Source organism: Typopeltis vanoorti, chromosome 10 (assembly GCF_054136105.1).
Source record: "Typopeltis vanoorti isolate ZY-2024b chromosome 10, IOZ_Tvanoo_1.0, whole genome shotgun sequence".
NCBI lineage: Eukaryota > Metazoa > Arthropoda > Arachnida > Uropygi > Thelyphonidae > Typopeltis > Typopeltis vanoorti.
The window spans coordinates 4,464,882-5,618,314 of NC_143558.1; the positions used below are offsets into that span (position 1 = coordinate 4,464,882).

Below are 1,153,433 nucleotides of genomic sequence, written 5' to 3' on the forward strand. Positions count from 1 at the left end.
TCATAAGGCATAGGCCACTCACCATCTTGGTCATTTGCCTCTGAACACTGTCCACCGCTTTTACTTCCCCAAGAAATCCAGATAACAAGACTGAGCACAGTAATCTAGATGTAGGCGTATCAAGGCCTTATAAAGAGGACTTACAAATTCCTTATCTCTACTTGTTAATGTATTCTTCCCTAGCCGTTCATAGCATAAGGTAGCACATAAGTAACCTTATGTGCTACCTTAGCAATCTTAGAAATATATCCTCTAAACCAGCGGTCGCCAATCTTTTGGACCTCACAGACCACTAAACTCACACTTTTGAATCCTGCAGACCACTAACATGATTTTTTTTTAAAAAAAGGTACAAACACGTATAAAATAATTATAATAAAAGTTAATATGAAATGCACTTGTTTAATTATAACAAAATTATTAGTGTGATATACGTTGCTGCTGGTTTTAAATAAGTTTATGAATTCTTGGCTCCAATGATGTCACTGCAACACGAAGAGACGTTTTTATTTCAAGCCGACAGCGGCACTTGTTTTTAATTGTCGTAACATATGAGAATGTCTTTTCACACAAATAGGTTGTTGCAAATGGAATCAATATTTTGATGGCTTTTTCACTCCGCACTGGGTATTCACTTTTTACGGAGAGCCAAAAATGATGTTTTGATGAGGAAGAGTGGTATTCAGCTTTGAGATCGTCGTGGGATAACAGATCAATTAAGTTTTCTTTTTCTTTCATGCTCAAATTGCTATGTTCAATTTTCGCCGAAAACGTTAAATTTTCGCCGAATATTATCCACATATTGCCATGCCTGGAGTCCTCTTAAATTGGGTAATGATGGCCAAACGATTCTGTATGCGACCGTAAGTGCTGTCGAACAATAGTTATCACCTATTGGTTTAGATCATCTTCTTTCATATAGTCATCAAGATTCGGGAACATTTGCAGATCTTCTTCAGCCAACCGCGTTTGCAACAGCAATATTTTCTTTTAAAATGCATCCATTTTACCTCGCAGTGTGAACGCGTCCGTAAGCTGTCCTTGTAAGGACGTGTTTAGCTCGTTTAACAGTGAAAAAATATCTGCCAGTTATGCAAGCTTGGCTAGCGAATCATCGTCGGACAAGAGATCTACGAATTTCGATTTATTTTGTTGATGGAAAAATAACTTGACTTCTTGGCGCAAGTCAAACAATCGGGTTAGTATTTTGCCTCTCGACAGCCATCTAACCTCAGCGTGAAGAAGGAGATGAGTATACTGAGAGCCCATTTCTTCATAAATTGCCTCAAATATTCGAGAACTGAGCGCTTTGTACATAATTTCATTTACAATTTCAATTATATGAGAGAGTACTTCGTGCAGTTCTGGAGACATCCTTATCGCAGCAAGTTGCTAACGATGTAAAATTCAATGAGTAAACAAATGTCTGGATGTCTAACATCTTTCACTTTTGTAACAACTCCTGAAAGATGCCCAGTCATACTTGAGGCACCATCTGTGCATGTCCCAACGCATGTATTTTATTCAATACAGTGTCTCAGTAAATAACCATTAAGTGCATCGAAAATCTCAGAGCCTGTTGTTCTACCAGGCAAGTTGAGCGAGCCGAGGAGTTCTTTCTTTAGCTCTCCTTGACATTCAAACCTCAAAAAACAAACGAGAACTGCCTTTTTAGTTATGTCTATTGACACATCGAGTTCAATTGCATAAAACGTTGAATTTTTCACCATTTCTATCACTTGATTTTCAATATCTTGGACTATGTCTTCGATTCTGCGCTTAACAGTGTTAGGGGACAAAATTACTTTCAGTCTCTGGACAGCCTGATTCCACAAAACCTCCTCGCAGGCTTGTAACAAGCAAGGCTTAATTAATTCTTCTCCAATCGCATTAAGGCTTTTTACTTTTCGCGATTTGAAGTGCTCTCAAATAAGGAGCCTTTACTAGGGACTTATCTTCAAAAATCATATATGCTAATGAATTTATTTGCTTTTGCATATTTTCACGCATCCTTTGAAAATATTCAGCTGGATTCTTAGCTAAATCTAAGTGTTTTGACTGCAAGTGCCTGGTGAGTTTCGAAGGTTTCATAGCATCATTGCATAAACTCGCAGAACACACGACACAAAGAGGCCGTCGATCTAGCTCACTTCCAAAAAAAAAAAATCAGCTAACGCATTTTTATTCCCATATATAGGGAGTAGGCGAGTCTATTTTTAGCCCTATCTAACTTTTGGAGACTGAGTGAGCAGTTCAATCTCCACTGGCAGCCAATCAGAGATAGCTGGCCCAAGGCTATAGAGAGACGGCTCAACAAGTGCCGCCATCTCGTGGTCCCTAACCCTAACACTCGTATTTAATGTCTGAAATAATGTGGAATCTACTGTCGATTTTCTTTCTTGAGTTTCAAGAACGAAAAACCCGTTCGCCCGTGCCAGAGATCGACTAACTCGGGGACGGTCGAAAAAATGCTTAGAAAAATGTCCTCTCGTCGTCGACTAGACTCGAAATCAAGTCTTCCTTCGTGCGGCCAGGCGCCGTGGTATGCAAACGCCACATCCAATGAGCTAACCCCATCATATTTTTTTGCAATCTTGAACTTTTTCTTCTCTGCGCCTCCAATTGCAATGTACTTCCTGACGGTGCCTGGTGAGTGATGTGGAGGCTCTGATTCATTGATCAACTCACGAAGTATTACCAAAGAAATGCAAAATGCTTGGTTGCTTTTTCTCACTCATTGCGGGTTAATTTTATTCGAATCTTAAACCAAACAAGCAATGACATTTATCAAACTCAACCTCTTCGATGCCATTAAATATCACACTGTGCACAGTTAAAATGAAAACATCACTGGTCGCTTACCTAAGAAGAGTATCGTGAGCAATAAACACCAGTATAATATTGACAGATGACAATTCGCTTCAACAAAATAAAACAATCGGACGAGAATCGGTATTCACTGGGGGTTTGATTGTTGTGACGGTAGGCTGCGCCACTGAAGCCTGACGCATGCGTACTAGCGTTCGCAAGCTGCGCCGCCAGTGGGTCTACGGTGGCCCAACAACAAAATTGCCCCTAGAAGAAAATTGTCAGCAATCCCCTGTCGGTGTCCAAATTCCTCCACGGACCACCAAAATTTTCCCGCGGCCAACACATTGGCGACCTCTGCTCCAAACTTTACTTCTCTGTCTACCAAAACCTCTAAATCTCTAACTTCATTTATTTCCTGGGTACAGTGATATCGATGTCATAAACGGCTTGTAATCTATTTATCACAAAGTGCATAACTTTACATTTCTCGACATCAAACAGACACCCATCAACTTTTCCCCATACTGACAGCCTATTTAAACTATTCCTATAAACGCTGTATACATTGCCTTGATTAACAATTACTCTACCTAATTTCGCATCATCGTCAGCAAACAATTGAATATTTCCTTTCAGGTTATTTCCTATATCATTAATGTATAAATGAAACAGTAATGGTCCCTGCACTAAACCTCAGTCACCATTAGTCAACTTTTGACTCGATTCTGCTCCTCCATATAGATGGAAGAGCAGAATCGACTTTTTGATATCTGTCTAGCAGCCACCCTCTTATTCACTTAACCAGTGTCATATTCGTCCCCATTTGTTCTAATTTGCATAACAGAGTTCCATGAGGTATTTTGTCAAATGCTTTTGCAAAATCTAGAAAAATCATTGTGTAGCCATTTTTTATCCAACTCAGCTGTTACTCTATTATAAAAAGTTAGTAAATTACTAATGCATGACCGACCATTCACATAACCATATTGATCCTCATACAGTATCATACATTTATCTATCCATTCTTGAATTTTCTTTTTGACCAATTTTTCTAGTACTTTTACCACCATGCCTTGAGATACTGATTGGTCTATAATTTGCTACTGCAATCTAAGAACCTCCCTTATGCAAGGAAATTATTTTAGTCTCTTTCCAAACTCCCTTCGAACTCTACCAGAGCTGAGACTTAAAGAGCCTAATCAAAGGCATTGGCAATTCTCTTGCACATTCTCGCAAACCCTAGCTGATATCCCATGTAATCCCACAGCTGTATTTGTATTGAGATTCTGCAATACCTTAAGAACCTCCATTTATTCCACCTCTGTTCAACATTAATGTCTGTCACATAGATTAAAGTAGTAACCTGACTAGGATGATATACTCTTGCAAATTGGTCACTCAGTAACTCAACCACTTTATTTGCTTCTGTCTCATCATGACCATCACCAGTCATTCTTCCTCTTACTTGTCACATAACGAGAGACAACTTTGTGATTTTCTTTGGCGAGCTTGACTAGATTTTTCTCATAATCTGATTTTGCTTTCCTTGCCATGTAACTCAGTAGAAGTGGCCTTTGAACTCCACAGCGCTTGACACACGACGAAAGGCGTTCGAATCTAGTCCCCGACTAGAGGGCCTTTTTCTAAGCCTTTTCTCGACCGGTCCCGAGTTAGTCGATCTTTGGCACGGGCTAGCGGGTTTTTTCTCCCGGAAACTTGGATTTTTCATCCAGTAAACTAACACAAGAGAATTGGCCGTAGAACCCACATTATTTCAGACATTAAATACGAATGCTAGGGTTAGGTACCACGAGATGGCGGCACTTGCTAGCCTCCTTCTTCACTGAGTACCGATTAATTAGTGATAGCCTTGGGCCAGCTATCTCTGATTGGCTTCTAGTGGAGATTGAACTGCCCACTCAGTCTCCAAAAGTTAGATAGTGCTAAATATGGCCCCGCCTACTCCCTATATACGGAAACCAAAAGGCATTAGCTGATTTTATTATTATTATTATTTATTTATTATTTTTTTTTTGCCGCATTGCTCACCTATCTTTCCTGAGCCTTAAACTGTTCATAAGTATGCTGGGCAGCCTTCTCTGTATATAACTTCCACAGCATTTTCTTCTTCTGCAGCTCATGCTTAATTATATTACTCACCCATATTACTCCTATCCGATTAACCCTCCTTATCCGAGGCATACAATTTAATGCTGCTTCCTCTAGATCACTCTTAACTATATATCCCATGCACTAGTATCATTCTTACCCTACAGTGTTTTATGCCATGGTACAGATTAAAGCTTTTTTCTAAGCAAGTCATAATCATCTACCTTGTAGTTCCACAAATACCCCTTCTTGACAGAATATTCCTCATGTTTAACAATTTACCAAGTCAAAACCGCATGGTCACTAAGCATGAGAAACGTAGGGACTTGATTGGATTAGTCCCATAGCATGTGAAACGGAAGGGCTAGATGATGGTAGTATATGGGAAGTGGTAAAAGTGTTTGAGAGAAGTTATAGCAAATTACATACCTAGAGTCAGGAAAATAAATCAAGTGTAAATTAAATGAATAGTATCATTAAGCTGGATCGATTATGCCCACAGTTCATTGAACCGAGTCTGGCAGATGGCCAAGAGCAGTTCAATTCATGCTGAACGGTATAACGAAATAAAGGTTGTATGAATTGGTCACAACGCTTGTAATCACGTGCTTTACAAGTGAGTTTCCAACTATTATACAAGCAAAATAATTATCACTTATAAAACTACCATGATCATAAAAGAAAAGTTAATTTTCGACGTGTAATAACAAACAACTCATCCCAGAAAACGCATTGATTTCAATATTATCGGAATGGATTCTCCTTCTTCTGACATGTGAAGAAGTATCGAAAGGTCTCGCATCTTTGGGCGTGCAGTATAAAGAAAGAAAATTTGTGGAGGGAATTCAAGGGGAAAGGCAACCAGACGGCACATGAGCAGTACAAATCACAGGCCAGAAGGGTGGTAACAAGTGTGGTAAGAAATGCAAAAGCAGTATATGAAAGGAAATGAAATTAGCAATATAGGCCAAAGATAATCCCGAAGAGGGTATTTAGGTGGCAGCAGTCATTAAAGCCATTTTTAATGACAGCTGCTGATAGTAGAAAGGCAACTGAGTAAGCCCAAATAGTAGAACTATTTGGATGATATAATCACGTAATCACAAGAAAGATATTTATTTAACCAAATATTTCGGTCTGGAAATAGCAGACCATCGTCGGTGGTATTACAAGAACAGTTTAAAAAAATATACAAGCTAGAATACTAACAATAGATCGTTGAAATTAGAACATGCCGCGTGATGTTATATCACTAAGTATGAAACGAAATATTTTTCAGTCTTATGTCGCAAGTATCCTTAAAACAACAAGAACTATTTGGGCTTATTCAGGAACGATGGTAGTGTCAAAGGTCTCAGCCTAACAATGAAAAAATAATTTTCAAAATAATTATTAAACAAAATGCCTTTAGCATCCCAGAACACCGATCCCATGACCTTTCCTGCTGATGGAACCGACTTTGTCTTCTTTGGCGCTGAACAACTGGCTTCTGTCCACTGTTTTGATTACTGTTTGGATTCTGGTGTATAATGGTGAATCCAAGCCTCATCCGTAGTAATAAATCGACGCACGAAATTAGTTTTATTCTTGTTAAAACGCTCCAAGCACTGTTCAGAGATTTTCATGGGAGTGCGTTTTTGAACTGCTGTGAGCAAGGCAGCACCCATCTTGCAGAAAGCTTTTCATATGAAATTCTTCATGCAAAATATATCCTACACGTTCTTTTGAAATGCCTATAGTCTCAGCAATTTCACGCACTTTGACTCGCCGGTCATCCATGTAGTGCACTTGATCAATGATTTCTGGTGTTACACTTTTTGGACGTCCTTCACCTGGATCACCCTGAAGGCTGGTATGGCGATGTTTAAACATCGCAGTCCATTTCCTGATTCATTCGAAGTACATAAACTTTTATGAACTTCGAATGAATTTCTTTTGGCGTGAAATCTTCTTCTGCAAAGAATTTTAAAACCGCAAGATACTCAATTTTATCCATTTCGAGGGATACAGACAGCACGTTGGCTTCCGACAGCTGTATATAAAAAAAAAACTACTTGATAAATGACTTGCAATTTCACATGTATGCTTACGACAGATGTACAACTTAGAAAAAAAATTGTTGCCGATAGTGTTACCATCTATTGTCCCTCGTATGTTATCCAGGTGGAGATATTGTAAAGAATAACAAGATAGGCAAGCATTTATATGGAAACATATATAAATGAACTGGGGGTACAGCATATTACAGAACCTTGATGTGAATACAGCGTTGGGATTAGGTAGCAAGCGTGGGAATACGCGGTAATGTGCTATGGAATACCAATGCCTTTGAACACATTATTTAATTTTTCGTGGCTACAGATTAGTCCCAAATCGTGGAAAAAGTAGAAAATAGTTCCACTATATAATGGAGGCTCTAAGATGCAGGTTGCACATTACCGAGTGGAGGAGTTGGTCAAGAGCAAAATGAAGAAATGAATAGACAGAAATCGGATACTATATGGAGGACAACATAGTTTTGTGATGGGTAGGTCGCGGTTTAGTAACTAGCTCCCGTTTTTTTAATACAGTGACAGCTGAGTTGGATAAAATCATGGATTTACAGTGATACTGCAGGACTTTGCAAATGATTTTGAAGGGATACAGCATGGAATTCAAATTAATAAATTGCAGCACTTGGCGATGGATATAAAGTTAGTGAAATAGATAAGCTGCTGATGGCCAGATATCAGAGAGTAGTTGTCAACGAATAGAGTCCAGCAGAATACCTGGGACTAGCAGCGTGACGGGGCCGCTACTATTTAATTTGTACATTACCGATATAAAATAAAATCTGAGAGGAACTGTTATTATTATTATCATCATCATCATCATCATAACGCTAATTACCGGTATAGACCATATTGGTCTGTACTGGTCTCATTATCCATTCAATATCTTTTTTTTTTGAGGTCTACCCTGCTGTCTCTTTCCAATTGGCTTATATTTTAGTATTTGTTAGGATGTCGGGTGTTGGCCATTCGGTTTACATGTTCAATCCATTTTTGTTTATCGTTGTTTAGTTTTTCTTCTATTGATTTTGTTTTTAGTTCTTTAAAATGTCTTCATTCCTTTTTTGGTCTGAACTATTTTGCAGTCCTCATAAATCTCATTTCATTTGTTTTTATTCTTTGTTTATCTTGTTTGTTTATTGTCCAGATTTCACTGCCATATAATAATGTGGGCACTGCAAAAGTATTATATATTTTCAAGTGTGTTTCTTTTTGTACCATATTTGGATTGAGTGTTCTATTTATCTGGCCTATAATCTGTAAAAATTTTAAAGTTTTTATTGTTATTTCTAAATTGTCTTCCTTATCTGATATGATTACCTGATCATCTGCAATAACAGCGTATTTATTTTGTTATTCCGGGAAATTTCTATACCTGCTGGATTGTTTAAGGTGTTCCACTGTATTAATATTTCATTAATGTAAATATTGAAAGTGTTGGCGACAGAGGGTAGGTATCCCTGTCTTACTCCTTGGTTTATAGATTGTTTTTCAGACAAACGTTTAATTTATTTTTATTTTTATTTCATTATCTTTATATATGTAGTCAATATTGCATGTAGTAAAATATTAGGTATATTTATTCTTTGTAATATATCAAGCAATATATATCTGTTTACTTTGTCAAATGCGTTTTCGTAATCTATAAACAAAAGATGAATTTCTAAATTAAATTATCTTATTTTTTCTATAAGTAATTTTAAACAGAAAGCTGTATCCATTGTAGAGCGTCCTTTTCTAAATCCATTTTGACATTCTAATAATATTTTTTCACTGTATATTTTTAGTTTTTCATTAAATATTCTAATATATATTTTGTAGCATGCATTCAAAAATCTACTAGCAGGTTTTGTTTTATCCCCGTTTTTAAATATAGGTATTACTATACTTGTATCCCATTCTATTGGTATTTGTCCATTTGTATATATTTTATTTAAAAATTTTAATCTTTGATGAAATTTTTTTCCAGCGAATTCATACAGTTCGGAGTTTATCCCATCTTCTCCTGCTGATTTGCCATTGTTTTATTTTATTTCGGTTGTCCTTTAATTCTTTCATTGTTATCATATCATTTAAGGTATTTTGTAAGTTTCTGGTGGAATTATTTGTGATGCCAGTATTATCCGTCCAAAGATCTGTAAAGTAATCCAAGAATTCTTTTACACATATTTCACAATTTATATTTGCAGTGTTTTTTTATATCTGCATCCATGTATTTTAGTATTTGGTACGCATTGGGTCTTATTTTGTATATGTCATTTCCTAGATATGATACAAATTTTTCCCAGCTTTTTCTGTGTCTCTTTCTGGTTTATCTTTTGGCCATTGCTCGTCTTTTTTATATTCAATTTCATCTTCTTGTTTTTTGCTACTTAACCATCTTTTAAAAGCCAGCTTTTTATTTTCAATTATTGTTTTTATTTCATTGTCCCATATATGTAGTTTTTTATTTTTATGATATTTTTATGTGTTCCTAGACTTTCATATGCTGCTGATGCGATTTCTTTTATATTATCCATTCTTATCCACTCTCAATATCTTCATTTTCTTGTATTTTTTCTAAGTAGTTATTAATCCTCTGTTGGTATAAATTTCTTATACTTGAATCATTTAGTAGTCTTACTTTGTAATTAGATTTTGTTTCTCTAGTTTATTTATTTTTTTGTATTTTTTGTTTGGTGGAAACCTTAGTTTTGCCTGCACTAAATAGTGATCTGTGTCAATTTGTAGCCCCCACTTCTAACTTTAACGTCTAGGAAGAGGTTTGCTGCTTTTTCATTTACTATAAAGTAGTCTATTATTGATTTTTGACCTCTTGCACACCACGTATATTTATGTATATTTTTATGTCTGTAAAATGTATTCATTATTTTTGAATTATTATATATTGTATAATCAATGAGTCGCTTTCCATTTTTATTTACTGTTGGTTCTCCAAATTTTTGTATATTATTGTTAATTTTTTTCATTCCTATTCTGGCTTTAAGATTTCCGGCTATAATTACAGTATATGGTCTGTTTTATTTAATTTTTAATATATTCCTTGTAACTCTGTAAAAGTAATCATTTCTTCTTCTTTTCCTTCTTCAGGGGTATACGCTACAACAACTGTTAAATTTTCTTTATTTAATTTTAATCACACTTCTAATATTCTTTCATTCCAGTATGTATAATGAGTTATTTTTGCTTTAATTGATTTATTGATCCAAATCCATAAATTACACCAGCTTTTGCATGTATTTGTTTGTCCACTCCACTATATATGATATTGTAGTTAGCTGTTTCTTTTGTTCCTTTAAGTTTCTTTTTTTGTTTCTGTAAGAACTGAAATTTCTATATTTTCGTTATTTAAAATTTATTATTATTATTATTATTATTATTATTATTATTATTATTATTATTATTAATTATTATTATTATTATTAAACTCGCTATTCCCTTGACTAGGTATATGATTTTAGTCAGAACAGGGTAGATTCCGCAGAAACGGAAAGAATGTATGGTGAGTCCATTTCACAAGGGTGATGTAAAATCTGGTTTCTGGAACCAGCGAAGGAGATTGCATGCACCAGCTGTCATAAGTTTTCTTGAATTCGTTCACACTGCTTGCACACAACGTCCAATGGCAATCCGTTTCAATCACGCACCACCTACGAGAGAAAAATCTAGCCCTCAACCCTTTTTAGCAGCATTCATTCTCAGCTTCGAAGGATGTCCTCTTGTCCTTTTCCCGTAATCCATAAAATGGCAAATTCCATCAAGTGAAATCTCAATTGTATCACCCCTCTTTCTCTGTTTGCTAGTGGTTGCATTTCTACAAATTCTCAATCTGTCTTAATAATCAGTATCAACAATCCTGATATAATTTTAATACTTTAAATCACAATGGAAACCACGAGACTATATTTGTGCTCAATAGTCCAAATGAGGTCTTAAAAGTCATTGCAACGAAGCAAAATGACATCCTCATCTTTATATGTGACGGTCGGTTCAGCAATGCAATTATATTTTGTGTTGTATTTGCAATCTTTGCTACATGGTCCCAGAACTTGGGTTTCCCATCTACTAACATTCCAAAATTCCTAGTTTGATAAGTGTCTTCTAGCATTACCCCACTAACATGATGCGCTACTGGATATCTAATCACGCCAAAGGCATACCTTTACATTAACTGATATCCATTTTCACATGTCCTCAATTCCAGCCTATTCAAATCATTCTGAAATTACTGCACATCAGAGAATTCCTGATTACACTACCTATCGCATCATAAACTGTTCAATTTTTTGCCATTCATGCAAATTTAGATAGACCCATAGGTAATCAAGAATATGTTAAAAATTTCCAGGATGACTTGGATATAGTGGCAGTCTGGGTAAAGAAGGATGAATATCATTGTAATGCGGCAAAGTGAGTAATATTGTGCATTTTGGGGTGAAATTATTAACAGCTATATACCACTTTGATAGAATTGTACTCTAGAAAATAGATGATGAGAAGAATTTGGGGGTATTAGTGGATAGGACGACTTTAGAGAGCATATGGTATTTCAAGTGGTAGCGAATTCGAAGCTTTTGTGGTGTGAGATGGAATCTAACAAGACTAATTACATAGTGGAGTGTTGTTACAGACCTGATAGATCAGTTGCTAGTGATGAAGAAATGCTTCACCAAATTGAGACGATGGGAACGAAATGAGTAATCATAATGGGAGATACTAATTATCTAAATAATGATTGGATAGCAGTAAAATCTCATGAAAATAATGAAACAATTTATTGAGCTGTTGCGGACAACTTCTTCGAGCAGCATGTAACAGAATGAACTCGAGGTCAAAGAGTGTTAGATTTGATTATAGTGTCAGAGGGCGTTTCAGTTAAAGACCTAACTATTCTGTCTCTGGTAGGTGAAAGTGATCATGCGGTACTCACTTGGGAAGTGACTAAGTTTATGAATGTTCCATTCAGAAAAGGTTACATGCTGAACTACAAAGCAGGAAACTATGACCAACTAAGCAGTATCCTGAGTTCAGCGGAATAGAATCGGTTGCTGGATGGGAAGAATATCGACAATGAATGGGAAGCATTAAAAAAAAAAAGAATTAAATGATGCAATATCAGAGTGTCTCCCGAGAGTTCGAAGAATAAATAGGGTAGGAGTCAATTGGATTGTAATCTTATTAAGCAAGAGATTCGTAAGAAAAGAATGATGTGGAAGGAATACCGTGTGCATAAGGATGATGTCCGTTATGAAAATTATAAGCAGCAGGCCCAAAGGGTCACAACAGTTTGAGTATGAAAAGAAACTGACTCTGCAAGCTAAAGAGAACGGACAAGAATTCTCTCGATATGCTGCAAGTTAAAGAAAGAATGAATGAAAATGAAAAAATATCGCTGCTAAATGCAGATGGTGTGAGGGTGACAGATGCAGAGGAGGTTGTTCAGCTAATGAGTGCTCATTCCGCTAAAAGCTATCAACATGGTGTATGCAATATTGATTACACTGTTATCTCTTCACTGGATGAATAAACTTCAGTGTACTGTCCAACTAGAAATCTGAGACCTTAGTCTGGTAACTTGCCAAGAAAAGTCAATTCATGTTGAAGGGGGAAATGAAATAACATGATGTATGAATTGGTCACCAACACCCAAAATCACGTGCTTTATACGTACAATTTTCCAACTGTTATACAAGCAAAAGCGTTGCCACTTTAAAAACTACAATATTCATAAAAGAAAAGTTAATTTTCTGACGTGTAATAATAAACACCTCATCCCACGACGGTTTGATTATCCTATTATCGGAATGGATTCTCCTTCTTCTGACATGTGTCGAAGGGTCGTATCTGTGGGCGTACAGTATGAGGATGAGGTATCAAAGCTGTTGCACAAACTGAATAAGAATTCAGCAATAGGGATTGATGGGATATCAGTACCGGTGAAAAAAATATTCAGCTGAACTAGCTATTCCCTTGAGTAGGTATATGATTTGAGATAGAACAGGGCAGATTCCGCAAAAACGGAAAGAATGTATTGTAGTCCCATTGCACAAGGTGGTGCCAAGACCGATAAATCAAACTATCGACCAACTAGTATCTCAGGAGTGATGGCGAAGATTTACAAAAATTGATTAGGGCTCACATTGAGAAATGGGTTGACAGAGAATTGCTGTCATTTCAATGTTAATATATGTACGAGTATATAATAGAAATATAATAATATGTCTCGCACTTTGGAGTGATCAGATATCCAATGTCGTATTATATTGGTGGGATTATGATTGAAGAAACTGATGAGACTTGGGGTCTGCAATTTTAGTAGACTGGAAGTTGAAGTTCAAGGGTCATATAGCAAATTTGTGAATACAACTCAGAGAATAATGGCAATGCTGAAACCTTGACATACAAAGATAAGGAAGTCATTTTGCATCATTACAAATACTTCATAAGCTCTCACTTGGACTATTGTGTGCAGGTGGATCTCCTGGATTCCTTGTTAATTCTGATACAGGGGAGATAATGTCAAATGTGATATCAGGATTGTGGGAAACAGATTATGAAGAGAGAGACTGAGAATATGTAGGCTGCAGACACTAGCAAACAGGAGAAAGAGGGGTGATATGATTATGATTATTATTCCTGATACCTCCAAGGAGTCCGAAGACTCATCGCGGGAGGACATCTTCAACTATCTCTACACCTTGCCTCAACTACGAATCAACGCCATCTACCGCCCACCTCCAACACCACCACAACTAGTAATTTTTGTCTGTAAATTGCGTGTGTTCTGAAGGGCCGATTTGTATGTATGCGGGATGAAAAACCCGAGTTTCCGGGAGAAAAAACCCTGCTACCTCCGTATGAGATCGGCTAACTCACCATCGATTGAAATCGACCAGATAAAGATTCCTCCCGTCGAGACGAGAATCGAACTGAGGATATGATTGAGACTTACAAACTTCTGAAAGGGTCATACAGGATTTCAGTTCATGGAATTTTTCGTTTAACAGATGGTGGGGAAAGGATGCAATGGCATGCTTTGGAAGCTGAGAATGAATGCTGCTAAGGAGGGGGATAGGTCTAAATTTTTCTACCATAGGGTGGTATGCGATTGGAATGGATTTCCTTTGGATGTTTTGTGTGCAAGGAATGTGAATGAATGAATTCAAGAATAAGTATGATAACTTGTGCGTTTGGTGTATGGAGTTTCTCGATGAGCCGTTGCTTCCAAGGGATCTCCTTTAATAATAATAATAATATTTCAAAAGTGGAGGAATGGTGTGCAATTTATTTATGTATGGAGTGAATTTCATGGTCGAAAGGGTTCATGCCTGACCGACTACATTCAAATGTAGTCCGTCAGGCAAAATCAAATGGTTTTGGAGTTATGTTTGGAGAAAGTGTTGTTTAGTTATAGTGTGGTAGTGCAAAAGCAGAGAAACTAGGTAAGATGAAATCATGAGTCTTGCTACCCCTGCGACAAATGAGCATGTGGCAGTAATGACGACGCAATGTCACATAGGATTTCACAAGTCTCCAATTTAAATGAGTTGACAATGGCATTACACAAGGGTAAGTATGGATATAAAGGAATGTTTAAATGCATGTACACGAATGCAAACTAGGTAAGATGAAATGAGTCTTGCTACCCCTGCGACAAATGAGCATGTGGCAGTAATGACGACGCAATGTCATAGGATTTGACAAGTCTCCAATTTAAATGAGTTGACAATGGCATTACACAAGGGTAAGTATGGATATAAAGGAATGTTTAAATGCATGTACACGAATGCAAGAAGTACGAGGAATAATGGTGAGCAGTTTTTGGAATTGGCCAGCTCGGCTTGTGCAAAAATTATTGACATCAGTGAGTTCTGGTTAACTGAAAATGATATAGTAAGAGGGATAGAATATTAACGGTATTGTATTTTTTAGAGAAGATAGAAGGAACAGGGCAGATGGAGGAGTATTGCTGATGATAGCTAAAGAATTAAAACCAACAGAATTGGATTATAGGTGTGAGTGTGATGGTTCATTTGAAGCTCTCTGTGATAGAGGCAAATTGGACAAAATACGTTGCTAGGTGCTGCTATATACCAGGGGCCACAGGAAAAAGTAGATGCCATGAATTGGTAGATTAGCACAATGAATGTAGGCTGAACAATTATTATGCGAGACTTTAACTATGGGAACATCGATTGGAGGAAGGAAAGGGGACACAGCAAGATGGAAGTGGGATTTATACAGTTGCTAAGTGATACTTACGTGAATCATATTATAGAAGGAACAAGGTGTTTGAGGATTTTGGTTCTGGTAATAGCACAAGAAGATGTATCAGTAACCAAAGAAGACACTCTGCCTCCAATTGGGGTAAGTCACCATGCTGTCTTGTTCTAGGAATTTGCCGAACGTGGAGTTCTCTGTCAAGGAGTTCAACTATAAGGCTGGTGATTACAAGAGACTCAGGGTCATCTTAGTAGATGGTTTGAGAAGCTACAAGGAAAGAATATCAGTAGTGCATGGCAAGTGGTCAGAGATTGTTTGACAGTAGCTAACCAAGGTCAGGAGGATAAACAAGTGTGAATCACGTGGATGAATAGGAATAAAAAGCAAGAGCTGCAAAAAAAAAAACACATTGCAGAGGAAATATAAAGGAAAACATGATCAGCATACTCATGTGCAGTACAATGTACAAGAAAGAAGGGTGACTACTATGGTAAGGAAGGCCAAACAACTATAAGAGAGAATTAGCCAAACAGGCGAAAGTAGACACAAACGTTTTTTCATTATGTAGTAAGTAACAGGAAAATGGCTATGGTAGGATGACTTTAAAGAATGCTCCTGGTAGGAAGGTGACTGAACCAAAAGAAATAGTTGAGTTGCTGAGGAATCATCTTGCAAAAGTGTATCATCCAGGTGGTGATTTTACAGTTGCTGATGTTACAGAGATGCATATCATCATTGAGGTAGATGAACAGGTGGTGTCCAGCATATTAAGAAATATGAATGTGAACACAGTAGTGGCAATGGATTGCATGAATTGCAGGGTTACAAGGGAGGAGAGAGGGGGTAAGATAGTACCATTGTGTAAAGGTGGCTCCAAGACAGAGGAAGCACACTAGACACCAATTAATATATCGGGAGTGGTTGTTAAATTATTGGAAAAGTTGGTGAAAGGTAAAATACAGCAGTGGGTGGATAGGGATGGAATACACTATAGTTGACCGCATAGCTTTGTAAACAGTAGGTACTGTCTTAGTAACTTATTCACATTATATAATCAAGTGACAGCAGATCCTGATAAAATTAACGGCTACACCATCATTCTATCGACTTTGCTGAGGCATCTAACAGAATATCACATGGAAAACTATTACAAAAACTGGAAAGGATGGAAATCGATATGAGGCTAGTAGGATGGATAAGTAGGTGACTGACAGACAGACACCACGGAGTAGTATATGGGAGAGTGGAATCTAGGAGAATGATGGTGACCAGTGGAGTACTTCAGGGTTCATTACTAAGGCCACTGTTATTCTTAATTTGTAGATCAGTGACACAGGGAAAGATTTAAGAGGGGATATTCAGTTGTTTGCTGATGATGATGCAAAACTGGGGAGAGCAATAGTTGATAAAGGTGATGCAAGATTATTTAAATTAATTCGCATTCTTACCAAAGGATAATGATTACTCTTTCTTTTAAGGTTACACGGTGATCAGCATTCACATTTGTTAAATTAGGGAAACAAAACACAAGTGTTAAAAAGATTATTTTACTGATTAATAATAAAATAATAACTTTACGTTTCGACCCTGTATTGAGGTCATCTTCAGAAGGATACATTCAGAAGTATAAGAACAAGCTACATGCTGTTGCACTCTATACTAGTAAATTACATCTACGTTGTTAACTAATCTTTTTTCTTAGCCTGCCCTCTAGTGAAAAAAAATTAAATAAATAAAATAAAATAAAACTACAATAAACTCTGCTAAAGTCCTCATGTACAAGGATTCTTCTGGAATTTAGTTATACAGTTATATTACGATTATCTTCTGGATTTATACAGGTTGCTATTGAATGTTCAGGGAAAAAAAAACACTTCACTAGGTCTTGTATTGAGATTTTTTTCTTTGTGGTTGCTATGAAGGTTGTAGATGGGTCCTCCACATTCTTGGAATTGTTAGACCATCATTTTTATTCAGATTCGAATCATGTTTGAGCATTTCACATGCTTCATTAAATTTCCGCTCGAACCAGGTTTTGGTGCGGTGTAGGGACTTGGTATCTTTCCAGTCAATTCTGTGGTATGTTTGGAGTGCGTGGTCAGAAAGGCCGGTTTTTCCAAAATGGAGGTATTTTATGTGACGTTTGTGTTCATCCTTTCTGATTGGGATGGTTCGCCCTGTTTCCCCTATGTATGGTATGTTACATGTGCAATCTATTTTGTAAACCCCTGGGTGGGCTAAGTGTGGCAGGGGGTTCCTTGGAAGAATTGAGTAGGTGTCTTAATTTTGTCGGGGGTTTGAAGGTGGTTTCGATGTTGTATTTTTGTAGTGTTCTGTCTATTTTTTCGAAATGCCTCTAACATATGGTATAGCAATAGCATTCTTGAAATCTTTTTTGTTATTAGTGGTATCTTTGTGGAGGATCTTGTGAATGGTGAGTATACTGTATCCATTTTTTATAAAGGTATGTTTGATGGTCTCATATTCATGGTTAAGAGCTTGTTCAGTTGAACAAATGGTTTGAGCTCTGTGTTTAAGATGTTTATAATTAACCCCTAGTTTGTGGTACTTGGTAGGCCCTTAAGACCAACAACAACAACATACACAAATTGGTTTTTACACCAATTTTTGCGCCATTTTTTAGGTTGACTGTTAGTCTTATGCCTAAATATATATATTATGTGTAAATCGTGAGTTCAGGCAGTACAACTTTCTCATGGCCCTAAAACTCTAATAATCATATTATTGTCTGTAAATGTAAATTCTATACACGATTTAGTTTTTTTTTTTTTTTAAGTTGCAGCATATGGGTTTGGATAATCGTTTAGTGGAGTAGATGGGTAACTGGCTTTCTGATATCAGGGAATGGGAAGGTTGCAAGTGAATTTCCCAAAGGTTCATTTCTGGATTTGAATAAGCTGGAAATATGGACAAATGAATGAGGATCTCTGTCCAGTGCAACTAAATGTAAGGTTTGAAATTTGCGTTTCACACATGGGAAATTTTGTACTCACTTGAAGTTTTACTGGAAGAATTGGAGAAAACATCTTGGGATGATTGTAGATATAAATTTCAAGTTTTATTATTATTGTTGTTGTTGTGACACCTCCAAGGAGTTCAAAGACTCATTGAGGGAGAGTGTACCAACAGCATCAAACGATTGTGTCCCTTCCAACTACTAATCGTACCCAAACTTGCTTAACTTTTTGCGAGAGGCATTAGTAGCAGAGGCTCTATCAATCGACCAACCTTTGTAGGACATATTGCAAAGGTTGTGAAAATACTCAGAGAACTACTGCATTATTGAGAACATTGAGGAAAGCCAATATATATATATATATATATATACATACATCTGATGGGATAATAGATTAAGAAGAGCATGTGCTGTTGGGAGATTAAGGGATATTATTCAGTTTTCTGGCTAGATGTGTATTTGTTACACCATTATTATTAACAACCAAATACTTTGTCAAGTGTTGGAAGTTTTTCCACTTGGTTATACTATAAATTAAAGATGCTCAGAAATTAAATTCTTGGTTTAATCTTTTATCCAAGTGTAAGCAAACAAAATTTGTACCTGAAGTATTTTCAGGACAGGGAACTTTTATATAGAGGCTAATGACTTTCCATCATTTGCCTTAGTACCCCATAATGTGACACCTTTTGGCTACTCGTATATGGAAATATGACTTCTGCATTACTTCAGCATTGGTATCACCTCGGGGTCTAGCTCCCATTGATGAGACCTCAATAAAGGTCGAAATCACTCTGGGTAGTGACTCTCTCCATAATGCATAACATTATACGTGTCCGTAAGGTTATGTGCTTTGCATTATGGGATACTAAAGCAAGTGATGTGAAGTCATTAGCCTCTATATACGAGTTGCCCTCTAATGAAAATGGTGCAAACTTTGTTTGCTTATACTTGGATAAAGGATATAATAAAGGACCAAGAATATAATTTCTTGGAATCTTTAATTTATACTTTGTCAACTCTTCCAGCTCAATGAAAACCAATTAGAATAATGAACATTGAAATCTAAAAGGATGATTTCACTATTTGAGTAATCAGACTGTTGAAAACTAACCTTCAGAGTTAGGTAATCAAAGGTCAGAGTGGATATTGGAATTAGAAGATCAGTAAAGGTTGCAAAGGAAAGCAACATAGCAAGAAAAGTTTCAGTCAAAGCAGATCAGAAAAAAAATTATTCGAGGTTTAGCAATCTCTGACATGGAACGTCAGATGTGACTTTACTTGGACAGCCCTTCTCATGGAAAGAAGAATGCAGATTGTAGTTTGAATAGTTAATGCGGATTACTGTTAAGAATGCAGTTGAGCTACTGAGAAGTGATAGATCATGTTTTGATACATGTAAATCAATGGTCCTCAAACTTTTTCAGACTGTGGCACATTTGGCAACTGCAATTTCTTCTGCGGCACACCGGCTTCTTAATGCTGAACTCTCATGTAATTAACGGTAAATTTATATTTTACAGTTTACATTACATTAACTATATTCAAATTCTATCAGCTAAAAAAAAATCAAAAATCAGCTAACGCCTATTTGTTCCCGTGTAGGAAGTAGGCGTGGCCGTTTACCCTATTCTATTACAATATATATTTTGTGAAGTCCATTGTATAAAAAATTGAATGGCAAATTTAATAAAAACTCAAATCAAACTATTGATGTTGGAATAGCTAAACTTAACACTGCAGCTGAGCCCACTGTACTGATGTAATTATTGTCGTAATACTGACGGTCTATTGTTTGCTTTTGTTTGGCATTTGCAGCAAAATAAGCCAATGTTATAAATATTATAACATATTAGGCTGGCAAAAGTTTTTATACAAATAGGGAAAAGTGTGCTGTAGTTTTCACGAAAATATTTTTTGCTAACAAAATTTAACAACACACCTCTGGCCTCGTGCACACCATTTGAGAAACACTGAAATGTCGGTGTATTTATTATTATTTGACACCTCTGAGGGAGGGCACCTACTCTACAACTCTCTGTCTCCACCACTCAACTGCATCATCTACACCAGCACCATCTACTGTCTACCACCACTAGTACTTTCACAGACAATCACAAACATTCATGCCCATGGTGGGATTCGAACACACAGCCTTTTGGTTGGAGAGCAGATATGATAACCACTCGGCCAACCTAGCCGGTATGCCAGAGAAATACTTAGAATTGGATCAGTTGCCAAGGGTGCCAGATTCAGAAGGCAGCCAGTGGCAGTATAGTTTACAAATTGTTAAAACTGAAGAAACTCAGCTACAAAACTGCCAAGGGCCCTAAAAGTGTAGGTTGGTAAATGCTATAATGGAAGTGAGCAGTGGCGTGTTGGTAAATTTTTAACCGGCTCGCTTTATGCAGAATTTGATTCTTCACAAAGTTCTATTGCATCTTCAGATGTCTTTGTTTCTGCTTCTTCAAAATTTGTCCTTTTAATGCTTAAGGAGTTTCGTTCAATTTCATTTTTTCAACTAACGGCTATCCGCTTTTTCGACGGCAAAACTCTAACTCCGATTAAAATTATTTTAATTATAAACAAAAAAAAAAAACACGAAATAAAAACAAGGAAAATTTTCCTTTATTACCTACAACTTACCTATTATCAAATGAAATCCTGAACAAAATAAAAAATGTAACACTAATATTACCACTCGTTTATGACTTGCACAATTATGTACTGTTAAGTAGCCGATGAAATGACCAGAGACTGTAGCCGTTGCGACGAATTTTTATATTCATCAATAGTTCTTAAAAATTCGCCGAAATACAAGGCATTATTGTTTATTCAAATGCCCAGTACAGGAGTTGTTTACGTGTTTGTGTTTTAATGAATACAGATGTTTAGTAAATAAAATCATTACCAAATTCCCGTTCGTAAATTGAGTTAGTGTTTTGTGAATTCTCCTTTATGCATTTATTTTTGATGATAATAATAATAATAATATATGAAAGTGTTTATTATACAATTTCAAAATATTTACGAGAAAAAGTATATACTATCATTCATCATCTATCCTTTCATAAGGACCGGTCCCAACACACCAATGGATGCGAGGCCATTTTACCCAGCTACAACCTAAAGCCAATGTATTATTTTCAGTTACATTTTATGTTGTTAAAGATACCAAGCAATTTTATAAACTTGGTTTTAATCCATTTTCCCAAGTAAGCAAACAGACAGGTAAGTCGAGTTTGCACCTGAAGTATTTTCAGGTCTGAGGGAACTCGTGGTAAAGGTGGACTAAGCTTTGATCACTTTCCTTAGTATCTCCCCTAATACAAAGCACATCTTGTAGACATTTATGACGTTATGCTTAGGTGCAAACTTGACTTACCTGTCTGCTTACTTGGAAAAAGAATTAAAACCAAGTTTATAAAATTGCTTTGTATCTTTAACGTATAGTATACTAAAGATAAAAAACTTTTTACATCTTTCTCTCATCCTGAGATTTTTTAAGAAGGTCAAAGCACCTTGTATAGGTAAAATTTATAAGTTCTGCATTACTTCAACCTTGGCATCTCAGGTTCTGGCTCCCACTGACGAGACCTCAATAAAGGTCGAAACCGGTCTGGGTAGTGGCCCTTCTCTTAATGCATAGCATCATACATGTCCGCAAGGAGATGTGCTTTGCATTAGGGGAGATATTAAGGAGAGTGATTAGAGCTTACTCCACCTTCACCACGAGTTGCTTCAGACCTGAAAATACTTCAAGTGCAAACTTGACTTACCTGTCTGTTTGCTTACTTGGGAAAAAGGTTTAAAACTAAGTTTATAAAATTGCTTGGTATCTTTAACATATAAGTACACCCAATGTAATAAAAACATTCTACATACAGTAAAACCCCGTTTTTACGTTCTCCTGCCATTTATGCCATTTTCCGTTGGTCCCACCTTAAGGCATATTCTTACGATGTATTGTTTTCCCGCCATTAACAACTTGACGTGGACGTTATTTCGAATACTGATTTTCGAATCGATTGCTGCGGAAATCTGCGCATTTCTATTCCCAGATGGCGTTACTTACTTTCGGCTGTAGTTTCGTTTCTGCAATCACGGTGACCTGCACGCTTGCCGCAGTGATGAGAGATACCGTGATTTTTCAATCACAGTACGAATTGATATTGCAGAATTTCTGCAACGTAATTTGGCGTGTGAAAGTTGCTTTCAAGTTTCGGTGGTGGATTTTCCATGTGAGTAACATGGAGAAAAAAGACAGAAAATGTATTTTGGTAGAAGTAAAGATGGCAAATCTGCGACGTGTAGATTGGCATTCCGGAACACGTGTGCATTTAGCAAAAGATCTTGGACTCTCCGTGTCCACTTTGAACACGATAGTAAAAAAAAAAACAGGTCAAGCACCGAACTCAATGCAAAGCAATCTGGCGCGATGTCAAAAAAAAAAAAAAATAATAATAATAATCAACAAATAAAGATTATTTTAAATAGATAAATGTAAGTAATTGTAAATTCATTTATTTTCAGTTATTAAATTTTGTAATCTGGTATGTAGACTCACATACTAGCAGTAAGTCATCTTTTAGCCTTATTTGAACGTTTTTTTTTTACGTTTCCTGCTATTTACACTTTTTTTCCATCAGTCCCCTGAAAAGTGCAAAAAAGGGGTTTTACTGTATATACATTTTATGTTATTTATTATATTTGAATAATTTTGTAGCATCATGAAAATTAGGCACTCTATGCCAATTGTTATATACAAAATCTTATACGATAATTATCAAGTAAGCAGAATCCCCCCCCCCCCCCTCAAATATACAGTATATCACATGGAGTCAGAACTGTGTTTCTATCACTTGTTTTCACTATACTTCTCATAAAATGGGAGTTATGCACGTCTCTGTATAGAGAACTAATGTTGGTAATAAAATGAATTGGCAGCATGAGGGTTATCTTAGTTTAGTGCTGTGTTAATCACAAAATTTGGTTTCATCTATTGCAATGAACATGATTTTCATACATCCAGTTCATAAAATAGAAGTTCACTAATTTTAGTTTTCACATAATTGAAGTGAATTAAATTGAAATGAATTACTATTCATATCAAAACTTCAGACACATTCTGAATGATAGCATCTCAAAATCTAACTTACATAAATATTATTCTTGTTCATCACTTTTTGAATTACTTCACAAAACACAATTTTTAATGGCACTTGTGACATAATGATACAGAATATACATATAGAAATATAGTAATTTACTGTTTATCTGACCTTCAAAAAAACTATCCTTTAATGTCAAGTAACTTTTGTATGGAGCACCATGCAATAGTACTTCAATTATTTAACCCTTCAACTATTCCAAATGACTAGTTCAGATAGCTAAAGGGTCGAATAAACAGTAGATTACTGTATACCAAGAATGTCAAACTCAAAGGCTAACACGGGCTAAATAAACGAGGTTTAAGTTTATGTGGGCCGCAAAAATCAAAAACTTCAATTTTCATAAAAACGCAGGTTTATTTTGAAAAGTACAGTATAAAAAAAGAACAAGAACAACGATAAAATTAATGTTTCTCCCTGACACTTGGCATCTCTTCTCTGCTACTGTCTTTCCTACTTCGGGGGATATCTTGTTTGTAGTGATTACTTTCAAAATTGATCCAAGGTGAATGTCAGTAATTCTGGATCTGACAGGAGACTTATTTCCCTTCATAATTGTAAATAACTGATCACACCAATAAGTACTTTCAAACATGGATATAATTTCATATGCGAATTTTCGAGTATTTTTAAACCTGGCAGGTAAATATTTGTAAAATCCAGGCACGCCACCAACTTCACCGAATTTGGCCTTCAAATCTGAACCGCACTGGATCTCAATTACCTCCATTTGCATTTGATTAGGTACTGATTCAATATTTATTGAAAAAAATTGAAGAAAACAAAGAAAACTTGTCTTCCAAAAATTTAAAATCTGCAAACCTTGTTTCAAATTCAGTTCTAAGGCTTATAATTTTTTCTGTGTATTTTTGATACGATGCAGTTTCACTTAAACTTGATTGGCTCATGTTGCATGTCAGAAAGTGCGTTAAATTTTCAATTTTCAACTGCTTTTCCCAAAGAACTAGTTCACATTTGAATGCCTTAACTTGGTCACACATGTTCGCAACGATCTGTTCCTTTCCTCGCAGTTTTCAATTTAAATCATATAAGTGTTTTGTTATATCAACCATGAAGGATAAATCTTGCAACTGTCAAAAAACAGACTTGTGTCTTGAATTTTAGTTAATAAGAACTGACATATTTCTTCTTTCAAGTCCCAGAATTGTTTAAGAATCTTGGAGCAGGATAGTAGGACAAACCAGAATATTCGCTGTCTAATTCACTTAAGAAAGCAGAGAACTGTCGCTGATTTAAGCCTCGAGATTTTATGAAATTAATGATTTTTTTTTATAGATGTCAACACATTTTCCACGTTTATTACTTTCGCGCATAATACTTCTTGATGTATAATGCAATGTGATGAATCTTGGATCCATCATAAAATTCAATTTTTTTTTTTTTGCAGTAATGGCACGAAACCATTGTTTTTTTTCCGGTCATAGAAGGAGCTCCATCTGTAGCTACAGAAGCTAATTTTGACAGAGTTGGATTGTATTTTTGCAGAAGTTCAAAAACACAATTAAATATATCTTGTCCTGAACTAGTGTTATGCATTGGTACTATTTCCAATAATTCCTCAAAAATGTTGAAATCCATGTCGCAAGAACGAAGAAATACAGCTAATTGAACTACGTCCCAAATGTCCGTACTCTCGTCACAGGCAATGGAAAAAGCTACGAAACTAGATGATTTTGCTTTAATCTGAACACTTAAATTGATGGCCAAATCAGTACTTCTTTCCGCAACTGTATTTCGAGACAAAGAGATTGTTTGAAAAGCCTTCATATTTTCAGGAAAAATAATTTCTGCAGCTTAGACATTCTTTAATGAAATAACCTTCAGTAAAAGGTTTCCAGCGTTTAGCTATCAACTCCGACAAGACGTAGCTTGCATACATCGCCGCTTCACTTTCTGGTGATACTTTAGTAAACATGAACTGTTGTTTAAGTTAAGGGATATTACATCCCATATTGTTTCATAGCCGAATATGAAACTCAAAGAGTTTCATGCCGAATATAGTAAATATATAAAGTTCGGCGAGTCCAAGCGTAAGCAAATACCCGGATAGTGTTACAACTGACCCTTTAGGGAGTGCAACACTGAGGCAACTCATGGTAAGGGTGGGCCAAGCTCCGATCATTATTCTTGATATTTCCCCATAATTTGAAACCCAGCTCCTAGGAGTTGTATTACTGTTCTACATTATGAGTGAGAGAAGGTCACTACCCAGAACGGTTTCAACCTTTATTGAGGTCTCATCAGTGAGTAGGTAGACCAAGAAATACCAAGTTTGAAGCAAACAGAACTTACATATACCCTACTATGAGGATTGCCAAGGTGTCCTACTAAATTATTAATTATATGAAGAGCCAAAGGCTTCAATTCGGCGACATAAACTTATTTAAGTTAAGGGATATTACATCCCATATTGTTCCATAGCCGAATATAGAAACTATATAAAGTTTGGCGAGTCCAAGCGTAAGCAAATACCTGGATAGCGTTACAACTGGCCCTTTAGGGAGTGCAATATGTAAGTTCTGTTTGCTTCAAACTTAGTATTTCTAGGTCTACCTACTCACTGATGAGACCTCAATAAAGGTTGAAACCGGTCTGGGTAGTGACCTTCTCTCACTCATAATGTAGAACAGTAATACAGCTCCTAGGAGCTGGGTTTCACATGGGGAAATATCAAGAATAGTGATCGGAGTTTCTTATTCGGCTATGAAACAATATGGGATGTAATATCCCCTTAACTTAAATAAGTTTATGTCGCCGAATTGAAGCCTTTGACTCTTCATATAATTAATGAACTGTTGTTTTTTCAGCCTTGACCTGATCTCTTTCAACTTTTCTTGTCTCATTAATCCCTTGTAATTATTATATTTTGATTTATGTTGTTCATAGTGACGATTAATGTTGTATAACTTTGTTACACTGATAACATTATTACATATTAAGCAGATTATTTTATTTTTTACTTCACAGCAAAAATACTCCAATTCCCACTTTTCTTGGAAATTTCGATGTTCGTCAGCAATTTTTCGTTTATTACTATCACTTGGTTTCGATACAGACATGCTGAATATTTTAATAAAAAACTGATATTTTTTCTTGAGCATCAACTTACCAACACTAAATAACTGCACAAATTAATAAGCGTAACGTAAATAAACTTATTTTTCTTGTTCACCGTAAGCAAAATATCTCCTGTTACGCACACGAAACAAAACTGACGACGGGACTTGGCACTGGCACGTGATAGTAGGTATATAATCGGCTGGTAGAAATAGTGGGGGAAATGGTTCGCCTCCATGTAAAGGAAATGCATGCAACACGGCTATATGTGGTAATCACTTTCATTGGCAAACGTTTGGCTGGGCCACAAAAATATTCGTCGCGGGCCGCGGGTTTGACGCCTACGCTGGGCGTCAAACTCGCGTTAATCCCACTTCTGCGTATGGCATAAGAAGGCAAATCCATTCTAATAATAGGGTAATCAATGCATTTTGTGGGATGAGTGTTTATTATTATACGTTGGAAAATTAGCATTTTTCTTTTATGAAAATTCTAGTTCTTCAAGTGGTAACTATTTTGCTTGTATAACGGTTGAAAAACTTACGTATAAAGCACGCGATTTCGCATGTTGGTGACAAATTCCTACATTGCCTTATTCCTTTCTTCCCTTCAACATGAATCGACTCTTTCTGGCAATCTGCCAGCCAGGGATCTGGCATCTGTGGCCAGACAGTATATATTTATTTACAAGAATTGATTTTTTTTTTTTTTTTTTAGTGCAACATTTTGGCATAAAAGGCCATGATCAGTGCACAAGCACATTCAAAAGGTGGAGTAAGAACAATGGAATGTTATTTCTTTACAGATCTGAGCCATGTGTTATAGAGTGCCACCATACAATGGGTGGTTACAAAATAAAATTAAATTAAAATGGCATGAGAGAGCAAGACTGCCCTGAAACTTTGCTGTGGATAAAGTCATTCAGATTTAATTTTGAATGGCATGGAAGGGCTTCAGCATTCTCTTTAAAAAACTGCTCAAACTTGAACCAATGCTGATGCAATATGCATGTCTATAATAATAACAATCATAATGGATGTCATCAAATCCTTACTTAATAAAGCATATATATTATTTGCTCCAACAGCATTGTCAAGTTCTAATCAGGGATCCTGATTAGAACTTGACACCATTCAAAGAGTCATTCTATAGAATGGCTACACCTCAAATAAGATTAAAAGCATCTATGACTTACAAGCCATTTCCTAGGAACTGTGACTCATTATAGAGTTTTAATTCCATACCTCGTGGATATATCTGAAGAAATTTCCAAGATCCTTAAAATATACAAGTTTAGTCCCCATGTTCTTCTGTTAACAAATCTCCTTCTGGTTACCCTGCACAAAAAAAAAAAAAAGATAAACAGGCCCCTCTCTCCATTCCCAATTTTTACTAGATTCAATGTGATTGTCTTCACTTGTCCTTTAGACAAACAAGATCCTCAGTTGAAAAAAAGTAACACCAGTTTTACATTACTCACAATAAAACACTGAAAAAAATGTGGCTGGCACAGCATAGAGTAAACAGTGACCACAGTATCCTTCGGTCCATTACACACCTAATACATCGGAGTGGTTATTTAAAGAGAGTATGCGTGCTTTTACACTGCATAAACTTAATCGGAACGACTGTACAAGGTAGCCATAAACTCTGGAAATGGATATTATTTTTTTATTTTTTTACAGATGGAATATGTCCTTGACGAAAGACAAGTGAGGACTGGTCAATATCAATGAATAGCAGAGCACTAAATTAAGGATACAGGCAGTGTTTTAGACAAACTCCATTGTAGATGACCATCCATTTCCAATGAGGTAAAGCAAACAGTCATTACAAAAGTAATAGCCACACTAAAGGAGCCAACCTGCCGAACATCCCTGGAAGTAGGGTACATTGCAAGACTGCACAAAACATTATCAAGACATGCCCTTTCATCCATACAAGTCTTGTAAAGCTTATCCAAGGACAATCCTTGTCGTCATTTGGAAATGTGCATATAGTTCTTGGATCTCCTGGATAATAATGCCTGCTTTATCTACAAACTGTGTGCTGTCAGCAACGAAGCTACTTTTTATGTGAATGGGGAGGTAAAGAAACAGATCGCAGTAGCGGTGGCAAAACAATTTGCAGTGGATTTCCTCTAACTAACAACGAGAAGGGGTGCTTAAAGGTCAAAGCTGAATAACTGGTAGACTTCCGCATAGCCTTTTAAGGAATGTAGAGAACTAACAAGGGCTTCTGACTAAATGTCCATTCCTTGCCTTCTTGTGGCACACCCTGTTAAGTATTTACCTGGATACTAGACAAACAAGGATGGATTAGCAATTTGGGATTGAGTTGAACAAATTGTATTCCATTATGCAAAATGATGGTAAAAAATGACAGCCTGGTTAAACAAGGCTTCTGATTGTTTTCATTAGGGGAACCAGGGTGAACAACAGGTACAGATCTAAACCCAATATCAGCAGAGTTCAAGATTGGCAGCACCAACATAAGAAATGGAACTAGCAGAAGAATAGGATAAGTACCAGATCAACATAATAGACGTGACTGAAACAATGAAAAAAGAAAAAAAGTGAGATCATTCTAAGCAACAATTACAAAATGTTATATTCAGGCAATAGCAATCAGAGAAAGGGAGTAACTATAGTATTCAATACTAAATACAAGGAAAATTTTCTTGAATGGCAGGCAATATCAAGTGATGTGGGATAATATTAGAATGGGGAACTGGACGATGAAACTTATTTGTGCCTACTGTCTTTAAGGAGGAATTTTTCAAGCCATTAGAGGAAGCTGACACGAAAAAGAAAAGTTGGTACTTGTTGGAGATCTAAACAGGCGAGTAGGAAATTATTATAACATATATAGAAATGATATGGGAAAATTTAGAGAAGAGAACAAATCTAACAATAATATGAGTAACTGCCACATTTCTGTTCAAGACATGGACTAGTTATTACTAACATCATGTTCCAACCTAAAAATGTACACAAATTCACATGGAGAGAAGCAGTGAGGAATAAGAAAAGTCTTATTGAATATGTTATTGTCAAGTGTAATGTTTTCCCAATGGTTCAGGACACAAGAGTAAACAGAGGATTTGAAATAGGATGTCATCACCATTTAGTTTTGAGAAGGATAAAATTGATTAGTACTGAAAAGAAACGTGTTAGAAAGTTTTAAAAAGAACCAAAGTTGAGCAGCATTCAGAGGAACTGTAGACTTAATGACATGAACATTACTCGAGAAAAATGAAAGTTTGAAAACTTGGAGATACAGTGGCAAACCCTGAAGAAAACATTGATAGCTTCAGCCAGAGGCAGGTGGTGAAGTTTCCTGCAAAACAATGATAACAATAATGATGGTAACAGATGATAACAATGGCAGAATCCTATTAAAAATGTGGAAATAAGGAAAGAACAGGAAGCATTCAGGAATATGTTGGCAGAGCTAATCTCAGGTGGTAAGGCCACTTAAACAGAAAGAGAGAGGAAAGGTTGGTGAAAGAATTGTTCTTTGTCAGGATGGTAGGAAACATATCCAGAGGTAGACCAAAATATAGGTGGGATTGATACAGTAAAAAATGCATTAGAAGAGAGAAATATAAGCTCTAGTAATACTAGTAATTAAGTTACATCATTACTAACAGTAAGTTAGTAATGATGTAACTTTTTCATATAATAATATCATAATATCCTCGGAACCCCCCCCCACCTTAAAACTGCATTAGAAGAGAGAAATATAAGATCTAGTAATATTAGTAATTAAGTTACATTATTACTAACAGTAAGTTCGCGATGTAACTTTTTCATATAATACTATCATAATATCCTCGGATCTCCCCCCCCCCCCCCCCCACCTTAAGGATACATATCAGAAATTTGCTGATGATGAACAACAAGGAGTGGCAAAAGTGATAGTGTGATGCGGCCTGTGGAAAACACACCTTGGAACCATTTTTCTTTAAAGGTAACTTAATTGTCAAGACATATTTGACCAATTAATTCCTGCACTCAACAGGCAAGTAGAAGGTCATCCAAAGTGGTTCCAACTACATGGCCCACACCACATTATGTCAAATTGGTGAGGAACTGGTTAGATGATAATTTGCAAGACTGAATGTGTGCTCTGGCTGTGTGGACTGAGCTGCATGCTTGACAGATCTGCACCCCCTTTGATTACTTTTTCTGGAGAAGCTTCCAGAAAAACACACAATAGGACTATCCTGTGATGATTGGTGTGGCACATCACCAAGGCATGGAGTGACCATATGGCATATGGCAAAGGTACAATGTTATTCAGTAAAAATCAAACACACATCTGAGGCAATGCATCATAAAAATGCTGCAATAATGCACCACATTCGTTACAGTTTTGCACAGTGCACTGAACATATCATGTATTGTTAATGTAATAACAATAAATCATTTATTATGTACTTATGTTTTTAGACTTGATTAGCCACTCAGTATATCTATTGCAAGGATTTGGGAGTGTCTCATCCTAATAAATGGCAAGCAGTTACCCCCCCCCTCATTTTTTGCATGTTGTTTTAAGTTTTTTCATGTATTTTTTTAAAACTATTTTATTGTATTTTATTTTTAATTTCATTTTATTTTGTAACCATCCATTGTATGCTGTCATTGCTAGCATGGCTCAGATACTTAAAAAGAAATAAATACTGTGTCTTATGAGCATGCTTGTACATTGATGATGGCCTTTCTGTTTCAGGCCAAAACATCTGCAATAAGAAAATTATTAATTCTTAAGAATACACGTTTTTAATAACACAGGCCTGCAAAATTCGAGTCATGAAAAGTTGTCTGGAAACTGTTTCTGATTTATTTTTGACTGCTGATTTCAAATATATATGCTATTTTTCTCTATCACATAAGGATTTTTCACAAAATGGATCTCAATATTACAGTAAAATAGCATTAAAATGCATTATATTAAGTAAAATAACAGCATTCAAAATTTTCCGTAAACATTTTTGGAATGAAGGTATTGGAAAAAATTTTTTAAATTAAAGATTAATCTTTAGTACATACTTTATATTTCGTCGTGGTGTCTTTTTCTTTTTCCTTCAAAGCTTCTTTTTGAACTTTTTCTGTGAAATTATTTTCCCAGGTCGTCTCTGTGCAACATCCAGCAATAGTCCGCCTTCATGTTGACATTCCACCTGCCCTGATACCTTCTTTCCATCTCTTTGATGTCTTGGTGGAATCACTCTCCTAGCTCTTTGCTGACAGTTCTGAGATTCTCAGGAAAGTAGTCTAAATGAGAGTTGAGAAAGTGCACTTTTAAGCTCATGGAGCATCCCAAATTCTTGAATTTCTGTAGCATGTCTTCCACAATCATTTTATAGTTGGGGTCCTTGCGATTTCTTAAAAATTTGGTCACCACATCTTTCAAAGCTTTCCACGCTTCTTTTCAACAGTTGCCATTTTTGATTCAAACAGTTTTGCTTTCATATGTTTCCTGATGTCCGGACCGATAAAAATACCTTCTTTCAATTCTGCTGTAAATAATCCCAGAAATTTTGCACAGATGTATTTAAAACACTCTCCTTCTTTCAACAAAGCCTTGACAAATTGCTTCATCAAAATCCCAGCTTTATGTGAAGCAAGGGTAAAAGGATTTTTTCCTGAGCAATCAAAGTTTTGTATAACACATTTTTACTTCCAGGTTCTAATGTGACTCTTTCTCACCATTCTTTCTTGATCCAATGTTGCTCTCAATCTCGGCTGTCCCACTTGCACAAAAATCACAGGTATTTGATGTATCCTCTTTGTTGTCCCAAAATCATAGATATGACTTTAAGATCACCGCAAACTGTCCATCAATGATCATTGTACTTAAGTTTGCTGAGAATGAAGGCCAAATTTTTGTATTGTTCCTTCAAATGCATGGAATATGCTACTGGTACTGAAGCATACTTATTGTAATTATGGAGAAGCACAGCTTTGAGGCTCCTTTTTGAGGAATTGATAACTTCATATTTTACATTGAATTTGCTTATCAATCTGGAAATATTGCTACAGTACACTAAATCATCTTCCTCTGAAAAGTAAGGAAGAAAATCTCTTTCTCTATAACTGAACCATGAGAAAGAAGTGCCAGGAGCTAACAAATTCTTTTTGTTTAGTCTCGAGCCCAGCAGTTTTGCAGATTTCTTAGGAAGATCCAAATCTCTAACCAAGTCATTTAAATCGGTGAAAAAAGTTCAGGTGGGCCACTATCTTTGTATTCATCATCATTGAAATCTTCAACTTCTTCATTTGAATCACTGCCAAGCAGTTCTTCTAAAATTTGTGGAGGTGTTGGCAGAGGTATTTCAGGACCATGTTCCACTGGGTGTATTGCAGATGGTAAATTAGGGTAGGAAACGTCTTTTTTATTTTTCACATTAAAACCTCGAGCATTCAAAGAACAGAAGTAACAGTCATCGGTATGGTTGTGGGGTTCTTGCCATACCACAGGAATTCCAAAACAGAAAGATTTTTGTTTTCCCTTCGACCACCTTCTAAGTTCTTCTACACAAATGGAACATACTATATGCGGCACCAATGGCTTATCTAAGTCACCAAATTTCATCCCAAAATATGCATACTACACTTTTTTCATGAAATCTGTAATGTTTCTTCGTTGTTTTTTTACCACTAACTCCTCACATATGTAGCAGAAAATGTTAAGTGAATTTTTGCAAAATCACGAAGCCATTACAAACACCACTTAAAACACAGTTAAATGAATTTTAATGAATGACATCAACACTATTACACGACACTATGTAAAAACATTAAAAAAACCCCGCAAACACATTAAATTAAATCTTCTCACTAACTTTAGAAAATATGCCACTTTTCAGAAATATGATAACCTTAGTAGTCAATGACTAAAGTTCAACTAAAGAATCACACAAGATAATTTAAGTATCTGTAACAACAGGAAAGTCATCCGTTATCTCGGCGAATCAGATTCAAAGTAGCCACCTGCACTTTTATCTGCATTCCTACCTCCCTGTCCTATCTTAAGAATGAGCATTTTCTTTATTTACCATAAAAAGGCACTTCAAAAAAGCACTTGTACAACTAATTAGCTGTAAATAAAGGAGAATGAAAATAAATACCAATGCATTGAATTTAAATCCAAATATTACTATTAAAAACGATAAAATTAGAAATTGGGTAAAATTAATGGGTGATGGAGTTTTTTTACTATTTTTTCTGAACTCAGCACCTAAAAAGCTATAAAAATCAATTATTACTTCTCAGACAACTTTTCGATCACAGGCCTGTGTAATCGTTAAACACAGTTTCTGAGGATTGCTGACAGGAATAAATTAGTCTTTCATAATTATATTAGCTACCAAGAATATATACAATATCTTCATCACCATTTCTATGAAGCTTTCCTACAGTGTCATCATTACTGTTATATCTGTAAAAATGTATAAATGACTGTAGATATTTTTACTTGAAGGTTTTACTCCTTCAACTGTATTGTCATTGCTCACACTAAACTTGCAGCTGTTTAGTGTGAGCAATCAAAAACTGTAAAAAGCATAGGGTCATTGTTAAAGCTTATGCTTTAACAATGACCCTATGCTTTTTACAGTTTTTGACTAACTTCTATATAAAGCTACAATATATACGTAGGCTGTTCAATAAGTAATAAGACTATATTTATACAGAAAATAGATTACCTTTAATCGTTATCATTTACATGGTCTTTTTCGAAGTAACTACTGTGAGACGCAATGCATTTGTCCCAACGTTGCATCCACTTCTTAAACACATGTGAGAGTCCTTTTTTTGAGAGTTCTTTCAAAACCGCCTCCACAGCTTTTACACATGCTTTGTTGCTTTCGAAATGGCGGCCTCTTAGTGGTTTCTTGAGCTGAGGAAACAGCCAGAAATCACATGGTGCGAGATCAGGACTGTATGGAGGGTGTGGTAGGATATCTGTGTTCTTCTTCTGCAAAACGTCCACTACATAACCAGCCATATGTGGCCTTGCATTATCGTGGTGCAATAAGAAGCCATTCTTCAGCAATGGACGCTTCCTTTTGACGTGCTTGATCATAATAATCGCTTCTGTGTTGATCATTGTCTCTGTAATGGACGTTGGTCTTCCCTCACGTTCAAGATCTTCCACATTTTGCCTTCCTTCCTTAAGTTTTATGTCAGCGAAAAACACTTGCTCTCGACATTGCTTAATCGTGGAAAGCTCCACGTATTATGTTAAAAGTGTCCGATGCCGATTTTTGCAAATGCACAAAAAATTTAATTGCATAATGCTGTTCCAAGGACGCTTCCATTTTGAAGACTGGTTGCACCTCGTAGGTGCGTCGATGAGCACTTGCGTTTAGTCATGTGACACTCAGGCACATCAGCCCGTATACGCCATCTATCAACCTCTTTTATTAATACAGACGGCAACATTTCTTTATTCCACAGAAATTAATATTGTGATGAGTGGTTTCGCCACAGTAAAATTAGGCTTATTACTTATTGAACAGCCCATGTACTACTTAGTTTTTATTACTGATGTGTTATCATTTGGTGTCAGAGTTTTCAAATTAACTTAATGTTACTGATTTTAATGGTTCTTTTACTGAAGTTGATTAGAACAAAGAAGAATATGATATTGTTCAATACAGTAAAACCCCGAAGTTACGTGGTAGGTGGAACCAACAAAAAGCGCGTACATCGAATTTGCGTAGCTCCGGGTATAATTTTGCATGTAATTTATATATACAAACATACAATTGGGACCAAAGGTTTACAAAAAACACCTATATTTTTTAAGAAATATAATCATAATTGTAGTTTTTTGTACATAAAAAAAAAGAGTTATTTCGATGTCAATGGTTTCATAAAATCTAATAGATTCGTACGAGGGCATAATGTCTTTTTCTTGCCACGCAAAATTTCTTCATAGCAAGCTAATGATTTTTTTATTCCTTGCCTTGTGGCTACAATTCATTCCTTGTTAGAATCTATGTCCTCCAAAATCTGTAAACCTTTCTTCTATGATTGTTCTTAATGTGGATTCCTGTAAATCGAACTTCTTTGCTAGCTCACAAATTTTCATTCTGCCTTCAAAATCCTTAATAATGTTGAGTTTTGTTTCCAAAGTCAGTGTTTTTCTTTTCTTGCTAGCTGTAGAAGAATCGAACTTGCTTCTTTTGGATGACATTATTATTTTTTATGTGATAAAATTTTTATCAAGAACATAACATTAAACAATCGCAAAGTTTGTAGACTATAAAAATCGTGTATGAATGGAGACCGCGCGAAACACGTCAGTGCTTGTTCACAGCATGTGCAACACTGGCGAATGCGGCCAGCGCCTGAAAGATACAAGTAGTGGTGAGGCGTGAAGCGGGACAGGAATACGTACATATAAGAAATCGCGTAACTCCGGATTCACGTAAGTCGAGGTATGACTATTTAATTTCTTATGCTCCTTATAATTTTTATATGTTGTTTTTATTTTTAATACTAGAAGTATTTAAATATATTTAAGGATATTTTGTTTTCATCCTATCCCATCCCAACCCAAATGAAATCTTCAGTTGTTAGATGAAATATTATTATTATTCAGAAAGTTGAAAAAAATTAGAAAACCACCAGGAAACTGTAGTCTCCAGGTCCCAAGCATCCTGGATTTTAGATTTTGTACCATATCATTCAATTCTTGTATTATAAAATATTTGGCTTTTAAGAAATCCAAGTTTCTTTATAAATTTATACAATTAAGATTCTGCAAATATATATGTGGGAAAGGCTTTTATATTTTGCAGAGGTAGCAGATAATTTTATCATGTTCAAATACACAACTGAATGGATTCTTGAACTAACAAGGTAGTTTGAAAGATGAAATTATAATTTGTTGAATGCATGCACAACCACACAAATCACTTGTAGATATTTCATTAATCATGATTCAATTTTCATTTTACAAGTACAGCTGACTATTTCTATAGAAAACAAAAAAATTCAGGGACCAGAGGAATAGTTTGTTTTAGTGGATAGTTTTGCATAATTCTTTTAACACAGCACTGCACCTATAGTACTTGGGTTGGAATTTCAGTAGACTGTTATAGTGAGCAAGTTTATACACCAATTAATGTGAAATAAATGGCTAACCACGCAAAACAGCAACATTAGAAAGTCATAGATTTAAGATGAAGAGAATGTTTAGATATCAGAAAGCAAAGCTCTGATACTATCAATGACAAATTTAAAGGTTTTTATGGTTAAAGATATTGATGTTTTCTGGTGTTTTAATTCAAATGGATATTTTTAATTAGTAAATTATGAAAAAGTGAAACATTAAAAACTGAATAAAGGGGCAAGAAGAAAAATCTATTTGTTTTATTTTTCTTGTACGTTTTAATTTGAGTTTCGTAAAATAATATACATAACTGATGAAGATGATTTCATAATGATGAGATGAGATGATGATAATGGGATGTCAGATGATAGCATACTGTTCATATAACAGCTGCCTTACTTTGTAGTAATCTTCACTCACACAACCTTCCAGATGAATACGACCAGTTTCATTCTAAAAATAAAAAAAATAAAAAATAAAAAAATTAAAGCAATTCGTGCTCATATTTTAAATAAACATACACAACTGAAGATCGAAACTATATTTTATAATCTTTAATTCGGTATCTGATTTTCTGTAACTATAGATCGCATGCACGCACACACACAGAAAGAGAGAGAGAGAAGTGAGCATGAGCATGCCACTGGATATATATAAAACGCCCAATCAAGCTGGCTGATATCTTTAAGGCAGCTTGTTCCTCATCCAGTAAGCAATAACTTGGCATTATTACTTTACTAAAAAGCAGAGTAACACTTTACCTTCTCTATGATAATTCATTCTTAACAGTTGACCAAAATATCATTCAAAATTTTTGTCAGAAAAAACTTCCAAATGCCATCAGACATATAAGGACTTAATTTCTTTGCCATAATTCATGACTACACAATATATGGTTTCTATAAGATATAAACCTCCGAATCAAAAAATAAGAACAATCAAAGAAAATATGTTGAACGATTTGCAATTCTAATTTATTGGATAGAAAATAATTATACTGTTCATTCATTCCAAGAATGAACTTTGTTCAAGAGGCTGTTAAATTTATTGATTTGTGTTTGAGTTTGGTCTCTATCAATGCTTCTGTAAATAGAATGATCTTGAAGTAGAAGATTAAGATTTTTAATTTTTACAGATGTGCAAGTTTCTTGTTACAGTACTAACTAATCAGATCGGAGAAGTAACATTATCTTTTATCAATCACAATATTGATTCTATCATGACTGAATTATCTAATATATTATCTGTTGAAGAATTTGATACTGTTTACAAGATTTCTTCGGACTCAGCTAATAGTTTTTTTTGTCAGTTAATTTTTTGATTGACCAGTCTTGATTTAGTGGTGATAAAATGTTTCTGTCATTCCATATTTTCTGCAATGGCACCATTGCTGACTTCATTATGGTAACTCTTTATTTCTGGTTGACATCTACTCTTGCTACTTATTAGAGCGCAAAGCTAAATGAATTCATCCACCTTCTCAAAGTCAATGTTGTGGGCAAAGTCATCATTTTCATCTATGGCCATGTATTTCGTTTTATCACAATTAATTCTTAAACCATATTTCATGCTTTCCCATTCAACTCTTTTAATGAGAGTCTCAGTTTTCCTTTGTTGCTAGCAATAAGAACTATATTGTCAGCATACCCAAGATTATTTATCTTTTTGCCACCAATTGAGAAACCACTATCATATCCATTAAGTGCCTTTCTCATAATGATGATTGTATAGATCAGGGAAGGGGTGCTTAAGGATCAAAGCTATATAACTGAGAGGAGACTTCCACGTAGCCTTAAATAAACTTCTAAACTTTTAAAGGAATGTGGAAAACCGATCAGGGCGTCTGACATAATGCCCAATCCTCACCTTCTTGTGGTGCACTGTTAGGTATCTACCTGGATACTGAACAAACAAGGATGGGCTGGCAATTTGGGATTAAGCAGACTAAATTGTATTCTTATTGGCCTAAACCAAAATAAAAAATGATGGTACAACATGACAGAAGTTCATGCTGGCTGGAGTGTCACCTGGTTAAACAAGGCTCTAGTTGTTTTCACCAGGGAACACAGCGAAAAGTCAGCTACTGGAACAAATCCTAAAACCCACCCCAACTCAACATCATCAGAGTTTAAGATCGGTACTATCAACATAAGAAGCCTGAATGGCAAAGAAATGGAGCTGGCTGAGGAATTGGATAAGTACCAGATCGACATAACAGAGGTGACTGAAACAAAAAAGGCAAAAACTGGTGAAATATTTCTGAGCAATAAATACAAAATGTTATATTTAGGCAATGAAAATCAAGGAAAAGAAGGAGTAGCCATAGTATTCAACACTAAATATGAGACTAATCTTGAATGGCAGACAGCCTCAAGGAGAGTGATGTGGGCAAATATTAGAATGGGGAACAATGAGACTTATTTGTGCCAATGGTCCCACAGAAGGTTCTACTAAGGTAGAAGTGGAGGAAAATTTTGAGGCTTTAGAGAAAGAAACTGACACAATGAAAAAGGAAAAGTCGGTCCTTGTTGGGGATCTAAATAGCAGAGTAGGAAATGATTGTCAGACATACAAAATATATTGGGAAAATTTGGAGAAAAGAGCAAAGCTAATAATAATGGCAAATATCTGTTGGATTTCTGCTCAGGACATAGAATGGTTATTACTAACACAATGTTCCAACATAAAAATGTGCACAAATTCACATGGAGAGAAGAGGAATGAGAAAAGTCTCATTGACTATATTTTTGTTGATAGTGATGTTTTCTCCCTGCTGCAGGACACCAGAGTGCACAGAGGATTTAAAACTGGAAGTGATCACCATTTAGTCTTAAGCAGGATAAAATTGAGCAGCTCTCAGATGTGAACTGTAGACTAAAATACACAAACATGACTGAAGACAAAATGAAAGAATTTGAGAACAGCAACCTAGGAGATTCAGTGGCAAGCCCTGAAGAAAATGCAGATTGATTCAGCCAGAGAGGCATGCGGTGAGGTTGTAAGGATAAAAAAATCAGAACTGTGTGGTGGACACAGTACTGATTTTTGAGTGAAAGAAAAGAAGAAAGCATACCAAAAGTTCCTGGCAAATAAGTCAGCTTGCGCTCTTAGAGAATACAGAGACAAATATAAGAAAGCTAAACACTGTGTAAAATTAGCTAAACAAAAGTTATAGGAAGACTTTAGTAAGAACATAGAAAATAACTATCAAGAAGGTGGCAAGATATTCTGGAGGTTGTTGAAGAAGCTCAGAAATAGAGGATAGAGTGCTGTAAAAGGAATTAGAGATGATAAAAGTGACATGAAAACAGGAGAAAAATCCTTGAAGTACAGCAATCCCTAGATTAATGCTCCCCTGATTAGTGCGTAATTATTTTTCTATACCCAAATTCGATTAGTGCACCTATATACATCTTAAAAATAAATGTTACCAATTTTAAAAATTTTCTATTTATACATTTTTTTATGGCTAACTATTTTAAAAAATCACTCATTAGGATGAAATAATTTAGCTATGGATTTAAAACATTTTAAAAAGTTATTTTTTATGGCATACTACATTATTTCTATCTACACTATGTTCCAAATTTAACGCTTTAATTAATGTCGTCTGCTAATTACCATAGCATTTTGATGATCATATATCGTGCCTCCTTTGCAATTGCTTTCCTTACGTTTTTTTATTTTAAAGTATTTTCATAATTTTTCATCATGAGTAAAAGAATTAATGAGCAAAAATGTGGAAGTGTGAAAATGATTCAAAAAGTAATCTCATTGGAAGAAAAACTTGAAATAATAAAGAAAATGAACAAGGCGACTCCAGAGCAAAGATAGGGCAAGAACACAAAAATGGGTGAATTAACTATAAGAGCAATTTTAAGCAAAACTGCTGAATACATAGAGAAAGGTAAGGTTGCTTCAAGTTCATCACGCATGCACTCGAAATCAAAGTATTATAATCACTGAATTAGAGAGATGCCTTTCTACATGGATCGAAGATTGTAACTAAAAACGAATCCACTGACCTCATTAAATCAAAAGCATTAAGTCTCTTTGCATCCTTGAAAGAAGAGGCTATCAATGATGGAAAAGAAGAATTCAAAGCTAGTACTGGGTGGTTTGACTGTCTCATAAAGAGAAATAACCTACATAATGTTCTAATCACAGGCAAAGCTGCAATTGCAGATAAGGAAGTGACTGCAAATTATCCAGAGATTTTGAAGAAAATTGTTGATGAAGAGGGCTATTTTGACCATAAATATTCAATGTCGATGAAACCGGCCTTTTTGGAAGTGAACACCTTCCAAGACTTTTCTGGACAAATCAGAGAAATCTCAGCCTGGTTATAGAGTCGCAAAGTCGAATGAAATTACTGGGAGCAATATGCGAGCCGTTTGGATGCACATCCTTCTGTATTGTGCAAATGATTTTAAAGGCTTTTCAAATGAATGAATGTAAGTCAATTAAATCTCTTTCTGAGAAATTTAGTGATTCCAACCTGCTAAATTTAGATGCACAGCAGGAAGATCCCAAAGAATATGAAGAAAATTTAATCACTGACAAGCCGAAAGAGATTTCACAGAAACAAATTGAAATATTTTTCGTGCAACCAGAGTTCTTAAGAAGCAATGCTTAGAGGCTGACCTTGATAAAGAGTGAAGTAGTAAAATTTGCAGAAGGGACAATAGGACCATACCGTCAGTTGTAAGAAAAACAGAAACAGAATGCCAGCCAAACTACATTAGCCGAATTCCTTGTTAAAAAGCGGAATAATAAATTTATATTCTGTATATGGTTTATTGTCTATCAGCTTCATGGTTTTCCTTTAACTAGGCCCTGAGACATACCCTAATTCATTTATAAAAAAATTAAGGGTCAAAAGAGAATTCTGAGGAATGAATTATACTTTTCCCCATAGACTATTATATTCGATTAGTGTGTTTTCGATTAATGCGCCTGTTTTAAAGAACACATTAGGCGCATTAATCGAGGGATTGCTGTATGGGGTAATTACTTCGAAAAATTGCTGAATGAAACAAGCAGTGATGGCAGTGGTAAAAAACACTGACCAGGCATGCAGTCAGGAATACACATCCATACTTGAAGTAGAAAAAGCCATCAAAAGCCTGAAATATGGAAAGGCAGCAGGAATAGTGATATTCGACCAGAAATGCTCAAGTATGGAGGTATAAAAGTCTTACATGGCAGCACTGCATAGTTCAGAAGGCCTGGACAGAGGGATGAATTCCAGATGATTGGAGTACAGCTCTCATAGTACCCATATATAAAAAGGGAAATAAAACTGAATGTGATAATTACAGAGGTATTTCTCTACTGAGTGTTCCTAGTAAGATATTATTATTACCATAAGACCTCATGGAGTCAAAGATTCATCTGGGAGGTCCTTTTATCACATACACAGCTCATCATACCATGTCTTAAACACACTCAAACTCCTTGCAGCCACCACACTCTCAGGCAAGGCATTCCAATCAATGATTCACAACTCTGCACGAAAAAAAACCTGCTTCTCATTCCCCTACTCACACCCTTTTTATACAGTTTCCAGGGATGACCTCTGGTTCTCCCCCCGATCTCCCACTATTTTCTGCAGAACTTCTCCAGCATTGATCCTATAACAACCCCTTACTAACTTGTAGGTCTCTATCATATCTCCCCTCTTCCTCCTCTCCACCAGACTCTGCAAATTATATTTTCACAATCTTTCCTCATACTCGACATTCCAGAGGTTAGAAACTACCTTAGTCAATCGCTTTTGGACCCTTTCTAACATCTTTTCGTCCTTCTGAAAACCAGGTAACCAAATCTGGACGCAAGTCCGTGTAGCCTAATCAAAGCCTTATACAATGAAAAAAGAATCTTCCTACTTCTACAAGTCAGTGTCCTCCGTATCATTCCCAGAAGCCTTTGTGTTGTCTTCACAATTTTGGCTGTGTCCCCTAAATTTCAGATCCTTATCCACTATCACCCCCAGATCTCTTATTTCCTCCATCTCCAACAATATATCCTCACCAAGCATAAATTCCGCATCCCATCTTTGTTTTCCATTCAAAACCTTACATTTTGCAACATTGAACTCGCATCCCCATTCCCATTCACAATTTATTCAAGTCTTCTTGTAAGGTCACAACATCTTCTCTACTCTTCATGGTTCATCCCACCTTTGCATCATCCACAAACAACTGAATATCTCCATCCAAATCTTCACCAATATCATTAATATACAAGTTAAACAGTAACATCTCTAAAACAGACCCCATGAGGCACTCCACCAGTGACTTTCCTTTTCCTGGATATCACTCCCCCATACACAACTTGTTGATACCTATCAGATAGTCAGTCTCCAATCCAATGCACTAATCCCATATCCAACTCCATCTGCTCTAGTTTGACTATCAACTTATCATGAGGTAATCTATCAAAAGCTTTTGCAAAATCCAAGTATATTACTGTGTATCCTTCTCTTCTGTCCAAGGAAGTAGTCATATTATTGTAATAAGTAAGTAGATTACTAAAACATGACCTCCCTTTAGCAAATCCATGCTGTCCATCAAAGATTATACCATTGTTGTGAACACAATTCTGGATCCTAGTTCTCACAAGCTTCTCCAAAACTTAACCACAAAATCTGACACACAGTCACTGAGTGCAATCAACACTGAGTTGAACAATCTTTCGGCCACTCGTAGGGAGTGGTCCGGGAAATCGTTACAAGACTCGTATTAAAAAAAATATGTCAAGGCAGGTGTCAACTCCCTGGCACATTCCTTCAGAATACGTGGTGATATATTATCAAGTCCCACAGCCTTATTAACATCTAGATTGCTCAACTCCCCATACATTTCTTGCTCACTTATAGTCAGTCTCTCCTCCTCGTCATCATCTGCTCTCAATATCTCATTGAAGTCACATTCACAAGATTAAAAGACCTTTATGAACTGATCATTAAGTATCTCCACCACACATTCTGCAACAGCTGTCTTTATACCATTTCCTCCAATCAATGTCATCCTTCCATAATCATTCTTTCTTTTGCTGGCTACATATCGAAAGAACTCTTTAGGATTCTTTCTGGCTTCATGAGCTAACTGCTGTTCATACCTCACTTTAGCTACCCTCGACCAACCAAGTCACCCGCCTTGCCTGGTCTTTGTAAACCTCATGGAATTGGTCATTTCCACTTCTCTTATGCTGCCTCCATAATGCTCTTTTTCTATGTATCGCATGCTTAATTTCTTTATTCATCCATCTCACACCTACCTTATTTAACCTTCTCACCCTTGGAATACATTTAGACATTGCATCTACTAGATAGTTTTTGAAAATTCCCCAAGCTGCATTGATTTCTTTTCCAGCTAACTCCTCATTCCATGCTACACCTGTCTCCTAAGCTCTTCATAATCCCCCCCCCCCCCCCCCCGTAGTTCCACATATACCCTTTTCTAACAGAGGTTCTTACACTGCTGGCAACCACCCAGGTAATCACCTCATGGTCACTCTCATCAATTGGTGGATGATTTGACACCTCATTTATAATTACATCCTCTGATGAGATGACCAAATCCAAGACCCCAAATCCTTGTGTGCCCTCTGTTACATACTGTCTGAAGTAATTATCTCTCAAAAACTTAAGAAACTCATTTTCTTTACTTCCAGTTGTTATCTCATCATTCCAGTCTATACTGCCATAATTAAAATCACCCATAATGATCACCCTTTTCTTATTTGCTTGGCTAATTTGATCATACATTTCATTATCACCCAAATCCACATTACCTGGTCTATAACAACATCCAACCAAGTATTTCATTCCATTCACCTCTATCTCACACCATACTGCCTCAAAACCAGTGGCACTATTTCCCCTCTTGCATCTCTGCTTTGTATGGACGTAACTCTTTCTCTATCATCAATAGCACCCCCCCTCCCTTTTTACCCCTTCTATCCTCATTAAACACATCATACTCTTCCATCTCTATTCCTGTTAGGATGTTGTCCTCATCCAACCATGTCTCACTTATTACAACCATTTTTGGGTGAACAGACTCAATGAGTGTAACCATTTCATCTGCCTTGTTTCTTTTACTTCTAGCATTTGTACACAAACACAACAGCTCATTTCTGGATCTACATATAGTTCCACTGATACCACTCATTTGATGTGATCTCTCCATTCTCAACTGGGGCCATTTCCCTTTCTGCTTATTCATTTTAGAACCCTCTTCAATTCCAACTGTGTCCTCTTGATCTCAGGTCATATGCAAGTATACTTGAGAAGCAGTTGAGAAGAATTGTGGAAGAGAAGCTTGGTGAAGAACAAGCTGGATTCAGGCCAAATAGAGGCTGTCACGATCAGATCTTCACTTTACAACAGATAGTTGAGAAATCATCGGAACATAACAAAGATCTGTATTTAAGTTTTGAAGATCTGGAAAAGGCATATGACAAGGTGCCAAGAGAGAAGCTATTCAGAACGCTACAGTTATATTGAGTGAATGGGGAATTATATCAAGCAATACTTAGTCTTTATTTGAGTTGTAAGTCAGCAGTTATAATTGAAGGAAGTACAGGAAGGTGGTTTAATGTTAAATCTGGTGTCAGACAAGGATGTACATTATCTATATGGATCACATTATGAAGGAAAGTGGTATTAAACATGGTATCAAAATTAGGGATGTTAATCTCAACTCTTTGCTTAATGCAGATGATGTTATACTTCTAAATAAATCTGCTGCAAGTCTGCAAGATTCCCTGACTAAAGTGAATAACTGCTGTAATAGATATGGTATGAAGGTCAGTATCAAAAAGACAAAGACAATGAAAATAGACAGACATATTGAAAATATCAACTGTATTGTGAATGGAGAACCTATACAACAAGGAAAACATTTCGGCTACACAATTTTCAGTGATGATGGTAAATTAAATATGGAAATAGACAACAGAATCAACAAAGCTAAATCATATGGTATGGGGGAAGTCAACTGAATAAATTTATATGGAATAAGAGAGAAATTAGCTAAAACACTAAATTAGCTGCATACAAGACAGTATTCAAGCCGATTTTAACTTATAGATCTGAGAGCTGGGTCAGAAGTAAACACTTGACCAAAGACAAGAGACCGCAGATATAAGAGTCCTGAAAAAGATTAGAGACATAAAACAGACGGCATCAATGGTAATATCATATTAAAAACGAGGATATTAGGAAAGAACTTGACATTGTTAGCATCCAGGAATGAGTTAGCCAAGCTAATCTCAGGTGGTATGGTCACTTAAACAGAATGGGAAAGGAAAGATTACTAAAACAGGTGTTTTCTGCCAGGTTAGCAGGAAAAAGACACAGAGGAAGACCAAGATATAGGTGGATTGATACAGTAAAAAGTGCCTTAGAAGACAGAAATATAAGATCTGATAATGTTGGAGTCTTGACAGGTAACAGACTGATTTGGAGGAAAATTGAAGATAGGAAGTTAGTAATGATGTAATTTTTCATATAGTCCTATCATTTCCTGTACATCCCTTGAGGGTATATATCAGGAACTGATGATGATAGATCAGAGAAGACTATGCATCCTTGTCTTACATCTTTCTTGATATTGAACTACCGTGATGTTTTTTCATCCATCTACACTGCAGTCTAATTCCTCTGATAGAGTTGTTTTAAAAGGTGTGTGTGTCAAATGTTCTGGGATGCTCATTTACTTAGTATTTTCCACAGGTTCTCCCACCTGACACAGTCAAATGCTTTAGCGTAATCAATGAAGCAGATATACAAGGGAATATTAAATTCTTGAGCCTTTTCAACCAAATACCTTAAATTAGAAATTTCATCTCTGATTCCATGTCCTTTTCTAAAAACCTGCCTGTTCTGCAGGAAGTTGTTGCTTGACATATTGTTTAAGTTTTTTTTTTAATAATATAAAGAAGAATTTTGCTTGAATGTGAGATCAAGGCTATAGTTCTATAATTACTGTTGACATTTCCTTTTTGTATATTGGGATAAAAACAGATTTTCCTAACCATCAGGCCAATCTCCTGTCTCCCACATTTTATTACAAATTTTTGTGATGATTTTGATTTCTTTGAGTCCTAGATATGTGAGAAGTTCACTTAATATTTGATCGTGACCTGGGGGTTTCCCTTTTCTGAGTTTTTTTAGAGCTTCTTCAACCTCTTCTTTTAAAATACAAGGTTCCTTATGGAAGTCTTTGGTGTTTACTTTGTTGAATGAGAATGGATTTTTTTGTATAGATTTGAGCAATAGTCTTTCCATCTATTAAGGATATCTGTTGAATCAGTAAGCAGAAAGATATAAAATGCATCTCCCAAGATGTTATGTGGCCAGCGTGGGAGATTAGGCCACAACCTCTCCACTACAATGCCAAGAAGAAGAAGAAAAAAGAAAGGCTGTAAAGCCCATGGCCAGAATGGGCAAAAAATGGATGTGATTAAATTTCCCCAGCTATATGACTACTCTGATCGAAACCATTTACAGAGACCAGAGCATGACGCAGTGGGGAAGCTTTCTCAAATAATAAGCAATACTGGAATAGCCCAAAGAATTCATAAATATAACAATAATCGATACAATCCTCTTTTCTTCTATATAGGAATATTTAATTGTTGACCTCTTCTTTAAGTGTTCAACAATCTTACAGCAAGAACTAAAATATTAAATGGGACATCATAGGTTTAAGTGAAGTTCGCAGGCAGGATGAATATTTAATAAAACTAAAAAATGGAGACTACTTATACTAAAGGACAATATGAAGTTGGATTCCTAATTAAGAAAACAATTACACACCTTATAGAAGAATTTAATTATACAGATGAAAGAATAATAGAAATTACACTTAAAATAAACTCCAAACTTAAAATCAGGATCATCCAAATATATGCTCCCACCTTATCCCACACTGATGAAGAGATAGAAGCATTCTATGACTCACTGCAGCACACTCTAGACAAAAAAACTTTACTATAGTAATGGGTGATTTTAATGCCAAAATATGTCATCTCATTCACCAAATAGACACAATAGGACCATACATATATAGTACAAGCAGCAACTCAGGAATAGCTCTTACAGAATTCTCTATCACTAACAAGCTTTATATTATGAATACGTTTTGTAAGAAAGCCCTCAAAAGAAAATGAACATGGAGAAGTTCAAACGGAGAAATAAAAAATGAAATAGATTATATACCATGTAATAATAAAGAAATAGTTCAAGATACCTCAGTACTAAATCAAGTAAAAACAGGAAGTGACCACCGACTGGTGAGAGCCAAAATTAAAATAAACCCCAAATTAGAAAGAATAAAATGGCTAAACAACAAAAAATCAAGAAGTTTCGACTTAAAACCTATCGAAAACAAGAAGGATTACGAAGAAAAACTCAATCAAAAACTAGACTTAATATATTTGAAGAAGACATAAATAAAATAAGCAAAAACCTAATGGAAGTAATAATCTCAGCAGCCAATGAATTCAAAAGCAACAAACTACAAAAAGACTATAAACTTTCAGAGGAAATCTTACAACTACTAAAAAAGAGACAAAATATGAAACAAGACAGAAACTTAATTTCTAAAATAGAATATGCAAAACAATAAGGAAAAGATGAGAAATGAAATAAGATCTTATAACACTAAAAAAATAAAAATATGAAAATACTAAGAAAAGATTTATCAGTTGGCAAAAGTCAAATAACTGCAATAAAAGATAAGAATGGAACTACAATAAGGAACCAAGAACAAATTCTAAGCAGGCCAGAAGAATTTTATAAAGAACTCTATAGTGATCCTTCAATAGATAAATGAAATATAAATAACTCATCTCCATCGTATATAGAATTGATCACCCCCATTCACTTCACATGAAATAAAACAAGCATTAAAACAAATGAAAAATATCCTGGTGAAGACCTAATTCACAAAGAATTTAAATGGGAAGGAAACAATATAATTCACCATGTCAAACTTACGAAATCCTTGCCTAGAAGAGGGGAAGATACCAGAAAACTAGTATTCTAATCTGTACAAAATTCTCACAAAAGTAACAAAAATAGGCTACCCCCCCCCCTCGTAGACTCAAATCGACCAGTAGAACAAGCATGATCTTTAACACAATTGATCATAATCATGCAGTAAAACAAATAATCGAGAAAGCAGAAGAAAACCAACTGCCTCTCTGTTTAGACTTCATTGATTATGAAAAAAGCATTTAATTCCATCAAAACTAAAACAATAATCAAAGACACTCCAGAATCAGGGAGTTCCTGGAGAATATATGGACCTTCTCCAGGTAATATATCATACTGCACCAGCAACAATCCAACTTCACACGAGTAGCAATAAAATATAAATTGAAAAAGTTGTCCGACAAGAGACTATCACCCAAAATCTTTGCAGCAGTCCTTCAAGAAATATTTAATAATATAAACTGGACAAATCTTGGTATAAAAATTAATAACAGAAACATAACGCACCTAAGATATGCAGATGATATCATAATTTTTGCAAACACTCCAGAAGACCTATATCATGAAAGCAGAAAAGTTGGTCTAAAAATAAACAGAAAAAACTAAAATCATGTTTAATCATTTTGTAACACCAAAAAACATAATAATGGAAAACAATTTCTTGGAAAGAGTCTCTTCATATACATACTTAGGTCATCTCATTGATCTAAACTGACTCCAAAAGGAAATAAATAGGAGAGCTCAACTTGCCTGGAGTTCATTCAGAAAATTGAAAAGCATTTTTCGAAACAATGACGACCCACTCTGTTTAAAAAGGAAGACATTTAACCAGTGTATACTTCCAGTCATCTCATAAGGTTGTGAAACTTGGTCGCTAACAAAAGTACTGTCAAATAAAACAAGAACTCAATGAAAAATGGAGGGGTTGATGCTAGGCATCATATTAAAAGATAAGAAACGAAACACCCGGATAAGAAGCCAGACTCACATCACTGACATCATTCTTCACCATAAGCAACTAAAATGGAAATGGGCCAGACATCTATTCAGAAGAGAAGATGAGCGATGGACCACCATACTAACGAACTGGATTCTAAAAGAAGGAAACGAGGCTGAGGACTTCCTAAAAGAAGGTGGAGTGATGAATTGTCACATTCTGTTCAAATGCTACTGGAATTTTTCCAGTAACATTTAAATTGGTCAACCATTGGCGAGAATAGAGAAAGGTGGAAAGAACTGGAGGAGGCCTTCGTCCAGAAGTGGACAGAAAAGGGCTGAAAAGAAGAAGAGGAAGAAGCCTTTATTTTGCTAAATAGGTCTTTGCTTTGATTTCAATTTGAGTGATCTTCAATTTTTCTACAAATGTTGTTGATAAAGTCATTTTTATCTTTAATGCAAAGTTTTTGATGAGCTTGGATAATAGCTCTGCCTATCGTCTTCTGTTGAAAGTCCTTTTGACTCTATTTCTTGTCTTTTCTCGACTTGTTTCATTTGATATCCAGGGGTGTGTTGATTCTAAATTTTTTGATCAACATTCACTTTGCAGTTTCCAGTAATATTATTTTGGTTTTATTCCAAAAGTTCTTCTGGGGTTGTTTTATCAGTGTAATTCCCTAGTTCTAGATATTTAGTTTCCACTTTAATGCTGTATGCCTCAGTGATTCCTGTGAAGTCTAATCTGGGGATATGTTATGTTATTTGTTTTCAAACATGTATTCATATCAGCAATGAGATGTCAGTGATCAGAGCCAAAATCAGCTCTCGGAAATGCTTTAATGTTTTTCATCATAGCCCTTCATCTTTTGTTAATAAGGATGCAATCAATTTGGTTCCTTGTTCTGTCTCCAGGTGAGCCCTCAGGTGTATAATCTCCATTTGTGTTGCATAAAGAAGGTGTTAATTACAAAAGTTGATCAGTTCTTTCATCTCTTTCATTTTGGGTGCCCAGTCCATGAGTTTCCAGGACTGTTTTGTTGTAGTCTTCCATCCTTTTTCTAACTTTCGTATTGAAATCATTCTTAATCATCAAAATGTTTTTTTTTTGATATTGCATCTATATTTAAATTCAGATCCCTGTAGAAGGGGTCAATAGTCTCTTCGCCTGCATCACTTGTAAGGCCATAAATTTGTAAGAGTGTGATTGGTACTGGATTACGGTTAATCCTTAAGGAAGTAATCCTATCATTGATAGGGTTGTAGCTCAGCAATGATTTGCACAAACATTTTTTTGAAAATTACTGCTACTCCATTTCTACTTATAGCATCATGTCCAGGAAAATAAATGGTATTGCTTAGCTGAGATGTAAAGTGTTCCTTGTTTTTTTAATGTGCTTCTAGATTTCTTAGTATATCAATGTTTAGACATTGCATTTTGCACTATGTCCAGTTTCCCTGTATGTAGTAATGCTTGTACATTCCAAGTGCAAATTAATTTTCCTTAATTGGTGCTTTGTGGTCATAGTTGATTGTGGCTGAGAAAAGTATCAGTTTTTTGAACATCATAGGTTCTCACAGCAGGTGTCAAGATTAAGAGTGCATGTTTCTTTCCTATCTGTGCCTGGAGGTACTAAAATGAAGATAAAAGTGTGCATACTTTTATTATCATTCTTCATTGTGGCAATGGTTGTTATGGGAGGAGAGTAAAGTGGTTTTCCCCTTGCCTTCTCTACTATAGAGCTATTGCCAATAATACTCATTCAGCCATGCCAAATAGCTGTCTGGACACGAGCCCTTTGGTGATATTCCATATCTTCAGCCTCATGCCAGTACTGGAATGTGCTGTTGACCACTTCCAGGGTATCCTGCTCAGTTTGGCTCCTTACCAAATGAGACCTGACTGGCTTGGGTGTCCCTGCTGGTTGCTAAGCAACCAAGCCACCTCACGAAGTGAAGGTGGAGATACCTTTGAGGGACTTCATATATAATATAGATAAAGGCCTTCATAACTATTCATATAATTTAGCGAGTAAAATTAGAATTTAAGAGTGTATATTTTATTTAAATAAAAATTTCCTGAATATAGTCTATCTAAAAAAGAATTTCCAGCCTTATCTTCTCTAAAACACAATAAAAACAATTATTACTAAGGCCTAATTCAATTAACATGAAAAAACATAAGGGATAAGTAATACTATTTATTTAAGGCCATATATTTCAGCCTGAATATTACAGACCATCATCAGTTTTGATAGTTAATTACAAAATAGAATGTGAACAGTGTATGATTTAAAAAAGCAAGAGCTGCTTGATGTTATACATAAAACAATGCAATGGTATAACTAAGGAAATATTGTAATATTGATAATTCATTAGTTATAAAAATTACTGATGTGTAATTAACATAAGACTTTCCCATATCTTAGATAGAGAGAGGCAGTCATTCCAATTTAAGCTCGGATGGTGAAGTAAAGCCTCAGAGCTTTCTTTAAACAAACATTTAAATTTATACAGACACTGATGAAGAAAGTGTGTTTTAGACCATAGGATGTTGTGGTCGTCTGTAATCCATTCTGTGTGTTGCTAATATAATACTGGTGTTCTTGTATTCGCTTTTCCACAAAGCATCCAGTTTGTCCAAAGTAAGAACAAAGACAGACACCAGGGAGAGCTAGAGGAGACCATTTATCTTTGAAAGATGGAAAGCATACTGATAATTTGTTGATAGGAAGTAGCCACTAAATTGTATTTCTTAATAATTCTGGAAATGGATTCTTAGATGATAAATGTAATATATCATCTGAGAATCAAAATTCAAAATTCCACGTACAAATTTTGAGGGGAGGTAAAGAACATTAAAATCAACCATATTCACATAGGAAAGCATGACTGGAAACGGCACCAAAAGTGATAGGTGGCACTGTTTGCCAGCACTCCAGATGAGCAATTGGGGCTTCCTCATTCAAGCTTTCGACGTCATACGAAGAACGTGTCGTTTTACCAGATGTAATGTTTCTTTGTTATTTGAGATAGGATTATAGGAATTAAAAACTGTTGCATGATCCTTTCTGAGAAGACATTGAGTTTTATGTATTGTTTGATGTTTAAGAGTTCCTGCTGTAATAGATGAGGTGTTGAACAAACAGTACGAGCAAGTTGCAATATAGTTTTTATGATTCCAGTTTCCTGTGATGGATGGTGAGCTGACTGTTGTTGAATGTAGTGTCCAGTAAAAGTAGGAGTAGAATATCTAAAAAGGACAATTTATTTATTTATTTTTTTTTTTTGCCATTTCCATAGCAAATGTAATTCATGGATATAAGTTGCTTATATTAGATAAGAAAGTACACAATGTGTCTTCATTATTGTGCCAGATAGCAAGAATATTGTCTATATAATGAACCCAAAATGAAGGCTGACAGTGCATGGATGAGAAAAGGATGTCTTCTAAATCATCTAAATAAAAGTTAGCAAGTGTAGAGGAGAGTGGACTTTCCATTGCAGTTCCTTTCAATTTGACTTTATTAAATGTAAATTTTATTTTGACAAATAAAATATTCAGAATGCATAACAAAGTCGAATAGTTTCACCATATCCTGAGGAAATGCTTCTGAAAGTAGATGTAGTCAAGGTTGAGCAGTTGTTTTTATTGTTCTTATCATGTTCATGATAAGAACAATATTTTAGAAAACTTAATCTACTTCAAGATGTTTATATGTACAGAAGCAATGATTTATTTATTTATTTCGTATGGGGTTTCCCCCTATCCTCTCCCATCTCTTAGAATGGAAGAGGATAGGGGGAAATACATATTTAGGGATTAAGTATGTATTTTATGGCTGTAGATAAGTGTGTTCATGGGGCCGGTTTGCCTGTTCTGAGGGGAAAAACCCTCTACCTCCGTATGAGACCAGCTAATTCACCTTTAGTTGAAAGAGACCAGTAAAGGCCCTGCATATCATGGACGGGAGTCGAATCCAGATCTTTCCGACCAAAGAGCTTCATCGTACCAACTGAGCTATGGAGGCTCTAGAAGCAATGATAGAGACCCAACTCACTCGCAAATCAATAAACTTAAGGGCTTCTTGAATAAAATTCATTCTTTGGATGAAAGAACAGTAAAAAGGCTAAAAGTTTGAAGTATTCAAACAACAATATTCTTAAGATTTTAATGTTTTATAATCTATCCTCATAATTTCCTTCAAAATTATGAAAGTTTATCTGTATTACTACCCCTGAAGCACAAAAATACAGTTCTTGACACTCCCATTTTCAACTTTCCGTGAATTTATTTATTTATTTTTATATGTTAATCTTGCCCATGGAAAGATTACTGCCTGATTGGCTGAATGGATAGCATGTCAGCTTTAGAACAAGTTATGGGTTTGTATCCAACTGTTGGATGGATGTTAAAGAAAATCTTCAAGTATTTTTATTATTATTATTATTTTATTACATGGGTAGGTAGGGAAAGGATAAACTTGTTTACATTTGATTTAAAAGCCTGTATATTGTATTCCTTGGGAAACACATCAGGGGAAAGAATGTTCCACAATACAGCAACAGCAGAGATGAAGGAGGAGGAAAAGAAACTTGTTTTATAGGTTTCAAGGTGCACTGTGAAGGGATATGAGCAGCGGCTGCATGTGTTCCAATGGGCTTAGGACCAAGTGGGGTGAATTATTGATGCTATTACAGATGAACATTTGCCATAGAAATATTTATAGAATATACATATTGCAGAAACCAAACGTCTGTGTGAAAGTGGGAGGAGTGAGTTGGTAGATGGGTCTTTAATCAATCTAATTGCTCTCCTCTATATTGAGTGAAGCATTTTGAGGGAGCTCTTAGGTGCTACACTCCAAATATGAGAGCAGTATTCAATAACTGGGCAGATTTGCAATTTGTATAAGGTTAATAGCTGTTCAGAGATAAAGTAACGAAAGAGAAACCCTAGTTTTTTAGAAGCTGAGAACACAATGGTTGTGATGTGTTTATGCCAGGAGAGGCTTGATGTCAGGGTAATTCCAAGAAGAGAAATCTCATCTTGTCTGGAAATTTGAGTGTTATCAAAAATAATACTAGGGGAAAATGGTTCATTTTTGTGAGAAATAAGATAGAAATGGGTTTTACTAGTGTTGAAACTGATGAGGTTATCTGAACCCTATTGGAGGATGGCTCGGAGATCAGAATTGAGGGCAGTGGTGGTTGATGTTGTATAGGTTGAGGTGGGTTGTGCAGAGAGTAAGGTTTATCAAATGAAAGAGGGGAGTGCAATGGGCTGTCTTCTGCAAAACTGTGTATTGGGATGGAGATCAACTGAAGCAGATCATTGATATATATATATAGAAGGAAGAGGGTTGGTGGAACCCTACCATTAGTTGAATGGTAAGAGGATAAGGAATCATCCACCATCACACAGTGTGCGTATGGTAAGCACCAGGAATGGTTGGAAGACAATTACCATTGTCAGTTATGCATGCATTGGAAGCAGAGCGTGAAGCCAGGAGATTGGCTTTTTCTGTGGGTGATGATGCAATAGAGCTATCTGGGTATGATAGGAGTGGGAATAGTGTTGGGCAACAGTTACAACCAATTGCTTTGGCAAGAGACCAAAAAGGCTCTGTTTGGACAGGCTGCTAGTTTCCTGCTTTTTGTTCTTTCGAACTCTGTTTTGGAAGCATTGATTTTTTTTTTTTTTTTTTTGAATCTATTTCAGGCTTGAGTATAAGTAATAAAAGAGGATGGAGTTCTTGATGTGAGCCAATTATGGTATGCTTGATTTTTCATTTGTACAGCCTTGATACACATGTTTTGGAGAACCAGGGTATAGTTAGGGGACTGCAGTTCAAAGTAGTGTGGGAAATGTATATGTTTCCATGCCAGTGAGGATTACTTTGGTGATATGTTCGGGTCAGAAGGCCAGAAGCAATAGTCCAACTATAGGAATGAGGCATAGAATCATGGAGGCTGTCCTACTTGGCCCTGTTATAATGCCAAACTACTCTTGTATGGGAGTAGCTGTGTAAATGTCATTGCATGGGGGAGGTGAGGAGCAGTAGATTGTAGTTGGAATTACTTATGGTGTTTGGGGCGGTTCGGGTTATCTGGTTGGAATGTGAACCATTTGTGTAAGGTCGTTAGTGATGACAAATGTTTCAGCATCTCAGCCTGCAAGACCTGTACAACTGGAGGAGGAAAGCCAGTTGTTGTGGACATAAAAATCTCCTAGGAAGATGATTTTACTGTTGTCAAAGTGGGACTGGAGAAAATCAATTTTTAAGGAGAGCAAATTAAAGAGCTCAGAGTGGTTGGTTGCATTAGGGGAGCAAAAAGACAGCAAATGAATCTGACTGAGTGGGGAAGGGATATTTTCAACCAAAGGAGGTCAAAGTTGGGTGATTGGCAAGTTATGTCAGAGAGGATGTATGCACAAATGCCATCTTTGAGTCAAAAGGAGTTAAAGAGTGTGTAGTTTGTTGAGATGAATAGTACTGGGGTAGGTGAGATTTGAGTTTCTGCCAAAAAAAGTAGGTGGGGTTTGGTAGACTGAAGATGGTAGTGAACACTATTAAGGTTGGAGTTGAGGCCAGAGATGTTAGTAAAGTGGATATGCAAGGTTCTGTGGGGCATATATTTGACTGCAGTGGTCTTGCATATTTCCTATTCAGCGAATAAATACTGGTCTCCATGGTGGTGTCACTTGATTTTTGCACTAATTTAATTTGTTTGTACTCTAAGATCCAATTGTTTTCTCCATTTTGGCGTTTTTCTTTGAGTTGCTTTCAAAGATGACACCTTTGTTTTCTCTGGGCGAATATTAAGTCAGGTCACGCACATATGTGGTTCACATGTAATGGAATGCCATTTTTGCTATTGGCCATATCTGTGAAATCCATGATTATATGTTTAAAACCGGAGTGAGCAAAACAATTTGAATGGTTTTGTTACTTATTTCTTGTGAACCATTGGCCATAAACTGTATCAGCTGTAAAAGAATAACTTTTGCACTGACCTCTTCAGCAAAGTCAAGAACCAGTAAAATTTTTCTTGATTTCCATTGTAATTTCATGTCCCAACCTATAAGCCAATTCTTAAAAAAAATTCAGATATCATCTATGCATTTTTCTTCATATTTTTGTAAACGCTACTGAACTGGTCAAGTCTCCATTCTGATCCTTTTTGAATCTTATGTTGTGAAATCACCTTTATTTCACAACATAGTCTCAATCAAGGTTTACACATTTGATCCGCCGAGTTTCCAATTTTTTCATCCCATCTAAAAAGTAGGATTTGTCAAATTGTGTAAAGTAGTCATTGACAGCCTTGAAGACATCCTCATTCGAAGAAAATGTTTTCCCACCAAATTTTTAAGTTTGGGAACAAGAAGTCACACAGGGCCAAGTCCAGTGAATGTGGAACCAATTCGAATCTCAATTCATGCAATTTTGCCATTGTGACGGCTGATGTGTGGGATGGTGTTGTCTTGATGAAAGAGCACTTTTTTGTGTTCAAATCTTGGCGGTTTTTTTCTTCAGTTCTTCTTTTAAATGGCCTAACAATGATGTATAATAGACTCCTGTTATTGTCTTACCCTTTTCCAAATAGTTTATCATGCTAATTCCTTGGGAATCCCAAAAAACAGTGGCCATCACCTTTACGGCTAGCAAAATAGTCTTCACTTTTTTCGATACTCTTTCACCGGACATTGTCCACTGTTTTGACTGCTGCTTGGACTCAGGTGTGTAGTCATGGATCCAAGTTTCATATACAGTTAGGAATCGATGCAAAAAAATCCTGTGAATTACGATTAAACATCGGCAAACACTGCAATGAAATGTCTTTTCACGTGCATTTTTGATTGACAGTCAACAATCGCGCACAGCTTTTTCATGCATACGGATTTTGTCAATTTCCTTCACAGTGACCTCAGTCGGGTGTCTGGAGTGTGCTTCATCTTCGATGGACTTACGACCACGTTTAAACTCATTTATCCAAAAATAAATAATCTTTAATGCTGGTGCAGAATCCCCATGAACTGCATCTAACTCAACTTTGATCTGCATGGCCGTCCACTTCTTCAAATAAAAGTGTTTTATCACTGCACGAAACTCGCTTTCACCATTTTTATGAAAAATGCAAGCACAGTCATTTTAAATGTTTGCCAAACGAGAACTACATGTGCATGTGGCTAAAATTTTGCCAGGGGTCATGAAAAAGACAATTCGTTCATTCATACACCGGTATAAATGAATGAATTGTGGAGCCATCTAATGGACATTTACTAGACTTTTCAAACAACCCTCATAAATGAAGCCCTTTGGTTGGAAAAATGTGAGAAACCTTTGGTAGAAGGTTTCTCACGTGGAAACTCTGGTTTTTCATCTACAGTTATAAAATACTTAATCCCTCATTAGGAGGGCTCAACCAGTCCTAAGGGACAGTTGAGGAAGGGGGAGGAATCCCACACAAATAAATAAGTACATGATTTTCCTTTGGAATTCTTATTGTTAATCATTATAATTCAGTCTTGACTAATTCTTCTTTGATAATTCTTGTACATATTTTTAGAGTGGTGAGCTCAAACTTGAGCTCAGATGTGAACTATAGACTCAAATATACAAATATTATTCAAGAAAAAAAATGAAAGAGACTGACTACAAGAATCAAACCTTGGAGATTCAGTGAAGAAAACACTAATTCAGGTAGAGAAGGATGGGGTGAAGCTGTTTCCAAGGGTAGAAAAATCCAAACTAAATATTCAACTTAAAGAGGAGCTAAAGAGGCAATTATGGAAAAGAAGACATGATATCAAAAAATTCTGACAAGCATATCACCATGTGCTCAGAAATAATACAGAGAAAAATTTATGAAAGCAATGTGTATAAACAGCTGAACAAAAGTAATGGGACTTTGGTAAGAATACAGAAGATACAGTAAATATCAGGAATGTGATAAAATGCTCTGGAGGCAATTGAAAAAGCTTAGAAATGAAAGAGAGTACTGTATAAGGAATCAGAGATGATAAAGGTGATATGAAAACTGAAGATATTCTAGATGTCTAGACTTTGAGAGATTACTGAATGAAACAAGAAGTAACAAAAAAGAATAGAAAACAGTCAAGAGGAATACAATCAGGAGTGATTACCAAAACTTCAGGTAGAAACAGCCATCAAAAACCTAAAATGTAAAAAGGCAGCTGGAGAGTAGATATTTGATTTGAAATGCTCAAATATGGAGGTATAAAAGTTTTACAGTAGTTACACTGAATAATTCAGATGGCCTGAGCACAGAGTCAGAATCCATATGAATGGAGTCAAGTTCTCATAGTATTCATTCATAAAATGAGAAATAAAAATTTCTCATTTTATAAAAGTGAGAATTACAGAGGTACTTCTTTAATGAGTATTCCAAGTAAGATTTATACTGGCATTCTTGAGAAGAGGCTAAGGAAAACTTGAACAAGTTGGATTCAGGCCAAATAGAGGTTTGGCCTCTGTTTGTAGAATCTGCAGGCAAGTTATTTACAAAGATTTCAGACCACTTAAACTTTTAATGTTTTCTACCCATTTCCTTCTTGGTGATGTTTTTCCTTTTCTCTACTTTTCTGCTTAAGAAAATATCAGGAACTCTTTCCAGGGAATTCTTTATACATCACCATACTGCTGTAATTTTTTTTTTTTTTTTAAATATTCTGTCAGTGTTTTTTGTTCTGTTTGATAACCTATCTCTGCACCATAAAGAATACAAGAGTACCAATGGGCTACATACTTCGATTTTTGAAGTGGGAAAGATGTGTATTTTCCCATACATTTGTAAGTATGGAAAAATACACATTTAATCTGCTCCAGTTCCTTCCATTTCTACCTATTGGCATTGTTTAGGTTTTACTAAAATTTATCTGTATTGCATAGTCCTTCCTGTTTTTATGTAGGTTTTTTTTAACCATTTCTTAACCCAGATACTTGAAGTTTTTCTTATTATCTGAAATAATACTATATTATCTGCACATTTTATATGAATTTTGAGCGAATTTTGCCTATTCACATTATTTCTATATTTTCTGGGATAGGCTCTTTTATCAGTTGTTCCAAGCAATGGTTAAATAAATATGGTGAAAGGGGACATTCTTGCAAGGCACCTTTTCTCAACTGGTATTTCAGAAGTTCAAAACTGCTCAAATTTTATTGTTGCTGTAGTACTTTTATAGGGCTGGAAGATTTATCTTCTTTTATTTTATTTTAAAATTTCAAACAATTTATTTCTGTTGCTGAGTTGAATGCTTGCTGAAAGTCTATAAAGCTACAAAAAAAAAAAAAAAAAAAATCTTTATTTTTTCCCTACATGAATTTAAAAATTCAGATGATTGTAAAAGAGCACAAAATGCATCAGGTGTAGCTCTTCCTCTCCTGTTCTCCTAAGTGTTATTCATAAGCATTAATTCTGTTCTGTATAATTCTTATAATTTATATTTAAATTTCCCATATATATATACACACACGGTAGAATTTCTCTTAACCAGCAACAACAGGACTTCACTGATTCCGGATTTGAGATTTTGCCGGATAATTGAATATATATTTCGAGAACTTACCTGTCCTGTGATGCCATGTGTAGAAATCTCAGCATGCGAAGTTTGTTGGTCGTGATTTTCGACCTGCTGGTCATAATTAAGTAAATAACATCAAATATCGTGCAGATTTTTTAAAATTTAAAACACATACATAATTATATATTTCACAAAATTAAATTTAAAATCATTTAAAAATTACAGTATGTATTATTAAATGAAAGGTGAATTTTCTTAGTGCCTAGATGGCGAACCTATGGCATGTCAACGATACAGGTGATATCCTTTCATACGCTTATAAATTATTCAACTTTTTTTTTTTAATTGTTATAATACGTACAAGTTTAAATTTCATTTTACACGAGAGAGAGCAGCTACGAGGACGTGCATATGATTGGTGCAGTATTAACAAAAGATCGTACGACCCAAAGACAAAGGCAACTGACAATTGTTGAGTTGAAATGCTAATTCTCTTCAACCAAATTCCATAACATCTGAAACTGCCATAACAATATTCATTATATATTTCTTAGTTTTAATACCCGGGTAGGAGCTGACTACTACCAGGTGCGTCCCCAGGTGGCGGATCGGGGAACAGCCTTCAGATATGGAGGCTAGCTGTGATATAAGCAGAGCAATCTGGTGAATAAGCAGCCGTGGACCAACAGCGACTGAGCTATCAGGGCATGGGGGAGCAGAAGTGGCAACTCTGTTTCACTTAAAACCTCACAAAGCGCCCAATGACAACTCGGTGACATGGCAAGTAGTGCCGCCATTAAATAAGCACCTGCTGGGGTCACTGCCCCTGATATTGGGAAGCAGCATTGTCAGTACTGACACAAGGTTGAAGCCAAATGATGACGGAAAAGCTTGTGATCAGAGATTTGCAGATGGCAATATGATTATATTGTGTATAATACGTCTGTAATACTGCAGAGCAGAAAGCAAACGGAGAAACTACTGCTCTACCTCCAGAACAACCACCATGGCGAGCAAACCCTTACAATTGGCCCCAAGTTCCTGGCGTCCCTTAAATGGGACAGGGGTGCGAAGAATCTCCGGGTTCAAAATGGTGTCCACTTTTAAAATTGCAACTTGGAATGTCAGAACTCTGTATGAAGCTGGCAAATTAAGAAATGCCACAAGAGAAATGAAGAGGCTGGGCATCCGGATTTTGCAAGACAAAGATGGCCAGGATCTGGAAAGTGTCAACAAGATAATATGACATGTATTACTCTGGGAATGATGAGAACAAACATTGACATGGTGTAGCTGTAATAGTAGATGAAGAAATCAATAAATCAGTAATAAATTGGATTCCATTTTCTGAAAGGATAATGCTGTTACAACTTAAGGGAAACCCCGTTAACATAAATATCATCCAAGTTTATGCACCCACACCTGACAAAAGTGAAGATGATGTTGAAGAGTTTTATGAACACCTAAAAGAGATTAAAAACCTAACAAAGAAACATGATATGAACATAGTGATGGGTGACTTCAATGCAAAAGTGGGAAGAGGGGGGTGATGGAGAAATTGTTGGCGAACATTGCTTAGGCACCAGAAACGACAGAGGAGATCGCACTAGTCCAGTTCTGTCAGGAAGAAGATCTAACAATAGCAAATACCTGGTTTAAACTTCCACCCAGAAGACTGTACACTTGGAAATCGCCTCAAGATAACCAACATAACATTGTCAGAAATCAAATTGATTATATACTGATAAATAAAAGATTCCACAGTAGTATAAAGAGTGCAAAGACTTATCCTGGAGCAGATATCTCATCAGACCACAATCCCATAGTTGCAGAAGTATGTCTTAGATTAAAATCTGCTAAAAAATCACAAAAGAAGAAAAAGAAAATTGATGTAGAAAAACCCGAACATAAATAAAAGTGCCAAGACACAGCTTAACCTGCGATTACAACAGATTAACATAGAAGAAAATAAAAGTGTGGAATCTCTTTGGAATAGCTTAAAGAATGCCATCGTATAACAACAAGTATTGAAGAAGTAGGTTATGTGAATAATATAAAACAACAGGAATGGATGACAGATGAGATTCTTTCTCTTATTGATACAAGAAGAATGTACAAAAACAAAGACCTTGCCAGGTATACAGAAACACATAACATCATCAAGAAAAAAATAAAAGAAGCCAAGGAAAATTGGATGAAAAATTTATGTACTGAAATTGAACTGCTTCAGAAGAAACATGATAATTTCAATCTGTATAAGAAAATCAACGAAATTTCAGGAAAACTGAGGAAAAAGCAAATAGTGTCTCTAAGAGACGAAAATGGAAAAATAGCTCTAGAAGAAGAGAATAAAGCACAGATTTGGATAAAATATGTAACAGAACTTTTCAACGATACTAGACAGAAGCCTATAAATATAAAAGATAACATTCAAGGACCAGCAATCATGAAATGCGAAATAGAGAATGCTATACGAACAAGTAAAACAGGAAAAGCCAGTGGACCAGATGGTGTGCAAACAGAATTTTTAAAATTAATAGAACCAGATAACATCAAACTTCTTGAAAAACTATTTAATAAAATATATGAAAGTGATGAATTTCCATCAGATTGGCTCAAATCTACATTTATCACTGTCCCAAAGAAACCCAAAGCGAATTCCTGTGGTGACTTCCGACTTATTAGTCTAATGAGCCAAACATTAAAAATATTTTTGAAAGTAATTCAGAATCATATTTATAGAAAAAGTGAAGAAACTCTAAGTGACATACAATTCGGCTTTCGGAATGGTTTTTGTACTAGAGAGGCCCTTTTCTGTACCGAAATATTGATACAAAAATGCATAGAAAAACAGAAATCTGTCTTTATGTGTTTCATAGATTTTGAAAAAGCATTCGGCAGTCAGACACACTAACTTAATAGAAGTCCTTCAACAAATAAGGCTAGACGAACAAGACATAAGACTAATAACAAATCTATATTGGAATCAGTCAGCTACCGTTCAATTAGACAACATTACCACCAGTGATATTAACATCAAAAGAGGAGTGAGACAAGGATGTGTGCTCTCACCACTCCTGTTCAACATATATGCAGAGGTAATCTTTAAAAAAGCATTGGAAGAATGTTCAGAGGGAATCACAATAAATGGAAAGATTGTTAACAACCTTCGAAATGCAGATGACACCGTACTAATTGCAGATAATATTATGGATCTCCAAAAACTCATTGGCAGAGTATACATAGAAAGCCAAAGAATGGGAATAAATATAAACATCAACAAGACAAAATACATGATCATCAGCAAACATCCAGCCTCATCAATGAAACTAACACTCAATGGGAAAAGTATTGATCAGGTGTCAACATATAAATATCTTGGTTGCTGGCTTAATGAACAGTGGGATCCAGAAATAGGTATAAAGACAAGGATTGAAGTTGCACAGCAGTCCTTCATGAAAATGAGAACACTATTCTGCAATAAAGACCCAAACATGGAAGTCAGATGCCGAATGATGAAATGCTACGTGTGGTCTATTCTGCTCTATGGAGTTGAAACATGGACATTGAAGGCAACAACCATCAAGAAAATCGAAGCCTTTGAAATGTGGCTATACAGAAGAATGTTAAAGATATCATGGACAGAAAAAATTACCAATGAAGATGTCTTAAAATCCATTGGCAAAGCTAAACATCTTGTACAAATAATTAAGAAACGAAAAACATCATATCTTGGCCACATCATGAGAAACAGCAAATACCAACTTCTAGAAACTATTTTGATAGGAAGAATTGGTGGCAAAGGAACTAGAGGAAGAAAAAGAATAGAACAGGAAAGAGCAGTGCATAACTGCTCAGATTAGCACAAGAGCGCAGTTTGTTTGCCAAGATGGTAGCTGACCTTCGATAGAAGATAGCACAATAAGAAGAAGAAGTTTTAATACATTCATGAAGGCATGTCATTTATTGTTTCTGATGGAACTTCTCATTACTGGCGGACTCAACTCACACAAAGTTTCGACTCTTGGTAGAATTTTATTGCTGCTTGTTTGCATTTGAGCTGGCAGACGAACTCGCATGCATTATATGGCATGTTTCAATTCGTGGTAGAATCTTATTTTAAGTTAGCCTTTGTGATCTATCATAATGACATCGAGAATTTCAAATGCAATAAAATAAACAATTATTTCATGTAATTGAAAAATTGGACAATAGTTTAGAGTTAGATACTGTGTTTCCATTGCAACATATGGTTATGCTTGAGTCTATACAGCATAGTTTCTGTGAGAGGGAACATGTGATTCATTTGTTAGCTTCATTTTTATTCCAGCTGTCTGTAATTGCACTATTTGTTGAGAAATATATTACCCAGACTACAAAAGTAACTGAAAAGCAAAAAAAAACAAAAGTTATTCAGGGATACAATAAACTACTTGTTTTTCTCGCATCTGCAGTATAATGACTGTTGGGGAAGGTGTGTTAACTGTGGAGAGCAAGTTACTATCACCTCGATATGAACATGTTCAAACATTTTTCATGAGCAAGGTATATGCAAAACTTTTTAATGTCTTTTTTTCATAAAGTAAAATCAGGGGTGCAATTTATACGTGAGGGCAAGTTATATTTGAATAAATACAGTAAGCATTTCGCTGACAAGTTGACATTATTCTGCTGCTTCCCCTGCTCAGCTGATTTCTATGGTGAGTTACAATGCATAAATATTTTTCTCACTACCATTTTTTTTTTCAAACCAACATCATTAAAATCAATTTAATAATACAATAATCAATTTTACACTGAATATTATTATAAATTTATATATAATATTTTTTTTTATATCATAAATTAAGTAAGATTCATTTTTCCCCTAATAAAAACTGCCTGCCACATCAGCAACTCGATTTGTAAATATATATGTTTTTTTTTTTTTCTTCCAAATTTAGTCATCAGAAATTTCTCCAGAACATTGACTTAGCTGAATACCTGCACTAAATAATGCTTCATTGATACACTTCCTGAATTCTTTCAGTATTTCATCTCAACTTGAATAATAAATCACACGATAATTTATTATTCATTAAATTATTCATAATTTAATTAAATTTAATCAACCACAGTAATTAACTTTAATTAAATAAAGGTACAAATATTTTATACTGAAATTAATAGCACACAGTGTAGACAACAAGCAATTCAAAGGAATGGAATACAAAGTACATAACAGTCGGTGGGTTACCAATTAAAAACTGTTGCAATTTGCTAGAAATTATTATTAATAAAATATTATTAAATAATTTTTAAAAACTATTTCTTTAATCGTTACATAAGAAAAGAATCTCCAAAACTCAGGAAGAGAGAGACAATCATTTCGATTCAGATTTCATCATCACCACCAAATTCCTGCCATGTATCCTCAAAGGGTGTACAGGATATGATAGTACTACATGAAAAATTTATATCATTACTAACTTCCTATCTACAATTTTCCTCCAAATCAGTCTGTTACTTGTCAAGACTCCAACATTATCAGATCTTATATTTCTATCGTCTAAGGCACTTTGTACCGTATCGATCCACCTATATCTTGGTCTTCCTCTGGGTCGTTTTCATGCCAACCTGGCAGAGAACATTCGTTTTGCTAATCTTTCCTCGCCCATTCTGTTTAAGTGACCATACCACCTGAGGTTAGCTCTGCTAATGCATTCCTGGATGCCGACAATGCCAAGTTCTTTCCTGATATCCCCGTTTTTAATATGATATTGCCATTGATGCCATCTATTCACGTCTCTAATCTTTCTCAGGACTCTCATATCTGTGGTCTCTAGTCTTTGGTCAAGTGTTTTACTTCTGACCCAGCTCTCAGATCCATAAGTTAAAACTGGTTTGAACACTGTCTTGTATACATATAATTTAGTGTTCTGACTAATTTCTCTCTTATTCCATATGAATTTTAATCAACTGACTTCCTACCATACCAGTTTTGTTGATTCTGTTGTTTATTTCCATATTTAATTTACCATCTTCACTAAAAATCGTGCTTAAGTAGCTGAAATGTTTTATTTGTTCCACAGGTTCTCCATTCACAACGCAGTTGAAATTTTCAACGATTCTGTCTATTTTCATTGTCTTTGTCATTTTATTGCTGACTTTCATACCATATCTATTACAACAGTTATTCAATTTAGTCAGGGAATCTTGTAGACTTTGTAGCGGATTTATTTAGAAGTATAACATCGTCCGCATAAAGAAAAGAGCTGACATTAACATCTCCAATTTTGATATCATGTTTAATACCACTTTACTTCATAATGTGATCCATATAGATAATGAATTACAGAGGGGGTAATGTACATCCTTGTCTCAAACCAGATTTAACATGAAACCACCTTCCTGAACTTCCTTCAATTCTAACTGCTGACTTACAACTCAAATACAGGCTTGTTATGTTGATAGTACTGATCTTTAACTCTGGGGATGTTGAGTTTGAGTGTTTTCACATTTGTTCCAGTAGCTGAATTTTTGCTGGTTCCGTCAGTTAAACAAGCCTCCCCCCCCCGCATTGTTTTCGCCAGGGAACCAGGCGAAAATAATGGGGGGGGGGGCCTTGTTTAACCGGGCAACACCCTAACCTGCATGAAATTTTGTCATGTTGTACCATCATTTTGTATTTTGGTTTAAGCCAATAAGAATATAATTTGGTCTGCTAAATCCCAAATTGCCAGCCCATCCTTGTTCATTCAGTATCCAGGTAGATACCCAACAGGGTGCACCACGAGAAAGTGAGGATTGAACATTAGGTCAGAAGCCCTGGTCGGTTCTCCGCATTCCTTTAAAGGCTATGTGGAGTTCTCCTCTCAGTTATATAGCTTTGACCCTTAAGCATTTTTACAATATTGGGAGGGTAATCATCTCATAAGTAAATTAACAGTGCCAGATAATGGAATATTGGTGAAGAGGGAAACAATATCAAAACTGACTAAGAAGTCTGACTTTTGTATTTGAACATCCTTGATTTGTTCATGATTTGCCAGTTTAATTTATCATGTGGTTATCATATAATTTATTATTTATAGTTATGCCACAGGTACCTTTAAATATTAGATCTCAACCCGAAGCTTTATTCTTTATCTCCATTTTCATTTGTGTGATTGGAAAATCTAGTTCCATTAATATTTTTGGGTTACCACACTAACTTTCACATCACAAGATATTGTGTTATACATATTGTTGCTGTGTATGGATTGCTTCACAGAGGGAATTATTATAGAGCCTGTGAATGAAGCAAACAGTAGTAGTCCGCATTTATTGCCAGTTTAATTTAAAATTATTTACATACATCACAATACATATTTGTTCCCTCAAATGTCCAGAAAGAGGAAAAGTGAATTTGAGAATGGAAAATTCTTAGTGCAAAGCAATAACATTAAAAAAAAGAAACATGTAATTTTAAGGCTTCATGAATCTAGAATGCAAGTGATTGAACTTACATCCAAGTTTAAGTTATCTCATTCTAAAGTATGCAGTCTTAAAGAGTCAAGAATTGCATAAAAAGTAAACAAGAAACTTTACACAGTTCTTTCCTCTTTAAGATTGTGCTTCCCACAGAATGTTGTGTCATTATAAACTGTATTTGGAAAGTATCCACAATTAATAATATAAAACATATGGGAAATCAGAGTCTAGTTCACTTAATGATGGTTTACAGGAATCAATTAAGTTGTAAAAGCAGGAATATACTGAATACTGTTAAATTTAGAAATTTCATACAAGGAAAAATACCTACCCTTCTGACAGCTACCACATTGTTACAATATAGAACACCTCCCGAAAATTCTGCTTGAATATTATTTCTTATTAGTACCTGTTTGAAGTCTGATAATTTCAGTTCATTAATGAAGATTGTTGGGTGAGCAGAAACCTGAAATGAAGTGAAACAATAATTACCCAAATGCTTTTCCCACACATATAACAGCATATTGAACTCCTGGAAATCAAAATTATAAAAATAAAAGGATAAAGAAGAAAAAAAATCAGATATGGATTTGATGATGATGACCTCTTATGGCTTTTTTTTTTTTTTTTTTTTTTTTATATAAAGTAGCAAGTGGGAATTTGGACTTACACAGCAGATATAAACCACCATCCAGCATGAACTATTTCACTAGCCAAAGCGATTTTTGGATAGGAAGAGTGAAATTGATAATTTGACCTTGTCAACGAAGTGAAGAACTTAGTCATTGCATATGTAGACATTATATGAATACAGGGCAGACAGCGAGTGAGAAAAGTGTATTTGTCATGTGAGAGGAACAAAATTGTAGCTAATAGTAAGTGGTTAAGAAGAAAGCTAGTGGTGTGTTTTTGGAAGAGCTGGAAGTTGTAGACCTTGGAAAAACAGCATGTTTAAGTAACATGAGAAGAACAGAGGGAGATGGAATTAAAAAAGGAAGAAGATGAGTTGGTTTGCAAAGTCTAAAGTTGAATTCAATATGTAGATATTAGCTGGCATTTGCTTGTGTTCTTACAGCCTTAGAAGAAAAGAAGGAATGATGGTAAGTTCAGAGGAATAGTGTCCATGAAAATATCTCAAGAAGATGCATAAAGCAGAAGAAAGAAACATCAATGTGTGTGTGAGAGAGAGAGTTACTGGAGTGAACCTGTAAGCATAAGAATAATCAAATAACTGCACTCTTCTGGATAACATCAACCATTTTTAAGGGGTGCTTTATAATACCACCAAAAAATGTGAGAGCAGATGTACAGGTGAAAATTACTGTCTCGAATAAAAAATGAAACTAAGCTTTCTGAGAGCTGAAGAGGTCAGGAATGTGATGCAAGTCATCCCAAAAACAAGAAATCTGATCTGAGTATTATCAAAGATGTAAGAAAGTGATATAAGTTCTTTCTTATGAGAAATAAGAGGACTGTGTTTTGTTAGCAAATAGTAAGTGGTTAAGATTACTCTCACTCTACTAGAAAATTAAAAGGAGAACCAAATTTAGGACACCAATTATCGATAACCTTCGAGGATAGAATGTTGAGTATTATAAAATTTGTTAAATAAAGAGGAATGGAGATCAACAAAACTATGGTGTTTTATATTTAACCCAGCTCTCAGATCCATAAGCTAAAATTGGCTTCAACTGTCTTGGATACAGCCAATTTAGTGTTTTTAATAATTTCTTATTCGATATAAATTTATTCATTTGATTCTGTTGTCTATTTCCATATTTAATTTATCATCTTCACTAAAAATCGAGCTCAAGTAGCAATGTTTTACTTGTTCTATGGGTTCTTCATTGGCAATGCAGTTGATGTTTTCAATTCTTCTGCCTATTTTCATTGTCTGTCTTGTTATTGCTGAACTTCACACCATATCTATTACAACAGTTATTCAATTTAGTCAGGGAGTCTTGCTGACTTGTAACAGATTTATTTAGAAGTGTAATATCATCTGCATAAAGTAAAGAGCTGAGATTAACATCTCCAATTTTGATATGCTTTCTTCTTTTCCTTGACTGCCTCATTAACTTCCTGTGTCCACCATGGAGTTCTAATTTTTCTATCCTTGCAGACAACCTCACCAGATGCTTCTGGTTGAATTAATCAATGTTTTCTTCAGGGCTTGCCAGTAAATTTTCAGGTTTGGTTCCTGTTCTCAAACTCTTTCATTTTTTCTTGAATAATGTTTGTGTATTTTAGTCTACAGTCACATCTGAGAGCTGCTCAACTTTTATTCGCTTTAAAACTTTCTTACATGTTATTCTTTTCAATATGAAATTCAATTTTATCCTGCTCAAGACTAAATAGTGATCACTTCCAATTTCAAATCCTGTGTACACTCTGGTGTCCTGCACAAGGGAGAAAACATCACTATCAACAATAACATAATCAATGAGACTTTTCTTGTTCCTTGCCTCTTCTCTCCATGTGAATTTGTGCACAATTTTATGTTGGAACACGGTGTTAGTAATAACCAGTCCATGTCCTGAGCAGAAATCCAACAGGTATTTGCCATTATTATTAGCTTTGCATTTTTCTCCAAATTTTCCCAAAATATTTTTATATGTCTGACAATCATTTCATATTCTGCGATTTAGATCCCCAACAAGGACCAACTTTTCCTTTCTCTAAAGCCTCAAAAAATTCCTCCACTTCTACCCTATCTTTTATTGAGCAAATAAGGATAATTCATCATCATTATCAAATTCCTGATATACATCCTCAAGGGGTGTACAGGATATGATAGTACTACATGAAAAATTATATCATTACTAACTTCCTATCTACAATTTTCCTCCAAATCAGTCTGTACCTGTCAAGACTCTAACATTATCAGATTTTATATTTCTATCTTCTAAGGCACTTTTTTACTGTATCAATCCACCTATATCTTGGTCTTTTTCCTGCCCACCTGGCAGAGAACACTTGATTTACTAATCTTTCCCTTCCCATTCTGTTTAAGTGATCATACAACCTGAAATTAGCTCTACTAACGCGTCCTGGATGCTGACAATGTCATGTTCTTTACTAATATCCTCATTTTTTAATATGATATTGCCATTGATGCCATCTGTTCATGCCCCTAATCTTTCTCAGGACTCTCATATCCAGGGGCAAATTCTCCATGCTTGCTGCACAAGCTCATTAACTGAGAAAGAAGTAATATTTATTTCTTAATAAATGCATGCATTTATAAGCAATCCATGTAGTCTTTTATTTTTGTAGACAAAAGACGTCTTAAGCTTGCACGGCAATAATTGAGTTTTGCGTTGTGTATCGAAGGTCGATGTTTGCTTGTCTAGTGAAAGCTGCCTTAGTTTGTTCGGTTGTAGGAGCTTCCAGGTCCTAGCAGCATCATGATTTCATACGTGCGCATAGCCATTTCATGTCGTCTCACTCTGTTGCTTAAACACAGGCCATACGCAGTCACCGTAGCTCTAACCAGTAAGCTTCAGCCAGCCTTTACAAGTGTGCGTGTTGCTTGGGAAAATTAAGTTACAACCAACTTTTTATGACGATGTTATTGACCAGTTCATAAAGAAGAACTGTAGAGTAGAATTTGTATTCAAGTAGCTAAATTGAAAAAGATAGAATATCACTTCTAAAATAAATGTTGTATTTGTATGATTAAATGTACATAAATTTCTAAATATATAGTTTTAAATGGTCAGTAATTCATTATTCCGCTAATCAGACTTCAATCACACCTCTCACTCCCTGCATAACAAGAGCAAGCGTGAATTTCAAGACCTGCATTCGCCCCTGCTCATATCTGCAGTCTCTAGTCTGGTCAAGTGTTTCACTTCTGACCCAGTTCACAGATCCATAAGTTAAAACTGGTTTGAACACTGTCTTGTATACAGTTAATTTAGTGTTTTGGCTAATTTCTCTCTTATTCCATATAAATTTATTCAGTTGACTTCCTTCCTACCATACCAGGTTTGTTGAGTCTGTTGTCTATTTCCATATTTAATCGACCATTTTCACTAAAAATTGTGCCTAAGTAGCTGACATGTTTTACTTGTTGTATAGGCTTTCCATTCAACAATGCAGTTGATATTTTCAATGTTTCTTCTGCCTATTTTCATTGTCTTTTTAATGCTGACCTTCATATCATATCTATTACAACAGTTATTCACTTTAGTCGGGGAATCTTGCAGACTTGTAGCAGATTTATTTAGAAGTATAATATCATCCACATTAAGCAAAGAGCTGAGATTAACATCTCCAATTTTGATATCCAGTTTAATACCACTTTCCCTCATAATGTGATCCATATAGATAATGAATAACAGAGGTGATAATGTTCATCCTTGTCTGACACCAGATTTAATATTAAACCACCTTCCCATATTCCCTTCAATTCTAACTACTGATGCACAACTCAAATAAGGACTAAGTATTGCTTGATATAATATCCTATTGACACCATATAACTGTAGCTTTTCGAATAGCTTCTCTCTTGACACCATGTCATATGCCTTTTCCAGATCTACAAAACATAAGTACAGATTAAAAATGATCAAACTTTGTATTAACTAGGTCTACCTACTCACTGATGAGACCTCAAAAAAGGTTGAAACTAGTCTGGGTAGTGACCTTCTCTCATAATGTTGAACAATAATACAGCTCCTAGGAGTTAAGTTCACATTATGGGTAAATATCAAGAATAGTGATCGGAGCTTGCTTCACCCTTTCTATGAGTTGCCTCAGCTTGCACTACCTTCAAGGGTAAGGTGCTGCACTATCCAGGAATTTGCTTACGCTTGGAATCACCGAACTTAATATAGTTTCTATATTTGGCATGAAACTCAGAGTTTCTTATTCAGCTAAGAAACAATATGGGATATAATATCCCTTAACTTTAATAAGTTCATGTCGCCGAATTGAAGCCTTTGGCTCTTCATTATAATTAGCAATTTAACAGGACACCTCTTGGCAATTCTCATAGAAGGGATGCAAGTTCTGTTCGCTACAAACTTGGTATTAACCAGGTCTACCTACTCACTGATGAGACCTCAAAAAAGGTCGAAACTGGTCTGGGTAGTGACCTTCTCTCATAATGTTGAACAATAATACAGCTCCTAGGAGTTAAGTTCACATTATGGGTAAATATCAAGAATAGTGATCGGAGCTTGCTTCACCCTTTCTATGAGTTGCCTCACCTTGCACTACCTTCAAGGGTCAGGTGATGCACTATTCAGGTATTTGCTAACGCTTGGAATCGCCGAACTTTATATAGTTTCTATATTCGGCTAAGAAACAATATGGGATATAATATCCCTTAACTTAAATAATTACAGATCTTTGTTATATTCCTATGATTTCTCAACTATCTGTCGTAAATTGAAAATTTGATCCTGACAGCCTCTATTTGGTCTGAATCCAACTTGTTCTTCACCAAGCTTCTCTTCTACAATCCTTCTCAACCGTTTCTCAAGTATATTACCAGGAACACTCAGTAGAGAAATACCTCTGTAATTCTCACATTCAGTTTTATTTCCCTTTTTTATATAATAGTACTATGAGAGCTCTACTTCAATCATCCAGAATCCATCCCTCTGTCCAGGCCTTCTGAAATATGCAGTGCAGTCACTGTAAGACTTTTATACCTCCATACTTCAGCATATCTGGTCGAATATCATCTACTCCTGCTGCCTTTCCACATTTCAGACTTTTGATGGCTTTTTCTACTTTAAGTAAGGATATCTATTCCTGACTGCATGCCTGGTCAGTGTTTTTTAACACTGTGCTATCATCATTGCTTCTTTCATTTAACAATTTTTCGAAGTAATTACCCCATACTTCAAGGATATCTTTTTCTCCTATTTCCATGTCACTTTATCATTTCTAATTCCTTTTACAGCACTCTTTCCTTTCCTCCATTTCTTAGCTTCTTCAACAACCTTCAGAATATCTTGGCAAAGTCCTCCAAGACTTTTGTTTAACTAGTTTTACACACTGTTTAGCTTTCTTACATTTGCCTTTGTATTCTCTAAGAGCACAAGCTGACTTATTTGCTAGGAACTTTTGATATGCTTTCTTCTTTTCCTTCACTGCCTCTTTAACTTCCTGTGTCCACTATGGAGTTCTGATTTTTCTATCCTTGCAGACAACCACACCACATGCCTCTCTGGCTGAATCAATCAGTATTTTCTTCAGGGCTTGTCACTGAATCTCCAAGGTTTGGTTCCTGTTCTCAAACTCTTTGATTTTTTCTTTAATAATATTTGTATATTTTAGTCTACAGTTCACATCTGAGAGCTGCTCAACTTTTGGGAAATTTGGAGAAAAGAACAAAGCTAATAATAATAGCAAATACCTGTTGGATTTCTGCTCAGGACATGGATTAATTATTACTAACACCATGTTCCAACATAAAAATGTGCACAAATTCACATGGAGAGAAGCGGCAAGGAATAAGAAAAGTCTCATTGACTATGTGAAAAGAAGAACATGTAAGAATGTTTAAAACATTCTTACATGTTCTTCTTTTCAAAATGAAATTCAATTTTATCCTGCTCAAGACTAAATAATGATCACTTCCTATTTCATATCCTCTGTACACTCTGATGTCCTGCACCAGGGAGAAAACATCACTATCAACAATTAGCATAGTCAATGAGACTTTTCTTATTCCTTGCCTCTTCTCTCCATGTGAATTTGTGCACATTTTTATGTTGGAACATGGTGTTAGTAATAACCAATCTATGTCCTGAGCAGAAATCCAACAGGTATTTGCCATCATTATTAGGTTTGCTCTTTTCTTCAAATTTCCCAAAAACATACTTATATGTATGGAAATCATTTCATACTCTGCTGTTTAGATCTCTAACAAGTTCAAACTTTTCCTTTTGTCAGATGCCTTCTCTAATGCCCCCCAAAATTCCTCCACTTCTTTAGTAGAACCTTCTGTTGGACCACAAGTACAAATAAGTATCATTGTCCAGTTCCCCATTCTAATATTATCCCACATACTGTACTTGATATTGTCTGCCATTCAAGAAGATTATCCTTGCATTTAGTGTTTAATATTAAAGCTACTGCTTCTTTTCCCTTATTGTTATTTCCTGAATATAACATCTTGTATTTGTTGCTTAGAAAGATCTATTTTTTTTTTTTTTTTTTTTGTCTCCTTTGTTGGTAATGCCAATCTGGTATTTATCCAATTTTTCTGCTAGTTCCATTTCATTTCAATTGATCCTTCTTATGTTGATGGTGCCAAATGTGATCTCTGCTGCTGTTGAATTGGGTTTTTTTTACAGTAGCTGACTTTTTGCTATTCACCCTGATTCCCTGACAAAAACAATGGGGGGACCTTGTTTTACTGGGTAATGTAACAGCTGGCATGAAATTCTGTCATGTTGTGCCATCATTTTGAGTTATGGTTTAAGCAAATAAGAATACAATTTGGTTGGTTAAATCCCAAATTGTCAACCTATTTTTGTTCATGTACAGGTAGATACTCTAAACGGGTGCACTAGGAGAAGGTGAGGACTGGACATCAGGTCAGAAGTCTCGGTTGGTTCTCCACATTCCCCAAAAGGCCATGTGGAGGTCTCCTCCCAGTTACCCTTAAGCACCCCTGTAATAATAATGTTAATTCCAGGTGGCATCTTGGCTGCAAGTATATTGTTGCAATTTTCCTAATGCAAAAGACAAATTGCAATCTATTTAAATATTAATGCTTTCTAGGAACTATTGCTGATCAGGTGATATTGATGAAATAAAGTATTTAGATGCAAAGTACATGAGTCAACAACTGCAATAAATATTTAGTTTCAAAAAACCAATACTCTAAAACAAACTTTACCTGAAGAGGAGGCAAGGGCTGTAATATAGGTATTTGTTCTTGGTTTGAATCCGTTTCTGAAATGATTTTGACATCAGTTATTAACATGAAAAATAATCACATAATAAGTATATATGATCTAATTTTTAGATGCGACATTTGCCAAACTTTATACAATACACAGTCAGTCCCAGGATTCTGTAAACTATGACTTACATAAACTCAACCTCACGTAAGCTTTATTATTATCATTAAGAGAAACCTACAGGGAGTCAGAGACTCATCGAGGGAGGTCACATACTACACACACCAGCTATCATACTTAATTCTTTAATTCATTCACACTGCTTGCACACACAACATTCAATGGCAATCCATTCCAATCATGCACCACCCTATGAGAGAAAAATCTAGCCCTCATACCCTTCTTGGTGGCCTTCATTCTCCACTTCCAAGGATGTCCTCTCGTCCTTTCCCCACCCTCCATAAATTGAAAAATTCCATCAATTGAAATCCTGTATGAACCTTTCAGAAGTTTGTAAGTCTCAATCATATCTTCCTGTTTGCTAGTGTCTGCAGTCTACAAATTCATAATCAGTATTCCACAATCCTGATATAATTTGTAACACTCATTTGTACTCTCTCTCTCTCCAATGTATCAGAATCACAACGGAAACCAAGAGACCAGACCTGTGCACAATAGTCCAAGTGAGGTCTTATCAAGGCCTTGTAAACAGGAAAAATAACATCCTTATCTTTACATGCGAAAGTTTGTTTCAGCATTGCAATTATCTTTTGAGTTGTATTTGCAATCTTTGCCACATGACCACTGAACTTCAACTTCCTATCTATTAACACTCCAAGATTCCTAGCCTCATTAGTTTCTTCTAAGCTTAATCCTACCAATATAATACGACATCGGATATCTAATCACACCAAAGTGAATGACTTCATATATATTGACATTGAATGGACATCCATTTTCCCATGGCCACAATTCCAGCCTATTCAAATCATTCTGCAAGTACTGCATATCAGCATCATTCCTGATTACCCTACCTCTCTTTGCATCATCAGCAAATAGCTGTATGTCGCTTGTCAAATCCTTCCCAATATCATTAATGTACAGATTGAATAACAGTAGACCAAGCAATGATCCTTGTGGTACACCACTTGTTACCTTAAATTTTGCAGATTCACATCCCCTGCATACCACTTTTTGATATCTGACAGTTAGTCATCCTCTTATCCATGCTAATATTTTATAAACCAAACCCATTCTCTCCAATTTAGACAGCAGTCTGCCTTGCTGTATTCTGTCAAAAGCCTTAGCAAAATCCAAAAGTATCATGCTACATGGTACTGACATTGAATATAAATAGTTCAATGGTAACATTGTTATAGAATTAGAGCAAGTTGCTAAAACATGACCTTCCCTTAGCAAACCCATGTTGTTCATTGCAAAGTAGAGATCCACTGTCAACCCATTTCTGAATGTGAGTACTAACCAATTTTTCCAAAATCTTCACCACCACTCCTGAGATACTAATTGGTCAATAGTTGGATACATCGGTCTTTGCACCACCCTTGTGCGATGGAATTACCATACATTCCTTCCATCCTGCAGAATCCTAGCCTGGTCAAAGGAATGGCCAGTTCAGCTGAACACTCTTTTAGCACACGTGCTAATATCCCATCACTCCCTATTGCTAAATTCTTATTCAATTTGCGCAACAGCTTTAATACCTCGTCCTCATATACCTGTGTTTCTAGTGAAGCGGTAACAGTGAACTCAATGTTGCTTACACCAGGTTGATAGCTTTTAACAAAATGGGCACTCATTAACTGAACAGCCTCTTCTGCATCTGTAACCCTCACGCCATCAGAATTTATAAGAGTTATTCTTTCATATTCATTCTTTCTTTTACTTGCAGCATACCTTATGCACACAGTATTCCTTCCACATCGTCCTTTTCTACCGAATCTCTTGCTTCATAAGATTAAACATCCATTTGACTCCTACTCTGTTTATTCTTCGAACTCTTGAGATACATTCTGATATTGCATCATTCAAATGTTGTTTAAATGCTTCCCATGCACTGTCGATATTCTTTCCATCCAGCAACCGATCCCACTCCTCAGTTGGTCATAATTTCCAGCTCTGTAGTTCAGCACATAACCTTTTCAGAATGGAACATTCATAAACTTAGTCACTTCCCAAGTGATTATCGCATGATCACTGTCACCAACCAGAAGCAGAATAGTTATGTCTTTAACTGAAACGCCCTCTGACTGACATAATAATTAAATCTAACACTCTTTGCCCTCGAGTTTCTTCTGTCACATGCTGCTTGAGAAAGTTGTCCCGCAACAGCTCGATAAATGCGTTTTCATTTTTCTTGTGAGATTCTACTGCTACCCAATCAATCCCATTATGATTATTCTTTTTGCACTTATCTTTTCTATTTGGTGATGCATTTCTTCATCACTAGCAACCGATCCACCAGGTCTGTAACAACACCCCACTATGTAATTAGTCTTGTTAGATTCCACCTCACACCAGATGGCTTCAAATTCACTGCCACATGAAATATTGTTAGTAGTAGTACTACAATTATAGGCCTCAACTCTTACTGGATTCAAGTCATCCGATATCATTAGCAGCATGCCCCCCTCCTCTCCTATCCTTTCTATCCTTCCTAAAAATACTGTACCCTTGACACTCGATACCAGTTAGCAGGTCTGATTCTGATAGCCAGGTCTCATTAATACCTACAATCTGAGGTCGCAACATACTGACTAAGGCAACAAACTCTATCCCTTTGTTTCTGATACTCCTGCATTCATGTACAGACATAATAATCTACCTGTTTGTTCTTTTGTACTGTCTTGTCTGCAGTCTGCCTGACACAGTTGGACAACTTGCAGATATATTTATATTTATTGTTTCAAATGAATATAAATAAAAAAATAAATAAATATATATATATATATATCTATAATATAAATATCTAAATAAAAAAATTCAAAGTGCCTACATAATATGTTGCACTTGGAACATAAAAATCAGTGCAATGCATGCAAAGGATACTGCATATGGCAACCAGTTGCCATATTAAATGTAACAATGTATTATTATTAAGATTTATGGCAGAGATGCCACAAAGCAATTGCATTAAGCTCAGTCACCTGTTGGCACTGTTACTGTGCAGCAACACCTTGCAATTTTCAGTGTTATTTTCTCTAATTCAGTTATTTTCCTTACAATCATGCAAGCAACCAGGATATAATAAGGCCATCTAACAAGCATAAAAAACTAATTTAGAGAAGAAAATTAAGGATTATGAAGAAGGGAATATCATATCTTCCATAGACTTTGATATATGAGGGGAAGGGTCTGGAAAGTTTTGATAAACACCTAGAATAAAAATAATGAAATTGAAATAAAATAAAAATGATATTAAAGCAACTGATATAATCACAAGAAAGAACATACAAGGATATAAAAACATAAGTTACCTCCATGACTATGTAACTATTTTTTTTTCTTTCTTGTGGTTATATGAGTTGCTTTAATATCATTTTGTTCTAGGTGTTTATCAGAACTCCCCCTCCTAAGCCTTATTGCTTCAACAATGAATATGATTTTGAAGGAGTGTACATAAAATGCGAAAATTTAGCACCTTCAAATTCTGCAGTAATTATTATAGTGTTCTGGTGCTATCTATAAGATGGAGCGATTACTGGTAATATGTAAACTTCCCAGCTGATATGTAATGCTTGTCTCATCTCCTTCCTCAATTAGCAATCATTAAATACTTAGGTATCTACTGCAGAATGTTGTTTCTGCAGTGCTCTGTAGAATTGACTCCTTACAAAAGCTGAGGAGTGGTTGTACATGGAAATCTTCATTAATGAATTCCAAGGAATTCACCATGATTAAATAAACATATAGCTTAGCAACTGCTTGTCTATATATCATGTTTTTGTTGTGAGAAAATGGTAAAGTATTAAATAAGAGATCTAGTTGCAAATGGCTGAATGTTTTCCAAAACTTTAACTGCAGTTATTTAATAATTCACATTCAATTTTCTATTATAAGGACAACTATTGCAACAAAATCATTTACGACTATACTAATTACTGAAACTCCTTGTCAAAGCCACTGCTGTTCTAAAAGACATTCAGTATAGCAAACATTCCTCTTTCACAGAGTATTATTTTTGGTCTTAAAAATTCATTATAAGAGTATTTTTTTAATCAGATTAACTGATTAGCAAGTCAGCAAAAAACATATCTGAAAGAGCTGGCTGCATTTATGAAACATTCCTTTGCTATCCACTTCGTATGATTTTATATGAGTTTCATGAACAACAGTTCAGAAATTCTGAATTCATTAACATTTAAATTGTTAATTAGGAATATGCCACAACTAAGTATATTTTGTGGAGCAGCTTACTGATTGTGTTGGGATATGGCAAGCCAGAGTTTCTGCAGGGGAGGTGGGAATTGTTGTTGTTGTCGAGTCTGTTGAAGAGCTTCTAGATATGACTGTGGGCCTGTACAACTGCTTTGGCAATCTGTTGAACTTTGATGGAGTAGAGCTTTTCTATAGCGTTATTGTCAATTTTCTGTAGAGCAGCAGCAACTGATGAACAAGAATGGATATGGGCAGGTGTTAGTTCGACTCCTGGATAGTTCTTGCATATTTCATAGCTTCTAGTACTGTCCAGTTGAATTTTCATGCCTTTTAAAATGTTCCATCCTTAGTCTGGTGATGATTGCGGTTATTTCTCTGTTTTCATTAATTTTGCTGATTTCATGCTTCTCGATAATTTGTTTTAACAATCTTATTTTTATGACTGAATTTGCATCAGTTAGTGATAGTGGGTGTAATTTTTGAGGTGAGTACCTTGCTTCTTTGGATAGTCTGTATGCTCTCTCATTACCTTCAATATCTACATGGGCTGGTATCCATTGCAGCGTACAGTTCTTATTTTTCAAATTTAAAGTTATTAGATGTTCATGAATTTCCTGTGTGAGCTTTGTTTTTCCATTTTGCAATGCTTCAAGTGAGATTTTGAGTCACTGTAGATGGTTATTCCTTCTGTAATGTTTATTACTGGATAGCTGTTAATTCATAAGTGAAGTTTGAAGCTATTTTGCCAGCTGTGGATTTGATTTACATTTCCCTGCCTCCAGGTAGAGTTAATAAAACCCTTGCTCCTCCTTGGTTCAGTGCTTCATCAGTGTAGGTAATGATGTAGAGTGTAAATATTTAAGTGATGTATAATGTCAAGTCAATGTATAATGTCATGTACAATGTCAAGTAAGGGGTGCTTAAGGGTCAAAGCTGTATAACTGAGAGGAGACCTCCACATAGCCTTTAAAGGAATGCGGAGAACCGACCAGGGCTTCTGACCTAATGTCCAATCCTCACCTTCTCGTGGTGCACCCTGTTGGGTATCTACTTTGATACTGAACGAACGAGGATGGGCTGGCAATTTGGGATTTAGCCGACCAAATTGTATTCTTATTGGTTAAACCAAAATAAAAAATGATGGCACAACATGACAAAATTTCATGCCGGCTGGGGCGTCGCCCGGTTAAACAAGGCCCCCGTTGTTTTCGCCAGGGAACCAGGGCGAACAGCGAAAAGTCAGCTACTGGAACAAATCTGAAAACAAACCCCAACTCAACATCACCAGAGTTAAAGATCGGTACTATCAATGTAAGAAGCCTGAATGGCAAAGAAATGGAGCTAGCTGAGGAATTAGATAAGTACCAGATCGACATAATAGGGGTGACTGAAACAAAAAAGACCAAAACTGGTGAGATCTTTCTGAGCAATAAATACAAAATGTTATATTCAGGCAATGACAATCAAGGAAAAGAAGGAGTAGCCATAGTATTCAACACAAAATACGAGGCTAATCTTCTTGAATGGCAGTCAGTCTCAAGTAGAGTAATGTGGGCAAATATGAGAATGGGGAACTGGACAATGAGACTTATTTGTGCCTATGGTCCCACAGAAGGTTCTACTAAGGTAGAAGTGGAGGAATTTTTTGAGGCTTTAGAAAAAGCAACTGACACAATGAAAAAGGAAAAGTTGGTCCTTGTTGGGGATCTAAATAGTAGAGTAGGAAATGATTGTGAGACATACAAAAATATTTTGGGAAAATTTGGAGAAAAGAGCAAAGCTAATAATAATGGCAAATATCTGTTGGATTTCTGCTCAGGACATGGACTGGTTATTACTAACACCATGTTCCAACATAAAAATGTGCACAAATTCACATGGAGAGAAGAGGCTAGGAATAAGAAAAGTCTCATTGACTATGTTATTGTTGATAGTGATGTTTTCTCCCTGGTGCAGGACACCAGAGTGTACAGAGGATTTGAAATTGGAAGTGATCACTATTTAGTCTTGAGCAGGATAAAATTGAATTTCATATTGAAAAGAATAACATGTAAGAAAGTTTTAAAGCGAATAAAAGTTGAGCAGCTCTCAGATGTGAACTGTAGACTAAAATACAGAAATATTATTGAAAAGAAAATGAAAGAGTTTGAGAACAGGAATCAAACCTTGGAGATTCAGTGGCAAACTCTGAAGGAAACATTGATTGATTCTGCCAGAGAGGCATGTGGTGAGGTTGTGTGCAAGGATAAAAAAATCAGAACTCCCTGGTGGACACAGGAAGTTAAAGAGGCAGTGAAGGAAAAGAAGAAAGCATATCAAAAGTTCCTGGCAAATAAGGCAGCTGTTACTCTTACAGAATACAGAGACAAATGTAAGAAAGCTAAACAGTGTGTAAAACTAGCTACACAAAAGTCATGGGAGGACTTTGGCAAGAATATAGAAAATAAATATCAAGAAGGTGGCAAAATATTCTGGAGGTTGTTGAAGAAGCTTAGGAATGGAGGAAAGAGTGCTGTAAAAGGAATTAGAGATGATAAAGGTGAAATGAAAACAGGAGAAAAAGATATCCTTGAAGTATGGAGTAATTACTTTGAAAAACTGCTAAATGAAACAAGCAGTGATGACAGCACAGTGATAAAAAACACTGACCAGGCATGCAGTCAGGAATACATATCCATACTTGAAGTAGAAAAAGCCATCAAAGGCTTGAAATGTGGAAAGGCAGCAGGAGTAGATGATATTCGACCAGAAATGCTGAAGTATGGTGGTATAAGAGTCTTACAGTGGCTGCACTGCATAGTTCAGAAAGCCTGGACAGAGGGACGAATTCCCAATGATTGGAGTAGAGCTCTCATAGTACCCATATATAAAAAGGGAAATAAAACTGAATGTGAGAATTACAGAGGTATTTCCCTACTGAGTGTTCCTGGCAAGATCTATGCAAGTATACTTGAGAAACGGTTGAGAAGAATTGTGGAAGAAAAGCTTGGTGAAGAACAAGCTGGATTCAGGCCAAATAGAGGCTGTCAGGATCAGATCTTCACTTTACGACAAATAGTCGAGAAAGCATGGGAATATAACAAAGATCTGTATTTAAGTTTTGTCGATTTGGAAAAGGCATATGACAAGGTGCCAAGAGAGAAGCTATTCAATACGCTGCAGTTATATGGTGTCAATGGGGCATTATATCAAGCAATACTTAGTCTTTATTTGAGTTGTGAGTCAGCAGTTAGAATTGAAGGAAGTACAGGAAGATGGTTTAATGTTAAATCTGGTGTGAGACAAGGATGTACATTATCCCCCCTGTTATTCATTATCTATATGGATCACATTATGAAGGAATGTGGTATTAAACCTGACATCAAAATTGGAGATGTTAATGTCAGCTCTTTGCTTTATGCGGATGATGTTATACTTCTAAATAAATCCGCTACAAGTCTGCAAGATTCTCTGACTAAATTGAATAGCTGTTGTAATAGATATGGTATGAAGGTCAGCAATAAAAAGACAAAGACAATGAAAATAGGCAGAATCATTGAAAATGTCAACTGTGTTGTGAATGGAGAACCTGTGGAACAAGTAAAACATTTCAGCTACTTAGGCACAATTTTTACTGAAGATGGTAAACTAAATATAGAAATAGACAACAGAATCAGCAAAGCTGGTATCGTGGGAAGTCAATTGAATAAATTCATATGGAACAAGAAAGAAATTAGTCGGAACACTAAATTAGCTGTATACAAGACTGTGTTCAAACCAATTTTAACTTATGGATCTGAGAGCTGGGTCAGAAGTAAAACACTTGACCAAAGACTAGAGACCGCAGATATGAGAGTCCTGAGAAAGATTAGAGGCGTGAACAGATGGAATCAATGGCAATATCATATTAAAAATGAGGATATTAGGAAAGAACTTGACATTGTCAGCATCCAGGAATGCGTTAGCAGAGCTAATCTCAGATGGTATGGTCACTTAAATAGAATGGGAGAGGAAAGATTAGCAAAACAAGTGTTCTCTGCCAGGTTGGCAGGAAAACGACCCAGAGGAAGACCAAGATATAGGTGGATTGATACGGTACAAAGTGCCTTAGACGATAGAAATATAAGATCTGATAATGTTGGAGTCTTGACAAGTAACAGACTGATTTGGAGGAAAATTGTAGATAGGAAGTTAGTAATGATGTAATTTTTTCATGTAGTACTGTCATATCCTGTACACCCCTTGAGGGTACATGGCAGGAATTTGATGATGATGATGATGATGATAATGTCAAGTCCTTTTATTTTCATGCTGTGAATCCCTTTTTTGAACAAGGTTCTAGGAGATTTAAGTTAATCGTTGTGTTTTTTTGGTGGTATAGTGGAAAAGAATGGCTCTTTGCTTATTTCGATAGATAAATGCTCTAAGTCGACCTGTTTTCTAATTTCATGATCATATTGTAAGTAGATGATCTCTTTAATCTAGATTTTTGTGTCTAGGCATCAAAAGTACTGAGTAAGATGTGATCCTGATTCAGTTAGTGAATTTAACTGTGGAGAGTTTTCTTCTGTCTTCTAGTATGCGAAGTCCATACCCATATTGCCCTTTTAAATTATTTGTGAATGAGACTGCATCTATAATAATTTTTGCTGGTCTTGACTGTAGTCTATCAAGTTTTTCTTTTGAGCTAGTAGAAGCTGGAGCCCAGATAGATAAGGCATATTCCATAGTGGGTTATATGAGTGCTGTATATGTAGTTTTCAGTGTCTTCAGTTTTGCACCCCACTTTGTTCACAAAGCTTTTTGATGATATTAAGCTTTTTAAGAGATTTATTATATATTAGTAATATAAGTTGTAAATCTCAGTTCAGTATCTATAGTTATGCATAAGTATTTTGGAGACTGTTTTTCTTATTTTGGTATTTTAAATTTTGATTTGGGGGTTGTAATTATGTCTATTTTTTCTATCAGTGGAGAAGATACTCAGTTTTGTTTTTTCTGGGTTTAATTTAAGTTCCTTTACCCATCTTCCTAAGCCTGTGTTGATTTATTTAGAACTTTTTCAGATTATTGAGGATTACTGCTTGTGTGCCAGATTGCTATATCATCTGCATAGCATGCTATTTTTGCATCATTTATGATGTGAGGATGAATATTGTTCATATAGATGAGAAATAGGAGTGAGTTTAAAACAGAACCTTGTGGGACTCCAGCTGAAGTTTGATACATGTTGGAATAAATTCCACTGACTTTTATTTTTCTTCCTTTCATGAAGTCTGAAATCCAAATTAATGTAGAGGGAGCTTGTCACATTCGTATGAGACAAGGTAACTAACATTATAAATGTTATGTCCTAGATGGAATTTGGACTAAGGCTTTTGAACTCGAGCTTTATGGGGCAAAAATACATCTTCAGAAGTGCTATGTGCTCCAATTAATACACTTTCTCTTGATCGATGCTGTACTTGCTTTCTCTTTTGTAAAATGATGTGATATTCCACTCTGTAAAAAAAATCTAGGTCTGCATTTTTGTCATGATACAGTTCAAACACATCTGAGAATAAGTACAATCAAATCCAAGAGGTTAAAATGAAGTTACATACACAGGATTTCTACTGAAAATTATAATTATGAATAATCATAATTTTATAATTAAAAAATCATAAAATTTTAATATTAATTATAATTTTGAAATTCTTACCTGATGTTTCCTCTATTTCATCTACTTCCATAGCATTCTCTAGTTTTATATCCAACTCTGCAGGACTGATTTTCTCTTCTTGTTCTATCACAATTTCTCCATCAACCCATGCTAATTCTGCATCCTTAGCTCTGACAAAATTTAGAGAACTTACCAAAGAATCTTTTAACTTCACCTAATAAAAAAAAAAATAAATAAAAAATCCTTGGGTTATAACTTAAAATTACAGCAATATAATATGTGGTTTACTCTCTGAGTAAACCACATTTAATTTGCCTTTGGTTAATTTAATATTCCATGTAATCCAAATGTATTCCTATCTTTCTTTACAAAGTACTTTTGCAATATAAGCTTTTCTTTTCAGTCTATAAAAATTTAAAATACAATTAATTTTTAATGGGTCATGTAAGGGTCAAAGCCAGATAACTGGGAGGAGACCTCCACATTGACTTAAGGAATGCAGAAAACCAATTGGGACTTCTGGTCTAATGTCCAATCCTCATCCCATTAGTAAGTATCCACTGTTTCAAGTGGATACTTACTAATGGGATGATTAGTAAGTATCCATCGTTCATTTCCTGTAATGATTTTGTCAAAGAAATTTGTGTCTGCATCCACCATCACAATAATGTCCTGACAAGACGTGCACATAACTTTCTCATTCCCCAATCTTCACTCAGAATGCAAAGAATGAGGCGTTTAAAGATGTTTTAAACCTCTGCCATCATCTGTGATGTGATTCAACAATCACTTTTCACCAATTCAGCAACAGTAGCAATGTTTTCTTCAGTTCGAGTCGATATGAGACAGCCACTTATCACTTTGTTTTAATCCTTTCTGAGTGCTGTATACAATCCATTAAGCCTTCAACATGATACATTAAGTATGTCTTCTGGCTGGTTTGCCTGACAGCTCCATATGATACTGGCTAATTGACCTTTAAATGAAAAGCCCTTATTAACATGTTAGACAGGATACGAAGAATCTATTTCCACCCAAAGCAAAATTTGTTTTGCTGTTTGATTGAGCTACAGGGTGCTCTCTTATCTCTGCAGAACAAAAATTTAGCAACAACTGTAAAACAAAACTTGTTCAAAGTAACAAATGTAAAGAAAGAGTACAAATTCATTTTACACAAATTATGGACTCTACAACCATGCTATAAATAATTATTTTAATTTCTCGACATTTCGACCTTCATATTAAGGTCATCATCTGGAGTATACACACACACACACACACACACACACACACACACATATATATATATATATATACACAGAGACAAGCTAAATTACATTTCACATAGTATGCTGAAGAGACAATGATTTAATCAATGGTTATTCTACTGGCCTGACCTCTAGTGAAATTAAAATTAAATAAATTAACTACATCAAAGCTATAGTATTATTACAGTGAAAATGATGTCCTAATTTAACATGACGATTGTTATATTAAATTTAGGATCCTGTAAATAGAACCCTATTGCCTATGGTTCTATTTACAATTAACTCTTGGGGAGAAATGTTAAGTGGGTAGAATATGTGTCTTCCATATGTCTGGGATTTTTAGCCACCATTATTGTTAAGATTAGGGTGATTGATAAGAATCTCACAGGCCTCCTTAAATTTATGTTCATACCATGTTTTGGTATGAACATAAATTGACTGGAAAAGCACACCTGATGTAAACAACAGGTGCTTTTCCAGTCAATTCTATGTAAAGTGTTCAGGGCATGATCAGAGAGGCCAGCTTCACCATAGTTATTATATTTAATGTGATGTTTATGTTCTTTTTGCCTGATAGGAATTGTGCATCCTGATTCCCCTGTATAGGGTAGATTACAGGTGTAATAAATACAGTATACTCCAGGGTGGGCCAGCGGAGGGAGGGAGTGGGTCTTTAAATGAGTTGAGTAAGTTCTTTAATTTTGCAAGAAGTTTAGAGATGGCTTTAAGGTTGTATTTTTGTAGTATTCTGTTTATCTTGTCTGATATCCCTTTAATGTATGGAATGGTTACAGTTTTATTATAGTCTTGTTTATTTTTGTTTTTAAGTGAGGTCTTGTACAGAATTTTGTTCACAGTGTTTTGGCTGTAACCATTTCAAGATATTGCTGATAACTTTTAATTCATCTTTAAGTGCCTGTTCATTGGAGCAAATCTTCAAAGCGCTGTTTTTAAATGTATTAATGACCCCTAGTTTTTGTGTACAGTAAAAGCCCGAAAATTGGTAAATCCTAGCATTTACCATAGTGAGGTGGTAAAAGTCCGAAAAATGCTTGTAAATGCTTCCATTTTAGGCTTTTACCAAACCATTTCGGTAAATGCCAGCATTTACCAACACCAATTGGTAAAAGCCCGAGTACAGTGTGAGCATAGATGGCGTGAGTGGCTGTGATCTAGAATTTAGTTTAGGTTAGGTGCCAAAAACTTACTCTTGGACAAAATGTTAGAATAAAAATACCAGATATTGATAGAGCGAAGATGGATCCAAAATCAATAATAACCATTATCGCAGACATTAAAGGCGAAGAATTTTATGAACTTGGTACTAAGTTGGGTACCAAACCATTTCAGTAAATGGCAGCATTTACCAACACCAATTGGTAAAAGCCCGTTTTGTTTATATTATAATAATTTACCTTTGTCAATTTAAATTTCAAAACATAAAGAATAACATTAAACATAACTGTTTTATTATTTTACTACATTTAAGTATTATAAGAAAATGTTCATGAAATAAAGGTAACTTATTAATCACAATTTCTTTCAACATTATCAAATCATAATTAAACTTATTTGTTACAGCAAGGTTGAGTGTTGTGACATTTGGAGGTACAAAGTAATTTTTTATTGGGGGAGGGGGAGGCTGATACTGTGAGAGTACCCTGTACACCACATCATCATCATCATCATCAAATTCCTGCCATGTACCCTCAAGGGGTGTAAAGGATATGACAGTACTACATGAAAAAATTACATCATTACTAACTTCCTATCTACAATTTTCCTCCAAATCAGTCTGTTACTTGTCAAGACTCCAACATTATCAGATCTTATATTTCTATCATCTAAGGCACTTTGTACCGTATCAATCCACCTATATCTTGGTCTTCCTCTGGGTCGTTTTCCTGCCAACCTGGCAGAGAACACTTGTTTTGCTAATCTTTCCTCTCCCATTCTATTTAAGTGACCATACCATCTGAGATTAGCTCTGCTAACGCATTCCTGGATGCTGACAATGTCAAGTTCTTTCCTAATATCCTCATTTTTAATATGATATTGCCATTGATGCCATCTGTTCACGCCTCTAATCTTTCTCAGGACTCTCATATCTGCGGTCTCTAGTCTTTGGTCAAGTGTTTTACTTCTGACCCAGCTTTCAGATCCATAAGTTAAAATTGGTTTGAACACAGTCTTGTATACAGCTAATTTAGTGTTCCGACTAATTTCTTTCTTATTCCATATGAATTTATTCAATTGACTTCCCACGATACCAGCTTTGCTGATTCTGTTGTCTATTTCTATATTCAGTTTACGATCTTCAGTAAAAATTGTGCCTAAGTAGCTGAAATGTTTTACTTGTTCCACAGGTTCTCCATTCACAACACAGTTGACATTTTCAATGATTCTGCCTATTTTCATTGTCTTTGTCTTTTTATTGCTGACCTTCATACCATATCTATTACAACAGCTATTCAATTTAGTCAGAGAATCTTGCAGACTTGTAGCGGATTTATTTAGAAGTATAACATAATCCGCATAAAGCAAAGAGCTGACATTAACATCTCCAATTTTGATATCAGGTTTAATACCACATTCCTTCATAATGTGATCCATATAGATAATGAATAACAGAGGGGATAATGTACATCCTTGTCTCACACCAGATTTAACATTAAACCATCTTCCTGTACTTCCTTCAATTCTAACTGCTGACACACAACTCAAATAGAGACTAAGTATTGCTTGATATAATGCCCCATTGACACCATATAACTGCAGCGTACTGAATAGCTTCTCTCTTGGCACCTTGTCATATGCCTTTTCCAAATCGACAAAACTTAAATACAGATCTTTGTTATATTCCCATGCTTTCTCGACTATTTGTCGTAAAGTGAAGATCTGATCCTGACAGCCTCTATTTGGCCTGAATCCAGCTTGTTCTTCACCGAGTTTTTTCTTCCACAATTCTTCTCAACCGTTTCTCAAGTATACTTGCATAGATCTTGCCAGGAACACTCAGTAGGGAAATACCTCTGTAATTCTCACATTCAGTTTTATTTCCCTTTTTATATATGGGTACTATGAGAGCTCTACTCCAATCATCGGGAATTCGTCCCTCTGTCCAGGCTTTCTGAACTATGCAGTGCAGCCACTGTAAGACTCTTATACCACCATACGTCAGCATTTCTGGTCGAATATCATCTACTCCTGCTGCCTTTCCACATTTCAAGCCTTTGATGGCTTTTTCTACTTCAAGTATGGATATGTATTGCTGACTGCATGCCTGGTCAGTGTTTTTTAACACTGTGCTGTCATCACTGCTTGTTTCATTTAGCAGTTTTTCAAAGTAATTACTCCATACTTCAAGGATATCTTTTTCTCCTGTTTTCATTTCACCTTTATCATCTCTAATTCCTTTTACAGCACTCTTTCCTCCATTCCTAAGCTTCTTCAACAACCTCCAGAATATTTTGCCACCTTCTTGATATTTATTTTCTATATTCTTGCCAAAGTCCTCCCATGACTTTTGTTTAGCTAGTTTTACACACTGTTTAGCTTTCTTACATTTGTCTCTGTATTCCGTAAGAGTAAAAGCTGACTTATTTGCCAGGAACTTTTGATATGCTTTCTTCTTTTCCTTCACTGCCTCTTTAACTTCCTGTGTCCACCAGGGAGTTCTGATTTTTTTATCCTTGCACACAACCTCACCACATGCCTCTCTGGCAGAATCAATCAATGTTTCCTTCAGAGTTTGCCACTGAATCTCCAAGGTTTGATTCCTGTTCTCAAACTCTTTCATTTTCTTTTCAATAATATTTCTGTATTTTAGTCTACAGTTCACATCTGAGAGCTGCTCAACTTTTATTCGCTTAAAAACTTTCTTACATGTTATTCTTTTCAATATGAAATTCAATTTTATCCTGCTCAAGACTAAATAGTGATCACTTCCAATTTCAAATCCTCTGTACACTCTGGTGTCCTGCACCAGGGAGAAAACATCACTATCAACAATAACATAGTCAATGGGACTTTTCTTATTCCTAGCCTCTTCTCTCCATGTGAATTTGTGCACATTTTTATGTTGGAACATGGTGTTAGTAATAACCAGTCCATGTCCTGAGCAGAAATCCAACAGATATTTGCCATTATTATTAGCTTTGCTCTTTTCTCCAAATTTTCCCAAAATATTTTTGTATGTCTCACAATCATTTCCTACTCTGCTATTTAGATCCCCAACAAGGACCAACTTTTCCTTTTTCATTGTGTCAGTTGCTTTTTCTAAAGCCTCAAAAAATTCCTCCACTTCTACCTTAGTAGAACCTTCTGTGGGACCATAGGATCAAATAAGTGTCATTGTTCAGTTCCCCATTCTCATATTTGCCCACATTACTCTACTTGAGACTGACTGCCATTCAACAAGATTAGCCTCGTATTTTGTGTTGAATACTATGGGTACGCCTTCTTTTCCTTGATTGTCATTGCCTGAATATAACATTTTGTATTTATTGCTCAGAAAGATCTCACCAGTTTTGGTCTTTTTTGTTTCAGTCACCCCTATTATGTCGATCTGGTACTTATCTAATTCCTCAGCTAGCTCCATTTCTTTGCCATTCAAGCTTCTTACGTTGATAGTACCGATCTTTAACTCTGGTGATGTTGAGTTGGGGTTTGTTTTCAGATTTGTTCCAGTAGCTGACTTTTCGCTGTTCGCCCTGGTTCCCTGGCAAAAACAACGGGGGCCTTGTTTAACCGGGCGACGCCCCAGCCGGCATGAAATTTTGTCATGTTGTACCATCATTTTTTATTTTGGTTTAACCAATAAGAATACAATTTGGTCAGCTAAATCCCAAATTGCCAGCCCATCCTCGTTCGTTCAGTATCAAAGTAGATACCCAACAGGGTGCACCACGAGAAGGTGAGGATTGGACATTAGGTCAGAAGCCCTGGTCGGTTCTCCGCATTCCTTTAAAGGCTATGTGGAGGTCTCCTCTCAGTTATACAGCTTTGACCCTTAAGCACCCCTGCACACCACATGAATATACATATCCAGGAATCTGATGATGACTTATGTATGATGTTACTGAAAGAACAGTCTTAGATACAAAAATTAAAACTCATAAAATATTCATATATCCCAGATAGTAAAATGGAATCAAACTCTTCAAAACATATCAACATATGAATCCACCCCACACTACAAAGGCTTCAGATAAATATTAAATTATCATCATCATCATCATCATCATCAAATTCCTGCCATGTACCCTCAAGGGGTGTTCAGGATATGACAGTATTACATGAAAAAATTACATCATTACTAACTTCCTATCTACAATTTTCCTCCAAATCAGTCTGTTACTTGTCAAGACTCCAACATTATCAGATCTTATATTTCTATCGTCTAAGGCACTTTGTACCGTATCAATCCACCTATATCTTGGTCTTCCTCTGGGTCGTTTTCCTGCCAACCTGGCAGAGAACACTTGTTTTGCTAATCTTTCCTCACCCATTCTATTTAAGTGACCATACCATCTGAGATTAGCTTTGCTAATGCATTCCTGGAAGCTGACAATGTCAAGTTCTTTCCTAATATCCTCATTTTTAATATGATATTGCCATTGATGCCATCTGTTCGTGCCTCTAATCTTTCTCAGGACTCTCATATCTGCGGTCTCTAGTCTTTGGTCAAGTGTTTTACTTCTGACCCAGCTCTCAGATCCATAAGTTAAAATTGGTTTGAACACAGTCTTGTATACAGCTAATTTAGTGTTCCGACTAATTTCTTTCTTATTCCATATGAATTTATTCAATTGACTTCCCACGATACCAGCTTTGCTGATTCTGTTGTCTATTTCTATATTTAGTTTACCATCTTCAGTAAAAATTGTGCCTAAGTAGCTGAAATGTTTTACTTGTTCCACAGGTTCTCCATTCACAACACAGTTGACATTTTCAATGATTCTGCCTATTTTCATTGTCTTTGTCTTTTTATTGCTGACCTTCATACCATATCTATTACAACAGCTATTCAATTTAGTCAGAGAATCTTGCAGACATGTAGCGGATTTATTTAGAAGTATAACATAATCCGCATAAAGCAAAGAGCTGACATTAACATCTCCAATTTTGACATCAGGTTTAATACCACATTTCTTCATAATGTGATCCATATAGATAATGAATAACAGAGGGGATAATGTACATACTTGTCTCACACCAGATTTAACATTAAACCATCTTCCTGTACTTCCTTCATTTCTAACTGCTGACTCACAACTCAAATAAAGACTAAGTATTGCTTGATATAATGCCCCATTGACACCATATAACTGCAGCGTATTGAATAGCTTCTCTCTTGGCACCTTGTCATATGCCTTTTCCAAATCGACAAAACTTAAATACAGATCTTTGTTATATTCCCATGCTTTCTCGACTATTTGTTGTAAAGTGAAGATCTGATCCTGACAGCCTCTATTTGGCCTGAGTCCAGCTTGTTCTTCACCAAGCTTTTCTTCCACAATTCTTCTCAACCGTTTCTCAAGTATACTTGCATAGATCTTGCCAGGAACACTCAGTAGGGAAATACCTCTGTAATTCTCACATTCAGTTTTATTTCCCTTTTTATATATGGGTACTATGAGAGCTCTACTCCAATCATCGGTAATTCGTCCCTCTGTCCAGGCTTTCTGAACTATGCAGTGCAGCCACTGCAAGACTCTTATACCACCATACTTCAGCATTTCTGGTCGAATATCATCTACTCCTGCTGCCTTTCCACATTTCAAGCCTTTGATGGCTTTTTCTACTTCAAGTATGGATATGTATTCCTGACTGCACGCCTGGTCAGTGTTTTTTATCACTGTGCTGTCATCACTGCTTGTTTCATTTAGCAGTTTTTCAAAGTAATTACTCCATACTTCAAGGATATCTTTTTCTCCTGTTTTCATTTCACCTTTATCATCTCTAATTCCTTTTACAGCACTCTTTCCTCCATTCCTAAGCTTCTTCAACAACCTCCAGAATATTTTGCCACCTTCTTGATATTTATTTTCTATATTCTTGCCAAAGTCCTCCCATGACTTTTGTTTAGCTAGTTTTACACACTGTTTAGCTTTCTTACATTTGTCTCTGTATTCTGTAAGAGTAAAAGCTGACTTATTTGCCAGGAACTTTTGATATGCTTTCTTCTTTTCCTTCACTGCCTCTTTAACTTCCTGTGTCCACCAGGGAGTTCTGATTTTTTTATCCTTGCACACAACCTCACCACATGCCTCTCTGGCAGAATCAATCAATGTTTCCTTCAGAGTTTGCCATTGAATCTGCAAGGTTTGATTCCTGTTCTCAAACTCTTTCATTTTCTTTTCAATAATATTTCTGTATTTTAGTCTACAGTTCACATCTGAGAGCTGCTCAACTTTTATTCGCTTTAAAACTTTCTTACATGTTATTCTTTTCAATATGAAATTCAATTTTATCCTGCTCAAGACTAAATAGTGATCACTTCCAATTTCAAATCCTCTGTACACTCTGGTGTCCTGCACCAGGGAGAAAACATCACTATCAACAATAACATAGTGAATGAGACTTTTCTTATTCCTAGCCTCTTCTCTCCATGTGAATTTGTGCACATTTTTATGTTGGAACATGGTGTTAGTAATAACCAGTCCATGTCCTGAGCAGAAATCCAACAGATATTTGCCATTATTATTAGCTTTGCTCTTTTCTCCAAATTTTCCCAAAATATTTTTGTATGTCTCACAATCATTTCCTACTCTGCTATTTAGATCCCCAACAAGGACCAACTTTTCCTTTTTCATTGTGTCAGTTGCTTTTTCTAAAGCCTCAAAAAATTCCTCCACTTCTACCTTAGTAGAACCTTCTGTGGGACCATAGGCACAAATAAGTGTCATTGTCCAGTTCCCCATTCTCATATTTGCCCACATTACTCTACTTGAGACTGACTGCCATTCAAGAAGATTAGCCTCGCATTTTGTGTTGAATACTATGGGTACTCCTTCTTTTCCTTGATTGTCATTGCCTGAATATAACATTTTGTATTTATTGCTCTGAAAGATCTCACCAGTTTTGGTCTTTTTTGTTTCAGTCACCCCTATTATGTCGATCTGGTACTTATCTAATTCCTCAGCTAGCTCCATTTCTTTGCCATTCAGGCTTCTTACGTTGATAGTACCGATCTTTAACTCTGGTGATGTTGAGTTGGGGTTTGTTTTCAGATTTGTTCCAGTAGCTGACTTTTCGCTGTTCGCCCTGGTTCCCTGGCGAAAACAACGGGGGCCTTGGTTAACTGGGCGACGCCCCAGCCGGCATGAAATTTTGTCATGTTGTACCATCATTCTATATTTTGGTCTAACCAATAAGAATACAATTTGGTCGGCTAAATCCCAAATTGCCAGCCCATCCTCGTTCGTTCAGTATCAAAGTAGATACCCAACAGGGTGCACCACGAGAATATTAAATTATTTTTATTTTATTATTGTTGCTTTCTTATTGTATCTTTTTGTTTAATTTCTCAGATAAGTATAGCAATAGTGTGGGTTTGTTTACAAGTGTAGGTAATCATAAATGTAATTCCAATTCAGTCTACCATTTTTCTATGTCTACTGAATATTATTATAATGTCTGTGAAACAGTTTTGTATGACATTATTAATATATATACTGCTCAAAAATTAAGGGATATTTCAGTTTCTGTCAGATAATTATAACTATTTACATGAATAAATATTTCTTACTTTTGGATAGGGTGTAATTGATGAGATATTGTTTAAATAATCGATATTTATTACAAATTTAACAAATTATACATTTTAGTATGAAATAATATTAACAAGAATAACAACAAGAATAGCCAAAAACGCTTTTGTTAATTTTTAATAGGGCATATAGTCTCCATTAACAGCTGTACATCTTGATTGCATGGGCCGGATAAGATGATCAAACTTCTTGTGGGATATTTCTCCAATCTTCCATGAGAGCAATTTCGAGCTCTTGAAGCGATCGTGGTGGCACAAGCTGAGCAGAAACGTGCCTACCTAAAGCATCCCAGTATGTTCGATTGTGTTGTGTCTTGAATAAACTAAGAAATGTTTTAACGTAAAATATTCAGGTCACAACTTTAATTCAACTTAGGCAGAGAATGTGGAATGTTGGCAATAGAAAAAAGATAACTTTGTGAATGCAAATCAATTTAAGAACAAGGAGTTGTATAGAACTGTATAAAATGCTTGTAAAATATAATATGTAATACGTGTGGGCCAGATGTAGAAATCAATGTAAGCTGTTAAATCTACTTAAGAACCCCGTTTCTTGTATACTAAAGTAGCTAAGCCTGTGAGCCACAGTTCAAGGGTCACTTTTAACCGTCCTGTGTTATGCATGCAAAAGGAGGGAAGGAAGTTACTGGAAAGAGAAACTAAAGCGCTTTCCAGGAAGAGAAAAACAAGTGCACATGCGACAAAATAGAGGGAGCTGAATAGAATGACGTAAATACATGTGACCACGTTGGCGGGCATCGCGACGGCTGAGAAATAACGAGAGGAGAAAAGATAACAAAAGGCCATGCAAACCCCATTCAAGGCTTTTTTTATCCTGACCTCTCTCGGATATAGGTCGAGTTTGTCGTCAGAGAAGTCCCTGGCTGGCCGTGGAAGGCATTGGTTCATCTGTCGCAGCGTTTAGAATGGGCCAAGCTATATCCTTGGACTAGGATAGCTGTGTTTCGTTGTGCGATGGAGGAACCAAGCAGATGCCGTCCGTTTCAGGCAATGTTCCCATGCCACCTCCCATCTTTTCTGCTGAGATTCCATTCGTGTAGTCCGATCGAAGACAACCAAATAGGAAGCTAAGCTAGAAGGCCTTGATGACCAGACAAGGCAGGAAAAGAGATAAAGCATCAAATCAGAGATGGTAAGATAGACTTTTGTATTGTGATTTCCAGTGATAGAAGAGTGTGATCCCCTAAGAGAATATATAAGATGGACTAATTTTATGGAACTATAAGAATTGCCTATAACTTGGCTCAGGCCCATTTATTTAAGATTTGTTTGCCCTACAAGGCTGAGTGTATCTCTGTACGAGCTAATAGTAGTGTATAAAGTAAGTTAGCTAACGACCACATGTGTGAAGAAGGAATAACAAGTGCCTAAGAATTAATGTTGAAATGCTTATATTAGTGGTCTATGCAAGTTTGTTTGTGTGTTTAGTGTAATTAGTTTGAGCCTATGTCTTTATTTGGGAATACCTCTGATTATGTTTATATTGTATACTTGTATAAATCCTTCAGCTTATTAAATTATTTCTTTCAAGTACCTGCCTGACCTGTTTTGTCGTACGAATTCAAACAGCCACTCATAAAATAATAACGAACTTAGCGGGATAAACCCTAGTGTATAATGACTAAAGTGAGCCACGACTGTAAGAAAGTGATAAGCAAATGGAGGTATAAAGTTTATTTCAGTTTAATCATCATGTATCATTCTGAGAGAGCCATCCTGGGTAAGAGTCCCGTCTATCCTAGGTATTAGCTGGCGCAGTAAAAATATAAATTTTGTTAATGCTTATCGGGTGTACTCTATCAGAATGTTGTGTGATTAAACTGTAGGGAGGCCAATAAGACTGCTTAGAATAAAAGGGAAGAAAATTTGGTAAAGGATAAACGTTTATTTGTGTATATAAGAAAAATAAGATTACAGTATAAGGATAATATAAAGTACAACAAAGTGTAAGGATAAAGAAAAAGGTACATAACAATTGAATTACAACCTGGCGAACAGACAGGCCAGTCCATTCATTCAATACCTTCTTCCTCAAACCACTCTTGTACCAAATTTGCACAGTGTGGACGAGCATTGTCATCCATAAAACTGGATTCTTGGCCAATTGCAGCAGCATATTTCATCGCGATACCTTTTGGCTGTTAAGAAACCATTTCTGATAAAATGGAGATCAGTATGGCCACCTATACTTATTCCAGCCCATACCATCAAACTTCCACCTTGATGATGGGATCTTTCACGAACAAATTGTGGATTATTTCTTGTTCCACTTTCACGCAATATCAAGATACGCCGGTTATCTGGTTGCAGACTGAACCTGGACTCGTCACTAAAAAGTACACAAGCCCAATCCTCATTTGTTCAATTGCGGTGTTCCTGTGCTGAAATTCTCCAGGCTCTTTGGTGATTTGCAATAAGTGGAATGCAAACCAATGGTCTTCGAGCATATAAACCTATGACATGAAGACGATTTCAAATTGTCTGTGTCAATACCAGCCTCCTTGTTGCTGTGGCAAATTTGCTTCGAAGTTGTGTTGCGTTAAATGTTCGATTTCTTCTGGGAGGTAATGACAAATATTGATTGCCTGTTGGAGTTGTTGATGATGGGTGACTTTGACCTTGTCTTTGGCAAACATTTCCAGTCTCCAGAAAGAGATTCCAAAGTTGCGAAATTACCTTTGAAATACACGACATGTTTGAGCGACAACTTGCTGCATTTGTCTAGCTTCTAATCGACCAATGGCTCTTCAAGCCATGAATTCCGGAATATCATGTTGCTCTACCATTTTAAACAAAATAATGGGTGGTAGGTGACACGAGTTGACAAAGGAAGTGATAATTATGCACTATGGAAGTGGGCAAAACAAGCCATGCTTTTATACCCCCCCCCCCTTCATGCTAATACGGCTAAGGCACATTTTGACAAGTCTTAACATGATTTTGTATGCAGTTGCATGTTCTACACTGTTGTATATTAAGAATATTTTAAAATAAATGTGTTACATTTGTAAATTATTTGTATAATTTTATAATTTACAAGAAAACCAAAATATCCCCTAATTGTTTTGAGTAGTATACATTATGAACTAAGCCAAAGAGTATTATTTTCAATAAACTATATCAACTGTACTTGCTGCAAACAATGAAATGCTTCCCATCTATGTTTCTGAGAATTAACTTGAACTGCATCACCTACTAATTCTCTTTTACTTTCTTATAATTTTTTCTTTCCAAATATCTCCATTCAACATCCCTTAACTTATTCCCTCACATATGCATTAAGTGTAATTCATTCCAGGTTTCTCCACTACACACACACAGTTTATATTCATTGTTGAAATATACATTTATTAATAGTCTTGTTTTTTAGATTTATGGTCTTCACTCAATTCATTTAATGCCATGTGACAACAGACATTTCAATCAATCAAAAAAAGACAATAATCTATTAGGACAGCACACCACATCATATTTTATTTCTTACTTGGTATATATGGCTCTCTGTTGTGGCATCCACAATTTCAAACAATCGTGGACAGAAAACCTTTCCATTCACAGCAGTGGTTTGGTAGAATGTTTCTAACAGTTCAGTTGCTTCCTCAGAACCTCTAACTAGAATTAGCCTCCGTGGTTTGATGAGAGATATAATCTTTTTAATTGATTCACTATCTGATCTTCCTTCAAAATCAATAAACTGTACAGATGCATTAATATCAAGAGTCTGAGAAAAAGATATACATTTTGTGGGAACTTCCATGATATCTGTAAAAATAAAACTACTATTAATTAATTTACTTTTAAATTATGTATACTTATTAAAATTGTTTATATTTGAAAGTTTGTAAGTACTATGTACAGTATGGTGAAAAAAAACCGGTACTGAAGTTCAGTATCCCCCCCCCCCTTTTTTTTCTTGCCATACTGTATATTACTCTTCTACTGCAACGAAATCCAGTTTCACATTTTCAAAAAAATTCTTTATATTTTCTATATGCATTAGTTGTATAAATATCTATAATACATTTAATGAGAGATAACTGTGCATTATTCATTCTGTATAAGTTACATGCAGACACAGCAGAAAAAATAATCAAGATAGATTAACTACAGATATTTCTATTCATGTATTGTGGATCATTTTCAATGCAATATAGTTGAAAATCAAAAAATTAAACAACAGTGAATGATAAAAACTGACATGTTAGGATAAGCACTGATGTGTGCATGTGTTAAATGATTATAAAAAAATAAAAACAATAAAAAATTCAAAACATACATATACATGTAATAAAAACTTAGATAATTAAACAGTATATAGTTCTTAATAATAATTTTCCAGATTTTTGTCACGGAGAGTCCATCATTAAGGTTGCGATTCAGGTTATGTCAAAGTATTTTGGAACTTTCTTTAAAGAGATGCTCATATTTATGGGAACATCTACATGATAAATTAGCATCATTCCAAAAGGATCCAGTGGCTGGTATTAGTAATCATGTGCTCTGTTAAATCAAATCTGTTCCATTTCTTGGGAAATAGGATTGGTGTTCAGAAAGGTGTATAGAAACAGATTGGCCTGTTTATCTCAAGTAGCATAACTTGCAGATGCACAGGATTGAATAGACTCTGGTTAGCAGTAAAGATGGAAATTTATCTTTTGGAGATGGCATCAATGAGCTAACTGAATTTATAGGATTGAAAGTTGTGTAAACATTAAACCTTTTAAAGGCACGAGAAATGTGCTCTGAAATGCCTTAATGCATGGGATGGCAATTCTGGACAAGTCTTTTCTTTTAATAGAAGGTGGCAAAAATGGTTAATAATCTTCTTTGCTGTTTTGGGGTTGTAACTGTTGAGAATGGCAGTTTCTTTTAACTGTAGAAATTTCTTTTTGAAGTAGATCAGGAAATAATGAAAAAAAAAAAAAAAAAAAACAGAGGAAAAAGGCATTTAATAATGCCATATTTTTGTGAGGGATGGTGAGCTGGAGTCTGATGGATATATCAATCCAAAAATGAAGTTTTGCAAAAAACAGATGTTGATAAGGAACCACCCAATTCTCTTTTTTATAAGAGCATCAAGAAAAGATATAGTTCCATAGTAAAATAGATTCTGTGATGAAGGTAATTGTTTTTTTTTTGTAAGAAAATGGCTAGTTTTTCATGTGAATTATTCTAAATAGCAAAAATGTCATTAAAATTAATGAATGAACGAATCAAATTCATTCACTATATAATGAATGCATTATTCATTATAGTTTTGTAAGTAAAAGTGCTTTAAAACCAATTCTTTGGTGTAATTACAGTACAAAGTTACATTAATTAACAGAACATTTATTTAATCAATATCCTATAATAATTATAATAAAATTAGAAGCTTACAAAATCAAGTAAGTTATATGAGTGGTCTAAGGATTAGATAATCTGGAAACCTTACTCTAGAGAGACTAAACATGGAACATTTTTAAGCCAGTTTAGGCTTTCAGCAAACAGGGTTGTGGTCTGGCATTAATCAATAAAATTGATTTATCAACTAAAGATATTCACAAAGATCCATCAACAATTGCATCTGATCCCATAACTGATTCTTAGAAATCAGAAGTGCTAAACCTCTCAGCCAACCAGCCTGTCAAAGTTAATGTTATTCTATAATTAGCACTAACTTCTTAAAGAAAATTTTCAATTTTCATCACGAATATCTTGATACATACAAGACATTCAAAATAAAATTTCTATTATAATAAGAATTTTAATTTAATATAAATATAGTGCCTACTTATATATATAAATCTAGCATATATAAATCAAAACACATTAGTCAAGCCATTCATTATAACAGATAAAACAGCTAAAAAAAAGACAATGTTAAATGAAAACTACATCCAAACAGACAATAAATAAAACCAAATTATCTACAGTTACATACAATATACCAAAAAAGATCACAGGATCTTCACTGGAATCTAATTTGATTAAGGAAAATATCATTTGTGCAACCTACTTTCATAACAGTCAATCTGAAGTAAACATGTAACACAGAAAAACTGGACATAACTCCATTTCACAGATAAATAACCTTTGTTATTTGCTGAATCCTACTACCTTCTCATTTATATTTTAAATACAATAGATCTCCAAAAAACACTAACTGAATTTCTGATCCAGAATTCACTGAAGCACTGCTCAGAAGGAAAGTTGGTCATATAAAAGAGTTGTACTCCATTTGTTAAGAACAAGGCAAAGCAAGCATGGATGTATTCTGAATGTTTTTTAGGTGGTGGATGAATTCACCCTGCTTACTGAAGGCTTGAAAAAAGTTCCAGGTTATCTAATCCTAATCTCATCCATGGTTCTAATTTTACCATAAAACAAGTTTACAATATTTCATGAGTGGAATACACATTAAAATCTTTTGGGCTCCATGTGTGCTCATTTTATTTACACATCAGAGCTGCAAGAACATTGTTTCTAATGCAAGATAATTCTTTAAAATTTCTGAAAAATAACTAAATATAAAAACCAGTTCCGTGCTTGTATTGGCTACTTAAATACCTATTTTTTCATATGCACATGTGTTATTTCATTACTGGTATGTACACATGCATTGCATAAGTTTATATTAGCCATATTTACATACAATTTAATTTGTTTGTGTGTGTTTGCACCTGCAAGAAGAGGAAAGGGGAGGGAGGGAAGGAAGAAAGAAAGAGAGAACTTCTGTTTTATACATAACATATTGTATCCTATTTAAAATTGACATCTTAAAGAGGCCTGTTTTATACAATTTGTCTGGACTTCATGTTCTCTATTCAACTATGAAAATGATATTAAATATGAACCCTGACATCTTTGGTTCTAAATGCCAGGCTGGTTGAGTGAGTGGATAGCATATCAGCAATCGAACCAACAGCATGTGAGCTTGAATCACACTGTGGGTACATGTTTGTGAAAATGTCTTTAGATGACAGATAATTTCATTGATAGGTGTGAGAGCATATTTCTGCTTATTGGCATCCTGAAGTAATTTAAGCAAATTTCATGTTTGGTCTCTAGAGTAGGGTTTACAAATTATATAACTCATAGCATACCCACAACGCTAATATATTAGAGATTTATTATTAGATGACTTTCTAACAAATTAAAGATGGCAGAATAGAGTAATAGTTACAAGTAGTGTAGTGTGTATAAAAAACACCACAGTGTTTACAGTGAATTCAAGCAGAACATCTGATGGTAAAGAGATACACCTATACACCTGTTTCACTAGTAGCCCCTCCCCCCAGCATAAAAGTAATATGTAACATATAAGTCAAGTGGATATTAGATCCAGCATTATTTCAAAGCCAGATGTAGAAAATATGAAAGTTTTGTAAGGTAAGTTGACCAGAGAGCTTATGGGAATACACTCCTCGGCATTCACAAGTTGACTTAGCATTGCTTTAATATTTAATATTTAAGGCAACTCGTGAATGACAAGGAGTGTATTCCCATAAGCTGTCTGGTCAACTTACCTTATGAAACTTTCATAGGTTCTACATTTGGCTTTGAAATAATGCTGGATCTAACTGTTGAATCTTGAATGGAAAATTTTATTTTTAAATTTGGTTTATTCAGGATTCAACAAGAATTAGAAAACAATTAAGAGATACTTGAGCTTTAGGATAGAAACTGATTGTGAAAGGGGTATATAGAACGAATAATTTATATATATATAATGGTACAAAGCATGAATCAAAAATGGCAATTATTCTGTGTGAAGAATTATGTTTTAGTTAATTGTAACGGCCATAATATGTTCTATGCGAAACGTATGTAATCTAAAGTTCAAGGTGCTTGGGCGAGTGTTATGCTTGCGGCAGTGTAAATTATCAGAAAGTGGCTCACGGTCGAATTCGCAGAAGACGCTTACCCAGATGGACTAGCAGGAAAAGAAGATGAGTGTCGGGCGAAGATTCATAAGAAAAAAGAGGGCGCTAAAGGTGCGAAATAAAAAAAGTTAGTCCCATTGCAGAAGGCTTTTTGATTGTGGCACTTTCGCCCTTGCTCGAGTCATGACCATTTGGTTTTTGACTTGCTCTTCTCGGACAAGCGGCTCTATCTCACCTCGTGATGGATCCAGGATAGCCTGTATATATTGGCAGCCATAGTTCCCGTATTCGTGACAGCGATGTGGAATAGGATCACCGGAAACAGAACCAGACGAGACGTACACCATGACGTAACAATTCTCCCTCCTTTGTCAAAAATTCAGCACACCTAAAAAGCATCTTACAACACCTTACCCTAAAAAGCTCAGACTTAATAGTAAGCTTTGACATCACTTCACTATTCACAAATGTACGACTAATAGAAACCCTCAATCTACTGAAGACACACTTCCCCCCTGATATATTTGAACTATTCAAATTCACAATACATGCAGGATATTTCACGTGGAAAGGGAAAATATACAAACAAATTGATGGGACAGCCATGGGCTCCCCCCCCCTTTCCCCCCAGCCAACTTTTACATAGAACACCTGGAAAAACAAGCAATCAATACAGCCACTCTCAAACCAACACTTTGGCTACGCTATGTTGACGATGTGCTTGCTATTTGGCCACATGGCCCAGAGACATTGAAAACATTCTTAGCACATTTAAATAGCCAACATCCAAAAATTCACTTTACTATGGAACTGGAAGCCAACAACTGTCTGCCCTTCTCTTATCACACATCTTCCAGATGGTTCCTTATCATTTTCAGTTTTTAGAAAACCCACACATACAGTTAGATACTTACACAAACAATCACACCATCATCCTTCTCAACAATATGGCATATTAAAAACGCTAACCCATAGAGCGAGAGCAATCTGTTCCAATGACAAGGCTCTTACTGCTGAACTGACTCACTTACGTCACACACCTTCTTGACCAAAGGCTACAATCCACATAAAATAAACAAAATACTAAACACTCTTAAGAAACCCCTCCCACCATTCACCACAGAGAACTACAACAAAACAGTCACCATCCCTTACATTAAAGGCACATCCGAAAAGATCTCAAGAATTCTCAATAAACATAAACTATGCACTACATTCAGACCATGCAGCAAATTAGCTACCCTCATCCGCTCACCCAAGGACAGCATTCCTCCTTTATCACATCCAGGAGTCTACCAAGTACCCTGCTCATGTAATCAAGTCTACTACGGTCAAACAGGAAGAACTGTGAACATCCGCATCAGGGAACATAAAAGATACGTCCGGAATTATGATTATGGGAAGTCGGGCCTAGCAGACCATGCTCTGGATACCCCTGCACACAGGATCAACTGGAAAAACACAAAAGTACTACACAGAAACCCGTATAAATCAGAGAGACTGTTCTTACAGGCGAGAGAAGCCCTAAAACACACTCCAAATCTCAACAAATATGGCTGTATTAACTTGCCGAAGATCTGGGAGACAGTCATATTAAGAAAAAACTAGCACTTTTCTAGGACTCTAGTAATATATGATAGATCTTTTTTTTTTCAGATAGAGGGCGCCAAAATCGGGACTCTAGTCTTTGTGTTGCTGCTACAATTTTGTAGAAACCCCTCCCACCATTCACCACAGAGAACTACAACAAAACAGTCACCATCCCTTACATTAAAGGCACATCCGAAAAGATCTCAAGAATTCTCAATAAACATAAACTATGCACTACATTCAGACCATGCAGCAAATTAGCTACCCTCATCCGCTCACCCAAGGACAGCATTCCTCCTTTATCACATCCAGGAGTCTACCAAGTACCCTGCTCATGTAATCAAGTCTACTACGGTCAAACAGGAAGAACTGTGAACATCCGCATCAGGGAACATAAAAGATACGTCCGGAATTATGATTATGGGAAGTCGGGCCTAGCAGACCATGCTCTGGATACCCCTGCACACAGGATCAACTGGAAAAACACAAAAGTACTACACAGAAACCCGTATAAATCAGAGAGACTGTTCTTACAGGCGAGAGAAGCCCTAAAACACACTCCAAATCTCAACAAATATGGCTGTATTAACTTGCCGAAGATCTGGGAGACAGTCATATTAAGAAAAAACTAGCACTTTTCTAGGACTCTAGTAATATATGATAGATCTTTTTTTTTTTCAGATAGAGGGCGCCAAAATCGGGACTCTAGTCTTTGTGTTGCTGCTACAATTTTGTTTGAATACACCATGTTGTTATAGTCTCGCGTATTGTGACAAACAGTGTTTTTGTGCTCTGAAGATGCTGGTTATAACACCAGCGAAATATCAGCAATAAGTTAATAAATTAATTATTTACTTAGTTTCTGTGTTCTAATATACCGTTAAAATAATAAACATGTTCGACGAACACATAAGTCTGTCCACACGTTTATTGATTAATCACTTGCTTAAAGGGGGAAATAGTATCATTTCAATCATGCCGACTGATTATCGAACATATCAAATTCGCATGAAGCGAGGTTTTCCTGTATTCAGAAAATTTTAATTATATTACTATCATTTTCTGAGATCTCCAGGAGTCAAGGATGTTGTATAGATTCCCTTGATGACAAACAAAGTTTGTCATCAAGGGAAGCTATACAACACACACACTAGCTGCCATACCTTCTCTTAAACTCATTCACACTAGATGTACTCACCACTTCAACAAGCAAACTGATATCACTCACTGCTCTGTGAGAGAAAATTCCAGCTCATATCCTTTTCTTCACGGTGTATTCTTGATATTCTCTCCCCCACCTTCCAATATAACAAAAAATTTTATCAGATAATACCCTACACCTACTCAGAAGTTTATAGATCTCTATCATATCACTCCTGTTTTTCCTGTTTACCAGGATCTGCAATCTACATACTCTCAATCTGTCTTCATAATCCCAATTTAATCTTTGTAACTCTTCTTTACACCCTTTCCACAGCTTCTTTATCCCCTCCAAATTTAGGAGACCACATCTGTGCACAATAGCCATGTGTGGTCATATCAAGGCTTTGTAAAGAGACAAAATGATTTCCTTATCTGTCAATGTTTGTTTTAACATCACAATTATCCTCTGGGTGTATTTATTTGCACTTTCATATGCACTGTAACTCCAAGATTTCTAGCCTCATCAGTTTCTAGCATAACTCAAGCAATATAATATACTACTGGAAATCTCAACACACCAAAGTGCATAATTTATACTTACTAACAATGAACTGACAGCCATTATTATTTGCCAACATTTCCAGCCTATTCAAATTATTCTGCAAGTGCTGGATATCAATAGCATCCAGGATTGCCCTGCCTATCTTTGCATCATCAGGAAACAATCAAACATATATTGATTGGATTTTAACAGTATAGATGCAACACGGACTGATAAGAAAATAACTATTTATTAACTTAATTGCTAATATTTCGCTGGTATTAATTATATCCAGCATTTTCAGAGCACACAAACAAAGTTTGTTACAGACTAGTATCAGTAATCATAGCATGCAACACAAAGATAAAGTTCTAATTAGGCGCCATCTAAGTTTAAAAAAAAAAAAAAACACGAAAGAGAAAAAAACAGATATTAATTTGGTCTTAGGATGACTGTCTCCCAAATCTTTGGTAGATTTATACAGCCATATTTGTTGAGCTTTGGAGCATGTTTCAAGGCTTCTGTGCAGTACTTTTGTTTTTTTCCAATTGATCCTGTGTGCAGGGGTATCCAAAGCATGGTCTGCCAGACCCGACTCACCATAGCGAAAGTGCCGGATATATTTTTTGTGTTCAATGAGGTGGATGTCCACAGTAGGAAGAACTGTGGACATTCGCTTCAGTGAACACAAAAAATATAGATAGAAATACCTGTAAAAAAAGATATATATGGATAAACAAAAAGATGATAAGGATAATGCAGCTGTTATTGTGAATCAAGAGGAATACAACAACAACACAAAAAAACAGAAGCTTCTAAATGACCATTCTACTTACCAATTACAAATTATTGAAAAAAAAAAAAAAAAAATATATATATATATATATATATATATATATATATATATATATATATATATATATAATTTATTAGAGAAATGAAGAGAAAAATTCAGTAGAGAAATTGGAGCTATAAGACCAGACATGCCACTCCAAACTAAACTAATCTAGGTGGTACCACCTAGATAGGACTTGTTAGAGGTCCCACTTGACATCCTAGGTGGCCTAGGATGTAAAGTGGGACCTCTGACAATTGCTGTTTCCAAAATTTTGGGAAGTTTTGTGCATCCGTATTTATTTAAATTCGGTTGATTTCTGAGTTCCAGAAATCAACAGATAGACCATAGTCATGATTAAAATGTATGATTTGTGTTCTTCTAAACGGATGGTCACTGATCTACCTGTCTGTCAGAAGTAAGCCAGCTTGCAGGTACAGAGTACTTTATATACTCCAGACACTGAGAGAGGAGGGAGCTGATATTTGATAGAACGGATACGGGTAATAACAAGTTTCCAGTGGGACTTAAAAGCTGTGTAGAGGTTGTACTTTTTTAAAGCCCTGGCTAGTTTTTCTGATGTGCCACGGATGTAGGGAATAGCAATGCATTTCCGAAATCCTTCTGAAGAGATGGCTGAGGATTAAGGAAGGAACTGATTATTTTTTTTAATTCTGTAATCACTGTAGCCATTGGAAAGGAAGGATTTGTGTATGTGGTTGAGTTCGGTTGAAAGAGAGGTTCAACTGAAACAAAGATTATGGGTTCTATTGGTTAGAGTTTAAATAATGCTATATTGAGAGGAGTAGTGGTGGGAAAGTTTGTGAATGTATTTGCCTGTGTGAGTGAGTTTTCTATATACAGTGAAGAAAAGGTTACCATTAGGAAGGCATTTTACTAAGGTATCTAGGAAGGGTAAACTATTGTTATTTTCCTTTTCTATCGTAAACTGGATTCCTGGATGTATTTCTTTAGGATTTTTTGTTAATTTTTCAGATGCACCAAGGATATATGGAATGGTGATAGACCTTGAGTAATCTCTGCTCTGAAGAGAAGGAGAGAGAGGTTGCAGTTACAGGATTTTAATATTTTGTAGGAGCTGTAGCCACCAGCTAAGAAAGTATTGAGAATGTGGTCACGTTCAGTAGTTGGGGCATCTATCAGAACTGACTAATTTTGTCCTGTTATATAGGATTTTTATAATCCCATTTTGTTGGTTGAGGGAGTAGGTGGGATGACTGCTGATGTATGTATGTTTAGTTTCTCTGTAAATGGAGAATGCCAGCGATCCATCAGGCTGGCATGTAATCAGAGTGTCTAGGAATGGGAGACTGTTGTTGTTTTCCTTTTCTAAGCTAAACTGGATCCTGTGGTGTTGATTCTTTTTAGATGTGTTAAGAAAATGTTGAGTATCTAGGACATGGCCATGTGGGCAAATAGAGAACACATCATCTACACAAAATGCAAAACAGTGATTATGGGGGGGGGGGGGCAGAGTTTAAGGCTTTTTCTTCAAGGATCTCCATGAAGAAGTTAACCCTGTAGAATTTTCCTTGCAAAATGAAATAACCAGGGTTCACGGTGAACTGAAACAGGACTGACATATCGGAAGTAAATATAGCTTGCATAAGGTCTAAGTCTGAGTGGGAGATTAGCAAATAGAGAGGAGACATCAAATCTGACCATTATGTCAGTGTGTTGGAGTGCGAGGTTTTCTATACTGGTTTTAAAGTGGGTCGAATTTTTTTGTGTGTGTGAAGGATTGTTACTAATATATTGTGAGAGCACTTTGGCTAAATGTCTGGCTAATTTGTGTATATCCTACTATGGCCAAACAGGCAGGACAGCCAATATCAGAATTTTTAAATACATGGACTACATCTGGTTCTACCATTACAGTTATGCCACTTTGGTGTTGCTGACCACTTTGGACACCTACTACAGGATATGCTGGAAGAAGGCCACTCTATTGCATCACAGCAAATATAAATATGAGAAGCTATTCCTGGAATCTGCCTCAGCTCTGAGAAATGTTTCCAAACCTCCACAAATTCAGGTGCATGAAACTGCCCAAAATTTGGAAAGCACTCATCCTCAGATCTTCAGCCCAACAGCCAAGATCACTCAATTTCGCCCACTGGGGAGAGGAGCTATATAAGATTCTAGCCCCGACTTTGATTGTCTTTCTTCAGCCTCATTTACTTAGTGTTAGCACCTGCATGCACATATCATTGTTCTGTGATTTCTGATGATGGCAATGTAACATTGCCGAAATATTAAAGATTATAATTAATATTCACTATACATTGTAATTTCCTGAAAAACAATAGTTATAAATAGCCAACATATAAGCCTTTCCACTAGAATAGTACAGCTATTCTCAAACTTTTAATTGGGCTGCTATGTAGATAATATGTTCATCATTTGGTACCATGGGCAAGACTATTTAGATTACTTTGTAAATCAACCAAACACCCAACTCCTAAAATATACTTCACATTAGAAAAGAATCAAATAATGGGCTATCCTTTCTTGACACACTAGTCACTTGTCTTTTTAATATTTCACTAACTTCTGTTTATAGAGTGCCAACACACACACGCACAGCGGAAGATGCCTACTTGTAGTATACATCTTCCACTCATCTTCGAATAATCACATCATCGTACAGTCCAACAGCTCGAATCCTCACAATGCTAACTCATAGAGCAAGGGTCTAATTCTTTTAGTGATGCAGACACAAAATTCAGCCACCTTTACTACACTTTTTTTTTGATCATGCCCACATCTCTTATAAAGCGATTAAATACTACATGGGCTGCCTTCCCCATCCACAACAAATAAGAACAAAGCACCACTATTCCTACCTTTCACACTCAACAGACAAAACATTAGGAGTCATGGGGAGTTGACATTGGCATCCTCTGCACAGAGTGAAATGTAGCCAAACTGAACACAAACAGTAAATAGACAGACATCAGGGATTCCCAACAGCGTATTGTAATCGATGAACATAAGTAAATGTGATGATCTTAGCAACTTTTATCGTGGACATATTATCGGTATAAGACAGATGGTCATTCTATCACCCAAGCGATAAAACCTTAGGGTTCTCGAGGGCAACTCTATCAAGGGTCTGCCATGAGTATGTCATCAATGGATGTACCATCACCCAGCAAGCAAGCGGTGGCCAACCACATGCCACTGATGACTAGGGTCAACATAGACTGTTCAGGCTCATAAGACCAATCGCAGGGCACCAGTGACACAAACCACATCCAGTTTCAATGTCAGAGGTCCAAGCAGTAGCAGTGAGTGAACAGTATGGCATACCCTTCACAGCATGGGCTATGGGAAGGCATCAAATCAGGACCATCAAATCCAGGCCTCTGCAGAGTGGACCAGAGTCATGTGGCCTAATGAATTCCATTATCAGTTGTACCAAACTGATGAGAGGGTGCGGCATCAACAGCATGAAGTCATGGTTCCATCCTGCCAGGTCAGCACTGATGGTTTGAAGAGCCTTGTCATGTAGCAGGATGGAGCCATGGCTTCATGCTGTTGATGCCACACCCACACACAGCACATTCAGCAGCTGATGGTGTTTTGGCAGGACAATGCATCACCACACTGGGCCACAATCACTCAGGCATGTCTCGAGGAACACTCATCTAAGAACCCCCCCCCCCCCCCAAGGTCCATGGATTTAAATCTGATCGAATCTCTCTGGGATGACGTAGAGCGAGACATCAGATCCATGTCCAGAACTGATGTCTAATGAACAGTTGTGGACAATGCTGCAGATATGGCTGGAAATACCCACTTATAAAAGAATTATCCATTATTGATTGCATATGCATATTTCAGACAGTGTTACTATTTTCACATTCATGTGAAGATTCATGTAGCTATACTACCATTCACCAAACTGTTAGCAACCTGTCTGTACACTGTGAAAAACAGTGAAAAGTTCAGCACATGAAATAATCTCAAACTCAATGGAAAGCAGGCATCATTAACAAAAATCTCAACAGAAAACACAAGGTGCAGAAATGTTACAAAAATATATAATTACTATTATATAAGGTAAAAACTAAAAATAATTATGTTACAGATGAAATAGACAACGGTGAGGAGAGAAAGTAAGAAGTAGCTATAGTAGTTAACACTAAACATGAAAATAAACATCTTGAATGACCAACACTTTCAAGTAGAATGATGTGGATAAATTTCAAAATAGAAAATTTGGACAATGATACTTATTTATGCCAATGGTCCTGTAGAAGATTCTACTAAGATTTACAGATGGACTGCACTACTGATAAAGAAAAAGGAAAAGCTAGTTCTCATTCCAGATCTAAATAACAGAACAAGGAATTAATAATAGACATAGGAATGCTTAGGAAATTATTACAAAGTACCTGCTGGATTTCTCTTCAAGACATAGACTAGTCATTACTATTACATTTTTCATATGGAGAGAGCACATGAAAAATAATAAGTCTTACTTACAAGGTTATCTATACTTGGGTTAAGGATTAAACTAAATTTATTATCTTCATAGAAATAGTGATGAAGATATTGCATATATTCATAGTAGCTACTATAACTATGGAGGACTAATTTATTCCTATCAGTAATCTTCAAAAACTGTGTTAAACGATTATTAGAACCATATATTCTTAAGAATTAATAATTTTTTGTTCGAAATACTTTGGCTTGAAACAGAAAGGCCATCATCAGTGTACAAGCATGTTATTATTATTACGGGCGACTCCAGGGAGTCCTTAGACTCATCAAGGGAGGACCTAAACATCATGTCCACACAACTATATGACATTCTCACAGTATCTATCATACCTTGCCTTGAACTCACTCACCATCATAGCACCTACAACAGACTCTGGCAGCTTATTCCACTCATTTACCATTCTAAAAGTAAAGAACCCAGCTCTAACACCCCTGCTAACCACACTCTTGCCCAGCTTACACAGGTGTCCCCTAGTTCTCCCACCACCAATCCTGATCTCAAAAAATCCTCTGAATTAATCCTATAGTCCTAAATCCTAAACCCTTTAGCAATTTGAATGTCTCAATCATATCTCCACTCTTTCGCCTATCAACCAATTTCTGCAACCCCCACAAATCTTCAACCTATTCTCATATGGTTCATTCCATAGACCCACTATCATCTTAGTCACTCGCCTCTGGATCCTCTCCACCTCCTCCCCATCAAGAAGGAACCTAGGTGACCAAATCTGGGCACAGTAGTCGAGATGAGGTCTTATCAAGGCTCAGTACAGAGGTACAATAACTTGCTTGTCTCTGCTCGTCAGGGTATTTTTCAACAACCAAGTGAGTTGATCAGCTGATTTAGCTACTTTTGCAATGTGCCCCCTAAACTTCATCTCCCTATCCACCAACACTCCCAAGTCCTGGCCTCATCAATCTCCTGGAGTACAGTTCCACCAACATGGTATACTGCTGCTAATCTTTTCACCCCAAAATGCATAACCTTACATTTTGTCACATTAAATTGACATCCATTCTCCGTAGCCCAGAACTCCAATCTATCTAAGTCATCCTGCAAGATTTTGACTATTCACTATCGCCCTACCCAACTTTGCATCATCAGTGAACAAATGAACTGTTCCTCTTAGATCCTTCCCTATATCGTTAATGAACAGATTAAACAGCAGTGGTCCAAGAACAGAACTCTGCAGCACACCACTAGTCACAGGCTGTCTTCTGGACGGCTGTGACTAGTGATGTGCCGATATATATATATATATATATATATATATATAGACTACAGAAATAAAGACTATAACTTATGTTCATAAGTTATAGTCTTTATTTCTTTTTACATATTTGAGCCAAGTGCTAAAAATGACACCATACAATAATGATTACAAAATAAAATGAAATTAAAAATAAAATACAATAAAATAATTTTAAAAAATACATGAAAAAATTTAAAAAAACATGCAAAAATGAGAGAGAGGGGGTGCTTGCCATTTATTATGATGAGACACTCCCAAATCTTAGCAATAGATATACTGTGACTAATAAAGTCTAAAAACATAAGCAAATATACATAATAAATGATTTATTGATTTAACATTAATAATACATGATATGTTCTATGCATAGCCCCTCATTAGCAGTGCATAATTCAGTGCACTGTGCAAAACTGTAATGAATGTGGTACATTAATGTAGCATTTTTATGATGCATTGCCTCAGATGTATCTGTTTGAATTTTAATAAATAACACAGCACCTTTAGCATACACCCATTGATTCATTGGGCATCATCATATGCCAAAGATCACTCCATGCCTGGAGTACAGTTATATCCATGACTACCCTGTGGTAATTGATGTGCCACACCAATTACCACAGGGTAGTCCTACTGAATGATTTTCTGGAAGCTTCTCCAGAAAAAGTAATCAAAGGGGGTGCAGATCTGTCAAGTATGCAGCTCACTCCACACAGCCACAGCACACATCCGGTTTTGCAGATTATCATCTAACCAGTTCCTCGCCAATTTGACATAATGTGGTGGTGGGCCATGATATTAGAACATCTTTGGGTGACCTTACCCTTTGCCTGTCAAGTACAGGCATTAATTAGTCTCTCATCTTGGTCAAATACGAGGGTGGTCTGAAAAGTTCTTGGCCTAACAATGAAAATACGAATTTATAATTTCAAAATTATTTTTATTTTTCAACATAATCTCCCTTAAGATTAATACATTTATTTATTCCAACGATGCTTCAGCATCGTTATCCCATCCCTGTAGTGGTTCTCAGTAAGATCTGCAAAATACAAAAAAACACAGCCCAGCAAGGAAGAGATTTAGTTTTGGGAAGAGACAGAAGTCAGAGGGAGCCAAATCTGGGGAATAGGGAGAATGTTCCAACAATTCATAGTGCAGATCCCTTAATTTTCCCATTGCCAAAAACACCTTTGTGGACAAGTGCATTGTTCTGATGAAAGATGATTTTTTCTTCTGCAAACCGGGTCTTTTCTCAAGAATTTTTTCATCTAGTCTGGTTAAAAGATTGGAATAATATTCCCCAGTTATTGTTTTACCTTTATCAAAATAATTATTAAACAAAATGCCTTTAGCATCCCAGAACACCGATCTCATGACCTTTCCTGCTGATGGAACCGACTTTGTCTTCTTTGGCGCTGAACAACTGGCTTCTGTCCACTGTTTTGATTACTGTTTGGATTCTGGTGTATAATGGTGATTCCAAGTCTCATCCATAGTAATAAATCGATGCACAAATTCAGTTTTATTCTTGTTAAAATGCTCGAAGTACTGTTCAGAGATTGTCAGTGCATGTTTGATCTGCTGTGACCAAGCATGGCACCCATCTTGCGCAAAGCTTTTTCATTTGCAATTCTTCATGCAAAATACATCCTACACGTTCTTTTGAAATACCTATAGTCTCAGCAATTTCATGCACTTTGTCTTGCCAGTCATCCAATACCATATTGTGCACTTGATCAATGATTTCTGGTGCTGTTATACTTTTTGGATGTTCTTCACATGGCTCATCTTCAAGGCTGGTATGACAACATTTAAACTCGACAGCCCATTTCTTAATTGTCGAAAACGAAGAGGAATGCCCATAAACTTTTATGTACTTCGAATGAATTCCTTTTGGTGTTAAACCCTTCTTTTACAAAGAATTTTATAACCGCACAATACTCAATTTTATCCATTTCAAGTGATTCAGACAATTTTGCTTCAGACAGCTGTATACTTGATAGAATGACTTGCAATTTCACATAGATGCTTATGAGAGATGTACCAACTTAGAAAAAAAAAAAAAAAACGCTTGCTGATAGTGTTGCCATCTATGGTCAAGGCTGAGAACTTCAGACCACTCTTGTGTAGGTTCACCATTCAGGAGGTTTTCAACTTTTCTGCCTATTTTCATTGTTTTTGTCTTTTTATTGCTAATTTTCATATGAAATTAATTACAACAGTTATTCAATTCAGTCAGGAAATCTTGTAGACTTGTACTGGATTTATTCAGAAATATAACATCGTCTGCATTAAGTAAAGAGCTAAGATTAACCAATTTTCATATCAGATTTAATATCACTTTCCTTCATAATGTAATCCATATAGATAATGAATAGCAGTGGGGATGATATGTCCCCTTTCATGATTTTATCTCAACCCATCTTGTACATCATTCAATTCTGACTGATGACTTGAAACTTAAAAAGAGACCTTGTTATAATCTCCTGTTTACACCACATAACTGTAAAGTTTTGAAGAGTTTTCCTTTTTGCACATTGTCATATACCTTCTCTAGATCAATAAAACTTAAAACAATCCTTCTTATATTCCCGAGATTTCTCAGCTATTTGTATTAAAGTGAAAACATGATCCTGTTATTTAGCTTGAATCCAACTTGTTCTTCACCAAGCATCCTTTCCACAATTTTACTTAATTGTTTCTCAAGTATCCTTGCATAAATCTTACCAGGAACACTCAACAGAGAAATACCTCTGTAATGCTCTCAATGTTTTATTTCCCTTTTATACTAGAGTTGTTTGAAAAGGTAAAAAGATAAGTAGTTAAACATATTTTTTTTTTTTTTGGAAAAAATCACCTTTATTTCTCAACATAGTCTCTACATATTTGGTCCAGCAAGTTTCCAATTTTTTCATCCCATCTAAAAAGTAGGATTTTTCAAATTGTGCAAAATGGTCACTGACAGCCTTGATGACATCCTCGTTAGAAGAAAATTTTTTCCCACTGAGCCAAATTTTTAAGTTTGGGAACAAGAAGAAGTCACATGGGTCCATGTTCCATGAATATGGTGGATGTGGAACCAATCCAAACCTCAATTCGTGCAATTTTGCCATTGTGACAGAATGTGTGGAATGGTTAAATGTGTCTTGATGAAAGAGCACTTTTTTTGTGTGCTAATCTTGGCCATTTTTTCTTCAGTTCTTTTAAACAGTCCAACAATGATGCATAATAGACTCCTGTTATTGTCTTACCCTTTTCCAAATAGTCTATCATGATAATTCCTTAATACAAGTTATTCACATTTGATGTCCGTAGACGCCGTATGGTCACTGCTGTACCTCACATGGTTTTGGCAGTGATGTCTTCTGCTAGGATAAGTGGTAGGGTCACAGATTCCCTTTCCACACAAAGTTTGTAGGACAATCACAAACATCCATGGCCATGGCAGGATTCGAACCCACAGCCTCTTAGCTGGAGAGTGGATGCACTAACCACTCGGCCAACCAGACCAGCTGGGAATCTCAAAAAACAGTGGTCATCACCTTCCAAGCTGACAAAACGATCTTCACTTTTTTCGGTGCTCTTTCACCCGGGCATTGTCTACTGTTTTCACTGCTGCTTGGACTCTGGTGTGTAGTGGTGAATCGAAGTTTCGTCTACAATCATGAATCCACACAAAAAATCCTGTGAATTGAGATTAAACATCGCCAGTCAACAATCGCGGCACCAATCATGCACACAGCTTTTTCATGCAGGATATTATACACCTGTTCAGTTGAGATGCTTACAATCTCGGCAATCTCACGCACTTTCACTCAGCGGTTTTCCATAATGATACCATGGATTTTGTCAATCATTTCCATCGTATGACCTCAGTTGGGCGCCCGGAGTGCACTTCATCTTCGATGGACTTACGACCATGTTTAAACTCATTTATCCAAAAATAAATAGTCTTTAATGCTGGTGCAGAGTCCCCATGAACTGCATCTAACTCGGTTTTGATCTGTGCAGCCGCCCACTTCTTCAAATAAAAGTGTTTTATCACTGCACGAAATTTGTTTTCCTCCATTTTTAAGAAAAATGTGAACACAGTCATTTTAAATATTTTCCAAATGAGAACTACACGTCGCATGTGGCTAAAATTTTGCCAGGGATCATGAAAAAGATACGTGCCGATACTGGTATGAATGAATGAATTGTGTCGCCGTCTATTGGAAATTTACCAAACTTTTCAAACAACCCTTGTAGATGGGTACTATGAGAGCTCTGCTCCCATCTGGAATTAAACCCAAATGAAATATGCATGTAAACACAAGAAAGATATTTAATTAACCAAATTTTTTGTATCATTAAAACAGCAAATATGTAATTAAACCCTCTGACCATGCCTTTTGAATTATGCAATAAAGCCACTATAAAACTTTTATACCTGCATACTTTAACTTTTCTGGCTGAATTTTATCTACTTCAGCTGCCTTTCTACATTTCAGGTTTTTGATTATTTTTTCTATTTCAAGTATGGATATGTATTCCTGTTGGGAGTTTTGTACCATCATGCCGAGACTGCGTTTCATTTAGCAATCTTTCAAAGTAATTACTCCATGCTTCTAGAATACCTTTATATTCAGTTTTCATGTCACCTTTATCATCACAATTCATTTTACAGTACTTTTCCCTCCATTTCTAAGCTTTTTCAAATAACTTTCAGAATATTTTGCCACTTTCGTGATATTTATTTTCTCTGTTCTTCTTAAAATCTCCCCATGACTTTTGTTTAGCTATTTTTACACAGTGCTTCACTTCATTACATTTTTCTCTGCATTTTCTAAGAGAACAAGCTGACTTATTTGTCAGGAAATTTCAATATGCTTTCTTCTTTTCTTGATTTTTCTATCTTTGCCACTTCAGCATATATTTCTCTGGCTGAATTGATCATTGTTTTTTAGGGTTTGCAATTGAATCTCCAAGGTTTGGTTCTTATTTACAAATTCTTTCATTTTTTGATTCAATAATGTTGGTGTATTTCAGTCACCTCTGAAAAATGCAAAACCTAGGTTCATTTTAAAACTTTCTTACACACTCCTCTTTTCAATATGAAATTCAATTTTATTCTGCTCAAAACTAAATAGCGATCACTTCCTATTTCAAATCCTCTATATACTCTTGTGTCCTGAATCAGTGGGAAAACAGTGCTATCAACCATAACATAGTCAATGAGATTTTTCTTATTTCTTGCATCTTCTCTTCATGTGAATTTATACACATATTTATTTTGGAACATGGTGTTATTGATAACTAATCCATGTCCTGAACAGAAATCCAACAGGCATTTGCTAACGTTAAACTAACAACATACAAAATGGTCTACAAACTAATCACAGGCTAGAGACCAAATACAAAAAAGTATTTGTATAAGTACTGAGAATAAGTAGGGAAGTAATCAGTTAGAATCAATGGTGAAATAATGTTTAAAATGAAGATATCAGAAAGGAACTCATCAGTAGCATTCAAGAAAGTGTGAGCAGAGTTAATTCTAGTATAGTGACTTAAACAGAATGCCAGGCCAGAACAGTGTTGAGTGTCAGAATGGAAAGGAAAAGACCAAGACTAGGTAGTGTAGTGTAAGGTAGTAATGTGTTAGTAAAATGAGCATAACAACAAACAATTGAAGACATGACAAACAGATTAATTTGAAGAAAGGAGAAGTTAGTAATGGCATACTCGATCATGGTGTTTGGGAATAACAGCGACTATAAGAACACTGTATTCAGTCTACATGAATGTATTATTCTTCTCGCCAGATTTCCAGTTTTCTGGGTTGAAAACTTTTCAGTTTCTAGGTGGAAAAGCCAGCTTTGGAAAGGTGGTAATATTCAAATGTTACTTGAGTGAAGACTGTTATTTGATAGTGCAGTAATTTATTTATTTATTTATTCATTTTTTTATGTTGCTGCATCCATGTAAGGTTATTTGCAAACCTATAGTACATTTTGTATTGTGGGTGAGCTAAGGATTTTCTTTTTTTTTTTTTATCAATTTTATATATTTTTTATATTTTTACTTATTTTTTACATAGTCTGAAAATCCTGCTGTTGAAACCAAACATTGAACTTTTTCAAGCCACTTCAGGTCTCTAGTAAGCAGGGCAATGACATTCAGCTCACCCAAAGAATATCACAAAGATGCCCATGGCATCTTTGTGATATTCTTTGGGTGAGATGAATGTGGAATTGAACCCAAAGACTCTTGGTTGGAGAGTGGATATGCTAACCAATTACATGATGAACAGATTGTTTATCCATCAGTGGTACAGATTACATGTAGTGCCCAGTGAGAACAAAAATTTGTTTTTTGATAACTAAATTGTTAATATACAAACATTTCAGTCTAATGCAGCACGATCAATGCGTAAAAGAACACTGAGAACAACATGAAAACCATGGATATCACTAGACATTGACAAAAACTGAATAAAACAAATCAGGACACATAATGCAGTATAGAAGTACAATCACAACATACAATAAAAAAAGTATATTTGGAAATGTATATAATCAAAAGTTTCATATCACTTGCCTTCAATGTTACATGGTGATCAGCATTAATTTCAGTAAATTATGGAGGCTACAACCATGTTAGGAATAATTACTTGAATTTCCCAATGTTTTGACCTTTACTAAGGTCAAAACATTGAGAAATCATCTAAAGTGTACATTTTTACATTTGAAACATGCATGTCAAACTGACAATGATTTGATCAACTATTATTCTACTGGACTGACCTCAAGTGAAAAAAATTATACATCAAAGCTATATCCTATTTATAACATTGTCAGAGAACGAATTCATATTAATACTTTTATTAATTGGTAGTCTAATCAATAATTTAACAAGTGTTTTTGTTATATTAAGATTCTAGATTACTACAGTCCTAATTATAATTTATAAAGAACTCTTTATATAGAAACTAGAATAAAATGTTACATGGGTAGAATATGTGTCATCCATATTCTTGAAATTTTTAGACCACCATTATTGTTAAGATTAGGGTGGTGGATAAGAATTTCAAATGCCTCTTTAAATTTGCACTTATACCATGTTTTGGTGTGATGTAATGAACAGGTACCTTTCCAGTCAATTCTATGTAAGAGTATTCAGAAAACAGAAGAATTACTTAAATCAATCACATCCTGGTCTGCAGATATAGTTCAAACACTACTTTTGCAGTATGCTTGTTCCTCGAGAATATACTGCTTCGGCTGATAGGTGAATGTATCAACAGCCTCGGTTATCATCTACTCAAGAAACTAGCATCAACGTAACTGAAAACCAAAAGAGAAATGTAAAAGAAATGGTAGTGCTGGTAGATACTAATAATTTAAGTGGTGACAAACATAGTATGAGAGAAGATATGAAAGGTCTGTTGGAAGAAGGAGGAAAGAAAAGAAAAAGAGAGTAAAAATTGTAGGATTACTACCTAGATATGATAGTACTGAGTTCAGGAGGGTGATGATAGCAAATGATTTCATGCGCAGACTACGTAGAAGATATGGATGCGAGTTTTTAGATGTGTAGGGTGTGTTTGATGGCAGAAAAGATTTGTATAAGAATGATGGCCTGCACTTGAATTCATTTGGCATCAGAAACCTGGAGAAATTACTTCTTGGTATGAGACCCAATGCAGAGAGTCAGGGAAACTAGATCATCGGGAAAGGAATGGGAAAAATGCATGTGAAAATTCAGCTATGGTATACAAACGTGATAAAGATATGAATGCCTTTGAACATGGTTATGTATGTGGCGAAGGAGTTGAAAAATATGATTTGGGTTCGGACCTTTTAAGTATGACTGGGGAGAGAAAAGAGAAAATTCTAGAATAAGACCAAATACAATGCATATCTATTTATAAGAATAGGTTAGGTCGTAATTTATTATGTCTATACACAAATGCCAGGAACATTAGAAACAAAGGGTTTGAGTTTGTTGCTTTATTGAATATGATTTGACCTAAGATTGTTGTCATTAGTGAAACCTGGCTATCAGAATCAGACATAGTAAGTGGGATCGAGTGTAACGAATATACTATTTTTAGGAATGACAGAAGAGATAGGAGTGGAGGAGGAGTGTTACTAATGATATCAGATGATGTAAGTTCAGTTAGGGTAGAAATACAAGAAAACAATGATGGTAACAATGTCCCATGTAGCGATGAGTTTGAGTCTATCTGGTGTGATGTGGAGGTTAACAGAATGAAATATATGGTGGGGGCGTTGCTACAGACCTAGCAGCTCAGTTGTAGGGGATAAAGAAATACATCGCCAATTTGGCCTTATGGGTATCAAGCGAAAGATCATTATGGGTGACTTTAATTTTCCAAACATTTATTGGATAGTAGAAAAATCTCATGATAAGAAAGAGCAGGAATTTATTGAATTGTTGAGAGACAACTTTCTCAAGCATGTGAAAGAAGGAACTCGAGATCAAAGAGTGTTGGATTTGCTTATAGCGTCAGAAGGGATCTGTCAAGAATATGGCTATTTTATCACCAACTGGTGAGTGATCATGCTGTTCTTTCTTGGGAAGTATCTACTTGTATTGAAGCTCCGATTAAAACAGGCTACATGCTGAACTACAAAGCTGGATATTATGATCAACTTAAAAGAATACTATCTTTGGTCCCATGGTATCAGTTATTGAATGGCAAAAAATGTCAGCAATGCATGGGAATCTTTGAAAAAGTGCTTGAATGAGGCGGTATCTCAATGTATCCCTAGTGTTCGAAAAATAAATAGGTTGGGAGTGAAATGAATGTGCAGCCTTATTAAGCAAGGGATTTACGAGAAGATGATGTGGAAAGAATATCGTGAGAATAAGAATGAGAGGAGTTATGAAATATATAAAGCTCAGGCCAGAAAAGTAACGAGTATTGCGAGAAAAGCTAAAACGGAGTATGAAAAGAAATTGGCCATGTAAGCTAAAGGCAATCCAAAAGAATTTTATCGTTATGCCACAGGCAAAAGAAAGAATGAATATGGAAGAATAACTTTATTGAATGCAGATGGTACACGAGTGTCGGAAGCTAAGGAGATTGTTCAATTAATGAGTGCTCACTTTGCTAAGATATATATCAACCAGGTGTATGTAGCATGGTGCACAGTGCTACTGCTATGTTGGATGAAGAGTTAGAAGTTCATGAAAATGAGGTTGAAGAGCTCTATCATAACCTGGATAAAAATTTGTCAATAGGGGCAGCCCGTTTACTAAAGGGATGTTCAGCCGAATTGGCTAGGCCTTTCACACATTTGTATAACTCGAGTCTCAGCTCAGGAATGATACCAAAAGAATGGAAGGAATGTATGATAGTTCCATTGCACAAATGTGGTGCAAAAACTGACGTGTCTAACTACCAACCTATTAGTATCTCTGGTGTGGTAGTGAAGATTTTAGAGAAGTTGGTAAGAACTCGTATACAGAAATGGGTAGACAAGCATTCTATACTCTGCAGGAAACAAAATGGGTTTACTAAATTAAGGTCATGTTTTAGCAATTTGCTCATATTTTATAACAATGTTGTGGCCAAGTTGGATAAAGGGAATGGATACATTATGATGATGATGTTGGATTTTTCTAAGGCATTTGATAGGATACCACACAATAGGCTGTTGTGTAAGCTGGAGAATATGGGAATGGAATATAATCTATTGACTTGGATCAGGGGATGGTTGACAGACAGATATCAAAAAGTAGTATATACAGTGGGTGTGAATCTGCCAGATTTAAGATAACCAGTGGTGTACCTCAGGGTTCGGTCCTTGGGCCATTATTGTTCAATGTATACATTAATGACATCAACTAGGGCCTATCATCAGATTTGCAATTATTTGCTGATGATACGAAGACAGGTAGGGCAACCAGGGATGCTACTGATATTCAACAATTACAAAATGATTTGAACAGACTGGAAATCTAGGCAAATGAAAATGGCTGTCAGTTTAATGTTAGTAAGTGTAAAGTTATGCACTTTGGTGTGATTAGAGTTCCAGCGACATATTATATTAGTGGAGTTATGCTACAAGAAACTGAAGAGGCAAGAAATCTTGGTGTATTGGTGGATAAAAATTTAAAATTCAAAAGGTCACATAGCAAAAGTTGCAAATACAACTCAGAGGATAATTGCTATGTTGAAACAAACCTTGACATGTAAGGATAAGGAAGTAATTTTGCCTATTTATAAGGCTTTGATAAGACCACACCTGGATCACTGAGCACAAATTTGGTTTCCCGGATTCCAAGGGGATAGAAAGGGTGCAAAAAAGAGTTACAAAGATTATATCCAGATTATGGAATTTAGATTATGAGAACAGATTGCAAGTATGTGGATTACAGACGCTGGTTAACAGGAGAAAGAGGGGTGATATGATAGAGGTCTATAAACTCTTGAATGGGTGTTATAGCATTTCAAGAAATTTTTTGTTATATGGAAGGCGGGGAGAGAACATGGGGGCATCCATGAAAGCTAAGGTTGTTCTCACTCAAGAAAGGGATAAGAGCTAGGTTTTTCTCCCAGAGCAGTGAGTGAATGGAATAATTTGCCCTTAGGGGTAGTGAGTGCATCTAGTTAAATGAATTTAAAAGAAGTTTATTTAAAAGAAATTATGATAGTTGGGTTTGGTAATTTACAGCCTCCCTTGACTCCTTGGAGGTCTCAGATAATAATAATAGTAAATAAAATTGAGGATATCACACTTGATAAAAGTGATTTATTAGTCAGTTTTGATGTCTCTGCCCTTTTCATAAATATCCCAATCAATGATGCAATTCCTTCCATATCCCACCCAATATCAGGGCACTCTTTGCCCATGTACTACATTGTTTATTTTGTGTGGCAAAATAATTTTTTCCTGCAAAAAAGAAGGCACAGCAATTGGCTCGCTGTTATCACCCCCTCCAAAATTGCTAACTTTTATATGGAAGCTTTTGAGCAACATGCTCTAGATTCCTTTATACTGTTGTGTCCCCGTTTTCTCTTTGCACCAACATTTACATTTAGAACTCAGAAAATTGTCCAAAAGAGTCACGTGGTACCTCCAAGCATAAGGTGTTGTCCCTGGATAGAGGTAACTCTGCTTGAAAACTTCTGTGGAATTATATCTCCTGTAACTTTAGGAATATTTATTTTATACTGTGCCAAGGTAATTATATTAAGTTGGGAAGCCTTAATCAGGAGATGATTCCAGAGATCTACAATAATGAATCTATGAACTACAATCGTTGCCTAAAACCTCCTAACCCCTTTGTTTCCCACTTAGGTTCGTATGCTAATCTTTTTGCAGGCAGTACATCGGATTCTATCTGATGAAACACAGATATCTGAAAAATTTTCTATTTGAGAAAACACAAATTCTCAAAATTTAACATGGATTTAATTGAACACACAAATATAATTGACAACTCATATAAATTCATACTAAGCACTAATAATTTATCATACAAGAACATTATTAGTTAAAATTTAGCACATAGACCCACTCATGTGGCAAATTTCTACAGTCTGCACATAGACAAATACTCCTTCCTTGGGAAACAATTACTCCCCAAAATTCAATACTACATTTTCTTACATTATTTCAATGATATGCTCATTCATTCAAAGTTAATAACACATCATGATATATCAACTAATATGGCCTTAGCCAGTTCAATAATTCATTTACTAAGTTCTCTGTAGGATATACCAAGCATTCCTTTTCTTAGCGTGCTACTGTCCTAGCATGGAACTTTCCAGTTATCAGAAACACGTCCCCCAATGTCTCTGGACCCTTCCTATAATAAGTTTGAAACCCATACATATAAAAGGATAAAGAAATTGTAACAATACCATTCACCAAGGCTTTCACACAGTATGTTGTAGTTCCCTGATGACTTCCGGCTGAATCGAGTGTCCCACTGCTCAGCGCTCGTACTGGAAGTATTCTTTCGATCCACGCGAACTGCTTACACCACTCTGGAATGGCTAACACCTTTCTGCTGTATGCAGACCAGATGGGAGATTGACTCTTCCTTCATATAATCAGGAGAACGAATCTCTGTTTCAGCCTTTCATCCGACAATTTTCAACTTTCGTCTGCTGGATATAGGCATATGCTCATCTCCGATAATCCCTCTTAGGACTTTTGCCAGCTGAGGCTGCTTCTTCTGCCCGGTGAAGACGAGACCTCCTACCGCCGCTCCAGGAACTGCACGAACACCGATGAAAAAAATTCGAGAGTGAAAAGGGGATGGGGGTTGCTAACCTTTTTATATCCTTCTCCCAATCGGCAAATCACTGCTACCTCCACAACTCGTCCAACAAATTAGAGTACATCATTTACGTGGCCCTCGCTCAATAGCGTATGCTAAATTTTCTTCACTGTTACCCTACGTGGTCCATGCATGTGTCCGATTGGGGCTTTGATCCCTCCTTCATTTGGCGGTTACGTGACTTTCAACTCTTTGTTTGTGATGAAAAATGCAAGTTATGGTGCTAACATGTAAATTTCAATACTGATCAGGATAACACATTTTATAGTTTTTTTTTTTATTCTACCCTACTGGCTTTGCATAAGTTACTCTTTTATCAATTATACAGAAAGTTTTATTTTTTTTTATAAATAGACAAACTTTGAATTATTCCATATTGCTGACATTTGCATAAATAACCCCCTTTCCTTCCTTTATTTATAAAGTAGAAGTACACACTCAGAAGCAAGCACCTTGTTAAGAATTTCCTTTCCTCCCCCCCTTTTTTTCCTTTTTCTCCACCCCCCCCCTTTTATTTATTAAACTGTGATACATTCAGAATTTCTAGGAATTCTGTTTAATCCAAGTTTAACAATACATACATTTTACAACTGAAATTGAAACAAGGAACATGAAACAAGGCTTTGAATATTTGTTTCAGTGAATACGCACTTAAACATGAATTAAAAGTTATCAGTAATACCTTTCTGAAAGACGGTATTACTATAATACTGTCTTTCAGGACAACTCCACTTAAAAATAAAAATAAATTAGATTACAATAATACTGTACGATTCCATACATTAAAGGGATATCAGGCAAAATAAAGAGAATACCACAGAAATACAACCTTAATGCCACTTTTAAACCTGCAAAATTAAAGAATTTATTCAACTCATCCAACGATTCACTTCCTCCACTGGCCCACACTGGAATATACCGTATTCATTGCGCCTGTAATTTGCCCTATATAGATGAACCAGGACACAATTTCTATCCAAAAAAAGGAACATAAATGGCATATTAAATTTAACAAATATGGTAAATCTGGCATTTCTGATCATGCCCTGAATACTCTACACAGAATTGACTGGAAAAAGACCTGTTGTTTATATCACACCAAAACATGGTATGTGTAAATTTAAACCCTGTGAAATTCTTAACAACTACCCTAATCTTAACAATAATGGTGGTTTAAAAATCCCAAGAATATGGATGTCACATATTCTACTCCCCCATACCTTTTTGTTCTAAGAATTCATTATAAATTATAATTAGGAGTGTAGTAATTTAGGATCTTAGCCTTAATATAACAAAAACGCTTATGTTAAATTATTGATTAGGCTACTAATATTGTTGTATTAAAAGTAATGATGTCATAAATAGGATATACCTTTGATGTAGGCCCCCCCCCACTATAGGTCAAGCCAGTAGTAGAATAACAGTTGATGAAATCATTGTCATACTGTCTGAAATGTAATAAATGTAAATTTAGGATCTTAGCCTTAATATAACAAAAACGCTTATGTTAAATTATTGATTAGGCTACTAATATTGTTGTATTAAAAGTAATGATGTCACAAATAGAATATACCTTTGATGTAGGCCCCCCCCACTATAGGTCAAGCCAGTAGTACAATAACAGTTGATGAAATCATTGTCATACTGTCTGAAATTTAATATAGCTTGTCTTTGTGTGTGTGTATGTGTGTGTGTGTCTGTACTCCAGATGACGACCTTAATATGAAGGTCGAAACATCTAGAAATTAAAGTAATTATTCCTAACATGATTATAGTCCCCCATAATTTACTAAAATGAAAGTTGTATCAGTTATTTAGTTATTACAGGTTGTATCAATTATTTCAAGCCGTACATTAAAAATTCTTCAGATTTCATTTACAAAATCAAGAATCTAAATTAAGTTACTATGAAAATCTGTTCAGTTTCATCAAATCTCTTTTTGTAACGTGTGTCCCCCTTATAGATCTTTTGGAATTTTTATGTGAAGCTTTACCTATCTTCTTCCTTAGCTTGCTGAATCTCTAAAGTTCTTTGCTACATGTACTAACTTCTTCCAATTCCTTTGTTTTAAGCTCTTTCATTCCAGTTCTGGATTCCCATCTCAGCTGTCTTTTTGGATATTATCCATCCAGCATAGCCATGGTCTGTGTCTAGATCGATTTCCATGAGGCTTCATCTTGAATGCTTGTATAGCCATTCTCTCCCCATTCATTCTTTCCACATGCCCATGCTATCTCAAGCTGCAAGCTCTGTCATCAGCTAGAAGTAGGGACCTATAGATTAGTCCATATAATTCATGATTAAGTCTTCTTTTTCATTTACCTGTTGTGTTATCTCTTACAGGTCCATAGGCTTTTCTGAGGATTTTATTTTCAAAGGTTTGCAAAGCTTTTGCATCTTGGTCTGTTATGCTCAAGTTTATTCTCCATAGAAACAATAGGTTTAATGATTGTCTTGTATATTTCTGTTTTAACTCTGCTTGATAGAATTTTGAAAGATAAATAACATAGTAAATGATTAGATCTATTGGAGCTATAATTCTAGCTCTGCATTAGCTTTTATTTCTGTACTAATTTTATTATCTCGGGTAAGCAATGTTCCAAGATATTTGAATATTTTGGAACATTGATTACCATGATTATCATGGGTAAACTGGTCATTTTTCTCCTTGATTGTGATTTCTGCATGCTTTTAAATATTGTTTCATCATGGTTGATTTCTAACCCTAGTTTTACAGAAGTAGCAGTTTTCTAATATTATTCTAATGTCTTCAGCATTTTCTCCAATGAGGCATATCCTAATATTATTGTTCGGTTTGCGTTATCTTTTATGGTTTCTCGAATACATTTTTCTAATGCTAAATTAAAAGATAGGCAAAAGGCATCTCCTTGCTTCAATCTTGTCTTAATATCAAAAGGTTCAGATCTAATTCCATTAGCCAATACCATGATTTGGCTGTCAGTGGTGCAAATGTTGATTAAACATTATGTTATGAGGTATTCCTAGTTCATCTAATACTTCCCTAAGATGTTCTCTACGAATGCTATGATATGCTTTTCTAAAATCTATAAATAAAATATAGACCTGCAGAATATATTCCCTTTAAGTATCTGTAATAACTAATATTTAAGGAATTGACAGCGTATACTAGAAATATAAATTAAATAAACTTTAATATATACTTTCCGATATTTCGGCAAACGTCACATTGCAATCTTCTTGGGAACTTAATACAAAGACACGTGCACACAGGTACTAATAACAGTAAATGAGACTGAAGCTAGGAAGCTAACGTTTTCCTAAAGTCCTGATGGTGTCCCCCTGGCGGGCTATATTGGTAGTTCTTGGCCTTTGGGCTGAAGTTCTTCTGATAAAAGTTTCCCAAATTTGGGAAAAACATGCAAACATGCATCCAAATTTGTTGAGGTTTGGCATGTTCCTAAAGGCCAAGGCTGATTCCATGAATAGTCTTTCATACTTGAACTTGCTGCAATGTATTACTGTGGCTTTCTTCCATCTTATTCTGTGGCGAGTATCCAGAGCGTGGTCTGCAAGCCACTCTGGTGAAATCGGATGTAATCCTTGTGTTCTGAGATTCTGATATTTGCTGTCCTGCCTGTTTGGCCAAAGTAGGACAATTTACAGCTGCAAGGGACCTGGTATACACCAGGTAGGTCTAGGGGAAGTGGTTGGTCTTTAGTGGAGCGGATAAGGGATGCCAGTTTTCTATGTGGTCTGTAACAAGTGGTCAAGTCATGTTTTTTTAAGATTTTATTGATTTTTTCCAAGGTGCCTCAGATGTAGGGAATGGTGATGGATTTAGAGTAATTTTTTTTGTGAAGGGGAGGGAGTGGTGGGGTTGTGGATAACTGGGTTAAGTATTTTTTGGATTTTTTTGGGGGGGGGGGGGGGTAGCCATTGGCTGAGAAAGTGTCAGTGTCACGGATGTGATTTAGTTCAGTGGTTAGGGCTTGATCATTTGAACAGATTATTTTTGCCCTGTTGAATAATGTCTTAATAACTCCATATTGTTGTGAGGGGGGGGGGTGATGGGATTGTTGGTGAATGTATCTGCCTGTATGGGTGGGTTTTCTATAAACTGAGAAAACCAAGGTTCCATCAGGTTGGCGGATGACTAGTGTGTCTAGGAAGGGGAGGTTATTGTTTTCCTCTTTTTCCAGGGTGAACTTGATTCTAGGGTGTTGGTTGTTTAAGTGTGTTAGGAAGGAGAGGAGTGAATCCGGGCCATGTGGCCAAATAGCGAAAACATCATCAACGTAGCGAAGCCATATGGTAGGTTTTTGTGAGGCTGAGTTTAAGGCTTTCTCTTCAAACGTCTCCATGAAGAAGTTGGCCAAGGGTGGGGAAAGTGGTGAACCCATGGCTGTTCCCTCTATCTGTTTGTAGAATTTTTCCTGCCAAACGAAATAGCCTGAGTTCATTGTAAACTGAAATAGGGCTGAGATATCGGGAGGAAATTTAGCTTGGATTAGCTCTAAGGTTTCTTTGAGGGGGACATTCGGGAATAGGGAGGAGACATCAAAACTGACCATCATGTCATTATGTTGGAGTGCAAGATTTTCTATATTGGCTTTGAAGTGGGCTGTTTTTTATGTGTGATGGTGTGTTGCCAGTATAGTGTGAGAGCGCTTTGGCTAAATGCTTGGCTAGTTTGTAAGTGGGGGAATCAATGCCATCCACTATGGGACGTAATGGCACTTCTTTGTGTATTTTTGGGAGCCCATATATGCTGGGGGGGGGGGGTCTAGAGTTATAGGGTTTTAGTCTGTTGGTAATCTCCACAGGCCAAGAAGTGACCTTCTTAAGGAGTCTATGGAGTTTTCTAATTTGTGAGTTGGTGGGATTGTAATCAATGGGGAGGTAAGTGGAACGATCTAATAGTAAAGCCTTGAGCTTACCTGTGTAGTCTATAAGATTGAGTACCACAGTAGCGTTCCCCTTATCTGCTTTGGTGATCACTATTTCTTTGTTTCTCTTCAATTCTTGTAGTGACTTATATTCACTAATGGATATGTTGGATTTTGGAGGTTTTGCTTTATTGAGAACACAGGTTACATCCAATCTGATATCATTGGCGATGTGGTTTGGAAGTTGGCGAATCCCGCGTTCAATTTGGATCATTAATTCCTCGGCCAGTAATTTCTTAGGAGCAATGGCTTCCTAGCTTCAGTCTCATTTGCTGTTATTAGTACTTGTGTGCACGTGTCTTTGTATTAAGTTCCCAAGAAGATGGCAACGTGATGTTTGCCGAAATATCGGAAAGTATATATTAAAGTTTATTTAATTTATATTTCTAGTATTAACTGTCAATTCCATAATTTTAGTTATCATGTTTAACCAGCGTATAAGCTTCTCAACAAGAATAAGTATCTGTAAGTGTAAAAATTTGGTCAAGTGATGATCTATCTCTTCAGAATTCTGCTTGATAGTCACCCATATTTTCTTAGCATAAGGTAAGATTCTTTTTAATATAATATTAGATAAAATTTTGTAGCTTGCTGACAGTGGCAATATCTCCCTGAAATTTTCTCATTCATTTTTCTTTTTCCCTTTTTATATACTAGAATGATTAACAATTCTTTCCATTCTGCAGATATCTCTTCGTTTTCCCATATTAAATTTACTACCTTAAATATATATATATCATCATCATCAAATTCCTGCCATGTACCCTCAAGGGGTGTACAGGATATGACAGTACTACATGAAAAAATTACATCATTACTAACTTCCTATCTACAATTTTCCTCCAAATCAGTCTGTTACTTGTCAAGACCCCAACATTATCAGATCTTATATTTCTATCGTCTAAGGCACTTTGTACCGTATCAATCCACCTATATCTTGGTCTTCCTCTGGGTCGTTTTCCTGCCAACCTGGCAGAGAACACTTGTTTTGTTAATCTTTCCTCTCCCATTCTATTTAAGTGACCATACCACCTGAGATTAGCTCTGCTAACGCATTCCTGGATGCTGACAATGTCATGTTCTTTCCTAATATCATTTTTAATATGATATTGCCATTGATGCCATCTGTTCATGCCTCTAATCTTTCTCAGGACTCTCATATCTGAAGTCTCTAGTCTTTGGTCAAGTGCTTTACTTCTGATCCAGCTCTCAGATCCATAAGTTAAAACTGGTTTGAACACTGTCTTGTATACAGCTAATTTAGTGTTCCGACTAATTTCTCTCTTATTCCATATGAATTTATTCAATTGACTTCCCACGATACCAGCTTTGCTGATTCTGTTGTCTATTTCTATATTTAATTTACCAACTTCAGTAAAAATCTTGCCTAAGTAGCTGAAATGTTTTACTTGTTCGACAGGTTCCCCGTTCACAACACAGTTGACATTTTCAACAATTCTACCTATTTTCATTGTCTTTTTAATGCTGACCTTCATACAATATCTATTACAACAGCTATTCAATTTAGTCAGGAAATCTTGCAAACTTATTTATTTAAAATTTATTTATTAGCAGATTTATTTAAAAGTATAACATCATCTGCAGAAAGCAAATAGCTGACATTAACATCTCCAATTCTGATATCATGTTTAATACCACTTTCCTTCATAATGTGATCCATATAGATAATGAATAACAGAGGAGATAATGTACATCCTTATCTCACACCAGATTTAACATTAAACCATCTTCCTGTACTTTCTTCAATTCTAACTGCTGACTTACAACTCAAATAAAGACTAAGTATTGCTTGATATAATGCCCCATTGACACCATATAACTTTGGTATATTGAATAGCTTCTCTCTTGGCACCTTGTCATATGCCTTTTCCAAATCGACAAAACTTAAATACAGATCTTTGTTATATTCCCATGCTTTCTCGACTATTTGTCGTAAAGTGAAGATCTGATCCTGACAGCCTCTATTTGGCCTGAATCAAGCTTGTTCTTCACCAAGCTTTTCTTCCACAATTCTTCTCAACCGTTTCTCAAGTATACTTGCATAGATCTTGCCAGGAACACTCAGTAGGGAAATACCTCTGTAATTCTATAATTATATATTTTGTAATTCTATAATTATATATTCTATAATTATATATAAATATATATATATATGAGTGGTTAATTCACTTCCTACATATTTGATGAGTTTGGCTACTATTTTATCTACCTGATCTACCTGGAGTTGCTTTATACTTTCTTCTACTTCAGCTAATGAAGATTTAAATATTTCTGGGTGAAAAGTATGATAACATTCTGTTTAAAATATTCAGCAGGTTCATCATAATTTAGGAGTTTGTTAAATTACTGTTCGCTATCATTGTTGTCATTGTTATTATTGTTTTTATATGTAAACCTGTTTTTTTTATTTTAATTTCAAAAATTTTTCTAAGGTTATTCACTGTTCAATGAGCTTCTTTACCTATAAGCATATTAAATTTTTTCAAGTCTGTCAAACAGTCAGATTATTTTACAAGAAAAAATAAAATCTATAAACATTCTGAAGGAACTTTTAGTTCGTTCATCCTTAGTCTTCCATATGATTTCAACATATCAAGGACATTTTTACAATTTATAAAAACACTCAGCCAAGAAACTCAGTGTTTCAATATGTCGCTGTATTAAATCAACAAGCTTTACTGCAGAATCATGTTTATTTTGGAAAGGAAACCTAAGATATGGTATCCTTTCTTATGATGTTCAAATCTTACATAATGATTACATGCTTTCAACATCCACATGCTGAAAGACTATCTTCAGTGGTCATTATGTATATCATTCCTCTGAATATCATACATCTCAAAGGTTTGAATCTTTTGAATCTCAAAGGTTTGAAATCTTTGATCAGTTTAGGCATACTATTTTCTCTGATGTGCAGAGTTATAATTCTATACATTAAAGGTATTTCTGACATGTTGCTCATGTTATTAAAAACTTCAATTTAATGACTTAATGGTTAATGTTTATACCTATCAGTAACACCAGCCATCTATTATCTACCTCCAAAGGTAAATGAATTACTTCCTCTATCTGTAGCCTACTAATTTCCCTATTCATGCTAGGATTTGAACCAAAAAAACTGATGAAAAATGTATGGCAAGATAGCAACTCATTTTTCCATACTGTATACCATGGGTATACAGGTATGGAATAATATTTCTTAGCTTACCTTGCAAATTATCATCTGCTTCCCTCAGATTTTCCTTATTGTCTTCTTCAGTTGTATTAGGTTCTATAATCATATAATCTTCAGCCCTGAAACAAAGAAAAAAAAAATTACACACATTTGTTCTGTAATAATTTTTTCTCTCTTTCTTGACTGAACTAACATGTCATTTCAGAACGAACAATTCACTGATTACCCATTCTCTACTTCTATTTTTAGAAAATAGAAGTCTTATCTGTGCGGGTGTCATTTGTTCAAAAAGAACATCAACAGGTTTTCTTACTTTTTCTCTTCTCAATCCTTAACTCTACAGCATTTTGTGAGTAGAAATACATACACACAAATTTTAGTTAATACTATTAGAGTTATTTGCTAGATTCTGGTGACTGGCACCAGAGCAAAATATTGACTTTTCATCTTTGTGCAGACTAGAAAACCTTACTATTACTGTCACTAAGTAATAATAAGGTTTTCACATCTTAAGAGGATGTCATATACAGATCATAATGGCATAAGAGATAATTAACTGAAGTATCATGGGAGACTTCAACTATATGATATAGACTGGAAGGAGGAAAAGGCAGATAGAAAGATGGAAATGGAATGAATAGTTAGTAAGGAATAATTACCTGAAATATTGTATGCCCACAGATGCGAGACCCTTCCAAACTTGTGCGCATTCCAGAAGAAGGAGAATATCCATTCAGATAACAGGGTAATCAACCCATCTTGTGGGATGAGTTGTTTATTATTACACATCAGAAATTAACTTTTCTTTTATGAATATTGTAGTTTTTAAAGTGGTAACTATTTTGCTTGTATAACAGTTGGAAAATTTTAAGTATAAAGCACGGGATTTCGCATGTTAGTGACCAATTCATACATCATTTATTTCTTTCTCCCTTTCAGCATGAATTGACTATTCTTGGCAATCTGCCAAACCGGGTCTATGAATCGTGGGCGTACAGTATCATGTGTGGAAGAGAATTAGGGGTTTGGTGTTGGATCTGGTAATAGCATCATAAAGTCTACCCATAACTTCAATAGAAACTACCTCCAATTGAGAAAAGAGACCATTCATTCTTGTTTTTGGAGGTTGCTCAACATGCGGACTTCTCGGTCAAGAAAGGGTTTGTGTAAAAAAAAAAAAAAAAAAAAAAAAAACATGTAACGCTTGGAGTAGTACCATGTCATAAGAAGCTAAAAGGAAGGAATACGAGTAGTGCATGGGATATGGACAAGGATACAGTGAATATTGGAGAGCATATCTAGGGTTAGGAGGATAAACCGAGTAGGAGTTAAATGGATGAGTAGTGATATAAAGCATCAGCTGAAGAAAAAAAAAAAAAAAAATGAAGGGAATATAAACAAAACAGTGATCAGCATGTTCGTAAGCAATACAAAGTGCAGATAAGAAGGGCTACTATAATGATAAGGAATGATAAGATAGATTCTGAGAAAAATTTAGCAAAGGAAGTCAAAGTAAATAATAAAAAGAGGTATTTTAATATGTAACAAGTAAGAGAAAGAATGACAATGGAAGGATAACCTTACAGAGTGTCATGTTAGGAAAATGAAAGAAGCAGAAGAAATATCTGAATGAATGAAGTTTTCAAATAAAGATTGAGCATGAAATTACTTCATGCACAAACTTTGTTTACTTACACTTGGATAAAGGAAGAAACCAAGAACACAATTTTTCATTATCATCATCATCAAATTCCTGCCATGTACCCTCAAGGGGTGTACAGGATATGACAGTACTACATGAAAAAATTACATCATTACTAACTTCCTATCTACAATTTTCCTCCAAATCAGTCTGTTACTTGTCATGACTCCAACATTATCAGATCTTATATTTCTATCGTCTAAGGCACTTTGTACCGTATCAATCCACCTATATCTTGGTCTACCTCTGGGTCGTTTTCCTGCCAAACTGGCAGAGAACACTTGTTTTGCCAATCTTTCCTCTCCTATTCTATTTAAGTGACCATACCACTTGAGATTAGCTCTGCTAACGCATTCCTGGATGCTGACAATGTCAAGTTCTTTCCTAATATCCTCATTTTTAATATGATATTGCCATCTTTCTCAGGACTCTCATATCTGAAGTCTCTAGTCTTTGGTCAAGTGTTTTATTTCTGACCTAGCTCTCATATCCATAAGTTAAAACTGGTTTGAACACTATCTTGTATACAGCTAATTTAGTGTTCCGACTAATTTCTTTCTTATTCCATATGAATTTATTCAATTGACTTCCCACCATACCAGCTTTGCTGATTCTGTTGTCTATTTCTATATTTAATTTACCATCTTCAGTAAAAATCGTGCCTAAGTAGCTGAAATGTTTTACTTGTTCCACAGGTTCTCCATTCACAACACAGTTGACATTTTCAATGATTCTGCCTATTTTCATTGTCTTTGTCTTTTTATTGCTGACCTTCATACCATATCTATTACAACAGCTATTCAATTTAGTCAGAGAATCTTTCAGACTTGTAGTGGATTTATTTAGAAGTATAACATCTCCAATTTTGATATCAGGTTTAATACCACTTTCCTTCATAATGTGATCCATATAGATATTGAATAACAGAGGGGATAATGTACATCCTTGTCTCACACCAGATTTAACATTAAACCATCTTCCTGTACTTCCTTCAATTCTAACTGCTGACTTACAACTCAAATAAAGACTAAGTATTGCTTGATATAATGCCCCATTGACACCATACAACTGCAGCGTATTGAATAGCTTCTCTCTTGGCACCTTGTCATATGCCTTTTCTAAATCGACAAAACTTAAATACAGATCTCTGTTGTGTTCCCATGCTTTCTCGACTATTTGTCGTAAAGTGAAGATCTGATCCTGACAGCCTCTATTTGGCCTGAATCCAGCTTGTTCTTCACCAAGCTTTTCTTCCACAATTCTTCTCAACCGTTTCTCAAGTATACTTACATAGATCTTGCCAGGAACACTCAGTAGGGAAATACCTCTGTAATTCTCACATTCAGTTTTATTTCCCTTTTTATATATGGGTACCATGAGAGCTCTACTCCAATCATCGGGAATTCGTCCCTCTGTCCAGGCTTTCTGAACTATGCAGTGCAGCCACTGTAAGACTTTTATACCCCCATACTTCAGCATTTCTGGTCGAATATCATCTACTCCTGCTGCCTTTCCACATTTCAAGCCTTTGATGGCTTTTTCTACTTCAAGTATGGATATGTATTCCTGACTGCATGCCTGGTCAGTGTTTTTTATCACTGTGCTGTCATCACTGCTTGTTTTATTTAGCGGTCTTTCAAAGTAATTACTCCATACTTCAAGGATATCTTTTTCTCCTGTTTTCATGTCACCTTTATCATCTCTAACTCCTTTTACAGCACTCTTTCCTCCATTCCTAAGCTTCTTCAACAACCTCCAGAATATTATGCCACCTTCTTGATATTTATTTTGTATATTCTTGCCAAAGTCCTCCCATGACTTTTGTTTAGCTAGTTTTACACAGTGTTTAGCATTCTTGCATTTGTCTCTATATTCTCTAAGAGCACAAGCTGACTTATTTGACAGGAACATTTGATATGCTTTCTTCTTTTCCTTCACTGCCTCTTTAACTTCCTGTGTCCACCAGGGAGTTCTGATTTTTTTATCCTTGCACACAACCTCCCCACATGCCTCTCTGGCAGAATCAATCAATGTTTTCTTCAGAGTTTGCCACTGAATCTCCAAGGTTTGATTCCTGTTCTCAAACTCTTTCATTTTCTTTTCAATAATCTTTCTGTATTTTAGTCTACAGTTCACATCTGAGAGCTGCTCAACTTTTATTCGCTTTAGAACTTTCTTAGATGTTATTCTTTTCAATATGAAATTCAATTTTATCCTGCTCTAGACTAAATAGTGATCACTTCCAATTTCAAATCCTCTGTACACTCTGGTATCCTGCACCAGGGAGAAAACATCACTATCAACAATAACATAGTCAATGAGACTTTTCTTATTCCTAGCCTCTTCTCTCCATGTGAATTTGTGCACATTTTTATGTTGGAACATGGTGTTAGTAATAACCAGTCCATGTCCTGAGCAGAAATCCAACAGATATTTGCCATTATTATTAGCTTTGCTCTTTTCCCAAAATTTTCCCAAAATATTTTTGTATGTCTCACAATCATTTCCTACTCTGCTATTTAGATCCCCAACAAGGACCAACTTTTCCTTTTTCATTGTGTCAGTTGCTTTTTCTAAAGCCTCAAAAAATTCCTCCACTTCTAGCTTAGTAGAACCTTCTGTGGGACCATAGGCACAAATAAGTCTCATTGTCCAGTTCCCCATTCTCATATTTGTCCACATTACTCTACATGAGACTGACTGCCATTCAAGAAGATTAGCCTCGTATTTTGTGTTGAATACTATGGCTACTCCTTCTTTTCCTTGATTGTCATTGCCTGAATATAACATTTTGTATTTATTGCTCAGAAAGATCTCACCAGTTTTGGTCTTTTTTGTTTCAGTCACCCCTATTATGTCGATCTGGTACTTATCTAATTCCTCAGCTAGCTCCATTTCTTTGCCATTCAGGCTTCTTACTTAATAGTACCGATCTTTAACTCTGGTGATGTTGAGTTAGGGTTTGTTTTCAGATTTGTTCCATTAGCTGACTTTTCGCTGTTCGCCCTGGTTCCATGGCGAAAACAACGGGGGCCTTGTTTAACCGGGCGACGCCCCAGCAGGCATGAAATTTTGTCATGTTGTACCATCATTTTTTATTTTGGTTTAACCAATAAGAATACAATTTTGTCGGCTAAATCCCAAATTGCCAGCCCATCCTCGTTCGTTCATTATCCAGGTAGATACCCAACAGGGTGCACCACGAGAAGGTGACGATTGGACATTAGGTCAGAAGCCCTGGTCGGTTCTCTGCATTCCTTTAAAGGCTATGTGGAGGTCTCCTCTCAGTTATACAGCTTTGACCCTTAAGCACCCCACACAATTTTTTGGTATCTATAATTTATATCAGATCTTACATGGGTGGTCTGAAAAGTTCTCGGCTTTGACCATAAATGGCAACACTATCGATGAGATTTTTTTTCTAAGTTGATACTTCTGTCATAAGCATCCATGTGAAATTGCAAGTCATTCTATCAAGTAGTTTTTTTTTTATACAGCTGTCGGAAGCCACAGTGCTGTCTGTATTCCTTGAAATGGATAAAATTGAGTATTGTGAGATTATAAAATTCTTTGTGAAAGAAGGTTTAATGCCAAAAGAAATTTATTTGAGGTTCATGAAAGTTTATGGGCACTCTTCTCCATGGTTTTCGACAATTAAGAAATGGGCTGGCGAGTTTAAATGCAGCTGTATCAGCCTTGAAGATGATCCATATGAAGGACATCAAAAAAGTGTAACAACACCAGAAATCATTGATCAAGTGCATATGGTATTGGATGACTGGTGAGTCAAAGTGCATGAAATTGCTGAGATTATAGGCATTTCAAAAGAACATGTAGGATATATTTTGGATGAAGAATTGCAAATGAAAAAGCTTAGCACAAGATGAGTGCCGTGCTTGCTCACAGCAGATCAAATATGCACTCACATGACAATCTCTGAACAGTGCTTGGAGGGTTTTAACAAGAATAAAAGTGAGTTAAGGGGATAAAAAATTCCTCACTATTTTAAAGCTGGATAATAATGAGGGATTTTTTTAACCCATTAACTTAATTTATGTCGCCGAAAAAAAATAGCCTCTTGGCCCTTTATCGTAAGAATAAAAGTGATTTTGTGCATCCATTTTTTACTATGGATGAGACTTGGATTCACCATTACACACCAGAATCCAAACAGCAGTCAAAACAGTGGAAAGAAACTGGTTGTTCAGTGCCAAAGAAGACAAAGTCGGTTCCATCAGCAGGAAAGGTCATGGCATCGGTGTTTTGGGATGCTAAAGGCATTTTGTTTATTAAATATTTTGAAAAGGGTAAAACAATAACCGGGGAATATTATTCCGATCTTTTAACCAGACTAGATGAAAAAATAGGTGAGAAAAGACCCGGTTTGCAGAAGGAAAAAATCATCTTTCATCAGGACAATGCACCTGCCCACAAAGGTGTTTTGCCAATAGAAAAATTAAGCGATCTGCATTATGAATTGTTGGAACATCCACCCTATTTCCCAGGTTTAGCTCCCTCTGACTTCTATCTCTTCCCAAAACTAAAACTCTTACTCACTGGTCAGCATTTTTCTTCGAATCAGGAATTGATTACAGCTGTAGAGGGGTATTTTGCAGATCTTACTGAGAATCACTACAGGGATGGGATAATGGCGCTGGAGCATTGCTGGAATACATGTTGAAATATAATTTATAAATTATATTTCAACATTGAATTTATAATTTTGAATTATAAATTCTTAGTTTCATTGTTAGGCCAAGAACTTTTCAGACCACCCACATATATTTCTGTCTTTTCAGACAGCTTTTACTGGTGTCTTTTCAATCCACCTTTATCTTGGTCTTCCTCTGAGACTTTTTTCCTGCCAACCTGGCACAAAAATGTTTGCTTTGCTAATCTTTCCTCTCCCATTCTGTTTAAGTTACCACAACCTGAGATTAATTCTACTAACACATTCCTGAATGCTAACAATGGCAAGTTATTTCCTAATATCTGCATTTTTAATGTGATACATACTGCCATTGATGCTATCTGTTCACTCCACTAATCTTTCTCAGAACTCTCATACCAAGGGACTAAGTCTTTGATCAAGTGTTTTATTTATAACCCAGTTCTCAGATCCATAAGTTAAAATTGATTTGAACACCATCTTTTATACAGCTAATTTAGTGTTTTGACTAATTTCTTTCTTATTCCATATAAATTTATTCAGTTGACTGAATAAATGACTGACCATACCAACTTTACTAATTCTGTTGTCTATTTCCATATTTAATTTACCATCTATTCAGAAGTATAACATCTGCATAAAGTAAAGAGCTAAGATTAACATCAGCAATTTTGATATCAGATTTAATAACACTTTCTTTCATGTGATCCATATAAATAATGAATAGCAGTGGAGATAATGTGTCACCTTGTCACACACCTGATTTACCTCAAACCATCTTTCTGTACCTCCTTCAATTCTAGCTGCTGACTTACAACTTAAATAGAATCTATGTATTGCTTGATATAATGTCCCATTTACACCATATAACTGTAGAGTTCTGAAGAACTTTCCTCTTGATGCCTTGTCATATGCCTTCTCTAGATCAACAAAACTTAAAACAATCCTTCTTCTTATATTTCCAAGATTTCGCAACTATTTATATTAAATTTAGTTTAATCCTTTATCCAAGTGTAAGCAGACAAAGTTTGTGCCCTGAAAATATCTTCAGGACTGAGGTAAGGTGGTACAACACTAGGAAACTCACAGCAAAGGTGGACCAAGCTCTCATCACTCCTTGTCTCAGTATCTCAGTGTTGTACCACCTTACCTCAGTCCTGAAGATATTTTCAGGCACAAACTTTGTTTGCTTACGCTTGGATAAAGGATTAAAGTAAATTTATTATAGTCTAACCAAGTGCAAAATAAATTTCCAACATCTTTCTCTAAATCCAGAGTAATTCAATAATGTGGTACACCTGTTGGCAAATCCTATAGGTAAATATGACCTTTCCTATTGCTTCTGCCTTGATATCTCCACGTTGGGCCTGCCTTCCACTGATGAGACCTCAATAAAGGTCGAAATCGGTCTGGGTAGTGGTCCGTACCTTAATGCATAGCATTATACATCCGCAAGGAGATGTGCTTTGCATTATGGGAGATACTGAGACAAGGAGTGATGAGAGCTTGGTCCACCTTTGCTACGAGTTGTCAAGAGATATTACCACCTTACCTCAGTCCTGAAGATATTTTCAGGCACAAACTTTGTTTGCTTACACTTGGATAAAGGATTAAACTAAATTTATTACAGTCTAACAAAGTGCAAAATAAACTTGTAATATTTGTATTAAAGTGAAAATCTGATTCTGACAACTTTTATTTGGCCTGAATCCAGCTTGTTCTTCACCAAACTTCTCTTCCATAATTTTTCTTAACTGTTTCTCAAGTATCCTTGCATAAATCTTACCAGAGGACTCAACAGGGAAATACCTCTTTAATGCTCACATTGTTTTATTTCCCTTTTATAGATGGGTAATATGAGAGCTCTGCTCCCATCTGGAATTAAACCCTCTGACCAGGCCTTTTGGATTATGCAATAAAGCCACTATAAAATTTTTATAACTGCATATTTGAGCTTTTCTGGCTGAATTTCATATACACCAGTTTCCTTTCCACATTTCATGTTTTTGATGAATTTTTCTACTTGAAGTATAGATATGTATTCCTGACTGCATTCCTGTTGGGAGTTTTCTATCATCGTGCTGACACTACTTGTTTCATTTAGTAGTCTTTCAAAATAATTACTCCAGACATCTAGAATAAATTTATCTTCAAGTTTTCACATCATCTTTATAATCTCTGATTCCTTTTACAGTACTTTTTCCATCATTTCTGAACTTTTGCAATATCCTCCAGAATATTTTGCTACCTTCCTAATATTTATTTTCAATGTTCTTACCAAAGTCTTCCCATGAGTGTTGTTTAGCTAGTTTTTGCGCAATGTTTCACTTTCTTACATTTTTCTCTGTATTCTCTAAGAGCATAAGCTGATTTTCTTGCCAGGAACTCTCCATAGGCTTTCTTTTCCTTGACTGCCTCTTTAACCTCCCAAGTCCATGATTGTTATATTATCTTATGGATAATCTCACCAAATGGATCTCTGGCTGAATCAATCAATGTTTCCTTCATCATTTGCCACTGAATCTCCAAGGTTTGGTTCTTGTTTTCCAACTGACGTTTTTTCTTCAACAATGTTTGTGTATGCTGCTGTTCATTTTAAAACTTTCTTAGACACTCTTCTTTTCAATATGATGTTCAATTTTATCCTGCACAAAACTAAATAGTGATCACTTTCTATTTCAAATCCTCTCTTATATAGTGTTGTGTCCTGAATCAGTGGAAAAACATTGCTGTCAACTATAACATAGTTAATGGGACTTTTCTAAAATTTTTCTTTCTTGCATCTTTTCTCATGTGAATTAGTGCAAATTTTTCAGTTGGAACATGGTTCTAGTAATAACTGGTTAACATTCTGGACAGAAATCCAGCAGGCACTTATTATTATCATTAGTTTTGCTTTTTTCTCCAAATTTTCCCAAAATATTTTTGTATGGTCATGAGAGTTGGGTAATGACCGAAAAAATGCGGACACGAATCCAAGCAGCTGAAATGAGGTTCCTTCAAGGAGTTGCAGGGCTGGCAAGACCCGACAGAGTCAGAAGCTCTGCAAATTGGGAAACCCTCAATACTAAACTGCTGCTTCTCAGTGTTGAGAGATCACAGTTATGTTGTAGGGACACCTGGTCAGAATGCCACAAGAGAGGCTCCCCCAGCAGGCCCTCTTTGCCAAGCCAGAGGGTCTCACTGTGCAGTTCCGTTCTGATATTTGCTCACATCGCTCTACAGCATATTTCCTGAAATTCAAGACGATCATTCTCATATTTAGTGTTGAATATTGCTGTCAACTATAACATAGTTAATGGGACTTTTCTGAAATTTTTCTTTTCACAAATCTAGTTTCCCTGAGTCTCAGACTCAGGGAAACTAGATTTATTAAGGGGTGGGGGGAGTAGATATGCAGACTTTAGGGAGGCAGTTAAGTGTATGAATGAGTATATTATGCTCGAGCGAGTACGATGGACAACAAATCAGAATGGGATAGTTAGTATAAGGCATCAAAGTAGGGATGGGTCAAATGGGCTTCTGCGATTCATGCACACTAACGCCAGGAGTATTAGGAACAAGAAGGAAGAGTTTTTGGCCATGGTTGGCACTTCCAGGCCACAGGTTGTTGGTATTAGTGAAACATGGCTGACAGAAGATGATAAAGCTAGTGGGATTGAATGCGACGGGTATAGTGTGTTCAGGAGTGACAGGGTGAATAAAAAGGGGGGAGGAGTGTTATTGATGATAGCTGATGAGCTTCAGCCAAGGAGTATAGAAGCTGAACTGCAGGATGGGGAAAAAAGCACATTTGAGGCTGTTTGGTGTGAGATAGAATCTAGCAGAACAAAATATACAATTGAGTGCTGCTAGAGACCAGGTGATGGAATAGATGGTGGGGATAGTATGCATAAGCAAATAGAAGAAATGAACGGAAGCAGGGTAATTATTATGGGTGATTTCAATTATGGTAACATTGACTGGAAAGAGGAGAGGGCACATGGGAGGAAGGAATTGGATTTTATGCGGTTATTAAGGGACAACTATCTATGGCAACATGTAGTGGAAAATACCAGGGGGCAGAGAGTGCTGGACCTAGTAATTGCAACTGAGAATGTGGCTGTAACGAACATGACCATGTTGCCACCAATTGGTGAGAGTGACCATAAGGTCATGACTTGGGAGGTGGCTAAAGGAGTCGAATTTACAATTAAGACAGGGTACATGTGGAATTACTGGGTTGGTAAGTATGACAAGCTTAGGTGTGTGCTTAGCTCAATGCCATGGCATGTAAAACTGCAAGGGCTGGATGTTGATAGTGCATGGGAGGTGGTTAAGAACTGTTTGCAGGAGGCAATGGTTGACTGTATACCAAGAGTCCGAATAATAAATCAAGTAGGGGTTAAATGGACGAATAACACTATTAAGCTTGAGCTGCAAAAAAAAAAAAAAAAAAACAATTGTGGAAGGAATTTAAGGAGAAGGGTGACCATCAGGCGCAGGAACAGTATAAAGCTCAGGCCAGGATAGTAACAAGGGTGGTAAGAAAAGCAAAAGCAGATTACGAAAGGAAATTGGCCACGCAGGCTAAAGAGAATCCCAAACAGTTTTTTCAATATGTTGCAAGTAAAAGGAAAAATGCTCATGGTAGAATGATCTTAAAAAATGCTGAGGGTAGGGAGGTAACCGAATCAGTCGATATTGTGGAATTACTAAGCGAGCACTTTGCAAGAGTATATCATCCAGGTGGTGACTTTGCAGGAATGGAAGAACCAACAGCTTATACTGGAATTGTGATGAATGAAGTAGAGGTAACTAGTCTATTACAGAACCTCAATGTCAATACATCTGTGGGATTGGATGGTATACCAGCTTGTGTCGTACGTGAAGCGGCTAAAGAATTGTCAGTGCCCTTGACCATTTTGTTTAATTTGAGCCTCAGGACTGGGTCAGTCCCAAGGGGGTGGAAAGAGGGGAAAATAGTTCTGCTGCACAAAGGTGGTTCCAAGGCTGCTGTTGAAAATTACCGGCCAATCAGCATAACAGGAATCATTATCAAGGTATCCCATTTTCTTCTCATAGAAGAAAATGGGATACTGTATCGGGGACAGCATGGTTTTGTGAAGGGTAGGTCATGCCTCAGTAACTTGCTCACGTATTATAACACAGTGACGGCTGAACTGGATAAGGGTAATGGGTTTACAGTGATTCTACTGGACCTTGCTAAGGCCTTTGACAGGATACCACATGGAATTCTAATCAGTAAATTGCAGCATATGGGGATGGACATAGGGTTGGTGAAATGGATAGGAGGGTGGTTGACGGAGAGATATCAGAGAGTGGTTTACTCGGGAGTAGAGTCCACAAGGCGGCCTGCGACTAGTGGTGTGCCACAAGGGTCTGTTCTTGGACCACTGCTAAACAGCAGTGGTCCAAGAACAAATTAAACAGCAGTGGTTTAATTTGTTCATACATGATATAGGAAAGGATCTGAGAGGAACAGTTCATATGTTTGCAGATGATGCGAAGTTGGGTAGGGCAATAGTGAATGCAGATGACGTCAAAATTTTGCAGGATGATTTGGATAGATTGGAGGTCTGGGCTAAGGAGAATGGATGTCAATTTAATGTGGCAAAATGTAAGGTTATGCATTTTGGGGTGAAAAGATTGACGGCAGTTTACTGCATTGGTGGAACCGTGCTCCAGGAAATTGATGAGGCACGAGATTTAGGAGTGTTGGTGGATAAGGAATTGAAATTTAGGGGACACATTGCAAAAGTGGCCAAATCAGCTCATCAAATCACTTGGTTGCTGAAGAATACGTTGACAAGCAGAGACAAGCAGGTTATTGTTCCTCTGTATCGAGCCTTGATAAGACACCATCTCGACTACTGTGCTCAGATTTGGTCACCTAGGTTTCTTCTTGATGGGGAGGAGGTGGAGAGGATCCAGATGCAAGTGACCAAGATGATAGCAGGTCTGTGGAATGACCTTATGAGAACAGGTTGAGGATTTGTGGGTTGCAAAAATTGGTTGATAGGCAGAGGAGGAGGGGAGATATGATTGAGACATTCAAATTACTGAAGGGTTTCTATAAAATTAATTCAGAAGATATTTTTGAGAACAGGGCTGGTTGTGGAAGGACTAGGGGACATCCATGGAAACTGGGCAAAAGTGTGGTTAGTAAAGGTGTTAGAGCTGGGTTCTTTACTTTTAGAGTAGTGAATGAATGGAATGCGCTCCCTGAGTCTGTGGTGGATGCTGTGACAGGGAATGAGTTTAAGGCGAGGTATGATAGATATTGTATGAATGTCGAATAGTTGTGATGAATATGATTTGGGGCCTCCCTCAATGAGTCTAATGACTCCCTGGAGTTGCCCGTAATAATAGTAATAATACTATAGCTACCCCCCCCCCCCCCGAGTGTATTGCCTGAATTATAACATTTTGTATTTTTGCTTAGAAAGATCTCACCAGTTTTCATTGTTATGTCCCTATGCTCGTTGTTTATTTATTTAAATTTTATATACCTTTTTTCTTTTTTTATCTACGTCTAAGACCCTAACTTTAATATGAGCTTCGGTGCTAAATATAGAACTTATCTATACAATCTGGCCGATCCCTAGATTGATCACGTGCATATACTACTTAGACAAAGGGTTTACCTCAGACTGGAGACAAATCCTTGGTTCTTACTGTCTGGAGATATTTCCCGACTAGATACTGGCAAATTTATTTATTTTGCTGCGCCAGCCAGTATCATTAGGTTAGAAGGTTTCCTCAACCAAGGAAAATTCTCACATAAACATACAGTGATGATCAATCTACCATTAATACTTAGCACTTAATTATCTATATCACCTTTGTCAATTGTCATTTGCAGTCGTGGTTATTGACATACTATTCTATCCCGCTCTGGTTCTAGATTAAATGAGTGGTGCATTGAATTCAATTCTCAGGCCAAATTTCAGGTAAAATACAAAGCACATTTATTGAGATTATAAGATTACAAGTTCACATACATACACTCAACTAAATTAATATCATTCTAAGTTATAGAGCAATTTAGGACAACTAAATTTCAACTTGACTGGATTCTATCATGAGCTCTCTCTCTCTATGAGGTTAAACATTCCCTCTATACAATATACTGACAAAATTTTGCATCCATACAATTATTCTACTTAATTTCATTAATCACTTCACATAACATTATTGACACAATGCATCTATTTAACATTTCTAAAGAAACGTTCATTGGAGTTATGCAGTATCTATCTACAATAATCACTTAAGAGTTCTATACTAAATGTCCTTGCACACTATCTTACAACAATTCTTCTCTTCAAAAGGAAAAACTAAAGGCTGTACATTACCAATTTGTAGGATGTTCAACAGGTCCGTTACTTAGTTCTTAATTCAGCTTGCACTGATCAGTCCTTCTTCCTCTAATGACTAGAACGTCTCAGTCTGGCTTTGACCCACGTGGTCACTCATGGCGGTCCTTAGAAACTGGCTATCTCGAAAGGCTGTCATTGTGCCCGCTCTTGACTCGTTCCATTGCCATTTGTCATCATCCGCATTATCGATTCGACTGCCATACTCAGTTATTCCTTTCCGAAGACGTACCGAGCCAGGACTCTGGAATGACGGTTGTCGACATCAAACTACCAAAGGTGGTCCGGAATTCATGAAGAGGTGAGAGAAAGAGACCCGACATCCACAAAGAATGAAAAAAAATCCCTGTCAAATGGGAGCAGACTCCTTTTATGTTGCACTTTTGGAGCCCTCTTTACTGCTACATTTTTTCTTGCTCGGTACCGACCCTTTTCAAGCAGGATGGTCCCTTATAACATTCTCCTTGTGCACATGGGACGATCCTCTCCTCCGCGTCTTCCAAGAAATACGAGCGTGCTGCTCTCTCTCAAGTGCCACATGCCTTAGGCCAAATGTTCACCCGAAAGTTTCGCCGGCGGACTTTGAACTTTTGATTTTATCTCACAACAAATATTTCATATAGAATACCTCTTAAATTAAGGGGATAAATATCCCTTATTATTTTACAGCCAGTATGCGAAACTCTGAGATCAAAAACTATGATCTAAGAGTTTCATGCCGAAGAACTATCGGCGAATTCAATCGCTTGGATTCACCGATAGTTCTTCAGCACGAAACTCTTAGATCGTAGTTTTCGATCTCAGAGTTTCGCATACTGGCTGTAAAATAATAAGGGATTTTTATCTCCTTAATTTAATTAACTTCGCCAGAAAAAATAGTCGTTTGACTTTTTATCTTAGAATCCCTCTTAATTGTTACAGTTTACAAAACAGATGATATTACTTATATCAAATAATTCCATATTAGGTATCCAATTTATAGCACCTTTTACAGTCTGCTTCTTTACTTAAGCACAAGCATCTCTTTGTAGATTTATTATACTTGTTAAATCCTGAATGAAAACTCTTCATTTAAGATCCAGCATCGTCTTCTTTGTTTCAGTCACACCTATTATGTAGCTATGGTTCTTTTGCTAGTTCCATCTATCTTTTCCAATGATGCGTCTTACGTTGATAGTAGCAATCTTTAACTCTACTCTAATAAAAAATCTACCTCAATCTGAGCTCAGACTGTATGAATGAGAACAAGAACATGTGACATTGTCCAGTATTGTTCAACGTCAATAACGTTATATATCTGCATTCTGTTATTTGAGTTTTATGAATAGCCAGATGGTTATGATTTGTATTTATTAATTCTCTTGTTTAAACTTTAAGTTATACTATTTACCCCTGAAGATGTAAATCCTATGATTTACGAAACTTGTCGGGGAACTATTATTTCAGTGTTTTATATAACTGAATAATAAAAAATGTGGTGTAATCACCGAAATATGTCTTTTGAATCTTTAACTCTGCTGAGGTTGAGTTAGAATATGTTCTAACTCAACTGACTTAGTGCTATTCGTCCTGGTTCTCTGATGGAAACAACAGGGGTCCTTGTTTAATTGGTAGATTTGCAGCTGCTATGAAATTCTGTCACGTTGTACGATCATTTTACATTGTGGTTTAAGTCAATAAGAATACCAGTTGGTCTGCTAAATCCCAAATTGTCATCGCATCCTTGTTTTTTCAGTATCTGGATATATAACTAACAGAGTGCATCATGAGAGGGTAAGGATTGGATATCAGGTCAGAAGCCCCAGATGGTACTCTACATTCCTTAAAAGGTTATATGGAGGTTTCCTCCCAATTATACAGCTTTGACCCTTAAGCATTCCAATTGAAAAGTCATTAGTTTGAATTCTAGAGTGAGAATGGACAGCAATTCAGCCTGTGTGTGCTATGAGAATGTAAGAGATCTAGCAGCCTCTGATGAAGTTGTAATATAAGTCTGAGCTCTGGCAAAGTTCCAAGGGAGTGAGAAAAGATAAGATAGTTTCATTACATAAAGGTGGTTCGAAGACAGAAGTAACAAATTACAGACCAATTAGTATCTCAGGACTGATTGTTAAACTATTTGAAAAGTTGGATAAAAATAAAATTAAAGAATGAGTAGAAGAAATATGATATTCTACAATGGACAGCATGATTTTTTTTAAATAAAGGTAGACTCTGCCTTAACAATTTATTAAATGCGACAGCAAAACTGAATAAAGGCTATATGATGCTGCTGGAATTTGCAAAGACATTTGACAGAGAATGCATTACCACAGGGAAAACTATAACACAAGTTGGAAAAAATAAGAACAGCTATGAAGCTGGTGGGGGAGCTGACAGAGACATCAGAGAGTAGCATATGATGGAGTGGAATCAAGGTAAATTCCTGAGGATGCAAAACTGGAGAGGAAAAATAAATGTGATGTAGATATCCTGCACAGTGATTTAAATAAATTGGCAATGCAGGCAAATGCCAATGGTTGTCAACTTAAAGCTGCAAAATGTAAGGCCATTTTGTGATAAAAATATTATATACTTTGTACCACACTGATGGTACTGGATTTCAAGAAACTGACGAGGTTAGGGATCTAGGGAAGATGGTGTACAGAGATTTGAAGTTAAGAGGAGATATTGCAAAAGCTGAAAAAATAGCTCAAAGGATTACTTGAACGTTAAAGAACACACTGACAAATAAAGAGAGGAAGGTTATTATCTCTCTCTTTACAAGGCTATGATAGAGCCACATCTTGACTACTGTAGACAGATTTGGTCACCTGGATTTCTTGGGGATAAGGAGGTGGAAAGGATTCAAAGATGAGTGACCAAGCTGGTGACAGGTCTGCAGACTGTCCCTGTGAGGACAGACTGAAGATGTGGGCTGAAGTTTAACTGACAGGAAGAACACGAGAGAAACTTATAGGTTACAATGATTCTATAAGATTGACACAAAAGAAAATATTATTTTTCAATACATGATGAGTAGGGAGAGAACAAGTGGTCACCTCTGAAACTTGGGTTAGAGTGTGGTTAGTAAGGGTATGCAGACCAGATTTTTTTTTTTTTTGCTTGGAGAGTGGCGAATTAGTGGAATGCATTTCCAGAGGGAGTTGTGAGTGCCCTGATGATGAATGGGTTTAATGCATCATTTTAAGTGGAATATAAGAATTTAAACTTAAAAACATATCACGTAAGATAGTCATAAAACTCTTTGATCAGTGGTAAGTCGTCAACTGTTGATAAGGATGTATAGGTACATCTAGACAAACTATCGTGTGAATTTTTTTGCACATTAGCAATATATAATGAATGGCAGATTGAAACTAAGGGCTAGAAATATGGAAACTAACCAAGTAGCTAGTATATATATAGAAAACTATCATGTTAGAGTAACAACTTCAATTTAATATAAACCAAAATAATTATCAGACGTTTCAACCTTCATATCATGGTCATTATCTGGAGTTTACACACATATATATACAGGGTAGCGCATAATTAAAGAGGAGGTGTTCAGAGTCCTATAGGGAAAAATGTATTGGATGAAATTCAATCAAACTTGATGTGTAAGTACACTCTGGAATAACATGAGGTTTCTATTTGCAGAAGATAAAAAAATAGTACAAAATTCCACCACCAGGGGCATTTGGTGCTATAACCATGTGATTTGGGATTAATTAAATAGTAATGGCTAGTAGAGACACAAATCAATTTGTGTTCATATAACTTACAGATGTGGTTCAATACATCCTCCTTTCAGATGTTCCAAAAACTGCATTCTATGAATGACATTTTCTACAGAAGAACACAACAGATCTGCATTGATTTGCCACACATGCTATGTTATTCTGCCTTTCAAGGTTGCTAAATCAGGAACATGTCCTTCATATGCCACCCATTTCAGATGGCTCCACAACCAAACGTCACAGGGGGGGGGGGGGTTGAGATCAGGCAACCGAGGTGGCCATGCTGTGGGAAATGCATGACTGTTCACTTTGTATTCTGTGAAGTGTTTTCATAACATTCACTGTACTGGCAATCCAACGTGAGGTGGTGCTACATTCTGCATGAATATGGTAGAATCAAGGCATCTTCGCCTGCAGCTGTGGAACAACAAAGTCACGCATCATCTCTTGATACATAACAGCAAAGATGGTACAAATCATTGATCTTGTCACTGGACCAGCGATTTGTTCTTCGAAAAAGTACTGATCAATAATAAATGACATAGTGAAACTGTGACTTTTGGTGAGTGTAAAGGGATCTGATGGAACACATGATGGTTATTTGTAGGACAAATGTGGCAAATGTGTTAATACTACCATTCAGATAAAAATGTGTCCTGCAACTCAAGATCTTCCACAGCCATACATCACCCATCTCCATTCGAGCTAAGAACATCAGGGCAAACTGCAGTCAAGTTTCTGCATCACCAGAAAGCAAAGTTTGAGTATGGGAGATCTTGTATGAGAAAAACCTCAGAATTTGAGGATTTTCCAGCAGTGGCCGACCACTGCTGGACCCATGTGCATTATTCATTCTGCGTTCCAACTTCGTCAACTTGTTGAAGAATAATCCATTCGTGCCTTCATCCTGGCCTCACTGCTAAAGATCTGCTATTTTAAAATCTTAAAGTTTTTCTAAGATTTGTTATTAGGCCTTTTCTCCTATCCTTCAAATGCCAGAATTCTCAAAGAACTACATTAATGCTACTGTGATGATAGTAAAGCCTGACTAGCAATGCATATTCTGGTAAGGTGAGATCCATAGCTCTTCAATCAGAGTGATGCAAATCCATTTCGGTCTTCTTTATGGAAGACCGAAATGGATTAACTCCAACTTGTTAGTAGAAACAGTGAGATTATGTATGCAAATATCATGTGTAGCGCTAAATGTTCCCTGGTGACAGAATTTTGTACTATTTTTTATCTTCTGTAAATAAAAATCTCATGTTCTAATGTGTATTTACATCAAGTTTGGTCAAATTTTGTCCAGTACATATTTTACTACAGGACTCTGAACACCTCTTTAATTATGGCCACCCTGTATATATCTTTCCCACTGTGTGTGTGTGTGTACACAAAGAAACAAGCAAGCTACATTACAATACATATAATAAGCTGAAGTAAAACTAATTTGGCTAACTGTTATTATTATTATTATTGCATGACACCTCCAAGGAGTCCAAAGACTCGTCGAGGGAGGGAACCTACTCTACAGCTACAGCTCTCCGTTTCTACCTGAACTCAATCCACCAACTACAGCAAACCACATCATCTACAACAATGCCATCTACTGTCCCCCCCTCCACCAGCACTGGTATTTTCAAAGACAATCACAAACATCCATGGTAGGATTCGAACCCGCAGCCTTTTGGCTGGAGAGCAGATATGCTAACCACTCAGCAGATATCAGAACAGTAGTTAACACCAGTGTTCTGATGAAGGGAAAAAAAAAAAAAAAATTCCTGCCTTAATGTTAGAGTGCTGATATCTGTTTGGCTAGAGAGTAATACTGGTAACCAATATATGAAATAAAGATAAAAATTATTGCTTAGAGTCTTTTATGTGAGAAACAGAAGTTATATGGGCTGGATGTGTGCCATCCATACCATTGAAATTTTTAGGCCATTATTATTGTTTACATTAGGACTGTTAATTAAATTTGTGATCAGAGAGAGACCCATTCCATAACTTAAATTTAATGTGACTTTTTTTTTATTTTCCAATATATAGTAAGTTATAGGAGGACTGGATTCAGTATAGTATACCAAATCCAGTGGGGGGAGGGGAAAGAAGATCATTGAAGGTGTAATTATGTGACGTTCTATTTATTTTATCTAATATCTCTTTACACCAAACTGAATGAAAAGGAACTTGTTCCTTACATTGTAATAAATCTTGGTATGAAAATTCTAAGAATATACATGGCACACATTCAGCCACATATATCATCTGGAGAGCTTGAAAGTTCTCCAGTTAACCATCACTTCAAGATTCTGGGCAATAATATTAGTTCTTATTTCATATACTGGTCACCACCATTAAATGTTTTATCTGCTAGTAGTCATCAGAAAAACAGACAGGACTCTAGTAGTTATCCCCACCCCACTAGAGGTCAAGGCAGTAGCATTAATGATTAACCAAATTAGTGTTACTTTAGCTTACTATGTGTATTGTAACACAGCTTGTCTTTTTGTGTGTGTGTGTGTGTATTTATACTTCAGATGATCTTGATATAAAGGTTGAAATGTTGGGTAATTATTTTGGTTTATACTGAATTAAAGTTGTTACTCTAGCATGGTAGTTGTCTCCATAATTTTATTATAGTCAATGCTGATCATTGTGTAAATATGTAAATAAAAGAAAGTAGCAATAATATTAGTTCTTATTTCATATATTGGTCACCACCATTAAATGTTTTATCTGCTAGTAGTCATCAGAAAAACAGACAGGACTCTAGTAGTTATCCCCACCCCACTAGAGGTCAAGGCAATAGTATTAATGATTAACCAAATTAGTGTTACTTTAGCTTACTATGTGTATTGTAACACAGCTTGTCTTTTTGTGTGTGTGTGTGTGTGTGTGTGTGTGTGTGTGTGTGTGTGTGTGTGTGTGTTTATACTTCAGATGATCTTGATATAAAGGTTGAAATGTTGGGTAATTATTTTGGTTTATACTGAATTAAAGTTGTTACGCTAGCATGGTAGTTGTCTCCATAAGTTTATTATAGTCAATGCTGATCACTGTGTAAATATGTAAATAAAAGAAAGTAGCTAGTTAATTTTTTTTTTTTTTTTTTTTTTTGGAGGGGGGAAGATACTTTCAGAAACGCCCACAATGAACCTATAATTGGTTCATTGTGGACATTAACATTATTAAGTGATGGCACCAGATTTATTACATCCTGGTTCTCCAATGGTGGAAGACAAGTATCTCTGATGTGCATATCTGTCCTGGAGCAGACTGTGGTATAGGCCATCAGCTAGTAAAGCCAAAGTAAGACTAGGACTCAAAACCTTCTTAGTGGGTTGACAGAAGAAACATCAACTCAGTTGGATGATCTTTTGGAGACTAGTGAGAACTCACCTGAAGTGCTCTGGGAAGGAGTCTCAAGTTATAATACAAGAAGTATCTCGGCCCAATTAGAAGACCAAGAGACCCATCGATATTAGATTCAACATGGGATCTAATCGAAAGAAGGCAGTTGGCGAAACAGAGACTGAAGAATATAAGAGATTACACAGAGAAGTCAGAAGAGCCATCAGGCAGGACAAGGAAAATTTTTATATTAGTAAATGTGAAAAGATAGAGTTTTAGATGAAAAGGCCCAATTAAGTATGTTGTTTAGTTCATGACCTGAAGCCCAAATTGGGCCTTCAAAATTGCACCAAAAATATTTGATTTGAAATATTCTCCACATAGACATGAGGTTGAAAGAGAAGTTAAACAGCTTAACAGCAATAAGGCCAGTTGCGGATTGAATCCCAGCAGAGTTAAGGCCACAGGAGAAGGAGAGATATTTCATAGATTGGTTACAAGAAAAGAGGAAACAGGATTATGGACTAGAGACAAGAAGAAGTCAATTTTTAATACTACATAAGGGAGATATGAAGGACTGTAAGAACTATCAACATCACCTAATTCCTGACATGTACCATCAAGAGGGAATATGATAGTATACTATCATATTCCCTCTATGATAGTATACAGGATATGATAATATACTACATGAAAAATACATCAGTTATAGATAGGAATAACTTCCTATCTATAATTTTCCTCCAAATCAAGATTCCAACATTATATGATCTTATATTTCTGTCTTCTAAAGCACTTTTTACTGTATCAATCCACCTATATCTTGGTCTGTCTTAGACTGCCTGCCATTCAAGAAGATTAGCCTCATATATTTAGTGTTGAATACTATGGCTACTCCTTCTTTTCCTTGATTGTCACTGCCTGAATACAACATTTTGTATTTATTGCTCAGAAAGATCTCACCATGGTCTTTTTTGTTTCAGTCATCACCCCTATTATGTCGATCTGCTACTTATCTAATTCCACAGCTAGCTCCATTTCTTTGCCAGTCAGGCTTCTTATGTTGATAGTACCGATCTTTAATTCTGGTGATGTTGAGTTGGGGTGTTTTAGGATTTGTTCCAGTAGCTGACTTTTATCTGTTCACCCTGGTTCCTTGGTGAAAACAACGGGGGCCTTATTTAACCAGGCAACGCCCCAGCCAGCTTGAAATTCTGTCATGTTGTACCATCATTTTATATTGGTGTTTAAGCCAATAAGAATACAATTTGGTTGGCTATATCTCAAACTGCCAACCTATCCTCGTTCATTCAGTATCCAGGTAGATACCTAACAGGGTGCACCACGAGAAGACGGAGAGGACTGGACATTAGATCAGAAGTCCTGGTTAGTTCTCTGCATTCTTTTAAAGACTATGTGTAAGTTTCCTCTCAGTTATACAGCTTTAACCCCTTGCAAGAACTATTAGTTTTATCTCCTCATGCATATTAAAATCTTAATATGCATTTTACTACAAGGAACAAAGGAAGCAAGCAGGCAAGACATGGGACAAAATGATGGGTGATAGATGGCATTGATGGTAGTAGTGTCATAGTTGGAGAATTAAGTAGTAGTGGAGAGAATGAGATGTATTTAGTGAATTAGAGTAGTGTGCCCTCCCACGATGAGTCCTTGAACTCCCTGGAGGTGTCTCATAATAATAATAATAAAATTGGTATAAATCTGAAAATGATATCAGTGATTAACAGAAATGACATGACAGGGCAAAGAAGGCTGTCAACTTATCCAGCACATAATTTATATACTAACTTGATTATTTCTCCATATTCATCCCATTTTATCTTCTCCTCTCGTACAGGAAACATAGGATATGACTTTTTGGCTTGCTTGAAAAAACCACCTCCCCGAGGCTTACCCTAATAATAATAATAAAAAAGTAAATAATGGAAACTGGGGAAGGAAAAATGAATGGTGAAATAAAATATGACTTCATTTTATTCAAAACTGAACAAATGATTTGTTTAAATTATTTACAAATTGCACAAAAAAGTATAAGGTAATTCAATGATAAGCTTTCTGATAGTAATTTCAAAATATTTTATATATAGCAAGTGAGCCGTTAATCATTCACACCTTTTTCTTGCAAAAGGGGATCTGAGTTCACCTTCCCTTATCCTCAGCAATGAACACATCACCAGACAGGATCAGATCTCTTCCTTTCAACTGACACAAACACATCAACAGCTTCTAAACAACTAGGAATTCTTTTTGGCTCGAGAAGCTGTTTTGCACCCAACCTGTTACTTTTTCTTCTTCTTTAGTATCTTTCCATCCACTGCTGGATATAGGCCTCTCCCTTAACTTTTCAGTTCTGTCTGCCTTTAGCCAATGTCCACCATCTTGTTCTTTGATTACCTTTTTTTTCACTAGGTATTCACTCAGTGTGTAATTTTATTCACCTATTGCCTTTTAGGCTATTAATGGTCAGTCCATCTCCACTTACATGCTTTACAACACTTCACAATATTTTCTACTCCAGTCATCTAATTCTAGTCTTTTTTTATTTTATCCCATTTTGTTATGCAGAGCATTCTTCTCCAAGGACTACATGCAACCTGTCTTCCTGTTTTCTAGTTGTTACTCATGTCTCACTTCCATAAGTAAATACAACACTGAAATAACGTATATATATTAAAGAGCTTTCTTTTTAAGCTTATAGGTAAATCTCCTAACAAGTGATCTTTATACAACCAAAAAAATGCTTTGTTTCCTTGTGCTTCTCCTCTTCCTCATTTATTCCATCTACCTGTCCTCTGAAACAACCTTCCTTATGTGTTTCCCAACAATTTCAACCTCCAGCTTTTTAAGAAAAATGGCAACAGAATCAATAAAGAAGTGCATATCAGAGTCTGTAATACTCTGCACCTTGTCCTGGATGAGATTTTGCATCAGATAACCTTATCAAGCTCTCCAACAAAGCAGCTATTGGTATGGTGAGCGAAAACACCAAATCTGCAGATATAATCCTTTTCTTCATGCTAACACACTGATCAGAATATATCATGAAAATTATGGAAACTACCATCATATTAGAGTAAAACTTTAGTTTAATATAAAGCAAAATAAACACCTGACGTTTCAACCTTCACATGAAGGTCATCATCTGTAGTATACATATATATACAAAGAAACAAGGTGCACTACAATCTACATGGCATGCTAAAGTTACTGACCAACCATTACAACTATTGGTCTGACCTCTGGTGAAAAAAAAAAAAAAAAAACCTTACTACAAAGCTAGAGTCCTATTATTATTATTGTTTTCTATTAGGTTACAAAATTAAATTTAGCTGGAGAGCAACATGTTCATACAAAAAATTTACTTATATAAGCATACATATAAATTACAACAAACCAGCATGAAAAGTGGCGAATAAAAGGCTGAAAAATTGCTTTGAGTCCTAAAGTTAGGGTTTGCTGGAAAACTAAGTGGGCTGAATGTGTGCCATCCAAATTTTTGGGATTTTTATGCCACCATAATTGTTAAGATTAGGGTGGTTAATCAAAATTTCACAGGCTTCTTTAAATTTCCATTCATACCACGCTTTGCATGATGTAAAGGACAAGTACTTTTCATATCAATTTGGTGTAGGGTGTTAAGAGTGTGATCTGAGAGGCCTACTTCTCCAAAATTGTTAAATTTAATGTGTAGTTTTTTTTTTTTATTTTACAGATAGGGATTTTATATCTAGTTTCCTCAATATAAAGTATATTACAGGTACAATAGATGCAATAAACTCCAGGGTGTGCCAATGGGGGAGGGGAGGATCCTTAGAGGAGTTGAATATGTTTTTTAATTTTAAAGTGGTTTAAAAGTGGCATTAAGATTATAATGGTGTAGAATTCTATTAATTTTTTTTTTGATAACCCTTTAATGTATGGGATAGCTATGGTTTTACTGCAATCTATATTATTTTTTGATAAAATTTTTATGCAGAACTTTATTAATAATATTTTTGCTATTTAAGTTTTTGCAAAGGGTAGTGATATGAGTTAGCATGTATATATTGGCCAGTATGTGCAGGCTTGCAGTAAACAGTGAAGGTTAGACTGTCTGAGGAGGGAAGATGTGACCAGTGTATCCAGGAAGGAAGCGAGTTCTGATTTTCAATTTCACTAGTAAATTGTATGTGCTTATGTTGTTTATTCAGGTGGCCAGATAACAAAAACATCGTCAACATATCTAAGCCAAACCATAGGTTTTAAAGTAAAGGAAACTAGAGCTCGTTGCTCAACAGCTTCCATATAAAAGTTAGGAATCAGGGGAGAGATATAGTGAGCCCATGGCCATACCTTTCTTTTTATAGATAAAAATTTTGTCACACGAAGTAACTGGAACATGGTAAGTGGACAAAGAGAGCCATAATGTTGGGCAGAAATTGTTCTGTAGGAAAAAAATTATGTCACTGATTGGGACATTTGTGAAAAGGGCAGAAACATCAAACTGACTAATAAATCATCTTTGCTGAGTTTTATGTTTTTAATTTTGTTTAGAGGTTGTTTATGAGGTGTTGTGTGTTCTTTATATAGGAGAGGAAATGATCTACCAACTCCTTGAGTGTGATGTGACACTCATTTCTTGGCTAGGTGATAATTAAGGCTGCTTGTAATTTGCTTGCATAATATTACATATTATGCGAACAAATGACAGTCTGGAGAAGATGATGATGATGCTTGCTAAAGTTCATGGAAGCAGGAGAAGAGGAAGACCAAGAATTAGATGGGTGGATGGAGTTAAAGCAACTGGAGTGCGCTTGGAAATTCTGAAAGACGTGGTCAGGGACAGATCTGAATGGCGATGGTATGTTCGTATGATCACCAGGAGTTGAAAACGACTCGATGGAACATAAAAAAATTACTTCAATTATCGGCCGAAGCGAAACGTTATGTTTGTGTATGTTGGGAACACCATCTATTCTGGGAGAAAGGGATTAATGGGGTATTAGTTTTTTTAACAGTGTCCGATGGCAAAGAAGTGACAGACTTAAGTAATTTCACAGTTTTTTCTAGATACACTAATCGTCTTCCCTCAGGCAGTGTAACCTTCACTGTTTATAGCAAGCCTATACATGCTAGCTAATATCTACATACTAATTCATATCACCACCCTTTGCAATGGCTTTGTTATAGCCAAATAATGGCTATAACAAAAATACTATTAATAAAGTTCTTCATAAAACTTCATCAAAAAATAATATAGATTACAGTAAAACCATAGCTATCCCATACATTAAAGGGTTATCAGAAAAAATTAATAGAATTTTTCACCATTATAATCTTAATGCCACTTTTAAGAATCTCTAAGAATCCTCTCCCCCATTGGCACACCCTGGAGTTCATTGGATCTATTGTATCTGTAACTTACTTTATACTGGAGAAACTGGACGTACAATCCCTATTCATAAAAAAGAACACATACGACACACTAAATTTAACAATTTTGAAGAAGAAGGTCTCTCAGATCACACTCTTAACACTTACACCAAATTGATTGGAAAAGTATTTGTTCTTTACATCACACAAAAGCCTGGTATGAATGAAATTTAAAGAAGCCTGCAAAATTTTGATTAACCACCCTAATCTTAACAATAATGGTGGCATAAAATACCCTAAAAATTTGGATGGAACACATTCAACCCACTTAGTTTTCCAGCAAACCCTCACTTTAGGACTCTATGCAATTTTTCAGCTTTTATTGGCCACTATCGATACTGGTTTGTTGTAATTTATATGTATACTTATATAAGTAATTTTTTTGTGTGAACATGTTGCTCTCCAGCTAAATTTAATTTTGTAACCTAATAGATGATAATAATAATAACAGGACTAGCTTTGATGATCATTTTTTTTTTTTCCATCAGAGATCAGGCCAATAGTTTTAACAGATGATCAGTAACTTTAGCATACCATTTAGATTGTAGCGGAGGTTGTTTCTTTGTACATACATCTATACTTCAGATAATGACCTCGATGTGAAGGTTGAAACATTGAGTGTTTATTTTGGTTTATATTAAACTAAAGTTTTACTCTAACACAGTAGCTGTTTCCATTATTTTCATGATGTAGTCTGCAGACATAAGGAATGCAGAAAGATTGCTTGATCTGACAAAGTCTCAATTTTGGTTGGAAGTAAGAATTAATGACCATCATCTCAGACAATAACGGAGATAAATACTTGATGATTAATTGTGTTCAGAGATTGCGCTCGTTTAGGCTGGGTAAAATCAGAAGTTTAATCAGTAGTTTTATTTATATAATGTTGACTCTATATGTTTTATTCAAAAATGTTTGCAATTTAATTTACTTTAATGCCTTTTGAATCAAACTCCTGTAAAAGGTGTTTGATTCAGTAAAAGTGGGAAAAAAAAAGCTTTTTTTTTTTTTGTTAATTAAGAAATAAAAAATCCCTTTCTATTTTTACCTCACTTATCACACCTATTGTATATGTGTGGGTAATGTTTTTAATCCTAAAATTTACCCTAAAATTTGACAGATTTACAACCATTCATGGTTGACACCCCAAAAGAGGAAAGTTACTAGTGGTGTACCCAAGGGTCTGTTGCTGTTTAATTTGTGTGTATGAGGTTTGCTTGAAAAGTTTGGTTAAAAAATAAGTTAAACACATATTTTTGGAAAAAAATCACCTTTATTTCTCAACATAGTCTCTGTCGAGGTCTACACATTTGGTCCAGCAAGTTTCCAATTTTTTCATCCCATCTAAAAAGTAGGATTTGTCAAATTGTGCAAAAATAGTCATCGACAACCATGATGATATCCTCGTTCGAAGAAAAATTTTTAATTTTAGGAACAAGAAGAAGTCACATGGGGCCAAGTCTGGAGAATACGGTGAATGTGGAACCAATTCAAACCTCAATTCATGCAATTTTCCCACTGCGATGGCCGATGTGTGGGATGGTGCATTGTCTTGATGAAAGAGCACTTTTTTTGTGGGCCGTTTTTCTTCAGTTCTTCTTTTAAATGTTGTTATTGTCTTACCCTTTTCCAAATAGTCTATCATGATAATTCCTTAGGAATCCCAAGAAACAGTGGCCATCACCTTCCCAGCTGATAAAATGGTCTTTGTTTTTTTTAATGCTCTTTCACTGGGCACTGTGTGTAGTGGTGAATCGAAGTGACTTCAGTTGGGCGTCCAGAGCACACTTCATCTTCAATGGCAGACACAATTCGTTCATTCATACCAGTGTCAGCAAGTATCATCTTTTTCATGACCCCTGGCAAAATTTAAGCCAAGTGCGACGTGTAGTTACGACCACGTTTAAACTCATTTATCCAAAAATAGTCTTTAATGCTGGTGCAGAGTCTCCATGAACTGCATCTAACTCAGCTTTGATCTGCACAGCCATCCACTTCAAATAAAAGTGTTTTATCACGGCAAGAAACTCGTTTTCCTCCATTTTTATTAAAAATGTGAACACAGTCATTTTAAATGTTTACCAAACGAGAACCATATGTCGCATGTGGTGGCTAAAATTTTGCCAGGGGTCATGAAAAAAGATGATATGTGCCGACACTGGTATGAATGAACGAATAGTGTCGCCGTCTATTGGAAATTTATTTAATTTAATTTATTTATTGCAAACTTTCAAACAACCCTCATAAATGATATTTGGAGAAGTATGAATGGTGAATATGCAGTTGTTTGCAGATGATATAAAGTTGGGGAATGCTATCAGGAGTAGAGCGGATGCTGATGCTGTGGCTTTGCAAGAGGACTTGAATACACTGGCTGAATGGGTAAATGAGTGAGAATATCAATTCAATGTTGCAAAGTGTAAGGTTTTGAAATTTCTGAAGCAGAGATGGGATGTAGAGTACACAACTGGTGGAAATAACTTGGAAGAATTAGTAGAGATGAGAGATCTAGGAGTGATTGTAAACAAAGACCTAAAATTTTGGGGAGATGTTGCTAAAATTGTGAGTACAGCACAGCAGATAATGGAAATGATGGGGGGGGGGCACTGACTTGTAGATGTAAGGATGTATGATTCCTTTGTATAAGGCTTTGATCACATACATTGATCATATGGATTACTGTGCGCAAATTTGGTCACCTGGTTTTCAAAAAGATGAAGAAGTATTGTAAAAGGTTCAAAGACAATTGACTAAGGTGTTTTCTGGTCTCTGGAATGTTGAATATGAAGAGAGATTGGCAAAATGCAATTTGCAGAAATTGGTGGATAGGAGGAGGAGAGGGGATATGATTGGGACATATAAGCTGTTAAGAGGTTATTACCAGATTAATGATGGGGAGGTTTTGCACAGAATGGGTGAAGATAGGAAGAGAACAAGAGGTCATCCCTGCAAGCTGTATAAGGAGAGTGTAAGCAAGGGGTGGCGAGCAAGTGTTTTGCATGGAGAGTGGCGAGCGATTGGAATGCATTGCCCAAAAGTGTGGTGAGCATAGAGACAGTGAACATATTTAAGGCGCGGTATGATAAAATGTGCGTATAACACTGGACCTCCCACGATGAGTCTTCTACTCCATGGAGGTTTTTTATAATAATAATAATTCACATAAAAATATGACCATATAATGTAATACTAATATCCTATCAATAATTTTCTTCCAAATTAGTCTATTATCTGTCAGTATTCCAATAATGAAATCTTGCATTTCAGTTTTCTAAGGCACTTCTTATTGCATCAATCCACCATGACCCTGGTCTTTCTCTGGTTCTTTACCCTGCCATTCTGGCATCACACTTGTTTGCTAATTTTTCTAACTTTTCACTGGATTCCTAATCAGCATCCTCAGAGCACAAATGTGTAGACAAATAATACTTGGATTATTATACAAACAATTCAAAACTATAGTGGAAAAAGGAATAATGTCTTTTAAGTGCTATTGCTATCAGTAATAACAATTAATTATTTTCCTTTGATGTGCTTTCCTCTCTCATTCTGCAAGTGGCCACAGCATCTTAGATCTTAGATTAGCTTTGTTCAAACATTCCTGAATACTAACAATGTAATATTTCCATTTTTCATATGATTCTGCCATTCCTTCAATCTAATTTTGGCCAGTCTTTCTTTTATGGTTACATGGTGGTTAGCATTCATAGTGAAGAATTTACAAAGACAAAAACACGTGTTGGATTGATTACTTTAGTTAAAATAAAGAAAATAATACTCGACATTTCAAACTCTATATTGAAGTCATCATCAGGAAAACATACATATGTACAGGACACAAGCTACATAACACTACACAAAAGTAAGATAAGTCTGACCTCTGGTGAAAAAAAAAATAATAAATAAAATAAATTACTAAATAAAATATATACAAAATTAAAAATTAATTCACAAAATAAAATAAACTTTTTATACATATCGGTATAGTAATATATATATGATTTAAAAAAAAAAAAGATTTACATTAAACAATTCCTATAGTCTTCATATTAAGATTTTCTTCTGTTTGGGGTTGTTCTGGATTGAAGATGGGTCCTCGAGATTCTTGGAATTATTAGTCCATCATTCTTGTCTAGATTCGAATGATGTTTCATCATCTCACAGGCTTCTTTGAACTTTCTTTCAAACCATGTTTTGGTGCAGTAGGAACTTGGTGTCTTTCAAATTGATTGTGTGAAATGTTTGAAGTGCATGGTCTGACAAGCCTATTTTAACCATATTGAGGAATTTAATGTGGTGTTTATGTTCATCTTTTGCTCTTTTACTCTCATATCTCAGTCTAGTCTCACCTCATCTCTTTTCTTACACAGCTTTCATGACACTTGTATATACAGCTACTTTAAGGTTTTTATTAATTTCTTTTATCATCAATCTCCTGATATGTATCCCTAAGGATGTTCAGGTTACTATAACAGCACTAAATGATTAAGTTTACATTATTATAAATCTCCTATCTATCAACAATTTTACTCCAAGTCAGTCCATTATTTGTGAGAACTACAATATTGTCATATCTAACATTTTGTGCTTCTAAGGCACTTCTAACTAAATCAATATAATTAACCCTTGGTCTTCCTCTGGGTCTCTTTCCTTACCTGTTCTATTTAAGTAACGTTTTGCCATTGATGCTATTGGTTCACTCTTCTAATTCTTCTCAGAACCCCTAATATCTTAGTCTCTAGTCTTTGATCAAGTGCTTTATTTCTAACCCAACTCTCAGATCCATAATTTTAAACTGGTTTAAACACTGTCTTGTATCCTGCTAGTTTGGTGTTTTAGCTAATTTCTCTCTTATTCCATATAAATTTATTCAGCTGGCTACCCACAATAGCAGCTTTGCTTATTCTGTTGTCTATTTCCAGATTTAACCTGCTGTCTTCACTAAAAACTGTGCCTAAATAACTGAAATATTTTACTTGTTCTGTAGGATCTCCATTCAGAATGCAGCTGAAGTTTTCTATATTCTGTCTATTTTCATAGTTCTGGTCTTTTTGTTACTGATTTTCGTGCCACATTTGTTACAGCTGTGATTCAATTTAGTTAGAGAATCCTGGAGACTTGCACTAGATGTGTTTAAGAGTATCACAAAATCTGCAGAAAGCACAGAGCTAAGTTTGACATCTCCAATTTTTATATCAGGCCCAATGCCACTTTCTTTCATAATGTGATCCATCTAGATGATGAATAATTCACATTATCTCTGCTAAGAGTAGATATAATGTGAATCCTTGTCTTGCCCCTGATTTTACATCAAACCATCTTCCTATATTTCCTTCAATACTAACTGCTGACTGATAACTTAAATATAGACTATGCATCGCTCTGTATAATGTTCCATTCACTCCATATAATTGTAGTGTTTTTGAAAAGCTTTTCTTTGGACACCTTGTCATATGCCTTTTCCAGATCTACAAAACAAAAGTACAGATCCTTGTCATATTCCAATAATTTCTAAACTATGTCTTAAAGTGAAAATCTGATCTTGACAAATTATTTGGCCTGAACCCAGCTTTTTCTCAACCTCTTTTCAAGTATGCTTGCATAAATCTTACCTGGAACGCTTAGTAGAGAAATTCCTTTATAATTCTCACATTCAGTTTTATTCCCTTCTTTATAGATGGGTACGTTGAGAACTCTGCTTCAATCATTGGGAATTTGACCTTCTGACCAGGCCCTTTGAATTATGCAGTGCAGCCACTGCAAAATTTTATATACCTTCATACTTCATACCTGCAAGAGGATTTAAATAAGCTAGATAGATGGGCAAATGAATGAGGTGTCAGTTTAATGCAGCAAAATGTAAGGTCTTGAGGTTTGGGAAACATCGATGGGATGCTGCATACTCTATGGGAGGAGTTATACTGGAGGAAGTAGGGGAGACAAGAGATCTGGGGTTGATGACTGATAGAAACCTGAAGTTTAGGGGACATATTGCAAAGGTGGTGAAGGTAACACAGAGAATTGCTGCTATTATGAGAAGGACACTGACCTGCAGAGATAAGAGGGTTATCATTCCGTTGTATAAGTCTCTGATCAGACCACACTTGGACTATTGTTCTCAGATTTGGTCCCCAGGATTTGAAGGGGATAAATTAACTGTGGAAAGGATATAAAGACGGATGACAAAGATGGTTTCAAGACTGTACAAGGATAGTTATGAGGATTGGCTGAGAGAATGTGGACTGCAGAGTTTGGTAGATAGAAGAAGGAGAGGTGAGATGACAGAGACTTTCAAACTGTTGAGAGGTGGTTACAGGGTTGACACTGGGGAGTTCTTTCGCTTGGTTGAACAGCGGGAAGGAGTGATGACAAGAGGCCATCCCTGGAAGTTACGAAAGGAAACTGTGAGCAAGAGGTTAAGGAGTGGTGCCTTGGAATGCATTGCCTGATGGAGTGGTGGGAGCGAGAACGGTCAGTGAGTTTAAAGGGTGGTATGATAGACTTTGTGTTTCTCAGGGGGGGGGGACCTCCCCTCGATGAGTCTTGACAGACTTTATGTCTTAGGAAGGACCTCCCTCGATGAGCCTTTTGACTCCTTGGAGGCCTGAATAATAATAATAATAATACTTAAGCATTTCTGGTCTGATATCTACTCCAGTGCCTTTCCACATTTCATATTTTTGACAGCTTTTTCTACCTCAAGTATCGATATGTATTCCTCTTGAAAATTTTCTACTATGGTTCTGTCACTGCTTGGTTCATTTGAAAGTCTTTCAAATCCAACATCAAATCCAAATCCAACATCTAGGATATCCTTATCTTCAATTTTCATGTCACCTTTATCATCTTTGATTCCTTGTACAGAAACTCCTTCCTCCATTTCTAAGCTTTTTCAGTAGCCTCCAGAACATTTTGTCACCTTCCTGATATTTATTTTCCATATTCTTACCAAAGTCTTCCCATGACTTTTGTTTTGTTACTTTTACACATAGCTTAGCTCTCTTACATTTTCCTCTGTATTCTTTTAGGACGTCTACTGACTCATTCGCTAGAAATTTGGTATGCTTTCTTCTTTAACTGCTTGTGTCCACCAGTGTTCTTATTTTTTTTTTATTATCTTATTATCTTATTTCCTAATATTTATTTTCCATATTCTTACCAAAGTCTTTCCATGACTTTTGTTTTGTTACTTTTACACATAGCTTAGCTCTCTTACATTTTCCTCTGTATTCTTTTAGGACGTCTACTGACTCATTCGCTAGAAACTTTTGGTATGCTTTCTTCTTTAACTGCTTGTGTCCACCAGTGTTCTTATTTTTCTATCCTTGCAGACAACTTCACCACATACCTCCCTAGCTGAATCGATCAATATCTTCTTCCAAATTTGCCACAGAGACTCCAAGGTTTGGTTCTTGTTTTCAATTTGTTTCATTTTTTTTTTAATAATGGTTATATAGTTGAGTCTACAATTTACCTGTAAAAGCTACTCAACTTTATTTATTTTTAACACTTTCTTACATACTGTTCTTTTCAATGTGATATCCATTTTTTATCCTACTTATTACTAAGTAATTGTCAGTTCCAATTTCAAATCCTCTGTAAGGACACTCTTGTATCCTAAACCAAAATGTTGATATCACTATCAACAATGACATAGTCAATGAGTCTTGTTGTAGTCTTGTTTCTTTTCTCCATGTGAACTTGTACACATCTTTATGTTGAAACATGGTATTAGTAATGAACGGTCTGTGTCCTGAGTCCAGTAAATACTTCCATTATTAGTAGCTTTATCCTTTTCTCCAAATTTTCCCAAAATGTTCCTATAAGTCTGGTGAGATTCATTTCCTACTCTGCTGCTCAAATCCCCCACAAGGATCACCTTTTCCATTTTCTTCATGTCAGATACCTGTTCTAATGACTAAAAAAATTCCTCCACTTCTTCCTAAGAAGAACCTTCTGTGGGACCAAAGATGCAAATAAGTTTCATTGTCCATCTCTCCATTTTGAAATTTGCTCACATCACTCTATTAGAAACTGCCTTCCAATCAAGAAATTTAATCTTAATGTTTGGTATTGAATGCTATTGCTACTCCTTCCTTTCCTTGATCATTAGTGCCTGAAAATAACACTCTATACTTATTATTTAGTAAGATTCCCCCCCCCCCCCCATTTTTGTCTTCTTTGTCTCAGTAATGCCAATTTTATCCACATGGTACTTTCCCACTTGTTCTGCAAGTTCGATTTCCTTTCCATTAATACTCCTTATATTGATGGTTCCCATCCTCAGTTCTTCTGATATTGAGTTTATTCTGCTTTTAGATGTTGAGTTGGTGCTTGTTCCAGTAGGTGATTTTCATTGTTCATCCTAGTTCCCTGATGAAAACAGCAAGGAACCCTGTTTAACCAGGCAATGTCCCAGCCAGCACAAAATCTCATCATACTGTACCATCACATGTGTTTTTGGTTTAAACTAATAGAGAGTACAATTTGGTTGGCTAAGTCCCAAATTGCCAGCCCATCCTCTTTCATTCAGTACTCAGTAGATACCTACTAACAGGGCACACCGCATGAAGGTGGGAATTGGATATTACATCAGAAGCCCCAGTCAGTTCTCTGCATTTCTGAAAGGTAATGTGGAAGTCTCCTCCCAGTTATTTGACTTTGACCCATAAGTGTATAATTTCTTTAATTTAGAATAAATTTATTTATTGAACTCCTCACCATACTGGCTCTGCTTATTCTGTTGTCTATTTCCACATTTAATTTATCATCTTTGCTAAAAATTGTGCCTAAGTAGCTGAAATAATTTACTTGTTACATAGATTTTCCCATTCAGAATGAAGCTAATGTTTTCAATGTTTCTTCCTATTTTCAATCTGTTTTTTATTGCTGATTTTCATGTCAAATTTGTTACAACAGTTATTCAATTTAGTTAAGGAATCAGACATATAGTGGATTTAAGTTATACCGTCTGCAGAAAGTAAAGAGCTGAGATTATCCAGTTTCTTTCATGTAGATCGTCCACTCTTAGTCGTCATCTACATGATGACTAAGAGTGGAGATAGTATGCACTATCTTGGACCTGATTTTACATTAAATCACCTTTCTGTATACCGTCTTCAATTTAACTGTTGCCTTACAAATGAAATATAGGCTATATACTGCTTTATAAAACTAGTGTTTTGAATAACTTTTTTTTTTGGCAGCTTGTCATATTCCTTTTCAGATCTATAAAACTTCGAGATTCTTGTTATAACAGTATAGATCATCATCAAAAGCTTTCTTCAGTGCAATATTGGAATGAATGTCTCTCCATACTTCCTCCATTTTGGCCAATCTTGTGCAGCTCCACCATAAATGACTATAGCACCTTTTTATTTCATCAGCCCATCTTACCAATGGTCTACATGGTTTCCAATATATCCCCCCCCACCCCCGAGGGTATATGCCAGGAATCACATGATGAGTTCTTAGTGTCCACTCTAAACATATTATTGAATATAGTTGGGAGACTAATTTCAAATTTTTTTTGATAGTACAAGTACATTACTGATTTTCTGGTACCCTTGGTTCCAGAGCCTTGTCAGATTAGCTGCTTTGATGGAACAAAAGAGGTCACATAATATTAATTTGTCAATACCCCACCAACCCATTAATTATAACTGCTAGAAACTTAATATTATTGTAAATGAAATAATTAAATAGAATGCATTAGTATAAATGTTACGGTACAGATGGATATGCACTTGTGCTTCTGCTTAACACCATCAATATGAACTGGCACATGCTTAAGAACCCTAGGGTTCTTAAGCATGTGCCAGTTCTTAAGCAAAATAACAGAAATAGGGTTCTTAGCTTATTTTGCTAAGAATCCCTAAATATCAATAGATCACCATCTACAGCAGATGTAAATAATTAAATGAGAGCATGCACACATTGCTATGCCATCTTTAGTGACCCAGTGAATTATTTGGGTAGTCTCAAGAATTTCATGATTGAAATGCTTCTGTCCAGACACTAAAGGAAGTGCTAGACCATCTGTTGCCACAAAATTGGCAGTGTACCTGTATTTGTTTATAAAACAAGTTTTGTGTTTATGTCATGATTACACAGCATTAATTGTAAGTCAACCTACCTGGTGGCAAACATTATAATCCAACATGCTTGCTTACTTTTCCTGCAAGTTACAGTTTGTCTTAGTTATAATTATTATTACCGGTATCTCCATGGAGTCAGTAGACTCATTGCAGGTATCAGAGAACACTTGTTTAGCTAATGCATTCCTGGATGTTGACAATGTCAAGTTGTTTCCTAATATCCTCATTTTTAATATGATATTGCCATTGATGCATCTGTTCACACCCCTAATCTTTCTCTCATATCTGCAGTCTCTAGTCTCTGGTCAAGTGTTTTACTTCTGACCCAGCTCTCAGATCCATAAGTAAAAATTGGTTTGAACACTGTCTTGTATACAGCTAATTTAGTGTTTTCACTAATTTCTTTCTTATTTCATATAAATGTATTTAGTTGACTTCCTACCATACCAGCTTTGTTGATTCTATTGTCTATTTCCATATTTAATTTACCATCTTCAGTAAAAATTGTGCCTAAGTAGCTGAAATGTTTCACTTGTTCCACAGGTTCTCCATTCACAACACAGTTGACATTTTCAGTGAGTCTGCCTATTTTCATTGTCTTTGTCTTTTTATTGCTGACTTTCATACCATATCTATTAAAACAGCTATTCAATTTAGTCAGAGAATCTTGCAGACTTGTAGCGGATTTATTTAGAAGTATAACATCATCCGCATAAAGCAAAGAGCTGACATTAACATCTCCAATTTTGATATCAGGTTTAATACCACATTCCTTCATAATGTGATCCATATAGATAATGAATAACAGAGGGGATAATGTATATCCTTGTCTGACACCAGATTTAACATTAAACCATCTTCCTGTACTTCCTTCAATTCTAACTGCTGACTTACAACTCAAATACAGACTAAGTATTGCTTGATATAATGATCCACTGACACTATACAACTGTAGCATTTTGAATAGCTTCTCTCTTGGAACCTTGTCCAGATCAACAAAACTTAAATACAGATCTCTATTATATTCCCATGACTTTTCAACTATTTGTCGTAAAGTGAATATCTGATCCTGACAGCCTCTATTTGGCCTGAATCCGCTTGTTCTTCACCAAGCTTCTCTTCCATAATACTTCTCAACCGTTTCTCAAGTATGCTGGCAAAAATTTTACCAGGAACACTCATTAGAGAAAAATACCTCTGTGATTCTCACAATCAGTTTTATTCCCTATTTATATATATGGGTACTAAGAGAGCTCTACTCCAATCATCTGGAATTCGTCCTTCTGTCCAGGCCCTCTGAACTTTGCAATGTAGCCACTGTAAAACTTTTATACCTCCATACTTGAGCATTTCTAGTCTAATATCATCTACTCCAACTGCCTTTCCACATTTCAGACTTTTGATGGCTTTTTCTACTTAAAGCATGGATATGTATTCCTGATTGCATGCCTGGTCAGTATTTTTTATCACTGTGACATCACATTTCATTTAGCAATTTTTTGAAGTAATTAATATCATCATCATCATCAAATTCCTGCCATGTACCCTCAAGGGGTGTACAGGATATGACAGTACTACATGAAAAAATTACATCATTACTAACTTCCTATCTACAATTTTCCTCCAAATCAGTCTGTTACTTGTCAAGACTCCAACATTATCAGATCTTATATTTCTATCGTCTAAGGCACTTTGTACCGTATCCATCCACCTATATCTTGGTCTTCCTCTGGGTCGTTTTCCTGCCAACCTGGCAGAGAACACTTGTTTTGCTAATCTTTCCTCTCCCATTCTATTTAAGTGACCATACCATCTGAGATTAGCTCTGCTAACGCATTCCTGGATGCTGACAATGTCAAGTTCTTTCCTAATATCCTCATTTTTAATATGATACTGCCATTGATGCCATCTGTTCAATGCCTCTAATCTTTCTCAGGACTCTCATATCTGCGGTCTCTAGTCTTTGGTCAAGTGTTTTACTTCTGACCCAGCTCTCAGATCCATAAGTTAAAATTGGTTTGAACACAGTCTTGTATATAGCTAATTTAGTGTTCCGACTAATTTCTTTCTTATTCCATATGAATTTATTCAATTGACTTCCCACCATACCAGCTTTGCTGATTCTGTTGTCTATTTCTATATTTAGTTTACCATCTTCAGTAAAAATTGTGCCTAAGTAGCTGAAATGTTTTACTTGTTCCACAGGTTCTCCATTCACAAAACAGTTGACATTTTCAATGATTCTGCCTATTTTCATTGTCTTTGTCTTTTTATTGCTGACCTTCATACCATATCTATTACAACAGCTATTCAATTTAGTTAGAGAATCTTGCAGACTTGCAGCGGATTTATTTAGAAGTATAACATCATCCGCATAAAGCAAAGAGCTGACATTAACATCTCCAATTTTCATATCAGGTTTAATACCACATTCCTTCATAATGTGATCCATATAGATAATGAATAACAGAGGGGATAATGTACATCCTTGTCTCACACCAGATTTAACATTAAACCATCTTCCTGTACTTCCTTCAATTCTAACTGCTGACTCACAACTCAAATAAAGACTAAGTATTGCTTGATATAATGCCCCATTGACACCATATAACTGCAGCGTATTGAATAGCTTCTCTCTTGGCACCTTGTCATATGCCTTTTCCAAATCGACAAAACTTAAATACAGATCTTTGTTATATTCCCATGCTTTCTCGACTATTTGTCGTAAAGTGAAGATCTGATCCTGACAGCCTCTATTTGGCCTGAATCCAGCTTGTTCTTGACCAAGCTTTTCTTCCACAATTCTTCTCAACCGTTTCTCAAGTATACTTGCATAGATCTTGCCAGGAACACTCAGTAGGGAAATACCTCTGTAATTCTCACATTCAGTTTTATTTCCCTTTTTATATATGGGTACTATGAGAGCTCTACTCCAATCATCAGGAATTCGTCCCTCTGTCCAGGCTTTCTGAACAATGCAGTGCAGCCACTGTAAGACTCTTATACCACCATACTTCAGCATTTCTGGTCGAATATCATCTACTCCTGCTGCCTTTCCACATTTCAAGCCTTTGATGGCTTTTTCTACTTCAAGTATGGATATGTATTCCTGACTGCATGCCTGGTCAGTGTTTTTTATCAATGTGCTGTCATCACTGCTTGTTTCATTTAGCAGTTTTTCAAAGTAATTACTCCATACTTCAAGGATATCTTTTTCTCCTGTTTTCATTTCACCTTTATCATCTCTAATTCCTTTTACAGCACTCTTTCCTCCATTCCTAAGCTTCTTCAACAACCTCCAGAATATTTTGCCACCTTCTTGATATTTATTTTCTATATTCTTGCCAAAGTCCTCCCATGACTTTTGTTTAGCTAGTTTTACACACTGTTTAGCTTTCTTACATTTGTCTCTGTATTCTGTAAGAGTAAAAGCTGACTTATTTGCCAGGAACTTTTGATATGCTTTCTTCTTTTCCTTCACTGCCTCTTTACCTTCCTGTGTCCACCAGGGAGTTCTGATTTTTTTATCTTTGCACACAACCTCACCACATGCCTCTCTGGCAGAATCAATCAATGTTTCCTTCAGAGTTTGCCACTGAATCTCCAAGGTTTGATTCCTGTTCTCAAACTCTTTCATTTCCTTTTCAATAATATTTCTGTATTTTAGTCTACAGTTTACATCTGAGAGCTGCTCAACTTTTATTCGCTTTAAAACTTTCTTACATGTTATTCTTTTCAATATGAAATTCAATTTTATCCTGCTCAAGACTAAATAGTGATCACTTCCAATTTCAAATCCTCTGTACACTCTGGTGTCCTGCACCAGGGAGAAAACATCACTATCAACAATAACATAGTCAATGAGACTTTTCTTATTCCTAGCCTCTTCTCTCCATGTGAATTTGTGCACATTTTTATGTTGGAACATGGTGTTAGTAATAACCAGTCCATGTCCTGAGCAGAAATCCAACAGATATTTGCCATTATTATTAGCTTTGCTCTTTTCTCCAAATTTTCCCAAAATATTTTTGTATGTCTCACAATCATTTCCTACTCTACTATTTTGATCCCCAACAAGGACCAACTTTTCCTTTTTCATTGTGTCAGTTGCTTTTTCTAAAGCCTCAAAAAATTCCTCCACTTCTACCTTAGTAGAACCTTCTGTGGGACCATAGGCACAAATAAGTCTCATTGTCCAGTTCCCCATTCTCATATTTGCCCACATTACTCTACTTGAGACTGACTGCCATTCGAGAAGATTAGCCTCGTATTTTGTGTTGAATACTATGGCTACTCCTTCTTTTCCTTGATTGTTATTGCCTGAATATAACATTTTGTATTTATTGCTCAGAAAGATCTCACCAGTTTTGGTCTTTTTTGTTTCAGTCACCCCTATTATGTCGATCTGGTACTTATCTAATTCCTCAGCTAGCTCCATTTCTTTGCCATTCAGGCTTCTTACGTTGATAGTACCGATCTTTAACTCTGGTGATGTTGAGTTGGGGTTTGTTTTCAGATTTGTTCCAGTAGCTGACTTTTCGCTGTTCGCCCTGGTTCCCTGGCGAAAACAACGGGGGCCTTGTTTAACCGGGCGACGCCCCAGCCGGCATGAAATTTTGTCATGTTGTACCATCATTTTTTATTTTGGTTTAACCAATAAGAATACAATTTGGTCGGCTAAATCCCAAATTGCCAGCCCATCCTCGTTCGTTCAGTATCAAAGTAGATACCCAACAGGGTGCACCACGAGAAGGTGAGGATTGGACATTAGGTCAGAAGCCCTGGTTGGTTCTCCGCATTCCTTTAAAGGCTATGTGGAGGTCTCCTCTCAGTTATACAGCTTTGACCCTTATTACTTCAAAAAAAAAATTCAAGGATATCTTTTTTGGCAGTTTTCATATCACTCTTATCACTAATTCCTTTTACAGCACTCTTTCCTTCATTTCTGAGCTTTTTAACAGCCTCCAGAATATCTTGCCACCTTCTTGATATTTATTTTCTATGTTCTTACTAAAGTCTTCTCATGACTTTTGTTTAGCTAGTTTTATACAGTGTTTAGTTTTCTTACATTTGTCTCTGTATCCTCTAAGAGCACAAGCTGACTTATTTGCCAGGAACTTTTGATATGCTTTCTTCTTTTCCTTCACTGCCTCTTTAACTTCCTGTGTCCACCATGGAGTTTTGATTTTTCTATCCCTGCAAACAACCTCACCACATGCCTCTCTAGCTGAATCAATCAGTGTTTTTCTTCAGGGCTTGCCACTGAATCTCCAAGGTTTGATTCCTGTTCTGAAACTCTTTCATTTTTTCTTGAATTTTCTTCTTCTTCTTTCACTCTGCCTTATCCCATGTTAAACGGGGTCGTCGCATCTGAGAGCTGCTCAACTTTTATTTGTTTTGAAACTTTCTTACATGTTCTTTTCAATATGAAATTCAATTTTATCCTACTTAAGACTAAATGGTGATCACTTCCAATTTCAAATCCTCTGTAAACTCTAGTATCCTGCACTAGAGAGAAAACATCACTATCCATTTGTGCACATTTTTATGTTGGAACATGGTGTTAGTAATAACCAGTTCATGTCCTGAGCACAAATTCCCAACAAGTATTTGCCATTATTACTAGCATTGCTCTTTTCTCCAAATTTTTCCAAATTATTTTTGTATGTCTGCCAAATCATTTCCTACTCTCCTATTTAGATCCTCAACAAGGACCAACTTTTCATTTTTCATTGTGCCAGTTGCTTTTTCTAAAGCTTCAAAAATTTCCTCCACTTCTACCTTAGGAGAACCTTCTGTGGGATCATAGACACAAATAAATCTCACTGTCCAGTTTCCCATTCTGATATTTGCCCACATCACTCTACTTGAAATTGCCTGCAATTCAAGAAGATTAGCCTTGTATTTAGTGTTGAATACTATGGCTACCTCTTCTTTTCCTTGTTTGTCATTGCCTGAATATAACATTTTGTATTTATTGCTCAGAAAGATCTCACCAGTTTTTGTCTTTTTTGTTTCAGTCACTCCTATTATGTCGATCTGGTACTTATCCAATTCCTCAGCTAGCTCCATTTCTTTGCCATTCAGACTTCTTATGTTGATAGTACCAATCTTCAATTCTGGTGATATTGAGATTGGGTGTGTTTTAGGATTTGTTCGAGCAGCTGACTTTTAGCTGTTCGTCCTGGTTCCCTGGTGAAAACAATGGGGCCTTGTTTATCCGGGTGACGCCCAAGCTTGCATGAAATTCCATCATGTTGGACCATCATTTAATATTGTGGTTTAATCCAATAAGAATACAATTTGGTTCGCTAAATCCCAAATTGTCAGCCCATCCTCATTCATTCAGTATCCAGGTAGATACCTAACAGGGTGCACCACGAGAAGGGTGAGGACTGGACATTAGGTCAGAAGCCCTGGTCAGTTCTTTGCATTCCTTTAAAGGCTATGTGGAGGTCTCCTCTCAGTTATACAGCTTTGACCCTTAAGCACCCCTAAATAAATACATAGAATAGTAGAATAAAACTGTACAATAAGGGAAACAAAAAGCAATTAATTATTATTTTGGGGAAAAAAGTATCAAAATAGCCTGGTTGACCGAGTGGATAGCATATCCGCTCTCCAGACAAAAGGCTGTGGGTTCGAATCCAGGCGTGGGCATGGATGTTTGTGATTGTCTTTGGAAATACCAGTGGTGGTCAGTGGTAGATGGCATTGGTGTAGTTGTAGTCAGTTGGTGATTGAATGGTGGAGACAGAGTTGTAGAGCAGGTGCCCTCCCTTGATGAGTCCTTGAACTCCCTGGAAGTGTCAAATAATAATAAAAAAAAAATAATGACAGCTAAAAAATTATAGAAATATTTATATTTTTTTAATGTGAAGGTTCATGTTGCCTGCCATTGCTACTATTTATAGCGATTTCTGTATATTTATACATGCTTCACCACTTCTGTGTTCTATCATCTACCCTCTTTCTGATGTACATAAATCACCTATTCTTAATTACCACTAATCTTATCCAGAGCCTTGCTGATGATAGCACTCTTCATCCATCCTACTTGTTTGACAAGTCATACAGTGTGCAGATATTCCAAGAATGATTATCTACAACTAGTGCCTTAAATATTGATCTACTCACTATCCTTCAAGGGATGAGGACAATTTGGTCACATTCAATGCCACCAAAACACAATCTTGCCTCTTCTCTCATAAAAGAAAGCTCAGCTCACACTTACCCTCAGTAATACACACATCACCAGACAAGATAGATCTCTCTTCTTGGACTAACATTCACTTCCAGCTTCTTCTGGCACAAACACATCACAACAACAACAACAGCTTCCTCAGTATCTAAAGAAACTAGTCATTCTCTATTTTATGCCCAACTGACTCTTAACAACATACAAATCCCAAATTCGCCTATGATTACAATACCACTCACATGCTTGAGGTAAAGCAGCTAAACCTTCTCAAAAAAATTCTTGCTGTCTAGAGGAGAGCAATTCAGCTTATAGATAATCTCTCTCGTTCTCTCCCACAAATTCCATTCAACCTCTATCTTAGAACAGTGTTTCAGCTCTCTGTCTATTCTATAGGTACTCAATAGTCAGTGCTCCACTGCAATGCTAACTATCATTCCTGAACTTTGTTGCACCTGTTAATACAAGAACAGCAGCTGCCCAACTGTGCAACTGCAAACACACCGAACCTGCTTTTCTTCTTTCTCTTTTATTCCATCTACCGCCATCCTCTGGAACAACCTACTGCAAGTAATATTTCCGAATTACAACTATTAAAAAAAATAGCAATAAACTTCTGAGCCCTTGCCTACACCCTAGACATGGGACTGATGGTCATAGCTTATAGTCCTTTGACCTCTCGTGTATGGGATTCTTCTTCTTCCGCAGCTTATATCACTTAAGTAGGGTCACTGTTTTTAATAAGTCATCAGGTCCTCCCCCACCAGCTTCCTCCATCTCTTCTTTGGCTGCCCATGCTTCCTCCTTCCCTGCACACCCATCTGCATGACTTTTCTTCTCACACACTTGTCCTCCCTCCTCATCACATGACCAAACCATCTCAACCTTGCCTCATGTACCTTTCACCATTCCCCTAACATAGTCATTTCTCAGACGGACCTTTCTGGTCACACCACACATCCACCTAAGCATTCTCATCTCTGCCACCTCCATCCTGCTGATGTTATTTTTCCTCAAGGGCCACAGTTTCCATAGCATACGTCATAGCTGGTCTCACTACTGTCCTGTAGATTTTTCCCTTTATATTGACCACCACCCTCTTATCACATAGCACTCCAGCCATCTCTCACTAGTTCCTACATCCCACTTCCTTCTCAGCCTCTCCATCCTCTTTCACTGTTGAACCCAAGTATATAAAGTCAGTAACCTTTCTGATGACATTTCTTCCAGCTCCAGATCTGTCTCTTGGCTGTCATCCACTCTGCAACACATGTAATCTGTCTTACTTCTGATCGGCCTTATACTCTCTCTTCAAGCACATTCCGCCATCTTTCCAGTTTACCTGCCACTTCTCTAGATTCTGCACACAGCACAATGTCATCCACATAAAACATTGTTTAAGGCACTTCTTCTCTCACCACCTCCATCACAATATTAAACAGGAACGGACTTAATGCTGACCCCTGATGCAAACCAATTATCACTTGAAAACTTTGTCTCTCCCAGGCAGGTCCAAACTCTTGTCTTCACATTTCTGTACATCTCCTGCACCAACCTGACATATATATTCAGCCAAACTTTATTTGCACAAATGTTGATGAAGCACAGCAGCACTTCATCAACATTTGAAAACTTGCATTTTCTAATTTTATGTTGTTTTATAAGAAGCATACTATACCATACCATTTTGGTAACTATGCCAACATTCTTAATCGCTCAGGTAGTTCTTAGAATACTGAATTCTAAGAACAGACAAAAATGAAAGGAGCAACTTATCTTTTATGACACCTGCAAAGAATTATTGGCATATTTATAATCTAATCTTGTCCTTTGAAGACCATCCTCTCACTACTTCTTCGATGTCTAATCTCTAGCTCTACTCCTTCACTTTAGCCAAACACCGCCATGATTGTAAAATCAGTTTAAAATGAACTGGAAATGTCTACTAAAAAAATTCTCTTGATTCACAAAAAAGTCGAAATTATTCATGAGTTAGAATGTGGTGCAAAAAATGTTGATGTGTGTAGTTTTCTTTGTCCTCTTCAACAGTGCTGACATTGCGGAAGAATAAAGATGTTTACATATTGGAGTTATAAAACAACATACAATTAGAAAATGCAAGCTTTCAAATATTGATGAAGCACTGCTTCAATGGTTCACTACACGAAGTGCTGGATTCTCAACTGATGGTCTGATCTTGAAGGCTAAAATGGAAAAACTTGCTAAAGACGATTTTTGTATGCAACAATGGTTTGGCTGGATCAATTAAAAAGACAAACATAACAACGTTAAGTCAGTTTTTAAAAAGATAATTAAAATCCTGTTTATTATTAATTAGCATTGTTTTTAATTCATGGACAAATAAATAGTGTTTAATAATAAGTATTATAGTTTATACAGGCATATTTATACAAATGATATCTAGTTATAATTATATTATTATTTCGCTCTCTAATGCTTTTTTTTTTTTTTGGAAATTATTTTTTATTGAGATACTGAGAATTAAAAAAAAAAAAAAAAATAGGAGGATGATTTAACTCACCGATATAGTGAGTCTGTTGATCCCATCATAGGACCAACAGAATTCCTCATTAACCAAGTTCAACAGTGTGTGTGTGTGTGTGTGTGTGTGTGTGTGTGTGTGTGTGTGTGTGTAATGTGGCATGTAAGTAAATACCAAGGGGTCACAGTAGAATGATAACCATCATCATCAAATTCCTGATACATATTCCTGATATATAAGGGGTGTAGAGGATATGATAGTACTACATGAAAAACTTACATCATTACCAACTTCCTATCTACAATTTTCCTTCAAATCGATCTGCTACCTGTCAAGACTCAAATATTATTGGAACTTATATTTCTATCTTCTAAGGCACTTCGTACTGTATCAATCCACCTATATCTTGGTCTTCCTCTGGGTCTTTTTCCTGCCAACCCAGCAGAGAACAATTGTTTTGCTAATCTTTCCTCTCCCATTCTGTTTAAGTGACCATACCAAATGAAATTAGCTCTGCTAATGCATTCCTGGATGCTGACAATGTCAAGTTCTTTCCTAATATTCTCGTTTTTAATATGATATTGCCATTGATGCCATCTGTTCATGCCTCTAATCTTTCTCAAGACTCTCATATCTGCAGTCTCTAGTCTTTGGTCAAGTGTTTTGCTTCTGACCCAGCCTTCAGATCCATAAGTTAAAACTGGTTTGAACACTGTCTTGTATACAGCTAATTTAGTGTTTTGACTAATTTTTTTCTTATTCCATATAAATTTATTCAGTTGACTTCCTGCCATACCAGCTTTGTTGATTCTGTTGTCTATTTCAATATTTAATTTACCATCTTCACCAAAAATCTTGCCTAAGTAGCTGAAATGTTTCACTTGTTCTATAGGTTCTCCATTCACAATGCAGTTGATATTTTCAATGTTTCTGCCTATTTTCATTGTCTTTGTCTTGTTATTGCTGACCTTCATACCATACCTATTACAACAGTTATTCAATTTAGTCAAGGAACCTTGCAGACTTGTAGCAGATTTATTTAGAAGTATAACATCATTTGCAAAGTAAGGAGCTGACATTAACATCTCCAATTTTGATATCAGGTTTAATACCACTTTCCATCATAATGTGATCCATATAGATAATAAATAACAGTGGGGATAATGTACATCCTTGTCTGACACCATATTTAACATAAAACCATCTTCCTGTACTTTCTTCAGTTCTAACTGAACTCAAATAAAGACTAAGTATTACTTGATATAATGTTCCATTGATACCATACAACTGTAGCATTTTGAATAGCTTTTCTCTTGGCACCTTGTCATCTGCCTTTTCTAGATCTACAAAACTTAAATACAGATCTTTGTTATATTACCATGATTTCTCAAAATATAAAATGATGATACAACATTGAGAAATCCAGAATTAATAATAATATTAATTTTGGAAATGATTACAAAATATAATTATCAAGACAAGGATGAAAGAGGGTTTCAAAACAATTTATTAATATAGCAATGACAAATGTATATTGTTTAGAATGAGAATGGATGAAGTAATTTATAATGAAAGCAAAGACATTGATTATTAATATCCAAATAACACTAAGGCATGAATACTTGTCTTCAGAAGAAATGCTAATTATTAAAATTATAAAACTCAGAGTATCTCAAATAGTGCATGTTACATACACACTGTTATAGAAAATGTTTCAATCATTGTTATAGTATGCATTGAATTCATGGCTTGGTTTGAAGGCAGGGAGAGATGGACTTGAAAGAATCAAGTAATTATCTGGTGCATTGGTAATAAAATATTTCACTGTGAGAATAGTAAAGCTGCTCTGTTGCCATATACAGTTTTGTTCAGCTAATTTTGCAATGTTAATACAGGATAGCATATTCTACTGAGCTCAATGAGTTAAATGACACTAAATACACTTATGTATCTTCTGTGGTGTGTGGGGTGCGTGTCATAAATATGTAATTAATAGTGGTGTCCCTTTTCAGAAAATACTGTAGTTACATCATATAATACCAATTATTCACTTATTTTATATAAAAGCATAATAGAGAATTTAAAAAATAAAAACAGCTATATGCCTTAAACACTATTCTGAAAATTAGATGATTAAAGAAATACCTCTTTTTTCTTTGAAGAGCCATTTCATTTTGTCAGAATCGCTGTATAATATCCTGAAATTTTCAAAGGAGAATGAATATTAGACAAGATTCTGACAAAACGAAAAGATTCATAAAAAAAAAGCATTCAGTGAAAAATTAGGAAAAAACAGAAAAACTCACCCTTCATTACCCACAATTTTACTGTACTAAAAATGAACATTAAATATATTACCTACATGATGTGATTTAAAAACATACACAGAAATAATACATCAAATGACAGGAAGTTCCAATTCACAGACTATTTTCTACATCACTTTTAATTCAGTTATGTACTTTATCAATGCTATATGTATTGATTTCAAAAAGCATATCAAAGGAATATCCAAATACAAAAATTCCAGTTTTCAGACAAAATTAAAAAATGTTCAAGAAACACATTAATTCATTCTACTAAAACTTTTCTGATTAAACAGCAATTAAGGTTTTTACTGCTAATTACAACCTTTAATTTAGGAACAAGCCTAATAACCAACCTCAGTTTTCATCATTAGGTCATGCCTTGCTTTTCCACTCCTATCTACTTCAATTTCATCATCACTTTCTTCACTTGAATCAGATCCCTCTTCTCTAGAAAATGAACAAACAGAAATAAATATGCAAACAACAAATTCCAGTGATCACATCAGAGTATTACAAATCTGGAAAGATGTGTATTACTACCATTGCATATTACAGGGATAATACTTAATTTATGGGAGAGGAATGTTGAAGTAGGAAAAAAAGAAAATCTGTATCTGTAATACTATGGCTTTTAATCAACGTTCATTACTACCAAACCATTTCAAAGCTTCTTATATTATTTTAAAGCAATTTCACTTACTTTGAAAAAAAAAAAACAGAAGAAAAATCCTCTTTCGTGTTAACTTTCTTGTGAAAATTCAAGCAGATAATCACATGATGCTAATTATCGAACACAGATCCGACCTTAAACTGTCAGTATGATGGGTAAGAAATTAGTGCTTTATTTGCTATGTGTACGTAGATGCAGAGATGGAATATTAAACTTCCTTAGCAGTTACAGTGAGAGGTTGCATGATGGAGCGTCGTGGAAGAGTACTGCTATGTTCGGTGCAGATAATGTTCCAACATTCATACAAGTAGATTGCACAATCTCTTTCGCATACAATACCAAATGAGTGAACAGCAGAATGACGTGTAATATTAATACTGTGTGGCCTGACACAGAGGCCGCACAGTATCAATATTACAGTATTGAAACTGCTAGTCCTACTAAGGTGTTTTGGAAAAGACTATTTTTAGGATACAGTTAAGAGAAAATTGTTGGTTGGAGTGAAACAGCAGATTTTTTTGCTTTATTATGCAAAATGAACCAGTAGATATTTGTGTATCCTGAAGATGGATAGGATCCAACCATTAAATGATACTCTCAGAACAATAAATCTGGGATCCATAAACTTTGAACAAGTGTATGATAAAGACGATGCAAGGAAAATCAATCCACACCTACACTGTAGGGTATAAAGGACATTCAATACTCTTTTGTATATTTTTCTTAGTTGACAAATGGATGCCAGGGTGAGCTCTAAGAAATTATTTCTGTTGCTACTGGGATAATAGTTTGATTCATCCATTCCTTAACTCTAGGTCTGGGTGAAGAGTGCATTTTTGGCAGAAGTGCTCACACACTTGTTTTTTCTGAACACTTTGAACTCATCAGTAATAGCCCAAAGACAGATATAATCAATTACTTCTTGAGGTTGCCTTTCAATAACTCCCATTACAAGAATGACAATAAATAACGAAGTCACCAACAGAGAACACTATTCACTGTGGAAGTTTCTGTAGTTCAGTCATTATTGATGAGGCCTTTTGGTTAGAAAAACCGGATTTGAATTCCATCTACAATGCAAAGACTTTTCAATTGAAGGTGAGTAGCTAACTCTCTCTCTATTCTTAAAACCTAAATACAACTCAGTGCATCAACTAATCACTCTTATACATGCTGAGTGTAAAGCCCACCTTTAGTGAGCTTTATTCAACATTAATTTGCACTACTTCATACAGTACTCTTATAATGTTAACTTACCCAATCAAATTGTAATTATTTACATCATCATTCAGTTATTACGTCTAGGTACTTGCATTCTTTACAATACTCTCATTCAGCACAGTCCATTACATGAATCTTTCGTCCCCTTTTTTATGCTGACTCGCTTTTGATCTCCCACCAAAATTCTTTGTCTGAGTCATCAATAATTCTGCACCCTCTTGAACCCTTAATTCAGCAACATGGCAGCAATGACTGTATAACGAGTGGTTCCTATATCGCCAATCGACAGCAGACACCTCATGGTGGTGAACCCAGGGAATGAACTGAACTCGAAGAACCTCAGGACATAAGCCACTTCTCTTTCTATGACACAGTGCCCTCATGTGCTGCAGACCCAGCTAAGAAAAGGCTGAGAACCCTAAGACAAAATCGTTCCTGATGCTGGAGCTTTTAAAGGCCCAGACTTCGCCTGCATGCACCTCTCGAAACTTCCGTATAGGTCATATCAACATCTGGAAATGATGATGTCACACTTTGCGTGTCTTTCTAAATTGCCATATATGGATACTACATCAGTTCATAGTGATGTTATATTTCATTCGTCACAATAATTTAACAAAGTCTTGTGATTAAGTTATTATATACAAAAAGGATTTATTTTAAGAATACAAACAATGTCCTTTCTTCATGAGTAATTTAGAATAAAAAACTTGCAAAAACGAACATGATAAATTATTTTTCATGTGAGATGTAACATGCAGATCTGGTTTCTGAGGTGATACAGACACAGTGGAGATAGCACAAAGGAAAGTGTAAATGATGATATTGAAACTGTGTAATAATGTAGATTATAAGGACAAAATGAGAATTTGTGGACTGTAGATAATAGTAAACAGGAGAAAAAGAGATGACATGATAAACCTTCAAAATTCTGAAAGGATTAAAAATAAAATACAGAAGACTCACATTAAAAAAATTTGATTTTGAAATGGAATAATAGCATAATATACAAATAAGAAAAAGATTCTAAAAAATGCTAATGCAGCTACAATAATGTAACAGATAACAAATTCCTAATTACAGATATATAAATATAAAATACATAATTAAACAAATTAAGAAACTAGTAGATTGGGGAAAAAAAAGTATTATATCCTATGAAGGAGGTAAACATTGCCTGTGAGATCCAATTAAGTTTGGACGGAGTAATGTTTCATGAGTTCCTTATAAAGATGTTCCATAAGAAATCTATAATTCTCTTATGCTGTTATTTAGTCTTATTCTAGAGAACTCTGTGCTTAGCAGAAATGACATTCAGCAAGGCCAGATTGTTCAGAACATCTGATATGACTTATATTCTTCATGACAGACACAAGAGCAATGAATCTGGTAAACACCCAGAAGACTAAGTGGAAGAAGCTTTTGTTTTGGTGATGAAAGGTGGAAATTTTTCTGATAGCACAGACTGACCCTAAAATGTCGTGAGACTAAAAGTTTTATAATACATTATGATATTTCCTTCATATAAACCTGTAGAATACAAGTAATTTCTTCTTGAGCAGAAGAGGCAGGAATTCTATAGCTATTATCAATATATAATAGAGAACACTGACTCCATTAACAGCAGATGGGAATCTTGATATAAATGAAGTAGCTATTTTGATTCTTCTAAGTGGAAAGAGTAATAATGCAGTTTTAACTTCAAGGATGGCAAAACACATGAGAACTTTGAATAAAAAGGGATATGAAAACAATGGCAATATATATATAGCTTTGCATTGTAGAGGAATTAGCAACATGGGAAGTGGTCAGAGGATGTCTGAAGGAAGCTACAGTTAACAAGCATTCTTAGCCACAACTTTCCTATAACACTCAGTTGAGAAATCCCTCAGTAATTCTTATATTTATATTTATTTTTTTATGAACTGGTAGTAGAATGCATCCTCTACTCCAATGATATGGACCAACCTTTTGGCTAACTATTCTAAATTATGCAGTGTAGCCAGTGTAAAATATTTTTACCTCCATATAACTAAATTTCTCTTTGTTACTTTAATACTGAAATGTATGTTTTCACATATCTATACATATGTGAAACATACATACATTACATACAAACACAAGGATTCAAATTTATGGCAAATCAGTGTGCATATAAACAGGCTGTTAAAGAAAAAGAAGAAACCTATTAAATATTTTTCTGAGATCGTTTTCGAATGGCTTAAAGCTAGATAAAGAACAAATGTTGACCATTATTGGCTCATGTTTTTATATACTTAAAGGAAAGTAGAGGAATGATTGTGACCAGCTCATCAGAACAGCACCCATGAAAATATCTACAGAAAAGACTTCAGGCAGAACAGAATATTTGTAAGAAAAATTGTATTCCTTATATTTTGCATTACTGTACTATCATGAGTAACTTCAGTTTGCTGTTCTAGCCATCTAGAATATCTCCAATCTTTACTACAGATCATAAAGGAGATGTATTTTCCTTCTCTCTCCCTTCCATTTCTCAGTTTATTATTTGATTCGAAAACATCTTTCTTACAAGTTTCTTTCAAGGTACATTCCAGGCTATTCCCTAATCACTCTTTATATGATTTCTTATTTTCCTCAATTCTTTTTTTACTCTTTATTTCTTAAGTTCATAGTTTTTTGTTTTTTTTTCCCTGTATCTAATAATGCTTCCTTCATATTTTACCAATGGGTCTTTATCTTTCTCCTATAATGTTTGCATATTTCAGTCCACAGTTGCTATCTTGAACTTGTTTTCTGGAAATCTAGTCAAATTTTATATATATCAGTCTCACCCACAAGTCTCAAGAAGTATAACACAACAGTGCCATTTATGTGGGCACTGTTGCATTATAAGTTAGAGTGATCAGAGAGAAGAAAGGAAGCTGTTGATGGGTGTATACAAAGAAGCAAAAGGAAATGCAGTGGGTTTGCCTATCTCTCCCACCTTAGCCAACTATTATATAGAACATTCAGGAAGTTCATCCAAGGATTAAATTTATTCTTAAAATAGAAGATAAGTACCTTCCATTTCTCGATATTTTTATCCAAAACAACTTAATGATAGATTTCGGTTGTCAGGATGCAGAAAGAAAACAAATACAGGAAGGTACATTGATACTACTTATCATCAACATCCATTTCAGAAGTTGGATATTATCTTATCAAAATTTCAGTGCACCCACCACATGCATGCACACAACCTTATGTTCTATGGGCTCTTCTAACACAGAACTGTCTTTCATTAGAGCTACCATCATCTAAAAGGGTTACAATCCCAACATCAGCAAAGTAACTGATAATTCTGTCCCTCTTCAGAGGACATTCCTTATGTCCAAGGTGTGTATGAGAAAGTTACCAAATTAACTTTCAAGTCTCCTTCCATCTGGTTTGTGCACTAAATTCATCTTACAATTCTCCAAAGGAAAAACATCCTCTTCTTTCCTAACCAGGAGTATACAGAATTTCTTGCTCATACAGTATCTTTTATTATGGGCAGATACATCCAGTCCCATGATTTTATTAACTTGGATTCTTGCCAGTCATGCCATATCTACTAAACACAAGCTTCATTGGATTTAAGTTTTACACATAAGCCAATTTTTTATTAGAAAGGTTACAGAAAGAAAGATGTAAAGCACACATGTATCATCTGAACCTAAACAGAAATGATGGTTCAAAAACTTTCCCAATTTTGAGATGTTTTTCTATTCAATATTGCTATTGATTGTGTTAAATACAGGTATTCCTCGACTTATGACAGGGTTTGGTTCCAACGTCTCCATCGTAAGTCGAGGACTTTTTTAATTCTCGATTTGTTTGATTTCTATTATAATATTTTCGTAAATTAGGTTTCTCTTCTTCTTCTTCTGCAGCTTGTCCCACTTATGTGGGGGTCGTTGTTTGTAGTCAGTCTCTTCCACATCCTCCTGTCTAGGGATTTAACCACATCCAAGTTCTTCATCCTCAAGTCCTCCACCACCTCCCTCCATCTCGTCTTTGGCCGTCCGCACTTCCTCCTCCCCTGCACATCCATCTGCATGATCTTTCTTCCCACATACTCGTCCTCCCTCCTCATCACATGACCAGACCATCTCAACCTTGCCTCCTGTATCTCGTTTTGGAAAATCAAGTCTTGATCAGTCAGTTCACCTTCTTAGTGATCTGCTAATTCTTCATCGGTAATATTGATTTCTAGATCCAGTTTTTCTTGCAATTTCAATGATTTCTTCACCAATTTGTTCTAATATACTATGCTCATTGTACTCTTTGAGTGTCTCCTGCGGTAGTAACTTCTTCCAAATTCCTCGCATACAATTGTTCTTATACTTCCTTCCATGGAGTTCCAATGTTCTGGATACATTGGTTAATATCGTAATTTTTCCAAAAATCATCATCATCATCATCAAATTCCTGCCATGTACCCTCAAGGGGTGTACAGCATATGACAGTACTACATGAAAAAATTACATCATTATAAACTTCCTATCTACAATTTTCCTCCAAATCAGTCTGTTACTTGTCAAGACTCCAACATTATCAGATCTTATATTTCTATCGTCTAAGGCACTTTGTACCATATCAATCCACCTATATCTTGGTCTTCCTCTGGGCCGTTTTCCTGCCAACCTGGCAGAGAACACTTGTTTTGCTAATACCATCTGAGATTAGCTCTGCTAACGCATTCCTGGATGCTGACAATGTTAAGTTCTTTCCTAATATCCTCATTTTTAATATGATATTGCCATTGATGCCATCTGTTCACGCCTCTAATCTTTCTCAGGACTCTCATATCTGCGGTCTCTAGTCTTTGGTCAAGTGTTTTACTTCTGACCCAGCTCTCAGATCCATAAGTTAAAATTGGTTTGAACACAGTCGTGTATACAGCTAATTTAGTGTTCCGACTAATTTCTTTCTTATTCCATATGAATTTATTCAATTGACTTCCCACCATACCAGCTTTGCTGATTCTGTTGTCTATTTCTATATTTAGTTTACCATCTTCAGTAAAAATTGTGCCTAAGTAGCTGAAATGTTTTACTTGTTCCACAGGTTCTCCATTCACAACACAGTTGACATTTTCAATGATTCTGCCTATTTTCATTGTCTTTGTCTTTTTATTGCTGACCTTCATACCATATCTATTACAACAGCTATTCAATTTAGTCAGAGAATCTTGCAGACTTGTAGCGGATTTATTTAGAAGTATAACATCATCCGCATAAAGCAAAGAGCTGACATTAACATCTCCAATTTTGATATCAGGTTTAATACCACATTCCTTCATAATGTGATCCATATAGATAATGAATAACAGAGGGGATAATGTACATCCTTGTCTCACACCAGATTTAACATTAAACCATCTTCCTGTACTTCAATTCTAACTGCTGACTCACAACTGAAATAAAGACTAAGTATTGCTTGATATAATGCCCCATTGACACCATATAACTGCAGCGTACTGAATAGCTTCTCTCTTGGCACCTTGTCATATGCCTTTTCCAAATCGACAAAACTTAAATACAGATCTTTGTTATATTCCCATGCTTTCTCGACTATTTGTCGTAAAGTGAAGATCTGATCCTGACAGCCTCTATTTGGCCTGAATCCAGCTTGTTCTTCACCAAGCTTTTCTTCCACAATTCTTCTCAACCGTTTCTCAAGTATACTTGCATAGATCTTGCCAGGAACACTCAGTAGGGAAATACCTCTGTAATTCTCACATTCAGTTTTATTTCCCTTTTTATATATGGGTACTATCAGAGCTCTACTCCAATCATCGGGAATTCGTCCCTCTGTCCAGGCTTTCTGAACTATGCAGTGCAGCCACTGTAAGACTCTTATACCACCATACTTCAGCATTTCTGGTCGAATATCATCTACTCCTGCTGCCTTTCCACATTTCAAGCCTTTGATGGCTTTTTCTACTTCAAGTATGGATATGTATTCCTGACTGCATGCCTGGTCAGTGTTTTTTATCACTGTGCTGTCATCACTGTTTGTTTCATTTAGCAGTTTTTCAAAGTAATTACTCCATACTTCAAGGATATCTTTTTCTACTGTTTTCATTTCACCTTTATCATCTCTAATTCCTTTTACAGCACTCTTTCCTCCATTCCTAAGCTTCTTCAACAACCTCCAGAATATTTTGCCACCTTCTTGATATTTATTTTCTATATTCTTGCCAAAGTCCTCCCATGACTTTTGTTTAGCTAGTTTTACACACTGTTTAGCTTTCTTACATTTGTCTCTGTATTCTGTAAGAGTAAAAGCTGACTTATTTGCCAGGAACTTTTGATATGCTTTCTTCTTTTCCTTCACTGCCTCTTTAACTTCCTGTGTCCACCAGGGAGTTCTGATTTTTTTATCCTTGCACACAACCTCACCACATGCCTCTCTGGCAGAATCAATCAATGTTTCCTTCAGAGTTTGCCACTGAATCTCCAAGGTTTGATTCCTGTTCTCAAACTCTTTCATTTTCTTTTCAATAATATTTCTGTATTTTAGTCTACAGTTCACATCTGAGAGCTGCTCAACTTTTATTCGCTTTAAAACTTTCTTACATGTTATTCTTTTCAATATGAAATTCAATTTTATCCTGCTCAAGACTAAATAGTGATCACTTCCAATTTCAAATCCTCTGTACACTCTGGTGTCCTGCACCAGGGAGAAAACATCACTATCAGCAATAACATAGTCAATGAGACTTTTCTTAGTTTTCAAAAATCGCGTAATGTTATAGCATCATTGTCCATTGCTGTTATTGCTTGAGAAAATGTAGTTTTTACATAATATGTCTTGAATGTAGCAGTAGAACTGTGTTCCATAGGTTGAATCACAGCTGTTGTGTTGGAAGGTAGATACATTACATTTATATTTTCATTCAAATCGTATTGCTGCTTGACAGTGCCCTGGAGCACTGTCAAGCAGCAATACAATTTTAAAAGGAATGTTTTTTTCAAGACAGTAGGCACGTACTTCTAAATAAAACAATTGTCATCAAAGCCTTAGGATTACTCCTGTAGTAAACCAGCAACTTATTCTTGTCAATGTTTTTCAAAGCTCTGGGATTTTGTGAACAGTAAACAAGAAATGGTTTTAATTTAAAACCAGCAGCATTTCCTCCAAGAAGAAGCGTAATCCTATCTTTAAATGCCATAAAACCAGGCACCAATGTAGCTTTTCTGTGAATGCAAGTTTGTTCTGGCATTCTTTTCCAGAACAGTCTGGTTTCATCTACGTTAAAAATCTGCTCTAGCAAATAGCTTTCATCTTTTATCATCTCTTTCAGATTTTTCTTGAAAATTTTGGCAGTTTCAAAATCAGGACTAGCAGCTTCTCCCATTATTCGTATTTTATGTAAGTTAAATCGGCTTTTGAATTGATAAAACAACCTTGCTAGCGTTAAATGTATGCTCGCTGTATTTATCTTCTTGTTGTTTCCTTAAATTGTCAAATAGGCTGCGTGCTTTTGTTGAATCCTAAACAAACTGAGAGGAATATTATTGATGATTTGATCATCTATCCATATCATTAAAAGCTTCTCCATTTCATGAATTGGCCCTTCTCTTTTTTTTGTTAAAATTGTACATTTCATATTAACTGCTCCTTTAGCTGCCTCCATTATTTTTGATTTATCTTTTATAATTGTTGAACGCGTTAGTTTTTCTTCTCGTGCTATTTCACTGACTTTCTTTCCTTTGTTGTGTGCTTTAATGATCTTCATTTTAACATCTAAACTTAAAGCTTTCCTCGCCTCCTTTTTTATGTTGGAATTTTCATCCGTAGTATTACTTCTCTTACTGGACATGATAGGGTTACAATGAGATACAAAAATTGCAATGAGAGAAATGAACACTTCGACTTCTGATTAGCAACTAACATGCCAAAGGCTGTGATAAGTTGGAAGTGAGTGAATCATAGCAGTGGCTATTGCGTATTGGTGATAGGCTTTGCTTGTCGACTAATGGTGATGCTGCGATGCGTATACAAAAGCAATGTGATATACGTATGTATATGCTGGCGGCAAAGTTAAATTAGAGAATTTTTAATAATAACTTTTGTCCATCATAAGCCGAGGACTACCTGTAATTTATTATTTGATAATTTCACTTAAATAAGTTTCAACTGTTATTCTATTTTGTCTCTATGCACTCAAAATGACCTTCAAATGAGACTGAAAACTGTGATATTAAATAATTTATTTCCAATGCAGGTGAATTCTGTATATTAAATGCTTATAATTAACTTGTAATGAAATCAACTTTTCTCAATACAAAAATAATTTAACAAATAGTTTTCAATGTAAACTCATTTATATCAGATGAGATATAACATGAATATAATTTCTCTTATCATACTGAATAAAGTGAAGGACTGTTTTGCAACTGTATTTTGTATATAGAGAATAATTAAGGACTTACGCTTCTCTTTCAGCTTTTTGCTTTGCAGCTGCTTGCTCCTTTTCTTTTTCTTTCCTCATATATTCTTCGAGTTCTGTTCCTTCTAGACGTACTCTTCGATGAATCTTAAAATTTAAAGAAACAGGATAAAGCTTGGAAGAATGTTCTGTCCTCAATAAGTTTCCAAATTGTCAAGTGAAATTTGTGTGTTGTTTAGATTTTCAACCACCAGATAACAGTGAAAGAGAACATAAGATGTTAGTGCAAAAAATTTCAACGCTGGGAATTAGTGAGGCTTTATTATACTAACTTTCCTTGGTATGAAAATCATCATGTCTTTTTACTTGTTTTATACAAGTAAAAAGACAAAAATATGAAAACAGGCAAAGAAGTATAACATATGCATCGAAGAAAAGCTTACACATTTTGTTATTTAGGCAATTTCTTGGCAAACACATTTTTTCCAAATCAAATATGTAAATGTGCACGTTTGCATATGTGTATGTATAAAGAGTGGTCCATAAGTCATTAAGGGCTTGAATGTAAATCACTTTTCTGATTATTATTATTTTTTTTTCCAGATATTCTAAGGAATATTTGGGAAATTAATCATGAAAATGTTAACAACCCAACAATGAACCAAAATTTTATTTTGAAAATCAGCATTCAATTATTCTAATGAAAAGATCTGCAATTAATTGGCAATCACTGTCTCCAGATGTGATGGCTCCCAACTTCTTCTTCCTACAGGGATTATCTGAAGGAAAATGTGTATGTGAACAAAACAAAGACAATTCAACAGCTGAATGAGAACATTTATGCAGAAATTAGGGCTTTGCAGCTAGAAACATTAACAGCTATCAAGGAATATGTCACAGAAAGTGCCAGTATTTGTGAAGCTGAAAATGGAAGACAATTAAGCAATGTGGTTTTTTTTATCTACTCCATAATATAAAATGATAAGCTTTTTTATGGAACATTTTTGTGTCAAGTTATTTAAAATGTTTTGAAACTCAGGGGCTACCCTGAGTGTCGAGTCATCAGAATTCAAGGAGAACTGGCCTACCAGTCCGGAACTTGGAGGATGGGCGGTGTAGGCACCAGGGACAGAACCCCCTCTTTCGAGTTTTCAAAATTCGAGGAGAACCAGTCTACCAGTCAGGTACTCGGAGGGTTGGTGTCCCCCCTTTTTGAAGAATCGACACTCAGGGGCTACACTGAGTGTCGAGTCTTCAAAATTCGAGTCATCAGAATTCAAGGAGAATTGGGCCTACCAGTCAGATACTCTGGGGGTTGGGTGCTAAGGGGCAGAACCCCCCTTTTGAAGAATCGACACTCAGGGTAGCCCCTGAGTGTTGAGTGTTCAAAATTTAAGAACCGGTCTACCAGTCCAGAACTTGGGGGGTAACTAATAAAAAAAAACTTTGATTCTATATTTCAATATAAAAAAAAGAAAAATAATAAATAAAAAAGTAATTAAATGTTTAAGCCTTTAAAATGTTTAAGCCACTCTGTATATATTAAAAAAAATTAGAATCTACAATGGTGGAAGCCAGCTTAATCGGTTTATATGCTGGATAGTGGTTGGCATGAGATTTAGTGCCTCCCTCAATAAGTTGCCTAAATAATAATAATAAGAATATTGTTTTGCTGTGGTTAGAAAAGAGAAAAAGCCTTATAATATCAAGATAACAAACAGTATGCAAGACCTTGTTTACACCCATTTTGATATATGGATTAGGTTAGAAATGAAACAACTGATAAACTGGAGACCACAGATGAAGCATGGACAAATGACACCAGTGTTGAATGAAAGCTAAGCAAAACAAATTTTTTAAGCAAATGTGGCAGAAAAAAGACCTAGAGGATGCCTAAGATATAGGTATGCTGAGGATCAAATCAGTTATTTCCATTTAGTAGAAATAACACTATACCTATTTGAAAGGAAGCTGTTGTGTGACTATTGTAATGCCTAGCAAAGGATTTACAATATTATTACGAAAATCATATTAAATTCTGAAAGCTGCTCCTACCTCCCACACCTGCATTATTAAAATTCTTTGTGAACTCTGTTACAAAGTGTTTGCACATTTTTTTTACTTACATTCACAATAGAATGTAAGGAGTTCATTCTATTTTTTACATAAGCAAATTCAAGGTACTACTACTATTACAATATCAGTTTTAGTTTGAAAATAGGATAGTTTGGCATGTTAATGCAGTGTTTCTCAATGGAAACAATACCATCCCCAGGGGGATTTTTGAGGGAAGGGGCAATAATTAGTTTTTGGTGAAAAAAAATAAGAATCATGCCAACCAGCAATGTAATGCTGCTATATGAAACATAATGAATATACAGGGTGTCCCAAAATTCAAGCAAGATTTAAATTTAGCACCATTTGTGCGCCAAGTGTTGCCAACGAGAAAAAAAAGACAGCGTGACAGCTGACAGTTCAGGGTTATTAAATATGGAGCGCTACACGAAAGAACAACGCATTTTCATTGTTGAGCAATATTTTAAAAATAATGAAGGTTTGGCAGCTACAGTTCGCAATTTTCGTACAAAATATGGTAGGAATAGTGATTTAACTTCAACTGTGAAAAGATTAATTAAAAAATTCAAGGAAACTGGATCAATTAGTGATCTTATACACTCTGGCCGTCCTTCAACAAGTTGTTCAACAGAAAACATCGAAGCAGTTCGTGAGAGTGTTGCTGAGAGTCCAGGAACATCAATTCGGCACCGTGGTCTTCAATTGGACATTTCGAGAAGCTCTCTACAGCGTATTCTCACGAAAGATTTGCATCTTTATGCTTAAAAAGTTCAACTGACTCAAGAACTGAAGCCTACTGACCACACACAGTGAAGAGAGTTTGTTGAATGGATTATGGAACAACAACAAGTGGATACTTATTTTTCGAACAAATCATCTTCAGCAATGAGGCTCATTTTCATCTTGATGGCTTCGTTAATCGACAAAATTGTCACATTTGGGGTTCAGAAAATCCACGAGTGATTGTTGAGAAACAAATGCATCCACAACATGTCACTGTTTGGTACGGATTTTGGGCTGGAGGCATCATTGGTCCATTCTTCTTCGAAAATGCGGCTGGTAAAGCAATAACATTTAATAGTGCTCGCTATCATGACATGATAATCCAGTATTTTGTGCCTAAATTGCAAGCTATGGATGTGGAGATGACATGTAGTTTCAACAAGACGGTGCCACATGCCATACAGCCCGAGAAACAATTCAATTACTGCATGAGTCATTGGCCACCCAGATCATGTGATTTAACGCCGTTGGACTTTTTTCTTTGGGGTTTTTTGAAGTCTAAGGTTTATGCCAACAAGCCCACGACCACCCACGCCTTGAAGGAGGAAATCGAGCGCTGTATCAACGAAATTCAGCCACATTTATGCAAAACGGTCATGGAAAATTTCGACAAAAGAGTGCGTATGTGCCAGCAAAGTCGTGGAGGCCATTTACCTGATATGCTATTCCATGCATAACCCTATACTGTATACTTTATGAATCAATAAGAAATTACAATTTTTAATTAAAAACCTGTGTTTTCTATCAAAATTACTTCTTGCGTGAATTTTGGGACATCCTCTATGTATGTATATATATATATATATATATATATATATATATATATAATTACTTAGGAAAATGTTACTATTACTTAACAAACAGAAAACAACTTTTAAAACAGCTTTTTCATCAAATAAGCAGCACCGCTTCTTCTATATGATATCACTGATAAGAAATTTTCGTAATACGTAAATTTCATTGATCATTTTTGAATTCATAAACAGGATTAACCATTGAGTGTGCTATTTGTCATAAGACATTTTAATCTGGACAGCTAACATAACTCTGAATAATACCTACTTAAGAAATAGAGAATAGTATGCAGTAATGAGAATTCTGTCAAGAGGGCATCTGTAGAAAGAACAGTTTAATATCATGAAATACATTTTCGTCTTTACTACTAATGAAAGAAAATTTCTCATTTAGAAAGGTATCAAATGGATAAAAGAATTGACGCTAATGAATGCCACTTTATACGAACTATCGGCGACAATAAATTTTCAAAATCAGGAGAGATTAGAACACACTTAAGATGTCACACTAATGAAAAACCATTCGAGTGTAGTACCTGCAGTATGAAATTTAAGAGAGCATCACATCTTAAAATACACTTGAGAAATCATTCTAATGAAAAACCCCATGATTGTACAATCTGTCAAATGAAATTTCTGCACCTAGGAAATCTTAACACACATTTAAGAATTCACTCTAATGAGAAATCCTTCGTGTGTCCATTCTGTGAAAAGAAATTTCCTCAATCAGGAATTCTTAAAAGGCACATAAGAATTCACACTAATGAGAAACCATTCATGTGTGTTCAATCTGTGAAAAGAATTTTTCTCAATCAGGACATCTAAAATGTCACCTAAGATCTCATACTAATGAAAAACCATTCAAGTGTACAGTATGCAGTAAGAAATTTAAATGGGCATCAATTCTTAAGGAACACTTTAAAATTCATACTAATGAAAGACCATATAATTGTATCATCTGCAAAAAGAAATTTTCTCTCTCAGGAAGTCTTAAAAAACATATAAGAATTCATACTGACTAATGAAAAGCCTTTCGAATGTTCCATCTGTGAAAAGAAATTTTCTTGTTCATCAAATCTTAAAATTCACATAATTCACACAAATCCTCCAACTCAAATGTCAACCTCACCTTCCCATGGTCCATCCTGTTCTAAAAGTACAAATGAGGAACTGGCGACCGAGTATGGGCAGTATAACATTATTATCCTAACAGAGTAAACACTGTTAGATCTGCCTGTCCAGAGGCATTAGGTAGCAGCCCTACCACTGGACTTACCCAGCGACAGATTAGTAACCTGCCCTAGGGAAATTCAAAATACTTTCAAGTTTCATGCAAAGAAAAGCCGGACGGACTGTCAGGGAAAAGACCACAACCCAGGAAACGGTAAACGAAATTGGAAAAAGGAACACATAATGAAGATTGCGACATGGAACGTGAGAAGCATTGCACACAAAGAAGAAGAACTTGATAAACAACTAAACCAAGCTAACATTAAAGATATGTATAGTACCAGAAACAAAGAAAAAAACAAAAAGGTACAAAAGAAACAAATTATATACAAATCTACAGTGGGGTAAAAAAAGAAGAAAGAGCAAAAGCAGGTATAATGATTATGGTACATAAATCCCTAAAGAACAATATTGTATATTACAACTATTTGAATGAAAGACTAATAGAAATTAGACTCAAGACATTAAGAGGCCACATAACAATAATTGGTGCATATGCACCAGAAGAGGGAAAAGAAGAAAACAGTAATATATTTTATAAAGAATTACAGAATGACATAGATAAAACAAACAAAACTGACTATTTACTGCTAGCAGGAGATTTAAATTCCAGAATAGGAAACAAAAAATACAAAACAAGCATAGATAAATTTGGCGAAGATATATGTAATCAAAATGGTCACAGATTGTGCGATTTTGTCATTTATAATAATGAGAATAATGAATTCAATGTTTAAACACAAGGAAATACATAAATATACTTGGTCAGCCAGAGGATACAAATCAGTAATTGAGTATGTTATCACAAATTTTAAATTAGCGGAGTTGATTTTAGACGTAAGAGCATATCGAGGCTTTGAATTAAACTCTGATCATTATATGGTATCAGCAAAAATTCGTTTTAAACCAAAGTGGCTAAAAACACATAGAATTGAAAATTCTTACCAGCCAAGCTACAAAATTTCTTCATTACAGGATCATCATGTTAGACAACATCAAAAATGCACAAACTTAAAAACAGAAACCACACATGAATCAAGTGACATAGAAGATGAATGGGAAAATTTGAAGCAAATTCTCACAAAAGCAGCAACAGAAACCTTAGGAATAAAGCACAAATAGATTACAAAAAGAAGACTACGAGACTGGAACAAAGAAATAGAAAATATAAAAAAACCCAAAAAGGACAGTTACCAGAAATGGCTAAATTCCAAAACAATAGAAGCAGAAGCAGAGTATAAAAGAAATAGTGCAATTGCAAAACGAGAAGTAAGGAAAAAACATAGAGAAATATGGAACAATTTCGTAACAGAACTAGAAAAGGATTTATTTAAGCCACAACCCAAAACCTGTAAAGTAATAAAATACATGAATAAAGAAATAAAAGAAAAGATAAAAATACAAACAAAAGATTTAGAAAAATGGGTGACCTATTTCCAAAATCTCTGGGCAGATGAGAACAATGAAATAAAATTTTATAAAACAAAGAATGACCTAATAGAAAATATCACAATGTTAGAACTGAAAAATATAATAAAGAAGATGAAAAATAGGAAAACACCAGGAGAAGACAATATAAATATAGAACTATACAAAAATGCAGGTGAAAAATTTAATGAAAGACTTCTGAAATTTTTTAATATGGTTTGGATGTCTGGAAAAACCCCTAACTCTTGGAAAAAAGGCACTGGTTATCCCAATCTATAAAAAAGGAAATAAAGAAAATTGCAATAATTATAGGGGAATTAGCCTACTGAATACAGGATATAAAATATATGCAGGAATATTAAAAGAGAAACTATGCAGCATTGTAGAAGACAAATTACTAGAAGAACAAAATGGTTTCCGAACAGGCCGATCCTGCATAGATCCAATTTTTACTTTAAAATTATTAATAGAAAAGAGAAGAGAATTTCAAAAAGAAACAACACGTGGCCTTTATTGATTATGAAAAAGCCTTTGACAAAATTAGTAGACAAAAATTGTTTAAAATATTAAACGATTTAAACATACCAAACCAACTTTTACAATCTATTCAAGAAATATATACAGGAAATAAAATAGCAGTTAAATTAGAACACACCTCAGAATGGAAAGATATATCAAGAGGAGTACGACAAGGATGTACCCTCTCACCTCTGCTTTTCAATATATAAATGAAATATTAACAATCTGGAAACAGCATAACCCATTTGGTATACAAATGACCTCGCAAATGAAGACAGATACACTACTATTTGCAGATGATCAAATAGTATTAGCTACATCAGAAGATGATTTACAAAGATCATTAAAATCATTAAATGATATCTCAAAACAATATAATATGACAATATCTAAAGAAAAAACAAAAATAATGGCATTCAAAGGAGAAACCCCAATAAGAAGTAAAACAGTGATAGATAATAAAATACTAGAACAAGTAAACACTTTCAGATACTTGGGATGTGATCTATCATACAAAGAAGAAAAAGACAAACACACTAAAATATCAAACTTTGTCAAAGTAAATGGCATAATAAATAATATATTTAAGCCATCCCTAGTACAAAAACACACTAGAATCAGACTATATAATGTTTTGTCAAAACCAACTCTACTATTCGGAAGTGAAACATGGACCATGAAAAGGAAAGATGAAAAACGAATTCAAACAGCAGAAATGAAGTTCCTCAGAAAAACAGCTGGATATACCAAGTGGGATCACAAAACAAATGAAGAAATCTTACAATTCCTGAAAATAAAACCAATTAATTACTACATAAGACAGTATAAACAAAAATGGCTAGAACATTTAAATCGAATGGACAACAGCAGACTACCAAAAATATTATACAGATATAAAATAAGTGGAAAAAGAAGAATTCGAAGACCAAGAAAGAGATGGCATGAGACGGGAACAAGCCACTTGGCCTAAATTCCATGTTAGGAAGAAGAAGAAGTACTTAGGAAAATCCTTTGCCATTTAATTATACATTTAATTTTTAGAATACCAAATAAGTAATAGAACAACCCTTTGAGGCATACTATATAAGGCATGATTCATATGCAATATATTCACTGTTTAAATGTTGGTATAGGAAATCTGCTTCTTTATCATAATGTTTCTTATACGTCATCCCATGAGAAAATCATTTGCTTCGCACAGTTCGTCTTTAATACCATGATTTCCTTTCCTATTTGACTTTTTTTTTTTTTTTCATGTTTCAAAATTGGAGTTTGGTGGAAAAAGTGCAATAAATCCTTATGAAAATAATATATTGGTACAGGAAATTACAGGTGATTAGAACAGGTATGGGGAAAATTAGGAAACAACTGTTACTTGAAAACGAATTTTCAAGTGACAGTTGACTTGCATCAAGGGTCAGCATTAAGTCCATTCCTGTTTAATATTGTGCTGGAGGTGGTGACAGAAGACATCCCTTAGTTGTATGCAGATGACATTTTGCTGTGTGCAGATTCAAGAGAAGAAGTGACAGCTAAACTGGAAAGATGGAAGAAAGTACTGGAAGAGAGAGGTATGAGACTGAGCAGAAGACAGAGTATATGTGTTGAAAAGTGGATGGCAGCCAGGAGACAGATCTGGAGCTGGAAGGAAATGTCATCAGGAAGGTTAGGGACTTCAGATACTTAAGTTCAACAGTCGAAGAGAATGGAGAGACGGAGAAGGAAGTGGGAATGCAGGATACAAGCGGGATGGAGGAACTGCAGAGAGATGGCTCAAGTGCTATGCGATAACATGTATTAAAAAGACGGTGCTGATCAATCTGAAAGGCACAGTCTATAGGACAGTAGTGAGACCAGCTATGACGTATGCTATGGAAACTGTGGCCCTGAGGGAAAATGATATCAGCAGGATGGAGGGAGCAGAGATGAGAATGCTTAGGTGGATCTGTGGTGTGACCAGAAAGGATCATCTGAGAAATGACTATGTGAAGGAACGGTGAAGGTTATAAACTTAGGAGTGAAGATACAGGAGGCAAGGTTGAGATAGTTTGGTCATGTGATAATGAGGGAGGATGAATATGTAGGAAGAAAGGTCATGCAGATGGATGTGCAGGGGAGAAGGAAGTGCAGGTGGCCAAAGAAGAGATGGAGAGAGCTATAGAAGAGAACTTGAGGATGAAGAACTTGGATGTGGTTACAGCCCAAGACAGGAGGTGGAGGAGATTCACCAAAAACAGCTACCCCCACTTAAGTGGGACAAGCTGCAGAAGAATGCTAAAGAAAGGTTGAGAAATGCTAGCTTAATGAGGTTAAAAAAAAAAAAAAAAAAAAAAAAAAAAAAAACTGGTACATTAAATATACTGGTGTCCAAAAGCTGAGGAGAAACTACTTTTTAATGTCAGTGAAAAAAATTTCATGACTACAGCCAAATGTGAATATAAATTTATTGCAGCATATTAATAAATTATATTACACAAAAAAATCGGTACTATCAACATAAGAAGCCTGAACAGTAAAGAAATGGAGCTAGCGAAGGAATTAGATAAGTACCAGATCGACATAATAGGGGTGACTGAAACAAAAAAGACAAAAACTGGTGAGATCTTTCTGAGCAATAAATACAAAATGTTATATTCAGGCAATGACAATCAAGGAAAAGAAAGAGTAGCCATAGTATTCAACACAAAATATGAGGATCATCTTCCTGAATGGCAGGCAGTGTCAAGTAGAGTGAGTTGGGTAAATATCAGAATGGGGAACGGGACAATGAGACTTATTTGTGCCTATGGTCCCACAGAATGTTCTACTAAGGTAGAAGTGGAGGAATTTTTTGAGGCTCTAGAGAAAGCTACTGACACAATGAAAAAGTTAGTCCTTTTGAGGATCTAAATAGCAGAGTAGGAAATGATTGTTAGACATACAAAAATATTTTAGGAAAATATTTTTGTATGTCAAAATGATCTCCACTTTGGATGGCAAATACCTGTTGGATTTCTGCTCAGGACATGAACTAGCTATTACTAACACCATGTTCCAACATAAAAATGTGCACAAATTCACATGGAGAGAAGAGGCAAGGAATAAGAAAAGTCTCATTGACTATGTTATTGTTGATAGTGATGTTTTCTCCCTGGTGCAGGACACCAGAGTGTACAGAGGATTTGAAAGTGGAAGGGATCACTATTTAGTCTTGAGCAGGATAAAATTGAATTTAATATTGAAAAGAATAACATGTAAGAAAGTTTTAAAGTGAATAAAAGTTGAGTATCTCACAGATGTGAACTGTAGACTAAAATACACAAAGATTATTGAAGAAAAAATGAGAGTTTGAGAACAGGAACCAAACCTTGGTGATTCAGTGGCAAGCTTTGAAGAAAACCCTGATTGATTCAGCTAGAGAGGCATGTGGTGAAGTTGTCTACAAGGATAGAAAAATTAGAACTCCATGGTAGACACAGGAAGTTAACGAGGCAGTGAAGGAAAAGAAGAAAGCATATCAAAAGTTCCTAGCAAATAAGTCAGCTTGTGCTCATAGAGAATACAGAGACAAATGTAAGAAAGCTAAACACTATGTAAAACTAGCTAAACAAAAGTCACGGGAGGACTTTGGTAAGAACATAGAAAATAAATATCAAAAAGGTGGCAAAATATTCTGCAGGTTGTTGAAGAAGCTTAGGAATGGAGGAAAGAGTGCTGTAAAAGGAGTTAGAGATGATAAAAGTGAAATGAAAACGAGAGAAAAAGCTATCCTTGAAGTATGGAGTAATTACATTGAAAAACTGCTAAATGAAATAAGTAGTGATGACAGCACAGTGGTAAAAAATACTGACCAGGCATGCAGTCAGGAATACATATCCATACTTTAAGTAGAAAAAGCCATCAAAGGTTTGAAATGTGGAAAAGCAACAGAGTAGATGATATTCGACCAGAAATGCTGAAGTATGGTGGTATAAGAGTCTTACAGAGGCTGCACTGTATAGTTCAGAAAGCCTGAATTCCCAATGATTGGAGTAGAGCTCTCATAGTACCCATATATAAAAAGGGAAATAAAACTGAATGTGACAATTACAGAGCTATTTCCCTACTGAGTGTTCCTGGCAAGATCTATGCAAGTGTACTTGAGAAACGGTTGAGAAGAATTGTGAAAGAAAAGTTTGGTGAAGAACAAGCTGGATTCAGGTCAAATAGAGGCTGTCAGGATCAGATCTTCACTTTATGACAAATAGTCGAGAAAGCATGGGAATATAACAAAGATCTGTATAAGCTTTGTCGATTTGGAAAAGGCATATGACAAGGTACCAAGAGAGAAGCTATTCAATACACTACAGTTATATGGTGTCAATGGGGCATTATCAAGCAATACTTAGTCTTTTTTTGATTTGTAAGTCAGCAGTTACAATTGAAGGGAGTACAACAGGAAAATGGTTTAATGTTAAATCTGGTGTGAGACAAGGATGTACATTATCCCCTCTGTTATTCATTATCTATATGGATCACATTACGAAGGAAAGTGGTATTAAACATGATATCAAAATTGGAGATGTTAATGTCAGCTCCTTGCTTTATGCAGAAGATGTTATACTTCTAAATAAATCTGCTACAAGTCTGCAAGACTCCCTGACTAAATTGAATAACTGTTGTAATAGATATGGTATGAAGGTCAGCAATAAAAACACAACGAAAATAGTCAGAATCGTTGGAAATGTCAACTGCGTTGTGAATGGAGAACCTACGGAACAAGTAAAACATTTCAGCTACTTATGCACAATTTTTAGTGCAGATGGTAAATTAAATATGGAAAGAGACAACAGAATCAACAAAGCTGGTATGGTAGGAAGTCAACTGAATAGGAATATGGAATAACAGAGAAATTAGTCAGAACAAATTGAATAACTGTTGTAATAGATATGGTATGAAGGTCAGCAATAAAAACACAAAGAAAATAGGCAGAATCGTTGGAAATGTCAACTGCGTTGTGAACGGAGAACTTATGGAACAAGTAAAACATTTCAGCTACTTATGCACAATTTTTAGTGAAGATGGTAAATTAGCTGTATACAAGACAGTGTTCAAACCAGTTTTAACTTATGGATCTGAGAGCTGGATCAGAAGTAAAACACTTGACCAAAGACTAGAGACCGCAGATATGAGAGTCCTGAGAAAGATTAGAGGCGTGAACAGATGGCATCAATGGCAATATCATATTAAAAACGAGAATATTAGGAAAGAACTTGACATTGTCAGCATCCAGAAATGTGTTAGCGCTAATCTCAGGTGATATGGTCACTTAAACAGAATGGGTGAGGAAAGATTAGAAAAACAAGTGTTCTCTGCCAGGTTGGCAGGAAAACAACCCAGAGGAAGACCAAGATATAGGTGGATTGATACAGTAAAAAGTGCCTTAGACAATAGAAATATAAGATCTGGTAATGTTGGAGTCTTGACAAGTAACAGACTGATTTGGAGGAAAATTGTAGATAGGAAGTTAGTAATGATGTAAATTTTTCATGTAGTACTATCATATCCTGTTAGGATTTCCTTAAACCTCTGGTAATCCAAAGTTTCTTTTAGGATTGGTGAGGAGTAGAGGACAAGTTCTGCCCTTCCAACTAACTTACTGCGAAGCAGAATAAGCAGCTGGAAGTCACTCCATCGCCCAATCTTTCTAAGCTATTTTATATATTCTATATATTCAAAGAATGCATAACACCCCATGAGGGTATTATGCATTCAAAGGGTTTGTCTGAGTTTGTCTGAGTGTGAGACTGATTTTACCACTTGCAAAAGTTCAAACCTATGAATAAGGGGAAATTAAGGGAAGTTTAGAAAATTATGGCCATAACTGCATGTTGAAATTTCTATTGGCACTTAATACGTTAACAAGATTAGGTAATTACATGAACTCTGGGAAGGTTTATGAGCAAGAATTCCTCTGTTCTAGGACTGACTGGAGCAGCTAAATCATACAAATTTTGTCAGAGTTCCGAAAGGAGAAATGGCCCTAGAGAGATAGGTTGGAAATTTAAGCTTAGTAGGCACAAGAGGGATAGGGATAAAGAAATAATAGAAAAAGTAATGACGTAACAATGGCGCAGCTGACAGGATGTGTTTGTTCCATAAAATAAAGGAATTGGATCAACCACTGTGAGTTCGTCTCAGTCTCATGCACAGCAATCAGGAAATTTTAGAAAAAGGGCACTTTAAAAAAAAAAAAAAAGATCTTTGTATGATAGTGTAAACTAAAGGTATAAGTATGTCTCTTCCGTTGAGCTCTGTGTTAGTAATTTTTTAGAACTATAAACCCCGAACAGATTTTTCCTCAGTTCTCTGGAGACGACACAGATGATGTGAGATCATTCTTTGAATATATAGAAGAGCTCAGAAAGATTGGGCGATGGAGTGCCGTCCAGCTGCTTATTCTGCTTCGCAGTAAGTTAGTTGGAAGGGCAAAAGATTTCCTCTACTCGCCAATCCAAAAAGAAACTTTGGATTACCCGAGTTTTAAGGAAATCCTAATTTCCCAATTTTCTAGGGCGAAAAATGTAGGACCTAACCTCTGGAAGCTTCAAAAGATGATACAAAAGGAAAAGGAAAGCATCTCTGATTTTCATAGCAGGTTGCTTACTCTTGCTAGTTCGACGAGGAAAAACATCACTTTGATTGGGCTGTTTTTGAATCCTTCAGAATTGGCTTAAGGCAGGAACTGAGGGAAACAGCTTTTGGGAAATGGGTAAACTGTTTGAACAGCTGTTACGAAGCAGTAAAGGAAAGAGAACAGCTGCTTGGGGATATTTGTCCCACAGCTGCAGTAGATCCAGTTAATGTGATCAAAGAAAGTAGAGACACTGGTGGGGATCCCAATCCTGTAAGACAGGGATTAGAAAGGAAGGAAAAACAAAAGGTGCAGAGAGGAGCTGAAGGAAATAGGACTGAACCAGTATATAGTGTTGCTGTTGGTGCCAAGGTTTGTGATTTTGGTGAGGTTCGCACCTTAGTCAGGTAGGAGGAGGAGAAGCTGCGACAACTGGTTAATGAGTGTCTTGACTCGGTATCAGTCAATTGACGTTAGGGCCTCCCAAGGATCAGGAAACTCCTTCCTTTCAAGAAGATAAAGTAACAAAACTTATTCACAAAGAAGTTGAAAGAGTACAACAACCAATGTTAGAGAAAATGGATTCCCTGATGCAGAAGTTGAGAGAACTATATGCCAAGTGTGAAATGAACTCTCCTTTGTCCTCAGACTGAGAAGATAAAAGGGATTTTCGCCGTGAAATTCCTAGGTGCTACAATTTCAACAAATTGGGGCATCTTGCCCAAGACTGTTTTATTACACCAAGAAATTCGAGGGGAAAGTGTCAACCACAAACGTCACATGTGTACTAGGCAATTTGACAAAAAGAGGCAACAAGGCAAGGGACATATCCCTGGGATGGCAGTGAATGGAAGAATTTGTGGGAAGGATTTTAGGGCACTCAATGACACCAATTCCCAAGCTTCCATAATATCTGAGAGGTATCTCAAGGAACTGGAGCCCTATGTAAAGGGAAGAATAAAGCGGCTGAGAAAATCCATCAAACTTTAAGGGATATCCCTTTCCACAACTCGCGCCACTAAGTCAGTAAGACTAAGAATAGGAATGCCAGAATTTGGTTTATATATATGGCATAACTTCTTAGTCCTACCCGGAAACTCTCTCTCCCATCTAAGATTAATTCTAAGGGAGGATATTTTGAGGAAGTATGGCTTCTCATTCGACTATTCTAGAGAAGAAATTCGTTTCTATGGAAGAAGGAATCTCGCTGTGACAAATCAAAACTATCGAGACCAAGGAAAGAGAGATGCCCCTCTGAACAACAAGCATCGGTACATAAAGGATGCTGAGTTGAAAAGGAAAGAGGAGAAACATGAGGTTTTCTCTAAGCCAAGATCAAATGAGACTGTCCCACCAAAGGAGAAAGAGGATCCTGGTGCTAGAAGTAATGATAAAGTCAAGGTATCAGAAGATAACGAGATCACAAACAAGAGACAGAATGTCACAAAGGGACAGTAGAAGGTAACCACATCAAGGATGGTGATAAAGTTGAGAGACCTCACAGTAGGACAACAAGTGACACTTATCAATCTCTAGGAAAGCAGGACGAGCAGAGCAACGTGGTTTTGCATATGTCAAGTGATTTCTGAAAGCTCAGGGAATGCATCCTGGCCCAAGAGAAATTTGATTTTGAGACAGACAAAATGGAAGAGTCATCCGCAGAGAAATGAGGGAAAAGTAAGAAAAAATTTTCTAGGGAAGAATTTTTTTAGAAAAAGGAGGGGTCTTTGTTAGATCCTGAATGAGAACCTTTTTATTAAAAGGGTTATTCAGTCAGGATTTAACAAGAAACAAAATTCTGAGGTAGAAATACTTGTACTTTTAGTCAAGAAAGCAAAAAGAAAAGATGTTAGAATTACCCTAGAAAGAACTAAAATAGAAGTGAAATTTGTATGTCTAAGTAAATATGTATTGTTTAAGAAATTGTGGATATTTTAAAATGCTCTGTGTAAGAATGTATGTCTAAGTGCAAACAAAGGTTGCTAGCTAGCTGCCTATGATGACGTAACGCCCGAAGTGAAAGCATTCGTGGCAGGCGAGCTGAATTCACTTTCCGTGAAAAGAGCACTCTTCAAGGAGCAGAAGTGTGATGCAACCACATAAGGGCGAATAGGATAGTGAAATGATAGGTCCTCTGATACGAGAAGAGGACGCTACGAAGGGCAATAAAAGGGATTCCTCTCAGGTTTGAAAGCCCGTTTTTTCTGTTCCTGTTTCTCGTGTGGACCAGCAGTGCTGACGGATCGACGGCAATCTCCTTCCCGGTTGCTAGCTGAAGGAGTCAGGCATGCTATATGTAAGATGACAGGAGACATCAACTTGGGCCATTGGTAAGAGTTTACCAATGCAAGACAATGGAAAGTTCCTCCTGAAGGACAACAGCGATCCGGTAGACGAGCGTTGTCCGGCAAAGTGTAAGGAATGGCCATTTGTGTCGATCAGTGTAACCTCCATGTGGACACGACTCGATAAAGCAGAAAGACATCTGACTGCAAAGGACAGACAAAAGGAGCACGATGACCGCTCAAGAAAGTGGTAATGTACAGAAATTTTCTTATTCATGTAACAATTAGTATTGGAAAAAGGAGAGAAGAACAGATTTCCAATTGAAGGGAAAGAGAACTTTTAAGTGACTTTGTGCTCAGTAACTTGTTAACTATATTGGACTAGTAGTCTGAGAGTATGCAACACTCAGTAAAATGTGAATGGAATTTTGTTAACGAACTTTGCTTAGAATTTGAACTAGAGTTTCATGTCTGTGTGTATCTTTTAACTTAGAGATGTTAATAGTGTATGATGATTAGAATGTTCCTTTATTGCTTAGCTAGTGAATTATAATTTGATATGACATACCTTTGATATGTGGAAGTCTATTTGTATGCAATTTGATATTTAATAAACATGTTTTTTCTATGTAAGCCTGAATTTGTCTGAGCATGAGACTGATTTTACCACTTACAAAAGTTCGAACCTATGAATAAGGGGAAATTAAGGGAGGTTTAGAAAATTAAGGCCATGACTGCATGTTGAAATTTCTATAGGCAATTAATACCTTAACAAGATTAGGTAATTACATGAACTCTGGGAAGATTTCTTTTGAGCAAGAATTCCTCTGTTCTAGGACTCTGATTGGCGCAGTTAAATCAAATAAATTTTGTCAGAGTTCCGAAAGGAGAAACGGCCCCAGAGAGATAGGTTGGAAATTTATGCTTAGTAGGCACAAGAGGGATAAGGATAAAGAAATAATAGAAAAAGCAACGACATAACAGCATCCTTTCCACAGCTTCTTTATACTCTTGGAAACCGTGAGACCAAACCTGAGCACAGTAATCCAAGTGTGGGCTTATCAAAGCCTTATAAAGAGGCAAAATTACTTACTTATCCTTACATGTCAAGGTTCACTTCAACATAGCAATTATCCTCTGAGTTGTATTTGCAACTTTTGCTATATGATCTTTGCACTTTCAATTCTTATCCACCAATACACCAAGATCCCTTGCCTCTTCAGTTTCTTGTAGCATAACTCTGCTAATATAATATGCTGCTAGAACCCTAATCACGCAAAAGTGCATAACTTTACACTTACTAACATTAACCTGACAGCAATTTTCGTTTGCTGAGATTTCCAGTCTATTCAAATCATCTTGTAATAGCTGAATATCAGTAGCATCCCCGATTGCCCTGCCTATCTTCACATTATCAGCAAACAATTGCAAATCTGATGACAGACCATGCTCGATGTCATTAAAGTATAGATTGAACAATAATGGCCCAAGGACTGAACCCTGAGGTACACTGCTGGTTATTTTTTTTAATTTTAATTTTTTTTATTTTTTATTAATCTTTGTATTGGTTATGGGCAGTACTACCCTTACATCACGTCCAGATTCGATATAGGCCTAAACCTTTACAAGTGTTTTACCTTATGACTGTTCTAGTTATCATTGTAGTCATTCTCTGGTGGCAACGCCATGCCACCAGTGTGCCCTGTAGGACCTTCAAGGAAAGAACTTTTATATCCTTCTGCGTAAGCCCAAGCTGTTTTAAGTCTATAACTATCTACACTCCATACACCATGTAAAGTGATGGTGGTACTGGTAAACCTCGGAGTTGCTCCATACTCCTCCCGTATCTTACTAAACAGATCTTGGTTATTCTTGATCTGGCAGATTCACACCCACTGTATACCACTTTTTGATATCTGTCTGTCAACCATCCCCTGATCCAAGTCAATAGATTATATTCCAATCACATATTCTCTAGTTTACGCAACAGACTATTGTGTGGTATTCCTATCAAATGCCTTAGAAATATCCAACATTATCATAGCATATCCATTCCCTTTATCCAACTCAGCCGTAACATTGTTATAAAATATGAGCAAATTGCTAAAACATGAACCTCCTTTAGTAAACCCATGCTGTTTCCTGCACAGTATAGAATGCTTGTCTACCCGTTTCTGTATGCGAGTTCTTACCAACTTCTCTAAAATCTTCACTACCACACCAGAGATACAGTTTTTGCACCACCCTTGTGCAATGGAACTATCATACATTCCTTCCATTCTTGTGGTATCATTTCTGAGCTGAGACTCAAGTTATACAAATGTGTGAAAGGCCTAGCCAATTTGGCTGAACATTCCTTTAGCAAACGGGCTGATATTCCGTCTATCCCTACTGACAAATTCTTATCCAGGTTATGCAACAGCTCTTCAACCTCATTTTCATGAACCTGTAACTCTTCATCCAACATAGCAGTAGCACTGTGCACCATGCTACATAAACCTGGTTGATATATCTTAGCAGCAAAGTGAGCACTTGATAACTGAACAATCTGCTTAGCTTCCGACACTCGTGTACCATCTGCATTCAATAAAGTTATTCTTCCATATTCATTCTTTCTTTTGCTTGTGGCATAACAATAAAATTCTTTTTTATTGCCTTTAGCTTGCATGGCCAATTTCTTTTCATACTCCGTTTTAGCTTTTCTCACAATACTCGTTACTTTTCTGGCCTGAGCGTTATATATTTCATAAACTCCTCTCTCTTATTCTCACGATATTCTTTCCATATCATCATCTTCTTGTGGATCTCTTGCTTAATAAGGCTGCACATCCATTTCAGTCCTAACCTATTTATTCGTTGAACACTAGGGATACAGTGAGTTACTGCCTCATTCAAGCACTTTTTCAAAAATTCCCATGCATTGCTGACATTTTTTCCATCCAGTAACTGATACCATGGGACCAAAGATAGTATTCTTCTAAGTTGATCATAATTTCCAGCTTTGTAGTTCAACATGTAGCCTGTTTTAATCAGAGCTTCAATACAAGTAGATACTTCCCAAGAAAGAACAGCATGATCACTGTCACCAATTCATGGTAAAATAGCCATATTCTTAACAGATATCCCTTCTGACGCTATGAGTAAATCCAACACTCTTTGACCTCGAGTTCTTTCTTTATCCTTGGTCTTCAGAAGTATCTCCACTGTTTGTGTACGAAATGGTGTAGCATTGTCATCCATAAAAATGAATTCTTCACCTACATCGCCGAAGAACAAACATGAAGAACTTCGGTGCAATATTGTTCACTAGTTCCTTTTTCAGCACTTGTAACTCAGTCCATTAAGCATAATGCATGGCCACACCATGATATCAGCACTGCCATATCTATCCATCTCAAGACCATTTTCAGAACAACAATAAGCACTACCACTTTCATGCTAGGTCAAGCATCGTCTAGAATCAGAGAAAAGAGTAAAATGGCTTATCTAGAAAGAGTACATTAGCCCATTTGGTCTTGTCCAATTTTTATGAATACAACACTATTGAAAATGTGCTCTACAATGAGCTGTGGAGAAAGGGACAGACTACAGGCCTTCAGGCATATAGGCTTACTAGTCACAGTTATCTGTGTACCTATGCTTGAATGGAGCTGACTTGAAAGCTGACCTGCTGTGGTGCATCAATTATGTTTTACTGTTATAAATAAAAATCTGTGTTCATGCTCCATGGTAGAGCAAGGGCGCCCTCTTAGCAATCATCGGGAACCCATTCCATTAGTTTGAAACACTGCCAAGAGCCTGGATGCTATGTAAGATTCCAAACACTCATGGCAATATCAGTAATCTTGCAGGCTTCTTCAAGCTTTGCAACAATTCTTCCCTGCATGAAATCATCTACATGATGTCTTTGAGCATTACAAACATCCAAGTTTGCAACATTATTCCTTCACAAAAAGCTTCTTTCAAACACAATTTGCTTAGTGCAGCTTTTTGCCTTTTCGCCTGTTAAGTGCTACCAATGTGACCCCTTTGCTCACAATTAGAAAATTTGAATGTGAACCTACTTTCTACTCGAAATCGTCAGGTATTCAAATTGCCACAAGCTGATTCACCTGAATTTGCAGTTGTAATCTTTAGAAATAGTGCGTGTCCTTAGTTTTTGGACACCACTGTAGTAAAATAGATGGCCCACTGTTTTAAATAACAACCACTAACAAACTGATGATCTATTATTTCTTTTTTGTAATTTTTTTTATTATTTGATTTCTACAATGTCTAAATATTAATTTCCTAAATTCTTTCAAATAAAGAAAATAAGGAAATTTTTTCTATTGTGATAAAGAATAAGAACATAGAAAGCAGAAAAGAAAGCCCGGAAAATATAATAGAAAGGAGATTAAATACTACAATCAATTCCTTCCATTCTCTGATTATTATTGCCTGAATATGTATGGGGGAAGGAGCTGAAAATATCTGATAAACACCTAGAACAAAAATGATATTAAAGCGACTGATATAACCACAAGAAAGAACACACCTTGAAACCTCTTGATCCATCAAATTGTAATAATTTTTTTTTCTTTTAGGATATATAAGAAGACATGTCAGAGATTTTGAAGAAATTCGAAGAGAGAGATGAGGCTGTCATCAAGTTTTTCATGCTGCAAGAAGAGTCCGCAACTAAGATTCACCAAACTTTGTACAAGACTTTAGGGGGCCATGCACAGCATATCCAACAGTTGCCAGAATGGGTGGCCAAGTTTAATACTGGGCATCCTGAGACAACAGATGCTCCCAGGTTAGGAAGACCTTCCACAGCAAGAACATCTGAAAATAGTGCAGTGCATGCCATGATCCTTGATTATAGACAAATACCAGCCAAAAATATTGCAAAGATTCTGGGGATATCCAGGGAAGGAATTGGGATCATTATCAAGCAAAATCTGGACATGAAGAAGCTCTCAGTGAAGCGGGTCCAAAAAAATGTTTGAATGTTGACCAAAAGAGAGAGAATGTATGCTGTTATCTCAAGGGATTTGGGGTAATTTTGAGAAATCAGGTGCAAATTTTTTTGGCTCATATTGTAACTGTTGATGAAACATGGCTTCCGACCCAGAGACCAAACAACAGTCAACAGAGTTGAGACACAAAGGTTCTTCATGGCCAAAGAAGTTCCAAACCCAAAAGTCAGCAAGGAAGGCTTTTGCAGTTGTCTTTTGGGATATGGGTGCAATCCTTACCAAGTACCTCAAAAAAGGAGAAACTGTTACAGCAGTTTATTCAACAGTTCTGAAGGAAGTGAAGTAGGTAACGTCATGGGAAACTGAGCAGAGGCTTTTGCAGGACAATGCATCCGCTCACACTGCTCATGAAACCCAACGGACAACAGTACCTCAAAAAAGGAGAAACTGTTACAGCAGTTTATTCAACAGTTCTGAAGGAAGTGAAGTAGGTACTGAGGGAAAAACGTCATGGGAAACTGAGCAGAGGCTTTTGCAGGACAATGCATCCGCTCACACTGCTCATGAAACCCAACGGACAACATGCAACTTGGGCTTTAAATGTCTACCTCACCCACCCTATTCACCAGACCTGCGCTGACTATTTCCCATTCCCAAATTTAAAGAAACACTTGAAAGGAACGAAATTTACCACAGATGAAGTCATATCTGAAGCTGAGGACTGGTTTGTGCAACAAGAGAAAGACTTTTTTCTCAAAGGACTGCAAATGATGCAGCAGCATTATAAAAATCGTATAACACTTTGTAGGGAATATGTAGAATAATGTGTTATTTACATAGTTCTACTTCAATTCCTTCATGGTGATTCTCATAACTTTTCAGCATGCCCTCGTATCTATTTGTTATTTAGAGGAATCTCACTTGTTATTTTTTTTTGTCCTCTCTGTTTTGGTAACACTAAATCTTCTGCCAAGTTCCCATTTTAGGATAGTAAATGAGGTAGCAAAAGATCAATTACTAAGAAAGGGAAAAAAAGGACAAAGAATGAGAAATGAACTAGACCTAAAACCTCAGAGAGAAAAAAGGCATAACATGAAAATTCTCAAAGAACTAAAGAAATTATATACAGAAAGATAATTAAAAGAGAAAAAAAGAATTATGTGGACATATGACAGAAGTCTAAAAGATGAAGTGAAGAGAAAAATATGCTCTGAAAGTAAGAAGAAAGAAAATGCAATAAAGGGCAAAAATGATGCACTGCTGAATTTAGAGTATAAATTTTTTTAAATAAAATTATAGAGCATTTTGAGATTTAAAATTCAAAAACATTATAACTGACATAAGTACAATAATGGAGAAATCTCCTAAAAGTATGTATTTAAATATTGCACTAGAACTAATATTTAACAATGGCTTAATGAACATAACAGAGAAGCCCTTCCAAGGAGTCCAGAACTCATCAACAAAGGATCCATTTAGACAGCTGCACTTAAAATACCTTTCATTTCTCTCCTTGAATACAGTCAGCAGATGAACTTATAATATCTGACAGTAGCCCTATCTTTATTATTATAAAATTACGAGGGAGGGCGGCTTCCCTCGATGAGTCTTTGGACTCCCTGGAGGTGTCAAATAATAATAATAAAACAATATCTCCTCCACGTATGCACCACCATGAGAATTTGGACCTCACATGCTTACTATTCAACAAACTCCTAGCCACCTTCCAGCAATGACCCTGATTTTACCTCCACCATCCATACGCTGCAAAAAACTTGTAGGTTTTTATTATATCTCTTCTACTTATTTTTAAAACTTTATAGATCACATTTCCTCAATTTGTCCTCATATGCAGAATTCCATATGCCAGTCTGTTTACCTGCCATTGAATCTTTTCAACTCTGTTCATTTCTTTGGAAACCAGTTGACCATATCTACATTTGAATGTGGTCCAGAAGCATTGAAGATGATGACTATGTTGTTAATGTCCCCCCCACTGAAGAATGGCATGGAGCTCAGTGTTTAGGACTTATATTGTAGATGAAATTGAAGCTTCAGATATTTGATATCTGCAAGGTTTGTCACATTCAATAGAATGAGTAGAGAGTACTATCATCAACAAAACTGTGAATAGGGTTTGAGGCCATGAGAACAGTTGTTTATGTAAATGAGAAAGATGGTGGGTGAAATAAGGCCTTAAGGAACACCAGCATTAACAGAAAAATCTGAAGCATTCCAAACATTACAAATGGTGAATGATCTGAAAGAAAAGTGGCAATCCAATTACAAAGAGAGGAAAACAGAATATAAGTTAGCAATTTACTAAGAGAAGCTCTCAATGAAACTTGAACTGTTGCACATGATATTTCTAAATGCCCTGGAAATGTCACATGCATCAGCTCAAGTTTCTCCAAGCCTTTCCAATGCATGGAAAGGTGATGTTGGTGAGGAGATCTGTTGTGGATTGTGATTGGTGAAATCCATATTGGTTATCACTGATTAGTTGAGTTCTCCAGGTGTAAAAGTTGGCTGTTGATGACTATCTCGACTACCTCAGACACCACTAAGGTGAGAATAATAGTTTCATGGTAGAAACTTATTACCATATTTTTCGGTGTATAAGAGACATTTTTTTACCTTAAAAATTCATCTTAAAAATGGGGTGCGTCTTATATAATGAAAGTAAAGATTTTTTCCTCTTTTCAAAGTCATACGCACTCCCTTTTATGTTCTAAGATCTTTGTAGGTGGTTAACAGTGCCATCAAATTGATGTGTGACCTTCACGTGACTTCTAGCACGTCATTGGCTAAGAACGGGGAGTCCCTATTCAAGTTTCATAATATCTTATCCGAGTAATCAGCTACCGATTATCAGCATTGAGTTGACGTGTTGAGATATTTTGTGTTCAGTTTGATATTTCCCCATAGATTTTAGTGACGGAAAAAAACAGGCGACATTCATATTCTTCAAGTTACAAATTCCAAGAGTGCAATACTGAATTGGCTGTCATACCAAGAGGACTTACATCACAACTGCAGCCACTTTATGTATCTTTAAACAAACCCTTTAAAGTCTTTATGAGGGAAGAGTGGAACGAGTGGATGATGAATGCCAATGTACATCAGCTAACACCAAAGGGTGTTAGCTATTGTTTAGTAAAGCTAAAGTTAGTAATGGCCTGAAACAGCCATCAATCTCTCAGTGTGTGAGTGGGTTAAGACATCTTGGTCAAAAATGAATGAACAAACTATTGTTAAATCTTTCTTGAAATGTGGAATTAGCAACGCCCTTGATGGAAGTGAAGATCATTTCTTATATGAAGATGATGATGAAGAACAAGAGGAAGAAGAAAGAGAAGAAATTAATGATGATAGACAAGTGTCAGATGACAGTGACATGGGTTTTGCAGGTTTCTGAAAGGTCAGTGTATTAAAAATTACCTATTATTTTATTCATTTTTTTTTTTAAATTATACTTTAAAGTTTAGGTTTTTTCCAGAAAATTGTATTAAATTTCTTGGGTGCATCTTATACACCAGAAAATACGGTACTTTTTTTTGGTTCCATTGGCTGTATATAGGCTTGCATCCATACTGTAGAGCAGATGTGTTGAGTATAATAAAGTGTACAGATGATAAAGAAAATGCATTAGTTCAGGAACACATCTCTTCAGCGCAACTCATGGGATTCCATTGGGATTTTATCCAAGCTGTTCACAATTTTTCTATGCCTTTCTGTTGGAAGGCTACAAGAAGCATGCATTCAATGTTCCAGGTAAAGAAGAAGGTGAACTGCCTTAGGTATCTATACAAGAACTGAATGAGAAGGATGATGCCAGTAGGTTAGCTTAGTGAGAAAGAGATAGAAGAGCAAACTATAATGTGCATCACCATTTATATATTTCAAAATCTGGGCTGTTATTTCTCGTGGGACTTCAAAGTAGCAATCATAACTATTCACCCCAAATATTCAAGCTTCTGTACAGTTCTGAAAGAAGGGCACTACATGTGCACTTCTCAAATCTGAACATTCACTGCCAGAGTTCAGTGAACTTAAAATCTCATCTTTATGATTTACTATGATCCAAAATTTCCATGTTACACTTACACTTTGTTGCTTTCATTTGCATTTACCATTACTAACTTTGATAATTATTCAGGTCTATTTATTTATTCCTGAAGGATGATTTTTTAACAGTCTAATTATCCAAAGAGTGAAATCATCAAAATTAAAGTTAGCTTCTTACCCTTTCCAACTTCACAGACCATGGCAAAAGAGATGCAGATGCAGATGCATAGTATGTTAGTAAGAATAACATACAATGTCCATTTATCAACAGAATACTTGATAATCATCATCATTCTACCAGCACACTGGATCTTTTTTTTTCTTCTTAATCAATTCTCCTTCCACATACAGTGTAGATGTTAAGTCTTCTCTTGAATACTCTAACCTTATATTTTCTTTTCTATAGATCAATCTTCACCCAACCAATCTCAGTACAATGTTCTAATACTTCAACAGTATCAAACTGGATAATCTCTGATTTTTATGCCTCTTTTCCATAGCTTTATTACAGGTTTCACTCACTTAATCCAAATGACTTCTCCAACCAAACTAATTCTTAATGATATAATCACGTAATCACAAGAAAGATATTTATTTAACCAAATATTTCGGTCTGGAAATAGCAGACCATCGTCGGTGGTATTACAAGAACAGTTTAAAAAATATACAAGCTAGAATACTAACAATAGATCGTTGAAATTAGAACATGCCGCGTGATGTTATATCACTAAGTATGAAACGAAATATTTTGAAGTAGAAACATGATTGAATTTGCTATTAAAAAAAAAAAAAAAAAAAAAAAAAAAAAAAAAAAAAAAAAAAATTAATGGGTAATCTTGATTAGGCTTTCCCAGATTTTTGATATAGATATGCAGTCATTACGATTCAGGTTGGGATGATGGAGCAAGGCCTCCACGCTTTCCTTGAACAAACGTTCGAACCTATAACGGGATCTATGTAAGAGGCGCGTTTTGGACCAAAGGATGCTGTGGTCAGTTTCAATCCCGTGTTGAGCCAAACCAGACTTTTCAGGTTTATTGTGAAGAATGGATGATTGCAAGTATCCTTAAAACAACAAACTAATTCTTGACAAACAATTGTGAATTATTCATAACATATTTTAACAGTATTAACAACACCAAACAAACTATTTTATAAAAAAAAATGTTTGTTAACCAGGTTATATTTTGCTGGATTTCAAACCAGCATCTTCAGAGCACAAATCAGCATGTTATAGTTTACGTGACAATGAGTAAGTGAAACAATTCAAACTGTAACAGATAAAAGATCTAAAGTCCTAATTTAGTTCTCTCTAATGTAAAAAAAAAAGAAGTATTACAGCTGTGTAAGAGTTGATCTTAAGATAACAGTCTTCCAAATTTATGCAACCATACTTGTTCTGGTTAGAAAAATTCTTCATATCCATGGATGACTCTAAAAATAATCTTTCTGATCTGTAACGACTTCTAAATAGCACATTTTTCTTCCATCTTATCTTGTGTGAAGGAGTGTCCAAAGAGTGATCTGCCAGTCCTGACTTGTCACAATAATGATAGTAAATGTATTTTTTATGTTCACCAAGGCAGATCTTCCTGTCTGCCCATAGTAGGTCATGTCACAGTCACAAGGAACTTCATACAGGCAAACAGGAAGACATTATGTTAGGAAAGGGGGAATATATAAAAAAGAAAAAATAATAATACAGCTGGATGGATGCACAATATAAAAGAACTTGCCAATACAAAATTCAACTGTTGACAGATGAAGAGCCTATGTTCACGAGTTGATCAAAAATCGACAGTGACTAGAAGGCACATAACAATAAACTTCACATATATATAATTTTTTTGTCTAAATTTGTCATGAATGGTCAGGTCAAAATGAAATTTAATTGAAATGACAGATCTTAATGAAGAGATCTTAAATTTTGAGTGTTATATATTTTTATCACTTGGTGTGAAATAATCATTCTACTGAAAGGTAAAAGTGGCTCAAAAAGTACCATGTTTGGTTTCTAGAACTGAGGTCATGATCAACTAACCCTTAGTCTATCCATGCTACCGAAAAAGTGTGACAGGTTTGCAACCTTTTATGGGTGAGATTTAAACATTAAAAAAAAAAAAAAAAAAAAAAAAATCATTAAATCTACATAGTAGGTACAGAATTGTTTATGTGAGTTTGAAATGTTTGCCAAAAACTGGAAATAAAAATGTGACAAATGAAATTAAAATGATTGAACTACACAGACATCTTGTGCATATCCTAAATCCCAAATTTTATTAATCTGGGATTTAAGATTGGCTTGGTTGGGTTAGTTGAGAATAGTGTACTAAGTCTTTAATTAAAAAGCTATAGGTCTGAATCTTGCTGTGAGCATGGATGTGTGTGTGAAAGTCTTCAGATGGATAATGCAGCTTGAAAGAAACATGTTTAAAGCAGGACTTTTAACCTTTTTGCCCACTCACATACTAATGCACCACAGATGTACAATCTTTAGTGGATGGGATCCACAAACTTCCACCTGGCCAAAGGAGTTCCTGCAATGTATATAATTTTCACATTGACTTTTTGATTCCCTGGTCCAGTTGAAATAAAACTTGGAATGACATGAACAGATTTTTGAAAGAATTCCAAAAATAATAAACCCGAGTAAAATTCATCCAACCAGAGTAAAAAATCATAATAAAAAAGAAAGAGAGAGAAAACAACTGTTATAGGTGTTCACACATTTTTTCAAAGTGCACCTAAATATGAAGCGAACTTGACATTTTTAGCATATAAAATGTGTAAGAAAAACTAATCAGCAATATGATGGTACAGTCACACAAACAAAATGGAAGAAGAATTAGCAAAATATTTTTAAAAAGGTAAGAAAAAAGATGTAGAGAAAAATCAAGATCAACATGGACTAAACGAAGTTAAGAGTGGTTTAGAAGGCAGAAAAGTAAGAGATGAATAAATCAAACATCTGACAGGGGGAAAAATACTGATCTGGAATAAAATTATTTAAGAAATTAGTAATAATGAAAATTATGTTGGACTACTAGTATAGCATCATGTAACCCCCCCCACAAAGTACCTACCAGGAAGCAATAATGATAGTACTACAAATGCTTCACCATAAAGCTGTTAACAGAGTGGAGAGAGATATAGACATAATAATTTTAAATAGACTAAATAAACAGTAAATGATACGCACCACTCCTTAACAACCACTGAGGTATTATTGTCAACCATCGATGTATATATAAAGGGTGTCCCAAAATTCACGCAAGATTTAAATTTGGCGCCATTTATGCGGTAAAGTGTTGCCAACGAGAAAAAAAAGACAGCGTGACAGCTAACAGTTCAAGATTATTAAAAATGGAGCGCTACACGAAAGAACAACGTATTTTCATTGTTGAGCAATATTTTAAAAATAATGACGGTTTGGCAGCTACAGTTTGCAATTTTCATACAAAATATGGTCGGAATAGTGATTGAACTTCATCAACTGTGAAAAGATTAATTAAAAAATTCAAGGAGACTGGATTAATTAGTGATCTTATACACTCTGGCCGTCCTTCAACAAGTTGTTCAACAGAAAACATCGAAGCAGTTCGTGAGAGTGTTGCTGAGAGGCCAGGAACATAAATTCGGCACCGTGGTCTTGAATCAGGCATTTCGAGAAGCTCTCTACAGCGTATTCTGACGAAAGATTTACATCTTTATGCTTAAAAAGTTCAATTGACTCAAGAACTGAAGCCTACTGATCTCACACACAGCGAAGAGAGTTCGTTGAATGGATTATGGAACAACAACAAGTGGATGCTTATTTTTCGAACAAAATCATCTTCAGCAATGAGGCTCATTTTCATCTTGATGGCTTCATTAATCGACAAAATCGTCGCATTTGTGGTTTAGAAAATCCACGAGTGATTGCTGAGAAACAAATGCATCCACAACATGTCATTGTTTGGTGTGGATTTTGGGCTGGAGGAATCATCAGTCCATTCTTCTTCGAAAATGTGGCTGGTAAGGCAATAACAGTTAATGGTGCTCGCTATCGTGACATGATAATTCAGTATTTTGTGCCTAAATTGCAAGCTATGGATGTGGACGACATGTAGTTTCAACAAGACAGTGCCACATGCCATACAGCCCGAGAAACAATTCAATTACTGCATGAGTCATTTCCTGGTCGTGTAATTTCCCGTTTTGGTGATCAGAATTGGCCGCCCAGATCATGTGACTTAACGTTGTTGAACTTTTTTTCTTTGCGGTTTTTTGAAGTCTAAGGTTTATGCCAACAAGCCCACGACTACCCACGCCTTGAAGGAGGAAATTGAGTACTGCATCAATGAAATTCAGCCATATTTATGCAAAACAGTCATGGAAAATTTCGACAAAAGAGTGCGTATGTGCTAGCAAAGCCGTGGAGGCCATTTGCCCGACGTGCTATTCCATGCATGACCCTATACTGTATACTTTATGAATCGATAAGAAATTACAATTTTTAATTAAAAAAACCCGTGTTTTCTATCAAAATTACTTCTTGCATGAATTTTGGGACACCCTGTACATATATAAGCTTTCAAAAACTAGTCATTTGGTAACAGCTAGGAGAAGTATTAACAAAATTTTCAAAGCAATCCACATTGGAAAAAAAGTGTCCACAAGTCTGCCAAGCTAACAAGCAGACAGAAATAGAGGCTGGCCATTTCTCAACATCTACTGTTGGCAGAGCATATTTCAACTTCATTCTCCAATCAATAACAGTCATTTGGTATGAATCCTATTGTGGTATGGATGCTTGTGAATGTCTTTAGATAATAAATGAATTTCAAAGCTGATATACCATCACCACCTTGCTTGTTTATTGGAGATGTCCACATCCTTTTCCTTCCGTTTTCGGGGAAAGGGGAGGAGGAAAGTTCTATGTTTGGTCTCTAGAGCATGAATTATCTTCCACCTTTAGTCCATCCATGGTATTAATGTACAATAGGTTTACAAACTTTTGCAGGTGAAATATGCATAAAAAGTTATTTATTGTACATCCATGCAGCCTGCCAAAACATGTTTTCCAGTCTACATGAATTATGTGTTGATTAAATACACAGTTTATTACTTTATCATCATAGACATGCATGAAACAAAGTTTCTAATGAAGCATTTCAGAAGCTGGAATCAGGAAACTGAACTCATCACTAGCTGAATTATAATGAATTCCGACACAGTTCTAAGTAGCAATAAGAGAAAGAGAATGTAAAAAAGATTACACTACACACTTTCTTTTTACCTCTAAAGTTATTGTCCTGTGTTCTGTGTTTTCAACAAGCATTCTTGCTAAAGTACCAGGTGAACTCCTGCTGGTAAGAATGACACTATTTCGAGGATTACCACACCACTGGATGAACAAATCTCTTGAAAAACCACATTCCATATCAGGCATGCTGGCTAATACCACCTAAAAGTATAATTAAAATAACAAATTATAAACTGACAAGTGCACTACAAATGTTAACTGAGGTTTATTGAATTTAATAATAACATAAAAATAGCACATAACTTACTTTATTTCATGCAGTGGTTCAAATATTACAAATAGATAATACCAGAAAAATTTCAGTTTAACAGTGGGGGGGGGGAAAAAAAAATTACTAAGAAAATCATGCATGTCTCTAAATTTATTAATCACTTTCGAATTATACACTTTACACATTTCACTAATTAGTATTACAGCCTTCTTTAATCCCTTTCCATATGATGACTCCAGAGTTGGTATCATAAGGCTTTCTATGACTCCAACAATGGAGACACAGCATGAATAAAAGTTAAGATCAAAAATGAAATATCACAAGCTTCATAACATATTCATACAGGGAAGGGCTATGCCTTCCATGTGTTTCCTTTCTTTTAGGCTTGCACGGTGATCTGAATGCATTTTTGGAAATTATGGAGACAACTACCGTGTTTGAAAATTCAAACACGGTAGTTGTCTCCATCATTTCCAAAAATGCCTTCCATGTGTTGTTTCCAGCAGGAACTCTCTGATGGTACATTATATCCTTCAATGGGCGGGAACATTTTTGCAAAGTTTTCAAAACATTCGCAATGCTAGTTTGAAGTTTCAGTTATATGTTACTTGTAAAATAAGTATTAGTGAATTGTCTTAATGATATAGAAAATCTCAAATACAATTCTACTTTCAAGTTTTGTACATACATGTGTATCTTTATTTGCTTTTGAAAATTTGATTTCTATAAATCTGTTGATTTCTGCACCTGGTGACTGCATCATGAAGAGGTATAACCATATGTTTTCTATAAACGAAAAATTGAAATAGGTTGTATTTAGTTATATTGTTTGGTGCTATAATAAAATTGTTTTTCTTGCTTGTGTGCAGTGTAGTGTCTGTAAGAAGAAAGTTGTTTTTTTTTATCATGCAGGGTCATTTTTGTCTCTAATTATATAAATTATCACTAAGTATAGTATACAGATTAATGTAATGTATTTAGTGATACAATAAAGCTACTTGCTTCTCTTGCATCAACAATATGGTATCTGTTGGGAAGGAATGTTTTTTCACTATACAGAGATTTTTATTCCAGTTCTCTCTGTACCTTCCAAAAGGATACATGTAGAACAAAAATGAATCCAGGTTATATATATATATATAAAACTACATCTAATGATCTTCAACAAAACATTAGAAAAACATAACATCATTTACAGCTAGTATAAAGTATAATCAAGTTTTTAAAAGAAAATGTTTGCATAAAAATGGAATTATTTAAGTATATACTATGTAAAGAAAAGTGTACATGGATCATAGTAATCATTAACTGAGTAAAATAATTTTTTTTTATTCCATAATGAATGTTAAAAAAAATAAATAAAAACAGACAAATACACATAATAAGCACAACAATTTTCACATGATGACTGCTTGTTTAGCACTCCATATCACTTAGATAAGGTACATATTTGTACCATATCTTAGTGATCTGATTGACATTATTAGTTCAATGAATAAGTCCATGCCACTAAAATACCAATATATACAGGCACTGTTAATTAATGGTAAGTTATTTATATTTCAGAAACAAATCCTTTTTTTCAACTTCTCAAATTCTCCTCAATCCTTTTTTTTTTTTTTAATTATATCCATCATAAATGCAAACATGCATGTATAAAGATTATAGGATCATATTGCAATTCCCTTTACCTGAGTAACTTACTGGACATACACATGCATAATATCACAATTCTAAATTATTAGCAATTGATTTGCCTCTAATGAACATATTTCTACTCACACCTGTTCTTTCCTCCCTTAATATATATTGGTCATTCTCACATGGCTCATGTTTAATGCTGCCTCACATGCCTGCATCTTTTAGTAATTTAAATATACTACTATACACTGAAAACAAACACAATTCACCCCCACCATTTGTTTTGGTTTTGGTGAAGGTACCCTTCACAATTTGTGATAAATCTGCCAATATCCAAGCAGAAAGAATGAGAAACAAACATCATCATCAAATTCCTGACATGTACCCTCAAGGGGGTCTACAAGATATGATAGTACTACATGAAACGCTAACATCATTACTAACCTCCTATCTACAATTTTCCTCCAAATCAATCTGTTAACTGTCAAGACTCTAACATTATCAGATCTTATATTTCTATCTTCTAAGGCACTTTTTACTGTATCAGTTCAGTAATTTGCTAATCTCTCTTCTCCTATTCTGTTTCGGTGATCATATCGCCTGATTAGATCTACTAACACATTCCTGGATGTTAACAATGTCAAGTTCTTTCCTAATATCCTCATTTTTAATATGATATTGCCATTGATGCTATCTGTTCATGCCCCTAATCTCTCTCAGAACTCTCATATCTGTGGTCTCTAGTCTTTGGTCAAGTGTTTTATTTCTAACCCAGCTCTCAGAATCATAAGTTAAAATTGGTTTGAACACTGTCTTGTATACAACTAACTTAGTGTTTTCACTAGTTTCTCTCTTATTTCATATAAATGTATTCAGTTGACTTTCTACCATGCCAGCTTTATTAATTCTGTTGTCTATTTCCATATTTAATTTACCATCTCCACTAAAAATCGTACCTAAGAAGCTGAAATGTTTCATTTGATCTATAGGTTCTCCATTCACAGCTGATATTTTCAATGCTTCTGCCTATTTTCATCATCTTTGTCTTTTCACTAATTTCTCTCTTATTTCATATAAATGTATTCAATTGACTTCCTACCATACCAGCTTTGCTGATTCTGTTGTCTATTTCTATATTTAATTTACCATCTTCAGTAAAAATCGTGCCTAAGTAGCTGAAATGTTTTATTTGTTCCACAGGTTCTCCATTCACAACACAGTTGACATTTTCAATGATTCTGCCTATTTTCATTGTCTTTGTCTTTTTATTGCTGACCTTCATACCATATCTATTACAACAGCTATTCAATTTAGTCAGAGAATCTTGCAGACTTGTAGCAGATTTATTTAGAAGTATAACATCATCCGCATAAAGCAAAGAGCTGACATTAACATCTCCAATTTTCATATCATGTTTAATACCACTTTCCTTCATAATGTGATCCATATAGATAATGAATAGCAGTGGGGATAATGTATATCCTTGTCTCACACCAAATTTAACATTAAACCATCTTCCTCTACTTCCTTCAATTCTAACTGCCGACTTAGAACTCAAATAAAGACTAAGTATTGCTTGATATAATGCCCCAGTGACACCGTACAACTGTATTTTGAATAGCTTTTCTCTTGGCACCTTGTCATATGCCTTTTCTAAGTCTACAAAACTCAAATACAGATCTTTGTTATATTCCCATGATTTCTCAACTAATTGTCTGAAGAAAATCTGATCCTGAGAGCCTCTATTTGGCCTGAATCCAGCTTGTTCTCCACCAAGCTTCTCTTCCACAATCTTTCTCAATTGTTTCTCAAGTATACTTGAATAAATCTTACCAGAAACACTGAGTAGAGAAATAGCTCTGTAATTCTAACATTCAGTTTTATTTCCCTTTTTATATATGGGTACTATGAGAACTCTACTGCAATCATCTGGAATTTGTCCCTCTGTCCAGGCCTTGGGAACTATGCAGTGCAGCGACTGTAAGATTTTATATCTCCATACTTGAGCATTTCTGGTCAATGAAAAAACATCATGGTCTCAATGTAAGGTTAAGAACAGTCTGAGAAGTTTTGTTTCAACCAGATGTGAATGTGTTAAGATTATAATACTAAATTCTTTAAGTTTACTTCAGTTTTTAATATCATGATCTTCATGAAGCCAGTTTCAAATTTTATTTTTGACAGCATGCTTCATAATTTTGCACGTAAGGTTAAGTTAGTGACTGTATTTAATTGTGGCTGCTGTATCAGTTATAGTGCTACGACTAAGCATTTTTTGTGCCTGAGGAAAATGCTACCTAGACACTATTTCCAAATTTTTGTGACCTGGGAGAAATGCTAATTAGCATCACTTCCAACTAGGGAATTCAGCTAGTCCAATGCCTCTTCAGCCAAGAATGGAGAGGTGATACAGACTCTCATTGTCGAATGTGAATGCCATCTTCTAATGGTGTAACCTGTTTCTCAGAAGGGGAAAATTCAGCAAAGCACCCCTGCTGCATTAGGATAGGAAGGAAATGCCCAATGCCATATTTAGTTCTAGAGAAGAGATTCTAGTTCCTGCCCCCCTCCCATATTCAGACAATAATGATCTAAAAAAAAGGAGCAGCTATAGTATTCTACACTAACATGAGGGTAATCTCAAACAGCATGCAATATTAAGTACAGTGATTAGGACAAAATCAGAATGGGGAATTGGACAATGAGACTTATAAGTTTGGTGATCTAAACGACAGAATAAGAAATAAATATCGCACATAGAAATGCTTTGGAAATTCTGGAGAAAAGAGGAAAGCTAATGGCAAGTACTGTGGCTTTCTATTCAAAACATGAACTAGACATTACTAATACCAGTACAAGGTTTGAACATATTTTTTAGTTCACTGATAAGTGTTGGATTCTGATTATGTAAAGATTAGAGTAATTATTATTTGGTTCAGAATCCAACATGATCTTCTATCACAATGGCTACCTTTGTAAATATTATTTAATGTATATAACTTATTTTAAAATTTAATATTCATATAACTATCTTAAATTTGTCTAATATTTAATTATTTAATCAAAGATATATGTATTAATAATGAAAAGACTGTATGAAATATTAATAAGTTATTTTATTTATTATTATGTCAATATTATAGGAATTTGTATCTGATAAATTAACTGCGCATTAATTGAAATATAAATATTCTTTATTTATTCCTGTTTGTGAAAGTTTAACGTTATGCAATAGCTCAATTTTATTATATTTTGTTTTGTTGTCAAGGAGACGCATGTAAGTAAGCGAGCGCGAGAATTGGAACACAATGTGAGGAGAAGATTTATTGAAAAGAGTTTTAGAACACGAGAACAATTTAGGCAGGAAAAACAGATATATAAGCGACGAACACTGGAATTTTTAATTAATTAGGAGATTAGAGATTTATTAGAGAGAGAGTGGCATTAGGTTGGAATCGGAGCATTCGGGAATCACAGTGTGATAATAGCGAGTTGGCAAGTCACTCAAGCAGCTAAATAAAGTCTACTAGTCGAGAGGCGGTTAGCTAATAAGTTGTAGAAGAACAATTATAGCTACGGAAGACAGCTGAGTGACTACTAAATACACTAGCAATACTTGAATTGAGATTTAATTTCAGGGCCGACCTTTCAAGGACACACAGATCCTTGAAGCAAAGCACGAAGTTACTAAAGAATAGTAGAGCTGTAAAGTTGAAGTATACTGATAGCTGTGCTTAGAAATATATTGCCTAAAGAAATAAATGAATGCAGGAAGAATGAACAGCTGTGCATATAAAACCTCAAGTTAAGGAATTATTGTGTGTTGCCTTATTTCATGAGTGATCAGTAGTACTTCATGCAAGAACGTTTGTTTATGTGTATAGTGACCGTGAATTAATTCAGTTAATGCTTTGAAGATTTATTTTAATGAGTGCCGATTATTGTTAAAAGTGTTTACAGTTATAAAAAAATGTTTGTGTGTGTAAGTTCATGAAGAAAGAAGATTATCGGTAAGATTATTCCAACCATTAATATTCCTTTGCAGAGAAGTGTGTGAGTTTCATCCTAGAATTTCCTTATACTAACAGTAACTATTGAGGAAGTTAGCTAAAGTGTAAATTTAAAAGTGTTTGTTTGTGAAGAGGTATTATTGCAATTTTTGTTGTATTTGGAACTTAAGGAACTGTGAGAAGACTGTATTATAGAGATAACAGATTTACCATTGTATGAGTTGAATGATTGAATTTATCTGAGGAGTTAAAATGTTTGTGATATCTTAATTACTGATTTGAATTTAAGTGTAAAATTTGTGATTCTAAATTAAATGTTTGTTTTTGTTTATCTAAAGTTGTATTTTGCCTGAATTTCTTTTACTGCACCATTCATAAAATATTCGAACCAAAGCAGGTAAATTAAGTCAAATATACTCGGCCAGTATATAATTTTAAGGAGAGTTGAAGGTTGATTTTTCTTCAATTCTTGAACTAATTCAGATATAAAGTGGTGCAGTCTTTAAATATAAATTTTCTTCATATTTGAATTAGAAATCAACTTACAACTTATCAATTGTTTAAGAACATCATAGTGATCAACATGTTGGATCCAAGGTAAAGATTTAGAAGAAGTAGGATCCAACATAAGCATGTAAAAAGCATGCAGAGGAATTAAGATCAGACTCAATCACAAAACTGACACTAAACTTGAATCGATCAAAAGTTCAAGAACAATTTCTAAAAATGAATAAAATAAAGAAAAGTTTATCAAGTAATTCAAGAGAAAGGAGATATAAAAATTATACTTCTGATAATGCACAGAAAGCTGTTTTAAGCAAAGAAAATATTACATGCATAATGAATTAGGACATTTCAATGTGTGGTACTGCTCAGTACCACACATTGAAACATTAGGAAGACTTATCAGTTGATAAGTCTTCCTAATCATATAGATTTGTCCATTGATGTTTAACAAAAGGAGGGACAGTCAACTAAACAATATGAGGATCTCAATTTGAGAGATGAGACCCAGTCAATCCTGAAATTGAATATGTAACAACTCTGGTTTCCTTGGAAACAGAAGCATTAAATCTGATTAATGGTTATTTGCAGAGATACTGTGTAAAGCTCTTTTTTCAATAATAAACATGGGACCAGTTTCCCCATGTTTATTACTGAATGTTATCCTTCACAGGACAAAGAGCAAAATTGAAATATTGCAGAAGAGGCAAGACATTGGCAGGGCTGACAAGACAAGGAAGCATGTGGTCTGAAGTAATAATAAAGACCAAGCAAACAAACAAGAAAAACAAGTTAAGGAGAAAATTATATACAGTCTCAATGATCAAGGGAGTACTTAATGAAAGTACTCCCTAGAGCAAAAATTTGCAATATTAGTCATGTCATCTGAATGCAAAAAGGTAAATCGAAGGAAATGATAATCTTGGTTGATACAAATGATTTGAAAGGTAAGAAGTATTCTATGAGGGAGAATGTAAAGGAATTGTTAGAAGAGGCAAAACTGAACAGCAAGAAGGTGAAGATTGTAAGTCTCCTACCACAATACGATAAAGGAGGGCATGGTAGCCAATGAATCTATATGTACATTGTGCAGAAGGAATGATGTAGGATTTGATCTGTGGCCTGTTTGATTTGACAGAAAGAAGGATTAGTACAATGCTGATGGAGACTGCATCTAAATGGTTTTGGTGTTATGTCTGGAGAGACCTTTCTTCACCAAGCATGCTGAAGGGCAAATTCAGGAAAATTTAAGCAATTAGAATGGAAGCATGCGAGTTTGTGTGAAGATGACACCCATGAGACTAGTGAGTGTGAGAATGGCCAAGTGTGGAAGCTAGTCTTTCTCAAGCAAAAATATTGAATAGGGTATTCAATTCAGAAAGTAAAGGTGGGTGTGGGGGTAGAGGGATGCTGCAGTTTCTATACACTAATGACAGAAGTATCAGGAACAAGAGGGAGGAGTTTTTGGCATTGGTTAGTCGAATCTTGTCAAAAGTTATAAGGCATTAGTGAGACTTGGTTAACAGAGATTGAATGTGAAGGGTTTAATGCAAGGGTGGTCTGAAAAGTTCTCAGCTTCGACCATAGATGGCAATAATATCAGCAAGCTTTTTTTTTTTAAGTTGGTACATCTGTCATAAACATTCATATGAAATTGCAAGTCATTTATCAAGTAGTTTGCTTTATATAGCAGTCTGAAGCTAAAGTGTTGTCTGTATCCCTTGGAATGGATAAAACTGAGTATAAAATTCTTTGTAAAAGAAGGTTTAATGGCAAAAGTTCGTTTTCAACAAATAAGAAATGGGCTGCTGAGTTTAAATATGGCCGTACCAGCCTTGAAGATGATCCATGTGAAGGACGTTCGCAAAGTGTAACAACACCAGAAATCATTAATCAAGTGCACGATATAGTATTGGATGACAGGTGAGTCAAAGTGCATGAAATTGCTGAGACTACAGGTATTTCAAAAGAACATGTAAGATATATTTTGAATGAAGAATTGCATATGAAAAAGCTTTGCACAAGATTGGTGGTGTGCTTGCTCACAGAAGATCAAAAATGCACTCGCATGAAAATCTCTGAACAGTGCTTGGAACGTTTTAAAAATAATAAAACTGATTTTGTGTGTCGATTTATTACTATGGATGAGACTTGGATTCACCATTACACACCAGAATCCAAACAGCAGTGAAAACAGTGGACAGAAGCCGGTTTTTCAGTGCAGATTGAGGACAAAATCGGTACCATCAGCAGGAAAGGTCATGGCATCAGTGTTTTGGGATGCTAAAGGAATTTTGTTTATTTCAAAAGGATAAAACAATAACCAGGGAATATTATTCTGATCTTTTAACCAGATAAGATGAAAAAATCTTAGGCACAATTTTTACTGAAGATGGTAAACTAAATATAGAAATAGACAACAGAATCAGCAAAGCTGGTATCGTGGGAAGTCAATTGAATAAATTCATATGGAATAAGAAAGAAATTAGTCGGAACACTAAATTAGCTGTATACAAGACTGTGTTCAAACCAATTTTAACTTATGGATCTGAGAGCTGGGTCAGAAGTAAAAAACTTGACCAAAGACTAGAGACCGCAGATATGAGAGTCCTGAGAAAGATTAGAGGCGTGAACAGATGGCATCAATGGCAATATCATATTAAAAATGAGGATATTAGGAAAGAACTTGACATTGTCAGCATCCAGGAATGTGTTAGCAGAGCTAATCTCAGATGGTATGGTCACTTAAATAGAATGGGAGAGGAAAGATTAGCAAAACAAGTGTTCTCTGCCAGGTTGGCAGGAAAACGACCCAGAGGAAGACCAAGATATAGGTGGATTGATACGGTACAAAGTGCCTTAGAGGATAGAAATGTAAGATCTGATAATGTTGGAGTCTTGACAAGTAACAGACTGATTTGGAGGAAAATTGTAGATAGGAAGTTAGTGATGATGTAATTTTTCATGTAGTACTGTCATATCCTGTACACCCCTTGAGGGTACATGGCAGGAATTTGATGATGATGATGATGATGATGAAAAAATTTGTGAGAAAAGACCAGGTTTGCAGAAGAAAAAAAAATCATCTTTCATCAGGACAATACACCTGCCATGACCATCCCATGACAGGGATCCGCACTATGAATTGTTGGAACATCCACTCTATTCCCCAGATTTGGCTCCCTCTGACTTCTATCTCTTCCCAAAACTAAACCTCTTCCTCGCTGGTCAGCATTTTTCTTCAAATCAAGAGGTGATTGCAGCTGTAGAGGAGTATTTTGCAGATCTTACTGAGAACCACTACAGGGATGAGATAATGGCGCTGGAGCACCGCTGGAATAAATGTATTAGTCTTAAGGGAGATAATATTGAAAAATAAAAATAATTTTGAAATTATAAATTCGCTGTTTCATTGTTAGGCCAAGAACTTTTCAGACCACCCTCGTATTTTCATGGAAGATAGAGAAGATGGGATGGGGGGAGGAGTATACTCTCGATATCATAGCAGATGAATTATAGCCAAAAAGTATATGAGACAGAATGGGAGGGTATCTATTCGTTTGAAACAATCTAGTGTGAGATTAAGGCTAGTAAGAAAAAATATACAGTTGGTTGTTGCTATAGGCGGGACTTCCACAGATGACCTGGAAGACATGCATTGCCAAATTAGTGCAATGAGTACAGGTTGAGTGATTATGGAGGACTTCAACTATAGAGGCATAGACTGCAAGGAAGAAAGATCACATGGCAGGAAGGAAATAGAATTTATACACCTGGGAAGAGATCATTACTTAAGGCAGCATGTGATGGAGGAAACTAGGGTTGGGAGAGTATTGGATCTGGTCATAGGACCAATAATAAACATGAGGAATATTCTATCAAGGAGTATATGTGGAACTACAAGGCAGGTGATTATGACCAGTTTAAATCTGTAACATGGCATAAAACACTGCAGGGTAAGGTTAATAAGTGCATGGGATGTAGTTAAGGGTCATCTAGAGGAAGCAGTATTAAATTGTATAACTAGGGTAACAAGGGTTAATCAGCTAGGCATTAGATGAATGAGTAACATTATTAAAAAAATTAAAATGCTGTGGAGGGTATATTAGGGAGAATGGTGAGCAGCATGGAAAGGAAGGCAAAATCAGATTATGAGAAGAATCTAGTAAGCAGGCCAAAGGAAATCCCAGAGTTATTTTGTTATGTGGCAAGTAAGTGGATGAATGACTATGGAAGATTAACCTTAATGAGTGATGATGGTCATGATGAGAGAAAAGTGGATAAAATAGTTGAGTTACTGGGTGACCACTTTGCAAGGGTATGTCATCCTAGTGAGGTTACTGCTTTAATATATATCACAGGCACTAATGTGGGAAGAGAGGTGGATGAATTGGAGATTCTGAGGATATTGCAGAATCTCAAGGTAAATAAGCTATTGAGATTATATGGAATATCAACTATAGTTTTGGGAGTTGTGCAAGGGAACTGGCAATGCTTCTGAACTAAGCTTTTTAAGTCTCAGCTTTGGTAGAGTTCCGAGGGAGTTGAAAGAGGGCAAAATAATTCCCTTTGCAAAAGGGAAGTTCTAAGACCAGTAGCAAAATATAGACCAATCAGTAAAGTACTAGAAAAATTGGTAAAGAAGAGAATTCAAGAATGGGTAGATAAAAATATAATACTGTATGAGGGTCAACAAACATGACTTTGTGAAGGGTCGGTCATGCCTAAGTAATTTACTAACGTTTTATACTAGTGTAACAGCTGAGTTGGATAAAGGAAATGGTAAAGATGACAGCTGAGTTGGATAAAGGAAATGGTAAAGATGACCGCTGAGTTGGATAAAGGAAATGGTAAAGATGATTCTGCTGGATTTTGCGAAGGCATTTGACAGAATACCACATGGAAGTCTGTTACGCAAATTAGAACAAATGGGGATGAATATGACACTGGTTAAGTGGATAAGAGGGTGACTGCTGGACAGATATCAAAGTGGTATATGGAAGGATAGAATCGAGGCGAAAAACAGGCGACTAGTGGTGTGATGCAAGGTTCAGTGCTATAGGCTGTCAGATAATGGGTGCCAGTTTAATATTGAGAAATATAAAGTTATGCATTTTGTGATATATAGATTACAAGCCATGAATCATATTGATGGCACTATATTCCAGGAAATAGATGAAGCTAGAGATTTAGGGGTGGTGGTGGTAGGCAGAGAGTTAAAGTTTAGAGGACATATTGCTAACGTAAATCATAAGATTAATTGGCTATTGAAGAACACATTAAGTAGAGATAAGGAATTTGTTATTCCCCTTTATAAGGCCTTGATACATCCAAATCTGGATTACTGTGCTCAAGTCTGGTCTCTCCTGGGTTTCTTGGGGATGTGGAAGCGGTGGAGAAGATTCAGAGGTGAGTGACCAAAATGGTGAATGGTCTGTGGAATGTTTCCTATGAAGATAGGTTGAGGGTGTGTGAATTGCAGAAGTTGGTTGAAAGGAGAAAAAGAGAGGATATGATAGAAACATTAAAGTTGCTTAAAGGGTTTTATAGGATGAATGTAGGGGAAATGTTTCAGCACTTGGCTAGAAGGACCAGAACTAGGGGTCATCCCTGGAAGTTGAATAAATGTGTGTTAGTAGGGGTGTGAGGACTAGATCTTTTGCTTGGAGAGTTGTGAATGAGTGGAATGGGTTGCCAGAGTCAGTTGTGAGTGCTTTGTCTGTTAATGGGTTCAAGGAGAAGTACGATAGATTGGGTCTCAGGTGATACATCTTCGGACTCCATGGAGATGCCCATATTATAATAATAAAAGAATAATACACTCCAAGATATGTCAGGAGACAGAATTTATCCTTAGAGCAGATCAGAGTTGCTAATTTATCATATAGTTTTAATGTGGTGTGAATGTTAGATTTTATTAGTACTTTGGCTATCTTTTCAGATACCCAAGACACAGGGAATAGGAATAGTGGTGTTTTGTTTTTTACATGTTTGAGGAGGGGAAAGTAAGAAGGTCATGAAGTATTTTATCTATTTTGTAGAAGTTGTAGCCATTGTCCAGGAAAGTATGGCAAAGATATTTAAGTTTGGCATTAGTTCTAATGACGCACATCATTAGAACTAACAGCCCAGCTGTGTGTTTAAGGGCTTTCTATAAATGGAAAAACATAGTGAATCATCTGAAAGCCAGTTGACTTAATATGTCAAGAAATATAAGCCAGTTAATAAACATATTTTTCTTCTTGTATACATATATATATATATAAATATAAAATTTAGTTGGTTAGTTGCTGCAATACCAATAAAATAAGTTACGAATGACGTTCAACACCTAAGTTTGTCTATAAGACCTATGGGTTAATCCAATCTAAATTTCCTCCCAATATCTCAGCAGTGCTTTCAGCTCAAATAAGGGCTATTTCATTCGACATTGGCACCTGTATTGGAAACAAGTTATTTCAATACTGTTGTACATTCAGATGATGACTAAATTTTAAATTTAGGATCAGTTTGTAGTCATCATCATCAAATTCCTAAAATTTACACTCAAGGGGTGTACAGGATATGATAGTACTACATGAAAAATTTACATCATTTACTAACCTCCTACCTACAATTTTCTGCCAAATCAATCTGTTACCTGTCAAAGCTACAACATTGTCAGATCTTATATTTCTATCTTCTAAGGCACTTTTTACTGTATCAATCCACCTATATCTTGGTCTCCTCTGGGTTTTTTTTTCCTGCCAACCTGGCAGAGAACACCCATTCTGTTTAAGTGACCATACCACCTGAGATTAGCTCTGCTAATGCATTCCTGGATGCTGACAATGTCAAATTCTTTCCTAATATGTTTGTTTTTAATATGATATTGCCATTGATGCCATCTGTTCACATCCCTAATCTTTCTCAGGACTCTCATATCTGTGGTCTCTAGTCTTCGGTCAAGTGTTTTACTACTGACCCAGCTCTCAGATCTATAAGTTAAAATTGGTTTGAACACTGTCTTGTATACAGCTAATTTAGTGTTTTGACTAATTTTTTTCTTATTCCATATAAATTTATTCAGTTGACTTCCTGCCATACCAGCTTTGTTGATTCTGTTGTCTATTTCAATATTTAATTTACCATCTTCACTAAAAATCGTGCCTAAGTAGCTGAAATGTTTTACTTGTTCTATAGGTTCTCCATTCACAATACAGCTGATATTTTCAATGCTTCTGCCTATTTTCATCATCTTTGTCTTGTTATTGCTGACCTTCATACCACAACAGTTATTCAATTTAGTCAGGGAATCTTGCAGACTTGTAGCAGATTTATTTAGAAGTATAACATCATCCGCATAAAGCAAGGAGCTGACATTAACATCTCCAATTTTGATATCAGGTTTAATACCACTTTCCTTCATAATGTAATCCATATAGATAATGAACAACAGAAGTGATAATGTACATCCTTGTCTCACACCAGATTTAACATTAAACCGTCTTCCTGTACTTCCATGAATTCTAACTGCTGACTTACAACTCAAATAAAGACTAAGTATTGCTTGTATAATGATCCACTGACACCATACAACTGTAGCGTTTTGAATAGCTTGTCTCATGGCACCTTGTCATATGCTTTTTCTAGATCTACAAAACTTCAATACAGATCTTTGTTATATTCCCATGATTTCTCAACTAGTTGTCTGAAAGTGAAGATCTGATTCTGACAGCCTCTATTTGGCTTGAATCTAGCTTGTTTTTCACCAAGCTTCTCTTTCACAATCCTTCTCAACCGTTTCTCAAGTATACTGGCATAAATCTTACCAGGAACACTCAGTAGAGAAATACCTCTATAATTCTCACATTCAGTTTTATTTCCCTTTTTATATATGGGTACTATGAGAGCTCTACTCCAATCATCTGGAATTTCTTTTTGTCCAGGCCCTCTGAACTATGATGAAGAATATGATGCAGCTAAATACTAAAAGGAATTGGGAGAAGTAGTTTATTTTGCAAATAAAAAATTGAATTAAATATTTTTTAATTTTGCTGCTTTTTTTTTTTTTTTTTTGAGGTGAAAATTCAGAATTTTTATATTCTTACACATCATTTTGATGTAAGTTAATTTTCTTATTTTTCGTTATATGTAATTAATAATAAATATATTTAAAAAATAAGGTTCATGGGTGAAGTTGTATAGTCCAAGCACTCGAAGAGACTTGTGTCCTGATAACAGAAAAAAAGAAAAAGAGAAAGGGGTAAGAGAGTAATGCCAATAAAAGTGATCATATATTTTCATCTATAATAATATAGTTTTAGAGTGAGGTCAACAAAGAATTTTCTTTCTTTTATTGCTTTGCCTCAATCTGACAATGATGTTATACAGATGAGAAATTATCGTCAACTTTTATTTAAATATCTCAATTCCTCCTCCTCTCTTTCTTCCCTTAAACTTTATCTTCTTGCTTTCAAGTTTAAGCTTTTGACTTCCTGAATTGTGCACTAATAATCATCCCTACAACAAGATTATTTTTTTACATAGTCCAGAAATCCTGCTCTAGCGACCAAACATAGAATTTTTTCAAGCTGCTTTAAGTGACAAATAAGCAGTGTTCTCAACACCAGGTGATGAAATTCATCTCCCACCTGAGGATAATCACAAATGCCAGGCTGTGGGTTAAAATCCTGTAATAGGAATTCATGCCATTACAGGATTTGAACCCACAGCCTGTTTTCTGGAGAGCAGATAAGCGAATCACTCAGCCAACCAGGCCAGCAAACAACAAGTATTTCCTCCAATTTATTATCTTTCACACCAGAGGGGTATCATACTAGTATTTTATTGATACACAATACACATTCGTCAATTAGGTATTAATAAAGAGACTGTCATACCTTTGGTTCTTGAACTTTATTTAATTCTGCTATACTGTGGCATAATTGTAAATGCTTAAACTGGAAAGGGTTATTTCTTGCTCCTTCAAACGATCTCATTATTTTATCACTCATCCATTCAACCTATCAAAAGATACAGCTGGATATCATGATATTGGAAAATGACCATAGTAATATTATCCGAATAATGCAAGGAATGATTTTTTTAAATTGAACTCTGATCATATTAGTTGAAAACAGTATTAATACCTAATATTTATGTAATAATATTATACTGTCACCTCTTATAAAAAAAAAAACTGCATTCGTGTTGTGGTAATAAAGAGCATCTGAATTTGTTGCATGGTATTTGGATGAACTATAGACTCATTTAATTACTCGAAGAATTGTCTATTAAGGACCATAAAAACTAGAAATTTCTACCTATCACAAACATCCATGCAGGATTTGAACCTGCAGCCTATTGATTGGAGAGCGAATACTGAAACCACCTAGCCAACTAATGCTGGCATTACATTTTCCGATACTTAATTTTAGATTAAATGAATAACCAGATTATTTAAACAATACATAAAAGGGGTGTTCAAAAAAAGACCGAACTTTTTTAAATAGCATGCCAACCGGCACAAAGAGAGCGCACTGTGGCTACTGAGCACACCTATTGGCAGGTTTTGACAACAAATTACTATTTGCTCTGTTCTGCTATGAGCATTAGTCGTCGAGTTACATCCAATGAAGTGAGCATGAACAAGCTGTTCGTTGGATCAGTGACAAAGTGACAACGAAAGAGCTTGAAGAATAATGTGTTTGTGAAATTTTGCTGCAAATTTGGTAAAAATTTTACAGACATTTCAATTGCTTTACTAAGCATACAGGGAGAACTATATGAGCCAAACACAGTGCTAAGAATGGTTTAAGCAATGGATGAGTCGGTCAAAGATCAAGGTGATTAGTTAGGTTTTTTGATTGGAAAGGCATCTCTACTTATCACAAACATCCATGCAGGAGAGACATTTTCCAATCAAAAAAATGTTTTTTGATTGGAAAGGAAGTTTTAGTGAGTTTGAGGGATGCTATATGCAGAAAGAGACCTAAATTGTGGGAAAACCAGACTTGAATGTTGCACCACGACAATGTGCTGGCTCATGCATTGCTCCTCATCCACAGTTACATGGCAAAATATCAGACATCTGATGTGCTCCACCCACCCTATTCTTTGGAATTAGCTCCAGCAGACTTTTTCCTCTTTCCCAAACTTAAAACCACTTTGAAAGGACATCATTTCCCAACCATAGAGGAGATTCAGGAACATGCAATAAGAGAACTACATCGCATCAGAGAGAGCGCATTCCAACAATGGAAGAAACGTTGGGAACAGTGTATCGCCAGTAGAGGGGACTACTTTGAAGGGGGACGGTGCTTAAAATGTTGTAAAATGAGTAATAGTCTTTATAGCAAAAGTTCGGTCTTTTTTTGAACACTCCTTGTATTTAAATATTACAATACACATGCACACATATTCTTTTTTTTAAATTTAAAACTTCTTTTTTTAAAGGAAAATGACTGGCAATGGATAGATTAGTATCTAACAGAACAAAATCTAATCAGATACTATATCATTTTACCAACATTTAGAAATTAAACCTTACAAATTTTTCTCAAGACATGTAAAACTGTATATTACAATATTTTTAAATACTACAATTTTATCAAAATCTGTTCATTACATATAAAATTACATGCTATTATTCCTTTCGTTGATTACTTACTGCTTGGTGGCATGTATATGAAAGCAAGTACACTGAGCTCCATAATTTTTAATTATTTTTGTAACATCATCATCAAATTCCTGCTATGTACCCTCAAGGGTTGTATCACCTCAAGGGTTGTCGTATCACGGGATACGACAGTATTACATGAAAAAATTACATCATTACTAACTTCCTATCTACAATTTTCCTCCAAATTAGTCTGTTACTTGTCAAGACTCCAACATTATCAGTCTTATATTTCTATCGTCTAAGGCACTTTGTACTGTATCAATCCACCTATATCTTGGTCTTCCTCTGGGTCGTTTTCCTGCCAAACTGGCAGAGAACACTTGTTTTGCTAATCTTTCCACTCCCATTCTATTTAAGTGACCATACCACCTGAGATTAGCTCTGCTAATGCATTCCTGGATGCTGACAATGTCAAGTTCTTTCCTAATATCCTCATTTTTAATATGATATTGCCATTGATGCCATCTGTTCACGCCTCTAATCTTTCTCAGGACTCTCATATCAGCGGTCTCTAGTCTTTGGTCAAGTGTTTTACTACTGACCCAGCTCTCAGAACCATAAGTTAAAATTGGTTTGAACACTGTCTTGTATACAGCTAATTTAGTGTTCCGACTAATTTCTTTCTTATTCCATATGAATTTATTCAATTGATTTCCCACCATACCAGCTTTGCTGATTCTGTAGTCTATTTCTATATTTAATTTACCATCTTCAGTAAAAATCGTGCCTAAGTAGCTGAAATGTTTTACTTGTTCCACAGGTTTTCCATTCACAACACAGTTGACATTTTCAATGATTCTGATTATTTTCATTGTCTTTGTCTTTTTATTGCTGACCTTCATACCATATCTATTACAACAGTTATTCAATTTAGTCAGAGAATCTTGCAGCTTTGTAACGGATTTATTTAGAAGTATAACATCATCCACATAAACCAAAGAGCTGACATTAACATCTCCAATTTTGATATCAGGTTTAATACCACATTCCTTCATAATGTGATCCATATAGATAATGAATAACAGAGGGGATAATGTACATCCTTGTCTCACACCAGATTTAACATTAAACCATCTTCCTGTACTTCCTTCAATTCTAACTGCTGACTTACAACACAAATAAAGACTAAGTATTGCTTGATATAATGTCCCACTGACACCATATAACTGCAGCGTATTGAATAGCTTCTCTCTTGGCACATTGTCATATGCCTTTTCCAAATCGACAAAACTTAAATACAGATCTTTGTTATATTCCCATGCTTTCTCGACTATTTGTCGTAAAGTGAAGATCTGATCCTGACAGCCTCTATTTGGCCTGAATCCAGCTTGTTCTTCACCAAGCTTTTCTTCCACAATTCTTCTCAACCGTTTCTCAAGTATACTTGCATAGATCTTGCCAGGAACACTCAGTAGGGAAATACCTCTGTAATTCTCGCATTCAGTTTTATTTCCCTTTTTATATATGGGTACTATGAGAGCTCTACTCCAATCATCGGCAATTCAATTCGTCCCTCTGTCCAGGCTTTCTGAACTATGCAGTGCAGCCACTGCAAGACTCTTATACCACCATACTTCGGCATTTCTGGTCGAATATCATCTACTCCTGCTGCCTTTCCACATTTCAAGCCTTTAATGGCGTTTTCTACTTCAAGTATGGATATGTATTCCTGACTGCATGCCTGGTCAGTGTTTTTTTATCACTGTGCTATCATCACTGCTTGTTTCATTTAGCAGTTTTTCAAAGTAATTACTCCATACTTCAAGGATATCTTTTTCTCCTGTTTTCATGTCACCTTTATCATCTCTAATTCCTTTTACAGCACTCTTTCCTCCATTCCTAAGCTTCTTCAACAACCTCCAGAATATTTTGCCACCTTCTTGATATTTATTTTCTATATTCTTGCCAAAGTCCTCCCATGACTTTTGTTTAGCTAGTTTTACACACTGTTTAGCTTTCTTACATTTGTCTCTGTATTCTGTAAAAGTAAAAGCTGACTTATTTGCTAGGAACTTTTGATATGCTTTCTTCTTTTCCTTCACTGCCTCTTTAACTTCCTGTGTCCACCAGGGAGTTCTGATTTTTTTATTCTTGCACACAACCTCACCACATGCCTCTCTGGCAGAATCAATCAATGTTTCCTTCAGAGTTTGCCATTGAATCTGCAAGGTTTGATTCCTGTTCTCAAACTCTTTCATTTTCTTTTCAATAATATTTCTGTATTTTAGTCTACAGTTCACATCTGAGAGCTGCTCAACTTTTATTCGCTTTAAAACTTTCTTACATGTTATTCTTTTCAATATGAAATTCAATTTTATCCTGCTCAAGACTAAATAGTGATCACTTCCAATTTCAAATCCTCTGTACACTCTGGTGTCCTGCACCAGGGAGAAAACATCACTATCAACAATAACATAGTCAATGAGACTTTTCTTATTCCTAGCCTCTTCTCTCCATGTGAATTTGTGCACATTTTTATGTTCGAACATGGTGTTAGTAATAACCAGTCCATGTCCTGAGCAGAAATCCAACAGATATTTGCCATTATTATTAGCTTTGCTCTTTTCTCCAAATTTTCCCAAAATATTTTTGTATGTCTCACAATCATTTCCTACTCTGCTATTTAGAACCCCAACAAGGACCAACTTTTCCTTTTTCATTGTGTCAGTTGCTTTTTCTAAAGCCTCAAAAAATTCTTCCACTTCTACCTTAGTAGAACCTTCTGTGGGACCATAGGCACAAATAAGTCTCATTGTCCAGTTCCCCATTCTCATATTTGCCCACATTACTCTACTTGAGAATGACTGCCATTCAAGAAGATTAGCCTCGTATTTTGTGTTGAATACTATGGCTACTCCTTCTTTTCCTTGATTGTCATTGCTTGAATATAACATTTTGTATTTATTGCTCAGAAAGATCTCACCATGTTTGGTCTTTTTTTGTTTCAGTCAGCCTTATTATGTCGATCTGGTACTTATCTAATTCCTTAGCTAGCTCCATTTCTTTGCCATTCAGGCTTCTTATGTTGATAGTACCGATCTTTAACTCTGGTGATGTTGAGTTGGGGTTTGTTTTCAGATTTGTTCCAGTAGCTGACTTTTCGCTGTTCGCCCTGGTTTCCTGGCGAAAACAACGGGGGCCTTGTTTATCCGGGCGACGCCCCAGCAGGCATGAAATTTTGTCATGTTGTACCATCATTTTTTATTTTGGTTTAACCAATAAGAATACAATTTGGTCGGCTAAATCCCAAATTGCCAGCCCATCCTTGTTCGTTCAGTATCAAAGTAGATACCCAACAGGGTGCACCACGAGAAGGTGAGGATTGGACGTTAGGTCAGAAGCCCTGGTCGGTTCTCCGCATTCCTTTAAAGGCTATGTGGAGGTCTCCTCTCAGTTATACAGCTTTGACCCTTAAGCACCCCTATTTTGTAACATATTATTTTTGTAACATATTACGGAAATTGTTTAACATTATTAAGATTCAATCAGATTCAGTGAATAACAAGCATGAAAGGAAAAAGTCAAAGGTTTGATATTGCAGATTTATGAACTTTAGCAATGCAGAAGATAAAAGAACTAAGGAAGCAGAAACTAACAGAGCATCTCACAGAACCAAAATAAGAGTTTGAAGACAGAGGAGAGATTGGAAATGATATGTCCACACTACTATTTTTTCACTTATGAAACATCAAATAAACCCAAATAAATAGTGTCGTTGTGGTTAAAATAAAATATACCTCAAAATTGAAACTATGCCAAAAAACATGCACACTCATTTTACTGCCTTTCACATTCTAGATACACTTTATAAATGACATGCCCTTCTACTTATAAACATCCAGACCCAACCTTTTTTTGACTGACTCCCAAGTTGCAACTACAACAACCACTGTCCACCTTAACTACCCAAATTACACTTGGTACAACTCTACCAATATTACTCTAAAAGGGTAATATTCACTTTTGTGCAATCTGATATTACTTCCCAGAGGATAAAAAACCTTGGATTTCCTCTTTTTGATGTTCTCTTGCTTAAGGTTTCCTTGCACCATTATGTATCATTCATTAGTTGAATCTACCACTTCCACATTACTGAAAATCACCCTGACTTCTTATCCTTGAAGTTAACTACTTTCTGATCTCCTGATCCACATACTTACAATGATTACGTTACAAAATCATCCATGTTGGATTGAGGGTCTGCATTCTCCACTCCATTTGAAACTCCCAATATCTGTCCAAGTCATGTGTTTCCAAAACAAGTACCAAGGCAATAAAAAAAAAAAAAAAGTCTATTGCAAATGGTCCTTTGACATTGCAATATCAAAGGACCACAAGACATGACTACCATTTGTAAAAACCACTAAGTGCAATTTGTCATCTGTATTCCTAGTTCTCTCTAACTAAGATGGCACTATTGCAACTGTGTGTTATCCACATCTATTCAGATATATCAACAAATAATAATAAAAAAGTGAATTCAAAGGCATTTTGTGTGTGCCATGTTCATTCTTCTGTGGGCACAGTACTTTCATCTCTCAAAGGCACTTGCTGTGATTGTGATCATGTAGGAATAAGGAACTTCTCCAGTCACTATTTGAAACTCCTGTCTAATATCTATCCAAATAATGAGTACAAGTGGCTTGTAACAAATTCCAGTTTTATTTTTAGCCTATAATGAAGCCCATACAAAACTAATGGCAAACAAAGTCAGACTCGGAAAGAACAAAAACAAACTTACTTCTTCCACAAATAGCATTCGTGTTTTTCTGATCCATTGCAAAAGCTACAAAGTGCAATTTCTGTCCACCAATGTTCCTAGCTATCTCTAACCCAGATAGCAATATTACAACTGTACAATATCCACATATATACAGATATACTATAAATATAGGTATCCCTTGATTAACGTGATTAATTAATCCCTCAATATTACCACATATATCAAAATCATGTTAATCAAATATAATAATCAATGGTAAAAATAATTCATTCATAATTGATTACTGTATTAATAATTTGTTTTATATGGTACTCTTTTAGGAAAGATAACAAATGAATGCAAAGTAAATGTTTAATAAATGCTTCTATCTACATTAGTTACTGCAATTTTTTATCAAAAAAAAGTTTTTATCAAGAGTCATTTGAAGAGTTAATTTTTTCTCATTCAGCATAAACTCTATGATAACAAGCAAAATAACTCTCTAGATCAGGGTTTTTCAAACTGTGTTCCGCAGAAGGTGAATAGGTGTTCCGCGAGACGTTCTGGAATTTGTCATTTTAGTTTTCTAAGCATTTTTCATGAATAAATATTTTGTAGTGGAAATATTCTGAGGAGAATAATATTCGTGGATATGTCGAAAAGCTCAGACCCAGAATGCCTAATAACATCTGTGTATCGTTAATTTTCACACATCGAAACCTTTCGACATTTGGGAAAGGGAATATGGCTGTTTATGAGGGGTCATAAAAATTGCCTGCAAGCTGATTACAACAATGGGTGCTCAAAACTGAACGAAATAACATCTGTGTTGCAAATGTCAGTGACCAAGCGGCATATTTTTAAACATGGAAATATTCATGAATTATCGTTAATTTACACACATCGGAATCTTTCAACAATCGGGAAAGAGAATACCGCCGTTTATGACCGATCATAAAAATTGCCTGAAAGCTGATTACAACAATGGGTGCTCAAAACTGAACGAAATAACATCTGTGTTGCAAATGTCAGTGACCAAGCGGCATATTTTTAAACATGGAAATATTCATGAATTATCGTTAATTTACACACATCGGAATCTTTCAACAATCGGGAAAGAGAATACCGCTGTTTATGACCGATCATAAAAATTGCCTGAAAGCTGATTACAACAATGGGTGCTCAAAACTGAACGAAATAACATCTGTGTTGCAAATGTCAGTGACCAATCAGCAAGGAAGTGTAAAGAAAATTTTTCCACTGCAATTGAAGACACGGTAGTCTGTATCCGGTTCTCAATTATATTAATGCTGAATAATTTCTTCGCAAGTTCGTATTGAAGTGTGCAAGTGCTTGTTCTGAAACCGGAGTGCCGTGATTTTTTTAAAAGTAATAGGAATAGAGATGTAAAATCTAATATGAAGAAAAGACAAGACACTTTGTTTAATTTTGGTATTAAGAAGTCACTATCTGTTCCGTCACCAACACCTCCTATTGAAGGTGTTGGTGACGGAACAGATAGTGAGTCATCTACCTCAAGCCCAGAAAGTTCTACAGGATGTACAAAAGAAGGGGAAAACTACCAGCACACAGGAGAAAAAGTCTGCATGCACTCGTAAGTATTTATAATAATATAAATATATTTGGTGATCAGAATGGGATATGTCAATGAAAATAAGCACAAATTAATTTAACGATGTTTGTCTGATGAACTACAACATGCTACAAGATTTCATTAGTCCCAGTGATTGATAACTAATTTAAATGTAATTTTATATTTGTCAACATGCCACACTGTATGCATAGGTGTACTAATATTCTTTATGATTATGCCACAATTAATTATTATTAATTATGTTAATGTATGAACTTTAAAAATTTTTGGAAAGGTATTTACGAGTAAATTTGTTGGACCGGCCCTCGAAGAAAAAAAAAAAAAATCAGCTAACACCTTTTTATTCCCATATATAGAGAGTAGGCGTGGCGGCTTTTAAAAAAGAATTCTTAATCTTTTAACTAATTTTATAGTTAATATATCTGATTTATTTCGAACTGTTTAATTTTTGTTACTGAACATTTTATCAAATCATTCTTATTACAATTGCGTTTGCATTATTTGACAGGGTTTAGTACTTTTCTTACAAGTATTGTTACAATTCATATTTACTTTTGTGTGTTGCAGTCTTTTTTTACTATTTTGCATTATTCATTTACTTTTATATTATTCGACAAAATTTTTTTTATAATCTTACTGTTTTTCATACTAAAGTTACCTTTACAACACAATTCTATTTGTTTTTATTATAGTTCTGACAAATATCGGAATTTGAATATTATTCAAAAATTACCCATGGATTTCTTGTTTAAAGACAGGAACTTCAACACAACGAGGAGCAAGTACTTCTGCTGACACATCTACTCATATGATTGGAGAAGATATGGAATTACAAACTGTGGTTTTTTGAAAAGCTAATATTAAAGAACAATTGTCATCTAAGAACAGACCAAAATGGAAGTACATGAAAGTTATTTAAATTATGGATTTATGTGTATTGGCAATACATATGCTCCTGATGCCATGTGTGTTTTATGTAATAAAATACTAGTAAACAGCTCTTTGGCTCCAGCTAAACTTCGTAGGCACTTCGAAACGAAACACACTGATTACAAAGGAAAATATATAAATTTTGTTTAAGAGACGACGTGACTTGCTAGAAAAATCTAAACTTCAAATGGCTACAATTGTTACAACAGAAAATGCAAACAAGGCATATTTTCGCGTGAGTTACCGCATTGCACTTAATGGTTAAGCTCATACAATTGGTGAGACGCTCATTAAGCCTTGTGTGAAAGACACTGTATCATGCATGTTAAATGAGCAGGTTGCTAAAAAAAAATGGATGCAGCACAATTATCAAATGATACTGTTTCATGCCGCATCCAAGATCTTTCTTCTGACATAGAGAAAGCGCTAATTCATCGGCCTAGAATTTGCAGTGAATATTCAATGCAAATGGATGAATCTACAGATGTCGCAGGACTCGCTGTATTACTAGTGTTTGTTCGTTACATATTTGATAAAAGTATTGAAGAAAATTTACTCGTGCTAATATCTACAAGAAAAAACTACCGGAGAAGATATATTCAACTGTATTAATAATTATATTACAAAACAGGAAATCGGTGCATATTACCAACTATGAAATTCAGAGGTGGTGGTGGTGTGATCCTGTTTTTCCTACAGAACTGACCATTGTCTCTTTCAGCAAGACAATGCACCATGTCATAAGGCTGCTACTTAACTGTGTGGATTGTGGACATGAACATTATCACACTTAACTGGTCTCCACAGAGCACTGATCTTAACTCTATTGATTACCTGTGAGATGAACCAGAACATCAGGTCATGGGTGGGCAACCTTTTTAAGTGTACGTGCCGAAATCGCCAAATCTTTGATACAAAATTTTCACATGTGCCAACCAAAATTTTGGGGAACATATTATTATTTGGTATTTTTTAAATATTGGGAGAACCATTCAAATCATCAAATATCACACTAGAGTGGTAAAATCAAAGAATATTATACGAGTGATTATTGTAAGTCATCTAAGATTGAAGGAATGTAAAAATTACTGACGGAATTTTTACTTAATTCTGCCCTGTTGATAGAGTGGCTATTTTTTTATTTGCCTTTAAGTGTAATTCTAGCTGCTATATATAGCCACACAGTTAAAAGACGCAATTTTTAACATCAGCAAAAGAGTAAACAATAATTCTGAATTTTTTTTTTTTATAAAGATCAATCAGACATAAATTTTTTAAAGTTTTTCGAATATATTACAATGCACAATCTCATAATCATTTTACTTGACTAAAGCACAATAAAAGAAAATAAAATTAAAGATATTCTTTTATTAATTCTTAATCCATGACGTGTAATACATAAAAATTACAGATAAAATAAAATGTTATTTTAACTACACAATACATTAAACAGAAGTAAATCTTTACCATTTTTTAGCAGAAAACATCAAATCAAAACTAGAGAAAGAAAAATAGTGGACATTTTATTTATTTAGCATCAATGATACTTCTGCTACTGCATCACTGATGACAGATAATTTATAAATTATGTTTAAATTAATATAAATTATATTTTGTGACCTTTAGAGATATGCATGCACTAGTAGTTTCATCTGTAATGCTACTTATATTATTAGACTTAACAAACTTCATCGCTGAGAACAATGTTCACAAGAATATGTAGATTCAAAAATGGATAGTAATGTTGTTACAACAAGGGTTTTGAAACATACAAAAGTTTCTGGAATAGTATTCCAAGTCCTTGGTACCTCATTTTCTGTACTTCTCTCTGTTACTCCCGTCTCTAATCACTCCATTTCAATATTTTCCAAGTCCATTCTGAGGTCAACAAATTTCTGCTTCCAAATTGAACTACTTTGAAAATCAATCAACTGCATTTCAAAATCATCCATATTTATTAATGAAAACGGGCAACTTTAATTCATCCTGCAGACTCTTCTAATTCTCTATAATAAATTTAGTTTAATCCTTTATCCAAGTGTAAGCAAACAAAGTTTGTGCCTGAAAATATCTTCAGGACTGAGGTAAGGTGGTGTAACACCAGGTAACTTCAAACAAAGGTGGACCAAGTTCTCATCACTCCTTGTCTCAGTATTCCCATATTGCAATGCACATTTCCTTATGGACATGTATACTGCTATGCATTAAGGAAAGGACCACTACCCAGACCGGTTTTGATGTTTATTGAGGTCTCGTCAGTGGGAGGCAGACCCAAACATGGAGATACCCATGTTTGGGTCTGAACATCTCCTTGCAGACAGAAGCAATGCTTCATGTCTGCAAGGAGATGTGCTTTGCATTATGGGAGATATTGAAACAAGGAGTGATGAGAGCTTGGTCCACTTTTGCTCAGAGTTGCCTGGTCATCAGTCCTGAAGATATTTTCAGGAGCAAACTTTATTTGGTATCTCCACCCAAACGTGGAGATATAAGGCAGAAGCAATGCTTCATGTCTGCAAGGAGATGTGCTTTGCATTATGGGAGATAGTGAGGCAAGGAGTGATGAGAGCTTGGTCCACTTTTGCTCAGAGTTGCCTGGTCCTCAGTCCTGAAGATATTTTCAGGAGCAAACTTTATTTGCTTACACTTGGATAAAGGATTAAACTAAATTTATTATAGTCTAACCAAGTGCAAAATAAACTTCCAACATCTTCTAATTCTCTGAACTTAGCAAATCTTAGAGTGAACTGCTCAACAGTTGACAAAGTGATATTTAAAAATAGCTTTTGAAGATATTGGTTTGTTTTGTCATCCTTTTGGAGATCATTCATGTATTTCTTTAGGTTTGGAAAATATCTAAATCTCTCACTGTCTACATCCTTCTAAAAAACTTCTAGTATCATTTCAAATGCCTTTATGTCATCAAACATAACATCAAGAGTCTTATCAGAATCCTGTAGTTTAAGGTTCAAGTCATTTAAATGTTTGCAAAAATATGCAAAAAAAACAGTTTACAAATCCACACAATATCATATGGGGTGCTTAAGAGTCAAAGCTGTATAACTGAGAGGAGACTTCCACATAGCCATTAAAGGAATGCAGAGAACCGACCAGGGCTTCTGACCTAATGTCCAATCCTCACCTTCTCGTGGTGCACCCTGTTGGGTATCTACTTTGATACTGAATGAACGAGGATGGGCTGGCAATTTGGGATTTAGCCAACCAAATTGTATTCTTATTGGTTAGACCAAAATAAAAAATAATGGTACAACATTTCAAAATTTCATACCAGCTGGGGTGTCGCCCAGTTAAACAAGACCCCTGTTGATTTTGGCAGGGAACCAGGGTGAACAGCGAAAAGTCAGCTACTGGAACAAATCTGAAAACACACCCCAACTCAACATCACCAGAGTTAAAGATCGGTACTATCAACATAAGAAGCCTGACTAGCAAAGAAATGGAGCTAGCTGTGGAATTATATAAGTACCAGATCGACATAATAGGGGTGACTGAAACAAAAAAGACAAAAACTGCTGAGTAATATTGAATTTCATATTGAAAAGAATAACATGTAAGAAAGTTTTAAAGCGAATAAAAGTTGAGCAGCTCTCAGATGTGAACTGTAGACTAACATACACAAAGAAAATTGAAGAAAAAATTAAAGAGTTTGAGAACAGGAAACCAAACCTTGGAGTGACAAGCCTTGAAGAAAACCCTGATTGATTCAGCCAGAGAGACATGCGGTGAGGTTGTCTGCAGGGATAGAAAAATCAGAACTCCATGGTGGACACTGGAAGGTAAAGAAGAAAGCATATCAAAAGTACCTGGCAAATAAGTCAGCTTGTGCTCTTAGAGAATACAGAGACAAATGTAAGAAAGCTAAACACTGTGTAAAACTGGCTAAACAAAAGTCATGGGAGAACTTTGGTAAGAACATAAAAAATAAATATCAAGAAGTTGGCAAAATATTCTGGATTCTTGTAGATAAGCTTATATCTACAAGATGTTGATGATACATAACTGTTAATTTTAAGGAAAGAACAATGTATATTATTATATTAACTAAATAACTTTAATCAATACTTCCAATATTTCGGTAATGATACATTACCATCTTCAGGGAACAAAAATTAATGAAATGTGCATGCAGGCACTAACACTGAGCAAAAATTGCTAAAGAAGACAACTGAAGTGAGTCCTAAAGATGCCACCTAGTGGGCCAAATTGGGTATTAACCTTGGCTATTTGGGCTGGTGTTCTAAGAATGCAAGCCTCCCATATTTGGAGTAGTCTCATGCATCCAAATTTATTGAGGTTTGGGGAGTTTTTTAAGGCTGAGACTGATTCTAAGAATAATCTCTCATATTTAAACTTGCTGCGATTCTTCATTCTTCATTTAGGATCCTTTCTCATCACTCATGTAGCACACATTAATTCTTCCTAACTCAATTCTGTCTCTTTTCAGTAGAAATAATAGTTAGATCCGGCGTCCTTAAGATAAATGAAACTTCCTAATTAGAGTTTCCTCGAACATTCCTTTAGAACATAAATAGCAATTTCTTCTTTTATTTACTAATGCTTATTGACAGTCTTAACTCTTCCACTTTAAAAGAATTCTCAGTTATACGATTCACTTTTCAGAACCTACTGTAAATTTTCCAAATAGCGTTTCCTCCAATATTCCTTTTAAAACACCTATAGCAATATTTCCCTTTTATTTATCAATACTTATTCCACTTTAAAACTTCATAGTTCCACGATTCCTTTTTTAGAATATACTATTAATTTTCTTCCGACTGTCACAAAAAAAAACTCAAGTTCCTCTGAATGTAAATATTTGCTGGCTTGTGTTCTAAATTTCTTCTGAACGCTCTCTTGTTTTTCTATTCATTACTACGATACCGAACGCTTTCTGTCAGCTGTCAATCACACATCAAACTTCTCGGCGAGCATGCGCACTCCTTGAAAGTGGCAAGCGAGAAACTAAGTATAATGGCTGATGCGTTGTCACTGTTAGCGACAAGAGAATGTCTTCATAAAACACAACTTAATATTTTAAACTACAATAAAAATCCTTTTAAAGTAGTACAACTATTCAAATCTGGTAAGTAAATAAACTTTTTAACTGCTTTACATATTACTTTGAAAAAATAATTTCAATAACAGGCACATCGCAAGTGCCGACAATGCGTTATGAAACTAAAACTAATAAACATACTAACATAAACAATACGTAAAAATATTCAGAATTTTAAATTATGATTATTTTTACAGAAGCATGGAGTAATTACTTCAAAAAATTGCTAAATGAAACAAGCAGTGATACCACAGTGGTAAAAAACACTCAACAGGTATACAGTCAGGAATGTAGATTCATACTTGAAGTAGAAAACGCCATCAAAGAATTGAAATGTGGAAAGGCAGCAGGAGTAGATGATATCTGACCAGAAATTCTGAACTATGGTGGTATAAAAAAAGTCTTACAGCGGCTGCACTGCATAGTTCGGAGGGCCTGGACAGAGAAACAAATTCCCGATGATTGGAGTAGAGCTCTCATAGTACCCATATATAAAAAGGGAATTAAAACTGGATGTGAGAATTACAGAGGTATTTCCCTACTGAGTGTTCCTGGTAAGATCTATGCAAGTATACTTGAGAAACTGTTGAGAAAAATTAAAAAACAGCTTGGTGAAGAACAAGCTGCATTCAGGCCAAATAGAGGCTGTCAGAATCAGATCTTCACTTTACGACAATAGTTGAGAAGTCATGGGAATATAACAAAGATCTGTATTTAAGTTTTGTCAATCTGGAAAAAGCATATGACAAAGTGCCAAGAGAGAAGTTATTCAATACGCTGCAGTTGTATGGTGTCAATGGGGCATTATATCAAGCAATACTTAGTCTTTATTTGAGTTGTAAGTCAGCAGTTAGAATTGAAGGAAGTACAGGAAGATGGTTTAATGTTAAATCTCACGTGAGAAAAGGATGTACATTATCCCCTCTGTTATTCATTATCTATATGGATCACATTACGAAACAAAGTGGTAGTAAACATGATATCAAAATTGGAGATGTTAATGTCAGCTCCTTGCTTTATGCAGAAGATGTTATACTTCTAAATAAATCTGCTACAAGACTGCAAGACTCCCTGACTAAATTGAATAACTGTTGTAATAGATATGGTATGAAGGTCAGCAATAAAAACACAACGAAAATAGGCAGAATCGTTGGAAATGTCAACTGCGTTGTGAACGGAGAACCTATGGAACAAGTAAAACATTTCAGCTACTTATGCACAATTTTTAGTGAAGATGGTAAATTAAATATGGAAATAGACAACAGAATCAACAAAGCTGGTATGGTAGGAAGTCAATCGAATAGGAATATGGAATAACAGAGAAATTAGTCGGAACACTAAATTAGCTGTATACAAGACAGTGTTCAAACCAGTTTTAACTTATGGATCTGAGAGCCGGGTCAGAAGTAAAACATTTAAACAAAGACTAGAGACCACAGATATGAGAGTCCTGAGAAAGATTAGAGGCGTGAACAGATGGCATCAATGGCAATATCATATTAAAAACGAGGATATTAGGAAAGAACTTGACATTGTCAGCATCCAGGAATGTGTTAGCAGAGCTAATCTCAGGTGGTATGGTCACTTAAACAGAATGGGCAAGGAAAAATTAGCAAAACAAGTGTTCTCTGCCAGTTTGGCAGGTAAACGACCCAGAGGAAGACCAAGTTATAGGTGGATTGATACGGTACAATGTGCCTTAGATGATAGAAATATAGGATCTGATAATGTTGGAGTCTTGGCAAGTAACAGACTGATTTGGAGGAAAATTGTAGATAGGAAGTTAGTAATGATGTAAATTTTTCATGTAGTACTATCATATCCTGTACGGCAGGAATTTGATGATTAGTCAAAAAAGAGATCTATCTCATCCAAGTATTCAACAAATCATTTCAGAACGCCAACGAATATTGTTGTACGTTATTAGTCCTGTGTACACTGAATCCATCTCATTCAATCATCATCATCAAATTCCTGACATGTACCCTCAAGGGTCCATCTCATTCAATAGATTCTGAAATTGTCTTTTATGCAAAGTAGATGCAGAAATATATTTAACAACCTTAGTTACTGTTTACATCACTTCTTGAAGTTCCTTTAAGCCAGCTTTTGTACATAAAGTCTCCTGATGCATGATGCAATGAAAACCTATCAGTGGATGACCAACGTGTTTTGCAAACAGATTTACAAATCCTGCTTCCTTACCAATCATGCTGGGTGTACCATCTGTTGTGACGGATACCACTTTTGAAATATCAATTTGCCGAATAGATAACACATATTTCAACCCCAGCGGTATGATCAGGTAGTGTTACAAGGTTAATCAACACAAATATAAAAGAATTTACATGAAGCCAAATCTATTTTTAATTGTTCTGTTGTATTCCTTTCCAACTTAAGTATCCTATCCTGAACTTTTCTTTCTTTTATTGCATTTTTATTTGGTATCACTCTACTTAATAAAATTGTATTCCATTAAGTTAAACTACACAACTCAGCGAAGATGTTGCATATGTATTTATTTATTTAATTATTTTTTCAGGTGAGCCCTGGATTGAGTGCTGGAGAAAAGTCGTTTGGATGCCACATTTGGCACAAGTGCCAAGGGTTCCACACCCCTGCCATAGTGCATATCCACAACTATGAAATTCAGAGTTGGTGGTGTGATGGCATGGTTATGTTTTTCCTACACTGTCACTGTCTCTTTCAGCAAGACAATGCACAGTGTCACATGGCTGCTACTTAACTGTGTGGTTTGTGGACATGTACATTACCACACTTAACTGGCCTCCACAGAGCACTGTTCTTAACTCTACTGAATATCTGTGAGATGAAATGGAGCATTAGGTGAGGTCAAGGGATATCTTCCCCACAACAGTCCTTACAGGAAGATTGGTCCAAAATTCTCATTCATCGCTACTGTATGCTTGTGGAAAGCATGTTGTGTAGGATTGCTGCAGTCATTGCAGCAAAAGGAGATCCTACATCTTATTAAGGTGGGTGCCATGGCTGTTTGTTCCTCACACAATGTATCCGTTGACTTCTTTCAAAGCAGCGTATATAAATATATTTTATTTTATATGTGTTCATATATCTACACACACTTTATTAATAGCATGTATAACAAAAAAGAAAACCTAGTTTTCTTGTATGTAGCATAATGAAGTACCAAATATATAGGCCTGAGAACAGAACCTGTGAGGTTAAGAGGAAGCATATTTACATTATATAGTAGGATTAGTCAAGAAAAGTTTCTAACACAGTCATCAATAAAATATTCGCAGTATTCTGAACTTCTGCATTGCTAGAAGACAAAGAACTTTCTTTTATCTTTGGCTTTAGGTTCCCTTCACTTTCCAACAATTGCATAAGAATGACTACAGGTAATATTGTGGTACCATTTGTTAACATTCTTTTTTCGTATGTAGTAACAAATTTATCAAGGTGTCAGATGTCTAATAGTTCATAAGTCACAGGAGATAATCTCTCCACAACTCTATATGGTTCTGAGACTTTAGTGCCTAAGCTAACTTTTTTCCTGAAGTTAAGGGTATAATAAATCCCATATTATTTTACAACCGGGTACGAAACTTTATTTAAATAGCCTTTTGGCTCTTTATCGTACTAACTTTTTTCCTTTTATCCGAACAGTCTTATACTAAGACCAAACCACCAAGGTAGTAATAAAAGATATGAAGCTCCTTCTGAAAGGAACAGATTTACATCAGCAAGCTTCTTTCTCTTCAAAATTTGTTTAAAATGAACCTGTTCCTTTCAGATAAAGCTTCACTCGCTTCTTTTATTACTAGTCAGAAGACATTAAATTTTTGTATCATGTTCTCTAAAAATTCATCAGTCTTGATATCTCACATCAGCATTAAGAGAGATGACATCAGAAAGAAAAAGAGGATCAAACAGCACAAACAGGGTCTTTCCTCAAATACTACTGTGTGTACAGCAGATCTGAGAGAAAAGCAAGAAGATGCAAGTCCCAATCTTTTACCTTAAAGTCCAACAGTCATGAAAGAGTGTGAATTTCGACGATTTGTTTATTCTCTTAAAAGTCCACTGCATTGTGGTTGTATGGAGTTGTACCTTCTTGGTATTTAAAACTTTACAACCTTAAATGAAAGATACCAAGAAATTATATACTTGGTTTAATCCTTTATCCCAGTGTAAGCAAACAAAGTTTGTGCCTGAAGTATTTTTCAGGACTGGGGCAACTCGTAGTAAAGTGGTATGACTTCACATCACTTGCCTTAGTATCCCATAAGGCAAAGCACATCTCCTTCCACATGTATAATGCTATGCATTATGGGAAGGGTCACTACCAGACCGGTTTCAACCTTTATTGAGGTCTCTTCAGTGGGAGTCAGACCCAGAGGTAATACTAAGGTTGAAGTAATGCAGAAGTCATACTTTCATATATCAGTTGCCAAAAGGTATCACACCTTTTTATTAAATTACTCTGGATTAGAGAAAGGTTATTAGAAGATTTTTTTCACTTGATGAAAAAACTTCCAATAACTTGACAACCTCGTAAAAACAATTCTTCTGTGAAGTTTGGACCTCTGTCATTCAAGAATAACTCAGAACAACTATATCTATCAATAACATTATCAACAAAGGATCAAGCTAAGATTTCACCTTTGATCTGAAAGAGAAAATGCTTCCAAAAGTTAAAAAACAAAACAAAAAAACTACAACCCTGCATCATTTGTTTCTTCTTTTAGATCTAAATATCAATATGTAAGTGGTTGGCAGTGATAATATTATGATAGAGTAAAGAGAACATTCATTTAAATAAAAAAAAATATTAACCATTGAATTTTCAGATAGGTTTCCTAGACACGGCCTTGATCAGCAATGGCCAATTTAGGTTGCATGCATGCATGCACCAATTTTTTCATGTATGAGTTCAAATGCACCATATAACTCTTGTACTCTTAGCTGAATATTTCCCCCGCCAACCACACTCCATTCTGCTGAAACAGAGGCCAAATTTCTGAATGTCCAGTCCATTGGTCATACTGTGCAATAAAGATGGCAGCAGGGCACTGGTCATCAGAAGAATAGAAAAGTGAAAAAATAATAACAACAACAAATCACCATCATCAAATTCCTGATATATACCCTCAAGGGCTGTACAGGATATGATAGTACTACATGCAAAATTACATCATTATTAACTTCCTATCTACAATTTTTCTCCAAATCAGCTTGTTACCTGTCAAGACTCCAACATTATCAGATCTTATATTTCTATCTTCTAAGGCATTTTTTACTGCATCAATCCACCTATATCTTGGTCTTCCTCAAGTTCTTTTTCCTGCCAACCTGGCAGAGAACACTTGTTTTCCTAATCTTTCCTCTCCCATTCTGTTTAAGTGACCATACCACCTGAGATTAACTCTGCTAATGCATTCCTGGATGCTGACAATGTCAAGTTCTTTCCTAATATCCTCGTTAAGAGGAAGAAAAAAAGGAGACAGCAGCATCACTGAGAGAACTCCTTGACCAGGAATGGATGTCCACAGGGAAGGTACATAAGCAAGCATAGTTACATAAATATTAACCTGTATCTCCAAAATTGGCAAACCCAGTTCAGCTACTTCATATTTCTAAATAAACATCATGCAGTATAATCCGCTGCTATATTTTATTATAGAACTTCTGAATATATCAGTGGCGTGACATGCCCATTTCGTTGGGTGTGTTGTCATGATTTATGCAACCTGTGCTACAAAATTCACATCAGTTTGACTGTATGATTGCATTTTTATAGATATATGAAAGCTTTAAGAGTATATAACACATCAGTGCTCATCTTAATTGGTCTAATGCAATTAATTGTAGGATAACTTAGAATATTTTATCAATTCATTGTAACCAAATCTGCACAGAATGGAGAATAATGTGTTTGTTTTAAGATACATTATATTAGAAAACAATAATGTAGAAGAATTTAAATTACTCAAAGGTGTAAAATTTGGAAGGGGAGGATGAGGCTTACCTCCTCCTACTACAATACTGTTTCCCATTGTAAATATGGGCAAAAAAGTTATAAATTTATTGAAAATGATACATTAAAACCTTGTCTATATTATATATAAACACCTACCAGGTCAGTTCACACTTCACGCACACAAAACAGATGAAACTCTCAGGAAACAAAAACAGCAACTCATGACAAATGATAACGATCAATTGGATTGGCTGACACAATAACCAATCATAGCCTATACATGCTATTGTCTCAGAGATCACCCTGTCTCACCTTCTGAACAGTTTAAAACTACTAGAATGCTAAGAATTTGACCCACTCTGCCATCTGTACGTCTTTTCAAAGAGCTCAAAGGTGTATGTATTTTGAAAGAACATTCAGACTATTAACCCAAATGTGATGAAAAGTTACACATCAAAAAGTGTCCTCTTCATGAAGCATTGGTGTATTGTGTTTATGTTTAGGAATCATGCGAAGTCTAGAAACAATTAGGGGAATCTTTAATGGGAATAAATGCAAAAACATAATATCAGTGATATTTCTAACTGGTGGATGTGCACCATACACCTAGCACATCCTGAATATCTGCCCATCATAGATATATATATATATATATATAGATTCCATTTTGGGCTAACTTTCACATATTCATCTTCATCATATAATAAACACATTACATTAATAGCCTCATCAGCTTCTACAAACCTTGGTCTTCTTATAAATCTCAATAAATAAATCCACTAACACCTTTTATTCTCAGAGGGAGTAGATGAGGCCATTTAGCCTAACTAGCTTTTGAAGACTAGCGAGCCACTAATCTCTATCCTCAGGCAATCACAGAATAGCTGAACAAAGATTAACAGTCATTTTAATTAACATTTTGGGGGGGGGGGGGGGAGAATACAGCAAACAACTGAAGTCATCTAGTGGTCCTTAATGATAACATTATATATTATTGTCTAAAAAAGTATGAGTTCTACAGTCAATAGTCAATTTTTCTGAGTTTATGGGATGAAAAATCCAAGTTTACCGGATTTTTCTAACTTAGAAAAAGTTTGCTACTAGAATCAAACTTAGACTGGTCATTCTTCAGGAAATGGTGCTATGGATACAAATGCCATTTCCACAGGGCTGCACAAGCATCTTGGTATTCATTTTCATTCAAAAACTATTTTACTTTATAAATAGTCTTTATAAATAAATACTATTTCTTTATAAATCTTATACCAACCAACCTTCGAATATTTTCAACCTTCTCTTAAGAGACCACTTTCTATTAAGTACTCTGTTTTTGCATTAAGTTTTTCTATAGGTACTTTTATTAGCATAATCATGTAAGAACTAGAGCAAACACTCTGGTCAACTCAAAACATATCAAACCAATATATCATCTTCTTTCATTCCTATACCTCTGTTGTTTGAAAAAACATTCTTCGTACTGTTTTTTTCTAATGAGTACAACCCGCCAGCTTTTCAAGAAACATTATTAGTTTACTCTTCTCCACACATGACACCTGGGTGTTAAGTCTAGTGCTTCTCATGTATGAGATCAAGATAAAAAATGATATTACATAACCCTTATATTCTCATGCTGTTCTCATTAATTCAAACGTTAAATTTGTACTTTCTGAATTATAAATTATACCACTCTTAGTTTTTAGATAGCATGTTCTTAACAAAGAAGTATACAAGTAAATAATATTAATAATAAGAAATAAAAAATATACACAAATGAATGTATCAATAATAACAATTTTTTTTTTCTTGTGAAATAACTCAGATGATCTTATCTCACTAAGAATAATTTCTTCTCTCAAGTTTGAGGACATTTCCTAAAATTTGGTTTAATCCACAACTTCATTTTTATTATTTCCCCATCACAATGGGTGACAGAATATCATAATCTTGCACGAGTACTCTGTTGTAACAAAAAGGACATATTATGTGGTTAGTAATAGTTAACACATATATAGAATGTGAGGTCTCTTAAGTATCAAAGCCAAAGCACTGGGAGAATACCTCCACATCACCTTTAAGAAATGCAGAGATGATTAATATGATACTGGCATCAATGGCAGTATCATATTAAAAATGAAGACATTAAAAAAGTACTTGACATTGTTAGCATTCAGGAATGTGTTAGCAGAGCTAATCTCAGGTGGTATGGCCACTTAAACAGAATGGAAGAGGAAAGGTTAGCAGAATAAATGTTTTTTTGCCAGAATTACAGTAAAAAGGCCAAAGGAAGAGCAAGATTGAGGTGAACTGATATGGTTAAAAGTGCCTTAGAAGAGGGAAACATAAGATCTGATCATAATGTACTCTTGACAGATAACTAAATTTGGAGAAAACTTGTCAGTAGGACGTTATCAACAATAAAAGTTAATGGTGTAACTTTTTCATATAGTGCTATCATAATTATCCTGTACATCCCCTAAGGGTAGTAGTACATGACAGTAATTTGATTATGATGATGAGTCATGTATTAATGTGTCACAGATATAATGAATGACAATAATATGTGAAATGATACTATGCAATGTGATTATTCTTTATCTATCTTTATGTCTATTTATTTTTGGAAAACTTAAGTTTTTAATGGAAAGGAAAGAAATACATATTTGTATTTTATGAATGCTGTTAATGCTGGCAACCTGTGCATATAAATTTCAGAGAAGATTAAAAATGAACATGAATTAAGTCATTTTGAAGAAAGAAAGAACATTACAAACTCTTACCTGAGATTTGGCAAACTCAACAACATTATAACTAACATTATTTAAAAGTGCAAGTGAATAAGCCATTAAACCAGAGTCCTGATTCCTCCAAAGTTGATCCTAAACAAATATACAAGAAAATATAAAAAACGGCAATTTGGAAATATCAAACCTAATGTTGTAACCATATGAAATGACTTCAAATTTAATATTATAGTAATGATAAAATATTGCATATGAAGTTACAGCTAGTATTTTTAATTCTGAATGATTATTATTATTATTATAATTACAGCTATTTGCCTGCTTCAGTTATTATTATGTGGTTATTTATTTATTAATATATTTATTAATATATATGGTTATTATTATTAGAATTCCAGGGAGTCAGAGACTCATTGAAGGGGTTTCTGACTTATTATCATACTTTTTCTGGAATTCATTTATATAACTTGCACTCACCACCTCCACAGGTTCACCATTTCAACCACACATTGTTTATTATTTTAACGGTATAATAGAACACAGAAACTAAGTAAATAATTAATTTATTAACTTGATGCTGATATTTCGCTGGTATTATAACCAGCATCTTCAGAGCACAAAAACACTGTTTGTCACAATACGCGAGACTAAAACAACATGGTGTACTTAAACAAAATTGTAGCAGCAACACAAAGACTAAAGTCCTGATTTTGGCACCCTCTATCTGGAAAAAAAAAAAAACATCATATTACTAGAGTCCTAGAAAAGTGCTAGTTTTTTCTTAATATGACTGTCTCCCAGATCTTTGGCAAGTTAATACAGCCATATTTGTTGAGATTTGGAGTGTGTTTTAGGGCTTCTGTCGCCTCTAAGAACAATCTCTCTGATTTATACGGGTTTCTGTGTAGTACTTTTGTGTTTTTCCAGTTGATCCTGTGTGCAGGGGTATCCAGAGCATGGTCTGCTAGGCCCGACTTCCCATAATCATAATTCCGGACGTATCGTTTATGTTCGCTGATGCGGATATTCACAGTTCTTCCTGTTTGACCGTAGTAGGCTTGATTGCATGAGCAGGGTACTTGGTAGACTCCTGGATGTGATAAAGGAGGAATGCTGTCCTTGGGTGAGCGGATGAGGGTGGCTAATTTGCTACATGGTCTGAATGTAGTGCGTAGTTTCTGTTTATTGAGAATTCTTGAGATCTTTTCGGATGTGCCTTTAATGTAAGGGATGGTGACTGTTTTGTTGTAGTTCTCTGTGGTGGATGGTGGGAGGGGTTTCTTAGGAGTGTTTAGTATTTTGTTTATTTTATGTGGATTGTAGCCGTTGGCCAAGAAGGTGTGGCGTAAGTGAGTCAGTTCAGCAGTAAGAGCCTTGTCATTGGAACAGATTGCTCTCGCTCTATGGATTAGCGTTTTTAATATGCCATATGGTTGAGAAGGATGATGGTGTGATTGTTTGTGTAAGTATCTGCCTGTATGTGTGGGTTTTCTAAAAACTGAAAATGATAAGGAACCATCTGGGAGACGTGTGATGAGTGTATCCAGGAAGGGCAGACAGTTGTTGGCTTCCAGTTAGATAGTAAAGTGGATTTTTGGATGTTGGCTATTTAAATGTGCTAAGAATGTTTTCAATGTCTCAGGGCCATGTGGCCAAATAGCAAGCACATCATCAACATAGCGTAGCCAAAGTGTTGGTTTGAGAGTGGCTGTATTGATTGCTTGTTTTTCCAGGTGTTCTATGTAAAAGTTGGCTGGGGGGGGGGGGGGAGCCTATGGCTGTCCCATCAATTTGTTTGTATATTTTCCCTTTCCATGTGAAATATCCTGCATGTATTGTGAATTTGAATAGTTCAAATATATCAGGGGGGAAGTGTGACTTCAGTAGATTGAGGGTTTCTATTAGTGGTACATTTGTGAATAGTGAAGTGATGTCAAAGCTTACTATTAAATCTAAGCTTTTTAGGGTAAGGTGTTGTAAGATGCTTTTTAGGTGTGCTGAATTTTTGACAAAGGAGGGAGAATTGTTAGTGAGAGTGGCTAGTAGCTTCGCTAAATGTCTAGCCAGTTTGTATGTGGGACTATTTATACTGTCCACAATTGGGTGTAGGGGTGTGCCTGGTTTGTGAATTTTTGGTGATCCATAGATCCTCGGTGTTTTAACATGGAAGGGTTTGAGTTTGTTAACTGTGTCTTTGGGCCAGGAAGTGACTTTTTTTAATAATTTTCGTGCCTTATTCTTTTGTGTGTTGGTGGGATTGTGAGTCTGTCCACACATTTCAACCACACACCACCCTATGAGAGAAGAATATAGCTCTTATCCCTTTCTTGATTGCATTCATTTTGAAGATGTCCTTTCATCCCTCCTTGCCTTCTGTAAAATGAAAAATTCCACCTATCAGTATGCAATATGACTCTTTCAAAAAAGGTCATATAGTATACTGGTGGGTGCTGTGTAGATGCTGTAAATCAGCCATATCCCTAATTATGAAGCTTATCTTTGCATCAACAACAATTGCATGTCTCCTACCCAGTGAAGGTTATCACCTCATACTGCATTTGTAGTTTTCTACAATAAGCAGCAGGGCTGGCTTAACACGGTAAGCAGGCAATACATCGCATCGGGGGGCTGAAGTCAGAAGAAAATAAAATAAAAAGCATTTAAATATTAGCATTTATTAAATGTGGATATGCACTAAATATACTGCAATAAATACTGCTACTTTTAATAACATTTAGCAAAAACTGCAAGTTGTTTTTTTGCTATGTGTAGTATAGAGCTGGTGGAAGCACTGGACAAGGCAGGCGTTGCGTTACAGGGGATGCCTTTACACTACCAACTTTCTTTCTTTCTTTCATGCAGTGAGCATTCACCAGTTAAGACATGAGGCGTGCATGTGTACCCACCTTAAACTCTATGTTTGTAAATCATCAAATTGTTGATTGCTAAACACACACGGAATGTGTAGTTAATTCACACTGAGGTAAGTAGATTCAAAATTTAGCTCAAGGCTTTACAAATCTAAGAAAAATGTATGCATTTCTTTAAGTATTTATTTTTATTTACATTTATTTTTTATGCCTTACCAAATTTTTTGTTTAATAGATTTTTTTAATTTCAGAATGGAATTCCTGGAAATGAATTACCAATAACTACTCTATCTTTTCTACTGGTTTGAAAGTTTTCACAGTATTCAACATCTATTGCTTAATTTTACTGTTTGATAAAGAAGTAAGCCAATAATAGTAGTAGTGTATAATACATCAGCAATGTTATGTTTTCAATATCCTAAATAGAAATACAGAGATTTCTTTAACAATCTGATACAATATTTATGTCAAAATAATTTCTTAATTTAAAATAATCACAATTTCACTTTTATTATCAAAAACTTTTTTTTTTTTTTTTTTAATTATCCCATGGTATTATTACACCAGATCATAGAGGTTGTCGTGACGTTGTTCTCTTGATGTTTGAATCCGCCATCTTGTTAAAAGTCACTTTCATAAAATAGAGGAAAACTAATTGTAAATTGATCACTGATCTAAGGCTAGAGGAATTTCTATTATACTGCGCCACTCTATCCTTAGATAAGTCTATATGAAATAGTAGGATCAATTCAAAATTAGTTAGCAGTCTTTTCATTCATTCAGGCCGAAGTATTTATTTTCTCTCTTTGGGATTCCCGCTAGATTCGAATTTTTGTGAACGGTGCAGTAAAAAGAATTTCAGGCAAATACAACAGTTAGGTTAACAAATAAAGCATTTAATATAGGTCATATAACACTTACATAAATTTTACTTCTAATTTTAAACAATAGAAATAAGTCAAATATTAAGTCAAGTCAATTACATTAGCACAATCTTCCAAGTCTTCACATACACCTTCTTAGCTTCTCGGTTATAAAGTTTTTACACTTAAATGAATATAATAGAACATCCAATCTAATTAGTTTTCACACATTTTTCAGTCATGCTATAAGTTCAAAATATTACAGGATCTAATAGCTGAAAATATCTTTCAAACAATTCCTATCTCCAACTCTCAATCACGAAGGGTTTCCGCAGTTAAAGTTAATAATTCACTATGATAGACCTTACCAGAAATGGTTCCTAGAACATCTATTATGTTGTGAGCAAACTTCTGGAATTTACTTATCACACTTAAAGAATAAAAACACATCTACAAACTTATCCGCAGTTATACTTAAAGCACTATCAATTACGCTTCAGAATTCTTGACATCAATTAGGGCACTTCAACTATCCTTATTACCACTCATAAATTAATTAAAACATTGTGAGGTTCTCTTTAGCGCAAATCGGAAATAAGCTGCAATACTAGATCAGCTGGGTTTATTCAGAATTTTTCCTTGAATGTTCAGCTTTTTACTTTATCAGATTGTAGCTTTAATTTTCCTTATATTATTACTGCTGATTTCAATTTCAGCTAACTATAAAATTCGTTATGTTCTTGCTCACTTATAAAAATTATCCACTTAACTCCTACCCTTAAGAACCTTTTATTTACTTCTACTTCTTTAGTTTATCACCTTACTTCCTTTTACTTCCAAGTTTCCGTCCCAACTCTTACTTTTTATATATTTTTTTATTCTCTCTTCAGCCCACGCTCTGTTCCACTCGCGCTCGTTTATTTCACGTGTCTCCATGACAACAGACAAACAAACATTCTCGCCAATGTTAGACAAGGCTATACTACTACATTGAGTCGTTACATACGTTAAGCTTTATACACAAATAGGAATAATTAGAATATTTGCTTTTCAATAAATGCGTAGTTAATATTGCAAATATAAGTTTCTATAATATTGACATAACAATAAATAAAATAGCTTAATAATATTTAATACAGAATCTATTTACCATTAACACATTTCTTTAATTAAATAATTAAATATTTGATATAATTAAGATAGTTATATGATATCAAATTATAATTTACGTTATTTACATTAAATAATATTTACAAACGTAGCCCTTGTGATGGAAAATCATGTTGGATTCTGAATCAAATAACATTTATTCTATTTTCTACATAATTAGAATCCAACTTCACTTTTATTATCAAAAACTTTTTTTCTTTTTTTTTTTAATTATCCCATGGTATTATTACACCAGATCATAGAGGTCAAGTTCATGTATTTTATACAGCACCTTTTCTGGGTTGTTATAGAGTTCACATTTGGAAATATTCATACAGTTTAGCAAATGCATTGGTGATGCTTCCTCGATGTTACAGATTTTGTAGGTGGGGAAGACTTTTATGCCATTGCTAAACTTGATTGGTCTTGTGTGGCCGGTCTTGAGGCGAGAGATCATGGTAGTGGCACTGCGATTAAACTTGGAGTTGATGTTAGCTCCTGGATTTTTTGCTGAGTACCAGTGGTGAGTCCTGAAAAATTGTTCTTTTTATGTTTTCTTTTTGGGTGGTTTTAAAAAGATCGAAATCTATGGTATCACTTGATGTTGCGGCCATTTTTGCTACTTCATCTGCAGTTTCATTTCCCTTTAATCCCACATGGGATGGGATCCATTGGAAAATTATTTCGGAATCCTTGTGTAGTTTGTTTATGTTTTTTTACTATGCCTCTAAGTATTTCTTGATGGCTAATTGTAGCAGTTCTTAATAGCTTGAAGGGCTGCTAAGGAATATGTGAAAAATATAAACTCCCTCGGGTTTTGTTTGTCCAAATATTGCAGTGCTGTGTTAATGGCTATTAATTCTGCATGGTATGAGTTGCATCCAATACTGTTAGTTGTTTTTAGTTCTATCTTATGAGAGCCATAGATCAGTATGTCACTCCCAGAATTGTCATTTGGATTTCTGGAGCCATCGGTGTAGATCTTTATTGAGTCAGGTCCATATTTCATTATTTTTGAAAGGGCTAATGACCAGAAGATTTCAAAGTTTTCTAGGATTTTTTTCTCATGTTTCCCTATTTCAGAGTTGACAACTATATTTCTCCAGGAAATGCTGGGTAGTCAACTATTTTATTTGGACAATCCAAGGAAATTTTATTTTCTATGATTTCATGCAATGTTGATTTTTTTCTGTATTCTGTTTGTTGGTTTCCAGTTTTTAAAAAGTTCACTTGTTCTATAATATACAAGGTTGGCTCTTTTTTCTACAAAAAATTTTGTAAGATTTTCTTGCCACCTAATTTTTAAAGGAACAAGGTTGGATTCGAATTCTGCTATTTTTCCAGGAGTTGTATTCCTTAGTCCACATATGATTTTAGCTGCATTTGTCTGAATTTTTATAAACTTGTCTAAACTGGTTTGTGATGTTTGCATCCAGATTGGAGAAGCATATTCCATTATGGGATGGATAATAGAGGTATATATGACCTAAGGTTTTAGCACTGGCTCCCCACTCTTTACCTGAGATACTTTTCATGATATTTAGTCTTCTTTTTACTCTGACTGCAACATTGTTGATATGTTTACTGAAGCTTAGCGATGGATCCAGGATAACTCCAAGGTATTTGGAGTTTTCATTAAATGTAATTAGTTGACTGTTTAGTTTAATATGCGTGGATAGGCTTATGGTATCTTAAAAACACTAACCCATAGAGCTAGAGCAATCTGTTCCAATGACATTGCTTTCACTGCTGAACTTTCTCACCTACGTCAAACCTTCTTAAACAATGGTTATAATCCCCATAAAATATATACTAAATGCTACCCATAAATCCCATCCCCTCTATCTACCACAGAAGACTACAACAAAACCATCACCATCCCATACATTAAAGGCACATCTGAAAAGATATCTAGGGTGTTTAACAAACACCAATTACACCAGTATTTATACTTTATATAAAATTAGCAACTCTCATCCGTTCACCTAAGGACAAATGCACTCCTTTATCACATCCAGGTGTCTATCAAGTGCCCTGTTCATGCCATCAAGCCTACTATGGACAGACAGGAAGAAATGTGGACATCTGCCTCAGTGAACACAAAAAATATATCCGACACTTTCGCTATGGTAAGTCGGGTCTGGCAGACCATGCTTTGGATACCCCTGCACACAGGATCAATTGGAAAGAAACAAAAGTAATGCACAGAAGCTTCTACAAGTCAGAGAGGTTGTTCCTGGAATCAACAGAAGCCTTGAAACATACTCCAAACCTTAACAAGTATGGCTGTATAAATCTACCAAAGATTTGGGAGACAGTCATCCTAAGACCAAATTAATATTTATTACTTTTATTTTTTATCATTTGGACTACTATTTCAAAACTTTGAATTTTTTTTATTTTTTAACCTAGATGGCGCCATATTAGGACTTTAGTCTTGTGTTGCACGCTGCAATCACTTATACTGTCCCCACTGTTACACCAGATTGTGGTTGTCTTGCCTTTGTAACAAACTTTGTGTTGTGTGCTCTGAAGATGCTGGATATAATACCAGCGAAATATTAGCTTTTAAGTTAATAAATAGTTATTTTTTTTAACCATCTGTGTTCTTTTTATACTGCGAAACCTATTACAACATGTTTAGTTTAATCTTTGGTCTCCACTTTTTGAGGTGGTTATTAATAGTAAAAACACAGATTTCTGATTTACTAGGGTTAATTTTGATTTTTTGGTTTTCACAGTATGTAGCTAAACTTTCAATGGCTTTGTTTAAGTGACTTTCTGCTGTTTCTAGGTTGTTGTGAGCTGAGAATAGGACCACAGCATCAGCAAACATAGCTATCTTTGTTTCTTTATTTATATTTTTATCTGGAAAAAAGGAGTGGCTTCAAAATGCTACCTTGAGGGAGTCCCTGTCTTATTTTCACTTTCACTTATTATCAGAAACTTAATTTGATGCAGTTATTTAAGAAAGAAAGAAATATTTGAATTAAAAAAAAAAAATAGGTGCATGTGTTACATGAGCATTCATCTTTTTGTGCGGGGGGAAGAAGATCCATCTATTCATCCTGGTGATGTTTGAAATAATTTATTTTCAAACTATTCACAAGACAATTGAAAGTTTATTTTTCACTTGGTTAGACTATAATAAATTTAGTTTAATCCTTTATCCAAGTGTGAGCAAACAAAGTTTGCACCTGAAAGTATCTACAGGACTGGGGTAAGGTGGTACAACACCGTGCAACTCGTTGCAAAGGTGGAGCAAGCAAACATCACTAATATCTCAGTAACTCCCAGGTAGAGATGACCTTGCTAATGCTTCTGCCTGGTATCTCCACTTGAGCCGGGCTCCCACTGAAGAGACCTCAATAAAGGTCAAAACTAATCTGGGTAGTGGCCCTTCCCTTAATGCAGGGGTCACCAAACTTCTTTCACCGTCGACTCCTTAAAGAGTTTCTTGACTTTTTATCGACCCCCTCTATTTTACTATTACGTAATTATAATAGGACAAACAAAAAAGATGCTTATGTGAGTGTTTAAATTGTTTATGTTATAGTTACAGTGTTTCTTGTACGTATAATATAGTATATATTATTATATTGGCTTAACATCAAAGGGATACGTTTTTGTTTTTGACGTCCTTCTTAACATTGCATATTTGATAGGAGTGATAAATAATATATAAAATATAAAATTTAATTTAGATAACAATAATACAATCTTCCTATATATAGGAAGTATAAACTACCAGCCCTGCTCAACTCTTCAACATATTGAAGTTTAGTTCGTGAATGAATAACGATTGAATTATAATATGTATGTTGATGAATTTTAGAACATTAACGCTCACTTGTATGTCGATGCGCAAAAATGAGACTGGGATCAAATACGTATAAGTAAATAAGCAACGACGCACGTGTTGCAATCTTGCTTCCGTCGCGCCGCCAGGTGGGAACCCCCGACATCCGTTTATTGGTAAATACATCATTTTGGCCTACATGATTGGCCTCCGTTAATGACCTTGCTTCATCTTACAGGTCCTATTCATGTCACTGCTTCCACGATTCACTCTTAATTGCGTTGCCAATCAGAATGGAGGTAATCCAAGTTAACAGAATTAAATATTATCGACCCCTAACAATGTTATATCGATCACTTTGGTGACCACTGCCTTAATGCATAACATCAGACATATCCGCAAGGAGGTGTGTTTTGCATTATGGGATATATTGAGATAGGAGTGTTGTTAGCTTGCCCAACCTTTGCAACGAGTTGCCTGGTGTTGTACCACCTTACCCCAGTCCTGAAGATACTTTCAGGCGCAAACTTTGTTTGCTCACACTTGGATAAAGGATTAAACTAAATTTATCACAAGACAATTGTTACAAACGTAAATTGCTTGGGGAGCATACTCGTACATTTTAGTGTAAAATTGTAGTAAAAATATAGCCACTTTGCCATTTTAAAACTAAAATATCTTTCCAAGATATGCAGTAATTTCTTCTTTATACTAAAAGAAAATGCTAGATAATGATGATAAACATAATAATAATAAGAAAATACGTAGTATTTCCTTTTTCGTATATATACATAGTATTTATATATTCAGTGAAGATTTCAGAATGACGTGTGATTTATAATGTACTTTCTTTGTGTGTTTTTTTGAAAAGAAAGTGCACGTGATTATTTTCTTGCTATTTTTGTCAACTGAACATCGGAAATAATGAGAATGACTAACTGAAGCGGGTTCATAACGTTTATGGCCAATTGACGTAGAAGAGTTAACCTGTGTTACCTGGAGTTCCTTCCATTTGGAAATTCCAAGTGAACATTTCGGTTGTTTCTAAGCTATATATACGCGCGTGCGTGTGTGTGTCATTTTGGAAGATGTGTTACAGAAAATATTGCGGAAATTATTTTCATGCTAATTTCCATGCTTGTCTTAAACAATTGTTTTAAAATATTTTTAAAAAAATGCTATCAAGCAAACTTTATTGCAATAAATGCACTATTACAATGTATGGAAATATGCATGTCACATTGTTATGCTTACAGATTTAGATAGACTGCTAATGTTCAAGAACAACTCTTTCTGCTTTTTTGAATAAGGCAGGTTAAATTGCATTACATTCTTATTTGAAGGCTAATTTTAAAATATTACAAAATTACATTCAGTACTATTTCAAATGAACTCACAGTTGAAAAACGAAACAAACTGTTATTTGTAGAGTGCTCATTTCAATAATAATTACAGTTTCTTTACCGTTGTAAAATAACCCTTCATAGGTGGAAGCAACAGATATATATGTACACATGAAATTACCTCAGACACTACAGAATTGATTAAAAATTGTATGTTTGTTTTGAAGTATTCTATCCCCCCCCCACGCCCAATCTGCTGCCACAACCACTCATAGTAACCAAATCATAAATATCTAATTTATTTCATACTTTTCACAGTATGTACACTTCACATTTGATATGATTAAAGATTTTCATTTTCAGGAGTACATGATATTCGACCAGAAATGCTTAAGTATGGAGGTATCAAAGTCTTACAGTGGCTGCACTACATAGTTCAGAAGACCTGGACAGAGCGAATTCCAGATGATTGGAGCAGAGCTCTCATAGTACCCATATATAAAAAGGGAAATAAAACTGAATGTGAGAATTACAGAGGTATTTCATTACTGAGTGTAATGAAAAATGGCTGAGAAGGATTGTGGAAGAGAAACTTGGTGAAGAACAATCTGGATTCAGGCCAAATAGTGGTTGTCAGGATCAGATCTTCACTCTATGACAAATAGTCGAGAAGTCATGGGAATATAAAAAAGATCTGTATTTAAGTTTTGTCGATCTGGAAAAAGGATATGACAAGGTTCCAAGAGAGAAGCTATTCAATACGCTACAACTATATGGTGTCAATGGGACATTATATCAATTGAATTGAAGGAGGTATAGGAAGGTCGTTTAATGTTATATCTGTATCAGACAAGGATGTACATTATCTCCTCTATTATTCATTATCTATATGGATAACATTATGAAGGAAAGTGGTATTAAATCTGATATCAAAAGTGGAGATGTCTCAGTTCTTTGCTTTATGCAGATGATGTTATACTTCTAAATAAATCCACTATAAGTCTAGAAGATTCTTTGACTAAATTGAATAACTGTTGTCACAGATATGGTATGAAGGTCAGCATTAAAAAGACAAAGACAATGAAAATAGGCAGAAACATTGAAAATATCAACTGCATTGTGAATGAAGAACCTATAGAAAAAATTAAACATTTCAGCTACTTAGAGATGATTTTTAGTGAAGATGGTAAATTAAATATGGAAATAGACAACAGAATCAATAAAGCTGGTATTTATTCAGTAGGAAGTCAACTGAATAAATTTATATGGAATAAGAGAAAAATTAGTCAAAACACTAAATTAGCTATATAGAAGACTGTGTTCAAACAAATTTTAACTTATGGATCTGAGAGTTGGGTCAGAAGCAAAACATTTGACCAAAGACTAGAGACAGCAGATATGAGTCCTGAGAAAGATTAGAGGTGTGAACAGATGGCATTACTGGCAATGCCATCTGTTCAAGGAAACAAGGAAAGAACTTGACATTGTCAACATCCAGGAATGTGTTAGCAGAGCTAATCTCAGGTGGTATGGTCACTTACAGAATGCGCAAGGAAAGATTAGCGAAACAAGTGTTCTCTGCCAGGTTGGCAGGAAAAAGAACTTGAGGAAGACCAAGATATAGGTGGATTGATACAGCAAAAAGTGCCTTAGAAGACAGAAATATAAGATCTGATAATATTGGAGTATTGACAGGTAACAGACTGATTTGGAGGAAAAATGTAGATAGGAAGTTAGTAATGATGTAAATTTTTCATGTTGTACTATCATATCCTGTACACCCCTTGAGGGTATATACCAGGTATATATCCTGTACACCCCTTGAGGGTATATACTTGAGAAAATATACCAGGAATTTGATGATGATGAAAGATTTTCATATTATTATCTATAAAGCAAAATTGTGAAAGCGAGTCCTTCAGGGAATCTGTGAAGTATTCAATTAAATTTGATTTTGAAAAAAATTAAAATAACAATCTGGAACGTCGACAGTCCAATTTTTTTTAAGAATAGCTATTTTGAATAAAGTTCTTTGAGAACAAATAAAATGTATTGTCGCCTAAGTGATTAGACAAAATTAGCACAAAAAATGTATAAATGACATTGGTTTTCCAAGGTAATGTAATAATTAAGTGAAGAAAGTATGCAAGGATCTCTTATTTTGTCCTGGCACTAAGAATTGTAAAGTAAAAGGATAAAATAAAATAAAAAAAATTTTTATATTTGTAGTCTATCCAATTAAACTAAGTGTCCCGTGATGGCAATATCACACTTCTTATCTATGCTCTTTCATATGATTACAGATAGGAGAGTGATCTAAAATGTCATCGCCCTTGATCATAGATGGCAACACTATTGGCTAGATTTTTTCCAAGTTGGTACATCTGTCATAAGCATCCATGTGAAATCGCATGGTGTCATTCTATCAAGTAGTTTGTTTTATACAGCTGTCGGAAGCAAAGTGTTGTCTGTATCCCATGAAATGGATAAAATTGAGTATCGTATAATTATAAAATTTTTTGTAAAAGAAAAGAAGGTTTAACGACAAAAGAAATTCATTTGAAGTTCATAAAAATTTATGAGCACTCTTCTCCTTTGTTTTCGACAATTAAGAAATGGACTGCTGAGTTTAAACATGGCTGTACCAGCATTGAAGGTAATCCATGTGAAGGACATCCAAAAAGTGTAACAACACCAGAAATCATTGATCAAGTGCACAATATGGTATTGGATGACCAGCGAGTAAAACTGTTTGAAATTGCTAAGACTATAGGCATTTCGAAAGAATGTGTAGGATATATTTTTCATATGTCCTATATTTCATATAGGACATATGAAAAAGATTTGCACAAGATGGGCGGCGCGCTTGCTCACAGCAGATCAAACACACTCGCATGAAAATTTCTGAACAGTGCTTGGAAAGTTTTAACAAGAATAAAAGTGATTCTGTGCATCAATTTTTTACTATGGATGACACTTGGGTTCACACTTGGGCATTGGTGTTTTGGAATGCTAAAGGCATTTTGTTTATTAATTATCTTGAAAAGGGTAAAACAATAACCGGGAAATATTATTCCGATCTTTTAACCAGACTAGACGGAAAAATTCGTGAGAAAAGATAGAGTTTAAAGAAGAAAAATCATCTTTCATCAGGACAATACATCTGTCCACAAAGGTGTTTTGGCAATGAGAAAATTAAGGGATCTGCACTATGAATTGTTGGAACATCCTATTCCCCAGATTTGGCTCCCTCTGACTTCAATCTCTTCCCAAAACTAAAACACTTCCTTGCTGGTAAGCATTTTTCTTTGAATCAAGAGGTGATTGCAACTGTAGAGGGGTATTTTGCAGATCTTACTGAGAACCACTACAGGGACAGGATAATGGCCCTGGAACATCACTGGAATAACTGTATTAGTCTTAAGGGAGATTATGTTGAAAAATAAAAATAATTTTGAAATTATAAATTCGTGTTTTCATTGTTAGGCCGAGAACTTTTTCAGACCACCCTCGTCGCATGCATCATATCCAGATTTTGTTGGAGATGTATATAGTCGTCCTGGCCAGTTGGGAGGTTAATACTGTATATGCATTTTTCAAAGTACACAATTTTACATGAAAATATGTGTTTTGATTTTTTTAACCTTTAAATTTTAAGTACATTTAAAAAAAAAAAAAAGTAAGGGCACTCAACTTAAAACTGCATCAGGGTGCCAGAACCCCTAGAGCCAGAACTGATAAGCAGTTCACATATTCTCAATCTATCCTTGTATAGTTATTCTACAATAATTTTTAACACCCTCGTTTGTATCCTCTCCACAGTATCTGCATCATCGGCTTCATATTTATCAAAAAATCCAAAATCCTTAGTCTGATTAGTTTTTTTAGAAAGCACCCCCTCAATGCAATTTGCTATTGAAAATCTCATCACAAAGTGCATGACTTCACATTTATGAACACAGTTTTACTTGCCTACAATTACAGCTTATTCAAAGTGTTCTGCAATTCTGTATATCAGCACATTCCTAATTACCAAGCCTATTTTTGTATAATGAACAACTGCACGTCTGCTGTCAAATCTTTCCTGATGTCATTAAAGTAGAGATTGAATAATAATGAACCAAGAACTGATCCCTTGGGAACACCACTGGTCACTTTAATTCTTGCATACTTGCATCTCCATAAAACTTAAACATCACCATCCTTTAATAAACTCATGCTATCATTACAAAGTATTGATCCTCTGTTAACCAATTTCTATGCACCAACTTTTACAAATCTTCACACCTTTCCTGAAATACTGCTAGGCCAATAGTCAGATGCATTAGTCTTTTCATCATCCTTGTACATTCTTTCCATTCCTGTGGAATCTAGCATGTGATAAGATTCAAGTTATACAGCCAGGTAAGGGCGCGCGCGCACGCACACGCACACACACACACACACAGTTCTGCTCAACACTCTTTTAGACATCTGTGCTGAAACCCATCAGATCCTGCAGTTTATGCAACAGCTCTTGTGTACCACCTCTTCATACAAATCAGGCACATCGTTCCTACATCTCAAGCACAACCAATCATCATTTCTATCCAGCAAATGACACCACAGGACCATGTCTAGTATATTTCCTCACATGATCATAATCTCCTGCTTTGTAATTCAGCATGTAAGCTTTTCTGAACAGGATATAAATATAAGCATGTGTTTGGCCACCCAAGGGATAAACGACTGTGTTTATACAGAAATGATTATGCAGTAATGAATGAGATTTCACAAGTTTCAGATTCAAATGGGTTGGTAATGACAATACACAACAGTAACAGTTTATCTACATGCATTTCAAGGGGATGTTGAAATGCATGTACACAAATTCCAGAAGTATCAGTAATAAGGGAGAGGAGTTTTTGGCATTGGTCAACTAGACTTAGTCAAAAGTTCTAGACATCGGTGAGACCTGGTTGACAGAAAATGATATAGTTGCAGGGATAGAAAGTAAAGGTATTGTATTTTCAGAGGAAACAGAATGGGAGGTGGGTTACTACGAATGATAGTTAAAGAACGACAACCAACAAAAACAAAATTAGAAGTTAAAGAGGATTTTAGGTCTAAGAGAGATGATTTCATCCGAGGCTATCTGATGTGAAATAGAAGCCAACAGGACAAAATATATTGTAGGTTGCTGCTACAGAACAGGGGATACACAGAAAGATGCCATGCAATTACTGGATGACATGATAAGTTGGAAGTGGAATTTATACAGTTGTTAATGGATAATTACTTGAAACAATATGTTATAGAGAGGAACAGGGGTTTTAGAGTGTTGGATCTGGTAACAGCATCAAAAAATATATCCATAACCAAGGTGGACACTGCCTTCACTATGCAGTCTTGTTCTGGGAAGTTGCTAAACATGTGGAATTCTCTGTCAAGAAAGAGTTTATATTGAACTATAAAGCTAATAATTATGATTGACTTAGGAAGCATCTTGAGAAGCTACAAGGAAAGAATGTAGTAGTGCATGGGAAGTGACCAGGGATTGTTTGAAAGAAGCAGTATCAGACTGCATACCCATGGTCAGGAAGATAAACCAAGTGGAGATTAAGGCAATGAGTAGAGATATAAAGCAAGATTGTCCCCCCCCCAAAAAAAAAAAAAAAAAAAAAAAAACATTGTGGAGGGATTATAAGAAAAAGGCAATCCGTACTTATGAGCAGTACAAAGTGCAAGCAAGAAGGGTGATTTCAGATTATGAGAGAAAGCTAAGCTAGCCAAAGTATATCCAAAAGAGTTTTTTCATTATGTAGCAAGTGAGAAGAAAAATAACTATGGAAGGATAACTTTAATTAATGGCAAAGTAAGCAAGCCAAAGTAAATCCAAAAGAGTGTTTTCATAATGTAACAAGTGAGAAGAAAAATAACTATGGAAGGATAACTTTGATCAATGCTGATGTGACAGAGACTGATATCAAAATTGAGGTAGATGAATATGAAGTGTTTAGCATATTGAAAAATATCAATGCGAAACATGGACTGACATGGCTGCATGTCAGTCCATGTTTCTTCAAAAATTTTCAGAAACTTCACGCACAAGCTTGGCTTATATTTAGATAAAGGATTGAACAATACAATTTCTTAGCATTTTTAATTTAATTTATAACCAGGTAAAAAAACTTTCTACAACTAGCTCTGATACAGAGAATTTTAATAAGCTCTTCAACAAAATTATATTCTCTAACAAGAATATAATTTATTGGCATTTTTATAATTTATGGCAGGTAGATGGTGTTGATGGTAGTACTAGTGCTGTGTGTGTATTTGGAGAATTAAGTAGTAGGAGAGATGGTTAGATGTGTGTAGTTGAGTAGAGAAGAGTGTCCTTGGAGATGTCATGTAATAATAAGTTATGACTTAGTGGGAAAAAAACTTGGAGGAATTGGAGATCAACATAGATTAACCAGATCAACATAACAGACGGTGACTGAAACAAAAAAGACAAAAACTGGTTAGATCTTTCTGAGCAATAAATACAAAATGTTATATTCAGACAATGACAATCAAGGAAAAAGAAGAAGTAGCTATAGTATTAAACATTAACTATGAGGCTAATCTTGAATGGTAGGCAATATCAAGTAGAGTGACGTGGGCAAATATCAGAATGGGGAACTGGACAACGAGACTGATTTGTGCTTATGGTCCCACAGAAGGTTCTACTAAGGTAGAAGTGGAAGAATTTTTTGAGGCTTTAGAGAAAGCAACCGACACAACGAAAAAGGAAAAGCTGGACCTTGTTGGGGATCTAATTAGAAGAGTAGGAAATGATTGTCAGACAAAAAATATTTTGGGAAAAGAGCAAAGCTAATAATAATGGCAAATACCATATTTGCCATTATTATTAGTTTCCTGAGCAGAAATCCTGCTGAATTTCTGCTCAGGACATGGACTGGTTATTACTAACACAATGTCCCAACATAATGCACAAAAATTCACATGGCGAGAAGAGGCAAGGAATAAGAAAGTCTCATTGATTATGTTATTGTTGATAGTGATGTTTACTCACTGGTGCAGGACACTAGAGTGTACAGAGGATTTGAAATTGAAAGTGATCACCATTTAGTTTTGAGCAGGAAAAATTGAATTTCATATTGAAAAGAAGAACATTTAAGAAAGTTTTAAAGAAAATAAAAGTTGAGCAGCTCTCAGATGTGAACTGTAGACTAAAATACACAAACATTATTCAAGACAAAATGAAAGAGCTTGAGAACAGGAACCAAACTTGAAGAAAACATTGACTGATTCAGCCAGAGAGGAATGTGGTGAGGTTGTCTGCAAGGATAGAAAAATTACAACTCCATGGTGGACACAGGGAGTTAAAGAGGCAGTCAAGGAAAAGAAGAAAGCATATCGAGAGTTCATGGCAAATAAGTCAGCTTGTGCTCTAAGAGAATACAGAGACAAATGTCAGAAAGCTAAACACTGTAAAATTAGCTAAACAAAAGTCATGAGAAGGCTTTGGAATGAACATAGAAAATAAATATCAAGAAGATGGCAAGACATTCTGAAGCTGTTGAAAAAGCTCAGAAATGGAAGAAAGAGTGTTGTGAAAGGAATGTATCAGTAACAGCACAGTAGTAAAATACCCTCAACAGGCATGCAATCAGGAATATGTATTCATACTTGAAGTAGAAAAAGCCATCAATAGCCTGAAATGTGGAAAGGCAGCTGGAGAAAATGATATTTGACCAGAAATGAGATATAAAAGTTTTACAGTGGCTGCACTGCATAGTTCAGAAGGCTACGACAGAGGAACAAATTGCAGATGATTGGAGTAGAGCTCTCATAGTATCCATATATAAAAAGTGAAATAAAACTAAATGTGAGAATTACACAAGTACTACCCTACTGAGTGTTCCTGGTAAGATTTATGCAAGTATATTTGAGTATTGTTAAACGGATGAAGATCGTGGAAGGGAAGCTTGGCCAAATAGCGGCTGTCAGGATCAGATTTTCACTTTAAGACAAAGAGCTGAGACATCATGGGAATATAACAGAGATCTGTATTTAAGTTTTGGATCTGGAAAAGGCATATGCCAAGGTGCCAAGAGAAAAGCTATTCAAAACACTACAGTTTGATATTGATATTGAAGTATTGCTGATTTTTAGTGAAGATGGTAAATTAAATATGGAAATAGACAACAGAATCAACAAAGCCAATATGGTAGAAAGTCAACTGAATAAATTTATATGGAATAAGAGAGAAATTAGTCCAAACAATAAATTAGCTGTATACAAGATGGTGTTCAAATCAATTTTAACTTATGGATCTGAGAGCTGGATTAGAAATAAAACACTTTACCACCAAAGACTAGAGACTGCAGATAATGAGAGTCCTGAGAAAGATTAGGGGGCGTGAACAGATGTCATCAATGGCAATATCATATTAAATACGAGAATATTAGGAAAGAACTTGACATTGTTAACATCCAGGAATGTCTTAGCAGAGCTAATCTCAGGTAGTATGGTCACTTAAACAGAATGGGAGAGGAAAGATTTGAAAACAAGTGTTGTCTGCCATGTTGGCAGGAAAAAGACCCAGATGGAGACAAAGATATAGGTGAATTGATGCAGCAATGGAGACCAAGATACAGGTAGATTGATGCAGTAAAAAGTACCTTAGAAGACAGAAATATAAGATCTGACAATGTTGGAGTCTTGAGAGGTAACAGATTGGTTTCGAGAAAATTGTAGATAGCAAGTTAGTGGTGATGCAAGTTTTTCATGTAATATTATCATATCCTGTACACCCCTGCGGGGTACATGTAAGGAATCTGATGATGAAAAAAATATTTTTTTTTTCAAAAGTGGCTACTTTAATAACATTTTTATAATTAGTGGCATTGTTGGCACTGCTTTATAATACTATCTGAATTTCAAAAGAGAATTTACATTCTAACAATTACAACAATATCTGTCAAATAGTCACTTCAAATTATAGTCAACCTCCTGCTTCTCATATTTAAAAAAAAGTGAGCCAAATATGGCTCACTTTTGACAGGGAACAACTGTTGCTTAAGAGTTAGTTGTGCAATGAGAGGCTTCTTTTAATCAACAGAAAAAAACAAAAGAAATAAGTAATACTATTTAAGACCATATATTTCAGCCTGAACGTTACCGGTCATCATCAGCGAGCGACAACAGTTAATTACAAAGTAGAATGTGAAAAATGGATTTGAAAAAGAGCCACCTGATATTATACATAAAATAATGCAATGGCATAAATGAAGGAATATTGCAATATTAATTATTCATTAGCTATTAAAAAATATTGGTATGATTAAAATAAGACATTCCCATATCTTAGATACAGAGAGGCAGTCATTCCGATTTAAGTTCGAAGGTGAAGTAAGGCCCCAGTGCTTTCTTTAGACAAACGTTTAATTTTATACCAATATCAATGAAGTAAGCGTGTTTTGGGCTATAGATATTATTGTGGTCTGTACCTATTCCATGCTCGTCAAAGCCAGATTTCTCAGATTTCCTATCCTATCTTTCCCATCCATCACTCAGGGCAGTTTGAGTCCCCCCATTCCCTCCCAACGAGGAGCTTATGACAAATTAATGCAGCCAGTTCATCACTCCACTGCTGCTGCATCCCCTAATGGCAGTATTCATGATTCTAATCCATGCATGTTGCAAATTCCCTCAGTTATACCATTGCATTGTTTTATGTATAACATCATTTGGCTTCTTCAAATCAATCCATTGTTTGTTTGCATTCTACCTTGTAATTAACTATTGTTGCCACCAAAGATGGCCTGGATTATACAGCCTTAAATAAATAGTATTACTTATTTCTTGTCTTTTGTGTTAATTAAAAGTAAGAAACAACTATTATTTAAATTAAGGGGATATTAAATCCCACATTGTTTTAAAACTGAATAAGAAACAGAATCAGAGAATCAGAGTTTCATGCCGAATATAGTAAACTATAAAAGTATCGGTGATTACTAGCATGAGCTAATGCAAGTAGTCCTAGTATGTAGTACAATCTTGGGCAACTTGCAGTAAAGGTGGTAAAGTTCTGATTGCTATTCTTGGCATTTTCCATAATGTAAAAACACATTTCCTAGGAAATGTACGCTGTTGAGAGGTCACTACTCAGACTGGTTTCAGCCTTTATTGAAGCTTCATCAGTGAGTAGCTGGACCAAATAAATACCAAAGGTATTTATTTGGTCTAGTTTAATTTATATTTAAGTAACTTAATGGTTGCACCTTTTTTGACAACTCATATAGCAGAGTATATAAGTTCTTTTCGCTATACCCTTTGGTCTTTTATTTGGTCTATTTATTTATTTATTTATTTGGTCTAGCTACTCACTGATGAAGCCTCAATAAAGGCTGAAACCAGTCTGGGTAGTGACCTCCCACCATAATGTAATAACATCATACATTTCCTAGGAAATGTGTTTTTACATTATGGAAAATACCAAGAATAGCGATCAGAACTTTACCACCTTTGCTGCGAGTTGCAAGAGATTGTACTACATACTAGGACTACTTGCATTAGCTCACACTAGTAATCGCCGATACTTTTATAGTTTACTATATTCGGCATGAAACTCTCTGATTCCAATCTCTGAGTTTCTTATTCGGTTTTAAAACAATGTGGGATTTAATATCCCCTTAATTTAAATAATGTTTATATCGCCGAAATGAAGCCTATTGGCTCTTTATATTTAAGAAACAACTATATTTGAAATCTGACTGAAAGTGGTTGAACAATGTGATTCATTAAGTGTCTGTGAAGGAAGCAACTCTTTACAACTTATCACTTTTTTAGTTTAAGTTTTTCAGGAGAAACTTTGGTAGTAGCAAATTAGGTTGAAATCTTTTTAACTGATTTCAACCCATTTTGCAAATTGGGTTGAAATCAGTTAAACACAACTCAGAAGAAACCAGTTCATTTTTGTCCATTGAGCTGAACTTTTAAGAGAACCTGAAGTGGTGCCAAAAACAGTTGAAAGATATGGCCTGTAAAGGACTCTGCAAAAAAGCTGCATGCCTCTCCCCATCACTCCCCCCCCCCCCCCAGTCTTGTCTGAACAAACAGAATTGACATAAGAAATAATTGAATTCTCTAAATTAAGAATTTGGGAAGCAAGCCAACTTCTGTCTAATTTCTCTGGATTCTTCAGTAGCATAAGAAAAAAACTATGCTTATACTCTTATGCTACTAAAAGATTCTGAGGTGATATTCAAACAATTTGGTCAAAACTGAACTGTGACTTCAAGGGCCCTTTCTCTGACTAAATCTTCATATTTGAATGCACTTCATATAGCAGTTTGGTATCTGACCAAAGGAGCTGATGTCTAGCTTCTGTTCTCTGTAGTATCAATCCTTTGCTCTGAGATAAACCAACAACCACTTTAAAGTTTAGATGTCATACTCTTGTAGTTTGTGACCTTCAGCTTGCAGAACATTTCTTTCATATTTTCTGCATTTAACATAAAAAAACATGGATATATTCATAAAAGATCATAGTATTTCTGCAATTCCATCTACCTGCAATGAAATACTATCTAGAAACTGAGTTGTAAGAGTAACCATTTTAAAGCTGTACTCTCAAAAAGAAATAATGATGGGTCCCTTCATGATGCATTAGGTAATTTTGAAAACATCACTCATAAGAAATAGGGAGAAAATAAATTGGATTTTTGCTGTGGAAATCAAACATGGTTTTGAGCCGCTTCAAGCATAATGAGCTATGCAGTATTGCACAGAGGTGAAGAAACCATCTACCACTGAGCACCTAGTATCACAGAGGCATGACCCTCCCTCTGAGAGGTATGGATGCCACACCTCAACTCCTGCCTATGTTAGTTGAATCCCAAATCCCAAATTATAATTTTCATCCATGTTTAGCATTATTTATTAATTTTTTCCATTTTCTTCTACAGGTTTAATATTTCACCAGTCTGACTTTTACAAAGGTAAGCCTGTTAAATATAAATTAACATGCCAAGAGGCATTAAACAGTCAGACTCAAAGAACTAAATGAGAAAGCAATAATGTGTCATATTAAACCTGTAGAAGAAAATGGAAAAATTAATAAATAATGCTAAACATGGATGAAAATTCCCTGGATTCAAAAACCATAGAGACAATGTTATGGGGGGGGGGGGGAATCATGTAATAAACTACAGTCAACTCTTATTATAGCAAGCTTATAGGGTCAAGGAATAATTTATTATAGAGAATAGTTCACTATAGTGATTTTTTTTTTTTTTTAAAATAGAATACCATTATTCCTATGGTTGCTCTGGGAGTGAGTTTGTTAAACAGATGTTTGCAAGTTGACTGGCAAACTAAACAAACAATTCTTGGTCCCTATGACTGTTATAGCAAAAGTCAACTGTATGTATGGTGAAGATAGGCCATGTGCTACATTGTAAAAACTTTTTTCACTTGGTTATAAATTAAATTAAAAAAAGAAAAAAAAATTATATTCTTGTTTAATCCTTTATCCAAGTGTAAGCAAACAAAGTTTGCACGTGAAGTATCTTCACGACTAGGCTCCTTATATATTGCACACCAACTGCCTTAGTATGTATCCCATAATGCAAAGCACATCCTTTCAGGTGTGTATAATGCTATGCATTATGGGAAGGGCCATTACCCAGACCTGTTTCAACTTTTATTGAAGTCTCATCAGTGGGAGCCAATCCAAAAAAACCAATGTTGAAGTAATGCAGAAGTCACATGTCTCCCATATATAAGTAGTGAAAAGGTCCAATACTTTATTATTAAAATATTCTTCATTAGAGCTAGTTGTAGGAAGTTTTTGCACTTAGTTATAAATTTAATTATATAAAGTCAAGACCTTTTATTCTTGCTTAATCCTTTATCCGAGTGTATAGCATAATACACACCTGAAAGGATATGTGCTTTGCATTATGGGATACTAAGGCAATTATCGAGAAGTCATTAGCCTCTCTATATATACAAGTAGCATAGTCATGGGGAGACCTTACATGCAAACTTTGTTTGCTTACACTTGGAGAAAGGATTAAACAAGAATATAATTTCTTGGCTGTTTTTTAATTAAAACTATGGGCTACAACTGCAGTGGATGACCAATATCTCCAATAATTTCTCTCTCTCTCTCTCTCTCTCTCTGAAACAGGAGTACTATCCTGAATCAGCTACGACCTGATCTCGTGTTGGCTACACGACAATTGGTATCTGCTCCAAATGTATGCAGAAGGCTTCACAAAGGTAGTCTGTATGCTAGGCAGCCAATCATTTGTGTACCCCTATCTCCATCGACAGGAGAAAACGCATGAAATGGACCAGGCTCCACATCAACTAAACTCGAGGTCAATGGGGCTCTGTATTGTTTACAGACGAGACACGGTTTGCTCTACAAAGCTATACCAGGCTTGTTGTGATTTGGAGAGAATTAGGAACATATTATTATTCTTCTAATATCTGTGAAAGGGACACTTATTGTGGAGGTAGTGGGATGGTTTAGGGAGGCATCTCAGCAGCCTGGGTGAATACATGGACCTGTATGTGCTTCCTAGCAGAACCACGAATGCTACAACTTATAGAAACAAGGTCCTAGATCCTTATGCTCATCAGTATGCAACAAGGGAGACATTTATCCTACAAGACGATAATGCTTGTCTTCACTGAGTGAAGTTCATGAACCAATATCTTCAAGAAGATACTTGTGTATGGACTGGCCAGCCAAGTTTCCTGACTTTAATCCTATTGAGCATGTCTAGGATGCACTAGGTCAGGGATGGCCAACCTATGGTGCATGCACCAAAAGTGGCACACTAGATGATTAGAAGTGGTGCAATGGACCCTAATGATAATAATAAAAAAACTAAGCCTATTTATGCAAAAAGTATTAATCAAAAACTGATTCATAGAAAAAATGCTAAACTTAGTAATTATTTTTAGTGATTTTATTGTTTCGTGCTCATCCTTCTTGTTTGATCAAGAGGCATCATGTGTTAACAGCGGTGCATCACAGGTTTTTGTCAATTTACAATTGATACTCGTGAACTACAGAGTTGTGCTTTTTGTTCGTCCTTTGTGAACATTTGCAGTGCACTTTATTGAAAAATTAAGCCTTGTTTTTATATTAAATCAATATATCATGCCTATATTAACATACACTATCTACCAATAATTGTTCGGACACTTAAGCAATTTACAATTGATTAGGTGAACCCTAATATCAGGTATGTCCACCTTTGGCTTTGATCACCTCCTGCACCCTTTGAGGGAGGCTTTCCACCAATGTGCAGCAGACATCAGGTAGAATTTGTCTCCATTCCTCCATCAAAGCAGCACTGAGTTTAGTGACAGATCAAGGACATGCTGCTCTGGGACCTCAATCCCTGCTCCAATTTGTTCCACAGGTGTTTTCGATGAGGTTGAGATCAGGACTCTGCACAGGCCAGAGCAGTCGTTTATCACCAATCTCTTCATACCATTCCATAATCACTGCAGCTTCGTGGCATGGGGGCACGAAGTCTTCTTGATAGTAACACCAGTCCATTCAATAAAACTCCACAGTATAGGCAGTGCCTGATTATACAGAATATCAAGGTACTGAGATGCCTTCATGGAACCACAAATAACGACCAATAAGTGGTCCTACTCTAAACTAGCTGAATGAAGCCTTCATGGAACCACATTACTCCTCCAACACCAAACTTTACTGTGGGTACAACACACTGTGGTAACAAGCATTCACCAGGCTGCCTCCACACCCTGCCATCAGACTGGAAACAGGTGAACCTTAATTCATCGCTCCAGAGTACCATTTTCCATTGGTCAATTGTCCAGTTCACATGCTCTTTGCACCAGGCTAGACAAACCGCCTTGTTCATTGTTGTGATGTTCAGCTTGTGTGCTGCCCTTCCGTGAAATCTCAGTAAATTGAGTTCTTTTCGTATAGTATTAGTGCTCACCATGATGTTACTGAGGATAATCTGTGCCCATCGTAGCTGGTTTTTGCATGCCACCCATTTTAACACCCTCCTGTCCCTTTCAGTCATTTTCGGTGGCCACTCTTATGCCGGAACATCTCCATTTGTTGATCACATTGCCAACTGTTGATTCTGGATACTCCAGTTGAGTGGCAATGGCATGTATGGACATGCTACAAATGTGATAGCCCACAATGACACCTCTCTCGAAGTTGCTGAGTTCACATCATGTTGCCATACCACCTGTATTCAACTGCTATGATGAAATACTGCTTCCTACTATATGTAGACTGGTTTTTATGTTATTAACAAACCTGGAATGTTCCATAACTTCAATTAACAGGGGGTGCCCAGACAATTATTGGTAAATAATTTATTTTTACAGGGAGTTTTTAAGGGTACAAGGGTTGTATGGTGCATGGTTCATAAAAAGTTGGCCACCCCTGCTCTAGGTAGGTGTGTTGCTGCTTTCAACCACTCTCCCTAAAATATTGAGGGATTTAGGAGAGCTTTGCTGGAGCAATGGTTGGTATATTACTAACTGAGCTCCTGAATACTATTATAAAATCATACAACATGAAATTCAACATTTCATGTTGTATGTACAACACTTGCATGAAACATCATTGCAAGTGCCGTATTGCCATGAGAAATTATCATATTCCTTACTGAGGTACTTAGACAACTTCATTTTTACCTCTTTTTTTTGGATCATCTGTCTTCATGTATCCATTTGTTAATGAAGTAACTACTGTTTTACAATTTTTATAGGTGTTTCTTTCACATCTCATATCATACAGTTTTTGAGTTATCATGATTTTTCTCTTTGTCCCTTAATTTATGGAAACCAGTATATATGACTGTTATTGGACATTTTTAAGATTTCACTATCAGACAATTTAAATTGTCTGATAGTGAAAAATTACTTCAAAATTACTGTGTCTTCAGCAGCAGGCAGGATCCTGTGATACTAATTTCATTACAAGGTAAAAGCTAGTAAGCAATTCCTACCAGAGGTATGAGAAAGATATGCAATATCTATTAAACAATAGCCTCATGCTGGGATAAGGAATGCACTAATAAGGCCAATAATAGAATATGTAGCACCTATCTGGTCACCTTCGGCTTCATTGGTAAAGGAAAAATTAGACAAAGTACAAGCAAAAGCATCCAAGATTATCATTGGTGCAGTCTCATCCAATAACAACATCAGAGCCCAACAGTAATGTGGGCTTGACCTGCTGGAGGACAGACGAAAATTTGCCACCATAAAATTCATTAATAATATCAGAAGCTACCAAAGCGATCATATCTCCCTAAAAACTTATGAACATTGGAATCAAAAATGTAGACTTCACAGATCATCAACTTTACAATATGATGACACTATCAGGAAGGAAATAGGTCTTGATCAGCTAAATGTCCACACAAACAAAGAATCTCTATTTTCCAGTCCTTTACCTCCATATACCTCCATAAATCTAAACTTTACCAAACCCTGTACAAAAAAGGAATCAAAAGAAATGCTCAAAGAAAAAGGCCTAAATACTATCAACCTTCTTTCATCCTCCAAACAGGTTATTTGTTATACCAACGGATTGTCAGACCAATGATTAATGGGGTGCTGGTGTTCTCCTTCTACTCCCAAAAGGTGAAAAACTTTCAATAAAAGCTAGATAACGGAGAATTGCCTCCAATTTTACCAGTGAACTTCATGCAATAAATAAAGCACTCGAAGCCTACTTAAAATTATCATCATCTCAACAATCAGAGGGAATTAAAGAACAATTGCTCTATACAAACAAAATCATCGACATAGCCAAAGCAGTTCAAGGAGCACATGGAAATATCTAAGACTCTTCAAAGGATAAGACAACAACAAAAACCTCATGCTGGGATAAAGCATAATATATTCCATTTGAGATCTCATTATCTTTTATTAACTTAACCAGTTTTTATTTTATTTGCAAAAGAATATTAAAAAGATATAGCTTTGCAACCCAAGAGCAATGAATACTTACAACTCTTGAAGTGCAGTCATTATACCAGACTAATAACACAAACTGAAAAGTACATATTTCCATTTATTTTTAAGATTATACTAACACACACACAACTGTTTCAAACTTACTGGCATTAGGAAAATAATGCATTTTGCAACAATGCCATTTTCTTGCTCTGCTAATCTTTGCTTATTGCTTTTGAGATGTAATGCCACTATCATGGGTCCATATCTTCTACTACCACTACTCACAGTCCATAACAAGACTACTGGTACGAATACAGTGACATCTTAATTTGCACGAGGGTTACGTTCCAGAACACTCAGACAATTTAATTTGTGCATAATATAAATAATCACACACAAACAGATAATAAGCCTATGAGAGTAACTTTTTCATCGTAGCTATATGACCTTTTCTTTGGTTTAAAGATTGGTTTGTTCTAAAGAAAATGAGCAACCAAAGAGTAAAAAAAAAAATGTGCACTTTTGATCAATGTATATAGTACAACACTAACAACAACTGAGAGAGAGAGAGAATGGGGTTAAGGATGGCTTTGGGCAGATTGATGAGAGAGTAATCATCAGATTCAGTTCTCTTGATTTTGGATAAGACAGGTATATGTGTGTTTGGGAGAGTGCAGGTAGGTCAATATGGGAGGTGGAGGATTTCACTTGACAAACAAAATTGCACTGGCCTCTCATGATGATTCCCATAAATTATAATAAATATGGTTGGCACACATTAGATTTGCATAATTTAACCTTGCATAAACTAACTGGTCACTGTAACCAGAAGACAGCCTTCACAAAATCTTATAATCACTATTGACTTAAACTTTGACTTCATCTCTGTAAAGAGATGTGTTTATGCAATTTATTCTGTATTATTTTTTTTAGTTCCTGGAGCAAGTCATTCAAGGGACTGCCTACATTAACAGGCTATTAGATCTATTAAGTGACAAACCAAACGAGTTTCCTTCAAATCTTTGTTATGATATCTCCTAGACCAGCAAAAGAACTAATTCTTTGTCTCATTTCAGAATTTGTGATATGATCAATGTCTGGTATTTTTAGGAGTCTGTAACACCAACATTTCAAATGTAAGCCAAATTTTGGTTCCTGTCTATCACTGAAGAAAAGCAATAAGTAGCCTTTATATAAGTGATAATTGCCCCTCTCATACTGTACAATCCAGAAGTGCTACATTAGTGTGATAAAGTTTAGTCAAAATGAAATAAAAATTTATAATAAACTTTTGGCAACTATTACTATATACAAAAGAATGAGAAAAAAAAATGCATTACCAACATATGAGCAAGTTCTAGAACTCTTCCAGCAGTATCTACAGCAATCAGAACATTTCCACCATTTCTTAAGGTCTGAAGGATGTTAGCTATAAAAAAATAAAATAAAAATAAATAAGTCAATTTGTTTTGCAGATTTAAGTTGTATTTGTTGACCATGCATTAGGTAACAAATCTATCTGTGACAGTGTAATGGCATGAATGCCACCAATTCCTACTTTTCTGCTCAATTAACTTACATATGATATGTCAGTTACATTTTATTTCTCAAAGTTCTGGAAATTCTGGAACAATCTTATTCTGCACTTTCAATTTACCACTCTCTACACAATACTACCCTTCTTAAGTTCCCCAACAGTTATTTTCTAAGCATTCTCTGTTGTTAATCCACAATGCTGCATGCTGTCATGCACATCATATTGGTCACATCTAGGTTCCTCACTCAATGCTTGCCAATATGGCTGTCAACATGTGCCTTTGTCCAAGGTAAATATCGACTAAAAAACTACTGAAATATTATTATTCCAACCTTTTCTTGATCTGTTCTAACATCAGCAATAGTAAGCACACATTCTATACATAATTATTCACATTTTCATTCGTATGCAGCCAAAACTATTATTTCGAATACTTTACAACACACACATCACACCATCATCAAATTCCTGATATGTACCCTCAGGGGATGTATAGGATAATTATGATAGTACTACATGAAAAGTTACGCCAATACTAAGCTCCAATCAACAATTTTGCTCCAAATTAATCTGTTATCGGTAAAGACTCCAACATTATCAGATCTTATATTTGCCTTTTAAGGCACATTTTACTGTATCAATGCATCTATATCTTGGTCTTCCTCTGAGTTTTTTCTTCCTGCCAACCTGACACAGAACATTTGTTTTGCTAATTTTTCTCTCCCATTCTGTTTAAGTTACATACAACCTAAGATTAATTCTATTAACACATTCCTGAATGCAAACAATGACAAGTTCTTTCCTAATATCCTCATTTTTAATGTGATACTGTCATTGATGCCATCTGTTCAATTTACTAATCTTTCTAAGAGCTCACACATCAGAGTCTCCAGTGTTTGATGAAGTGTTTTATTTCTAACCCAGCTTCTCATATCTATAAGTTAAAATTGTTTTGACTTATTCAACTGACTTCCTACCATACCAACTTTACTAATTATGTTGTCTATTTTTGTATTTAATTTACCATCTTCACTAAAAATTATGCCTAAATAGTTGAAATGTTTTACTTGTTCTATAGGTTAACCTTTCAGGATACAGTTGATGTTTTCAATGTTTCTGTCTATTTTTATTGTCTTTGTCTTTTTAATACTGATTTTCATACCAAATTTATTACAACGGCTATTCAATTTAGCCAGGGAATTTTGCAGACTTGTGCTGGATTTATTCAGAAGTACAACACCATCTGCATAAAGTAAAGAGCTAAGATTAACATTGCCAATTTTGATATTAGATTTAATACCACTTTCCTTCATAATGGGATCCATATAGATAATAACAGTGGAGATAAAAGAGATAAGTTTCTTCTTGGCACCTTGTCATATACCTTTTTCACATCTACAAAACTTAAATACAGATCCTTGTTATATTCCCAAGATTTCTCAACTATTTGTGTTAAATTGAAAATCTGATTAATCCAACTTGACTTCAACAATTTTTCTTAGCCATTTCTCAAGTATACTTGCATAAATTTTACCAGGAACACTCAGAAGGGAAATACCTCTGTAATTCTAACATTCAGTTTTATTTGCCTTTTTATAGATGGGTACTATGAGAGTTCTGCTCCATTCATCTGGAATTCAATCCTCTGACCAGGTCTCCTGAATTATGCAATAAAGACACTGTAAACTTTTATACCTCTATATTGGAGCATCATCATCATCATCATCATCATCATCAAATTCCTGCCATGTACCCTCAAGGGGAGCATTTCTGGCTGAATTTCATCTACTCCAGCTGTCTTTCCACATTTCTGGAAATGTGGAAAAATAACTGAATACATATCCATACTACTTCAAGTATGGTTATGTATCCTGACTGCATTTTTGTTAGGAGTTTTCTACCACTGTACCGACACTGCTTGTTTTATTTAGCAGTCTTTCAAAGTATTTACTCCAGACACCTAGAATATCTTTATCTTCAGTTTTCATGTCACCTTTATCGTCTCTGATTCCTTTTACAGTATAATTTTGCTATATTTCTAATCATTTTGAATAGCCTCCAGAATATTCTGCCACCTTCCTAATATTTATTTTCTATGTTCTTATCTGGTGGCAGGATGAAAGTAAAAAGTGCAAGAGGACAACCAAGATCTATGCGGACTGATGCAGTTCAAAATAGAAGACTGAAATATAAGATCTAACAATTAAGTTTAATTTGGAGGAAAACTGACAAACACAGTAAAGACATTACTATTATAGTATCCTGTATACTTCCAAGAGTGTGTGTACAGGATACCATTGGGAAGCAGTAATTTGATAATAATTATGAAAAATAACATGGACAACCTCCCCATATTTTACAAGTCCAGAAAATTTAGAACTATGATTACCACTGAAACAACAGGACTTTACAATCACATACAACCAACATGTAAGGAACCGCAAAATATTACTCTGTAAAATTAGGTATGCAGAATTCTAATCACAAAAGATTTACCTCCTCAGTATGATACTTTTTGGGAATCAATTAAGATGGAACATTTAGAACAAGTAAACTTCAATGGGACAGTCGATTTCAAGTCTCAAAAGCCAACAGAATTAATTTTTGGTAACAGAAAAGCAGAGATATACAAGTGAAGCAATTTATACTCTTTTACAATTAGCTGAATTAATGTGGAAGCCCCCCCCCCAGATATCTTGACTGCTGTTTTATAGACTTTAAGCAAGCATTTTACTCAATAAGTAGAAATAAACTGCTTGACATTTTAGAACAAAAAATACTCAATATCATCCTCTAGTGCTATAAAAACACTATGCAACAATAAAATTTGTAGCAGTTGAAACTTCTGAAATACCATTGGAGAGAGGCACCATGCAGAGATGTCTGCTTTCATCATATTTGTTTAACCTGTGTAGAACTAGTAAAATAGTCTGTTCCAAAAAACATGGGAATAACTGAATGAAAAAAAAAAAAAAATTACATAATATAAAATGTGCAGATGATATAGTATTATTTACAAGTAATAAAGAAAACTTAAAGTACATGACTGAAAACCTACATAAAAACAGTAAAGACTATGCAATGCAGATAAATTTTAGTAAAACCAAAACAATGGCAATAAGCAGAAATGGAGAAGATCTTAACTTAGAAGAGGAACTAAACAGGAACAAAGTAAAAAAATTCAATTACTTAGGCACATTGATCACAGACAGGTTAAGTCACAAAGAAACTATTAAGCATGGAATAAGTCTAGGATGGTCTACTATGACCAAAGTTACAAATATATGGAAAAATACACATCTTTCCGAAGAACTTAAAATCAAAGTATACAGTTCAATGGTGCTCCTCACAGTTCTTTTTTGGGCATAGACTTGAGTTATCAAACAGAAGGAAGAACAAAGATTAACAGGCTTTGAGAAAAATAAATAAAACATCATGGACTGAAATGAAAACTAATCAGGAGATCAGAGCAAAACCATTATAATGGTATGCACATATGTATGGAATACCTACTAACAGAATTCTCCAAAATGGAGGAGTAGAAGGAAAGAGACTATCAGGAAGACCTAGAAGGAAATGGAATAGAAAACATCAAGAGTGGTCTGAAGTCTTACAGAAGTTTAAATAACCTGGCTGCCAATAGATTGGGCTGGAAAGTTATTGTTCATGGTAGCTTCAACCCACCTTAGGTAGATGATGAACAGAAAAGCCCTGAAATTTACAAGAACTAGTTATAATCCTCTTGAGAATAGCTAAAACAATACTTGACCTCAAGTTATATTCATTTGCATGCCTTAATTTTTATTTATTCTCGATTCTTCATTTATTTCTGGTTTAATAGGTTGACTCAGATATGAGTAGAGGATATGAACCAACTTGTTAATTAGATACTGGGTTCAATAACATGGTGAGGCAAGGAAGTAACTACCTCAGGGAACCACATAAAAAAAAAGGACTAGTTGCTACCTGAATTCTCTTGAGAATAACTAAAACAATACTTGATATCTGCCAAAGGCAGCAAACTATCTATTGACATTTCAATTTACAATCAAAATATCAAATGTAAATTGCTTCAAATGAAGTTTAATTTTTCTGTTCCAAGTATAATTTCTCCACAAACTCATGCCACCTGAATAACACTAGCCATAAAAAAAAAAAAAAAAAGAGAGAGAAATGTTAGTTCACTTTGGCATAATGTTATTCAAATACTGAAAGTTATTAGCTTAAAAAAATAATAATAATAAGCGCTCCTTATTTAATTGCTTACTGAGTACATGTTAACAGATATGAAAAAAAAAATCTTAAATAATTGCTAATAAACAAAAAATGTATATATAAACAATAATTAAATGACTGATATATACTCTTATGCAGGGCACAGTTATATTAAATTATTAATACAAAAATAGTTCTCAAACATGATGCTCTAAACTTTCTATGTAATATACAAAAATGGGAATCTCCATAGCTCAATCAAGAATATGGCTTTTCCCACTTAAAATTGTGGATTTTTCATTCTGCAAGACAAACAGAATAAATAAAAAATTTCAGGAAAAATAATTATCCAATTCTGATTATGAATGACAGCAAACAGAACACTTACTCATTAGTTGTTCATCCCTTTGTCGTCTTCTGGCTTGATTATAATTGGCATTGTATGCATCTGTTATTAGCAGAGCGGGTCGGCTTACTGATTCAAGGACACATCCATTTAGATGCCTTTCTTTCTTATGGTTGAAGTCTACAGCATATACAATATCTTCTTCACCGTCTTTAATAATCCTCCATAATGTTCCACCAATCATATGACCAGCCGGAAGAGGAGTAATTGAGATGCCTTGGCCTTTTCCTTAATATAAATTTTAAACAGTTAAATTTATTGAAAATTAAGAGTGAAATAAAATTAGAAATTAGAAAACTACCATTTGTAAGGCAAACTAAATTATCAGTTGTAATTATATACCTAACAGAAAAGTTATTACATAGACACAAACAAAAGGCAGATCTCAATTCTTTATGCTTTATGCATTTGAAAGATCAATCACATTCTTCTGTGATTAAATGACACCACAATTATTCTAAATTAACCTGAAATCATCACAACTGCATATTACCCTTATATCATGATCCTTCTTTTCAAAAATCAGGGGATTACCACTCTACCAGCTAAAGTGGATGATTGGTTTGTGTATTTGATTGGCTTTCTGTCTTATCACGTCATGACCTTACTTTTACATTAATTCCTCAATGGTGATAGCAGAGCCATTAAAGGATTAACTGTAGCAAAGTTTTCTTTTCATTAGCAAAACAAGTGTTCTCTGCCAGGTTGGCAGTGAAACGATCCAGAGGAAGACCAAGATACAAGTGGATTGATACGGAACAAAGTGCTTTAGACGATAGAAATATAAGATCTGATAATGTTGGAGTCTTGACAAGTAACAGACTGATTTGGAGGAAAATTGTAGATAGGAAATTAATAACGATGTAATTTTTTTTCATGTAGTACTATCATATCCTGTACATCCCTTGAGGGTACATGGCAGGAATTTGATGATGATGATGATGATGTAGTTTTCTTTTCTTTTACAATTTATCAATAATATTTTCTTTTGCAATTTATTTTATTTCTTTGCAGAAGATATAAAAACAAATTTCATGTGCGAAAATAAAATAATTAGATCAGCCTTAGCAATAAATTTATTCACCAGTAGCAAATTTGCTGTGTTATTTTTCAAATCAATGCAATGAAGCAATTCATGCTCTTTCATATTGCTGACAATATTGCAGAAATTATTTTTGTAAGTTGAAAATCATTATTATGGTAAATATTTATAAATGACATGATGTTTTCAAATAACATTTACTGAAATTAATATGATTTGCAAAATTCCATTTCATGGATCATCATATATGTAGGCATTCCATTTGCTATTTGTTGTTGTTCTTTATTTTTTATGAGAACAAATGATAGTAAACTGTGTTACTTGCTTTCTGAATGTGAAACTTTTTTTAAAAAACAGAAAATTTATATCCAGTAATGTTTCTGAAGAACAAACCAGTCTTTCTTTCATCTCTAGCATGACATTGCAACATGATTTAATTTTTAAGCATGCTCATTTGAATAATAATATCCAATGCTTGATTGCTGTAGATATGGTGAAAATGTCTGAAAATTTCCTATATAGATTCAAAATTTATGTTCAATTTGAAGAATTGCAACCCCCCCCACCCTCCTACTCAGGAAATGAATTATAAATAAATAAAAATAACTAATTTTTTACTTGTTCCATTTCCCGGATAGAATTTCACAGTGATTCAAATTCTATTACTTAATTTTACCATTTCATGGGAGAAAAAAAAGTATCTGTTGAAGGCAGGTGCTTCTATTTCTTTGCAATTTAATTCCATTCTTCCAGCCACTACCTTCTTTTCGTTTCATTTATTGAAAGTTTTTTTTTTTCACTTAGTTATACTATAAATTAAAGATGTATGGTTTCATCCTTTATCCAAGTGTAAGCAAACAAAGTTTGCACGTGAAGTAACTTCATACTGGGCTATTTGTTTATAGAGGTTAATGCCTTAGTATCCCATAATGCAAAGCATATATCCTTATGGATATGTATAATGCTTTGCATTATGGAAAGGGCTACTATCCAGACCAGTTTCAACCTTTATTGAGGTCTAATCAGTGGGAGCCAGACCCAGCAATGATACCATGGTTGAAGTAATACAGAAGTTATATTTCCACATACAAGTAGTCAAAAGGTAAGCTTATTACTAAATTACTCTGGATTAGAGATAGATATTGAAAGTTTTTTTTCGCTTGGTTATACTATAAATTAAAGATACTAAGGCAACTGATGCAAAAGTCATAGCCTCTATATACAAGTAGTCCAATCGTGAATTTACTTCACGTACAAACTTTGTTTGCTTACACTTGGATAAAGGATGAAACTAAGAATATAATTTCTTGGCATCTTTAAATGAATTCAACATGAATCTTAACTACTGCAGTAAGACTATCAAATTCACCAGATATAAAAACAAATTTCATACTACTCACACTACAAGACCTGATGACCCCACCAGAACTTTTTCACCAAAGGGTGTTGTAACTACATGAGCAGCAGAAAAAGACAAAAGACTGACATTATAGACCATGCAGCAACATTGCAGGCTGAGAGCAGTGCGAGTTATTTTCATGACAAATTACGTCCATAACTATGAAACATTACTTTCAGTAAATTATTCCTGCTTCTTTGATTTGCTTGTTTCTACACAAGGATGATGATGTGAAACGAATGATGTGAAAAGATATTACCTAATATCTTTCTTTTTAAATATGATTCTACCATTGATGGCACCTGTTCACTCCACTAATTTTTCTCAGAAACTTTTATATCGATGATCTACTTTATGATCCAATGCTGTATTTCTACCCAACTCTTAGATCCATAAGTTGAATTAATTTAAACAGTGTCTCGTATTCTGCCAGTTTAATGTTTTAGCTTTTCTATACAAATTTATGAAATTTATAAAGAATAAATTTGTTTTTTTTTTATCTATATAAATCTATTAATCTGGCTCCCCAACAAACCACTTTGATAATTCTATTATCTTTTATGTATTTATTTCACCATCTGCACTAAAAACTGTCTAAATAGCTGAAAATATTTTATTCTATGGTTTTTTACATTGGGAATGCAGTTGATATTTCCAATATTTGTTTTCTAAGTTTGTTGTCATTTTAGTGCAGATTTTAATATTAAATTTGTTACAACAGTTATTCAATTTAATTAAGTCTTGAAGACTTTTACTGCATTTATTCTGGAGTATAACATCATATATAAAAAGACAAGTTGAATTTCTTTGATATCAATTTTAATGCCATGTTCCTTCATTCATGCAGATTACGAATAACAGCAGTGATAATAACAACAATAATAAGAAGAATAACAGTGGTGCCTATACTGATTATAGATCAAACTAACTTCATAAATCTCTTTTAATTGTAATTGTCACTTTTCATAATTCTAATTGAGTCCCCATAGATGCTATGATACATTATAACAATGACACCCTTTGAGAGAAAAGTCCAGAACTGAATCCCATCTAGGACATGAAGAATCATTATAAGGGCTATTTAACAGGTCTCATATGGAGACAGCAGGATTCCTCTGTAACTTCAGTTTTTCCTTCAAGACAACCAAAGCTAGGGAATACATGCTGTTCACAGATAAATTTTGCAGATTGGATTAACTGTCCCATTTTAACATTAATTTTCTATGAAGCCAAGTTGCTTGGATAGGCCATTGTGAATTTACAGAGTGTACTAGAATATTAATTATAAAAAAACTTTTAATTAATACTTTCCTATATTTTGAAAATGTTACATTGCCATCTTCAGGGATCACAAACATGATATGTGCATGTAGGCACTAACACTGAGCAAATGAAGCTGAATAAAGGCAACAGAAATTGGGCTGACATTCATAATATGGTGTAATCGGTTTCATCGAAACCGATTACACCACACCTCAGCTTTAAAAAACTTTCCAAACCTCAAGAAATTTGGGCATGAGACTTCCCCAAATCAGGGAAGCATACATTTTAAGAATGTCAGCCCAAAGGGCAAGACAATCTAATTTAGCCCACTAAGGGTTCTAAACCAATGTTTAGAACTCTAGGTCCGATTTCTGTTGCCTTTATTCAGCCTCATTTGCTTAGTGTTAGCCTGCATGCACATATCATTGTTTTTTTGTGATCCCTGAAGATGGCAATGTAACATTGCTGAAATATAGGAAAGTATTAAAGTTTTTGATACTTAATATTCTAGTATATGTTGTCAATTCCTGAAAAATTAAAAGCTATGTATAACCAATGTATAAGCTTACCTACAAGAGTCATAAATTCATAATATACAACTCTTCTAACCTGTGAGGAACTGCTGATCATTTTGACCCAATTCCAAAATTTAGAAATTGATCATGCTGCATTTATGATGAATTGTTGTATAATCAACAGTTCATCATTTAAACTTTTGGATAATTACAAGTTCAATGCCATTTAAAAAAAAAAAAGCTGTTTAAAAATGGAATTGTTGATGGTTTATCTGAACCATACATTAAGTCTCTCAGTATAAAATACATGGGAAAAGTGAATTAGTTGTTGATGTAGCATGTTTATTAAGCTCTGACTTCAGTGATTCTTGTTCTATGCTGCTATGTTCTACTTTTCAATAAGAATACACTAAACACACTAATGGATGTGTTTGCTTGATGATTTATCTGTTTTTGGGTTGAAAAACATGGCTTCTTCCATGAGACCAGCTAATTCATCTTGAGTTGAAAAACCAGTATAAAGTTTCTTTGTCCCATAAATGGATTTCAATGTCTGTTCTTTCCAAATGAAAGGCATTTTTTTTTTTTTTTTTAAATATTGTTCCACTCACAAAGGTTATTTGCAAACCTATACTACAGTTTGTACTGTGGGTCAGCTAAGGATGTTTTTTTTTTTTTTTTTTTTTTTTTTTTTTAATCAACTTTATAATTTTTTTTACATTTTTAAAAAAATTATTTTTATCTAGTCAGGAAATCTTGTTCTAGAGACCAAACATGAAATTTTTTCAAGCCACTTCAGGCCTCCAATAAGTGGGGAAGTGGTCTCACACTGGGCAATGAAATTCATTTATGACCTGAAGAAAATCAAAAACCATGTCCATGGCAGGATTAGAACCTACAGCTTGTTGGTTGGAGACTGGGTATGCTTGACATTGTTGATATTGCAAGTTGCACATGCTCTTCAATGTGCTGTCTGTCATAACTGTTGTTAGCTTTGGTGAGTAATCTGTATGCCAAAAAGATAATATAATTTATATGCTGAATAAATTCAGCTTCATGTTCCATTAAGTTGAATTTTTCATGAAGTTGTATGTACACACACACACACACACACACACACACACACACACACACACACACACACACACACACACACACACACACACACAGACTACTGCTATGTGTTATTCAGTCTTGTAACAAATACGAATCATCACGCGCAATAAACACCCTAAGAAAATCTGCCCCCAATTTCTCACCCCCCCCCAAAACAGAAAATGTGAAGAAATGTATTTAATAAATAAATATTAAAATTATATACATGAATCCATGAATCACAGATTCATATGCATGATTTAAAAAAAAAAATCAGAAATAATAAAATATTACATTATATACATGAATCCATGAATCACTGATTCATATGCATGATTTAAAAAAAAAAAAATCAGAAATAATAAATTAAAATAATTATTGCAAATTTTGCCATTTTATTTTAGTTAAGTAAAACAATTTCATACATAATATAGTCTTCTTTTGTTGGATTAGCTCAAAAAAGAATAAAACAAAATAAACAAAAGTAACTAGCTGTAAGACGGTAAACAAAAATTACAACATGATCTCTACATTAACAAATGCTTTGTGTAATTTCACAAAGGCTAATTAATTGATAAAAAAAATTATTTTAATAGTTGATTAATGTGCTTGAGAACCTAATTAATGCAATACTAAAGAAAAACAAAAACATGAGAAAAATGTATTATAGTGATTCAGATTTCACATGCGATGTATTTGGTCAAAATAGCAATGAATGTTTCATTTATTATATATGTTCATCATTAGTTTTAAAATCCTGAGAATTAGTTTTAAAATTAAAGAGAATATACTGAATATCATCTCTCCAATAATACAGTAAGAATACTATCTTTTTCTGGTAATAAAATTCCCGTTGCAAGTTATCTAATATGCTGTTTGGACTGAGTAACTAGATATTGTTTGTATTATTATATCTGAAGCTAAACTAACTGCCCAGCACTGCATAGCATATGTGTAAATTATGTCTCTAAAGTTTAGTTAGACTATCAGTGTGAAAAAAACACACTGCCACAGCTTTAAATTGCTTACATTGATAAATTTTAACTAGCTAGAAAAAATGGCAGCTAAGTGTGCAGTAATTTCTCCATCTCTAAAGATAATATGGTAATAAAACACTGTTTATTTCATATTTCAGCATCTATAAAGTGCATCACTATGAATAATTTTACATGTACTGTATAATTTTAAAGAGCAACCATCTTATAAAGACAACAAAAGCTTACCTTTTAAATTAATGGTCTGATTGTATTTTAACTGAATAATTTTATCAAATGCTGCATCTACATCATCCAGGGTAAATAGTTCAAAATCTTCTGTATTATGTCGTGACTAAATATACAAAAAATAAAATAAAATAAAATAAAATAAAAATAATAATAAATGAATAAATAAAAAGTTTTTTTTTTTTAATATGGGATTTCTATCTGTTTACATATCTATGTGCATGTATATGTTAATGAAAAATGTTAAATCTGCTGATTAAAATCTCTCAATCTCTCTCTCTCTCTTTTTTTTTTTTTTGTTTAAATGGAAGAAAACAGCACTCGGAATGAATTAAACTCTTAATGACTATGGTATTTTGTCTGTTACAGAGACATCTTTGAGGATACTATATAACAAATGTAATGCACATACATACAAGCAACATAAGAACAAGTGAAAGTGATTGCACTGTAAGCCTAGTCCTAGTCTCTATGGTACCCGGGGTTCTGGATAGGAAGTCTGAGAATTAGTTTTCCCATATCATTGGAAGTTTTACATAGTCATTCATCGAAGTTAGGTTTATTTATCATCATCATCATCAAATTCCTGCCATGTACCCTCAAGGGGTGTACAGGATATGACAGTACTAACATGAAAAAATTACATCATTACTAACTTCCTATCTACAATTTTCCTCCAAATCAGTCTGTTACTTGTCAAGACTCCAACATTATCAGATCTTATATTTCTATCATCTAAGGCACTTTGTACCGTATCAATCCACCTATATCTTGGTCTTCCTCTGGGTCGTTTTCCTGCCAACCTGGCAGAGATCACTTGTTTTGCTAATCTTTCCTCTCCCATTCTATTTAAGTGACCATACCATCTGAGATTAGCTCTGCTAACGCATTCCTGGATGCTGACAATGTCAAGTTCTTTCCTAATATCCTCATTTTTAATATGATATTGCCATTGATGCCATCTGTTCACGCCTCTAATCTTTCTCAGGACTCTCATATCTGCGGTCTCTAGTCTTTGGTCAAGTGTTTTACTTCTGACCCAGCTCTCAGATCCATAAGTTAAAATTGGTTTGAACACAGTCTTGTATACAGCTAATTTAGTGTTCCGACTAATTTCTTTCTTATTCCATATGAATTTATTCAATTGACTTCCCACGATACCAGCTTTGCTGATTCTGTTGTCTATTTCTATATTTAGTTTACCATCTTCAGTAAAAATTGTGCCTAAGTAGCTGAAATGTTTTACTTGTTCCACAGGTTCTCCATTCACAACACAGTTGACATTTTCAATGATTCTGCCTATTTTCATTGTCTTTGTCTTTTTATTGCTGACCTTCATACCATATCTATTACAACAGCTATTCAATTTAGTCAGAGAATCTTGCAGACTTGTAGCGGATTTATTTAGAAGTATAACATCATCCGCATAAAGCAAAGAGCTGACATTAACATCTCCAATTTTGATATCAGGTTTAATACCACATTCCTTCATAATGTGATCCATATAGATATAATATGGACAAAATAAAAAATGATGGTACAACATGACAGGTTTATTTATTAATGGATTAAATCTGGATTTTAGTCATTTGTGAAGTGTGAGGTGCGCTACATGTACACAGTGGATTACATTTATAACATAAGGATTTTTAAGGCAAACAGATGGATGAGTGCAATGTGTGACTTTGTAAAGTTGATGGGTGGTGATGTATCAGTGACTGAAGATAAGAGAAGCGACAATGTAACAAGAATGAGTGAACAAGAATTGTCTGATAGTGGAGAGAGAGAACGTGAAAGAGCAGCAAGTAAGAAGTAAGGAAGTTACGAAAAAGTGGGTGAGCAATCTTATGAAAAAAGCAATCAACAGTAGCATGAATGACATAAGCAATATGAATATAGCATAAGTCAGGAGTAGAGAATATTATACAAACATGTTGAATGACATATCAAACAGCAGAAGACAAGAAGATGCAAAACACAGAGGAACAGTAAAAGAAGAAAGGCACAATGGTAAACAAGTATGTGAATGTTTGGGATAAATTTGAAGGTAGGAAAGAGCTCATGTGTAGAGGCTTAAGTGCTGTGAGGACATCATGTTGGAGGCTTAATGGATTTTTTACAACACTCAAAAAGAATTAAAATAGAATTTAATACTTCCTATATTTCGTCTTAGTCACTAGGACATCTACGGGGATTACAAAAACAATTAATGTAACATATACACAAATAATAAACAATACTAAGCTCAACCACGTGGGTGACACTAAAGTCCTATCTAGGTAGAGCGCCCTCTAAGGGCAGTAGTAGGTGGCCTGGAATGTAAGGTGGGAACTCTGGTGATGAGTGTTTCCCAAATCTTCGGAAGCTTAATGCAACCATATTTATTGAGATTTGGTTGGTTTTTGAGAGCTGCTGCTGCTTCTAAGAAAAGTCTCTCTTTCTTGAATTTCCTGTGGTGGAGCATGGTGGTTTTCTTCCATGATACCCTGTGGGTGGTGTCCAAAACATGGTCAGCCAAGCCTGAATGGCCATAGTTGTGTTTAAAGATGTAAGACTTGTGTTCCTCTAGACGGATGGATGCTGATCTGCCTGTCTGTCCAAAGTATGCCAGCTTACAGGAACAGGGTACTTTGTAAAAGAGAGAGAGGAGGGAGCTGATCTTTCGTAGAACGGATAAGGGTAGCCAGTTTGCAGTGGGGCTTATATGCTGTGTGTAGATTGTACTGTTTTAGTATCTTGGCTATTTTTTCGGATGTGCCACGGATGTAGGGTATGGTGATGGCATTTTTAAAATCTTGTTGACGAGAAGGACAGGGAATGGGGGAGGAGTTGATTATTTTTTTGATACTGTGATCGCTGTAGCCATTGCAGAGGAAAGTGCTGTGTATGTGGTTAAGCTCAGTAGTGAGGGCGGTTCCACTGGAACAAAGATTGTGGGCTCTCTTGGTAAGAGTTTTAATAATGCCATATTGTTGAGAGGGGTGGTGGTGGGAGAGTTTGTGAATGTATCTGCCTGTGTGTGTGGGTTTTCTGTATACGGTGAAGGTAAGTGTATCATTAGGCAGGCGTGTGACTAAGGTGTCTAAGGAAGGGTAAACAATTGTTCTTTTCCTTTTTCATAGTGAACTGGATTCTTGGATGTAGACTATTGAGATGACTGAGGAAGGAGTCTAACGTGTCTGGGCCATGAGGCCAAATAGAGAACACATCATCTACATATCTTAGCCAGATAGAAGGTTTGAGTGGGGCTGAGTCTATGGCTCGTTTTTCAAAATCTTCCATATAGAAATTGGCAAGGGGGAGTGAGAGGGGGAACCCATGGCAGTTCCCTCTATCTGCTTGTAGATTTTGTTGTTCCAAGAGAAATACCCAGAGTTAATGGCAAAGGAAAAGAGATCTAAGATGTCAGAGGGAAAAACGTTTTCTAAGACAGATAAGGTGTCAATTAAGGGAATATTGGTAAACAAAGAGGAGATATCAAAGCTTACCAATATGTCTGTCTTCTTCAAGGTTAAATTTTCTGTGAGGGCTTTAAAGGGGTCGAGTTTTTTATATAGGAAGGGGACCTTCCGGTGAGGGGGATCAGAGAGTTGGCCAGCTGTTTAGATTGTCTATAGCAAGGTGCATTGGTAGCATCTACTTTAGGCCTGAGTGGGAAAGTGGGTTTGTGGATTTTTGGTAAACCGTATATTCCGGGGGGACGGGAGCGGAAAGGTTTAAGTTTTTTCGTGGCATCAGGGGGCCAGGAAGATACTATTTTGAGTAAAATTTTTAGTTTCTTAACTTGTGTTTTTGTTGGGTCGTGTTCTAGCGGGATGTAGGTAGCGCGATCGCAGAGGATAATGTTCATTTTACGATTATATTCACTGGTATTAAGAACGACTGTGGCATTACCCTTATCCGCTCTGGTGATGACGATACTTTTTTCTTTACGTAGTTTCAGGAGCCGTGCGTTGGGCATATGATAAATTACTTTTTGGCGGCGAAGAATGCGCGAGGATGTTGGCTACATCAAGTCTGATGTTGTTAGCTATCTGCGACGGTAAGCGACCGATTCCACGTTTGATGTTCACCATTACGTCAAGCACCGGCACTTCCTTCGGAGCGACTGCAAAATTACGGCCGAGGCAAAGGGCACTGACGGCATCGTCGTTGAGCCTTTTGGAGGAGAGGTTTATTACTGTCTGGAGCGGTTGAATTTTTGATTGTGATTTGTTATTCACAAGGTTGCTATATTTCTTGATGTGTTTATTTTTTATTTTTTGGAATTCCTCTCTGTGCGGAAGTTTCCGAAATGCCAGAGAGAATTGCCGTTCTTAACCCTGAACTTTGGTCGATTCTCTCTGGCATTTCGGAAACTTCCGCACAGAGAGGAATTCCAAAAAATAAAAAATAAACACATCAAGAAATATAGCAACCTTGTGAATAACAAATCACAATCAAAAATTCAACCGCTCCAGACAGTAATAAACCTCTCCTCCAAAAGGCTCAACGACGATGCCGTCAGCGCCCTTTGCCTCGGCCGTAATTTTGCAGGCGCTCCGAAGGAAGTGCCGGTGCTTGACGTAATGGTGAACATCAAACGTGGAATCGGTCGCTTACCGTCGCAGATAGCTAACAACATCAGACTTGATGTAGCCAACATCCTCGCGCATTCTTCGCCGCCAAAAAGTAATTTATCATATGCCCAATGCACGGCTCCTGAAACTACGTAAAGAAAAAAGTATCGTCATCACCAGAGCGGATAAGGGTAATGCCACAGTCGTTCTTAATACCAGTGAATATAATCGTAAAATGAACATTATCCTCTGCGATCGCGCTACCTACATCCCGCTAGAACACGACCCAACAAAAACACAAGTTAAGAAACTAAAAATTTTACTCAAAATAGTATCTTCCTGGCCCCCTGATGCCACGAAAAAACTTAAACCTTTCCGCTCCCGTCCCCCCGGAATATACGGTTTACCAAAAATCCACAAACCCACTTTCCCACTCAGGCCTAAAGTAGATGCTACCAATGCACCTTGCTATAGACAATCTAAACAGCTGGCCAACTCTCTGATCCCCCTCACCGGAAGGTCCCCTTCCTATATAAAAAACTCGACCCCTTTAAAGCCCTCACAGAAAATTTAACCTTGAAGAAGACAGACATATTGGTAAGCTTTGATATCTCCTCTTTGTTTACCAATATTCCCTTAATTGACACCTTATCTGTCTTAGAAAACGTTTTTCCCTCTGACATCTTAGATCTCTTTTCCTTTGCCATTAACTCTGGGTATTTCTCTTGGAACAACAAAATCTACAAGCAGATAGAGGGAACTGCCATGGGTTCCCCCTCTCACTCCCCCTTGCCAATTTCTATATGGAAGATTTTGAAAAACGAGCCATAGACTCAGCCCCACTCAAACCTTCTATCTGGCTAAGACATGTAGATGATGTGTTCTCTATTTGGCCTCATGGCCCAGACACGTTAGACTCCTTCCTCAGTCATCTCAATAGTCTACATCCAAGAATCCAGTTCACTATGAAAAAGGAAAAGAACAATTGTTTACCCTTCCTTAGACACCTTAGTCACACGCCTGCCTAATGATACACTTACCTTCACCGTATACAGAAAACCCACACATACAGGCAGATACATTCACAAACTCTCCCACCACCACCCCTCTCAACAATATGGCATTATTAAAACTCTTACCAAGAGAGCTCACAATCTTTGTTCCAGTGGAACCGCCCTCACTACTGAGCTTAACCACATACACAGCACTTTCCTCTGCAATGGCTACAGCGATCACAGTATCAAAAAAATAATCAACTCCTCCCCCATTCCCTGTCCTTCTCGTCAACAAGATTTTAAAAATGCCATCACCATACCCTACATCCGTGGCACATCCGAAAAAATAGCCAAGATACTAAAACAGTACAATCTACACACAGCATATAAGCCCCACTGCAAACTGGCTACCCTTATCCGTTCTACGAAAGATCAGCTCCCTCCTCTCTCTCTTTTACAAAGTACCCTGTTCCTGTAAGCTGGCATACTTTGGACAGACAGGCAGATCAGCATCCATCCGTCTAGAGGAACACAAGTCTTACATCTTTAAACACAACTATGGCCATTCAGGCTTGGCTGACCATGTTTTGGACACCACCCACAGGGTATCATGGAAGAAAACCACCATGCTCCACCACAGCAAATTCAAGAAAGAGAGACTTTTCTTAGAAGCAGCAGCAGCTCTCAAAAACCAACCAAATCTCAATAAATATGGTTGCATTAAGCTTCCGAAGATTTGGGAAACACTCATCACCAGAGTTCCCACCTTACATTCCAGGCCACCTACTACTGCCCTTAGAGGGCGCTCTACCTAGATAGGACTTTAGTGTCACCCACGTGGTTGAGCTTAGTATTGTTTATTATTTGTGTATATGTTACATTAATTGTTTTTGTAATCCCCGTAGATGTCCTAGTGACTAGGATGAAATATAGGAAGTATTAAATTCTATTTTAATTATTTTTGAGTGTTGTAAAAAATCCATTAAGCCTCCAACATGAAGTAGGAAAGAGCTGTTTGCTACCTGCATCTGAGTGAGCTTGGTAATGTGAAGCTGAGAAGCTTGTTGATGTGTGTGTGTGTGTGTGTGTGTGTGTGTGTGTGTGTGTGTGTGTGTAGAGCCAAGGAAACGAAAATTAGATGACAGGACTGTGAGCTAAAGATAGCAGCACAGATGTGAGCTTTGATATGGTCAGTTCACAAATCATTAGTATCAGTGAGTCATCCTGTGTTAATCATGTCTCCCTGGAATAGAAAAATGATGGTTATAGCATTTTTTGAAAAAACAGAAAAGATAAGAGAAGGTGAGGTGCTACTGATGATTTCAAAAGAGTTGTATCTCCTCCATATAGAAATTGAAGAAAGCAATAGCATTGAGGCTGCTTGGTGAGGTAAGCATGAATTTTAGATATTTCATTGGTTTCCTATAAACAAAATAACTAAAGAGCCATCATCATCCACTTTACAATGTATCAAGGAACAGAAGGATTCCATTATTTTCTTTTAATGCTATAAATTTTATCCTAGGCTAGGAAAAAAAAAAAAGTTGATTTTGACAAAAATATATGTAATTTTCCCAGCAAAATAAGCTAAACAGAATACACCTTATCAACATAGCAAAATGAGTGATAATAGTGAAGAGTCAGTGTTCTATGAAGCATTTAGGTAACTGTGGAGAAAGATGGCCGTCCAGCCCAATAACCTTCAACTTGCTTATCTTTTCACAAAAAATTAACTTCGGTGATAAAGGCAAATTATCTTCAAAAAGCAATTTAAGAGTTATCTTCATGATACATTGGTGAAAAACAAAACATCACAGTTCATAACATGATGTCAGAGCTGTGAAGGTGGATATCGGAACTATTCTCTATAACAACAGTGAGAAGATTCCATAAAAACTGAGACCCTATGATTGGGCACAATGAGATGCCTATTTTATGTATTTTGAAGTCGATATAGCTAAAGATTTTAAATGAAAAATCTTTAACCTCAAGAGCATAAGAGTTCCAAAGAAGTAACATCATCAAAAAAGTGATTTAATTTATTCACTTGAAATTTGATATGGTCATCAGTAACAGGTTTAGAGTAAACAATCCCTGAGAAGAAGGAAATCTTATTGCTATATTCCATATAACTCATGATAGCTGTGGCATTTCCCTTATTAGTTTTTTTTTTTTTTTTAATAACTCTTGTAGAATGTAAAGCTCTTATATCTGACTTTAAAATGCCTGAAAGTGATAATATAGAAGTATAAAAGGATGCATGCCACTTCAAACCCACAGTTAACTTGATTCCTTGTTTCTGTAATAACCATTCATGCTCCAGCAAGACTGGAATTGTTGTACATGAAGCAACGAATGATCTGAACATACTGCATGCATTCATTTTCATCATCCTGAGATCCAAGCTTCTCACAGTGATGAAAATGAATGCTGCAATCCATGTTGAGGAACATGATTATCTTCATGCTATATTTCTTGACCACCCTACACAAAAATATGATATTATCAGTGCTGAAAAACAAAGCATTATGCATTTTAAAAAGATGAGAAAAAACATAAGCACAGTGGAGAGATATTTTACTTAATTGTAATTATATAAATTTCAGTTTCTTAAATTAAAATCAGTGTAACAGAATAGCTTATGATTACATTTTTTAGTTAATAAATTATTAGTAATTTATATAATAATTATTAATAAATTATCAGTAAAAATTAACAAGTTTTTTTTTTCACTGTAAGTTCAAGAAATTTTTTGAGAGAGAACCGGTAAAATAGAGATTGGTCTGCAGTATGCATAATTTACGATGTCAACTTTTTTATAATGGGTATCACTTGCTTTTTTTTTTTTTAAGGTCTTTTATGAATTCACAGTTGAGAAGGATTTATTTATATGAAGGAGAAATCTTGGTTGGTATTCAGTAAAAATAAATCTATCATTTTTACAGTTACTCCATCATATCCTATAGCCTTGTTGGTGTTTCGTCTGCTTACAATTAATTGTAGTTCATGGTCAGACTTCTGACAGGAACATGGAGCTTATACCTCCTTAACAGTAGGCTGTAAAGGTTTGAAAGCCATTGATTTAATAATCTTCTGCCATGCAGGCACTGCTATTTATAAAGAATGTGTTAATTTCATTTACTGTAGTTTTTAGATTAGTGTTAACTAAGGGATATTATCCGTTTATGCTGCTTACCTAGAAGCAAATCCAAAGTATCTCCATTGCTTTCTTGGATTGTTGTCACAGTTCACAAATTCAGTATAAAAGAATACTACCTTTGCCTTTTTATTTTCATTCCTCACAAGCTTGTTAAATGAACCTATATTCTGTTTCAATCTGTGTATTTCTCAGATTCTTCTATGTTTTTTCTTGTATAACATTTCTTTTTTTATTTATTAAATTAATAAGTCTTTAGTTATCCATGTTTTCTTTAGAATTTTCTCTCTATTTCTTAGCACATTTTTTTGGCAGAGTGATCTTGGAAATCAGCTCCCTATAGAGTTCACTAATGTTCATTTGTTCATAAGAGGAATAATGAAGTTTGAGGCTCCTGATATATTTGTCATATTTTGTGTAATCTATTGTTTTGTTAATGTCTATACTTTCTGTAGGAATATCATTGTTTTTAATGATTTTGCCTTCTCTTTTATAATGGGTATTCTGACTATTATTGGGATATGATTTGCTACGTTTGCATATTCTGACTTTGTTACTTGTGCTTCTTACATATGAAGACATGATCGATACTATAAACCTTCATAGTTAGCTAGAAAACACTGCCTAAACCCAGATTACACAACGATATTTGTCCATTTCTCTATTATTTTTTAACAAGGTCTATGTTTTACATACCCAAAGTAATAAACTGTTTCAGTTTTGACACTTTTCAGTACTCTTTCTAGCCCCTCATTAAAATTATCTATTATGTAAATCTGTGTGGAAAGGGCATCTGTGACTCTACCACTTATTCTAGCAGAAGGCTTCACTCTCAAAACCCGATGCAGTACAGGATCATCAAATGTGGAATTTTTTTTTTTTAATTATGTGATCTATATATTAAAATAAAAATAAAGGTTTCATCCTTAAGCACAGAAGGGTTGTTTCAATGCTGATGATCTCAGTTTTCTTGGTTTTTTGGCATGATGTTTTCTCTCACTCAGTTTTTACATATTCATATTTCTGCAAATAGTTGGCCAATTTGAGTGATTTATGAATCTATTCTTTAAACTTGCTGAGTAGGATTACCCAACCACACTATTAAGTTAATTTCAGCAAATACACCTTTGTAAGGCAATTTCTTAGCATGGCATTTAAGAAGGGATTGTATCAGAGGTCTCCAGTCTTTGATTAAGTGTTTTATTTCTAACCCAGCTCTCACATCCATAAGTTAAAATTGGTTTGAATGCCATCTTATATACAGCTAATTTATCAAAATAAATTTATTCAGCTGACTTCCTACCATACCAGATTCACTAATTCTATTATCTATTTCCATATTTAATCTACCATCTCCACTAGAAAATTGTGCCTAAATAGCTGAAATGTTTTACTATAGCTTTACCATTCAGGATAAAGTTGAGGTTTTCAATGTTTCTGCTTATTTCCATTGTGAATAACTGCTGTAATTTATTTAGGAGTATAAGATCTGCATAACGTAAAGAATGGAGATTAACATCTCCAATTTTGATACCAAGTATAATACCATTTTCCTTCATAATGTGATCAATATAGATGACAAATAACAGCAGAGATAATGATCACCCTTGTTGCACACCTGATTTAACATCAAACCACATTCCTGTAACTCACAATTCTAACTGCTGATTTACAAATCAAATATAGACTATGTACTGCTCGATATAATGTCCCATTTACACCAAATAGCTGGAGCATTTTGAACAGCTCTTCTCTTGGCACCTTGACACATGCCTTTTCCAGATCTATAAAACTTGGCGTGAACCCAGCTTGTTCTCCAAGTTTCTCCTCCACAATTTTTCTTAGCTGTTTCTCAAGTATATTTACATAAATATTATTGTCTATACATAAATTCTAGACATATCAAAAACAAAAGAATAGAGTTTGTTGCCTTGATCAATATGTTGGAACCTCATATTGTAGGCATTAGTGACACCTAGCTATCAGAATCAGACATATTAACTGGTATTGAATATAAAGGGTACAGGATTTTTAGGAAGGATAGATAGGATAGGAGAGGGAGGGGTATGCTGCTAATTTTTATTTATTTATTCATATTGGAGTTTCCTCCCTTTTTCTTCCCCATCCCATTTGGGGTGAGTTAAACCCCTTCATGGGGGGGTAAGTATTTATGGCTGTAGACCGTGTGTGTTCATGGGGCTGGTTTGCCTGCTTGCGGGATGAAAAATGCCAGATAAACTGGCAGAAAAAACCCTACTGCCTGTGCCCAAGACTGGCTAACTTGGCTATTGGCTGAGGAAGATCCTCAAATTCCTCACGTCTTCGACAGGAATCAAACATGGGACACTCCTTCCCCAGTCATATGGTTGTGATGCGCACAGCCACTAGGCTAATCACGCGGACATGTTGCTAATGATATCAGATGACTTGAATCCACTTAGTGTTGAAACCTATGATTGTAGTACTAGTAACAGTATTTCATGTGGCAGTCAATTTGATGCCATCTAGTGTGAGGTGGAATCAAACAAGATCAATTACACAGTGGGGTGTTGTTACAGACCTGGTGGATCGGTTGCTAGTGATGAAGAAATGCATCACCAAATAGAGATGATGGGTGTGAAAAGAGCAATCATAATGGGAGACTTTAATTATCCAAATATTGATTGAGTAGAAGTATAATCTCATGAGAAGAATGAAACTGAATTTATTGAGCTGTGAGCAGCATGTGACAGAAGAAACTCAAGATCAAAGAGTGTTAGATTTGATTATAGTGTCAGAGGATGTTTCAGTGAAAGACAACTATTCTGCCTCAAGTAGGTAACAGTGCAGGATCATACTGAGTTCAGCGGAATGGTATCGGTTGTTGGATGGTAAGAATATCGACAGTGCATGGTAAGCAATTAAAAATACTTAAATGAAGCAATATCAGAATATGTCCCAAAAAGTTCAAAGAATAAATAAGGTAAGAGTCAAATGGATGTGTAATTTTATTAAGCAAGAGATTGTAAGAAACAGATGATGTGAAAGGGAAACTGCCTGAATAAGGATGTTGTCCTTTATGAAAATTATAAGTAGCAGGCTAGAATAGTCACAGCTGGTGCACAAAAAGCTAAGTCTAAGTATGAAAAAAAACTGGCTCTGCAAGCTAAAGACAACCCACAAGAATTCTACTGATAAGCAGAATAGAATAGAACTTTTCTGAATATAGATGGTGTGAGATTGATAGATGCAGAAGAGGTTGTTCAGAGGTTGCTAAAATCTATCAACCTGGTGTAAGCAACATTGAATTCAATAAATACTACCTCTTCACTGAATGAAGAAACTCAGGTGTATGAAGAGGAGGTATTAGAGATGTTATACAAACTGAATAACAATTCAGCAATAGGGACTGATGGACTATCAGCATGGTTGCTACAAGAGTGTACAACTGAACTGGCTATATAATTTAAGTCTCAAAACAGGGAAGATTTCACAGGAGTGGAAAAAATGTATGATAATCCCATTGCTCAAGGGTAGTACAAAGGCTGACATATCCAACTATTAATCTATCAGTATCTCTGAAGTGGTGGTGAAGAATTTACAAAATTTGGATAGTGCACATGTTCAGAAATGGGTTGACAGACAATCTCTACTTTGCAGTGAACAGCATGAGTTTACTAAGGGAAGGTCATGTTTGAGCAACTTGCTCACATTCTAATAAAATTTTACCATTAAACTAGACAAGGGGAATGGATACACCATGATACTTCTGGATTATGCTAAGGCTTTTAACAGAATACAACATGGAAGACTCTTGCATAAATTAGGGAATATGGATTTGGATTATAGAACATTAGCGTGGATAAGTCGATGGCTGACTGACAGATATCAAAAAGTGGTATACAGGGTATGCAAAATTTAAGGTAACTAGTGGTGTATCACAAGGATCAGTCCTTGGTCCACTGTTATTCAATCTATACATTAATGAGATTGGGAAGGATTTGACAGGCGACATACATCTATACTCCAGAATATTTTGCCACATTCCTGATATTTATTTTCTATATTCATATTGAACTTTCAATATGCTTTCTTGTTTTCCTTGACTGCCTCTTTAACTTCCTCAGTTCCCCATGGAGTTTGATTTTTCTACCCTTGCAGATTACCTAACCATATGCCTCTCTGGCTGAATCAATCAATATTTTCTTCAGGGATTGCTACTATATTTACCATAGTCGGTTCTTGTTTTCAAACGTGTTCATTTTTTCTTGAATAATGTTTGTGTATTTGATTCTGTAGTTCACATCTGATAGCTGTTCAACTTTGAATCCTTTCAAAACTTTTTACACACCTTTCTTTGTACAAAGGAATCCAAATTGCATGCAGTGGTACGTTGTGGCCTGAAATTAAATTAAAATGAACTAAATTGCTTAAATTAAATTAAAATTAATTACAGTTAAGTTATTATTTTACACAATTTTGTATGACAATTTCCCATACTTTAGGGATGGCAAGAACATCATTGCTGCCACTTACAAACCCATCAACCAGATCCAAAACTTGTTACCCTTGCCTAAAGACAAACTTTCACCTATGCTACTACTTGGTGTATATGAGGTTCCATGCTCCTGTAAACTCTCTTATTTTGGACAGACAGGCAGATCAGTTTTTAAACACATTTCGGAACATCAAGACCATATCTGCCTCATCAAACCACATAAATCAGGCCTTGCTCAACACGAAGTTGAAAACCCAAACCACAAGAGTGGTTTGGGTTTTCAAACACATGTGGTTCACATGTGTTAAACTTAGTCATGAATTCTCCACAGGTTTCTCTATATAATCAAGTCTTATTCCTACATGGGGAAATGACACCACAGAAGACGGACTTACTAGGCAAACTTCAACTGAAACAGGGTAAGCTATGTGCAAGTATCTCCTTTTAAAAAAGGTGCAGATGCATAAACTTATTTCAACGTTCGCTACGCTCATCATCATCATCATCAAATTCCTGCCATGTACCCTCAAGGGGTGTACAGGATATGATAGTACTACATGAAAAAATTACATCATTACTAACCTCCTATCTACAATTTTCCTCCAAATCAGTCTGTTACTTGTCAAGACTCCAACATTATCAGATCTTATATTTCTATCGTCTAAGGCACATTGTACCATATCAATCCACCTATATTTTGGTCATCCTCTGGGTCGTTTTCCTGCAAACCTAGCTGAGAACACTTGTTTTGCTAATCTTTCCTCTCCCATTCTATTTAAGTGACCATACCACCTGAGATTAGCTCTGCTAACGCATTCCTGGATTCTGACAATGTCAAGTTCTTTCCTAATATCCTCGTTTTTAATATGATATTGCCATTGATGCCATCTGTTCATGCCCCTAATCTTTCTCAGGACTCTCATATCTGTGGTCTCTAGTCTTTGGTCAAGTGTTTTACTTCTGACCCAGCTCTCAGATCAATAAGTTAAAACTGGTTTGAACACTGTCTTGTATACAGCTAATTTAGTGTTCCGACTAATTTCTCTCTTATTCCATATGAATTTATTCAATTGACTTCCCACCATACCAGCTTTGCTGATTCTGTTGTCTATTTCTATATTGAATTTACCATCTTCACTAAAAATCGTGCCTAAGTAGCTGAAATGTTTTACTTGTTCCACAGGTTCTCCATTCACAAAACAGTTGACATTTTCAATGATTCTGCCTATCGCTAAGCTAAAGGAAGTTATGAAATCACCAGGTGCCCATAAAATCTATCAAAAAGCAAGCCATTCACTACTTTTGAATCAATTACGAGATGCCAAACATAAAATGGCAACAAATAATTTAAAAATTATAGAACTAGAAGCAGATTTGTCAAACATGCTAAATCAAGAATTGATACAAGTGATTATTAGTGTCTCAAAAAACTCAGTCTGCAGTGTTTGTTATTAGTGTCTGCAGTCTACAAATTCTCAGTCTGTCTTATCAGTATTCCATAATCCTGATATTTTTAACACTCTCCTTTGCACTCTCCATTGTATCAGAATCATCTCGGAAACCAGGAGACCAGACTGGCAGACAATAGTCCAAGTGAGGTTTTATCAAAGCCTGGTAAAGAGGCAAAATGACTTCTTTATCATTACGTGTCAAAGTTCGTTTCAGCACTGCAATTATCCTTTCAGTTGTATATACAATATTTGCTATATGGCCTCTGCACTTCAACTTCTTATCTGCTAAAACTCCAAGATATATAACCTGATTAGTTTCTCCTAGCATAATCCCACCATAATATCATATGACACTTGTTATCTAATCACAACAAAGTGCATGAATTTGCATTTATTAACATTGAACTAACAACCTTTCAAAGTCTGATGTGGATTTCATGATGATGATTCTTTTACAGCCATTGTGAGCTGCAGTATAGGCAGAGTGATCAGGTGGAGTTTTGGTCTCAAGACATTTGTGGCATGCAGATATTTTTTCTTTTACAGCGTTGGCACGCTTTTTGAGAGCTATGGCATGAAAATGGTGGCTATGAATTTAGAGTGGAATAAGGGATGAAAGCCTTCATTGTGAGGATGATTTCTGTTATTCTCTCTGTAGCAGGCATTTGAATCAGAAGTGAAGCAGTATTCAGGCCATGAGAGGGAGGAATATATGTCATGGAGCTCATTCCATTTGGTACCCTTGTACTGCTAAAGGACACAAGACTGAGAATTAGTGGATGAAGGTCGCTCTGTGGCAAAAGAACGACATACAACGAATGTGCTTGCTTGTCATATGACTGTTTTTAACAAAATAACTGGTTTATGTAAGTCACCATAGTATATTTTAATTTGGTATCTAGTGCTTCGTGATGCTGTTGTCAGCTAACAGCAAAGCATGTCGACGTTTTATTTTAAACTGTATTAACAATATTCTTAATGAGTGTATATCTCAGTATCTTACTTTTTCAAACTACTGGAGAAAAAGAAAAAAAAAAAAGTCCTTGCATGAATCTTTTATATGAGCAGTGCTATTCTAAAGAAAATTCATTATAGAAAACTATTCGTAATGGATCCTATAAGTTTGCTATAATATGTTCAGAATATGTTTTTATTTATGAATACATAAATAGTGTAGTTAACTCACCTGAAACAGATCATACATAAACATCTGTCCCATTTTGTATACCGGAATAGTTGAATATATAGGACAATTAAGATTGCACTTTCCAACCATGTAGGGCAATGCACCTAAATGAAGAGTGTCTGGATAAGACAGGAGAACAGCATCAACTTGACTAATATGCCTGAAATAAAAATAATAAACATCAGAATCATATAAAATTACTAGTAATTTTTTTTTTAACTTATGGTCATTTCTCAGGGAAAAAAATTACAAGTATCTGGAAGGCTCATACGAACTATAATGCCTATCACATCTTTAAATTATTTCAGTGGTATGACTGTCATGACTACCTCAGGTGACCATTTCATTCATTCACTCAATAAAGAAATATCTGATATCCATACTCATGCTAACCACACTCTTGCAGAACCTCCAGGGACAAACCTTTGTTCTCTCTCCTGTCCAGCCATATATTGAAACATTTCTTTAGCATCTCTTCTATAAAACCCCTTTAATAACTTATAATTCCATCATATCCCCTCTTTTCTTGTCAGCTAAATGTTTAGCCCACAAACCTGTCTATCTTCAAAGGGCACACTCCAAATACCAACACTCTGGTCACATGCCTCTGAATCTCTCCAACACTTCAGTATTCTTCAAAAAATTCAAGCAATCACATCTATACACAACAGACTGGATGCAGTTGCAAAGCCTTACAGGAGAATAATAACATCCTTCTCCTTATCCAAACATCTAATTGATGTTAAGAAACATCAATTAGATGTTTCTTAACATCAATTAGATGTTAAGAAACATCTAATTGATATTCCGTCAATATAATGCACAGCTTGAAATCTCTTCAGTGCTAAATGCATTACCATATCCTTTGTACATATGTTAGTCTATTCAATCAACTACAGGCCTTTTCCAGTTTAGCATCATAGCAGACAACTCAAACTCAGTATTCCCCTCAAATCTTTCTCAGTATCATTAATGTACAAACTTAATGGCAATGGCCCAATTATAAAGCCATATTGCACACCACTGATCACTTGATTTCTTTTTGATTCAACTCCACCATACAGTACTCTGATATCTATCCATCAGCCTTCTCTTATTTATGTCACCAGCTTGGTGCCTATCCCCACATGGCCCAACTTATCATTATAAAATATCATATTCCTATCCACTTGTTCCTAAAGTATTCTAGGACACTAACTGGTCTATAGTTTGCTATCTTTTTTTTTCTTCTTTTTCTGAGCCTCTTTTATGTAATGGAACTAACTTGCCCTCTTTCCCCTCCCTCAGAACTCTGTCAATGCTGAGACTTAAAATTAAACTGCCTGTTTAGATGCACTACCATTTCTCAAACTTTCCCATAACTCCCATCCAACTCTATGGCTATATTCACACAGATAACCTAAACATCTCCAAGTTCAGCTACTCTTATTTTCATATTGAGCTCTGTTACATCAGTCACTGGATAAAACAGATTTGAAAAAAGTGTTATCAGCCTTCTAAAACCCACTGTATGGCATAGACCTCTTCTAATTTTCTCCACTCTTGCATCTCACAGGCATTTCCTGCTATTCCTATGACCTCATCCTATGTCTTTCGCTGGATCTCTTGCTCTCGTTGAGAATTATTCCAAATTATAGTATTCTGTCCTCTCATCCTGGCTGCAAGGCTAGCCCAGCTCCATTTTAACTATTACAGTTGTGAATAAATCAATTCCTGTAATCTGATCCGTGCTCTTAATTTCTGCTTGAATTCCTCCCTAATTGGATTTATGTTCTAAATCTAAAGGACCAAGTTTGCAAACTGTATATCAATCTGGAATATGGCATTTATCTGCTCTCTTTTAAGAGAGACTGATAACCTTCATTCACTGGATGAATTGCCAGTAATTATCCCATGCTGATTTATTCTGGACTGTATTTCTAGGTCTTATCAATGTTGAAGGATATTTGTCCCAATCTGGTGTGGATACTTGGACTTTTTAACTAACTAAATTTATTTAGCTAATTAGATTAATAAGCCAATGTTTTGCCTCTTTGTGTCCAAAAAGAGGCATCTTTTTTTTTTTGGACACAAAGAAATATACTGAGCATATGCATGCAGGTACACTAGTAGGAAAGCAAACACAGACTGACTGGTGGTGGTCACTAAGAGGTGGGCTTCTACAGTTCTAAATGGCATCCTCTCTGGGTGTGGTGATGGACAACTGCTGAAGGTCTCAAAATGAATCCCCTATTTTTTTAACAATGTGATACAGCTGAACCATAAATGGTCTCCTTAATTTAAATCTGGAGTGCTTAAGGGTCAAAGCTGTATAACTGAGAGGAGACCTCCACATAGCCTTTAAAGGAATGCGGACAACCGACCAGGGCTTCTGACCTAATGTCCAATCCTCACCTTCTCGTGGTGCCCCATGTTGGGTATCTACTTTGATACTGAACGAACGAGGATGGGCTGGCAATTTGGGATTTAGCCGACCAAATTGTATTCTTATTGGTTAAACCAAAATAAAAAATGATGGTACAACATGACAAAATTTCATGCCGGCTGGGGCGTCGCCCGGTTAAACAAGGCCCCCGTTGTTTTCGCCAGGGAACCAGGGCGAACAGCGAAAAGTCAGCAACTGGAACAAATCTGAAAACAAACCCCAACTCAACATCACCAGAGTTAAAGATCGGTACTATCAACGTAAGAAGCCTGAATGGCAAAGAAATGGAGCTAGCTGAGGAATTAGATAAGTACCAGATCGACATAATAGGGGTGACTGAAACAAAAAAGACCAAAACTGGTGAGATCTTTCTGAGCAATAAATACAAAATGTTATATTCAGGCAATAACAATCAAGGAAAAGAAGGAGTAGCCATAGTATTCAACACAAAATACGAGGCTAATCTTCTCGAATGGCAGTCAGTCTCAAGTAGAGTAATGTGGGCAAATATGAGAATGGGGAACTGAACAATGACACTTATTTGATCCTATGGTCCCACAGAAGGTTCTACTAAGGTAGAAGTGGAGGAATTTTTTGAGGCTTTAGAAAAAGCAACTGACACAATGAAAAAGGAAAAGTTGGCCCTTGTTGGGGATCTAAATAGTAGAGTAGGAAATGATTGTGAAACATACAAAAATATTTTGGGAAAATTTGGAGAAAAGAGCAAAGCTAATAATAATGGCAAATATCTGTTGGATTTCTGCTCAGGACATGGACTGGTTATTACTAACACCATGTTCCAACATAAAAATGTGCACAAATTCACATGGAGAGAAGAGGCTAGGAATAAGAAAAGTCTCGTTGACTATGTTATTGTTGATAGTGATGTTTTCTCCCTGGTGCAGGACACCAGAGTGTACAGAGGATTTGAAATTGGAAGTGATCACTATTTAGTCTTGAGCAGGATAAAATTGAATTTCATATTGAAAAGAATAACATGTAAGAAAGTTTTAAAGCGAATAAAATTTGAGCAGCTCTCAGATGTGAACTGTAGACTAAAATACAGAAATATTATTGAAAAGAAAATGAAAGAGTTTGAGAACAGGAATCAAACCTTGGAGATTCAGTGGCAAACTCTGAAGGAAACATTGATTGATTCTGCCAGAGAGGCATGTGGTGAGGTTGTGTACAAGGATAAAAAAATCAGAACTCCCTGGTGGACACAGGAAGTTAAAGAGGCAGTGAAGGAAAAGAAGAAAGCATATCAAAAGTTCCTAGCAAATAAGTCAGCTTTTACTCTTACAGAATACAGAGACAAATGTAAGAAAGCTAAACAGTGTGTAAAACTAGCTAAACAAAAGTCATGGGAGGACTTTGGCAAGAATATAGAAAATAAATATCAAGAAGGTGGCAAAATATTCTGGAGGTTGTTGAAGAAGCTTAGGAATGGAGGAAAGAGTACTGTAAAAGGAATTAGAGATGATAAAGGTGAAATGAAAACAGGAGAAAAAGATATCCTTGAAGTATGGAGTAATTACTTTGAAATACTGCTAAATGAAACAAGCAGTGATGACAGCACAGTGATAAAAAACACTGACCAGGCATGCAGTCAGGAATACATATCCATACTTGAAGTATAAAAAGCCATCAAAGGCTTGAAATGTGGAAAGGCAGCAGGAGTAGATGATATTCGACCAGAAATGCCGAAGTATGGTGGTATAAGAGTCTTACAGTGGCTGCACTGCATAGTTCAGAAAGCCTGGACAGAGGGACGAATTCCCGATGATTGGAGTAGAGCTCTCATAGTACCCATATATAAAAAGGGAAATAAAACTGCATGTGAGAATTACAGAGGTATTTCCCTACTGAGTATTCCTGGCAAGATCTATGCAAGTATACTTGAGAAACGGTTGAGAAGAATTGTGGAAGAAAAGCTTGGTGAAGAACAAGCTGGATTCAGGCCAAATAGAGGCTGTCAGGATCAGATCTTCACTTTACGACAAATAGTGGAGAAAGCATGGGAATATAACAAAGATCTGTATTTAAGTTTTGTCGATTTGGAAAAGGCATATGACAAGGTGCCAAGAGAGAAGCTATTCAATACGCTGCAGTTATATGGTGTCAATGGGGCATTATATCAAGCAATACTTAGTCTTTATTTGAGTTGTGAGTCAGCAGTTAGAATTGAAGGAAGTACAGGAAGATGGTTTAATGTTAAATCTGGTGTGACACAAGGATGTACATTATCCCCTCTGTTATTCATTATCTATATGGATTACATTATGAAGGAAAGCGGTATTAAGCATGATATCAAAATTGGAGATGTTAATGTCAGCTCTTTGCTTTATGCGGATGATGTTATACTTCTAAATAAATCCGCTACAAGTCTGAAAGATTCTCTGACTAAATTGAATAGCTGTTGTAATAGATATGGTATGAAGGTCAGCAATAAAACGACAAAGACAATGAAAATAGGCAGAATCATTGAAAATGTCAACTGTGTTGTGAATGGAGAACAAGTAAAACATTTCAGCTACTTAGGCACAATTTTTACTGAAGATGGTAAACTAAATATAGAAATAGACAACAGAATCAGCAAAGCTGGTATCGTGGGAAGTCAATTGAATAAATTCATATGGAATAAGAAAGAAATTAGTCGGAACACTAAATTAGCTGTATACAAGACAGTGTTCAAACCAGTTTTAACTTATGGATCTGAGAGCTGGGTCAGAAGTAAAACACTTGACCAAAGACTAGAGACCGCAGATATGAGAGTCCTGAGAAAGATTAGAGGCGTGAACAGATGGCATCAATGGCAATATCATATTAAAAATGAGGATATTAGGAAAGAACTTGACATTGTCAGCATCCAGGAATGCGTTAGCAGAGCTAATCTCAGATGGTATGGTCACTTAAATAGAATGGGAGAGGAAAGATTAGCAAAACAAGTGTTCTCTGCCAGGTTGGCAGGGAAACGACCCAGAGGAAGACCAAGATATAGGTGGATTGATACGGTACAAAGTGCCTTAGACGATAGAAATATAAGATCTGATAATGTTGGAGTCTTGACAAGTAACAGACTGATTTGGAGGAAAATTGTAGATAGGAAGTTAGTAATGATGTAATTTTTTCATGTTAGTACTGTCATATCCTGTACACCCCTTGAGGGTACATGGCAGGAATTTGATGATGATGATGATGATGATGATAATTTAAATCTACTTCTGTATAGGAGGGAGGTGTTTTGGGATAAACCACCCTGGATACAATCACTGGATCCAATGGGTGTGGAGGGGGGAAGAAATCTCTCTTAGATAGAAATAATTTTAAATTAGAGAAACTATTTATGGAATCACCATGGCACTACAACATTCCCCAGCCTTATAAATTCAGCAGCATCACACTGTCAAAAATCTGGGAGACCTACAGCAAGTGCCAATCACTGCACCCATAGAGGGCACCAGTGAGGAATGTAAGAGCCCACCTTTTACAATTAGTCTGTGTTTGCCTTTCTGCTAATGTGCTTGCGTGCACGTGCTCAATATATTTCTTTGTGTTCATGACGATGCTTTGGGGACCAAGGTAAAATATTAGCTTATGAATCTAATTAGATAAATAAATTTAATTAATTATTAGCTTCAGATGTCTGTTTATTTCATTAAACAACATGAATTTTTGAACTGTTAAGTCATGATTTTTGTTCTTTGTAAAATTCGTTAAAAAAAAAGTGAAAGTGATTATGCATTAATTCAACTGTTTCTTCTGCTTCTTCACCTCCTAATCATCAGCATTTGCTAAAGTTATTTTTCAATAATCATTCTTCCTTTTACTTACCACATAGCAAAATAACTCTTTGGGATGAAAATAGTACTGTTAGTATTACCATGTAATGCTTAGATTGGTAATCGTAATTATTTTAATGAATTAACAAAATTATTTTTTGGTAATCCTGTACTGGAGAGGTTTTTCAATCTACAGTATATCAGATCTGTGGATGGCCAGAAAGTTCAGAGGAAAGAAGAAATGTGTTGATGTTGGATATAGAATAGTCTACAGGCCTTCATTCCCAACATTTTCTTCTTTAATATTGGGAATGAAGGCCTGCAGACTATTCTCATCTTTCTGGCCATCCATAGAATGAAATGAATGATGAGGATGAAAAATTTGTTGTGCAAGTTTGAAGTTTAACTGCAAAAAGGTGCTGAAGAACTGTTGTATCTGTTTCAACAGATGTAGAGGCAAATGGGAGAATTAGTGAAATTCAACTATAATATTTACAGAAAATTAAAACAGCAGAAATTGAACTGGCATAAAACACATCATTAATCAAACCAATTGCTCTCTTCTTTATGAGTCAAATAATTAAGCAACCTCATAAAGGCATTATCCCAAATATGAATGTCGTATTCAATGAGTGGTATGAAGTTAACAGAGGTTCAGCAGTCATGTAACAAGTTGAGAGAAAAAGACAACCTAATTTCTTGGATGCTAAAGAGGCAATATTTGTAATATGTTCAAGTCAGCTCTTGGAAGATCCTGTAACCTCTAGAGAGAGAGCACGTCCCCTGGGTGGCAGATAGGGGAGCTCACCAGATATGATGGCGTGGTCCAAATTTGCTGAATAAGGACTCATGGACCAACAGGACCACAGCAGGCTATCACCTTGATAGCAAGGGAAGTGGCTTTCCCATGGTCCCCTAGCTGGGTCTATTTTTTTTATTCTTCAGCCAACTCTTGTTAACTCATGATCCTAATGCTATTTAGAGTGTTCGAGGGCTATGGGTCATTCTATGTCTATCTCTATATCTTCTCTTTAAAATTTCCTCATACCACTTTAAGGAAAGCTTGAAGGCCTCAAGATGGCAGCCCATCACCAAGCTAGACTGCAGATGGCCAGTAACCTTCTCAATTGAAATTTTAACTCACTAAAAAAATCACAACGATAGTAAACAGACAGACTTTTTTGGTAACGAACCGGCTTGGAATAAGGATTCGAGAAGAAAACGATCGAAAACAAAAGAAAAGCAGAAACCTATTGGAATATAGCTACCTGGAATGTGAGAAGTATCCACAATTCATAGAACTGGACCAAGCATTAGAAGAAAGAAATTTAAAAATAGCAGTAATTACAGAATCTAAAAAAAAGCAAAAGAGAGAGAGCTAAATCTGGTGTAATGATCTTTTTACATAAATCTCTTAGAGATTTATGTAAAAAGATCATTATAAACCATTTTGCAACTTTTGGAGCAATAGAATAATAGAAATGAGAATTAAAATAGACAGAGGCGATATGACAGTAATTGGAACTTACACACCCGAAGAAGGAAAAGAGGATGGCTCGGGAAAACTTTTACACACAACTGCAAAACATTTTAATTAAGACCAATCCTAGGGATCACATCTTGGTAATAGGCTATCTTAATGCAAGCATTCGCAATAAACCAAACATAGGACCTATAAGAGAACTTAACTGTAATAGGAATGGAAACAGATTAAGAGATTTTACCATAAGCAATAACCTTAAAATAATGAGCACCACCTTCAAACATAAAGACATTCACAGATACACCTGGGAAGCAAGAGACATAAGAAGCGTATACGAAGGATCTGAAATAGAATCAGATCATCACCTTTTAATTGGAAAAATAAAATAGGAACTAAGATGGAAAACAATAAAAAAAACATACGGAAAATAGAAACTTCAAATCCTTTAAAGTTAGACTTCTAGACGACAATAGCATTAACATTAAAGATGTGTACCAAAAAAAAATAAAGAACTGTATGATAAATATAAAAGAAAATCAGAACATAGAAGAAGAAGAATGGTCACCCCTAAAAATCATAATGACAAAAGCTGCAAAAGAAAGTTCAGGAACAAAGAAAAAGTGGAAAAGAAAAAGAGGCCTTAGGGACTGGTATGGCGACATTAAATGCATTATTGAAAAAAAGAAAAAAGCATATAAAAACCTGCTCAACCTGAAAACAACAGAATCAAACATCGAATACAACAGAAAAAGAGCAATAGCAAAAGCAGTACGCACGAGAATAAACAGAAACAGATGGGACAATTTTGTAACAAAATTAGAGAGAGACTGTACTCTCAAAAGCCCTAACACATATCAAATCCTTAAAGATCTAAATAATGAAACTAGAGAAAAAGCAGATATTAATACAATTAAAATAGAAACATGGCAAACTTACTACCGAGATCTGTGGTATGATGAAAACATTCAAAACAGAAAACCACCTTTGTAAACAGCTTGGACAACTTGGAAAACATTGCCCTAGAAGAAGACAACATAAACTTGAAACTTATCCCGTCGATGACATGAGGAGCTTAAGGATCTTCCTCAGCCATAGCCAAGTTAGCCAGTCTTGGGCGTGGACACCAGGGTCCCCCCCCCACAGTTTATCTGGGATTTTTTATCCTGCAAGCAGGCAAACCGGCCCTGTGACACACACGGATACAGTCAGGAATACTGAAGACAATCCCTCCAGCCACAGGTCTGAATCGTCAGCTATGCCAGTCCCAAACCCGGATAAAAACAGGGGGGATTGAGGTGGTGCCGTACCTCCCCGTAAAAGTGGCTCACGGACGCTGAATCACCATACGAAATGAATGAATGAATCCCGTCCCTGTAGTGGTTCTCAGTAAGATCTGCAAAATACCCCTTTACAACTGCAATCACCTCTTGATTCAAAGAAAAATGCTGACCAGCAAGGAAGAGTTTTAGTTTCAAGAAGAGATGGAACTTGGAGGGAGCCAAATCTGGGGAATAGGGTGGATGTTCCAACATTTCATAGTGCAGATCCCTTAATTTGCTTAATTTTCTATTGCAAACCGGGTCTTTTCTCATGAATTTTTTCGTCTAGTCTAGTTAAAAGATCGGAATAATATTCCCTGGTTATTGTTTTGCCATTTTCAAGATAATTAATAAACAAAATGCCTTTAGCATCCCAAAACACCAATGTCATGACCTTTCCTGCTGATGGAACCGACTTTGTCTTCTTTGCCGCTGAACAACCAGCTTCTGTCCACTGTTTTGACTGCTGTTTGGATTCTAGTGTGTAATGGTGAATTACAAGTCTCATCCATAGTACTAAATCGACACACAAAATCAGTTTTATTCTTGTTAAAACGCTCTAAGCACTTCAGAGATTTTCATGCGAGTGCGATTTTGATCTGCTGTGAGCAACACAGCACCCATTTTGCGCAAAGCTTTTTCATATGCAATTCGTCATGCAAAATATACCCTACACGTTCTTTTGAAATGCAATTGCACGCACTCTGACTTGCTGGTCATCCAATACTATATCATGCACTTGATCAATGATTTCTGGTGTTACACTTACACTTTTTGGATGTCCTTCATGTGGATCATCTTCAAGGCTGGTATGGCCACGTTTAAACTCGGCAGCCCATTTCTTAATTGTCGAAAATGAAGGAGAAGTAAACTCCCATAAACTTTTATGAACTTCGAATGAATTTCTTTTGGCACTAAACCTTCTTTTACAAAGAATTTTATAACTGCACGATACTCAATTTGATCCATTTCAAGGGATACAGACAACACTTTTGTTTCAGCTGTATAAAACAAACTGCTTGATATTGACTTGCAATTTTACATGGATGCTTATGACAGATGTACCAAATTATAAAAAGAAATCACTTGCTGATAGTGTTGCCATCTATGGTCGAGGCCAATAACTTTTCAGAAAACCCTCGTATGATTTGGAAAAAAGGAAAATGCCCACAAGTTTGGACAAAAGCAATAGTTATCCCAATCTATAAAAATGACACAAATCTGATTGTAACAATCAATTAATGTGGCATCAGCTTACTTAGTACATGTTATAAAGTATATGCAAAAATCTTAGCATATAAACTTAAATGTATAGTAAACCCAAAAATTAATAGAAGGAGAAAATGGATTCAGAAAAGACGGGTCTTACACAGACTCTGCGTTTACGTTTAAAATTACTAACAGAAAAACACAGAAAAATGACCATAGAAACACACAACTTTTATTGATTATACCAAAGCATTTGATAAAATTATCACAGAAAAACTATTGGAAATCCTGGAAGAATAAGAAATACCAAACCAACTCTTTATTTTATAGTCTTATTTTTTCTGTAAATTTAAGGCACGTGGTGTCTGTGAATGGTACACTGATATTGGTGTAAGCTTCAAAGTTCGGGAGACATTTGCAACCAACAAAAGCGTAAGTCTATCTTTTGCAGCTTTAAAACCTGGAGCGGAACGTTCTTCACAGGAAATGAAGGTGTGTGATGGCAAATTTTTTCCAATAGAGTCCAGTCTCATCAGCATTAAAAATGAGATCAGGAGGATAACTTCCTTGTTCTACACAGTCTTGAAATTCTTTAGGAAAAGCAGTTGCTGCCACAACATCTGCACCTGCTGCCTCACCACATAATTTGACTTACTTTGAGACTTAACTCTCATGAACCAACCTTTGCTTCCTAAAAATGTTTCTTCGCCTCCATCTGTCCTTTTAAGATCCTCAAAAATTCTTTTTGCTTTCTCAGTTATAACAGCCTGCGTCAGAAGAATGTTTTTCTGATTCAAGTCATCCACCCATAATGATAATAATTTTTCTATTTTTTCATGAAGTTTATCCCTTCTATAATTTATGTTTTGCATTTAGTACTGCCGTAGATTGTTGCACAGACTGTTTTATTCTATCTGCATTTTTCGTAATTGTAGTAACAGTCGATGGAGGTAAGTTCATACTTCTACAGACATTAATGTGTCTGCCCATCTTCCATTCTTCGAATCACCTCCATCTTCTTTTCAAGTGGGATTGATTTCTGTGCCTTCTTAACACCAAGTTCTGCTAACTTTTTTGCACTTCTTTTATCAGACATGGTATGTAATTACGTACTTTATAGTTCGCCCACCGTTTGTAGGTCCCTGCTTCGCGTCTTTCCAAGAATAGTCAATTCATGCTGAAGGGGAGAAAGAAATGAAGGACGTCCGAATTGGTCGCCAACATGCAAAATCACGTGCTTTATAGGTAAAAACTGTTATACAAGCAACATAGTTAACAACAATAAGCATAAAAGAGAAGTTAATTTTCCGACCAGTAATAATAAACGACTCATCCCACAATACGGACTGATTACCCTATATTGGAATGGACTCTCCTTTTTCTGAGATACGCAGAAGTATTGAAGGATCTCTAATCGGTGGGCAAACTATATCAATTTAAATATGTATGTATGTAAAAAAATTAAATAGAACAATTAGGTAGATTCAACAGTAAAACTAGGTTTGATACATATATGTTGTAGTAGCTCGGTAAACACTCAAACACTAGAGTGCCTGCTAGCGTCGTTTCTCAGTCAGACCACACTATAGTAAGAAAGCACGTGCAGACATCCAGCGTTATTGTGAATCAGCTTAAATTGAACCGTCGTAAACCGAGGGCGGCCTGTACTTAATTATCAAAGTTGTTGGTTGGATTTGCAGCCAGCTGGAGAGGATCAACAATGCAAGAAAGAACAGAGCTTTTATGGAATCCCAATTATTTGCATGTGACTAGAGATAAAGCTGGCTACTCAGTTTCAGAATACAGATCACATGACAGGAAATTACTGAACAGCAACTTAATATTTAAAGTGGCCTAATAAGATTCCCAGACTTTTCCAAGACAATTGTCCATACGTGAGATCCTCTGTTGATTGACAACAGTAAAATTCACAATGATATTTGTTTATTAGCTAAGTGGTTTCTAGGTAATAAAGAACTTGACTATTAATAATTTTTTCCAACAGTTTAGATAGAATTCAATTCTTTGGTAGTCATTATGGGGAGCAAATCTGAGGAAGATTCTTCCACAGCCTGGTCTTAGTCCAATCAAACTTCTGGTTATTTCCTAAACTGATGACCACTCAACTCAAAAGTACATCCATTAAAAAAGAAAAGAAAATTATTCCAAAATAGTGTGTGAAAATAAAGCAGACTTCAAACTATCTTTTTTTTTTCCCCAATAATTTTGTTTTTATTTCTTCTGGATGGAGCTATCCAAATGGAAGCAGTATTTTCATCATGATCCTCTGAGATGATGGACAAAAATTTAAAAAGGAATGAAAGTTTTTCATCTCAATGAGAATTGGTTAGTCGTGCATTCAGTATAAATGTTTCTAAAGGAAAACTGAAAACAATAATCTAACCCAGTATGAAGCATAAAAATTATGACAATCTCACTTGATATTCTTCTAATGCCACAGAGATGACCTCCATTACCAATGAAATATCATCATCGAGCTTATTGGAGGCCTAAAGTAGCAAATGCCATCTTTAGTTTCCAGAACAAGGATTTCGATTTCTGTCCCTTCTTTGTGCAGTGAAAATGAGAGACCCCCTTCAAGTCATGCCAAACATATTTAGAGATCCATAACCTTCTTCATTTTAAGGGTACATCATTTAAAACTGTGATGCCGCAAGCAAGACACCAGTTAGTGCATGGGCCTGAACCTGTCAGATGAGTCAGGAGGCTTCCAGTCAACTGGCGTATAATGCTGCCCACGTTCTCTGCCAGGTAATGGCTGGAGAGTGAGTCTGAGTAGTAATACATGGATGGCATTGTCAAGGCCACATTATGGCATGGAAACTGGTGACTACAGATGTCATGTGCAAGAGAATCTCTTCTCACTGCATGTCCCCCATCTAAGCATGAATGAATCTTACAAACTGACACTGCAGCAAAAATTAATCTCTCTCAAACTAGTTTCGACAAAAAAGACAACATAAGAAATATGAACATACTGTGCAACTACAAATTGTGAGACCCCTCAACACTTCTGTGCATGGCAAAAGAAGGAATCCATTCTGATAATAGGGTAATCAATGCATTTCGTAGGAAGAGTGTTTATTATTATTGTCAGAAAATTAGTTTTTCTTTCATGACAATTCTAGTTTTTAAAGTGGGAACTATTTTGCTTGTACAACAGTTGGAAAATTTTGCAAATAAAGCACGTGATCTTGTGTGTTGGTAACAAATTCGTACATCACCTTCGACTCTTCTTGGCAAATTGCTAGCCGAGGGTCTCACATCTGCGGTCAGACAGTACAAACCAAGCCAGAATCTCCTCAATAAAAGCTCTTTAACATCCACATTACTAACTGTGGCATTAACACCAACATATATGATGTTCACTATCACTTCCAGTCATCCAGAAGACATCATACTTTTTACAAAAACCAAGATTGAAACTTCATCCACTACTATCCACTTTCAATGTCAAAATTACACACTTCCTGATTTTTTTTTCCACAAGGGTGGCACAAGCCTTTATGAGATGTGACATGGTTTACTAGAGAATGGCTAATTTATAATCCTCTACTTTTGACATTCTCTGCCTCTAGGTGTCTACCTCTTCTTTGCCTCTATAAACTCCACGATGTTTGTAGAAAGGGTTATGGTCTTTAGGCAAACAAAGTAAACATCCTGTAGTTAAAATGGCTTGATGGTCACTCTTATTATTATTATTTGACACCTCCGGGGAGTCCAAGGACTCATCAAGGGCTGGCACCTACTCTACAACTCCGTCTCCACCATTCAATCACCAACTGACCACAACTACACCAATGCCATCTACTGCCAACCACCACTGGTATTTCCACAGACAATGACAAACATCCATGGCAATGGTGGGATTCGAACCAGCAGCCTTTTGGCTGGAGAGCAGATACGCTATCCACTTGGCCAACCAGGCCGGCCTGGATGGCCGAGTCAATCTCATGACATATCATGAGATTTGAGAAGACTAGCGATCTTCAGCTAAAGCCAATGTAAGGAATGGAAATAGTTTTCCAGTGAAATGCCAAAAGAAATTCGTTCGAAGTCCATAAAAGTTTATGGGCACTCTTCTCCTTTGTTTTCGACAATTAAGAAATCGGCTGCCGAGTTTAAAAGTGGCTGTACCAGCCTTGAAGATGATCCACGTGAAGGACGTCCAAAAAATGTAACAATCCCAGAAATCATTGATCAAGGGCATGATATGGTATTGGATGACCAGCGAGTCAAAGTGCATGAAATTGCTGAGACTATAGGCATTTCAAAATAACATGTAGAATATATTTTGCATAAAGAATTGCATATGAAAAAGCTTTGCACAAGATGGGTGCTGTGTTGCTCACAGTAGATCAAAACTGCACTCGCATGAAAATCTCTGAACAGTGTTTGGAGTGTTTTAACAAGAATAAAACTGATTTTGTGTGTCGATTTATTACTATGGATGAGACTTGGATTCGCCATTACACACAAGAATCCAAACAGCAGTCAAAACAGTGGACAGAAGAGCTTTTATTGAAGCGGTTGTTCAGTGCCAAAGAAGACAAACTCGGTTCAATCAGAAGGAAAGGTCATGACATCAGTGTTTTGGGATGCTAAAGGCATTTTGTTTATTAATTATCTTGAAAAGGGTAAAACAATAACCGGGGAATATTATTCCTGTCTTTTAACCAGACTAGATGAAAAAATTCGTGAGAAAAGACCCAGTTTGTAGAAGAAAATTAAGCAAATTAAGGGATCTGTACTATGAAATGTTGGAACATCGATCATATTCCCCAGATTTGGCTCCCTCTAACTTCTATCTCTTCCCAAAATTAAAACTCTTCCTTGCTGATCAGCATTTTTCTCCGAATCAAGAGGTGATTGCAGCTGTAGAGGAGTATTGTGCAGAACTTACTGAGGATGGGATAATGGCGCTGGAATAAATACATTAGTCTTAAGGGAGATTATATTGAAAAATAAAAATAACTTTGAAATTATAAATTCATTTTTTTATTTTTAGGCTGAGAACTTTTCAGACCACCCTCGTATATGTAGCTTACATATAGACTTTAACACTAGTAGTTAAACAGGATAAAAATTAAACATAGCATTAATAAAAGCTTTTAAATTAACCAGGTCTACAAATGTGAATGTAGCTAATGACATATTTGTCTGACTGATGAACTAGCACAATTTTTTAAGTCTATGTATGTACGAGGATGTGCTGAGAAGGAATCGAGGTAGAACCATGCAACTTATACATTCCCGATGAGTGTCATGCCTTCTTACACCACTGCTGCATCATTTACAATCTTCTGAGAAAAAAGTCTTTGCCATGTTGCACAAACCGGTCATTTTCACTGTAGGTGTTTATCAGGACTTTTTCCCCATCCCATATACTTGTTTTCAAAAATTAATCTTTTATCTATAAAAAGTTTGATTCTGAATTACATATAAAATTAAATATTTAAGTGAGAAATTTTATACATACTTTTTAAGCTCCTTCACAAAATTGATATTAAAGCTCTCATCCCAGCCACAGTCTAACAAAAACTTAAACTCATCTACTTGCAGTAGATAGCAATGAGGAGTCTCATCTAAGACTCCTGACATAGCTTGCAGCTTGATGATGGATGTCATTATATTGCTAAACGACATGAGGCTCAAGATATCACTAGACAAACACAAAATGAATAAATAAATTATAAGAAGTTGCTTTTAGAGATAAAATGCCAAAACTTATTTGCAAAATGTGATAATTTTTTATAGAAAAAAAAAAAAAGGTTAATTTAAGAAGCATTTCAAACATACATATTACAAAAAAAAAAACTAATAATTTAAACACTAGTTTCCTGATATGTACCCTTAAAGAATGTATAGGATTCTATTTTGATTTACAAATAATAAACAGATACAGAGAAGTTAAAAAGACATATTGAAACTCATTCTAATACCAGCACATATGCAACAAATTACACACATCTAGCTCTTTTAGTACTAAAGAAGGATTTGAAAGTTGGGAGGTGGAAGGAAGAGGAAAAGCAGAAAATATTTTTGGGCTTTCACACCATTCGTCTACTATAAATCCATCACCAATTGTGATAATCATGTCCTATCCTTACTTTCATATTGAATCAAGGAATACACTGTAGTCACAAAAAATATCTCATCTTAAATTGTCTGGAAGTCATTATCTAATCTCTTCACATAATGGGAATTCAACAATTATCTCCAAACTATTCAAAGAGAGAGAGTTGCTACATGCTATGCATCACTGGTCCTTAATGTGCAAAATTAGTCAATGAATAATCTTGTATATAACACTATTAAATTCAGATATTTTATTGCTAATTATATACTTTTATTATTATTATTATAAAAACCTCAATGGAGTCAAAGACTCATCTAGTTAATTATATACTTAGTAAAACATCTTATCTGAATTCATTATGCATATCACTATGATCCTGAAAACTATATTATATCATAAAACATAAATAAATATACTATATCATATACCATGGAAGTAGAATATAAAATACTGAAAGTAGTATTATTAGTTCCCAAGCTGGACAGGTCAAAGGGAAGGAATCAGACAGAGCCATGCTCAATCTTCAACATGGTTCTCCAGAAGTGTGAAGCTTCCAACTTGTAAAAAAATTTGCTTGTCATGAAATTCCATTAGATGCAACTGAATGAGCTTTGACCCATGAATTGGAATAATGGACGCTCAATAGGATCGTGGAATATGAGAGACTTATATTGAGCAAGAGTATGTCAGGAACTTACCCATGAATTAAATACATAAGACTTTATGGAAGAAATAACACAAACATGAACTAAAAATATGTTTCATCACCAAGGCAATAATTATGGACTTTAATAATTGATTTTGAAGCCTTTAATGAAAGAAAAAAAAGTTAAGGATGAAAACAAAATGGTTTGAGATAACTTTTGTTAATGCACATGCACTTACAGAACTGCAGAAGAAGAGATAAAATATGAATTCTACAAAAAAAATGGAAAAAATCCTATAAAAATACTATAACATAACATTATTAATAAAAGTCATATATATACCAATATAAGAAGTTATAAAGAAGCTGCATGTAACATCATTTTTTTTGTTACAAAGCTTCTGTTAGTCACAATGTCTACAGATTTCCCCACCGATGACAGAGTACCAGTATGCTGCACTATCACCCACAGTTTTTCTTCTATTCATAAACGATCCATCACTAACTTCAAATACTAACCAGTTTTGTTGATCACAGCACACTCCATTCATCCATTTCATTTGACAAACCCTACAGTGTCCATATATTTTTGGGGCCATTGTTGTTCAATTTGTATGTTAATGATATTGGATCGGCTTTAATTAGTGATATCCAGCTGTTTGCAGATGATGCAAAACTGGGGAGAGCAATGCACAGTCAGGCTGATGTTAATGTCTTACAAGAGGACTTGAATAGATTGCATGAATGGGCAGGTAAGTGGAACCGACAGTTCAATGTTGCCAAGTGTAAGATTTTGAGCTTCGGTAAGCATCGATGGGATGCAAAGTATACACTTAGTGGGGAAACTTTAACAGAAATAGAGGAGATGAGCGATCTAGGAGTGATGGTGGAGAAGGACCTGAAATTCAGGGAACACATTGCACAAGTTGTGAAGACATCACATTGAATAATGGCAATGATGTGAAGAACCCTGACATGCAGAAATAGAGAGGTTATGATTCCATTGTATAAGGCCTTGATCAGGCCTCATATGGATTATTGTGAACAGATTTGGTCACCAGGTTTTCATGGTGACAAGGATATGTTGGAAAGGATACAGAAAAGATTCACAAAGGTAGTCAGTGGTCTTTGGAATGTGGAGTATGAGGACAGATTGAGAGAATGTAAGTTACAGAGCCTCGTGAATAGGAGGAAGACGGAGAGGGGATATGATTGAGACATATAAGCTGGTCAGGGATTGTTATCAGGTAGACATGGAAGAGATTTTTCATAGAATTAGAGAGAGAAGTAGAACAAGAGGCCATTGCTGAAAACTGTATATGGAAGATGTGAGCAAAGGAGTTAGAAGCAGGTTCTTTGCATGGAGGGTGGTTGGTGAGTGGAATGCATTGCCTGAATGTTTTGTGGATGCACTGAATCAGTTTAAGACGCTGTTGGATGAGCATTGTATGCAATAGTGAGTACCTCCCACGATGAGTCTCTGACTCCATTGAGGTCAAATGTTAATAATATATATCAATAGCTACAAGGCTTTCCATAATTAGTGCCTTAAATACTGATTGCCATATTTCAGTGGATTGAGGAAAAATCTTATCCACTTCAAAGAAACCAAAATACAATCTTCCACCCCTAAGCCTCTCCTGGCTAAGCATATCATATCCATAGCCTCCTCTGTATCTAAAAATCTAGTCATCCTTTTCGACTGAAGATTATTTCTTCAGTCGAAATAATGCTAGGACAACTCCTAACATCATATTAATCCAAAATCTGTCCTAGCTTTGAATACTGTTCTCACATATAGAGTGGTGCACCAAGACAAAAACCTCTAAAAATACTTAATGATGTCCAGATGGACAATTCAGTTAATGTGCAACTCTCCTCTCATACATACTTACTCCAGTCTGTGAGAGAAGCGTCACCCATACCAAATGGAATGTGTTCTGCTGAAATCGTCAACACCATTCTTCCACATTCCCTCAAATTGATTAACACAAGCTGCTCAGGCCAGGACCCATTCATTGTTCAGCTCCCAACATACTGAACCAATTTCTTATCCTCCTTTAATAATATATTTAGTTTAATCCTTTATCCAAGTGTAAGCAAACAAAATTTGCATCTGAAAATATCTTCAGGACTGAAGTAAGGTGGTGCATCGCTTGGCAACTCGTAGCAAAGGTGGACCAAACTCTCATCACTCCCTGTCTCAGTATCTCCCATACTGCAAAACACATCTCCTTGCAGACATGTATACTGCCTATGCATTAAGGGAAGGGCCACTACGCAGACCGGTGTACCACCTTATTATTAAATTACTCTGGATTTAGAGAAAGATGTTGGAAGTTTATTTTACGCTTAGTTAGACTATAATAAATTTAATTTAATGCTTTATCCAAGTGTAAGCAAACAAAGTTTGCGCCTTTGTTTGCTTACACTTGGATAAAGCATTAAATTAAATTTATTATAGTCTAACCAAGTGCAAAATAAACTTCCACATCTTTCTCTAAATCCAGAGTAATTTAATAATAAGGGGGTACACTGTTGGCAACTCATATAGGTAAATATGACCTTTCCACTGCTTCTGCCTTAGTATCACCACTCTGGGTCTGCCTCCCACTGACAAGACCTCAATAAAGGTCGAAACCGGTCTGCGTAGTGGCCCTTCCCTTAATGCATAGCAGTATACATGTCTGCAAGGAGATGTGTTTTGCATTATGGGAGATACTGAGAAAATGAGTAATGAGAGCTTGGTCCACCTTTGCTACGAGTTGCACCACCTTACCTCAGTCCTGAAGATATTTTCAGGCACAAACTTTGTTTGCTTACACTTGGATAAAGGATTAAACTAAATTTATTATAGTATAACCAAGTGCAAAATAAACTTCCAACATCTTTCTCTAAATCCAGAATAATTTAATAATAAGGTGGTACACCAGTTTGGCAACTCATATAGGTAAATATGCCCTCTCCATTTCTTCTGCCTTAGTATCACCACTCTGGGTCTGCTTCCCACCAACGTGACCTCAATAAAGGTCGAAACTGGTCTGGGTAGTGGCCCTTCCCTTAATGCATAGCAGTATACATGCCTGCAAGGAAATGTGCTTTGCATTATGAGAGATACTGAGACAGGGAATTATGAGAGCTTGGTCCATCTTTGCTACGAGTTGACAAGGGAAGTACCACCTTACCTCAGTCCTGAAGATATTTTCAGGCGTAAACTTTGTTTGCTTAAACTTGGATAAAGGATTAAACTAAATTTATTATAGTCTAACCAAGTGCAAAATAAACTTCCAACTTCTTATCCTCCTCTTTCATACCTTTTAACCTCTATGATATGGACAATCTTCCCCACACACACAGTGGTGAGCTATGGAAATTTTAACAAGGCTCACATCGTCGAGCAAAAAAAAAAAAAAAGACCTAATTTAGTCCTTATAATACTTATATTGCGACTTTGTAGAGCTTCTGACAGATATGACAATACCTGTAGGATATTGTAAAAATAATCATAATTTAAAATTCTGAATATTTTTACGTATTGTTTATGTTAGTATGTTTATTAGTTTTATAACACGCATTACCGGCACTTGCGATGTGCCCGTTATTGAAATTGTTTTGTCAAAAATGATATGTAAAGTAGTTAAAAATTTATGTACTTACCGGATTTGAATAGTTGTGTTATTTTAAATTTATTGTAATTTAAAATATTAGGTGTTTGCGTTTTTTGAAGACATTCTCTTGACGCTAACGGAGACGTGTGCCATTTCATTATACCTAGTTTCTCGCTTGCTACTTTCATGGAGTGCGCATGCTCGTCGAGAAGTTTGATGTGTGATTGACAGCTGACAAGTTCGGTATCGAAGCAACGAGAGAGTAAACAAGATAGCGTTCGGAAGGAATTTAGAACACAGGCCGGCAGATATTTAGATTCAGAGGAACTTGAGTTTTTTTTTTTTTTTTTTTTTTTTTTTGTGACAGTCGGAGGAAAATTAATAGTATATTCCGAAAAAGGAATCGTGGAACTATTAAGTTTTAATGTGGAATAAGTATTGATAAATAAAAGGGAAATATTGCTATAGATCGTTTTAAAATGATATTGGAGGAAGATTTACAAATTGGAAGATTTATAGTAGATTCCGAAAAGGGATCGAACTGTAAGTTTTATTTTAATTGGAAGAGTTAAGACTGTCAATAAGCATTTAAAGAAGAATTTGCTATTTACGTTCTAAAGGAATGTTCGAGAAAACTCTGATTAGGAGGTTTTATCTGTATTAAGGACGCCGGATCTAACTATTATTTCTACTAAAATGAGACAGAATTGAGTCAGGAAGATTTAATATGTGCTACATGAGTGATAAAACAAAGATCCTGTGAAAATGAAGAATAACGTCATATGTCTTAGGAGAAGGGCCTTCACAGAGAGAGAAACTGACTTATGAACATTTTGTCATTGTGCAAACAAAGTGTTTAGTCTAGTCTTAAGTGCAAATTTATTTTTAAAAGGCCTTGGATCCAATTAATTTGTAGTTAGTTATGTAATATTTGTTTGAAGTGTATATATATTGTTTTTGTTATATTAAATGTATTTATTTTGTATTTTTGTCTTGAGTCAGTGATTTATTTGGATTCTGAAAGAAATAGTAAAAAAAAAAAAAGAGGTCAATTGCACCAATCGGAGTGAAAACCTCTGTGCATATAATAATATATAGGTACACTCGGAAATAAAAAAATAATTGTTAGAAAAAGAGATCATATACATATACTATATTTAAACAATAGCGCAGCCGGTAGGATTAATATTATGATAATATCTCCTCTTTAAATAAACACTAATTATTAACAATGGTGCAGTCGACAAAATTGGCTATCACATAACTTTATTTTAGAATCCAAAAAAGTAAATCTTGACTCAAGTAAAATAGCTACAGGAGATAGTAATTCTAATGGTTAAGTTTCTTTAGTTAAAGATGAGGAATTTTTTAGGTTAATTAATCCAACTTTAGTAATACCTTCTTTCTCAGGTGATAGTAGTGAAAGTGTAGAAACATTTTTTAAATATGCAGAAAAAATTAGAGATATAGGAAAATGGTCAGATTTTCATTTGTTGATTGTACTTCGTAGTAAATTATTGGGCAAAGCCAAAACATTCTTAAACACATCTCCTTTACTGAGAGACACTGACAGTTATGCATTATTTAAAAGTCTGCTAATATCAGAATTTTCAAGTGTAAGAGAATTAGGGCCTAACATTTGGAAAATTCATCAGTGCATTCAAGGAAATAGGGAGTCTGTTTCAGAATATTATCATAGACTTAGGAGCATTGCTCATAAATTTAATGTTTCATCTGAAGAGAAATCCTCTTTAGAATGGTTGCTGTTTAATCAATTTAGGCTTGGTCTTAAAGATAATTTGAAAGAAACAGCATACAAGAAAAAGATTAAAAATCTTGAACAGTATTTTGAACTTGTTAAAGAAAAGGAAGAGAGACTTAGAGATATATTTCATTCTGAAAATAATAAGCAGGTAAATTCTTTTCAGTATAATCAAACTCATTCTCCTAGCATTGTGGCTGCAGATAAAGTGAGAGAAGGAAAGTTTCATAAATTAAAAGGTGCTAATAAAAAGAAACAGTCTAAGGAAACTTATGTGAATTTCACTGAAGATATTCCAGAATCTGAGTCCAAGGTACAATTACATCATTTGGAAAAATTAGAGGAACTGAAAACATTTCTTAGTGAAGAAATAGAAAGACAACAGAGACCAATAGTAAAAGGACAGGAACTTTTGTTTAAGATGATATTGGATTTAACAATATCCAATAATCTTACAGATAATCAATCTTTCTCTTGTAAATCTAATGGTATTGACAGGAATAAAACATCTCAAAGGAGATATGTTCCAAAATGCTTCAGATGTAATAAACCTGGTCATTTTGCTAAAGACTGTTATGTTAAGGATAAATCTTGTTTTCAGCATAAGAAATCAGAGAATAAAGAAAAATCTGGAAAAAATTATTATTCCAATATTATACTGGCAAGGACAGAAATGTGAAACTACTCATTAGACATGGGTAAAGCTAAAGACAGCTCCAACCCTAAAAGAGAGTTTGATGTATCATTAGCTCCTTATGCTAATGGAGGTAATCCTTTGACAGTTTTATAAAGATTTATTGAAGATGTGCCTTGTGAAATCTTACTTGACACAAGTGCACATATCTCGCTCATTTCTTATAGTTTGTTTAACAGAATTAATTCCAAATGACATTTCAGTTTTAAGTTATCCAATTAAATTAAAGGGTACATTTGAATCAGAAATTTCAGCTGATAAGAAAATCAATGTTTTTATTTCAATTCCTTGTTTTCCATTGAAAGTTTGTCATCCATTAGTTGTTCTTCCAGAATTCTCAAATCCAAATGAACAAGTAATATTTGGAATCGATTTTCTGAAACATCATGGTTTTGCATGTAATTTTGTTGATAATACAGTGTCCTTGTGTGGACTAAAATGCTGTTTAGACATGAAACCAGGTGACAAAGGAAAGTTAAAGCAGTCTCCTGAAGCTTTTCAAGACACTAATGATAATGATCAAGTGTTTAATATTGAGACTCTAAAGAAAGATGAGAGGGAAAATATTCAGGAATTAAAAGAGAATTTGGTGCAGAATTCAATGAAATCAGCAATTACTAGTGAAGAAAAGGATAGAATTCTGAAATTCTTTAAATCTGCCTTTGAATTTTCTCTGGTGTTTTCACAGAGGATATTGTTTCAATGTCTTGCACTAATGCAGTAGAACACTCAGTGCAGATTTGTACTCAATCTCATTTATATTAGGCAATATCAGACCCCACTGAAATATATGGAGTGTTGCCAGAAACTACTGCAGGAATATGAAAACACAGGAATAATTGAGAAGTCAAATGAAAGCCTGAAGTTTGTCTTAGACTCGAGAACCATCAATAAGGTTACAAAATCTATTTCCCTCTGTGTAAAACTGAGGAATTATTGATATATTTGGAAGGAGCACAATATTTTACAAAACTGGATTTAAATTCTGGCTACTTTCAGATTCCTTTGAAGAAGGAAGACAGAAAAGACTTCGCATTTACTACTAGATGGCAGAAATATCAAGTATGTCGATTATCACAAGGTGCAAGAAATTCTGCTATGTCATTCCAGTCTTTAATGAATTCTGTCTTATCAGATATGTTGGGAAGTGGAGTCATCTGTTTTCAGGAGGATCTTCTAATTTATTCAAGGGATATAGTTAGCCATTGTAAAATCCTATGGAATGTCTTAAAGAGATTAGATGAGGCAAATCTATCTTTAAAGTGCTCTAAATGCCAATTTTTCTTAAAAGAAGTTGAGTATTTAGGTCATAAAATCAGTAGCAAAGGAATTATGCCAACTCAGTCAAATGTAGAAGGCATATTATCAGCTAAACCTCCTAAAACAGTTAGACAAGTTCACAGATTTATTGGCATGTTAAATTTCTATAGAAAATTTATTCCAAATTGTTCACAGCTATTGAGACCCATAGTGTGCTTGACAAGGAAAGGTGTTAAATTCAATTGGGGTGAAGCTCAACAAGAAGCATTTGACAAACTAAAACTGGCATTGACTAAAGCTCCAGTTCTCATTTATCCTAAGTTTGGTGAAGTATTTTATCTTTCTGCTGATGCTTCATATGATTGCATTGCTGCTGTACTAGAACAAAAAGAAGGAGAAGATTTTAAGCCAGTAGCTTTTATAAGTAGAAAATTATCAGGTCCAGAATTGAATTATTCAACCAAAGAGAAGGAAGCACCAGCAATAATTTTTCCATTGAGAAAATTTAGAGGCCTGTGTAGCTCAGTGGAAGTGGCGCTTGCGTCCTCTGCGCTTGGTCGCTTGAAGTCAGACTTAAGTTCAAGTCTACTCTCCGACTGGAGGAACCTTTTCTAAGCCTTTCTTCGACCGATTCCCGAGTTAGTCGATCTCTGGCACGGGCAAGCGGGTTTTTCCTCCCAGAAACTCAGGTTTTTCATCCCGTAAACTCAAGAAAATCGACCGTAGTACCTACATTATGTCAGACAGTAACATATCTTGTTAGGGTTAGGTACCAAGAGATGGCAGCACTTGTTTACCAGCCTCTTCATCGGTGGCTGCTATAATTAGTGATAGACATGGGCCAGCTATCTCTGATTGGCTACCGGTGGAGATTGAACTGCCCACTCAGTCTCCAAAAGCTAGATAGGGTTAAAAGGCCTCGCCTACTCCCTATAAGGGAATAAAAGGTGTTAGCTGATTTATTTATTTATTTATTGTTAGGACAACCTATTCAAATAAGATCTGATCACCAGCCTCTGTAGGATAAAAATCAACATATAATTAAGTGGGCACTGGAACTGCAGGAATATAATATTGATGTGGCTTATATTCCAGGAAAAAGAAATATAGTTGCTGATTACTTATCTAGATCTCTAGAATCTGATGATGATGAATCATCTAGGAATAACCATTTTAATCAAGATGAGGAAAAATCTAAAATTCATGTTATTCATAAGGTGAATAAAGAATTAAATTTTCAGAAAACTAGGCAGTATACAAATCGTTTTAGAAAGTATAAGTCATTTGCACCAGGAGATTTAGTATTGTCAGATGATAAATCTAGTATAAAAAGGATTGAGAATTTAGGAAGGAAAGCTTTAGGTTCATATAGAATTTTAGATAAATTTTCTCCTGTGAATTTTAGGATTCAAAATGCCAAAAATCCTAGTAAAATTATAAATGTACATTCTGATATGTTTAAAAAGTACTTTTTAGGGAGTAGAAATTTAGTTATATTAGGAGACAATATGAATAGAATATTGAAAGATGAGTGTTGTTTTCCTAGTACTAATTGTGCATCTCATTCACAATCAAATAGTAGGAAAGGGAATAGTTTTAAAGTTCATAATTCAAATATGCAGCAAAGGAAAAAAATTAAATTTCGGTAAAACTAAATCTAAAGCAGGAAATTTTAGAAATCTCAGGGTACATAATTCAGATAATGTACAATGTAAGAGTGGTGATAATCAAACTGACTCTAACATGGATGAAATAGTAACAGAATATCATAGGTTAGTTAATATAGAATTAAGTAAGCCAGAGGAATGTGAAAATACCTCTAATTTAGTTAGTAAGGATAAAGAATCTCAAGCACCTGTAGAATTTGATTCTGTAGATTTAGGGCATAATTCAAATAGTTTAAATAAAATATTTGAAAGGTATAGAAATGAAATTTGTAAGTGTAGTAAATTAGAAGATGTAAATTCTGAATCATCTCTAGCATCAGATGATTCTGAAACCAGTGATTCCAATAGTGTAAATAATGATCAGCAAGAATTATTATTTAAGATCTAGGAATAAGCATTAAAGATTTGTTAGATATAGGTTAAATATTTAAAATTTTTTACAAAAAAAATTTTCAGAGAAAGATTAAACTGATGTAAAAATAATGATAATTTAAAATTCTGAATATTTTTACGTATTGTTTATGTTAGTATGTTTATTAGTTTTAGTTTCATAACACACGCATTATCGGCACTTGCTATGTGCCCGTTATTGAAATTGTTTTGTCAAAAATGATATGTAAAGTAGTTAAAAATTTGTGTACTTACCGGATTTAAAATAACACAACTGTTCTTGTGTTGATTTTAAACAAATTTATTGTAATTTAAAATATTAGGTGTTTGCGTTTTTTGAAGACATTCTCTTGTCGCTAACGGAGACAACGTGTGCCATTTCATTATACCTAGTTTCTCGCTTGCTACTTTCATGGAGTGCGCATGCTCGTCGAGAAGTTTGATGTGTGATTGACAGCTGACAAGTTCGGTATCGAAGCAACGAGAGAGTAAACAAGATAGCGTTCGGAAGGAATTTAGAACACAGGAACTTGAGTTTTTTTTTTTTTTTTTTTTTTTTATGTGACAGTCGGAGGAAAATTAATAGTATAATCCGAAAAAGGAATCGTGGGACTATTAAGTTTTAATGTGGAATAAGTATTGATAAATAAAAGGGAAATATTGCTATAGATCGTTTTAAAATGATATTGGAGGAAGATTTACTAATTGGAAGATTTATATAGTAGATTCCGAAAAGGGAATCGTCGAACTGTAGGTTTTATTTTAATTGGAAGAGTTAAGACTGTCAATAAGCATTTAAAGAAGAATTTGCTATTTACGTTCTAAAGGAATGTTCGAGAAAACTCTGATTAGGAGGTTTCATCTGTATTAAGGATGCCGGATCTAACTATTATTTCTACTAAAATGAGACAGAATTGAGTCAGGAAGATTTAATATGTGCTACATGAGTGATAAAACAAGGATCCTGTGAAAATGAAGAATAACGTCATATGTCTTAGGAGAAGGGCCTTCACAGAGAAACTGACTATGAACATTTTGTTATTGTGCAAACAGTGTTTAGTCTGGTCTTAAGTGCAAATTTATTTTTAAAAGGCCTTGGATCCAATTAATTTGTAGTTAGTTATGTAATATTTGTTTGAAGTGTATATATATTGTTTTTGTTATATTAAATGTATTTATTTTGTATTTTTGTCTTGAGTCAGTGATTTATTTTGATTCTGAAAGAAATAGTAAAAAAAAAAGAGGTCAATTGCACCAATCGGAGTGAACCCTTGTGCATATAATATATATATATATATATAGGTACACGCGGAAATAAAAAATAATTGTTAGAAAAAGAGATCAAATAAAAATGCTATATTTAAACAATAGCGCAGCCGGTAGAATTAATATTATGATAATATCTCCTCTTTAAATAAACACTAATTATTAATAGATTAATAATAACACTAATTATTAGTAGAGCTTCTGACAGATATGATAATTCCTGTAGGATATCAATCCTTAATGCTAGATCTTTTAAAAATTCCAAATTGAGAAGTGGGTTTAAAAAGACTCTTATATTTATCGTTTGATGCAAAATGCTTGCATAAAGCTGGGTAATTTCTCCACACAGCAAAAGACGTTCGTAAACTCAAGCTGCCCATTGTAGTCCAAACACACGGACGATCTTGAAAATTTCGATACCAAGGTCTTTTGCAATGGTATTTAATTCTCTTTGATTTTTTGGTGATTGATGATAAAAAGCATATAATTTATCCATAGATATTTCAAAATGATTTATTTCTTTAATGTTTTTTATCAAATCGTCTAATACTAAGTGTAAACGATGAGGCAATACCAAATCACAACGTTGGGAAATTTTTGTAGAAGTTTGATTGCAACACCTGATTTGTTTCCTAACATTACACTAGTTCCATCAGAACAAAATGCAATGAAATGATTTTTTATATAGTTATCAGAAAATCCATATGAATTTAAAGTAGCAATTATAGTTGCGTGTGTACATTCCGCAGTGGTATTTCCTAGTTCTACAAGATTATTAAACAAGAAGAACAAGGGGCTCGCAAATTTAAAAAAAAAAAAAAATTAACAAAGGTCCCTGCAAGCCCCTAATAGCTCACCACTGCCCACACAGTTTCCCTAAAAAATAATTACTTCTTTCTTGACCACTTCTAGATCACTTGACCACATGCAGCACTCATGTGTAGGTTTTGCAATCTTTTGTGTGTGAGATATATAAAAACGAAGTCTATCCCTAGTCTATTCACAGATTTCTAAAAAGTGCATACTAACCATTGTAGAGATCTTTGAGGAGTGTTTAATGAACTGAAAATACCTAAGATAATAAACTTAACATAAAACTAGAATCATTGCTATCTAATGGAATTAGATTTGGGAAAAAAAAAATGCTCTAAGCTATACACATTGGCAACCATGATGGACATAAGATAATCTCCCACTCCCTGCCAAAGATGACATGCTGACAAAGTATGCTTTCACTATCATAGTATTAACACAGTAGCAGATCAGTAGCATGTGATTTTTCAAAGTTTTAATTTTGATCCCACCAAAATATCAAGCACACTCTACAAAGATCAGTGTAAGAGAATCATGATGACATTATGTACAATTATATTTTCTAAATATTATTATCATCATCAAGGATTACATATTTGCATGTTCTGAGTTCACTGGTCTTTCCATCTTACAGCTGGACTGTCTCTCTCTCCTACAGGTATATATTTGAGATTTTCTTGAGTTTATATTTGAGATTCTATTAAGTTTATATTTGGATTTTTATTTGAGAAGCAGTATCAGACTGCATACTTAATGTCAGGAGGATAAACCAAGTGAGGATTAAGTCAATGAGTAGAGATATAAAGCAAAATCTGCAAAAAAAAAAAAAAAAGAAAAGAAAACACTATGGAGGGAATATAAAGAAAAGGTAATCAGCATACTCATGAGCAGTACAAAGTGCAAGCAAGAAGGGTGACTGACTAGTATAGTAAGAAAGGCCAAATCAGATTTGGGGAGAAAATTAGCTCAGCAAGCCAAAGTAAATCCAGAGTTTTTTGTTATGTAAAAAGGAAGAGGGAAAATGTTTATGGAGAAGATTTTAAACAATGCTTATAATAAGAAGATGATAGAGACAAAAGGAATAGATCTGTTGCTGAGTGATCATTTTGCAAAAGTGTATCATCCAGTTGGAGATTTTGCAACTGCTGATGTGACAGAGATGCTTGTCAAAATTCAGATAGATGAACAGATGTTCAGCATACTGAAAAACATCAATATGAATACAGCACAGGGAATGGATGACATGTCAGCTTGAGTACTACATAGCATTGTCTAAAATAGAGTTGTTCAATCAAAATCTCAGCTCTGGCAAGGTTCCAAGGTAGTGGAAAGAGGGTAAGATAGTTCCATTATATAAAGATGGCTCCAAGCAGAAGTAGCAAACTATAGTTGGTTGTTAAACTACTGGGAAAGTTCATTAAAGGTGGATGCTGTCTTAGTAATTTATTCAAATTTTATAATAAAGTGACAGTGGAATTGGATATGGGAAATGGCTAAACCATGATACTGCTGGATTTTTCAAAAGCATTTGACAAAATACCACATGGAAAACTATTACAAAAGGTGGTGCAAATGGGATTGAATATGAGGCTAGTAGCATGAATGTGATGGAGAGATGGACTGAGAGACAGACAGACACTAGAGAGTGGTATATGGTGGAGTAGAATCTAGGAGAATGAGGGAGACTAGTGGAGTACCTTAGGGTTTGCTACTTCTGTCTAGGGCCACTACTCTTAATGATAAAGGGAAAGGTTTAAGAGGGCGTATTCAGCTGTTTGCTGATGATGCAAAACTGAGGGGAGGCAATAGTTGATAAAGGTGATGTAGACATCCAGCAAGATAATTCAAATAAATTGACATTGTGGGAAAGGGATAATGACTATCAATTTAATGTTGCAAAATGTAAGTTATGCACTTTGGGTTGAAATGATTGCACAGTGTGTGTATGACATTTTCATTGCAGGAAGTTGATAGGTCCAGGGACATTGGGATGATGGTAGAAACAGTTCAGAGGGCAAATTGCAAAAGTTGGTAAAATAGCTCAATGGATTACTCAGATGTTGAAAAACATGGTAACAGAGACGTTATCATCCCTCTTTACAAGGCTATGATTTAGCCATATCTTGACTACCATGCCCAGATTTGGATGTCTGGATTTCTTGGGGATCACAGGCAGTAGAGAGGATTCAGAGAAGAGTGATCAAGATGGTGACATCCATGGAATGCTTCCATGATGATAGGTTGAAGGTGAGCGGGTTACAGTTTAGTTGATAAGGCAGAAAACAGGGGAGATGATATAAACTTATACTGCCAGCGGCTTACTTCAGGGTATTTACTTGAGTATTTGGTGCTGGTGCTTTCATCATGGCATAGAATTGTGAGCATTACAACACTTCTTTCTAAACAATATTAGAAGTTTCATCATCCTTGACAAAAATAATTAACTATACATAAAAATATAACGGAAAAAACTCACGTAGAAAAATTATTTAATGGTATAATTTTCGCCCGTGTGTCACAGGCATCTTCAGTACAATTAGGCACAAAAATTAAACATTAACTGACAATTCCAAAAAGCGCCACCTAAGTAGCTGGTGTAAGATAACTAAAAAGGTCAATAACTTTCCTAAAAAAAAAAAAAAAAAAAAAAAAAAAAAATTAATACAATAAAAAGTTAGGAAAGATTAGCTGATTTGTAAAGTACTATCTCCCATAAAGGGGACAGACGTAAGCCGTCGGATCTGTTTAAGTTAGGAGAATGAAGTAGAGTTTCACATGCTTCTTTATAAAGGCGTTCCATGAGAAACTGACTTTTGTGAAGAACTCTTGTCTTTTTCCAATGAACTCTGTGTCTAGTGAAGATGGCATGTTCTGCAAGTCCAGACTTTTCAGGTTTAAAGTATTCAATATAAGATTGGTGTTCTTCTAGCCGAATGGAGGCAGATCTTCCCGTTTGTCCGAAATAACATAATCCACAAGAGCACGGAATCTGGTAGACACCTGGATGATTAAGATGTGGAAGCTTGTCCTTTGGAGAAGCGAGAAAGGTGGAGATTTTTCTAAAAGGTCGAAAGGCAACAAAAATATTCAGTGGTTTTAAAATTTTTGCTATACGTTCACTGATGCCTTGTATATAAGGGATGGTAATGCGCGTTATTTCCTCTGTGTTTGAAGAGGGAGACATATTAAATCTACTCAAAGTTCTTTTAATGAAGCAATTCTTATAGCCATTAGATAGAAAGGAAGAAGTTATATATCGTATTTCTTTCTGTAAAAGATCGTCTGTAGAACAAAAGGAGTGGGCCCGATGAACCAGTGTTTTAATAGTTCCTGCCTTTTGACTGGGATGGTGATGAGATTCCGCATGGATATAATGGCCTGTATGAGTCTTCTTTCTATAAACTGAGAAATGTAGGTTACCATCTGGTTGGCGAAGAATTAGAAGATCTAAAAAGGCTAACTGCTTATTTGATTCTACTTCTAGGGTAAACTTGATCCTAGGATGAAATGCGTTTAACTTATTGAGAAATTGTTGAAGTTCATCAGAAGAGCCATTCCATACAGCAAAAATGTCATCGACATATCTGAACCAATGAGTAGGTCTGGGAGAAATATTGTCAAAGATACGTTGTTCAAAATGTTCCATAAAGAAATTGGAGATAGCAGGAGAGAGAGGATTACCCATTGCTGTTCCTTCAATTTGTTGATATAACTTATTTTTAAAAGAAAAATAACCAGAATTTATTACAAAATCAAATAAGTTTACAATGTCTGAAGGAAATTCCTGTTGTAGTAATTCAATACTTTCCGAAAGAGGCACATTTGTAAATAAAGAAACAACATCTAAACTGATCATGATATCAGAAACGTCCAAATGAAGATCTGAAATTTTATTTTTAAAATCCAAAGTATTTTTTATATAAGTATCAGTTCTTCTAGTTGAAGAGGAGAGTAAATTAGATAAAAAATTTTTTTTTTTTTGAGATTTTGTAAGTTGGGCAACCTATACAATCTACGACTGGTCTTAACGGAATGCCTATCTCCAATTTCTTTATGGAACATTTTGAACAACGTATCTTTGACAATATTTCTCCCAGACCTACTCATTGGTTCAGATATGTCGATGACATTTTTGCTGTATGGAATGGCTCTTCTGATGAACTTCAACAATTTCTCAATAAGTTAAACGCATTTCATCCTAGGATCAAGTTTACCCTAGAAGTAGAATCAAATAAGCAGTTAGCCTTTTTAGATCTTCTAATTCTTCGCCAACCAGATGGTAACCTACATTTCTCAGTTTATAGAAAGAAGACTCATACAGGCCATTATATCCATGCGGAATCTCATCACCATCCCAGTCAAAAGGCAGGAACTATTAAAACACTGGTTCATCGGGCCCACTCCTTTTGTTCTACAGACGATCTTTTACAGAAAGAAATACGATATATAACTTCTTCCTTTCTATCTAATGGCTATAAGAATTGCTTCATTAAAAGAACTTTGAGTAGATTTAATATGTCTCCCTCTTCAAACACAGAGGAAATAACGCGCATTACCATCCCTTATATACAAGGCATCAGTGAACGTATAGCAAAAATTTTAAAACCACTGAATATTTTTGTTGCCTTTCGACCTTTTAGAAAAATCTCCACCTTTCTCGCTTCTCCAAAGGACAAGCTTCCACATCTTAATCATCCAGGTGTCTACCAGATTCCGTGCTCTTGTGGATTATGTTATTTCGGACAAACGGGAAGATCTGCCTCCATTCGGCTAGAAGAACACCAATCTTATATTGAATACTTTAAACCTGAAAAGTCTGGACTTGCAGAACATGCCATCTTCACTAGACACAGAGTTCATTGGAAAAAGACAAGAGTTCTTCACAAAAGTCAGTTTCTCATGGAACGCCTTTATAAAGAAGCATGTGAAACTCTACTTCATTCTCCTAACTTAAACAGATCCGACGGCTTACGTCTGTCCCCTTTATGGGAGATAGTACTTTACAAATCAGCTAATCTTTCCTAACTTTTTATTGTATTAATTTTTTTTTTTTTTTTTTTTTTTTTTTTTTAGGAAAGTTATTGACCTTTTTAGTTATCTTACACCAGCTACTTAGGTGGCGCTTTTTGGAATTGTCAGTTAATGTTTAATTTTTGTGCCTAATTGTACTGAAGATGCCTGTGACACACGGGCGAAAATTATACCATTAAATAATTTTTCTACGTGAGTTTTTCCGTTATATTTTTATGTATAGTTATGTCTACTCACGGTTTACCTCTTTTAAAACTTAAAAATAATTAACTTGTTTAAAAATTAAAGATACCAAGAAATGATATTCTTGGTTTCATCCTTTATTATTATGAGCAACTCCAAGGAGTCCTTAGACTCATTGAGGGAAACCCTAAACATCATGTAGAGAACAATCCAACATTTGCGCAGTATCCATCATACTTTGCTTTGAACTCATTCACAGTCATGACACCCACAACAGATTCTGGCAATCTATTCTACTCATTCACTACTCTCGAAGCAAAAAACCTAGTTCTAACACTCTTGCTAACTACACTCTTACTCAGTTTCCATGGATGGCCCATAGTCCTCCCATCAACACACCTGTTCTGAAAAATTTCCTCTGAACTAATCTTGTTAAAACCCCTCAGTAATTTGTATGTCTGAATAATATTATCTATCTATCATCTCTCCCTTTTCCATCTATCAACCAGTTTCTGTAACAAACAAAAAAAGGAATGAACCTTCTTGTAAGGTTCATTCCACAGACCTGCTACCATCTTGATCACTCGTCTCTGGATCCTCTCCACCTCCTTGTCCTCAAGAAACCCCTGGCACTCAGATCTGCATGCATTAGTCAAGTGAGGCCTGATCAAGGCTCGATAAAGAGGAACAACAGATCAGTTGCTGAGTGATCATTTTGCAAAAGTGTATCATCCAGGTGGAGATTTTGCAACTGCTGATGTGACAGAGATGTCTCTGCTTGTCAAAGTATTCTTCAGTAACCAAGTCATCTAATAAGCTGCTTTTGCCACTTTTGCTATGTGCCCCCGAAACTTTAACCAACACTCCCAAGTCTGTCAGTTTCCTGGAGTACAGTTCTACCAATGTGGTATACATCTGGTAACCTTTTCACTCCAAAATGAATAACCTTACACTTTACCACATTAACTGACATATGCCAATCTATCCAAATCATCCTGCAAAATTTTGACATCATCTGTATTAACTATTGCTCACCACAACTTTGCATCATCAGAAAACAACTAAACAGTTCCCCTTGTATCCTTTCCTATATCGTTAATGAACAAATTAAATAGTAGCGGTCCAAGAACAGAACCCTGCGGCATGCTGTTAGTCATAGGCCTTCTTTTGGACTCCACTCCTGAATGAATTATTCTCTGATATCTCACCATCAACCAACCTCCTATCCATCCCCATGTGCTGCAGTTATTGATTAGAATTCCATGTGGTATCCTGTCAAAGGACTTTGCAAAGTTCGGCAGATTCACTGTAATTGATTTTCTTTATTCAACTCAGCTGTCACTGTATTATAAAACATCAGCAAGTTACTGAGGCATTACATACCTATCACAAAACCATCCCCCCCCTCATACATGTCCGAAAGGATATGCATAATGCTAAGTATTATGGAAAGGGCCACTACCCAGCAGTTTCAATCTTTATTGAGGTCTCATCAGTGGGAGTCAGATCCAGAAGGGATACAAAGGTTGAAGTAATGCAGAAGTCATATTTTTGGTATACAAGTAGTCAAAAAGTATATACCTTATTACCAAAATACCCTGGATTAGAGATAGATGTTGAAAGTTTTTTCACTTGGTTATACTATAAATTAAGGATGCCCAGAAATTACTTTCTGGGGATCCTTAATTTCATCCTTTATCCAAGTCTAAGAAAACAAACTTTGTACATGAAGCCACTTCATGACTGGGCTACTTGTATATAGATGCTGATGACTTCACATCAGTTGATGTGAAGTCATCACCTACTCGTGGCTATTGATGTGAAATCATCAGCCTCTATATGTAAGTATATCTAAGTCTAAGCAAACAAAGTTTGCTTAGACTTAGATAAAGGATGAAACCAAGAATATAATTTCTGGGCATCTTCAATTTATAATATAACAAAGTGAAAAAAACTTTCAACAAAAATTAAAATTTTAGGACTGCTAATTTGAGATCATGCTACATATAACTGCCCATGTCCAAAATATTCAGCTCTTAAATCTAAACCTGCATATCTTATGTCCTTGGGCTTTATTAATCGTCATTGCAAAACAAATATTTCTTGGAAATTGTGACTGAATGCAAATGGATGTTGAAAGGAATGAGGGGTATACGAAGAATGAAGACAATTTCTCCAATATCAGGTCCTGTAAATATCACAGCTTCTATCATATTCAGTTTAAACAATTTTACTTGAAGCCTATTTCTATTGTAAAGATCTGGGTGCTATAGATTTCAGAGCAACAATATTTTCAACAACACTGAAAATAGAAACACCTATTTTTAATTAAATTTCATGACTAGGCAATCCAGGTAGATTAAGTAAATTTAAAAATTGCATGGGAAAATTAATTCCATCACCTACACCCACAGGATACTTTGTAAACGGATACATTGACCCTATTAAGAACCAACTTGTTCATTACTGACACAGCCTCATTTCGAGGATAGCTCTCTTAATGAACCAAGAAGATGACTTTTCTTTTATGTTCTCAATACATGGATAGACACTATACAACAGTTCATCTGCAGTTTGGCCAATTTTCCAATATTCAGATGTTTTAATATAATTTTTGCATCTCTTTGCTGTGCTTCACCATTGCCAATTTTTAACAATTTTGAGGAGAAGGAATGTGCATTAGAATCTCCATGTAGGTGAACACGCATATTGGTTTTGGGAGAAAACTTCTCTCTATCCCTATATTTGAGTTATAAATCAGTAGTTAGAATTGAAAATAGTGCAGGTTTGATGTTAAATCTGATGTCAGGCAGGGATGCACATTATCCCATATATTATTCATTATCTATATGGATCGCATTATGAACGAAAGCAGTATTAAACCTGATATTAAAATTGAAGCTGTTAATCTCAGCTCTTTACTTTATGCAAATGATGTTATACTTCTAAATAAATCCACTACAAGTCTGCAAGATTCCCTGACTAAACTGAACAACTGTTGCAATAAATATGGTATGAAGGTCAGCAATAACAAGACAATGAAAACAGGTAGAAGCATTGAAAATATCACCTTGGTTGAGAATGGAGAATCTATAGAACAAGTAAAACATTTCAGCTACTTAGGCACAATTTTAGCGAAGATGGTAAACAGAATCAACAAAGCTGGTAAGAAGTCAACTGAATAAATTTATATGGAATAAGAGATTGGTTGGTTGGTTGGTTTATAGTTTATTTGGTACAAAAACTACAAAGGTCATAGTGTACCATACCAACGGTTATAACATTAGCATTTACAGAAAAATAGTTTCTCAAAGCAGCATCTCTAGGTAAACAGAACTGCTGCAGAGGGCACAGCAACACACACACAGTCAGAGGTTATTACAGTAGTGCAAAAATAGTTAACAATATAAGTTAATACATAATATATGAAACACTAAGCCAAGGAATGCAGTATCTACATATATGTAAGATTATAATAGATGCCTTTATAGCAGTACAAAAATAGGTAAAAAGGGGTTATTATACAATATGAATGGATGAAAATTAAATTTAGCAATGCATTAGAAACAGAATTTAGAATACATATAAACAGAATTACTAGAAAGTACACAAATAGGTAAGATGTCCTACAGCACTACATGATTATTCGAAAAGTAAAGTAGTAAATAAGATGCATACACAAAATGCATGTTAAGTGATGCAATATCTACATATAAACAAAATTACTACAGAGGTTTCACAAGTGCATAAATAGATAATTATAGGTTAACATATGTATATACAAAACAAGTCAAGGAAAGCAGTGTCTACGCCTAGTAAGATTACAACAAACATTATTATACTAATAAAAGGAATTATTATACAGCACTGATCCATAAAATTTAAGTTTAGCATTATGGTATTTACATATTAACAAAATTACAGCAGGGTGATACAAATATACAAAATCAAGGCCTATGGTAATACATAATTGGTCAGATTTAACCTAATGAATAATATGTATGTATAAAAGTTAAGTTAAGCAAAAATGTATTTACATATAAACAAATTTATGGTCAAATGTGTTTGCACAAGTTAATTCTTTCTAAAAAATTAAAAACATCATGCAATTTCCCTGAGTATGCTAGCATTTCCCTGAGTGTATATGGCTTGGTTAGATAGGTGAAAATTTCATTCCTCTCTCATATAAATTTTTGACAATCTACCAGAATATGATGAATAGTGAGATGTGTGTTGCATTTTTCACATATGGGAGGGTCATCAGCTCTCAGTAAATGGGAATGCGTAAGGTGACTGCGACCTATGCGGAGCCTAGCAAGGACAACCTCTCTCTTCTCTTTTTACACTGACTAGAATGCCAGTGTTTAATTTCAGGTTTAATGTTATATAATTTGTTTGTTGATGTTTTTGCCATGTTAACTCCCACTGAGCAATTAGCTTTGATCTTATAAGTTGTCTGTAGTCTGTATATGGAACTGTCAAACAGTATGTGGAGAAGGTATGGGCTGATTTAGCAGCTGCACCTGCAGCCTCATTTCCTTCGATTCCGATGTGGCTGGGAATCCAGCAGAACTGAACATCGAAATTAAGGATTTTCATTTCGTGAAGCAGGCGTAGCACTTCATAAAGTACTGGATGAGGATTATACATAGGAGAAGAGATAGCCTGTAAAGAGCTCAATGAGTCTGTATAAATTATACACTTTTGGTAGCAGCTTTCTTTTATAAGCACAAGTGCAAGCTGAATGGCATGTAACTCTGCTGTATAATTACTGCAGTCAGGTGGGATCTGATTTGAGATAATAATGTCAGGAAACACAGCAGCACAGACAACAGAGGTGTTAGTTCTTGAACAATCAGTATAGATGGGTAAGAAATCAGCGTGTGCTGCTCTGTGTGCATTAAACAATTGCAGGTAGATTGATGATGGGGTATAAGATTTCTGTAGCTGACAAAGTGAGAGGTTGCAGGATGGTGTGCAAACCTGCCATGGAGGAATTATGTTTAGTGTAGCTAATGTTGTCAACATTTATACTAACAGCTTGCATAGTTTCTTTAATACGCATACCAAAAGGATGTATAGCAGTTTGATATGTGTGATATTCAGCTTCCCAATGCAGAGAGAAGATACTATTCCATGTAGGGTGATCTAGGAGAGATTTTATTTTTAGAGCGTAATTAAGAGACAATTGTTTTCGTCAAAGTGATAAAGCCGGTTCATTTGCTTCTACATAGAGACCTGGAGTGGGTGAGGTGCGAAAGGCACACCAGTAGCTATCTGTATACCCTGATGATGGATGGAATCTAACATTGTCTTGCCGTACCATAGACTTGGGACCCATAATCCACCTTTGAACATATAAGTGCATGATAAAGAAGGAGCAATGAAGTTCGATCAGCACCCCACTCAGTAGAGGAGAGAGAGCGAAGGAGGCTCAAAGTTCTTTTGCACTTTTCTCTTAGTTGACGAATGTGTGCTAGAAATGTGAGTTTTCTGTCAAAAATGAGTCCCAAGTACTTGGTTTCTGTAGTTACTGGAATAACAGTAGGTCCCATTCTTAGTTCAAGATCTGGGTGATGAATGCGTTTTCGACAGAAGTGTACACAGATACTTTTTTCTGTTGAAAACCTAAACCCATTATTAAGAGCCTACAGAGAGACACGATCAATTGCTTGCTGAAGTTGTCTTTCAATTAACCTTATGTTACGTGAGCGACAGTAAATTGTGAAGTCATCAACATATAGAGCATTGTCTACAGTAGGAGGAAGCTGTTCAATGATTGAGTTGATTTTAATAGCAAAAAGGGTTACACTTAAGACAGAGCCTTGGGGAACACCTTGTTCTTGAAGATATGGTTGAGATAGCGTACTTCCCACTCTGACTTGGAAAGTTCGCTTGGACATAAAGTTTTTAATAAATATAGGGAGGTGTCCTTTGAGACCTAGGTTACAGAGGTCTTTTAATATGCCATATCTCCAGGTTGTGTCATAAGCTTTTTCCATGTCAAAAAAAAACTAAGACAGTTCTCGTTTCAGAAATGCATCTCTTATACATGTTTCTAGCCAAACTAAATGGCCTAAAGTTGATCGATGTCTACGGAAACCACGTGTATTGGAAAGAAGACTGTTGCTTTCTAAGTACCAGAGAAGTCTGGCATTAACCATTTTCTCCAGTATCTTACAAAGACAGCTGGTCAGAGCAATGGGTCAATAATTATTTGCTTGTGTTGGATCTTTTCCTGGTTTTGGGATAGCAATGACAATTAACTTATGCCAAGAATTTGGAAACTCTTCCTCTGCAAGTATTCTATTGTATAATAAGAGAAGAAGATCCATTGAAGATGATGGTAGATGTTTTATCATTTCATAATGGATGTCATCAGGTCCTACTGCACTAGGGTGAGATTGTAGGAGAGCTCTTTTTAGTTCCTCCTTGACAAATGGCTGAAGAATGTTGGTAGAAAAATTAAGCCTTTGTTTCTCTTGCTGATCTTTCAGCATTAAAAATTCCAGAGAATATGAAGCTGTTGCTGAGATTTTAGCAAAAGTTTCTCCTCAAGTATCTGAAATAGCTTTGGGATCAGCAAGAACACTTCAATTATAGTCTCTAAGGTGGACAAACATTGTGTACTATATCTGCCTTTCATTTTTCGGATTTTATCCCATACAATTTTTGGACTGGTCATTTGATTAACTGATGTAGTAAATTGGATCCATGATTGTTTTTGACTCTGACGTCTTACAAAACATGCTCTGGCTCAAGCATGCTTGAAAGTTATTAAATTTGATGTGGTGGGGTATCTATGAAATATGCTCCATGCTCTGTGTTGATCTTTTTTGGCTGTCTGACATTCTGAGTTTCACCAAGGCTTTGGATAGACTGGAAATCGAGATGATGTTTTTGGGATGGAGGTTGTTGCTGCCTGGACAATGCATTCTGTTATATATTTTACAGCTTCATTGATAGGTGTTTGACTGATGGCTTCAGCATTAAATTTTGCAAGATAAGAGAAAATGTTCCAATCAGCCTCATTCATTTTCCATATAGGTATCCATGTGGGTGAACATGGCTCCTGTGAAGACATTGTACAAAGAACAGGAAAGTGATCACTTCCATGTATGTTCTCTTCAACATCCCACATGAGCAGTGGAAGAATGGAAGGGGAACAGATTGTAAGATCAATTGCAGAATATGAGCGGGTAGGCATATGGAAGAAAGTATTGAGTTTATTATTTAGAAGGGAAAGGTTATTGTTATCAAGAATTTTTTCAATGCTTCGTCCTCATCTATTAGTGTTGGCACTACCCCATAGAGTATTGTGACCGTTAAAGTCACCCATCAAAAGTATGGGTTCAGGCAATTGCGAGATAAGGTTATCAAGATCAATTTCATTTAACTCAGCATTTGAGTCACTACCACTTCCAGAGAAGTATTAAGTTAGACTCGATGGAAAGGAGTATGACTGCCCACTAGGATAGCTACTCCTCCATGAGCAGGACCATCTCCAGTTCTATCCTTACATACAACAGTGAATGAAATTCCTAAAGGTATGGTCCTCATTGGGTTTTAAGTAAGTTTCCTGTAGACAGAAACAGAAAGATTTGTGTTTCTGCAACAACATCTTGATATTGTCAATATTCTGGCGGATCCCACGACAGTTCCATTGTAAAAAGTTTCAATTGTTTTGATTTCATTGGCTTGTCTGGTTTTCGAGAGGTTGAGGGCTTACCTTTATCAGATTTATATTTATTCACTGTTTTAGGGAAGTATGGATGGCCAGTGTCCATCTTCCTCTGGTAGAGTGTTCAAAACATCAAATGTATTAGGGTCAGTTGGTATGCTTAGTTTGCTTTCAGTGGGTATCGAGGTATCCATTTTTTCTGTGTGAGTGTCTTATCTTTGTGAGGTGGTTTATCTTTGAGTGAAGTCTCTACCATAATTTTTTTTGACAGATGAGTTTTCATTGAATGGAACCATTTTTGAAGTTGTCTCTGGAGTAAGGCCATAGGTCTTGTGATTAATGTGCTCAACAGAGAAGCACTTACGATCGTAAAGTTCAGATATGGTGAAATTATCAAGTGGTGGAATAGACATAGATGTTTGAGTTGCTGTTGGCACTTTTTTAATTACTTTTTCAGCATAAGAGGATAGTAGAACAGGTGTAATGGTGGCTAGCTTTCTTTTTGCATCCTGATATGTAATGTTTTGTTCTGTTTTTATTTTTTGTATCTCTTTTTCATCTTTCCATTTCTGACATGCACAAGAGTATGCTGGATGATCTCCCTGACAGTTGACACATTTAGCTTTTTTTTTCACAGCAAGATTTATTTTCATGTTCTTTACTACCACATCGAGTATAGGTAGTAGAACCACGACAGGCAGTTTGGGCATGTCCATACCTTTGACATTTAAAGCATCTCAGCGGGTTAGGGATATATGTTCTAATAGGACAGCTGAGATACTCTGCTTTTACAGATGTCGGAGGCCTAGGTGTATCAAAAGTAAGGATGATGTTCTCGGTTGAGACCAGGCAATCATCCCTGCATATCAGGATGCACCTCATACCCGTCACTCCTTGATCTTTAAGCTCTGAACATATCTCCTCATCAGGAACCTCAAGGAGATCCCATTCTGATATCACTTCTCTACTGGAATTGAGTGTTCTGTGAGGTGTTACTGCAATTTGTATTCCACCCATTGTCGTTGTTCTCAGTAGTTTCTCGGAATGTTGTTTGCACATTGTTTCCACGAGGATATCACCAGAACGCAATTTCTTGACAGTTTTGGGAGATCCTGCCAGTCCTTCTAAACCTTTTTGGATAAAGAAGGGTGACATTTTCCCAATTGGTTTTTCACCTGATGCATGAATGATTAAAAAGGTTGGTACATTTCTCTTAGTATACGATATCTTTTATTTCTTACTTCTGTTCCCGTATGCTGTGTCTATATTATCAGTACTTGGTTGGGACTTTGTTAGGGTCCCTGAAACATTTGAGGATGAAGAATTCATATTTTAAGGAATTTTTAATTTGGCGCCAAAGCTCCCCACCCACCACGGAGCCACACATAGACGTCCCCTACCCGACAAGCAAAAAATGCGCTCAGGAGTGGAACGTCAGGGCTACCCTGGACGCTATACCAGCACTGCAGCAGGTCTAGGATCCCAACCCCCAGACCAGTGAGAGACTTACTGCAGCACCGTTGATCCTTGCAGGCAAGTCCACTAACCGAATGATCCTGGCTGGGCCATCCAGGACCACCCGTCTTGCCGAAGCAGGGGCCAAAGTAGTGCAAGACTACCAGGATCTCCCTTTCCAGATGTCCATGGATTCAACGCCCTGCCAAACACGGTGGCAGGCCGTTGGATCCCAGTGATGGTGGTCTGGAAAAAGGATAGTGAAAAAGACTCAGGAGAAGCAGAGCAAAGAATACGGGAAGAAAAGCAAAGAAGAAGAGGAAGAATGAAAAGGGCCAGTACCATCACTGGGAGGTCCCCTCCACCACGAACAGGTGCCCCACATGGAGGGGTGGAATAAGACAGAAATTAGTCAAAACACTAAATTAGCTGTATACAAGACAGTGTTGAAACCAGTTTTAACTTATAGATCTGAGAGCTAGGTTAGAAGTAAAACACTTGACCAAAGACTAGAGACAGCAGATATGAGATTCTTGAGAAGGATTAAGGGTACAAACAGATGGCATCAATGGCAATATCACATTAAAAATGAGGATATTAGGAAAGAACTTGAATCCAGGAATGTGTCAGCAGAGCTAATCTCATGTGGTATGGTCACTTAAATAGAATGGGAGAGGAAAGATTTGCAAAACAAGTGTTCTCTGTCAGGTTGGCAGGAAAAAGACCCAGAGGAAAATCAAGTTGTAGGTAGACTGATACAGTAAAAAGTGCCTTAAAAGACAGAAATATAAGATCTGATAATGTTGGAGTCTTGATAGGTAACAGATTGATTTGGAGGAAAATTGTAGATAGGAAGTTAGTAATGATCCTTTACACCGCTTGAGAGTACATATCAGGTATTTATTGATGATATGGTATGACTAGTAAGGAGGAACAAGAGATTGTGCTAACTGTTTGGATAATTCATAGCAGGGAGAATCAGTGGTATCTACTATGGGTCACAGAGAGTATTTGGATTTATGAATCTTAGGTAAGCCATATATCCAGGAGAGGAGTCAGCAACTGAAGCGTTTGAATTTTTTTTGTGATATCAAAAAAGGCCAGGAAGAAACTTTGAGTAGACTTAATTTCCTGACTTGCAATTTTGTGGGATCATAATCTAAAGGTCTGTAGGTGGAGAGTTCTTAAAGAATTAATGTCCATTTTCTTATTGTATTCAGTGTTGAGGATAACGGTAGCACTTCCCTTGTCAGATGTCGTAATGACTATGTAGTTATCTGTTATCTTTATGTAGTTTATTAAGCACACTGATGCATTCCTCTCCTTCCTAACACATTTAAACAACCAACACCCCAGAATTAAATTCACCCTGGAAGAAGAAAAAAACAACTGCCTTCCTTTCTTAGACACACTGGTCACCCGCAAGCCTGATGGAACCTTCGTTTTCTCAGTCTATAGAAAACCCACCCATACAGGCAGATACATTCACCAACAATCCCACTACCCTTCTTCACAACAATATGGAGTCATTAAGACACTACACAACAGGGCTAAACTTATCTGTTTAAATGACAATGCCCTAACCACAGTACTAAACAATCCAAAAAATATTGAAACCAATGAAACCCCCCCCTCACAACAAGGATTACTCTAAATCCATCACCATACCCTATATCAGAGGCACCTCGGAAAAAATTACAAAAATCCTAAAAAAACATGGCTTAACTTCTTGTTACAGACCATATAAGAAATTGGCATCCCTTATCTGCTCCACTAAAGACCAACTCCCCCCGACCTATCTGGTGTATACCAGGTCCCTTGCAGTTGTAAGCTGTCCTACTTTGGCCAAACAGGCAAGACAGCCAATATCCGAATTACAGAACACAAGGACTACATCCGGTTCCACCAATGCAGCCACTCTGGTCTTGCAGATCATGCTCTGGATACCCGCCATAGAATATGGTGGAAGAAAGCCACGATCATTACCGTAGTAAATACAAGTACGAAAGGCTTTTCATGGAATCAGCCCCAGCCCTAAGAAACAATCCAATCCTCAACAAATTTGGCTGCATGAGACTGCCTCAAATTTAGGAAACCTACATCAGAAGACCTCAGCCCAATCGCCCAAGAATACCAACATTGCCTGCTAGAGGGCACCAGTAGGACTTTAGGAGAAAGAACAGCTTCCTGCTTCGTCCTCATTTACTGTTTGCTGTGCCTGCGTGCACGTGTCTTGCTCACAAGTTCTTGTTGAAAATGGCAACGTGACGTTGCCGAAATATTGGATTTGTATTAAAAAGTTATTTTAATGTATATCCTAGTCTACGTTGTTATTTCCCTAAGCTATTTAGTAATAATGCTAATAATATAATACAGATATTCATAAATAGTAAACAGAACCAAATGGATTTTTTCTTCAATTTTTGTTTTATTTAAGGAACTGTCCTAAAATTAACTAACTTCTCAACAAACAACATATTTTCAGGATTTTTATGGTACAATAATGTGTTGCTTTATGTATATCATCATGTTAGAAGTTTTTTCACTTGTTTGTGCTATAAATTAAAGATGCCAAGAAATCATATTCTTGGTATAATACTTTATCCAAGTGTAAACAAACAATGTTTGTGCCCTCATGCACAAAGATTGTTCGCTTACACTTGGATAAAGGATAAAACCAAGAATATAATTTCTTGGCATCTTCGATTTATATATCATCATGCACTTCATTTAGACCTATTATGGCCTGTCCCAGACTCAGAAGTCATCAGCAAGGCTCTTCAATGGACACCTGATGGCGTATAATGAAGAATTTGTTTGGTCATCTTTTTATATACATTCTTTTAACATGCACCATCCAACTGTGTTCATTATAATTAATACTTTCTCTTTCTTTACTTTCTCTATTACTGGTTCCTGGTTTAATTCTTTCATTATTTCTACATTTATGTTCAAACAGGGTATATGTTGCTGTTTAATACATAATTTCATTTTAGCAGCTATTCCTTTTATTGTACAAATTTTACTTTCATAAAGTAATATTGGCTGTACCAAGCTGAATTTAACACGGAATTTATTACTGCATTAATATCACTACACCTATTATTTTTATAAATTTTATTATATATATATATTATTATTATTATTACGTGAAATATCCAGTATTCTCGTTTCAGTAATGTTGACAACTATCCTCTCACTATTAGGCTTAACATGATGTTTTGCATATAAAGTTAGTGACACATAATACGGTAATGTACAAATATCGGCATTTAATAGCTGGACATCAACTGTTTTATTCTATCTGCACTTAATAAATTTCGAACAAGCTGTTCGAAATTTCGAACAAGTCAAAAAAAAAAAAAAAGGAAAAAATTCATGGAAAAAAGCGAATGTAAAAAAAATAATTTGTTACTTGAAACTTAACTGAAATATATCCATATCATCAATAAATACTAAAATGAACTTAAAACTCAAAAAGATCTTCATTAAATATACCTTGAAATTTCATATTTAAAGAATAAATACTTTCCACAACCAAACAAACCAATTTCGCCGCGCTAGAACTTGATTTTTCACTATACAAGGCAGCTGTGCAACTAACAGAGCCATCTATCTTCAACAGTAAGCACGTGCAGCTAAGCTAAAGTTTGGCGCTGCTATCGAATCGTGCGCTATCTCCTTTGAAAGTGTCAATTGCGTTTTTATCGGGTTAAAGTCCTATAACTGTAATATGACTTCCTTTAAGTTGTTATACGAGATTTCAGATCTGCTTAACAATAGCATATATGCACACCGAGTAGCAAATCATGAATCCTAGCACAGAAGTGCTTATTTTGGTTGGTGTTACTGGAATATTTCTGGTAATATTTATTGTTTTCCTTATAACAGCACTGTTGACTTCAGTACGTGCAAATGATGTAAGTTCTCCCTCGAAGTGCTATAATTTCTATATTTCACGATGTTGCTATCTCCTTTGCTGTTTAGATAACTTCGAATCAGTTTTTCATTACGCTTAAATAAAATTTATTGTTTCCATAATTCGCGGCTTGAGTAGTGAATTTTTGATTACATACATAATAATTACGCTAATACTGTTATTATTATTTATATGGGTACTCCATGGAGTCAAAAGACTCATCGCGGGAGACCAATACTATCCATTAACACCATACCAATCGGGCGCTCACTATCACCTGGCAATCCATTCCACTCATTCACCACTCTCCAAGTATAGAACCTAGTCTTCCCATTAGTTATTAAGACAGGAAATTTTGGTTTAACTTTACTTTTAGAAACTTATCAATACAAGCACCAAAAATCGATATTTATTTATTTATTTTAGTTAAATAACAAATGGAAATAGAAATAACAACAAAAAAACCTGCAAATTCCCTTAAAAAAGCAGTATTGAAAATGTTTTACTTACATTTTCATAATGAGAATGGTAGATAAGACCTATTTCTTACTTAACAAGTTGATAATAACTGAGATTACATCTACCACCAGTTGGAGAGAATGACCATGTGGTTTTGACTTGGAAGATGAATAGACATGCAGGAGTATCAAAGAGACAGGAACGTAGGTGGAATTATGAGGCAGGTGATTATAAATAGTCTTAGATATCAACTTGGAGAAGTTTCATGGAGGGAGGAATTGGAAGGCTGGGATATCATTAGGGCTTTGGAAATTGTGGAGGAATATTTGTTACCAGCAATAGTAAACTGTATTCCACAAGTGAAGAAGAGGACACAGTTTGGTGTAAAGTGGATGACGAACAATATTAAACAGGAACTACATACGAAAAAGAGGCTATGGGAGAGAGATAAGGAGACAGGTGAAGATCAGATGCATGAAGAATATAAGACACAGGCCAGGAGAGTGACTAGTATGGTAAAGAAGGCAAAACTGGAATATGAAAAGAGACTGGCCTAAAAATCCAAAGAAAATCCTAGGGAGGGAATTTTTTAGATATGTGGCCAGTAGAAGGAGAATTGATTGTGGAAGAATGACATTGTTCGGATAGAAATGGGAAAAGAGTGACTGATGCAGAGGATATAGTGGAATTGTTCAATGAACACTTTATTGGAGAATTTCATCCTGGAGAAGTAAATTTTAATACTAGAAGGATAGAGCAGGTGCGAGGTTTAGAGGTGCAGCAGGAGAGTGTGTTCCAAACACTGAGTACTCTGGATGTCGGTAAAGCTGTGAGACTGGATGGTATTTCACCACAAGTTTTGAGAGAATATGCTAAAGAACTGACAGCTCCTTTGACTTGGCTTTTCAATGAAAGTCTGGCTATGGAAAAGGTGCCCAGTGAATGGAAGGAAGGTAAGATGGTGCCATTGCATAAGGGCGGTAGCAGACTGGAAGTGTCTAATTATAGGCCAGTTTGTGTGTCATCAGTAGTTGTTGAGATCTTGGAGAAATTAGATAGGGACCATATACAGCATTGGGCAATGAGGGTAATGTTAATGTGAGAGTCAACATGGATTTGTTAAGGGGTGCTCTTGTTTTAGTAATATGCTAGCCTTTTATAATAAAGTTACAAGAGCAATAGATGAGGGAAAGGCATGCATTGCCATTTTCTTGGATTTAGCGAAGGCATTCGACAGGGTGCCACATGATAAGCTGATATTTAAGTTGCAGCACATAAGTTTGGATGTCAGGTTGCTTAACTGGATTCAGAATTGGCTATCCGATAGGTATCAGAGAGTTGTGTGTGGTGGGACAGTTTCAAGGAGGCAGAAGGTTACACGTGGTGTCCCCCCATAGGGCTCAGTACTGGAACCTATATTGTTTAACCTTTATATCAATGACATTGTCAGTGGATTGCAGGGGAATATTCAGTTGTTTGCAGATGATGTGAATCTGAGAAGGGTTATTAGTAATAGTGCAGATGTGGTAGCCCTGCAAGAGGATTTGAATAAGCCAGACAGTTGGGCAAATGAATGGGTGTGTCAGTTTAATACAGCAAGATGTAAGGTCTTGAGGTTTGGGGCACTTTATATTCTATTGGAGGAGTTGTACTGGAGGAAGTAGGGGGAGACAAGAGATCTGGGGTTGATGATCGACAGAAACCTGAAATTCAGGGGACATATTGCAAAAGTGGTGAAGGTAACCCAGAGGATTTCTGCAATACTGAGAAGGACGCTGACCTGTAGAGATAAAAGAGTTATCATTCCGTTGTATAAGACCGTGATCAGACCACACTTAGACTATTGTTCTCAGATTTGGTCCCCAGGATTTGAAGGGGATAAATTAACTGTGGAGAAAAGGGTACAGAGGTGGATAACAAAGATGGTTTCAGGATTGTACAATGTTAGTTATGAGGATCGGCTGAGGGGAATGTGGACTTCAGAGCTTGGTAGATAGAAGAAGGAGAGGTTATAGGGTTGATACTGGAGAGTTCTTTCTCTTGGTTGAACAGCGGGAAGGAGTGATGACAAGGGACCATCCCTGGAAGTTACGAAAGGAAGCTGTGAGAAAGATGTTGAGGAGTGGTTTCTTTGCATGGATTGTTGAACCATGGAATGCATTGCCTGATAGAGTAGTGAGAGTGAGAACGGTCAATGAGTTTAAGGAGTGGTATGATAGACTTTGTGTTTCCTAGGAGGGACCTCCAGTGAGGCATATTGATAGACTTGGTGTTTTCCTAGAAAGGACCTCCCACAATAAGTCTTTTGACTTCATGGAGGCCTGAATAATAATAATTAACAAAAACCAACAAAGAAATTATGATTTTTTTTTTTTTTTGGTACTTTTAGTCAGAAGCTACTGAAGCAAATCTGCAGTTCAGTCTTTTGCCTTTGGTATTGCATGAAATCCAAATGATGTAACCTTCATGACTTATTAACATCTATCCTATATACAAGAGGTAGAAGAACCTATAGCGCACATTGATATATGTTGGGGACAACATATATCAATGTTGCCCTCAACACTCGAATGCATTGATATATGCATTTGAGTGTTGAGAAATTAGAAATCTATTGACATATTTTTGAAGAGTTCGAGGTTGTAGTTGTTCGCTTCATGAGAAATTCATTTTCAGAGGAGAGAGGTAGATGAAATAAAAGAGGAAGCAACCAAAGTTTGCAAGTGATGTGAAGTCATTTGCCTCTAATCCAAGTAGCCCTGTCGTGAAATTACTTCACATGAAACTTTGTTTGCTTACATTTGGATAAAGGATGAAACCAAGAATATAATTTCTTGGCATCTTTATAGTATAACCAAGTGAAAAAAGTTAACATCTATCTCTAATCCACAGTTTTTTAGTAATAAGTTGTGACACCTTTTTACGAATTGCATATAGAAATATGACTACTTCGTTAATTCAACCTTAGTATCACTTCTGGGTCTGGCTCCTGCTGATGAGACCTCAATAAAGGTCGAAACTAGTCTGGGTAGTGGCCCTTCCTATAGTGCATTGCAATATACACGTCTGTAAGGATATGTGCTTTGCATTATGGGATACTAAGGCAAGTGATGTGAAGTCATTAGCTTCTATATACAAGTAGCCCAGTTGTGAAGGTTCTTCACATGCAAACTTTGTTTGCTTACACTTGGATAAAGGATGAAACCAAGAATATAATTTCTTGGCATCTTTAATTTATAATATAACCCAGTGAAAAAATGTTTGCTATATATGCTTATTAGTAGGCTTTGTATGGAAATTGCAATATGTAAAAATATGTATTCTGCACAGTTTGTGTAATTGTGGGATGAAAACCCAACGTTTCTAGGAGGATGGAGGTGGAAAGACTCCTACCAACTATGTATGAGACCAGCTAACCTACCTTCAGTTGAAAAACCCTGATATATCGCTTTGGGATGAAAAACCGATGTTTCTTGGGGGGTAGGGGAGGAAGAACCCACCAATTCTGTATGAGACCAGCTATAACTCACCTTCAGGTGAAAAGCCCTGATATATCAGCAGGTGTCTTAAGGGAATTATCCAAGGGGTTCCTTGGCATACCTGTTTAATAAGAGTCTTGCCCATGGCACAATTCCCAAAAGAATGGAAGGAAGGCAAAATTGTTCCACTTTCTGATGCTAAGGCAACAAATTATAGGCTGATCTCTATATATGGAGTTGTAGTAAAGGTATTGGAGAGAGAGAGAGAGAGAGAATACAAAAGTTGGTTAATAACAGTAGTATTCTTTGTTCTTGTCAGCATGGGTTTGTTAAAGGAGTTCTTGTTTTACAAAAATCTTATATATTATAACAAGATGACAAATGTATTATATGCCTACTCAGCGATATACTTAGATTTTGCAAAGGCTTTTGATCGATTGCCACACCAGAAATTGGTCACTAAACTGAAGCAGATCGGATTGGATGATAGACTAGTGAGCTTGGATAGGTGAATGGCTATCAGATAGATAAACATTTATCATTTGGCTATCAGGCTGAATAAGGCAGGTGTAAAATGCATGAATGAGGGGCTTTAGTATGAAAAATTCTGAAAAAAGAAGGCACTTTGGAGACAGTGCAAGATAAATAATGGTAATAATCAGTTTCTTGAAGAATATATGAAGAACAAGCCAAGAGAGTGACTCAGTAAGGGCAACAAAAGTGCAATATGAGTAGAAATTGGCAAATCAGGTGAAGAAAAACTCCAGAGAGTTTTTTAGATATGTGGCAAGTATAGAGAAGAATGATTATGGTAAGATGACGTGAATGGATGAAAATGGTAGAATAGTAACATGCAGAAGACATTGTTGAGGTATCCAGTGATCAGTTTATAAGGATGCTTCATCCTCATCAGTGTGGAATCATGAGGAACTTAAGTGTAGAGGATATAGGAGAGAATTGCTTAATTGTGAGTGAGCAGGAGGTATTTGAGTAAATAAATAACCTTGATGTCATTAGGGTGATAGGATTTGATGACATATCACCATGCATCTTAAGGGAATGTGCCAAGAAATTGGCAGTAGCATTGGCATGCCTGTTTAACAAGAATCTTCCAACAGCCCAGGTTCCAAGGCAATGGAAAGAAGGTAAAATTGTTCCACTGCATAAAGGTGGTGATAAGGCTGTGACGTCAATTTGTAGGCCACTCTGTATATCTGGAGGTTGTGGTGAAGGTACTAGAGAGAGAGAGAGAGATTGGTGAGAAGTAGCATACAGAAATGGGTTGATAAATTAAATTATTATTATTATTATTTGTCACCTCCAGGGACCAAGGAAGGGAGGGCATCTACTCTACAACTCTGCTTCTACCTACTGACCGCAACTACACCAATGCCATCTACTGCCGACCACCACCACTAGTATTTCCACAGACAATCACAAACATCCATGCCTACGGCGGGATTCGAACCCGCAGCCTCTTGACTGGAGAGCTGACACGCTAACCACTCGGCCAGCCAAGTTGGCATTAGTATTCTCTCTGGTTATCAGCATGAGTTTGTTAAAGAGAGATCATGTTTTATTAGCTTACTTATATTCCATAAGAAGGTGACAAACGCCTTGGACAGGGGTGATGAATATATAGTGGTGTACTTAGATTTTGCAAAAGCTTTTGATAGACTGCCACAATAAATTGAAATGAATGGGATCATATAACAGACTTCTTAGGTGGACCAATGACTGGCTTTCAGATAGCTAACAGAAAGTTGTATATGGGGATGGAGTATCTTGAAAGAGGTAGATGATTAGTGGTGTGCCAGGGATCAGTTTTGGGACAATTGTTGTTCAATTTGTATATTAATATTGGGATGGGTTTAATTAGTTATATGCAAATGATGCAAAACTGGGGAGAGCAATGCTGAGTCAAGCACATGTTATGGCCTTCAGGAGGACTTGAATATATTGCAAGAATGGGCAGGTAAGTGGAACTATGAGTTCATTGCTGCAAAGTGTAATGTTTTGAAATTTGGTAAGCAACAATGGGATGCAGAGTATACACTTGGTGGAGAAACTTTACAGAAGTAGAAAAGATGAAAGATTTGGGTGTGGTGGTGGTGGACAAGAACCTGAGGAGGGGCCATATTGTACAAGTTGTGAAGATGTCACATTAGATAATGGCAATGATGTGGAGTGACATGCAGAAATAAGAAGGTTACGATACCATTGTATAAAGCCTTGGTCAGGCCTCGTATGGATTATTGTGTCCAGATTTGGTCACTGGATTTTCATGGTGATGACAATATGTTAGAAAGGGTCCATAGAAAATTTTCTATGGACCCTTTCTAACATATTGTCAGATTGACAGATTGAGAGAATGTAAATAGCAAAGCCCTGTGAATAGGAGAAGAACTGGGGGGGGGGGGATATGATTGAGACATATAAGCTATTCGAGGGTTGTTATCAAGTTGACATAGAAGACATTTTTCATAGAATGGCATAGGGGAATAGAAACAACACGCCATCACTAGTAACTGTATAAGGAGGGTGTGAGCAAGCAGTGAGGAGCAGGTTCTTTGTATGGAGAGTGCTTGGCGAGTGAAATGCATTGCCTAAGTGTGTTGTGAATGTGCACACATTGAATCATTTTAAGGCTCGGTTGGATGAGCATTGTGTGTGTGTGATAGCGTGTACCTCCCACGATGAGTCTGACTTCATGGAGGTCAGATGTTAATAATAATAATTTTTAATCAAGTACTATGCGTAGTGTATTTCCCTAAATTCTTGTTTACATTATTTTTTACATGAAGTTAACTATTTCCATACATCAGTATATTCTCCTTGTGAAGATTTCTTGTGGAAATCTTCACAAGGAGTTTGTGAAGAGTTTGGATGTTTGTGTACTTATAATAGGATAAAGTAAGGATAAGAACAAGTATATAATTTGTTGTCTATATAATTTATATATAGTAAGTATATAATTTACTCTCCTTCCCATTAAGGGGTTGTTATTAAAAATATGCTATTAAAAAATAATAAAATAAATTGCTACAGTATTATACATAGAGAATGTGTCCCTAACCAAGGTAGCCACATTGCCTCAGATTGGAGAGAGTTATCATGTGGTCATGACTTAGAAAATTGCCAAAAGTGTGAAGTTTTCAGTGAAGAAGGGGCATGGGTGGAACTACAAGGTTAGATTATTGAAAAGTGTGATGGCATTGCATCAAGCTCTATGGTATAAGAATCTGCAAGAGAAGAATGTTAGCAGTGCATGGGAAATGGTTGAGGAATTCATGAAGGAAGCATCAGCTCGTATACTCAAGGGCAGGAGAAAAAATCAGCTAGGAATTAGATGGATGAGTGTTATCACTAAGCAGGCGCTGCAAAAAAAAGAGAAAATGATGTGGAGGGTGCATTAAGGAGAAAACTTAACAAGGGACAGGTAAAATCAGATTATGATAAGAAATCAGCTCAGTAGGCGTCCGCACAGTTAGCTGGGGGTTATGCGCTTCGCAACCATATGCCTGGGAAAGAAGTGTCCTGGGTTCGATTCTTGTCGCCGATGTGAGGAGCTTAAAGGATCTTCCTCAGACATAGCCAAGTTAGGTATTATTTCTGGGAAAATGTTACTCCTCTTAAAAACTATTATTTTTACAGCTATTTTTCCTGCTTTCGTTTAGGAGTGCCCCTTTTTTTAATGTCATTGGCTTTTTACTCAAGAATTCTTAGTGCATTATAGATGTATTTTAGAGACAAATATATGCAGAGTAATAGAGTAAGAAAATTCGCACATACCTTTTTTTGGATGTTGTTGGCTGTCTTCTTTCTGCAATGTGCATACTTCTTCTGTTAAGGTGTTAAAAGGGAAGGGAGGTTTCAGAAAAAGTGGGTGGGGTTGAGGCAATTTAGGAGAATTAATTTGAAAAAAACCTATTTTTTTATATAATATATACATATATTATTTTTAAAGGTGCTTTTTGGGGGGGGGGAGGATGAAAGAGGGGCTGAAAATATAATTTTTTTTTTTTTTTTGAGGAAGGGGAATGCTTTATAGGAAAAAGGGGGCTACCCTGTTATCTCCCTGGCTCCCTTTTTCCCATAAACCCTTTCTCAAAAAAAACAAATTTCTATTTTCAGCCCCCCTTTCCTCCCCTTTCAAAAAAAGCACCCTTAAAAATAATATATATATGTATTATATAAAAAAAATGCGTTTTTTTTTTTTTTTTTTTTCAAATTAATTCTCCCACATTGCCTCAACCTCCACCCACTTTTTCCAAAATCCCCTTCCCTTTTAACACCCTAACAGCAGAAGCATGCACATCACAGAAAGAAGACAGCCAAGAACATCCAAAAAAAGGTATGTGCGAATTTTCTTACTCTATTACTCTGCATATATTTGTCTCTAAAATACATCTATAATGCACTAAGAATTCTTGAGTAAAAAGCCAATGACATTAAAAAAAGGGGCACTCCTAAACGAAGGCAGGCAAAATAGCTGTAAAAATAATAGCCAAGTTAGCCAGTCTTGGGCATAGACAGCAGGGTTTTTCTCCCCAGTTTATCTGGGGTTTTTTCCCACCCTCAAGCAGGTAAACTGGCCCCGTGAACACACATGGATTACAGCCAGGAATACTTAAGTCCCAGCCATAGGTCTGATTTGTCAGCTATGCCAGTTCTGAGCCCGGATAAAAATTTGGGGGAAATCCAGATGGTGCCGTACTTCCCCGTAAAAGAGGCCTCACAGTCTTTATGTCATCATAGGCTTCTTCCTTTCCAGGCTTATAGGCCAAGTGGCCTGTTCCGTACTCAATTCCATCTTTTTAAGGGTCTTCCTCTGCATCGAGTACCTTTTGGGTGGTAATTTAGAATTTGTTTAGGATGTAGAATTTGTCATCATATGCTAAATAAATAAATAAGCTCAGTAGACCAAAGGAAACACCAGAGTCCTGTCACTAGGTGGCAAGTAAAAAGAATGATGACTGTGGAAAAATAACTCTAACAAGAGCTGATGGTAGCAAGGTGACAGAAGCAGACAAAATGGTTGACTTTCTGCATGACTTATGCTAAGTCTATCATTGAAGTGAGGACATTGCTGTTACAGGTGTGACAGGAACTGATGTAAGAATAAAGGTTGATGAATTGAAAGTACTTAGAATATCACAGAATCTCAATGCAAATACAGCTGTGGGAATTTTTTTATACATATATTTATCCCACACACAAGAGGAACAAGAACTATAGTACATCAGTGTATGTGTGTGATGCAGATAAGAAATGAGAAAGAAGAAATCTTTTGACATTTTTCTTAGAAGTTGTATGTTGAAATTATTGGGAAACACTTAGCAGAAAGGCTGTTCTAGAGGACAGAGGTGAATGGAATAAACGAAGAAGAGGAGAAGCAGATTGTACTGAAAGGGATGTTAGGTAGCTGCCACTCTAATTTTAACAGGCCCAACAGAAAGTAGAGATGTGACGTTTTTCAATTCACTGCAGCACTCAATGACTATAGAAGTATCTATAGAAAAGACAGCATTGAAACATTACACTGTGAAATAGAGATTAAAGTGAGAGCGAGAAAAGGGTCATCTATGTGCCAAATTGCTCTTCTCTGGACATCATCGAGAATTTTTAAAATTTTAAGTGCATCACCCCAAATATGTGAACAGTCCTCTAAAGATGGGTGGATTTAGAATTTATGTATTATTAGTAGCTAGGTGGATGGAAAATAGCTTTTGAATGGAAAAGAATGTCTAGTTTATTAGATGCTGAGTAAGCTGTTGATGTGATGTTTTTGTATCGGGAGAGGCTGGAGGTAAATCTCACTTTAAAAGGAGAGATCTGATCCTGTCTGGTGATGTATTACTGAGGATAATGGAAAGCGAGCTGAAATCCCTTTGTGAGTGAAAAGGCAGGAGTACATTTTGGAAGGATTGGAGGTTGCTAGGTTTTCTTTGCTCCACTGAAGTATGTATGGAGATCAGTATTTAAGGCAATGATTGCAGATGATCATAATGTTAGGATGTCTGAGAACTACATGGTTTGTCAAAGGAGTAGGATGAATGGAGTGTGTTATCATTGGCAGTAATTGGGAATAGGTCATTTATGTATCAAAGAAAGAATCTAGGTGAAGCTTTGAAACATTCCAGCATCAGTGGCAAACCTCAAAGAGAGCATCCACCTATGACAAGCAATGAATGACCAGAGAGAAAGCTGACTATCCAGTTACAGATAGCGACCGTTAGAACCAAGGGAAGACAGTTTGCAAAGCAGGCTTTGATGCCAAACATGATTGAAAGTCCTGGGAATATAAAAAGTGACAGCACATGTTTCTCCAAATGTTTCCATTGCACATGCCCAGTGGTAGGTGATGTAGGCTAAGAAATCAACTATGGATCTCAATTAGTGGAATCCATGCTGTCTGATTGACTGGTGAGCTTAAGGCTGTGAAGAAGTTGACTGTTTATAACTTTCTCCATTAATTTGGACAGGATTGAGGTGATGGTAGTTTGGTGGTGGTTAGACAGTAGACTTCTTTTGTCTTCCTTTTTAGGAATAGGTTGGATATATTCCTGCTTCCATGAGATGGGATAGGTGCCAGCTGAGTATAAAAGATTGAAGATACGATAGTGGACAAGTGTCAGCTCTAGAGTGCAATGATTGAGTATAAAAGGAGTGGTACCATCATTATCAGAAGACTTTGTAATGTCCAGGCTGTCTAATATTCTACTTATGTCTTTTTTCCAAAAAAAAAAAAACACAGGAGGCATACAGTACTTAGTTGCTTGTATGGAAGGAGGTGATTTGCTTTCATCATCTTTATTATTATTATTATTCAGGCCTCCATGGAGTCAAAAGACTCATCACGGGAGGTCCTTCCTAGGAAACACAAAGTCTATCAAGATTTCATCATGGGAGGTCCCTCCTAGGAAACATAGTCTATCATATTATCTGTGCAAGAGTTAGAGAAAAAGAGTGATGCTAGATCGTATTTTTCTTTGCTGTAACAGTGTTGCCATATGGATGTTAGAGAGGTGGAAGCACAGGTGTATATAGAAGTTGCATCCAATGGCTTTTGCAATGGGCCAGAAATCATGGCTTCCATTTGGACAAAGAGATGAGTTTTTTACTATAGAACTTATTAGATTTGGATTTGCTGATAATTATTTTTCATTTATTGTGTGCTTCTACATAGGTTGAGTTTGAAGCAGAGATTCTTGATGCAAACTCCATAATGCACAACAAAACAAGCTAAAAACATATTATTATAAAATTCAGGTCTAAGGAGACAAGAGATAGAATGGCTAGAAGGAAACAAGAACATAAAGTACAAAATAAGTACTAGAGCTATAAGTGGTAATTTTAAAGATGACAAAATATATTAATACTTAAATGAACATTTGACTGCAAACTTGAAGCATCTACTATATGCAGCAAAAAGATATAAACAGGATGACTATAAGTATCTCTGGATCAAGGACGGTAAACTCTTCATGAGAAAGATGACACGTCACATATATGGAGGATAAAGTGTGAAGATTATTCCAAAAACTTGAAAAATAATGAAAGAATCACTGATTACTTTATGATGGATATTGGTATAACTGCCTTTAAAAATTGTATAATTTGTGATGACACAACAGAATTAGGAAGATTTTTATATTTCAATAATGAACCTATTCTAAAAATATTGCATTTAAACATAAGAGAAAAAATGGAACATCTAGAACTAATATTAAATGACCTAGATTATAATATAGGTATTTTAATACTAACAGAAATATAGATAAAGGAATATGAAGCTAGCCTATGCTGTTTAGAAGGGTTTAAAAATACTATCACTGTAGGGATTATAACAGATCTAGGGGATTAATGCTCTTTGCTCGAAGGCATTTAACTATCGAACACATTAGCAGTACAGAAATGGAAACAGCTGAGAATGTTAACATTTACTTAGAAAACTACATAATGGCTATTTATAGATCTTATTCTTTTACACCCTACGACTTTACACAAGAACTGGACAACATACTACATGACATCGCTTATGATAACGTTATCATAATTGATGACGTAAATATTAATCTGCTAAGTGACAGCTATTATTCTCTCGATTTCATAGATTTATTAGCCATGTATGCTTTGAGCAACATGTAAATGTTCTGACGAGGGATTTCAGTGGCTGTGCTTCGTGTTTGGATCATGTGTTTGTAAGAACACAAAGTTCAACTAAAGTCAAGACAGCAGTGATCAATCACAGATCACTTTCTGATAGCCATAAGAATCCATCTACAGACACAAAAGATGTCAGCGTCCAAGTGTGTGCTAAAACTTAAGTATCCTGGGAACAAATACAATCTGAAACCAATGTTGATGATGCTTACTGCAAATTCATTAACATGTTAGATACTGAAATGCAACACGCCACTGTCACACTCCAAGGAAAAAGGTGCAAACTAGCAAAGACATGGATAATGCAAGACATAAAACAACATATAAAAACTCAAAGATAAGATGTATAAAAACACAAAAAATACCCTCACAATGAATATTATGAGAATAGATTCAGATATGATAGGAACCAAAAAACTATGCTACCAAAAACAATGGAAATTCGTAAACAATATACTGGGAAAAAATATCCGGGAACCAACACTTCCAGGACTTAATAATGAGGACAGCAATCGTATAGATTTAAACAGTGAAAGAACATTAGCAGACAGATTTAATAATTACTTCATAACCACCAGCAAAAATCTTGTAAATAGTCCCAATAATCCATCCGTAAATTGCAGATTTAAAAGAAATGAGAGTTAGAAATACACTTTTATTAATACAGACCAGTATTTTACAAATAGACATTTATTAAAACCTACCAGTTTCGCCAGCAAACTGTCTGGCTTTTTCAAGGTATTACGGAGATATGAAAGTAAATGCAAATTAAAAGGAACATAAAAAACGTTGTAAACCAAACTAGTATCTATGGTTACACGTTCCGCGTGACAAAGATGGCTTATTGTTCTTATTCATTATCACGCATGCGTGTTTGTTGTAGACTTGTAATGTGATTACTGGCTAGCTGTAGTTCAGATTGACTGAGAGAGAGGATCAAGTTTTTCCACGAACTGTTGAGAATTATACCCTGGTTTCTGTTGAGGTTTCCACCGGTTATTAGTACTATTGTGGCTTCCTTAAAAACACGATGCCTGTAGTCGTCATCGAGATATGGCATGGAGCTGTTTTGCCAATCTATCGTGTGGTTAGACGTGCAGAAATGATGTGCTAAGCCGGAAGAAATGCTTCTGTTGTGGTTTACATCACCAACATGTTCTTTTTGTCTAATTTCTAAACTTCGTGAAGTTTGTCCAATGTAGGCAAGACCACAGGAGCAGGGAATGTAATATACTCCTGGATATTTGTAGAACGGAACTTTATCTTTTGGAGATCCTAAAACTTGTCTGATGTTGGTGGTTGGTTTGAAGACCACTCTGATGTTGTTGGCTCTTAGTATTCTTGCTATTTGATAAGAAATTGACTTGATGAAAGGTATCACTACAGTAGAAACGTGCTGACGGTGGGATACTTCTTGTCTGGGGTTGTCATTGTATAGATATTTTTTGATGATGTTTTGAGGGTATCCATTTTGTGATAATGTGTTGGCTATTAGTGAGAGTTCATTCTGTGTATCCTCCTCTTCTGATATAAACTTTTTGGCTCTATGTTTCAACATGTGGATAATACTCAGTTTGTGTGACTTGTGATGGTTTGAAGTATAGTGAAGCACGTGCAGTAGAAACGTCAGCACGTTTCTACTGTAGTGATACCTTTCATCAAGTCAATTTCTTATCAAATAGCAAGAATACTAAGAGCCAACAACATCAGAGTGGTCTTCAAACCAACCACCAACATCAGACAAGTTTTAGGATCTCCAAAAGATAAAGTTCCGTTCTACAAATATCCAGGAGTATATTACATTCCCTGCTCCTGTGGTCTTGCCTACATTGGACAAACTTCACGAAGTTTAGAAATTAGAAAAAAAGAACATGTTGGTGATGTAAACCACAACAGAAGCATTTCTTCCGTCTTAGCACATCATTTCTGCACGTCTAACCACACGATAGATTGGCAAAACAGCTCCATGCCATATCTCGATGACGACTACAGGCATCGTGTTTTTAAGGAAGCCACAATAGTACTAATAACCGGCGGAAACCTCAACAGAAACCAGGGTATAATTCTCAACAGTTCGTGGAAAAACTTGATCCTCTCTCTCAGTCAATCTGAACTACAGCTAGCCAGTAATCACATTACAAGTCTACAACAAACACGCATGCGTGATAATGAATAAGAACAATAAGCCATCTTTGTCACGCGGAACATGTAACCATAGATACTAGTTTGGTTTACAACGTTTTTTATGTTCCTTTTAATTTGCATTTACTTTCATATCTCCGTAATACCTTGAAAAAGCCAGACAGTTTGCTGGCGAAACTGGTAGGTTTTAATAAATGTCTATTTGTAAAATACTGGTCTGTATTAATAAAAGTGTATTTCTATCTATAAAAACGACTAAAAATGTATACCTAGAAATGAGAGTTATTATTATTATTATTATTATAACATGACACCTCCAGGGAGTCCAAAGACTCATTGAGGGGAGGGCACCTACTCTACAACTCCACCACTCAACTCAGTCCATAACTACAATGAACCACAATTTACTTTTTTCCTGCTTGTGAGAATGAAATCAAAAATATTATAATAAAACTTAAAAACTCTTCTGCTCCCGGCCATGATAGTATTAATGTCAGAATTATGCGGGAGTGCCAGGAATATCTGATAGCTCCTTTGATTTGACTATCTTCAATCTATCACTGATAACTGGTATGTTTCCAACAGAATTCAAGAAAGCTGTGATAATACCAATATATAAAAGAGGATTCAAAAATTATCTTAAAAACTACAGGCCAATCTCCCTACTCCCGGTTTTTTCCAAAATATTGGGAAAAAACTTGGAGAAAGATACAAACTGTTATATAGTACGGTATACTAAGCTGGGGAGGAACATATCACACCACACTGGCACCATTAATCTCTCTACAAAATAAATTAATATGCATTTTAACCAACATTAAATATAGAGACACTGCAGTGAATGCTAAATATATCATATTAAATATCCTTACATTTAGACAACTGTATATTTACAGGATGCCTACTTTTCCTAAAGAAGAAAAGACACTTCTGCTGAAAAGTGGGCATAAAATATTTTATCACTAAAGCGCAAAAAGAAATAATACGCAAACACTATATCTATTTGGCTTCAAAAATCTTCGATGGCTTACTGTCCTTAATACAAAAGGAAAACAACATGAACACATACAGAAATCTGATTAGACAGCATGTAAATTTTTATAAGAATATTGAAAACTTGTTTAGAATAATTGTATAAAAAGTAATTTACCAATATAGTTATACCAAGAGAAATTAACCAATACAAAATATTCAAGTAATTACTGAACTGCATTGCTCTTATTCTACTCATGTGGAATATGAGTAGTATATACGTATACACATTCCATGTGTATACATATATACTACTCATATTCCATATGAGTAGTTTATATGTATACACACACACGTTCTCTAAATATATTGTCAATATTTTGTGTACTACGAGGGTGGTCTGAAAAGTTCTCGGCCTAACAATAAAAAAAAGGAATTTAGAATTTCAAAATTATTTTTATTTTTCAACATAAACTTTCTTAAGACCAGTACATTATTCCAGCGCCACTATCCCATCCCTGTAGTGGTTCTTAGTAAGATCTGCAAAATGTCCCTCTACAGCTGCAATCACCTCTTGATTCGAAGAAAAACACTGACCAGTGAGAAAGAGCTTTAGTTTTGGGAAGAGACAGAAGTTAGAGGGAGCCAGATCTGGGGAATAGGATGGATGTTCCAACAATTCACAGTGCAGATCCCTTAATTTTCCCACCAAAACACCTTTGTGGGCAGGTGCATTGTCCTGATGAAAGATGATTTTTTTTCCCTTCTGCAAACCAGGCCTTTTCTCACGAATTTTTTCATCTAGTCTGGTTAAAAGACAGGAATAAAATTCCCCGGTTATTGTTTTACCCTTTTCAAGATAATTAATAAACAAAATGCCTTTAGCATCCCAAAACACTGATGCCGTGATCTTTCCTGTTGATGGAACCGACTTTGTCTTCTTTGGTGCTGAATAACCAGCTTCTATCCACTGTTTGTATGACTGCTGTGTAATGGTGAATCCAAGTATCATCCATAGTAATAAATCAATGCACAAAATCAGTTTTATTCTTGTTAAAACACTCCAAGCACTGTTCAAAGATTTTCATGCGAGTGCATTTTTGATCTGCTGTCAGCAAGCATGGCACCCATCTTGCGTAAAGCTTTTTCATTTGCAATTCTTCATACAAAATATATCTTGCATGTATTTTGAAATGCCTGTAGTCTCAGCAATTTCATGCACTTTGACTTACTGGTCATCCAATACCATATGCACTCGATCAATGATTTCTGGTGTTGTTACACTTTTTGGACGTCATTCACGTGGATCATCTTCAAGGCTGGTACGGCCATGTTTAAACTCGGTAGCCCATTTCTTAATTGTCAAAAACGAAGGAGAAGAGTGCCCATTTGAAAATTTATGAACTTTGAATGAATTTCTTTTGGCATTAAGCCTTCTTTTACAAATAATTTTATAACCGCACAATACTCAGTTTTATCCATTTCAAGGGATACAGACAACACTTTTGCTTCAGACAGCTATATAAAACAAACTACTTGATAGAATGGATGCTTATGATGCTCATATGGATGCTTATGAAAAATGCACCAAGAAAAAAAAAAATCAGTGCCTCTTTATTCCCATATATAGGGAGTAGGCGAGGCCGTTTTTAGCCATATCTAACCTTTGGAGACTGAGTGGGCAGTTCAGTCTCCACTGGTACCCAATCAGAAATAGCTAGCCTAAGGCTATCACTAATTAATCACAATTATCACTATCTCCTCACTGCATGCCACTAATTAAGTGGCATGCAGTGAGGAGAATGGCTCAACAAGTGCCGCTATTTCGTGGTCCCTAACCCTAACACTCGTATTTAATGTCTGAAGTAATGAGAGTTCTACAGTCAATTTTCTTGAGTTTACGGGACGAAAAACCCGAGTTTCCTGGAGAAAAGCCCCGCTTGCCCATGCCAGAGACAACTATCTTGGGAACCAGTCGAAAAAAGGCTTAGAAAAATTTCTTCTAGTCACCGACTAGATTCGAAACCAAGACGTCTTCCTTTGTGCGGTCAAGCGCCGTGATGTGCAAACGCCACATCCACTGAGCTACACAACTTAGAAAAAAAAATCTTGCTGATAATGTTGCCACATATGGTTGAGGCAGAGAACTTTTCAGACCACCATTTATGCTGTGTAATTGTTACACTTCTTGTAACCCGAATGAGCTTATGCTCTTAAGTTATACATAGGATGTCATTGTTTTCCAATTTTATTATTTTAAAAGAAAATTTAAATCAATGAGATGTAATGTAATATGATAATGTAATAATAACTCAATAAAAAAACTAAAAAAAAAAAAAAAACTACCTGCAGTAACTACCAGGGCTTGGAAAGTGGATTGAAATTTTGAGTGGGGATGAAAAGTGAAGGGCTTCAGGCCAGTATGGACAATTTGTATTACTCACATATTACAAGTGGCTGGGTCAGAACAGTGGAAGCAACAGTCATACACAGGAAAGGAAGAGTGCTATTTATGGAGGTCATTCCATAGGAAACATGCAGGAGGGTGGCTGTTCATTTGAAGCAATCTGGTGTGAGATTAAGGCCAGTAAGACAAAATATACAGTTGGTTGTTGCTATAAGCCAGGGAGTTGCACATAGGATCTTGAAGACATGCATCGCCAAATTAGTACAATGAGTACATGTCAAGTGATTATTATGGGGGAACTTCAACTATGGAGAGTATTGGACTGGTCATAGGAGCAGAAGAGCTATCCGTAACCAAGGTGGCAGCATTGTCAGATAGATGAGTAATATCATTAAGCATGAAGAAGAACAAAATACTGTGGAGGGTATATAAAGAGAAAAGTGACCAGCAAACTCATGAACTGTACAAGTCTCAGGCAAGAAAGGCACTTAGCATGACTAGAAAAGCAAAATCAGATTATGAGAAGAATCTAGCCAAGCAAGACAAAGGAAATCCCAAAGAGTTCATTCGTTATGTGGCAAGTAAGAGGAAGAATGACTATGAAAGATTAACTTTAATGAGTGATAATTGTCACGAGAAGACAGAAGCGGATAAAATAGTGAGGTATTGTGTGACCACTTTGCAATGACTGAGCTGCAGAAGAACAAATAACTGTGGAGGGTATATAAAGAAAATATTGACCAGTAAACTCATGAACAGTACAGTGCTCAGGCTAGAAAGGTGACTAGCATGGCAAGGAAAGCAAAATCAGATTATGAGAACAATCTAGCCAAGCAGAACAAAGAAAACCCCAGAGTTCATTCATTATGTGCAAGTAAGAGGAAGAATGACTATGAAAGATTAACCTTAATGAGTGATTATGGTCACGAGGAGACAGAAGCAGATAAAATAGTTTCATTATTGAGTGACCACTTTGCAAAGATATATCATTCTAGTGAGTGCTTTAACCTATATGACAGACACTAATGTTGGAACAGAGGTAGATGAATTGGAGGTTCTTAGGATATTGCAGAGCCTCAATGTAAATACAGCTGTGGCATTAGATGGGATATCAGCTAGGGTTTTGTGAGAATGTGCGAGGGAACTGGCAATGCCTTTGATTAGGGCTCTTTAATTTAAGTCTCAGCTCTGGTAGAGTTCCAAGGGAGTGAAAGAGGGCAAAATAATTCCTTTGCATAAGAGAAGTTCTAACACTGCAGTAGCAAATTATAGACCAATCAGTATCTCAGCTGTGGTGGTAAAAATACTAGAAAAGTTGGTCAAAAAGAGAAATCAAGAATGGGTGGATAAAAATATGATGGTCAACATGGCTTTGTGAAGGATCAGTTATGCCTTAATAATTTACTAACTTTTTTTGTAATAGAGTAACAGCTGCGTTGGATAAAGGAAATGGCTACACGATGATTTTGCAAAGGCATTTGACAGAATACCACATGGAACTCATGTTAGGCAAATAGAACAAATGGGAATGGATATGACACTATTTAAGCTGGACAGATATCAAAAAGTGGTATATGAAGGGGCAGAATCAAGGCAAAAACAGGTGACTAGTGGTGTGCTGCAAAGTTCAGTGCTGGTACTATTGCTGTTTATTTTGTACATAAATGATATGTGAAATAACATGAAAGGAAGTATTCAGTTGTTTGCTGATGATGTGAAATTAGGTAGTATAATAGTTAATCAATGCGATTCAGAGAACTTGGAGGACAATTTAAATAGGCTGTCCATATGGACAAAAGTTAATGGGTGTTAGTTTAATGTTGAGAAATGTCAAGTTATGCATTTTGGGATAAATATATCACATGGCGTGTATTACATTGGTGGCTTGAAATTGACTCCAGGAAAGAAATGAAGCTAAAGATTTAGGGGTAGTGGTAGGTAGTAGACAAAGAGTTAAAGTTTAGAGGACATATTGCTAAGGTAGCCCATAAGATTATTTGGCTATTGAAGAGCACATTAACAAGTAGAGATAAGGAAGTTGTCATTCCTCTTTATCAGGCATTGATATGCCCACATTTGGATTACTGTGCTCAAGTCTGTTTCCCTGGGTTTCTTGGTTGAGGAGAAAAGAGTGGAGAGGAATCAGAGGCTAGTGACCAAGATGGTTAATGGCCTGTGGAATGTTCCCTATGAGGATAGATTGTGTGGATTGCAGAAGTTGATTGATAGGAGAAAAAAAGGGGATATGATAGAAACATTAAAGTTGCTTAAAGGGTTTTATAGGATAGATGCAGGGGAAATGTTTCAGCACTTGGCTAGAAGGACCAAAACAAGAGGTCATCCCTGGAAGTTGAATAAAGATGTGGTTAGTAAGGGTGTGTGGACTAGATTTTTTGTTTGGAGAGTTGTGAATGAGTGTAATTTGTTGCCAGAGTCTGTTGTGAGTGCTTTGCATGTTAATGGGTTTAAGGCGAGGTATGATGGATTGTGTGGATAGATTGGGTTTCCCACAATGAGTCTTTGGACTCCATGGAGGTTGTGATTGGTACTTGTATAGTCCCAAAGGCAATGAGGTTGAGTGTGCTTGAGGAAGGCATTCTGTGAGACTGAAAACTTGTACAAGAATTAGCTTGAATAGCTGGCAGTAGAGGTGACCTATACAGTGTGTCTGGAAGGAGAACTAGTTAAAAAAAAAAAAAAAAAGACTAAGAGTATTGAAAAAGTTAAGATAATTATCAGAAACTCAGATAGGTAAGTATACATTCAATTTGTATTTTATGTTAGATCATTGCTTAGAACAAAAACTTCCACATCATGTCTGGCTTGAACGGTAGTGTTGGAGAAGAGTGGTCAGTTACAGTTGTGGACATTCAGGTCACCTTGGAAGATGACTGCTGTTCGGATTCTGGATTAAAGATGGTTGAGCTTCATGGAGAGGAAGCTGAAGAGGTCCATGTAGTTTCCTGAGTTTGAAGCCTGGTAAATGCAGCAGATGAATGTTACTTAGGTAAGGAAACCTTGAGCCACAGGAGGTCAGAAGCAGGGAATTCTAAATGTGGCATTCTTTGGCTGGCAATCTCAGAACACACTAATGCACAAGTGCCACCCTGATGGTAAAATGAATCATGAAGGGTATAATTTGGGGCATTGAAGGTAAACTGTAGTTAATGTAGTAGCAATTTGGGTTTCAGTTAAAAGGTCTGGTTTAGATATCTGTAAGTGGTGGTGAACATCATCAAATTCCTGCCATGTACCCTCAAGGGATGTACAGGATATGATAGTACTACATGAAAAATTTACATCACATTACTAACTTCATATCTACAATTTTCCTCCAAATCAGTCTGTTACTTGTCAAGACTCCAACCTTATCAGATCTTATATTTCTATCGTCTAAGACACTTTGTACAGTATCAATCCACCTATATCTTGGTCTTCCTCTGGGTCATTTTCCTGCCAACCTGGCAGAGAACAATTGTTTTTCTAATCTTTCTTAGCCCATTCTGTTTAAGTGACCATACCACCTGAGATTAGCTCTGCTAACACATTCCTGGATGCTGACAATGTCTAGTTCTTTTCTAATATCCTCATTTTTAATATGATATTGCCATTGATGCCATCTGTTCATGCCTCTAATCTTTCTCAGAACGCTCATATCTGCGGTCTCTAGTCTTTGGTCAAGTTTTATTTCTAACCCAGCTCTCAGATCCATAAGTTAAAACTGGTTTGAACACTGTCTTGTATACAGCTAATTTAGTGTTCTGACTGATTTCTCTCTTATTCCATATGAATTTATTCAATTGACTTCCTAACATACCAGCTTTGTTGATTCTGTTGTCTATTTCCATATTTAATTTACCATCTTCGCTAAAAATCGTGCCTAAGTAGTTGAAATGTTTTACTTGTTCCACAGGTTCTCCGTTCACAACGCAGTTGACATTTTCAACGATTCTGCCTATTTTCATTGTCTTTGTCTTTTTATTGTTGACCTTCATACCATATCTATTACAACAGTTATTCAATTTAGTTAAGGAATCTGGAATCTTGCAGACTTGTAGCAGATTTATTTAGAAGTATAATATCGTCCGCATAAAGCAAAGAGCTGACGTTAACATGAACATTTATGTTGAAATTTATGACATAAATGTGTGAAAATGATTTTGTAGGGATTCTGGTGTGTTTGGAATATTGTGTCTTCCACTTACCACTATTCAGACTTCCTTCTGGGCCAGGCCTGACAAGGTATGTGGAAGCAGGATTATGACTAGGAAGCCTCCTGACTTGTTACAGACAGGTTCAGCCTGTATGCTATCTGGTGGCCAGTCTGTGTTACCACTGTTTTAACTGATGTACCTTCAAAATTGAGGAGGGTCTGGGTCTCTAAGTATCCTAGGTATATTCTTGAAGAGTATTACTCACACTGCATGGGTAAGGGAGAGAGATGGACAGAGACTGGAATCTCTACTCTAGAGGCTAAACATAGACTTTGCCCCTTTAGATCCCCAATAAGCAGGTTGTGGTGTTTGACCAGGAGATAGTCATCTACAACCTAGTTGTTTGGTTGACGTTTCCTTCGACTAGGAAAATATACTTATGCAGTGGGATTGTTCGCTGCATGTGCCAGAGCCCCTTTTGTGAAAATAGACCATAAATTGAGAAGGCAGGGTTGTCTTGACAGGAACAGAATGTATATATACTGAGATGCTCGGTGATGTGCCATACCAGTCCTTGTTAAGTATCCTGTTGTATGCTTTTTTGGAGGCTTCAACTCTCTGAAGATCGCTCACTCCAGACACACCATCCATCCCTCATATTCAGGGGCTATTTCCTCATTTTCCATGGCATTTACCTTTTGTTACTGTTTCGAAAAGTCCTCCTTTCATCCTTTCAGTGTTCTAAAGTATTTCAACTTTCTTCTACCGGTTTTCTTAAGGAGCCTTAAAATTCTTCTAATCCTTTCTAGCACCCATCCATTTGTCCACCTTTCAGTAATATGATATCCTCAACACCTTCTTTAACACCACATATCAAAAGCAGCTATCCATTTCCTATCAGACTTCTTTAGGTTCCAAGTGTCTCACATCCATAAGTTGCTGTTGGTAAAACAGCTGCATTCAAAATCCTCAAATATTTTTTCCCATGAAGATATTCATCCTTCCAGATTTTAGACTAGGCTCTTACTGTTGTTTTAGCCATTCCTAATTTTGTTCTGACACCTTCTGAACAGCAATTCTTCATGTAATAAAAAATAACTAACACTGGGTTTATAGGTCATAATAATTATTTAATAAACCTACTAGTTTCGCTACTTAAGCTAGTGGCTTCGTCTAGGTTAAGGATGAAGAAACAAATATACAACAAGCATTAAATATGAATCATTACACAACTAAACACCGAATGTGTAGGAATCAAAAATATGCAACACTTTGTAGAAAAACTAGGAGAAATTTCTATCTCACCAATGGATGTTTTAGCTAGTCTGGATATTGTATCGTTATTCACAAATGTTCCTATAGATGAAGTTATGGTACTTATCAGTGCTTTTTTTCTGGAAAAAAAGGTGCCGGTACTCACCATGAAGATGTTATTACAGCAACTTCCACACTTTTAACATATCCTCCTATATGCCCTCGTCGTCTCTAGATCACGTCTTGCTTTTGGTATCAACTGTAGAATGATGACCTCAGAGCATCCATGAGTCCACATATTTGCTGAAGTCATTTTTCTGCAAACGTGTCCAACATTTGGGCCAATCATTATCACTACAACTCTTTCAACGAACATCCTGGAGTTTACAATATTCCATGTTCTTGTGGCCTTAATTACATAGGGCAACCATCGAGAAGTTTAGAAATAAGACAAAAGGAACATGTTGGAGATGTCAATAACAGAGAAGACAGCTCAGGTCTGCCATTCCATTTCCTCCACTCACCACAACATTGAATGGGACAAGAGCTCCATGCTGTACGTTGATGACAATTTCATCAACAACATCAAAGAGGCTAACAGTGGATCCACTCTCAACAGAAACTGAATGATGATTTTGTGTGACATTATTTGGAAGTCACTAATTAGATCTTTTAACACATTGGTCTTTAATTTTTCTGCAAACTATCAGACTCATCTGCTGAACAATGACTGACCATGTGCCAGCTTCCATGCTCCATGTGTTTCTTTTTTACTGTATTTTACTGTATTCTGTGTCTTTTGTGTAACAGTTCCTATACATTTGGTGTTTAGTTATGTAATGATTCATAGTTAATACTTGTTGAATATTTGAATATTCATTCTTAACCCAGACGAAGCCACTAGCTTAAGTGGTGAAACTAATAGGTTTATTAAATAATTATTATGAGCTAACCCCACTGTCAGTTATTTTTTATCACATTAATTTTTTGGTAAAAAAAAAAAAAAATCAACATACTCAGCAATTTTTCAGAAGTTAGCAAGTAGCAGGAAGTACTTGCTAACTTCCTCAATTCTTTCTCCATTAAGGTAGACTAGTTTCTCAGGAGCATCCCTGTCTGTATTTCCTTTGAGAACCATAATCTTTGTCTTGCTAGGATTTAGCTGAAGTCCTCTGTTCTTACTGATCTCGTTAACTTTTTTTTCAAGAATTTGTCCCAGTTCTTTATCATTACATAATATCATTTCATCAGCATACCTCAGATTACTGATGAATCTACTCATCTATTCATCTAAACAGGTGAGGATAAAGTAGGCATCCTTTCCTAACTCCTTTCTATCCTAAAGCCACTCACTTAATCCAACACCTGATCTTACCATGGCTTCTTGCTCTCTAGAGTTTCACATGCTGAACACAGTCAAAAGCTTTAGAGTAGTCTATGAAAGTTCTGCCTTGTTCCTCAGGCATCTCTGCTTGAAGTTTGGCCTCAATCCTATTTAGAATTATTAAAATCTTTCTGCATGAGTGATTATACTAATAGTTCTATAGTTCCCTGCACATTAGTGACCTATGTAATATTATCTCATAATATGTAAGCTGATATTCTATGAGTGCAAAGTCCACTGCCCTGATAAGGCTGTCTACATTAAATCTCAGCTCTGATAAAGTTCCAGGATAGCAGAAAGCAGGGGAAAAAAAGTTCTGTTACATAAAGGGGATGCCAAGACTGCAGTAGCAAATTATAGACAAATTGATGGTCAAGGTATCTGAAAAGTTGGTCATAAACAGAATTCAGGATTGTATGGAAAAGAATATGATACTTTTTTTTTTGAGGGGGGGGGGTAGCCTTGATTTGTTAGGGTTAAGTCATGCCTTAGTAATTTACTAATTTTTTAATATAGAGTGATGGTTGAGTATCTGCTGCATAATAATCAAACAAATTAAAAAAAAAACATGATAACTACAGTAATGAACTTTAATGAAATGCAGTTATTTTGTACTGAAATTAACAGTACATTGTCAATCTGTGGAAACAAGTAGTTCAAAGAACAGAAATACTAGGTAAATGCAACAATCCGTTTACAAGTCAAAATTGTTGCCACATGCTAGAGAAATAGTATTAAAAAAAAGGAAAAAAAACTATATTTACATAAGATGAGAATATCTGGATCTTTTTTGGGGGGTGGGGAGGGAGAGAGAAACAATCATTTTGATTCATATTAGGCTAGTGTATAAAGGCTTCAACAGCTTGCTTTGAAAAGCAGTTGATATTTAACAGTGCTTCTGTGGGGAAGACAATCTTTATCCCAAAGGATACAGGATACTTTAACCACATTTGGTTAATATGTTGGAGAGGCTAGTGAGATCCAAAATGGGGTTTACAATAGTGGTATTGTCTTTGATGAACAGCATGGATTTGCTAATGGGAGGTCATATTTTAGTAATCTACTTACTTCAGTAAAGAACCAAGAGGCTATTTTTTTGGTGATGTAAATTAAGTTAAGGGGATAATAAATCCCTTGTTATTTCAAAGCCAATTAAGAAACTTGAAGATCAAAATCTAAGAGTTTTATGCTGAAGAACTTTCAGTGAGTCCAAGCGTAAGTCAACACCTGTTAGTACAACACTAGGGCAACTCAGAGCAAAGGTGGAGCAAGTTTTGATCGCTGTCCTTAATATTTTCTCATAATGTAAAACGCAGCTCCTAGGAGATGTATTACTACATTATGAGGGAAGGTTAGATACTGGTTTCGACCTTATTGAGGTCTCATCAGTGAGTAGGTAGACCTGGATAATAGCAAGGTTTAAGTGAACCAAACTTACATACTTTACTATATGAATTGCCAGAAAGGTGTATCCATATATTATTACTACAATAAAGAGCCAAGAGGCTATTTTTTTTCGTTTGGTTCACTTAAACCTTGATATTATCCAGGTCTACCTACTCATTGATGAGACCTCAATAAAGGTCGAAACCAGTCTGGGTAGTGACCTTGCCTCATAATGTAAAACAGTAATACATCTCCTAGGAGCTGCGTTTTACATTATGAGAAAATATTAAGGATAGTGAACGAAACTTGCTCCAAATTGCCCTAGTTGTACTATCAGGTGTTGACTTATGCTTGGACTCGCGAAAGTTCTTTGGCATGAAACTCTTTGATTTTGATCTTCGAGTTTCTTATTCGGCTTTGAAATAATGAGGGATTTATTATCCCCTTAACTTAATTTACGTCGCCGAAAAAAATAGCCTCTTGGCTCTTTATGGTAGTAATCATATATGGGTACACCTTTCTGGCAGTTCATATAGTAAAGTATGTAAGTTCGGTTCACTTAAACCTTGGTATTATCCAGGTGTACCTACTCACTGATGAGACCTCAATAAAGGTCGAAACCATGTGAATTGATTATTTGGGAAATGTTGATCAAGTATCTCAGACAAAACTATTTTAATACCAACTCGTAACTGACTAAAGCTGTTGGGTACAGGACTGATGATAGGAACTAAAGCTAACAAAACATGTTACAGACTTGACATTAACAGAATTCTAATTATAAATTACAAAACAACACTGAACGTGTGCAATATACATGTGGCACCTACGTGATTTCACTTGTTGTTGTTTTGGAACATTTTATAGTTGATACTAAAGTTTTGGTTCCTATTAAGATTTTCTACAGAACAGGCAACTGTTGTGTCTTCTTTAAAAATACGAGCACGGTAATCCTCTTCTATGTAAGGAATACAGCTTTTATCCCACTCAATGACATGGTTGGTTGTGGAGAAATGGGAAGATAAGCCCGATATATGTTATCTGTTGTTTTTGACATATCCGATGTGTTCTCTCTGTCTTATCTCAAGGCTTCTTGAAGTTTGGCCGATGTAACTTAAACCGCACGAGCACGGGATATTGTAAACTCCAGCATATTTAAAGAAAGGATGGAAGTCTTTTGGAGATCTTAAGAGTTGTCGAATTATTCTATCTTTAGGTTTAAAGGTCACCCTTGTTCTATGTGGTTTGAGGAGTTTAGCAACCTTGTTAGAGGCTGTCCCCACGTATGGAATGACGATTGTGGTAATATATCGAGTGTCTTCTTGTTGTCTTTGTGGTGGATCAGAGAACAGAATCTTGTTAACAAGTCTCTGGGGGTAGCCATTCAAGATGAGGTTGTTGGATATCAGTGTCAATTCGTCTTGGAGATCTTTTTGGTCTGTTGTGATCCGGACAGCTCTCTTCTTTAGCACATGTACAATGCTGAGTTTTTGAGAAATGTGGTGGTAGAAGCTGAAGTGTAAATAACGTCCTGTATTCTGAGTTTTCTATAAACTGAGAGGTTGAAATGACCATTGCTTCTTAATTAGGATATCCAGAAATGGTAGTTGTTTTTCTTTATCAAACTTCAGAGTGAATTTGATTGAATGGAGAAAGGAGTTGATCTTCTTTAGGAATTCAAATAAGTCATCTTTTTTGTGGTTCCACACTCTGAAGATGTCATCCACATACTATATTGTGGGTTTGGGGTCTATTGAGATAAAATTCTACTTTCAAGATCTTCCATGAAAAGATCGGCACAAGATGGTGAGAGGGGGCTGCCCATTGCCAAGCCAGTCAATTGCTGGTAAATGGTTTTCTTCCATAAAAAATAATTTGATGTTAGGCAACGACTGAACAGCGAAGCGATATCTTGTGGAAACAAAGTATCTAAAATGTTGATGACTTCTACCACAGGGATGTTTGTAAATAAAGATTGGACATCTAAGCTGGCCAGTAGATCGTTTTCGGAGATGGAAATGTTTTCTAATTTGTCTACAAAATGTTGTGAATTTCTGATATATAGTTTCTGATTAACTTTATTTACAAACATTTCTGTGGTAGAAGTCATCCACATTTTAAGTACTTTGTTTCCACGAGATATCGCTTCACTGTTCAGTCATTGCCTAACATCAAACTATTTTTTATGGAAGAAAACCATTTAACATCAATATTGACGGACTTGGCAATGGGCAGCCCCTCTCACCATCTTATGTCGATCTTTTCATAGAAGTTCTTGAAAGTAGAATTTTATCTCAAGTAGACTCCAAACCCACAATATGGTATGTGGATGACATCTTCATTGTGTGGAACCACAAAAAAGATGACTTATTTGAATTCCTAAATAAGATCAACAGATCATCTCCTTTCACCATTCAATCAAATTCACTCTGGACTTTGAAAAAGAAAAACAACTACCATTTCTGGATATCCTAATTAAGAAGCAAGCTAATGGTCATTTCATCCTCTCAGTTTATAGAAAACCCACGAATACAGGATGTTATTTACACTTCAGCTCCTCCCACCACATTTCTCAAAAACTCAGCATTGTACATGTGCTAAAGAAGAGAGCTGTCCGGATTACAACAGATCAAAAAGATCTCCAAGACGAATTGACACTGATATCCAACATCCTCATCTTGAATGGTTACCCCCAGAAACTTGTTAACAAGATTATGTTCTCTGATCCACCACAAAGACAAAGAAGACACTTTATATATTACCACAATCGTCATTCCATACGTGGGGACGGCCTCTAACAAGGTTGCTAAATTCCTCAAACCACATAAAATAAGAGTGACCTTTAAACCTAAAGATAGAATTCGACAACTCTTAAGATCTCCAAAAGACTTCCATCCTTTCTTTAAATATGCTGGAGTTTACAATATCCCATGCTCGAGCGGTTTAAGTTACATCGGCCAAACTTCAAGAAGCCTTGAGATAAGACAGAGAGAACACATCGGATATGTCAAAAACAACAGACAACATATATCAGGCTTATCTTCCCATTTCTCCACAACCAACCATGTCATTGAGTGGGATAAAAGCTGTACTCCTTACATAGAAGAGGATTACCGCACTCGTATTTTTAAAGAAGCCACAACAGTCACCCATTCTGTAGAAAATCTTAATAGGAATCAAGGTTTAATTTTATCTGAGATCTGGAAGACCCTAATTAGATCTCTAAACACACAAGACATGAACTTTAGTACCAACTATAAAACGTTCCTAAACAACAACAAGTGAAATCATGTACGTGCCACACTTGTATTGCTCACGTTCAGTGTTGTTTAGTAATTTATAATTAGAATCTGTTAATGGCTAGTCTGTAACATGCTTTGTTAGCTTTAGTTCCTATCATCAGTCCTGTACCCTGAAGATGCCAACAGCTTTAGTTGGTGAAACTAGTTGGTATTAAGATAATTTTTTTTGAGATACTTGATTAACATTTCCCAAATAGTCAATTCACATAGCTTCTGTGGTCAAGAAAAGCATATGTCGTTTGATATTAATAATGTTGAAACTGGTCTGGGTAGTGACCTTCCTTCATAATGTTATGAGCAAAAACTAGCCACAGGAGTAGTCTTTGTAGACCTAACTGCAGCATATGATACCGTAAACCATCTCACACTCAGAAATAAAATATACAGAATAACTAGAGACTGTCACCTTGTCCTCCTGATCCAATCACTCTTGGAAAACAGATGCTTTTACGTGGACCTTGGGGGCTGGAAGAGCTGCTGGCACCACCAAAAAAATTGCCTCCCCGAAGGAAGTGTGTTATCACCATTACTTTTCAACATCTATGTCAATGATCTCCCCATCTTTTCAGGAACTAGAAATTTTTTCTACGCTGATGACCTTGCCATAACTACTCAGTCAAAAAATTTCAAGTTCATTGAAGCTACTCTATCACTTGCCTTAAATAGTCTAACAACATACTATACCAGCAATCAACTAAAACCAAGCCCCTTGAAAACCCAGACTGGCCTTTTCTACCTTAACATTAAGGAAGCCAACAGGAAGCTACAGATTTCTTGGGGAGGCTCTAATATAGAACATTCCTGGAAACCAATCTACCTCAGTGTGACTTTGATTGCACCCTCTCATACAAAACCCACATAGAAAAAACAAAGGCAAAGTGAATGCAAGAAATAACATACTAAGAAAGCTCACTTCCTCCAAATGGGGTGCAGACCCTAGCACACCGAGATCTGCCTTGGCCCTTTGCTATTCTTCTGCTGAATATGCTTGCCCAGTATGGTCCAGATCCTGCCATGCTGAAAAACTTGACCCAGCATTGAATGAAAGGTGCCACTTAATTACAGGATGCCTGAAACCAGCACCACTAAAAGACCTGTATACTTTGGCTGGTATTGCACCCCCCTTCAATTTGAATGCATTCTCAGCTGATGAAAGAAGCAGACAAATGAATGATGAATGCCGCCCACTGTTCGGCCAGACCTCAGTACCCCAAAGACTAAGATCCTGACATAGCTTCCTGACAACTGTTGAACCACCTAAAAACCTCCCAGAGACAAGACAAGACTTCAACAATGGCTTGCACTATATCCTGAAAATAATACTGGTATTCCAACAGCGGAACATCTTCCACGTGGTGCCCACTTGGACTGGAATACTTGGAAAAGCCTAAACAGACTCCGGACGACAGGACGCTGCAAACAAAACCTCATCAAATGGGGCTACCTCACATGCTCAGACAATTGTGAGTGTGGGACAACCCAGTCCATGGAACACCTTCTTTCTTGTCCCTTTCTTCCATTGCTTTGTGCAAAAGAGGACCTTATATCCTGCACAGAAAGAGCAGTTGATTGTGCAAGATACTGGAGGAACATCTGACCATGTTTATTGTATATAAGTTATGTATAGTTTCCTTTTTTTCATATTTAATTATTATTCCCTGTATAATTCACTTACCAAATCTAAGCTAATCTCATTGTAATATATCCTAATTTGTTGTAAATCATGTTGTACCACTTACTTACTACTGTACTACTTATGTTTGGATATGAAATAAAAAAAAAATTTAAAACAGTAATACATCTCCTAGGAGCTGCATTTTACATTATGAGAAAATATTAAAGACAGTGATCGAAACTTGCTCCATCTTTGTTCCAAGTTGCCCTAGTGTTGTACTAACAGGTGTTGACTTAAGCTTGGACTCGCCGAAAGTTCTTTGGCATGAAACTCTTAGATTTCGATCTTCGAGTTTCTTATTCGGCTTTGAAATAATGAGGGATTTATTATCCCCTTAACTTAATCTACTTACTTAGTACAATAAAGTGACAGTTGCATATGGACAAGGGAGATGGATATACATTCGTATACTTTGATTTTGCAAAGACTTGTGATAGATTATCACATGATAAGTTAATATTCAAACTAGAGTGGATGGGGTTGAACATTAAACTAGTGCATTGGATTGGAGATTGGCTGTCTGATAGGTATGAGAAAATTGTATATGGGGGAGCAATATCCCAGAAGAGGAAAGTCACTAGTGATGTGCCTCAGGGATCTGTTTTTGAGCCATTGCTGTTTAACCTGTATGTTAATGATATTGGGGAAGATTTGGATGGGGATATTCAGTTGCTTGCAGATGATGCAAAGTTGGGACAAAGTATGAGGAGTAGAGGAGATGTTGTTGCCTTATAAGAAGATCTGAATCGATTAAATGAATGGGTGCAGAAGCGGAGATGCCTATTCAATGTCATAAAATGTAAGGTATTAAAATTTGGAAAATAAAGCTGGGATGTCGAATTTACTCTTGGTGGAGATATATTGTTGGCAGTGGAGGAAATAAGTGATTGGAGTGATGGTGGATAAGGATCTAAAATTTAAAGGATACATTGCCAAAATTGTGAGGACAACACAGCGAATTTTGGCAACAATCATGCAGAGGACACTGACTTGTCTAAGTAAGGAGATTCTGGTTCCATTCTATAAGGCCTTGATTGGGCCACATATAGACTACTGTGCACAGATTTGATCACCTGATATTCAAAAGGATGAAGATATATTGAAAAGGTCTAGATGCAATTGACTAAGGTGGTTTCTGGTCTCTGGAATGTTGAGTATGAAGAAAGGTTGAGAAGATGCAGTTTGAAGTCTAGTGGATAGGAGGAAGAGTGATGATGTGATAGAGATGTACAAGTTGGTAAGGGGTTGTAATAAGATTAACATTAAAGAGGTTTTCATAAAATGGGAAGAAAACTGGTCTGCTGGCCAAGTGGTTAGCGTATCTGCTTTCCAGCCAAAAGGCTGCGAGCTCAAATCCTGCTGTGGGCATGGATGTTTGTGAGTGTCTGTGGAAATAAAATACTAGTGGTGGTAGATGGCGTCGGTGTAGTTGCGGTCAGTTGGTGGATTGAGTAGTAGAGACAGAGTTGTAGAGCAGGTGCCCCCCCTCGTTGAGCCCTTGGACTCCGTGGTGGTGTCAAATAATAATATAATAAAAACAAAAGGTCATTCCTGGAAGCTATATGAGGAGTGTGTGTGTGTGTGTGAACTAGGGAGTGAGAAGCAGCAAGTTTTTTGCATGGAAAGTTGTGTATAATGCATTGACTGATAATGTGTCCTCCCACAGTGAGTTTTTGACTCCATGGGGATCTTGGGATAATAATGTGCTTAGTATCAATATATGCTGTGCCAAACCAGACTTTTGAGGTTTCAGTTATTCAACGTAGTGTCGATGTTCATTTATTCTTTTTACTACAGAATAGACTGTTTGCCTAAAGTGTGTCAAATTATATTCACAATGGATATGGCAAACACCAGTAAAGATAGTGATGACAGTCTTTTGTGATGATAAGAGATGAGACATTTTGTTGATAGGAAAATATATGGGATTAAGGTGAAGCTTCTTCAAAAGTCTACCAGTATGTTCAGATATGGGATTGGAACCCTGTGGTGTAGCAAGGAATCTTTAGAATTTGGAATGTTGGAGTCAGTTATCATTATATTTGATGAGGTTGTAACCATTTCATTCTGTTAAGGTTTTGAAAGTGAGAAGTTCTTGTTGTTCGCCTGAAGGAGAAGATTATGCGCTCCCTCAATTAATGACTTGACAATAATTTTTTGGGTGGTGTGATGAGCAGACTTGATGTATATATCTCCCAGTAAAGGTAGGTTTCTGATGAATGCTGGTTGATAAAGTACCGGAGGCTGTGCAAGTAAGAAGGATGTCCAAAACTGGCAGCACTTTCTTTTTCCATGGCAAATTGAATACATGGTTGAAGGCTATTGATCTGACATAGGAAGTTGGTAAATTTGTTTACAGGATGAGGCCAGACAGCAAAATCATCATCAGTGCAGTGAAACCAGAAAGAGGGTTGGGGATGAAAACAAAGAGTCTTTCAAATGATTCAAATAATAATTAGCCAAAGGTGGAGCTAATTATTATTAGCTCCACCTTTGGCAGAGGGTATTCAAAAGCTGTGTCTCCAATCTGTTTATAGATCTTGTTTTTTAAGCTAAAATATCCTGTTTTTATAACACATTCAAAAATCTTCACACCATCAGGAGAGAAATCATCATATAGAAAACTAATAGTGTCAGACAACAGCTTGTTGGTAAATAGAGAAAAAATGTCAAAAGTAACTAAAATATCTGATTCTTGCATTTCTATATCCTTTTTTTCAAGAAAATGTGTGGAATTCTTGATGAATGATCTGAATTGTCCAGTATGGACAGTTAATAGATGTGAAAGAAACTTTGCAGTTGTCTATGTGGGAGAATTAGTAGAATTCACAATAAGTTATTTAAATTAAGGGGATATTAGATCCCACATTGTTTTAAAACTGAATAAGAAACTCAAAGATTTGGAATCAGAGTTTCATGCCGCATATAGTATAAAAAACTATAAAAGTATCGGCGAATACTATATTCGGCATGAAACTCTCTGATTCCAAATCTTTGAATTTCTTATTCGGTTTTAAAACAATGTGGGATCTAATATCCCCTTAATTTAAATAATGTTTATATCGCCGAAATGAAGCCTGTTGGCTCTTTTTATTTAAGTGCACAATAAGTCTTATTAGAGCAACCATCTTTGTAATTTTTTTGAAGACCACATAAACAAGTTCTTCCAAATTGTGTGCATAACTGCTTCAAAGTATGTTCATCCCAGCTAACAATGTCTTCAAGAAGCTTATTTAATTGTTTAATCTATGTTTTGGGGATTATAACTAATTTCTTGATAGGTGGAGATATCCTGTAAAAGGCAGTCTATCATCATCATCTCATAATTGGCTTTATCCATTACAACTACAGCTTTTCCTTTATCTGCTTTTGAAATAAATATACGACTCTCTTATTTTAATGAAGGCAGCACATGGAATTCTGTAGTAGATAAATTATGCAGGTAATTGGCTTCTAAAGAATGATGCTGCAACTTCAAAACTTAGTTTGTTAGCACCTTTACTTGAAAGACCAGAAACATTGTCTTTGATATTATGCAAAAAATCAACATATGGAATGGATTCAGGTAGTATAACTGATATGATGATTTTTAGTTAGCACACTGGCCTCAGCATCAGTCAGCAGATACTCAGAAATGTTATTATCCATTTATAAGTAGAAATGTTTTCCAGTACATACATTTTTGTTTATGACATAATGATTCAATAAACATTCATCAGTCTGTATGAATGTTTTTCATAAGAAAAACATTCATACAGACTGATTTCTATGTTTTGAAACACATAGAACAATATCCAGTAATTTGCTAGATTCCTATCCCATATATTTCTCTGAATGGTAGAATTTTGAGAAAGTTTCACCTTAATCTCACATATTTTCCATCAACAAAATTTCCCATATCTTTCTTCTTACAAAAGATGAACTTTTGCCTTTTGTCTTTAGCTGGTGATTAGTTAAAGAATTAATGTTAATTTTTTAAAAATTATTATTATTATTATTATTATTATTATTATAAAAACCTCCATGGAGTCAAAGACTCATTGTGGGAGGTCCACTGTTATACACACAGTTTATCATACTGTGCCTTAAATATATTCACTGTCTCTGCACACACCACACTCTCGGGCAAAGCATTCCAATCACTCACCACTCTCCATGCAAAAAACCTGCTCCTCACTCCCTTGCTCACACCCTCCTTATACAGCTTCCAGGAATGACCTCTTGTTCTCCTGCTATCCTCACCCATTCTGTGCAAAACCTCCCCGACGTTAATCTGGTAATAACCACTCAACAGCTTATATGTCTCAATCATATCCCCCCTCCTCCTTCTATCCACCAATTTCTTCAAATTGCATTTTGTCAATCTGTCTTCATACTCTACATTCCAGAGACCAGAAACCACCTTAGTCAATCGCCTCTGAACTTTTTCCAACGCAATTTCATCTTTTTGAAAACCAGGTGACCAGATCTGTGCACAGTAATCCATATGTGGCCTGATCAAAGCCTTATACAAAGGAACCATAACATCCTTACTTCTACAAGTCAATGTCCTCCGCATCATAAAAGAGCCTACTCTGAAGAGCATAGTATTGATACTGAACACAGTAATTGGGATGGAACTCGTCTTCTCAATAGAAGCAGTTTCAAATATAAACTCCTTTTTCAAAGAAAGTTGTGAATCACTTTTACACTAACCTAACCTGAATCAGAATTAATTGTGTCTTTCCGAAAAGTTTGGAGGGTATTATTTCTCTTGCACACGGCATCCGTTCTAATTGGTAAACTGATTGTTGTGTTTATCTTGTATTCCTCTTCTTTGAATTTCTTGTTTCTACGTGCTGATAATGTACTGTTAATTTCAGTACAAAAATTATTGTTTTTCATGAATGTTTATTACTACTTTTTTTTTTCATTGTATGAAAAAGAATGACTACATGATGATTCTGCTGGATTATGCAAAGACTAATGTTTGACAGCATACTCCATGGAACTCTGTTATGCAAATTGAGATGAATATGAAGGTTGTAATATGGATATGAGTGGCTGATGGATAGATACCAACACCAAAGAGGAGTATGTATACATGAAGGAGCAGAATCCAGGAGAAGGCAGGTAACTGGTGATCTACTGCAAGGTCTATGATTTGCCCACTGCACTCATTTCGTATACATAAATGACATAGGAAATGAACAGAAATATTCAGTTGTTTGCTTGATGAAACAAAATTGAGTGGTGTAATAGTTAAGGTGATTTTAGAGAACTTTAGGATGAATTAAATAGGCTGATAGTATGAGGAAAAGATAATGGATGCCATTTTAATGTGGAAAAGTGGAAAGTTATGTTTATAGTTATTTTATAAGCTGTGTTTTCCACATTAATGGTACTGTAATCAGGAAATTAATGAAACTAGAGATTTGATGAATATGGAGGCAAAGTTCAGTAGACATATTGCAAAGGTGGACAACATAGCTTATAGGATTACTCAGTGATTGAAGAACATCCTAACAAGCAGAGATAAGCAAGTTATGATTTCTCTTTATAAAGTTGTGATACTATAACATCTGAAGTACTGAGCTCAGGTCTGGTCACCTGGATTTCTTGGGAGGGTGGATGTGGTGAACTGGATTCAGAAGCAGGTAGTCAAGATAGTCTATACAACACTTCCTATGACAACAGCTTCAGGATTTGTGAGTTACAAAAGACAGGATATCATAGTAACATTTAAGTCACTAAAATGGTTTTATAAGATTAATCCAGAGGAAATATTTCAAAATTTGTCTAGTGGAGACTGAACAAGTGGTCATCCCTCGAAATTGAGTAAGTGTGCAGTTAGCAAAAGTAAGTATGAGGACTAGATTTTTCACTTTGTGAGTGGAATAAGTAGTCATTGTCTGCTGGTCAGTGTGTTCAAGGAAAGATATGACAGATACTGTGTAGATAGTTTAGGTATCCCATGATGAGGCTTTGGACTCCATGGAGGTTCCTGCGCAGTAATAATAATTGTTTGTATAGTTATTTTATAATGAAAATGAATTCTTAAAATTTGATATTAAGTGTGAATTTTTTTCTCCACAACCTGGAAGCATTCACGAGTACTTCCAAGTTATTCTGTCTCTCATTTTGAGATTATAATTATGAAGAAAATATTTTACTAAATGTTGTACATTAAAGTATAATATAACATTTCAAAGTGTTTTTTTTTTTATTTATTTAATTTATTTTTTAGAAATATGCATTTGAAGTAGTTCATTTTATTGAAGCCCTAAGAAAAGTAAGTATTAAAAGTATTTAGTTGCATTGTTATTATTATTATGCAGTAATTCATCTAACATTCAAAGAACTTGTGAATTTTTGCTCCTGGATATGCAGTCGTTTCACATTTGACTCACTCTTGAAATAGAAATTTCCTGCAACACATTGATGCTCTGTATAGCATTTGCCAGAACTGTGAATTTCATCACCAAAAATTGCTGTGTACATGGTTTATTCATTTCACATAAAGTCCTGCACAAGAGCAGATTCTCATGGAAAGATATAAAGAGAGCTGCAAAATGACCAAATCTTCATAAATCTGATGGAATGTATTTTTTCCTGTTGTAGGAGGTTTGTGTTCCTTAATAATGCTCATTTCATTATCATTGCTCTATTAGCACATTAATTCCAGAATGTGTTTTATGCTACTAGTATGAAATAAGACATGAGACAGCCTAATACGAACATGTTAAAATTGTCATTGTTGAAGTTTGTTTGTTATACATGCTTGCACATGTATTCCAATTCAGTTCATACTGATGTTTTTTTATATATATATATATATATATATATATACAAGGGAAGGAAGGAAATTATAATTTTCATTTAATTTCTAGTATTGAGACCACATGCTTCTAAACATAAAACAGGTTTTTAAAATAAACAGTATAATCTGAAAAGTTTTGTAATGTACGTTTTGTATATGAGATGACTTACATCATCTCGTGTACAAAACTGATTTAAAAAAGACTAAAAAAAAGTAATTACACTTAGCAGATGTTACCAGAACTTCAAAACTAGTACATGTTACTTTATTTATATGTTGTATTAAAAAAAACTGTTGTATTAATTGATATGCACACACATTGGAAGAATGCTAGCTGTTGCTGTTGTAGGATATCTGTATTAAAATTCAGATTCAAAAAATAAACGAATTGAAAGCTCAAAAAAAAAAATAATACTATAGTATTTGTAAAGCTGTTTGTTAAACATTTGTTTTGTTTTTGAATGCTACGAGCAAGATGTTTGAGGTGTTATTTTATTTTTTTTCTTATTAATGAAGTCTTGCTTAGAAGTGAAATAAATTTATTTAGTTGTTAGAGGTAAAGTGTGATTTTGTATGAGATCTTTAAAAGTTTTATAATGTTCATATCTAAACAAACATTTACAAAATATATTGTCAATTATGATGGAAGCAAAAGCTACCTCTGTATTCATGTTGTTAAAATAATTAAATGAACTCATCTCAGTGCATAAACTATGAAACAAAGAAATGTTTTAAATTTTGGTGATTTCATTGTGAAATTGTGGTTAAATAAACTTTCCTGCGCTGTGAAGAAAAATAGTTATTATCCTAAGACTCTATGGAGTCACAGACTCATCTAGGAGTGCCCTTTTGTTATACACACAGTTCCTCACACTGCACCTTATAAATCAAATTCTCTGCAGACACCCACTCTCAGGCAACGCATACCAGTCATTCACAACTATCCATGCAAAAAACCTTCTCACTCTCTCTCTTGCTCACACCCTCCTTATAGAGCTTCAGGGATGACCTCCTGTTCTTCCATCATTTTATGAAAATCCTCTTCAACATTAATCCTATAGTAGCCCTTTACTAACTTGTATATTTCCATCATTGGTGGAGGGATTTAAAGAAAAAGGTGAGCTGCAGGCACATGATTGGTATAAAGTGCAGGCCAGAAGGGTAACGAGTGTGGTAAAAAAAAAAAAAAGCAATAGTGATTATGAAAGGAAACTAGCTATGCAAGCTAAAGAGAATCCCAAACAATTCTTTCAATATGCTGCAAGCAAGAAAAAAACTGTACACGGCAAAATGATTTTAAGGAATGACGATGGTAAGGAGGTCACGATAATATAGTGGAGTTACTGAACGAGCACTTTGCAAAAGTATATCATCCAGGTGGTGACATTGAAAAAATGAAGGAACCATTAGTTTACACGGGAATTGTGATGAATGAAGTGGAGGTGAATAGTCTATTACAGAACCTTAATGCGAATACATCTGTGGGATTAGATGGTATACTGGCACGGGTCTTGCGTGAAGCGGCTAAAGAATTATCAGTGCCCTTGACCATGTTGTTTAATCTGAGTCTCGGGTCTGGTTTAGTCCCGAAGGTGTGGAAAGAGGGGAAAATAGTTCCACTGCATAAAGGAGGATCCAAGACTACGGTTGCAAATTACCGACCGATCAGCATATCAGGAGTCGTTGTCAAGGTCTTGGAGAAAGTAGTCAAGGGAAAAATATAGGAATGGATTGATGAAAATGAGATACTGTGTGGGGGATAGCATGGCTTTGTGAAGGGTAAATCATGCCTCAGTAACTTGCTCAAGTTTTATAACAAGGTGACGGCTGAACTGGATAAGGGTTTACAGTGATACTGCTGGACCTGGCAAAGGCATTTGACAGGATACCACATGGAATTCTAATCCGTAAACTACAACATATGGGAATGGATATAGGGTTGGTGAGATGGATAGGTGGGTGGTTGATGGAGAGATATCAAAGAGTAGTTTATTCAGGAGTAGAGTACAAAAGACAGCCTGTGACTAGTGGTGTGCTGCAGGGTTCTGTTCTTGGACCACTGCTGTTTAATTTGTTCATTAACAATATAGGGAAGGACCTAAGAGGAACAGTTCATTTGTTCGCTGATGATGCAAAGTTGGGTAGGGCTATAGTGAATAGTCAAAATCTTGCAGGATGACTTGGATAGATTAGAGTTCTGGGTTCAGGAGAATGGATGTCAATTTAATGTGATAAAATGTTAGATTATGCATTTTGGGGTGAAAAGATTAGCAGCAGTATACCATATTGATGGAACTGTACTCCAGGAGATTGATGAGGCCAGGGACTTGGGAGTCTTGGCGGATAGGAAGATGAAGTTTAGGGGGCACATTGCAAAAGTAGCTAAATCAGTTCATCAACTCACTTGGTTGAAAAATACCTTGATGAGCAGAGACAAGCAAGTTATTGTACCTCTGTACCGAGCCTTGATAAGACCTCATCTTGACTACTGTGCCCAGATTTGGTCACCCAGGTTCCTTCTCGATGGTGAGGAGGTGGAGAGGATTCCGAGGCGAGTGACTAAGATGATAGTGGGTCTATGGAATGAACCATATGAGAACAGGTTGAAGATTTGTGGGTTGCAGAAATTAGTTGATAGGCAGAAAAGGGGAGATATGATTGAGACATTCAAATTGCTAAAGGGTTTCTATGGGATTAATTCAGAGGATATTTTTGAGATCAGGACTGGTGGTGGGAGAACTAGGGGACACCTATGGAAGCTAGGCAAGAGTGTGGTTAGCAGGGGTGTTAGAGCTGGGTTCTTTACTTTTAGAGTAAATGAGTGGAATAAGCTGCCAGAGTCTGTTGTAAGTGCTATGACGGTGAGTGAGTTCAAGGCAAGGTATGATAGATACTGTGAGAATGTAATTGCATAGTTGTGTGGACATGATGTTTAGGGCCTCCCTCGATGAGTCTAAGGACTCCCTGGAGTCGCCCATAATAATAGTAATATCATCCTTCCTCTTCTTATCCACTAGACTCTGCAATTTGCATCCTCTCAATCTTTCCTCATATTCAGCATTCCAGAGTTCAAAAACTATTTTGGTCAGTCACCTCTACTGACCATCTCCAACATCTTGTCATTTTTTTTTTTGAATGTTACAAGTGTTTGGCTATTTGAGGAGTAGAAAGAAACACATCAGAAAAAACTGTGGAGTTTCTTTGTCTTAGTATATAAAGACTGGACAGAAATCAGAAGAAAAGTTACAATGGAAGACTGAGAGAGGATATCCTTGTATAAAGAGATAATAGTGAAGTTTATTATAGTCATTAATCCATATAGAATTTACTTCAGTTAAAGCTGAAATGAACTTTATTGCTCTCCAGTTTATATAGAAATGGGTCAAGTAAAGTTTGTTTTATTTAGGATTCTCAGTCAGACAAGTGATTTGTAAAAGTTGATATGATTTTAGTTATTTCTTCAGATGCTTTCATATAGAAGGCAGAGTTTGTTCTGAAGCATATGAAACTGTTGATAAGGTTTAAAAAGGATATTGAGACTTTCATATAAAAAAGTTAATTCATTCTAAAGTGATGATATGATTGATATAGATTTAGTAGTTTATTTAATGGAGCTGGTTGCTACTTTCATGTAGAAAGTGAAGTTATTGAAGTGTCTTGGATGGAAACAAGATGTGTTTTCTTCAGTGTTCCATGATTTGAGATGCATGAAGAATTTGTCTTTGGTTGCGCTATATTGATAACATTTTTGTTGTTTGGTTGGGAACAACTGACGACTTAATTTAAAGATTATCTGAACTGCTTGCACCCATACATAAAATTCACTATTGAACTGGAAGATCACAAAAAAAAAAAAAATTACTGTTCTCTGCATCCTTTGTGAAGTAAATGAAGAAAAAAAAATTATCTTTTCAGTATTCCTTCCACACTCTTCAATTGGACCCATACATAAAATTCACTATTGAACTGGAAGATCACAAAAAAAAAAAAAAAATTACTGTTCTCTGCATCCTTTGTGAAGTAAATGAAGAAAAAAAAATTATCTTTTCAGTATTCCTTCCACACTCTTCAATTGGATCACCAACTTTCTCACTGATCACTCACTACATGTCATGGTGGATAGTTTCCACTCTTCAGATTTTCTTACCAATGCAGGAGCACTCCAGGGTTCCATTCTTTTACTCATTCTCTTCCTCTTGTACATAAATTACCTGCTTTTACTGACTTCCAATCCTATCCATAGTTTTGCTGATAGTAGTACATTCCATTTCTCCTTTTCATTTGACAAACCTTGTTGAGCTCAAGTATTAAAATCCTTAAAAACTGCTGACTGATCTCCTAGCTATATCTCAGTGGGGCAAGGACAATTTTGTAGACTTCAGCGCCCAAAACTCAGTCTTGTCTGATTTCTCTTCTTCTTTTTCTTTTATCTGATTCCCCCTTACTTTTAATGACACCTAGATATTCAAACACAATCAGGGAAGGTAAAGACAAATGTGTGTACCTTTCTTGGCACACGCATTTCAACCATAGCTTTTGCAGCCACCTAAAACTTGTGTACTTTTTTTTGCACAAGATACTACGTTACACCTTCACAGCTGCTAACTCTATATAAATCCCAAATCTGCCCAACCAAAATCCTCTCTAAGATTGCTCGATTCTATCTAGAAAAGGGCAATCCGGTTAATTAATGATCTCCTCTCTCACATATGCACTTCAATTCCCCCCCCCTCACAGATGTTCAGTTTTTGCTTTGTGTCTCTTCAACAGATATGTTCATGGACAATCCAGTGCTTTGCTGGATTGGCCACTATTATTCCTCCACTTTCCTTTAAAATTATTAGAACAGGAACTACTAACTAATACCCTTTTACAGTCTTTTCCATCTTGACACTTACCGAACCAACTTCACTATTTCCTCTCTCATTCCATCTACTTCTGTTCTTGAATAGTCTTCCCTAAAGAATACAACCTTCAGCTGTTCAAAAAAAAAAAAAAAGTAAACAGATTTCCTCCTTTCTTATCCTCATGACCACAGATGGCTATTTGCTGTAGGTCTTGTGACCTTTGTGTGTGGATCAGATATATATATATAAGTATAATGAAAACTGACTGCAACCAGAAGATTTTTACATGTCTCTTCATACCACCATCCATTACACAAGTGAGGCATGATTAAAACATTACAAGATAGAGCCTACAACGTTTTCAGTATGTCAGAAAAAAGGACAGAAGAACTATGCTATTGAGGCATGCTTTCATCCTCAATGGGTACAAACTGAAGACAATTAGCAAATTTCTTGATACACCTTTGACAGCTCATTTAAATAAACAAGATTTTAAAAAAGCAGTTACATTACCTTACACCAAGAATGTTAGAAAAACAAAGATGCAATGGCTTATTTTTTTGCCAATATATGAGATCTGGAGGTTCTTACAACCATGAAAACCTCCATCTCCTTCCATGAAAAAACCAGGAGTTTACAAAATTCACTGTTCTTGTGGCATTTGCTATGTAAGTCAGAAGGGATAGTCTGGAGAGATACACTAGCTTGAACATCTAAAAGACATTTAGAAAATAAAACAGCACAAATTAGGATTGACCTTCCACACAACAAACAGGCCACTAAGTAGTTTGACAAGAAACACAAATGCTCCTTATCTCTACACACTATAATAAAAAGTAAAGTTTAATCCTACACCAAGTTTGGTCTGCTTTCATCAAAAATCTAACAACCACAGACCTGGGATATGGCATGTCATGTCACACAACATGACCACAACAACTAGCATTGTTCCAACATGTTAAGTATTTTTGATATAAGTTTTGTACCCCTTATAATGTAAGTCCAATGACATTGTTTATTTTAATAAACCTGTTTTATGTTTAGATACATGTAGTCTCAATACCAGACATTAAATGACAATTTGCTAAACAACAGAAATATTCATGTTCAATTATAATAATTATTTCCTTCTTTTATATAGTAAGTTATCTATTTTTATTCACACTGACCTGATTGGCTAAATGGTTAGTTTATCTTCTCTTCAACCAAGTAACTGTAGGTTTGAATCCCATCTTTGCATTAATGGGTGTCTTTACATGAGAGATGAATTTCATTCTCCAGTGTGACACCACCCCACATATTAGAGACCTTTATTTATTTTTATATGTCTAACATTGCACTGAAAATAGTACTGCATATTATGATCCCACATGTAAGACTAGAAGAGGCCTAATTCCCCAATAATAGCTTGTGCTATCCAACTTAGAAGTGGGGATTTGAGAGGCCATTATCTGATAAGTCCTCCATGCATCATACACCTTTAAAGGGTACAGTTGGAGAGGTACATTTTAGCATGATGTGGTGTTCTTCCTGAAATGGTTGTACCAAGTCTTGGTTTTCAGCGTATTAGGCAGTTTTCTCATGATGGTGGATAGTGAGTGGTCAGCTAGCCACAACTTGTACAGTACAAAACAATCTGAACAAGCCGAATGTCACCAAGTTTTTGGTTTTAGCATGGTTTTTGTTTCAGTTCACGATAAATTTGGTTTTGGTTTACTATTTTCAGTTTTAGTTTTAGTTTGCTATTTTAACACTCTACAATTTTTATTAATAGTGTTGTGTGTTTTTTTTAATAGTGTAAAAAGCTGAAATTCATAGTGTTTTATTTATTTTGTGTGGCTATAAAGTGGTACATCTCCAAGAAAGCATTCAAAACCATGTACTCTTTCTCAGCACACATCCATGACTCAAAATTCAAATTGCCAGTGAACGTGGTGTTGGTTTGGGTACTGTTAATGCGAATTTAAAGAGGTTTAGGGAGACAGGTACATTTTTTCCTGACAGAAAAGGAAATGGGTACTGTTAATGCGAATTTAAAGAGGTTTAGGGAGACAGGTACATTTTTTCCTGACAGAAAAGGAAAATGTGGGAAGAAAAGGGAAAACTACTTTCTCAAGATCGTTTACTAGTTAGGAAAAGCAAAATGAATCCAAGATTGTCTGCTGTAGACTTAGAGACTTGACAGCTGGTGGGATTAATGTTTTTGACATGTCTGTTGAAGGAAGCAGGAACGGCTACCCACAGACCAAAAAGGAAACAACTGTTGACGAAGACTGTGCAGGAAAAGAGGCTCCAGTGGGAAAAATAGTACAAAGATTAGACTGTAAAGAAGTAGAAGAAGGTCATATTCTCAGATTAGAACCATTACTTTGTCCAAGCAAAGCAAGCAAATCGGTGTGGTTACACAGATCCAGAAAGATGAATTCATCTTCCAACAGAATCTTGCTCCATGCCACTTCAAAAAAAGTTAGAGTTCCTCAAAAATTACAACATCGTGTTGCTTCAGGTAACTCTCTGACATTAACCCAATAGAAATTTGTTGGCCATAGTGAAAAAGAAACTTGGAAAATTAAATTGTGATACAAAGGATAACTTAATATAATCCGTTATTTAAATTAAGGGAATATTAAATCCCACATTGTTTCAAAAATGAATAAGAAACTCAAAGATCGGATTCAAAGAGTTTCATGCCGAATATAGTAAACTATAAAAATATCGGCGACTACTAGTGTAAGCTAAAGCATGTAGTCCAAAGTACGTAGTACAAACTAGGGCAACTCGTAGTAAAGGTAGGGTAAGTTCTGATCGCTATTCTTAGTATTTCCCATAATGTAAAACCCATCTCCTAGGAGATGTATGTTGTTATACATTATGGTGGGAGGTCACTACCCAGACCGGTTTCGATCTTTATCTCAATGAAGGGGGTGCTTAAGGGTCAAAGCTGTATAACTGAGAGGAGACCTTCACATAGCCTTTAATGGAATGTGGAGAACCGACCAGGGCTTCTGACCTAATGTCCAATCCTCACCTTCTCCTGGTGCACCCTGTTGGGTATCTACTTAGATGCTGAACGAACGAGGATGGGCTGGCAATTTGGGATTTAGTCGACCAAATTGTATTCTTATTGGTTAAACCAAAATAAAAAATTATGGTACAACATGACAAAATTTCATGCTGGCTGGGGCGTCGCCCGGTTAAACAAGCCCCCCCCCCCCCCCATTGTTTTCGCCAGGGAACCAGGGCGAACAGCGAAAAGTCAGCTACTGGAACAAATCTGAAAACACACCCCAACTCAACATTACTAGAGTTAAAGATCGGTACTATCAACATAAGAAGCCTGAATGGCAAAGAAATGGAGCTAGCTGAGGAATTAGATAAGTACCAGATCGACATAATAGGGGTAACTGAAACAGAAAAGACAAAAACTAGTGAGATCTTTCTGAGCAATAAATACAAAATGTTATATTCAGGCAATGGCAATCAAGGAAAAGAAGGAGTAGCCATAGTATTCAACACAAAATACGAGGCTAATCTTCTTGAATGGCAGTCAGTCTAAAGTAGACTAATGAGGGCAAATATGAGAATGGGGAACTGGACAATGAGACTTATTTGTGAAATGGTCGCACAGAAGATTCTACTAAGATAGAAGTGAGTAATTTTTTGATGCTTAGAGAAAGCAACTGACACAATGAAAAAGGAAAAGTTGGTCCTTGTTGGGGATCTAAATAGCAGAGTAGGAAATGATTGTCAGACATACAAAAATATTTTGGGAAAATTTTGGAGAAAAGAGCAAAGCTACTAATAATGGCAAATATCTGTTGGATTTCTGCTCAGGACATGGAATAGTTATTACTAACACCATGTTCCAACATAAAAATGTGCACAAATTCACATGGAGAGAAGAGGCAACGAATAAGAAAAGTCTCATTGAGTATGTTATTGTTGATAGTGATGTTTCTCCCTGGTGCAGGACACCAGAGTGTACAGAGGATTTGAAATTGGAAGTGATCACTATTTAGTCTTGAGCAAGATAAAATTGAATTTCATATTGAAAAGAATAACATGTAAGAAAGTTTTAAAGCGAATAAAAATTGAGCAGCTCTCAGATGTGAACTGTAGACTAAAATACACGAAGATTATTGAAAACAAAATGAAAGAGTTTGAGAACTCTTTCATTTTGTTTTCACTGAATCTCCAAGTGGAGATTCAGTGAAAACAAAATGAAATCTCCAAACCTTGGAGATTCAGTGGCAAGCCTTGAAGAAAAACCCTGATTGATTCGGTCAGAGAGGCATGTGGTGAGGTTGTCTGCAAGGATAGAAAAATCAGAACACCATGGTGGACACAGGAAGTTAAAGAGGCAGTGAAGGAAAAGAAGAAAACATATCAAAAGTTCCTGGCAAATAAGTCATTTGTCTCTTAGAGAATACAGAGACAAATGTAAGAAAGCTAAACACTGTGTAAAACTAGCTAAACAAACGTCATGGGAGGACTTTGGTAAGATCATAGAAAATAAATATCAAGAAGGTGGTAAGATATTATGGAGGTTGTTGAAGAAGCTCAGAAATGTAGGAAAGAGTGCTGTAAAAGGAATTAGAGATGATAAAGGTGACATGAAAACAGGAGAAAAAAGATATTCTTGAAGCATGGTGTAATTATTTCGAAAAATTACTAAATGGAACAAGCAGTGATAGCACAATGATAAAAAAAAACACTCAACAGGCATACAGTCAGGAATACATATCCATACTTGAAGTAGAAAAAGAGATCAAAGGCTTGAAATGCGGAAAGGCAGCAGGAGTAGATGATATTCGACCAGAAATGCTGAAGTATGGTGGTATAAAAGTCTTACAGTGGCTGCACTGCATAGTTCAGAAGGCGTGAGCAGAGGGACAAATTCCCAATGATTGGAGTAGAGCTCTCATAGTACCCATATATAAAAAGGGAAATAAAACTGAATGTGAGAATTTCCGAGGTATTTCCCTACCGAGTGTTCCTGGCAAGATCTATGCAAGTATACTTGAGAAACGGTTGAGAAGAATTGAGGAACAGTTTGGCCTGAACCCAGCTTGGTGAAGAACAAGCTGGGTTCAGGCCAAATAGAGGCTGTCAGGATCAGATCTTCACTTTACGACAACTAGTTGAGAAAGCTTGGGAATATGACAAAGATCTGTATTTAAGTTTTGTCGATCTGGAAAAGGCACATGACAAGGTGCCAAGAGAGAAGTTTTCAATACACTACAGTTATATGGTGTCAATGGAGCATTATATCAAGCAATACTTAGTCTTTATTTGAGTTGTAAGTTAGTTAGAATTGAAGGAAGTACAGGCAGATGGTTTAATGTTAAATCCGGTGTGAGACAAGGATCTACGTTATCCCTTCTGTTATTCATTATCTATATGGATCACATTATGAAGGAAAGTATTAGACACGATATCAGAATTGGAGATGTTAATGTCAGCTCTTTGCTTTATGCAGACGATGTTATTCTTCTAAATAAATCTGCTACAAGTTTGCAAGATTCCTTTACTAAATGGAATAACTGTTGTAATAGCTATGGTATGAAGGTCAGCAATAAATAGACAAAGACAATAAAAATAGGTAGAATTGTTGAAAATGTCAACAGTGTTGTGAATGGAGAACCTGTGGAACAAGTAAAATATTTCAGCTACTTAGGCACGATTTTTAGTGAAGATGGTAAATTAAATATGGAAATAGACAACAGAATCAAGAAAGCTAGTATGGTAGGAAATCAAATGAATAAATTTATTATGAAATAAGAGAGAAATTAGTCAAAACACTATATTATCTGTATACAAGACAGTATTCAAGCCAATTTTAACTTATGGATCTGAGAGCTGGATCAGAAGTAAAACACTTGACCAAAGACTAGAGACCGCAGATATGAGAGTCCTGAGTAAGATTAGAGGCGTGAATAGATGGCATCAATGGCAATATCATATTAAAAATGAGGATATTAGAAAAGAACTAGACATTGTTAGCATCCAGAAATGCGTTAAGAGAGCTAATTTCAGGTGGTATGGTCACTTAAACAGAATGGGCGAGGAAAGATTAGCAAAGCAAGTGTTGTCTGCCAGGTTGGCAGGAAAATGACACAGGGGAAGACCAAGATATAGGTGGATTGATACGGTAAAAAGTGCCTTAGACGATAAAAATATAAGATCTGATAATGTTGGAGTCTTGACAAGTAACAGACTGATTTGGAGGAAAATTGTGGATACAAAGTTAGTAATGATGTAAATTTTTCATGTAGTACTATCATATCCTGTACATCCCTTGAGGTTACATGTCAGGAATTTGATGATGATGATTAATTTAAATAATGTTTACATCGCTGAAATGAAGCCTATTGGCTCTTTATTTATGTTAATATAATCCATTATGAACGTATGATTTCAAGATTCAGAAATAAGAAAAATGTATTGTACATTGGTAGAGTCCATGCCTAACCAAATTTATGAACTTGTTAGGAATAGCAGAACACATATAAGTTATTAGATAAAGTTGAAGTTTAATTTTTATACTTATTTTATTTTTATAGTTCTATAGTGGTATTCTACTGCTAATATTTAACCTTCGTTCTTCAACCCATTCTGCATAACCCTCACTATTGAATTGTGTCTTCTGACTTATACTCCGCTTGTTCACTAACAACATTAAGCAACACGATCCAATGTTTCCATACTCTGAGAGCCTACTTTGCAGTTCTTTTCATCACTTCTTCTCTGTGTTGTACGAACTTGAGTCATCAGAGCATTCTTGTCCTAATTATAGTATACATTGAAATCCAGCATGAAGCGAGTCCCATCCGTAATCTATTGACTTTGAGAGGGAATGTGTTTAGATAGTTATAATGCAGCTCAATCAACTGAATGGTACAACATTAAAGTACATATCATTTGTTCAGCTGAGGCAGTCGTGATCACTGTCATTCCATCAAGCATTTTCTTTGTAATATACAATCATAAAGTGTTATATAAAGTGGTCATGAAATTTTATGAAAGAAGGCTGTGATTTAAATTTCATATGAGATTAGTATGAGATTCAAAGCAAATCTAAATAGCTCACTATCATTCTTGAAATACATGAAACACTTGAAGCGTATTACTTGAAACAAATAAACTTTGAAGTGAGGTAATGAACTAAACAAGTAGGGGTGAGATGATTGTATACCTCTGAATTAAGTCAGATTGCATCTGAAATACTATGAACAGATCTAGTCTCCTATTTAGGTGTTAGAAAAATGCTGGAGAAAGTCCAGGAATGAATAGGTACTATGTGTATCAAGACTGTGGGATCGTGCATTTCCCATAATGCAAAGCACACTCATTTTCTGAAGTGTGAGGCAATTTATGTCAAGTCAACTGCTTCTATATACAAGTAGCCTAGTCATGAAAATATTTAATGCACAAGCTTTGCTTACATTTGGGTAACTAATTAAACAATAATGTAATTTGTCAACTTTAATTTACTAGATAATCAAATGAAATAAAAAAACTTCTCTATTGTCTTAAGTTGTTGTTTGAGTTTTTCTTTTGTATGTTTCTAAATTAATGTTTTTATTTGATTTTATAAAATAAAAATTTTATGATATTGATTTAACATAATCCAATTTTAAACATTCAGTACACACATGCTATTGTAATATATGCTGTATTTTAAGTAATTTTAAATTATATAATAGTTGAGTATAATGTTAGTAATAAAAGGCTCCACACATGTAAGAGAAGACTAAATAGAATTTATTACCTAATTTGCCCCATATATTTTGCTCAATATGTCATGAGGCTTCATTCTGGGAGAAGATAGAATCAGCAACAACATTTAAATTATGAATACAAGAATGAGTCATGCATGTGTATAATATCATGTCTCAGTTGCAGCTACACAAGTAGGAGAAAACACTATTAGAGTTCAGAGAAATGGGTATAGATGTATAATTAATTAATTGTAAAAAGTTATAAACAATTAACAGCAATCAGTTCCCAAAACTTAGAGATAGGCATACAGTCTGTCTGATTAAGATTAGGACAGTGGCATAGGGTTTCACACGATTCAAAAAATAGATGATCAAATTTGAAGCAACTGTAGTTGAGCATCTTGGTATTACTGTTGCCAAATGAAAATTACTAAAAACAGCTAAATCTTAAAAAAAAAAGAGCTAAAAAGGAGTTAAAAATAAAAATTTGAAGCCAAAATTTTAGAAGTAGTAGGTGATACTTTTCAGTTAATTTATTCAAGTTAACTGGTAATTAGCTTACGGAATTAACAACGCATATAAAGGATATTAATTAAATGCAACTTTAATGAATAACTTCAATATTTCAGCAACGTCACGTTGCCATTTTCAGGAACATAAAAATATGGTATGTGCACACAGGCACTAATAAAAGCAAATGAGGAAGAAGGCAAGAAACTAATATTGTTCCTAAAGTCCCAATGGTGCCCTCTGGCGGACTAATTTGGTTGTCTTGGCCGTTGGGCTGAAGTTCTCATAATGTAAGTCTCCCAAATTTGGGGTAGTTTCAGCACCCAAATTTGTTGAGGTTTGGAACGTTTTTTAGAGCTGCTGATGATTCCTTGAATAATCTTTCACACTTAAACTTGCTGTGGTGTATTATTTTAGTTTTCTTCCAACGAATTCTATGGTGGGTGTCTAAGGCATGGTCTGCCAGCCCAGAGTGACTGTACTGGTGAAACAGGATATATTCTTTGTGTTCTGAAATCCTGATATTTGCTGTCCTGCCTGTTTGGCCAAAGTAGGACAATTTGCAAGGGACCTGGTATACACCAGGTAGGTCTAGGGGAAGTGATACCACCATAGAATTCTCCTGTTGCCACGGTATGACAGTGAAGAGTATAGAAGGAGGGCCATAATTGCAAATGACTTTATGCATGAATTATGCAGGACGAGTGGTGTGGATGTGTGGAGTGAGTTCGATGGATGAAAGGATTTATATAAGATGGATGGTTTACATTTGAATGGATTTGGTGTACGGAGACTTTAAAAGGTGTTGTCAAATGTAGTGGAAGTGGATGTGCAGAATCAGGGAAACTAGAGTTGTTAAGGGGGGGGGAGTAGATATGCAGACTTTAGGGAGACAATTGAGTGTATGAACGTGTGTAATATGCCCAAGCGAGTACGAAAGACTACGAATCAGAATGGGATAGTTAGTATAAGGCATCAAAATAGGGATGGGACAAATGGGCTTCTGCAATTCATGTATACTATGCCAGACGTATTAGGAACAAGAAGGAAGAATTTTTGGCCTTGGTTGGCACCTCCAGGCCACAGGTTATTGGCATTAGTGAAACATGGCTGACAGAAGATGATATAGCTAGTGGGATTGAATGTGATGGGTATAGTGTGTTCAGGAGTGACAGGGAGAATAAAATGTGAGGGAGGAGTGTTATTGATGATAGCTAATGAGCTGCAACCAAGTAGAATAGAAGTGGAACTGCAGGATAGAGAAAAGAGAACATTTGAGGCTATTTGGTGTGAGATTGAAACTAGGAGAACAAAATATACAAGTGGGTGCTGCTATAGACCAGGTGATGGAATAGATGGTGGAGATAGTATGCACAAGCAAATAGAAGAAATGAGTGGAAGGAGGCTAATTATTATAGGAGATTTCAACTATGGTCAAAAATTGATTGGAGTGAGGAGAGGACACATGGGAGGAAGGAATTGGATTTTATGCGGTTATTAAGGGATAACTATCTGCGGCTGCATGTAATGGAAAATACTAGAGGTCAAAGAGTGCTTGACCTAGTAATTGCATCTGAGAATTTGGCTGTAACAAATATGACCATGTTGCCACCAATTGGTGAGAGTGATCATAGGGTCTTGACTTGGGAGGTGGCTAAAGGTGTGGAATTTAGAATTAAGACAGGGTACATATGGAATTATCGGGCTGGTAAGTATGACAAGCTTAGGAGTTTGATTGGTTCAGTGCCATGGCATGTAAAACTGCAAGGACTAGATGTTGATAGTGCATGGGAGCAGTTAGGAAGTGTTTGCATGAGGCAATGGCTGACTGTATACCTAGAGTCCGAATAATAAATCAAGTAGGGGTTAAATGGATGAATAACACCATTAAGCTTGAGCTACAAAAAAAAAAAAAAAAAGAAATAACTATGGAGGGAATTTAAGGAGAAAGGTGACCGGCAGGCACATGAACGGTATAAAGTGCAGGCCAGAAGGGTAACGAGTGTGGTAAGAAAAGCAAAAACGGATTATGAAAGAACATTAGCCATGCAGGCTAAAGAGAATCCCAAACAGTTTTTTCGATATGTTGCAAGTAAAAGAAAAAATGTATATGGCAGAATGATTTTAAAGAATGCCGATGGTAGGGAGGTAACTGAATCAGTTGATATAGTTGAATTACTGAGCGAGCACTTTGCAAGAATATATCATCCAGGTGGTGACATTGCAGGAATGAATGAGCCAATAGATTATACGGGAATTGTGGTGAATGAAGCGGAGGTGAGTAGTGTATTACAAAACCTCAATGTCAATACATCTGTGGGATTGGATGGTATACCAGCTTGTGTTGTACGTGAAGCGACTAAAGAATTGTCAGTGCCCTTGACCATTTTGTTTAATTTGAATCTCGGGTCTGGGTTAGTCCCCGAGGGGGTGGAAAGAGGGGAAAATAGTTCCACTGCACAAAGGAGGTTCCAAGACTGCTGTTGTAAATTACCGACCGATTAGCATATCAGCAGTCTTTGTCAAGGTCTTGGAGAAATTAGTCAAGAGAAAAATATAGGATTGGATAGATGAAAATGGGATACCGTATGGGGAACAACATGGTTTTGTGAAGGGTAGATCATGTCTCAGTTACTTGCTTACGTTTTATAACAGTGACGGCTGAACTCTTTGAAGTCAAAACTATTTAGAACCCAAGTAAATCAAGATTATATAAGATTTTTGGAATGAGGCCTTGCTTCTCATCTCATTGATACCTACACTTTGAAACTACAGAATGGTAAATTCAAATCTGATAATTTTTGAATTATGTGAACTGTATCCCACCATGTAATCTGAATTGGACAGACTATATGTTTGTAATTTTTTTCAATTAATTAATTATACATCTATACCCACTTTCTTCCTACTTGTTCAGGCTGCGATCAAAGCATGTGATGTTATACATATGCTGTATGACTCGTTCTTGTATTCATAACTATTATTTTTCAGGAAATTACAATGCATACTAAATATTAATCATAATAACTTTAATTAATACTTCTGATATTTCAGCAGTGTTATATTGCCATCATCAGGGACCACAGAACAATGATATGTGCATCCAGCACTAACTCTGGGTAAATGAAGCTGAAGAAAGGCAATGAAAGTCAGGCCTAGAGTCTTTGCTCCCTAGTTGGCTAAATTGGGTGGTCTTGACCATTGAGCTGAAGATCTGAGAATGAGTGCTTCCCAAATTTGGGGCAGTTTCATCCATCCAAATTTGTTGAAGTTTGAAAAGTTTCTTAGGGCTGAGGCAGATTTCGGGAATTGCTTCTCATATTTGTATTTGCTATGGTGCAATAGTGGCCTTCTTCCAGCATATCCTGTGGTAGCGATCTAAAGCATGATCAGGAAGTCCAGAACAGTTGAAATGATGGAACCAGAAATTCCAATATTGGCTGTAGTAGTAGTACAGTTTGCAACTGCAAGGGACTTAGTAGACACCTGGTAGGTCCAGGGAATGTGGCTGTTCTTTGGTGGAGCAGATAAGGGATGTCAATTTTTTGTGTGGTCTGTAAGTGATTGTAAGGTTGTATTTCTTTAGGATTTTTGTTAATTTTTTTTGGATGCACCAACGAATATATGGAATGGTAATAGTTTTTGTGTAATCTCTACTCTGAAAGAGAGGTTACAGAGTTTTGGTGTTTTGTAGGGGGTAGCAGTTGTAGCCATTAGTTATAATAAATTTAGTTTAATCCTTTATCCAAGTGTGAGCAAACAAAGTTTGCGCCTGAAAGTATCTTCAGGACTGGGTAAGGTGGTACAACACCAGGGAAACTCGTTGCAAAGGTGGAGCATGCTACAAACACTCCTGTCTCAGTATCTCCTATAATGCAAAACACCTATAGGAGTTGCCAAATGGTGTGCCACCCTTTTTTAATAAATTACTCTGGATTTAGAGAAAGATGTTCAAAGTTTATTTTTCACTTGGTTACAGTATAATAAATTTAGTTTAATCCTTTATCCAAGTGTGAGCAAACAAAGTTTGCACCTGAAAGTATCTTCAGGACTGGGTAAGGTGGTACAACACTGGGGCAACTCATTGCAAAGGTGGAGCAAGCTACCAACACTCCTGTCTCAGTATAGGTAGAGATGACCTGCGAATGCTTCTGCCTGGTATCTCAGCTTGGGCCTGGCTCCCACTGAAGAGACCTCAATAAAGGTCAAAACTAGTCTGGGTAGTGGCCCTTCCCTTAATGCATAACATTAGACATATCCACAAGGAGATGTGTTTTGCATTATAGGAGATACTGAGACAGGAGTGTTGGTAGCATACTCCACCTTTGCAACGAGTTGCCCTGGTGTTGTACCACCTTACCCAGTCCTGAAGATACTTCAGGTGCAAACTTTGTTTGGTTACACTTGGATAAATGATTAAACTAAATTTATTATACTCTAACCAAGTGAAAAATAAACTTTCAACATCTTTCTCTAAATCCAGAGTAATTTATTAAAAAAGGGTGGCACACCATTTGGCAACTCCTATAGGTAGAGATGCCCTGCGAATGCTTCTACCTGGTATCTCAGCTTGGGCCTGGCTCCCACTGAAGAGACCTTATTCGCCAAGACGTGAAAGACAGCTCCAGTTCGAAGAAGAAAGCACCTGTGCCTACCAGTCCAAAAGAGGATCCAGTTCCCCCGGCCCGAAGAGAGAGCTCCATGCTCATTTTCTGCAGAAGTACCTCAGTGTTGGTAAGACCTTTTTTCTTATTATTGGCTCTTTTACCCATTCCTTCTGGTATCTCTTCGCTTGTTGTGAGGGACACCGGGCGTTCCCCGACTTCGCCCTCCTTTACCCCCCCCCCTTCTACAGCCAGTAGTTAGGTCTTCCCCCAACAATGCCTTTATTCTTACCCAGAACTAGAACACTTGGCATCGAAGTCAAGCGGCTCCCAGATGAGCAGACGTTAGTGAAAGCTCTGATTGATACAGTAGGGGCAGAAAACATATACGGTTTCACACCGTACTCAAAAGAAAGATTCCAAATTGTAGTAAAAAATGACCAAACAAGAAGCAAATTATTAGAGGGTTCCCCCTGTGCAGGACAAACGATCACACCTTATTTAATAGGGAGTTTACGGAAAACCTTAAGAATAACTAGATTTCCCTTGGAATACCTGGAGAATGAAGACAACGTCAAGAAATTTTTTAGCCAATGGGGCGATATTATTAGTATCAAAGCATTTGAACATCCAGATTACAAAGGCTGGAAAACAGGCGACGTTGAAATACAAATGGATATGAAAAAGGAAGTTCCCAACTTCATTTTAGTGGGCCAAACAAGGATCATGGTTAACTACCCGGGTGTTAAAAGATTGTGTTTCCGATGTAACTCTGAGGGTCACCTAGGGGCAGAATGCCCAAAACTACAGTGCAGAAATTGCAAATCAACAGAGCACAAAATAGTAAACTGCACAGAAGCTTGTCTTAAATGTGGGGACTTGACCCATAAAGTGGACACGTGCTCACACAGAACAGTCTCAGAAGCAACTGGAGGGACCATAACACCGATCAGGGCTATACCCCTCGGTAAACCTGAGGTATCATCAGGGAGCGATTTTCCAGAGCTCCGGCAACAGACCGAAAAAGAAACACTAGCAGAAAACACAACCTCCATGAAACCCGTAACGGGTATGACACCCAGGGCAACCCACCACATCAAGGAAATAACAGCCAACTTAGAAACCCGCAGCAAAGAGGAAGAAGTCGTAACAACCAGTGCCCCAATAAAGCGCACAAGAGAGGCAGAAACAGAAGAGAAAAAAAAGGCTAAACAAAGCAGCCTACTCTCGTCAGAAGATGAAATGGACAACATCCAAACTACAAGCCAACGCGAAGGCACCCAGCCCCTTGAGGAGGCGGTAACAAAGACAGGAAACCTATCCCCAGTAGCAGACCAACCTGCAGAACCCCATTCACATATCTGCAGCACGGACATTTATAGCATCACAGAAATGGAATTTCAAAACGACCTCGTTATGGATATTCCAAACAGCTCCGATAGTGAATCACAGGTGGAACATGTAGAGCAACAAACAGACAACACACCCCCCCCCCCTTCCTCCAAATACCAACATGGATTTTAAAATTGCCACTTTAAACACCAACGGTTTACGCAACCCCTTCGCACAAAGCACTGTCTGGAAGCTAATGTTAAGGTACAAAATTAATATCCTCCTGATTCAAGAAACCCATTTTTATAAGCATTGGGACATGGAGAACTTCTCGAGAAGCTACCCAGTTACCAGCTACTGGTGCTTTGGGGATGCTCACTCGCGAGGGGTGGGGATACTAATTCGCCCCCCAATCACGGGGGGGGGGTTCTTCAACGTCCAGAAGGACGCCATGGGACGTCTAATAACGGTAGACTGGAAGTACGGTGGCCGTACCATCCGGCTTGTTGCAGTATACGCCCCGAACAGCCCATACCACAGAAGCGGTTTCTTCTCTGCCCTTGAAAACTACCTTTTGGGAGCAGAACACCTAATAGTAGCCGGGGACTGGAATTGTGTGGAAGACACACGTTTGGACAAAGTAGGCAGGAACGCAAACTCCGGAACCGGCGGAACCGCCGCTCTAAAAAGATGCTGTGTAAATTTTGATCTCGTCGATGTCTGGAGGAGGAATAACCCATCGAAGGTAGAAACAACGTGGTGCCGCGGCCAGATATCGACGAGACTAGATAGGGTGTACATGTCCCAAAACTTGGAACAGTATGTTCAAAGGACACGTCACACCACAGCACACAACATGTCAACAGACCACAAATTGGTCATTTTAAAAATTATACTCCCAGAGGTTATGGAAACAGCCAGAGGTCCTTGGAGGCTTCCTCCTACCTTTCCCAGTCTTTTTAGCGACAAGCTACAGAAACTCTGTGATGAATGGACAAACATCAACTGGGAAAACTGACTGTACTTCAAGTGGCAGGCTAAGGAACTGTTTCAAAAATGTGGGTGCGAAAGGGTCTACCAACAACGTAAACGGCTGAGGGATCTCTACAGGGAACTCGGCTGGTACCGGTCAAGCGAACGGAGCGGAGTTCCCTGCGGACATCTTATCAGATAGGTAGAAATAGAGCTGCAGCAAGAGCGGCAGAGTAGAGTCGATGACCTCGACTTTCGCACGAGACTCTATCTCAGAAATTTGGAAACACCCTCCGCCGCATTCTACAATCAACAACGGGTGGCAGCAAATGATGAAAGAACGATTTACCAGATCGAGGAGAAAGGCCAGATTCTAAATTCCACCCATGAAATACTCCGTCACTTTCACCAGCAGTATCTCGGCATCTTCGCTGACCAGCAGGGCACGGATGACTTCAGTGAGTGGGACGTCAAACGTTTTCCCGAGCATCTTAGCGCCCTGCATGACAGGCCGATAACTGCAGCTGAAATAAAAGCCATGTGCAAAACAATGAAGACAAAAAAGACCCCAGGGCCAGACGGACTCGGGATAGAATTCTATAGATCTATCTGGGACCTTGTACTGCCAGCACTAGTAAAGATCTTTAACGAATTCCTCACTTCGGGAAACATCCCCAAGAAATTCGCTAAGAGCTATACAATCTTTATCCCCAAAAAAGACCGAGATCGGACTTTGTCAAATAACTGGCGTCCCATCTCCTTAACTAACCTAGACTATAAACTTTTCACAAAAATTATCTGTACACGCATTAAGGGCGGAATAGAAAACATAATAACAAGTTCACAGGTCTATGGAATCCCAGGTAGATCTATGGAATTTAATCTCTTCCTGCTAAGAGACCTAATCAGACTGGCCAAGGAAAAAAAATACCCCCTGGCACTTCTCTCCACCGACCTGGAAAAAGCGTTCGACAGCGTCAGCCACACGTACTTACAGGATACCCTAAAAAAAGTGGGCATAGGCCCGAGACTTCGGCGTACAATTAAACATATGTACGCGGAGGCCTCGACACAACTGTCTATTAATGGGTTTCTGACAGAACCAATCCGTATAAAGAGAGGGGTTAGGCAAGGCTGCCCACTAAGCCCCCTTCTCTTTTCCCTAGCATTAGAACCCCTCATCAAAAGAATAGAGAACACCCCTGCAATTAATGGTATTCCACTGCCCCAAGTTTCCAAACAGTGCAAAATAGTAGCATATGCAGATGATGTAGTGGCCACACTCAGAGACTCTGAGTCTATCTGCATCTATCTTGACATACTGCAAAACTTCAGCATAGTCAGTGGTCTCCGAGTTAATGCACAAAAAACCAAAATCAAAAATTTTGGAAATTTCCATAACACCGGACTTCCCTACGGTTTAGTGCTGCATACGCAGCCGCTAACAATACTAGGAGTTCCCTTTTCTGAGTCGCTAGCTTTACCAGTTAAAAAATTACAGGAAATAAGTACGGAAAAGATAAGTCTATTCAAACCGACCTTTTTCTCCTTTTATGGCAGAGCCACAGTGATAAAAACAATCATTACCCCAATGCTGATGCACATAGTCAATATCACAGGCATCACACTGCTACAAGAAAACCAATTAGCCAAAAAACTCATAGATTTCTTCTGGAATGAAAAAAAACATGAGGTTAAAAAACAATACCTGCAACTAAAACATGAAGAAGGGGGGTACGTTCTGCCTGATCTCAAAAGCTTGCTTTATGCAAATACATTCAAAACCGTACGGAAGGCCTTAAACTCAAACCATATTTCAGGCCTCCTAATTAGATATTTTATAGGACTTTTCCTCCCCCTCTTTGGAACCACGGACTATGCTGGACCCCGTGCAAGGGTTGTGCCCAAGTGGTACCGCACACTAGTAAAATCACTCACAGTACTTAGAGACAAAGGAACAGAAATCCTCACACACAAACCGAAAGCAGTATACTGGGATTTCTTCCAACTCTCCAGGCGTGATACACCAAATCTCGGGACAAACAATGAAATTCTCTTTAAAAACATCAAGAATAGCTGGGGACAGCCTTTTCATCGGGATCTGGCCTGGCGAATAGCTTATGGGCGGCTCCCGGTGAAACAGGTTAAATCTAGGTACGTACCCAGTCCGTGCGATCCCTTTTGTGATGTCTGCCGGGGCGTGGAAACGGTGGAGCATTTCTTTTATTTTTGCCCACCAGCCCAACGCGTCTGGCAAAGACTGAGCACAGCACTGGGAATCCCGATGCTATCACTAGAAGAAATCATATACCTGCAATTCCTGCCACCAGTCAACAAGACCCAAAAATTCACAATTTTTTTAATTAACATCTTAAAGTATCACATCTGGAAGGTACGGAAAAAATCCCAGGTACGGGACGCAAATTTAATGTACGCAGGAATAAGGAAAGGTTTCTTTTTTTACCTTTCTAAATTTCTTGCGCAAGAGAGACATCTACTAGGCGACTTTAAATTTGTGAACAAATACTGCAAACCACCGAAAATATGCTTTCTTATAGAGGGACGCATCAAGCCCTGTACATTTCTTTAGTATCTCCAAAACTCCACCTAACTCTCCCTAGGAAAAGTAACAACCACTCTGTTCTTCCTCGCCACAAAGCTTTCGCTGGCACGGTTTCCTTTACTCCAAATAAGGGGGGTAGATCTGAGAACCCGGGCTGCGAAGGCTTACTGTGAGGCGGTGCTGCTCCTTGTGAGCGGCATCTCCGGGGCCAGTCTTCTACCCCATTCTAAGTCCCAGTGGTACCAGGTTTGCAAGTTCCTTATTTTGTTTCCTTTCAGTTCAACTGACCGGACCTTAAGTCCTTTGATTTTTATGTAATTTAAAAAAAAAAAAAAAAAAAAGTTCTAACTGAAATTATTGTTTTCTAAACAGGTCAATGGATATCCTTCATAGTTAACTGACGAAATTATTAAGGATAAATTTATAAGTGAACTATTAGTCAAAATTTTTATGGTTAAATTTTCTGTTTTTTTTAACAGATAAATTGAGAATATGTGTCACAGACCAATTAGCCATATAAGGCTTAACAGGTTGACTGAGGCCTCTTTTACCTCCTACTGTCCTACTCTATCTTTCATTATTCTCCTCTCTTACTGTTCGCTGACCCTCAGCATGCTTTATTCTCCAAAGGCCGATGATGAGAGACATGAACTCCCATTCGACCTCAATAAAGGTTGAAACTAGTCTGGGTATTGGCCTTTCCCTTAATGCATAACATTAGCCATATCTGCAAGGAGATGTGTTTTGCATTATAGGAGATACTGAGAAAGGAGTGTTGGTTGCTTGCTCCACCTTTGCAATGAGTTGCCCCGGTGTTGTACCACCTTACCAGTCCTGAAGATACTTTCAGGTGCAAACTTTGTTTGCTCACACTTGGATAAAGGATTAAACTAAATTTATTATACTCTAACCAAGTGAAAAATAAACTTTCAACAAAAAAAAAAAAAAAAAAGCCATTAGTTAAGAACATGTTGAGAATATGGCAAGTTCAGTATCAGAACTGATTAATTTTGTCCAGTTATAAAGTTTTTTATAATCCATATTGTTGAGGGGGGATGCAAAAAATGATGAGTTCCTGATTGCAATGCCCTAACTACTACACTTGACCATATTTTCAACAGTTTCTTAGCCAATGGCTATAACCCCATAAGATATTAAAACTTTGGAATTACAACCCCCCCCCCTTCTTCAGAGCAGAGATTACACAAAATCTATCACCATTCCACATATTCAGGGCACATCTGAAAAAGTAACAAAAATCCTAAAGAAATACAACCTCACAACTACTTACAGACCACATAAAAAATTAGCATCCATTATCTGCTCCACCAAACACTAGCCACATTCCCCTAGGTCTGCCGTGTCCTTTACAGTTACAAACTGTCCTACTGTGGCCAAACAGGCAGGACAGTCACTATCGGAATTTCTTGGTGCACATATCAGTTTTGTGATCCCTGATGTAATGTTGCTGAAATATCGGAAGCATAATTGAAGTTATTATAATTAATATTTAGTATATGTGGACTTTCATGGACAGTACTCTGCTGAACTGGCCATTATTATTATTCCTCTTCCACTTTCCTCCAAAAAGCATTAAAACAAGAGCCACTGTTAACCAATAGTCTTTTACAGTCCATCTTGAAACTCACCACACTAACTTCACTGCCTCCTCTTTCATTCCATCCACTTCTGTCTTTTGAAACAGTTTTCCCCACTCTGCCTTCCCTAAAGATTACAACCACCAGCTATTTAAGCAATATGTAAACAGACTCCTCCTCCTCCTCTTTTTTATTCCTCTTGCTCACACATGGCACTAATGTGCTTATAGGTCTTGTGGCCTGTCATGTGCAGATCAGGTAATTTCCTGAAAAATAATAGTTATGAATAGCCAATATATATGGTTATTCAAAACTTGAATGCCCTTACCAAAAAAAACAGTACTGAAAAACTACAACGATGTTTACACTTGATGATATCCACAATTATTGGTGGAATTTAGTCAAATAAAGCATTAATAATGGTAGATTACATGCTTGAAATGGGCACCTTGTCTTTCAAGAGAGGTTTTGTAGCACATTTGGAGGTTCTCTGTCATCTTGGAGAAGAAGTTTTGGGACATCTGCTGGACACATCATGTATTTTATCCCTTAGTTCATCAAGTTTGAAGGCAGGTCATGGTGGAATACCCATTCCTTCAACATATCTCAAATGAAGGCATCAACTGATGTGATGTGAGATCAGGAAAACTGAACTCACTGAATCTCGAAATGAGCCTTCTGGGGAAGTGTTCTGATAAATAGGCTCTAGAACCATGTGACGTGTGGCAAGTTACTCAGTTGCTCAGATTACATGTGCATGAAATGGAATGTTTTTTTGCACAACACACCCTATTCAAATCTTGAGTGAACAGAACTAGCACATTCTCCAGCGTAGTGTTTACTATTCAAGTCACAGTTCCACACCCTCTTCAGTGAAGTAGAGACCAATTATGCCATGTCCGGAAACTGCACACCAGGTGGTTACCTTCTTGCCATGAAGAGGCTTCTCTTGGACAAATTCAGGTCTTGAGAAACCAAGAAACCTGTAGGTTCATCTGTTTACAAGACTACTTGGATGGATGTGCACTTTTTCTAAGAACCAGACATTATGGAGAAAGGATGGATCTTCATAGTCATTGATCAGCACGTGCGTATAGTATTCCTACCATTCAGCATAATCCGTAGTTGTTAAACACTTACTCACCTGAATGACATGCAAAAAGGCACCTAGCTCCTTAAGGATTCTCTTTAGTGACTGCCTCAGTGTACCAAGTTTTACCACTGTTCAGCATTGACTGCATTTTGGAGACTGTAACACTTGCTCCAACACACAGCCATGATTCTCATTTGTGTTAACAGTTCATGGTCTCTATGAATGCCCTTTGCATTACAGCAGAACATGCCTGGTGCATCAGAACATCTCGATTAAGGCAATGATGCTACTATTACTTGAGGCACTCTTATGAAAACGGCGAACAAACTGCTGACAAACATGTCGTAGGCTTGCACCATTTGCTCTACCAACTCTTCATGAATGAAAATAATGCTCAACAATGTCTTTTCTTTCAATGGCAACACTGTTGCTACAGCTAAATGTAATGGCGTAGACGCTCCATGTACTCTTCTATTAATGTTCATGCAGTCAAATGGCATATCTCACATAGCGTGTGTATTGAAGAGGGTGTTGAAGTTCAGTACTGTTTTTTGTGCCATCCCATATAAGCCTTTCTACCAGAATATTGTTGTCATAATTTAAAAGCTCATAAATCATAAATGTTTATGAGCTTCATTCATAAACATTTATGAATGAAGCTCATGACATATTGAGCAATGAATTCTATTTAGTTTTCTCTTGTGTGAGATGATTATTTAAAACATTGTACCATGTCTAACATGCTTGTCTCTGTTAAATGTCAAAATAATATTTTGTTATATGTAAAGATTTGCCCTGTAGGTGCTGAGCAAGGATGGACATTGATTTCTTCTACAATAGGAGTAGAACGTCACTGGAGCAAAATTCTACCCACTTCACTTTTAGATTCAAATATGTGTGTTTTAGGGAGCTCAGTTGTTATAAATAATTCCTCTGTGGTAAGTTTATCATAGTTATATTTTTTACATTAACATATTCTATTTCAGTTTAATATATCATAATGCAAATGTGGGTGTTATCATTATTTTGACTATTGTAATCAAGCTGAATTTTATGAACTTGGTTGACTTGTGCTAGATTCACACTAGCTATAACTATGTGTTCTGATAAATAGGCTCTAGAAGTACCATGTCTAGCATTGTACTTCTAGAGCCATTACTTCAAGAATGCATGAAAAGATATTCAACTTATTAAAATAAGTTTATTGGAATACCCAAGAAATTAGGTTTTTAACTCCATGGATAATTCAGGATTTCACTATTTCATTGGTTAAACCTAAGTTTAATCATAAATTTAAATTATTTACTTTAGCACAAAGTTATGATTGAATTTGATTTATCATCGTCATCAACTGGCTGTTATGCACCCATCAAGTGATGTACAGAATAGTATGCAAAGACTACATGAATAAATCTACATTACTTTATCAATCATTGTCAAGTATTGTCAGAATTTATTTTGGTTTTCTAGATGTACAAGGCAAAATTCCATTTTAACATCTTCATTTTTAATCTGATTCAGTCTTATTTCTGACCCAAATTTGCCATCTTCACTAAAAACCTTAAATAGCTGAAATATTTTATTTGTTTTGTAGGTTCTTCGTTCAGGATGCATTTCTTATTCTCCATGTTCCTTCTTATTTTCATAGTTTTTTTTCTTTGTATTACATGATTTTCTTGCAAAATTTATTATAGCAGTTATTCAGTTAAAAATTACAATAACTCAAAAACTGCGTAATGAATTTTTATACCATTTAGTGAAAAGCAGTATGATATGAGATGTGAAAGAAACATCCATAGGAATTTGTAAATAAATAGTTCAGTAACAAATGGGTACATGAAGACAGTAGTCAAAAACAAGAGGTTAAAATGAGATTATCAAAGGAACTAAGTAAAGAATGTTGTGGCTTCTCACAGCAATACATTGTTCATAATGATGACCTTCTAGTCCATACATATGATGATCTCTTCTTGAAGATATTGATCTGAGAGCTTTGCTTGATGAAAATGAGCATTATGATCTTGTAGGATTAAATGTCTCCCCTATTGCACCTGCATGTGGAGACAAACATAGGGGTCCAAGATCTCGTCTTTATAAATTGCAGCAGTCATTGTTCTTCTATGAAGCATACAGGTCAGTGCGTCCACCCAACAAGATACCCCCCCCCAAAACCATCACACTACTTTCACTATGTGTCCTTTTCATTCAACTGATTCAACTGGACCCAAGACCACTGTTGTTTACAGATAAGTCTTGATCTGCTCTAGAAAGCATGCTCTTATTTGAAGAGAACCAGAGTCATGTTTATCATCCCTCTAATATCCAGTTGAATCAGTGAGGGAGAGGTGCATGCAGATTACTGGTTACCTAGCATTCAACCCACCTTCATGAAGCTTCTGTGTACAGTGGAGCAGCTGCTGATGTTCCTGTAATTGACACAAGGTCATATTGCATATGATCCGAAGCAGATAATCAGAAATGTCAGTCACCCATCATGATTGTATCCTGTGGGTTTTCTTCACTGTATCTCTGGAATGCTAATTGTAACTGTTGTAATTGGTTCCACAGTCTTTGAACCATGGAATGACGAGTATTAAACCATCAGGCTTCCTCCACTGACTTTGGTCTGATGGCTTGCCACCTGAATTCATTGGTTAAATTATGCCTTATAGCCATATCCAAGAATTTTGTTATCAGAAAATGTCTTATTCTCACTCAAGACATGAAATGGAAATCGACTACAAAACTCCTGCTTTTATGCCTTTACTCATTTGTATATATATCCCTGAGAGCATCACTCATTTGTATATGATAACCATACTCAGCATCACTTTTTACATCATGTACATGACTTTCATATGTTCTCCCCATACACACACACACCCATGTTATCACAGTTTTTCTCTTTGTTCCTTAATTTATGAAAACCAGTGTAGTTAACAGGTGTCAGAGAAGCAGAACTACCCATGGTAGTCCTGTTTACTTACTTTTACATGTGAAGTAGCCAGAGTGAATGACGAAGTCAAAGAGGCAAACAGTATCTTCAGGAAAGTCATGCCAGAGGAAGTACAGTATTTTATCTAGGAGAAACATTAGTGAATAAAGATTAAGGTTCTACAAATCTTGTGAGACATTTATATGTGTGTAACCTTGCTTCTCCATCCATAATCTGAATAGAAATGGCATGGAATGATTCTTATTAATGGAAATAGTTCTTCTCCATACATCTCACTGGCAATAGTTTTGTTTAGTTAATTTTTTTATCCCTTGTTTAAATTTGTACAGTTAGACCTTAATCTATTTTCTTGCACAGTCGCCTTTCTAGTCAATGCTGTTTACGATGATGTTGTTTACATCACACCAAAACATGGTATGAGTGTAAATTTAAGGAGGTCTGTGAAATTCTTATCAACCACCCTAATCTTAACAATAATGGTGGTCTAAAAATCTCAAGAATATGGATGACACATATTATACCCATATAACCTTTTGGGCTAAGAGTTAATTATAATTAGGACTGTAACTAATCTAGGATTCAACTCTAATATAACAACATTTATGTTAATTTATAGATTAGGCCACCACTTTTGCTGTATTAAAAACTATCTATATGAATTTATTCTCTGATGATGTCATAAATAGAATATAGCTTTGATGTAGTTTCTATTTTTTTATTTTTTTCACTAGAAGTCAGGCCAGTAGAATAACGGTTGATTAAATTATTGTCACTTGGCATACTGTTTGAAATGTAATATAGCTTGTCTTTGTGTGTATATATATATATATATATATATGTGTGTATACTCCAGATGATGACCTTCATATGAAGGTCGAAACGTCGGGAAATTAAAGTAATTATTCCTAATACAGTTGTAATTCCATAATTTTACTAAAACGAATGCTGATCACTGTGTAACACTAAAGGAAATTGTCTTTTTACTCAGATCTTAGGGCATTATTGATGTGTTATAAAAACATACCTTTTTTGGATATTGTTGGCTCTCTCCTTATCTCGGCAATATGCATTCATCTGCTGTTAAGCTGTTAAAAGGAAGGGGGTTGAGAAAAGTGGGAGTAAAGCAATGTGGGGGGAATTATTTGGAAAATCCCAGGTTTTTTATATGTATAATATTATTATTATTAAGGGTGGGTGGAGAGCACTTTGGGAGGGGGGGGAGGATCTGAAAATAGAAACTGTTTTTTGGGGAAGAGGAAGGATTGATGGGAAAAGGGCAGCGGTGGGAGTAACAGGGTATGAGCTGTTTTGACGGTGCGTCATCTTCGGAACTCGTGGGGGGAAGTGGAGGCTATGACATGTCAACTTGGTGTTTCTGTCTTTGGTGTGCTTGTGTTATCCTCCAGAAAAAGCCAATGACATTATGAAAAAGGGGCACTCCTAAACAAAAGTAGGCTTATATAGCCATAAAAATAATAGTTTATTTAGAGACGTAACATGGGAATTTTCCCAGAAATAATACCTATACTAAAGGAAATGATATTTATCAAGAGTTCCTAGCAAGTAAATTGGCTTCTGCTCTGAGTGAATGCAGAGAAAAAAATGCTAAGAAAGTGGCACGGAAGTGTGCAAAAGTAGCAATATAGAAGATAAATGCAGTATATTCTGGATTTAACAAACTAACCATGGAAAGGGGATGTCTGTAAAATCAAAAAGTTGACTACATAAAAATAAAAATAAAATCACGGAATGTATGAAACCAAATAACAAAACACAGTACAATCTTTGTTTGCATGCAAAACAACAAATTTCACTATATAGAATGCATATTGCATTTATTGCCTAATAGCTATCTTATTAGGCAATAGATAAATTTGCAATGAAATTATATTCTTGTTTAATCCATTATTCAAGTGTAAACAAACAAGGTGTGCAAATAAAGTATCTTCATGACTAAGCTACTTGTATATAGAGGCTGATGATCTCACATAGATTGCCTTAGTATTCCATAATGCAAAGCACACTTTTGGAAGTGAGCTTTGCTAAGCAGATAAGAAACATATTACTAAGCATTAATGGAAGATTCACTACCCAGACCAGTTTTGACCTTTATTATGGTCTCATCAGTGATGGCCAGACCAAGAAGCGATACCAAGGTTAAATTAATGTATAAATCATATAAACAAGTAGTAAAATAGGTGTATCACCTTATTATAAAAATATTCTAGATCAGAAATAGTGGTAAAAAGTTTTTCTACTTTCTTAGAAATTAAATTAAAACTTGCCAATAAATTATATTCTTGTTTAATCCATTATCTAAATATAAGCAAACAAAGTTTGCACATGAAGTATTTCCATGACTAGGCCACCTATACATAAAGGCCGATTCATGAAAATACTTCACATGCAAACTTTGCTTACCTTTGGAAAATGCATTAAAGAAGAATATATTTTCTTGGTAAGTTTAATTTAATTTGTAACCAAATACAAAAGCTTTCTATAGCGATCTCTTATCTAGAGTATTTGAATAATAAGGTGATACATCTATTTACTACTTGCCTATGGGAAATATATTTCTGCATTGATTCAACATTGGTATCTCTTCTGGGTGGGGCTCCCACTGATGACATTTAATAATGTATATCTTTTGGCTGGCTTGCTTCCTGGCGAGAAGAGCTGTTCTGCTTGGCTGTGGGTGTTTTCCTGTCACATAGTGGAACAACTGCTGAGTTATCTGTCGTAGATATGTCCAAGATTTTTTTTCCCTAAATTGGTAGATCTGTCATAAGCATCCATGTGAAATTGCAAGTCATTCTATCAAATAGTTTGTTTTATACAGCTGACTGAAGCAAAAGTATTGTCTGTATCCCTTGAAATGGATAAAATTGAGTATTGTGCGGCTATAAAATTCTTTGTAAAAGAAGGTTTAATGCCAAAAGAAATTCATTTGAAGTTCATAAAAGTTTATGGGCACTCTTCTCCTTCGTTTTCGACAATTAAGAAATCGGCTGCTGAGTTAAACATGGCCGTACCAGCCTTGAAGATGATTCACGTGAAGGACATCCAAAAAGTATAACAACACCAGATATCATTGATCAAGTGCATATGGTATTGGATGACCAGCGAGTAAAACTGCGTGAAATTGCTGAGACTATAGGCATTTCGAAAGAACGTGTAGGATATATTTTGCACGAAGAATTGCATATGAAAAAGATTTGAGCAAGATGGGTGCCGTGCTTGTTCACAGCAGATCAAAAACGCACTCGCATGAAAATCTCTGAACAGTGCTTGGAAAGTTTTAACAACAATAAAAGTGATTTTGCGCATCAATTTTTTACTATGGATGACACTTGGATTCACCATTACACACCAGAATCCAAACAGCAGTCAAAACAGTGGAAAGAAGCTGGTTATTCAGTGCCAAAGAAGACAAAGTTGGTTCCATCAGCAGGAAAGGTCATGGCATTGGTGTTTTGGGATGCTAAAGGCATTTTGTTTATTAATTATCTTGAAAAGTGTAAAACAATAACCGGGGAATGTTATTCCGATCTTTTAACCAGACTAGACGAAAAAATTTGTAAGAAAAGACCCGGTTTGCAGAAGAAAATAATCATCTTTCATCAGGACAAATACATCTGTCCACAATGGTGTTTTGGCAATGGGAAAATTAAGGGATCTGCATTATGAATTGTTGGAACATCCACCCTATTCCCCAGATTTGGCTCCCTCTGACTTCTATTTCTTCCTAAAATGCTTCCAGAGATGGAATAATGACACTGGAGCATCACTGGAATAAATGTATTGGTCTTAAGGGAGATTATGTTGAAAAATAAAAATAAATTTGAAATTATAAATTTGTTTTTTCATTGTTAGGCCAAGAACTTTTCAGATCAACCTCATATATATACACCTAAACCTCTTTTTACGCGATAGATACGTTCCTAAAAATTACGCGTAAAAAGAACTACTGACTCCATAGAAAAAGTGAAGATTGGTTCCAAACTTGAAATATAAGCAAAATATACACTATATTTACATATGACATCACACTAGCAGTATCATGCTCAGTGACACTCTTGTAATTCTGACATAAATGTTATTGGTGAAATAGAAGTAGTAAGATAGTTCCAACATATATATTCCAGTTGGTTCAGGTTTATGAGCTTTCATGGTGTTTCTTATATTTTTTGTGATTCATTTCAGACAAAAATTATTGTTACAGCATAACTGAATAACAATACATAGGTATCATGGCATATTTATTTGCATGCTAAACTTTGATATCTTGTCCACCAAGTGAATTCACAACACCTACAAATGCTCAACAGAAAATTTCATCCATTAAATCTGAATGGAGGAAAGAAAAGGAATTCGAATAATAATAGTAACTTGTAAACAGAAAATGTAGGATTCTAGATGTCTAGAGTAATTAGTTTGAAAGATTATTAAATGAAACAAGAAGTGTCAGAATGATGGTAGAAAATGTTAAAGAAATATAATCAAGAGCACATATCAGTCAATACTTTAGGTATCTAAACACTCAAAAACCTGAAATGTAGAATGCAGGCAGAACAGATGATATTCAACCAGAAATTCTTAAATATGGAGGTAAAGCAGTTTTATAATGACTATACTGCATAATTCAGAACGCTTGTTTAGAATGTCAAATTCAAGGGGATTTGAGTAGACTATCCATAATACCCATCTGTAAAAAGAGAAATAAATGCATGTGAGAATTACAGAGGAATTTCCCTATTGAGTGTTCCATGTTGAATTTATTCACGCATAATAGAAAAGAGTCTGAGAAAAATCGTGGAAGAGAAGGGGAAAAGCAGCTAGGTTCATACCAGTGAGGGATTGTTATGATCAGATTTTCTCTTTAAGTCAGTTTAGAAATCATGGGAATATATCAAGGATCTGTATTTAAGTTTTGTAGATCTGGTAAAGGCATGTGAAAAGGTGCCAAGAAAAAGTTATTCAAAATATTTAAATTATATGAAACAGTACTTTGTCTTGATTTAAGTTTTAATGCATCAATTAGAATTGGAGGTACTCGAAGATGGTATGATATAAAATCCAGAGTAAGAAGAGGTGCACATTATCTCCAATGTTATTTATCATCTAAATGGATCACATTATGAAGAAAAGCAGCATTAAATCTGATATCAGAATCTCATCTCAGCTCTTTATGTTACACACTTAAATAAATCAACACAAAGCTGCAGGATTCCTAACTAAATTGAATAACTGTTGCAATAAATAAGGCATGAAAATCAGTAATAAAAAAGTTAGACTATGAAATTATTATTATTATTACATGACACCTCCAGGGAGTCTGAAGGCTCATCAAGGGAGGGCATTTACTCTACAGCTCTCTGTCTCCACCAACAAACCCGAACTACAATCATCATCTACACCACCACCACCTACCACCACCACCACCACCACCCCTAGTATTTTCACAGACAATCACAAACATCCATGCCCATGGCAGGATTCGAACCCGCAGCCTTATGGCTGGAAAGTGGATACGCTAACCACTCGGCCAACCAGGCCAGCAAATTTTACTTAACAACATCACCTGCATCCTGAATGGAGAAAGTGTGGAACAAATAAAATATTTCAGATATTTAGGCATAGTTTTTAGTTAAGACAGCAAAATAAATAAGGAAATAGATAAATGAATTAGTAAAACTGTTGTAGTTGAGAGTTAATTGATTAAATTTATATAAAATAAGAAATTAGCTACAAGACAATGTTTAAACCAATTTTAACTCTTGGATCTGAGAGTTGGGTTAGAAATAAGACAGTCAGCCAATGAAAGAAAGTCTAGGGACCACATATTTAAGAGATTTCCAGGATAAAATTAGGGAAGTAAACAGATGGCATTAATGGCAGTATCATACTAAAGATGGGGATATTAGGAAGGAACTTGACATTGTTAGCATTCTGGAATGCATGAGTAGAGCTAATCTGAGGTGGTAAGATTGCTTAAAAGAAATATTGGAGGAAATGTTGACAAAACAGGTGTTTTATTAGAATTGTATAATTAGCATTTTGATTGTGTTCAGTGAAATTGTGAGAGGTTGTGAAAAAAATGGGTTTTCCTGAACACATCAAGTTGATAGCTAACTTGTACAGTGAACAATCCACAGTAAGAACAGGTGTTAGATTAACTGAATGGTATTTGAATCTTAACTGATTGGATCTGAATTGGCAGCCGTGAAATTGTTAAAATCACATCAGGACATCGTAATCAGTAGAGCTGATAAAGGCAGTGCCACTGTTATTTTAAACCGAACACCATATTTGGAAAAAATGAATCAGTTAGTCTCAGACAACAGAACCTATCAACTTGTTAACTATAATCCAACTAATCAGATAAAAAAGAAAAAGAAAATTACTTAAATTAGTCACTTCTTGGCTTGAGAATACAGTTAAAAAAAATTACTTCCGCACTACATTGGTTACCTGAGATTTTGCAGTTTACTCAAGATTCACAAGCAGAATGTACCATTCTAGCTGATAGTTGAAGGTATAGACTGTGCCAAGAAACTAGTGTAAACACTCAAGGAGTTGGTAGGTCATTCCCCCTCCTATATTAAAAACACACCAACACTTTGTAAACAAAATTAAAGACATCACAACCTGGAAAAAAGTGATTTATTAGTCAGTTTTGACATCTCTGCCATTTTCAGAAATGTCTCAATCAATGACACAATTCTTCTTTTACTATTACTATTTGTGACACCTCCAAGGAGTCCAAATACTCATCGTGGGAGGTCACCCACTCCACAACTCTCTGTCCTCACCACTACACCGAACCTCTACCACCAATCAACCACATCAGCGCCATCCACCACCACAACTAGTATTTTTTTGTTTGTAAATTGCTTGCGTTCTGAAGGGCCGATTTGTCTGTATGCAGGATGAAAAACCCAAGTTTCCGGGAGGAAAAACTCTGCTACCTCCGTATGAGATTGGCTAACTCACCTTCAATTGAAAAAGTCCATATAAAGATTCCTCTCATCACGATGGGAATCGAATTTAGGCCTTTTCTAATCGAAGGGCGCAATGTACCGTCGTTCTTCCAATTGTGCTACGGAGGCAAATTCCTGTAAATATCACAGTACTCTTTGTGCATGTACTACTTTCTAGCTATTTGGTGTAGCAAAACACTTTCTACCTACTTGTTGGAAATTTTTCCTCTTGGTTATGCTATAAATTAAAGATACCAAGAAATTTGTAGTGACCCTTCCCATAATGCATAGTATTATACATGTCTGCAAGGATATGTGCTTTGTATTATGGGATACTAAGGCATGTGATGTGAAGTCATTAGCTTCTATATATGAGTTGCTCCAATCCTGAAAATACTTCAGGCACAAACTTGTTTACTTACACTTGGATAAAGGATTAAACCAAGTATATAATTTCTTGGTATCTTTAATTTATACTTTCTACCTACAAACAGAAGGCATAGCCATGAGCTCATCGTTACCCCCCCCCCTCCAATTGCTAAATTTTATATGGAAGCATTTGAGCAACATGCTCTAGATTCCTTTACTTTAAAACCTAAAATCTGGCTTAGATACATTGACGATGTTTTTGCTATCTGGTCCCATGGCTGGCAAACATTAGACACTTTCCTCAGCCACCTAAACAAACAACACAAACGCATACAATTCACAATTGAGATTGAAAGTCAGAACACACTTCCTTTTCTAGATACATTTCACACATCTTCCATCCAGCAGTCTTTCCTTCACTCTTTACTGGAAGCTAACACATACTGGCCAATATATACACATAAACTCTTATCATACCTAACACAAAAACTAGGTATCATTAACACACACTAAAAAAAAGGACTTTGCAGATTTTAGGGACACAAAACACACATGTTGAAATGATTATTTTACTTATTATTAATAAAATAATATTTCGACCCCTGTATTGAGGTCATCATCAGAAGGATACATGTGCATGGGCCATCATCCTGATGATGATGACCTCAATACAGAGATCGAAACGTCAAATTGTTATTTTATTAATAATAAGTAAAATAATCATTTCAACACGTGTGTTTTGTGTCCCTTAATTCGGAAATATGAATGCTGATCACCATGTAACCTTAAAAGAAAGGACTTTGCAGATTTGCTCCAGCGAACAATACCATCCTGAGAAATGGCTGCAGCCAAAATACTGTCAACAAAATTCTTCACAAGATCCCACTTAAAAACAAAAATAAACTAGACTATAATAAAACTGTAATTATTCCATACTTTAATTGTATTTCAGTAATATTCTGTTTATTTTATATGATACCCCTTTAAAGTATGGAATGATTACAGTTTTATTATAGTCTAGTTTATTTATTTTAAAGAACTTATTCAACTCATTCAAGGATCCACTTCCTCCGCTGGCCCATCTTGGAGTATACCATATTCATTGTACCTGTAATTTGCCCTATATAGGTGAAACAGGACATACAATTCCTATTAAAAAAAAAGGAACATAAATTGCACATTAAATGTAATAACTATAGTAAATCCAGCTTTTATGATCATGCCCTGAATACTCTACATAGAATTGACTTGTAAGGCACCTGTTGTTGACATCACACCAAAACATGGTATGAACGTAAATTTAAGGAGGCCTGTGAAATTCATATCAACTACTCTAATCTTAACAATAATGATGGTCTAAAAATCTAAAAAATGTGTATACTCTAGATACTACCTTAATATGAAAATTGAAATGTTGGGAAATTAAAGTAATTATTTCTTACACAGTTGTAGTCTCCATAATTTGTTTGAAACGAATAACTGATTGGCTTCAAGTAAGCAGGGAAGTTAGGCAAAGATGCCTACTTTCTTCTCACCTGTTTACTATCTATGTTAATTATTATTATTATTATTATTATTATTTTGACACCTCCAGGGAGTCCAAAGACTCATCGAGGGAGAGTGTGCCGACAGCATCGAACGATTGGCCCCCTTCCAACTACTAACCGCGCTCAAACTTACTTAACTGAGCCATTAGTAGCAGAGGCTCTACCAATCGACCAACCTTGTTAAGGACATCATGCTTGTAGCATTGGATGAGCTTAAGACAGCAATAAGTGGCAGATGGATCAGTAATGTGAGGTACTGATGACACAGTACTCCTCTGTAATAACAAAGAACTGGAATGAATCCTCGACAAAGTTAATGAAATCATTAGGAACAGAAGACTTCAGTTCAATTCTAGCAAGAAAAAGATAATGGTTTCCAAAGGAAATATAGACAAATATAGACATGGAAGCTCCTAAGAAACATGAGTTGTCTTTAACATGTTAAGGTTGAAGACTGGAATATGATATCTGATGATACTGCAACCCTAACAGACTGATCTTGTTTATGGGAAGTTAGTAATAACATAAACTTTTCATATAGTACCATTATAATGTCTTGTACAAAAATCTGGTGATGAAAATTCCATAACTTTTTTTTTTAAATTCAGACAGTCATTGTCTTTTTTTAATACAAAAAAATTAATAAATAAATAAAATAATCAACTGTAATAAACTTTTGAAGTTGTGCCAAGTGCTTATGGCTCATTCTTTATCAATATCAGGCTCATTTTCCTGGCACTATGACAAAGATATCTATTCCAAACCAGAGAATCATTCACATTATGATGTGATCATCTATTATGTATCTACAGCTAACAGAACAAACAAAAACAATGGTCATTTTTATAAAGGAATACAGTTGAGCCAATTAAGTTCCAAATTCTCAGCCCATCCTAATTTTTTCATTATCCAAATAAGAACATACTTAACAGAGCTTAGTGATATGGAGATCTCCTTCAATTTATCTTTTGACCTTTAAATAATTCTATATGAAGTTTATAAATGTTTTAAGCAGTAAAATAAATAATTCACTGTGTAATTAGAATTCCTTATTATTATTATATATACAGGGTGTTCGGGATAAATTTGACAGTTTCGTAAGGAAAAAGAAAATCTTCTTTGTATCTATTAAATTTAATGAATTGACAAAAAAACATTACAGGCAGAGTTAATTACAATACTATCAACAAGATTTACTCAAAATAACCACCATTAGCATCGATCACAGCTTCAATTCTGCTTCGGAACCTCGAACAAGCTGATGCTACAGTCTCCCTGGGAAGGGCCGCAAAAACTGTTTTAATTTTATCCATTAACTGGGCTTTTGTATTACTGGAAGTGCGATTGGTGTCTTTTTCAACTGCGCCCCATACAAAATAATCCATGGGGTTAAGGTCTGGGGAGTTTGGAGGCCAAACATTTGGACTGGTGAAGTCGTAGAAATTTTCAGACAACCATTTTTGACTTTTCCCAGAGGTGTGGCAAGGGGCCGAATCCTGCTGCCATACATACGGCCTACCATTGGCTACCCTTGTTATCCAGGGCTTGACTACAGTTAGCAACTCCACGAACAAAGCCCGAATTCCAATGCCAGGGTTCTTCAACACCTGTTCCTGCAGATTTGCGAGGAATTCTGCTGTACGAACGCAATCAGATCGTCTGCTAGGGATCTTTCTTCTTGCTACATCCTCGTAGTCACCATTGCAAGTCTCTAGTTCATGCCTGATTGTTTTTACTGTATTCAGGGAGCATTGGGCAGCAGTCGTAATATCCTTATTTTGATGGCGGGCACGAATCATCATGATACAAGTTATTCTCTTCCATGATTCAGGTGGGTTCCAGCTATCCATCCTTTCTGACATCTTGTATATGAATGAAGAAGGGTCCAAACTTTTAAATGAAGAGAAGTGTGTGTTAATACATGTAACTTACGGAAAAATATAATTAATTATAAATATGTCAAATTTATCCCGAACACCCTGTATATACAGGGTGACTATAATTAATGAGGAGGTGTTCAGAGGCCCGTAGCGAAAAATGATTGGATGAAATTCAACTAAATTTGGTGTAAGTACACTCTGGAACATGGGGTTTTTATTTACAGAAGATGAAAAAAAAATAGTACAAAATTCTGCTACCAGGGGATATTTGGAGCTATAAGCATGTGGTTTGGGATTAATTAAACAATAATGGCTAGTAGAGATGCAACAAATCAATTTTTCTGTTTTATAACTTACAGATGTGGTTCAGTATGTCCTCCTTTCAGATATTCTAAGAACTACATTCTATGGATGATATTTTCTACTGTGGAATGCAACCGATTTCCATTGATTTGCCTCACATGCTGCATTATTCTGTCTTTCAAGGTTGCTAAATCATGAACGTGTCTTTCATATATCAGTGTTTTTCAGATGGCCCCACAGCCAAAAATCACAGAGATTGAGATCAGGCAAATAAAGTAGCGATGCTGTGGGAAATGCACAACTAATCACTCTGTGTTCTGTGAAGTGTTTTCATAACATTTGCTGTACCGACAATCCAATCTGAGGTGGTGCTCCATCCTGCAAGAATATGGTAGAGTCAAGGCATATTTGCTGCTGCAGTCGTAGAACAACAAAGTTACACAGTATCTCTTGATACCTAACAGCAGAGATGGAACAAGTCACTGGTCCTGTCAGCCGAAGTTCTTCAAAAAAGTATGGGCCAATAATAAATGGTGCAGTTTATTATCAATGAGTGTAAAGGGGTGTGATGGAACACATGAGAGTTATTCACAGCCAAAATGTGGCAGTTATGGGAGTTAACACTACCATTCAGATAAGATTGTGCCAGAATCTTCCACGACCATGCATCATCTACATCCATTCGAACTAAGAACATCGCTTAAACTACAATCGAGTTTTCACATCACCATGAAGCAAAGCTTGAGTATGTGAGATCTTGTAGGGGGAAAAAAATCTCAGCATTTGATGCAGGATTTTCCACACAGTTGAGTATTGCTCAAGTACTGCTGGACCCTTGTGCGTTATTCATTCTGCATTTCACGGCGACAGCTGCAACTTCAACTTTTTGAGAAATAATCCATTTGCACCTTCATCCTGGTCTTACTGCTAATGATCTGCTATTTTCAAATTGTAAAATCATTTCTCTAAAATTTGTCATTGTCATTGGACCTTTATTTCTATCTTTCAAAACACCTGAATTCTCGAAGTGCAGTATTAGCGGTACAGACTCACAGTAGAAACAGTGAGATTATGCAAATAACATGCAATTCTAGCAGCAATTGTCTACTGGTGACAGAATTTTGCACTTTTTTTTCCATTGAATTTCGTCTAATATACTTTTCGCTATTGGGCTCTGAACATATCCTCTTTAATTATGACCACCCTGTATTTCTGGAAAAAGTATGGTCTCTCAGAATGAATTTAAAGATATGTTGAATTTTTATACATTTCCTCATCCATAATCAAACTGACATTAACCCTCCAACTGACCATGACATCTATAGATGTCCAGCTAAATCTGGATATGATTCTGTAACACCTGTTGAATAACATGGATATGAAATGCAATTTGGTCTCACTATTTCATCCACCTCAGCTGGTAGGGGAAGTTAAACAGAGAAAGTTCTTTTATTTACCTTTAATTTGTTCTGTTTTATACAATCTCTGCAGTAAACTCAAATACTAGTAATCACTGATTAATTATCAAAGTTTGCAGTTGTATTTCTTTAAGGTTATAGAATTGGTGGGAAGAAAAAAAAAAGAACAAGTAAGAAATTAAGATTTTTCTACTTCAGGATTATCTGAAGATTTCATGATGTTCCTCACATTTGATATCAATCTAGTAAATGAAAGCTATTTTTGGAAATGGAGCTTCCTCTCTGTCTATCCTACTTAGGCTAAAAAAAAGATATAATGATATATCATTGAAGTCTCATATAAAGATATGAAATTACTAATATTAAAGAAAAAATTTTTAATTTTCACATACCTGTATATGTATTTTTTGAAAGTAAATATGACATGTTATTTGATATAGGACTTGATCTGAGCCAAGATGGTAATATAATTAGTTAAACATGAAGAACCAATAACTACACATAGAAATACTTCATCAGATAGCCAAAAAACATGTAGTAATGAAAAAAAAAATAATAATGAATTAAGCAAACTATGGATTTTAAGAATTTAAAGAACAAAAAAGTCTGTTGTATTTGCAAATCAGAAACATGATAGTGTGCTGGCTGTTTCATATAAAATGTCATGAGATGTAGGATGAAAAAAACCGTGATCTTTTCTGTTGTTTTATGAAATGATGTATTAAGTGAAGTCTGGTTGGCTCAAGTATCTGCAAGTTTTGTTTGGGTTGGTTTGAGAGTCACAAGAAGCAATTTATTTTGTTTATTTGTCACATCAGTTCTTTATCTTCAGCGCATCTCTCCTTATTATATAACATCTCCTCCCAGGTCATCCTTATCTGCAAAAAATACCTACATAAGTATGTAAAATTTAAAAATCTTTCTTTAACATAATAAATCCCATTTAATTTATGTATTTTTAGCATAGGTTGAATAAAAGAGTTGCTCTATTTAGCTTTCTTTTATCAGGTTAATTTGTGATTCCTTTGTAAAATTTTCATATATAATGTGATGTGTAGAATTTGTTGTCATTAAGATGAAAGAAAAAAAAAATTGATTATTTGTAATCTTGTTATTCTTGCTATACTGGTAGGATGTTCTGGGCTTCTGAGCCTAGTTATGTCTAGTGCTTAGCAACTTGCTAAAAATTTAAAATATGCCGTGCACCATGATTATTAGCATAATATAGTAGCACAGCATTTTTTTTTAATAGTGATATATTCATTAAACCCATATACCATTTATATTCTTAAAATCCATATAAAGCAGAAACTATAAATTATAAAAATTTTATGAAACTTGCTCTTTTTAATATTACATTTGAATTTGTTATAGTAAAGCTTATGTTACTTTCATCTACAGGCCACACTTAATGTGATTGCAGATGTCTGTAAATGGCCAGAATGGATGCCAGTACAGCATCTTCGAAACCTGTGTGTTAAAATGTTTGAGGATATTCACCTTCAAAGTGATCCTTTTATGCATTGTGATCAACTGGTTATGTCTTCTAAAAATTCCAAGTTTCCAGTAATGTACAGGTCAGATATAAATTAGTATTGACTGAATTATATGTTACTTGCATGTAAAGTTTACATTGGTACAGTGCCATTTCTTTTGACATCATCATCATACGTATCAAGGATTTAGACCTAGGTATTGCCTGTTCTGGCCTTAGAAGTCATCGTTGAATCGTTTAAGAGGACGTCCTGGTTTTCTTTTTCCTAATGGCTTGTACTTTAAGGCTTGTTTTGGTAATCTTTCTGTTTTCATTCTTTGAACGTGTTCCATCCATCTGTTTATATTTTTTAATTTTTTCTATTACTGGTTCTTGGTTTAATTCTTTCATAATATCTTCGTTTCTTTTGTGATCAAATAGGGTATACTTTGCAGTTTTTCTCATAAACTTCATTTCTGCTGTTGTTAATCTTTGTTTGTCTTTTTGTTTTATTGTCCAGATTTCGCTTCCATACGTTAAGACCAGTAGGGCTAATGTATTGTATACTTTTAGCCTGGTTTGTTTTTGAACTAGGTTTGGTTTAAATATAGAGTTAATTACTCCTGTTATTTTTAAATATTTTGCAATTTTTATGTTTATATCTTTTTCATTTTCATAAGTGATCATACATCCTAGGTAGTTAAATGAATTCACCTGTTCTAAGATCTTGTTATCTAATACTATTTTAGTTCTTGCTGGATCTTGTCCTTTAAAGGCCATAGTTTTTGATTTTTCCGTTGATATTATCATACCATAATCTTTGGATATCTCATTTAGATTTAAAATAGCTTTCTGTAAGTTATCTTTAGAATTTGTAATTATTATTTGGTCGTCTGCAAAGAGGAGAGCGTTTAAGTTAACTGTAGGTGAAAGTTTAATTCCTTGATGTAAATTTTTACTCCATTTTATTATTATTTCATTTAAGTAGATATTAAAAAGAGTTGCTGAGAAGGGACATCCCTGTCGGACCCCTTGGTTTATCTCTCTTGTATATGATAGCTCGTGATTTAATCTTATTTGTATTTGATTATTTTCATATATACTTGTGACAGCTTTTAGGATATTATTTGGTATTTGTCTTTCTTTTAATATGTTAAATAATATGTTTTTTTTAACTTTGTCAAATGCTTTTTCAAAGTCAATAAATGCAATATGTGTTTCTAAATTATATTCTCTTCTTTTCTCTATTATTAATTTTAGGCAGAAGGCTGGGTCTATACATGATTGTCCTTTTCTAAATCCATTTTGTACCTCTAGAATAAAGTTTTCGGAATATTTCATTAGTTTGTTATTTAAGATTCTGCTGTATATTTTGTAACATGAATTTAGTGTACTGATACCTCTATAGTTTTTAGGGTCATCTCTATTACGTTTCTTAAAGATAGGAATCACAATTGCTTTTTTCCATTCTATTGGGGGGATACCAGTTGAGTAAATTTTATTTCAAAATAATAAGAGTCTTCCTTTGAATCTTGTTCCTGCGTATTTATATAGTTCTGAACCTAGCTTATCTTTTCCAGGTGATTTTCTGTTTCTTGTTTCTTTCAGGCTGATTTCTAATTCTTCTTCAGTTATTTCCTTTTCATTTTCGTTAATTGTTTGCCAGTTGTCTTTTTTAAAATATTTGTCTGTCCACAGTTCTGTGTAGTAATTTAGAAATTCTTCTAATTTCAATTCGCTGTTAATTTTATGTTTTCTTTGGTATCTGCATTTAGGTGTTTCAAAATCTTATATACATTGGGTCTTATTTTATATAAATCATGTTCTGAATTAGAAACAAATTTATTCCATGATTCTCTATGTCTTTTTCTGACTTCTCTTTTAGCTATGGCTCTTATCCTTTTATATTCTATTTCATCTTCTAATCTTTTACTGCTTAACCATTTGTGATAGGCTTCTTTTTTCATTTTGATTATTTCTTTGATTGTATCATCTTCAGTTTTTTCTTTTATTGAATTTTTTGGTCTTTCCTAAGCTTTCATTTGCTGCTGCATTTAGTATTGTTTTTATATTAAGCCATTCTATTTCTATTTCTTCATTTTGTTTTATTTTATCTAGATACTGGTTAATTCTTTGTTCATATAGCCATTGTACATTTGTGTCATTCAATAGTCTAGTTTTATAAGCAAATGTTTCAATTTTTCTTTCTGTTCTTGTTACTTGTAGCCATTTAGGTAGTAATCTTAATTTTATTTTAACAAGGAAGTGGTCACTGCTTATTTCATATCCTCTGTGAACTCTAACATCTAGTGATAATTTTGATGTCTTTTCATTTAATATGAAGTAATCTAATATTGATTTCCATCCTCTTGCTGCCCAAGTATATTTATGTATGTCTTTATGTTTATAGAAGGAATTCATTATTTTTAGGTTATTATAAACTACAAAGTCAATCAATTTTTTACCATTCCTGTTTAGAGTATGTTCTCCATGTATTCCTATATTATTATTAATTTTCGTGTTTCCAATTCTTGCATTTAAGTCTCCTGCTAAAATTATGTAATCATTTTTATTTATTTTATTATATATGTTTTGTAGCTGATTATAAAAATCAATATTATCCTGTTCTCTTTTGACATAATTTATTAAATTGTATAAAAGAGATGCTAGAAAAGTACCTATCAGAATAATAAGGAATACTCTTAGGATGATATATTTGACACAAAATTGATTTTGCTTTAATCCTTCAGTCAGAGCAAACGAAATTTGCAAGTGAACATCTTCACGACCATTCATTTCTGCAGACACTTTGTATAATGATTCTTATGATGCTTTTACATTGTTGAATAATAAGGCAATTAATTGAAATCAGTAGCTTCTGTATGCAAGTAATACAAGTAGAGTGGTTGTGAAGATTCTCTACTTGCAAACTTTGCTTACTTACACTTGATAAAGGATTAAAATAAGAATATAATTTCTTTTCAAGTATATACTATACTTGAAAAGAAATTATATTATCTCAATTTCTCATTTGAGAGTATTTTAATAATGTAATGATACACCATTTTAATGTGGGAATTTTTTTTTAACCCACACACGAGAGAGAGATACAAAAACATATAGCACATCAGTACCATGTGTGAGGTGCACATAAGGGTTTAAGAAACCTATTAACATTCTTCTTAAAGAGCCATACGTTGAAAAAATTGTTGGGAAACACATTATGGGAAAGGCCATTTCAGATGACAGAGATAGATGGAATAAATGAGGAAGAGGAGAGGCAGGTTTGATGAGTTGGCAGTTGTATTATAAAGGATGTCGGACATCTGCTTTTGTTTTAATTGCTTTAACAGGCCTAACAGCAACTGGAAGAATAATGTTTACCAATTTACTGGAGAAATTACCACGGAAGTATACCTGTAGAAGAGACACAGAGCTGAAGCACTGCATCTGTGAGATAGAAGTTGAAGTGAGCCTATTTGAGAAGGGGTCATCTATGAGGTGAATTGCTTTCCTCTGAAGAATTATTAAGGAGGTTTTAGGTGCACCACCTCAAATGTGTGAACAGTATTCTAATGAGGGTGGATTTGGGATTTCTACAGGGTTAGTAGCTAGCACTTGTACAGAGGTGAGTGATGTAGGCTAAAATATCAGTTTTGGATCTGGATTAGCAAAATCCATACTGATGGTGGCTTTTTAACTGGCGAGCTTCTAGGTAGTGAAGAAGTTGACCACTTATAACTTTCTCCATTATTTTCGAGAGGATTGAGGTGCTGGTAGTTGGATGGTAAGCTTTTGTCTCCCTTTTTTTTTTGGAATGGATTGGATATAATAATTTCCATGAGATGGAGTAGGTGGCAACTGAGTAGAGAAGATTGAAGAGATGATAGAGGACAGATGTTACCTCTGGAGCACAGCATTTGAGTACAATAGGAGAGATGCCATCAGGACCAGACAACTTTATAGTGTTCAGGATGTCTAATATTCTTATGTCTTTCTGCCGAAAGTCCACAGGAGCCATATGGTGCCCAGTTGCTGGTATGGAAGGAGGTGATTTGCCTTCATCGTATGTAGGGTAATAGGCATATTATACTTAACACGTATAATATACCGTATTTTCTGGTGTATAAGATGCTCCTATGTATAAGACGATAAGACGCACCCAAGAAATTTAATACAATTTTCTGGAAAAAACCTAAAACCTAACACAAAATATCTCAACACGTCAACTCAATACTGATAAACATTGGTAACTGATTACTTGGATAAGATATTATGAAATTTGAATAGGGACTCCCAGTTCACAGCCAATGACGTGCTAGAAGTCACGTGAAGGTCACACATCAATTTGATTGCACCATTAACCGCCTACAAAGATCTTGGAACATAAAAGGGAGTGCTTATGACTTTGAAAAGAGGAAACAATCTTTACCTTCATTATATAAGACGCACCCCATTTTTAAGATTAGAGGAAAACATGTATATTACATAGAAGTTGTTATAGGTATGAGAGACTATTTTTAAAATCAGCTTCAGATATGAAGCACCCTCCAATATCAACAAGTATGGTTGCATTAATTTACCAAAGATCTGGGAGACTATCATTTTAGGATTTGATAGGCTGACTTCCCTAAATAAACTTTACAGTTATCTGACCCACAGATGGTGCAATGTAGTTTTATTAGTTTTGTTTTCAGTTACAATCTAGTTTGCCAGATTGTAACTGAATTACTTACTTCAGTGCTGTGTACTTGTCACAGTTATAATTGTGCTCTGATGATACTGTGTAGAAAACCATTGAAATATTCTGGAGTTTAATAAATGTGTTTTTTCTTCTCTTGGTTTTCTTTATACCATGAAGCATTATTATGAATAATCAATGATGCCTAAACCTTTCTATACATATAAGCAAACAAAGTTTGCCCATGAAGTATTTTCATGACTACTCTACTTAATTATACATTGGCTACTCTAATTATATATTGGGTTTTATCCACGTGTTAGCAAACAAAGTTTGCACCTGAAGTACTTTCAGGACTGAGACAACTCATGGTAAAGGTGGTATAAGTTCTCGTTACTTGCCTTAGTATCTCCCATAATGCAAAGCACATCTCCTTGCAGACATGTATAATGTTATGCATTAAGGGAAGGGCCACTACCTAGACCTGTTTCGAGCTTTACTGAGGTCTCATCAGCGGGAGCCAGACCCAGAGGTGGTGATAATAAGGTGGAAGTAATGGAGAAGTCATATTTACCTATACAAGTTGCCAAAGGGTGTCAGACCCTATTATTAAAATTCTCTGGCTTAGAGATAAGTTTATGGAAGTTTTTTCAGTTGGCTATGCTACTATTGATGATATATTAGGTTTTATCCTTTATCCATGTGTTAGCAAACAAAGTTTGCACCTGAAGTACTTTCAGGACTGGGGCAACTTGTGGTAAAGGTGGTATAAGTTCTCATTCACTTGCCTTAGTATCTCCCATAATGCAAAGCACATCTCCTTGCAGACATGTATAATGTTATGCATTAAGGAGAGTTGCCCCAGTCCTGAAAGTACTTCAGGTGCGAACTTTGTTTGCTAATACTTGGATAAAGGATAAAACTCAATATATAATTAGTAGCATAGCCAAGTGAAAAAACTTCTATACTACTTATAAACTGTTGGCTACTACTTAGACTATTTTTGACAATTTTTCTAGGGTTCTCATCAGTGGGAGATAAACCGAGGAAGATACAAAAGTTAAATCAATGCAGAAGTCATATTTTACATAGAGGTTACCTCTCCTCTCAGCAACTCAGATGACAACCTTCTGCAAGTTTCCAGCCTTATAGAATGCCTCTCCTCTGACCACACCCAACCTTATGTCCTCTGGCATTACAGTGTGTGATTATCGCTAGAACTAATACACTCTTTTCCATGGCATGACTATTACTTCAGCACTTCTGACCCAGACAACTGCACTGAGCAAGTCACAGTAATCATCCACAGAGGCATTCCATCCAGAATTCCCATCCACTTTCCAAGCCCTAGTGCAACAGAAGGTGCATGAAGGCAGTCAAAGAAAACACTCAATTTTCTTTGACTACTTGGGGTTTTTGATGCAAGTGGCTTGCATCAAAAACTCCAAGCTTCATACTCAGCCTATATGGAAACATGCAATAAATGTAAATGAACTATCAGCAAATCCAAATCCATAAAGGGTGGAAAACTTGTCTCTTGTTAAAACGATAGCTGTGCCTTCCTTGGTCCCTCACAAAGGTCATCGAATGCAACTTCTGCTCACCTACATTCCTCTCTCACATCCATATGGCACCACTGTTGCAGCACCCAAAGAAAATGCTGACCTCCTAGCATCACTCTTTTTTTCTTTTGAGGCAACTGATGTGAAGTAAACACCCACAGTGGGTCGGATAACTATAAAGTTTATTTAGAAAAGTCAGCCTATCAAATCTTAAAATGATAGTCTCCCAGATCTTTGGTAAATTAATGCAACCATACTTGTTGAAGTTGGGAGAGTGCTTCATATCTGAAGCTGATTCTAAAAATAGTCTCTCAACTTCTATGTAATATAGTTTTCCTCTATTTAATAAAATATGGAGTAACCATAGCATGGTCTGCAAATCTCAACATGCTATACAGATTATCATGGATGTAATTTTTGTGCTCTTACAAGTATATGATACTTGTTAAGTATAATATGCATATTACCCATACAGAAAAACTTTATATCATCACATTTCTGTGTATAATGTGAATATTGTTATCTAGTTTTATTCTGAACTTATTCATTTTGTAACCTAATTGAATAGTCCTTTGTAGTATTTTATTGTTCAAGTAAAATTTTGATTAAGCAATTGACACAAGGAGAGAAATCTATTGCTACTTCTGATCATCTGGATAATTTCCTGTGGTTCAGTGGTAAATGTGGTTGCAGTTATTTACTGCAGTTCTTTGCAAGTCATTCAAATTCCAAGTCACTCTTTGAGAATGGAAATTTCAAGTTAATCAGCTTTAAAAACAGAACGTCATTATTAAAGATTAGCAAATCTGTAATGTAATTTTTTGTTAAGGAATAACTGAATATGAACAGATAAGTGTTTTGTCGTTTTTGTTCAATCACATTCAGAGATATATACGAAGATATATATATATATATTCAGAGATATATGCATTCAGAGATATATATGAAGATATATATATATATATGTTCAGAGATATATGCATTCAGAGATATATACGAAGATATATATATATATATATTCAGAGATATATATGAAGATATATATATATATTCAGAGATATATACGAAGATATATATATTCAGAGATATATATGAAGAGGAGGAGAGAATAGGAACATTAGAAGAGAGGAAATGAGAGAGAGTTATGGGATTGATAGAAGAGGAGAGAATAGGATAAGTGGAATAGAGAGTGAGAAAGAGTTATGTGGATGATAGAAGAGGAGAGAGAGATATGGGAATGGGAACAGTGGAAGAGAGGGAATGAGAGAGAGTTATGGGAATGATAGAAAAGGAGAGAATAGGAATAGTAGAAGAGAGGGAATGAGAGAGAGTTATGGGAATGATAGAAGAGGAGAGAATAGGAACAGTAGAAGAGAGGGAATGAGAGAGTTATGGGAATGATAGAAAACAAGAGAATAGAAACAGTAGGAGAGAAAGAGAATGAGAAGAATGCGAGAGAGCACTGGAACCAGGGATAGAGTGATGTCAGGAAGGTAGATAAGTAGGGGGAACACAGAGAGGAAGTGTTAGAAAAGAAGTGTGAGCAATCGAGGAACAGAGTGGTAAGAGGTGTAATGTATGGGGACTCAATGATATGTGGTGTTTAAGATAGGATGCGTGAGGAGTGTTTGCCTGGAGGAATGATTGAAAGTGTGGCATTGGCAATTAGGAGGGGTGAAAGGGTGGATGAGTTGATTGTGATGGTAGGAACAAACGACTTGAGAGGTAATGTAAATTGGGCAGCGAGAAATATGAGATTCTTGCTTGAGGTTGTACGAAAGAAGATGCAGAGAGGAAAGATAGTGTGCATGTTGCCCAGATATGATAGTGACGAGCTGAGCTGAAGAGTAGTAATATTGAATAACATAATAGCTAGAATGTGTCAGAAGAGAGAATTGGAATATGTGGATGCTTGGAGGGTGTTTGAGGATAGAAAGGAATTGTATGCGAGAAACTGCTTGCATTTGAACGAGGAAGGACGTAGGCATCTGGAGAGATTGCTGTCCTGAACGAATCAGTGTGTGTGTCAATGCAGGGAAACTAGAATGCCCAGGGTGGATGGTAGCAGGGGGTGACCTCTTGTAGGAATGTGTACTTGGGAGAAGGGGAGGGGATAATGCTGGGTATAGAAACAGTGGCATTTTTATGTTTTATACTAATGCCAGGAGTATCTGGAATAAAGGAGAGGAATTGGTGGTGCTGATAGCTTCAGCCTAGCCAAAGATTATTGGGATCACTGAGACATGGTTGATAGAAGAGGATATAATAACAGGAATAGAAGTAGCAGGGTACAGCATTTTTTGGCAGGATAGGAAGGGAAAGTGTAGTGGTTTAGTACTGCTTAAGATAAGTGATGACTCTTCTAAGAGTGGAGACTTTGGAAGACACTAATGATTTTGAAAGCATATCGTGTGAGGTAGACGTGGGCAAGACAGTATATTTAGTGGGGTGTTGCTACAAACCAAGGAGCACAGAGGGTGGAGAGCAGGAGATGTTTAGACAGTTGAGCTTGGCAAGTGCAAGAAGAATGATTGTTATGGGAGATTTTAACTACAGCAGTATAAATTGGGGAGAGAAAGATGCATGTAGCAATAAGGGAACGGAATTTTTAGAATTTTTGAGGGACAAATGTCTCAGGCAACATGTAATAGAGGGAACAAGAGGTTCAAGAGTTTTGGATTTGGTCATAGCATCAGAAGAGTTTATAATAACTGAGATGACATCTCTCCCACCAGTTGTTAGCAGCAATAGTAAGCTGTATTCCACAGTGATGAAGAGGACACAATTTGGAGTAAAGCGGATGAAAAATAATATCAAACAGGAACTGCATACGAAAAAGAGGCTATGGAAGAGATATAAGGAGACAGGTGAAAAGCAGATGCATGAAGAATATAAGACACAGGCCAGGAGAGTGACTAGTATGGTAAGGAAGGCAAAACTGGAATATGAGAAGAGATTGGCCTTAAGATCCAAAGAAAATCCTAGGGAATTTTTTAGCTGTGTGGCCAGTAGGAGGAGAAATGATTGTGGAAGAATGGCATTATGGGATAAAAATGGGATAAAAATAAAAACAGAGCACTGATGCAAAGGACATAGTGGAATTGTTCAATGAACACTTTATTGGAGTATTTCATCCTGGAGGAGTAAATTTTAATACTAGAGGTATAGGGCAGGTTCGAGGTTTAGAGGTGCAGGAGGAGAGTGTGTTCCAAATACTGAGTACTCTGGATGTCAGTAAAGCTTTGGGACTGGATGGCATTTCACCACGAGTTTTGAGAGAATATGCTAAAGAACTGACAGCTCCTTTGACCTAACTTTTCAATGAAAGTCTGGCTACGGGAAAGGTGCCCAGGGAACGGAAGGAAGGTAAGATATTCCATTGCATAAGGGCGGTAGCAGACTGGAAGTGTCTAATTACAGGCCAGTTTGTGTGTCATCAGTAGTTGTTAAGATCTTGGAGAAATTAGTGAGGGACTGTACACAGCATTGGGTAGATGAGGGTAATGTTATCTGTGAGAGTCAACATGGATTTGTAAAAGGATTCTCTTGTTTTAATAATATGCTATCCTTTTATAATAAAGTTACAAGAGCAGTAGATGAGGGAAAGGCATATACTGCCATTTTCTTGGATTTAGCGAAGGCATTTGACAGGGTTCCACATGATAAGCTGATGTTTAAGTTGCAGCACATAAGTTTGGATGTCAGGTAGATCAACTGGATTCAGGATTGGCTGTTTGATAGGTATCAGAGAGTTGTGTATGGTGGGACAGTTTCAAGGAAGCAGAGGGTTACAATTGGGGTCCCACAAGGCTCAGTAGTGGGACCTATATTGTTTAACCTTTATATCAATGACATTGTCAGTGGATTGCAGGGGGTTATTCAGTTATTTGTGGATGATGTGAAGCTGGGAAGGGTTATTAGTAATAGTGCAATGTGGTAGCCCTGCAAGAGGATTTGAATCAGTTATACAGATGGGCAAATGAATGGGGATGTTGGTTTAATGCAGCAAAATGTAAGGTCTTGAAGTTTGGGACATCGATGGGATGCTGCATACTCTATTGGAGGAGCTATACTGGAGTTAGTTAGGGCAGACACTGACCTGCAGAGATATGAGTTATCATTCTGTTGTAAAAGACCCTGATCAGACCACACTTAGACTATTGTTGTCATATTTGGTCCTCAGGATTTGAATTAACTGTGGAAAGGGTACAAAGGCGAATAACAAAGATGGTTTCAGGACTGTACAATGTAGTTATGAGGATCTGCTGAGGGAATGTGGACTGCAGAGTTTGATAGATAGAAGAAGGAGAGGTGATATGATTGAGACTTTTAAACTGTTGAGAGGTATTTACAGGGTTGACACTGGAGAGTTTTTGGTTGAACAGCGGAAAGGATTGATGACGGGGGGGTAATTCCTGGAAGTTACGATAGAAAACTGTGAGCAAGAGGATGAGGAGTGGTTTCCTTGCATGGAGGGTGGTTGAATGCATTGCCTGATAGAGTGGTGAGAGCGAGAACAGTCAGTGAGTTTAAGGAGTGGTATGATAGACTTTGTGTTTCCTAGGGCCTCCCACGATGAAGCTTGATAGACTTTGTGTTTCCTAGGAAGGACCTCCCGCGATGAGTCTTTTGACTCCATGGAGGCCTGAATAATAATAATACCTTCCTTAATTTTCCTTAAAGTTGTATTACCGAGTTGATATGTTTAGTTTATTTTTAAATCTACAAGTTTGGATCTGTTAATTGATTCTAAATTTAGACAAAATCTGTATGAATTGAACTAAGCAATTACTGATTTTATGAAGTATGTATAATATATAACTGAAAACTTTCTTATTTTCAGATTTGGATATCTTCAGAGAAATGATGTTGGCTGGATCCTTCTATGGCATGTTAAAAAACTTGAATGGTATTTCTTCTTGACTCAGCCAGCAGGGAAAGATGGTGAGTTAATGTTGGTAATAATTTGATTAAAAGATTAACTGACTTCTTCACTAGATGAACTTGCCACTTCAATGGACAAACTCTTCTACTCACTCACTTCTATGTGAGCAACAAATATGGCTCTCAACTAATCACACACATGCAAAAATTCAGCATGGATGCTCTCATGTCCTCTCCATCACCTTCCACATTAGGAAAAATCCATCAACTAGTATAGCACAATTTTCAGACGTTTATAGGCTTTTATCATACTCTCCCCCCTTTCTACTGTTTAGGATTGTCTACAGTTTGCATGCTCTCTCTGTCCTCATAATCTACATTCCATAATCTTGATATCATTTTTGTTTTCTTTGCATCCTCTCCACAGCTTTTTCATCCCTTTAGAACAAAACTCACACTAAGTTAGGGTTCATAGCAAATCACATCAGTGAAGTTAAGTAAGCTAAATTTTTCAACTATAAAAAGATAAGATTGAGTGCAATCACAACACTACTAGGTTATAATTCCTTTCACAAATTATTCACTGAATGCACATTAAACATTAATACTCTATCAATAGCTATCTTAATTCAAAATTTCATTGGTCAATTCTAGTCATTCTCAATCAAAATACTGCCTATCAACAATTTTTCTTTGTTCCACGGGGTTTAACTAATTCAATCAAATTCTCACTTAAAAGTTCTATAGTAAAATGTCCTTAGCTTACAATCTACACAAAGTTCTCTTTCTTCAAAGCAATCTTAACATAGAATGAAATTCTTTACATTACACTATCCTTTCTGACTGTCTTGACGCTATCACATGTAGATCTGCGTTACCTTCCTGTATATCTATCAGCTGTCTCTGCACCTGGCGATGCAGTACGCTGTCCTTGAATCACTTCTGGACTTCAGCATGTTTTCTATCGTTTCTCAGGAAACTTTTTCCGTTCTCTACAGTGGGACTTTTTGCAAAGGCTCGCTTCTGCATAGGCCGTCATATCACGGTCAGCTTCGCTTGGAAATCTTTAAGCCTTCTCAGAAATAGGCCTTGTCGTCCGACATCGTTGTAATCGACCCACCACTCTCTCACGAATCACCGACAAACCTCCGAAGCTGGAATCCAGGAACTGAAGAAGAAAAAAGCCCCGTAATATCGTGCGCATCGTCCTTTATTCATCCTTTCGTGCACCTTCTATTCAATGCATCTTTTACCGCACGAACCTCACAGGTTACCGTATTCCAGGTAGTCGTTCTGACATCACCTTCCACGTAGGTACAGTCTCCGGCGCTATGCTCGACTCATACAGATTACATACGATTATTTTGGATTACTACTTATTATCCGTTTGGAAAATTCTCAATGTTCTAGACAGCTTAATGGGATTTAAAATAATTTAACAATTCCCTTACACAATTCTCACTATTGTAGCGCAAAATTCTCTGCTTCTGAATTCAGTTATACAGGAATGAACTTCAGTATATAGCACATATAGAATACATATTATCACGTGACACAAGGAAATTTTCATAATTATGTGCTTGATGTGCAGGTATCTCCTTAATTAGTAATGTTTAGTATGTTAAATCCTGAATAAAGAATTTGCTTGTAAGGATCTCCATTCAGGATCTAACAACACACTCTTTCCATTCCTGTGAAATCTTGTTAAAAAATCCTTAAGGATTATCTAGATGTAACCATATTGTATCTAACATGAAAACCAATAGGTTAATTTGGAAAAAAATTGTCACTAGGAGGCTAGTAATGATACATAGTAAATTATGTAGTACTATTATAGTACTAACTGCTACTCAAATTATACAATTAGATCAGGGACCTTCCTTTGACCATTATTTTAGCATATGTGCTAATATCCCATCTGATCCTATTGCCAGTTTGTTATTCAGGTTATGCAGCAGCTCTTGAATTTACTTCTTATGCACATCTCTTTCTCTCTTCATCTGAGGTAGTGATAAGCACTGTGTTCCATATTGCTTACACCAGGGTGATAGTTTTCAGTGAAGTGAGTGCTCATTATTTGAACAATTGCATCTGTTTCTGACACAATGGTATCATATACATTCACCGAAATTAATCTTCCACATTCATTCTTTCTTTTACTTGTAACATAATGGCAAAATTGTTTTGGCTTGCCTTTAGCTTGCATAGCCTTTCATATTCCAACTAATCTTTCTCCACAAATAAATTTGTGGCCTGTGCATTATATATATCACAAGTTCATCCTTATTCTCAGGACATTCCTCCACATCATTTTCTTATTATTATATTCTTACTTAATAAAGTTGCACATTCATTTCACTCTTACCCTATTTCTTTTCAAACTCTAGGGACACATTCAGATACAGCATTGTTTATGCATCTTTTCCAAGTTTTCCATGCACTGTCTATATCCTTCCCATTCAGTAACTAATAACATTTGACTGAATATAGTATTCTTCTCAGTTTGTTGTGAATTCAGGCTTTGTAGTTTGGCAGTAATCTGTCCTAATCGAAACATCTATATCTACTTCCAGGTTAGTTACAGAATGATCACTGTCACCAACTGGTAGCAAGACAGTCACATTCTTAACTGAGATACCTTCTGACACTTTGATTAAATATAACCCTCTCTGACATAAAATTCCTCTTTCACATGTAGCTTGAGAAAGTTATCTTGCAGCAGCTCGGTAATCTCCTTTATTCCTATCATAAGTTTTCTGCTATACATTCAGTTTTCAAATAAGTCACCCATAATGATTATTTTTTTGGTAATCATTATGGATCGAACTTTCAAATTCTCCTTCGGTATTCTTGTACAAATCCTCTATATACTCTTTCCATCTTTTTTGCACCTCATCTTCTTCCATCAGACATTTACCAGAATTACTTTTTTTTTACATCTCCTAATCTAGCAATAAACTTCCCTGTAACATCATTTATTTTTCTAAACAGATCTCTTGTTCTAACCATAATATTGCTTTCTTCAGTTTCCTTGTACCTTTTGTTTATCCTTATCTTTCCTAGCCTGTCTTTGGAAATCTGCACTCAGTTGGCTGACCCTTTTTTTTCCCCTCTGAAGTTTCATTTTCTTTTTTCCTCTGCTATTTGAATAGCTTCTTCTGACAGCCATTTGCAGTTTTTCTTTCTTGTTACTTTATTAACAATCTTCTTTGCTGCATCTATGACTATACAAGGATGGTCTGAAAAGTTCTCAGCCTAACAATGAAAAAACGAATTTATAATTTCAAATTTATTTTTATTTTTCAACATAATCTCCCGTGAGACTAATACATTTATTCCAGCGATGTTCCAGTGCCATTATCCCATCCCTGTAGTGGTTCTCAGTAAGATCTGCAATCGCATCTTGATTCGAAGAAAAACGCTGACCAGTGAGGAAGAGTTTTAGTTTTGGAAAGAAATAGAAGTCAGAGGGAGCCAAACCTGGGGAATAGGGCAAATGTTCCAAGAATTCATAGTGCAGATCCCTTAATTTTCCTATTGCCAAAGCACCTTTGTGCGCAGGTGCCATTGTCCTAATGAAAGATGAATTTTTTATTCTGCAAACTGGGTCTTTTCTCACGAATTTTTTCGTCTAGTCTGGTTAAAAGATCGGAATAATATTCCCCGGTTATTGTTTTATCCTTTTCAAGATAATTAATAAACAAAATGCCTTTAGCATCCCAAAACACTGATGCCATGACCTTTCTTGTTGATGGAAACAATTTTGTCTTCTTTGGCACTGAACAACTGGCTTCTGTCCACTGTTTTGACTCTGTTTGTATTCTAGTGTGTAATGGTGAATCCAAGTATCATCCATAGTAATAAATCGACGCACAAAATAAGTTTTATTCTTGTTAAAAAACACCCCAAGCACTGTTCAGAGATTTTCATGTGAGTGCATTTTTGATCTCCTGTGAGCAAGCGTGGCACCCATCTTGCGCAAAGCTTTTTCATATGCAATTCTTTGTGCAAAATATATTGCACACGTTCGTTTGAAATGCCTATAGTCTCAGCAATTTCATGCACTTTGACTCGCCGATCATCCAATACCATATCGTGCACTTGATCAATGATTTCTGGTGGTGTTACGCTTTTTGAACATTCTTCACGTGGATAAACTTTTATGAACTTCGAATGAATTTCTTTTGGCGTTAAACCTTCTTTTACAAAGAATTTCATAACAGCTTGATACTCAATTTTATCCATTTCAAGGGATACAGACAACACTTTTGATTCAGACAGCTGTATAAAACAAACTACTTTATAGAATGACTTGCAATTTCACATGGATTCTTATGACAGATGTACCAACTTAGAAAAAAAAATCTTGTTGATAGTGTTGCCATCTATGGTGGAGGCCGATAACTTTTCAGACCACTCTCATATATTTTGTTTCTTCTCATAGTTCTTCTAATTCTCTTCCTGTCTTTTCCAAACTTTTTAATTTCTTTCCAACTTACTTTAAATGCTTCATTTATAGGATGTAAACCAAATTTGATACTGTCCTTTTGTTTCTTCTTAGCCCTTAATTTCAATTTAACTTCAGCTATCAATAATTCATGATCTGTCCCACAGTCTGCACCAGATAGTGTTTTTACTGCTTGGATAGCACTTGTCCACCTTCTGCTGGCAAGCAACAACATAATTAATCTGATTTCTGTATTCTCGATTAGATGTGTACAATGTTGTTGTGTTGAATGATATGTACAATGTTTTTATGTTGTTGGAAGCAATAAATTTTGCATTAAAGCAACTGTTCTCAACACAAAACTCCAACATCCTTTTTACTGCTTCATTCCTCAGTCCTAAACCAAAATTTCCAGTGATTCCTAGTTCTTCTTTCTCCTACTTTTGTATTCCAATCACCTTCTTTCACTACGCGTTATTCCTGCTTCCTATACAGGGTCTGCGTGTTACTTAGATGCAACTTCTTGTTAGTACCACTCCCAACCGACCTGTCGCCTAGTCTGCTCCTGGGGGGGGGGATATATTTTTGGCTGTAGAAGCATATGTTCACGGCGCCTGTTTGCCTGCTTGCGGGATGAAAAACGCCAGATAAACTGGCGGAAAAATCCCTACTGCCTGCGCCCAAGACTGATCTTGAAACCATACTTTTATAATGGATTGTATTAAGTTATCCTTTGTATCACAGTTTAATTTTCCAAGTCTCTTTTTTACTATGGCCCACAAATTTTCTACTGGATTAATCTAAAGAGTAATGGTGCCACTGAATCAATCAGATGTCATGATTTTTGAGGAACTATTTCACTTTTTTTGAAGTGTGGCATGGAGAAAGATCCTGTTGGAAGATAAGTTGTTTGTCTTTCTGGATCTGTGGGACCACACTTTTCTCCAATATTTTTTTGTATTGGTCACTTTTCTTCATACTTTCAACAGGCACGAGTGATCCTGGACTGTCATGTGTAAAACCACTTCAGAAGATCTCCTTAGCTGGGTTTAGGAGCTTGTTGAAGGGGGCAGGATCTCAGTCACCGATTTGCGAACATAGGGTAGTTGCTCTCTTTGGACAAAGAAATGGAAGGTCATATTCTCAGATGAGAATATGACCTTCTTCCACTTCTCAACAGTCCAATCTTTATATACTTTTGCCCTTTGGTGAAAGTTTGTTGAAAGTTTATTTTTCACTTGGTATAATAAAATTAGTTTAATCCTTTATCCAAGTGTGAGCAAACAAAGTTTGCACCTGAAAGTATCTTCAGGACTGGGGTAAGGTGGTACAACACCCATTGGAGCTTCTTTTTCTACTTAACCAAAATAGTAAACTAAAACCAAAATTATTGTGAATTGAAACAAAAACAAACTAAAACCAAAAACGCCTTGTTCAGATTAATTTGTTCACTACTGTATTTCGAAATTTAATTTGCCATCATCACTGAAATTGTGCCCAAAACTAAAATGTTTTACTTTTTTGTATATCTTGGTGTGTGTATGTGTGTTGAGGTTTAAGTGCCTGGGGAAACACTTTAGAAATTTAGTGGAGTGAAACAGCACTAGGAAAGGATTAAAAATAGTATTTAATTCATCCAATACTATTTTTAATCCTTTCCTAGTGCTGTTTTGCTCCATTAAACTTCTAACATGAGTTTCTATAAGTTCTGCATTCAGGATGCAGTTGAAGTTTTCAATATGGTTTTTGTTATCTTTGTATTTTTATTGCTCATTTTTAGCAGTTATTCAGTTTAGTCAAGGAATCCTGTAAACTTGCAGTCCTGGATTTATTTACGACTATGACTGACATCATATACATAAAGAGCTGAGATTAACATCTGCAATTTTTATATCAGGTTTAATATTGATTTCCTTCATGATGTGATCCATATAGATAATGAATATCAGTGGAGTTATTGTGCACCCTTGATTTATCATCAAACCATCCTGCTGTACCTCCTTCAGTTTTAACTGCTAACTTACAAGTCGATTATATACTGCATCTCTCAGTATAATATCCCATTTACGCCATATAACTGTAGCAGTTTGAACAGCTTTTCTCTTGGCACCTGTCATATGCATTTTTGAGATCTACAAAACTTGGATTTAGATCCTTCTTTTATTCCCATTATTACTCAACTATTTGTCTTAGAGTGAAAATCTTATCCCAACAGCCTTTGTTTGGCCTGAATCCAGTTTCTTCATGCTTCTCTTCCACAATTTTTCTTATTCTTTTCTCAAGTATACTTGCATAAATCTTACCAGGAACACTCAGAGTTGGAGAATTCCTCTGTTGTTTTCACATTCACATTATTTCTTTAACAAGGTATATATCCCAGGAAGTTCCATTAGCTATCTGGATGTGAGGTGAAATGATGTAAGATTTGTGAATAAGTTTGGAGGTGAAAAACTATATCACGTGTGTAATTCAAATATTCCACTGGGATTGAATAGGATATCAGCTGATGTAGCATGCAAGATAATTAGCAATATTTCCGACTTGGTTGTTCTACTTTAGTCTCTGCAATAAATGAAAGGGGACATGATAATTCAATAGATCTTGGTCATCCTCCGGGTCTTTTTCCATATCATCTTGTTTTACTAACTTTTCTTCTCCCATTATTTGTGAGGTTAGCTCTGCTCACACACTCCTGAATATTTTCATTTTTAATATGATTCTGTCATTGTTGACTTGTGTTCATTCTCCTAATCTTTCTTAGACCTTGCATATCTGTGGTTTCCGCAGATATGAGAAGTCTACAAAAAATTAAAATTTTTATGAACATTTTTTTGTGTATATATACACCTAAACCTCTTTTTACGCGATAGATATGTTCCTAAAAATTACGCTTAAATAGAATTCACATAAAAAGAACTACTGACTCCATAGAAAAAGTGAAGATTGGTTCCAAACCTGAATATAAGCAAAATAATGAAAAAAAACAAACATAAAATTCATTAGGATCATAAGATTTTTATTTACATTTCACGGAGAACACACATACATATAATGAATTTTAATAACTTTAAAGAAAACATATTCATTTCAGTTGTTTGCTAAGGATTCTATAAAAAAAAATTATGTTATTCGCTATCAGTTCCTGACAATAAATGTGAAAGCTTTCGTTTTCGTGAGACTGTAATATCACTAGAACTATTAGATATGGTATTATCGTCATCGACTTCAACTTGTGGAATTCTTCTTGTCATGTCTTGAACAAAAGTACCACTGGTTGTTTCAGTAGTTTTAGGCATAAACTCAGTTATTGATCGCTGTGTTGATGCTTTAGATAAGTCGCGATATAATTCTCTGTATGAAGACATTAACAACTTAAGTTCACGTGAAAACTTCCCAGCCTAAATTGCCGTAATTACCTAAATTACTGGCCAGTTTAAGACCTTCTTTAATTATATCAGCAGTAAAAGTAGGATTATCTTGATTATTATCATTAACTTCTTCGCAGGAGTCTCAGAAACAATCTCCACTATTTCATCTTCGCTAAGAGGTTTATCAATTAACAATTCTTCGATATCTGCCGACATAAGATCATCGAATCCTTCTGCGCCAATTTCACATGCCAAACTTATTATATTGGGGAATTCTGCAGTATGATTGAAGGGAACAGGAGCATTCTCTTTAACACATGCAGGCCAAATAACTTTCTAGCATGCATTCATAGTTTCTGGTCTCAATTCAGATAACGATAATCGAACCTGATCAATACAATCCATAATTGAAAATTTTTTCCACCCATCCATAATTGACAGGGTTTCATCATCATTTAGCTTGTTCAAAACGTACTGAAATGTTCATCTGACATAATATGTTTTAAAAGTCGCAGTTATACCCTGATCTAGAGGTTGTAACAATGATGTGGTATTGGGGAGGGGCAGAAAAAAATTGCACATTTGGGTGTTCTATGGCAGTATGACTGGGTGCATTATAAAGAATCAAAATTACTTTAAATTCGAGACCCTTGTCATTCAAATAGCGTCTAACTTCTGGCACAAAATGTTCGTGGAACCACTCAGTGAAATATCAATGGTCACCCCAAGCTTTTTTTGTTGGCCATCCAATGAACTGGCAATTTTGGAAAATCTACGCCTTTCATTGGCAATGGTCTTAATGATCGATTTATGAGCAGTGGTTTTAACATCTGTTCAAACGCTTTAGCATCTGATCTGCTAAAGTGTTTGAACAAAATAGGAGTGTTATGCGATTTTGCTGCTTTGAACCCACCGACAGTTTTTTGCATTTTTGACACGTAAGTTCTGTTTGGCATTTTTTTCCACAAAAGGCCGGTTTTATCCATATTCCAAACTTGTTCACGAGTGTAACCTCCATCTTCAATTATTTTAGCAAGTTTTTGTAGAAATGCTTTAGCAGCTGTTTCATCAGCAGAAGCCGTTTCACCTTTAATTTTTATATTATAAAGAGCATGTCTTTTAATAAACTTAGCCAGCCAACCATTGCTTGCATAAAATTCATATTTTTTCTTTGATTATGATGAAGTATCTGGCTGCAGTTTTTTAATCTGTTCATAAAATCTCAATGCTGATTGCTTGATGGAATTTCTGTCAACTGGCATTCATTTTTGTACATTATCTTCTATCCACATCACTAAAGCTTTTTGGGCCTTTTCTAGAACAACATCTCTTGTGTATGATAATAATTTCACACTCGATTTTGTACCAGAACATACAGCTTTTCTAATAGCCTCTTCATTTTTCTTTATAGATCTGACAGTTGATTCACGGACTCCAAAATGCTTACCCACAGCCATCGCACCTTCCCCAGTTTGAATACGATATAAAATTTGAATTTTTATATCCAAGGAAACGGCTTTCCTTTTTTTTTTTTGGTTATTAGCAACATCATATGATGGCTGGATTAAAATCTTCAGTTAATGAAATGAAAGTTTGAAAATTACATATAGATTACCATTTATTATTTCTTAATTTTATAACGTGATTTTTATTTTTATTTCATTTAAAAAATGCAAATGCAAAAATGCGGTACTGTGTTGTCTACTCAAACACCGAATTGAAACTGCTAAGAACTGCTTTTTTATGCGCAGTCAGTTATGTACTATAATTCGGGGAATTCCTAATACATGATATTCGTAAGAATTTAGAATTTTTCTTAATTGAAAAGAGAATGCAATTCTACAAAATGCTCAGAATTTTCTTGAATTACGGATTTTTTCTTAAATTAGACTTTAGGTTGGTCGCGTAAAAGTAAATAAAAATTGCTTTAAAAAAATATATTTTCATCATTATCATCATCAAATTCCTGCCATGTACCCTCAACGGGTGTACAGGATGCTACATGAAAAAAATTACATCATTACTAACTTCCTATCTATAATTTTCCTCCAAATCAGTCTGTTACTTGTCAAGACCCCAACATTATCAAATCTTATATTTCTATCGTCTAAGGCACTTTGTACCGTATCAATCCACCTATATCTTGGTCTTCCTCTGGGTTGTTTTCCTGCCAACCTGACAGAGAACACTTGTTTTGCTAATCTTTCTTCGCCCATTCTATTTAAGTGACCATACCACCTGAGATTAGCTCTGCTAACACATTCCTGGATGTGTTAGCAGAGCTAATCTCAAAAATATATTTTTGATATACCAATTTGCATAAAAAGAGGTTTAGGTGTACTGCTGTGCTTCACCACAGAAAATACATAAATGAAAGACTTTTTGGAATCAGTATCATAGAAAACTATTCATCCTATGCTGTGTGAATAAAATATCTTATAGTTTATGTTCATGTTTAAAGGAATGTTTAACAGTCATTCCAAGCATTAATGAACATGGTTTTTTCTGACTTCTTAGGTAATGGGCTACTGGTATTTCAGAATGACTTATTACTGTTCTTCTTTGATACAAAATCACATGCTGAACTATTAATGGCAGTTATTGAAGTTGCATGAAGCTAATTTAAAGTTGAAAATTTCTAAGTGTGAATTCTTTTTAACAAGAGTAAATTATCTGGGATGTTTCATTGATGAACATGAATTAGGCCAAGTAAAGAAAACATCCATTATATACTTTCTCTAGATGCACTTAAAAATGTGAGATGCCTTAGAAAACTGGTTGGTATAGTGAACTATTATAGAAGATTCATTCCAAATTGCTCTAAGTATCTCAGTCCCCCTGACTGATCTTACAAAGAAAGGAAGTTCGCATGTGGAAATTTAGAGCAAAAGGTTTTGATGATTTGATGATTTTGTGCCTATGGTCCCACAGAAGGTTCTACTAAGGTAGAAGTGTAGGAATTTTTTGACGCTTTAGAAAAAGCAACTGACACAATGAAAAAGGAAAAGTTGTTCCTTGTTTGTGATCTAAATAGCAGAGTAGGAAATGATTGTCAGACATACAAAAATATATTGGGAAAATTTGGAGAAAAGAGCAAAGCTAATAATAATGGCAAATATCTGTTGGATTTCTGCTCAGGACATGGACTGGTTATTACTAACACCATGTTCGAACATAAAAATGTGCACAAATTCACATGGAGAGAAGAGGCTAGGAATAAGAAAAGTCTCATTGACTATGTTATTGTTGATAATGATGTTTTCTCCCTGGTGCAGGACACCAGAGTGTACAGAGGATTTGAAATTGGAAGTGATCACTATTTAGTCTTGAGCAGGATAAAATTGAATTTCATATTGAAAAGAATAACATGTAAGAAAGTTTTAAAGCGAATAAAAATTGAGCAGCTCTCAGATGTGAACTGTAGACTAAAATACAGAAAGATTATTGAAAAGAAAATGAAAGAATTTGAGAACAGGAATCAAGCCTTGGAGATTCAGTGGTAAACTCTGAAGAAAACATTGATTGATTCTCCCAGAGAGGCATGTGGTGAGGTTGTGTGCAAGGATAAAAAAATCATAACTCCCTGGTGGACACAGGAAGTTAAAGAGGCAGTGAAGGAAAAGAACAAAGCATATCAAAAGGTCCTGGCAAATAAGTCATTGGTCTTTTACAGAATACAGAGACAAATGTAAGAAAGCTAAACAGTGTGTAAAACTAGCTAAACAAAAGTCATGTGAGGATTTTGGCAAGAATATAGAAAATAAATATCAAGAAGGTGGCAAAATATTCTGGAGGTTGTTGAAGAAGCTTAGGAATGGAGGAAAGAGTGCTGTAAAAGGAGTTAGAGGTGATAAAGGTGACATGAAAACAGGAGAAAAGGATATCCTTGAAGTATGGAGTAATTACTTTGAAAAACTGCTAAATGAAACAAGCAGTGATGACAGCACAGTGATAAAAAAACACTGACCAGGCATGCAGTCAGGAATACATATCCATACTTGAAGTAGAAAAAGCCATCAAAGGCTTGAAATGTGGAAAGGCAGCAGGAGTAGATGATATTCGACCAGAAATGCTGAAGTATGGTGGTATAAAAGTCTTACAGTGGCTGCATTCCATAGTTCAGAAAGCCTGGACAGAGGGACGAATTCCCAATGATTGGAGTAGAGCTCTCATAGTACCCATATATAAAAAGGGAAATAAAACTGAATGTGAGAATTACAGAGGTATTTCCCTACTGAGTGTTCCTGGCAAGATCTATGCAAGTATACTTGAGAAACGGTTGAGAAGAATTGTGGAAGAAAAGCTTGGTGAAGAACAAGCTGGATTCAGACCAAATAGAGGCTGTCAGGATCAGATCTTCACTTTACGACAAATAGTGGAGAAAGCATGGGAATATAACAAAGATCTGTATTTAAGTTTTGTTGATTTGGAAAAGGCATATGACAAGGTGCCAAGAAAGAAGCTATTCAATACGCTGCAGTTATATGGTGTCAGTGGGGCATTATATCAAGCAATACTTAGCCTTTATTTGAGTTGTAAGTCAGCAGTTAGAATTGAAGGAAGTACAGGAAGATGGTTTAATGTTAAATCTGGTGTGAGACAAGGATGTACATTATCCCCTCTGTTATTCAATATCTATATGGATCACATTATGAAGGAAAGTGGTATTAAACCTGATATCAAAATTGGAGATGTTAATGTCAGCTCTTTGCTTTATGCGGATGATGTTATACTTCTAAATAAATCCGCTACAAGTCTGAAAGATTCTCTGACTAAATTGAATAGCTGTTGTAATAGATATGGTATGAATGTCAGCAATAAAAAGACAAAGACAATGAAAATAGGCAGAATCATTGAAAATGTCAACTGTGTTGTGAATGTTGAAAGTTTATTTTTCACTTGGTTAGAGTATAATAAATTTAGTTTAATCCTTTATCCAAGTGTGAGCAAACAAAGTTTGCGCCTGAAAGTATCTTCAGGACTGAGGTAAGGTGGTACACACCAGGGCAACTCGTTGCAAAGGTGGAGCAAGCTACCAATACTCCTGTCTCAGTATCTCCTATAATGCAAAACACATCTCCTTGCGGATATGTCTAATGTTCTGCATTAAGGGAAGGGCCACTACCCAGACTAGTTTCGACCTTTATTGAGGTCTCTTCAGTGGGAGCTCTTCAGATACTTTCAGGCGCAAACTTCGTTTGCTCACACTTGGATAAAGGATTAAACTAAATTTATTATACTCTAACCAAGTGAAAAATAAACTTTCAACATCTTTCTCTAAATCTAGAGTAATTTATTAAAAATGGGTGGCACACCATTTGGCAACTCCTATAGGTAGAGATGACCTGCGAATGCTTCTGCCTGGTATCTCAGCTTGGGCCTGGCTCCCACTGAAGAGACCTCAATAAAGGTCGAAACTAGTCTGGGTAGTGGCCCTTCCCTTAATGCAGAACATTAGACATATCCGCAAGGAGATGTGTTTTGCATTATAGGAGATACTGAGACAGGAGTATTGGTAGCTTGCTCCACCTTTGCAACGAGTTGCCCTGGTGTGTACCACCTTACCTCAGTCCTGAAGATACTTTCAGGCGCAAACTTTGTTTGCTCACACTTGGATAAAGGATTAAACTAAATTTATTATGTGTTGTGAATGGAGAACCTGTGGAACAAGTAAAACATTTCAGCTACTTAGGCGCGATTTTTACTGAAGATGGTAAATTAAATATAGAAATAGACAACAGAATCAGCAAAGCTGGTATAGTGGGAAGTCAATTGAATAAATTAATATGGAGTAAGAGAGAAATTAGTCGGAACACTAAATTAGTTGTATACAAGACAGTGTTCAAACCAGTTTTAACTTATGGATCGGAGAGCTGGGTCAGAAGTAAAACACTTGACCAAAGACCAGAGACCGCAGATATGAGAGTCCTGTGAAAGACTCGAGGCGTGAACAGATGGCATGAATGGCAATATCATATTAAAAATGAGGATATTAGGAAAGAACTTGACATTGTCAGCATCCAGGAATGCGTTAGCAGAGCTAATCTCAGATGGTATGGTCATTTAAATAGAATGGGAGAGGAAAGATTAGCAAAACAAATGTTCTTGCCAGGTTGGCAGGAAAACGACCCAGAGGAAGACCAAGATATAGGTGGATTGATACGGTACAAAGTGCCTTAGACGATAGAAATATAAGATCTGATAACGTTGGGGGTCTTGACAAGTAACAGACTGATTTGGAGGAAAATTGTAGATAGGAAGTTAGTAATGATGTAATTTTTTCATGTAGTACTGTCATATCCTGTACACCCCTTGAGGGTGCATTGCAGGAATTTGATGATGATGTTGGTTTTGATGATTTAAAGTATGTATTGCAAATCCACCAGTTCTGATTCATCCAAAATTGAGTAAAACATTTTTTGTTTTAGCAGATATTTCCCAAAATTGCATAGCTGCAGTTGTGAAGCAGTATGATAAAGATAATCTGAACATGTAGCTTTTCTTAGTAAAATTATTCAATGATTGAAAAAGATACATTAGCTCTTACTTTTCTACTTAGAAAGCTGAGATATTTATTATATGATCATGATATAGAGTTGAAATCAAATCATGAGCCTTTGTCCTTTTTACCTGACATCAAAGATGAGAACCATATCATTGGATGGACACTTGAAGTATAGGAATATAATTTAAAGGTATATTATGTGCATGGTAATCAAAATGTTATTAATTATCTTTCAAGAACCAATTCATGAGAGATGAAAATCCTCATGATGCCTTAAGTAAAGATTATTTTTATGCAAATATTAATGTGGCACTTTTAGATTGCTCACCAGGAAGATCCAGTTTGTGGACTGATTGATACCTGATGGATTAATCCAACCAAGTTATTTCAGAGTTCAGAAGGGATATCCTGTATTAAAGATAAGAATATAAGAACTAATTACAGATGACTAGCGTCATCTAAAATGATTCATTACCAATGATTCCATTGGTAATGAATAAATACCATTCATCTAGTTTTAATAGGTCATGTAGGATTTGGTAAAACCATACAATGTATTAAAAAATGTTATTTGCCGCTATGACTTCACATTGATGCTAAACAGTTTATTCACTGTTGTCATTCTTGTCAATTGAGAAATCCTTTTCGAGGTAAGGCTCCTTTCAAACCAGTGCAGATCCCTGTTAGACCTTTTCAGCCTATTTGAGCTGATATATTGGATTCCTGCCTCCATCAGAAGAGGAAAGCAGTATATATTTTTAGTGCTTAATATGTTAACTGAATACCCAAAAAGCTTTCACTGTTAAAGATCAAAAGACAGAAACTTTAACAAAATGTCTGATTGATGGAATTATATGTAGATTCAATTAAATACAATGGAATTATATGTATCTACATCTAATTCCATCTTTACCTCGGAATTCTTATTGCAGTTTTTAAAATACTGCATATAAAGAAATTGTTCACAATAGCCTTCATACCTCAGTGTGATCTTTGTTGAGAGAATGAATAAGACATTAAAACTAGTACTCTCAAACACTGGCTTATTATGAGATTAAAGACTGAGATCTTTTTCTGCCTCAGATTTTATTTGCCATATATTCTTCTATACATTTCACTATTAAAGAAAAGCTTCTGCACATTTTGATTTTGATCCAATCTTTTCTAGTGATCTATAATTCATCATCTTCAAATTCTTGACATGTAACCTCAAGGGGTGTACAGCATATGATAGTACTACGTGAAAAACTTATATCATTACTAACTTATAATGTACAATTATCTTCTAAATCAATCTGTTACCTGTCAAAACTCCAACTTTATCAGATCTTATATTTCTATCTTCTAAGGCACTTTTTACTGTATCGATCCACCTGCATGGTCTTTTTTCTGCCATCCTAGCAGAGAACACTTGCTTTCCTAATCTTTCCTCTCCCACTCTGTTTAAGTGACCATACCACCTAAAATTAGCTCTGCTAACGCATTCCTGGATGCTAAAAATGTCAAGTTCTTTCCTAATATTCTCGTTTTTAATATGAAATTGCCACTGATGCCCTGTGATCACACCCTTAATCTTTCTCAGGACTCTCATATCTGTGATCTCTAGTCTTTGGTTATGTGTTTTATTTCTAACCCAGTTCTCAGATCCATAAGTTAAAATTGGTTTGAACACTGTCTTGTATAACTAATTTAGTGTTTTGACTAATTTCTCTCTTATTCCATATAAATTTATTCAGTTGACTTCCGACGAGCTTTGTTAATTCTGATGTCTATTTCCACATTTAATTTACCTAAAAATTATGCCTAGGTAGCTGAAATGTTTTACTTGATCTATAGGTCCTCCATTCATAATGCAGTTGTATATTTTCAGTGCTTCTGCCTATTTCTATTTCCATATTTAATTTACCTAAAAATTATGCCTAGGTAGCTGAAATATTTTATTGTTCTATAGGTCCTCCATTCATAATGCAGTTGTATATTTTCAATGCTTCTGCCTATTTTCATTGTCTTTGTCTTGTTATTTATACCTTCATACCAAATCTATTACATCAGTTATTCAGTTTAGTCAGGGAATCTTGTACTGGACTTATTTAGAAGTATAACGTCATCTGCATAAAGAGCTGAGATAACATCTCCAATTTTGATATCAGGTTTAGTACCACTTTCTTTCGTAATGTGATCTATATAGATAATGAATAACAGAAGGGATAATGTACGTTCTTGTCTGACACCAGATTTAACATTAAACCATCTTCCTGTACTTTCTCCAATTCTAATTGCTGACTTACACATCAAGTAAAGACCAAGTATTGGTTGTCATAATGCCCCACTGACACCATACAACTGTAGTATTTTGAATAGCTTTTTTCTTGGCACCTTGTCATATGTCTTTTCCAGATCTACAAAACTTAAATGCAGATCTTTGTTATATTACCATGATTTCTCAACTATTTGTCGTAAAGTGAAAATCTGATACTGACATCCTCTATTTGGCCTGAATCCAGCTTGTTCTTCACCAAGCTTCCCTTCACAATCCTTCTCAACCGTTTCTTAATTATACTTACATAAATTCTCACATTCAATTTTATTTCCCTTTTTATATATGGATACTATGAGAGCTCTATTCCAATCATCTGGAATTCATCCCTCTGTCCATACCTTCTGAATTATCGAGTACAGCCACTGTAAAACTTACATACCTCCATACTTCATCATTTCTGGTCAAATATCATCTACTCCAGCTGCATTTTCACATTTCAGGCTTTTGATGGTTTTTTTTTTTTTTTACTTCAAGTATGGATATGTATTCCTGATTGCATGCTTTTTTGCTACTGTGCTGTCTCTGATTGTTTCATTTAACAATTTTTTGAAGTAATTACTCCATACATCAAGGATATCTTTTTCTCCAGTTTTCATCTCACCTTTATCATCTCTAATTCCTTTTATGGCACTCTCTCCTTGATTTCTGAGCTTCTTCAACAACCTCCAGAATATCTTGCCACTTCTTGATATTTACTTTCTATGTTCTTACCAAAGTCTTCCCATGACTTTTGTTTAGCTAGTTTTGCTTTCTTACATTTGTGTCTGTATTCTCTGAGAGCAGAAGCTGACTTATTTGTCAGTAACTTTTGATATGCTTTCTTCTTTTCCTTCACTGCCTGTGAAGGAAAAAAAGAAACTTTCCTTTCACTCACCACATGCCTCTCTAGCTAAATCAGTCAATGTTTTCTTCAGCATTTGCCTGAAGAAAATATGACCAAATCATTTCTTACTGTGCTAATTAGATTGCCAACAAGGACCAACTTTTCCTTTTCATTGTATCAGTTGCTTTCTCTTAAAGCCTCAAAAAATTCCTTCTCTTCTACCTTAGTAAAACTGTCTGTGGGACCATAGGCACAAATAAATCTCATTGGCCAGTTCCCCATTCTGATATTTGCCCACATCACTGTACTTGATATTGCTTGCCATTCAAGAAGATTAGCCTTATTTAGTATTGAATACTATAGCTACCCCTTCTTTTCCCTGATTGATATTGCCTGAATATAACGGTGAAGGTTACAATGTTAGGAGCAAAGATATAGGAGGCAAGTTTGAGATGGTTTGGTCATGTGATGAGGAGGGAGGACGAGTATGGAAAGGAAGGTCATACAGATGGATGTGCAGGGGATTAGGGATACGATGGAAGAGGACTTGAGGAATGAAGAACTTGAATGTGTTTACAGCCTAAGACAGGAGGATGTGGAGGAGACTCATTAAAAACAGTGACCCTACTTAAATGAAATAAGCTGCAGAAGAAGGAGGAGAACTTCTTCTTCTTGGCTTCCTGTATTAGACAATTGTTTGCCTGTAACATTTTCAAAAACCTTCTGCCCATCTCCTCCTGGGTTTTCCTTTTGATCGATGTCCCTTTGGTTTATATTTCTAGGAAATATTTGGCATCTGTCCTCATTCATTCATTCTTTCTACATGGTTTTTCCAGTTTATTTTATAGTTTGTGATGTCTTCTGTTATGTTAATTATGGATAATTAACATAACAGAAGACATTATCTTGTCTATTCTTTTGTATCCTATGAGCAGTCTTAGGAACTTCATTCTTAATTATAAGTAAAGTAAAATTTCTTAATTATAAATAACTTAATTACTCCACCACATGTGTTTTTGTCTCCATAAATTCTTTTCTATGAATGCTGACCACCGTGTAACCTTAAAAGAAAGAATTGCTACCCTTGTCAGTTCTACCAAAGATCAGTTCCCTCCCGTTTCAGTGCCTGGAGTATATGAAATACCCTGCTCCTGCAGGTTGACTTACTTTGGACAGACAGGTAGATCAGTCACTATTCATATAGATGAACACAGATTTTATATCTGCAATCACAACAGTGGTTAATCTGGCCTTGCAGACCATATATTGGACACAATTCAAAGGATCTTCTGGAAGAAAACCACCATGCTCCACTATAGTAAATTCAAAAAGGAAAGGCTGTTTTTGGAATCTGCAGTGGCACTCAGAAATCAACCTAATTAAGTAAATCTGGATGCATAAAACTTCCCAAAATTTAGGAAACAATAATTGTCATGGGTCCCAGTTTACATCTTAGGCCACCTACAAACACCCACAGAGGGCACACCATCTAGATAGGACTTTAGAGTCACTCACAACTTTTATTAAGTATTGTGTTGTCTTTGTGTGTGTTACAGGTGTGCTTTGTACTCCCTGAAGATGTCTCAGTGACTGAGACAAATGTTGGAAATGATAAATATAAAATTGACAAATGATAAAATTGGTTTTTAATCCTTTCCTGGTGCTGTCAATACTCCATTAAACCTCCATGATATCCACCCAGCACTTAAGCCTTAACACACGGATACTGCAGGTAACCTGAGGTTGCAATCTGATGTTGATAACTCTGGTCAAGATTTCAAAGATTATACTGATGCCTTCTCTAGTTCAGACATATCTCTAACTCTTGTGCAGATAAAAATCAGTTTTTAAATGAAGAAGAATTTAATATTGAGGACATAAATAATGATGATGAGAATGCTCATTAGATTTTGTCAGAAAAAAAAAAATGCTCATTTTAGACAATCAGTACATCTGTATGTTCTACATTTAAATAATAAAGTAACATGTAAAAACCACAGTGATATATTTAATTAGTTAAAAAAAAAAAAAACTCTTACCTCTGACAGTACGTCTACAAATAAATGAATTGTAAACATTTCCGATCGCCCATTATCCACCACTGAAACCAGTGCTTTAGCAAAGGGCCTTGAATTTGCTGTTATTCCTTCATGCGTTCCTTATCTTAATCTCTTACATAATATAGAATGCAATCTATCAGGATTTCCTAGCGAAGATGCCAAAAAACTACGTTTTGAAGTTGTGACTTCGTTATTCAAAAGCAAATTACCTCCATGCAATTTATCAAATGCTGAAATTAAAGGTCTAACTTCTTTAAGAAAAGATAATACAATATCCATTTTTATGGCCGATAAAGGAAAAGCTATTGTAATTATGAATAAGACTATGAGACAAAAGTATCCAGCCTGTTAGAAGACACCACAACCTACCAAGAGATCACATGTAATCCTACTAATTCACAAATTAAACAACTGAATAAATTACTTGATGAGGTTATAAGTTGGGATCCTAACTACGTGGATAAAATACGCATCTACTTTGGAAGAACTCGTCTTTATGGACTCCCAAAAATCCATAAAGAAGGCTGTCCTGTACGACCTAGCATAAATTGCATTGACTCTCCAACTTATCGGATTGCAAAAGTATTATCATGTTCCTTAAGTGCTCTCACTGGTCTTTCCAGATCCTATATAAAAAACTCGACAGATTTTCTTGAAAAAATCAAGGGTATAAAAATTACAGATTCTGAAATATTAGTCAGTTTTGACATCATTTCTCTGTTCACCAATATCCCATTAACCAACACAGTCAATTCTTTATATGAAGATTACCCTCCCGATATTGTAAGGATATTCAAATTTGTCATCCAGTCAGGTTATTTCAGTTGGAAAAACAAAATCTACAAACAAATTGAAGATATTGCCATGGATAGCCCTCTGTCTCTGCCTTTGGCAAACTACTATTTGAAACAATTCGAAGATACTATGTTCTCACCATTCATCCTCAACCATCTCTTTGGTACCATTATGTCGATGATGTTTTTGCTGTTTGGTCACACACTGAAGATGAACTTTCCACTTTTCTACAACAGATAAATAACCTTCGCCCACGCATCCAGTTCACTATGGAAAAAGAAAACGCTGGTACTTTACCATTTTTGGACATCCTCCTTACTAGAACGTCTTCTGGTACCTTATCTACAAGCGTCTTTCGAAAACCCACATTTACTGGCAGATACATTTCACAAAAAGTCTGTGCATCACATGTCTCAAAAATTTGGCATTCTTAAATCTCTAATTCATAGAGCACATAAAGTTTGCTCTTCCCCAGTAATCTTACAACAAAAATTTTCCATCATTAAAAAGTTAATGGAATCAAATGATTACAACTCCAATCAAATCCAACAGATACTTGACTCTTACGTTCCAACACCTACAGTTTCTTCATCAGTCCACAGAGTTCCTATTCCGTACGTTCCAGGAATCTCAGAACCTATAGGTAGAATTCTGAAAAAGTATCAATTGATTCCAATATATATTCCTATCAACAAAATTTCTTCTTTATTACCTTCTACAAAGGACAAACTGGTTTGAATAAAAAAAGTTTATCATCCTGGTGGAGATATTGTAGTAACAAGAGAGGCAAAAACTCATATGGAAAGAGGTAAATGAACTGGAAGTATATATATAGAACATTATAGAACCTTGATATGAATATAGCTATGAGATTAGATGGTATACTAGCTTGAGTTTTATGGGAAGCTGCTAGGGAATTGGCAGTGCCTTTGACCACATTACTTAAATCATAGCTCTGGGTTAGTTCCAAGACAGTTGAAAGAGGAGAGAAATAGTTCTGTTGTATAAAGGAGGCTCCAAGACTAATGTAGCAGATTACCAACTGATTGACATCTCAGAAATTGTCAAGATTTTGGAGAAGTTAAGAGCAAAGTACAGAAATGGATAGACAGGAACAAGATACTATATGGGAAGCAACATGGTTTTTGTATGGACAAATCATTAAGGAGAGAAATATAGCCTATTGATATGTCATAAAGTGGGGGGAGCTGTACTCAGTGGGGAAAAACAGTATGGGGGAGACTGTTCCAAAGAATAGAGGTGAATGGAACAAAGGAAGATAAGTTTGTTCGGTATGTTTGGAGCTGTACAGCATATGGATGTTGGCCAGTGGCTGCTCTATTTCTTATGTGGTTAGAAGAAAGTGGAAGAATGGTAGTGGCCAATGCAAAGGAGCAGTGCTCATGAAAGGAAAGTACCTATAGAAATGTCAGTGCAGAAACAGAGCACTTATGGGAAAGCGACTGAATGGAGTCTGTGAGGGAAGGGTCATCTATTAAGCAGATTTTCCTCTTCTGAACATCATCAAGAATTCTTTGGGAGGAACAATACTCTTAAGTTGATGGATCTGGGACATAAAATGTTAGGAGTTGAGAGATTAAGAGAAGTAATGTTTAGAACAGAAAAGAACAAGTTTTTTAGGGGCTGAGGAGGCTGTGTATGTAATATGTTTGTGCCATGATAAACTAACCGGATATGACAGTCAATTCAAGAAGAGAAAGCTGATCTTGAAAAGAAAGCTGAACATTATCAAAAATAAGAATGTGATTACAATGTGCTCCTTAAGTCCCAAATTGTTCTGGTTCACGGAACTTAATGTGGTCTAAATGTTCATCACAGTGCCATGAGCCATAACGATTGGGACTTGAGAGCATGCTATCACCAACCAGACATCACATGCTTTGGAAGAAAATTAGGGTTCTTCATAAAAGTAATAATTTCCTGCTACATCAACCAAATCGAAATAGAAATGATGGACTGAAATTCTCTCTCTGTTATAGGAAATAGTTCATCACAAATTCCCGAATCACTGAATTAACTTAAATTTAATTATTTGTTGGTTTTTTATTTTTTATTTGTTATTAAATCTTGTTAAAGTTATTTTTACTTTACTTTTACTAAAGTTTATTTTTAAAGTTAATTTTAAAAGCTTAATATAATTAGACAATGGCACTCTACATCATGTATGTGAAGTTTGCACATATCATTGTTGAACATACCAGTTCCTGTTCTTGTTGTTTAATTTAGAAGTCACGCTGAAAATGTTGTTGTTTCTAGGGTGAAAATTTTATACTAATAAAAATATATACGTAAGATTAAACCATTTTATATTATTTTTTAATTACGTGGTTTCTGAAGAACATCCTGACAAACACAGATAGCTCTTTATAGGTAGAGCCTTGGTGAACCCCCCCCCCCCATTTTGATTACTATGCACAGATATGTTCACCTGGATTTCATGGGAGTGAAGAGGATCCAGAGGTGAGTGACCAAGATGGTGGCAGGTCTATGGAATGTACCTTATGAAGATAGGTTGAAGATTTGTGGCCATCTCAATCCTCCCCCCCCCCCCAATCAATAAACAGGATCAGAACTAGTCAGAGCAGATGTGGCTACCTTCTACATAAATGGAGGCTGGCAGATCATCCTTATTGTGATTGTTCTCCCACGGCTCAGACGATTACTCATATTGTGTATGACTGCCCAGAGTGCCAAATTCACAGTGGTGGCCATCCACGAGGTGACGGATGAGGCCTTGAATTGGCTTTCCATCCTGGACCTTGACCTGTACTTGGTTTGGTGGTGGTAGCGGTGGTTATGTAGGAAACAGAAGATCACTCCTGTCTCACCACGAAGACTTTATTCTTATAGTCACTCTCGTAGTCCTTGCCATAATATCAGCAGAACTCCTCCTCATGTTAGAAGATGATAATACAATGTGAAATGGGCCTCCTCTAATGGATCAAGTTTTCTCACACAAGACACAACTGCTCTCCAATTAAACCTCAGATACAGCTACATTTATGTTGTGAAGTGTTGTGAGAACATGCAGTCTTGTCATACTTGTTGCAGTAGGATGATAATTGTCCCTGGCTTCATTATGACAAGTCACTTTTGCTTTATTTAAAAAAAAAGGAAAGACTTAGAAAGCAGGTTGTGCCTTTTATGTAATGAACTTTTATATGTTAAGATTTTCATTTGTTTCTGGAAATTTGTGATTGCACTTTTCACTTACCAGTTTCATGTATCCATAAGCATAAATAAATAAATAAATTGGTTTTACCGATCATGGAACACCAGTGCACTCGTAATATCTTGTGGGAATTTTGGGCTTAACACAAAGCTGAAACAAATTGTTTCAGCTTTGTGTTAAGCCCAAAATTTCACAAATTGAAACAATTTTTTCACCAATTGAAACAAATGAGGACTGGGCTAGGAAAAATGGATGTCAGTTTAATGTGGCAAAGTGTAAGGTTATGCACTTTGGGATGAAAAGAATAGCAGCAGTATATCGCATAGGTGGAACCGTACTCCAGGAGATTGATGAGGCCAGGGATTTGGGAGTGCTGGTGGATAGGGAGTTGAAGTTTAGGGGGCACATTGCAAAAGTAACTAAAACAGCTCACCAAATCACTTGGCTTATGAAAAATACTTTAACATGCAGAGACAAACAAGTTGTTGTTCCTCTGTATCGAGCCTTGATAAGACCCCATCTGGACTTCTGTGCCCAGTTATGGGCACCAGGGTTTCTTCGTGATGGGGAGGAAGTGGAGAGGGTCCAGAGATGAGTGACCAAGATGATAGCAGGTCTGTGGAATGAACCTTATGAGAATAGGTTGAGGATTTGTGGGTTGCAGAAATTGGACAATAGGCGAAGGAGGGGTGATATGATTGAGACATTCAAATTACTGAAGGGTTTTTATAAGATTGATCCAGAAGATATTTTTGAAAATATGACTGGTGGTGGGAGGACTAGGGGCCATGCATGGAAGCTGGGCAAGAGCGTGGTTGACAAGGGTGTTAGAGCTAGGTTGTTTACTTGGAGAGTGGTGAATGAGTGGAATAAACTTCCAGAGTCTGTTGTGGGTGCTACGACCGTGAATGAGTTCAAGGCAAGATATGATAGATACTGTGTGAATGTCGAATAGTTGTTCCAGACATGATGTTAGGGCCTCCCTCGATGACTCTGTCGACTCCTTGGAGTTTCCCTGAACAATAATAATAATAAAAATGACAGCGTGTTGCCCCCTGGTTGTTTGCCACTTTTTCTCTTTACGTTATATGTTTGTTTACTGAAGTAACAAACATGAGGGAATAAAAATGTAGTTTTTCATCAAAGGTATAACGAGTTTTATGAAATGAATAAATAAATATTACAAGTAAAGTTCCGTCTAATTTTTTTCACCTATGGATGGAATGAACATTACGATGGGCACTTGGAATATGCTGTTGCGCAGATGAACATTAAAAAAGAGTAAGGAATGTAAATTTGTGATTTCCACACTGGGCGACTGCCAAGGCACCCACCTTAAAGAGAACCCTGATTACAAGTGCCATTTTAGCAACCGGTTCACCCAACTCAAAAATTAGGTATCGGTTCTGCTGAACCGGTGCAAACCAGCTGAATGTCACCACTGATTATTTTGCTGATTGACAGTATGCTTCAATCCTGCTCTTTATTTTGAAAACTTCTAGTGTACAAATATTCCAAGCTTCAGGATCTTCCATAAGCAATTCTGATATCCTTTTATCCTTCATTTGTGTGAGGACATCCTCATCAACTTCATTGCCACCAAAATACCAAAGTCCTTTTGTCTATTCATAAGCATGGTCTCACTTCATCTCCCCCCCCCCTTACCTTTGATAATGCTCAGATCTCCTGAGAAGGTCAGATTTTGATGACAAAATATTTCTATGGTTTAGCAAATCTTCATTTAATTTCCAGTATGGAGACCACATGTTTTGAACAGAATTAGATTTTATTAAAATAAACAGTATAACTGACAAGTTTCTTAAGTCATTGGATTTACATCATCAAGTGTGCGAGATGTTTCATGAACTTCAACAGACTAGTACACATAAACAGAGTGACCAAAAAAAAAAAAAAAGTTGTATTAACTAATGTGTAAGCATTCAAATTAGGATAGTTGTTGCTATCATGTTCTGTGGCATAGATCATGTCATATCTCAGTTTCACTTTTGTTATATATTTTATTAGTGCAGATCAAATTTTGTTATACTGTGTGGGTGCATGGAACTCTTCTGAGGCTTCTTTAAATTTTCTTATAAAATAGTTATGATCAATATATAGGCATTTCTGTTTTTTTGCCAAAATACTTGTGGGCCTGTATTTGTTGTGTGGGTGGCTAATCCCAATCTGCGCTTTTTTTATTCAACATCCTTTGTGTTCAGACTTACAGATCTCTCCAGACTGTCCCATCTGACATAAATGCCACAATAGCTATGAATATCATCATCATCATCATACGTATCAAGGATTTAGGCCTAGCATGGCCTGTTTTCTGGCCTTAGAAGTCATCATTTAAGAGGACGTCCTGGTTTTCTTTTTCCTAATGGCTTGTACTTTAAGGCTTGTTTTGGTAATCTTTCTGTTTTCATTCTTTGAACGTGTTCCATCCATCTGTTTATATTTTTTAATTTTTTCTATTACTGGTTCTTGGTTTAATTCTTTCATAATATCTTCGCTTCTTTTGTGATCAAATAGGGTATACTTTGCAGTTTTTCTCATAAACTTTATTTCTGCTGTTGTTAATCTTTGTTTGTCTTTTTGTTTTATTGTCCAGATTTCGCTTCCATACATTAAGACCGGTAGGCCTAATGTATTGTATACTTTTAGCCTGGTTTGTTTTTTGAACTAGGTTTGGTATAAATATAGAGTTAATTACATCTGTTATTTTTAAATATTTTGCAATTTTTACATTTATATCTTTTTCATTTTCATATGTGATCATACATCCTAGGCAGTTAAATGAATTCACCTGTTCTAAGATCTTGTTATCTATTACTATTTTAGTTCTTGCTGGATCTTGTCCTTTAAAGGCCATAGTTTTTGATTTTTCCGTTGATATTATCATACCATAATCTTTGGATATCTCATTTAGATTTAAAATAGCTTTCTGTAAGTTATCTTCAGAATTTGTAATTATTATTTGGTCGTCTGCAAAGAGGAGAGTGTTTAAGTTAACTGTAGGTGAAAGTTTAATTCCTCGATGTAAATTTTTACTCCATTTTATTATTATTTCATTTAAGTAGATATTAAAAAGAGTTGCTGAGAGGGGACATCCCTGTCGGACCCCTTGGTTTATCTCTCTTGTATATGATAGCTTGTGATTTAATCTTATTTGTATTTGATTATTTTCATATATACTTTTGATAGCTTTTAGGATATTATTTGGTATTTGTCTTTCTTTTAATATGTTAAATAATATGTTACTTTTAACTTTGTCAAATGCTTTTTCAAAGTCAATAAATGCAATATGTGTTTCTAAATTATATTCTCTTCTTTTCTCTATTATTAATTTTAGGCAAAATGCTGGGTTTGTACATGATCGTCCTTTTCTAAATCCATTTTGTACCTCTAGAATAAAGTTTTCGGAATATTTCATTAGTTTGTTATTTAAGATTCTGCTATATGTTTTGTAACAGGAATTTAGTATACTGATACCTCTATAGTTTTTAGGGTCGTCTCTATTACCTTTCTTAAAGATAGGAATCACAATTGCTTTTTTCCATTCTATTGGGGGGATACCAGTTGAGTAAATTTTATTTAAAAATAATGAGTCTTTCTTTGAATCTTGTTCCTGCGTATTTATATAGTTCTGAACCTAGCTTATCTTCTCCAGGTGATTTTCCGTTTCTTGTTTCTTTCAGGCTGATTTCTAATTCTTCTTCAGTTATTTACTTTTCATTTTCGTTAATTGTTTGCCAGCTGTGTTTTTCATTGTTTGTCAGTTCTGCTATGAATATTATGTACGTCTAATTTCTTTTATGGGAGGATGTGAAGGGTTTGGTGGATGTGAGAACCTCAATCTTATACATTAGGAACAAAGCCACTGGAACATTGTAATTATGAAACAATGATGCACCTTTGTTCATAATATCATTCTTGATGTAAGCTAATGTGATTGCATTTTTGAAATTTTGTTTATTAGATAGATCTGTCAGAGGTCTGTCTAGAATTTTGTTCACTGTCTTCAGTTTGTACCCATTGAGGGTGAGAGTATGCCTCATGCAATGCAATTTTTCACTCCTGTTTTTTATAGCATACTTGAAATGTAGCTCTGTCCTGTGATGTTTTTATCATGCCTATTTTTGGAATGGGTGGTAGTGTGAGGTAGCATGTAAGTATCTTCTAGTTGCCTTTGATTTTCTATATACAGAAAAGATTAACCTTTTGTTTGTTTCTTCCTCAGGTACTTCAAAAAAGATGTCAAGCAACAATAATTTTCTACTATTTTATATTATATATCATTTATTTATATACTACTATTGATATTATTATCAGATACCTCTGAGGAGTTAGGCATTCATCAAGGAAGGTCACATATCACCCATACTCTCATATCAGTTGTCATAACTTTTTTCCTTTCATTCACTATCAGCCTTTACCACCTCCAAAGGCAAACCATTCCAGTCATGCACCACTATATGAGAGAAAATTTGACTATCATCCTTTTCTCGACTGTATTCATTCCCTCTCTTTCTCTCTCCATTCTCCATAAAATGAAAAATTTCATGATCCTTTCAGAATTTTGTTGGACTCCATCATATCACTCCTCTTTCCCATGTTTACTAATATCTGCAGTCCACAGAATCTCCCATTTTCATTTTTCATTTCATGTTCCACAGCCCTGATATTATCTTTAATACTCTCGCCACTGTATCTGCATCACCTTAGGAAATCAGGAGTCCAGATCTGAAAAAGTAGTCCAAGTGAGTTCATATCTTGGCTTCTAAAGAGGCAAAATAACTTCCTTATCCTTAAATGTCAGTTTGTTTCAGCATTGCAATTATGCTCTGGTTGTATTTGCATTCTTGGCTACATTGTGTCTGCACTTCAACCTCCTATCTGCTAAAACTCCAAGATTCCTAGTCTCATCAATTACATATAGCATAATCCTGCCATAGGATATCTTATTACACCAAAGTGCATAATGTTACATTTACCTATCTTTGCATGATGCAAAGATAGGTAGGGTAATCAAGAATCCAAATGACATGCACTACTTGCAGAATGATTTGAAAAAGTTGTAATTGTGGGTCTGTGAAAATGGCTATCAGTCTCAACATCATCAGCAGATAGCTGTATTCTTCTGTGAAATCTTTGCCAGTGTTATTATTATAAACATTGACTCACAATAGACCAAGGCCTGATCTGTGGGAAGCTACCTTAAATATTCCAGACTCACATCCTCACTTACCACTTTTTTGATAACTGTCAGTCAGCCATCCTCTTATCTAAGATAATAGTTTATAATCCAATCCCATAACCTCCAACTTATTTAACAGCCTTCATATTATATCCTGTCAGAAGCCTCAGCACGAAGTCCAAAAGTATCATGATGTATCCATTTCCAAACTCAACCATAACATTATTATAAAATGTAAGCAAGTTGCTCAAACATTACCTTCCCTTAGTAAATATACATTATTCATTGTAAAGTATAGATTCTCTGTCAGCCCATTTCTCTATTGAGCTGTTACCAACTTTTCCAAAATCTTCGCCACCACTCCAGAGATATCAATATGTCAATAATTAGATATATCAGTCTTTACGCAACACTTGTTAAACAAAATCACGATTTATTCTTTCCATTCTTGTAACATTTTCTTTGTGCTGAGACTAAAATTATACAACCAGGTCAAAGACGCAGCCAGTTCAACTGAACTCCTTTTTAGCATCTTGCAAATTATCACATCAGTCTTAATTACCAAATACTTATTCAATTTAAGAATCAACTATTTAGACTTTCATTCTGGTTTGAACTCATTATCGGGTTTAACGGAATAAATACATCATCATCAAATTCCTGCCATGTACCCTCAAGGGGTGTACAGGATATGACAGTACTACATGAAAAAATTACATCATTACTAACTTCCTATCTACAATTTTCCTCCAAATCAGTCTGTTACTTGTCAAGACTCCAACATTATCAGATCTTATATTTCTATCGTCTAAGGAACTTTGTACCGTATCAATCCACCTATATCTTGGTCTTCCTCTGGGTCCTTTTCCTGCCAACCAGGCAGAGAACACTTGTTTTGCTAATCTTTTCTCTCCCATTCTATTTAAGTGACCATACCATCTGAGATTAGCTCTGCTAACGCATTCCTGGATGCTGACAATGTCAAGTTCTTTCCTAATATCCTCATTTTTAATATGATACTGCCATTGATGCCATCTGTTCAATGTCTCTAATCTTTCTCAGGACTCTCATATCTGCGGTCTCTAGTCTTTGGTCAAGTGTTTTACTTCTGACCCAGCTCTCAGATCCATAAGTTAAAATTGGTTTGAACACAGTCTTGTATACAGCTAATTTAGGGTTCCAACTAATTTCTTTCTTATTCCATGTGAATTTATTCAATTGACTTCCCACGATACCAGCTTTGCTGATTCTGTTGTCTATTTCTATATTTAGTTTACCATCTTCAGTGAAAATTGTGCCTAAGTAGCTGAAATGTTTTACTTGTTCCACAGGTTCTCTATTCACAACACAGTTGACATTTTCAATGATTCTGCCTATTTTCATTGTCTTTGTCTTTTTATTGCTGACCTTCATACCATATCTATTACAACAGCTATTCAATTTAGTCAGAGAATCTTTCAGACTTGTAACGGATTTATTTAGAAGTATAACATCATCCGCATAAAGCAAAGAGCTGACATTAACATCTCCAATTTTGATATCATGTTTAATACCACATTCATTCATAATGTGATCCATACAGATAATGAATAACAGAGGGGATAATGTACATCCTTGTCTCACACCAGATTTAACATTAAACCATCTTCCTGTACTTCCATGAATTCTAACTGCTGACTTACAACTCAAATAAAGACTAAGTATTGCTTGTATAATGATCCACTGACACCATACAACCGTAGCGTATTGAATAGCTTCTCTCTTGGCACCTTGTCATATGCCTTTTCCAAATCGACAAAACTTAAATACAGATCTTTGTTATATTCCCATGTTTTCTCGACTATTTGTCGTAAAGTGAAGATCTGATCCTGACAGCCTCTATTTGGCCTGAATCCAGCTTGTTCTTCACCAAGCTTTTCTTCCACAATTCTTCTCAACCATTTCTCAAGTATACTTGCATAGATCTTGCCAGGAACACTCAGTAGGGAAATACCTCTGTAATTCTCACATGCAGTTTTATTTCCCTTTTTATATATGGGTACAATGAGAGCTCTACTCCAATCATCGGGAATTCGTCCCTCTGTCCAGGCCTTCTGAACTATGCAGTGCAGCCACTGTAAGACTCTTATACCACCATACTTCAGCATTTCTGGTTGAATATCATCTACTCCTGCTGCCTTTCCACATTTCAAGCCTTTGATGGCTTTTTCTACTTCAAGTATGGATATGTATTCCTGACTGCATGCCTGTTCAGTGTTTTTTATCACTGTGCTGTCATCACTGCTTGTTTCATTTAGCAGTTTTTCAAAGTAATTACTCCATACTTCAAGGATATCTTTTTCTCCTGTTTTCATTTCACCTTTATCATCTCTAATTCCTTTTACAGCACTCTTTCCTCCATTCCTAATCTTCTTCAACAACCTCCAGAATATTTTGCCACCTTCTTGATATTTATTTTCTATATTCTTGCCAAAGTCCTCTCATGACTTTTGTTTAGCTAGTTTTACCCACTGTTTAGCTTTCTTACATTTGTCTCTGTATTCTGTAAGAGTAAAAGCTGACTTATTTGCCAGGAACTTTTGATATGCTTTGTTCTTTTCCTTCACTGCCTCTTTAACTTCCTGTGTCCACCAGGGAGTTCTGATTTTGTTATCCTTGCACACAACCTCACCACATGCCTCTCTGGGAATCAATCAATGTTTCCTTCAGAGTTTGCCACTGAATCTCCAAGGTTTGATTCCTGTTCTCAAACTCTTTCATTTTCTTTTCAATAATATTTCTGTATTTTAGTCTACAGTTCACATCTGAGAGCTGCTCAACTTTTATTCGCTTTAAAACTTTCTTACATGTTATTCTTTTCAATATGAAATTCAATTTTATCCTGCTCAAGACTAAATAGTGATCACTTCCAATTTCAAATCCTCTTGTAGACTCTGGTGTCCTGCACCAGGGAGAAAACATCACTATCAACAATAACATAGTCAATGAGACTTTTCTTATTCCTAGCCTCTTCTCTCCATGTGAATTTGTGCGCATTTTTATGTTGGAACATGGTGTTAGTAATAACCAGTCCATGTCCTGAGCAGAAATCCAACAGATATTTGCCATTATTATTAGCTTTGCTCTTTTCTCCAAATTTTCCCAAAATATTTTTGTATGTCTCACAATCATTTCCTGCTCTGCTATTTAGATCCCCAACAAGGATCAACTTTTCCTTTTTCATTGTGTCAGTTGCTTTTTCTAAAGCGTCAAAAAATTCCTCCACTTCTACCTTAGTAGAACCTTCTGTGGGACCATAGGCACAAATAAGTCTCATTGTCCAGTTCCCCATTCTCATATTTGCCCACATTACTCTACTTGAGACTGACTGCCATTCAAGAAGATTAGCCTCATATTTTGTGTTGAATACTATGGCTACTCCTTCTTTTCCTTCATTGTCATTGCCTGAATATAACATTTTGTATTTATTGCTCAGAAAGATTTCGCCAGTTTTGGTGTTTTTTGTTTCAGTCACCCCTATTATGTCGATCTGGTACTTATCTAATTCCTCAGCTAGCTCCATTTCTTTGCCATTCAGGCTTCTTACGTTGATAGTACCGATCTTTAACTCTGGTGATGTTGAGTTGGGGTTTGTTTTCAGATTTGTTCCAGTAGCTGACTTTTCGCTGTTCGCCCTGGTTCCCTGGCGAAAACAACGGGGGCCTTGTTTAACCGGGCGACGCCCCAGCCAGCATGAAATTTTGTCATGTTGTACCATCATTTTTTATTTTGGTTTAACCAATAAGAATACAATTTGGTCGGCTAAATCCCAAATTGCCAGCCCATCCTCATTCGTTCAGCATCAAAGTAGATACCCAACAGGGTGCACCACGAGAAGGTCAGGATTGGACATTAGGTCAGTAGCCCTGGTCGGTTCTCCACATTCCTTTAAAGGCTATGTGGAGGTCTCCTCTCAGTTATACAGCTTTGACCCTTAAGCACCCCTGGAATAAATACAGCACATATAAATAAACATGTTTAATCACTCATATATTTCATCTCAGTCACATGAGACTTCATCAGGGAAACTATTAAAATTGCAAACACACATGCACAAATTTGCACAAACACTAAATGAAAAAGATCAAATCTTAAGAGGGGCACTGTCTATCTGCACTGTTGGCTATCCTTAACTTTGTTGGATGGGAGGCCTAAGAATTAGTTTCTCAAAGTTCAGGAAGTTTAAGATGCTGCTGATTCTAAGAAACGTATTTCAAATTTGTATTTTTTGTCATTAAGCATAATAGTTTTTGCCCTTTTATTTTGTGCAGAGTATCATTGACCTTTTTAATTTTGCCATTCATTCTGGCTGCTTCACTTGGAAAGATACTATTTATAAAAAAATTGAGGTAAAACCATGACCTCCCTCTAGTTAATTATTATATGGAGCATTTTGAAAAAATTGCTCTTGATACTTGTATTCACAACCCTTCTATCTGGTTAAGATACATTGATGTGTTCTCTATTTGGCCACGTCGCCCAGACACGTTAGACTCCTTCCTCCTCCATCTTAATAGACTGCATCCCAGAATCCAGTTCACTATAGAAAAAGAAAATAATAATAATAATAACCTTCCTTTTCTAGATATTCTATTTGCATCTTCCCAATGGCTTTCTCAGTTTACAGAAAACCCACCCACACAGACAGATATATACACAAACTTTCCCATCATTCCCCCCCCCCCTCTCAATATGGTGTTATCAAAACCCTTGGTAATAGAGCCTTCAATCTCTGTTTTACCAAGAATAATCTTACTGCTGAACTTTCCTTTATTCACCAGACTTTTCATCAAGTGGCTGCAATGCTAGAAAGTCACCAAATTAATTGCTCCTCCCACCCTTCTCAACATCTTGACTATAGTAATGCTATCATTTTTCCTTATGTCCAGAGCATCTCAGAAAAAAATAGCCAGAACTCTAAAAATATACCATCTCTACACGGCTTAAAAACCTCATCTAAAACTGCTACCCTCATCTGCTCTCCCCAAGTATCCTCTACCTCCTCTATCAGTTCCAGGTGTTTACAAAGTTCCTTGTTCCTGTAACATATCTTATTATGGTCAAACTAGGATATCTGCTAACATTCATCTAGAACATAGGTTCCCAAACTTTTTCAGGCCACTGCCCACTTTGCAAGACATAAATTTTGTAATGCCCCTCCCCCCATAATAAAAGTTTTCCGCATTCAAGCCGTTTGATATTTTTGACATAAATAGCAACTAATGATGCATTACTGCTTATGCCGTTAAATTTTTAAAAAGAAGTGGCCAATATATGCTTCATCTTGAAGACAGTTATTGCTATACCGATTTTGATGAAACGTAGCCCATATGTAAAGATTGTAAAATGTATGCTCGAATAACATTATGCACGGTTTCATACAATGGTTTAAATATGAAAATGTGGAATACAATTAAGAGATTGCATTGCATTAGTAAGAATCTTATTGTAATAATTAAAACATCATCAAATGTATTAGATGGTTTATTTCGAACTTACAAAGCAAAAATACAAAGAAAAAATAACAAATTAATGTGAAGGATGAGCCTGGTGCATTTTTAAAAGTTTATTAGTATCGGGTTCAACTTTTGTTAAAAACAGTCGTAAATCGCAACGCTCAGTTATATGCAATCGGTTCCTTTTCTTAGATAGTAAATTCACTACAGCTCTAAACCCACGCTCAGCCAAATAAGAAGATAGAAATGCAATTAAAATTTTCTGCACTATTTCCCATAATCCAGGGTACAGTGTCGGTATTGATTTTTGAAGCCAGAACTCTTGGTATCCAGTTTTGAATTTTATTTTTAGTTCTTCATTTGTTGTGAGTTCTATGAGTTCCACTTCTAAATTTGATGATCCTGCTGTGCTTACATGTGAGAAAGGATCTAGAATCTAATTTGGTATATTCATGTTTAGAATATCCTTGAATCGCTCATTGAAATCAGCAGAGAACCTCCAAGTGTTGGCAGTATGTAAGTAAATCTTCCTTTTTGAGAGACACTGCTGATAAATTTGAAAAGTGACTATATTCCTCTCGGCCCATATTCCACTTGAACAGATGAAGTCCCTACAAAAGTGGCAATAACGATTTTTGTTTTAATTAAATTCAATTCATCACCTAATAGTTGTAGATTGACTTCATTAAATATTTTATAGAGGTCTGTCAAATAAGCGATGTCATTTTTGGATGTAATCAGGCTGGCCCGCAATCCATCGTCTCTGTTTTCTAGGAACTCTAGTACTGAATCAAACAAATTTTAAAATCAATTCAGACAAATACCTTTTGAAAGCCAGCAAACTTCTATGTGAAGCAGCAAACAATTTTAATCTTCATTGTTTTCACTACAAAGTTGGCTAAACAATCTGTCACTCGATGAATTGCTTCTAATCTTGTTGACTACTCTAATAACATAATGGAGCGACGTGTGCAGGCGTTCATTTAAATTTTTTGCAACCAAATGTTCACGATGAAGAACACAATGTATAGTGAGTACATTTGGTACTGCTTGTTTCAGATGTGTTATGAAACCCTTGTGGCATCCTGTCATTGCTGGAGCACCATCAGTAGCAGCAGACAAAATATTACGAATAGGAATTGCTTTCTCTTGAAAAAACTTATTCATGATATTAAACATAGATTCTCCCTTTGTATCTGCTTCCAAGTTTTTAGCAAATAATAATTCTTGACAAACTTTTTCTTCTTTTATGAATTGTACGTATGATAAGAGTAGTGGTTCATTATTTGGGAGAGTTGATTCATTGAGTTGAATGGAAAATTGGCATGTCTTCAAATAATCGCACAATGATTTTTCAATGTTTTCAGCCATTTCATCGATTCTTCTTTGCACTGAATTATTGCTCAAAGGAATTTTCCTGATGATATCTGACGCTGGCTTATGAAGCACAGTGTTTATTACTTCTTTTACTGCCAGCAAGATTAATTCCTCACCAATTGTGTGTGGTTTTCCCACTTTTATGATTAATAATGAAATATTATAAGAAGCTTGTAATATATCATTATCTTGTTTAGTGGACGATGTAAAACGTTTTGATATAGTTAGACGTTTAAAATATTTTTCTTCTAGTACTTGAAAATAGGACAAATCTTTATCCTTTTTCAAAAGATATATTTCGGTGATTACACCACATTTTTTTATTATTCAGTTATATAAAACACTGAAATAATAGTTCCCGACAAGTTTCGTAAATCATAGGATTTACATCTTCAGGGGGTAAATAGTATAACTTAAAGTTTAAACAAGAGAATTAATAAATACAAATCATAACCGTCTGGCTATTCATAAAACTCAAATAACAGAATGCAGATATATTACGTTATTGACGTTGAACAATACTGGACGATGTCACGTGTTCTTGTTCTCATTCATACAATCTGAGCTCAGATTGAGGTAGATTTTTTATTAGAGCTGACCACACTTGATGGAGAATTAAACTTTGATTTTTATTGCATTGGGTTGGGTTTTTTGGCATATTAGCAGCTTCTTTAAATTTTCTTATATAGCTGTTGTTTTCTATGTATGACATCGTCGTTTTTTGCCAGAGTACATCATGTCCAGTGGAAGTAGTATGGAAAGCAAGACCCGTTTTTTGTTCTCTTTTGTATTGTACGTCTTTGTTTTTGTTTCATATCCATTCTGTTGGAGGATTTGTGTTAAGTATTTTAGTTTTTCATTGCATCTTTCTTGTGTGCTGGAGATATTGTATGCTCTGTCTCGAAGAGTTTTAATTAAGCTTATTTATGATTTAATTAATTTAGATTTAATTTAATTATTCTTATTTAATTAAGATTATTTCTCATGGAAAGGCTTAGGCGTTGGTTATGCATTTTTTACTAAATAATTTAAGGAAATTACGTCAACTAGGATATACTAAAATAAATTTTAATATACTTCAATATTTTGGCAACGTCACGTTGCCATTTTCAAGAAACTTAAGAACAAGACACGTGCTCGCAGGCACAACAAACAGTAAGTGAGGAAGAAGCAGGAAGCTATTATTTCTCCTAAAGTTCTGATGGTGCCCCCTAGCGGGCAATGTTGGTATTCTTGGGCGATTGGGCTGAAGGTCTTCTGATGTAGGTTTCCCAAATTTGAGGCAGTCTCATGCAGCCAAATTTGTTGAGGTTTGGATTGTTTCTTAGGGCTGAAGCTGATTCCATGAAAAGCCTTTCATATTTGTATTTACTACGGTGTATTATTGTAGTAAATACACTACAGTGTATTTACTATATATAATAATATACTATAGATTAATTAATATTACCATTAATAAATAATAATATATAATAAAGGATATAATAAATAAATAGGATATAATAAAATAAATAATAATTTATTTTAGTATATCCTAGTTGACATTGTAATTTCCTTAAATTATTTAGTAAAAAATATTCAGTGTATGTAATAGCTGTAGTACCCATACAACGAGTTTCTTCATACAGTGTCAGTTGAGCTCCATGTTGAAATTAGCTAAGTGATAACTTTCAGCAAAATTGGCATTCATTAACAATCTCTTCTTCATCTGCAGACTATTACCATCTGCATTCAGTAGAGTTATTCTTTCACATATATTCTTTCTTTTACTTGCAACAGGAGTAGAATTCTTTCGAGTTGCCTTTACTTGCAGGGCCAGTTTCTTCTCATCCTCACACTTAGCTTTCTTCTCAATACTTGTAACTCTTCTGACACTGTATGAAGAAACTAAGTTATGAAAAGCATAAAGTACATCATTCCTATGTGCACTGTATTTCTTCCACATAATCTCTTGTTTAATAAGATTGTACATACACTTCTCTCCTACCCTATTCATTCTTTGAATTTTAGGTACACATTCCTGTATTGCATCATTGGTGTATTTTTTTTTAATACTTCCCATGCATTACCAATATCCTTTCCATCTATCAACCAGTAGCATGGAATCAAACCTAGTGTTCTCCTCAGTTGGTTATAATTTCTTGCTTTGCAGTTCAGCATATAATCTTTTTTGAACATTCATATACTTAGTTACTTTTCAAGTCAGTACAGCATGATCACTATGACCAGCTGGATGCAGAACAGTGTCTTCAAGAAGTCCCTCTGATGGTATAATCATGTCTAACACTCTTTGACCTTGAGTTCCTTCTGTCACGTGCTCAAATGGACGTCTTGCAACAGCTCAAATTCAGCTTTATTCTTCTCATAAGATTTCACCGATACATGGTCATTATTTGGATAATTAAAGTCATCCATGGTGATTGCTCATTTAGGACCCATCAGATTGATTAGGCAATTCATTTTATCTTCACAGCAACTGATCCACTGGGTCTGTAACAACATTCCACCATGGATTTGAACTCACCCCAGATAGCTTCAAATTCACTGTTGCAAAGACAATTGTTACTAGTATTGTAATCATAGCTTTATATCCTGACTATACTTAAATCATCCAATATCATTAGCATAAACCCCCCCCTCCTTTCTTATCTTGTCTATCCTTCTAAAAATACTTAACTTTACACTAACACCAGTTAGTATATCTACCTTTGAGAGCCAGGTTTTACTAATGCCAACAATTTTAGGGCACAGTATATTTCCCAAGAAAAGGAACTCAACCCCTTTGTTCCTGATATCCCTAGCATTTGTGTTCAGAGACACACATAATAAGTTACCTCTTTACTTTTTTTTTTTTTTGGTATTGTAACTCACCTGTATAGTCTACATGACTCAGATGGACAAGTTTCATGTTTTCTAATTTAATCACGATAACATATAATACCTTTTTATATTTTACTTTACTTATCCTATTATTGTGTAACAATAATATCTTACCTGCTTCAGCTTTGTTGTTTTTTCTTTTGCTGCTTAACTTTTTTTTTTCTCCTTTCCTATGCTCTGTAATTGTTTCTTGACTTTTTCTAATTCCTGAATCATCTGTCTAATAATTTGTTTTAGTCTTGAAATTTTCAGTTTCATTTTCAATATCCTCATTATTTTCAGTACTGGCATGCCTCTGTTCATTGTTGTATGTCTGCTTGTTCTCAATTTTACTATTCAGACTGTATTCATTTCTGTTGCTGCTCTGTTCTTGTGCATTTCTGATTCCATTTTGTGGTACATGCGACTTTAATATTTCAGTATTTCAACAGAATATCAGGAAATATACCAAATGCAATAAAAAAACATTAAAATTAGTAGTGATATGCTTTAAAAAACTATTTATTCTAAGAAATGAGAGTTCAACAGATAAAAATTGCATATTTCACAGGAGCATTATATAAACCATCTTTCACAGTATAGCCTCAAACCCAGTAGGATATGTCTTTTCTTACATGTGTTTCATTTTGCTGAACTCACCATAATTTCTCCACTTTCTTCTAAGCCTTTTAAGGATAGCTGTAACTGCTGGTCCATCTATTCAGTTTATCATTCAGACTTTATCATCCATTCAGACTTATTGGAACATTTTCCTGTCTCCTTTTCATTGCATCTACCATTGTCCTCTAAAACAAGCTGCCTGATATATAGAGTTCTTCAAAGAATACATCCTCCAAATGTTCAAGAAGAATATTGGTGAGATCTTTCCCTCTTCTTAATTATTTGCCCACATATGGCATTACTGTGCTAGATTTTGTTACCTTTTGTATCATCTGTCTAATAATTTGTTTATTAGACAGGTGATATAAATGTGCTGATATATAAATTCTAAAATACAGCTTAGACTTAAAATACTGATCATCATCATCATTTTCCTGTGTACCCTCAAGTAGTGTATAGACTACTATACACCACTTGATAATTAAGTTTACATTAATACTAATCTTCAACCAACAATTACCCTCCAAATTGTCTATTATTTGTCTGCACACAAGTATCGTCATGTCTAATATTTTGGTCTTCTTGTCACTTCTTATTGAATCAATCCACCTAGATCTTGTCTTCCTCTGGGAGAGTGAACAGATTCCATCTATTCACTCTCCTAATTTTTAGAACTCATAATTTATCAGAACTCTCACATCTATGGTCTCTAGTCTCTGTCCAAGTGTTTTATTTCTAATCCAACTTTCAGATAAATAACTTAAAACTGGTTTGAAAACTGTCTTGTATACTGCTAGTTTAGTGGTTTGGCTAATTTCACTTCTATTCCGTATAAAGTTATTCAGCTGGCTCTCAGCCACATAAGCTTTTGCTTATTCTGTTGTCTATTTTCATATTTCATTTGTCCTCTTCACTAAAAAGCTGTGCCTAAATGGCTGAAATATTTTACATGTTCTATAGGTTGAGACTGCTGCTGAAGTGTTCTATATTCCTGCCTATTTTCATCGTTTCAGTCTTTTGATTACTGATTTTCATGCAATATTTGTTACAGCTGTTTCTGATTTTAGTTAAAAAATCCTAGACTTGCAGTGAATGTGTTCAGGAGTACAACATAAACTGTCTGCATAAAACAAAGAGCCAAGTTGGATATCTCCAATTCTAATATCAGGTTTAATGCCAGTTTCTTTCATAATGTGATTCATTTAAATGATGAATAAGAGTGGAGATAGCATGCACCCTTGTCTTACGCTTGATTTTACATTAAACCGAATGATATAATCACGTAACCACAAGAATGATATTTATTTAACCAAATATTTTGGTCTGGAAATAGCAGACCATCTTCAGTGGTATTACAAGAACAGTTTAAAAAATACAAGCTAGAATATTAACAATAGATCGTTAAAATTAGAACACGCCGTGTGATGTTATATCACTAAGTATGAAACGGAATATTTTGAAGTAGAAACATGATTGAATTTGCTATTATTTATTTGTTAAATAAATATCTTTCTTGTGGTTACATGATTATATCATTCAGTCTTATGTCACAAGTATCCTTGAAACAACAAATTACATTAAACCATCTGCCTGTCTATCCTTTAATTCTTTCTGCCGACTGACAGTATTACTATGTAATACTATTAGTTACTGTGATATTATTATATACTGTATTACTGGAGTTCGAAGATATATTGTGAGTAGTCATGTAATTTAGCACCCATGTAAAACTAGTGATATTTATCTGTTTTATTGTATTTTTTTTTCATTAGAAAATTAGTGTATTATACTGTATTTGTGTAGATTTTCATGTTTTTAGACCATTTAGTGTCTTGTTAGCATATTTATTGTGATATTGTCGGCATGGCATCAATGCAATGAACAATGGCGGTAGAAACCATGTTGTCCAGCAATTTGAATTTGCAGGATTTTATTCAGTGCAGTGTGTGTGAAATGTATTCTTTGAGAAAATTAAAGATTATGTGAAAGAAACTTGAAACTAGAGAGAGAGAGAGTGTATGTATTGAGTGTTTTAAAAGTGAGTGCCTGTTAGGTGACAAAAACTTAGTAAATTCTGATGTGAGATGAAAAATGATGTTATTAATGTCGAGTGTGCAACCATGGAAATAGAGAACAAAATGGATATTAATAAAGAAATGGGATGCTTAAATGTTATCCTTCATAGGACAAAATGCATAATTTAAAAATTGCAGCAGCAGTAAGACATTAGCAGAGCTGAAAAGAAAAGAAGCAGGTGGTCCAAAGGAATAATAAAGAGTGACTGAACAAACAAGAAAAATGAGTTAAGGAGAAAATTATGTATGGAAACTAAATGATCAGGAGAGTACTTAATGAAAGTGTCCCAAAATCCTCTTTCCTGGGTGCAAAAATTCACAATATTAGCCACTACATCCCAGCAGATACAAAAAGGTAAGTCGAAAGAAATGATTTTCTTGGTTGGTACAAATAATTTGAGAGGCGAGAAGTATTCTATGAGGGAGGATGTAAAGGAGTTGTTAGAAGAGGCGAAATTGAAGAGTGAATAGGTAAAGATTGTAAGTCTTCCACCATGCTATGATAGAGGTGAACTGAGGGGGAGGGCAGTAATAGCCAATGAGTTTATACATAGATTGTACAGAAGAAATGATGTAGGTTTTGTTGATCTCTGGTCTGTGTTTGATGGAAAAAAGGATTTATACAATGCTCATGGACTTCATCTAAATGATTTTGGTGTTAGGTATGTGAAGAGAGGTTTGTTCACCGAGCATGCTGAATCAAAAATTCAGGAAAGCTTAAGCAATTAGGGCGGAAGCAAGTGAGTTTGTGTGAAGGCACCCATGAGGCGAGTGAGTGTGAGAATGACCAAGCAGAATCTAGACTCTCAACCAAAAATATCGAATAGGGTAGGCAATTCAGACAGTAAAAGTGGATGGATGACTAAAAGGATGCTGTGGTTTCTATATACTAATTCCAGAAGTATCAGGAATAAGAGGGAGGAGTTTTTAGCATTGATTAGTGCAACCCTGCCAAAAGTTAATGAGACTTGGCTAACAGCAGATGATGTAGTTACAGGGATTGAATGTGAAGGGTTTAGCATTTTCAGAGAAGATAGAGAACATAAGGAGTACTGCTGATGATATCATAGCAGATGAATTACAGCCAAAAAGAATAGGAAACAGGCAGCCGGGTGGCTTTCATTTGAAACAGTCTGGTGTGAGATTAAGGCCAGTAAGACAAACTATACAGTTACTAGGTCTGGGAATTCCACAGATGATCTGGAAGGAAATAGAATTTATACATCTGCAAAGAGATAATTACTTAAGACAGCATGTGATGGAGAGGAACTAGGTGTGGGAGAGTATTGGACTTGGTCATAGGATCAGAAGAGCTATCCATAACCACATTGCTTCCAATTGGTAAAACTGACATGTGGTCTTGACTTGGGAGATTGTAAAACATGACGATTATTCAATCAAGAAGAGGTATATGTGGAACTACAAGGTAGTTGATTATGATAAGCTTAGTAAGAAGCTTAAATCTGTGCCATGGCAGAGTGTTTTCTCATATACCCTTTCTTAGTAAGGAGGGTTAATCAGGTGGGAGTTAGAGCAATATCATTAACATGAGCAGCAGAAGAGAAGAGGTGGATGAATTGGAGGTTCTTATGATATTGCAAAATCTCAATGTAAATACAGCTGTTCGATTAGATGGGATATCAGTTAGGATTTTGCAAGAATGTGCAAGGGAATTGGCAATGGCTTTGACTATGATCTTTAATTTGAGTCTCAGCTCTGGTAGAAAAGGTAGATAAAAATATCTTACTGTATGAGGGTCAGCATGGCATTACATTCCTAAGCCGCCTGAACAAAGAACACAAATGTATCCATTTCCCATCAAAATCAAAAACAACTCTCTTCCTTTTCTAGATACACTCGTCACACATCTTCCCTCAGATTGCCTTTCCTTCCCACTCTACTGCAAACCTACACATAGTCCAATACATAGATAAAAATTTATACTACCATCCAACACAAAAACTAGGAGTCATCAGCATCCTCAAACACAGATCCCTAACAATTTGCTCCAATGAACAAGCTCTGAACCAAGAATTTGAAATTATTAACCAAACATTTGTAAAAAATGGCTAAAAAGAAAAAAAAATTCACAAGATTCTCCATAAAAATGCCATTAAAAGCAAAAAAGATTACAAGAATGCCATAGCAATATCCTACATTAGGGGCATTTTGTTAAAAATAGACAGAATGCTGCTTAAATACAGCATTAAGACAACCTTCAAACCCCTGGAAAAATTAAGAAATTTACTTAGCTCTTCCAAAGATCTTCTTCCATACCTTGCCCACCCAGGGGTTTTACAAAATTCAATGTACCTGTAAGGGAAAACAGGACGCACCATCTCAATCAGAAAAGATGAACACAAATGTCACATTAAATACCTCCACTATGGTAAAACAGACCAGACATGCCACAGAATTGACTGGAAAATCATGAAGTCCTAACACCCACCAAAACCTGGTTTGTAAGAAAATTCAAAGATGCTTGTGAAATGCTGAAACATCATCCAAATCTGAAACAAAAATGATGGATTAATTATTCCAAGAATGTGGAGGACCCATCTTCAACATGTATAGCAACCCGAACAATCCTTAACAGAAGAAAATCTCAATACAAGAGGTCTTTAGAAATTTTTTTATGTAGTTCTGTTTGTCTTCCACCAGAGGTCAGGCTAGGGTAAATGATTAATAAGCATTTAGGTATATTTTACTTTTGTATAGTGCAGTGTCATGTAGTTTGTATCCTATACACATGTATGTTTTCCTGATGATGACCTCAATACAGTTACTTTCGATTGTTACTTTCTTAATATTAAGTAAAGTAATTATTCTAACTTGTTGTGTCTCCATAAATTCTTCACTATGAATGCTGACCACCGTGTAACCTTAAAAGAAAGAATTTCTCTTGCACATTCTCATAGTACATGAGCTGACATACCATCCAGTTCAACTGCTGTATTCACATTGATATTTTTGAAAACAAGAACTAAGCCCTAGGTTTAGTTCTTGTTTTAGAACTGTTTCATTTTTCCTTGAATAACTTTTGTACAGTTGAGTACAGTCACCTGTAAACAATGCTCAAGTTTAATTCTTTAACTTTTTTACATATTGTTCTTTTCAATGTAATATTCAATTTTATCCTACTAAGTGGTAATCACTTCCAATTTGAAAATACTTGTGTGTGTGAATGTATTTTAACTAATTGAAAATTGTCATATTCTGCAGATAAGAAGTATACCCATTGTCTTCTGACAATCATTTATAAAGGAAGTGGAGTAACCAGTAAAAATCAAGCAATTTTCTGTCAGTTGTTATGTAATATTAAAGATACTGTTGAGATGGCTCGTATTAAGAGTAAGTCATTCTTTCCACTTATGGATGCATTTACATCCTACTCCAGTGTATGTCCTGCCATTAATAATCATCCTGTTAGAGACTGTGATGTGCTGCCTTATATTTTGAAAAGAAATAGTGATATTTATATACCTTACCACAAAGAAGGTCTATATGTATTAACACTTATTCCTCTGTTCTACTGTGGACTAAAGTATTTTAGTCTGTGGGGATTTGGACTGTCACGTCAAGAAAAGATAACTTCAAAAAAATTTTGGATACCAACTGTTAAAGAAGATATCGTTATGAAGCAAAGATTTAAAAAGAAGAGTGCCTTTGTCCTTTCCAGTTCTGAGGTATTAATTATTTATCAACCATACTAATAATTATATAATCATTTTTAACTCAGTTTAAATATACATATTATCCAAAAGACATATTTCAGTGATTACACCACATTTTTTATTATTCAGTTATACAATATACTGAAATAATAGTTCCTGACAAGTTTCGTAAATCGTAGGATTTACATCTTCAGGGGTAAATAGTATAACTTAAAAGTTTAAACAAGAGAAATTAATAAATACAAATCATAACCATCTGGCTATTCATAAACTCAAATAACAGAATGCAGATATAAAACGCTATTGACGTTGAACAATACTGGACGATGTCACATGTTCTTGTTCTCGTTCATACTGTCTGAGCTCAGATTGAGGTAGATTTTTTTATTAGAGCTGACCACACTTGATGGAGAATTAAACCTTAATGCATTGGGTTGGGTTTTTCAGCATATTAGCAGCTTCTTTAAATTTTCTTATATAGCTGTTGTTTTCTATGTATGACATCATCGTATTTTGCCAGAGTACATCGTGTCCACTAGAAGTGGTATGGAAAGCAAGACCCATCTTTTGTTCTCTTTTGTATTGTACATCTTTTTGGTGTTCAGCCATGCGTATTTCTCCAGATCTTCCTTCCTGTCTTACGTAGCAAATCCCACAAGAGCAATAGATTTTGTAGACTTCTGGTTTTATAAGAGGATGATGAGGTGGTTTTGGTGGATGTAGGAATCTTGAGATTTTTAACATAGGAAGGAAGGCTACTTTTATGTTGTGTTTGTTCATTAATTTGGCTAGCTTATCTGTAACATTTTTGATATAAGGAAGCGAGATTGCGTTTTTGTAATCCTGTTTTATTGTGTTGTTAGTTGGAGGCATTTTAAGGATTCTCTTGATGGTTTTTGTTTCATACACATTCTGTTGGAGGATTTGTGTTAAGCATTTTAGTTCTTCATTACATCTTTCTTGTGTGCTGGAGATATTGTATGCTCTGTCTCGAAGAGTTTTAATTAAGCTTTTTTGTGAAGGATGGTGGTGTGAGGCTGCATTTAGAAATCTTCCTGTGTTTGTCGGCTTCCTATATACTGAGAAGGAGAGTTTACTTTCTTCATTAACTTCTAATAGAATATCTAGAAAAGGAAGTTTTCTATTTTCTTCATGTTCTAAAGTGAATTTTATGGTGTTGTGCAAATTGTTGAGATAATCTTTGAAATTGATAAGTTCATCTGTTGTTTCGTTCCATATGATGAAAATATCGTCTACATAGCGTAGCCATATTTTTAGTTTTTTATGGTAATTCTTAAGAGCATTGTTTTCAAATTTTTCCATAAATAGGTTTGCTAATACCGGTGATAATGATGAACTCATGGCCAGTCCTTCTTTTTGTTCCCAGATTCTGTCTTGATAGGTGAAAAAAGTATTGTTTTTATACAACGTTTAAAAAGATCTAAGATGCCTGGAGGAAAGAGGTCTTCTAGGAGATTCAAAATTTCTTGTCTTGGGACGTTTGTAAACAAGCCGATAATGTCTAGACTTGCTAAGATGTTTGTTGAACCAATATATATATATCTTTTACTTTTTCTATGAAATGTGTACTATTTTTTATGAAGGAAGATGTTTTTCCTATATGATGTGAGATCAGTTGCAAGGGGCCTGGTATATTCCAGGAAACTTGCAGTTGCAAACTATCCTACTACAGCCAATGTCAGGATATCCAAACACAAGGACTACATCCAGTTCCACCAATACAGCCACTCAGGACTTGCTGACAGTGCATTGGACACCCATCACAGAATACGCTGGAAGAAGGCCACTTTATTACACCACAGCAAGTATAAGTACGAAAGATTATTCCTTGAATCAGCCTCAGCTCTGAAAAACTTCCCGAACCTCAACAAATTTGGGTGCATGAGACTGCCCCAAATTTGGGAAGCATACATTCTAAGATCATCAGCACAACTGCCATGATAACCCAGTTTAGCCCATTAGGAAGGGGGGCTTACCTTTTAAGACTATAGGACTGACTTCAGTTACCTTTCTTCAGCCTCATTTGCTTAGTGTGAGTGTCTGCATGCACGTATCATTGTTTTGTGATCCTTGAAGATGGCAATGTTATAAATTAAAAGACCAAAACTGGTGAGATATTTCTGAGCAATAAATACAAAATGTTATATTCAGGCAATGACAATCAAGGAAAAAAAGGAGTAGCCATAGTATTCAACACAAAATACGAGGCTAATCTTCTTGAATGGCAGTCAGTTTCAAGTAGAGTAATGTGGGCAAATATGAGAATGGGGAACTGGACAATGAGACTTATTTGTGCCTATAGTCCCACAGAAGTTTCTACTAAGGTAGAAGTGGAGGAATTTTTTGAGGCTTTAGAAAAAGCAACTGACACAATGAAAAAGGAAAAGTTGGTCCTTGTTGGAGATCTAAATAGCAGAGTAGAAAATGATTGTGAGACATACAAAAATATTTTGGGAAAATTTGGAGAAAAGAGCAAAGCTAATAATAATGGCAAATATCTGTTGGATTTCTGCTCAGGACATGGACTGGTTATTACTAACACCATGTTCCAACATAAAATTGTGCAGAAATTCACATGGAGAGAAGAGGCAAGGAATAAGAAAAGTCTCATTGACTATGTTATTGTTGATAGTGATGTTTTCTCCCTGGTGCAGGACACCAGAGTGTATAGAGGATTTGAAATTGGAAGCGATCACTATTTAGTCTTGAGCAGGATAAAATTGAATTTCATATTGAAAAGAATAACATGTAAGAAAGTTTTAAAGCGAATAAAAGTTGAGCAGCTCTCAGATGTGAACTGTAGACTAAAATACACAAAGATTATTGAAGAAAAAATGAAAGAGTTTGAGAACAGGAATCAAACCTTAGAGATTCAGTGGCAAACTCTGAAGAAAACATTGATTCTGCCAGAGAGGCATGTGGTGAGGTCTGTAAGGATAAAAAAATCATAACTCCCTGGTGGACACAGGAAGTTAAAGAGGCAGTGAAGGAAAAGAAGAAAGCATATCAAAAGTTCCTGTCAAATAAGTCAGCTTGTGCTCTTAGCGAATATAGAGACAAATGCAAGAATGCTAAACACTGTGTAAAACTAGCTAAACAAAAGTCAAGGGAATGACTTTGGTAAGAATATAGAAAACAAATATCAAGAAGGTGGCAAATTCTGGAGGTTGTTGAAGAAGCTTAGGAATGGAGGAAAGAATGCTGTAAAAGGAATTAGAGATGATAAAGGCGACATGAAAACGGGAGAAAAAGATATCCTTGAAGTATGGAGTAATTACTTTGAAAAACTGCTAAATAAAACAAGCAGTGATGGCAGCACAGTGGTTAAAAAACACTCAACAGGCATACATTCAGGAATACATATCCATACTTGAAGTAGAAAAAGCCATCAAAGGCTTGAAATGTGGAAAGGCAACAGGAGTAGATGATATTCGACCAGAAATGCTGAAGTATGGTGGTATAAGAGTCTTACAGTGGCTGCATTCCATAGTTCAGAAAGCCTGGACAGAGGGACGAATTCCCGATAATTGGAGTAGAGCTCTCATAGTACCCATATATAAAAAGGGAAATAAAACTGCATGTGAGAATTATAGAGGTATTTCCCTACTGAGTGTTCCTGGCAAGATCTATGCAAGTATACTTGAGAAACAGTTGAGAAGAATTGTGGAAGAAAAGCTTGGTGAAGAAAAAGCTGGATTCAGGCCAAATAGAGGCTGTCAGGATCAGATCTTCACTTTACGACAAATAGTGGAGAAAGCATGGGAATATAACAAAGATCTGTATTTAAGTTTTGTTGATTTGGAAAAGGCATATGAAAGGTGCCAAGAGAGAAGCTATTCAATACGCTACGGTTGTATGGTGTCAGTGGATCATTATACAAGCAATACTTTGTCTTTATTTGAGTTGTAAGTCAGCAGTTAGAATTGAAGGAAGTACAGGAAGATGGTTTAATGTTAAATCTGGTGTGAGACAAGGATGTACATTATCCCCTCTGTTATTCATTATCTATATGGATCACATTATGAAGGAAAGTGGTATTAAACCTGATATCAAAATTGGAGATGTTAATGTCAGCTCTTTGCTTTATGCGGATGATGTTATACTTCTAAATAAATCTGCTACAAGTCTGAAAGATTCTCTGACTAAATTGAATAGCTGTTGTAATAGATATGGTATGAAGGTCAGCAATAAAAAGACAAAGACAATGAAAATAGGCAGAATCATTGAAAATGTCGACTGTGTTGTGAATGGAGAACCTGTGGAACAAGTAAAACATTTCAGCTATTGAGGCACGATTTTTACTGAAGATGGTAAATTAAACCTAGAAATAGACAACAGAATCAGCAAAGCTGGTATGGTGGGAAGTCAATTGAATAAATTCATATGGAATAAGAGAGAAATTAGTCAGAACACTAAATTAGCTGTATACAAGACGGTGTTTAAACCAGTTTTAACTTAGGGTTCTGAGAGCTGGGTCAGAAGTAAAACACTTGACCAAAGACTAGAGACTTCAGATATAAGAGTCCTGAGAAAGATTATAGGCGTGAACAGGAAGCTGACAATGTCAACTTGACATTGTCAGCTTCCAGGAATGCGTTAGCAGAGCTAATCTCAGGTGGTATAGTCACTTAAACAAAATGGGCGAGGAAAGATTAGCAAAACAAGTGTTCTCTGCCAGGTTGGCAGGAAAACGACCGAGAGGAAGACCAAGATGTAGGTCGATTGATACGGTGCAAAGTGCTTTAGACGATAGAAATATAAGAGCTGATAATATTGGAGTGTTGACAAGTAACAGACTGATTTGGAGGAAAATTGTAGATAGGAAATTAATAATGATGTAATTTTTTTCATGTAGTACTATCATATCCTGTACACCCCTTGAGGGTACATGGCAGAATTTGATGATGATATAAATTAAAAATAAGTAGTTATTAAATAAAGTTTTTATAATTAATAATTTAGTTTACGTTATCATTTCCTAAAAAATTAGAAGTATGTCTAACCAACATATACTGTATTTTCTGGTGTATAAGACGCTTCTATGTATAAGACGCATCCAAGAAATTTAATACCATTTTCTGGAAAAAAACCTAAACTTTAAAATATGATTTTAAAAAAAAATTGATAAAATAATAGGTAATTTTTAATAGTAAACTGACCTTTCAGAAACCTGCAAAACTCATGTCACTGTCATCTGACTCTTCTCTTTCTTCTTCCTCTTGTTCTTCATCATCATCATCTTCATATAAGAAATGATCTTCACTTCCATCAAGGGCGTTGCTAATTCCACATTTCAAGAAAGATTTAACAATAGTTTGTTCATTCATTTTTGACCAAGATGTCTTAACCCACTCAATTTGATTGCATCATTAACTGCCTACACAGATTTTGGGACATAAAAGGGAGTGCGTATGACTTTGAAAAGAGGAAACAATCTTTACCTTCATTATATAAGACGCACCCCATTTTTAAGATGAATTTTTAATGTAAAAAAGTGCGTCTTATACACTGGAAAATATGGTAAATTTATCTACAAGAATGTTTTGGAGTGATCTAATTGTTTCCATTTAGTCTTTTTTTTGTTACAAGATGAAGTGGATCAATATTCTTTTTAAGTTATTTTATTTTATTTTTATTTATTATTATTATTATTATTTTTTAATTATGTCCATTATAAATGATTATTATTGCAATATATATTTATTACTTACCAGAATCTCACCTGTTTTAGCATTCTTCCTCATGTCACAAACACCAATATCTACATGATATTGCTCTAATTTTTCTGCTAGTTCCACTTCTTTTTTGTTGATGCTTCTTATGATGTGATGCCTCTCTTCAGTTCTATTAGTTGGCAATTTGGAAACAGCAGGACCCATGTTTAACCTGGTGATTCCCCAGCTGGCATGATATTAAGTTTAAAAATTAATGATTATGACTAAAGATGAAGACTGTGCATTAACTCTCTTCTTCCATTATGAAACTTGAAGCTTAGTGATACTATATGAGTACAATACAAACTAAATGTTGTGAAAATATTTTAACATAAATAGTTTTCTTTTTAGAGGCAAAGAAGAGTGAATTTATTTATTTATTACAAGAGACTAAAAATTTATAACAGATTATTAGTATAAAAACATTAGCAGTATTACATTGCTGTAAACAAACAAATAAAAAAATTCATATTTTTTATATCTTAATCCTTATTAATTTTACCTGATTTAAAATAGTTTAATTTTGAAGGTTAGCTACTCATTAATATATATGTTATATCCGAATGGTCATCATCAGATATTCCACGCCTCAACAGTGCTTCATAAATCTCCAAAATGGCTGCACTGTGTTGATAGAATAACTTTACTGAATGCAGACGGTAATGTCAGAATCAGATGCAATGGTAAGTGCTCACTCTGCAACATACATATGCCAGGTTGATCCAGTGTAGTGCTTAACACCACGTTGAATGAACAGATAGTTGTGCATGAGAAGAAGACTCAAGCGCTTTTACATAGTAGTCTGGATAAGAAACTGGCAATTTGGGATAGATAGGATATCAGTATATATGCTAAAGGAATGTTCAGCTGAGCTTACCAAATACTTGACATGTTTGTATAATTTGAGTCTCAGCTCAGAAAAATCCCATAGGAATGGGGGAAAATGCTAGTCTTATACAATGCTAGTCTCATTGTATAAGAGTAAAAAATGAGTTTAAGAGAAGGAATGACAACTGATGCTGGTGATGTATATCCTCTCTCAACGAGTTCTTGACTTTCCTGAAGGTCTAATAATAATAATTTGTCTCTTATTCCATATAAATTTATTCAATTTGCTCCTCATTATACCACCTTTTTTTTTATATATTATGTATTTCCAAATTTAATTTGAAATCATCACTAAAAATAGTGTACCTAAATATTTAAATTAAAATGCTTTACTTGTATTATATCATTGTTTTCCATGTTGATGACTATTTCATAGTTTTTGTTTCTTTATTGCTGATTTTCATACCAAATTTGCTACTACAGCAATCCTGAAGACTTACTATTTGATATTGGATTTAATGCTACTTTTTTTCATAACATGATCCATATGGATGATGAATAACAGCACAAACTGTATACAGCATTGTCATATAACTGTGCTAAGAGAAAAGGTGAACAAAATGCTATAATTATATCATGCAAATAGGACATATACACTGATATCCAAAACCTAAGGACAAACTCTTAAGTACAACTGCAAATTTAGACAAATCAGCTTGTGGCAATTTATATAACTGACAATTTCGAGTACACGTTGAAATTTTTGAATCATGTGCAAAGGAGTCACATGGTAGCACTCAACAAGATAAAAGGCTGCCCTAAGCAAATTGTGTTTGAAGGAAGCTCTTTTCGTGAAGGAATAAAGTTACAAACTTGCATGTCTTGTAATGTTTCAAAGACATGAGACATTACAAGACATGCAATTTTGTAATGGATAAAATCTGGATGATTTTATCCAGGAAGAATTATTAGAAAGCTTGAAGAAGGCTGCAAAATTAGTGATATTGCCAGAGAGTTTGGAATATCACATAGTATTGTATCCAGGCTCTGGCAAGCGTTTCAAATGAATAGAATGTGTTCCAAACATTTGCTAAGAGTTTGCCCTCACGGCAGGTCAGCTTGCAAGTTGGCTTTATTCAAGCATAAGTACGTGGATAGTGTGGCATGACATCTGCAATAGATATATAGGCCTATATTCCCGAAGGCCTGTAGTCTGCGTTATTTTAACCACAGCTCATCATAGAGCACGTCTTCAGTGGTCTTGTATCTACAAAAATTGGACAAGACACCAGTGGACTAATGTACTCTTTACAGATGAGTCATTTTAGTCTTTCCTCTGATTCTAGACAACGATAACACTTGATATGGCATGAAAGTGGTACTGCTTACCATTCTGAGAATGTTTTTGAAATGTATTCATCAGAAAAATTAAATGTGTGATAGGAAATTGAAACTGGAGAGAGAGAGAGAATGCAGCAAATGTTAGTAGAGTGGACAGTACTGACGTTACATGAGAAAATGGAACCCCTGAAACACTCTTGCATTTGTGTGGAAGTCCTTGGTACATAAGCTATCCACCATCACTCATGATAGACTAGATAGAAAATTAGCTCTCTCTCTGTCTCTTTCTCTCCAGCTCTCATATGTATACAACACTATGGCATTTTTGAATATGTGAATATGTTAAAGGTAGATCACTCGATAGTATACAACTTTTTTTTTATAGTCAAGTGCTTTAGAACTGGCTCCTGTGGGTACATCTCAAAGACAATATCTTTGAGATGTCTCCACAGCCAAAAGTCGCAGGGGTTCAATCTGACGAGTGCACTGGCCATGTTGTACGAAAATTATTCTGTCATTGGTAAAATGTGTCTGAAGCAACTGCTTGATAGATTGCATTGTGAGGAGGGGCACAATCCTGCATAAAAACCGTTGAAGTGCCTGGTGTAGGAATCGCCTGATTTGCCAAGAGAGATGTATATTGCTGTCCATTAACAGTGCAGGTAACAAGACCAGCAGGACTGAGCTCCTCAAAAAAGAAAGGTTTGATAATAAATTCCGCTCTAAAACCACGCCAAATGGTGAAGTGGAATCTGTTGCATGATGTGTGGGTTTGTGATTGCCCAAATTTTGCAGTTGTGCGTATTCATAGCACCATTCATATGGAAGTGAGCTTCATCAGTTCAGAAAATATTCCATGGCCAGACGTTGTCCAATTCAGTCTGAGCAAGAAACTGCAGGGCAGATGTTTCTCATGCACCCCAGTCAGGATTAAGCAATTGCTGAATGTGGGAAATCTCTTAAGGATAACAGTGCAGAATTTGTGAACTGTGCTTATGTGTTTGTCTAAAGATGTGCAATATGCTGTGCGCTGTTGATGGATGATTTGCCATTCTTTCTTCCTCTAACTTTGGGACTATTTCCTCCACTGTCTGCCATTCAATGGGTTTCTATCCTCTGCCAGGTTTGACATCTAAGGAACCTGTCTCTTTATATTTCCAGATAATTTTTCATAAACCATTTGCAGTCATAGCATCCATTTTTTAATCCCTTTAATATTCTGAACTTTCATGCTGTCAAGACGCAGCTATTATTTTGGCAAAACAACTTCACAATAAGTGTGCCATCCTTCAGTAATGGTGACATTGTGCTTTAACATGTCTGTTCACAGGCAATGAACTGATGCATTCCACAGCTATTTGATTTTATCGAGGCTTCTTTCAAATTTCAATGGAATATTATTTTGTACAAACAATCAATGTTAGTTCTAAAAGTTGCCACCAGGACGATACATGGCACTGCAATACATGTAAATTATGTATGATACTCCTGGTATGCAGTGAATCGCTGTGACGGTACCATTTATGCAAAAGACAAATGTCCCAATGATTCACTGCATACCAGGAGTATCATACATAATTTACATGTATTGCAGTGCCATGTATCGTCCTAGTGGCAACTTTTAGAACTAACATTGGTTGTTTGTACAAAATAAAATTCCATTGCCATACATATCATATTAAATCATTCTGCTGAGTAGTTACCACTTACAGCCATTCAATATGTGAACTGTAATTATAATCACCCTGTGTATATATGTTTATATATATATATATATATATTGTCTTGGTAATAACTCGGTTTAGATTTAATGATCAATTAAAGTGATCGTATTTGTCATTTCTATCTTCAGGGAATATACATTTTCCCTTGAATTTTGTATGTATTAGGGTTAGTTAAAAATGCATTTATTGTATTAATTCTTATCATTATACCACAGATTTTGAATAGCTTTGGCTGAGTAATGCAGAAACTATTCTGTGTTGTATAAGTGGTGGATGAAGGTTTGGCTGTGTGACAAGTCTTTTGAAAAATTATTGATAATATGATAGAACAAGATTTGGAGCATGGAAACTGCTGTTGAACTTACCTTATAATGTCTGTACTATTTCTATAGTTCAGCCTCTAACATGGGATATGCATTGCCATGCAACAACTTAATATGTGACAGCAACCCTCAGCATTTACTCCAAACATTGCTTCAGCTTTTCACATATCACCTCACTATAACACCATTTACTGCCTTATTTTTAAACATGTTTTAAACACTGTTTAAATGATATTTACAGTTGCATACTTGCATCAGTGGAATCAGTTGAAAATACATTTAAATAAAACATTGTGAATGCTTTCTTACCTTTGTGTATTAACCTTATTTTTTGTTGTATAGTAAATCACACAATATCCAACTGCTCATTAATAACTTAGTATTTGATTCCTGCTTCATCTTTCATGTAAAAATTTATCATATATCCAATTATCTAAAGAATTATCCATTTCCTCAGTGATCTGCAGTAGGAATAGGAAAATTCACTTGCTGGAATGGTATTCTCTGCATCATGAATAGTCATTTAGCTCAGACCCAAGAATTTTTATCATTTTATATTTGTTATGTTAAACTGTAGTACAGTAAATCACATAGTATTCAGCTACTCCTCAGCAACTTAATATTTACAAACTAGTCATCTCTCAACTGATCACACCAACGATGAGCTGGCAGCTCTCTACCCCAGTATTAATGTACAATAAGTTTCCAGATATTCGTGGGTAAAATTGTCATTAAATAAGTCAAAAATATATAGGTATCCCTTGATTAGCACAATCAATTAATTCCTCGATGTTATCATGTATATCAAAATCGCATTAATTAAATATAATAATCAATGGTAAAAATTACAATTTCTCCATGATCTATTACTGTATTAATAATTACTGTAATTAAAAATTACTGTATTAAACTAAATTGCTGGCCTGGTTGGCCGAGTGGTTAGCGTATCTGATCTCCAGCCAAAGGTTTCAGGTTCAAATCCTGCCGTGGGGATGTTTGTGATTATCTGTGAAAATACTAGTGGTGGTGGTGGTGGTTATGGGCAGTAGATGATGTGGGTCGCTGTAGTTGGTGGAGACAGAGAATTCTAGAGTAGGTGCCCTCCCTCATGAGTCTTTGGACTCCCTGGAGATGTCAGATAATAATAATAATTCATTTTATATGGTACTCTTTTAGGAAAGATAAAAAATGAATGCAAAGTAAATGTTTAATAAATGCTAGTACCTACATTAGTTATTGCAATTTTTTATCAAAAAAAAGTCATCAAGAGTAGTTTGAACAGTTTTAGTTTTTTTCTTATCAGCATAAATTCTACGATAACAAGCAAAATGACTCTCTAGACCTCGGCAAACAAGCATTCTTCAATTAACATCTTGATTCATATCCATTACTTGCTGCTTAAGTGATTCTAAACTGCAAAATATTCCATCCAGTTGATTTTTATCTCCTCTGGAACCTCATCTTAATGTTCCATTTATTCGTTGTCTTCATATGCATGTTGTTGTTCAATTTCCAGAAGATCGTTGTAACTGAAATCTTTTGAATTTGAATCCAATAATTCTTGAACATCTTCTGCATCAACACCATCAAAACCAAGGTCTTCACCACATTGTTCACAGGATTTTGAAAACCACCGAAGTCATTAGCGCATTCTGGCTAAAGGTTTTTCCCAAACAGTTTTCATGCAGCTAGAAGACACTTGCTCCCACGAGTCATGAATGTATTCAGTTGCATGTTTAATGTTAAAATTTTACACTCCAAGAATTTTCTCTAAAATTCTTGGGGTGTAATCGCATTTTCTCCCATTGTTTCTACTGCCTTTGAGAATGTCTTTTTAAGAAAATAGGCTTTGAAAGTTGCAATGACACCCATGTCCATGGGTTGTAGCAATAATATCATATTTGGTGGAAAAAATAAACATTTCACATTCTCACACAGATCATTAAGCGAATTTGGATGACTAGGTGCATTATCTAAAAGCAAAAGATCTTTGAAAGCCAAGTTATTTCTCTTGTAATAAGCTTCAACTGCCGGACAAAAATAAGACTTATTTGCGAATAGGCTTTGGGTAACCCAAGCCTTCTGATTCACCCACCAAATTACAGGTAAAGAGTTCTTGTTACATCCTTTTAAAGTCCTTTGGTTCTGAGTTCAATAGACAAGCAACGGCTTCAATTTGAAATCTCCATTAGCATTCCCTCCAAGCCTATTATAATACAGTTAAACAATCTTTTGATACTTTATAGCCAGATTGTGCTGCTTCTTTTTTTTTTTTTTTTTTTTATATAAAAGTTCTAGATGGCATTTTTTTTTAGATGCCAATTTCATCTACATTGAAAATTTGGCAGTAATCGTAATAATTTTCTTCGATAATTTTCTGCAGCTCAGCAGAAAATGTAGATGCAGCTTCTTCATTCGCACTTGCAGCTTCACCTGTTATTTTCGCATTCTTTAGTCCAGCCTTAGATTTAAAATTTTCAAGCAAGCCTTTGCTAGCTTCACATTTTGAATTGTCTTCTTTATATTTAGTCTCTTTAAGTCTTGAAAAGGGGTGCTTAAGGGTCAAAGCTGTATAACTGAGATGAGACCTTCACATAGCCTTTAAAGGAATACGCTGAACTGACCACGGCATCTCACCTAATGTTCAATCCTCACCTTCTCATGGCGCACCCTGTTAGGTATCTACCTGGATACTGAACGGACGAGGATTGGCTAGCAATTTGGGATTTAGCAGACCAAATTGTATTTTTATTGGCTTAAACCAAATTACAAAATGATGGTACAACATGACAGAATTTCATGCCGGCTAGGGCGTTGCCGGTTAAACAAGGCCCCCATTTTTTTCACCAGGAAACCAGGGCGTACAGCAAAAAGTCAGCTACTGGAATGATTCTGAAAACACACCCCAACTCAACATCACCAGAGTTAAAGATCGGTACTATCAACGTAAGAAGCCTGAATGGCAAAGAAATGGAGCTAGCTGAGTAATTAGATAAGTACCAGATTGACATAATAGGGGTGACTGAAACAAAAAAAGACCAAAACTGGTGAGATCTTTCTGAGCAATAAATACAAAATATTATATTCAGGCAATGAAAATCAAGGAAAAGCAGCAGTAGCCATAGTATTCAATACTAAATACGAGGCTAATCTTCTTGAATGGTAGGCAGTCTCAAGTACAGTGATGTGGGTAAATATGAATGGGAAACTGGACAATGAGACTTATTTGTGCCTATGGTTCACAGAAGGCTTTACTAAGGTAGAAGTGGAGGAATTTTTTCACATCTGATAGCTGTGAAAAAGACTCTAGAGAAAGCTACTTGTTGGGAATCTAAATTGCAGAGTAAGAAGTGATTGTCAGACACACAAAAATATTTTCGGAAAATTTGGAGAAAAAGGCAAAGCTAATGACAATGGTAAATACCTGTTGGATTTCTGCTCAGGACATGGATTGGTTATTACTAACACTATGTTCCAACATAAAAATGTACACAAATTCAAATGGAGAAAAGAGACAAGGAATAAGAAAAATCTCATTGACTATGTTATTGTCGATAGTGATGTTTTCTCCCTGGTACAGGACACCAGAGTGTACAGAGGATTTGAAATTGGAAGTGATCACTATTTAGTCTTGAGCAGGATAAAATTGAATTTCATATTGAAAAGAAAGTTTTAAAGCGAATACAAGTTGAACAGCTCTCAGATGCGACTGTAGACTAAAATACACAAACATTATTCAAGAAAAAATGAAAGAGTTTGAGAACAAGAACCAAACCTTGGAGATTCAGTGGCAAACCTTGAAGAAAACCCTGATTGATTCAGCCAGAGAGGCATGTTGTCTGCAAGGATAGAAAAATCAGAGCTCCATGGTGGACACAGGAAGTTAGAGAGGCAGTGAAGGAAAAGAAGAAAGCATATCAAAAATTCTGACAAATAAGTCAGCTTGTGCTCTTAGAGAATACAGAGACAAATGTAAGAAAGCTAAACACTGTGTAAAACTGGCTAAACAAAAGTCATGGTAGGACTTTGGCAAGATCATAGAAAATAAATATCAAGAAGGTGGTAAAATATTCTGGAGGTTGTTGAAGAAGCTTAGAAATGGAGGAAGGAGTGCTGTAAAAGGAGTTAGACATGATAAAGGTGACATGAAAACGGGAGAAAAAGATATCCTTGAAGTATGGAGTGATTACTTTGAAAAATATCACTGCTAAATGAAACAAGCAGTGATAGCACAGTGGTAAAAATACACTCAACAGGCATACAGTCAGGAATACATATCCATACTTGAAGTAGAAAAGCCTTCCAAGGCTTGAAATGTGGAAAGGCACAGGAGTAGATGATATTCGACCAGAAATGCTGAAGTATGATGGTATAAAAGTCTTACAATGGCTGCACTGCATAGTTCAGAAGGCCTGGATAGAGGAACGAATTCCTGATGATTGGAGTAGAGCTCTAATAGTACTCATATATAAAAAGGGAAATAAAACTGAATTACAGAGGTATTTCCCTACTGAGTGTTCCTGGCAAGATCTATGCAAGTATACTTGAGAAATGGTTGAGAAGAATTGTGGAAGAAAAGCTTGGTGAAGAACAAGCTGGATTCAGGCCAAATAGAGGCTGTCAGGATCAGATCTTCACTTTACGACAAATAGTCGAGAAAACATGGGAATATAACAAAGATTTGTATTTAAGTTTTGTCGATCTGGAAAAGGCATATGACAAGGTGCCAAGAGAGAAGCTATTCAATACGCTACAGTTATATGGTGTCAATGGGGCATTATATCAAGCAATACTTAGTCTTTATTTGAGTTGCAAGTCAGCAGTTAGAATTGAAGGAAGTACAGGAAGATGGTTTAATGTTAAATCTGGTGTGAGACAGGGATGTACATTATCCCCCGTATTATTCATTATCTTTATTATTATTACGGGTATCTCCATGGAGTCAGTAGACTCATCGCGGGGCACCCAAACTAGCAAAACAATATCTGTCATATCTCTTCTTGAATTCATTGACAGACGAAGAGGTCACAACTAAGTCAGGCAATGAATTCCACTCATTCACCACCCTCCAGGCAAAACACCTTGTTCTGACACCTTTGTTAACCACACTCTTCTTTAATTTCCAGAGATGACCTCTTGTTCTTCCATCACTATCACACAGCTGAAACATTTCCCCTGCATCAATTCTATAAAAACCTTTCAGTAATTTGAATGTCTCTATCATATTCCCTCTTCTTCGCCTATCAACCAGTCTCTGCAATCCACAAGCTCTCAATCTATCAATGTAAGGAGCATTTTTTATATCACTCACTAACTTGGTCACTCTTCTCTGAACCCTCTCCACAGCCTCCTCATCTCCAAGGAATCCAAGTGACCAGACCTGAGCACAGTAATCCAAATGTGGAAGTATCAATGCTTTATAAAGGGGTATAATAACCTCTTTATCTCTGGATGTGAATGTATTCCTCAACAACCAAGTCTGTGTGCAATCTTGGACACCTTAGCAATGTGTCCTCTGAACTTCATCTCCCTATCTACCAATACCCCTAAGTCCCTAGCCTCATCAGTCTCTTGGAGCACTATTCCATCAATGTAGTACACAGCTGGTAATCTTTTAATCCCAAAATGCATGACTTTACACTTTTCCACATTGAACTGACATCCATTATCTTTTGCCCATTTTACCAGCTTATTTAAATCCTCCTGCAAACTTTCAACATCAGCTTGATTTTTTATTGCACCACACAACTTTGCATCATCAGCAAACAACTGAATATCTCCCTTTAAGCCATTTCCTATATCATTTATATACAAATTAAACAACATTGGCCCAAGCACAGAGCCCTGAGGCACACCATTGGTCACCTGCCTCATCCTGGACTCAGATTCTCCATACACCACCTTATGGTATCTCTCCCTGAGCCATTCTCCTATCCATATCACCAATTTAATATCCATTCCCATCTGCTCCAATTTGCATAACAGTGTTCTATGGGGTATCCTGTCAAAAGCCTTAGCAAAATCCAGACATACCACTGTGTAGCCAGTTCCTTTGTCCAGCTCAGATGTTATTCTATTATGAATAGTTAATAGATTGTTAAGGCAGGATCTACCTTTAACAAAACCATGTTGGCCTCTATAGAGTGTCATATCCTGATCCACCCATTCTTGAATTTTGTCTTTAACCAACTTTTCCAATACTTTTACCACTACTCCTGAGATGGTGATTGGTCTGAAATTAAATACTGCAGTTTTAGAGCCACTCTTATGCAAAGGAACCACTTTGCCTAACTTCCACTCCCTGGGGACTATACCAGAGTTCAAACTTAAGTTAAATATCCGAGTAAGAAGGGTTGCCAATTCCTTTGCACATTTGTGCAACACCTGAGCTGATATTCCATCTAAGCCTACCGCAGTGTTTGCATTTAAATTTTGCAATATATTTAATACTTCTGGTTCTTTAGCTTCAATTCTCACATTAGGTATTGCTACAGGTATAGAGATATCCTCACTTGGCTGATAGACTTTTGAAAAGTGATCCCTCAGTAACTCTACTATTACATCTGATTTTGCCACCTCAGTATCATCAGCACCCACTAAAGTTATCCTTCCGAAGTTATTCTTCCTCTTACTTGCTACATAGCGGAAGAACTCTTTGGGATTACCCTTGATCTCTTTGGCTAAGGTCTTCTCATAATCTGATTTAGCTTTTCCTACTATGCTGATAACCTTCCTAGCTTGAGCCTTGTACTGCTCATGGGTGTCCTGATCGCCTTTCTTCTTGTAAATTCTCCATAACATTTTCTTTTTTTGCAGATCAAGCTTGATACTACTGCTCATTCATCTAATGCCTGCCTTGTTTGACCTCCTGACCATGGGGACACAATCTGATATTGCTTTCCTCACCGCTGATTTTATCCTAAGCACTGCTAACATCTTTCCCTTGCAATATGTTCTGCCATGGGATGGCTGCAAGCTCACTCCGAAGCTTGTTATAATTGCCTAACCTGTAGTTCCGTATATACCCCTTCTTAACAGAAAAATCCACAGATTTTGCAACCTCCCAAGTCAATACCACATGATCGCTTTCACCAATTGGAGGTAACGAGGACACCTTACTTATGCATATAACCTCTGAACCAATAACCAGGTCCAACACTCTCACACCACGTGTCCCTTCAGTTATGTGCTGTTTCAAGTAATTATCTCGTAGAAGATGTGTGAACTCCATTTCCTTTTTGCTACATGATATTTCCTCCTTCCAATTGATATCACCATAATTAAAATCCCCCATAATAATCACTAAGCCTTCACTCGTTGCACTAATTTGCTGATGCATGAATTCAATATCTCCCCCTATACTCCCTGGCCTATAGCAGCATCACTGTATATTTGGTTGTATTGGTTACTATTTTGCACCAGACCGCCTCAAATAAACTCTCATTCACATGTCTATCATCTTGATATACTACTTTCTTTGGCTGCAACACATCATCTATCATCAACAGTACTCCTCCTCCTGTTCTATCTTCTCTATCCTCCCTGAAAATACTGTACCCATCACATTCAATTCCAGTGACCACATCTTCTGCTGACAGCCAAGTTTCACTAATGCCTACAACTTTTGGTGAGATTTCACTGACTAATGCCAAAAATTCTTCTCTCTTATTTCGAATGCTTCTTGCATTGGTATACAAAAATTGCAGATTCCCTCTAGATCTTGTACCGGCTTTAGAACTGATATAAGTCACTAACTTCCGTAGTCCTATGCCGATTTTTATCCCCTCTCTTCTGCAATTTATTCTGCATATAAGGATCAATAAATATACAATCAGTGCTAAAGTTTCTCTCTCTTACACTCAACCTTTTCAATATTAGTTTCTCTGCCCAGTAACTTCAACTTGTTCAGAAAACAATAACTTCTTCAATCGCTTATGTCCTTCTATGTTAAGATGCAGTCCATCTCTAGCATACAACTGCCTTTTTCCTTCAAACACACTCCAAACATCAACAAATTCCAGACCTCTTTTTTTTTTGCACATTCTTGCAATCATATCATTCATTATCATTGCTCTTCTACTTAACTTGTAATTGTCAAAACGAGGCAGCACACATACTATCCTCCCATTGACACTTTTCCTCTTCAATATCTAATAATGTTCTTAAATCTTTTCCTACCCAATTTATACTACCTCTCAGGTCATTTGTACCCACCAAAATTATCATCTTGTCTGCTTCATGCCCTCTCTTTATTGCTAAAGCCACTCTTTCTATTGTCCCATCAGCCAAGCACTCCTCATGCATACCACTCTCCATACCCTTAATCATAGAATCACCATATATCTTACCACTCTTAACTTCATTCAAGTCCACACTCATGGACTCATTCTCTATGCTATTCATCATGACTCTCCCAGCTTCATTACTCAACGCTCTATTACTTACCCCCCCCCCCCCACCCCACTCTCACTACATCTCATTTCTTCTAGGCCACTTGTGGTTTTATTTTGTTGACTCCCAATCACTCCCATACTATTTATTACTGCATCATTCACCAAAGACTCACCCATACGTAATCCTGTTCTAGTTACTTCAGCTAAAGTAATCTCTATAGTCCTAATTTCTCTGTTTAACACATTAAACTCAGCTTTAACTTCCAGTATCTCCTTACCGAGCACTTCCACTTCCTCGTGAAGAAGATGATCATTTTTCATTTTCATAAACTCCCACCGAAGTTCTTCCGCTACGGTCCCAATGTCAACTTCCATTCCTAAACGCTCCATCCTATCCCGACACTTCTCACATACGTCGACATTTTCGTTCTTCTCATTTAGCCAGACCAACCACAGATCCTTCACATTCTTCGGCGCATACATGTAGCAGTTTCCGCAATGTATCCATTGCGAAAAATCTAACGCTGAGCCAGCCTTTCGTGTAGAAGTCCTGCACGCCAATGACGTACGTTTCTTGTTGGACGCCATCTTTGCACGTTGAAATAGTGAAACAAACGGCAGTGAAAACACAATATATACAACACAGTTCCAAGCAATAACACCACTGAAGGACACTTGTATCCGATGCACAACTGCAGCACAATTTGTGACAAAAAGACACACTATATTGAACTTTAAAAGCACGTTTTCTAGACTAGCTAAACACGACTGCCACATTTACCAAGGACACTAGCGCCACCTCAGATGGATCACATTATGGAGGAAAGTGTTATTAAACATGATATCAGAATTGGAGATGTTAATGTCAGCTCTTTGCTTTATGCGGACGATGTTATACTTCTAAATAAATCTGCTACAAGTCTGTACGGTTCCTTGACTAAATTGAATAACTGTTGTAATAGATATGGTATGAAGGTCAGCAATAAAAAGACAAAGACAATGAAAATACGTAGAATCGTTGAAAATGTCAACTGTGTTTTGAACGGAGAACCTCTGGAACAAGTAAAACTTTTCATCTACTTAGGCACGATTTTTACTGAAGATGGTAAATTAAATATGGAAATATTTAATTTACCATCTTGCTTTTACTTTTACCATGTGTAAATCTTTTAATTATATCAGGTTTTGTATTTAAGGTAATTACATTCCTCCTCTTTTTTCACTTAATGACCCAGTTGTGGGATTGCTCTTATTCTTCGACATGATTAATGAGATATAAAATTTACAAAGAACATAATTTGAAAATACAGCAGAACAATTGGAGCTTGTAATACTGCCAGTCTTAATGGGAGGAATGACGTCATCATACTCACAACTTTCTTTCTCTTGGCCAGGAAACACTCCTCGAGGCTTGCATGTTTTTGTGTGGTAAATTTAAAGGCGCATTAATTATAAGGGGGACTGGAAAGTAATCAATTTTTTGAACTACATTTTTAATATAAATTTTATTAAAGAATAAATTAACATTATTCAATTCTATAATCGCCATCGTTAATTATAACCTTATTCCAACGATCTACTAAGTTTAGAATTCCTTTTTTGAAAAAAGTTTTTTCTTTGGAAGCAAAAAATGATATCAAACTCCTTTGGACATCATCTTGTGAACGGAAGGTTTTATTTCTTATGCTGTGTTCTAAGGACCTGAATAAGTGATAGTCACTAGGGGCAATATCTGGCAAATATGGAGGATGTGTTAGAAGTCCCATTTTAACTGCTTAATTTTTTCTTAAGTTATTCTTGCAGAATGTGGTTTTGCATTATCTTGCTGCAAAATTACCCCTTTTCGATTGACAAGCGCAGGACGTTTGATTAACAATGCTTGATGCAGTCACTCTAATTGTTCACAGTAGATGGCTTTCCTTGTTCCATGAGTTCATAATGAATAATTCCATGAATATCCCATCAAACGCAGAACCTTTTGTGGATGAAGTCGATCTTTAGGTGTTGGAATTGGAGTTTGATTCGGAGAAAGCCACTGTTTTTTGCATTTATTATTCTTATACAGCACCCATTTTTCGGCACCAGTTACGACTCGTTCCAAAAAGGGGTCTTTCTGTTGTCTGGTCAACAATGAATTGCAAATCACCAGTCTGTGCTTTATTGTTTTCTGACAGTTCATGCAGTACCCATACCCTGTTTAAGAACCTTGCCACTGTTATGTAAGTGCTCTTGGACAGCTGACCATAATGAATTAAGTTTCTCTGCTAATTCTTGTATGGTTTGTTTTGGATCTGATTCTACGAGGGTCTTAAGAGCATCGTCATCTAGAGTAAGAGGTCTTCCAGATCGAGGATGATCAGAGAGATCAAAATTTTTTTCTGCAAATCTCCTAAACTATCGCTGACATTTGTTAACCTTCAATACATCTCCATAAGTTGAGCAAATGATTTTGGTAGCCTCGGTAGCATTCTTTCCTTGGTGAAACAAAAACAGCAACAATGACGTAAATGGTGCCCTTCAACTTTAAAGCCTGCCATATTAAAAAAAAAATAATCTAAAATAAAAAAAAAAAGATTTTTTTAAATAGAAAAGTAATGCTAATATTTAAATAAAAATCAAATTTAATAATTTGTGTTATTTAAAAAAAAACCAATCGGCTAAAAATGACTTATTAAAAATAATTGATTACTTTCCGGTCCCCCTTATAAAACTCTTGCTACGTATATAAAAGGATTGTCGCAGTTAATTTTGCTGCACTAATCAAATCCTACATTAAGTAAGGGATACCTGTATTTAAATAAAACTTTGCGAATACTTTCTTACCAGATGTTTATTTATTTATTTATTTATTTTGTTGTATAGTAAATTACACATCTGGCCTCTCATTAGCATCTTAGTATTCAACTCATACTTCATCTTTCACATAAAAATTTATGGGTTATTCAACTATCTAAATGATTATTAAAGGAGTAGTTATGTTTTTGTGTTTATATTATTTAAGTAAAGTAATTTAATCTGCTATAGTATGATCATTGTATCATGTTTTGGCCTAGGTAGCTAGTCACAGACACACCATCTTCCTTCAGCTTCAGAAATTATTTGCACATATGAGGGTGGTCTGAAAAGTTCTCAGCCTCAGTCATAGATAGCAACACTATCAGCAGTTTTTTTTTTATAAGTTGGTGCATCTGTCATAAGCATCCATGTGAAATTGCAAGTTATTCTATTCTACAGAGAACCTCTAAACTTCTTTATGGGTTCTCCAGGCATAAACCTGGCCTCTTGTTGGGAATAAAGTAAATGTTGACTCATCTGACTATATCACTCATTTCCAGTCATCAGCTGTTCAGGTTTTATGTTCCTGACACTTTTTTTTTTTTAATTATTTTGAAAAATAAAAATAATTTTGAAATTATAATTCGTTTTTTCATTGTTAGGCTGAGAACTTTTCAGACCACCCTCGTATATGAAATACTTATCTTTTGTTTTAAGCATTAACATATTGCATAGCATTAAACTGTAAGTTAATAACTATATATAAATGGAACTAATATTTAATTTTATTATTTTAAGACTTCCAGAGCAAATAGAAATCAGGTTTCTTCTAAAATTTTGAGGTCATCACCACCACCACCACCAATATGTACATACATAAAAAATACTGATTTCCACAATTCATCTCTTTCGAATTCAACTTCTCCATGTACTCAAAATGGAAAGAAAGTTTTTTCAGAATTGAATTCCTCAGAAAAAGAAATAAAGGAAAATATAGACTTGGTAAACAGCAAAAGTGAAGGTGATTCTCTAGATATTGGTACTTTGAAAGATAGGGAAAGTGATGACAGTGAACAAGAATTTGAAATGCTTTTGCCAAAGTGGGAATGTAGAGGTATGTTTTAAAATTAATAGTTTAGCAGTATTTTAGTGTTTGTGTAGTGTAGAGAAGAGTGACCTGCCACAATGAGTAGCAAAAATTCAGGAAACACTATGTATTATTAATAATAATGAAAAGGTACATTTTGTAATAGTATTATTTTATAGTAGTGATGCCATTCATTAACATAGCAACCATCTTTACATTAAATATGGCTATTATATTGTTTAAATAACTGAACATAAATGTTTTACAGTGCATAGTTTCTATGCTGTATAAACATTGTATGGTAGGTACTGTAGACATAATTTTATTTTGCCTAATTTTGCCATTAAAATTTTACAGTTAAAACATTTCACTAAATTGTAATAGTTATTCTAAATGTCAATTTCATTAAATTCCATCAAACTAGAGAAGAATTATTACAATTATGTTGAATTGTGTTACATTCAGTACAGTTGGAAATTATTCAAAGTTGAATTTTTAATTGTTCATATTTCCATTGTTTTTGTGAGAGATATTATGCATTTACCAGTCTCCAAACTTTGAAAACCACTCTGACCTCTTCATCTTCCTGTCAAGGAACCTTGACCATCTTCAGTCCAGCTGTCCAAACAGTGAGTCATCTTAGTCAGTGACCTTAACGTCCACAACTCCAACTGGTTCCCCTTCTTTGAACACTAGCAATTAAGGTTAATGTTATGTGAAAGTTTTTGTTGTAAGCAATTATTATTATGTGACACCTTCAGGGAGTCCGAAGACGCATCAAGGGAGAGTGTGCCAACAGCATCGAACAATTGAACCCCTTCCAACTACTAACCAGGCTCAAACTTGCTTAACTTTTTGCAAGCCATTAGTAGCAGAGGCTCTACCAATTAACCAACCTTTATCTAATGCAAATTGTACCTAACCTAGCTGATCCAATTTCTTAGTCCCAACCCCACCACCTTCCTGTTACCCTTGATCCTTCCATTTATACTGTAGAGATCACCTCTCCTCTCAGTGACTCAGATCCCAATTTTTTGCAAGTTTCCAGGTTCACTGAATGCCCCTTCCCTCACCATGGCCAATCTCGTGTCCTTTGGCACTACAAAAGTACCAAGTGGGATGACTTCTGGAACTACTACTCTTCCTTTGACATTACTATTGCTTCCACTCTTCTCATTCAGATACCTGCAATGCATGAATCACAGAAATTATCCTCACTAGCATGAAGCCCTCATTCTACGCAGAATTCTTGTCCCATTTCCAAGCCTTGGTTTAACAGAAGATGTATTAAAGCACTTGAAGGAAAAAACTAAACTTACTGCAGGTGGCTGCATCAAGAACCTCAGCTTCATATTCAGCCTGTGCAGAAGCACACAATAAATGTAAATCACCTATCAGCAAATCCAACGTCTCTTTATCCAAATAGAAGATAAGCCTTTTGTCCCTTGCAAAATCCATCAGACATGACATTTTGCCTATTTCTTTTTTTTTTTTTTATTATTATTCATTATTATTTCATGACATCTCCAAGGAGTCCAAAGACTCATAGAGGGAGGGCACCTATTCTACATCTCCATCATCTACACCAACACCATCTACTGCCCATGACCACCACTAGTATTTTTTTTTATCTGTAAATTGTGTATGTCCTGAAGGCCGATTTGTCTGTATGCAGTGTAAAATCTCTTGTGGTGAAAAATAGAAATATTTTTTCACCTATATTGATTTTACATGGGCCATAAAATACACATAATTAGAAATGTATGTAACCTACTGTAATGTAATAAATTTAGTAATATAATGTTAGAATGACTGAATGTAGAACCACAAGCAGTTGTAACTAATAAGGTTAGACAGGATTAGGGTAGTAAACTGAATGTCAACAACAGTCTCAAAGGTCACCGGATTTTATGAGTTTTGCTGCCAAAACCTGACATAAGCATGTGTGATAAGGGCGCTTTCAATAAATCTGGGAAGTTTGGAAGGAAGGCCAAGGGACAGCCAATGATATAAAAGGTGGAGATTGAGGGGTGAGAGCTCTCTCTCTCACATTTTTTTTGTTCTTTGGCAAGCTTTTTGAGGAAGGGAAGAGTTGGGGGCCTGGAAATTATGGGGAGTTCACCCTTAAACCTTTAGGATCCAGGACTGTACATGATAGTGTGAGCTTGTAAGTAAATTGTTTTATGTTAACAGCCTAGATTGTGTGTACAGACAATAGATTCGGTTTAACTAATGGCATAATGTGTTGAAGAGGTCAGAAAGCTGAACGTGAAATTTAATGTGCTTAAAAGAATACTGTAGACCTGAATAGTGCTTGTGATACATAATGCTTAGAATGTGTATAGTATAATTTTGCCTTATATTATTAGTAATGAAAGTAAGGTAAGGTGTGCAAATATCCATCCATGTGTCTGATTCTCCACACATTTAATGAATGTGTGGAGAATCTGACACATGATATCTTCTATTTCCTTTGTATATTAATTGTCTTAGAATAAACATGTTTGGTTCTGTTAATAGCTTGCCTGATCTTTGTTAGCCAATGCACTATCTTATAAAAAACAAATCGAACCAATGTGACCTGAGTAAAGTAACAGCGATGATTGAGTAATTCGGAGTTGCTTGAGATAAAATTGAATTGGGGGTTATTATACATGCTTAGCTAAATTATTTTCTTGTATGTAAAGGAAAGGCAGAAAATTCTTTTACACAATCCTTAATGGCTCAGTTCGTTAACAAAAATAAATTTTTAAGGATTAATACATTTGAATTATAGCAATGTAAATTAAGGATTTGGTCCCAGCTAGAGGCTTTTCCTAAGTCTACGGTACTAGCACATGTGAGAGCATACTTTATGCTCTCACACGTGCATTGAAAGAGGGGGGGGGAAGTAAAGCTAAATAGATTACTAAAAGATTAAATTTAAATAATAATATTATGCGTGAATTAAAGATTAGAGCATATAGGCATTTTGTACAAGCTCGAGCAATCACGAAAATAACGAAGTAAAAGGGGAAACACATAGAGTAAAAAAGTAACATCGTATAAAATACAAATAACAATAAATTACAAAACATTACAGCATAATGAAAAATCTGAGTTTCCTGGAAGAAAAAAACTCTTTCTCATTCAGTTGGCATTACTGTTACAGCACCCAAAGATAAAGCTAAACTTCTTACATCATTATCATGCATATCAAGGATTTAGGCCTAGTTTGGACTGTTCCAGCCTTAGAAGTCATCATTTAATCTTTTAAGAGGACATCCTAGTTTTCTTTTTCCTAATGGCTTGTACTTTAATGCTTGTTTTGGTAATCTTTCTATTTTCATTCTTTGAATGTGTTCCATCTATTTATGTTTATATTTTTTAATTTTTTCTATTACTGATTCTTGGTTTAATTCTTTCATAATTTCTTTGTTTCTTTCGTGATCAAATAGAGTATACTTTGCAGTTTTCATAAATTTCATTTCTGCTGTTATTAATCTTTGTTCGTATTTTTGTTTTATTGTCAGATTTCACTTCTCTACAATAAGACTAGTAGGGCTAATGTATTGTACACTTTTAGTCTGGTTTGTTTTTGAACGAGGTTTGGTATAAATATAGAGTTAATTACACCTGTTATTTTAAAATATTTTGCAGTTTTTAGGTTTATCTTTTTCATTTTCATATGTGATCATACAACCTAGGTAGTTAAATGAATTCACCTATTCTAAGATCTTGTTATCTATTACTATCTTAGTTCTTGCTGGATCTTGTCCTTTAAAGGCCATAGTTTTTGATTTTTCTGTTGATGTTATCATTCTATAATCTTTGGCTATCTCATTTAGATCTAAAATAGCTTTCTGTAAGTTATCTTCAGAATTTGTAATTATTATTTGGTCGTCGGCAAAAAGGAGAGTGTTTAAGTTCACAGTAGGAGAAAGTTTAATACCTTGATGGAAATTTTTGTTCCATTTTATTATTATTTCATTTAGGTAAATATTAAAAAGAGTTGCTGAGAGGGGGGGGGGGGCATCCCTGTCAGGCCCTTTGGTTTATCTCTCTTGTACATGATAGTTCATAATTTAATCTTATTTGTATTTGATTATTTTCATATATACTTATGACAGCTTTTAGGATATTATTTGGTATTTGTCTTTCTTTTAATATGTTAAATAAAATGCTTCTTTTAACTTTGTCAAATGCTTTTTTAAAATCAATAAATTTAGAATCAATATGTGTTTCTAAATTGTATTCTCTTCTTTTCTCTATTATTAATTTTAGGCAAAAGGCTGGGTCTATACATGATCGTCCTTTTCCAAATTCATTCTGTACTTCTAAAATAAAGTTTTTTGGAATATTTCATTAGTTTGCTATTTAAAATTCTGCTATATATTTTGTAACAGGAATTTAGTATACTTATTCTGCTATAGTTTTTAGGGTCATCTCTTTTACCTTTTTTTAAAGATAGGAATCACAATGCTTTTTTCCATTCTATTGGGGAGTTACCAGTTGGATAAATTTTATTTAAAAATGAGAGGAGTTTTTCTTTGAATCTTGTTCCTGCATATTTATATAGTTTTGAACCTAGCTTATCTTTCCCAGGTGATCGTTTCTTATTTCTTTCAGGCTGATTTCTAATTCTTCTTTAGTTATTTCCTTTTTATTTTCATTAAATGTTTGCCAGTTGTCTTTTTTAAAATATTTATCTGTCCACAATTCTGTGTAGAAATTTAGAAATTCTTCTAATGTCAATTCAGTGTTCAATTTTTTCTTTAGTATCTGCATTTAGGTGTTTCAGAATCTTATATATATTGGTCATATTTTATATAAATCATGTTCTAAATTAGAAATGAATTTGTTCCATGATTCTCTGTCTTTTTTCTGACTTCTCTTTTAGCTATGACTCTTATTTTATATTCTATTTCATCTTTTAATCTTTTACTGCTTAACCATTTATGATAGGCTTCTTTTTTCATTTTGATTATTTCTTTGGTTGTATCATCCCATATCTTCAATTTTTTCCTTTCTTACTTTAGTATCTGCATTTCCTGTAACTCCGGCATACATGACAAAGCAGATCACGTGCTGAGATTGGTGTCACTATCCCAAAACATGGAATCAAACATGTATATTCAACCCATTCCAAAAAAAGGGAGAAAAAAGCATACCGACAGATTGCCATCACCTCAATCCTCTCCAAAATATTGGAGAAAGTTATTAATAATCAATTTCTTCACTACCTAGAAAATCACTAGTTAATCAGAGACCACCAGTATGGATTCTGCCAATCCAGAGTCAACTGATCTCTTAGCCTGCATCATCCACTACTGGACCTTTATAGGTTCAGAGAAACATGCATGTCATCCTTGACATTTCCTTGATGCCAATATTACGATTGGCATCAAGGCCTGCTTTGCAAACTACCTTACTTTCGGTCTACCTGCCACCCTATGTGACATGATAGCCAGCTTTCTGTCTGATTGTTCACTGCATGTTGTCATGGTAGACAGTACTCTCTGTTTAAACTTTGTCATGAATGCCAGAGTTCTTTAGGATACTATTCTATCATCTACTCTCTTTCTCTTGGATGATCTACTCTCAATCACCACCAATCTTATCCACAGCTTTATTAATGATAGCACACTCCATTCATTCTGTTTCTTCAACAAGCCACGTAGTTTTGAGACATCCCAAGCCTCAATATCATCTGTAACCAGTGCCTTAAACACTGACTTTCATATGGTACCGGCAGTGGGACAAGGATGCCCTCCAATGTTTCCAAAATATACTCCTGCCTTTTCTCTCACAAAAGAGATTTCAGCTACCCTCCCTTATCCTCAATAACACACACACATCATAAGACAGAATCAGCTCTCCCCCCTTTAACTGACATTTAGCTCCAGCCTCTCCTGCTAAGAGACCATCACATCAATAACTTATTCGGCCTCTAATGAATTAGATATTCTTTTCTGCTCAAGAAGTATTTTACATCCGCCCAGCTATAGAGACACCACCATTCAAGGTAGTTCACATGAAACCTCCTTAAAAATTTCGATGTTATCCAGAGGAGAGCAATTTAGCTCATAGATGATCCTTTTCTCACAGGCTCACTTCAACCTCTATCTTACAGATGTAATATTTCAGTTCTGTCTCTCTTCTACAGGCACTTCCATGGACCACTGCTCCAGTAAATTGGCAAACATCATTCCTTCACTTACTGTTAAGCCTGTTAAAACTGCTCAGCATCCTTTTCCGTACAACTGCAAACACATTGAACCTGTTTCTCCTCTTTTTTTTTTTTTATATTTATCCTACATATGAGAGGTAAAAAAACCTTTAGCACATTAATGCCGTTTGTGAGGTGCAAATATGGATTGAGAAAGAAGAAATCTATTGACATTTTTCTTAAAGAGCTGAAGGTCGAAGTTCTTAGGAATCACATTATGGGGAAAGATGTTCCTGAGGACAGAGATAGATGGAATAAATGAAGAAGAGAAAAAGCAGGTTGTGATGAGTTTGCAGTTGTACTAAAAAGGAATATTGGCAGCTTCTGCTGTTATTTTAACAGGCCGAACAACAAGTGGAGGAATGATGTGTTGCCATTTCACTGAGCACTGGCTATGGAAGCACCCGTAGAAGAGACATAGAACTGAAACATTGCATCTGTGAGATAGAGGTTGAAATGAGCCTGTTTGGTAAGGGTCTATTATGAACTGAATTGCTCTCCTCTGGACAGCATCAAGAATTTTTAAGGTTTTTAGATGCACCACCCCAAATATGTGAACCGTACTCTGAGAATGGGTGAATTTGGAATTTATGCAGGGTTAGTAGCTAGGTGGGTGAGTGGGGAAAAAATGCTTACTTTCTTAGAGTCTGACTAAGCCATTGGTGTGATATTTTTATGCCAGCAGAGGGTAGAGGTAAATTCCATTCCAAGAAGAGATATATCCTGTTTTATGTATATTACTGAGGATAAGGGAAAGTGAGCTGAGATCCCTTTTGCTAGAGAAAAAGGGCAGGATCACATTTTGGTGGCATTGGAGGTGAACTAGGTTATCCTTGCCCTTCTGAAGGATAGTATAGAGATCAGTGGGGCAGCTGCTGCTCTTGTTGCTAATGATCCTGATGTAAGGGATGCCTGGAAACTACGTGGTTTGTCGATGGAGTAGGATGAATGTGTAGAGCTATGGATAGGATTTGCAGTGATTGAGAGTAGATCATTTATGTATAAGAGAAAGAGGGTAGGTAAGAGAAGACACCCTTCAGACATTTCTGCATTTTCTGCATTGATAGCAAAGCTTAAAAGAAGGTGAACGACTAGAGAGAGAAAGCTGACTATCCAGTTATAGACAATGGCAAGTAGACTGAAGTAATGCAGTTTGCAAAGCAAATCTTGATGCCAGACACAATCGAAAGCCCTGAACCTGTCAAGGGAAACAGCACACGATTTTCCAAAGCTTTCCATGGCATATGTCCAGTGGTAGGTGAATTAGGCTAACATATCAGCTGGATTCAACAAGATGATGGCAGTTGGATGGTAAGCTTTTTGTCTCCCTTTTTTCGGAATGGGTTGGATATATGCTTACTTCCATGAGATGGGATAGGTGCCAGTGTCGTGACGGCTATTTTCCTATCGTGTTCTAAATCCATCTTGTCTTAAGTCACTTTTATGAATAAAATAACTAATTACGAAGTGATCACCGATCTAAAAGTAGGGAAATTTATATTTATACTGCGCCACCCTATTCTTAGATTAGTCTATGTAAATAGTAGGATCAATTCTTAATTAGGTTAGCAGTCATCTCATTAGGCCGAATTATCTATTATCATTTTTTTACTTGGGGTTCCCGCAAGATTCGAATATTTATGAACGGTGTAATAATAAGGAATTCAGGCAAACACAATATTTAGATTAACAAAATAAAACATTTAATATATAATATGGTTAACAAATACAAGAACTCTATTTAAAATGGAACTATACAATTAACTTAACACATCTTCTTAGGTCACTGATGCTAATTCAATGTTCTAACTTTCATATACTGTTCACAGTCTTAAAAACACAAATCTTCTTATCTCAAGTTAATATAACAATTTCACATTTTATTCAGTCTTCACAAATCTATCAGCTCAATGTTTATATTCACAGCAGGCAATGAACTACGTAAGCTATATTCCAAGCAACAATATTCCCGGACCTTGAGCATCGGAAATATATTACAGTTAATGCTAGAATAGAAAAACTTATACAACTACTCTTACCAGACAAATTCTTCAACACATCAAATTATTGAGAGAGCACTTATGAATTAACTTAATTAACGTTAGCGGAACACACATAATAAAAATTCTCCATAGTTTAAACTGTATTACTGTAAGTCGCACTTCACTATTCCAAACAACAGCAATTAGGTACTAATATCTTTTCCTGTTCACTTTTCTCCAAGTAATCAATATAACCTTTTCCTAGGGCAACATAGAATTTAATCGTAATCCAGATTAACTGGCACTAATCAGAATTTTCGCATTGACTGTCCAGTTTCCTTTTATCTGATTACGGCATCAACCTTTCTTCATAACAACAGCAGATTTCGCTTATAACATTAAACTTTATGTTTCACTACTTATAGGTTCACTTCCGAACACTTTACTCATAAATTTCTGCCCTGAGGATTTTATAATCTTCTTTTACTTCTTTACTTGTACGTTACTTTCCTACTGGTTCCGCAAAACTCTCTCCTCCCTCACTTAAAAATAATTCCTCTCTCCCTTTCTTGTCTTATCTATGACCTTCCTTCTCTTTCTGCTTTATCTATGACCTTCACTCCCACCTTACGTTCGAATGCCACGCTCTCTTCACTCGTGGTTGTTTACGCGTGCGTTTCCATGACAATAGACTAAGCGTAAACATTTCGCCAATGTAATGTATGCTCTGTTACTACTCTTACATGAATGATTACATAACATTAAATATTTGACAAATAAGAACAACAGAATATTTAAGCTACTTCTTTAACTTTTTGATTACGTATACAGTTAAATATAAATTAACACTTTACGTTACACCACATATATTTAGTTATACAAAATTCTATACATATTATTATTTTATAAATTAATAGCAGGTCAGGTTTTCAGTAAATATTTAATTAGTAATTCTTAATTAAGGAATAATAAACAATTTTATATAAACCATGATTAATATTTAAATAGGCAATGTTAAATGTGAATGAAAATAATAAATTACATAACATAGCTTCATTCACAATTTAACACCAGCTGAGTATACAAGATTGAAGATACAATAGAGTATAAAAGGAGAGGTGCCATCATTACCAGAAGACTTTGTAATGTTCAGGCTGTCTAATGTTCTACTTACTTTCTTCTGATAAACCACAAGAGGAATACAGTTCTTGGTTGCTGGTATGGAAGGAGGTGATTTTCTTTTGTTGTCGATCCAGGAGTTAGAGGAAAACAGTGATGCTAGGAGGTTAGTTTTTTCCCTTTGGGTGCTGTAACAGTGGTGCCATATGGATGTTAAAGAGGTGGAAATATAGGTGTATAGAAGTTGTGTCCAGTGATATTTGTGAGGGATCAGAAGGCACAGCTTCCATTTGGACAAGAGGCAAGTTTTCTACTATTGGTCTTAATTGGATTTTAATTTGCTTATAGTTGTTTTATGTTTATTGTGCACTTCTGCATAGGTTGAGTATACAGCTGGTGGTCTTGATGCAAACCACTTGCAATTAGCTGATGTTTTTTGACAGCTCTCGTGCATTTTCTGTTGAACCATGACTTTGAAATGGACAGAAATTTTGTGTAGAATGAGGAACGAATGCCTTCGTGCCAGTTTGGATGATTACTTTGAATTCCTCAGTGCAGGTGTCTAAGTCATATCAGCAGAAACAATAGTCATGCCATCGAAAAGAAGAGTGAAAAGTAGTAGTTCTGGAGATCATTCCACTTTGTGCCTCTGTAGTGCCAGATGATACGAGGTTGGGTGTGGTCAGAGAAGGGGCATTCTGTGAGGCTGAAAACGTGCACAAGACTGTGGTCTGATTTGCTGAGAGGAATAACCTCTATAGTGTGTTCTGAAGCAGAACTAGTTTAAAAAAAAAAGATTTAACATTATTGTAAAAGTGAATCAGATATCTGAAATTCATGTAGGTAGCTGAATGGTTTGCATTAGATCATTGTTTACAGCAAAACCTTCTGTATCATGTTCAGCTTGATCAGTAGTGTTGAACAAGGTGAAGCCAGTTAGAGGTGTGGACATTCAGATCACCTAGGAAGATTATTTCATTGTTTGGATAGATGTGGACATTCAGATCACCTAGGAAGATTATTTCATTGTTTGGATAGCTGGACTGAAGATGGTTGAGTTTTGGAGAGGCAGGTGAAGAGGTCTGAATGGTTTTCAGCATTTGGACTGCTAAATGCAGAAGATGAATGTTACTAAATGGGACAAAGAAACCTTCAACCATAGATCAAGACCAGGGAATTCTACATTGGTCATTCTCTGCCAGGCAATGTCAGAATGTACAATGACATAGGTGTCACCCTTTAGGCAAAATGAATCATGAAAAGTATAATTTGGGCATCATAGTTGAACTCTGGTTGATATAGCTGAATTTGGGTTTCTCTTTGGTGAAATGCATCTATTTTGGTTGTTTGTAAGTGGTGATGAACACATTTATGTTGGAATTTACGCAACATATGTTTTTCAAGTGAATGAATGTGGAAATGTTTTTTGTACAGATCTTGATATATTTGTAATATTGTGTTTGGTTTGTTATGTTTGTGTGAATTGGTTGTCATGAGAGATTTATTTTGTTTGCAGTGCTGCCATTGTTTGTCTGGTTCAATTTTCATTTAGTGTTGATGAAAGAAAAAAAGTAAAGGCATACAGTAGGAGGAAATAGACTTGTGAACATGACATCCATACAGAGCATGACCAGTGTCCTTGCCATTCTGTTGCCTTGACAGTGCCTCTCACATACTACTACTACTCAGACTCCCTCACTAAACTTGTAGAGTATGTGGTAGCAGGATTGCGTGCTAGTTGACTGGGAAGCCTCATGATTCGTTACTGACCAGTTCGTGCCCATATGCTATCTGGTGGCTGGTCTGTGCTACCACTGTTTTAACTGATGTACCTCAAATTGGAGGCGGGTCTGGGTCTCTAAGTATGTTAAGCATGCAGTCGAAGGGTATCACTTACACTGTATGGAGAAGAGAGAGAGAGGAATGGAGAATAGTACTACCCCTGCTCTGGAAGCTAAATGTAGCATTGGCCACTTCAGATCCCCTGTAAGCAGGCTGGTGGTCATCAGGCAGTTAAGTTCATCTACCACTTAGTGTTCTAGTTGGCATTTCCTCCAACTAGGAAGATATCCTTCTGCTGTGGGAATGCTCACTGCAAGCTCTGTAGTCCCTTTGGTAGAAACTGGCCACATCACATGAAGGTAGGGTTGATTAGGGAGGGAGATGCTGTATATTATTATTATTATTATTATCTTGAATTTTCACACTGCGTGCACTCACAACATCCAAAGGCAATCCATTCCAATCACGCACCAACCTCTGAGACAAAAATCTAGCCCTCACACCCTTCTTGGTGGCCTTCATTCTCAGCTTCCAAGGATGCCCTCTCATCCTTTCCCCACCTTCCATCAGTTGAAATCCTGTATGACCCTTTCAGAGGTTTGTAAGTCTCAATCATATCAACCCTCTTTTTCCTGTCTGCTAGCGTCTGCAGTCTACAAATTCTCAATCTATCTTCATAATCAGTATTCCACAATCCTGATATCATTTTTAACACTCTCCTTTGTACTCTCTCCAGTATATCAGAATCACAATGGAAACCAGGAGACCTGACCTGTGCACAATAGTCCAAGTGAGATCTTATCAAGGCCTTGCAAAGAGGCAAAATAACATCCTTATCTTTACATGTGAACATTTGTTTCAGCATTGCAGTTATCTTTTGCAACTAGTTTTATTTGCAATCTTTGCAACATGGCCCCTGAACTTCTTCCTATCTATTAACACTCCAAAGTTTCTTCTAGCCTAATCCCACCAATATAATACGACATTGGATATCCAATCATGCCGAAGTGAATGACTTTACATTTACTTACATTGAACTGACACCCATTTTCCCATCCCCAAAATTCCAGTCCATTCAAATTTTTCTGCAAGTACTGCATATCATCAGCATTCCTGATTACCCTACCTATCTTTGCATCATCAGCAAATAGCTGTATGTCACTTGTCAAATCCTTCCCAATATCATTAATTGTGGTACACTACTTGTTACCTTAAACCTTGCAGACTCAGATTCCCTGTATACCACTTTTTGATATGTCAGTCAGCCATCCTCTTATGCATGTTAATATTGTATAACCAAAACCCAATTTCTCCAATTTGTGCAACAGTCTACCATGGTGTATTCTGTCAAAAGTCTTAGCAAAATCTAAAAGTATCATGGTGTATCCATTCCCTTTGTCTAGTTCAATGGTAACATTGTTATAGAATGTGAGCAAGTTGCTAAAACATGACCTTCCCTTAGTAAACCCATGTTGTTCATTGCAAAGTAGAGATTCGCTGTCAACCCATTTCTGAATGCAGACCTTAATTCACCAATTTTTCCAAAATCTTCACCATCACTCCTAAGATACTAATTAGTCGATAGTTGGATACATCAGTCTTTGCACCACCCTTGTGCAATGGAATTACCATACATTTCTTCCATTCCTGCAGAATCTTCCCAGTTCTGAGACTCATATTAAACAGCCTGGTCAAAGGAATGGCCAGTTCAACTGAACATATTGTGCATCCCTGTCCATTAGTACCCCTAATTACTCATTTATTCTATCTGTCTTTGTCCTCTTGAACAGCATTACTCATAATGTGTTTCCCAACAACTTGAACTTTCAGCTGTTTAATAAAAATGTCAATAGATTTCTTCTTTCCCTATCTCTGTCTGCACTTCATACATGGCATCGGTATGCTAGTTCTCGTACCTCTCATGTTTGGGCTAAATATAAAAATAAAATAATGTAAAATGGTAATGTCTGTGAGAAAGTTATATTACTGAAGTCTTAAGTGGTTGCAAAACCCAAGAATATCAAAATGTAGAGTGCATTTGCTGGTCTGATGGGCCGAATGCTTGATTTATCCACTCTACATCCAACTGGCTGCAGGTCTCTAGAGTAAGGTTTCTGGACTATAAAAAATAAATAAAAATACAACAAAAAATAGAAAATTGATAAAAATAGAAAAATAAATCCATAGTTCATCCACAGCACAAATGTAATATAGGTTTGCTAATAACTTTTGTGGGTGGGAGCCACATCATCATCATCATCATCATCAAATTCCTGCCATGTACCCTCAAGGGGTGTACAGGATATGACAGTACTACATGAAAAAATTACATCATTACTAACTTCCTATCTACAATTTTCCTCCAAATCAGTCTGTTACTTGTCAAGACTCCAACATTGTCAGATCTTATATTTCTATCGTCTAAGGCACTTTGTACCGTATCAATCCACCTATATCTTGGTCTTCCTCTGGGTCGTTTTCCTGCCAACTTGGCAGAGAACACTTGTTTTGCTAATCTTTCCTCTCCCATTCTATTTAAGTGACCATACCATCTGAGATTAGCTCTGCTAACGCATTCCTGGATGCTGACAATGTCAAGTTCTTTCCTAATATCCTCATTTTTAATATGATATTGCCATTGATGCCATCTGTTCACGCCTCTAATCTTTCTCAGGACTCTCATATCTGCGGTCTCTAGTCTTTGGTCAAGTGTTTTACTTCTGACCCAGCTCTCAGATCCATAAGTTAAAATTGGTTTGAACACAGTCTTGTATACAGCTAATTTAGTGTTCCGACTAATTTCTTTCTTATTCCATATGAATTTATTCAATTGACTTCCCACGACACCAGCTTTGCTGATTCTGTTGTCTATTTCTATATTTAGTTTACCATCTTCACTAAAAATTGTGCCTAAGTAGCTGAAATGTTTTACTTGTTCCACAGGTTCTCCATTCACAGCACAGTTGACATTTTCAATGATTCTGCCTATTTTCATTGTCTTTGTCTTTTTATTGCTGACCTTCATACCATATCTATTACAACAGCTATTCAATTTAGTCAGAGAATCTTGCAGACTTGTAGCGGATTTATTTAGAAGTATAACATCATCCGCATAAAGCAAAGAGCTGATATTAACATCTCCAATTTTGATATCAGGTTTAATACCACATTCCTTCATAATGTGATCCATATAGATAATGAATAACAGAGGGGATAATGTACATCCTTGTCTCACACCAGATTTAACATTAAACCATCTTCCTGTACTTCCTTCAATTCTAACTGCTGACTCACAACTCAAATAAAGACTAAGTATTGCTTGATATAATGCCCCATTGACACCATATAACTGCAGTGTATTGAATAGCTTCTCTCTTGGCACCTTGTCATATGCCTTTTCCAAATCGACAAAGCTTAAATACAGATCTTTGTTATATTCCCATGCTTTCTCGACTATTTGTCGTAAAGTGAAGATCTGATCCTGACAGCCTCTATTTGGCCTGAATCCAGCTTGTTCTTCACCAAGCTTTTCTTCCACAATTCTTCTCAACCGTTTCTCAAGTATACTTGCATAGATCTTGCCAGGAACACTCAGTAGGGAAATACCTCTGTAATTCTCACATTCAGTTTTATTTCCCTTTTTATATATGGGTACTATGAGAGCTCTACTCCAATCATCGGGAATTCGTCCCTCTGTCCAGGCTTTCTGAACTATGCAGTGCAGCCACTGTAAGACTCTTATACCACCATACTTCAGCATTTCTGGTCGAATATCATCTACTCCTGCTGCCTTTCCACATTTCAAGCCTTTGATGGCTTTTTCTACTTCAAGTATGGATATGTATTCCTGACTGCATGCCTGGTCAGTGTTTTTTATCACTGTGCTGTCATCACTGCTTGTTTCATTTAGCAGTTTTTCAAAGTAATTACTCCATATTTCAAGGATATCTTTTTCTCCTGTTTTCATTTCACCTTTATCATCTCTAATTCCTTTTACAGCACTCTTTCCTCCATTCCTAAGCTTCTTCAACAACCTCCAGAATATTTTGCCACCTTCTTGATATTTATTTTCTATATTCTTGCCAAAGTCCTCCCATGACTTTTGTTTAGCTAGTTTTACACACTGCTTAGCTTTCTTACATTTGTCTCTGTATTCTGTAAGAGTAAAAGCTGACTTATTTGCCAGGAACTTTTGATATGCTTTCTTCTTTTCCTTCACTGCCTCTTTAACTTCCTGTGTCCACCAGGGAGTTCTGATTTTTTTATCCTTGCACACAACCTCACCACATGCCTCTCTGGCAGAATCAATCAATGTTTCCTTCAGAGTTTGCCACTGAATCTCCAAGGTTTGATTCCTGTTCTCAAACTCTTTCATTTTCTTTTCAATAATATTTCTGTATTTTAGTCTACAGTTCACATCTGAGAGCTGCTCAACTTTAATTCGCTTTAAAACTTTCTTACATGTTATTCTTTTCAATATGAAATTCAATTTTATCCTGCTCAAGACTAAATAGTGATCACTTCCAATTTCAAATCCTCTGTACACTCTGGTGTCCTGCACCAGGGAGAAAACATCACTATCAACAATAACATAGTCAATGAGACTTTTCTTATTCCTAGCCTCTTCTCTCCATGTGAATTTGTGCACATTTTTATGTTGGAACATGGTGTTAGTAATAACCAGTCCATGTCCTGAGCAGAAATCCAACAGATATTTGCCATTATTATTAGCTTTGCTCTTTTCTCCAAATTTTCCCAAAATATTTTTGTATGTCTCACAATCATTTCCTACTCTACTATTTAGATCCCCAACAAGGACCAACTTTTCATTTTTCATTGTGTCAGTTGCTTTTTCTAAAGCCTCAAAAAATTCCTCCACTTCTACCTTAGTAGAACCTTCTGTGGGACCATAGGCACAAATAAGTCTCATTGTCCAGTTCCCCATTCTCATATTTGCCCACATTACTCTACTTGAGACTGACTGCCATTCAAGAAGATTAGCCTCATATTTTGTGTTGAATACTATGGCTACTCCTTCTTTTCCTTGATTGTCATTGCCTGAATATAACATTTTGTATTTATTGCTCAGAAAGATCTCACCAGTTTTGGTCTTTTTTGTTTCAGTCACCCCTATTATGTCGATCTGGTACTTATCTAATTCCTCAGCTAGCTCCATTTCTTTGCCATTCAGGCTTCTTATGTTGATAGTACCGATCTTTAACTCTGGTGATGTTGAGTTGGGGTTTGTTTTCAGATTTGTTCCAGTAGCTGACTTTTCGCTGTTCGCCCTGGTTCCCTGGCGAAAACAACGGGGGCCTTGTTTAACCGGGCGACGCCCCAGCCGGCATGAAATTTTGTCATGTTGTACCATCATTTTTTATTTTGGTTTAACCAATAAGAATACAATTTGGTCGGCTAAATCCCAAATTGCCAGCCCATCTTCGTTCGTTCAGTATCAAAGTAGATACCCAACAGGGTGCACCACGAGAAGGTGAGGATTGGACATTAGGTCAGAAGCCCTGGTCGGTTCTCCGCATTCCTTTAAAGGCTATGTGGAGGTCTCCTCTCAGTTATACAGCTTTGGCCCTTAAGCACCCCCTAGCCACGTAAAATAAAAATAAATTTATTTGTCACATTAGCATATATTTTAGTGTATATACTCTAGACATAATTTTTATCTTGTTAATTTTACCACAACTAATTGAAACAATTTGATAAATTTAAATACCAGATTTCATTAAATTCCATCCAGACATTGCAGAATTGTTAATATCAACTAATCAGAATACATTTGAAACAAGAATGGAATATATGAATGTTGTCTTGTGGAGTGGTTGCATTGTGTAATTTCAACATGTTTTGCCTCTTTGTATCCTTGCTAAAGTTCAGTTGAAATAAAAATTGGAATAGCTGAAAAAAGTTTTGTGAGGATTCCAAATACTTAATTGTATTTGTAATCCTTACATGTCGACCCATTTTAGGTATGTATTCTAGATGTATAACTTTGATTTGCCTAATTTTACCACTACAAATGATTATTGAAATTCAAAATTGAAATGACTCAATAAATTTATAATATAGATCCTCACTACCAGATTTAATTAAATTCCATCTAATCAGTGCAGAATTATTAATATCGTTTTAAATCATTTTGCCATTAAAAACGATCTGGTTGAAACCAAAAACTTTTGAACAACATTTGGACCCCTTATGGATATTAGATATCTTAACTTTTATTAAATTCCATCATGCAGATGAACAACACTGATGAATGTGTGTCTGCCTGGTTGGATGAGTATGACAGGGCTCAGTTAGATTTCTTTATTGTAAAACTTGTTTGAAATAATAGATTTAGTTTTGGTGGAAAAGAATTGAAGGTTTTAAAGTCTAGTGACACAAGGTTGAAATTTGACATAAGAAAGCTGTTATTTACATCAAATTGTCTGATTTATCCATCAAAAACCTAACATCTGCTGTTTGCTTAGATTGACCATTGTTAAGAAAAAGATATTACAGGAATGGGGAGGATGATATTCTGTTGGTAAATCAACAGTTTGGTCAAATACTTTCCCTAGTTTGGTGTACAAAATTAGAAAAGTGGAGCTAGGAATTACTGGCATTAATGAAGCACAGGGCCGGTTTTATCATTAGGCAAACCTAGGCAATCGCCTAGGGGCGCTAAGACTTCGGGACGCCAGATTTTGCTACATAGTTCAGGAAAAAATTACAACCTTCGAAAAAAATTAGTAAAAACTTGATTAATAATAAAAACTGAAATAAGTCAAGCCGTCCTGATGCTCGCTGATGATCCTACATTATTTTTGCCTTTCTCTATTTCTTCCACTCCCCTGCTCTTTGTATACTTAACCTCGAGTGTAGAGATTTTCCTCCTTCTGGCATCTGTCCCAAGATGAGTGGGGAATGATATTATTTTTATAAATATCCACATGTGTAGGTGTACGTGTGCTTGTGTGAGTATGACAAAATATATATAGAGAGAGAGACAATATATAGGGGTGCTTAAATTTTGTTTGCCTAGAGGCATCAGATACTCCCGGACCGGCCCTGATGAAGCAGAACTCTATTGAGGTAGCATGACTGTAAAGCTTAAATCACGATTGATCAATAGGAATTCACAGAATATAAAATGTTATTACTATTATTATTCAGGCTTCCATGGAGTCAGAAGACTCATCGCAGGAAGTCCTTCCCAGGAAACACAAAGTCTATCATAAATGATGATGATGATGAAAAGAGAAATTAGTCAAAACACCAAATTAGCTGTACATAAGACAGCTCTCAAACCAATTCCAACTCACAGATCTGAGGGCTGGGCCAGAAATAAAACACCCTAGAGACATGAGAGCCCCGAGAAAGACCAGGGACACAAACAGATGACACCAATGGCAATACCACACCAAAAACGAGGATATCAGGAAAGAACCCTACACGGCCAGCATCCAGGAATGCGTCAGCAGAGCCAATCTCAGCTTAAACAGAATGGGAGAGGAAAGACCAGCAAAACAAGTGCTCTCCACCAATCTGACAGGAAAAAGACCCAGAGGAAGACCAATATATAGGTGGATCGACACAGCAAAAAGTGACCCAAAAGATAGAAACATGAAATCCGACAATGTTGGAATCCCGACAGGCAACAAACTGACCTGGAGGAAAACTGCAGACAGGAACCGGCAATGATGCAAGCCTCCCATGCAGCACCACCACATCCTGCACACATCAGGAATCTGATGATGATGATGATAATAATGCTATTTCAAAAAGGGGATAAAAAAACCCTGCTAATTATTATTTATTATTATTATTTAGGCCTCCAAGGAGTCAAAAGACTCTTTACAGGAGGTCCTTCCTAAGGAAACATAAGTCCATCAAGACTCACCGTGGGAAGTCCCTCCTAGGAAACACAGTCTATCACTCCTTAAACTGATTGACCGTTCTTGCTCTCACCATTCTATCAGGCAATGCATTCCACATTCCACCCTCCATGCAAAGAAACTCCTCCTCAAGAAACCACTCATGTTTTTGTAGAAAATTTTTCCACTTCATAACGAAGTAAATTATACTCCTGATGTGAAGATTTTTGATATTTGTTATATAATCAAGATATTTCAGCTGGGAAAACAAGATCTACAAACAGATTGAAGACACTGCCATGAGTAAACATCTGGTAAACTGTTGAACCATCTGGTAAACTACACCTTTGGTAAACTGTTGAACCATCTGGAAGATACTTGTTCTCATCCATTCATTTTGAACTCTCCCTTTGGTTTCATTATGTTGATGATGTTTTTCTTGTTTGGCCTCATTCTCAAAATTAACTTACCATTTTCTTACATCAGATCAATAGCCTTCATCCATGCATTCAGTTCACCACATAAAAAGAAAATGCTGGTAGTTTACCATTCTTGAACATCTATATTACTCATACTGCCTCTGGTACTTTGTCAATCTTTCTTCCCCCAAAAGTTTTGGAGATTCTCATTTTATTTAAACATCAAAAATAGTGTTAATATTATTTATTTATTAATTATTATTATTATTATATAATAATATATATTATTATTATTACACTTTTTTATAAAAGATTTTATAAAAAAGTGTAATAGTCTTATGAATAATTGTCAAGAAAAAATTCAACATAATAATATATATTATTTTTCCTACAATCGTTTTTAATTAGTAAATCGATTGTTGTATGTACCTTTCATTCCTGTTCTTTGATTTGCTTGTTTCTATACACTGATGATGTGTTATTTTGAGTACAAAATATCTGTACTTCCATTAAAGTTTATTACTATGGTTATCATGTAATTTTGTTGTTTATAGTTATTCCACAGACACCTTTAAAGATTAGACTTTAAAGCAGGCATGGACAACCTTTCCTAGTTGGGGGCCAAATTATCATTCTGTCTCCGAGTCAAGAGCTGGACCAAATTATTAAATAAAATAAATTAATATTAAATGAATTAAAACAAGTTGCTACTTCATATTTCATTTATTTATAATATAATACTTTGGTATAAAGCTCTACATAAATTTTATAATATAATGAATGACATAACAATTTAATGTGAAGATTGGCCTTGTACTTCAACTACGAGACTATCAATATCGATGTTAATATTACTTAAGGATAATCGCATAGAATTTTCGAGGTTTTTGTCCGTTATTCTAGTCTGAATTTTTGATTTATTGTATTTCATCCTCGGAAAAAACTGCTCACACATATATGTGCTGCCGAAAAGACAAATAATTTTTCTTGAAAAGGCATGTAAATTTGTATATTTTTCTTCCACCAAATAAAATTTATAAAATTCTGTCAAAGCAATGTTGTTAAATTGTGATTTTAGCACTAAATCCACCTGAAGCTCAATAAGTTCCATCTGCAAATTTTCTGGCACATTACTTACATCAGCATCCATTGGACTAACAAATATAGCAAATGTGGAGTCTTTGTTTTTGAAGTCGGCAAACCTTGTATCAAATTGCTCTATTAGTGCTTCAGTTCATCTCCATAACAATTATAAGGGATATTTTTATAAGTTGCTAGAGCAGGAAAATGATAACAATTTTTAGCTCTTATCTGACTTTCCAACAATCTTAGTTTATTACAAAAAGCTTTGACATGTCCATGCAGTTCATGAACCAATTGTCCTTGTTTTTGCAATTTAAGATTCAGTTCGTTTAGGTATTCGGTGACATCTACAAGGAATGCTAAATCACACACCCACTCATCATCTTTTACTTGGTTAATTGTGTTTCCTTTTATGTCCATAAAATCTGCAGTGTCTTGTCTCAGATCATAAAATCGTTTTAACATTTTACCTTTACTCAGCCACCTCACTTCACAATAATAAGACACATCTTCATAATCCGAAAATAGGTCTGCCAAATACTCCTTAAATTGGCAGTGACTAAGTGCATGTGACTTGATAAAGTTAATACTGGCTACTACAACTTCCATAACATTTGTGAATTTAATCAATTTTGCACACAGATTTTGTTGGTGGATAATGCGGTGAAAATTTGTTAAATTTTCCGGATGGATCTGAAGTTCTATTGCTCTTTCATGAACTATTCCAATAAATCCCTTCTGTGCACCAACCATTGCAGGGGCTCCATCAGTGCATATGCCAGATAGTGAACTCCATTTAAGCCCAAATCTCTCGACAACTGTGTTGGCTGTTTCAAATATATCTTCACTGGTAATTGTTCCTTTTGATGGCCGAAGCGCCAATAATTCTTCTGTGATGTTGAAATACGCATCAACTCCTCGAATAAATATTGCTAGTTGTGCTGTATCGGAGGCATCGGTGCTGTCATCCAAAGCAATTGAAAATGCTTCCAATCTAGCAATCTTCTCTTTTAAACTTTTTTTGATATCATCAGCCATAATTTCTATCCATCGGACAGCAGTATGTCTCGATAAATATTCTCGAAGTCATTTTTCTTTTCAGGACATATTATACTTGCAACATCCAGCAGACATTCTTTGATAAATTCTCCTTCACCAAATGACTTAGAATGCTTAGCGATTTTTTCACTTACCACAAAGCTGGCTTTGACAATGCTGTGGTGCTGCGTTCTTTGCTTGTTGAACATTTGCTGCTAGATATCCAAGTTCTTCAACTTATGTATTTTATCTTTTCGTAGTTGTCCATCAATTTTTGGGTGATCTGCATGTCTCAAAGTAAAGTGTCTCTTCAAGTTGTATTCTTTGTTGACGGATACGGATTCGTTACACAGCAGACATACAGGCAAACCTTTATTCAGAATAAAATAATAATCCTCCATCCAGTTGTCTTGAAATTGACGATTCTCTGCATCTACTTTTTTTTTTTTTTGCAATAACCCCTGACATTGTCCCAAATTTATAAGCAATATTCAGAACTGTCAAACAAAACTGTCTTCTACACCGCAGGCACTGAACAGAACACAACATCAACGCAAGTACCGAACTGACACGTTGTAACATGTTCACACACACCGCTAGTCAAAGTGAGAAAGAGACCTTGGTTGGAGAAAACGTAGTCTGTTTTGCGCAAGTCATATGATGTCAGCTTAGTATGAGTTAGTAGAACACACCATATTTTCTCCCACCATGAATCAGACAAACTGCTGAAATAGATTAGGGCCGGATCCGGGCCGGGGGTTGCCCATATGTGCTTTAAAGAGTAAATCATGCTTGATAATAAATTATATTCTTGGAAGTTTTTTTCCACTTGGTTAGACTATAATAAGTTTAGTTTAATCCTTTATCCAAGTGTAAGCAAACAAAGTTTGCTCCTGAAGTATCTTCAGGACTGAGGCAACTTGTAGTAAAGGTGGACCAAGATCTCATCACTACTTGTCTTAGTATCTCCCATAATGCAAAGCACATCACCTTGTGGATATGTATAATGTATGCATTAAGGAAAGGGCCACTATCCAGACCGGTTTTGACCTTTATCGAGGTCTCGTCAGTGGGAGCCACTGGCATGTCCACAAGGAGATGTGCTTTTCATTATGGGAAATACTAATACAAGTAGTGATAAGAGCTTGGTCCACCATTACCATGAGTTGCCTCAGTCCTGAAGCTACTTCAGGCGCAAACTTTGTTTGCTTACACTTGGATAAAGGATTAAACTAAATTTATTATAAATTATATTCTTGTTTAATTCTTTATCCAAGTGTAAGCAAACAGATGTTTGGATGTGAAGCATCTTCCCAACTAGACTACTTATATATAGAGGATGATGACTTCACTTAATTTTTTTAGTATCAAATAACACAAAGTACTCTTTCTTTTAGACACATATAATTGCTGTCCAATATAGAAAGGGTTGCTACTCTTTCTGTAATCTTCACAAGTACCTTCATGTTGTGAATATGCTTCACATAATGTGAATAAGTTAAAAGGAAAGATCTACAATAAGGCCTGCACAGGTGTATTGCAGATAGGAAAAGAGAATGGGCATAGCTAAAATGGGAATGCTGAGACTTGCAAGTGGTGTAACAAGATTGGACAAGATCAAAGGTTCACTGATCAAGGGGAACTATGATGATAATCCAAGTATTGGGGAAGATTAGGGAATCAAGACTGAGATGGTTTTGTCATGCTATGCAACAAGACAAAAGCTATGTGGGAAGGAGAGTGCTGGAGATGAAGCCATGAGGCAAAAGAAGTAAGGAAAGACCTAAAAAACGAGTGGGCAGCTTGAGAGAGGAGACTTTCAAGACCTCAGACTAGAGGAGAAAATGGCTTTAGACAGAACTGAGTGAAGGTAGATCCCCTGCAGTGACCCTACTTGAGTGGGAATGAAGCTGAAGAGGACTATGCATGTAAAATTGAGTGATTTTATATATATATATATATATATATATATATATATTTTTTTTTTTTTTTTTTTTTTTTTTTTTTTTTTTGCAAGCAGATTTTTCCTATTTGTTGGGTGTCTTCTGGTACTTTTGTTTTTGGTTGTATGATAAATATGCTGTCACTTTAAACCTTGCAGAATGATAGAAATGCAAACTTCACACTTTTTTCCCTCCTTATTTAAATTGTTCTTAAATGTGTTTTTTTTATAATGCTCTTTGACTTTCAAAAGTTAAAAAAAAAGCATCAAATTGTTTTCCAAACTAGCATGCATGGTATTAACATGGAAGATATATCCATATTTTATAACCAAATGTAAACACAACTTAAAAAAAAAATTGAAATTTACAGAGTGCACATGAGAATATAACCTTAGGAATTGGAGTTACCTTGGCTATTGTATGTATTGAATAGAGGTTTTTTGCTCTCTTAAGGCTTCTACCAGGTTTCTTGAGGTTTGAAAAAGGTCTCTAGCCAGTGAAACCTGTTCTAAGCAGTAATAAAAATGCAGACACATAGACTTCTCATTGGAGTCCATGACATTTAAATTCAGTTTATTTAAAATTTACTGTTCTCAAAAGTCACAGGTTAACTTATAAAGTAGATGCATTAAGAATTAGATGCTAAAAGGTAGTGATAAAATTTTAATTTGATCTAAAAGGATGTTTGCAAAATTTTCCTGATGTCATCATCATCAAATTCCTGTCATCAAGGGGTGTACTGGATATGATAGTACTACATGAAATATTCACATCATTACTAACTTCCTATCAAGACTCCAACATTATCAGATCTTATATTTCTATCGTCTAAGGCACTTTGTAGATCCACCTATATCTTGGTCTTCCCCTGGGTCGTTTTCCTGCCCATCTGGCAAAGAACAATTGTTTGGCTGATCTTTCCTCTCCCATTCTGTTTAAGTGACCATACCACCTGAGATTAGCTCTGCTAATGCATTCCTTTATGCTGGCAATGTCAAGTTCTTTCCTAATATCCTCATTTTTAATATGATATTGCCATTGATGCCATCTGTTTGTGCCCATGATCTTTCTCAGGACTCTCATATCTGCAGTCTCTAGTCTTTGGTCAAGTGTTTTACTTCTAATCCATCTCTCAGCTCCATAAGTTAAAATTGGTTTAAGCACTGTCTCGTATACAGCTAATTTAGTGTTCCGACTAATTTCTCTGTTATTCCATATGAATTTATTCAATTGACTTCCCACCATACCAGCTTTGTTGATTCTGTTTTAATTTACCATCTTCGGTAAAAATCGTGCCTAAGTAGCTGAAATGTTTCACTTGGTCCACAGGTTCTCCATTCACAACACAGTTGACATTTTCAACGCTTCTGCCTATTTTCATTGTCTTTGTCTTTTTGTTGCTGACCTTCATACCATATCTATTACATCATATAATAAAATTAGTTTAATCCTTTATCCAAGTGTGAGCAAACAAAGTTTGCGCCTGAAAGTATCTTCAGGACTGGGGTAAGGTGGTACAACACCAGCGCAACTCGTTGCAAAGGTGGAGAAAGGTACCAACACTCCTATCTCAGCATCTCCTATAATGCAAAACGCACCTCCTTGCGGATATGTCTAATGTTATGCATTAAGGGAAGGGCCACTACCCAGACTAGTTTCGACCTTTATTGAGGTCTCTTCAGTGGGAGCCAGGCCCAAGTGTTGGTAGCTTTCTCCACCTTTGCAAAGAGTTGCCCTGATGTTGTACCCTTACCCCAGTCCTGAAGATACTTTCAGGCACAAACTTTGTTTGCTCACACTTGGATAAAGGATTAAACTAATTTTATTATACTCTAACCAAGTGAAAAATAAACTTTCAACATCTATTACATCAGTTATTCAATTCAGTCAGGGAATCTTGCAGACTTGTAGCAGATTTATTTAGAAATATAATATCGTCTGTATAAATCAAAGACATTAACATCCCCAAATTTGTTATCCGGTTTAATAGCACTTTCCTTCATAATGTGATCCATATAGATAATGAATAACAGAGGGAATAATGTACATTCTAGTCTGACACCAGATTTAACATTAAACCATCTTCCTATACTTCCATTCTAACTGCTGACTTACAACTCAAATAAAGAATAAATATTGCGTGACATAATGCCCCATTGACACAATATAACTGTAGTATTGAATAGCTTCTCTCTTGACACCTTGTCATATGCCTTTTCCAGATCTACAAAACTTAAATACAGATCTTTGTTATATTCCCATGATTTCTCAACTATTTATCGTAAAGTGAAGATCTGACCTGACAGCCTCTATTTCACCTGAATCCGGCTTGTTCTTCACCAAGCTTCCCTTCACAATCCTTCTCAACCGTTTCTTAAGTATACTTGCATAAATCTTGCCCAGAACACTCAGTAGGGAAATACCTCTGTAATTCAGTTTTATTTCCCTTTTTATATATGAGTACTATTAGAGCTCTACTCCAATCATCAGGAATTCATACCTCTGTCCAGGCCTTCTGAACTATGCAGTGCAACCACTGCAAGACTTTGATACCTCCATACTTAGCATTTCTGGTTGAATATCATCTACTCCTGCTGCCTTTCCACATTTCAAGCCTTGGATGGCTTTTTCTACTTCAAGTATGGATATGTATTCCTGACTGCATGCTGGTCAGTGTTTTTTATCACTGTGCTGTCATCACTGCTTGTTTCATTTAGCAGTTTTTCAAAGTAATTACTCCATACTTGAAGGATATCTTTTTCTCCCATTGTCATGTCACCTTTATCATCTCTAACTCCTTTTACAGCACTCTTTCCTCCATTTCTAAGTTTCTTCAACCACCTCCAGAATATCTTGCCACCTTTTTGATATTTATTTTCTATGTTCTTACCAAAGTCTTCCCATGACTTTTGTTTAGGTAGTTTTACACAGTGTTTAGCTTTCTTACATTTGTCTCTATATTCTCTAAGAGCACAAGGTGACTTATTTACCAGGAACGTTTGATATGCTTTCTTCTTTTCCTTCACTGCCTCTTTAACTTCCTGTGTCCACCATTGAATTCTGAATTTTCTATCCTTAAAGACAACCTCACCACATGCCTCTCTAGCTGAATCAGTCAGGGTTTTCTTCAAGGTTTGGTTCCTGTTCTCAAACTCTTTCATTTTTTCTTCAATGATCTTGGTATATTTTAGTCTACAGTTCATATTTGAAAGCTGCTCAACTTTTATTCGCTTTAAAACTTTCTTACACATTCTTCTTTTTAAAATGAAATTCAATTTTATCATGCTCAAGACTAAACAGTGATCACTTCCAATTTCAAATCCTATGTACACTGTGGTGTCGTGCACCAGAGAGAAAACATCACTATCGACAGTAACATAGTCAATGAGACTTTTCTTATTCCTTGCCTCTTCTTTCCATGTGGATTTGTGCACATTTTTATGTTGGAACATGGTAATAGCCAGTCCATGTCCTGAGCAGAAATCCAACAGGTATTTGCCATTATTATTAGCTTTGCTCTTTTCTCCAAATTTTCCCAAAAGACTGTGGCTTCAAATTACAGGCCAATCTATATATCTAGAGGTTTGTGGTGAAGGTACTGGAGAGATTGGTGAGAAGTAGGATACAGAATTTTGTTGAAAACAGCAGTATTCTTTGTGGTTATCAGCATGGGTTTGTTGAGGGGCAATCATGTTTTGCTAACTTATGTACTATAACAAGGTGACAAGTACCTTGGACAGGGGAAATGCATATACAGTGGTGTACTTTAATTTTGCAAAAGCTTTTAATAGGCTCCCACATGACAAACTATTAAATAAGTTGAAACAGATTGGATTGGATAACAGACTTCTGAATTGGATCAGTGACATGCTGTAAGAGGAAGGTCACTAGTGGTGTACCACAAGGGTCACTTTTGGGACCATTATTGTTGAATTTGTATATTAATGATATTGGGATTGGTTTAACTAGCAATGTGTAGCCATTTACAGACGGTGCAAAATTAGGGGCAGTTCAGAGTCAAGCAAATGTTATGGCTTTGCAGGAGGATTTCAATAGAATTTACAGGTAAGTGGAACTGTCAGTTCAGTGTTGCAAAGTATAAGATTTTGAAATTTGGTAAGCAACAATGGGATGCAAAGCATACACTTGGTGGGGAAACTTTAAAGGAGGTAGAGGATATGTAAGTGGTGGTGGACAAGGACCTGAAATTCAGGTGCCACATTGCACAAGTTGTGAAGACATATCAGATAATGGCAATGATATGGAGGACCCTGGCATTCAGAAATAAAGAAGTTATGATGCCATTGTATAAGGCCTCATATGGATTATTTTGTTCAGATCTGGTTGCTGAGTTTTCATAGTGATTAGGATATGTTGGAAAGGGTCCAGAGAAGATTCACGAAGGTTGTCAATGGTCTTTGGAATGTAGATTACAAGGACAAATTGAGAGAATGTAAATTGCAAAGCATCATGAATAAGAGGAGGGGGGGTAATGTATGATTGAGACATAAGTTAGTCAGGGGTTGTTATCAGGTTGACATGGAAGAGATCTTCCATAATATGAGGGGGGAGGGGAATAGAACAAGAGGCCTTTGCTGGGAACTGTATAAAGAGGATGTGAGCAGAGCAGTGAGGAGCAAGTTCTTTGCATCAAGAGTGGTTGTTGAATGGAATTCATTGCCTTGAGTGTGTTGTGAATGTAGACATATTGAATCGTTTTAAGGTACGGTTGAATGAGCATTGTGTGCAATAGTGTATACCTCCCACAGTCCATGGAGTCTCTGAGTCCATGGAGATCAGATGTTAATTATGATGATGATAATAATAATAATTGTGTATGAGAATAAAACACTATTAGGATAGATGTATAATAAATATAATATATCTATCTATATATATATATATTTTTTTTTTTTTTTCAAATTTATTATACACTCATGTTCATAGAAACTGTATATCTTACATAAATATAGTTTTTAGTATTTAAATGGTCATTTTCCTTGGTTTATCATTAGATATTTCATTGTATTGCATCATTTATCATTCCCACTGGTCTCTGCATAATGTAATAATTGGTGTTATTGCCTCGGAATGTTTTATCCTATAAATAGCAAGAACTAGTTTTCACATTTTCTTGCTGAGATCGCTATGACTAGTTATGTGCAGTTACAGACACCTGCACATTGCAGAAAAAGTGTGATTCAAGTTTATAATAGCAAATGCTATTCCTCTTATGAAATAGCTAAAAGTGTGTCCTATAATCAATCTACTGTGGTATGGCTGCTGTCAAAAGTGAAGGAAACTGGAACTGTTGAAAAGGAGGAGGCAGAAAGAAAGACACTGTTGTACCATGCCAAGATCAAGTTCTAAAGTGACTCTTCCTCCAAAATTGCTGTGTGTCTTGTTAACCAGAAAAATGAGATTGGCTCGGTTAAATTGGTGCAAAGAGCATGCCAAATGCACCCCCTGATCAGTGGAAAAGAGTCATTTTTTTTGATGACTAAGAAGTTTGACCTGCAGGGTGCTGACACCAGACAGACATTTTGAAGACGATCAGGTGAAAAATTCAGCCTTGTCTATCTGGTGTTAACAGTCAAATTCTCAGAAAATCAGATGATATGGGGCTGCATGTCATATTATGGTGTTGGTCACTTGCATTTCACAAAAGATTTAGTGAATGTACCAGCGTACCAGAGAATTGCTGCCTACTATCAGAGACCACTTTACCATAATGACAAACTGCATCTTTCAGATGACTCTGCCCCTTGTCATAGGACAAAAAAAAGTTTAAGTAATGCTATTATAACCTTATAATGTAACATACAAATTGAGTTTAGTACTTGAAGCTTTAGTTTTTGTTGCAGGTTAATAAGTGGCTCACTGGACACTTGATTCATCTACCATTTGGCCGGATACAGCCCAGATCTCAACCCCATTGAGAATTTGTGGTACCAAATGAAGACTGAAATACACAAGAAGAAGACACTGAAAACACTTGGAGAACTCCAAGAAACCATTATAAGGATATGGAACCATGAATTAATAGATTCATCTATCAGGAAATTTTGTCAATTCCCCACTGATGCCAAGCTGTAATAAAGGCTAGAGGTACTGACAAAGTACTAAACAGCAAAAAGTGAATTTTTAGCTTTGAATGTTAGTAAAACTATGTAGTTGAACTAAATTTTGGATACTGGCATTTGTTTTTGTAGTGAAAATATCACTGTCCACTCCATTTTGAAATATTTGCAAATTTATCAAGTTTGTTGTCATTTCCTAATTATGTCACATCTTGTACTAAAAAAAGCCAAATATTAATCAAAAATAAAAATGTTTATTACCTTCTTCATTATTTGTGACAATTATTGTGTTTTTATCTCTTTTCAAATAGTCATTCAGATTTAATTACTGCAAAATCATGGTTACATCAGGCGATGTGGTTTCTATGAAAATGAGTGTACATTTGTATATAATGATTATATATTTATATCTGTACAAATATATAAATTTATATAGAATGACTGGAATTCTGACTCAGTTAGTTCCAAATAGCAAATTCATTTACATAGCAAAGCTAGATAGTTTAAGGGCAAGAGTTAAATTAGCTAAATTAACCAATAGAATTACTGTTCTTTCAACTTGTTTATAAAATATGTTCTTCCAAATGAAATAAGCAGATTTGATTGTAAATTGGAATAAGTTGTACTTCAACATCCAAGTAATCCTCTGAGCTATTTTGTCACCGCTTGCAATATGTCCTCTGAATGTCAAATCTCTATCCACCATCACCCCCAATTTCCTGTAATCTAGTACCATCAATACAATATGAAGCATGTAACCCCTTCATCCCAAAGTGCATTAGTTTACATTTTACAACATTAAATTGACAACCGCTATCCTTTGCCCCCACCGCCAATTTATTTAAATCATCCTGTAAGATATCTACATCACCTTTATCAACACTTTCCTTCCGTAGTTATGCATCATCAGCAAACAATTGAATATCCCCTTTCAAATTTTCTGCTATATCATTAGTGTACAAATTAAATAGTGGTGGTCCTAGTTCAAAGCTGTGGCCTACTCTTCCAGTCACTTTCATTTGCCTTAATTCCACTCCACCATGCCACCAACCTCATATCCATTCCGATTTCCTCCAATTTATTTAATAGTTTTCTATGTGGTATTCTGTCAAATGCTTTTGCAAAGTCCAGCAGTATCATAGTGTAATCATTTCCTATCCACTCATTCCTGAATTTTATTTTTAAACAACTTTTTCCAATACTTTAACCACTACTCCAGAGATAGTTATTGGTCTGTAAATGCTACTTCTCTCTTGGAGCTATCTTTGTGTCATGGAACTACAAGGATGACTCCAAAAGTTTCCAGCCTGACTAACTTTTAGAGGTGATAGAAAGAAAACAACTGTCACTTTTTAATATAATCTCCCTTTACTTCAAAACATTTTTTTCACATCTTTGAATTAACATTTCTATGCTCTTGAAAAAATAGTCTGTACTTTTGTCTGCAAAATGACCTATAACTGCATCTTTCACCTTATTGTCATCTGCAAAATTTTCTTTCTCAAAGGTCTTTCTTCAGTTTCAAGAAGAGGTAGCACTCACTTGGTGCTAGATCTTGGCTGTAGAGTGGGTGTTCATCTCCTGGAAGCCACAGTCCTTCACTGCAGCCTTTGCAACAATAGCTGTATGGACTGGAGCATTGTCATGAAACTGGCAAACATCATGACTCAGCATCCCCATTGACAATAGATTTTAGCACTTCTCTCTGATTCCCTTGGCAAAGCTCTAAAAACTTGCAGGAACAGGTCACACAATACTCCTGAATTGAAGAGAGAAGTCGATGCATCCATCTTGCACTGACCTTTGTCATGTGAAGCTTCTCGTGAATCATGCAAAAGATGGTTGTTATAGAATGCCCCAACCTTGCTGAGATTTCTTTGAGCTTCATCCATCTGTCATTGAGCAGTTCCTCCTCAACAAGAGAGACATTTTCCTAAGTTATCACTTCCACAGATCAACCATTACGAGGATCATCTTCGATGCTCTCTCTTCCTAGGCGAAACTGTTTAGCCCATTCCTTCACAGTGGAATACGAAGGAGAAGCTTCCCCATAAACACTATCCAATCGCTATTTGATAGCACTTGGAGAAAGCCCTTCTTTGCTGAAAAACTTTATCACAGCATGATACTCAATTTTTAACATTACAGCCAAATGTGTACTTCCAACTGAATGTTGCAGGTAGAGAGTTGAAACTGATACATTAAGTTCCCCATAGATGGTACTGTCATGCACAGTGATATCTCAATATACTGAAACATTAATGTGAATACAGATGTTTCAGTATACTGAGTATCTCTATTTCATTTATCTCAATTCTCACATCAGTGGCTGCAGAGTCATCACCTGGATGATATATCCTTGCAAAATGATCACTTAGTAATTGAACTATTTTTTCTGCTTCTGTCACTTTCCTACCATCAGCAGTAAAGTTATTTTTCTGTACTCATTCTTTCTTTTACTTGCTATGTAGCAAAAAAAAAAAAAAAAAAAAAAAAAAAAAATTATTGGATTTACTTTGGCCTGCTTAGCCATATTTCTCTCAAAATCTGATTTAGCCTTCCTTACCATACTTGACAGGAGGATGTGGAGGAGACTCATTAGAAACAGTCACTCTACTTGAGTGGAATAAGCTGCAGAAGAAGAAGAATTGAACTGTGTCCCACTTAATTGTGGACCTAAAGTGGTCTCCAAACAGGATTTTTTAATTATGTAAAAAAAAAAAATAAATAAAAAATCTTAGCACCCAAACACAGTTGTTATGTACTATAGTTTTACAACCTGTATTGCTTTGGGTACTGTTAAATTAAAATGCCATGAAATTATATTCTTTGTTTCATCCTTTATCCAAATGTAAGCAAGCAAAGTTTGCGTGTGACGTATCTTCATGACTGGGCCACTTGTATATAGAGGCTAATGATTTCACATCACCTGCCTTAACTGGTAATTAATTTACGAAATTAACAACGCATATAAAGTAAATTAATTAAAGATAACTTTAATGAATCACTTCTATATTTCGACAATGTCACATTGTCATCTTCAGGAACATAAAGATATGGTATGTGCACTACAGGAACTAACAAAGCAAATGAGGAAGAAATTAAGACACTAATTTTGTTCCTAAAGTCCTAATGGTGCCCTCTTGCGGGTTAATTTGGTAGTCTTGGCCGTTGGGCTGAAGTTCTCATAATGAAAGTCTCCCAAATTTGGAAGACTTTCATTATGAGAAGTTCTCATAATGAAAGTCTCCCAAGAAGTTCTCATAATGAAAGTCTCCCAAATTTGGGAGACTTTCATTATGAGAACTTCAGCCCAACGGCCAAGACTACCAAATTAACCCGCAAGAGGGCACCATTAGGACTTTAGGAACAAAATTAGTGTCTTAATTTCTTCCTCATTTGCTTTGTTAGTTCCTGTAGTGCACATACCATATCTTTATGTTCCTGAAGATGACAATGTGACATTGTCGAAATATAGAAGTGATTCATTAAAGTTATCTTTAATTAATTTACTTTATATGCGTTGTTAATTCCGTAAATTAATTACCAGTTATGTCTAACCAACGTATAAGTCTTACCACTAGAATCACCTGCCTTAGTATCCCATAATGGAAGGCACATATCCTTATGGAGATATATAATGCTATGCATTATGGGAAGGGCCATTACCCAGATATGTGTTTTGCATTATCAGATACTAAGACAATTGATGTGAAGTCATTAGCCTCTATATACATGTAGCCCAGTCATGAAGATACTTTATGCGCAAGCTTACACTTTGGGATAAAGGATGAAACCGAGAATATAATTTCGTGGCATCTCTAATTTAAAACCAAGTGAAAAAAACTTGCAGCATCTATTTCTAATCCAGAGTATTTTGGTAATAAGATGTGATGCCTTTTGACTACTTGTATATGGGAAATATATGACTTCTGCAGTACATCATCCTTGGTATCTCTGCTGGACTAGCTTCCACTGATAAGTCAATAAAGGTTGAAGTGATTCAACTGAAAAACTACTTTTTTTGAAACAAAAACATAAAATACACTGAAAATAAAATGTATAAAATACACTGTATTGAATAAACTAGTTATGCTTATGGGAATATCAATATTGCAAAATATACCGAGCAACTAATTAAAACTAAACAATAACAATGAATGTAAAAATTAATTGCTTCCTTGGGCCTGTGTTGTGGAGCAAAAGCATTTCATATGATGGTGATACATTGGAAATTGATACCCTTAATGCTCTTTCTATATTCTGAGATCTATATTTTGTTTTTAAGGCAGCCACTGCAGAAAACCCAATTTCACAAAGATATGTTGGAAATGACAAAAATGCATGAAATTTTTGTGCATTTTTGCACAAAAATTTCATGCAAATTTTGCACAAAAATTGCATTGACTTTAGTGCAGAAAATTCATCATCAACACTGGCACAAAATTCAAACAGCAATTTAGATGCAAATTATCTTTTGATTTTGCCGCTTGACATGAAGTCTATAAATGTTCCTCTTCTTCAATTGAGAAACCCTCAGGGGTAATCTGAAATGGGTTTCTAATCCACTCGTACATTACCATTATGTTGTCATCAGTTTTAAAATAATTTCTAAAATTCTTCATCAACATTAAATGATTTTCAATAGTTGCAAATAAAATTTGATGTGTTGCTTTTCTGCCTTTTAGGTTTTGGTAAATTCATCTACATTTGCAAACATTTCTAATTTTTGTTGTTTTACCTTTTTATTCCATAACACTCTAAATTATCTACCTATTTCTTCTTTTTCTTATACGTATTATCCTATTTCCTGCACTATTCCACTGCTAGGCATTAGGAAGTTTTGGTATAAATCCACCTCAGAAAAAGGTAAGTTAAAATACCAAGCGAATCCCAGTCCTTTTAATTCTGTTTTCGGCACATCAAAATCCCCCCCCCCCCCAGTATCCAGCTTTCTCTATTTTTTTTTTTTTTTTTTCAATTCGCCTTTTACTTTCGTTTTCTTATCCACTCCTTCTTTTTTCCTGCCAAAAACTGGTTCTCACTGGTTTCACTCACATCAAAACTTGCCTTTCCCTTCGTATATAGTAGTTCACGCTCCAGCATGCGCTAGGAGAGATTTGCATGTTTTCTCATAACAACCAATCAAATGATACCACAAAGAATCTTCTGGATATGTTAAAATTACATATATTATAGTTTCTTATATTATTATCAAAGGAATAAAGTAAATAAAATTAACAAAACTTAAAAGGAATTACATGAATAATATTTTATAAGCAAGAAACCAACAGAATAAATTTAAATAAGTCCTGCTTATTATATGGTAGATGATGTTAATTATGAATGAAGTATTATTATTATTAAATATCTTCATTCACAATTTAACAAAGGCTCACTCTTTCTCTGAAAAATATTTCTTTAAAGAAAAATTTTTCTATTCACATAAATTTCTGGGAGGATTCCGACTTTCTGCTTCTTTCTTGATGTTTCAGATAGTGCCTAGTCTGAATAAGATCTAATTTCTTAGTACAGTCTGTGTATTTATCTCTCTCCACTACTCCACTTGAATTTTTGCTGTTTTTATCACAGTTAAAAATTTGATTGCTACACTAATAGTGTAGTAATGTCTTTTCAGGGCAGAAGTTCTGTTCTCTGTCACTAGAATTAAGTCTTAGTTGTCTCATGACTGGGTGATTTGTTCTATTGGTAATCCCTTTATGATCACTCATTCCTTTATAATTTCTTCCTCTTCTCATATTTCTAGTTCTGATATGTAAAGCAGATACTTTGGCAAAATTAATTTCAACTGACAGTTGATTTCCAGCACCAATTTCTTGTTCAGGATTGGACACTTGATGTTTTGATGTTAAGTCAGTGTTAAGTTTTGTCACATGCTGATCGAGTACATTAGTGTTTGTATCAATATCTTTCACAGTTGGTTTATCTACAGATGATTGCACTCTATTAGGAGTTTCTTCTTCATTAGGCATACAAAATCTTCCTGTTAGTTGCTTCTTTTCTGTGCATACAGACATTGTTACTTCTGACATTTATTTTGCTATTCATTAGGGATATTTCACCTATTGAAAAGTCACAAGAGAAATGATGCTTCTCCATAAAATTTGTTCCTAATATTATGTGAGAACCCAAGCCAGGAGTGAAAGGGACAATAAGTAAGTCTTGGTATACACACAGTCTAATATCTGGTAGATAAATTTTTGTGCGAACTTTCTCATATGCTGTGGAGTTAGAATCAGAGAGAGTAGTAATTCTCACAGGTCTCCTTAAATTGGTAACGTTTTTCCATAACTTATCTCTTATTTTTAGGAAGTATTGCTTACTGATGGTTGAGGCATTACAACCTGTGTCAAACAATGTTACATTTATGACCTTGGACATTTCCTGTAATCCTCATCATTGATTCTCTCAATCTAGGGAAATTTCGAAACTTATTATACTCTCTGTGAGAAATGTGTCCAAAATTAGAATTCCATTTGTTGTTAGAGTAATTTCTTCTATCAAAGTAGCAATTCCTGGCAGTGTGCCCAATTTTATTGCAACTCAAACGTTTAGGAGGATCTCTATGATCAGTGAGATATTCTCTCCTTGTCTGAGGTTGGGAGACAATGGACATCTGTTGTTTAACATTCTCTAGTGTTTGCATACCTTATCCAGATTAGCCAAAATGGGTTTATTTTGTCTTTCTACTTTCAGTTTGATCATCTCACTAATTTTATCTGCTGTGGGGTTGTAGTCTTCTTGAGATTTTTTAGTGATTGCTGCTAATTGTTTCATCACTTCTTCAAAACTATTCATTATTGGTTGTTGCAGCTTCTCTACTTCCTGGTGAACTAAGGTTTGTACTTCTTTCATTAACTTCTTGTTGGATTGTTCATTACTCTCAGATAGGCGGTTACAATTTATGGAATTCTCTTCATTAATTTTCTTCCCTTCCTCTTTCTTTTTAGTCTCCTTTGAGGTTTCATTTAGGCCTAGGGAACAATCAGTCCTTTCTATGATGTTTACATGGCCTACATTGGATGAGGGACAAAGGTCTCCTATCATCTGTTCTTTTTCTTTCACAGCTATAAGGCATTCCTCTAGTGTGCGATCTTCTTTTTTATAGGCTGTTTCCCTCAGTTCTGGCTTAACACCTTGTCGAAGCTGTTGATATACTGCCCAGTCCAAATGAGGTTTATCTGCATTGGATACATTCAAACTGTTAGAGTTAACAAGCGATTGTAGAATTCGGCAACACTCTCCGTATCCTTCTGTGTGATCCTTTGTAGTTTCCACTGATTTGGTCCAACACTTCTCAGTTTAGAAAATTGAGATAATAAAATTTCCTTAAATTTTGAATATTCAAATGTTTCTCTAAGTATTGGAGATGAGTATAAAACTATTTTTGCTTTACCAATCAATTTGTTTCTGAGCAATATCAATAACTGAAAGTCCGTCCAATTTGCTGTCTCTCTGAGTTTTTCAATAAAGGTAAAAAATGACAATACATCATCTGATTCCTCTCCTGAAAATTGAGGAAAGGCCTGTTGGGGGTTCACAGTTCTGAAGAATTCACTGTCTTTCATTTCTGTGCTAGATGTAACAGCCATATTGGATTATCATTTAATACTTTAATTCTCACAACTTAAGTTTGAAACTATTCAAATTATAATTCTTTCCCTGATTTGTTTCACAACCGACTCGCCATGATTCACTTAACTTTACCACTAAGTTTTAGGAAATAGTTCCTCTAGTTAAATATAAAAAAAAAACTTAATCTCTCAATTAATACTCGTGAATCAACATCCTGTCAACTGTGCCATTTTGTTAGATCATAACTTCTGCTCAATCAAGTTTTATCGTCTTATAGTTCTCTCTCGTTAGTATTTAATTAGTTGTAGGCTGATATATCAATCGAATATGAAGAAAATTTATATTATATTGTGCCACTCCATATTCAAAAATTGCAAGAGCAACTTAGATAAATCAACCTTCAAGTGTATCAGGTTATCATAAGTTGATTTTAGGCTGAGGTTTTTATTTTTATTACATAGGGTTCCTGCTGAGAATCAAATTATTTTAATGAGTGGTGTGGTGAAACAATCAGGCAAATACAAGATTCAATTCAAACCAAATTATTTAATGCAGTGTCACATAAATTACATTATAACACAGTATTCCAACGGGGACATTACAATTAAACGAATACAAAGCTCTCATTAAGATTCTAGTATACTACTCAGCTGAGCTTAAACTTTATAATTAAAGATTATATTTAACAGATCTTATCCTTCATGTTACAAAAGGACTTCTATCATAACTTTACTCTGATCAAGGTTACATTTCAAAACATTTTAAATATCAAATCAGTTCAAGATATTCACAAAGAATACAACTCATGAACCATAGACATGCATTTGTAATTCTCTAAGCTGAGTTGATCAATTTTGGTTCTTGTAAGTTCGAGATTCCTAAATTACATCAAATAGGCTTCACAGTATTCTCTTTCAGTCAATGAACACTTAATTCAATAACATAGCATTTTTCACTTGAATAGGGAAAAGTCTTAGCACATCACACATTAAATCTTGACTTGCTGAATACAGCAACTAGGAATAATTTACTTTTGGCGGAATTAATTTTCGTTACTTCTCACTAAGTATAGTAAAGGTAATCTTACCAGGATATATAGCTTCACATCATATGGAGGTAGAACAATAATTTTAAAGTTCTTGCTGACTTTTACTTTGTAGTAACACAAACTTAAAAGAATTTTCCACTTCTGTGACTGATTTATAGACTCTGGAGAATATAACCTTTATGCACTTGGTTTAAATTTATACGTATTATTATTATATGTATTTCTTATATATATTATCCTATTTCCTGCACTAGTCCACTGCTAGGCATTAGGAAGTTTTGGTATAAATCAAACACAGAAAAAGGTAAGTTAAAATACCAAGCGAATCGCAGTCCTTTTAATTCTGTTTTCAGCACGTCAAAATTCCCCACAGTCTCCAGCTACCGTTCTCTATATTTTTTTTTTCGATTCGCTTTTTACTTTCGTTTTCATATCCACTCCTTCCTTTTTCCCACCAAAAACTGGTTCTCGCTAGTTTAGCTCACATCAAACTTGCCTTTCCCTTCGTATATAGTAGTTCACGCTAGGAGAAATTTGCATGTTTTCTCATAACAACCAATTAAATGATACCACAAAGAATCTTCTGGATATATTAAAATTATATATATTATAGTTTCTTATATTATTATCAAAGGAATAAAGTAAATAAAATAATTGACACTTTAATACAGAGCCTTTTCATATCTATATGTTTTAAAATCACATAAATAAAATTAACTAACAAAACTTAAAAAATTACATGAATAATATTTTATAAGCAAGAAACTAACAGAATAAATTTAAATAAGTCCTACTTATGATATGGTAGATGATGTTAATTATGAATGAAGTATTATTATTATAAATATCTTCATTCACAATTTAACAATATCTTCATATCACCAATTCACCAAGCAACAGTATCATTTGATAGAGGTATGAAATGTAGTAGTTTAGTAAAACTTTCTCCAAGCATAGTTTCCACAATATCGATTGCAGTTGGTAGAATTAAGTCTTCTTCAATAGTGTGGGGCTTTTTGCACCTAGCTGTTTTATATGCAACTTTGTAAGAAGCTAGTAAAACTTTACAGACAAAGCTTTTTTAATCCTAGATTTCTGCTTTTCAAAACATTTCAGTTTGGCAGCAAAGATCTCTCAAGATTTGTCAACATACTCCTTATGAAGTGTTTCCAAATGTCTTTTAAGTTTATTCAGTTTCATGCTATCAGCCGCAAAATTTTTTGAACAAGTAACACGCAGTGATCTTTCTTCATCATTTACTTCGGTCTTTGTAAAACCAAAATCTAAATATTCTGCTGCATACTTTCTTGATTTTACTTTTGGAATGATATTCTGAACCTAAATTTGTTCATAGTCATCAGATACCCACTTACTTCCAATTAAAACGTATCCAGTTTTCTACGCCAGAAAATATTGTTTTTATACTGTGTATATCACAGTTGTTGCAAATAGGAGTAAAATAACAGCGACCATTGACTTCTCACTGTTGGTCATTTCAAGCCTTATTTATACTCACAGAAATATTTCCAGAACATTCGAGACTTCCTATGATGAAATCACGAATGTTTCTGAAAGGCCGATATGATTTAGCCATCTTTGCAGTGATACCAGATCTATACAATTTTCAAAAGATTTTGATAACTATTAATTTTTTTTTTTTGCTAACTTTTATGGGTTTTGTCAGTGTTTTAACACAAAAATTGCAAGGTGGGAAAGTAGGAGGTGCCAGAAAAACTAATATTAAAAAATGGGGCATACATGAAAAAAGGCTGAGAAACACTGCTCTGTATACAACTAGCTGAGTTGTGAAGATACTTCAGGCACGAACTCTGCTTACACTTGGATAAAGTATAAAACTAAGAATGTAAACATTTGCAAATATTTCCAATTTTTGTTGTTTTACCATTTTGTTCCATAACTAAAAGCATTAACTTTGTCACTCATCTAAGATATGTGTATTTTTTTCTTGGAGTTGCAGGTTTAATGTATTTAGTTTCTATATGTCCACCAAAGCTCAATTTCTTGGCATCTTTAATTTATAGTATAACTAAGTGAAAAAACTTGCAACATATAAGTGCTGTAATTACAACTTTTCATGGGTGTATGCTGCATACAAAAAGATAATTTGAAATATTTATATGATACAGCTACAGACATGTTCATATACATCTCTCTTATTTTATTATTATTATTATTAAACATTAAAAAAAATATTTTTTTAATGTTTTTTATTTACATTTTACAGAATACACATAGAAGGATAGAAATTGGTTTTAAATTACATAAAAGAAAGAAAGATTTCTCTCGATGTGGAGAGCACTGCAGTTCACAGCTGCTCGACAAGAATCTATAAAAGAAAACGTTCATGTTATCTTTTATAACCTAGAAGAGAGCGCCATTTGAGTTCCACTCTGCAGTGAATTGGAAAATGGTGTCTTGTTCTCTGTCTTGGTGGTATTTGAGCAACAGTTGACTGCATAGTTTCCTACATAAGTTTTACTTGAGGTGATGATAGAATTTGGTGGCAGATGGGTGCTGGTTTTTTCTTGTGTTTCTTAAGTAAATATTATAGATGACAGCCTTGGCAAGAGAGAAAAGAGAAAGTTATAAATCCCAAGTGTTTTCGAGTTTTTGTGAAATAGATGCCAGTAATCTTCATAACTGCATGTATGGTTACAAGTACTAGAGGCAGTGTCAGTGGTATATGAGTTATAGCTTTGTTTTCAGGACAAGTCCAATGTGTTCCAAGGTATCTGGAGAGGAGACAAAAATTTGATTATCTGTTAGAATTGGTGGCACTTTGTTGAAGTGAGTAAGATGTTATGCCATAGGCCTCCACTGCATATCAGCATCTGCTCTGGTATGCCATGTTTTGTAGGGGAAGATCCCATTGAAAGTTGTGTGTCCAGGAGATATGAGAACACAGACTGATAAAGAAAATAACTATTTATTATCCTATTGCTGATATTTTTCTGGTATTCTATCCAGCATCTTCAGAGCACAAAAGCAGTTTATCATGGTACAAATGAGACAATAACAATCTGGTATAACAATGGGACTAGTTTGAACAATTGTAATGTACAACACAAAGGCTAAAGTCCTAATTAGGCACCATCTATGTTGGAAAAAAGAAGAGAGAGAGAGAGAGAGAGAGATAGCAGGTATTAATTAGGTCTTAAGATGACTGTCTCCCAAATCTTTGCCAAATTTATACAGCCATATGTGTTGAGGTTTGGAGTGTGTTTCAAGGCGTCTGTTGATTTCATGAACATGTATATATATTTCATTCATGTATATATTGGCCAGTATGTGTCAGTTTCCACTAAACAGTGAGGGAAAGATTGCCAGAAGGAAGACATGTGACAAGTGTATCTAGAAACAGAATATATATACACATAAACTCCTACCACCACCCAACACAAAAACTAGGTGTCATTAATACCCTAAAAAACAAGGCTCTGAAGATCTGCTCCAGTGAACAGGCATTGAAAGACGAATTTAAAGTTATCAGCAATACTTTCAAAAAAATGGATACAGCCAAAACACTATTAACAAAGTTCTTTAGAAGACCTCAATAAAAAACAAAGACAAACCAGACTACAATAAAACTATAACTATTCCTTACATTACATTAAAGGAACATCAGATAAAGTAAACAGAATACTACAAAAATACAACTTCAAAGACACCTTTAAACCTCCTGCAAAATTAAAAAGCTTACTCAACTCATCCAAAGACCCACCCACCCCCCTCCGCTGGCCCACCCTGAAGTATACTGTATTTATTGCACTTGTAACATACCATATATAGGAAAAACAGGATGCACAATTCCTATCAGACAAAAAGAACATAAACGACACATCAAATATAATAATTATGGTGAAGCTGGCCTTTTGGATCATGCCCTTGAACACCTTACATAGAATTGAGTGGAAAAGCACTAGTTGTCTACATCAAAAAAAAAACATGGTATGAACACAAATTCAAGGAAGCCTGTGAGATTATTACCAACCACCCTAATCTGAACAATAATGATGGTCTAAAAATCCTAAACATATGGAAGGCATATATTCAACCCACGGAACCTTCCTCTCTAAGAGCAACTATAAACAGGACTGTAGAAAATCCAGGATCCTAAATCAAAAATAACAATTGTAATGCTAAAAGCAGGACATCATTGTTACTGAAAGAAAACTATCTGTAAGAAAGAATGTTTATTCATGTTATCAGAAATAGAATTTAGCTTGATGTAGTTTATAATTATTATTTTTTTTTTTTTCACTAGAGGTCATGCTAGTAGAATAACTTGTGATCAGTTCATTGTTTCTCTAGCTTACTGTATGTAATGTAACTTAGCTTGTCCTGTATATTTGAATATGCTTCAGATGATTATCTTAATATGAAAATCGAAATGCTGGGATATTAAAAGAGTTATTTATAACACTGTAGTAAAGTCCATAATTTCTAAAATGAATGCTGATCACCATGTAACACTAAAAGAAAGGATTATAAAATGTTATTTTTCTTGCTTTTCTGTTAGCCAAAACATCAACATTGGCGAAGTCTATTTCATAGTAATAGTAATGTAGGTAAATTTTAATAAGGGAATACCGTGAGCAGACATATAAATACAAAATTAATAATGGAAAAACTCACATAAAAAGATTACTTAATAGTATAATTTTCCAGTACATTTTAAGCTCATATTAATGAGCTTAAAATTTACTGGATTCCAAAAATTCAGTACTGATTTATAAAGTACCATCTCCCATAAAGTGGATAGATGTAAACCATAGGATCTGTTTAAATTAGGAGAGTGAAGTAAAATTTTACATGTTTCTTTATAAAGCCATTCCATGAGGAACCGACTTTTGTGAATGACTCTTGTCTTTTTCCAGTGAACTCTATGTCTAGTGATGATGGCATGTTCTGCAAGTCCAGACTGTTCAGGTTCAAGGTATTTAATATAAGACTGGTGTTCTTCTAGCCAAATAGAGGCAGTGTTATGTCCTGAATAAACCAAGGAAAAGAATTACCATTTTTTTATTCAGGAACAACTCTCTTTGAAAATAGGCAGAGAATGTAGTGTGTTGGCTATAAACTGGAAATGTATATATATGTATGTATATAACACTAAGATAGGAGTAAGAAATTATATAAGAAATGAAAGAAAATTGTCTTTCTTTCATTTGTTATATGTATAAGGGTCTGATAGAGAAATTATTTAATGTATTGAATTAATTTAAGAACCCCATTTTATATGTCATGAGATAGCAAAATCTGTAAGCCAGAGTCCAAGGGTCACCTTTTGATCGTCCAGTGTTACGTGTACTGGGGGAGGGGGAGAAATTATGAGAAAGAGAAACTAGAGCACTTTCTAAGAAAACACGCCAAAGGCACGTGTGATGTAGTGGAAGGAGCTGGACGCCGTGACGAAAACCCACGTGACCGCGTTGGCGGGCATCGCGATATACGAGAAATACCGGGAAGAGCATGAAAACAAAAAGGTCAAGCAACCCCCACTCGAGACTTGTTTTTGGTTCCTGTTTCCTGACCTCTTGGACGTTGGTCGAGTCCGCACCTACGGAGAAGTTTCAGGCTGGCCGTGGAAGGTATGAGTCGTCTGCCGCAGCGTAAGGAATAGGGCAAGCTATTTCCTTGGACTAGGATAGCTATGCTATATCGTGCGACGGGAAAACCAAGTAGATGCCGTCTGTTCTGGCTAAGCTCCTGAGCCATATCGCCCTTCCCGCTGAGAATCTGGCTGTACAGTTGTTGAAGGTGACCAGATGAGCAGCAGACTGAGAAGAAGCCTTGATGCCCAGACAAGGCAGAAGAAAGGAATATCATTTCAAAGATGGTAATGTAGACTCTTGTATTATATATTCATGGTTAAGGAACAGCTCTCAAACAAAGATGGGTCTATGCCAACTTGGCATAGACCCATCTTTGTTTGAGAACTGTCTGCCTAGAAGGGCTCTGTTTAATTTGTATGAATTAATTGTGTTGTGTTAAGTGATGTAACTGGTGACCACGTGAGTGTAGAATGTGTGATAACTTGTGATGAGATAATGTCAGGTTACATATAGAGGTGGTCCAAGCAAATTTGTTCATGTATTTCATTAGTAGTAATGAACCAGAGATCTTACTAAAATTTGATTCAGATTACCTAGAAATAAGACTTTCATGTATCATTTCTTTAATTAATAAATATGTTTCTTAGTACCTGCCTGATCTGGTTTAGTATATGAATTCAAACAGCCACTCATAAAATTATTATCGAACCTAGCGGGAAGAACCCACATGTATAATTTAACAAAGCAGACCACGACTGCATGCAAGAATATAGTGAACAGAAGTTAGAAATTTACTGTAGTTTAGTTACTGTGTATCACTCTGAGAGAGCCATCCTGGATAAGAGTCTCATCTATCCTCGGTATTGGCTGGTGCAGTTAAAAAATAAATTTGTCAATGCTTATCAGGTGGACTATCTCAGAAGATATGTTTAATGGCCGCGTCTCATTCTAGGACAAAGCCCTAATCATTAATGTAATTATCCTACATGTGATTAAACTTAAGAGCGGCCAAAGATTTTGTTTGTTTAAAAAGGGGAAAGGTTTAAGACAGCAATGAGTTAAGTGTAGACTAACCTTAAAGGCTAAAAGGGACAAAATATAGAAATAGAGAATATAATAGCAGATCTTCCTGTTTGTCCGAAATAATATAATCCACAAGAGCAAGAAATCTGGTAGATACCTGGATAATTAAGATGTGGAAGCTTGTCCTTAGGAGAAGTGAGAAAGGTGGAGATTTTTCAGAACGGTCAAAAGGCAACAAAAATATTCAGTTGTTTTAAAACATTTGCTATACGTTCACTAATGCCTTGTACATTAAGGGATAGGAATGCACATTATTTCTTCTGTATTTGAAGAGGAAGATATATTAAAACTACTCAAAGCTCTTTGGATGAAGGAATTCTTATATCCATTAGATATAAAGGAAGAAGTAATATATTGCAGATCTTTCTGTAATACATTGTCTGAAGAACAAAAGGAGTGGGCCCGATGAACCAGCGTTTTAATAGTTCCTTCCTTTTGACTGGGATGGTGATGAGATTCAGCATGGATATAATGGCCTGTATGAGTCTTCTTTCTATAGACCGAGAAGGTTACCATCTGGCTGGTGAAGAATTACAAGATCTAAAAAGGGTAACTGCCTATTTGATTCTACTTCTAGGGTAAACTGGATCCTTGGATGAAGTGCATTTAACTTATTGAGAAACTGTTGGAGTTCATCAGAAGAGCCATTCCTTATAGCAAAAATGTCATCGACATATCTGAACCAGTGAGTAGGTCTGGGAGAATTGTTGTCAAAGATAAGTTGTTCAAAATGTTTCATAAAGAAGTTGGAGATAGCAGGAGAAAGAGGATTGCCCATTGCTGTTCTTTCAATTTGTTGATACAACTTATTTTTAAATGAAAAATAACCAGAATGCATTACAAAATCAAATATTTTTACAATGTCTGATGGAAATTCCTGTTGCAGTAATTCAATGCTTTCAAATAAAGGAACATTTGTAAATAAAGAAACATCTAAACTGATCATGATATCCGAAACGTCCAAATGAAGATCTGAAATTTTATTTTTGAAATCCAAAGTATTTTTTATATAAGTATCAGTTCTTCTAGTTGAAGAAGTCAGTAAATTTGTTAAAAATTTTGTAAGTGGGACTTTTTTTTTTGTTAGGAAATTTATTGACCTTTTTTAGTTATCTTCCACTAGCTACTTAGGTGGTGCTTTATGGAATTGTCAGTTGTTGTTTAACTTGAGCTTAAAATGTACTGAAGATGCGTGTGATATGCAATGAAAATTATACTATTATATAATATTTTTACATGAGTTTTTCCATTGTTAATTTTGTATTTATAGTAATGTAGGTAATTCTTAATTTTATTTAGAAAAACTGCTCTTACAACTAGCAACACTTATAACAATTGTAAGGAAAACTCGCACTATTACAATATTTGGAAATGAGTTCTCGAGATTGTATTTTAGAATTAACTGCAAAAGTTCAAAAAGGTTCAAAGTGCCTCCCGGGGCAGACTGCCCCCTCTAGCTACACCTCTGCTGTATTGTTGTTTCTTGCATACGATATTGTCTCTGTGAAGAATCCTCAAATGTGTGGAAAGGCTTATATGTTCATTGTACGTGTTGATTAATTTTAATGGTATAGATGAGAACACAGACTGATAAGAAAATAACTATTAATTAACTTATTGGTGATATTTCGTTGGTATTCTACCCAGCATCTTCAGAGCACAAAAATAGTTTGTCACAGTATATGAGACAACAACAATAATCCGGTATAACAATGGGGACTAGTTTGAACGATGTAATGTACAACACAAAGACTAAAGGCTATATTTTTAGCCAAACTGCTAGCCACTCTCACAAACATTTCTCCCTCCTTTGTTAAAAATTCTGCCCACCTAAAAAGTATTTTAGAAAACCATACCTTAAAAAGTTCAGACATAACAGTGAGTTTTGATATAACCTTACTATTCACAAATGTACCTTTAATTGAAACCCTTGATTTACTAACGCCACAATTTCTCCCTGATATATTTGAACTATTTAAATTCACAGTACATGCAGGTTATTTTACATGGAAAGGGAAAATATACAAACAGTTAGATGGGACAGCAATGGGCTCCCCCCCCTTAGCCAACTTCTACATAGAACACTTAGAAAAGCTAGCTATCAATACGGCCACTCTCAAACCATAGCATAGCCTTTGGCTATGCTATGTTGATGATGTACTTGCTATTTGGCCACATGGCTCAGACACATTGGATACATTCTTAGCACCTTTAAATAACGAACACCCAAAAATCCACTTTACAATGGAACTGGAAGCTAACAACTGTCTACCCTTCCTAGATACACTAATCTCATGTCTTCCAGTGGTACCTTATCATTCTCAGTTTATAGAAAACCCACACATACATGGAGATATTTACACACGTAATCATACCATCACCCATCTCAATAGTATGGTATCCTAAAAACACTAACCCACAGAGCTAGAACGATTTGTTCCAATGACAATGCTCTCTCACTTACGTCACTCCTTCTTAGCCAATGGCTATAATCCCCACAAGATGGCCAAAATACTAAATGCCCCCCCCCCCCAGAAATCTCCCCCCCTCACTGTCTATCACAGAAGATTACAACTAAACTGTCATCATCCCATTCATTAAAGGCACATCTGAAATGATATCTAGAGTGCTTAATAAACATTAACTATGCACCATATTTAAACCATATGCCAATTTGGCAACTCGCATCCATTCACCCAAGGACAGAATCTCTTCTTTATCGTATCCAGGAGTCAACGAAGTGCCCTGTTTGTGTAATCAAGCTTACTATGGACAGACAGGAAGGACCGTGGACATTCACCTCAGTGAACATAAAAAATAATACATCTGGTACTATCGCTATGGCAAATCAGGTCTAGCAGACCATTCTTTGGATACCCCTGCACACAGGATCAATTGGATAGAAACAAAAGTGCTGCACAGAAGCTTTTATAAGTCAGAAAGATTGTTCTTGGAATCAACAGAAGCTTGAAACATATTCCAAACCTCAACAAGTATGGCTGTATAAATTTGCCAAAGATTTGGGAGACAGTGGTCTTAAGACCTAATTAATACCTGCTTTCTCATCATCATCATGCCTGTCAATGATTTAGGCCTAGAGTGGCCAGTTCTGGCCTTAGACTTCATCGTTGAATCTCTTAAGAGGACACCCTTGTTTTCTTTTTCCTAATGGTTTGTAATTTAAGGCTTGTTTTGGTAATCTTTCTATTTTCATTCTTTCAACGTGTTCCATCCATTTGTTTATATTTTTTCATTTTTTCTATTACTGATTCCTGATTTAATTCTTTCATCATTTCTTTTGTGATCAAATAGAGTATACTTGGCAGTTTTTCTCATAAATTTCATTTCAGCTGTTATTAATCTTTGTTTGTCTTTTTTTGTTTTATTGTCCAGATTTCACTTCCATACAATAGGACTGGTAAAGCTAATGTATTGTAAGCTTTTAGTCTGGTTTGTTTTTGTATAAGGTTTGGTTTAAATATACAGTTAATTACACCTGTTATTTTCAAATATTTTGCAATTATTAGATTTATATCTTTTTTTCATTTTCATATGTACTCATACATCCTAGGTAGTTAAATGAATTCACCTGTTCTAAAATCTTGTTATCTATTACTATTTCTTACTGGATTTTGTACTTTAAAGGCCGTTGTTTTTGATTTTTCTGTTGATATTGTCATTCCCTAATCTTTGCTTTCTCATTTAGATTTAAAATGCCTTTCTGTAAGTTATCTTCAGAAAGGCATTTTGCTGATGACCAAATAACAATTTGTAATTATTGGTCATCAGCAAAAAAGAGAGTGTTTAAGTTCACAGTGGAAAGTTTAATACCTTGATGGAAATTTTCATTCCATTTTATTATTAGCCAGTGTGCTGGTCGAGTGGTTTGCATATCCGCTCTAGCCAAAAGACTCCGGGTTCAAATCCCGCCATGGGCATAGATGTTTCTGATTGTCTTTGAAATACTAGTGGTGGTGGTCGGCGGTAGATGGCGTTGGTATAGTTGTGGTCAGTTGGTGGGTTAAGCAGCGGAGGCAGAGTTATGGAAGAGGTGCCCTCCCTCGATGAGTCTTTGGACTCCCTGGAGGTGTCTAATGATAATAATAATTATTTCATTTAGATAAATATTAAAAAGAGTTGCTAAAAGGGAACATCCATGTTGGTATCCTTGATTTATCTCTCTCTCTCTCTCGTTTATCTCTCTCTAACTTTTAGAGTATTATTTGCTATTTGTCTTTCTTTTAATATGTTAAATATTAAAGAGTGGTAAGAGGTATGATTTATGGAGACTCGATTATCCGTGGTGTACAAGATAGGATGTGAGAGGAGTGTTTGCATGGAGGAATGATAGAAAGTTTCTCTTCTTCCTCTTACCCTCTTTTACCTTGCGGTGTCGATGGTTATATTAATCATCGGACATCAAACCATTCGCATGATAAGGTGGTCAGCCCTACGCCCCGGTGTATCCTATGTCTGTAGTATTGAGTTCTCAAGGCTGGTTTGCTTGCTTTTGCGGGATGAAAAACCCCAGGATAAATTGGGGAAAAAACCCTGCTGTTCACGCCCAAGACTGGCTAACTTGGCTATGACTGAGGAAGATCCTTCAGCTCCTCACGTCTCCGACGGGAATCGAACCTAGGACACTCCTTCCCCAGGATATGGCTGAGAAGCGCATAGCCACTAGGCTGACCGTGTGGACTTGATAGAAAGTGTGGCTATGGCAATTAAGCAGGATGAAAGTGTGGATGAGATGATTGTGATGGTGGACATGAATGATTTGAGAGGCAGTGTAAATCAGGTGGCGAGAGATCTGAGATTCATACTTCAGGTTGTACAAAAGAAAATGCAGAGAGGAAAGATAGTGTGTGTGTGTTACCCTAGTATGATAATGTCGAGTTGAGCAGAAAAGCAGTAATAATGAATAGCATAATTGCCAGAATGTGTCAGAAGAGAGGATTGGAATATGTGGATGCTTAGAGGGCATTTGAGGACAGAAAGGAGCTGTATGTGAGAGACCACTTGCATTTGAATGAGGAAGGACATAAGCATCTGGAGAGATTGCTGTTTTCTGAACAGCTCGTTGCGTCCATGCTGGGAAACTAGAATTTCCAGGATGGATGGTAGCAGGGATGGCCTCTTTTGTGAATGGGTGCTTGGGGGAAGGGGGATGGCATCAAGTAACCCTGATTCCAATGGAGTCCGGAGGGGATAATGATAGGTATAGAAGCAGTGATATTTTTATGATTTATACTAATAAAGGTCTCCTTTATTAGTATAAAGGAGACCTTTATTAGTATAATATAATTCGTCTCCTTTATTCTGGATACTCCTTGCCAGGAGTATCCAGAATAATGGAGACGAATTGGTGGCATTGATAACATCAGCCTTGCCAAAGATTATTGGGATCTCTGATGTGTTTGATGGAAGATGATATAATAACAGGAACAGAAGTGTAAAATTTCATGTAATAAATTAATTTAATTTATTGCACTGTCAAGATTAGGAAAATGAATCAGCAAAAATAAGAGTTCGCACGGCCTTGCGAACAAAAATAGGTGCCCACATTAGAGACATTCGAAGGGAGAGAGTCGAAGTTGAGTATTTGAACAAATAATTAGAAAGATATTTAAGGGGACTGTGGGAGCAATAAGCCTCTCTTTTTCATTTCCCTTCTTGGAGGATCCAGTTCTGCCTGTGAGGAGACAAGGCCATACCTGTGGGGTTCCTGCTTCAATCCAAGGACGTGACAGAGACTTCTGCAGTTCTTTTGTAACAACCCAATGGATGATTGTAGCAGATGTGTCAATGGGATATCTCCCTGATATTATTCGACTGTTTCCAGGACGAGACCTGCCACGTGCATGTGAATTCTCCCCGATACAGACCAAGTGAATCAACCAGTGAGGGTAGAAGCAGCCATCATCGTAGAGAGTCCGAAGAAAGGATATTATCCGCAACTCTAGTTGAGAGCACCACATTTATCTATGGCGCCTATGCAACTATGGTACCTTGAAGTAAAGGAACAGAAGCAAGAAAATCCGGACTGAAAATTTATCCATGTAACTGGACTGTTACATGGATAAATATTGTAGATGCATAGGATTAGTATTAACATAAATGATAATTGTGATAATAGAAAGGAGTTGGTGAGAAATTATGCATAATGTTATAAATATACTAGGATAATATGATTATGATCATGTATAAAGATTGGAAGGAGCTAAATTAGTTTAGAAATAAGGGAATAATTCCTCTTACATTGTAAATGTGTTAATCAAAGTGCCAAAGTTACTCGGAAGCTATGTGTTTAACAATTATATGAATGTTAAGCTGTTTCAGTATAGTAATGATTAAGAGAAGTAATCTAATCCCCATGAATGTATTATTTTGTAACATCTTACTAGTTAGTAATAAATGTGTTGTATTTGTTTAATGTCCTTGCCTGATCTTTTGCCAACGCGCACTGTCTTGAAATAGTTGCGAACATGTGTGCAAATAGATAGAGAATCGCCACAACTAACTGCATGAGTAGATGTAATTTAGCTGTAAGATCTACCTATGTTCCCTTTCCTGAAGTTCTCAGACTATATAAATTCAATTAGACTGGCGCATTCGATAATCAAACAAATTTGTCTAATTGAGAAGAATGAGAATTTTTGGCTAACTGCTACTTGCAAGTTGGACACATTAGAAACCCTAAGGTCTGCTTTGCATGCAGCAGGGACTAGAGACAGAGTTAACAAAGTATAAGAGGGTCAAAATTAAGGTAGATTTAGCTTAACTAAATAAAGAATCATATTAGAAGCAGTTATTAATTTAACAACGGTGCAGTCAACAATAAAAATAATGAAGACGATAAAAAGCAAACGAGAAAATATAACAATGGCACATCCGGTAGGATTGAAGTTAACATAAGTAATAAGCATAGTAAATAGCATGTGTTTACAATTGCAATTAACCCTACCCCCTATTCTTACAGAAGTAGCAGGTTACAGCATTTTTCATCAGGATTGGAAGGGAAAACACTGGTGAAGTACTGCTTATGATAAGTGATGACTTATGTCCTCTAAGTGTGTAGGCTTTGGAAGGTAGTGACACTAATGGTTTGGAAAGCATATGTGTGAGGTAGATGTGGGCAAGACAAGATATTTAATGGGATGTTGCTACAAGCCAAGGAGCACACAGGGTGGTGAGCAGGAGATGTTTAGACAGTTGAGCTTGGCAAGTGCAAGAAGAATTATTGTTTTGGGTGATTTTAACTACAGCAGTATAAGTTGGGAAGAGGAAAAATGCATGTAGTAATAAGGGAATGGAATTTCTAGAATTCTTGATTGACCGATGTCTTAGGTTACATGTAATAGAGGGAACAAGAGGTTCAAGAGTTTTGGATTTGGTCATAGCATCAGAAGAGCTGATAATAAGTGAGATGACATCTCTCCCACCAGTTGGAGAGAATGGCTTTGAACTTGGAAGATGAATAGACATGCCGATGTATCAAAGAAAAGGGAACATATGTGGAATTATAAGGCAGGTGATTATAATAGTCTTAAGTATCAACTTGGGTCAGTTCCATTGAGGACAGAATTGGAAGGCCGAGATATCATTAGTGCATGTGAAATTGTGAAGGAATATTTGTTGGCAGCAATAGTAAGCTGTATTCCACGAGTGAAGAAGAGGACACAATTTGGTGTAAAGTGGGTGATGAGTAATATCAAACAGGAACTGCAGGTGAAAAAGGTGTTGTGGAAGAGATATAAGTAGAGGGATGGAGAGCAGATGCCAGGCCAGGAGAGAGTGACTAATATGGTAAGGAAGGCAAAACTGGAATAAGAGAAGAGACTGGCACTAAGATCCAAAGAAAATCCTAGGCAATTTTTTAGCTATGTAGCCAGTAGGAGGAGAAATGATTGTGGAAGAATGATATCGCAGGATAAAAATGGGAATAGTGTGATTGATGCAGAGGACATAGTGGAGTCAATGAGCACTTTATAATAGTATTTCATCCTGGGGAATTAAATTTTAATACTAGAAGGAAAGGTGTGAGGTTTAGAAGTGCAGGAGGAGAGTGTGTTCCAAATACTGAGTATGGATGTTGGTAAAGCTGTGGGACTGGATAGTATTTCACCACAGGTTATGAGAGAATAAAGAACTGACAGGTCCATTGACCATACTTTTCAGTGAAAGTCTGGCTATGGGAAAGGTACCCAAGGAATGGATGGAAGGTAAGATAGTGCCATTGCATAAGGGCAGTAGCAAACTAGAAGTGTCCAACTATTAGGCCAGTTTATGTTGCATCAAGTAGTTGTAAAGATCTTGAAGAAATTAGTGCGGGACCATATACAGCATTGGGCAGATGAGGGTAATGTTATCTGTGAGAGTCAACATAGATTTGTTAATGGGTGCTCTTGCTTTAGTAATATGATTGCCTTTTATAATAAAATGACAAGAGCAGTCGATGAGGGAAATGTATATGTTACTGGCAAAGTATGAAAAGCAGGCATTCTATAGAATGCGTAGGCATTTTTTGGCAAAGTATGAAATGTCTGTTTTTTTTTTTTTATATTTTACATACTTTCCCTAGGTATTGTATAGAACGACAAATACTATTTCAGATATGTTTTCATTTTGAAGTTTTAAATTTTGCCACCATTGGAGGTTAGGTTAGGTTTTGAAGTTTTAAAATTTGTTGCCATGGGATGGTTAGGTTAGGGTAGGTGCTGGTGGTTGTTATGAGTGTGACAGACGATAGTTTCGACCGACTTAGAACTTATTAGGTAGGGTTTGAAGTTTTAAATTTTGCCTCCATTGGAAGGTTAGGTTAGGTGCAGTTAGTTGTTGTGAATGTGACAGGCGATGGGTTTTACCGACTTGGAACTACTGAAGGAATTTTAAACCAACTCTATGCCAGATCACAATTCACTTCATGTCTCAAGGACTTACTGAGAGTTGGAGACGTTCCTTACCACGAAATAGCTCTCCGGTCATCCGCTTCCACTCAGCCCACAAGTAGCGGCCAAGGGTTCGTGAGGTGTACTTGCAAGACCAAGTGCCAAAATTTGAAGTGCTTTTGTATGAAAAAGGCAGTTAAGTGCAATTCAAAATGCCATTCCAAAACGTCTCAAATTCTCATTAAGTCCTTGAGAGGAAAGTTTGTGAATGTATCTTCCTGTATGAGTGGGTTTTCTATATACAGTGAAGGAGGTGGGTGTGCTAGTGTTTTCTATATACCGTTTGGTAGGCATGTCTAAAAAAACTATTTTATTTTCCTTTTCCATCATAAACTGGATTCTTGCATGTAGGCTGTTGAGGTGACTGAGAAAGGAGTCATATGTCTGGGCGATGAAGCCAAACAGAGAACACATTATCTACTTATCTTAGCCAGATAGAAGGTTTGAGAAGAGCTGAATCTATTGTTTGTTTTTTAAAATTTTCCACGTAAAAATTTTGTTGTGGGGGGGGGGGAGAACCCAAAGTGGTTCTCTCTATCTGTTCGTAAATTATTTTGTTAGATTTTGTTCTTCCAAGAAAAATAAATAGAATTGATGGCAAAGAAAAAGAGATCTAAGATATCAGAAAGAAAAACGTTTTTTTAAAAGTGCTAAGGTGTCATTTAAGGGAATATTGGTAAACTGTGAGGAAATGTCAAACCTTAACAATATATCTGTATTATTCAAAGTTAGAGTTTCAATCAAGATTTTAAGGATAGAATTTTTTTATATAGGGTGTGGTAAGTCCAGTCTACCCATTCTAAGACCTTGAATGAAAATCTTACTTTAAGTATAATACCTAATAGTAATCTTTCCTTCACTATATATATATATATAGAAAACCCACTCAAACAGGCAGATACATTCACAAACTTTCCAACACAACCACCACCACTTTTAACAATACGGCATTATTAAAACTCTAAGAACATATAATCTTTGATTATAGGCTCTATTGGTTAGAGCCTATTTCAACTGAACTCAACTCCTTTTCAACCGAACTCAACCACATACGCAACACCTTCCTTTCCAGTGATTACAGGATTAAAACAATAATCAGTTCCTCGGCCATTGCTTCAGAAGGATTTCAGAAATGCCATCACTTTTTCCTACATCTGTGGCACATCAGTAAGAATAGCCAGGTCTTTAAAAAAGTACAACCTCTACACAGCTTTTAACCCCCACAAGAAATTTGTTATCCTTATCCATTCTGCCAAAGATCAGCTCCCTCCTCTCCCAGTGCCTGGAGTTTATAAAGAACCCTGTTCCTGAAAGTTGTCTTACTTCGGACAAACAGGCAGATCAGTGACTATCCGTTTAGAACACAAATCATACATCTGCAATCATGACTAGGGTCAATCTGGCCTGACAGGCTATGTATTGGATTCAACCCACAACATCTCCTGGAAGAAAGCCACCATGTTCCACCATAATAAATTTACAAAGGAAATACTGGTATTAGAATCTGCAGCGACACTCAGAAATCAACCAAATTTAAATAAACATGGATGCATAAAACTTCCCAAAATTTGGGAAACAATAATTGACAGTGGTCCCACTTTACATCCTAGGCCACCTACAAACACCACCTAGACATTAGATAGGACTTTAGCATTATCCATGCACTTCATTTAGTATTGTGTTGTCTTTGTGTCTGTTACAAGAGTTATTTGTAATCGCTTAAGATATCTGAGTGACTGAGATGAAATATTGGAACCATTAAAATTAGTTTTTAAGCCTTAACACACGGATCCAGTCACTATATGATGAATTTCTATGCTTTACCAGAATTGTATGTCTCTGTAGAATGAAGTTAGTTTGGAAGGTAATGGCACACTGTGCATTTGGAGAACAAGTGGATAGTATAAGTCCTCGGGTGGATTCTTTCAGGATGTTAAGCAAATGGACCCCAACATGGAGTTGGGGTCTATTTAGTGAAGTAAACAGAATTAGCAAGCTGTAATTGCTTGCTACAGAGAAATTTATGCAGAAAAGAAAACTATGCAGACTAAGTTGGATGTAATGTACATAATTTTAAAGAAGCCCATTTATGCTGTCACATCAGAGGATGATATGACAGCAGGAGAATAAAACTTCCACAAGTTATGCACCTGGTGAACCATGCTCAGAACAATAATGCAATTTCTGAATTTGAAGAAATTGTTGATTATCTAACCTTCCCTGCTGCTTCCAGATGAATTGTCCAATCAGTAAAGCAGCAGCTTTGAAGAATTACTCTTGCCCCACTTCTTTCAATCTGACTATTTTACTAGTAAGTGCAGAGAAGCATTATCATGCATCATTGTTTATTACAATAGAGAACTATACAGAAATTTTATGCACACTGTGTTATTTCACTATAAAAAAAAAAAACAGAGAGACCTACACATTTTAGCATTCACTCATGTTAATCGTTAACATATCCGTATGGTTCAATTCTACAAACAGATTGAGGAAACTTCCATGGGAAGCTCCTTGTCACCTGCACCGGCTAATTTCCATTTAGAGCATCTTGAGAAATCTAGATTATCTTATACAACCCTAACTTTCCTTTTTGGTTCAGTATGTAGATGATGTGTTTGTCATTTGGCCACACTCAGAAGAATCTCTGCTTACCTTTTTAACCAAAGTGAACAGCTTACACCCACACACATTACCTTCAGTAAGAAAAAAGAAAAGAATGGAAAATTAGCCTTCCTAGACTTTCTCCTTTCCTGCATCCCTTATGGAACACTTGTCACTTCTATTCACTGTAAACCAACCTTCACATGCTGCTACATACAGCAAAATTCAGCACATTGTCCATCTCAAAAAATAGACATCTTCAAATCTTTGCTCAACAGAGCACATATTATCTGCTTCAATTCCCAGTCTTTCCAACAAGAATGGAGCACCATCCAATGCATCATACTACAGAATGATTTCGCCTCAAGACAGTTTTACATGCATCTTGGACTCTTACAAGCCCATTGCCAAAAACCCTGAACTTATGTCATTTTTTTGTGAGTGTCCCTACCCCATATATTGTAAGCATGGCATCTCTGAGACAATTACTAAGATCCTGAAGATATATAATTTAGTTCCTACTTTTTTTCCCCTATCAACAAAGTCTCCTCATGGTTACCATCCATGAAAGATAAACAGCCCTCTCTCTCCCTCCCTAATGTATACCAAGTTCATTGTGAGTGCCTCTGTTCGTACTTTGGGCAAACAGGACTTTCTGTTGAAAAATGACTACAAGAACACCAATCTTATATTTACAACACTAGACCTGAAAAATCAGGCCTTTGCTTATCATAGAGTGGACACTAACCACAATATCCTATGATCTAACACTTGCCTTTTACATTGGTGCTGGTTTAGGTTCAAGCATTTATTTAAAGAGAGTGCTGATGTGCTTGTACTCTCTAGACTTGATTCGAAATAACTGTCTCCATGCCCAAGATTTCGGAGGGTCTCATCCTCATAAATGGCAAGGAATAGTGTGCTCTCTCCATTCTAATTATTAATTTTTTTTAATATAATGCTTGTCATTTCTTTATTTATTTAAATAAATTTAATTTTAATTCAAATCACTTAATTTAAATGTAGGCCTTAATTGTAATCTTATTTTATTGTGACCACTCACTAGGTGACATTTGGCATGTGGTTCAATTCTGTAAATAGGACTTTCTTTGTTCTAGCTTTGTCTTGTGATTATGGTTCTGCACTAATGATGACTAGTTAGTTTTCGGTTTAAATATTTGCAGTAATAAAATTATTATATATTCATGTGAATATGTGTTTAATAAATTTTATTATGCCACAAGTGTCATTAGAAATTCATCCTTATGGTGGTTCACATAGTGATTTCCTACTTATGATTTTTTTTTTTCACTTACAACAGCATTATCAGAATGGGACCCCTTCGATAGTCAAAGACCGACTCTGTCTGTCTGTGTGTGTGTGTGTGTGTGTGTGTGTGTGTGTGTGTGTGTGTGTGTGTGTGTGTGTGTGTGTGTGTGTGTGTGTGTGTGTGTGTGTTTAATATATATTAACATGAATCTCACTGTGAGAAAACATTGTAAAGCTATCTTATATCGATACTGTGAGTAAGCTATGGAGGATTAGATAACTCTTGGCTCCTCTAGAGACTAGACCATGTTCTTCACACCAAATGAACTGCTTACAGTTTTCATTAAGTAGAGTGGTAGTCTCACAATAAATGGCAAAATTCAGTGAAATGTAATTCATCTATCACAATCAGTATCTGATGTTTATTTTATTGTATTTATTTATTTATTTTTTGTTTCATGAATGATTATTTGTTAAGGTTCATTTAAGAAGTCTAAACAATTAATCAGCAATCTTTTGAAATTAAATATTTCCTGCTATTTCAGCAGGAAGAGAGACAGAAATAAAGACACTTGGAAATTATAGTGCTTCTGAACTACAAGCACAGGTAAGCCTTAATTTAAAATATTGTAACTTTTATGGATTTTAATTGAATTATTTAGTGTTATCATCATGATCATCATCAATTTCCTGATATGCACCCTCATAGTGTGTTCAGGCTGCTATGACAGCACTAAATAATTAAATTTTCATTATTATTAATTGATAATCTCCTCCAAATTAGTTTATTTCTTGATTGTATCTAACATTTTGTTCTTCTAAGGCTCATCTGACTGAATCCATTTAGACTTTGGTCTTTCTCTAGATCTCTTGCCATCTTTTCATCAAACCACCTGTTTTGCTAACTTTTTTCACTGTCATTCTATTCAGGTAACCATACCACCTTAGATTAGATCTACTCACACATTCTTGAATACAATGTCAAATTCATCTCTAATGTCTTCATTTTTAATATTATTTTGTCATTGATGCCATCTGTTTAGGCTGTTAATGTTTTTAAAGACTCTCATATCTGTGGTCTCCAATCTTTGATAAATTGCTTTGTTTCCAATGCAATTCTCAGATCATAACATAAAACTACTTTGAATACTGTCTTGCATGCTGCTAGTTTAGTGTTTTGGCTAAGGATGTCAGGTTGGTCAACTGGATTCAGGATATATCCAGTAGGTATCAGAGAGTTGTGTATGGTGGGGCAGTTTCAAGGAGGCAGAGGGTTACCAGTGGAGTCCCACAGGGCTCAGTACTGGGACCTATACTGTTTAACCTCTATATCAATGACATCGTCAGTGGATTGCAGGGGGGATATTCAGTTGTTTGCAGATGATGTGAAGCTGGGAAGGGTTATAAGTAATAGTGCAGATGTGGTAGTCCTACAGGAGGATTTGAATAAGCTAGACAGATGGGCAAGTGAATGGGGGTGTCGGTTAAATGCAGCAAAATAAGATCTTGAGGTTTGGGACACATCGATGGGACGCTGCATACTCTATTGGAGAAGCTATACTGGAGGAAGTAGGGCAGACAAGAGATCTGAGGTTGATGATTGATAGAAACCTGAAATTCAAGGGACATATTGCAAAGGTGGTGAAGGTAACACAGAAGATTGTTGCAATAATGAGAAGGACGCTGACCTGCAGAGATAAAAGAGTTATCATTCCATTGTATAAGACCCTGATCAGACCACAATGAAACTATTGTTCTCAGATTTGGTCCCCAGGATTTGAAGGGGATAAATTAACTGTGGAAATGGTACAAAGGCAGATAACAAAGACAGTTTAAGGACTGTACAATGTTAGTTATGAGGGAATGTGGACTGCAGAGTTTGGTGGATAGAAGAAGCAGAGATGATATGATTGAGACTTTTAGACTGTTGAGAGGTGGTTACAGGGTTGACACTGAGGAGTTCTTTTGCTTGGTTGAACAGTGGGAAGGAGTGATGACAACGGCCCATCACTGGAAGTTACAAAAGGAAACTTTGAGCAAGAGAGTGAGGAGTGGTTTCTTTGCTGGAGGGTGGTTGAACCATGGAATGCATTGCCTGATAGAGTGGTGCGAGAATGGTCAATGAGTTTAACGAGCGGTATGAGAGACTTTGTGTTTCTTAGAAGGGACCTCCCATGATGAGTCTTGATAGACTTGTGTTTCCTCAGAAGGACCTCCGCGATGAGTCTTTTGACTCCTGCCTAAATAATAATAATAATAATTATTATTATTATTCCATATAAATATATTTAACTAGCTCAATGCCATAAAAGCTTTGCTTATTTAATTGTCTATTTCCAGATTTAACTTGCCATCTTCAGCAGAATTGGAAATGATTGTCAGACATACAAAAATATTTTGGGAAAATTTGGAGAAAAGAGCAAAGCGAATAATAAAGACAAATACCTGTTGAATTTCTGTTCAGAACTTGGACTAGTTATTACTAACACAATGTTCCAACATAAAAATGTGCACAAATTCATATGGAAAGAAGAGGCAAGGAATAAGAAAAGTCTCATTAACTATGTTATTGTTGATAGTGATGTTTTCTCCATGGTGCAGGACACCAGAGTGTACAGAGGATTTGAAATTGGAAAGTGATCACCATTTAGTCTTGAGCAGGATAAAATTGAATTTCATATTGAAAAGAAGAACATGTAAGAAAGCCTTAAAGTGAATAAAAGTTGAGCAGCTGTCAGATGTTAACTGTAGACTAAAATATACAAACATTATTCAAGAAAAAATGAAACAGTTTGTGAACAGGAACCAAACCTTGGAGATTCAGTGGTAAACGCTGAAGAAAACACTGATTGATTCAGCCAGAGAGGCATGTTGGTGAGGTTGTTCTGTAAGGATAGAAAATTCAGAACTCCATGGTGGATACAGGAAATTAAAGAGGCAGTGAAGGAAAAGAAGAAAGCATATCAAAAGTTTCTGGCAAATAAGTCAGCTTGTGCTCTTAGAGAATACAAAGACAAATGTAAGAAAGCTAAACACTGTGTAAAACTACCTAAACAAAAGTCATGAGAAGACTTTGGTAAGAACATAGAAAATAAATATCAAGAAGGTTTCAAGATATTCTGGAGGTTGTTGAGGAAGCTTAGAAATAGAGGAAAGAATGCTGTAAAAGGAGTTAGAGACGATAAAGGTGACATGAAAACTGGACAAAAAGATATCCTTGAAGTATAGAGTTACTTAAAAAAATTGCTAAATGAAATGAAACAATCAGTGACAGCACAGTGGTAAAAAAACACTGACCAGGCATGCAATCAGGAATACATATCCATTCTTGAAGTAGAAAAAGCCATCAAAAGTCTGAAATGTGGAAAGACCTGGAGTAGATGATATTCTACCAGAAATGCTCAAGTATGGAGGTATAAAGTTTTACAGTGGCTGCAATGTATAGTTCAGAATGCCTGGACAGAGGGACGAATCACAGATGATTGGAGTAGGGCTCTCATAGTACCTTTTCTAATATTATTATATTTACTTTTTTATTAATTTATTTAAATTATTTAACGGATTTTACTTCACCATTCTAATATTTTTCTCATTTATTTTTGTATCATAGTTAGTTCAAACTGTCTATAGACTTCAATTTCTAATTCACGCGTAAAACCCCCAATTAATCTTAATCCTTCAGTCCTTAACTTAGTTTTACTCCCCTCCCCTCTCTCAAGGCCGTAAATATGCTCTTGCACATGCTTGAATCTTAGACTTAGGAAAAGCCTCTGGCTGGAGCCAAGTCCTTAATCTACTTTGCCGTATTTCACTCGTAACTGATCCTTAAAAATTTATTTTTTTATCGACTGCACCATTAAGCATCGTGTAAAAGAATTGTTTGTCCTTCTCTTACATATAAGAGAAATATTCAGCTATACACAAAAATAACTCAGAATTTTACTTGAGCAACTCCTATTAATTAATCAATCAGTCGTGGCTATTACAACTCTTAGGTCACTCAGGTTCAGTATTTTTATGAGAAGTGCTTTGGCTAAACAAGATCAAGCAAGCTATTAACAAAAATAACACGTTTATTCTTACTAAGACAAATTATATATACAACATTCAAACAACACATATCACGTGTCTGGTTCTAACTAAGACAACCAGAGTACGCTGGAGACAATACTTGTTACGTGTCTAACTCTCCACAAAATCAATTAAGCATTTCGCTTAAGCTTTAAGATAAAGAAATAATAATTACTTTTCCACATGATGGTTTCCCTCATCTTTGTTGTTATCCGATGTGATGTCTTCATAACTTGTGCCCTTGAATTTCAAGTCTGTGTCCACCATCACTCCTGGATCTCATCTCCTCTACTTCCTTTAAAGTTTCCTCCACCAAGTGTATACTTCGCATCTCATCATTGCTTACCAAATCTCAAAACCTTACACTTTGCAATATTGAACTGACAGTTCCACTTACTATATTATTATTATTATTACGACACTTCCATGGAGTCTAAAGACTCATTGAGTGAGGGCACCTACTCTACAACTCTCTGTCTCAACCACTTAATTCACCAACTATAACGAACTGTAACTACACATCTACTGCCAACCACTACTGCTAGTAATTTCATAGACAATCACAAACATCCATGCCCACAGCAGGATTCGAATCCGCAGCCTTTTGGCTGGAGAGCAGATACACTAACCAATCAGCCAACCAGGCTGGTCATAAATACTATATAACTATAGTGTTTAGAAAGATTTTTTCCTGGGCACATTGTCACATGCCTTTTTCAAATCTACGAAACATAAGTACAGGCAATTGTCATTTCCCATGATTTGTCAAGTATTTGTCTTAAAATGAAAATCTGATCCTTACAACTTCTGTTTAACCTGAATCCAGCTTGTTCTTCTCCCAGTTTCTCTTGCACAAAATTTCTCAGTTTCTTTTCAAGCATACTTTGCATTAATCTTACCCAGAACACTTAGTACAGAAATTCCTCTGTAATTCTCACATTCAATTTTATTCCCTTTTTTATAGATGAAAACTATGAGAGAGTGCTACTCCAATCATCTGGAATTCAACCTTCTTATCTGGTCAAGAATTATGCAGCGTAGCCACTGCAAAACTTTTAGTTGAATATCATCTACGCCATCTGTCTTTTCCACATTTCAAGTTTTTTAATGGCTTTTTCTACCTCAAGTATTCATATCTACTCAAGTTTGCATTCCTCTTGAAAGTTTTCTACAATGGTTCTGTCACTGCTTGTTTCATTTAACAGTCTTTCAAAAATAATTACTCCAGACACTTAGGATATCCTTATCTTCAGTTTTCATGTCACCTTTATCATCTTTGATTCCTTTTACAGTGCTATTTCCCCGATTTCTAAACTTTTTCAATAGCTGCCTTTGCCACTTTCGTGATGTTTATCTTCTGTTTCTTACCAAAGCCTACCCATCACTTCTGTTTAGCTACTCTTACACATAGCTTAGCTGCCTTACATTTTACTCAGTATTACATCTGCCCTAAAAGAATATTTGCAACTTATTTGCTAAGAACTTTTGGTATGCTTTCTTGTTTTCCAAGACTGCTTCTTTGACTACTTGTATCCATCATTGCATTCTTAATTTTTTATCCTTGCAAACAACTTCACCAAATGCCTTACTAGCTGAATCAATCAGCGTTTTCTTCAGAGTTTGTTACTGAGATTGCAAGGTGGCTCTTGTTTTTGAACTGTTGCATTCTTTCTTCAGTATTATTTGTATAGTTGAGTCTGCAATTTACCTTTAAAAACGGCTGAACTTTAATTCTTTTTAAAACTTTTTTCATACTGTTATTTTCAGTGTGATATTCAATTTTATCATACTTAAAACTAAGTGATGGTCAATTTCAAATCCTCTGTACACTCTTGTATCCTTAACAGCATGAATATATCACTATCAACAATAACATTGTCATCGAGGCTTTTCTTATTGCTTGTGTGTTCTCTTCACATGAACTTGTGTACATCTTTATGTTGAAACATGGTTTGAGTAATTACTAGTCCATATCCTGAAGCAGAAATCCTGCAGATATGCCTTGCCCTTTACTCCAAATGTTCCCAAAACATTTCTACATGTCTGCTGGAATTCACTTCCTACTCTGCTATTTAGATCTCCAACAAATACCACTTTTTCCATTTACTTTGTCAGCTTCCTGCTCTCGAAAAATTCCTTCACTCTTTCCTTAGGAGAACCTTCTATGGGACCATAGATGGAAATATGTTTCATTGTCCATTTCCCCATTTTTTAAGTTTTCCTACAAAAACTACTTGAAACTGCCTTCTACTCAAGAAATCTATCTGTGAAGTACACAGTTCATTCTGCCTACAGTATTCGATGGGTGGATTGAGTAGCTCATTGGTACTGTTACTGGTCCCAAGTCTGGATAAAGGAGGAAGAGAGGCAATGGGCTAAGAACCCATTCTACAAAAAACATTTTGTTCAGAAGGCTAAACAATATGAAACCGGACTGACTCTACGGAAATGACGTTTGCAAAGGAAAAGGTTAATGAGAATTATTATGAAATTCAGAACATGGAATGTCAGGACGTTATTACAGACTGGTAAAATGCAAAACATAGCAGACGAATTATTGAAATATGGTATGGATATCACAGCCTTACAGGAAATAAGATAGAAAGGACAAGGAGTAATTAATAAAAATGATTATAAGTTATACTTTAGTGGTCCTATAAAACAAGAAGAACATGGAATTGGTTTTATTATAACAAAAAAGGTCTACAAATCAATGTTTCAATTTACACCAATAAATGAGAGAATATGTAAAATATGTATTAAAGTTAAATTTCATAACATTATATTTATAAATATTTATGCTCTGATTGAGAATGCTAGATGAAAACGTTATCAAACAATTTTATAATGATTTACAAAAAAGCATGTGAAGGCATACCAAAAAATGATGCTATGATTGTATTAGGAGACTTTAATGCTAAATTAGTTATATATAAGGAAGATATATGTATAAAGAGATGTTTGGAAGATATAGTCTACATGAAGAGACTAGTGATAACGGTAATAGAGTTGCTCAGTTTGCAACAACTAATAAATTAAGAGTAATGAGCACAAATTTTCCACATAAAAAGATACATTTAGGAACATGGATTATTCCACTACTAATGAGTCTAATCAGATAGAGAATGTTTTGATTTCTAAAAGATAAGCAACATCAATTATTGATGTAAGAGCATTTAGAGGTGCAGACTGCGACTCTGATCACATGTTGGTTGGTACAAAATTGAGACAAAAAATTTAGAAAAATTGAGATTATAAATATACTGCTCAGAACAATTAGGGGATATTTTGGTTTTCTTTAAATTATAAAGTTATAAAAATAATTTACAAATGTAACACAATTTGTAATAAATATCGATTATTTAAACAATATCTCATTAATTTCACCTTATCCATAAGTATGAAATATTTATTCATGTATAAAGTACCCAATAGTTATAATTATTTGCAGAAATTTATATATCCGACTGAAACTAAAATCTTCCCTAATTGTTTTGAGCAGTGTATATAAGAAAGAAATACAAGGGCTAATAGAGAAAGATGTCAAGAAAATAGAAAAAAAGCAAATAAATATAATCAAAAGAAAAAAAGAGATGATAAAGAGGAAAATAGAGTTAATAAATGAATATAATAAAAACAAAGAAATAAAAAAATATTATAAAGAAATTAATTCACTAGTACAAAATTTTAATCCTCAAATAATATAGGATGCAGGAATAAAGAAGGGGAAATAAAAACCGAAAAAGAAAACATCATGAAGAGATGGAAAGAGTATTTTGAAGAATTGTTATCAAAAGAAGGCATTAATGATAATGAAGATGAGATAAGAATGTGATAAGAATAAATGAAAAAATAATAATAATAATAAAAGAACCAACTTATGAAGTAGTTAAAATTATAAAACAGATAAAATACTTTAAAGCACTGGGTATAGATGGAATAACAGGTGAGCTTATCAAGAATCCTGGAAAACCATTATGAGGAAAAATCTGGCAATTAATAAAATTGAAATATGGAATGAAGAAAAATTACCAGAGGAATGGAAAATAGGAGTTATTCAACCAATATATAAAAAGAGAGATAAATTGAATTGTAGTAATTATAGAGGAATCGCATTGCTAAATGTAACATAAAATTTTATGAAGTTTAATAAATAGTAGATTAGAACCATATACTGAAGAAATTTTAGGAGATTACCAATCTGGTTTTAGGCCAAAGAGATCTACCACTGATAATATATTTATGTTAAGGAATATGCACAAAAAATGTATGGAATATAATATAGAATTATATAATTTATATATTGATTTTAAACAGACTTTTAATAAAATAAATAGACAAAAAATGATTAATAGTCTTATAAGATTGGGAATCCCACAAAAATTGGTTATGGTGATTGAAATAACACTTAGAAGGATCTAAGTCAAGGGTTAAAATACAAGGTGAGTTAACAGACACATCCGAAATAAGTTCCGTAGTGAGACAGGGTGATGCACTGTCTGCAAGTTTGTTTAATTTGACACTTGAATGTGTATTAAGAAGACTCAATATAAGAGGCTATATTGATGATAAATCTGTACAGATTTGTGCATATGCAAATGATATTGCAATAATTAGTCGTACCAAAAAAGATTTAGAAAGTAAGTTTAAAGAATTAAATGCCAATTAAGTTGGTTTACATATTAAAGAACAAAAAACTAAATACAATATGGAAGAAATGGAAATAAAATAGCCTCTAAATGTAGTATAGATGACTATAATTTTGAATCAGTGACTCATTTTAACTAACTTGGATCCCTAATAACAATAATGAATAACATAACAGAAGAAATGAATAATAGAATAATAGCTGTAAATAAATGTTATCACATGCATAAAGCATTATTGGGTAGTAAAGTTGTAGATAAGAATTCTAAACTAAAAATTTATAAATTTATAAACTAAGAGAGAAAATGGTTTAAATGATAAAAATAATGAGGAATTATTTGTAGGAAGTGAGATCGCTAGGTTGCACGCAGTGATACAAAATGCGCAGCGGCAATTAGAGCACCTGCAAAACTCTTTCCAGAGTGATTTGGCTAACGTAAATGAACAGTGTAAGAATGGGAGAGTTTCTAAAATGAAGGAAAGAGTGTTGTATGGTGACTCGTTATTAAGAGTGGGTGATAGATGGCAGTGTAACTAAATCGTACTTACCGGGTGCGAAATTTAAGGATGTAAGTGAGAGTATTAGAGTGCAAAAACAGAGAGTGAAAGAATTAATAATTGTGGCGGGTATGAATGAATTTGAAAGGTGATAAATTTTTTATGAGAGAGGACTTGAAAGGTAGCGAAATTGTTAAAGGTAGCGAAAGAAAAGAGTGACAGAGTTAGAATGGTTAGTCTGTTGCCGCAGTATGACAGAGAGGAGTTTAGATTAGAAGGAGGGCCATAATTGCAAATGACATTATGCGCAGGTTATGCAGACGGTGTGGTGTGGAATGAGTTTGAAGGACGAAAGGACTTATACAAGATGGATGGCCTGCATTTCAATGTTGGTGTGCGCAGACTGGAAAGAGTGTTGCTGAATGAAGTGAAAATGGATGTGCAAAACCAGGGAAACTAGAACTACCAAGGAGGGGGGGGGGAGGAATGGATATGCAGACATCAGTGAGACAGATGAGTGTAGGAATGTATATAATGTACTAGAGCCAGCACTAAGGACAAAAAATGGGAATGGGTCATTTAGAATAACGCATCAATATAGGGGTGGGACTAAGGGATCACTGCATTTCATGTATACTAATGCTAGGAGTATTAGGAACAAGAAGGAAGAATTTTTGGCCTTGATTGGCTCTTCCTGGCCACAGGTTATTGGCATTAGTGAAACATGGCTGACGGAAGATGATATAGTTAGTGGGATTGAATGTGTAGGTTATAGTGTGTTTAGGAGGGACAGAGAGAATAAAATGGGGGTGGGGTATTATTGATGATAGCTGATGAACTGCAGCCAAGGAGAATTGAAGATGTATTGCAGGATGGTGAAAGGAGCTCATTTGAGGCTATTTGGTGTGAGATTGAGACTGGCAGAATAAAATATACAGTTGGGTGCTGCTATAGACCAGGTGATGGAATAGATGGTGGAGATAGTATGCATAGGGAATTTGATGAAATGAGTGGAAGGAGGGTAATTATTATGGGGGATTTCAACTATGGTAACATTGATTGGAAGGAGGAGAGGACACATGTGAGGAAGGAAAAGGATTTTATTCAATTATTAAGGGATAACTATCTGAGACAGCATGTAATTGAAAATACTAGGGGTGTGAGAGTGCTTGATCTGGTAATAGCATCTGAGAATTTGACTGTAATGAATATGACCATGTTGCCACCTATTGGTGAGAGTGATCATAAGGTCTTGACCTGGGAGGTGGCTAAAGGTGTGGAATTTTCGATTAAGACATGGTGTATGTGGAATTACCATGCTGGCAAGTATGACAAGCTTAGGAGATTGCTTGGATAGTGCAATGGCATGTACAACCGCAAGGGCTGGATGTCGATAGAGCATGGGAAGTGGTCAAGGAACATTTACAGGAGGTTATGGCTGGAGGTTATGGAGGTTATGCTTTTGCAGCTCAAGCTTAACACCATTAAGCTTGAGCTGCAAAAAAAGAAACAACTGTGGAGGGAATTTAAAGAAAGGGGTGACCTGCAGGCACACGAACAGTATAAAGTGCAGGCCAGAAAGGTAACGAGTGTGGTAAAAAAAGCAAAAGCGGATTATGAAAGGAAACTAGCTATGCAAGCAAAAGAGAATCCCAAACAGTTCTTTCAATATGCTGCATGCAAGAAAAAAATTGTACATGGCAGAATGATTTTAAGGAATGACGATGGTAAGGAAGTCACTGAATCAGTCGATATAGTGGAGTTACTGAGCGTACACTTTGCAAAAGCATATCATCCAGGTGGTGACATTGAAAAAATGAAGGAACCATTAGTTTATACGGGAATAGTGATGAATGAAGTGGAGGTGACTAGTCTATTACAGAACCTTAATGTGAACACATCTGTGGGACTGGATGGTATACCGGCACGGGTCTTGCGTGAAGCGGCTAAGGAATTATCAGTGCCCTTGACCATGTTGTTTAATCCGAGTCTCAGGTCTGGTTTAGTCCCGCAGGTGTGGAAAGAGGGGAAAATAGTTCCACTGCATAAAGGAGGATCCAAGACTACGGTTGCAAATTACCAACCGATCAGCATATCAGGAGTCGTTGTCATGGTCTTGGAGAAAGTAGTCAAGGGAAAAATACAGGAATGGATTGATGAAAATGAGATACTGTACAGGGGACAGCATGGCTTTGTGAAGGGTAGATCATGCTTCAGTAACTTGCTCAAGTTTTATAACAAGGTGACGGCTGAACTGGATAAGGGAAATGGGTTTACAGTGATACTGCTGGACCTGACAAAGGCGTTTGACAGGATACCACATGGAATACTAATCCGTAAACTACAACATATGGGAATGGATATAGGGTTGGTGAGATGGATAGGTGGTTGGTTGATGGAGAGATATCAAAGAGTAGTTTATTCAGGAGTAGAGTCCAAAAGACGGCCTGTGACTAGTGGTGTGCCGCAGGGTTCTGTTCTTGGACCACTGCTGTTTAATCTGTTCATCAACGATATAGGGAAGGATCTAAGTGGAACAATTCATTTGTTCGCTGATGATGTAAAGCTGGGTAGGGCAATAGTGAATGCAGAAGATGTCAAAGTCTTGCAGGATGACTTAGATAGATTGGAGTTCTGGGCTAAGGAGAATGGATGTGAATTTAATGTGACAAAATGTAAAGTTATGCATTTTGGGGTGAAAAGATTAGCAGCGGTATACCACATTGGTGGAACTGTACTCCAAGAGATTGATGAGGCCAGGAACTTGGGAGTGTTGGTGGATAGGGAGATGAAATTTAGGGGACACATTGCAAAAGTAGCTAAATCAGCTCATCAACTCACTTGGTTGTTGAAAAATACCTTGACGAGCAGAGACAAGCAAGTTATTGTACCTCTGTACTGAGCCTTGATAAGACCTCATCTCAACTACTGTGCCCAGATTTGGTCACCTCGGTTCCTTCTTGATGGGGAGGAGATGGAGAGGATCCAGAGGCGAGTGACTAAGATGATAACAGGTCTATGGAATGAACCATATGAGAACAGGTTGATGATTTGTGGGTTGCAGAAACTAGTTGATAGGCGGAAAAGGGGAGATATGATTGAGACATTCAAATTGCTAAAGGGATTCTATAGGATTAATTCAGAGGATATTTTTGAGATCAAGACTGGTGGTGGGAGAACTAGGGTACACCTATGGAAGCTGGGCAAGAGTGTGGTTAGCAGGGGTGTTATTGCTGGGTTCTTTACTTTTAGAGTGGTAAATGAGTGGAATAAGCTGCCAGAGTCTGTTGTGGGTGCTATGACGGTGAACGAGTTCAAGGCAAGGTATGATAGATACTGTGAGAATGTAATTGCATAGTTGTGTGGACATGATGTTTAGGGCCTCCCTCGATGAGTCTAAGGACTCCTGGAGTCGCCTGAAATAATAATAATAACAAAAAATCGATTATTAGACCTATAATAACATATGGATGTGAATCATGGACTCTACCTCAAAAAGAAGAGAATAGGTTAAGGATTTTTGAAAAGAAAATAATGAGAAAAATTTATGGACCAATTGAAGAGAAGAATGACAATTGGAGAATAAGAGCAAATAGTGAAATTAACAAATTAAGAAATGGAGAAGATATTGTTAGATTTATTAAGGGCACAAAGAATAGCATGGATAAGCCAGTTAGAAAGGATGGAAGTAAGTAGAGGAGTTAAAAAATATATATAAATGGAAAATAATTGGACAAAGAAGAAGAGGAAGACCTAAAAAGAGATGGTTAGATGAGGTTGAGAAAGACCTTGGAATTCTTAAAGTTAAGAATTGGAAAAGTACTGCACTGATAGAGTAGAATGAAAAATATTATGAAGCAAGCCAAAATCTCTAAAGAGGTGTAGAGCTAAAATAATAATAAGTACACAGCTTATGATCTCTTTATCCCAAAGTGTATAATTTTACATTAAACCACATTAAATTGGTAGCATTATCCTTTGCCCAAACCATCAACTTATTTAAGTCATCCTGTATTATCTTTACCTTAACTTCATTCACTGTTGCTCTTCCTATCTTTTCATCATCGACATCAAGAACCGAATATTTCCCATTAAATTATTATTATTATCATCATCCAGGCCTCCATGGAGTCAAAAGACTCATCGTGGGAGGTTGTTTTTAAGAAACACAAAGTTTATCACCACTCCTCACCCTCTTGCTCACAGCCTCCTTTTGCAACTTCCAGGGATGGCCCCTTGTCATCGCTCTTTCCCACAGTTCCACCAAGTAAAAGAACTCCCCGATGTGTCTACCCTGTAACTGCCTCTCAACAGTTTAAAAGTCTCGATCATATCACTTCTCTTTCTTCTATCCACCAAACTCTGCAGCCCACATTCCCTCAGTTGATCCTCATAACTGACATTGTACAGTCCTGAAACCATCTTTGTTATCTGCCTCTGTACCCTATCCACAGTTAATCATACTATGTTTAGCCCCCTTCAAATCCTGGGGACTAAACCTGAGAACAATAGTCTAAGTGTGGTCTGATAAGCGTCTTATACAACAGAATGATAACTCTTTTATCTCTGCAGGTCAGCGACCTTCTCATTATTACAGCAATCCTCTGTGTTACCTTCACCACCTTTGCAATATGCTCCCTGAAGTTCAGTTTTCTATCAATCATCACCCCCCCCCCCAATCTCTTGTCTCCCCTACTTCCTCCAATATAGCTCCTCGAATTGAGAATGCATCCTCCCATCGATGGTTCCCAAACTTCAAGACTTTACATTTTGCTGCATTAAACCGATACCCCTATTCATTTGCCCATCTGTCTAATTTATTCAAATCCTCTTGCAGGGCTGCACTATTACTGATAACCCTTCCCAGGTTCACATCATCTGCAAACAACAGAATATCCTCTTGCAATTCATTGACAATGTCATTGATATAAAGGTTGAACAATACAGGTCCCAGTACTGAGCCCTGTGGAACCCCCACTTGTAACCTTTTGCCTCCTTGATATTGCCTCACCATACACAACTCTCTGATACCTATCAGACAGCCAATCCTGAATCCAGTTGACTAACCCGACATCTAAACCCATGTGCTGTAACTTAAATATCAGCTTATCATGTGGCACCCTGTCAAACAGCTTTGCAAAATCTAAAAAAATGGCAGTATATGCCTTTCCCCTCATCAACTGATGTCACTTTATTATAAAAGGTAATCATATTACTAAAGCAAGAGTGCCCCTTAAAAAATCTTTGATTATCACAAATAACATTACCATCATCTGCCCAATATAGTCCCTCACTAATTTCTCCAAGACTTTAACAACTACTGATGACACACAAACTGGCCTATAATTAGCACTTCCAGTTTGCTACCACCCTTGTGCAGCAGCACTATCTTACCTTCCTTCCATTCCTTGGATACCTTTCCCATAGCCAGACTTTTATTGAAGAGCCAGGTCAGTGGAGCTGTCAGTGTTCTTTAGCACATTCCCTCAAAGCCCGTGGTGAAATACCATCCAGTCCCACAGCTTCTACTGGTATCCAGAGCACTCAGTATTTGGAACACACTCTCCTCTTGCACCTCTAAATGCTGAATCTGCCCTATCCCTCTAGTATTAAAACCTTCTTCTCCAGGATGAAATACTCCAATAAAGTGCTCATTGAACAACTCCACTATGTCGTCTGCATCAGTCAATATATGCCCATTTTTATCCTGCAGTGTCATTCTTCCACAATCATTTCTTCTCCTACTGGCCACATAGCTAAAAAATTCCCTAGGATTTTCTTTGGATCTTAGTGCCAATCTCCAATCTCTTCTCATATTCAAGTTTTGCCTTCCTCACCATTCTGGTCACTTTCCTGGCCTGCGTCTTATATTCTTCATGTATCTACCCTCCACCTCTCTCCTTGTATCTCTTCCATAATCTCTTTTTCAACTGCAGTTCCTGTTTGATATTGTTTGTCATCCATTTTACTCCAAATTGTGTCCCCTTCTTCACTTGTGGAATACAGCTTTTTATTTCTGCTAACAAATATCCTTTCACAATTTCTCAAGCACTAATAATATCTTGGCCTTCCAATTCTACCCCTAGTTGATACCTATTATAAATCACTTGCCTTATAATTCCACATATGTACCCTTTTCTTTGATACTCCTGCATGTTTATTCATCTTCCAAGTCAAAACCACATGGTCCCTGTCTCCAACTGGTGGGAGAGATGTCATCTCACTTATTATCAGCTCTTCTGATGCTATGACTAAATCTAAAACTCATGACCCTCTTGTTCCCTCTATTACATGCTGCCTAAGAAATCTGTCCCTCAAGAATTCTAGAAATTGCATCCTCTTATTACTACATGCATTTTCCTCTTCAAAGCTTATCCTGCTGTGGTTAAAATCTCCCATAACAATCATTCTTCTTGCACTTGCCAAGCTCAACTGCCTAAACATCTCCTGCTCCCCACCTTCTCTGATCCCTGGTTTATAGCAACACCCACTAAATATCCTGTCTTGGCCACCTCTACCTCACACCATATGCTTTTCATTAGTGTCACTGCCTTCCAAAGCCTCCACTCTTAGAGGACATAAGTCATCAGTTATCATAAGCAGTACTCCATCAACACGTTTTCCTTTCCTATCCTGCCGAAGAATGCTGAACCTGCCACTTCAATTCCTGTTATTATATAATCCTCTATCAACCATGTCTCAGAGATCCCAATAATCTTTGGCCAGGCTGATGCTATCAGAGCCACCAATTCATCTCCTTTATTTCGGATACCACTGGTATTATTATAGAGCATAAAAATGTCACTGTTTCTATACCTATCATTGTCCCCTCTCGACCCCATTGGACTCTATGTTACCTGATGTCGTCTCTCTTCTCCCAAGCACCAATTCCCACCCGTGCTACCATCCACCCTGGAAATCCTAGTTTCCCTGCATTGACACACTGACTCGTTCAGAAAACAGCAATCTCTCGAAATGCCTTCATCCTTCCTCATTCAAATGCAAGCGGTCTCTCGCATACAGTTTCCCCTCTGTCCTCAGACGCTCTCCAAGCATCTGCATATTCCAATCCTCTCTTCTGACACATTCTGGCTATTATGCTATTCACTATTACTGCTCTTCTGCTCAACTCGTCACTATCATACCTGGGCAACACACGCACAATCTTTCCTGTCTGTGTTTTCTTTTGCACAACCTCAAGCAGGAATCTCAGATCTCTTGCCACCCGATTTACATTGCCTCTCAAATCATTTGTGCCCACCATCACAATCATTTCATCCATCCTTTCATGCCTCTTAATTGCCATAGCCACATTTTCTATCATCCCTCCAGGCAAACACACCTCTGCATCCTATCCTGCACACCTGAGCTCATCGAGTCTCCATACATCATACCCTCTAACCATTCTGTTCCTTGATTGCTCACCTGCCCCATGCCTCTCTCTCTCTCAGTCCCTCACTCCCACTGTTTCTATTCTCTCCTATTCTATCATTCCCAAAACTTTCTCTCACTCCTACTCTGATTCACCTTGCATTCATCTCTTCCATTCTGCTAATCTCAGTTTTCATACTTCTCATCTCGTTCACAAGACATGCTTCCATCAAATAGAGATAGTGTGACAGTTTGGCTACCAGATCCAGCACTCTGAAACTTCAAGTCCTCTCCATTACATTGTCTTGGGTAATTATTTCTTAGTGGCTCTGTCGATTCCATTTCCTTTATCTCCTATAACCTTTCCTGCTTTGTTTCCATATTTGAAGTCTCCCATAATAGTTACTCATCCTGCACTCAGTTTGCTAATTTGACCTCTGGTCTATAGCAGCAGCCTTCTATATTTTTCATCCTTTCAGTCTCTATTTCACAACAGATATCTTCAAATGAACTGCAATCTACATTCCTGTCTTGATGTGCTGCTAACTCTTCTGCTATTATTAGCAAAACTCTTTCCCCCTATTTCATTCCCTTTGTCAAAATACTATACCCTGTGCATTCTATCCCTATGACTATATCATCCTCCATCAACCAAGTTTGTTTCACTAATGCTTATAACTTTTGGCTAAGTTGAATTAACCAATGCCAAAAAGTCCACTCTTATTACAAATTCTTCTGGCATTAGTATAATAAACTGCATTACCCATTCATCCCACAATCTCTTTCACACGTTATGTTAATTATCCCACTGAAGTTAAGAACCTGGGAGCTACATTCAGCATCTACATTCATCATATGATTATTCTGCTACTTGGTCACCTTATAGAATGCCTGCATCCACACACAGCATTTCCCCTGCACTTCCAAACTCACACCACTGAGCAATACTTTCTCAAGATACTTAACTCCATATCCATTCAAATGCAAACCATTCTTCTCATATAAGTCCTTTAGTCCATCAAACACACTGCATGCTTTTCACTTATCCACAATCACAGCTTCTCTTCTCGGCTTGCCTCTTGTCATAGTGTGGTAGCAGACTCGGTCTTTACTAATTCACTCTTCTAATTCACTTGTACCAGATCATTACCCACCAAAGTAATTATCTCTTTTCACTTTCTCTCTCTCTCTCTCTCTCTCTCTCTCCCCATCCTTACAGCATCACTAACATCCTTAAACGTAGCCCCAGGGAAACATGGTTTTGTTGCACACTCTCTTCTAGCACTCTTGTCACAGAATCTCCTTATGGAGCTCTATCTCTATTCTCTTTCTTTTGCTTTTTCATACTCTGCTTTCTCTTTCCCCTTCTTTTGCATCTCTGCCATACCACTTACCAAGCATTATACTAACCATTCTATCTGTGTTTTGTTCTATGAAGGATTCCACATAAGCATGTTATCTCTTTATCATTACCATCAGGTCATTCTCTTCATGTTTCGCTGTTTCGTTCTTGCTATCACTCGTGCTGTCTGCACTCTAGCTCACTTTCGGTACTTTACTTGCAACAGCAATTTGGCCAGCATTCACATTTGCATTTTCTCTCTTTCATCATTCAGCTCTCTGCTGTCATTCTTCATTCTCTCCCAAAACTTCACATCTCACTTCGAACACACTCATTCACCAATTTCACTCTCTTTCCACAAATCTTTCACCTTATGAAGGGAATTCATTTCACACATGCTTCAAGGAATAAAATCATGCATATTGAAATCTCCTGCCATTGTTTTTTGCACCGGTGCACTAATGTATATACAGTTTACTTATAATAATTGCTTCCATAGCATGCCTCCCTAGCACAATTGGAAGAACGACAGTATGTTGTGCCCTTTGATTGGAAAAGGCCTAAGTTCGATTCTCATCATGACTGGAGGAATCTTTATGTGGATTTTTCAGTTGAAGGTGAGTTGGCCAATCTCATACAAAGGTAGCAGGTTTTTTCTCCCAGAAATTTGTGTTTTTTCACCCTGCATACAGACAAATCAGCCCTTCAGAACACACCTGATTTACAGACAAAATATACTAGTGGTGGAGGTGGTGAGCAATAGATGCTGTTGATGTAGATTATAATGATAGTAGAAGTTCGGTGTGGTGGTGGAGACGAAGAGCTGTAGAGTAGGTGTCCTCCCTCGATGAGTCTTCAGACTTCCTTCTTGGAGGTGTCATGAAATAATAAAATAATAAAAGTTACAGCTTTTAGAAGAATCACACAAACAAACACTCATAAACATAATTATCCAGAACAATGAATTTGTTATAACCAGTTATTTTCAAAAACAACTTATATTTCAGTTTCTAACTCTGTCACTAACTCAAATGGAGTTATCGATTTGGAGGTAATAGCTAGTCGAAGGTCAGAGGACATATTGCAAATTGGCCAAAGTAGCACAACCCAAGCAGAGAGGAAGTTATTATTTCTGTTTATTAGACTTTGATATGGTCTCTTCTGGATTACACTGCACAGATCTGCTCATCACCTGGTTTTTTTTTCGTAAGTGGGAGGCCGTGGAGAGTATTCAGAAACAAATGACCAAAATGATAGATGGTCTGTGCAACGCTGCTCTTTATAGGGATAAATTGATGGTTTGTGAGTTGCAGAAATTGATTGTAGGTAGAAAAGGGTGGAAATTATAGAAACATTTTAGTCACTAAAAAGATTTTAATAGGATTGATGCAGAGGAAATATTTTAGCACTTAGCTAGAAGGGTAGCAGAACAAAAGCTCATCCCTGTAAATTGAGTAAGAATATGGTTAGTATAGTAATCAAATTCGAGTTTTTGCATGTAGAGCAGTGAATAAGTGGACTAGATTGCCAGACTGTTGTGAGATATTGGGTGGATACAGTGAGTTTCTAGACTTCCTGGAGATTTCCATGCAATAATAATAATTGTATATCATGACTGTGTCTGACATTTCCCTTTCATCTGATGTCCATCTAATCTGAATATGCTGATGTTTTGTAGAATATTAGAGGCTTCAATGATTCTTCTCCCTGATACTGGACTTTGTATTTTTATAGACACAAATTTTTGATTTTTTTGATTACTCAATATTTTCATTTCAAAAACAATTTACTTCTCAGTTGTATTCAATATATATGTAGGCATACATATTTGAATTTATGAAGGGACAGTTTATAGTGATTAATTCCACCCTCCTTCCCATCATTCATATTTCAAGGTGTAAATGTGCATTATGACCATTCTTTAAAGCAAACTTTGTTTAATCTTTAAAATGGGATATATGTAAAGGTGCTTAATTTCTGAAAAATAATTAAAATTTGTTTAAAATGTTTTTAAAAAATTTAAAGCTTGTTAAAATTTTTCTTTAGGTATTAAAAGCAGCACTTTTAGAAGGGCAAGAGACACCAAACATAAGAAAAGGTTGGAGGCAAGTATATTTGTCACATTTCTTTGAAACTTCAGTAATTTAAATAAAACTTTTTAATATAATGCATAAGTGAATTTAATTGGCTGAACATAAAGCACTTTTTCTCTGCATCCATTAAAAAATCGATTGGAATTCCCCTATGAGCATGGATGTTTGTGAATGTGTTTATCTGGTAGGGGAAATGCATTGGTGATCTGAAGTAGCTTTCAAAAAAGATTTGTGTTTGCTCTCTGGAGCATAGTTTCTAATGACCTCTTATTAAAGATTCATATTTTAAAAAATAAATTAAATAAGACACAAACTTATCTTCCAGAACACTTAAGCTGTATTATAATAATGAAAGTTAGTAATTGAATCTGAATTTCTTAGTGAAACATGCATAATAAGTATATCATATATACAAATAGCAATTTGTATATGATATACTTATTATGCGTGTTTCAATAAGAAATTCAGATTGTGCACACTAAGTGTGGTAAAACCCATTTTAAAAGTGATTTTGAATTATGTATTTTCAACTCAAGTTTTAGTTACATATGCAAGAAAAGACATTATACTGAACTCTCACTACTATAATAAGTGCACTCACTATAACAAACTACTGAGAACGTCTAACCAAAGCCCCATTCTTAAATAACCATTACAGTGAGATTATGCATATTACATTTACAGAAACCAGAACCTTGTAGATACAGTGCTGTGCTAAAAGAAATTCACTATAGCAAATGTTCTCTATCCACTATAACAAACTATTATCGTGATCCCTACACATTTGTGATAGTGAGAGTCACCTATATAATAACATCAGTGAAAGTTTATGGTGAAATTTCTCACAATTTCTGGTATTTCATCTGATGATAATGCTCAGCATTTACAATTTAAAAAAAAATATATATATATATGTTACCTCTAAAGCTCGAAAGCCGTTAATGTGCACATTACCTAGCTAATCTGCAGATTAACTGATTTGCTCTGTTAACATGTGGAATCAAGAGTTTTCCGCATTTTACCTAGGTAATGTGCACATTAACGGCTTCTGCATCATTAAAGTTCAAAAGATTGTTTCTCTCATTTCCTTTCCCTACTCCTTCCCCCCTCTCCCTCCACTTTTAGTTTGGTTTCGCCAGTGTCATATGTTTTGCAAATTCATTTCCTTAATTGTAATAATATTTTAAACCGTTTAATTCTTTGTATTATAGTTTTTTAATTGATTGATGATTGATTCTATCAACTAATTTGTTGATTGTTTGATTGTATTAACTTGATTCTTTAGATATCGAAAAATAAATAAATAACATTATGTTAATTAATAAAGTTATAACAATTAACAATTCTCAAAAATATTAACAATTATAACAAGCTTCGGAGTGAGCTTGCAGCCATCCCATGGCAGAACATATTGCAAGGGAAAGATGTTAGCAGTGCTTGGGATAAAATCAGCGGGTATCTGAGGAAAGCAATATCAGATTGTGTCCCCATGGTCAGGAGGTCAAACAAGGCAGGCATTAGATGGATGAGCAGTAGTATCAAGCTTGAACTACAAAAAAAGAAAATGTTATGGAGAATTTACAAGGAGAAGGGCGATCAGGACACCCATGAGCAGTACAAGGCTCAAGCTAGGAAGGTTACCAGCATAGTAAGAAAAGCTAAATCAGATTATGAGAAGACCTTAGCCAAAGAGATCAAGGGTAATCCCAAAGAGTTCTTCCGCTATGTGGCAAGTAAGAGGAAGAATGACTTCGGAAGGATAACCTTAGTGGGTGCTGATGGTATTGAGGTGACAAAATCAGATGTAATAGTCGAGTTACTGAGTGATCACTTCTCAAAAGTCTATCACCCAAGTGAGGATATCTCTATACCTATAGCAATACCTAATGTGAGAATTGAAGCTAAAGAATCAGAGGTATTAAATATATTGCGAAACTTAAATGCAAACACTGCGGTAGGCTTAGATGGAATATCAGCTCGGGTGTTGCGTGAATGTGCAAATGAATTGTCAACCCCTCTTACCTGGATATTTAATTTAAGTTTGAACTCTGGTATGGTCCCTAGGGAGTGGAAGTTAGGCAAAGTGGTTCCTTTGCATAAGGGTGGCTCTAAAACTGCAGTATTGAATTACAGACCAATCACCATCTCAGGAGTAGTGGTAAAAGTATTGGAAAAGTTGGTTAAAGACAAAATTCAAGAATGGGTGGATCAGGATATGATACTCTATAGAGGCCAACATGGTTTTGTTAAAGGTAGATCCTGCCTTAGCAATCTATTAACTATCCATAATAGAATAACATCAGAGTTGGACAAAGGAACTGGCTACACAGTGGTACTTCTGGATTTTGCTAAGGCTTTTGACAGGATACCCCATAGAACACTGTTACTCAAATTGGAGCAGATGGGAATGGATATTAAATTGGTGATATGGATAGGAGAATGGCTCAGGGAGAGATACCATAAGGTGGTGTATGGAGGAGCCGAGTCCAGAATGAGGCAGGTGACCAGTGGTGTGCCTCAGGGCTCTGTGCTTGGGCCAATGTTGTTTAATTTGTATATAAATGATATAGGAAACGGCTTAAAGGGAGATATTCAGTTGTTTGCTGATGATGCAAAGTTGTGTAGTGCAATAAAAAATCAAGCTGATGTTGAAAGTTTGCAGGAGGATTTAAATAAGCTGGTAAAATGGGCAAAAGAAAATGGATGTCAGTTCAATGTGGAAAAGTGTAAAGTCTTGCATTTTGGGATTAAAAGATTACCAGCTGTGTACTACATCGATGGAAAGGTACTCCAAGAGATTGATGAGGCTAGGGACTTAGGGGTATTGGTAGATAAGGAGATGAAGTTCAGAGGACACATTGCTAAGGTGTCCAAGATTGCACATAGGATTACTTGGTTGTTGAGGAACACACTGACATCCAGAGATAAAGAGGTTATTATTCCCCTTTATAAAGCATTGATACTTCCACATTTGGATTACTGTGCTCAGGTCTGGTCACCTGGATTCCTTGGAGATGAGGAGGCTGTGGAGAGGGTTCAGAGAAGAGTGACCAAGTTGGTGAGTGATATAAAAAATGCTCCCTACATTGATAGATTGAGAGCTTGTGGATTGCAGAGATTGGTTGATAGGCGAAGAAGAGGGGATATGATAGAAACATTCAAATTACTAAAAGGTTTTTATAGGATTGATGCAGGGGAAATGTTTCAGCTGTGTGATAGTGATGGAAGAACAAGAGGTCATCTCTGGAAATTAAAGAAGAGTGTGGTTAACAAAGGTGTCAGAACAAGGTTTTTTGCCTGGAGGGTGGTGAATGAGTGGAATTCATTGCCTGACTTTGTTGTGAGCTCTTCATCTGTAAATGAATTCAAGAAGAGATATGACAGATATTGTTTTGCTAGTTTGGGTCTCCCGCGATGAGTCTACTGACTCCATGGAGATACCCGTAATAATAATAATAATAATAATAATTTAAGCGTACAGAAACGTTGCTGTTGTTCCAGCAAAGATCTTATTTTCATAGTATAACTAAGATGAAAAGCCAAACGACTATTTTTTTCTGGCGAGGTTGATCAGTTAAGGGGATAAAAATCCCTTATTGTTTTTCAGCCAGTAAGCGAAACTAACGAGTTGCCGTTGTGTGGCACTACCAAGTGGTCACTTACGCTTGGATACGCTGACAGTTCGTCGGCATGAAACGTTCAGATCGTAGTTTTCGATCTTAGTTTCGCTTACTGGCTGAAAAACAATAAGGGATTTTTATCCCCTTAACTGATTTTATTTTCACTTTAACGAGTGCCTAGTAGGTAATGTGCAGATTATCTAGGTAATTTACAGATTACCTAGGTAATTTGAGAAATGAAACAATTTTCGGCACGTTAACTATTGGGCAATTAACTTGCCCTAGTTAATCTGCACAATACCTAGATAATCTGCAGAATAACTGATTTCTGCACTTTAGCGGTAACATATATATGTGTGTGTGTGTGTGTGTGTTCTTCATCTTCTACTCAGTCGTAATGATACATTTTAAAGAATAAATTTTAAATGACTTTAAACCGAGATAAAATATTAAATTTTAATGATAATGATACAATATATATATTTTCCAATTACTTTTCTCTGTCGGCTTAATCTGGGCAGTAAAACTAAAGACAAACAAAGATTAATAACAGCTGAAATGAAGTTTATGAGAAAAACTGCAAAGTATACCCTATTTGATCACAAAAGAAATGAAGAAATTATGAAAGAATTAAACCAGGAATCAGTAATAGAAATAATTAAAAAATATAAACACAAATGGATGGAACATGTTGAAAGAATGAAAACAGAAAGATTACCAAAACAAGCCTTAAATTACAAACCATTAGTAAAAAGAAAACCAGGACGCCTTAAGAGATTCGAAGATAACTTCTAAGGCCGGAAGGCCACTCTAGGCCTAAATCCTTGATAGGCATGATGATAATATATTAAAAATGGTGGAGGAAAATTATTATCATCAAATTCCTGATCTGTCAACAGTTTTTCTCCAGAATTTTTCTCCGTAATATCTTATCTATCAGGACTTCACTATTGTTGGATATATATTTCAGTTTTCTTAGGCACTTGTAACTGTTATTGATCCACCTATATACCAGTTATATATTTGGTTTAATCCTTTTTCCAAGCATAAGCAAACAAAGTTTGTGCCTGAAGTATTTTCAGGACTGGGGCAACTTATGGCAAAGGTGGTATAACTTCTCATCATTTTATATCCCATAATGCAAAGCACATATCCTTGCAGACATGTATAATGCTATGCATTAAGGGAAGGGTCACTACCCAGACTGGTTTCAACGTTTATTGAGGTCTCATCAGTGGAAGCCAGACCCAGAGGTGGTGATACTATGGTGAAAGTAATGGAGAAGTCATATTTCCATATACCAGTTGTCAAAAGGTATCACAGCTTATTATTAAAATTCTCTGGATTAGAGATAAGTTGATGGAAGTTTTTTCACTTGGCTATGCTACCAATTATATATTTGGTTTAATCCTTTATCCAAGTGTAAGCAAACAAAGTTTGTGCCTGAAGTATTTTCAGGAATGGAGCAACTCGTGGCAAAGGTGGTTTAACTTCTCATCACTTGCCTTAGTATCCCATAATGCAAAGCATATCTCCTTGTGGACATGTATAATGCTATGCATTAAGGGAAGGGTCATGTGCTTTGCATTATTATTATTATTATTTGACACCTCCATGGAGTCCACAGACTCATCGAGGGAGGGCACATGCTCTACAACTCTCTTCACCACTCAGTCCACCAACTACAACTAACCATAACTACACCAACGCCATCTACCGCTGACCACCACCACTAGTTTTCCACAGACAATCACAAACATCCATGCCCATGGCAGGATTCGAACCCGCAGTCTTTTGACTGGAGAGCAGATACGCTAACCACTTGGCCAGCCAGGCCAGCGGATTATGGGATACTAAGGCAAGTGATGAGAAGATATACCACCTTTGCCATGAGTTGCCCCAATCTTGAAAATACTTCCGGTGCAAACTTTGTTTGCTTATACTTGGATAAAGGATTAAACCAAATGTATGATTGATAGCATAGCCAATTGAAAAAACTTCCATCAACTTACCTCTAAAATACTTCAGATGCAAAAAAGTTTGCATCTGAAGTATTTTCAAACTATGAAGTATTATGCAAACTTTGTTTGCATACACTTGGATAAAGGATTAAACCAAATATATAATTGGTAGCATAGCCAAGTGAAAAAACTTCCATCGATCAACCTAGATCTTAGTTTTACCCTGTCATTTGGCAACAAACACTTATTTTGCCAACTTTTCCTCTCACGTTCTGTTTAAGTGAGCATTCCACCTTAGATTAGCTCTGTTCACACATTCCTGAATGCTAACAGTGTCAATTTCCTTCTTGATATTCTCATTTTTAATATGATTTCACCATTGATGTACCTGTCTCCTCCTCCTCTAATTTTTCTCAGAGCTCTCATACCTGTGGTCTTAATACGGATAGCCAGTGGTGCCTTTCGCACCTCACCCACTCAAAGTCTCTATGTTGAAGCAAATGAGCCAGCTCTATCACTTTAACGGAAACAGATGTCTCTTAATTATGCCCTAAAAATAAAATCTCTCCCAGAGATCACCCTACCTGCTATCACACACATCGAACTGCTATACATCCTTTTGGTATGCGTATTAAAGAAACTGTGCAAGCTGTTAGTATAAATGTTGATAACATTAGCTACACTAAACATAACAGCATTCATCCATGACAGGTTTGCACACCATCCTGCAACCTCTCACTTTGTCAGCTATGGAAATCTTATACCCTCATCATCCATTTACCTGCAATTGTTTAATACACACAGAGTAGCACACGCTGATTTCTTACCCATCTATACTGATGGTTCAAGAACTAACATCTCTGTTGGTTGTGCTGCTGTGTTTCCTGACGTTATTATCTCAAATCAGATCCCACCAGACTGCAGTAATTATACAGCAGAGTTACATACCATTCAGTTTGCACTTGTGGATATAAAAGAAAACTGCTACCAAAAGTGTATAATTTATACAGACTCATTGAGCTCTTTACAGGCTATCTCCTCTCCTATGTATAATCTGTATCCTTTATGAGGTGCTACACGTGCTTCACAAAATGAAATTCCTTAATTTCAATGTTCAGTTCTGCTGGATTCCCAGCCACATTGGAATCAAAGGAAATGAGGCTGCAGATGCAGCTGCTAAATCAGCTCATACCTTCTCCACATACTGTTTGACAGTTCCATATACAGACTACTTATAAGATCAGAGCTAATTGCTCAGTGGGAGTTAAAATGGCAAGAAGCATCAACAAACAAATTATATAACATTAAACCTGAAATTAAACACTGGCATTCTAGTCAATGCACAAAGAGAAGGGAGGAGGTTGTCCTTGCTAGGCTCTGCATAGTTCACAGTCACCTTACACATTCTCATTTACTGAGAACTGATGATCCTCCCATATGTGAAAAATGCAACACACATTTCACTAATTCATCATATTCTGGTAGATTGTCAAAAATTAGAGAGGAATGAAATTTAGAATTAATTTGTACAAACACGTTTGACCATAAATTTGTTTATATGTAAATACTTTTTTGCTTAACTTAACTTTTATACATACATATTATTCATTAGGTTAAATCTGACCGATTATGTATTTCCATGGGCCTTGATCTTGTATAATTGTATCACCCTGCTGTAATTTTGTTAATATATAAATACCATAATGCTAAACTTAAATTTTATTCATCAATGCTGTATAATAATTCATTTCTGACTCTTTAAGTATTAGTATAATAATGTTTGTTGTAATCTTACTAGATGTAGACACTGCTTTCCTTGACTTGTTTTGCATATAACATATGTTAACTTGTAGTTATCTATTTATGTACTGCTGAATTCAATCTTTGCAGTAATTTTGTTTATATGTAGATACTGCATCACTTAACATACATCTTATTTACTACTTTATTTTTCGAATAATCATGTAGTGCTGTAGGGCATCTTACCTATTTGTGTACTTTCTAGTAATTCTGTTTATTGCTAAATTCTGTTTATACTGCATTGCTAACTTTAATTTTTATCCATGCATATTGTATAATAATCCCTTTTTTTGCCTACTTTTGTACTGCTATAAAGGCATCTCTTATAATTTTACATATATGTAGATACTGCATTCCTTGGCTTAGTGTTTCATATATTATGTATTAACTTAAATTGTTAACAATATAACAATAACCTCTGACCTTGTGTGTTGCTGTGCCCTCTGCAGCAGTTCTGTTTACCTAGAGATGCTGCTTTGTAAAACTAGATTCTTGTAGAGACATATTGTTTACAATTTTCTGTAAATGCTAATGTTGTAACCTTTAGCATGCTACAGTATGACCTTTGTAGTTTTTGTACCAAATAAATTATAAACCAACCAACCAATCTATCCATAAGTTAAAACTGGCTTGAAAATTCTCATGTATACAGCTAGTGTTTTGACTAATTTCTATCAACTTTGCTAATTCTGTTGTCTATGTTCATTCACTAAACTTTGTGCCTGAATAGCTGAAATATTATTATGTATAGATTTTCCATACAGGATGCAGCTGTTGTTTTCAGTCTTCCTTTCTGTTTTCAATGTCTTTACTGCTGATTTTTATACCAAATTTATTAGTTTTTTTTTTTTTTAAGTTAGGAAATCCTGCACATTTGTAATGATTTTATTTAGGAGTTTTGATGTAAAAAGCTCAGTTGAATATCTCCAATTTTGACATCAAGCCTAGTGGCAGTAAGATTCAAACATCAATATTCTCATACATCTATCAGTACTAATTGCTGCCTTAGAACTCAAATGTAAACTATGTATTGCTAGATATAATGTCCCATTTGCACCATTTAATTGTAGTGTTTTGAAAAGCTTTCCTCTTGGCACCTTTTCACATGCCTTTTCCAGATCTACAAAACTTACAGATCCTTGTGATATTCTCGTGATTTCTCCTCTGTTTCTGTTAAAGTGAGAATCTGACCTTGACAACTTCTACTAGGCCTGAAACCAGCTTGCTCTATTCCAAGTTTTCCCTTCCACATTTTTTTATTAGTCTCAAGTACTTACATAAATCCTATGCTGTCGTTGTTGAGTCTGTTGAAGAGCTTCTAGATATGACCTTGGGCCTGACAGACTGCTTTGGCAATCTGTTAAACTTGGATGGAGTAGAGCTTTTCTATAGGGTCATTGTCAATTTTCTGTAGAGCAGCAGCAATTGCTGGACAAGAATAGATATTGGCAGGTGTTAGTTCAACTCCTGGACAGTTCTTGCATGTTTCATAGTTCCTACCATCTGGCTGAATTTTCACGCCTTTAAAATGTTTCGTCCTTAGTTTGGTGATTATTGTGGTTATTTCTCTATTTTATTCATTTCGCTGATTTCATTCTTCCTCCTGATAATTTGTTTTACTAATCTTATTTTTACGACAAAGTTAGCATCAGTTAGTGATAGTGGGTCTAATTTTTGAGGTGAGTATCTTGCTTCTTTGGCTAGTCTGTCTGCTCTCTCATTGCCTTCAATATTTACATGGGCTGGTATCCATTGCAGTGTACAGTTCTTATTTTTCAAATTTAAAGTTGCTAGTTGTTCATGAATTTCCTGTGTGAGTTTTGGTTTTCCATTTTTTAATGCCTCAAGTGTAGATTTTGAGTCACTGTAGATTGTCATTACATCTGTAATGTTTATTACTGGATTAGAGAGAGAGAGAGATAGAACTTGAGAGCTTCTTGTATGGCTGTTAACTCACAAGTGAAGTTTGAAGCTTTTTTGTCAGCTGTGGTTTTGATTTGTATTTCCTCGCCTCCAAGTAGAGTTAGAAAATGAACAAGGTGCTAGGAGATTGAAGTTAATCATTGATTAATCTTTTTGGTAGTGGTAGTGGAAAAGAATGGCTCTTTGCTTATTTCAATGGACAGGTGCTCTGAGTTGATCTGTTTTCTAATTTCATGATCATATTGTAAAGTAGATGATCTCTTTAGTCTAGATTTTCTTGTCCAGGCATCAAAAGTCCCAAGTGAGATGTGATCCTGTTGTTGGCTCCTGATTCTGTTAGTGAATTTAACTGTGGAGAGTTTTCTTCTGTCTTCTAGTATGTAAAGCCCACACTCTTGTTGAGCTTTTAAATTATTTGTGGATGAGACTGCACCTATAATAATTTTTGCTGCTCTTGATTGTACTCTGTCAAGTTTTTCTTTTCAGCTAGTAGAAGCTGGAGCCCAGATTGATTAGGCATATTCCATAGTGGGTTGTTTGAGTGCTGTATATGTAGTTTTGAGTGTCTTCGGTTTTGCACCCCACTTTGTTCCACAAAGCCTTTTGATGATATTAAACTTTTTAAGAGCTTTATTAGATATATTTGTAATATGAGTTGTAAATCTCAGTTCAGTATCTAGGGCTAGGACTAAGTGTTTTGGTATTATATATTCCACATAAATCCTATGCGGAACACTTATAATAAAGAAATTCCTCTGTAATTTTTACATTCAATGTTATCCTCCATTTTATAAATGGATATTTGGAGAACCCTAAGTCAATCTTCTGGAAATTGACCCTGTAACCAAGCCATAGGTACTCCTGATTACATTCCTCAAGAATATTTTCTGTTCTATCACCTCTTGTCATCTTTATCATCTCTGATTCCTTTTACAGTACTCTTTCCTCCATTTAACTTTTTCAATAGCCTACAGAATATTTTGCTACCCTCCTGATATTTATCTTCTATGAAAGTCCTATTGTTAAGATTTTTCAATACACTTTCTTCTTTTCCTTGAATGCTTCAACTTCCTGAGTCCACCATGGAGGAGTTATGATTTTTCTGTCTTTGAAGGCACCTTCATTACATGCCTGTCTGAATTAATCATTGCTTTCTTCAATCACCCACTGAGTCTTCAAGGTTTGTTCTTATTTATAAACTGTTTCATCTTTATCTTGAATAATATTTGTATATTTGAGTCTATCATTTGCCTCTGAAAGCTGTTTGACTTTGATTAATTTTAAAACTTTTCTGCACACTTTTCTTTTCAATATGATTTGACTTTATCCCAAGAAGTAAGTGCTGATCACTTAATAATTAAAATCTCCTGTATTTTCATGTGTCCTGAACCTGCATAAAGATATAGCTATCAAAAATAACATAGCCAATGAGGCTTTTCTTACTTCTTGCATCTTCTCAGTGTGAATGCACATCTTTATGTCCCAAAATGATATTAGTAATGACTAGTCCACGTGTGGTATTAATTTCCTATTTTGCTATTAGATCTCTCTAAGAAGCACCAACTTTTTCTTTGTGTCATCTATCTTCTCTAATGACTCAAAAAATTCCTCCATTTCTCCCATAGTAGAATCCTCTGTGGAACCTAATTAGGCACAAATTATTTGTTTTATTTCTATATTCCCATGTTCATTTTTTGCCCACATCTCTCTCTCTCTGCTTGATATTGCCTGTCATTCAAGACTATCCTTGTTTCCTGTTGAATGCTATCACTACTTTTTTCTTCTTCCTGATCATTATTACCTGAATATATTGAAGAATTCTATTTAGTAAGCACATTTATATATTATATGTATAATATAGGAGGATTATATATAATTGTTATATATGACAACTTCAGAGAATTTCAAATTAGCTTAATGATAAATTCATCATTTACAGCAATTAAAAATAAATAAAATAAGTTTTGAAACTTGGGTATGGGAAGAGTGGATTTGTATAGCATATTTTATTAATAATATGTAGTAATCACTTCCAAAAATTTTATATTAGTATACTGTCTGATAATAATTTCACCATTTATTGCTAATGACACACACACACACATAAACAGGACCCCAGAAATCCAGTGGTGAGCTATTAGAGACAAGTAGTGAGTCTCTAAATTATCATTCTAAATTTATTAAAATATATTATCTTACTTTCCTCTCATAATTTATCCATTTTGTCATAAAAATATTCACCATCATGTTATTTTATTATGGGCAGCTGCCATAAATTTATTAAATCAATAGACTCTTTGTCTTCTCCCTCCTTCCCCTTGAAAAGTTAATTTGCATAAAGATACTCGCAAAGATATGCTTCACCGCTGTTTCTGAAAGGTGAAATAATTCTAATCTATGACAATAAGCAGCACTATTTATCACTCATCTCTTCTGAGCTAAATTAAGTAACAAACACCTACTGGGTGTTTGTTACTTAATTTTGAAATAAATAATCAAGAATTCTCAAACAACATTTTATTTTGCATGAATAGCAAATCATTGCTATTTATTTACAAAAATCAGAGATACTATTAAACAAAACAAAAATTTATTTAACAGGGTTGATTTTCATTTGTTTCACTGCCAACTGTAATGCAAAATAAGATGAATTATATTCTTATTTTTCATACACCCTCTTTAACCCTTAAGAGGTATGCAGTTGTACTGTGGTTGAAGTTTATTCTTTTTATAATTCACAACATGAATTTGCTTAGTGTCATTATATACTTGAACATTTTACATAAAATGCCTTTTTAATACTTTTATTTAAAAAATACACTTATCTTGCAAAGTTGTGTTGGAGACCGATCAATTATGTGACAGACTATATCGTGAAAAGTGATTGTGGTTGCATTACAAGTGTTAACTACTTTCTTGTTTTACTGAATTTTATTATTTCTCTTTCCTATTTAATTATTTTTTAGGGAGAAGTTATATAAATTCATCCATTGTTATATACAATAAATAAATATTTCTGAAGGTGAATGAAAGAACTCAGAAAATGTTGAAAATACTAGAGGGAATTCTGTTGTGTCATCAAGTAAGATGTACTTTCCAAGACAAGTAGTTGTGCTATGAAGACAAAGTTACATTTTGTGATGTATATAAAAATATCCTGGGACTGCTGATGATAACTCTAGATTACTGCAAGGCTTTCAAGCATCATTTGAAGTGGAAATGTTTAGTTTTCAAGACATCAAATTCTCAAAACATGCTGTAACATGGACTTGGCCAAAAATCACATCTCTAGCTGCTTGACAAAGAAATATGGATTCTAAAATATTTGAATACCATAAGTGTTTTTTAATATAGCCTAATTCAGAAACTTGATAGCCCTGCTAAACATGCTTGTAGAAACAGATCCAATTCAAGTAGTAGACAGCACCAAAATGATATGAAATGTAAAGAATTTGTTTCAGTTATTTCTGATGTCATTATAATAAGAATTAGTTAAGGAAATTAAAGACCAGTAGAGTTAGTTCTTCTAGATGCTTCTACAGATATTGCAAACAAAGAGGAACTTGTCTGTTATTTGTTAAAAAGTTTTCATGAAAATGAATCTGAAATGTTTAAAGATGTCTCAGTATTTGATGCATTTACTTGGCCTGAAGAGTTTGGATCATTGTCAATAAATTTGATGAGAGGAGTTCAGAGTTGTGGGGAATCAATTAAACTTGCAAGATCTTATTGAAAGAAAAATGTGTAATAAGGATAGATTTCCATTTCTCTCAAAACATTTTGAAATTGTAACTGTTATACCAGTAGGTACTTCATTATGTGAATGAGGTTTCATCATCATCATGCTTGTCAAGGATTTAGGCCTAAAGTGGCCTCTTCTGGCCTTAGAAGTCATCATTGAATCTCTTAAGAGGACGTCCTGGTTTCTTTTTCCTATTGGTTTGTAATTTAAGACTTGTTTTGGTAATCTTTCTGTTTTCATTCTTTTAATGTGTTCCATCCATTTATGTTTATATTTTTTCTGTTACTGATTCCTTGTTTAATTTTTTCATAATTTCTTTATTTCTTTTGTGATCAAATAGAGTAATCTTTGCAGTTTTTCTCATAAACTTTTCTTTCAGCTGTTATTAATCTTTGTCTTTTACTTATTGTCCAGATTTCATTTCCATACAATAGGGACTGGTAAGGCGAATGTATTGGAAGCTTTTAGTCTGGTTTGTTTTTGTACTAGGTTTGGTTTAAATATAGAGTTAATTACACCTGTTGTTTTTTACTATTTCGCAATTTTTAGGTTTATATCTTTTTCATTTTTATATGTAATCATACATCCTAGGTAGTTAAATGAATTCACCTGTTTTAAAATCTTGTTATCTATTACTATTTTAGTTCTTACTGGATTTTGTCCTTCAAAGGCCATAGTTTTTGATTTTTCTCTTGATATTATCATACCATAATCTTTGCTATCTCATTTAGATTTAAAATGCCTTTCTATAAGTTATCTTCAGAATTTGTAATTATTATTTGGTCATTGGCAAAAAGGAGAGTGTTTGAGTTCACAGTAGGTCACAGTAGAAATTTTTATTCCATATTATTATTATTTCATTCAGATAAATATTAAAAAGACTTGCTGAAAGGGGACATTCCTGTTGGATTCCTTAGTTTATCTCTCTCTCTCTTGCACACGATAGTTCATAATTTAATCTTATTTGTATTTGATTATTTTCATATATACTTATGATAGCTTTTAGAATATTATTTGGTATTTGTCTATATTTATATATTTCTTTTAATATGTTAAATAAAATGCTTCTTTTAACTTTGTCAAATGCTTGTTCAAAGTCAATAAATGTAATATGTGTTTCTAAATTGTATTCTCTTCTTTTTTCTGTTAGGCAAAAGGCTGGGTCTATACATGATCATCCTTTTCTAAATCCATTCTGTACTTTTATTATTATTATTACGGGTATCTCCATAGAGTCAGTAGACTCATTGCAGGAAACCCACACTAGCAAAACAATATCTGTCATATCTCTTCTTGAATTCATTTACAGATGAAGAGCTCACAACTAAGTCAGGCAATGAATTCCACTCATTTGCCATCCTCCAGGCAAAAAACCTTGTTCTGACACCTTTGTCAACCACACTCTTCTTTAATTTCCAGAGATGACCTCTTGTTCTTCCATCACTATCACACAGCTGAAACATTTCCCCTGCATCAATCCTATAAAAACCTTTCAGTAATTTAAATGTTTCTATCATATCCCCGCTTCTTTTCCTATCAACCAATCTCTGCAATCCACAAGCTCTCAATCTATCAATGTAGGGGACATTTTTTATATCACTCACCAACTTGGTCACTCTTCTCTGAACCTTCTCCACAGCCTCCTCATCTCCAAGGAATCCAGATGACCAAACCTGAGCACAGTAATCTAAATGTGGAAGTATCAACGCTTTATAAAGGGGAATAATAACCACTTTATCTCTGGATGTGAATGTGTTCCTCAACAACCAAGTAATCCTATGTGCAATCTTGGACACCTTAGCAATGTGTCCCCTGAACTTCATCTCCCTATCTACCAACACCACTATGTCCCTAACCTCATCAATCTCTTGGAGAACTATTCCATCAATGTAGTACACAGATGGTAATCTTTTAATCCCAAAATGCATAGCTTTACACTTTTCCATATTGAACTGACATCCATTACCTTTTGCCCATTCTACCAGCTTATTTAAATCATCCTGCAAACTTTCAACATCAGCTTGATTTATTATTGTGCTACCCAACTTTGCATCATCAGAAAACAACTGAATATCTCCCTTTAAACCATTTCCTATATCATTTATATACAAATTAAACAACAATGGCTCAAGCACAGAGCCCTGAGGCACACCACTGGTCACCTGCCTCATCCTGGACTCAGATTCTCCATACACCACCTTCTGGTAACTCTCCCTGAGCCATTCTCCTATCCATATCACATATTTAGTATCCATTTCCAATTTGCGTAACAGTGTTCTATTGGGTATCCTGTCAAAAGCCTTTACAAAATCCAGAAGTACCACTGTGTAGCCAGTTCCTTTGTCCAACTCAGATGTCATTCTATTATGAAAAGTTAATAGATTGCTAAGGCAGGATATACCTTTAACAAAACCATGTTGGCCTCTATAGAGTATCATATCCTGATCCACCCATTCTTGAATTTTATCTTTAACCAACTTATCCAATACTTTTACCACTATTCCTGAGATGGTGATCGGTCTGTAATTAACTACCCCAGTTTTAGAGCCACTCTTATGCAAAGGTACCACTTTGCCTAACTTCCACTCCCTAGAGACCATACCAGAGTTCAAACTTAAGTTAAATATCCAAGTAAGAAGGGTTGTCAATTCCTTTGCACATTTGTGCAACACCTGAGCTGATATTCCATCTAAACCTACAGCAGTGTTTGCATTTAAATTTTGCAATATATTAAATATCTCTGATTTCTTAGCGTCTATTCTCACATTAGTTATTGCTACGGGTACAAAGATATCCTCACTTGGTTGATAGACTTGAAAAGTGATCACTCAGTAACTCGACTGTTACATCTGATATTGTCTCAATACCATCAATACCCACTAAAGTTATCCTTCCAAAGTCATTCTTCCTTTTACTTGCCACATAGTGGAAGAACTCTTTGGGATTACTCTTGATCTCATTGGCCAAGGTCTTCTTATTATCTGATTTAACTTTTCTTACTATGCTGGTAACCTTCCTAGCTTGAGCCTTGTACTGCTCATGGGTGTACTGATCGCCTTTCTCCTTGTAAATCCTCCATAATATTTTCTTTTTTTGCAGATCAAGCTTGATATTACTGCTCATCCATCTAACACCTACCTTGTTTGTCTTCCTGACAAACAAGGTAGGTGATAATGAATCATATCATTCATTATCATCTCTCATCTACTTAACTCGTAATTGTCAAAACGAGGCAGCACACATACTATCCTCCCATTGATGCTTTTCCTCTTCACAATATCTAACAATGTTCTTAAATCTTTTGCTACCTGATTTATACCACCACTCAGTTCATTAGTACCCACCGTAACTATCATCTTGTCTGCATCATGCCCTCTCTTTATTGCTAAAGCCACTCTTTCTATTGTCCCATCAGCCAAGCACTCCTCATGCATACCACTCTCCATACCCTTAATCATAGAATCACCATATATCTTACCACTCTTAACTTCATTCAAGTCCACACTCATGGACTCATTCTCTACGCTATTCAGCATGACTCCCCCAGCTTCATTACTCAACGCTCTATTACTTACCCCCCCCCCCTCCACTCTCACTACATCTCGTTTCTTCTAGGCCACTTGTGGTTTTATTTTGTTGACTCCCAATCACTCCCATACTATTTATTACTGCATCATTCACCAAAGACTCACCCATACGTAATCCTGTTCTAGTTACTTCAGCTAAAGTAATCTCTATAGTTCTAATTTCTCTGTTTAACACGTTAAACTCAGTTTTAACTTCCTGTATCTCCTTACTGAGCACTTCCAATTCCTTATGCAGAAGATGGTCATTTTTAATTTTCATGAACTCCTGCCGAAGTTCTTCCACTACAGTCCCGATGTCAGCTTCCATTCCTAAACACTCCAGCCTACCCCAACACTTCTCACATACATGACATTTTCGTTCTTCTCATTTAGCCAGACTGACCACAGATCCTTCACATTCTTCGGCGCATACATGTAGTAGTTTCCGCAATGCATCCATTGCAAAAAATCTAACGCTGAGCCAGCCTTTCGTGTAGAAGTCCTGCGTGCTGCTGATGTACGTTTCTTGTTGGACGCCATCTTTACACATGGAAGTAGTGAAACAAATGGCAGCGAAAACACAATATATATATATATATATATATATATATATATATATATATATATATATATATATGTGGCGATCAGCTTTTACTCGGTTGTTATACATTTGAAAAAAATAGATTTAATGACTCCAAGACCGAGATAACATATAAAGATTTTAATGATAAATACTACTAGTTTCGGCATATATATATATGCCGTATATATATATATATATATATATATATATATATATATATATATATATATATATATATATACATATACATATACATACATATACACACTTCTAAAATAAAGTTTTCAGAATATTTTTAAGAGTTTGCTATTTGAAAGTCTGCTATATATTTTGTAACAGGAATTTAGAATACTTATATTCTCTATAATTTTAGGGTAATCTCTACTACCTTTTTTAAAGATAGGAATCACAATTGCTTTTTTCCATTCTATTGGTGGGTTATTTGTGGAATAGATTTTATTTAAAAATAATAGGAGTCTTTCTTCGAACCTTATTCCTGCATACTTATACAATTCTGAACCTAACCCATCCTCTCCAATTGATTTACCATTTCTTGTTTCTTTCGGGCTGATTTCTAATTCTTCTTTAGTTATTTCATTTTCATTTTCATTAAATGTTTGCCAGTTATCTTTTTTAAAATATTTATCTTATCTGTCCACAATTCTGTATAGAAATTCTTCTAATTTCAATTAGGTTTTAATTTTACATTTTCTTTAGTATCTGTACTTGTTTCAAAATCTTATATACATTAGGTCTTATTTTATATAAATTATGTTCTAAATTAAAAAGTAATTTGTTCCATGATTCTCTGTTTTTTTCTTACTTCTCTTTTAGCTATGGCTCTTATTCTTTTATATTCTATTTCATCTTCTAATCTTTTCCTTCTTAACCATTTATGATAGGCTTCTTTTTTCATTTTGATTATTTCTTTGATTGTATCATTCGATATCTTCAGTTTTTTCTTTTTATCGAAATTTTTGGTCTTTCCTAAGTTTTAATTTACTGCTGTATTTAGTATTGTTTTTATGTTAAGCCATTCTATTTCTATTTCTTCATTTTGTTTTATTTGGTCTAGATATTGATTAATTCTTTGTTCATATATCCATTGTACATTTGTGTCATTCAATAGTCTAGTTTTATAAACAAATGTTTCAATTTTTCTTTCTGTTCTTGTTACTTGTAGCCATTTAGGTGGTAATCTTAATTTTATTTTAACGAGGAACTGGTCAGTGCTTATTTCATATCCTCTGCGAACTCTGACATCTAACGGAAACGTTGATGTCTTTTCATTAATATGAAGTAATCTAATATTGATTTCCATCCTCTTGCTGCCCAAGTATATGTATGTATGCCTTTATGTTTATAGAAGAAATTCATTATTTTTAGGTTATTATAAAATACGAAGTCGATCAATTTTTTACCATTCTTGTTTCTAGTATGTTCTCCATATATTCCTATGTTATTATTAATTTTCTTGTTTCCAATTCTTGCATTTGAGTCTCCTTCTAATATTATATAATCATTTTTATTTATTTTATTATATATATATATTTTGTAACTGATTATAAAATTCAATATGTTCATCTTCTCTTCCTTCTTCTGGTGCATATAAACCAATTATTGTCAAATAATCTCTATCTATTTTTATTCTAACTTCTATTATTCGTTCATTCCATAATTTATAATATTTTAATTGTTTTGAAAGGGAATTATGAATCCAAATCATAACACCTGCTTGTGCTCTTCGGTCTCTGTCAACTCCACTGTATATCATCATCATCAAATTCCTGCCATGTACCCTCAAGGGATGTACAGGATATGATAGTACTACATGAAAAAAACTACATTATTACTAACTTCCTATCTACAATTTTCCTCCAAATCAGTCTGTTACTTGTCAAGACTCCAACATTATCAGATCTTATATTTCTATCATCTAAGGCACTTTGTACCGTATCAATCCACCTATATCTTGGTCTTCCTCTGGGTCGTTTTGCTGCTAACCTGGCAGAGAACACTTGTTTTGCTAATCTTTCCTCGCCCATTCTGTTTAAGTGACCATACCACCTGAGATTAGCTCTGCTAACACATTCCTGGATGCTGACAATGTCAAGTTCTTTCCTAATATACTCATTTTTAATATGATATTGCCATTGATGCCATCTGGTCATGCCTATAATCTTTCTCAGGACTCTCATATCTGCGGTCTCTAGTCTTTGGTCAAGTGTTTTACTTCTGACCCACCTCTCAGATCCATAAGTTAAAACTGGTTTAAACACTGTCTTGTATACAGCTAATTTAGTATTCTGACTAATTTCTCTCTTATTCCTTATGAATTTATTCATTTGACTTCCCACCATACCAGCTTTGCTGATTCTGTTGTCTATTTCTATATTTAATTTACCATCTTCAGTAAAAATCGAGCCTAAGTAGCTGAAATGTTTTACTTGTTCCACAGGTTCTCCATTCACAACACAGTTGACATTTTCAATGATTCTGCCTATTTTCATTGTCTTTGTCTTTTTATTGCTGACCTTCATACCATATCTATTACAATAGCTATTCAATTTAGTCAGAGAATCTTGCAGACTTGTAGCGGATTTATTTAGAAGTATAACATCATCTGCATAAAGCAAAGAGCTGACATTAACATCTCCAATTTTGATATCATGTTTAATACCACTTTCCTTCATAATGTGATCCATGTAGATAATGAATAACAGAGGGGATAATGTACATCCTTGTCTCACACCAGATTTAACATTAACCATCTTCCTGTACTTCCTTCAATTCTAACTGCTGACTTACAACTCAAATAAAGACTAAGTATTGCTTGATATAATGCCCCATTGACACCATATAACTGCAGCGTATTGAATAGCTTCTCTCTTGGCATCTTGTCATATGCCTTTTCCAAATCGACAAAACTTAAATACAGATCTTTGTTATATTCCCATGCTTTCTCGACTATTTGTCATAAAGTGAATATCTGATCCTGACAGCCTCTATTTGGCCTGAATCCAGCTTGTTCTTATTCAATATATTCTTTGTGGTCCGAATATATTGAATAAGAACTCATGGACCAACAGGGCCATAAGGGACAATTATCTTCATTGTAAAGGGAAGTGGCACTCCCATGGTTCCCTAGCTGGATCTATCCTCCTCCTCTTCTACTTTGAGTAAGATTCACTCACTTTAATATTTCCTATAAGGCCTTAATAAATTTAGTGGGATCCTTTATCCAAGTGTGAGCAAACAAAGTTTGCGCCTGAAAGTATCTTCAGGATTGAGTTAAGGTGGTACAACACCATGCAACTTGTTGCAAAGGTGGAGCAAGCTAACATCACTCTTATCTCAGTATCTCCCATAATGCAAAACACATCTCCTTGCGGATATGTATAATGTTATGCATTAAGGGAAGGGCCACTACCCAGACTAGTTTCGACCTTTATTAAGGTCTCTTCAGTGGGAGCCAGGCCCAAGTGGAGATACCAGGCAGAAGCATTAGCAAGGTCATCTCTACCCATAGGAGTTGCCAAACGGTGTGCCACCTTTTTATTAAATTACTCTGGATTTAGAGAAAGATGTTGAAAGTTTATTTTTCACTTGGTTAGACTATAATAAATTTAGTTTAATCCTTTATCCAAGTGTGAGGAAACGAAGTTTGCGTCTGAAAGTATCTTCAGGACTGGGTTAAGGTGGTACAACACTGGGCAACTCGTTGCAGAGGTGGAGCGAGCAAGCTAACATCACTCCTATCTCAGTATCTCCCATAATGCAAAACACATCTCCTTGCGGATGTGTATAATGTTATGCATTAAGGGAAGTGCCACTACCCAGACTAGTTTCGACCTTTATTTAGGTCTCTTCAGTGGGAGCCAAGCCCAGAGGTGGAGATACCAGGCAGAAGCATTAACGAGGTCATTTTTACCAATAGGAGTTGCCAAACAGTGTGCCACCTTTTGGTGCCACACCAAAAAAAAACCTGTAAGTCCTTATCAGCCAACTTTCTTATTTTATGACTCTTATGCTATTAGAGTACTCAAGGGCTATGGGGTCTTTTCATTTCTGGCCTATAACTATACCCTTTATAATCTACTCTTTCCCCTTCAATATGCCCTATTCCTCTTATGGGTTTAAATTATGTATTTAGTTTAATAATCCTTTATCCAAGTTAAGCAAACAAAGATTGCACCTGAAGTATCTTCAGGACTGGGGCAACTTGTGGCAAAGGTGGGCTGACTTCACATCACTTGCCTTAGTATCCAATAATGCAAAGCACATCTCCTTGTTAACATGTATAATGCTATGCATTATGGGAAGGGTCACTACCCAGACCGGTTTTGGTCTTTATTGAGGTCTCTTCAGTGGGAGCCAGACCCAGAGGTGATACCAAGATTTAAGCAGTGCAGAAGTCATATTTCCATATATGAGTGGCTAAAAGATCACACCTTATTATTAAATTACTCTGGATTAGAGAAAGATGTTGGAAGTTTCTTTCAGGGACAAACTTAGTTTGCTTACACTTGGATAAAGGGTTAAACTAGATATATAATTTATACTCTAACCAAGTAAAAAAAAAACTTCCAACATCTTTCTCTAATCCAGAGCAATTTAATAATAAGGTGTAACCCCTTTTGGCAACTCATATATGGAAATATGCCTTCTGCATTGCTTCAACCTTGGTATCACCTCTGGGTTTGGCTCCCACTGAGTCTCAGTAATATCCCTTCCCATAATGCATAGCATTATACATGTCTGCAAGGAGATGTGCTTTGCATTATGGGATACTAAGGCAAGTGATGAGAAGTTGTACCACCTCTGCCACGAGTTGCCCCAGTCCTGAAAATACTTCAGGTGCAAACTTTGTTTGCTTACACTTTGATAAAGGATTAAATGAAATATATAATTTATAGTCTAACCAAATAAAAAAAAAGAAAACTTCCAAAACCTATGGGTTTAAATTTGGAAGAAGGCTAGTTTTATAAGCCTTAAGGTAGCAGCCCTACCACTGGACTATTCATCGCCAGGCTAGTCACCTGACATGGAGAACATTAATCTACTTTTAAGTCAACAGAGAAAAGTAATCGAAATGAATCTATGGAAAACGATCCTGGAATTTAAAAGGTAAAACAAAAATGGAAACGACTTGCCTTTGGATGTTGTGAGTGCAGATAGCATGAATGAATTCAAGAAAATGCATGATATGATGAGAGTGATATGGGACCTTCCTCAATGACTCACCACTTTACTGGTCATTGTCATTGCTCCTTTATGAGTATGCTTAGAAAATGAATCAGTTGTTTAAAAAAAATCTATTCTTCTCTAACAACAGAGTGAAAAGAGTTGTATAATTCAAATGAGTGACATTTAAAAAAAGGGGGAAAAAAGGTCTAATAACATATGTGATGAAAAGGTCGAAGAACATTTGAGTGCTCTGCTAGAATTATTTACTTCTGAAAAACCAACCTACTCTCCTGTTACTTTTTTCTTTACCTAATATTACATTTTTTCCCCCCTGCTGTCTCTGTCAACATTATTTAGCATTTCCTGAGCTTTTGTTCTTTGCTAACAGAATAATGTCATCTGCAAAATGTAAATTATTGAGTTAGAAATCTCTCTTCTATTGATATTATTTCATAGTTTTCCCATGAGACATTTCTATAAATTCAATACTGTCTGTGCTACTTGTTGTTTAATAGAGACATGTGTTAGACATACTATATTTTTTGAATAATACCTTCACACATTAAAAAATATATATATCTCCTCCTGAGATTTTTATTTAATAAGGTGTTAAAACACCTTATGGTAACTTGTTCTGGTAAAATACTTATAAGCTCTGTATTACTAAAATCTTGGTATTTCTAGCCTGACTCCCACATGAGACCTCAATAAAGGTTGAAACCGGTCTGGGTAGTGGCCCCTTGCCTTTAATACAAAGCATCATACATCTCCTCCAAAAGATGTGTTTTGCATTATGGGTAAATATTAAGATTCGTGATCAGAGCTTATTCTACTTTTACCATGAGGTACCTTAGTCTTGCACTACCTGCAGGGTAAGCTAGACTTGCATTATGTGCAGGTGCAAACTTGACTTATTTGTCTGTTTGCTTACTTGGGAAATGGAGTAAAACCAGGTTTAAAATAGCTTGGTATCTTTAACATATATATATATATATATATATATATGTGTGTGTGTGTAATTTATTACTCTTTCATATTTCACTCCTATATATTTAAACAAAACTTAAATATATTAAATCAAATAGAAAAGGCAAAACTAAAGAAAACCATCAAAATGAACATAAGAGAATATAAAACAAAGAAACTATTGAAAAGAGTAAAGCATCAAAACTACTATGAGAATATTACATGCAGGAAAAGCACAAATAATCAATATTAAAGACAAGAATGGTAAATTGATCCAGGAAAGACAAAAAAAAAAAAAATAGAAAAAAATTAAGAATTCTACAGTAATTTATATAGCTGTGAACACACCAATTAGGACATCGAAATCCAATGTGATGCAGAAGTACCTTCGATATTAATTGAAGAACTAGAAAAAGCCATAAAAGAAATTGCAAATAATAAAAGCCTGGGACCAGATAAAATTACAGCAGATATGATAAGACATGGAGAAAGAGAATTATCGAAAAAAGTTCAAATGCTTTTTAATAAATGCTTGACAAAATCTAAAATTCCAGATGACTGGAAACAAAGCACGGTCTTAATATACAAAAAAGGAGAACATACAAATCTAAAAAACTACAGACCAATCAGCCTTCTTTCACATGTATAAAGTATTCACCAAAATACTAGCCAATAGGATGAAAAACAAACTAGGGCTTTCACAAACAAAAGACCATGCAGGATTCAGAAGTGGATATTCAACTAATGATCACTTCCGAACTATTAACCAGATAATAGAAAAAACAAATGAATACAATATGCCACTTTGTATGACATTTATTGATTATGAAAAAGTTTGATACAATAGAAAGAACAGCAATAATAGAGGCACTAAATAACCAAGGTGTTGAAAAAAACCATACAACTAATACAACATATAATTAGAAGAAACACACGTATAAACCACAGTGAAAATTATTTAATTGTAAATATTTCATCCTAAGTATCTTAGGACATCATCAGTACAGTATTTAAACAAAAATTAGGAATAACATACAGTTAGGGCGCATGATTACAATAGAATCTCATGAAAACGTGCATAACGTGCTAAAGTAGTACAAAAAAAAAAAAATTAATTATTTAACACAGTTTTGTATGATAATTTCCCATACTTTAGGAATAGTAAGAAAGTCTTTCACATGTATAAAGTATTCACCAAAATACTAGCCAATAGGATGAAAAACAAACTAGGGCTCTCACAAACAAAAGACCATGCAGGATTCAGAAGTGGATATTCAACTAATGATCACTTCCGAACTATTAACCAGATAATAGAAAAAACAAATGAATACAATATGCCACTTTGTATGACATTTATTGATTATGAAAAAGTTTGATACAATAGAAAGAACAGCAATAATAGAGGCACTAAATAACCAAGGTGTTGAAAAAAACCATACAACTAATACAACATATAATTAGAAGAAACACACGTATAAACCACAGTGAAAATTATTTAATTGTAAATATTTCATCCTAAGTATCTTAGGACATCATCAGTACAGTATTTAAACAAAAATTAGGAATAACATACAGTTAGGGCACATGATTACAATAGAATCTCATGAAAACGTGCATAACATGCTAAAGTAGTACAAAAAAAAAAAAATTAATTATTTAACACAGTTTTGTATGATAATTTCCCATACTTTAGGAATAGTAAGAAAGTCGTTGCGGTTTAGGTTTGGTCTGTGTAGTAGGGCTTCAGAACTTTCTTTGTATAAACGTTCATGTTTAAATAAAGATCTATGTAAAAGTTTAGCCTTTTCCCTATGGATCCTATGGTTTGGATTTTCAATTCCATGTTGAGAGAGAGGCCAGATTTCTGTGGTTTAAGAAGACGAATGTGGTCTTGATGTTCCGAGATGCGTTTCTGAACAGACCTACCTGTCTGTCCAAAGTAAGATAATTTGCATGAGCATGGAATCTCATAAACATCAGGTAACATCAAGGGTGAGAATTTGTCCTTAGGAGAAGGTAATAAGTTGTAAATTTGGTTGATAGGTTTGTAAGTAGTGGCAAAATTGTATTTCTTCATAATTTTAGAAAGACGTTCTGAGATGCCTTTAACGTAAGGTATGGGAATCCTATGCACTTCTTCCTGTCTGATTTGATGTATGCAGAAGTGACTGATGATTTTTTGAGTTGTTTTGGGATTATATCCATTTAGGATGGCTGTATTTTTGATAACTTCTAATTCCTGGTTTAAAGATTCTACAGAGGAGCAGAATTTGTGTGCTCTGGAAACTAGTGATTTAATAATGCCAGATTTCTGAGATGGATGATGAGCAGAAGAATTGTGAATGTAGCGACCTGAGAATGTAGGCTTGCGAAAGACGGAAGTGGCGATGGAACCGTCTTCTTTTCTTTTGATGTGTAAATCCAAAAAAGAGATACCCTGTGGAGATACTTTTTCTAACGTAAAGTTGATGCGATGATGAAGAAGGTTAATTTTATTACAACTGTTTCTAGATAAAATTAACCTTCTTCATCATCGCATCAACTTTACGTTAGAAAAAGAATCTCCACAGGGTATCTCTTTTTTGGATTTACACATCAAAAGAAAAGAAGACGGTTCCATCGCCACTTCCGTCTTTCGCAAGCCTACATTCTCAGGTCGCTACATTCACAATTCTTCTGCTCATCATCCATCTCAGAAATCTGGCATTATTAAATCACTAGTTTCCAGAGCACACAAATTCTGCTCCTCTGTAGAATCTTTAAACCAGGAATTAGAAGTTATCAAAAATACAGCCATCCTAAATGGATATAATCCCAAAACAACTCAAAAAATCATCAGTCACTTCTGCATACATCAAATCAGACAGGAAGAAGTGCATAGGATTCCCATACCTTACGTTAAAGGCATCTCAGAACGTCTTTCTAAAATTATGAAGAAATACAATTTTGCCACTACTTACAAACCTATCAACCAAATTTACAATTTATTACCTTCTCCTAAGGACAAATTCTCACCCTTGATGTTACCTGATGTTTATGAGATTCCATGCTCATGCAAATTATCTTACTTTGGACAGACAGGTAGGTCTGTTCAGAAACGCATCTCGGAACATCAAGACCACATTCGTCTTCTTAAACCACAGAAATCTGGCCTCTCTCAACATGGAATTGAAAATCCAAACCATAGAATCCATTGGGAAAAGGCTAAACTTTTACATAGATCTTTATTTAAACATGAACGTTTATACAAAGAAAGTTCTGAAGCCCTACTACACAGACCAAACCTAAACCGCAACGACTTTCTTACTATTCCTAAAGTATGGGAAATTATCATACAAAACTGTGTTAAATAATTAATTTTTTTTTTTTTTTGTACTACTTTAGCACGTTATGCACGTTTTCATGAGATTCTATTGTAATCATGCGCCCTAACTGTATGTTATTCCTAATTTTTGTTTAAATACTGTACTGATGATGTCCTAAGATACTTAGGATGAAATATTTACAATTAAATAATCTAATTATGAATGCACCACAGGTTTCGTTATTTAAAAAAATAAATAAATAAATAAATAATACAACATATATATATATATATATATATATATATATATATATCAGAATGCAACAAGTAATATAAAATTAAATAATCTAAAAGTGAAAATTAAAAGAGACAGAGAAATAAGACAAGGAGATACAATGTCATCAATAATATTAAATACTTGCCTATAAAAGAAATATGTAAAAATCTAAATTGGGAAACAAAAATATATCAGAATAATTGGTCAATATCTAAGCAATTTATGATTGGCAGATGGCATTGTACTATTTTCTAAAACACCTGAAGAGCTAAAAGAAATTATCAAAGAATTAAGTATAGAAATCAGTAAGTCTTGTCTGAACATAAATATTGATAAAAACTAAAATGTACAACAAAATTACAAATTACATCCAAAAGATAGAAATAAATGACAGAGAAATAGAAAATGTAACTAAATTCAAATATCTAGGCCAAATAATAAACATAGATAGAAATTGGGAACATGAAATAAAACAAAGAATAAACAAAGGGTGGAAATGATTTGGAAAATACCATAATTTAAAAAAAAACATACCTTTCTGTTTAAAAAAGAAAAGCAGTGAACAGCGCATCATATGAGCAATGACATATGGAGCAAGTAACCTCGAGCATCACAAGAAGACTAGAAAATAAATTAGGAGTGGCGCAGAGAAACATGGAAAGAACAACATTAGATATAAAAAGAATAGATAAAGTAAAAAATAACATATATATCCAAAAAAGTAGTATTAAAAGACATCATTAAAGAAATAAAAACAGAATGAAGATGGGCTTGATACATTGCAAGACAGAGAGACAATCACTGGGCAAAAATTTGTGCAGAATGGCAAGTACAAGAAGGTTCAAGAAGACCTGGCAGCCCATCAGCAAGGTGGAGAGAGATGAACTACATTATTCAATGGGAAATAACTGGAGCTTAAGAACCAGAGACAGAGAAATGTGGAAAAATATGGAGGAGATCATTGTCCAGCAGTGGATGGATAAGGATTGATTCTGATGATATATTTTGCTCAATATTGTTAAGTTGTGAATGAAGATATTTTATATGTTTTGATACTTCATTCACATTTAACATAATCCACCATGTCATAAGCAAGACTTGTAAATATTATATGTTGTTAGTCTCTTGCTTGTAATATTCATATAAATGCTTTGAGTTTTGTTTGTTATTAATTAATTATTTAATCTTAGAATATGTAATAATAATGAAAAGACTATATAAACATGTCATTCATTTTATTTTATTTATTCCTGTGTTAATATTATAAGAAGCTGTGCAAATATATTATAAGAATTAGTATTTATCATATTTAAATGTATATTATATGAATTGTGATATATCTTTTATTTCTGCATGTAAGCCTGATTTTATGTAATTCTTCTGATTGGATTTGATTGACTGCTAAAGGAGAAACGGAGCTTGTTTTTAGTCGGTGCATGTTTAGAATGTAAAAAAAGGCAATGTATATGGAGAGAAGCCAGTAGATGTAAGCTGAACTGGTTAGAACCGGATTTTGGCAGGAAGAATGAACGTATTTAATTGTAAAATGAAAGTAAACAGGGGAGAAGCATTCAGGACAGCACGGAGTGAAGTAAGAGGTGGCAGTAAAGGGAATTTGTAAATGCCATAAATAAATTAACACATTGACTGGCGTAATGTTAAAAAATTTTGTGATCCCCAGGCTAACTTCTTTTTGTTTTACAATTTGCTGAAAGTAACATAAAATAATCATATTTTATGATTTTTTATCTATTTCATGCAGGTAAATAGATTTGTTAAGTGCGAATCATGTGTGCACCGTGCAGCCTGAGAAGAATTCTTTTACTGACTGGGTTGAAGGTGCACACGTGATTCGCCCTTCACACAAGGTCAAACTTGCATATCTATGACGCTTACAAACAGTTATATGCGTTCAGTGTTTTGTCCGGTGGAATAAATTTGTTATAGTGATAAATATTGTTATAAATTGCCCTAATATGGGAGACTATGAAAAAGAGCAACGCCATTTAGAAGCCTTGATAAATGAAGTTCTATCTGATGACGAACCATACGAATATTTGTCGGAAAGTGACAATGGAAGTGACTTCAGATTCTGTGTAGTTCTGTGTCTTCAGATTCTGATTCTCTCATTGCTAGAAAGAGAATAAAAGTATCTACAACTGGTAATACCGAAGTTTTCGCTCCTAGTACATCTCAGTTTACTGCTGCTCTTTCTGTAGAACAAACAATTGATGATATTATAAGAAATCTGCATTTGACTAATGATTCTTCCTCATATGAAATATTTGGAAATGTGAATTCAACTGACCTACAATGGAATGAAATTACAGGTGATAATCTAAAACATTTTCAGTTTGTGGATAATAATTTTGGAATAAAACAAAATGTTATTGAAGAAATGCACGATAAACAGCCTGTAGACTTCTTTTTTATGTTTGTTGATGAAGGACTGTGGGACCTAATGGTGCAAGAAACTAACAGATACGCTCTTCAAAAACTCAGTAAGACAATTTTACCAAAAGCAAGGATAAGAAAGTGGAAAAACACAAATCCCAATGAAATGAAGATATTTTTGGGTCTGCAAATTTGGTTCGGTTTAGTGCAGATGCCAAAATTAGAGTGTTATTGGTCGAATAATATCCTCTATTCTACAGAAATCAAACAAGTTATGTCAGGGAATCAGTTCGATCTTCTTCTCAGTAACTGGCACTTCACAGACAACGAGGGTGGAAATACTTCTGAAAGACTTTATAAAATTACACCTCTCATAAATCATATAAGAAAAAATTTCCAGAAAATAATGACGCCTTCGAGTAATATTTGCGTTGATGAAACTTTAGTTCCTTTCCGAGGTCGTCTTGCCTTTCGTCAGTACATCAAGAATAAACGACACAAATTTGGCATAAAACTATTCAAATTGTGTATTGAAGATGGATATACATATTATTTCAAGATATACTGCGGCACAGAAAAGACCAATACCACTAATAGTGTTCCAACTTCAATTGTTATGGGACTTTGTGAGAATTTACTTGACCATGGACGCACAATATTTGTAGATAATTATTATACCAGTATTGAATTAGTGCACAAACTTTCGAATAGACAAACACACCTTGTAGGCACTTTGAGAAAAAATCGAAAGGGAATTCCACAGGATGTTACCCAGAAGAAATTGAAAAAGGGTGAAATAATTGGTAAAGAAAGTGACACAGGGGTGGTGGTAATAAAATGGTGCGATAAACATGAAGTGCTTATGTTATCAACAAAACACACAAACAAAATTAAATCCCTTACTATTACTATTATTACTATTATTACGGGCAACTCCAGGGAGTCATTAGACTCATCGAGGGAGGCCCCAAATCATATTCATCACAACTATTTGACATTCATACAGTATCTATCATACCTCGCCTTAAACTCATTCACTGTCACAGCATCCACCACAGACTCAGGGAGCGCATTCCACTCATTCACTACTCTAAAAGTAAAGAACCCAGCTCTAACACCTTTACAAACCACACTTTTGCCAAGTTTCCATGGATGTCCCCTAGTCCTCCCACAACCAGCCCTGTTCTCAAAAATATCTTCTGAATTAATTTTATAGAAACCCTTCAGTAATTTGAATGTCTCAATCATATCTCCCCTCCTCTGCCTATCAACCAATTTTTGCAACCCACAAATCCTCAACCTGTTCTCATACGGTTCATTCCACAGACCTGCTATCATCTTGGTCACTCGCCTCTGGATCCTCTCCACCTCCTCCCCATCAAGAAGAAACCTAGGTGACCAAATCTGAGCACAGTAGTCTAGATGGGGTCTTATCAAGGCTCGATACAGAGGAACAATAACCTGCTTGTCTCTGCTTGTCAACGTATTCTTCAGCAACCAAGTGATTTGATGAGCTGATTTGGCCACTTTTGCAATGTGTCCCCTAAATTTCAATTCCTTATCTACCAACACTCCTAAATCTCGTGCCTCATCATCCTGGAGCACGGTTCCACCAATGCAGTAAACTGCCGCCAATCTTTTCACCCCAAAATGCATAACCTTACATTTTGCCACATTAAACTGACATCCATTCTCCTTAGCCCAGACCTCCAATCTATCCAAATCATCCTGCAAAATTTTGACGTCATCAGCATTCACAATTGCCGTACCCAACTTCGCATCATCCGCAAACAATGAACTGTTCCTCTCAGATCCTTTCCTATATCATTTATGAACAAATTAAACAGCAGTGGTCCAAGAACAGATCCTTGTGGCACACCACTAGTCACAGGCCGTCTTGTGGACTCTACTCCTGAGTAAACCACTCTCTGATATCTCTCCGTCAACCACCCTCCTATCCATCTCACCAACCCTATGTCCATCCCCATATGTCCCAATTTACTGATTAGAATTCCATGTGGTATCCTTTCAAAGGCCTTGGCAAGGTCCAGTAGAATCACCGTAAACCCATTATCCTTATCCAGTTCAGCCGTCACTGTGTTATAATACGTGAGCAAGTTACTGAGGCATGACCTACCCTTCACAAAACCATGCTGTCCCCGATACAGTATCCCATTTTCTTCTATCCAATCTTGTATTTTCCTCTTGACTATTTTCTCTAAGACCTTGATAATGATTCCTGTTATGCTGATTGGCCGGTAATTTTCAACAGCAGCCTTGGAACCACCTTTGTGCAGTGGAACTATTTTCCCCTCTTTCCACCCCCTTGGGACTGACCCAGTCCTGAGGCTCAAATTAAACAAAATGGTCAAGGGCACTGACAATTCTTTGGCCGCTTCACGTACAACACGAGCTGGCATACCATCCAATCCCACAGATGTATTGACATTGAGGTTCTGTAATAGACTAGTTACCTCTACTTCATTCATCACAATTCCAGTATAAGCTGTTGGTTCTTCCATTCCTGTAAAGTCACCACCTGGATGATATACTCTTGCAAAGTGCTCGCTTAGTAATTCCACAATATCGACTGATTCGGTTACCTCCCTACCCTCAGCATTTTTTAAGATCATTCTACCATGAGCATTTTTCCTTTTACTTGCAACATATTGAAAAAACTGTTTGGGATTCTCTTTAGCCTGCGTGGCCAATTTCCTTTCGTAATCTGCTTTTGCTTTTCTTACCACCCTTGTTACCATCCTGGCCTGAGCTTTATACTGTTCCTGCGCCTGATGGTCACCCTTCTCCTTAAATTTCCTCCACAATTGTTTCTTTTTTTGCAGCTCAAGCTTAATAGTGTTATTCATCCATTTAACCCCTAATTGATTTATTATTCGGACTCTTGGTATACAGTCAACCATTGCCTCCTGCAAACAGTTCTTAACCACCTCCCATGCACTATCAACATCCAGCCCTTGCAGTTTTACATGCCATGGCATTGAGCCAAGCACACACCTAAGCTTGTCATACTTACCAGCCCGGTAATTCCACATGTACCCTGTCTTAATTGTAAATTCGACTCCTTTAGCCACCTCCCAAGTCATGACTTTATGGTCACTCTCACCAATTGGTGGCAACATGGTCATGTTCATTACAGCCACATTCTCGGTTGCAATTACTAGGTCCAGCACTCTCTGCCCCCTGGTATTTTCCAATACATGTTGCCGTAGATAGTTGTCCCTTAATAACCGCATAAAATCCAATTCCTTCCTCCCATGTGCCCTCTCCTCTTTCCAGTCAATGTTACCATAATTGAAATCACCCATAATGATTACCCTCCTTCCACTCATTTCTTCTATTTGCTTATGCATACTATCCCCACCATCCACTCCATCACCCGGTCTATAGCAGCACCCAATTGTATATTTTGTTCTGCTGGATTGTATCTCACACCAAACAGCCTCAAATGTGCTTTTTTCCCCATCATGCAGTTCAACTTCTATACTCCTTGGCTGAAGATCATCAGCTATCATCAATAACACTCCTCCCCCCTTTTTATTCACCCTGTCACTCCTGAACACGCTATACCCGTCGCATTCAATCCCACTAGCTTTATCATCTTCTGTCAGCCATGTTTCACTAATACCGACAACCTCTGGCCTGGAACTGCCAACCATGGCCAAAAACTCTTCCTTCTTGTTCCTAATACTCCTGGCATTAGTGTACATGAATCGCAGAAGCCCATTTGTCCCATCCTTACTTTGATGCCTTATACTAACTATCCCATTCTGATTTGTTGTCTGTCATACTCGCTCGGGCATAATATACTCATTCGTACACTTAACTGCCCCCCTAAAGTCAGCATATCTACTCCCCCCCCTCTTAATAAATCTAGTTTCCCTGAGTCTGTACATCCACTTCCACATCATTCATCAACACTCTTTCAAGTCTCCGTACACCAACTCCATTCAAATGCAATCCATCCATCTTATATAAGTCCTTTCGCCCATCGAACTCATTCCACACATCCACAAATTCCACACCACTCTCCATGCATAACCCTCGCATAAAGTCATTGGCAATTATGGCCCTCCTTCTAAACACTTCACTCTCATACCGCGGTAAGATACTCACCATCCTAACTCTCTCACTCTTCTCTTTTGCTACCTCAAACAACTCACTCACATCCTCTATCATTTCCATTTTGTCCTGTTTCAAATCATTCGTTCCTGCCACGATTATCATCTCTTTCACCCTCTGTTTTTGCAGTCGAATAGATTCGCTGACGTCCTTTATGATCGCACCCGGCTGGTACGACTTCGTTAAACTCTCAATTATTACGCCTCTTAATAGCGAATCCCCATACAGCACTCGCTCCTTCATTTTATTGACGTTTGCAAACATTCTATTATTTGCCATCACAGACTTCCGCCGGTTATTTGTCGGTACGTTCAACACACATTTTTCCATACGCTCCAGTTGTCTTTTAGCTCTGTGTATGGCACCATTCAAACGGGCAATTTCGCTACTCGCATTTATCTCACCATTTTCATTATCGATCAAATCATCCATTCTTTCTGTGTTTCTACCTTCAATTACATTTTCGGCGACGCTCTCACACTTATCTGGCACTACCACGCAATTCTCTAGCACACCGCCACTTAACTGCCCCCTAAAGTCAGCATATCTACTCCCCCCCCCCTTAATAAATCTAGTTTCCCTGAGTCTGTACATCCACTTCCACATCATTCATCAACACTCTTTCAAGTCTCCGTACACCAACTCCATTCAAATGCAATCCATCCATCTTATATAAGTCCTTTCGCCCATCGAACTCATTCCACACATCCACAAATTCCACACCACTCTCCATGCATAACCCTCGCATAAAGTCAGCAAGAAATGGTAATGAAGTGTAAAAGCCGGAAGCTGTTATGGACAAAAGCAAAAGTTTTATTGATCTATCTGATCATGTAAAAGCCTATGCTTCTTGTCTTCGAAGGAGTGTGAAATGGTACCAAAAACTCGCAGTTGAAATTCTTTTAGGTTCTGCTGTAGTGAACGCTTTTATAGTATATAAGCGAGTTACTGATAAAAACATTAGCATCACAGAATTTAGAGAAAAAATCGCAAAAGAGTTATTAGGAATTACACCAAAGGAAAATAATGTCACTTCGACTTCAAACAAGGAAAAATATATTTTAGAAGTTGGTACCAGTAATAGGAGAAGATGTACATCTTGCTACAAAAAGTTAACCGAAGAACATAATAGAAAATATGCAACATCTAAGGCGACACAAACACGATGGAAATGTGTTCAGTGCGAAAAATTTTACTGTGTTCGCTGTTTTACTATTGTGCATAACCGTAGTTTGTAATTGTTTAGAAATAATTTTACCTAATTATTTTTTCATATCTATTTGTCTATTGTTTGTCATTTTTTTGTTTCTTAGTTTCTCAATTTTTTAGAAGAAAAATTTATGATTCGACACATTTCTAATGACATATATTATAAATAAATATTTAGCACCATTGTTATTGTTTTATTCAACATTAGAATTTCACCTAAATCAGGTAAAAATAAAATCCCTATAATAGGCCACCTGTTGTACATGTAGTTGAAATTCTACTGTGCTAACTATATAAACCTGTTTACCAGGTCTCACATTTCCATTACCAATAAGCATTTCATTTAGATATGAATCATGGGTGAACTACGCGGCCTGAAAGAAAAATCTTTATGCGAATCAGATATGATTCACGCAATGCATTGAAAAAATGTAATGTGAATCGTATTTGATTCATACAGCAGTCAACGTGTTAAGAAGGGACCGGGAAATTAATAGGCAATTCGGAATATTTCTACGGAATTCTAAAATTACGACGAATTCCAATTGTTTTGAGGAAGAATAGTGCAAAGCTGAATATAATGCATAGAAGAAAATAAGGAATAAGTAGATTACCTAAGATGAGTGCATCATGACTTGTGAAACTCTATGTTTAATATTTCAGTTATTATAGTAAAGATTTCTTTTGAATAGTGTTACTTCAAAGTAATAGTTAACTACAGTTTTAAGTGTGCCTATAGTGAATCCAATGTGTAAAAGGTGTAACCCGGTAAGAGCAGTCCTTTTTATATTTCAGCATGAAGAAATAAGAGTTAGCACGGCCTGATATATCTTAACATTAACTGTGGCGTTCTGCTAAAAATAGTCGAAGTAAGAAGCTTTAAAGTGGTTCCCCCTTGAAATGATAACTGCCTCATAATTAAATTAAGTGTTTGTTGACTAAGAGAGAATTAGAGAATTCTACCTTAAGAATAATTACTGTAAAATTCTGGAACATTGAACTGTGTGAACCATTTTAAATTATTTGAAAGAATATAGAATTGACAGCTGAATGTTTGATGCCTAATATTATATGTTTGTTATGAGTATTTGAGCTAAGTTGATGTATAAAAGAATTGAATTATCTCATTAAATAGAGACAAGTTGTGATAATAGTATTTAAGTGTTGAAGAATTAGATCTGTAAATTTAACTTTAATCTTTAAACTAAACCGGGTGGCTACTGGTGTCTCAGAGATATTTTGAATATTGTTCAATTAGATTATCTTGCTTAGAAAATTATGTTTAAATGTACATGTTCTATAACCCTGTATTAAATGTTTATTTCATTAAATTCATTTGTTTGCCTGATTTTTCTTCGTTGCACTGCTCATAAAACTTATTCGAACCTTGTGGAAGCCTTAAATGATAATATTAACCTGGGCCTGTATTAAGTGAGATTGCAAAAGTTAGTTGATGATTGATTCCTCTGTATTATATAGGCTAATCTGAATATAGGGTGGCGCAGGATAATATAAATTTCCTTATATTCGGATCAGTATCAATCAGCATCTAACAAAATAAAAACGGAATTTAAAGAAATAAGAATAGATCCAACTAACCAACATAAACAGATCAATTAGCAAGAAGGACGACACAACAATATGTCACAAGCTTCTTGAATGAGTCATACAGCATGCGTATAATATGATGTGTCTCGGTTGCAGCTGTCCAGTAGCAAGAAACACTATTGGAATTCAGAGACATGGGAATAGATGTATAATTAATGAGGAATTAAAGTGTATTTCAGGTCGTGAGTGTGATATTTTTGTCAAACTTCAGAATGAAGAAAAGAGTGATATGACAAGAAATGGCGAGGTTGTACCAGAGAACTGTGAGAGTGTGAATGATGGTATTAATACAGAGCAAATTAATGATTTAACACAAAATAAAAAAGATGAGATAGATGCAATGAGTGAGATCGCGTTGTTGAGCGGAGCGATACAAAGAGCAAAGCGGCAGCTAGAGCATATGAACAAAAGTCTACTGAGTGTACCAGCCAATAATAAAAAGTGTGATAGGAAAAATAAGAGTATGAGTGTGAATGTAATCAAAATGAAGGAGAGAGTGCTTTATGGCGATTCGTTAGTACAAGGTGTGTTAGTAGAGGATTTGACAAAATCATACCAACCTGGTGTGACCATCAAGGACGTAACTCAGTCTATTAGAGAACAAAAGGAAAGGGTGAAAGAAATGATTGTTGTGGCAGGTACGAATGATTCAAAGGAGATAAAATGGAAATGATAGAGGACCTGAATGAATTGTTTGAGGTAGCAAAAGAAAAGAGTGAAAGAGTTATGATGATTAGTCTTTTGCCGCGGTATGACAGTGAAGTGTTTAAGCCATAATTGCAAATGACTTTATGCGTGGGTTATGTATGACGAGTGGTGTGGAATTTGTGGACGTGTGGAGTGAATTCGATGGACGAAAGGATCTATATAAGATGGATGGCTTTCATTTGAATGGATTCAGTGTAAGGAGACTTGAAAAAGTATTGTTGAATGAAGTGGATGTGCAGAATCAGGAAAACTAGATTTATCAAGGGGGGGGGGAGTAGATATGCAGACCTTAGGCAGTTGAGTGTATGAATGAGTATAATATGCCCGGGCGAATAAGGACAACAAATCAGAATGGGATAGTCAGTATAAGGCATCAAGGTAGGGATGGGGCTAACGGGGGTCCGAAATTCATGTACACTAATGTTAGGAGTATTAGGAACAAGAAGGAAGAATTTTTGGCCATGGTTGGCACTTCCAGACCACAGGTTATTGGCATTAGTGAAACATGGCTGACTGTAGATGATATAGCTAGTGGGATTAAATGTGATGGGTATAGTGTGTTTAGGAATGACAGGGAGAATAAAATGGGGGGAGGAGTATTGTTGATGATAGCTGATGAGCTGCAGCCAAGGAGAATAGAAGTTGAATTGCAGGATAGAGAAATGAGCACATTTGAGGCCATTTGGTGTGAGATTGTGGCTAGCAGAACAAAATATACGATTGGGTGCTGCTATAGACTAGGTGATGGAAAAGATGGTGGAGATAGTATGCAGAAGCAAATAGAAGAAATGAGTGGAAGGAGGGTAATTATTATGGGAGATTTCAACTATGGTCGCATTGATTGGAGTGAGGAGAGGACACATGGGAGGAAGGAATTGGATTTTATGCGGTTATTAAGGGATAACTCTCCGCGGCAGCATGTAACAGAGAAAAAAAAAGGGGTCAGAGAGTGCTTGACCTAGTAATTGCATCTGAGGATTTCGCAATAAGAAATATGACCACATTACCACCAATTGGTGAGAGTGATCATAGGGTCTTGACTTGGGAGGTGGCTAAAGGTGTGGAATTTACAATTAAGACAGGGTACACGTGGAATTATCGTGCTGGTAAGTATGACAAGCTTAGGAGTTTGATTGGTTCAGTGCTATGGCATGTACAACTGCAAGGGCTAGAAGTTGATAGTGCATGGGAGGCAGTTAAGAAGTGTTTGCATGAAGCAATGGCTGACTGTATAATTAGAGTCAAATAATAAATCAAGTAGCGATTAAATGGATGAATAACACCATTAAGCTTGAGCTGCAAAAAACAAAACAACTATGGAAGGAATTTCAGGAGAAAGGTGACCGGCAGACACATGAATGGTATAAAGTGCAGGCCAGAAGGGTAATGAGTGTGGTAAGAAAAGCAAAAAAGGATTATGAAAGAACATTGGCCATGCAGGCTAAAGAGAATCCTAAACAGTTTTTTCGATATGTTGCAAGTAAAAGAAAAAATGTATATGGCAGAATGATTTTAAAGAATGCCAATGGTAGGGAGGTAACCGAATCAGTTGATATAGTGGAATTACTAAGCGAGCACTTTGCAGGAGTATATCATCCAGGTGGTGACATTGCAGGAATGAAAGAACCAACAGTTCATACGAGAATTGTGGTGAATGAAGTGGAGGTGAATAGCCTATTACAAAACCTTAATGTCAATACATCTGTGGGATTGGGTGGTATACCAGCTCATGTTGTACATGAAGCGGCTAAAGAATTGTCAGTACCCTTGACCATTTTGTTTAATTTCAGTCTCAGGTCTGGGTTAGTCCTGAGGGGGTGGAAAGAAGGGAAAATAGTTCCACTGTATAAAGGAGGTTTCAAGACTGCTGTTGTAAATTATAGACCAATCAGCATATCAGGAATCGTTTTCAAGGTCTTGGAGAAAATAGTCAAGAGGAAAATGGGATACCGTATGGGGGACAGCATGGTTTTGTGAAGGGTAGATCATGCCTCAGTAACTTGCTCACGTTTTATAACACAGTGACGGCTGAACTGGATAAGGGTAATGGGTTTACAGTGATTCTACTGGACCTTGCCAAGGCCTTTGACAGGATACCACATGGAACTCTAATCAGTAAACTGGAGCAGATGGGGATGGATATAGGGTTGGTGAGATGGATAGGAGGGTGGTTGATGGAGAGATACCAGAGAGTGGTTTATTCAGGAGTTGAATCCAAAAGATGGCTTGTGACTAGTGGTGTGCCGCAGGTCTCTGTTCTTGGACCATAACTTTTCAATTTGTTCATCAATGATATAGGAAGGGATCTGAGAGGAAGTGTTCACTTGTTTGCTGATGATGCAAAGTTGGGTAGAGCAATAGTGAGTGCACAGGATGTCAAAATTTTGCAAGATGATTTGGATAGTTTGGAAGACTGGGCTATGGAAAATGGATGTCGATTTAATTTAGTAAAGTGTAAGGTTATGCATTTTGGGAGTGAAAAGAATAGCAGCAGTATGTCACATTGGTGGAACCATACTCCAGGAGATTGATGTGGCCAGGGATTTGGGAGTGTTGGTGGATAGAGAATTTAAGTTTAGGGGGCACATTGCAAAAGTGGCTAAATCAGCTCATCAAATCACTTGGCTTCTGAAAAATACTTTAACAAGCAGAGACAAACAAGTTATTGTTCCTTTGTATCAAGCCTTGATAAGACCCCATCTAGACTACTGTGCCCAGATATGGGCGCCAGGGTTTCTTCTTGATGGGGAGGAGGTGAAGAGGATCCAGAGACGAGTGATCAAGATGGTGGCAGGTCTGTGGAATGAACCTTATGAGAACAGGTTGAAGATTTGTGGGTTGCAAAAATTGGTTGATAGGCAGAAAAGGGGTGTATGATTGAGACATTGAAATTACTGAAGGGTTTCTATAAGATTAATCCAGAAGATATTTTTGAGAATAGGACTGTTTGTGGAAGGACTAGGGGCCATACATGGAAACTGGGCAAGAATGTGGTTAGCAGGGGTGTTAGAGCTAGGTTTTTACTTGGAAAGTGGTGAATGAGTGGAATAAGCTGCCAGAGTCTGTTGTGGGTGCTACGACCGTGAATGAGTTCAAGGCGAGGTATGATAGATACTGTGTGAATGTCGAATAGTTGTTCTTGACATTATGTTAGGGCCTCCCTGTTTGAGTCTGTCAACTCCTTGGAGTTGCCCGGAATAATAATAATAATTAATTCACTTAAAAATAATAAGTAAAAACATAAAAAATTATAGAGTTAACAGCAATCACTTCCCAAAACTTAATCATATAGTCTGTCCGATTAAGAATTAGAATTAAAATGAATGATTAAATTTGAACCTACTGTAGCATAGCATCTTGGTACGATTCCAGTGAACTCTCTGTCTAGTGCCGATGGCATGAGAAGCAAGGCCTGGGTCTTCACATTCCAAAAATCTTATATAATTTTGATGTTCCTTGATTCTAATAGTAGCAGAATAGCTAGTATGTTCAAAGTAGCAAAAATGATAAGAACAGGGTATTTGATACACACCAGCTAGGATAAAGCTGATAATGTATCTTTCATAGGTGGTAAGAAAGATGACAACTTTTGGGCTGGTTTGAAGTTGGCATAGAAATCATATCTGAAGGATTTGCTATTTATTCAGATGTTCCTTTAAAGTAGAGTATGCTGATCCTTTTAACATCAGATTGCAATCTAGAAGAGGGAACCTTGAATTCTCCCCTCATGGAGTCAAGTCCTAATTTTGCTACCCTTGCTGACAACTTTGTCAGTGCCTCTCTAGTGGAATCAGTCATTGTCTTCTTCAGAGTCTCAAAGTTTTAGTTATTGGTTTTCTACTTGTTCATTTTTCTTTCAAAAATATTTGTATACTTAAGTCCATAGCTCAATTGTGAAAGCTGCCCAACTTTGATTATTTTTTAAAACCTTCTTATATATTTTTTCTTTTCCATATTAAAGTTGCGATATTCAGTTTGTTTGTTTTTTTCCCTGAATCGCCATGTATCTATCACTGTACTCAATATCATAGTCAATGAAACTTTTCATATTTTTATTATTATTATTATTATTAATTTATTTCTATTATTTGTATATATTTTTATTTTTTATTCTTTTCTTTTTTAGTTACAAAGGAAAATATAAGGAAGCACAAGTTTGGAGCAAACTGAGATACTTTCAAAATATGCAGATTGCAAGGTAATTTTTTCCTGGTAATTATGTTTTACTTTAATAGATATTATTCTGGGGTTTATTTCTTTAATAGAAGATAAATTACAACTATTCAAATTGAAGATCATATTTTCTCTAGAGTTTTCTTAAGGGTCAAAACTAGATAACTGGTAGGAAACATCCTCATAGCCTATAAGGAATTCTGAAAATTGGCAAGCTCCTCTTACCCAGTATCTAATTCCCATCTTCTGATGGTATATCTTTGTATTAAGTTTTCACCTGGATACTAGACAAACAAGGATAGGCTGCTAGTTTGAGACTAGCTGAGTAACCAATCAGATAAACAAGCTGCCCCTCTGTTTTTTGTCAAGAAATTATGGTGAACATTCAAATCCTGGAATCCAACCTCATCAGAACTGATGATATGCACCATGAAGAAAAGAAGCATCAGTGGGGGGAATGGAACTGGGAGAAAATAGACGATATAAACATAATTGGTGTTACAGACAATGAAAATATCAACTGCATTGTGAATGGAGAACCCATAGAACAAGTCAGCTACTTAGGCAAGATTTTTAGTGAAGATGGTAAATTAAATATGGAAACAGACAACAGAATCAACAAAGCTTGTATGGTAGGAAGTCAACTGAATAAATTTATAGGGAATAAGAGAGAAATTAGTCAAAACACTAAATTAGTATACAAGACAGTGTTCAAACCAATTTTAACTTATGGATCTGAGACCCGAGAACAGGTCCCTGCTATGGTTCAGGGACCTGTTCTCGAAACAGGTCCCTGAACCATACCAGTTCATAAAAGTTTGTCAACAGTAAAATATACTCGAGGAGTGGATCCCACACAATGAAAATCCTAGAAAGGGTTCTTGATGAAAGGCTGAGATAGGAGGTGGAGATTGTAAAGGAGCAATTTGGCTTCATGCCTGGTCGATCAACGACAGATGCTATCTTTGGGTTACAGCAGATGGAAAAGTTTTGAGAGAAACAACGGGAACTACATCTGGTGTTTATCGATCTAGAGAAAGCGTACGATAGAGTGCCAAGGCAAAAAGTCTGGAGGTGTCTGAGGGAGAAGGTACAGAAGAAATATGTCAGGTTGGTGCAGGAGATGTACAGAAATGTGAAGACAAGAGTTCGGACCTATCTGGGAGAGACAGAAAGTTTTCAAGTAACAGGTGGGTTGCATCAAGGGTCAGCATTAAGTCCATTCCTGTTTAATATTGTGATGAAGATGGTTATGGAGGAGGCGAGAAAAGACGCACCTTGGACAATGTTGCATGCAGATGACATCGTGATCATGCTGTGTGCTGAATCAAGAGAAGAAGTGGCAGCTAAATTGGAAAGACGGAGGAAAATACTGGAAAAGAGAGGTGTGAGACTAAGCAAAAGTAAGGCAGTATATGTGTTGCAAAGTGGATGGTAGCCAAGAGACAGATCTGGAGCTGGAAGGAAATTTCATCAGGAAGGTTAGTGACATTAGATACGTAAGTTCAACAGTGAAAGAGGATGGCAAAGCTGAGAAGGAAGAGGGATGCAGAATACAAGCGGGATGGAGGAGCTGGAGAGAGATGGCTGGAGTGCTATGCAATAAGAGGGTGCCAATCAATCTAAAAAAACAAAATCTACAGGACAGTAGTGACACCAGCTATGATGTATGCTATGGAAACTGTGGCCCTGAGGAAATATAACATCAGCAGGATGGAGGTAGCGGAGATGAGAATGCTTAGGTAGATGTGCGGTGTGACCAGAAGAATTGTCTGAGAAATAACTATATAAGGGGAACAGTGAAAGTTACGAACTTAGGAGTGAAGGTACAGTAGGCAAGGTTGAGTTGATTTGGTCATGTGACGAGGAGGGAGGATACGTATGTGGGAAGAAAGGTCATACAGGTGGATGTGCAGGGGAGAAGGAAGTGCAGGTGGCCAAAGAAGAGATGGAGGGAGCTGGTGGAGGAGGTGGACTTGAGGATGAAGAACTTGGATGTGGTTATAGCCTAAGACATTAAGATGTGGAGGAGACTCACTGAGAATAGTGACCCTACTTAAGTGGGACAAGCTGCAGAAAAAGAAGCAGATGATCCGAGAGCTGGGTTAGAAGTAAAACACTTGACCAAAGACTAGAGACTGCAGTATGAGAATGAGAGTCTTAAGAAAGATCAGGGCTGCGAACAGATAGCATCAATGGCAATATCATATTAAAAATGAGGATATTAGGAAGGAACTAGACATTGTTAGCAGAGCTAATCTCAGTTGGTATGATCACTTAAACAGAATGAGAGAGGAAAGATTAGCAAAACAAGTGTTCTCTGCCAGGTTGGCAGGAAAAAGAACCAGAGGAACACCAAGATAATGGATTGATATGGTAAAAAGTGCTTTGAAGACAGAAATGTAAGATTTAATAATGCTGGAGTCTTGACAGGTAAGATTAATTTGGAGGAAAATTGTAGATAGGAAGTTAGTAATGATGTAAATTTTTCATGTAGTACTATCATATCCTGTACACTCCCTTGAGAGTCCATATCAGGAATTTGATGCTGATGATTGGTGTTACTGAGATGATGTAGAATTAAACAGATAAAATAGGATTAACATTCTTTGTTCTAGCTTCACCTTGTGATTACACTGATAATGACCAGTTAGTTTTTGATCAAAATATTTGCAGTAATAAAAATTATTTATTCTTGTGAATACCAGGTGGTATCAAAAAGTTTCGAGACTAGCTCTGTTTACGAGAAATTACTTTATTTATCTACGTTTACACACTATCACCTTCAAAATAGTCCCCTTGCATATATCAATACAGTGCTTCCAGCGTTCTTGCCACCTCTGGAATGTGTCCTGGAAGTCTTCTTTTTAAAGCATGTCAAGCACCTTCTGCGATTCGCTCTGGATCTCTGCAATGGTGTCAAAACGGTGACCTTTAAGCTGTATCTTCATCTTCAGGAAGGGGGTGAAGTCTGCAGGAGCCAAATCTGGTGAGTAGGGTGGGTGCGGAAGTGAGATCATTTTGTTTCTGGTGAGAAACTCACGTGTGAGGAGAGCTCGATGACAGGGTGCATTGTCGTCATGGACATCCAGTTTTTCGTGCACCACAGATCTGGTCGCTTTTGCCGAATGTCCTCCCTCAGACGCCTTAAAATCTGGCAGTAGAACTCGCTATTGACGATCTGGCCCCTGAGGACAAATTCTCGATGCACAATGCCGCGAATGTCGAAAAAGACGATGAGCATGAACTTGGTCGAGCTGCGGACCTGCCTCGCCTTTTTCGGTCATGGAGATGATGGGTTCTTCCACTGTGAAGACTGTTGCTTCATCTCAGGGTCGTACCCGTACACCCAAGTTTCGTCACCAGTAATGATCCTCGACATGAAGGATGGATCATCCACAGCACTCTGACGGAGTTCTTGGCAGACTTGACGTAGTGTTCTTTCTGCTCCTGGGTCAGCAGCCTGGGGACAAACTTGTCAGCAACACAGCACATGTTCAAATCACACATGAGGATTGCCTGGACTGTTCCATGTGACACACCGACAATGGCAGCAATGTTGTGGAGTGTTCTCCGATGATCCTCATGCACAATTTGCCGAATGGTTTCGACATTTTTGGGGATTGAGCTCGTTGAAGGTCTTCCTGATCTCTCATCGTCTTCCAGTGATGTTCTTCCCCTCTTGAAGCGCGTGCCACTGAAAACACCTCGAACAACTCATTGCAGCATTGCCGTAAACTTGCCGAATCATGTCAAACGTCTCTGTTGCAGATTTGCCCAGTTTCATGCAGAATTTCACGTTTGCTCTTTGTTCTAACTTGCTGTCCATGATGAAATCGCAGATGTGGGAACGCAGGTAGTCAGAATAGCATCAGTTGCACAGCTCCCGATGTACACAGGATGCCATCTGTCGGCGTGTTACAAACCTAGTCTCGAAACTTTTTGATACCACCTTGTACATGTGTCTAATAAACATTATTATCACAAGTGCCATTAAAAACTCGAGACATGTTTGGGTCATCGTTCCATGAAGACCTTTTAATGGAGAAGAAGTTGATAAATTTTTTGAGTCATTAGAGAGGACAGATGACCTAATTAGAGAGACCCAAATTTACTGGTATTATTGGGAGAGGAAATGAAAGGATGGGAAAACAAGAATCAAAACTTGGATGAGAAAAATCTGTAAAATATGTTGACTGATTTGGCCTTAGAGGAATGTGAGGAAGTTGTTTGTAAGGATAAAAATATCAAAACTTCAAACTGTTAAACAGATTTTCTGAAAAGAAGAAATCATATTGGAAATTTCTGGAAACTAAGTCAGGAAGCATATGAGAGAACACAGAAAATATGTAGAAGAGCTATGGGTGAAAATAGGAGAATATTATTATTGTGTGGGCACCTCCATGGAGTCCGAAGACTCATTGCAAGATACTCAAACTACCCACACAGGCTGTCATACTCTCCTAATAAAAAATCTAGTCCTCACACCCCTGCTAACCACACCTTTATTCAACTTTCAGGGGCGATGTCTTGTTCTGGCCCCTCCAGCCAAGTGCTGAAACATTTTCCCCTTCATCAATCCTAGGAAACTCATTAAGCAACCTTAATGTTTCTATCATATCCCCTCTTTTTCTCCTATCAACCAACTTCTGCAAACCACACACTCTCAATTTATATTCTTTGGGAATATTTCACAGACCACTCACAATCTTGGTCACTCACCTCTGAATCTTCTCTGCCAATTCCTCATCCCCAAGAAACCCAGAAGACCAGACTCGATCACAATAATCCAGATGTGGACATAACAAGGCCTTATAAAGAGGAGTAACAATTTCTTTCTCTCTACTTGCCAACCTGTTCTTCAAAAGCCAAGTAATCTTATGGGCTACCATAGCAATATGTTTTCTAAACTTTAACTATCTCTCTAGCTTCATCTATTTCCTGAAGTACACTGCCATCAATGTGATACACATCTTGTAATCTATTTATTCCAAAATGCATGACTTGAACATTTCTCCAGTAAACTGATACCCATTATCTTTTGCCCATACTAACAGCCTATTTAAATCATTCTGCAAGCTCTCCACATCACCTTGATTAACTGTTACTCTACCTAATCATCAGAAGCAACTGAATATTTTCTTTCAGGTTATTTATGTACAAATTAAAAAGTAATGGTCCCAGCACTGTACCTTGTGGCACACAATTAGTCACCTGTTTTCACCTCGATTCTGCCCCTCCACATACCACTTTTTGATATCTGTTCTGCAGCCACTTAACCAGTATAACCTCTTATCCATTTAACCAGCAGAATCATTATATAGCCATTTCCTTTATCCAGCTCTGCTATTACTCTATTATAAAAAGACAGTAAATTACTAAGGCATGACCAACCCTTCACAAAGCTATCTTGACCTCAACAGTATCATAATTTTATCCACCCATTCTTGAATTCTCGTTTTGACAAATTTTTCCATTACTTTTACCACTACACCTCAGATACTGATTGGTTTCTAATTTTCTACTGCGGTCTTAGAAAACCTCCCTTATTCAAGGAAATTTTTTTGTCCTCTTTCCACTCCCTTGGAACTCTACCAGCGCTGAGACTTAAAGAGCCTAGTCAAAGGTATTGCCATGGGTTTTTGGGTTTTGCACATTCTTGCAAAATCCAAGCTAATATCCCATCTAATCCCACAGCTGTATTTACATTGAGGTTCTGCAATATCCTAAGAAACTCCAATTCATCCACCTCTGTTCTCACATTAGTGTCTGTCACATAGATTAAAACAGTAACCACACTTGGATGATATACCCTTGCAAAGTGGTCACTCAGAAACTCGATTATTTTATCCGCTTCTGTCTCCTTGTGACCATCATCACTCATTGACACGTTGACTGCCAACTACAAGATAATTCATTGTAGGCGATCTGGCTGAGAGGGCTGACTACAAGTTATCTCGTAGTTGACTTGCCTTTTTTGTGCAACTGTGAGTATATTCGTAGTGTATAAGCATAACTAAGGATAATTGGCTTCTGGGAAGAGAACAAAAAATTAAAGATGGTGTACATGAACAGAAAATTTATTCATACAGTGAAAATCAAATACAAAATAATAGAAGCTTAGCATATAAATTAGTTTGTTCGACCAGTAATACAAGAAACTCTTCTGCAAAAAAATAAGTCCACCAATGTTTGTGCTGTAAAATCTGTTGTGTCCAATTTCAAACCAACGTTCTCTTGTAAAATAAATTGTTCAGGATCTTGTTGTATTTCGGTCCACAAATTATTGTTCATATTTGATGTTGTTGCTTGGGAAGTATCAGGATTATCTTCAGTCTTGGGGACAACTTCATCTTCGCTGTCCTCACTCAAATTCTCAGATGGTCCATAATCGCTACTGTTGTAACCATCCTCAGCAAAAATCTTGTCAAATTCTGACTCACCTAGATTAGCGTAGCACTCAAGTTCTTCTTGAGTCAGTGGTCTTTTCTTGTCCATATTGTGGGGTTATAAATATATATTATAATAATAATTATAAAACAAAATACTCAAGAAAGAAGTAAATGTAACGTACTCAACTAAGTTTGATTCACTACTGACGAATTTACATATATATCGCTAACTCTACTTTAGCGAAACAACGACAAGTCGAAGCTTGTCTGAGTACAAATTAACTCGTAGTTGGCTACTGCGAAGAACTTTGTTACATATGCCAACTATGAGATAACTCGTGAGATCTTATTTTCCAAAAAAAACACATTATGTATGTTTTTTGATGATTACTATGCATTATAATTAGGGTTTTCTAATATGATATGATTAAATCAAATTAGCTTCTGAGACCCGAATCCTGAAAATTGCTGCGGCAGTCAATGTGTTAAGGTTAATCTTCCATAGTCATTCTTCCTCTTACTTGCCACAAAACGAAAGAACTCTTTGGGATTTTCTTTGTCCTGCTCGGCTAGATTCTTCGCATAATCTGATTTTGCCTTCCTTGACATGCTAGACACCTTTCTTGTCTGAGCCTTGTACTGTTGATGAATTTACTGGTCACCTTTCTCTTTATCTACATTTTCTTCTGCAGCTCATGCTGCTTAATGATATTAGTCATCCATCTAACTCCTACCTGATTAACCTCCTTTTACAATTTAATATTGCTTCCTCTAGATCATCAGTTCCCAACCATTCGTGCGCATACCCCCGGGGGGTACATGCTGGGCCATTCAGGGGTACACGAAACATAATCAGTAATGGCGGAAAAACAAGTAAACTAAACAAAATGCAAAACGTTAGTTATGGAACAATAAATGTTAAGTTTGAATCACCACTATTTTAAAAACAAGGGGTACAATTTATAGAAATAGGTTCAAAAGGGGTACACAAATGGAAAAAGGTTGGGAACAATTGCTCTAGATGATCCCTAACTCTCTCCCATGCACTACTAACATCCTTACCCTGCAGTGTTTTATTATTACAGGCTACTACAAGGAATCCTTAGACTCATCAAAGGAGGCCTTAAGCATCGTGTCAAGAACTATTCAACATTTGCAACAATAGCCTGCTTTAGCTACATTTGCTATGTGCCCCCCTAAACTTTAACTCCTTATCCACTAACACTTCCAAGGCTCTGGCTTCATCAATTTCCTGGAGTACAATTCCACTGATGTGGTGTACAGCTGGTAATCTTTTCACCCCAAAATGCATAACCTTACACTTTGCCACATAAAAGCGACAAAGAAGAGAACTGGACAAAGAAGAGAACATCCATTCTCTTCTTTGTCCAGTCTGCCAATTTATCCAAATCATTCTGCAAAATTTTCACATCATCTGTATTAACTATTGCTCTACTCAACTTTGTGTCATTGGTAAATAACTGAACAGTTCCTCTCAGATCCTTTCGTTATCATTAATGTACAACATTTAGACTAAATTAATGATATGACATTGCCTAATATCATTAATGTACAACATAATGTACAGTTAAACAGTAGAAGTCCTAAAACAGAACCCTGCAGCACACTTCATTTGACAAACCCTACTCCACACAACTCACTTCAACACACAGAACATCAACCACCACTGCCCTTAATTCTGACCTCCAAGCCATCCGCCAATGGGGCTCAGATAACCACGTCAACTTCAATGCTAGTAAAACCCAGTTCTGTCTTATTTCTCGCAAAAAAAGAACCATTTTCCCTCAGCATTGTTTTCGATAACACTCAAATTCCCAGACAAGTCGAAATTTCTCTTCTCGGAATTACCCTGACATCAAGCCTCTCCTGGCATAAACACATTACAACTTTTGCATCCTCAGCTTCCAAAAGAACTGGGTTTTCTCTTTTGCTCAAGACGCTACTTCACCTCTAAACAGCTGTTAACATTATACAAATCACAAATCCTCCCAGCTATCTAATACTCTCACATCTGGAGTGGAGCTCCTAAAAGCTCCCTCAAAATGCTTGATTCGATACAGAGGAAAGCAATTAGATTAATAAATGATCCATCTCTCACCAACTCCCTCCTCTCACTTTCACATAGATGCTTGGTCTCTGCAATCTGTATATTCCATAAATATTTCCATGGGAAATGTTCATCTGAAACAGCATCAATAATTCCCCCACTCTGTACTAAGCCCATTGGAACACATACAGATGCCACCCAACATTCTTTCACAGTACACCTTGAAACCCACAGAACAGGTTTCTTTTCCTCCTCATTCATCCCTGCTACTGCAGGCGTTTAAATCAAATGTAAACAAGTTTCTCCTTTCTCAATCCACCACCCATATATGGTACTAACGTACTATAGGTTGATCAGCCAACCTCTCGTATATGGGCCCAACATAAAAAAAAAACCACTAGTCACAGGCCTTCTTTTGGACTCTACTCCTGAATAAACTACTCTCTGATATCTCTCTCTGTCAACCAACGTTCTATCCATCCCCATGTGCTGCAGTTTGCTGATTACAATTCCATTTTGTTGGACTTTACAAAGGCCACTGTAAACTCATTACCTTTATCCAACTCAGCTGTCGCCGTATTATAAAACGTGAGCAAATTACTGAGGCACGACCTACCCTTCACAAAACCATGCTGTCACCCATACATTATCACATTTCCATCTACCCATTCCTGTATTTTGCTCTTGACCAACTTCTCCAGTACTTTGACAACAACTCCCGATATGTTGATCAAGTCAGTAATTTGCTACATCAGTCTTGAAACCTCCTTTATGCAATAGAACTATTTTCCCTTTTCCATCTCTTCGGGACCTAACCCAGAGCTGAGTCTTAAATTAAACACTATGATCAGTGGCACTGACAGTTCCCTCACTGCTTCACATAAAACTCGAACTGATGTACCATCCAATCCCACAGCTGTATTCACATTAAGGTTTTGTAATATGCTATGCAGCTCCATTTCAATTAACTCAGTTCCCAAATAAATCTTTTGCTCTCTTGTTCCTGCAGTATCACCACCTGGATGATATACTCTAGCAAAGTGTTTACTTAATCATTCTACTATTTCGACTGATTCAGTTACCTCTTTTCATTTTCTTCTATCATTTTGCCGTATATATTCTTTCTTTTACTTGCAGCATATCAAAAGAACTGTTTAGTATTATCTTTAGCCTTCATTGCTAACTTTCTTTTGTACTCTGCTTTTGCTTTCTTACCACACCAGTTACCCTTCTGGCCTGTTACTTGTACTGTTCATATGTCTGTTGGTGACTTTATTCCTTAAATTCCCTTCACAATTGTTTCTTTTTTTTGTTCTTTTTTTTTTGTAGCTCCAGCTTAATGATGATATTTATCCATTTAACTCCCACTTGATTTACTCTCCTGACTGTAGTTTGCCATTACCTCCCTCAAACACCCCTTTACCACTTCTGATGCATTATCAACATCCAGCCCTTGCAGTTTTACATGCCATGACACCAATCCAAGCAATCACCTAAACTTGTCAACCAGTCCTGTAATTCCACATATACCCCATCTTAACTGAAAATTCCACATAATATCGCCACCAAGTTTGCTGGCAATGTTATCATATTTATTATAGACAAATTCTCAGATGCAATTACTAGATCGAGCACGCTCGAACCCTTAGTATATTTCATCACATGTTGTCTCAGGTAATTATCTCTTAGTAACTGCATAAAATCCATTTCCTTGCTCCCATGTGTCATCTACTCCTTCCAATCTATGTTCCCATAGTTGAAATCCCCCATAATAATTAAATATCTGTTTGTAGCCTAAGAGCCATTGCTATTTAACTTGTATATTAATGCTATTGGTGAAGATGTGGATGGAGATATTCAGTTGTTTGTAGATGATGCAAAGTTGGGATGAACCATGAAGAGTAGAGAAGATGTTGTGGCCATACAAGAAGACTGAATAAATTGAGTGATTGGGCACGGAAATGGAAATGTGAGTTCAATGTTGCAAAATGTAAGGTTTTAAAATTTGGAAAACAAAGATGGGATGCAGAATTTATGCCTTGTGAGGATATATTGTTGGAGGTGGAGGAAATAAGAGATCTGGGGGTGATGGTGGATAAGGATCTGAAATTTAGGGGACACATAGCCAAAATTGTGAAGACAACACAAGGCTTCTGGGAATGATGCGGAGGACACTGACTTGTAGAAGTAGGGAGATTCTTGTTCCATTGTATAAGGCTTTGATTAGGCCACACATGGACTATTGTGCCCAGATTTGGTCACCTGGTTCATCAGAAGGACGAAGAGATGTTGGAAAGGGTCCAAAGGCAACTGACTAACCTCTGGAATGTCGAGTATGAGGAAAGATTGAGAAGATGTAATTTGTGGAGTCTGGTGGATAGGAGGAAGAGGGGAGATATGATAGAGACCTACAAGTTAGTAAGGGGTTGTTATAGGATCAATGCTGGAGAAGTTCTACAGAAATAGTGGGACATCAGGGGAGAACCAGAGGTCATCCTTGGAAACTATGAAGAAGGTGTGAGTAGGGGAGTGAGAAGCAGTTTTTTTCGTGCAGAGTTGTAAATGATTGGAATGCCTTGCCTGAGAGTGTGGTGTCTGCAAGGAGTTTGTGTGTGTTTAAGACGCGGTATGATGAGCTGGGCGATAAAAGGACCTTCCAGATGAGTCTTTGACTCCATGAGGTTTTGGGGTTATAATAATAATAATGTCCTCCATTCATTGAGTCTATTTGCTGATGCATACTTTCTCCATCATCTTTTCCATCTCCTGGTCTATAGTAGCACCAACTGCATATTTTGTTCTGCTGCCCTCAATCTCACACCAGTTGGTGTGAGATTGAGGGCAGCAGAATTGATGTTATTGATGATAGCGGTTCATCAGCTATCATCAATAACACTCCTCCCCCATTCTTTTTTCTCTATCCTCCCTGAGTACAGTATACTCTTCACATTCTTTCCCACTAACTATATCATATTCTATTAGACAGTTCTCACTAATGCCAATAACCTTTGGCCAGGATGAACTAATAAATGCCAAAAATTCCTCCTCCTTCTTCTGAATGCTCCTGGCAATAGTGTACATAAAATGAAAAATCCATTTAGGCCCACCACTATCCTAACACTTTATACTAACTATCCCATTCCGGGTTGTTACCAGTGGTACTTACTTAGGCATAATATACACATTCTTCCATTCATCTGCCCCACTGATGTCAGAATATTATTATTATTATTACAGGCAACTTCAGGGAGTCCTTAGACTCATCGAGGTAAGCCTTAAACATCATGTCCACACAACTATTCGACATTCTCACAGTATCTATCATACCTTGCCTTGAACTCATTCACTGTCATAGCACCCACAACAGACTCTGGCAACTTATTCCACTTATTTACCACTCTAAAAGTAAAGAACCCAGCTCCAATACCACACTCTTGCCCAGCTTCCATAGATGTCCCCTAGTTCTCCCACCACCAGTCCTGATCTCAAAAATATCCTCTGAATTAATCCTATAGAAACCCTTCAGCAATTTGAATGCCTCAATCATATCTCCCCTTTTCTGCCTATCAACCAAGTTCTTCAGGCCACAAATCTTCAACCTGTTCTCATAAAGTTCATTCCATAGACCTGCTATCATCTTAGTCACTCGCATCTGGATCCTCTCCACCTCCTCCCCATCAAGAAGAAACCTAGGTGACCAAATCTGGGCACAGTAGTCAAGAGGAGAGCTTATCAAGGCTCGGTACAGAGGAACAATAACTTGCTTGTCTCTGCTTGTCAAAGTATTTTTCAGCAACCAAGTGATTTCATGAGCTGATTTAGCCACTTTTGCAATGTGTCACCTAAACTTCATCTCCTATCCACCAACACTCCCAAGTCCCTGGCCTCATCAATCTCCTGGGGTACAGTTCCAACAATGTGATATACTGCTGCTAATCTTTTCACCCCAAAATGCATAACCTTACATTTTATCACATTAAATTGACATCCATTCTCCTTAGCCCAGAACTCCAATCTATCCAAATCATCCTGCAAGATTTTGACATCTTCTGCATTCACTATTGCCCTACCCAACTTTGCATCATCAGCGAACAAATGAACTGTTCCTCTTAGATCCTTCCCTATATCATTAATGAACAGATTAAATAGCAGTGGTCCAAGAACAGAACCCTGCGGCACACCACTAGTCACAGACTGTCTTTTGGATTCTACTCCTGAATAAACTACTCTGATATCTCTCCATCAACCATCCACCTGTCCATCTCACCAACCCTATATCCATTCCCATATGTTGCAGTTTACAGATTAGAATTACATATGGTATCCTTTCAAAGGCCTTAGCCAGGTCTAGCAGTATCACTATAAACCCATTACCCTTATCCAGTTCAGCCGTCACTGTGTTATAAAACTTGAGCAAGTTACCGAGGCATGATCTACCCCTCACAAAGTCATGCTGTCCCCCGTACAGTATCTCATTTTCATCAATCCATTCCTGTATTTTTCCCTCGACTACTTTCTCTAAGATCTTGTCAACGACTCCTGATATGCTGTGATCGGTCGGTAATTTGCAACAGTAGTGTTGGATCCTCCTTTATGCAGTGGAACTATTTTCTCCTCCTTCCACACCTTCGGAATTAAACCAGACCAAAGAGTCAGATTAAACAACATGGTCAAGGGCACTGATAATTCTTTAGCCACTTCACATAAGACCCGTGCCGGTATACCATCCAATCCCACAGATGTATTGACATTAAGGTTATGCAATAGACTACTCACCCCCACTTCATTCACCACAATTCCCGTATAATCTATTGGTTCATTCATTTTTTCAGTGTCACCACCTGGATGATATACTCTTGCAAAGTGCTCGCTCAGTAATTCCACTATATCGACTGATTCAGTGACCTCCTTACCATCGGCATTCCTTAAAATCATTCTGCTGTGTACAGTTTTTTTTTTTTTTTTTGCTTGTATCATATTTAAAGAACTATTTGGGATTCTCATTAGCTTGCATAGCTAGTTTCCTTTCATAATCCGCTTTTGCTTTTCTTACCACACTCATTACCCTTCTGGCCTGTGCTTTATACCGTTCGTGTGCCTGCAGGTCACCTTTCTCTTTAAATTCTCTCCACAGTTGGTTCTTTTTTTGCAGCTCAAGCTTAATGGTGTTATTCATCCATTTAACCCCTACTTGTTTTACTATTCGGACCCTAGGTATACAATCAGCCATAACCTCCTGTAAATGCTCCTTGACCACTTCCCATGCTCTATCGACATCCAGCCCTTGCAGTTTTACATGCCATGGCACTGAACCAAGCAATCTCCTAAGCTTGTCATACTTGCCAACACGGTAATTCCACATATACCCTGTCTTAATTGAAAATTCCACACCTTTAGCCCCTTATGATCACTGTGATCATAAGGGGCTATTTATGAGCCTGCTTGATTAATCAAGCAGGCTCATAAATAGCAATTGAAAGAGATGATCATTCACTATTGTGGCCCTCATTCTCAGCTCTACTCTACTTTACTCTGTCATACTGCAACAACGGACTCAGTATCTTAACTCTCACTCTTTTCTTTTGCTGCTTCCAATAACTCTTTCATGTCCTCTCTCATGCCATACTTCTCCTTTCAAATCATTTGTTTCAGCTAGTATGATCATCTCTTTCAACCTACCCTTTTGTGCTCTAATAGCCAAACTAACATCATTAGTTTTTGCACCCAGCAAGCATGTTGTCAATCTCTCATCGATCTCACCTTTTATGATTTAATTCGGTACAATACTCACTGCTTAATTTTTCTTTCTCTCTCTTGGTCAAGCCCTGATTTCTCTTATCTTGCACTTCTTTCTTTTTGTTATCAGCTGACTTACTCGCCAGACATTTCTGCATTTGCTCCAGCTCCCGCTTTGCCCTGTGTATCACTCAGTGCAACTGAGCTATCTCCGTCATTACAGCCAACTCTTCATTCTTTGCATCAGTCATACTGTTCTTTCATTCAACACTTTTACTCTCTCTCTCAATTGTGTCACATTTAATCTCTCTTTCATTCTGATCTGCCATTATATCATACACATTTTCAAGTGTATTCTGTGTTCCATCCACCACTTCAATCTCGCAACGTGAGCTACACTTTTGATCTTCGCTCTCATAGCATTTTTAGCACACTTTTCCATCACTGTTGTTTTTGAACCAAATTCCATTTGCCTTCGGTAATGCATACATCTCACAGAGATCATACTGCCAGAAGTCCCTTTGCCTAAATTCTTTAAACAATGATGTCATGGCACAAATTTAAGCTTCTTTGTAAACTTGTCATAATCACTCGCCTTGTAGTTCTACATGCAGGACTCCTTGACAGAATATCCTCATGTTGTACAATCTCCCAAGTCAAGACTGCATGGTTACTTTCATCAGTTGGAGGCAATGTGATCACCTTGGTTACAGATAGCTTTTCTGACCACGGTTTCCTCCATCACATGCTGCCTTAAGTAATTATCTTGTAGTAGTGTATAAATTCTATTTCCTTCTTCCTGCAATGTGATCATTCTTTCTTCCAGTCTCCATCTGTTGAGATTCCTCATAATTATCACTTGACCTGTACTCAGTACTGTCGACAAGGTGTAGCATAGAGGCAGCCTGCCTCGTGGCACGGCTTAATAAGAGCACTCGTTCAGCCATATTGCGGTAGGTGCCATCGCTATGCTAACAATTCCTGTTAGTGTAGCAAGTGTGGAAAGAAGTTTTTCCAATCTTAAACTGATTAAAAAGTTAATTGCAAACAGCAATGACCCAAGAAAGATTGGTCGGTTTAGCAACTATATCGTATAGCTTATAATTTAAATTTAGAAGAGCTTATATACAGTTTTATTGTGCAATATCCCTGTAGGGCAAACATTTAATTAATATTATTATGTAATCGTTTTGCATTAACATTGTAATAAAAACAAAATAGCAATTGGATATTTTCTTATATTTTTGTCTTGTAATCCATCAGGGATGATATTTAATTGTTTGCCTCAGGGAGCGATCCAATGTGGCGACGGCCCTGCCTGTACTCATTGTACTAATTTGGCAATGTATGTCTTCCAGATTATCCGTGGAACTCCCTGGCCTATAACAACAACCGACTGTATATTTTTTCTTACTAGCCTTATTCTCTTACTAGATTGTTTCAAATGAACAGCCACCCTCTCATCTGTCTTCTAAAGAAAGTGGCATTAGGCCTGATATATTAGAATTGGAGATGTCCAACTTAGCTCTTTTCTTTATGCAGATGATGTTGTACTCCTAAACACATCTAGTGCAAGTCTCCAGGATTCTGTAACTAAATCGAATAACAGCTGTTACAAATTTGGCATGAAATCAGCAATATAAAGACCAAAACTATGAAAACTTCAGCTGCATTTTGAATGGAGATCCTATAGAACAAGTAAATATATCAGCTATTTAGGCACAGTTTTTAGTGAAAATGGCAAGTTAAATCTGGAAATAGACAACAGAATAAGCAAAGCTGGTATGGTGGTTGGCCAGCTGAATAAATTTATAGGGAATAAGAGAGAAATTAGCCAAAACACCCAATTAGCAGTATACAAGACAGTGTTTAAACCAGTTTTAAGAGAGTTGGATTAAAAATAATGCACTTGATCAAAGACTAGAGACCACAGATTTGAAGGGTCTGAGAAAAATTATTATTATTTTTGTTATGTGACACCTCCAGGGAGTCCAAAAACTCATTGAGGGAGGGCATTACTCTATAACTCTCCTACTCCACCACTCAATCCACCAACTACAGTGAACCTCATCATCTACACCAATGCCATCTACTGCCCATCACCACTATTTGTATTTTCACAGACAATCACAAACATCCATGCCCATGGCAAGATTCGAAACCAGCAGCCTTTTGGCTGGAGAGCGGACACGTTAACCACTATATAATCAATAGTGGTTAATCCGGCCTGGCATTAGGAGTGAACCGATGACATCAATGGCAGAATCATATTAAAAATGAAGATATTAGAAAGGAATCTGACACTATTAGTATTCAAGAATGTGTAAGCATAGCTAATCTACAGTGGTATAGCCACTTAAATAGTATGGGTGATGAAAGGTTAGCAAAACGGGTGTTTGATACCAAGATGGTGGGAAAGGGAACCAGAGGAATACCAAATTTTAGATGGATTGATTTGGTCAGAACTGCCTTTGAAGAACAAAATGTTAGATATGACAATATTGGGGTGCTGGTTAATAATAATAGACTAATTTTGAGGAAAATTGTTGATAGGAGGTTAATAATTATGTAAACTTAATTATGTAGTGCTGTCATAGTAACGTGAACACCCCTTGTGGGTACTATCAGGAAATTGATGATGATGATGAATGAAGAATAATGAGTGTAATCTTTAAAACCTCTGGCATAACTTTAAACAACAAAATTACACAATAACTACAGTAATAAACTTTAATGAAAGTATAGATATTTAATATTATTATTATTATTATTATTTGAGACCTCCAGGAAGTCAAGGACTCATTGAGAGAAGCTAGAAATCACCCAAACCAGCTATCATACCTTCCCTTAAATTCATTCGCACTAGATGCACTCACTACCCCTAACAGCAAATTATTCCACTGGGAGAAATATTCTAGGAGAAAATCCAAGCTCTTACCCTTTCTTGACTGTGAACAAACTTAACTTCCATGGATGTCCCCGTGTTCTCTCCCCGCCTTCCAAATAATGAAAAATTTTCAGTTGAAATACTATAACACTCATTCAAAAGTTTATAGAACTCTTTCATATCACCCCCTTTTTCTCCTGTTAACCAGAGTCTGCAATCCACATACTTGCAATCTGTCCTCATAATCTAAATCCCATAAACCAGATATAATGTTTTTAACTCTTCTTGGCACCCTTTCCACAGCTTTTTTATCCCCTTGGAACTCGGGAGACCAAATCTGCACACAATAATCCAGGTGTGGTCTTATCAAAGCCTTATAAAGAGGCAAATTTCATTTTCACTACTGAAAATAACAGTACATCATCAATGTGTTGAAATAAGCAAATCAAAGAACAGGATTACAAGCTACATACAACAGATACAACAGTCAGTTTATCAATTAAAAATGGTTACTGCAAGATAGAAATTAATATTCTTAAATAATAAGATAACTGAAATTGGGTTTATTGGTCGGAATTGATACAACTAGTAACCGACTAGTTTTGACTAGTGGCTTCTTCTGTGTTTGATGAACATACAATTATAAACTTAAAACAACACGCTGTGATTATGAATCAATTGTACCGAATGCCTTTCTGTATAATTGATTCATAATCACAGCTTGTTGTTTTAAGTTTATAATTGTATGTTCATCAAACCCAGAAGATACCACTAGTCAACATGCAAAACTAGTCGGTTACTAGTTATATCAATTCCAACCAATAAACCCAATTTCTGTTATCTTATTTAATTAATTTTGTGGTCGGAAATAACATACTGATATTTATGTGTGCATAAAATGAGAATCTCCCAAACCGTTGAGAGTGAGAATCATTTGGATTCAGGAGGCTGGTGTGAAAGAACTTCACAACTTTCCTTGAAAAGGCAATCTTATTTAAAACTTCTTCTATGAAGAAGATGAGCTTCATCTCACTGGATGCTATGCTTAGTGTCAGTACTATGCTGTGCCAAACCAGACACTTGAGATTTCATGTATTCAATGTACTATTAATCTTCATTCTTTTTTCCACAGAACAGCCTGTCTGGCTATGGTTAGCCTTCAGGAAACTATTTTTTGAACCATCTGAAAGATACCTAGTTCCGACCCATTCATCTCCAACCCTATCTTTGGTTTTATGTCAGTGACATTTTTTTATTTGGTCTGATTTCTGAAGATGAACTTACCATTGTCCTTCATTCAATGAATAGCTTTCAATTCACTATGGAACAAAGAAAATGGCAGTAGTTTTCCATTCTTGGGCATCCTTCTTACTTGCACAGCCTCTGGTACTTTGTCAACCAGTGTATATCAAAAATCTACCTTTATTGGCAGATACATTCATCAAAAGTCTACTCATCACATCTTTCAAAAAATTGGTGTTATCAAGTCTTTAATTAATAGAGCACATAATCTGTGCTTCTCTTCCTCAATCGTAAAACAAGAACTTTTCACTATCAAAACTTTAATGGAATTGAATGCTTACAGCCTTCATCAAATCCAGCAGTTAATTGACTTCTATGTTCCACCTTCTAAGGATGCTTCAGCAGACTGCAGTGTTCCAATCTCTTATATTTCAGGCTTCTCAGAACCAATTGGTAGAATTTTAAAGTATCACTTTATTCCCACATATTTTCCTTTCAACAAAATTTCTCATCTGTTAACATCTAAAAAAAGACAAATTATTGCCTCTCTCTTTATCTGCTGTTTACCAGATTTCTTGTGAATGTAATTTAACATACTTCATGCAGACAAGTCATTCTGTTGAAAAAAGAATTAATGAACATTAGTACTACATTGAATATGTGGAACCTGAAAAGTCTGATCTGACACATCATTGTATTGACATTAATCACAGTATCCAATTGGATGAAATTCATCTTCTCCATAGAAGCAGTTTTAAATATGAACACCTTTTCAAGGAGAGTTGTCAAGCTCTTTTACATTGGCCTAACTTGAATCGGAATGATTGTCTCTCTCTCTCTCTTTCAAAAGTTTGTGCGATTCTCATTTTATGTAAATTTCAAAATTGGGTTTAATATTAATTTCTAGCTCGCAGCAACCGTTTTTAATTGGTAAACCAATCGTATGCATTCTGGAGGCTATTGAAAAAACTCAGAAATGGAGGAAAGAGCACTATAAAAGGAATTAGAGATGATAAGGGAGACATGAAAACTGAGGATAAAGATATTATTAATGTATGGAGTAATTATTTTGAAAGATTGCTAAATGAAATGAGTAATGACATCATGGTTGTTGAAAACACTCAGAAAGAATCTATTCTGAAATATATCTGTACTTGAAGTAGAAAAAGCTATCACAAACCTGAAATGTGGAAAGGCAGTTGGAGTAGATGATATTCACCCATAAATACTAAAATATGTAGGTATGAAAGTTTTATAGTAACTACACTGCATAATTTAGAAGGCCTGGTCAGAGGGTCAAATTCTAGATGATTAGAGTAGTGCACTCATAGTATTCATCTATTAAAAAGGGTAATAAAGCTGAAAGTGAGTGCTCTATTCCAATCATCTGGTGAGATTTTTCCTGTATTCAAGTATTCTTGAGAAACGGCTAAGAAAAATTGTGGAGGAGAAGCTTGGAGAAGAACCATCTAGGTTCAGACTAAACAGAGGTTGTCAGGATCATGTTTTTACTTTAAGACAAATAGTTGAGAAATGATGGGAACACAACATGGATCTTTATTTTGGAGATCTGGGAAAGGCATATGACAAGGTGCCAAGATATGTGTCATTTATATTGATCATAATATAGAGGAAAGATTAGCTAAACAAGTGTTCTTTACCAGGATGGCAATAAGAAGACCAAGATGTAGGTGGATTGAAGCAGTAAAAAATGCCTTAGAAGACAAAAATGTAAGATCTGATAATATTGAAATTTGACAGATAATAGGCTAATCTGGAGGAAAATTGTTGATAAAAGAAGTTAGTAATGATGTAACTTTTCATGTAGTGCTATCATAAGATCCTGATATCCCTTGAAGGTATATGTCAGGAATTTGATGATGATTGTTGTACATGCCTTGTATTTCTGTTCTTTGATTTGCTTGTTTCCACACACTGATGATATACTGTTTTTTGATAGAAAATATCTGTACTTTCGTTAAGTGTATTACTTTGTTATTGTGTAATTTTGTTATTTATAGTTATGATACATTTACCTTTAAAGTTAATTTTTGAGTATTACCAGTGTTCTGTAATCTTTGCAGATACATATCAGAAACTGATGAAGAATTTTCAGGAGTTTTTCCTTATAGTATTCTTTGCACGCACACACACAATGTCCAAAAGCTAAGGAATGAATTACATTTTTGCCTGTATATGAAAAATTTTTCCATTACTACAGCCAAATGTGGATATAAATTCATTGCCAGCATACTAATAAATTACATTTGTTAGTGTGAATTGTTTACAAAGGAGGGGGGTTACCTGTGAGGGTGTGAGTTTTCTAACTGCTTGCAAATGTAAGCAGTTGGCAACTTACAAATACAACTGCTTACAAATGTACATAACGTTTTCTGCTAGCAACCTAATAGGTAACTCCACTCCTTTGTAAAAAAAAAAAAAATCATACATCATAGAACCTTGATTTGAGAAAGTCTCATTTACCCCACAAATTTCCCTATGAGGGCATGAGTTTGCTTGCATGGAAACATGATAAGGTTTCAACTTGTTGATGATTTCTTTAAGCCAAGATGTAACTATTTACAGTAATTGTGAGGACTTGTGGCAAGATCTCTTTTTGATGAACTCAGTGGATATAAGTATGCAATTAGTCACTGATTCTTATAGTCAACTCTCCAGAGTACCACTGTGAAGAGTGCCTATTCCATACATGTTAGACATTTTCATGCAGTTCATAAGGATTTTGAGAAAGTTACATCTGCATCTATGTTTATTTCCTGTGACCACTAAGTTTTTGTCCACCACTGAGCATAGGCTCTTTACCTAAAGTTTATTATTTCCTAAATAACTCATCCCTTTGTCTTTTGAGAAAATACAGTCCTTTGTGTGTTGGAGGAAATGATTAGGGAATATCAGAATTAATCTCTTATGCTGGGTCCCAGAAGTCTAGCTTAGCATGAGTGTTCAAGGATACCTCTGAAGACTTGTCTCATAGTCATAATTTAAATTGAATGATAGCTTATTCATGCCAAAACTACAAGCGATTCTTATCCTAAGTGGATGTTTTTTGAACCAATTAATCATTCTGTTAAGCCTCTTGAGTTGTTACCTCTATTATTCTTGTTTTCTCCAGCATGCAGCATCTGTTTTGGACAATTAGCCAAATTTTAACGATCCTTCCTTGTTGAATTAGTTTGCTGTGTATTGCAAGGAAAGACTGTATAATTCAGTCCAGAATATGTTTATTTTGTATCATTAAATATTTAAATATGTTGCTAACAACAGTTAGCAACAAATGGAAAGTGTTCCAAGAACATTTTGTTTTATTTTTCCAGGTTATGATGATATAGAAACATTAATTCAAATGTCTTTCAAAGAAATTGTTAATTTTTGAAAGCATGGACTTTCTAAGTCCATGTTTTTAGTTTAATAATAATTAAAAGTTTTTAATAATTTCCTGTGATTTCAGTATTTTGATCCTGCTAGTTTTCTCCTAAAGGAAAATTTCTTCTTTAACATTGTGCTTCAGCAGTATTCTTTGAATTATAGTTTTAATGCTACTTTCTATTAGATTTTTCATTATATTGACATTTTTGTGAACATAATGGGGAGTTTAATTTTTAGAAAAAAAAAAAAGGTTTTTAAAGTAATTATGTTTTAAATTAATTACTTTCCTACTGTTTATTTTCCTACTGTTTCATCTAGCATTTTTTATTGAATCTACTAATTTTATTCTTATTATTTATCATCAGTCCTCCACTAGGAGACTTAAGTTTCTAAAGTTGCAGAGGCATGAACTCAGCAAATTATCGAAATCCCAATTTAGATCTGTATAGTACATGTAACATTACTATCAGTTATATTGGGTTTGGTTTTGTGTTTACAAGGGAGATATTAGAATACTTAGAGAAAGAAAAAGGAATCCCACAGCTGACTAGCTGAATGGGGAAAAGAAAAAAAAAATCCATCAATCTCCTCTCATCCCATTTATAACCCAAAGGGAGTGGATGGAGCTCCTTTAACCTTGATTGTGTGATGATAAGTGGACAGTTAGTCTTCATTATTCAAGCATTCACTAATAGTAAATCAAAGCTTTTAAGGAGAGAGAGTATTGCTGCTCTAATATCTTAACATTCATATTGTTGTCTGTAATAGTGTGAGTTCTATGGTCAGTTTTCTTGTGATGCAGGATGAAAACCCCAAATTTCAGGGATAAAAGTTTCATGGGCTTAGTTGCCTGTGCAAGAGATCTAACTCAGGAACAGTTGAAGAAAGAATTAGAAAAAGTTCCTGTAGTCATTGACCAGAATTAATGTTACGTAATTCCTCAGTTATCCAATCACGGTTTCAGAGAAATTTGCCTGTCAGATAATTGAAGATTGGATGAATACTCCAAGTTTCAGGGAGAAAAAAAGCTTACTTGCCCATGCCAGAGATCTACTAACCCAGGAACAGTCAAAGAAAGAATTAGAGAAAGTCCCTATAGTCAGTTAATTAATGTTATATATATTTAAATATATAACATTAATTAACTGACTAAAAAAACTATCTATGCAAGTATACTTGAGAAACGATTGAGAAGAATTGTGGAAGAAAAGCTTGGTGAAGAACAAGCTGGATTCAGGCCAAATAGAGGCTGTCAGGATCAGATCTTTACTTTATGACAAATAGTTGAGAAAGCATGGGAATATAACAAAGATCTGTATTTAAGTTTTGTCGATTTGGAAAAGGCATATGACAAGATGCCAAGAGAGAAGCTATTCAATACGCTGCAGTTATATGGTGTCAATGGTGCATTATATCAAGGTGTTATGATTTGGATTCATAATTCCCTTTCAAAACAATACTTATCTTTATTTGAGTTGAAAGTCAGCAGTTAGAATTGAAGGAAGTACAGGAAGATGGTTTAATGTTAAATCTGGTGTGAGACAAGGATGTACATTATCCCCTCTGTTATTCATTATCTATATGGATCACATGATGAAGGAAAGTGGTATTAAGCATGATATCAAAATTGGAGATGTTAATGTCAGCTCTTTGTTTTATGCGGATGATGTTATACTTCTAAATAAATCTGCTACAAGTCTGCAAGATTCTCTGACTAAATTGAATAACTGTTGTAATAGATGTGGTATGAAGGTCAGCAATAAAAAGACAAAGACAATGAAAATAGGCAGAATCATTGAAAATATCAACTGTGTTGTGAATGGAGAACCTGTGGAACAAGTAAAACATTTCAGCTACTTAGGCATGATTTTTAGTGAAGATGGTAAATTGAATATAGAAATAGACAACAGAATCAGCAAAGCTGGTATGGTGGGAAGTCAATTGAATGAATTCATATGGAATAAGAGAGAAATTAGTCATCATCATCATCATCATCATCAAATTCCTGCCATGTACCCTCAAGGGGTGTACAGGATATGATAGTACTACATTAAAAAAATTACATCATTATTAATTTCCTATCTACAATTTTCCTCCAAATCAGTCTGTTACTTGTCAACACTCCAATATTATCAGATCTTATATTTCTATCGTCTAAAGCACTTTGTACCGTATCAATCCACCTATATCTTGGTCTTCCTCTCGGTCGTTTTCCTGCCAACCTGGCAGAGAACACTTGTTTTGCTAATCTTTCCTCGCCCATTCTGTTTAAGTGACCATACCACCTGAGATTAGCTCTGCTAACGCATTCCTGGATGCTGACAATGTCAAGTTCTTTCCTAATATCCTCGTTTTTAATATGATACTGCCATTGATGCCATCTGTTCACGCCTATAATCTTTCTCAGGACTCTCATATCTGCAGTTTCTAGTCTTTGGTCAAGTGTTTTACTTCTGACCCAGCTCTCAGATCCATAAGTTAAAACTGGTTTGAACACTGTCTTGTATACAGCTAATTTAGTGTTCCGACTAATTTCTCTCTTATTCCATATGAATTTATTCAATTGACTTCCCACCATACCAGCTTTGCTGATTCTGTTGTCTATTTCACTATCAACAATAACATAGTCAATGAGACTTTTCTTATTCCTTGCCTCTTCTCTCCATGTGAATTTGTGCACATTTTTATGTTGGAACATGGTGTTAGTAATAACCAGTCCATGTCCTGAGCAGAAATCCAACAGATATTTGCCATTATTATTAGCTTTGCTCTTTTCTCCAAATTTTCCCAAAATATTTTTGTATGTCTCACAATCATTTCCTACTCTGCTATTAGATCCCCAACAAGGACCAACTTTTCGTTTTTCATTGTGTCAGTTGCTTTTTCTAAAGCCTCAAAAAATTCCTCCACTTCTATCTTAGTAGAACCTTCTGTGGGACCATAGGCACAAATAAGTCTCATTGTCCAGTTCCCCATTCTCATATTTGCCCACATTACTCTACTTGAGACTGACTGCCATTCAAGAAGATTAGCCTCGTATTTTGTGTTGAATACTATGGCTACTCCTTCTTTTCCTTGATTGTCATTGCCTGAATATAATATTTTGTATTTATTGCTCAGAAAGATCTCACCAGTTTTTGTCTTTTTTGTTTCAGTCACCCCTATTATATCGATCTGGTACTTATCTAATTCCTCAGCTAGCTCCATTTCTTTGCCATTCAGGCTTCTTACGTTGATTGTACCGATCTTTAACTCTGGTGATGTTGAGTTGGGGTTTATTTTCAGATTTGTTCCAGTAGCTGACTTTTCGCTGTTCGCCCTGGTTCCCTGGCGAAAACAACGGGGGCCTTGTTTAACCGGGCGACGCCCCAGCCGGCATGAAATTTTGTCATGTTGTACCATCATTCTATATTTTGGTTTAACCAATAAGAATACAATTTGGTCGGCTAAATCCCAAATTGCCAGCCCATCCTCGTCCGTTCAGTATCCAAGTAGATACCCAACAGGGTGCACCACGAGAAGGTGAGGATTGGACATTAGGTCAGAAGCCCTGGTCGGTTCTCCGCATTCCTTTAAAGGCTATGTGGAGGTCTCCTCTCAGTTATACAGCTTTGACCCTTAAGCACCCCGAGAAATTAGTCGGAACACTAAATTAGCTGTATACAAGACAGTGTTCAAACCAATTTTAACTTATGGATCTGAGAGCTGGGTCAGAAGTAAAACACTTGACCAAAGACTAGAGACCGCAGATATGAGAGTCCTGAGAAAGATTAAAGGCATGAACAGATGGAATCAATGGCAGTATCATATTAAAAACGAGGATATTAGGAAAGAACTTGACATTGTCAGCATCCAGGAATGCATTAGCAGAGCGAATCTCAGGTCACTTAAATAGAATGGGAGAGTAAAGATTAGCAAAACAAGTGTTCTCTGCCAGGTTGGCAGGAAAACGACCCAGAGGAAGACCAAGATATAGGTGGATTGATACGGTACAAAGTGCCTTAGACGATAGAAATATAAGATCTGATAATGTTGGAGTCTTGACAAGTAACAGACTGATTTGGAGGAAAATTATAGATAGGAAGTTAGTAATGATGTAATTTTTTTCATCTAGTACTATCATATCCTGTACACCCCTTGAGGGTACATGGCAGGAAATTGATGATGATATTTAAATATACAGTAATTCCTCAATTATCTAATCATGGCTGGAGAGAATAAAATTTGCCTGTCAGATAATTGAAGGTACAACTACAGTGCGCTGTCTCATAAGTCAACAAAGGTTTGTCATTTGAAGCTTGAATAATTTAGAGATCACTATATATCATTTTTATAAATTATCATTACTATATACATACACAGGCACACCCCAGTCACATGACGTTACATTCCAAACCTCCATCTAGAGCAAATAATGGCCTTTTTTTTTAGATGCATGTAATAATTTAATAACATTTTTAAGCAGACATCATGTACAGTATGTGCATAACACACAAAAGCATTTATTACGTCAGTTACTCAAGTAACTGATGTAAATTCAAGCTGGTATTTTCCCTTAACTTAAGGGAAAATACCAGCTTGGTTGTTAAAAACATCTGTCCACACCATTAAAAGTTTTTCCATTTTGACAAAAAGATCATGACATTTATGAATAACTGTTGAAACTGGTGCAGCACTTTTCACTTGACTAATAACTTTGTTTATAACATCCAATTTTCATCCAAATTAACATCTAATTTCATCGTAACAAATTTGTACATATTGAAATGAAAACGTTCTCAGTACAAAAGTAGCTAATGATTTCTGTTATGTACTTAAAAAAAAAAAAAAAGTCAGATAACATGAGACCATAAATACATTATACTGGATTATGTTTTATATACAGTATTTTTATGCCTGTGTAGGAAATGTCTAAAAAGTAGCAAACTGAAAAACTGTTGCTTAATTATCTTAATGTATATTCATCACAGAAATTTCATTTGACATCCATAGATGCCATATGGTCACTCCCATACCTTATCAGGTTTTGGGAGTGAATCTTTCTGCTAGAAGAAGTGGCAGGGTTGCAGATGCACTTTCCACACACAGTTAGTAGGATAGTCCATGGCTGCAGATTTGAACCTATAGCCTCTTGGCTGGAGAGTTGATATGCTAACCACTCTGCTAACCAGGCCGGCAAAAATAGTTTGTTGAACATAAATATTGTGTTGTAAGTGAGAAGTATGGGGGGGGGGGAGTAACTGTTGCAGATCTTTTAGAAATTCTGAAATTCAACTTGCTTTGGGAATGCTAAAATGCATTATTTGTGAATAAAATTAATGCAGTTAACAGGACACATTTGTAATAGAAACATAAGAAAAAGCAATATGCAGATAATAATTATTATGAAAATAATCATTATGCGATTAAATGTTAATCTGTACATATACAGGGTGGCCATAAAATAACTTTCCCTCTTTGGAGGCATCTGTAACTAAAACCAATAAACGGAACAAGACCAAATTTTATATTGAGACTTTTGAAAGCATGGGAAGATGATTTCCCCCGAAAAAAAAAATTAGTACCAAAAGTCGCCGATTGGGGAATTTTTGGTGCTGGTGGAGCCAAAAACAAGCAGATAACTGCATTAAAGGCAGATAAACTGGAATAATAACATTTCGACAGTGTAAGCGACAGCCGCATCACTCATTCCAGCTGGATATGTGGCGCATTACAATGATAATAAGAATAATAATAATTAAACTAAAATAACAACTTGCAAGAGAGACAGAAATTAATGTAGTGATTGAACTCACAGGAAATAATGTTTTATTCATCAGAATCAGGGTCTGCTGGACCATATACACAATTTTCTGTGTGCTAACCTTTCTTGTGTACAACAAATTGCATCCTGTGTGCGACATGCTCTACAGCTGAGCATAAGGAGTCAGATTGGATGTTCATAACAGCCCGTTTTATGTTCTCTTTCAAGACATGCAAGTTGGGAATGCCACCAACATACACAACGGATTTCGAATACCCCCACAGCCAAAAGTCACATGGAGTGATGTCTGGGAATTGAGGTGGCCATGCCATCGAAAAGAACTGACTGATAATCCTCTCATTACTGAAATGCTGGTGTAAAAGGTGTTGTACTGAACATTCAATGTGTGGCCGTGCTCCATCCTGCATAAAAATTATGGAGTCCAAACATTGTCTTTGCTACAATGCAGGAATGACAAAATTTTCCAGCATTCGTCAATAAATCTCCACTAATGGAGCAGGTTACAGAACCTGTAGCGGTAATGTGCTCAAAAAAGTATGGTCCTATTATGAAATCGGCTGCAAAGCCATACCACAAGGTTACTTTTGGAGAATGCAATGGTGCTTGCTGGATCGCTTGGGGATGTTCAGATGCCCAAATTCTGCAGTTGTGAGTGTTGACCGACCCATTCAGATAAAAATGAGCCTCATCACCCCACAATATTCTCCAAGGCTAATCATTGTCGACCTTCATTCGGGCAAGAAACGTTGGTGTGAAGGTCATGCACTTATCATAATCTATGGTAGTTAGTGCTTGCACACGACTGAACTTATAACGGATAGAAGTGAAGCATTTTCCGTAAGATTTTCCAGACTGTACCATAAGTCACATCAAGTTTGTGAACTATGGCATGAGCACTTGGGCGAGTACTGGTCCCTGTGTCATCGAACACCGCAGTAGCAACGTCTGTTACTGTCTCTTCTTGCACTGCTTTCCATCCTCTGCCAAGTCTAACTCCTAGTGATCCAGTTTCTTCGAACTTCTTAATCATAGCTCTCAGTGCTACAGCTGACATAGGAACTGTACACAGGTTATGAAGTCTTCTAAATTCCCGAAGGGCTGCTACGGCATTGCACTGTTTAAGGTAAAATAACTTAACAAGTAAAGCATGCTAAGGCAAGGTAGGATGCATATTGAGCACAATTCGTCAGTCATTCGAATAATTGCCTTAACGTTCCCAATCCCTTTTTAAGTAGAATTGGTGGCGCTGCTGTAATGTACACACAGTAAAATTTACATAATCCTTTTTACCTGCGTTTACTGCAAATATTTGACTGCTTTCAGCTGTGCCAGCACCAAAAATTTTCCCTATCGGTGACTTTTGGTACTGAATATTTTTTTTTTGCAGAATTCATCTCCCCATGCCTTCAAAAGTCTCAATATAAAATGTGGTCTCATCCGTGTATTAGTTTTAGCTACAGATACCTCCAAAGAGGGAAAGTTAATTTATGGCCTGTATTTTTATGAGTCCCACCTTCAAAAGACTGTAGCCCTATTGTACATAGTATCACAGTTCAGCTAAATGCAGATACTCCAAAAACCCTGCTATAAGTTCAAAGATATAATTTTCTAGCTAATTCAGGCTTGAATCAGACCTCCAATAATATATCGAAATCTTATAAAAACGTTATTAAATGGTGCTTAAATATTGCTCTCTTTTGCAGTTACCTAAGTTGTATGGAAATGCCTGTTTCTCCTGAAGTCATCTGGAATTTTCTTTGCAATCCCTTTTCAAAGTATGTGTATGATGAAACAGTAAAAGTAAGTACTTTGATTCTCTGATGTCATTTTAATTGTACTTATTTACATAATTGTAAGGCTTTGTATAAAAATGTCTATTGGAAAGTGTTTTTTAAGAGATTCTTGTGATGTGAGGTTTCTTTAATTCATCCGAAAAAAACAAGCAAATAAGTAATAATATTTATTTAAAGCCATATATTTCAGCCTGAATATTACAGGCAATTATCAGTGGCAACGATAATTAATTACATGGTAGAACACAAATGATGGATTGATTTGAAACAGTAAGAGCTGTGTGGTGTTATACATAAAACATTGCAATGGTATAATCGAAGAAATGTTGTATTGTTAATTATTCATTAGCTGTATTACAAAAAAAAAATTACTGATATGTGATTATAATAAGATTTTCCCATATCGCAAATAATGAGAGGCAGTTGTTCGTTCAGATTTAAGTTTGGACCTGGAAGTAAGGCCTCAGTGCTTTCTTTAAACAAATGTTCAAATTTATAGTGACACAGATAAAGTAAGTGTGTTTCAGACCACTTGATGTTGTGGTTTATATCTATTCCATTGCTGTGACAAGTCAGATTTCCTGCTGCTAATGAATGATTAATGTTCTTGTATTTGCTTTTGTAATGAGCGTCCAGTTTGTCTGAGGTAAGAATGATGACAGCCACAAGGAACTTGGTAGACACCAGGAAGAGCCAGAGGAGAATGTTTATCTTTGTAAGATGGAAACCATGATAATAATTATTAATAGGAAGAAAAGTAGCCACTAAATTTTATTTCTTATGAATTCTGGGAATGAGTTCTGAGATACAAGAAATGTATGGGATTGGGTCCTCAACATATTGTTTCCTTGTTATTTGAGCTTGGATTATAGGAATTAAAGAGCTCCTCTATTGAAGAAATTCAATAGCTGAGAAGCCATTGAATTTCCTGTATCATTTGATGTTAAAAAGTTCTTGCTGTAAGTGTTGAGGCATATTGCATATATTATGAGCATGTCATACTGAAGTTTTTATAATTCCAATCTTCTGTGTGGGATGGTGAGCAGATTGCCCATTGAATGTGGCATCCAGTGAAAGTAGGTTTTTAATAAATGGAAGTAATCAACCTGATGGTAAGCAGAGTAGAATTATCTAGAAAGGATATAATTTGTTATATTTTTCTATTTCCATAGTACATTTAATTCATGGATATATATTGTTTATATTGCATAAAAAATAAGCAATGTTTCTTCATTATGGAGCCAGATTGCAAAAACATTGTCTGTATAACAAACCCAAATGAAGGCTGAGGGTGTATGGATGAGAACAGGATGTCTTCTAAATGCTCTAAATAAAAATTTATGAGTGGGAGAGAGTGAGCTTCCCATGGCAGTTCCTTCAACTTGACTGTAAAACTTATTCTGACAAATAAAATATCCAGAGTGAATAACAAAGTTAAATGATTTCACTATATCCTGTGGAAATGCTGTACTTTTGAAAGTAGATATAGTGTATTCCTCGAGAGATACATTAGTGAAAAGAGATTCTATATCAAAGCTAACCATTAGATCAGTAGGTTGTAGGGAAACATTTTTCACTTTATCTAGAAAATCAGAATGAGTGGAAATTACCAATCTGAGCTTTCAATAGGTGTGATAAAAATTTGTCCATGCGATAAGTAGGAAAATCCATACTGTTGACAATTGAACAAAGAGGAATGTCTTTGTTATATATCTTATGTAGACCATAGAACCTGGTGATTCTAGCAAAATAAGTTTTAGTTTTTCTTTGGTATCTCCATCTAGGCAAACTTCATCTAGTAGTGAGTTTTGTTTCCTGACTTGTTTGTTCATGGAGTTGTAATCCAATTCCTGGTACGTCAATTGATCCCATAATAAAAGAGATTTTCTTTTTTAATTTGCAGTGTCCATAACTACTTTAGCTGTTTCCTTGTCAGCTTTAGTAATAATAAGATGACAGTGATGTCCTTAAAGATCGTAAAGCTTTCATTTCAGCAAAAGAGATATTTTTAGGTGAAAGCTTTGATTTCAGTTGGACAGATAAAACTTCCAAATGAACTTTATTAGCATTCTCTCTAGAGAGAGTGAATAAGTTCCATTCAATCTCGAAAAGGAAATCTAATAAGGTATCTTTTTAGGAACTGTGGCAAAATCTTGTCCTTTTGAAAGAATGAAGATTTCACTTTCAGTTAAAAATTTTCTGGAACAGTATGAAGTGCACTTTGCTTGTTGACAAGAGCATTGAATTTATGATCTAAACTTTTATTAAATGAATGATGTAGCAAACATTTAGCCACAGAAAGAACTTTACAGGGAAAGTTGAGGGTCTACAGAGATAAGATGTATATTAATAGCTAGTTCACATTTCACAGCTCGCAGTTGATTGTAGACAAGTGATAGGCTTGCATTGAAATAGATATTGTGTGCACTGAGAGATCTGATGGTTTCAACTTTGCAAAGCTAGGAATAATTTTGAGATTGCAGCATTTTTTGGAAATGATATTCTTACTTGCAGCTTACCTTGTAACACAAACGATTTTCCAGATTTACTTGATTATTTCTTCTCCGTGAAGGATTTGTAATTGTTCTTTAAGAGATACTTGTTCCATGAGAGGTTTCTTTAATTCACATGAAAAACAGAAATTAAGTGATATTTATTTAAAGCCATATATTTCAGCCTGAATATTACAGGGCATCATCAGTGGCAATGATAGTTAATTCGAGGTAAAAGTCTTATTCTAATCACACATCACTGAAGTTTTTAATACAGTTAATGATAGTTTACTACAATGTTTCCTCAGTTATGCCTTTGCGATGTTTTATGAATAATATCATGTGGCTTTTAATGATCATTGCCACTAATGATGCCCTGTTATATTCATGCTGAAATATATACCTTTAAATAAATATTATTACTTCTTTCCTTGTGTTTTTTTAATTACTGTATGTACTGGTGTACAAAATGGAGCATGAAAGACGGGATCCAAAAATCTCTTTTCAAAATGGTTATTTTGTATTGTATTTGCTGTACAAAATGTTACCCTTGCCACTAACAGCTTCATGCACATTACTTTTACTTTGAGTAAAAGCAATGCATAAATATAAAGCATAAATCACAACAGGTATTTTCTTTACTGTAATGTTTGTGTTTTCCCATAAGAGACTTAAAATTGTTTGATATGTTGATGCTAGTCTTCACTTGAGTATATTATGATTCATGTGATTATGTCAGTAAGGTTTCATTAGAATTTGTAAAACTCTGAAAAAAACTACATACTTATCATATAGAACATATTTATCAAATACAAATATTTATATACAACATATATGAATAGACTAATATATTAGTATAATATATTATACTGATTATTAGTATAATATATTATATTATACTAGTATACACCGGTCTCGTTGGCTGAGTGGTTAACGCATCTGCTCTCATCGCATCTGCTCTCATCGCATCTGCTTTCGAACCAACAGCCTTTTGGCTGCTGGTTCGAAACCCTCCATGGGCATGGATGTTTGTGATTATTTGTGAAAATACGAGTGGTGGTGTTCAGCGGTAGATGGCGTTGGTGTAGATGGTGAAAGTAGTTGTTGGAAATGGATAGTTGTGGAATAGGTGCCCTCCCTTGATGAGTCTTTGGACTCCCTGAAGGTGTCATGTAATAATAATAATATTAATAATTAACAATATAAAAAATTGCAGTTACACTAAAAACAGTTTATTAAGCAATATGTTAAAAGTTATTAGTATATTTTAATAGAATGTTCCTCACTTAATGGTATTCCATGTCTTCTCTTTGAATTTCAAATTGTGGCTTCAACTTCATTATCATTCTCCTACAGTATCACTAGACAATGTTTTCCATTGCTGAATTGAAAGGTTCAGATTTTATATACATGGAATTTGTTTTCAGTATTTTTTTTAATTCAAAAATTATCTTATACACTGACATATATGGTAATTCAATTTTGTTAAAAGTTCTTTTATAATATAATGTTCTTATATAATGAGCACTACCATCTATATATATATATATATATAGATGGTAGTGCTCATTATTTGCTATAAAATATAAAAAATTGAAAATTAAAAGGATATGAAAAGAAAACAAAAAAATTATTTACTGATATTTTTACTTCATAGCATGATAGTGTTTTTGGAAGTAGAACATCAAATTAAGTATATAATACACAGTTTTAAGTATAATTTTATTGTATAAGTATACAAAAAATAAGTAAAATATATTTCATAATTTTTAATAAAATGCTTTATATAGTAAATATCAGTAAAACTTGTATAGCAAATATCCTAACAATAGACAAGTGAAAAATGTAAATTTCATTAAATAACTAAGTTTTGCATGCATGCTAGGTAAACATGTAAAAAATTACTGAATACTACAAGTTCCTAAATGTAAGGTATCCATGTAGCACACATCACAGTTAATAAAAATACTGTACACCATACCATTAACCTGTAGTTATTGTCTTAAGAAATGTTGTCCAAATAAGTAAAGAAGTAACTTGTTTATTCAGACATGACTACTTTTGTCTTAATTGCATAACGTGCAACAGAAGGAATTAATAGACAAACAATGAATAAAACATTAGCATGGTAGCAAGAGATAAGGAATTATGTAATATTCTTTTCATTTATTATTATTATTATTATTATTATTATTATTATCCCATGACCCTATGGAGTCAAAGACTCATCTAGGAGGTCCTTTAGTCATACACACATCTCATCATACTGTGCCTTAAACACACTCATAAAGGTCTTTCATTCTTGTGAATGTGACATCATGAAGAGATTGAGAGCAGTTGATGATGGGGGAGGAGAGACTGACTGTAAGTGAGCAAGAGGGATATGGGGAATTGAGCAAACTTGATGTTAATAAGGCTGTGGTACTTGATAATATATCACCACGTATTCTGAAGGAATGTGCCAGGGAGTTGACATCTGCCTTTACATATTTTTTGAATATGAGTCTTGCACTCATATTCAGGTTCCAAAGGAGTGGAAAGAGGGCAAGATTGTGCTGCTTCATAAGGGAGGTGATAGAACTCAGGCATCAAATTATAGGCCTATCTGTGTGTCAAGTTAAGTTGTTGGAGAAGCTGGTGAGAACTAGAATCCAGAAGTGGATTAACAGCAATGGTATTATCTTTGATGGACAGCATGGATAGAGAGGCATATACTACATGCACCAGCTATCATACTTATTCTTGAATTCATTCACACTGCCTGCACTCACAACATCCAATGGCAATCCATTCCAGTCATGCACCACCCTATGAGAGAAAAATCTAGCCCTCACCCCCTTCTTAGCAGCATTCCTTCTCAGCTTCCAAGGATGCCCTCTTGTTCTTTTCCCACCCCCCATGAAAAATTCCATCAATTGAAATCCTGTATGATACTTTCAGAAGCTTGTATGTCTCAATCATATCACCCCTCTTTCTCCTGTTTGCTAGTATCTGCAGTCTACAAATTCTCAAACTGTCTTCATAATCAGTATTCCACAATCCTGATATCATTTTTAACATTCACCTTTGCACCCCCCCCCACTATATCAGAATCACAAATTTATACAGTTACTAAGGGATAATTACATCTGAAACAGCACGTAATGGAAGAAACCAATGGTTTGAGAGTGTGGAATCTGATAATATCAGAAAACCTATCTGTAACTGCAGTAGTCTACCTCCAATTGGGAAAAGTGACCATTCAGTTTTGTCCTGGGAGTTTGTTCAACATGTGGAAATTTCAGTCAAGAAATAGTTTATGCAGAACTACAAAGCTGGCAATTATTACAAACTTAGGAGGCAACTTGGAGCATTGTATGGCATAAGAAATTACATGGAATGAATGTCATTAGTGCATGGGAAGTGGTTGAGGATTGTTTGAGTGAGGTAGTATCAGAGTACATACCCAGTGTCAGGAGGATAAACCAAGTAGGGATAAAGTGGATAACTAGCAATATAAAGCAGGAGCTGCAAATAAAGACAGCATTGAGGAAGGAATATAGACAACAAAGATATGGATCAGCATGCCCATGAGTAGTATAAAGCACAAGCAAGAAGGGTAATTAGTATGGTAAAGAAGGCTAAATCACATTTTGGGAGAAAATTAGCTAAGCAGGCCAAACTAAATCCAAAAGAGTTTTTTTTTTGCTACATTGCAAGTAAGAGAAGGAATGATTATGGAAAGAGAACTTTACTCATTGCTGATGGTAGGAAAATTATAGAAGCAGAAGATGTAGTTTAATTACTGAGTGATCACTTTGCAAGGGTATATCATCCAGGTAATGATTTTGCAGATGCTGAAGTAAGAATTGATGTAGATGAACTGAGGTTCTCAGTATATTGAAAACTTCAATGTAAATACACCAGTAGGCTTGCATGGTATATCAGCTCGTGTGCTATAAGAATGGGCAACTTAAATGGCAGTGCCTCTAATGAAGTTATTTACCATTACATAAAGGTGGCTCCATGACAGAAGCAGCAAATTATAGACAAATTACTACTCTATAGGGGGAAAGAATGGCTTTGTAAAAGGGAAATTCTGCTTCAGTAATTTATTCACATTTTATAATAAGGTGACAACAGAATTGGATAAAGGAAATGGCTACATTATGATACTGCTGGACTTTGCAAAGCATTTAACAGAATACCTCATGGAAAATTATTACGTAAGTTGGAGCAAATGGTAATGGATATGAGATTGGTGGCATGGATAGGGGATAGCTGATAGACACACATCAGAGAGTGGTGTACGTGAAGTACAATCAAGTTGAATGAGGGTGAATAGTGGAGTAGGCCAGGTCTCTGTACTGACCACTACTCTTTAATTTGTACATTGATTATATAGCAAAAGATTTGAGGTGGAGGGAGAGAGAGTGGTGAATATGGAGTACAATCAAGTTGAATGAGGATGACTAGTGGGGTAGGCCAGGTCTCTGTACTGACCACTATTTAATTTGTACATTGATTATATAGCAAAAGATTTGAGGTGGAGGGATATTTAGTTGTTCACTGATGATGTAAAACTGGAGAGGACAATAGTTGATTAAGGTAATATAGATATGGTAATATGGGGGTGCTTAAGGGTCAAAGCTGTATAACTGAGAGGAGACCTCCACATAGCCTTTAAAGGAATGCGGAGAACCGAACCAGGGCTTCTGACCTAATGTCCAATCCTCACCTTCTCGTGGTGCATCCTGTTGGGTATCTACTTAGATACTGAACAGACGAGGATGGGCTGGCAATTTGGGATTTAGCCAACCAAATTGTATTCTTATTGGTTAAACCAAAATATAGAATGATGGTACAACATGACAAAATTTCATGCCGGCTGGGGCGTCGCCTGGTTAAACAAGGCCCCCCATTGTTTTCGCCAGGGAACCAGGGCGAACAGCGAAAAGTTAGCTACTGGAACAAATCTGAAAATAAACCCCAACTCAACATCACCAGAGTTAAAGATCGGTACTATCAACGTAAGAAGCCTGAATGGCAAAGAAATGGAGCTAGCTGAGGAATTAGATAAGTACCAGATCGACATGATAGGAGTGACTGAAACAAAAAAGACCAAAACTGGTGAGACCTTTCTGAGCAATAAATACAAAATGTTATATTCAGGCAATGACAATCAAGGAAAAGAAGGAGTAGCCATAGTATTCAACACAAAATACAAGGCTAATCTTCTTGAATGGCAGTCTCAAGTAGAGTAACGTGGGCAAATATGAGAATGGGGAACTGGACAATGAGACTTATTTGTGCCTATGGTCCCACAGAAAGTTCTACTAAGGTAGAAGTGAAAGAATTTTTTGAGGCTTTAGAAAAAGCAACTGACACAATGAAAAATGAAAAGTTGGTCCTTGTTGGGGATCTAAATAGCAGAGTAGGAAATGATTGTGAGACATACAAAAATATTTTGGGAAAATTTGGAGAAAAGAGCAAAGCTAATAATAATGGCAAATATCTGTTGGATTTCTGCTCAGGACATGGACTGGTTATTACTAACACCATGTTCCAACATAAAAATGTGCACAAATTCACATGGAGAGAAGAGGCTAGGAATAAGAAAAGTCTCATTGACTATGTTATTGTTGATAGTGATGTTTTCTCCCTGGTGCAGGACACCAGAGTGTACAGAGAATTTGAAATTGGAAGTGATCACTATTTAGTCTTGAGCAGGATAAAATTGAATTTCATATTGAAAAGAATAACATGTAAGAAAGTTTTAAAGCAAATAAAATTTGAGCAGCTCTCAGATGTGAACTGTAGACTAAAATACACAAAGATTATTGAAGAAAAAATGAAAGAGTTTGAGAACAGGAATCAAACCTTGGAGATTCAGTGGCAAACTCTGAAGAAAACATTGATTGATTCTGCAAGAGAGACGAATTCCCAATGATTGGAGTAGAGCTCTCATAGTACCCATATATAAAAAGGGAAATAAAACTGCATGTGAGAATTACAGAGGTATTTCCCTACTGAGTGTTCCTGGCAAGATCTATGCAAGTATACTTGAGAAACGGTTGAGAAGAATTGTGGAAGAAAAGCTTGGTGAAGAACAAGCTGGATTCAGGCCAAATAGAGGCTGTCAGGATCAGATCTTCACTTTACGACAAATAGTCGAGAAAGCATGGGAATATAACAAAGATCTGTATTTAAGTTTTGTCGATCTGGAAAAGGCATATGACAAGGTGCCAAGAGAGAAGCTACTCAATACGCTGCAGTTATATGGTGTGAATGGGGCATTATATCAAGCAATACTTAGTCTTTGTTTGAGTTGTAAGTCAGCAGTTAGAATTGAAGGAAGTACAGGAAGATGGTTTAATGTTAAATCTGGTGTGAGACAAGGATGTACATTATCCCCTCTGTTATTCATTATCTATATGGATCACATTATGAAGGAAAGTGGTATTAAACATGATATCAAAATTGGAGATGTTAATGTCAGCTCTTTGTTTTATGCGGATGATGTTATACTTCTAAATAAATCTGCTACAAGTCTGAAAGATTCTCTGACTAAATTGAATAGCTGTTGTAATAGATATGGTATGAAGGTCAGCAATAAAAAGACAAAGACAATGAAAATAGGCTGAATCATTGAAAATGTCAACTGTGTTGTGAATGGAGAACCTGTGGAACAAGTAAAACATTTCAGCTATTTAGGCACGATTTTTACTGAAGATGGTAAATTAAATATAGAAATAGACAACAGAATCAGCAAAGCTGGTATGGTGGGAAGTCTATTGAATAAATTCATATGGAATAAGAGAGAAATTAGTCAGAACACTAAATTAGCTCTATACAAGACAGTGTTTAAACCAGTTTTAACTTATGGATCTGAGAGCTGGGTCAAAAGTAAAACACTTGACCAAAGACTAGAGACCACAGATATGAGAGTCCTGAGAAAGATTATAGGCGTGAACAGATGGCATCAATGGCAATATCATATTAAAAACAAGGATATTAGGAAAGAACTTGACATTGTCAGCATCCAGGAATGCGTTAACAGAGCTAATTTCAGGTGGTATGGTCACTTAAACAGAATGGGCGAGGAAAGATTAGCAAAACAAGTGCTCTCTGCCAGGTTGGCAGCAGAACGACCCAGAGGAAGACCAAGATATAGGTGGATTGATATAGTACAAAGTGCTTTAGACGATAGAAATATAAGATCTGATAATGTTGGAATCTTGACAAGTAACAGACTGATTTGGAGGAAAATTGTAGATAGGAAATTAATAAAGATGTAGTTTTTTTCATGTAGTACTATCATATCCTGTACACCCCTTGAGGATACATGGCAGGAATTTGATGATGATGGTGGTAATATAGATATCTTACAGGATGATTTAAATAAATTGACAGTGTGGACAAAGGACAATGGTAATCAGTTTAATATTACAAAAGGTAATGCACTTTTGTATTAAAGGATTACATACAGATTTATTAAAATTAAAGTATCCCTGTTTAAAGCCTTATGCAGCACCATCCAGTGATCTAAATGCTGTGAAACTTGGCAGAAATTCATTGTGTGTCATGTGGAAGTGAAATCTGAGAAAAATAAAATGGTTCAAAATTAACCACCAGCGGCATTGTAAACACTAAATCCATTCAATTGGTATATCATGCAACTCAGGAGGGTTTAAAAAGATGGACTTAAAAGGATTTAAAAAGATATGTGCTTTGCATTATGGGATACTAAGGCAAGCGATGTCAAATCATTAGCCTCTATACATAAGTTGCCCTGTCGTGAAGTTATTTTACGTGCAAACTTTGTTTGCTTACACTTGGATAAAGGATTAAACCAAGAATATAATTTCTTGGCATCTTTAATTTATAATATCACCGAGTGGGAAAAACTTTCAACATCTGTCTCTAATCCAGAGTATTTTAGTAATCAGGTGTGATACCTTTTGGCTATTTGTGTATGGAAATATGGCTTCTTCATTACTTCCTGGTATCAGGAAGTGCTCAGAAGTGCTCCCGTTCCTTGAGGTATGAGAGGCTCTGCTTGGGGTAGGTTTTTGCCTATGTCTGAGTGGGGCCACTGCTGAGACTATGGCTCTGTCTGGTGGTAGGGTTAGCCTGCCACTGGGTAGAGCTAATGCTAAGTTGGACAGTCCTTCGGTCTCTCATAGGGAGTGGTCTGGAGGCTGCCTAATTTTTAGAGAGGTCTTTACTTAAACAGCACTTCAATAAAGGTTGAAACCGGTCTCGGTAGTAACCCTTTCCATAATGCATATCGTTATACATGTCTCTAAGGATATGTGCTTTTCATTATAGTGTGAAGTCAACTTCTATACACGATGATGATGATGATGATGATAAATCCCTTCATGTCTCTCATGGCAATATTGTTTAATATTTTGTTCCACGCATGCTCCACTATACATCGCATTTCTGGTTCTCATTTGTCATGAAGCTAGAAAAATGAACTTGAACTGCCATAATGTGTAATAGTTAATGGCTGTTTCTTCTTCTTAAGTATTCTGTAATTGAACAGGACCTTCTCTTAGTAGCAAAAACTTTCCTTCCACAGTCTTCTGTTCTGAGCCTTCTCTTTCAAGGTTGTGCACCTGTCTTCTAGCATTGTTTTCCTTACTTTTCCTCTGGGTCTTTTTCTATCTATTTTTCCTTCGATGGCATCTCTGATGATTCCATTTCCTCTCAGAATATGTCCGATCCAGTTTCCCTTTCTTCTTTTTATCCTCTTTAACAGACTTCTTTCTTCTTCTACTCTTTTTAAGACCTCTTCATTACTTATTTTATATGTCCGGTTGATTTTTTCCATCCTTCTCCAAATCCACATCTCAAAGCTTTCCAAAATCTTAATTTCTTCTTTCTTCAATGTCCAAGTTTCAACTGCATAGAGGGCAACACTCCACACATTATTTTATTAGTCTTTTCTTTAGGTTTCTGTCCATTTTACTTCTGAATAAATTCCATTTTCTATTAAAAGCATCTCTTCCCATCGCTATTCTTACTTTTATGTCACTTTTACATCTTCCATCACTGCTAATCACACTTCCTGGATACTTAAATGTCTTTACTTGATTCAGTTTTTCCCCATTTATTCTGATATCCATATTTTCCTCTTTCCTTGCTATTTTCATTACCTTTGTTTTTCTTATGTTAATTTTCATTCCATAATTGATACAGGATTCCAGTAATCTGTTCAACAGATGTTGTAGTCCTGTTTCAGTAAGTGTTAAAAGAGGTAAACCGTAGTAGACATATCGGTACACAATAAATAACGGAAAAAACTCACGTAGAAAGATTATTTATTAGTATAATTTTCGCCTGTGTGTCACAGGCATCCTCAGTACATTAAGCTCAAAATTAAACACTAACTGACAATTCCAAAAAGCGCCACCTAAGTAGCTGGTGTAAGATAACTAAAAAGGTCAATAACTTTCCTAAAAAAAAAAAAAAAATGCTGTATGGAATGGCTCTTCTGATGAACTTCAACAATTTCTCACTAAGTTAAACGCATTTCATCCTAGGATCAAGTTTACCCTAGAAATAGAATCAAATAAGCAGTTAGCCTTTTTAGATCTTCTAATTCTTCGCCAACCAGATGGTAACCTACATTTCTCAGTTTATAGAAAGAAGACTCATACAGGCCATTATATCCATGTGGAATCTCATCACCATCCCAGTCAAAAGGCAGGAACTATTAAAACACTGGTTCATCGGGCCCACTCCTTTTGTTCTACAGACGATCTTTTACAGAAAGAACTACAATACATAACTTCTTCCTTTCTATCTAATGGTTATAAGAATTGCTTCATTGAAAGAACTTTGAGTAGTTTTAATATGTCTTCCTCTTCAAACACAGAGGAAATAACGTGCATTACTATCCCTTATGTACAAGGCATCAGTGAACATATAGCAAAAGTTTTAAAACCACTGAATATTTTTGTTGCCTTTCGACCATTTAGAAAAATCTCCACCTTTCTCACTTCTCCTAAGGACAAGCTTCCACATCTTAATCATCCAGGTGTCTACCAGATTCCGTGCTCTTGTGGATTATCTTATTTCGGACAAACGGGAAGATCTGCCTCTATTCGGCTAGAAGAACACCAATCTTATATTGAATACTTTAAACCTGAAAAGTCTGGACTTTCTGAACATGCCATCTTCACTAGACACAGAGTTCATTGGAGAAAGACAAGAGTTCTTCACAAAAGTCAGTTTCTCATGGAACGCCTTTATAAAGAAACATGTGAAACTCCATTCTCCTAACTTAAACAGATCCGACGGCTTACGTCTGTCCCCTTTATGGGAGATAGTACTTTACAAATCAGCTAATCTTTCCTAACTTATCTTACACCAGCTACTTAGGTGGCGCTTTTTGGAATTGTCAGTTAGTGTTTAATTTTGAGCTTAATGTACTGAGGATGACTGTGACACACAGGCGAAAATTATACTAATAAATAATCTTTCTATGTGAGTTTTTTCCGTTATTTATTGTGTACCAGTCCTGTTTCAGTATTTGATAATAATGCCTTGTCATCTGTGTACTGTATTGCAAATATCTGTCTACCTCCAATCTTTATTCCTTCTTCTGAATTCTCCAGTGCTTCTTTTAACATTGCTTCAGAATACATGTTAAACAAAATTGATGACAGAGAACAGCCTTGTCTTACTCTTCATCCAATGATACCTGGTTCTGCTGTACCATATATGCCTCTCACCATGGCAGTTTGTCCCATATAATGAAATAATTAGCCTTCTGTCTTTCCAATCTATACCAATCTTTTCCATTACTTCCACCATCTTATCCCATTTTACAAAGTCAAAACCTTTTTCAAAATCTATATATCAGATTATTAACTTCTTTATTCACTTCCAGACTTCTTTCACTTATTATTCTAAACATTCCAGTCACATCTCTTGTTTCCCTACCCTTCCTGAAACTAAACTGATCTTTTCCAAGAAATTCTTCCACTTTAGATGCAATTCTTCATGTTAAGTATTTTTGATGTATGGCAAATGAGGCTCATTGTTCTAAAATCCTTGCAGTTCAGTATAAATATTTATAAATAGGTATAAATATTAAGGTCATAAAATCTTTTGGTAGTTCTCCTTTGTTATAAATTAAATTTATTATTTTGGTTATTTCTTCAGTTTGTTTCTTCTAAAATTGTTTCAGAAATTCTGCAGGTATTTCATCTATTCCTTCTGCCTTTTCACATTTTAGTTCTTTAATGGCCATTTCTACTTATGTCTTCAAAATCTCTGGGCCTCGATCATCTTCATTTATCTTCTTTATATCTTCTAATGGCAACTGGAAGGCCAGTATATCATTAGTGCTTGGGAAATTGTGAAGGAATATTTGTTAGTAGCAATAGCAAACTGTATTCCACAAGTGAAGAAGAGGACACAATTTGGAGTAAAGTGGATGACAAATAATATTAAACAGGAACTGCATGTGAAGAAGAAGCTATGGAAGAGATATAAGGAGACAGGTGAAGAGCAGATGCATGAAGAATATAAGACACAGGCCAGGAGAGTGACTAGTATGGTAAAGAAGGCGAAACTGGAATATGAAAAGAGATTGGCCCTAAGATCCAAAGAAGATCCTAGGGAATTTTTTAGGTATGTGGCCAGTAGGAGGAGAAATGATTGTGGAAGAATGACATTGTGCGATAAAAATGGGAATAGAGTGACTGATCCAGAGGACATAGTGGAATTGTTTCATGAACACTTTATTGGAGTATTTTATCCTGGAGGAGTAAATTTTAATACTAGAGAGAGAGAGGGGGGGGGGGGGGGGAGGTTCAAGGTTTAGAGGTGCAGGAGGAGAATGTGTTCCAAATACTGAGTAATCTGGATATCAGTACTCAGTATTTGGAACACACTTTGTTTAAGCATTACAATTATCTTAAAAGATAATTGTAATGCTTAAACAAACTTGGACATGTAAGGATAAGAATGTTATTTCGCCTCTTTACAAAGCCTTCATAAGACCATGTAGGGATAGGGCACGTTCGAGGTTTAGAGGTGCAGGAGAAGAGCGTGTTTCAACTGCTGAGTACTCTGGATGTTGATAAAGCTGTGGTACTGGATAGTATTTCACTATGAGTTTTGAGAAAATGTGCTAAAGAACTGACAGCTCCTTTGACCTGGCTTTTCAATGAAAGTCTGGCTACTGGAAAGGTGCTCATTCCCTGGATTCAGGATTGACTGTCTGATAGGTATCAGAGAGGTGTGTATGGTGGAGCAGTTTTAAGGAGGCAGAGGGTTATGAATGGGGGTCCCACAGGGTCCTGTATTGTACTGGGACCTATATTGCTTAACCTTTCTATCAATGACATTGTCAGTGGATTGCAGGGGGATATTCAGTTGTTTGCAGATGATGTGAAGCTGGGAAGGGTTATTAGTAATAGTGCAGATGTGATAGCCCTGCAAGAGGATTTGAATAAGCTAGACAGATGGGTAAATGAATAGGGGTGTCAGTTTAATGCAGAATGTAAGGTCTTGAGGTTTGGAACACATCGATGGGACGCTGCATACTCTGTTGGAGGAGCTCTGCTTGAGGAAGTAGGGGAAACAGGAGATCTGGGATTGATGATTGATAGAAACCTGAAATTTAGGGGAATATTGCAAAAGTGGTGAAGGTAACACAGAGGATTGCTGCAATAATGGGAAGGACACTGCCCTGCAGAGATAAAAGAGTTATCATTCCATTGTATAAGACCCTGATCAGACCATACTTAGACTATTGTTCTCAGATTTGGTCCCCAGGATTTGAAGGGGATAAATTAACTGTGGAAAGGGTGCAAAGGCAGATAACAAAGATGGTTTCAGGACTGTGCAATGTTAGTTATGAGGATCAGCTGAGGGAATGTGGACTGCACAGTTTGGTAGAAAGAAGGTGAGGTGAGGTGATATGACTGAGTCTTTTAAGCTGTTGAGAGGTAGTTACAGGGTTGACATTGGGGAGTTTGTTCACTTTTTTGAACAGCGGGAAGGAGTGATGACAAGGGACCATCCCTGGAAGTTACGAAGGGAAGCTGTGAGCAAGAGGGTGAGGAGTGGTTTTTTTTGCATGGAGGGTGGTTGAACTGTGGAATGCATTGCCTGATAAAGTGGTGAGAGCAAGAACAGTCAATGAGTTTAAGGCGTGGTATGATAGACTTTGTGTTTCCTAGGAGGGACCTCCCACAATGAGTCTTGATAGACTTTGGGTTTCCTAGGAAGGACCTCCTGTGACAAGTCTTTTGACTACATGGTGGAGCAGTTTTAAGGAGGCAGAGGGTTATGAATGGGGGGTTCCATTCATAACCCTCTGCCTCCTTTATTATAATAATACTCATACTTTATTATAATAATAATAAAGTATGATATCTGGTGCATGTAGTATGTGATCTCCCTTGATGAGTCCCTGACTTCCTGGAGGTCTCTCTTAATAATAATAATTTAAATAATAAAATAAACCAATAATTATAAACCCAAATTAAAATTGGCACAATCTGATTAAATATCATAGTATATATATCTGTGTATGTTATTCTTCCAATTTGTCCCTTAGGTAGGTGCATATTTATAATATAATATTTTCCTAAGCTTATTTTCACACCTCACAACATGAATTAGCTTAGTGTAATTAAATGCTTGAAAATTTACATAATGAAAATGCTTTTTTAATACTGTTATTTAAAAAGTACAATTATCTTGCAAAGACAAGACAAAGGCCAAAATATGTGAATGAGTGCATTGTTATAAAGTCGGAATGGCTCCAAGTCAAGTGCTACCTACTTTCTTCTTTTCTTGAAGTTTATTATTTGTCTTCTTTCCTAATAAATTATGTATGGATAATTTATATAAATTCACCCTTTATTATGAATAATAAATGAAAGTAAACATAAATTGAGTTGTGGTGAGCTATGTTGTGCATCACCTAATAGACAGGAAAAACATAACAAGCATAGGAACATGGAATGTAAGAACTCTTCACCAGGAAGGAGCATTGGAAATACTACTGCATGAATTAGACAACTACTGATGGGAGGTGATTGGACTCTGCGAAACCAGACGGACTGGAAAAGGAGAATTCCACCATGGACAGTACACAAGCTTAACTTCAGGGAGGGAGCACTAAGAAGGAATAGCACTTATGTTAAAACCAAAGGCTCAAAACTCTATATTGCCCTACAATCCTATCTCACCTAGGATAATTAAAGCAAGATTTAAAACATCAGTCGGATCACTAACTATTATTCAAGTATACTCACCAACTTCGACACCATCAGAAGAAGACATTGAGGAGTTCTATATAGATTTGCAAAAAGCAGTACAGCAGACATCAAGTCAAGATCTTCTAATTGTAATGGGGGACTTAAATCAAAAGTAGGCAAAGACTGGGATACCTGGCCAAGAGTAATCGTAAAGTTTGGGTATGAAGAAAGCAATGAACATGGCGAAAGACTGCTAAACTTCTGCTCAAATAATAAACTAACAATAACCAACACTCTCTTTAAACATCCACAACCACAAAGAAAATGGACATGGATATCACCAGACAGACAAACCAAGAATATGATGGACTATATTATTGTAAACCAAAGATGGAAATCAAGTATCCTAAACTGCAGATTGTGGATCAGACCATAAGCTAGTATTAGCAAACCTAAGAATAAAGTTAAAATCTGGAAGCACTTTTAGAGTCAAAAGGAGACTGAATGTAAAAAAAAACTACAAGACAACAATATTCTAAGAAAATATCAACTAGAACTAGATAAAAACCTGAAGGAACTACCAAAACCAAAACAGAATATAAGCATTGTAGAACATTGTTGCAAATTAAAGGAAATAATATTAAATTCGGCAGAAAAAATAATAGGTTACACAGAAAGAGAAAGTAAAAAGGATTGGATCTCGAATGAAGTAAAAAGGTTAAGCGATCAAAGGAAAAGCATGAAACTACAACAGAACTATAACAGAAATGAATATAATAGATTAACCAGAGAAATAGAAAACTAGTTAAAAGAGACAAGAATAACTGGTTAGAAGAAAAATGCAAAATGGCAGAAAAGCTATCAAAAGAAAATAACCATGGATTGTATAAACAAATAGACCAAATTAGTAAGACACGACAACAAAAATTATAATGATCAAAAACAAAGAGGGACAACTAATTGTGAAAGTAAAACAAAAAGAATGGCCAGATGGGAAGAATACTTCAAAGATTTATATAATAAAAACAGCTCCCAGAATATTACGATTCCAGCCACTGAAATGGAAGAGGAAACAAATATCTTTACCAAAGAAATAATAGCACACAGCATAGAAAAACTCAAAACTAGGAAAGCACCTGGCATTGATCAAATACATGCAGAATTCTTAAAAGCAGGAAAGGAACAACTTTTGGAACCATTAAAAATATTATTTGAAAGGATCTACAAAAACGAAGTAGTGCCTACTGATTGGACCAAATCAGTCATAACTCCTATATACAAAAAAAGAGATAAAACAGAATGCAATAATTACAGAGGCATTGGCTTCCCCAGTATTCCAAGTAAGGTTTTTACGAAAGTACTCCAAAAACAAATTAAGCCATATATAGAACTGGCACTAGGAGAAGAACAAACCGATTTCAGACCAAGGCAAAGCACAATTGATCAACTATTCACCTTAAGACAGCTAATAGAAAAGACACTAGAGTACAACCAAAGTAGCTACATAAATTTCATAGACTTTTGTCAGGCATTTGATTCAATTCGTAGAAGAGAACTATGGAAAACTATGGAAGAATTTGGAATTCCCAACAAAACCATAAGAATAATAAAGAATCTGTATGAGAAATCTGAAAGTGCAGTACGAATGGAGGACACCTTAACCAACTGGTTCCACACAGAGAGCGGAGTAAGGGATGCAATCTGTCACCAGACCTGTTCAATCTTACACTGGAAGAAGCAACCAATAAGGCCTTAAATAATGAAGACTCCAGAATCAAAATACATGGGAAAAATGTGACAAATTTAAAATTTGCAGGTGACATTGCATTACTTGCAAGCACAGAAGAAAATCTACATCAAATTTCTGATAAAATAAAGGAGTGCATAAAATCTGGATTAAGCATATAGACAAAACAAAAATTATGCAAATAGGAAAAAGAAACACCAATCTGAAAATTGAAGTTGATAATAAGAATCTAGAGCAGGTAGAAAACTTCACCTACCTTGGAGGCGTTATTGAGTACAATGGTGAAATTATAAAAAATATAAACAGACAAATCAGTCAAGCATCCCAAATTTTGGACGACTTAATAAAATATGGAAGTCAAGAGACATCAAACAAGTAACAAAAGTAAGAATCTATGAAACAATGGTCCTCTCAATACTCCTCTGAATACTGGAATCTCAAAAAGGCTGAAGAGAAAAAAATTATTAGTTACTGAAATAGGTTGGCTAAGAAGATTACTTGGAGTATCTCTGCTGGATCGACTAAGAAACGAAAACATAAGGAAACAAATAAAACAAGAAATAACAATAATAGACAAAATCCAAGAAAGAAGAGTGTGATGGTTTGGCCATGTGACCAGAATGGGAACAGAAAGAATACAATCTAAAGCCCTGAATATAATGATGGAAGATAAAAGATCCAAAGGACGGCCCAGAATTAGATGGAGAGACAAAATAAAAGAGGACCTGAAAACCAAATCACAACAAGCGACACCAAACTGGACAGAATTGTTCGGACTCTCCCAGGACAGACAGCAGTGGAAAGTGTTCATTCGGCATCATCATCCACATAGATGATGGAAGAGAGAAGAAGATGTTGTGCATACATTTTAAACCCACATTAAAGTAAAGCATATTTCTGTATAATTATGTGTAATGTATAGTGAGAATTAAAGAATGCAAATGCTATGCTTTGTTTTGCCATCATAATATTTAATTTTTTAAAAATCAATAACAATATATGTAAAAGTGGGGTGATACTTTGGGCAAGTAAAATTTTTTTGTGGTTGATAGATTTATATATTTCTGGAGCTCTGATCCCAGAAATAGGTGTTCCTTCTTCACATCTTGTGTAAATACCATGTTAACAAGGCCTTATCCAATGATTTGTTGCTTACAATCCTGAACTGCTTTCAAATTTAATTTATTTAAGGATGTATAGATGCTCTGCCATGTAGTTTCATTTAAAAAGTTTCATAATCCCATAATTTAATGTATGTTTTTACATATGGTCTGATGGATAATCATGTGCATCTATCAAATTTGAAGGATGTGATACTACATTGGAAGAATACTACAGAGTTTGAAGTATTTTCACAATAATGCTACTTGTATATGAAGGCTGTTGATCTCACATCAATATACCATAGTACTAAAACATTTGGACATGGCCTACCCAGATAGATTTCAACCTTTATTGAGGTCTCATGAGTGGGAGCTATACCCAGGAAGATACCAAGGTTGAATTAATGCAGAAGTGATATATTTTCAACAAGAATATACAATTTTTTTGTCAAATATATATTTTTTTGTAACTAAGTAAAAAAACTTTTTACTCATTGTAAGCAAATTTTGCATTATATTGGGTATGTAGTGTATTGTGAATTCTGACATGGTTATAGTATGTATTTGGGAATGTATCCCATAGCATAACCAAATATTATTGTTAGAATAATTTTCAGCTAATATTCAATTATTCTGCTACATGATTAGTTTTGAATTTTTTTACCAGAGGATCAAAATATTGGAAGAGTTTCCAGATGGACAAAAAATATGTAAGAGTTAAATAATTATTATAATTAACTTATTATAAATATTATCATTTATTATAATTTAAAAAAAAACACAATAATGTAAATTCTGAATAAGGAAAGCAGTTTGGCAATAGATATCATCAAACTTATGTTTGGCAATTGTTATTTGCTTTAAAAATTTGCTGGCTCAGCTCATCTAAGCTTGTCTGATACTTAGATTAGATAAGCTAGCAAAGTGATGACTGTTGTGAATGTATATGTTAATGTTATTGTTGCATGTTCCTTATTTCCTTATGTTTTTTAATTTATTTTATATATGAGGGGTGTACTGAAATACTGAAAAGTTGTGATAATCACCATGAAGGAATTGGAGTAGACCCTCAATTGAGGTGTTTATCAGAACTTTTCAACCCCCCTCCCCAATACAGTAAGACCATAAGCAATCACGAATTTTCTAATACATGCCAAAATATGTAAACATTATTATAAAATTATATATTGAATAACTGATTTCATCATCTTGTTATTCCTATTTGAAGGAGTTAATGTTTTTGTGCTTAATTTAGTAACCTCATTCTGTATTATTTATATTTTATTCTGTTGGTCTCCTGATTCAGTTGGGACTTTATTGTTTCGGTTTTAAGAAAATGAAGAAAATCAAAACTTTTTTGATTTTCTTCATTTCCTCTAATTTAGACTCTTCCCTTACAGAGCAATTTGCCCATCGGTTTCTAAGTCTTCCTTCTTTGGAGACGTCAGTATGTGTGAGATTTCTTGACTTGCTTCACTTTCACAGATCCTGCTGAGGCATCTACTTTTAGCAATGATCTTACAAAAATAGAAGTATAAACCAGAATTTTTGACCATTCTTTTTTTCTAATAAATCCTCTAACTATAACTCTGCTACAGCAATTCAGAACACACATTGATGCAGATCTCCTCCACTACCTCTCACCATATTATATGGTTATATACTTCTAATTTTTTAGGAAATGACAACATAAACTCAACTATTTATTATAAAAACTTTAATTAATAACTACCTATATTTCAGCAATGTTACATTGCCATTTTCAGGGATCACAAAACAATGATATGTGCATGCAGACACTTGCACTAAGCAAATGAAGCTGAAGAAAGGCAATTGAAGTCAGTCCTAGAGTCCTAAAAGATGCCCCCCCCCAAGTGGGCTAAATTGGGTTGTCTTGGCCGTTAGGCTGACAATCTTAAAATGTATGCTTCCCAAATTTGGGGCAGTCTCGTACACACAAATTTGTTGAGGTTTGGGAAGTTTTTCAGAGCTGAGGCTGATTCAGGGAATAGTCTTTGGTACCTGTATTTGTTGCGGTGTAATAAAGTGGCCTTCTTCCAGTGTATTCTGTGGTGGGTGTCCAATGCATGGTCAGCAAGTCCTGAGTGGCTGTATTGGTGGAACCAGATGTAATTCTTGGGTTCTGATATTCTGATATTGGCTGTCCTGCCTGTTTGGCCGTAGTAGGACAGTTTACAAATTAGCCAAACATTTAGCCAAAGTGCTCACACAGTATACTGGCAACACACCTTCACACATAAAAAAACTCAGCCCACTTTAAAGCACAGAAAATCTCTCACTTCAACACACTGACATAATGATCAGTTTTGATGTCTCCTTCTTATTCACTAATGTCCCACTCAAAGATACCTTAGACCTCATCCATGCCAAATTTCCTTCCATCTCAGTCCTGTTTCAATTCACCATGAACCCAGGCTATTTCGTTTAGCAAGGAAAATTCTACAAGCAGATAGAGGGAACAGCCATGTGTTCTCCACTCTCTCCACCCCTGGCCAACTTCTTTATGGAGACCTTTGAAGAAAAAGCCTTAAACTCTACCCCCACATAAACCCACTGCATGGCTCTGTTATGTGGATGATGTGTTTGCCATTTGGAGACACGCCGCAATTTCCAGTTTACCTTGGAAAAGAAAAACAACAACAGTCTCCCTTTCCTGGACACTCTTATTACACTCCAGCCTGATGGATCCCTAGCCTTTCTCTGTTTACAGAAAACCTACACATACAGGTATATACATTCACCAGTAGTCACTCCCCCCTCCCAAGAATATGGGATTATAAAAACAGGGCAAAATTAATCAGTTTAGATAACAATTCCCTAACTACTGAATTTAACCATAACCTTAACATCTTCTTAGGCAATGGCTACAACCCCCCCTTCCCCTTCATAGCAGAGATTACTCTAAATCTATCACCATTCCATATACCTAGGGCACTTCCAAAAAAAACTAACAAAAATCCTAAAAAAATATGACCTCACAATTAGTTATAAACCACATATGAAATTAGCATCTCTTATCTGCTCCACAAAGATCAGCCACTTTCCCTAGATCTACCTAGAGTATACCATATCCCTTGCAGTTGCAAACTGTCCTACTACTATTGCCAAACAGGCAGGACAGCCAATATCAGGATATCTGAACACAAAGACTACATCTGGTTCCACCAATACAGCCACTCAGGACTTGCTGACCATGCATTAGACACCTGCCACAGAATAGAGAAGGCCACTTTATTACATTGCAGCAAGTAGAAGTATGAAAGATTATTCCTTGAATCAGCCTCAGCTCAGAAAAACTTCCTAAACCTCTGTTGTTTCCTGAATGATCAAAATTTGGATAAAAGATTAATTCATTCAGGATCTAACACTTCTTAAATTGTACGAAGAGAAATTTGTACTTTGGCAAGGAAATAAAAATGTATATTATAACTTTAAAGCAGAACTGAAGAAATGTTTAATTTAGAAATGTAACCCTTAACCTATTTTGTACAGAGTCAAAAAGGGGAATTTATATAAAATTATAGTTAAATTAGAATATCCCATTCTATGTAATATATGAGAGCAAGTTGAATGTAGGCTGAGGTCTGAAGGCCATGCTTTAGCCATCCAGTATAACTTATAGCCTAAGGAAAGGAGAATTTATATGGAAAGCGAAGCTCAAGCGCATTCTCGGAAAAACGCTATGCATGATAGATCAGTGCTGTGCAGTAAAAACGTAGCAAGAGAGGCGTCAAAGGAGATGGTATAAAAGGGTTTTGCCCCCCCTCTCTCGAGGTCTTTTGGTTCCTGTTTCCTGTGTTCTCCCTCCGCCGTCAGGGTGATTCCCGATCGGCCATAGAAGTCATGAGTCGCGTACCGCAGCTTGCGAGTCAAGGCTAGCTAACTCTTCATAGCAGAGTAGCTAAGCAATATTGAGTGACCGATAATACAAATGAATGCCAGCGGTACCAGAGAGAGACCAGAGCAGCACATCGCCTTATCGACTCGGAGAGACCAGGCCATACAGTTATTGTAAGTGACCCCGTGAACAATAGCCTACAAAAGTGCCTTGATGTCTAGACAAGGCTGCTGATAGAACAGAAAGTCATTCCATAAGATGGTAATGTAGAATGTTTAAAACTTATTTCCAGTTAGAGATATGTATGGACTCTATATGTTAATTTTTTTATTATTATTATTATTATTATTTGACACCTCCAGGGAGTCCAAAGACTCATCGAGGGAGAGTGTGACAACAGCATCGAACGATTGGTCTTCTTCCAACTACTAACCATGCTCAAACTTACTTAACTGAGCCATTAGTAGCAGAGGCTCTCCCAATCAACCAACCTTTGCCGGCAAATTTCTGTGTGGACATTTGATAGAGAACTTGAGAGATTACCACATTTGACAGTGACCTGTCCCTATTTGAAGAAAGCTCCCAGGAAGGGATTTGTATGTGAATTAACTGTAATATATTGTGAGATATGATCAGTGACTTGAGAGTGATTGAAAATCTAATGATTTTAAGCTAGTAATTTATACATTTAATGGATAACTCCATGGAGCAAGTTATTATTCATGTCCTATTGTGTTAGTAATGATATCTAAATTTTACTAGGAAAGTGATTAAGTTAACCATGTGTTTGATATATTTCTCATGTGTAATTCTTAGACCTTAATAAATGTTTTATTTCAATTAAGGGATTAAATCCCACATTGTTTTAAAACCGAATAAGAAACTCAAAGATTGGAATCAGAGAGCTTCATGCCGAATATAGTAAACTATAAAAGTATCGGCGATTACTAGCGTGAGCTAAATGCAAGTGATCCTAGTATGTAGTACAATACCGGGCAACTCGCAGCAAAGGTGGTAAAGTTCTGATCGCTATTCTTAGGTATTTTCGTAATGTAAAAACACATTTCCTAGGAAATGTATGCTGTTATTACATTATGGTATAAAAAAAAATGTTTTATTTCATTTACCTGAAATCAGCCTGTCATATGAATTTGAATTGCCACTCATAAAAAAATTACAGAGCAGGAGGGACACAGGAGTATAATTGGAATTTACAGGCCACAACTGCATGTAAAAGCAAAGTGAAATAGGTGAATTGAATTAGTGAGTAGAAAGAGTTAAGTAAGAGTGTTAGAACGTCCATTACTGTGTATTATTCTGAGAGAGCCACCTTGGATAAGAGAGTCTCATCTATCCTCTGTATTGGCTGGTGCAGCATAATATAAATTTGTCAATATTTGACAGGGAGACTGTCTCAGAAGGTAAAACTAAGGGCTTTGTCCCAAACTTAGACAAGGCTCTAATGAATGAAAGAAACACACATGACTAATCTTAGGAACGGCCCAAATCATAGCTTGATTAAGGAAAAGAGAGTGATAGCTGAATTACTGGATTTGATTGACAAAGTATAACAGAAACCAGAGGAGAAATAACTGTACGAGTGAGTAGTAAAACATTAAAGTAAATAGGAAAAGTAACGACATAACACTGCAACAAATTTGGGTGCATGAGACTGCTCCGAGTTTGGGAAGCATACATTCTAAGATCATCAGCTCAATGGCCAAGACAACCCAATTTAGCCCACTAGGGGGCATGTTTTAGGACTCTAGGACTCACTTCAGCCTCATTTACTTAGTGTGATTGCCTGCATGCACATATCATTGCTTTGTGATCCCTAAAGATAGCAATGTAATATTGCCGAAATATAGGTAGTTATTAAAGTTTTTATAATTAATAATTGAGTTTACGTTGTCATTTCCTAAAAAATTAAAAGCGTGTCTAACCAACATAGAAGCTTATCTACAAGTATATGTTTACATATTTTTTGTGTTTATTAGGAAATTCAAGATTATTTATAGTCTCACTGTATATAAAATAAATTAAAAAACATAAGGAACATGCAACAATACTATTAACATATACATTCACCTCACTCCTTGCTTAGCTAGTTTCACTACATCTAATTATATCGTATCCCAATATAATACTCTCAACAAGTTTGTATGTTGCTATGATATTATTGCATAATTAACTTTATATTATTGCTAGCTTCGTATCAACATTTTTCTTCCAAATAAATCTGCTATTTATTTGTCAGGTCTGCAGTATTGTTAAGGCTGCCTGCATCAGTCCACCTAGATCTTGTCTTTCCCTTGCTTCAAACACCTGTTTTGTCAGCTTTCCTTTCCCATTCTGTTTAAGTGACCATACTGCCTTTCATTAGTTTTTGCTAACACATTCTTGAATGATGACATAGTAGATGGTTCCTTTCTAATATCTTCATTTTTAATGTGATTCTACCAGTGATGTCATCTGTTCATTCTAGTGCTTGACCAACTGTTCATGTATAACTGGACTATCACATCCATAATTTAAAATTGGTTTAAACACTTGTCTCTGTATCAACATACTGCTAGTTAGTGGACTGACTAATTTCTCCCTTATTCCATATATTTATCAGCTGGCTTTGGTTTTGCTTATTTTGTTATCTGTTTCCATTTAATGAAGATGGCAAGCTGAATAATTTGTCACCTTCACTAAAAGTTGTGTTTAAATCGCTGAACTATTTGTTCTATAGTTTCCCTTCAGGATGCAATTGATGCTTGCCATGTTCCTCCCTGTTTTCATAGTAGATTTGTAAGATTTATACAACAGTTATTCAATTAATTTAAAGTCCTGTGAATGTGCTGGATTTATTTAGGAATATGATATCATCAGCATAAAATAGTGACCTGAATTTAATATGTAAGATATTGACATCAGTTTTAATGCCACTTTGGTTCATAATCTGATATATTCAACTACAGCCAACTCGCACTGTCAAAAAGAAGCATTATAACAAACTAGCTCACTATAATGAAATACAGAAAATTCATGAGGAATGTCCTTTACACATCAGATAATCTCTCAGTTATCCAGCCTTCAAATGACTGAACCTTCAGTTAAACATCCCTGGAATAAATTAGTGTGTAAATCCTCTTCAGGTACAGCGCCATGTAATTGTACCTGCAGTTATCCATCCCTTTATTTAGTTAACTGGCAAACTGCTTTTCTCCTGTTGGATAATTGAGAAGTTACTGCTAAATCAAGGAAATTCAATATAACAAACTATTTTTGTGTCGATGTGGAGTTGCTATAGAAAAAATTGACAATACATTATTATTAATCTCTTGGGGGGGGGGGGGAAGTAACCCCTAGGGAGCATGTCCCCTGGGTGGCAAATAGGGGAGCCCACCATATTGTGAAGGAAGTGGCACTCCCATGGATCCCTAGCTGAATCTATCCTCTTCTTCTTCATCTACTTTGAGGAAGATCCACTCACTTTAATCTTTCCTAATCAGCCAACTTTTCTTATTTTATGAACCTTATGCTATTAGAGTACTCGAGGGCCATGGGGTCTTTCCATTTTTGGCCTTACAACTATGTCCCCTCTATAAACCTTTACTATAATTCTACTCTATTCTCCTATAATCTACTCTTTCCCTTTCAATATACCCTATTCCTCCTATGGGTTTAAATTTGGAAGAAGGCTAGTTCAGAAGCCTTAAGGTAGCATCCCTACCACTGAACTATTCCACCAGGCTAGTCACCTGACATGGAGAACATAATTTTACTTTTAAGCTGACAGATAAAGGTAATCAGAATGAATCTATGGAAAACGATCCTGGAATGGAAAAGGTAAAATGGAAATGACAAAATATAATAAATATAGCAAACTGGAATGTAAGAGGAATAGCATATAAAGAAATAGAATTAGACCAAATATTAAATGAAAGAAATTTTAAAATAGCAGTAATCACTGAAACAAAAAAGAAATTAAAAGGAACAATGAGAACCGAAAATTTTAATGTGATATACAATGGAATGGACAGAGACCAAAGAGCTCAAGCAGGATTCATGATTTGGATTCATAACTCCCTTTCTAAACAGTTAAAACATTATAAATTATGGAATGAAAGAATAATAGAAGCTAGAATAAAAATAGATAGAGGTTATTTAACAATAATTGGTTTATATGTCCCAGAAGAAGGAAGAGAACAAGATAATATTGAATTTTATAATCAGCCAGAAAATACTGTATATATAATAAAATAAATAAAAATTATGTAATATTAGCAGGAGACTTGAATGCAAGAACTGGAAACACAAAAATTAATAATAATATAGAAATACATGGAGAACATATTCTAAACAGGAATGTAAAAAAATTGATTGACTTTGTAGTTTATAATAACCTAAAAATAATGAATTCTTTCTATAAACATAAAGACATACATATACTTGGGCAGCATGAGGATGGAAATCAATATTAGATTATTTTATCTTAAATGAAAAGACATCAAAGTTTTCATTAGATGTTAGAATTCACAGAGGAATGAAATAAGCAGTGACCACTTCCTTGTTAAAATAAAATTAAGATTACTACCTAAATGGCTGCAAGCAGTGGTAAGCTATAAAGGGTTCACGGGGGCTCATGCGAGCCCTTTGTTAAATTTTTCTCAAATTTGCAAGCCCCTTGTTCTTCTTGTTTAATAATCTTGTAGAACTAGAAAATACCACCGTTGGATGTATACATGCTACTATAATTGCTACTTTAAATTCATGGATTTTCTGATAACTATATAAAAATCATTTCATTTCATTTTGTTCTGATGGAGCTAGTGTAATGTTAGGAAACAAATCAGATGTTGCAATGAAACTTCTACAAAAATTTCTCAACGTTGTGATTTAGCATTGCGTTCATTGTTTACACTTAGCATTAGATGATTCGATAAAAAAACATTAAAGAAATAAATCATTTTGAAACATTTATGGATAAATTATATGCTTATTATCATCAATCACCAAAAAATCAACGAGAATTAAACACGATTGCAAAAGACCTTGGTATCGAAATTTTAAAGATTGGCCGTGTGTTTGGACCACAATGGGCAGCTTGCAGTTTTATGAATGGCTCTTGCTTTCTGGAGAAATTATCCAGCTTTATGCAAGTGTTTTGCATCGAACAATAAATAGAAAGGCTTTTTAAACTGACTTCTCAATTTGGAATTTTTAAAAGATCTAGCATTAACGATTGATATCCTACAAGAATTATCATATCTGTCAGAAGGTCTACAAATTTGTAATATAAGTATTATAAGGGCTAAGTTAGAAGTTAGGCTTTTTTTTTATATATTTGCTTGACAATGCGAACCCTTTGTTAAAATTTCCATAGCTCACCACTGGCTACAAGTAACAAGAACAGAAAGAAAATTTTAAACATTTGTTTATAAAACTAGACTATTAAATGACACAAATATACAATGGCTATATGAACAAAGAATTAACCAAAATCTAGATAAAATAAAACAAAAGGAAGAAATAGAAATAGAATGGCTTAATATAAAAACGATACTAAATGCAGCAGCAAATGAAAGCTTAGGAAAGACCAAAAAATTCAGTAAATGGAAAAAACTGAAGATATGGGATGATACAACCAAAGAAATAATCAAAATGAAAAAAGAAGCCTATCATAAATGGTTAAACAGTAAAAGATTAGAAGATGAAATAGAATATAAAAGAATAGGAGCCATAGCTAAAACAGAAGTCAGAAAAAGACATTGAGAATCATGGAACAAATATATTTCTAATTTAGAGCATGATTTATATAAAAAGAGACCCAATGTATATAAAATTTTGAAACACCTAAATGTAGATACTAAAGAAAACATAAAATTAAACACCGAATTCAAATTAGAAGAATTTCTAAATTTCTACACAGAATTGTGGACAGATAAATATTTTTAAAAAGACAACTGGCAAACACTTAATGAAAATGAAAAGGAAATAACTAAAGAAGAATTAGAAATCAGCCTGAAAGAAACAAGAAACGGAAAATCACCTGGAAAAGATAAGCTAGGTTCAGAACTGTATAAATATGCAGGATCAAAATTCAAAGAAAGATTCCTATTATTTTTAAATAAAATTTATACAACTGGTAATCCCCCAATAGAATGGAAAAAAGCAATTGTGATTTCTATCTTTAAAAAAGGTAATAGAGATGACCCTAAAAACTATAAAAGTATAAGCATACTAAATTCCTGTTACAAAATATATAGCAGAATTTTAAATAGCAAACTAATGAAATATTCTGAAAACTTTATTTTAGAAGTACAGAATGGGTTTAGAAAAGGACAAATATGTATAGACCCAGCCTTTTGCCTAAAATTAATAATAGAGAAAAGAAGAGAATACAATTTAGAAACACGTATTGCATTTATTGACTTTGAAAAAGCATTTGACAAAGTTAAAAGAAGCATTTTATTTAACATATTATATAAAAGACAAATACCAAATAATATCCTAAAAGCTATCATAAGTATATATGAAAATAATCAAATACAAATAAGATTAAATCATGAGCTATCATATACAAGAGAGATAAACCAAGGGGTCCAACAGGGATGTCCCCTCTCAGCCACTCTTTATAATATGGAACGCCTCCATAGCGCAATTGGAAGAACAATGGTACGTTGCGCCCTTCAATTAGAAAAGGCCTAAGTTCAATTCTCGTCATGACGGGAAGAATCTTTATATGGACTTTTTCAGTCGAAGGTGAGCTAGCCGATCTCGTACGGAGGTAGTGGTGTTTTTTCTCCCGGAAACTCTGGTTTTTCATCCCGCATATAGACAAATCGGCCCTTCATAACATACGCAATTTACAGACAAATAAATACTAGCTGTGGTGGTAGTGGTTGTGGGCAGTAGATGGCGTTGATGTAGGTGATTGGTAGTAGAGGTTCTGTGTAGTAGTGGAGACGGAGAGTTGTACAGTAGGTGTCCTGCCATGATGAGTCTTCGGACTCCTTGGAGGTGTCACGAATAATAATATTTCCCTAAATGAAATAATAAAATGGAATAAAAATTTCCATCAAGGTATTAAACTTTCTCCTACTGTGAACTTAAACACACTCCTTTTTGCCGACGACCAAATAATGATTACAAATTCTGAAGATAACTTACAGAAAACTATTTTAGATCTAAATGAGATAGCCAAAGATTATGGAATGATAATATCAACAGAAAAATCAAAACTATGGCCTTTAAAGGACAAGAACCAGCAAGAACTAAGGTAGTAATAGATAACAACATCTTAGAACAGGTGAATTAATTTAACTACCTAGGTTGTATGATCACGTATGAAAATGAAAGAGCTATAAACGTAAAAATTGCAAAAAAATTTAAAAACAACTGGTGTAATGAACTATATATTTAAACCAAACCTAGTTCAAAAACAAACCAGACTAAAAGTATACAATACATTAGCCCTACCACTCTTATTGTATGGAAGTGAAATCTGGACAATAAAACAAAAAGACAAAGATTAATAACAGCAGAAATGAAATTTATGAGAAAAACTGCAAAGTATGATCTATTTGATCACAAAAGAAATGAAGAAATTATGAAAGAATTAAACCAAGAATCAGTAATAGAAAAAATTTTTAAAATATAAATATAAATGGATGGAACTCGTTCAAAGAATGAAAATAGAAAGATTACCAAAACAATCCTTAAAGTACAAGCCACTAGGAAAAAGAAAACCAGGACGTCCTCTTAAACGATTCACCGATGACTTCTAAGACCGGAACAGGCCTTAGTCCCAAATCCTTGTTGTGCATGATGATGATGACATTATTGTTAATAGTGGAGATAATGTACATTCTTATCTTACAACTGATTTTATTTTATTCTGTTTTATTTATTCATATCAAATCTTCCTTTATATACTTGAATTCTAATAGCTGATCTATAATTGTAGGCTATATATATTACTCTTATATAATAACAGCAGAAACTCTTGTATAATGTTTACACTATATCATTATTATTATTATTATTTTTTTTTTTTAAGAACTTTTCTCTCTGCCTTATTTTACTTTCAAGATCTACAAAATACTTTACTTTCAAGATCTACAAAATTTAAATATTGATCTGTATTTTATTGCTGGGGCTGCATAAGGGTAAAAGCCAGATAACTCGGAGGAGACCTCCATATTGCATTTCAGGAATGCAGAGAACTGACTGGAACTACTGACCTAATGCCCAATCCTCACCTTCACATAATGCATCCTGTTAGTAGGTATCTACTGGGTACTAAATGAACGATAATGAGTTGGAAATTTGGAACTTAGCCAACACCAAACTATTTTTTTATTGCCTTAAACCACAAATTGACATTTCATGCCAGCTGGGGCATTGCCTGGTTAAACAAGGCCCCCCCGGTGTTTTTGTCAACTAGGGTGAACAGTGAAAAGTCAGCTACAGGAACAAGTTCCAACTCAACATCTAGAAGAAGAAGAATAAACCCAACATTAGACGAACTGACGTTAGGAACCATCAGTACAAGGAGTATTAATAGAAAGGAAATCGAACTTGCAGAAGAATTGGAAAAGTACCATGTGAACAAAATTGGCATTACTGAGACAGAAGAAGAACAAAAATAGGTCACATCTTACTAAATATAATAGATTTAGTTTAATCCTTTATCCCCGTGAGAGCAAACAAAGTTTGCGCCTGAAAATATCTTCAGGACTAAACATAGTGTTGTACTATCTTATCCAGTAAGTAGTGCAACACCAAGGCAACTCGTGGCAAAGGTGGAGCAAGCTACCAGGCACTTCTAACCCAGTATCTCCCATAATGCAAAACACATTTCCTATGTGGATATGTATACTGTTATGCATTAAAGGGATTGGCCATCTACCCAGACTAGTTTCGACCTTTATTGAGGTCTCTTCAGTGGGAGCCAGGCCCAGAGCTGGAGATACCAGGCAGAAGCAGTAGCAAGTCATCTGTGCCTATGGGAGTTGCCAAAAGGTTTATCACCTTTTTTTAAAAATTACTCTGGATTTAGAGAAAGATGTTGAAAATTTATTTATCACTAGGTTAGACTATAATAGATTTAGTTTAATCCTTTATCCCAGTGAGAGCAAACAAAGTTTGCGCCTGAAAATATCTTCAGGACTAAATATAGTGTTGTACTATCTTATCCAGTAAGTAGTGCAACGCCACGAGTTGCCTTGGTGTTGCACTACTTACTGGATAAGATAGTACAACACTATATTTAGTCCTGAAGATATTTTCAGGCGCAAACTTTGTTTGCTCTCACTGGGATAAAGGATTAAACTAAATCTATTATAGTCTAACCTAGTGATAAATAAATTTTCAACATCTTACTAAATAAGTAAGATGTGACCTATAATATAGGATATTATTTTCAGGCAATAATGATCTAGGAAAGGAAGGAGTAGCGATAGTATTCAATACCAAACATGAAGATAAACTTCTTTATTAGAAGGCAGTTTCAAGTATAGTTATGTGGGCAAATTTCAAAAGGTTTTACAGACAATGAAACTTATTTGTGGTTGCCTATGGTCCCATAGAAGGTTCTTCCAAGGAACAAGCAGAGAAATTTTTTGAGTTATTAGAACAAGCAGTTGACATAAAGAAAGTGGAAAAGGCGATCCTTGTTGGAGATCTGAACAGTAGAGTAGGAAATGAATCCCACCAAATATATGGGAAAATTGTGAGAAAAGGGCAAAGCTAATAATAATGGTAAGTATTTACTGGACAACACAGACTAGTCATCACTAACACCATGTTTTGACATAAGATTAATGCAAGTTCACATGAAGAGAAGACACAAGAAATAAGAAAAGCCTCATTGACTATGTCATTGTTGATAGTGATATCTTCATGCTTGTTCAGGTTATAAGAGTGTACAGAGGGTTTGAAATGGGAAGTGACCATTACTTAGTACTAAGCAGGATAAAAATGGATATCATATTGAAAAGAATAGTATGTAAGAAAGTTTTAAAAAGAACTAAAGTTGAGCAGCTTTTACAAGCAAATTGTAGGCTCGACTATACAAACATTATTGAAGAAACAATGAAACAAATTGAAAACAAGAACCAAACCTTGGAGTCTCAGTGACAAACTCTGAAGAAGACATTGGTTCAGCTAAGGAGGTATGTGGTGAAATTGTCTGCAAGTATAGAATAATGAGAACACCATGGTGGACACAAGAAGTTAAAGAAGCAGTCCTGGAAAAGAATTAAGTATACCAAAAGTTTCTAGCAAATAAGTCAGCAGATGCCTTAAAAGAATACAAAGAAAAATGTAAGGGAGCTAAGATATGTGTAAAAGTAGCTGAACAAAAGTCATGGGAAGACTTTATAAGAATATAGAAAATAGATATCAGGAAGGTGGCTAAAGTTCTGGAGACTATTGAAGTTTAATGAAGGGGGAAAAAAAGTACTGTAAGAGGAATCAAAGACAATAAAGGCGACATGAAAACTAAAGATAAAGGATATTTTAGATGTGTGGAGTAATTACTTTGAAAGATTGTTAAACGAATCAACCAGAACCATACTAAATTATTTTCAAGAGGAATGCAAAGAGGAGTACATATCAATACTTTAGGTAAAAAAGCCATCAAAAACTTGAAATGTTGAAAGGCAAATGGAGTAGATGATATTCGATTAGAAATATATGGAGGTATAAAAGATTTTCATTGGCTACACTACATAATTCAGATAGGCTGATCATAAGTTCAAATTCCCAACAATTGGAGTATAGCTCTCATAGTGCCCATCTGTGAAAAAGGGAATAAAACTGAACATGAAAATTGCAGAAGAACTCTTCTAAGTGTTCCAGGTAAGATTTATGCAAGCATATACTTGAAAAGAGGTTGAGAAAGATTGTGGAAGAGAAACTTGGAGAAGAACAAGCTCGGTTCAAGCCATTTAGAGCCTGTCAAGTTCAGATTTTCACTTTAAGACAAATAGTTGAGAAATTGTGGAAATATGACAAGGACCTGTACTAAAAGTTTTTGTAGATCTGGAAAAGGCATACGACAAGTACCCATAGAAAAGCTTTTCAAAACACTACAATTATATGGGGTGAATGGAACATTATACAGAACAGTACATAGTCTATATTTAAGTTGTCAGTCAGCAGTTAGAATTGAAGGAAATACAGGAAGATGGTTTGATGTAAAATCAGGAGTAAGACAAGGATGCACATTAACTCCACTCTTATTCATTATTTATGTGGATCACATTTTGAGAGAAAGTGGCATTAGGCCTGATATTAGAATTGAAGATGTCCAACTTAGCTCTTTGCTTTATGCAGATGATGTTGTACTCCTAAACACATCTAGTGCAAGTCTCCAGGATTCACTAACTAAATTGAATAACAGCTGTAACAAATTTGGCATGAAAATCAGCCAAAATGAAGGAAATGAGCAAAATTATGAAAATAGGCAGTTGCATAGAAAACTTCAGGTAATCTGAATGGAAATCCAGTAGAATAAGTAAAAGATTTCAGCTATTAAGAGGTTTTAGTTATTGATCTAAGAGTTTGGTTAGAAATAAAGCATTGATCAAAGACTAGAGACCACAGATATGACAGTTCTGAGAAAAATTAGGGGAGTGAACCGATGGCATCAATGGCAGAATCATATTAAAAAATGACGATATTAGAAATTAACCTGACACTATTAGTATTCAAGAATGTGTAAGCAGAGCTAATCTAAGGTGGTATGGCCACTTAAATGGAATGGATGAGGAAAGGTTAACAAAATGTGTGTTTGATGCCAAAATGGCTCAGGTGAAGACCAAGGTCTATAGACAGCTTATATTTAGTCAGAGAGTCATCTTGTTTATGTACTCAAACATTAAACTTAATTCAAAACACCTTACAAGTAGTTTAAGGTCACAATATTAAGGTTTCAACTTACACTCCTTGAATCTTTGTTAACTTGGTGTTAATTAAAATAAATGAGTTTGCGATACGAAACACTAAATCAATGTAACTCTTAATTGTAACGAGATACTACCTCAATGGCATAAATGTTATTATTCTTATTATTATTACGGGCAACTCCAAGGAGTCCATAGACTCATCGAGGGAGGCCCTAACATCATCTCAATAACAACTATTTGTCATTCACACAGTATCTGTCATACCTTGCCTTGAACTCATTCACGGTCGTAGCATCCACAACAGACTCTGGCAGCTTATTCCACTCATTCACCACTCTCCAAGTAAAAAAACCTAGCTCTAACACCCCTGCTAACCACATTCTTGCTCAGCTTCCATGTATGGCCCCTAGTCCTTCCACCACCAGTCCTATTCTCAAAAATATCTTCTGGATTAAGCTTATAGAAACCCTTCAGTAATTTGAATGTCTCAACATATCACCCCTTGTCCACCTATTGACCAATTTTTGCAACCCACAATCTTCAACCTGTTCTCATAAGGTTCATTCCACAGACCTGCTATCATCTTGGTCACTTGTCTTTGGATCCTCTCCACCTCCTCCCCATCAAGAAGAAACCCTGGTGCCCCTATCTGGGCACAGTAGTCTAGATGGGGTCTTATCAAGGCTTGATACAAAGGAACAGTAACTTGTTTGTCTCTGCTTGTTAAAGTATTTTTCAGAAGCCAAGTGATTTGATGAGCTGATTTAGCCACTTTTGCGATGTGCTCCCTATCCACCAACACTCCCAAATCCCTGGCCTCGTCAATCTCCTGGAGTACAGTTCCACCAATGTGATATACTGCTGCTAATCTTTTCACTCCCAAAATGCATAACCTTACATTTTGCCACATTAAATTGACATCCATTCTCTTTAGTCCAGTCCTCAAAAATATCCAAATCATCCTGCAAAATTTTGACATCCTGTGCACTCACTATTGCTCTACCCAACTTTGCATCTTCAGCAAACAAATGAAAAGTTCCTCTCAGATTCTTTCCTATACCATTAATGAACAAATTGAACAGTATGATAAATTTAGTTTAATCCTTTATCCCAGTGATAGCAAACAAAGTTTGCACCTGAAAATATCTTCAGGACTCAATATAGTGTTGTACTGTCTTACCTGGGTAAGTAGTACAACACCAGGCAACTCGCAGCAAAGGTGGAGCAAGCTACCAACGCAATTCCAGATTCTACTACTCGGTCATGCAAGTATAGCATTTTTAGACGCAAACTTTGTTTGCTCCCATTGGGATAAAGGATTAAACTAAATTTATCATAGTCTAACCTAGTGAAAAATAAACTTTCAACAAATTTAACAGTAGTGGTCCAAGAACAGAACCCTGCAGCACACCACTAGTAACAGGCTGTCTTTTGGACTCTTCTCCTGAATAAACCACTCTCTGATATCTCTTTATCAACCACCCTCCTATCCATCCCCATACGTTGCAGTTTACTGATTAGAATTCCATGTCAAAGTCCTGTCAAAGAGCTTAGCAAGGTCCAGTAGAATCACTGTAAACCCATTACCCTTATCCAGTTCAGCCGTCACTGTGTTATAAAACGTGAGCAAATTACTGAGGCATGATCTACCCTTCACAAAACCATGCTGTCCCCCATGCAGTATCCCATTTTCATCTATCCAATCCTGTATTTTCCTCTTGACTATTTTCTCTAGGACCTTGACAACGATTCCTGATATGCTGATTGGTCGATAATTTACAACAGAAGTCTTGGAACCTCCTTTATGCAGTGGAACTATTTTCCCCTCTTTCCACCCCCTTGGGACTAAGCCAGACCCGAGACTCAAATTAAACAAAATGGTCAAGAGCACTGACAATTCTTTAGCCGCTTCACATACGACACAAGCTAGTATACCATCCAGTCCCACAGATGTATTGACATCGAGGTTTTGTAATAGGCTATTCACCTCCACTTCATTCACCACAATTCCCGTATGAACTGTTGGTTCTTTCATTCCTGCAATGTCACCACCTGGATGATATACTCCTGCAAAGTGCTCGCTTAGTAATTCCACTATATCAACTGATTCGGTTACCTCTCTACCATTGGCATTCTTTAAAATCATTCTGCCATATACATTTTTACTTTTACTTGCAACATATCGAAAAAACTGTTTGGGATTCTCCTTAGCGTGCATGGCTAATGTTCTTTCATAATCTGCTTTTGCTTTTCTTACCACACCTGTTACCCTTCTGGCCTGCACTTTATACCATTCATGTGCCTGCCGGTCACCTTTCTCTTTAAATTCCCTCCACAGTTGTTTCTTTTTTTGCAGCTCAAGCTTAATGGTGTTATTCATCCATTTAACCCCAAAACTTGATTTATTATTCGGACTCTAGGTATACAGTCAGCCATTGCCTCCTGCAAACACTTCTTAACTGCCTCCCATGCACTATCAACATTCAGCCCTTGCAGTTGTACACGTCATGGCACTGAACCAATCAAACTCCTAAGCTTGTCATACTTACCAGCCCAATAATTCCACATGTACCCTGTCTTAATTGTAAATTCCACACCTTTAGCCACCTCTGAAGTCAAGACCCTATGATCACTCTCACCAATTGGTAGCAACGTGGTCATATTCATTACAGCCAAATTCTCAGCTGCAATTACTAGGTCAAGCACTCTCTGACCCCTAGTATTTTCCATTACATGCTGTCGCAGATAGTTATCCCTTAATAACCGCATAAAATCCAATTCCTTCCTCCCATGTGTAAAATCCAATTCTTTCCTCCCATGTGTCCTCTCCTCCTTCCAATCAATGTTACTTCAAAGAATGCCAATGGTAGGTAGTTGAAATCTCCCATAATAATTACCCTCCTTCCACTCATTTCTTCTATTTGCTTATGCATATTATCTCCACCATCTATTCCATCACTTGGTCTATGGCAACACCCAATTGTATATTTTGTTCTGCTAGCCTCAATCTCACACCAAAATAGCTTCAAATTATGCTCTTTTCTCTATCCTGCAGTTCAACTTCTATTCTCCTTGGCTGTAGCTCATCAGCTATCATCAATAACGCTCCTCCCCCCTTTATTCTCCCTGTCACTCCTGAACACACTATACCCCTCACATTCAATCCCCACTAGCTATATCATCTTCTGTCAGCCATGTTTTACTAATGCCAATAACCTGTGACCTGGAAGTGCCAACCAAGGCCAAAAATTCTTCCTTCTTGTTCCTAATACTTCTGGCATTAGTGTACATGAACACCATTTCTTTTCTTTTCTTCTCTAGCACCAAGACACATTATCTTCACTGAATGAATGTGTAGGGCATTTCTTCTCAAGCTATTATTAGTGTTATTGAAAGACGGAGCTTCCTTTTCTTGTGAGTGCCTTTTATCTATTAAGTCTCTAAAAAATCCTTATACACAGCAAAACTTGAATTATTGTTTTCCATCACAAGAAAGTATTTTTTTTTTGTTAAAACTTCATAGACTGTTATTTATGCAACTATTTTAGCCTGTTTTCTCCTAACCTGAACAAGTATGGTTGCATTAATTTGCTAAAAATTTGGGAGACTGTTATCATAAGATCAACTCCTACATGGTTGTAATACTTCTTTCTTACAACATTAGATGGTGCCAAATTAAGACTTGATCTTTTGTCCATTATAATTTTAATGTTTCACTTACTCATCATCTTTACTTACATGTTAACAGCAACATATAATATGTTCTGAAGATGCTGGTTTAAAATCCAGCAAAATATAAGACAGTTAATAAGCATCTTTTTACAATTTAGTTGGTTTAGTGTTGTAATACCATTAAAATAAGTTATGAATAACATTCTCCACCTATGCTTGTATATCAGAATGCATATCTAGGTATTATTATGAATTTAGGTAATTTGTTGCCTGGTCGCCTGAAGGAGGATTAGCATGTCTACTTTCCAACCAAAAGGCTATGGACTTGAATCCCACCTTGGGCATGGATGTTTTATTAATGTCTCTAGGTCATAAATGAATTTCTTTGCCTGGTGAGATCACAGCCCTGAAGTGACTTGAGAAAGTTCCATATTTTGTCTCTGTGAGTTTTCAGAATTATCTAGCCCTTAACCCGACCATTGTTATGTACTATAGACCATCATCAACCCCAGTGTCTTTTAAATGTGACATGGGGGTTGTTGGCAGTGTTTATACAAAATATGCAAGTAAGTAAAGCTACTATCAACTAGATTTTAGCTGAAGTTTTCCAGTATGAATAAAAATGAGTGCATACCCATTTTATAATTCTGTGATACTTCTCCTTAATATACCAGCTAATGGATAGCGTATCCACTCTTCAGCCAAAAGGCTGCAGGTTCGAATCCTGCTGTGGGCATGGATGTTTGTGATTGTCTGTGGAAATACAAGTGGTGGTTGACGGCAGATGGCTTTGATGTAGTTGCAGTCAGTTGGTGATTGATTTGTGAGACGGAGTTGTAGAGCAGGTGCCCTCTCTCGATGAGTCCTTGGACTCCCTGGAGGTGTCAAATAATAATAATTATTATTATATTTCCATGTGCTGCAGTACCATTCAGTTGCAGTATTCATGCTCTAAAGAATTTACTAATAAACACCAGGGTTGGACAAAATAATGTGAATCCATTGTTTTAGGAGTTAATGTTATTAGTGTATGCTACACTGTTAAAAAAAAAAAAAAAGATACAAATATCATTTATTGTTTTTGTGTTCTCTAGGTATGCCAGTGTAGTACAAGTTGTTTACAGCAACTGTTAGTCTGAGTTGTCAGTGAAATTGGTGATTTGTCAGACTTTCAAAGAGGACAAATCATGGGAGTCATAGCCATTTAGTAAGAGTATCTGTAACCAGAACAGCCCAATTGGTCAGAAAGTATTTTTAACTTGGGTATAGTTATGTTAAAGATACCAAGCAATTTTAAACCTGGTTTTACTCCATTTTTTCCAAGTAAGCAAACAGACAAAATGTCAAGTTTGCACCTGCAATTTATGCAAGACTAGTTGATCCCACAGGTAGTGCAAGACCAAGGCAACTCGTGGTAAAGGTGGAGCAAGCTCTGATCACTAATTTTAATATTTACCCTTAATGCCAAAACACATCTCCAAGAAGGGGATGTATGATGTTTTGTATTAAAGGCAAAGGGCCACTACCCAGACCGGTTTCGACCTTTATCGAGGTCTCATCAGTGGGAGCTAGGCTAGAAATACCAAGATTTAGTAATGCAGAGCTTGTAAGTATTTTACCAAAACAAGTTACCATAAGGTGTTATAACCTTATTAAATAAAAATCTCGGAGGAGATATAGATTTATGGTAACTTGTTTTGGTAAAATACTTACAAGCTCTGCATTACTAAATCTTGGTATTTCTAGCCTAGCTCCCACTGATGAGACCTCAATAAAGGTCGAAACCGGTCTGGGTAGTGGCCCCTTGCCTTTAATACAAAACATCATACATCCCCTTCTTGGAGATGTGTTTTGGCATTAAGGGTAAATATGAAGATTAGTGATCAGAGCTTGCTCCACTTTTACCACGAGTTGCCTTGGTCTTGCACTACCTGTGGGATCAACTAGTCTTGCATAAATTGCAGGCGCAAACTTGACATTTTGTCTGTTTGCTTACTTGGAAAAAATGGAGTAAAACCAGGTTTAAAATTGCTTGGTATCTTTAACAGCCCAATTGGTCAGCTTGCCAACAGTAACAGTTTCTTGAGTTATGACTGCATACACAAAGCATGGCAACCCTTCATCGGTGAAGAAGAATAGTGGCTGAAAACCAAAATTGAATGACAGGGACTGTCAAATAACAAGGATTGTGTCCAAACAACACAAAACCTTTCAGTATCCACCTTGAAGATCCTATTTCCACAAAAACAATTTGCATAAAACTTCATAATTGACAGGCTGTGACTGCTAAACCTTGAATAACAGAATCCAGTGCAAAATTGCAAAAAAAAAAAAAAAAGATGGTGACAGGAACATAAAACCTGGACAGGTGATAACTGGAAATGAGTGATATAGTCCGATGAGTCAACATTTACTTTATTCCCAACAACAGGCCAGATAACCCCTAAAGAAGTATATAATTCTGACTGCCTGGTTCCATCATATGTTCCTGGTCAAACATAGAGATGTATCTGCAGGCAACTATATCCAGCTGAAGCAATACACACTTAAGTGTGTATTGCTTCAGCTGACCCCATCATAACCCTAAATGGTCGAGTTATTGCCAGTTTGTACGTGGACATCCTGGCCGGGTGCATCTTATGTTCCAAATATTGTTTCCCAACAATGATGCCATTTTCAAGATGATGATGATGATGCACCTATATACACAGACACACAGCCAGAACAGTTCAGTCTTGGTTTGAGGAGCACCAAGAAGAATTTCAACATCTGCCATAGTCAGCTTAATCACCTGACTTGAATATCATTGAACCACTGCGTGCAATTTTGGAGAGCAGAGTGAGAAGCAGATTTCCTCCTCCAACATCTCTCAATTAGTTGGCAGATATTCTGATTGATAAATGGTACAACATTCTACTGGAGACTATTAAAAAGTTGTATGAATCTATTCCAAAATGGTTGGCAGCTTATTAAAGGTAAATTGTGGTCCTACACCTTATTAATAAGGACATATTGCCTATTTCCTGGGTATTCACATTATTTTGCTAAATCACAAAATCCAACATGAAATTGCAAAAGAATGGCGATAGGAACATAAAACTTGGCCAGGAATTTTACGAAGTACTTAGCAAAATTAAGTGAAAAAAAAATTCATTGCTTATTAATGCTTAAGTGTGTATTGCTTCTGTGTTAATAATTTCCATTCATTAATAGTCAAGTCACTTTCGCATTGTACATGAGAAGTGCCAGTAATGCTATGGTCGATCAAATAGCTACACTCTACCATCATATATCTAAAATGACATTGTAGCATACTAATCCTGATTGGTCCGGTTGCAGAGTAAACCGCAACTAGATGGGTCCACAGGTGGAGCATAGTGGATCACTCCCCAGATATGTAGGGCAGCTATGAGATAAGCAGTAATGGAGACCAACAGCAGCATTGCCATCATGGGTAGTGAAGTGGCCTTTGGCAAAGCCTCTCAAACTAAAATGCTACAGAAGATAAACTGCAGCAACTGTATGGTGCAGCTGCACAGGTGTGTGCTCCATGTCAGGAACAGGGACTGATGGTAGCCTCCACCAGCCCCCAGCTAGGAAAGCAGCAACCTCTGACTAATACCACACCTTCAGGGTTCAAATGCTAACTATGGTATCTTGGACACTACAAAAAATGAGCACACGGTATCAAAGTAGACTTACTGGCTTGAATGTCGCCCCAGTCTACAAGACTGGGGCGACATTCAAGCCAGTAAGTCTACTGGCGACATCCACTTAGGCAGAGGGTTATGTTCAAAAAGTCCACTACAGTCTCAAAATCACTTTAATCACCTTAAAAATGAACAAAGACAACCAAACAAGAGCATCAGGAATTGCGTGAATATCCTCCAGTTCAATATCAAGGGATTCACTAGTTCAAAATCAGAGGTATTAAATAATATTTTTACCAGGCACAAAGTAGACATTGTTACCCTACAAGGAAATATCATCATTCCTGGCAACATTCTTCCCACTGATAAACCTGATGAAAGTTATTGCCTGGTGATCTACACAAAAGTAAATTTGTAAAGAATCTCCAAATCTCTGGACCATTCAGAAGTGACTTTTTCATTGGTATCCAACTGGACATCTTCTCAATCTACGATGTATTTAAACCTCTTTTACTAGCCTCTACTGGCCTAGCGTAGACTTTCTCAGCCAGTCATCCTGGTATTATCCACAGAGATTTCAACTCACATAGTATGTTATGGGGATACAATAATGATGACATCCCAGGCCTGCAATTGACAGGAGGTGGAGGTTGTTTGCTGACAACCTCCACCTCCTCTACAACAGCAAACAACCTGGAATCTTTAAATCTGGAAGATGGAGATCAGAGACAACTCCTGATCTTTGTTTTACCAAGATCAGGAAAGCAAACTGGCCAAAATTTACTGAATTCATTGAAAACAACATCAACGTAATTCCACCTACATGCCTACAGTTGATAACTATGAAAGATTCACTAAACTTCTCATAGCATCTGTTTCTGTCCTCTTAAGGTCCTTGTATGATGGTAGAAGAGCTTTGCTGGCATGAAGAAATTAACACCCTCAACTGTATCAGGTTAATTCACAAGGCTTGGTCATTGCTCTGCTGACTAGGAGACACCAACACTCCAAGGAAAAGTAAACCTTAACGGTATTGCAAAAGTCCTAGAACAAAAAGGTAAATCCAAAATTCCCACAGACACCAAAAAAGAAATCCATCGTCTTTATAAAAAAAAAAGTTTTCTTATATGTCCTATAAACTCCAATCCATTAACTATAGGTTAAATTGATGCAGCACCCAAACTAACTAAAACAGATAAAGCTCCTGGTGTTGATGGCATCTTTCCAGACTTTCTTACTCCCCTTGGCCCAAGCGCAAAATCCTGGCTATCTAATTTCTTCTCCGCAATAATAAATGATGAACGGCTCCCAAAACTTTGGCATGTCAATACCTAATAAGTCAACTGATGACTCTATAGCATTACTCTGCACTCCTTACAAACTTTTTCAAATGAAATGATTATCCTTTAGAATTTCTCGTAAAATAGAAGCCATCTTACCCAGTGAACAGTCTGGGTTTAGGCCTGGCAGAAGCTGCTGCAATCAGGTCCTAGCTCTCACAACCAATATAGAAGCTGGATACTAAAAAGATTTAAAAACGGTTACTGCCTTCATAGACCTAACATCAGCTTATGACACCATATGGAAGAAAGGTTTACCATATAAAGCAGCCACAATAATCAACTGCCAAAAAAATTAAAATTACTAGAACAAATCCTTGCCAATAGGAAAATAACGATTCATCTGAATATTCAAAAAAATAGAACTTTTATCCTACAGGATGGATTGCCACAAGAATCTCTCCTCACCCCAGCTTTATTCAACCTGTATACACAAGTAATATCCCTCCAATAGCTAGTCAAAGGTTTATCTATGCTGATGACACTTAAGACAATCTTCCACAGCCTTGAGGAACCACTGAGCAAAGATCTGAGCTTACTCCAAAATTACTTTGAATGCTGGGAACTATCTCCTAATCCCAGCAAAACTATTGTTTCTGCTTTCTGCCTAATTTACAATGAGCTTCATGGTTATTTATGCAACAGGACTCTAATCCAATCCATGAAAGTAACCCTTGTTACCTTGTGTCACACACCAAGTTCAAGGTTAAAGATGTCTGCCAGGAATGTCATAAACAAGTTGACAAGTATAACTTGTGGTTGTAATGCCTCGACTCTTAGAACAGCCACCCTGGCTCTAGTCTTCCCTGTTACAGAGTGTTGTTCACCAGTTTGGAGCTGAAGTCACCACATGACTCTTATTGCACACATCTTAATGTAACAATGAGAACCATCTCTTCTACCTTACGATCTATTCCTTTCCCATGAATGAGTGTTCTTTCCCATATCACTCTTTCATGCTTCAGAAGAGAGGAAGCTATCATCAAAGAAATAAAGAAAATCAGAAATAATATGTATTCCTATTCATCAAGATATCTCTTCTCCACCAGTTCTGGGAACCATCATCTGGTAATTCCACAGGACTAGTGGAGAAGACCGGAATGAACTGTGGATCAGGTACAAACGAGCACCTGCTCACAGCTCAAACTATCAAAATGCCAGGAATCAATCTATCTTGAAACTTCTAGAGTCAGCTAAACAGATTTAGGACTGGACAGATTTAGGACTGTGAAAATTCAGTCTGTATATAGTTTTTCTTAATAATTTCTTGTATTTTTCCTATACATTAAATCCTCCAGTTGGTAAGAGTGATTATGCTGTATTCACTTGGAAAGTGGCTAAGTTTATGGATGTTCCATTCAGAAAAGGTTAAATGCTGAACTACAAGCAGAAAATTGTGACCAACTGAGGAGTATGCTAGAGCAAGAACCTATAACATATCAGTGCCATGTGTGAGGTGCAGTAAGGGTTGAAAAAGAAGAAACCTATTGGCATTCTACTTAAAGTGCTGTAGGTTGAAATTGTTGAGAAACATATCATAAGAAAGGCTGTTCCAATGGACAGAGGTAGATGGAATAAAGGAGGAAGAGAAGAAACAAGTTTGATGAGTTTGCAGTTTTACTGTAATGGGATATTGGACAGCTGTTGCTCGTTTTAATAGGCCTAACAGCAAGTGGAGAAACGATATTTGCCAATTCATTGGGGCAGTGACCATGGAAGCACCAATAGAAGGGAGAGACAGAGCAGAAACGTTTCATCTATGAGATAGATGTGAAGTGAGCCTGTGAGGGAGGAATCATCTATGAACCAAATTGCTCTCTTCTGGACAACATCAAAAATTTTTAAGGAGATTTTAGGTGCATCACCCCAAATATGTGAACAGTATTCTAAAGGTGGGTGGGTATAAAATTGCTTCTTGAGCAAAGAAGAATGCCTAGTTTTTTTAGAAGTTGAGAAAACTATTGATGTGATGTGTTTGTGCCAAGAAAAGTTGGAGGTAAACATCAGTCCAAGGAGAGATAGTTTATCCTGTATGGTGATGTGTGTATTACTGAGGATGAGGGAAGGGGAGCTGAGATCCCTTTAGTGAGAGAAAAGGTAGGACTGCATTTTGACAGCATTAAAGGTCACAGGGATAACCTTGCCCCACTGAAGGATGATCGTATGGAGGTCAGCGATTTAATGTGTTGGAGATTTAATGGAATATATACAGCATTAAGAAAGGATTAAAACTAATTTTAATGCTTCCAATATTTTGTCTCAGTCATTGAGACATTTTCAGGGATTGCAAATAACTCAGAAATTCAGAAATGTCATCACCATTTTTTCTGATGTGCCATGGTTATGGCACATCAGAAAAAATAGCCCTGGTCCTTAAGAAAGTACAACCTCCATACAGCATTAAAGCCCCACTGTAAACTTGCTACGAAAGATCATCTCCTTCCTCTCTTAGTGCCTGGAGTATATAAAGTACCCTGTTCCTGCAAGCTGGTTTACTTTGGACAAACAGGTAGATCAGCAACCATTCATTTAGAAAAACACAAATCATACATCTGCAATCACGACTACAGTCAATCTGGCCTTTCAGACCATCTTTTGGATACAACCCGCAGTATCTCTTGGAGAAACACCACCATGCTCCACCAAAAGTAAATTCAAACCATAGCAAATTCAAAAAAGAAAGACTGTTTTTAAAATCTGCAGCAGCACTCAGAAATTAACTGAATTTAAATAAATATGTTTGAATAAAACTTCTCATAATTTGGGAAACATTAATTATCAGCGATCCCACTTTACATCCTAGGCCGTCCACAAACTCCCATAGAGGGTGCACCACCTAGATAGGACTTTAGAGTCACCCATGTGTTTCACTTAGTATTGTGTTGTATTTGAGTGTTATTACAAGAGTTATTTGTTATCCCTGAAGATGTCTCAGTGACTGAGATGAAATATTTATTGGAAGCATTAAAATTAGTTTTAACCCTTTCCTAGTGCTGTAAATATTCCATTAAACCTCTAACATGATGTTCTCACAGCACTTAAGCCTCAGCACACAGAACAGGGAATATTCCACTGGAAAGACTATATGACGTCCAATTGCAAAGGATGGCCTATGATATATCTAGAGTGGTAATGGGGATTTTGGAAGATTTGATAATAGCTTGCATATAGAAATGAGTTGAAAGGGAAATCTCTACTTTACAGTGAACAGCCTAGGTTTACTAAGGTAAGGTCATATTTTGAGGAACTTGCTCACATTTCATAATAATGGTGTGATTGAGTTAGACAAGGGGGAATGGATGCACCATGATACTTTGGGATATATGGATATATATATATATATATGGGGATGTAAGTCTACAAGATTTAAAGTGACCATTTGTGTACCATAGAGATCAGTTTTTTGTCCATTGTTATTCATTCTTTACATTGATGATATAGAGAAAGACTGACTGGTGGTTTACAGCTGTTTGCTGATGATACAAAGATTGGCAGGGTAATCAGGAATGCAGATGAAATGCACTGGAATTGTGGACATGTCAAAATGGTTGTCAATTCTTTGTTAGTAAGTGTAAAGTTATGTGGATATCTCATTACACCAAAGTGTAATGAGATATCCAATGTCTTATATTCGTAGTTATGTTAGAAGAAACTGATTAGACTATAGTTTTAGTAGATCAGAAGTTGAAGTTCAACGGCCATGTAGCAAAAATTGCAAATACAGCTCCCCACAGAATAATTGCAATACTGAAATGAATCTCGATATGTAACGATAAGAAGTAAATTTGCCTTTTTACAAGGCCTTGATACAACCTCACTTGAACTGTTGTGCACAGATCTGGTGTCTGTGTTTATTCTGATACAAGGAAAGAGAGAGAGAGAAAAAAAGAAGAAGAGTGGGAATGAGAGCTAGTTTTTTTTTTTTCTCTTGTAGAGTAATGCATAATTGGATGATTGGAATGGATTGCCTTTGTAGGTGGCTAGTGTGAAGGAATGTGAAGGAATTCAAGAAAAGGTATGACAGCTGGTGCAGGTGATGACCTCTCAATGAATTCTTGACTCCCTGGAGGTCTTTCTTAATAATAACAATAATATTAGGTATGCTATTTAAAATGTGACCCCAAAAAAGATGTAAGGATGTGTTGGAGAAAAAAAAAAAGATATATATATATATATATAATTATTTAGGTTTACTTCTGCTACTTTGTTGTTTGGTGCCCTCTTTCAGGTCAAAAAGGCTTCTGTATTGCCATTTTGTACCCAATTAGGTAATTATTCTCTTTGCATTATAATGGTTTTATATGTGCTTCCTTTTGTGTACTTATAGAAATTCAGACTGTATTTCCATCACTGTCACAAAGTCATTGTTGTGCTATTAATTCAATATGTGTAGTCTCATTCTGTCTCTCTCCTCCTGTTCATTAGAAAAAGATGATCATGAAAAAGAGTCAAGTACATTTTCGATAACATTTTTCTTATTTCTGTACATGCAGTTCATTGTTATCATGAGATGACACCCCTACTGAAAAGAAAGGAAGCAATAGATTTTTGTCTCCTGCTCACAGAACGAATAGAAGGATCACAAAGGATGGTTGCTCTTCAGTCTATAGAATGGGAAAACTGTCCATTAATGGAAGGTGTGTTACGAGGAATGGTAAGTTTTATTATGTGGAAAATTTTAATGTGAAATTTAAGTTAATATCTAAAATGCACAAACACTCAATATGCTTTTTTTCTCCCTTAAGAACATTATTGAGAAATAATATATATTTGAATTTGTGAAAATGCTGTGATACATTAAATTTGATTATTAATGGATCCAAAAACCAATATTTTTGTGGCTGATTGGCTTTTCATATTTAATGGTAATTTGCAGAAGTTATAGCAAATATATGAAGGGAAAAATAACATACTACATCAGACATGTACAGGAAATGAACATGTTTCCAAGAGCAAATTGAGAAGAAAATATAACTCTTTATTAAGAACGTATATGTTGATGCTTATTGGCAACGTATTTTGTTAGATACAACTCATCTGTCATGCTGGTTCATTGTTTAGCAAAATGTTTAAAGGGGAGTGGATTCTTTTCGGCAGAAGAAAGCCTGAATAAAAACTTTTAAGATTACAAACACTTATAATGAATAATATCGCACTGTTTTGGCAAAATTGAAAGAATAAATATTTCTTGTTTTGCTTATAACAAACAGATTGCGAAATCTAGTTTCTAATGTAATAGTCTCCTTTCTTTCTTATCTCTCATCCTTCTCTTTATAAAATATTCCCTCTAAAGATAGGAACTATGTATAAGCCTTTCTTTTAGAGTTACACGGTGATCAGATTCATTTTAAAAATTTATGGAATTTACAATCGTGTTAAAAAAAAGGTTGTAAATTATATGGTAAGCTGAAGATTCAAGTTTCAAATATGATCAGTTGACTGGCTTTTTTTTAAATGGTATAGGGACAGCAATATCACTCCTAATTGCATCAGGCTAAAGAGAAAATTCACCTCAACAAAAGCGACGAATATACCACCGTATGGAGAAAGTACTTCTCGGAGAGCAGATTTAAGCTACCAGAAGGAACCTAGCCGCTACACAAAACCAGCTACTAAAAGAAAAACCTGAACTTTCAAGCTACGTAAACGAAGATATCTGGATGATCCTAGAAAAGATTACGGAAAACACAGCCAACCACATCTTCAAAACAAAGAAAGGAAACCTAATTTCCAAATTCCAAAGACTAAAAGAATGACAAAACCAGCCGTCATATTCAAAGTTCGCCACAGTGAATAACAACAACCTACCAGAAGCAAGAAACAGCAGGAGCCACCAATCACCCACAGGTATCGATGACATAGTCAACCTATCTAACCACGCTCTAAACAAAGACGAAATCTCTATACTTAACAAAAGTTTAAATTTTGCTATAGCACCGAAATCGATAAACAAACTTGAATTTACGTGTAATATTGAAAGAGGCCTAAGATTCATCCCTAATAACATAGCAGACAAAATATGTTTAGAAACTGCCAACATTTTATATCATTACAAAACAATAACAAGCAACATTACTAAACACGAATTAACAGTGATAAAATCACTTAAAACAAATCCGAACATAGTAATAACCAGAGCTGATAAAGGAAATGGCACCGTTATTTTAAACTGTGCCACTTATGTAGAAAAAATGAATCTGCTGGTCTCTGACAATAACACATACAAATGAGTTAACTACAACCCAACCAACAGAATAAAAAACAAAACAGAGAAACTACTTAAGTCAATTACCACTTCGCCTGAAGATACCGTCGAAAAACTATTTCCTCACTATGCGCGCTCCCCAAGAATTTACGGGCTACAGAAAATTCACAAAGAAAACACACCGTTAAGACCTATAGTTGAAGGAATTGATAGCCCGACATATCACTTAGCCAGAAAATTAGCAGGAACACTCAAAGAGTTGGTAGGTCATTCCCCCTCCTATATCAAAAACACACAACACTTCATAAACACCATCAAAGACATTACATTACCCAATCAATGACACAATCCTTCTCCTACAGAACAAATTCCCTCCAGATATCACGGCGCTCTTTGCGCATGTATTACGGTCGGGTTATTTTGTATGGCAAAACGCCTTCTACTTACAAAAAGAAGGCACAGCCATTATCTCCCCCTATTGCTAACTTTTACATGGAACATTTTGAGCAACTTGCCTTAGGTTCCTTTCCTTTAAAACCCAAAGTCTGGCTTAGATACGTTGACGATGTTTTCGCGATCTGGTCCCATAGCCGCCAGACATTAGACACCTTATCCACCTAAACAAACAACATAAACGCATACAATTGAAATTGAAAAACACAACATACTTCCGTTTCTGGATATACCTGTCACACATCTTCCCTCTGGCAATTTTTCCTTCACTGTTTACCGGAAACCGACACATATGAGACAATATATACACATATACTCCTACCACCACCCAACACAAAAAATCTAGGTGTCATCAACACGCTAAAAAACAGGGCGCAGACAATCTGTTCCAATGAACAGGCACTAAAAGACGAATTTAAAATTATCTTTAATACTTTCCAAAAAAACGGATACAGCCAAAACACTATTAACAAAATTCTCTACAAAACCTCAATATAAAACAAAGACAAACCAGACTACAGTAAAACTATAACCATTCCCTACATTAAAGGAACATCAGACAAAATAAACAGTACTACGAAAATACAACCCCAAAGCCACCTTTAAACCTCCTGCAAAATTAAAAAGCATGCTCAACTCATCCAAAGACCCACTAGCCCACCCTGGAGTATACCGGATTTATGGTACTTGCACCATACCATATATAGGAGAAACAGGACACACAATCCCTGTCAGAGAAAAAGAACATAAACAACATATTAAATATAATAATTATGGTGAAGCTGGTCTTTCTGATCATGCCCTGAATTCCTTACACAGAGTTGACTGGAAAAGCACTAGCTGTCTACATTGCACTAAAACATGGTATGAACAGAAATTTAAGGGAGCATGTGAGATTATTATCAACCACACCAATCTGAACAATAATGATGGGCTAAAAATCCCAGACATATGGAAGGTATATATTCGACCCATGGAACGTTCCTCACTAAGAACAACTATAAACAGGACTGTAGAAAATCCAGTATCTTAAAAGCAAAAATAAGAATTGTAATACTAAAAATAGGACATCATTGTTTCTGAAAGAATATTTATTCCTGTCATCGTAAATAGAATTTAGCTTGATGTATTTTTTTTTCTCACTAGAGGTCATCTAGTAGAATAACATGTGATCAAATCATTGTTTCTTTAGCTTACAGTTAATAATGTACATCGCTTGCTTGTCTCAGCTTGTCTTGTATATTGATGTATGCTCCAGATGATGATCTTGATGTGAAGATCGAAACATCGGGATAATAAAAAATTTTTTTTAACACAGTTGTAAATTCTATAATTTTTTAAAATAAATCCTATGTATAAGAATTATCTGGGGGAGAGAAAGGGGGGAGCATAGTTGTACGGACTCCCTTTGGTCAGAACGATCTGTAATCAAATCCGCTTAGATGCAAAGAACTTTCATAAGTTTCTCATTGAAAGTGAGTCAGCCAGCCTCATACATAGGCGACAGCATTTTTCCTTTTGAAAGATCAAGTTTTTACTCTCAGAAAACCGGCTTCATGACTTTAGTTGCCTCGGCTATAATTCCAGCCAACTCAGATCACTTCCATTTAAAAAAAAGAAAGAAAGAAAAGCATTTCTGAGTCAGTTTTCTGAGTTAGCCAGCTAACTTCGAAATATTAATTTCTGAGCTAACTCATTATAGAAGTGGAAAGGTTTTCTTCTTCTTCTTCTTCCTAACATGGAATTTAGGCCATGTGGCCTGTTCCAGTCTCATGCCATCTCTTTCTTGGTCTTCCGATTCTTCTTTTTCCACTTATTTTGTATCTGTATAATATTTTTGGTAGTCTGCTGTTGTCCATTCGATTTAAATGTTCTAGCCATTTTTGTTTATACTGTCTTATGTAGTAATTAATTGGTTTTATTTTCAGGGATTGTAGGATTTCCTCATTTGTTTTGTGGTCCCACTTGGTATATCCAGCTGTTTTTCTGAGGAACTTCATTTCTGCTGTTTGAATTCGTTTTTCATCTTTCCTTTTCATGGTCCATGTTTCACTTCCATATAGTAGAACTGGTTTTGACAAGACATTATATAGTCTGATTCTAGTGTGTTTTTGTACCAGGGATGGCTTAAATATATTATTTATTATGCCATTTACTTTGACAAAGTTTGATATTTTAGTGTCTATGTCTTTTTCTTCCTCGTATGATAGATCACATCCCAAGTATCTGAAAGTGTTTACGTGTTCTAGTATTTTATTATCTATCACTATTTTACTTCTTATTGGGTTTTCTCCTTTGAATGCCATTATTTTTGTTTTTTCTTTGGATATTGTCATATTATATTGCTTTGAGATATCATTTAATGATTTTAATGATCTTTGTAAGTCATCTTCTGATGTAGCTAATACTATTTGATCATCTGCAAATAGTAGTGTATCTATCTTCATTTGCAGGGTCATTTGTATACCAAATGGGTGCTGTTTCCAGATTGTTAATATTTCATTTATATACATATTGAAAAGCAGAGATGAGAGGGTACATCCTTGTCATACTCCTCTTGATATATCTTTCCATTCTGAGGGGTGTTCTAATTTAACTGCTATTTTATTTCCTGTATATATTTCTTGAATAGATTGTAAAAGTTGGTTTGGTGTGTTTAAATCGGTTAATATTTTAAACAATTTTTGTCTACTAATTTTGTCAAAGGCTTTTTCATAATCAATAAAGGCCACGTGTGTTTCTTTTTGAAATTCTCTTCTCTTTTCTATTAATAATTTTAAAGTAAAAATTGGATCTATGCAGGATCGGCCTTTTCGGAAACCATTTTGTTCTTCTAGTAATTTGTTTTCTACAATGCTGCTTAGTTTCTCTTTTAATATTCCTGCATATATTTTATATCCTGTATTCAGCAGGCTAATTCCCCTATAATTATTGCAATTGTCTTTCTTTCTTTTTTTATAGATTGGGATAACCAGTGCTTTTTTCCAAGAGTTAGGGGTTTTTCCGGACATCCAAACCATATTAAAAATTTTATAAGTCTTTCATTAAATTTTTCACCTGCATTTTTGTATAGTTCTATATTTATATTGTCTTCTCCTGGTGTTTTCCTATTTTTCATCTTCTTTATTATATTTTTCAGTTCTAACATTGTGATATTTTCTAGTAGGTCATTCTTTGTCTTATAAAATTTTAATTCATTGTTCTCATCTGTCCAGAGATTTTGGAAATAGGTCACCCATTTTTCTAAATCTATTGTTTGTATTTTTATCTTTTCTTTTATTTCTTTATTCATGTATTTTATTACTTTATAGGTTTTGGGTTGTGGCTTAAATAAATCCTTTTCTAGTTCTGGTACGAAATTGTTCCATCTTTCTCTATGTTTTTTCCTTACTTCTCGTTTTGCAATTGCACTATTTTTTTTTATTTTCTATTTCTGCTTCTATTGTTTTGGAATTTAGCCATTTCTGGTAACTGTCCTTTTTGGTTTTTATTATATTTTCTATTTCTTTGTTTCAGTCTCGTAGTCCTCTTTTTGTAATCTATTTGTGCTTTATTCCTAAGGTTTCTGTTGCTGCTTTTGTGAGAATTTGTTTCAAATTTTCCCATTCATCTTCTATGTCACTTGATTCATGTGTGGTTTCTGTTTTTAAGTTTGTGCATTTTTGATATTGTAGTCTAACTTGAGGATCCTGTAATGAATAAATTTTGTAGCTTGGCTGGTAAGAATTTTCAATTCTATGTGTTTTTAGCCACTTTGGTTTAAAACGAATTTTTGCTGATACCATATAATGATCAGAGTTTAATTCAAAGCCTCGATATGCTCTTACGTCTAAAATTAACTCCGCTAATTTAAAATTTATGATAATGTAGTCGATTACTGATTTGTATCCTCTGACTGACCAAGTATCTTTATGTATTTCCTTGTGTTTAAACATTGAATTCATTATTCTCATATTATTATAAATGACAAAATCACGCAATCTGCGACCGTTTTGATTACATGTATCTTTGCCAAATTTACCTATGTTTGTTTTGTATTTTTTGTTTCCTATTCTGGCATTTAAATCTCCTGCTAGCAGTAAATAGTCAGTTTTGTTTGTTTTATCTATGGCATTCTGTAATTCTTTATAAAATATATTACTGTCTTCTTCTTTTCCCTCTTCTGGTGCATATGCACCAATTATTGTTATGTGGCCTTTTAATGTCTTGAGTCTAATTTCTATTAGTCTTTCATTCAGATAGTTGAAATATACAATATTGTTCTTTAGGATTTATGTACCATAATCATTATACCTGCTTTTGCTCTTTCTTCTTTTTTTACCCCACTGTAGATTTGTATATAGTTGTTTCTTTTGTACCTTTTTGTTTTTTCTTTGTTTCTGTTACTATACATATCTTTATGTTAGCTTGGTTTAGTTGTTTATCAAGTTCTTCTTCTTTGTGTGCAATGCTTCTCACATTCCATGTCACAATCTTCATTATGTGTTCCTTTTTCCAATTTCATTTACTGTTTCCTGGGTTGTGGTCTTTTCCCTAACAGTCCATCCGGCTTTTCTTTGCATGAAACTTGAAAGTATTTTGAATTTCCCCAGGGCAGGTTACTAACCTGTCGCTGGGTAAGTCCAGTGGCAAGGCTGCTACCTAAGGATGTGTGCTTTGCATTACCGGATACTAAGGCAGGTGATGTGAAGTCATTATCTTCTTTATACGAGTTTCCCCAGTTCTGTTAATAGTCCAGGTGCAAACTTGTTTGCTTACACTTGGATAAAGGATTAAACCAAGAATATAATTTCTTGGTATCTTTAATTTATAGTATAACCAAGTGGAAAAACTTTCAACCTCTACATATACAGTTGCCTGTTCATGGCTTAAAAACTGATGGGCTGAACTTAAAACTAATTAAATTAAAATTAAAATATAACATCTAAATTTATTTAATACAATTGAGGATAAGAATTTTCCAAACTTTTGAAATAGTGAGACATAGGTTAGATTAAGATTAGATCTATGAAGTAAAGCTTCAGCACTTTCTTTATATAAACGTTCATGTTTACATATAGATCTATGCAGCAGCTTAGTGTTATTCCACTGGATCCTGTGGTTAGCATTTTCAATTCCATGTTGTGCAAGGACAAATTTATGAGGTTTGAGGAGACAGATGTGGTCTTGATGTTCAGATATGTTTATTTATAGATTTTCCTGTTTGTCCATAGTGAGACAAGTTACACAAACATGGTACTTCATATACGCCAGATAGCATACGTAAGTCTTTTGCAGACGGTAGCAAGTTGCAAGTTTGGTTGATGGGTTTATAGGCAACAATGAGTTAAAAAAAAAATATATATATATATATATATATATATGTGGGTGGTCTCTCTGCTCGGTTAGCTTAGTGGCTTTGCACTTCTCAACCATATGCTTGGGGAAGGAGTATCCCAGGTTCGATTCTTGTCAAAGATGTGAGGAACTTGAGGATCTTCCTTGTGCATAGCCAAGTTAGCCAGTCTTGGGCGTGGGCAGTAGAGTTTTTTCCACCAATTTATCTGGCGTTTTTAATCCCGCAGGCAAACAAACTGGCCCCGTGAACATACGCCTCTACAGTCAAAAATATATCCCCCCCCCCCAAGCGGCAGACTAGGTGACAGGTCGGTTGGAAGTGGTACTAACAAGTAGTCGCATCTAAGTAACACGGGGACCCTGCATAGGAAGCAGAAATAACGCGTAGTGAAAGAAGAAGGTAGCAATGGGGGGGGAGGTACATCTGTCATAAGCATTCATGTGAAATTGCAAATCATTCTATCAAGTAGTTTGTTTTATACAGCTGTCTGAAGCAAAAGTGTTGTCTGTATCTCTTGAAATGGATAAAATTGAGTATCATGCGGTTATGAAATTCTATGTAAAAGAAGGTTTAACTGCAAATGAAATTCATTTGAAATTCATAAAAGTTTATGGACACTCTTCTCCTTCGTTTTCAACAATTCAGAAATGAGCTGCCGAGGTTAAACATGTCCATACCATCCTTGAAGATGATCCACGTGAAGGATGTCCAAAAATTGTGAACACCAAAATCATTGATCAGGTGCATGATATTGTATTGGATGACCAGGGAGTCAAAGTGTGTGAAATTGCTGAGACAATAGGCATTTCCAAAGAACATTTACAGCTTTGTGCAAGAGCAAGATGGGTGCTGCACTTGCATGAAAATCTCTGAGCAGTGCTTGGAACTTTTTAACAAGAATAAAACTGATTTTGTGCATCGATTTATTATTATTAACGAGACTTGGATTCACCAGAATCCAAAAGTAGTCAAAAGAGTGGACAGAAGCAGGTTGTTTAGCAGCAAAGAAGACAAAGTCATTGCATTGGTGTTTTGAGATGCTAAAGGCATTTTGTTTATTAATTATCTTGAAAAGGGTAAAACAATAACTGAGGAACATTATTCCGATCTTTTAACAGACTAGATGAAAAAATTCGTGAAAAAAGATCCGGTTTGTAGAAGAAAAAAATCATCTTTCATCAGGACAATGCACCTACCAACAAAGGTGTTTTGGCAATGGGAAAATTAAGGGACCTGCACAATGAATTGTTAGAACATCCACCCTATTCCCCAGATTTGGCTCTCTCTGACTTCTATCTCTTCCCAAAATTAAAAATCTTCCTCTCTGGTCAGTATTTTTCTTCGAATCAAGAGGTGATTACAGCTGTAGAGGGGTATTTTGCAGATCTTACTGAGAACCACTACAGGGACGGGGTAATGGCGCTGGAGCATTGCTGGAATAAATGTACTAGTCTTATCGAAGATCATCATCATCAAATTCCTGCCATGTACTCTCAAGGGGTGTACAGGATATGATAGTACTACATGAAAAATTTACATCATTACTAACTTCCTATCTACAATTTTCCTCCAAATCAGTCTGTTACTTGTCAAGACTCCAACATTATCATATCTTATATTTCTATCATCTAAGGCACTTTGTACCATATCAATCCACCTATATCTTGGTCTTCCTCTGGGTCGTTTTGTTTTGCTAATCTTTTCTCGACCATTCTGTTTACGTGACCATACCACTGGAGATTAGCTCTGCTAACGCATTCCTGGATGCTGACAATGTCAAGTTCTTTCCTAATATCCTCGTTTTTAATATGATATTGCCATTGATGTCATCTGTTCACGCCTCTAATCTTTCTCAGGACTCTTATATCTGCGGTCTGTAGTCTTTGGTCAAGTGTTTTACTTCTGACCCAGCTCTCAGATCCATAAGTTAAAACTGGTTTGAACACTGTCTTGTATACATCTAATTTAGTGTTCCGATCTAAAAATTGTGCCAAAGTAGCTGAAATGATTTACTTGTTCCACAGGTTCTCCATTCACAGCACAGTTGACATTTTCAATGATTCTGCCTATTTTCATTGTCTTTGTCTTTTTATTGCTGACCTTCATACCATATCTATTACAACAGTTATTCAATTTAGTCAGAGAATCTTGCAGACTTGTAGCGGATTTATTTAGAAGTATAACATCGTCTGCATAAATCAAAGAGCTGACATTAACATCTCCAATTTTGATATCATGTTTAATACCACTTTCCTTCATAATGTGATCCATATAGATAATGAATAACAGAGGGGATAATGTACATCCTTGTCTCACACCAGATTTAACATTAAACCATCTTCCTGTACTTCCTTCAATTCTAACTGCTGACTTACAACTCAAACAAAGACTAAGTATTGCTTGATATAATGCCCCATTGACACCATATAACTGTAGCATATTGATTAGCTTCTCTCTTGGCACCTTGTCATATTATTTTTCCAAATTGACAAAACTTAAATAACAGATCTTTGTTATATTCCCATGATTTGTCGTAAAGTGAAGATCTGATCCTGACAGCCTCTATTTGACCTGAATCCAGCTCGTTCTTCACCAAGCTTTCCTTCCACAATTCTTCTCAACCGTTTCTCAAGTATACTTGCATATATCATATCAGTAACACTCAGTTGGGATATACCTCTGTAATTCTCACATTGCTTTATTTCCCTTTTTATATATGGGTACTATGAGAGCTCTACTCCAATCATCGGGAATTCGTCCCTCTGTCCAGGCATTCTGAATTATGCAGTGCAGCCACTGTAAGACTTTTATACCACCATACTTCAGCATTTCTGGTCAAATATCATCTATTCCTGCTGCCTTTCCACATTTCAAGCCTTTGATGGCTTTTCTACTTCAAGTATGGATATGTATTCCTGACTGCATGCTGGTTAGTGTTTTTTATCACTGTGCTGTCATCACTGCTTGTTCCATTTATTTTTCAAAGTAATTACTCCATACTTCAAGGATATCTTTTTCTCCTGTTTTCATGTCACCTTTATCATCTCTAACTCCTTTTACAGCACTCTTTCCTCCAATCCTAAGCTTCTTCAACAACCTCCAGAATATTTTGCCACCTTCTTGATATTTATTTTCTATGTTCTTGCCAAAGTCCTCCCATGACTTTTAGCTAGTTTTATACACCGTTTAGCTTTCTTACATTTGTCTCTGTATTCTCTAAGAGCACAAGCTGACTTATTTGCCAGGAACTTTTGATATGATTTCTTCTTTTCCTTCACTGCCTCTTTAACTTCTCGTGTCCACCATGGAGTTCTAATTTTTCTATCCTTGCAGACAACTTCACTACATGCCTCTCTAGCTGAATCAATCAGGGTTTTCTTCAAGGCTTGCCACTGAAGCTCCAAGGTTTGTTCCTATTCTCAAACTGTTTCATTTTTTCTTCAATAATCGTTGTGTATTTTAGTCTACAGTTCACATCTGAGAGCTGCTCAACTTTTATTCGCTTTAAAACTTTCTTACATGTCATTCTTTTCAATATGAAATTCAGTTTTACCCTGCTCAAGACTAAATAGTGATTACTTCCAATTTCAAATCCTCTGCACATTCTGGTGTCCTGCACAAGGGAGAAAACATCACTATCAACAATAACATAGGCAATGAGACTTTTCTTATTCCTTGCCTTTTCTCTCCATGTGAATTTGTGCACATTTTTATGTTGGAACGTGGTGTTAGTAATGTCCTGAGCAGAAATCCAACCAGTATTTGCCATTATTATTAGCTTTGCTCTTTTCTCCAAATTTTCCCAAAACATTTTTGTATGTCTGACAATCACTTCCTACTCTGCTATTTAGATCCCCAACAAGGACCAACTTTTCCTTTTTCATTGTGTCAGTAGCTTTCTCTAGAGCCTCAAAAAATTCCTCTACTTCTACCTTAGTAGAGCCTTCTGTGGGATCATAGGCACAAATAAGTCTCATTGTCCAATTCCCCATTCTGATATTTGCCCAAATCACTCTACTTGACACTGCCTGCCATTCAAGAAGATGAGCCTCTTATTTTGTGTTGAATACTATGGCTACTCCTTCTTTTCCTTGATTGTCATTGCCTGAATATAACATTTTGTATTTATTGCTCAGCAGTTTTTGTCTTTTTTGTTTCAGTCACCCCTATTATGTCGATCTGGTACTTATCTAATTCCTCTGCTAGCCATTCAGGCTTCTTATGTTGATAGTACCAATCTCTAACTCTGGTGATGTTGAGTTGGGGTGTGTTTTCAGATTTTTTCCAGTAGCTGACTTTTCACTGTTCGCCCTGGTTCCCTGGTGAAAACAACTGGGGCCTTGTTTAACCGGCGACGCTCCAGCTGGCATGAAATTTTGTCATGTTGTATCATCATTTTGTATTTTGGTTTAACCAATCGGAATACAATTTGGTCGGCTAAATCCCAAATTGTCAGCCCATCCTCTTTCGTTCAGTATCCAGGTAGATACCCAACAGGGTGCACCACGAGAAGGTGAGGATTGGACATTAGGTCAGAAGGCCTGGTCGGTTCTCTGCATTCCTTTAACGGCTATGTGGAGGTCTCCTCTCAGTTATACAGCTTTGACCCTTAAGCACCCCCTTATTGAAGATTATGTTGAAAAATAAAAATAATTTTGAAATTATAAATTCAGTTTTTCATTGTTAGACTGAGAACTTTTCAGACCACCCACCTATATATATATTATGTTAAAGATACCAAGCAATTTTATAAGCTAGGGTTTTACCTCACTAAAGATCGAAACCTCTGCCTTTAGTGCATAGCATCATATATCTCTGCAAGGGAATGTGCTTTGCATTAGGGGAAAAATACTAAGCAAAGTGATCGGAGTTTAATCCACCTTTACCACAAGTTGCCTCAGTCTTGCACTACGTTCAAGAGTTGCTTCAGTCTTGTACTACATGCAGGCGCAAACTTGACTTACTTGTCTGTTTGCTTACTTGGGCTAAAAAGGATTAAAACCTAGCTTATAAAATTGCTTGGTATCTTTAACATAGTATATATATCCAAGGTAAAAAACTTTCTACATATATATATATATATATATATTTTTTTTTTTTTTTTTTCATGATTTTTGCGATGCTTTCAGAGATACCTTTAATATATAGTATAGGAATCTTCTAGGCTTCTTCTTCTTGTCTGGATCAATTTATAGTTGAGTGGTTTTTTTTTTTTTGGTTTTTTGTGTGTGTGTGTGTGTGTGTGTGTGTGTGTGTGTGTGTGTGTGTGTGTGTGTGTGTGTGTGTGTGTGTTATAATTGGATTACAGGTATCCCTTGCTTAATGCCATTTTGCTTAACATGGCATTTGATTAACGTGCCAGAATTCATTGCGGCAATCCCTTGATATACGCTGCAAGAAATTGATTAACGCACCTTTAAATTTACCACAATCAAAAACATGCACACCTCATGGTGTGATCATGATGACGTCATTCCTCTCACGCAGCCATGCTCCCAGAGCCTGAGTGCCAGCCAGCTACTTCGCTGCCAGCATTAAGAGTGGGTGTATTACATGCTCCAGATGTTCTCCTGTACATATTTACAAATTACGTTCTTCGTAAATTTTACGGCCCATTGATCATGTCGCAGAATAAGAACAATCCCACAACTGGTCATTAAGTGAACAAAAGAAGAGGAAAGTAATTACCTTAGATACAAAACTTTATATAATTAAAACATTTAAATGTGGTGAAAGTAAAAGTAAGATGGAAGTGAATTTGGTTTTAACGAGTCTACAACATGGAGTATTTTATCCAAAGTATCCTGATGAGTATTGCAAGCAAGTTAATATTGCATCTACATCTGCAAGTATGGCAATGTACACATAACCGGAGTGCTATAATGGTTGAAATGGAAGATCTGTTGATTATTTTGCTGGAAGACTGCAATCAAAAGAGAATTCCAATTAGTGTCTATAATATCACAGCCAAAGCTCTAACCTGCTTTCAAGACTTAAAGAGACTAAATATAAAGAAGGCAATTCAAAATTCGCAGCTAGCAAAGGCTGGCTTGAAAATTTTAAATCTAGGTCTGATATAAAGAATGTGAAAATAACAGGTAAAGCTGCAAATGCCGATGAAGATGCTGCATCCACATTTCCTGCAGAAAATTATTACGATTACTGCTAAACTTTCAATGTAGATGAAACTGGCCTCTATTGGAAAAAATGCCATTTAGAACTTTTATATCAAAAAAGAAGCAGTGCAGCCTAGCTATAAAGTATCAAAAGATCGCTTAACTGTTATGCTTGGAGGGAATGCTAATTGAGATTTTAAATTGAAGCCGCTGAGGACTTTAAAACAAGCACTTTAAAAGGATGTAACAAGAACTCTTTACCTGTAATATGGCGGGCTTCGAATAGACTTTGGGTTACCCAAAGTCTATTCGAAGATTGGTTTTAAGTCTTATTTTTTCCTGGCAGTTGAAGCTTATTGCAAGAGAAATAACTTAGCTTTCAAAGCTCTTTTGCTTTTAGATAACACACCTGGTCATCTAAATTCTCTTAATGATCTGTGTGAGAATGTGAAAGTTTTATTTTTCCCACCAAATATGACATCATTGCTACAACCTATGGAAATGAGCATCATTACAAATTTCAAAGCCTATTTTCTTAAAAAGACATCCTCAAAGTCAGTAGAAACAACAACGGGAGAAAATGCGATTATGCTCCAAGAATTTTGGAAAAAATTTAACATTAAACACGCAATTGAAAACATTCATGACCTGTGGGAGCAAGTGTCTTCTAACTGCATGAAAGCTGTTTGGAAAAACCTTTTACCAGAATGGTTGGATTTTGAAAACAACCTAATGACTTAGGTTGTTTTGAAAATCCTGTGAACATCATGGTCGAAGAAATCCTTGCAATTGGTGAAGACCTTGGTTTTGATGATGTTGATGCAGCAGATGCTAAATAATTATTGGATTCAAATTCAAAAGATTTCAGTGACAATGATCTTCTTGAAATTGAGCAATGTACATATGAAGATAACGAACAAATGGAATGTGAAGATGAGGTTCCAAAGGAGATAACGGTCAAAGAACTGGATGGAATATTTCGCAGTTTAGAATCGCTGAAGCATCAAGTAATGGATATGGATCCAGATGTTAATTGAAGAATGCTTGTTTGCCGAGGTCTGGAGAGTAATTTTGCTTGTTATCGTAGAATTTATGATCTTTCCTAAAAGAGTACCTCATAAAACGAATTATTAATACAATAATTGATTGTGGGCAAATTGTACTTTTTACCATTGATTATTGTATTTGATTTATGCGATTTTGATATACGAAACCATCGATAGATTAATTAAGTGCATTAATTGAGGGATACCTATATATCCATTTAGTAAAGCTGTTTCTTTGACAATTTCCAATTCTTGTTTTAGAGATTCTTTCGAAGAACAAATCTTGTGTGGCCTGGATACTAAAGATTTTATGATACCATATTTATGAAATGGATAGTGAGCTGATGTATTGTGGATATATAATGATCTGAAAAAGTTGGTTTTCAGTAAACAGAAGTGGAAATGGATCCATATTGTTTACGTTGGATGCGTACATCAAGAATGGAAATACCATTTGATGATTCTTTTTTTAGCGTGAACTTGATATGAAAATGTAGTGTGTTGATTTTTTAAAGAAATGTGTATAATTCTGGTTCTTCTGGCTCCAAACTGCAAAAATGTAATCAACGTACCACAGTCAAATTGTTGGATTTGGGTTGAGAGTGAAAATTGTTTCTTCTAGTTATTCAAGAAAAAAAAAAGTTGGCTAGATTAGGTGATAAGGGTGAGCCCATTGCTGTTCCTTCTTCTTGTTTATATATTTTATCTTTCCATGTGAAGTAGCTTGATGTGATTACAAATTTGAATGATTCCACTATGTTCAATGAAAATTTTGGGGTTGATGGATGGATCGATTTCCACTTCTGTCTACTGAAAACCAACTTTTTTCAGATCATTATATATATCCACAATACATCAGCTCACTATCCATTTCATAAATATGGCATCATAAAATCTTGAGCATCCATGGCTTTTATTTCGAAGAACAAGATTTGTTCTTTGAAAGAATCTCTAAAACAGGAATTGGAAATTGTCAAAGAAACAGCTTTACTAAATGGATATAATCCAATAATAACACAAAAAATAATCAACCACTCTCCTATAAATTGACCCAGACAAGAAGAAGCCCACAGGATTCCTATACTATATATTAAAGGCATCTCTGAAAGCATCGCAAAAATTATGAAAAAAAAAAAAATATATATATATATATATATATATATATATTCATTTTTAATATTAACTAACTTAAAACCCGAGAATTATAACAAAATGAGATTTATTTGAAAACGCAACATGTTTCATTGAGATTGATTTCATCAGGCGTTAAGAACATACAAAGATATTAAGAGACACTGAAAATAACATTGAGACACTCTAAAGCTATACAATTATAAAGTTATAATATTCGACTGTGAATTAAAGTTATTATGAAATTGAGCTATAGTCCATGTTAAAGTTCTATTGTTGTACACTTGTGCGTGCGTGGAACCACGCGATCTCCAGTATCTGATAGTAGAGCTGAAAGAGTCAGGCAAATTATAGCTGAGATTATTGTTCATATGGAGTGGGTCCAAGGTGATTTCTTTTGACTCCACAATGCGGCGTTCCACCTCATCATGGCAAATGTGTAGGTTTGAAGTTGATGTCCAATTTATCTCATACAAGAATTTCTAGTAGTAGTCATCATATATATATATATATGTGTGTGTGTGTATATTTTTTTAACTCATTGTTAGAATTTCTATAGTCACTTTGTGAGAGAGATTAGTGAAGAGAGAGACGTGTCAAAGCTTACTAATGTGTCTGTATCTGCCAGTTTAATGTATTTGATTCTTGTATGAAATTCTATTGAATTTTTTATTGAAGAAACTGAGTGGCCAGTGAGGGGAATGGAGAAGGTTAGACAGAAATCTTGATATTTTATTATTATTATTATTACCCAAGACCTAATGGAGTCAAAGACTCATCTGGGAGGTCCTTTTATCACACACACATCTCATCATACCGTGTCTTAAACACACACAAACTCCTTGCAGACACCACAATCTCTGGCAAGGCATTCCAATCATTCACAACTCTGCACGAAAAAAACCTGCCTCTCACTTCCCTACTCACACCCTCTTTATACAGTTTCCAGGGATGACCTCTGGTTCTCCCCTGATCTCCCACTATTCTCTGTAGAACTTCTCCACCATTGATCTTATAACAACCCCTTACTAACCACCAGACTCTGCAAATTACATCTTCTCAATCTTTCCTCATACTCAACATTCCAGAGGTCAAAAACTACCTTAGTCAGTCTCCTTTGGACCCTTTCCAACATCTCTTCATCCCTCTAAAAACCCGGTGACCAAATCTGGGCACAATAGTCCATGTGTGGCCTAATCAAAGCCTTATACAATGGAACAAGAATCACCCTACTTCTACACATCAGTGTCCTCCGCATCATTCCCAGAAGTCTTTGTGTTGTCCTCACAATTTTGGCGATGTGTCCCCTAAATTTTAGATCCTTATCCACTATCACCCCCCAGATCTCTTATTTCCTCTACCTCCAACAATATATTCTCACCAAGCATAAATTCTGCATCCCATCTTTGTTTTCCAAATTTTAAAACCTTACATTTTGCAACATTGAACTCACATCCCCATTTGCTTGCCCAATCACTCAATTTATTCAGATCTTCTTGCAAGGCCATAACATCTTCACTACTCTTTATGGTTCGTCCCAACTTTGCATCATCTGCAAACAACTGAATATCGCCATCCATGGGACTGCCTGTAGAATCCACAACGGGTCTATGTGGACAGTTACTTTTATGTAATTTTGATGAACTATATATTCTAGTAGGTCTTGCATGGTATATTTTGAGCCTTTTGATGGTTTCTTGATCTATGGATGTTATCTTTATTAAGCTGAGAGTATATGTGTTGTGATCACAAAGTGGTAAATTCATTTTCCGTTCATATGATTTAGCATTTAAGACTACAGTTGTATTACCTTTGTCAGCTTTGGTGATAACTATGCTTTTATTTCATTTGATGGAATTTAGAACTGTTAATTCTGATGGTGGAATATTCAATTCTGATGGTTGGTATCATAGATCACTTTAGCTATCTCAAAACATAGTCTGTTAACTTCAATACTAGACAGATAACTGGTGTTTTTTATGTTGTGTATGAAATCTAGATAGGGAATACATGGTCACCTGGTTTTCAGTGTGACGTGGAAACATTGGAGAGGGTCCAGAGACAAGTGACTAAGACAATATCAGGACTTTGGAATGCTGGCTATGGAGAGAGGGAAGAAATGTGGATTACAGAGTTTGGTGGACAATCATAACTTGGTAGTTCCACTTTACCCCTTTTTTGACAGAGAATTCTACATGTTTAGCAAAATCCTAAGACAAGATCATCTTTACTTTCCCTAGTCAGAAACAGTGGTTGCTTCTTTGGTTACAGCACTTTCAAACCACAATTTAAACCCCTTCTCATCATATTCCACGTAATTATTCGTTAGTAACTGTATAAATTCCATTTTCATCATGTGCACCCTTTCCTCCCTCTAGTCTATATTCCAATAGACTAATTACCAATAAATAATTGTTCAGCCTGCTCTCATTGTCTACTAATCTGCTGAAGCATGGCATCCACATCTTTCTCTGTACTCCCTGATCTATAGCAGCCAACAATATATTTTGTACTGTTTGCCTTGCACTGATAGCCTTAAACATTTTGTCTCTCTCAGTCTTAAAATTCTGCTTAACTTGTATATTAACATATGTTATGAATAAACATGAAACCCAAGTCATTATTAAAACAGGCTAGTGAGTTTATATTTTAAATAATGATGAAATACAAGGAGATATACTCTGATATAGCTTCACAATCTGATTCTGACGTGAAAGTAATCCATCTCTGTATAATTTAAAAAAAAAAAGTTCTTATTTAACTCTAACCTTAAAAGTTGTAGATAGAAAAAAAATAAATGGGGCATGCAGAATCTTGTGATGGTTTGGTATAATTAAAAATGGTTCAGAAACTGATAATTCTTAATATCATTTATTCCTTAATTGTGAAATTTTTATTAAAAGAATTTAATAAATGAATTTTATATCCGCTTTCTGAAATTTTTTCTCAAACTTTTTTCAGATATTTCCTAGTGGTTGGGTAATAGAAATACTTCCAGAAAAGCGAACACGCTGTTTAGTCACATATTTAATACAGGTTAGTAATGTTTATAATTTTTTTTATAAAACACTACCTTTAAGATATGGCTGCATAAATTGTTCCTTTGTAGTGAACAAAGTCTTTACTTTAAATCTCATACCCTACTCTAAGTTTATTTAATTTTGAAATGTAATTTAGTTTAGAATCTATTTTTGAGCATGATAAAACTGAATATCGTATTGTTCAAAAGTTTAAAAATGAGAGCTTTCAGATGAGAACTGTAGACTCACATATAGAAATATTATTCAAGAAAAATGAAAGTTTGAGTATGATTATCTTCTACAATTTTTCTTAGCCTTTTCTGAAGTGTGCTTACATAACGAAGTAACAATGGTGAGAGGTGTGTGTAGCAGAGTGCAGTAGAGTGCCCTCCCATGATGGGTCCTTGGAGGTGTCACATAATAATAATAAATCTTACCAGAAATGCTCATATAAGGGAAATTCCTCTGTAATTCTCACATTTCATTCTGTTTCCCTTTTTATAGATGGGTACTTTGAGAACTCTTTTCTAATCAACTGGAATTTGATCCCCTGACCAGCCCTTCTGAATTGCACAATGTAGGCACTATAAAACTTTTAAACCTCTATATTTGAGCATGTTTGGTCAAATATCATCTGCTCCAGCTGCCTTTCCATATTTCAGGTTTTTGATAACTTTTTCTGCTTCAAGTGTTGATATGTATTCGTGTTGAGTTTTATAATTCCTTTTATAGTACTTTTTCTACAATTTATTTTCAGTACTCTTACCCTAGTCTTTCTATGACTTATTTAGCTACTTTTACACATTGCTTTGCTTCTTACATTTTTCTCTGTATTCTCTCAGAGCACATTCTGACTTACATGAAACAGTTTTAGCAGCTTGTCCCTGAAATTTTAGGTTTTTATCCACCATCATCCCAGATTCCTCACCTCCTCCACTTCCTATAATATATATACCCATCTTCTGCATGCTCATAATCCCATCTTTGTTTCCCTGGTTTGAAAAACCACTGTGCAGTGTTTGAACTTCCAATCAACTTACTTGCCCATTCATTGAGTTCTGTTCAATCCTCTTGCAAAACTACCTCTGCATACAACTTCACATCACCATTCAAACCTTTCTCAGTATCATTAACATGCAAGTTAAACAGGCAATGTCCCCATAATAGAGACTGTTTAAGCATGCCACTTGTGTCTTTCCTCTTTTGGAATATTGCTCTCCATACAAACTGCTGATACTTATCAGGCAACTAGTCTCCAATCCAGTGCACTAATCTACAGGATAGCCATAAAGTCTGGAAACATAGATAATATTTTTTTTTTATAGATTGAAGAAGTCTTTGATGAAAGACAACCACACCAAGCTGATTCTGCCGAGTGGACATGAGGGCCAGTCATATCAGTGAATAATAGAGCACTCAGTGCATGTCATCCCAGAAGAGGTGTCATCTCTCATAGCACAGGTGTAAATCTGGTTCAAAAATTTAAGGGCATAGGCAGTGTGTTGGACAAACTGTATTGTGGATGACCATTTCTGACAAGGTAAATGAATAGTCATAGCAAAGGTAATAGCCAGCCTGAAGAAGTCAACTCACTGAACATCCATGGAACTGAGAGTGTCTCAGAGTACCATCTTTTATATTCTCGAGATGCATGCCTTTCACCCATACAAGATGCAAATCTTGCAGAGCTTATCCAAGGATGATCCTGACTGTCATTTGGAAATGTGTGCATGGTTCTCAGATCTCCTTGATAATAACACCTGCTTGACTATTCAGCAACAAAGCTACTTTTATGTGAATGGCGAGGTGAACAAACAGAACATGCAGTATTGGTTACAAAGCTTTCCACTGGCAATGGTATGGCCTGTGGAAGTATGTCTTGGAACCATTTCTTTGAAGGTACATAGCTAAAGGTTTAGATGTCATTTGTTATTCATAATAATGCTTAACGGTATAATTAACAATAAAAGGAAAAAAATACTTTTTTGGAAATTAAGTGGATATTGAAACCCACATTATTTCTTAGCTGAATAAGAAACTCAAAGATAGGAAATCTAATCTAAGCGTTTCATGCCAATATAGAAAACTATAAAAGTTCGGCGAGTCCAAGCGTAAGCCAACACCTGATGCATTGCCCTAGTATTGCACCAAGCGTAAGCCAACACCTGGTGCAATACTAGGGCAAATCGCAGTAAAGATGGAGTAAGCTCCCACTGTCCTTAGTATTTTCCCGTAATGTAAAACACAACTCCTAGGAGATGTATGCTGTTCTACATTATGAGAGAAGGTCACTACCCAGACTGGTTTCAACATTTTTTGAGGTTTCATCAGTGAGTAGGTAGACCTAGATATAAATACCAAGGTTACAGTAGTGCGGAGCTTATTTCTTTACTGTATGAGTTTCCAAAAGGTGCACTACTACAATTACTGAGGATAGAGCCAACTGGCTTCACTTCGACGAAGTAAAATTATTTAAATTAAGTGGATATTGAAACCCACGTTATTTCTTAGCCGAATAAGAACTGCATACATCTCCTAGGAGTTGTGTTTTACATTATGGGAAAATACTAAGGACAGTGATCAGGGCTTACTCCTCCTTTATTACGAGTTGCCCTAGTATTGCACCAGGTGTTGGCTTATGCTTGGACTCGCCGAACTTTTATAGTATATTCGGCATGAACCTCTTTAGATTTCCTATCTTTGAGTTTCTCATTCGGCTAAGAAATAATGTGGGTTTCAATATCCATTTAATTTAAATCATTTTACTTTGCCGAAGCCTATTGGCTCTATTCTCAGTAATGGTATTAGTGCACCTTTTGGAAACTCGTACAGTAAAGAAATAAGCTCCGCACTACTGTTACCTTGGTATTTACATCTAGGTCTATCTATTCACTGGTGAGACCTCAAAAAAGGTTGAAACCAGTCTGGGTAGTGACCTCTCATAATGTAGAACAGCATACGTCTCCTAGGAGTTGTATTTTACATTATGGGAAAACACTAAGGACAGTGATCTGGGCTTACTCCACCTTTACTACGAGTCGCCCTAGTATTGCACCAGGTGTTGGCTTATGCTTGAACTCGCCAAACTTTTATAGTTTTCTATATTCGCCATGAAACTCTTAGATTAGATTTCCTATCTTTGAGTTTCTTATTTGGCTAAGAAATAATGTGGGTTTCAATATCCGCTTAATTTAAATCATTTTACTTCGTCGAAGTGAAGCCTGTTGGCACTATTCTCAGTAATTGAGAAAAAATACAATTATTAAACTCACTAATATTTTACTGGTTTTCTACACAGCACTAAACTAAGTAATTGTAGAAAGAATTTAATTTGTAACTGACACCTAATGTCCTTACATGGTGCTCTCTATGGATCAAATAACTACAAAGTTAATTTAGAGAAGCTTGACTATTAGGTCTTACAATGATAGTCTCCCAGATCTTTTGGGAGACTATCATTAATGTAACCATATTTGTACATTAATTTACCAAATTTTGGTAAATTAATGTAACCATATTTGTTGATGTTGGGAGAGTGCTTCATCACTAATGCTGATCCTGTGTGGAATATCCAGGTCTGCCAATCTTGACTTGCCATAAGGATGATCTCAGATGTAGATGCTAACTGATCTACCAGACTGTCCAAAGTAGGCTAAACTTCAGGCACAAGGAGCTTTATGCACTCCAGGAAGTTCAAGAGATGTAGTTGATCTTTAGGAGAAGTATGAAACAAGCTAGCTGAATAAAAGGTTTGAAAGTGGCATGGAAATCATATTTACAGAGAACTTTGCCTATTTTTCACTAATGTACCTTTAGCATATGGAATGGCAATGGTTTTGCTACGATCCTGTGTTGCATGTAGGAGAGATGGGGATTGCATGTAATATTTTATCTATTTTATATGGGCTCTAACCATTTTAAAAGTGTTGCAAAGATCCCTGAGCTTAGTTTCAAGGGCTATGTCATTTGAACAAATAGCCCTGGCTTGGTGAGTAAGTGTTTTGAGGACGCCATACTTGCTAAATACCTACCAGTTGGGGTTTTCTATAGATGGAGAAGGATAATGAATCATTAGTCAGTTTGTGTGACTAGTGTATCTAACAAAGGGGAGACCTTTATCTGTGACCATTTAGTATGCATAATAAATGGTCACAGTTTAATGTGCTGTGCAAAATTAAACTGTGACTTTTTCTATGGTGAGATTTTAGGATGTTGGCTGTTAAGATGTGCCAAAAATGTATAATGTGTCTGGACCTTGAGACTAAACAGCAAACACATCATCAACATAGCACAGCCAAACTGTTGGTTTTAGTGTGGCTGTGTTGAATGCATGGTTTTCAAAAACTTCCATGTAGAATTTTTCTTGGGGAGGGTTTATATATTTTTCCTTTCTATTGGAAATAACCTGCAATGTATGGTGAATCTGAATAATTCAGTTATGTAAGGGGATGCTTAATAAGGTCAGTGGCCTTAGGTAAAGATATATTAGTGAAAAGTGAAGTAATACCTCACTTTTTAATAAATGTATTTTTTTCCTCTTTGAAAGTGACATAACTGGTGAGATGTATTTAACCATGTTAAGTGAACATTTAATACTTGCACCCCATTACATCAGAGTGGCAAAGGACTAGTTGGATAATTTCCAAATATCCAAAACAAACTGGATTGGACAACATGGTCGTGCAGAGTGGGCTGAACACTCGCCAGATGTAAATCCCCTTGATTACTTCTAGTGATATGCTAAAGGTGCAGGTTTATTCAGTGAAAATCAGACACACAAATCATTTGAAGTAATGCATCACAAAAGCATGTTCAAGGAATGATTGAAACGCTGCATTAATGAACCATGGTCATTGCAATTTTGCACAGCGCATTAAACTGTGACCATTTATTATATATATTCACCTATGTTTCCATACTTTATGGCTACCCTGTACCATCCAATCCTATCTGTTCCAATTTAATTACCAATTTATCACGTGCAGAGTATCAAGGGACTTTGCAAAATTGAAATATGTCACTCTGTGTGAACATTTCTTGTCCAACATATTTGTCACCTTCTTATAATGAGTAACTAGATTGCTAAAAGATGATCTTCCTTTAGACTCGTGTTGTCCATCAAACAGAGTGCTGATGTAGTGAACCCAATTCTGAATCTTGGTCCTTGCTAACCTCTTACACTGTGACCTAACCTAACCTGACCACAACTCCAGACACACAGATTGGCCTATATTGCAAAGCCTTTCATAATAATGTTTCACAGTACAAACAATACCAAGAGAGAGGAAAATACACATTTATTAAACTTACTGATGTTTCACTGGTTTTCTGCCCAGCATCATCAGAGCACAATTATAACTGACAGGCACACAGCACTGAACTAAGTAACTGTAGAAAACAATTTAAATTATACTGAAAACAGAACTAATGTCCTTACATGGGGGTCCTCTATAGGCCATATAACCATAGTGTATTTAGTGAAGTCGGGCCATCAGGTCTTAAAATGACAGCCTCCCAGATCTTTGATAAATTAATGCGATTATACTACATTGTTGCATGCAACCATACATAATTAAATCCATTGGAATGCATCCTGGTGTTGTTTATACCATGTGAAACATTATGAATAATCAACAACGCCTTTCTATATAAATTCAAACCAGTGAAACATCAGTAAGTTTAATAAATGTGTATTTTGCCCTCTTTTCACTCCTTTGAAACTTAGCTTAACATAAGACTTAATTAAAAAAAAGTAAGTCAAAGCTATTGTTATCTCCCTTGAATATTCCCTCAAAACACACGGTGATATGTCAAGAGGATGATGGTATTTTAAAGAGGGTACAGAAAAGGTTCACTAAGTTGACATCGAGTGTATAAAATGTGGGGTATGAGATATGAGAATAGATTGAGAGAATGCAACATTCAGATCCATGTGAATAGAAGGAGAGGAAAGGGGATATGATTGAGATGTATAAGTAGTTGAGAGGTTGTTACCAGATTAATGTGGAGGAGATTTTTCACATAATAGAGATGAGGTTAGAACAAGAGGCCATCCATGGAGGGTATGAGCAAAGGAATGAAGAGCAAGTTCTTTGGATGAAGAGTGGTTGGTGAATGGAGTGTATTACCTGAAAGTATGGTGAGTTAAACTGTGAATGGGTTTGACACAGTTTGAGGATTTTTTTTTTTCATAAGAGTGAATCTTCTGCAATGAGTCTTTTGACTCCATGGAGGTGATGTTAAATATAATAACATAATCAAGCCCTACAGCCTTATTAACATGAAGGTTACTCAATTCCTCATGTGCTTCCTACTCACTCACCATCAGTGCATCCTCCTTCCTTCTCACTGCACCCAACTTCTGCATAATGTCACATTCATGAGGATAAAATAGTTTTATGATGCTCATTTAATATCCAACTATATCCTGCACACTATCATTCTACCATTTTTACCATTGGTCACATATCAAAGGGACCTCAGGGAGTCCCCCCCTCCATTAGCTGTCTGCTGCTTATACTGCACCTTACCTTTCTTCCCTGTTCCAATTATGCATCTGATTATTAACACTCATCTTGTGGTACCTCCATAATGTCTTCTTTTTTTTCTGCTTCTTGAAGACTTCATGTCTTCATTCCTTCATTTCACATCCTGTCTTATTTAGCCTCCTGACTTTTGAAATACATCGGGACATTGTTTCTGCCAGATAATTCTTGAGTAGAGCCCAAGCAGCATTGATCTCCTTTCCATCCAATCCCTCATTCCATGATATAGCTGCAAGCTTCTCCTAAGCTTGTCGTAATCACCAGCCTTATAGTTTCGCATATATCCTTTTCTTACAGAAATTCTCACAAAGCTGGCCACTACCATAATAATGACTATAAAGCGATCACCTAGATTAGGTGATCACTTTATAGTCATTTAAAATTATTAAAATAGTCAATATAAAGTGATTTGGGAATCACTTTATAGTCATTCCCACCAACTGGAGGAAGATTTGACACCTCATTTATAATAACATCCCTTGATGAGATAATCAAATCCATGACTACTGATATGTGCCCTCTTGTTATATACTGTGTAAGGCAGTTGTCTCTCAAAACCCTCGAGAAATTCATTTTTAATTAATTAAATCTACTCAATTCTTATTTGCCAGACTAATTTGTCTAGACAATTCCTTCTCACTGCTCTTCACATACCAGTATATATATACAACATCCAACTAAATGTTTCATCCTGTCCACCTCTACCTCACACCAACTGCCTGAAAACCACTGCCACTATTTACTTCTTACATATCCACCTCGTGTGAGTATAATTCCTCTGCTATTCCTGTCAATGTCTTCCTCATCTAACCATATCTCACTTATTCCAACAATTTTTCGGTGAATATACTCTAGTATATTCTGGCGACATTGCACGCATGGACGCAGACAGATTACTTAACGTCCTAATCAGTACTTTTCCAACTGAAAAAAGAAGACCGGGAAGACCAAGAATTACCTGTCTGAAATTAATAAAGAACACTTTAGGGTGCAGAACTTATAAGGAACTTTTTCAAACTGCAAGGAATAGAGAAGACTGGAAGATCCTGCTCAAGGGAAAACTCAACCAGTCTTAGATGGAAGAAAAGAAGATACTCTAGTAATGCTACAATTGCATTTCCTTTATTTCAAATATTGTGGGCATTTGCAAACATACACTCTAGCTTATTTCTGGTTCTATAGTAAGTCTCACTAATCCCGTTTCTCATATATGACTCCTTTATCCCACTTCCCCTTGGCCAGTCACTTCTCTTATATCTCTCCTCAGACCTGTTTGTTCTCCCCCCTTCCCCCCACATCTCTGTTATACTCACACAATATACTACATGTCAAATTGACAAAAACTATGCAGAACAATATAATGTGAGAAAAGCATATTGTTTTTCACATGTAGATTGTTCCTCATTGGATTCTGTTTAAATGAGAGCAACCAAATTAGCTAATAACTTTCCCTTCCCCAATTTCTCATACTGACTTAACATGATTACACATATACTGTTTCTGCAGTATGTCTTCCAGAGATGTTTGACAAAATTAATATCTGTAACAGTATTTTTATATCTTCTTTTGATAATAATTATGCATCGATAGCTCAGTTGGTAAAAGCTACTTCTTGTAATTTTAGTAGTAATAATAAGTGATATTAGTAATTGACCTGCAATATTAGTAATATGGATAGGCTTGCATTTCAAGTCACACAGAAGCATGACTAATTTGTTCTCTGCAGTCCTAACACTGTAAGTTTCCAGTGTTTAATATCTTAATAATGCAAAATTTTATTTTGTGATTTAATGATACAATCTAATAACAGAGGTTCGATATCACTTAGAAACCAAAATTAAGTTACCTTAATATTAGTGAAGGAAAAAAGAAATAAACATGAAGACAGATCGCTTTTTTTTTTTTTTAAACCCATCTCAAATATTAAATTACCTTTTGATCTGTTTTACAGCTGTTATTTATTTATTAAACTTCTGAAATATTGTATAATGATTATTATTTAATATATTCTGTGTTATATAATTTTCTTTCTTTCTTTCAGTTTGTGGTTAGTACTCCAGAAAAAATTTTTATTATGGATATGAGCAATCCTGTGGCTCTGTCTTTAATTAGTCTGCAATCATATTTATTATCTGCTCCAGTGGATTATCATCATTCTCAATCTTCAGATTAATTACTAAACTGAATCTGTTATGAAAGACTTTTCTGAATCAATAATGAAGAATAGTTTTGCATGTTTTTTTTTTGTTTTTTTAAGTTATAACTTTTAGTTTCAGAAATGGTCTGAGATCTCCCTGTTGGTGTAATTTAGAACTTTATTTTAAAATAATACAAAATGTATATATTGTTGATATTCTTTATGGATTGCATTCCTTTTAATTATTATAGTTTTAGAATTATTTTACTAGTTTATATTATTTGAAATAATGCCAAGTAAAGAAATGAAAGTAGTTCTGCTAGCCTTTTTACAAAACTCAAGACAACACAGCTCAAAAAAATTTACGAAGAGCACTTTAAGACAATTTTCTAAAACTATTTATTAAAAAATATGCACAGCCATATACTATATGTGTGTATATGTGTGTGGTACACATGGTATCTGATATATTATGTTCCATGTATGCTTGTTATGTTTTTTCCCCACTAATATACATGTGGAATACATATCAAATACTAAGTGTGTATAATATCTACAACATATCATGCCTTTTATTATTTTCAGTATTATTATTTATTTCCATGGGATATATGTAAAATCAAATATATAAACATCATCATCATCATCAAATTTCTGACATATACCCTCAGTGGATGTACAGGATATTATGATAGTACTTCATGAAAAAGCTACACGATTACTAACTTCTTATCAACAATTTTCCTCCAAATTAACTTGTTATCTGTCAACATTTCTATATTATCAGATCTTATATTTCTCTCTTCTTAGGCACTATTTACTGGATCTTGGTCTTCTTATAAGTCTTTTACCTTACCATCCTACCAAGGAAACCTTGTTTTGCTAATCTTTCCTCTCCCATTCTGTTTAAGTGACCATACCACCTGAGATTAACTCTGCTAATGCATTCCTGGATGCTAACAGAAGAACAGAGAAGTTCTTTCCTAATATCCTAATTTTTAATATGGTATTGCCATTGATGCCATCTCTTCACGCTCCTAATCTTTTTCAGGACTCTCATATCTGCGGTCTCCAGTCTTTGGTCAAGTGTTTTAATTTCTAGCCCAGCTCTCAGATCCATAAGTTAAAACTGGTTTGAATATATAGCTAGTTTAGTGTTAGTTTCTAATTTCTCTCTTATTCCATATAAATTTATTCAGTTAGCTTCCTCCATACTAGCTTTGTTAATTCTGTTGTCTATTTCCATATTTAATTTACCATCTTCACTAAAGATTGCACCTAAATAATTGAAATGTTTTACTTGTTTTATAGGTTTTCCATTCACAATGCAGTTGATGCTTTCAGTGTTTCGGCCTAATTTCATTGTTTTTGCCTTTTTAATGTTGATTTTCATACCAAATTTAGAAGTACTACATCCATATGAGACTGGTTTGCTTATTGACAACAACCATTCATTTTCTTCTTGCTATCTCATATTTTTATTCTCTCTTGAACACAGTACTGATTACTGTGATCCAACTTGCCAAACCACATAACTATATTAATTGCCAAACAACTATTGTACTCTGGTCACAGGATTTTCACATTGATCACCTAAGATCAATAAATCATCTTTGTTATCAAGCTTGGAAACAAGAGAGGGAAATTCAACATGGGTATTTTTAAATAATCCTCTTTTTATGAACTAATATGTTCACCTGCATTATATGGTTCTAATCAATAATATATTGCGTTTTGCCACTAGTAACATACAAATAATAGCTTTTATACTACTGAATAAACAAATTAAAATAAACCACATCTCATCTTTCCTCTTACAGATGCTCAACTAATGTCTTTTATTCCCTTATAGGAATTAGGTGAAGCCTTTTAACCCTATCTACTTTTGGAGATTGAGTGGGCAGTTCACTCTCCAATTGTAGCCAGTCAGAGATAGCTGTCCTATGACTCACTAATTATAAACGGCAATTGATGAAGAGATGGACAAACAAGTGCTGCCATCTCTTGGTGCCCAACCCTAGCAGGATACGTTACTATCTGAAATAATGTTGGTCCTTTGGTCGATTTTCAAAGAAAGGCTTAGAAAAAGTTCCTCTAGTTAGTGACTAGACTTGAACTTAAGTCTATCTTAGGACGACCTAGTGCAAAGGATGCAAGCACCACTTTACAGGCCTCCTCTAGATAAAAACCTCATTAGGATAAAATAAAACTACTGGTTTTAACTTTTTTTTTATATAAGCCTTTACACATTGTTATTTAAGAGTGAGAAAGTAAGTATTATCTACCTCATTTAAATAATGAAGGCCTTTCTCTTCTGTTTTTAACCCCCTTACCAGCCTTAACATGTTTACATTAGTATTTTCATGGTTGCAAAGCCCCCTATTGAAATCAAAATGACATTTGATTTGATATGTTTTATCCTTATGGCAATTTGTGCAGTTACTGTTACCATCAATTAGTTAAGAAAATTTTATTTTTTGTGTTTGTTTTTACATTCACAATACCATAACATGACTCTCTCTTAGTATCTGTAAATATAAAATTACTTATAATGCCGTTGATTGTCTTTAAAAAAAAATCCCTTGGTGCAGCTATACCTGAATTCCACATTCAGCTAAATTCAAAGGATAGGTTATTACCAGTCATCATAATAATGCACTGTAGGCTTTGCAGCCTTGTATTACTATGAGCCTTAAAAGTGGAAAACTGCAATTTTTTTTTCTCCTTTGTTGTATATATCTTCTCTGTGGCTAGTCCTTTAATTTCAAGAATAAAAATTAAAAAAAAAAAAAATCAAAGCAGATGTTATGGATGTTCTAAGATTTTTATTTTTAGTTTTCCCCAAGCTCTTTTAGTTCGGTCAAAATGGATGTTGTAATATCCATTTAATCAAAAAAATTTGAGTTTCCTCTATTGAAAATTACCTTATAATAATCATTGCATCACAGTACTTTTGCTTAGTCCTCTAACTAGATGAAACAGCAGTGGAATGCACTATCTACAAAGATCAGAGAAGTGGTGTGTCCTGTAATGATCAAATACATTCCTAAATAGTTCCAAAAGGTCAGCAAAGATTTCTTTGCATCTTTTATAGTCATTAAGATTTTTTTCAGCCAAAAAAGAAATTTCTAGTCTTAATTATATTGTACTACCTGTAATACATCTAAATATATTAATTGCATAACGTATATGATAACGTTACTTTGTACTGATATTGAGCTCTGCTATTATTTCATGACAAACATCTTCCTTTCTTATCATCGTATTGTGATTGTAGACATCCAGATTATTTATCATCCTTTACATTTGTTTTGAAGAAAACTAGTGGCATAATTATTGTCAATGCAATTCACTGTTTTTATATTGCACACACTATCATTAAAATTTATCTAAGACTAGTTACAATGATTTAATGAAATCTACAATGGTTGTAATATTTTGTAGTCACTTTTCTATATATCGATATGAAAAATCTGTGATATTTATTGAATATTGGAAATAAAGTATTTTAAAGTTTTATGGAACTGCTTCATTGTGTCTGTTTAGTTTTTATGATACCATTTTGAATTATGTTCAAACTGTGGAATTTGATCAAGCAGTAACAGGAATTATTTTAATTAAACCATTCATGCTGAGATGAGCAATTAATATCTGTGCACACCGTGCGTTAAAGGTCATTACAGATGTCAGATCTATTGTAAGCCCACACTTCATAGAACCAAGACTGGCAATGTGCCAAGAATAGTCAATTCATGCTGAAGTGGAGAAAGAAATAAAGATGTAGGAATTGGTGACGTCACCAGTACACAAAATCACGTACTTTATTCGTAAATTTTCCAACTATTGTACAAGCAAAATAGTTACCACTTTAAGAACTAGAATTTTCTTAAAAGAAAAGCTAATTTTCCAATATATAATAATAAATACTCATCCCACAAAACGCATTGATTACTCTATTATCGGAATGGATTCTCCTTCTTGTTTATTTAGTTAAATGAAACTACAGTATGTTATTTATCCAATTATTAAATTTAAGATTTGGATCTGCTAAATTAAAGGAAAGTACATACATTGCAACCTTAATATACAGAGAGTTTATGAAAATTTGGGGAAAATATTATAATATTGGGTTGGCAAATAAGTTGGTTCGGTTTTTCAGAGTGGAATCAAACACATTTTATTTAATATATATAATACATACTAGTCAGTTATATATTGACCCTCTTTATCAATGACCTCTTACCATCTGTCTTTCCACCAACTTCATTATGCCGCATTCATAAAACTCCTGAAGTTTACTGGCGAAAAACTGATCCAGGTGTCTTTTGAGTCTCCTCATTAGCAAAGGTTTTCCCATTCAGAGAATTCTGCAACGATCAGAATAAGTGGCAATCAGAAGGTGCCAGGTCTGGTGAATACAGAGGATGCGGCAAAACATCCCAGCCAAGACGTAACAATTTACTCCAGGTTGTTAACGATATGTGGGATCTGGCTTTCTTTGACTTGGTCAACAAAGCTTTTCCTTGGTCTGCCTCTTTGTCTTTTCCCCTCTATTTTGCCTTCAGTTATTCTTTTCACAGGTCCATCATGGCGAAGTATATGTCCATACCACCTATCCCTTCTAATTTTGATCAATTTAATTAGAGTTCTTGCTTAAGTATAAAGAGCTAATAAGCTTCATTTCGGCAATGAAAACATTACTTAAATTAAGGGATATTAAATCCCACATAGTTTTAAAACCGAATAAGAAACTCAAAGATTGGAATCAGAAAGTTTCTTGCCGAATATAGTAAAACTATAAAGTATCGGCGACACTAGCGTTAGCCAATGCAAGTGACCCTAGTACGTAGTACAATACCGGACGACTCGTTGCAAAGTTGGGGGAAGTTCAGATCACTATTCTTAGGTATTTTCTAAGAATAGTAATGTAAAAACACATTTCCTAGGAAATGTATGCTGTTATTACATTATGGAGGGAGGTCACTACCCAGACTGGTTTCAGCCTTTTTTGAGGCTTCATCAGTGAGTAGCTAGACCTAAACCGAGACTTAGATTAGGCTAGACCTAGATTAGGTCTAGCTACTCACTGATGAAGCCTCAAAAAAGGCTGAAACCGGTCTGGGTAGTGACCTCCCTCCATAATGTAATAATAGCATGCATTTCCTAGGAAATGTGTTTTTACATTATGGAAAATACCTAAGAATAGCGATCTGAACTTCCTCCACCTTTGCAACGAGTTGTCCGGTATTGTACTACATACTAGGGTCACTTGCATTGGCTAACGCTAGTGTCGCCGATACTTTATAGTTTTACTATATTCGGCATGAAACTCTCTGATTCCAATCTTTGAGTTTCTTATTCGGTTTTAAAACTATGTGGGATTTAATATCCCCTTAATTTAAGTAGAGTTCTTGTTTTGTTTATCTTTCTCGGGACTTGTTCATTTGCTTTTTTTCTGTCCATTTTATTTTGTTCATGCGGCGCCAACACCACATTTCAAAAGCCTCCAATCTTCTCTGCCTAGAATCCATGTTTCACATCCATACAGTAGTTCATAAAAATATTTTTCTAATTCATGCATAAATTCTGTCTTTAAATTTTCAATCTCATCATTATCAATATCTCTTTCTGTTGACTCTGAACAAGAACTGATATGTTCTTGTTCATTCATTTCTTCTTGTTCTTCATTAATTTCTTGGATTTCATCAGATAATTGTTCTATTACTACCTATGGATTATGAGTAGCTGTTTCCTTCAATCTTTCTTTTTCTTCATCAGATATATCATAATTCATAGTTTCTTGACTTGACTTTGGTTTGATTTCTTCAGTGAAGATTGTACTATCAGAATTGGATGAATCTGAATCTATACACCTGTTAGAGTATTTTTTTTACAGTTATCAGGGATTTCTGATTATATTTGCTTTAATAATTTTATACAATTAGCTACTTTTCTTTTGATCTGGTTAATTTTCCTTTTTGTCACTTTCCCTTTCTTCTTTGGAGGCATCTATTATATATTAAAAATAGCATATTAATTTCAATTTAGCTTGTAGCCATACAAAAAAACTAAATATATTATCACATGCTAATAATATAAGACTACCATTCTAAACTACCAAGATATATTTATAAAGAAAAATTGACACAATAATTCTCAACTTACCTTTACAAAAGTAGCACAACTTTAGAAACACACACAATTAAACACTTATGAGAACTGCATTTCTCCTAGTTGCATAACAACATGTGATTTTCAAGTACCTTGCAAATATAGTTCAAGAGGAATAAGTATTACTGCTACACAAGAAGTAATACTTTCAGTGTAGCAGTTCCTTCCTTCCTGTGAATTGCAAAAGAAACAAATACTTGTAATTTCTTAAATATTAGAACAAATGCTACATCAGTTCATAGTATCTGTTAATGTCTATCAATCGACCCTAATTAGAAAGAAAAAATACCAAAACATTTACTTTTATGGTCTATACATAACAAACCAAGTTTTATGTATCTAACATCAATACTTTGAGAGAGAAAAAAATACCAAGTGCATAAAATTGATTTGCTAGTTCCTCGGTTTCCTTAAGTAATTAAGACTTCTAATTAGGGTCTGGTTAGACACTAACAAGAATCCATCCTTTTTGCACTCCATTGTAGAAATAATGACGACTGCAAAAACCAGCGCTCATAAGTGTTCACTCTAGCACTTCACCACTCGAGTTTGGACCATGCATTGTATGATGAAAAGTGCTTGTTTAGGTGTGTTCTATCACCCCTTAAAGTGTGGCCCAAGAGTTCTGAATCACCCTGTATATTCTTGTTTTGTTTCATGAAATAATATTGTTTATTATCGATAAAATTATACAGTTTAGTATAATTCAAAATTACTTAAAAATAAAATCCATCATCATAACCTCAATAATGTTCTAAAATAAAAACTATAACAAATGTTATGTCTTTAATTGTAATATCCAAATATTTAAAGAGACGGAGTAAACACGATAAGCACTATGACCACACTACTCTTGTCCATGCGGTTAGCCTAGTGGCTGTGCACTTCGCAACCATATGCCTGGGGAAGGAGCGTCCTGGGTTCGATTCGCGTCAGTGAGCTGAAGGATCTTCCTCAGCCATAGCTAAGTTAGCCGGTCTTGGGCATGAACAGTAGGGTTTTTTCCCCATTTTATTCTGGGGTTGTTCATCCTGCAAAGCAGGCAAAACCACCTTGAGAACTCAACAATACAGACATAAGATACACCGGGGTGTAGGTCTGACCACCTTATCCTGCGAATGGTTTGAGGTCCGATGATTAACTAACCCTCGATACGGCTGGGTAAAGAGAGGGGAAAAGGAAGATGAGAGACTCTACTACTGGTGCAAACTGCATATAAACAACAATGGAACTGCACGACTAACAGTGCCGCATTATGCTAATAGCTTGCATCTCACTATGACGTGCATATGCTTGCATGCATAGCAATATGACACTGGTAAACACAGTGCTGCTAGTATCCTTCACCCTCCTAAGTGCTACAGGATGCAGTTTTATTATTTTTTATACAAAATAGAATTGTATAGGATTGTTGATGATAAAATTAAATATTACAAGCAAATATAAATAAATATATTTATATATTGAGAAAAATTGGAGGTGCTGCAGTTCTGCAGTGCCTATGCATGAGCTGCCCCTGGGCTTGGGTATAAGCTCTAAAGGAGGATTGGGTTTTTGATTTCAGCCAGTAATGGGATGTTTTGTTTTTCATTTGTACAGCCTTGGTGCATCTTTTTGAAAACTAAGGTTTAGTTAGGGAATGGCAGGTCAGAGTACTGTGGGGAATGTACGATTCCATACCAGTGAGAATTACTTTGGTTATGAGCTTAGTGCATGTGTTTGGGTTGAAAGGTCGGAAACAGTAGTCTAACCATGGGAGTGATGCATAGAAGTTGTGAGGCTGTCCCACTTGGCACTGTTATAATGCTAAACTACTCTTGTATGGGAGTGACTGTGTCAACGTTCTATGCAGGAGGAGTAGGTTGTGGTCAGAATTGCATAATGGGCCTTCTCCATTCAATGTGTATTTGGAAGGGTCATTGGTCAGGAAGAGGGCTAGAGCACAGCCACTATTTGGAAAGTGGTTTGGATTATTGGATATCCTGGTTGGCATCTGAACTGGTGGTGTAAGGTCATTAGTGATGGCGAATGTTTCAGCATCTGTGTGCAAGATCTGTACAGCTGGAGGAGGAAAGCTAGTTGGTGTTGTGAACATTAAAGTCTCCTAGGAGGATGATTTTGCTGTTGGTAAAGTGGGCCTGGAGAAAGCCATTTTTTAAGGAGAGGAAATTAAAGAGCTCAGAGTGGTTGTTGCATAAGGGGAGTGATAGAGACAGCATATGAATTTGACTGAGTTGGTTAGCGATATTTTCATCCAAAGAAGAACAAAGTTGGACAATTCTAGGTTGGGTGCTCTGACGTATGTCAGAGTGGATGTATGCACAGATGCAACCCTTGGGTTGAAAGGAGTTAAAGGGTGTGTATTTGGAAGGCTGAGGTGAATAGTACTCGAGGAAGGTGAGATTTGAGGTTCTGTCAGAAAGAGTAGGTGGGGTTTGGTAGACTAGGTGGTAGTGAACACGATTAAGGTTGTAATTTAGGCCACGATGTTGATGAAGTCATGTTTGACCATAGGGGGTCTTCCTCTGCTGTGCCTGCATACTGGTCATATAGTGGTTGCTAGTGGCATCATTTGGTTTTTGCAACAATTTAGCTTGTCTGTAGTTAATGGTCCAGCTGTAGTCGCCATTCTGACGTGTGTTTTTTTTTTCTTTTTTTTGCAGATTGTCTTCGAAGCTGGCGTCTTTGTTCCTTCTGTGCAAATGATAAATCTGGTCGAGCACGTATGCGCGATTGCAGACAAGTGTCTGAACTTGTTGATCGCTGTTTTTAGTTTTGATGTGCTTGTCAATTTGTCGCAAGTCACTTTTACGAGGCGTGGAAAGTTCGTTCCATCCTTTCTTTTGTTTATGGATCCGCAGGGCCGATTTTATCATTAGGTGAACCTTCGCAATCGCCCGTGGGCGTCAAGACTTCGGGGCACCAGATTTTGCTACGTATAAAACTAACAGGAACTCCTGTATTCCATAAAATTCATATATGTAAGCGCACCATTTCTTTACTGGACTTATATACACGTTCAGCAAACCCGGATATTATTCTGTCCACCTGCTGAAAGAACATGGATAAGAAGTGTAGTTTGACCGTCATGTCCATTAGAAGGGGCAATAATCCTTCACGCTGAAGAGAACACTTAACTAGATTACTTTGCGTATGTAGTAGCTATGTTCAGTTGCTTGCCGTTGGGTCGGTAACCGGAATCTAAGTTATATCAGACTAAATACCTATGAGTTATATTTATTTTGCTGCTTGTTTTTATCGTATAATTATAGTTTTTAATGCCAGCGTAAAATAAGAAATCCTTTCATACTTTCTTCACTCCCTACAAATCGAAATAAACGGCAGTTATAAAATCAACTGTTATGTACATATTCGGTATTATGCGGCAGATTTGAAGTAGCGATGTTTTCCCTACACTTTATCCTTCGAAACGTGTGGGTGCATGCGTCAAAATGAAATTTTATTTCCAAAATTTTCATAACAGAATTAATTCGCCTTTAATGGCTAACCCCCTCCCAAAATTATCACCCCCCCCCACACACACACACACCCGAAAAAAAATAATACTGCTAGATAACATATGTGCGCTTTCTTTTTGTTTGAATTCGTTATTTTTCCAAAGTAATTGTACTGTTGCAGTTTTAAGCAAAAGACCAAGGTGAAGAATCTCTGATAAAATACCATTGGATATAAATGTTTGATATTAAAAAGACTCGCAATCGGAAACCCCGAGTAATGTTTAACATCATTTGTCGTTCATTTAAAAAAAAAGCGTTCCTAAAATTGAAATGTGCAAACCATATAATTTTATTTTCAAGGAAAGAAAGCAAAATGCCATATTTATTTCAATAAATGTTATTTAAAAAAATATAAATATTTGACATATTTCCAATGCAAAAACGTTTTGATTATTTATTTTCGCACATGTGAAATTCGTTTTTATTTGGGAAGAGACACAAATAAATTGTGCAGCAAAAAAGGGTCAAATAGCGTAAGACAGTAAAGAAATTCGAAGTAATACAGTGCACATAAAGACTAATCCGTTAACGGAGGAGGTAATTGCATTTTAACAGATAGAATGCTGATGAAGTTTCATCACCATTCTATATTTTTATTAGGTCAAAGGGATTTTGAGTGTATTTGCGAACAGATATATTCAACATAACTTAGCCTGTTTTGTTGTAAAAAGTGCCGCATTTGCAGAAATATTAGCGGGATAATAATAAAATAGCAAAATTCATAATGCTTCAAAATAATTTGTTAATTTTGATAATACTAAAACAAGGTGAGACACATCTGTAGAAATTTATTATTATTATTATTAGAGTCCTTTTAATTATGAACTCTATAAATATATATTTAATAAATTGGTTGTATTTTTGTGTTTTTAATTAAATAAACTAGTTTCATTTTGTCCCAGATGGTTTTCGCTTCCGAACTACCTGGACTATTGTTCTTATCAATATTACTAAATTCCAATCTCCTCTGGAAATTTACTCTTAGTAAATGTTTGACGATGCCTATTTCAAATGCAAGTGCTGAACGCTCATTTTCAGCGTTGAAACGAATATAAAATTATTTAAGAAGCAACTTGCACCAAAATAAAACAAGTCACCTGTCGTTATTATGCATTGATTCAGATGTAATACACTCGATTAATTATATCATTTTAGATATATTTGCTAAAACCAAAGCCAGGAAAAAAAAAAAAAACTTCTAGTTATTGAATTTTTTTTTATTTAAATTTGAACTGATTTATTTGTATACGTTTTTTAAAATGCAAACGTATGTATACCAATGTTGTATTGTGTTATTAAAATTAGTTATTATGGAAATGTTGACTTTTATTTTCAATAAACTAAAAAAAAAAAAGTGCTAATTTTTGAGGCCTCATAATGATGTTGCGTCTCGGGTCTCCAAAAGTATAAATGCGGCCCTGGACACTTCCTATTTGTAATGCTAGATACTCAGTAGGGTTGAGATCAAGTGTCTGTGGAGGCCAGTCAAGTGCGGTGGCGTTCATGTCCACAAACCTTATGACACGGTGCACTATCTTGTTGAAATGAGAGAGACAATGGTCAGTTCCGGAAAACCCGCAACAAAGTATTGCATTGTCCAGAATGTTCAGATAACTCTCTGAGTTCGATGTTTGTGGCACCACAAACAGAGGTCCGAGGGAAAAGAACCATACCATCATGCCGCACCTCTGAATTTCATAGTTGGGGTTACGCACTCTGGTAGGAAACGCTCACCGGGAATCCGACACACTCCCTCACGTCCATCAGTAGAGGGTGTAAGTGTGATTTGTAGATGGCTCCATAACACTGCTTTCCAAGCTTCCACGTCCCGCTTTAACCGTTGCACTTTTTGCTCTGCCGAAGATGACGCTGAATGTTGGTTCGGGTAACGTGGAGCTTGCGTATTCCGAAACTTATTCCCATTAGATTTCAAGATGTGTGAGCTACGTCCATTGTCCTCTTTAGAAAATAGCTTTTGGACAGTGTTCCAAAAGACAGCAGCAGGAGGAGGAATGAACGAGGAGATTTTGTAATTGAAATGAATTTGAAACGATAAAGGAATGTTGAAGAGCACTTACACGTTTTAGTTGATTTAGAAAAGCTTGGAGAAATTGTGCTTGCTAATCCGGATTGAAAAATGAAAGCGTCGAAACTGGACATCTTTGTGAAAACGAGAGAGGATATTTTTCGAAAGTGTACGAACAACCGCTCTATTAGTCGCATGATTAATGCGGCTTTATTTTCACATATAAAACGTCGTTTTTTTTCTGTTTTTTTTTAATGATTCCCTATTTATCAATTTTGTAAGTTCACAATACACAATACTCTAATATCAATAGAAATCAATTTTACACTAATACGAACTAATGCTAAATGATAGAGTTTTGCATTATCGCAATTTGAATGAACAATAATACTGAAACGTAAAGGTTGGTCGATTGGTACAGCCTCTGCTACTAATGGCTCACGCAAAAAGTTAAGCAAGTCTGAGCGTGATTAGTAGTTGGAAGGAGATCAATCATTCGATGCTGTTGGCCCACTCTCCCTCGATGAGTCTTGGACTCCCTGGAGGTGTCACATGATAATAATAATAATCTTTCATTTCGAAATCGGGTCCACTGATCCAGCGAAAGACTAAGACGATGCTTGCTCTTTTCAAGAGTAAACATTAACTTGAAGATATCTGACTGACTGGTAATTCATAATTCTGCTTCGAAATTGATTAGCCTTTAAATATTAATTTAATCTAAAATTAATTTAATGTAATAAATTTTAAAAAAAATTATTAAATTAAATCAATGATCTTCTCAGTCCGACTCACACAGTACGATTCAACTTCCATTCACGCCTTTGTGGATGTCTTTAAGTTGTAACTTACTTACTTCATCATATATATATATATACACACACACACACACACACACACACACACACACATACGAGGTAGTATCTAAATGTTTCGAGACTAGCTCTGTTTACGAGAAATTACTTTATTTATATACGTTTACACACTATCACCTTCAAAATAGTCTCTTTGCATATCAACACAGCGCTCCCAGCGTTCTTGCCACTTCTGGAATGTGTCCTGGAAGTTTTCTTTTCGAAGCATGTCAAGCACATTCTGCGATTCGCGCTGGATCTCCGCAGTGGTGTCAAAACGGTGAACTTTGAACTGGATCTTCATCTTCGGGAAGAGGACGAAGTCTACAGAAGCCAAATTTGGCGAATAGGGTGGATGCAGAAGTGAGATCATGTTGTTTCTGGAGAGAAACTAGCGTGTGAGGAGAGCTCGGTGACAGGGTGCATTGTCGTCGTGGAGCATCCAGTTTTTCGCGCGCCACAGATCCGGTCGCTTTCGCCGAATGTCCTCCCTCAGACGCCTTAAAACCTGGCAGTAGAACTCGCTATTGACGATCTGGTCCATGAGGACGAATTTTCGATGCACAATGCCGCGAATATCGAAAAAGACGATGAGCATGCACTTGGTCGAGCTGCGGATCTGTCTCGCCTTTTTCGGTCGTGGAGATGATGAGCTCTTCCACTGTGAAGACTGTTGCTTCGTCTCAGAGTCGTACCCGTACACCCAAGTTTCGTCACCGGTAATGATCCTCAACATGAAGGATGAGTCATCCATGGCACGCTGACGAAGTTCTTGACAGACTTCGACGCGGTGTTCCTTCTGCTCCTGGGTCAGCAGCCTGGGGACGAACTTGGCAGCAACACGGCGCATGTTCAAATCACAAGTAAGGTTGCCTGGACTGTTCCGTATGACATACCGCCAATGGCAGCAATGTTGTGGAGTGTTCTCCGACGATCCTCATGCACAAGTTGCCGAATGGTTTCGACATTTTGGGGGTTGAGCTCGTTGAAGGTCCTACTGATCTCTCATCGTCTTCCAGTGATGTTCTTCCGCTCTTGAAGCACGTGTACCACTCAAAACACCTCGACCGACTCATTGCAGCATCGCCGTAAACTTGCCGAATCATGTCAAACGTCTCTGTGGCAGATTTGCCCAGTTTCATGCAGAATTCAACGTTTGCTCTTTGTTCTAACTTGCTGTCCGTGATTAAATCGCAGATGTGGTAACGCAGGTGGTCAGAATAGCATCAGTTGCACAGCACCCGATGTACACAGGACGATGTCTTTTGGCACACTGACTTTTCAATGGCATTTGAAGACTATTTCTTCCAATCAACTTTACTTACCTTTTACATTGTTTCTGTGTGCCGAGTATGGATTTCTGGTTGAACCGGAGAGATCATAAACCAACTGATCTCTCCGGAACCACGAACTGGATGGCTGCCGAGCCTCAGTCATTACTTCTGATCCCACGAAGCATATGTAGGAGACCAAAACTCAAATAGATTATCATGAAAAGGAGAAAAATGAAAGCCATTTTTAAGATGATTTTACATGAGTTTATATGCTTCTGAAGCTCCCATCTGTTATCTGTATGCACTACGTATCTGAAGAAACAAATGGTTTCTTTCTACTAATAACTTCATCGTTGAAATGTTCTTCGCTCTTTACATGGAACCAAGGTTTGCGGACTAAGCAGCCAAAGATCATTAAGACTAAAGATAGGAAACCTCAAGTAAATGATAACTGGAGAATAGACGTTGTGGAAAAATTCTTTTATTCTCTTACTAACACGAGGCGTAAAGAATTTTTGAAACTAGTTAAGGACATCCTAAGAGGGAAGAAATATCATCGGGCAAAGGGTATTCGCAGCCGATGAGACGTCAATATAAGTGGTTGGATATTTCTTGTAAAGAACTAAACATTCTAAGAAAAGACCTTGTAAATGTAAAAGAAAAGATTGTCCCATGAGTTTAAGTACGCTAAAAGGTTAAAATAATTATTTTTAATTAACTGAACCACCCCCCCCCCCCCCCACCCCCCCCCCCCCCCACCCCCCCCCCCCCCCACCCCCCCCCCCCCCCACCCCCCCCCCCCCCCACCCCCCCCCCCCCCCACCCCCCCCCCCCCCCACCCCCCCCCCCCCCCACCCCCCCCCCCCCCCACCCCCCCCCCCCCCCACCCCCCCCCCCCCCCACCCCCCCCCCCCCCCACCCCCCCCCCCCCCCACCCCCCCCCCCCCCCACCCCCCCCCCCCCCCACCCCCCCCCCCCCCCACCCCCCCCCCCCCCCACCCCCCCCCCCCCCCACCCCCCCCCCCCCCCACCCCCCCCCCCCCCCACCCCCCCCCCCCCCCACCCCCCCCCCCCCCCACCCCCCCCCCCCCCCACCCCCCCCCCCCCCCACCCCCCCCCCCCCCCACCCCCCCCCCCCCCCACCCCCCCCCCCCCCCACCCCCCCCCCCCCCCACCCCCCCCCCCCCCCACCCCCCCCCCCCCCCACCCCCCCCCCCCCCCACAATGGGAGATACTGAGTCAAGGAGTGATGAGAGCTTAATCCACCTTTACTACGAGTTGCCGCAGTCCTGAAGATACTTCAGGCACAAACTTTGTTTGCTTACATTTGGATAAAGGATTAAACTAAATTTATTATTGTATAGGATTATTGATGATAAAATTAAATATTACAAGCAAATATAAATAAATTGATAAATATATTTATGTATCGACAAAAATTGGGGGTGCTGCAGTTCCCAGTGCATATGCACAAGCCGCCCTGGAACTTATAAATAATAAATATGAATTATAAATTGAAATAATACATATGAAGTATGAATTATTAATTTATATTTATAAATTACAAATATACGGCAGAACAATATTTCAGTACAAAACCGCATCTGCTAAAAGAATGATAGCTGTAGTGATGAAGCTACTTATTTCGTATTTTTTAGCAATATCAACTACAAAATGTTGTAGTTGATATTGGCCATAATACCAAACCTCACTAATCAGTTCAGTGTATGATAAATTCATGAGTAAAATAATCCCTTAGGATTCATATATATGTAGAACCTCTCACTGATGTTTTATACAACAATGTTCCCTAACAGAATAATAAATAATAACTGCAAGGAGGAGACTCTGTAGCTCAGCTCTATAGACAAAGCCATCACGCGAACCAGCTCCGTGAACAATATCTACCGACATAAGTAGATAAGTACCGCCAAGCTATATTAGATCAGATCTAAGTTTATCAATCAAGGGAAAGGTCGTTAACTCCCTGTTTTACAGTACTACGTATTATTTTTTATTAGACCCAAAGATATTAAACAACACACGTCTAACCTACAAGCAATCATACTCAAATTATTGAATAAAATATTTGAAACTGGAGATATACCCAACATGTTATTGATCACAATAATATATATATATATATATATGTGTGTGTACACACACACACACACACACACACACACACACACACACACACACACACACACACACACACACACACACACACACACACACACACACACACACACACACACACAATGTCTATATATATATACACACATTAGGAAAAAGAAATTCAGTTAGCAAGTTCGGACCTGTAGCTACGCTATCACCCATCAACCCCATTTTGAAGCGATTTCTTAACAAAATTATTGACCTGTCTGATACACGTCAATCTGCTACCTCTCAGATGACACAGCTATGCTATCCATCCATACCAACCATCCATGCTAACCATTCATCATTTATAAAAGCGAAGGTAGGAGTTAAATAGTTTTTTAACTCCTCAATATTTTCATAACCAATTAATGATTCATTCTTTCATGGTGTCTCTCTCTCTCTCTCTCTCTCTCTCTCTCTCTCTCTCTCTCTCTCTCTCTCTTTCTCTCTCTAGCATGTTAAAAAAAAAGAAAAGAAAAGAAATTATTTTGTATTTATTAGATTTTATCAATAAGCTAATATAGTATAGTAATATATTGGAATTAGCGATGTACTTACACACTTTATTCTTTACTTTTTATTGAGAGCTAGAAGAACAAGACTGACGTCAAGCAGGCCTTCACTCAAAAAGCAAAGAATTAGAGGTTTCATCGTGTGTATATTGCCAATTTAATTGTGACGTCACAAAGTTTGTGAAATGTGGACTTGGGTTACCAAAAAAATCGTTAATTGTTCAAAGCATTTATGCCTAACAAAGAGAAAATGTCAATTTCGCTTCATATACGAAAATAAATAAATAAATAAATACCTGAATATTATAAATTTCAAAAAAAAAAACGCATCGATAATAATTGTTCTTTGGTATTCATGCGAATTCAAATTAGTGGATCTCAAATCCTGAAAAAATGTATAGATTTTTTCCTGTATTACAATATATAATAAATATATGCACACAAAATTAGCATTCTTGTTTTTATTTTGAGGAAAATAAACAAATGATCTAACAGTATGGCAGGAATGCTATTAATAAATAATTGGGCAGAGAAACTAAATTTGAAGAGGTTGAGTGTGAGACAGAGACTCTTATGCAGTGAATGTGTGTTTGTTGATCCTCCTTTTTCATGGAATAATTTTCAAAATAGAGTTTATCAAAATCGGCATGGGACTATTGTGAATACTGAAATTAGTAGAATGAACTTATTTAAGTTAAGGGATATTACATCCCATATTGTTTCTTAGCCGAATAAGAAACTCAATGAGTTTCATGCCGAATATAGAAACTATATAAAGTTCGGCGATTCCAAGCGTAAGCAAATACCTGGATAGTGCAGCAACTGATCCCTTAGGTAGTGCAAGCTGAGGCAGCTCATAGCAAGGGTGGAGCAAGCTCCAATCACCATTCTTAGTATTTACCCATAAAGTGCACTGAGCTCATAGGAGCTGTATTACTCTTCTAAATTATGAGGGAAGGTCACTACTCAGACCGGTTTCAACATTATGAATAAGTAAAGCCGCCTCTAAAAAAATTGGACGATCCGTAGGCCACTCAATTGTGGGCGAAAGACCGTCCATCTCATCGTTGGCTCCGCTCAGTGATGGCTTTCTACCCACCACCACCACCACCTAGCAGAACCGCTCATATTCCGAAGAAAAGCATTCACCGACGAAGTCCCTCATCGGGCCGTACCGGAAAACACTTCCCCCCCGGAGACTCAAATTGCTCCCTTAAGGCCAAAACCTTAAGACAGCGTACTCATATTAGCAATAGCCGAGCCTCAGTTAAACTTCATTGGCTACAGCATTGCCAGACCGGTTTCAACCTTATGTATAGGTGAAGCGGGCTCTAAAAATAAGACGATTCACTATCCAGACTGGTTTCAATAAAGGTTGAAACCGGTCTGGGTGGTGACCTTCTCTCATAATGTTGAACAATAATACAGCTCCTAGGAGCTCAGTTCACATTATGGGTAAATACAAAGAATAGTGATCGGATCTTGCTCCACCTTTGCTATGAGTTGCGTCAGCTTGCACTACCTTCAAGGGTCAGTTGCTGCTCTGTCCAGGTATTTGCTTACGCTTGGACTCGCCGAACTTTATATAGTTTCTATATTCGGCTCGAAACTCTTTGAGTTTCTTATTCGGCTAAGAAACAATATGGGATGTAATATCCCTTTACTTAAATAAGTTCATGTCGCCGAATTGAAGCCTTTGGCTCTTCATATAATTAGTATAATGAAGATCAGTTCGGAAGCTGGTATAAGAAGTAAAGGGAATCTGCAGTTTTTGTACGCTAATTCAAGAAGCATACGAAATAAGAGGGAGAAATTTTGGGCATTAGCAGGGAAATCACGACTAGCATATGGCTTGGTTAGGACTGGCTATAGACCTCAAAATGAACTGTTGTGTTTAAGGGAGATAGTAAATCCCGTATTATTCTACAGCCGGGTACGAAACTCGGATCGAAATCCAAGAGTTTCATGCCGAAGAACTATCGGCGATTCCAAGCGTAAGTAATCACTTGGGTAGTACAACACCAGGGCAACTCGGAGCAAAGGTGGAGCAAGCTCCATCATTATCCTTAATATTTTCTCATAATGTAAAACGCAGCTCGTAGGAGATGTATTACTGTTTTACATTATGAGGACAGGTCACTACCAAGACCGGTTTCGACCCTTATTGAGGTCTCGTCAGTGAGTGAGTAAGTAGACCTGGAATATCAAGGTTTAAGTGAACCGAATTTACATATACCCCTGCTAACGAATTGCCAAACTGGTTTACTCATATATTATTATTACTACGATAACGAGCCAAGAGGCTATTTTTTATAAATTAAGTTTAAACTTAATTTATAAAATAAATTAAACTTAATTTATGTCGCCGGAAAAATAGCCTCTTGGCTCGTTATCGAACTGTTGTGTTTGTTCACAAATGCCAGAAGTACCAGAAATAAAGGGGATGAAATGGTTTCAGTGATTGAGTTTATTCGCCCCCAAATCATTGGAATAAGCGAAACATGGTTGAATGGAGATGATATTCTAAAAGTAATAGAAATGGAAGGGTGCAGCATGTTTTCGTGAGGATAGAAAGGGCAGGGAAGGAGGGGGAGTGCTGCTGATGATAGCAGGGGAATTAAGTCCACATAAGGTAGACATGAAAGGGGAAAATAGTGGGAATGGTTATGAGGAAGTGTGGTGTGAGGTGGAGGTTGAGAGGAAGACATATTTAGTTGGATGTTGATATAGGCCTGGGAATGTGGTAATGAAGAAATGGATAAACAACTTGGATTAGTGACCAAAGGAAGGGTAATTATTACGTGTGGATTTTAACTATGGCACTATAAATTGAAATGAACAGCTTCAAATTATAGACCGGTCTGTATATCTGGAGTTGTGGTGAAGGTCCTGGAGAGGTTGGTGAGAAGCAGGATACAGAAATGGGTTGATAACAGCAGTATTCTCTGTGGTTATCAGCATGGGTTTGTTAAGGGGGATCGTGTTTCACTAACTTATGTACTATAACAAGGTACAGAGGAGATGCATATACAGTGGTATGTACTATAACAAGATACCTTGGACAGAGGAGATGCATATACAGTGGTGTACTTGGATTTTGCAAAGGCTTTTGATAGACTTCCACATGACAAGCTCTTAAATAAATTGAAACAGATGTGATTGGATAACAGATTTCTGTGTTGGATCAGTGACTGGCTGTCAGGAGACAGGTATCAGAAAGTTGTTTATGGGGGTGCAGTATCTCGAAGGAGAAAGGTTACCAGTAGTGTGCCACGGCGGTCAGTTTTGGAGTCGTTGTTCAGTTTGTATGTTAATGATATTGGGATGGGTTTAACTAGTGATATGCAGCTGTTTGCAGATGATGCAAAACTGGGGAGACAGCAATGCACAGTCCGGCTGATGTCAATGCCTTACAAGAGGACTTGAATAGATTGCATGAAAGGGCAGTCAGTTCAATGTTGTCAAGTGTAAGGGTTTGAGATTTGGTAAGCAACGAGGGGATGCCAAGTACACTTGGTGGGGAAAACTTTAACAGAAGTAGAGGAGATGAGAGATCTAGGTGTGATGGTGGACAAGGACCTGAAATTCAGGGGCCACATTGCACAAGTTGTGAAGACATCACATCGAATAATGGTAATGATGCGGAGAACCCTAACATGCAGAAATAGCAAAGGAGTGAGAAGCAGGTTCTTTGCATGGAGGGTAGTTGGTGAATGGAATGCATTGCCTGAGTGTGTTGTGGATGTGGACACATTGAATCCGTTTGAGACGAGGTTGGATAAGCATTGCATGCAATAGTGAGTACCTCCCATGATGAGTCTCTGACTCCATGGAGGTCGGGTGTTGATAATAATAATAATAATAATCTCACCCTGTACTCTACTGCAGCAATACTACCATCAACGCTATCTCCGCCCATCATCAGCAACAACATTATTTTTTCTTTAAATTGCGTGCGTTCTGAAGGCCGATTTGTCTGTAGTATTCACAGTTTTAATGAATAACGTTTGGTGATCAAGTTTTGTAAAATTGTTATGTAATCTGAAGTCGAGATATTTTTAAATGATTTTTTATTTTCTCTTTCATTTTTGTATTTTCGGCTATACAGCGAGCAAAACATTTTGTACGTCTTTTTTTAATATATTTGGGAATTAGTAAAGACATAATCTTTAATAATGAGAACGCCATTTTTAAACACGTTTCGGTTTAGAAATCTAACAAAAAAGCAACAAATAGTTAGACTCATTCAAATAAATTACAATAGGGTAGAATCAACGGGATTTAATTCAAATGATTACGTAGTTTATGAATCATGAAAGATTTTTACATCTCCGGATACATTTTTAATTACAGCTTAGCGACAAATTAATCTAATTTAATTTCGTCTAAATCTGATTTCGTCTTTACATGTAAAATAAACTAAGGGTTTTGTCACCCAGTAATTGATTAAGTTTAATATTTCAAAGAGAATCCAAGTGTATTTGTTAAATTCTGAATAAATGAATACAATCCAAAGAAACTGTACGTTCGTAATCAATGTATAATATTCAGGTTTTAATGTAAAAAATCCATAAAGAGTCCTCCTGGTGTTATTTTACTAACATTAATCTACAAACATCACTAGGTTTCGTTAGTACATGTTTGGATAGCAATAAATAAACGAATAAATTGTTTAAGTAAATAAGTTATGCATAAATAAATCAGTTTGTCGTGATTCTTGACGAACAAATGTCGGACAATGGATGGTGGAGGAAATTTGAAGATCAAGAGATTCAGATTTGGTAATAGCATCAGGTGATCTGATTGGGACTCATCTTTGGCCCCTGGTTAGTGAGAGTAAACAATACAGTCTCTTTATTTGCGGATGAATACGTGTAGCATTCCGGTTTCCATTTTGAATTATGTAATTGGAACGTCTAATATAAGTATAAGCGACTCATATTAGTAAAAGCTCAGAAAGGTATCGAATGATCTGATTTGGAATGTGGATTATGATGTATTAAATATTTTAGTTTACACGACATAATTATTGTCATGAAGACAGCCTGTCATATTTTGTTAAACAGCAGTAATCACTATAATAAAGAAATATGGAGTATAAAGATATCCATTGAAAAAATAAATGAAAATAACAGATGTCTAGTACTCTATATTTACTTACTAATACGTTACCGTGGGGTAGTCACCTCCCATCTAAGGACAATAACGTATATCCATGCCCATGGCTGGAATGGAACCTGCAGCCTTTTGAGTGGAGAGCAAATACGCTCATCACTTGGAAAAATTGTTCTTAATCTAACCAATCAGACTTTCCAACAGTTGAAAGGAAATGCGCTGATCATTTAATTCGTTCTCCTGTTTTTTTTTCCTTTTTTTTTCAATCCACCGACGAAAGATTGTAAATGTATATATTAGTAGTGTATATTGTAGGTAAGTTATGGGGTTAGATAATTTTGATTTCCTCTTACAAGTAAGTATGCTTGGCTTTATGAATACATATGCACAGACATGATGCGTACTCCTTCAGGAGATGTTGCACAGAAATAGCAAAGGTTGCATTTAACGACGTTACACTCTTAATCCAACCTAACTAGGATAACGATACCCATTCTAGACAGAAGACATTCAGAAAAAATATATCCTTCCACAAGAAAGACTTTACTTCAACTAGGGAGGCAACGACACGAACCCCATGGTTTCCCATATTTCGACAGGAGTACCCGTCCATGGGAAAGAGATACCCCAGCCACAGAGGGAATCTGTATCTGTACTAGGCGCTGATATTTCCTTCAATTCATCACTTAACTTCTTTTGGACCTCATCATCTCCCAGTGGTATATATACAACCCTCAGCAGTATCCTGTTCATCTCTCTTCTATTTTTTTCCGTGTTCTTCAAGATTTGACAGCTGAGGTAAAATTTAAAATACTGACCGCAATGAAGTTGGTAGATTAAAAGTCGACCTGTCAGGCTGTGTGTGTGTGTGCGTGTCGTGTGTGTGTGTGGGGGGGGGGAGTTCTAGGAAAACGATATGTTTCTCCCGTATTCAAAATGCGTTAAGGCTAATTGCTTGATAGACCACACCGCATTTGGTCAGTGTCAATGTCACCAAGTGCTCTGTCTTTCCGAGGGAAGGTTGCGATCCAGATGTTGATCTGATATGAAAGCAAACTAGCTTTCATATTACTGGGAAAGTTGGGATGAGCATTCGTCCGAGTATCCATAGGCAATTGAAGATCAGAATCTTGATTTTTCTTGAACTTCATAACTACAATTATTTTAGTTAATTTATGTTTATTAACTCGTTTTGATTGGTAGGATAACATTTTAATATATACATACACAACACGCAATTTAAATAAACGAAATTATTTCGAACTATTTGTTTAATAAGCGAATTTAATTAATTCATTAGAATTACAAAATTTTAAAAATATTTCGATTATTTTAAATTATCTTATGAATATTTTTGACATTTTATATTTTATAGAAAAATTCAAATATATTTTAAAATTTTAATTTTTTACTCATTTTAATTCAAACTTGGATTGCATTAATATAACTAGCCTAAGTTATATATATAAGAGGTACTTTGCAAGTAAGTAGAGTACTATAATATTGAAATAGTAACGGAACTCAAGGTTCGGAATCAAAGAGTTTCGTGCCAAGCGATACGTTTAGAGGTAGTATATTCGGCATGAAACTCTTTGATTCCGAACCTTGAGTTTCTTATTCGATTTTCAAACAAGGTGGGATTTCCAAAATTCACGTCAATCAAACGAATGTAATCTCGCATAATCGGATCTCTCTCTTGAAACCCTGCTGCAGTTTAATCTTTATAGTTCTTATAAGGACTGGCTTAAAGGGGCGAAGCAAGAATGCTTTTCATCTTCCCCGTTATCTGTAGAGGACTGTAGGAATAAGATGTTATTGAGCTATTAAAGCTCTGATCATGGCAGGAGGGTAATAGCAATAGCCGAGCCTCGGTTAGAACTTCATTGACTACAACATTGCATATTTATTTAAGGGTAAAGCCGTCTCTAAAAATTCGGACGATCCCTAGGCCACTCAATCGTGGGCGAAAGACCGTCCATCTCAGTGTTGGCTCCACTCAGTGATGGCCTTCCACCCACACGCCACCACCGAGCAGAACCGCTCAAATTCCGAACAAAAGCATTCAACGACAAAGCCCCTCAGTGAGCCGTGCCGGAGAACACTTTCCCCGGAGACTCAAATTGGTCCCTTAAGGCAAAAAACCTTAAGAGAGCGAACTCAAAACTCTCGCATCTCAGCGCCCCAGAGGGTAACAGCAACAGCCGAACCTCAGTTAAACTTCATTGGCTACAACATCGCCATCTATTACCCTCCAAAGATATTAATCACCGCCCTGCTTCAATTATTAGTCCTTATAATAAGGACTGGCTTAAAGGGGCGAAGCAAGAATGCTTTTCATCTTCCCCGTTATCTGTAGAGGACAGTGTAGGGATAAGGTGTTATTGAGCTATTAAAGCTCTGATCATGGCAGGAGGGTAACAGCAATAGCCGAGCCTCAGTTAGAGCTTCACTGGCTACAGCATTGCCATCCATTACCCTCCAAGGGTATTGGATTGAATCTTCCCATCTCCCCTCACTACCAAGGTCTTAAAGTCCTTATAAGGACTGGCTTAAAGGGGCGAAGCAAGAATGCTTTTCATATTCCCCGTTATCTGTAGAGGACAGTGTAGGGATAAGGTGTTATTGAGCTATTAAAGCTCTGATCATGGCAGGAGGGTAACAGCAATAGCCGAGCCTCAGTTAGAGCTTCACTGGCTACAGCATTGCCATCCATTACCCTCCAAGGGTATTGGATTGAATGAATCTATCCCCTGCTTCAATTTAACTCTTTTGCTAATTAATAATTTTAACTGATAGTAATTACTACAAGGTGTATGAAATTAAAAGCTATTTTGTTGGAATTAAACATAAAATAATTATTTGCTTTTAAAAAATCTAAACCTTAATTATATTTAATGAATTTTTATTTTACTTATATTTGGTTTAGTTGAATTTAGTGCGTAATATTTTACTAGGAAATCTCGCGAAAAATATCTCCGAAACCTAACACTGGAATTTCTCGTAAGGAACGTCATAATCCTACATTAACGTAAATACCCCTGCATATACGAGAAATACACATTGTGAGAAATTTGGAAAATCATATTTGTAACCATAACAGCAACAACTCATCCAGGTTAAAAAAAAATTCTAAAGTTACAGACACTCTACGTGCATGATTACACACAAACATAACAGGAAAGAAGCGCTGAAAACAACAAATGTGCAGAACGCAAAATTAATTTGGTTTTGGAACAAACATAGATAGCATTTACACTTAAAGAGAATCCTTGAACCCTTAATTTATTCAAATCACCTACTCGGATTGATTTATAGAGTAATTGAACACAAATTGCCGATGTTTGTTAGAATAATAAATATCCTCTTATTAAATTTTTGAATTGGTTTGAGTTGATTTTCTTTCTTACTAAAGGTAGGCCGTTGAATACTTCGAGTGCTAAGTGTAGCGTTTATGCAATGTTTCTTTATATGATTCACACAACGTATAAATAACGGAAATGGGTGAGTTATTTATTGTATGATATAAACAATACCAGTATATTTATTTTTAGTCAACATTTCAATTACTTTGAGTCGAAACTCAAGGTTTCAGTGTAGTGGGATAGATTTCTTCCAGCTAAAAATTCCATGTTGTAGAGTGGTTTAAATCCATACAAATATATATTTACATTATACAGATTATGTTTAGTTATATTTGTTTAATAGGCTGTCCTGCACATTAATGTATTGATTCCTAATATCAACTATTATCTCTAACCGGATTCCCCCCCCCTCAATTATTTAACTACAGAATTTATACTATATTAGCTTCTCTATGTACAATATTTCGATTTGGCGTTGAACCTGAAGGTTTGCGTGAGAATGGCTTCCTGCTAATTTAAATTAATAGAAATCTTAAACAGGAATTGTATTCGACTGAAACACAAAATGAATGCCTACCTATCTGGTATATTATAGTTATCGAATTAATCTGAAATAAATCTGGAGCACAAAAATAAAATTTTGACTACGTTAGTTGGAATAACTCCGGTTCGAATCCCGTAGAGGACTTAAGCAACAGTTATGAGGATTTTAAGATGAATGCCAGTCACACACACACACACACACACCGGTAGCCGGATATTTCCTCGCTGAAAGTAGTTTTTTTTTCTTAAATCCACAAAACAGACAAACCAGCCAATGAACACGCGCAACTATCAAATCTAAGAATACTGGCTTCATTAGCCTTAGCTGCTTTAGAGTAAAAAACAAGAGTCACAAGAAAGTGAAACTATAATCTTGCATAAGCAAACGAATAAAAAAAATAAAATGTACGCAGAAAATTCCTGTATTTGAGGGAATCGATAAAATGCCATGATGTCAACTGTGACACACACACACACACACACACACCAATATTTTCTTCATTTTGTGATTGGCGTGTCCAAAGCGTCATAAATATAAATCTCTGTTCATCAGCAGTAATGTAATTATTTGTGTAGTGATATTCACAGTTTAATAATGCAATATTAATAATTCTATTAACTAACATCTTAGATTATTTTCAGCAAAGAATATTAATCTATCTAAAGCAGCAGACTTAAAAGCAAAATTATTACTGGACATTTTCATCATATGCTTTTGTACGCTACAACACAATTTATGTTTAGTTGTGTTTCAAGTTATTACATAATGAGCATGCGCGATAGCATCTTAGTGGACGGGAAATGGCCTCCAGCCTGCCGATATGTATAGCTCTGTTCAATCATGTGTCAGACAAACTTTACTAGTCACTACACGCACCGTATGGTGTGAGATTGAACGCTATACAGTTTTGATTTATGTAAACTCATAGCAGAGGAACTTGGGGTAATACGCAATACCATTTTGTTTTCTGCACGATAAAATGAAAACTTAATGAAAAAACTAAATCTCTCCGTGGTACAATATAACCTAGAATTATCAAAAAAAGAGCCCTAAGGCTTCATTTCGGAACGTAAATTACATAGAAAAAATGGATATTAAAGATCCAACATTATTTCAAAGCCGAATATATGTAGAAACTTGGATAGTTTCGAAATTGTGATCAGAGAGTTTATGAGAATACTATACAATATGTGTTTCCATGTAGCCCGTTACGCTGCGACATTTTATAACCCAGAAAACGTGCTGTTATTACCCGAAGTTAGGTACTAAACAGCAAAAGATCTAAGGATGCCCATATTATTGCAGATAATTTCATTTTCCAATGTACAAAAGTTACTGTCAAGGGCAAGTTTGGCAACAATTTGGTGAAGAATTAGATATGACACTCCTTTCCATTAACAGCGTCTCTCTCGAATAAATGAGAATTATTCGTGAACATGTCTGACGGTGTTGAATCCATTATTATTATTATTATTATTATTATTATTATTACGTGACACTTCTAAGGAGTTCAAGGACTCATCGCGGAAGGCATTCTACTCCACTACGTTACACACATCTGACCGTCTTCACTACTACTTAATTCTCCTACTACACACAACTACAATCAACGCCATCTATCGCCCATCACCGCAAGCAACAGTAATTTTTGTCTGTAAATTGCGTCTGTTCTGATCCACTATGATAAATAATAATAATAATAATAATAATAATAATAATAATAATAATAATAATAATAATAATAATAATAATAAAAACTAAGAAAAAGTACATTTTATGCTTTCCGTTTATTGTGACCACAGTTATTTTAATCTTGCAATTTTAACTGTATTACACGTTACTCGGATGAGGGTAAAGTGTAGGAAAATTAAATTAAATTAAATTATAAATATCTCTTTTAACAAAGAGAATATTTATAATTTAATTTTCGTATTTTGAAAAAAAAAAAAAAAAAAGAGAGTTGATGTGTTGTAGAATTTGTGCAGACAGAGAAAAATCAATGAAGAGGGGGAAATGTAGATATTATGACTAAGATGCGGCGCCATTTGAACAGTTTTTTTTTTTTTTTTTCACAAAAATTGTCCCGGTGTCCCACACACATACTTTCGGGACTCCAGTATCTCCCGTTTTTCAATATCCGATTTTTTTCTTCTTCATAATGGCATTCATAAGAGTAGTCTAAAAGGCTTCATTTCGGCTGTTATAAATTAATAAAAATAGAGGATCTTAAACTCTTTATTTAATAGCCGAATGCACAGAAACTTGTGAAAGTGCACTAGAGCACTTACGAGAATACAGCTCTCGTCATGGGAGTTGCCTTCGTCTGCACTACTTAAAAGAAACGACCTCTGTCCATGAGTCATCACGTGTATTTACTACTTTTAGGTTTAACTGGCCTGAAGGTAGTATCGAACTGTGGGTTCTCATCAGAGACCAGGCAGAAAACTTCAAAGACCAAAAAACGCCTGCATAACATCATAACAATCCTATTTCAGAGTTATATTTCTCAAAATTGCAGAAGCAACAGTCACTGTGTACTTGGATATGTTTCAGCAGTTTCTCGAACCACAACTTCTTCCTGATTGTTCTGGAAGGTGTTGTTTCAGCAAGATGGAGAACCGTGCCATTACGTTCGAACTATCCAGGAACACCTCAACAGGTGCTTTTCCGAACAGGTCGATCGGGAAGCGGGAGACCTAGACTTTTGGGCAACCCGTTCTCTTCGTCAATGGCAGACCCATTTCTTTTTAAACTTATGCACCAGTGCTCGAATCGCATCGTCTGTAGCTCCGGATCTATAAAACCTCCTTGAAAAGTGCTTTCTAATTTCACAACACTCCGTTCCTTTTGATGTTGTAACAAAAATTCGCTCTTTTAATATTCGCCTTGAATTATGGGTCTGAAAAGAAAACATTAAAAATTAATGAAAATTAAAAAAACATTTTAAACACATTCCAAATACTGTACGCCCACAGATGCGAGACCCTTCGACAGTTCTGCGCATGTCAAAAGAAGGAGAATCCATTCCGATATTAGGGTAATCGATGCGTTTAGTGGGATGAGTGTTTATTATTATACGTCGGAAAATTAGCTTTTCTTTTGTGAAAATTCTAGTTCTTAAAGTGGTAACTATTTTACTTGTACAACAGTTGGAAAATTTACGTATAAAGCACGTGATTTCGCATATTGGTGACGAATTCCTATATCGCCGTATATCTTTCTCCCCTTCAACATAAACTGACTATTCTCGACACGTTGCCAAGGTCGGTTCTATGAAGTATGGGATTACAATACGTATGTTTTATGTAAATGAGAAGAATGAGTATATGAGAACTTGTATTTGTGATATGGGTATTTATTAATATTTTTATAATTTTAAAGCGATATTGCTTAATTTTATTTATAAAATTCGAAATTATGAAAAAGGAGGGGTGTCTTACTAATGATAACAAATGAGTTGTGTCCATGTAGGTCTGTGAAAGTGGGGGGGGGGTTAAATTAGTGATTTTGAAAGTGTTTGGTGTGAAATCAGTGTTACTAGAGAGAGAGAGATATTTAGTTGGTGACAGACGTGGGAATAATGAACGAGATGAGAAAGAAATGTATACGCAAGTCTAGCTAGTAAAAAAAATGTTTTAATAATGGGAGATTTTAATTTTTGAATAAAAATTGGAAGTAGTTTGTGGGAGGAAGGAAAAAGATTTTCTTGAATTCTTAAAGGGTCACTATCTCATACAGTTGGTGATGGAAGGAACCCTTGGGCAAAATGAACTGGGTTTAATAATAATGTTGGATAACGTAATTGTCAACGATATATCAGCATTGCCACCAGTTGGTGACAATGATCATGTAGTCGCGACCTAGGAGGTGCGAAAGCATGCAGAGGCATCTAGAGTGAAAGGGCACATGTGGAACTATAGGGCAGGAGATTACGGAAAAAAACTTAATGGGGTTCTATGGGGAAAAGAACTTGAAGGGAAAGAAATTAATATGGCTTGGGTCATAGTTAAGAAGTATTTGATGATGACAATAACAGACTGTGTGCCTAAATCAAAAAGGATTAACAAAATAGATGTTAAATGGATGAATAGGGAAATTAAGCAGTAATTGCAGAAGAGGGTTATGGAGAAAATATAAACTTCGAAGATGTCAACAGTTGTATGAAATATATAAAGCGTGGGCAAGAAGAGTGACAAGTATAACAAAAAAAAGGCGAAATTAGAGTATGAGAGGAGACTAGCGAAACAGGCTAAAAAAAAATTCAGGGAGTTTTTCTGTTTTGCAGCAAGAGAAAGAATGATTATGGGAAGATTACTCTGCTAGATAGAGATGGCGCAAGAGTGACCAAGGAAGAAGTTATTGTGAAGTTGTTAAGTGATCGTTTTGCGAAGGTTTTTTCATAGTGATGCTAATGATACTATCCTAAGGAAACAGGAAGTTGAGGAATCCGTACTTCGACTTACCGTAATTCCTTGATACGCAGGGATGGTCGCCTGGTCTCAACCAAGAACATCATCCTTACTTTTGATACACCTAGGCTGCTGACATCTGTATAAGCAGGGTATCTCAACTGTCCTCTTTGAATATACATCCCTAATCCGCTGGGATGCTTTAAATGTCAAAGATATGGACATGCCCAAACTGCCTGTCATGGCTACTACCTGTGCCCGATGTGGTAGTAATAATAATAAATCTTGCTGTGAAAAAAAAAAAAAAAAAGCAAAATGTGTCAACTGTCAGGAAGATCATCCAGCATACTGTCATGCATGTCAGAAATGGAAAGATGAAAAAGAGATATAAAAAATTAAAACAGAACAAAACATAACATATCAGGATGCGAAAAGAAAGATGGCCACCATTACACCTGTTCTGCGATCCTCTTATGCTGAAAAAGTAACAATTAAAAAAGTGCCAACAGCAACTCAAACATGTATGTCTATTTCACCATCTGATAATTTAACCATACCTGAACTTTATGATCGCAAGTGCTTCTCTGTTGAGCGCATTAATCACAAAACCTATGGCCTTACTCAAGAGACAACTTCAAAAATGGTCCCAGTCGATGAAAACTCATCTGTCAAAAAATATTATGGCGGAGACTTCACTCAAAGATAAACCACCAGACACTCGCACAGAAAAAATGGATACCTCGACACCCACTGAAAGCAAACTAAACCTACCAACTGACCCTAACACATTCGATGTTTTGAACACTGTACCAGAGGAAGAGATGGACACTGGCCGTCCACACTTCCCTAAAACAATGGATGCATATAAATCTGACAAAGGTAAGCCTTCAACCTCTCGAAAACCAGAGAAGTCAATAAAATCAAGACAATAGGAAAATGTTTACAATGGAACTGTTGTGGATCCGCCAGAATATTGACGATATCAAGACGTTGTTGCAGAAACACAAACCTTTCTGTTTTTGTCTACAGGAAACCTACTTAAGACCCAATGAGGACCGTATCTTTAGGAATTTCACTGTTGTACTTAAGAATAGAACTGGAGATGGTCCTGCTCATGGAGGAGTAGCTATCCTAGTGGGCAGTCATATTACTTTCCATCAGGTCCAACTTAATACTTCTCTGGAAGCAGTAGTGATTCGCTTCTCTGTGGGATTTCTTATTACAGTATGTTCAATTTATTTACCACCAAATGCTGAGTTAAATGAAATTGATTTTGATAACCTTATCTTGCAACTGCTTGAACGCATACTTTTGATGGGTGGCTTAAACGGTCACAATACTCTATGGGGTAGTGCCAGCACTAATATACGAGGTCGAATCATTGAAAAAATTCTTGATAATAATAACCTTTCCCTTCTAAATAATAAACTCAATACTTTCTTCCATATGCCTACCCGCTCATATTCTGCAATTGATCTTACAATCTGTTCCCCTTCCATTCTTCCACTGCTCATGTGGGACGTTCAAGAGAACATATATGGAAGTGATCAGTTTCCTGTTCTTTGTACAATGTCTTCACAGGAACCATTTTCACCCACCCGGATACCTATATGGAAAATGGACCAGGCTGACTGGAACACTTTCTCTCATCTTGCAAAATTTAATGCTGATACCATCAGTCAAACACATATCAATGAAGCTGTAAAATATATCACAGAATACATTGTCCAGGCAGTAACAACCTCCATCCCAAAAACATCATCTCGATTTTCAGTCTATCCAAAGCCTTGGTGGAACCCAGAATGTCAGGCAGCCAAAAAATATCAACACAGAGCATGGAGCATTTCGTCGATACCCACCACATCAAATTTAATAACTTTCAAGCGTACTTGAGCCAAAGCACGTTATGCAAGACGTCAGAGTCAAAAACATTCATGGATCCAGTTTACTATATCAATTAATCAAATGACCAGTCCAAAAATTGTATGGGATAAAATCCGGAAAACTAAAGGCAGGTATAGTACACATTCTTTGTCCACCTTAGACTATAATGGAAGTGTTCCTGCTGATCCCAAAGCTATTACAAATACTTTGGGAGAGACTTTTGCTAAAATCTCAGCAACAGCTTCATATTCTCCAGAATTTTATACTGAAAGAGCAGCAAGAGAAACAAAGGCTTAATTTTTCTACCAACATTCTTCAGCCATATAATCCACCATTTGTCAAGGACTACAAAGAGCTCTCCTACAATCTCACCCTAGTGCAGTAGCACCTGATAACATCCATTATGGAATGATAAAACATCTACCATCATCTTCTATGGATCTTCTTCTCTTATTATACAATAGAATACTTGCAGAGGAAGAGTTTCCAAATTCTTGGCATAAGTCAATTGTCATTGCTATCCCAAAACCAGGAAAAGATTCAACACAAGCAAATTATCGACCCATTGCGATGAGCAGCTGTCTTTGTAAGATATTAGAGAATATGGTTAATGCCAGACTTCTCTCGTATTTAGAAAGCAACAGTCTTTTCTCCAATATACAATGTGGTTTCCTTAGACATCGATCAACTTTAGACCATTTAGTTCGGTCAGAAACTTGTATAAGAGATTCATTTCTGAAGCGAGAACATTTTGTCTCTGTTTTTTTTTACATGGAAAAAGCTTGTGATACAGCCTGGAGATATGGCATATTAAAAGACCTCTGTAACCTGGGTCTTAAAGGACATCTTCCTTTATTTATTAAAAACTTTCTTTCCATGCGAATTTTCCAAGTCAGATTGGGCAATACGTTATCTCGATCATATCATCATGAACAGGGTGTTCCCCAAAGCTCTGTCTTAAGTGTAACCATTTTTGCTATTAAGATTAACTCAATCATTGAACAGCTTCCTCCCACTGTGGACAATGCTCTATATATATTGATGATTTTCATAATTTACTGTCACTCACATAACATGAGGGTAATTGAAAGACGACTTCAGCAAGCAATTGATCATGTCTCTTTGTGGGCTCTTAATGGGTTTAGGTTTTCAACAGAAAAAAGTGTCTGTGTACACTTCTGCCGAAAACGCACTCATCACCCAGATCCTGAACTAAGAATGGGACCTAATGTTATTCCAGCAGCTACAGAAACAAAGTTCTTGGGACTCATCTTTGATAGAAAATTCACATTTCTGGCACACATTCGTCAACTAAGAGAAAAGTGCAAATGAACTTTGAACCTCCTTCGCACTCTATCCTCTATTGAGTGGGGTGCTGATCGAGCTTCATTGTTCCATCTTCATCGTGCACTTATACGTTCAAAGCTGGATTATGGGTCCCAAGTCTATGGTACGGCAAGACAGAGTAACCTACGATGGTTGGATTCCATCCATCATCAGGGTATACCGATAGCTACTGGTGCCTTTCGCACCTCACTCACTCAAAGTCTCTATGTTGAAACAAATGAACCGGCTCTATCACTTCGACGGAAACAATTGTCTCTTAATTATGCCCTAAAAATAAATATCCACATATCCAGCGCCACATATCCAGCTGGAATGAGCGATGCGGCTGTCGCTTACACCGTCGAAATGTTATTATTCCATTTTATCTGCCTTTAATGTAATTATCCGCTTGTTTTCGGCTCTGCCAGCGCCAAAATTTCCTCTATCGGCGACTTTTGGTACTAATTTAATTTTTTTCGCGGAAATCATCTCCCCATGCCTTCAAAAGTCTCAACATAAAATTTGGTCTCCTTCCGTTTATTGGTTTTAGCTACAGATGCCTCCAAAGAGGGGAAGTTATTTTATGGCCACCCTGTATTTATGGAGAACAGTAGTGTCTGAATTTATACAACGTGAGAAGACGAAAGCTGATGGTTTTTTTTGAAGACTTAATATTTCATTATCAATAATTATCTGATTTATCTGTTCTTGACAGGTAAGTGATATCACAAACTGTATATTCTTAATGTATTTGATCTTTCAACTGGTGATACTACTGCCTTTGGAGCTGAAATTAGTAGTAAACATTACTTTTAATAAATTTTGAAATAAAAAGAAATACACTTAAAGCCATTTCAGTGAAACACACAAAAAGATGGAAGAAAACAATATAGTGAAATGGCAATTTTATATTTTTTTCTTGTATTTTTCATTTAACTTTTTGCATAGTCTGGAACCCCTGCTCTAGAGACCTAACATGGAACTTCCTGAAGCTACTTTAGGGCTCCGATAAGCGGGGAGTTGGTCTCACACCAGGCGATGACCTTCATCTCCCACCTAAGATATGCTGACTAGAGGACCCTTTTCTATGATTTCTTCGAGAATATCCCGACTTAGTTGATCTCTGGCACAAACAAGTAGGGTTTAATCTCGGAAACGTGGGTTTTTAGTTCCACAACGCAAGAAATGGAACGAAAACTATTTCATGAACATATATTATTATGGTTAGCGACCACGAGCTAGCGGCAGTCCATTAAGATCATTAATGTCTTGTACCAGTTATCTATGATTGGCTAAGGCTAGAGATTGGCTTCTCCCCACCGATCCCTCCCAGTTTTTAAAAAGATAGAACTTAATTACTTCCCTACACTCTTCGTTGAATAAAGAGGATTTTTATTTTATTTAATTTATTTAAATTCAGGAACGATCCCTTTGGAGCCATTATTTGAATCGTATTTTATAGTAATGTAATTAAAAACAATACATCAAGACCTGCTTCACAGGAAGTGTGGTTTCTTCAAGCTACTATCAGAGAATGTTTCATCTAAGAAACAACATCAGAAGACTGGAAAATATTTGCCATTTTTTGGATAAATCTTTTCTAGCTGTACCGAGTAGACCATAAGCTAGAGTTTTGCAAAATACAGGGAGGAAAGGAATCACGCTGTCATGGTCCAGCAGAAGCTGACAAAGAAGTTTCTTGGGAATGGTAGGGGAAAAATTTCGGGAGAACCTCTTGGAATCCCAATACCGTAGACCGTTACTATGGATGCTACCAAGAACTTCTCCATCGCCGACGATCACGTACGATAATGCGTGTCAGAAAGCAATTCGAAAAACGTTATTCGAAGGTCTTATAGAGTCCGTGCCAGACTGTGCAGCAACTGTTCCAGGAACACGGGAAAGGGCTTCGAACTACTGAGCAGATCAAAAAAGATGGAGAAAGCCAATACGAATTACCCAGGTTCAATGGCATAGAAGGAAACACAAGGCGCAACTATGTTGCATAGGTGTTGGTCTTTCTCGGTAGTATCATTATTAGCCAGACTCACCTTCTTGGGTGAGAAGAAACGTTTTTCGCCTGCTAGGCAAATAAAAAAACGTCACATTCTTAAATTCGTCCCATTCTTTGAGCACAGTAGCCAGGATGTGAATGTATCAAAGCATTACATAGAGCAACAACTTTTTTTTTGCCAATTTTTCCAATGCCACCTTCAAATTTCTGTTCTCTGTTAACCATTACCTCCCTTTCCTCATCACTTTCCAGAAGCAAAACCTCATCAAGATAGTATACAGATTGAGATCTTTTCCATCCAAATTACATAAAGCTACATTTGCCACATTGAAAACAAAGCAAAACGATTATCCTTTATCCACAATGTCAGCTTATTGAAATCATCCTCAAGGATTTCTATATCTGTTTTATTTACTATTGCTCCCCAGCTTTAGCATCATCATACAAAAACTGAATATTACTCTTAAATTACTTTCAATATCATTAATGCAGAGATTAAATAGTAACATACCTAGAACAATGCCTTGGGACACACTGCTGGTCACTTGCTTAATCTTTGATTCTGCTCCACCATATATAACTATTTGATGCCTACCTGACAACCATCATGCTATCCATCTCACCAAATTTGTATCCATTCGCTCCAGTTTACTTAGCAGATTATTATGTGGTATCCTCTCAGATGCTTTGACAAAGTCGAAGAATATCACAGTGCAGACATCGCATTCATTCACCTCTACCTTCATTCTATTAGAGAAAAGGAGTAAATTGGTAGCACAAGACCTCTCTTTAACAAAGTCATGCCGTCCTGTATAAAATATCACATCCTGGTTAAGTCATTCTTGAATTCTGACCTTAACCACCATTCCTTAGATAGTCCCGTAATTTTCAACTTCGTTTTGAATCCACCTTTAAGCAATGGCACCATCTTACCTTCCTTTCACGCTCTTGGAAGTAGAAGCTACAAAGTGGTGGCTTGGGAATGGTATGGAGGATGATTTCTGGAGAATCTCTTGGAATCCTAATACCGTAAACCCCACTATGGATGCTACTCTGACACTCCTGATATTAAATTAAATTCCATGATCAAAGATAAGGTTAATTCCCTTGCATAATCATGCACGACATGCGCCGATATCTCATTAATCACATGATAAATTCAGAATCCTAAGGATACCAACTATCTGGAGGCATGCTAAAGTGGTTGCCTTTCTGAAACCAGGGAAAACACCAACCGAAGCAAAAAATTACATACTTCAAACTCTATGAACGATTAATTTTGAATAGGCTACAACCCCTAATTGAACCTCATCTTATTGCTTAGCAGGCTGGTTTTAGACCAAGCAAATCCTGTACACCACAAATTCTGAACCTCAATCAATATATAGAAAATGGTTATGAGCAAAAACTAGCCACAGGAGTAGTCTTTGTAGACCTAACTGCAGCATATGATACCATAAACCATCTCACACTCAGAAATAAAATATACAGAATCACTAGAGACTACCTCCTTGTCCTCATAGTCCAATCACTCTTGGAAAACACGCTTTTTTGTAGACGTGGGGGATAGGAAGAGCCGCTGGCACCTCCAAAAAACTGGCCACCCCCAGGGAAGTGTGTTTTCACTATTACTTTTCTTCAACATTTACGTTAATGATCTCCCCATCTTTCTAGGAACTAGAAATTTTATCTATGCTGATGCCCTATTGCCATAGCTACTCAATCAAAAATTTCAAGTCCATTGAAACTACTCTATCACTTGTCTTAAATAGTCTAATCACATATTATTGCAGCAATCGATTAAAAGGAAACCGCTTGAAAACCCAGACTGGCCTTTTCCACCTTAACAATAAGGAAGCCAATATGAAGCTATAGATTTCTTGGGAAGGCTCTCATTCAAAACATTCCTGGAACCCAATCTACCTTGGTGTGACTCTCGATCGCACTCTTTCATATAAAACACACATAGAAAGTGAATGCAAGAAATATCATACTAAGAAAACTTACCTCCTCCAAATGGGGCTGCAGACCCTAGCACACTGAGATCTTCTGCCTTGGCCCTTTGCTATTCTTCTGCTGAATATGCCTACCCGGTATAGTCCAGATCCAGCCATGACATGCTGAAAAACTTGACTCAGCACTGAATGAAAGCTGCTGCTTAATTACAGGATGCCTGAGACCAACACCACTAAAAGACCTGGATACTTTGGCTGGTATTGCATCCCCTTCAATTCGAAGATCTACATTCTCAGCTGACGAAAGAAGCAAACAAATGAGTTTGCACTATTCGGCCAGACCACATTACCCGAAAGACTAAGATCCCAATAAAGCTTCCTAGCAACTGTTGAACCACCAAAAAACCCTCCAGAGACAAGACTTCAACAATGGTTTACACTGTACCCGGAGAATAATACTGATATACCAACAGCCGAACATCTTCCGCCTCGTACCCACTTGGACTGGAATACTTGGAAAAGCCTCAACAGACTTCGAACAACAGGACACTGCAAACAAAACCTCATCAAATGGGGCTGCCTCATTGGATCAGATAATCGTGAGTGTGGGACAACCCAGTCCATGGAAAACCTTCTTTCTTGTCCCTACGTTCAATCACCTTGCACAAAAGAGGACTTTACATCCTGCACAGAAAGAGCAGCTGATAGCGCAAGATACTGGAGGAACATCTGACTATATTTATTGTATATAACTTGTGTATAGTTTCTTTCTTCATATTTTACTTATTATTCTCTGTATAATTCACCTATCAAATTTAAGCTGTTCTCATTTGTAATGTATCCTAATTTGTTGTAAATAATGTTGTACCACTTACTTACTACTGTATCACTTGTGTTTGGATATGAAATAAATAAATCACAATGGCAGAATTCTTTAAAGATATTGTTCCATAATCGGTTTTCTTAAAGCACTCTTCTGGATTTTCTTTGACTTATAATTTCATTTCGTCATTTCTTCTACGAGTTCTAATGCCGTTAAATTATTGCAAGCTGCCTCCTGTTCGTTACCATGCGTGATAACCTCGATAACCAACGAAACGGGAATTACAGACCTAAACTCGGTGTCCATTTATAAGTTGTTTCACATCAAAGAGGGCGCTTCAAATATATAGCCAATGAAATTATTATGTTTATGTTTCATGTTATTTAAAAGTTCAGCGGTAAAGTCTTGTGTGGGTTCCTGTGTTTTGGGTTTATTTTTTTATATATATTTGAAAAATGGGTTATGCTGTTTATTTAAAGTTTTCAGAAATTCCGTTGTAGTTTTTTCCCACCTTGAGAAATCTTGAATTTCAATTTTAATGCGTGGTAATTTCATAAAGTATACATTATACATATTACCGACATTTCATTGCAGTCTTCTTTATCTTATTACTATAGTGTTTTTATATTGTGTTGGTCGTTTCTTAAAAACTGTACCTTTGATGATGGAATTAGAAGATAAAGAAAACCTTCCTGGTGTATTTTTAAAAGAATTAAAGGAATTAGGAGTTAAAGTTCCCAAAGCAAGGAAAGCAAGAGTTTCGAGGCACATCAAACATGTGAGTAATTTGCCTTCTCATTGGTATTGTTATAGATCAGTTGCTACGTAAAAATTTAGTTATTTTGAAGGGGATGCAGCAGGATCAATACGCAGTGTTTTTCTGCTAGTTTGCAAACCATCATATTTATTAGATCTGCTGTATTAGCTAATTCAGTTATCTGATGGAAGTAAGTCTGTTGGAAGTTTTTTCACTTGGTTAAACTATAAATTAACGATACCAAAATTATATACTTGATTTAATCCTTTATGCAAGTGTAAGCAAACAAAGTCTGCGCTTGAAGTATTGCAGTTTTATTTATTTATTTTATTTTTTTTTTACAGTATCGATTTCTACAGTTATAAGTTAGTTACATTATTTACTGCCGAAGTAACTAAGACAAATGAAGTCAACTCGTGTCTTTAATTGCGCGTGTTTTTCTGTGGTTTCTGTTTTGCTTGATGAAAAACAGTTTGAGAGAGAGTATTTTTACGGTAAAATAAAAATACATGCCATGCAGGCTCATCATGGGACGTTTGTTAGCCAGCAGTATAACTAACGTATTTAATTTTAAACTTCTTCACAGTATATTCTGGCAACACATTGTACCACCTTCATCTTTAATAAAAAAAAAAAGAAGAAAAAGAAAACAAAAAAACTCCTTGCTCCTTTAGGCAACTTCTATGGGAATCTCATGTTCTTCCCATCTCGCTCTTTGGTGTAATCTCCTCTGTTTTAATATTATATTATAAAATTACATTATCTCAGTCTTTATCATATTGCTTCTTTTCTGCCTGTTATAAACTAAACTCTTCAGTCTGTTTTTTAAACTGCTCCCCATAACATGTCTCATGGTACTGATGTTGCATTATTTATTCATTTAGTTTCCTCATTACACTGGAAACCAGGTGATGAACGTGTGTTTTGTTATTTTAAGTGACTTCACAGATAATATAAATTCAGGAGGAAAAAATGCATTTTATATAGTTATTTATTGCATAGTGCAGATTTATTTTCTAGCTTAACAAACTTGTTTTGTGCTCTGTTATCTTAGTGTTATGTCAGAAGATATAATCAAATTGAGTGTATTTCAGATATTGAAGTTAAAAAATATATATATATTGAGTAATAGAGATCAGTACTTTTAATCATTGCCAACAATAAATGCTTCTATGTTTAAATGACTTTTAAAACTATTCACACAGTTTAGTAGTGTTTATAGAGAATGCTTCGCTCTAATTGGGAATGTATCTATTATCAGAGATCGTCAGGGAGTCGGACTTTTTGAAGAAGGCATACATCACACACCAACTGTCATGCCTTCTGTTAAATTCATTCAAACTGGATGCACTCACCACTTCAATAACAAACTATTTCATTTACTCACTGCTTTGTGAAAGAAAAATCTAGAACTTATCCCTTTCTTAACCACACACAAACTAGCCTTCCATGGATGTCTACTTGTTTTGTTCCCTCCTTCCATATAACAAAAAAAAAATTCATCAACCAGTTCCTATAGCATCCTTTCAGAAGTTTATAGGCATTTATCATATCACCCTTCTTTCTCCTGTTTACCAGTGTCTGCAGCCTGCATACCTTCAATTCGTCTTCATAATCTATATTTCATAATCCCAATATCATCTTTGTAACCCTACTTTTGCACCCTCTCCACAAATTCTTTATCACCTCAGAGCCCAGCAGACCAAATATTCAAAGAGTCCAGGTATGGTCATATCAAAGCCTTATTAATAAAATAAAATAAAAGCAAAATGACTCATTGCACATCGATATTTATTTGAGCATTGCAGTTATCCTCTGCTGAGTTGTACACATAGCAATGGGGAAGAAGATCACAATCTAATTATCTTCTTCCTATATGCCACAATTCCAAGATACTTAGTCTCGCCACTTTCTCCAAATATAATCCAACCAATATAATATATCGCTATAACTTTACTATAATAAATTTAGTTTAATCCTTTATCCAAGTGTAAGCAAACAAAGTTTGCACCTGAAAATATCTTCAGGACTGAGGTAAGGTGGTGCAACTCCGAGCAAAGGTGGACCAAGCTCTCATCACTCCTTGTCTCAGTAAACTCACCAACATCTTTCTCTAAATCCAGAGTAATTCAGTAATAAGGTGGTACACCTGTTGGCAACTCGTATAAGTAAATATGACCTCTCCTATTGCTTCTGCCTTAGTATCTCCACATTTGGGTCTGTCTCCCACCGACGAGACCTCAATAAAGGTCAAAACTGGTCTGGGTAGTGGCCCTTCCCTTAATGCATAGCAGTATACATGTTCGCAAGGAGATGTGCTTTGCATTATGGGAGATACTGAGACAAGGAGTGATGAGATCTTGGTCCACCTTTGCTCGGAGTTGCCTGGTGTTGCACCACCTTACCTCGGTCCTGAAGATATTTTCAGGTGCAAGCTTTGTTTGCTTACACTTGGATAAAGGATTAAACTAAATTTATTATAGTCTAATCAAGTGCAAAATAAACTTCCAATTGTTAACTTTACATTTACTAATTATGAATTTACAGTCATTATCAGTTGTCCATAGTGCCAGCCTGTTCATTTCATTCTGAAAGTGCAACATAGTAGCATTCCTGATATCCAGCCTGTCTTTGCATCATTGGCAAACAATTGAACATTCCCTATCAGGTCCTTCCAAATACTATTAATGTATGACCATCATCATCTGGATTACACACAGAGACAAACTATATTGCATTTCACCCAATATGCTAAAGAGACGATGTGATCAACGGTTATAGTCTCTCTCTCTCTGTGTGTGTGTGTGTGTGTGCTCCAGATGACCTTAATATAAAGGTTAGAAATTAAAATAATTATTTTTAACATGGTTGTAGAGTCCATAATTTTTCTAAAATGAATGCTGATCACCATGTACCTCTAAAGGAAAAGTATTAATGTATCGATTGAACAACAGTGGTCCAAGGACTGATCCCTAAGGCCACAAATCACTTCCACCCATGTAATACCATTTGATATTACCTACCAATTAGCTACCCACTTATTTTAGTCAATAGCTTGTTCTGTCCCCATATCTTTCAGTTTATGCAATAGCCATTAATGTGATAGCCTGTAAAATTCCTTTTTTCACATCACACAGTTCATGTGTAAATGTTGAGAGGACATTTAAAAACATTAATCCTGAGAGATTCCAATTTACAACCTAGGTCTTCTACAAATGGCCATAGGGGGCACCCCATCTAGATAGGGCTTTTAGAGTCATATCCACATATTTCATTTAGTATTGTATTGCCTTTGTGTGTCCCTGAAGATGTCTCAGTGACAGACAAAATATTGGTAGAATTAAAATATTTTTTTAAATTCTTTCTTAGTGCTGTTAATACTCCATTAAACCTCTAACATGGTATTTAGACCCTTTATTATAAAAATGAACAAATTGCTAAAACATGGTTTTCCCCATAGTAAGCTCTTGTTGTTCTTTGCAAAGTATATCTTGGCTGTCAACTTATTTCTATATGCAAGTTCTTATCAACATCTCTAAAATCTTTACAACCACTCCAGGAATACATTCTTTCCATTCCTGTGGAATCTTTCCTGAGTTGAAGCTGACACTCAAATTTTATAAACATATCAAGAATCAAACCAGTTCAACTGAACAGTCCTTTAGCTTACTTGCTAATATTGCCTTTGCTGAGTTCTTATCCAAGTTATGCAACAGCACTATAGAACCTCCTTCTCATGCATCTATCTCTTTATTCATTGTAGTGATGGCACTGTACATGGTTATATACACGAGTTGATAACTCTAATTAGCCAAATGAGAACTTATTATTTGAATAGTTGTATCTTGCTTCCGACAGAAGTGTACTGCCAGCATTCAGGAAATTTGTTCTTTACTGAAAGTTATTTTTTCTTTTACTTGCAGCACATAATGATAAGATTCTTTTGTGCTACCTTTTTAACCTTTTCAGCAGGCTAAAGTAGTACCAAATACTTCTAGTTTTTCTGTCCTATGCTTTATATATTTCATAACTGCTTTCATCCCTATTGTCACAATATTCCTTCCACATCTTATGGATCTCTTGTTTAATAAGATTGCACTCCTATAGTGATCTTTGAACTCTGGGGACGTATTTAGATGCTGCATCATTTAAACATGACACCATGGAACCAAACATGGTGTTCTCCTGAGTTTTTTTTTTTTTTATTATATTATATATACCTTTTGTAGTTCAGCATATAACCTGTCCTAATTGGTACATTCATACACTTAGCTATTTCCAGGTCAGTACAGCATGATCACTGTCATTGATTGGTAGCAGAATGGTCACATCTTTAATTGTGACTCGTGATGCCACAATTAAATCTTACACTCTTACCTATAAGTCCTTTTTATATGTTAGCTGAGAAAGTTGTCTTTCAACAGCTCAGTAAATTTTCTTTCATCCTTCAATATGGTATAGTAAGACTTCAATCAAAATTGAAGTTTTAGTGTACTACAATAAATAATAGAAAGGGTCCTCCAAAATTTCTAGTTATGCCACTACACTAAACTAAACATGAGATATGCTGATATCGATATTTTTTTTTTTTTCAGTTTTATACATTGATACTTTTCTCTTGTTTAGTCTGTTTTGAAATTTGTGTGTGTTTATGGGTTTTCTCCACAAAAGGTTGTAAATCTATCATACATTATGTGGCTGGGCTAAAGGTAAGATAATCCAGAAATCCGGCTATATAAATTGAACATGGAATTTTTCAAGGCACTTCACAGGGTGATTGTCTTGCACTAGGCAGTGAAATTAATCTACACATATCACCTGAATACATTTACAAGCATCTACATACATTGAGATTTTAACCCACAGTTGAAGAACAGATGCTCTATCCAGCCAGGCCAGACAGCATTATTAGCATTATTGTTAGGTATGAGATAAATATTACACCTGAATTGAATTCATGCTGTTTTGCATTCTTTTATAAAAGACATGTTGGTCTGGTTATATTGTTAGAACATTTTATTCAGTTTATTTTTTATTTATTTATTTTTATTTTTTTTAGTGACAATCAAAGCATAGCAAGTCAGTTCTCTTTACTCTAAAAATATCTTGTTTAAAAAAAAACATTAAACAGTTAAGTTTTTTTATGTTGAGGCAGTTATATTGCATCTATCAATTGTGTGTATTCTTCAGCTTGTTTGTTCTGCATTGAAAGGAGGAGTATAAGAAATGAGTCACTTTCTTCGTTCTCCTTGCCATGCTATGTTCAGTGGCCTGCTGTGGACAAGCAACTTCACCTCATAGAAACTAATTAATACTGTAATAAAAAAGCAGAATCCTATCTGCTTTGCCTCTTATTTTCTGGCTGAATTATGTCTTGAGATGAAAATCTGGTTTCCAGGTCAGAAAAACTTACCTCTGAATGAGACCTGCTGGCTCATATTCAGTTGAAGAAGTTAACTGGTGAATTTAATTTCTTTATTAGGGCATTGTAATAATAAATTAAATTTAGCCCTTCTTATATATATAAATGTGTACATGTAAAATATTTATTGTCCTCTATTTTTCTATTTTTAGGATCAAAATGACTATGAATCCACAAAGCAGTTTTTTGGTGTCAGTTTAATAGAACAAGATTGGATTGCAGTAAATGGAGAATATATACCTAGGTAGGTTTATTTGTGAATATTGTTCACATTATTTTTAGAAACTAGCTATGTAAAATGTATTAAAGTATAAATATAAAATGGATAGCAAATATAAAACATGCATAAGTACCAAACAATACAGCACATTTAGAGGCATATCAGATAAGGAAAAAATTGAAGTCTTTTTTATTGTTACTTTTACATATTAAATCACTAACTGCTTTCTTCCCCTCTGAACAATATTCTCTATGCATACTACACCAGTCAATCAACCAAAAGGCATTTCTAGTTATTTCTTAGCTGCCTTGATACAAATAAAATTTAAAAATAATTTTTGCTATGCTGAAAGATTTTCACCCACAATAACCAACTGATCTCTACAAGTATGCTATGGTGAGAGTAGACTGTATAATGGATTTGCTGTGGTGAATTTCTTTTAGCATATTCATTGTAATGAGTGAGATTTAGTGGGTTTGCTATAGTTGACTGTACTTAGATGAAGCTACATGTACTTTCATTAGATAATGAAATTGATGGCTTTAATGATTTATGTAGAGCTACAGCTCAAATGTGTACTACAGTGAATTTTCTACTCTGTTAATAGATAATAAAATAGATCTAGAAAGATAATAGTTAGCTTGTTGGTGTTGCTATCCCTCTTGACTGGTGTAAGAGGGATAGCCTCTACTTGAGGCTATCCCAATGAATTTGTTCAGTGAGACCTAATGCAGAGAACCAGAGAAACTTGATTACCATTGGAGGAATTGTGAGAATGGTGCAAGTTGGAGAAATGGAAAAAGTTGCCAAACTGAACAAAGCGGGCTGCATATGCAAGTATGCGAGAAAGCCAAGAGGTAACTTGTTAGGTTTGTTGCCTTGGATAATATAACATGATCTAAGATTGTTGTCATTAGTGAAACCTTGCTCATAGTTAAATGTAGCAGCAGGAATAGTCTGAATAGTATAGTATTTTAGGCTGAACAGAAGAGATAGAAGAAGAGAGGAGTACCAATAATGATATAAGATCATTTCAGTCCACTTAGGTTTAGAAATTCGTGAAAGCAATAATAATGTTCCATATAGCTGTGAATTTGAGACTATCTGGGTGTCAGGTGAATAACAGGATGAAATAAACTATGTTGGCAAGTTTTTGGGACACCTTGCATGCCATGCAATATCAGATCCTACCACATGCAAATATTCAGGAAGTGCCTGTGTAAGTCTGGTTATAAAAGGTGGGATGTACTGCATGTTTTACACTGTACTCAATGTCAAGATGCCATTTTCAACATAGAATGATAGTTGGATGTTACATCAGTGGTCTTTCTGTCTGTGACATTGTAACCCATCTCAGTATACTGAAATCCACAGTTGCTTATGTCATTCATAGATGGTGCTACTACAGCAGGAAAATGCCCTGGGAGGCTACTGACACTCACTGACTTGGATCAGTGAACTCTGTTTCAGAATGTTTTGAGCAGCCACACATCATCAACATTCCATTGGCGGAATGTTGATGATATGTGGGCACTTCCATTGATGGAAATGACCAAAACCATGGCATCTGATGGCTACATGGACATCCTGGACAATCTCATGCTTCTCGCACTATGGAAGTACTTTGGCAGTGACCCTTGCATGTTTCAGCACGACAGTGCTCCATGCCATACTGCACTGCGTGTCCGAGACTGGTTTCCACAAAACAACATTGAAGTGTTGGACTGGCCTGCTCAGAATCCAGACCTCAACCCCCATTGAACATCATTGGGATGAATCAGAATGCCAAATTCTCTCCAGACCACAGTGCTGTCAACATCAGCAATGGGAATAGCTTTGCATGAGGAATGGAAGAAACAGATCAGAAACTGACTGAAAGCATGCCCCAAAGGGTAGTTGATGTCATTCAGGTCAAAGGTGGTCTCACTTGGCACTAGAAATATAATTAAAAAGCTTGTTTTTTTTTATCACAGCTAGGTGCCCAAATAATTCTGTCAACATAGTATATATGGTAGGATGTTGTATAGACCTGGTGATTCATTTGCTGGAAATGATGAAATGCAGTGTCAAGTTACCCTGATGGATACTAAGCAATATGAGTGACTTAAATTATTCACACATTGATTGGATAGCAGAAAAAATTCATGATAAGAATGAAGAAGAATTTGGCTGTGAGACAGATTTCTCAAGTAGCATGTGAAAAAAGATACTTGAAATCAGTGTTAGATCTGACCTGATCACAATCAAGCAGATTGTGACAGGCAGCATGCTGTACCGACCTCGGAAGTGGCAAACTATATGGATATTTCAATTAGGGCAGGTTACATGCTGAACTACAAAGCTGTAAATTATGACAAATTCAGGAGAATGCTGAGTTTGACCTCATGATGCCAGTTATTAAATGGTCAGGATATCATCAATGCTTGGGAGGCTTTGAAAAGATGCTTAAATAATGCACTTAACTGAACATGTCCCTAGAGTTTGAAGAACAAATAGGGTAGGAGCGTAATAGATGCGCAAGCTTATTAAGCAAGAGATCCATAAGAAGATGAAGATATGGAAGGAATATCATGAGAATAAGAGTGAGAGGAATTGTAAATGTAAAGTCATGCACTTTGGTTAATGAGATTTCCAGCAATGTGATATATTGATGGGATTATTCCAGGAGAAATTGATAATGCTAGTCATCCTGGAATTAGGTTGGGTAGGAATTTTAAGTTCAAAGGTAATATTGCAAAAATTGCAAATACATCTCACAAGATAATTGCAATGTTGAAATAAATATTGATATGTAAGGATAGGGATGTTTTGCTAATTTACAAGACCTTGATATGACTGCACCTTGACTGCTGTACAAAGATTTGGTCTCCTTGGTTTCAAGGGGTTGAAAAAGATGTGGAAAGGGCAAAGAAAAGTTACAAAGATGATATCTGGATTATGAAATAGTTATGAGGACAGATTGTGAAAGTACTTGGACTGCAGACCATGGTAAAGAGAAAGAGGAGTAATAAGATAATGGGAAGAGGAGAAGGAGCCATCCATGTAAGTTTGTGCATCATTAAGAATGGGGTGAGAGCTAGATTTTTTACCAATATCAGTGAGTAAGTGGAACAGTTCACCTGCAGAAGTGGTGAATACATCTGGTGTGAATGAGTTTTTAAGAGAGGTATGACAGCTTTGTGAGGGCTGTATTTCATCCCTTGATGAGTCCTTGACTTCTGGTGTTTTCTGATATTACATAACACCTCCATAGATTCAGGACTCATCATAGGAGACCACTCTATTTTACACAAATGCTTCATGTGCATACCCCATCTGCCACCTAATTTATGGTATTTTTGTCTGTCCCCTGGGTGGGTGGCGGATAGGGGAGCTCACCGTGTGTGTGTGTGTGTGTGGTGGGATGGTCCAAATATACTGAATAAGGATTTCTGGACCAACAGTGCCATAAGGAGCATCTTGATTGTAAGGGAAGCGGCACTCCCTTGGACCCCTAGCTGGATCTATCCTCTCCTTCTACTACTTTGAGGAAGATCCACTTACTTCAATCTTTCCTATAAGGCCTTATCAGGCAACTCCTCTTATTTTATGACCCTTATGCTTTAGAGTACTCTGGCCATAGGGTCTTTTCATTTCTGGCCTTACAACTTTGTCCTATCTATAAATCTTACTATAATTCCTCTATAATCTACTCTTTCCCCTTCAATATACCTTATTCCTCCTATGGGTTTAAATTCGGAAGAAGGCTAGTTCAGAAGCCTTAAGCTAGCAGCCCTACCACTGAACTATTCCATCGTCAGCCTAGTCCCCTGACATGGAGAACATAATTCTGTTAGTAAGCTGACAGAAAAAGATAATCGGATTGAATCTATAGAAAATGACCCTGGAATGGAAAAGGTAAAACAAAAATGGAAACGACAAAATATAATACACATATCAAACTGGAATGTAAGAGGAATAGCATATAAAGAAATAGAATTAGACCAATTATAAAATGAAAGAATTTTAAAATGGCAGTAATCACTGAAACAAAAAAGAAATTAAAAGGAACCATGAGAACTGAAAATTTTAATGTGATATACAGTGGAGTTGACAGAGACCAAAGAGCACAAACAGGAGTCATGATTTGGATTCATAACTCCCTTTCAAAACAATTAAAACATTATAAATTATGGAATGAAAGAATAATAGAAGCTAGAATAAAAATAGATAGAGGCTAGTTAACAATAATTGGTTTATATGCCCCAGAAGAGGGAAGAGAACAAGATAATATTGATTTTTATAATCAGCTACAAAACATATAATAAAATAAATAAAAATGATTACGTAATTTTAGCAGGAGACTTAAATGCAAGAATTTGAAACATGAAAATTAATAATAATATAGGAATACATGGAGAAATACTCTAAACAGGAATGGTAAAAAATTGATTAACTTTGTAGTTTATAATAACCTAAAAATAATGAATTCCTTCTATAAACATAAAGAATACATAAATATACTTGGGCAGCAAGAGGATGGAAATCAATATTAGATTACTTTATACTAAATGAAAAGGCATCAAAATTTTCACTTGATGTTAGAGTTCACACAGGATATGAAATAAGCAGTGACTGCTTCCTTGTTAAAATAAAATTAAGATTGCCACCTAAATGGCTACAAGTAACAAGAACAGAAAGAAAAATTGAAATATTTGTTTATAAAACTAGACTATTGAATGACACAAATGTACAATGGCTATATGAACAAAGAAATAACCAATATCTAGATAAAATAAAACAAAATGAAGAAATAGAAATAGAATGGCTTAATATAAAAACGATACTAAATGCAGCAGCAAATGAAAGCTTAGGAAAGACCAAAAAATTCAATAAAAGGAAAAAACTGAACATCTGGGATGATACAATCAAATAAATAATCAAAAAGAAAAAAGAAGTCTATCACAAATGGTTGAGCAGTAAAAGATTAGAAGATGAAATAGAATATAAAAGAATGAGAGCCATAGCTAAAAGAGAAGATAGAAAAAGTAGAGAACCATGGAATAAATTTGTTTCTAATTTAGAACATGATTTATATAAAATAAGACCCAATGTATATAAAATTTTGAAACATTTAAATGCAGATACCAAAGAAAACATAAAATTAAACACTGAATTGAAATTAGAAGAATTTCTAAATTACTACACAGAATTGTGGACAGAAAAATATTTTTAAAAAACAATTGGCAAACAATTAACGAAAATGAAAAGGAAATAACTAAAGAAGAATTAGAAATCAGCTTGAAAGAAACAAGAAACAGAAAATCACCTGGAGAAGATGAACTAGGTTCAGAACTATGCAAATATGCAGGAACTAGATTCAAAGAAAGACTCTTATTCTTTTTAAATAAAATTTATTCAACTGGACAAATAAAATTTATCCCCCCAGTAGAATGGAAAAAAGCAGTTGATTCCTATCTTTAAAAAAGGTAATAGAGTTGACCCTAAAAACTATAGAGGTATCAGTATACTAAATGCCTGTTACAAAATATATAGCAGAGTCTTAAATAGCAAACTAATGAAACATTCCACAAATTTTATTTTAGAAGTACAGAATGGATTTAGAAAAGGACGATCATGTATAGACCTGGCCTTTTGCCTAAAATTAATAATAGAGAAAAGAAGAGAATACAATTTAGAAACACATATTGCATTTATTGACTTTGAAAAAGCATTGGAGATTCAGTGGCAAGCCTTGAAGAAAACCCTGATTGAAAGAAAGAAACTAAAAGAAAACCCTCAATACTCTACAGTTATATGGTGTCAATGGGGCATTATATCAAGCAATACTTAGTCTTTATTTGAGTTAGTCAGCAGTTAGAATTCAAGAAGTACAGGAAGATGGTTTAATGTTAAATCTGGTGTGAGACAAGGATGTACATTATCCCCTCTGTTATTCATTATCTATATGGATCACATTATGAAGGAAAGTGGTATTAAACATGATATCAAAATTGGAGATGTTAATGTCAGCTCTTTGCTTTATGCGGACGATGGTATACTTCTAAATAAATCCGCTGCAAGTCTACAAGATTCTCTGACTAAATTTAGTAACTGTTGTAATAGATATGGTATGAAGGTCAGCAATAAAAAAGACAAAGACAATGAAAATAGGCAGAATCATTGAAAATGTCAACTGTGTTGTGAATGGAGAACTTGTGGAAAAAGTAAAACATTTCAGCTACTTAGGCACGATTTTTACTAAAGACGGTAAATTAAATATAGAAATAGACAACAGAATCACCAAAGCCGGTGTGGTTGGAAGTCAATTGAATAAATTCATATGGAATAAGAGAGAAATTAGTCAGAACACTAAATTAGATGTATACAAGACAGTGTTCAAACCAGTTTTAACTTATAGATCTGAGAGATGGGTCAGAAGTAAAACACTTGACCAAAGACTAGAGACCGCAGATATGAGAGTCCTGAGAAAGATTAGAGGCATAAACAGATGGCATCAATGGCAATATCATATTAAAAACGAGGATATTAGGAAAGAACTTGACATTGTCAGCATCCAGGAATGCGTTAGCAGAGCTAATCTCAGATGGTATGGTCACTTAAACAGAATGGGCGAAGAAAGATTAGCAAAACAAGTGTTCCCTGCCAGGTTGGAAGCAAAACGACCCAGAGGAAGACCAAGATATAGGTGGATTGATACGGTACAAAGTGCCTTAGATGATAGAAATATAAGATCTGATAATGTTGGAGTCTTGACAAGTAACAGGCTGATTTCGAGGAAAATTGTAGATAGGAAGTTAGTAATGATATAATTTTTTTCATGTAGTACTATCTTATCCTGTACACCCCTTGAGGGTACATGGCAGGAATTTGATGATGATGATATAAAGCCAGCAAAGGTTGGTTGATTGGTAGAGTCTCTGCTACTAATGGCTCACTCAAGAAGTTAAGCAAGTTCAAGTGTGGTTAGTAGTTGGAAGGAGATCAGTCGTTCGATGCTGTTGGCACACTCTCCCTTGATGAATCTTTGGACTCCCTGGATGTGTCACATAATAGGAATAAAGGACAACGTGGTTTTGTGAAGGATAGGTCTTCACAAAATAGGAAGTCAGTTGAATAAATTCATATGGAATAAGAGAGAAATTAGTCGAAACACTTAATTAGCTGTATACAAGACAGTGTTCAAACCAGTTTTAACTTATGGATCTGAGAGATGGGTCAGAAGTAAAACACTTGACCAAAGGCTAGAGACTGCAGATATGAGAGTCCTGAGAAGGATTAGAGGTGTGAACAGATGGCATCAATGTCAATATCATATTAAAAACAAGAATATTAGGAAAGAACTTGACATTTTCAGCATCCATGAATGCGTTAGCAGAGCTAATCTCAGGTGCTATGGTCACTTAAATAGAATGGGTGAGGAAAGATTAGCAAAACAACTGTTCTCTGCCAAGTGTTTTCCTGTCAACTTAGAACAAGTGTTCTAAGTTGGCAGGAAAACGACCCAGAGGAAGACCAAGATATACGTGGATTGATATGGTACAAAATGCCTTAGAAATATAAGATCTGGTAATGTTAGAATCTTGACAAGTAACAGACTGATTTCGAGGAAAATTATAGATAGGAAGTTAATAATGATGTAAATTTTTCATGTAATACTATCATATCCTGTACATCCCTTGAGGGTAGATGGCAGGAATTTGATGATGATGAAAAAGCATTTGACAAAGTTAAAAGAAACATTATTTAACATAATAAAAGAAAGACAAATATCAAATAATATCCTAAAAGCTAACACCATGTTCCAACATAAAAATGTGCACAAATTCACATGGAGAGAAGAGGCTAGGAATAAGAAAAGTCTCATTGACAATATTATTGTTGATAGTGATGTTTTCTCCCTGGTGCAGGACACCAGAGTGTATAGAGGATTTGAAATTGTAAGTGATCACTATTTAGTCTTGAGCAGGAAAAAATTGAATTTCATATTGAAAAGAATTACATGTAAGAAAGTTTTAAAGCGAATAAAAGTTGAGCAGCTCTCAGATGTGAACTGTAGACTAAAATACAGAAATATTATTGAAAAGAAAATGAAAGAGTTTGAGAACAGGAATCAAACCTTGGAGATTCAGTGGCAAACTCTGAGGGAAACATTGATTGATTCTGCCAGAGAGGCATGTGGTGAGGTTGTGTGCAAGGATAAAAAAATCAGAACTCCCTGGTGGACACAGGAAGTTAAAGAGGCAGTGAAGGAAAAGAAGAAAGCATATCAAAAGTTCCTGGCAAATAAGTCAGCTTTTACTCTTACAGAATACAGAGACAAATGTAAGAAAGCTAAACAGTGTGTAAAACTAGCTAAACAAAAGTCATGGGAGGACTTTGGCAAGAATATAGAAAATAAATATCAAGAAGGTGGCAAAATATTCTGGAGGTTGTTGAAGAAGCTTAGGAATGGAGGAAAGAGTGCTGTAAAAGGAATTAGAGATGATAAAGGTGAAATGAAAACAGGAGAAAAAGATATCCTTGAAGTATGGAGTAATTACTTTGAAAAACTGCTAAATGAAACAAGCAGTGATGACAGCACAGTGATAAAAAACACTGACCAGGCATGCAGTCAGGAATACATATCCATACTTGAAGTAGAAAAAGCCATCAAAGGCTTGAAATGTGGAAAGGCAGCAGGAGTAGATGATATTCGACCAGAAATGCTGAAGTATGGTGGTATAAGAGTCTTACGGTAGCTGCACTGCATAGTTCAGAAAGCCTGGACAGAGGGACGAATTCCCGATGATTGGAGTAGAGCTCTCATAGTACCCATATATAAAAAGGGAAATAAAACTGAATGTGAGAATTACAGAGGTATTTCCCTACTGAGTATTCCTGGCAAGATCTATGCAAGTATACTTGAGAAACGGTTGAGAACAATTGTGGAAGAAAAGCTTGGTGAAGAACAAGCTGGATTCAGGCCAAATAGAGGCTGTCAGGATCAGATCTTCACTTTACGACAAATAGTCGAGAAAGCATGAGAATATAACAAAGATCTGTATTTAAGTTTTGTCGATTTGGAAAGGGCATATGACAAGGTGCCAAGAGAGAAGCTATTCAATACGCTGCAGTTATATGGTGTCAATGGGGCATTATATCAAGCAATACTTAGTCTTTATTTGAGTTGTGAGTCAGCAGTTAGAATTGAAGGAAGTACAGGAAGATGGTTTAATGTTAAATCTGGTGTAAGACAAGGATATATTATCCAATCTGTTATTCATTATCTATATGGATCACATTATGAAGGAAAGTGGTATTAAACCTGACATCAAAATTGGAGGTGTTAATCTCAGCTCTTTGTTTTATGCGGATGATGTTATACTTCTAAATAAATCCCCTACAAGTCTGCAAGATTTCCTGACTAAATTGAATAGCTGTTGTAATAGATATGGTATGAAGGTCAGCAATAAAAAGACAAAGACAATGAAAATAGGCAGAATCATTGAAAATGTCAACTGTGTTGTGAATGGAGAACCTGTGGAACAAGTAAAACATTTCAGCTACTTAGGCACAATTTTTACTGAAGATGGTAAACTAAATATAGAAATAGACAACAGAATCAGCAAAGCTGGTATCGTGGGAAGTCAATTGAATAAATTCATATGGAATAAGAAAGAAATTAGTCGGAACACTAAATTAGCTGTATACAAGACTGTGTTCAAACCAATTTTAACTTATGGATCTGAGAGCTGGGTCAGAAGTGAAACACTTGACCAAAGACTAGAGACCGCAGATATGAGAGTCCTGAGAAAGATTAGAGGCGTGAACAGATGGCATCAATGGCAATATCATATTAAAAATGAGGATATTAGGAAAGAACTTGACATTGTTAGCATCCAGGAATGTGTTAGCAGAGCTAATCTCAGATGGTATGGTCACTTAAATAGAATGGGAGAGGAAAAATTAGCAAAACAAGTGTTCTCTGCCACGTTGGCAGGAAAACGACCCAGAGGAAGACCAAGATATAGGTGGATTGATAGGGTACAAAGTGCCTTAGACGATAGAAATATAAGATCTGATAATGTTGGAGTCTTGACAAGTAACAGACTGATTTGGAGGAAAATTGTAGATAGGAAGTTAGTAATGATGTAATTTTTTCATGTAGTACTGTCATATCCTGTACACCCCTTGAGGGTACATGGCAGGAATTTGATGATGATGATCCTAAAAGCTATCATAAGTATATATGAAAATAATCAAATATAAATAAGATTAAATCACGAGCTATCATATACGAGAGAGATAAACCAAGGGGTCTGAAAGGGATGTCCCCTGTTAGCAACTCTTTTTAATATCTACTTAAATGAAATAATAATAAAATGGAATAAAAATTTACATAAATGAATTAAACTTTCTTCTACAGTAAACTTAAACACTCTCCTCTTTGCCGACGACCAAATAATAATTGCAAATTCTGAAGATAAACTACAGAAAGCTATTTTAGATCTAAATGAGATATCCAAAGATTATGGTATGATAATATCAACAGAAAAATCAAAAACTATGGCCTTTAAAGGACAAGATCCAGCAAGCACTAAAATAATAATAGATAACAAAATCTTAGAACAGGTGAATTCATTTAATTACCTAGGCTGTACGATCACATATGAAAATGAAAAAGATATAAACATAAAAATTGCAAAATATTTAAAAATAACAGGTGTAATTAACTCTATATTTAAACTAAACCAAGTTCAAAAACAAACCAGACTAAAAGTATACAATACATTAGCCCTACCACTCTTAATGTATGGAAGCGAAATCTGGACAATAAAACAAAAAGAAGAAGATTAACAACAGCAGAAATGAAGTTTATAGAAAAACTGCAAAGAATACCCTATTTGATCACAAGAGAAATTAAGAAATTATGAAAGAATTAAACCAAGAACCAGTAATAGAAAAAAATTTAAAAATATAAACATAAATGGATGGAACACGTTCAAAGAATGAAAACAGAAAGATTACCAAAACAAGCCTTAAAGTACAAGCCATTAGGAAAAAGAAAACCAGGACGTCTTCTTAATTGATTCAAACAATGACTTCTAAGGCCAGAACAGGCCATGCTAGGCCTAAATCCTTGATATGCATGATGATGAATTATATTTTTTATGGCAGATTTTCCTATTTTACCGAAGAAAATTTGTTTCTACGTGGGGGGGGGGGGATTCCTTTGTATGAGATCTGCCTAACTCGCCTTAACACGTTCGCTGCCAACTACGAGTATATTCGTAGTTGGTAAACCAGCTACACAAGCCGGCAACGAGATTACTGTACTAACCTTGAAGGAGTGAAAATGCTTGGCTTGTGGAGCTAGCATCAAAACTGTGTATTCTCATAGATGTTATATGCGCTGCATAAGCCAGCTATGAGTATACTCGTATGACGCTTACCGCCGGCAACAAGATTACCATACTGACCAAGAAGTGAAATTGCTCACCGTACGGGAACAGACATTTTCTATTGTATTGTTCATTTTCTTACCAAATGATATTAATCCCTTTGTCAGTTATTTCCTTCCTTTTATTCTAGACATAATAAGCATGTCCTCATGTTTTCATAGTATGGCTCATTACTCTAAGATGCTCCTTAATGAATAATCATTAAGAAACTATTAAAAACTAAGTTCACTTTTTTGTCAAAATAAAATGCTTATCCAACTTTTTTTTTTTTTCCTGCACTCACGAAGAATGGCAAATAATTTGACCAACTGCTTTAATAGTTATATACGTGATAATTTATAATTTAACTTGAAAGAAATTATTATTCTGATTTGTAGTAAAATATGATGAATGAAATAAAATTCTTCTCAAATGATTCTGTCACTCACATTAATAGGAGCATGTTTGTCATTTTTTGTTCAGGTTTATTGCTTTAACTTCTGAATACCTTTCGGATCACCTTCATTGTGAAGGTCTGTTTCGTAAAACTGGATCTGTAAGCCGCCAGAGAGAACTTAGGGTATGTAAATATATGCTTTTCATAATTTTCTATGAATTTAAAATCGCATATTTAAATCTGTGCAAAATTAGTGCTATATATATATAGTAAGTATATCATGAATAAGAAAGACAATGGTTAAAATTTTCAAACATTACAAAACTCAACTTAAGAACTTGCATCAAAATCAGTTTTATATGGTTTTTTTTTGAACTAACTTTAATGTCTAAGTTTCCAGCTATTAAATTTCCTAATTCTGTTATAGATGATATAGTTATCCTATGATTCAGAAGATAATTTTATTTAATTTTGCTAAAATCTTATTTTTTGATCTGTTAATTTATAAACAAGAGAGATTATTGAACATCATTTTGAGTAAAAGCTGATTTCTCTTTGAACTAAGTCAGAGGAGAAATCACTTATGTTAAAGTAAATAACTGGAAGGAAACTTCCATATACTCTATAGGGAATGCAGGGAACCTGTGGTGTGTCCCATTACTATATAACAATTTTGATGCTGAATGGATGAGGATAAGCAGCCAGTTTGGAACTTAGCTCACCAAACTGTATGCTATATTGGTTAAATTCATGTATGTTACCCCTGTATAATAATTAGGTGTGATGCTGGCTGGGAAGTTATCCACTTGTGCAACCCCTCCCCAACACACACACACACACACACACACACACACACACACACACACACACACCGCTTTCATCAAGAAGCCAAGATGAACATTTAAGTCAACACTGGAGGAAAATAAGCAGAAATGAAATTGAGTAAATTATACTTGAAAGAAGTTATGTTCTGGCTTTTATTCTTATCTGCAGCTGACTTTGCATTAAGTTTGCTAATAGACTGGAATGAAGAGACAGCATCTGGAGGCAAAAAAGAATGAATTTGAGTTTTTGAGGGACGACTATCTTTAGACAGTATGTAACAGAGGATATACAGGGATCAAAAGTCTTGGATTTGATTATATCATCAGAAGATGTTAATGTAAATGAATTGTTCACTCTCCTTCTAGTTGGTGAGAGTGACCATGAGGAGATTACTTGACTGGCGTCCAGCCATATGAGGACCTCTGTGAGAAAGGGATATATGTGGAACTATAATGCTTGTGACTGTCACAATCTCAGGAGATAGCTTGCAGCTATATCATGGAATGAAGACTGTACTGCTTAGTAACTGCCTGGCAGAAGGAATGTCTGAATGCATACCAAAGGTCAAGATGTCAAATAAGATGGGAGTAAAATAGATGAATGAAGAGGTGAAGCAATTTGGAAGAAGGCATTGTGGAGGCAGCACAAGACGAGTGGTAATAGCCAGTTGCATGAGGAGTGCAAAGAGCAAGCAAAAGTCACTTGCTTAGTAACAGTCAAACATGCAGTATGAGCAGCAGTAGAAAAAAGAATAATTATGGAAGGATGAGACTCATTGGAGAGAATGGTAGAATGATAACCATAAGCTGAGGAGGATATAGTAAAAGTGTTAACCGAACATTTCACGAAGGTATTTCATCCTCATGAAAGTAACATCATGCAGAAGTTAGCAGTTGGAAGGGAGAAGGAGGTATATGAGGAATAGTAAACTTGATGTCAATAAAGCAATAGGACTTGATGGTATATCTCTGCATGTCTTGAAGGAATGTTCCATTCCAGGAAGTTAACAGGAGTTTTTAATGTACCTCTTTAACATAAGTCTTAGATTTCCCCAAGTCCCAAAGGAGTGGAAAGAGGGCAAAATTATTCTGTTTCATAAAGGAGATAAGACTAAGACTTTGAATTACAAGCCAGTCTGTTTGTCTTGAGTTGTAGTAAAGGTGTTAGAGAGGCTAGTCAGGACCAGGATTCAGAATTGGGTTAATGACAACACTGTTCTCTTTGGAGAGTATGGACAAGTGCATTGAACAAAGGGGAAGCATACATGGTGGTATATTTAGATTTTGTTAAGTCTTCGATAGACTGCCACTAAATTAATGGATACTAAATTAATACCCTGGATTGGAGATTGGCTATTTGATAGGTATCACCAAGTTGTGTATGGGGGGGCAATATACATCAAGAGGAATGTCACCAATGCTGTGTGCTTCAGAGATCTATTTTGGCTCCATTGCTGTTTAATTTGTAAGTAATATTCACAAGAGCTTGAATGGTGAGATATAGAGTTGTTTGCAGATGATGCAAAGTTGTGAGGAGTACAATGGATCTTGTAGCCTTGCAAGAGGATTTGAATAGATTGGGTGAATAAGTGGAGCTAACAATTCAACATAGTAAAGTGTAAGATTTTTAAGTTTGTGAAGCACAGATTGGATGTAGAGTCTTAGAGGTGGTGGAGTAGATAAGGGATCTGGAGATGTTGGTGGATAAGATAGAAATTTCGGGGGACAATTTTGTGAAAATTGTGAGGACAGCACAGTGCATTATAGGAATGATGCAGAGCACCCTGACGTTTAGGAGTAAGGATGTTGTGATTCCATTGTCTGAGGCTTTGATCAGACTGAATATGGATTACTGTGCACAGATTTGGTCACCAGAATTTCAAAAGGATGAAGAGATGTTGGATCAGATTCAGAGACAATTGACTAAGATGTTTTCTGGTTTTGGGAATGTAGAGTATGACAGCAGATTGAGGGAATTCAAATTGCAAAGTATGGTTTATAGAAGGATGGGGTGGGTCAAGATGATCGAGACCCAAGTTGGTTTTGGGTTATCACCAGATTAATGTGGATCAGATTTTTCATAGAATGGGTGGAGACAAGAATAGAACAAGAGGTCATTCGTGGAAGCTGTACAAGGAGGGTGTGAGCAGAAAGTGGCTTTTTTTGTGTGGAGAGTAGTGGATGGTGGGAATGTGTTGCCTAGAAGTCTTGTGGGTGTGGAGAGTGAATGCATTCAAGTCACAATATGATAAGATGTGCATGTGATTGAGAACCTCTGCAATGAGTCATTGACTTATGGAGATCTAATAATAATAGCATCCCATAATGCATTTCATTATACACTCTTAAGAAGGGAGTGTATTTTGAGTTTGTAGAGCAACTTGATATGAAGTTAATTGCTTTATATATAAATAGCCTTGTTGTGAATGCATTTCATGTGCAAACATTTGTTTGCTTATTCTTGCATGAAATAAAAATGTACTACCTCCAGTCCGAACCTTGGAGAAAGGTTGGGCAAAGGACTGATCACCCTTTTCTGTAAAATCCTGAATATGGAAACAGAAAGCCCCAATATACTAGGTGTTGTGTGTGACAACCTGCAAGATTCTAGATACTTGCTATTTAAATTGGTAAAAGAATGATGCATAGGTGAAATTTCAGTGATAAAGGAATGTTAGAACTATGTTTCAAACTGGAAAGACACAAGAAACTATTGGGGAAATGAGAAAGTACAGAATAGACAGTTTAGGAATAAGTAAACTAATAGATAGGAAAGAGTGAACTGTAAATAGATATCAACATATTCAGGATCTGATAAATCCTGAAAGACGAGAGATGCTTACATTGAGTAAGCAGAAGTAAAAGCATGGTGAATTGTGGAAGCCCATGAATAATCAAATAATGACTAGATTATATTCAGAATGCATTAAATTAAACATCATACAGATTTACATACAGAAAAAGAGATCTCTTATGATAAGTTGCAGAACAAGTACCAAAGCATGACATGTTAATTATTGTTGTGGGATATGAATGCCCAAGTTGGTTAAAGAAATAATGAATTTGAGAGAACAGTAGGTTGTGAAACTTGTGGTTAAAGAAATGAGAATGATGATTTATTGGTAGAATTTTTTTGAAATGTGACTAATCTTGTGATAGGAGGAAATGTATTTAAACATAGACATACATAATCTGACCTGAATGAATATAACCAGATAGTAAAAATAAAAAAACCAAATTAATCAGTACAACTTTAAGAAATTGGAGTAGGGTAGCAGCTGATATAGGATCTGATCATTGCTTAATAACAACCAAAGTTAAATGAAAGCTGCATTAGGAGTTAGAAAATTTCAAAATCAAAATGGAAGGTTATGTCTAAATTAATAATAAATAAAATGAAGGAAAATTTTCCTGTTAAGATAAAGAATTAATTTCAAATTTTGAAGAATGAGAAGCTGGAAAGTGAGAAAGAAGACATGGAAAGGAAATGGAAAATTTTGGGGAAAGTACAGGGTGTTTCACCTGTAGGAGGCTCTGAGTTATCATTTATCACAGACATTATATACAAGATAGGCAAACATGGGATAAAAATGGTGTACTGCTGACTGAAGAGGATAAGATCGTAGAAAGATAGAGCATTTTGAGATTTTAAACGTAAAAAATAATATAACCAACAACATTGGAAGAACTTCCTATAAGTATGAATTAAATATTACGTTAGAACCAATATCTAAAATTGAAATAATAAACTTAATAGAGAGGATGAAGAGTGAAAGCATGTGGCAGTGATAATAAAGCATTAGAAATGCTTAAGACAACTAAAGAAATTGCTGCTGTGAGTGATCTTTAATGTAGTAGAGACTGAAAAGATAGCAGACAATGGAAAGAAGCATTGATAACCATGGATAAAAAGAAAGGAGATTCCCCCCCCCCCCATTGTCTACTTCCAGTATCTGTAAAAGAAATGGGAAAGATATTAGATCATGAGCAAGCTGGATTTAGAACAGGTGGGAGTGCTATACACATCATACTTTTACCTTAAGGAATATCATTGACCATAGTATAGAATTTAGAACCCCATATACATACATATATGGGGCTTCAATAGATAAATCAAATATAAATAACTTTTCTCCATCGCATATAGAATTCATCCCCCCATTCACCTCAGATGAAACAAAACAAACATTAAAACAAATGGAAAATGGCCTGGTGAAGACCTAATTAACACAGAATTAATTAAATGGGGAGGAAATAATATCATTCACCATGTCACAAACTTACTAAATCTATGCCTAGAAGAGGAGAAGATACCAGAAAACTGAAAAAATGTTACTCTGATACTGTAATTTAAAAAAGGGGACAAAGAAGAAGTAAAGAACCATAGACCAATTAGTATTCTCTCTCTCTAATCTGTACAAAATACTCACAGAAGTAATAACAAACAGGTTAACCCCTCTTCTAGACTAAAATCAACCAGTAGAACAAGCAGGATTCTGTAAAGGCTTTTAACACAATTGATCGTATTCATGCTGTAAAACAAATAATAGAAAAAGCAGAAGAAAACTAATTGTCTCTCTGTTTAGCCTTTATTGATTATGAAAAACCATTCGATTCCATCAAAACTAATGCAATAATCAAAGCACTCCAGAATCAGGGAGTTCCTGGAGAATATATGGATCTCCTCCAGGAAATATACCACACTGCAACAGCAACAATCCAACTTCACACAAGTAGCAATAAAATATCAATTGAAAAAGGTGTCCGACAAGGAGACTCTATCACCTAAAATCTTTACAGCAGTCCTTCAAGAAATATTTAATAATATAAACTGGACAAACCTTGGTATAAAAATTAATAATAGAAACTTAACACACCTTTCATATGCAGATTATATCATAATTTTTGCAAACACTCCAGAAGACCTTAATATAATGATAGAAGACATATCATGAAAGCAGAAAAGTCGGTCTAAAAATAAACAGAAAAAACTAAAATCATATTTAATCATTTTGTAACACCAAAAAACATAATAATGGAAAACAATTTCTTGGAAAGAGTCTCTTCATATACATAGGTCATCTCATAGATCTAAACTGTGGACTCCAAAAGGAAATAAATAGGAGAGTTCAACTTGTCTAGGGGTGCATTCAGAAAATGAAAAGCATTTTTCAAAACAATGATGTCCCACTCTGTTTAAAAAGGAACACATTTAACCAGTGTATACTTCCAGTTATCACATATGGTTGTGAAACTTGATTGCTAACAAAAGCACTGGCAAATAAACTACAACAACTCAAAGAAAAATGGAGAGGTTGATGCTAGGCGTCACATTAAAAGATAAGAAGCAAAACACGTGATAAGAAGCCAGACTCGCATCATTCTTCACCATAAGTGACTAAAATGGAAATGGGCCGGACATCTATCCAGGAGAGAGGATGCGCGATGGACCACTATAATAATGAACTGGATTCCAAAAGAAGAGAAATGAGGCTGAGGACATCCTAAAAGAAGGTGGAGTGATGAGCTGTCAAAATTTGTTGGGAAAAATTGATCAACCATTGCCAAGAACAGAGAAAGGTGGAAAGAACTGGAGGAGGCCTTCATCCAGCAGTGGACAGAAAATGGCTGAAAAGAAGAATACATACATTTTATAGAAATACATACGTTTTATAGATTTTTGACAAATAAAGGAGGTAAGTGTTACTGCAGGGATGCTTAAGGGTCAAAGCTGTATAACTGAGAAGAGACCTATACATAGCCTTTAAAGGAATGCAGAGAAGCGACTGGATACTGAATGAACGAGGATGGACTGGCAATTTGGGATTTAGTTGACCAAATTGTATTCTTATTGGTTAAACCAAAATACAAAATGATGGTACAACATGGCAAAATTTCATTCATGCCGGCTGAGCCGTTGCCCGGTTAAACAAGGCCCCCATTGTTTTTGCCAGGGAACCAGAGTGAACAGCGAAAAGTCAGCTACTGAAACAAATCTCAAAACAGACCCCAACTCAAAATCACCAGAGTTAAAGATCGGTACTATCAACATAAGAAGCCTGAATGGCAAAGAAATGGGGCTCGCTTAGGAATTCGATAAGTACCAGATCGACATAATAGGGGTGACTGAACAAAAAAGACAAAAACTGGTGAGATCTTTCTGAGCAATGAGTACAAAATGTTATATTCACGCAATGACAATCAAGGAAAAGATGGAGTAGCCATAATATTCAACACAAAATATGAGGCTAATCTTCTTGAATGGAAGGCAGTCTCAAATAGCGTAATGTGGGCAAATATGAGAATGGGCAACTGGACAATGAGACTTATTTGTGCCTATGGTCCCACAGAAGGTTCTACTAAGGTAGAAGTGGAGGAATATTTTGAGGCTTTAGAAAAAGCAACTGACACAATGAAAAAGGAAAAGTTGATCCTTGTTGGGGATCTAAATAGCAGAGTAGGAAATAATTGTGAGACATACAAAAATATTTTGGGAAAATTTGGAGAAAAGAGCAAAGCTGATAATAATGGCAAATATCTGTTGGATTTCTGCTCAGAACATGGACTGGTTATTACTAACACCATGTTCCAACATAAAAATGTGCACAAATTCACATGGAGAGAAGAAGCAAGGAATAAGAAAAGTCTCATTGACTATATTATTGTTGATAGTGATGTTTTCTCCCTGGTGCAGGACACCAGAGTGTATAGAGGATTTGAAATTGTAAGTGATCACTATTTAGTCTTGAGCAGGATAAAATGGAATTTCATATTGAAAAGAATAACATGTAAGAAAGTTTTAAAGCGAATAAAAGTTGAGCAGCTCTCAAATGTGAACAGTAGACTAAAATACAGAAAGATTATTGAAGAAAAAATGAAAGAGTTTGAGAACAGGAACCAAACCTTGGAGATTCAATGGCAATCCTTGAAGAAAACCCTGATTGATTCAGCTAGAGAGGCATGGTGAAGTTGTCTGCAAGGATAGAAAAATTAGAACTCCATGTGGACACGGGAAGTTAAAGAGGCAGTGAAGGAAAAGAAGAAAGCATATCAAAAGTTCCTGGCAAATAAGTCAGCTTGTGCTCTTAAAGAATACAGAGACAAATGTAAGAAAGCCAAACACTGTGTAAAACTAGCTAAACAAAAGTCATGGGAGGACTTTGACTAGAACATAGAAAATAAATATCAAGACGGTGGCAAAATATTCTAGAGGTTGTTGAAGAAGCTTAAGAATGGAGGAAAGAGTGCTGTAAAAGGAATTAGAGATGATAAAGGTGACATGAAAATGGGAGAAAAATATCCTTGAGGTATGGAGTAATTACTTTGAAAAACTGCTAAATGATACAAGCAGTGATGACAGCACAGTGGTAAAAAACACTAACCAGGCATGCAGTCAGGAATATATATCCATGCTTGAAGTAGAAAAAGCCATCAAAGGCAGCAGGAGTAGATGATATTCGACCAGAAATGCTGAAGTATGGTGGTATAAAAGTCTTACAGTGGCTGCACTGCATAGTTCAGAATGCTTGGACAGAGGGACAAATTACCGATGATTGGAGTAGAGCTCTCATAGTAACCATATATAAAAAGGGAAATAAAACTGAATTGAAGAATTACAGGGGTATTTCCCTACTGAGTGTTCCTGGTATGATATATGTAAATATACTTGAGAAACGGTTGAGAAGAATTGTGGAAGAAAAGCTTGGTATAGAACGAGCTCGATTCAAGTCAAATAGAGGCTGTCGGGATCAGATCTTCACTTTACAACAAATAGTGGTGAAATCATGGGAATATAACAAAGATCTGTATTTAAGTTTTGTCGATTTGGAAAAGGCATATGACAAGATGCCAAGAGAGAAGCTATTCTATACACTACAGTTATATGGTGTCAGTGGGCATTATATCAAGCAATACTTGGTCTTTATTTGAGTTGTAAGTTAGCAGTTAGAATTGAAGGAAGTACAGGAAGATGGTTTAATGTTAAATCTGGTGTGAGACAAGGATGTACATTATCCCCTCTGTTATTCATTATCCATATGGATCACATTATGAATGAAAGTGGTATTAAACATGACATCAAAATTTTAGATGTTAATGTCTGCTCTTTGCTTTATGCGGACGATGTTATACTTCTAAATAAATCCGCTACAAGTCTGCAAGATTCACTGACTAAATTGAATAACTGTTGTAATAGATATGGTATGAAGGTCAGCAATAAAAAGACAATGAAAATAGGCAGAATCATTGAAAATGTCAACTGTGTTGTGAATGTAGAACCTGTGGATTTTGCTACTTAGGCACGATTTTTAGTGAAGATGGTAAATTAAATATAACAATAGACAACAGAATCAACAAAGCTGGTATGGTAGGAAGTCAATTGAATAAATTCATATGGAATAAAATAGAAATTAGTCGGAACACTAAATTAGATCCATAAGTTAATACCGGTTTTAACTTATGGATCTGAGAGCTGGGTCAGAAGTAAAACACTTGACCAAAGACTAGAGACTGAAGATATGAGAGTCCTGAGAAAGATTAGAGGCGTGAATAGATGCATCAATGGCAATATCATATTAAAAACAAGAATATTAGGAAAGAACTTGATGTTGTCAGCATCCAAGAATGCATTAGCAGAGCTAATCTCAGGTGGTATGGTCACTTAAACAGAATGGGCGAAGAAAGATTAGCAAAACAAGTGTTCTCTGCCAGGTTGGCAGGAAAACGACCCAGAGGAAGACCAAGATATAGGTGGATTAATATGGTACAAAGTGCCTTAGACGATAGAAATATAAGATCTGATAATGTTGGAGTCTTAACAAGTAACAGACTGATGTGGAGGAAAATTGTAGATAGGAAGTTAGTAATGATATAAATTTTTCATGTAGTACTATCATATCCTGTACACCCCTTGAGAGTACATGGCAGGAATTTGATGATGATGAGTGTTACTGCATGGCAAACATCCGAATGGTCTGGGATAAAGACTAGTGTGAAGATTGCATAATGTTTGTATTAGTTTTTAGCATAGTTATTGATTAGATTATGAGGAGAAAAAAAAAGTTACAAATATAAGAATGAAATGAAATCCTGTATTATAGCTGGAAGATTTAGATTATGCAAGCAGTATAGTTTTGTTATCATCAAATCATATTAATATACGAGCAAAATCAGAAGCATTGTATAAATTTAGCTGAAAAGTTGGACTTAAAAGTTTTTAAAATGAACAGAAAATGTCAGAAAGATATTAAAATTAACAAACATGCAGTAGAAATAAAGAATACTGACAAAAGGTATGTCCAAAATTTCTCCTATTTTTATTCTTCATATATTAGTTTTATAATACGTCAGTAATGCTCTAGAATTTTGGGTAAAGAGCCAGTGACATTGTAAAAGAAGGGGCTAAATGGCTAACATATAGCCTACTAAATGAAAGTAGGCTATGTGTTAGCCATTAAAATAATAGAAATAAAGAATCTTTACATACATTTGTGAGATAATGTTGACACTAAAGGGAACTGATAGGATACAACACAAAGTTTGATAAAAGCAAATACTCCTTTCAAAAAATAGAATATGAAAATCATCAAAATATTATAAAACCAAATTAATAAAAATCTTCAATAGCATTGCCAAGGCTATGTTATTATTATGTTACTGAAAGGGTTTTTTTTTTATCAGAGACAGAAATTGACAAAAAAACAAACAAACAGGAAGCCAAATTAGTTTTCAAACAAATTTTTGCATAAAATATTTAAAATATTTTGTCCTCTAATATATATCAACTGAATGGGTAACAAATGAATTATATAAATGGACTAAACAAAAAAAAGTACCACCAGTGAGATGCAGGTGGAAGTGGATTGGACCCATATTGAGAATCAACAGGAGAGAGATTCCAAGAGTAGTTTGACTTTGTCAAGAATGACAAAAAAAAAAAAAAAAAAAAGGATAGCGGGAGAGCAGCAGAATTAGTTGCACAAGATGTAACTGGAGAAAATTGAGTTTAACCTTATGGGGCATGAAGAAGTAAGAAAGAATCTAGTTTCTTGGTTCTGGAATTTACTTACCTTCCCAGCAAAATAAAATTTCTTACAGCACTGAAATTTAATTACAGAAATACCATGTGAACATATTTAATGTTACTGTGACTAATAAGATCAAAACAGATTATCCTTTTCAGTAATATGAGCCGATCAGGCACTAGAGAAAGAAACTTTCTTGAGAGCCAGTTTTAAGTAGATTGATAAGTAAATTTTTGAATGGGAAACTTTGGTCAGCACTTACGCTTATTTTTTTTTTACTTTTCCCATATGGTAGTACAGTAAATATAGTGAATTTCTTTTAGCATAATTGCACTTATCAATCTTTGGTCAGGACTTTTCGGTAGTTTATTATGCTGAGTGAATTTGGTATAATGGTGTTTGCTATAGTGAGAGTTGGCTGTAGTATAGAAGATGTAGAATAATTTTAAGTTTTTAGAGAAGTGTATACACACAGTCAGGTGTATATACACAGTCAAAAAAACATGAAACCTCTCTTATTACTTATGTTATTGCTGATGGTTTTGTCTTTTGATTGGTCCAAGAATGTACAGGGAATTTTAAGCAGAATGTAATCACCATGTTTTTGAGCAGGAGAAAAACGTGTGTGTGACGTTGAAGAGAATTGTATGCATAAATACATTATGATTTTGAAAATTTAGACTAGAGACTGAAGTGTGCATAATTTTTTTTGGGGGTGGGGGCTAGAACCTAACGACCTAGTGGCAAAATCTGAAAATAGTGTTGATTTAGTCAGGAAAGCATGTGACATTGATAAAGACAGAAAATAACTCCCTGGTGGACACTGAGTTAAAATAGTTGACGTAAAAAAGAAATTGCAATATCCCTAACAAATAAAATCAGCATTTACTCTTTGAGAATATAGAGAAAAACAGGAAAGCTAGGTTACATACAAGAGTAGCTAAACAGAAGAGCAGGAAGAATTTAGAAAAAATATAGAAGAAAAATATTGCGAAGGGGCAAAACATTTTGATGACTACTAATAAGGCATAGAAATGGAGGAAAAATTATGAACAAAGGAATCAAAGATTATAAATTATATATTTTATTATAATATAAAATATAAATTTTATAGATTATAAATCATAGATAGAAAACTCAAAGAAGTAATTTATTCTGAAAAATTTGGTTCCAAACAATAGAAAAGTGACTGCATTCCTCCCTGAATATTGTCCGTCACTCGGGAATACATCTTAATATTAAAGTTAAAAAAGCTTTCATAACCTGTAATGTGGGAAGAAAGCCGAAATAACTGATATTCAGTCTGAAATAGGATATTCTTATTGATCATTATCTGTAGGTAATTATCAATTTGGTAATACATTAATATATTGTTGATCTAGTTCCATTGCCCAATTTTGATATCAGTCCTATTACACCATATGAGGTTAGATTGGCTATAAATAAGTTAGAACTTCATAAATCACCAGGATATGATGAGATCACTTACTTCTGTACTAAAAGCAGGTTTGGAAAATACTGGCTTAGCTTGACTGATATCCTTAACATTTTCTATCAGTGTGATATCAGTTCCTAGAGTATAATAGTGATAAGAGAATGCATGGTTTTGAGTATAGGTGGAATTAACTTATTGTCTATTTCAGGTAAGGTCTTCTGCATGGGTATACTCAACGGGATAAAGGACTGGTTGACAAGCAACTTACAGATGAGCAAATGCATTTAGAAGCTGCACAGACCAAATTTTTTCACAGAAGCAGATTCTTGACGAATGTTTAGAATTTCAGAAGCCTATAATCATATGTTTTGTTGAGTTTAAAAAGTTTTGATTTGGTTGATAAGCTCCTACAATCTTCCATAAATTTTGCCTATGGAATACCTAATGCTTTCTTGCATTGCAACTGCTTTATATCCATATGTTAAGGCTTAAGTTCTGAGAGGAACTCGCATTGCAGACTTAATGGAGAAAAATAGCATTAGAATTCAAAACACTGTTCAATTCTTTCATTACTTAGAGAGACATCTTCAGAGAGTACAATATAGAACTTGTAACACATGCACACACAAAAATTGTAGGAGCTTATTTACACAAAACAGAAAAATTAGTCAGAATTTGAAAGAAATACAATTTCTGAACAGTTTCAAGCTCCACTTGAAATTACCTACCCTTTTATATTGCACTAAGGACCAACTCTCTTTTCTCTCCATTCCTTGCATTATAGTTTCTTGTTCTGGCAAGTTGGTCTATTATGAATACAGGAAGATCATCCACCATCCATGAAGAAATATAAAATCTTTGATCAAGACCATATTTCATCTGGTTTGCAGATCATGCTTTAGATACTACTCATAAAATAAAAATCGCTATGCTCCATCACAGCAAGTTTAGAAGAGAAAGTCTGTTTTTAGAATCTGCTGCTATCCTAAGAAATCAGCTTAATCTGAATAAATATCCATGCATAAAACTTCCCAGAATATGAGAAACAGTAATCCTTCAAGATTCCAGTTTACAGCTGAGGCCTCCAACAGCACACCTAGTTAGGACTCTTGTCTTTCATCCACATATTTCACTTAGTTTTGTGTGAGTGAGAAGTTTTATATTGCACTCCCTGAAGATGCCCCTGTGCAAGAAAATATTGGAGTAAATAGTGTTTTTTAATCTCTTCCCAGTGCTGTTTCACTCCATTAAGCCACCAGCATGAACTGCTTTATATTATAGCAGCAATGCTTGGTAAAATTGATAAAGTATATAGTGAATAGTTTAAAAATAACCAGGATAACATAACTGTGTTCTTATTCCCTTTTCTTCATTCTTTTAATTGATTTTGTGATGAATAATATTGTAATAGAATGAGTAGTAAATGTCACATACTCTTAAGAATCTTAGTGTCTGACCTGGAATTATGTTGTTGATTGTCTTATTCCCAAGTAGTGTGGGAAAAATGAACTCCTTTATTGAGTCACTTGATGCTAGGTGATTATCAGTATTTAGAAAACCAAAATAATGAAAACAGATGATAAAGTTCTGGCTTTCTTAAAGAATGCTGTAGAGCAACTCTCTCACTTAATTTATTTGGGTTGTTGTGTAACTGATATTGGTGAGGTGAGCAATGAAATGGTATAAGATTAGGAATGGATTTTTGTGTTTTCAGAAATTTATGCATTTGCATTATGGAGCCATGACATGAACATTGTATAAGAGTGATAATTGCCAGAATTAGTAATGATTGCCCTGACAGTGAATGAGTTTAAGGAGAGAGAGATAAAAATTAGTTTGGATCTCCCACGATGAGGCTCTGAACTCCATGGAGATGCTGTATAATAATAATAATAGCATTCTGGGGCTACAACTTTTGACAGCTTGTTTTATCTTCTATAGTTAAAGTTGATGGTACTTGAATGTAACATGTCCATTTGCTAAAATACCCAGAAGATACCTAAAATACCTACTTCTATTCTGCTCTTTATTAGAATTTTTGTGATCCTCCACTTACATCTGAAATACTAAAACTAAAGGCTTTTTTGAAAATGTGCATTTTCTTCATAGAATCATTTGGAGCAGGGAGGAACTCTGGAAAATACACAGCCAAATGATGTAGCATCATTGTTAAAACAGTGGCTTCGAGAATTACCTGAATCCTTGATTCCTTCTCATCTGCAAAGTATATTTGTTAGGTAAGATTTTGACTTTCAATTTCCTTTGTACGTACCAACTAAATTTGACTTATGTTTTGATAACTTATAAGTAAGATAACCAATGCAATCAACCACAAATCTTCACTGAAACAACAGGTTTATGAATCATGCACAGATTGTACAATGTTGTAGAATGAGCATAAACAATCTTATGTTTTTTTTGTTTTTTTCTTTAAAATCATCATCTCAATAAAAAAACATTGTCAATGAGATCATGAAGATTATCAGTTTGGCTACTAGCTGTATCAGAAGAGAGAGAGGCAATAATTAGAATAGTTTTGAAGTATCAAAGAAGTATCCTATAATATTTTGTTTATCTTGAACAACCACAGTCCTGCCTTTATCTGCTTTGGTAATAATCATGTAATTTTTCAAAATATTTAAAGGCTTTAAGTTCTGAAATGAAAGATTGGAAGGAGGTGGTTTAGTTTTGAAAAGAACTGGCAATCTGAAAACAAATTCTGTTAGCCATCTTGGAGAGAAAGAAACAGGACATATCTATGAAATGAAAAAATCTATTAATGTCAAGTTCCTAGAAGAAACAGTCAAAAACTTTAGATAAAACACCAAAATTTCATCTTGAGTTAAATGACAGCCAGGTGACTTATCTCTCCCTAGCTATATCCAATGGGGCAAGGACGACCTTATCTTCTTACTCAACCTTGTTCCCTCCAGTGCTACAAACTCAGTCCTGTCTAATCTCTTTCAAGAAAGCTCGCATCCTTCCTCCCTTTTCTTCACTGATACTGAGAAATCCAAACGTGATGATTTCCCTTTTTGAACTGACCTGCACCTCCAATTTTTCCTGGCACAACCACATGTTAACTATAGCTTCTACAGTCACCAAAAAAGTTGTACTTTTTTCATACTTCACAGTAGCTAACTTTATACAAATCCCATATCTGTCCAAACATGGAATATTGCTTTCATATTTGGGGTGGTGTGCCAAAATCCTCTAGGATTGTCCAGTTCTATCCAGAAGAGGGCAAACTGGCTAATTAATGATCCCCCTCTCACATATCCACTTCAATCTCTCTCTCTCAGACATTCAGTTTCTGCCTTGTGCTTCTTCTACAGAGACGTTCATTGACAGTGCTCTGCTGAATTGGCCACTATTATTTTCCACACAATGGCAAAGAAATGGAGCTAGCTGAGGAATTAGATAAGTACCAGATCGACATAATAGGGGTGACTGAAACAAAAAAGACCAAAACTGGTGAGATCTTTCTGAGCAATAAATACAAAATGTTATATTCAGGCAATGACAATCAAGGAAAAGAAGGAGTAGCCATAGTATTCAACACAAAATACGAGGCTAATCTTCTTGAATGGCAGTCAGTCTCAAGTAGAGTAATGTGGGCAAATATGAGAATGGGGAACTAGACAATGAGACTTATTTGTGCCTATGGTCCCACAGAAGGTTCTACTAAGGTAGAAGTGGAGGAATTTTTTGATGCTTTAGAAAAAGCAACTGACACAATGAAAAAGGAAAAGTTGGTCCTTGTTGGGGATCTAAATAGTAGAGTAGGAAATGATTGTGAGACATACAAAAATATTTTGGGAAAATTTGGAGAAAAGAGCAAAGCTAATAATAATGGCAAATATCTGTTGGATTTCTGCTCAGGACATGGACTGGTTATTACTAACACCATGTTCCAACATAAAAATCTGCACAAATTCACATGGAGAGAAGAGGCTAGGAATAAGAAAAGTCTCATTGACTATGTTATTGTTGATAGTGATGTTTTCTCCCTGGTGCAGGACACCAGAGTGTACAGAGGATTTGAAATTGGAAGTGATCACTATTTAGTCTTGAGCAGGATAAAATTGAATTTCATATTGAAAAGAATAACATGTAAGAAAGTTTTAAAGCGAATAAAAGTTGAGCAGCTCTCAGATGTGAACTGTAGACTAAAATACAGAAATATTATTGAAAAGAAAATGAAAGAGTTTGAGAACAGGAATCAAACCTTGGAGATTCAGTGGCAAACTCTGAAGGAAACATTGATTGATTCTGCCAGAGAGGCATGTGGTGAGGTTGTGTGCAAGGATAAAAAAATCAGAACTCCCTGGTGGACACAGGAAGTTAAAGAGGCAGTGAAGGAAAAGAAGAAAGCATATCAAAAGTTCCTGGCAAATAAGGCAGCTGTTACTCTTACAGAATACAGAGACAAATGTAAGAAAGCTAAACAGTGTGTAAAACTAGCTAAACAAAAGTCATGGGAGGACTTTGGCAAGAATATAGAAAATAAATATCAAGAAGGTGGCAAAATATTCTGGAGGTTGTTGAAGAAGCTTAGGAATGGAGGAAAGAGTGCTGTAAAAGGAATTAGAGATGATAAAGGTGAAATGAAAACAGGAGAAAAAGATATCCTTGAAGTATGGAGTAATTACTTTGAAAAACTGCTAAATGAAACAAGCAGTGATGACAGCACAGTGATAAAAAAAACACTGACCAGGCATGCAGTCAGGAATACATATCCATACTTGAAGTAGAAAAAGCCATCAAAGGCTTGAAATGTGGAAAGGCAGCAGGAGTAGATGATATTCGACCAGAAATGCTGAAGTATGGTGGTATAAGAGTCTTACAGTGGCTGCACTGCATAGTTCAGAAAGCCTGGACAGAGGGACGAATTCCCAATGATTGGAGTAGAGCTCTCATAGTACCCATATATAAAAAGGGAAATAAAACTGAATGTGAGAATTACAGAGGTATTTCCCTACTGAGTGTTCCTGGCAAGATCTATGCAAGTATACTTGAGAAACGGTTGAGAAGAATTGTGGAAGAAAAGCTTGGTGAAGAACAAGCTGGATTCAGGCCAAATAGAGGCTGTCAGGATCAGATCTTCACTTTACGACAAATAGTCGAGAAAGCATGGGAATATAACAAAGATCTGTATTTAAGTTTTGTCGATTTGGAAAAGGCATATGACAAGGTGCCAAGAGAGAAGCTATTCAATACGCTGCAGTTATATGGTGTCAATGGGGCATTATATCAAGCAATACTTAGTCTTTATTTGAGTTGTGAGTCAGCAGTTAGAATTGAAGGAAGTACAGGAAGATGGTTTAATGTTAAATCTGGTGTGAGACAAGGATGTACATTATCCCCCCTGTTATTCATTATCTATATGGATCACATTATGAAGGAATGTGGTATTAAACCTGATATCAAAATTGGAGATGTTAATGTCAGCTCTTTGCTTTATGCGGATGATGTTATACTTCTAAATAAATCCGCTACAAGTCTGCAAGATTCTCTGACTAAATTGAATAGCTGTTGTAATAGATATGGTATGAAGGTCAGCAATAAAAAGACAAAGACAATGAAAATAGGCAGAATCATTGAAAATGTCAACTGTGTTGTGAATGGAGAACCTGTGGAACAAGTAAAACATTTCAGCTACTTAGGCACAATTTTTACTGAAGATGGTAAACTAAATATAGAAATAGACAACAGAATCAGCAAAGCTGGTATCGTGGGAAGTCAATTGAATAAATTCATATGGAATAAGAAAGAAATTAGTCGGAACACTAAATTAGCTGTATACAAGACTGTGTTCAAACCAATTTTAACTTATGGATCTGAGAGCTGGGTCAGAAGTAAAACACTTGACCAAAGACTAGAGACCGCAGATATGAGAGTCCTGAGAAAGATTAGAGGCGTGAACAGATGGCATCAATGGCAATATCATATTAAAAATGAGGATATTAGGAAAGAACTTGACATTGTCAGCATCCAGGAATGCGTTAGCAGAGCTAATCTCAGATGGTATGGTCACTTAAATAGAATGGGAGAGGAAAGATTAGCAAAACAAGTGTTCTCTGCCAGGTTGGCAGGAAAACGACCCAGAGGAAGACCAAGATATAGGTGGATTGATACGGTACAAAGTGCCTTAGACGATAGAAATATAAGATCTGATAATGTTGGAGTCTTGACAAGTAACAGACTGATTTGGAGGAAAATTGTAGATAGGAAGTTAGTAATGATGTAATTTTTTCATGTAGTACTGTCATATCCTGTACACCCCTTGAGGGTACATGGCAGGAATTTGATGATGATGATGAATATTTTCCACTCTCTCCAAAATCATTAGAACAAGAGCCACTACTAACCAACATCTTTTTACAGTCCATCTTGAAACTCACTGGACCAACTTCACCCCCTCCTCTTTCATTTCATGTACTTCTGTTCTTTGGAACAGTCTCCCCCACTCTACCTTCCTTGAAGATTACAGCATTCAGCAAAATGTGAACAGATTCCTCCTTTCTTTTATTCCTCATGCCCACACATGGCACTAATGTGCTATAGGTCTTGTGGCTTTTCTATATATATTTAAAAAAAAAAAAATGTACTTGCCTTGATGATTTGTATCTACATCCATAATTACATGGATGCAAAGTGTCCATTGAAATCATTATAACCTTTAGATATTATAGAAATAATTTGAAGCATGCATATTTTTGATAGATTTTATCTGTGTGGCTAAATGTTCAAAATAAATATCCAATCCTATACTTCTCATCCATCCCTTAGAATGGGTTGAGTCCTCCCTAATGAGGGGCTTACAACGAATTGGTGCAGCTGGTTCGTCACTCCTTTGCTGCATCCCCTAAAGGCAATATTCATTACTGTAATCTGTCTGTTCACAAGGCCAGTTTGCCTGTTCTGGGGGACAAAAAAACCTGAGTTTCCTAGTGAAAAAAACCCTCTATCTCCATATGAGACTAGCTTACTCACCTTTTGTCGAAAGAGACCAGATAAAGGTTTCTTATGTCACTGACGGGAATCGAACCCAGATCTTTCTGACTAAAGGGCTTAGTCTATATTGATTGAGCTATAGAGGCTCTCAAAATAAATATCTTTTTATAATTATTTGTTTTTAAATAAAATATAACTTCTCCCACTTTTGTCTGAGAGGGTGGGTACAGCATTTTTCTAAAACTTTAAAAAAAGGGGGGTATGCTATTGCTGAAAGTTTCGGGTAACACTGCTCTGAGGGGTTACCAACCTGAGAGACTTCATTTTTGCATTTTTTTTTAGTTATTTTTACTCATCTCATGGTCTCTCTCTCACACACACTTGCATCCCCCTAATGGCTGTAATGTTTCTGACTTTGCACTTCCACACTCAGTGAATGCAGAGTGTGGTAGTGCTTCAATGCATAGGTCTATAAACTACACACATTCCCCTTATACAATCTATGCATTAGCTTTGCAATCATGGCCCTCCTCAACTGTCCTCTGTCACACCCTGCTAGCAGATTCACAACTTTTACTCTTCATTTTTAGCCTCTTTCAATAACTGTCATATCTCTTCTTCTCTCATACCATAACTTTTCACCTTTCAAGTCATTTGTTCCTACCAAAATAATCAACTCCTTCACTTTACCTCTTTGCATCCTGATAGCCTCAGCATCATTAATTTTTGCAACAGGGAAATAATTGTTACACTCTCATAAGTACTCTCCTTAACATAAAATCCATAAAAAAAAATCTTCCATATTCTCATTCTCCCACTTTGTCATGTTTCTTTTGATTTACCTCACACCGTTACTTTTTTCACAGCTTTGGCACTTGTCTCTTCATCTGTTTTTCTGCAATTGTTTTGAGCTTATACTTTGTCCTGCAAAAGACTGCACATATGCATGCTATTTCTTTCATGAAATTCTCATTTCCCTGGTGTTGCACTTTCATCAACAATCTCGCCAACATGCCTAGTTAGCTTAGTGTTTTGACTGATTTCTCCCTTATTCCATGTAAATTTATCAGCTGATTCTGTTCACTATTTCCATATTAAATTTGTTATCTTATAGTTGAAAATGGTTTACTCTGTAATTTGCTCATTCAAGATGTAGTTAATGTTTTCACTATTCCTATTTTCATCTCTTTTTTTTTATTGTTGATTTGCATATCAAATTTGTAATGGCAGGTATATAATTTAGATATAGAATCCTTCAGGCTTCTACTGGATTTTAGTATTAATTTTAGTATTTTCGTTTGAAATCTTGAATGTTTGCATATAGGTATCTTGAACTGATTACTTTATTTTGCCATTTAAAAGAATAATACAAATAATAATAGTGCTTTCTCTATCTTGATATTTATAAATAAGCATATATGCTTGTCAGGAGAGAATTTTAGCTGACTGTTCAAATTAATACCGATGTGACTGTTGTAATGTTACTTCTTTTTCTTATAATGTTCAATACATGCCAAGGTTTTTAATTTCTTTCATAGTTTCACACTCTCCTTTTTGCTGATGACCAAATAATAATTTCAAATTCTGAAGATAACTTACAGAAGGATATATTTTAAATCTAAATGAGATAGCCAAAGATTATGGAATGATAATATCAACAGAAAAATCAGAAATGATGGCCTTTAAAGGACAAGGTCCAGTAAGAACTAAAATAGTAATAGATAACAAGATTTTAGAATCTTGTGTTAAATGAATAGGTGAATTCATTTAACTACCTAGGATGTATGATTACATATGAAAAAGATATAAACCTAAAAATTGTAAAATATTTAAAAATAACAGGTGTAATTAACTCTATATTTAAATCAAACATAATACAAAAACAAACCAGATTAAAAGTATATAATACATTAGCCCTACCAGTCTCCTATTGTATGGAAGTGAAATCTGGACAATAAAACAAAAATACGAACAAAGATTAATAATAGCTGAAATGAAGTTTATGAAAAAACTACAAAATATACTTTATTTGATCAGAAATGAAGAAATTATGAAAAAATTAAACCAGGAATCAGTAATAGAAAAAATTAAAAAACATAAACATAAATGGATGGAACACGTTCAAAGAATGAAAACAGAAAGATTACAAAACAAGCCTTAAATTACAAACTATTAGGAAAAAGAAAACTAGGACATCCTCTTAAGAGATTTAACTATGACTTCTAAGGCCACTCTAGGCCTAAATCCTTGATAGGCATGATGACTTCTATGTGATGAAATGTAAATTTTATCATGATGTTCTTTTCCACTTAGGAATATGAACAAGCAATGAATGTGTGCAATTTCTTTTGCTGATTAATATGTGTTCATGTTTCATTTTCTCACTTTCACTGGAAAAAAATAAAAATAAACAAGTCTTGCTCATTTTATTTTGATTTCCTAATCACTATTTTATTGTCATGATTATTTTCTTATATGTTTTTGAATGCTAATGATTTAAGAATGTAAATAAAGCAAACACCTGACATAGAACACAAACATGTCAGTTAGTAAAAAAACTATTATTATTAGATTTTTTTTTCTTTCATTTTTTTGCTCTAGGTGCCACCAATTAGAAGCTCAAGACAAGCGTTTAACTTCTCTTCTTGTGGCATGCTTGCTCTTACCACCTGAACATCTCTACACATTACGGCATTTGATGTGTTTTCTTAAAGCAGTAGCGGCAGAAAGTAAAGTTAACAAAATGAACACATACAATTTATCAGTGGTGATGGCTCCGAACTTAATGTCCTCTTCTGGAGACCAAAAAGAAAAATCAAGGTAAATAGTTTAAAAAAAAATAAAATAAAAAGACAAAAGTGAATAGCAATATTCTTATCATTGGGCTGAAATTGATATCATAGTCATCATCAAATTGCTCATAAGTACCCTCAGGATGGTGTACAGGATATTATGAAAAGTTACATCATTATTAACTTCTTGTCAACAATTTTCCTTCAAATTAATCTCTACTGTCAAGACTCCAATATCAACAGATCTTATATTTCTCTCTCTCTCTCTTCTAAGGCACTTTTAACCATATCATTTTATGGAGATCTTGTTTTCTGGGTCTTTTTCTTGCCAGCCTGGCAAAAAACACTTCTTTTGTTAATCTTTTCTCCAATTCTGTTTAAGTGACCATCACCTGAGATTAGCTAACACACTCCTGAATGCTAACAATGTCATGTTCTTCCCTAATATCCTCATTTTTAATATGATACTGTCATTGATGTCATCTCTTCATTTTTCTATTTTTTCTCAGAGCCATCACATCTGTAGTCTCCAGCCTTTTGATCAATTGTTTCTAATCCAACTCTCAGAGCTAGAAGTTAAAATTGGTTTAAACACTTCTCATGTACAGCTAGTGCAGTGTTTTGACGAATTTCTCTTATTTCATAGATATTTATTTAGTTGACTTCCTATCATACAACTTTGTAATTATGTTGTCCATTTCCATATTTAATTTACCACCTTTACTAAAAATTGCACTGCCTAAATAGCTAACATGTTTTATTGTTCTATAAGTTCTCCATGCAGGATGCAGTTAATGTTTTGAGCTATTTTCATTATTTTGTATTGCTGATTTTCATACCAAATTTATTACAGCAGTTATTCAATTTACTTAGGGAAGCCTGGGGAATTGTAGTGGATTAATTTAGGAATATAACATCTGCATAAAGAGCTGAGGTTAACATCATCAATTTTGATATTAGGGTTAATAACCTCTTTCCTTTGTAATGTGATCCATATAGATGATGATTAAAAGTGGAGATAGTGTGCACTCTTATCTCACATCTCATTTAACACATTAAACTATATTCCTATACTTCCTTCAATTCTAACTGCTGACTTACAACTTGAATATAGACTATGTATTGTTTGATATAATGTCCCATTTACACCATACAAATAGCAATTTGAACAGGGGTTCTCTTGGCACATAGTCATATGCCTTTTCCAGATCCAGAAGCCTTAAAAACAGATCCACATTTATATTTCAAAACATTTCCATGCTTTCTCAGCTATTTGTCTTAAAGTGAAAATCTAATCCTGACAACCTCTATTTTGTCCTAACCTTCCCTGCTACAGTCTTTCTTAACCTTTTCTCAATTATACCTGCATAAATCTTATCACGAACACTCAACAGAAATTCCTCAATTCTTACATTGTTTTATATTCCTTTTTGTAAATGGATACTATGAGCTCTCTGTTGTAATCATCTGAAATTTGACTCTCTGAATTATGCAGTGTAGCCAATGTAAAACTTTTTATACCTCCATATCTGAGCATTTCTAGTTGAATATCATCTATTACAGATATCTTTTCATATTTAAGGTTTTTGATGGCTTTATCTACTTCAAGTATTGAGATATATACAGAGTAGCCCATAAGTGTGTGTGTGTGTATACACACATACATACAAGGTAGCCCATACGACATGGAGCATGCCATAGAAACGACCCATCTTTGTGAAACAACTGCTGAAGTTTTTTAACATCACCAGATTTTTTTTATTAGTTATGAAGAACCACATCTTGTAAATGCTTTTCATTTTTGCATTCACGAAGATTGGCCCTTTCTATGGCATATTCCATGACTTATTGGCCACCCTGTGTGTATGTGAAAAGTATTATTATTATTATTATTATTCGTGACACCTCCAAGCAGTCCGAAGACTCATCGCAGAGGACACCTATTGTACAACTCTCCATCTCCACCACTACACCTAACCTCTGCTACTAACCATCAACATCATCACCATCTACTGGCTGCTACCATTTAGTATTAAATAACTAAAGACTGAGAATAACATAAAAGGTTTTAATCGCACAACTAGTTTCGTCTAAACATAGACTTCTTCAGGCACTAAAAAAACATAAAAGAATCTCAGTAAATAACTAGAGGAACTGGATCTGAACAGTATTAAAAAATGCTGCAAAACACTGTAGAAGCTACAGACTAGATGAGTTTAAAAAGAAGAACAATCTTCAATTGTTATCAGGCACCTGCGTGCATCCACAATCTCGCGCATGCCAATATTGGATGGCAGAGCTGTGGTAGTCTGATAAGTTGTAACTTATAAATTACTATAGATATGAATAGGATTTATGATTATTTCTTTTGACTCTAATATTATCCTTTCCATCTTGTCATAACGATGATGAAGATGCTTAGACTTTTCCCAGAGTACTGGATGTGGGAGGCCCTCCTCATTTGAATTTGCTGAAAACGGGATATGGCTAGATAAGGCGCTGGCACGAGTTCTCTTGCAGTTGATGTCTCTTTGGTGTTCTTCAATATGGAGTTCAATTGATTTTTCTGTCTGTCCAAAGTAAGGTTTGCCACAATTGCAGAAAATTTGATAAACACCGGTTAATACTGTTAATTAATACCGACTTAATACTGTTCAGATCCATTTACTGGGATTCTTTTATGTTTTTTAGCACTAGAAGAAGTCTGTTTAGATGAAACTAGATGTGCGATTAAAATCTTTTGTTATTCTCGTTCTTTAGTCATTTAATACTTTTAACACGTTCTTAAACTGAGTAAATCTTCCTATAAACATATATATACACATTCCTGTTGAGTGTTTTCTACCATTGTCTCATCACTGCTTGTTTCATTTACCTCTTTGAAGTAATTACTCCAGACATTCAGAGCATCCTTATGTTTGGTTTGCATGTCATCTTTAAAAGAGATCAAAGATAATATAATATTTTTTCATCCATTTCTTTAGCTTTTTTTTTCAATAGCCTCCAGATGATGATGATGATCTGGAGGCTATTGTGAGAAAGCTTCCTGATGTTTATTTTCTGGGTTCTTACCAAAGTGCTTCCAACTTCTGTTTAGTTTTACACACAATGTTTTGATTTCTTACATTTTTCTCAGTATTCTCTCAGAGCACAAGCTTACTTGCCAGGAACATTTGATATACGTTTCTTCTTTTTTCTGACAGCATCTTTAACTTCCTGAGTCCACCATGAAGTTGTGATTTTTTTTTTTTTTTCTTCCCCTTCTCTTGCAGACAACCTCACCACATGTCTCTCTGGCTGAATCAATCAATATTTTCTTCAGTGTTTGCCACTGAATTTGTGAGTTTTGGTTGTGGTTTTCAAATCCTTTCATTTTTTCCCTGAATAATGTTTGTGTATTTGCATCTACAGTTCTAAAACTGTCTAACTTTGATTTGTTTGAAAATTTTCTTATGCACTTTTCTTTTCAATATGATATTCAATAAACTAAATTATCACTACCAGTTTCAAATCCTCTGTATACTCTTATATCCTGAAATAGTATGAAAATATTGTTATTAATAATTACATAGTCGGTGAGATGCTTATTTCTCACATCTTCTCTCCCTTTTATGGGCACATCTTTATGTTGGAACACATAAGTAATAACTAGTCCATTTTCTGAACAGAAATCTAAAAGGCAATTACCATTATTATTAGCTTTGCTCTTTTCTCTAAATTTTCTCATAACATTATTTTGTCTGGTAATTACTTCCTTTTCTACTGTTCAGATCTCAGAGATCCAACTTTTCTTTTTTCCTCGTGTCAGCAGCCTTCTATAATGTCTCAAAAAATTCCTCAACTTCTTTCTTCTGTGGGACCACAGACATAAATAAAGCTTGATTGTCCACTTTCTAATTCTGACATTTGCCCACATGCCGTTACTTGATACTGCCTACAGTTCAAGAAGATTATCCTCATATTTAATCTTTGTTTTGATAACACCTATCATGTTGAGCTGGTACTGATCCAATTCTTTTACTAGTTTTATTTCTTTTCCATTGATGTGTTTTATGTTAATAGTGACAATCTTGAAGTTTGCTGATGTTGACTTGGGATTTGTTTCTGTACCTGGCTTTTCACTGTTCACACTGGTTCCCTTACAAGAAAAAAAGGGGGTGGCTTGTTTAACTGGGCAACGCCCCAGCCAGTATGAAATTCTCTCATATTGTAACATCATTTTGGATTAAGCCAGAAAGAATATAATTTGGTCAGCTAAATCTCAAACTGACAGTCCATCCTCGTTCATTCACTATCCAGGTAGATTCCTACTAATAGAGTGCACCACAAGAAGGTAAGGATTGAAATTAGGTCAGAGGCCCTAGTCAGGTCTCTGCATTCCTTAAGAGGCAACATGAAGGACTCTCAGTTATCTAGCTTTGATCCTTAAGCACCCCAGTAGTTTTTTCATATTTGTAGTATTGGTTCTTAACTTATTTCTTTGTTAAACCCAAAAATGATAAACATCCCTGTCTTTTGCAGAGATAACTGTAGAAAGTTTTTTTCACTTGAAAGTGAAATTACTTGCCAAGAAATTATAACTCTTTACCCTGAGTATAAGCTGAAAGTTTGCATGTGAAATTCCTTCATGACTAGACTACTTGTATATAGAACAGGCCTGTACAACATAGAGACTGCATGCAGCCCGCATGCAGTCTCTATTTATTTTGGCCCATCTGCCTGATTGAATTATTTAATCATACAGGAGAATATGAAAATTAGACTATTTTTTCCTAGCTTTAAATTAAATTTTTACTAAGACTGCATGTTTACATTCATGCGATTAATGTCACAATCATGTTTCTTTCAACTCACAATAAATTGCATTTGGAGTTATTCCCACTGTTGTATTTGATAACAAATTATTACAATTGCTTTGAGGTTTTGTTAGGCGCTAGTGTCACTGCGGAGAAATTCAAAGTTACATCTCCGTGATAACGACTTGATGTATATGAATGAGAATGAATCGTATTACACAAAGTTGGCCGTGCCTTGACTGGCTTTGGCAGTGTAGTGGTTGGTTGTAGCTGGAGCAATACATAACTGTTATCATAACCTGCATTATTATGAGTTTTTCATCATTAGTTTTTTGTAATTAATATTGTCAATCTCGACGCAATGAGCTTAAGTAAAAAGCGTAAAATAGATTCAGAACATCGCATATTTAACCCTGAGTGGACAAACAAATATTTTTTTACATTGTTTAAGGACAAAATAGTGTGCATTGTTTGCCGAGAATCTATCGCTGTGCCAAAAGATTACAATCTGAGACGTCATTTTGAATCGAAACATCGTAACCTTGGCAAGTTGGATGCAAGTGAAAAGCAAATAAAAGCAACAAAGTTATTGAAAGCTCTTAGCGGTGAGCAACAAGCCTTTAAAAAAGTGACATCTGCAAATGAAGTTGCCACAAAGGTAAGCTTTAAAATATCACAAGAAATAGTTTGTGCTGGCAAATCATTTACTGAGGGAGAATTGATTAAAAAAAAAAAAAAAAAAAAGTCTGATTGCCGTTTCCGAATTGTGTCCTGATAAGAAAAATAATTTTGAAAATATCAGTTTTTCCCTTATGACTGTTCAGCGCAAGGTGGCTGATATTGCCGAGGATCTTAAAGATAACCTGCAAAAATCGGCTAGTGAATTTGTCTATTATTCGCTTGCTATGGATGAAAGTACTGATGTGAAAGATACTGCACAGCTTTTAATATATGTAAGAGGCGTTAATAAGAATTTTGAGGTGACAGATGAGCTTGCTGGTTTGTGTTCAATGAAAGGAAGAACAACAGGAAAGGAGATCGCAGAAAATGTAAAGATGTGTGTAACCGAAAAACTATCCTTAAATTTCAAGAATTTAGTAGCAGTTTGCACTAATGGTGCCTCATCTATGTGTGGAAAAAATGTTGATGCTATAACATTTATTGAACAGTATGCAGGTAAATCATTGACAAAATTTCACTGCCTAATTCATCAGCAGGTTTATGTTCAAAGGTTTTGCAGTTTGATCATGTGATTAAAGTAGCATTTGCTCTGGTCAACTATATTTGAGCTCGGGGTTTGAAACACAGAATGTTTCAGGCATTTCTAGAGGAAAATGATGCAGAGTACAGGTATCTACCATACCACATTGATGTATGTTGGTTGAGCTGCAGCAAAGTTTTGTCATGCTTTGTCACTCTAAAAAATGAACTAGTTGAATTTTTGGAATCTCAAGAAAATATGGAAAAATTTCCAGAAATAATGGATGAAGAATGGAATCAAGATTTATTTTTCTTGTGTGACATTTTGGGTCACTTGAATGACGTTAGCTTGCAGCTTCAAGGAAAAAATAAGTTTGTTTTTCAGTTAATGTCTCTTATAAAGTCATTCAAAATGAAATTAAGTTTGTTTGAAAATCAACTTGCTAAGGGGGACATGTCACATTTCTTAACTTGTCGACAGAATATTCCATCAGAATATCATTCAATGGTGGGTGGAAAATATAAGAAACACATATCACTTCTAAGTGAGGAGTTTCAGAAAAGAATGCCATTGAGTAATGAAGATGAAGTCTGCATAAAAGTGATTGAGGATCCATTTTCTGTCGAAGCAGGAGATCTACCTGTCGAGCTCCAGATGGAAGTTATTGATCTCCAGCGTTCTAAAAACTATCGGGTCAAGCATAGGGAGAGTACTTTACAAGAGTTTTATTCTATTCTGGATCAGGATAAATTTAAAAGTTTGTTGGATACTGCCTACCAGTATTTTGTATGTTTGGGAGCACATATACTTATGAACAAACATTTTCAGTCATGAACTTGAACAAAATCAAACAGCATTCAACTTTAAGTGATATCAGTTTAGAGGCCATATTAAGAACGGCCACTTCAAACATGACACCAAACTTTGGTAAAATAGTGGCAACAAAGAAATGCAATGTGTCACAATGTGATATTCAGTCACTGATATTTCACTGAGAATAAGTGTGATATTCTCAGTGAAATTATTAGTAAACTTTGTGTTTATGTTTAAGTGGTTTTTATTGAGAAATTTTGCAGCTATATCTGTTTGTAAATAATTTTGATTGTAATTTTAATTGTAACTCTCTAAAAAATTTAAATATGCATATTAATTAGTATTCACTGTAGACCTACTAAAAAATTTACTTAAGTTTAGCTGCAGTGGACTAGTCTAAGATTCTAGGTCCAAAGTGATCTGGCCCTCAAAGACAATCAAGTTGTGCAGGCCTGATATAGAAGCTGTAGATTTTTCATTAATTGCCTCAGTATCTTAGTTGATATGAAGTCAACAGCTTCTATATACATCTTATAAGGGTCATTTTAAAAGTTCTGCACCATATACTTGTGTTTCTACTACCAGTGTAAGACACTGAGTAAATCATATGCTTCCTTTCTGGGTGTTCTTCGTTCATAAAAGACATCAAAATGGATCTCACTCACTGGGAAAAGTTTCACTACTTTGAGTTTTCTGCTGAAATGAGCAAACTTAAATACACAAAAAAGGTTTGTTGAAGGAATACAAGACGTCCAAATGTTAGGCAGTAGTGGTTTATTTCCATTTTCCCCATTTCCTATTTAACAGCAAAAGTACAATGCACAGAACTTCTTAAATAATCCTCAGATGAGAGGATTATTTTAGAAACAGCCTCCACAGCTCAATATTTGAGCTGTGGAGGCTGTTTCTAAAATGTTCTAAAGAAAGAAGAGTTAGTCTCATTTCTGAAAGATAAATAATGAAGTGCATAGCAAAAAAGATAGGGTTGAAGAAAGTATAATTTTTTTTTTTATTTTAACAAAATGCTACAAGGCTAAAATCCTTTAGCTTAGTCAATAGTGATCATGCCCTTTGTTGAGAAAGAACTAGGTTTGAATTCCTGCTAAGATATAAAGAACGTTTTGTCAAGACTTTTCAGCCAAAAGTAAATTAGTATCATACAGAGGTGGCAGCCATTCCTCTGGAAACTTTTTTTAATCAAACAAAACATGCATCTGAAGAAAGTGCCTTCTATGCAGTAGGATTAGCTGCTCAATCATAATATTAATTAGGTTTATATAAAGTCAGGTTACTTAACTCATTCAGCCTAATGAATCGAGGAGGAATAGAAAATGCTGTAGTAGTAGATCCTTTTCAAAGAACAAGTCAGCAAAATTATTCAGTGAGTTATTTGACTGCATGGTGAGTGATGTGTTCTACCTTTATTGACTCATTACAAAACTATTAAACTTGATCTATCGGCATACATTCAGTCAAAAAAAAATTTTTTTTAAAATTTTATATGGCTTAAAGTGTTGCTTAAAGATCAAAGCCAGGTAACTAGGATGACATCACCATTCTGACCTAATGTCCAATCGAGAACCTTCACATGGTGCATCCTATTAGTAGGTATCCATTGGGTACAATGATGGGCAGACAATTTGGGACTTAGCTGACCAAATTATAATCTATTGGCTTAAACCTGATAAATGCTGGTATAACATGATATTTCATTCTCACTGGGACAATGCATGATTAAACAAGGCCAACACTGTTTTCGTCAGAAAACCAGGGCGGCAAACAGTGATCTTAGGGATGTGAATGTGTACTTCTCTGCCAAAGGATTATTGCAGTGAAATGGTTTGTCCTTCCAAATTTTAATTTAACAAAAGTTAGCTCCTCTCTCTATCTTAGAAAAGCATATACAACAAGGAAGAGTTTTAGTTTTGGGAAGAGATAGAAGTTAGAGGGAACCAAATCTGGGGAATAGGGTGGATGTTCAACAATTCATAATGCAGATCCCTTAATTTTCCCATTGCCAAAACACCTTTGTGGGCAGGTGCATTGTCCTGATGAAAGATGATTCTTTTTCTTCTTAAAAATTTTTTCATCTAGTCTGGTTAAAAGATTGGAATAATATTCCCCGGTTATTGTTTTACCCTTTTCAAGATAATTAATAAACAAAATGCCTTTAGTATTCCGAAACACCGATGCCATGACCTTTCCTGCTGATGGAACAGACTTTGGCACAGTGCTCTCTTGAATTCCAACATATCCTCTTTCAGTTATGGAGCTACCCTTTGATGTATGCTTCTGTTGGATCCCAAACCATGTTTGGATTAAAGGAAACAAGTCTACAGATGCTGCAGCTTGTTTCTCGAACACCCATCTGCCTGTACCATACACAGATTACTGGCAGACTCTCAGTCATCTTGTACATAGAGATTAATAATAAGCTCTACCAAATTAAGCTTGAAATTAAATTGTGGCAGTCTGACTTGCTGAAGGTTCGAATAGAGGAAGTTGTTCTTGCTTGGCTCTGCATAGGTTATACTCATATAATACATTCCTTTCTATTGGGAGGTGATGACATGCCAAGTTTTGTGATGCCAGAATATCCATCATTCATATTTTAATTGATTGCCCTCGTTTCACCAATAATTGCAGTCATTATTTTAGTCACTTTCATAATCTGTCTGAGCCCTATACACTCAGGCAGCTTTTCACTCATCAAGCGTGATAAAATTGCCCCGCTTAAATTTTTACATAGCATTAATGTTTACCATCTCGTATAAATTATATATTTATTAGTTTAACTTATTGTATAAATGCCCTTAAAAACCTAGTTTTTATGTACATTTTATGAATTTTAACTTTTTTTATACTTATTTTATTATTAGTATTATTATGTGATGCCTCCAAGCACCTATCATGGAAGAGTGCATCACTCCACTACAACTCACCATCTTGCTTACTTAATTGTCCAACTACACGACACTGCTACCATTCACACACGATAGCATCTACCACCCATACTATATATTGTTGTTCTTGTGACTAATTTGCATGTATGAAGGATGAAAAAAACCAAAGTAAAAATCTTGCTACCTCTGTATATGAGATTGGCTAAATCACCTTCAATTCAAAAATCCCATATAGAGTCCTCTCATTTTAACATCTATTTTATATCCATCTTTTACATTTGTTTTTCTACACAAATTTTTGTATATGCTGTTTCACTTATTTATTACCTAATATACTGATAAGAAATGTTTCATTTATGATTATATAAAAATATAAATAATAATATAATTTTTAGATGTATGTATATATGCCACTTATTTATTGCATGTGTTCTGATGCAGCATGACCATAGATGTCCTTATGCCATTAAACAAATAAACAAACCCTTGAAGTCCTTAAATTCCCTGGAGGAGCATGCGTAATAACAGACATAATTTTGTTTTAATGAATTAAATGTAGTATTTTGTTCAAAGCAGTTTTTCTTTATGAGATTTACATGTCATTCCTTTTTTTTTTTTTTTTTTTTTTTTTTTTCATTTAAAATGTATTAAATATGTGAATTCAATGTATGTATTTATTTGTGTGTGTGTGTGTGTGTGAATATAGAACTATTAATAACTTAGCTCCCATCCTTGCAGACTGTGTCTCCCCCAGAATAGAAGAAGTGGATCAACAGAACTGCAAGGTTGGGAACTAAGGTAAAGTAGTAATTATTTCTATTTTTCTAATCCTCATGCCTAATTTGTGTTAAGCATGAGGTTGTCATTGTTTTGATTTTATATACTCATTTATACATACATACATATTTCTTTGTGTCTTGTTACTAAACTTTGTTATTATTGGTAGAGAATTTAGCAGTATTCTTTATTGTTCAGTATGACATCTATTCAGTTATTTTATCAAATTATTTTTGAAATTGAAACATGATTCTTGCTGAATCACATTCTGTTGGCAAAAATATGTTAATATACAGAGTTGATTTTATGCATTCTTCAAAAAAAAATAATAAATAAAAATAAACAAGAAGACTACATGCTAAAAAATTTTACTGTTCTGCATGTTTTAAAATATTTTCAAAATCTTAGCCTATTTTAAACAAAGAAAATACAAGAATTAGTAGTCTGAGGTAGGTAAAAATGATGATAATATCCTCCAAGCTAAAAACCCTCAAAAGTACTTAGAAAGAAATAAATGAAAAATTTTAGATTCCTTATAATTTTATCATAAGAGATGGTGTCCAATGCTTTTTTGAATTGGTGACAGAGGTAGATCAGTTTTTTTATATCAATTGATTTTTCACATATCATTCTGAGATTTAGTATTGTATTGCTTATGTTTTTTTCACTTCTGAATCCATATAGTTCTTCACCAGTTGTTTTATTTGCCTAGTTTTGACATCTGTCCAATATTATTGTAAGAAATTATTTCAAGACATTGTTCATTAAGCAAAATATCATAATCATATCTAAGGTTAAAATTTTTGTTAACCAGATGATGCTGTTATCTTCTACGTTTATTTTTTTAGTATTTCAATCATAAGTAAATCTGGACCTGGTGCTGTATTTTTCTTTAATTATTAAGTGCTTTTCTCATTTTTTCAGTTAAAATTTGAAGAGCAGCCAATTTCATTCTCCTTATTAATTTTAAGATCTTTCATACTGTCTGAATTTGGCTCTTTAAAATTTTTCCCAATGTTCTAGGATATGTCTCTTCAAACACTATTTTCACTAAAAAAAAAAAAAATTCCTTTTCTTTTCTGTAAGTTGTTTTATTTTGTATTTTGTAAAATCATGATGACTTACTCTTCAATTTCTTGACACTTGTTGCCATCCAAATTTCCTTTGCCTCTTATGTTTCTGGGTTATTTCTTTAATTTCCTGTATGTAGTATAAAAATAATAATTTTTTTTAAATTTTATATTATAAAATAAAAAAAATTATTTTTCCAGTTAATCATATTGACTATGAAATAATTCTTTAAGTTGATTATCTGTGTATATTTATTTAGTCTAACATTCCAGTTTAGTCTTAAGTTTTTATTACTACTTTTTGTTAACTTCCTCAGTTTTATTTCTTTTATGGCTACTAATAGGATATTATCTGAATTAAGGTCAATAAGCTTTGACTTGTCTTACTGAGCATCTAAACCAACCTGTTCTTTATTATAAAATCAATTTGACTTCTTGTCAAATCCTCAGATTCTTGCCATGTATAGTTTTGGATGTTGTTTGAACTAAGTATTAATAATTATTAAATTATATTTGCCTTACAAAAATCAATTATTTTCCACCTCAGTCATTTTTTTTTTTTTCCAGTCCTAAATTTCTTACCATATTTTTCATATCTTATATTAACAATTTTGGCATTTGTGACACCCATCATCAACTCATCTGTTTTTGTTTTTTTTTTACTTGTATCATTGCATCCTATATCTTTTCATACAACCTTTCAGTTTCATGTTAACTTCTTCAGGTCAGAGGATATATGTATAAATTGATTAGTATGGCCCCAGAAGCCATTTAATGATTTTTGTAACTGCCCATTAAAATTCCTCTTCCATTTCATGCTTGTTAAACTAAGATGTTGGGTACTCTTACAATCTCCAGATCCTGTCCATCTAACTTCATTCAGTCCAGGGAAGTAACAGCATCTGCTATTGGTGATCCTGAAAGATTTACTCCTATTTCATCACTCTTGTGACTAAAACACTTGGAGGTAATCTTAGCCTCTTCCCTGTAGTTTGAAATAGATAAGGTTGCAGAAATGCTAACCTGATTTGTGTTTTGCTTTTCCTATACTGTCATAGTGCTCCTAGAATAATATGTAGTAGGTTTCCAGGTCCTTTCATGAAGGATGCACAGTATGACTAACAAATTTTGTCTCATGTAGCCCTGAAGGAATTCTGATTCACTGTTTTGTTCTTCTGAGGGACTTGTCCACCAATGCAGCCTTAGCTAGTTTAGATTCAGCTGTTTTTTGGGTTTCTTATGAGCCTTCATGGCTACCATAGCAGCTGAAGGCCCACGAAGTCCTCGCCATACTTCACTCATTAAGGCAATCCCAGACTTGCATTGCACATCCCTGACAACATGGACATACTAAACTGGACTCAGAGGGATGCAACTTGCATAACAGAATAAACATGATAGACATACTGTGAGTAATGCCTGCATGTGTGTGGAATTCTACATAGCCTATTCAACATTGACAGTGCTCTTTGGTTGGAAAGACCTGGGTTCAAATTAAATTAAGTTAGCTGTTCTCATACAGAAGTGAAAGAGTTCCTCATCCAACAAAACAAGTGTACCAGCAAGAATAATACATACAATTTACAGATATAGATACTGTCCTTGTAGCCTGTCTGCTTCAGCTGTAATAAAACAACAAGCAGCTACACGTGCTGCTTGTAGCATGTGTAGCTACATGTGCCACTCCAACAGTTCCTTAATAGTTTAGTATATAGTAGTCTATGGTCAAACTTGTATTTACTAATCTGGTATAGATACTTAGATGTTGGTTATCACTCAGGTTGAGTTTTGGTGGATAAACATGTCTACAGATAATAAATACTGACTAAATTTATTAACTAAATAAATTATTACACCAATATTTTGCCTAGGTCACCTAGGCATCTTTGTGAGCAAAAATACAGAGGACGTTTATACAGGCATACTGGTAAAAAAGCAGACACAGACTGAGGACTAAAATTGCACCATTCATACTAACTGATTCCCTCGATTAAATTAAAGATGCCAAGAAATTATATTCTTGTTCAATCCTTTATCCAAGTGTAAGCAAATAAGGTTTGCACATGAAGTATCTTCATGACTGGACTACTTGAATATAGAGGCTAACGACTTAACATCAATTACCCTCTACGGGTGCAATGATGGAAACTTTCTGAAGGTCTTATCATGATGATCTCCCAGATTTTAGGTAGGTGAAGTAGCTGAATTTATTGAGATTTGGCATATGTTCTTTATCATGAAGACCTTCACCAAATTTCCATCATTGCACCCATAAAGGGTGCCAGTTAGGAGTGTAAGATGCCACCTCTGTGCACATGCTCAATATTTGTGCCTAGGTGACCTAGGCAAAATACTGGTGTAAGAATTTAACCAAATAAATTTCATTAATAATTATTATATGTAGATATATATGTTTATTTCACCAAACAGTAGAATGAATAAAGTTGTATTTCTCATGTTATCACATGCATGATGGATAAGTGTTTTACAAATTTGTCAAAACATATCAAACAGTGCATAGTGACATAATTTTTGACTCACAAAAATTTGAGCACTATTAAATTTAAATGCTGATTACAAACACTGTATCTGTGTTAGGTCTCATACCTTGCAAATGTAAGTTTCTGTGACTTAGCAGATCTGTGGGAAGTATTGAGACCACATTATGATGTAAATAAAGAGTTTAATAAAAAATAAGCTATTAAAACCTGACGACTGTAACATATAATTGATAAACCAGAATACAAATGGTAAATTCATTACTGTATGCATGTTGGAACATTGCTAGTTGTTGCTATCACATTCTGTGGTATCATGCGTGTTATATCCTAGGTCCGTGGCAGTTAAAATTTTGATGAAAGCAGATGTAAAATTAAGCTATTTGCTCTGCAAGTACAATGTGTCTTTTTTACCTTTACAAAAAATATTAGGATTCCTACATCCACCAAAACCTCCACATCATTCCATGAAAAAACTAGGCATCTGTGAGATTAATTGCTCTTGTGGTATTTGTTATGTAGGCCAGACAGGAAGGTTGGGAGAGATCTGAACATGTAAAGGATGTCAAAAAAAGAAGAGACCATAAATTAGGCCTGGCATTCTTCGTCATATTGATTGTAACTGTTTTACAAGAAAATTTAAAGAAGCCACGCAAATGCTTAGAATCCCTACACAATGCAATAAAAATCAAGGCTTAACTTTACATCAAGTATGGTCTAATTTCATCAAAAATTTAATTGCCATGGACTTGGGATGTAGCGCGTGTGATACCACAGAACATGATAGCAACAACTAACAATGTTCCAATGTGCATGCAGTAACGAATTTATCATTTGTATTCTGGTTTATCAATTATATGTTACAATCGTGAAGTTAGCAAAAACATCTAATATGCGTAATTAATTGTTAATAGATTTTTGTTGTGTAAAACTTATGTACCTGATGATGTAAGTCTTACGACTTATGAAACTTTTCTTGTTTTAATTGCTTTATTTTTATTAAACTCTATTTACATCATAATATGGTCTCAATACCGAAAATTTCCCACAAGTCTCGTACCAATTATTAGTTTTTCAAGACTCCTGATACCAAACGCATTCAAGTATAGGCTATCATCTCTCTTATACAATTCTAATCTTCCCTCAAACTTACTCCACACATTCAAAAACTCTCATCTATTCATTCTAAATCAAATATTTTTTTTTTATTTGATGCATCAAATTTGCATCACAGCCTTTCTTTTTAATTCCTTTTTATCATATCTAGGTAATATAATTACTATTTTCACTTTCTCACTCTTCACTCCCACTTCTTCCACCAATCCTTTCATATCCTCTCTCATTCCGAACTTATCGCTAGTTAAGTCATTAGTACCTATTATAATTATGATCTCTCTTACTTTTCTTTGCTATTTTCTAATTGCATGTGTATTTTTAATTTTTGCTCCAGGAAAACTTGAAGTTATAACCCACTCATCAATAGCATGTTTTATGATAGTCACCATACCAAATAATATTCTTTTTACTAGTAGGATAAAAATAATCTTGGAAAGGCAACTGTCAGAAATATTAGAAATTATAGTTAAGATGAATAAGAGAATTAAAAATAATGAATGGCAGCATCTTAAAAATTAAAAAAGAACATCGGAAAGAAAAAGTACAATGCTACTGACCTAATAGTAGTCTGTTGAATTCCTTGGTTCTCTTTAGATATCAGATAGAAATATCTTTGCTAACAATTGCCATCAGAATCTTTAACTGTAAAGTGGTAGATTGGTGAGTATACTAAGTGCCAGAACTGATCAAAGGCCACTACAAGAATTTCTCTAAACTTTTACAGTGAGTGCCCAAGAAGATATAATGTGCAATGAGAATGATACATCTGATGCCAACTTATCCATGCCATTAGATGGATGCCAGACAATATGAAAGTCCATAAAGATGATAGAAGATTAGTGTTAATTCTGGGTCACAAACATTGAACATAACTGGGGATTGAGGAGAAATGCTATCACAACCAGAAAACTTGTTGATATTTATACTACTTAAGGATTCTTCCTCTGTCTTTCAACAAACTATCAGATATGGCACTGCAGTGAGCTGTTTACCTCACCTTACCTTTTGATGATATTATGTTGGTACCATTGAGATGTGAGAAACCAAGTCTAGGCTTGGAAGTCTTGCCATCAGATCAGAAGACTTAACTGTCATTTGATTAGGCAACAAATTTTCTGCATTTTGCTATTCTCACAGTCAGATTTTTTGCAGCTGTTGTGTAATTAAACCTTTATTCCAGCAGATATATTTCATTGAGATCAAATGTTAGAATGGTACAGAGACTAAAAAATGGTAAGGAGAAATAAAATCACTGAAGTCATCCCATGTGGCACTGTTGTAATGCCAGGTGATGCGAGACTGGAAATGACCAATTAAAGGACGTTCTGTAAAAAAAAATTTAAAAAAATATTGCAGATGAGTTATGATCTAAATCTGATATTTGCAGCACACTCAGAAGAAGGGATAGTTAAGAAAATGTCCAAGGTGTTGGAAGAAGGTGAAGATTGACAGTTTGTTACGTCCATTCTAATATTACTAACACAAAATTCCTTAGCATTTCTTCTAGCTTGAACAGTAGAATTAGAGAAGTCCGTTATGAACATTGAGATATCTAAGGAATATGACATTGCTGTTTAAGACTATAGAAAATCAAGCTTCAGAGATAAGTAATTAGTGGCTAGAGTGGTTACTAGAGTTTAAAGAACAGTAGTAGGTACAGCAAATGAATGAAACAATGTGGCAAGAATATTTTCAGCCAGAACTGATTAAAAGAGAAAGAGGAAAGGATTCTAGATTTTGACATTTCCGACTTAATGTTCACGACATAGCATCCTTGTGATGAAATGAATCATGCAGAGTATAGTTGGGATTCTATCGAACATAACAGGCTTGATAGAATCTGAACGCTGGTACACTCAGTTTATAGGGCCACAAAGATGATATAAGAAATAGGTGTATAAATTTTTATATCAATTTTTGGTTGCATTTTTGCTTTGTTTTATGATCGATTTTTTTTATTGAATTCACAATGGTACTTCATTACTAGACATTTTAAGTAAACATAGTAGACATTGTTATGAATTAAATAACAGTTAGCATATGTAAAAAATTATAAAATGTACTGACTTGTATATTTGTTCCTTGTTATAAGAATCATTAGGAAGAGAAGAAAAGATAAGTTAACAGTCAAATATCTGACTTGTCATGTAGCATGCATTTACTTCCTTGTCTTAATCATCACTATGTAAACAGAACACTCTGTTAGAGTTCAGAGGAAACAGTTTTTGCAATTAAATAGTTATATAACTCATTCATTATATATGTGAATAGTTAATAATGATTTACTAAAATAAAGAGCCAAAAGGCTTCAGTTTGGTGATGCAAAAATTATAAAAATCAAGTGGATATTAGATCCAGCATTATTTCAAAACCGAATGTAGAAACTATGAAAGTTTCGTAAAAATAAGTTGACCAGAGAGCTTACGGGCATGTTTTCTGAAGTGGTCCGTGGTAGGGTGACTCGGAAATGCCGTCGGGCATATTCCTGTAAGCCCTTTGGTCGACTTATTTTTACAAAACTTTCAAATAGGCATATGATCAGAATGGTTGAGATCTAGATGGTGTCATAGAGGTCAACATATTTCAAGTAACAGATGATCAAATTTAAATCTATTTGAGTGCAGAATTTTGGTTTGATTTCAAAACCTGTCTTCTGTTAATGGCATGGTAAGAAATGCATTATGGTCATCCTTATTTTGAAACAGTTTCAGTGTAATAATAGATACAAAGCAACCCTTGCTTTATAGATATTGTACTGTCATAACAGAGAAGGAATCTACAAATAGCATTTCCTTGTGTGGCATATTTTAAGGCTCTAGTAACTGAACAGCTATTGCAAAAAACCTGGGGTGACACATGTTAATAGATATATACAGTAGTAGGCTTCTCATACCAAAAACTCATGAAAGCCACTTATAAATTCACTACTGCACACATTAATAATACCAAAATTTTAACTTAAAATATTATAATTGTTTCTTAGACAATAATATTTGGTTAAGAAATAACTAATTTCAATTTTTAGTAAATGTAGAAAGTACAATCACATCTCATAGTAAAAACCACTATAACATAAACTTCTCCCTATAACAAACTACTAAAAATTACTGATTAATGCTCCACAGATATAATGCCATGCTGTGCTGTGTTGATTCACTGTAGCAGACATTTTTATGATATCTAATATATGTACAGGAAAATAGAATTTATTTAAATCCAACATATTTCATCATGTATTTACAAGGTCATCATTAGGGAGTGAAGAGATTTATTTACAACATTCAAAACATGAGCCACAAGACATTGCTTTCTGCCCTTTGCTCAGATTCAAAGGCTATCATTTCTACAAGCAAAGAACACATGTTTTCTTTTCTTTGATAAATATGTTTTACCCATTGTAACTTTTTTTTGTTAATGATAATCTCACTTGTAAAATTACGAGTAGACTCAAGATAACATAATCTGGAAAACCTGTTCTAGAAATCAATAAGGTACTTTATACAGTCACATCAGACCTTCAGTGCAATAAAGATGATGCACCATGCATGTGTGTGCATGCATGCACACACACACACCAGGCAATTAAAATCAATTTAATTTATGAACTTAAACAAAGGAATTGCTTAAGGATGAAATGTGGAGAACTGGGAGGAGACCTCCACATAGCCATTTAAGGAATGCAGAGAACCAAACAAGATCTCTGATGTAATATCCAGTCCTCACCATTTCATTGATATAGCCTGTTAGTAGATATTTACATGTTTACTAAACAAACAATAATGGGCTAACAATTTGGGATTTAGCTGACCAAATTATATTCTTATTGTCTAAAACCTAACTAAAATTATGATACATCATGATAGAATTTCATCCTGGTTTGGTCATTACCCAGTTAATCAAAGTCCCTGCTATGCTCATCAGGAAACCAAGGCAAACAGCAAAAAGCTACTGGAACAAAGCCCAACTCAATATCAGAGTTCAAGATTGGCATCATCAACATAAGCATTAACAGAAAAGAAATGGAACTAACAGAAGAATTGAATACATACCAGATCGACATAATTGGTGTTACTGAAACAAATAACACAATAACGTGAGATTCTTATAAGCAACAAATACAAGATGTTATATTCAGAAATAATGAACAGGGAAAAGGAGTAGCTGTAGTATTCAACACTAGATATGAGGATAATCTACTTGAATGACAGGCAGTTCAGGTGGAGATTTGCAAATATCAGAATGGAAAATTGCATAATGACTTATTCGTGGCTGTTGTTCCAGAAGGATCTGTTAACGAATCAGAAGAGGAATTTTTAGAAGAATTGGAGAAAGCAGCTAATACACACACACACACACACACACACACACAAAAAGTAAATTCTTGTTTACTATCTAAACAACAGAGTAGGAAGTGATTATCAAACATAGAAATGTTGGAAAATTTTGGAGAAAAGAAAAAAGTTAGTAATAATGGTAAGTATCTGCTGGATTTCTATTCTGGCATGGACTAGTCATTACTAACACCATGTCTCCACATAAGTGCATAAATTCACAGGGAGAGAAGACACAAGGAATAAGAAAAAGTCTAATTGACTATGTTATTGTTTAAATCATTATCTTCATGCTGGTTCAGGACACAGATTTGAAAGAAGAAATAATTGACCTTTAGTTTTGAGCAGGATAAAATTCAGTATCATATTGAAAAGAAAAAGTGTGTAGGAAAGTTTTATAAAAAGAATCAAAGCTGAGCAGCTTTCAAAGGTGAACTGTAGATTCAAAGACACAAACATTCGATTGGTAATACCAACATAATTGTAAGCTGACTTTACATGTCAATTACATATTAAAACAATGGATTTAATAAACTCGCTCATATTTTGTGAAGAGTTTCTAATCACATCATTAGAGTGAAACGTGACTAACTACCGAAGTTGCAAGAAGCAACGGAACCAATATCAGGAAGGTAGCTATTAAAAACACTTGGAAACAGAAGAAAGTATACTGTAAAAGTAATCGCATATGATAAAGGTGAACATAAAAACTGAAGATAGATAGATATTCTAGATGCCTGGAGCAGTATACATGTCTGCAAGGAGATGTGCTTTGCATTATGAGAGATACTGTGATGAGAGCTTGGTCCACCTTTGCTACGAGTTGCCAAGGGATGTACCACCTTACCTCCGTCCTGAAGACATTTTCAGGAGCAAACTTTATTTGCTTACACTTGGATAAAGGGTTAAACTAAATTTATTATGCCTGGAGTAATTGTCGGTTTGCCCTTTTTCGTTGAGTCATACAATCTTTTGTTCATACCACATCAGTCAGGTGCATAAAGATGGAAGGAACCAGTAGAGGAAACATGGGAGTGAGAGCATTGACGTCTACTTGACCTTGGATTGCGCAGGGGTGAATTAAGACCATTGTTAGAAATGTTGTGCAACTGGATTTTGAGAACTTGAGACATGATTTTGCCAGAAATAATTAATTTAATTGCAGAAACATTCTCACTAAAAAATTCGAATATATCGCATGATGAAGGTGCACAACTGATTTCATAAATAACGTTGATAATTGAAATCTAAATGCAATCATTTTATAAATAATGTGAGCAATTGTGATGATTACTGAAGATTTAACTATAAACATCAATTTTGTTTTTTCCTAAAAAAACTTTAGTTTCTGAAAATACCTGCTTATATCTCGCACCACGATTTTTTAACTTTAATTTGAAGGAAAAAGTGAGATTATATTCAAGTAAATAAGATATATTTTGTAAAATCTGTTGTGTATTTCAATTGATTTTAATTGCCTGGTCTGTGTGATCATCACTTTTATATATATTTCAGGAACCCCCATATGTTCTTGGAAGAGGGTATCTTGACTCGAGACTTTTTTTGTCTTCCATAAATAAGACCAACATTTTGATTAATAATAAAAATAAATAAATAAAACATGCCGACTTGCCTTAAGACAAAAAAACATCTCGAGTCAAGACTCCTCACAAAATATGAGCAAGTTTATTAAATTCATTGTTTTATTATGTAATTGACATGTAAAGTCAGCTTACAATTATGTTAGTATTACCAATCAAATGTTTGTGTCTTTGAATCTACAGTTCACCTTTGAAAGCTACTCAGCTTTGATTCTTTTTATAAAACTTTCCTACACACTTTTTCTTTTCAATATACAATACTGAATTTTATCCTGCTCAAAACTAAAGGTCAATTATTTCTTCTTTCAAATCTGTGTCCTGGTTCTAAGAATATATGGGAACTTGGCATTGAAACTTATTGTTGATGCAAATACTCTCTAAGTTCATTGCTATCCAAATATCTAGCAAACCTGCTGAGTCCCCACTTTGACCAAACATTCTCTTTTATAAAGAATACAACACACTACATAGAAAGCATCAAAGATACAGTAGATCCTATTGATATACTTACAAACCTAGGCATAGTTAATCTGTTCACCAGCATATCCAGAACAGAAATTATACAACTATTATAAGACCTCTTCATGCTGGACACAGCGGATCTCTTTAAACACTACATTGATAGCATATTTTTCAAATTCCAAGAGGAATATTCTGATAGCAATCAGCTCTCCCTTGTTAGCAAACCTATTCATGGAGTGGATTTTTTGGGGAGAGGGATTCAGTTTCAAAGAACACAACTTAAAATTTGAAGATATGTTGATATTTTCATCCTCATCTGGCTTGGCTCTATTGCCCAATTAGAAGATTTTGTCATGTACCTCAACAGCCTTCACCTTCAAATTAAATTCACTGTTGAATTTAGAGGCAAATAGGTCTTTGCCATTTTTCGTTACGCTTGTTGAGGAATCCGAACAGAATATGCTCAATTTCCAAGTCTGTAGTAAGCCAAATAACACTGAACATTACCTACATGCCACGTCCCTTCCCTATGCAATAGGGTGTACAGAATTTCCACTAATATAGATAAAAGGAATCAAGAGTTACAACACCTGAGTTTAATCCCTTAAGTGAGAGATGAATTTCATTGCCTGGTGTGATACCACTGCCCCACTTATTGGAGGCCTGAAGTGACTTGAAAAAGTTCCATGTTTGATCTCTAGAGCAGGAATTCTAGTCTATGTAAAAATAAATAAATAAAAAAAGTTTTAAAAAAATACAAAATTGATAAAAATAGAAAAAAGAAATCCTTGATCTTGCAGTACAAATGTGCTATAGCTATAGATTTACTAATAACCTTTTGTAGGTGGGAATGACATTTAAAAAAAAAAAAAAAACTACCAAAGAATGGTTACAATAGAACGTTACTCAAAAAATCTTACATCAGCTTCCAAAACAACCAGGTGAACAGAAAAACCAAGGTTTTAGAGGAGCAGTAATTCTGCCATGTATACATTCAGTCATGGATAAAAAAACAGATGCTATGTCAACAGAATATATAAAGGTCACCTGAAACCCCCTAAATCTTTTCATCTACCACTTAAAAAAAAAAACAGGTGTGTACAAGATAAACTGTAGTTTCACTACATAGGACAGGTAGGTCAGGAGAGGTTTGCTGAGCAGAACACTTTGAGGACATTGAGAACAGAAGAAAACACAAATCAGGACTAGCAGCACATACAAATCTTAAATCCGTACAGCTATTGAATACTGCTCTCACATTTGGAGTGGGGATTTAAAAGCCCCTTCAAAATGCTTGACTCAATACAGAGGAGAGCAATTAGATTGATAAATGACCCATCTCTCACCAACTCGCTCCCCTCACTTTCATATAGAAGCTTGGTCTCTGCAATTTGTATATTTTGTAAATATTTCTGGAAAATGTTCATCCGAAACAGCATCAATAATTCTCCCACTCTGTACTGAACCCATTGAAACATGTACAGCTGCTGCCCGACATCCTTTCACAGTACACCTTGAAATCCACAGAACAAGTTCTTTTCCTCCTGCTACTGCGGTACTGTGGAATAGTCTTCCCCTGATGTATTTCCCAAGGAATACAACATACAGGCTTTTAAATCAAATGTAAACGAGTTTCTTCTTTCCCAACCCACTATCCATATACGGTACTAACGTACTATAGGTTGACCAGCCAACCTCTCGTATGGACCCAACATAAAAAAACAAACAAACATACAACTGAAACAAAACATCAAGGAGTACATCAACAAACAAAAATGCTTTGCACAGATTACAGTTTTTTTTTTCCTCTTCCCAGAAGCATTCAAAGAATCGTCTGAAATGATGAAACATCCTTTACAGTACAACTTAATGCAAAGGATGTATTTACATCAGGTTGTGTCTTCTCTAATTCATCACGATACTGCTGTAGTACAGTAGTATACAGCAGTCCATAAACCAGCAAACAATGTCATAGCAATTGCGCACTTTTCATTGTTGTTATTCACTTTCAAATATTTTCATTTTGCATGCTGTTATTTCCTGTTTTTTCAGCTTCTTCACTTTATTCTCCTGATGATGTGAAACAAACTAATCAAGAAATCAATAAAAAATAGTATCTTATTCTGACTTTTTAATTGTAGTTCTTTGTATTTGTCTCCATATTTTGAAACTAAGTGATTTGCCAAATATTAATGCTAGGAACTGGAACATATCTCTATAAGTTGCTACCTGAAAGTGATGCATAACTTGTACAAAAGTTGATTTGAGCTTTGATCAGTAAATCTATCTGATAGAAGATATCAGAAAAACATATTCTTGTTATGCTCGTATATATTCGTGTGTTAAGGCTTAATTGCTGAGAATCTCATGTTAGAAGTTGTAATAGAATGAAATAGCACAAAGGGAAAAGATTAAAAATAATATTTAATTCTTCCAATATCTCGGAGTACAGTATGATACTTGTAGCACACAAAGGCATAGAACTAAGTTAAACACATGGATGAAAGACAAGAGTCCTAACTTCTCTATGTGCCACATGCTCTCTATGCACTGTCAATGCCCTAGGATCTCAAAGTATTTTCCATATTTTGGGATGGTTCATGCAATGATATTTATTCAAATTATGCTAATTTATAAGAGCAGCAACATACTCTAAAAATCTTTCTTTTCTAAATTGACTCTGAAGCATGGTGGTCTCTTTCCAGTTATTGTCAGCCATATGCAAATTGTGGTTTGAGGCCATAGTCATAACTTGCAGATGTATTTTTTATGTTCTTTCATGCAGATGGTAACTGATCTTCCTGTCTATCCATATTAGGCTAACTTGCAGGAACAAGGAATTCTATATATACCTGGAACTGAGAGAAGGAAGTTGGTCTTTAGTGGAACAGATAAGGGTAGCTAGTTTTAAGTGAGCTTGAAAGTGGTGAAAGATTTTTTTTTTTAAATATATCTCAGACATAGGGGATGGCAATAGCATTACTAAAATCTTTCTGAAGAAAATGTTATGGATTAGAAGCAGGTTTGATTATTATTATTTTTTTTTTTTTTTTTGATACCGTGGGAACTTTAGCCATTAGATTAAAAAAAAAAAAAAAAAAAAAAAAAATTGGTGTATGTGATCTGAGTTCTGCTGCAAGAGAGGTATCATTGGAATGAAGGTTATAGGCTGAGTGGGTTAGTGTTTTAATGACCCCCTGTTATTGAAATGGGGAGGTAGGATGATAGGAAAATTTTTCTGGAGGTATCTGCCTGTGTTGAGTGAATTTCTTTTATACTGAAAAGGACAGGTTACCATTAGGTAGGCAGGTGAGTAAGATGTCTAGAAAGGCTTGACTATTTTTAGTTTCCTTTTCCATTGAAAATTGGATTCTAGGGTGAAGACTATTGAGATGACAGAGGAAAGATTTTAATGTGTCTAAGCCCTGAGACCAAATGGAAAACATCTACATATCTTACCCAGAGAAAAGGTTTGAGAGGAACTGAGTCAAGAGCTTGTTTTTCAAAATCTTCCATTAAAAAAAAAAAAAAAAAATGACAAGAAGGGGTTTGAGAGGGGAGACCCATAGAGGTATCCTGTGTCTGTTTATAAATTTTGTTCTTCAAAGAGAAATAACCAGAATGTATAGCAAAGGAAAAGAGGTCTATGAAACCAAGAAGAAAAACTTTTTGAAAGCAATAAGGTGTCATTTAGTTGCAGTATAACACACCTTATTGCATTAAAAGCAATAAGCTATCATATCAGTATCATTAACAAGTAAATTTTCAATAGAACTTTTAAAATAGGAAGAGTTTTATGTAAGATGTGGTATGACCAGTAAGGGGAGGCAAGAGATTTGCTAACTGTTTGGATAATTTATAGCAAGAAGAATCCGTAGTGTTCACTATACGTCTTAGGGCGAATTGGTTTTATGATTTTTAGATAAGCTGTATATCCAGGGGAATGGCAACTAAAGGATTTAAGTGGTTTTTTTTTTTTTTTTTTTTTTTTTTTTTTTTTTTTTTTTTTTTTTTTTTTGTGATATCAGGATGCTAGGCAGAAACTTTTTTTTTGAGTAAGCTTTCTAATTTCTTGATTTGTGATTTAGTGGGGTCATAATCTCAAGGTCTGTAGATGGAATGGTCTCTAAGAATTATGTTCATTTTCTCATTATATTCAATGGCATTAAGGATAGCAGTAGCATTTCCATTGTTAGCTCTAGTGATGACTGATGTTATTTTTACATAGTTTATTGAGCGCATTGAACTGGCAGGATGGTATTTCTTTTAGGAGGCAAAGATATAGGAAGTGAACTGGCAACGTCAAGCCTAATGTTGTTAGCAATTATATATTTGGTTTAATCCTTTATCCAAGTGTTAGCAAACAAAGTTTGCTCCTAAAGTATTTTCAGGACTGGGGCAACTCGTGGTATAAGTTCTAATCACTTGCCTTAGTATCCCATAAGGATATGCGAAAAGCACATATCGTTATGGGTATTTATAATGCTATGCATTATGGAAAGGGTCACTACCCAGGCTGATTTCGATCTTTATCGAGGTCTCTTCAGCGGGAGCCAGACCACTATATACCAGTTGCCAAAAGGCAACTGGTATATGGTGATATGACTTCTGTATTACTTCCACCTTGGTATCACCACCTCTGGGTCTGGCTCCTGCTGACAAGACCTCAATAAAGATTGAAACCAGTTTGGGTAGTGACCCTTTCCATAATTCATAGCATTATAAATACCTATAAGGATATAAGATAAGTGGTATAAGTTCAGAACTTTTACCACGAGTTGTTGCCCCAGTCCTGAAAATACTACAGGCGCAAACTTTGTTTACTTACACTTGAATGAAGGATTAAACCAAATATATAATTGGTAGCATAGCCAAGTGAAAAAACTTCCATCATCTAATGTTGTTAACTATCTCTGGAGCTAAGTTTCAGATAGCGCATTCGATGTTGAACTGTCTCGTGTCATTATTTGTTTATGTGCAATGGCAAAATTTTGACTGAAACTTTAGGACACTAATGGCAGCTTCTGCTTTAGTTCCCACAGTATTTAAAAAAAAAAAAAATTCAGTTCTTCCCCGAATCCATGACCTTCTCTTCAGGAAGGTTTTAGTAATCCCATCCCCTATGTCTGGGACATCAGAAAAAATAGCCAGAATTTTTGAGAAATACAATTTCTGTGCTACTTTCAAGCCCTACTTAAAACAAGCTATCATAATCTGCTCCACTAAAAATAGACTTCCTCCTCTCACAGTTCCAGGTGTATATAGAGTTCCTTGTTCCTGCAAGTTGAAGTACTGTGAACAGACAGTAAGATCAACTATCATCCATGTATCATGTTGGAGGCTTAATGGATTTTTTACAACACTCAAAAAGAATTAAAATAGAATTTAATACTTCCTATATTTCGTCCTAGTCACTAGGACATCTACGGGGATTACAAAAACAATTAATGTAACACATACACAAATAACAAACAATACTAAGCCCAACCACGTGGGTGACACTAAAGTCCTATCTAGGTAGCCAAGATACTAAAACAGTAGTAGGCGGCCTGGAATGTAAGGTGGGAACTCTGGTGGTGAGTGTTTCCCAAATCTTCGGAAGCTTAATGCAACTGTATTTATTGAGATTTGGTTGGTTTTTGAGAGCTGCTGCTGCTGCTTCTAAGAAAAGTCTCTTTCTTGATATATCCAGGGAATATCTAGAGCACGACCCCACAAAAACACAAGTTAAGAAACTAAAAATCTTACTCAAAAAAGTATCTTCCTGGCCTCCTGACGTCACGAAAAAACTTAAACCTTTCCGCTCCTGTCCCCCCCTGAATATACGGTTTACCAAAAATCCATAAACCCAATTCCCCACTCAGGCCTATGGTTAATGCCACCAATGCACCTTGCTATAGACTATCTAAACAGCTGGCCAACTCTCTGATCCCCCTCACCGGAAGGTCCCCTTCCTATATAAAAACTCGACCCACTTTAAAGCCCTCACTGAAAATTTAACCTTGAATAAGACAGATATATTGGTAAGCTTTGATATCTCCTCTTTGTTTGTCAATATTCCCTTAATTGACACCTTATCTCTCTTAGAAAACGTTTTTCCCTCTGACATCTTAGATCTCTTTTCCTTTGCCATTAACTCTGGGTATTTCTCTTGGAACAACAAAATCTACAAGCAGATAGAGGGAACTGCCATGGGTTCCCCCCCCTTGCCAATTTCTATATGGAAGATTTCGAAAAACGAGCCATAGGCCCAGACACGTTAGACTCCTTCCTCAGTCATCTCAATAGTCTACATCCAAGAATCCAGTTCACTATGGAAAAGGAAAAGAACAATTGTTTACCCTTCCTAGACAGACACCTTAGTCACACGCCTGCCTAATGATACACTTAGCTTCACCGTATACAGAAAACCCACACACAGGCAGATACACTCACAAACTCTCCCACCACCACCCCTCTCAACAATATGGCATTATTAAAACTCTTACCAAGAGAGCCCACAATCTTTGTTCCAGTGGAACCGCCCTCACTACCGAGCTTAACCACATACACAGCACTTTCCTCTCCAATGGCTACAGCGATCACAGTATCAAAAAAATAATCAACCCATTCCCCGTCCTTCTCGTCAACAAGATTTTAAAAATGCCATCACCATACCCTACATCCGAAAAAATAGCCAAGATACTAAAACAGTACAACCTACACACAGCATATAAGCCACACCGCAAACTTGCTACCCTTATCCGTTCTACGAAAGATCAGTTCCCTCCTCTCTCTCTCTCTGCCTGGAGTTTACAAAGTACCCTGTTCCTGTAAACTGGCATACTTTGGACAGACAGGCAGATCAGCATCCATCCGTCTAGAGGAACACAAGTCTTACATCTTCAAACACAACTATGGCCATTCAGGCTTGGCTGACCATGTTTTGGACACCACCCACAGGGTATCATGGAAAAAAAAACACCATGCTCCACCACAGCAAATTCAAGAAAGAGAGACTTTTCTTAGAAGCAGCAGCAGCTCTCAAAAACCAACCAAATCTCAAAAAATACTGTTGCATTAAGCTTCCAAAGATTTGGGAAACACTCATCACCAGAGTTCCCACCTTGCATTCCAGGCCACCTACTACTGCCCTTAGAGGGCGCTCTACCTAGATAGGACTTTAGTGTCACCCACGTGGTTGGGCTTAGTATTGTTTGTTATTTGTGTATATGTTACATTAATTGTTTTTGTAATCCTCGTAGATGTCCTAGTGACTAGGACGAAATATAGGAAGTATTAAATTCTATTTTAATTCTTTTTGAGTGTTGTAAAAAAATCCATTAAGCCTCCAACATGATGTCCTCACAGCACTTAAGCCTCTACACACGTATACCATCCATGTAAGAATATAAAAAATACATCTGCAGTCATGACTATAGTCAATTTGGCCTTGCAAACCATACTTTAGTTACATCTCATAAAACCAGTTTAAAAGAGACCACCATGCTCCATTACAATAAATAATAAATCTAGTTTAATCCTTTATCCAAGGTAAGCAAACAAAGTTTGCGCCTGAAAAATCTTCAGGACTGAGGTAAGATAGTGCAACTCCGAGAAAAGATTGACCAAGCTCTCATCACTCGTCTCAGTATCTCCCATAATGCAAAGCACATCTCCTTGCAGACATGTATACGGCTATGCATTAAGGAAAGGGCCATTGCCCAGACCGGTTTCGACCTTTATTGAGGTCTCGTCAGTGGGAGGCAGACCCAAACATGGAGATACTAAGGCAGAAGCAATAGGAGAGGTCATATTTATCTATAGGAGTTTTCAACAGGTGCTCCATTATAGTAAATTTAGAAGAGAAAGACTGCTTTTTAGAATATTCTGCTGCTTTTAAAAATCAGCCTAATTTGAATAAATATGGGAGCACTAATACTTCAAGAACCCAGTTTACATCCTATGCCACTGACAGGTGTCCATAGAAGGTATCCCACCTAGTTATTACTCGAGTCTTTTGTCCATGTGTTTCACCTAATTTTGTTCTGCCTTTGCGTGTGTTAAAAGTCTCATATTGTATCCCCTGATGATGATGTCTCTGTACCTGTGATGAAATATTGGAAGAATTAGGCTATTTTAATCTTTTCCTAGTGCTTTTTCACTCCATTAACCTTCCTACCGGCTGAGGTGAATAAAATAGTGAGACCAAATTGCTCTTCTTATTCATTTTATTCAGTGGGTGTTACAAAATTGAATCCAGATTTAGCTGGACATCTATAGATGTCATGGCTGGTTGTGGTGTTAAACTTCTGACATGTGAGGCACACATATATTCTTTCTCCTGTGCTTGAAAAGAGAAGCATACTTAAGTAATGTCACTTTTCTGTAATTTAACACTTCTTTTGTATTGCAGAGATTAAGCTCCATCCATCCACAGAATCACACTTTTTTTTTTAAAGAAAAATGTAAATGCAAGATTCTTTTGCACGTGCTGATAGTTAATAATGTTCAGATCTTTTAACAACACTTCTAGCTGAACTCCTAAAATTTATATGTAGGGTGATATGAAGTTTTGCCTAGATGAGTCTTTGACTCCATGGGATCTGTAATAATAACTTTCTTAAATAATAAATTTTCAGTTTCTTTAACTTTAGTGGTTATGGTAGTATCCATAATACATATTTTGAAATTATTTTAACACTTTCCAAAATTTCAATGAATTTTAAGATTTTTATGATGTATCCATGCGTACATAATTTATCTAATCTGACACTTGATAAAATCTCAGGAAAACCCATGGCCATGAAATTTAACACCCTTAACACTACAAATGTACATTTGTTTGTAAGTCCATTTTTTTTTAGCTATAATAATAATGATCTCAAATAAGTGAAAGATCAAGACATTTAATGCATATTGGCTCAGTTTTAAGGAATAGGGGGAAAATGTAAAATACGGTATATACGCAGTGGTATAGATAAGAAATTGTAATTATTCAAGTTATTTATTTTTTTATGGAGTCAATAATAGAATTATTACAGTATTCAGTGAATTGCACATGTCAAATTATAATCATATGAACTGCTTTTAATATTCTGAATTTTTATCAAAAATAACTACTTAGTTTCTGATTAATCTAATAGAACAGTGAAAAAAACACGTACTCTATTCTTGTTTTAGCAACAAACTTATACAGCATCATGCTGGTGTTGTACAGATCCTCATCGAGAATTCTAGTGAAATAGGAAAGCTTCCAAGTGAAATAGCTAATAAGCTTAGTTGTGAAGGACTTAGCCTACGCTTTGAAGATGGTGAAAAATCTTTTGAAGTTTTGGATGATGCGCCTCCTAAACCAAGAAAAAAGCGACGTAGTGGCACTGTTCAAGGTTTGTTTTGAATTTTGAATTCTCTTTTCAATCAATGGACTGAATTATTTATTTTGGAAATGTGTTAATACAGCGATTGAATTTCAGAAGAATAACAAATGGTATTTTGATTCATAATTACTCTGTCCAGCCTCTCCTAAAACTTATAACCTGAAGCTGACACTGGTTTATTCATATATATTATTGGGCAGGTGAGGATAATGTTACCTGTGAGGGTCATTGTGGATTTGTTAAGGGTCATTCTTGTTTTATAGTCTAATTGCCTTTCATAATAAAGTAACAAGAGCAGCTGATGAGGAAAAAGCATATACAAGTAACTTGTTATCTGTATTTTCGCATACGTGTGGTTTCATTATTACAGTACATAATAATGCACCGTAATAATGTTTCCTATACATGTTGAAGCTTCTACACATGCTCCTTGTTTCCTACCAATGTCTGCTGTGTGGCTCAGAATTCATTTTGTGTACCTACTGCCTTATTTTTCTGTGCAGCATTGTCTGTCTGTTTTAAAAAAAAAAAAAAAAAAAAAAAAAAATGCACCCTTTGCATGAGATGTTTGGCAAGAGAAACAAAAAAGCAAAGGAAACTAACTGAAAAGAAAATGTGAATTAAAACCAAGTGAAGAAAAGATGTAGGAAATTCCATTCTTCAGAGGTGAAGTTGTAAGTTTTGAATCAGTGTGATAGGGGTGAACATAACACTGACATTCAAAGGACCATTCAATTGAATATTCTACAGTGATGGCTGATACAATTTGCAAGAGCGTTCAATCATCCCCGAATCTCAGCATGACCAGAGTAATGAAATCTCAATGTCATGCAATTGAGAAAAATGGAAAGGATGCTGGATCAAGAATCAGAACCAGCAGAACATGACTTTGTCTGGGGCAATCGTATGAGAGATTTGAAATCTCTCATACGATTTGAGATTTGATATCTCTCATACGATCAGAGATTTGAGAGAGTAATGAAATCTCAATGTCATGCAATTGAGAAAAATGGAAAGGATGCTGGATCAAGAATCAGAACCAGCAGAACATGACTTTGTCTGGGGCAATCGTATGAGAGATTTGTATAAAAATCTGGCAAAAGATGAAAAGCAACCAATACCTTCTGCTTGAAGGTTTGACAACTATAATAATAGTCACTGTCTTCCACAATCTCTACATGATTGGCAAGTCTGCAGTTGCAGCTCATGTTGCCACTGAAGAATTTCATGTATTTCTCTTCAAAGCAAAGACAATAGAAGGAGATTACACACTGCAAGTTTACAATCAGAAGTTGAAAACTGCAAGTTGGGATTCAATTGAGAGATTCTTGAAAAAGTAGTCTTCAACTTCAGCATGCCAGCTAAAGATGTGGTTACTATGTATTAATTGTGAAAATAATGAATTACTTTAATAGTTTTGTTTTATACTTACTGAATATTTTATTTACTACTCTTATTGCCTTAATATGTATGAAAAATGCATTTTCAATTAAATTAACCTTGAAAGATCGAAATCTCACTACATGGGAACACAACCTTTATCATCCGTGTTATAAGCCTTCTGTTTTATGCATTTTCGATATATGCGTTGATTATCGAGAATGCAATTGCTGCATATAGAGTTACCTGTGCTAACTTTTTTTACAAAGGCATTTGACAGGGTGCCACATAAGCTGATATGTAAATTTCACAACATTAAGAACTGATATTATCGATATCGGTTCTTAATGTGGAATTTTTATTCAGTTTGTGCAATAGCTCTAGTACTTCCTCATATGTATAAGTCCTCATACAGTGAAGAGGTAGCAGTGAGTTCAATGTTGTATATATCAGGTTAATAGCTTTTAGCAAAATGGCTACTCATTAGTAGAACAATCTCTTCTTCATCAGTCAGCTGCATTCAGTAGAGTTATTTTTTCCAATTATTCTTTCTTTCTTTCTTTTACTTGCAGCATAACAGTAGAATTCTTATTGATTGTCTTTAACTTGCAGAGCCAGTTTCCTTTCATATCCACTTAGTTTTCCGTAAAACACTTGTGACTCTTCTGGTCTGCTGCTTATAATTATCATAACTAGATGATAATTATAAATTTGGACATGGTATTCCTTCCACATCTTTTTCTTATGAATCTCTTGCTTAATTGTATTACAAATTCATTTCACTCCTACTTTGTTTACTCTTTGAACTCTAGGGACATATCCTGATATTGCTTCATTTAAGTATTTTTTAAACGCTTCCCATCCAAGAATTTTGATATACCTTAGGTAGAAGTTTATGTATATCAATACGTTTACCTCAGAATTCATTTATTGTATTTGAAAATTAGATTACCTCCATGGTGTAATTAGAAGAATGAAATATGCTACTTAGTTTGAAAAACTGAATACCCAAAACATTTTAATAACCTTTTCAATTATGGCTTATTTAAATGATCTTAGAAAATAGATAACAGGATTTTTTCTCTCTAATAATACACACTTAGCTGGAGAGCACACACATACACACTCAAGGTCTCTTTTTATGCGGTATAGTACACCCACAGATACGAGACCTTTCGACACTTCTGCGCATGTTAACAAAGGAGAATCCATTCTGATAATAGGGTAATCCAACATTTCTCAAACTTTTCCAATGACAGAACACTTCTCAAATCCTGAAATTTTCATGGTTATTTTGTAATATATTAATTAATTGTTAATTTAGCTGATTTATTATTAATAATAATTGATCATTAATTATTAATTAATTAAACATAAACATTAAATTAATTTGTGCTGATTTTCATTGACATATCCCATTCTGATCACTAAAAATTTATAATATTATTATAAGTACTTACAAGTGAATGCAGACTTTTTCTCCTGTGTGCTGATAATTTTCCCCTTTGTTACATCCTGGAGATTGCTTTGTATGCTGGAGGTGAACGAATCACTATCTGTTGCATTGCAAACACCTTCAATAAGAGATTTCTTAACACCAAAATTAAACAAAGTCCCTTGTCTCTTATTCATATTAAAATTTAAATAAATCTGTAGGCCTATTACTTTTAAAAAATCACGGCACTATGGTTTCGAAACAAGCATGTGGATAATGCCTTAAGTGACGATGATATTATTGGATATTGATTAACTTTAGATATGTCGAAGATCCAGAAAACGATAGTGAAGCTAAAGAAAAACCTTTACCCCTCACTTCAAATATAATTCGAGAAGGTCTTGAACTGTGCAATAAATTGGAAAATCATTTTCTTGTTAATGACACAAATTCTGAACGAGCCTTTAAATTCCAACATGAGCTGAAGAACCGTATATCTGGATATCTCAAGCTGTATAAAAAATTAGTGAAATCATCATCATCGCAAAGTTTAATCACTGATTACATGTCAGAAGAAAAAAATCAGCACAGAACGAGGGTGAAGCTAATTCTGTTTGTTAAGAACCAATGCCTTTACCATACAGATCTGATGCGCTGACTATCTCGTCTGGTGATTTCGCACCAGTTCGCAAATGTTGCCGAATATTGTCTAATAGCGACGATAATTCTGATGACAAGATGTAAAAAAAATTACTTTTCAATAAAATTAAATGAATAAAGCTTTAAAACAAACTCGGGCATTCTTATTTTCCTGAATTTTCATAAACTTTTTTATGCGATTTGAGGTTTATTTTAATTCATTGCTTCGGTTTTATGTGGTTTTAGAAAATTATGGAACGTATCCCTAATTTTTTAACGTAAGTTAGGCCTTTTTTGTGCGATTTTTTTATATGTGGTTTTCTGTGGAATGTATCTATCGCATAAAAAGAGACCCAGCTATAGTTTGTATTCTGTCACTTGGCACATTACACTTAACATCTCAGCCATTAGGCCCTCCCTAAAAAAAAAATCAGTTTTGAGGATTCACTTTGATTTTTTTTTTCCTTATATGGTGAGCTCAAATCTAATATTTTGGAATTGTTTTTAGTACAGAAATCTTATTTTGTTAAGTGCTAAGACAAATAATTTTCATAGTAATATTTCAACACTAATGATAAATTTTTGTTTGTGAGCTTCTTTCATTATTTATTGCATTTCTTTTTTACTTAAATAACAAATTTGTGTAGGATTTAAGAGAACATCAATATCTTCTGTGTTAACTAGTCTAATAAATATGAATGATATTCACTTATCTTGAAATCTCATATAGTTTTTATCATGCAGGAATTTGGACTGGGTTTTGAGTATCATCATCATCAAATTCCTGTCTTGTTTACCCTCAAGGGGTGTACAGGATATGATAGTACTACATAAAAAATTTACATCATTACTAACTTCTTATCTGCAATTTTCCTCCAAATCAGTCTGTTACCTGTCAAGACTCCAACATTATATTATATTTCTGTTTTCTAAGGCACTTTTTACTGTATCAGTCCACCTATATCTTGGTCTTTTTCCTGTCAACCTGGCAGAGAACACTTGTTTTGCTAATCTTTCCCCCCCATTCTGTTTAAATGTTTAAATGACCATACCACCTGAGGTTAGCTCTGCTCACTCATTCCTGGATGCTGATGAGGTCAAGTTCTCTCCTAATATCCTCATTTTTAATATTATATTGCCATCTGTTCATGCCCTAATCTTTCTCAGGACTCTCATATCTGCGATTTTGAGTATTAGTTTTGAAATTCTGATTTTTACAGTTAGGAATGTTTTGCCACCAGAAGAATTTTTGTATTTAGATTGATTAACAGATAGCATAGGTAATATATGTTGAGTAGGAGAAGTATGATCATATAGAGGAGTAATTTTACTGGAATAGTTACTCATACACAATTTCATGTTGTGTTAACAGATGGCAATAGTCAGTTCTCAGTAATCAAAAAAATAATCAGTACAGCAAATACCACCATAGTAAGTTCATTCACTGTAACAAACTATCAAAGTTCTGGCTAAAATCCTGTTAACATCAGTGTTATACTATAGAAAATTGCTATAATAGCTTATTCCTTTAATCTAACAGTTTTCTGTGGTAGGAGTAATTAAGAATTTGTCTTTGGTATAAAGACAAATAGGGTATTTCACCCTATCCTCTTATAATAATCCTTCATGATATCTCTTAAAATCTTGGAGATAAATGATTAAGTCCTGTTCAAGATATATGTGGCTCATACCTGTCTCACAAATTGCCAGGCCTTAGAAGAGCAGCTATATCCCATTAGGTGTTCAATTTCACTGCACACTTTCTTTCTCACACTTCTCTTTAGCCTTAATCACCATTCGTTTCACTTGTCTCTTAATATTGTTGTACTACTCTCTGTCCTGAAGGTTTTTATTGCTAAACCATCTCTTATGGTTTTTCTTTTCTTCTGTCTTCTCCTTCACTTGTTGACTCATCCATTCTATATTTCCTCACCTCTTATCTTCCTTTCCAAAGGGCTTTTTAAATGGTCATACAGCTCCCTCTCTGATTAAATTCAATTTCTCCTCATCAAATAGTAACATTTACCCTAAGAGGAGTGTACAGGATGTTATGATAATACTACATGAACAAGTTAAATCATTACTAACTTCTGATCAACACTTTTCCTCCAAATTGATCTGTTATTTGTCAAGACTCCAGTACAGTTGACCTTTGAAAACATGGGTTTGAACTGTGGAGGTCAACTTATATGTGGATTTTTTTGAATAATTTTTCAAAAAAATCACAGATGAACTATGAAATATCGAAAAAAAATTAAGAATAAGAAAAAGTTAAGTATGTCATCAGTGCATAAAATATATGTAGCTAATCTATTTTATCATTTACTACCATAAAATATACGCAAATCTATTATAAAAAAAAATTAAATTTATCAAAAATTATGCACACAGACACTTAGATTGTGCATGCCACCATTTGCAGTCAAAAGAAATCTAAAGTAATTGCATAATATTAACTGTGATACATACTCTACTACTGTAATAATTTCGTAGCTGCAACCTGTTGCTATTGCAGTGAGCTACAGTGTTGCGAGTATCTGCCTAAAGATGGCATGCAATGCTAATCATCTCTGCATGAGTAGTTCATCCCTCTAGTAAATTGCATATTGCAGTAAAAAGTTATCTCTCGCAGTTCTCATGTATTTTTCATCGCATTTAGTGCAATACGTAAACCTTGAATAACATCAATGGACCCATACAAAGTGCCATTAATGACCTGGAAGTGCTCCAAAGAAGGCAGAGAAAAATCATGACATTACAAAAAAAAAAAGTTGAATTGCTTGATGTGTACTGTAGATTGAGGTGTGCAGCTGCGGTTGGCTGCCATTTCAAGATAAATTAATCCAGTGTAAGGACCATTGTGGGGTGCTTAAGGGTCAAAGCTGTATAACTGAGAGGAGACCTCCACATAGCCTTTAAAGGAATGCGGAGAACCGACCAGGGCTTCTGACCTAATGTCCAATCCTCACCTTCTCGTGGTGCACCCTGTTGGGTATCTACTTTGATACTGAACGAACGAGGATGTGCTGGCAATTTGGGATTTAGCCGACCAAATTGTATTCTTATTGGTTAAACCAAAATAAAAAATGATGGTACAACATGACAAAATTTCATGCTGGCTGGGGCGTCGCCCGGTTAAACAAGGCCCCCGTTGTTTTCGCCAGGGAACCAGGGCGAACAGCGAAAAGTCAGCTACTGGAACAAATCTGAAAACAAACCCCAACTCAACATCACCAGAGTTAAAGATCGGTACTATCAACGTAAGAAGCCTGAATGGCAAAGAAATGGAGCTAGCTGAGGAATTAGATAAGTACCAGATCGACATAATAGGGGTGACTGAAACAAAAAAGACCAAAACTGGTGAGATCTTTCTGAGCAATAAATACAAAATGTTATATTCAGGCAATAACAATCAAGGAAAAGAAGGAGTAGCCATAGTATTCAACACAAAATACGAGGCTAATCTTCTTGAATGGCAGTCAGTCTCAAGTAGAGTAATGTGGGCAAATATGAGAATGGGGAACTGGACAATGAGACTTATTTGTGCCTATGGTCCCACAGAAGGTTCTACTAAGGTAGAAGTGGAGGAATTTTTTGAGGCTTTAGAAAAAGCAACTGACACAATGAAAAAGGAAAAGTTGGTCCTTGTTGGGGATCTAAATAGCAGAGTAGGAAATGATTGTGAGACATACAAAAATATTTTGGGAAAATTTGGAGAAAAGAGCAAAGCTAATAATAATGGCAAATATCTGTTGGATTTCTGCTCAGGACATGGACTGGTTATTACTAACACCATGTTCCAACATAAAAATGTGCACAAATTCACATGGAGAGAAGAGGCTAGGAATAAGAAAAGTCTCATTGACTATGTTATTGTTGATAGTGATGTTTTCTCCCTGGTGCAGGACACCAGAGTGTACAGAGGATTTGAAATTGGAAGTGATCACTATTTAGTCTTGAGCAGGATAAAATTGAATTTCATATTGAAAAGAATAACATGTAAGAAAGTTTTAAAGCGAATAAAAGTTGAGCAGCTCTCAGATGTAAACTGTAGACTAAAATACAGAAATATTATTGAAAAGAAAATGAAAGAGTTTGAGAACAGGAATCAAACCTTGGAGATTCAGTGGCAAACTCTGAAGGAAACATTGATTGATTCTGCCAGAGAGGCATGTGGTGAGGTTGTGTGCAAGGATAAAAAAATCAGAACTCCCTGGTGGACACAGGAAGTTAAAGAGGCAGTGAAGGAAAAGAAGAAAGCATATCAAAAGTTCCTGGCAAATAAGTCAGCTTTTACTCTTACAGAATACAGAGACAAATGTAAGAAAGCTAAACAGTGTGTAAAACTAGCTAAACAAAAGTCATGGGAGGACTTTGGCAAGAATATAGAAAATAAATATCAAGAAGGTGGCAAAATATTCTGGAGGTTGTTGAAGAAGCTTAGGAATGGAGGAAAGAGTGCTGTAAAAGGAATTAAAGATGATAAAGGTGAAATGAAAACAGGAGAAAAAGATATCCTTGAAGTATGGAGTAATTACTTTGAAAAACTGCTAAATGAAACAAGCAGTGATGACAGCACAGTGATAAAAAACACTGACCAGGCATGCAGTCAGGAATACATATCCATACTTGAAGTAGAAAAAGCCATCAAAGGCTTGAAATGTGGAAAGGCAGCAGGAGTAGATGATATTCGACCAGAAATGCTGAAGTATGGTGGTATAAGAGTCTTACAGTGGCTGCACTGCATAGTTCAGAAAGCCTGGACAGAGGGACGAATTCCCGATGATTGGAGTAGAGCTCTCATAGTACCCATATATAAAAAGGGAAATAAAACTGAATGTGAGAATTACAGAGGTATTTCCCTACTGAGTGTTCCTGGCAAGATCTATGCAAGTATACTTGAGAAACGGTTGAGAAGAATTGTGGAAGAAAAGCTTGGTGAAGAACAAGCTGGATTCAGGCCAAATAGAGGCTGTCAGGATCAGATCTTCACTTTACGACAAATAGTCGAGAAAGAATGGGAATATAACAAAGATCTGTATTTAAGTTTTGTCGATTTTGAAAAGGCATATGACAAGGTGCCAAGAGAGAAGCTATTCAATACGCTGCAGTTATATGGTGTCAATGGGGCATTATATCAAGCAATACTTAGTCTTTATTTGAGTTGTGAGTCAGCAGTTAGAATTGAAGGAAGTACAGGAAGATGGTTTAATGTTAAATCTGGTGTGAGACAAGGATGTACATTATCCCCTCTGTTATTCATTATCTATATGGATCACATTATGAAGGAATGTGGTATTAAACCTGATATCAAAATTGGAGATGTTAATGTCAGCTCTTTGCTTTATGCGGATGATGTTATACTTCTAAATAAATCCGCTACAAGTCTGCAAGATTCTCTGACTAAATTGAATAGCTGTTGTAATAGATATGGTATGAAGGTCAGCAATAAAAAGACAAAGACAATGAAAATAGGCAGAATCATTGAAAATGTCAACTGTGTTGTGAATGGAGAACCTGTGGAACAAGTAAAACATTTCAGCTACTTAGGCACAGTTTTTACTGAAGATGGTAAACTAAATATAGAAATAGACAACAGAATCAGCAAAGCTGGTATCGTGGGAAGTCAATTGAATAAATTCATATGGAATAAGAAAGAAATTAGTCGGAACACTAAATTAGCTGTATACAAGACTGTGTTCAAACCAATTTTAACTTATGGATCTGAGAGCTGGGTCAGAAGTAAAACACTTGACCAAAGACTAGAGACTGCAGATATGAGAGTCCTGAGAAAGATTAGAGGCGTGAACAGATGGCATCAATGGCAATATCATATTAAAACTGAGGATATTAGGAAAGAACTTGACATTGTCAGCATCCAGGAATGCGTTAGCAGAGCTAATCTCAGATGGTATGGTCACTTAAATAGAATGGGAGAGGAAAGATTAGCAAAACAAGTGTTCTCTGCCAGGTTGGCAGGAAAACGACCCAGAGGAAGACCAAGATATAGGTGGATTGATACGGTACAAAGTGCCTTAGACGATAGAAATATAAGATCTGATAATGTTGGAGTCTTGACAAGTAACAGACTGATTTGGAGGAAAATTGTAGATAGGAAGTTAGTAATGATGTAATTTTTTCATGTAGTACTGTCATATCCTGTACACCCCTTGAGGGTACATGTCAGGAATTTGATGATGATGATGATGATGATAAGGACCATTGTTGAAAAAGAAAAGGTAATTCGTGAAGCCATCATCGCAGACACGAAAACCTTGCACTTTTTGTGTTGTATTGAAAATGCAGCTGCTATGTAGATGCAGGATTGCTATAAGAAATATAGCAATCTTGCATCGACAAATATAAGGGGATCATAAGGATCTTTAAGGCTCATTACACACAGTACTCTATGGAAAGGATTATTAATGCTATGGAAGAGAATCCTGACAGCGAGAATCATGAACATCTGGAAAGATTACACCATTCAAGATGCCATCATTTATATAGAAAAAGCCATCAAGCCCGAAACAATAAATTCCTACTGGAGAAAACTGTGTCTAGATGTTGTGCATGCTTCACGGGATTTACGACAGAGCCAGTCGAGAAAATCATGAAAGAGATTGTGGATATGGCAAAAAAAGGTGGAGGATGAAGGGTTTCAAGATATGGATTTTGGAGAAATTCGAGAACTAATAGATACCACACCAGAGGAATTAACAGACGACCACTTGATGGAGATGAATGCTTCTGAACCAGTGCCAGGTGATGAGGAAGAAGCAGTGCCAGAAAACAAATTGACATTATACAATCTGGCAGAAGAGTTCAATTATTCAAGACTGCTTTTGATTTCTTTTATGATATGGGCACTGAAACTAAAGCAAATGGTAGAAGGATTGGTTCTGTATAGAAACATTTTTAGAGAAACGAAAAAACAAAAAAGTCTGACAGAAATTACGATGTACCCTATTTCCGTAAAATTACACCAAGCGTGTCTGCCACCCAAGACATCAAGACCAACTCCTCCTCCTCAGGCTACTCAACATGAAGACAATGAGGACCTTTATAATGATGCGCTTAATGAATGGTAAATAATCATCATGCTGTACAGTTATTAAACTTATCTGGGGTGGGTGGGTGTGAAAATCATATGTTTGGCAAAAACTGTATGAGACATTTTTGTTTTTCTGTCATCATAAATATTCATCATGTAGAACATCGTGTGCAAGACATGTATGGAAGTGGATAGCCTATCCTTACATAGACATAAGGTGAGTGATATTTAATATAAGATGTGTTAGTTTTCTTACTGTTTTATAACTTTGCTTTCAAAAGAACATTACCATGCAGTATGCCTCTCTCTTGTAATTGGAGTAACTGCATATCAGCCTATCATCACAGATAAGTGTTTTTTTTTTTAATGTTAACAATGTTTCCAGTAAACACCACTCGCCGGGAATTAGCACAAGCAAATACAACCATCAGCGCATTACGAGAATCACTGCATAATATTCTAAATACGGAACTTTGGCAGATCTTAGAGAACATCACCGACGCAACGGCAAAAAAAAGAATTCGACGGAGTCAAAAACCAGCACCAAAATAAGTTCGAAAATCTACAACAACGGAACACCATACAACGGCTGCAATTACAAGACTTCGTCGTCATGAATCTATCGTCACTCACCTTAAGCAAAGAGGCCACGACTGCTTTAAGTCGAGGGCACAACTTTGCCATAACTCCCAAGCAAGTTCCAAAAGCCGAAATAATGGCATCCATCGAACGAGGAATATACGACCTGCCTCCAACAATAGCTAACAACATACGTTTAGATGTGGCCAACATCCTAATCAAGTCCAAGCCTCCCAAAAATAATATCCTACATAAGGAATTCATTGCTATAAAAGAGCTACACAACAACAGCCAGATTACCATAACAAAAGCAGACAAAGGAAATGCAATCGTGGTGATGGACACAACTGAATATGAAAACAAAATGTACACACTATTACAAGATCAGTCAATATACAAAATTATAGATCGCAATCCCACCAACACACAAGAGAATAAGGCACGAAAATTATTAAAAAAAGTCACTTCCTGGCCCAAAGACACAGTTAACAAACTCAGACCCTTCCATGTTAAAACACCGAGGATCTATGGATCACCAAAAATTCACAAACCAGGCACACCCCTACGCCCAATTGTGGACAGTATAAATAGTCCCACATACAAACTGGCTAGACATTTAGCGAAGGTACTAGCCACTCTCACTAACAATTCTCCCTCCTTTGTCAAAAATTCAGCACACCTAAAAAGCATCTTACAACACCTTACCCTAAAAAGCTCAGACTTAATAGTAAGCTTTGACATCACTTCACTATTCACAAATGTACCACTAATAGAAACCCTCAATCTACTGAAGTCGCACTTCCCCCCTGATATATTTGAACTATTCAAATTCACAATACATGCAGGATATTTCACATGGAAAGGGAAAATATACAAACAAATTGATGGGACAGCCATGGGGCTCCCCCCTTTCCCTCTCTATCCAACTTTTACATAGAACACCTGGAAAAACAAGCAATCAATACAGCCACTCTCAAACCAACACTTTGGCTACGCTATGTTGATGATGTGCTTGCTATTTGGCCACATGGCCCTGAGACATTGAAAACATTCTTAGTACATTTAAATAGCCAACATCCAAAAATCCACTTTACTATGGAACTGGAAGCCAACAACTGTCTGCCCTTCCTGGATACACTCATCACACGTCTCCCAGATGGTTCCTTATCATTTTCAGTTTTTAGAAAACCCACACATACAGGCAGATGCTTACACAAACATTCACACCATCATCCTTCTCAACAATATGGCATATTAAAAACGCTAACCCATAGAGCGAGAGCAATCTGTTCCGATGACAAGGCTCTTACTGCTGAACTGACTCACTTACGCCACACCTTCTTGGCCAACTGCTACAATCCACATAAAATAAACAAAATACTAAACACTCCTAAGAAACCCCTCCTACCATCCACCACAGAGAACTACAACAAAACAGTCACCATCCCTTACATTAAAGGCACATCCGAAAAGATCTCAAGAATTCTCAATAAACATAAACTACGCACTACATTCAGACCATGTAGCAAATTAGCCACCCTCATCCGCTCACCCAAGGACAGCATTCCTCCTTTATCACATCCAGGAGTCTACCAAGTACTCTGCTCATGCAAAGCCTACTACGGTCAAACAGGAAGAACTGTGAATATCCGCATCAGCGAACATAAACGATACGTCCAGAATTATCATTATGGGAAGTCGGGCCTAGCAGACCATGCTCTGGATACCCCTGCACACAGGATCAACTGGAAAAACACAAAAGTACTACACAGAAACCCGTATAAATCAGAGAGATTGTTCTTAGAGGCGACAGAAGCCCTAAAACACACTCCAAATCTCAACAAATATGGCTGTATTAACTTGCCGAAGATCTGGGAGACAGTCATATTAAGAAAAATCTAGCACACTTTTCTAGGACTCGAGTAATATATGATAGTTTTTTTTTTTTCAGATAGAGGGCGCCAAAATCAGGACTTTAGTCTTTGTGTTGCTGCTACAATTTTGTTTAAGTACACCATGTTGTTTTAGTCTCGCGTATTGTGATAAACAGTGTTTTTGTGCTCTGAAGATGCTGGTTATAATACCAGTGAAATATCAGCATCAAGTTAATAAATTAATTATTTACTTAGTTTCTGTGTTCTATTATACCATTAAAATAATAAACAACATGTTCGACGAACACATAAGTCTGTCCACACGTTTAATGTTTCCAGTACTGTATTATGAACATGATTAATACAGTATGCCATAAAAAATTTATAATATTCATTCATTAGTGTATAGGCTAGGCTACCATGAATAGGGATCCCATTTTTTGAAAACAAAAAAAACGGGACACAATGCATTTTGTAGAATTAAGGGTTAAGAGAAATAAATTTTATTCGTTAACATTATGTATTTTAAAATAAAAAAATTAAATATTAATTTGAATTTGATTTATTAATGTAGATAACATAAATGTTTATACATACGCCAAATAAATAGAATTCTAATAACAACACTTAAACACGTAACACTTAAATCAAACATTAATAAGTATATGAAATATAAAGATATAGAATAAAGATACAAAATGTTAATATGTCAATAAAATGGGAACTACAATGTAAATACAATAAAATATAAATAACACTAGTCTTATGCGTATTGTGTAGATGCATAATATCTGAAATTATATGAAAAATAAATTAATTTTTAATATATACTTCCTCTTAAGTTTAAGGGAGATGGTAAATCCCATATTATTCTATAGCTGGGTACGAAACTCAGATTGAAATCCGATTTCAATCCGGGTTTCGTACCCGGCTGTAGAATAATATGGGATTTACCATCTCCCTTAAACTTAACTTATGTCGTCGGTAAAATAGCCTTTTGGCTTGTTATATACCTCCTCTCTTCCTTATTCTGCCTCTTCTTGTACATTACAGCTGGTCATTGCCTGTCCCAGTTTACTGCTACTTGCAGAATCATTATTATATTTGGTTGAAGAATGGATTTTGTGCAAGAGTTGTCGATTCTTAGATACTATATCGAAAAACTCTGAACATGACACGTTTCTATAATGGGTTTTAACAAGCATGATAGATTTAACTGTGTCCAGTTGCAAGCGATTCCTTTCATTTGTCGATAATGAATTCATCAATGAAAAAATTCGTTCAATATCTGCCTTACCTCCGTGGTCAATGTTAAATTCTGCATGGCACATGCTACGTTTCACTCTTGAGCTATCATCACAATCACTGCTTTTTGTTAGGAAAATGAAAGGAAAAGGATCCTTCAATTTTTCATTGAAATTACACTTTCTTTTTGGCATTTTGTAACAAATGGTATAACTTTATTAATTTAAAAAATACAATATTCACAATTAATACGAGAATGCAAGAATACGAAATGAACAGTTCAAAACTAGGTTATATCACATACCCTATAGCGATATAAAAACAATTTAGCACGTGAAGCTTAGTTCGCATAGTGTACGATATCCGAAGGTCCGAAATGTATCTTATTGGTTAAAAGAAAATGAACTATCATGGCGGGTTAATATTCAAAAACATGTCGACCAATGAGAAACATTTCGGACCGTCGGATATTGTACGCTATGCGAACTAAGCTTGAGACAAAAGATTACTAAAAATTTAAGGCCGACCAGATGAACGAAATAGATGCCATAGTTGCGATTAGTTAAACATACAGTTGGGTTACTGTCTCCCTCATTCTGACATTCTTTTCTCTGGCTGAATAAAATGTATGGAACTAAATTTTTTTCCCAAAATTCTAACATTCTGGTAATTCATTCACCGAACTACAAAATAAATATGTCTCTGCTTTTTGTTTTGTAAACTCATTATTAAAAGCACCCAAAAATATTACGACTTGTACTTATTCTTATTAGAAAAGTTAATATTTTTATATTCTAAAAAATCCGGGACATTTAGCTTCCTGAACTACACATATCGGGACGCCAGGACGTATGGGATCCCTAACCATGAAGCAATCATATCGAAGACGGCAGCAAAACTGTTACCATTCCAGACATTCAAGGCACATCTGAAATGATATCTTGAGTGTTCAATAAATGTAAGCTATGTAATGTATTTAAACCTTGTGTCAAATTGGCAATTCTTCTCCATTCACCTAAGGACAAACTCTCTTCTTTATCACTCAGGAGTTTATGAAGTGACCCTGTTCTTGTGACCAGGCTTATTATGGACAGGCATGGAAGAACTGTCTTGACATCTGCCTTGTTATACATAAAAAAAAAATACATCTGGCACCATTTATGGCAAATCTAGTCTAGCAGACCATGCCTTCAATACATTTCACACAGGATCAAATGGAAAATAAAAACAAAGTGCTACACAGAAGTCATAAGTCAGAGAGATGTTTTTGAAATCAACAGAAACTTTAAAACATACTCCACACCTCAACAAGTATGACTGTATAAATTTACCAAAAATCTGGGAGACCGTCATTTTAAGATCTAATTAATATTTGTTTTCTCTTTTTTTTTTATCTTTCCAACATAAATGGTGTCTAATTAGAACTCTAATTCCTTGTGTTGTCCATTACAATTTTTTTTATACTAGTCCCACTGTTATACCAAATTGTTGTTTTGCATACTGTGACAAATTGCTTTTGTGCTCTGAAGATGCTGGATATGATACCAGTGAAATATCAGTAAATGATTATGATTATTGATTATCATGTGACACTTCCAGGGAGTCCACAGACTCATCGAGGGAGAGTGTGCCAACAGCATCGAACGATTGATCCCTTCCAACTGCGCTCAAACTTGCTTAACTTTTTGTTGAGCTATTAGTGGCAGAGGCTCTACCAATCGACCAACCTTTGCTGGCATAAATATTATTTTCTTAAATTCTGTTATGTCATCAATACCATGAAAATAAATAACATGCACTGTGAACACATAAGCCTCTCCACATATTCGAGATTCTGATTATATTCCCATGATTTCTCAACTATTTGTCTTGAAGCAAAAGTCTGATCCTGACAAGCTTCTCTTCCACAGTTTTTCGTAGCTATTTCTCAAGTATACTGGCATAAATCTTACTGGGAACTCCTACGGAGTATTCCCAGTAATACCCAGAATTACCTCTGTAATTCTCATATTCAATTTTATTTCCCTTTTTATAGATGGGTACTATGAGTCTATTCCAATCATCCAGAATTCAACCATCTGGCCTTTGGATTTGTTTTTATAATCTCTGATTTCCTTTTACAGTACTCTTCCTCCGCTTCTAAGGTTTTTGAATAACCTCCAGAATATTTGCCACCTTCCTGATATTTGATTTCTGTGTTCTTACCAAAGTCTTTCTGTGACTTTTGTTGAGCGAGTTTTACACAGTGCTTAACTTTCTTACATTGTTCTCTGCATTCTCCGAGAGCACAAGCTGGCTTACTTTCTGGGAACTTTCACTATGCTCTCTCTGCTTTCAAAATTTATGCTCAAGACAGCTTATATAGAAATCCCATATACTATCATCTTGTAACAGTCCTGTTTTATATCTGGAATCTCAATAACTCGACCATCATCATACGAAGTATTTGACCTTCTAGATGTAACAAGATATAATCTTATTACCGTATAATGATCTGTCCCATTTTAAGTTTCATGGAACACACTCACGTATTGCACTATTGCTATTTGCTCCTGTCTAGCTATCACCAGATCAATTATTGACTTCTGACCTTTAGTTGGTTGGGTTCATATAAACTTATCTATATTGTTCTGTATAGGGTATAGAGTTCATATAAACTTATCTATATCCATTTAGCAGTTAACACTTATCATTTTTACATACCTGAATCAACCTGCACTCATCATTAACATGATCTCCATAATGTCCCACCACACAATGATTATCACCTACTGAACTTGACTACTAAAGTCCCTAAACACTCCATGCATCCATCTGCTGATTCATTATTTCTCTGAGATCTCCAAAATATTCTTTCTTTTCATTAAGTAAAACATTGTCACGTGGGGCCTAAGTTCCAATAATTAAGAGGTTATGTACTCCAGCTTTAGCCCTTCTGCTTTTATCCACTCCATATATGTAGATAGATGTTTACCCATTATTTCAAAACCCTTATCTTTCTTCTTTGTTTCTGTTAGAACCATAACATCTGTTTTTCATTTTTGAACTTCCTGTGCATTCTATGTCCCAAAAAATTGTCTGTTTCTTGCAAAGTCATTGCCAAAAACATCCACCAATATTTCCTTTCTTTCTGAAATTCAGAACAATGTTATTTTTACCCAGACAGTGAGCTGGCCTATCATGGACCAGAGAATTAAACTCTGGTCCAACCAACTTGTTGGACCAGAGTCTGATTTCAGTTAGTCTCTTGGGTATGTCACTGACTAAGGCTATAGTCATCCCTACCCTGTCCAGGAAACCCATAGCCCTCGAATATAGTATCAGGGTCAGAAAAAAAACAAGAGTTGATCAAGAAAGAAGAGATAAAAGAAAGGAGTCTGTCTCAAAGTAAGCAGAAGAGGCCACTTCCCTTGCTGTCCAATTGATAGCCCTGTTGGTCCACTGATCCTTGTTCAATATATTGGACCATCCCAACATATCTGGTGGGATTCTCCATCTGCCACCTGGAAGTGTCCTCTGGGATTCACAGCCCCCTCCCCCTAAGAGGTGTGCTATTATAATCATCATCATCACAAACCATGGGCTCACTGCCCGTTGGTGTCCGATGTCTCCTTCACTATCTTCTTCCACCTTTCTTTGTTCAGTGCACAGTGTAGCAGTTTCTGTACACCCATTCCATACCAGTCTTTTATGTATGGTCTACCTCTTCTGTTTAAACCATTCAAAATACCAAACATAAATGTCTTTATTTTCTGGTCCTCACTCATTCTACAGATGTGTCCAAATAATTGCAGCTTCCGTTTTATAATCTTCTGCATTAGATTCTCTTTTGTTTGTATCTTCTAATAGAGCTCTTCATTTGTGACTTTCTGTACCCATCCTATTAGAATCTTCCTGTAACAAGTTCTTTCAAATGCCAAAATTCTTTTTCTTGATTCTTTATTTATTACCCATGTTTCAGATCCATACAGTACACTGCTAAAGATGCATGTTTCCAGTACTTTTAGTTTTGTTTGCAGGCTGATCACTTTACTTTTCCAGATGTTATCCATGGCCTTCAGATTTGTTCTTCCCTTTGCAATCCTGATCTTTATTTCTTTTTTAGAGTCTAAATCATGCGTCATTTTACTTCCCAAATATGTGAATTGTTCTACATTTTCTATATCAATTCCATCCACTTGTATCTTTTGTTTTATGTTCTTCTTACCAAATACTATTGTCTTTGTTTTTTCCAAGTTCATAACAAGTCCAAATCTCTTCCCTTCCTCATTTAACAGTTTCAGTGTTTTTTGTAGTTTTCTTTCATCTTCTTCAATAATAACAGTGTCATCTGCAAATCTTAGATTGTTAATTCTCATTCTGTGTACAGATATTCCTTTTGCATCTTCCTTCAGTTTGTTCATTGCTCTTTCTAAATGTGCGATGAAAATGCTTGGTGATATTGGGTCCCCCTGTCTAGTACCTCTGCTTGTTCTAAACCATTTCCCCAACTGCTGCAATTGCATTCTGATAAACATCTTTTAATATAGCTATTATAATGTCAACTAATAATAAAAGTTCAATATAGTATTGAAAATATCGAAATAATGCTGTACTCATTTAACTGTCTTGAAGTTGCATTACACCCAAATTGTTTCCACTGTTTAACATTGGAATTAGACAGAAACCATCTAACAGTATAGTGTCAGAATTTTATTTATATATATATATTAACCTTTTGTTTACTTTAATGTATTTCAGTTAAATGACATGTCATTAAAATTAACTCTGAGTTTTTTGTAAACTTTTGGCTTATTCAGTTATATCAAAATGGGTTGGGTCAAGTTAAATTAGTATGGTTAGCAGTTGCAGGATACATATAAATCAGTATATGTCACTTTGATGACCTGATCTTTCACCATTAAAATTTGAGAAATTTATTAAAATTGACTTTGAATTAACTTTCAAATCTAGTTTTGACTTATCAGAAAAATGTTATATAATTAATGCCATAATTCCATGAATATTGTTTTAGAATTGATGAGTAACTTAAAGAAGTTGGTGAATCATAGTCGTACAGAGACTCCTGAAGGTGTTACATCTTCTTCTCCATCCTTGTGTCTTAAAGAAATTTCACATTCAAAATCAGCAAAAAAGAGAAAGGCTATTTCTGATTTATCTCCCCACTCCATAAAGAAGTAAGTATGCTGTTGGTCATTTTCAGTTTAGTTTTGTTTTTCTAACACACTACAGACTAAACATAAAAGCTTAGTTTGTAGTGTGCTAGCACTGTAGTTTTAAGAATATAGGTAAAAGCAATCAAGAGATTTGAACTGAGATGAAAGATGCGAGATTTCTTAAACCACTCCATTAGGGTAGAAGGCTCTGTTTCACCACCAGAATTCATCATCAAATTCCTGATATGTAATTTCAGATGTCCATGATATTATGATAGTACTACTTGAAAAGTATACATCATTACTAACTTCTTATCAACAATTTTCTTCCATATCAATCTGTTATATTTCAAGACTTCAACATTGTTGATCTCATATTTTGTTGTTCTATATGGTAATTTTTACTACATTAGTCTGCTTAGATCTTGTCTTCTTCCTGCCATCCAGGCAACAAATATTTGTTTAGCTAACCTTTCCTCTTCCATTCTGTTTAATTGACTATATCAGCTGAAATTAGTTCTACTCGCACATTCTTGAATGCTAACAGTGTTATGTTTCTTCCTAATATCCTCATTTTTAATATGATGCTGCCACTGATGCCACTTCCCATAATCTTTCTCATAATTTTATATCTTTGGTCTCTACTCTTTGATCAAGTATTTTATTCAAATGTAGCTATCAGATCAATAAGTTAAAATTGAATGTCTTGTATCCAACTAGTTTAACGTTTTGCTAATTTCTCTCTTATTCCTTATAAATGTTATTTGACTTCCTACCATACAAGATGTATATATTCTAGTTTTAATCCAGTGATTTCTTAACTATAAGTGAATATCTCATTGTAACGGACCCTATTTGTCTTGAACTTAACTTATGCTTCTCCAAATTTCTCTTCCACAATTTTTCTTAGTTCCTTATCAAGTTTGCTTGCATTAATCTTACATGGAATATTCAGTAGAGAAATTCCTCTGTAATTCTTAAATTCAGTTTTATTTCCCTTTTTATAGATGGGTACTAGAGCTCTAATCCAGTCATTCTGAATTTGACCATCTTACTATGATTATTTTTTTTTATTTTGGTTTAACCAATAAGAATACAATTTGGTCGGCTAAATCCCAAATTACCCATATATAAAAAGGGAAATAAAACTGAATGTGAGAATCACAGAGGTATTTCCCTACTGAGTGTTCCTGGCAAGATCTATGCAAGTATACTTGAGAAACGGTTGAGAAGAATTGTGGAAGAAAAGCTTGGTGAAGAACAAGCTGGATTCAGGCCAAATAGAGACTGTCAGGATCAGATTTTCACTTTACGACAAATAGTCGAGAAAGCATGTGAATATAACAGAGATCTGTATTTAAGTTTTGTCGATTTGGAAAAGGTATATGAGGTGCCAAGAGAGAAGCTATTCAATACGCTACAGTTATATGGTGTCAATGGGGCATTATATCAAGCAATTTTTTTTTTTTGAGAACAATTTATCATATGCCCAACGCACGGCTCTCCTGAAACTATGTAAAGAAAAAAGTATCGTCAGAGCGGATAAGGGTAATGCCACAGTCGTTCTTAATACCAATAAATACAATCGTAAAATGAACATTATCCTCCGCGATCGCGCTACCTACATCCCGCTAGAACATGACCTCACAAAAACACAAGTTAAGAAACTAAAAATTTTACTCAAAAAAGTATCTTCCTGGCCCCCTGACGTCACGAAAAAACTTACCCCCCCCCCCCCGAATATACAGTTTACCAAAAATCCATAAACCCAATTTCTCACTCAGGCCTATAGCAGATGCCACCAATGCACCTTGCTATAGACTATCTAAACAGCTGGCCAACTCTCTGATCCCCCCTCACCGGAAGGTCCCCTTCCTATATAAAAAAACTCGACCCACTTTAAAGCCCTCACAGAAAATTTAACCTTGAATAAGACAGACATATTGGTAAGCTTTGATATCTCCTCTTTGTTTACCAGTATTCCCTTAATTGACACCTTATCTCTCTTAGAAAACGTTTTTCCCTCTGACATCTTAGATCTCTTTTCCTTTGCCATTAACTCTGGGTATTTCTCTTGGAACAACAAAATCTACAAGCAGATAGAGGGAACTGCCATGGGTTCTCCCCTCTCATGTCCCCTTGCCAATTTCTATGTGGAAGATTTCAAAAACTAGCCATAGACTCAGCCCCACTCAAACCTTCTATCTGGCTAAGATATGTAGATGATGTGTTCTCTATATGGCCTCATGGCCCAGACACGTTAGACTCCTTCCTCAGTCATCTCAATAGTCTACATCCAAGAATCCAGTTCACTATGGAAAAGGAAAAGAACAATTGTTTACCCTTCCTAGACACCTTAGTCACACGCCTGCCTAATGATACACTTACCTTCACCGTATACAGAAAACCCACACACACAGGCAGATACATTCACAAACTCTCCCACCACCACCCCTCTCAACAATATGGCATTATTAAAACTCTTACCAAGAGAGCCCACAATCTTTGTTCCAGTGGAACTGCCCTCACTACTGAGCTTAACCACATATACAGCACTTTCCTCTCCAATGGCTACAGCAATCACAGTATCAAAAAAATAATCAACTCCTCCCCCATTCCCCGTCCTTCTCGTCAACAAGATTTTAAAAATGCCATCACCATACCCTACATCCGTGGCACATCCGAAAAAATAGCCAAGACTCTAAAACAGTACAACCTACACACAGCATATAAGCCCCACTGCAAACTTGATACCCTTATCCGTTCTACGAAAGATCAGCTCCCTCCTCTCTCTCTGCCTGGAGTTTACAAAGTACCCTGTTCCTGTGAGCTGGCGTACTTTGGACAGACAGGCAGATCAGCATCCATCCGTCTAGAGGAACACAAGTCTTACATCTTCAAACACAACTATGGCCATTCAGGCTTGGCTGACCATGTTTTGGACACCACCCACAGAGTATCACGGAAGAAAACCACCATGCTCCACCACAGCAAATTCAAGAAAGAGAGACTTTTCTTAGAAGCAGCAGCAGCTCTCAAAAACCAACCAAATCTCAAAAAATACGGTTGCATTATGCTTCCGAAGATTTGGGAAACACTCATCACCAGAGGTCCCACCTTACATTCCAGGCCACCTACTACTGCCCTTAGAGGGGCTCTACCTAGATAGGACTTTAGTGTCACCCACATGGTTGGGCTTAGTATTGTTTGTTATTTGTGTATATGTTACATTAATTGTTTTTGTAATCCCCGTAGATCTCCTAGTGACTAGGACGAAATATAAGTATTAAATTCTATTTTAATTCTTTTTGAGTGTTGTAAAAAATCCATTAAGCCTCCAACATGATGTCCTCACAGCACTTAAGCCTCTACACACGTATATCAAGCAATACTTAGTCTTTATTTGAGTTGTAAGTCAGCAGTTAGAATTGAAGGACGTACAGGAAGATGGTTTAATGTTAAATCTGGTGTGAGACAAGGATATACATTATACCCTCTGTTATTCATTATCTATATGGATCACATTATGAAGGAAAGTGGTATTAAACATGATATCAAAATTGGAGATGTTAATGTCAGCTCTTTGCTTTATGCGGATGATGTTATACTTCTAAATAAATCCGCTACAAGTCTGCAAGATTCTCTGACTAAATTGAATAGCTGTTGTAATAGATATGGTATGAAGGTCAGCAATAAAAAGACAAAGACAATGAAAATAGGCAGAATCATTGAAAATGTCAACTGTGTTGATGGAGAACCTGTGGAACAAGTGAAACATTTCAGCTACTTAGGCATGATTTTTACTGAAGATGATAAATTAAATATAGAAATAGACAACAGAATCAGCAAAGCTGGTGTGGTGGGAAGGCAATTGAATAAATTCATATGGAATAAGAGAGAAATTAGTCGGAACACTAAATTAGCTATATACAAGACAGTGTTCAAACCAGTTTTAACTTAAGGATCTGAGAGCTGGGTCAGAAGTAAAACACTTGACCAAAGACTAGAGACTGCAGATATGAGAGTCCTGAGAAAGATTAGAGGCGTAAACAGATGGCATCAATGGCAATATCATATTAAAAACGAGGATATTAGGAAAGAACTTAACATCCAGGAATGCGTTAGCAGAGCTAATCTCAGGTGGTATGGTCACTTAAACAGAATGGACGAAGAAAGATTAGCAAAAGAAGTGTTCTCTGCCAGGTTGGCATGAAAACCACCCAGAGGAAGACCAAGATATAGGTGGATTGATATGGTACAAAGTGCCTTAGATGATAAAAATATAAGATCTGATAATGTTGAAGTCTTGACAAGTAACAGACTGATTTGGAGGAAAATTGTAGATAGGAATATCTCCAATTTTCCTCCATGTACCCTCAAGGGGTGTACATATCCTGTACACCCCTTGAGGGTACATGGCAGGAATTTGATGATGACGATGATACTATGATTATACAGTGCAATAAGTATAACATTAATACAGCCATATTTCAACATTTGCATTAGAATATTATCTACTCCAGCTGCCTTTCCACATTTCTAGCTTTTGGTGGCTTTTCCTACATCATGAATATTTTCTGCCACCATTCTGCTGCTGCTTATTATATTTAACAGCTTTTCAAAATAATTGCTCCAACATGTGGGGTACCTGTCTTAAGCATTCATGTCTCATTCCTTTTACATTACTTTTCTGACAACAAAGCCAAAATAAAATTTTTTTTTTATCCAGGGGGGGGGGGAGGAACTTCCACATCCATTTCACCAACTTCAGGGACACTGACACCTCATTTCTTATTCCTATATGAACCCCAATTCGTACCCTCGTACGAATTGGGGATCATGTAGGAATAAGAAATGAAATATTGAGAAAATGATATTTCATTTTCTCAGTATTTCTTTATTTAAGAGATACTTGGACCATGAGAGTTTTCTTTAATTAAAATTAATCCTGACTGCAATTCTCCCCCCCCCCCTCCCATAATTATGGTACTGTGGTGTCATAAGGTACATGACTAAGATTGGCTTGAGGGAGATTGATGTTTAGAAAGAGGAGATGTGGATAAGATTATGGTTGGGGTTTCCGAGAGGAGAGTAAACATCTGTAGTGTACTTGGAGGAAAAGTTGGTCAAGAAAAGGTCCAGAATGTTGGAAGAATGATAATGATATTTGGTATTCTGCTTGGTAAGGTAACATAGTGTGTGGTAGATCATGACTGAGAGCAAGTGATTTGGTTTCTCTTCTGGCTTGATCTATCAATTTAGAAAAGGGGAGACAGTTCTTTAAGAACTCCGAAGACGGTAATTTCACAATTTGGGTAATTAAGATTGTATGAAATTGACTTTTAGAGATAAGTAAAACAAAAGAAAAAGGTAACACAAATATCTGAATTAGGACAGCAGCAAAGGTAGGAAATGAATATTATAAAGTGAGGTAAGGAAATCTTCAGCCAGAGCAAATAATAAAAAAGTGAAAACTAAAGATATGATAGTTGACTAAGAAAGTCTGATTTAACAAAAGAGTATGTTCTTCCAATTTTGTGTTCCACAAAATTGGAAGAACATACTCTTTTGAGATGTAGTCGAGAAAGCTGAGGTGAAGTCTAGTCATCAAAGATGTTACGAGGGTGGTCTGAAAAGTTCTTGGCCTAACAATGAAAAATCAAATTTATAATTATAAAATTATTTTTATTTTTCAACATTATCTCCCTTAAGACTAATACATTTATTCCAGCGCCATTAACCCATCCCTCTAGTGATTCTCAGTAAGATCTACAAAATACCCCTCTACAGCTGCAATCACCTCTTGATTCGAAGAAAAACGCTGACCAGTGAGGAAGAGTTTTAGTTTTGGGAAGAGATAGAAGTCAGAGGGAGCCAAATCTGGGGAATAGAATGGATATTCTAACAATTCATAATGCAGATCCCTTAATTTTCCCATTGCCAAAACACCTTTGTGGGCAGGTGCATTGTCCTGATGAAAGATGATTTTTTTCTTCTGCAAACTGGGTCCTTTCTCATGAATATTTTCGTCTAGTCTGGTGAAAAGATCAGAATAATATTCTGGTTATTGTTTTACCCTTTTCAAGATAATTAATAAACAAAATGCCTTTAGCATCCCAAAACACCGATGCCATAACCTTTCCTCCTGATGGAACCGACTTTGTCTTCTTTGGCACTGAACAACCGGCTTCTATCTACTGTTTTGACTGCCGTTTGCATTCTGGTGTGTAATGGTGAATCCAAAGTCTCTTCCATAGTAATAAATTGACACACAAAATCAGTTTTATTATTGTTAAAACACTCCAAGCACTGTTCAGAGATTTTCATGAGAGTGCGTCTTTGATCTGCTGTGAGCTGGCACAGCACCTATCTTGCACAAAGCTTTTTCATTTGCAATTCTTCATGCAAATTATATCCTACAAGTTCTTTTGAAATGCCTGTAGTCTCAGCAATTTTATGTAATTTGACTCGTTGGTCATCCAATACCATATTGTGCACTTCGATGATTTCTGGTGTTGTTACACTTTTTGGACGTCCTCCACATGGTTCATCTTCAAGGTTGGTACGCCCACATTTAAACTTGGCAGCCCATTTGTTAATTGTTGAAAATGAAGGAGAAGAGTGCCCATAAACTTTTATGAACTTCGAATGAATTTGTTTTGGTGTTAAACCTTCTTTTACAAAGAATTTTATAACCGCATGATACTCAATTTTATCCATTTCAAGGGATACAGACAACGCTTTTGCTTCAGACAGTTGTATAAAACAAACTACTTGATAGAATGACTTGCAATTTCACATGGATGCTTATGACAGATGTACCAACTTAAGGAAAGAAAAGCAAAACATGCTGATAGTTTTGCCTTCTATGGTCGAGGCAGACAACATTTCAGACCATCCTCGTAACATCTTTGATGACTAGACTTCACCTCAGCTTTCCCGACTACATCTTGTATGATGTGTTCAACAAAATTGGAAGAACATACTCTTTTGTTAAATTAGACTTTCTTAGCCAACTATCATATCTGGAGTTTTCACTTTTTTTATTTGTTCTGGCTGAAGATTTCCTTACCTCACTTTATAATATTCATTTCCTACCTTTATTGCTGTCCAAATTCAGACATTTGTGTTACTTTTTTGTTATCTCTAAAAGTCGATTTCATACAGTCTTAATTACCCAAATTGTGAGATTACCTTCTTCGGAGTTCATGATGCAAACTGTCTCGTCTTTTCTGAATTGATAGGTCAAGCCAGAAGAGAAACCAAATCATTTGCTCTCAGTCATTATCTTTCACAGGCTATGTTATCTTACCAAGCAGGATACCAAATATCATTATCATTCTTCCAACATTCTGGACCTTTTCTTAACCAACTTTTCCTCCAAGTACACTACAGATGTTTACTCTCCTCTTGGAAACCCCAAGCATAATCTTATCCACATCTCTTTCTAAACATCAATCTCCTTCCAGCCAATCTTAGTCATGTACCTTATGACACCACAAGAGTGCCATAATTATGGAGGCGGGGATTGCAGTCAGGATTAATTTTAATTGTTAATTTAAAGAAACCTCTTGTGTTCTAAGTATCTCTTAAATAAAGAAATATTGAGAAAATGCAATCTGAAGATTTATAATAATTATTTTTTAAAGATATTAAAGAAAGATATCCTTCATTTGCACTGTAGGTGAAATAAAAATTATACTGGAAACCCTGCTCTGGCAACTAAATGTGAAACTTTTTCAATGACCTTCAGTAAGTAGGATTGTTGCAGGATTCTCACATGACAGTGAAATTCTTCTGCAACATAAAGATTTACAAACATCCCACTGGATGTTTATGAATGGCTTTAGATGGAGATGCTATCCACTTGACTATCACACCATGAGTTGTTAATGAAATATCACTTTCCTTGATATTTTGCTACCTAAAAGTCTTGAAAACCATATATTCACTTTTTGTTAATGCTTTTGATTAAAACTTTCTCACCTAACACCTAAGCGAGTAGAAAGCTTGTGCTGACAGTTCATATCAGTTTATATTTAATGGTATAATTCACAACACAGAATAATAAGAAAATAATATTTATTTAACTTATTTTCTGATATTTTGCTGGTATTGTATCCATTATCTTCAGAGCTCAAAATCAGTGTCACAGTGTATGCAAATAGCAACAGTTTGGTATAACAGTGGGACTAGTTGAAAAAAATTGTCACAAACAACACAAGGAACTAAAATCCTAATTGGTGCCATTTATTGCTGGATAAAGAGAGAGAGAGAACAAGTATTAATTTGATTTTAGAACAACTGTCTCCCAGATTTTCCTGCTGCTGATTCCAAAAACAATCTGACTCGTGACATCTGTGTAGCACTTTTGTTTTTCCTCCATTTGATCCTGTGTGAAGGGATATCCAAAGTATCCCATAATGATAGTGCCAAATGTATTTAAGTTTTCCTCTCTGTCCATAGTAAGCCAGTTCACAAATACAGGGTACTTCATATACTCCTGAATGTGATAAAGGAGAGAAGTTCTTAGGTGAATCTGTTCACCTAAGAACTTGTCCTTAGGTGAACAGATGAGAGTTGCTAATTTGACATATGGTTTAAATGTGGTATGGAGTCGATATATATTAAACATTCTCAATATCTTTTCAGTGTAACTTGAATGTATGGAATGGTAACAGTTTTGTTGTAGTCCTGTGTATTAGACAATGGAGGAGGTTTTTGGGAAGCATTTAGTATTTTGTGTATTCTTTGTGGATTATAGCCTTTGGCTAAAAGAGTGATGCAAGCAAGTAAGTTCAATGGTTAAGAGCATTGTGACTGGAACAGATAGCACTGGCTCTGTGAGTTAGTGGTTTTAGGATACTATATTGTTGAACTGGGTGATGGTGTTGACTGTGCAAATATCTCCCTGTATGTGCAAGTTTTCTATAAACAGAAAAGGAGATAATGAACCATCAAGCAAGTCTGTAATTAGTGTATCTTGGAAGGGCCGATAGTCATTATTTTCATGTGCCATTGTGAAGTGGATTTTAGGGTATTGGTTATTTAAATGCACTAAAAATGTATCGAATGTGTCTGGACCATGTGGCCAAATAGCAAATACATCATCAACATAGTGTAGCCAAAACACTGGTTTGAGAGTGGCTGTATTCATATCTTGCTTTTCTAAGTGTTCTGTGTAGAAATTGACTAAAGGGGGAGAAAGGGGAGAGCCTATTGCTCTCCCATCTAGTTGTTCATATATCTTCCCTATCCATGTATTGTAAATTTAAACAATTCAAATATACCTTGGGGAAATGTGACTTTAGCAAATCATGGGTTTCAATTAATGCCACATCAGTAAATAGTGAAGTAATATCAAAAGTAATCATTATATCTGAATTTTTTTTTAAATATGGTCATTTAATATACTTTTTAGGTGGACAGAATTTTAACAAAGGAGAAAGAATTTTTTTGGGGGGGGGGGGGGGATAAATGGTAATATGGCTAAATGTTTAGCAAGTGCATATGTAAGATTGTTTATACTATTCATAATTGGATGTATCCTGTTCGTGAATTTTGGATACTCCATGTATTCTGAATGTTTTCACATGAAAAGGCTCGAGTTTGTTAACAGTTTCTTTTGGCCAGGAAGTGACTTTTTTTCAATCATTTGTGACTTTATTCTTTTGTGAGTTAGTAGGATCATGAAATATGATTTGGTATGTAGACTGATCTTGTAAAAGTATGTGCATTTGCTTTCATATTCTATTATATCCATAACTACAGTTGCATTACCTTTGTCTGCTTTAGCTATTACTGTATAGATCTTTTAAAGCATTGATTTTTTTAGTAGGATTGAATTAAGATATTGGCTGTAACTGGAGGCAGGTCATATATTCCTTGTTTAATGGAAGCCATTATTTTCACTTTTGGAACTTGCTTAGGTGTAATGGCAAAGTTATGTCCTCAACTTGACACTCTGACAGCTTCATCCATTAGGGCTACTGATGATAAATTTACGACAATGCAATCTTGTTGAAATTGCAGCCGTTCTGTAGCACTACAATTGGTGTAGCATTTAGAATTTTTTTCCTGGTGCTGACTTTTGAGTTTATTAAATTCTTTATCTGCTGTTGCATTGAACATGCTGACAGGTATAGCCCTCAGTTTTGGGTTTTAAATATTACACAGTTTGTCATATAGAGCATTAATAGTTGCATTTATTTTTGACAGCTCCATTCAAGTATCGCTAATCTGTTCATCCAATAGTGCTAAACTAGTCCATTTGTAAATATGATGGGCCTTGGCTGAATGAACTTTGCTTTTAATTTTGACAGAGTTTAGAATTATATTAGTGTTTCAGCAATTCTTTAAGAAGACTAACCTATTTAGGCTGCTGTGCCAATTTTAAGTTAATTAAATAATTATTTTCTTATTATTCTGTGTTGTGAATTATACCACTAAATATAAACTGACATGACCTGCCAAGACATAAGCCTTTCTACTCATTTAAGAATTTGTCATGGAGATGATATCGTATGCAAGGCATGGCAATTCGATAAGTGGAAGTTAAAATTGGCTATGTTCATTTGCAAGGTATTCCTGATGTAAACGTATAGTTTTATATGTGGTTTATTCTAGAATGCCTACCGAACTTTATTTCATAATTTGGCTGTATATAGACTGACGTGCTGTTTGAACTCATTAGAATTTAAATGAATGAATACAGCATATATAAATAATTAAACATGTTTCATCATCCCTATATTTCATCTCAGTCAGAGACATCATTAGAGAAGCAGTATTAATATTGCAAAAACACACACAAAGTTGCACGAACAATAAGTGGAATGGATTAGACTGAAAGCCTAAAGTCCTGAGAGGGATTCCCTCTATGGGCTGTTGACTGTCTTTACTTGTGTTGGGCAGGAAACCTAAGAATTAGTTTCTCAAATCATGGGAAGATTAATGTAACCATATTTATTAAGATTAAGTCAGTTTTTTAATTCTGCCGCTGATTCTAAAAAAGTCTTTCAAATTTGTATTTTTTGTGGTGAAGTATAGTAGTTGTTTTTTCATTTGATTCTTTGCGAGGTATTTAAGGCATAGCTAGCAAGCCTTGACTATGTTCTTCTTGGTGGATATTAGCAGATCTTCCAGTTTGACCATAATAAGATAGGTTGCAGGAACAAGGAATGAATGCTCAGTGTCTGAGATGAAATATAGGTGTGATTAAATGTGTTGTTTAATTATTTATACATGCTATATTTATTCCATTAAATCCCATAATGTATTCCATAATTCCTGTTTGCTATGTCCACATTTAAATATATAAATTAAGTGTTCACTCACTTGCTCTCTCTCTCTCACTTGCTGCAATTCTTAATTTTTTTCATGTGAATAAACATTCCCTTTTGAAGGATTTTTTTACAGATGTTTTTGATTTTTAATCCAAATATGCATTTATAATGCAATAATCAAAGTACATACAATGAACATTCACTCACCACCACTGTCAGTTTTCATTGTTCAACTCCGAAATTTCATTTGTCTAACTCTTGATTTTCTGTCTATTCCATTCTTTGGAGGTAACTCTTCTTGATGTATTCCTATATGTCACATCCTGCATACATTATTTATGTCATCACACTAGCTGTGATGTATACATATCAGTGGTGAGAATTCAAACTTACTGCCTGTGAGAAAGCAAAATCATTAAATTATCAGTGATATGTCATTTTTTTTTTAAATCATTTAAAGAGAGAGACAAGATAAAACAAATTTTAAAAAAAAATATGTGAAACAGTACAATCTTAAAAAATGTTTAATTCTTATGTGTGAAAGTTGCTGTAATTAAAATGTATAGCAAATCTGTTAGGAAAACATTTAATCACTGACTTTTATTTAATAACTGAATTCTTTTGCTTTTCAGACAAGCCTTGCAAAAAAAATCTTTCCATAATAATTCAGTTTCCAATAGTAAGTTGTTGTTGTTTTTTAATACTTATATGTATTGAACTTTTCATTAGTTGACATGAACAAAACTTTGCTGTGTGATTATTTATAATATTTTCAATAATTAAGTCATGGCCTTTCTTTCTTTCTTAACATTCTAAAATATAATGCATGTTTGTGGGAATTCATAATTTTGAATCTAATACATTTGAAACATTTCCAACTGCATATGTGATAATGAAACTTAGTGTTCCTGCATAGAAAAGTAAATTACTAATATGTTTTATATTCATAGCAGTTATTAAGTTTTATTTTCTGTTTATGGAGAAGGTGGAGATTTTGATTCCCACCTAATTTTTAGAATATGTGGCATAAGTTCAAAATTGTTTCCTCTGAAACTCATTTCAATTTTTTGGAAAATCACATCTGCAAAATTTTTCAGCTGACAGTAGAACAACTTCTTCTTAAAACAGTTGAAAGCTACACTAATGACCAAAATTGTGGAAACCTTTTGGAAAAAAGTGTATTTCTGAGGTTTGATGGCTCATAACACCACTTTTTTTTTGAGTCATAACATAAAATTACATGTCAATGGAAATATAATTTAATCAAGAATGTAATGCAATAACTTTTATGAAGGATTTTTTATTAGAACAGCAGTTATAAAGAAGAAAAGTGAAACAAATAGAAAAAATGAGATATACAAAAATTTTCGTAATGTGAGTTAATACTTAGTTGGGTAACCTTTAGCATTAATTAGCATTAGCCTTACAACGCCTTCCCATGGAGCGAACCAAGTTTTTTAGTTCTGCAGTTGTTATAATGTGAAACGAAGATTGAATTATTGCTTCCATTAATTGGGTTTTATTGGTGGATTGCTTCTGACTAACAAGTTTCTTTAGTCGGCTCCATAGATTTTCGATTGGGTTAAGGTCTGGGCTAATCCCAGGCCATTCCAGCAGTGGAATATGATTATCCTGAAACCACTTTTTGCACACAGCAGCAACATGAATGGAGCTGAATCCTGTTGAAATATAAATGCTTCATTATCTTGGAAAAGATCACGTGCAGAAGGCTTCAGTTTGGGATCAACTATTTCGTTTATGTATTTTTGGACATTTATATGACCATTAATCATGCAAATTCTGCCCACACCTTTTGATGTCATATAACCCCAGATCATAACACTAAGTGGGTCTTTCACGGTAGGTGTAATGCAATCAGATGCAAATCTTCTCCGATTCTTCTCCTTATGTATTTTATGCCATCACTACCAAATGGGGATTTTGGTCTCATCACATCAAAAAACACTGTCCCTTTGTTCTGCTGTCCAGTTAACATGGGTTTTAGCCCAGTTTAATCTTTTCAACCTTTGTTTGAGAGATAAAAATCGCTTTTTTTGTGGAATTCTACCATTTAGACCAAATTCCTACAGTCTGCACCAAACAGTCCTTGCACTCAACTTCACATTGTATTGCGCCATTTCATCTTGTATACACCCAGATGATTTTCTTCTGTCATGTAGGCACAGTCTCTCAATTCTTCTATCATCACTTGCTGTTGGGTACCTTTTCCTGCCTTTACCAGTCTGGTTTTGTAGTGACTGAGTCTCCTTATACCTATTCAAAAATTTAGAAATGCCACCTTTGGTTAAGTTTCCACCAATTTTTCTTCATAACTCTAGCCTTGTTCACTTAATAGTACTATTTCACATTGCTTTCTGGGTGACCAGTCAACTCTTTGTGCCATTTCTTTAATTTTATTACATTTTACAAGCTCACTAAATGAAAGAACACAAAAAAAAAACCAACCAACTTGATAGCAATCACGTAACACACTGACAAATGTCCTCCTCTCAGCTCCAATACATGACATCAATAGCTGAATCCTACTGTGACCTGATTGGCTCATTGCCAAAACAAGATGTCACCTGATTGGCTCTCTAAACACTCATGCTCATTGGCTACATTCCAAACGAAGGAAATTCATATCGACCCAAGCAAGTTGTGCTTCTTTTTTCTGGTTATTTGGCTATAACATTTCATAGAATACAGATAATTGAACACATTGATTAAATTATGTTTCCATTGATATATAATTTTATGGTATTGCACCAAAAAAAAGTGGTGTTATGAGCCACCAAACCTCAAAAAATATACTTTTTTTCATAAGGTTTCCACAATTTTGGACACTAGTGTATACTTGCCACAAAAATAACATAGAACTTAGCAACTTTATCATTATCATCAAATTCCTGATATATACCCTCAAGGGGTGTACAGGATATGATAGTACTACATGAAAAATTTACATCATTACTAACTTCCTATCTACAATTTTCCTCCAAATCAGTCTGTTAAATGTCAAGACTCCAATATTATCAGATCTTATATTTCTATCATCTAAGGCACATACCACCTGAGGTTAGCTCTGCTAATGCATTCCTGGATGCTGACAATATCAAGTTTTTTCCTAATATCTTCGTTTTTGATATGATATTGCCATTGATGCCATCTGTTCATGCCCCTAATTTTTCTCAGAACTCTCATATCTGCGGTCTCTAGGCTTTGGTCAAGTGTTTTACTTCTAACCCAGCTCTCAGACCCATAAGTTAAAATTGATTTGAGCACTGTCTTGTATACAACTAATTTAGTGTTTTGACGAATTTCTCTCTTATTCCATATAAATTTATTCAGTTGACTTCCTACCATACCAGCTCTGTTGATTCTGTTGTCTATTTCCATATTTAACCTACCATCTTCACTAAAATTTGTGCCTAAGTAGCTGAAAGGTTTTAATTATTCTATAAGTTCTCCATTCACAATACAGTTGATATTTTCAATGTTTCTGCCTATTTTCATTGTCTTTGTCTTTTTAATGCTGACCTTCATATCATATCTATTACGACAGTTATTCAATTTAGTCAGGAAATCTTGCAGACTTGTAGGGGATTTATTTAGAAGTATAACATCATCCGCATAAAACAAAGAGCTGAGATTAACACCTCCAATTTTGATGTCAGGTTTAATACCACTTTCCTTCATAATGTGATCCATATAGATAATGAATAACAGATTGGATAATATATCCTTGTCTTACACCAGATTTAACATTAAACCATCTTCCTGTACTTCCTTCAATTCTAACTGCTGACTTACAACTCAAATAAAGACTAAGTATTGCTTGATATAATGCACCATCAACACCATATAACTGTAGCGTATTGAATAGCTTCTCTCTTGGCACCTTGTCATATGCCTTTTCCAGATCTACAAAACTTAAATACAGATCTTTGTTATATTCCCATGATTTCTCAACTATCTGTCATAAAGTGAAAATCTGATCTTGGCAGCCTCTATTTGGCCTGAATCCAGCTTGTTCTTCACCAAGCTTTTCTTCCACAATCCTTCTCAACTGTTTCTCAAGTATACTTGCATATATATCTATACAGTGCAGCCACTGTAAGACTTTTATACTTCCATGCTTGAGCATTTCTGGTTAAATATGATCTACTCCTGCTGCCTTTCCACATTTCAGGCCTTTGATGGCTTTTTCTACTTCAAGTATGGATATGTGTTTCTGACTGCATCCCTGTTGAATGTTTTTTTTTATCACTGTGCAGTCACTGATAGTTTAATTTAGCGATTTTTGAAGTGATTACTCCATACTTCAAGGATATATTTTTATCCAGTTTTCATGTCTTTATCATCTCTAATTCCTTTTAAAGCACTCCTTTGTCCATTTCTAAGCTTCTTCAACAACCTCCAGAATGTCTTGCCACCTTCTTGATATTTATTTTCTATGCTCTTACCAAAGTCCTCCCATGACTTTTGTTTAGCTAGTTTTACACAGTGTTTAGCTTTCTTAGATTTGTTTCTGTATTCCAGAGAATACAGAGATAAATTCTCTGCATTCTCTAAGAGCACAAGCTGACTTATTTGCCAGGAACTTTTGATATGCTTTCTGCTTTTCCTTCACTGCCTCTTTAACTTCCTGTGTCCACCATGGAGTTCTGATTTTTCTATCCTTGCACACAACCTCACCACATGCCTCTCTAGCTGAATCAGTCAGTGTTTTCTTCAGGGCTTGCCACTGAATCTCTGAGGTTTGGTTCCTGCTCTCAAACTCTTTCATTTTTTCTTGAATAATCTGTGTGCTTTAGCCTACAGTTCACATCTGATAGCTGCTCAATTCGCTTTAAAACTTTCTTAGATGTTCTTCTTTTCAATATGAAATTCAATTTTATCCTGCTCAAGACTAAATGGTAATCACTTCTAATTTCAGATCCTCTGTACACTCTAGTGTCCTGCATCAGTGAAAAAACATCACTATCAACAATAATATGTTCAATGAGACTTCTCTTATTCCTTACCTCTTCTGTCCATGGGAATTTGTGCACATTTTTATGTTGGAGCATTGTGTTAGTAATAACTAGTCCATATCCTGAGCAGAAATCCAACAGGTATTTTCTATTATTATTAGCTTAGCTGTTTTCTCCAAATTTTCCTAAAATATTTTTGTATGTCTGACAATCATTTCCTTCTCTGCTATTTAGAACCCCAACAAGGACCAACTTTTCCTTTTTCATTGTGTCAGTTGCTTTTTCTAAAGCCTCAAAATATTCCTGCACTTCTACCTTAGTAGAACTTTCTGTTGGGCCATAGGGACAAATAAGTCTCATTGTCCAGTTCCCCATTCTCATATTTGCCCATCACTCTACTTGAGACTACTTGCCATTCAAGATGATTAGCCTCGTATTTAGTGTTGAATACTATGGCTACTCCTTCTTTTCCTTGATTGTCATTGCCTGAATATAACATTTTGTATTTATTGCTCAGAAAGATCTCACCAGTTTTGTTTTTTATGTTTCAGTCATCCCTATTATGTCGATCTGGTACTTATCTAATTCCTCAGCTAGCTCCATTTCTTTGCCATTCAGACTTCTTACGTTGATAGTACAGATCTTTAACTCTGGTGATGTTGAGTTGGGTTTTATTTTCAGATTTGTTCCAGTAGCTGACTTTTCGCTGTTTGCCCTGGTTCCCTTGCGAAAACAACGGGGGCTTTGTTTAACAGGGCGGCGCCCCAGCAGGCATGAAATTCTGTCATGTTGTACCATCATTTGAAAATTTGGTTTAAGCCAATAAGAATACAATTTGGTTGGCTAAATCCCAAATTGCCAGCCCATCGTTGTCTGTTCAGTATCCAGGTAGATACCTAACAGGGTGCACCACGAGAAGGTGAGGATTGGACATTAGGTCAGAAGCCCTGGTCAGTTCTCTGCATGCCTTTGAAGGCTATGTGGAAGTCTCTCTCATTTATATAGCTTTGACCCTTAAGCACCCCCTTGGCAACTTTATGAACTAAAAATAGGTCATATTGTGCCTGATGATGATGTCATAGTGAAAGCATTAATTATTATCCAATACATTCATTGTATTGTTCTCTACATCATATGAATGGATGAGTTTATTTAATTTTACCATCTTCTGTACCATACAATGAAAATGAAGTTTTGGCAATAGTTTTCAAGGAGAATTCAAGGCAGAATCTGTAAGTACCTTAGTGTCTTTCCAAAGTTTTCACTTTTAGTGAAATAAGCACTCACACCTGCCAAATCACACCAACCTACCAATCAAAGAGGATATACACAATTTACAGACAAAAAAAATATTATGGTAGTTGGCAATAGGTAGTGTTGTGTTGATATTAGTGTCGTTTATGTGTGGTTGGAGAATTAAGCAGAGGAGATGGTGAGTTGTGTATCCTCCCACAGTGAGTCTTTGGGCTTCTTGAAGGTATCACATAATAATAATGATAATATTTGCCTGGTCTAAGATTGGTTAACTCAGGAACTGGCTAGTAAAAAAGGTAGAGAAAAGTTCTATTCAGCAACTCAGGTTGAAATTCTAAGTCCTCTTTTCCTGGCAGGCCAATATTATGGCATTTACCACAAAACTACACTATTAAAGTCTGTATCAATTACACACACACACACACACACACACACACACACACACACACACACACACACACACACACACACACACACAAGAGGCTGCAAAACCTATAGCATATCAGTCCTGTGTGCAGGCAAGTGGTTATGAAGAAAGAAGGAATCTGTTCAAAGAATAAAGGAGGATAATTTTTCAAGGATTTTATTATTATTATTATTATTATTATTATTATTACCATGGGCTACTCCAGGAGTCCTTAGACTCATCGAGGGAGGCCCTAAACATCATATTCACACAGCTGTTCAACATTCTCACAGTATCTATCATACCTTGCCTTGAACTCGCTCACTGTCATAGCACCCACAACAGACTCTGGCAGCTTATTCCACTCATTTACCACTCTAAAAGTAAAGAACCCAGCTCTAACATCCCTGCTAACCACGCTCTTGCCCAGCTTCCATGGATGTCCCCTAGTTCTCCCACCACCAGTCCTGATCTCAAAAATATCATCTGAATTAATCCTATAGAATCCTTTTAGCAATTTGAATGTCTCAATCATATCTCCCCTTTTCTGCCTATCAACTAGTTTCTGCAACCCACAAATCTTCAACCTGTTCTCATATGGTTCATTCCATAGACCTGCTATCATCTTAGTCACTCGCCTCTGGATCCTCTCAACCTCCTCCCCATCAAGAAGGAACCGAGGTGACCAAATCTGGGCACAGTAGTCAAGATGAGGTCTTATCAAGGCTCGGTACAGAGGTACAATAACTTGTTTTTCTCTGCTCGTCAAGGTATTTTTCAACAACCAAATGAGTTGATGAGCTGATTTAGCTACTTTCGCAATGTGCCCCCTAAACTTCATCTCCCTATCCACCAACACTCCCAAGTCCCTGGCCTCATCAATCTCTTGGAGTACAGTTCCACCAATGTGGTATACTGCTGCTAATCTTTTCACTCCGAAATGCATAACCTTACATTTTGTCACATTAAATTGGCATCCATTCTCCTTAGTCCAGAACTCCAATCTATCTAAGTCATCTTGCAAGACTTTGACATCTTCTGCATTCACTATCGCCCTACCCAACTTTGCATCATCAGCGAACAAATGAACTGTCCCACTGAGACCCTTCCCTATATCGTTAATGAACAGATTAAACAGCAGTGGTCCAAGAACAGAACCCTGTGGCACACCACTAGTCACAGGCCGTTTTTTGGACTCTACTCCTGAATAAACTACTCTTTGATATCTCTCCATCAACCACCCAGCTATCCATCTCACCAACCCTATATCCATTCCCATATGTTGTAGTTTACGGATTAGAATTCCATGTGGTATCCTGTCAAACGCCTTTGCCAGGTCCAGCAGTATCACTGTAAACCCATTTCCCTTATCCAGTTCAGCCGTCACCTTGTTATAAAACTTGAGCAAGTTACTGAGGCATGATCTACCCTTCACAAAGCCATGCTGTCCTCTGTACAGTATCTCATTCTAATCAATCCATTCCTGTATTTGAATCAGCTTAGTGAATGGATGTTGAGTTGCAGTTTCTCATGTTTATAAGCTTAAGGGAAAATGAAGGAATAGTGGCAACCAGTTTATTGGACAAGACTGTTAAACAGATTCTGTAAAAATATCTGTAGAAGACCAACAGAACATCTATGAGAAAGTGCTGTGAATCTGAGATAGGACCATCACGTAACTGTATTGCTCTCAGTGTAAGAACAGTATTCTAAGGTAGGGTGGATTTGAGATTTATATGGTCTTGAATGGGAAGGTACATTTTATTTTTTTGGAAGTGGAGATTCTGGATTTGATGTGCCTCCAATAGGGAAAAAAATGCAGGTGAAATCAACCTAAGATGTGAGGAATCTGATCCTGCAAGGAGATGTTAGAGTATGATCTAAGGTGAGGGGGAGGTGAAGTGATTTTTCTTGTGAAATAAACAGAACTGTTTTTGGCAGTATTGAAACTCGCATGTTTTCTTTCCCTACTGAAATGTGAAGATCACTGTTTAAATCATTAGCTATAAAATATCTGTGGGTTGGGATAGTTGAGCACTAAGAAGTTTTTCAAGTGAAAAGAATGGAGAAGTGTACTGTCATCAGCAAAACTATGGATCAGATTTTGGGTTAGTCACTTATGAATAGGTTAAGCCCTGGAGTGCTCTGGAAATCTTGAAGGTAGAGGAAGTGGCATCCATTATGACATAGTGATTAACTATAGAGAAAATGGACAATCCAGTTGCAAAGGTAGATGGTAGGCAATAAGATATATGGTGGTGTAGTATGTCTTTGTGCTGGATCCAATAAAATCCCAGAAATGTCAAGAGTAACCATATGACCATGAACAGCTTAAAATAATATCCTATATAATATAAATAGACAGTTAATAACATAATCATGAAACAGATGATATTGTTATCCAGTTTAAACCTTAAATGTTTTTAAAGCTTACTTATATTGCTGTTTTTTCTTTCTAGAAAAAGCTGAACTGAATGTTCCATCTGTTTCACCTTTTTGTGGAAGTGAGGTATCGCTCAGTGAATTAAACTTCAACTCACCTTGCCATGATATTTCTCAGACTTCTACAACTAACAAGAAGCATAAGAGAAATAAGAAAAGGTAAGCATATTCCCTTACAAATCAAATGTAATCAACATATTCATACTCAAATGTGTCTCATGCTTAAGACACATCCTAGCATTAACTATTATAAAAACTATATATTTGCACTTTCTCTGAATATTTTATCTGATGACCTAGATTTCTTATAAATAGAGTATATAAAAACCTCCATCTTTATAAAACCTTTATGTAATCATATCTGGATTACTGTGCTCAAATCTGGTCACCTGGGTTTCTTGGGGATGAGAAAATGATGGAGAGGATCCAGAGGCAAGTGACCAAGATGGTGAGTGGAATACTTCCTATGAAGATAGATTGAGGGTTTGTGGATTGCAAAAGTTGGGGAATGTAGGAGACCTGAAGGAAGAAATAGCATGGCTGCATGTAGTCCTTCACAGAACAAAGCATGAGTATGATAAGGGGAGTACTTCACAAAAGCACTATAAAATCATGTTTCACTGGTGTGAAAATTAATATTAGTAATGCTCTCAGAATGCAGAAAGGGGAGTTGAAAGAATTGATTGTTTTGACTGGAACCAATGACTTGAGAGGTGAGAAGTATTTGAGGGAAGATGTGAATGAGTTATTGGAAGAAGCAAAAAAGAAGAATGAGAGGAGTTTGTAATTTCTTCTGTTACGCTATGATAGAGGTGAACTGAAGAGTGTGCTGATAGCTAATGAATCAATATGCAGGTTGTGCAGAAGGAATGATGTAGAGTTTGTGGACCTATGACCTGAGTTTGATGGATGGAAAGATTTGTATAATGCTGATAGACTGCACTAAAATGAATTTGGAGTTAGGTGTCTAGAGAGAGAGAGCTTTGTTCACTGAGAAGAGTATGGAAATGGAAGTCAGGAAAACTAAAGAAATTAGGGCAGATGCAGACGACTGTGTGTGAAGATACCCATAAAATGAATGAGTGTGAGAATGACCAAGAAATTTGGAATCTAGTCTCTCAATCAAAAAAAAATATTGAATAGGATATTCAATTCAGGAAGTATAAAAGTGGTTGGGGGCCTAAAGGGATTCTGCAGTTTCTATATACTAATGCCAGAAGTATCAGGAACAAGAGGGAGGAGTTTGTCACATTTGGTTAGTGCAACCTTGCCAAAAGTTATAGACATTAGAAAGTAGATTTGGCTAACAACAGATGATGTAATTACAGGGATAGAATGTGACAGATTTAGTATTTTCAAGGAGGATAGAGTACACAGGATGGGGGTTGGGGTAATTGCTGATGATAGGAGATGAACTGCAGCCAACAAGACTAAGAATCAGTCAGGCAGATTACAGTTCTTTTGAGTCAATCTGGTGTGAGATTGAAGCCAAATTGGTTGCTGCTGTATATGGACAAATATAATCTGGTTAAGTAATTCTAATATAAGTATGTTATTTTAATGTTAGTTCAGTACTAAATATGATGACAAGATTGCAGAAAATTTGCCTGAAAGGGTGTAGTTATAAATCTAATATAGTAACTGCTTTAGATAATTTTTTTAAATTAAGGGGATATTGAATCCCACATTATTTCAAAGCCAAATAAGAAACTCTAAGATAGGAATCAAAGAGTTTCATGCCAAATATAGTACTCTATAAAAGTTCGGCGAATCCAAGCATATGCCAACACCTGGTAGCACAAACTAGGGTAACTCGTTGCAAAGGTGGAGTAAGATCCGATCACTGTCCTTGGTATTTTTCCATAACGTAACACACAACATCCTAGGAGATGTATGCTGTTATACATTATGGAAGGAGGTCACTACCCAGACTGGTTTCGACCCTTATTGAGGTCTCAGCAGTGAGTAGGTAGACCAGGATAATACTCAGGTTGTGGTGATGAGAACTTATATACTTGACAATACGAGTTGAAACTCTTTGATTCTTATCATAGAGTTTCTTATTCGACTTTGAAATAATGTGGAATTCAATATCCCCTTAATTTAAATAATTTCACATCGCCGAAATGAAGCCTTTTGGCTCTTTATTTCAGTGCTTTAGATAATTTTTTGCTAGTGAAAGTCTGGTTGATATAACATTATTGTGTGGGGGGATGATCCTTAAGGCTCATAAAGTAGTTCTTTCTGCAAGCAGTTTTCTTCTCTAGCTTATTTTTAGAGAACTGAAGCAATTATCCTGTTGTCACATTTAGTGATATGAAGTTTACTGACTTTAAAGTTGATGGTTCAATATATGTACCATGGCAAAATTAACATTTCACAGAATTTGCTTTCATCGCTGTTAAAGGCTACAGAGTTGGTAAAAATTAAAGATTTTTTCAAAGTTGCTAGTAAGTACTATGATACTGTGGAAGGCACACATCAGGCAGATTCAGGTGATGGTTATTAGGAAACAGGAAAACTGAACAGGAATAGTCATATTGTGTCTGGCTGAAGAAAGCTGCAGTCAACTATGGAGACTCGATCATCAGGCAGATTCAGGTAATGGTTATTAGGAAACAGGAAAACTGAACAGGAATAGTCATATTGTGTCTGGCTGAAGAAAGCTGCAGTCAACTATGGAGACTCGATCTAGTTGTGGGGCTCCTCACAACTAGATCGGAAAGGAGCACAAATAGAAGACATAATTGATGATCTAAACCCCGAGATCATAAACAAAAGGCAAAATACTCTGTCAAAAACAACAGGCACAGAATTAGCAGTAGATTATGAAACTGAGAGTCTTACTCAGTGGAAAATACTAAAGAATGTCATCAGTGATCATAGACCTATTATCACAACCATTAATTTGCAGCTAGACCAAAAACTACAGACAAAGAGATCTTGGAACTTCAGAAAAGCAAATTAGCCTAAATACACACAACTATTAGAAACATATTGCACTAGCACACACCCACTAGTAAAGAACTTGATCAGCAACTACTAGAACTAACTAACAACATACAGAAAGCTGCAAAAAATTCAATTCCCAGAGGTCTCAGGAAAAACAATTGGCTTCCATTTTGGAAAGATCACAATATCAGTGTTATGATCACTGAAAGAGATATTATCAATGAACAGTTAAAACAAAATAATACAGCAGAAGACAACAGAAAGAAGTTAATAGAATTAACTCAAAACATAGAAGATGAAATTTCTAACTGCAAATAAAAAAAGGGGAAGAATTCTGCAATAGACTAGATCCAAGAAAAGACTCACAACACTGGAACATCATCAGATTATTAAACAATGCAACACTTCTGGATACTGATCAGTCTTCATACACAGTCTCCTCAGGAACCAACAGCAGCAACAAACAAACAGATGGCAAATTTACTAGCCAAACATTACTCTAATGCAAGCAAGCTTTAGAGTAACTTGGGCTGGAGTCCCACAAGTGTTTTAAGCCCACTCCTATTTCTCATCTATATGAACAATATCTCCTCACATAATAAATGACACAAAAATACAACAAAGAAGACAAAAAGTGCAGGAAAATTGCAAAACAACTTCTAATACAATCCAGAACCTAATACAATACAATCCCTCTGAAGACATCTTTACTCAGGACCTTATAATGACAGAATTAGAAACAGCAATTAGTCAATTGACCCTGAAAAATCACCTGGAATTGATCTTATCTTTGGACATATGATTAAAAACATGGGGGAAAAAAAGACCAAAACTGTCTTCTGAAGATATTTAACACCTCTTGGAATGCAGGTAAAATACCAAAAATCTGGAAAACATCAGTCATTATACCTTTACTAAAACCTAACAAAAACCCGCCTGTACACCCCTTGAGGGTACATGTCAGGAATTTGATGATGGTGAACAAAAACCCTAGTGACTGTAACAGCTACAGACCAATAGTTTTGACTAGCACTCTCTGTAAACTAAATGAAAGAATAGATAATACATACCAGACTTATGAATTGGCACTTAGAAAATAACAAGATCAACTTCTACCAAACTGCATACAGGTCTCAACACAGTACAGAAGATCGATTATATTATCTTTGCCGATCAGTCATAGATGGCTTTCAAGAAAAACCACCAAAGAAGACAACAGCGATATTCTTGGATCTCACAGCTGCCTACGATCGTGTCTGGAGACAAAAGTTAATAAAAATTGCATATGATACTGGAATAAGGGGGAATGCATTAATTCGGATTTTAGATTTCATGAAAGGAAGAAAAATGAAAGTCAAAGTTAATGGAATTTATTCCAACATGCATCGAACTTGAGCTGGAATCCCACAAGGTTCTGTTTTAAGCCCACTCCTATTTCTCATCTATATGAACAATATCCATCCTCACATAATAAATGACACAAAAATAGCATGCTATGCAGATGCTATACCAATCTGGAACACAAGCAGTAATCCTCAACAATCTGAAAAAGTCCTAAATAATTCAGTAAGAGGCTTAGAAAGATGGGCAAAGGAACTTAAACTACAGATAAACTCAGAAAAAACACAACTGAGCATCTTCTCCACTGATAGAATAAATAGACACAATTACAATCCTCAAATCAAAATATGGGGTGCTTAAGGGTCAAAGCTGTATAACTGAGAGGAGACCTCCACATAGCCTTTAAAGGAATGCAGAGAACCAACCAGGGCTTATGAACTAATGTCCAATCCTCACCTTCTCATGGCGCACCCTGTTGGGTATCTACCTGGATACTGAATGAACAGGGATGGGCTGGCAATTTGGGATTTAGCCGACCAAATTGTATTCTTATTGGCTTAAACCAATATACAAAATGATGGTACAACATGACAAAATTTCATGCCGGCTGGGGCGTTGCACGGTTAAACAAGGTCCCCATTGTTTTTACCAGGGCAAACAGTGAAAAGTCAGCTACTGGAACAAATCTGAAAGCACACACCCCAACTCAACATCGCCAGATTTAAAGATCGGTACTATCAACATAAGAATCCTGAATGGCAAAGAAATGGAGCTAGCTGAGGAATTAGATAAGTACCAGATCGACATAATAGAGGTGAGTGAAACACAAAATATGAGGCTAATCTTCTTGAATGGCAGTCAGTCTCAAGTAGAGTGATGTGGGCAAATATGAGAATGGGAAACTAGACAATGAGACTTATTTGTGCCTATGGTCCCACAGAAAGTTCTACTAAGGTAGAAGTGGAGGAATATTTTGAGGCTTTAGAAAAAGCAACTGACACAATGAAAAAAAGGAAAAGTTGATCCTCGTTGGGGATCTAAATAGCAGAGTAGGAAATGATTGTGAGACATACAAAAATATTTTGGGAAAATTTGTAGAAAAGAGCAAAGCTTATAATAATGGCAAATACCTGTTGGATTTCTGCTCAGGATATGTACTAGTTATTACTAACACAATGCTCCAACATAAAAATGTGCACAAATTCCCATGGACAGAAGAGGTAAGGAATAAGAAAAGTCTCATTGACTATGTTATTGTTGATAGTGATATTTTCTCCCTGGTGCAGGACACCAGAGTGTACAGAGGATTTGAAATTGGAAGTGATCACTATTTAGTCTTGAGCAGGATAAAATTGAATTTCATATTGAAAAGAATAACATGTAAGAAAGTTTTAAAGCGAAAAAAAGTTGAGCAACTCTCAGATGTGAACCGTAGACTAAAATACAGAAAAATTATTAAAGAAAAAATGAAAGAGTTTGAGAACAGGAATCAAACCTTGGAGAGTTAGTGGTAAGATTTGAAGAAATCCCTGATTGACTCAGCTAGAGAGGCATGTGGTGAAGTTGTCTGCAAGGATAGAAAAATTTGAACTCCATGGTGGACACAGGAATTCTCAAGAATACAGAGACAAATGTAACAAAGCTAAACACTGTTTAAAACTAGCTAAACAAAAGTCATGGGAGGACTTTGGCAAGAACTTAGAAAATAAATATCAAGAAGGTGGTAAGATATTCTGGAGGTTGTTGAAGAAGCTTAGAAATGGAGGAAAGAATGCTGTAAAAGGAGTTAGTGATGATAAAGGTGAAATGAAAATGGGAGAAAAAGATATCCTTGAAGTAGAGTAATTACTTCGAAAAATTGCTAAATGAAACAAGCAGCGATAGCACAGTGGTTAAAAAAAAAAAAAAAAAAAAAAAAACACATTCAACAGGAATACATATCCATACTTGAAGTAGAAAAAGCAACCAAAGGCTTGAAATGTGGAAAGGCAGCAGGAGTAGATGACATTCGACCAAAAATGCTGAAGTATGATAGTATAAAAGTCTTACAGTGGCTGCACTGTATAGTTCATAAAGCCTGGACAGAGGGACGAATTCCCGATGATCGGAGTAGAGCTCTCATAGTACTCATATATAAAAAGGGAAATAAAACTGAATGTGAGAATTACAGAGGTATTTCCCTGCTGAGTGTTCCTGGCAAGATCTATGCAAGTATGCTTGAGAAACAGTTGAGAAGAATTGTGGAAGAAGAGCTGGGTGAAGAACAAGCTGGATTCAGGCCAAATAGGGGCTGTCAGGATCAGATCCTCACTTTATGACAAATAGTTGAGAAAACATTGGAATATAACAAAGATCCGTATTTAAATTTTGTCGTTCTGGAAAAGGCATATGACAGGGTGCCAAGAGAGAAGCTATTCAAAATGCTACAGTTATATGGTGTCAGTGGGGCATTATATCATGCAATACTTAGTCTTTATTTGAGTTGTAATTCTGCTGTTAGAATTGAAGGAAGTACAGGAAGATGGTTAATATTAAATCTGGTGTGAAACAAGGATGTACATTATCCCCTCTGTTATTCATTATCTATATGGATCACATTATGAAGGAAAGTGGTATTAAACATGATATCAGAATTGGAGATGTTAATGTCAACTCTTTGCTTTATGCGTACAATGTTATACTTCTAAATAAATCTGCTACTAGTTTGCGAGAGTCTACTAAATTGAATAACTGTTGTAATAGAAATTTGTATGAAGGTCAGCATTTAAAAGACAAAGACAATGAAAATAGGTAAAATTGTTGAAAATGTCAACTGTGTTGTGAACCGGGAATCTGTGGAACAAGTAAAACATTTCAGCTACTTAGGCACAATTTTTAGTGAAGACAGTAAATTAAATATGGAAATAGACAACAGAATCAACAAAGCTGGTATGGTAGGAAGTCAATTGAATAAATTCATATGGTGTAAGAGAGAAATTAGTCGGAACACTAAATTAGCTGAATACAAGACAGTGTTCAAACCAGTTTTAACTTATGGATCTGAGAGCTGGGTCAGAAGTAAAACACTTGACCAAAGACTACAGACCGCAGATATGAGAATCCTGCGAAAGATTAGAAGCGTGAGCAGATGGCATCAATGGCAATATTATATTAAAAAAGAGGATATTAGGAAAGAACTTGACATTGTCAGCATCCTGGAATGCATTAGCAGAGCTAATCTCAGGTGGTATGGTCACTTAAACAGAATTGACAAGGAAAGATTAGAAAAACAAGTGTTCTTTGCCAGGTTGACAGGAAAATGATCCAGAGGAAGACCAAGATATAGGTGGATTGATATGGTACAAAGTGCCTTAGATGATAGAAATATAAGATCTGATAATATTGGAGTCTTGACTAGTAACAGACTAATTTGGAGTGAAATTGTAGATAGGAAGTTAGTAATGGTATAAATTTTTCATGTAGTACTATCATATCCTGTACACCCCTTAAGGGTACATGTCAAGAATTTGATGATGATGAAATCAAAATAGAAAAAACAGTCTCCAAAATACTTAGGCCCTAACCCTGGACACCGAACTGAGATTTACAACTCATATTACAAATCTATCTAATACAGCTCTTTAAAGCTTAATATCATCAAAAGGCTTTGTGGAACAAAGTGGGGTGCAAAACCAAAGACACTCAAAACTACATATACGGCACTCATATGACCCACTATGGAATATGCTTCATCAATCTGGGCTCTAGCTTCTACTAGCTCAAAATAAAAACTTGACAGAGTACAATCAAGAGCATCAAAAATTATCATAAGTGCAGTCTCATCCAAATAATTTAAAAGCTCAAAAAGAGGGGCTTCACATACTAGAAGACAGAAGAAAACTCTCCACAGTTAAATTCATAATGGAATCAGGAGCCACCAACAAGATCACATCTCACTTAGGCCTTTCGATGCCTAGACAAGAAAATCTAGACTAACGAGATCATCTACGTTACAATATGATCAAGAAATTAGAAAACAGATTGACTTAGAGTACCGATCCATTGAAATAAGCAAAGAGCCATTCTTTTCCACCATTCTACCAAAAAACACAATGATAAACTTAAATCTCCTTGAACCTTGTTCAAAAAAGGATTCACAGCAAGAAAATAAAAGAAAAGGACTTGACACTATACATCACTTAACTAGTAATAAACATTACAGAAAGGCCATCTACAGTGACTCAAAATCTGCACTTGAGGCATCAAAAAATGGAAAAACAAAATACACACACAGTAAAATTCATGAACTACTAACAACCTTAAAATTGAAAAATAAGAACTGCATGCTGCAATGGATTCCAGCCCATGTAAATTTTGAAGGCAATGAAAGAGCAGACAGACTAGTCAAAGAAGCAAGATACTTACCTCTAAAATTACAGCCACTATCACTAACTGATGCTAACTCTGTCTCCAAAATAAGGTTGGTAAAACAAACTATCAAGAAGAACAATGAAATCAGTAAAGTTAATGAAAATAGAAAAATAACCACAATCATCACCAGACTAAGGACTGAGCATTTTAAAGGCATGAAAATTCAGTCAGATGGTAGTAGGAGCTATGAAACATGCAGAAATTGTCCAGGAGTTGAACCGACACCTGTCCATATTTATTCTTGTCCAACAATTGTGCTGTTCTACAGAAAATTGACGATAACCCTAGAGAAAAGTTCTACTCCACCAGAGTTCCACAGATTGCCAAAGCAATCTGTGGAACTCTGGTGAACTCATATCTAGAAGCTCTTCAATGGAATCGACAACAACAACAACTGTGGAGACACAAATAAGAGTCAACAAGTTAAATTAGCAAAAAGACCTGTGATTGATTAGATCACAATGTTACAAAAAAGCCAAATGTCATCAGAAATTGAACCATCTAATTCGTTGTCTGATATGTCAGGCAGAAGTTGTCAGGGGGTTATGCATCCTGAAATGCTAGTTTCCATTCCACTTAGCAGAATTAAACTAGGTGAATGTTTGAAAACATCATTTGACAACTCAATTGATGATGTCATTAAAGGATAAGAAGACAGACTTGCCTAGTGGGTATGGTCATCTACATCAACTTTCAAGCAGTTTTAATAGATTCTGATGCTTCAGTCAATACTCACCTGCCACTCAAACCTTCAGTTCTGTAACAATTATCCTTATCCTTTATTTTTCTAGTTTGGAAAATTCATCGAAATCTACTGTTCTTCTGTAGTTACAGCACATGTCAGTCCAGATTACTTAACGTCTTCATCTTATGTGTCCAAGATATTACCTCTTGCATCTGATGCCAAGGTAGCAGCGAAAGATTATGTAGACCATTCCACATCTTCTAATGTATCGACTGTTTTGCCTGTTTTATTTGACTTATATTAACACTGAAACATTAATGAGATATATGATGATACATCTAATTTGTCTACTGTTTCAAGTTTAAGTGAATTAGACACTGCCAAAGATTCTATATATTCGCCCTTTATTAGTCCATTATGATAAGGTTCCACTGGCCTGACAGCTGTTTTGAACTGGTTGGTTCTCTTCAGAGACCAGGCAAAAACCTTAAGAGAGCGAAAATTCTTGTTCAGTACTAAGAAACTTGAAATGCTAGAGAAATGTATTTTTCATAAGTAAACTCTCGACAGGTGCGTAAAAGTAACTACCAAAATAAAGAGCCAAAAGGCTTCAACTTCGGCGATGCAAAATTATATCATCATCATCTTCATCATCAAATTCCTGCCATGTACCCTCAAGGGGTGTACAGGATATGACAGTACTACATGAAAAAATTACATCATCACTAACTTCCTATCTACAATTTTCCTCCAAATCAGTCTGTTACTTGTCAAGACTCCAACATTATCAGATCTTATATTTCTATCGTCTAAGGCACTTTGTACCGTATCAATCCACCTATATCTTGGTCTTCCTCTGGGTCGTTTTCCTGCCAACCTGGCAGAGAACACTTGTTTTGCTAATCTTTCCTCTCCCATTCTATTTAAGTGACCATACCATCTGAGATTAGCTCTGCTAACGCATTCCTGGATGCTGACAATGTCAAGTTCTTTCCTAATATCCTCATTTTTAATATGATATTGCCATTGATGCCATCTGTTCACGCCTCTAATCTTTCTCAGGACTCTCATATCTGCGGTCTCTAGTCTTTGGTCAAGTGTTTTACTTCTGACCCAGCTCTCAGATCCATAAGTTAAAATTGGTTTGAACACAGTCTTGTATACAGCTAATTTAGTGTTCCGACTAATTTCTTTCTTATTCCATATGAATTTATTCAATTGACTTCCCACGATACCAGCTTTGCTGATTCTGTTGTCTATTTCTATATTTAGTTTACCATCTTCAGTAAAAATTGTGCCTAAGTAGCTGAAATGTTTTACTTGTTCCACCGGTTCTCCATTCACAACACAGTTGACATTTTCAATGATTCTGCCTATTTTCATTGTCTTTGTCTTTTTATTGCTGACCTTCATACCATATCTATTACAACAGCTATTCAATTTAGTCAGAGAATCTTGCAGACTTGTAGCGGATTTATTTAGAAGTATAACATCATCCGCATAAAGCAAAGAGCTGACATTAACATCTCCAATTTTGATATCAGGTTTAATACCACATGCCTTCATAATGTGATCCATATAGATAATGAATAACAGAGGGGATAATGTACATCCTTGTCTCACACCAGATTTAACATTAAACCATCTTCCTGTACTTCCTTCAATTCTAACTGCTGACTCACAACTCAAATAAAGACTAAGTATTGCTTGATATAATGCCCCATTGACACCATATAACTGCAGCGTATTGAATAGCTTCTCTCTTGGCACCTTGTCATATGCCTTTTCCAAATCGACAAAACATAAATACAGATCTTTGTTATATTCCCATGCTTTCTCGACTATTTGTCGTAAAGTGAAGATCTGATCCTGACAGCCTCTATTTGGCCTGAATCCAGCTTGTTCTTCACCAAGCTTTTCTTCCACAATTCTTCTCAACCGTTTCTCAAGTATATTTGCATAGATCTTGCCAGGAACACTCAGTAGGGAAATACCTCTGTAATTCTCACATTCAGTTTTATTTCCCTTTTTATATATGGGTACTATGAGAGCTCTACTCCAATCATCGGGAATTCGTCCCTCTGTCCAGGCTTTCTGAACTATGCAGTGCAGCCACTGTAAGACTCTTATACCACCATACTTCAGCATTTCTGGTCGAATATCATCTACTCCTGCTGCCTTTCCACATTTCAAGCCTTTGATGGCTTTTTCTACTTCAAGTATGGATATGTATTCCTGACTGCATGCCTGGTCAGTGTTTTTTATCACTGTGCTGTCATCACTACTTGTTTCATTTAGCAGTTTTTCAAAGTAATTACTCCATACTTCAAGGATATCTTTTTCTCCTGTTTTCATTTCACCTTTATCATCTCTAATTCCTTTTACAGCACTCTTTCCTCCATTCCTAAGCTTCTTCAACAACCTCCAGAATATTTTGCCACCTTCTTGATATTTATTTTCTATATTCTTGCCAAAGTCCTCCCATGACTTTTGTTTAGCTAGTTTTACACACTGTTTAGCTTTCTTACATTTGTCTCTGTATTCTGTAAGAGTAAAAGCTGACTTATTTGCCAGGAACTTTTGATATGCTTTCTTCTTTTCCTTCACTGCCTCTTTAACTTCCTGTGTCCACCAGGGAGTTCTGATTTTTTTATCCTTGCACACAACCTCACCACATGCCTCTCTGGCAGAATCAATCAATGTTTCCTTCAGAGTTTGCCACTGAATCTCCAAGGCTTGATTCCTGTTCTCAAACTCTTTCATTTTCTTTTCAATAATATTTCTGTATTTTAGTCTACAGTTCACATCTGAGAGCTGCTCAACTTTTATTCGCTTTAAAACTTTCTTACATGTTATTCTTTTCAATATGAAATTCAATTTTATCCTGCTCAAGACTAAATAGTGATCACTTCCAATTTCAAATCCTCTGTACACTCTGGTGTCCTGCACCAGGGAGAAAACATCACTATCAACAATAACATAGTCAATGAGACTTTTCTTATTCCTAGCCTCTTCTCTCCATGTGAATTTGTGCACATTTTTATGTTGGAACATGGTGTTAGTAATAACCAGTCCATGTCCTGAGCAGAAATCCAACAGATATTTGCCATTATTATTAGCTTTGCTCTTTTCTCCAAATTTTCCCAAAATATTTTTGTATGTCTCACAATCATTTCCTACTCTACTATTTAGATCCCCAACAAGGACCAACTTTTCCTTTTTCATTGTGTCCGTTGCTTTTTCTAAAGCCTCAAAAAATTCCTCCACTTCTACCTTAGTAGAACCTTCTGTGGGACCATAGGCACAAATAAGTCTCATTGTCCAGTTCCCCATTCTCATATTTGCCCACATTACTCTACTTGAGACTGACTGCCATTCAAGAAGATTAGCCTCGTATTTTGTGTTGAATACTATGGCTACTCCTTCTTTTCCTTGATTGTCATTGCCTGAATATAACATTTTGTATTTATTGCTCAGAAAGATCTCACCAGTTTTGGTCTTTTTTGTTTCAGTCACCCCTATTATGTCGATCTGGTACTTATCTAATTCCTCAGCTAGCTCCATTTCTTTGCCATTCAGGCTTCTTACATTGATAGTACCGATCTTTAACTCTGGTGATGTTGAGTTGGGGTTTGTTTTCAGATTTGTTCCAGTAGCTGACTTTTCGCTGTTCGCCCTGGTTCCCTGGCGAAAACAACGGGGGCCTTGTTTAACCAGGCGACGCCCCAGCCGGCATGAAATTTTGTCATGTTGTACCATCATTTTTTATTTTGGTTTAACCAATAAGAATACAATTTGGTCGGCTAAATCCCAAATTGCCAGCCCATCCTCGTTCGTTCAGTATCAAAGTAGATACCCAACAGGGTGCACCACGAGAAGGTGAGGATTGGACATTAGGTCAGAAGCCCTGGTCGGTTCTCCGCATTCCTTTAAAGGCTATGTGGAGGTCTCCTCTCAGTTATACAGCTTTGACCCTTAAGCACCCCTGCAAAATTATATAAGCAAAGTCGATATTAGATCCACCATTATTTCAAAATCGAATGTAAAAAAAAACTATGAAAGCTTCATAAGATAAGTTGACCAGGGAGCTTGCGAGAATACACTCCCTTGCATTCATGAGTTGCCTTAGTGTGGACTACTTAAAAGACATAGGTACCACCCAAGCGTCCATTCACCTTTTATTAGTCCATTTTGATAAGGTTCCACTGGCCTGACAGTGGAACCTTAGTTGCCTTAGTCTGCACTAAGGCAACTCATGAATGCCAGGGAGTGTATTCCCGTAAGCTCTCTGGGTCAACTTACCTTATGAATGTAGAAACTTTTAGTTTCTACATTCAGCTTTGAAATAATGCTGAATCTAATATCCTTTGCTTATATAATTTTGCATCGCCGAAGTCGAAGCCTTTTGGCTCTTTATTTTGGTAATTACTTTTACACACCTGTCGGGAGTTCACTTATGAAAAATACATTTCTCTAGCATTTCAATATACATTCAATATACATTCAAAATACATTTCTCTAGCAAATGGGATTTGCTAGGGAGACAGGTGATAGTGACATTTCCCTGTTTTTGACCATTTACTCTATCCTTTATCAGTAAATGTTCTAAATGCTATGCATCCAATCCATTTTAGTGCAAACCATCACTCTTAAAAAATTCTTTCCTTTTATGAAACTCATCCCATGCATTCATAAAATGTTTTCTGTGAATAATTTCTGTGATTGTGGGATTAAATGTCAGAAAGTAAATTGCGCACTGAGTGGGCTAATTCACACACAGGAGGTTATGGGATGAATGGAGTAGTGCAGTTTATATATACTAATGCCAGACGTATTCAGAATAAGTTCAAGGAATTTTTGGCATTAATTGGTACAACTTGGCCAAAAATTATAGGAATTAGTGAGACTTGGTTGGCCAAGGATGATATAGGAATAGAATGTAAGGAATACAGTATTTTCAGGAAGGACAGAGGGGACAAAATGGAGGGGTTTTTTTTTTTGCTAATAATAGCCGTAGATTTGAAGCCATAAAGAGTAGAAGTGCCTTTCTCAAGAGGACAGGCATGCAGAGAGCAGTTCATTTGAGGCTGTCTGGTGTGAGATAGAGATCAACAGGATGAAATAGGCAATTGGTTACTGCTGTAAAAGGGGTATAAGGGAGAATGTAGATGGTATGTATTGGCAAATTTGCATGATGAGTACAGGTTGAATAATTATTGTGGGGGGTTTCAACTATGGAGGACATAGATTGGGAGAAGGAATGGTCACAAGGGAAGAAGGAAATGAGTTCATACAGTTGTTAAGAGTTAATTAACTGAGACAGCATGTAATGGTTCAGGTGTGTTGCATCTGGTCAAAGCACTGGAGAACATATGGTTATTATATCAATAACTGGTATTGATAACCCACAAGCGGTACAAGGTACAGGCAAGGAGGGTGACCTGTATGGTATAAGCTAATTATGAGAGGTAGCTTGCTGATAATATAATAACCAATTTAGCATCACTGTGGTCTTGACCTGGGAGATTGTAAGTAGTGAAGAATTTTTTGTTAAGAAGGGGATATGTGTAGAATTACAAGACTGGTGATTATAACCATCTGAGAAATCAGTTTCAGTAGTGCTATGGCATGAGAATTTGAAGGGGAGAGATGCTGGGGATGGGGGTTATCAAAGGGTGTTTATGGAAAGCAGTATCAGACTATATACCCAGAGTCAGGAGGATAAATCAAGTGGGAGTAAGATGGATGAATAGTATTATTAAACAAGAGTTGCAGATAAAGAAAGGGTTGTGAAGGCAGTATAAAGAAAAGTGATCAGCGTACCCACAAGCAGTACAAGGTACAGGCAAGGAGGGTGACCTGTATGGTATAAGCTAATTATGAGAGGTAGCTTGTTGATGAGTCCAAAAGAAATCCTGTGGAATTCTTTTGCTATGTGGCAAGCAAAAGGAGAAATGACTATGGAAGGATGACTTTAAAAAGTGTTGATGATAGGGAAGTAACAGAAGCAAATCAAATAGTTGAGTTACTAAGTGAGCATTTTGGTTTTAATATTGCAATGCAAAATGTGTCACTGACTGATGAGAGACTAGAGATAAAAGAAATAGAGGTGCTTATTATATTGCAGAACACTGCCATAGGTTTAGATGGCATATTCGCTCATGTGTTACAAGAAGTGCAAGAGAGTTAGCATCTACTCTGACCAAGCAGTTTAATTTAAGCCTCAGTTCTGGTAATGTTCCAATAGAGTGGAAGGAGGGGGAAATAATTTCACTTAGTGGAATTAATTCCACAGAAGCAGAAAATTATAGGCCAGTCAGCATATCGGGAGTGGTGGTTAACGTTTTGGAGATGTTGATAAAAAATTAGAATTCAGGACTGGGTGGACAAAAATATGATATACTTTATAAAGCCAGCAAAGGTTGGTCGATTGGTCGAGTCTGCTACTAATGGCTCACTCAAGAAGTTCAGCAAGTTCAAGTGTGGTTGGTAGTTGGAAGGGGCTCATTCGTTCGATGCTGTTGGCACACTCTCCCTTGATGAGTCTTTGGACTCCCTAGAGATGTCACATAATAATAATAAAGGACAACATGGGTTTTGTGAAGGATAGGTCTTGCCTTAGTAACTTACTTACTTTTTCTATAAAGTAATAGTGGATAAAGGAAATGCTTACTCAATGATACTGCTAGACTTTGCAAAGGCATTTGACAGGATTCCATATGAAACTCTATTGCATAAATTGTTACAAATGGATCTGAAGCTGGTGATTTGGTGTATAGGGTAGCTGATGGACAGATATCGAAGTTTAGTTTATGGAAGAGTTCACTTTAGGTGAAGGGATGACTAGAGGTGTACCTCAAGGCTCAATACTTTGTCCTGTTGTTTAATTTGTGCATTAATGATATCAGAAATAATTTGACAGGAAATAGCCATTTGCTTGCTGATAATACAAAATTGGGAAAGATCAATAGTTGATGAAGATGATGTAGATATCTTGTAGGATGACTTAAAATATGCTGGCAGTATGGGCACAATTAAATGGCTACTTCAACATGGCTAAGTGTAAGGTGACACATTCTGGGAAGATGAGATCATATGCTGTGTATATATTGATGGAATTAAACTGCAAGCAGTTGATGAGGCAAGGGACTTGGGGGGTGGGGGTGACTGTGGACAGAGAACTGAAATTTAGTGGACATATTGCAAAGTACATTAAATTGCATGGTGTTGAAGAACACACTGACAAGCAGGAATAGGCAAGTTATTAATTACATTATAAAATGGAACAATAAGGCCACATCTGGGCTATTGCCCACAGATCTGGTCATCTGGATTCTTTGGTGATGAAGCAAAAGTGGTGGAGAGAATCCAGAGGCGAAATGACAAAGATTATTGCAGGTCTGTGGGCTTCAAAATAGCTGATGGTGTAACAGAGGAGATATAATAGAATCATATACAGTGGTATCTCGCTAATCCGAACTAATAAAAACCGAGCGCATTCGGATTAGCGAATTTCTCCCCAAGAGGCAACAATAACTAGCATTTAAGACAAAAATAATCAGATTCTAATCATACATCAATTTAATTCTGTAAATAAATGAATTAACTGATAGAAAAAATGCTTCTGTCCTGTAATATGAAACTTAAAAAATAATACAGTACACATGTTTATTTTAATAAAAAATTTAGTTTGTATGTACCTGGATTGTTGAGGATTATGATTTAATAAAATTGCATAGTTCAGTATATAACGTAATTTGCGTTAAAAAAAAAAAAAAAAAAAAAAAAAAAAAAAAAAAAATATATATATATATATATATATATATATATATATTACTTTCTTGTACACAACACAAAAAAAGTTACTGATTTTCTTTTGTTTGTTGGAAGCTAAACTTTTTTCGAATGCTTCTTCTCTGAGCTGCATTAGCAATAAAATTTTGGGGAATGGTGTATCATTCTGCTTACTATACATATATTAAAAATGTCAACTGCTTCTTCATGTTTTAACTTTTTTTTCTTCAAATTCTTTATCGTCATCATCATCTGCTAATTCATTCTGTAGCATCATATTTATAATTTCAGCATCTAATTCAATTTCGAATTCACTTTCGGTTCTATCTCTGATCCATTCTGTAACATCTGTTTGTGAAATTTCAACAATTGGATTTATAATTCTAATCAAATTATGCATGTTTTGAATTTCCGCTTTCTGTGTATCACCGTAATTATTTTCATAAATTCTAAAAGGCCACAGTTTTTTCATGACGCTTGACAGCGGTGATTCATGCCGACAATACAGTACGTACTGTACAGTATAAAAAAGCAAATGTGAACATACAGTAAATCAAAATAGGCCTACAGTATGACTGTACAATCGGCAGTATGAAAAAAAAATACTGTACTGTAATAATAATAAAATAAATAATAATTATTAAATAAAAAGAATTGTACACAAAATAATAATATGTAATAAATAAAACTTTTTTTCCTTTCGAACCACAGTTCGGATTACTGGAAGGTTCGGATTAGCGAGATACTACTGTAAGTGATTAAAGGTTTATAGGATTGATACTGATGACTTTTTTTCTGTATAGTGCAGGAAAGGAGAGAGTGAGGGTCATCTCTGGAAATTGTGTGTGTATGGTTAATAAGGGTGTTAGAACTAGATTTTTTTGCTTTGGAAGGTGGTGAATATGTGGAATGCATTGTCAGAGGTGGTTGAGACTGCTTTGTCCATGAATGAATTTAAGAAGTATGATAGGTGTTGTGTGAATAATGGTTTGTGCATCAATATAGGATCTCTCATTAGTATTCTGACTCCATCTCCATGGAGTCAGAAGACTCATGAGAGATCTGACTCCATTATAACAATAATAATAGGCCAGGGGAATATCAGGATGACATAGAAGACATGCATCAGCAAATTACAATGAGTGCAAGTTGAGTAATTATTATGGTGGACTTCAACTTTGGAGACATAGATTGTAAGGAGGAGATATCACTTGGCAGGAAGGAAATGGAATTTATACACTTACTGTGAGATAATTATTTGAAGCTGAATGTGACGAAGGGAGCTCGGAGTACAAGAGTGTTTGATGTTATAAGATCGGAAGATCTGTCCGTGACTAAGGTGGCTACTCTGCCTCCAACTGGGGAAAGTGATCATGTGGTCTTGACTTGGGAAGTAGCAAAACATGGAAATTCCAGTTAAGAAGTGGTATATGTGGAACTACAAGGCAAGTGATTATAATACATTTAGTAGACAGCTTGAAGCAATACTGTGAACATTCATCTCTTACAGATCTTTATGCCATGGTATTGCTTCAAGCTCCAGATACCCCTTGACTATTCATGGGGAATAGTCAAGGGGTATCTGGAGGAAGCAATATCACTCACACCATATACCCAAGGTCAGGAGGGTAAATCAGGTAGGAGTCAGATGGATCAGTAGTATCATTAATCATGAGCTGCAAAAAAAAAGAAAATGTTGTGGAGAGTATATAAGGAGAAAGATTATCAGCATGGTAAGGAAGGCAAAATCAGATTATGAGAAATTAGCCAAACAGACAAAAGGAAATCCCAGAGTTTTTTCATTATGTGGCAAGTAGAAGGGAGAATAGTTATAGAAGGATAACTTGAATGCATGCAGATGGTAGAGAGGTGACAGAGGCAGGTGAAATTGTTGAACTACTGAGTGACCATTTTGCAAGGGGTATATCATCCAAGTGAAGATATTGTTAGGGACAGGTGACGGGGACTGATGTGAGAACAGAGGTTGATGAATTGGAGCTACTTGGGATATTGCAGTGAATGATGCAAACACGGCTGTGGGACTGGATGAGATATCAGCTGGCGTTTTGCAAGAATGTGCAGGGGAACTGATGATGCCTTTGACCAGGCTGTTTAAGTCTCAGCTATGACAAAGTCTCAAGAAAGTGGAAGGAAGACAAAATAATTCCTTTGCATAAAGGAGGAGCTGAGTATGTGGTAGCAAATTATAGACCAATCAGTATCTCAGGAGTGGTGGTAAAAGTACTGGAAAAGTCAAAAAGGGAATTCAGGAACAGGTGGATAAGAATGATACTCTAGATGGGGCAGCATGGCTTTGTGAAGGGTTAGTCATGCATTAGTAATCTACTATGTGTAATAGAGTGGCAGTTGAGTTAGACAAAGGGGATGGCTATACGATAATACTGCTGGATTTTGCAAAGGCATTTGACAGTATACCACAAATGAACACTCTGTTATGCAAATTGTAATAAATGGACATAGATATGAAACTGGTGATATGGATAAGTTATCAATATCCAGCTAAACAATATATTATGAAAGCTTACCTCCTCCAAATGGGGTGCAGACCCTAACACACACTGAGATCTTCTGCTGCTTCCCAGTATGTCCAGATCCTGCCATGCTGAAAAACTTGATCCAGCATTGAATGAAAGCTGCCACTTAATTACAGGATGCCTGAAACCAACACCACTAAAAGACCTGGTATTGCTGGTCTTTTAATGGTTTTATGGCTGGTATTGCACCGCCTTTAATTCGAAGATCTGCATTCTCAGCTGATGAAAGAAGCAGACAAATGTATGAACGCCACCCACTATTCGGCCAGACCGCAGTGCCCCAAAGACTAAGATCCTGACATAGCTTCCTGGCAACTGTTGAACCACCTAAAAAACCTCCCAGAGACAAGACTTCAACAATGGCTTGCACTGTATCCTGAAAATAATACTGTTATTCCAATAGCCAAACATCTTCCACGTGGTGCCCACTTGGACTGGAATACTTGGAAAAGCCTCAACAGACTGCAAACGACAGGACGCTGCAAACAAAACCTCATCAAATGGGGCTACCTCACTGGCCCAGACAATTGTGAGTGTGGGACAACCCAGTCCATGGAACACCTTCCTACTTGCCCCTTTCTTCCATCACCTTGCACAAAAGAGGACCTTATATTCTGCACAGAAAGAGCAGTTGATTGTGCAAGATACTGGAGGAACATCTGACCATATCTATTGTATATAAGTTATGTATGGTTTCCTATTTTCATATTTAATCATTATTTCCCACCTACCAAATCTAAGCTGATCTCATTGTAATGTATCCTAATTTGGTGTAAATCATGTTGTACCAACTACTTACTACTATGCTACTTGTGTTTGGATACGAAATAAAAAATATCCAATCAATTTTCAAATTCTTCTTTTGACATACCGCCTGGGGTTTTATCAAAAATTTCATTTGTAAGATATTCAAATTCTTTGGAAGGAGTTTCAGAGTTTGTCGTAAAAAAAAAAAAAAATCCACCTTTTCGGAAGCAGTTTTCAATAGTCTTCTCTGAGACTTTGCTACCAAATGCAATGCATCAAGAAGAGAAATCTTTTTTGCCAAAGTTCAACAAAGTTCAGCTATAATTCTCGCACAAACTTTCCTGCGATAATAAGCTTTAAAAGCTCGTATGATGCCTTGGTCACACGGTTAAATTAACGATGTAGTGTTCGAAAGCAAGAAAATTACTTTGATGTTCTTTAACAATAAATTGTTTGTGTCTGCAGTGCAGTTGTCTACTAACAAGACAATTTTTCGCTTTTATTTAAAGTCCCACTTAAATAACCAATTGTTGAAAATGTCATTAGTCATTCGAGCATTTGCACTAGAACAGTAGTCAACAGGCAAACTTTTGGCACCTTTAAAACACCAAGGATTTTTACTTTTTCCAATCACCAAGAGCTCTCATTTCTCACCTTTCATATTTGCATAACAAGTCACTTGCTGTTTTGAAGATCTAAATCCTTTAGTACTTTCAGTTTTAAACAATTAAGTATACTTGGGCATTGCACGAAAATAGAGTCCTGTTTCGTTTGTTGTAAGCATCCTCGAGAAAATATTCAGAAATAATTTTTGGCCACTCGGTCTTAATCCATGCATCAGCTGATTAAAAAAAAAAATTTTAAAAATCAGCACTTTTCTCTTCAACATGAATACGCTTGTACACAATATCTCCCACTTTTTCCTCCTGTTAAACCATCCATCAGTTGCGGTGAAATTTTCTTTGCCTATTGTTTTTGCAAGTTCTTCTGCTTTTTGACACATCAAAAGCCCATTAATTGAAGCATTCTTTTCATGAAAACATTTTGATAACAATAAGCGGAACTTTGGTTATAATAGATGGATTCTTTTTAATTCATTTTAAATGGTGTATTTTGGGACTGACTGATTTTGATAACAATAGCTGATTACTTAACCAAATTTTTAATGCTGATTCGACTTGAGTATCCTTACCAGATCGGGCTCTCTCTTCAGATCCATGTTCTCGTTAGCAAAAGCTGAAGTTTCAATGTTTGATCTGTTTTTTAAGATCTTACACCAGAGTGGTTGTGAAATTTTTAAATGTACAGCCGCATACTACAGTGACTCATTTTGGACAACTTGTCATAGCACTCCAAAATTCTTTGTTTTTTACATGCTTCTGCCATAATGCTAAAGGCTGTTTTAACAAGAACTTCAAGTCAAATTCACTTACTGAAAGAGAGCACAAAAATAAACTCAAAAAGTTACATTTAAATTATTTATTTATACCTCCTGCATTTGCCTCGAAGATTTAAGATTTATGGAAGAATACGATTAAAGGAAGATTAACAAAAGTCAGATTTCGACATATTCTTTGTCAAATTTTCTTCTGACTAACCCTTAGAATTCTGAGATGCAAAAGGCTAAACATTTGAGGATTTTGATAACAATAACTTTGAACTTTGATTATAATAGACTGATTATTTTTAATTCATTTTAAGTGGTGTGTTTTGGAACTGACTGATTTTGATAACAATAGCCGATTGATAATATTATCTGCGATTACAATAAGCAGATTCTACTGTATATGGAGGAGCAGAATCCAGGAGAAGGCAGGTAACTAGTGGTGTGCCACCCTGTGTTTGGACCACTGCTGTTTAATTTGTACATAAATGATATATAAGAAATAATTTGAAGGAATATTCACTTGTTTTCTAATGATGCAAAGTCTCGTAGGGTAATAGTTAATCAGGATGATTTAAATAGACTGTGATAGTATGGGCAAAACATAATGGATGTCGATTTAATGTGGAAAAGTGTCAAGTTATGCATTTTGTGAAATAACGATTACAGACTGTGTACCACATTGAGGGAACTGTACTCCAGGAAATTGATAAAGCCAGGAATTTGGGGATAGTAATAGATGGAGTGTTGAAGTTTAGAGAACATATTGCTGAAGTAGCCAGGGTAGCTTACAGTATTATTTGGTTACTGAAGAACACACTAACAAGCAGAGATGAAGAGTTGTCATTCCTCTTTATAAAGCCTAGAAACAACTCTGGATTACCATTCTCTGATCTGGTCAACTAAATTTCTTGGACATGAGGAAGTGGTGGAGAAGAATGACCAACATGGTGAGCAGACTGTGAAATTATTCCTCTGATGTAGATTGAGGGTATGTTGATTGTAAAAGTTAGTTGATAGGTGAAAGTGGGGGGAGATATGATAGAAACATTTAAGTTACTTAAAGGCTTTAATAGGATTGATGCAGAGGAAATGTTTCAGCACTTGGCTAGAGGGGACAGAACAAGGTGTCATCCAGGGATGACACATCTTACCGACATGGAGTTGGGTGAGAGTGTGGTTAGCAGCAAGGGCATGGATATTAGATTTTTTTTGCTTGGAGAGTAGTGAGTGAGTGAGTGAATGAATGGAATGGATTGCCAGTCAGCTCAGGTGATCCAGTCCATTCATTCACCACTTTCAAGGAGAAGTATGATAGATATTGTGTTGATAGTTTATGTCTCCCACGATGAGTCTTAGGACTCTACGCTATGCAGGTGCCTGTGCAATATAATCATAATAATAAGCAAGATCTTACAAATAGCATAAAGTTGAGCCAGGGAAGACCATGGCCTCAACTTTGCTGGCCCTGTGGTAGTTTACATGTGAAGATAGTTTGAAGCTGCTCGTCTTTAAATTTAATTTAAAAATTATTAAAATACTTATCTTGGATGAGCATTTACAACTGGCTTCAGTTATATTTTACCCATAAGGTGGTCATGATATTAAGATTTCTAAATGGATAGTAAACTGTAATTATTATAATTTATTATTATATCTAATAAGCTGAATATCTTTAAAGGTCAAAGAGTCCTTATTTGAAGACTTACCAAAGAAGCCCAAGAAATATGAAAAACGAGGAACAGCAGCCATGTGAGGGTGTAAGTTTCTTTTATAATACCATTATTAAAAAAATAAATCTTTTTAAAATGTTTTTTTGCTATTTTGTATTCGTTCAGGATAAATTCTGCTGTGTATAGTTATCTCATTTGGAAAAACCTTAAATCATAAACAAACAGAAGGAAAGCACAGTAATAGTTATTTACCAATAGAACACTAAGTGCAGAACAAGAACACATTAACATTGTAGCAATGATTTAATCATTAAACTAACAGTAGTAAAGTGATTATTTGAACATTACATTGTGCAAATCACTTCCAATAGTTGGTATAAAATGCATAAATAAGACAGTGCAACTTTCTGTGATCCAGAATGCACTACCACATCAAATACAATTATATTTTGTGTATTTAGAGATCACAATAAATAACATTATACGGGAAGAAACTTGTAACCAGAATCAAATCGTGAATCTATGTATTATTGGGCATTGAATTTACAATTTTGAATTTCCCTTCCTCTCCCCACATTTCAGTATTTTTTATCATCAGCTCAGCTAATGCCTTTTTGTTCGTGTATAGGGAGTAGGTGAGGTCATTTCAGCCCTATCTAACTTTTGGAGACTGAGTGGGCAGTTCAATCTCCACTGGTGGCCAATCAGAGATAGCTGGCCTGAAGCAATCACTAATTAATTGATATGCAGTGAAGAAGGTGGTTAGCAAGTGCTGACATCTACCGGTCCCTAATCCTAACACAATATTTTATATGTCTGAAAATAGTGCGAGTTCATTGGCCGATTTTCTTGAGTTTATGGGACAAAAACCAGAGTTTCCAGGAGATAAAAACCTTGCCCATGCCAGAGATCGACTAATTCAGGAATCAGTCGAAAAAAGGCTTAGAAAAATTTCCTCTAGTCAGTAACTGGATTTGAACCACCAAATCTTTCTTTGTGCAGTCAAGTGCCGTAGAATGCAAACGGCACTTCTACTGAGCTCTTTTCAGTTTTTAAGTATATTCAAACATAAACCAAGCTATGTTGTGGCATACTTAACGGTAATAATATGATTATCAATTAAAAAAAAAACATATCCCTAAGTGACTCTGGTGAGTGAAAACCTTAAAACACAAAATATAATCCCTGTTATTTTATCTTATGTGTAATAATACATATCAATGCAACTTATTAGCTAAGTGGAAACAAGCTTGTTATTTTATATATGCAGTCACTTATTGAAACATTTGCTTTCATAATGCAAACCTTTGTCTAGCTTGGTTTAAAAATGCCAGTTGTATTCATATTGTTCAGTGAATGACTAAGTATTATAGAAAAGAATCAGCCCTATTCCTCAGAGAATATTAACTATGAGGGAGAAATGATGCTGTGATTTATATTTCTGCTAAAAAAAAAAAAAAATTGGTTTGCATTAAAATGTTTGTTTTCTGTAATATATTAACAAAGTAGCATTTGATGCAGTGTGTATCTCAAAAGGCTATAGATATAACTGGCTACAGAGATGAGATTAACTGTCCTAAACTGGTTCATTTGATTTATGCACACATGAAGGATGAAATAAGATGAGATACTGTGTATTCATAACTTTAATTTGTTTGTAAGCAAAAACTAAGTTAATCTAACTTCTTGTGTAAGAAACATGAATTTAATAAGCAAATTCTTTTTAATTTTTACAGGCTGGAAATCACCATCCCATAACACCTTTTCTGAATGAAGAAATTGTGCCAAAAGTACAATTATTAACTCTTGATTCACCTCAAGATGAATGTACACAAATCAATCGTGTAATTAATAAAACCAAATTATCTTGCTCTTCTGAAATGATAAAATCATCTCGGAGATCTGTGAAATCACCAATTCCCTGTCATTTAGAATCAGAACCTTCTAAAAGTAGTTATCGACGATCTCCCAGGCTGCAAATGAAAGAAGAAATAAAGAAGATGCAAGAGAATTTTGAAAGAGAAATGTCATATGAAGATGGTTCCTGCTTTGAACCATCAAACATGAGAAAGGTGAGAAGTACACGAAGACGCTCAACCACTTTCACAATGAATAAGGAATCAAAAGACTTGCTGGACTCCAATGATGGGCAAAAAATTGCAGGCCACATGAAAAATCGTAGAAGTTTGGATGAACAAATACTTGTTCAGAATTGCTCATCTGAGAACGTCACTTTAGCACCTAAAATGAGGAATAAGGATAGGGATAAAAGACGAAGTTTAATTTCTTTTAGTTTATTAGAAGGGAAATCTTTTTCTGATACACCAGAAATGAATAGAGAAACATGCAGGCTTTCCACTCCAACTTCAATTAAATCTGCTAAATTAGTTTCACTAGAAAATATTCATATAGATCACAGAAATTCCTTTCAAAAGAGTTCTCTTCGTAGAGGGCGTCCAAATACTGTTAAAACTGGATTACCTTCATCCTTTCGATCAAAACATAGTTATGACTCTTTAGTTGGAGACCAGTTAAAATTAATTCCTAGCCTTTCGCAAACAAAATTATTCAATAATCAAAACACAGAATATGAAAATAAGCTTAGAATAGACCTACAAATTGCAGAAAAAAGTCCTGCAGCATCTCTACATTCTTCTAGTAGCGGTTTTGAAGCTCAGCCCTCTCCATTGTTATGTGAAGATTTTGAATGCAAATCTTATACTCCCTTGCCATGTTCTACAAATGAATCTGCAAGCCCTGGTGATAAGTTGCAGCTGGACTGCAGTTTCATAGAGTGCCCTTCACTCTCAGGCAAAAGCCAGGTTTGTTTTAGAAGCATGAACACAAGTAATGTAGAACCACTTGAAGTTGTGTTAAGTCGTCCTTCATCCAGTAATTCATCACCCATCGTGTCAAATGGTTCTGCATCACATTGCAAAGAACATACACCCAGAATTAAATGTCAACAATGTATTGATAAGTTTCATACTCCTACCACCAGTTCAAGGAATAGGCAGGTTAAAAGTTTGTCACTTCGAAATGTCAGGCAGCATATACCAGTTGATAATATGAATAAATCGTTGAGTTGCACAGAATTATATACTGAAGAATGGAGTGAAAGTCCCCCTAACAAAAAAGGAAGGACAGCTGATAGCACGTTTGACACCAAAACAAATGAGTTGATTTCTCATAGCAAGAACGAATCATCTAATAGGCATTCAGACAACTGGGATTGTGCTGATAAATATCTTCGTGCTGAAAACAATGAGTCCGAAATAGATGAAGGCACAAAAAGAGAGAGTATCATAATGTTACGTATTAGAAATGCAGGTATGGTACAGGCAAATGTTCAAAAATATAATGATATTACCACTAAAGAACCAGTTATTTGTACACCATCTCGTATCCCTAGGCGAATTTCATCAACATCTTCTACCCCACTTCATATTCCCAGAATTTTTGTGAATAATCACGAAACCCCTCGATGTTGGGGAAGGGATGATGCAAAAGACAATGTGACTCCAAGAAAAAATCATCAAATTGTAAAAAATGACGATCTCCATTTTAAGGAACCTCAAGTGCCAAGTAATAGAAAAATGAAATCTAAAAGAAGAGGAACACCAGTTAGTTCTGTAATATCTGAAAGGGCAATTGAGAAAAACCTCACACCAGATGTTGGCACATTGTCATCACCTACTAGCACATCACTGCTGCCTAGTAAAATTCCAAAATTACAGGATAAAGCATTCAAAAGAAAATCACCACCTTCAAATTGGGATATCAGTTCTAAATGTATAGAAGAGGAAAAAAATTCACCTCATTCCACATGTATATCATCAAAAAGCAGTTTCTCGAGATTGAGAAAATCATCATCTGAACAAATCCTTCTACGTTCATCAGCAGCATCTTCAAAGAAAAAAACTAGACATAGTTTGGAACCTTTAAGCAAAATTAATGACCTAAAAAAATCTGAACAATGTAGTTCTGTTTTTAAAACTTCCAACTCCACAGTGTCTTCTCTTGCAGAAAATTCTTCATACGTTAATGAGTCCGGTGGTTCTTTGCGTCGTTCTCCACGCCTCCATAAGTTGCAGTTACCATGGGAATTGCCTTCTCTCATGAACAAAGTTGTAACAGGAGGTCACATTAAGAATCCAAATACTGAACATAAACTACGTGAATATTTTTCTCCTTCTGCATTTCAAGAACTGAGAGGCAACCACATGATTGACGAATGGGAAGTAAACATGTAAAAAGATAAAAATAAATCTGGTTGAGAATCATAATAGCATTATAGAAGCAAGAGCTTGCATCATTCTGAGAGACATCCATTTTCTAATGCTAAGTTAGTGTTAAATATTCTCTTTATAATATAGTGGATTTCATTACCAAAGTGATTTGTATCAAAGTTAAGTACATCTGTAAATTTATCCAGTTACTTCGTTCGTTGAATTCTGGGGATAAAATTTTAGGTTCATACACTGCCAGTTTCTTTTTCTTTCAGACTACTGAAGAAATATTTTTCATATGTAAATAGTTATTTTTGTATTTTACATATAATCTTGGGCAATGAACTCTGTTACTCGGTTACTCGGTTCGTTTATTTATAGCATCATGTACTCCCCTGGGTTTTGCACTTTCTGGTATAAGAAATATAAAATAAACTGTAATATAAACGTGCATGTGATTGGTTGATATCCTACACATGTAATTTGGTCACCATTTCTCTGCATGGTTTCTATATTTTAATTTTTTTTAATTATGGAAGTGTTTGAATAATTCTGTAATTAGACTACAGAAGATATTTATAGAATAATTACTTTCTTGTTTAATAGGTTTTAATCATGTTGCATAAGTGATAATGTAAATATTTTTAATGGATCTTTTTATATTGTACTTATGTGTTTTTTGATGCACAATAAAATCACGCCCTGTTTGTTGATGTTTTTATTGATTTGTAAGATTTTTTTTTCTATTTTTCCTGACTGCTTTTCACTTCATTGTGTAATTTCTTATTGTGGTATTTATAATTTATACTGTTTTTATTTATTCTTGACTGTTCAGCATGTGAAACTATGGAAAGTAATGAAAAGAATCAGTTTTTCTCAACACACTGTCAGGTTGATATCCAACTTGTACAGTGAGCAAGAAACGATGGTAAGAACAGGTTTTGGATTAACTGGTTGGCTTCAGGTTGGAAAGGGAGTTAGACAAGAATGTTTACTTTCTCCTCACTTGCTTAATATCTATGCTGAGGACATCATGTGTGAAGCATTGGATGAGCTGAAGACAGGAATTACGATAAGTGAGATTGATTAGTAACCTGAGATATGTTGATTATAGACAAGTCTCTGATTGTTGTTTTAGCCATTCCTAATGTTCTTCTCACATCTTCTGGACAGCAGTTCTTCATATTAATAATGGATCCCAGGTACTCAACCTTGCTGACTTCCTAAAATTTTTTCTCCATTATAGTACACTTATTTCTCAAGAGCTTTCCTGTTTGTATTTACTTTGAGAATGGTGATCTTTGTCTTGATAGGATTGAATTGAAGTCCTCTGTTATTACTAATCTTTAATTTTATCAAGAATTTGTCATAGTTCTCCTCTGTAATGACAAGGAAGAACTAGGACAAGTTCTTGATAAAATTAACAAGATCAGTAATAACAGAGGACTTCAAGACAAAGATCATGATTTTCAAAGGAAATGCAAACAGGGAAGCTCTTGAGAAACAAGTGTACCCTAATGGAGAAAGAATTGAGGAAGTCTGCAAGTTTGAGTACCTGGGATCCATTATTAATGTGAAGAATTGCAATTCAGAAGAAGATTAGGAATGGCTAAAACAGCTCTAAAATCTGGAAGGATGGATCTATCTCCATAGGAACAAAGTTGAGGATTATGGATGTGAGACTTGGAACCTAAAGAAGTCAGATAAGAAAAGGATAGCTGCTTTTCAGATGTGCTACAGAAGGCTGTTGAGGATATCATTTACTGAAAGGCATACAAATGAATGGGTGTTAGAAAATATCAGTAGAACTTTAAGGATATTGACAGAAGAAAGTTAAAATATTTTGGACATATTGAAAGGATGGAAGGAGGACTTCTCAGAACAGTAATAGAAGGTAAAGTTCCTGGAAAAAGAGGAAGGGGTAGACCATCAATGAGATGGACAAATGGTGTGTGTGTGGAGTGATTGATCTTCAGAGAGTTTGAAGCCTCCAGAAAAGCATGCAACAGGATTACATGCCAAGACCTGTTGTGGCACACCACTGAGCATCAGAGTGACCATATGGTATCTGTGGATGCCCGGTGAACAGATGGATTTATTTATTCAAGCAACAGAGAGGGAAAGGAGGGAGTATCTATATTATCAAACCAAATTTAGAGATATACTTCTTATGGGAGTCCATTTCAAGTAGTGATGTGGACAAAATTCAAAGTAGAAATAGAGCAATGGGACTTCTTATGCTGGTTATATTCCCTGAAAGTTTTGAAGAAGGAATACAGAAAACTTTGGGGTTATTAGGAAGGATTTTAGAACTTCTTTTAACAGTATTAACAACACCAAATGAACTAATTTATAAAAAATGTTTATTAACTGCCTTATATTTTGCTGGATTTCAAACCAGCATCTTCAGAGCACTACGCAGCATGCTGTAGTTAACAAGATCTGTTAATATTCACCTTGGAGAACATAAAAAATACATTCATTACTATTATTATGGCAATATCCATCGTCAGGCTAGTCCCCTGACATGGAGAACATAACCATACTTGTAAGCTGACAGAAAAAGATAATCGGATTGAATCTATGGGAAACGACCCTGGAATGGAAAAGGGAAAACGAAAATGGAAACGACAAAATATAATACACATAGCAAACTGGAATGTAAGAGGAATAGCATATAAAGAAATAGAATTAGACCAGTTATTAAATGAAAGAAATTTTAAAATAGCAGTAATCACTGAAACAAAAAAGAAATTAAAAGGAACTATGAGAACTGAAAAGTTTAATGTGATATACAGTGGAGTCGACAGAGACCAAAGAGCCCAAGCAGGAGTCATGATTTGGATTCATAACTCCCTTTCAAAACAGTTAAAACATTATAAATTATGGAATGAAAGAATAATAGAAGCTAGAATAAAAATAGATAGAGGCTATTTAACAATAATTGGTTTATATGCCCCAGAAGAGGGAAGAGAACAAGATAATATTGATTTTTATAATCAGCTACAAAACATATATAATAAAATAAATAAAAATGATTACATAATTTTAGCAGGAGACTTAAATGCAAGAATTGGAAACACGAAAATTAATAATAATATAGGAATACATGGAGAACACACTCTAAACAGAATGGTAAAAAACTGATTGACTTTGTAGTTTATAATAACCTAAAAATAATGAATTCCTTCTATAAACATAAAGACATACATAAATATACTTGGACAGCAAGAGGATGGAAATCAATATTAGATTACTTCATATTAAATGAAAAGACATCAAATTTTCACTAGATGTTAGAGTTCACAGAGGATATGAAATAAGCAGTGACCACTTCCTTGTTAAAATAAAATTAAGATTACCACCTAAATGGCTACAAGTAACAAGAACAGAAAGAAAAATTGAAACATTTGTTTATAAAACTAGACTATTGAATGAAACAAATGTACAATGGCTATATGAACAAAGAATTAACAGTATCTAGATAAAATAAAACAAAATGAAGAAATAGAAATAGAATGGCTTAATATAAAAACGATACTAAATGCAGCAGCAAATGAAAGCTTAGGAAAGACCAAAAAATTCAATAAAAGGAAAAAACTGAAGATCTGGGATGATACAATCAAAGAAATAATCAAAAAGAAAAAAGAAGCCTATCACAAATGGTTAAGCAGAAAAAGATTAGAAGATGAAATAGAATATAAAAGAATAAGAGCTATAGCTAAAAGAGAAGTCAGAAAAAAGACATAGAGAATCATGGAATAAATTTGTTTCTAATTTAGAACATTATTTATATAAAATAAGACCCAATGTATATAAAATTTTGAAACATTTAAATGCAGATACCAAAGAAAACATAAAATTAAACAGTGAATTGAAATTAGAAGAATTTCTAAATTACTACACAGAATTGTGGACAGAAAAATATTTTTAAAAAGACAATTGGCAAATAATTAATGAAAAGGAAATAACTAAAGAAGAATTAGAAATCAGCCTGAAAGAAACAAGAAACGGAAAATCACCTGGAGAAGATAAGCTAGGTTCAGAATTATATAAATACGCAGGAACAAGATTCAAAGGAAGACTCTTATTATTCTTAAATAAAATTTACTCAACTGGTATATCCCCCCCCCCCCAATAGAATGGAAAAAAGCAATTGTGATTCCTATCTTTAAGAAAGGTAATTGAGATGACCCTAAAAACTAACTATAGAGTTATCAGTATACTAAATTCATGTTACAAAATATATAGCAGAATCTTAAATAACAAACTAATGAAATATTCCGAAAACTTTATTCTAGAGGTACAAAATGGATTTAGAAAAGGACGATCATATATAGACCCAGCCTTCTGCCTAAAATTAATAATAGAGAAAAGAAGAGAATATAATTTAGAAACACATATTGCATTTATTGACTTTGAAAAAGCATTTGACAAAGTTAAAGAAACATATTAAAAGAAAGACAAATATCAAATAATATCCTAAAAGCTGTCATAAGTATATATGAAAATAATCAAATACAAATAAAATTAAATCATGATCTATCATATACAAGAGAGATAAACCAAGGGGTCTGACAGGGATATCCCCTCTCAGCAACTCTTTTTAATATCATCTACTTAAATGAAATAATAATAAAATGGAGTAAAAATTTACATCAAGGAATTAAACTTTCATCTACAGTTAACTTAAACACTCTCCTCTTTGCAGACATCCAAATAATTACAAATTCTGAAGATAACTTACAGAAAGCTATTTTAAATCTAAATGAGATATCCAAAGATTATGGTATGATAATATCAATGGAAAAATCAAAAACTATGGCCTTTAACGGACAAGATCCAGCAAGAACTAAAATAGTAATAGATAACAAGGTCTTAGAACAGGTGAATTCATTTAACTACCTAGGATGTATGATCACTTATGAAAAAGATATAAACATAAAAATTGCAAAATATTTAAAAATAACAGGAGTAATTAACTATATTTAAACCAAACCTAGTTCAAAAACAAACCAGGCTAAAAGTATACAATACGTTAGCCCTACCGGTCTTAATGTATGGAAGCGAAATCTGGACAATAAAACAAAAAGACAAAGATTAACAACAGCAGAAATGAAGTTTATGAGAAAAACTGCAAAGTATACCCTATTTGATCACAAAAGAAACGAAGATATTATGAAAGAATTAAACCAAGAACCAGTAATTGAAAAAATTAAAAAATATAAACATAAATGGATGGAACGCGTTCAAAGAATGAAAACAAAAAGATTACCAAAACAAGCCATTAGGAAAAAGAAAACCAGGACGTCCTCTTCAACGATGACTTCTAAGGCCGGAACAGGCCATACTAGGCCTAAATTCTTGATACGTATGATGATGAAGTTTGGACTGGCAGACCATGCTTCTTTGGTGGACATTCCTTCACACAGATTAGATGGAAGAAAACCAGTGTGCTATTTAGAAGTTGTTACAGGTCAGAAAGATTATTTTTAGAATCAGCCCAGAGCTACACAAAATTCTCCTAACCTGAAAAAGTATGGTTGCATTAATTTGCCAAACATTTGGGAGACTTATCTTTAGATCATTTTATTCTTTTATTCAAGCAAGTGAATCAGGAAAAGGTGGGAGTGTCTAGCTTATAAGGAATGTTGAGAACTGAAGCTCTAATCTCCATTGTTCTCATAATTAGTTATGCTTGTATTTTTTATTCTTGTCAATCTCACCTACAAAAGATTAATGCTGTAGATATTCTCTGCTAAATATCCAATTGCAAATGACGATTTAACCATCATAATTGCATTCTGGAACTAGGTATATATACAGTGCTTGGAAAGAAGACAAAAGACTATAGTCAACAGCTATATAGTACCCACCTTAATAGGACCTCAGTTCACTTCAATGACTACAGCAATCCTATCAGGCATCTTTCCACAAGTATATGATAGCAATCAATGGGAGTTTTGGACCAATCTTCCTGTAGGCATGTAAAGAAGTCCTGAACTGTTGTGGGGCAAATGTCTCTTGACCTCACCTGATGCTTCAGTTCATCCTGCAGATGTTCAATAGGGTTGAGATCAGGGCTCTGTGGAGGTGAAGTGTAGTAATGTTCATATCTACAAACCATGCATTTACGGAGTAGCCTTATGGCACAGTGCTGCTAGAAACAATGGTTAGTTCTACAGAAACCCTTCAAGGTAGGAAGCATTGCATTGTCCAGAATGATCAGATACCTGTCAGAGTTCAATGCTCATGGCAACACAGAGGTCCAAAGCCAAACAAACAGAAAAAATAGGACCATACCATCACTCCACCACCTCTGAATTTCATAGTTGGGTTATTCACTCTTGTATATGTTCATATCCACTTGTAAGACATCCACCACACCTGTCAAGCTCCACCCTCTGCTCGGTAGAGGGTGTAGCCTGATTCATCCCTCCTTAATCCACCTTTACAAGCTTCCATGTCCCATTGTACACTCTTTCCACCACTGCAGATGATGCTGCATATTAGTTCAGGTAATGTTGGGCTTGCACGTTGTGGTCCTACCATGGAAACCCATGTGAGCTTTGTTTCTTAATGTTTTTGTACAAATTTGTATTCCTGTCGCTGCCCAGAACTCCACATTCAGCATGTCAGCTGACGTCTGAATCTGGAGGATATGAAGGTTGCTATGAGGAATAATATGTAAATAATATTCCCACGTTTGGCGAGTGTGGTAGGTGATCCACTGTGAGTAACACTAGCAGTTGATTATCTGTGCTTTCATCTCAGTATGGTATCACTGATTATTGACTTGTGATGGCCCAGTTTGTCAACAATTTGCAATAACTTCAAATGAATTGCCTTAGTCCCATAATGTAGCGCACATGTCACAGACATGTATAATGCTTTGTGTTATGGTAAGGGCCACTTCCCAGACCGGTTTGAACCTTTATTGAGGTCTCTGCCATGGCTAGTGAATTTTTTTGCCCTGAAAGCTCAAGAAAATTGACCGTACAAACCACACTTTCAGACAAAAATATAGTGTTAGGATTGGGGAATAGAAGAAGGCGACACCTGTCCACTGTCTCTTCATCAGATGCAGTTTATGATTTGAGATAGTCTTGGGCCAGCTATCTCTGATTGGCTGCCAGTGGAGATTTACCCTTCCCTTCAGTCTCCAAAAGATACAGGCTTGCCTACTTCCTGTAGGGGAATAAAACATGAAGCACATTGACGGATTCGTATTTATATATGAATACAAATTATCCACCAACCAGCAGTTAAGAAGTTGAAGAATTCTTTTTAGTGTATTATATTATATTATAGCAGAAACCTACAATCACAATATTAAGAGATTTTGGTGGAAAAAATAAAAATGAACTTAAAAGTTGCAAGGAAAAAATGGAATGCCAAAACGAAATGAAAGAAGAAATATGTTAAACTTTATGATGTAGAATCAATCGAATGCTATAACAACTGATTTTAAGAAGAGACCAAATCAATAATGGACAGCGATGAATTCAAATGGATAAACGAGAAGCGAAATAGACTGTATTTTATCATTTCATATAAGAATATTTAAAGATGCATTAATCGAAATAAGCACATGAAGTAATCGCAAAAGTGGTCAGATGGAAAATAATCAGAAGATACAGACAGAAGCAAAAATTATATATCAGGAAGAAATTGCAATATATATATATATATTATACACGAGGGTTGTTTGATAAGTCCATGCAAAAATGAAAATTTGTTTGGAATTTTTTTTTATTTTTCAACAGTCTCCTTTGAGGTCGCTTAATCTAACGTTTGTCAAACTTCAAAATAGGCAGTTGTTTCGGCAATCACTTCATCGTTTGAAAATCTCTTTCCTGTCAGCCATTTTTTCATGTTTGGAAACAAATGGTAATCCAAGGGAGCCAAATCTGGAGAGTACGGGGGATGCAAAAGGACTTCGTAGCGTAAATCAAAGAATTTTGCAGTCACAATTGCAGAAGTGTGAGTGGGTGCATTGTCGTGGTGAAAAAAATCTTTTTCACCAAGTGTGGTCGTTTTTCCTTTATTTCATTATTTAAACGATCCAGCAAAGACATAATATGCTCTGGTAATTGATTTGCCTTTTTCCAAGAAGTTTATGAAGACATGTTTCCATGTCTTCCTCCACTATTACAAAACGATGCAAAAATTCCTCTGGATTCTGTTGAAACAGCTTCAAGCTATCCTTGCAACAGTTCACATGATGCTTTAGATTCATTGTGAGCAAGCCCAGCACCCATCTTGCAGGTAGTTTTCTCACATGTAAATGTTCATGTAAAATATGTATGTGGTCATTCGAGATGCCCACAGCCTTAGCAATTTCACACACCTTCACTCTTCTATTATCCATCACCATATCATGGATTTTTTTCAATAATTTCTGGAGTAGTGACCTCAACAGGGCGTCCAGAACGTTCAGCGTCACTTATGCTCATGGCCACTTCGAAAATTACTAAACCACTTATAAAATCGTTCTAATCGAAGGTGCAGACTCACCATAATGTTTATCAAGCTTAGCTTTGGTTTCCTGAGCCGTTTTGCCTTTCAAAAAGTAATTTTAATCACTACACGAAATTTTCATCCATTTTTCACAAATCACGGTACTTGATCAATTCAAATCAGCAGTCGGAACCCTGCGGCTCTGGAGCTGCATACGGCTCTTTTCATTATTAAGGAATATTTTTGAATAATGTAAAATGAATGTTATTTATTAAATTAGAAACTAAAAACCCTAAATATAGCATTTGCAATAAATTAAGGACATTTTACATTAAGTCAAGGGTATTTTACAATTGAAAACAGTACATGGGATGCTGAAAAATTTAATACTTTCATGTTTGAACTCTTTAAAATCATACACGATAATCCTTTACGTTTGCCTTGGATTATCATGGATAATGCAAGAATTCATAAACCCACTGATTTATCAAATATATTTGTTTTAATTATTCATGCCAATTAAGTTATGTTTTATGATTTATTAAAAAATTATGTCTTTGCACAGACTCATATATATATATATATATAAAAAATCAGCTGACGCCTTTTATTCCCTTATAGGGAGTAGGCGAGGCCTTTATACCCTATCTAGCTTTTGGAGACTGAGTGGGCTGTTCAATCTCCACCGGTAGCCAATTAGAGATAGCTGGCCCATGCCTATCACTAATTATATAGTAGCTGTTGAAGAGGCTGGCAAACAAGTGCTGCCATCTCTTGGTACTTAACCCTAACAAGATATGTTACTATTTGAAATAATGCGGGTACTACGGTCGATTTTCTTGAGTTTATGGGAGGAAAAACCCACTTACATATATATATAAGGGGTGTATATTGAAAGGGTGTGAGGTCCATCAGTGGCCACCCGTGAAGGTGCTACCTATACAAAATAGTTTAAAATGATTTTTTAAAAGTTTGTATAGGCAGCACCCCCACTAAACTTCACGGGTCACCACTGTGGTGCACACTCATGGAACAGCAATATCACTGTTATATATAAGCAAATATAGGAAGTTTTATATATGCTGTAGATGAGCAGTATTTTTTTTTTGATGCTGGTCCTCACGTTATTGCATCAAGTATGTTATTATGTTCATTTACAACTAGTTGGAACTGGTTGTAAATGAACGGCGCCCCCCTCCCCAAGTTCTGGACTGGTAGGCCGGTTCTCTTTGAATTCAGATGACTCGAAAGGGGGATCCTTCCCCCTGGCGCATATGCCGCCCAGCCCCCCCGAGTTTCAGACTGGTATGCCTGTTCTTGAATTTTGAAGACTCGACACTCAGGGTAGCCCTGAGTTACAAAAAAAGGCTTATCATAGAGTAGATATAGGGTAAGAGCCTGTGTAGCTCAGTAGAAGTGGTGTTTGCACTTTACGGCACTTGACCGCACGAAGAAAGGATTTGGTGGTTCAAATCTAGTCGCTAACTAGAGGAAATTTTTCTAAGCCTTTTTTCGACCGGTTCCCGAGTTAGTCGATCTTTGGCACAGGCTAGCGGGTTTTTTCTCCCGGAAACTCGGGTTTTTCATCCCATAATCTCAATAAAATCGACCGTCCAACCCACATTATTTTTCAGACATTAAAAAAAATATATTGTGTTAGGGTTAGGGACCACGAGATGGCTGCACTAGCTTGCCGCCTTCTTCACTGCATACCGATGAATCGAATCAGTGATAGCCTTAGGCCAGCTATCTCTCTGATTGGCTACCAGTGGAGATTGAACTGCCCACTCAGTCTCCAAGAAGTTAGATAGGGTAAAACGGCCCCGCCTACTCCCTATACGAGAACAAATAGGCGTTAGCTGATTTTTTTTTTTTTTTTTTTTTTTGGATATAGGGTAGATTCTTGTTTTCCCCAATATTTCTAAGTTGGTTGAAAGTTGAATAAGCCAATTGTTTCCTTCTATTTATATCTTCAGTAGGTCCTCCTTTCATTGATACTATTGAACCAAGGTATATAAACTGTTCTACTTCTTAGGTTCGTATTTATCTTAAGACCAACTTTTTTTGGCTGTTTCTACAAGTATTGTTGTTTTTTGTTCTATATGTTGGTTCTGTGAAAGTAAGCACATATCTGCAAAATCTAGATCATGGAGTTGGTTTTGAAGTAATCATTGTAATCTTGTATTTCCATGAGATACTTTTCTCATCAGCGTCTATGACAATTAAAAGCATAGTAGGGGAGAGCATACAATCTTGCCTTACTCCTGTCTTTGTTTTCAATGGGTCTGAGAGGGTATTTCCATGTATTATTTTAATTTCGAAATCTTCATACATTTTTTAATTATTCTTCTTATTTTTTTTTTGGGTGTCCATAATGTCTAAGTAATTTCCATAGGAAAGATCTCTTTATACTGTCGAAAGCTTGTTCAAAAGCGATAAAATTTAAATATAAGCTTGACCCATTCCAATGATTGTTCTATGATAATTCGTAAAATAGCAATGTGGTCGGCGCATGATTTATTGGCTCTAAACCCTGCCTGTTCTGGTCTTAGTTGTTTTTCTATTTCTATTTTGATTCTTTCTAGTATTATCCTTGCTGGTATTTTACTTATAACACTCAGCAATGTTATACGTCTCCAATTTTTGCATTCAGATAGGTTCCCTTTTTGGAGTAATTTTAACCAGTAATCCACTATTCCATTCCTTAGGCCACTCTTTTTTCTGCCATATCTCATTTAGTAAGGGATATAATATCTCTTCTATAAGTTTCGATTTGCTTTTAGTATATCGCCTGGTATGTTGTCTGCTCCTGGTGCTTTACCTGTTTTGATCTGAGTTATTGCTTTTGTAATTTCTATTTTTGTTATTTCGTTGAAATTTATATCTAATGATGCATTTATTCATTTAATTGTAGACTCTGGTCACCATCAGTCATTTCTTGAAATTTCTCCGAGAAGAATTCCACTCATCTATTTATCTGTTCTTTTTCATTTAGTAATACTTTTCCTTCTTTGTTTTATATCGGAACTATTCATTTGTTTTCTTTTTCCACGTAATTTCCTTGTAATGTCATACAACTTTCTAGTATCATTTATATATGCATCATCCTCTGCCTCTTGTGCTAGATTCTCTATGTATTTTCTTTTATCATTTCTTGCACTTCTTTTTATTTCTTGGTTAATTGCTTTATATCTTTCTGTTTGTTCTTGTTCAACATTTTCGCCAATCTGTAACAGTTTCTCTTTTATTCTATCTCCCTCCTCTACTTTTAATTGTGTTTTCTGATATCCATTCTTTGTCTGTATTAGTTCGAAATCCCAATATCTTTTCTGATGTGCTTATTAGTATGTCTTTAATCTTAGTCCATTTTCCCTCTATGTTATCGCCTTCTCTTTTTTCGAGTTTATCCCATTTATCCTGTAGAGTTGTTATAAATTTATTCTTAATCTCTTTGTTTTTGAGTTATTTAATTCTAAACCACTTCCTATTGTGCACTGCTTGTTTATTTTTAAATATTTTTATGGTGGCTGTTAGGAAAAAATGATCTGAATATGCCTGCCTCAGCTCCTCTTTTAACTCTGACATCTAGGAAAGATTTCCTCCAATTCCTTGTTATAAGTATATGGTATATTTGGTTCTTTGTCTTTCTATCTGGTGCTATCCATGTCCACTTATGTATTTTTTTATGTTGGAAGAGACTCCCTCCTATTACAAGCTGATTGAACATACAAACGTCTATAAGTATATATAATGAAGAGATATTATATATACATCTCTCCATTTTCATTTATTTGTCCTTCTGCATAGTTTCCCCTAACAGTTTCTTTGTTATCATTTCCAACCTTAGCATTAAAGTCTCCAATTATAAGTTGCATATCTTTTTTATTTGTTGCTTCTATACTTCTCTGTAGTATGTTATAAAAAGTATCATTTTCTTCCTGGATCACATCATTTGTTGGTGCATTTATAGCAGTTATTGTGATGTTCTGCTTGCCGGCTTTAAATCTAGCGTTTAGTGTTCTTTCGGATATTGGGTGCCCCTCCATTAGTGCACTATGAGCTTTCTTTGTCATCATTAGTGCACTCCCTTTGTGTAGTCATTCTTATTTTGGTTCCCAGAGTAGATTAAATAGTGACCAGAGTTTAATTTGATTTTTCCAGTTCCCGTCCATCTCGTTTCGCTTAACCCAATTATTTCTAATCTGTATTTTCCTAGAACTCTTGAGACTTGGTATGTCTTCCCAGTTTCAAACATAGTTCTAACATCCCAGGCTAATCTTGTCTTTTGGTAAGGTGTCTGTCACTTCCTTCCACACCTCTGCTTACCCACAAGGGCTTTCACAGGTGGCAGTTCGTGTTCTATTTTCTTCATCTAGTATCACATTTTGGAAGGTTTCAGTTTGCATAGCATTTTTTTCTTCTTCTGAGACTGGGTTGCTAGCCCTGTGCTCAACCCTCCCCATTTATCCGGGCTTGGGACCGGCATGCCAAGTTTTCACTAAGCATATCTGGATTACACAGTAGAATTAACGCTTCTATTAATCCTGTGTATTACATCCTATTCATTTATTCATAAATAAAGTTTGTATTAAACCATACCATTAAATCATTGGGTTGGATTGGTTAGCATTTAAATCTGAAAGGATTTAAGGCTATGAGTTCAGTTCACTATTTGTTAGCAGCATATGTGAAGGTCATGTAGCTGATCTCATAAGGAGTAGGAAGAGGTTTTCTTCACTCAAACAAGCAAATCAACAAGAAGAATGTACGCAATTAACGGGAATAATATATTGTGTCCAGAGAGGTCGGGTGTAATTCGAAAACAAGCAAACAGCTCAGTAAGTATACATTTTAGTTTGTATTTAAATTGTGTACTGTCCAGCTGGTTTGTTTTGCGAATGTAAAATCATGGTACCTTGAGTGATATATTTTCCGTTGTAAAAAAAAGTCCATATACAATGCTTGGAAGGAAGTCAACAGACACTAGTGTGAGAAACAGCCATGGCATCATCCTTAAGGTGTAGGACCTCCTTCCACTGCGATGACTGCAGCAATCCTACAGGGTATTTTCCACAATAGTACGATACTGATCAATGGGGATTTTGGACCATTCTTCCTGTAGGCATGTAATGAGGTCCTGGACTGTTATGAGGCCAACGTCAGTTGATCTTACCCAGCGCTCCAGTTAATTAATCCCACAAATGTTCAACAGGAGTGAGATCCCAGCTCTATGGAGGCCAGTCAAGTACAGTGAAGTTCATCTTCACAGACCATGCAGTTACAGCAGCAGCTTTATGATGCAGTGCATTGTATTACTGAAAAAGACAATGGCCAGTTCCACAAAAATGCCATAAACTGGGAAAAATTACATCCTCCAGAATGTTCAGATACCCTTCGGAATTCAATGTTTGTGGCACCAAAAACAGAGATGAAAGGCCAAAACATTACCATACCATCACATCGCCACCTCCGAATTTCATAGATGGGGTTACGCACTCTGGTAAGCGAATCACGAGGCATCCGCCGCACCCACACCTTTTCATCTGCTTGGTAGAGAGTGTGGCATGATTCGCCGCTACATAACACAGCTTTCCAAGCTTCCATATCCCATTTTACATGCTCTCAGCATCATTGAAAATGATGTTGCATGTTGGTTCGGGTAATGGGGCTTGCATATTATGGTCCTACCAAGAAAACCCATGTTATAAGCCTTTTTTTTTTGAATGTTTTTGTGCAGATTCGTCTTCCAGTCAATGCCCGGAACTCCATATTCCAGGTGTCGGCCGACAAATTGAGGTTTTTGCATATTACCCTTCGTAGCACCCTACGGTCATGTTCGGTGAGTCGTCCACTGCAGGTATCACTTGCAGTTAACTCCCTGCGCTTTCATCTCGCAATGATAAGACTGATTATTGACCTGGGATGGCCGAACTATCACAACGCCTCTTTCAAACTCCATCAGTTCCCTTCTCGCAGCCATTTCATGTGGACGCATTTGCACAAACTTGAGAGCATCATATTCCACCAATTTATACCGATTACAAACACGTGACTGGTTACATTGTAAGATGTACCTTGCCCATAGAGGGGAGGGAAAGGGATGTCTGTTGACTTCTTTCCAACGAGTGCAAGTGTTCCTTGTGTCATCACAACAATCGGACCCAAGTCTTTTTCAGTCGAGATGCACATATCGTAGTACTTCAAACTACGCTACGAGGATGTGATTTATATTTATTTATTCATTTCTTTTTTTTATATGACTCCCATCCAGGAAAGGTTGTGAACGTATAGTACATTCATCCCGTGGGTGTGCTAAGGATTTTTTCGTTTTTTTTTGTTATTATTATTTTTCGTACGTGTTCCGGAAACCGTGCTCTAGAGACTAAACAGAAAAGCTTGAAATTTTTTAAGCTTCTGAAGCAAAGCGTATCCGAGGTATTTTTTCCCCAGAACACCGATGACGCAAAATGCAGGAATGTTTGTGCTTTCTAGTGGTTATCGAGAGTTTTGGGAAATACAGTAATCCACGAGGGAAATTTATCATTAGTATATTCCAGCCAGTGGCGCACCCAGGGGTGGGGAGCCAAGGGATCCTGGCATCCCCAAAGAAAAAGGACAAAAAACACTAGAAACATTTCCAAAAATCTTTTCCTAATTAAAATTCAATTTTTTCAATTTTTATTTATGTTGTGTCTTCTATTTCTGTACTACTTATGAATAAGCGATCATTACAGATGCTCAGTCATGTGCGATGCGTAGTGTGTATTCTCAAATCGTCTACTCAACTCCCCCCCCCCCAAGATTAAATCCTGAGTGGCCACTGATTCCATTCCAGCTATATCGTTGATGACGTAGAGAGAGAAAAGCTGGAAGATGGGAAATGAGTTGTGCCACTTCTGAACAAGAAATCCGTCTTGTTTTATTCACGAATTCAAAAAAGGTTGTTCCTGAGATTATACCATCTCACGTATTATCTGTATTAAAATAGCAGCCGTCAAGTTGGCTCAAATCTTTCTTCATTGTCGTTTTTTCATTCGTTTCTCGATCCAAGTGCGCACCTGTACTACACACCATGTTTACAATGTTTCTGTTATTTTTTATATAATTCTCTGTATTGGGAAGTTCATTTTTTCAACGAAACGATTAAACCTTATTCTTTTTTAATCTCTGTGTTATAGTCATTTAAACCATTTTAATATTCATAACATTATTAACCGAGTAAATATGAACTCCAATATACCGGGTGATTATAAAATAACGTCACATGTTCAGAGCCCTCTAGCGAGTAATGTATTGGACGAAATACACCAATATTCTGTGGACGTATACAGTGGAACATGGGGATTCGATTTAGCGAAAGAAAAAAAAAAGAAGTACCGAAAGTCGCCAACAGGGGAAATTTTGGCTCTGCCAAATTAATTTTAGTAGGTGTGACTAATGAATGACTTAATGACAAAGGAGAGACAGCACACATCAATTTCATGACGTTTATTGTTAATTACAAATGTTCAATATAACCACCATTCTGATGTTCCAGGAACTGCATACGGTGCACGACATTTTCCACAGTGGCTCGCAACATATCGGAATTGATTTGTCTCACGTGTAACGTTATTCGATCTTTCAAAGTTGGAATATCGGGTACATGTCCTTGATACACAATGCTTTTAAGAAATCCCCACATCCAAAAGTCACAAGGATTGAGATTAGGCGATCTCGGTGGCCATGGCACGGGAAATGCATGACTAATGATTCTTCTGTCAGAGAAATGTTGTCGCAAAACGCGCTGTACCTGAAGTCCGATGTGGGGTGGTGCACCATCCTACATGAAGATGATCGAATCGAGACATCCTCTTTGCTGCAGTTGTGGAACCACAAACTTCTGTAGCATATTGGCATACCTGTTAGCATTGACGGAATAGGTCACTGGTCCATTTTCGCTATTTTCCTCGTAAAAGTATGGACCGATGATAAAAGATGCCGTAAATCCACATGTACGAATGACTTTGGGCGAGTGGTAGGCATCTGCAGACACACGTGCGGATTATTTGCAGCCCAAATGCGACAGTTGCGTGCGTTAATATCGCCGTTCAAATAAACGTGCGCTTCGTCACTGCATAAAATCTGCCACGGCCATGCATCATCCACTGCCATGCGCGCTAAGAATCTCAAAGTTAAGTCGATTCGTGTGGTCGCATCACCAGGGCGCAATTCTTGACCATGACTGATTTTATAGGGGTAAAACTTCAACATCTGATGTAGGATTTTCCATACCGTTGTGTATGCGATATCTGTTTGCCGGGATATCGCATACACATAACCAATCAATCACAACTTGTTGGTGGTTGATTGGTTTGCGTCCCCTGCATACCTGCACTGCTAGAGTTCCAGTAGTTTCAAATCGCCGAATCAGTTTTCGTAAGTTTGTTACGCTAATCGGTCCTTTTCGTAAATTTTTCATACGCCGAAAATCACGAAGACAAGCACTGGCTATTGTTCTGCTGATAATAGAGTTTGATTAACAAAGCAATCTCACGTAAGGTAAGAGGCATCGAAAAGCAGTTCGTCTACGAATGATAAGAAATCTCACAGGCTTTCCTTTTATTGCATGATCGCTCACAAGAAACACGATAATGCAAATTAATGCATTTTACTCTGTAAACAGCGCAAAAATTTCCCCTGTTGGCGACTTTTGGTACTATTTTTTTTTCGTTAAATCGAATCCCCATGTTCCACTGTGTACGTCTACCGAATATTGGTGTGTTACGTCCAATACATTACTCGCTAGAGGGCTCTGAACACTTGACGTTATTTTATAATCACCCGGTGTGTGTGTGTGTGTGTGTGTGTGTGTGTGTGTAATAATTTTTTTAACTTGGGGATATTGTATATTAGGATAACCAAGTTATTTCATAAACTTGGTTATTTTAACTCCTAATCCCAAGAATGCAAACAATTAAGTTTGCGCCTGCAACAAAGTTCAAGTCTAAAGATGATACAACAGCAGGGCAACTCATTGTAAAGGTGGATAAAGCTCTGATCACTATTCTTAGTATTCTAATCCCAAATATGCAAACTTAATTGTTTGCATACTTGGGATTAGGAGTTAAAATAACCAAGTTTATAAAATAACTTGGTTATCCTAATATACAATATCCCCAAGTTAAAAAATTTATTACATCTATATCTCCTCCAGAGATTTTTATTAAAAATATAAACACCTTGTTGCAATTTCTATAGGTAAAGTTGATAATGCTCCGTATTACTATAACCTTTATTATATATATAAGCGACGAACGCTGGATGGCTACAATCGTTTTTTTTTTTTCAGCGGTGTGGAAAAATGGCGGCTCGCGTGTTAGTGTTTTGTGTCGTGTGTTATTGATGGTGAATTGTGTATTTGACTGATAAGTTTTCAGAGATTTATGCTTATATTCATTAGTAATATCAGTTATTTGCTTGCCGCAATAAACAGGCATTTTACATTTTATTTCCCATACAAGGTAAGTCAACTGACTTCGCAAAGGCGATACGCTAGGCCTACTGCCATTAGTGTCGTTGTTGTATTTTAACATCTTGTTGCTAGTTGACGCGCCTATGCTTGATATTGCTGGTAGTCCTTTGCGGCTGCGGGATATTTTACAAAAACTTCTGCTGGCAGGTCTTTAGACCTGCGGGATATTTTATTAACGCACATACGCAACTAAATCGATATGAGCGTGCCTGACCTGGACGTATTTGCTGATCTGCTCGAAAGAGAGCCAGCTCTTGAACTCATTGATAAACTACAAAAGAAGTTCAAGTTGACATGGCCTACTAGCATGATTGACCCCGACACTATTATTGAGTCACTCGATAAAAAGCTAGCACTCAGTTTTATTAAAAAGCTCCTCAAAAAGTTTGAACGGGATTGGCCCGGCTACTTAAATTTGTATTCCTCACCTGAAGTTGAAGTTGAGGAAAATGAAGACTCCCCACAAGTGGAGGAAAAACTCAATCTAGTTGTCTCTACCTCTAATCCTTCTGATCAAGAAGAAACTCACGCACGTAGGAAGAGAAAAATTCTTGCTGCTGAATCAACAAATGTTGTTGGTATGGAAGAGGATGTTCCCATTTCAGATCCCTCTGTTTCCCACAATGAAAAGGTGCCACCGATTATCCTAAGGGAAAAGCAGAGATGGACAACACTCAGAACCATCATGGCAAATTCACAAATTCATTACACGTCTGCTAAAAATGCAGACGAGGGAATACGAATTCAGCCCACCACGGTGGCTGACTATAGAAACCTTACAAAGGAACTGGATACTAGAGGAACCCAATATCACACATTTTCACTTGCCTCTGAAAAAAATCTGAAAGTAGTCTTACGAGGAGTCTCTGAGGATATTGACACAGATGAAATAGTTACTGACCTTAACCTACAGGAACTACCCCCCATAAAGGTCACTAGAATGTTTAGATCAAATAAGACACCTATGCCTTTAGTCTTAGTAGAAATTCATAACATCTACAAAGACATTTATAATTTAAAATCAATCTGTGGACTCAAAATCACCACAGAACCATTGAGAAAGAAATCATCTTCTGGGCAGTGCCACCGGTGCCAAAAATTTGGCCATGCCCAGAAGCTATGCAAAGCTCAGTTCAGATGCGTAAAATGTGGCGAGAATCACCCCACAAACACCTGCGCCAAGCCAAAAACCACCCCGGCTAAGTGCGCTAATTGTGGGGGTCCCCACCCTGCTAATTATAGAGGGTGTATGCATCATCCCAAAAACAGATGGAATGATCCCAGTCATCAATCTACCTCGTCATCTAATGCGAGAGTTCCTGAAGCTCAGGCTACTCAGTTCTCCAAGAGTGAGAACATGACAACTGGTGCTCGCCCATCATTAACTGAGCCCCTTAAGAAAACGAATCTTCAACATCAAGTAAGAACATATGCTGATGTGGCCCGCTCCAAACAGATAGTACAAACCCAGAACCGGAATACTCCACACTCAAATCTATCAGCTGTTATCACCTCTTCTCTTGCAAACATGCTCCAGGATTTCAGCAACTCAAATCCATCCTTAAGTGTCACAAAAAGATTCCTACAGCAAACCCAATCCATATTATCTGCACTCTCTGATGCATAGGAAAAAAATCGTCCCAAACTCTCTTAGGATTATCGGTTGGAATGCCAACGGTATAAAAAACAAACTATTAGAAATCCAGGAATTTAATAATAGATACAACCCAGATATACTGCTAATTAATGAAACTCACCTGAGGCCTGCTGACACCCTGAAAATCAGAGGGTATCAGATTTACAGAAACGACAGGCTTGGGTATAGAGGTGGAGGTACAGCCACTCTTATCAAAAGCTATATCAATCATCACTCAATAACCAACCCTACTACCACCAACCTCGAAATCACAGGAATCAATGTTCTCACAAACTCAATTGGGAACCTCAAAATTTTTTCTGCTTACAACCCCCCATTAAAGACATTATTGACCTCAGATCTGGATGCCATCCTTGGAGTAAAAGGACCGATCATCATCGCTGGAGACCTCAATGCAAAGCATCCTGCTTGGAACAGTAAATCCACTAACAAAAATGGTCGTATCCTTTCTAGCTACACAGGATTAAACCATGCTGTTGTGGCTGGACCTACCGAACCAACTCATCTCAGTACATCTGGCACTGCTGACATCTTGGATATAGCCATCCTGCAAGACATTAAACTACAGTACAGCCTTACATCACTAAACGAGCTGTCGTCGGATCACAACCCAATTCTACTGCAATTGGGAGAACAAGAATGCCTGTCTCCTCCTCATTCAGGCATATCGTGGGAGAGATTGTCTAAAGCACTTCGGGATCAAATAGGACCCGTCCCACACATATGCACACCAGAAGATGTGGATTCTGCAGTGACTAGCCTCACCCAACAGATTAAGTCCGCTATAATGGTTGCAACCTTCCAGAAACCTGTTCCCAAGCCTGATCGTTTGCCTGAGGACATTATGGACCTGATCAGAGAGAAGAACAGAGCTAGGAAGAGATTTCGTAACACTCGCGCTCCTCAGGATAAGACAGTGCTTAATAGATTGAATGGAGCAGTAAGAGATGCACTTAAAACGCATAGAAACGAAGTTTGGGATAAAAAGTTAGCCTCTATCTCACCTATTGATCACTCTATCTGGGGCCTACTGAGAAACATCAAAAACAAAAACAGATCCCTCCCCCCTATAATCTCAAACCAGGGCCTAATCCACACAGATGCAGATAAGGCAGAAGCCATACTTAAAAATCTTGAGGATCAGTGCAAACCATCTTATAACAACATTGATTTCAATCATCTGTATAAAATCCACAGACAGGTTAGACATGCACTAAACCTCCCGGATACCAGTGCTGATCATATTGCACCCGCATCACCTGTTGAATTATATGATATTATTAAAAAACTTAAGAACAATAAAGCTCCTGGACCAGACAGCATCTCAAACAGGGTGATCAAGCTGCTGCCTCGAAAAGCTATAGTGCATCTGACCAGTATAATAAATGCAATCTTAAGACTTCACTATTTTCCTTCCACCTGGAAACTGGCTGATGTGATTCCTATACATAAGCCAGGCAAAGACCCACACTTACGGCAGAATTATCGTCCAATCAGTCTCATCTCCAACCTGGGTAAGATTGCAGAGAAGGTCATCCTCTCACGACTCCAAACCTCAATAAATGACCTAAACATCCTCCCTAAAGAACAGTTTGGTTTTCGGCAACACCATAGTACTACCCAGCAAATCCATAGAATTGTGGAATATATCATCACCAGCTACAACTGGCGCCAGTACACAGGAGCTGTTTTCCTAGACCTATCTAAAGCATTTGATAAAATCTGGCATTTTGGACTCCTGCACAAACTTATCTCAGCCGGCATCTCACTAAAAATGGTTCATCTAATCCGTTCATATCTTCAGAATAGATCAATGCAAGTTAAAATTAACGGTTCTATATCGTCCCAGCGCCATATCTTTGCTGGAGTGCCACAGGGATCTCTACTGGCTCCATTGCTGTTTTCTGTATACATGTCAGACATCCCTCACAATCCGATGACTTCCATTTTAGCGCTGTATGCGGACGATACGGCAATACTAACCAGATCCCTCAGACCCCACTTCGTTACTAGAAAGCTTCAAGAAAACATTCTAAAGCTGGAGGGTTGGTTCTCTAGGTGGAGATTGGAAGTCAACCCCCTGAAAAGCTCAGCGGTTCTTTTCTCAAAAAGGCCAATGTCTCCTGCAGGAGATGTGTTACTATTCAATACTAAAATTCCCTGGCAGACAGAAACAAATTACCTGGGTGTAATTCTCGACAAAAAGCTATCTTTCAACCAACATATCAAGTCTGCATGTGCAAAAGCATCTAAAGCCATAGCTCAGATTTACCCGCTAATTAATAGAAATAGCAAGCTCAGCAACAGAATCAAATTGCAACTTTACCAGATGACGATTCGTCCCATAATCACCTATGCCTCTCCAGCCTGGAGCCACACCTCTAACGCTAACATTATCAAGATTCAGCGTGTGCAGAACAAGTGCTTGAGAATGATTCTGAACGCCCCGTGGTATGTTAGAAACAGCCAGCTCCATAGAGACACAAATATTCCATATATTCTCTCTTATCTACAATCCTTAGCTTCCAAGTTTTTTCTAAAGACGTCCACACACCCCAATGATTTGATTCAACAAGCTGCAGCATATGAGCCAACGGACATATTCAAATATAGAAGACCAAAAACTATATTAGCCTCCTATAACGATGCATAATCTCCATGCCCATTCAGGGCGAGCAAACTGCTCGTAAATTTTACCCTCACTGTAACCACGACAGATAGCGGGGAATATGAAAAGCATCTTGCTTCACCCTTAAAGACATAAATGTCAATTGTCAATTGTCAACCTTTATTATTAGGTGTGAAGGAATGAACACCTGATTCCTGGAAAAGTCCTTTTTAGGACTTACAGGGTGACAAATGGCAATGCTATAGCCAATGAAATTTTAACTGAGGCTCGGCTATTGCCGTTACCCAGCCATGACTAGAGCTTTTTAGCTCAATAACACTCTATCCATACAGATTTACTTCATTCAGATGACGGGATAAAGAGTCAAGGACTCAGTCCATCGCCCAGTTCTTTTAAGAACTTTAAGAACCTTTATTATTATAAGTTTATTATAATAATAAATTATAGTTTATTATAAAATAACTTGGTTATTCTAAATATATATATATTTATATATATATATATTTATATATATATATATATATATATATATATGTGTGTGTGTGTGTGTGTGTGTGTGTGTGTATTCTTGAGCTTCTATTAGGTTGTTATGGTACATTTTAAAAATATATATTTCATGACTTTAAACCGAGATAAAATATTTAGTTTTAATTAAAATTATGCAACCAGTTTCAGCCTTTTACAGCCTTCATCGGGTATCCACTAAAGGTAGAACGCAATAATAAAACTTGAAGTTACAAAAAACTGAGAATTACAGGCAAACATGCAATACATAATTGACATAAAAAACGTTGTATTTTTTATGTTGTTCTATCCAAAGCGCCATTGGTTGTTGCATGCGTGCTTGTAAGTTCTCGTGAACGCCAGAATTGAACAACTGCAGCATGGCTATCAGGGATGTTGTAACTTAAATTGCTGTTCAAATGTTCAGGATTAAGGAGGATTTCCCTGGATTCTACGATTTTCCTTTCAAACTCATCACTGCAGCGAAAAATGTTTTCGGGTTTATCCCAGCAAACTGAGTGACTTTGTAGATCATCATGAGGATTGTTTGAGAAAAAAACATGACTGGATAGCGCAGATGCATGTGATCTTTTTATAGGCGATGTCTCTCTTATGTTCTTCTATACGTAGTTCAATAGATTTGTTAGTCTGTCCAAAATAAGGAATATTACAATCGCACCATAATTTGTATTCACCTGGATATTTTAGGTTGTGATGAGGAGGCTTCGGATGGCTTATAAGAGAACGGATTTTAGAAAGTGTAGTGATAAACATCCTGATGTTGTATTCTCCAATAAATTGGACTTTAGCCAATTTATTGGAGACTTAACTAATGTATGGGATGGAGATGCCACCTTTAAAATGGGTAATTTCCGTAGTACACTGCTTAGGAGGATCCTGAAGAAATTTCTTAATCGATTTTTCAGAATATCTATTTTGTTTAAAGATAAGAGAAAGGTAATTAATTTATTTTTGGAGCTCATCTGGTTCATTTAAAAGAGATCGTGCTCTGTGTCCTAAGGTAGAAATAGTTCCGAGCTTTTGTGGTGGAAAGTGATGAGATTGACAGTGCAGATATCTGTTAGTATGAGTTGGTTTTCGGTATATAGAGATTTTAAATCTATCAGAGCATCGTGTAAGAATTACATCCAGGAAAGGAAGGCAGTTCGTTCTTGTTTGGCAGTGAATTTTATATTAGGATGCTGGTTAAGATGTTGAAGAAAATCTGTGAGAGATGTATGCCCGTGACTCCATATAATAAAAATGTCGTCAACATAACGCCTCCAGAGTTTCGGCTTAAGTGAGAAGGAAGATATGGCTTTCGTTTCAAAATCTTCTAGGAAAGTGTTTGCTAGAACCTGGGATAAGGTGTTACCCATTGCTAGGCCTTGGTTCTGTTTGTAAATGGATCCCCTATATCTGAAGTAGCCAGATTGAATACAATGCTTTTATAAAGCAAATATCTTTTTAGACAATTTGTCCTTAAGTAATGTTAATACCTCCTCCGTAGGGACGTTAGTAAATAATGAGATAATGTCAAAACTTGCTATGATATCATCTTCGCTGATTGAAATATTTTTGATATGAGAAACGAAGTCTGTGGTGTTTTTGATGAACGATGAAGATTTATTGGAGAAGCACTTGAGGTATTCTGCAAGATGTTTAGAAAGCTTATGTAGGACCACAATTCCTTCCACAATTGGGCAAAGAGGGGTGTTTTCCTTGTGGATCTTTGGAACTCCATAAATGCGTAGTATAAGAGGGTGTAGAGAGCTTAAAGAAAGGCGAATATTGTGAGGAAGTTCAAATGTAGTCTTTAACAGATTGTTTGTGCGGTTTTGTAGTTCCCTTGTTGGATCATCCTGAAGAATTGAATATGTAATGTTGTCTTCAAGCAATTGAAGCATTTTATTGTGGTAATCTACAGAGGTGAGGACGACTGTGGCATTGCCTTTATCTGCAGGTAAAATAATGACGTTTTTGTTCTTTTTAAGATTCTTTAACGCGTTCATTGCCAATCACGCGATATCGCGCGATGCGAGTTATCACCAAACGGCCGATCAATCGTTATCGCGTGGACGCCGCTAACTAAATAAAGAAATAAAAAAAAAAGTTGGCCACCACAATTTTCAGCTTGGCAATGAAAGTGTTAAAGCCTGTCTTTCCGCAGGAGAAAGATTATCTGTTGGAGGTTTAGCATTATTGATAATGAAGATGAATTCAATACGGAGAAGTTTTACCAAATTATTAGGAAAAAGTGAACTGGCTTTTTCTATTTTAGTAAGTAGAGATTCTTTTGGAATAAACTTTGGTGAGGGAATGAAATTTAGACCTTTGCTTAGAATATCTTTTTCTGCAACTGTTAAAACATGTGACGAATTGTTTACTACAACTTTGTCGGGATTAATACAGGCTTTAGTAGGAACAGATGTTTTGTACTCTCTTAAGAATCTCAAATTTCTTCATAAGATTAAGCGTATTATTATTTTGTATCCGTGTTGCTTGCGCTTCACTGTTAAAGATAAAATCACGAAAATTATCATTATTCATAACCTCTCCAAGTTTCCGAGTTAAAGACCTTTTTACGTTGAACAAAAAAGCAAGACAGCGTTTTGTATCTGAGATTCTTTCGCTGAGAAGATCTAACTTGGCTTTACGATAAATTTTTTTAGCGTGTTCTGTTATCTTTTATTGAAATTTTTATTGATTGAATTTACAACGATTAGGAAAACTAACCTGTTGACTCTCAGTCCTATTTTCTTCAATGTTTTTTTATAATTTTTTTGATGTCAGTTAGAGATGCGTCGTCATTTAGGCTAAAGATGTATTCCTGAGCTTCTACTCGGTTGTTATGGTACATTTTAAAAATAGATATTTAATGACTTTAAACCGAGATAAAATATTAAGTTTTAATGAAAATGATACAACTAGTTTCAGCCTAGTATATATATATATATATATATATATATATATATATATATATATATATATATATATATATATATATATATATATATATATATATATAAAAACATTCCTTCCCTTCTCTGCCGACTCTGAATTCGGAATTTTTTTTAAATAATAAAACATAATTTCTTACTGACCATGACCTAATATTACCTTTTATCCAAAATATTCTTTGTAATTTCAACCCGTGCGCCTCAAAATAAATAAATGACAAAATCGACGATAAAACCCTACTTGCTCGTGCCAAAATTCAACTAACTCAAGAACTGGCCGAAGACATTCTCTAGTCTATGACTAGAATCACACTTCGTCTGTTACAACAGAAAAAAGAACACTGTAATGTTATATGACACTAGAATTATTCTGTATTGCCTTCACTATGGTAGGTTCATGGAAACGATCTCTCCTAATATTGATATGATTATCAATTTAAATTCTATTTCAGGAATTGCCTGCCATTTTAGCGAAATATAGGCCATCAATACCAGTCCCTTTATTAGCATTTATTGGAAAGTCTACTTAGTATGGTAACATCTTTAATAGTAGCATAGTAACTTTTTCTTTGTTCTTCCTTTCTAGGTGTGAACGTACTATTTTCGCATATGGTGTACTAAGTCTTATTAATGTATCGATCTTTCATATGCAAATATTTTTTATTTGTGGCTCAAACAAAAGTCTTAGCTAACTTTTTGACTAATAGTAGGGCTACCTCTGAAAAAAAAACTCGGATTTTTCATCCTGCATACAGGCAAATTGAACATGAGAACACACGCAGTTTATAAACAAAATGCTATTGGTGGTAGTGGGCAGTAGAGGGCGTTGTGTGTAGTTGGAAAATTAAGTAGCTGAGACATTGTGTTCTGTGTAGTTTGAGGATCAAGTAGTAGGATGAGATGTGTGTAGTGGAGCAGAGAAGATTGCCCTCTCGCAATGAATCTTTGGACTCCTTGGCGATGTCACGTAATAATAATAATGAATATAATACAAATTAAAAACATTGAATTATGCGTTATGAAGCATGTTTCAATGAATGCATGGGGAGAGACGGTGGAAGTGATAATATATTCAAAACGATTCAAGGGAATATTTGATAGTATTTTAAATGTTCGTCATTTCCAACATCTTATCTGCAAAATATTCTGGGCTGAAATGCAACTAAACTTCAGTTAAAAATTAAAATAAATTTATAATAATTTATGTATTATTAATATTTACGATGAGTTCATTAATCCTTTGCAAGCATCTTTAATTTAAGTTAAATGTATTTAATACATTTATATTTTCAACTATATTAATTAATATTGTTCTCAAACGCAAGAGGGAGTAAATAAGCATTGAGATTTTGTGATTCTTAGGTAAAGTATTTGTTCTTTATTGTAGTTCTGTTGCTTGTATTCAATTTTAGTCAATTTGAATGTTTAAAGACAACTTTCGAATATATATATATGTGTGTGTGTGTGTGTGTTATTTTTATTAATGCCCATTAATGCTAAGAAAAAAGTTTGAATAAATAGAAGAGGAAACATTTCATCGCAATTCTATCAAACAATAATCTGAGCGGATATGGTAAGCGAAAATCAATACAGATTTTATTAAACAACGTTTAAAATATTGACGATTTTTATTTTTGGACACATTTTTAATTAAAGCAGGGTGCTTCATAATACTGGTCGTTATTGTAATTTCCATTAGAGCGAACTATATTTTAAAATTAAGCATGCTTTGACTTCCTTAGCGAGTAGGTTTAGTGATTTCAATCCAATCGCAACTACACTGATATAAATAAATTTCCATAATTAATGGTACTTACTTAGCCAGAAAAAAAATGGTAATACCATTTTTCTAATAGCACCTATTATGTATTTAGTAAATATATTGAGAAGTTTAAAAAAATGAATAAGTTACGAACATTTGATGGATAAAATTAATCTTTTGTCTCCAGTCTTGTTGATTCGGCCTTGTTAACTGCATCGAGACATTTGTCCCATTCATTTCCCTCGCATTCTCTCAGTGTTTAAATATACGCAGAGAGAATGTAAATGCAGAACGTTTTTGATGTGTAAATCCAGGGTTCTCATCCTTGTTTTAGATTTGGTTAAACTTCACTGGGAGAAGGAGGGGGGATGTGAGAAAATAGTCAAAATGCTCCAATAAGTTTGTCTATAATATATAAAGAAGAAAAAAAGTAGGTAGAAGAATTTGATACATATTGCTTGAAATATTTCTTCTGCAGATTTCTTATATTCTTATTATATGTATATTATTCTTATTATTATATTCTTATTATATATATATATATATATATATATATATATATATATATATATATATATAGAGAGAGAGAGAGAGAGAGAGAGAGAGAGAGAGAGAGAGAGAGAGAGAGAGAGAGAGAGAGAGAGACTACTTGGAAAGAAGTGCACGAACATCCTGGGAACAAGGTGCATTGCGCCATGAAACGAATCACGTGTTTTAACCGATATAAATTGGAGGAATATGATGCTTCGAAGTCAGCACAACTAAATCCGGGTGAAATAGCTGTGAGAAAGAAATTGACGGCGTTTGAAAGAGGCGTTCTGATAGGATACCATGTTGCAGCCATATCTCTTAGGCAAATTGGGCTATCCCGTGTCAACAACGAGTAATACCATACTGAGATGGATGCACAGGAGATCAAGTGCAAGTACTATCCGCAGTGGATTACCCATCACACTCACCGTAGGGTACTACGAAGGATAGTGTAAAAATCGCCATTCGTCGGCCGACACGTTGAATGCGGAGTTCCAGGCATTGACTCGAACGCGAATCTGTACAAAAACATTCAGAACCGAGTCATTGAGTTTCCATGGTAGGACCGCAATATTCAAGCCCCGCAGTACTCGAACCAACATGCAGTGTCGTCTTCATTGGTGCAAAGAGCGTGTACAGTGGACATGGAAGCTTGGAAAGGTGTTTTGGAGCAACGAATTACGCTACACCCTCTACTGAGCAGATGGACTGGTGTGGATGCCCAGTGAAGGTCTCTTACCAGAGTGCGTAATCCCAACTATGAAATTCGGAGGTGGTGTTGTGATGGTATGGAACTGTTTTGGCTCCCACCTCTATTTTTGGTGCCACGAACATTGAATTCATTGAGGTATCTGAACATTCTGTAAGATGCCATTTTCCGTACTTTATGACGTTTCTGTGGAACTGACCGTTGTCTCTTTCAGCAATACAATGCACCATGTGTCATAACACTGTAACTGCGTGGTTTGTGGACAAGAACGTCATCACACTTGATTGGCCTCCACAGAGCTCTGATCTCAATCCTATTGAACGTCTATGGGATTAACTGGAGCTTTGGGTGAAGTCAAGGTACGTCCTTCCCACAACAATCCAGGACCTCATTACATGCCTACAAAAAGAAAGTTCGAAATTCCCATTGCTCGCTGTCTTACGCTTATGGAAAGTATGTAGAATTGCTGCAGTCATCGCGGCGAAAGGAGGTCCTACATCTCATTAAGGTGGGCATCATGGCTGTTTGTGCCTCACACTGTGGTGTCCGTTCACTTCAACTGCCTGGAAAGAAATTTTACAAACATTTTTGTATTTAAAAATTTCAAGTATTAATATTGCATATACAGTATTTGCAACGGACTTGAGTAAGAAGTCGAATGGTCAAGCTCATATATAACTGGTATCTCTTATGTATCGTACCTTTGCATGTTCTTGCTATTCAGCTTTTAATAAACGTTTTTTTCTTCCCCTTTTTAGCGTACTAAGTCCGTTGGCCAATTAATCTTCCTCTTATGATGTAATTGTAGTCATGACAGATCACTTAGTGTTGTTTACATAAGCTGCTGTGGCTATCAGCACTATCCGGCGGCGAAAACGAAACAAGAATCAAAATGATATATAGAATGCGAAGAAAACCAGAAATAAAAATATGCAAAATGAAAATCGTGTCGCATCGTAAGAGGATGAACTGTATGACTTTAATTATTAGTTGCGTCTAGGAATACTTATCAAGCCTAATAATCCTTGCTATCGAAAACGAAAGCGCACATAAAAATAGACTGTGATCAAATCGTGTGTTCATTCACCGCAGAAAGCTTACAAACAGAAACAGAAAATAAATTTTATATTATTTCATATACGTTTTTTCTTTACCCGAAATATGAAACACTTGTGCTTTTCAAAAAATAAAGTAAAATTTTCTAAACTTTATTATAGCAGCCGAATAAAAATTGTTCCCCACCACCACCACCACCTCAGATTTTATGTAATTCCGGTCCTTCGGACACATTGTTAGTAAGTTAATAGAAAAATGTAATTATCATCACTGTATTTTTATTACACTTTTTATTAAGTAATACCGATAATAATGCATTATAAAAATCAGCTATTCGCATAGGATTCTGTTTTAAACTATTTCTTTATAAGCTGCATCACTTCCCATAAATAAAATATTTTTTAAAATACAATTTATAACACAATGGCAACATATTTCGCTGTGTGAGTTCCAACATTAAAGGCCGGGAGCCTATAGTACATTAATTAAACTATGTTGGTCAGTAATTCAACTAACCAACATTGATGAAGTACAAAACGGATTTTATGTAGCATAACAGGTTTCCATACTTTTTTTTTCCAAGTTGAACCAGTGAAAAATCTAGATGTCTTCCCCCCCCCCCCACATACACACACAAAAATCAGATGTTTGGAATTTTCATTTAGCACCAATTAAAAATATGAAATAAATCTTAGTGAAAATATGAAGACATTTATATTCATGAAACAGGAAGTGGTAAAAGCAATAATGATTTCTGTCAAGCAAAAGTCGGGATTCGCCCCATGTGAAGCAGATGATTATTTGCATATTCTCGGGGACAATTAGAATAAAAGTCAGATACCAATCTGTAAAACTGTTTCTTGTGAGAAAAAAAAAAATCCATAATAGAAGCACTGTGAGTTGAATCTTTGTTTTCATAAAATACCACTGAAAGTATACGCCATACATAAAATAATACAGTTATGTAATATCATAATCAGTTTTATTCATCGTTCTTTCCCGTGTATTTAGTTTCGCTTCTCGACTCGGCCGAACGGCTTCACAAGCCGACTCTCCAGGAATGCATTTATAAAAGTTTATAATCTGTAATTCACTATTCACTTTATGTGTGTTCTTGGATGTTGTTAACTCTGCATTTCTTACAGGTTTAAATATAATGGACAAGTTATCTCCACACACCAGTCAACTAAGTTGTACGAAATTGTGCTATGACGATGTTCCTCCATTACCTCCACCTCCTCCTCCTCTTCATCCAAATTCCATGGTGGCCAGTCAGAAAGAAGTGCCTGAAGAATGCAGTGACTGCGATATGGATGTTGACTCGAAGTTTAAAGAGCACTTCTCAAAAGCAGGTAGCCATTTGTGGGTAATACTTCTAAGCGTTTCATTTCTTGTTCTCGGAGTTCTTTTCGGTCCCATTGTTGTTTTTTGTTTAAAACGAAGAAGAAGAAGAAGAAGACGTGCAGAAAGAATGGCCGAAGGTGGTGTACCTAATGATAATTATGAACCTGATGTTGAAGAAATCAAGCTCACAAATTTATCCCCACCGCAATCCTCTGGCAATAACCACAGATTTTTAAGGGAAAGGAGTACTTCCGAAAACTTGGGAGGAACTGAGTTCACAAATCTTCTGAATAATTCTCTGGACAAATCAAGTTCTCAACTGGTTCCCAATAATACAGATTTGCCTGTTGATATCCCAGTTTCCAGCAACGGGCAAGGTGACTTTCGTGATTATACTTCCATAGACGAATTGCATAATTCTGGTAGCCAAGAAACAATGACAGTCAGTGCACTTGAACAAGAACCAAAAATTCTAATTTCCAGTATGGAGGTGCAGGATCCTAGAGGAGAGGTTGGTAGCCCATCAAGAACTGCTGAAAGTTTGTTATTTTCTTTACCTCCGGCAAGACAGCGTAAGGCGCAGCTTCCTCCTTTGCCTAAAGGATGTGTTATGTACAGAGGCGAACATTTTATTGGTCCTTGAAATAGTAAGGAATGTCGTGTGAATTTTTTCAGGAAGTTATCTGATACGCCTGTAATCACTAGAACATATTAAACGCATCATCACCAAAAATCGGATGAGTATTTTTTTTTCCATTTAACAAAAGAAACTGAAGTTTTTATTAGTGCCAGTGTTTTAAATATTTCGTAATTCTTCCGGGTTTTGGGTATAATGCTTTCTTGGATCTTTGTATTGCGGATTTATATGCATCTCACATAAGCTTCCAGATCTCTTTATTTATTTAAGATCCTAAACTGTGAACACTGATTCTCAATGGAAAGATCAATTCAGGAGCAGTAGAATTTGTGGTTTCCAGAAATCGCAAAGCCGAACATATGATAATTATCTGAAAAGATGACTTAATAATTTGCTGTTGTTTTATACTGTATGTTGTGATTTGATTTAGAATACACTGTACATATATAATATTTCACAATAAAATAATTATGAAACAAAGGCAGTGAAATGAAATATATGAATTAGAGAATAAAGGATTCAAGCGAGGAAGAATCATAATTTACATTTGTTACTCTATTGGTAGAATAAAAAATATTGTTACTGGATTTCTTATGGCAGAAACATTATTACTACTATCTTAGATTTTAATCCAGTCCAGGAGGCAAACATTTACAAAACCTTTCAACCGAAATTGAGTTACCCACAGGTTCATGTGGTAGGTGGAAGAACTTTGGCTCCTGAAAAAATAAAATAAAATAATAATAATAATAATAGTAATCTGTCTGAGGACACATATAACGAGCATACTCACTATCCCGACACAGTTATTGCGTCAATTGCTTGACATATTTCTCAACTACTAAAAACATAATCTTTCTGAATGAAGTATTTCTTCGTGGTGAGATTTCTAAAATAGATCGTACCAATATTTTAGAATATTGATACTATCTATTTTCATTGTCCATTCAAAACATTAATATTTTCATTCACGTTTTGGATGATTAGTTTATAATAGGCACAAAACCGTGAACCAGCAAGGCACAAGCATAAAAAAATAAAAATAAATAATAAAAAATAAGTAAAAGTAGCATTTTTGTTTCATATTATTCCCACATATAAAGTCCACATGGCCTATAGCAAATAAATGTATGTAGGAGTTAAAAGCAAAGTAATGTGTTGATAATAAAATTCGATTCTCGTCGTGACGAGGGGAATCCTCATATGTGCTTTTTCAATTGAAAGTGAGTTAGCCGATCTCATATGGAGGTAGCAGGGTATTTTCTCCCGCATACAGACAAATGGACCTTTAGAACATTTGTAGTGTAATAGTAGGAGAATTAAGTAGTAGTGGAGAGGATGAGATGTATTTAGTGCTCTCCCGCGATGAGTCCTTGTGCTCCCTGGAGGTGTCACGTAATAATAGTCATCATCATAACACTAATTACGGGTACAGACCATATTGGTCTGTTCTGGTCTCATTATCCATCCAATATCCTTTTTTGAGGTCTATGCTGCCTTCTCTTTCCAATTGACTTATATTTTAGTATTTGTTTAGTATATTGAGTGTTGGCCATTCAGTTTACATGTTCGATCCATTTTTGTTTATAATTATTTTTTTTTCTTCTATGGATTTTGTTATTAGTTCTTTTAAAATGTCTTCGTTCTTTTTTGATCTAATAATGTGTATTTTGCAGTTCTTCTCATAAATCTCATTGTTTTTATTCTTTGTTTATTGCTCAAATTTCACTACCATAAAATAATGTGGGCACTGCTTCATGTTGGAGGTTTAATGGAATATTATCAGCACTGAGAAAGGATTAAAACTAATTTTAATACTTCTAATATTTCGTCTCTATCAGAGAAACATCTTCACGGATTACAAAAAACTTTTTGTAACAACACACACACAAATACAATACAGTAGTGAGAGAAACTAAAGTCCTATCTAGGTGGTGCACCCTCTATGGGTATTTGCAGGTGGCCTAGGATGTAAAGAGGGATCTCTTATAATTAATGTTTCCCAAATTTTGGGAAGTTTAATGCAACCGTATTTGGTTAAATTAGGTTGATTCCTGAGTACAGATGAAAACAGTCTTTCTTTTTTGAATTTACTATGGTGGGCATGGTAGTTTTTTTCCAGGAGATCCTGTAGGTTGTATCCAAAACATGGTCTGCAAGGCCAGATTGACCATAATCGTGATTGCAGATGTATGACTTGTGTTCCTCTAACGAGATGGATGCTGATCTGCCTGTCTGTCCGAAGTAAGCCAGTTTACAGGTACATGGTACTCTATATACTCCAGGTACCGAGAGAGGAGGGAGATGGTCTTTGGTGGAACGGATAAAGGTAGCAAGTTTACAGTGAGGCTTAAAAGATTTAAATCTCCAGCATGAATTCTGCACAGCACTTAAGCCTCAACACACGAATGTGGGTACTGCTAAAGCATTGTATATTTTCACGCGTGTTTCTTTTTGTACTATATTTGGATTGAGTGTTCTATTTATCAAGCCTATAATTTTTAAATTTTTGAAATTTTTAATTTTATGTATTTTTCTCCTTTATATGATATTTCCCATCCAAGATAATTGAAAGTATTTATTTGTTCTATTATTTTATTATTAAAACCAATTATCTTCTAACTGGAGTTTGTCCACAACATGCCATTGTAATAATAGTAAATAATAGTTTATTTAAGTTAAGGGATATTATATCCCATATTGTTTCTTAGCCGAATAAGAAACTCAAAGAGTTTCATGCCGAATATAGAAACTATATAAAGTTCGGCGATTCCAAGCGTAAGCAAATATCTGGATAGAGTAGCAACTGACCCTTGAAGGTAGTGCAAGCTGAGGCAACTCATAGAAAGTGTGGGACAAGCTCCGATCACTATTCTTGATATTTACCCATAATGTGAACTTAACTCCTAGGAGATGTATTATTGTTCAACATTATGAGAGAAGATCTCAAAAAAGGTCGAAACCCACACCGGTTTCGACCTTTTTTGAGATCTCATCAGTGAGTAGGTAGACCTAGTTCAGTAGAACTAGGTCTACCTACTCTACAACATGCCATTGTAATAATAGTAAATAATAATTTATTTAAGTTAAGGAATATTATATCCCATATTGTTTCTTAGCCGAATAAGAAACTCAAAGAGTTTCATGCCGAATATAGAAACTATATAAAGTTCGGCGATTCCAAGAGTAAGCAAATACCTGGATAGTGCAGCACCTGACCATTGAAGGTAGTGCAAGCTGTAGGTAGACCTAGTTCAGTAGAACTAGGTCTACCTACTCTACCCTACCTAGTAGGTAGAACTAGGTCTACCTACTCACTGATGAGACCTCAAAGAAGGTCGAAACCGACCTTCTCTCATAATGTTGAACAATAATACAGCTCCTAGGAGTTAAGTTCACATTATTGGTAAATATCAAGAATAGTGATTGGAGTTTGCTCCACCTTTTCTATGAGTTGCCTCAGCTTGCGCTACCTTCAAGGGTCAGTTGCTGCACTATCCAGGTATTTGCTTACGCTTGGAATCGCCGAACTTTATATAGTTTCTATATTTGGCATGAAACTCTTTGAGTTTCTTATTTGGCTAAGAAACAATATGGGATATAATATCCTTTAACTTAAATAAGCTCATGTCGCCGAATTGAAGCTTTTGGCTCTTCATATAATTAGTAAATAATAATATTCTTTCATTATTATTACTTGACACCTGCAAGGAGTCCAAAGACTCTTTGAGGGAGGGCACCCACTTTACAACTCTCTGTCTCCACCACTCAATTCTCTAACTACAGCAAACAGCATCATCTACACCAACGCCATCTACTGTCCACCACTGCTATCTTCACAGACAATCACAAACATCCATGCCCACGGCGGAATTCGAACCCGCAGCCTTTTGGCTGGAGAGTAGATACACTAACCACTCAGCCAACCATGCTGGCTGATTATTCTTTTTAAAGATCTGGAGATTATTGTCCCTGCAGAATACTTCAGAAAAAGACTGTTTCACAGAGCAAAGGTAGATGAAATGCAGAATGACTAGGAGTAGCTAGTTCGGTGAGCGATCATTTCATCTGTAAAAGAACGTTGGGATCCTGTTGATAAGAACCCCATTTCTGCTGAAGAGCGCCAAAGGAAATATCTTTAGAAGAAACCAAGTTCGAAAACTGGCCGTCTATAAGACAGAGAGTCTGTGAGAGTGGTCATCAATCATTTGCTCTTCTGAACAGCATCAAGAAATTGTGGAGACTTTAATTGCACCACCGAAACTCAGGCGCAGTATTCCAAGGTTGGACGGGTTTGAGGCGTGTACGAGGGAAGAAAAGCAACTGTTTAAGTGAAGATAGAAGTCCTGGTTGGTCTTTAATAACCGAATAAACTGGACAGAGCTCATCAAATATTCCTCAGAAGTCTCAAAGGAATGTGAAAAAGTTGAGAATCAGATGTCATGTAACTATGGAAAATCTCACAAAGAATTACAGGTATAAATTTATCCAGAAATCGAACCTAACGAAAAAATAAACTAATTCAACTTTTGTTCTTAAGCAAAAGCATGTGCAGAGTGCAAGGCGATGGGGAATATATTGTCCCCAAATTAGTGATGTTTGAATATTAAAAATATGATTAAATACCTATAAGATCTCTTTAGACTACCTATACTGCATATTATTTCTTTACTGATGGGCAGATTTTAAATAAATCAGTCATTTCGAATAAAATTTGAACTTTTGGTTTAAATCGAACATTTTTAATAACAGAATGATTCCAATAATACTAAGTATTATAACTCCCCTCTAGTTGAATAAAATTTAATGAAATGTGGTACACTTGGCATCTTTTACTAAAATTTATCGAGTTATCTGAATTTCGGTCAATTTTTCAATAATTTTGTGCTACCTTCTACTCCGTTTGTACCCTTTATGTACACTTTCCCAATATGTTCTGATGGAACATATTGGGAAAGTGCCATCATCGGATTCGTGGTCATCATCGAATTCGTGGTCATCATCGGAACATATTGGGAAAGTGCCTTTCCCAATATGTTCCGATGATGACCACGAATAGTCGAAACGGTCCACACCCCGTCAACCACCTTTCCCCTTCCCCCTCCTTATTTTAAAAAATTAACCCTTTCACTTTTTTGCCCACCCTATATAAAAGTATATGTTTCTATATATTACGAAAAAAACCCGGGTTTTTCTAACTTATTCTACCAAACTGCCTACCCCCCCCACACCACACACACACACACTCTGCAGTTCTCGACATCGCAGACAGAGGAAAAGCCACAACACCCAGAAAAAGGTATGTGCAATTTCTATTCCTTAAGCTACATATACTTTTTAGTACATCTACACTCATAATGCCCTAAGAACCCATGAGTAAATAGCCAATGACATTTAAACAGGGGCACTCCTAAACTGAAGCAGGCAATATAGCTGTATTATAATAGTTTATAATGAGGAGTAACATGGGAGTTTTCCCAGAAATAATATACATGTAAACATAATATTATTTTTGTTTTATTGTTCATAGTATTCGTGGAAGTTGAGTGTTAAAAATATGTTTTTTTTTTTTCGAAAATTTCGAATTCAGATTTATTTGAAGTAGAATATATTTATTTATCTGCATTCATTTTCAGTTACATAAAAAATGTTTTAGTTTTATAAAGCATATAAAAGAGTGGAAGAAAATTTCCCTCTTTCTATGAGAATTCCTCTTAAACAGATCTCATCCCGGTTCAGCCTACTAATTTCAATTACACCCCTTCCCCGCCAATTCTGAAAACGTGAGGAATACGCATGTGTGCAGTAGCTACAAGCGCAGTTAGCATGTGAGAGATTCCTGAGGTATCTTAATAAATGAAATTTATTTAGTAATATGTTAACATTTTAGATATAATTATATGTACATTGTATAAAGAGAGATATTGAAGTATGCTACTATACAAAACAACTTAAAATAACAATAAAGAATATCAAAAAATAAATGGCATGATTTTCCACTTACATAATATTAGCTGGTCACTTGATGACAAGCACAGACGTGTTTGCTTCTCAGTCTTGTTTATGTATTTCCACCCTTGCACTGCAGCTGATAACGAAGAATTTTTAGTCTGGCATTCGTTGGTTAAATATGTGTCGTGGAAAGTATATTAACGGTAAGTGGATTTTGAAACCAAATCGCATGAAGAAAATTTAGATTCATCCCATTTTAAAAATGAGGAAGTTGAACTAAGTAATGATTAAAGAAGATCATCATCAGGCATTATTTTGAAATTGCCTTTTGTGGGAAGTCAAATAGTGTTCCATGTCGAATTTTTTCTTGCTATACTAAATCTTATGAAGGGGAAAATAGTGCCTCTGTGCAGGCTGTTCGTAAATATAATGGTATTTTAAATGCCAGTCAAGCTTTACCAAATTTTTATCATTATAACCAGATCGGTCACATCTTTCCGCAACCACACATACGCATCGAGTAATAAATAAATTAATAATTATGTTATTGGGACTTTAGATGCTTTTAACACCATACCATGATTATTATTTCAACTTTGAAGTCACTATGCCAACATCCTTTTCCTTCACCTCCAGTGTGTGTGCTGTTTTCACTGTTAAGTGGTGCCTATGTATTACCAGAAGAATGCATCATATTGCCCTTTGGTTGTAAAGACCCAAGTTTGAATCCTGTCTAGGATGTGAAAAATCTCTATAAGGACTTTTCAACTGATAGTCAGTTAGCCAGTGTCATGTAGCAGTGACAAAGTTACACCTCTTGGAAATTGCATTTTCAGTCTTATATACAACAACAAACTAGCCGTAGAATACATACATTTAACAGATGTATATTGCATCATGCCCTTAGAAATTAAAAATTAAATTTCTAAATTAAAAATTAGAAATTAAAAAAAAAAAGAAGTTAATTTTGAAATATTAACTTCTGTTAATATTTCAAAAACATTGTAGTCTCATATGTGAATCATTATTCTATAATACAAATGTTAGTAATTTTCCTCACTCTTTCTTACCTTGGACCTACCCGTGATACTAGTTTCATAGGTTTTATGGGAATTGCTGTCATAACCTAGTGAAAACGTACTTGAAATACTTTTGAAAGCTATCTGGTGCTTGAATTTTTATACTATCATCTATCCCAGCTCTTATTGCTATATATCTGTGCTACAACTGAGATTTCTCTTTCTCTCCAATACAGTAAGCCATTAGTGGGTGTCTTGAAAGCTCTATATTTCTATATATCTCTGTGTCTGTATTTTTATAGTACTTTATCCCAGCTAGAATTGCTATATATATATATATATATATATATATATATATATATATATCAGTGTTAAAACTGTGATTCTGCTTTCTCTAATCCCCTTCCAAATACAAGCCTTTACTTAGTGTCTTGAAAGCTCCAAATGAGCATGATTATCTCTGTCTTCCTATCCCTTGAATTAGGGTGGGTGTTGTTCCATAAATTTCTGTTTTGTGCATGCTTATTTTTGCAGTTCATTTGTGATTAGTAGTATTTATAGGTTTCATAAATCATAAATTTCATAACTAATAAGTTTCATTATATTGATAAATAGAACTTTATGGCTATTCATGTTTAAACACAACAGTACAAAAAAAAAATCACTAATTATGACTCCTGTGACTCTCAATACTGCACTATGTAATAATGAAATGGCACTGAAATTGTAAATACTCTTAGTTACATCTGTTGTTGGAAATGTTTAGTAGAAGTGTGTTTTGGTGGATTGTAATATACAGCAACCACCAAAACTAAAATATTTGGAAATTTACTATAAAGCCAAGACTAATTGTTTCCAAACGTATTTTGAAGGAGGAACATCAAGGATGCTAAAATCACCAACCAACAATGGCCCCATTTGCAATAGCAAATGGGGCCATTGTTGGTTGGTGATTGTGCAATGCATAACCTCTCTCAACCAGGTCGTTCCCAGCTTCCATGGTATTGCCAGTTCTTTAAATGTATTTCTTCTCTAGTTAGAGGAAATGCCATATATCATTCTCACCCTCTTATACCTTGATGGTATAAGAGAGGGTGAGAATATAACCTCTTCCACGTATACTGTAGACCTCTTGGCACCTCTATTTTCCTCTAATTCTTGTTTAGATGACCAAGATCACCTGCAGTACCATAAAGTGTCAATTGCATGTCTCCTCTGAATTTTTGCCAGAAGGCCATCAGGAAAATCCTGGTTAATCTGGGTACTAATAAGGCTACTGTTTCAGGTGGTATTCCTCCAGTTGTGCTCAAAATTTGTGCCCCAGAATTAACACCCATCCTTATCCCATATAAGCTGCCTAATTCATCTGGCATATGTCCAACAGCATAGAAGCAAGTACCTAAAAAGGGATGTGAAAGTTAGCCTTCAAACTATCATTCCATTGCTCTCATCTCAGTACTCAAAAGTGATGGAGAAGATAATGACCAGCCAGCTTCTTTGCTACCTGGTGACCCATCAATTAATTAGTGATCACCAATATGGATTCTTCCAGCCTCATTTTAGAACAGATCTTGCTAACCTTACTCAGCTTTGGACACATGCCATGTAAAGATTTACAGAAACCCATGTGTTGACACTTGATATTTTAAAGGCATTTGATTGTGTTTGGCATCAAGGCCTCCTGAACAGGATACCCTTTTATGGTATTCCTCCTACACTTTGTGATTAGATTGCTAGCTTCCTCACTGGTTGTTCATTGCATGTCTTGGTCTCTCTCGCTTCAAATCCTATTAATAGTTTTGCAGATGACAATACTCTCCATTCCTCTTCCTCATTTGCAGAACCCTGTAGTACTCAAAGCAGCATTTCTCAACCTTTCTAAACCCAAAGACCAGTAAAATGCCTAAAACTATTCTATGGACCACTAAGTTATGCAATTTAAAAAAAAAAACCTCTGTGGGGATTACCAACATTTGGGAAAAACTGTGCCATTTATAACATAATAAATCTAAAAGCATGTTTTGAATACTCATTTTAGAAATTATGGACTTATAAACTGTGTTATAAATAATTCTTTTAATTTTTTGAATACATATGGAAACATAGTTAAATTGGAAGTAAACGATTAAAAGTGTATCATCATTGGACAATGTTGTAATTTTTATTAAATAAATAAACAATATGATATAATTATGTTGCTACTTACTTTTAATGAAATGGTTGAGCTTCTCGGCCCTTGCAGAGTTGCTGGATATCTGGCTCAACATTGGTCAAATTCAGTTGAAGATCAGCACACACTAAGATGATTTCTGTATTTTGTTTTTATTTGAAGGAGCGATGAAAATCCTTTTTCACAAAGATAGATTGTAGAAAACTGCATGATGGTTTTCAATACTTCTTCAGATAATTCAGGAAATTCACTTCTCACTGAAGGCGAGATCCAGAATCAAGTCAAACCAAGATCACGGAATTGCATTTTAAGCCCACTGTCACTCGAAAGCTCAATTAACTGTTATTTTTTTGATAACGAAAGGTCATTCTCATGGGTGTGATCCTGAAATGGATCGCGAATCCGCAGAAATTTCTTATAAAAGTTATTCGGAAAATATGTTACGAAATTCTGTTTCAGAGTTTTGAGGTGATCACAAACCCTTTCCAGAAACTCAGAATCAACAAAAATATAATTTTCCACTAAAAAGGATTCCAATGTTGGAAAAGGTGCAAATTGTCTTTTACATACTTAGTATGTAAAAGACAATTTGAATACTTTGAATACTCATTCTCTCGAATGCCTTTATTTTGTCATAGGCATCAAGAACAGTTAAAGAATATCCCTGAACAGAGAGATTTAGTTCATTTAATTTTGCAAAAATGTCTGAAAGATAGGATAGTGTTGATAACCATGCTTCGTCAACGAGTGATGCAAAATCAGAATTACGTTAATTTACAAACAAAACTTTGTGCCTTAATTGAGATAACCTTGTTAGTACTTTGCCCTTGGAAAGCCAACAAATTTCAGAATGAAGCAAAAGTTATATATATATATATATATATATATATATATATATATTCACTGCCCATTTCATTGCCGAGTACTGAAAATAACCTGTTATTTAACGGTTGAGCCTTAATAAAATTAACTAGCTTTACAGCATTGTATAGCACAGTTTTAAATTCTGGTGGCATTCCTTTGAAGGCTAATGCTTTGCTATGTATGAAACGATGTATCCAATTCATATCCAGAGCTACTTCCTTGCCATGGAAATAACCCCACTATGCCTGCCTATAAGGGTGTGAGCTCCATCCAAACAGAAACCTACACATTTTTCCCACTGTATCCCTTTGTGTATTATGCACTTAAAAAGAGTGTGAAATATTTCTTCTCCAGTTGTTCGGAATGACAAAGTTCTACAAAACAATATTGTTGTGAATCTTGTTAGCATGTCTCTGTGGTTAGCCTAGTGGGTGTGTGCTTTGCAACCATATGCCTGGGGAAGAAGTGTCCTAGGTTCGATTCCTGTCGGTGATGTGAGGAACTGAAGAATCTTCCTCAGCCATAGCCAAGTTAGCCGGTCTTGAGTGTGGACAGTAGGGTTTTTCCCCCAGTTTATCCAGGGGTTTTTCATCCCACAATGCAGGCATACCGGCCTTGAGAACTCAACACTATGGACATAGGATACACCAGGACATAGGGCTGACATTATCCTGTGAACGGTTTGAAGTCCAATGATTAATAAACCCTAGACGTCGCAAGGTAGAAGAGGGAAAAAGGAAGATGAGATCTTGTTATCATGCACATATCTTACATAGCATATTAACTGTGCATCATTTGTAACATCAGTACTCTCGTCTATTTGTAATGCATAATAAGGGCTCTTAACTTTTTCAATTAACTGAGATTCTACGTCACCTGCCATATCATTAATTCTGTGACTGACAGTGTCATTTGAAAAAGGAATCAAATCAACATCTTTTAGTAACTTGTTGCCAAACATAGTTTTTACCACATCTTTTATAGCTGAAGTAGTAAATTTTCTCCAATGGAATGAGGTTTCCCTGTCTTTGCTATGCGCAAACTTTAATGTTCGGCAGAATCTGCCACTATTTGTTGGTTTTTTTAAGTATCCATTTTATTTCAATAATTTTTACTTATTCAATTTTAATTTTTGTTTGGATAATTAAAAAAATATATTTAATTTAAGTCTGCCTGCAGACCACAGGTTGAGAAACACTGACTCAAAGGATTGAAGTCTCATGGCCTTCCATAGCAAACAACTTAAACATTGACATAATCACCATTCTTAAATGGAGTGAAGGCAACTTAGTGAATTTCAATGCTATTAAAACTCAGTTCCATCTTATAACCTACAAGAAAGATCCTACTTCACTCCCACTTTTAATAATGTTCCAATATCCTTTCAAGGTCAGATCTTGCAGGATGATTGCAGTAATTAACATTATGGACAAAGGATAATAGTTCATTAAACTGTACTTAATGAAACTGATGAGGCTGGGGATTTGGAGCAGATAGAGGATCCAGAGGCAGGTACTAAGATGGTGAACAGGTCTGTATAATGCTTCCTGTGATAAGTTTTGTGATTTACAAAATTTGGTTGATTGGTAGAATAATGGAGAATATAGAGAGCAATATGTAAGTTAATATGTATAGTTTTATAGGATAGATATAGAATACAATTTTCAGTACGTGACATGAGAGAACTCTGAATATAATAATACAAAAAGGGTGTGGGATTGTTAGATTAAAAATAGGAGTAGAAATTTTGGATATCTTAGCCTAAATGGGGGGGAGTTCAGACTCTTTAGTATTGAAGTTGCTACTTAAAGTGTATATATGCAAGTGTTTAAAATAAATGTATTTCTTTAACCCAAGTTCATGAGTCTGTTGTTTTCTGAGATTTGAATTACCACTTATTAAATCTTCGGACCTGTATAAGTAAAAGGGGAATCCATTTTCATAAGAAAGAAAGAGGGGAGCCACGACTGCAAATCACGTGATCCCTTTGTTATTTTAGAGTTGTCTAATTGTTTATCAGAATTCAATTGCCGGCTGCCTCAGTCGTTTTAAACAATTATAAATTTGTCGGCAATGGAATAGCTGATATCCTAAAGTGATAAATAATAGTAACTTAGAATATAAATTTACGAGGGACTGACGACATAACAACAGGAAGAAGAGGGGAGATATGATAGACCCACAAGTTAGTAAGGGATTCTTATGGGATCAATGCTGGAGAAGTTCTACAGAAAATAGTGGGAGATCAGGGGAGAACCAGAGGTCATCCATGTTGTTGTCTTGTCCTTTGAAGAGTCTTAGATATTTTCATGTGCTCCTTGAACTGCTTTGTCTATGTCGGAAATTTTGTTTGTGTAGAGCTGTTGTTCAGGATTAGGTCTATTGCTTGCAAGGCTACTGTAATTGCTGGACAGGTAAAAATGTGAGTTGGTGTCAGTTCGGTATTAGGGCAGTTGTTGCAGTTTCTATATGTTCTCGTATCATCTGTATTGATTTTCATTCTTCTATAATGTCCTGTTCATAGTCTTGCTATCGTGGCGGAGGTCTTTCTGTCAGCATTGATTTCGGGAATTTGACGTTGTGCCACTGATTTCAATGGAAATCAGTGGCACAAATCACTGATTTAGTCTAGCTTTTGCTAGTGTGTTAGCATCAGCAAGAGTTATGTCAGTTTCTTGGTTGAGTTCTTTGGCCTTTAGTTAATTTAAAAGTTGATGGATGTCTTGTGTGAGCTTGGTATTGCCATTTTTTGATGGCCTCCACAGCTGCATCATCTGCAAACAACTGAACATCTCCATCCAAATCTTCACCTATATCATTAATATACAAGTTAAACAGTAATGGCCTTAAAACAGACCCCTGAGGCACTCCACTAGTGACTTTCCTTTTCCTGGATATCGCTCCCCCATACACAACTTGTTGATATCTATCAGATAGCCAGTCTCCAATTCAATGCACTAATCTAATATCCAACCCCATCTGCTCTAGTTTGACTATCAATTTATCATGAGGTACTCTATCAAAAGCCTTTGTGAAATCTAAGTATATCACTGGGTATCCCTCTCCTCTGTCCAAGGAAGCAGTCACTTTATTGTAATAAGTAAGTAGATTATTAAAACATGACCTCCCTTTAGCAAATCCATGCTGTCCATCAAAGATAATACCATTATTGTCAACCCAACTCTGGATCCTAGTTCTCACAAGCTTCTCCAACAACTTAACCACAACACCTGACACACAGATAGGCCTATAATTTGATGCTCGAGTTCGATCACCTCCTTTATGAAGTGCCATAATCTTGCCCTCCTTCCACTCGTTAGGAACTCGACCGAGTGCAAGACTCGTATTAAAAAAATATGTCAAGGCCAGTGTCAACTCCTTGACACATTCCTTCAGAATACATGGTGATATATTATCAAGTCCCACAGCCTTATTAACATCTAGTTTACTCAACTCCCCATATACACCTCTTGCTCACTTACAGTCAGTCTCTCCTTCCCATCATCTACTGCTCTCAATCTCTCCATGTAGTCACATTCACGAGATTGAAAGACCTTTATAAACTGCTCATTGAGTATCTCCACCACACATTCTGCAACAGCTGTCTTTATACCATTTTCTCCTATCAATGTTATCCTTCCATAATCATTCTTTCTTTTGCTGGCTGCATATTGAAAGAACTCCTTAGGATTCTTTTTGGCTTCATTAGCTAACTGCTGTTCATACCTCTCTTTAGCTGCTCTCACCAACCAGGTCACCCTCCTTGCCTGGGCTTTGTATACCTCATGGAATTGGTTATTTCCACGTCTCTTATGCTGCCTCCACAATGCCCTCTTTCTCTGTATCGCATGCTAATATCTTTATTCATTCATCTCGCACCTACCTTGTTTAACTTTCTCACCCTTGAAATACATTTAGACATTTCATCTGCTAGATAGTTTTTGAAAATCCCCCAAGCTTCATTGATCTCTTTTCCAGCTAACTCCTCATTCCATGTTACACCTGCAAGCTGTCTCCTGAGCTCTTCATAATCACCCCCCTCGTAGTTCCACATATACCCTTTTCTCACAGAGGTCCTCTGCGAGATTAGGTAAAGGACTGGAAAATAGAGGTTCTTTGTTTATGTGGGCATTCAGCTGATCAAGACTTATTTCCTTCCTGATAGTGTCATCATATGGTAAAGTTGATGATCTGTGAAGGCTGCATTTTTGATTCCAATGTTCATAAATGTTTAGGGAGATATGATTGTTTTGGTAGCTTCTGATATTGTTAATGAATTTTATGGTCGTAAATTTTTGTCTGTTCTCCAGCAGGTCAAGCCCACATTCCTCTTGGGCTCTGATGTTGTTAGTCAATGAGACTTCACCAGTGATAATCTTGGATGCTTTTGCCTTGTACTTTGTACTCATTTTTTCTTTACCGATGAAGCCAAAGATGACCAGATAGGTGCTGTATTCCATTATTGGCCTTATTAGTGTGGTCATTCCTGGAAACTGTATAAAGAGGGTGTGACTAGGGGAGTGAGAAGTAGGTTTTTTCATGCAGAGTTGTGAATGATTGGAATGCCTTGCCTGAGAGTGTGGTATCTGCAGAAAATTTGAGTGTGTTTAAAGCATGGTATGATGAGCTGTGAATATGATAAAAGGACCTCCTAGATGAGTCTTTGACTCCTAGGGGTCTTGGGTAATAATAATAACTGGAAACTGTAGTCTCCCCTTTTGTTTTGGATTTTAAAAATAAAATAATAATAAAATATATAATACATTCAGTAAATCATAAGATAAGATGCAAAACAGATGTGATGGAGCACTGTAGACTCATTCCAGGGTAAGTTTCTTAGGTATAAGAAAATGCCTTTTAAGAAACAAAAAATGTTCTTCTACTCCTGAGCATTATTCCTTTTCTGTACATTCTTAAATTATAAAATGTGATATCTCATTGCAGAAAGTTTGTAATTTCCTGTACATTATTCTAAACAGTATTCCTATATCTAGCACTGTACCTTTTAAAAACAGTCTAGAATGTACTGCTTCTTTACCATTGTGCTGTCCTCTGGGAAGGTGGGGTAATTGGAATAAATCCTGGGTGAATTTTTTTACTATTGCATCTCAATGTAAAGAAATAATGTTTTTTAAATTTTCACTCAATATTTTTAATAGAATATTTTATGTTATTAAGCATAACTTAATCATCATCATCAAATTCCTGCCATGTACCCTCAAGGGGTGTGCAGAATATGATAGTACTACATGAAAAATTTACATCATTACTAACTTCCTATCTACAATTTTCCTCCAAATCAATCTGTTACTTGTCAAGACTCCAACATTATCAGATCTTATATTTCTATCGTCTAAGGCACTTTGTACCGTATCAATCCACCTATATCTTGGTCTTCCTCTGGGTCGTTTTGCTGCCAATCTGACAGAAAACACTTGTTTTGCTAATCTTTCTTCGTCCATTCTGTTTAAGTGACCATACCACCTGAGATTAGCTCTGCTAACGCATTCCTGGATACTGACAATGTCAAGTTCTTTCCTAATATCCTCATTTTTAATATGATGTTGTCATTGATACCATCTGTTCACACCTATAATCTTTCTCAGGACTCTCATATCTGTGGTCTAGTCTTTGGTCAAGTGTTTTACTTCTGACCCAGCTCTCAGATCAATAAATTAAAACTGGTTTGAACACTGATTTATATACAGCTAATTTAGTCTTCTCACTAATTTCTCTCTTATTCCATATGAATTTATTCAATTGATTTCCCACCATACCAGCTTTGCTGATTCTGTTGTCTATTTCTATATTTAATTTACCATCTTCAGTAAAAATCATGCCTAAGTAGCTGAAATGTTTTACTTGTTCCACAGGTTCTCCATTCACAACACAGTTAACATTTTCAATGATTCTGCTTATTTTCATTGTCTTTTTATTGCTGACCTTCATACCATAGCTATTACAACAGTTATTCAATTTAGTCAGAGAATCTTGCAGATTTGTAACGGATTTATTTAGAAGTATAACATCATCCACATAAAGCAAAGAGCTGACATTAAGATCTCCAATTTTGATATCATGTTTAATACAACTTTCCTTTATAATGTGATCCATATAGATAATGAATAACAGAGGGGATAATGTACATCCTTGTCTCATACCAGATTTAACATTAAACCATCTTCCTGTATTTCCTTCAATTCTAACTGCTGACTTACAACTCAAATAAAGACTAAGTATTGCTTGATATAATTCTCCATTGACACCATATAACTGTTGCGTATTGAATAGCTTCTTTCTTGGTACCTTGTCATATGCCTTTTCTCGACTATTTGTCGTAAAGCGAAGATCTTATCCTGACAGCCTCTATTTGGCCTGAATCCAGCTTGTTCTTCACCAAGCTTTTCTTCCACAATTCTTCTCAACCGTTTCTCAAGTATACTTGCACAGATCTTGCCAGGAACACGCAGTAGGGAAATTCCTCTGTAATTCTCACATTCAGTTTTATTTCCCTTTTCATATATGGGTACTATGAGAGCTCTACTCCAATCATTGGGAATTCGTCCCTCTGTCCAGGCTTTCTGAACTATGCAGTGCAACCACTGTAAAACTCTTATACCACCATACTTCAGCATTTCTGGTCGAATATCATCTACTCCTGCTGCCTTTCCACATTTCAAGTCTTTGATAGCTTTTTCTACTTCAAGTATGGATATGTATTCCTGACTGCATGCCTGGTCAGTGTTTTTTACCACTGTGCTATCACTGCTTGTTTCATTTAGCAGTTTTTCAAAGTAATTACTCCATACTTCAAGGATATCTTTTCTCCTGTTTTCAATGTCACCTTTATCATCTCTAACTCCTTTTACAGCACTCTTTCCTCCATTCTTAAGCTTCTTCAACAACCTCCAGAATATTTTGCCACCTTCTTGATATTTATTTTCTATATTCTTGCCAAAGTCTTCCCATAACTTTTGTTTAGCTAGTTTTACACAGTGTTTAGCATTCTTGCATTTGTCTCTGTATTCTCTAAGAGCACAAGCTGACTTATTTGACAGGAACTTTTGATATGCTTTCTTCTTTTCCTTCACTGCCTCTTTAACTTCCTGTGTCCACCAGGGAGTTCTGATTTTTTTTATCCTTGCAGACAACCTCACCACATCCTTTCTGGCAGAATCAATCAGTGTTTTCTTCAGAGTTAGCCACTAAATCTCCAAGGTTTGATTCCTGTTCTCAAACTCTTTCATTTTTTCTACAATAATCTTTGTGTATTTTAGTCTACAGTCCACATCTGAGAGCTGCTCAACTTTTATTTGCTTTAAGACATTCTTACATGTTATTCTTTTCAATATGAAATTCAATTTTATCCTGCTCAAGACTAAATAGTGATCACTTCCAATTTCAAATCCTCTTGTACACTCTGGTGTCATGCACCAGGTAGAAAACATCACTATCAACAAACTCAATGAGACTTTTCTTATTCCTTGCCTCTTCTCTCCATGTGAATTTGTGCACATTTTTATGTTGGAACATGGTGTTAGTAATATCCGGTCCATGTCCTGAACAGAAATCCAACAGATATTTGCCATTATTATTAGCTTTGCTCTTTTCTCCAAATTTTCCCAAAATATTTTTGTATGTCTCACAATCATTTCCTACTCTGCTATTTAGATCCCCAACAAGGACCAACTTTTTCATTGTGTCAGTTGCTTTTCCTAAAGCCTCAAAAAATTCCTCCACGTCTACCTTAGTAGAACCTTCTGTGGGACCATAGGCACAAATAAGTCTCATTGTCCAGTTCTCCATTCTAATATTTGCCCACATTACTCTACTGGAGACTGTCTGCCATTCAAGATGATTAGTCTCGTATTTTGTGTTGAATACCATGGCTACTCCTTCTTTTCCTTGATTGTTATTGCCTGAATATAACATTTTGTATTCATTGCTCAGAAAGATCTCACCAGTTTTTGTCTTTTTTGTTTCGGTCACCCCTATTATGTCGATCTGGTACTTATCTAATTCCTCCACTAGCTCCATTTCTTTGCCATTAAGGCTTCTTATGTTGATAGTACCATTCTTTAACTCTGGTGATGTTGAGTTCGGGTGTGTTTTCAGATTTATTCCAGTAGCTGACTTTTCGCTGTTCACCGTGGTTCCCTGGCGAAAACACAGGAGGCCTTGTTTAACCGGGCGATGCCCCAGCTGGCATGAAATTTTGTCGTGTTGTATCATCATTTTTAATTTAGTTTAACCAATAAGAATACAATTTTGTCAGCTAAATCTCATTTGCCCATCCTCGTTCATTCAGTATCCGAGTAGATACCCAACAGGGTGCACCACAAAAGAAGGTGAGGATTGGACATTAGGTCAGAAGCCCTGGTCGGTTCTCCGCATTCCTTTAAAGGCTATGTGGAGGTCTCCTCTCAGTTATACAGCGTTGACCCTTATTACTGTGTTTGTTACTGGAACTTTTTCAAGTCTATAACTACAATGAATACCTGCAGTTTAATTGCTAAATTTTTCTCAAACTAGACAAAAATTGCACTCTGGGGGTGTCTTACTGTACTCCACTTTTACTACTTGCAGCTTATAGCACTGAATGAAAAGAATGATTAACATCATTTTGATGACTTCCATGTTTTTGCATATATTTCATTCCCTGATACCCATATGGTTATTTAGGAGACCCAGAGTCCTGTCATGGGAGAGGCTTGCAATCTTGGTTCTTGCGGATCCAAACAAAAAAGAAAATAATTACCAGACATATAGCAATGTTTTGAGAAAATTGGGAGAAAAGTACAGTGGTAAGTACTTGGATTACTTTTCAGGATATGGACTGATTATTACTAATACCTTCTTCCAACATAAAAATGAGCAGAAATTCACATGGAGAGAAGATATACAAACAATAAGAAAAGTATTATTGATTATGGTATTGTTGGTGGTGATATCTTATGCTGGTTCAAGATACAAGAGTATATAGAGGATTTGAAATAGGAATTTATCACTATTTAGTTTTGAGCATAATAAAAATGAGTTTCATAATGGTAGAAAATAAAATTATTATAATAATACATTATTTTCATGGAGTCCAGGGGACACTATTACACAACTTCCATGGATGTCCCCTGTTCTCTATTTGCCATATATTGAAAAATTTACTTTGCATCAATTTTATAAATCCCTTTTAATATCTTAAAAGTTTCTATCACATCCCCATCTTTTCTGCCTGTCAACGAAACTTTGTAACCTACAAACCCTTCAACCTCTCTTCATTGGAAATATTCCAAAGACCTATCACCCACTTAGTCACTCATCTCTGAATCTTTTCAACCACATCCTGTCCCCAAGAAACCCAGGTGACCAAATCTATGCAAAGTAGTCAAGATGTAACAAATCATCACTTTAAAAGGAGGGATAATAATTTTCCTTATCATTATCATTATCATTATTATTCAGGCCTCCAAGGAGTCAAAAGACTCATCGAGGGAGGTCCTTCCTAAGACAAAAAGTCTGTCAAGACTCATCGAGGGGAGGTCCCCCCCCTGAGAAACACAAAGTTTATCATACCACTCCTTAAAGTCGCTGACCGTTCTCGCTCCCACCACTCCATCAGGCAATGCATTCCACGGCTCAACCACCCTCCACACAAAGAAACCACTCCTTACCCTCTTGCTCACAGTTTCCTTTCGTAACTTCCAGGGATGGCCTCTTGTCATCACTCCTTCCCGCTGATCAACCAAGCGAAAGAACTCCTCAGTGTCAACCCTGTAACCACCTCTCAACAGTTTAAAAGTCTCAATCATATCACCTCTCCTTCTTCTATCCGCCAAACTCTGCAGTCCACATTCTCTCAGCCGATCCTCATAACTATCATTGTACAGTCCTGAAACCATCTTTATCATCCGTCTTTGTATCCTTTCCACAGTTAATTTATCCCCTTCAAATCCTGGGGACCAAATCTGAGAACAATAGTCCAAGTGTGGTCTGATCAGAGACTTATACAACGGAATGATAACCCTCTTATCTCTGCAGGTCAGTGTCCTTCTCATAATAGCAGCAATCCTCTGTGTTACCTTCACCACCTTTGCAATATGTCCCCTAAACTTCAGGTTTCTATCAATCATCAACCCCAGATCTCTTGTCTCCCCTACTTCCTCCAGTATAACTCCTCCCATAGAGTATGCAGCATCCCATCGATGTTTCCCAAACCTCAAGACCTTACATTTTGCTGCATTAAACTGACACTCCCATTCATTTGCCCATCTATCTAGCTTATTTAAATCCTCTTGCAGGGCTACCACATCTGCGCTATTACTAATAATCCTTCCCAGCTTCGCATCATCCGCAAACAACTGAATATCCCCCTGCAATCCACTGGCTATGTCATTGATATGAAGGTTAAACAATATAGGTCCTAGTACTGAGCCCTGTGGGACCCCACTTGTAACCCTCTGCCTCCTGGAAACTGCTCCACCATACACAACTCTCTGATACCTATCAGATAGCCAATCCTGAATCCAGTTGACCAATCTGACATCCAGACCCATGTGCTGCAACTTAAATATCAGCTTATCATGTGGCACCCTGTCAAATGCCTTCGCCAAGTCTAAGAAAATTGCAGTATATGCCTTTCCCTCATCTAATGCTCTTGTAACTTTATTATAAAAGGCTAGCATATTGCTAAAACAAGAGCGTCCTTTCACAAATCCATGTTGATTCTCACAGATAACATTACCCTCATCTGCCCAATGCTGTACACGTTCCCTCACTACTTTCTCCAAGATCTTAACAACTACTGATGACACACAGACTGGCCTATAATTAGACACTTCCAGTTTGTTACCACCCTTATGCAATGGCACTATCTTACCTTCCTTCCATTCCCTGGGCACCTTTGCCAAAGCCAGACTTTCATTGTAAAGCCACGTTAAAGGTATTGTCAATTCGCTAGCACATTCTCTCAAAACTCGTGGCGAAATACCATCCAGTCCCACAGCTTTACTGACATCCAGAGTACTCAGTATCTGAAACACACTCTCCTCCTGTACCTCCAGACCTCGTACCAGTCCTATCCCTCTAGCATTAAAACTGACTCCTCTAGGATGAAATACTCCAATAAAGTGTTCATTGAACAATTCCACTATGTCCTCTGCATCAGTCACTCTATTCCCATTTTTATCCCACAATATCATTCTTCCACAGTCATTTCTCCTCCTACTGGCCACATAGCTAAAAAATTCCCTAGGATTTTCTTTGGATCTTAGGGCCAATCTCCTCTCATATTCCAGTTTTGCTTTCCTTACCACACGAGTCACTCTTCTGGCCTGTGTCTTATATTCTTCACCCATCCTCTCTTCACCTGTCTCCTTATATCTCTTCCATAACCTCTTTTTCGCATGCAGTTCCTGTTTAATGTTGTTTGTCATCCACTTTACTCCAAATTGCGCCCTCTTCTTCACTCGTGGTATACAACTTACCATTGCTGATAACAAATATTCTTTCACAATTTCCCACGCACTGGTGATATCCCGGCCGTCCAATTCCTCCCTCCATGAAACTTCCCGATCTTTACTTTCCTATCTTTACTTGTTGTGTTTTTCAACATCCAAGTTTCTATCATATCCACTTTGAGCCATTTTACCAACTTTTGCAGTATGCCTTCTGAACTTCAATTCTCTGTCCATTATTATTATTACTACAGGCAACTCTAAGGAGTCTTAGATTCATCGAGGAAAGCCCTAAACTTTCCTCGATGTTAACATGTTAAGAACTATTCAGCATTTGCACAGTATCTATCATATACTTTGCTTTGAACTCATTCACAGTCATGGCACCCATAACAGACTCTGACAGCTTATTCCACTCATTCACCACTCTCCAAATAAAAAAACCTAGTTCTGATACCCTTGCTCAGTTTCCATGAATGGTCCCTAGTTCTCCTATCACCACACCTGTTCTGAAAAATTTCTTGTGAATTAATCTTGTAAAAACCTTTCACTAATTTGAATATCTCAATCATATCACTCCTTTTCTACCTCAGTTTCAACCAGCTTCTGTAACCCACAAATCTTCAACTTATTCTTATAAGGTTCATTCCACAGACCTGCTACCATCTTGGTTTCTCACCTCTGGATCCTCTCTACCTCCTCCTCATGACCGAGACCTTGGCACCAGATCTGCGCACAATAGTCAGATGAGGTCTTATCAAGGCTTGATAAAGAGGAACAATAATCTGATGAAGTGCTTAGCAAAAGTGACTATGTTCCCCCTAACCTTTAACTCCCTATCCACTACCACACCCCCGAGTCTCTGGCTATTTCTTGGAGTACAGTTCCACCATTGTAGTATACTGCTGATAATCTTTTCACCCCAAACTGTATAACCTTACATTTTGCCACATTAAATTGACATCCAATCTCCTTAGCTCAATCTGCCAATCTATCCAAATCATCCTGCAAAATTTTTGACATCATGTGTATTAACTATTGCTGTACCCAACTTTGCATCATCAGCCAATAACTGAACAGTTCTCTCAGATCCTTTTCTATATAATTAATGAACAAATTAAATAGCAGTGGCCCAAGAACAGAACCCTATGGTACACCACTAGTCACAGGCCTTCTTTTAGACTATACTCCAGGATAAACTACTCTCTGATATCTCTCCATCAACTACCCTCCTATCCATTTCACCATCCTATGTCCATCTCCATGTTCTACAATTTACTGATTAGGATTCCATGTGGTATCCTGTCAAAGGCCTTTGCAAAGTTCAGCAGTATCACTGTAAACCCATTACCCTTATCAAATTCAGCCTTCTGTATTATAAAACATGAGCAAGTTACTGAGGCATGATCTACCCCTCACAAAACCATGTTGCTCTCCCCCATACAGTATCCCACTTCCATCTATCTATTCCTGTACTTTGCTCTTGACCAACTTCTCCAATACTTTGACAACAACTCCTGATATGCTGATCGGTCAGTAATTTGCTACTACAGTAGTCCTGGAGCTTCCTTTATGCAATGAATTATTTCCCCCTCTTTCCATCCCCTTGGGATTAACTTAGAGCTGAGATGTAGATTAAACAATATGGTCAAGGGCACTGACATTTGCCTCACAACTTCACGTAAAACTCAAGCTTGTATACTATTCAATTCCACAGATGTATTCACGTTAAGTTCTGTAATATGCTATTCACCTCAGTTCCTTTATAAGCCATCAGTTCCCTCATTCCTGCAATATCTGCCTGGATGATATTCTCTTGCAAAGTGTTCACTTTGCAATTCTACTATTTAGACTGATTCAGTTACCTTCCCACCATTGGCATTCCTTAAAATCGTTCTGCTGTATACATTTTTTTTTATACTTGTAACCAGTGCTTTTTTTTTCTGGAAAAAAAAGGTGCCAGTACTCACCATGAAGATGTTATTACAGCAACTTCCACACTTTTAACATATCCTTCCATAACCTCGTCGTCTCTAGATTGCTTCTTGCTTTTGGTATCAACTGCAGAATGATGACCTCAGAGCAGCCAGGAATCCATATATTTGCTAGGGGTTGAACTGAGTGAGAGGAGGTCCTACTATCCTGATGAACATTAGGGCAGAAGTTGTCCATACAAGCAGAGATGACATGAAGTTACTATAAAATTCATCTGAGATAAACCCCTTGCACATTCACTGGAAGATATTGCAATTGTACCCAAAGTGTGCTTTAGCGGAAGTAGTATGTCCGGGACTTTATTTTCTTGAAGATATTCACGGAAACCACAAACTGCTTCTCTTTCATTTAAGCAAAATTTGCATGCTAACCTTTTAATTTCAGCTTCACCAAATGTCAGATGCTTCTGGATTTTCTGGCCAATACTTGGAATCTAAAATCTTAGCACATTCAGGCAAATCAGCATCATCTCCTTTAAGCAGACGTTTTCCAACAGCTTCTTTCAGACTTTGATAGAAAGCAGATGAACTTATTGCAGGACTGTGTCTTTCATTTTTGTGTAGCTCAATCCCTTTGAACTTCATGTTCTTCTGATTTGAAGAGAAACACCGTAGTACAGACCAAGATTTTCAATTCTTTCTTCAAAAATTTGAACTGTATTCTTTATCTTCCTGTCTGCTTTGTACAAGTCAATATTTCTCTCTTGTAAATCTAGACTTAGTTCACTAAGTTCTTGGAGAGCATCACACATAAGGCTCAAATCAAGAACAAACTCGCATGACGTTATTTTTCTTAAAAGGTCCTCATAAAGAAAACAATCTGTTTTGCTTCTTCTGCTGTCTTCTTTTGCCTCCAGAAAGTGGTGGACACAGTCTTGCCACATTGCAGAAACAATGAAAGCTAGATGCAACCCAGCGAGTGCTTGAAATTCTGCCAATTTTAAGAAGTTGAAGTTCTAGAGTCGCTGCACATTCCTATAGTTCCCTAGCATTCTTAGGTGAAGCATATTAAGTCACATAAAGTTTGTCCATGAAACAAACTCTTAAAGCGATTCACTCCTGCCATTGTTCACTGACAAACATTTGAATTGTCACTAATAGACAATTCAAATCGATGACTAGCACAATGCCAGAAAATAACACTAGGAAACTTCTTTTGCATTAGCCTCCTTACACCAGTACGCACACCAAAAACACGGCTGCACCATCACAAGTTACAGACAATAAATACTCTTTTAAGTAATCTTCAGATAATCCTAAACACTCAAGATGACTAATTAAAGAGTTTAGAATTCCTCTAGCAGTTACATCTGATAATTCGATTAAATCTAGGAAAGGACTCACAGGAGCCGAAAGTTCAGGAAAAACTACACGAACAATAACAATCAATATTGTTGTTGTGTTACTCAGTTGTCAATTCATCAACAAGTAATATTTTGTTCTTGGAGTTGTTAAATGTCTTCAAAGTTGTTAAATGATTGATTTTTCCTCGCAACTTTGTAAGCAGTTCGAAACGCTTTTCCTGTTACGTCTTTATTATGAGACAAAGTATTTAGGAAAACTTTCTCTAATGGTTCGTTTTTTGCTTCATATTTTATTTTTTGGCACGCTTTGTGTGTTGTGCTCTCCTTATGATTGTAAATCTTTTTTCTTAATGACATTAACTATTGTTTGCGAGATTCTCCAAAATGACTGATTTTACCATTTGCCCACTACGCTGAAATTTTCGTTCCCATGTGTTTATCGACGGCAAGACTTCCGACATCACAACACACTTTACAGCCCAACATTTTATTCTTGACATACAGCCACTCGTTTCTCTCGCAGAAGTCATTTTTCTGCAAAAGTGTCCAACATTCTGGCCAATCATTATCAGAATCTGCTTCCTTTTGACCATGTGGATCTTCGGTCTTGGTTTCGTGATCCTCTTCACAAAGTTATTTCCACCGCCAGTTTTCTGTTTTACAGGATCACAAGTAGATTCAACAATTTCTACTTCTTCAGCCTTCCTTTTTTTACTCATTGGCTTAAAATAACTACTTATTGTACTCATTTTGAACAATGATTGCACTGATTTAACTTAAATTAATTCAAAACTCACGTGGACACCTGCCTGTTGCAGAGTGAATATGCTGAGTCTCGGGTCTGGTTTAGTCCCGAAGGCGGAGAAAGAGGGGAAAATAGTTTCACTGCATAAAGGATGATCCAAGACTAAGGTTGCAAATTACCGACCAATCAGCATATCAGGAGTCGTTTGTCAAGGTCTTGGAGAAAGTAGTCAAGGGAAAAATACAGGAATGGATTGATGAAAATGAGATACTGTACACGGGACAGCATGGCTTTGTGAAGGGTAGATCATGCCTCAGTAACTCAAGTTTTATAACAAGGTGACGGCTGAACTGGATAAGGGTAATGGGTTTACAGTGATACTGCTGCACCTGGCAAAGGCGTTTGACATGATACCACATGGAATAATGTAAACTACAACATATGGGAATGGATATAGGGTTGGTGAGATGGATAGGTAGGTGGTTGGAGAGATATCAAAAAGTAGTTTATTCAGGAGTAGAGTCCAAAAGACGGCCTGTGACTAATGGTGTGCCACAGGGTTCTGTTCTTGGACCACTGCTGTTTAATCTGTTCATTAACGATATACGGAAGGATCTAAGTGGAACAGTTCATTTGTTCGCTGATGATGCAAAGTTGGGTAGGGCGATAGTGAATGCAGAAGATGTCAAAATCTTGCAGGATGACTTGGATAGATTGGAGTTCTGGGCTAAGGAGAATGGATGTCAACTTAATGTGACAAAATGTAAGGTTATGCATTTTGGGGTGAAAAGATTAGCAGCATTATACTGCATTAGTGGAACTGTACTCCAGGACATTGATGAGGCCAGGGACTTGGGAGTGTTGGTGGATAGGGAGATGAAGTTTAGGGGGCACATTGCAAAAGTAGCTAAATCAGCTCATCAACTCACTTGGTTGTTGAAAAATACCTTGACGAGCAGAGACAAGCAAGTTATTGTACCTCTGTATCGAGCCTTGATAAGACCTCATCTTGACTACTGTGCCCAGATTTGGTCACCTCGGTTCCTTCTTGATGGGGAGGAGGTTGAGAGGATCCAGAGGCGAGTGACTAAGATGATAGCAGGTCTATGGAATGAACCATATGAGAACAGGTTGAAGATTTGTGGGTTGCAGAAACTAGTTGATAGGCAGAAAAGAGGAGATATGATTGAGACATTTAAATTGCTAAAGTGATTCTATAGGATTAATTCAGAGGATATTTTTGAGATCAGGACTGGTGGTGGGAGAACTAGGGGAGAACCCAGCTTCAATAGGTGTCATACACCTATGGAAGCTGGCAAGAGTGTGGTTAGCATGGGTGTTAGATCTGGGGTCTTTACTTGTAGAGTGGTAAATGAGTGGAATAAGCTGCCAGAGTCTGTTGCGGGTGCTATGATGGTGAGCGAGTTCAAGGCAAGGTATGATAGATACTGTGAGAATATCGTATAGTTGTGTGGACATGATGTTTAGGGCCTCTCTCGATGAGTCTAAGGACTCCCTGGAGTCGCCTGAAATAATAATAATATAGAACTGATTAACTGATATTGGAAGCAATTGGAAGTGAACACAACTTCCTGTTTCCGGTTGTGTACCAATCTATGAAACAGGAAAGCAGGGTACCAACTTATGAGTAATCAAAACTGAAAATTCAATTTTTGAAAACAGTACCATCTACCAGAATATTTATAATACATTTTGCTGTGAAAAAATTGCAAATTTTTTAAAACTTAAGAAAAAAGGTGCTGGTACTGAGTACCGTTGCATACAGCCAGAAAAAAGCACTGCTTGTGACATATCAAAAGAACTGTTTGGGATTCTCTTTAACCTGTGTTGCTCACTTCCTTTCATAATCTGCTTTTGCTTTTCTTACCACACTGATTACCCTTCTGGCTGTGCCTTGTGTACTGTTTGTGTGCTTGCATTCCTTCCACAATTTTTTTTTTTTTTTTGAAGCCCTAGCTATACAGTCAGCTAGATATATTCTAGATATACAGTCAGCCATTACCTCAAGCCCTCACAGTTCTACATGTCATGGCACTGATCTAAGCAATCTCCTAAGCTTGTCATACTTACCAGCCCGGTAATTCCACATATACTCCGTATTAACTGAACATTTCACACATTTAGCCACCTCTCAGGTCAAGACCATATGAACACTGTCACCAATTGGTGGTAATGTGGTCATATTCATTATAGACAAATTCTCAGGTGCAGTTACTAGATTGAGCACTCTCTAATTCCTAGTATATCCCATTACATGCTGTCTCAGGTAATTATCCCTTAGTAGCTGCATAATTATCCCCAAGTCCTTAGCCTCATCAATTTCCTGCAATCCAGTACCATCAATACGATATGCCTTATGCAACCTTTTCATCAACCCAAAGTGCATAACCCTACATTTTGCAACATTAAATTAATAATTATTATCTTTTGCCCACAATGCCAATTTATTCAAATCATCCTACAGGATATCTACATCACCTTTATCAACTAATGCTCTTCCCAGTTTGCATCATCAGCAAACAACTGAATCTTTACCTATATCATTAATATACGAATTAAAGACTAGTGGCCCTAGTACAGAACCCTGAAGTACTCCACAAGTCACCCTGGTTCTCCTAGATTCCACTCCACCATATACTACTCCCTGGTGTCTATCAGCCATCTCATCCATGCTATTAGCTTCATATCCATTCCCATTTGCTCTAACTTTTGTAATAGTTTTCCATGCCATATTCTGTCAAATGCCTTTGCAAAGTCCAACAGTATCATGGTGTAGCCATTTCCTTTATCCAGTTCTGCTGTCACTTTATAAAATGTGAAAAGACAGGACCTACCTTTACAAAGCTGTGCTGCTCATTATGTAGTATAGCATCCCTACCCACCCAATGTTGGATTTTTCTTTTAACCAACTTTTCCAATACTTTAAGAACCACTCCTGATATATTAATAGGTCTGTAGTTTGCTACCTCTGTCTTAGAGCCACCTTCATACACCGGAACTATCTTACTCTCTTTCCACTCCTCTGGAACCCTGCCAGAACTGAGATTGAATAACTTCATCAGAAACAATACCAATTCTCTTGCACATTTACGTAGTACACAGGCTGACATGCCATTTAGTCCCACTTCTGTATTTGTTCATATTTTTCAATATGCTTAACACCTCCTCTGCATTTACTTCATCCTTCGTCCACTTAATTCCCACTTGGTTTGTCCTCCTAACCTTGGATATGCAGTCTGATACTTCTCTCAAACAATCTCTGACCACTTCCCATGCACTACTGACATTCTTTCTTTGTAACTTCTCAGGCCATGGCACTGTTCCAAGATGACTCCTAAAAGATTATGCACAAAAGTTTTTAAGATGAATCAAGGTTAAGCAGGTATCAGAGATGAACTTGTAGATTCAAATATACAAATATTATTAGAGAAGAAATGAAAGAGTTTGAAAACAAGAATCAAACATTGGTGAACCAGTGGCAAACTCTGAAGAAAAAACAATGCTTGATTCAAATGATAGAAAGATGAAAACCCCATTATGGATTCAAAGTTAAAGGGGCAATCATGGAAAAAAAGAAAGCATATTGAGAGTTCCTAACAAGTGATCTGAGAGAATACATGGAAAATGGAAGAAAGCAAAGCAACTATGTTCTGTATGGAGGTACCACAATGCTGCAACAGATCTACTTTTGCAATGCCATTATTAAGTTCTATTAAAGATACCAAGCAATTTTTATAAGCTAGGTTTTAATCCTTTTTTCCCAAGTAAGCAAACAGACAAGCATGTCAAGTTTGCACCTGCACATAGTACAAGACTGAGGCAACTCTTGTAAGTAGTGCCATACTGAGGCAACTCGTGGTAAAGGTGGAGTAAGTGCCGATCACTTTCCTTAGTATTTTCCCCTAATGCAAAACACATCCCCTTGCAGAGATGTATGATGCTATACATTCAAGGCAGGGGCCACTACCCAGACTGGTTTCGACTTTATTGAGGTCTCATCCGTGGGAGCCAGACCTAAAAATGCTAAGGTTGAAGTAATGCAGAGCTTATATGAATTTTACCTAAACAAGTTGCCACAAGGTGCTTTGACCTCATTAAATAAAAACTTTCTACATCTAACTCTCAGGATGAGAGTTAGATGTAGAAAGTTTTTTACCTTGGGTATATAGTTTTTTTTTTCTAGGTTTTAATCCTTTTTTTTCCCAAGTAAGCAAATTATTAAGTTCTGTGAAAATATATTCAACTCTTATTTAATACAGTGCAGAGTTGTGAATGATTGGAATGCCTTGCCTGAGAGTGTGGTGTCTGCAAGGAGTTTGAATGTGTTTAAGACCCGGTATGATGAGATGTGTGTGAGATAAAAGGACCTCCTAGATGAGTCTTTGACTCCATGAGGTCTTGTTTAATAATAATAATAATACTATACTAATCCAAACTACTCCATGTCTCTGTTATTGGAAGAATAATCAACCTTCAACTCTACATTAAGATACACAGAAGTCCAGAGGATAGGAATAATGAGCATTTAACATTTAACATTAGTAGCCCACTGGAGAGTATATTGATTTGTTTTTAGCATCAAGGCAGCACAGTATATGCTGGATAAGTAAAAAAAAAAAGTATATCATTACTTATTGAAAATATAATACAATTTAAGGCAAATATATAGTTTAACAATATAATCAAATATATACATAAGGACTGAAGCTAATGAGTGATTGCAGTGTATAGGGGAAGGGATGAAACTGTTCAGAATATCTAAACAGTAATGATGACTTTCCTTAGAAAGTGATAATATGGTAATCTACCATATATCCGACCATATTGGGAAGATAATTTGCCATTCTGATAATTGAAGTACAGTTACTGCTGTACTAAAAGTCGGTCGACATTTAATTTTATTTAAGGGTCATTGTTTTGAAGATCAGATAAATGGTAGATTACTGTAATTATATATATTATCAGTTAATAGATTAATTCATTTTGTTATATCATGAAATCATTCCTTGTGTTCCAGAAGCACTCCAAATCAAATGTCAATTTATCTGGTTTCTGAAACATAGAGGCAAGTGAGTAATGACCATGGCAGATAAAGTAATAGTGCTGGTGGATATGGACTGTTTTTATGTTCAGGTGGAAGAACGCTTAGCTCCAGAACAAAAGGGAAGACCATGTGCTGTGGTTCAATATAACACTTGGCAAGGTGGTGCGTAAGTAGTCTTGCATTCCATAATTTACAAATTACTTGCATTTACAAATTGTCATTCTAGAGTTTTGGACTTTTCTTACTGCTTATTGTATTAGCAGGGTGCTTAAGGGTCAAAGCTGTATAACTGAGAGGAGACCTCCACATAGCCTTTAAAGGAATGCGGAGAACCGACCAGGGCTTCTGACCTAATGTCCAATCCTCACCTTCTCGTGGTGCACCCTGTTGGGTATCTACTCGGATACTGAATGAACGAGGATGGGCGAATGAGATTTAGCTGACCAAATTGTATTCTTATTGGTTAAACCAAAATAAAAATGATGATACAACACGACAAAATTTCATGCCAGCTGGGGCATCGCCCGGTTAAACAAGGCCTCCTGTGTTTTCGCCAGGGAACCAGGGCAAACAGCGAAAAGTCAGCTACTGGAACAAATCTGAAAACACCCCAACTCAACATCACTAGAGTTAAATATCGGCACTTAAATATCAACATAAGAAGCCTGAATGGCAAAGAAATGGAGCTAGCTGAGGAATTAGATAAGTACCAGATCGACATAATAGGGGTGACTGAAACAAAAAAGACAAAAACTGGTGAGATCTTTCTGAGCAATAAATACAAAATGTTATATTCAGGCAATGCCAATCAAGGAAAAGAAGGGGTAGCCATAATATTCAACACTAAATACAAGGCTAATCTTCTTGAATGGCAAACAGTCTCAAGTAGAGTGATGTGGGCAAATGTTAGAATGGGGAACTGGACAGTGAGACTTACTTGTGCCTATGGTACCACAGAAGGCTCTACTAAGGTAGAAGTGGAGGAATTTTTTGAGGCTCTAGAGAAAACTACTGATACAGTGAAAAAGGAAAAATTGGTCCTTGTTGGAGATCTAAATAGCAGAGTAGAAAGTGATTATCAGACATACAAAAATATTTTGGGAAAATTTGGAGAAAAGAGCAAAGCTAATAATAATGGCAAATACCTGTTGGATTTCTGCTCAGAACATAGACTGGTTATTACTAACACCATGTTCCAACATAAAAATGTGCACACATTCACATGAAAGAAGCAGTGAAGGAAAAGAAGAAAGCATATCAAAAGTTCCTGCCAAATAAGTCAGTTGTGCTCTTAGAGAATATAGAGACTAATGTAAGAAAGCTAAACACTGTGTAAAACTAGCTAAACAAAAGTAATGGGAGGACTTTGGCAAGAACATTGAAAATGAATATCAAGAAGCTGGTAAGATATTCTGGAGGTTATTGAAGAAGCTTAGAAATGGAGGAAAGAGTACTGTAAAAGGAGTTAGAGACAACAAAGGTGACATGAAAACGGGAGAAAAAGATATCCTTCAAGTATGGAGTAATTACTTCGAAAAATTGCTTAATGAACAATTTAGCAATTGTTCATTTAGTGAGCACATTAAGCAGAGTGGTAAAAAAACACTCAATAGGCATAAAGTCAGTAATACATTTCCATACTTTAAGTAGAAAAAGCCATCAAAGTCTTGAAATGTGGAAAGCCAACTGGAGTAGATGATATTCGACCAGAAATGCTGAAGTATGGTGGTATAAAAGTTTTACAGTGGCTGCACTGCATATTTCAGAAGTCCTGGACAGAGGGACGAATTCCTGATGATCGGAGTAGAGCTCTAATAATATCCATATATAAAAGGGGAAATAAAACTGAATGTGAGAATTACAGAGGTATTTACATACCGAGTGTTCCAGGCAAGATTTATGCCAGTATTCTTGAGAAATGGTTGAGGAGAATTGTGGTAGAAAAGCTTGGTGAAGAACAAGCTGGATTCAGGCCAAATAGAGGCTGTCAGGATCAAATCTTCACTTTACGAGAAATAGTTAAGAAAGCATGGAAATATAACAAAGATCTGTATTTAAGTTTTGTCGATCTGGAAAAGGCATATGACAAGGTGCCAAGAGAGAAGCTATTCAATGCACTACAGTTATATGGTGTCAGTGGGGCATTATATCAAACAATACTTAGTCTTTATTTGAGATGTAAGTCAGCAGTTATAATTGAAGGAAGTACAGGAAGATGGTTTAATGTTAATTCTGGTGTGAGACAAGGATGTACATTATCCCCTCTATCTATATCAGGGATTCCCAACCTTTTTGTTTCCTAGAGCACATTCTAAAATACCGATAGGGCGACGGGCACCATCTATTTTTTCAAGTAAATGTTTTGAATTCTTTTGTTAAATTAATACATACTAAGTTTACATTATAATGAAATGTTTTATTACTTAAAAGTTTACATTATATAAAAATTTAAATATATATATATATATATATATATATATATATATATATATGTGTGTGTGTGTGTGTGTGTTTCAGTTAGTGTGATCTTTGGCATTGCATTTCATTGGCCAGTGCTTCATAATTAGGAGAATATGATGATATTCCAGTTCTTAAACTGGAATGAACAACTTTGAATGCCCATCTACTTTACATTGTATGCATTTAATACTCGTCATGCAACAATTCATGCCATGAATTGTTGCGTGATTATTTCAAACTATACGGCACACGTTTGAACAGCGGCGGGCACAGACAAATTGGTTGACGGGTGCCATGATGCCCGCAGGCATAGGGTTGGGAATCCCTGATCTGTATGGTTCAAATTATGAAGGAAAGTGTTATTAAACATGATATCAAAATTGGAGATGCTAATGTCAGCTCTTTCTTTATGCGGACGATGTTATACTACTAAATAAATCCGTTACAAATCTGCAAGATTTTCTGGCTAAATTGAATAACTGTTGTAATAGATATGGTATGAAGGCCAGCAACAAAAATACAAAGACGATGAAAATAGGCAGAATCATTGAAAATGTCAACTGTGTTGTGAATGGAGAACCTGTGGAACAAGTAAAACATTTCAGCTACTTAGGCATGATTTTTACTGAAGATGATAAATTAAATATAGAAATAGACAACAGAATCAGCAAAGCTGGTGTGGTGGGAAGTCAATTGAATAAATTCATACGGAATAAGAGAGAAATTCATCTGAACACTAAATTAGCTATACAAGACAGTGTTCAAACCAGTTTTAACTTATGGATCTGAGAGCTGGGTCTTCTGACTCAGCTCTCAGAGCACTTGACCAAAGACTTGAGACCGCAGATATGAGAGTCCTGAGAAAGATTCAAGGCGTGAACAGATGGCATCAATGGCAATATCATATTAAAAACGAGGATATTAGGAAAGAACTTGATATTGTCAGCATCCAGGAATGCGTTAGCAGAGCTAATCTCAGGTGGTATGGTCACGTGAACAGAATGGGCAAGGAAAGATTAGCAAAACAAGTGTTCTCTGCCAGGTTGGCAGGAAAACGACCCAGAGAAAGACCAAGATATAGGTGGATTGATACGGTACAAAGTGCCTTAGATGATAGAAATATAAGATCTGATAATGTTGGAGTCTTGACAAGTAACAGACTGATTTGGAAAAAAATTGTAGATAGGAAGTTAGTAATGATGTAATTTTTTTCATGTAGTACTATCATATCCTGTACATCCCTTGAGGGTACATGTCAGGAATTTGATGATGATTTTTGTATTAGCCCATACAAAAAAAATAAATAATAATAAAATAAATAAATTAGATTCAACCTATCATTTTATCTAATACAGAAAATACTTGATTTATTGAAACTGAATCAAACCTATCAATAAGCTATTGAATATTTATGATAAGTTACTTGCATCCCTTATCCAAATAAGTTGAAGCAATAAATGCAAAGGGACTACTGAAATGAGTGACATATATCAGTTCTAAAGCTGGTACAAGATCTAGAGGGAATCTGCAATTTTTGTATACAATGCAAGATGCATTCGAAATAGGAGAGAAGAATTTTTGGCATTAGTCAGTGCAATCTCACCAAAAGTTGTAGGCATTATTGAAACTTGGCTGTCAGTAGAAGATGTGTTTACTGGAATTGAATGTGATGGGTACAATATTTTTCAGGGAGGATAGAGAAGATAGAACAAAGGGAGGAGTACTGTTGATGATAGCTGATGTGTTGCAGCCAAAGAAAATAGTATATCAAGATGATAGACATGTGAATGAGAGTTCATTTGAGGCAGTCTGGTGCGAAATAGTGACCAATGCAACCAAATATACAGTTGGAGGCCAGGGAGTACAGGGGGAGATATTGAATTTGTGAATCAGCAAATTAGTGCAATGAGTACAGGTTTAGTGATTATTATGGGGGATTTTAATTATGGTGATATCAATTGGAAGGAGGAAATATCACTTAGCAAAAAGGAAGGAAATGGAGTTCATACATCTACAAGATAATTACTTGGAACAGCACATAACTGAAGGAACATATGGTGTGAGAGTGTTGTACCTGGTTATTGATTCAGAGGATATATGCATAAGTAAGGTATCCTCGTTACCTCCAATTGGTGAAAGCTATCATGTGGTATTGACTTGGGAGGTTGAAAAAATCTGTGGATTTTTCTGTTAAGAAGGGGTATATACGGAACTACAGGTTAGGCAATTATAACAAGCTTCGGAGTGAGCTTGCAGCCATCCCATGGCAGAACATATTGTAGGGGAAAGATGTTAGCAGTGCATGGGATAAAATCAGCGGGTATCTGAGGAAAGCAATATCAGATTGTGTCCCCATCAGGAAGTCAAACAAGGCAGGCATTAGATGGATGAGCAGTAGTACCAAGCTTGATCTGCAAAAAAAGAAAATATTATGGAGAATTTACAAGGAGAAAGGTGATCAGTACACCCATGAGCAGGCTCAAGCTAGGAAGGTTGCCAGCATAGTAAGAAAAGCTAAATCAGATTATGAGAAGACCTTAGCCAGAGAGATCAAGAGTAATCCCAAAGAGTTCTTCTGCTATGTGGCAAGTAAAAGGAAGAATAACTTCAGAAGGATAACTTTAGTGGGTGCTGATGGTATTGAGGTGACAAAATCAGATGTAATAGTCGAGTTACTGAGTGATCACTTTTCAAAAATCTATCACCCAAGTTAGGATATTTCTGTACCTGTAGCAATAACTAATGTGAGAATTGAAGCTAAGAAATCAGAGGTATTTAATATATTGCAAAATTTAAATGCAAACACTGCTGTAGACTTGGATGGAATATCAGCTCGGGTGTTGCATGAATGTGCAAATGAATTGTCAACCCATCTTACTTGGATATTTAATTTAAGCTTGAACTCTGGTATGGTCCCTAGGGAGTGGAAGTTAGGCAAAGTGGTTCCTTTGCATAAGGTGGCTCTAAAACTGTGGTAGTTAATTACAGACCAATCACCATCTTAGGAATAGTGGTAAAAGTATTGGAAAAGTTGGTTAAAGACAAAATTCAAGAATGGGTGGATCAGGATATGATACTCTATAGAGGCCAACATAGTTTTGTTAAAGGTAGATCCTGCCTTAGCAGTCTATTAACTTTTCATAATAGAATGACATCTGAGTTGGACAAAGGGATTGGCTACTCAGTGGTACTTCTAGATTTTGCTAAGGCTTTTGACAGGATACCCCCCATGGAACACTGTCATGCAAATTGGAGCAGATGGGAATGGATACTAAATTGGTGATATGGATAGGAGAATGGCTCAGGGAGAGATACCAGAAGATGGTGTATGGAGGAGCCGAGTCCAGGATGAGGCAGGTGACCAGTTGTGTGCCTCAGGGCTCTGTGCTTGGGCCATTGTTGTTTAATTTGTATATAAATGATATAGGAAATGGTTTACAGGAAGATATTCTGTTGTTTGCTGATGATGCAAAGTTGGGTAGTGCAATAAAAAATCAAGCTGATGTTGAAAGTTTGCAGGATGATTTAAATAAGCTGGTAGAATGGGCAATAGGTAATGGATAGTTCAATGTGGAAAAGTGTAAAGTCATGCATTTTGGGATTAAAAGATTACCAGCTGTGTACTACATTGATGGAATAGTGCTCCAAGAGATTGATGAGGCTAGGGACTTAGGGGTATTGGTAGATAGGGAGATGAAGTTCAGAGGACACATTGCTAAGGTGTCCAAGATTGCATATAGTATTACTTGGTTGTTGAGGAACACACTGACATCCAGAGATAAAGAGGTTATTATTCCCCTTTATAGAGCATTGATACTTCCACATTTGGATTACTGTGCTCAGGTCTGGTGACCTTGATTCCTTGGAGATGAGGAGGCTGTGGAGAGGGCTCAGAGAAGAGTGACTAAGTTGGTGAGTGATGTAAAAAATGCTCCCTACATTGATAGATTGAGAGCTTGTGGATTGCAGAGGTTGGTTGATAGGCGGAGAAGAAGGGATATGATAGAAACATTTAAATTACCGAAAGGTTTTTATAGGATTGATGCAGGGGAAATGTTTCAGCTGTGTGATAGTGATGGAAGAACAAGAGTGTCAGAACAAGGTTTTTTGCCTGGAGGGTGGTGAATGAGTGGAATTCATTGCCTGACTTAGTTGTGAGCTCTTCGTCTGTAAATGAATTCAAGAAGAGATATGACAGATATTGTTTTGCTAGTTTGGGTCTCCTGTGATGAGTCTACTGACTCCATGGTGATACCCATAATAATAATCTTAAAGTGACTGTAGAAATCGTTAAGGAGTGCTGGTTAATTTGTTAAAATGAATTCATGTTTTAATCCATTAATGTTTATTGTAACAGCACATAAGCCTAAAATCTAAATTCATTCCATTATCCAGAGATTCAAAGAATCCTATTGTTGCTTGTTAGTGTAAGTAATGCCATATTGTTTCCAACATTCACTAATTTTCCCTACTTTGACTTCTACAGGTGCTTGTGGATACTTGGAGTATTCATGTTAGTCAATCCAAATATTAAGTTGTTTTTCCATGTTTTGTTTTTCTTTCTGAGGATCATAGGAACTACTAAAAGATAAAAATTCTCTTGAGTTTTGCACATTTTTTAATAAATTAATAAATAATAAATAACATTCCTAATGATGATGTTTTGCAGTCACAATCAGCAATGAAGCATTTCCTGAACATCATACAAGTATGGCTGCATCATTCGGTTCCACCTCACACTACTTTGTCACATGAGCCAATTATGAATAATAAAAGCACCTCCTCCATGAAACAGAAAGCAGCTTTCACAAATGAGGAAGAACAACTCAGCAAATGACAAGGAGTCTAAATTCTTTTCCTTGTATGCCAGGTTGGCTTGATATTTCTTGCACCAGGTATCCTTTTTTTGCTCAAGTTGTTTACCCTTCATTTGTACAGTTACTATCTCTGTACATAGCTGTTATAGTGAGAGTCAGTTGTATTTTGTAGAAGAGAAATTTAATGCTGGAAGTTAACTGTTGTGTTAGATACATAATTACTTTCTTCTCATCCATTAGAATAGTAATATTTTGTAATTTTTTTTAGAATAATTGCTGTAAATTATGAAGCTCGTGCATTTGGAGTGAAGAGAGGAATGCGTGGTGATGAAGCAAAAGCAAAATGTCCTAGTCTTCATTTATTTCGAGTGCCTGAAGTGCGAGGAAAAGCTGACTTAACACGGTAATGATTCAGACATTTTTCTCTCTAGATAGATTGCATCATTCTTTCATCTTTCTTTTTGCCTTTACACTTTGTTAGTAAGAGTGAAATGGTCTCTTGAAATCGAAAGAAAATGAGAAAGAAGCAATTGATTGATCACTTTGCCAAATATATGCTGCTGTCATTTCTAATACAGTGATAAACAGAATAGTAAAAAAAAAATAAAAAATAAAAAAAAATAAAATATAAAAGAATATTAATTCTATCAAAATAGTTATTCCTTTAATAAAATGAGTAATATGTTTCTAATCAGAATAACATTTAAAATCATTCACTTTCAAAGGAATTGACTTCAAATTAAAACATATCAAAATTTCTGTTAAAAATACTCCTGTGATTCTGATTTGTATTTTCTACTAAACAAAAACGTCAGATTGGTATCTTGAATTCCATACAGAAACCATCGAAGATCATACTGGATTTTTTTCAGATATTTCCCATTTACCTGGCTTTCAACCTAAAACTGTGTAGTTATTTTTAGGAGAGTTACATACTTGTGTATAACATTTCACAGAAATGAGAACAAAATAAGGCAGCCATTATTGATATATACAAAATACAGCTAGTCTCAAAATATAAGCCTTACTAATTTCTTAAATAAAGAGCCAATAGGCTTCACTTCAGCGATGTAACATTATTTAAATTATTTCAAAGCCGAATAAGAAACTCAAAGATAGGAATCAAAGAGTTTCATGCTGAATATAGCAAACTATAGAAGTTTCAGCTATAGAAATCTATAGCTGAAATTTCTGCAGACTATTTTACATTGCATAACGAGTTGTTCAAACAAATAGTCTGCATTGATTGTGAATTTTAATAGGTTAACAATGTTTTCTGGGAAATCAGATTGTAAAAGCTGAAGGGTCTCTTGTATTGGTATGTTGGTGAATAAGGAAACGACATCAAAAGAAACCATAATCTTGTTATTAGACAGATGCAGATTTATTATTTTCTCTTTAAAGTCAAGATTGTTTTTGATATGAGCTGGTATCGCCAGTGAGATTCTGAAGATGACGAAACATGTTTTGCAAGGTAGTAATTGGGACAGCCAATATAGTCCTCTATTAAGCATAGTGGGTTGCCAACTTTATGCATTTTAGGAAGACCATAGAGACTAAGCAGACAGGCATGATAAATTCATAACCTCTCAACAGTAGTGGCATCCCACAACTGCATATGTTCTAATAATTTATTTCATTTGGGCAATCCTATCTCTCACCAGCCTTAGCTGATTATCTTATAGAGCATCTAGAAAAAGAACCCTTTGACACCATATTCCCTTATCTTCCTATATGAGATTAGAATCCCATCTAGGATGTAATGAGCCATTCTAATATGGAGATGGCAAGGCTTTTCATCTCATAAAGCAGACAAACCAGCCATTAGAACACACACAATTAACATACATAATACACTTGCCTTGTAGCCTTAGTTGCTTCGGCCATAAATCTAAACAAATCAAACAAAACCTCATATATGGTTATGTTTTTCTGATGATATATTTGCAGCCTGGTCTCACGAGTCAGAATTACTTCATTTCCTAAAAAAAATAAGCTGATTGTGCCTCCGTATCAAGTTTATTATTGAATGTGAATCCAATAATCAATTTGGATACCTTAGTAATTCATAATCCCACAGGTCATGTTGAATTTTCCGTTTATTGAAATCCAACCTTTATTGGTAGATACATTCACTTGTCTTCTCACCATTATTCATCACAGAAAATGTTAGATGAACTCAATAAAATTAAAAATAATCTGATATGTATGGATACAACAAAACTACCAGACTACAATCCGATGTGAAAAGAATTTCAATATCCTACCTTAAAGGAACCTCAGAACAAATAGCAAAGATTCTTTGTAAATTCAATCTGTATGCTTCATTCAAATTAGCTCAGAAAGGTGTCTATCAAGCCACCTCTTTTCTACTGGTAAGAAAAGAGGTGGTAATATATCAAAGAATATATTACCACTTCTTTTCTTACCAGGTGTCTATCAAGTACCCTGCTTATGTCATCTTCCCTATTTTCTTATTTCATTTTGGACAGACTTGCTGTTGGTTCTGCCTTGATTAGAATTGAAGAACATCAAGACGTTACATTTCTGGAATCTCATAAGTCTCGCCTTGCTTCTCATGCTATTGACACTAGGCACAGAGTTCTTTGGAACCAGACAAAACTTCTTCATTCTAGCAAGTTCAAATTTGGTTGTCTTTTCTTTGAAACGTGAAATGCTACAAAATCATCCAAACCTGAACTGATCAGACTGCATGCCAATATCAGTTTTGAGAAGTGATCACTATTATTTATTCATAAGTTTGTTTGTATTTTTAATTAATAATTATTTAAAATAATTTTTATATACCCAACTTGATTGTCTTTTCCTTGAAACATGTGAAATCCTACAAAATCATTGTTACGATTTTTCCTTTGAACTCTAATAACATAATATCATACTTCAGCTGTGACCAAGATACCGGCTAATATATGCATGATTTATAACTCATTATTGTGATTCATCTTTTGATTGTAGTTAATGGTCTATCTCCCTCATGATGTACACATAATGCTGGATGAAATATATTGGAGTGTTTTTTTTTATAAAGTTCTTTATAATTTTTGTTACATATGTAAGCCAAGAAAGCTATGTTAATATGTTTGATGCACATGTTCCGTTAAAGCTATTAATAACTGATATCAAACTTAATTTAGGCAGACACTATGTTACTCTTAAAAAATCCATAAATAAATAAATAAATTAGGACTGATATACTGGAAACTTGACAAGCAATAGGAATTTTGATAGGACTAGTAATAATGAACTAAAATATAACTAAAATATTAAAAAGGATATGCGAGTACTGAAAGTTTGAGAAACGCTGCTCTACATCATCAGCAGCAAACCAATGAATACTCCCTTTTAAATCATTCTCTGTATCATCAGTAAGCAGTAATGGGCCTAGTCCAGATATCTGAGCCATTAACCAGTCTCTCTCATTCTTCTGGAGTCTATTCCATTATATATTGCTCTGTGGTGTCTCACTCACTCCATCTGTGCTGCCAGCTTCTTGTCCATTCCCATTTGCTCCAGCTTATGTAATAAGTTTCTGTATGGTATTTTCAAAACGATTTACAAAGTCCAGCACTATCATGGTGTAGTCATTTTCTTTATCCAACTTAACTGTCATTCTGATATAAAATGTGAGTAAATTACTAAGGCAGAACCTGTCTTTTATAAAGCAACAACTCTATTCACCATTGAGTATCATATTCCTGTCTACCTGTTTGTGAATTCTGACTTTAACCAACTTTTCAAATATCATAACCACTACATCTGAAATGCTAAGTGGTCTGTAATTTACTGCTTCTGTCTTGAAGCTCCTTATGTAATGGAACTATCTTGCTATCTTTCCATTCTTTCTAAGAACCTTGCCAAATCTAAGACAGATTGGTCAGAAGCACTTAAACAGTCCTTGACTTTCATTATTACGTGGTATTCAGCATTTATTACTCAAACATCATAGACCAGTTCTATATTTCAATAATGATTTTAATTACTTGACAAGTTAAGCTTCACATCCATAGTCATCTTGCATATATGCACACATTCAGATATATACAAAAGGACACCAAAGCTATATCTTGCTGCAAGCTACAGATTAACTAATTTTTTTTCTTAATTATTATTAACATCTGACCTTCATGAAGTTAGAGACTCATCATGGGAGGTACACACTATTGCACACGATGCTCATCCAACCGTGCCTTAAACTGATTCAATGTTTTGAGTGTTTTGTGAATGTCATGTCTTCATTCACAACACACTCAGGCAATGCATTACCAACCACTCTCCATACAAAGCACCTTCTCCTCACACCCTCCTTATATAGTTTCCAGTGATGGCCTCTTGTTCTACCCTTCTCTTCCATTCTAATTTGTAAACTGATTTTTGAAGATTCGTCTTCATTGTCTTGTAATATAATCTGTTCAGCTACATATGGCATTGTATTGATAACAGTTCTTCTTATTAACTGCATACCTTGTTTTATTGTTGTTTTCCATATTTTAATAATCTAATTGATATATCTATATATATTAAATAGAGTTTAATTATAATTACTTTATCTTAAAATGATACTCAATAGAAAAAGAAAGGGGGTAAAATGAACAATTGCTACTTCATGTAACAAGCTGTATAATAATGCCTGCACATTTTGACCATATATGAAAATTAATTCATATATGGTGATTCATAACGATTCACATTCATAATGGTGATTAATTCAAATCACCATTTATATCAACAGTATAATAATAAAACCTTCTTTCAGAAGATGTGCCACTTGCAATAATAATAATATGAAATAAATTGCAACATATTAAATAGTTTTGTCACCAACAACTATAATGTTATTAAAACTATTTTATTTATTATGTCAGCTATTTTTGAGCATTCCAGTAATCCAAGAAAGGAACACTAGCTACTCTAAAACCATAACATTCCTCTATATTCAAAGAATATTTGTAAAGGTGGGTAAATGCTGAAAAACTTAAACACTGATTACAAACTGTTACAAGCCTATTTTTTTCTCATCACTTCTAAGTAATTTGCACCACCACTTATTATTATTATATGTATGCAGAAGTCCTTGCTAGCTTTTGTTATTATTAGCCTTCCTTCAGTAGGCTTGAATCCACTTAAGATGGCAATAGTATAAACTCACAAATTATCCAAATGCATACTTTTTGCCTTTATAGGTATAAAGTATTAAAATATTATCTGGTTACAAGCAGTTAGAAGGATTAAATATCAATGATGAACCAATATCAAGAAAATGGACTAGCACACTGATCATTTGGCATCTTCCACAAGATCAGATGGAAGCAAATCACTTCAAAAGTTGCAGCTTTAAATTACTTTTCTTGGTAACTGCACATACTAACAAGAATAAGTCTCAAGCCTTAATAAGTTTGCTGCTGATAATTGCCATAAATCTGAGAGATGTATCCTTCAACAACAACAACAAAAAAAAAAAAAACCTACCATCCTTAAAAGGACTCAACTAAAACTATCTTTACATTTTTCCTGTATCCTTTAGATGCCAACAAGATGTAAGGCATTGGCTTAAGTTTTGACATGCTTAGTTAGTATGTCTTGCTTGTGTGATAATGATCACACGACATGTGATCATTATCAGGGCACCTCAATAGATGGGGCAAAAATATGAATATTAAAGTAATGTTAATTACTATTGTTCTTAATATAAAGGCTTTAAGAATTAACTCGCGTTATTTCGTCTTACGATGAGTGTTATTTTAACTGTATTATGCAAAGATGTTTTCTCCAGCTAAGCATTGCTAAGTTTCCAGAAGACTCATATCTCTTGTTGTTTCATATTTATTGAAATTGTTATTTATTTATTGTCATTTAAAATTAACTTATGTTGTTTTAGCTATCGGGATGCAGGAAGTGAAGTTCTCAAAATTATCTGTGAATTCTGCAATTGTGTGGAAAGAGCAAGTGTGGATGAAGCATATATAGATTTAACTGATGTAATTGCAGAAAGAATTCAAAAAGAAGAATTTAAAATAACAGTGCAACAGCTGCCTCATACTTTTGTTGTTGGTTGGGAAGAAAGTGCCAATGTTTCTTCTAAGGGTAAAGCTTTCTTTTACAGTCCATCTACTTATCTGATACCTATGTATTTTATGTGACAAATTTATATAAAAGATAAGAGTATGTAAGCCAGCTTTTTATGTTATGGAGCACGCTACTTTAATCAATTGTTTTTGGCTATGATTGATTTATGATTATGCCATGAAATGTGAGTGAAACTATATTAATGAAAAGAATGTGTATTTCTATGATTAGTGAAAAACAGCGATATCAAAGAATCCACCATGGTAGTGTATATTTCTAAGTATAATATAATTTACCCTTAAGGATAAATCATTTAAGAAATAATAAGTAAAATTACAGATATGAAAGAGTAATGAATAAAACCTGGGATATAAAGTAAGATGGAAAAGTAATGCATAAAACCCAAGATATAGAGTACTGAATAAAAAATGATATAAAAAAATTAATGAGTACCACTCAAGATATAAAAGTAGTAAATTAGAAAGGAAATTATAGAAGTAATAGATAAAATCTAAGATATAAAAAGGTAAAGAATAAAACCCCAAGATGTGAAAAAAAAAAAAATTTTCTTTCAGCCAGTTGAGTTTATTTTTCTTATGCATAATAGCTTTCAGTCTTCTTCATAAACCAAACCATCTTATTGGAGTTCATCCTAAGTTCCCATTTTGAACATCTTTTTCCCTATTTTATATACAGCATAATCTGTCATAGAGACCCAATTTCTTTTAAATAAAACTTGAATCTGTAGTATGTGATGTTTTGTCAAAAGAATAAGATGAGCAAAGCTTTAATTTCTTCCATCTCACAGTATTAGTCATTACAATCATTCTCATCATGCACAGAAATTTCTGGAATTGAGTGTTCAGTCTCAAGCCATTACTTGATAGCAGCTGCTTTTCTCAATCACCAAGTTAGCCAGATTTTCATGGTTCCTACAAGGCCTTCATAGCACTCATAGCAGCTTAGGGCCCACAGTCCCCACCATATTTCATCAGCATTCTCATACTTCTTTGTTGTCCTTCCTTCACATAATTGAGTTGGACTTTTGGAGGATTAAGCAAATGTGCTGTTTCCCATCTTGTTTTCAAGGAAATTTTATTGGAAATTGAAAAATTTTATGTTATATTTCTTGGATATTATACAGAATCTTCTTATTTTGAGTATACACATAAGTGTATTTGTAGAATTCACATTCCTTATTAAACAAAAATAAAGTAAATTATATGAATATTATTAATATCCATATACCTGAGAACCATTAGTTCAAACCAACTATCAGGCCAGTGAAACTTCAAAGTACTAATAAAAGGTGACTGTATGGGCTATGGACATAGGCCATGTCTTTTAAGTAGCACCAACCCTAGACAATTCCTATGCCGAATGTTATATTCTCATAAACACATAAACTAGCTTTTCTTGGTTGGCTAATAATATCCTTATAATTTACTATGCCAGATTGAAGCCTCTTTGGCACTTCATTTCGAGAATAAATAGTATATGCATTGGTTAAGGTAAATCGAGAAATTAGAGTTTAAACACATCAAAAATTGCGATTTCTCACTTGGGTTGTTGTTTTCACTGTAGGTGAAAACAACAACCCAAGTTTGAACAGATAAAATGGCACATAAATATGTGCCATTTTATCTGTTCAAAGCTCATGTCACAACACTGCTAATATGCTCTTATTTGAACACCAAACTATATTTGCAAAATAATTTTTCCACAACTTGTTACAAAATATTTTTTTATTTTAATCTAAATCCCTTACACCTATCCCTACTAATGGAATTAGCAGACATAGGCTGCAGGGCAGATCGTCCAAGTGTGCTATTGTTTTGTCAGCCAATGGACCACCTATAGCAATAAATTCCATTGCACTATAGAAGATAGTATTTAGTTATTCATAACTGGATGTTATTGGAACACTTCTTTTCTGGATTCTATCAGGAACATTAGAAATCTGTAAATGCTTTCCATCGGTTCCTTGCTGTTGGTCTCAGTTCAGCAAAACTCTACTCTTATTTCTATTAAAGTCAATCTCCTCCACATATTTTTAGGATGACAGGGCTTTCTCTTCCCTTCTGTGTTTTATTCCAGGACTGCATGACAGATTTCTTGATGAACTTTCTTCAGTGTATGTCCACTCCATCTGGATTTTAGTTTTCTGATTTTTTAAAGTTGGCTTTTTGCAGATTTTTTTTTCCAAAAACCGTCATCAGTAATATTTTGAGGCCACCATGCTTGAAGTATACTCCACACACTGTGGCTTTTGAATGTTTGTAATTATGATTGTATTTCCTTTGAAACCAATTTGCAAAGGTTGGTTGATTGGTAGAGCCTCTGCTACTAATGGCTCATGCAAAAAGTTAAGCAAGTTTGAGTGTGATTAGTAGTTGGAAGGGACAGTCGTTCGATGCTGTTAACACACTCTTCCTCAATGAGTCTTTGGACTCCCTGGAGATGTCACATAATAATAATAACTGTTTCACATCCATATAAAAACTGATTTAGTGCATGCATTAAATATTTTTATTTTTGTATCTGTCTGAATATTTTTTTATTTTCCTTAAATCTACCAAGTTTTGCATATGCACTTCTTGCCTTTATTTAATCTTATATTAGCATCTCTAGCTGCTTGATATCTGTGGGGAAAAACACTACTATGGTACATAAAATTTGGTTATGTAAACTGAGAAATTAGGGTTTAAAAAGATCAAAAATTTTGGGATTTTTCAGTTGAACTCATTGCATCACATTGATTCTCATTTCTTTCATTTTGTTTTTATTTATTTTCAAATCAACCTTCAGAGACTCTTCTTGTAATGTGATTATTTTCTTTTAGATATTTACATATCTATGAGCAATTAGTCATACATTTACATAGTCTAGATCAACCAGAGTTTTCCATGATATTCTTCTAATATGTGCCATTTCTGTCTGTTTAAAAAAGCAGTCTAGCACTAGTATTAATAATAAAGGAAATATAACAGGCATCCTTGTCGTACTCTAGACAGTTTGAAAAGGTTGTGACTGATATTGATATATATAATTTGAGATTTAGCCAACCAAACTGTATTCTTGTTGGCTTAAACCATAATGCAATATGATGATACAACATGACAGAATCTCATGCTGGCTGGGACATCACCCAGTTAAACCAGGTCTCCATTGTTTTTGTCAGGGAACCAGTGTGAACAGCAGAAAGTCATCCACTGGAACAGATCTGAGCTCAATATCAGCAGAGTTCAAGATTGGAACCATCAACATAAGAAGCATCAATGGAAAAGAAATCGAACTAGCAGAAGAATTGGATAAGTACCAGATCAACATAATAGAAAATACAGAAACAAAGAAGATGAAAACAGGTGAGATCATTCTGGTCAACAAATTAACTATGGGAAAAAGGAGTAGCTATAGTATTGAACACTAAATATGATTATAATCTTCTTGAATGGCAAGCAATATCAAGCAGAGTGACGTGGGAAAATATCAGAATGGGAACTGGATGATTTTTTTGGGAAAATTTTTTGAAGCATTAGAGAAGTTAGTAGATGCAATGAAAAAGGAAAAGTAAAAGTAAGTCTTTGTTGGAGATCTAAACAGCAGAGCAGGGAATGATTACCAGATGTATAAAAATATGTTGTGTGAATTTGGAGTTTAAATCTCCAAATTCTGGGCAAAACACTATATTTCAACATAAAAATATGTACAAATTCACATGGACAGAAGATGCAAGAAATAAGAAAAGTCTCCCTGACTATGTTATTGATGATAGTGATAGTTGGTTCAGGACACAAGAGTATACAGAGTATTTGAAACGGGAAGTAATCACCATTTAGCTTTGAGCAGGTAAAAATTGAATTTCATATCGAAAAGAAGAATGTATAAGAAAGTTTTAAAATGAATCAAAGTGAGCAGCTTTCAGAGGTGAAATGTAGGCAAAAATATACACACATTATTCAAGAAAAAAAATGAAAGGATATGAAAACAAGAATCAAACATTGGAGATTCGGTGGCAAGCCCTGAAGAAAACATTGATTGATTCAGCCACAGAAATGTGTAGTGGGGGTTATCTGCAAGGATATAAAAATTAGAACTCAATGATGAACTCAAGAAGCGAGAGGCAGTCAAGAAAAAGAACAAAGCATACTGAAAGTGTGTCAAGTAAGTTGGCTTGTTCTCCAAGAGAATGCAGAGAAAAATGTAAGAAAGCAAAACACTGTTTAAAACTAGCTAAAACAGAAGTCATAGGAAGACTTTGGTAAGAACACAAAGTAAATATCAGAAAAGTGGCAAAAGATTCTGGAGGCTGTTGAAGAAGCTTAGAAATGGAGGAAATTCTTAAAATGAATCAGAGATGATAAAGGTGAAAACTGAAGATAAAGATATTCTGGATGTCTGAAGTAATTACTTTCAAAGATTTCTAAATGAAAGAAGTAGTGGCAGAACAGTGTTAGAAAAAACACTCAACAGGAATGCAATCAGTAATACATATAGATACTTGAAGTAGAAAAGGCATCAAAAACCTGAAATTTGGAAAGCCAGCAGGAGTAGATGATATTCAATCCGAAATGATCACATATGGAAGCAGAAAAGTTTGACATTTGCTACACTGTGTAATTCAGAAAACCTAGTATTAGAGGATCGAGTTTTGGATGATTGGAGTAAAGCTTATAAAAAGGGAAATACAACTGAATGTGAGAATTATAGAGAAATTTTCCTACTAAGTATTCTTGGTAAAATTTATGCAAATATTTTTGAGAAATGGTTAAAAAAATTGTTGAAGGGAAACTTGGAGAAGAACAAGATGGATTCAGGCCAAACAGAGGTGGTCAGATTTTTTACTTGAAGACAAATAGTTGAGAAATCATTTGAGTAGGCTAAGGATCTGTATTTCAGTTTTGTAGATCTGAAAAAGACATATGACAAAGTATCAAGAGAAAAGTTGTTCAAAATGCTACAGTTATGTGGTGTAAATGGAACATTATATCAAGCAAAGTCTGTGAGTTGTAAGGCAGCAGTTAGAATTGAAGGAAGCACAGGAAGATTGTTTGATAAATCAGGTTTGAGACAAGGGTGCACATTATTTCCAATGTTATTCATCTATACAGATCACATTGTGCAAGAAAGTGGTATTGAACCTGATATCAAAATTGGATATGTTAATCTCTGCTGTACATTTTATGCAGATGATGTTATACCTCAAAATAAATCCAGCCCAAGTCTGCAGGATTACCCTGACTAAATTAAATAACTGCTGTAATAAATTTGGTATGCAAATCAGCAATAAAAAGTCATAGGCAATGAAAATAGGCAGAAATATTGAAAACTTCAACTGCATCCTGAATGGAGAACCCTATAGAACAAGTAAAACATTTCAGCTATTTTGGAACAATTTTAATGAAGATGACAAATTAAATATGGAATGAGACGGTAGAATCAGCAAAGCTGGTGTGGTACGCAGTCAACTGAATAAATTTACATAGAATAAGAGAGAAATTCATGAAAACATAGAGTTCAAAACAATTTTAACTTTGAATGATCAAAGACTATAGGCCACTGATAGAGTTCTGAGAAAGATTAGGCAAGGGAACAAATGACATCATTGGCAGTATCATATTAAAAATGAGGATATTAGAAAGAACTTGACATTGTTAGCATTCAAGAATGTGTTGGGCAGAGCTAATATTAGGCAGTAAGTCACTTAAGCAGAATGGGAGAGGAAAGGTTAGCAAAAGCTTGGATGTCAGGAAAAAGATCCAGAGGAAAACCAAGATCAAACCAAGGTGGATTAATACAGTTTTGGTATGGTATTTTTACTATTATCTCTGCATTCCAATCATTAGGGAATGTCTTTTTTCCCAGATCTCTTGGAATGGCACAAAGAGAAATAGTTAAACAGCAGGTTTAATCATTTCAATATTTCATCTGTCACTGGGACATTTTCAGGAATGCCATGTTAAAATTGTAATAACACAAGAAATAAGTGGAAGAAATTAAATCTACTCTATAATATAAAATGATAAGCTTTTTTTTTAATGTTTTTGTGTCACGTTTTTCGTCAAGTTATTTGAAATGTTTTGAAACTCAGGGGCTACCCTGAGTGTTGAGTCATCAGAATTCAAGGAGAACTAGCCTACCAGTCCGCAACTCGGGGGGGTTGGGCGCCGTGGGGGGAGGAACCCCCTTTTGAGTTTTCAAAATTCGAGTCATCAGAATTCAAGGAGAACCGGTCTACCAGGTCTGGAACTCGGGGGGGGGGGGGGAGACCCCTTTTCAAGTCATCAAAATTCAAGGAGAACCTGCCTACCAGTCCGGAACTCGGGGGGGGGGGGGGGTGATGGATAAAAGGACTTTTATATGCCTGATGGACTGCATTTTAATGATTTTGGAGTTAGATGTTTGGGGGAAAGTGTTGTTTAGTGAGAGTGTATTACTAGTGCAAAACCAGGGAAACTAGAGATATTAGGAAGGATAATCTAGCATCTGGCCACCTTTGTGATAAATGAGCATGAGCACAGGAATGATTATGCAATGCCAAACAGGATTTCACAAATCTCCAATTTAAATGGGTTGGTAATGACATTACACAAAGGTAACTATGGATACAAAGGGATGTTGAAATGCATGTACACAAATGCAAGAATTTGTGTAGCAGGAATAAGGATAAGGAGTTTTTAGCATTGGTAAGCTCTACTTGGCCAAATATTTATGGGCATCACTGAGACCTGGTGACTGAAAATTACATAGTTACAGGGATAGAATGTAAAGTGTATTGTATTTTCAGGGAGGATAGAAGGAACAGGATAGGAGGTGGGATATTTATGATGATAGCTGCAGAATTACAACTAATAAAATTAGAAGTTAAAGAGGATATTAGGTCTCAGGGAGATGGTTCATTTGAGGCTGTCTTGTGTGAGATAGAGGCAAATAGGACAAAATATGTTGTTGGGTGCTGCTACAGACTAGGAAGGGGTTCCACAGGAAGATGTAGATGCCATGTATCAGCACAATGAGAGTAGGCCAAACAATTCTTATGTTGTTTATTATTTTAACGGTATAATAGAACACAGAAACTAAGTAAATAATTAATTTATTAACTTGATGCTGATATTTCGCTGGTATTATAACCAGCATCTTCAGAGCACAAAAACACTATTTGTCACAATACGCAAGACTAAAACAACATGGTGTACTTAAAATTGTAGCAGCAATACAAAGACTAGAGTCCTGATTTTGGCGCCCTCTATCTGAAAAAAAAAAAAAAAAAAAAAAAAAACGCTATCATATATTACTAGAGTCCTAGAAAAGTGCTAGTTTTTTCTTAATATGACTGTCTCCCAGATCTTCGGCAAGTTAATACAGCCATATTTGTTGAGATTTGGAGTATGTTTTAGGGCTTCTGTCGCCTCTAAGAACAATCTTTCTGATTTATATGGGTTTCTGTGTAGTACTTTTGTGTTTTTCCAGTTGATCCTGTGTGCAGGGGTATCCAGAGCATGGTCTGCTAGGCCCGACTTCCCATAATGATATTTCCGGACGTATCGTTTATGTTCGCTGATGCGGATATTCACAGTTCTTCCTGTTTGACCGTAGTAGGCTTGATTGCATGAGCAGGGTACTTGGTAGACTCCTGGATGTGATAAAGGAGGAATGCTGTCCTTGGGTGAGCGGATGAGGGTGGCTAATTTGCTATATGGTCTGAATGTAGTGCGTAGTTTATGTTTATTGAGAATTCTTGAGATCTTTTCGGATGTGCCTTTAATGTAGGGGATGGTGACTGTTTTGTTGTAGTTCTCTGTGGTGGATGGTGGGAGGGGTTTCTTGGGAGTGTTTAGTATTTTGTTTATTTTTTGTGGATTGTAGCCGTTGGCCAAGAAGGTGTGGCGTAAGTGAGTGAGTTCAGCAGTAAGAGCCTTGTCATTTGAACAGATTGCTCTCGCTCTATGGGTTAGCGTTTTTAATATGCCATATTGTTGAGGAGGATGATGGTGTGATTGTTTGTGTAAGTATCTGCCTGTATGTGTGGGTTTTCTGAAAACTGAAAATTCTAAGGAACCATCTGGGAGACGTGTGATGAGTGTATCCAGGAAGGGCAGACAGTTGTTGGCTTCCAGTTCCATAGTAAAGTGGATTTTTGGATGTTGGCTATTTAAATGTGCTAAGAATGTTTTCAATGTCTCAGAGCCATGTGGCCAAATAGTTACTTCTTATGTTAATTAGTTAGTTAATTGTTAATTAGTTAATTAGTTAATTGTTATGTTAAGGGAGGAAAGGGGACATAGCAAGATGGAAGTGGAATTTATACAGTTGCCAAGGGATAATTACATGAAACAACATGTTATAGAGGAGACAAGGGGGTTTGGATCTGATAATAGCATCAGAAGACGTATCCATAACTCTGCCTCCAATTATTATTATTATTGAATAACACCTCCATGGAGTCCAAAGACTCATCGAGGGAGGGATTCTACAACTCCCCGTCTTCACCCTGCCACCAACCACAACTACCTTCATCTACCGCCAACCACCACAGGTATTTTAACAGACAATCACAAACATCCATGCCCACAGCTGGACTCGAACCTGCAGCCTTTTGGCTGGAGAGCAAATATGCTAACCACTTGGCCAACCAGGCTGGCAGTTTTAGGGAGAGTGACCATGCAGTCTTGTTCTGGGAAGTTGCCACACACATGCAGTTCTCTGTCAAAAAGGGTTTTATATAAGGCTGCTGATTACAAGACACTCGGGAGTGATTTTGGAACAGTGTTGCTTGAAAAGCTACAAGGAAAGAATGTCAGTAGTGCATAGCAAGTGGTGTCAAATTGCTTGAGGGTAGCAGTATCAGACTGCATATCCAAGATCAGGAGGATAAACCAAGTTGGAATTAAGTGGATGAGTATCAATATAAAGCAAGACCTGCATAAAGGGAAAACATTGTTGAGGAAACATCAAGAAAAAAGTGATCAGCATACTCATTGATCAGAAGGGTGACTAGTATGGTAAGGAAGGCCAAATGGGCCAAAATAAACCCAGAAGAGTTTTTTTTTTATTATTATTTTTTTTTTTTTTTGTTATTATTATTATTATTATTATTACGGGTATCTCCATGGAGTCAGTAGACTCATCGCGGGAAACCCAAACTAGCAAAACAATGTCTGTCATATCTCTTCTTGAATTCATTTACAGACGAAGAGCTCACAACTAAGTCAGGCAATGAATTCCACTCATTCACCACACCACCCTCCAGGCAAAAAACCTTGCTCTGACACCTTTGCTAACCACACTCTTCTTTAATTTCCAGAGATGACCTCTTGTTCTTCCATCACTATCACACAGCTGAAACATTTCCCCTGCATCAATCCTATAAAAACCTTTTAGTAATTTGAATGTTTCTATCATATCCCCTCTTCTTCGCCTATCAACCAATCTCTGCAATCCACAAGCTCTCAATCTATCAATGTAGGGAGCATTTTTTATATCACTTTTTTTGTTATGTAGTAAGTAAGAGGAAAAATGACTATGGTAGGATGACTTTAAACAATGTTCGTGGTAGGAAGGTGACTGAACCAAAAGAAATAGTTGAGGTGCTGAGTATTCATTTTGCAAAGGTGTATCATCCAGGTGGAGATTTTACAGTTGCTGATGTTACAGAGACATACATCAAAGTTGAGGTAGCTAAACAGGAGGTGTTCAGCATATTAAAAACTATGAATCTGAACACAGTTTTGGGACTGGATGCCATACCAGCCTGTGTACTGTGTGAATATGCAAGAGAATTGTCATTACTTCTGATGACTTTGTTCAATCCAAGTCTCAGTTCTCACAAGGTTCCAAGAGAGTGGAAGGAGGGTAAGATAGTACCATTGCATAAAGGTTGCTCCAAGACAGAGGTAGCAAACTACAGACCAATTAATATGTCAAGAGTGGTTGTTAAAGTATTGGAAAACTTGGCGAAAGGTAAAATACAACAGTGGGTGGATAGGGATGTGACACTCTATAGTGGGCAGCATGGCTTTGCAAAGGGTAGCTCCTGTCTTAGTAACTTATTTACATTTTATAATAAAGTAACAGCAGAATTGGATTAAGGTAATGGCTACACCATGATACTGCTCAACTTTTCCAAGGCATTTGACAGAATACCACATGGAAACCTATTACAAAAACTAGAGAGAATGGGAATGGATATGAGGCTAGTAGCACTGATTGGGAGATTGCTGACAGACTGACACCAGAGATGGTGGAGCGAAGTCTAGGAGAATGATGGCGACTAGTGGTGTACCTGAGGGTATGGTACTAGGTCCACTACTCTTTAATTTATATATCAGTGACATAGGGAAAGATTTAAGAGCAGATGTTCAGTTGTTTGCTGATGATGCAAAACTGGGGAGAGCAGTAGTTGATAAAGGTGATGCAGATATCCTGCAGGATGATTTAAATAAATTGGCATTGTGGGAAAAAGATAATAAATGTCAATTTATTGGTGCAAAATGTAAGGTAATGTATTTTTGATTGAAAAAGTTGCATATCATATTGATGGTACTCGATTGCAGGAAATTGATGAGGCTAGGAACTTGAGGTAATGGTGGATAAATAGTTAAAGTTCAGAGGGCATATTGCAAAAGTTGGAAAAATAGCTCAAAGAATTACTTGGATGTTAATAAACACACTAAGAAATTATTATTCCTCTTTATAAGGCTATGATTTCGGCCACATCTTGATTATTGCACACAGATTTGGTCACCTGGGTTTCTTGGGGACCAGGAGTTGGTTGAAAAGATTCAGAGATGAGTGACCAAGATGGTGACAGATCTGCAAACCTTCAACCTATCCCTACGAGGATAGGTTGAAGGTTTGTGGGTTACAAAGTTTAGTTGGTAAGTGGAAAAGAGGGGACATGATAGAAACTTTTAAGATATTAAAGGGGTTTTATAAAATTGATGCAAGTGAAATTTTTCAATATATGACAAATAGTTAACTATGTGCCGTCCGTGGAAGTTGTGTAAGAGTGTGGTTGGTAGGGATGTACAGACAGATATTTTTCGCACAGAGAATGGTGAGTGAATGGAATGGATTGCCAGAATTGGTTGAGAGTTCCTGACAGTGAATGGATTCAAGGAGAGGTATGATAGGATTTGTGTGTATGATGGTTGACTTGGGTCTCCTGCAATGAGTCTCCAAACTCCATGGAAATGCTGTAAATAATAATAATAAAAAGGTGGGGGATAGGAGCACCAAAATTGTAATTTGACTCCTTGTTTATTATATTGTTTCATCTCTTCCTCTGCAAATTTTGAATTGTTTTTTGTGCACAGGGATAATATCTGTTATTAATTTAATGTTAATATCTATAGTTTTCTACTTCTGAGGGAGCTTTATTTTGATTACAGATTCCTGTGATAATAATAATAGACTTAATGAATGGTTAGAATCCATTTATCAAGACGAAATTCATGCTTCTCCAGATGTTCACCTAGCTTTAGCTGCTTTAATTGTGGAAGAAATGAGGGTTGCAATTCATAAACACACTGGCTTTTGCTGTTCTGCTGGCATTGCTCATAACAAGGTATTCGTTCATGAATTTATTACATTTCATTAATACTCAATTGATATTTTTCATCTGTTATTAATGTTAATATCTGTATTTTTCTACTTCTGAGGGAGCTTTATTTTGATTACAGATTCCTGTGATAATAATAATAGACTTAATGAATGGTTAGAATCCATTTATCAAGATGAAATTCATGCTTCTCCAGATCATGAAATTATCAAATCAGGAAACAGTTGTTAATTAAGTGCTTTGATTTAGTAGTTGATGACAAATAATCTAGTTCAGGTCTTTAATTTACTGTATCTGCTAACCATATGTATTTATTCAAATTAAGGGAATATTAAATCCCACATTGTTTTAAAACCGAATAAGAAACTCAAAGATCGGAATCAAAGAGTTTCATGATTCTTTGAGTTTCTTATTCGGTTTTAAAACAATGTGGGATTTAATATCCTCTTAATTTAAATAATGTTTACATTGCCGAAATGAAGCCTATTGGCTCTTTATTTTAAATAAAATATTTATTTTATATACCATATTTGCCGGCGTATAAGATGCACCTCCTTTTTTGTACACATTTTTTAGTAAAAAAACTTTATCTCTGAATATAATAATGAATTTACAGTATTTCAAATATAAAGTAATAAGTAGGTCTACTTTCAACAAATACCTAATCTAACTAGGAAAGAGTACCCACCTTTTAATCTTCTTCATCAAAACCCAGAAATTCATCTCCAGAGCTAAATGAAGAGATACTTCAAACCTCTTCTAAATCAGAATCTGAGTCCTCATACAACAAATTGTCCTCTGTACCATCCTGTGCATTACTAATGCCACACTTCTTAAATGATTCAACCACTGTCTCAGTTTTACAGCATCCCATGAAGCTTTGACCCACTCACAAACTTGCAAAATGCCAGGCTTCTTCCTGATGGCATAATCTCAAAATCTGAGGACTGCATCCAGCTATTCCACTTCTCCTTCATAAATCCCTTAAATGGTTTATTAATACACACATCTAAAGGTTGAAGCTAACTAGTTAGACCTCCTGGAATTACACTAACTGAGTTTTCAATTCCTTTAGTTTATTTTTAACATCTTGTGTTCTGTGAGAATGAAACTGATCCCATACTAGCAGGGCATGCTTCTTCAACAGTCCGCCAGGGCACCTAGAACAAATTTTATCTATACATAACTTCATTCCTTCTCTATCCATCCAGCCTTTTGTGTGAAGATGTACAAACACTCCTTTAAGCAGTTCTTCTTTGGGTAGTGTCTTCCTTTTAAAAATCAATAGTGGCGGCAATTTTGTCCAATCAGCACAGCAGGATAAACAACCGTGTAGTGAATTTTTTCGTGCCCCAAAGTTTTAACAGTAACACCTTTTGCGCCCTTGGAATCTACAGTTTTGTCTGAGAGCACATCAAAAGTCAGCGGCACCTCATCCATGTTTCCTATTTGCGCAAGTTCAAAATTTTCTCGTTTCCTTGCGTTAATGATGAATCGATGAAATTCATTAATTTTTTCTTCATATTCAGCTGACATCTTTTGTGATATTTTTGTTTCAGTCCGCATACATGAATCTGGAACACCATAATGCTGATCCAGTAAAGTGCGATCCCTCTGTTAGTGGCTATCGCTTTTGCTTGATGAATAATCATTTTTGTAGACTGAAAGTCCCGCTTTTCTGTTGTCAAAAATCCAAGTATTCAGTTCTGCCTCAAGTTCTGGCCATTTTGCAGTTCCACTTCGTAGGTTATGTTTAATGTGTTGCTTTTTCTTGATCCTCTTCCTGATTCTACCAAGTTCTTATCATTTTTTCAGTTGGGGGTGGTTCGAATTGCCTCTCTGCAGCCCTGTTTCCATATTCTTTAGCATACGCCACGTAGCTTGTATGCAATATTGTAGCAATGCTGACGTTTTTCAGCCATAATTTGCCAAGAAATTTAGAGAAAATTGAACAGCAGAAATTTATCACCGTTCACAACAACCACGACAACATGCGCATCCACTGAACTCTACGTAACCGGAATGTTCTCACACACCGTAAGGAAGCTAGAGAAATCGCGTAACTCAGAACAGAGAAAATTTCCAGAAATGAAAGTAATAAAAAAACTGAGTATTGGCGTATGAGACGCACCCTGTTTTTCAGACCTATTTTCAAAGGAAAAAAATGCGTCTTATACACTGGCAAATACGGTGTGTGTGTGTGTATATATGTATATGTATATATATATATATAGAAAGGTATTTTCAAAAAGAAAATTTGCTTTTTTCAGTCTAATGGTCAGCTATATCATAGAGTATTATATATACAGGGTGTTCGGGATAAATTTGACATATTTATAATTAATTATATTTTTCCGTAAGTTACATGTATTAACACACACTTCTCTTCATTTAAAAGTTTGGACCCTTCTTCATTCATATACAAGATGTCAGAAAGGATGGATAGCTGGAACCCACCTGAATCATGGAAGAGAATAACTTGTATCATGATGATTCGTGCCCTCCATCAAAATAAGGATATTACGACTGCTGCCCAATGCTCCCTGAATACAGTAAAAACAATCAGGCATGAACTAGAGACTTGCAATGGTGACTACGAGGATGTAGCAAGAAGAAAGATCCCTAGCAGACGATCTGATTGCGTTCGTACAGCAGAATTCCTCGCAAATCTGCAGGAACAGGTGTTTAAGAACCCTGGCATTGGAATTCGGGCTTTGTTCGTGGAGTTGCTAACTGTAGTCAAGCCCTGGATAACAAGGGTAGCCAATGGTAGGCCGTATGTATGGCAGCAGGATTCGGCCCCTTGCCACACCTCTGGGAAAAGTCAAAAATGGTTGTCTGAAAATTTCTACGACTTCACCAGTCCAAATGTTTGGCCTCCAAACTCCCCAGACCTTAACCCCATGGATTATTTTGTATGGGGCGCAGTTGAAAAAGACACCAATCGCACTTCCAGTAATACAAAAGCCCAGTTAATGGATAAAATTAAAACAGTTTTTGCGGCCCTTCCCAGGGAGACTGTAGCATCAGCTTGTTCGAGGTTCCGAAGCCGAATTGAAGCTGTGATCGATGCTAATGGTGGTTATTTTGAGTAAATCTTGTTGATAGTATTGTAATTAACTCTGCCTGTAATGTTTTTTTGTCAATTCATTAAATTTAATAGATACAAAGAAGATTTTCTTTTTCCTTACGAAACTGTCAAATTTATCCCGAACACCCTGTATATACATATACATATATAAAGGTAATTCTCGTATAATGCAGATGTTAAGTTCCAATGAAATGCCGCGTTATATAAATCGCATTATACGAGACATAGATCACATAGAAAAAGTAGGGTTAGGTTCCGAAATCGTTTTTTTTTTTTTTTTTTTTTTTTTTAAATTATATAAACAACGATGACATATCTAACAAAAACAATATTTTTATTTAATTCAGGTAATTCATGTAAGTTAAAAAAAAACATAAACTATGACAAATACGTAGTATAAAATTCTAAAAATTACAAATTGTACATAAATTTCATTGCACATAATGTATAAATGTTTTAGACACAATAAAATAAAGCACATATTTTGATCGTCATCACAGTCTTCAGAAATAACATTTCGTAGATGTTCTTTAATTGGCTGGAGGTAGTCACCACTTGAAATTTCGGCCATGAAAACACAAACTTGGTTTGTGTTTTCATGACCAAATCTTCTCTCCTCATGAAGTTGAAGCACCATTTTGCCTTTCCTGTGAAATCAACAATGTTCATTTCTATTATGACCTTTTTTCTTGACCACTGGTATTAATAAATTAAAGACTTAATTCGGTATGTTAGTCAAGTAAATAATTGTTTAATATTTGACATGTTTCACTGACTAATATCTCTCAGCATTTACAATAATATTGAATGGGATATGAGTCATGCCCTACATAGAAGAGAACTACCATTCCAGAACATTCAAAGAAACTGCTACAGTCGCCCGTTCAACAGGTAACCTAAATAACAATCGAGGCCAAATCCTACCAGATATATGGAAAACTCTAATTAGATCATTTAACCAAAAAGAAATGAACTTTCATGAAAATTACAATAAATATCTCAACAAATAAAACTTACTTGCGACACGTGTATTATCACACACAGTGATAACTTTATATAATTTTTAGAATTGTCGGTTAGTTTCCTAGTTTTTGTTACTTTCCATTGCTTACCAGTATATCCCTGAAAATGCTGACAGATATTAGTCAGTGAAACATGTCGGATATTAAACAATTATTTACTTGACTAACATACCGAATTAAGTCTTGAATTTATAATGTTCATTTCTCTTGCAAACCTTTTTGCCTCATATTGAATAAGCTTGGTTGACACACATATCCTGCTCTAGCACTGCTCCGTAATCCAAGTCTTAAGCCTCTACTCCAAGTTTGCCATTTTGCTGGTTTTCCTCTTAAGGCCCTCTTCTTTTATGGCATCTTGAGTAGTTGTTCTTCCTGTTTTCTCCGCTGTCTATTCATACACTCAGTGGGAGGAGGTCCCTCTGAAGCTTATTTCCATATAATTGATGACTTTTAACTTAAATTTGAAGAATGTGACAATCGTTTTTTATTTTTGGACATTTTTATTGGCTAGTGCTCAAAATATTGTTAATGCATTAACTTACCCTGCCAACAAGTTGCAGACGTATGAATGCTTTCAGAGTTCTGGTTGGTTTATTCAGAATCAGCCGTTAATGATGTCAATCGGCAGAGTTAACAAAGGCTAGTGATTGTTGGAAGCCTGTTCACAGAGACAAGGTACTGGTATGGATGTGTGCTGAAAAAGAGTACATATTTCTGAATGCTTTCTTGGAGATGTATCCATTTTATAGCTACAGAAAATGAATAAAATACTAGGAATGTCAACTTGTTTATACTATTGAAAATGCACTACACTCAATAAACAACGTAGAAACATGCAATACTCAACCAAAATAGTGAACTAAAACCAAATCTGAAAATAGTAAACTGAAACCCAAACCAAAATTATTTTGAACTGAAACAAAAACCAAACCTAAAACTTGACTAAAATTCAGCTTGCTTGGATTAATTTGTTTGCTAATGTAAAATAATGATAATAGTTCTACAACCTTGATGTCACAAACACAGCTAACATGCAGAGCGATAAGACCACACTAATACCATTTTCGTGCTCTGTTGTTTGTAGCTTTTGACTTGCTCTTTCATCTTGTCTTAGTAAAAAAAAAAAGTAGTTTGGAACAGTGTTGTTTTTTAGTTGAACCTAAAAAATGCACCAAAAAATTAATATACAGATTTGCTGAAGTTCTTGTGTAGTTTATCACATTATTATGACTGCACATTAGTCATTAACGTTTGTGACCTCAAATTTGCGGTGCTGTTATGATTATTCTACAGCATGAGTAATAGTAAGGATTTTGCTGATGTTAGAATGGAAATTGGGAAGTGAAATAGCTGAGTGGTTTGGCATGTATGTTTGATTTGAAAGGTAACAAATATGGGATGAGAGAAGATATGAAAGAGCTACTGCAATAAGCGAAAAAGAAAAGCATTAAGGTTGTTGCTGCCATCTTTAATGTCACAATGTGGCTGATGTGGAATCTAAAGAGGGAACGTGAGACAAATACGAAAGCAGAGAAAATATGAAAGGATTACTAAGAGAAGAAAAAGAAATAAAGTAACAAGTTAGTAGATATCATAAAGTTTGTTGCCAGAGTGTAATAGTAGCATGTAGCGAATGTGGGAGGAGGACCTTATTGCTAATGAGTCAAATGTGTAGATGATGAAGGATTATTATGCATTTGTGCATGCATGAGGCTGAATTTGATGAACAGAAGGACTTTGTATATTACTGATGAATTGCACTTGATTGGTTTTAGAGTTAGGTGTCTGGAGAAATTGTTGTTCATTGAGAGATTGGAAGTGCAAAATCAGGAAAATGAACCATTAGGAATGGGGTTTAGGCACACCTCTAGTTAATGAGTATGAGAATGCTGAATGTAATATTCAAGGTATTGAATCCAAACAGGATGGTCATTAATATGCAAGAGGAGCTCTAGTCCCAAAGGGATATTGCAGTTTCTGTATACAAATGCAAAAGAAGCATCATCCAAAATAAGGTTGAGTACTTATTTTGTACTTATTTTGCTAATATTGGCATATTAGCAAAATAAGTACAGGCCAAGTAATTCTTATGGGAGATCTCAGCTATGAAGATGTAAATTGTAAAGAGAGAAAGATGCATGACAGGATGAAAATGGAATTTATGCAACTACTAAAAGCTAATTAGCTGAAACAGTATGTGGTTAAAAGAGGATCCAGGGTTTGAGAGTGCTGGTCTGGTGAAAGCCACTTTCCTTCCAGTCAGGGAAAGTGATTATGCATTCTTGATGTGAGAGGTCACTAGGTATGGGATTTTCAGTTAAGAAAAGAATAGGTGGAACTACATAGCTGGTAATTATTATAAACTTAGGAGAAAACTAGGAACAGTATTATGGCATAAAAAAAAAACTACAAAGGAAGAGTGTTAACGGCACATGGAAAATGGCAGGGAGTGTTGAAGAAAGTAGTGTCATGTGGGAGTTAAATGGACGAGTATCATCAGTAAGCAGAGCTGCAAACGATGAATGCTGTGAAGAAATGATTAGTAGACTTACAAACAGTACAGAGCACAAGCAAAAAAAAAGTGAGTAGCATGATAAGAAAGGCCAAATCAGATTATGAGAGGAAATTAGCTGAGCAGGCCAAAGAAGATCCCGAAGAGATCTTGTTCTAAAGAAGTTTAATGAAGACAAAATAGTTCCCTTATTTGGAGTTATTGAAAGGGTTGATTTAGGACAGAATTCAAGAATGGGTGAATATGTATATAAATTGAGGCAGGGGAGTGTGCAGCATAGCTTTTTGAAGGGTGTGTCCTGCCTGAGTAATTTAGCAACAATAACATAATCTTCTTTCTTATGTCTTCTCTCCATGTGAATTTGTGCACATCTTTATGTTGAAATATGATGCATATGATAACTAAGCTTTATCCTGAACAGAAATCATGTGTGCTGATCAGACATTTACCATTATTATTATTAGCTTTTGCCTTTTTTGTCCAAATTTTATTTGTTATCCTACTGTTTAAATCTCTAAGGGACCTGTTTTTTGTCAGCTGCCTTCTCTGACGACTTGAAAATGCCAGCCTGGTTGGCTAGATTAATTGCATACCTATTCTCAAACCACTGCATTGTGCATTCAAAGTCCACAGTGGGCATGGTTTTTTGTAAAAGTGTGCCCAGGATGAGCTTGTATACCTCCTTGAGTTTGTAAGGCTTTTTTAAATTCCACTTCTTAGGAGATCTCTCTCTCTCTGTGGGGCCCCATAAGTTTCATTGTCCAAGTCTGCATTTTGAAATTTGCTCACATAACTGCTTGAAATTGCCTGCCAATCAAGAAGTTTATCTTTGTGGTTGGTGTTGAATGCTCATTACTGCTTCCTTTCCATGATCACTATTGCAAAAATATAACATAAAATAGGATCTCACCTGTTTTAGTGTTCTTTGTCTCAGTACCACCAATTAAGTCACATGGTGCTTCTCTAGTTCTGTTCATACTTCTCATAAATTAAAAGTGAAACTAGACTAATGGTTGTTTGGTATTTCTATATAATGAACTGTATCATGTCAACTTTAAGCTGAAATGTTTGTATAAACTCATAACTAAGCTCCCTGTGGTGTAACATAATTCCCCATAGGTGGAATTATGTTACATCTGCTCTCACCTTCAGTCACATACTGTGAAGCGTGAACTTTTTGCATAGGAAAAACATAGGTTGATTTTGCATTTTCCATTTGAATCCATGAATTTCAGAAACTTTACACAAAAGTACCTTTTTTCTTTATAAAGGTGTACCTCCATTATTCAGAAACTCCATGTAATTTTAAAAAGAATAACTGATTTCTAAAATATGTGCATCTTCTTAGGGCAATCATGAAGCCTCTTGAACATTTCTTTTTTCGTTCTAAAGTTTTACAAATCCTGTTGGGATACAGCCTTATAAAGCTCTTTATAAGGGCTTTTCAGCTAAATGGTAGTTGCTTTGTACACAGAAGTGGCAGTGTTTTTCTTCCCATGAACTCTGAGTTTTCATTCTGCTGAACAGGTGCATTCTCATCAGAGAGCACATACAGCAAAGACATAATAGCTTTAATTATGGCCAAGGAAGGCTATTAGCCTTCCTTGGCCATAATTTCAACTAACCTAACCTAACTCAACAGTGCGATATTTTTTTTTATTCACAATATAAAGAAATTCTTAGCTGAATGAAAATGGGAATGCTGATCAGGCAACAGTTTTTATTTGATGTGCCAAACACTAATTGAGAAAGATAAACATGATGTAACATTAATAAGCGCTTGCATTGAGAAGCAGAGACTTCATAGTTTTCTTGTGCATACAACTACTATTGATAAATAAACTCTACTTTCCATTCATTGTTTTTAAATAAAGCTTTATTCTCAGAATTGTACAAGGTAATACAAATGATTTGGTGAGTTTGGATTTGGTTTATAAATGAATAAAATTCATATGTCATTCAGATCGATTACTCTTTTTATCTAATATGATTTATACTGAATGCAAGGACCACAAAAAAAACAAACAATCCATTGAGTTAAAAGTGAAGTTAGAAACTCAGATTAATAATTATAATAGGAATTGGTATCTAAACTCCAATCTCTTGATGGTTGCATAAAGGATCTTTTATTACTAAGCACATCGGCCTTTCGGAACACATGCAATTTACAGACAAAAAAAAAATACTAGCTGTGATGGAGCAGTAGATGGCATTGATGTAGATGATTGGCAGTAGAGATTCAGTGTAGTAGTGGAGATGGAGAGTTGTATAATAGTTGTCTTCCTGTGATTAGTCTTTGGACTCCTTGGAGGTGCCAGGAATAATAATAATAATTATGCCCTCATTCTCAGATATCATTGTTTCTGCTATTTACTAATCATGCATCAAAAGCTATTTAGGAGAACTAATTTTGAAATCATTCGAGAAGAGCTTTATTTTAAATTCTCTCAGTGGAACTGAAGATAATCAACATTATATGAACCTGACAAGTGAGGAGCATGTCTGGCCATAGAGACTGCTTATTCCAAAATTAAACTGAAATGTATATATATTTGCAACAAAGTAATGTGGAATACCCTACTGTTATAATATGTTATAATAATAATAGCAAAGCAAGCAAATACTCTTTATTATCCCAGTCATTGAATGATTGTGACAGCTGTTCTCAAAAATGTTTTATTGTATTCAGTTTCATTTCAGAAGAGTTTTTTTCTTTAAAAAAAAAATTGAATGAACATTGTTTTTTGCTAAGAAGCCACAAACTAGATGTAATAGACTGTTGTACAGTATAAATTACAAATATCCTGCAAAGGATATTTGTAATTCAGAATCCTGTATATTTTTAGTTTGAATTTATCAACAATGTATTCTTTTATTTTACAATTTATTTTTCAGATGCTAGCCAAATTAACCTGTGGTCTCCATAAACCAAACCAACAGACAGTTCTTCCACACAGTTCTGTTGCTGAATTATTTGCTTCAGTACCCATAAGCAAAGTGTAAGTATAAATGCAATTCTAGATAGAACAAGAATATATGAAGACAAAATAAATTGTATATACCAACCAGCTTGTGATTTTTCAAGGATAAACACAAAGGCATTTTCTGTCTTTTATCATGCAATTACCTTGTAATTTTCCCCACATCTTGGCTTGGAATTTCTTAATGGTAGAGCCATTAACAGATTAACTGTAATGGAGATTATTTGACTTAAAGTAAGCTGACTTGGAATTTCTTATATAAAGAATTGTCCTTGAATATTTTAACTTTTTTTGCTATGCATTATTTTGTTTATTCACAAGAATTTACAAAATCGAATTTCACTTTGGAAATATGCATGGGGAAAAAATGTCTACTTCATAAATGTAGTGATATCATAAATTCTAAAAGTAATTTTTTTTTTATTACTGAAAATATTTGCAATCTGTTATTTTCAAAATCTGTGAATAAGATGTTTTATTCAGATCCTTTTATTTTACTAGAAAGAATGCAGAGATTATTTTGGCATTATTCTCAGTAGTTTATTCTGAAAATAATGTAATTAATAAATAAAATATTACAAAAAAAAAACATTTACTGTGATAAATGAGATTTTAACATTATTCCAGTATTAAGAATATAAACTTGTATCTTCATTGTTTACATATATTTAGATATATACTTATATTTTTAGATATTATTATTATTATTAGTAGTAGTAGTAGTACAGGCAACTCCAAGGAGTCCTTAGACTCATCGAGGATGCCCTAACATCATGTCAAGAACAACTATTCAACATTCTCACAGTATCTATCATACTTCGCCTTGAACTCATTTACAGTCATGGCACCCACAACAGACTCTGACAGCTTATTCCACTCATTCACCACTCTCCAAGTAAAAAACCTAGCTCTAACGCCCTTGCTAACCACACTCTTGCCCAGCTTCCATGGATGGCCCCTAGTCCTCCCACCACCAGTCCTATTCTCAAAAATATCTTCTGAATTAATCTTATAGAAACCCTTCAGTAATTTGTTATATGTTAACTTGTTGAAGGTTAGTTGTTGTTTTGGGTTTACGTTGGAAGCAACTAAGGCTATAAGGCTAGTGTATTATGTGTTGTTTCATTTAGGATACCTTTGATGGTAGAGTAAAGATATGGGGTATATATAGTCTTGTTTTGGGGGATGGGGATCTTTTTGAAGAGTTTGAGGGTTTTGCTGTTATATCCATTTTGTTGGAATTATGTAAGTCAGTTGTTCCATGTGCAGTGCTGGTTTTCAGAACAAAATTCACTTTGCTTTGGAGACTAAAGTTTTGAAAATTCCAAGATTCTGGGCAGGTTGGTGATGAAAAGTAGCATCTAGGTATCTGCTTGTGTGTGTGAGAGGGTGGGCAGGCATGGGCCTGTGTGAATGTGAGGGATCCATCCATTTGCCTTATAACTAAAGACACTCATCACAAAATATTAGTGGTTTACATTAATGTCTTTATTTTCTTACATAGTTATCCTTGGTTGATTTACTACTGAAGCAAAGCAACTCAGGCTACAAGGGCAGTGTATTATGTCTGCTAATTTCGTATGTTCTAATGGCCAGTTTGCCTGCATTGCAGGAATAAGTGTATGAGCACTGATTCTGCCTTATCCTTGATTGGGGTAAAAACAGTCTAGTATCTAGTCAACTTCTTCTTCATGTAACTTCCTCAGCGAGAGGATGTAGCACCATGTCCATCCGATTCTCTCTGTTGGTGGCTTTCCTTTTTGTTTCTGCATAGCCATGTGATCCTGTCCATCTTATATCTTCAAGCCATGTCCTTCATTTTTTGCCTCTTGATCCTTTTCCTATAATTTTTCCTTCTAAAACGGTTAGTGGCCTCTGTTCCTACTGAACCTGTCAGTACATGTCCTGCCAATCTCATCTTTCTCTGGATCATTTCCTGTTATAAAGATCTGTGTTCTCATTCTCTGTTGGACATCTGTATTTGTCACATGTTCTGTCCATGAGATTTTCAGAGCTCTCCTGTAGCACATTTAAAGGCCATTATCTGTCGTCTTACTCTCTTTTTGGATATCCAAGTCTCACTTCTATATGTGAAAACTGGCCACACTAATGTTCTTATCATTCTTTTCTTAGTCAACTTCAGTGCTTCCAAAACACAGCTTTGCTTGTTTTCCTGCAAAAAAAAAAACCCTCAGATCTTCTCTACTTCTTTTTAATAATGATAAGCTCAACAGATGAGACCAAATCTCTCTCTCTCCCTTCTAGGACTGACTCTTACTTCAAACCTTCCGGCATAATCATATCACTTCTATAGCAGCAGCATCTTCCATAAAACTTTACATCCTTTTCTGCTTGACACTGTACTTCTCTTCTGAACTTACGCTGTATAAATTCCACATCTAGCCAACCTTGGAATACTACTCTAATGTTTGGGATGATGCACCTAAGACCTACTTGAAAGTTCTTGATGCTGTTCAGAAAAGGACAGTTTGGTTGATTAATGACACATTAATGTGTTCACCCACTTTTCCATAGAAGATCAATTTCTGCATTGTGTCTCTTCTACAGATATTTCCGTGGCCACTGTTCAGCAGAACTATGCCTTTCATTTCTGCCAGATCTACAGGAACTCAAGCAACAGCTGCTCATCATCCTTTTACAGTCAAACTGCATACTCACAGAACCTACTACTACTACCAGTTATCTTTCATTCCATTTACATCAACACCCTCTGCGGTGACACATTTTCAAAGGACTACAACCTTCGACAGTTAAAGAAGAATATCAGCAGATTACTCTTCTCCTGACCCTTGCCCACACACGCATGGCATTTATTTGTTAGAGGTCCTTCTGCCTTTCATGTATGGGGTAATATAAAAAAATTCACAGGCATAGCAGCTTAGGTACATCGGATTAACCATTCCATTATAGCATTAAGTTTGTATGAAACCAAGTTACTTGGCTGTGACAATTGTGTTTCATCTTTCTTTATATATGTATTAGACTCAAATGTCCTGTTGCAAGTGATTAACTTGACTTCTTTAAAATCTAATATTTGGTAATGATAGGGTAATTAATACTATATCCATAGTTTGCTATGTCTGTTAGCGAGTTATGTGTTCTGTAGGATAAAAAGAAGGCTTGTTTTCAAGAGGGGAAAACTCTGGTATCTTCATATTAAACTCATTTTTCACTTGAAAAGCCCTTTAAATGTTTATGACATCCTGGATGATACCCTATTTCTTTACAGACAAAAAAGAAAAAAAAAAAGTGGTGTTCTCACTATAGTACTTTGGAGTCACTTTTGCAGAATAAATGTACAGGAAAACCTCGCTTAATGCGAATCGATATGCGCAATAATCAGCGCGATTGAGTGAAATGATACTAATTCCTCCCTTTAAGTGAGTGAGTAATCAGTTATTGTGGTTTTTACATTATGCGAATTTTTACATTACGCTGATAAAGACTCTACAACCAAGTTTCCTGAAGCATTGCAAAGGATAATTCAGGAGGGTGATTATGACAATCATCAAATATTCAGTGTCGACGAAACTGGTCTCTTTTGGATGAGTATGTGAACAAAAACTGAAACATCTCAACCAGGATACAAAGAATCTAATGATCGTTTTACACTTTTATTAGGAGGCAATGAAGACGACTCTAAACTCAAGCCTATGTTAGTTTATCATGCGCGGAATCCAGTATCTAACATTATTGAAGAAACACAATTGGAAAAGAACTTGTATTTAATGAATTGGATAATGAAGATGTGAGAAACTTGCTCAATGCCTATTCAGAACAGTTAAGCGAGAATGATCTCCTTCAACTAGAAGAACAGCGTGCATATGAAGAAGATAAGGAGTGCGAACAAGAGAATGTTATGACTAAGAAGCTAACTGCAAAAGGACTTGATCTAGTTTTCAATCACATTGAGTATGCTAAGGAAATTTTTGTTCGATGCTGATCCTGATATAGAACGAAGCTTTGAAGTCCATCGAAATCTTGATAAAGCGATCTGAAATTGCATGACAAAATTGAAACGGCAAGCGCTATTCAAACATATTTACTTAATTTTTTTGTAAAAAAAAGTAGCTCAGTGGAATGTTTAGACATTAAATAAAAATATAAGCAATTGATTTTTATTAACTTTGATTTTATCCTCTAATATAGCTTATACTGTAATTTTTTTTTTCAAATTTATGCTAACTGATGGATGAATTATAATTATTCCTATTGTTTATTATATTCGCTTTTTTTTAATTTGCTTAGCATGCATTAATTGATGGATTAATTAATCACGTTAAGTGAGGTTTTCCTGTATACAGAAGTTTTTAAACACAGTTTTGTAACCTAATGTTAGAAGCTATAAAAGTAAGTACTTTTAAAAATTATGTTCTTATACAGGCGTAATCTTGGTGGAAAACTTGGAGAAGAAATCATGGAAAAACTTGACATTCAGATGATGTCTCAGTTAGCAGCATACTCAGAAACACAGTTGCAAAAATATTTTGGCTCCAAGACTGGGTAAGTGAAGAGTACAGTTGATTAAGATTTCAAAAAAAAAAAAAAAAAAAAAAAAAAACCGCAAACCACTTATTCCTTTTTGCCTTTTGCTGAAATTTGTCTTTAAATACATGTAAGAAGTTAATTTAAAAATTATATAGTAAAATCTGGTTGATTGGGATAGCATTTGTTTGGGACAAATCTTAAGGAACCAAACCAAATCAAGAAAATTTCCAGAGATTTCTTTGCTTATTCAGGACAGGAGATGCAGGTCATACTGTGCCAAACAACAGCATATAAATGACTCATCTAAGCTTTGCTCCTCCATATGTTTTAGCTGACAGATGACTCATTACTCCTCTTAGTGACTCAGCTTATATTACCATCTACTTGTAAGTGGGATGGGACAGTTTCTAACTAGCATTAGTTGAGTGCACTTCTGTCATCTTTCATGCTGAGCCAACAGCTAATTAGAAAAGTGTAGAGATTTTTTAGTGCTCTGTTTTTTGAATTTTTTTTTTTAATTTTATAAAATTTTGAACCCTTACAAAGATGCCACATAAAGATTTGCCACTAGCTGAGAAAATTGATTTAGTGAGAAAATTGATTTAGACCAAATCAAAGGATTTCCCCAATACCAGTCATCTTTGTCTGGCTCACATAACTGGAGTATGGAAATCTATGATTGTATGCTTGATACAACAGCAAGATAAAATGTGAGAAGAATGGACATGCCATGGAAAGAAGACACATCCCAAAACACGGAAGTGTGAAGGTAAGGATCCTGATATCGAGATGCCCTAAATCAGTGGTTCTCCGTTATAACTGGATAAGGAGTGTGCATCCGTGGTCCAATATTAAAAATGAAATCGGAGGAGCTAGCTAAGAAGCTGGATCATGATGATTTTAAAGGAACAGATGGTTGGTTGCCTCGATGGAAATGCAAGTGTGATATTAAATTCAAGTTATATAAATTAAATGTTTAAATATCAAATATTTTCTGTGTTGTGTATTTTTTTATTTTTAATAGGATCTCATTAAAGGATAACAGTTCTCTGCTGATATTGACAATAAGGAAAAATTAAATATCTACATAATTGGCTATTGTAATTAATTTGAATAAATGATTTGTTGCCCATCTTTTGACATGAAACCATTAACATGAAACTTCACATAATTGGGGCAGCCCTTTAATTGAGCTAATTGAGCCAAAATGTTCTAGTATTGATGTGTCCCACTTAACTAGAATCTATTGTAATCAGACATGTTCAGTTATACTTTCTCAAAGAATGTATTTGATTTATCTATCTAGAATCACATATTCATCCTGTCTGACTTTCGTAATTCATTTGTTGAGTTTATGAAATGGCAGAGTTGGTTTTGGATGTCTGATGACAGATCAGTTTGTCTAAAACCATGGTTCAGCTTGCACAGTCATTTTCAAATAGAGAAGTTAACGTTATCCAAGCATCCTGCATGAATACTGATTTAAAGTTTAGAAGGTTAATGAAAAAGTAGCTTGATTTTGTAGATAAACTTTTACATTGAGGTCATAAGCTCTTTGTTGGAGAACATTTCATTATTATTAGTGCCAAAGTTTTATGTGACAGACTCATTGCAGGGAATAAATGATGTCAAACACAAAACTTATCAAAAACTGTCCTTTAAACTCATGCAGTGCATCCATGTTCGTAACCTGATCTCTATGCAGAGAACCTGCTCCTTACTCATATCTGCCTTATAGTTCCAGGGATAATCTCAATGATATCCCTCCTCCTCTTCACAAGGCTCTGAAAATTTCATTCCTTCAATCTGTCTTTTCCTTCACATTCCAAAGATCAGACACCACCTTAGTTAATCTTCTCTGCACCCTTTCTGATGTATCTTCAGTCCAAAGAAAACTAGGTGAACAAATCTGCATGCAATAATCCTATGAAGCCTGATCAAGGCCTTATACACTGAAACTATAACCTCTTTATTTCTGCATGTCATGGTCCACTGCATCATTGCTATAATCCAATGTGATGACTTCATAACTTCTGTAATGTGACTACTAAACTGTGTCTCTGTCTACCATCACTGCTCTGCTCTTTCTCACTCACCAGCAGTCCAGTCCTATCTCATTCCTACACTTGAGCTTCACTGGATACCTCAATTATGTCCTCTATAGTAGTTACCAATCTATCGTTTTCATCTGTTAACATCATCTCACCATAATCATTCTTTCTTCATCTTGCCACATATTGAGAGAACTCTAAAGAATTTTTCCTTGCCCTATTTGCTCATTTCTGCTCATATTGCACTTTTGCTTTCTTTATCACTGCTTCTTCTTGATTTTATTCATTTCACACCTACCTTATTCAACCTTTTGACCATCAGTATATGTTCACACATTAATGCTGTTAATGCTCTTGGTCAGTGCCCAAGCAACATTTATCTCTTTTCCACTTTACTCCTCATTCCACATTATAGCTACAAGCTTCCTCGTGTGCTTTTCCTAATTCCTGTTTTGTAGTCCCACATGTATCCTTTCCTCAGGAGTCTTCACATAGCTGGCCATCATACCATTGATCATCCTCCCGATTCACTCCTGCTAACTAGAGGTTGATATGACACCAAATTCACAATCACATTTTTTAATGATGTGATCAGATCTACAGCTAAACCTGAATTTACTGGTTGTAAGTCATCCTGGCACTAAGCCCAGGATTACCTCTTGTTCTCTCCTGATCTCCCACCATTTTATGAAAAACCTCTTCAACATTGATCCTATAACAACCTCTTCCAACTTGTACATCTCTATCATATCACCCCTCTTCCTCCTATCCACTAGACTCTCTCTCTGTAAATTGCATCTTCTCACCTTTCCTCATATTCATCATTCCAGAAATCAGAAACTACCATAATCATTTGCTTCTGGACCCTTTCTAACATCTCTTTTCAGTGTGTAAATTTGAAAAGTATGTCACAATGAAGATGTTGATAGTGGCTTTGGCATGCAGTCAGAAATCATACTAAGTATTTGGGCTTAAAGCAAGTTATTCACTAGTGGTTTGTTTGAAATCTGATTTTTCAAACAAATTACTGGTAATTTGTAAGTATTAGAGAATTCTTCACTATAGACAGAAAATGAAGTTAAGGATTTTGATTCGAGTCATTTGTTATATGCTTTATTTTTCATGTTTTAACATTGTTCCAACTTCTATATTGATATATAACATTTAATTATTATTAGAATTCCATATGTCTAATCTTATGAAATAAGATATTCAAATTAAAATGTTATTGTTATTTTTGTAAAACTTATAATTTTGATTATGCATTAGGTCTTGGCTATTTGCTATTGCTCATGGGCTTGATGATGAACCAGTGACTTCAAGACAGTTGCCCAAATCAATTGGTTGTGGAAAGAACTTTCCTGGAAAAAGATCATTGCATTTTGTAGATCAGGTAATAATCTTTATATCTAATTCTTGATTTAAATTGAAAATTAAAGCCTAGTAATATTATGCTTATAAATTATACCTGTGCGACTTCACAGTTTCACACAGAAGTTTTGTTTATACAAACGTGTGTGTGTGACCCACACATGAAAGGTCACAAGACCGTTGATAGATTAGTGTCATATATGGGCAAGAGGATGAGAAGAAAAGAGGAATCTGTTCATATTTTGTTTGAATAGCTGAAGGTTGTATTCTTTGGAGAAGGCAGAGTGGGGGAAACTGTTCCAAAGAACAGAAGTAGATGGAATGAAAGAGGAGGCAGTGAAGTTGATTTGGTAAGTTTCAAAATAGACTGTAAAAGCGTGTTGGTTAACAATGACTCTTGTTCTAATGATATTGAAGGAAAGTGGACGAATGATAGTGGGCAAGTCAGCAGAGCACTGTCCATGAAAGTATCTCGAGAAGAGGCATAAGGCAAAAACCGAACGTTTGTGAGAAAGGGATCATCAATTAACCAAATTGCCCTCTTCTTGATTGAATCGAACAATCTTAAAGTGGATTTTGGTGCACCACACCAAATGGGAGCAATATTCTATGGTTGAGAAGATTTGGGATTTGTATGGAGTTAGTCGAGTGGTCCCAAAAATTTCAATAGTAATTTTGTCTGAACTAAGGAAGGTGCCAGACCAACCATTGCTGGAAAATCAGTGGGATTTCATGCACTAGACATATTAAAGTAAGTTTCACAGCTTACACATGCAACAAAAATTACATAGAATTTATTCAAAAACTCCAATATATTTCATTCAACGTTGGATGAAATATATTGAGATTTTCGAATAAATTCTATGTAATTTTTGTTACATATGCAAGCTGTGAAACTTACTTTATGATTTAGGTGATTAAATGAAATACATATTGATACAGTACAATTCTTTTGTTGTTTTTATCCAGATTCAGATCAATGTAATTTCAGAGCCAGTATAGTAATTAACAAGTGTCTTCATCAATGTTCATCCACTGAGCCGGATTTTCTTCATTAAGCCTACTTAATGGATATTAAGTAGGCTTAATGCTATTAGTAGTAGGTATTATTGCTATACCTTTGGAAGCAGATCATATAATATGTTTTCATAATTAAGCAAGTCAAGAACAACTTTCATTGCAGATCATTGCAATGTTTTCATCAGGAGAATCATCAGGACAGGCCAAACCTTATGGCAATATTTTTATAGTTAACTTTTAATGCTTTTCAAGACCCCCCAGGCATTTTTTCCTATCACCAGCTCATATCTATGCTTCCTTCCTGCAAGTTTGAGCACCCTAGGACAATAACTCTATCCTTAGATTATATGAATTCTGTGGATTCTTTTGGCACATCTGCTGTTAATATTCTTAGCAATGTGCATTGCCAATATAATGCAGTTTCATCACTATTATATACTTGCTCAGGACTGAGGCCCTTCTCAGCTATAAGATTCGTTTACGTATTCTTAGCTCCTGCATGGTTTGTAGACCATTTTTTCACCACAAACTTTGTGGACAGAAATTCCTGAAGCCATCCATCACCACAGTCACACTCAGGCTAATTAAGCAAGAATGTGCTTAATTATTTAAGTACATCTATGGCACCCATTGAGCTAGTTGAGTGGTCCCAAAAATTTCAATAGAACTAAGGAAGGTGCTGGACCAACCATTGCTGGAAAATCAGTGGTGTACTTGTATTTATACTTTATTATAATAATTTGCATTAATAATTACTTGCTTAAATATAATTTCTGTATGCATCCTATGAATGAAACCAACAAAAATAATTTTAAACATTTTAATGCACTACTTTTTACACATACTGTAAACGCATAACCAATGGGATATGATTAATGGATGAGGAAGTTAAGTTAATTTGTGGAACATAACATTACTTATGTCGGGTTCTGTCAGCGCATGTGTGTGTGTATTTTTAAGTCTTGGTATTTGCAAAGATTATTCTAAAGAGGAAATCAGTTATTAGTATTACAAAACCTTTACAGGATTGTCTGTGGTTGCTAGATTTGCAAAGGATGCATAGCATATTGCTGTTATAAGGACAAATAGAAATAAGGAGGAGGTGGGAACTAAACATGGCACCACTCTACAGATTCTTTGTCACGCCACAACTACATTATCATGCCAAATTTGGTTACTTGGTTTTTATCGTGGTGAAAAAAAAAACTAAAAATTCTGGAGATGAATAAGACATTATCTTGTTGATGTAAGATATTATTATTATAGTACAGGCAACTCCATGGAGCCCATATACTTATCAAGGGAATCCCTAAACATTATGCCAAGCACCATCCAATATCTGCATAGCATCCATCATACTTTGCTTTGAACACAGTGATAGCACATCACAGCAGACTGGCAACCTATTCCACTCACTCACCGCTCTCCAAGCAAAAAGTCTCTTTCTCAAACCCTTGCTCAGTTCACAAAGATGGCCTCTAGCTCTCCCACCATCAGACCTGTTCTGAAAAGTTTCCTTCATATTAATCCGTTTAAAACCCTTAAGTAAAAACCCTTTAATTTGTACGTCTCAATCATATCGCCTCTTTTCTTTCTATCAACTAATTTCTGTAAGCCACAAATCTTCCACCTATCCTCATAAGGTGCATTCCATACACCTGCCACCATCTTGGTCACTTGCCACTGGATCCTCTCCACCTCCTTTTCATTCCCAAGAAACCCAGGAGACCAGATCTATGCACAATAGTCAAGATGAGGTCTTACCCATGCCCTATAAAGAGATATAATAACCTGATTATGTCTGCTTCTCAGGGTGTTCTTCAGTAACCAAGCAATTCGAGTTGTTTCAGTTAATTCAGGAATACTTTTCTATAAGGTTGGACTTCTCTGGTTGAAGAAGACGGATGTAATTTCTTTATGCTTCTCTATGCAGACAGTGGTAGATCATCCAGTTTATCCTCTGCTAAGGACAAGGATAGATCCATTATCCAAAATTGTCTTTAATGGAGGAAACATGAAGCTATTTTTATGAACAGGATGGAATTTAGTAAGCATGTTCACACTTCTGAAGACATTTGACAGTTTTGTCTGAAACATCTTCGGTACAAAAGATAATTATGCATGTGCTTTCATTAGGTTTTATAATGAGCAGACTTTAACAAAAAAGGATTTATAGTAAGAGGGTTATAATGCATTGTTTAGAAAGAATCAATAGTATCAAGTCTTTTGATTTGAGTGAGATTATGATAAAATTCAGCCTGTATTTTTGTCCTTGTGTTTTAGTTTATTTTCGACAGCAAAAGTGTCACTATCATTAAATTTCTTAATCAGGATATCTTAGAGAGGAAGACAATTGTTTGATCTCTGTGCTGTGAAGTTAATTAGGTGATGTATGCAATTGATTTTTGTAAAACGTTTTTTGTCTATACATATTATGACTGTTGAGCATATAATCAATGTAATAACCACACAGGATTAATGGAAAACGGAAAAGTGACCAAGGGAATAGTTTATTGTGGTGAATTTCTGTTAAGATAGTTCCAATGCTATGGGACTTTGGCTTAAACTTATTGCAACAAGTTCACTGTAGTGAGAGTTGACTGTATTATGAAAAAATCTGATATAAACTCATGACTAAATGTTACTTTATTTTATTCTTATCAGTTTTTTTTTTCATAATATTATTCACCATCATTGGTGTAATTAGTAGCATCTGCTAAAAGGGCAGTAAATGCTACTAAAGGGCTACTATGTCAGACTACTAAAGGGCTGTTGATGTGCAGTGTATAGCCTCATGCAGTCAAGTCATCCCCACCTTCAAGTAGTATAGCCTGTTTTCACAAACTTTGTTTACACTTAGATAAAGGATTAAACCAAGAATATAATTTCTTGGCATCTTTAATATATAGTATAACCAAGTGGAAAAACTTCCAACATTGATGTTTCAAATTAACATGAAGTAACAATACTATATTATACTATTTTACTCAGCTGTATGCCAATCTCTAATTTTTGGAAAATGATTACTATTAATTGTTCATATTATTATTATTAAGAGAGAGGCCTGCAGGGATTCATCAAGGGAAGCCACATACTACACGCACCAGCTATCATACTTGTTCTTCAATTCATCCACACTGCTTGCACACACAACATCCACTGGCAATCCATTTCAATCATGCACCACCCTATGAGAGAAAAATCTAGCCCTCATCTCCCCCCCTTCGTAGCTGTATTCATTATCAGCTTCCAAGGATTCTCTCTTGTCCTTTCCCCACCCTCCATAGAATTAAAAATTCCATCCACTGAAATCCTGTACGACCCTTTTAGAGGCTTGTAAGTCTCAATCATATCACCCCTCTTTCTCTTGTTTACTAGTGTCTGCAGTCTACAAATTGTCACTCTGCCTTATCAGTATTTCACAATCCTGGTATCATTTTTAATGTTGATACAGTGAAGGGTACTTCACTGTATCAACGGAAACTAGGAGATCAGACTCGTGCACAATAGTCCAAGTGAGGTCTTATCGAGGTCTTGTAAAGAGACAAAATGACATCCTTATCTTTACATGTCAAAGTTATTATTAAGTCATTTTTAATTTATGTAACTTTTACAATTGTTCTTTTACCTCTAATAGTGTAATCATATCACCTCAGCTGCAACCGAGACATGAACTGGTAGATACATGCTTTATGACTCATTCTTATGATTCATGTTTTAAATGCAGTTATTGGTCTGCCTCTGTGATGATGTCAATATAACACTGGATGGATGTCAGCGGAGAGAGAGACAGACCAATAACTGCATTTAAAATATAAATCATAATAAGTCATAAAGTATGTGTCTACCAGTTTGTGTCTCGGTTTTAACTGCACAGAGTAAAATGACAAATAAATAGTTTTTAACTAAGCATGTGTATAGACATATTTATAAAAATTTCACGACACATGTAAAACATTTGTTTATTTTATTTATTATAGAGGGTTATTCAAAAACTGAGACACAAACTGGTAGACACATACTTTATGACTTATTATGATTATATCCTGTGAAATGCAATTAATGGTGTTTAATTTTAATGTAGGTACAGTACTGGCTACAGAAATTAGCTGAGGAACTTCATGAAAGGCTGGAAAAAGATCAGAAAAATGTGAGTAATATTTATGTATAAATAATATTTATATTATTATATTTTGGATGCATTTATAAAACTAAATTCATGTGAAATAGGTCTTTTGTAATTTGCTTAAAAAACAAAAATTAAAATATTTGTAATCGAGTTTCAGTTCATTTTAATTCAATTCTGATTTAAAATGCTGCATGTGTTGATCATAAAAATACATAATCTTGCCATAAATACTGTTACAACTTCCACACACACACACACACGCGCGCGCACGCACCCCGCGCCTTGTGCTCTCCAGAGAATTGCACGAGACTGATTCCGTTAGTGGCACTGTGCACAGCCAACATTCATGTGTTTATCGTAGAGAGTGGTCTAGCTGTACAGGTTAACATGAGTGGGGAAATTATGAGAACTGTGTAGCTGTAATAGCACTTCACAAGGTTGAAATGCAGTCACCTATTATTTTCAACATGCTAAAAACACTCAGGATCAGTAGGATGTTTGTGTAATGAAATTATAATGGTGGCCTGGTTGGCCGAGTGGTTAGCATATCTGCTCTCTGGCCAAAAGGCTGTTTGAATTCTGTTGTGGGCCTGAATATTTATGATTGTCTGTGAAATTACTAGTGGTGGTGGTGGGCAGTTGGTAAATTGAGTGGTGGAGACAGAGAGGTAGAGTAGGTGCCCTTCCTCGATGAGTTTTTGGACTCCCTGGAGGTGTCACATAATAATAAAATGTTTTTTAATGGAAAGGCTTGAACCTATTATTAACTTAACTAATAGAAATTATGATATCACCATTTTGCAAATAAACAGACCTGGTAAAAATGAAATTATGAAATGAACTTCAGATTTCAACAATTACAGTCATGATGATCAATGGCTGTTAGGCTAACAGGCTTATTAAGGTTAAAATCCTTCAGAGTAGAATTTTTGAATGTTGACTCTACTATTTTTTCCAAAAACTAACACGTTACAAAGTTATGTTATTCAAGGAATTCAACTGAGTGGTGATGGTGCTTTTATAAAAATCCAGTAAGTGTGTTAAAAGTTATATCACATTTTATTAAATATCAAACATGTTTTTGGTTTATTTACTCTATGCATCTAATTTTATTTTGCGGTGTCGAGGCTAGCTGGTGAAAGGACGTACTGTCGGAGAGCTCCTGAAAGATTTGTGATTTTTGTTGATTTATTAATATTTTGTTAGATTTAATTGTGTAACTTTAGTATATTATTGTAGTTATATTAGTGTAGTTAGTGTACTAAAGTGTTTTATAACATAATCTATGTCACGAAGTTGCCGCTAGAGGGATTCGTAGTGTGTAGTGTTCGTGAAAGCTCCAGATAAGATAAGCACTATTTTTGGTTATCGTTGATAAATTTATTTTAATATTGTGTAGTTTTGTTTGCCTTGCGTATCTTAGTGCATCTGTTTGTGTTTTTTGGTGTTTATAATTTGATAAAATACGTTACTAGTAAGTATGGCTCCAGTAATGATGGTTCGCCATCTTCTTTCAAGAACGGTAATGTAAAGGGGATGATTCAGTGTACTATCTGCAAAATGTATGCTTTGCGGAGTGCAGTCAGAGTGTGGTTAGATGATAATAAAGGAGTGAACGTGCGTAGAAAATGTAAGGAGAATGAGGAATTGAAGTGTATTTTGGATCGTGAGTGTGATATTTTTGTCAAATTTGAGAATGAAGAAAATAGGGATATGACAAGAAACGGCGAGGTTGTACCAGAGAATTGTGAGAGTGTGAATGTAGAAAGTGTGAAGGATAGTATTAATGGTTTTACAGAGAATAAAAAAGATGAGATAGATGCAATGAGTGAGATCGCGTTGTTGAATGGTGCGATACAAAGGGCAAAACAGCAGCTAGCGCGTATGAGCAAAAGTCGACTGAATGAACCAACCAATAATAAAAAGTTAAACAGGAAAAATAGGCGTATGAGTGTGAACATTAACAAAATGAAGGATAGAGTGCTGTATGGAGACTCGTTAGTACGAGGTGTGTTAGTAGAGGATTTGACAAAATCGTACCAATCTGGTGCGACCATAAAGGATGTAACTGAGTCTATTAGAGAGAAAAAGGAAAGGGTGAAAGAAATGATAGAAGACCTGAATGAATTGTTTGAGGTAGCAAAAGAAAAGAGAAAGAGTTAGAATGATTAGTCTTTTGCCATGGTATGACTGAAATGTTTAAAAGAAGGGCCATAATTGCCAATGACTTTATGCGTGGGTTATGTATGACGAGTGGTGTGGAATTTGTGGATGTGTGGAGTGAGTTCGATGGGCGAAAGGATCTATATAAGATGGATGGCTTGCATTTGAATGGTTACGGTGTAAGGAGACTTGAGAAAGTGTTGCTGAATGTAATGGATGTGCAAATTCAGGGAAACTAGATTTATTAAGGGGGAGGGGATAGATATACAGTCCTTAGGGAGGCAGTTGAATGTATGAATGAATATAATATGCCCGAGCAAATAAGGACAACAAATCAGAGTGGGATAGTTAATATAAGGCATCAAGGTAGGGTTGGGGCTAATGGGGGTCTTAAATTCATGTACACTAATGCTAGGAGTATTAGGAACAAGAAGGAGGAGTTTTTGGCCATGGTTGGCACTTCCAGACCACAGGTTGTTGGTATTAGTGAATCATGACTGACTGTAGATGATATAGCTAGTGGGATTGAATGTGATGGGTATAGTGTGTTCAGCAATGACAGGGAGAATAAAATGGGGGGAGGAGTATTGTTGATGATAGCTGATGAGCTACAGCCAAGGAGATTAGAAGTTGAATTGCAGGATAGAGAAAAGAGCACATTTGAGGCCATTTGGTGTGAGATTGTGGATAGCAGAACTAAATATACAATTGGGTGCTGCTATAGACCAGGTGATGGAAAAGATGGTGGTGACAGTATGCACAAGCAAATAGAAGAAATGAATGGAAGGAGGGTAATTATTATGAGAGATTTCAACTATGGTCACATTGATTGGAGTGAGGAGAGGACACACGGGAGGAAGGAATTGGATTTTATGCGGTTATTAAGGGATAACTATCTGCGACAGCATGTAATGGAAAATACTAGGGGTCAGAGAGTGCTTGACCTAGTAATTACATCTGAGGATTCGGCTGTAACAAATATGACCACATTGACACCAATTGGTGAGAGTGATCACAGGGTCTTGACTTGGGAGGTGGCTAAAGGTGTGGAATTTTCAATTAAGACAGGGTACATGTGGAATTATCGGGCTGGAAAGTATGACAAACTTAGGAGTTTGATTGGTTCAGTGCATTGCATGTACAACTGCTAGGACTAGAAGTTGATAGTGCATGGGATGCAGTTAAGAAATGTTTGCATGAAGCAATGGCTGACTGTATACCTAGAGTCCGAATAATAAATCAAGTAGGGGTTAAATGGATGAATAACACCATTAAGCTTGAGCTGCAAAAAAAAGAAACAACTAGGAGGGAATTTAAGGAGAAAGGTGACCGGCAGGCACATGAACGGTATAAAGCGCAGGCCAGAAGTGTGGTAAGAAAAGCAAAAAAGTATTACGAAAGAACATTGGCCATGCAGGCTAAAGAGAATCCTAAACAGTTTTTCAGATATGTAGCAAGTAAAAGGAAAAATGTACATGGCAGAATGATTTTAAAGAATGCCGATGGTGGAGAGGTAACTGAATCAGTTGATATAGTTGAGTTACTGAGTGAGCACTTTGCAAGTATATATCATCCAGGTGGTGACTTTACAGAAATGTCACCACCTGGATAAACCAGTAGATTATATGGCAATTGTGGTGAATGAAGTGTAGGTGAGTAGTCTATTGCATAACCTCAATGTCAATACATCCGTGGGATTGGTTGGTATACCAGCTCGTGTCGTACGAGAAGCAGCTAAAGAATTGTCAGTAGCCTTGACCATTTTGTTTAATTTGAGTCTCGTGTCTGGGTTAGTCCTGAGGGGGTGGAAAGAGGGGAAAATAGTTCCACTGCATAAAGGTGGTTCCAAGACTGCCATTGTAAATTACCGACCGATTAAGCATATCAGAAATCATTGTCAAGGTCTTAGAGAAATTAGTCAAGAAAAGAATACAGGATTGGATAGATGAAAATGGGATATTGTATGGGGGACAACATGGTTTTGTGAAGGATAGATCATGCCTCAGTAACTTGCTCACGTTTTATAACACAGTGATGGCTGAACTGGATAGGGATAATGGGTTTACAGTGATACTACTGGACCTTGCCAAGTCCTTTGACAGGATACCACATGGAACCCTAATCAGTAAACTGGAGCAGATTGGGGTTAGATATAGGGTTGGAGAGATGGATAGGAGGATGGTTGAAGGAGAGAGAGTGGTTTATGCAGGAGTGGAGTCTAAAAGACGGCTTGTGACTAGTGGTGTGCCACAGGGCTCTGTTCTTGAACCACTGATTTTCAATTTGTTTATCAATGATATAGGAAAGGATTTGAGAGGAAGTGTTCACTTGTTTGCTGATGATGCAAAGTTGGGTAGAGCAATTGTGAGTGCACAGGATGTCAAAATGTTACAGGATTATTTGGATAGTTTGGAGGACTGGGCTAGGAAAAATGGATGTCAATTTAATGTGGCAAAGTGTAAGGTTATGCACTTTGGGGTGAAAAGAATAGCAGCAGTATATCGCATTCGTGGAACCGTGCTCCAGGAGATTGATGAGGCCAGAGATTTGGGAGTGTTGGTGGATAGGGAATTGAAGTTTAGGGGACATATTGCAAAAGTGACTAAATCAGCTCATCAAATCACTTGGCTCCTGAAAATACTTTAACATGCAAAGACAAACAAGTTGTTGTTCCTCTGTATCGAGCCTTGATAAGATCCCATGTGGACTACTGTGCCCAGTTATGGGCACCAGGGTATCTTCGTGATGGGGAGGAAGTGGAGAGGATCCAGAGACGAGTGACCAAGATGATAGAAGGTCTGTGGAATGAACCTTATGAGAATAGGTTGAAGATTTGTGGGTTGCAGAAATTGGACGATAGGCAAAGGAGGGGTGATATGATTCAGACATTCAAATTACTGAAGGGTTTCTATAAGATTGATCCAGAAGATATTTTTGAAAATATGACTGGTGGTGGGAGGACTAGGGGCCATGCATGGAAGCTGGGCAAGAGCATGGTTGACAAGGGAGTTAGAGCTAGGTTTTTTACTTGGAGAGTGGTGAATGAGTGGAATAAGCTTCCAGAGTCTGTTGTGGGTGCTACGACTGTGAATGAGTTCAAGGCAAGGTATGATAGATACTGTGTCAATGTCGAATAGTTGTTCTTAAAATGATGTTAGGGCCTCCCTCGATGAGTCTGTCGACTCCTTGGAGTTGCCTGGAACAATAATAATAATACAAATAGTCCAGTTGAAACCAACACTGAAATAACTTGACCAATTTTAAGAGATTCTAAATACCAAGTTTCATTCTGTTCTGTTCCAGCTATCCATTATGGAATTATGAATATCATTTTACCAATTTGAAATCAAAATTGAATCACATGGGCATCTTGTGCTTTTCCATATTTATTAAATTCCATTAACTAGAGCAGAGTTATTACCATATATAACTACAACAGATTTTCTTTTTTGTGTTCCTGCAAATGTTCTATTTGAAAAATTGGAAACAAAAGTTTATTATTTAAGATTGCTAACTAGTTACATTCATTCCAGTAAGAGTATTGAATTATATTTTAAAAAACGTGTACCATATGTATTACTTACATACTGCCTGTGTTTACAATATGTTCTTTCATATATTCAAAAATATTGCAGCAGATATATATTTGCTGCAATATAGACAAACTATGTTCTGCAACTTGAGATCAAAGAGTGTTAGAATTAATCAAGGTGTCTCAGGTAAATATATGCCTATTTTACTACCAGTTGGTTACAGTAATCATGCAATACTCTCCTGTAGTAGCTAATTATATATATGATCCAATTAGGACAGGTTACATACTGAACTACAAAGCTGGAAATTATGACCATCTCAGGAGAATACTATTTTTGGTCCCTGGTATCAGTTAAATAATATCAGCAATGCTTGGAAAACGGTGCTTAAATGAGCCAGTATTATCTGAATGTAGAGTTTGAAGAACAAATAAATCGAGAGTGAAATGGATGTGCAACCTTATTTAAGCAAGAGATCATAAGAAGATGATGTAGAAGGAATGTTAGAGAAGTTATGAAATATATATATAATGCAGAAAGTTATGAGTATTATGTGGAAAGCTAAATCAGAGTATGAAAAGAAATTAGCTATGCAGGCTTAAAAGCAGTCCAAAAAATTTTATCTTTATGCAGCAAATAAAAGAAAGAATGAATGTGGAAGAATAACTTTACTGAATGTATATGGTACTCTTGTCAGAAGAGAAGCTGATGAGATTGTTCATTTAATGAGTGCTCCCTTTGCTAAAATATATACGTGTATGTGACATGATGCACAGTGCTACTACATTGGGTGAAGAAATAGAACTGCTTGAAAATGAGGTAGAAGAGTTCTTGCATAACATGAATAAAATTGACAGTAGGGAAAGCTGGAATATCAGCTCTTATTAAAAAGGAATGTTCAGTCAAATTGGCTATGCCTTTGGTATGTTGCTCAGGAAAGATACCACAGGAATGGGAAGAATGTATGATAGTTGTACAAGGGTGGTGCAAAAAATTATGTCTAACTACTTACCTATCAGTATCTCTGGAGAGGCATTGAAGATTTTAGAGAAGTTGGCAAGAACTCATATACAAAAACTGGTTGACAGACAAGCTATGCTCTGCAAAATTTTTCTGCTTGGTTCACCAACTGGAAAAATTTTAACATCTATCTCTGATCCAGAGTAATTTAATAATAAGGTGATCCTTTTCATTACTTGTATATGGGAAATATATGACTTCTGCGTTACTTCAACCTTTGTATCTCTTCTGGTTCTGGCTCCTACTGATGAAGCCTCAATAAAGTGCAAAGCTGGGCAATAGCAATATACAAACCTGAAAGGATGTGTGCCTTGCATTATGGGATACTAAGGTAATTGATGTGAAGCCATTAGCCTGTATATATACAAGCCCAACCATGAAGATACTTCATGCATGAACTTTGTTTCTTTACACTTGGATAAAGGATTAAGCCAAGAATATAATTTTTGGGATCTTTAATTTATGTAATGGATGTACTATAATATATTGTTGGATTTTTCTAAGGCATTTGATAGGGTACCATAAAAAAGGTTGTTGTGTATTAACTGCAAAGTAAAGATCTGGAATATAAACTCTTGATTTGGATAAGTGGATGGTTGACAGACAGATATCAAAAAATGGTATGTTGGGGATGTGAATCTGTTAGGTTTAAGGTGACCAGTGGCGTACTTCAAGGGGAACATTCTATTGTTGTTCAATCTATACATTAATGACATTAGAAATCTATACATTAGAAAGGATCTAACAGGAGATGTTCAATTGTTTGCTGATGATACAAAGATAAGGCAATGAAAGATGTTACTGATATCCAGCATTTACAGAATAATTTGAATAGGCTAGAAATATGGGCAAATAATAATGGTTGTCAGTTCAATGTTTGTAAGCATAAAGTTGTGCACTTTGGTGTGATGAGAATTCCAGTGGCATATTATATTATTATTACGGGCAACTCCAGGGAGTCCTTAGACTCATCGAGGGAGGCCCCAAATCATGTTCATCACAACTATTCGACATCCGTACAGTATCTATTATACCTCGCCTTAAACTCATTCACTGTCACAGCATCCACCACAGACTCTGGCAGCCCATTCCACTCATTCACCACTCTGAAAGTAAAGAACACAGCTCTAACACCCTTACTTACCACACTTTCCCCCAGCTTCCATGGATGTCCCTTAGTCCTCCCACAACCAGACCTGTTCTCAAAAATATCTTCTGAATTAATTTTATAGAAACCCTTCAGTAATTTGAATGTCTCAATCATATCTCCCCTCCTCCGCCTATCAACCAATTTTTGCAACCCACAAATCCTCAACCTGTTCTCATAAGGTTCATTCCACAGACCTGCTATCATCTTGGTCACTCGCCTCTGGATCCTCTCAACATCCTCCCCATCAAGAAGAAACCTAGGTGAGCAAATCTGGGCACAGTAGTCGAGATGGGGTCTTATCAAGTCTCGATACAGAGGAACAATAACATGCTTGTCTCTGCTTGTCAACGTATTCTTCAGCAACCAAGTGATTTGATGAGCATTTGGACACTTTTGCAATGTGCCCCCTAAACTTCAACTCCTTATCCACCAACACTCCTAAATCTCGTGCCTCATTAATTCCTGGAGTACAGTTCCACCAATGTAGTAAACTGCTGCTGCTCTTTTCACCCCAAACTGTATAACCTTACATTTTGCCACATTAAATTGACATCCATTCTCCTTAGCCCAGACCTCCAATCTATCCAAATCATCCTGCAAAATTTTGACATCATCTGCATTCACTATCGCCCTACCCAACTTTGCATCATCCGCAAACAAATGAACTGTTCCTCTCAGATCCTTTCCTATATCATTTATGAACAAATTAAACAGCAGTGGTCCAAGAACAGATCCTTGTGGCACACCACTAGTCACAGGCCGTCTTGTGGACTCTACTCCTGAATAAACCACTCTCTGATATCTCTCCGTCAACCACCCTCCTATCCATCTCACCAACCCTTTATCCATCCCCATATGCTGCATTTTACTGATTAGAATTCCATGTGGTATCCTGTCAAAGGCCTTAGCAAGGTCCAGTAGAATCACTGTAAACCCATTACCCTTATTCAGTTCAGCCGTCACTGTGTTATAATACGTGAGCAAGTTATGGAGGCATGGTCTACCCTTCACAAAACCATGCTGTCCCCGATTCAGTATCCCATTTTCATCTATCCTATCTTGTATTTTCCTCTTGACTATTTTCTCCAAGACCTTGATAACGATTCCTGTTATGTTGATTGGCCAGTAATTTTCAACAGCAGCCTTGGAACCACCTTCATGCAGCGGAACTATTTTCCCCTCTTTCCACCCTCTTGGGACTGACCCAGACCCGAGGCTCAAATTAAACAAAATGGTCAAGGGCACTGACAGTTCTTTAGCCGCTTCACGTACGACATGAGCTGGTATACCATCCAATCCCACAGATGTATTGACATTGAGGTTCTGTAATAGACTATTTACTTCTACTTCATTCATCACAATTCCAGTATAAGCTGTTGGTTCTTCCATTCCTGCAATGTCACCACCTGGATGATATACTCTTGCAAAGTGCTCTCTCAGTAATTCCACTATATCGACTGATTCGGTTACCTCCCTACCCTCAGCATTTTTTAAAATCATTCTGCCATGAACATTTTTCATTTTTCCTTGCAACATATTGAAAAACTGTTTGGGATTCTCTTTAGCTTACATGGCCAATTTTTTTTCCATTCTCCTTAGCCCAGACCTCCAATCTATCCAAATCATCCTGCAAAATTTTGACATCATCTGCATTCACTATCGCCCTACCCAACTTTGCATCATCCGCAAACAAATGAACTGTTCCTCTCAGATCCTTTCCTATATCATTTATGAACAAATTAAACAGCAGTGGTCCAAGAACAGATCCTTGTGGCACACCACTAGTCACAGGCCGTCTTGTGGACTCTACTCCTGAATAAACCACTCTCTGATATCTCTCCGTCAACCACCCTCCTATCCATCTCACCAACCCTTTATCCATCCCCATATGCTGCATTTTACTGATTAGAATTCCATGTGGTATCCTGTCAAAGGCCTTAGCAAGGTCCAGTAGAATCACTGTAAACCCATTACCCTTATTCAGTTCAGCCGTCACTGTGTTATAATACGTGAGCAAGTTATGGAGGCATGGTCTACCCTTCACAAAACCATGCTGTCCCCGATTCAGTATCCCATTTTCATCTATCCTATCTTGTATTTTCCTCTTGACTATTTTCTCCAAGACCTTGATAACGATTCCTGTTATGTTGATTGGCCAGTAATTTTCAACAGCAGCCTTGGAACCACCTTCATGCAGCGGAACTATTTTCCCCTCTTTCCACCCTCTTGGGACTGACCCAGACCCGAGGCTCAAATTAAACAAAATGGTCAAGGGCACTGACAGTTCTTTAGCCGCTTCACGTACGACATGAGCTGGTATACCATCCAATCCCACAGATGTATTGACATTGAGGTTCTGTAATAGACTATTTACTTCTACTTCATTCATCACAATTCCAGTATAAGCTGTTGGTTCTTCCATTCCTGCAATGTCACCACCTGGATGATATACTCTTGCAAAGTGCTCTCTCAGTAATTCCACTATATCGACTGATTCGGTTACCTCCCTACCCTCAGCATTTTTTAAAATCATTCTGCCATGAACATTTTTCATTTTTCCTTGCAACATATTGAAAAACTGTTTGGGATTCTCTTTAGCTTACATGGCCAATTTTTTTTCATAATCCGCTTTTGCTTTTCTTTCCACCCTTGTTATCTTCCTGGCCTGAGCTTTATACTGTTCCTGCACCTGCTGGTCACCTTTCTCCTTAAATTTCCTCCACAATTGTTTCTTTTTTTGCAGCTCAAGCTTAATAGTGTTATTCATCCATTTAATCCCTACTTGATTTATTATTCGGACTCTTGGTATACAGTCAACCATTGCCTCCTGAAAACACTTCTTAACCTCCTCCCATGCACTATCAACATCCAGCCCTTGCAGTTTTACATGCCATGGCACTGAGCCAAGCACACTCCTAAGCTTGTCATACATACCAGCCCAGTAATTGCACATGTACCCTGTGTTAATTGTAAATTCCACTCCTTTAGCCACCTCCCAAGTCATGACCTTATGATCACTCTCACCAGTTGGTGGCAACATGGTCATGTTCGTTATGGCCACATTCTCAGATGCAATTACTAGGTCAAGCACTCTCTGCCCCCCTAGTATTTTCCACTACATGCTGTTGCAGATAGTTGTCCCTTAATAACCGCATAAAATCCAATTCCTTCCTCCCATGTGCCCTCTCCTCCTTCCAGTCAATGTTACCATAATTGAAATCACCCATAATAATTACCCTCCTTCTACTCATTTCTTCTATTTGCCTATGCATACTATCTCCACCATCTATTCCATCACCTGGTCTATAGCAGCACCCAATTGTACATTTTGTTCTGCTAGCCTCTATCTCACACCAAATAGCCTCAAATGTGCTCTTTTCTCTATCCTTCAGTTCAACTTCTATATTCCTTGGCTGCAACTCATCAGCTATCATCAATAATACTCCTCCCCCCTTTTTATTCTCCCTGTCACTCCTGAATACACTATACCCGTCGCATTCAATCCCACTAGCTTTATCATCTGTCAGCCATGTTTCACTAATACCAACAACCTGTGGCCTGGAAGTGCCAACCAAGGTCAAAAACTCTTCCTTCTTGTTCCTAATACTCCTGGCATTAGTGTACATGAATTGCAGAAGCCCGTTAGTCCCATCCCTGCTTTGATGCCTTATACTAACTATCTCATTCTGATTTGTTGTCCTTTGTACTCGCTCGAGCATATTATACTCATTCATACACTCAACTGCCTCCCTAAAGTCTTCATATCTACTCCCCCCCACTTAATAAATCTACTTTCCCTGAGTCTGTACATCCACTTCATTCATCAACACTTTTTCAAGCCTCTGTACACCAAATCCATTCAAATGTAACCCATCCATCTTATATAAATCTTTTCACTCATCAAACTCACTCCACACATCCACAAATTCCACACCACTCTCCATACATAACCCACACATAAAGTCATTGGCAATTATGCCCCTCCTTCTAAACACTTCACTGTCATACCGTGGCAAAATACTCACCATCCTAACTCTCACTCTTTTCTTTTGCTACCTCAAGTAATTCCCTCACATCCTCTGTCATTTCCATTTTGTCTTCTTTCAATCATTTGTTCCTGCCACGACTATCATTTCTTTCACCCTCTGTTTTTGCACTCGAATAGATTCGCTGACGTCCTTTATGTTCGCACCTGGTTGGTACGATTTCGTCAAACTCTCAACTATCACACCTCTTAATAGTGAATCTCCGTACAGCACTCGCTCCTTCATTTTATTTATGTTTACGAACATTCTCTTATTTTTCGTATCAGACTTTCGCCGTTTATTAGTCTGTACGTTCAGTACACATTTTTCCATATGCTCCAGTTTTCGCTTTGCTCTGTGTATCGCTCCGCTCAACCGTGCTATATCACTACTTGCGTCTATCTCACTATTTTCATTATCATTTAAATCATCCATTCGTTCTGTATTTCTTCCTTTATTTACACTTTCAACGACGCTCTCACACCTATATGGTACTACCTTGCAATTCCTTATCACATCACTATTTTCTATATTCTGACTTTCTTTAACGATATCACTCTCGCCACCCAAAACACGCTTTAGATCCTCATTCTCCTTACACTTTTGCACATATTAACTCCACTATCACCATCTAACCAGACTCCAACCGCTCTTCGCAAAGCATACATCTCACAGACAGTGCATTGCATAAACCCTTTTATATCAAAACTCTTAAACAAACATGGCGACCTGGCGGTTATTTTATTTTTTTTTAATCGGTGCCATATGGATGCTATCTTATCTTAAAAATAATAATTAAAATAACACAGAAAACACACAAAAATCGCACAGACACACTAAGAAACGAAAAGCAAACAATACTATGTAAAATTCTAGTAAAATAGCCAATGATAACATAAAATACTACTGATCTTTTCAGGAGCTCTCGACAAGCCGACGATCATATCAGTGTGACACCTACCGACCATTTTAGTTGGGTTATGCTACAAGAAACTGATGGGGCTAGGAATCTTAACAAGTCCTTGTAAAGAGGCAAAATGACTTCCTTTTCCTTGCATGTCAATCATCCTCTGAGTTGAATTTGCAATTTTTGCTGTGTGATCTTTGAACTTCAAATTCCTGTTCACCATAATGCCAATTGCAAATACAACTCAGAGGATGATCGTGATGTTCAAATGAACCTTGACATGTAAGGATAAGAAAGTCATTTTGCCTCTTTACAAGGCCTTGTTAAGATCACATCTGAACCACTGTGCAGATTTGGGTTTTTGGAGAGGATAAAGAAGCTATGGAAAGGGTGCAAAGAAGATTCACAAAGATTATATCAGGATTATGGAATTTAGATTATGAGGATAGATTGAGAGTATGTAGAACTACAGATTCTGATTAGCAGGAGAAAGGGTGATATGATAGAGGTGAATAAACTTCTGAATGAATGTTATAGGATATTGTCTGATGAAATTTTTTGTTATATGGAAGGTGGAGTGAGAACATGGAGTCATTCATGGAAGTTTGTTTGCAGTTGAGAAAGTGGTAAGAGCTAGATTTTTCTCTCACAGAGCAGTGAGCAAATGGATCAGTTTGCCTCTTGAAGTGATGAGTGCATCTAATATGAATGAGTTTAAGAGAAGGTATGGCAGTTGGTTTGGGTGATGTATAGCCTCTCTAGGTTGAGCCTTTTATTCCCTGCTGGTCTCAGATAATAATAATAATATTTAATCACTTTAACCTTTATAACTTATTCTTAATATAGCTCATCATTTTAAAATCAACTCATTCAACAAAGATTCTGAATATTACACAGAATTGTTATTCTTTATTAATTTTGCAATATCATATCATATCATATCATATCACTTGATTGGAAAAATACCCAAGATTATAAAGTTGCCTCTCATCAAAGAAAAAACTTAGACTTAGCTAGTCTTTCAGCATCACTGAAAAATGTCACTGAAAGCCTGGTCTATGTTACCAGGATTATTCATAAGTGCTAACTCCATAATGAAAGTTGAAACAGTGAGTGAATAATTTATGTAGTATTTTATTTAGATTATTATTATTGCACGGGCACCTCCGTGGAGTCCTAATACTCATAGTAGATATCATAGAAGACTCATAAAATCCAGAAAATCATCTCTTAACATTATTGATATTAATAGCATAAAAATATATTTTTGGATGGAGAATTTTTTTACATGAAAATATAAACAGTTTCAGGAAGAGTTCATTCTTTCTTCTTACAATATTTACAGTATGCAATTATAATATTTCATATTGTGGAAGTAGTGTCTATGAGTGCTTTATAAAATAAGTTGGAATTTTAAAAAAATTAAAATTGTGGTCATCACAAACCATAGATCTTAATTCTGTTATTTTTTCATGGTGATATCAGAACCGCAATGTCAGTTATGGGGACATATTAAGAACACACATAGAACACAAAATGTACAATCTTTGGTGGAATGAAGATATATATATGTGATGCTCCAGCACCATTATCCCATCCCTGTAGTGGTTCTCAGTAAGATCTGCAAAATACCCCTCTACAGCTGCAATCACCTCTTGATTCAAAGAAAAATGTGCTGACCAGCGAGGAAGAGTTTTAGTTTTGGGAAAAGATACACATAAGAGGAAGCCAAATCAGGGGAATAGGGTGGGCGTTCCAACAATTAATAGTGCAGATCCCTTAATTTTCCCATTGTGGGCAGGTGCATTGTTATGATTATAATTAATAAACAAAATGCCTTTAGCATTCCAAAACACCGATGCCATGACCTTACCCTGATGGAACTGACTTTGTCTTTTTTGGCGCTGAACGACTGGCTTCTTTCCTCTGTTTTGACTGCTGTTTGGATTCTGGTGTGTAATGGTGAATCCAAGTCTCATCCATTGTAATAAATCAACACACAAAATCAATTTTATTCTTGTTAAAACGTTCCAAACACTGTTCAGAGATTTTCATGCGAGTGTGTTTTTGATCTGCTGTGAGCAAGTGCGGCACCCATCTTGTGCAAAGCTTTTTCATTTGCAATTCTTCATGCAAAATATATCCTACACGTTCTTTTGAAATGCCTATAGTCTCGGTAATTTCACGCTCTTTGACTCGCCAGTCATCCAATACCATATCGTGCACTTCATCAATAATTTTTGATGTTGTTACACTTTTTGAATGTCCTTCACGTGGATCATCTTCAAGGTTGGTGTTGCAGTATATATATCGGGTGAATATTCCAGGTGTGTGGTGCTCATCCATGAAATATCAGTATTACCGATATTATAAAATCCCCAATTGTTTGAGACTTCGTGCGATTCCTAAAATGGAACGCAATATTAATGCTTCATTGTCCTCTTCACGAGGATAATAAAGCATTAGTGCTTCATGAAGAGGGCACTTTTTTACATGTAAACATTGCATCACATTTGCGTTAATAGCGCAGGTGTGCTTTCAAAATGGATATACCTTTGAGCCCTTCGAAATGATGTAAAGAGGGCAGCGTGTCAAAATCTTAGCGTTTTAGTATTTTTAAACCGCTGAGATGGCGAGACTGGATGAGCTAAAATTTTGAGCTCATTCAGCACCTAGTGTGTGTGATTTGTTATTGTGTCAACCAATCCAATTGAACTTTGTCACTTGAGTTGAGTGCTTTTCGTATATTACAAACAGTTGTTATGTATGTTTTCTGGAACTGAAAATTTGAAAGTGGATGCTAGGAGAAAAATGCTAATTGTTTTTCTTTTGTTGTGCAGTATAGCATCTGTTGAGGTTGCAAAGTTTTTTAACAGTATATAGAAACATTTTTATTCTAGTCTTTGAAATCAACAGACAGTAAAAAATATCTATTCCTGAATAAAAATGAATATTCTGTGTATTATAAGACGTTAGATCTACAACAAAATACCAGCATATGTGAGATTGATAAGACAGAAGAACCACTGATACTAAAAAAAAAAAAAACTGATGAATGTACGATTCTCGAAGGTGTGGATAATTCCGATAATGATCAGATGTTATGTATACTGAGTCTCAGTAAACAAAAAAAATTTCTTGAAAATGGAGCGAAATATACACAAATCAGAGCAATACATATAACATGGGCAGCAAATTTAACGAGATGATTTGCTGTTTCATCAAACGATATTTATTCCTGCCATTCTCTATCTCCTCATGTTTTTGTTTTTTTGAATTATGCCATCATAAATTCACATATTCATGTCTAGACTTTATAGGATCGTGCTATTTGCTCTACCCAGCAACTTATAGGACACACATATCAAAAATGTTAATTATTAATAATTCGTTAACCATTAATGAAATTATTTCTACTCACACTTATTATTTCTTTTCATTTCCTATTCTGACATGTCTTATAGGGGTGCTTAAGAGTCAAAGCTGTATAACTGAGAGGAGACCTCCACATAGCCTTTAAAGGAATGCGGAGAGCCGATCAGGGCTTCTGACCTAATGTCCAGTCCTCACCTTCTTGTGGTGCACCCTGTTGGTTATCTACTTTGATACTGAACGAACGAGGATGAGAAATTTGGGATTTAGCAGCCCAAATTGTATTCTTATTGATTAAACCAAAATAAAAAATGATGGTACAACATGACAAAATTTCATGCCGGCTGGGGCGTTGCCTGGTTAAACAACACCCCTGTTGTTTTCGCCAGGAATCCAGGGCAAACAGCGAAAAGTCAGCTACTGGAACAAATCAAAAAACACACCCCAACTCAACATCACCAGAGTTAAAGATCGGTACTATCAACCTGATAAGTACCGATTTTATAAGAATCCTGAATGGCAAAGAAATGGAGCTAGCGGAGGAATTAGATAAGTACCAGATCGACATAATAGGGGTGAAACAAAAAAGACAAAAACTGTTGAGATCTTTGTGAACAATAAATACAAAATGTTATATTCAGGCAATAACAATCAAGGAAAAGAAGGAGTAGCCATAGTATTCAACACAAAATACGAGGCTAATCTTCTTGAATGGCAGGCAGTGTCAAGTAGAGTGATTTGGGCAAATATCAGAATGGGGAACTAGACAATGAGACTTATTTGTCTCATTGGTCCCACAGAAGGTTCTACTAAGGTAGAAGTGGAGGAATTTTTTGAGGCTCTACAGAAAGCTACTGACACAATGAAAAAGGAAAAGTTGGTCCTTGTTGGGGATCTAAATAGCAGAGTAGGAAGTGATTGTCAGACATACAAAAATATTTTGGGAAAATTTGGAGAAAAGAGCAAAGCTAATAATAATGGCAAATACCTGTTGGATTTCTGCTCAGGACATGGACTGGTTATTACTAACACCATGTTTCAACATAAAAATGTGCACAAATTCACATGGAGAGAAGAGGCAAGGAAGAAGAAAAGTCTCATTGACTATGTTATTGTTGATAGTGATGTTTTCTCCCTGGTGCAGGACACCAGAGTGTACAGAGGATTTGAAATTGGAAGTGATCATTATTTAGTCTTGAGCAGGATAAAATTGAATTTCATATTGAAAAGAATAACATGTAAGAAAGTTTTAAAGCGAATAAAAGTTGAGCAGCTCTCAGATGTGAATTGTAGACTAAAATACACAAAGATTATTGAAGAAAAAATGAAAGTGTTTGAGAACAGGAATCAAACCTCGGAGTTTCAGTGGCAAGCTTTGAAGAAAGCTCTGATTGACTCAGCTAGAGAGGCATGTGGTGAAGTTGTCTGCAAGGATAGAAAAATTAGAACTCCATGGTGGACACAGGAAGTTAAAGAGGCAGTGAAAGAAAAGAAGAAAGCATATCAAAAGTTCCTGGCAAATAAGTCAGCTTGTGCTCTTAGAGAATACAGAGACAAATGCAAGAATGCTAAACACTGTGTAAAACTAGTTAAACAAAAGTCATGGGTGGACTTTGGCAAGAATATAGAAAATAAATATCAAGAAGGTGGCAAAATATTCTGGAGGTTGTTGAAGAAGCTTAGGAATGGAGGAAAGAGTGCTGTAAAAGGAGTTAGAGATGATGAAGGTGACATGAAAACGGAAGAAAAAGATATCCTTGAAGTATGGAGTAATTACTTTGAAAAACTGCTAAATGAAACGACCAGTGATGACAGCACAGTGGTAAAAAACACTGACCAGGCATGCAGTCAGAAATACATATGAATACTTGAACTAGAAAAAGCCATCAAAGGCTTAAAATGTGGAAAGGCAGCAGGAGTAGATGATATTCAACCAGAAATGCTGAAGTATGGTGGTATAAAAATCTTACAGCGGCTGCACTGCATAGTTCAGAAAGCCTGGATGGAGGGACGAATTCCCTATGATTGGAGTAGATCTCTCATAGTACCCATATATAAAAAGGGAAATAAAACTGAATGTGAGAATTACAGAGGTATTTCCCTACTAAGTGTTCCTGGCAAGATCTATGCAAGTATACTTGAGAAATGATTGAGAAGAATTGTGGAAGAAAAGCTTGGTGAAGAACAAGCTGGATTCAGGCCAAATAGGGGCTGTCAGGATCAGATCTTCACTTTACGACAAATAGTCGAGAAAGCATGGGAATATAACAAAGATCTGTATTTAAGTTTTGTCGATTTGAAAAAGACATATGACAAAGTGCCAAGAGAGAAGCTATTCAATACGCTACAGTTATATGGTGTCAATGGGGCATTATATCAAGCAATACTTAGTCTTTATTTGAGTTGTAAGTCAGCAGTTAGAATTGAAGGAAGTACAGGAAAATGGTTTAATGTTAAATCTGGTGTGAGACAAGGATGTACGTTATCCCCTCTGTTATTCATTATCTATATGGATCACATTATGAAGGAAAGTGGTATTAAACATGATATCAAAATTGGAGATGTTAATGTCAGCTCTTTGCTTTATGCAGAGGATATTATACTTCTAAATAAATCCACTACAAGTCTGCAAGATTCTCTGACTAAATTGAATAACTGTTGTAATAGATATGTTATGAAGTTCAGCAATAAAAAGACAAAGACAGTGAAAATAGGCAGTATCATTGAAAATGTCAACTGTGTTGTGAATGGAGAACCTGTGGAACAAGTAAAACATTTCAGCTACATAGGCACGATTTTTAGTGAAGATGGTAAATTCAATATAGAAATAGACAACAGAATCCGCAAAGCTGGTGTGTTGGGAAGTCAATTGAATAAATTCATATGGAATAAGAGAGAAATTAGTCGGAACACTAAATTAGCTATATACAAGACGGTGTTCAAACCAGTTTTAACTTATGGATCTGAGAGCTGGGTCAGAAGTAAAACACTTGACCAGAGACTAGAGACCGCAGTTATGAGAGTCCTGAGAAAGATTAGAGGCGTGAACAGATGACATCAATGGCAATATCATATTAAAAATGAGGATATGAGGAAAGAACTTGACATTGTCAGCATCCAGGAGTGCGTTAGCAGAGCTAATCTCAGGTGGTATGGTCACTTAACAGAATGGGCGAGAAAAAATTAACAAAACAAGTGTTCTCTGCAGGTTGGCAGGAAAACAACCCAGAGGAAGACCAAGATATATGTGGATCAGTACGGTACAAAGTGCCTTAGATGATAGAAATATAAGATCTGATAATGTTGGAGTCTTGACAAGTAACAGACTTATTTGGAGGTAAATTGTAGATAGGAAGTTAGTAATGATGTAATTTTTTCATGTATACTATCATATCCTGTACATCCCTTGAGGGTACATGGCAGTAATTTGATGTTGATGACGTCTTATAAATGATGGTTCACATATTTTCATCTTTGAGTATTTCAAATATACCAACCGACTATAGCATTTCTTCTTCATTGTTGTTTTCTAATAAATCTTAAAAACAAACAGATTGTTCCACCACTGTACACAGAAGTATTCAAAGTTATCCTGCAATTAATTGCATTGGACCAGTTAAGACGATGATGGGCTATCCGCTCTCAAAACTTTCATACATTGATAAAAATGAAATCATATGGTCATGGGCATCTGCAGAGGGAGGGAGGGGGGGGAAATGGAACTCCCCCGGACTCGAATAAAAAATTCCACAAATGATAATCGTAAAAGTGATTGAGATATGTTAACTTAAACCCTTGACCATGGAAAGTTTTGTCTGTCTTAAAATTTTATTATGAATTGGCCTGTTTCTTCACCCACGGCAGGGTTACCATAGAATACGTATTTTATTGCAGCAATAAAACACGTGTTCCTGTTTTTGGTTCATCTTTTTCTGATTTGTGAACAGCGAGACCAGGTTCTTTTTCCCTCTGTGTCACTGAGTGAAGTGTAAATTGTAAATTTATAGCGAAACAAATTTAAACAGAAAAATACATTTTTAAAAGGTATGTAAATTAATATTATTTTAATTGTTAGTTTTATGTTTTTTTGCTTTTTAACTGAAATAATTTAATTTAGGATTTTGGGTTTAATTAATTGGTTGATTTTTTAATAAACTGTGCCGGTCAATTTTTTTATATATGAAATTGTGCTAAAAACTATTAATTCTGAATACTTTTTTTTCCAAAGAATTAAAGATAATTAAAATCTATGTAAAATGAAAATAATATACTGTATTTATAGTTTACATCGATAAATAATTACATCAAAAAATGCTAAGACGTTTATTGATTTAATTATTTAATTAAATCAATAATTATAAAAATTTATTGATGTAATTATCTCCAAGCTTTGTCCCCCCCGCGGAAAATTTTCTGCAGACGCACGCCCATGCATATGGTCAAATTGATGTGAAATTTGTAGTGCTTGTTGATATTTATGCAAGATAACCCACACAAGAGCACACCCAACCGAAATGGGCATACAACGCCACTAATATATATATATATATATATCAGTGGCACATTTTATGAGTCTTCTATGATATCTACCAGGAATCTTAGGATTCCATGTAGGTGCCCGTGCAATAATCATAATAATAATAATAATCTAAAAAAAATATACACACACACACACATATAATTGAGGCATTGGACAAGGCCTTTGCAAAATCAAAATTTTGCAAAGGCCTTTGATAAATTTCCACATGACAAGTTGGTAATTAATTGGAAACATTTGGGTTAAATAATAGATAGTTATCCCAGAAGAGAAAAGTTGCTCATGGTGTGCCACTGGGATATTATTGTTTAGTTTTTAAATTAGTAAAATCTGGAGAAGTTTAAATGGAGATATGCAGATGATAAGTTGGGGAGGAGGAGAGGACTGTGATAAGTAGTGCAGATGTTGTGGCCCAACAAGGAGAATAAATGAACTCTGAATGGAGTTTCTAGTTTGATGTTGTGAAGTGTAAGGTTTTGAAAATTGGTCAAGAGCAGGATGTAGAGTAGGTGGAGATATCTTGAAGAAGTTTTAGGGATTACATTCTAAAATTCTGAGGTCATCACAAAGGATTATGGCAGCAGTGTGGAGGACGTGAAAATATAGAAGTAAAGCGATTATGGTTCTATTGTATAAGGTTTTGATCATCCTTTCAAAGGGATGAAAATAAGAATAGTGATCAATAATCCATCTAAAAAATCTAAGAGGATTCACATAAGTTAGCAAAAGCCCAACTTGCTATTTATTATTTTATCATCTTTTTGTTCAGGGAATAATACCAGTCATTTGATTTTATATTTTTTCCCCTTTTCAGCATGTATACTCTTATATGAATTGATTTTTAATAATTTCTTCTTATCACTTCTTAAAATACAAATGTAATTGTACTGTGACCTTCATAATCTTAATTTCCAGAAGTATATTAAATAAGAATTCAGTGATGAATTGTTTGATTTTCTTATTTTTAATGGAAAAAAAGTGATTTTTTTTTTTTTAAATTTAGAACAAAAGAGTTGCAAAATTATTAACTGTTAGCTTTCGCTATCAAGCTGATTCTGGTTCTGAGTCCTTATCACGTTCCTGTCCAATACATATTTATGATGCTGCTAAGTTGGCCAGAGATTCGTTCATGCTAATACAGAAATTTAACACAGCTTCATCAAGTGAAACATGGTGAGATGCTTTGAATAAATAAAATTTTGCAATTTATTACTCTTAAATTGATAGTCAAATTCTCACTTTCCAAACTTGTAGAAACTATAAAAATGATGTGTTATATTGGACAGTTCTGTAATGAATTTCTTTTAGCATAGCATTGTATCCATAGAATGTTACTTTGGGCTTTTCAGTTTGGTTTATTGAGTGAATTTGTTATAGTGAAAGTTGACTATAGTACAATATTGACTTCTAATAGTGTCGATTAGAAGTCAATAGTAGTATGCAGATGCTAGTGTTCATAACCAAGCTGAGAAGGACTTATTGTTTGTTTGAAAACTTTTTTCCCCTCTCCTCTCTAAGACATAATAATCATAACCCTATAGGTTGTACAGATTCTCTACAGAAATTCTCTGATTTTTGTGAGTAGTAATTCTGTATGTCAGAAATTGGAAACATAGCTAATTAAGAAGAACCAGTCCTGCAATATTCAAAAAGCAAAAATTCACTGTCTGTTCTACTTTATTTTCCATCTCTACAGCACAGCATCTACCATTCAGTAACAGTTCTTATCAGCTTAGTTATGAACACTAGCATCTGCAAACTACTAGCATGTTAATTGCATGTTCATATTCATGGAGAAGGAAAGAATTCAAAACTCTTTCAAAGTTCATATGAGATATCAATCATAGGAGCTAAAGAAATGATTTGTTATATTTTCTTTAGGAACAAACACTAATATAAGTGTGTAGAGGCTTAAGTGCTGTGAGGACATCATGTTGGAGGCTTAATGGATTTTTTACAACACTCTAAAAGATTTAAATTAGAATTTAATACTTCCTATATTTCGTCCTAGTCACTAGGACATCTACGGGGATTACAAAAACATTTAATGTAACATATGCACAAATAACAAACAATACTAAGCCCAACCACATGGGTGACACTAAAGTCCTATCTAGGTAGAGCGCCCTCTAAGGGCAGTAGGTAGCCTGGAATGTAAGGTGGGAACTCTGGTGATGAGTGTTTCCCAAATCTTCGGAAGCTTAATGCAACCATATTTATTGAGATTTGGTTGGTTTTTGAGAGCTGCTGCTGCTTCTAAGAAAAGTCTATCTTTCTTGAATTTGCTGTGGCGGAGCATGGTGGTTTTCTTCCATGATACTCTGTGGGTGGTCCAAAACATGGTCAGCCAAGCCTGAATGGCCATAGTTGTGTTTGAAGATGTAAGACTTGTGTTCCTCTAGACGGATGGATGCTGATCTGCCTGTCTGTCCAAAGTACGCCAGCTTACAGGAACAGGGTACTTTGTAAACTCCAGGCAGAGAGAGAGAGGAGGGAGCTGATCTTTCGTAGAACGGATAAGGGTAGCCAGTTTGCGATGGGGCTTATATGCTGTGTGTAGATTGTACTGTTTTAGTATCTTGGCTATTTTTTCAGATGTGCCACGGATGTAGGGTATGGTGATGGCATTTTTAAAATCTTGTTGACGAGAAGGAAGGGGAATAGGGGAGGAGTTGATTATTTTTTTGATACTGTGATCGCTGTAGCCATTGGAGAGGAAAGTGCTGTGTATGTGGTTAAGGTCATTAGTGAGGGCGGTTCCACTGGAACAAAGATTGTGGGCTCTCTTGGTAAGAGTTTTAATAATGCCAAATTGTTGAGAGGGGTGGTGGTGGTGGGAGAGTTTGTGAATGTATCTGCCTGTGTGTGTGGGTTTCTTGTATACGGTGAAGGTAAGTGTATCATTAGGCAGGCGTGTGACTAAGGTGTCTAGGAAGGGTAAGCAATTGTTCTTTTCCTTTTCCATAGTGAACTGGATTCTTGGATGTAAACTATTGAGATGACTGAGGAAGGACACCTTATCTCTCTTAGAAAACGTTTTTCCCTCTGACATCTTAGATCTCTTTTCCTTTGCCATTAACTCTGGATATTTCTCTTGGAACAACAAAATCTACAAGCAGATAGAGGGAACTGCCAAGGGTTCCCCCCTCTCACCCCCCCCTTGCCAATTTCTATATGGAAGATTTCGAAAAACGAGCCATAGACTCAGCCCCACTCAAACCTTCTATCTGGCTAAGATATGTAGATGATATGTTCTCTATTTGGCCTCATGGCCCAGACACGTTAGACTCCTTCCTCAGTCATCTCAATAGTTTACATCCAAGAATCCAGTTCACTATGGAAAAGGAAAAGAACAATTGTTTACCCTTCCTAGACACCTTAGTCACACGCCTGCCTAATGATACACTTACCTTCACTGTATACAGAAAACCCACACACACAGGCAGATACATTCACAAACTCTCCCACCACCACCCCTCTCAACAATTTGGCATTATTAAAACTCTTACCAAGAGAGCCCACAATCTTTGTTCCAGTGGAACTGCCCTCACTAATGAGCTTAACCACATACACAGCACTTTCCTCTCCAATGGCTACAGCGATCACAGTATCAAAAAAATAATCAACTCCTCCCCCATTCCCCTTCCTTCTCGTCAACAAGATTTTAAAAATGCCATCACCATACCCTACATCCATGGCACATCTGAAAAAATAGCCAAGATACTAAAACAGTACAATCTACACACAGCATATAAGCCCCATCGCAAACTGGCTACCCTTATCCGTTCTACGAAAGATCAGCTCCCTCCTCTCTCTCTCTGCCTGGAGTTTACAAAGTACCCTGTTCCTGTAAGCTGGCGTACTTTGGACAGACAGGCAGATCAGCATCCATCCGTCTAGAGGAACACAAGTCTTACATCTTCAAACACAACTATGGCCATTCGGGCTTGGCTGACCATGTTTTGGACACCACCCACAGAGTATCATGGAAGAAAACCACCATGCTCCACCACAGCAAATTCAAGAAAGATAGACTTTTCTTAGAAGCAGCAGCAGCTCTCAAAAACCAACCAAATCTCAATAAATATGGTTGCATTAAGCTTCCGAAGATTTGGGAAACACTCATCACCAGAGTTCCCACCTTACATTCCAGGCCACCTACTACTGCCCTTAGAGGGTGCTCTACCTAGATAGGACTTTAGTGTCACCCACGTGGTTGGGCTTAGTATTGTTTGTTATTTGTGCATATGTTACATTAAATGTTTTTGTAATCCCCGTAGATGTCCTAGTGACTAGGACGAAATATAGGAAGTATTAAATTCTAATTTAATTCTTTTTGAGTGTTGTAAAAAATCCATTAAGCCTCCAAAAAAAAACACTAATATAACATACACTATTCCTTTAAAAATACACCATTCCTTTTTGTTACTCTTCTAGTTTAGGGTAACTTAGTCAAACTTGATAACTAGGAAGAGATCCACATATAAGTAATGCGAACCGACCAGGGCTTCAGACCTAATGTCCAATCCTCACTTGCTCATGGTGCATCCTGTTAGTAGGAATTTAATTGAATACTGAATGAATAAGGATGGACTGGCAATTTGCGATTTAGCCAACCAAACTATTCTTATTTGCTTAAACCAAAATGATGGTACAACATAATAGAATTTTATGCTGGCTTGATGTCACCCTGGTTAAACTAGGTTCTCATTGTTTTCTAATGAAAACAGTGAGAACTCAACTTTATTTTGTTTGCCCTTTTCGTTTTTTTTAAAGAAAAGGGCAAACAACAAAAATAACTACTGCAATTCCAATTCAACATCAGCAGAGTTCAAATAAATACACCAGCAGAAGAATTGGATAAGTACCAGGTTGACAATCAGGTGTTACAGAAACAATGAAGACAAAAATAATTGATTCTTCTAAGCAACAAATATGAGATGGTATATTCAGACAATAATGATCAGGGAAAAGGAGTAGCTGTAGTATTCAAAACTAAATATAAGGATAATCTTCTTGAATGGGAGGCAGTGTCAAGTAGTGATGCAGGCAAGATCGGAATGGGAAATTGGACATAGAGACCAATTTGTGCATATGGTACCACAGAAAGTTCAACTAAGAAAGAGCAGAGGAATTTTTCAAGACATTACTAATACAAAAGAAAATGGAAAAGTTGATCTTTGTTGGGGATCTAACTTGGTAAGAAATGTTTTGGGAAAGTTTAGAAAAGGAGCGAAGATAACAATAATCATAAATATCAGCTGATTTTCTGTTCAGTACATGGACTAATCATTACCAACACCATATTCCAAAATGGAAATGTGCACAAATTCACATGGAGAGAAGACACACGAAATATTGAAAGTCTAATTAACTATGCTATTGGTGATGGTTATATCTTCACAGTGGCTCATGACATGAGTATACAAAGGATTTGATCATCATTAAGTTTTCAGCAGAATAAAATTAAATATCATATTGAAAAGAAAGCCATCTAAAAAGTTTTAAGAATAATTAAAGTTGAGAAGCTCTCATAAATGAACTCTAGACTTGAATACGCAAATATTATTCAAGAAAAACTTAGTTTTGGAAGTTTTACACTTGGTTAGACTATAATAAATTTAGTTTAATCCTTTATCCAAGTGTAAGCAAACAAAGTTTGTGCCTGAAAATATCTTCAGGACTAAGGTAAGGTGGTACAACACTCGGCAACTCGCAGCAAGCTCTCATCACTCCTTGTCTCAGTATCTCCCATAATGCAAAGCACATCTCCTTGCAGACATGTATACTGCTATGCATTAAGGGAAGGGCCACTACCCAGACCGGTTTCGACCTTTAATGAGGTCTCGTCAGTGGGAGGCAGACACAAATGTGGAGATACTAAGGCAGAAGCAATAGGAGAGGTCATATTTACCTATACGAGTTGCCAACAAGTGTACCACCTTATTATTGAATTACTCTGGATTTAGAGAAAGATGTTGTTTATTTTGCACTTGGTTAGACTATAATAAATTTAGTTTAATCCTTTATTCAAGTGTAAGCAAACAACAAAGTTTGCACCTGAAAATATCTTCAGGACTGAGGTAAGGTTGTACAACACTAGGCAACTCACAGCAAAGGTGGACCAAGCTCTCATTACTCCTTGTCGCAGTACCTCCCATAATGCAAAGCACATCTCCTTGCAGTATACATGTCTGTATACTGCAAGGAGATGTGCAGTATACATTTAAGGGAAGGGCCACTACCCAGACTGGTTTCGACCTTTATTGAGGTCTCATCAGTGGGAGGCAGACCCAAACATGGAGATAGTAAGGACGCAGGACATATATGGCACAGAGGGTGAAGCTTGACGCTTTTCATATTCCCTGTTGTCTGTTTCAGGAGCAGTGATGGGAGAGATTTGTGAGCTATATTAGCTCGCCCTGAGAGGGCAGAAGTGGTTATTTGTCATTGAGTGTTAGGATGGTTTTCGGTCTTTTATGTTTCCAGTGGTCATTACCGCCATAGTGTCTGACTTGTTGTATTAGTTGGTTTGGATGTGTAGATATCTTCATAAAGAATTTTTCTGCTAAGGAGCATAGTAGTGCAGAGATGTAGGGGATATTTATGTCCCGGTGGATCTGGGCGTTCCTGATGAACCACGGGGCGTCCAGTATCATTCGCAGGCACTTGTTCTGTAGTGTTTGTAGCTTGAGGATGTTTGTCTTGGAGGTATGGCTCCAGGCTGGAGAGGCGTATATAATTGTGGGACAAATCATTATCTTGTACAGTAGAATTTTGTTTTTGCTTTTGAGCTTAGTTTGCTGTATGTTTTGATCAGGGGGTATAGCTGGGCAATAACTTCTGAAGCTTTGGTGCATGTGCTATTGATGTGGCTGTTGAAGCATAATTGTTTATCGAGAAGTATTCCGAGGTATTTAGCTTCAGTTTTCCAGGGAATTTTAGAGTTGAACATGGTGATGTCTCCTTTGGGGGATGCTCGTCTTCTTGTGAAGAGTATTGTTGTGCTTTTCTGGGGGTTTAATTATAGTCGCCAGTCGGTAAACCATTTTTCTAGATTCAGGATGGTGTCTTGTAGTTTTTTGGTAACGAGATGTGGTTGACGGGATCTGGCTAGTATGGCCGTGTCATCTGCATAAAGAGCGATGGTGGATGTGAGAGGATTTTGAGGGATGTCTGCCATATAGATGTTGAACAGGATCGGGGCTAGCAGTGATTCTTGAGGAACTCCAGCGAGGATTTCCCGTTGGGTTGAGACTGTTTCATTGATTTTGACTAGCATCCTCCTGTTGGAGAGGTATGATTTGATCAGGTGTATCATGTTTAGTGGAAGGTTAGCGATGATAAGTTTGTAGAGGAGGCCTTGGTGCCAGATCTTATCGAAGGCCTTTGAGATGTCTAGGAAGACATCTCCAGTGTGTTGATTCCAATTAAATCCTGTGGTGATGTATTCTACCAGTCTATGGATCTGTTGGGTGGTGCTGTGATTTTGACGGAAGCCAAATTGTTCTTGTGGAATGATATTTAGTTGGTTGACATGATTTTGGAGCCTGTTGAGGATGATTTTGTCTGCTATTTTCTCTAAGTTGGATAGCAGGCTGATGGGACGGTAATTTTCAGGTAAGTGTGGGTCTTTGCCTGGTTTGTGAATTGGGATGATGTCAACTATTTTCCATGACTAGGGGGAAGTGCTGCCAGTTGTGCTATGGCTTTGCGTGGTAGTGCCTTGATGACTTTGTTAGTGATGCCATCAGGACCTGGGGATTTTTTGATCTTGAGATGGTTGATGATGCCGATTATTTCGGTGGGTGAGGTAGGCATTATAGGGCTTGGATTGACATCGGAACGATTTACTGTGAACCTGACTTTACAATGGATCTTGTATACATGGCTGATGTTTAGGTTCTCATATGCAGGACTGCATTGTTTCTCTAGGTTTATTGCTATGGCTTTGGCTCTGTCAGCATCTGTGTATGCAAGGTGCTGTTCTGCTTGCAGAGGGGGGGGAGGGGAGGGATTTGCGCTTGTTCCTGAGGTTGTTTAGGAATTTCCATATGGAAGGATCTGCTGTGGAGATGGAGGTGAGCTTGTTGTCCCATTGTTGATTCCTGTGGTTCTGGAGAGCTTCTCGGACAGATTTGTTTAATCTGTTGAGGGCTGTTTTGTCCTGGGGAGCACGAGTGTTGTGATATCTTTTTCTTTGTCTGTTTTTTTTCCCTTATTAAGTCTATGATTTATTCTGGGAGACGGTTTAGTTTGTGGGTAATCATGGATACTGTAGCTGCTGTTATGGCTTTATTGATTTGAATGGTGAGGTTCTTTATTGCCGTGTCTATTTCTTCCTTGGCTTTTATATGGGGAACCAGGCCAATGTGTTCTGATAGCACTTTCCTAAGTTTCTCCCACACAATGGAGGTTTCGGGGAGGTGACTGGTCTTTGTTCCCTAAGTGAAGTAGGATTGGGTTGTGGTCTGACGATAATTCATTCAGTGCTTGAATGCTGTACTGATATTTGATGTTGTGTAGGATGGCGATGTCTAGGATGTCGGCTGTGCCAGTTGGGCTGTGGTGGGTTGGTTCGGTGGGTCCTGTTACAACAGCGTTGTTTAATCCTGTGTAGCTGAAGAGGATATGGCCATTTTTATTTGTCCAGCGACGATGATGGATTCATTTATGCCTAGTACAGCATCCAAGTCAGAAAATAGCAGGGGAGTTGTAGGTGGCGTAGGTTTTAAGTCTTCCAGTTGAGTTTGTGTGGACTTCGACACCAGTAAGTTCTAGGTTAGAGATTGGGGAGGTGAGTATTCCATTGTGCCTGATGCAGTTCCTGATAAATATGGCTGTACCACTGCCTCTGTAGTCCAGTCGGTCATTTCTATATAGTGTTTAGCCTCTCAGTTTTGGATTGTCTGCATGTCTTAAATAAGTTTCATTAATTAGGATGATGTCAGGTTGTATCTGTGAGAGAATTCTTGAAGCTCTAGTGTCTTGTTTTTTTAGGCCATTGGTGTTCCAAGTGGCGATCTGTAGTGAGTCTAGGAGTAATCTAGTTTTATTCATTAACAAGCATTGATAATATGGTTTGAGTTTCTTTTAGAAATCTTTTTGTGGAGTTTGGTGAAGGGTTTGACTTACTGAAGTCTTGAAGCATGTTTGCCAATGAGGCTGTGGTGACTGTTGTCATGTTTGGAAGAATTTGGTCCTGCTGGATATCTTTGGATGAGCGGACTACTTCGGCGTATGTCCTGCTTCGACGGTGGCTTTCCAGATTGTTGGTATTTTCCATTTGTGAGAGATGGTATTTTGTTGTCTTTTGTTTGGTGTCAGACAACTGGGGAGCCGTCAACTCTGGTGCCTGTTGGCAGAGTTGAGAGATCTGTTTCCTTTTGTTGTCTGTTTTATTCTTAGGGTAGTGACTGCAGCCGCTGTAGTTTGCCAGGTGGGGGCCCCTGCAGTTCGCGCATTTGGCTGGCGAGGTCCTGGGTTTTGAGCAGGTTACTGTGGGGTGGTTTTGCCCACATTTGAGGCATTTGTAGTCTACTCTGCAAAGTTTCTTTGCATGTTACTTCTGACATCTGTGGCACTGGCCCGACGAGGCTCTTTTCCTTAGTGGCTCAGTTGTGATTTTCAGACCACAGATCGTTGTTAAATTGTATATGTTCTTGTGTGTGTTGGGTATCTCTACGAGTACTAGGGGCATTGGACTCTTGTCGGCCCGTAACATTCTGCTGACTTTGACAGGTGGGAGATCATGGAGGCAGAGGTCTTCAGTTATTTCATCTGTGCAGATGTTTTCTGTTACTCCCCTGAGTACAACTTTTAGGTTTTTCTTGACTTCGGTGAGTAAGTATGATATTTAATATCTAACTCATCCATGGTTTTTGTGAGGTGTCTGTAGTCGCCTACTGTGGCAGGCTGGATTTTAACTCCGTCATCTACGTTTTTTGCCCATGAATAGGCAATTTGGTGGTTTTGATGATAGGCCTGAGGGCCATCCATCATTCTTTTTCTCGTAGTACAACTGGAGGAACTTTTTCATTATTGGGTGTGGGGAGGTCAGTGTTGGAGACATCTTCCATCCTCTCATTTATCTGAGTCTCCGCTGTTTTTCGCTTTTTTTCGAGCGTGAGTTTCAGTATCGTCTTTTGGTGTGGGAGCAGAGATTATCAGGTTCTTCTTCCCCTGGTGTTGAGTTGTCCCCTTCTGTGGAGTCATCTGTCGCTGAATATAGGTTTAGAAATCCTGGCCACACTACCTCAAATTTTTTCAACACTCTTTTGAGGAGGTCGAGCGCCAGCTTCTTATCCAGAGATTGGACAAAGTTGTCGGGACTTAAAGTATTCAAATATGCTTACCTGAGAAATATTTATAATGGCAAAGAGAATGGGCAAAGGCTGGAAAAAATTGCATCAAAAGTCAAAGTCTTACCTTGTATTCTGCTATCAAAGAAGATTCACAAAATCTAAAACTCACTAATCACCACTGAAATCAAAAACAATCTTCACAACAACAACCATCATGCTGGTATTCATCTTCCACCATCTTGAAAATCGAACTCAATTCAGGGAGATAGTAAAGCAGAAGCAATAGGAGGGGTCATATTTGCCTATACGAGTTGCCAACAGGTGTACCACCTTATTATTGAATTACTCTGGATTTAGAGAAAGATGTTGGAAGTTTATTTTGCACTTGGTTAGACTATAATAAATTTAGTGTAATCCTTTATCCAAGTGTAGCAAACAAAGTTTGTGCCTGAAAATATCTTCAGGACTGAGGTAAGGTGGTACAACTCGCAGCAAAGGTGGACCAGGCTCTCATCACTCCTTGTCTCAGTATTTTCCATGATGCAAAGCACATCTCCTTGCAGACATGTATACTGCTATGCATTAAGGGAAGGGCCACTACCCAGACTGGTTTCGACCTTTATTGAGGTCTCGTCAGTGGGAGGCAGATCCAAACGTGGAGATATTAAGGCAGAAGCAATAGGAGAGGTAATATTTCCTGTGACCTCTCCTATTGCTTCTGCCTTAGTATCTCACGTTTGGGTCTCCCTCCTACTGACGAGACCTCAATAGAGGTTGAAACTGGTCTGGATAGTGGCCCTTCTCTTAATGCATAGCAGTATACATGTCTGCAAGGAGATGTGCTTTGCATTATGGGAGATACTGAGACAAGGAGTGATGAGAGCTTGGTCCACCTTTGCTGTGAGTTGCCTAGTGTTGTACCACCTTACCTTATTCCTGAAGATATTTTCAGGTGCAAACTTTGTTTGCGTACACTTGGATAAAGGATTAAACTAAATTTATTAAAAACTTAGTTTGAAAACAAGAACCAAAGCTTGGAGAATATGTGGCAGACCCTGAAGATGATATTGATTCAGCCATAGAGGTATGTATTGAGGTTGTTTACAAGGATAGAAAAATCAGAACTCCATGGTGGACTCAGTAAGTTAAGGGAGCATTCAAAATAAAAGGAGGCTTATCAATAATTTCTGGCAAATTGTCAGCATCATTCTGAGAGAATACAGAGAAAAATGTAAGAAAGCAAAACAGTGTGTAAAATTAGCTAAACAGAAGTCATGGGAAGACTTTGGTAAGAACATAGAAAATAAATATCAGGAGGCAAAATATTCTGGAGGTTACTGAAAAAGCTTAGAAGTGAGGAAAGAGAAAAGTAATCAAAGATAAAGGTGACATTTATTTATAAGACTTCTAATGGGACTATATTGATCAAGTACATATAATAAACAACTATGCTTTACCAACTAGTTTCACCAACTTGGCATCTTTGGGGTACATAACTGATGTAAGGCACTAAAAAGTAAAAAACTGTTACAAACTATAATCAACCGATTCAAATTATATTAGACAAAAGAACATAGCGCGTACAAAACATGCGTTGAGCATGCTCATCCCACTTGTTATTTAGGAACGTTCTATGGTTGGCACTGTAATTCAGTTCTGGTGAGTTAAGAGATCTAATAAGGGTCTTCCAGATCATGGGCAAGATTAGTTCTTGGTTCCTGATAAGGTTTTTGTGTACAGTGGGCAACTGCTTTGGCTTCTTTAATAAATCAGGAGCAGAAGTCCTCCTCTATATAAGGAATTATGCTTCTATCCCACTCTATTACATGATTCGTTCTTGAGAAGTGAAAAGCTAACCCCGATTTTTCTTCTCTGTTATTATTCACATCACCAATGTGTTCTTTTTGCCTAATTTCAAGCCTCCTTGAAGTCTGGCTGATATAATTCAAGGTGCACGAGCAGGGTATATTATAAACTCCAGCATATTTGAAGAAAGAATGGTTATCTTTTGGAGATCTTAAGAATTGTCTAATCGTTTCTGTAGGTTTAAAGGCCACTCTTATTTTATGTGGTCTAAGGAGTTTTGCAATCTTATTCGACCCCCACCCCCCCCCCCCCCCACCCCCCCCCCCCCCCACCCCCCCCCCCCCCCACCCCCCCCCCCCCCCACCCCCCCCCCCCCCCACCCCCCCCCCCCCCCACCCCCCCCCCCCCCCACCCCCCCCCCCCCCCACCCCCCCCCCCCCCCACCCCCCCCCCCCCCCACCCCCCCCCCCCCCCACCCCCCCCCCCCCCCACCCCCCCCCCCCCCCACCCCCCCCCCCCCCCACCCCCCCCCCCCCCCACCCCCCCCCCCCCCCACCCCCCCCCCCCCCCACCCCCCCCCCCCCCCACCCCCCCCCCCCCCCACCCCCCCCCCCCCCCACCCCCCCCCCCCCCCACCCCCCCCCCCCCCCACCCCCCCCCCCCCCCACCCCCCCCCCCCCCCACCCCCCCCCCCCCCCACCCCCCCCCCCCCCCACCCCCCCCCCCCCCCACCCCCCCCCCCCCCCACCCCCCCCCCCCCCCACCCCCCCCCCCCCCCACCCCCCCCCCCCCCACATTTCCTGTAGAGCTTTATATTCCTTGTTTGATATGTTGGTTTTTGGTGGTCTTGCTTTGGAAAGGACACAGGCTACATCCAGTCTTACACTGTTGGCGACTTGATGTGGAAGGTGGCGGATTCCGCGTTCGATCTGGATCATAATATCCTCACTAGGTATTTGATTGGGAGCAATGGCGAAGTTGTGTCCACGTGACAGCACGTTGAGTGCTTCAGGGTGACTGAAGAAAGGTTGATTACCGTGTTGGTAGCAGGTTTTGGAAGGACGGTAGAGTTCTTTTTTAATTTCTCAAACTTTTTCATCTGTCGGCCTCGTATTTTTGTAAATTCTTTTTCGGCAGCGGTACATGAGACGTCATGTAAAATCGACCAAAGATCGTGGTTCAAAGTGCACGAAAGCTCATCTTCGATGGCACGAATAGCTTCGTTAATGTCCGCTAAGAGCGACCGCGTGGCGGTGATTTGTTCGCGTAGCTAGCGCGGTTATATATTCGGAAAGCTTTTTGTGACACAAACCAGTGCTTAAATTTTACACAGTTCGGGATTACTTTATTATCCCGGCAGCATTTCAGGAACGCTAAACAATTTAATTGTCTAGACACCGTCCTTCCAAAATCTGCTACCAACACGGTAATCAACCTTTCTTCAGTCACCCTGAAGTCTGAAGCACTCAACGCGCTGTCACGTGGACACAACTTCAAAAATATTTTGTGCACATATATGCACAAGTTTCCAATCTCAGTCTCAGTGTGTGTACTAATGTAATATTTTTCATATTAATGTTATATATATATATATATATATATATATATATATAACATTAATTTGAAATATGAAAATATAACATTAATATGAAAAATGCAAGGACTAAATTAGTTCACTTAAATCCACATAGCTACAAAAATCCATCACCGTTTGCCTGAGTTCAAGTGGCTGTACTGTCTAGGCAGTAGATGCTAAACAAATATACCTCTAAAACTTGAAATAGTGTCCATTCACTACACAGCACAGACTCAAAGTAACTAATTCGAGTGTATTGTGTGTTTGAGTGGACACGTAGAAATTACTAAATAAGTGTAATTTATCAAACAACTTATTTTTGTAGTGCATTCGAAATTATTGATTGTAAATTAGAAATTCTGAAAGCAAAAATTTTGTGTGTAGTTATTACTAGGGGAAACTTTGGGAAAATTTCCCAACGCTTTTTTTCTATTTCTGAGAATCATTTGCTGCTCTGCCACTTAGATATCTCCAAGGACTAACTTTTCCTTTTTCGTTTTGTCAGCCTGCCTTCTCTAGTGCCTCAAGCAGTTCATCTACTTCTTCCTTAGAACCTTTTGTGAGATCAGAAGGCCAATCTAAGTTTCATTATCCAGTTCCCAATTCATTTGCCCAGATTATCTTCATATTTAGTGTTGAATACTATAAGTACTCCTTCTTTTTCCCTGAATGTTATTACCTGAATATAAGGTCTTGTATTTGTTGCTTAGAAAGATCTACCCTGTTTTTGCCTTTGTTTCGGTAATAACACCTATTATGTCAATCTGGTACTTATCCAGTTCTTCTGCTAATTCTGTTTCTTTACCATTGATGATACTATTCGGGAACTTCTGATGCTGAGTGGGATATGTTCCAGTAGCTGACTTTTTGTTGTTCTCCCTAGTTTCCTAGTGAAAACAGCAAGGCCTTGTTTAATAAAGGTAGTGCATCATCATGAAATTTCAATCATGTTGTACCATCATTTTGCATTATGGTTTAACTGAATAAGAATACAATTTGGTTAGCTAAATCCCGAATTGCCAGCCCATCCTCATTTGTTCATATCCAGGTTTACTCTAACAGGGTTCATCTTGAGAAGGTGAGGATTAGACATTGTCAGAAGCCCTGGATTATTTCTTCACATTCCTGAAAAAGCTAAGTGGGAGTCTTCTCCTCCAACTTATCTGGCTTTGACCCTTATAGGTTAATTTATAATAAATTAACAGATATTGATTACTATTTAATTAATTTGACTAATTAATAGAATAATATTAATTCTTGCATGCATTTATACAAAAACAGATAACCATAATTATCCTAAATATTAAATGGATAATAGGTTAATTTAAAATTTATGCATAATTATCAGTATACTATTATCTGTTTTTATAAATTTTCGCAAACAAAAAAAAACAACTAAATCTTTAAAAAAATATAAAAGAGAATAAAGAGAGAGAGAAAAAAAGATAAGCTATGATTGTGAATATACACCAAGTTAACTTATATATGCAGTGGTAATTACTTAGTATATGGTTCATCTGTTATTTTCTTCTCTTTCTTGCCAGCAACATGTTGATCATTCTTGGAACATAGCTGTGGGAGTTGGTTTTCCTTCAGTTACTCTAGTTTGTTCCTTGTAAACACAAACATTTATTATATAACACCTCCATGCAATCCAAAGACTCATCACATGAAGACTACACTACACAGCCTCCCATGTATACTGTACCTTACACTACCCATTAAAGTATTTATGTCTGCTAATTCAGAGTGTTCTCTGGTCAGTTTTGATGTATGCAAGATATAAACTTCAAGTTTCTGGGAGAAGACACTGCTACCTTTATGTGAGATCAGCTAACTTACCTACAAATTGAAGTTCATATAAAGATTCCTTATGTCATGATGAGAATCGAACCTAGGTCTTTTCCATTAGAAGAGTACATTGCTCATTCTTCTAATGCTATGGAGATCTTTAGCAGCAGTTATATGTCCTCTGAAGAATGAGCTTTGATAATTCATGAGTTTGCAAGTATCCATCTTAGACAGAATTAATTCTCCTTGAAATTTAATATCACTGGTGCATCAGGAGTTTGGTCACCATTTCATTAGTTTTTAAACTAAACATATTTGGTCGTTTATAATTAAAATATATTTTTATTTAATGCTGATTATAAAAACAAACTTATATTATAGCCTACCAGTTTCGCCAGCAGACTGTATGGCTTTTTCAAGGCGTTTATGAAAAGACATAAAAACTTGTAAATGCAAATTGAAAGGAACATAAAAAACGTTGTAAACCAACTAGTAGCTAAGGTTACACGTTCACGTGACAGAGAGGACTTATTGTTCTTAGTCATTATCACGCATGCGTGTTTGTTGTAAACGTGTAATGTGATTACTGGCTAGCTGTAGTTCAACTTGATTAAGAGAGAGGATAAGGTTTTTCCACGAACTGTTTAGAATGAGCAATGAGCAAATTGCCACAATAGTGTCAATAACCGGTTTCCACCGGTTATTGACACTATTGTGGCTTCCTTGAATAAACGATGTCTGTAGTCGTCATCGGGGTATGGCATGGAGCTGTTTTGCCACTCTATCGTGTGGTTAGATACAGAAATGATGTGCTAAGCCGGAAGAGATACTTCTGTTGTGGTTTACATCACCAACATGTTCTTTTTGTCTGATTTCTAAACTGGTAGGCTATAATATAAGTTTGTTTTTATGGTCAGCATTAAATAAAATTATATTTTAACTTCATTAGTTTGTTATAGCAAAATAATGAAGTAATGTTATAGTGAAGAAGTTTACTATAATGGTGTTTGATGTAGTGAGAACTTACTGTTTTAATGCAGATTTGCTCATTGGGATGTCTCACAGTTGAGTAAATGTGGTTAAGCATTCATTTAAAGGTATTTTCATTAAACATTGCTTTTTCTCAGTATCATGAGAAACTGGTAGTAATATGTAATGGGACTAAATATCTTTGTTCTATAAAAAACAGGTCAAACTAGACATCATTATTTATCATCACCAGGTAGATTGTTGCAAAAAATTGCACCAGTTCTGATCACAAGTATTTATATGTTCATTCAACTTTAAACCAGTTAACACAATCTTGGCATTCACAACATGTTCTGATAAAACTTTCACTCACCTACCCACCATTTTTCATGTAAAAAAAAAAAACTCCTCATTCTTGCCCATCACTTATAGAAATTCTGGAGATGGTTCTTGTTCTTTCTCCACAGTGTGCATAATATATGAGGTAATCTGATAAACTCTTCCTTATCAACTTAAAACTTGTTCTCCATCTATCCACTTAACTCTGTAATTTACATGTAGTCATCTGCTCTCCATAACAAGCATTCCAGTATTGATAGTATCTTACTCATCTCAGGACCCTCTGTAGTTTCCTTATCTTGGAGGATACTAGGTGACCAAATTTGCAGACAGTAGTCTAAGTGTGATCTGATCAAGGCTTCTTTTGTGCTGGTATAATCACTTCCTTAGCAGTAATGTGCACTTTGAACGTCTGGTCCCTGTCTACCATCATCTCTAGAAGCTGAACCTCATCGACCCCTTAAGACAGTTCCATCAATACTGTACACAGCTTTACACTTCTTGCACTCCACTAATTAAATTAATCTAATAAAATATTTTATTACACTTACCAGAACATAAAATTGTTTTTAGTTTAAAAATGTTGTATATATATATATATATATATATATATATATATATATATATATATATATATATATATATATATATATATTTTTTTACAGGTCCCCTTGTATTTTAAATCTCAGTATGTCAGCTGGAAAGTTTTATGATAATCTGGATCATAAAACAGCTAAAATTCAGGACTATTTTAAATACGCAGCATTTTCAAAACAATCCTGTTTAGGTGCTGAGACAGCCATAACTGGTGTTCAAACTACAGAACAGACACCCTTTAAAAGAAAACAAACTGAGAAAGTGATAAAAAAAGAAAGCACCAATAATGTTAATATTTCAGATACTACTGCTGGCAGTGAATATTGCAAAATGAATATTGTCCAAGAGAATTCTGCTTGTGTATCGTACAGTTTCAACAGTGTGAAAGAGAAATCAGTACTAACTGATACAAGCCAGGCATTAAATACAGCTGGCACAGTATGTGCTTCTTTCTGCAGCGATTCAGATAATTCAGTTGAAAAACCTACTGAAATACTCCAAAATAATGCATCTAACAATTTGCAGAACATATCAGAAACATCGAAAAGTAACATGCCTACTGGATTCTTTGCACGTAAGATGGCTGAACGTGCAGCATGTTCTGTGGATAGTGGAGAGATTAAAGCAGATTTAGCAAAAAATGCAAATCAGACACAGAATATTGTTATTAATAAAGCATGTTCTGAAGAAATTAAAGAAATTGCAAGCAAAGACTGCAGAAGTATTCAAACACTCACTACCATTAAATTAGTTTCATCACTTAATGAGATTAAAGCTGAGAATCATAATTCAGAAAAATTACATGAACTGACAACAAAAAACATAGATCATTATCTTTTGCCATGCAGCAGCAGTAGTAGTAATACAGATTCTGAACAGAGGCATGCATCTAATGTACAAACAGCAGACTTGGATTCTTTGAATATAATACCAGAAGTATGCACGAGATGTAGTACCTGTGGGAAACAGATACCGGTATGGGAAAAACAAGAACATGAAGATTTTCACTTAGCTACAGAACTTCAGAAAGAGTTAAATGCTCCTGTCTTACCTCAGGTTAAAAATAATGGAGCAGGAAAGCCAACAGGTATAAAAAGGAAACAGAAAGAAAAAGCATCCAAAACAGAAAAGAAATCTAAAAGTGTTAGTATGACTCTGGATGCATTTCTGAAATAGAACATAAATATCTCCTAAAATAAAAACTTAATTTATTAATAATGTACAGTAAAAAAGTCACTTTCTTGTATTTATTATGGAAATCTTATTTATTTTTATGAAAATATTTTAGCAATACTGAGATAACAACTAAATGTGTTGTTGCTTTATTTCACTGTCTACTGTATATTTTTATAGACACAGCTGAGCTGTGCTGGTTAGCTATTAGCTAAGCATTCTGATCTTCAATTTTACTTTCGTAACTATTATATTGTATTAAAATTAGTGAAGTGATTTTATCAAATATTTTACACTTGTTGAACGATTTGTAGCTGTTGTTTGAATTAATTGAGAAATGTCTTTGAGCATATTGCATTAGTTGAGTGAGTGGCATTTAACTAGTCGCCAGTGAAAGGAGGAGGTTAGTAAATGTTGAGGTTATCACAAATATACAGTATTTGTATAGAGTTTAGGTTGCAAAACTGTACATAGTTTTGTAATCTGAATTACTCAGATGTCCCTAATTTAGTAATTTAAGTACACCAAACATGAAACTGGTAATGTTTTTCTATCGTGTCCAGATTCTTAACAAAATATCATAGATTTCTTTACATATTTGAATGAGACTGTTAAAGTAATAATTTATTTGGGATTATTGTTATTTATTATTATTATTTTTATTTATTTATTTTCTGGCATGTTTGGAATTTAAAAAAAAAATAAACTTAACAAGAAATAATAGCTGATGTATATAAAGTAGGTTGAAGCATATCTAAGTATCTGTGGGAAGGTTTTGGTATTGAGACCATATTATAATATAAATAAGGAATTGTTTATTAAAAATAAGCAATTAAAACCTGACAAGTTTTGTACGTCATAAAACTTGCATCATCAAGGGTAGTGGTACATGAAAGTTTTATGCAACAAAAAACCATGTTAACAATTAATTATACATATTAGTTTTTTTTTGATAACTGTTAAACATAATTGATAAACCAGAATACAAATGATAAATTCATTACTGTATGCGAGATGGAACATTGCTAGTTGTTGCTATCACACATGCTATATCCTAAGTCTGTGGCAATTAAATTTTTGATGAAAGCAGACCATACTTGATGTAAAATTAACCCTTGATTTTTATTGCATTCTGTAGAGATCTTAATCATTTGTAAGGATTCTTTAAATTTTCTTGTAAAACAGTTATTATCAATCCGTGTGTAGAGGCTTAAGTGCTGTGAGGACATCATGTTGGAGGCTTAATGGATTGTATACAGCACTCAGAGTGTTTACATTCCAGGCCACCTACAACTGCCCTTAGAGGGCACTCCACCTAGATAGGACTTTAGTGTCACCCATGTGGTTGGGCTTAGTATTGTTTGTTATTTGTATTTATGTTACATTAGTTTTTTTGTAATCCCTGAAGATGTCTCATTGACTGAGATGAATTATAGGAAGAATTAAATTCTGTTTTAATCCTTTTTGAGTGCTATATACAATCCATTAAGCCTCCAACATAAAGTTATTATCAATATATGACATCTTTGTTTGTTGCCAAAGAGTACTTGATGGCCAGTAGTGGTTGTGTGGAATACCAGGCCCGAGTTGTGCTCTCTTCTTTTTTCGACATCCTTTCAAGCATGTCAATTAAAAGGAAAGAAGAACTGCACTACCTGAAACAGAACCTCGCACTTAATGGTTTTGAACCCAAGATGATCAGAAAAATTCTTAATACATCTCCTGCAACTCTCTTACTTAAAAAAGATTTCAAGAATGCAATCATGCTATCTTACATCAAGAATGTCACAAACTGGCTGCATTGCTCCACAAGTACAACATAATTGGCTTTTTTACCTTTACAAAAAAAATCAAGATTCCTACATCCACCAAAATCTCCACATTACCCCTTGAAAAAACCAGGTGTCTATGAGATTCATTGGTCTTGTGCCATTTGTTATGTAGGCCAAACAGGAAGGTCAGGAGAGATCCGCATCTCTGAACACATAAAAGACAGTGAAAAAAGAAGAGAGCATAAATCAGGTCTAGCATTCCACACAACCACTACTCCCCATCAAGTACTCTCTGGCAACAAACAAAAATGTCATATATTGATGATAACTGTTTTATAAGAAAATTTCAAGAAACCTCACAAATGCTTAGGATCTCCAATGCAATAAAAATCAAGGCGTAATTTTACATCAAGTATCGTCTGCTTTCATCAAAAATTTAACTGCCACGGACTTAGGATATAGCATGTGTAATACCACAATATGTGATAGCAACAACAAGCAATGTTCCAGTACACATATTACAGATGTGAAGATATCAAAAACATCTAATATGTGTAATTAATTGTTAATAGGCTTTTGTTGTGTAAAACTTTTATGTACCACTACCCCTAATGATGCAAGTGTTATGATATACTAAACTTGTCAGGTTTTAATTGCTTATTTTTAATAAACTCCTTATTTATATTATAATGTGGTCTCAATACCAAATATTTCTCACAGAGCTGCTTAACCACAGAAACCCATATGTAGATCTCTAGGTTTGTCAGTTTGAATATTGTTTTCTGTTTGAGCACATTTGTTTTATTTTTAGGGTTTGGTTACCCACTTATAAAGGGTTTTGTTTAAATAATTTGATGCATTTTGTTATTTATGTGATTAAAAGAAAGGTGGCAAAACATTACACAAATTGTAAAAAATGCATATTATGTATAGAGTTTGTGAAAAAATCTATATGATGGGAAAATATAATGAAAATAGTGTAGATAATTTAGTCATGGTAAGTTACTGAAATCCAAAGCCATTTGAAAAGTTTTTTAATTTGGTGATGTTTGTTATTGAATATCCTACAATATTAAATTTCCAAATGTCTGAGCATTCTTTTTTATAACATATGCATTATGAAGGTGAAAAAATATAAGTTATTTTCCATCTGAACCAAGAACTGAATTCATTTTATCTGTCACATAGATGGATAAATTGAATGCGTGGACTTATTACCTAGTTTTTTGTTTAAGTTTTAATTTAAAAAGAAGTACAGTTAACAGTCACCTTTTGGCATAAAACATTAGTGTTGATGCAGAGTTTAAGGTGAATAAGGAAGTTATTCTTCCACTTTATAAGGCTTTAATGAGAATCACATCAGAACTACTCTGTGCAGGTATAGTCACCTGGGTCCCAAGGTGATAGGGAGTGGTTAAAAAGATTCAGCAATGAGTAGCCAAGATAACAACTGGCCTCTGGAATTTTTATATAAGGACTGTGAGAGAATGTGACTTCAAAGTGTGGGGAACAGGCAAAGGAGACAAAATATGATGGAAACATACAAGTTAGTAAGGGAATCATTACAGTATAGACACGAGTGAGATTTTGCAGGTTATGAATGGATGGTAAAGAACTGCTGCCCTTCCAGAGTCATCCCTGGTGAGATCCAGGTTCGTGTGGTCAGTGTGTGTGTGGAATGGGTTACCATTTGTTAAAGACACACAACATTAGATGTTGTGTGTCTTTAACAATTCTATTCAAGAAAGAGATTTAAGTATGATCATCTAAATTTATCCTCCTTCAGTGAGCCTTTGAATTCCCTGGAGAAGCATTCATAATAGTGTTGTTACTAAGGTACTTTGGTCATTACTTTTCAGTAGTTTATCAGAATAGTGTTTTCTATAGTGGGAGTCATCTGTATATTATTGTTGTTGTTACATTCATAAAATAAATGTCTATATAGTTCACTCCTTTTCAGGTGCTTCTGGTTTGTAGCAGCAGCATCCAGTTTAGGAAGTCAATAAATATGCCTGAGGCAAGGCAGCAGTAACTGTCAGTACCTCCTTTTACAAGTGGAACTCTAGATGAGTGGAATGATTGTAAAAAAAGTTATCTTGAGCACTGTCAAGATAGTGACAACTTGGTCAAGGTATTGTGATGCATTAAGCAAGGGGAAACTGCTGCATTATATTTCCAAAGATAAGTTGTTATAAAAAAGAAGCATAAGAAAAGAGATAGACTGACAAAAATGGAGCTTTGAAAAGAAGAGGCATGTTTGGAAGAAGAGGTAGCAATGCCCCTTCAGTTGTCAACAGGTGAAATCCTTGCATTAGAATTGCTACTTGGAATATAAGAACATTAATATGGATGGGAAAATTGGAAAAACTGAAATGTGAGCTAAGCAGATTGAACATTGACATTATATGTATATCTGAAGTAAGATGGGAAAGAAATGGAGAGTTTTTGAAGTGATGAATATTGTCACAAAAGAGGACAAAAAAGAAAAAACTGAACAGCTGTAATCCTGATAGAATAATGAACACTTTTTGCTTATTAATCATGGAGCCAATAAACACTTATATTACAAGTGTACATGCCAACATATCTGATACAGAAGAAGAAGTAGACAATGCATGAGATCATAGACTACTTGATATTAAGTGAAATATGAGATCTTGGTATTAATTAGAATTTTAATTCAGTAGTTGAAGGGAAAGCATACAAATTAGTTGGAAATTTGGTAATTGGTTTGAGAAATGGAAGAGGTGAAAAATTGGTAGAGTTTTGTAAACAAAGAAATCTAGCTATTAGTAACACCTTCAGTCAAGTTCATAAAAGAAAATGATACACATGGAAAATGGCAGGTGATTTAAACATCCAGAAGAGCAAATTAACTACATAATTTGCTCCTGAGTAAGCTTTACAAGAATCTTTTAATGTTTGCCCAGCAGCAAATGTCAGCAGGGATCATAATGTAGTTATGGCTAAGTGTAATTTTAGATTCAAGCAGTGAAATAGAAAACGTTTATGATATAAATAAGCTAAAATATACAACTATAAAAAAATTAATATAAATCCTTTAGAGATGAACAAATGAAAGAGAATAAGCAATCATAAAAATTGTTGGAGGGGAAAAATGGTCAAGTATTGTTTTCTTCATCCTTTGTCACCTTGGGTGACAAAGAATGAAGAAATATGATAAGAATGATAAAAGGAAAGGGGAATATTTAAGATTAAGAAACAGAATTACTTTAGAATACAGAAAACTGATGGAAAAATGGATGCATGGAAGATGTCAGGAAATCAAAAATATGATGAAAGAGGAGAAAATGGACATTGTTTACAGATCAGTAAAAGAAATGCAATATTGTGGGAATATCAGAAGTACCGTGATAAAAGATCTAAATGCTAATATCTCAACAGATCCAAAAGATACAGAAAAGAGATGGCAACAGTATTTTGAGAACTATACAATGGACAGGATTTATGTGAACATAATGGTTAAAAAAGATGATGATTCAAGTGTGTTGGGGAGGTGGGGGATGATATGATATTCTAAGAGAAGAGTTTGAAATGCACTTTTTACTAGCTAAACAATGAAAAACCACCAGATCAAGATTGGTACCAAAATGTAATTGATGAAGGAAGCTGATGACATGATAAATTCTGAGTTTTGAACTTATTAAAGAAACAGTGAGAGACTTCAGAGTGCAATAATCCTTACATACCAAAGAAAGCTAATGATAAATTATAAACAGTATTATACAGTTAACTTCTTGTCGCATGCTTCAAAAATCCATCTCAAAATAATACAAAACAGAATAAGAAATAAAATAAAGCCTAAAGTGAAGAGTAGTTTGGATTTAGGAAAAAATTTAGGACTAGGGAAGCGATCCTTGCTTTAAGACGAATCATGAGAATGTGCATAGGAAAGGACACGCATATTGCTTTTGTGGATTTAGAGAAGGCATTTGACCAAATAATTAGGTAAAGTTGTTCAAAAGCATGGAAAGAGCTAACATAGTTATACCATATGTGACCTGTACTCAGAACAAACAGCTAGAATCAGAAGAGGTGATATCTCTGAAATTGCTAAAAAGAAAAGAGTCAGGAAGAGTCGCTTCATATAACCACTTCTATTTAACTTATATATTGAAAAGGCTGTAAATGAAATAAAAGTGAAAATAGTGTATAATATACTCATCAATGGTCATAGCATACTCTGTATTAGATTTGTAGATTATTATTATTATTATTACGGGCAACTCCAAGGAGTCAACAGACTCATCAAGGGAGGCCCTAACATCATGTCAAGAACAACTATTCGACATTCACAGAGTATCTATCATACCTCGCCTTGAACTCATGCACGGTCATAGTAGCACCAACAACAGACTGGCAGCTTATTCCACTCATTCACCACTCTCCAAGTGAAAAACCTAACTCTAACACTCCTGCTAACTGCATTCTTGCCCAGCTTCCATGTGTGGCCCCTAGTCCTCCCACCACCGGTCCTGTTCTCAAAAATATCTTCTGGATTAATCTTATAGAAACCCTTCAGTAATTTGAATGTCTCAATCATATCACCCCTTTTCCGCCTATTGACCAATTTTTGCAACCCACAAATCTTCAACCTGTTCTCATAAGGTTCATTCCACACACCTGCTATCATCTTGGTCACTCTTCTCTGGATCCTCTCCACCTCCTCCCCATCAAGAAGAAACCCTGGTACCCATATCTGGGCACAGTAGTCTAGATAGGGTCTTATCAAGGCTCGATACAGAGAAACAATAACTTGTTTGGCTCTGCTTGTTAAAGTATTTTTTAGAAGCCAAGTGATTTGATGAGCTGATTTAGCCACTTTTGCAATGTGTCCCCTAAACTTCAATTCCCTATCCACCAACACCCCCAAATACCTGGCCTCATCAATCTCCTGGAGTACGGTTCCACCAGTGTGCTATACTGCTGCTAATCTTTTCACCCCAAAATGCATAACCTTACACTTTGTCACATTAAATTTACATCCATTTTCCCTAGCCCAGTCTTCCAAACTATCCAAATCATCCTGCAAAATGTTGACATCCTGTGCACTCACAATTGCTCTACCCAACTTTGCATCATCAGCAAACAAGTGAACATTTCCTCTCAGATCCTTTCCTATATCACTGATGAACAAATTGAAAAGTAGTGGTCCAAGAACAAAACCCTGCGGCACACCACTAGTCACAAGCCGTTTTTTGGACTCAACTCCTGAATAAACCACTCACTGGTATCTCTCCATCAACCACCCTCCTATCCATCTCACCAACCCTATATCCATCCCTATCTGCTCCAGTTTACTGATTAGAGTTTCATGACAGGATACCATGTGGTATCCTGTCAAAGGCCTTGGCAAGGTCCAGTAGAATCACTGTAAACCCATTACCGTTATCCAGTTCAGCCGTCACTGTGTTATAAAACATGAGCGAGTTACTGAGGCATGATCTACCCTTCACAAAACATGTTGTCCCCCATAAATATCCCATTTTCATCTATCCAATGTTGTATTCTTTTCTTGACTAATTTCTCCAAGACCTTGACATGATTACTGATATGCTAATCTGTCGGAAATTTACAACAGCAGTCTTGGAACCTACTTTATGCAGTGGAACTATTTTCCCCTCCTTCCACCCTCTCGGGACTAACCCAGACCCAAGACTCAAATTAAACAAAATAGTCAAGGGTACTGACAATTCTTTAGCCGCTTCATGTATGACATGAGCTGGTATACCATCAAATCCCACAGATGTATTGACATTGAGTTTTTGCAATACTCACCTCCATTTCATTCACCACAATTCCCGTAATCTATTGGTTCATTCATTTCTGCAATGTCACCACCTGGATGATATATTCTTGCAAAGTGCTCGCTCAGTAACTCAATTATATCAACTGATTCAGTTACCTCCTACCATCGGCATTCTTTAAAATCATTCTGCCATATACATTTTTTTTTTACTTGCAACATATCGAAAAAATTGTTTAGGATTAACTCTTTAGCCTGCATGGCTAATGTTCTTTCGTAATCCTTTTTTGCTTTTCTTACCACACTCATTACCCTTCTGGCCTGCACTTTATACTGTTCATGTGTCTCCAGTCACCTTTCTCCTTAAATTCCTTCCATAGTTGTTTCTTTTTTTGCAGCTCAAGCTTAATGGTGTTATTCATCCATTTAACCCCTACTTGATTTATTATTCGGACTCTAGGTATACAGTCAGCCATTGCTTCATGCAAACACTTCTTAACCGCCTCCCATGCACTGTCAACTTCTAGCACTTGCAGTTGTACATGCCATGGCACTAAACCATTCAAACTCCTAAGCTTGTCATACTTACCAGCCCGATAATTCCACATGTACCCTGTCTTAATTGTAAATTCCACACCTTTAGCCAACTCCCAAGTCAAGACTCTATGATCACTCTCACAAATTGGTGGCAATGTGGTCATATTAGTTACAGCCAAATCCTCAGATGCAATTACTAGGTCAAGCACTCTCTGACCCCTAGTATTTTCCATTACATGCTGTCGCAGATAGTTATCCCTTAATAACCGCATATAATCCAATTCCTTCCTCCCGTGTGTCCTCTCCTCACTCCAATCAATGCTGCCATAGTTGAAATCTCCCATAATAATTACCCACCTTCCACTCGTTTCTTCTATTTGCTTGTGCATACTATCTCCACTATCTTTTCCATCACGTGGTCTATAGCAGCACCCAATTGTATATTTTGTTCTGCTAGCCACAATCTCACACCAAATGGTCTCAAATTTGCTCTTTTCTCTATCCTGCAATTCAACTTCTATTCTCCTTGGCTGCAGCTCATCAGCTATCATCAACAATACTCCTCCCCCTCCCCATGTGTAAGGCTAGTAGCGAATGACATCAGAAGCATTCTTTTCAACAACTCTGAGGCTATGTATGTAAATGACTTTTCCATCTTCCACCAAAAAAAACATTACATTTGCTGCATATATTACTCATACTGCCACCACCATTGGAGATCTTTGCTCTGGTTAGATTTAATTCTTCTGCAGTCATTAGCAATATTTCATTGAACTTCTTCTTCTCTGCCTCCCTATGCAGTGAACCCATCACATTCTGTTCCTGCAACATTATTCTGCTATGTCAGCTGGGTCTCATTAACACCAATAATTTTGCATCTTATATACCACTGCTAAGAATTCTTTCCATTTATTTCTAATTCTTCTGGCATTTTTAGGCATGATAGCAAACCACTAGTCTGTAATCAGTATTCTGGAAACCTTAAAACATGACCAGTTCAAATAGGATCAAAAAATATCTCCCACCATATTTCCACAGTTTTCACTTGTCTTTCTTGAGAAAAAGACCCCCACCATTCCTGGGATTCATGCCTAGCATACTTTTACTCTATCATTACACTTGCAGTTTCAACCTTTTGCCAGACTGTCTTCAACAGACTTACAATTTTAATATTCTCTCTTTTAAGATTAACAAAGCATTTAGATTTATCTTACTTTTGTGTAGTGTCATGTAGTAGCTTGTGTTCTGTGCATATGTATATTTTCCTGATGATGACCTCGATATAGAGGTCGAAATCTAGTGTTATTTTCTTAATTATAAGTAAATTTACCTCCACTGTGTGTTTGTCTCCATAAATTCTTCACTATGAATCACAGATTCGACTGTTTGGCTCATCTCATATCATCCATTTGTTCTACTTATTTTTTTTTCCTTTAGGGGTTTCTTTATGCTGTGTGAAATAGTTTCCATTTTATGCGATAAAACTTCGAGAAAGTTTTTTTCAGTGTGAAAAGAAAATCCTGGTTGCAAGTCCTGTCTATACTTGGGAATGCTTGAAAGCAAAGGATTGCTGTTCATAGATTTGATTTTCTGGATTGAGAGGAATTAAAGCAGCTGTGAAAAGGGTGCAAGAAGAGTAACAAAGATAATACTGGAATTATAGAATGTAATTGCAAGGACAGATCAAGCATATGTGTACTGCAGACACTGGTAAACAGTACACTTCTGAAAGGGTGTTATAGGTTATCAAATGATGAAAATTTTCATTAAAGGTGGAGAGAGGACAAGAGAAAATCCATGAAAGTTAAGTTTGTGTGTGTTTAAGGAAAGAGATGAGAGCTAGATTTTTTTCTTTTGCAGAGCAGTGAGAGAGTTATTAAAGTGGTGAGCACATCAAGTGTGAATGAGTTTAAGAGAAAGTCTGGTATGGGTGATCTGTGGCCTACCTCGATGATTCCTTGACTCTCTAGGGGGTTCTCTGATGATAATGATCATCTTTAAAATGACATAACATTTTAAAACATAACATAACTTAATTTTGAAAGCCTGCTGATTATTAAATGCATACTGAAAAGAAGACTTGACCCATCTTTTCAGTAATTTTTGTGTGAAAAACTGACATGTACATGGCAAGATTTTGCAGTGGGTACATAACATATTTCAGAAAGCCTAATCAGTAGGACATATTCCAAATAACTGGATTATAGTTTTCAATATTGAATGTGAAATTATAGAGGAATTTCTTTATTATTCCAAGTAAAATTTATACCAGTGTACTTAAGATGGATCTAAGAAAAATTATTAAGAGAAACTTTGGAAAGAACAAGCTGGGTGTAGATAAAATAGAAGTTATCAAGACTACATTTTTATTTGAAGGCAGATTGTTGAGAAATATAGTAATAAGGATGCTGTTCAAAACTATAGTTATATCGTGTAAGTAACATTTTACGGCCCTCTTTTCTTTATGTAGATGATATACTCCTAAATAAATCCACAACAAGTAATCAGACATATATTTAACTAAACTGAATAACTTGCAACAATAAATTGGACATGAAAATCATCAATAAAAACTTGATTATGAAAATAGGCAGGAACATGAAAAATATTACATACATTCTCTGTGGGGAACCTGTAGAACAAGTAAAATATTTCTGCTATTTTGGCCTAATTTTTAGTATAGATGCAAATTAAATATGGAAGTAGACAACAGAATTAGCAATCTGGTATATCAGCGGGAACCATTTGAAGTTTATATGGAATACGAGAGAAGTTAATCAAAACATGAAACTGGCAGTAGACAAGGCAATGTTCAAACCGGTTTTAAGGATCTGAAAGTTAGGTTTGAAATCATTTTATCAAAGTTATGAAAAAAATTTAGATAATGGGCAGATGGTATTAGTGACAGAATCATATTAACCACCTTACCGGCCGTTATGGATCAAATACGCATCCGCATACGCTTCGTATCCATCATATATTTCATTGTTATAACAATGGTATTACAATTTTAATAAGCACTTCGCATCCATGATAACGTGAACGTCTATAGACGTCTTGGCCGGTAGCGTGGTTAAGAAATGAAGATGTTAGAGAGGATCCTGACATTATTAGTTGCCCACATTCATGCTAATCTAAGCTGGTATGGTCACCTAAACAGAATTGAAAGAGGACTGGTTAGCAACACAGGTGTCCATGCTAGTTTGGCAGGAGGATGGCCAAAAGTGAAATAAATATGCATACTCGAACTGCATCTGAAGTGAAAAGTACGGAGGCATGTTCAAGTTCATCTGCTGGATCAAGAAATGTAAATAGTGATAATATTGAGAATAATGTTGATCATCAAACATTGACTTTGAGTCACATTCTGAAAGTAAAAAATTAAGTGAAAGACTTTTTATAATGAAGATTATTTGAGTTATCATTATATTAAATCTGCAGTGACCAATGAAAATGACAAATCTCCAGTATATTATGCAATGATATTCTTGCAAATGAAAACTTAAAACTTTCAAAATTAAAAAGCCATTTGGAAACACACACCATGTTGAACTCGCTAATTTGTATATTTGTCAAGATAAAAAAAGAAAAGACTGTGCCCATAAACTTATGGGTACAATTTCTTAGTCATTTTATGACTTAATAAGGAAGGCTTATCATATTTAGTTGCATACTGTGTGATAAAAGAGAAAACGGCTCGCATATCTGTTGAAAGAAAAAGTATTCTTCCAGCATGTATTGGATATATATGGTATTTAATATTTATTATCAAACACATATGATGTTTGTTAAATCACTTAATAAATTAAAAATTATACCTCTTAGTGATATCTCATCGAATGTGTAACATTACAGAAAATTTAGAAGCAATACTAAGTTGGTTACAGTCTGGTATAGATTTTTAGATCCAACTTGATAAATGCATTGATACTGCAAGTTGCACAGCGCTTTTAGTTTGTCAGATATGTGTGGCAAGATGGTTTTGTGGAGGATTTGTGTTTCTTAAATTTTACCTTAACTGGATTTAATTATATTTCCAAAATTGGAAAGTGTATTGTTGGTCAGTATAAATTAAATTGGAAAAAATTAAAAGAATTACTAATGATGGTAATCATTTGTGCAGAAAACATAGTGGACTTATTAAAAGCTGTTAGATGCCAATAACAGTGCTATTCGGAATTGCTGTTTTATAATCCCAAAGTTTTGGCATCCAAAGGAATTGTACTAAATCTCATAGGTATATTGAAAAACAATGTAAATTGTCAATTTTATTAAAGGAAGCTCACTGAATAGTTTGTGAAATATTTTTTTCAGAAATGGAGCTCACAATATCCACTTTTTGTATCGCACTGAAGTTCATTAGTTGTCACAATGGAAAGTACTAACAGGATGTATGAACTCAGAAATTAGATTTACATTTTTTTTTTTTTTTTAGCTGAAAAGAAATCTCATTTAGCAAATATTTTTGAGAATGATGTTTGGGTTAACAAAACTGACATATTTAACTGATATTTTCAGCTTTTTTAAGGAACTAAATCTGAAACTACTTGGGGAAATCAGTGATATATTCCAACAAATTGATAAGACTTAAAAGTAATCACTCTGGCTATCATATGTTCCCAACATTTGTTGCAACATATCAAAAAAGAATGTTATTAATGAAGATAGTTTGAACAAAATAAAACTAGAGATTGTTACATCTCACTTTGTCTCATACTTGCAATCATCTTTCCAGAAGAGAAATTTAAAAGCATATGGATCTTTTATCTAAGCAAAAACCAAAAATTCATGTTTCAAAACCCTGAATCAATAACTGAGTTAGACTTCTTGCCTCAGTGAACTTTTACAGCTTAGTTCTTCATTTACACTGAAAAATGATTACAGGACATTAAGTTTATCACTTCAGATTAAGATCAAAGAATTTTCACAGCTTAGCAGAAAGTGTGTGTTGCTATTAAGTAATGTAACTTTTTGACCAACAATCTATTTGTGTGAACGTTGGATTTTCAATCTTGAATTAATTGAAAACAAAAAGGGGGGGGGGAGTAGTTCACTAGGTACAGGGTGTTCGGGATAAATTTGACAGTTTCGTAAGGAAAAAGAAAATCTTCTTTGTATCTATTAAATTTAATGAATTGACAAAAAAACATTACAGGCAGAGTTAATTACAATACTATCAACAAGATTTACTCAAAATAACCACCATTAGCATCGATCACAGCTTCAATTCTGCTTCGGAACCTCGAACAAGCTGATGCTACAGTCTCCCTGGGAAGGGCCGCAAAAACTGTTTTAATTTTATCCATTAACTGGGCTTTTGTATTACTGGAAGTGCGATTGGTGTCTTTTTCAACTGCGCCCCATACAAAATAATCCATGGGGTTAAGGTCTGGGGAGTTTGGAGGCCAAACATTTGGACTGGTGAAGTCGTAGAAATTTTCAGACAACCATTTTTGACTTTTCCCAGAGGTGTGGCAAGGGGCCGAATCCTGCTGCCATACATACGGCCTACCATTGGCTACCCTTGTTATCCAGGGCTTGACTACAGTTAGCAACTCCACGAACAAAGCCCGAATTCCAATGCCAGGGTTCTTCAACACCTGTTCCTGCAGATTTGCGAGGAATTCTGCTGTACGAACGCAATCAGATCGTCTGCTAGGGATCTTTCTTCTTGCTACATCCTCGTAGTCACCATTGCAAGTCTCTAGTTCATGCCTGATTGTTTTTACTGTATTCAGGGAGCATTGGGCAGCAGTCGTAATATCCTTATTTTGATGGCGGGCACGAATCATCATGATACAAGTTATTCTCTTCCATGATTCAGGTGGGTTCCAGCTATCTATCCTTTCTGACATCTTGTATATGAATGAAGAAGGGTCCAAACTTTTAAATGAAGAGAAGTGTGTGTTAATACATGTAACTTACGGAAAAATATAATTAATTATAAATATGTCAAATTTATCCCGAACACCCTGTATGTGCATAAATTGTCCTCTTGTAGGTTCCAGATTGGAATTAACTTATGAGTAATCACACCTGTTGCATTAAATAAGATATTCCCTAATTTCTGTTTTTATATTGTTTTTTTTTCTGTGTTGTATTTAAATGTTAATAAAATCATACATGATATTAACTTATGTTTTTGTGTTTATTATATGTGATAAGGGCACATTGGTTTGTGAAACTTTTGTTATAGTTTAGTGTGTACTGCATTGAAATGCAAAATATATTTCTTATTATAGGTCATGATTAGAAATGTTTGAAAAATGCTAGTGTAAGTAATATGATTTCTGTTTGGTCCCATGACCTAGACATTATATTCGTGTTTAGTGCATTTAAATAGCTGTCATTCTAAAATACTTTACCTAGTAGAAAATCAGATAACTATCCATTCTTCCAAGATAGTAATCATCTTTCAGATGGTTTATCTTTTTCTGTTTATAATAAAAAGCCTCCCACATACATGTACCCCAGAAAATACTTAAATGCGACAACCATGCCCATCGGTTCCCAACTGGTGGTACGCGTGCACCGCTCAGGGGTACACGAAAAATAATCGGTAACGGAAAAACAATAAATTTCCACTATTTTACATTAAGATAGGCACTGAACAAAAGCATCAGTATTTATAAACAGCTATTTTAAAAATAAGGGGTAGATACAATTTAGAGAAAGGGCTTAAAAGGGGTACACAAGTGGAAAAAGGTTGGGAACCACTGCTCTAACCCAAAAATACATTATCTTTAATACACTAATACATAAGGCCAGGTGTCTTTGTTCCAATAACATACTCTTATTCACAGAACTCAATTATCTTCATACTTTTTAACCAATGGCTACAACCCCTGTAAAATAGGATAAAATATTATTTCTCCCATTCTGTCCCTCTTGACATACAGATTACAGCAAAACAACTTCCATTCCCTATATTCACGGTACATCTGAAAAGATAGCCATAGTGCTAAATAATCTTCACATCACTTTTTCAAAATTGACTTTATCTGTTTTTCTAATGACAAATCTCACTCCATCCTAACACATCCAAGTGTGTGCATGCACAAAATGCTCTGAGCTTGAAGGTTTTTTCCCTTTACTACAGATAGACATGAAGTTCTGCTAACATTTACTTTGAAGAACAAGAAATACATATTCCACCATCAGTATGTCAAGTCAAGACTGGCAGACCACATGTTAAAATACCCTCTTGACATAGGATAAAATGGAAGTAAAGTATAGTGACACATAGGAGCTGTTAAAATTCTGAGAGACTATTTTTGGTAGTAGTGCAGTCATCTACCATTTATCCAGCCCTTCAATTATCAAAACAGCGAGAATAGCTGAAGGGTTGGATAATTAAAGTACTATTACATGGTGCTCTACAGAGCAGTTGGTTAATTGAAGGGTAATTGTGTTGAAGTCTGATAAGCAGTAGATTAGTGTATATAGTATCAGCAGTTAAACACTTTCTGAACCCAAAACGTTTGCTACAAATTTGGAAGATTAAGGCTTCATTCAACCTAACAGCCATAAATTACTTTAAATCCAGCCTAAAAGGTATCACAATATGATGGGTGTTCTTTTATTCATTATAATAGTTGGCCAAATGATCAGCGTATCTGCTCTCCAGCCAAAAGGCTGCGGGCTCAAATCCTGACATGGATGTTTGTGATCGTCTGTGAAAGTGGTGGTAGAGAGCAGTAGATGGCATTGGTGTAGTTGTGGTTCGTTGTAGTTGGTGGATTGAGTGGTGGGAAAGTTGTCGAGAAAGTGCCCTCTCTCGATGAGTCTGTGGACTACCTGGAGGTGTCATACAATAATAATTTAGAAGTTTCCACAACTTATATTAGTGCCTTGTGTACTATTCACAAGTGTTCTGCCATATTTCATTAATTTGAAATTCATCAGAATAACAGCATCATGATTTGTGGTGTGTGAATTTTTTCATGTCTGTTCCACACATGAAACGCCACAAGACCAATAAGCACATTAATGCTGTGTGTGGATGTGAAACTTGTTATGTGCCACGAGTTTCAAGCTGGACTGTAAAAGGGTATTGGTTAGCAGTGGCCCTTGTTTTAATTATTTTGAAGGGGAGAGGAGGATAATGGTGGACAATTTAGCAGAGCACTGTCCATGAAAGTATCTGTAGAAGGGATGCTAGGTAGAAACTATATGTCTGTGAGAGGGTGATTGAAGTGAGATTTGTGAAAGGGCAATCATTAATTAGCCAGATTGCTTTCTACTGGATAAAATCGAGCAATATTAGAGGATTTTGGTACATCACCTCAAATATGGGAGCAACATTCCATGGCTGGACAGATTTGGACTTTGTATAGAGTTAGCAGGTGTGAAGTGACGTACTTTTTCACACAAGACACTAAGTTTTTTGGCAACTGCAGAAGCTATAGTTGAAATGTGGTTGTGAGGGGGAAGATCAGAGGTGCAGGTCAGTCCAAGAAGAGAGATCTGATCGTGTTTGGATCTCGGTATTACTGAAGGTAAGGGGGAGGGATGCGAGAGATCAGACAGAACTGAGTTCTGGTGGCATTAAAGTTTAAAAGGTCCTTGCCCCACTGGGATATAGCTAGGAGATCTGAGTTCAGGTCCCTGGTCGTGGTATATCTTGAGGAATCTAATACTTGAGCACTGCAAGGTTTGTCGAATGTAAAGGAGGAATGGAGTGTACTGTCATCAGCAAAGCTATGGATAGGATTGGAAGTCTGAGAGAACAGGCCATTTATGTGTAGAAGAGGAAGAAGGTGGATGAAAGTACAGAACCCTGAGGTACTCTAGCATTGATGAGGAAATCTAAGGAGAGTAAACTGTCCACCATAACATGTAGTGGGCGACTATTGAAAAAGTTGATCCAGTTGCAGAGAGGAGGGCAGACCATAGAATGGCAATTTGGTGAGTAGTCCCCTGTGTCAAACCCGATCAAATGCATTTGAAATGTCAAGTGCAACCACATGAGTTTCTCCAAATTTCTCTATGTGCTGAGTCCAGAGGTGGTTGGAGAAAGCCAGATCAACTTTAGATTGTGAGTGGCAGAATCCATACTGCTGGTCACTGATTAGTTGATGTTTCCACATGGTTCAAGAGTTGGTTGTTGACTTCTGAGAGAACAGAAGTTGGAGCAATTGGATGGTAGTTCGTTGGTTGATTTTTATTTCCTTTCTTTTGGGATAGGCTGGATGTGGACCTGTTTCCATGTTGTAGGGTAGATGCTAGTTGAATAGAAGATATTGAAGAGGTAATACAGGATAGGTGTTATCTCTAGGGCATGATTTCGGGACTGGATGCCTTGTTTGTGTTCATCAGGTTATTAAGGATGCTTCAGATTTCTTTTTGGCAGAAGACTATGAATAACATGGAGTCCTTCTTGGTGGAGTGGAGCAAACTCTGCTCAGGTCATCAATGCAGGAACTGGAAGAGAAGAGTGATGCCAGTATGTTGGCCTTGTCTTTAGGTGAGGTTAACTACAATACTATCTGGATGTAAGAGCAGTGGAAATCTTAGTAGACAGAAGTTGTGCCCAATGGCCTTGGGACCAAAAGGAGCAACTGCCATTTAGGTAGGAGGAAAGTTTGCAGCATTTGGCCCTTTCAAATTTTGATGGGCTTGGTGATGATTCTTTTACAACTGTTGTGAGCTGCAGTATAGGCAGAGTACCAGCTGAAGTTTTGGTCTTGAGTCATTCATGGTTTAAGTAGAGGTTTCTTCTTTTACAGCATTGGCACACTTTTGAGAACCAAGTCTTAGATGATGGCTGAGAATTTCGAGCAGAATAAGGGATGAAAGCCTTCATTCCTGTGAGAATTTTTGTCATTTGGTCTGAGCAGGTGTTTGGATCATAAGAACTGTAACAGTAGTCAGACCATGGGAAGGAGGAACAGAAGTCATGGAGGTCCTCCCAGTTGGCACCATTGTAGTGTCAAAGGACACGATACAACTGATGAGTGAAGGTTCTGTGGCAAAAGAGACATGAAGTTATGGTCTGAGTTTCCAAGAGGAGGACCGACAACTACAGTATACCTAGGAGAGTTTGTTAGGAAGAGATCAAGTGTGTTGGCAAATTGGAGGGGGTTGTCCGTTATTCTGGTAAGAAGATTGATGATGGCGAACACCTCAGCATCCCTGCCAGCTTGATCTGTGAAACTGGAGAAGCAGAGCCAATATGAGCTGTGGACATTGAAGTTCCCTCACTGTTGGTGGTGTTTAGACTGCAGAAAGTCAAGCTTTAGAGAGAGAGAGAAAGTTGAAAAGGTCAAAGTGGTTGATAGAGTTTGGAGAATGATAGAGGGAGCATACGAAAAGGGCAGGTTGATTTGATATAGAAATTTTGAGTGAAAGCAGATCAAACAGTGGGGATTCAAGGATTTGCAGTCTTAGCATAGCATGTCGGTTCTGAAGAATGCACAAGTGCCGGCCTTGTGGAGGAAAGAACTGTGTAGCATAGTTTAGGCAGTCGAGATGTATAGTGGCTGTTTCAGGTTGCCAGTTGCAGTTCTGAGAGGAATAGTAGTTCTGGTTTAGATGATGATATGGTAGTGCACATTGTTTATATTGCTGTTTAGGCCACGGATGTTGGTGAAGTGAATGTGGTAATCTTTTTTTCACGCCAAAGCGAATGACTTTACATTTACTGGCATCCATTTTATCATGCCCAGAATTCCAGGCTGTTCAGCAGCATTCCTGCTGTTGGTGTTCCCCAAATTGTTCTTATAATCAAAAGTGTTCTGTGACTTCGAAAAGGTTAAGAACCACTATATTCTGTCAAAAGCCTTAGCAAATTCCAAATCATGGTGTATCCATTCCCCTTGTCTAGTTCACTGGTAATATTGTTATAGAATGTAAACAAGTTGCTAAAACATGACCTTCCCTTAGTAAACCCATGTTGCTCATTGCAAAATAAAGATTCACTGTCGACCTATTTCTGAATGTGAATCCTAACCGTTTTTTCCAAAATCTTCACCACCACTCTTGATATGCTGATCGGTCAATAGTTGGATACATCGTTCTTTTGCACCACCCCTGTAATAGAATTACCATACATTCTTTCCATTCCATCATCCAAAAACAATAAACTAGCGAAAGACTGGAAAACAAATATGAAAAGACTAGTTTTAAGATTAAGAAAATGGACAGATTGCTCGCATTGAAGTATTGTGGATGTAACAAACTAAAATGTATTTTAAACATCAGAACAGACACATGAAGTAGTATATGCTTTTCTACTTTAGCTCTGTAGGATATTACTATTATTAATTGACCCAGCCAAGGACTCGTCAAGGAGCTCTGCTCCACTATATAAAAGTGATTCGATCATATTACATAAGATCAATATTCAACCTCAAAAAGCAGAAATTTTAATATTCCATTGGAAATACAATATTTGTCGATAGCTTACATATTTTGTATTTCAAAGAGTGTAAATAGTAAAAATATGATTTATTTGGGGATTTTGAATGCCCCTCCCACTAATAAATGCTGTAGTAATTTTTATACTATAAAATGCTAATTTTTAGTTGATATCTAGTTTGTAATTTTTCATTCTATCATCTTGCTTGCAACATGATTCACCCAATATACACTGAAACTATTTTTAAAAATTTTAAATGAAAAAAAAACTAAAAAAATTCATACCGAGTAGAAGGAAGGAAACTTCTCTCTCTGTGCATTTATTAAAAGTTCATTAATGAAAAACAGCATTTTTTTAAAAAAAACGTTTAGTGCTAAAAAGTAATTTAGGTTATACAGTGCTCATGTGTAATATAATTCATTAAATATTTATTTTTTAACTAATATAATACAAAAATATTGAAAATTTTTCTAATTTGCATAAATATTCAGCAATAGGGACTAATGGGATGGGATATCAGCACAAATGATAAAATAATTTTCCTGGTTATTCCTTTAACCAGGTTATATAATTTGAGTCTCAGAACAGGAAAGATTCCACAGGAGATGAAAGAACGTATAATAATCCCATCGCACAAGAGTGGCGTAAAGACTGACGTATCCAACTATTGACATAATGATACTAAGGTGGAAGTAATGGAGAAGTCATTTACCTATGTGAGTTGCGAAAAGGTGTCACACATTATTAAAATACTGGATTAGAGATTAAGATTACTTCCACTTTAGTATCACCATCTCTGGGTCTGGCTCCTACTGACGAGACCTCAATAAAGATCGAAACCGGTCTAGATAGTGACTCTTCCCTTAATGCATAGTAGTATACATGTCCCCAAAGAGATGTGCTTTGCATTATGGGATACTAAGGCAAGTGATGAAAACTTACACCACCTTTACCACGAGTTGCCCCCAGTCCTGAAAATACTTCAGGCGCAAACTTCGTTTGCTTACACTTGGATAAAGGATTAAGCCAAATATATAATTGGTAGCATAACCAAGTGAAAAAAGTTCTATCAACTATTGATCTATTAGCATCTCTGGAGTGGTGGTGAAGATTTTGGAAAAGTTGGTTAGGGCTCGCATCAGAACAGAGAATCTTCTTTGCAATGAACAACATGGGTTTACTAACGGAAGGTCATGTCTTAGCAACTTGCTCACATTCTATAACAATGTTACCATTGAAGTAGACAAGGGGAATGGGTACACCATGATACTTTTGGATTTTGCTAAGGCTTTTGAGAGAATACAGCATGAAAGACTTGCATAAATTGGAGAATGTTATGGGTTGGATTATAAAATATTAGCATGGATATCTGACTCACAGATATCAAAAAGTAGTATACAGGGGATGTGAGTCTGTAAGATTTAAGGTAACCAAGGATGAGTCCTTGTTATAATGAAGTGTTTCAATTGTGGAAGTAACCAAAAAATTACAGGATATATAATATAAAGGATATATTAATCATTTTAACTTCTGTAGACATCATTGGAGCCTCAGTTGGTTTCCATGGAGTCCTTTTATTGGAAACACCTAGGTTGGAATCCCATCTATGATATGAAGAACTTTTATCCAAACTTTACATTCAAAGATGAGATGGCTGGTCTCATACAGAGGTGCGGATTTTCTCCTGAAAAAGCCAAGATTTTCATTCTTCAAAGCAGGCAAACCAGTCCCAGTGAAGTAAGAAGGCAACCACAAACCACCTTTTTATAAATAATTCTCTGGTAAAGTATCATGGCCATAGTTGCTTCAGCGGCAACTCTATTAGTTCTAAACGGGGATTCCTCCTTTCAGTAAAAATGTAATGCAACGGCCTGGAACCCACCATCAAATCTCATACTCTCGTTTGCTACGAAAATGCTACTCGAGGCATCCAAAGCTCTCGAGGGACTGAAAATATTTTTAAGTTTAATGATTGTTCAGTGTTCGTCGTTACAATTTCTTCTAATGAAGTGAATAGGCAGTGATTTATCCAAATCAAATTCCATTTTGATATCCTGACTGAAAATACGAACAGTGTTCAGTGAGGACATCAAAAAATGTCCTCACTGAATCAAGTTGGATATGAAATCCAACTTGGATTTCATATTCAAGTGAGTTTTCTTCAAAATCATAGACAAAGGTCCAAAAGAAATGTTGAAAAGCAATGATAACAAGTAATCCCCCAGGAAAATTCCACTCTTAATGCTAAAGGCTCCCCCAGCAGGCCCTCTTTACCAACACAGAGGTGGAAGGCCAAGGACTCGCTGGATAGATTATATCCAAAACCTTGGATGGACCCGTTTGGAGTTCTACCAGAACACCTGAGCTTGGTGGGAGAGGATCGTGACCATTGGAAGTCCCTCTCGCAGCTGCTACCCCCACCACCCAATTAGGAAAGGTGAGCCTTGAAGATGGATGAATGGATGCTATCTCCGAATCGTTCATTATTGACTATTACAGTTGTTTTCCATGATTTCATAGCAGCAGCCAGAAACGAACTTATGCTTTGCTAATTCCAAATAATTGGAGTGATTTTACGATTCAGGAGGGAATCGAATGCTTTTTGATAGTTATCATGGTTAAGTTAGTTTTTCGTCTTTCTGAATTTTTCTGAGCATCATTTCATACCAGATCAATAAGGATCTGGTCTTAAAAAAGAAACAAAATCATGAAAACATTTTTTTCGGTTTTTTTTTTTTTCGAGCATATATTTTTCCCCGTATATTTTACTTCGATTGAATGTCTACTTGCTAGATTCCACGCATCACTTTTCACTTTGGCCCTCAAAAAAAGTGCTTATATATTTAGCATTGTTCAATGTACAAAATATAGTTGAAAAGCAAATAATAACACAATGAATAAATAAAATTTAAAAATTCACGATTCTTAAGTAGCAGAGTATAGTACTGAACTTCGAAGTGTTATTCCCAGGGTGAAGACAGCGCCACCTGGTAACGGTGTCTATTCTTGAGGAAGATAATACGAAATTTACAAACAAGCATCCTCCTGATTTACGCTTTCGTGTAGACCCAGAAACCATATTTTGCCGGAATAGGTTGGTTAATCCTTAATCCTGAAGTGTCTGCATATTGAGCACCCAGTTAAAAATAAATGTAAAATATTTGAAAAGCATGAAAATTCTTCTTTTACAGAAGCGAGCTTACGTCTATGAGATTACAGTATTATTACAAGAGGCAATTTTGGTTTTTCCACCTACATAAAGATAACCTGTTGCAATTATTGCACCTAAGTTTAAAGTAAATGGAGTTATATAATTTCAAATGACAGACACATCACCAAAACCATATGCTTTCATATATAAACTATTGAATGGTGTAGAGAACAATGGAAATAAAATAATAATAATAATAATAATAATTACAAAGAACTCGTAAAAAATACAGCAAAGAAAAACTTATCTGTGAATTTTAAGTCGAGAAAATCTATAGGAGTTCAAAGAGATTACTGAAGGGCCAATATACTTTTTTTCAAAGTATATGTGCCGTTCACATAATTCCACAAAAAATTGATTGCATCAGGCGATTTCTGTAATGACACAGCATAGATTCGCACACTCAAGGATCAACAGGGTAGCAAACATCAGGAACCAGAAAGGTGAAATACCACATGGAAATTTGTTGGTAGGTTGGCGATCCTCTAATGTGCCTAAAAAAGCAAACAGAACGTGGAGAGAAGTTAGTGTTTGGGATGCTGAACCATTACAGAATTCCATTACTTAGTGGTGTCCCGCAGGATTCTGTTCTTTGACCACTGCTGTTTAATTTGTTCATTAACGATTTAAGGAAGGATCTGAGAGGAACGGTTCATTTGTTCGCTAATGATGCAAAGTTGGGTAGAGCAATAGTGAATGCAGAAGATGTCAAAATCTTGCAGGATGATTTGGATAGTTTGGAGGTCTGGACTAAGGAGAATGTATATCAATTTAATGTGGCAAAATGTAAGGTTATGCATTTTGGGGTGAAAAGATTAGCAGCAGTATATCACATTGTTCCTCTGTACCGAACCTTGATAAGACCTCCTCTTGACTACTGTGCCCAGATATGGTTACCTAGGTTTCTTCTTGATGGGGAGGAGGTGGAGAGGATCCAGAGGCGAGTGACCAAGATGATAGCAGGTGTATGGAATGAGCCTTATGAGAACAGGTTGAAGATTTGTGGGTCGCAGAAATTGGTTGATAGGCGGGAAAGGGGAGATATGATTGAGACATTCAAATTGCTAAAGGGTTTCTATAGGATTAATTCAGAAGATATTTTTGAGATCAGGACTGGTGGTGGGAGAACTAGGGGACATCTATGGAAGATGGGCAAGAGTGTGGTGTTAGAGCTGGGTTCATTACTTTTAGAGTGGTAAATGAGTGGAGTAAGCTGCCAGAGTCTGTTGTGAGTGCTATGACAGTGAATGAGTTAAAGGCAAGGTATGATAAATTCTGTGTGAATGTCGAATAGTTGTGTGGTCATGATGTTTAGGGCCTCCCTCGATGAGTCTAAGGACTCCTTGGAGTTTCCCATAGTAATAATAATTTTTTTATAATAATAATAATAATAATAATAATAATTCTGTACTCACGAGTCAAACATGACTGTCGGGTTATCCTGAATGCCCGTTTTGCCAGAAACAGGCCGTTGGCAGAGATATTCTGATATGATGATTGTATGAATGGATATAACGAATCCTGTCATCTCCAATGAACACAGCTGGATTACTAATTCTTACCTGGGAATTGTAAAGGATCATGCTTGTATGTTGACAACTCGGCTCGATGGACGTGGACTCTTCCATCCCCTTGTTACAATGCTCGCACTGTGCAAGAATGGTTTTGAAGAGCATGTCCAAGCATTCCACATCCTCCTCTGGCCTCGCATTCTTCTGATTTGAATTCCATTAAACATTTGTGGACTCATGTGCAACGCAGCATCCGCCAGTCAATGTCAGTGCCTTGTTTGGTCGCTGACCTCAGGAATGTTATTGTGTCTCGTTGTCTACCTCAAGACGACTTTCGTATTGTAGTGTAAATCAATCTTAAGATCGGTGCAAACAGTTATCTCGACCAAAGAAAGACTTTAGGTTCCTATATTTCGTGTGCTTAATATAGAAATCCCATAATACAGAACATAAAGATGAAACGATATGAAGGACTGAGTCAAAAGGTTATAAAAAATCTGACATTAGGATAATTTCTAAAATACTGTAAACATCTGCACTTACCATTCGTTAAAATGGATTTAAATTATATTTCGTGAATAATGACTGTTTTTTTTTTTCGTGAAAAGAAAAAAAAAATTATCAGAACTCTATGCAGTGAAATGTTTAAGAAAACAAGACAATTGCCTATGCTTAAAAATCACGGACCTTGTTAAGTAGATCTTCTAACATCATCTTGGTGTTGTCAAAAGAAATAGAAAGAGAATCAGTAGGCAATATTTTGAAATATGCGCAATTTCTAAATTACTATATTTCGACCGACAGCTGCTGACATCTCGTGTTAGTAATGCTAACTAATATATCTATGTGAATATGTTTATGTTGTGGGTCGAAAAAATCTACCCCACAACATAAAATATTCACACTAAAGGAGAGAATGAGAAAAGGATTGGTCATAAATGAATTTAAGGACGTCTAGATTGTAAAACTGTTTTTGTAGGCATAAAATTGAATCTAAAACTATCTCAACTCTCATCAAAACTATCTTCCTTCCGCTATCAGAATAATCCAAATATGCACAACAGAATTCAAGTCGTTTACCGGTAAGGGATACACCAGACCCAATTTCAAGTTGTCATCTTGAAATACTTCATAACGTTCTTACAGCATTGTCGTTTTCAGTAAAACTCTCCACCAGGTGGATAAATTCTCAAAATTCCACAAAAAAATCAGGGGAATATTTTAACTTCCTGCCTTGACATTCTAAAAGTTTATTTAATATATATTTCATAATTAAATTAATTCAATAAATACAATGTAATGATTAAAGTAATTATTAAGTGTTGCGAATGACTAGAAGTATAATAATAAGTAATTTTTAATTAAAAGAAATATTAATTATAAATATAAAGTTTTTTTATATATTTATAATTAATATGTGTAAAAGTGGAAAACTTTCTTATCGAAATTTAAATTCACTTTATAATTCTCAAAATTGCCTCATAAATTCTATCATTTCCGGTCTACACAATAAAAACAGTTAGTGGTTCTATCGCGATTACTGGAAGCACTTTTTTTTACTGGGATTTTCATTCGACCAATAGAAAGACGCCAAACGATTATTTATACTTTTTACAAAGAAGCAACAATGGCCACGTATAAAATCACCGTATTCAAAAGTTGTAATATTACAGGTGAAATTTATTTTTTAAAAGAATAAATTATTTTGTATTATCACCAGTTGGAGAGCTCGTCAGTGTGTGTTTAGTTTGCACAGCACATCCAAGTGCAACGCATCGCGATAAAATAAATCGAACATTGAAAACAATCTATGTACTAACGACAGAATAATACCATTCAGTTTCAGGCGTGAAGTCACCTTTTTTTTTTTTTTTTCCCCATCGCAAGACAGCTCACTTATTCTTTCACAAATTTGATAAGCGTAGTCTCCTTAAAACCAACTTGAACGGCATTGATTGTGTTGTGGATTAATAACGAAATGCTGGCAGATAATTTGTTTCTGAGGGCTCCACCAACAGATGTAGCGTGACTTTTGTATATTGCTACTCTACAACCTGCTCCCACAGCCATAACATTTATGCTAACAAAGTCACACACACACACACCAGAAAATTTTATCTTCTGCAGTGTGAATAGATTTCTTTTTTCTGATTAAAAAAATGGTCAGTTTAGCCTACAGGAAAGCAACTTACTATGGTTTGCCGAAATAAAGTGAACTAAAAGAGTGATGCGCATTTCCTAGCATTGTGACATAAAAATAAAACGATAAAGGCATTAAGGTAATGGACGAAGGAGCTGACTCATTACGGAATACTAACAAGTGTAGCTCCAGGCGACTTGTTGGCGTTCTGGGTTTCCATGACGTAAAAGAGTACTTAACAAGGAATCCACAGAAATGCAAAATACGCTTACGAAACCAAAAGAAGCCTTACCCGCGTTAAAATTTGCATATTAAATAAAGAATTCACTTACTGAGATTGTTGTTGTTAGCATGGTGTTGTTCCACTTGACCACGCAAACCCCTTAATCGACGAAGTTTCATCTCTTGAGCCTCCACCTTCTCCCTTAGGTAACGTAGACGGTCCCCTTCTGAAGTTCCATGGCTGTGACGGGCCTCTTGTTGCTTGAGGAACTTCAACCTCTGTTCCTTAGCCACCAGGAGCTGCTGATGGACCTCGATCTGATGTTGCTGCCTAGCTGCCATAGCTCGGAGGTCGGCCAGGGTCAAGTCAGGACCTTGGGGGATCTGAAGTGGAGAGAAAAGAGTAATCAGGGCAGGAAGGATTGTGCATACGTGGTTAAACCGTTGAATAAACGCTCACTATTTGAATAATAAGGGTAAAGGATATGATCGGGACATTATTAATGTCAGAAAGAAACGAAATCTCCTTCGGAGATGCTTTCGACGAAAGTGTGAGACTCGGTTGAAATATTTAGCTGTCAGATCTCAGCAGTTATGTAAATGTAGACATACTTTGAATTAGATACTTTTGTCAGCTCCCTCCACATTGTCAGCTGAATTTTAATTAACATTCCAAGTACTTTAAATGAAATATTTTACGTAATGCAATTCAAAAATTCGCAGTTTCAGTAATTCGATCAAAGCGACTAAATTAAAGTCTCTGTTGGTTTAAACGGCGTTTCTTAAGGGTGTTGTATAGTATGTTCTTGTCTTTTCCATTTAAGAATTTTAGCGAGTGTGCTATCTGAAGAGATGAAGTTCACAGACACAATCCCTACATCTACGGCTTCATTCTTAACCCAATCTCTGTCTGTATGTCACCCTTCATTCTGACTTCCTGTTTATCTTTTTCCTGCACTGTCTTCTGAAAGGCGCAATTGACAGAATTCATTTTGGCTTAAGAAATGTGGGTCTGAATCAAGCAAGTTTTTCTGCACCTTTCCAGCCGATGCTGCGTTAGCTGACCTGTAAGATGCTTTTCTTCCCACGTAAACTCTTCCCAGTCATCTTTCATTATCAGTTGTTTTTTTGTGATCACCATCCATTCCTTCCTCAGTCTGTTGGTCACGAGAGTGAAAAATTCTCAGTCACATTTCTCACTCCATCTCCTCCCTTATACTCTGTAATGTTCCCGCGGTGTGTTCATCTCATCAAATACGGATCTTAAATAAATGGCACTCCTTGGGGAGCGAAACAAACCACTCGTATCGATCTGTTAAACTGTCTCAAACAAACAGGAAGGGCAGCCACGGCTCTCTTCTAACAAGTTACGTGCGTGATACCTACCCTTCAATTTAACTCCATCTGTTCGGAGGGTTTTTTCTGTCACTGGGATGTCCTTGTTTATTTCTGATGGCTACTAAAGTTAGATGGTTCGTAATGGGAAACGCACGCCACTGAGTTTGAACAACATCTCAAAGGGACTGCAAAACGTTGCTTAAAAAAGTTTTCTTAAATCCAATTATTGTTACTTTGCTCGTGACTGAAACACTTTTCACATATGATACCTCTTTCATGGCGAGTCTTCCACGAAAACAGACAATGAGATGGTTTACTGGAATTGTGCGTGTTACTAGGATGGGGAAAAAAAATTACCATTTCAAGTTATCTACATTTTTAAATTCGGTTATATGTGAATAACTATTATGATAGCTACCTATAACTACTATAGAGTAGTTTGGCCGCATAAAAAATATGCGGCCAAACTACTCTGTGGCCGCATATTTTTTAAAAACTAGTGTATACAGATCAAATGGAAGATCTGGGCTATAGCCCGGTACACATTGATAATTAAAAAAATGAATTTTAATTGATTTGTTTGAATGCAAATCACCAACCAACATTTGCGTTAACAAAATACTAAGCTGGGAGGAACATATCACACCACTAATCTCTTTACAAAATAAATTAATAAGCATTTTAACAACATTAAATATAGAGACACGCAGTGAACCCTAAATATACGGTATTAATTTCCATACACTTAGACACAGTGGAGGCTCGTGGCTTGAAATCGGGGGGGGGGGGGGGGTGCTGCAACTTTCGAAATATACATACACACTGTAAGTACAGTGTATACGTGTTTGGATAAAATATCAAAATTATGGTAAAAATTTTGAAAAAAATTAAACAAAATTACTTAAAAATAAAATATATTCTTGTTTTGTTTAAAGGAAAAATATTGTTTATTATCGATAAAATTATGCAGTTTACTATAATTCAAAATTACTTAAAAATTACTATAACAAATGTTATGTGTTTAATTGTAATGTATATATATATATGTATATATGCTTTCCCTGTGAAACCCTTTCCAGTAGGGGACTTGAATACGGGGTGGGTCCACACTTTGCTTCTTCTCGGCGGAACGTCTATTGAGGAATGGCAGCCCATTCCTCCTGAAGAGCTCTAGCCAGAGCAGTTCATGATGTGGGTTGTTGGGGATATTAACTTTACCCGCCGTGGTGGATGAAATAGCAGACCATCCCAGTATTTTTCATGGATCAAAGCATCATGGGCATTCTACCCTTTTATCTTGCAATTATCCCCCCCCCCTTCGCCGTTAATCCCTAAATTTAGAGCCGTTGACGAATTAACTGTGGTGGAGCGACCTTTTTTGTCACTTGTCTTTACATGTATTGCGTTACTTGGAATTTCCTGTACTGTCCTACAGTATTTGACCCTTTTTTGCTGCACAATTTATTTATTGTGTTTCTTCCCAGAAATAGAAACGCATTTCACATGTGCGAAAATAATCAACCCTGAAATGACCACCGATCAACCTTTGCAATGAATCTATTTAGTAATAGAAAATTTGCTGTGTTTTATTCTTCAAATCAGTGCAATGGAACAAGTCGACTTTATGTGCTTTCATTTTACTGACAATATACAAGAATTTCTTTCGCGAATTTTCAAATGTAAGGTTTTAAAATATGGTTGTATAGAGAGTGAGGCCCCAGATTGCACCTTATGGTAAATGCGGCCCTGCTTGTTACCACAGTGTGTTGTACTCACAGTAAAGTTTGGTGGTGAGAAGTAATGGTGTGGGATGCATTCAGCTGGCTTGCAGTGGGAGCACTGGTCGTTGTCTGTGGTTCCATGAAGGCAGCTCAGCACCTTGATATTCAGGTGCTGCCTACACAGGAGTTTTTATGGAATGGACACGTGTTACTATCAAGACGACAATTGCGCAGGCCACAAAGCCACAGCTGTTATGGAATGATACGAAGAGATGGATGTTAAATGACTGTCCTTGCCCGTGCAGAGTCCTGGCAACTCCCATCGAACCTATGGGACAAATTGGAGCGGCTATTGAGGTTCAGAGCAGCATGTTCTCAATCTGTCGCTGCCCTCAGTGCTGCTTTGATAGAGGGATGGAGACAAACCACCAACGTGTATTGCACATTGGTGGAAAGCCTCCCTCAAATGGTGTAGGAAGTGATGAAAGCCAAAGGTGGATATACCCGATATTAGACTTCACCTGCTGGTATCAATTGTAAATTTCTAAAGTGTCCAGACAATTATTGGTAGATAGTGTGTATTGTATTGCATAATAGGTGCCTACTTTCTCCTCAATTGTTTAGTATTTATGTCGAGAACATCATGCGTAAAGCATTGGATAAGCTCAAGACTTGGGATAAGTGGTAGACTGATTAATAATCTGAGGTGCGCTGATGGTACAGTACTCGTAACGACAAGGAACTAAGACGAATCCTTAACAAAGTTAATAAAATCGGTAAGAATAGAGAACTTGAACTCAATCCTACTAAGATAAAGATTATGGTTCCCAAAGAAAATATAGACAACAAAGCTCCTGAGAAACATATGTACCTTAACAGAGAAAGAATATTGAGGAAGAAAGAAAGTTCGAATACCTAGGATCCGTTATTAATGTGAAGAATTGCTGTAAGGAAGATGTCAGGAATGTCTAAAACAAGTCAGAGATTAGTCTGAAATCTGGAATACGGTATTTCGCGAATTTTCAAATGTAAGGTTTTAAAATATGGTTGTATAGAGAGTGAGGCCCCAGATTGCACCTTATGGTAAATAAGGTGCAATCTCCACAGGAACAAAGTTGAGTATTTTGGATTTAACTGCTTTTCCAACAGCCACTTATGAATGTGAGACTTGGAACCTAAAGAAGTCAGATAAGAAAAGAATAGCTGCTTTTGAGATGTGGTGTTACAGAAGGCTTTGGGGGATATCATATACTGAAAGGCGTACAAATGAATGGGTGTAGAAAAGATCAGAACTTTAAGGTTCGTTAAGGATATTGACAGAAGAAAGTTAAAATACTTTGGACATATTGAAAGGATGGAAAGAGGACTTCTCAGAACAGTAACAGCAGGTAAAGTTCCTGGAAAATGAGGAAGAGGCGGACCGTCAATGAGATGGATGGATGGTATATATATGGAGTTACTGATCTTCCGAGAGTTCGCGTCTCCAGAAAGACATACGATAGGACCACCTGGCGAGGACCGGTGTAAAACATTACTAATTAATAGAGTAACCATATGGCATCTGTTGATGCCATTGAGCTGATGGATGACAGAACACTAGAAATTGGTGTTTAATAAGAAAACATCGCCAAAGTTCGATTCCATTTAGAGCTCAAGTATTCTTGGTATCACACAGTTTGGAACAAAGTACCTTCAAGACACTTACCTGATAGATGATTAACCAGATTATCTGCTGAACTGGTGCATGGACCAAAAACTTTGGGTATTAATTGCAAACTGGCCAGTTTTGCAGAGTGATTCTGTTAACTGCAAAGAAACACACGCTATTAATATACATAATACACTGGTCGCACATACAGTTACTTTGGCTGTAATTCCAGCGTAACTATCCATTTCCTGCTAATGGTAATTAACAAGATATATCTGCAATTTACATAAAAAATTCGTCTTCTGTATTTTGCCCTTAGATGTTAGTCGATCCATATTTATGGAGTCCCTTTCTGCATAAGGATCGGTATTTCGAAATCGTCTTCAGCAAAACTCGATCAGTGCAGTAATAAATGAGCACCGAAGCTTAAATGGAAATTGCCACACGAAAAATGCTATTTTTCATGAATATTTATCCCTCACATTGTAATAAAACTAATACTAAATGATTAAGGTACGGTCTACAAATTAAATAATTAAGCAAAAATTTGAATATAAAATGCGACGAGAAAAAGCAAATTACATGAACCACCGACTAAGAACTGCAAGTGAACTGACAAACACACACTTGGTATGTTTGTAGGAGTGGTATATGTCTGGAGGATAAGAGTGGCCGTCAAGGTTGGGAATAGAACCAATCAGACGGCCACTCCTACCCTCCAGATCCTCTCAGTTTTTCTAGGTGTTTGAGTCCACCATCCACCAAACACAGCCTCACTTCTGCACTCCATGGATCAAGGAGAAACATCCGCCTTCACGGCTTATTACTTATGGACAACACTCAAGGGAATTCAATTGTCGGATAATGTCTCGTTGAGATACTACTGGAAGTCTTACGACATTATGAAAGTCATCTCCAACATTTCAGCTGCATGGTGTGAAGTTTTCTATCATTTTTAAAACAGTATATTTTCTTTATCTTAAACATATACAATTTTCAACACTAGCTTTCATAAAATAAAACATTTTTCAAGCATTTTGTGTTGATTACTGAAAACTTGGAACGAGACGTAATGTATTTACATAGTGTTATTATCTGAGATCTGTAGGGAGTCAAAGACTCATTCAGGGAGGCTATAAATCACCCAAACCAACTGTGATACCGTCCTTTAAATCATTCACACTAGATGCACTCACTACTCAGTGAGAGAAAAATCTATTTCTTACCCCTTTCTTGACTGTGAACAAATTTAACTTCCACGAATGCCTCCGTGTTGGCTTCCCGCTTTCCATATAACGAAAAATTTCATCAGACGATATCCCATAACACCCATTGAGAAGTTTATGAACCTCTATCATATCGGTCCTCATAATGTAACGTTTCCAATATATTTTTGCTTCAATTTACCCCTTTTCATTTTAAGTCGTAAATCGCAGGAACTTAACCCCGGCGTGAACCTAGTCATACCTGTGCTGTAAAATTGTTGATCTTTCTCGAACTAATTTGCTAAGCCTTTTTTTTCTTCTTTTTTTTTTCCTCTGATAACTCGGTATCGATTTGCCCTCCCAAAGCCTAAATAGTTTGCCTCTTCTTCGGAAAGTTTTTTGACACATCATTTAACATGCATAGCCTCACCAAAAATGATAGAGAGAATGCAATAGCACCAAGTACTCTCACCATTTCTAGCATTAAAACCAGAAAAAAAAAATCAACAGAAGCATGGTCTGAGCATTTATATATCCAATAAATGTAAGAAAGACCAACTTATAAAAGAGAGAAATATCTAAATATCATTTTATGAAAACACCTGCGAATTGCATCTCTTCGAGTCCCGTGGCCTCTCTACACGTTTTCTCATTCATCTTGCGAAGCTTCATGAGATACGTTCGTGCATAATTCTGTGGCACGATTATTATCGAAACAGCTGCTAGCTGGAACCAGCATTTAATTGACCTGTAAAGACTGTACATGATCTGACCTTTGACATCAGGGCCCACTTCTGCGCTACGCAGGACATTTCGATTCTTGATGTAATAGGCCACTTTCTCTGTCAAACAGTTTGAGCAATATTAAGATTTTACAATGTACTTGGGAGGTGAGAAGAGTATGAAAATTTTCATGCACTTGTTTTAAAACAATTAAGCAGCTGCACACAATAAACACGCGATATCAAAGTTGGATATCAAAATGAGGACGCTATACCATTGGTCTCCATAGTAGCCTGTTTTATATGTTAAAGCGGGCACTGTTACTGAATGAATTTGGTAACTCTGGTGGTCGCAATGTGTATCTGTCACTGCATAGGATAAGACAACGTTCCCTTATACTCCAGTCGTCAATCGCGACGCCACTTCTCCTTTAAAGTGTGGCGAAGTGATGCAAGGGAATCTCAGGTATGTACCAGATATTATAAATTAATAAGATTGATTTTAATGAGTGATTAAGATGCATGTAATCTTTCCCTGTTAATTGGATATTTGGTTATTCATTCCAGACTGGTTGGCTTTATGATTGGTTTATCTGCTCTCCAACCAACAGAGCCACATTTATGATTGTCTTTAGGAGTATGATGAATTTCATCACTTAGTGTCACCACTGCTTTGCTTGTTGGAGCCCTGAAGTCTGATCAGACAATATATACAAGGAAGGACAAAACCTACACTGCTTCAGACAATAATTTATCATGTTAGGGTTAGCATCAAGAGATAGCAGCACTTGTTTGCCAGTCTCTTCATCGGCTTCCGCTTATAATTAGTAATAGTCATGGGCCAGCTATCTCTGATTTGGGAGATTGATCTGTCGATTTACTCCAAAAGCCACATAGGGTTAAAAGGCCTCACCTGCTCCCTATAAGGGAATAAAAGACATTCGCTGATTTTTTGGTATATTATAGATAAAATCAATGTGAGGTAGATCAAAGACTCTGGAGGAAGGGTATTAAGGAAGGATGTGGATATAAAAAACAGATGGAGAACATACTTTGAAGGGCTTTTGAAGGAAGAAAATGCAAGGACTCACAGAGAAGATGGGGAGCCTTATGAGGGGATGGTGCAGAACATTAGTAGAGTGGAACTGAAGGAAGCCATAAAGAGCATGAAGAATGGAAAATCGGTGGGATCTGACAGCATCCCAGTGGAGACATTGGGGAAGAGGGAATTAATCTGCTGTGGGACCTGTTAATAAAAGTTTGTCAACTGGAAAATATACACGAGGAATGGAGAGAAAGTACTTTTGTCCCCATCTACAAGAGTAAAAGGAATGCAGAAGACTTAACGAATTACAGAGGAATAAAGTTGATGCCCCACAGAATGAAATCCTAGAGAAGGTTCTTGATGAAGACTGAGGAAGGAGGTGGAGATTGCAAAGGAGCAATTTGGCTTCATGCCTGATCGATCAACGATAGATGCTATCTTTGGGTTACGACAGATGATGACAAAGTTTCGAGAGAAGCAACGGGAGCTACACCTGGTTTTTATTGATCTGGAAAAAGCATATGATAGAGTGCCAAGGCAAGAAGTCTGGAGGTGTTTGAAGGAGAAGAAGGTACAGGAGAAATATGTCAGGTTGGTGCAGGAGATGTATAGAAATGTGAAGACAAGAGTTCGAACCTGCCTGGGGAGACAGAAATTTTTCCAGTGACAGTTGGTTTGCATCAAGGGTCAGCATTAAGTCTGTTCCTGTTTAATATTGTGATGGAGGTGGTGACGGAGGAGATGAGAGAAGAAGAACCTTTGACTATGGTGTGTGCAGATGACATCTTGCTGTGTGCAGAATCAAGAGAAGTGGCAGCTAAACTGGAAAGTTGGAGGAAAGTACTGGAAGAAAGAGGTATGAGACTGATCAGAAGTAACACAGAGTATATGTGTTGCAAAGTGAGTGGCAGCCAGGAGACAGATCTGGAGCTGGAAGGAAATGTTATCAGGAAAGTCAATGACTTTAGATACTTAGGTTCAACAATGAAAGAGTAGTGAGGCTGAGAAGGGATGCAAGACACAAGCAGGATGGAGGAACTGGAAGAAGATGGCTGGAGTGCTTTGCGATAAGAGGATGCCGATCAATCCAAACGGCAAAATCTACAGAACAGTAGTGAGACCAGCTGTGACGTATGCTATGGATACTGTGGCCCTGAGGGAAAATAACATCAGCAGGATGGAGGTAGCGGAGATAAGAATGCTTAGGTGGATGTGCGGTGTGACCAGAAAGGATCATCTGAGAAATGACTATATAAGGTGAACGGTGAAAGTTACGAACTTGGGAGCGAAGATACAGGAGGCAAGGTTGAGATGGTTTGGTCATGTGATGAGGGAGGATGAGTATGTGGAAAGAAAGGTCATGCAGATGGATGTGCAGGGGAAGAGGAAGCGCGGGCGGGCAAAGAAGAGATGGAGGGAGATGGTGGAGGAGGATTTGAGGATGAAGAACTTGGTTGTGTCTCCTCCACAACCTCCTGTCTCAAAGGAGACTCACTACAAAAAGCAACCCTACTTAAGTGGAAAAAGCTGCAGAAGAAGAAGGAGATATTATCTATCTTCTTCTTCTTCTGCAGCTTTTCTTCTGTTATTTAGAACAAAAGTTATATTAAACTTTATGTAATGATGGAGAAGGCTGAAAGTGATTGAGACATTTTTAATGCTAAAATGGGGCTTCTGAACAATTATTTTACCTCCTATCCCTCGTAGTAAGCTTTCAGCAGGCTCCTCTTCAGTTTTGTAGATCTCTGAGTGTTTTTATTAGCTTAACTCTTCCCCTTCGAATTCCATCTGAGATGCGAAGTTTTATACGCTTTGTTTACGGAATATGAGCCAGCTCTTCTCACACATGGGTGGCAGAATTTTCTGCCAGAAACTCGGGTGTATCGCGCAAGAAAGGTAAACCGGCCAGTATAGAACCCACGCAATTAACAGACACAATACATTATAGTTGCTTTGGGGGGAAATGTTTTATTTTAACTGGTAAACAAAGGTTACGTTAAACCAAATGACGTCAATCTCAATGCATGTAGTGACGATCACCCAACAAACCGACAAGATCAATTAAAATATTGAACCTGTATCAATCGGAAACTTGCTTTGTCATACACGTTTAATTATGTGAATTGGCCAGAGTTTTAGTATTTAGTATTTAGATTTAGATGAAGAAGCAGTACGACCACAATATAGTAAAAAATAAGAACCTATTTTAACACGTCAGCTGATAGTATATTATCTCTTTGGCAGTTTTATTAGTGTCCAAAAAGGAAGTACCATATACTTGAATCTCCTAAGTTTGTTTCCAAATTACTCATTTTAATTCTAAAAAAAAATTAGCTAACGCCTTTCTGTTCCAGTATAGGGGATAGGCGAGGCTGTTTTAGTCTTATCTAACTTTTGGAGAATGAGTGGGCAGTTCAATCTCCACCAGTAGCCAATCACAGATAGCTGGCCCAAGGCTATCACTAATTAATTAGTACGCAGTAAAGAAGGCGACTAACAAGTGCCGCCATCTCGTGGTCCCTAACCCTTACACAATATTTTTAATGTCTGAAAATAGTGTAGGATCGACGGCTGATTTTCTTGAGTTTACGGTACGAAAAACCCAAGTTTCTGGGAGAATAAAAACCGCTAGCCGTGCCAGAGATCGACTAACTCGGGAAGCGGTCGAGAAAAGGCTTAGAAAAATGTTCCTCTATTCGGCGCTAGATTGCACCCGAAGTCTTTCTTCGTGCAGTCAAGCGTTGTGGTATGCAAATGCCACTTCTACTGAGCTACATATGCAAGTAATTAAAAATTTCTTGTCAAGAAAAGATCTGATAGTTATGAGGATATTGCAATGGATGCTCCCATTGCTAGTAAACGGATCGACAAATATTAACTACATTACACAAACATTCCTGGCTATAAAAATAAATTCTATGCAATATAATGATTTCAGAAGGTCTAAAACAGAATTTCATTTTTAACTTTGCTTATCCATTTGTTTCTTTATTATTTCATTTAATTTAACCCGTGTAAAATGTGTGGTGTCTATGTTGTCCTGTAGAAATGGATAATCCTAGACCACCCGAATAAAAACCACTTTCGATTCGGTTTTAGTCGCCCACAAGAAGACCGATTTTTTAGGTCTTGTTTTCTTTCAGGTTTGCAACTCAAACAATCAAGAATAAAGTTAACACCATTTCGGACATCAGAGGTAACTGTTATAGTCAAGAGTCACGAGATGGCGTCACCTGTATTCCATAATCTCTCCCATGAAAGTCTTTATTCGTTGATCATCAGCTTAGCTATCAGTGATGACTAAGATTGGAAAATGCCTGCTACTGATCTTCAAAAAAAGTTAGGGGCTAAAGGAGTTCTGAATTTTTTCTTTGGGAATGATAGACATTAGAGAATTTATTACTTTTTTAATTTGCAATTAAATGATCTCAAATGTGCTATGAGATATATTTTGATATATCCGCGTGCGAGCCACCACCCAGGAGGTCTGAATACATTCAAAAGTTCCATGTTTGGTCACTAAAGTAGGATTTACGAATTAGAAATAAATATATATGTAAATAATGATAACAATGAAAAATTCTTAGCTCACCCTGACCTCACCAATGTGTTATAGCAGAGGTAGGCAACCTTTTTAATATGAAGAGCGCAATTATAAAATTTGAAAATTACGGAGGGCTCAAAATGACACGCATTTTTTCTCTCGTTTCAGGCTTAGAAATTCTATGATTAGTTGTTTTTAAGAAAAAATGAGTTTTTCAAATTTTAACATTATTTTATTTAACTCGTTTTTACAACATATTTTTGTCATATATAAATGAATATAAAATACCATAAAAAATAAAGTAATAAATGAATATAAAAAAATATATGAATTCAATAGGATTTAATGACAAACCTGGCCTTGTACATCATCTGCTATTTTTTTAAATCAAGCTCAAGCATATAGTTTGAAGTATGAAACAACTGAAACGATTATTATTGATATTTCGTGACACCTCCAGGGAGTCCAAAGACTCATCGAGGGAGGGCACCTACTCTACAACTCTCAATCTCCACCACTCAATCCACCAACTACAGCAAAATGCAGCTACCATCATCATCTAAACAAATGCCATCTACTGACCACCACCACTAGTATTATCACAAACATCCATGCCCACAGCGGGATTTGAACCCACGGCCTTTTGGCTGGAGAGCGGATACGCTAACCACTCGGCCAACCAGAATCATAAATGTGTCATTATTGTCACTTTCATTGATATGTTTTTCATTTGGAAAATGTGACAACGAATTTTTCATCAGATGGGATTTCAATAGTTCCAACTTGAAAGCATTGACTGTACTAATCATATCAGCAATATGGGAATTCTTCCCTTCTAATTGTAGATTTAAATAATTAAATTTTGTAATTATATCTGTTAGAAATCCAAGATTTATTAACCAGTTTTTATTTTCTAATTCTTCGTAAAAATCGCCTCTTGATGTAATGAATTCTTTTATGTGCGGCAAAAGCATAACAAATCGCTGTGGTATTTTACCTCTGCTCAACCACCTCACTTCGGTGTGTAATAGTAAGTCATTTTCAGCGTTTTCATCTTTCAAAAATAATTTAAATAACCAGTGTTGAGTTCCTTTTGGTTTTATCGAATTAATAATTTTGGTTACAACTGATATTACGTGTTTAAAATGGACAGTTTTAGCGTATGACATTTCCTGATGAGTAAGGCAATGATATGCAATAAATTTAGGAAATAAAGAGTGCTGTCTGCACAAGCCAATAAATCTATTTTTCTTACCAGTCATTGCTCGTGCACCGTCAGTAGTAATTGAAGTTAATTTGTTTTAATTTTTTGTACAAAATCTTTAACAACGGAAAATATATCCTCTCCTCTAGTGTGCCCCATCGATGGAAGAATTTTAAGAAATTCCATGTCATTGGCTAATTCTGTTTCTAAATAAATTGCAATTGATTCAGTTCTTCTAGTTACAGTTCTTGCTGATAACTGCAACGTATTTATAGCCGAAACTATTTCGGTTTTATAATAATTAACTATAACACTTTTTTTGAATGTCAGTCAAGTGACTTTTAATTTATCGTTCTACATGTTTCACCGATTCTACTATCGGCATCTTCAGGGAATACAATTAGTAAGCATATATGACGCAAGACGCAAGACGTTGCTGACTATGAGGGTGAAGCAAAATGCTTTTATAACCCCTGCTATTTGATAAGGTTGTGTGAGGAAAAGTTTATGAGCTAAGTGCACTGCCTGAGTGGGTGCGATTTAAAGATCTTCATTTGGATCTTCATTTGGATGGCCTTGGGTCTCCTGTATTTTGAGAAGTCAGTTTCATCATAATTTTCTGCTTGTTGCACTAATTCATTTGAATGTGAAGAGGATACTGAGAAGAACTTTACTGCTGAAGACTGCGGGAAAGAGTAGGTGTAGGAGGATATTTGTATCCCGGTGGAGTTGGACATTTCTGATATACCATGGTGCATTTAAGATCATGCGGAGACATTTGTTTTGCACTTTCTGTAGTTTGAGGATATTTGTACTTGAGGTGTGGCTCCAGGCTGGGAACGCATAACTAATAATGGATCGAATCATCAACTGATAAAGGAGCAGTTTTATTTTGGTATCCAGCTTGCTATTCCTACTGATAAGAGGGTAAAGCTGTGCAGTGACTCTTGATGCTTTTGTACATGAGGCTTTTATATGTGGACTGAAGGTTAGTTTTCTGTCCAGCAGATATTTGGCTTCTGCTTTCCAGGGAATCTTGGTATTAAATAGGAAGATGTCATCTTTGTGAAATATTGAGTGTTTAGTGAAGAGCATGGCGATACTCTTCTGAGGGTTTACTTGCAATCTCCATTCCGAGAATCAGTGCTCTAATCTCTGCAGGTTTTCTTGAAGTTTCTTGGTGACAATGTGCGGTTTAATAGATCTGGCTAGTATAGCTGTGTCGTCTGCGTATAGGGCAATGATGGATGACATTGGATTGTGCGGAATGTCCGCCATGTAAATCGTGAAAAGTATCGGTGCCAGTAGGGACCCTTGAGGAACTCCTGCCAAGATGCGTCACTGGGTAGATAATATTTCATTTAGTTTGACTTGCATTCGTCTGTCACTAAGAAATGACTTTATAATTTGGACTAGATCTCATGGAATGCCAGCTAAAATCAACTTGTATAGTAGTCCAAAGTGCCATAATTTGTTGAACGCCTTTTCTAAGTCAAGAAAAACTGCTCAGGTGTATTGGTGCCAATTGTAACTTGTGATAACGAATTCGATTAGCCTATGAATTTGTAGGGTGGTACTGTGAAATTGACGAAAACCAAACTGTTCTGAAGGAAGGATGTTTAATTTTTTTACTGAAAGTTGAATTCTGGAAAGGATAGCTTTTTCTGCTATTTTGCCCAAATTAGAAATCAGACTTATGGAACGATAACTTTGAGGCTGCTGAGGATCCTTGCCAGGCTTGTATATATAGGAACTACGTCTGCCAACTTCCATGCAGAGGGGAAGTACTTAAACCTGAACATAGCATTTATTATTGTTGTAAGATATACGATGGCCTTTCGGGGTAGCAGTTTAATAACTTTGTTGGATATGCCGTCAGGCCCTGGAGCTTTTTTATTCTTAAAGTTCTTTATAATGTCATAAATTTCAGCTGGTGAAGTAGGTGTGAGTTGGCTGGTATAGGTATCAGGCCATTTTAACACGTGTCTGACGTGGCGGTGGACTTTGTAAATATGATTGAAATTTAGATTATTGTATGAAGGGCTACACTGTTTTTTAAATTTTTAGCTATAGTTTCGGCTTTTTCTGCATCTGTGTAAACAATGTTCAGGTCAGATTTGAGAGGAGGAAGAGATTTGTTTTTGTTTTTGATGTTTCTCAGGAACTTCCAGACGGTTTGATCACCAGGTGATATGGAGGCTAATTTGTCTTCCCATAGTTTGCTTGTGTGGACTTTAAGTGCATCTCTCACTGCACTGTTCATTTTGTTGAGATATTTTTTGTCTTGGGGTGCTGGTGTTGTGGTATCTTTTTCTTGCTTTATTTTTTTCCCCTGATTAAGTTCATTATGTCATCTGGTAGTCCTTTAGGCTTGAAAGCAATTGAATTTGAGGTGATAGATGCTGCTATGGCTGTGTTGATTTGATCAGTAAGTTTATTGACTGCAGAATCAGTTTTTTTCCTTGGAATTAATATGAGGGATAGGATCAATGGTTTAGAAGCATTTTGGATAGTTTTTCCCAGGGAATGAAGGTGTGAGGCGAAGGGGGAAGTCCCCTCTGATAACCCAGTTGGAGCAGAATAGGATTGTGGTCTGATGATAATTCATTCAATGATTCCAGGGTGTACTATAGGTTGACATTCTGAAGGACAGCTATATCCAAGACGTCGGATGAGCCAGTTGGACTGTGGTGAGTTGGCATTGAGGGGCCAGCCACAGTTGCGCAATTTGAGCTTGTGTAATTAAAGAGGATGCGGCCATTCCTATTTATAGACCTTCTGCTCCAGGCGTGATGTTTTGCGTTAAAATCTCCGGCAATAATAACCGGCAGTTTAACGCCGAGGATAGCATCCAGATCTGTGGTCAGCAATGTTTTTGATGGTGGGTTATAAGCAGCATAGATTTTTATGTTTCCGACAGAGTTTGTGATGACATTGATACCTATGACTTCGAGATTAGTGGTTGTAGGAATGGCTACAGCATGATGGTTGATGTGATTTTTGATGAGGATGGCTGTGCCATCACCTCTGTAATCCAGCCTATCATTCCTGTAGAGTTGATATCCTTTGAATTTAGGATTATCAGCAGGTCTCAGGTGAGTCTCATTAATTAATAATATATCCGGATTATAACTGTCATTGAATTCCTGCACTTCTAGTACTTTATTTTTAAGGCCGTTGGCATTCCATGCAATAATCATTAGAGAATCTGGGGTAAATTGTTTCCTATGCATTGAGAGTGCAGATAAAATGGACTGTGTTTGCTGCAAGAAACTTTTTGTAGTGCTTAGTGATGGATTTGCGTTACTGAAATCCTATAATATATTTACAAGAGAAGAGGTGATGATGGCTGTTATATTTGAATGTGTATTTGGCATATTCTGGTCATGGATTGCTTTCTTGGGGCGAGCCACGTCAGCGTATGTTCTTGTTTGGTGTTGAAGATTTATTTTCTTGGGGGGGGGCTCAGTTGATGGTGGGTGAACACCTGTCATCTTGTTCAAACTAATAGGAGCCTGATAAACTTGAGCTTCTGGGGCTCTCGTTTCTGATAGTGAGGTAGATTGACTGATTAACTCAGTTTGCCTGTTTTTTGGGTGGCAAATGCACCCTCTGTAATTTGCAGGGTGGGGGCCACCACAATTAGCGCACTTAGCCGGGTGGTTTTTGGCTTGGAGCAGGTATGCGTGGGGTGGGTGTCACCACATTTTAAACATCTGTATTGAGCTTTGCACAACTTCTGGGCATGACAAAATTTTTGACATCTATGACACTGCCCAGAAGAGACCCTCTTCCTAAGTGGCTCCGGTGAGACATTAAGCCCATAGATTGTCTTCAAGTTATAAATATCTTTATAGATATTGTGTATTTCCACCAATACCAGAGGCATAGGGGTCTTGTTTGATCTGTACATTCTGCTGACCTTTATGGGAGGCAGATCTTGCATGTTGAGGTCAGCAGCTATTTCAGCTGTTTCAATGTCTTCAGATACTCCTAGGAGTACCACTTTTAAATTTTTTTCCGATGAAGTTTATTTACAAGAATAAGCGCTGGCTCTTCATCCAGAGAATTTGTGAGGGAGCCGAAATCTAACACATTCAACATTAACGATTTGCGTATAAACGCACGTAATTCCTGCAAATATATAGCTCTGAAATAGATGTGCTAACAATGGCGATTCTAACGGCTGTTAGGCCTAACGAATTGCCCTCGTTGCAATTACAGTCCACTTACCTGTGCTGCTGTTCTTAAATACAGTATGATCAGTAATTTAATAACTTTAATCACGTCTCTGCTAGTTAATCTAGCTGTTACACTACAAAACCAAAGTTTCTCATATTAGATTAACACTTTCTACCGAGAAGAAAATCCATAACCGTATAAACGCAAACTTCCAGTCCGGTCAATGACCAAGCATATATGAAGGTAACAGACTAGGTTTTAACTGACAGTTTTAATTCATACAAAATTAGTATTGTGCGAGCCAATGCGCGTGTCTCGGGAACATGATTTATTTGTTACGAGACATAATGTATTTGGCGCGAAAGTTCATTTCTTTGATGTTTAGTGATCTAATTAAAGTTTTCAAATTTCCGGTAGAATTATACCTTGATTCTTATTTAGGTTTCCTGTTGAACGGGCGACCATAGCAGTCCCCTTGAAGGTTCTGGAATGGTAGTTCTCTTCTGTATAGGGCATAAGGCTCTTATCTCACTCAATGAGATGGTTGGTAGAGGCAAAGTGGCAAGAAAGGCCTGAAATATCTTGTCTGTTGTTTCTGACACATCCTATGTGCTCCTTCTCTCTCGTTTCGAAACTTCTAGAGGTCTGACCAACGTAACTAACACCACACGAGCAAGGTATATTATATACTCCAGAGTACTTATAGAATGAATGAGGGTCTTTCGGTGATCTTAAAATTTTCCGAATAGTATTGACCGGCTTGAATGCTACTGTAATATTATGTGGTTTTAGAAATAAAAAAAAAAAAAACTTATTCATGGAAAACCTAGAAGATAAAATCTTATCCCAAATTACCCCAAAACCGAAAACTTGGTACAGATATGTTGATGACATCTTTATCATTTGGAATCATACGAAAGAAGAACTAATGGATTACCTCAACCAAATCAGTACTTTCCACCATACCATCAAATTCGCATTAGAAATAGAAAAAGATGAAAAACTTCCATTCCTAGACATCCTAATAAAGAAACAAACCAATAACAGTATCAACTGGTCTGTATATAGAAAACCTACGAATACTGGACGTTACCTCCATTTCAACTCATCTCATCGTATATCCCAGAAACTTAGCTTTATCCATATGCTTAGGAAAAGAGCTATACATTACACAACAGACCAAGATGACTTACAAAAAGAATTAACTACAATATCCAGAGAGCTATCTTTAAATGGTTATTCAAAAAGACTCTGCAACAAGATCCTCTTTTCGATGTACCACAAAGACAACGTGATGACGCACTATAACTATTCCATTTCAGCAGCATTTCCAAAAAATTGGCAATCCTTCTAAAACCACACAATATCAGAGTAACATTCAAGCCAGTCAATATTATTCGAAAATTTTTAAGATCACCGAAAGACCCTCATCCATTCTACAAGTACTCTGGAGTATATAATATACCTTGCTCGTGTGGTATTAGTTACGTAGGTCAGACCTCTAGAAGCTTCGAAACGAGACAGAAGGAGCACATGGGATATGTCTGAAACAACAGACAAGACATTTTAGGCCTTTCTTGCCATTTTGCATCTACCAACCATCTCATTGAGTGGGATAAGAGTCATATGCCCTATATGGAAGAGAACTACCATTCCAGAACCTTCAAGGGGGCTGCTATGGTCTCCCGTTCAACAGGAAACCTAAATAAGAATCAAGGCCTAATCCTACCGGAAATTTGGAAAGCTTTAATCAGATCACTAAACATCAAAGAAATGAACTTTCACGCCAATTGCATCATGAATCATAACAAATAAATCACGTTCTCGAGACACACGCATTGTCTCGCACAATACTAATTTTTGTATGAATTAGAACCATCAGTTATAACCTGGTCTGTTACCTTCATATAGCTTCCCAATTGTATTCCCAGAAGATGCCGATAGCAAAAATCGGCGAAACATGTAGGAGTGTAAATTAAAAGCCACTTGACTAACATTATAAAAAAGTGTTGTAGTAATATTGTACATAGTAGTCAAGAAAGAAAATCACACCATATTCGGTTTTATTCTTGAAATGTTTAAAAAGTGAATCTGAAGCTTCTAACATAGTTTCTTTAATTAAATCTCCATCTGTAAACGGTTTTTTCTTCTTAGCTAGCAAATGCAAAATTTTAAAAGGTGTTTGCTGCTTTTGACTGTTACAACGGTTTAGTAAAAAAAAAGTTTAATGTTTAGTGATGGATGATTTCAAAGATAAAAGCGGGTCTGATCCAACAAACACACATACTAAAAAACAAAGGGATCTAACAACGTTCAGAAGTGGTGTGAAGGGTAGTGAGAGCGGTCGCATGGATAACTGGATGACGTCAACAACTAAAACTACTAAACTAATCCATCGGCATCTTTTTCACTGACCATACTTTCTTGCTTTGTCTATATACATAACTTATATTGTGACCAAATTTTAAATATTTTGCGTTTTAAATATTTAATTTAAAAATTAAAAAAATATAAAATTAAATTCAAATTTTAAATATTTAAATTTTGCGTAGCCATTTTGTTTGAAAAGTGTTTACTTTTCAAACTCGGATATATCTAGGATATATCACTATAAAAATACGTTCTTCACATTCCTATTGACATGATCATTCTGGATTTGCTGTCCAGTGTCAAAGTGCTTTATTCATATCCAAAGATTGCAGTATTAAAATGATGACTGTGCATTTTGCAGAAAAGATTTATGGACATAAGATGTTGCCAGACAAAGTCGCAATTGTATCATACCTACCCAAGTCACCAGAAACAATAAAGGCAGATGGTAGGTAGTTATATATGGCATACAGATGGCGTGGTTATCGGTAGGAATTTCATGCAGAAACTAAAGAGGGTCTCAATAATGCTGGATGATACAGAGGAGGAATCTCGTTCTCTGGAATGATGATCTTCGTTGCTACTTTCATTCAATTAATGGTCTTGCGAGAGCCCGAAAAGAGTTTCCAAAAATATCCATGCTTTTCTCTTTGTCCAATTGTGAAGCATGAAGTTAGCACGAGAATGCTCTTGGCATTCAAACATGGCAGCGCTGGTTTCAACGATCCAACAACCAATGTTACACCATCTTAAATAAGGTTTTCCTATTAACAAGGGGACTTGCATGTTTCAACAGGTAATGTGTTAAAAATTCAGATATGAGGATTTGGTTGGGAATCAACAGAACCGGATTAACTAACTCAGAATCTACCTGAAGCACATTTGTGGGGTGAGATGGAGAATGTACGCAATGTTGTCCTATATTTTCTATCTGCATTAAAAAATTTTATCTGTGCAAGTAAAGACAGGTCTATTTCCGCTAAAGTATGTCAAAGTCATGGAAGATATGTCACATAAGCCAAGTGTTCTCTGTTTCTGACTAAAGATGAGCCTAAGGCAATTCCAAGAATGTAATCATCTGTATGCGAGGGTGGTCTGAAACGTTTTCGGACTCGACTATCGATGGCGACACTATCGGCACGATTTTCTTTCTTCTATGTTGGGATATCTGTCATAACCATCCATGCGAAATTGCAAGTCATTCTATCAAGTAGCTTGCTTTATGCAATGTTTGAAGCAAAAGTGCTGTCTGTATCCCTCGAAATGGAAAAAATTGAGTACCGTGCGGTTATAAAATTCTTTGTAAAAGAAGGTTTAATGCCAACAGAAATTCATTCGAAGTTCATTAACGTTTATGGGCACTCTTCTCCTTCGTTTTCGATAATTAACAAATCGGCTGTCGCGTTTAAACGTGGCCATACCAGCCTTGAAGTTGATTCACGTGAAGGACGTCCAAAAAGTAACAACACCAGAAATTATTGATCAAGGGCACGATATGGCATTGGATGACCACAGAGTCAAAGTGTGCGAAATTGCCGAGACTATAGGCATTTCAAAAGAACGTGTGGCATATATTTTGCATGAAGAATTGCAGATGAAAAAGCTTCGCTCAAGATTGGTGCTGCAGATCAAAAACGCACTCGCATGAAAATCTGTGAACAGTGCTTGGAGCGTTTTAACAAGAATAAAACTGATTTTGTGCGTCGATTTATTACTACGGATGAGATTTTGATTTACCATTACACACCAGAATCCAAATAGCAATGAAAATAGTGGACAGAAGCCGGTTGTTCAGCGCCAAAGAAGACAAAGTCGGTTCCATAAGCAGGAAAGGTCATGGCATCGGTGTTTTTGGATGTTAAAGGCATTTTGTTTATTAATGATCTTGAAAAGGATAAAACAATAACTGGGGAATATTATTCCGATCTTTTAACCAGACTAGACGAAAACATTCGTGAGAAAAGACCCGGTTTGCAGAAGAAAAAATCATCTTTCATCAGGATAATGCACCTGCCCACAAAGGTGTTTTGGCAATGGGAAAATTAAGGGATCTGCACTATGGATTATTGGAACATCCGCCCTATTCCCCAGATTTGGTTCGCTCTGACTTCATTCTCTTCCCCAAATTAAAACTCTTCCTCGCTGGTCAGCGTTTTTCTTCGAGTCAAGAGGCGATTGCAGCTGTAGAGGAGTATTTTACAGTTCTTACTGAGAACCACTACAGGGACGGGATAATGGCGCTGGAGCATCGCTGGAATAAATGAATTAGTCTTAAGGGAGATTATGTGGAAAAAGAAAAATAATTTTGAAATTATAAATTCGTTTTTCCATTGTTAGGCCGAGAACTTTTCAGGCCACCCTCGTAAATGTTAGTTTTTGTGTCTTAATTGGTTGTAGAAGTGAAATGAAGTACATTGTTTTACTCTAATCCTTTTATAACATGTTTATGTTATCTTTATTTGTTTGTTTGTTTTTATTCTCAAACATAAATGAACATTGTTATTCAGGCGATAAATTAGCATTGCTTTCAAATTCGCATCGCTCAAACTATAACTTCAGATAGTTATAGTTTGAGCGAAAAATTTTATATCTGAAAAATAAAATCCTATTTCTTGTCACGTGAGGACCTTTTAAAACTGCCGATTCAAGTTAGGAGTTAGCGTTATATGCCACCCATGTTAATGTATAAGGGAGTAGACAAAATCGGCAGATAAAGTAGAATTGATGGCGCTATAAAGCATTATGTACGCAGTTTATGGCATCGAAGCAAAACCTTTTCAAAGGTCAACCTTTCCCATTGCTGATAAGCATACAAGATCTTTTGGAAATATTCGTGGTGAAAGTACGTTGCGATGTCAACCGAACCCATCTAATAAACTCATTATAGAATGCATCTGTAGATTTAGAACAACAAACCATGCGAATGATGCGAATCGATGGCATCAATCCAGATGCTTTTTCTTTAAGTTATTAAAAATAATTGTTAACATATACGTCCTTTATTTTACAAAATTTCATATGCTAAATTACGGTAGAATATGAAATATAATAAAATCTAACTTGAATAAAGAAGCATTTGCCTAAAGCTAGAGAACTGTATCAAAGGACACAGTTTCAGAGGCGAATTCTCCATGCTTGCTGCGCAAGCTCGTTAATTGAGAAAGAAGTAATATTTATTTGTTAATAAATGCATGCATTTATAAGCATTCCATTTCGGCTTTTATTTTTGTAGAGAGAAGACGTCTTTAAGCTTGCGCGGCAATAATTGAGCTTTGCGTTGTGTATCGAAGACCGATGCTTGCTCATCTAGTCAAAACTACCTTGGCTTGCTCGGTTGTAGGAGCTTCCAGGTCCTCGCTGCAATCCTGTGATTTCATGCGCGCGCATAGCCATTTCCGCTCACTTCACGTCGTCTTAAACACAGGCCACACGCAGTCAAAGTAGCTCTAGCCAGTGAGCTTCAGCCAGCCTTTACAAGTGTGCGTGTTGCTTGGGAAAATTAAGTTACAACCAACTTTTTATGACGATGTCATTGACCAGTTCATGAAGAAGAACCGTAGGGTAGAATTTGTACTCAAGTAGCTAAATTGAAAAAGATAGAATATCATTTGCAAAATAAATGTTGTATTTGTGTGATTAAATAAAAGTAATAGACAAGCATTGTAAAAATAAATAAATAATTTGTAATAATTTTTAAAATAAATAAAAATAAAGGGACCAATATCTTATTCGACAATTTCTGTGACATAATCAGGCATCTCTTGACAAAAATTACTTTGCGTTTGCACTAACTGTTGACTTCTCTAGAGATTTTTGATACCATGGAGCAAGCAATTCTTTTAAAAACACTCGAAGCAGCGGGCATAAGAGGAAAACTGCATAATTAGTTCGAAGACTTTCTGAAAAACAACCAACATTACAAAAATAAATCGCACCTACAATAATAGAACCGAATTAATTGTGGGGCTCCTCAAAGGGCAATCCTATCGCAATGAATTTTCAATCTTTTTGTAAACGATCTGTCCAGTCTACAGCAATACAGTCACAACTATCCGTACACACACATCACACCCTTCTCATTTCCATACATAAAAGCCCATCAATAGGCTTAAAATATTGACACTTCAACATAATCACTAATTGGGTCGTGTGTAACTCTATCATAATAAACAGCAATAAATCTCATCTCATCATATTTATAAATCTGCAGATGCCACAGATATCTCACACATATCTTTGAAATGTCACACCTCATATTGCCCAAAGAAAACAAGAACTTGTCCTTGCCCAACAATCCAGGAAATTCCAACTCTCGAATACTTAGACCTACATTTTGACAAAAATATGCGAGGGAAGACGCACACATTAATTATATAAACAAAACACTGCGCATATTGCTATTTAAAATGCACTGCTTACAAGACATCGACAAATCCATAGGTGAGTCTATACTTCCTGATATATGGTATATATACAGTACACGTAATGTCAATATGGATATACATTGGATGCTTGGAAAGAAGTCCACTGACACTCCATGGGCAAGATGAATCGTGACACGGAGCAAGTCAAATGTTCGTAGCCAGTATAAATTGGAGGAAGTTGATGCTCCCAAGTCAGTGGAACTGTGGGTCCTGGAGAAATGACTGCGAAAAGGGAATTGAAGGAGATTGAAAGAGACGTTCTGATAGGATGCCATATTACAGGCCTATCTGTTCGGCGGCAAATTGTTGACATGAGCAGTCCCAGGTCAACAATTAGTGATACCATACTTAGATGGAAGCACAGGGAGTCGCCTACAAGTACTATCTGCAGGGGATGACCCACCACACTCACCGAACCTGACCGCAGGGTGTACGAAGGATAATAAAACCACCATTTGCTAGTCAAAACGTTGAATGCGGAGTTCCTGACATCGACTAGAACATGAATCTTTACAAAATCATTCAGAACCGAGGCTCACAGCATGGATTGCCATGGTTGGAAGATGCAAGCTCTACATTACTCAAACCAACATGCAGCGTCGTCTTCAGTGGTGCGAAGAGCGTGGAAAGCTGTATTTTGGAGCGACGAATTACGCTACGCCATCTACCGAGCAGATGGGTGAGTGTGGGTATGGCAGATGTCCAGTGGGCATCTTTTATGAAATTTGGAGGTGGCAGTATAAGGTAACATGAAAATTCATCGAAAAGGCAATTCATCGAACGATAATTCGTCGAAAATGAAATTCACCGAAAATTTTAAATTTTCGAAAATGTTTTGATAAAAGTGATCCATTTAGAACAAAAACGGAACCGTTCAGACAGGTTCTGGTACCGACAACTTCTACTAAGTCATTTAAGTCAGAGAGTTATCGTAATACATAATTTGGACACGTCATTTCTTTGTTGTCCCAAATATAGCCGAACTGAAAACTGGAACGGTTCGACATTTTCTTGTAAAAGTTTCAAATAGCGAATCTGAATAAAATTCATCCCATAATAATTGCTGTATTGAAGTCGCACATTACTACTAGCAACCACAATAATAATCATGGAGCCTGCGTAGGCTGGGCTTTTCCTCCCAGAAACAGGCAAATCAGTCCCATGAACAGACATGAAACAGTTATCGGACAAGAAAGACTATAAGATAAGAAACCATATTGTAATTATTATTATTCCCTATTAAAGTAGCATTGCTTCCTCACTCTGCACGGTTCAGTATTTGTTCTGAATGGGTCACTTTTATCAAAACATTTTCGAAAAGTTAAAATTTTTGGTCAACTTTTTTTTCGATGAATTGCTCATTCGGTGAATTGTCTTTTCGATGAACTCTCCGGATACCCAGTGTAATGGCATGGTCCTGTTTATCCTGATGTGGCCTGACCACTGTTTGTGGTGCCACGAACATCGAACTCCAAGAGATATCTGAACATTCTGGACAAGGCAATGCTTCCTACGTTGTGGTATTTGTACGGAACTGACCATTGTCTCCTTCAGCAGCCTTGTCACAAGGCTGCTGCTGCTGCTGTAACTGTGTGGATTGTGGACATGAACGTCACCACGCTTCACTGGCCATCACAGAGCCCTGATCTCAATCCTATTGAATATCTGTGAGATGAACTAGAGGGTCAGATGAGGGCAAGGGACGTGCGTCTCCACAACAATCCACGACCTTAACACATGCCTACAAACGTACGATAGTGATCAGTGGTGATGGTCCGAAATTCCCACTGATCACACGTACGTACGCTATCTCGTACGCTTATGGAAAGTATGCCCGTAGGATTACTGTAGTTATCGCAGCGAAAGGAGGTCCTCCATCTTATTAATGCGGGCGCCATGGTTGCTGATTCCTCACACAGTGGTGTTTGCTGATTCTTTCCAAGCATTGTATACACTCAATGGACAAAACATTAGAGATGGTGATCGGAAGTTGACATTGGCATCCCACGAAGAATGAAACGTATTCAAACCGAACGCAGATGGTTAATAGGCAGACATCAGGGCTTCCCAACAGTGTATCGCAATCGACGAACATGGGTAAATGTGGCGATCTTAGCGACTTTGATCGTTGACATATTATCGGCGTAAGACAAATGCGTCATTCTATAGCCCAAGTGGCAAGAACACTAGGGTTCTCAAGGGCAACCGTATCGAGGGTCTACCATCAACGGATATACCAGCTCCCAGCGAGCCAGTGGTGGTCGACAACACGCTATTAGAATAACCGGAGCAGGCGTAGACTGTTCAGACTCATAAAGACCAGCTGCAGAGCAGTGGTAGCACAAATCATCCTGCATACCATGGGCTATGGGGAACCGACGCCCTAATCGTGTATCACTGTTGACAGCTCGTCATTGGGTATTGCGCCTGGTGTTGGGACCATCAAAACTGGACCTCTGCAGAGTGAACAAGATTCGTGTGGTTTGATGAATCCTGTTATCAGTTGTACCAAACTGACGGGAGGGTGTGGCACAATAGATCCGTTAGTTTGTCTGGTGAGGTCGTTAAACGCTGCGAGCTATCAGAATGCGCTGGCCAATCATCTAGACACTTTCAAGACCATCAGCTGCAGATGTCACAAAGGTCGCAACCACCCAGGCATGGCTCGAGATACACTCATCTGAGTTTGTAACCAACCAGTGACCCTCCAGGTTTCCTGATTAAACCCAATCGAATCTCTCAGGGATGCCATAGAGCCAGACATCAGATCCATCAATGCCTCAGAGTGAACAGACTGTTATTCGCACTAGAAAAGGACCCACACACTGTTAAGTAGGTTTGGAAAAGAAAAAAAAAACGTATTATGGATGTGTATGCACCTGTATGGACATTTGTGTGCATGTACATTATATATTGTAAATATGATGTGTGAATAATAAATTCTGATTAATTGATTTTAAAAAATAGGTTCTCGAATGTGCTAACAAGAGGTGATGTTGACGATTAACCTTGAAGGCTTAACTTCAAAGCAATTTGGGAAAACTTTGATACATTAGCATTTTGTGCAATATACATTATTAAAATTTTAAAAAATCTATCTAGTAACGCCTTTCATTCTCTTAGAGGGCGTAGGCGAGACCGTTTTAGCCCTATCCAACTTTTGGAGACTGAAGTGGCAGTTCAGTCTCAATCGGTAGCCAATCAGCGATAACTGACCTGAAACTATTATTAATTATAAACGGCATCTAGTAAAGAGATGGCTGACTGTTGTCTGAAGTAGTATGGCTTCTACAGTTGATTTTCTTGAGTTTATGCGACAAAACTCTCTGGTTTCCGATAGAAGAAAAAAGAACCCTCTTGCTTATGCCAGAGATCGACTAACTCAGGAACTGGGATGAAAGGCTTAGAAAAATGTTCTCTATCCGGCGACTGACATCGAACCTAGATCTTTCTATGGGCGGCCTAGCACTATGGATTCAAGTACCGCTTTCACTGAGCTATACATGTTATTAAAATTTTATACATAATGAACGTATTTCAATGCCAAGCTTCTAAACCTTGATGAATTTGGTTTCTTGAATTATCGTCTAGCTAGTGGCGTTTATATAAGTGACTTTTTTTATTTAAACTGATCAAAAGAATCACTCATAAAAGAAATATGATAAATGAATGGGAGAATACAAATCAAGAAGTCAATGTGGTTAAACTGCATTTGCTTCTTAATTTCTATTTTCTTTCCCGAACTTTTTTAATTCATCATATTTCTAACAAGTAGAATATGCAAATTTATTTCAGGTGAGGATTCAGTGCACTCTGGCTGTGTTGTAAGTGCCTATGCGGCTAGGTCGACAGCTACGCACGAGCTATGTGCATGGATGATGTTCGGGTCCTCCCTCTCTAAGATGCCAACCTCTATATATCTTTAACTACATCCGAAACGCATGTCAAATACGGGGCCGTCATGTCGACTGTAACTTTAAATGAGCCAAACATTAAATATCTTCAAAAAAATAAAATTTGCGAGTAGAATAATTCTGATTACAGTATCAATTTGCAGAAGAAAAATAAATAAATAAAGGCTGCCAAGCTTGTACCTAACTGTCGGAGTTTATTACAGATCATGTTTATATTATTTGAATTTGTAAGATAAGACGCTTTAATTTAATTCCGAGACAAACGCCTACGCAACTTTAGCTGTAATTGCTGTCATGACATAAACGACAGGTGTTGTAATGACGTCTGGCTATGTCTTGTGGCTTGATTTTAATTTAGTGATTCATTTCTCGCTGTTTGTTTCTAAACCTTGATTTGATGAGTGCAGTGGTGTTAGTTGGATTTCAGAGATCTGCAGTTGGACTGTATTATTATTCTAGAAGGCATAATACCGGTAAGTTTCATGTTACGTATCATAAAAATTACGATAGTTAATTATAAAGCATCTGAGTTATATACTCGTAGTAAACTGATATTCTCTCAGACAGAGGGCGCATAAAGCAAATGTAATAATAAACTGTTACCACTTGTAAAACGTTTCTTACTGATGTTTATACCTGCGATTCAAATGACTTGTAGTTGCAATGTTGATACCCATTTACAATTAAATTTTAGCAGTTATTTGTGATCACTTCATTTATTTATTAGTTCTACTTTGACTTTAATGTAAAAATAAACTTTAAAAAAACCAAAAGACATTTATGCATGTGAAATCCACATAATTAAGGGCAGGTTTCAAAGATTTATGAAAAACATGTTGGGAAGGTGAGTTAGCCGATCTCATGCGGAGGAGGCAGGGTTTTTTATCCAAAGACTAAAATACTATTAGTGGATGGCGTTATATATACTTGATTGATTATGGCATGGTGTGTTTAAAAGTAGTGTAGACCGTGGGTGGTGTGGAGTGGAGGGTCCTCCCGTGATGAGCCCTTGGAGTGTCACGTAATAATAATATCACAGTTATCTATAATTGTCTTAAAGAATTGATTTTCTTCAAACGCATTTTGTAGTTGCACTTCTAGATATTTGCTTTAGTTTATCAAGATTTGCTGGTATCGGTGGTACATAAAAAGAACTCTTAACTCCACCTCAAAAAAAAAAAAGTATCTCTTGCTTACAGAAATTTCCCAAGTGATGTTGACTTTCCAGATGCTTTCGCAAGATGGTTGTGGAATTCAAGTCTTCCACAACAGCTTCGAGGAATGCTGTCTCTATTTATCTATTCTATGCTGAAGGCCAAGGACATTCAGAGCTATTTTCATTTCACAAGTAGTCTTTCTTCATAAACTTCTTAGGCCAGAAATAAATGAAAAATCTAGTATTATATAAGAGCACATACATTTTTTTAATGCGAATCCTGGTTTCATTTGGTCGAAATTACAGCAAAAGCAATAAGGATTCTAAGGCTAGTGGTATATTTCTTAAATGCTGTGTTTTGTGGTCGGTATATCTACTTTGTGGGATGAAAAACTCGCGTTTACAGGAGAAAAACTGTACCTCAACCATATGAGATCAGATAACCCACCTTCAGTTGAAAATTCCACATGTAAGGCCGAAACGCTATCCATTCGTCCAACTAGGCTGACATAAAATGAAAATTGTATAAAAATGAAAATCCTAATCTAGAGGTCTAACTACTTTGAAAAATTGTGCGGGGAAAATTCATTACGCGTTAGGCAATAAAATATGAGATTTTTCAAAATTATGATATCCATAAGCTTCTTTTAACTTCGTTAACTGCTTTAAAAATAAGTAAGTAAACATTTGGATAAAATTTCAGGTAAAAAAAAAAACTAAGCAATTGAATATATCGAAAAATTAATAGTTACAAAAAAAAAAACTACGTAGAAAGTAAAACGTAATAAATCAATTAATAAAATTTAATCAGCTTAATAAAGTTGATTAATTAAATTGTTTTATTTTAAAACGTTTTATTTTTATTTTTATTTATTTATTATTTTTTTTTGACAATCTTAATTTAATAATTATGATTAACACTACTAGCAACAGGAATATAAAGTCCAATTTAATTTTTAATATGCGAATTTTATTTCTAATGTTTTTAGCGAGTAATAATGAACACTTAAAATTAAGGTGGCGCTGCACTCTATTTGTTTTCTATGCTTCAATCGTTAAATTCATTGTTGATTGCAAGCGCTTTTATAAAAGTGAAATGCAAAAGCGACTAAAATGGCATTTAACATTAAATAAACATTAAAATTACGCAAAGAGGATGTGAAAATGAACGTTCTCGTAACTGTCGTAGCTTAAAATAGAGCATTTCATTTATAAAATAAATCCTTTCTGCCCTTATCGATTCCGCAACATTCTTGAGTTATCTTCATTTGATGGTGGTAATCGGTCGAACGCGAAGATTGCAATAGTTTTTAAAATCTCAAATGCGCCGTGCAATTAAGAAGTAAACATAATGAGATTTTTTTAGTGCAATGTGGGAGTGGTATTTCTTTAAAAGCATCGGAGTTTACGCTAATTTCAGTTGTGAGAAATGGTAATTAGCAATGGGTGAGGTGCTTTATGCGGGAAATCTTTTAATCAATAGCGAAAGTGGGTTAAACTCCGTCTAAGCTTTTGGCAGACGATATTTTTGTTCTTAATTCTTTCCGATTTTTATTATTCCCTTTCATTTAGTCCAATAAAAAGAGCATTGAAGGGCTTTATTATATTGTAGAGAGAATTTAATCGTGTTTTTGTGTAAATAATTTCAGTGACTTTCTCATTAATTTTTGACTGTTACAGTGACATTAATCCTACTTTCGTTTTTGTGCTTAATTTTGTATCGAAGCATTTTTCAGTGCTTTACTTATGCTTAAATGAATTTTTTACGAATTCGTTATGAGGCATTCACAAATTAATCGCATTGTTAATAACCTTGACTTCTTCCATTGCTTCTTCATATAGGACTGTTAAGACATCCTTGTAACCTTTACGACGTACGGCCTTTCGATACACAAAGCATTTATATGTAAAAAGGACACACGTGGTGAAAGAATCCAAGTAGTTTGCCTTGAATTCATTTCCTTGTGGATTTTCCTTCTGTGATTAATTCTCATTTGCGTGAAAATGTGCGTTTTCTTTTCTGTCTCTCTCCCCTTGAAACTGCCTGTTATAAGAAAAAAAAAAAAAAAACACAAACAAACAAAACATATGATACACTGTTGGTAGCCTTACTTCAATCATTGGTATTTTCCTTGTGTTTGTTCGATCGTCACTACTACTCAGTGTAGGTAGTATCAGGGATGTGTGCATATGTTCAGTTAGGCTCAAGTTAGCCAGCTCATCATGCTTAGGTTTTCGCTGCAATCTAGCCTGCTAGTATGAAATGTATATGGCGTTCTCTAGCTGCTCAAGTAAAACGTTAGCCAGTCTTATAAGAGGTGGTAGATATTTCATCTCGTAAAGCACAAACCAACCAGGGGAACTCGTGCAATTAATATACGTTATAATGCATATTCTTATACAGTACAATAGCCTGAGTTACTTTGCCTTATAGCCGGGTTCCAAACAGCAATAACTCGCTATAAGGCTGCTTCTGCACAATTTCTAAACAACATAATAGTGTCATATTTCGTTGTCTCTCCAAAATTCGATGGTATGAAAATTTTAGCAGAATCTCCGCAAAATACATATCAATGATTACAGATGCTTGCATTATCATTGTTTCACTAAATTTTCGCTTATAATTCTGGCGCTATCTTCAAAATCTGCTAAACACGAGGGTGGTCTGAAAAGTTCTCGGCCTCGACCATAGATGGCAACACTATCGGCAAGATTGTTTTTCTACGTTGGTACATCTGTCATAAGTATCCATGTGAAATTGCAAGTCATTCTATCAAGTAGTTTGTTTTATACAGCTGTCTGAAGCAAAAGTGTTGTCTGTATCCCTTGAAATGGATATAATTGAGTATCGTGCGGTTATAAAATTCTTTGTAAAAGAAATTCATTCGAATTCATAAAAGTTTGTGGGCGCTCTTCAGCTTCGTTTTCGACAATTAACAAATGGTCTGCAGAGTTTAGACGTGGCTGTGCCAGCCTTCAAGATGATCCACGTCCTTCACGTGGATCATCCAAACGTATAACAACACTAGAAATCATTGATCAAGTGCACGATATGGTATTGGATGACCGGCGAGTCAAAGTACGTGAAATTGCTGAGACTACAGGCATTGAAAAGAACGTGTAGAATATATTTTGCATGAAGAATTGCAAATGAAAAAGGTTTGCGCAAGAGAGGTGTCAAGCTTGCTCACAGCAGATCAAAAACGCACCCCGCATGAAAATCTCTGAACAGTGTTTGGAGCGTTTTAACAAGAGTAAAACTGATTTGTGCTTTGATTTATTACTATGGATGAAATTTGGATTCACCATTACACACCAGAATCCAAACCGCAGTCAAAACAGTGGACAGAAGCCGGTTGTTCAGCGCCAAAGAAGACAAAGTCGGTTCCATCAGCAGGAAAGGTCATGGCATCGGTGTTTTGGGATGCTAAAGATATTTTGCTTATTAATTATCTTGAAAAGGATAAAACAATAACCTGGGAATATTATTCCGATCTTTTAACCAGACTAGACGAAACAATTCGTTAGAAAAGACCCAGTTTGCAGAAGAAAAAAATCATCTTTCATCAGGATAATGCACCTGCCCACAAAGGTGTTTTGGCAATGGGAAAATTAAGGGATCTGCACCATGGATTATTGGAACATCAAAAATATTCCTCAGATTTGGCTCCCTGTGACTTCTGTCTCTTCCCCAAACTAAAACTCTTCCTCACTGGTCAGCATTTTTCTTCGAATCAAGAGGTGATTTCAGCTGTGGAGGGATATTTTGCAGATCTTACTGAGAACCACTACAGGGACGGGATAATGGCGCTGGAGCATCGCGGGAATAAATGTATTAGTCGTAAGGGAGATTATGGTGAAAAATAAAAATAATTTTGAAATTACAGATTCGTTTTTTCATTGTTAGGCAGAAAACTTTTCAGACCACCCTCGTACAAGCAGTAACTAATCGCCATGTGTAGATAGACCAACGTAGAACTCACTTTACTATCCTCTTAACTCGGGATTATTTTACAGAAACTTTGTGTGTGTGTGTGTGTGTGTGTGTGTGTGTGTGTGTGTGTGTGTGTGTGTGTGTGTGTGTGTGTGTGTGTGTGTGTGTGTGTGTGTGTGTGTGTGTGTGTGTGTGTGTGAATGACGTATTGGATTCAAAACATCTTATGTATGTCCAATATGTAATATGAAAGTATTCAAATATACTAAAGATGGATTTAGAACAGTTCTAACAGGTTAACTGGGTACCTGTACAATTCAGCAGGTGTTCCAAAAATTAAATCGTGCCGAAAAAATGCACGAATTCATTACGTAACGAAAGTTAAACATAGGGTGTACCTTACAGCTCGCCTTGTCAACAGTATAAAGTTCAACAGGTGGGTTTTATTCAAAATAACGACTCTTTTGGCCTTGTTGCTATAAATCACCCTTGCTGTAAGTGATAAGGGTTGAATCATCCACTTTGTTGAAATTCTCATGATTGACGATAAAAGTTTGTTGAAGACACTGGTAATTCAAAGATAAAATTCCATGTCGTGTCCCATATTGCTCTTTTGATTTCTAAAAGCAAACTGTGTCAGAGGCTATTCTGCTTGTCATATTTAGTAAGTCCTGATTTTGGTCTGTGACCCTAATATCATCTAAGAACAATTGGAGAGTTTAAAGTCTAAAATCTTAAGTCTCTTAGCATGAAAAGTTATTGAATAACCTTAAGGGACGTATCAGTGAGTGGGAACAAGGTTTGGGACAGTTCAAACATGTGGGAAGAGATTTTCTATCACTAGCGCATTCAGGGTTTAATTTTTTTGGGGGGGGGGAGTTGAGTAGTCGTTTGAGAATACACACTGCGCATCGCATACGACCTCTGACTGAGCATTTGCAATGATCGCTAATTCATAAGAAGACACGACACAACATAAATAAAAAAAAAAGAATTTTAATTAGAAAAAGATTTTGGGGAAATTTTCTACTGTTTTTCCCTTTTTCTTTGGGGGACAGAGTTCCTAGCCCCCGTCTGGGTGCGCCACTGTTTTCTCTCATTTCATATTTAAGAAGTTTGTTCATTAAACACAGAGCCAAGTGACCCTTGTACTGAATGTAATCAACAGTATTTATTATTTAGCGTAACTGGAAACTTGACATAGTGTATGTCCGTTTTCTAGAGCATGACAAAATGGTTCGCTGTAATCCATGTTTGGATACTCAGACTGTTACCCTATTCGCTGTAATCCATGTTAATTCTGTTTTTATAAAGGCTTATTTCAATTTTTGTCATTTGTTTTAGTCTAGTAAACCTATTATATTATACAGTTTTGAAATATCACAAAAGTTTTAGTTGCTTTTAGGAAATGCGAATTCATTCACAAACTTTTCTTCTATACAATCTGGAGGTTTTAATGTTTTGCAGTGTCTGTATTCTACTCATGCTTTTGACGTGTAATGTGTCACTACGTAAGCAATAACCATTATGGAACAATGAGAAACAGCCGAAATGCTTCTAGTGATCAGTGATTCAGCTCAGTTATACCCAACTAGGTTTAATGTTTAATGGAATTTCTCAACGGAAATTCTTTTTAGACAGAAAAAAACAAAAAAAAACATACCAACATCCTTAAAAAGCTGGTTTGTTGATATAATGCCTTTTCATATACTTTTTACATACAAATAATAAAGAGGTGTATTACCTTATTTATAAAATAATCTGGAGTAAAGCTAGATATTTAAAGTTTTTCATTTAGCTAAAAATTAAATTAAATTTATCAAATAATTTTATTTAATTCTTTATTTAATTTTAAGTAAACAAAGTTTGTGCAAAGCATATTCACAACTAGGCTACTTAACCTTATTAACATAACTGTACATATAAATAATTATATAGTTATATATTATTATTATTATTATTATTATTATTATTATTATTATTATTATTATTATTATTATTATTATTATTATTATTTTCTTTCGATTCAATTACTAATCGGGGGAAGTGGCTCTGTGCTAGTTTATGTAAAACAGTATTTTTCATTTTTTTCAGTATTAGTTCTCTCATTTCCGGTGATTGGAGAATCGCTAATCAAGAACCGCTCAGTGTGTTAACATAGCGACATCTAGTGGTAATCGAATTTCTTTTTTAAGTTAAGGGATATTACATCCCATATTGTTTCATAGCCGAATAAGAAACTCAAAGAGTTTCATGCCGAATATAGTAAATATATAAAGTTCGGCGAGTCCAAGCGTAAGCAAATACCTGGATAGTGTTACAACTGACCCTTTAGGGAGTGCAACACTGAGGCAACTCATGCTAAGGGTGGAGCAAGCTCCGATCACTATTCTTGATATTTCCCCATAATGTGAACTGAGCTCATAGGAGCTGTATTACTGTTCTACATTATGAGTGAGAGAAGGTCACTACCCAGACCGGTTTCAACCTTTATTGAGGTGTATTTAAGTAAAGACCTCTCTAAATATTAGGATCCCTAGACCACCCCATAGTGGCCGAAAGACTGTCCAACTCAGCGTTGTTCCACTCAGTGACAGTCTCACTCCTTCACCAGACAGAGCCGTAATCTCAGCGGTGGCCCTACTCAGAGACAGGCGAAAACCTATCCCAAGCAGAGCCTCTCATATAAATATAGCTATATCTATGTCTAGTATCTAGCGTCCACCTCTCATCAGTGAGTAGGTAGACCTAGAAATACCAAGTTTGTAGCAAACAGAACTTGCATATACCCATTTATCATTATATTTACGGCTATTTGCCTGCTTCTGTTTAGGAGTGCCCCAGTTTAAAATGCCATTGGCTCTTTTCTTACGGATTCTTAGGGCATTGTAGATGTATATTTATCAATAAATATATGTTGCATAGAGGACAAGAAATTTGAACGTACCTTTTTCTGGGTGTTGTGGCTCTTCTTTCGCGTTGTCCAAACTACTGTGTGTCTGTGTGTGTGTGTGGGGGGGGATTTCACTGGATATATTTCACTAAGTGAAATATATCCAGTGAAATATATTTCTTTATATCCACGTTTCAAAGCCAATATAGCATGAAGAGCTGACGCTCTATTGGCTTTGAAATGTGGATAGAAAGAAATTAAAGATTGTCCATTTCCCCTCATGAAAAACGTATTTATGAATTAGGGAGCTCATCATTGGCTGAACATTTTGAGAAACCAGAAACAGCAATTTTAACAGTTGTGTGGGACAAAAGTTTACAACTAATACATGCTACTAGTAAATCTCTACAAGACCCCGATATGGATTTGTTTTTAGCTGATAATTTGTTACGCTCTTTAGTTGGTTTTATTTTAAATATAAGAAATAGTTTTGCTGCTGTAAATGAAGAAGCGAATTTATTAACAGATGACACAAAATTTAAAGATGAAAAGGAAAGAGTTAAAAAATGAGTGACGAAGTTCAAAAGATATATTTCGGTGATTACAAAGCTAGCTAAATTAATGAACAAACACAACATAAAAGTAGCCTTCCTTCCTATGTTAAAAATCTCAAGATTCCTTATATAATAAAAATCAAGGTTTAATTCTCCATCAAGTGTGGTCAGCTCTAATAAAAAATCTACCTCAATCTGAGCTCGGACTGTATGAACGAGAACACGTGACATCGTCCAGTATTGTTCAACGTCAATAACGTTTTATATATCTGCATTCTGTTATTTGAGTTTTATGAATCAGACAGTTATGATTTGTATTTCTTAATTCTCTTGTTTAAACTTTAAGTTATACTATTTACTCCCTGAAGATGTAAATCCTACGATTTACGAAACTTGTCGGGAACTATTTCTCTCTCCTTTTCATCTTTAAATTTTGTCTCATCTGGTAATAAATTCGCTTCTTCATTTACAGCAGCAAAACTATTTCTTATATTTAAAATAAAACCAACTAAAGAGCGTAACAAATTATCAGCTAAAAACAAATCCATATCGGGGTCTTGTAGAGATTTACTAGTAGCATGTATTAGTTGTAAACTTTTGTCCCACACAACTGTTAAAATTGCTGTTTCTGGTTTCTCAAAATGTTCAGCCAATGATGAGCTCCCTAATTCATAAATACGTTTTTCATGAGGGGAAATGGACCATCTTTAATTTCTTTCTATCCACGTTTCAAAGCCAATAGAGCGTCAGCTCTTGATGCTATATTGGCTTTGAAACGTGGATATAAAGAAATATATTTTACTGGATATATTTCACTTAGTGAAATATATTCACGTTTATATCCAAAATCTTTCTACGAAAGATTTCAATTGCAGTGTTGATTGTTGATTTTGAGAACGCTGATTTTGTTTGACAAGCTTCGTTGACAACCATCATAGTTGCTACAAAAATTCTGAATACCGAAAAAATATTAAAAGGTATGGTAATAATTTAATATAAGGATAAAAGTAATAATGATAAAAAAGAAAAGAAAAGAATTTAAATGCAATCAAATTATGCTTGCTAATCAAGGTAAAAATTGGAACTTCATCAACTGTAAAGTTCAGATATTCTCACTAAAAATAAAAATTTTGAATTTACAGTAATAAAAATTGTAGAAAAAATCGTCATATTTATGGAATTACAACATACATCTAAATATATAAATATAAAACGTTTCAGTTTGCAGTAACATGCATAGTATGCCTCCCTGGTTGACAGAATGGTTAACGTATCTACTTTCCAACCACCTACAGTATATCCTAAATATATATATATATATATGTAATAAATTTTTTAACTTGGGGATATTCTATATTAGGATAACCAAGTAATTTTATAAACTTGGTTATTTTAACTCCTAATCCCAAGTATGCAAACAATTAAGTTTGCGCCTGAAACAAAGTTCAAGTCTAAAGATGACACAACACCAGGGCAACTCATTGTAAAGGTGGGCAAAGCTCTGATCACTATTCTTAGTATTTTCCCATAATGCAAAGCACATCTCACTAGAAGATGTATACTGCAATGCATTATGGGTGGAGTCACTACCCAGACCGGTTTCAACCTTTTTTGAGGTCTCCTCAGCGAGTAGCTAGACCCCAAATATACCAATTTTATCCTTATAGTCCTTATAAGGACTAGCTTAAAGGGGCGAAGCAAGAATGCTTTTCATCTTCCCCGTTATCTGTAGAGGACAGTGTAGGGATAAGGTGTTATTGAGCTATTAAAGCTCTGATCATGGCAGGAGTGTAACAGCAATAGCCGAGCCTCAGTTAGAACTTCATTGGCTACAGCATTGCCATCCATTACCCTCCCAGGATGGACCGACCGCCATGACCTACCAATTTTCTTATAGTCCTTATAAGGACTGGCTTAAAGGGGCGAAGCAAGAATGCTTTTCATATTCCCCGTTATCTGTAGAGGACAGTGTAGGGATAAGGTGTTAATAAGCTATTAAAGCTCTGATCATGGCAGGATGGTAACAGCAACAGCTGAACCTCAGTTAAAACTTCATTGGTACAGCATTGCCATCCATTATCCTCCAAGGGTATTGGATTGTCCTGCCTCAATTCTAGACCACATACCAATTTTATAGTCCTTATAAGGACTGGCTTAAAGGGGCGAAGCAAGAATGCTTTTCATCTTCCCCGTTATCTGTAGAGGACAGTGTGTAGATAAGGTGTTATTGAGCAATTAAAGCTCTGATCATGGCAGGAGGTAACAGCAATAGCAGAGCCTCAGTTAGAACTTCATTGGCTATAGAATTTCCATTCATTACCCTCCAATGGGTATTGGATTGAATGAATCAATCACCGACTATGTAAGTAAAGGTGAAATCTCAAAAATACGGACGATCTCTATCTCACTCCATAGTGGGCGAAACCCGTCACTGAGCGGTTCTGCTCAGTGACGGGCTCCCCGACCACTGAGCAGAACCGCTCAAATTCCGAGGAAAATAATTCACCGACAAAGCCCCTCAGCGGGCTGTGCCGGAGAACACCTTCCCCGGAGACTCAAAGTGCTCCGTTAAGGCAAAAACCCTTAAGAGAGCGAACTCAAAAACTCGTCGCCCAAGGGGGTAACAGCAACAGCCGAACCTCAATTAAACTTCATTAGCTACAGCACTGCATTGTTGCCATCCGTTACCCCCAAGGGCATTAATGAACCAAAAGACCCCATCTCACGGTCGATTGATTCCTCCAATTCTACCAACCAATTTTATAGTAATACGGAGCCTTATCAACTTTACCTATAGAAGTTGCAACAAGGTGTTTTTATTTTTTTATAAAAATCTCTTGAGGAGATATAGATGTAATAAATTTTTTAACTTGGAGATATTGTATATTAGGATAACCAAGTTATTTTATAAACTTGGTTATTTTAACTCCTAATTCCAAGTATGCAAACAATTAAGTTTGCGCCTGAAACAAAGTTCAAGTCTAAAGATGGTACAACACCAGGGCAACTCATTGTAAAGGTGGATAAAGCTCTGATCACTATTCTTAGTATTTCCCATAATGTAAAACACATCTCAATAAGAGATGTATACTGTTATACATTATGGGTGGGGTCACTACCCAGATATATATATATATATATATATATATATATAGGATTAATTCAGTTCCAACTTTATCTCACAATTATTAAGATTTATTCAACTCCAGATTTTATTTTTTTAAGTTGCAGTAATAAACATAATAATTCCAACTTTAGTTAAAATGTAGAAGTAATGAATAGTAACGATAACTTGCTATCCTCGCTAACATCCACATTTTTACTCGACATTTCACCCTAAAATAACTAGAATCTTGATACACAAAAAAATGAACTGAAAAATCAATTTAATTTATAAATAATAATAAACTTGAAAATCAAATGCTTTGTTTATGTGATATAGAAACTGCTCTTACCCAGTAATTAATACAAATAGCAGCAGCACACACAAAAAAAAAACCTCTGTTGTCTCAGGAACGCGTTTCAAAATGGTCGCAAGTTCAATACTCAGCGATCTGTTGTTTCCTAACAGGATTCTGGGAAATCACGGGGTGAAATATTCTTAAGAACGTTATAGATTTAACTGACCATATATTTAATCTCTGGATTAAACTACTAAGTCAGTGATTGGTCAACACAAGTCAAACATTTACTAAGAGTAAATTTCCAGAGGAGATTGGAATTTAGTAATATTGATAAGAACAAGAGTCCAGAAGCGGAAACCATCTGGGACAAAATGAAACTAGTTTATTTAATTAAAAACACAAAAATACAACCAATTTATTAAATATATATTTATAGAGTTCATAATTAAAAGGACTCTAATAATAATAATAATAATAATAATAATAATAATAATAATAGATTTATACAGATGTGTCTCACCTTGTTTTAGTATTATCAAAATTAACAAATTATTCTGAAGCATTATTGAATTTTGCTATTTTATTATTATCCCGCTAATATTTCTGCAAATGCGGCACTTTTTACAACAAAACTGGCTAAGTTATGTTGAATATATCTGTTCGCAAATATACTCAAAATCCCTTTGACCTAATAAAAATATAGAATGGTGATGAAACTTCATCAGCATTCTATCTGTTAAAATGCAATTACCTCCTCCGTTAACGGATTAGTCTTTATGTGCACAGTATTACTTCGAATTTCTTTACTGTCTTACGCTATTTGACCCTTTTTTGCTGCACAATTTATTTATTGTGTCTCTTCCCAAATAAAAACGAATTTCACATGTGCGAAAATAAATAATCAAAACGTTTTTGCATTGGAAATATGTCAAATATTTATATTTTTTAAATAACATTTATTGAAATAAATATGACATTTTGCTTTCTTTCCTTGAAAATAAAATTATATGGTTTGCACATTTCAATTTTAGGAACGCTTTTTTTTTAAATGAACGACAAATGATGTTAAACATTACTCGGGGTTTCCGATTGCGAGTCTTTTTAATATCAAACATTTATATCCAGTGGTATTTTATCAGAGATTCTTCACCTTGGTCTTTTGCTTAAAACTGCAACAGTACAATTACTTTGGAAAAATAATGAATTCAAACAAAAAAGAAAGTGCACATATGTTATCTAGCAGTATTTTGTGTGTGTGTGTGTGTGTGTGTGTGTGTGTGTGTGTGTGTGTGTGTGTGTGTGTGTGTGTGTGTGTGTGTGTGTGTGTGTGTGTGTGTGTGTGTGAGAGAAAATATTGGGAGTGGGTTTTTAACCATTAAAGGCGAATTAATTCTGCTATGAAAATTTCGTAAATAAAATTTCTTTTACACGTTTAGAAAGATAAACTGTAGGGGAAATATCGCTACTTCAAAACTGCCGCGTAATATCGAAATTAGCCGAAAATATGTACACAATAGTTGACTTCATAACTGCCGTTTTTATTTTGATTTGTAGTGAGTGATTAGGGGGAAAAAATAGAAAGTTGAAATGCAAAAACCTACAGATTACGTTTATAAAAATTATGTATTACATGCTATGATTCAAGATTTACGTATGATTCTCTATAAAGCAAAATTTAAAAGCGCAAATCTTCGCGCAATCTATGAACTAACCTTCGAGCTAAGATTATGAATAAAAAAGAAAACTTAATTTGGAACAGATGGAGGCTGTATTCATTTTTAGATTCGGATTTTCATGAATTTATAAAAGAATTGTTTGACAAAAATAATTATCTTCAATCAAGTTCTGGGAGAATTTTAAAATGTATTGGCGATTAAAATAATTAGCAAAAAATTGATAGTGACATTGATCTTCCAAAGTGATACAATATGAAGTGAAGAAAGTATGAAAGGATTTCTTATTTTGCGCTGGCATTAAAAATTATAATTATAAGATAAAAACAAGCAGCAAAATGAATTTAATATTTAAAAATAAGTATTTTATTTTGCAACTATAACTATGCTGTTTTTTATTGTTCTTTGTGAGGAGTAAAGTTTTAAAATGTGGCCCCCATAGAGGGTGAGGCCCCCAGCTTGCGCTTCGTGCACCTAATGGTAAATGCGGCCCTGATTATGCACTAGAAAATACTTTTGCTTTAATAATTAAAAATTGCTGCAATGTTATAAAGTGCAGTCAACTCTGCCAATATTTTTGTTGTCTATCAACAGGTTTTAGTAATCCCGAGATGCTCCTGTCCCACTACAGTAGTAGACTTGCATGATCAGTAATGCCACTAGTAACACAGACAGCTTTTTGAAACCGAAAACTCCTCAATTTTGGCACAGTAATAAATACAGATCATAGCATTTCTTGTCTGTGATTCCAGACGCGTTCCAGTTCATAACTTTTGATTGTTTTCTGTTTTGTAAAACAAAAAGTAGAAATAGAAATAGAAATAAAATAAACATGAGACCCTCTAACTGACAACACTGAGATATTTTTTAAACTTCGAAGATAATTCAGCTGTTCTACTTACAATTATCAATTTTAATATTGTTTAATATGTTAATTTTAATATTAACCATAATTTTAATGTTTACTATTATTTAATATTTTAATATAATCTGCGAAACTAATTCGCGGATATAGGCAGTCGACCACTGGATAATTCAATTTGAATTTTTCAATAAAAATTAAAATAAAAATTTAATACAAAGTAATAAAACTTACAATTACAATTTAGTATTTATATCCAAATATTAAAAAAGAGAGAAAAAATATAGATTTGAGTTTTGGTTCTAAACATTTTATAATTAGATTTTCAGTGTGTCGCTGCAAACGATAAAATAATTTATAGTCGTCTGCATCTGCTTATTCGAAGTTTTATTTTATTATTTTTTTTTCCTACATTTGGAATCGTGAGCCGACTTTCTTCCAATACATAAATAAATCAGAAATAAGTCTAATGGCAGAAGAAACTTGAAAGATTAAAACGTAACTGAAGAATTTAAGTCGGAATGATTTTGTGTTATTTATATGAAATGATAATAAACCAAGGAAAATATTGAAAATATCATTTATGAGAATTATTGCTACTTTTCTAAAACCAAAATTTTTATAATTTTTAATATTAATTTTTAAACGAAAAAGAAGTCATTAGCACTTGAAAAATGATAATAACAGTTGTGGATATGCTCTGAAATAATTATCAAAAGACACGTTGCCCAGTAACATTCTCCTACGTCATCACAACAGTTTGTTTACTAGCTCGATGACGTCAATAAACTCTCAGCCTCAGTATTCGCTTGCTATATGCCGAATTGTTTCGCTAATTCATAAATAAAATATAATCGGGTTTTTTATGAACACGATTTTTTTTTTTTTTTATCTTCACATGTTTACGCAAACCGCAATGGACTTATGGGGTTTGCAAAAATTTAAAATTAAAATGAGGAGAAGGCGTCGGTTGCTAAAAGTTTAAGAACCGCTGTATTAATGCATCACTTAAACTTAACTGCATTCTAAGTTTTAATGCTTGCCCTAACTCTTGAAGTCCAGTGACGTACTAGACTTTGCATGCGCGATGCAGGAGCCAGCAGCAGATAAAAGGAAAATCATGTCGGCCATAAGACGTATATTTATTCGCTTTCTTCCTTTATTTACAATTACTCAGTCGCCTTTAAATTTTTGGTGCACTAAGTTTAAATTTCATTTTTGGATGAGGGGGAAAAAGGGAGGGTCTTTGAGGGAATAATTTATTCGTCATGTGAACAGATTAAAAGATTGAGTGTGAATCTTTACACAGCTTGGTTGAAGAGATAAGCAGTGTATAGCGAAGAAAGAGATGTCGGCAAGTGCTGTGTTTGTTCGTCGGAGTATCCTCGCATTGCGAACATGACGAAGTGAGTTGGACACGGAAAATCCTCGAAAGCCTGCTGTGCTAGGGGAGTGGCGGGGGGGGGGATGGGTTGCCGATAAATGTCATAATGTTGGAGTTCTCTCTGAAACAAATGTGGCGTCTAAGAAGGGCAGCCAGATACTTGCCAAAACGAATCGGAGCGTGAGTTTCGATTTTCCCAATACGATTTGCAGGCGCGTGGAAAGACGCGGCAGCACCTCGATGAAAGAAGAAGATTGTTGTGGAGATAAGACGCAAGTCTTTAATGGAAAGAGCGTGGGGGTAATCTCTACGAAGAGAAAAACACCAGAATGAACATTCATTTCGCTCGCGACAAAATGCATTCTTTGAACGAGGGAGATAGAGCACCCAGTCGAGAGTCATCAAGCGTGAAAAATTTCGCGGGGTTTTGAATAAAGAAATTTGGCCACTCTGGTGATCAATTCAATTCTTGGCAGAATTGTCACTTTTATTATTGGACTGTTTACCTTCCTTATACTGAGGGATAATCAGAAGGCTTTGGGGACGCAAATGCGAAACTATTTATTATAATTCCTGATTCTCATACTTTTAGTGTATTATTCCTCTCTCTCTCACACACACACACACACGCACACACACACGGGGGGGGGGGGGAAGGATCATGAACACACGCAATTGCCAGACAAAAAATACTAATTGTGGTGGAGGTGGGCGGTAGATGGCGCGTAGTAGAGGTTCGGTGTAGTGGTTGAGACAGTTGTAGGTGTCCTCCCGCGATGAGTCTTCGGACTCCTTGGAGGTGTCAGGAATAATAATAATCCCAAACCAACTCGAATCAAGGAAACAGGTTCAAGTTAGTCACAGAATCAAACCCGTCAGCGGTGGACAATCTTTTTAAGTGTGCGTGCCAAATCTTTGATGCAAAATTTTTTCGCCTGTCAACCGAAATTTTGGGGAATATATTATTATTTAGTGTCTGTAGTATTGGGAGAACCTTTTCAAATAATCAAAAGTCACACTAGAGCGGTAAATCAAAGAATATTGCAACAGTGATTATTGTAAGATTGAATGAATGTAAAAATTAATAATTTTTACTTAAAAGTCCTTCTACCTTGGTGATAACGTGGATATTTTTTCTTTGCCTTTAAGTGTAATTCTAGCTGCCACACAATTTAAAGACGCAATTTTTAACATCAGCGAAAGAGTAAACAAATTCTGAATTTTTTTTTTTTTTTTTTTTTTAATGATCAATCAGACATATGTTTTTTGGAAAATATCCAAATCTCTCATTGTCTCCATCCCTCTTAAAAACTTCTAGTTTCATTTCAAATGTCTTTATGTCATCGGACATAACATGAAGAATCTTACCAGCAGTGGCGGCCAGCGAAAATTTTATGTGGGGGTCTGTATATACAAAATAAGAAAAAAAAATTCATTTTTTCCTAATTAGTAACCAATTTGTTAATAAATAAATTTGCAAATTAAAAAATTGCTTTATTAAAAATATTTCACCCTCACCACGAACAAACACCAATAATTAAAGGTTTGTACACAGAAATAACGCGCGCAAGCATACAATTTATCTGTAGCGACACTGCTCCTAGAGCAGTGTCGGATTCACTTGCACAGACGAATATAGGCGAGTCTAGCTGCAATTGGCTGAACGTGATAATTCCGACACTGCGTTAAATCGCAGTGCATTTGTTTCGTAATCTAAAGCGTTAATCGAACAATTCCAATTATTAACTATTCAATCAATGTCGAAACATAAGCTGTAACCTTTAACATGTTGTACAGCATTTATATAATGTTGTGAGCATTGTTATTATTCATAAACACAAGCAGGGGCGCCTCGTGCATGGGCACTGCGGAACTGCAGCACTCCCAATTTTTCTCGATAGATAAATATATTTATTAATTTATTTATATTTGCTTGCAATATTTAACTTTATCATCAACAATCCTATACAATTCTCTTATTTCGTATTAAAAATAATAAAAATTCATCCTGTAGCACTTAGGAGCGCGCTAGCAGCACTGTGTTTACCACAGTGTCATAGTGCTACGCGCGCAAGCATATGCACGTCATAGTGAGATGCGAGGAATTAGCGTAATGAGGCACTGTCCGTTGCGCAGTTCCACTGTTGTTTATATGCAGTTTGCGCCAGTCGTAGAGTGTTCGTAGTGCTTATCGTGTTTACTCCGTCTCTTTAAATATTTGGACATTACAATTAAAGACATTTGTTATAGTTTTTATTTTAGAACATTATCGGGGTTATGATAATGGATTTTATTTTTAAGTAATTTTGAATTATACCAAACTGTATAATTTTATTGATAATGAACAATATTTTTTCTTGTTTCATTTTCTTATTACTTATTATTACTAAATCACTCTACTTAATAAAATTATATTCTGTTAAGTTAAAATATACAACTCAGCAAAGATGTTGGATATGTATTTATTTATTTAATTATTTTTAAGGTGAACCTTGGGTTGTGTGCCCTAAAAAAGTCGTTGGCATGCCACCTTTGGCACGCGTGCCAAGGGTTCCCCACTCCTGTCTAGATCTTCCTTCTGTTACCACGAGGCCACGCAAGCTTTGTGTAAGGGATTCCAAACATCGCAGCAATTTATGTATGAGGATTATAGGATTTTACGTAGAGAGAACAAAAGAATGACATTATTGTATGCAAGGATCACTGAAGTACTGTCAACATTCGAGTTAAATAACCCATTGACCGAAACGAACTCATACATTATAGAACTCTTGGATTTCTGTAGTAGCAAAAACTGCAACGCATCTCCGTCGATGCAAAGAGGTCTTCTGTCCTAAATTGGAGCTGTTTGCTATTTGTAAACACACACTTGAAAAAATAAATTGCTGTTCGCTAACAGCTACAAAACTGTTTGCTGTCTCCAAATATGTTAACGTGAAGACCTTTCGCTTTTTTTCCAAATATGTTATTCCCAAATTTCTCTGGCGCCCCATGCATTAATGTGGCTATCATTTATTTATTTACTTGTTACATCATTTGTTTATTTACCTATTTATTAGTAAATAATAAATTGCCTCCATAGCGCAATTGGAAGAACGACGGTACACTGCGCCCTTCGATTGGAATAGGCCTAAGTTCGATTTTCGTTACGATGGGAGGAATCTTTATCGGGACGATTTTCAATCGAAGGTGAGTTAACCGATCTCATACGGAGGTAGCAGGGTTTTTTCTCCCGGAAAAAACGTTTTTTTTTTTTTTTTTTTTTTATCCCGGATACAGACAAATCGGCCCTTCAGAACACACGCAATTTACAGACAAAAAAATACTAGTTGTGGTGGTGAAGGTGAGCGGTAGATGGCGTTGATGGAGATGATTCGTAGTAGAGATTCGGTTCGGTGTAGTGGTTGAGACAGTTGTAGGTGTCCTCCCGCGATGAGTCTTCGGACTCCTTGGAGGTATCAGGAATAATAATAATAATAATAATAATAATAATAATAATATCAGCTAACGCCTTTTTATTCCCGTATATACGGGAGTAGGCGAGGCCATTTAGCCCTATCTAACTTTTGGAGACTGAGTGGGCAGTTCAATCTCCACTGGTACCCAATCAGAGACAGATGGCCCAAGGCTATCACTAATTAAGCGGTACGCAGTGAAGAGAGACGGCTCAAATGTGCCGCCATTTCGTGGTCTCTAACCCTAACACAATATATTTAATGTCTGAAATAATGTGGGTTCTACGGTCGATTTTCTTGAGTTTACAGGACGAAAAACCCGAGTTTCCGGGAGGAAAAACCTGCTTGCCCGTGCCAGAGATCGACTAACTCGGGAACCGGTCGAAAAAAGGCTTAGAAAAATTTCCTCTAGTCGCCGACTAGACTCGAAACCAAGACTTCCTTCGTGCGGCCTAGCGCGGTGGTATGCAAACGCCACATCCACTGAGCTACACAGGCTCCATAATAATAATAATAATAATAGTAATAATAATAATAATAATAATAATGTATTTATTCACTAGTGCTTGATCAGAAATGTTGCATTATGTGACGTATATACAAAATACTTGGTCACGTGCCTCACCACGCGTTCTGGGCAACTATTTTAAGAATGCTACCGCTGGGAATCGTCAGTAGTTTTGATCATAATTGGAAAAACAAAGCATCTTTAGGAGTTCTATAAAAGGTTTATTGTAGGGCCCTTCTGGCTGAGCCACTATTTTGAAAACAGCAGGCATGACTTGTTTCTGAAAAGGTGAGATAATCCGGGTGTTTAATCAGTGGGAAAATAACCCACATTCCTTATCTAAGAGGCGCAACTGTGGTCCAAAGACGGTCTGTCAGGAACGAGATCATCATCTAAGAAGGCCTGCATGGACAAACAGAATTTCCTGTGTGCAGCAGTTGACCGAATCATTTAATGAAGGCTGTTTGCGACCCACATCTCACCGAACTAGGCGCAGGGAATTGAAGAGAATCGGTATTGACAGTCGCATAAAGTCCATCACAGTATTAAATAAAAATGTCCAATTCAGTGGCCGATATGTACAGAGTATTAAAAGTAAATTCGTGCTATTAAAAAAAAAAAAATACGAATTTAACTAAGTGTTCTTCAAATAACTGTAGTGATAAAAAAAAACAATATGACTGTCAAGAAACTCAACAGACAGTCTCATAATTCCTGTCAAATAAGTCAGCTTGTGCTCTTAGAGAATACAGAGACAAATGCAAGAATGCTAAACAGTGTGTAAAACTAGCTAAACAAAAGTCATGGGAGGACTTTGGCAAGAATATAGAAAATAAATATCAAGAAGGTGGCAAAATATTCTGGAGGTTGTTGAAGAAGCTTAGGAATGGAGGAAAGAGTGCTGTAAAAGGAATTAGAGATGATAAAGGTGACATGAAAACGGGAGAAAAAGATATCCTTGAAGTATGGAGTAATTACTTTGAAAACCTGCTAAATGAAACAAGCAGTGATGACAGCACAGTGGTAAAAAACACTGACCAGGCATGCAGTCAGGAATACATATCCATACTTGAAGTAGAAAAAGCCATCAAAGGCTTGAAATGTGGAAAGGCAGGAGGAGTAGATGATATTCGACCAGAAATGCTGAAGTATGGTGGTATAAGAGTCTTACAGTGGCTGCACTGCATAGTTCAGAAAGCCTGGACAGAGGGACGATTTCCCGATGATTGGAGTAGAGCTCTCATAGTACCCATATATAAAAAGGGAAATAAAACTGAATGTGAGAATTACAGAGGTATTTCCCTACTGAGTGTTCCTGGCAAGATCTATGCAAGTATACTTGAGAAACGGTTGAGAAGAATTGTGGAAGAAAAGCTTGGTGAAGAACAAGCTGGATTCAGGCCAAATAGAGGCTGTCACGATCAGATCTTCACTTTACGACAAATAGTCGAGAAAGCATGGGAATATAACAAAGATCTGTATTTAAGTTTTGTCGATTTGGAAAAGGCATATGACAAGGTGCCAAGAGAGAAGCTATTCAATACGCTGCAGTTATGTGGTGTCAATGGGACATTATATCAAGCAATACTTAGTCTTTATTTGAGTTGTAAGTCAGCAGTTAGAATTGAAGGAAGTACAGGAAGATGGTTTAATGTTAAATCTGGTGTGAGACAAGGAGGTACATTATCCCCTCTGTTATTCATTATCTATATGGATCGCATTATGAAGGAAAGTGGTATTAAACATGATATCGAAATTGGAGATGTTAATGTCAGCTCTTTGCTTTATGCAGACGATGTTATACTTCTAAATAAATCTGCTACAAGTCTGCAAGATTCTCTGACTAAATTGAATAGCTGTTGTAATAGATATGGTATGAAGGTCAGCAATAAAAAGACAAAGACAATGAAAATAGGCAGAATCATTGAAAATGTCAACTGTGTTGTGAATGGAGAACCTGTGGAACAAGTAAAACATTTCAGCTATTTAGGCACGATTTTTAGTGAAGATGGTAAATTAAATATAGAAATAGACAACAGAATCAGCAAAGCTGGTATGGTGGGAAGTCAATTGAATAAATTCATATGGAATAAGAGAGAAATTAGTCGCAACACTAAATTAGCTGTATACAAGACAGTGTTCAAACCAATTTTAACTTATGGATCTGAGAGCTGGGTCAGAAGTAAAACACTTGACCAAAGACTAGAGACTGCAGATATGAGAGTCCTGAGAAAGATTATAGGCGTGAATAGATGGCATCAGTGGCAATATCATATTAAAAACGAGGATATTAGGAAAGAACTTGACATTGTCAGCATCCAGGAATGCGTTAGCAGAGCTAATCTCAGGTGGTATGGTCACTTAAACAGAATGGGCGAGGAAAGATTAGCAAAACAAGTGTTCTCTGCCAGGTTGGCAGGAAAACGACCCTGAGGAAGACCAAGATATAGGTGGATTGATTCGGTACAAAGTGCCTTAGACGATAGAAATATAAGATCTGATAATGTTGGAGTCTTGACAAGTAACAGACTGATTTGGAGGAAAATTGTAGATAGGAAATTAATAATGATGTAATTTTTTTCATGTAGTACTATCATATCCTGTACACCTCTTGAGGGAACATGTCAGGAATTTGATGATGATGATGATGATGAATGAAATATCTAAACACAGCCGTCTCTCTCTCTTCTCCCTCTCCCTCACACACACACACACACACACACACACACAAAGTTACTTAGTTGTACACTTTACAAATTTTGTTTCAGAGAAGTTTGTGAGAAAAGTGTAATATTCTTTTGCAGTATCGTCTTGTAAGGCGGATGAGAAACGTCTGTGGTCCCTAGAAGGCACAAGTATACTGCGAGAAAAGTACCTGAACTAAATAGTCATTATCAGGGGTCCATAAATATCACTGCGCTACTGAGTTAGTCTAATTAAGTTTATGGTAGCACTATGTGTGTGTCACATTATGCTATACAGTGACAAAAAAAAAAAAAAACTCAATAGTAATTCATGAAATTCTCCTAAAAGATATGCGAAACTTGACTTAAAAGTTTACGTACTGTTAGCTGAAAAAAGATTACACACGCGAGCGAGCTCTTTTTGCTATGTTTGTATTTTTGTGTATTTTTAAAGAGAGAAAATAAAAATAAATATTCTATTATCGTTTTACTCCAAAAAGAAAAATAAACGAGTAACGAGGACATTATTTTAGTCCTAGCTTTTGTAAATCTGTAGGCAGCCGATCTTCTTTCATCATCGCTGCAGGCGAGTGCATTTTTGTAGCGTGCTACACAAAAGATGACATTCCGAATCCTAACTAGCATCTGTTTTAATGCTCTGGAGTTGATTTTGGTGAGTTTCGCTGTTAAAAACTCGAGTTTCTTTGGGGATAAAACCCTTGCTTGTCTACGCCGCTGATCGACTAACTCGGGCGAAAGAAGGATTAGAAAAAAAGTGTGTTTAGTTGGTGACGAATCAATTTCTGTTTTCATTCCTAGCGTCACAGAAATTAGTGCGAGTCTGTGCAGGCCTACTTTGTCATTAATAACAAGGCAAAAAAAAGTCATCGCTGAAACATTACATTGTTAGTATCGAACTAAGTACTGCACTATAGTTTCATTGGGGTGGGGTGGGGTGGGGATTACTACTGGTGTGTTATATTAAACAAGTTCAAATGATCTTTGTTATTGGCACTAAGTTCAGCATTAAGTTCAGCTCCTTTCAGTCAGAATTCTTGTGCAAGAGTACCAAGGTCATCGCGTGGACTATTTTCAAGGCCTCTTCGAAACAGTTCAGGAAGTCGCCGACCAGAACGGTGACGTAAGAATGTACGCAATAAACAGAAAGCCAAAAAAAAAAAAAAAAAAAAAAAAACCGGAAAAGACATTTTGGATGAAGGAAACAAATTCCATTTGATCACAGCAGAATCCGGAAGACGCTCACGAATAATTTAGATGATCTTAATTAGTGGTAACGAGATTACGGCTAATCACTTCTGCTCTCAAGGAAAGACACTTAATTGGGACTTCACTGAACGCCGAGTGAGGATCGAAACAGCTGCGAAGGGAAGCGAGAAATTCAAGTTACTTGCATTCATTCGATCAACTTCCTCGTTTAATATTGCTTCAATATTACCACTTAATAATTAATGCCATTGGAATTAATAACATCACAGTCTTGTAATTATAAAGCTCACCCACCCACATGAACGGGATTCATATTAAAAATAAATAAATAATATTTGTCTGCCCATGAAATTCTAGCTTCAACGATAACATTCAACAGAATATTTCCATCTCCAACCCTTTGGGATATTTTAATGCGTATTTACCATTACCCGTGGAAGATTAAACCTTCATAGCTAGATTAGACGATCTCTGTTTAAATATTTAGACACGTTGCACGAGTTTAACGATGAATTAGTAGGATCCGATTTGAATAAAAGTGTAATCATTTTGTGTGGCGATATTTTAACCACAACCAAAGAGGCTTTCGTTTTGCTCTCTCATCCAAGAAATTTCCGACATGAAATTTAACTTATAATATTGAAAGACCGTCAGAAATACGCCAGCTGTGGAACGTTGTTCGTCTCATGAAAAATGCAAAAAAAAAAAAAAAAAAAAAAAAAAAAACTCAAGAATAACATAGGAAAGAAAATTATTTAAGGTTTTACACTTGGCGTTGTTGGCAACGTTTTCTGGATAAATACTACAAATTTGCAAGCTTCTTTGTCTTGAAAACTCCCATTCTAGTTTCATGTTGTTGGTCTCTTTCCAATAGAAACACAAGAGTTATTCGTTAATAGCAAAAAAAAAAAAAAAAAAAAAAAAAAAAACCTCATTAAATGCATCAAGAGGATTGCCAGGAACACATTAACAGGCTTTCATTTATTGAACAACACTCCCATCAAGCAGTCCTACATGAATCACGAGCCAGTCAGCAGATTACCACCATGCATGACTTCAATCTTCATCTTTATCCAAGTGCATCGCATTGTTGAGCATTGTCGTGAACATATTTCAATAAATAGATTCTTCAATTTTATCTGATAAACGCCATAGATTCGACTTAAAACTAAACGTTCTATTTCGATATTTGGGATTATCACTAAAAGCTGTTGGACCACGTTGGTTTAAATCAGAGTATTTTTAGCGAAAAATTAGGCAGAACCATTCGAAATATTATTAATGTCATATAGTATCCGTTGCAAATAAGAATAAATAAATGAATGTCTACACCAAAAACTGTTCTCCAAGTTTAGTTTAGTTATAATAATGGATGACGTCAAAATGACGCATTTCTTAAAAATACTCAGCGAATGGTTAGCGTATCCGATCTCCAACTAACAAGCTGCGAGGACGAATCACTCAGCAGGCAGGCATGGATGTTTGATTGCCTTTACGTGGGAGATGAACTTCATCGCTCGGTGTGACACCATCGGCCTGCTTACTGGAGGTCTGAAGTTGCTTCAAAAAGTTTTACGTTTGATCCCTACAGCAGAGCTTCCGAACCAAACAAAACTGAATAGGAAAATGCAAATAAATTAATAAATCATTAAAAAATTCCTAGCCTACCTCACGCTAGTAGATATTTACAACCTTTCGTGAGTACGAGTCACATAAAAAAAAAAATTCCATACCTGATTTATGTGCAACTTGATGAAGTCAATAAAGCATTGATGCAAACTAAACACTTTTTAAATATAACTGAGCGTTTTTCTGACTGTTGAAATAAATTTCAAAAGGATTATTCTGCTTCTAACGAAGATTCGTATATTAACAAATTAGACTGAAATTAAAGTTCATGAAAATCTGTCCAGCGACTGGTAAATTTACGATTGATACAATAGCCGATTTAAGCCTCGTTAGAAAGCAGTATTTTTGGTACACTGCTTGGAAAGAAGTCAACTGACGCCATAGTGTTAGGAATAAACCCCCATGTCGTCTCCACCTTGATAAGATGTGGGACCTCCTTTCGCTGCGATGAGTGCATCAATCCTACGAGACATACTTTCCACAAGGGTACTACTATGGCAATCAATGTGAATTTTAGACCATTCTTTATGTAGGAATGTAATGAGCTCCTGGACTGTTGTGGGGAGGACGCCCCACAACAGTCCAGGACCACACCCGATGCTCCAGTTCATCCGACAGATGTTTAATACAATTGAGGTCATTGCTCTGTGGAAGGCAGTCAAGCGTGGTGACCTTCATGCCCACAACCCACGCAGCTACAGCAGCACCCTTATGACACTGTGCATTGTCTTGTTGAAAGAGACAATGGTTAGTTCTGTAGAAACGCCATAAAGTAGGAAGTACTGCATTGTCCAGAATGTTCAGATATCTCTTGGAGTCCAATGTTCGTAGCACCACAAACAGAGGTCCGAAGCCAAACTAAGAAAAAACAGGACAAGATCATCATACTGCCACATCCAAATTTAATAGTTGCGATTTACACACTCTGGTAAGCAATGTTCACCGGGCATCTGCCACACCGACACCCATCCATCTGCCCAGTAGAGGGAGCAGCGTTATTCGTCGCTCCATAACACAGCCTTCCAAGTCCCGATGTATGCACTCTTTGCGCAACTGATGACGGCGCTACATGTTGGGTTCGGGGGTAATGTGCGACTTGTATATTGCAGTCCTACATGTAAATCCCTGTTGTGAGTCTTGCTTCTGGATGTTTTTGTGCAAATTCGTGTTCCAGTCAATGTTAGGAACTCCGTATTCAACGTGTCGGTAGACGAATGGCATATTATCCTTCGTAGCACCCTACTGTGACGTTCGGTGAGTGTGGTAAGTCGTCCAATGCGAGTAGCACTTGCAGTTGACTCCCTGTGTTTCCATCTCAGTATGGTATCACTGATTGTTGATCTGAGATGGCCCAGTTTGCCAAACAGATAGTCCTGCAACAAGGAATCCTATCACAACGCCTCTCTCAATCTCTGTTGGTTCCCTTCCAGACACAGTTGCACTAACTTGGGATCATCGTATTCCTCAAATTATACCCCGCTACAAATACGTGATCGTTACATAGTGCGATACACCTTGCCCATTGGGGGCGGGAGGGTCCTTTGGCTTCTTTGCAAAGCATCGTACGTCTTTTTCTAATTTCGATAAATGAGCATGATTGAAATATAAATGAAATCTATCATTTAATTAAAATTATTATACTGATTTTAATTATATGAAATTTAGACGAAAACATGTAAATACGAGCTTACATATACACAGACAAGCTTTAAGATATATTTTACTAGAACAGAAATCGAAATATCGCTTCCAATAAATTCCAATAAATATTGGCTTGATTATTTTTATCCAAACGAACAGGGAAGCTTCGAAATTTTTCATTAACGAAAAGGGAGTTATTAAATCAAATTCGGAAACGAATGCCGTAAAACTCTGAACAATTTTTTCTCTCTGCTGACTTAATTTTGCCTTCTTCTTCAAATAAAGAGAAAGCTTGGTTTTTTTTTTTTTTTTTTTTTTTTTTTTTGCTTCCATAGAAATATTAATCTCTGAACTTCTGGCATTCTTATTTTTAAAATTCGCTAATGCAACGAGAATTTGTAGAGGGCGTTACTGTTGCAGAATATGTAATCCATTTCATATCTAAACTAATCAAGCAAGAGTTTTGATTAGTTTAGATATGAAACAAAAATTGTTCCGGCTTTAAGTTAATTTTAGAAAAAAAAAAAAAAAAAAAAAATTTGACAAAAAAAAATTGGAATAATATAAAGTTTTCCCACAGATATCGATTGTGGCACAAATTTTCTCCAGAAATGACTTAACTATAACCGAAGCGAATTACATGAAGATTGATAATGACGACAGTTTCCCTTTTTTTTTTATTTCTGATTGCAAATACTTTTTTTTAAGTAGGAAAAACGTTATGATTTTTTCCACATAGCTTTGTGAAATCTGAAAATTTCAAGATTGAAAAAAAAAAAAAAAATACATATATATATATATAATTGATCCTTGTGTTTATATTTCCACGTATAGTTGCAAATATTATAAATTAATACCGAATATTTTTAATAGATTAAAAGGAAAGCAAAAAAAAAAAAACTCACTTCAGCACCATAACAAAATAATCATAAATAGGAATAAATATAATCTTCCTTTGCTATGCTATCATAAAATCAATTTAAATAAATGTAATATAATCTACGTCAAGATTTAAATTTATGCTACACGAAGCTCGATATTTATGACATAAAAAAACAGGCCATCATTTATATTAATATTATGCATCGTATTTCAGGATTTCCTCGATTTAAATGATCGAAGCCTAGTTTACATTAGTAAATATGTTCATATGAATATGAATAATTCATATGTTAATAATAATTCATATGTTAATAATAATTCATATTAACTATAATAATTTTACGATATTTATATAAGATTTATATAAAATACATATGTAAATATAATAACGAAGCAAAATTTATTCTAAAATTTTAAAGAATAAAAACATTTTTTTTTTAAATATAAATATTGCTTCGAATACCATTCAGATATTTACAAAGACAACAGTAATAAATTGCAGTTTATTTAAAGTAATCGTGTGTGTTATTATTCCATGTGTTTCTGCAGGTGGACTGGAATCAGTTATTATTTTTGCTTCGTAATTTATTGAAATAAAAAAAAAATGAAAGGCTTGGGATGTTCGACGTGATGCATGATATTCAGTTCAATTGTATTTAGATAGGATGATGAGTATTCTGCCCCGTCATCTGCGTATGCGCGCGCACACAACCAGCGAGATTTGTTTCAGCGTATTGGTAGGCCGCAGTACGGATGGAATGAGAAGTTATCTCATTCTCACAGCTCTCTGCGACCACACTCCGATGCTCTGATAAGAGTCGGGTGCGGTGATAACACATGCAACGAGGGAGAACCAGGACGCCGTTGGGAATGTGCGGGACGAAATTGATTTCTGCTAGATGAAATGCGAGGGGCGCTTCTAACTGATTAAATCCTCTGTTAATTCTCATTTATCGTCGCGCAACTTCTGAAAACTTTTTACTGGAGTTAAGATGCCCAAGGTGGGGAGGAGGGGGGGGGAAACAGTGGCACGAGAGTGTTAATTAGCCTTTCCCATCTGACTACCCATGGAAAAACTAAATGAAAATCTCAAAAGCGTAAGCGCTACGTTTATACTATCGCTCTTTCTGTGTTCATTAAATGCTTTAGAATTCCAGAATCTTCTATTATAGGGTGTATGGGATTAAAAAAATTATATACGTTAGGAAAATTGAAGCTTAAAACAATATAATGTTGAAGTACTAGTCAGTGCTGCCCTCTGCTACAGTTTCATAAAAATAATTAAACCAATATTTATTCATTAAGAGACCTTCAATATATATTAATGTTAGCTAAT

At 35.9% G+C, this 1,153,433-nt stretch overlaps 4 protein-coding genes and 1 pseudogene across 13 annotated transcripts; 3 read left to right on the forward strand and 2 right to left on the reverse strand.

Moving 5' to 3' along the window:
• Positions 1-36,793: 36,793 nt before the first annotated feature.
• Positions 36,794-362,304, reverse strand: Cpsf100 (cleavage and polyadenylation specificity factor subunit 2). 5 transcript variants are annotated; one of them, XM_090399659.1, is made up of 19 exons: positions 362,186-362,304; positions 331,632-331,814; positions 315,914-316,073; positions 300,089-300,194; positions 293,534-293,779; positions 288,734-288,822; positions 260,432-260,530; positions 237,585-237,707; positions 222,310-222,477; positions 192,339-192,442; positions 182,357-182,450; positions 156,273-156,379; positions 133,671-133,756; positions 98,943-99,220; positions 85,436-85,610; positions 75,357-75,412; positions 67,824-67,958; positions 60,086-60,148; positions 36,794-37,001 (listed from the first exon to the last, which is right to left on the reverse strand). In XM_090399659.1, the coding sequence occupies exons 2-19, from the start codon at positions 331,796-331,798 to the stop codon at positions 36,909-36,911; spliced, it is 2,349 nt and encodes a 782-aa protein (XP_090255785.1). In that variant the 5' UTR covers positions 331,799-331,814; positions 362,186-362,304; the 3' UTR covers positions 36,794-36,908. The 5 variants fall into 5 exon arrangements, with proteins under 5 accessions (XP_090255785.1, XP_090255787.1, XP_090255786.1 ...); XM_090399661.1 differs by lacking the exon at positions 362,186-362,304 and adding an exon at positions 342,514-342,597; XM_090399660.1 differs by lacking the exon at positions 362,186-362,304 and adding an exon at positions 336,535-336,640.
• A 61-nt stretch (positions 362,305-362,365) lies between these two features.
• LOC150102142 (uncharacterized) lies at positions 362,366-748,081 on the forward strand. Of its 4 annotated transcripts, none has more exons than XM_090399664.1 (15): positions 362,366-362,607; positions 399,613-399,657; positions 426,214-426,363; positions 442,280-442,455; positions 453,439-453,539; positions 497,837-498,300; positions 520,206-520,521; positions 578,689-578,750; positions 598,119-598,177; positions 639,280-639,351; positions 668,506-668,602; positions 688,815-688,857; positions 717,065-717,225; positions 735,822-735,896; positions 744,467-748,081. In XM_090399664.1, exons 1-15 carry the CDS (start codon positions 362,497-362,499, stop codon positions 744,596-744,598), a joined length of 2,064 nt encoding a protein of 687 aa, XP_090255790.1. In that variant the 5' UTR covers positions 362,366-362,496; the 3' UTR covers positions 744,599-748,081. The 4 variants fall into 4 exon arrangements, with proteins under 4 accessions (XP_090255790.1, XP_090255791.1, XP_090255794.1 ...); XM_090399665.1 differs by having other exon boundaries at positions 578,692-578,750; XM_090399666.1 differs by having other exon boundaries at positions 362,515-362,607; positions 426,227-426,363.
• Positions 748,082-762,267: 14,186 nt separating this feature from the next.
• Positions 762,268-762,383, reverse strand: LOC150102143 (U4 spliceosomal RNA; annotated as a pseudogene).
• Positions 762,384-782,941: 20,558 nt separating this feature from the next.
• Positions 782,942-921,901, forward strand: LOC150102144 (uncharacterized). 2 transcript variants are annotated; one of them, XM_090399207.1, is made up of 12 exons: positions 782,942-783,290; positions 788,844-788,935; positions 800,818-800,914; positions 815,122-815,249; positions 822,571-822,789; positions 833,213-833,272; positions 853,492-853,697; positions 872,906-873,068; positions 884,965-885,011; positions 893,428-893,569; positions 916,960-917,038; positions 918,688-921,901. In XM_090399207.1, the coding sequence occupies exons 1-12, from the start codon at positions 783,051-783,053 to the stop codon at positions 921,202-921,204; spliced, it is 3,990 nt and encodes a 1,329-aa protein (XP_090255333.1). In that variant the 5' UTR covers positions 782,942-783,050; the 3' UTR covers positions 921,205-921,901. The 2 variants fall into 2 exon arrangements, with proteins under 2 accessions (XP_090255333.1, XP_090255334.1); XM_090399208.1 differs by lacking the exon at positions 833,213-833,272.
• Positions 921,902-959,039: 37,138 nt separating this feature from the next.
• LOC150102145 (DNA polymerase eta-like) lies at positions 959,040-1,070,932 on the forward strand. 2 transcript variants are annotated; one of them, XM_090399260.1, is made up of 11 exons: positions 959,040-959,098; positions 983,480-983,672; positions 991,052-991,186; positions 996,680-996,885; positions 1,008,258-1,008,433; positions 1,017,948-1,018,051; positions 1,022,438-1,022,557; positions 1,025,863-1,025,986; positions 1,031,069-1,031,134; positions 1,052,824-1,052,993; positions 1,069,271-1,070,932. In XM_090399260.1, the coding sequence occupies exons 2-11, from the start codon at positions 983,539-983,541 to the stop codon at positions 1,070,376-1,070,378; spliced, it is 2,343 nt and encodes a 780-aa protein (XP_090255386.1). In that variant the 5' UTR covers positions 959,040-959,098; positions 983,480-983,538; the 3' UTR covers positions 1,070,379-1,070,932. The 2 variants fall into 2 exon arrangements, with proteins under 2 accessions (XP_090255386.1, XP_090255388.1); XM_090399262.1 differs by having other exon boundaries at positions 983,480-983,668.
• The last annotated feature ends 82,501 nt before the right edge of the window (positions 1,070,933-1,153,433 follow it).

What these genes read in the sequence shown, in the direction of transcription:
- Cpsf100 (XM_090399659.1), bottom strand. Translation starts at nt 331,798, where the DNA reads ATGTCGTTTAGCAATATAATGACATCCATCATCAAGCTGCAAGCTATG. An exon ending in TTTGTGAAGGAGCTTAAAAA is followed by an intron (nt 316,074 to 331,631) that starts GTATGTATAAAA and finishes TTTTTATTTCAG; the next exon opens with GCATATTAGTCAAGTTGATG. An exon ending in AGCAGATGATAATTTGCAAG is followed by an intron (nt 99,221 to 133,670) that starts GTAAGCTAAGAA and finishes TTATTTTTACAG; the next exon opens with ATATCATGGAAGTTCCCACA.
- LOC150102142 (XM_090399664.1), top strand. Translation starts at nt 362,497, where the DNA reads ATGAATCCTAGCACAGAAGTGCTTATTTTGGTTGGTGTTACTGGAATA. An exon ending in TTATAAATAATTCCTCTGTG is followed by an intron (nt 426,364 to 442,279) that starts GTAAGTTTATCA and finishes TTTCATCTACAG; the next exon opens with GCCACACTTAATGTGATTGC. An exon ending in AAGTTTCCAGTAATGTACAG is followed by an intron (nt 442,456 to 453,438) that starts GTCAGATATAAA and finishes TCTTATTTTCAG; the next exon opens with ATTTGGATATCTTCAGAGAA.
- LOC150102144 (XM_090399207.1), top strand. Translation starts at nt 783,051, where the DNA reads ATGCGTGGTAATTTCATAAAGTATACATTATACATATTACCGACATTT. An exon ending in GCCGCCAGAGAGAACTTAGG is followed by an intron (nt 800,915 to 815,121) that starts GTATGTAAATAT and finishes TTTTCTTCATAG; the next exon opens with AATCATTTGGAGCAGGGAGG. An exon ending in CATAAGAGAAATAAGAAAAG is followed by an intron (nt 893,570 to 916,959) that starts GTAAGCATATTC and finishes ATATCTTTAAAG; the next exon opens with GTCAAAGAGTCCTTATTTGA.
- LOC150102145 (XM_090399260.1), top strand. Translation starts at nt 983,539, where the DNA reads ATGACCATGGCAGATAAAGTAATAGTGCTGGTGGATATGGACTGTTTT. An exon ending in CTGGCATTGCTCATAACAAG is followed by an intron (nt 1,008,434 to 1,017,947) that starts GTATTCGTTCAT and finishes TTTATTTTTCAG; the next exon opens with ATGCTAGCCAAATTAACCTG. An exon ending in CATTGCATTTTGTAGATCAG is followed by an intron (nt 1,025,987 to 1,031,068) that starts GTAATAATCTTT and finishes ATTTTAATGTAG; the next exon opens with GTACAGTACTGGCTACAGAA.